Below are 871,665 nucleotides of genomic sequence, written 5' to 3' on the forward strand. Positions count from 1 at the left end.
TAGGTGGTACGTGATTTGTTGAATTTCTCTGTTGATTTTCTTAGTTTACCTCAAAGATTTGGGACAAGCTGCTAAAGAAGCCTTGACAAAACCAACAATTCCTCTCACACACTTTAAGGTCTCAGGCCCGAGACATCAACTGCCTTTTGATTTTCATTGATGCTGAGCTTTTCCAGGACTTTTGTGCACTGAACAAATCCTCTCTCCCTCCATGGATGGTGCTTGACTCACTGGGTCCAGCAGTTCATATTTTGCTCCAGATTACAGCACTCTTATGTCTTCTCAAAGGATATTTGTTTTGATTAGATTTCAAAACAAGCAGCTCTTTTAGCTGAAAAATTCTAATTATATATTTCATGTTTTAACTCTGGGATGAAATTGTTCACTAGAATAATTGACATTTATGACATATACAAGGTCATATATCATGTTCATGCCCACCAAAAATGTACCAGGTGAAAACCACTTCTTAGCTTTGATCTAAACTTCTGCAGATTGTGCCTAAAGTTCCCTTCCCACCACTGATTTGTAATGGATTTCTATTTCACCACGAGTTCAAGCAGTGGGTTTCTGACACACATCTCTCAATGGTGGAAATAATTATGTTACAAAATCACCTATAAGTTAACTCAAGGTTTTCCTGTCCAGGCCCCTTATAATTTTATGCATCTCCATAGTTCCAAAGAAAATCCCAGCCTCGACCACATCTCCAAACAATTTTTCCACCCTAGTAAAATCCTCATAAATCTCCTCTATGTCTTCTCTCAGACTATCACATCCTTCTTGTGGTCGCCAAAACTGTACATTAAACAGGACCATAATTAAACAAGTAAAAATTTTTGTAATCATTAAGTCAGAGGTCATACAGTGCAGAAGCAAGAAATTCCAACTCTTCCATCAGTATTATAGAGTAAAAGAAAAACAGGAATATTTCTGCAAGAAAAAGTGCTTAAGAAAACTGTGCACACACTTATAAAGTATTATTTTATGTTTTAATTACACTCGTATACGATTTGCTTCTCCATTTTTGCAATCATTACTCCCTCTAAAATTGTTCAGATACTTGGTTTCTGTCATGGAATAGAGAAGGCAATTCGATGTTTAATTTCATTAGATTGCTTACATGCAGGTACAGCCTGATATAAAGTTCTTTAAAAAACATTATATTCATACCTACTAATAATATTGAATAAACAAAAGTGAACAAGAAGTTCAGTCAGTTCCATTATCTCAGAGGCTGAACAGTGTATTAGACTGCACTCATGATAATACAGAAAAATTACACTTAGTATCTTCAAACATACATCAGTTGGAGACCTATTTCTTCCCACTGGTCTTGTGTTGATGACTGGGAACAGATCTGAATCTAGTGAGTGTGAATCTCTGTATCCAAAATCCAGAAGATTGGCGGCAGCAGTTTGCATTTCTGCATTTGTTTGCATTCCTTCAAAGCCTTAGCCGAAGTAACTATTTGACCCATTTTCCAACACCTCATAATCACTAATATCCCCTTAATTGCCTGTAGCTAATTTGTAATCATATGATATCTTTTGGTACCAGCCTTTTTCAAGTTCAAAAAATGTCACTAATTAGAATAGATTTGCAGTTGTAAGAAAACATGTTTTTATTCATTCATCCATCTTACATTTCTTCAATGATTTGAACTTGAGTATATTCAATCCACTCAAAGTAAATTCAAATTATGCTAAAGTAATTTCAAATTGAATGTGCAAATATTAAATGCACTATTGCTAACTGCACCAAATGGTTACTAAGTGTGATGAAATCTCAGTACATAACTACAGCATGCATTGTTAAACTCATAAATGTGACTCCTACAAATTTAAATGATTAACCAATATAAATCAAATCCAAAAAGTCACAAATGTTTAAAATTCTTCTAATGCCAATAGTTAGTTCGTCATCAAAAAGAATATTTTTTTCAAGATAGCCCTAGCTGTAGCAAAAAAATGTATTATGTCAACCTGGAAATTGGAAGATAATTTGAAAATACAACAATGGTATATAGAAATGAATAAATGTATTCCAGTAGAAAAAATAACATATAGTTTAAGAAATAATATTGAAATATTCGAACAAGTATGGGAGCCTTACATTAAATACAATAGCGAAAACCTACCGGGAACAAACATTACCTAAGTTGATGGAAGGAGAAGAAAAGAAAAGAATGGACTCAGTAGAATTTCTGGTGTATTTTTGTTGAATGACAACATTGTCTAACTGAATTAATGCAACCTAGATTGTATACCTAAAATGGATGAGAGGGGGGGGGGTGGGGGGGTGGCTTGGGAGGAGGGAGGGGGGAGGGAGAAAAAGTCACTGTAAATGGGTGGAAAAGAAAAAGTGTATATCATGGCTATTGTGATTTATGGTGTGAAAAATAAAAAATTATTAAAAAAAAAAAAAAAAATGTAATGAGAAAATAATGAGCTGGAAATGAATGATGCTAATATGGAGAAATGTTTCCAAACCAGTGGCCCAGCTAGAAGAGCCATTGCCTCACAGCACCAGAGATAAGGGTTGAGTCCTGATTACAGAAGTCTGTGTCGAGTTTGCTCATTCTCCTTGTGACTGCATGGATTTCCTTTGGTTACTCCAAAAAAATAAAGCTGGGAAGTTAAAAAAAAAAAAGAATATTTTTGTTCCTAAAAGCCTGAATTAGAAATCTGTAAAGAGAATTTTATATTTTCCTGAAAGCTCCAATTAAGTATAAGGTAGGAGACTAGTAATATTTTCAAAAAGTCACCTTTTAATCTGTTTTCAAAGAACAAATACAATACAAGCAATGACAATAAAAATACATGGACTGGCCTAAAAACCAGTTTGTCTTTTTATACACTGCATTATCAAAGCCTACAATCTCAAGACAATTGTTTCAGTAAAGTATTTACACTTCATCACATAGGTAGTAAAGTTTGCATTTCATTTTGTCTTGCATATATTTAACCTATAGACAGGCGATATTGATGTGTTTATTTTTTACAAAACTTACAAAAGGTAATACAACATCGAATTTACCTGAGAGGAAATTTGTTCTTAACATAAGGTTTCTTTTCCCAAACTACCAAAAAGACTACAAGGATGATTCTTAAAAGACAGAAAATGAATCCAGTATCCTGATACAGATACTGTCTTTGTATTGTCTTTAAATTATATTAAGTACCATTAACTTACAAGGTTTACATTCATTACAAGAAGGTTGTTTAATTTTGAACCATTTTGATTTAACACTGATTGCTGCAATGCTAATTGCATTTTGTTTTGTACAAAGAAGTTTTCATTATTTGGAAGAATGCATCCACTTTTTACCCTGTTTATTAAACAATTACTACATTGGGAACTTCCAGTGTTCACATTGCATTAACAAACCTGCATTGCCAGTGTGTTATTTCAAACATAATTTGTTTCCATCAGGCACATCAATGAAAGTGACGTTATGTCAGATTACTCTTGACTAAAGTACTGAATGTTCCTCAGTTGCATCTTCACATCAGTTTTGGCATCTGGTCCATTTGTATTCTGCAAGTACTCATTACAGCTTTTTTTGTTAAATAATACTAAATGGATTCAAAATAAACAGGCAGCTTTACTAGCTGCTGGAGGACGTGCCTTTCCTTGGAGATAGGGCGGGAATTATGCTCAGAGATGTGCTGTTATCTGACTCCATGGAGCTGTTCCTCATCTGTCCACATTGCTTGCTGGAATGGTTGATAGTCCTGCAAAACAGAAGTCAGAAAAGAGTCAAAGAAAGTCTGGCAAGTACTCCCTTCAATCAAAACTTGTAAAGACTAGGATTATGTGCCATTTTTACAACATGATATTTTTTTCAATATTAATTTGACAAAAATTTTTAAATATATGCAAACGGAAGAGATAGTGAGTCAATTAGAATTATAATGCCCCCCCCCCCCCCAACTACTGGTATCTGACAGGAATACCAGTTTCAGATGCAATGGCTTGATCCCTCATAGCCCTATTCTTGAACTACAAACATAAAGTGCACCATACCCTGGGCTGCTGCTTTGCCTTGCTCTGACATTGGTGAGAGTGGCCAGACAACAAAGATTAGAGATTGTATTAAAATGCATCTGTTCTGAGTAACACACTGTACTATTGCCTCATAACCAAATGTCCAATTGGCTTCAAATAAACATAAAGTTGATTAGCAAGGTGAAAGACTGCTCAAACGAATTTAATTTCAATGAGCAAGTGCACCTAAAATTAAAGATTTGTCAATTACCTAATTTCCAATGGAGAACTTAAGCACAAAAAAAAATCCTCGGTTCACCTGAGATGAAAATTCACCTTACCAATAGCAAACAAGCCCTTTTCACCCTGGCTAATCAGTAAATTGGACGTTCAGTGAACCGATTAAATAAGACGTTTTTGCCGTTAAGCTCGTGAGCCGACCTTAAGGTTCACACATGCCCATCGTTATTGAATGAAGATCTACTGGGACCAATGCCTGAAGAGGGCGCACAAAATCAGTGAACTGGTGCGGACTTGAAAGGACAACATGGCCTGTTTCCGCTCCGTAAATGGTTATATGGTTAGTGAAATGTTAACAGATTTCTGCATCCTTTCACACTCATCATAAGCCATTCCCCAGGATAGGGGAGTCTATCCTTCACCGATGATGTCTGAGTGACACATCGAGTGATGGTGGACCTTCCCTAAATCCTGATCAATGTATTATGTATGATCTTGTATTTAAACAAAATGAATCATGCCTAATTATAACGTAATTAAGCATTATGTACAGCACAGTATGAGCCCTTCAACCCGATGTTGTGCCGACCTATATAAACCTTTATACATTTATAAAGGACTGCAGGAAAAGTTGGAGCAGCAATACCGGAAAATTTATAAAGAACATGGGAAAGAGCGATGGCGGACCTTCCCTCCCAAAATTCTGTGCGGCAGAGAAAGGATTTTATGCATGGAGCACTTGGTTTCTCTACTGCATGGAATTCTGGGAGGACAGGCCAGCCATCGTTCTCTCTCACTCTCTCTCTCTCCCACTGTGACTTTCCCATGGTCCTTTAGAAATTTATAAAGGTTTATATAGGTTGGCAAACTTTATATCTTCTTTTTAATCTTTTGTTTTCTTCACATTCACTTGGAAAAACATCATTATGGTGTCATTACTTTGACCCTGGACAGTCCATGTCCCTTTCACACTGGGCTAATTGGCACGCTGGCATCAGATGATCCTGGGGATGATACAACCCTCCTAGGTGGTCTATCCCCGGTATGATGACATCTGCATGATGATTAAAGGCTTTCACACTCAACCCTTAAGGACAAGGTGCCATTTCACATTGGCTAAGCAGTAAATTGGCTGTTCATGAACTAGTTCAAGAAGCCATACATAGAAAATGGGTGATGGAACTATACAACTGAACTGCTTTCTCTCTAAGTACATACCTTAAAAAAAAATCAAATATATCCTTAGTGTCTGATAAACTGTTCAATCATGTAATAAAACCACCTGATTTCCTTTAAAGATGGTTTCCTAACCTTCCCAGTTTAAGGAATCAAAAGGCCATTTCAGGGAAGGAAGCCATCCATTGAATCATGTGCATAAAGATTATCAGCTTCCAATCACAGCAACCAGCTGACTATCAAAAAAAAATTGTCTTTAATCTCTTTTGATTTTCATATCCAAACTATAAGAACCAGTCACTCTTTTGGAATCAGAATAAACTACCAGTCATTCTCAATGGGGGTACACGAACCACCCCTTCCCCCTGGGGTAAACACAGCACATTTATGTGGGGGGGGGGCAAGGAGGGAAATATAAAAATAATTATGTTTTTTTAATGTAGTTCATAGGAAAGAAGTACAAAAGAAATCAACTAAACTTGACTGCTTCACAGGGAAGGGGGCCATAGCCAAAACTATGGACTAAACTCTCAGAATGATATACTGTACTTCAATTTATATAAGGTCCAGAAAAAAATTGGCATTATAATCAATTATTCTATTGTTTTCCTGAATGCAGTTTGGCATTGATTGGTCATGCAAAGGAATAAGATATTTAATTGAAGGGAGGATTTTGCATATAGACTAAACACCAGCATGGAACTATTGGATCATACATCTGGCATCTGTGTTGAAAATTACATATAAAGCATATATTCATTAAATTTACCTTACAGGCATTGAAACTGTTCATTGTTGATTTACTTAACAAGATACTAAAATTAAATGTATTTTGTTATTTTCCACTTGCTTACTGATTTCATCAACCTCATTTTGTGGGGTTTTGATCTCTCAATTTTGAGCAGTCCGAGTGAAACAAATAATGACCATCGATTTCAAATCTGTATCTCCAGACATAGAATCCGAGAAATCTATTTATTTGCTTTTATGACTGACAATTTCTTGCTATGCAAAATTTCTGTAAATGGTGTTTGTTTTTAATTAGACAAATGGCAAATCAGAAAGGTCTGTTATGAAAGCCTACCCCTGAAGTTGCGACTGTGGTCTGTTGGTCAGAGGGTGAGCAGCTTTTCACTCTTGGTATCTCCTCCTGATTGGACCTAGATGACGATGAGGAAGATGGAGTCATGGTGACTGTATTGCTTGTACCTGCAAAATATTATTTGAGCCAATGAGGTATCTTGTTAAAGGTGGATATGATATATATTGTAAAGATTATGTCAATTAATAATCCTAGACTCACTCGAAGTGCTCTTGGACTTGTTTAAATTTTTAGGCTTTCTTTTTCTGGTCTGGATTCCTTCTTTCTTCATTGCCAGAGGCCTTGGAACCTTTGCATATGAAAAAAAGTAGGTTTTAAAACAAAAACTGATTGTGGAACAAATTCAAGTATTTTAGACAAATATTTTCATTTTTGGTGCATTTAAAAATATTTTATTTTTAAATGATTATGTAACCTTTTGACAGTAAAATCCCTGCATTCCACAGTTCACTAGAATATTTGGAATCAATTTTGCAGTGTAGTTACAAATAAATATTCTCTGAAGCATACCCATTTGAACAAGAGTCAAAGCCAAGAATGATTTTTCCCTTGATACTGTTTGTATGCAAACATATAATCAAAACAACATTAGGTCATTTTTTTCTTTCCAGAACAGATGAAATGCAGTAATTACAAAGTTTGTATGTCAGTTAATTCTATCTGAAACTAGTTTCATGATGTATCCCAATGTTGAAAACTCTTGTTATCCAATTGGTCATTGATAGAAGAAAATAACATACCCCGTGAAGTTTCATGTAAAGCCCACAAGCATTGCAGACGGGTTCGCCTTCTGCGTTCCTGCGCCATAAAGTCGTGGTAGATGTGTGACAGTTGGCACAAGCCAGCCCAATCCGTCTGGTTGAGGACTGGAAGGTAATAACAACAAATAACCAAACTATTATACAGCTGTTGCACAAATGAAACACAGTTGCAATTGTAATTATTGCAAATATTTCTTAGAGTTAATACCATAACCTTGCACTTTTAAAAATTACAGGAACATTAAGGGTCCACTGAGCACTTCGAGCCTGTTTTTTTCAATCAATGAGCCTGAGACTGGCCTGTGATCCAACTCCAAATATATCCTCTATTCCTCAATATATTGGGTTAACGGAGGTTTCTCAATCTCAAATTTAAAATTAACAATCATCCTATCATCAAATTCAATACAGATTCATGAATGATCAAATAGTGCAGCAAAGAAATGGGCCCTTTTACCCACCACTTTGACAGTCCGTCAGCAATTTTGCCCCTCTATGCCAATCCATTTTGCCCAAACTAAGACTATCCTGCTGTGCCTTGCTTACTTAAATTGCTGTCTAAATGCCTTTTACGCAAAGTCATTGGATCTACTAATTCCATCACCTGCACTGGCAGTCTCTTCCCATGATCCTCCAATCCAAACAACATCCTGGTGAAACTCCTTTACATTCTCTATAGTGTGGCAACTGGAGCTGTCTGCAACACTCTAAAGGGACCTTACCAGAGTTTTGTAAAGGTGCAACATAACATCCCAACTCTTATATTCTATGCCTTCTTCACCACTTCATCTACCTATATTGCCACTTTCAGGGAACCAATCCAAAGGCCTCTCTTTCCAAAATGATTCCTTAATACCCTTCATTTACTCTATATATGTTACCCTAACTCAACTTCCCAAAATGCATAACCTCACACTTAGTTTTAATTTCCATTTGCCAACATTCAGCCTAGCTTTCTAATTAATCTATATCCTGCTGTATGCTGAGATAGCCTTCCTCACTATCCACAGCATCTTCATTTTCATGTCATCTGCATTCATATAAAGATGCTAATATATTTCTCAACAGCATGTGGCACATCAGTGGTCACACTTCTAATCAGTAAGCATCCTTCCGCCAACAACCCTCTGGCTCCTATCGAAGAACAATCCAAACCTACCAAAACTGGAATGCAGGAATGCCCCTCCTAGAATTGGCTTTCATGTTTCAACCATGATCCCCAAACCTGCAATCCTCAGTTAATTATATCCCGAATATGTCAATCAAATAACTAAGGATGTTCCAGAGAATAGAACCTTATTTTGTGAAATTTCTCGCCATGATATAATGAAAATACAGGGATTTTTCCAGCAAATCTACACTGCCACCAACATCAAGATTAATTGATTCTCTCTTGGGTGCTGTGATTGGAATGATTATATTACTCCAGATGCAGTCCTGCAGGGACCTTATGGATCTGTAGCACAATGTCTGTCCTATTAAATTCTAGTCTATTCTAACAAAGGCTAGTATGGATGATTTACCATACTTGACATTGACATTTTAGTAATGCAATCACATTCTTTAATATTTACACATTTTATGTAACTTTTGAATGAGGGACAACAATAATAATTAGGCTGATGCAAACATTTCTAAGTATTGATCATGACCAGAACAAAGCTAAGTCTGTAGGCAATACTGGTAGATATATTTATAAAGCTTTTAATCCGCATTGTGGTTGACAACATACTACACGTGGAATTTGTTTCCATTCAATTAACTAGAAGTAAAATGTAACTAAAAATTCAGCAATAGCCCAATGACTCATTATTATTTTATTTCAGTTTCACTTTTACCGTCTTTGCAGTAAATTGTGGATTACTAATACTGCGTAGGAGAACTAGTAAACTGGACAACATTTTGAAAATGGTACCATATTTGTAACTGGATTGGGGTTCCGTTTCACAATGAGGAAACCCCTAAAGCAAAAATATAAAGGAAGCACCGTTTTGTTCTTTGGAGTGTTATCAAAGTTTACCTTCCATTAGAGAGATATATATATTTCACCAATTACAATCAATGATTTTTTGAATGGATTATAGACCAGTTTCATTGCTTCAGCACTGTAGCCACATAAAACCTACATTATAACTGAAATGGTTCAATTTTAGGCTTGACTGAAAATGCAAAGGACCCAAGGTTATCCATACCCTATGCCAGAATATTGCATTGGATACAATAAAACTCAACCAATCGAAGTGAAGGTTAACTTCATTGTGAAAATGCCATTAAACCATAGAACACTACATCCCATTGATCAGCATCCAGTCCATAACCCTCCAGAACTGTCCCATCCATGTATCTAACCAATTTATTCTTAAAACTTAAGATTGAGCCCTCATTTTCCACATCAGATGGCCGTTTGTTTCACACTCTCTGAGTGAAGAAGTTCCCCCTAAACATTTCCCCTTTCATCCTAAACTCATGACCTCTCATATTTACCTTTCCTAATCTAGGGAAAGAGCCTACTCACATTTACTCTGTCTATACCCCTCATAATTTTATGTATCAAATCTCCCCTCATTCTTCTTCGCTCCAAGGAATAAAGTCCTAACCTGTAACTCATCTCCTGAAGACCCAACAACATCCTAGTAAATCCTCCCTGCCCTCTTTCAATCTTACTGATATCCTTCCTGTCATTAGGCAGCCAGAACTGCACACAATATTCCAAATTTGTCCTCACCAATATCTTACCCAACCTCACCATAACATCCCAACTCCTGTATTCAATACTTTGATTTATGAAGATCAAGATGTCAAAGGCTTTCTTTGATTCCACAATTTTTTAAGTGACCCAAGACCTGTTAAAAAAAATCTATTTTATGTCATAAATCGATATTGGTGCTTAAAAATCTTTGCAATATCAGGCAAGGTTATTAACTTAACTGTGTGTTTTATTTTTCTCACAAATTGCTGGACAAGATGCATAATTCTACAATTGATCTTGTGAAAAATAAATTCTTAGCTAGATCTCTGTCCCTTCATTGCAATCTTTGGGGATGATGATTTGTGTCTTTGAAGACCCTGTTTAAATGACATGATTACGCTACACAACTTGACGGCCAAAGAAGGGAACATTTAAAAAATGTTTACTCCCAAAAGTTGTTCATAGAAATTTTAAATGTTTTAATTCTTTGTCAATTTTAACTTTCTGTGTCTTTCTATTGTTATGTTAATAATTTGTTTCTTTCAGAGTAATTAATTTTCATTGCAATCCATGCAAGTTGTTTTTCTTGTTTTCTCATTCCTCAACTTGTCATAAAAGGCAATACAACTTGATAAAGCACCTAGATTTCCTTTCATTGCAATGGCTTAGTTTATTAATTCACATTTTCACATAATTTGCAGTGCAAAAATAATACAATCTGAATAGTTTGGAAAACTATCTATCTCCAGTTAAGCTGTAGGCCAAAATTCATAAGCCTATGAAATGTTTTCATTGTGTTTAAAAACACAAAAAGTGTATATCATGGCTAATGTGATTTATGGTGTGAAAAATAAAAAATTAAATAAAAAAAAAATTTGCTGATATTCTTTGATGTTGGAATGGTTTGAACTGCAAAAATAATATCAAATATTTTCTATCTGCTTTGCAAAGTTAACGAGCAAAGAGGCATAAATCTATTTCTGGTAGACAGTCCAGTGAAAAGAGATTGGCCAAAGTACTCATGATCAAAATGCAGATCACTGAATGAGTGCTAATAAACCTTACACCTTTATTTTACCTCTCCATTTAATCCATGGCCTCAGTGTCATCTCAATGCAATAGACTGACTTCCAGTTTCTGCAGAAACTCGCCTAAGATATGTTGCCAGGTTACTGAGTAACAGTAGTCTAATTTAATGATCCTAGACACTACTCTTGACAATTTCCCTTTGATTGAAGACAACACCCAAGCAAAAGCACAGCAATTATAAATAAAAAAAACTAAACCCACATTATATGCTACAGAAGAGATTAAACATTTGTTTTTATAGGATGTAGGTATTACATACAATGAATTTCCCCGTCTTGACATGGGGTGACAGTTAAAAAAAACATGCAGCATCAAAATAGCCTTTGCAGGGAACATATAAGAAAGAAATTCAAATATGATTGCACTTTACTGAGCAATATTTGCAGAAGATAGAAAGAATATTAGAAAGGTACAAATCCAAAGATTAAGCAACGTTAAGTAGATAGTATAATCAATTAATTCCTTGTTTTAGTTGAGCGCTGTGTTGATTATTTTCTGCTTGCATGACCATCCTGGAGATAATGAAATTCATTTGGAAAATGTTGGGATTGGGTTTTTTACCTCACCCTTCAGAATTAGGAATGCGAACTTGCATTTATAAACTATGTAGCATCACATGAAGAGTGTTGAAAGAAAAATTGATTTGCTCCAATGAGGTTTTTTTGCTGTTTCACTGTTTTAACGTCAGCCAAATTGAACATTGCAAATAATGTCTCAGTGATATTGATTGAAGTATACAAATTAGTCAAAACACCAAAAATCTAACTAGCTCTTATTCAAAATAATGCTTTTTTTTCATTCAATCTACCTGGAAGAATAAATATGGCCTAGGTTTAATGCAAAAGACAGCATCTCCAACAGTGCTGCACTCTAGTGGAGTGTCTAACAGGGGTTTTTTTTCCTCTCTGGAAGGAAATTTACAGTAAACCCATTAATTTGTAACTCAGATGGAAAAAAATACTGCCAATTGATCCCCAGTGAACACTTGTAAAGACTGGTGTACAAATGTACATAAGCACATCTTTTCAAATAAGGAAGGGAGATTAATTTGTTCATTTACAGCTTGCAAAAGGAGTCGGGTTTCTTTTATGTTTACTTGCTGATGAAAGATTGTAGTAAATTATTAAATAGTTCTGAACTCAAGCACATCCTTCATTTCTCTCTACCCACTTCTGAATTGCACCATTGTAGGCGCATTATTACCTGGAAAATCCATATTAACAGAGTCTGGGGCAGAAGTTCAAAGTTTAGTTGTAAAGAAGGGGTGGGTATACGTTTAATTGTAGGCAAAATTTCAACATTCTAAGTTTTTGTTTCTTTTTTTAAAAAAGTTGTCAACTTGTTCTTTTGTTCCAGATCATGACATGTCGATTAAGAAATCTAAAATTTTCATCTTGTTTTTGCAGTGCCTGAGAGCAAAAATAACCTGAACTCTTGCTGCAAAACCTCGATTTCATTGTGAACACAATTCACTACCGCCATATGCATTGCCTTAATCTCTTTGTTTTATCGGTCATCCTTTAATAATGCAAGCAAAAGAATATTCCCTGCCACCTTTTATCTCACCCCACAGGGACCATTTGCCTTGTTAAATTAAGTAGCTGGAAATGTTCAACGTTTTCTCGCAAAAGACATCACAGCAGTTGGTGTGGTGCCCTTTAAAAAGGGGAGGAGGCGAGCCAATTGGTTAAAGACTGGTAATGAGGGAAAGCAATCAATGCTCTTTAACGAGTTTAACATCATCAATCAAGATGGAAAATAGATTTAATAAATGTAATAATTAGATGTGAGGTAAAAAAAACTTCTTGCTTTGATTTGGATCTACAATGAGTTATTTCTTTGGTCCATAGACTGACACCATAATTTGCTCTGTATGGTACATCACATGTAAATGTTAACAAATTTTTGTCACATGGTGCCACAGGCATCAGGAAGAAAGACAAAAAAAAAGAGCATAAACCATTTAATTTCCTCTCTGTGAAAATTACATTCATTTTAGATTTTCTGCTTGAAGATTAAAAATAAATTAATGTAATTTCAAGTACAGTTTTTGAGCCTTAGATTAAGACAAGTTAACCTAGTCAGTTAAAGGATTGAAATACACAACTTTTACTGGTCTCAGTTCAACTCATATTAGAATTAGAACACCTCTGGGGGAGTTGGTTACAAGTTTCTTTTGCCTAATAGGGAGGGTTCTGCCATAACTAAAGGGTTGTTGTGCATTTCCAGTAAGATTTTGTTTTCGTTTTCCATGTTTTTCCAACTTCAAATGCATTCCCAAAGATAATATTCCTTCAGTACTTGTAAGCAAAACTGAATGTTGGTCATCATTAATAAAGTCACAGTAAGCACTAACTGAGGGAGGTGAAATACTTGACAACATAATGCACTTTAATTTATGTGTCCAAAATATGTTTTAATACCAAACCCGACATGTATAAAAATGAATTCTGGGAAGTAATGTAATATTCCTTCATTGGTCCGGTCCTAATTAATGATTCACAATCACAGGGCAGTATTTAAAATACATGTAAAATGGTTAAGTGCATGAATATAAATCTAGTGATGCATTGAATGACAGACGCGAAAAGAAAGTTAAATAATCTTTGTTTTCTAATTAACAGAAGCTTAACCTTTGCATCATAATCTTGGAAGTATTGCTGCCTTGCAGATTCAAGTTATTCATATTTAAAGGTAGTACCTGCTGTGTCTGGATTGGACTGGCGGGGTTACATAAACCGCTTACCATTCTCTTCTGAGGTTTGATAAGAGGTCGACTGAGTCCGTTCATCTTATGATACAAACCACAGGCGTTGCACAAGTAATGGCCGGTGCCGTCGCGCCGCCATAGGGGAGTGGACATGGAGCCACAATTGACACATTCGCGGGCTTCGGATAGCTCCTCCAGCAGCTCTGCCGTCCACGAACAAAACAAAAGTAAATAAAATGTATTGAAATAATGCACAGTTTTACCAAAACTGAAAATTATTCCAACTAGACAATATCCATAAAAGTAATTGAAACCCCAATTACATCCAAGTAACCTACAACCTGGAATGTTTTGGAGGTTGTAACGATTGTCTACACTTATTGATGAGGGTAAATCCCTTCAGTAGATCTTGAAAGGCCTTTGAAAAGTAACCCCGTTTTTCCTAACCACTTCAGTATCTACTGATCACAGGAAATCATTTTGAATCATCTGTGAAAACGATATTTCACAACAATTGGAGTAATGTGCTATATTGTTTGTCCATTACACGCTTTCTAAATTTTAGTTTTTCAGTATTTGTAATGTTCTCCCATTGTTCGTATTTATTCTCCGATTGAAAACAAAAGATCATTTTATGTCTAACTTTGAGTTCATTTTGTGTCAGTACATTTGTTCAAATTCTTTTCCTAGAAAAGGCAAAAACATTTTTTAAGGAAGTGGTTCGGCCGTTAGAAAAAACCCGGAGTTCACGGGCACTAAAAACATAGCCTTGGTTTAGGATAAACTTAGATTCATTGACAAACGCTTCAAAATATATGCTTTGGTCTGAATTGGCTCACTTCAGGAAAGGTGACTACCCCCGAAATGGATTACTTTCAACAAAAGAACTGATGGGAATTTAAAGGAAAGCGTTGCCGGATGGAATTATTATAGATATTCAACCATCTACCATTTCCCTAATTGGCCACACTTCGTGCATAAACTTTTTTTTTTACAAAATCTGACTTTCTTCCTAACTGCTGCTATACACCTTGTTCCAACCTAAACAGCACCAACTGTGTCCCCCCCTGAGCTTTCTCCGGTGAGAGCCGGGCAGGATCTGACTCCACCACTTGGCTGCTATTTTCGCCAACCTGAGCTTTCGAGAAAATGCTTGCCATCTAGATGATATAACTCTCGACAAATCTATCGAGCAGCAACAAAATATCAACGCGTTTAAACTCAAACAGATGGATGGTGAGCCTTTACAGCGGCAGCGATCGGGCGCGGGGTTTCCCGAGGGTCCCGGTTTCCTCCCACTGTTCGGTTGTGAGTTAATTGGATGGGTCGAAATTAAATCTATAAATGGCACCGCCTGGCTGGCCAACTTTTCTGTCTTTGCTTTATGCACATCCTTTTAAACAAAAAGGATCGACTTATTGTTATTTTAATTTTGATCAGATTTGTTCTTCCATTATTAATTACCCTGTAGACTGCAGTGAAGATTGAGGGTTCTAACCGGAACAGAAACACGGCTTAATCAATGCCCTTTCTATATAACAAGTCACAACGTGAAGTCATTTCGTTCAATGTCTGAACTCAGTATTAACTTTCCTTCGTGAATTGAAGATTCAGTAAAATTGGTGTACTTGGATGTGTATCCTCGAGAAATATATCATTCTATAATTCTAGTCAAGGTAGAAATGTAAGTGAGAACTACCCCATGATAAACTCCCGAAGGAGGGGTGGCAAGAAAGCAGAAAATGTTGGAAGGTCTCAGCAGGCCACACCAAGGGTCTTCAAACAACTTTCACTTCCCACAGATGAGCCTGTTCTGTGTTTGAGGAATTTTCTTTTTTCTTCAAGTTGTCAGGAACTAGATGTGCCCGAAACGTCGGTTGTGTATCTTCGTCTTTGCTACATGAAGGACACTGTTTGACTTCCTGTGTACTTCTCCGGTATTTTGGGGTTTTTTTTTAACATGTTTTTAACTCATATTATTAATTACTGCACGTGATCATCTGAAATGAAGTTTCTCTCGATTTATGCTACCTGACCCATAGAGTTGGTCCAGCAATTTTCTATTATGGAAAAGCCCGAGACCGAAGCAGCCCCCATAGATTTTTATATTGAAATAGAACCCCTCGGTCTATTCGGTTTTGTTCGAAGAATATAATTGGCTGTGAATGTTAATGTGTTGTAATATGCGCTGTTTCCGGCAAAAGGAACTGCTACGCGCCCGGCCATCACTTTCGGTTTTTCATCTTTGTATATATTGTATAAACATGATTTTAACCAGGCAAATATCTCAACAATCCCCTTGCCCATCCCAAATACTGGCGTGTCTGCCCTGCATTTCCAGCAACTGGCTACACTTTTGTGCAGTAAATGTGACAATAACAGTAGAATGTCTTCTATAACGATTAATTAAAACCGTACGAATTAACAACCCTTCCCTTCCCCCCCCCCCCCCCCCAACATTTGGTCCAACTCTGCTCGAAGGCGAAACCAGCGCCAAGTGAAGGAACACACGCCCTCCGCGCTTTTCTACGACCTTACAAGAACGCTCGACCTCCAGCTTCGGGCTATAAATCAATTGCACCATAATGCCATCGAGTAAGACGTCTGGACCTTCCTATAATTGTCCCAGCTAATAATGATGATAAATGGATAGAATCCTCGAGGGATTCATGAACGAAATCATGTTATTTTAGTGGGGGGGGGGGGACCCTTACAACAAGATAGTGTCTTTAATTTCAGAATTATGATATGTTCAGACGACTTGACAGTTTCCCTTTCAAAATCTTGATCATTGATTTCTTTCTCGAAAATGACCGGAGGGGACATGGGGATGTGTTAAGCGGCTGCAACAAAAAAATGTTGGGGAGGATTTATACGTAACCTGCAAATCTGCACTACAAAGAATTAGCCGAGACAATGTCTCCCAGACTGATCACTCCAACAATCATCAAAGCAGAGGATTAATCCTTATATATATTCGCAGCAGTTGTTGTATAAACGCAGTCTTCAAACACGTTGATGTGTTTCCACAGTCTAACAGTTTACTTTGCGGGTTCTTTAAATGTTAATTGGTTTAGCGCAATCGTTTCTACATTTAAACAATGCGCTTTTAATATCTAACTGAAGAGGTGTAACAATGTGGCTCCAAACTGAACAAGTAAATTAGCTGATCCACTACCAAATGGTGTGGGGTTGTATGGAAAGGTGATAATCACCGTCTGGGCCTTGTGCAGCAAACCGGGGAGGATTAAAAACGACTGTGTGCTAAATGCAAAATCCGAAAACTGCAAATTCTGAAACATGGCAGAAAGAGTTCAGATACCAGGCCAAAAACCAGCTACAACAGAAATATCTCCTTTCACTGAAAGGATGTTTTTATAATTTATCAGGCATTCAACAATTCGACAAGAAATTCTGGAATGGTGTTTAGATTTTAGAGATGACATTATTTCTTGATATAATTAAAAGGTAAATCATGGAGGGGTCAATTTGATCACATTTGGGGGACGAAAATAGGATTGAATTCCCTCAACTCTACGAACACTGAGAAAACAGCTTCTGACTCCATTACAAAAAGAAACACTTCTGAACTTCATGAACCAGTTTTCTGCAGGGTTGAAATTTACTAAATCGGATCTCCTTTTCTTATTTTGTTTCAAGAGTTGACCCAAAAAATACTCCCCATTATTGGAAATTCCTTAAAACAAAGCCATCCTAAATCGTTCATAACATATTGCAAAAACAACTTCAATGATCTTGTGAAATATTCTGTTCATTATAAATTATTAAATGTGAAATATTGTAAAAGTAGCCAAAAATCAATGCCTTCATGTCCTGGAGTTAAACATTGGTAGAGAAGTGTGATTTTTGTTTTAACCTGGTCTAGCCTCAAACTGGACTGAAAATTTGTTAAATGCATGCTTGAATTTAAGAATTAATTATTACAGGCAACTTATTAAAGTATTAATTGTCATTTATAGTCAACATTTTAGATTGTTATGCATTTGGATCATATGCAGTTTGCTTGATTCTTTTTTTTCTGAGACTTATGTGACCCCATCTAATCTATGATTCAGCAATGTTTCCCCTAAAAATTTTGTCTAAACTAATCTTGGTCATAACACCTTCTATCAATATAATAAGAGACACTAAAGCACAATCTTTAACATGATCCAGGAATGAGTGGATTAATTTAAGAAGAGCATTTGTTGGTTCTGGGCCATGAATTTCAGAAGGATGAGGGGAGCTTCAATGAAATCTACCTAATATTGAGTGACTTGAATAGAGTGGACTTGAACAATGTCTCCAGAAATGGGAGATTATAGGCCCAGGCACAGCCTCAGATGTTCTTTTAGAACAGAGATGAGAGAAATTTCATCAGCCAGAGGGACTGTGGAATTGGTTGGGAATATTTAAAGGGGAAGTTGATAAGTTCTTGAGAGAAGTGAGGGTTTCAAAAGTAATGGGAAGAAGGCAGGAAAATGGAGTAGAAAGGGAAAATATACCATAGTTGGAATGGCAGTGCATAATAAATAGACTAATTCTGCTCCTAAATCTTTTTTTATGGTGTTTTATAATGAATAGGTCATATCCTAAAGTAGAGATACCAATACTCCCAACAGGGAACAACCTGGGCACTTCAAGGTTCAATGCTGAATACCATTGTGGAACACAAGGAATATCTATGTGATCCATAAAGATAATTTACCTTTTAATTAATTTTATTACTTGTACTTTTATACTAATTTAATACAATTTTGTTAAATATTACTCATTACTGCAAACTCCAATGACATTGTAATTCTGAAATCATTTTATTCATTAAAACCTGGTCAGTAAAGAATGACTAATGTCACTGAATGCATATTGCACATGCAATGACTAATGCACATGGAAGAAACTAGACTTTATTTTTGGATTTGCGGTTTGACCTCAAATGTTGTGTTTTCATTTCGTTACTGGCCTGAACCCGACACATTCCTCTGAACGGCATAAAACAACAACATGGATACCGAAAAGATAGCTCACAACCTTTTGCATCACTCGTGACAGGCAGCGCGCTGTTCTCGTAGCTGGGGGACGGGGAGGGGGGGTGGTCAATATTGCAAATGCCAAAACAATTCCCCAGGATAACAGTTCGGTTCTATCCATTTATATAAAAAATAGTTTGTATTTTGTTTTCACAATTTTCTGGAAAGAAGTGCATTAGTTGCGCCAAGAGGAAGATTTTAACTTTGACATTAGTTGGAACGGCTTGGCTTTAAAATGTACTGCATCTTAAATACAGAGTAAATCATGACTTCAATTTAAATGTTAAATTAAACGAAAATAGGAACGTTTTTTTTCATTAAAGCGCACACATTTTTCAAGCAATGATTTCAAATGCCAGTATTCTTACTCCTGAAACTAGATTTTAACTTTCTCAAATGGACATGGTTTTGAATGTTGTTTGTCTGGTTTTTTTATATCTTACCTCGATGCACGTTGCTTCGATGTCATCATTACTACTTTTTTTAAATCTCGGAAGAGTAAATTATGTTCTCAGGGCCAGGTTTAGAGGAGGTGAAACATGAAAGTTTGCAGACTCAGTGATTGTAGTTAAAAAAAAAAGTAGTAGAAAAATGAAAATTGCTTAATCCTTGAAGAAGGACTTAAGCCCAATAGGTCGGCAATATATCTTTGGTGAAAAGACCGGCTGCGTTCCTCCAGCCTTACGCGAGGTTTATAGTAGATATCGGTCTATTATTAGAGTTTTTCAGTTGAAGGGTGCAGAGAAAGGGCATTGTTTCTTTTAGTAACTTGTTCTGAGAGTGAAGGAAATGAAGGCCTATTGTTCTACTCTTCAATACATATGATAAAAATTAACAGTTCAAATAAGCTACCGAAAACATGAAAACAGAGGAGACTTTTTTTTTAACTTGGTTATTTCAAATTCTTCATTTTATCGCTGCCTTTGAACTTGGAGAAAGGGAATTAATTTTGATTCCATTCATAAAAACGTGTTATTTTGTTCATAAATAGGAGAGAAGCCCTGGTTCTATTAACAGATAACCTGATGTGTACTTGATGTTACCAATGTTAGAGGTCGATGACGTAATTACTCCCCCGGGAGTTCATTTCACTATTTGCCCCTGTTCGATCTGGCCAGACATGTCTGAAAGTTAAGTAATTTTAAGAATACTTTTGCAAACCTGAATGGTTTTGTGCGTTTTAAATCCGCCTTGTTTTGAATTTGGAACCCAAGAAAATCATACAGATTTTTTTAAACACCGGAACATGATATCAACCAGCGTGTGTGTGTGTTGTATGGACTCCAACTCCAGGCTCAAATGACCTACTCCTGCTCCTATCTTCTCTGTTTCTATCATTGCAATCAAGTCTCTTGCCTCATTTATTGCATTTCTAATTTGGTGTTAATTTCAGAATGTGACGCAGACACGATTAAAATCAAGGATTAACATGATTATGTGAGATGATGTGGAACGTTTCAGAGAAATAAGTGGGAGAATGGGACCTACTGGGACGCCGATGAACTCGGCATAACAAAATCTGCCGGAGAGACTCGAGTTGCTCCAGCAGATTGTGTTTAGCTTGAGATTCCAGCGCCTGCAGACGACTGCATGTCTCCAGACGGCATAGCTCCATGTGCCGACCGGCCTCCTTCTCAACAGTGAGAATCAATGAGAATAAAAACCTTGAGATTATGCACAGGTACTGATCGCCAAATGCGCGAATATTGTTCCGCGCTGAGTAAAATAGATTGTGATTATCATCGGAATAATCAGATTTAAATAGCAAACCAATGTTAATGTGGTGTTTCCAGACTTTCATTTCCGCGTATGTATCATATAAAGTTACTTATTCGCAGTCTCCCGCGACAAATATATTCGCATGAGTTGTGAAGCAGAATATAATAACTGTGAAGTGTGAATGTAGCAAAAGAAAATAATTAAATAAGGTCAGAAAGTCACATTCTGCTTCGCAGCTCTCATTCCACTATGTGGACAACTCATTTGATTACCGCTGGTTTCTCAATTGTGCGTTTCAAAATGATTCGCTCACGTCCTTTGATTTAAGTGCAGCCGCAGCTTTAAACACGGTATTTTGCTATACATTTTTGGCTTGAATGAGCTCCGATGTTTTCAAAATTTCTCACGCGCTGTTGTGTGAGACGTCTTTCTCTGAACTAAGATATGTTCATAAAACGAACTGATCTCAAAATTTTAATCTCAAATTTTGTTCAGGTTATGATCCAATGGTGTGATCTTTGACCATGCTTTGTAAACGATGCCATGTTTGCTTGTATGATGCCTATCTACTGAAGAGCGTCCGTCTTCAACCTCGCCTATCGGACACCACCAGCAAGTCTTAAAGTAGTAACGAACAGAGAAGCCCCATACAGAATTTCACTTGCTGCTATTAAATGGTGAACAGAAATTCCTTGATGATAAACACTCCTGACCAAATCGAAGAATCGACCAAAACGAGAGACTGGAAATCTGCACTAAAAACAGCTCGATTTCATAAACACGAGCAGCGTGCCAAAGTACAACGCTGTCAATATTATTTTTATAAAGAACGTCCAATTTCACATTGACACGAAACTACCAGTGTAGACCAGAATTGAATATGTGAGGGAATAGGAGAAAATAAGTGAACGAATATCGGTCGGAATACAACCCGTGCGGATATTCAGAAAACAGAGGGTGACTTACCTCCATTGGGTCCTCGCACAGGTATATTTGTAGGTCTGCTTTGCAAGCTCTGCAGCATTGGATTTTCAAAGGACCCTGCTGCAGTCCAAGCTGAAGCCAATTGGGGCCCAACGTAAGAAGTATAAGGGCTGGGGTAAGATCCGTTAAGAGGTCTGGCCAAAGGGCTAGTGTACTGATCTCTGCCATTCAGACCGTTACTGTAGCCAGAATCTCGGACAGCTCCGTTTGAAATGGGGGGACTGGGGGAGAAAGAGAACCTGCTGGAAACCATATCATGAGATCTGCTCGAGCTGTAGGTTGAGCTTTCCGTGGCAGGCTGAGTCCATACCGAATGGTTAGTAACGGGATGACTCTGCTGGCTTGATCCGCTACCTTGGAGATAGGGGATAGTCTGGATCATGGAGCTAACCCTGGTGGTAGGAACATAGACGGGAGAACTTGTGCTGGAGTGCATGAAGTTGTTAGGAACATCGTGTGGGAAGGTACTCGGACACTGCACGGAAGCCACAGGCAAACCTTGGTACATTTCAATCGATGGATGTGCGACAAATTCCCTTTTTATTCCTCTGGGCAGAAAGAGTTTGCCTGTTTGATCCAGATCCGTGATGAAGTTGGCAAGTTCTTGCGAAGTATGCCCAAAAGGAATGCAAGCGTCTACTGGCCTCCGCTGAAGGAGCTGGTTCCTGTCAGTGTCCAGAACGGGAACCGAAGATTCCGCCAACCTCAGGCCTTCTTCTGATCCCGAGCTGCCCTCTCCTCCACTGTGGTGTCGACCCACAAACTTCAGGTAAGGCTGATCAGGGGGCGAGTTTAAGCCGTTTGATGCGAGGTGCTTTGACCAGTCGGGTTCATTCGGGTCCATCCAGGTTCCGAGAAGTCCAAACGCCAAAGTGCAGTCCTGAAGAATGGCCCAAACAAATGAACTGTAAATATAAAAGCTAAATGAGAGAGAGAGAGACAGACAGAGAGAGAGAGAGAGAGAGGGGGGGGAAGAAATGTACTCAGCAAGACAACCATTCTTCAGTTCGTTGTTAATTAAATTAACTCCAGCCTACTGTCTGTTTCGCCCAGTCAAACGGGACAATTGTATCGTACATCTAAAGATATCTTGCAAAACAAACCCAACAAAAAAATTCTGAGTGTTCTTTTTTACTACAATGCAATTTGATAAAATAGTTGAAGGTCTGAAGAATCATTGATAACCGTTCTCTGCTGTAGGTCACCTGAGGCCTATCTCCGTTGATCACTTGTTTGTGGTTCAGCCGAAAGATCCCGAGTGCATGTTATTCAATTGATCTAAAAATTACGTCCTAACGCTGACCATAAAATATGTACTTTCGATAGGCCCAGTGAACAACCACTGCCGGTCGAAATCGGAACAAAACTGGCCGCGCACATGGATTCCTTATAAACTGACAATTTGCCCTCACCTATTAAAAAGTGAAGTGACTTTAAAATTCAACAGTGAAAAGTGAACACCCCATCAAGGAAACGGAGAATGCGTGAGAGGGAAGGGGGAGAGACAGACAGACAGGCAGAGCGTGCGAAGGAGAGAGAGGAAATAGATGGACAAAGTATTCATAGAATCTACCTTTTACCTACCTGGTTCACGGGCATGGGTTTTTATACGATACCAATCCAAGCCATCGCAAACTCTCCCCTTACATTTTAGGTTGAAGTGGTTCAGCATTTCTGCCGAACTGAGTTCGCAAGACAAGCGTGTGACGAAACATGCCGCCGCCTCGGCTCTGCCGTATAAAGACGTTCCCCCCCCCCCCCCCCCCCCAAACGCAACGCTATTTGAAGACTTCGATTTTAAAACTAACATTCATACACTGACTACACCAAAAACGAACTTAGAATCCCCGGTAACAACCAAGCGGTTCGACAGTGCCAGCATGTAATTTGCAAATTAGGAAGTAATTAAATTTCCCAAAGTAGCGAAAACGCGGAGGTTTCGAAAGATAAGTTGGTCAGAAATCACAGAAACCACACATCAATACAGATTGCCCCAAAACGAACAGTAAGTAATATGTCTTAGTTACGCCAGGCTGGAGTAAGATAATTCAGAGATAAGAAATATAATAGATAAGAGCTAAAGGCACGATAAATAACCACAAAATCATCCAGTACTATCTCAGCCGTCATGCTATACTCGGAACAGACCGTCGAGCATCTGAAACAAGGAGTGTGGAAAGTAAGGTGCCGACCTAATTAATGGTAGTTTGCCATCAGGTGTTTGGAGAAGTCCAGTGTTTCTTAGGACCAGTATGTCCAGGTGCTGGGCGGTAGAGTGCGTGTCTCTGCTCTCTGCTGAGCTATTTGAGAGGAGGCAGCGCCTTGAACACAATTCACTGGAAAACTGGAGATCCTGATTGGATTCACACGGCGGTGACTTAAATGCGGACTCTGCAGCGCCTCCACAGCGGTGCCAGCCCTAACATACAGCATGACCCCAGCAAAACTGGCCCACAGAAAGACCGAAGTTCTCTCGTTTAGATCTCTAGCCTCGCAGATAGTTAGAGACGGGAAGACTGAAGCAATCGGAGACAAGATGCCAGATACAAAGAGATAACTAGGGTTAGAATGTGAAAATGATTGAGTGGAGAGGGGACAGCGAAGCCTTTGAACTCCGGCGTTAACCCGCTAACTGAAACCACAACCGACTACATTCAAGGACAGGAATGTGACACCGACCTTAAACTCGTAGACATTTTAAAATTAAAGACGTGCATGCATTATAATGCCTTGTTGTAAGTCAACCAATAGACAAGACTGATGAACATTCGCTGCACCTGTCTTGTGACGATCAGTATATATTTTAGGCGTTAATTGTATGGAACGAATACACTGGAAGGGTTAGTATGCAAAGTTAGATGGACACCAGCCGAACCACGATTTTGCCTGCGTTATCTTTCCCTGCAGTGACAGGAGAAACCTTGCCCAGTTGAAAGGAAAAAAAATGGTTGCTCTGAACTGAGGTCAGGTGCGCAGTTTAATTTTCTTTCCAATCCGGCGGGAGTGCCCAGGTTTCCAGCGATATTCGCTGCACAGGGACCTGTAAAAACAAGGATTAAAATGAAAGCGCATATTTAAAGAAATGCGGTTTCACAAAAAGGCTTCCGCTGCAAGTGTTTTAACTGGGTTTTTCATGTAATTTCTCCTGCTGTACATTTGCATCGAACCAGGGTCGGTAGCGAGCGCAGGCGACTGAAGAAACGCGGGCGTTGAACAGCTAACCATAAAGCGCGACCACGACACTGTACCAATGCAGACATAATTTCTGTATGCACGTATCCTTCAAAGTGTAAAACAAGAGTTTTATTCCAATCATTCAAAGCATTGTCCTACAAGAACCTTTCGTCGTCGTGTTTCCCCATTTGTAACAACTCAGGCGTATTAAAAGCAACAATTCTGCTATCTCCATTTCCCGCTTGCATATCTAACAAAGAACCCGATCCCCGATCGATATTGCCGTTACTCTTTAAGAAATATCGATATTCGAGCGCCACCATATCTCTGACAATGTGGGTATTTAATTCTGACACTTTTAAGTGGCTTGCAGTGCGGTTACCATGATCCAACAGCCGAGACATGCGTTTGATTTCGTTATCAGTTTTGTAAAATCCTACATACAATACTGCGAAGGAGTTAAAATTCTTTTTGTATCGCTGTTTGTGACATAAGAAGAGCTTATTAATTAATAGACCGTCGTCCTGTTGATTTGTCTACGACTGGATTCGAATCATTTGTAAACGTCTATCGCTTTAGCTAAACCATCTCGGCGTCAGGGTCCTGACACCTTCCATTCACTTGCCAGGGATCCTTCTTTGAACCTTAAAAGTAAGTGATAATTTATTCCCTGGATTCGTTACCCAAACTGCACAACGGACAAAGTGCAAATTGAAATAAACAATCAGTCAAATAATCACCCGAGTGACTTTTAAGCTGTGGAATGACAATATAATGAAATTGACTTTTGTCTGCTTAGTGAGAATGGAAATAGAACAGACCCTCCCTATATGTTTATGGTATGTAAATACCTCAACGTTTTACATATTAACAGATAAAATTCGCGTCACCATTGAAAACAGAAAACGATAAAAGTTCATCCAAGAATTCACTATCAAGAAAGAATAATAGAGGGCATTTGTTGGAAATATATATTAGGAATCTCATATGTGATACATATGATACGAGAAAGTGTTTACAATGAATGTATGTGTTCACATAATACGAACACACGAGTTTTGGAGGTTCCATAACAGTTGATCATAAACACCTCAACGATGCACTTGACTTGCATAAAGAGGCCATTTTCTGTGAAATATCATGCACCGGGGCAGTTTGTCCTAGATAATTCCTCTATCATCGCTTAAGTAGCCATATCCTATAGCCACGCTTTTCTGATTTTGTTCTGTGGATAAATTGATTTCTAGCATAGAGTTTCGAGTCTGCTTGATTTTGGAAAAGGTTAGTGCAGGATAACAAATAATTGCATGATCTGGAAAGTGGGAATACGATTTTTGTCGGTTGAATTCTGATTGTTTTGCGTGGTCGAGGATTAAAAGTATTTCCCCGGGTTATTGTTGCGCAGAAGAGCAAGGCTGAGAATTTCCACTCAGTTGATGTGACTGGCTCTTTCCTGCAATGGATGACGGCTATGCTTGCTTCCAGCGTGTGGAGATTGTTACGCTGCCGCGGTCAGCAGAAGAATGATGAGGTGGCGAACTAAACAGAACAAGCGGTGTGTGTTCTCCTCTGATAGCAGTGGCATACAGGAATGAGTGCTGGACGCCGGTCTGTCTTCGCATCCGAGCGCAGGCGACAAGGAAGGGAAAAAAATCTACATCCACATTCTCATAATCATTTACAATCGGCTTTTTACTATAATACATTACACAAATTGTGCTGGCTACAGGCTTCTGATCAACTTGCCATTTGTGTTTGATGTTTTTCAATTAATTTTTAAAAATTTTATTTGTCATAAACAAATAAAATGTGCTTCCTTGTGCAGACGAATGCCTTTTAATGTGATTTTTTTAATATGCAAAAGGGTGTTTGCAGCTTCGATAGGATAGTCATTTATATCGACTTTCAGGCTACGACACTATCAACTATCGTGAGAAATCAGTTCGAAAATCAATCGTTCTACAATTGATTTATGTTGCTGTGAATTTCCACGAAGAATCGAAAAATCAACAGCATTTGCATTTTTCAGTGCTCCGTCTGGTTCCTTGAGATTGAAGCCAAACTAAGTACAAATGTTGAAACCAACTATCTAATTATAATTAGTGAAAGCGAATGCTTTATCGAATTTTAGTTTGTCATTTTATGCCGGCGATCACGCTGCAAATGGTTTGTTCGGAATGTTTCTATTGGGGCGTGCGCGGCTATCTTTTAAAAATGATTTATGAGGAATCTTTTCAAATTTGCTAAACTTTATAGAGGGTAAATTGGAAAGATGCCCCAGCCCTTATATACATCCAAGAAAACACCTAGTTTTGTGTTGAAAACGATATATATTTGGTGCAACCCTTGATTTAAAATGAATGGTGCTTAGAGCGCTGCACGCAAGGTTTTGATCTACAATCACACTATTTATACCATTATAGTTGTATGCTATTAAAATTGGGTTTTTTTGTGTGAAGTACCTGCTTTGGGTCAGCAAGTAAGAATTTCAATGCATATATACGTTGAACAATGTAAAAGACAATCAACTCATTCTCGTTATCATTTAAGCTTTCAGTAAGATAGGGACTGCCTCGTACTTAGAGTATGGTAACGTGATTAGAAGTCATAAATATTCTTGTGGATTTAGAAAGAGAACTGATCACACACGTCTCCACCAATATCTCAAGTAGCGAACTGAAGATATTTTACTCATCTATCAGATCAAACATTGGTCGTTTCCTTTCGAAATTATAGAAGGTTGTACAAGGTATAAACAATTCAACCTTTGTTTGGTTCCGTCTACGTGAATAAACGTAACTGCCTCAAATGCAAGTCATTGTATATGTTGACATTTTGATCCTGGCTATGATGTTTTAATTAGAAACGCAATAAAATATCAAGTCAACATTTGCAATAGATAAATGTTGCCTGTGGTAGATGAACATTAAAAAATGAGAAAGATATTCCACTTTCTGAAAGCCACTTGATGAACTTTTACAGTCGAGATATATAGTTTAGTGCCTTTAAAGTCGTCATTTGGGATCTTGGTGCATTCTGCAACTGACGGTGTTGCATTTGTTGTTTCTTTCCCGACTGAAGATTAATATCCTGAACGTAGAACTAATTTATTCCTATTCGACTATTGATTCGTGCACTAGATTCCACTTTCAAGGGCTGAAACTGTGGATTATTTCAGTCACCAGTTCCATTGGAGATCTACCTGGTCTGCAGGTCACGTGGTAGATCAGCTCCTCATTTTTTTTCCTCCATGGGTGACGTTGGTCCTTAAAAGAAAAATAGGGAAACATTTCTACATCTCTTCTCAGCTCTTCGTCTATCGACTGCCCTTCCCATTCCCCGATCCCTCTATTTAGGCGATTCAACTATTTGAGACTTGAAGTGAGAAGTAGTCACATTAGACAAATTCTGGGAAAGATGCACCAATGGGAACTTACTTTCTAGTAATCAAGGGATAATTACTATTTGCGCGGTACTTCTATTGAAACCAAACACCAAAGAATTCAATTGTAACTCATTGTCACTGCTTCCTTGCAAGTATTTTTACCCAGATCACATCTTTGATCATCTCACTTGCTGAGTGGCCCAAGTACAATACTTTCTGTTTTAGTTCAAATGTCAGGCATTGGCAGCTTTACTCTTCGTGGTGCTGTTGTCATTTACAAACAAAACCTATGTAAGGATGTTCAAGATTCCTCATCTGAATAGCTGGTGGCATAAGTGACTGCCGATGCTGGAATCTCGGACAAACAATAAATGGCTGGAAAAACTCCGCGGGTCAGTCAGCATCTGTGGAGGCAAAGAGAGTAGGCTCTCGACTCGAAGCCCAACCAATACCTGGTATATATTTTAACATTTAAGAGTGTAAAATCAAATATTCGTAATCGGATGGGATTGATATCGTTTCAGGGTTGACACGCACTTCGCTCTGAAGCAGGTTGGCGGTTCTTTCTGTCATGGTTGTTTAAAGAGGCTGGAATTATTCGATGCTCATTCCACAGGTGAGGGGAACGGATGCCTCGATAAAGTCAAGCTGACATCGGAATAATCATATTAACATAATCCATAACCACAATATGTTAATTTTACCGTTTCGTTAAATATGGACATTGTAACCAACCCTTTTTATTTTGGCGTGGAAGGGTTTAAAGAGGGACAACACTGAGACCGATGGAAAAGCGCTATATTGTCATTAGTGTTCAATGAGAAGCTGCGATATCTAATAATTCCGACATTTCCGCAGGTATCAGATGTTCGTTGCTTTAAAATCAATCCTGCGAACATTATTTACTCTTAGATTTCATCGGGGAAAGTAGATGGGGGTACAGGTGTTTTACGTGGCTGAACGGTGAATGAGGTCATTGTCACAAAGTAACATGTGGCAAAGTCTCCTTTCAGGCCACTGCGGATAGGCTCAAATCACAGTATATATTTCTCATCCCGGTAAAATTCCCAAGACGTTCTAACCCAGGTTTTTGCAGTTACATTGGCTCGGTGCGAGGAGGTGTGTTAAGGTCTTATGTTTAAAATCTGCTCTCCATCCTCAGATGTCACATCATGCGAAAATTTTGACTTAATCCAAATATATCCAAGTAAACGGAATATCGTATCTTCCCATGTTTTGCGGAAGGTAAACAAGGAGAACGAACAAGATAGAGCTGGCGCTCGCACTGTCATAGGGTCATCTTATCTTTCCATTATTCCCAATCCAGATATAAACCAAACAGCTAGTGCTTTCTTCTTCGGTACAAAATAATCCTTTAAACGGACCTCTCTTTTGATCCTGTGTCTCAATGTTACGCTAAGTACATTCCTATCTGACTGACAGAAAATCAGCCTTTCTGTTCTGTAGTCAGAAAGTGTTCTGCTTTTTTTCCTCGGGTCCCTGTGTAAAACAAAATAGTCACAGTGTAACTGATAGTTGTGACCTCCGACGTGTGTAGTTGTTCGACAGGATGACCATATTCTGGGTGGAAGGAAAATTCCAATTTGTTAACATTTCCTGTGCTTCATTGTCAGGATATTGTCAAAAGTTACTTGTTTTAGAATCCTATCATGTGAATTCGAGTGAATAATATAAATATTGTTTACAACCTAGAGCTAAAGCAATAAACTATTGACCCAGAGTTGCAGATAAATCAAGAGAATGAACATAATCGCTGAGGGCAGAAATAACTAAGTTTGAACATTGGTCAGTTCTGAGACTAATAGGAGGAAAGTTGTGTGTTCAACCGTTTATTTGCAAACTATAAAGCTCAAATTTTTTAATTGGTAGTTGCAACATGCTGTACTGTACCATATTTGTTTTCAGTGAGTGGAATGAATGGCTCCTACCTGCTTTATGCCAAATCTCTGATGCTGAGCAATATTAGGCATCAAAGATGTTTGACTATTAATGTTATTTAGTAAGAAGTCTGAAATAGAGATTAATAGCATAACTAGTTCAAAATATAATATTGTTTATCAATAAGCAAAGCTGAATTCTTCTATAAAGGAGTAATTGATTTGTTCTGGAATACTATAATCAGATCAATGCAATTTTAAATTCTAAACTTCATAAAACTACAAAGAGAGTAAGTATTCAGTGTATGATTCAACTACTGTTTGTTTAATAATAATTAACAATTCATTGTTAACAAATGGGAACTGAAAACAGAAAGAATATGGAAGGCACAAAGTGAAAAACATTTTATTAAACAAACAGTAGTTGAATAGACTACTCAAATGGATCTGCACACTCTTCATTAATACAAAAATGTTTCAATTTTATATTCATACAATTCAAGAATTAAGATTTCAAACTTGATATCACATCACAAATGGTGAAAGATTTCTTAAAGAATGACTGACATAATCTTAACAGCAATACTGGTTTCTGTTTTCCTATCATCAGTGGAATATTTGCATTAAAAATTTACTATTTTATCTGTGATGTTACTAAGTTCATAGTGTCAATTTTTAATTGGTTGTTTAGCTCAGTCAATGTGCATGATGGAGATGATTTATTTGGATGAATTAGTTTTGCTCAGGGCTGGTCTATGTTCCTCTGGTCTCAATATTCCCCCCACCCACAACCAAATCCATCCACTATATTTTCATTGTAAAACAAACAAAAATAACATGGTAAACATGGCTATTTTTGTGTAAGGTACAGATCCGTTTTGATTTCAATATTACTTAAATGCCGTATGTTTATGTTTATGCTGCAGAACGTGGAAAATACATGTATATTTCATATCCCAGTCACTGGTACATTTTGGATTAAATGAACAGAAAACTGACAGGCTTATTTTGTTGCACATAATACCAGAACTATATCCAAGCTAGCTGGGTGGAGAGCCCAATATAAAGCTAAACATGCGTGAGTTTTGTTTGCATTGTTAATTTGATTTGAATTTGGGTAATGTGGGATAAGTTACTTCTTTTAGAGAGTTCCTTCAGCACTGCTGTTAGTATTTCATCTAAAGATGTCACAAAAAAAGAATGGGAGAATGAGAGAAAGAGAGAAAGAATGGTTAGATGGACACCATGGCTAGTTAGGAATAAACCTTCATGTAAAGTATAATATCCTGGGTCTCCGCTCTGATCCATTTGAATTTGCATTAATAGTTTGCTTTCACATTTAACCAAACACTAACTAACTAGAAGTCTCCAGAGAATTTAGAACATAGAAATGGACGATTTGACTGAATAGACTTTGTAGATGTTTACCTTTCGCATAGACCTCTTCACATTTTACTTTATGTTGCACTGACAACATATTTTAAACTTAGTCAATTTTTCTGTTCATTTATCCATTTACTGAATTTGTTTGGCAATTTCTCCAGCGATGGGCTAATGGCATTTTTATTCTATTCCCTCCAAAAGCTGACAAAAATGACATGAAAATTTGCAGTTTAACTAATTTCCTCAAATATAGCGACAAAAGTTTGGTGTTCAATCATTGCCCTCATGTACCTGGCCACTGAGCAAATACAGATATTCTTTGCAAAAAATGAATCACTGACCTTATGGAAGTGATGTTGAACATTTTTGTGTGTTTAGACATACAGCCCTTTCAGACCACGAGTCTGCGCTGCCCAATTTACACCCAATTAACCTACACCCCTGGTACGTTTTAAACATTCAAACGATGGGAGGAAACTGGAGCCCTTGGAGAAAATCCCAACAGACATAGGGAGAATGTACAAACTCCTTACAGACACCAGGGGACTCGAACTCCAGTCCTGATTTAAAAGCTAAAGAAACCAGTAGGTAAATTCCATGTTATGATAGGTTAACAATTTTGGGTTTTGTTTTATTTAGATCAGGCAGTGAAGGTGGTTTATTTGGTTTAAATAGTTTTGTTCAGACAGGGCCCCAATTACCTAGTCTCAATGTCCCAATATCTGTCATTATCTTCCATTGGACTTATCTGATATCATACTTCATGTGCAGAAAAACAATTGGAAATTGGTAAACATGGCTACTCTGGTAGTTGAGTAGTTTATCTTCAATCATTTACTGTTACATGCTTATGCTACCAATTCACATATTTTTCATATTACAGTATAATTACATTCAAAACACTGTGAGTTAATGAAAAAGAAAACATCAGATGCAATAAATCTCAAACAAAATCATAAAATGTTGAAAAAAGCCAGCAGGTCAAGAAGCATTTGTGAGAAGAGAAACTATCAAAAGCTTGGGTCTCCAGTTCTTTTATCAGAATAAATTAATGTTTGGTTATGGTTCTTTGTTGGATCCATATCACTTCCAAGCCTCTGTCACTATCCATCTGTCCCTTCCCACCTTGCTCCACCTACCCATCAACCTCTCCTCACCTGGATACACCTGTCATTTGCCAGCTCCTGACTCACCCCAGCTATCTTTATACTGGCTATCTCCCCTTTACTGATGCTGGATCTTGATCCAAAATATCAATGATCTCATTTGCCTCCATGGATGCTGACCGATGCATCAAATTCCTCTATAAGCTCATTTGTTGCTCCATTTTCCAATGTAATTTACTTGTTTAATTCTTCCCTCTGAGATAGCCCTCATTTTAATTGTTTCAACTTTGACCTGATAGCTTTAATTGTCCAGGACCCAAGATCAAGAATTTCCCCAATAAATATTGTACCCTTTCTGGCTCTCTGCATAACAATTAGGGATTGCCTTTTTGGCTAAGCTTTGACACAAGTTTCAGTATATATGCACTTGGTTGTTATGCTTGGTGCCAAGATTTGTTTGATAGTACTCCTGTAGTCTTTAGCCATTTTGCTGCATTAAATTAATGATGGAAGGGAATAGAACATAGAACCATAGAATAGTACAGCAGAGAAACAGGTCCTTCAGCCTATCTAGTCTGTGCTGAACAATTATCTACTAGCCCTGTATGTTTTTGGAGGGTTGGAGAAAACTGGAGCACCCAGGGAAATCCATGCAGGTCACAAGGAGAATGTACAAACTCCTTACAGACAGTGCTGAATTCAACCCAGGAGGCTGACACTGTAGTGGCATTCCACTAACCACTGGGCTAACCATACCAACTTAGAGATGTTGTCCAATACTAATTGAAGTGAAGTATGGAAGCAATTTTAGTGGATATAAACATTCTATGTTAATTCAAAACTTTCATTTCAACAAACTAGTGCAAATATTTTTACAGAAAATATAAGATTGGAAGTCACACAATGCTTTTGATGTTTGAGAGACAATATGTTGGGTTATGTAATTAGGATAGGGTTACTGCAACCCTTATTAAGGAGTTCCGAAGACAGGAAAGGTGGTAAGTTGCTGGGTTAGTTAAAATCCTGTTGAGCACCTGAAATTTCATGATGTTGACTTGATTGAAGAAATTTCCCCTCTTTTTCCTGCTTTGTGTCTCTTATAGCTGCTAAACGTTGCTCGACATTTTTGAATTGACTAAATCAGGAGATTGGCTGATCCGAAGAACTTCAATGCCTTTTTTTTTAATCATAAATACAAATGAGAGAGACAGAGAGAGATAATTTATTCCCATTAATCTTTAGTATAATAAGTAAAATGTATTTTGGTTCATAGTAGCTATTCAAATAATCACCTGCAGTTGCCTTAATCCATGTGGAAAGAATGTAGCACCTTTTTAAAAGTTGCTTTCTAAAATATTGAAGCCTTTTTTAAATGTTGTTAGCAAGCATCTCAACATTATTCCCAGCCTTATGTTGACAATCTGTCTTACTAATGTTGGATGGTTTATTGTTAATTCAGAAATGTGTTGTTAAAAATTATGAAATCTAGTCAAAACCTGTTTCTTACAGCCTTCCTCAATAGTGCATATTGGAACAATCAAGTATAAATTTTAAAACACAAGTAATTGGAAATGCTGGGATGTTGAGCTAACAAACAGAGCGAAGCTGGAGGGACTCAATAGACCACCAGTCAGAATTTTGGGTCAGGTCCCTTTCTTGGGACTGAAGGGGAGACAGCATATATGCATGTGTTCAAAATTAATATAGACAATCTCACAAAACTGACAAAGAATAGCCAGCCTCACATTTTATGGAATATTACTCTCTGAGCACTTTCCATTCACAAAATCTTATTTAGTTAATCTTCATAATTTTGTATGAATCTTTTAATTATAAAGTTATATTGCCACATTTATAATGGAAGTTGCCTAAATAAAACATCAGTTCATAATCGCTCAAATTGGGACAAGGCTATTCACAAATTGCTCAAAATGTATTCTGATTATTTTTTCACATTGATTATTTATGTGGAAATCTCTAATGTTGAAAGTTGGATCTTGCAATGGATGGTCTTTCAGATATGGTGTTGTTTGTTAAACGTTTCGATTTGTGGTTTTAGTACCTTTCATTTTGGGATGATGAAGGAATCAATATTTCACTCTGCCATTGAAAAATTCAGGACATTAGCAATAAATCACTTATGATGAGAAGAAATTCTTTATGCATACATAGTATGTTACCAATCTTTTGAAAATTAAATTATAAAAATGTTACTATAGGCAGGTGACTTGCTTTACTTTGCAGTCAGCTAGTGAATTTGTGGAGTAGAGGTTATGAATAGATTTTCAATTAAAATTACATTAAAAAACACAAGAACGGCAGATACTGGAATGCTTAGAGGTTAAAGAGATTCACAAATGTGGTCTCCTTGTTTAAAAAAGGTAATAGGGAGAATTCTGGGAATTATGTCAGTGGTGTGCGAACTATTGGAAAGGATTCTTAAGGATAGAATCTATGAGCATTTGGAGAAGTACATTCTGCTCAAGGATAGTCACCATGGCTTTGTGAAGGAAAGGTGGTGCCTCACAAGCCTAACTGAGTTTTTTGAGGAGGTAACAAAATAAATTGCTGAAAGTAGGGTGGTAGATGTGGTCTATATGGATTTTAGTAAAGCATTTGACAAGGTCGCCCATGAGAGTCTCGTTCAGAAAGTCATGAGGCATAGGACCCACAGAACCTTGGCTGTGTTAATTAAAAATTGGCTTGCATGTAGAAAGCAGAGAGTAGTAGTTGATGGAAAGCATTCTGCCTGCAGGTCAGTGACTAGTGGAGTTCCGCAGGGATCTGTTCTGGGACCCCTACTCTTTGTGATTTTTATAAATGACCTAGGGGAAGAAGTGGAAGGATGAGTCAGTAAGTTTTCAGATGACACGAATGTTGGAGGGGTTCTGGATTGTGTTGAAGGTTGTTGTAGGTTACAAAAGACAGGATGCAGAATTTGGTGGAAGAGAGAGATAGAGTTCAATCCAGATAAGTGTGTGGTGATGCTTTTTAGAAGGTCAAACCAAAAGGCTGAGTATAGGGTTAATGGTCAGATACTTAACATTGTGGAGGAACAGAGTGGCCCTAGGGTCCAAATCCATACATCTCTCAAGGTTGCTTTACAGGTTGATAGAATAGTTAAGAAGGCCTCTGGGATGTTGGTCTTCATTAATTTGGGATTAAGTCCAAGATTCGAGGGGTCATGTTATAACTCTACAAATCTCTGGTGAGGCCACACATTGAGGCAAGGTTAGCATAGCTGGGACTTTTCTCTTTGGAGCAAAGAAAGTTGAGAGGTGACTTAATAGAGGTCTATAAGCTTATGAGAGGCATAGATAAGGAGGCATACATAAGGTGCACACCCAGCGTCTTTTTCCGAGGACAGGAATGGTAAGCACCAGGGAACATCTGAGCAAAGTGAAGGGAGGAAAGTTTAGGGGAGCCATCAGGGGTAAGATTTTTTTACCTGGACAGTTGTAGGTGCCTCAAATGCCTCTCCAGGGATGGTGGTGGAGGCTAAAACATTCGAGGCATTTAAGAGACTCTTAGACTAGCACATGAAAGAAAACTAGAGGGTTATGAGCTAAGAATATATTGGTCTGCACAACATCAAGGACCAAAGGGTCTGTACTGTGCTGTAATATTTAATGTTCTATGAACAAGAGAAGCTGGAGGGACTAAAAGATCATACACCATCCATGGAGAGAAATGGAGAATTCATGTTACTGGTGGGGAACTTAAAAAGACTAAAGTGGAAAGAGGAGATAGGAAGGATAAAAAAAGGGAGTGGGAGCTGGGGAGAGGCCAAGAATTGATAGGATACTACACAAATGAAGATGGGAGTTAAACAAAAGAGTCTGAAGATGCTGTGATTGTTGTTCAACACACAAAAGTTCAGCAAATTCAACCTTCTTTATGTAGCAAAGATATGTATCCAGCCTTTCAGGCCTGTGCCCTTCCACAAAGTATGAGCAAAAGCAGGCAGGTGCCTGAATAAAATGGTGGGGGAAAGGCAGAAGGAAGGAGCACAGGCCCATAAGCAAAAGGTCATAGGTGGATATAGGTAGGATGGAGGTAGACCAAAAAAACTGTGAAGTGTTAGGGGAAGGGATAATTCTCTGAATGGAGAAAGTTGTGGGGGGGGGGGGTGGGGGTTATGAGCTGGAGGAAAGGAGAAAGAGGGACAGAGAAAGAGCAAGAGAGAGATACCAGGGAGGGGACTAATGGAAACCAGAGAAGTCAATGTTAATGCCTTCTGGTTGTACAGTGCCCAGATAGAACATTAAATGCTAATCCTCCAATTTGTGGATGGCCTCAGTTTGGCAATGCACAAGGCCATGGACATACATGTTGGTGTGGGAGTTGGGCATATAATTGAAATGGAGGTCCCCGCTATTGCAGCAGACAGAGAAAAGTTAACAAAGCGATCTCCCACTCAGCATCCACTCTCTCTAATCTAAAGGAGGCCACAACAGGAGCACTAGATGCAATAGAAGACCCCTGCAGATTTGCAAGTAAAGTGTTGCTTTACTTGGAAGGACAGTTTGGGACCCTTTGGTGAGGGAGGAGATGAAGACTCAAGTGTGGCACTTCCTGCAGTCACAGGGGTGGTTCTAAGGGGGCAATTAGTGGGAAGGGATGAGTGGATGGAAGGAGCAGTCCTGGTGAAAGGTGGAGAGAAGAGGGGAGGGGAGATATGTCTGGTGATGGGATCACATTGTAGGTGGCAGAGGATAATATGTTAGATGTAGAGGCTGGTATGATGGTAGGTGAGGACAAATTTAATCCTGTCCTTCTTGTGTCTTGGGGCAGAAGGGGGGCCAGGGAAGATGTGCAAGGAATAGAGGAGCTGCAGGAAAGGGCTGAGTTTATGGTGGTAGAGGGGAAGCCACATTTCTTTTGAAGAAGGGCACCTTGGATGATCTGGAATAGAAGACCACATTCTGTGAACAGATGCGATGGAAGCAGAGCAATTAAGAGAAAGGAAGGAGGGGACGGGGTGTGAAGAGGTGTAGTCAAGGTAGCTGTGGGAGTTGGTGGGTTTGTAGAAAATGTCTGTTGATAGTTTGTCTCCTGAGTTGGAGACAGAGGGATCGAGAAAATGGAGAGTATTACCAGAGATGGACCAAGTGGATTCAACAGTGGCTGGAAGGGAAATGCCAGAGATTCGTAGTGAATAATTGTTTGTCAGGCTGGAGGCCGGAAACAAGTGGTGTGCCTAAGAGTTCTGTATTGGGACCCTTGTTGTTTGTCATTTACATTAATGATCTGGATGATGGGGTGGTAAATTGGATTAGTAAATATGCAGGTGATACTAAAATAGGTGGAATTATGGATAATGAAGAAGATTTTCAAAGGTTGTTAAAGGATTTGGACTGCTTAGAAGAAAGGGCTGAAAGATGGCAGATGGAGTTTAATGCTGAGAAGTGTGAAGTGCTTCATTTTGGATGGAATAATCTAAACAGGACGTGTGTAGTAAATGGGAGGGCATTGAGGAATGCAGTGGAGCAGAAAGATCTAGGAATAACGGTTCATTGTTCCCTGAAGGTAGAATCTCACGTGGATAGGGTGGCGAAGAAGGCTTTTAGTATGATGGCCTTTAGAAATCAAAGCATAGAATACAGGGGTTGGAAGGTGATGTTAAGACTGTTCACAGCATTGGTGAGGCCACATTTGGAATACTGGTCTCTGAATTATAGGAAGGATATGAACAAGTTAGAGAGAGTGCAGAGAAGATTAATGAAAATGTTACCTGGGTTTCAGAATCTAGATTACAAAGAAAGAGTGAGCAGGTTAGGTCTTTATTCCTTGGAGCATAGAAGGTTGATGGAGGTATTTAAGATTATGAGGGGGATAGATAGAGTTGATGTGGATAGGTTTTTTCCCTTGAGGGTAGGAGAGATTGAAACAAGAGCCCATGAATTAAGAAGCAAAAGTTTAGAAGTAACATGAGGGAAAACTTCTCCTCTCAGAGAGTGATGGGTTTATGGAATGAGATTTCGGGAGAAGTAGTGGCGGCAGAGTCAATTTTGTCACTTAAGGAAAAATTGGATAGGTATATAGATGAGATGGGAATGGAATATTATGAGTAAGGTGCAATTAGGTGGGACTAGAGGAAAGTACTTCGTTCGGTGCGGACTAGAAAGGCTGAGATGGCCTGTTTCCATGCTGTAATTGTTATATGGTTATAAGTGAATTTGAGGTCACATGATTTACAAGAAAAAGGAATAGAAGTAGGCCATTTGGCCCATTGAGTCTGCTCCACAAATCCACCCTGAGCTAACCTGTTCTCACATCTAGTTCCATGTTCTGGCCTTTTCCCTATATCCTTTGACACCCTGACTAATTAGATAGCCATCAATCTTCCCCTTAAATGATCTGGCCTCCACAGTTGTATATGGCAACAAATTCCATAAATCCACGACCCTCTGGCTACAGAAATTTCTCCTCATCTCTGTTTTAAATGGGTACCTTCTAATTCTAAGACTGTGCCCTCTTGTCCTGGATTCACCCACAAAGGGAAACATTTTATTTGCATCTATTCTGTCCAATCCTTTCAGCATTCAAAATGTTTCAATGAGATCCCCTCTCATTCTTCGATATACCAATGAATACAGTACAAGAGCCGCAAAGTGTTTCTCATATGTTAGCCCTTGCATTCCAAGAATCATCCAGGTAAATCTTCTCTGTACTATCTCCAACATCATTTCATCCTCTCTAAGACAAGGGGCCCAAAACTGCACACAGTACTCCAAATGAGGTCTCACTAGTGCCCCATAGAGCTTCATCACACCTCTTTACTCTTAAGCACTATTCCCTTTGAAACAAATGCCAACATAGCATTTGCTTTCTTTACTGCCAATCCAAGCCGGTAATTAACCTTTAGGTTATCCTGTATGAGGACACCCACTTCTGAATTTTGAATTTTATCCCCCTCCAAATAATAATCTGTCTGTTTATTTCCTCTTCCAAAATATTCAACTGTACATTTCTCAACATTGTATCCCATCTGCCATTACTTTGCCCACTCTCCTAAAGTGTCCAAGTCTCTCTGCAACCTTTCGGTTTCTTCAACATTTCCTATTCCACCACCTATCTTGGTGCCATCTGCAAACTTTGCCACAGAACGATTCAATCCATAATCTAAATATACATTGTAACAAGAATCGGCCCCAACACCAACCAACCCCTGTGGAACACCACTAGTAACCGGCAACCAACCAGAACAGGATCATTTCATTTCCACCCAGTAACCCACGCCACCACCACCCCCTCCCCAATTAAATTTGCTCTTTAATCTCGACAAAAGGTCCTGACCCAAAACACTGACTGATCAATTCTCTCCATGGATGCTGCCTGACCTACTGAGCCCCTCAGCCTTGATTTGTTTTTTCAATTAAAATAGTATGAATTGCCTTTATGTAATATTCCAAACAAGAAATTAAAATGCAGTGCTTCCCCACATCTTGCTTGGGCTTGAATAAAAGAACAAAACTGTTCTCTTTCCATCTCATCTTTTTAGTTTCTACCTTCGGCTGACATTTGTCACTGTCAGGTGAAGGTAAAAGCTCAGCATGTGGTAACACGGTGTTTGCATGCTCTGGCTCTATGCACAGCTTGATGCAGTCATGGCTATCAAGATGAAGTCCAGGTTGTGTACAGTACAGTATCCCCCCCCCAGCCCTCCACCTTTGGTGGCATGTACATCATGACTTGTCAGGTACAATGCATTCTGGATCTCCAGATGAAGCAGAAGATGACTTACTGATCACCACAGTGCAAGGAAAGGTATGGATCCAATATGTTATGTCCAGCAACATGTACAGCACCTCACACCTCATGACCAGTTCCTGCCCACCACCAGCAAGTGCTACCCCCACATTTCCAACTTCTATTTCAGTTTGCCTATCCACTCCAGCCAATTCTTGCCACGTGCCTTGTCTTCTCCAGACTAGACATTCAGAGATGTGCACATTAGCACATCAGAGTGGAGGGTGAAGAGAATAGAAGATTAGTCAAGCCAATTGCGAAACAACATGGACTCACTCTTGCTGTGATCAACCTTGGTTCCTAAGGTCAGTTCAGACTAGACAGAGATACTGATAAATCTGTGGACTAGTCTGTGCATAAGAGAGTTATGTCCATGCACAGGCAAGTCTGCCATCATTACCTTTCTGTTTGATCACTCTCCAACCAGACAGCATAAACATCAACTTCTTTGGTTTCTGTTAGACTCCTCCCAACTCCCATCTATCCCTGTGTCTCCTTTCCTATAGCTTTCTCTCTCTCTCGCTTTTCCCTTTTCCCACTGTCTCCTTCCCCCACCTCTGCATTCACAGAGCCATTCGACCCCACCCCCCAATAATTCTTACTATTCCTCTCTCCTGCCCTCCTCTCCATATCCAATTAACACATTTTGTCTGTTGGTCTGTAGTTCACCCCTTCCCTTTCTTATAATTCAGGCACTGCCTGCCTTTTACTCATACCTTGAAGAAGTGCTCAGGCCTGAAACATAAGTTATATATCTTTACGTCCAATATGAGACCAGCTGAGTTTCTCCAGCATTTCTGTGTTTCTACTACAATCACAGTATATGCAGAATTTCATGTTTCAGTCCATTTGGAAATGTCTATATAGTGCTGTTTTATCCAATTCCTGTTTCCCAAACATCATTTTGGAGAGTAATTCCATTGTGCTCATGTGCAATATCTTTAAAAATATCTTGATGTTCAAGCTGGCAAAACACCTGATCACCTCCTATCACATGTGTGAGAGATGGTTTTCCTGCTGAGTACAGTGTACGTCTAATCTGGATGGATAACCTGTCCTAGTGCGGACAATCTGGTTGGTGATGGCCTTGGACAGGATTGTATAATCCATGTTCATCATTGATATGAGTTGCCAATTCCTGATGTACGTCCTTTCTCCCTTCTGCTTGGAGATGAGAGTGATGGTGTCTTTTCTCATGGATTATGACATATTGCCAATTGGACATATGCGGTTGTATAGTTCTAGTAGGACTTGACCAACTCAATCCCACCGAGTGAAAACGTGTCGCTTCCAGGAATTTTATTCATTTCAAGGGATTGAATAAAACTTGTCAACTCCTCCAGGGTTTCAGGCTGGTGCAAACTCTACTTATTTCTGTTTTTTAAAAGTTCCAAGGCAGAAGACAGGAAGTTCCAGGAGATAATATTGCCTTGCTTTTCTGTCCAGCAGGAAAGGATTTTCAGATCCTCATTATGTTTAGCTTCAGCAAGTCAAGAATTTCAGTGCGTGCATACATTGTTCAACATATTTTTAACCAAAAATAGACGTTATTCACAATAAATTATTAACAGTAGGAAAACCATTTAAAGTCTTTTCCCACCCTTAGTTAATATCCATACATTTTAATCACTGAACATTGTTTCATTCATTTCCATGTTGTTACTCCCCCTTCTGTTGCTGAGGGGCTTCCCCTCAGTTTCAGGCCCTCAATGCCCAGTAACGGATGAACTCTAGACTCTGATGCTTCCCCACAGTACCTTCGTGTTGGCTGCGCCATCCTCGGTGTATCCCTCAGCCTGGAATGTACAAGACGGCAGTATTCCTGCACTGACATCTCTCTGTGCTTGAAAGGCCAACAGATTTCAGGCAGACTAAAGTGGTTTCCAACAGCTCTGATGTCTGACTCTGTGTGCATCCCTAGAAACAGCCCATAAATTGGAGAATCCTTATGTCAAGCTGCTGCTGGGGATGAGCAAACCTGCATTCTGCAAAGAGATGGATGACTGTCTCCACTCCACTGCAGTCATCTTGGGGACAACACACATTGTGGGCACTGATCAAGGATCTGACTGGGAGACTCCTCTCACCACCAGCCAGGTCAAGTCCTGGTGCTTGTTTGCGAGCACTGGTGATGAGACATTCTGCCAGATGACCTGGATGGTCTGCTCAGGGAACCATCCCACTGGTGTCCACCGAGTCCTCACTATCTGCAATGCAGACCATTTTCTGATGGACCTTTGCAATCTGCTCTGACCAATTTTTGTTGCATGCCTTAGCTCCTCCAAATAAAGTCAAGGTAAAGATGAAATAGTGTTTCTCCAGGACCATGGAGCATATTTACATCATTATGCTAGAATAGAAATTAAACACAATGAAATATTAAAAATTAAAACATATAGAGTAAAAGTCCACGGTATGCTATCTACATATGTTCTGGGAATTCAGGAGCCAAATGATTTTGGGGAAAAAACTGTTACCCAATCTGGACATAAGGGCCTGAGTGCTATGGTACCTCCTACTAGATGGCAGGAGGGAGAACAGTTTACATGAGGGGTGTGTGGAGTTCATCACAATGCCTGCATCGAGTGTTGTAGATATCCTTCAGGTAGGAGGAGAGCCACCAATTATTTTTTCCGCTGACTTCTCTACCCTCTGCAGAGTTTTGTGGTCTGAGGAGGTACAGCTACCAAACCAGGTGGTGATGCAGTTGCACAGGATGCTCTCGATATATCCTCTGTAGAATGTAGTGAGGACAGAGGGTGGGAGATGAACTATCCTCAGCCTTCGCAGGATGTAGAGGCATTGCTGGGCTTTCTTGGCTATGGAGCTGGTGTTAAGAGACCAGGTGAGATTCTCCACCAAGTGCACTCCAAGGAACTTGATACATTTGATGACCTCAATGGTGGACCTATCAGTGGTCCACCCTGGACCCGCCTGATGTGAGCACAGTGGTGGGTCAGCAGAGTGAACAGCAGTGGGCTGTGCATGCAGCCCTGGGGGAACCCATGTTCTCAGTGTGATGGTCTTGAAAGTGCTGTTACTGATCTGGACTGCCTGAGGTCACCCTGACAGGAAGTCGAGAATCCAATTGCAGAGGGAAGTGTTTAGACCCAGCAGGCTCTACTTCCTCATCAGAAACTGAGGTATGATTGTATTGAATGCTAAACTGAAGTCAATAAACAGCATTCGAAAACATGTGTTCTTATTTTCCAAGTGGGTGAGGGCTAGATCCCCAAAACCTTCAGGTAGTCAGATCTGACCAGTCAGACCATTTACCGAAGAGCATTGCCTTGCTCTTCAAGATGATAAACTCATAGCATTATCATTAGAACCATAGAACACTCTTTCTTTGGCTTGGCTTCGCGGAAGAAGATTTATGGAGGGGGTAAAAAGTCCACGTCAGCTGCAGGCTCGTTTGTGGCTGACAAGTCCAATGCGGGACAGGCAGACACGGTTGCAGCGGCTGCAGGGGAAAATTGGTTGGTTGGGGTTGGGTGTTGGGTTTTTCCTCCTTTGCCTTTTGTCAGTGAGGTGGGATCTGCGGTCTTCTTCAAAGGAGGTTGCTGCCCGCCAAACCGTGAGGCGCCAAGATGCACGGTTTGAGGCGATATCAGCCCACTGGCGGTGGTCAATGTGGCAGGCACCAAGAGATTTCTTTAGGCAGTCCTTGTACCTTTACTTTGGTGCACCTCTGTCACGGTGGCCAGTGGAGAGCTCGCCATATAACACGATCTTGGGAAGGCGATGGTCCTCCATTCTGGAGACGTGACCTGCCCAGCGCAGTTGGATATTCAGCAGCGTGGATTCGATGCTGTCGGCCTCTGCCATCTCGAGTACTTCGACGTTAGGGATGAAAGCGCTCCAATGGATGTTGAGGATGGAGCGGAGACAACGCTGGTGGAAGCGTTCTAGGAGCCGTAGGTGATGCCGGTAGAGGACCCATGATTCGGAGCCGAACAGGAGTGTGGGTATGACAACGGCTCTGTATACGCTTATCTTTGTGAGGTTTTTCAGTTGGTTGTTTTTCCAGACTCTTTTGTGTAGTCTTCCAAAGGCGCTATTTGCCTTGGCGAGTCTGTTGTCTATCTCATTGTCGATCCTTGCATCTGATGAAATGGTGCAGCCGAGATAGGTAAACTGGTTGACCGTTTTGAGTTTTGTGTGCCCGATGGAGATGTGGGGGGGATGGTAGTCATGGTGGGGAGCTGGCTGATGGAGGACCTCAGTTTTCTTCAGGCTGACTTCCAGGCCAAACATCTTGGCAGTTTCCGCAAAGCAGGACGTCAAGCGCTGAAGAGCTGGCTCTGAATGGGCAACTAAAGCGGCATCGTCTGCAAAGAGTAGTTCACGGACAAGTTTCTCTTGTGTCTTGGTGTGAGCTTGCAGGCGCCTCAGATTGAAGAGACTGCCATCCGTGCGGTACCGGATGTAAACAGCGTCTTCATTGTTGGGGTCTTTCATGGCTTGGTTCAGCATCATGCTGAAGAAGATTGAAAAGAGGGTTGGTGCGAGAACACAGCCTTGCTTCACGCCATTGTTAATGGAGAAGGGTTCAGAGAGCTCATTGCTGTATCTGACCTGACCTTGTTGGTTTTCGTGCAGTTGGATAATCATGTTGAGGAATTTTGGGGGACATCCGATGCGCTCTAGTATTTGCCAAAGCCCTTTCCTGCTCACGGTGTCGAAGGCTTTGGTGAAGTCAACAAAGGTGATGTAGAGTCCTTTGTTTTGTTCTCTGCACTTTTCTTGGAGCTGTCTGAGGGCAAAGACCATGTCAGTAGTTCCTCTGTTTGCGCGAAAGCCGCACTGTGATTCTGGGAGAATATTCTCGGCGACACTATATATTATTCTATTTAGTAGAATCCTAGCGAAGATTTTGCCTGCAATGGAGAGCAGCGTGATTCCCCTGTAGTTTGAGCAGTCTGATTTCTCGCCTTTGTTTTTGTACAGGGTGATGATGGTGGCATCACGAAGGTCCTGAGGCAGTTTTCCTTGGTCCCAACAAAGCTTGAAAAACTCATGCAGTTTGGCATGCAGAGTTTTGCCGCCAGCCTTCCAGACCTCTGGGGGGATTCCATCCATACCTGCTGCTTTGCCACTTTTCAGTTGTTCGATTGCCTTATATGTCTCATCCTGGGTGAGGACCTCATCCAGCTCTAGCCTTAGGGGCTGTTGAGGGAGCTGGAGCAGGGTGGAATCTTGGACTGAGCGGTTGGCACTGAAAAGAGATTGGAAGTGTTCTGACCATCGGTTGAGGATGGAGATCTTGTCGCTGAGGAGGACTTTGCCGTCTGAGCTGCGCAGCGGGCTTTGGACTTGGGGTGAGGGGCCTTACACAGCCTTTAGAGCCTCGTAGAAACCCCTGAAGTTGCCAATGTCCGCGCTGAGCTGGGTTCGTTTGGCGAGGCTAGTCCACCACTCATTTTGGATATCCTGGAGTTTGCGCTGAAGATGGCTGCATGCGCGACGGAAGGCTTGTTTCTTCTCTGGACAGGACGTCTTTGTAAGGTGAGCCTGGTGGGCAGCTCGCTTCTTTGCCAGCAGCTCCTGGATTTCCTGGCTGTTTTCGTCGAACCAGTCCTTGTTTTTCCTGGAGGAGAAGCCCAGTACCTCTTCAGTGGATTGCAGTATGGTAGTCTTCAACTGATCCCAGAGGGTTTCAGGGGACAGGTCCGTGAGGCGGGTTGCATCATCGAGCTTTGCTTTGAGGTTTGCCTGGAAGTTTCCTCTCGCTTCGTCTGACTACAGGTTTCCAACATTGAACCTCTTTCTGGGGGCTTTACTGTTCCTGGGCTTTGGCTTGAAGTGAAGGTTGAGCTTGCAGCGAACCAGCCGGTGGTCAGTGTGGCATTCCGCGCTGGGCATGACCCTGGTGTGGAGCACATCTCGTTTGTCACTTTCTCGCACCTGGATGTAGTCCAGGAGGTGCCAGTGTTTGGATCGGGGATGCATCCAGGTAGTCTTAAGGCTGTCCCTCTGCTGAAAGAGGGTGTTTGTAATGACAAGCCGCTGTTCTGCGCAGAGCTCCAACAGGAGGCGCCCATTGTCGTTGCACTTGCCGACGCCATGCTTGCCCAGGATTCCTGGCCAGGTTTCTGAGTCTTTGCCGACGCGAGTGTTGAAGTCGCCAAGGATGACAACCTTGTCGGCTGTAGGGGTGCGTTGGATGAGGTTGCGCAGGTCAGTGTAGAACTTGTCCTTTTCTGCTGGTTCCGCCTGGAGGGTTGGAGCATAGACACTGATGAGGGTGATGCAACGCTTGTTTTGAAGGGGGAGTCGCATGGACATGATTCGGTCCGAGTGGCCTGTCGGAAGGTTTCGAGTTTGGAGGCAATGAAGTTCTTGACCATGAAGCCTACACCAGATAGGCGTCGTTCATCCGAAGGCTTGCCAGACCAGTAGAGTGTGTAGCCCGCGTCGCGTTCTTGGAGGCTGCCTACATCTGCCAGGCGGACTTCACTGAGAGCGGCTATGTCGATGTCAAGTCTGAGGAGTTCATGTGCAATGAGGGCAGACTGACGTTCAGGTCGGTGGCTGTCAACCTTGTCTAGCATGGTTCACTACAGCACAAAAAACTGGCCATTCATCCCCTTTAGTCTGTGCCAAAACATTATCCTGCTAGTCCCACTGACCTGCACCCATTCCATAACCCTCCAGACCTCTTCCATCCATGAATCTATCTAATTCATTCTTAAAATGAAAGAGTGAGCCTGCAGTTCCCACTCAGATGGCAGCTCATTCCACATTCCCACCTCTCTCTAAATTAAGAAGTTTCCCCTTCTGTTACCCCTAAACCTTTCCCCTTTCACCCTAAAGCCGTGTCCTCTTGTATTTATCCCTCCTAATCCCTTCTCATACTGAGAACACAATGGCCTAGAAATTGCAGTGGGCAATATTAACAGCTGACCATTTAATTTGCTCTTAGTCTAATTTAACGCTTACCTTAAATGAGTTAATGTCTTTATTAAAAGAATAGACAGAAGACTGTCATACACATGCAGCAGATAGAATTGACATCATCAACAGTATATCTTGTGAGACAATGCCTTGAAGCCAATATTCAAACAAATCATGAAAGAATTCTAGTCCTTTGGAGAATTGTCTCTTACCTTTGTTTAATTATCAGACAAAGCATCCAATGGAATCCACTGCTGGTTGTTTATACACATTGTCTGGAGACTTCAGGATAAGAACTCAGACAGATATCAAAAAGGCTTGTGAGAAGCCCAGCTGTGTGTGTGGCAGAATTTTTTTACATGTACTTTCTGGATTGTAACCTTTGCTAATTGCTCTCTGCATGGTCCTATTTAAACTGAAATATGGTTGCTGTGTAGTGGGGAATTGTAGAACTCTGGGAAGGCATGGTAGCTCTCTGCATTTCAAGCCTTTGTAGGCAAGCCATGTCTCACCTTTGTAATTTTGAGAGGCTGAAGCTTCCTGAATGGACTTCAAGGGATGATTAGCAAATGAAATCTGTCACAGCTGATTTTCACCTGATTGTCACTTGGAAAATAATTGACAACTTTGAAAGGCTGAGTGGGGTGGGGGGTGGGGGGGATGGAGACAGACACCTCAGCTTCCCTCTTAAGGTTTTAATTCTTGCCCAATGCAATCTTTAGGCACATAAAAAAACAGACCGAATCCAATCAGTGTCAGGGAAGGCTTTTTTGACTAGTTTATTTAATTTTTTTCCATACATGTAGTAGCCAGAGATTAATATTATAATACAATTTGCAAAAAGAAAACAAACTAAACACTACATACATGATGATATATACCCCCACCCACCCCACTCCAAAACAATTAAGAAACAATATAGTTATATAAAATAAAAGAAAAAAAACTTTCAGGATTGCACAAAGGGACACCATCTAACATACATATTTAAACAGAGTTCTTTAAAACAAATATTTAATCCTAATATTTGAGTTTAAGGGCTCTAGATTTGTAAAAAAAATATAGCTTATTTATTTCTCAAATTATATGTATTTTTTTACAAAGGAATACAACTTTGAATTTCTGCATTCCACCTTGCCATACCCAAATACAGATCTGATTTCCAAGTAACTGCAATACATTTCTTTGCCACCACTAATGCAACTTTAACAAATTCCAAATGATATGTTGACAGTTTTAATTTAGGTCTTGTTCCTTCAATATTTCTTAATAAAAGTAAATCGGGATTTTGCAGAAATACACCTGTAACGTTCCCCAAAAAATCCCTAAATCCACCCAAAAAGATCTTACCTTGGGACAAGACCAAGTTGAATGTAAAGAAGTTACTACATCCTCACCACATCTAAAACACTGAGCTGATAAGTCTGGTTTCATTCTATTCAATTTTTGTGCTGTAAGATATAACTGATGTAAAAAAAATACTGAACTAACATTAATAGTGTTAGTCATCTCTTCTCGGCCTTTTGGCTAAGATCAAGTGTGGGGAAGGCTTGATGACATTTGCAAATTAAGACTTTATGTCATTTTCACAAATCAAGCAAAACCACAGAAATACTGGAGGAACTCAGCAGGTCTCACAGCATCCATAGGAAGTAAAGCTATTTTATCGACATTTGGGGCTGACATGAACCTCCTGTGGATGGTGCGAGACCTGTTGACTTCCTCCAGAATTTCTGTGTTTTTGCTACAATCACAAATCAAGCAGCTCAGTTAGATAATTTCAAAGAATTAAAATCACAAAAACAGCATATGCTGGAAATATGAAACAAAACAGAAAATGGTGGAAAATCTGAGCAGGTCAGGATTTTATAAAAGTTATTTCAAAGATTGTGTTGACAAGGAGGTTGAGACCTGTTTTGTATTTTCTGACAAGAGCCCTGTGATTAGTCATGTGCCTCAAGGCTCAGTGGAGGGTCTATTGTGTTTGTCATCTATATTAACAATCTGGGTGATAATATGGTTAATTGGATCAGCAAATTTGCAGATGGCACTAAGATTGTGGGTGGAGTGGACAGCAAGGAAGGCTTTCAAGCTTGCAGCAGGATCCGGACCAGCTGAAAAATGGGCTGGAAAATGGCAGATGGAATTTAATACAGACAAGTATAAGGTGTTGCCCTTTGGGAGGACAAACCAGGGTAGGATTTACACAGGAAACAGTAGAGATCAGCCATCTGCAGGATGCAGCAAATTTAGATTCTTGGGAGTCAAGTCACTAATTCAGAGGATCTTTCCTGGACCCAACACACCAAAGGCATTGTAAAGAAAGCATGTCAGCACTTCTACTTCATCAGGAGTTTGCAGAGGTTTGGTATGACACCAGAAACCCTGGCAAATTTCTACAGAGGTGTGGTGGAAAGTGTGCTGACCGGCTGCATCATGTTTGGTATGGGGACATCAATACCCTCCAAAAGGTATTGGCACAGCTCAGGACATCACAAGCAAAACCCTCCCCACTATTAAATACATCTACAGAGGAGGGCAGCAGCTTCATCAAAGACCCACACCACCTAGCACATGCTCTGTTCTTGATGCTGCCATCAGGAAAGAGATACAGGTGCTACAAGACTCGCACCACCAGGTTCAGAAACAGCTTCTCCATAGCAAGCTCAATCAGAGACTGCTTTGAGGCTCTTACTTGTGCACTTCATTGATTTTCTTTTGTTCTCTCTGTATTGCAGTCAGTTTGTTTACATTCATTATCTGTTTATAGTTCTTTGTTTACATGTTTAAACTGTGTACAGTTTATTTTTGCACTACCAATTAATGGTAATTCTGCCGCATCCGCGATGTCTGACAATAAATCTGAAATCTGAAGTCAATAGAACTAGGCCAGAATGGGGGAGGAGAGGGTGGCTGGTGGCCCAGTTGGCATGGGTCAATGATTTTGAGGGGACCTACTCGCTTTGGTAGAGGAAAAGGGGTGAGTAGGACCTTTGCCTTGGTAAAGAATATTGATAATGTAAAGGGGGGGAGTCCTTTAGCACAAAATATTAATATTTTAAAGAAGATTCATAAAAGATTAATACAGATAAAACATAGATAAATAAATGCAGATAACTGAAGCCAACTTATGTTCCAAATTTATTACACATACCTTGTTGTGGTGGCCACACACACAAATAAAAATATACATTTTCCCACTCTTCTCACAACCGCCACAACACTCATCGTACAGGCACATCATGTGGGAATAAGTGATCGTCTATGCCTTGCTATTGAGTGGTAGCTTGATAGAGCCTGTCTTCCCCCATCAGTTTCTTTGGCTCATATATTTGTTGTGTTGTGTAATTGGTTTATAAGTAGATACTATATCTGCATTGAGCCTGCGCAGGACCCTCACACACTCACAACACAACCATCTCTTTATTAAATTTCAGCAGATAAATGCTGTCACTGAGTTGTCAGGCCTGTGAGTAGTTTTAATGCTTGTTAATAAAAGATACATTATTATGTTTTAAATTAGCTTTGTCGTTTAGTGGTGTCTTTTGCATTTTATACACTCTTGTTTTTATTTTTTGTTAACTGTTAATGTAAAATAATTTTATGCTAATATATTTTACATTATATTAAATATAGTTGGATAATCATGTTGAGGAACTTTGGGGGACATCCGATGCGCTCTAGTATTTGCCAAAGCCCTTTCCTGCTTTTCAATCTTCTTCAGCATGATGCTGAACCAAGCCATGAAAGACCCCAACAATGAAGACGCTGTTTACATCCGGTACCGCACAGATGGCAGTCTCTTCAATCTGAGGCGCCTGCAAGCTCACACCAAGACACAAGAGAAACTTGTCCGTGAACTACTCTTTGCAGATGATGCCGCTTTAGTTGCCCATTCAGAGCCAGCTCTTCAGCGCTTGACGTCCTGCTTTGCGGAAACTGCCAAAATGTTTGGCCTGGAAGTCAGCCTGAAGAAAACTGAGGTCCTCCATCAGCCAGCTCCCCACCATGACTACCAGCCCCCCCACATCTCCATCGGGCACACAAAACTCAAAACGGTCAACCAGTTTACCTATCTCGGCTGCACCATTTCATCGGATGCAAGGATCGACAATGAGATAGACAACAGACTCGCCAAGGCAAATAGCGCCTTTGGAAGACTACACAAAAGAGTCTGGAAAAACAACCAACTGAAAAACCTCACAAAGATAAGCGTATACAGAGCCGTTGTCATACCCACACTCCTGTTCGGCTCCGAATCATGGGTCCTCTACCGGCACCACCTACGGCTCCTAGAACGCTTCCACCAGCGTTGTCTCCGCTCCATCCTCAACATCCATTGGAGCGCTCACACCCCTAACGTCGAGGTACTCGAGATGGCAGAGGTCGACAGCATCGAGTCCACGCTGCTGAAGATCCAGCTGCGCTGGATGGGTCACGTCTCCAGAATGGAGGACCATTGCCTTCCCAAGATCGTATTATATGGCGAGCTCTCCACTGGCCACCGTGACAGAGGTGCACCAAAGAAAAGGTACAAGGACTGCCTAAAGAAATCTCTTGGTGCCTGCCACATTGACCACCGCCAGTGGGCTGATAACGCCTCAAACCGTGCATCTTGGCGCCTCACAGTTTGGCGGGCAGCAGCCTCCTTTGAAGAAGACCGCAGAGCCCACCTCACTGACAAAAGGCAAAGGAGGAAAAACCCAACACCCAACCCCAACCAACCAATTTTCCCTTGCAACCGCTGCAATCGTGTCTGCCTGTCCCGCATCGGACTGGTCAGCCACAAACGAGCCTGCAGCTGACGTGGACTTTTTACCCCCTCCATAAAAAATATTAAATATAATAGAGGTGCAAAGTTTGTGAAAATCTTCTAGGTCAGTAATTTTGCTACCACATACTGTCCAATAGATTTTACAATATTTGTCGCAATATTTTATTTTTAACCAATGTTAAACAAGTAAAGGAACAAAAAATTACACACTTACATTGATTCTTGTTTTATTGGTTAATATTAAAATATTATGACAAATATTATATAATCTATTGGTCAGTGGGTGGAAGCAAAATTACTGACCTAGAAGATTTTCACAATAAAAAGAATATGAAAGTGGCGCAGCAAAGAGAAAGCAAGCCAAATTACAAGAAGAAGCTGTCAAAAAGTCCAAATCAATTACTGACTTCCTAGCTAGACATCACTATCAATGTGAATCTGAGAATGACTACACTGATCTTGATAATCAGGCTGTTGGACCAGGACCAGCTTCAGATACAGAAGGGAATACTCCTAAAGAAACTGATAGAGCAAACAGTGGAACAGTTATCATTCATCAACAGATATGTGAAGAGGGAAGATACCAGATTTTCAATGGAAGAACCCTTTCTTGCATATCATGAATTTTCCAAAAAGATGGGTGAAGAAATTGTAGAGAAAATCTTAGACTTCGTAGTAAAACTCAATCTGAACTTTGAAGATTGCATGGATCAAGCATATGATAATGGCTCCAATGTGGAAGGAAAGTACAGTGGTGCACAGGCTATCTGAAAGAAGAAGGATGAGAACTGCATTTTCTCCAGTTATGCCAATCATACTCTAGTTGTACCAACCTAGTTGGTACGGATTATGCTGAAGCCTGCAGTGAAGCTATAACATTCTTTGGAATCATACAGAAAATGTTCAATGTCTTCAGTCCAAGTCCACAGCAGAGGGAGATAGTGAAAGAACACCTTCCTGTCTCACTCCAAAAAAATGTCAAAGACAAAGGTGGTCAGCGAAAATTGACTATGTAAGACCAATTGCACCTCATTTGGTTAATGTTAGAAATGCAGTGGCAGAGCTGAGTGAAGTTACTAATTTGACAGTAGAGGGTAAGTCTGATCTTAGGGTATCAAAAAATGCTTGGATGCCTTTGAATGTGTACTGATGTCAGACAATGTTAATACAATGATCCATGAGGTCATCCTGGTAGTAGAATCTTGTGATGCCACATTCGATGTGGAAAGGGACAACATTGATCAACTACGGGTAGATATCCTGAAAATGAGAGAGAAATGGAATGATATACTTGAAGAAGCGCAGCATGTATCAATCAAAATTGATATGCCAGATAGTTTTGATACTCGTAAAGGGTACCCGCAACTGAAAAACCTCACAAAGATTAGCGTATACAGAGCCATTGTAATACCTACATTCCTGTTCGGATCCGAATCATGGGTCCTCTACCGGCATCACCTATGGCTCCTAGAACGCTTCCACCAGCGTTGTCTCCGCTCCATCCTAAACATTCATTGGAGTGACTTCATCCCTAACATCGAAGTACTCGAGATGGCAGAGGCCGACAGCATCGAATCCACGCTGCTGAAGATCCAACTGCGCTGGGCAGGTCATGTCTCCAGAATGGAGGTCCATCGCCTTCCCAAGATCGTGTTATATGGCGAGCTCTCCACTGGCCACCGTGACAGAGGTGCACCAAAGAAGAGGTACAAGGACTGCCTAAAGAAATCTCTTGGTGCCTGCCACATTGACCACCGCCAGTGGGCTGATATCGCCTCAAACCGTGCATCTTGGCGCCTCACAGTTCGGTGGGCAGCAACCTCCTTGGAAGAAGACCACAGAGCCCACCTCACTGACAAAAGACAAAGGAGGAAAAACCCAACACCCAACCCCAACCCACCAATTTTCCCCTGCAACCGCAGCAACCGTGTCTGCCTGTCCCGCATCGGACTTGTCAGCAACAAACGAGCCTGCAGCTGACGTGGACATTACCCCTCCATAAATCTTCGTCCGCGAAGCCAAGCCAAAGAAGAGAAAGAAGAAAGGGTACCCAACTCAAAAGGATGCCAAAAATTATTTCAGGGTGAATGTATTCTTCAACATAATTGATTTTGTTATCGATGGCCTTTCATGTCACTTTCATGCAGTCAGGGACATTTGTGGACCTTTTGATTTTTTGTGGCATGTTAAGCAGTTAGATGAGAATACGTTGTTTCCAAAAGTTAATCAGTTTCAGCTGCAATATCTAAGTCATATTTCAAGTGACATTCAGAGTGAAATGCTTCTTCTTAAATGAATTTTTGATGTGAATTTCAATCTTGATGCTGCGTTACAGAAAATTTATAGTCTACTATTGAACGAGATTGGGCAATGTTTTCCCAAATGTCCTCATCGCATTGTTCATTTTTCTGTCATTGTACAGCAACAGTGGCCTCTAATGAGAGGGGATTCAGTGTCCTAAAATGAATTAAGTCATGCTTTTGGTCCATATTGGTGTAAGAACGCTTGAATGGATTAGCAATTTTGAGCATTAACAGTGACAAGGCAAAGTTGCCTGATTTTTCTGGTGTAATTGATTAATCTTCCCAAAGAAAAGCACCTAAAGCATTTCTGAATGTGAAGAAGTGATGACCATTTCTGATCTGAAATTCCAAATACAGAATAAACATGAATGTACTATGGTATTTACTGCTTCATACAGTACCGTACTCTATTGTCTTCTCTACATTTTGAATAAATTTGCTTGCCTTCACCTTTTTTATAAATTGTTCAAGTTCTTTTATTCTGTTCTGTTACTTGTAAGAATATCATGTACATGTACATACCCATACATAAATCATATATATTTAGCACTGATTGCAAAAGTACTTAATGAGCAGTTTGAAATGTGGCCTACATTCTCCATCTGGCCTGGGCCTATTACCAGCTTTACACAGGCCTGAATAGAACAAAGGGATCTGTGAATACGAATACATAATTCCTTGAAGGTGGTGTCATAGGTACATAGGTTTGTAAAGAACCAGTCTATTTGGTCTACTGAGTCCATGATCCTTTTTAATCTTCCCACATTCCAATTAACTCCTTCCAGATTCCATCACTTGCCTACACTCCACGGTCAATTTATAGTGATTGATTAACCTACCAATCTATACAACTTTGAGATGCAGGAGGAAACCATAAAATACGGAGGAAACCACACATAATTACAGGAGAACTTCACCCGGACAGCACCAGAGGTCAGGATTGAACCCATGTCACTGGAGCTGTAAGGTAATGGATCTATTTGGTGTTCCACTTTATATCCTGCTTGAAAGTTGCACAACTAGGGTGCCATGGTTGGCATAGCTGTTAGCACAACACCTTAACAGCGCCAGTGATCAGGACCTAGGTTCGAATCCCGCGCTGTCTGTAAGGAGTTTGTACATTCTCCCAATGTTTCTGTGGGTTTTCCTCAAGTGCTCTGGTTTCCTCCCACCATTCAAGATGTAAATTGGGCGGAACAGAATCAATGGCCAACATGGCGTGTTACCATGCTGTATGTTTAAAGTTAAAATTTAAGCTAATATTCTGGTGTATTTGTAACATTATAACATTTGTAACATCTTGCTTAGATTTTATAAGCTGCCAAGAACTCAATGGATTTTCCACTTTCAGCACAAATTCATACAGAATGTATTAAATCCAAGAAACTTTCTGTCAGCCAAATTCTCAGATGATGTCTGAGGCATAAGTCTCTTCTACCCACACTTGGAGTTATGAGGGAGATTTTACTCTTTGACTCTAAGAGGACAGAAATGAGACTGAGGATTAAGATGATTGACAGTTGAATAAACATACAAAATCCAACACCAATCCTCTGCAGATGGACACCACTCCACGGTCAATTTATAGTGATTGATTAACCTACCACTCTATACAACTTTGAGATGCAAGAGGAAACCATAAAATACGGAGGAAACACAGTTGATTAAGGAAATTGTTGGAATAATCTACTCTGGATAGACACAGCTAATGTTCTGATGGACATGTGTCTCTGGTCATTGATTAATATGTTAACACTTCCATTTGTCAAATATTTTAAATGAATCAAATTTATAGATGGCTGGGTGGGCTTGCCAGCAGCTAGAGGTCTCAGCAATGAAAGATAAATGGGTTCCTGAAGGGCAGTGTCCACTTGGCCAGACCAACCAAGAATTCACTGTTGAACAGTTAAACACATCTTCTCCCCTGTTTGTCTCTCTGCCCCAGTGCGATCAGAGATTTTTCAAACAAGTTTTGTTTGGTTCTTGAAACTCAGTGTGACTCCATGTGATGCAAGTGGTGTCCTAAGCAGCAATGACAATTTAACTTGCATTTAGTGAAATATCCCAGGCCAAAGTAAACACCAAGCATGGTTGCTGAGTATTGTTAAAGATCTAATAAACAATTAAGCCACTTGATAGTGATCAGTGAAGGTGGGAAATGCTTCATTTACAACCTTTCAAAACAGAGGTTGACCGATGAAGCTGTTGGTGCAGATTTTGGTTCTGTACATCTAACTGTTTCAACATTCACAGTTCACCTGATAACTATGACCATATGTATTGTTTGTCTGCATGTCCATGTGCTTTGCACCAAGGACCAGAAAACTTGTACTTGAGCAATCAGATCACAATAAACTTGACTTGACTTGACTAAGCCCATATTGCATTGAAAGATGAACCTTTTGGTCATATTTGGTGATTCTTTGTTAAAATTTAATAAAACTCTATTCAGATATCCCTTGAGAATTTGTGGAAGAAGAATTATTTTAACCACTTTTTTATTGCACTATGGTAACTGAATACTTTTTATTTTTTTAAGTAGTATTACTTTAATTTACTGTATACTATTGTAGTTGGTTTTATTTATAAAGTAACTGTTCAGCTCACCAAGTAAAAATTTTGGTGTATATGTACATTGTACAATGTATATGACAAAAATGTCACTACCCTTATTGTCATAAAATACGGTAGTTTTTCCACAGTGCCATTCGTAGTCTCTATCAAGCATTACAGACATTACAAAATAAAATCATGCAATGTCACATTCTCAAAGGTATTGCTCAGCATTCTGCAATCAATTGTAAAATAGTTAATAATTATTTCAGATGTTTTGTGTTCTTCATGTTAAAAATTAATCATGGAAGTTTCAAACCATTCTCAGAATTTATTCGAAATGTTTAATGCTTTCAGTTTCCTATAATTTTATCAATAAACAAGGATACTTAGTGTTCATAAGTAATTCTCACTGTGTCCCATTGAAATCTCATTTTCACTTTGATTTGGCGGTTTTCATATGCTCCAGTTATCTTTCAATCTTTATGTCTAAAGTTAACAAAAAGACAATTTTCTCCTGGTTCGCAATGAAAATGTTTTGTTCTATTTTTATAGAAATTAATTATTTTTAAGTGATGAATAAAGCTGGTAGGGGGAAACATTTTCTCTATCCTTTAAAGAGACACAATTAATCAAATAATTTTTCAGAAAATTGAACCGTGTGTGTCTATCCAGCCTTGTGTTCCAATGCTGAAGATTGGCTTCAGGAAGATTTAGACATTTTCCTGATGGCTCCATTTTGGGGAGTTGAAGATTCCAGTTTTTTTTTTACAAAGCAAACACTTGAGATTTACCATAGTAACTTATGCTGTGGCTCAGACCAGATGGAGCAATGGTGGAATGCTGAACATCTCAAAATTGTTGTCAAGTTTTGAAGCCAACTCCTGTGAACCACAACATAAAAGGAGCTGTTCAAGCTTTGCGTGTATCCCAGTATCCTTCCTCAAACCACTGAAATTAATTCCTAAATAAGAATTGGAAAGAAAACTGGCTTCTGGCATTTCATTTTTAAAAGATCAAAGAGGCACACTTAATAATAAACACAATCTTCTCCTCTTGCGAAGGTGTGAGAAACTTTAAACTTTAGTCATGTTGATATCTTTGATATGATTAAATCTCTCCAACTATTGCAAATTAATTCTCATTCTTTCCTTTGTCACAGAACATCTGAGGAGTCAGCCCTAACTGGGACCCATTCAGATCATGCTCCTAAAATAACACTGATGTACAAGTTTCAACGTTGCTGTGTTTACCTGTATAAATGCCTGCAAATCTGGGACTATGCCTCATGCATATTGTACATGAACTTACTGACCAATTCTCGCCATTAAATCTGCCAGCACCCTCTACTAAAGAACTTGCTAAGTTCTCCCAACATGTAAGATGGAGAATCACAGGTGCTGGAATCTGGAATAAACAATGCAAAGCTGAAGGGACTCAGCAGGTCAGTCAGTATCCATGAAGAGAGATGTACAGTCAGTGTTGAACTGCCTGGCAGTTGTTTCTTTAAGGTGGAGAAACTGCTTGTTGATCTCACATCAGTGTATGAGCTAATTCATTTTATGGCTGCCAGGAAGTTACATTTCATTTTAATTATTTTGCTGGTGTCATGTTTGTTTTATGCATTTAAAAGTTTTAAGTACTATTTTAAAATGTGTGTTAAATTTGTATTTTTGAATTGCTTTTTTTTTGTTTTGCATTTTGAATTGTTCTGAATGTCAGGGGAACAATTTACAACATGACCTGCTATACAAATATATTCTAAACTATTTGGTGTGAGTTTTGGCCCAACTGATGATAAGGCATCAGGCTCTGGCCCCACACAGTGCCTTGATGATCCAGGAGGTATCGATCAAACAAGTTTGTTCTTCTGGATATACTTAAAGAAAGTATGAGGCATTTGGGACTGCAAATGAGTGCAGATCGAAGACATCATACTGCAAGGTGAGCCGATAATAAATAAGTACTTATTTAATCAAGGCATGGAGAAAGGCAATATGGAAAGCAAATGGTATGATAACCTCTACTGAAAGAGTACTTCAGTATGAAAGTATAGATGTCTTGCTCCATTTATATAGAGCTTTCCTGGCACTGCATGTGGACTTTGTGTCTTGGTTTTGTCTCCTTATAAAGAAAGAATATGCAGTGCCCTCCGTAATGTTTGGGACAGACACTTTATTCATTTATTTTCCCCTGTGCTCCACATTTTAAAATTTGAAATCAAACAATTCACATGTAATTAAAATGTATATTCCTTATTTTATTCAAGGTTACTTGTATAGATTTTGGTTTGACCGTGTAGAAATTACAGCACTTTTTATACATAGTTTCCCCCATTTCAGGGCACCAATGAAGCAATTAAACATTCCTGAATGAAGGAGGAAGGTAAAGGTAACAAAAAGAATATTTGTGGAGGACAGTCTCTCAAGTGCATACATTTTAATGCAGAGCCTTGTAAATAAGGAAGATGAGCTTAAGGCATGGATGGCCACTTAGAACTACGATATTATGGCCATCAGTGAAACTTGGTTGCAGGAAGGGCATTTATGGCAGTTAAATATTCCAGGATTCCATTGTTTTAGGCATGATAGAACAGTGGGGGGGGGGGGGGGGGGGATAAAAGGTGGAGGAGTTGCATTGCTTATTAGAGAGAACATTACAACTGTGCTGTGGCAGGATGATTTGATGGGATCGTTCAGCGAGGCTATTTGGGTGGAATTGAGGAATGGCAGAGGCATGAATACATTAATGAGAGTGTTCTATAGACCACTGAATGGGCTGAGGGAATTAGAGGAACAAATTTGTAAGGAGATTGCACATACGTGTAATAAACATAGGTTGTGGGAGATTTCAACTTTCCAAATATTAACTGGGGCGCCCATACAGTTAGAGGGCTGGATAGGGTAGAGTTTGTTAAGTGTGTTCAGAAAAGCTTTCTTAATCAATACATAGAAGAACTGACTCGAGAAGGGGCAGTATTGGATCTCCTATTAGGGAACAAGATAGGTCAGGTGACAAAGGTTTGTGTTGGGGAACATTTTGGGTCTAGTGATCACAATACTAATAGTTTTAGGCTAGTAATGGAAAAGAATGGAGATGGGACAAAGGTTGAGATTCTTGATTGGAAGAAAGTAAATTTCAAGGGGATGAGAAAAGATTTGGAGGGTGTGGATTGGGGCAAGACATTTTCAGGGAAGAAAGTAGCAGATAAATGGAGGATATTCAAAGGAGAAGTTCTGAGAGCACAGAATCAGAATGTCCCCGTGAGGATTAAAGGAAAGGTTAGAAACTGTAGGGAGCCTTGGTTTTCAAAAGATATTGGGAACTTGGTTTGGAGGAAGAGGGATGTGTGCAACAGGTATAAACAGTAAGGAAGGGATGGACTGCTTGAGAAATAAAAGGAGAGTAAAAAAATCTTAAGAAGGTAATTAGAATGGCTAAAAGGAGATATGAAGCTGCTTTGTCAGGAAAAGTAAAAATAAATCCAAAGTGTTTCTATAAAAGAATAGTGAGGGATAAAATTAGATCCCTTGAAGATGAGGAGGGTAGACTCTGTGAGAAGCCAATTTTAAATGATTTTTTTTTTCAATATTCACTAAGGAAAGGAATATTGAGCCAGATGAAGTGAAGAAATATGGTAGGGAGGTCATGGATAATATAAGGATTAATAAGGAGGTAGTGTTGGCTATATTAAAAAAGATCAAGGTGGATAAATCTCCAGGTTGGACAAAATATTCCCTAGGACACTGAGGGAGGTTAGTGAACAAATAGTAGGGGGATTGACAAAAATATTTAAAAAGTCACTGGCCACGAGGGAAGTGCCAGAGGACTGGAGAGTGGCACATATTGTTCCGCTGTTCAAAAAATGATCCAAAAGTAGACCTGGTAATTATCGGCCTGAAAGTTTGATGTTGGTGGTGGGTAAATTAATGGAAAGTGTTCTTAGAGATGGTATATACAACTATTTGGAAAGACAGGGATTGATTTGGAGTAGTCAGCATGGTTTTGTGCATGGTAGATCATGTCTAAAAAATTTTATAGAGTTTTTCGAGGAGGTTACTAAAAATATTTGATGAGGGGAAGGCGGTGGATGAGCAAATTGTCTATTTGGACTTTAGTAAGACTTTTGATAAGGTTCCCCATAAGAGGTTAGTAAGGAAGGTGGAAGAATTAGGTATTAACGATGAAGTAGTGAGATGGATTCAGCAATGGTTGGATGGGAGATGCCAGAGAGTAGCGGTGGAAAACTGTTTGTGGAATTGGAGGCTGGTGATGAGTGGAGTACCTCAGGGATCAATACTGGGTCTACTGCTGTTTGTCATATATATTAACAATCTAGATGATAGGGTGGCAAATTGGATTAGTAAATTTGCAGATGATACAAAATTTGGCAGTTTTGTGGACAATGAAGAAGATTATCAAAGATTACTGGGTGATATAGGACAGTTAGAAGAGTGGGCTGAAAGATGGCAAATGAAAGATGGCAAATGGAATTTAATACTGATAATTATGAGGTGCTACATTTTGGTAGGACTAATCAAAATAGCTCATACACATTAAATGGTAGACAATTGAGGAGTGCAAAGGAACAAAGGGATTTAGGAGTCATGGTACGTAATTCTCTGAAAGTTGAATCACATGTGGATAGGGTGGTGAAGAAGTCATTTAGTATGTTGGTTTTCATAAATCAGAGTATAGAACACAGGAGTTGGGATGTTATGTTGACATTATATAAGGCATTGGCGAGGCCAAATTTGGAATATTGTGTGCAGTTTTGGTTGCCGAATTACAGGAAGGATATAAATAGTATAGAGAGAGAGTGCAGAGGAAATTTATGAGAATGTTGCCGGGGTTTCAAGGTTTGAGTTACAGGGAATGGGTGAGCAGGCTGGGTCTTAATTCTCTGGAGTGTAGAAGGTTGAGGGATGATTTGATAGAGGTATTCAAAATTATAAGGGGGATGGATAGAGTCAATGTGGATAGGATTTTTCCACTGAGAGTGGGGGAGATTGAGAGTAAAAGGGGAAAAGTTTAAGGGAAAATTTCTTCACGCAGAGGGTGGTGGAGGTATGGAATAAACTTCCTGCAGTGGTGGTAGAAGTGAGATCGATGTTAATATTCAAGGATAGGTTGGATAGGTACATGGATGAGAGCGGTATAGAGGGTTATGGGCCAAATGCGGGTCAATAGGACTAGGTGGGAGATAATGTTCCGCGCGGACTAATAGGGCCAAATTGGCCTGTTTCTGTGCTGTAAATGGTTATATGGTTAAGTGTTTGTGGGTATTCAGGAACGTTTAATTGTTTCATTGGTGCAGATATAAGTCAGCTAGGTTTGCTTCCAAATTTATGATCACGTTTAAAGTCTATAGTTGTAATTTTTAAACATGAGGACCAGAGTTGTGACAATGAAAGTTAAAAAAGCCATTATGAGGCTGAAAAACAAGAATAAAGCAGTAAGAGACATCACCCAAACCTTAGGATGACCAAAATCAACCGATGGGAACATCATTAAGAAGAAAGAGTGTATTGACGAGCTCAGTAATCACCAAGGGACTGGTAGAGCAAGCCAGACTCCATTGCTGATGAAAGAAGAATTCTCATCATAATGAAGATAAGTCCCCAAACTCCTGTCCGACAGATCAGAAACACTCTTCAGGAGCAGGTGTGGATATGTCAATGACTACTGTCTACAGATGACTTCAAGAACAGAAATACAGAAACTATACTGCAAGATGCAAGCCACAAGTTCACCACAGAAACAGAATAGTGAGATTACAGTTTGCTAAGAAGTATTTAAAAGGGCCTGCAGAACTCTCAAAACAGGTCTTGTGGACAGATGATACCAAGATTAACCTGCATCAGAGTGATGGCTAGAGCAAAACATGGAGGCGTAAAGGACTGCCCAAGATCCAAAGCGTACCACCTCATCACTTAACCATATAACCATTTACAGCACAGAAACAGGCCAATTTGGCCCTATTAATCTGCGCGGAACATTATCTCCCACCTAGTCCTATTGACCCGCATTTGGCCACAACACTCTATACCTCTCTCGTCCATGTACCTATCCAACCTATCCTTGAATATTAACATCGATCTCAGTTCTACCACCACTGCAGGGAGTTCATTCCATACCTCCACCACCCTCTGTGTGAAGAAATTTTCCCTTAAACTTTTCCCCTTTTACTCTCAATCCATGCCCTCTTGTGGTGGGGGTGTTATGGGCTGGCCATATATGGCTGCCAGAGATACTGGCACACTTATAATTTTTTTATTTTTCACTCTATCAACCATATCAATCAAAATACACACAAATATTTCCCACTTGAATATACACAGTGGCATTTTCTCCCCTTTTTTACCCCCTAGCTTCCCTCCCTCCTTCCCACCCCCCTCCAAACCCATTAAACGTTCAACATATACAATACAATAAACCCATTAAACAATGTCATCACGCAATGAAAATAAACAAGAAAAATGTGTCATCTACTTTTACACACTGGATCAAGTCATTTTGTCTTCTTATCATTTTAGCGGGTGGAGGTCTGAGGCAAGCCCTTTCTGTTATGTTCCATGTACGGTTCCCAAATTTGTTCAAATAATGTGACTTTATTTTTTAAATTATATGTTATTTTTTCCAATGGAATACATTTATTCATTTCAATGTACCATTGCTGTACTCTCAGGCTCCCTTCTGATTTCCAAGTTGACATTATACATTTTTTTGATACAGCTAAGGCTATCATAATAAATCTTTTTGCGCTTCATCCAGTTTGAGGCCTAATGCTTCCAAACTCATTGGACAGCGCTTCAGCCGACAGCAAGACAATGAACCCAAACATTTTGCTAAAGCAACAATTTAAAAACTGGAAAACCCTTGAATGGCCAAGCCAGTCATCTCATCTTAATTGAACTGAGTATGCCATCCATATGCTGAAAAGAAAACTTAAGGAGACAAGCCCCCGAAACAAGGAGCAGCTGAAGATAGCTGCAGTAGAGGCCTGGCAGAGCAACACCAGAGAAGATACTCAGCACCTGGTAATGTCTATGAATCACAGACTTCAAGCAGTCATTGCATGCAAGAGATATGGAACAAAGTATTAAACATGGCTATTTTATATACATGCCATTGCTATGTCCCAAATATTATAATGTCCTGAAATGAGGGGACTATGTATAAAAAGTGCTGTAACTTTAACATCGTCAAACCTAAATGTATATAAATAACCTTGAATAAAATCTGGAATGTGCACTTTAATTACACGTGAATTGTTTAATTACAATTTAAAACTGTGGAGCCCAGGGACAAATAAATGAAAACAAGGACTTTATCCCAAACATTATGGGTGGCACTGTACATGCCGAGGGAATGCAGTGGACATTTACCAGATTCCTCCCTGATCAGTTTGTTGTATGAGAAATATTAATCAAACTAGGCCTACATTCCCTTCAGAATGAGAGGTGATCTCATTGAAACCTACAAAATTCTTACAGAACTTGAGAGGATAGATATGGACTTGATGTATCCCCTGGCAATAATGTTTTATGTAGGAGTTGGGGAAGGGGAAGGACATGAAAAGTTGCATTTTAACTGTGTGATTGATTTCCAGTATGATCTGTTACTTAGATGTTGGTGTGACAATCAAAAAATTTCAAAGTGGACATGGTAGTTAAAGTGCAAAGCTTATTTCTGTCTCTGATCCATTCTTTTGTTGCTAAGAAACCAGTGTGAGAGATCGTCATGTAGAGTCTGTGGGGTTCCACTGTAGATAAGTTTGCTTGAATTAAATTGAGTAATTATCGTTTAGCTGCCAAGATTTAGGAGAATGTGGGCAGCAGATTCAATGCTGGATAATCTTTAACAGAGCACGTGAAGGCCTTTTCATCAGCTCGGTGCCTGCTTAAGTTTTTCAACTCTCTGTGAAAAGGTCTTTATTTAAAGGTTCCTCCTAATTCAGATTTTTAGGCTAATGTGCACATCTTTGAATTATTTAAGCACAGAAGTTTAAATTATTTTAACACAATAATCCACAATTTACACTGTTATTTTAAAACAGAAAAATGGACACATTTGTTCTTGATAAGCAGTGAACCTGAGATGAAAATCAACAGCCATGTATCTTGCATGAACTTTCAACCATTATTGCCTCTTCTTGGTTCATTCAGGCAGTCCATCAGTAAAGAGGATGACTTAGTTCTCTACACTCCTGAACAGTTAGTTTTGAAGTGGCTGCAGAGACCAATATGGGACCTGCAAACTCTGCCACAAATGAGGCATTTCTTTTGGGAGCTACGCATGCCCTCCACCAGGTTCTCAATGCCTCCATGAAGACTACTCCTCCCAATTGAAAAGTCATAGGTTAGGGATTTCTGATTCCTGCAAAAGTGTTATACTTTCCAAGGGGCTTTGAGAACACCCTCAAATTGATTCTGCCAATCATGTGCTGTGCTAGGGCTCAGATCAATGTCTCACTTCCTCATGTAAATGTTTTTTCCACAGCTCATTCCAGGACATCTATTTCCATATAAATAATGATGGAGACGGAGGAATGGGCCGACTTGCCTTCTATCTATCTCTGCTTCAAGTACTGCTTGGGACCAACAACTAAAAGTATGAGGGCCTTCAGTGGGAGTTCACACAATCAATCAAACTGGAGGCAAAGCACTTGGTTGAAGTTCTCCTTTCTTTAATTGAGATGGTGAAGCTCTACGTTAATTTTAATTTAATTTTGCTCTCATCTCTTTTGCTACTACATGGAAATTCCACAGCAACACCTCCTAATATTCTGCCACTGCAGGAAGGTTGTTTTTTGCTAGTCCAAGTTTTGCCAGGAGGTCATCATAAATATCCAATAATCCATCATTGTCCCACCCTCCCCCACTCCGACTCTTTCTAACTTAGCATTATGTTGATGTCAGAGCAACAGGCAAACGTCCTGCCCCAACTTTCAGGCAATTAAAATCAAGAAAACCTGTACACTGTTGAAAAATTCACATGAAAACCTACCCTGCACAGCAAGGGACTGACAAGGTGAGACAGTTGTCCATTTCACACAGTGCAAGACTAACATGAGTGAAAGCTTGAGTGAGGTTTACCTACACATCATCAACCCTGTCGTAGAGAGAGTGGAGAGCACCAAATTACTCATAGTTCACTTAACTAGTGAACACTCAACATCTCCTCTTTTGACAGGAAGACAGAACAGCGACTGCACTTCTTGAGAAGACTGAAGCGGGCAAGGATATCGGACATCATTATATCAACCTTCAATAGGAGCTCTATTGAGAGCAAACTGGCTGGCTACATCACAGTGTGGTACAGTTGCTACAGAATGCGCATAAATAAATTAGCAAGGATAGAATTTAGAAGTCAGCAGAGACAGAAAAAATGCCACATACATCATTTCAAAAAATATTTGGACAGGTATATTGATTGAAATGGGTTAGAGGGATGTGGCCAAACTCAGGCAAATGGGATTAGCTCAGGTAGGAAGTGGGCCAAAGGTCTGCTTCTGTACTGTATAGCTCCATGACTCTACAACTTAAAAGATTGCATTTACAGTGAAATTTCACAGCCTTTTAATGTCCCAACATATATTGCACCCAATGTAGCATTGTTGAAGTTTAATCCCATTTGGAATTTAGAACTATAAATGGAAAAATAAAATCATGAAGTATTGAATACTAAATCAGCTGGAATAACATTTCCCATAATTCATAAGCAAATGCAAGAGTGTCTTGGACAAAAATACCATGATATTTGCTATATCTCTGAATCTTCTGCCTTGTATCATTCTTATCTGATAAATCAGATGTCAGTGACATCCTATCAGGAATACAAAATATCTTGTTTTTAAACATTTATCTGGATTAGGCATCACCATGTGGTCATTGTTTTGTGTTCCATCATCTGGCATCTGGAATAAGATTAACCAGCAAAGCAACTGCAGCCACTGTTCTTCACAAAAGGTGTGGATGACTAAGAACAAAGGCCAATATTGCAAGTCACAAACCATAAACTAATCAGGAACCTTACTAACTAGCCTGTTGTAATCTCATTACTCTTTCGGAAATAGGGCAAAATTAATGGTTATTTCAAGATTACAGGAAATGGAATCGTGCATTCATTTACCTGCCATATCAACAATACAATTTTTAAACATTTTAATTTGTCTAGAATTTGTTGGAGAATTTCATTATTGAACACCACATCTGCATGCTGACTAGATTTACAATAAACACATCCCAGGAAATTATGACATAAGTAACTGGATGCATTAATTTCTTGAGATATTCACCTCCCCTTTTGTCAACAGAGCAAATTATTATGGCATTAACGGAGAACAGATTAGGTTAAATATTTGTGCTTCCTTCACGATAGGTGACCTTAAATACTCAGACACCCATGGTCTCCAGAAATAGAGCAGAGATGGTGTTTATCTGTAGGAAACTAATTGTTGGTCACTAAGCTTAAACAATAGTATAAATTCAAATGATTAGCTTATGCACTCTAAGTGTGATTTTTCAGTAATGACAAAATGCTCATTTGCACCTTAGCACAATTCAAGTAGCAACTGAGAACCAGCACAGAGATGACACATTGTTTATACAACAATGCAAAGTGCAAAAGGTTAATGATCAAATTTAAGAACTGATTCCCTTCTGAGAGAGACCTTTGGTGTTCAGGATGAATCAATTCCACTCCAGGGCAGAGGAACAGAACTTGCCTGTGTGTGCATTTTTTAAATACAAGGTGGTCATTGCAAAACTACAATACGTCAAATGTAGTGCCAACTACAATATAACTCTATAAATTTTTTAACCAAAAATATACTTTATTCATAATACATTATTTACAAACAAGAAAATCGTTCATCTGTTTACACTCATAATGTAAGTCATAACTATACATTCTCATCAAGTACACTGTTATATTTGTTCTCTCAATACCCTGTTACCACCACTGTGGCACCTTGTCATTTGTCGTTTCTTACCCCCCCCCCCCACCCCCTTTCCGTTGAAGGGCTTCCCTTTGGCCCAGTAATACCTAGTAATGGGAGGACTGTAGGATGTGGTTCTTCCCCACAATCCCCTGGCTGCTCTAGGCCTCAGTGCATCCCTCAGCACACACTTCTGCAGCCTGGATTGTGACAGTCAGCAGCATTTCCAGACCGACATACCCATGAGCTGAAAGACCAAAGGGTATCTTTCACCGAGGTGATGATCTTCCAGCAGTTCTGGATGTTTGACTGTGTGTATCCCCCAGGAACAGCCCATAGATCATAGAATCCTTTGTCACATTGCTGCTGGGAATGAACCATGACAAGGACCCTTGCATCCTTCTTCACATACTCTTTGCAAATCTGCATTCAGCAAAGAGGTGGGCCACTGTCTCCACTCCACCCCAGTCATCTCGAGGGCAACTTGCTTGGAAGGTGATATTCCAGTTCTACAAGATGGATCTGACTGAGATTAGGGTAGAAGGGAACTAGGTGTTAGGGTCAGGCAGGTGTAAAGACAGGATAATTTGCGGTACAATAGAAATGCAGCAAAATCAGTATCAGATACTGTTCTAAGTGTACTGTGTATTAGGAATAAAATATATGACCTTGTTGTGCAGCTACAGATTAAAAGATATGACATTGTGGCTATCACTGAGACACGGCTTAATGATGGATGTGATTGGGAGCTGAATGTCCAAGGGAACACAGTAGATAGGAAAGATAGGCAAGTAGGTTGAGGGGGTGGCATGGCCCTGATGGCAAGCAATGTTATTAAATAACTAGAAAGAAGAGACATAGGGTCAGAGGTGATAGAACCCTTATGGGTTGAGTTAAGAAATGGCAAGGGTAAAAGGATCCTATTAGCCCCCAAGCAGCAGCCAGGAAGTGGGCTACAAGTTACAGATGGAAATAGAATAAGCATGTCAGAAGAAAAATGTCAAAATAATTATGGGGGAATTTTGACATGAAAGGGGATTGGGAAAGTCAGGAAGGTACTGGATATTAGGAGAGAGAGTTTGTAGAAAGCCTATGGGATGGGTTTTTTTGAACAGCTGTTGATAAGCCCACCAGGGGATTGGAGGTTTTGGATTGGGTGATGTGTAATGAACCTGAGGTGATTAGGGAATTAAAGGTAATGGAACCCTTAGGAAGTAGTAATCATAAAGTGATTGAGTTCAGTTTCAAATTTGAAAAGGAAAAGCTGATATCAGGTGTGTCAATATTTCAGTGGAACAAAGGAAATTACAGTTGTAAGAGAGAAACTCGTCCAAGTTAATAGGAAAAGTTAGCAAGATGGAGGGACAGCAGAGCTTAATTGGATGATATATCTACAAGAAATAAAGTCCATGGAACTATAGGAAAGAAAAAAAAGAAAATTATGAATGAAAAATGGTGCAAATGTGGCTAACAGAGAAGTTAAGGCTAAAATAAAAGCAAAAGGGAGGGCAGACAAGGAAGCAAAAATTAGTGGAAAAACTAAGAACTGGGAAACTTTTAAAAACTTATAGAAAGAAAGGATGGATTTAAAATGATGCTAGAAAATTTATAATGGGTAACAAAGAGATGGCAGAAGAACTAAATGAGTATTTTGCATCAGTCTTCACTGAGGAACAGAACAGCAATGTACCTGATAGTCAGAGGTATCAGGGAGCAGAATTAAGTACAGTCAGGATTACTAAAGAAATAGTGCTTAGAAAACTGAATGGACTAAAGATAGTTAAGTCTCTGGACTGGATGAGCTGCATCCACAGGTTCTGAAGGAGGTGGCTTTCGAGATTGTGGAGGCATCGGAAATGATTTTCCAGAGATCAATAGACTCTGGCATGGATCCGGAGGATTAGAAGGTTGCAAATGTAATTCTGCTGTTTAAGAAAGGAGGGAGGCAGAGAAAAGGAAATTATAGGCCTATTAGTCTGACATCAGTAGTTGGAAAGTTATTGGAGTCAATCCTCAAGGACGTGGTTATGAAATACCTTGAGGTGCATGACATGATAGATCCAAGCCAGCATGATTTAATGAAGGGAAGATCCTGCCTGATCAACCTATTGGAATTTTTTTAGGAAATCTCAAGTAGGATGGACAAGGGAGAGGCTGTGGATGTTGTGTATTTGGATTTTCAGAAGGCTTTCAATAAGGTGCCACATAAGAGGCTGCTTAATAAGATAAGAGCCCATGGAACTATAGGAAAGATATTAGATTGGATGGAGCATTGACTAATAGGCAGGAAGCAAAGGGATCCTGTTCTGGTTGGTTGCCGGTTACTAGTGGTGTCCTGCAGGGGTCATTGTTGGGGCCGCTTCTTTTTACAATGTATACTGATGATTTAAATTATGAATTGAAAAGTTTTGTGACTAAATTTGCAGATGACACCAAGGTAGGTGGTGGAGTAGGAAGTGTTGAAGAAACCAAAAGTTGCAGAGAGACTTGGACACTTTAGGAGAGTGGGCAAAGAAATGGCAGATGGGATACAATGTTGAGAAATGTACAGTTGAACATTTTGGAAGAGGAAATAAACAGGCAGATTATTATTTGGATGAGGAGAAAATTCAAAATTCGGAAGTGCAAATAGACTTGGGAGTCCTCGTGCAGGATAACCACCAGTTTGGATCGGCAGTAAATAAAACAAATGCTATGTTGGCATTAATTTCAAGAGGAACAGTGAGTAAGGGTAAAGAGGTGTTGGTGAGGCTCTATGGGGCACTAATGAGACCTCATTTGGAGTACTGTGTGTAGTTTTAGGCCCCTTATTTTAGAAGGGATGTAATAATGTTTGAGATAGTACAGAGAAGATTTGATGACTCCTGGAATTCAAGGGCTAACATATGAGGAAAGCTTAGTGACTCTTGGACTCTTTTCATTGGAGGATAGAAGAATAGGAGGGGATCTCATCGGAACATTTCAAATGCTGAAAGGATTGGACAGAGTAGATGTGAATAAGATGTTTCCCTTGGTGTGTGAATCCAGGACAAGAGGGCACAAACTTAGAATTAGAAAGTATCCATTTAAAACAGAGATGAGGATTTGTGGAATTTGTGGCCACATGCAACTGTAGAGACCCGATCATTGGGGGATTTAAAGAGGAAATTAATAGGTATCTAATTAGTCAGGGTATCACAGGATATGGGGGAAAAGCCAGAATTTGGAACTAGATGTGAGAACAGTTCAGCTCAGGTTTAGAGTAGACTTGATTACCTTGTGATCTTGTGACGAGGAGGGCTCCTCTCACTGGTGTTTGTTTGTGAGCTTGGGTGATGAGGCATTCTACCAGATGACCTGGATAATCTGCTCAGGAAATCATTGCACTGGGTCCATCGAGTCCTCATCTCTTAGTTTCTGCAGGACGTTCCATTCTGACCACTGCCTGATGGTCTTGTGGCCGAAGATGTTGTTCTGGAAAAACTTTTCCCCAAAGTATCGGTGGTATGGCAAAGTCCAGTTGATTGGGATGTTACATGACAATGGGGCCAAGCCCATCCTTCACAACTCCTGGATCAGTTAGAACCTCAGCACATAGTGGCACTTGGTGCCCTCGTACTTTGTACCAAGATCATGCTATATGGCGAGCTCTCCACTGGCCACCGTGACAGAGGTGCACCAAAGAAGAGGTACAAGGACTGCCTAAAGAAATCTCTTGGTGCCTGCCACATTGACCACCGCCAGTGGGCTGATATCGCCTCAAACCGTGCATCTTGGCGCCTCACAGTTCGGCGGGCAGCAACCTCCTTTGAAGAAGACCGCAGAGCCCACCTCACTGACAAAAGACAAAGGAGGGAAAACCCAACACCCAACCCCAACCAACCAATTTTCCCCTGCAACCGCTGCAACCGCGTCTGCCTGTCCCGCATCGGACTTGTCAGCCACAAACGAGCCTGCAGCTGACGTGGACATTTACCCCCTCCATAAATCTTCGTCCGCGAAGCCAAGCCAAAGAAAAAAAAGACTTTGTTCCACACACAGCCTGATGCAGCCACACATGAAGATGGTCACTCTTGCCCCCATGACCTGGCAACTTGTACATAGTGCTCCTTCACACCATATCCATTTTGGACCCCCATATGAATTTGAAAACTGCTCTGGTAACCACCTTCATCTTTTGCATGGCCCCCCTGTACCAATTAACAATTTGTTGCTGATCATCAATATTCTGAATACATATGAGGAAAACTTCCTTTTTAAAATGGAATTTATGCGATGCAGGTCATTAATGAATGCCTTCATAAACTTGTCACTTGCCACATTTGGTGCTCAATACTGGTGACCATTTCCTTCATGGACCAAGGTACAGCACTCTTGCTTCTGACCTTAGTGGTAAGTTCCAATCATATCCTCCCTGTTACCCTGAATACATCTTGGTGGGAAGTGTGGGTCCTCACTGGCCTGGTGCAGATCGTGATATTACTAAAACCAACTGCAACTTTTGAACACCATACAATGACTTATTGTCAATGCTTTTTGTTGTTCTTCCAATCCCAATGGCCACTGAATTACCAGAGATGGAATCAACTCTTGTTTCTACCTAATTGGTTAGAATACCCCGAAAATATATGGTAATGCAGAAACTGAAGTAAAAGTGTAATTGCAAACTCAAATACTTCCAGGTTTCTTGCATGCAAGGTAACCATTCCCTTCCCTTTCCCCCACCCACCACCAGTGGTCTTAAAGTCTAGGGCACAAGTGAAACACCTCTTGTGAGCTAAGGAGAGCTCCTAAGCTCATGGGATGGAGCAGAAGGGAAAACTTTGTGCAAGAGCAGAGAGCATGAGTTATAAGAATTAGAGTACATGTAATTATAGTCAGCTGCAAATTGTGCTCTGAATTTGAATGCTAAGTTTCTATATTAAAATAGCTGCTGCAGTTGGATAATAAAAACAAGTAATTCACAAATTTCTTCATTAAAATGGGCTTAGAGCACAATTAATATGTATTTAGAGCACAATTAATATGCATTATAATATTTTAAAATATTTATAATAATGATAATGAATTCATTGTTATACACATCAGGGGAAGGCTTTGTGAATGGAGAAGAAAGGTATTGGAGAGTTGAAGAAGACTGAGGATGGGGAAGAGAGTTAGAACAAGGAGTAGGCTAGCAGAAACTGGAGAGGTCGATGCTAATGCCATCCAGTTGGAGAGTGTCTAGAAGGAAAATTATGGGTGGTCTGGGTTTGCCAGTACATGAGGCCATGCACAGATATGTCAGTGTGGGAGTGGGGCGCAGAATTGAAATGGTTGGCCACTGGGAGATCCCTATCACTAGCCCCTTTTCCACTGGCATCCCAGTTAATTGGCTGTGCAGTGTCCCAGGATAGGAAGCCCTTTGTGCTGGGCCACCCTTAACTGAGACACTAACTGCTTTTCCACTGAACACACTCATCCCTGGGGATTGGAGTGTTCAACCTTCAACTGAAATGTCTCTTTTCGACTGGTTTTATCAGCATGTCGGCGTCAGCAAATGCCGGGGATATGAGTAGGAGTAGAGATGGTTAATCCCCGGTGTGAAGTGACATCATTTGACATCGGCATTCAGACAGTGCTCCTTTTCCACTGGACCCTGTCCCAGTAAATTTCCAGTTAATTCCTGGAACAGGGGGCCAGTGGAAAAGGGACTATTGATGTAGTGGAAGATGGCCAACCATTTCAATTCTGCACTCCACTCTCGTGCTGACATGTCTGCCCATGGCGTTATGTACAGTCAAACCCAGATGACAGGGATTAAGCACGCAGCCTTGTGGTGCCCTGTGTTGATGGTGTGGTTAAATTACAGCATTGGTGAATTTTATATTCAAGGATCACTAAGTAATGGTTTACTGAGACCTGCTATTTACTTGTTTATTAAATAAAATTGTAAAGTTTCTTTAAATTTAAAATGGTTCACAAAAATCATTGCTCTCCTGAGAATGTGCTCACATTATGCTCACATGGCCATTCTCAACCTTGAGATATTGAAACAAAAGTACAGAATTTTTGCTTAAGTATGCAAGGAGCTGATAATTAATTTGATACAAAACACTCCAAGTCTGCAATAGCAGAAGCAACATATTAACTGAATTTTGTAACAGTTGGTATTTTGCTTTCAGAGATAACATGTCAAGGTCTACTTGCTCACATTTTTAAAAAATCCTATTGAACCCGCTGCCAATAAAGACACTACCGCCCTTCTGAGAGAAAAATATAATTAAAATGCCTTCTGTTTAAATTTAACCCATCTTTAAAATTACAATGAAAATAGGACATTCTATCAAATTGTAAACATGTTCAGCTTTTATATTAATCGTTCCATATAATGTGGTAGTCATCGTAAATTCCAGTAGACAGCAGCTGGGATCATTTTGAGTAAAAATATTATAATTTTCTTCGTAAGCAATCCCTTAGGTTCGAGGATGACTTGCTTCTGCATCAGCTCTGTGGGTTTCGAGGTGACACAATGTTGGAACCGCATACTCTGCCACAGGCAAGGCAGGAAGTGCTTGATATTGCAGGTGGGTGGGTAGTTTGAGAGGATTATGCAGTCCTTACACCATTTGCATTGGATTTCTGTGACCTTCTGACGAATGGAATTAAGGCTGCCAATGTCATCCCCAATGTACTCAGCTTCACTTTGAGCAATCATGGATCAGGGCCTCCTGCAACTCAGTGGGAAGGTGACCCTTTTTCAAGGAGGGTTTCAGCACACCCTTGAATCTTCTCCTTTACCTCCCTGGTAATTTCTTACTGTGACAGAAGTTGGAATACAAAGTCTTTCAGGAGTCTAGCGCCATGTGTACAAACAACCTGATTTAATCATTGGAGCCAACCAATCGTAGATTGGTGCAAACTGAAGATAGATTGAGTGACCACTTCGCCAAACACCTATACTCTGTCTGTGGGTCTAAATTTCAGCTTCCAGTAGCCAACCATTTTAATTCCGCAAACCATTACAACAGTGATATGTGTGATCCATTGCCAGAGTAAGGCTAAGCATAAACCTGAGGATTAACACATTGTATTTCTCCTGGACAATCTTAAACCTAATGGTATGAACATTAATTTTAGGTAACCCTTTCCCATACTTGATTCCACTGTTCCCCTCTCTTCTTTACCTACACATGGATTTCCTCTCTTTTTTCTCTCTCTCCCTTCTCTTTCTCTCTCTCTCTTTCTCCTCTCTTCTCTCCTCTCTCCTCTCTTTCTTTCCCCCTTCTCACTAACTTTTCTTTCCCCACATCCTTTCATCATGATTTATTCCTCCACATGTCTCTCCGCTGTCTCCCAGCTCCACGCCTTCTGTCCTATATCATCTCTTGCCCCTCCCCCAACTTTTTTCTATCTTAGTCTTGATAAAAGGAGTCAGACTCAAAACATTGACTGACCACTTCAACCCATACACACTGTCTGACCTGCTGAGTGCCTCAGCAATTCTTAGTTTGCTCACATTCCAGTATATGCAGATTTTGTGTTTCTCTTTTGATAGTAGATTTCATCCATCTAAAGGCACAATGAACATTATTTTTTACTGTGTAACAACTCTAGGAGAAAAGCACTGAGCATTCTATATATACCATCTTTTTGGCCTCACGAGAGCCTTTGATTTAATGAGAGTTTACAAACCAATGATCTATTTTCAAATTTGGTTACATTCAAAATTCTGCCCCCATCATAGGTTCTGTTACATGATGGCATGCACGCTGTGATTTTAAGCAACAGATAATCTCAGCCCAGTGGCAAGCAAGGCTACCTAATTGTTTTTCAATAATTTACTCAGCCTTTCTCACCAAAGGGGTTGCATTTTGCCTCCAAAAATCTTTCTGTTGAAGTGGTATGAATTATGGGTCTCATTTAAATCAAATTTATTACTGCAAAGGAATAAGAAAATTCTGATCATAGAACATGTAGAAAGATAACTTACCTCACTGCCATTTAAAGAAGGATATAATGGGATATGTTCTTAAATATCACAAACTCTGAATATTTTGAAATTTACAAACAAAAGATTGTCTCAACATCACATGTTATGAACTGAACTGAATTCATTATGTTGTAATCAATCTCCCACATTTTTAGTTGGTTTTGAGCAGATTTGAAAGGTGTGAGTGATTTACATTATATAATCCAGAATCCTCTGTTCCAAAACACAATGCCAAGCAAAAGGTGCATTTCTTCCTGGGGTGGGATTTTAAGGAAACACTATGAAAGAAGATGTTTATTATCTATGTTTTCTATTCATTCTCCTAATTTTGCTATTTCCAGCAAGGTTAGGCTTTATTGTTCATCAACAATGGCTTTAGATGATGATTTAGATGGTGAGCTTTTCTCTTGACCTTGCTATGATCTCTGGGATAAAGATACTCTCGCGTAAGGTATTAGTAGTTCCTGAATGTGGACCTAGTAACCATGAAGGAACAATGGTAAATTGCCATGTTGGGATGGTTTGTGAATTGGACGTCTATCTTAGTCTATCAGAGGGGAATGTTCTGGTCCTGTTCTAGGAGGTGAAGGCTAGGCACCTGAAATAGTCCCAATAAACTCTCCATACTTTGTTTAGTCTAGTGTGCAGAAAGGGGAATTCATTTAAGAATGAACAGTGGTTTAATAAAGAAAACTGCTCAACCTTAAACCCTGTAGGAAAAATAGTGGCAGCAGATGAAGGGAGCACGTTGAGGCTCACCTCCAGCACTGCTCGGCACCTACTCCCCATCCAGTCTGTCTGGGGGCCACCCTGAGAGGTAGTTGGGAGGCAGTTGCTGTTACGGTGGAGTCCAAGGCACCAGCGGTTATCGAAACTGCAAAAGAAGCATTGGTGACTGGGAAAAAGAGACGAACAGCTATAGGGGTGGAGTCCAGTACGAACAGGGAGAGCACGATAGCTACTCAGGTGGAACCATGAAACCAGATAGTTATGGTGGCTACGGACACCAATCTTACCGTCTATGATTTTGATTTGCCTATGTTAAAATGCTGGAACTATTTGAACATTGAGACGATTCATTATTTTCCCTGGTATTTGCTTTCCATGTGGTTACGGCAACATTTTAAAATCAAAGTAGCATCGCATCATGGCATCATTTGTATAGCATGCAAAACTACATTTTAATTTTTTGATTTGATTTATACACAAAGCACGGTAACAGCCCCTTCTGACCCATGAGCCCATGCTACCCAAATACCCAAATTAACATACATTTTGAAGGGTGAGAGAAAACCAGAGCACCAGAGTTAACCCACGTAGACGTGAGGAGAATGTAGGAACTCCTCACAGACACAGCCAGATTCGAACCCAGGCCACTGGCACTGTTATAAGCTCTAACCTGTCGCAACATCTTTGTACATGTGAGAATAAACTGAACTAAACAAAAATGAATTAAACTAAGACCCTTGTGAGCTGACAGCATTGAGTAACACTGCAGACCACACACTATTATCTGGGTCAAACCTCAGCTGTTTGCATTTATACCAAGATACTCATAAGCATCCAAAGCCCAGAACAATGTTTAACTTTATCAAGAAGCTGATCAATCAGTTGTTGCAGAGTTTAAAAATGACTTACGACTTTTAAAAAATCGCTTCATGCTAATTACATTTTATGTTGATTATAATTACACTGATTACAATTACATTTCAGAAATGTGAGGGATAAGATTTTCACACTAAAGATGATGAATTATTGGAGGTAAATAAGACATCTGCAGATGCTGGGGTCCAGTACAGTGCACAAAAATGCAGGAAAAACTCAGTAGCAAAGTCGAAGGCAGTTGAAAGCACAAAGGGCCAAAATGTTGACTTTCTGCTTAGTTTCCCCAGCACTTTTGTGGACTGATGAATATTTGGAACAAGCTGCCAGAGGAGGCAGATAATGTTACAATGTTTAAAAGGCATTTGGACAAGTATTTGGAGAGGCAAGGACTAGATAAATACAGGCCTAATGCAGGTAAATGAGATTAGCCCACTTAGACATCGCAGTCAGTGTGGAAGAGGTGGCCCATAAGAAGCCATTACTGTGCTGAACAAGAGTTATCAAGGTGTTGTTGAGCCATCCAGCTCTTTCTTTTAATCTAACTCTCTGGAATAATTGGAGTTATGAGGCAGATTATATGTTGGTTTTTGTATCAGCACCAAAAGCATCTACCCAGAGTCATGCCCCTTTTGATAAACTAATTAAAACAATTAAAAGATTTCCAACAGCAAATTCATGCAAGAAATTTCCCATTTTCCAACTAGTGCTTCATCTTAAATTAAAAGTCAATGAAAAACAAAAGATTTATAAGGAAACGTGAAAATTATGTTTTTTTTTAATGAAGAAATTGATCAAAATTGGACATGGACTTGAAATTCCAGTTTTTCTCAGCATTTCATTTAGACCTTATCTTAAAATAAATTGTGTTTGTAATGCCAGCAATAAAACAATCAGTCGAACTTATTTTCCACATAAATGTGTAGTCTGTGACTGTTTGCTTTAACAAAGCTTGTCCATCTTCATTATCCAGCACTGAAATTTATGTGCAATCAGTCATTCATTATCACGCATGCACCAGCTCAGAATTACCTGTGTGATGACAAGGAGGCAATTTCAGCTGTCAGCTCTCAAAGCAGTTCACTAATTAAAGATTGACAAACTTCTTAAAAGGGTTTAGATGTACAATATTTTCAAAGGCACAAGTAATCAACAATCCGATCAAAACAACATTTCTGTAGTCACACCATAATGTTTTTTGAAAATGAACACACCATAAAAATTTCTAACTTAATTCAGTGAATAGTTTGAAACATGAAAATCTGCATACACTGTAATGAAATAAAAACACCGAAATGCTGGAGGAACTCAGCAGGTCTCACAGCGTCCATAGGAGGTAAAGATATATCAGTGCCATTTCAGGCCTGAGCCCTTCTTCAGGATTTGAGCAGAAAGCAGACAAGTGCCTTAATAAAAAGGCTTGGGGAGAAGGGAGAAAAGAGCCCCCTCCACCTCCACACACAATAAGGACGGGATTACCCTTGTCTTCTCCTACCACCCTACTAGCCTCTGCCATTTCTGCCACCTGCTATATGATCCCGCTGCCGGGCACATCTTCCCCTCTCCTCCTCTCTCCCCCTTAGACAGGGACCACTCCCTCCATGACTCCCTCCACTCCTCCTTTCCCACTGGCCACCCCCTTGACATTTACCCCTATGAGTGCAAGAAATGTTACACACACCCACACCCTCTCTCTTGTCACTATTTGGGGCCCCAAACAGTCCTTCCAATTGAAGCAACATATCACTTGATAATCTGCAGTGGTCATCTACTGTGTCCAGTGCTTCCATTGTGAGTTCCTCTACATTGGGCAGAGTCGAGGCAGACTGGGAGATCTCTTCCTTCAGCACTTTTGCTCTGTCCATTGCAATAGTGGGATCTCCCTGTGGTAACCCACTTCAGTTCATTACCCCATTCCCTTGCTGACATGTCTATCCATGGTCTCATGCACTGCCAGACTGGGACTACCCATAAATTGGAGGTACAGCACCTCATCTTCCATTTGGCACTCTCCAATTGAATAACATTTTAATATCGACTTCTTCGGGTTCTGTTAGCCCACCACCCTACTCCCATCTCTCATCTTCCCCTATTCCTATTTCTCCTTTCCTCTCCCTATCTCTCTCTCTCTCTCTCTCTCTCTCTTTCACTTCCCTTTCCCTCTGTCTCCTAACTCCATTCACAGAAATACCCCCTCCCCCATCAATTCTCAGCTTTTCTCTCCTGTCCTCCTATCCACGTCCAATTTTCACCTTTTGTTTGTTGGTTGGTCTGTCCTCCTCCCTCAGCCTTTTTATTCGGGTGTCTGCCTGCTCTTCACTGAAGAAGGGCTCAGGTCCAAAACATTAATGTAAAAGCACAAAGCTGGAGCAACTCAGCAGGTCAAGCAGTGTCCTTTATGTAGCAAAGATAAAAATACATAATTGACGTTTCAGGCTTGAGCCTTTCATCAAAGTATGGAAACATATCGTCAGGTGTCTGAACAAAAAGGTAAGGGGGGAGGCTTACGGGGAGGAGCTGGTAGCAAAGGCAGGAGGTAATAGGTGTAGGAGGGAGGGAGGTCACATCAGTAAGCAAGGGGAGGAGGAATGGCTAGGCGAATAGAGAGGGAAAGGGGTGGAGAGCTGAGGGAAAGTAGACAGGGGGAAGGGAAGGGAGGGGGAAAGAGAGAGCAAGTTATCTGAAGCCGGAAAAGTCAATGTTAATCCCAGATGGAAAACTGGATTTTCCTCCATTTTATGGGTGGTCTTGGGGGGATAGTACATGAGGCCATTGATAGACGTGAGTGTGGGAGTGGGATGCAGAAATGAAATGGTTGGCCACTGGGAGATCCTTGTCATTGATGCAGACAGAGTGATGGGGCTCAGTGAAGCGATCTCCCAGTGTGCGCACAGTCTCTCTGTTGTAAAGAAGGCCACAAAGGGAGCACCGGGTGTAATAAATAAATCCTGCGGGTACACAAATGCAGTGTTGCTTCATTTGAAAGGCCTGTTTGGGGTCCTGGACTAGCCACTGGGAGGTCCCTGCCACTGATCTGGACAGAGTGAAGGTGCTCAGCGAAGCAAGCCTCTGGGAGATCCTGAAACATTAGTTATACATCCTTACCTCCTATGGATGCTGCGAGACCTGCTGGGTTCCTCCAGGATTTCTGTGTATTCAATGAATAGTTTAATCTATTTAAAATATGTGAAGTAATTGAATTTTTTTTTAAATGCCAAATTTTATTCTGCTAATTTGGCAACAGCGTTTTTAACAGGTGCAATAATGGGATTTCCAGCATCGTGCTTATTAAATGGACTGGATTTCTGTGAATTCACCCAGCCCTGAAAAAAAGGTTCAAGCAAATAGCATCCAAAACATTATAAAGTGGATGTGATGACAGTGATAAGATCTAATGTATTCTGCATTTGTCCATGAAAACCAATCTCCCACATGATAGACAATAGAACAAAATGCATGTGATAAGAACGTCAATTTTTTTAAAGCTTTGCAATCATATCATTGTAAGGGTGGAGGCTTACGGGGAGGAGCTGGTAGCAAAGGCAGGAGGTAATAGGTGGAGAAGGGAGGGAGGTCACACCAATATGCAAGGGGAGGAGGGATGGCTGGGTGAATAGTGAGGGAAAGGGGTGGAGAGGTGTTCGTTTTATTTATTGAGTCATGGAGTCCCACAGCACGGAAACAGGCCCAAAAGTTCAGCTGATCTGCACCACTCTTGCTTTTTAGTCCCACATTAGCCCATAACCCTGCAATCCCCTCTCATCCATATGGTTGCTCAAGTGTGTTTAAAGGAAGCGAACCTGCCTCTACCACTTCACCTGGCAGCTAGTTCTATATTCCCACTGCCTTCAGAGTAAAGAACCTTCACATCCCCTTTAAATCCCACCCACCCCCTCACCATATAGTTATGCCCCATCCCCTAATTAGATTCTCCAAACAGACTGTCACTATTCACTTTATTAATGCCCCACATGATTTATTTTCTCAATAAGATCCCATCTCAACCTTCTGTGCACTAAGGCAAGCAGGCCTTGTTTTTCCAGTCTCTCACAATAATTCAACCTCCCTAATCCTGACATCAATATCATAAATCTCTTCTGTACCCTTTCCAACTATATAATATATTTTCTATATCAAAGCAACAAAAAACTATGCACAATATTCCAAGTGTGGCCTCACTAACATCTTGTGTAATTACAACATGACTTCCCAAAATTTGTATTCAATGCCTCGACCGATGAAGGCAACGCCAAATGTTCTCTTCACTACTTGCTTATTTGTGCTACCAACTTTAGATCCCTCTGCTCCATAACTCTTTTTAAGGCTGTGGCACTAATAGAGTTAAGTCCTGGCCTGGTTCAATTTAACCAAATCCAGCATCTAGCATTTCTCTCAGTTGACTGCCTTAGTCATTCCTTAGCTCATTTCCCCATTTTGTCTAGATCCTTTTGAAACCCCAGGTAAACTTCGTCACTGTCCATCAGAGCACACTTTTTGTGTCACAAACAGACTTATTCACCTTGTCACAAACATCCTTATCTCAATCATTTATGTACATTACAAAAAGCAACGGTTCTCGCTCTGAAGCATGAGTCACACCACTGAACACAGTCCTCCACTGCCATCTAAATCACTTTCTGACTCCTATCCTGAGACAATTTTTTTATCCAGTTTGCATCCAATCCTAAGTGCCCCAACCTTCCATACCAACCTATCATGTTGGACCTTATCACACCTTTTACTAAAAGCCAGATAAATAATATCAACTATCTTGCCCTCATCTCTCTTCTTTGTTACCTCTTCAAAAAATTCTATTATGAGGCTCAATATCCCACACATTTTCACCTGGCTATCCAAAAGTCAATAGGTTCTATCTCTCAGAATCCTCTCCAGCTGTTTCCTTTACCACTGATGTCAGGTCTGTAGTTACCCAGAATATCCTAATACTCCTTTTAAACAATGGCACCACATTTTCCATTCTTCAGAGCTCCCCTGTCCTCAGTGATGAGCTAAAAATGTCCGTCAAGAATCCAACCTTCGCACAATTTTCTGGGTTACACCTGATCTGAGAGCCCAGAGAGCTATCCAACTTGAAATAATCTAAGATTGCAAACACCTCTTCATTACTGATGCAGACAATTTTATCTTTAGTTACGTCATTCCCCCTTCTCTCACCTCTGCTTATTCTTTTCAACTGTGAACACATTTACAAAATATTAATTTACGTCCTTCCTCATCACTTCTGGTTCCATAACATAGACAACTCTCCTGATTCATAAGGGGGACATTCCCTCTTAACTATCTTGTACTTAATATACATAAAAGTCTTCTCAAATTCTCCCTTATACCGTCCATCAAAACCTCCTTTAGACCTCATTTCCCTCTTCATTATACATCTGCATTTCTTATACCTCTCGCAGGATTCCCTTGAACTTGTCTGATATATACATTCTTTATCTTCCTGATCTGTGTCTAAATCTCTTTTACCTTGCCATTTCTGCCCTTCACCTCACTGGGAACATCTTCGTCCTGTTTCTTCATTATCGCCTCTTAAACACATCATGATTTTACTTTCTAACAGTTGCATCCAATCAACTGTTGCTAACTCCTGCCTAATCTTGTCAAAATTGGCCTTGCTCCAATTTAATTTGAGGACCAATGTTATCCATTTCTCTGACTAGCTTAAAGATAATAGAATGTGGGTTACTGGTCCCAAAGTGTTTCCTACCATTATGTCAGGTACCTGATCAACTTCACACTGCACCTCAGGGCTGTGTACTCAGCCTGCTCCTGTTAACGCCACTGACTCACGACTGCATTGCCAAGATCCAGTTCCGTCAGTGTCATCAAGTTTGGAGATGACACAACTGTAGTTGGCCTCATCAACAGCAATGATGAGTCGCACTACAGAGAAGAGGTGGAAAATCTCATGAAATGGTGTGAGAGAAACAACCTGAATCTTAACATGGACAAGATGAAAGAGGTGATTGTGGACTCCAAGAGGACCAAGAATGACCACTCTCTACTACACATTAACAATTCTGTAGTAGAGAGAGTGAAAAGCACCAAGTTCCTTGGAGTTCACTTAATTAGTGACCTATCGTGGACCTTCAACATCTCCTTACTTGTCAGGAATGCGCAACAGCAACTGCACTTTCTGAGAAGACGGAAGCAGGTAAGGCTACCGGCCGCCATTATATCAACCTTCTATAAGAGGCTCTATCAGGAGCGTCCTGGATGGCTGCATCATACCAGGTATGGTAGATGGAGTTCACTCCATCCAATCTGCCAACACTTTGGCATTCCTTGTCAGTGTTGGGGAAATTAAAATCACCCAAAATAACAGCCTTGCTTTTTGTACAAACCCCAGCAATCTCTCTACATATTTAACCCTTGCTCCTGGTGAATGTTTGCACTCATCAGGGTGACTACTGCTTTCTGGTTCCTGATTTCCACCCACATTGCCTCACTTGATGTGTTACATCAAAAGATAATAACTTGTTATAAATATCAGAACTTTAAAAAATCCATGGCAGATTGTCATAGTTTAAACATCAGCTACAAATGGTTTGGTCTAGATCTAGAGCATTTCTGGTGTTGGAGTGGGGGAGAAGATAAACTACAGATGGTGAAATAGGTGAAAGCAGTGAAGGATTGCTGTAGGGCACTATCAGTAACCACCAAGGCTAGGCTGAGGGAACGATAGGCTTTAATATACAGAAGAAACTTGCTGACCCGGATCCAAGTATAGGAATGGCGGGAAGGGTGAGGTGGCTCGACCTTTTTGGCCCAAGACCACATACCCATAGGGTATGACTCATCAGTGGGCGGGCCAGCTCCATATATACAGTAGCCAACAATAGCTATATACAATGGAGGAAACTTAACCATATAACAGTTTATGGCAATGGAAACAAGCCATCTCGGCCCTTCAAGACCATGCTGGTTCACTCAAACAATTCCTCTAGATCCCCCCACCTATTCTCCCCCATAACCCTCCAAACACCTCCTATCCATCTATATATCCAGTCTCCTCTTAAATGAAAGAATTGGTTCTGCCTCAACTATTTCCTCTGGAAGATTATTCCATTCAGCCACCACTCTCTGAGTGAAGAAACATCTTCTAATGTTTCTCCTAAAATTTTGCCCCCTTACCCTCAACTTGTCTCCTCTTGTTTCAACCTCCCCTACTCTCAGGGGGAAGAGTCTACTTGTATCTCGTCTATTTATCACCACAATTGCATTGACAGGTTTAAAGAGAGAAGTATGGATGGTTGGATAAAGGAGGAAGTGGATGAGTAGGCATAAACAGATTGTGGATAGGTTACTTAAGGAAGGGGTGATGTTAATGGACTTAAAAGCTCTTGGAATTTAACTGAGAAAAAGGATGTTAACATCCAGAGGTACTGAGCCAAAGATCTTTTGGACAATTATTTTGAAGTTTCTTTTGTGGTTTGAGTTACTTTCAACATTACAGAAATTGTCTCCATTAAGTATTACAAGACTTCTGTAACAACTATTAGTCATTGTACTTGAGCCAATTTTCACTTCCTGCCTCAATCAGACAGCCATCTCCTATCTATTGCAACCAGCATTGGATTGTCCTGTTTGACCTGCAATAATTTTAATAATTATTTTATTTCGTAAGTATTATTAAAAAGGTCAAAGTATTTAACTGTCACATATTGAACATTTTAAATAAAAACTGTAAACATGTTGTTGAATTAAATATTACTTTAGATAAGTGTTATATAAAACAGCACCTTATCCATTCTAAACAAAGATTTATTTGTAAAATTTATTTAAAAATTGGTGCTCGTCCATATGAGGAAGCTTGAATGGAGGAAGCAAATGGAAAAGAGAATCTCAAAAATGAAGAACTATTGTTGCTACAGCATCCCCTACACAACTGTCACCTGTGTGAAAGGAGTTCTCAAGCCCATGTTGGTCTAATCGGCTACCTTCAAACACTGAAGATTCATTGTCATGGCCTTACTCTGGAACGAGTGATAAACATTAAAGCACGTGCGCTAATGGATGCGGAATGCTGCTCATGAGCACACAAGTCCTCAGGTCCAGTAGTCAATGTAACATATGTAATGGAACCAAGGTAAAAGTCATCTGAGTTTAACCAAATTAAAGAATTTATTTAATATTATTCCTCTGGATCCTCCAGTACAGTTGGCCTTCTTTAACTGATGAACCATCAGGTCTCCTTGCGAGTCATTTGCAGCCATTTGTGTTGAAGTACATACATTGTAAAACACCTGTAAAACAGACATTAGGCATGTATATTTCACACATCTGTGATCAAGAACAGAAATGAAAGTTCCGGTTTGTCTTGTTGCTAGTCAAGGATTTAATACAAGCAGTTTTTGACATTTTCTGGAATTGAATTTTGTAAAATGTAGAATTACATGTTTCATGTTTCAGCAGTTTGTTTTCAGGCCTATGAATGTTTTTGCAGCTGCCCCTTAACTTGTTTTGAAAGATAATTAAGCTGTAAAGGCAGGTTTAAAAGTAACCTTTGTAGGTTAACAATTTTACAAATAAATCTTTGTTTAGAATAGATAAGGTGCTGTTTTATATAACTCTAATCTAAAGTAATATTTAATTCAACAACATGTTTACAGTTTTTATTTAAAATGTTCAATATGTGACAGTTAAATACTTTGACCTTTTTAATAATTCTTATAAAATAAAATAATTATTACAGTATTAGCTTTACTTCTAAATTGTACTTGGAGAAAATTTATGTTAAAGGGCACTCATAGATTGTGTAGGTATGTTTATCTCAACAGTGAGAATATTGTGTAACAGACTGATGACAAACCACATGTGATTATTGAAGGACAATCAAGTATGCTATTAATCTCTCAACATACCTATCTCAAATTATATTAATGTTAAATTAACTAAATCATTTACTTATCCTTAGATTCCATGACAAAGACAATAATGTTACTATCTTACAAATCATTTATATTTAAAGCAGACACTTTTCCTGCTTTACTGGATTACAGGCTTCCTTGTGAAGAGTTGTCAAATCTGTCAGCCTGGCGTCCTGAAGAACCAGGCTCAGCAGCAAGCTGTGGTTTTAAAGCAAAGGTTGACCACTTCAGCTTCCAAAGCAACACTGGGTAAATTTCCCTTTAGATTCTGAGACAGCGTGCAAAACTCTACAATGCAAAACGAGATAACAAATGTGAAGTGAAGAAGATTGGATACTTTTGTGCTGGATACTTTAGTGAAAAGTAAAAACTTATTTGTTCAACAAATGACCTGATATATTTAACAATAACTTTTGTGCTTGTCCAGATGGCTAAGGTGAATGATGGTTTGGAGCTCCAGGTCAATTGCTTGTCAATGTCGACCAAGTTGGAAGCATTCCCCCCACTACCTTCCCCACGTCTTCCTTCCCACCTCCCTCCTACTGTGCCCCCTCCCCCTCCAACTCCCCGAGTACTAATTGTAATTATAATTCAGAATTCAGTTCATGTGGCTCATGGAGGAGATGCTGGTGTTGGGTTGTCTGTTTTATCACACTGGAAATGTAGTTTGAGTGACCTCCTTTCTCACCTCTGCTTATCCCTTTGTTCCTTGTCTCTATTCATTGTTGAAGCCCTATTTTTGTGTTGGTGTTTTCTCCTCAGCCGTTTTCAAAAGCAGTTTCAGACACTGAACTCAACTCTTGATGAGGTTTGAGAAATACATTGTAAAATGCCTTTACAGGGAGTGCAGGAGAACATTCTCCAGAAATAAAAGACTTGCACAGAAAGCCTGGCAAAGGCGATCACTCAGTAGATGATGGCATTAAAAATGATTTATGTCCATTGATCTCAGCTTCCACAGGTCTATGTTAAAGGATACTGATATGAATCAGGAGGATTAGACCAGGTCATTTTTTTTTGTTCCAGCAAAATATAAACAGGCAGCGAAACTCAGCACAGCATCTGTAGGAGAAGGATTTGTCTGCATTTCAGGCTGAAACACTGCATCAGGACTCAAAGGATAGATGGGTGGTCATATTTGTTGGATGAAATGATCATCTCCTCTGCTCTAATATAATGGCCTGCCTTTTGTTGTGTTTTGATAGCTTTTTATTCCAGATTTAATGAATTATTCCATTTCTCGGTGTGTTGGTCAGTTCCAGAATCTCCTTCGTAAATTCTGTTTTCCCATTAGCATCTCTGGCCACTCTCCTCCACTGAGTCCAAAGAATTCCCCAGTGCTTATGAGAAGATACAGCCCAAGACAAACCTGTTACAGAGCATGAATTTACTCTAATTTGGCAAGAGGAAAGTTAAAAGCAAATTATGTTTTGTTCGATAGTATTAATTATTAAAATATGCTTTTTGTTTTGTGGTGATTTTGTATAAAATTATGTAATTATTTAATTTTAAATAATTTTTAAAGGTGACATTAACAACTTTGACACAATGCTGGGAAGGAGAATTTCCACAGAAAAATTATTATAAATAATGTGAACAGTCACTTTCAAATATGTGGTTATGAAGTTTGACTGATAATGGACTATTCTTTTTGTTTGTTTATGTATTTGCACAGATAATATCTTCACCATTAAAATGTAGAGGTGACTGATTCATCCCAGAAGAGGTTCTGCCTTCAACATTGAACCATTTTTGGATGGTAAATTTTGGATTTTTAAAATATTTTAACCATACAACATGATAAAAAGTGCTGCTGGCCCATGAAACCCATGCTGCCCAAATACACCCAATTAACCTACCAACCTCATTCGTTTTGGAGGATGGGAGGAAAACCCAAGCAGATCACAGGGTCAACATACAAACTCCTTACAGACAGCGCAGGATTGGAACCAGATGGTGCTGACCGTGCCACCTTAACTGTCTCATAGTCATAGAGGTTGACAGCACAGAAGCAGGGCCTTCAGCCCTGCACTAGTGGTTTTCAAACTGTCCCCCTAAACCCAGATTCCACCTTAAGCAATCCCTATGCCAAAAGTGCTCTGTGATTGGAAAAGTGATTGCTTAAGGTAGGTATGTGAGTGGGAAGGGAAGGTTGAGAACCAATTGTTAATGAAATATTTTACTTGACAAAAAGTGTCCTTTGGAGTTCTGAAACTGTGCACATAATGAGTCAATTAGGTACAATTAAAACAGTGGATTTCAAACATTTTCTTTCCACTCACATGCTACCTTAAGAAATCCCTTATTAATCACAGAGCACTTATGGCATAGGGACTACTTAAGGTGGAATGTGAGTTTACAGGGCTAGTTTGAAAACCACTGGTCTACACTAATACTATTTGCCTACATTAAACAGCACCTTTCCTTGCCTTGTGTCTATTTATGTTTGTCTAAATGTCTCTAAGTGAAATAATTCTACGTGATCCTACCCCTTTTTCATCAGTATGCTCTGAATATCAACCATTCTCAGTGTAAAAATGTACCTTTAAGATTCATTGTAAAACTCCTACCTCTCATCTTACAAGGTATGCTCCCTTGTTTCTGATTCCCCTACCATGAGAAAAAGATGTTGACTCTCCATTTATTCCTCTCATGATGTACATTTTGATCAGGTTGTGCTGAGCCTTCTTTACTCCAGCGAAACTAAGCCCAGCCTATTCAATTTCTTCCTATTGGGAGACTAAGGTCCTCTAATCCAGGAAATATGCTGATGAATCTCTTTGTAACTCTCTCTAGCACGAATATATCTTTCCCATAATGTGTCAGTCAGAGTGGTACTCCAAGCACAGCCGAACCAGTGTTTTGTAAATTTGCAATATAATGCTCCAATTCTTACATCCCATGCCATGACCTAAAAAGGGCAGCATTCCATATGACTTCTTCACTACTCTATTTTTCCTGTATTGTACTTTCAGGAAATTGGGTCTTGGATCACCTGGCTCATTAACATTCCTTATTACCACTTATTGTAAATGTCATCCCTATTTGATTTTCCAAAGTGCATCACCTCACACTTGTCAATATTAAATTTCATCCACTAATGATCTACCCAACTTTCCAATTGATCTATATCCTGCCTTCGCCTTAGACAAGCTTCCTTACTCTCCACAATGCAACTAATTTTTGTGACATTCACAGGTCCCAGTAGCAGCTGGTGTGATACATCACTACTCACAGACTAGTAATCAGCCACTACCTCTGCGTCCCATCTCCAAACCAAATTTGAAGCCAATTAGCTAGCTTTGCTTGAACCCCATGTGTCTTAAGCTTCTGGACCAGCCAATCATGTGGGATCTTGTCAAATGCCTTACTGGGCATATGTATATGCAGAGTTTTGTGTATTCACTGTGTGATGTCACAATTTGATAAGACAGGGATGACTTTGGGTTTGTCTGTATTATCCTTTTTATCTAAAAGCTTTGAAATATCATTTGGAAATTTAGCAAACGAGTTAAAATTGGAACACTTAAAGAGTAAGGCATTCAGTTCTCTGCTTATTCCTGTCACATCAGGAAAAAGTGACATCTCAAACACGTGTGAGCCTTACAATATATATGTTTTTTTTAAATATGAAGGAATAAGCATGAAATAGAGGATCATATTATGAGATCTCTCCTCATAGGAGGACACATCTCTTCCACAATCTCCATCAGTACAGGAGCCCCTCAGGGCTGTGTTCTTAGCCCCTGCTTTACCTGCTATACACCTATGAGTGTGTGGCTCAGTACGACAACACCACCAAATATAAATTTGCTGAAGATACCACGGTAGTGGGTTTGTATAAAGAAAGCCGATGAGTCAACATACAGGGAGAGATGGAAAACTTGGCTGAATGGTTCATCAACAACAACCTTGCACTCATTGTTTCCAAAACCAAGGAGAAGATTGTTACTTTCAAAGGGAAAACCAGATGCGTATGATTCAGTGACCATTGGAGGATCAGAGGTGGAGAGGGTAGGTAAATTTAAGTTCTTGGGATCTTCTATCTTGGAGGATCTTTCCTGGACCCAACACACTAATACCATTGTGAAAAAAGCATGTCAGTGCCTCTACTTCCTAGGAGTTTGCTGAGGTTTGTTATGACCTCGGAAACACTGGCAAATTTCTAAAGATGGTTGGTGGAAAATGTGCTGGTCAACTGCATCACATTCTGATATGGAGGACACCAATACTCACGAGTGTAAAACTCTGCAAAAGGTAGTGGACGCAGCCCAGGACATCACAGACAAAACCCTCCCCACCATCGAGAACATCTATGGGGAACGTTGCCATCGGATAGCAGCAGCAATAATCACCCACACAGCACATGCTCTGTTCTCACTGCTACCATCAGGCAAGAAGTATAGGTTCCACAAGTCTCACACCACCAAATTCAGGAACAATTGCCACCCCTCCACCATCAGAATCTTCAACAGTAAACTCAATCAGGGACTCATGTGAGGACTTAGTTCTTCACTTTATTGTTTGTTTTTCCTCTCTGTTTTTCACAGTCATTGTTTTTTTTCTTTATTTGTTTACATGTACACATGTGCACATATTTTTTTCACAACAATTAAGTGATATTTCTGCATTGCCCGCAGGAAAAGAATCTCAGGGATCCTATGTGATGTGACGTCATGTATGTCCTCTGACAATACATCTGAAATCTGTAAATCTGAAATTATTAAGAAATAATTTAAGGACATATATCTTTAAGTTCATTATTACTTTCATTTTGCGGTTAATTGTGCTTTATTGTGTTTTTACCCATGATTTTCTGTTACAAATTATTGGTGGACTTTCAAGCTGAAGCATCTTGTTTTAGCTTTATAAAATGTCCTCAGCAGATCAAATCTCCCCAATAGAAGCATCTGTTTGGCAACAACCTAAGTGGTTGAAAGGGATGGTGAAGGAAATATTTTGGACTTGTGGTGGCTCAGACCATGCAATTCAGAAGACAATAACATAGCCTGTGGTACAGTGATACAATTAGTGGAGTATTTGCCTCAGTATCAAAGACCCTGACTATGGTGCAGTCTCAGGTGCTGTCTGTTTGGAAAATGCATGTGTTCTTTGTGACCATATGCCCCCACGTGGTCCAATGTCACAAAGGTGCATGGCGGGGGTGGGGGTGGGGGAGGGGTAGGTTAATTGGCCACGATAAATTACCCCTACCGTGTAGGTGAATTGTAATATCTGGGGGAAGTTGAGGAGAATTAAGGGAGAATTTAAAAAAATGAGATTAATGTAAGGAACAGTGTAAGTGGAAAGCCAATGGTTGGGATGGACAGTGTATATTTTATGTATATTTACCACTAAAACAGCTGGAGGCAGGTAATTTGGTGTCAGTGTACTGGGTTGAAATTTCTGTTAGACAAATCTGCTTCTATCTCTCCATGATTCTGTGATAAAGGTAAAGGGAAAGGTTCCATTATTGTCATGTAATACTACATTTAGAATGTAATAGGCATGAATTTTTTTAAATGTTTGTCTACCGTGAGGCAGAGAGTCGCCACTTTGTTCAGCGCCCCTCATCGAAACCTACAGCATCTGGTGTTCCCAGGCCGTCTCCCCTCCAAGTTCTAATCCTGCTTTGCTATTTTGTTGCTTAACATTGAATTAATCGAAGAGGAAAAAAAATGTTGATTTTCTTAAGGTCCAAAAAATAAGTAGTAACTTATTTAAAAGAGTCATTAATTACTATGTGATTTTGTAAAGTATTTTTGAATTAATTAATTAATGTCACATAAACAACAAAGGCACGTGTGTTCCTAAACCCGTCACAAAGAAACGAACCTGATTTCTAGCAGCATTAAAGGCAGACCTGCAATGTTTTTTCATTTCTGTGAACTGAGCATTCTTGCTGTAAGAACTCTCGAGATCAATGTGCATTTTCTGGTAAATGTCTGAATCACATTAAAGGAGGTGGTTGTCAGGGAGGAATGTTAGAAAGGTGCAAGTATTGGAGTTATGTGGGAACTGTTTGAGGTCCTTTCACTTTCAGCCAGCTGATCAAACCCAATGCTTTTGGTACTGATTCTTTTCACCTTTTCATTGTGACTTGTGCTCAGGATTAGAATATGGTTCTTTGTAGGTGCATTGTTTAAGAAGGTATATTATTTTGTGTTTTGATGCTATGCCACAATGGTGTTGATTTTACATGCCTATTAAGCTGCTACAGATTTCTAAATCTATTAGCCAGCTGTGGTTGTTTCTTTTTTTAATGTATATTTACTACTAAAACAGCTGTGGGCACGTAATTTGGTGTCAATATACTGGGTGAAAATTTCTGTTGGACCAATCTACTTCTATGTAAGAAGGGGGAACAGCACCAGCAGCCAGCATGCTTTCCCTGTGACTGCATGGGTTTCCTTGCATATCCCAAGGACATGTGGATTGGGAGATTAATTGGACATTGTGATTTGCTCAGTGTGTAAATAACTGGTAAAACTGGGCAGAAGTTGATGACAATGCGATAAGAATAAAACGTGATTAGTTGGAACTAATATATGGTTAACGTGGACTTGGTTGGCCAAAGAGGCTGTTTCTGTGCTGAATGACTCTTTGAATCTGGGTGGCCTGGTTGATGTGCTCTTGGCATCACTTCAAGTCTTTGCTTCACCAGAAGAGCTAAAAATGGTTAAAAAAAATAGACTGGAGGCACACAGGAGACTGTAAATGCTGATATCAGGGGCAATTTGCAGGAAGAATTCAGTGGGTTACGCAGCATCAATGGGAAAGAAAGAATTGTCAAGGTTTCAGGCCTAAACCCTTCATCAAGACCTGTTGAAATTAGGTTTCCTCAAGGTTTTGATGAAGGGTTTCAGCCCAAAATGTTGACAATTCTTTTTCTCCCACTGATGCTAATCAACCTGCTGAACGCCTCCAGTAGATTGTTTGTTGTGAAATGTAGTGTTGACTGGATACCAGGTGAGCTGATTACAGCACCTACTTTATATCAGCACAGAAGTAATTTCAATAATGGTACCACATCTAAAAAAGTAATGCTGATTTCCTCTATCCTCTTATCAATATGTACTTATTTTTAAAATCTTATAAACACATTTATAAAGAAGTTAAAATTTCTCCATTGGCCAATTAACTGTGGCCAATAAAAAGAAGGGAAAGCCAAGTGGAGCGGGCAGTGTGCAGCACCCAACTGGAAGAGTGAGGATTTAGAAGCTTTGGCGCGAGGAGCTTTAGCAGACTGACGATGTACATCAGGTAAGGTCAGATCTTTGCGCAGTAACAGAGTAGGTAGTGGAGATGGCAACTAGGGGAGTGGAATGTTCCGATTGTAGGATGTGGCACGTCTGGGAGAGCACAATTGCCCCTCAAGATTACATTTGTAAGTGGTGCATCCAGCTGCAGCTCCTTACAGACTATGTTAGAGAAATGGAGTTCGAGCTGGATGAACTCCAGATTATTTAGGAGGTAGAGGGGGTGTTAGACAGAAGCTATAGAGAAACAGTCACACCAAAAGGGCAAGAGACAGCTAACTGGGTGACTTTTAGGAGAGGGAAAGGGTATAGGCAGTCAGTGCAGAAGACCCCTATGGCCATTCCCCTCAACAATAAGTATACTGTTTTGGATACAATTGGGGGATGATCTACCAGGGATGTTGTAATGGTCAGGTCTCTGACACAGAGTCTGGCCCTTCACTTAAGGGGGGGGGGAAGAGAAAAGGTGAGCTATAGTGATTGAGGATTTGATAGATGAATAGAGGTTCTGTGAACAAGACTGAGACCACAAGATGGCATGTTGCTTCCCAGTGGCCAGAGTGAAGGATGTCCCAGATCGAGTCCACAGCATTCTGAAATGGGAGGGAGAGCATACCTCAAAGGTAATAATCTGGATTGATGCTTGTGCCATGTGCCAGTGAGGGTAGGAATAGGAATTTGTGGGAGATAAATGCATGGCTAAGGAGTTGGTGCAGTGGGCAGGGGTTCAAATTTGTGGATTATTGGCAAAATATGACCTATACAAAAAAGAACAGGCTGCACCAGAACTGGAGAGGGACCAATATTCTGGCGAGTAGGTTTGCTGGGGCTGTTGAGGAGGATTTAAACTAGTTTAGAAAACAGAATGTGAGGGCAGAGAATAGGGCAGAAGGTGGAAAGGATAATACAATGTGGGTTTGTGAGAAAGGACATGCAGGGGAGGAAGCATAAATGTATTCAGTTAGAGGCTTTAAAGAATGGGAGTAAAAGAAGGTGGGGGGGCAGTAGCATTTTGGTGAGAGTGACCACAACTCCCTAAGCTTTAGCATAGCTATGGACAAGGATAAAAGCAGAGAAAATGGCAAAGTGTTTAATTGGGGAAGGGAAATTACAATGAGATGAGGCAGGAACTAACGAGAGTAAATAGGGAATAGATTTTCATGGGAGAAAGCTGAGAATAAATGTGGAGGATGTTTAGGGACAACTTGCACAGGGTTCTGGATAGGTTTGTCCCACTGAGACTGGGAAAAAATGGTAAGAAAAGGGAACTGTAGTTAACAAAAGAGGTGAGGCCAGCTGGTTACAAGGAAGAATGAAGCATACATTAGATCTAGAAAGCAAAAAAATAGGAAGGAACTGGTAGCCAGGAAGGAACTTAACAAAGGTCTTCGGAGAGCTAGAAGGGGATATGAGAAGGCCTTGGCAAGTAAGACTGAGGAAAACCCTAAGGTGTTCCATGCGTATGTGAAGAACAGTAGGATGATGAGAGTGAAGGTAGGTCCACTTAAGGATAAAGAAGCCAACATATGCCTGGAGACAGAGGAGCTTGGGGAGATTCAGTATTCACCAGAGGAAAGGAAATTGCTCAAGGTGAGGTCAGAACAGAACAAGCTCATGTTGAGGTTAAAAAGGAGGGAATACTGGATCTTCTTTGAAACATTAGGATTGATAAGTTCCCAGGACCGGATGAGATGCACCCTGGTTGCTACGGGAAGGGAGGAAAAAGCCCACTGAGGATCAGGCAATGATCTTTGTGCCCTCCTTGGCCATAGGTGAGATGCCGGAGAATTAGAGAATGGCAAATGTGTTCCTTTTGTTTCAAAAAGATAATTAGGAGAATCCTGGGAATTATAGACCAGCAAGTCTTACATCAGTGGTGGGGAAACTATTAGAGAGGATTCTTAAGGATAGGATTTATGAGCTTTTAGAGAAGTATGGTCTTATCAGTGATGGTCAGCATGGTTTTATGAGGGTAAGGCCGTATCTCACAAGCCTGATTGAAATTTTTGATGAGGTCACAAAAAGATAGATATGGTCTATATGGATTTTAGTTAAGCATTTGACAAGGTCCCCCGTAGGAGTCTCGTTCAGATCATCATGAGGCATGAGATCCGTGGAACCTCAGCTGTGTGGATTCAGAATTGGCTTGCACATAGAAAGCAGAATGTAGTAGTGAATGGAAAGTATTTTGCCTGGAGGTTAGTGACCAGTGTTGTTCTGCTGGGATCTGTTCTGGGACCCTTGATCTTTGCAATTTTTATAAATGGCCTGGATGAAATAGAGGAATGAGTCAGTAAGTTTGTAGATGATATGAATGTTGGAGGTATTGTGGATAATGTTGAAGGTTGAGGTAGGTTACAATAGGATATGGAGAGGATCAAGAATTTGGGCAGAAAAGTGGCAGATGGAGTGCAATCCAGATAAATGTGAGGTGATGCTTTTGGAAGGTCAAACTTGAAGACAGAGTACAAGGTTAATGGTAGGATATTTAACAGTATGAAAGAACAGTGGGAACTTGGGGTCTAAATCCTTGGATCTCTCAATGTTGCCACACATGTTGATGGGATAGTTAAGAAGCCCTATGGTATGCTGGGCTTCATTAGTTGGAGGATTGAGTTCAGCAGTCATGAGGTCATGTTGCAGCTCCATAGATCTCTGATAAGACCACACTTAGTACATTGTGTTCAGTTCTGGTCACCTCATTACAGGAAGGATGTGGAAGCTATGGAAATGGTATAGGAGATATTTACCTGGATTGGAATATTTGATTTATGAGGCAAAGTTAACAGAGCTTTGGCTTTTCTCTTTGGTCCAAAGAAAGATGAGAGATGACTTAATGGAAGTCTACCTGATTATGAGAGGCATAGATAAGGTGGACAGCCAGCACACTTTTCCCCAAGGTAGGAGTAGCAAACACCAGAAAACATGTCTGCAAAGTGATTTGTGGAGACATCATTTCACACAGAGAGTTGTGGGTGCCTGAAAAGCACTGCCAGGGGTGATGGTGGAGGCTGCAACATAGGGGCATTTAAAAGACTCTTAGACAGCACATGGATGAGGTAGTGAGGGTTTAGTTATTTTTTGTAGCTATATATAGTTAAAGGCCTGTACTGTGCTGTAATGTTCTAATAGTGACAGATGGATTTCATCCAGATAATAATGAGATAATGCACTTCAGGAATTCAAATTCTGGTAGGACATATTTTCAGATTTTCAGATCAGATTCAGATTTCACATCTATTGTCAGAGTACATGCATGACTTCAGAGTACATGCATTACCACTAATTGGTAGTGCAAAAATAAACTGTACCAGTGTATATTTATAAACAAATTAAAGAACTGTAAAACAGATAATGAATATAAACCAACTGACTGTGCAATACCAAGAGAACAAAGAAAATCAATAAAGTGCAGAAGAAAGAATCCTTAAATGAGTCTCTGATTGACTTTGTTGTTGAGGATTCTGATGGTAGAGGGGTAGCAGCTGTTTCTGAGTGGTGCGAAGAAATGGCAGAGAAGTTAGAGTATTGTCTGCCATTCTAGAGAGAGAGAGAGAGAGAGAGATATGTAACACTCCATGAATCTATGTTATGGATATAATTCATCTCAATCTGGTTCCTAAAAATTCCCATTATCTCCTATAGACACATTCATGTACTCACTCATAGGGAACATAATAGAATTATAAAGTTCCCTCAGGTGGCATACTTGGCATCAGCAATCGGGTCTGGGCTTTGAATCTCTTGCTATCTGTAAGGATTTTGTACGTTCTCCTTGTGTCAACATGGGTTTTCCCTGGGTGCTCCAGTTTCCTCCCACCATTCAAAACATACTGGGGGGTATCGGTTCATTTGGTGTAAATTGGGCAGCATGGACCCGTGGGGCAAAATGGCTGTTGCCGTGCTACATGTCTAAATTTTTTTAAATTAAAATTTCTAACAGTGTGCCCTTCCCCTCCACCATTATAAATCAGCAAAGTGAGGCCAGTCGAACATGATGTGACTAATTGATGTCATGATTCTAAAATTGGAATGACTAATCGGTCTCTCTACAGCCTTGTTCTTCTCTATCTCTTAAAGTACATTCCACCCAATAGCTCTGCCAGGAGCTTAATTCCTCTAGCTTTAGTGCTTTTATTTCCCTTCTCTTCCTTTACTCTGCTATTGTACTATTGACTCCTGTTCCATCCACAGTCAAAGTCATAAGTTTTGAACTTTCAGCCTTTATGTTCCCTCCACCCTTCAGGACAGTAGAAGTGACTCATTCCAGTGGCTCAGAAGAGATGGGAACACTGTGTAGGGTGTTTTAAGTGCACTGTCAATTAATTATATGTATATAAAAATTGAGTGTGTGTGTGTGTTAATTGAAAAGAAACATTACTGCAAAGCTTCAACAAATAACCATATACATTAATTTTACCTTACCAGAGCTAAGTACCATATTCTTACAATCCTTTACAAGTAAATTGCCATTGGTGTTCCTTTTTTTTCTAAATGTTAAACAACTGTAATATAAGGTAAGAAAATAAGTTGATGGAATGCATGGTGTTCAGAATTAAGTAAAACATGCAAGCCTGCAGACACTGTGGTTGAAATTGACACAACGCTGGAGAAACACAGCTGGTGTACTTTATATAGCAAAGATAAAGATATATAAGGAATGTTTTGTGCTTGAGACCTTCATCAAGGTAAGTAGAAATGATGGGAGGGGGAGGAATTGGGGGAGGAGCGTAGTCCTTAAGGCAGGAGGAAATAGGTGGAGAAGAGAGGGAGAGCACAGCAGCGATCAGGGGGAGGAGTGATGGCCTGGGGAATAGAGAGGGAAGTGGGGATATCTGAGTGAAAGAAGACAGGGGGAAGGGAAAGGAGGGGGAAAAGGGGAGTAGGTTAGCAGAAACTGGAGAAGTTGATGTTAATACCAGATGTTCAGATTTAACTCGACCTAAAGGCACCTAGCTTTATAATTAGTTTCACAAACTTCAAATATGCCTTGAACAATCATTCATTTAGAATATTCCTTCATACATCTCCCACTTATCCAGTACAATGATAACTCTGCTGTCTAACTCTTTATCAGGTCACTTGGAAAGTTTTCATTCTATCCCCTTTCATTCTTTCCTCCCTTAATCTCAAGGTTGGGATCATATTAGTACTACTTCCTGATTTATCTTTTATTCTCTACTCATTCCAGCCTTGGCAGTGAACCACAAACCTTGGCCTAGAATTCTCAACTTTGAAAAAGAAATTCTGAATCTCAAATAACAAGGACACTCAGGAAAGGGGAATGTTGGCAGGAAAATAATAGGTAAATAAAATGAAAAATTATAATGAATAGATATTAAAGAGAAATAAAGACATTTTTCTTGCAGTGTTAACGCAAACTGGAAGGAAAATATCTTAATGAGTCTCCTATTATTATATTATTGCTTTCCAAAGAGTCATTTTACTTATTATTTTCAGATTGATTGTCAGAGTACATACAGGACATCACATACAACCCTGAGAATCTTTTTACTGCAGACAAGGTAGAATTATCACTAATTGATAGTGCAAAATAAAACTGTACCGTGTATACATATAAACAAATAAAGAACTGTAACAGATAACAGATGTAAACAAACTGACTGCAATAGAGAGAGAACAAAATGAAATCCAATAAAGTGCACAAGTAAGATCCTTAAATGAGTCTGAGTTTGTTATTGAGGAATCTGATGGAGGAGGGGTAGCAGCTGTTCCTGAACCTGGTGGTGTGAGTCTTGTGGCACCTACACCTCTTTCTTGACGGCAGCAGTGAGAACAGAGCGTGAGCTGGGTGGTGTGAATCCTTGATGATTGCAGCTGCTCTCTGACATCAACTGTAGATGTTCTCAATAGTGGGGAGGGTTTTGTCTATGATGACCTGGGCTGCGTCCACTACATTTTGGAGGGCTTTACGCTCAGGGGTATTGGTGTCCTCATAACAGACTGTGATGCTGCCGGTCAGCACTTTGCACCATACATCTGTAGAAATTTTCCAGGGTTTCTGGCCTCATACAAAACCTCCACAAAGTCCTGAGGAAGTAGAGGCATTTAATTGCTTTCTTCACGATGCCATTAGTGTGTTGGGTCCAAGATAGATTCTCTGAGATGGTGACTCCCAACAACTTGTATTTGCTCACCTCTCCACCTCTGATCCCCCAATGATCACTGGACTGTATACCTCTAGGTTTCCTTTCCTGAAGTCAGCAATCAGCTCCTTAGTTTTGGTGGCATTGAGTGCAAGGTTGTTGTTGGTGAACCATTCAGCCAAGTTTTCAATCTCCCTCCTGTAGGCTGACTCATCCCCTTTCTTTATACAACCCACTACTGTGGTATCGTTAGCAAATTTGTAGATGGTGTTATTGTCTCATTGAGCAATGCAGTCTTGGGTGTAAAATTATTAAAGCAGGGGGGCTAAGAGCACAACCCTATGGTGCTCTTGTACTGATGGGGATTGTGGAGGAGATATTCTTACCAATCCTCACTGATTGTCACCTGGAGATGAGGAAATCCATGATCCAATTAACAGCGGGGTGTTAACTCCCAGCTCTTGGAGTTTGCTGATCAGTCTTGAGGGGATGATGGTGTTAAATGCCAAATTGTAGTCGATAAAGAACATCCTGTCGAATGCATCTTTGCTGTCAATGTGTTCCAAGACTTTATGTTAGCCAGTGAAATGGCATCTGCCATAGACCTGTTTCTACATTAGGCAAACTGGAACACTGCTCAGACAGGAGTTGATATGTTTCAACACCAGCCTTTGAAATACTTCATCACTGTTGATGTAAGTGCTACTGGTCATTAAGGCAGGTTCTTGGGAACTGGTATGATTGATGCCTCTTTGAAAAAGGTGGGTACCATCTGATTTTGAAAGTAAAGATCCATCGTATGATGCCACACCAAGGAAACGTTACAAAATTAGATACTCTGTTGTTCAGGTGAAAGATTAAAATAAGACCCTTTCCCAATGTAGTTTCTTCTGGGTACAAATTCAAAGTAAATTCTCATTTTGTCCAGTTGGCAATCTTACTCAGAATTATCAGATAATGGGCAGTGAAGTGAAATCAATAAAGCTGCGGATACTGAAAGTCTGAACTAAAAACAGGAAGTGCTGAAAACACTCAACAGGTCAGGGAACATCTGCACCAAGAGCATATTTTCAGCTCTGGGAACTTTGTTCAGACCTTTCTTCAGAACGCATGTCCCAGATGTGAAATATCAACTGTGCTTGTTTCTACAGATATTACCTGATCTGCTGATTGTTTCCAACATTATCTGGTGTTATTATATTGTAGATGTTCTTAATGCAAGACAGAATATACCTTTTGTGCAGAATATGTCTGGTGGTCTTGTGGGCTTCATGCTGTAAAGAATTTCACTGTGGTGGAGAGAAACATTTACAAATCCACAACATTATTTGAGGAGATATTCAAATGTGGAGTTGTTTTGGTTAGCCTTTGCTCCCCAGCCAGCACAAGCTCAAATGGATCAATTTCTTATTCGTCTTAATGCTGACAGGAAATTTCTCAGACTGAAAAGAAGTCAAAGCCAGCCAGAAGCAGCAAATGAAGCTATGGGAAAGCCTGTGCAGAGTGTGGAAAATAAATTATGTGGAAATGACAAGAAGCTGGAGGTGACAGCAGGCAATATCTATGGAGGGAAATGGTTAGTCAACGTTTTGGGTTAGGACCATTTGTTGAGACTAAAGTGGGAAGGAAGGTAGTAAGGATAAAAAGGGAGGGGAAAGATGGAGAGACTGGTAGCAAAGGAGACTATGTGGTCAGGGCGGAGTGGGGTGAAAGAAAAGTGAGAATGGGAACAAGTAAAGAACACATGGAAAGTATGGAACTGGATCGGTGTGGAGAATGGGGAATCTAAAATTAGAAAACCCAACTTTCATTTATCAATTGATAAATTATTATACCAATTAGAAATGAGCTGGGAAGGAAGTAAAGAGTGAACTAATTAAATGGAGATCTTTGAGATGAACTACCAACTATCTGATAGCAAATCACACCTGAATAGCAAATCACACTGGACCAGTTATGTTCTTGCATCCCTCAAACTGAAAAATTTCAACTTTTATTTTAGTTTCAAAATGGTTCTTTAGGCATTAATTGCTGCTGAATTATCACTTGAACTGAAGAAATAAATGCTGAACCCAAAAATAATGCCTGAGATTAACACGAGTTTGGGTGTTTTCTATGGGATGGAGGTGACAGCATCTACAGGCATTATTTTTGGCATTAATCAATAAGGTGTATCAATAAGAACCAAACCGAGCTATAAGGTAGCCAGTACAGACCAACATGGAATAAGGGGAAGAATGTAATAAATTTACACACAGCTATCAGTAAGAACTTTAAGTTGCATTCAACTTGAACCCAGGTCAAACTGATTTCCCTTTCAGATTCTATAGAACATGAGAAGATTTTAATAGCCAAACCACTCAAGAAAATCAGGTAATCATTTAAACATTAAAATTAGGTTGCTTTGTTTCATTTTCTTTTTTTTAAATTTTATTTTTCATTTGCATCAATGCAATACATATAAATCTTCATCATATAACAATATAATGTATTGAAAATTATACAAAATGATTCCCTCTCCAAAAGAAAAAGAGAATAAAGAAAAAACACCTGAATTTATTTAACATTCACTATTCATATATTCCTAACATATTATTCTATCCTGTACATATTAATTGGGAGGAGTGGGTGTTATGGACGATCTGGATAGACTCTTACTGATGAAATCCATATATGGTTTCCAAATCATATAAAAATTCTCAGGTTGATTCCTTAAATTCTAAGTAATTTTTTCCAATGGTTATAGAGTTTTGAATTTCCATATGCCATCTATCCAACCTTATAAAAGTATCTAACTTCCATGTTACTGCCATACATTTCCATGCCACTGCTATTGCTACACTCAAAAATTTTCGTTGATAATTGTGTAACTTCAGTTTAGTATCATATAAATCACCAAGCAAAAATCTGGGATCTTTTGGTATCTGTATCTTCATAATTTTTCCCAATAATATATTCAAATGTTCCTAAAATTTTCCCACTTTTTCATAAAACCAAACTTCATGTAACAAGGTTCCTGTTTCTTTGTTACATCTGAAACATTTGTCAGTAACAATTTGAATTAAGTCCATGTAATTTATATGAAGTGTAGCATAATTGGTGTAAAATTTGATATATAACATTAATTGTATTAGTTACACTCTTCTGGCACAATCTTGACCAGGCCTCATCATAAATTTGATTATTTAAATATTTTTCCCATTTTTAAAAACTTGTATAGATCCTTTTTCAGCATTGTGTCTTGTAATTGTATGTACATATTAGTAATACATTTCTCAGTAAATGTATAAATTGTTAAATACTTAAATGGGCTCTGTTCCGGAAATCTAAAATTTGCACATTTTATCTTTAAACAAATGCACTTTCTTCATTCACAGTAAACCACCACTCCCATCCATGCAAAATATCCTTTCTCTGCTGGCAACCATCAAACTGTGCCAACCACTACCTATTTCCTCATCATCTACTCTCTAATCACCATGCTCTGGCCATCATGGAACTACTCATACCACCACCTGCTATAGCCCTTGCCACCATCTGCTTGCCTCTGTCCAACATAGGAAGCCTCGATGATCTGGACATTTTTGCTTTCGGTACTGACTCTTGCTTGCAAATGAGCTTTCATTGTGATACCCCTCTGCTCCTGCCATCACTCCTGCAGTTTTTTTTTAGCTGGTCTCATAAACAGTAAACTAGGCCAGCAGCAAGTACACTAAATCCATATTTTAAGAGGCCCGACTGTTAAATTCTGTAAGGTGCCCATTGGAACTGTTGCCACGTTACTCTAGTGACCTAAGTTCAATCTGTACTTCCTGCGCTGTTTATTGGAGTTTACACAATCTGCCTTTAATCATGTGGGTTTCCTCTGGGAGCTCCAGTTTCTTCCCATACCCCAAAGATGCAGGTTGGTTGGTTAATTGACCTCTGTTAATTATGTGTGGTGTGGTGGAGAGAGGGAGAATGGATGAGACGATGCGGAATGCAAAGTGGGATGAGTGAAAATTGTTGTTCAATGGTCAACACAGACTCAACAGGATGAGGGGCCTGTGCCCATGCTGTATCACTTCATTACATCAGGCATCTTCCACAGATCTCACCTTCACCCTGTAGATGTTCTCGATGGTGGGGAGGGATTTACCTGTAATGTCCTGGGCTGTGACCACTACCTTTTGCAGGGCTTTTCATTTGGGGCATTGGCATCTGCACACCAAACCATGATGCAACCAGTGTGCACACTTTCCACCATACATCTGTAGAAATTTGCTAGGATTTCCGATGTCATACCAAACCTCTGCAAACTCCTGAGGAAGTTGAGGTGATGATGTGCTTTCTTCACGATGCTATTAGTGTGTTGGATCCAGCAAAGATCCTCCAAGATAGTGACTCCTAAGAACTTTAAAATTACTCACCCTCTGCAGCTCTGATCCCTCAATGATCACTGGATCATACACCTCTGGTTTTCCTTCCTGAAGTCAACAATCATCTCTTTGGTTTTGATGACATTGAGTGCAAGGTTGTTGTTGGTGCACCATTCACCCAAGTTTTCAATCTCCCTCCTCATCACCTCTTTTTATACAACCTGCTACTGTGGTATCGTCAGCAAATTTGTAGATTGTGTTATTGTCGTACTGAGCCACACTGTTGTAGGTGTAAAGTGAGTGGAACAGGAGGATAAGAACACAGCCCTGCGATGCTCTGGTACTGATAGAGACTGTGAAGGGGATTGTTCTTACCAATCCTCACTATCTGTGGTCTGGTGGTGAGAAGATCCAGGATCCAATGATACAGTGGGGTGTTGAGTTTGCTGATCAATTTTGAGGGGATGGTGGTGTTAAGTGCCAAACTGTAGTCAATAAAGAGCAAACTGATGTATACATCTTTGATGTCCAGGTATTAGGGCGACCAGAGATGGAATATAAATCCATCCCTATAAGAGTCTCCTCCATAACTTTCATCATAAAAAGTCTAATTTCCCGCACTCTTTTAAATCAGTTGCTATTAATTTACTTTGAGAAAATAAGGATATTCTGCATTTACTTTCTACTGAGAAACTAGTGACATTAACACTGAAGGGGTATCTAAGTACCCAATAGCACATACTTTATGTTTTTTTTTTGTTATTTACTGTTGAAAAAGCTAAAGACATAGCAGGTTTTGTTCTGGCAGATATAAAATGACAAAATGATAAACAATAGTAAATAAATATTATACCACTTTATCCTAATCTCTGTTAAAAGTCTATTTATCATTAAAGTATCACAGATAATAAGCTTTACACTTTCCCTTCATGACCTTCCCACCTGTAAAATGACGTGATCAGCCAAGAAGCAAATTTATCTTCAGTTATCATTGCATCTCATATTTTACAGCCTTCTCTGTGTAAATCGTATTTGAAGTGTTTGCTATCAAAGCTAATTTACTGATATTTGAATTTACCTCAGTTCATCGAAATCCATTATAAAGAAGTAATTATATGTAAAATAATGGTTTACTTTTTATGGGATTATAATTGTTATTTCAGATTTCAAAATATTCATAAATAAATGAGCTAACACTGATTTTCATTACTGAAAACTGTTTGGGGGTTGGGCTGGGGTGAACATAGATATAATAGGTTTCAAGAAATGTTTGAAGGAAGAGTGGGAAGAAGGACAAGAAAGTCCATTTTTGGAATGAGCTTCTGAGGTCATGGAATTAAGGCAAGTATTGGGATCCTGGCACAGAGGAGGAGATGTAGGAGTATAAGTAAGGCTATATGGGTATGAAATACTTATGCTTATGACAATAAACTATCTCTACTTAATACTCATGTTAACAATGATTTGGCATTGAGCATGATTGCCATTGTAAAGGATCAGAAATACAGTATGAGGCTCTGCTGAGTATAGTAGTGATACCATGGTTAATCAAGATAATTATCCTGAGATGGTAGCCTAAAGGCATGTTTATGCCAATTGAAATTGAAAATGTCAGATTTGGTTTGCCAGACTTTGGACTTGGGAAGCTTTATCTTATCTCTACTGACATTAAAAAGGTAAACTATAAGAATAGCATAATTTCATAGTTGGAAAAATCCATTCATTTATTTATTTGTTTGTTGGTTTGTTTGTTTATTTATTTACAGTATGGTGGACGCCAATCAAATGAAAATATGGTGGATGCCAATCCAATGAAAATATGCCAAATAAAGCAGGAAGGAATGAAAGATATGACCCATGGGGATTTATAGCATTCATACCTCCAAAGGAGGATTAAAAAGGAGTGGTTTAGCTGTGTTAACTACAGCAGAGAATTAAAAGAGAATGATCAAAAATCAGTTAGTCTTTGACCAGGGAAATTTTGAATATTGTTCTCTAAACCTTGATTGTTGGATCAAAAGACAGAATCACTAAACACAAAATAAAATCTATCACAGAAGGTGTGTTGATAGCCAGAAAACCTAAGGTTTGCAATTGATAACATTCCTCAGTGTAAAAAAAATGGTTTCAACAAACCAACCACTCCAACTCACCCTAATTAATTTAGAGGTTTATATTTGTAAATTTGAAATTTAATTAATCAATGAATGATGTATGATAAATACAGGTAGGCATTTTTCTTTTTTTTCCTACTTTTTTGGGGAGGGAGGGTAGGGGGGAGAAAATATAAAATTATGTATTCCTTTTGCATCATTTTATTACTCTGTATGATTATGGATAAGCAGGTTGTATTTGTCATTGATGCAAATGATAAATAAAATTTTAAAAAACCCAACAGGAAATAATTTGACAGAATATTTTCCACTGTTCATCCCTCAACAGGTATCTCCTACCCCATTCTGTATGACTCCTCTTTCTCAACCAAATCCCCAGTTTTTTTTCTTTTGTCTCTCTCTTTCTTTCTACCTTTGTCCAGCACCTGCCAATTACCTCCCTCTGCCACTGCAATTGTCCATCATCCTTTACCTCTCCCTGGTTCCCAGATCTCCTATTGGTCCCCATTCCACCTTTCCCTCTCCTCATTTTACTGGCTATCTTCTCGCTGCACTGTCAGTCTTGATGGTGGGAAACATTAACCATTCTTTTCTCCTACTAAAACTGCTTGACCTATTGAATTCTTCCAGCAGTTTGTCCTTTGCTCGAGAATCCAGTATCTCCAATCTCCTGTGTATCAACAAAATGTTCCATTGACCAAAATTAATATATAGAGAGGAATATTTTGAAGTTGTAAAATCAAGTTCCTGTGTGCAAAAGAATGCTATGTGCAATGGAGTATTATTTTGGTCCAGCTCATGATCACAATCTTCTCGTAAATAATTTGCTGCCAATTGCACTGGCCCCCATCTAGAGGACCAGTGTTAATTTGAAACCTCGGACTTTTGTTTCCTAATGAACTAAATAGGAGGAGAGACCTTGTGAATTGTACAGTTGTACCTTGGTTGTGTAGTATCAGATAACTTTTTAAAATTATTTTTTTATTTTTCACACTATGAACCATATCAACCAAAATATGTACAAACGTTTCTCATTAAATTTACACAGTTGTCTTTTCTCCCTTTTTTTTCTCCCTTTCCCTCTCTCCCCTCTACCCACCCCCCTCCAAAACCCATAAATATTCAACATAAACAATACAATAAAACCATAAAACAATATCTTCAGACAAAGGAAAATAAACAAGAAAAATGCTTATTACACACTGAATCTAGTCATTTTGTCTTATCATTTTAGGGGATGGAGGTTGTAGGCAAGCTCTCTGATATGTTCCATGTGTGGTTCCCAAATTTGTTCAAACATTGTGACTTTAGTTTTTAAATTATATGTTATTTTTTCCAATGGAATACATCTTTTCATTTCCATGTACCATTGCTGTATGCTCAGGCTCTCTTCCATTTTCTAAGTTGACGTTATACATTTTTCTGCTATTGCTAAGGCTATCGTAATGAATTTTTTTTGCACTTTATCCAATTTGAGGCCTAATTCTTTACTTCTTATGTTACTTAAAAGAAATATCTCTGGTTTTTTTGCTATGTTATTTTTTGTAATTTTATTTAGTATCTGATTTAATTCTGCCCAAAACGTATTCATTTCCGTACATGACCAAGTTGCATGTAAAGTTGTTCCCATTTCTTTCTTACTGCGAAAACATCTGATAATGTTGAATTCCATTTTTAAAAATTTTTGTGGAGTAATATATACCCTGTGTAACCAATTATACTGTATCATGCGTAACCTTGTGTTTATTACATTCTTCATAGTTCCAGAACATAACTTTTCCCATATTTCATTTTTTTTATCTTTATGTTTAGATCCTTTTCCCACTTCTGCTTAGGTTTATAGTTTATTTCATTTTCCTTATCTTGCAGCTTAATGTACATGTTGGTTATAAATCTTTTAATTATCATTGTGTCTGTAATCACATATTCAAAGCTGTTTCCTTCAGGTAATCTCAATCTGTTTCCCAATTTATCCTTTAAATAAGCTTTCAGTTGATAATATGCAAATATTGTGCCATGAGTTATTCCATATTTGTACTTCAACTGTTCAAATGTTAATAAATTATTTCCCAGAAAAACAATTTTCTATTCTTAGTATCAGATAATTTGAAAATTGAAATGTTAGTGAGATAGATAGTATTTTTCTTCGATTATGGTATGAAAATTTACTATCAGGAAGGGAATAATTCTCAATTGCTACTGTAAATTATCTATGTTCTGGCATTTTGAAATGGTGCTTGAATATGTTAAAACTTTTTGCAAGAACTAATCAGGAAATGTTTTATTGTATAATTGTCAAACTTAAATGTGACTACATTGTGCAATATCTATAGGGAGTGACAAATCTAAATATACAGATTGTGTCTGATTCACATTAACTGTCTCTTTAACATTGCACTCTGAAGAAACAAGCAAAAATATATCAATAAGGGGTATTTTTTTTTAATGGATTTAAATAAAGGCAACATTAGACTAGTGGAATACTGATCCACTCAAACATGTTCTGATCTACAAGTCAGTGGAATATCTGGTTTATTCTACTTGTCTTCATAGAACCAAAGAACACCACAATACAGAAATAGACCCTTAAGCCCATCTTTTTCATGTCATACTATTTTTCTTCCTGGTCTCTGTCCTGCACCCAGACCATAACCCTCCATACTCCTCCCATAGATCGAATTCACATGTGCACATGCAGATATTATACACAGACTCACACTTCCATTGTCTCTGCCACAATTTTCCACATAAAGGTTAGCAGTGCCCATCTTTAAGGTGCCATTTATTGGTTGAAATAGTCTAAAATTATTCCTATTTTTCTGCTTTTATAGATTTCTCCAAGACTTTCTTTTAACATGATAGACTCCACAAAAATCGCCATTGTTAAATCTACTATATTTAGTTAGCCCTTGAAGTAATATGGAAGAAATTAATGCCTCTCACAATCTCAGGATTTCCCACTGTGATTTAAACTCAATAAAGAGTTTGTGATGTGTAATCAGATGAAATGTAAGATCACAATTTTATGGTTTGAATGATTAAGGCTTGAAAGAATGAGAATAAATTGTGAAGTGAAGCCTTTATCTGATCACAAACTAATCTGAATCGGTGAGGGTGCTCATGGGCCACCAGGACTTCCTACAAGTTAGGATACAGAGAATGGTCTTAAATGAGCTCTCGCCTGTGAAGGGTGGAATGGGATTCTGTCCAGAGGAATGCTGTGACGAATGAACTAAATGTAACAAAAGGATGGATGAAGGTATCAGGGATGGATAGGTTGATGCCAATATCAAGTCTATATTGTGCAGGCATCATTCACTTTATTGATTGTTCAAAATATGTTCTGATGTATGTTTTGGCTTAAAAAAGGATATTATAACAGTTAAAGGACAAAAAAAATCAGAACGATTTAAGCAAAAAACATTTGAATTGTCAGCTATTATGTAAATTAAATGTTATCAACAAAAAAAAATCATGTTTGCTCTTCCTTCTCAAAAAGAATAAGATGATATTCTCCAAAGCATTTCATCTGTGTCCAGAGTAACAGAGTCAGAAGGCATAACCTGCACTGGGTGGGAATATTAACTCAAAATATATGTATGGAGACATTGGCATTGATGTTAATCAAGAATCAGGCCCAAAATGTCAACTGTTTATTGCTTCTCAAGGAAGATGCATGACCCGCTGAATTCCATCGGCACCTTTATGCATTGACACACTATCTGCATTCTTCTTGTTTAAACTGCAACTGTTTACATTAAATTACTGCATGGAAAATTATAATAAATATAAACAATAGAGAATAAATATTCACAGATACAGTTGTTCAAGAAAAGAAGTGGCATTTCAATAGTGCAGACAGGTTTTTCTGTGGTGTCAAAGTAGTTTATAATTAGTGTAACAAGGTAAGATTCAATAGATTGACAGCCATTGGATTAAATCGTTCTTGAACCTAGAGATGTTGAAGTTCAGGCTCTGGCACCTTCTTCCTAAATGTAGCAGCATGAAGAGGAGTTCAATCTGGATAAGTGTGAGGTGATGCATTTTGGAAGGACAAATCAGAAGGCTGAGTACAGGGTTAATGGTCGGTTACTTAAGAGTGTGGATGAACAGAGGGACCTTGGGATCCAAATCCATACATCCCTCAAGGCTGCTGCACAGGATAGTTAAGAAGGCCTATGTGATGCTGGGCTTCATTAATAGGGGGATTGAGTTCAAGAGTAAAGAGGTCATGTTGCAACTCTACAAATCTCTGTTGAAACCACACAGATTATTGTGTTCGGTTTTGGTCACCACATTATAGGAAGGATGTGGAAGCTATGGAGAGGATGCAGAGGAGGTTTACCAGGATGTTACCTGGATTGAAAAATAAATTTTATCAGGCAAGGTTAGCAGAGCTGGGACTTTTCTCTTTGGAACGTAGGAGGATGAGAGGGAACTTAATAGAGGTTTACAAGATTATGAGAGGCATAGATAGAGAGGACAGCCAGTGCCTGTTTCCCAGGTTAGGAAAAACAAACACCAGAAGACATGAGTACAAAGTGAAGGGAGAAAAGTTTAGGGGAGACATCAGGGGTAAGTTTTTTTTTTACACAGAGAGTTGTGGATGCCTGGAATGCTTTGCCAGGGATGGGAGTGGTGTCTAAAACATTAGTGGCATTTAAATGTTTCTTAGACAGGCGCATGGATGGAAGAAAAATAGAGGGTTAAAGGGTAGGGAGGGTTTAGTATTTTTTAAGGAATATATGGGTCGGCACAACGTCAAGGCCTGAACGGCTGTGCTATTCTATTTTCTATGAGAGTGATGGGGGTCCTTAATGATGTTAATTGCCTTTTTTATTTTTTTTTCACACTATGAACCATACTGACCAAAATACACACAAAGATTTCCCTCTTGAATATACACAGTGTCATTTTCTCCCCTTTTTCCCCCTCCCTTCCCACCTCCCTCCAAACCCATTAAACGTTCAACATATACAATACATTAAACCCATTAAACAATGTCATCACACAATGAAAATAAACAAGAAATTTGTGTCTTCTTCTTTTACACACTGGATCAGTTCATTTCGTCTTCTTCTCCTTCTCTCATTTTAGGCGGTGGAGGTCCGCGGTAGGACTTCTCTGTTTTATTCCATGTACCGTTCCCAAATTTGTTCGAATACTGTGATGTTATTTCTTAAATTATATGTTATTTTTTCCAATGGAATACATTTATTCATTTCTATGTACCATTGCTGTATTCTCAGGCTATCTTCTAATTTCCAGGTTGACATAATACATTTTTTTGCGACAGCTAAGGCTATCATAATAAATCTTTTTTGAGCTCCATCCAAATCGAGTCCAAGTTCTTTACTTCTTATATTATTTAGAAAAAAGATCTCTGGATTTTTTGTTATGTTGGTTTTTGTGATTTTATTTAATACCTGGTTTAGATCTTCCCAAAACGTTTCCACTTTCTCACATGCCCAAATTGAATGAACTGTTGTTCCCGTTTCCTTCTTACAGCGAAAACATCTGTCTGATACTGTTGGGTCCCATTTATTTAACTTTTTGGGCCTGGTGTATAGCCTGTTAGTTGCCTTCTTGAGGAAGAGCCTCATATAGATGTCTTCAGTGGATGGGAGGTTGGAACCGATAATGGACATGGCTATGTTTTCTACTTTTGCATTCCTAAACACTTGAATAATGAAACCAGGCTGTGATGCAATTTATTCACTGGGATCTCAGAATTTCTTTCAGGCTCAGGCCAATTTAAAAGCATAGCCTGAATGCCAATTCTTGGAATCAATTTTCTTGCTGTACATAGATGAACTGAGGAGCTGACTGGCTTTTGGGCTGAGAGGCCTTTTCTTAAGAAAGCAAAAGCAAGAATGGAGATGTTAGGTGCCATGAGATTATTAATTGAGCAGTTGAGGTGCACGTTGGGATGCCATAGAGTTGCCTTTGAAAGGAGTTTGATCTATTAGTGGGAAGAAATGAGGAAATTGAGATGCGGGGTGGGGGGGGTGGATTGAGGGAGATGTTCACAGGGAACTTGGTAGAGCATGGAAAAAGATCAGGAGGATGTTAGGTGAGAGGCTCAGGAGGCCAGGAAGAAGGCATGAGTTGTGGGGAATGTGAAGAGATAATCAGATGCAAGGAAATGTGGGGGTTTCATAGGTTAACCTCACAGGGGAGAAACTGAGCGGATCAAGTAGCATCAGTAGGAGAAAAAGAATGGTCAGCATCTCAAGCCAAAGCCTGAAAATTTAGTGGAGAACCTGATGTGAAGAGGACCGGGTTGGAGGGGTGGGTTAGGAGTCCCACTTAGAATGGGTCAACCAGGTAGAGGTGAAATGTGGCAGGCAGAGGCAGTAGATGGGCAAGTGCCAAACAAAGGGAGAGAGGGAAGATAAACAAAGGGGTCAGGCGGAGAAAGATGGATCATAAGAGTAGGTTGGGTCATTAGAAGACAAAGGCTGCCAGTGCTGGAATCTGGTGGGAAGAGAAGGTGAGAATGGTGGGTTAAAAAGAGACTAGATGGCATTGATTTTTACAGGTTGATCTGGAGGCCCAGCGCAAGAGTGCAGAGAATATTTCTGCTTCTCCTGTCAACAAGTAGTGTTGGAAAAGCATTTGCCAGCTCAATGCAATTGCCACCTTCCCTTTTAGCTGCCAGGATTTCCTACACCCTGAGAAACCAGCAACCCATTGTCAAAGCTGGAACAGAAATAGTCACAAAGCTTTTCAATTGAATAACCATCAAACAAATTGTTCACCTGTCCACAGTCCAAGCCCTTTTTAAACCAGATGCAGGCAGGTCAAGGTAAGTGGGCCTCAGGCCCAATAGTTTTGCATCTTCATATCTCTCTGATCTAAAAATTTATTACTTCATGGAAATCAGAAAATAGCAGTGATAGTTTGTTCTGATTCATTGAATCAGATTGAATAAGTTTCTTTCATAAAATAATATTTCGATACAGTATTATGAGTAATTGGAAACAGAATAAGGTAGATACACCATCCTCAGGAGGTAGAGGTGAGTCAGATTTATGCTCCTTAATGCTCTCTGCCAAGGGATTTTGTTCGTCATTCCTAGATCTAATATTGAGTAATTATCATGAGATTAATTGCTATAATTGATCAACAACTCAATTTCATTGCATTATGCAATTATCGGAACAGTAGGAAGCGAACCAGATGGACCATAATCTTTATTTATCCAGCAGTTTCTATGTTTCTGTAACGAATAAGGCTCCAACACAGTTTATTTTAAAGAAGGAGCATTCAGCTGGACATAAATTGCACCATGTACATAAGATTTGTTCATGATGATTATTATTTAAAATTATTTAATTAAATAAATGTCTCCATGGCATTTTGGTTGTTTAAGGGAATTGTACAAGCTGGAAAATTTCAATACTAACCACAAATCGAATCGTTGAATTGTAGCAGCAGAGAAGTTTGTCAGAGCGCAATCCTTTCACTCCCATTCCCCATTCTCTCTCTGTAGCTCCGAAAATTATTCTCACAAGTTGTTTTTCCTTCTTCCTGTCTAAGATTAACCCAACATAACAAACAGAAATAGTTAACACTTCAAGAGCCTTGGAGGAGTTCACTGTTTGGAAACTGGATCATTGGACAGGTAAAATCACATGGAAATGCTGCAGGAACTCAGCTGGTTCATAGGAGGTAGATATACAGGTACTTCCTGACTTGTGACCTACTCATGTCCATCCACACATAAATAACTGATTTTTAAAAAATTATATGAAAAAATGTAAAATTTACGGAGTTTATGTTTATGACCATGCACATCATCATGTCAACCTTCGACAGGAGGTCTATTGAGAGTGCCCCGGCTGGCTGTATGGTTGCTGCAGAGAAATGGATCAGAATTCAATCCACAGGACCATAAGAATGGCAGAGGATCACGGGAGTCTCCCTCCCTCCGCCCCCCCCCCCCTCATCAATGTGATCTACTGGCTTCATTGTCTCAAAATCATTGAGGACCCTTCCCATTCCCCACACAGCATCTTTCAGCTGCTCCTGTTGGGAAAGAGATACAGGAGTATCAGAGCCAGCACCACCAGGCTGAGGAACAGCTTCTTTCCATGGGCAGTGAGAATTCTGAACGACCAAATAAACTGCTCACACTAACCATTCGTGACTCTCATATTTATGAAACAATATTTTGTTATTTATTTGTATCTATGAATACTTGTCCTGCATGTGTATAGTTTGTCTGTATGTTTGTTATATCTGGTTGTATGTCTTCATGTTTTGGACTGAGGACTGGAGAATGCTGTTTCGTTGTGTTGTATTAGTGCAATCAGATGACAATAAACTTGACTTGAAACACTTTCTCAATTTTTCTCACTGAAATGTTGCACTTCACCTTCAAAAAAAATTTGCTGAAGTTTTAAATCTAATCCTCAGAGTAAAACGTAACAGTTCAATGTATGGCGATTCCATTCCAGAACCAGTGTCTCCTGAATGTCAGTGTTCAAGCTTGAGTATGCAGATGACACTTGAATTTGTGTATTCACAGAGGCTGAGGTCCAAGCTATCCTTGACTCATTGACTGAAGCATATGAAAGAATGGGACTTATATTCAACATTCACAAAGAACATGCATCACACTGGCCTCCAACAATAGAGATTTATTGTGAGAGCTCCCTCAAAAGTGTGGGCCATTTCTCATATCTCTTGGCAAAGGCAAACCTCCTTTGATGAACTTCACCACCACCTTTCAATAAACCAGCCCAGCTTTTGGATGATTGGAGAACATTGTATTTGAAGACCAAGAGCTCAGACCTAACACAAAGCTCATGGTCTAATGGGCAGCAATGATCCTCGTCTTCCCATTTGCTCCTGAGATCTTGGACTACCTACACCACCTGATCCCACTAGAACTGGTTCTGCAAAACCTATCAGATGACTGATTTTTGTCAACATGTGTGTGATCTTTCAATGACACACTTCTCAGGAAACAATCTTACTCTGTGATGCAAGGGAACAGTTTCTTTTCCAGAATCCGTTGATTTTTGTAGAGGTACATCACAGTTACAGACCCTTCCGGCCCACAAGCCCACGCTACCCATTTACACCCATATGACTAATTAACTTACCAACTCGTAAGTCTTTGGAAGGTGTGAGGAAACCAGAGCACCAGGGAAACCCAACAGGGAGACGTACAAACTCCTTTCAAACATGTAGTTGTAAACACAATCCTCCAAATTCAAAGATTCTTCTCTACTTTTATCAAACTCTTAAATGGTTCTCGCACTGGCAGAAGATCCTGCCTTTGCATTGATTTTAACTGTACTTTTCTCCATATCCTGTATTACTTGATTTATCACAACACAACTCTCTACATTGTTGGTTATCAATTTGTTTTTTGTTATTATTGCTCTACTAATTTGACTTGTCTGGATTAAGCTTTTTAATATATCTCAGTACACATGTCAAGAAACAATTCAATTCAATATTCATTGATTAGGGTGCTTAAGAGGTTGTTCAGCAATAAAGACCCTGAAGTACAAAAAAATTACATATACATGATGACATACTGCCCAAGAGGTGATTGGAGCAGAATCCAACCTTGATGTTATGAGAGCTAGGCAAACATATTGGGCTAAGTCAAGCAAAATGTTGCCATCTCTTTGACTTTGCTGCTGCCCTCATCCTTCCATCCTTCCCACATTACCTGAAATCTCACATTTTGTGGCCTTGAGGAATTGAATTGGTTTGTTTCTTACCATGTGCTCTGAGAAAGAGAGAACAACTTATTTTTAGGTCTCTCTGCTCTGCCAATCCCATTAGATAGTGTGTCAAATATCTCAGGACCAATTTTAAACATCTGTGATGGTCAAACATTTAAAAACTGTTCCAAAAGCATGAACAATTACAAGAAAATAATTTTGAAAAAATAAAATTATTCATGTTTAAAATACACTTGCGATGTAAATCAAATATAAACATTAAATAATATAAAAGGGATAAATCCATGCACTTACTTGCACTAGTCATTTCAAACTAAGTGTCAACCTCATTTATTTTTATTTGCTTTCTTCAGTACCTATGGAGGGACAGATTAACAGTGCATGCAGTCACATAGTTCTAAAAAAGGCCCTTCTGCATACCATGTCCATGGACACGTGTCCATTGCTCACATTTGGTCTGCAACCATGTGTCTGGTAGGTCAACTCAATATTGTGTGTTCTATCTTGGACTCAGTGCAGGGTCCAACATCATCAATCATCTGATTTCTGTACCACAGTTAGCAGACTCGGAGGTTATGGGCCAGCTTGTCCAAGAATAACATCTCGCCAGAAAGGTATGTGAAATACCATGAAGAAGGGCTCAGGCCTGAAATGTCGGTTATATATCTTTCCCTCCAATGGAGGCGGGAGATCCATCGAGCTCCTCCAGCACCTCTATGTTTTTACTACAATGGCATCATCTGTAGACTTTTGTGTTTAACTCGTAAAAGGACTACTGAGGCCTTATCACTGTGCTGGAGATTAAAAGTTGATCATCTCAAGAAAGAGATAGGGTTTCATCAATAGGCCGAAACAAAACTCATTATTTGTTATTTCTTGTTCAATAGTTTAATTGGATATTTTGTGTTACCAATTTGCTAATTTAAAATGAAAAAAAAGGCTCACAATCAAATTTGTTTAAATAGCTAATTTTCTCTTCCACCTTCATGATTTTATAAATTTTCCCTCTAAGTTGAAAAGCAAATCTTAATTTGGCATTTAAAATTGTTTTTTTTTACTGTGTTTTAATATATTAATAATGCATGAACTGAAATAGTTGATATTATTCAATTACTTACAAGGGCTCCAGTTTGGAAGATGAATGAAAAAATAATTTAATACCTGTCATTTTTAATTCTGATAATTCGATTCACCCCAAATACCCCTCTAAGAACTAGTTGACGTATCTACTAAAAGAGAAAAAAAATTGAATTTCGACAAAGGACCTTCCTAAATTACCCTGAAATGATATCTGCATGACCATCAGCCCTAACAATCTGACAAAGGAGGTTGGGCTGGAAATGTTATCACAGATGCTGCCAGACCTTCATTAAATTTTTGGTGATTGCGTCAGATTTCCAACATCGGCAGTTTTTGAATGCTTCTTAATTATTTTCCATCTCTTTATTCTTCTGGCATGCTCTTGCCCAGCTTCTAGCTCAGATGGTGCCCTTGTGCTACAATTCTTTTCAGAAGCTTGATATGATTCAGTTCTACTTCTCTTTTGGGTTCTCTCCATTTATCCAAAGTTTGTTTTTAAAGTTGCACTCAGAGGATTTGTTGTTTTTGGCTTTAGTGTTAATTGGAGTATGATGTGGAATTATGCAGTGAATAATTAAAGCCATGTGTTTGTCTGCTTCCAGGTTACTAACTATTTCTGGTGAATTGTTGATTATTAAATGCAATATCAGCATTAAACCTAGTCTTTGTTACCTTGTCATGCACTGCAATTCACAAGAGCCAATAATTCAGAATTATAGTTATCTTTATTGAAATTAAATTGAGCTTGCATCAACACCATCTCAACTTCTGACTTTAACGTAAAAGAAATATGTTTACTTTTTTTGTTTTCAGTTGTACTTACATTGTCTCATTTTGCAATTACTGTTGTGTCTTTGGCAGAGACCATAATCTCCATGAAATTTTACCTCTTAACTAGATCGGCTGCTAACAAACAGAGTGACCTTGGTACTTGTTACATTGTAGATAACAAGCCTGGAAAATCGTCACTGAGTATGCACGTGTGTGACCTTGTGATGCTTACAGCTTGCAATTTGCTGCTGTGCAAAGTTCTGATATCACTATTAAATTACAAACAAAAAGTACAGTAGAACATCAGTAGAAAACCCATTGAAAATTTCCAGTTGATGAGAGAGTTTTATTTTAACTTCTCCAATTCAAAATTTCATCTTAGCTTATTCTAAATATGTTGTGTGTCTGAGTGGTTTCATTGCAGAGTGTTTTATTCATTTTAAAATCTCCTGACTACAATGCAGCTACTTTGTCCAACATAAAACACAATTGGCTTGGTGGTTCCGAGATTGTATCAGACGGTGTAATGTTTGATGAAATGAAGAACATTAGCTCCAAAGACGGAGTGCTTCCATTGGTGGTGACGGTCTCTCTGTCCTTGAAACCCCTCCTCTCTTCTTGACACTCAATGGGGTGGGTCCTTTGGTGGTGTTGTAGTGAGCTCTTTGTGAAGCATTGAATTTGTGAGGAAATTATTTCTATTCACTTTAATCTCATTGAGGTACCGGATACATCTTGGACACGGGGATTTGCCAGTATTACTGGTTCCCCTGTGTAGACAGCCACTGATTGCCTACAAGAGCTCCTGTGGAGAACCCAAATATTTTCGTCAATATTACAGATTCCTCCATCTCAATATTCAGGTAGTGGTTCTTCATCATCATTAGCGAATGTCATGTTTCTGGAAGCACAAATATCAACTTGACCCTTGAGGAGACAGTAAGACATCACATTTTCTGAGGAAAAATGCCCTTGATCAAGGAATCTTCAGGGGCTAGATTTTCCCTCTACTGGCTCCTGACAGCAATTTGCATACATAATAAATCACCAGATAACACTAATTCAAGAGCTGCACAAGTACTAGCATAATTGTAGAAATTTTCAATAGTCTTCCGGAAATGAAATTCCATTACTTGCATCAGACTCCATTACTCCCTCAGAACAGGGAAGATGCCTCCCTCCACTTGTGTACACAGTCTGCTGTACATGCTGGAGGCTAGGCTGTATGCTACACAATCCAGCACAATGAAGATAGAGAAAGAGCGGCAGGAGATTAAAGGCAGTTATTGGATGATGAGTTACTGGAGCAAGAGAAACAGAAGTTGATGTGGTAGGCATTATCAGCGAGTGAATCCTTGATAGAGACACATTGCTGGTAAAGAGTCTGCAAAATCATAATCTCCAAAACAAACCATGACCTCCTTACTTCCCAATAATTATCAACAAAATAAAGCAAATACTCAAACGATGAGCGACACTTCTTAATCACTCATTTGAAGCTTTGCAGACTCACTTGCACTGACTATTGACATCAATAGATGAACCCTTGATCTATTTGCTGAAATACATCTATTTTCAGCATTCTTCCAGCTCACCTGGATTTTTTTGGCCTCGACGTGGAATTTGTTTGTGCATTGTTCTATTGAAGGAGGAGACAGCTGCAAACAGCTCCTGCCAGACATATCTTTATCTAAGCACTTCTGCCTCCCACATTCCCAACACACCAAATCTCTTCTCTTCTCTCTCCAAAGTAGCCTCTCCACCCCCCCCCCCTCCCACTCCATGACAGTCACTACATGTGTGAGCAATGTCTAGCTGCCATGAGAAAAGGCCTTGGAGGGTTGATGATCTTTTCAGATTGGTGGACAGAAAGTTGTTGGAGGCCTTGTCTAACTGAATGTGAGCCAAAGAGGAACTGTGTGAATCATGAAAGTCTGCCAGATGCTGTGATTGTAGTAAAAACACAATGCCCAAGAAACTCAGCAGGTCTTTATTTATCTTTACTAAATAAAGAACAACGTGTGTCCTATTGAGTTTCTCAGGGATTGTGCTTTAACTATGAGGAACTGTGCACATTCCGCTTTGGCAGAAAAATTCATGGTGCGCTATTTCAAACACCTTTGTAGCCAAATTCAAGCTATTTAGCACTGTTGCTACAATGGTTTTGTACCCTAAAAACAGATGAAGTATAATTCTGAGGTGTATGAATTATTCCTTGGCGACCACCATCAGCGGCAGGAGATTTGGGTAAATGGAATCACTTGCCTATTAAAGACTATGTTTCATTTCCATTTCTATTCTGCGAATCAATGAGTGAATGTGCATTTTGTCAGGCAAGATGAATTTATCAACAGCTCATATTATTATACCCATTTGAGTTTTTTTTTTCCATCCTATTCAATCAATGAATGGATTCTTTCACCTTTTCCAAAATGAATAATGTATTACCAGCACAAGAGGCTCAGGCAGTGGAGATGCTGCCTCACTTCTCCAATTCAGTTCTGACCTTTGGAGCTGTCTGTGTGGAATTTGCATGTTCTCACTGTGTAACGTGGGTTTCTCCCATTTTCGTTTCCTTCCACATCCCAAACACATGTTGGTTTGACAGGCAATTGACAGATCACTGTCAATTATATTTACTGTGTATGTGTGTGGTAGAATCTGGGAGGGAGTTGATGAGAATAAAGTGGGATTAGTATAAATGGGTGCTTTATGGCTCTAAGTTAACATCTACAGTATGTGCACTTCATGTTTGTAAAACATTACTTGCTATGGTTATGGTTTGTCTCACTCTTGTTTGTTGTGTAGCCATTTTTATTTCCCATGTCCACATTTCGAGATTCAACATTTCTTTATTGTCATAACACAGAAAATATAATATTACATAAACTTTTCTTTAGCCTGAACTAAGGCAGACAAAAATTGCCATTTGTGTTACCTGGTGCCCCTTTCAGTAAGATAAAGAGAAGCAAATGAGGGTCCTTTCAGAGTCCCTTCAGGTCTGTGTGAATTCCCCTCCAGAGCTCCCACACCCTCTGCTGTTCTACAATCCATTGGTAACCCAAGCTCCAAATCCAAATCTCCGGTACAATCAAGAAGTCCTCAGCACCTGAGGCCCTTTGGGAGCCCTTCTTGCCCTCAGCACTGTCTTGAATCCTGGTTCCCATGTTTCCAGCAGCCTGCAGCCTTTGTGGGGTCCTTTGGCCATACATTTATATCTGTACAGTGCCCTCCATAATGTTTGGGACAAAGAGACTTTTTTTCCTTTATTTGCCCCTGTGCTTCACAGTTAAATTTGTAATCAAACAATTCACATGTGATTAAAGTGCACATTCCAGATTTTATTCAAGATTATTTGTATACATTTTGGTTTGACCATGTATTAATGAGAGCACTTTCTATACATTGTCCCCCATTTCAGGGCACAACAATGTTTGGGACATTTGGCTTCACAGGTGTTTGTGATGACTCAGCTACGTTTAATTGCTTCATTGGTGCAGGTATAAGAGAGCTGGGCTTGCTTCTAAGCTTTTGCTTGCCTTTGGAGCCTGCTGTTGCCATTTTTCAACATGAGAACTGGAGTTGTGCCAATAAAAGTCAAATAAGCTATTATGAGACTGAAAAACAAGAATAAAATGTAAGAGACATCACCCAAACCTTAGAATGACCAAAATCAACTGTTTGGAACATCATTAAGAAGAAAGAGTGTACTGGTAAGCTCAGGAATCGCAAAGGGACTGGTATTCCAAGGAAGATCTCCACTGCTGATAACAGAAGAATTCTCATCATAATGAAAAAAAATCCCCAAACGTCTCGAGGAAGCAGGTGGGAAAATGTCAATGACTACTTCACAGAAGACTTCATAAACAGAAATACAGAGGCTACACTGCGAGATGGAAACCACGTCAAAGGTGGTGAGCTTTGGACCTTGGGCAGTTCCTTTACACCTCCACAATTTGCTCTCACCATCACTCCGATACAGATTAATCTTGGTCTCATTTGTCCACAAGACCTTTTCCCAGAATTCTACAGGGTCTAATACTTCTTGGTAAACTGTAATCTGGCCATCCTTTCTCTGGCTAATTTGTTGTAAAAAGTGTCCGTCTCAAATATTATGGAGAGCACTGTATATTCACATGATGAAAATCCAGAATAAACAATACAGCCTCAATTTACAAGTGTGAGATCACGCAGCACCAGATTAATTGACAGTTTCTTTCCTGCTGTTATCTGACTCTGGAATGAACCTCACAAGAGTAAATCTATGCCACCTTTGCTCCATACCAACTGATCTCTATCACTCTGCAACTTTGAACTGTGTGTTACTTGCTATACTTGTATGAGATTCTAGCTGGACTGCTCACAAAACAAACTCTTATCACTGCATCTTGCTGCATATGACAATAAACCTGACCATGAACGTTCATATTCTCTCAGTTCTGCGTCTACACTGGAGAGAAATGTCCACATTTCCAAACAGCATTCATAGAGAAGGTTTGATAACACCGTGCTTCCAAACGATCAAACATGAAATCAGTGGCAGCCTGTCCAAAGCGAATCCTAAACTTCTCTTCAATCTATGAGCTGCTTTTTGGCAACAATAAATGAAATGGTGTCATCTCTCCTTGAAAAGAATCAGAATCAGAATTTATTGTCATGAACAAGTCACAGAATTCACTGTTTTATGGCAGCATCACAGTACAAACATTCACATAAATCACTTTTACAACAATAAATTAAAAAAAAATAGTGCACAAAAAGGAAGGCAGTCTCTTTGGTTCATTGATTATTCAGGAATCTGATGGCAGCGGGGAAGAAGCTGTCCTTGTGCCACTGAGTACTCGTCTTTTGGGCTCCTGTACCTTTTTCCAGATGGTAGCAGAGTGAAGAGGGCGTGACCTGGGTGGTGGGGGGTCTTTGAGGATAGAGGCTGCTTTATTAAGACACTATCTCATGTAGATGTCCTCGAAGGAGTGAAATCTGGTGCCTGTGATGTCACAGGCTGAGTTATCAATCCTCTGGAGTTTATTCTTGTCCTGAGAGCTGGCACATCCGTACCAGGCAGAGATGCAACCAGCCAGAATGTTTTCCACTGTACCCTTGTACAAGTTTTGAGAGTCTTCAGTGACGTACCGAACTTCCTCAGACACCTTACAAAGTCTAGCCACCGGCAAGCCTTCTTCATGATTGCATTGACGCGGAGGCCCCAGGACAGATCCTCGGACACATTAACACCCAGGAATTTGAAGTTCTGAGCCCTTGATGAGGACTGGGTTGTGTTCCCCAACCTCCTCCTGAAGCCCACAATCATCTCTTTGGTTTTGCTAACATTGAGCACAAGATTGTTGACATGATACCACACAATGAGCTGATCTATCTCCCTCCTATACACTTCCTCATTGCCGTTGTGATTCTGTGGTGTCATCGGCAGATTTGTAGATAGCATTGGAATTGTGCCTGGCCACACAGTCATGGCTGTATAATGAGTAAAGTAGTGGGTTAAGCATGCATATTTGAGGTGCGCCTGTGTTGATAATCAGTGAATGAGAGACGTTTCCAATTTGTACTGACTGCAGTCTTCCGATGAAGGATAGTCAATGACCTTCTGCCTCAGTGAATTGCATATTGTAAGTATCTCCACTCCATTGAAGGGTTCTTGACTTGGATCTCTGAACAATCACAGATGGCATGGTCTATGCTCTGTACTGAGGTTGTAGCTGTGCCTCACACCGAGAGCCAGGTATCAGTGGAATCATCCTTTTACAAGCATAGACATCTCATAGATAAGTCTTCACTGAGGTCGGAGAGGGAGAATTACTCCATGAGTGCCCTGAATGAATATATGCCCAGAAAGGCATTTCCAATTGACAGTAAACATCCTATGGAGGGACTTCAGCATGTAATATGCCTCCAAATCATTTCCATTCACTTTGAAGAATTACCTGAAGAGTAAATAGTTCTGCATTTACCCAAATTTGACACTAACTGATGGAACACACTGAATCATTTACTGATCATTTTATTTGATGCTTTATTTTACATACTGGAGATGGGGCCTAGTTTGCAGTATTTGCCTAGGTTATTCTGAAGATATTTTGGTCATTTTCATTTGGCTGATAATAAGCCATGCAAATTCCAGGGACTCCCCTATAATAGTTACAGATTTTAATTTTCATCTACATAATGAAACATTAAGTCACTGGAAACATTAAAAAAGATCTAAAGGTGTACTTTAAAATCTAGTGTGGATCTAGGGAGAAGTCCACTGCCAGTGTTAGGGTAGATCCACTTGCACAGCAAGCAATTGCTTTAGCTGCTTTCAAACTTAGAAATGTCAATAGTTTCTAGAGCCTGGCCCAAAATCTGTTGCCTTTACTTGATACATAGATTGCTAATAAGGTAGAACCAGCTGTTCTTGATGTCATCCTGCTGGTGTGTGTCCATCACCACAGTGTTATCAACAATCCAAGGTACCCTGGTGAGCTTGCAGTGTAAACAGGGCAAGATCTGTTAATTATCTTTGTGATACCTGAATTGAACTTTACCCGAGTCAGTCCAAGTGGTAGTAAAAATGTGTTTTAACATGCTGCCACCTCTTACCGATAGCAGGAGACTACTTCTTAAAATTCTTGCATATGTTTATGCATGTGATTCAAATACAATTAATATCAAATACAGTGACAGGGTAGCACCTTGCAAGATGTGGAATGTTAACATTCCTCATCGTGCAAGTCTGCAATATGTTTGTTGATGAAAATTTGAGGGATAAAACAGCCAGGAATATGTGCCTTTCAAAATTACATACATCTCGATTTAATTTTAATTTAGAGACACAGAACAGTAACAGGCCCTTCTGCCCCACGAGCTTGTGCTGCCCAAATTACACCCATGTGACCAATTAACCCACTAACCCATACATCTTTGGAACTTTGGAGGAAACTAGAGCACCTGAAAGAAACTCCTGCAGGTCATGGGGTAAATGTACAGACAACAACTGATTTGAACCTGGCTGCAATAACATTGCACTAACCGCTGCCCAAAGTTTTCCATTGTTTTTGTTCATGTACGAAAGAAAGGAAATATTATTATTTATTCCTGTTAGTTGGAAAATATATGGTGAAAAAAATAATTGCAATTGGAAGGTTTTTATTATCTTATCTGCTTTAGCTTTATTCCTTTAAGGTACATAGTGAGCGGAAAGTTTTTAGCTTCACTATTAGGCGGGCACATGAGGAGCAAATGGAATTTAACCTAGAGAAGTGTGAGCTAATGAATTGCAAATAAGACAAAGGTTACATGATAAACTCTAGAATACAAAGAGTTGCAGAGGAACAGAGGGACCCTGCAGTGCCTGGTCACTGATCTCAGAATAGAGAGGTTGCCAAGAGGGGAGTAAGTGTTGGGGAAAGAGCCAAGAGCAATGGTGTGTGCTGAGAGGGGGTTTAGTGGGAGGATCAAAGAAGGGTGTGACTGAAGGGTCACTGGTGGGGGAGGGTGAATGGGGATAGAATTGTGATGCTGGGAAATGTGAAGGGGAAGAAGAGAGAGGGCGGGGAGAAGAAGGAGCTAAAAAAGGGAGGAGTGCGTGAAGGGAAGTGAACTGAGAGGAAATGGTGTGTGAAGGAGAGGGCACTGTAGAGTGGAATGAGTGAAGAGCTGAGAGGGATATTTGAAAGGAGATGAATAAATTGAAAGGGATTGGTGAGAGAAGCTATGAATAGTCCTGGTCTCTCTATTATAGGAGAAGTGGCAAAATTGATTTATGAGACTGTTGCCAGGGCTGGAAATGTTTAGTTATGAGGAGAGAGTTCCTAGGTTGGGGCTGCTTTCTTTGGAACAAGAGCAGGTGGAAGACAGATGTGATTGAGAGGTAGAATAAGAGAGGCAGAAACTTTTTATGCCAGCGAGTGTATGAAGTGAATTGTATAAGGACATTCTGGGGGAAGCCAGATACATTTATAAGGAAGGAAGGAAGAAAAGACCCTACTGATAGATTTAGTCAAGGAAAGACTGGAGGGGGAAAAATGAGACTTAAACTCTCTCATGGACCAAGTTGTTTATCTTTAGAAGCATCAGTGTGAATAGAATCAAACTAGTTAACTTCCCCTTTTTGAGCTGAACAGGAGCAGCAATGTTTCCCAATTAACTAGCTTTAATAAAGGTGTGGGCAGCCCAATGGCATGGTTAGTAGATTCCAGATCCAATGACACTGTTCAATGCTGATCTCCAGCGCTGTTTGTATGGAGTTTATTTGTTATCCCCATGAGCACATTGGTTCCTCCAGGAACTCTGCTGTCCTATATCTCAAAGATGTGCAGTTTGATTCATTAATTGACCTCTGTACGTTCCCTCAAGTGTGTTTGGGTGAATGGTAGAGTCTGGAAGGATTTGAGGGAAAAAAAGCACAAAACAGATGATAAAGAAAATTAATGGGAGGATGGAATGATTCTGTCCACTGGCATAGATTCAATGACTAAAATGGTCACAAGGAAGTATGGACGTTCATACATTTTAGAGGACTTTTATTCCATTCTTAGCCAGTGAATATGTGGTTCCCACCCATATAAAATATAAATGATCCGAAAGTAATTAGGATATGGTATGTGGTCAGATTTTCTTTCCAAAAATGGTCAACATGTCTACCTTATTGCCTTTAAACTGGCAACAAAAAGAAACTGATGATGCTGGAATCTGGAGCAGAAGCAAACTGTTGAGGAACACAGAAACTCAAGCAGTATCTGTGGAGGCAGAGGGATGGCTGATATTTTGGGTCTGAACCACATGTTTTTTCAAGAACAGTAACTGTGGAATCATCATTACTGATTCAACACAAACCTTTTAATTCCAGAATTCCATTTATTTAAATTCCCTAGTTCCCAAAAGAAACTTGAAATCATATCTCTGCAACACTGTGTGAGCTCTTGATTTAACTGAGCTGCCAAAGAAATTACTAGGTTGCATTACTATAGATATCAAAGACTATGAAAGATCTAAAGAATTAGTTTTATGTTTTTCCTTATTTGGTATTTTCTAATATTCTTAATACCTACTTCCCATTTGATTACTGAGCTCGTTGGCCTTACAATTACCAAGAGTCACTCATTCATCTGCAGCATCTTTCAAAGCATCCGAATTTGGAAAAATAATTTCTCAGCCCATTTTTTGCAATAGCCCAGTTTCGAGATGAGAGAAACCATCATTTCACAAAAGGTTTAAACCCCATTCACAAACTCCCCACCATGATATGAGATCAGGAATTGGCAATGATAAAAAAAATGCAGGACAAAAGCAATGAAAATAATAAAGTTTTTAAAAATGTTTTTGAATGTCAGTGTATGTTTCTAGAGTGTCTTTATTGTGCAATGTTTCTTTATTCTCATGACAGCCGATGCAAAGGAGACATTTCAGGGGAATAACATAAACAATGTAAAATGCAGTGACAAAGAAAAACAAACAAGCTTGTACAATCACACTAAGGAAGGACTGGCTGCTACTCTGTCTCATAGTCTATTGTAGTTAATCAAAACAAACAGTAGGGTGCTTTAAATTGTTTTGTTTTCTTAAAAAAAGGAGCCAGAAGGAATAATATGTGAAACTGCCAACTGTGTGAAGAGTGACTTGAGAGCGTTAGAACTGCTGGAGATAATGGTCACATCTTTGGCATAAATATATCCTTAAGGTATCGATTCAGTTCAAATAATTGTCAACTTCAAACCAAAAAAAATGAAGTGGCTCCATAAGATTGTTCTATTTTCCATTCGATTTAGGGATGCAGTTCTGGATAAGCAAGCTGAGTTTCAATTCTGACTCACAGCCAGGATATTTTACAACTGTTTGATGTTTTGATAATTCTCACTTGGATGCCTGAATGTAAGACCAATGGTCTTAAATTGTGATAGTGACAGATTTGAATAATGCAAAAGGGATACAAGTTAAACTCCAGAGTTTCCCCTTCCCTTTTTTCCATCAAAGCAAAAAGTATGTAAAACGTAGTCTTCAAATTTATTTGTCTATAAGAGCCCCAATGACCATTTAAATGAGCTAACGTGAACATAGTAATATTTATGGCAGATTAGTATCTGGCATCGATTATCATTAGTAACTATATTATCATGACCTTCAGACCAACCACCTCTAAATCCATCACCATCAACAGTATCACCCTGACAATATAGCACCAACAATCCTTAGGAGACTTAAGATAGTCCAAGACCAACAATCTATTGGAGCTACTCCTGCGGGACTCAACACCCACCCTGCCATTACTGAGGGATAAAACATTAATATACAGCTCAAAGTAACTTCAGCAGCACCTTGCAGTCCCTTGAATTTCTACTACTGACTCAATACAGAAGATGCAATACAATGGAAATAACACAAGGTGTTATCCTGAAGGAATTGATTGGGAGAAGGTTCAGGTTGCCTAGAATAATCCACCTCCTCCCAGCTCATTCATAACACAATTCGCCAATCCCACCACCCGTCACCACACCATTATGGGCCTCTACTTTTCCTCTATTGATATACATATCTAAATGTACTTGGGAACCCTTGCACTGAGTCAACCACAAGGAATCAACTTGGAGGCCTGGAGGGCTACTCCTGATCCCATTTCATGTTCTCAAGGATTTTGTTCTGCAGTTACAGACTAGTACACAGCTTCAAATGTTCAGTGAGCACATGTCTCTGATGCAGGAAGCACTCTCACCAAATCGAACTTGCAGCCGAGGCCTAAAACAGTCAGGTTCCGCGACACACATGTAGGGTCATTTGCTGTTGTACAAGTGCAATCTGAGCTTGAGTTCACACAGACAGACCCATTCCTGACTAAAGGCCATTTCATGTCAGGCCTCTGCCTGGAGCCGGCTATAAGAGCGGATCAAAAACTTAAAACTTACTGTTCATAGAGCAGCCCTAAAAGGCAGCTCCAGCATCGCATTCATATTGAGCAGCACCTCGTAGCCCCCTCCGGATCCGATGGAGACAGGGCGACTGGTGTCATAGCGCCTCCTGTCATAAATACACAGCAGACCAATGGCCATCTTCACTACCCATAATCCCCCACACAGCTGGAACTGCTCTGTGTTTCCCAGAACAGATCCAGCTGCATGGGGGATTATGGGTAGGGAAGATGGCCATTGCTCTGCTGTGTTTTGAGCTGCAGAGAGCGGTCCCAAAGGCCGAAGCGGCCCGGTGAGGCTGTCACAGACCGCACCGTCCATCCCCAATGGCTCCCGCTGATGACTCCTGCCTGCCGCCCCTACCTTGCAAGGGTTATGGAGAGAGAAGGCTGAACGAGGAGATGGGTTGCGGGCTGACGGTGTCATCAGACCGCCCCTAACCAGCCGCTTGCAGCGGTTGTACATTCAGATCAGGTGGTGGAGCGCAGCAGTCTGCCGATTATCCTTCCCTGAGAAGGGTTGGAATCGGCACATTGGAGACACAGTGCATTCAGAGAGGTAGTCTTTAGGTATAAGGGCGAAGAAGCTCTGCCTTTACAGATGGGCGTTTTCCTTGCTTGAAAGGCAGGGCACTTGCTAACTTTCATGAAGTACTTTCGAGAAGTACAGAAACCTGGTTCAAGCTGAGTGATTTCCCACATACAAGTATATGAGGTAGACAGATTCCCACCTCCTAACACCCCCCACCCCTCCCCCAACCCAACCCTTCCCTTTCCGAATTTCCTAAATTAGTTCAGGGCAGTATAAACAAGGCGTCTTTTTTTGTCCCACACAATCAAAACCTGGTCTGCAACTCAAATCCACAACTAGAGGAAGGGGGATGAATCAAGTTAGATTATCAAGTCAGTGTCAATGAAAGGCCAGTTCAACTCTGCACCATCTCCATAATTGGGCTGTGGAGTCAGCTAAATTAAACTTAGGCATGAACTCCAGGAGGTGGTTTCACACTGACTTTGCACCAGTTTTGCCCCAGGCAATGCTGCATAAATTAAATGTCTCAAGCAGATGGTCCTTCTAGTGGTTTAGAACATTTAAAGTTTAATTCCTAATTTTTTTTAAAACACCGTGTAGATCATTCAATTTTCGGATAATTCATGGATTGGATACAACTATGCAAAGCTTGGGGAAATGGTGCAAGTCTACTTCCTCCGGGGAGAAATTGGCATAAAATTGGCCTGAGGTTCTAAATCAAGACCAGACAGATCAGCACCAGACTCAAAACAATACCTGCAATATAACCTATGCAGATGGGAAATCTTTGAATAATTGATAAGATGAATACAACAGACTTTCACAACAATTTACTGAGAAGGAAAGTTTCTTACAATTTTTTTTCTGGAGAACTTTAAATACTGTAAATAAATCTTCATTCCAGTGATTGAAAACTGTTCCTCTGGCCATTTAACTCCTTCAAGCAATGGAAAAATCAGCATTATGTTGCTAAAAATATGTTAAAATAGAGTGAAGCAAATTTTCTCATATCTTTCACTCTTTGTAAAATTACCTCTTCATTTTCCAGCATGATGTTTACCAAGATGTCCAAGATGGCAGCACGGCTGTAGCCTGCAGCGGCCTCTCCAGGTCAGGTTCTACAGGAACCCTTCCAAGTAGGCACCGTGCTCAATCCTTGAGCTGATGAGGATGGAGCCTAGAACACAGGGAGTCAAACGTTGAAATTTGGGGAGTGTAAGCAAGACCAGACTTCCGAAAGAGGCCGGAAAGTGTACAGGGGAAAGACCTTACGTTGTGGATTTGAAAGGCTGAGAGGATTGAGGCCTCGACTGGGATGATGCGCACTTTGGCGCAGGAGTTGGACATTGCCTGTTGCCAGGAGCCGTGGAAATGGCGAGGCACAGTCGGAGGAGGTGTCCGGAGTGGCAGAGTCATCGGCACAGTTCGGGGATCCTGAAGATGCATGTCCAGGATTGCTGGGGCCTCTTGGGGGAGATGCTGTGGCTTCTACCTTGAGAGACGGCGAACTGTGAGGTGATTTTCCCTTTGAAAAAGACAATTTGGTGATGGAGTAGTGGCCGGACGGTGAACTCCAGCCCTCTCCAGAAAAGTCGGGAAAAACAAGAGAAAACACAAAGGCACAGAAATAAAAGTTACAGAAAAGTGAGTATAAAGGTGGAAAGAAGATGGCGACAAAAAAAGAAAAATCGAAAGCAACGGCAAGAAGAGAGGAAGAGAAGACAAAGGAGGAAAAAGGTGAAGGCCTTACCTGTCCGAAGAGGCCCGCTGCGGAGAGAGAAACCCGCTCCCTCAGGTCGGTAAATAATGGACTACAAAAATGGCTCGCTGAGCCGAGTAAAAGTGCGCAACCGCGCATGCGCGATACTTCGCGCATGCGCGATGCGAATGAAAAAAAACACACCGACGGGAGGGGGGACCAGCTGGGGAGTCGATCTCCACAGCCGGCAACGACAGCTGCAGAACACCTGCAGCAAGAAGAGACCACAGAAGACAATAGAAACAAGAAAGAAGAGGAGGAAAGGGCAACAAAGAAACAACAGATGGCCAACCCAGAGGAAGAAGAAGAGGAAGAGTATGGTGAAATAGAAGAAGAAAAGATAGGCAAGGTAAAGGATATACTTGCTCTTATTAAAGGATACATGGAGTCATTTAAAGAATGGCAAACACAGGAATTTAAGGATTTAAGAAAAAGAATAAACAACACAGAAGAGAAAATAAATAAAATGGAGATGACCTTAACAGAAATGGGAAAAAAAATGGACAAGATGGAAGAGCGGGCAGTAGCAGCAGAAATGGAGGTAGAAGACTTAAAAAAGAAATTGGAGAAATCTAATAAAAAAACTAAAGAGACACAAGAACTACTAGCTCAAAAAATAGATACAATGGAAAATCATAACAGAAGAAATAACATAAAGATAGTGGGCCTTAAGGAAGATGAAGAAGGCAAGAATATGAGGGAGTTTATAAAAGAGTGGATCCCTAAGACCCTAGGATGTCCAGAACTACAGCATGAAATGGAAATAGAAAGGGCACATAGAGTATTGGCCTCTAAACCACAACCACAACAAAAACCAAGATCTATTGTAGTAAAATTCCTAAGATATACTACAGGAGAAAAGGTACTGGAGAAGACAATGGAAAAAGTAAGAGAGGGCAACAAACCACTGGAGTATAAAGGGCAAAAAATCTTCATTTATCCAGATATAAGTTTTGAACTCCTAAAGAAGAGAAAAGAGTTCAATACAGCAAAGGCGATTTTATGGAAGAAAGGGTATAAATTTATACTAAAGCATCCAGCGGTATTGAAAATATTTATTCCAGGACAACAAAACAGACTATTCTCGGATCCAGAAGAAGCACGAAAATTTGCAGAACAATTACAAAAATAGACTGAGGGAGGAAGACGGGTAATGAGAGTTAAAATGATCACGATTGATATGTATGTGGGTAAAGACAAAAATAGACTGAGGGATGAAGACGGGTAATGAGAGTAAAAATGATCACGATTGATATGTATGCGGGTAAAGAGGTATAAGAGTGAATAGAGACAATGAGCATACATGAATGTATCTGTACTTAGAGGAAAATATAGATAGTATAGACAAGAATTAATAAGGGAAGGTAATGGAATAGAGAGAATAAGGAGGGAATTAAAAGAGTGACCTTTGTGACATATGAAAAGTGAAATCTTTTCTGGGGGAGGCGGGGTGGGGGGAAATAGCGGTCACTGCAAAATCAGTTGACGCTTGCGAGTGGATTCGCAAATCCAAATGGAGAGGGGAGATGTGGTTGTCCGACAAGGGATAAAGGACAACTCAGGAGGTGAAGGGGAGATTGGGGATAAATAAGATTGAAATAGGAGAATAAGGAAAATGTTAGATGTTGTAGGAATGTTGTCTTATAAAGAGTTGAAAATAAGAAAACAGAAATGGAAAAGGAGGAAAGGTAATGATGGAAAAACGGAAAGAGAAGATAAACAAAATATAAAAGGGCTACGCTGAACTATATGTCTTTAAATATTAATGGAATACATAACCAAATTAAAAGGAAGAAACTACCAAATTTAAATGAATAAATGTATTCCATTAGAAAAAATAACATATTGGTTAAGAAATAATATTGAAATATTCGAACAAGTATAGGAGCCTTACATTAAATACAATAGCGAAAACCTACCGGGGACAAACATTACCTAAGTTGATGGAAGGAGAAGGAAAGAAAAGAATGGACTCAGTAGAATTTCTGGTGTAATTTTGTTGAATGACAACATTGTCTGACTGGCTTAATGCAACCTAGATTGTATACCTAAAATGGATGAGAGGGGGGGGGGTGGGGGGGTGGTTTGGGAGGAAAGGGGGGGGGAGAAAAAGTCACTGTATATGTGTGAAAAAGAAATAGTGTATATCATGGCTAATGTGATTTATGGTGTGAAAAAAAAAAAAATTAAAAAAAAAAGAAAAAGACAATTTAACATCAAGAGTCCAGCAGATGCCTGGAAACCTGGCCTTGATGGCGCATGGTAGTAGCCTGCAGCGGCCTCTTTGGATCAGGTGAATGGTCTCTAGCAGACATTTTAACACCTAAAAACATATTTCAATGGTCTCTTCTGTAACCATGGACCCAGCCTCTGAAAAATCTATGTATTGTGGCACTGTTTTTTAATATACATTTTAAGTAGTTGTATGTAATTGGAAATGTGTGTGTAAGAGAGAGAGAGTTTAATTTTATGATACTTCACTGTCCAGCAGGGATGTAGTGGCGGCTAAGGGCCAAGATGGTGGTGCATCAGTCACTCACGGCAGTCTCTTCGGGTGCTGATGCTTCTGTTCCTACGCTGTGTGTAGTTGTTATGTTGTTTATATGTAGCACCGCGTGTTCGGAGAAACGTTGTCTCGATTTTTCTTAAAACGACAAATAAAGACAACTACTACTTCTAGGAGTTTTCTTCAGCATGAAACTCCCGCAAATAGCATCAACAGTTGTTCAGCGATCAAGGTTTGTCATCAATGAGATTTTTTTAATTTTAGAGATACAACATGGTAAAAGCCCTTCTGGCCCTATAGGCCAATAAAACCATGTGAACAATTAACATACTAATCCCATACATCTTTGGAAGGTAGTAACTGAATCACCTGGGGAAAATCCACGTGGACATGGAGCATGTACAAACTCTTTAGAGACAGCAGGGGATTCGAACTCAGGTCGCTGGGGCTGTGATAACATTGAACTAACCGTGCCACCATATCAGTTTGAAATTTGTCAATAATTGCTCACTTACAGAACCAAGTCCAAGTTTTAACAAATGCTGATTATTTTGTTTGCTATTTAAAGAGCTAATCACAGTGATAGAAAGCAAAGAATTGCCAGAGGAACAGGTCAGGCAATATCCAGAAGGAGAAGTAGTCAATAGTTCAGGTCTGGATCCTTTATCGAGATCAAAATGAAGAGGCGATAGAGCAAAGGTAAAGGGAATAAAAGTTGGGGGAGGATCCCAGAGGAACTGACCACCTGGAAGATAGGGTGGGGGAAGAAGAGAAGAAAAATTAGAGAGAAGGAGGAAAAAGTAAGCACAGGAACAGGTAAAGATGGAAACAATAAAATCAGATGGGGGTTGAAGATTACCTAAAATTAGAAAAATTAATGTTCATGTTATTAGGTTTAAGGCATCCAGGAGGAAGATGATGTATTGTTCCTCAAGTTTATGTTTGGCCTCACCCTGACAATGGATGAGGCTGAGGTCACTGCAAGAATAGTAAAAAGAACTAAAATGGGTAGCTACACAAAGATCATTTAGACCAGTGTTTTTTTTTCCTTTCCACTCTCATACCACCTTAACATAGAACAATACTGCACAGTACAGGCCCTTTGGCCCTTGATGTTGAGCTGACCCATTTATTCCTTCCTTAAAAAAAAGTACTAAACCCTCCCTACCCCATAACCCTCCATTTTTATTTCATCCATGGGTCTGTCCCACAATGTTTCAGCTTCCATCACCATCCCCCCAAGGCATTCCAGGTGCAATCCACTCTATGTGTAAAACACATACCCCTGATGTCTCCCCTAAATTTCCCTCCCTTAACTTTGTATTCATCTCTAGTGCTTGCTGATCCTGCCCTGGGAAACAGGTGCTGGCTGTCCACCCTATCTATGCCTCTCATAATCTTGTAGCCTTCTATTAAGTCCCCTCTCGTCCTTCTATCGTCCAAAGAGAAAAGTCCCAGCTCTGCTAACCTTGCCTTAAAAATACATGTTTCCCAATGCAGGAAACATCCTGGTAAATCTCCTCTGCACCCTCCTCATAGCTTCCACATCGTTCCTATAATGAGGTGACCATAACTGAACACAATACTCTAAGAAGTGTGGTTTTACCAGAGATTTGTAGAGTTGCCACATGACTTCTCTACTCCTGAATTCAATCCCCCATTAATGAAGCCCAGCATCCCATAGGCCTTCTTAACTATCCTATCACCCAATGTGGCGACCTTGAGGAATGTATGGATTTTAACCCCAAGGTCCCTCTGTTCATCCACACTCTTAAGTAATTGACCATTAACCCTGAACTCAGCCTTCTGGTTTGTCCTTCCAAAATACATCACCCCACACTTATTCGGATTGAAATCCATCTGCCACTTTTTTTGCCCAACTCTGCATCCTGTCTATATCCTCTTGTAACTTGCTTCAGCTCCATCCACAACTCCTCCAACCTTTGTGTCATCTGCAAACTTACTGACCCATCTAGGTCATTTATAAAAATCTCAAAGAGCAAGGGTCCAAGAACAGCTCCTTGCAACACTCCACTGGTCACTGACCTCCAGGCAGAATACTTTCCTCCATGGCTACACTCTGCTTTCTTCCTACAAACCAATTTTTTATCCACACAGCCAAGGTTCCACTGATCCCATGCCTCATGACTTTCTGGATGAGTCTCTCATGAAGGACCTTGTCAAATGCCTTACTAAAATCCATGTAGACCACATCTACTGCCCTACCTTCATCAATTTCTTGTTACTTCCTCAAACAACTCAATTAGACTCATGAGGCATGACCTTCCCTTCATAAATCCATGTTGACTATCCTTGAGTAGACTGTACTTCTCCAAATGCTAAAAGATCCTATCTTCTCCATTAGTTTGCATACCTCTGATGTAAGACTCACTGGTCTATAATTCCCAGGATTCTCCCTATTACCCTTTTTAAACAAGGGAACTACATTTGCCATTCTCCAATCCTCCAGCACCTCCCCTGCAGCCAAAGAGGATTCAAAGATCATAGCTACTGCTCCAGCTATCTCTTCTCTCATAGCCTGGAGTATATTGCGTCCAGCCTCAGCCACAGCTGAGGTGAGGAGTACCCTATCCAAGGTGAACCCACATAAGGTGGAAGGACCAGACAACATACTTGGTTGGGTACTGAAGGACCATGCAGATCAATTTACGGAGGTCTTCACGGACACCTTCAACACCTCACTGCAGCAGTTCATCATTCATGCAGGGTTCAAGATAGACATCATTATCCCGGTACCAAAGGAACGACAATAACAAGCCTCAATGACTATCACCCTATGGCACTAACTTCTACCATTATGAAATGCTTCAAGCGCCTGATGGACGTAATGCATCAAATCACACATTCCAGAGATGCTGGACCCATTTCGTTTCACCTACAGAAGAAACCATTCCACAAACAATGCTAGAGCCTTTCCACTTTACTCTGTCCTGGACCACGTGGAGAATGACGCCGCATATGACAGGCTGCTGTTCATTGATTTCAGCTCAGTGTTTAATATGATCATTCCCCAGAGCCTAGTGGAAAAGTTGTCCTCGCTGGGACCCAATACCCCTCTCTGTAATTTGATCCTGGACTTCCTAATGGAAAACCACAATCTGACCGAGTCGGTAGCAAAATGCCAAGCACCATCATGCTGAACGCACGGGCACTTCAGGGCTGTTTGCTCAGTCTGCTCCTGTTTACGCTACTGACCCATGACTGCATTGCCATATCCAACTCCAATAGTGTCATCAAGTTTGCAGATGGCACAACAGAAGTTGTCTTCATCAGCAACAATGATGAGTTGCACTACAGAGAAGAGGTGGAAAATCTTGTGGCATGATGCAAAAGTAACAACATGAGTCTCAATGTGGACAAGATGAAGGAGCTGATCGTGGACTTTAGGAGGACCAGGAATGACCACCCTGCACTACACATCCACAACCCTGTAGTAGAGAGAATGGAGAGTATCATGTTCCTTGGACCTATCGTGGACACTCAACATCTCCTCACTTGTCAGGAAGACATAATATCAGCTGCATTTCCTGAGAAGACTGAAGCAGGCAAAGCTACCGGCTACCATAATGTCAACTTTCTATCAAGAGTGTCATGGCCGGCTGCATCACAGTGTGGTATGGTTTCCACAGAGAAATGGATCAGGTCAATCCATGGGACCATAAAAATGGCAGAGAAGGATCAATGAAGTCTCCTTCCCCACCATCGACATGATCTATAGGGATCGTTGTCTGAAAAGGGCACCCCTTCTACCCAGCACTCAGTATCTTTCAGCTGCTCCTGTCAGGGGTATCAGAGCCAGAATCAACAGGCTAAGAAACAGCTTCTTCCCACGGGTACTGAGAATGTTGAACGACCAAAGGAATTGCTCACACTAACCACTCAAGTCTTTCATTTGTACAAAGCAATATTTATTTATTTATTTGTATAGATAAAATTCTTGTCCTGCGTGTGTATTGTTTGTCTGCATGTATGTTATGTCTAGTTGTACATCTGCAGGTTTTGCATCGAGGACTGGAGAACACTTTCATCAGATTATACTGGTAATATCAGATGACAATAAATTTGACTTGACTTGACTGGGAGCATTTCCTCTTTTAGCAATCAATTCACTTATCTTGTATGATGCAAGAAGACCCTTTTCTAATTTCTCTGACATTTCAGTTTCAAGAAACATGGAGTAAAACTTTTTGGCCTGCACGCTTATTTCCTGGAATTGAAGGCAATGGAACAAAAGAGGAAAACTAGACAGAAGGTAATTCATAACCAAAAATGGTTCTATGTCAGTCAAACACAGTCACGTCAAAATAAAGAACACTCTGAAAACATTGTCAATTTTCCACATTTATCTAGGTTATTCTAAGCTATCTCCAAATTCCTCCAAACTAGAAAAACATCTTGCATTGCTTGAAAACTATACAGCAAAGCCAAGTAGTAAAATCCTTTCCTTCCCCCCAAAAAGTTCCCTTTCCATGTTCCCTACCCCCCACCACCCATTCATCTTGGGACCCCCTTATTAAGGATTTCAGTCTGTGGACCCCTTAAATGTGTTTGGCTCCCAGGGTGCTAAATGGTTTTTAGCCTAAATTGTCCACACAGAAAAAGTTAGTCTCATTTGTCTTTGTTCACAACGTACCTGTCTAAATATCTTTTAAACATGACAATTGTCCCTATCTCTACCACTTCCTAAGGCAGCTCGTTCCACTCTCTGTGCGAGGAGGGTGAATTAAACCCTTCCAACCTTGTATCTTTATCCACTAGTTCTGGTTTCCCCTTGCTCTGGGACAAAGACCATGACTACTTACATTATCTCTGCCCCTCATGATTGTACAAACCTCTGTAAGGTTCCCCCTTAGCTTCTACATTCTCGGAAGAAAAGTCCCAGCCTATCCCAGCCTCTCCTTATAATTCAAGTCCGATAGTCCCAGTAACATTCTCATGAATCTTTCCAGATTAATAGCATCTTTCCTATAGTTGGGTGACCACAAATGCACATAGTACTCCAAGTACAGCCACACCATTTGTAACATGACCTACCTGCTCCTGAACTCGGTGCCCTGTCCAAGGAAGGCAAGCCTCGCAAATGCCTGAATCCCTGTGTGAGTGAATCACTTCCAAAGTGAAGTGAGGGTTTCCTGCTCTGCTCCAGCTGGAAAGGATGCAGAAAATGTTCACCGATTTAAAAGGGACTAGAGTGGCAAATGTTTCACATGGTGCATATTTGGAATATGAGAAGCCAGAGGAAATGGCAGAGGGAGGTACAATTGTGATAATTAAAAGATATTTAGACAGATATATGGATTGGAAATGTTTGGTGGATATGGGTCAAACTTAGGCAAATATTTTCGTGCTGCATGGCTCTATGACTCCTGAGTGAATGTGACTATGGGCTCTTCACATAGAGCTGATCTGAATGTCCAGACGTTGCTCTATGTATTAAAGGGTATCTAACCAAGTTCCTTCTCCTAAACACCTGCCTTTGGAGCATTTAAGTATCTCCTCTTTCTTCCTGCCTCATGATGCTCATTGATCCCTCCATGAATGAAACAGCTCTAATCTAATGCATTCCTTCACACTGCAAGTGTCCTCAACAGGAAAATAAGCCCTAGTACAATGAAAAGGCCATATGCTTGAGAGAAAATAGATGAAATGAATGGTTTTCCAAAGATATCCATCCGTGGCAGATTTCCCCAGCACTGCTGTAACCTGAATCAACGCATCAGTTCTGCGACCCTTGACCAGAACTGGCAGATCTTCAGAGAATCAGACTCACCGCAGAAAATACCCTTTAGCCCACTGAGACGTGGCGAACATTCAAGTACCCATTGATTCTAATCCAATACAACTCCTGTTTTATTCTCCTACGTTCCTAACCACCCATCTCACAGATTCTATCACTCATCCACATTCTTTTCTTTCTTGTTAAATATTTTTATTGAATTTAACATAAGTATATATAAAAATGACAATTACACAGTGATACAAGAAAACATACAGAAAGAAAAGAAATGAATAAAAAAGAAAATATATAAAACATCAATAGCTACTTGCAGTCCCTCAAACTATTGATAAGAATAATGTATACAACTCAATTTTTTGAAAGAATTTAATAAAATAATAAAGAAAAAAAAGAAAAAAGCGAAAAACTATAAACTAAATTAATCTAATCTAACCCCTCCCTCTAGTTAAGGTTACCTTATATGTTTAATGATAAAATAAATAATAATGTAGAATCACTGATGACCCCCAGAGAACAGGCAAAGAATCACCGGAACATATAGTAATTACTAATTCTTCCAATTATAAAAAAATTCTAAAAATGGGCCCCATAACTTCATAAATTGAAACGTTCTAGCTTTAATATTATATCTGATTTTCTCTAAACTTAAATAGGATATTACATCATATAACCTAAGGGGATGAATCTCCTTTCCATTTCAATAAAATAGCTCATCTGGCTATCAATGTAATAAAAGCTAAAACTTTTTCCTGAGATGTTGATAAAGGTTTATCTGAGTAACGAGAAAATCAGAAAGAGCAATGAACAGGCAGAGTTCCAAATGAATCTTCTTTAAATAAATTTGGCTATTCGGTTATTCTACGTATATTTGGCAGGAAAAAAACCCACATATAAATAAAGCCTATCTTCCAAAGACCACACTAAATGGAGGATTATCACCACCAGATTTTAGATTATACTTTTGGGCGATTAATATATGTAATTTACTTTCATTATTACATTTGGATAAATCAGTGGATCACCCTTTCTGGGTAAAAATGGAATTATAGTTTACTAAAAAACGTCGATGTTGGCCATTTTAGGATATTTTTTACTATTTTCATTTTCCAAATTAACAAATAATTCATTGATGAGAAGTAGATTGAGAATTTGGGCTCTGTTGAGGAAATTCTTTGGAATTAATGGTTTTTCACTGGCTCATCCAATTATAGATAACTATCTATTTCAACCGTCTTTGTTGGATGTGGGTTTCAATGAATGGCATATAAAAGGTATTCAAAGTTTCAAGGATCTCTTTATTCAAATTATTTAGCCTCTTTAGAACAATTATCAACCAAATTTAATCTTTCCAAAAGGCATTTTTCAGATATTTACAAATTCAGTCAAAGCTTTTGGATTTTCTGTGAATTTCTAACACTAAGATTCTTATCAGTTTTTTTTTAATATACACTGTACAATTTTATTTTCATGGTGGATTAATAGTATGTATTTCGAATAACTTATTGGACTTAAATTTAGTCCCCATGGCTGGGATCAAAAGAGATTGGGAATGAGAGTTGAAGATAACATTTTCAGATGATGATTGGTATCCCAATGTCTTCAGTTTCTAAGAAGTCTGAGGAGCTTTGGCACATTGCCAAACATTCTATCACAGTTCTACTGCTAATCTGTAAAAGGTTTACAGGCTGGTTTGGAAACTTGCAAACCTAACCAAGTCCATCATAGGTACCGACATTCAATCCAATGAAGTGTCAACATCTATGAAGATCTATCCTGGGGTCTTCATGTTGATGCAATCATGAAGAAGGCATGCTGGCAGCTATATTTTGTTAGGTCTTTGATGAGATTTGGTATGTCACCAAAGATTCTTGCAAATTTCTACAGGGGTACTGTGGAGTGTATTCTGACTGGTTGTATGGAGGTACCAATGCACAGGACAGGAAAAGGCTACAGAGGGTTATAAACTTTGCCAGTGTCATCAATGGCATTAGTGTTCACTCTGTTAAGGACATCTTTAAGAGGTAGTGTCTCAACAAAGCAGCATCTATCATCAAGGACCTGCACCACCCAGGCCATGCCCTTTTCAGGAAGGAGGTACAGGAGCCTGAAGAAGCACACTCAATGTTACAAAAACAGCTTTCTGAATGGACAAAAAACCACAAATGCTACCTTACTTCTCTTTTTTGCACTACTTATTTTTTAATATATATATATATCTATATACATAATTGTAATTGTGCAGCTTGTTATGCACCATACTGCTGCAAAAAAAAACCCAATTTCATGACATGTTCATGACATTAAACCTGATTCGGATTCTACTTGAAATGCTCTCTCAAGAATCTCTTTATATTGGATTATAAAGGACCTCAATCACCCTGGTCACAATCTCTTCTGTTACCTTCAGACAATAGCCGCTTTCAGATATCTGATAGAAGATTAGGCCACTGCAGGCACGGCTAGAGGAGTTCAGCTAGCACATTTAGGTGGCCACAGAATGGACGGCTTTCTGGCACCTAAACGTGCCAGCTGACTGCTAGCTGTCTAGCAGCGAATGCCGGCTACTCCGGACAGGTGCCTAAACCTGCCCACGCTGACCTCACATCATATCAGCGTGTCAAGGCATGCCTGACAAAAAACTCAGGCATGACTTGACTCCCACTGCTGGTTTCCCCCCACCCCACCTTCACCCACCCGACTCCCGCTGCTGGTCTCCTGCCCCCACCCTCGCCCGCCTGACTCCTGCTGCCACTGCTGGTCTCCCTCCTACCCTCGCCCACCCGACTCCCGCTGCCGGTCTCCCCCCACCCCACCCTCGCCCACCTGACTCCTGCTCCCGGTCTCCTGCCCCCACCCTCGCCTGCCTGACTCCCACTGCTGCTGTTGGTCTCCCCCCCCTCACCTGCACAACTCCCGCTGCCGGTTCCCCTCCCACCCTAGCCTGCCCAACTTGCGTTGCCGCTGCCGGTTCCCCACCCTCATCCGCCTCCCACTGCCAGTCTCTCCCCCACAATCCTCGCCCGCCCGACTCCCGCTACCAGTTCCCCCCCCCACCCTCACCCGCCTGACTCCTGTTGCCGCTGCCAGTTCCCCACCCTCGCCCGCCTGATTCCCGCTGCCGGTCTCCCCCCCCCACCCCCGCCCATCCGACTCCTGCTGCTGGTTTCCCCCACCGTCCCCCACCCGACTCCCGCTGCTGCTGCCGGATCAAAAACCACCCTCACCCACCCGACTCCCATTGCCACTGCCGGTTCCCCCCCATCCTTGCCCATCTGACTCCCGCTGCCGGTTCCCTCCCCCCACCTTCGCCCGCCCAACTCCCATGGCCGCAGCCAGTTCCCCACCACCCTCGCCTGCCCGACTCCTGCTGCCAGTCTCCCTCCCGCCCCACCCCTGAAGCAGCAGTGGGAGTCGGGCGGGCGAGGGTGGGGGTGGAGAATGGCAGAGGCAGCGGGAGTCAGGCAGGCGAGTGGGGGGAAGGGAGACAGAAAGCAGGATTTGGGAGGGCGAGTGGGGGGGAAGACCGGCTGGACAACGGGAGTTGGAGGGAGAGGGTGGGGGGGGGGAACCGGTAGTGGCAGTGGCAGTTGGGCAGGCGAGGGGGTGGGGAGACCGGCTGGACAACAGGAGTTGGAGGGAGAGGGTGGGGTGGGGAACCGGTAGTGGCAGTGGCATTTGGGCAGGCGAGGGAGGGGGTGGGGAGACTGGCAGGGGCAGCGGGAGTCAGGTGGGTGAGGGTGGGAAAGTGGGGGGGGGGAGACCGACAGCGGGAGAGGGTGCAAAATAAAATTTGAAGAAGTCTACTTTAGTCTGGCTTCCTTGTCTCAGAAGTCGATGGCTGACGACGTCACCGCGACGTCAGCCGTCTGCCCCCTGGCAACCCGCCATTTTCAGCTGCCCCAATCAATACTCCGAGCAGGATAGTTATATCTCTTGGAGAAGGATTAGGTAAGTAACCCTCCTGGCCGGCTTTTCTGGTTTCAGATGGCCACCCGACAGCCGCACAGGAGTATTCTGTGCGGCTTTACAGTTGGACTTTTTTGCCACCTGAAAGCAGATAATAAGTATAGAAGCCTGAAGGTCAGCACCTCTCGGTTTAAGAACACTTTCTTTCTAATGGCTTTCACTCTGGTCCACCATCCCTTGTTAAACTAATCATATTCTACTGTGACACCACAAAAGGACTGTGTGCTCTATTGTAGCACCACCATGGTAACTGTGAATATTTGTTATCTAACTTTTGTCTTTATTATTTCTCTTTAGTTTAATTTAATATACACAAATGTCATTTTATATGAAGTTCCTGTTCATCTGTGGCAAATAAGAACTTTGCTACAAATGTACATTGTACAATATATATTTCAATCAACTCACTATAATTTTCACCCTAATCACAATCCCTTTTTGCTGCTATCTTCGAGGAGAATGTACAAAACCCCAAAATCCAGCAATTCTAGATTTGTGGATGTAAACTTCATTTTACATATGAATAATTGCTCTCTCTCTCAAAAAAAACCTGCAGATACTAGAAATTTAAAATATAAACAGAAAATGCTGGAAATACTCAGCAGGCCAGTTCAAATTCATGAGAAGAGAATCAGATTTAATGTTTCAGGTTGGAATTCCTCTTCAGAAATTAAAAGGAGACAGAAAAAGCAAAGGCTATAAATTGATAGCTCAGAGTGAGCTGAAGAATTAAAGTGGCTGGCAATGGAAAGGTCAGGGTTGACCCTGTGGTCTTAATGCAGGCTCTCATCATGTAGAGGAGACCACAGTGTAAACACTGATTGCAGTGTATTACTTCGACAGCTTCTATCCATCTTTATCCCAGTCACTGGGTTTACTATGGCTGTACAATCTCACTTGGTCTCTTAACACCAGCTCCATAGCCAAGAAAGCCCAGCAGTGCCTCTACTTCCTGCAAAGGCTAAGGAACGATCATCTCCTGCCTTCCATCCTCACTACATTCTACAGGGGATGTATCGAGAGCATCTTGTGCAACTGCATCTTCGTCTAGTTTGGAAGCTGTACCTCCTCGGACCTTAAGACCCTGCAGAGGATAGTGAAGTCAGCAGAAAAGATCAATGGGGGCTCTCTTCCTACCATGAAGGACATCTACAACACACGATGCAGGCGAAAGGCAATAAACATTGTGAAGGACTCCACACACCCCTCCTGCCATAGGAAGTACTGCAACAGTAGGGCCCTTACGTCCAAATTGGACAACAGTTTTTTTTCCCCAAGCCATAAGACTCCTGAATTCCCAAAACATATGTGCATAGAGTATCTCGGTACTGGAGACTCTTACAGTATATGTCTTAATATTTAATACTTCATGTGTTTAACTTCTATTTTAACTTCTATTTATGTAAATGTGGTCCTGGAGAAACACTGTCTCGACTTTACTGTTTGACCATGGTATGAACAATAAATAAAGGTGAAATTTCATCAGATTTTATCAGATTTCTGCACAGTTAACATCATTTAACTCTTCATGCCCTCTATAGAGAGGAATGGTAACATCCATAAAGATAAAGGTCATCAGAATGCTGACATTACCTTGAACATTATAGAGGCACAGGACAGCTATATGGTTCCTCATACCTGCTCAACCATTCATAGATCATGGCTGATGTTGTACTTCAATGCCACTTTCATGCATTGCCTCATACCCCTTGATATCCTTCAACATGTAACTGTTGGCAGATGTAGTTGAACAAAACTTAATTTGAATGTCAAACATTTAAAGAAAATGAAACTTTCAGCTTGCTAAAATGGTTCCAATTTGTAGAATCAAAGCCTTACCGCTGAAACTTATTTCTAAGATAAACTCAGACGACAGTGTCTCAAACAGCACAGTTGAGATAAAAGTAAAACACAATGCTGGATAAACTCAGCAGGTCAAACACTGTTCTTTGTATGGTGGTTCCCAGATGGGATTGCATAGCAGGAATGTCAAAACAAGAGCAACATAACAGAACTCCCCTAACAGTGAAACCAGAAAGGATTGTACAAACAAGATTGCCAAAACAGGAAAGGCAAAAGAGGTTTTCCCAAATGGTATTCCCAAAGCAGGATACCCAAAACATAAGTGCCCAAGCAGACACTTTTGTTCCCGTGGCCTGCTCTTGGACTACCCTGTTTATTCCATCCATTCCTAACTTATCAGCATGGTCCTGGGTGGTGAACTTCAATGAGGGGGGTCTCTCCTAATGCCACTTTGACTGCAGGTGAGGCCTCACCCTTGGTCTTAATTGTCAAAACTACAATTGTTACTGTCCACTTATGAAAGGCTTCAATGTTCACAAACATTCAAAATCATTCATAACCTGCTGAAAATAAAATTAATGACAAAAATGTTAAAATTATTCAAACTTTTTTCAAATTATGTACTTTCAAGCTTTAAAACAGATGCATGCACATAGACATACAAAAATTATAAATGTGTAGAGTAGCTTAATTAAATTTCAGATTTAGATTTCAGATTTCAGATTTATTTTCAGAGTATATACATGACATCACATACAACCCTGAGTTTCTTTTTCCTGTGGGTGAGGTAGAATTATCATTTACTGGTTGTGCAAAAAAAGACCTTACATAATGTACACCAAATAAAGAACTGTAAACATATAACAAATGTAAACAAACTGACTGTGCAATTCAACAAGGAGAATTTAAAAAATCAATAAAGTGTACAAGAGTCCTTAAAGAAGTTCCTGATTGAGTTTGTAATTGAGGAGTCAGATGGTGGAGGGGTAGCAGCTGTTCCTGAATCTGTGCAGGCCTTGTGGTGCTTTTACCTCTTTCCTGAAGGCAGCAGCAAGAACAGAGCATATGCAGGGTGGTGTGGATCCTTGATGATTTCTGCTGCTCTCCGACTGCATTGCTCCCTATAGATGTTCTTGATAGTGGGGAGGGTTTTGCCTGTGATGTCCTGGACTGTGTCCACCACCGTTTGCAAAGCTTTACAATCATGGGTATTGGTGTTCCCATACCAGACCATGATGCAGCCAGTCAGCACACTTTCCACCACACTTCTGTAGAAATTTGCCAGGGTTTCTGAAGTCATACCAAACCTCCACAAATTCCTGAAGAAATAGAGGTGCTGATGTCCTTTCTTCACGATGCCATTAGTGTGTTGGGTCCAAGAAAGATCCTCTGAGATAGTGACTCCCAAGTACTTAAATTTTTTCATCTTCTCCACCCTTGATCCACCAATGATCACTGGATTGTGTACCTCTGGTTTTCCCTTCCTGAGGTCAACAATTAGTTTCTTGGTTTTAGTGACATTGAGGTGGAAGATTGTTGTTGATGAACCATTCAACTAAGTTTTGCATCTCCCCCCTGTATGTTGACTCATCGCCTTTCTTTATACAACTCACTACCATGGTATCTTCGGCAAATTTGTAGATGGTGTTATTGTCGAACCGAGCCACACAGTCATAAGTGTAAAGTGATTAGAGCAAGGAGCTAAGATTGCAGCCCTGTGATGATCTGGTACTGATGGAGATTGTGGAGGAGATGTTCATTGATTGTGGTCTGGAGGTGAAGAAATCCTAGGTCTTGAAGTTTTCTGATCAGTTTTGAGAGGATGATGGTGTTAAATACCGAACTGATGAATGCATCTTTGCTGTCCAGGTGTTGCAAGGCTTTGTTAGAGCCAGTGAAATGGCATCTGCTGTGGGCCTACTGCAATGATAAATCAACTGGAACATATTCATGTCACCCCTCAGACAGGAGCTGATTTGCTTCAACACCAGCCTTTCAAAATACTTAATCACTGATGATGTAAGTGCTATTGATCAATAGTCATTAAGGCATTTTCATCCAGAATCTCCACTTCACCAGAGAGATAGCTTTTCGCAAGTCATACCTGCTCATTCAGTAGTGATCTGCATTTCCTGTCTTAAATGTCTGTGATCTAGCTCTCTGAAGGTTCCAGATGTCATTGTTTATCCGGGGATTCCAGTTGGAGAAAACCGTCAATGATTTAGTGGGGACACACTCGGCCACAGTTGTTTTGATAAAGTCTGTGACAGCCCTGGTGTCATCATTCAGATCCTCAACTAAGTCCTTGAACACTGACTAATTTGTTGACTCGAAGAAGTCCTGTAACCATTCTTCAGCCTCCTGCGACCACTTTCCAGGTGTCCTGTACTCTAGAGCCTCTCTTGTTAAGGTGTCTGTATGAAGGCAGAAGGACCATAGCCAGGTGTTCTGACTTGCCAAAGTGTGGTCTCGGGAAAGATCAGTAGGCCTCCCTTATCTTGGTGTAGCAGTGATTCAGTGTCCTGGGACCTCTGGTACAGCAAGCTACATGCTGATGGTAGTCGGGCAGGATTTTCTTGATACAGGCCTAGTTAAAGTCACTGACTAAATCAGTTGAATCTTTAATTTGGAAATTGAACCATCCAGAGGGTACTTTCCTCTCATTTTATTGGACCCGTTGGACATGATCCAGTTTAACTGGCATTGAGTTAAACAAGGAAATCTGCAGTTGCTGGAGTTGAGTGAAATTCATAAGTGTGTGTTTGAGAAAATCAACAGGTCACACAACATCCAGAGGAAGTAAAAGATAATCAACATTTCACGCCTGAGCCTTTCGTCAAGTATAGGCAAGGACGTCTGAATAAAAAGGTGGGGGAGGAGGAGAGAGGGAGGAGGAAGGGGAAGTGGGAGCAGGACAAGCTAACAGGTAGGAGTTAAAAAACATAATGCTGGAGAAACTCAGCAGGTCAAACAGTGTACTTTATGTAGCAAAGATAAAAATATATAACCAACAATTCAGGCTTGAGCCCTTCATCAAGGTGTGTCAAAGTGTAGTCAGGAGCCCGAACAAAATTACAGATGGGGAGCAGTGAGAGAGATTTCCACAGAACTCCCTCCAGAAAGCAAAGAACTTCTTCAGGTAGGGAAAGAGGGAGACCAGGGGGAGGGAGTAAACGGAAATTGGAGAAGTCAACGTTAATGCTGTCGTCTTGGAGAGTGCCAAGGTGAGATATACACTGGCACAGTCTCAGCAGCCAACTCTCCCAGATCAAGAACTGGAAACTATGCAATGGATGGCACAGGTCTGGTGGACTCCATGGCTTCACAGGCGCACTGCTTGTGTAAAAGGCTGAAAAGACTGGCTGCAGCTTATGCTCAAGATTAGTCCTGTTAGAGGACTACCTGCCCACAGATTCAAGCACATCTCAGTGAAAGTTTTTTCGACACATTTTGAATGCCTTGTGACTGAATTATCCAACTGGAGAAAGGAATGATAGTCACCAGAGTATTTGGACTAGATAGATTGGGAAACATATCTTTATGATAAAACGTTTTAGGAACAGCTTACCAGTGAAGTTCAAATTTACAACAGGACTTCAAGAAGGATCTGGATATATTCCTCTAGGCAGGTGGGAGTTAAGGCCAAGGTGAGAACTGCCATGATTTTAACTAAGCAATGCAGTTAGCTTGTTTAGTGAATCAGATGGTTGTCTTCTGAGCTCAAGAACTGTTTCCAAAATTGATCAGCTCCAGACAGGCTGGACAGATCAGATAATGTTTTCTGGTCCCTCTTTGTCCAATCTTCTTGTGAACTACTCATTTTTCTGCAGCTTTCACTGTCCACGGTGGAGTACTACTGTGGAAAACCAAGTCCACTGGCATTATCCCCAGTGACTGCTGGGGATACAGTCTTTGATTGCCTAAAGTGGAGAAGGAGCATTTAGGACAGGATTGAGAATACATAGAAGGCCAACGTAACTGGTAGTAGGAGCACACCACTTCAGATCTCCCTGTCAGCCATCTCCAGTCCCATCTATGGAAGAACCTGCAGTTCCCACATTGGCCACTTCGGAACCCACACAACCAGAATGTAAGCAAGTCATCGCTGATCCCCAGGGGCAGCCTAAGAAAAAAAATCATTAGCCATAAAACCACCTGATCGATGCAGTGTACTACCATCTCCCCTTCCCTCATCTTCCCAGAAAAAAACCTGTATCTGAAATCCTCTCCAAGATTGAAAAATGCATCTAAAAATCCTATTGGTTAATTGAAATATGAAGTGACTCCAATAGATACAAATCAATTTCTTCTAGGGCAGAGACTAAAGAATAATGCACATATTTTGCTTAAAACAGAAGGTTAATACTCTTGAAATTGGATGCTATTAATTTAAATAGCTTTAAAGTGAGTGATCAATTCCCTTTCAGGAGATTTTGCAGCTTTTCCTGACTTTGTTTTCAACACCAGTGTACTCTCATGAAAACATTCAAAGAGAAAATGTTGTTTACCTCCTAGTCTGCTGTTGAACAATTTGCCTTGTTTACCTCAAAAGCAACTCACAGATACTTTGAATGACTCCAATTATATTCAAGTTGTTTAGGCATTCAGAACCTGAGCCCACTTATATATGCATTTGCTGGGACAACATTCAGGACCAGGTTAACACAGAATATTTTAACCCTGCAGACAATGTCTTTAGATGTTTCAACAGGGGTTTTTGTACTCCCCCATGTTTACTCTCATTGGTCAAGAGTAATTCTCTCATGTATCTAAAGGTAATGTCTTTGTAGTTTGGCAATTATTTGGTGCATGGTGTGTGCATTATATGTTCTTGACAAACATCTTCACTGCTCAAGAAGCTGACCTCCCCTGTATACTTACTACAGTGCTTTGGTCCCCATTTGTTCTGTCAAATGAACACAATGCACACATTCACCTCAGGTTGACCTGCAGCCGACCTCAGCCTCAGGACAGCACATACCAGCCACTCTCACCATCAACTTTCTTTATCTACACATGAGATGCAAGGTTTCTGAAACCTTCAGCTTGCAGTTACACCTTTGAAGGTCAGCAACCCATGAAACTAGTTGTCAGGCTGCCTCCAGATGGAAATTGAGCAGATATTGAAAACAGGAATAGAGATTTCATGCAGACGCAGAACAGCCCATCCTGAATTATGGGTAATCCTATCTCCCTAAAAGCACTTTGATAGAATTGCTGCCAATGGCGCATGCCTACATTGGAATTTGCATCAGATCCATAGGAGAGATTTGCAATATGTCTGAGGGACTCAAGACAGAAATGGTGAATACTGGAAAGAAAAATCAAATTTCTGATGCAGTGCTGGAAAAGGAACTCTGAATTTCAAATTTGTAGGCTAGAAAGTTGTTTATTTATGACCCTAACCCTTCCTGAGAAGGTATCTCTGACATAAGACACTAGAGTAGAAAAGCATCCCTCACCGCCCACCCACCCCCCCCCCGCCCCCATCAAACTGAGAAGGAGAAGCCTGGGAGAGACCCTAACATGGAAATTGATAATGGAAGTGGACCAGCAAAGGGCTCAGTGGCTGAAGGACTCAGTGGCTGAGGGCTGCTGGAGACTTCTTGTGGGTATCAAGATTTACGAGGGGGCTGATGGCAAGAAGGGCTCCGAAAGGGACTCTGATTGTATTGGAGGGATCTGGGAGCTTGGGTTTGCTGACGGAGCAGACAGGAGGCCTTGTTGCTAGAGAGTTTGCAGGACAGGACTTTCTTCTCTAACTGGTGGAGTGCTGGGGTCAACTAGTGGCACTTCTTTGTGTGCCTTTACAACAAGCAAAAGTTCAGAAATATTGTGCATTTATTACATGACATTATTGAATCTACCCTCAGCTAGTCCCTCCAAAACTAATGAAGTAGAGCACTTTGACTCCCACGACCTGCCATGTCTCTTTATCCAACCATTCCTCAATCTGTACTCTCCAACAACTTAACAAGGCAGCACTAAGCCAATGAAACTGTGAAATGTATGGAAATGTTGGCTTGGTATGCTAATACTCAGAGGCAATGTGCCACAGAGCAAGACAATAGTTCAGATTCAGGTCTTGTAGCTCAATGACATCAATAACATCAGGGAGCAAGAAGATTTCAAAATATAGAATGCACAGCATGTGGAAATGAAGAACTCTATGTTATTGGAATCTACATTATTAATAGCAATCTGTGCAGAGCAAACAGTTGTACAAAGGAATTCTTTTAAATACAAAAATTACTAGCATTCAAACTATTTAATCAATGAGAACTATTTTTTTCCTGTCTTGCATATATTTGGCTTTCTCCTTTTTTCTGGCACCGATGACCAGAAATGTATTTTTCAGATACACAGATTTTTTAAAAGCCATAGAGTCAGAGTTCCATAGCATGGAAAAAGGTCCCTTGGCCCAACCAAATCACTGAGGGGTTTCCCCAACCAGAAGCCCTGGATGAAAAAAGAAATCTGGATCATGCTAACAGCAGGTACAACCTATGGAAATCCACCTCCCAGGCAAAATGGACAAGAATGGAAGCAATTAAAGATATCCAACAGCCATAGCAGGGTCGAAATGACATAACTCTGCTACAAAACCAAATCCAGTGCCATTGGAGACAGCAAAGCTTCACTTCCAGCTCAATGCCTTCCACACCTAATTTGACCACCAGAACAAGGAGCACTATGAACTTTATTGTCCCCTGATGATTCTCTACTCTCAATATCCGAGGATGAGAGCCTTCAGGAGAGTGAGTCCAAGGAAAGCATCCAGTCTGGATGGAGCACCCAGCCAAGTCTTGACCAACTTGGCATTGTATTCACAGATATCTTCAACATCTCACTTCCACCTATTTCAAACAGGCTTCAATTGTACCAGTGCCGAAGAAGAGTGTGGTAACCTCCCTAATAACTACCGATCAGTGGCACTCACATCCACAGTGATGAAGTGTTTTGGGAGGCTGGTGTTGGTGCATATCAGCTCCTGTCTGAACAGCAACATAGATCCATTCCAATTTGCCTAGTGCAGTAACAGGTCTATCTCAGTGGCTCTGCACAAAACCCTGAAACATCTGAACAGCAAAGATCCAAACATCAGGATGTTCTTTGTTGACTACAGTTTGGCATTCAAGATCATCATCCCCTCAAAACTCGACACTAAACTCAATGATCTGGGCCTTAATATACCAAGTGATTTCCTCACTTCCAGACACCAATCAATGTAGATTGACAAGAACATTTCCTCTACAATCTCCATCAAAACTGGAGCATCACAGGGCTATGTACTTAGCACCCTGCTTTTCTTTCTTTACACCTATGGCTGTGTGGATCAGGTCAACAATGCCATTGACAAATTTGCTGATAATTCCATGGTAGAGGGCTGGATAAAAATGGGCGAAACCAAGGCTTTAATTAACTCGAAGACTGAAGCGTAGGTCGACCAGTCCAGAATGATCTGGGTCTGGCTAGGAGCAACCCTTTAAGACCTACCAGTAGGCATGACTACGCTCTCAGCCAATCACCACCATCCTAAACCACAATATATAAAAATACACATTGGTGATAGAATCTGTACTATCACACTCACCCCTTCTTTGAGAACTGACCCTGGGGTGAATGGAGGGCTGTAAAAAAAAAGGGGGGGAAAACTGGTGGGAGGTTAGGGGCTGTAAAGGTCGGTCGGCCTGATCGTCTGGCGTGACCGACATGGTGCTGGGATTGGGGTCGCTGGAGTCGTGTTACTGGTGGGCTCGTTGGGTGAGGCCACCGCTTCGCTCAATTCCCCAACGACATTGACGATAGACTGGCCTGAGTTGTGGGGTGGTGCTGATCCCTCTGTTCGAGCACGTGACCTAGGGGAGAAGGAGTTGGAGGAGGTTGGATTGGGCGCACTGCTGGGTCCGATCCGGCTTGGGCTAGGTCTCTTACCGAGACTGTGTACCCCCGCCTGTCCAGGTACTCAATGTATGCATAATGTGCGTTCACGTGGAGCAGCATCACTCGGTCAACCAAAGGGTCGTTCTTTGAGTACTGGACGTGGCGTCGCAGGAGGACAGCCCCGGGAACCGTGAGCCACACCGGCCTAGTTATTCTCGATTCAGATTTCCTCGGGAAAGAGAACATCCTTTCTTGGGGGGTGGCATTGGTCACGGTGCATAGGAGGGAGTGGATGGAGTGTAGGGTGCTAGTGACCCTACAATCCAGCGAGCAGTGGGGAGGCCTTTGGATCAGAGGGCAAGTGTAACCGCTTTCCAGAAGGTGGCATTCTCTCTTTCAACCTGCCTATTACCGCGTGGGTTAGAGCTGGTGGTCCTGCTCGAAGCAACACCATGCTCCAGAAGGTACTGCCGCAGCTTGGTGCTCATAAATGAGGACCCCCCAGTCACTGTGGATGTAACTGGGGTACCCGAAGATGGTGAAGGTGCTGTGCAGGGCCTCTATGACTGAGGCATGTCTGAGGAGGGCACAGCGAATGGGAAGCGAGATACTCGTTGATCACCGTAAGAATGTAGGTGTTACGGTTGGTCAACAGTAGGGGAACCTTGAAGTCCACGCTTAGACGTTCAAAGGGTTGGGTGCCTTTGATGACGTGGGTGTTCTCTGGACGGAAGAAGTGGGGTTTCCACTCAGCGCACACCAGGCAGGCTCGGGTCATGGAGCGAATCTCCTCAACCGTGTAGGGCAGGTTCCAAGCCTTAACAAAGTGTGTGAACCTCGTGACCCCTGGATGACAGAGCTCCTCTTGGAGTCTCTGCAGCCTGTTCAGTTGTATGTTGGAGCAAGTCCCCCTGGAGAGCGCATCTGGTGGGTCGTTAAGTTTACCAGTCATGTCATAATTGAAGGTGGAGAGTTCGATTTTCCACCTAGCAATCTTGTCGTTCTTGATCTAACCTCGCTGGGTATTGCTAAACATAAAGGAGACTGCACGTTGGTCGGTCAGCAGTGTAAAGCTCCTGCCAGTGAGGTAGTGCCTCCAACGACGTACTGCTTCGACTATGCCCATCTTTCTCTACAGAGGAATGTCAGCTCTCAGGGCCCTGGAGAGTCTTGGAGAAGAAGGCTAGCGGCTAGCCGGCCTGGTTCAAAGTGGCTGCCAGTGCAAAATCGGATGCATCGCTCTCTACTTGAAATAGAATGGACTCGTCAATGGCATGCAGCGTTGCAGCGGTGATGTCTGATTTGATGCGGTCGAAGGCTGGTCTGGCTTCGGTTGACAGGGGGAAGGAGGTGGTCTTGATAAGTGGTCATGCCTTGTCGGCATAGTGTGGAACCCATTGAGCATAGTACGAAAAGAAACCCAGGCAGCGTCTGAATGCCTTTTGGGCGTAGGGGGTGGGCAAGTCCATGAGGGGATGCATGTGGTCAGGGTTTGGCATTACCATCCCGTTCTCCACCACACAACCTAGAATTGTGAGCCGAGTGGTCTAGAAGACACACTTGTCGAAATTGTAGGTTAAGTTCAGCCGAATCACAGTCTGAAAAAAATTCTCGAGGTTGGCATCATGGTCCTGCGTGTCATGGCCGCAGATGGTGACATTGTCCAGATACGGGAAAGTAGCTGTTAGCCCATTCTGGTCTATCATCTGGTCCATTTCCCGCTGGAAAACCGCAACACCATTCGTGACCCCAAAGGGTACCCTGAGGAATTGATACAGCTGCCCGTTCGCTTCGAAGGCCATGAAAAGTCAGTCTTCTCGGCGGATCTGTAGCTGGTGATAAGCCGAACGCAAGTCAATGGTGAAGAACACACGGTATTGGGCGATATGATTCACCACATCCGTGATCTGTGGGAGGGGGTACACATCCAGAAGGGTGAAGCGGTTGACTGTCTGGCTGTAGTCAACCACCATCCGCGGCTTCTCCCTGCTTTTAACCACCACCACCTGGGCCCTCCAGAGACTTGAGCTGGGTTCAATAATGTCCTCATCCAGCAGTCTGCGCACCTCATTTGTGATGAATTTCCTGTTTTCATAACTATACTGCTGGCTTTTGGTGGCCACTGGTTTCCAGCCAGGGGTGAGGTTAATGAAGAGTGCTGGAGGAGCGACCCGGAGGGTGGAGAGGCTACACGTGGGGTGCCGGGGTGCGGGGGTGGGTGGCTTGGGCTGTCACTGGCAGGAGGTCACTGGGGTGGAGTGGTTACAGAGAGAGTGGGGCGTGGGGCCCCTCCCCCCATAGTGCAAGGAAACAGTTCGGAACTGGCACTGAAAATCCAGTCCCAGCAATAATTGGGGAGAGGACTAATAGTTTAAAATCAGTAAATGTGATACCCTGGAGTTTCAGGGTCACTATGCAATACCCCTTTACCCCAGTCGAGTGTGATCTGGTCGCCAATGAAAACCTCTGGTCAGTGGGGAGAATAACCAGTCCGCAACGGTGGGCCAGGTCTGGACAGATAAAACTCTCGGTTGACCCCGAGTCAAATAAGCAATTGGTATGGTGTCCATGCACTTTAATTAGTTCCATTGCTTTTGAAAGGGGATGGGGCAGTCCTGGTCCAGGGTCACTGATGCAGAGACCTGTGCTGGGAACAGTGGGGTCTTACGTGATGACGTCACACCGCGTCGGGCCTGAAGTGCACTACGTGTGCTTGGTGACATCACAGAAGCAGACGGGTTGGAGCTGTCAGAATCAAGGAGCTGGGGCTGCTGCCTGCAGCCTGCTGGGTATGTTGGCCAGCCCACGGTAAGTGCTGGGGGTCGCTGTGTGCAGTCAGCGGTGGTGGGGCAGTCAGGTGGGCAGTTGTTGGTGGTAGTGGTGGTGGGTACCGGGTTGGTAGCATCAGCGGGTACCAGTTCGGCAGCGTTGGTGGTGGCGGTAGCGTCAGTAGCAGGGGCCGCCATGGCAGGTACCTGGTCGGCAGCATCGGTGGTGGTGGGTCCCTGGTTGGCAGCTGCGGTAGCGGCAGCCTCAGCATCAGGTTCCTGGTCGGCAGTGTCAGTAGCGGCGATGGCAGCGGCCGTGGCGGGTGCCTAGTCGGCAGCATCGGTAGCAGTGATGGTGGTGACAGCAGTCATTGAGGTTGGGGCTGGGTCCTGGGGGGTCATTGCTCTGTGTAGGAAGTCCAAGCAGACCAACATCATCATGGCGACGGTGGGCTGTACCTTCCCCACTCGGCGCCTGCCCCGTGACATCAGGCACTGCTGCGCGGTGGAACCCTCACTCTCATTGGACGAGAGCTCTGAAGAAGAGATGTTTGAATGGGAGGGTGACGGTTGGGCCTCACATGAGGCGCTGTGTTTGATGGTGGCCATTTTGAAGCGACAGACTACATCAAAGTGGCCATTTTTAAGGCATTCAGGTACCTGGCTTTCCTCACCGGACACTAGGACCTGCTGTGCTTATCCCTCCTGCAGAAGTAGCACTTCAGGGTCGCATCAGGCAGTGGAGCGGTGGCCAACAGGCCATCGGTGGGCTGTGGGGTAGTAGGGTTGAGTGAGGGCATCCTACTCACTTCATAGCGTGGGATCCAGCCCTGAGAGTAAGCATCCATACTTAAGACCGCATCCTCCATTGTCTCTGCGATCCAGATCATGTCCACTAGGTTTTTTCCCCCGTGCTCTAGCAGACGCTGCCTCACCTCATTCGATCGGACCCTGGCCACGTCAGCATCTCGAATGGGATTGTCGGTGGTCTCAGCAGCAGTTCTCTCTGAGCAGGCACAGGCTCTGCCCAGTACCCTTAATGCTTGGCTATAAGCTCTACAGGATTCACCAGGCAGTTGCCTCCTGGTCACTAGTTTGTACCGGGCGTAGACCCTGTTTACCGGTCACTCATAGAGTCCTTTCAACACCTTCATGGCTGCGGCATAAGTGGCTGCGTCCTGGATGCTCTCATAGACTCTCGGGGACACCATAAACATCAATACTAGTAGTCGATGGCCGTCCTCCTCCACGGCAGGGTCAGAGAGGTTGTAGGTAAGCTTTGAAACACCTCACCCAGTATTTAAAGTCATTCGAATCTGTAGCCGATTGCGGGTCGATGTTGAGGTGTTCCAGTCGCAGCATACGCTCCATCCCTTGAAAACTTTCTAGTTAATAAAATTGTAGTGCACGTCGAAAGAATCAAAGGCTTGTTGATCCAAACCAAGGCTTTTATTAACTAGAAGACTGGAGTGTATCATATGTAGGTCAACCAGTCCAGAATGATCTGGGTCTGGCTAGGAGCAACACTTTAAGACCTGCCAGTAGGTGTGGCTACACTCTCAGCCAATAACAACCATCCTATACCACAATATATACACATACACATTGGTGATAGAATCCGCAAAAACCTTGCACTCAATGTCATCAAAAACATAGAGCTACTTGTGGACTTTAGGAAGGGAAAACCAGAGGTACAAGGTCCAGTGATCACTAGGGGATCAGAGGTGGAGAGAATAAAATTTAAATTTCTGTGAACCACTATTTCGGAGGACCTTTCCTGGACCCAACACACTAATGTCAATGGGAAGAAAGCACATCAGCGCCTCTTCTTGGGAGTTTGCAGAGGATCCATATGACATTAGAAACCTTGGCAAACCTCTGCAGATTTGTATTGGAAAGTTTGCTGACTGGCTGTATCGGGGCCTGGTATGGGGATATTCATACCTCTAAGCGGAAAGCCCTCCAAAAGATTTTTCTTCAGAATTGCACAATCAGTTAGCTTACATTTCTTTCTTTGTTTACATCTTTTTATTTTGTATATGTTTCTTTCTTCTTGTGTACATAGAAACATAGAAAATAGGTACAGGAGTAGGCCATTTTGGCCCTCAAGCCTACACTGCCATTCATTTTGATCATAGCTGATCATCTACTCAGTACTCAGTACCTGCCTTCATCCCCTACCCCTGATTCCCTTAGCCACAAGGGTCAAATCTAACTCCTTCTTAAATATAGATAAGGAACTGGCTTCAACTATTTCCTATGGCAAAGGATTCCACAGATTCACCTCTCTCTGAGAGAAAAAAAATCTCATCTCAGTCCTATAAGTCATCTCAGTCCTTATCTTTAAACTGTGACTTCAGTTCTGGTTTTCCCAAACATTGGGAACAACCTTCCTGCATCTAGCCTGTCCAATCCCTTAAGAATTTTATATGTTTCTATACGATCCCCCCTCAATCTTTTAAATTCCAACGACTATTCTCTCTCCCTCCCTTCTTAAAAAGTGGGGTTACATTTGCCACCCTCCAATCCTCAGGAACTAATTCAGAAGTTAAAGATTTTTGAAAAATTATCACTAAAGCATCCACTATTTCTTGGGCTACTTCCTTAAGCATTCTGGGATGGAGACTATTCAGCCCTGGGGATTTATCTGCTATTAATCCCTTCAATTTACCTACACAACCTCTCAACTTACATTTATTTCCTTCAGTCCTTCCCTCACATTAGATCCTTGGTCCCCTGCAGTTTACAGAATCAGAATTCAATGAAATTTGATGTTTGTGGTAGCATCATAGTATAAACATTCGTATTATAACCATCTTATAACATTACTATAAATTTTTTAAAAGTGCATGAAAAGTAAGGCAGTGTTGTTGGTTCATTGATTACTCAGGAATCTGATGGCAGCAGGGAAGAGCTCATCTTCGGGTTCCTGTCCCTTTTTACGATAATAGCAGAGTGAAGAGGGCATGGCCTGGGTGGTGGGGGACTTTGAGGTTAGAGGCTGCTTTTTTAAGATGCCACCTCAGGTAGATATCTTCGATGGAGTGAAGTCTGGTGCCTGTGATGTTGCAGGCCGAGTTAATAACCCTCTGGAGTTTATTCTTGTCCTAACAGTTGGTGCTCCCGTGGCAGGCAGTGATGCAATCAGCCAGAATATTCTCCACGGTACACCTGTAGAAATTTTCAAGAGTCTTCGGTGACATACGCCATCTCCTCAGACGCCTCACAAGTATAGCCACTGGCAAGCCTTTGTTGTGATTGCATCGGCATGGAGGCTCCAGGACAGATCTTCAGAGATGTTGACACGCAGGAATTTAAAGTTCTTGACCCTCTCCACTTCTGAGCTCTTGATGAGGACTGGGTCGCGTTCCACTGAATTCCTTCTGAAGTCCATAATCATCTCCTTGGTTTTTCTGACGTTGAGTGCAAGGTTGTTGTTGTTACACCATTCAACGAGTTGATCTATCTCCCTCCTGTACACTTCCTCATTGCCATTTGTGATTCTGTCAACAACTTTGGTGTCATCGGCAAACTTGTAGATCGTATTGGAATTGTGCCTACCCACACAGTCACGGGTGTAAAATGTGGGCTAAGCACACATCCTTGAATTGTGCCTGGGTCAATAATCAGTGGGGAGGAGACATTGGTTCTAATTGATACTGACTGTGTTTTTCTGATGAGAAAGTCAAGGTTCCAGTTGCAGAGTGGGGTACAGAGGCCTAGAGTTTGTAGCTTCTTGACCAGCACTGAGGTATTGAAGGCTGAGCTGCAGTCTATGAAGAGCAGCTGTATATATGAATTGTTGTTTTCAAGGTGATGCATAGCTGAGTGGAAAGCCAACGATATTGCATCTGCTGTGAGCAATTGTGTTGACCGACGAATTGCAGTGTGTCCAGATCTTTGCTTAAGTACGTGTTAATCTGGCCATGACCACCCTGTCAAAGCATTTCATTGCACTAGTGCTACTGGGTGGTAGTTGTTGAGGAAGCTCACACTACTCTTCTTGGATAAGTAGAAATTCTGCCTAGCCTGCAGGAATGAGAAACTCAGGGTTGTGTGTAGGGTAGCTATTCCAAGCAGACCATGTCCTCCTTTGGAATGGCCACCCTAGTTGTAAGTGATGTCATGTATCTACACTGACAATAAATTTGAACTTTGACCAAGCTTGTCCCATTTGCCTGCATATGGTCCATATCCCTCCAAACCCTTCCTATTCACATACCTGTCTCAGTGTTTTTTGAATCTCACATTTGTCTTGGCTCTACTACTTCCTCTGGTAGCTCATTCCATATACCCACCACCCTCTGTATGAAGAAAGTGTCCCTCAGGTCCATTTTAAACCTCCACCCCTCTCACTGTAACTCTATTCCATTTAAATTTAGATTCCACTATCCTTTCCCACCTCATCTGTATCCTGTTGTTTAATTGTTTTTTTAAAATTGCAGTATTAAACCCCATACTCCTTGGTTCAAATATGGCTTTATTTGATGACCTCATAATTTGAATTGTTAGCAATAAATGCAAATTTGGTGTGTTATTTAATTGAAAATTATTCAAAAAATAAAAATTCAATGATCAACTGGCTTCTTTCAATTACGTGAAATAAATTATTATTGTTCATTGATTGGAGGAGCTATGATCACATGACCTTGGGGACTCTTCAGGAGAGAGTATCAACTTCAGTTGCAGCTAGCAAGCAGGTAATTGGAGGAACTGTGATGATTTGACTAAGGGTTCAAGTGGAGCATCAGCATAAAAGTAGGGAACCATGTTGTGGAGCAGCCAGTGTGTGAATGGTAAAGTATAGGAGTGGGTCCTTGATGCTCTTCCCTGAGAAGCTTTGGTGACAAGAGGATGAGCTTTCAGGTAAGCTGAGGTCAGGTGAGTTCTTTGCATATAAACAAAGAATAGGTCATGGAGATGGCAGCCAGTGCAATGAAATGCCCAGAATGAAGAATATGGGAAATCTGGCACAGCACAATTGTCCCTGATTACTACATCTGCAAGAGGTGCATCCAGTTGCAGCTCCTTGGAGACCAAGTTAGGAAACTGGAGCTGGATAAACTCCAGATCATTTGGGAGACAGAAAGGGTGATAGACAGGAACTTCAGGGAGAAAGTCACCCTCAAAAGTCAGGAGGTAGGTAGCTGGATGACTGTTAAGAGAGGGAAGAGGAAGTAGTAATCAGTGTAGAGCACCCCTGTGGTTGTTCCCCACAGCAATATTTTTTGGATGTTGTTGAAGGGGATAATCTACTAGGGATAAATTGTTGTGGTCATGTGTCTGGCACAGAGTCTGGCCCTTTTCCTCAGAAGGGAAGGGGGGGGGGGCGGGAGAAGAGGAGAGTGATGGAGGATTTTCTAGTTAGGTGAACAAATAGGAGGCTCTGTAAACAAGATTGAGGCTCCCAGATGGAATGTTGCCTCCCAGGTGAGCTCTGAATGGACCTGAAAATGTGTCAAGATTGGTCATTTCAAAATTTATTTTGCATGTTGTGGAAAATTAAGTACTCCCACTTTCAGAGATGATTGGTCCTTCAGCAGAACACCTGGAATTACTCCTTCCCAATAATTCTTCCTCAACAATGTGGTATCTGGGAATGCTTTATTGTATGGCAACGCCAATGTTTAAATTTGAAAAACAATTAGGAACTTGGGTGTAAAAGCCTTAAGTAAACTTTGTTTTAGATATAGTGATTATATCCTTCTCCCTTCAGACAAATTCGTCACTGTCAAAGTAATCGTGGTGACAGTCCAGCATGCTCATGAACTAATAATGATATGTCAATCAGGCAAACGGGCCAAACATTAACTTCTATTGCAAGACCAACCAGAATGATTGCTCACCCCAAGCTAATCCAGCCTTTGACAGAAGGGTTCAGAGGGTTTGTCAAACCTAGTTCTCATGAAAATATTGATGCTGCTGTCACGAATAGGATGCAGTATCAGGAGCACAGACAATGTGAGTACAATTTTAATGGGGTTTCTTTGAGCCAGGCTTGCACCTTTTCATCATAGCATTGGAAACCCCATCCAAGCATGCAAAAAAATTTACACTGCTGATAAATATAAGCAAATCGTACCAAGATGGGAACTTAATTATGAGCCGAAACAATCTTAAATGCTGTCTGGGCAATTTGAAAATAAGATTGAACATTTCTGTTCTGTATTTGTGTGAAATGATTGTTTAATGGTTAGTGCAATTCTATAAGCACCAGCGATCCAGGTTCAAATCTGATGCTGTTTGTATGATTGCCCTTTGTCTGCATGGGTTTCCTCTTGGTGCTGCAGTTTTCCCCAACTCTTCAAAACATACAGGGGTTGTAGGTTAATTGGGGAATTTGAGCAGCATGGGCTTGTGGGCTGGAAGGGCATGTTACCCTGCTGTACGTTTAAATTAAGAAAACAAATATTCACATTGCCATTTTATTATAAAAACTTGTGAAAGATGATTTTTACATTTAATTATCAATGCCCATTCTAGATGTATGTCTAAGGGTTTCTTTAGATAAGTTTTTATTTCTTCAATCTTTTTATTGGTTTTAGAGAAAATAATATCAAATGCATAGATACACATGATATAAAGTTCAGGTAAAAGTAAATTATGGTAAATAAGATGCATATAATCCATGTTGATTAAAAAAGGAAAACCCTATAAGGTAATTTCTAACCCCAACCTATTTGAGAAATTCAATCAAAGCTTGATGTCAATTACTAATTTCAATACTAATAGTTCAAAAAAAATGAAGTTTTTAAAATAAAAAAGCAAAAACTATAACTTTTGAAAATAATTGAAAAAAAACCTCAGAAAAAATTACTCATTTTAGTAGTTGAGCACCTAGTTTTCTCAAGAGAGAGGGATGCCATCAAATCCAATAACCACTGTGTATGTGTGGGAGGGACATCTTTCCACTATAGTAAAATGAGCCGTCTAGCAATCAGGGAAGCAAAAGCAACTACATGGGATTGAGATGGAGTCAAAATTAACTTTATTGGACCACTCATTCCAAAAATGGCAATAAAAGGACTCAGATTTATATCAAGAATTAAAGATTGTGTAGTAAATATTCCCTTTCCAGTAGTAACAAAGGGAGGGACATAGCCAGAACATGTATAAAGTACCTCCCTGAGATGTACACATCACACTTAGAGGATATATTGGGGTAAAATTTGGCTAATTGAATTTTGGAATAGTGGGTTCTATGGACATAGAGAGAATTAATCTAATTTTTCAAAATAGACACCCATGTATCTTCAACAAACATTTGTTGAAAGTCATGTTCCCAACCTTTCTTAATGCTAGTTAAAGAACGATCACTAAATCTTAAAAGTAGTTCATAAAAGGCTGAAAGCAATCCCTTTTGATTAGGTCTAAAATTAGATATTTCCCCAGATAAGATTAAAATCTAAGTCTTGGGGAAGTCTCAATGTTAGGGAGTTTAAGAAACTCCTAATCTGTAAACAGTGAAAGAAATGTTCATCAGGTAATTTAAATTTGGCAGACAATTGCTCAAAAGAGGCAAGGTTTTGGTTTATATAGAAGTCCAAGAAAGACTGAATACCTAACCTGGACCATAAGTATATCCAATGTCTTGAACCAAGGATTTTTAAAAAATTGTAAAATTGGACTAATTAATAAAAATTTGATAACCAAAATGCTTTCTAAATTGTAACCAAATGCGCAGTTAGTTTGGAGAGCATAAAAGGCAAATGTGGTCCAATTATGGAGATAAGAGAATGCCTTTTAATGGATTTCATTTAAGTTGATCTATAGAGGTACCTGAATATTCACTGATGTAGACAAATGATGATGTATCTAATGTTCCTCTGTCCGGTAATAGGTCTTAAATTAGGTAATACCAAGCCCCCACTTCTCAGTATTTTGAAGGATTTTTTCCCCAATATAAAAGATGAAATAATTTTCCATTCAGATTTCATTTTGGGGAAACAAAATCCTGTGAAACAGTGGCTGAATGGAGTTGGCAGATCTGACCTTAAAACTGCTCGAAGGTGATCATTGAGAGTCATCTCATCAATGAGTCATCAATCTTGTGTTGCTGTTTGCCTTTTTGGAAAAGCCAAGAACAAAAGACTTGCTGGTTTTCAGAGATGGAAAAGACATTTTCAATCCTACATAGGCCATGGATGGAAAAAGTGGTCAATGTCAGGAGCAACATTCCAGGAAGTAGACAAAAATGGAACTTCTTGATTGGCCTGAGGAGCGCAGCAAGGCTGAATGCAACTTCCTGTCTCTCATCAACATTTGGTGCCATTTTTTTCCTCTGTAGTGATCAGTAGCATTATCCAAGGAGCAGTGTGGTCTTCAACAGTGCCCTTCATAATGTTTGGGACAAAGACGGCTTTATTTGCCCCTGTGTGCTCCACAGTTTAAAATTTGTAATCAAACAATTCGCATGTAGTTTAAGTGCACATTCCAGATTTTATTCCAGGTTATTTGTACTGTATACATTTTGGTTTGACCATATAGAAATCACAGCACTTTTTATACATTGACCCCTAATTTCAGGGCACCATAATGTTTGGGACATATGGCTTCACAAGTGTTTGAGATCACTCAGGTATGAGCTCAATCATTAATTGCTTCATTGGTGCAGGTATTTGTGAGCTAGGCTTGCTTCTAAGCTTTTGATCATCTTTGGAGTTTGTAATTGCCATTTTTCAACATGAGGACCAGAGTTGTGCCCAATGAAATTCAAAATAACCATTCAGGATGAAAAACAAGAATAAAACAGTAAGAGACATTACCCAAACATTCTTCTTTGGTTTGGCTTCGCGGACGAAGATTTATGGAGGGGGTAAATGTCCACGTCAGCTGCAGGCTCGTTTGTGGCTGACAAGTCCGATGCGGGACAGGCAGACACGGTTTCAGCGGTTGCAGGGGAAAATTTGTTGGTTGGGGTTGGGTGTTGGGTTTTTCCTCCTTTGTCTTTTGTCAGTGAGGTGGGCTCTGCGGTCTTCTTCAAAGGAGGTTGCTGCCCGCCGAACTGTGAGGCGCCAAGATGTAGGGTTTGAGGCGATATTAGCCCACTGGCGGTGGTCAATGTGGCAGGCACCAAGAGATTTCTTTAGGCAATCCTTGTACCTCTTCTTTGGTGCACCTCTGACACAATGGCCAGTGGAGAGCTCACCATATAACACGATCTTGGGAAGGCGATGGTCCTCCATTCTGGAGACGTGACCTACCCAGCGCAGCTGGATCTTCAACAGCGTGGATTCGATGCTGTCGGCCTCTGCCATCTCGAGTACTTCGATGTTAGGGATGAAGTCGCTCCAATGAATGTTGAGGATGGAGCGGAGACAACGCTGGAAGAGTATACTATTAAGTTCTGTAATCTCAAAGGTACTGGTCTTCCAAGGAAGACTCTACTGTTTATGATAGAATTCTTATAATGAAGAATCCCTAACCACATTTCCAACAGATCAGAAACAGTTCAGGAGGCAGGTGTGGATATGTTAATAGCTCCTTTTACACAATCATTAAAAGAAGAATTTGACTGTCTTTAAATTGCTTTACCTACTTGTACAAACTCAATGAAGGTGGAATGGGGGTCATTTTCATTCCCATGTCTGATACTACCATGGTAGGTAGTATCAGAGCTGATGTGTTTCACAATGGCTTCTGTCTAAAAGGGTTAGGGCTTGCTGATGCTGTAATGCTACAGCCTCCTTTTACCAGTTTGCTTGTGTAAAAGTTGCACTAACCTGGTATTTCTTCGTTCAGTGTGAATGACCTGAACTGCCTTTAAAGACTGGTTGTTCACATGCCAATTAAGTGGATTTTCTGTTTTTTTTTTAAAAAAACCTAAAGACACAGAAAACTTCATGAGTGGAAAAAGTTGTCTTTGTCCCAAACATTATGGAGGGCACTGAATGTTCTGGTACTCAGAGACCAAAAAACGCTTGCTTTTGACAATTTCCCTGTGGGTTGCACTGCTCTTGAAAGGCAAAGGCTCCTTGGAAGCTGAAATATTTGCAGAGGTGAAGAATAACAAATTAGAGTTTAGGATGGAGAAGCAGGAATTCCTGAAGCAAAGATTATAAAGAGAATTGTATAAGGTCAGAATGGGTTAGAATAGGAAATACAGGGAAACTGTTCCCATTAGCTCTTGGCACCAGGAGGAACAGTCTCTCCTCTTGGGCCAAAGGTTCAAAAATTATATGAAATTCACCGGCAGTCAAGGTGGTGGAAATTGTCTTCATGAGAGAATTTGATGGGCACTTGTAACAATTATTTGGCATGAAATGCAATTGATGGGATTGCCTGACTAATAGTTGACAAAAAAACTTAATGGCTTCCTTCAATATTGCAACAATTCAATGAATTCATAGTTCCACTTGTGTGGGTAAGGAAACTTAACCAACAATGAGGACCTCACAGGCTGTGGTTGAAGGACTCGCACAGGGAATGGGCTGGCCTGTCCCCTGTAAGGATTCATTCCATTCTCTCCATTTCTCTGCCACATCTGCACCCAGGATGATGACTTCCACACCAGATCATCAAAGATGGCCCTCTAACAACATGGCTTTCCCTCTTCCACCATCAACTCGGCCCACACCCACATAGCCTCCATTACACACATATCTGTCCTGGCCCCCTCCAACCCTATGTGGAACAAGGACAAGATTCCTCTTGACCTCACTTACCATCCCACCAGCATCTGCATCCAACATATCATCCTCTGCCATTTCTGCCACCTACTACATGATCCCACCATTAAACACATATTCCCCTCTCCACCTTCTGCAGGGACGACTCCCTTGGCCACTCCTCCTACCCCACTAATTGTTTTCTTGGGACCTACCCCTGTGACCACAGGAGATGCACCACTTGAGCCCATATCTCCTCCCTCACCACAATTTGGGTCCCAAACAGTTCTTTCAAGTGAAGCAACATTTCACTTGTGAATCTGCTGGGGTCATCTACTGCATCTGGTGCTCCCGTTGTGGTCTCCTCTACATTGGAGAGACTGGATGCAAACAGGGAGATCACTTTGTTGAGCAGCTTGGCTCTGTCCATCACAATAGCATAGGTCTCCCAATGGCCACCCATTTCAATTCCCCACCCATTCCCTTGCTCATACTGACAATGGGGTCATGAACTGTCAGACTGGACTACCTATAAATTGGAGGAACAAACCTCCTCTTCCAACTGGTTGGCATTAATATAGACTTCTCTGGCTTTTGTTAAACCCCCATTTCTTCCCTATCACTTTTCACTATCTGTCTCTCCAATCCATCTCCTTTCGCTCCATCATGACGAATTCTTACCTCGTCCCTTATATCCAATAAGTCTGGATTCCTCCCCCATTGTTTGAATTCTGAGACTTTGGGATTTCCTGCTTTTGGATTATTCCTTGAAGGGCTCAGGCCTGAAACATTGGCAATATATCTTTGTCTCCTATAGACACTGAAAAGACTGGAGGAATTGCTCCAGCATTTGTTTTTTTTTTTGCTACAATCACAGCAGCTGCAGACTTTCGTGTTTCACTTTGGAAACTGGCTCAAGGAATCATGTATCGGAACTGAGATTCAAGAAAGGGCTTGGGCACTGAAGGCTTCCTGACCATATTGGAGGTTTGGATTTGGAGCTCAGGTTGCCAATGGTTTGAACAGGAATCTATGGCTATAGAGGTTGCAGGACGTACTGGAAGAAAATCCATGGACACTGTGTCTCTGAATGGACTCTTGCTTTTCTCTTGCGGGGGTGGGGTGACACTGCCAGGCAATGCTCATGGTAACTCTGTTTGCCTAATGAAGTATATCATGTATGATATTTTTCAAGATGTAGTATGTCAGGGGCCTCTAAAGGGATCAATGGGACTATCCAAGGGCTCGATAAATGCTGGGGGTTGATAATGTCGGGGAGGGGGGCGGGGGGGTCGACAGAAAATGGGACCTATGGCAGTGGTGGCCAACCTTGCAAGAGCTAGCCTTGGTGACCGCCATGTTGTATTTGGCTTCAGCCTTTAAGTTGAGAGTGAAAAGGACTGAGTAGAAGAAAGATGTGTTCTTTGTATCTTTGGTAATGTCCACACCACCCCCCCCCCCCCCCCCCCCATTCAGTGCTGGGATTCCATGCCTGGGGGTTGATGAGGAATCAAGTATTCCATGAAGAGCTCAATGGTCTAAAAAGTTTGGGGACCCCTGTATTATGTAATGATTAAAGGAACCTTTAAACTTTGAGACAATCAGTTTCATCAACTTTGCACAAATGCAAGGAAAAATAGAATTTCTGCAAACCAGAATTGTCACACTGAAAAAGATGGGGTATTATATGGTCACAATTTCTAAGATTTATGGGGGGAAAAAAACTGAAGGATAACAAAGATATGTAGATTTTAATATAGAGTGATAAAGAAAAGTGTCACTTTATTAAAATGAGATGCAGGTATGGCTATAAGAAAGCAACAGTCTTACTAATGAGTTATTTGCATCTATTGTCAGTGAAGGAAGAGGACAATACACTGGCAGAACATGGGAATGCTAAAATGTTAAAGGGAGGAATTTAAGGCATGTAAAATCAAGATTCCTTTAAAATATATTGATGCACAAATGCAATGATGCACAAAATTCATCAACTTTTGCCTGCCAATATATATTTTTAAAAAAACAGGTGCCACTTGCATTGCCCAGTGCCTCCAACAAGAAAAAGAAGCAAGAGTCCCGGCAGAGACACCGAATGTCCATGGATTTGCTGCCAGTGCTCCTGCAGCCACATGATCTATTGGCAAACCCAAGCTCTCGCAAACAAACCTCTGGTACAATCAGGAAGCTTCCAACACTTGAGGCCCCTTTAGGTGTCCCTCTGCCCACCACACCTTCAAGAAGCCCAGTCATGATCCACTGTTCCCACAAGCCAATCTCCAGCAGCCTGGAGCTTGGTGAGCCACTTGTTGTCATAGTCACCTTCACTATAGAGTCATCTCCTAGTGGCGGGGAATAAGCCAGAAGCAGGAAAAATCTTGCTGTTGCACCTGCCACAGCCTATTGGCTGGTTTAGTGAAATTGTTACAGACTCCATAAATTTGAGGACAAATCAGTGTTGTGGAGGTAAATTTAATTTTGGAACAAAATAGTGGGGGGGGGGGGGGAGAGAGAGATGGGAAGAATGTCTTTATATCAGTTGTACTTCCAATGTTTGTGTTTTAACTGGAAGATTCAGTTATTTAAATTGAAGCTTATACCTGCTCATCATAAGATGATTTTGTGAGAATGTGGGTCATGTCAGTTTCATTCTTTAAAGCTGTTCTATGCTTTAACACTCTTTTGGGTTAGTATTGTGATTTTTCCCTGTTCATTTTGAATAGAATGGATGAATTAATTCTAAATGCACACTCCCCACTCTCCTGCCCTCACCCTCTCATTGACACCATTGTTCTCTGTGAACACTGCCCAAGCTACGAGGCCCCTGGACCACCCATTGGCCGCTCCACTTCGATCCCCCATGATGATCCAAGAATCTCTGACCCCAGACAGAATGCCCCCCTCTGGCTGGTAGAAGAAGCAGAGGATCCTCATCGCAAGCATATTCGCGCTGCACGGTATGGTCTTAACGCAAGCATATTCGCGCTGCACGATATGGTCTTAAATCTCATTTCAAGAGTTTATCTAACTCTGTGGTTCTCAACATTTTACCACTCACATACCACCTTAAATAATCCCTTACTAATCACCGAGCACCTGTGACATCCTATGCCATAGATGTTCTGTGGTTTGTAAATATTTATTTATTTATTTAAAATGGTATGTGAGTGGAAAAAAAGGTTGGGACCCACTAATCTAAATACATCTCAAATGGAGGGAGATCCTGCCTCCACCAGCTCATCCAGCAGCCAACCATGGAGCTGAGCTCTGCCGCAGGAGGCAGATGCCTCCGGCTTAGACGTGCATGCGCTTTATTCAAATCCACAGCGTGAACATTGATTGACAGGTTGTGTTGGGACTGGATTGGTGGAGCCTGAGACCCACTGCTGATTGGGTGAATGTGGCTTCTGTGACTGTGAGGCACGAGCCTTGATTGAGTGACTGGAGAAGTTTGACTACACTAATATGTATAATAATATTCTTAGTACTAGTACATGACATAACATGCATAATAAAATATCCTGAAGACAAATTACATGAATCAATTATAACAGACCTTTTAATCCATATTATTATCCATCACAACTCAGTCACATCATGCTGTTTCTTTGCTGCCTAGATTATTTAGATGGTGTTGTGTTCATTTGGTTTATGGAAAAGCGAGTAACCTGTTGATGGGCAGGGTGTATCTGGCATATACTGGAATATACAAGGAAGGTTTTAGGAGCCCGGGCCCCCTCAATTCCCGACGAGCATGACCTTGGCCGGCAGCAGGCATCGAACTACCTATGTAACCTATCCCAGAAGAGGCACTGGTAGTTCGGTGCCTCAGCTGCTAGCCCAGGTCGTGTTGTGCTCATCGGGTCTCTTCTTCCCCCCCCCCGCCCCCCCATCCTCCATCTTCCCACCATCTTATTGCTGATTTTTAATGATCAATTTGGTCAGAGACGTTAAAAATCTAGTAGTTTGGTGGTGAGAGGAACTGAGGAAGGTGGAGGATTGGGGAGTGGGTGTTGAACTGCCAGTGGGGGTTGAATTTTTAAAGCAACTTGCGCAGAGCACCCGGAGCCTGAGTTGAGGCAGTCAGTTAGTTAAGTAATTAGTGGCACTTGTTGTGTGCCTGGCACCACTGGGCTGGGTCACTGGGTGATACTGAGGGGCCAGCTCTCTGTGACCTCACAGCAGTGCTCACCAGTGCCACTAATTACTTAAGTGTCTACCTCCAGGTGCTCTCTAGGGTGAGATGAGCTGTTTTTCAACCCATGGCCCCCCCACCCCACAAATCATCCTTGATTCCTCCACCTTCTCATCAAACTATTAGATTTTTAACATCCAATTCAATTGGAGTCTGACCAATTGGATGTTAAAAATCTAATAGTTTGGTGGGAAGGTGGAGGGTCAACCATTCACAACCATTGTACCCACGGGACACGTCACACACTCCAATTCTGTAAAAAAAAAACCCACAAATCTTCATGATGCTGCCAGCTCCCAGAAATTGGTCACGCCCATACTACTTCCAGCTTCTCCCACGCAGGCACGGATGCAGAGGGTAAAGACCAGGCAGCAGGTGCCTACCCTTTACTGAATAGGCACTGAAGCCTTGGGGCTTGGGCCCCCTTGCCCTCCAAGCCCCTAGGCTTCAGCCTATTCAGCCTAATGGTTAATCTGCCACTGAGCCTGGAATGTGGCATTTGGCAGCATTCCTGGACTGGCATCTGTGGGCTGAAAGACCAACAGGTTTTGGGCTGACCAAAGTGCACCTTTCACTGAGTTGATGGTCTTCCAGCAGTTCTGAATGTCGAACTCTGAGAATGTCCCTGGGAACAGCCCTGTTGTCATGCTGTTGCTGGGGATGATCCATGACAAGGATCTCTACTTCCTTCTCCATATCCTCTTTGTGAACCCACCTATGTGATGAACCATATACATAGCCAATAAACCTAGGTGCCTGCATTCATGTAATTCTTGAAAGTTGAGTCTGTGCCTCCACCATTCCTTCATGCAGAGCAATCCAAGTAATTTCAATGTTCTTTTTAATCATTTTAATATTTAGTGTTGGATTTGGCACTTAATAGGATGACATTGCATGTTTAATAATCCAGGATAAAGGGAATTCAGGAATGAAAAGGTAAGGCAACTGTTCTGACCAAGAAAGTATTGTAATACTACATGGGAAAATTGAGTAGAATATAAAAACATTTAAAAAAAAAAAAAAAAGTGAATCAAGGGGGCCCAGACTCCTGGAATCTTCCTTGTTATATTCCAGTATAGGCCAGTCACCCCCTGCCCCAACAACATTGATAGATAGAGAGCTAACATAAGGGAATCCTAAGATATTCCAAAGGCTTAAAGCAGTAACAGGTTGTACAATTGGGATTGATGAAGCATGAAAATGAAGATTTGCAGGTGAAGGCAGAAGGTGAATTAAAAGGCAGATCAACAAAAGAATCAGAGAACATCAAGGCAAATTTTTTCATGTAATGCATTTTCAATGCACTGCCTGTTTGAATGTTGGAAAGAAATCCATTAGTATCATTTGGGCCAGCATCATTAACGCAGCGGTTAGCACAGCATTGTTTTATCGCCAGAGACTTGGATTCAAATCCGGAACTGTAAGGAGCTTTTACAACCCCATGTGCAGAGGTGGGAATTTGACCCATCTCTGGAACTATAATTCCAAAAATAGCAGTCAATGGATTAGGTTGCAATCTAATACCTAGTATAATTGACAAAGTCTTGAAAATATTTGCCCAATACCTCTAATACAGAGCAAGACCAAAACGTGTGTGTTAGTGTGGCCACTTGTGATTTATATCCATTACACACAGGACTAAGAGCCTCATGGAAAGGTCCTAATTCACCTACTTTGATGCAATGGCTCTCTCGAGTTGTCATGTTTAAGTTTACAAAAAATTAGAAGTTGCACTTTTGATACCTCTAAGTTTGAAGAAACTTGGCTTCCTTTTATAAACTATTTTTGTATGTTAATTTATATTTTGATTTTACTTTCCAGATTGTTCTGGATTTCTGTTGCTTTTCATTGGCAAGGACCAGATATATAATTTGTACTAATCTGTTGTTGTGAACTCTCATTTTGGGCTGCCAGCCTTTTTTTGTTTATTTCTGTAGGTTAGATGGGGTTTTAATAATTTTTTTTCACATTTTTTTGAGGGTAAAGGGACAATATTGGTCAATGTTATAAATGTTATGTATTGCAATGTCTGTTTTTATTATTCTGTATTCTATTCTCCTGTATTGTTTACTATATGTTTAATAAAAATATTGAAGAAGAAAGGAAGGAGTTTTTATGTTCTCCCTGTAACTGCATGGGTCTCCTCCCACTGTTCAAAACCTACTGGGGTTGCAAGTCAATTGAATGGTACAGGCTCATGGACTTAAACGGCCTTTGCATGCCTACATTTAAATTTAGATATATAGAGATCAAAATGCAGGGCATGGGGAATGCAGAGATTCAGATTAACCCCATTTAAAACAAAATACTGGAAATCTGATATTACATTTAAACCAGAAATGGCTCAGCATGTTGGACAGTATCTGCAAAATAAGAAATGGATCCAATTTTTCAAGCTGATAACCATTCATCAAAACCAAATCGCTTTCTGAGAAATGCTGAGAACCCAATGGGCTGCTGATCTTTCTTGGAATTGCAGAATTTTTCCCCTCACAAAATAACCTCCTTTTTCTATAATATTCAATTTTAAATAGCTGTATACATCATAATAACTTAAAATTGTTTATCATCCATCTGAACCACAATATTTAAGGCTAACCAAGGTTTTATCATTACAGATGCTAACTTAACTATGTATTTTCAAATTTCTTCTCTATATTATGCACCTCCATTAAAATTGCATTGGATTCCATGTTGTGTTCCTATTTAAATATTACTGGAATAAAAAAATCCATTATTTGCTCCACATTAGAATGAATGTTTTCTTCATCTTATTGCTGATTTTCTTTTGTGTCAAATAATAGATTAGCTCAGGATCTATTCCAAAATAACCCAGTTAGACTGAAAAGCATTTTAATAATGTGACTGGTAGAGTTGTTGATCAAGTTTCATTTGTGAATGGTGACATTGCGCTGATATGTTAACACTTAACAAGCCAATTACAAGAAAAGGACCCAAGATGGCCATCTCTTCAAACCAAAATATTGAAAAGAGAAATACAAGGAGATAGTTTTACACAAATTATACTATGTTTATATCATTTGCTGCTGTGTTCAATTATTTTTATTGAAATGTGCTTTTAAAGCAAAGAAACATTTCCCCTAAGCAACAAGAAGATTATAAGGGGAAAATTATAAGGGGAACATGAGGGGAAATTTCTTTACGCAGAGGGTGGTGGGGATGTGGAATGAGCTTCCGGCAGACGTGGTCGAGGCGGGATCATTGGTTACATTTAAGGAAAGACTGGATCGTTACATGGATAGGAGGGGACTAGAGGGGTATGGACCGGGTGCTGGTCAGTGGGACTAGGAGGGTGGGGATTTGCTACGGCATGGACTAGTAGGGCCGAACTGGCCTGTTCTGTGCTGTAAGTGGTTATATGGTTATATGGTTAAGAGTTTAAATGTTCCCAAAATGCAATGCATAAATGAACTATGAACCTTGACGTGCCCACTTTAAAGTTGACACATCATCAATGGAGTTTCAACAAAAAAAATCAATGCTGATATAAGGATTTGTGGGAGCTTTTAACATAACCTATGAGAAACAAACAAATGACCTCCAGAAAAAGTTAATAAGTAACATGTTTATCAAATTTTATAGCCATGGGGTTATACCAAATCAATAGTCATTCTGCAAATACCTGCGTGGTGTTGGTATTAAACTTTGTAGGGTCAGTAAAATTGCTTTACTAAAAATAAGAAATGAAGTAGCCATGATAAGAATGTTTTATATTGTATTATGCACTATTGGATTGACTTTACTCTGTGTCCTTTATGATGCAAAACCTTCGAAAATGTTTAAAATTATATTTTGTTTCACTTTTTGATATTTGAAGCTCAAAGTTTAAAATGGTAATGCTTTGAAGCAAACATTAAGTTAGTGTTTAGAATCTCTATTGTCATAAGATCTATGTAACTTGATTTAAAATTTTATGGCTATTTATGAAGCTACTGATTTCCAATTTTTTTCATTTTTGTGAACGTTGGACAAATAAGTAAAGATTGGATCTAATGTAAAGGTGCCGGACGCTGTCAAACTTGGTGTTATTTCCTCAACCATGGGAAAGGCATTTTTGTCACTTGGATTCATTTCGTTCAGTGGTTTTCAAACTGCCCCCCCCCCCCCTTAAACTCACATACCACTAAGTATTCCCTGTGCCAATGGTGCTCTGTGATTAGTAAGGGTTGCTTGAGAATCACTGCTCTAGACCCAATTGTTGCTGAAATATTTTGCTTGAGAAAAATTGCCATTGGCCCATTTCCTTTGGAGTTATGAAACCGTGCACATGAGTCAATGAGGTACAATTAAAACAGTGGTTTTCAAACTTTTTCTTTCCACCCGCATACCACCATAAACAGTCCCTGACTAATCACAGAGCACCTATGGCACAGGAAATAGTTAAGGTAGAATGTTAGTTTAGGGGGGCAGTTTGAAAAGCACTGAACGAAATTAATCCAATGACAAGTGACAAAACCACTTTACTCATTAATATTAATAGAGGTTAAGTGAAAAGATCCAATGTCCAAACTATTTCCATTAAGCTGTGTAAATTGCAAGTCCTACCTTGTCATCAGGAGATAAGCCATTTGTTAATTTTAAACACCTGGTAATAATACTTTATTACTCAGCAGCATTTCCTATGGCATTTGCCTAACTATTATAAAGTAAAGGGCACTTGACAATTGACCATAACTTCAAGTTAGTTATGGAAAGAATGGTTAGTGTTTCTGTAGTTCTGCCCATTGAAGTGAAATCAGATAAAACAGAAAAAAGACTGAAAACAGAATCCGATTTAAAAAAAAACAAAAAAAAACACCTCTGGAACATACCTTCAAACCCCTGCCATCATCTCCTTCTGATGGTTGACTTCCATCTCCTTGTGGTAAATCTTTTTTAATTTTCTTCTCTTCACTAACCCCCCCCCCCCCCACTGACCTTACCTACCATTCTCCATCCAAACCTCACTCAAGTTCAAACTTGCACAAGACCACTGATCCTTAAAATTGAAAAAAAATGCACACTGATATTAATGCTTCACAAATAACAATGCTTATTTGACTGTATAGATGCATAATGCACTCTGAAGAAACATTATTTTCTCGTGATAAAATAAAATTTTCCAAAAAAAGAAACATTATTTTCTCAATCCTTTTTTAAAAATTTCACTGGACAGGGTTATGAAATGGTCACAAAATGAAGAAACAAGTTTGGAGGTGAAAGCATTTTCCCCACAAACTTTGTTAAACTTTGAAATCAAAAGTGAACCTGTTGACTTTGAACACTGAAAACCTGAAGGTTTACCATCGGAAATCAAAATACAAAATCTTTGTGTATGTATAATAAAGATAAGGATTTATAAATGCAACTTGCTAACTTGTTACATTTAATTGCACAATTCATTTGATATTTTACTATTACGTGTCAAATGTATTATGTTTGCCCTGAATAAGCCTAATTTCCAAGATATCCTAATGGTCTATCACCATTTGACATTAAACACTTCCTCCTGATTGTATGCATGAATTCAAAGTTCCAAGTTCAGATTTATTATCAGAGTACATACATAACATCACATATAACACTGAAATTCTTTCTCTGCAGGCCAGGCAGAATTTCTACAGAAAATTAAAATTACAGAATGAAGATCACACCTCCAAGTAAACTATATTGTTAATCTGTAAAGTTGGACTTCTTAGCTTGGTGAAAGATTGCAAATATAAAATGGAACCTGGAATCACAAATGGAAATTTTGCTTTTGAGAGCTGAATGTGAGTTTGTTGTTTGGACATTTATTGTAGTTTTTGAAATGAGAATGTGTCAACATTGTCCTCAGCTTGTGATTTCAGTGACAATTGGGAAGACTAACAATGCCATGCTAAACAGAAGTCACAAAGCTGTTTCAAATTTCATATCTGATAAAATATCTTCCCTAAATATACTATTTAGATTCACATGATATTTAAGTATTAAAATTGAAAATCCTTTGAAAAATGAGGAATTTGTGTTTATATTAAAAAAAAACATATGAAGATTCAATATGTGGATTGATTGTCAGTTCTGTGTTTAGAAGTATTTTTGCTGTAATGTTAGAGACCAACAACCATCTTCACTTTCAGTTACTTCACTGGCAAAAATGGGCTCAGAAGAGAAAATGTGGATGTTGCTGTTTGTACATGAATAACGCTGGAAGGGCGAGTATTTTATTGGGCCGTATAAGAAACCTTTCCAAGTAAATTTCCTGAATTCATCTTAATCTGCTATCTTTACAGACATTAGTGTTACTGCTTTTATTTACCAATTTCTTTCCATTCTCTACAAATGTTTTTACTGTTCTCTGTTGTGTCTTTCAACATTCACTTCAGTTTGACTATTTTGATACAAAATATTTAAATTTACAGTAATATTCTGCCAATCAATCAGATAATATCAATTGCTGATTGATTGGTAGAACATTGCTGAATTATTCAATAAAATCGATTATTGGAAAAAATGGGTTTATTAATGGGAAATAAAAATTCTGCTTGTTTCTGTATGAACAAATCTATATATCAGTCATTTTTATTCATATTTTAATATTGAACTTTCAATAAAATCCTCAGATTCAACCTCATTTCTCAATATTTCTGAACCTGGTTTCAAATTAAATCCTCAGATTCAACCTCAAATCTCAATATTTCTGAACCTGGTTTCAAATTAAATATAACAGAAGCCTTTCACTGCACTCTTGGCAGTTCTGTGTCAGGAGTCTTTGGCATTGTCACTTACAGTGTTCATGGTATAATTTTCCTCCAAGAAATGTATATCCATTATTCAGAAGTAGGCACTGAATTGTGATTTGTTTTGTCTTTCCCAAGAATGAATGTATCAGAATTGCAAAAGTGCTCCATCTAGCAGTCAAACCAAGAGGTAAAGTTCATAAACTCATAATGTCAATTCCTATCCCTTTGATTGATGAGCATCTTTATTTCCATTTGAATAGATTGTTCCAGAAAAGCCTTGTATTTCCATTATTATCACAGCTCATTTTTATTTTTCTGTACATGAGATGATCACTGACGTTGCCCAAAAGGAACAATGCTCTTAGTTTATTGCACCCTCCTCTCTGGTATCTGTGTCATTTGTTGGATACATCTTTAATGCTGCAAATCATAATTCTTAATTATATTTTAAGTTTGTCAAACCTAATTTCAGTTGTTGGTATTTGCTATTTCAATACCCTTTCAGACAAGTAAATATAAAAAGAATTACACATTGACATTAGGGTGAACTCCAAATGAGGATGGAAAATGATAAAGTAAAAAAATTCTCTTTCTCTCTGTTTCTCAATGGGATTTATATTAACAGATGAGTGTTGTGCATATGACATCATCATATACATATATATAATATGCTGTGGGGAACCATCTTAGTAATAAAGGATAAATGAAGCATCGTGTGTTAAAGGTATTTCTATACCTAGAATACACAAACCGATTGGCAACGAGGATTGAAAGCAGACAGCAGATTTAAAGAGGAAACGCAAGGCTACCACAGCAGAGAGCACCACAAAATACAGAGAACAAAGGAAAAGAGGTGGGAAAAATGACTCAAAATGGCAGAGGGATGGTTTGGAAATTCAAGAACTCAGATAAAGACTGGTATGACCATGTCAAAAGATTTCTTCAGCACTGTTTTGCCCATAATATTACTGACACACCAGGTCACAGCAAAAAACGGGCATTGTTTCTAAGCCAAGTGGGAAGTAAGATATTTAAACAGATGAAATCTCTGTTAGCACCTGAAAGACCAAGTACAAAAACTTATGCATAGTTGTGTGCTGTAATAGGAGAAAATCTATTTCCTAAGCCACTGGTTATCTCAAAGACACAATTTTATTTCAGAAAACTGGCAAATCCATAAGTGAATTATGTAGACTGTCAGAAACCTGTGAGTTTGGTGCATACTTAAACAAAGCATTAAGAGACAGATGGGTTTAGCTGACCACAGCCCCTCAGCAATGATTGCCAAGTACAAAAGATGTAACCATTAATTATACAAGGCGAACCACAGGTACTGGAAAAATTTAACTGACAAGAATGCTTCCGGTGTGGAAAAAGCAACCAAAGACCGGATAATTGTTACTTCAGAAAAGCTGGATGCCACCTATGTGACATCAGAGCCAAATGTCCAAGAAATAAAGGAAGTGTCAACAAGAGGAAAAAGCAAAGATCTAGATATAGGAGGAGGATGATGAAAGCCCTAGCAGTGAAACTAACAACTCTGAGGAAGACAAGGCACTGGAAGTAATGTACATTCGCAGATTAATGGATAAATCTACATCCATGTGAAAATCAAAAACGAACCTCTTCAAATGGAGATGGACAAGGGACCAAGAGTGTCATTAATGCCAATAAAGTTAAAAACATGGCAGTTACCTCATCTTACCATGAAAGAATCTAACATGATGTTGAGAACCATCACAGGAAAGAAAGTCAAGGTGTTTGGGAAATGCAAAGAAAACATTGAATATAAAGGACAGACACCAAAAAGATTATCCCTCTATATTATTGACACCAAGGGGCCAGTGTTTGGTTGCCACATATCCGACTAGATTGGATGGAAGTTGGATCCATAATGAAAGTATGTAAAGAGGGAAAGGCCAAGCCAAAATTTGATCAAGTGCTTAAGTGGTATCAGATGATTTTCAGAAAAGGCCTGGGGAAAATTCAAGGAGTCTAATCCAGCTACACTTAAAATCCGGTGTTGAACTCAAGTTCTATAAGCCCAGGATGGTACTGTTTGCAATAAAAGGAAAGATTGAATCAGAACTTTACAGGTCAGAAAAAGAAAGAATCTTGGAAAGAATTCAATAGTGATTGGGCAGCTCCCATTGTACCAGTCCAAAAGGCCAATGGAGAAATCAAAATTTATGGTGATTATCAAGTCACTGTTAATCAAGCTCTGCAAATTCCTAAACATCCTATGCCCAAAGTGGAGGAATTATTTCAGGCCCTGAAAGGGAAAAAAAATTCACGAAAACTGACTTTTCATAGGTGTATTAACAAATCGAATTGGATGATGGCTCAAAGAAATATGTGGCAATAATACTCATTTGGGGTTATTCACCTATACCTGAATGCTGTATGGAATATCAGCAGTCCCGGCAATATTTCAAGCAGTCATGGACAAATTGCTGCACGATGCTACCTCTATGAAATCATAATTGCAGGTCAAGACAACTCTGAGCATCTATTAAACCTGGAAAAAGGTCCTAACCTGATTGCAACAAGCATGCGTCTGTCTGCACCAGGACAAGTGTGTATTTATGGTACCTTAGGTAACATATTTAGGATTAACAATTAATAGTGAAGGAGTCCGAATGGATACCACTGGTAGCTAAGCCATCCGTAGAGCACCCTACCCATTGAATAGAGTCATTGATGGGTTTGATTAACCATTATCGGAGGCGCATTCCAAATACATTAATGCTGTGCAGCCCACTGAACCAATTTTAAAGAAAATAACAAACGGTGCTGCAGTGAAAATACAAGTAACATGGTCAATTTTTTGAAAGAACTGCTAACATCAAGTGATGATGTTCTTGTCCACTATGACCCAGAAAAGGAAGAGACCCTTGCAATGGATGCTTTACCAGTGGGCTTGGGTGTTGTGTTGACACAAGTGACAGATAAGGGGGAGCAACGGGCGGCTTATGCCTCCCGGTCTTTGACAGCTCATGAATGTAATTACGCAAAACTGGAAAAAGGGATCGCTATCATATTTGGTGTCAAAACATTTCTCCAATAGGAAGTTTACCTTGGTACAGACAACAAACCACTGAGTTTGACTCTAGGCCCTAAAAAAGGATACCAGTGCTAGCTGCAACAAGAATTCAAAGGTGGGCCATGCAGCCCGCTGCATATGATCACAAATTGAAACATAAACCAGCAACCTAAAACAACCATGCTGATGCTCTATCTCACTTACCTCTACTTGAAACTGACCAGAAAGATGGATGGTGGAGGCTACAGCTATTAGTCAGGAACAACTTCATTCCTTACCAATTACAGCAAAGATGATCAGAAATACAGGAAGAAGCTACACTGTCAAAGGTCCTATATTTCACATTAAATGAATGGCCTGAAGCCGAGGCCCATCTCTCTCCTGAAATGTAATGAAATATCAATTGAAGAAGGTTGCTTTTTTTTAATGAGGCCAGGACAATCATTCATACAAAATGGCAAGCTGCCATGTTATCAGAGCTCCACAATAATCATCCAGGATGGTTTGAATGAAAGCATTGGCAGATATGCATGTCTGGTGGCCATCAACGGACATTGATATTGAACAAACGGTGAGAAGATGCTGCATTTGTCAGGAGATGCAACCCAAAGCACCTCCAGCTGAAGTGAACCCATGGAAATGGCCATAGTGACCATGGCACAGGATTCACGTAGATTTTGCTATTCTCAGTATAGGAGAAAACCTCTTTATTGTTGTCGATGCATAAGCTAAATGGCCAGTAGCGTCACACATGAGAACAACAAACCAGACGACTGAGAGACTGCGAAGTACGTTCACATCATATGGATTACCTGTAGAATTAGTCTCAGATAATGGGCCGCGGTTTGTATCTGATGCTTTTAAGGTGTTCCTACGTAATAATATACGACACATCTCATCAAGCTCAAATAGGGAAGTGCAAACTTTTAAAAAGACTAAGAAATCCCTAAATATATCATGGAATCACAAACTCAGATTTTCTAATAGCACATAGAAACACGCTGCATTCTACTACCAAATGAACACCAGCAGAATTGATGTTTGGGTTGGACCCAAGGACAAGACTTTCCACGGTGCACCCGAACATCGGCCTTTGCATGGAACAATCCATGTCTCCAAGTAAACCTACTAGCTTTCTGGAAGTAGGAGGACAAGTACTAGTACAGGACTACCACGACAATAGGGACCTGTGGATCAGAGGCGTGATTTTTAAAAAGCAGAGTCCCTGTTCTTATTCCATACTGGTTGCAACTAAAATATGGAAATGCCACATCAACCAGTTAAGGGCAGTGGATGATCCAGTGGCCACACCCATTGGCTCATGACCTTGATGAGTTTCCATTGTGGGCTCATTCCAATGACAACGTTCCAGAAATATCTTCCAACGATGATGCCCCCTCGATGTCAACTGCTCAGCACATTACGTCCTGCTCAGCAGAGCAGTCTTGTGCAACGTCCAAATGGGGCAGGCTAAAACAAAGTTCACAGTCCTTACCGCCAACTGAGGAAGAGGTGCTGCTCAAGAAGGCAGAGTCCAGAGTAGTCACAGAGTCTCCCGGCAGATTCTATATCGCCAAGAAGATCAAAAAGGGAAAGATCTCCTCCCATACACCTGAGGGACAATGTAACAGTGACTTGGCTGCTTAACATGTCATACTTGCATCATAGTATAATTGTAATTCACATAATTAGTCCATGGGCACCTCGTAGCTATCATAGTTTAATACAAGTGGTGCCTATATGTTATTTTCACAAAGCATTTATTTTGTTGGGGGGGGGAGGAAAGTATATATTGTGTGCTGCAGGGATCCATTTTAGTTTAGTAATAAAGAATAAACCAAGCACCACATCTCCATATGCTAGTGTATTTCTATATCTAGAATATGCAACAGTACATAATGGGTAGCAGACAGAATAATCCACGTGCAGCATTTTTGCATGACTCTGTAAGAATGTATATTATTGTACTTCACTTACCTGTTGCTACAAGTGAGACTTTTGGTGCATTTGTAAATTCTATTCATGTATTGTAGTTGACATGAAACTCACTCATTCATTAAATGACATGGCTTGTTTGATACTGAGACTAGTTGGCTTGTATCTTAGTTTGTTTACCCTCATAAGATGGAGATGAACTTGTGTGGACAGAAGAATTTGGAGAGTGCGTTTCACAACCCCTCAGAACAAGTGGAGTAAAAGACTTTAGTTCGATAAAAGAAGGCTGATACTCTCCCTGCATTTTCCTTTAAATAGGTGGTTCTCAACCTTTTTCTTTCCACTCACCTACCACTTTAAGAAATCCCTATGCCATCGGCACTCTGTGATTAGTAAGGGATTGCTTCAGGTTGAGAATCATTGCTCAAGCCCCAATTATTACTGAAATATTTTGCTTGAAAAAAATTGTCATTACAATTTCATAACTCAAAATGAAATGGGCCAAACATAATGAGTCAATTAGGTATAATTAAAACAGTGGTTTCCAATCTTTTTCTTTCACCTACATACCACCTTAAGCAATCCCTTACTAACCACAGAGAACCTATGGCATAGGGAATATTTAAAGTGGTAGGTGAGTGGAAAGAGAAAGGTTGAGAACCACTGCTTTAAGTTGTCTTGAGGTGAAAATCATTATATTCATCATGTCTCTAGATGGATGGAATCCATACTGTGGTTTAGAAAGCAGAATTTTTGCCACTTGGAGGAGGGGGTTTCAGAGGACCTTGGTGTGAACTTTCCCTGGAGCCTAATAAAAGCCTTGAAGGCTGCATCAAAACCCACTGCTTATGCCTATACATTGAGATGATGTTATATCTGCATGTATTTCCCTGGTAAATGTTCACAACCTTATCTTTTGCAGTTTATATTCATAAATTAATTTTTAGTGTCTAAGCACACTTCTATTTACAATATACTAAATAAATGCTTCTAAATAAAGAGTCTGAAACTAAATCAAACTTTTTGGGAACAAAGCAATAAAAACAGAACTTCAGTTGCAAAAGTAGGCTTTGTTGGTTGATTTGTAACAACTGTTCTGGACGACAATGACAATTCACCTTGCGGATGGACTCAAAGACCATCAATCAAGAATACGTGCAATTGATATAAGCAATTCTTAGTTGGAGACTGGGTAATCACATACAGAAAAAAGCACAATGATCCCTGGAATTAGGTTCACCTCGAGCATGAGATAAAAATTGCTCTCATTTCCTGGTCCCAGCATTTCTTAAGCAACGGCAAGGGAAATTGGATAAAGGAATAAGGAAAAAATTGCCAACTCTTGGGGTGGGGTGACCAGGAAAAGAAATGTGGCCATTCTGAAAAGTCTTCAGTTTTTCCTGGTGTCCCTGAGAAAATTTGGATCGTCTTGCTGGGCGACAAGACTCCTGAGTGCACATTGCTTGAAATTTTTCAGGAAAGACAACGGGCAAGTCTGGAGGAACTGGTTGTGACGAGGACACAGGAAGCTTGCATTGTTTTCTGCAACTCTTATCTTGCATAATTTTGTACTGAATAACTGGTCATGAAAATGTGCACAATAAATTACTTTACTTTAGGTTTAAATGTCAAAATATGTGTGGAAAATTATTTCCACTGGCTGGCTGTTTGCTTTGAGGAGGGAATAAGCGATGCCTTTGCATGCTCACTACAGGAGGCCATTTACATTCGAACCAAAATAAATTAGGTGGTTTGTTACTTGTATTAATTCAGCTTTTATTGTGGAAATTTTATGATGTGATTTATATTTAGGAACACATAAACATGCAGGAATATAAAGTGTCATTAAAGTTCAAAATGCAAACAAGCATAAATGAATTTCCCAGATCACCTCTGTAATAAGGTCATACTGTGTGAATCCAGTCAATCAACTCAAGGAGAAACAATTGGAGTAAAGATAAATTAGAGATGCGAGGGAACACAAGACTCTCTCCCACTCACACAATTAAAATATCCCAATCCTAAATTAGGTGTAACATTATAACTCAGAGAAGATTGCTACAACAAAAGGAAGAATATGTTAATAGGTTGTGTCATGCTGTGAGTTACATAACATTAATGTGTAGCATATAAAAAGGCCAATGGCACCAACAGTATTAATTTTGTCAACCTACACGTTCTCACCCAGCCCAACTAGGTTATCTTTCAGTCCCTTTCTGTCCTGTGGACTTCAAGCCTCATTTTAAAGGCAATTTGCCATACTGTGTCATGTGGCAATGAATTCCATTTTCTAACTATTACTTGGTTAAAGAAATTCATCTTAATTGGATTTGTTAGTAACACATATTTATAGGTCTTGATTCTGGAAAGTTAAAACATTCCCTTTTTATAATCTTATCATCATTCACTCCTCCCATTCATAGATTTCTCAGCTTGTTTAATCTTTCCTGATGATTATAACCTCTGGGTTCTCAGAGAACATTTATTGACAAACTAAAGTCCATTTTACATAGCCACTTTGTTCCGGGGGATATTTGTGGCTTTATTACACTACACATCTTCTTATTTGGCTTGGCTTCGCGGACGAAGATTAATGGAGGGGTAATGTCCACGTCAGCTGCAGGCTCGTTTGTGGCTGATTGATCCGATGCGGGACATGCAGACACGGTTGTAGTGGTTGCAAGGGAAAATTGGTTGGTTGGGGTTGGGTGTTGGGTTTTTCCTCCTTTGTCTTTTGTCAGTGAGGTGGGCTCTGCAGTCTTCTTCAAAGGAGGTTGCTGCCCGCCTAACTGTGAGGTGCCAAGATGCACGGTTTGAGGCCACTGGTGGTGGTCAATGTGGCAGGCACCAAGAGATTTCTTTAGGCAGTCCTTGTACCTCTTCTTTGGTGCACCTCTGTCTCGGTGGCCAGTGGAGAGCTCTACACCTTCTGTATAATTCTGTATAAAAGGCACAGACATGGAATGTTGGGGAGGGGGTCATTCCAGTCCCATCTTTTTCCAGCAGCAGAGATAGTAACAGCACCAAGTCGCCGTCTGTGTAAAAGAGGCAATTCAGCATTCCGGAACCATGATGGGAAAGGATATGTTTGTGTACTGTATTTTTTAGTGTATTTAAAACTTGGACAAAATATGAAAGTAGGAAAATATGAAAAATATTTTTTTAATAATATTACTCTCTCCCAGCGGCCCACTGCCTGCTATGTCCCAGGGGTGTCTCCTGACAGCCCGCCACCAGCCTCCATATTGATCCTACTGCCCTGTACCCAGGTGTCCCTCGTTACCTTGTGCTGTGAGCAAGCTGTGGATTTGTCCTCAGTTTGAACAGTCTGAAGCCCGCTTGCCATTCTTGGCCCCCTCCATTTGGTGAAACAGTCATGGAAGCCTTGCAGTAGTTGGGGTCACCCAGCTGTAAAATGTTAGAGTTGCTGTGGGCCGCTTATGGAGAGGGGTGAGGGCAATCACAAAGTGTGGCTGGGTCCAGCAACGACCCAGCAAGGTATCATTCCCAGTACTTCACTGATTTGACACTAGGTCTGCCAGTCTGAACTGCAATTATACAGCAAAGGTAAAAGGCAGAGTCGATCTGGTTGACAGGGAGTAATTCACTAGGGAATACCTGACTGGCAGGCACTTGGGGTTTAGCCCGTCTTGGATGCCCATACATGCTCCCATAAATGTAGAAGACTGAAATGAGCTGTTGTTCAAATAGTGATGTATCCTCTACTAGACTCACCGTTTCGTTAGGTGGGTGAAGCACTGATGTGTTGCTGGAAGGAGAATGAGAGGTTTAATTCATAAGTACATAATTCAGCCCACCTCACTGACAAAAGACAAAGGAGGAAAAACCCAACCCCCAACCCCAATCAATCAATTTTCCCTTGCAACCGTGCCTGCCTGTCCTGCATCGGACTTGTCAGTCACCAACTTTGATGCAGACGTGGACAAACCCTCCAAAATCTTCGTCCGCGAAGCCAAGCCAAAGAAGAACATAATTCATGGTTTTGACAGGGCAAATGTGTGGAGGCTGTTGGTCTTTTGAAATACTGGCTCCAAATTGCTGACTGCAATCCCTTTCAGGGGAAAGGTCAGTAGCGGAGCGCTATGCTCCACAACCCGGCATGAATATACTGCATGCACCAGGCTAGGGGTGGGCTGAGGACATCATGGTGATGTCCTCAGCCCACGACCCATCCGGGCAGGGGCAGCTGGTGGGGGCCATCAGAGGCAGCCAGTGCAGGCTGTGATAGCCCCACCGGCACTCCTGTATCTCACTGGGCCGCTTTGGCCTTTGGGGCCGCTCATCAGCTTAATACATGGCAGAGCAATGGTCATCTTTCCTACCCTTAATCCCCCATGCAGCTGGAACTGTTCTGGGAAATGCATGGGGCATTATGGGTAGGGAAGACGGCCATTGCTCTGTTGCGTATTTATGATGGGTGGCACAGCCTATAGTACCTCTGGACGATGCACTGAGGCGCCGCTCTGCATAAAAGCAGCATTGAAGCAGGTAAGTTTAAAATTTTTATCCGCCTCTGCAGCTGGCCTTGAAGTGGAGGCATATCTGAAGAGGGAGGAGGTTAGTGTTAGGGAGTGGCGTTGTGATGAAAGATCATCCCCCACACTGATCCCACTGCCTTGTTCCCAGCTGTCCCCAGGTACCTTGTGCTGTGAACAAGTGGTCTGTGGGCTTATCCTCAGTTAGAACAGTCTGAAACCCTAACCCTCATTGCCCCTGACAGCCCACCAACAACCCCAACAATAGATAGTAGTGATTCGTAAGGGATTACTTAAGGTGGCATGTGAGTGGAGAGAAAAAGTTTGAAATCCACTGTTACAAATCAATACTTGAAGTAGATTTTCCCACACTCTTTTATGAACTGTGTGCGTTTTATTCCTGCTACGATTTCCCCATGTTCTTCTATTAATTGTTGTGTCAATAAAAGTCATGTTTGATTGCAAACCCTTGTGTCCAGACTTGTCTCTCTCGAACCTGATACTTTCTCAACCCTCCAATAACCAGTGCGGGGGCTGATAGCGGCGATGCTCGTGGGCCACGCAGCGACGATGATCACTGTCGGGGTTACTCACCATCATCACCCTAATTTCAAATTTGCATACAAGACTGGGGGATTATTTTTGAGCCATTTTGTTAGGGAAAAAAGTGGGTCTATACTGTCAAATACAGTATGTTATACGTGACGCTAGACGCCGACACTGTTGTGTCACATGGCCTACCTCTTTTGTTCCTGGAATGCTGGCTTGCTGTGTAAAATGACACACTGACCTGCATTATGCCGGCTTTGTTTGGTTCAGTGTAAATGACCAAAGCTGGCTTAATGATGGGTCTTCTTTATGGCAATATTGCAGGATTTCTGTGTAAAAAGTATATAATGTGCTCAAGTACTAAAGGTGATTTGTTATTTGTTTGTAAGCATTAAAATCTATATCTGCTTCTGTGCATACAGAGAAAATATATTGAAAGCTGTGTTGAGAGCATTGGCAATTAGTTAGTATGGAGGCTGTAAAAACTCAGAAATGCTCTAAGACGCAGAGGGTTGGTATTAAAATAAAATACCCTTTATGTACCTACTACTGCTTTAATGCTTTATGGGTTTTCACATTCAATATTTAAATTTATTTTTTTATTAAATTTGATTTAAAGCACAATAGAAACTGATACTGCCCATTGAGACGTACTGCCCAATTACACCCAATTAACCTACTATCCCATATATTTTGGAAGATGGGAGGAAACCGGAGAACCCAGGGAAAACCTATGCACACCGTTACAACACTCCTTACAGATAGTGTCATGATCGTAAGCAAAAGATTTAATGCAGAATTGGCTTATACTTTGCAATTCTCTCTGTGAAAATTCTATCCCTATAACAATGTTATTTTGAAATTGAGCTTTACCTTTTATATATTATGCCATGAATGTTCTAATACTAGATTCCACGCACAAGTTCTTGAAATTCGTCAAACACTTGTTGGAAAAGGCAACATGGTGGCTTACACCTGGAAACACACATTAAAGAGATCTGTTTGGTTCCTCACATAATTTGGTACACAAGGAAATTCTTGACTGTGCAAGAATGACAATCTCATCAACCCTTAGAAACATATTGTCCTGGTAACAAAATAACAGTGCTATGTGTTAAAACTGCAGTGAAAGAGAAAGATGGAGATAAAAATCCTGTGGCAGACACGGGGATCTGGTGTGTGCCAAGTAGCTGTCAGGAGACATGGCAGGAGTTGCATCCTGTATCCCCAAGTCTCTCTGTTCTACAACACTCTGCAGAGCCCTTCCATTCACTGTGCAAGCCCTACCTGGTTTTCTTCACTACCTTATGCACCTGAATTGTCACTTTCATGGAACCATACATCTGTACCCCTCTCTCTTTTCTTTATTCTACAATACTCTCCAGGGCTCCACCATTGATTGTGTAAATCCGACCCTGTTTTGACTTGGCAAATTGCAACACACAGTGTTAAATTTCATTTGTCACTCTTTGACCCACCTTCCCACCTGATTTAAATAGTTGTCAATTTAGATATCCTTCCCCACTATCCATTAAACCACTATCCATTAAACCACCAATTTTGGTGTCATCTGCAAATTTACTCCGTGTTAACTGTATTGCTATCCAAATAATTAATATGGTTTACAAACAGCAGTGGACCCAGCATCGACCCCTGTGGCACACAACTAGCCACAGGCTTCCAATCAGACAAGCAACCTTCCATTATTAACCTCTAATTCCTTCCATTTTGAATCCATTTGGCCAATTAACCTTTGAATTAACCTTCCAGACTAAATTTGCCATGCAGGAACTTTTCAAACCCTAACCCTCAAGTCCATACATACCAGTGTTCCCTCTAATTTTTAGTAGTCAATGTGTGCAAAAATCTTATGTTGTGCTTTTTTACCCCATGACAAAAGTATGTGTGCTCCAAATGTGAATTAGTGATGTGCAAATGTGATATTTGAAAAATCAACCAACTCGTTAATAGAAACAGTTAGCTAAGAGATTATTTTCAATAAGGATAATTATCAATTACTACATTATTTTAGGTAACTAACCTTTTGTGCGCTGGTTGCAAAACGTGTCCGCACACATGGGCACACAGCTGAGAGGGAACAGCGCATACAACATCCACTGTTCTGCCCTCCTTAATCCTCTTTAAAAAACCCAGATTCATTAGGTATAATCACCAACCTTTAATTAGTCCCGGCCTGTCTAAATCTGGGCAGAGGATAGGTACCTCAGAATCCCCTCCAGCAACTTTCTCACTACTGATGTCAGGGTTATTGTTTCCTAAAAATGCTTTTACACATTTTAAAATTATATGCCCCTTGCCATGCTTTTGTTTGGCATATATGTTGCCATCTTCTTTGTTATACTGCAGTGTCCTCAGTTTCCACAGTAGACCAGTGTGTTTCTGCAGAACAAGGTAAAATCAATTCTAATCTCACCCAAGGCTGAACAACAGTCCATCTATTCAGTCAGACTGCAGACTGCAGTTAAATTCTCTTGGTGGAAAGCCAGCAATAAAGTTTAACCATTGGAAAGAAGAGTCTAAATCATATGCATAAACAGTGGGGCAAGGTTAGCACATTCAAATTTCAACTGAATATGAGGTATAAACATGATAATATTGCTTCAAATAAGCAAATTTATTGCAACAGTAGTTTTGAAAGAAACATTGTTACTGCTTGAAGCAAAGAGCAGAACAATTTTAACCTCCATCTCTTAAGCCCCTTTCACACATGACAGTGATCCTAGGAATCGAATGCCAATCAGCCTTTAAAGTGGCAAGTGTTAAAGCAAAATCTGCAGACACCAGTGTTGAGATCAGGCAAGTGTGAAATGGGCAATTGCATTGCACGCACTTCCTATTAAAGGTAGATCAGACCGAACGCCGGGAATAAACCCTTGCAAGTGTGAAAGCGTTCAGTGTTCCAGTTGGAAGTGGTCAAGAGTGAAAGGCCAAACCCCCTATTCCTATCCCGGGACACAGAACGGCCTATTTAGTGGGATGCAAGTGTGAAAGGGGCTTTAGAATTCATGGAGCACGAGTTTCAAAATTTGATGTGGTTCACTTTGAATCATTGAAATAGAGCTGAAATTATTTAAATTTCTAGTCATTAGATTGCTCGTATTTAATGAGGAAATATCATTTCAACATTAATGCTAAAAAGTTAATGAAAATTTTTAATTCAAAATGAAATCACTTTAAAACTCCACACTTAATAATTATCATCCTTTGTTATTTCCATTCGATGCATTCCTTTTAAATATATATTTACAAGGATATTGGCCCCCAAGATCTGTGATAAGGAGTAACAATGATGTTTACAAGCATTCGCCGTCAAAATGAAGGAAATGCAGTTGGACAAATTCAGTGATTCCCTGCTCCTGTTTCTAGATCCTCCAATGAATCTACAAAAATTACTCATCAAATGAGAATTTAAGATATTGACAATCTTTGCTGGAAAGAGAACATGAAATATTGTGCTTTATTGAGTGAGATATAATTGGGATTTTTAACTGGTACATTAAGCCTTAATCTCTGGTCCCAAAATCTTATTTAGCTGGATTCTCATAATTATTTCAATTGTGTTTAAATATATTTTCTGGATTATCCCTATTGCCCTTCTTCCACAGAGGAACAACACTGCCTACCTTGAAGTACTCTGGGACCTCACCTATGACTTGCACTCCAAGATCCCCAGCTACAGGCAAGGTCCCAGAGGAGAGGAGAGTAGCCAAATTGTTCCTTTTTTCAGGAACAGAGATAGAACTAAGCCAGTAATAGAATGGTGAGCCTCAGAGAGCTTAATAGAGCAGATTCTTCAGATTTGCTCACACTTAGAAAAGAATACACCAGTTAGGGATAGTGAGCATAGCATTGTGTGGGACAGATCATATCCCATGAATTTGATTGACTTTTTTTTGAGGAGATAACAAAGTTGATTAATAAAAGTGGATGTTGTCTACATGGACTTGATAAGATCCCTCATGGTAGGCTTATCCAAAAACTAAGATGTATGAGTCCCATAAAGACTGGGTAGATTAGATTCAAAATTGGCTTGGCTATAGAACACAGAGGCTAGTGGTGGAAGGGTGTTTCTGTGATGGGAGGTCTATGACCATTAGTGCTGCGACATCCTGCTTGTGATATGCATAAAATGATTTGAACAAAAATGTAGATGGGCTAATTAGTAAGTTTGTAGATGACTCAAAAATCAATGGAGTTGTACATAGTGAAGGTGGTTGTCAAAAGATGCAGCAGTATATAGATCAGTTGGAGATACAATTGATGGAGAAATAGCAGGTGGAGTTTAATCTGAACAGTGGGAGCCATAGCACATTGCAAGGGGAAATTATACATTTGGGACAATTGAATTCTAGGAGGATTTTGGGTTGCAAGCCCATAGCTCTTGTAAAGAAGGTGTACCTTATTATTGGAGGCATTGAGTATCAAGTCAGGAAGTTATGAAGCAACTGAGTAAATCTTTGGTTAGCCTACATTTGAAGTATTGTGTGCAGTTCTGTTTGCCGCTGGCTACAAGAAAGATGTGGAGGCTTTGGAGAGGGTGCAGAAGAGGTTCATCAGGATATTGCCTGGATTAGAAAGTATTAGCTACATTGAGAGGTTAGACAAATTTGAATGGTTTTCTCTGAAGTGATGGAGGTTGAGGGGAAGCTAAAATTATGAGCAGAATAGATATTAGTCTTCTTCCCAGGGCATTTATGAATAATGCTAGAGGATTTAGCTTTAAGAGAAGGGAAGTAAACTTAAAGGAAATGCCCAAGCCAAGTTTTACCCCTACACAGGAAGTAGAATGGACCTGCAATGTGGAGCCTAGAGCAGGGAGGGGGTGGTGGAAGCAGACACAACAATATCTTTGAATAGGCATTTAGAGATTCAAATGAACTTGCAGGGAATGGAGGGATAAGGTGTGGGCAAAAGAGATTAGTTTAATTTGGCATTGTGGTTGGCATGGACGTCATGGGCAGAAGGGCCTGTTCCTGTGCTGCACTGTTTTATGTTAAACAACTTGCTCCAGATTATTCCCAACACAAGAACTGCCTTTCCATTGACTTCATTAATTAAGTCTTTTCATTTTAATTGTCTCAATAAATTTTAATACATCTGTGACTGAATGATTATTCAATTCATTCATTCTACAAACCTCAACAATTTAGAATCTAAGGGACTCAATAAATCAGACAGCATGAATGGAGAGAAAAGGTCAGTAAAGGTTTCAGTTCTGGACCCCTTGTTGAGACTGAAGTGGGGAGGGTAAAAATCAGGACCCCTTGTTGAGACTGAAGTGGGGAGGGTAAACATCTAGGCTACAGAGATAAAATATTAGGCATGATTTTATTGACTGGTACAGTAGCATTGGCTGATGTTGTGGTGTTTACAAGTAATCTTTAGCCTTCCCTTTCTATTTCTTGTGCTATTAGGCTCCCTCAGATATCTCACGTGAAAGTGATTCCGTTCGACAGTGTGGCATCTGTACATCAAAGTGAACTGCTTTCACTTGCCTCTGAATTCCTATATTCTCCGCCAAATGGAATACTTGTTTCGGCAGTTTAAAAAAAAATATTTTTCATCGCACATTTCTTCGATATCTACAGCAACTAATTACAAACATGTGATGTTTTCCATCCCTCCCTCTCTCACCCCTCCATAAAGAAAAACTCCTGGAAGGAAAAATTTAAACCAACCACCAGTTCAGCCCTGTATGATTGGACCACCCATAACATTTTAAAAAATGCAGCATCGGTGCTTCCAATGGATATCTGGAGAAGCAGTGGAGCCACTCCCTTTTATTATTTTTTAAATTAATCCACCTCTTGGTATTTTCATCAGGGTGCAGCTATAATTGCGCTCCCATGTGTGTCAAATATATTTTGACGAAGGTACTATGTCAGTTTTAAGATTATACCTGATTTTTTTTCCATGGGAATATAGCTATGCATCTCTGTAGTCCATTGACTGATAAGGATAGGGAAGTCAGACTTCCAGGTTATTGCTATACTTGGATTTATTTTCAAAGCAAATTGAACATGACAGCAGACTGTCAAAATTAGTGAACTTTTTCACTGGATGAATTGTCTCTTCACCCACTGTGATGGTAGATTCAATACAAAAAATTCCTAGAGCTAAAAGGTCAGTTACCTGTTGTAAATCTACCTTCACACGTAATCACAAAGTAAATAACTATTATCCCACCACATATCATGATCACTTAGGGGAACAACTATTGTACATACATCAAGGGGTTTTCCTCGACACTGTTGAAAGTTCATCTTGTTTAACAATTGAAAAGCATCTCATCTTCTCAGGCGCTCTGCAGAAAATTGATGGAATCATTATAATTGACAATATTTATCTGTGCATATTCTTATTCAATTGCTGCCAGGAGAATAAAGAATTTCCATTTATACAGTGACGACTGGCGATAGAAATATTGTGATTGGATCAGAACTAACCATTTCACAAGGTGCCCTCTAATGCCACCTTTTCTGAGAAAAATCTAAAATGCCATCAAATAATGTTAATATAATTAAAAATGGAATAGTGAATTGATTAAAAATACTCAGCTTTTAACGTAATTTAAAATGTCCAATTGCCAGTCAAAGTATTTGTCCACCCTTAAAGTATAGCAATTTTTTAATGAGAGCAATTTTAACAAATGGTAATGTAAATAAAATGAAAACAAAAATCAGCCTCGAGCTAACCATAGAACCATTTTTGTCTTTAATGCTAGTTTTCTCGATTTAATTTCAAATCTTTATGTAGCATATTTAAAAAAATTGTGCAATTTATCAAAAGAAAACTTTCCCATATACAATTTTATTATTTTGGATTTACTTTTCTCCTTCAAGTATCTTTTGTGTCTTTTTTCCCTGTAACGATGCAAACAATTAAATAATTTTTTTTAAAAAGTATCTTTTGTGTTTGGTTTGTCATGGAGATAATTACCTTTTTTATTTAAAAACCAAAAGGATGACGCAGTAAAACCCCTGGTATCCAGCAAGTGAGTTTCCAGTTGTTTGAGACTGCGTATTGCGTGAATGGAGAACTAACGGCAAGGCACACCAATTTTAAACATTTGTTTATTTTGCTCATTTATTTTCTGCGATTTTTTGGGTCACTTGCTTGAGGTTACTGGTTGCATGAATTCCAGATAACAAGTATTTTACTCTATCTGTGTTTGGCTTTCACCTTGTTCAAAATCATAAATCAGTGCTTACTTTAAAATTGTACTTGTAAAGAATGTGGAATAACGAACTTGTGCCTCTGTTCCCAACCCCCAACTCTATTATCAGTGAACTGGCAGGTTGCTATAGCCAATAGTGATCAACCACTTGGAACTCCACCCAATAAGTAAGTGCACAGGATTGTGGAAGATAGGTGACATCCATTCTGTTATCATGTTGCAATGATAGTAAAATGAATCTGCAGTAGTTCTACAAAGCTGTCAGATTTCAGATTTTTTTGTCAGAGTATATACATCACATACAACTCAGATTTCTTTTTCCTGCAGGCGTGACAGAATTACCAGGTAGTGCAAACAAAAACTTCACAGCGTAAACATGTAAACAAATAAAATTGTAAACAGATAAAAATGTAAACAAACTGACTGTGCAATACAGTGAGAACAAAAGAAAACCAACAAAGTTTGTGAGTCCTTAAATGAGTCTTTGATTCACTTTGTCATTGAGGAGTCTGGTGGTGGAGGAGTAGCAACTGTTCTTGAACCTGGTGGTGCAAATCTTGTGTCACCTATACCTCTTTCCTGATGGCAGCTGCGAGAACAGTGTGTGCTGGTTGGTGTGGGTCTTTGATAATTGCTTCTGCCCTCTGACAGCAGTGTCTCCTGTAAATGTACTCAATAGCGGGAAGGGTTTTGCCTGTGATGTCCTGGGCTTTACGCTCATGGGTATTGATGTTCCCATTATCAGGCTGTTATGCAGCCAGTCAGCATACTTTCCATTACACCTCTGTAGAAATTTGCCAGGGTTTCTGGCGTCACACCAAACCTACACAAACTACTGAGGAAGTAAACACTGATGTGCTTTCTTCAAGATGCCATTGGTGTGTTGGGTTCCGGAAAGATCCTCTGAGATAGTGACTCCCAAGAACCTAAATTTTCTCTCTCTCCACCTCTGATCCCCTAATGATGACTGGAATGTATGCCTCTGGCTTTCCTTTCCTGAAGTCAACAAGCAGCTCCTTAGTTTTGGTAACATTGAGTGCAAGGTTGTTGTTGGTGCACCATTCAGCCAAGTTTTCAATCTCCCTCCTGTATGCTGACTCATCCCCTTCCTTTATACAACCCACTACCATGGCATCGTCAGCAAATTTGTAGATGTTATTGTCATACTGAGGTACATAGTCATTGGTGTGACATGAGTAGAATACAGCCCTGTGGTGCTCCAGTACTGATGGAGTTTGTGGAGAAGTTTTTACCTATTTTCACTGATTGTGGTCTGGAGGTGAGAAAATCCTCCAGATCTTGTAGTTTGCTGATCAGTTCTGAGGGGATCATTGTGCTAAATACTGAACTGTAGTCGATAAGGAGCATCCTGATGTATGCATCTTTACTGTCCAGGTGTTCCAGGGCTTTGTGTAGAGCCAGTGAGATGGCATCTGCCATATACCCATTTCCATGCTAGGCAAACTGGAATGGATCCATGTCACTGCTCAGACAGGAACATATGCTTTACCATCAATGTTGATGTTACAGCTACTGGTCACTGCACTTTTCTTGGGCTCCGGTATGATTGATACCTCCACCACACCCAACATGAGTGAGATATTGAAGATATCCGTGAAATCCTTGGTAAGTTGATCAGCGCAGAATTTTAATACTCAGCCGGGTATTCCATCCAGGCCAGATGCTTTCCTCAGATTCACTCTCCTGAAGGCAGCACGCATGTCATCCTCAGATATGGACAGAATGAGATCGTCAGGGATGTGGGGGTGCAGAGGGGTTATGAAGTCTTATCCAGGTTTTTATTGTCATCTTAATCCTACCTTACATGGAACAAAAAAAAATAGGCTCAACTCTCTTTAAATACTCAGTGGGTTAGCCTTTAACTACGACCATGTGGAACCTAGAGAAATAGTTTGTTTCAGAAATAGGAAGACTTGAACATATGGCAGCTAAATGGCATTTTGTACTGTGAAGACAGCTGTTTTTTTTACTTAAATGACTAGGAAGCTGTTAGTCTGTTCTTAATGATGCAAGCATCATGCAAGCATAATTGGGAATACAATCCTGCAAAGATTATCCACCATAATTTATCGCACCAGTTAAATGAGCTTTTAAAAATTATCGTTAGCAAAGTCTTTAATTAGAAATTATTGATACACATTTTGAGTGTTTTTCTTAAATTTAAAGAATTTTCTCCCCTCTTAGGTCAATCCAATCTCCTGCCCAATTTCAAAGAAGGAAGTGCAGGACACCTGCTCCTAGATCACCAGGAATCTAGATTTATAAGTTATCACAAGGACTTCTGAGACAATGGTCAAAAATGTAGATTTCTTGTTCTGCTGTGAAAAAAATGTGATTTTATATGAGGACTCTCATGGAAAGCCAGTGAAGTACACACTTTTTTGAAGATCATACAAACATTTGAACATTAGATCTATATCTGAAAGGCTTGAATAAATTTCCTATTTAGGAAGTTGAAATTCCAAAAATAATTTCTGAATAAGGATTGCATGTGTAAATGGAACATGCAGCGAGGAAATGGGTGTTACATGCAGGTACAGTAAAGCAAAGGAATCTGGACATGAAATGAAATACTGGCTTTTAAAAAAATTAATAAAGGACAATAGGAATATTTTCTTGTGAACGCTAAAGTGGGATCAATCATGTATTTTGTAGTTTTGACCTTTTTGAACAAAGTCACCAAGAGTAGTGGAAAACTAGAAGAATGGGAAAACTTTAAAAAGCAACAAAGAACCACAAAGCGAACAAAAAGGGAAGGTAGATTATGAAAAAAGATTGGCACAAAACATAAAAATGGACATAAAAGTTTTTATAATTACTGGATATAAAGTGGAAAAGGGTGACTAAAGTGAACATACATTCCTTGGAGGACAAGAAAGGGAAATTGGTATTGGGTAATGAGGAAATGGCACAAGTTTTAAATGGCTATTTTGTGTCGGTCTTCATGCTCCACTGGCCACCGTGACAGAGGTGCACCAAAGAAAAGGTACAAGGACTACCTAAAGAAATCTCTTGGTGCCTGCCACATTGACCACCGCCAGTGGGCTGATAACGCCTCAAACCGTGCATCTTGGCGCCTCACAGTTTGGCGGGCAGCAACCTCCTTTGAAGAAGACCGCAGAGCCCACCTCACTGACAAAAGGCAAAGGAGGAAAAACCCAACACCCAACCCCAACCAACAAATTTTCCCTTGCAACCGCTGCAATCGTGTCTGCCTGTCCCACATCAGACTTGTCAGCCACAAACGAGCCTGCAGCTGACGTGGACTTTTTACCCCCTCCATAAATCTTCGTCCGCGAAGCCAAGCCAAAGAAAATGGTGGAGGACACGTCTACCAAGTCAAAGGCAGAGGTTATGCATGCCATGGGAAGTGAGTTCCTGGATATAATAGTGGTCACGAAATAAGTTGTGCTGAACAAACTTGGGGGCCTAAAGATAGATAGCCCCCTGGTCCTGACAGAATGCATCCCAGGGTACTGAAATAAATGGCATTAGTTATAGTTGACACTTTGGAGATAATTTATCAACGTTCTCTGGTGCCTGGGCAGGTCCCAGTGGATTGGAAGATGGCGAATGTCATGTCACTTTTCAAAATAGGATGTAGAAAAATGGCAGGTAACTATAGGCCAGTTAGTTTTACATTTGTCGTTGGGAAAAAGTTTGAAGTCATCATTAAAAAATAAATAAGGAGGCATCTGGAATGTACATCAGGCAGATGAGCATGGATTCAGCAGAAGCAGGTCTTGTTTGACAAACTTACTGGACTTTTTTGAGGATACTTCGAGTGCAGTAGATACAGTGGTGGGGAATAGGATGTTATTTACTTGGATTTCCAGAAAGTGTTCAGTAAGGTGCCACATAAAAGGCCTTACACCATAAGGATGCACAGAGTTGGGAGTGATGTATTAGCATGGATAGAGGATTGGTCAACCAAGAGAAAGCAGAGAGTTGAGATACATGGGTATTTTTCCAGTTGACAATCAGTGGTGAGCGTTGTGCTGCAGGGGTCAGTACTGGCCCTGCAACTGTTCGCAATATACATTAATGATCTTAAGAGGGATAAAGTAAATTGGGCTAAAAGTGAAATTTTGACAATTTGTAAAGATGATTATTCAGTGTATAAAAATATTACAAATTTGAAGTGGACTACACAAATTAAATATTTAGGAATTAATGTTAATACGAAATTTCAAGAATTATACTCAATTAATTATCTTCCTTTAATAAAAAGGATTAAATTAGATTTGATTAGGTGGAGGGATCTACCTTTGGGTTTACTAGGGAGGATTAATACCATAAAAATGAATATTTTTCCTAGAATACAATATCTGTTTCAATCAATTCCTTATTTAAAAAAAAGTTTTTTTAAGGACTTATATAAAGCCATTAGAGAATTCTTATGGAAGGGAAAATTTCCGAGAGTAGCAATGAGAAAATTGATGTGGGATTTTCAATTTGGAGGTTTAAGATTACCGAATTTTCAGCATTATTACGAAGCAGCTCAATTTAAATTTCTTAGTGCATTAATGAATATGGACGATCCACCTAGTTGGGTAAAGATAGAAATGGCAGTTATTTTAGAAAAATTTCCTCATGAGTTTTTGTTTCGATGGAATAAAAATTTACTACGAACTTACGATGTGCCAATATTGAAACATTTATTGAATTTATGGACAAGTAAACTTAAAAAACTGGGACTTAAAAATATATATTCTGGAAGATTGCCATTATATAATAATGAACTTGTTCCTTTTACGGTCTCCAATGCCACTTTGAAACAATGGGAAAAGAAGGGAATAAAAAATTTATCTGATTGTTTTTCTGAGGGTTGTTTTTGTTCCTTTGACGAATTACAAAGGAAATATGGTATTAGTGGAAATTCTATATTTGTATATTATCAATTAAGATCTTTTGTAAAAGAGTTATGTGGTCGACATGATTTTATTACCTGAATCTAGTTTTGAAGAATATGTACTGTCAATACCAAAAAAGGGATATATATCTGATTTGTATTGTATTTTACAAGAAATTGATAGTAAAAAAGACTGGGATAAAAATAAGTTGAAATGGGAAAAAGATTTAGGACATAAAATAGCTGAAGAAGCTTGGATGGAAATTTGTCAGAATAGTATTCGGAAATTAATTAACGCTAGACTAGCGATGATTAATTAAAATTTTATTCATCAGTTATATTTAACGCTGGAGAAATTAAAAAAATTTGGTCTTAGTAAGTTGGATTCTTGTTTTCGATGTGATCAGACGGCCAATACTTTTTTGCATACTGTTTGGCTTTCTGATCGATTGCAACAGTTTTGGAAAGGTATTCAATCTATTTTTAACAGTTTATATAATATCCATCTTGTATTAGATCCCGATATATTTTTATTAGGGAACATGCAATCATTAATTGATTTAGGTTTAGAAGATTATCAGATTTCCTTTATCTATTTAGCTTTAGTCGTAGCTAAGAAATGTATAGCACTTACTTGGAAAGATAAAAATATACTAACTTTAGATAAGTGGTATTTGGAGATGAAATTTTGTTTGACCATGGAAAGGAGATCTTTTTCAATTCAGGATAAGATGTCTTTTTATAAGTTAAAGTGGACTCTGTTTGCTAATTATATGCATTTAAGTTTGATTTAAATATATGTTTAAGCGTGATATTTTAGTATTGATAAAAATTTTCTTTTGTTGTTTGAATTTTTTTTAGGTTAAGTTTTATCTCTTTTTTTGTAAGTAGGTATTTTTTTTCCATATATAATATTGTTAATTTTATTAACTCTTCACTCTTTATTTTTGGGGGGGGGGAGGGCTGGACTAATTTTAAGTTAGATTACTAATATTGTGTTACAATTAATGGGGGGGGGGGGTTATTTTGTGTAGTTTTCTGATGTAATATTGTAATCATACCATTTTTTAAAAAATTTTTCTTTAAATGTAATTCTCTATTGTATTCATGTTATAAAAATTTTAAATAAAGTCTTCAAAAAAATGATCTTAAGAGGGGACTGTGCATAGAGTATATGATGACACTAAATTGAGTGAAAAAGCATATTGTGCAGAGGATAAGAGTCTAGAGATATAAATGAGTGGGCAAGGGTCTGGCAAATAGAGTGCAATGCTGGTAAATATGAGGTTATTCACTTTCGAAGGAAAAATAGAAGATTGTGGCAGCACACTCTCTCATGGCAAACCAGCCCTGCATGTAACGCCATGTGGCGGGGCAACCATGGGAAGATGGCACTGTCAGGGGTTCTTCCTGACTCAAACCTCCCTCTCAGCGTGCGCCTTGGGCAGCAATTATGACATCACCATGCACGTGGTGACTGAGCCAGCGCTGCCCTTAAAGGGGCGCGCACTAAATTCAAATAAAGTCGTTAACGACCCTCAACGTGGTGGCTATGCTTTCTACAGCTGCGCAGTGCACCACAGTGGTGACCCTGACGAGCCCAGACACCTTTCTGGACTCAAAGACATGGATCCGGCTGAGGTTAATACAGTGGCCATCAAACTTCCCCTCCCCCCCCTTCTGGACCCATCGCCTACGGACATGGTTTGTGCAGGCGGAAGTGCAATTCCACCTTAGAAACATCTCAGCAGATGCCACGATGTTCTACTATGTCCTGAACGCGCTGGATCAAGACACAGCAGCCGGGTGGTTGACGTCATCCATCATCCTCCAGCTGAGGATAAATATACCGCCCTCAAGAACTTGCTCCTGGGGACTTTTGGCCTCACACCCCAGCAAACGGGCTTCCAGGCTCTTGCACCTGGACGGGCTTGGGGATCGCAGCCCGTCAGCATGAATGGATGAAATGTTGGCTCTGGCGGAGGATCATAAGCCTTGTTTCCTCTTCTGCCAGATTTTCCTCGAACAAATGCCAGAGAATAATCCAGCTGCTCTTAGCAGATGAGGATTTTGCAGACCCATGTAAGGTCGCAGCCCGAGCAGATGCCCTCTGGTGTACAAAAAGGGAGCATGAAGCAGCCCTCAACCAGGTTTCAAGACCAGGAACCAATCATCCTCAAGTCGCCCCCAAGCACAAGCCAGAAGAAAGCCATTCGACCTGGTGTTTTTATCACCAGCGCTGAGGAGCGCAAGCCTGTAAGTGTCGCCAACCCTGTAGCTTCCAGGGAAATGACCAGGTCAGCCACCGTTGATGGCTGCCACAGCTGGCCACATGAACAGCCTCCTTTATGTCACTGACAAATCCACCAGCTGGTCGACACAGGGGCTGAACTGAGCCTCCTACCCCCCTACAGCGCTGGAGACTCGCAGTCCAGCCCTGCAGGCGGCCAATGGTTCCACCATCAAGTGCGGGCGTTGACCAGACTCTTGCTCTTCATGTCAATCTGCAAGCTGTGAGCCCTCAGGAAGTCGGCCCCCAACAGCACGGTGCCCACCGAGGCCAACACGAACTTCCAGTGAAATTTTTCTTTGCCAATCTGGATCTGCGCCCTGGTGGAGGCTACCTCAGTAAAGATATTTAAGACAAGACTGGATAGATTTTTTGCATAGTAGGGGAATTATGGATATGTGGAAAGGCAGGTAGCTGGAGATGAACCTATCATTAGATTAGCCATGATCATATTGAATGGCAGAGCAAACTCGACAGGCCAGATGGTGTACTCTTGGTCCTATTACTTATGTTATGATCTCCATCTCAAAAGAATATTAAACTTGCCTTGGAGATGATGCCACAGGGATATGACTGATCATTAGAAAAATTGCTATTGGCACTGGAGTTAAGACAACTAAGGAAATTTCTTGAAAAGTAAGATTCTGAAAGGGTGACACAGACATTGCTGCAAGATCATTGCTCTTGGCTAAAAAGTCCAAACAGGGTCCAGATTCCCAGGGTATGAAACATTTTAGTCTTACACAAGGATTGATTTCTTCAGACACTGTGCTGCCCCAAAGTTGGGAGGAGGTATGAAAGTCAATTTAGGGATGAAATTTCTCTGATAATCATAAAACAGAAGAGAAAAATCTTCTTGAGGCTGAAAAATAAAGAAAAATTAACAGATTGGTCTTGAGAGATAGAGTGAGGGAAGTTACAAGAGCAAATTTATAAACAAACAAAAAAATTTCATAAGGAATGGATGGACAACAAGTAAATGCTGGAGATTTACACTGAAATTATATATTCATATGGTTACATTAAAAAACTGTTTGCATTCCATTTGAAGAGAAATATCACTTGCCTTCAATGTCACACTCTTCAATAGTTTGCATTTCTTTTATGGTTTTAGGTGAATTTGAATACCACAAACAGATCTTGCACTCTGGATGATGGCAGAGCATTGGCTGTGCACAAGTTTTCTCAGATTTTAAAATCACATCAGACAGATTAATGAAGGAATACAAATGAGATTTTATTCTAAAGTTTTGACCTGGCTGTGCACTTTTCATTATCAAAGCACAGAACTGTTGCATTCAGACACGAAATAGCATAGTAAAAATGATGAGCAGATAGTTTGGTCAAAATTCTCCCCAATAAAAGAATTCTTGTTCCCACCCCATCATGCCAAAATTGTAAGGAATAAAGAAAGAAAAATAAGCAATTCTGCTTTAAAAGACTATTTTCTTCGTAAAACAGAAAAAAAAGGGTAGAAATTAAATTTAAAATGTCCACATATTCATTATCAATTAGCATTTGAATGCTTAAATATTAAGTAATTTGGCGAGACAAGTATTTTCAGACAATTGGCATAATTACAAAAACCTCATTACAAGTAACTATACATACTATAACATAATAAAAAGCCAGTAAATTAACGTCATCAATTTTACACATAAGTTCATTCTATCACATAATTGATGTTAAGTATATATCTATGGCATTCCGAAGATTACGCAACAAACAAAAAAATACTGCAACATAAACCCTTTAGACGATATTCTAAATATTCCATAATGTATTTCACTGGTATTGAATCGCTTATGAGGCAAAGTAAACTTGCAGTCGCAACTACTACAGCAGGAATCTTATAGCTGTGAAATGCATTTTACCTCAAACTGAACAACCATTTAACAGAATCCTATTATAGGTAACAAAGCCAAGGTTAAAAATTACAATTTCTCAAATATTCTCCTTGATTACAACCAATCATCTCAATCTTACCCATCCCCACTAACCATTACTGCAGTATGGCCGAGGCTTACTAGAGTAATGGACTATTCTAATCACTCAAAAGGTCTATTCAAATTGTGAGAAAAATGGTTGAAATGATACTAAACTTTCAATGACAATAAAGGCAGAACTGTATGCAAGTGACGTTCAGACTATCAGAGGCAATTTACATTTTCTTTCAGCTACCATGCAAAGCTGAGTTTAGAAATTACATTTGGAATAATTAATTTTAATTCTGAAATGCAATTAGACAAATGAAGTTCTTGTGCAAATTCTCTTATTTCCATATTTCCAATATTTTAAATTCAAAACATTTCTATAATTAAACTCAAATAGTAAAAATGATTTCACCATTCTGAAAAACAATTGAGGTTGTATTGAAGTACAATCCTAAAACTAAAATACTGTAAAATTAAACAAAAAGTAAACATCATGCAGAACAGCTAAATTCCCAGAATCCCAAAAGGAGTAAAAAAAATCAAATCACCATAAAGACACAGGAGACACAAATAACTAGATAATGAAAAAGGCAACCCCTTACATTTTTGAAGTAAAAACACTGAAATAATTCAATCTGCTTCCAGGCTAATTATCACTTAGCATTGTTATTGTGGATGGAGGAAGCCAAGAGCTTATTTTAATCAGTGACCAGGTGTCATGATTTATTAGAAGCAAATTATGGAGATTTGCATACTCCAGAGATTTTAAAGTACAAATTTAGCAATTTTACATTTAAATGTAGTTGTAAATAATTTCATTGTTGATCCTAATCCAGTTTCCTCAGCTTTGGTTGATAAAAGCTATTTTAATTCAAATTCAATCCAGAACTGGAATTTTAAAATTAGTTTATCCCATATAATGAAGCTTAGAAGCTCATTGTTTTAGATCTCCAGGATGCTGTACTTAATTTCAGAGGGGAAGTGGTAACAGGCAATAATAGCAGCTTCTCTTTGCATTAAGACAATGGATGGCTGGTGCAATTCTGCAGTGTAGTAGAGGATACATTTCCAGTTGATTCGGAGCCAAAATATTTAAATGGCATTATTAAAAAACATCAAAAGACAAAAAATTGTGAATATGAATTAATTCACTTTAAACTAAATTTCATACAATATGTTCCTTCAAAAGTTACTCTTCAAGAGATAGTGAACAAACTACAAATAAGATGGTTTATAGTTAAGGATCATCAATATTTGATCAGTCCAATGATACAACTATCTTGGTGTGTCAATACATTACACCATTGATTGCTTTGATTTAGACAGTCAACGATAATTCTACAGCAGGCTTCCAATTTTTGCCAGCTAGTGAAATGCTGCTGAACACAGATGAGGCACTTAATCAAACAAAATCTGCTTTTATAATATATATATATATATATATATATGCCTGAAGCCTGTAAAAATATCAAAATTTAAATAGTTCAACCACGATCATGATTAGAATTTGAACTGGTGTGCATTGATACATCGAAACATGCAAAAGTTAAGGATCACTTGCCTCCACTAATTAACAATACAACGTAAAATTTCAGGTGGCTTACAGACAGAACATAAACCAATTTCCATCAACAATAATTTTTAACTCTTTCCTTGTGGAAAAATGATAAAACTTAATTTTTCCCTTTTGCAGCACATTTTAAGCATATTCTGCATTGGCCTTTTCAGTACTATATTTAAAACACTATTACGATGACATTTTCTCAAATATTGATCAATGCTAATTTACTAACAAAGCCAAGGAGCTACTAAAACAATATTATAATTACATGGATCATGCTCTTTTGGTGGATTGACCTTAGAAAATGCTCCAGAAATAAACTAAAGGGATTTTTACAATGGATGTCAATTTTATGTAGAAAAAAATGATGAAAATACTGCAGTATTAAAATTAGATAGCATATACAAAGTACATTTGAACTACTTAAAATTCTCAATTCTACACAGGATAGCACCCTATTCATTGCTGAGGTATTATTCAGGATAAAACAGCACACTTTAAACACCTATAATCCAAATAAGATTAACTAAACCGCAATTTTAAAATAGTTTTACAATTGAACTTCCTGTGCTTTTTCTTCAACTGCATTACTGGATGATGCAGTTAATAAATCATTGCTTATTACTGTATTTTTATTTCTAGAAAATTAGTTCAGTTGAGTTATAGTTGTCTCTGTAATATTTGTTTGGAAATCTAAATGCATTTACAAGAATTTATGCACGTTTTGTGAAGTTGTTAAAATAAATTTAATGAACTAATAACTGTTGTACAAAATATCAAGAAAATGTTTGAAGCGTACAGCAGGTACATGTTCTTTGTACTTGCGCAGTCAAAAAAAAACTATTTTGTGATTTTCCTATTGTAGCCCAAAGAGCCTTTTTATCCATTATATAAATGCAACCGGATGAATCAGGAGATAGGGTTAGTTCTGATACCATCCATAAAACCTCATCGACAAGGCATTTTGATGACTGTTTGCACAGAACTAAGTAGATAAATTTTCAATTTCCCATACTACATTATAACATAGAAAAGGCTCTCGATTTCATGATCCAACTATCATACCACAAACAAAAGGACTACCAAAAATAATTTATTTGCAACTATGATGCGGTGTAGTGCTCCGTTTTGTACTCAGACAATACTGTCTCAGTTTAATACAGTAAAATCCTGCGTTCTATAGCTTTACGACAGATAGGGCATTCACTCATTCGATCCCCACAAAGTTGACATGTCCCATGTCCACAGAGAAATATCATGTTCTTCAAACGATCCAGGCAAACAGGACACATAGTCTGAAACAGATCACACATTAAACACTGATAACTATCTGTTCTACTGAACATCAAATATCCTTCATTTTAGCAGATTGCATTCTTTTTTTAAAATGTTTTTAAATTTTTCACACTATGAACCATAATGACCAAAATACACACAAACATTTCCCTCTTGAATATACACAGTGTCATTTTCTCCCCTTTTCCCCCTCCCTCCTTCACCCCCCACCCTCCCCACCCACTCAACGTTCAACCTATTGTGATACATTAAACCCATTAAACAATGTCATCACACAATGAAAATAAACAAGAAATTTGTGTCTTCTACTTTTACATACTGGGTCAGTTCATTTCTTCTTCTCCTCCTTCTGTCATTTTAGGCGGTGGAGGTCCGCGGTAGGACTTCTCTGTTGTGTTCCATGTACGGTTCCCAAATTTGTTCAAATACTATGATGTTATTTCTTAAATTATATGTTATTTTTTCCAATGGAATACATTTATTCATTTCTATGTACCATTGCTGTATTCTCAGGCTATCTTCTAATTTCCAGGTTGACATAATACATTTTTTTGCTACAGCTATCATAATAAATCTTTTTTGTGCTCCATCCAAATAGAGTCCACGTTCTTTACTTCTTATATTACTTAGAAGAAAGATCTCTGGATTTTTTGGTATGTTGCTTTTTGTGATTTTATTTAATACCTGATTTAGATCTTCCCAAAACTTTTCCACTTTCTCACATGCCCAAATTGCATGCATTGTTGTTCCCGTTTCCTTCTTACAACGAAAACATCTGTCTGATACTGTAGGGTCCCATTTATTAAACTTTTGGGGCGTGGTGTATAGCTTGTATAATCAATTATATTGTATCATGCGTAACCTCGTGTTTATTGTATTTCTCATAGTTCCGGAGCATAGCTTTTCCCATGTTTTATTCTTTATCTTTATGTTTAGATCTTGTTCCCATTTTTGTTTGGGTTTACAGCTTGTTTCCTCGTTCTCTTTCTCTTGCAGTTTGATGTACATGTTTGTTATAAATCTTTTAATTATCATTGTGTCTGTAATCACATCTTCAAAATTGCTTCCTTCTGATAACCTCAGTCTGCTTCCCAATTTGTCCTTCAAGTAGGTTTTCAGTTGGTGGTATGCAAACATTGTACTGTGAGTTATACCATATTTGTCCTTCATTTGTTCAAATGATAATATTGCATTCTTTTTTTTTATTTAAATTTTTTATTTTTCACACCATAAATCACATTAGCCATGATACACACTTTTTCTTTTTCACACATTTACAGTGACTTTTTTCTCCCCCCCCTCCCTCCTCCCAAGCCACCCCCCCACCCACCCCCCCCTCCCATCCATTTTAGGTATACAATCTAGGTTACATTAAACCAGTCAGACAATGTTGTCATTCAACAAAAATACACCAGAAATTCTACTGAGTCCATTCTTTTCTTTCCTTCTCCTTCCATCAACTTAGGTAATGATTGTCCCTGGTATGTTTTCGCTATTGTATTTAATGTAAGGCTCACATATTTGTTCGAATATTTCAATATTATTTCTTAAACTATATGTAATTTTTTCTAATGGAATACATTTATTCATTTCTATATACCATTGTTGTATTTTCAGATTATCTTCCAATTTCCAGGTTGACATAATACATTTTTTTTGCTACGGCTAGAGCTATCTTAACAAATCTTTTTTGTGCATCCTCCAAATCAATTCCAAATTCTTTGTTTTTTATGTTACTTAGGATAAAGATCTCTGGATTCTTTGGTATATTGTTTTCTGTTATTTTATTTAATATCTGATTGAGATCTTCCCAAAATTTTTCTACTTTCTCACATGTCCAGATTGCATGAATTGTTGTTCCCATTTCTTTTTTACATCGAAAACATCTATCAGATACTGTTGGGTCCCATTTATTTAACTTTTGAGGTGTAATGTATAGTCTGTGTAACCAGTTATATTGTATCATACGTAGCCTCGTATTTATTGTATTTCTCATCGTTCCAGAACATAATTTCTCCCATGTTTCCTTTTTTATCTTTATATTTAAATCTTGTTCCCATTTTTGTTGAGTTTTACCATTTGTTTCATCATTCTCCTTTTCTTGCAGTTTAATATACATATTTGTTATAAATCTTTTGATTAACATTGTATCTGTAATCACATATTCAAGGTTACTTCCCTCTGGCAAACTCAAACTGCTTCCTAATTTATCCTTCAAGTAGGATCTCAATTGGTAATATGCCAGCGCTGTATCTCCAGTTATATTGTACTTATCTCCCACTTGTTCAAAGGATAAGAATCTACTTCCTGAAAAACAATTTTCTATTCTTTTAATCCCTTTTTTTTCCCATTCTCTAAAGGAAAGGTTATCTATTGTAAAAGGGAGTAACTTATTTTGCGTCAATATTAGTTTTGGTAATTGATAATTTGTTTTATTTCTTTCTACATGAATCTTCTTCCAAATATTGAGGAGATGATGTAATACTGGAGAAGTTCTATGTTGTACTAATTTTTCATCCCATTTATATAATATGTGTTCAGGTATCTTTTCCCCGATTTTATCTAATTCTAATCTCGTCCAATCTGGTTTTTCCCTTGTTTGATAAAAATCTGATAGGTATCTTAATTGTGCGGCTCTATAATAATTTTTAAAGTTTGGCAATTGTAAGCCTCCTTGTTTATACCATTCTGTTAATTTATCTAGTGCTATCCTCGGTTTCCCCCCTCTCCATAAAAATTTCCTTATTATTTTCTTTAACTCTTTGAAGAATTTTTCTGTCAGTTGTATTGGCAATGCCTGAAATAAGTATAATATCCTTGGAAAAATGTTCATTTTAATACAGTTTATCCTTCCTATTAGTGTTAGTGGTAAATCTTTCCAATGCTCTAAATCGTCCTGTAATTTTTTCATTAGTGGATAATAATTGAGTTTATATAATTGGATAATAATTGAGTTTATATAATTGGCCGAGATTTTTGTTTATTTCTACACCTAGGTATCTTATTGCCTGCATTTGCCATCTAAATGGAGATTCCTTCTTAAATTTTGAGAAATCCGCATTATTCATAGGCATTGCTTCACTTTTATTTACGTTTATCTTGTAACCCGACACTTCTCCATATTCCTTCAATTTCTTATAAAATTCTTTTATTGATAGTTCTGGTTCTGTTAAGTACACTATAACATCATCCGCAAATAGACTGATTTTATATTCCTTGTCTTTTATTTTTATTCCTTTTATATTATTATCTATTCTTATCAATTCTGCTAGTGGTTCTATAGCTAACGCAAACAATAAAGGTGATAGTGGGCATCCCTGCCGCGTTGACCTGCTTAAGTTAAATTGCTTTGATACATGTCCATTTACTGTCACTTTCGCTAACGGTCCCTTATATAATGCTTTAATCCAATTAATATACTTCTCCGGTAAACTGAATTTTTGCAATACTTTGAACAAATAATTCCATTCTACTCTGTCGAAGGCCTTCTCTGCGTCTAAAGCAACTGCTACTGCAGGTGCTTTATTTCCTTCTACTGCATGAATTAAGTTAATAAATTTACAAATATTGTCTGTTGTGCGTCTTTTTTTGATAAATCCAGTTTGGTCTAAATTTACCATTTTCGGTACCTGCTCTGCTAATCTGTTTGCTAATAGTTTAGCTATTATCTTATAATCTGTGTTTAGTAAAGATATCGGTCTATATGACGCTGGTGAGAGTGGATCTTTCACTTGTTTTAGTATTACTGTAATTATTGCTGTTTTACATGAATCTGGTAAGCTTTGTGCTTCATCAATCTGGTTGATTACATCTAGGAGGGGCGGAATTAATAAGTCTTTAAATGTTTTGTAGAATTCTATTGGAAATCCATCCTCTCCTGGTGTCTTATTATTTGGTAATTTTTTTATTATCTCTTGTATTTCTACTATTCCAAATGGTTCTGTTAATTTATTTTGTTCCTCTATTTGTAGTTTTGGTAGTTCCATTTTAGTCAAAAATTCATCTATTTTCCCTTCTTTCCCTTCGTTTTCAGTTCGGTATAATTGTTCATAGAATTCTCTAAAGTTTTCCTTAATTTCTTTTGGATTATATGTAATTTGTTTGTCTTTTTTCCTTGATGCCAATACCATTTTCTTAGCTTGTTCTGTCTTAAGCTGCCATGCTAGGATTTTGTGCGTTTTTTCCCCCAGTTCATAATATTTCTGTTTTGTCTTCATTATATTCTTCTCTACCTTATATGTTTGTAATGTTTCATATTTTATTTTTTTATCCGCCAATTCTCTTCTTTTAGTTGTATCTTCCTTCATTGCTAATTTTTTTTCTATATTTACTATTTCCCTTTCCAACTGCTCTGTTTCCTGATTATACTCCTTCTTCATCTTGGTTACATAACTTATTATTTTCCCTCTAATGAATGCTTTCATTGCATCCCATAGTATAAACTTATCTTCCACTGATTCCGTATTTATTTCAAAATACATTTTTAATTGTTTTTCAATAAATTCTCTAAAATCCTGCCTTTTAAGTAGCATGGGGTTTAATCTCCATCTATACATTCTTGGAGGGATGTCCTCTAGCTTTACTGTCAATATTAAGGGTGAATGGTCCGATAGTATTCTAGCTTTATATTCTGTTTTTCTTACTCTATCTTGCATACTAGCTGATAACAAAAATAGGTCTATTCTTGAGTATGTTTTATGTCTAGCCGAGTAATATGAATATTCTTTTTCTTTTGGGTTTTGTTTCCTCCATATATCCAAAAGTTGCATTTCTTGCATTGATTTAATTATAAATTTGGTTACTTTGTTCTTTCTGTTAATTTTTTTCCCCAGTTTTATCCATATTTGAATCCAAATTCAGGTTGAAATCCCCTCCTATTAGTATGTTCCCTTGCGTATTAGCTACCTTCAAAAAGATATCTTGCATAAACTTTTGATCTTCTTCGTTAGGTGAATATACATTGAGTAGATTCCAAAACTCCGAATATATCTGACATTTTATCATTACATATCTCCCTGTTGGATCTATTATTTCCTCTTCTATTTTAAATGGCACATTTTTACTAATTAATATAGCCACTCCTCTTGCTTTTGAATTATACGATGCTGCTGTTACATGTCCTACCCAATCTCTCTTTAATTTCTTGTGCTCCAATTCAGTTAAGTGTGTTTCTTGGACAAATGCTATATCAATTTTTTCTTTTTTCAGTAAATTTAGCAGTTTCTTCCTTTTAATTTGGTTATGTATTCCATTAATATTTAAAGTCATATAGTTCAACGTAGCCATTTTATACTTTGTTTATCTTCCCTTTCCGTTTTTCCATCATTACCTTTCCTCCTTTTACATTTCTGTTTTCTTATTTTAAACCCTTTATAAGACAACATTCCTAAAACATCAAACATTTTCCTTATTCTCCTATTTATAACTTCTTTAGCCCCAATCTCCCCTTCCCTTGTCGGACAACCACATCTTCCCTCTCCATTTGGGTTTGCGAATTCACTCGCAAGCGTCAACTGATTTTGCAGTGACCACAACTCCCCCCCACCCAGCCCCCCCAGAAAAGATTTCACTTTTCATATGTAATAAAGGTCACTCTTTTAATTCCCTCCTTATTCTCTCTATTCCATTACCTTCCCTTATTAATTCTTGTCTATACTATCTATATTTTCCTCTAAATACAGATACATTCACGTATGCACATTATACCTATACACTCTTATACCTCTTTACCCACATACATATCAATCGTGATCATTTTTACTCTCATTACATGTCTTCATCCCTCAGTCTATTTTGTAATTGTTCTGCAAATTTTCGTGCTTCTTCTGGATCCGAGAATAGTCTGTTTTGTTGTCCTGGAATAAATATTTTCAATACCGCTGGATGCTTTAGTATAAATTTATACCCTTTCTTCCATAAAATCGCCTTTGCTGTATTGAACTCCTTTCTCTTCTTTAGGAGTTCAAAACTTATATCTGGATAAATGAAGATTTTTTGCCCTTTATACTCCAGTGGCTTGTTGCCCTCTCTTACTTTTTCCATTGTCTTCTCCAGTACCTTTTCTCTTGTAGTATATCTTAGGAATTTTACTAAAATAGATCTTGGTTTTTGTTGTGGTTGTGGTTTAAAGGCCAATGCTCTATGTGCCCTTTCTATTTCCATTTCTTGCTGTAGTTCTGGACATCCTAGGATCCTAGGGATCCAATCTTTTATAAACTCTCTCATATTCTTGCCTTCTTCATCTTCCTTAAGGCCCACTATCTTTGTTATTTCTTCTGTTATAATTTTCCATTATATCTATTTTCTGAGCTAACAGTTCTTGTGTCGCTATAGCTTTTTTATTAGATTCCTCTAATTTCTTTTTTAAGTCCTCTACCTCCATTTCTGCTGCTACTGCCCTCTCTTCCATCTTGTCCATTTTCTTTCCCATTTCTGTTAAGGTCATATCTATTTTATTCATTTTTTCTTCTGTGTTGTTTATTCTTCTTCTTAAATCATTAAATTCCTGTATTTGCCATTCTTTAAATGACTCCATGTACTCTTTAATAAGAGAAAGTAAATCCTTTATCTTGCCTTTCCCTTCTTCTTCTATTTCACTGTACTCTTCCTCTTCCTCTTCTTCTTCCTCTGGGTTGGCCATCTGTTGTTTCTTTGTTGCCCTTTTCTTCTCTTCTTTCTTGTTTCCATTGTCTTCTGTGTTCTCTTCTTGCTGCAGGTGTTCTGCAGCTGTCATTGCCGGCTGTGGAGATCGACTCCCCAGCTGGTCACCCCTCCTGTCGGTGTATTTTTTTTCATGCGCACCGTGCATGCGCGAGGAGTCGCGCACTTTTACTCGGCTCAGCGAGCCATTTTTGTAGTCCCATTTCTACCGACCTGAGGGAGCGGGTTTCTCTCTCCACCGCGGGCCTCTTCGAACAGGTAAGGCCTTCTCCTTCTTCCTCCGTTGTCTTCTCTTCCTCCTCCGTTGTCTTCTCTTCCTCTCTTCTTACCGTTGATTTCGATTTTTCTTTTTTTGTCGCCATCTTCTTTCCACCTTTATACTCACTTTTCTTTAACTTTTATTTCTGTGCCTTTGTGTTTTCCTTTGTTTTTTCCGACTTTTCTGGAGAGGGCTGGAGTTCACCGTCCGGCCACTACTCCATCACGTGACTCCTCCCAATATTGCATTCTTGAGTTTGGCTTTTCACTGCACTAGTGAAAATGATATTGATAATGATATTGTGCATTATATGAATTCTGTTGTGTGTGAGAAAAATTTATCTATGAAGGCTAAATCAATTGATCAAGATTTGAAATAGATACCTTTTTCATTATTTTCTATTTTTTCTTCACAGCATTACAGAACTGAACAAATGCATGTTATTTTGTGTCTAATTCAAATATATGAACAGTATAAACAAGTACATAACCACTTGAGCATATTCAAAATATTCTCAGTGAGCTAAATTGCAAGTTATTGTAGCCAAACCAATAGTATCCACTTCCCAGATGTAGTTGTACTTGCTCTGTGACAGTATTTAAAGGAGTCAAGAGGTTTGATTTTGCAGGCACAATTATTGCAGCACAGTTAGTGCGACACTATTAAACAAAAATGAGCTGAGTTCAAATCTACCACTGTCTGTAAAGAGTATGGACGTTTTTCCTGTGATGATGTGGGTTTCCTTCAGGTGCTCCAGTTTTTTCTCACATTCCAAAGATTAAGAGGGTTAGTATGTTAATTGGTCATATGACTGTAATTGAGTGGCAGGGCTTGTGGACCAGAGAGGCCTGTTACCACTAAATTAAAATTACCAGCTGCAATCACTCTACATTCAAATTGATCTAGTTTTTTAAAAAATCTGGAATGAAGGATCCTTAAAGTACAGCAATAAATATCTGAGCAATGGCATGGCCTTCTTGGTCACAATTTAGAAACCCTATCCAAAGCTTTGTTGATTGCTTTGGTAAGTATTAGCTGTAAAAAGCTATTAAGAATTTTTACTTGAAAACATTTTGCAATGTATCTGACATTCAGAGATGATGATAACTTAAAATAGAAACAAATAAATTTTAAAATTAATATTTTTAAGAACACAATATATTCTTAAAAGCAAGAAATTGTTAGATACATTGAAGTGAAAGGAACTTAATTTCATATTTCTTCTCAGTCAAAGGGACTGCAGATATTACATTAGGTCTAATCTGATGCAGAATACTAGAGCCAATAACTCTGAGTAAATGCTGAATAATCTCTTCAAGTTGAAGCATTTTGAAAGATAAGAGCACCAATTAATGATGAATACATTTAAAATCTCCATGCGATCATATATGTACAGACGTTATAAACCAAAATCAGGCCATTCTTACTTTATTCCATGGCTTCTTAAAAACATTAATAACAGTCATTCAGAAATATTCCAGAGGCACTATTTGAATACATGTCCCAAACTAGTTCACACCAACCAAGCTGGCCTGCTGAGCTAATCCCATTTGACGGAACTCAGTCCATATCACTCTAAGCCCCTCCTATCCATTAATCTGTCTAAATATCTTTTGAATTTTGTTATCGTGCCCATTTCTACAGTTAACTCTGGCAGCTCTTTCTGAATGCGCACCAACATCGGAGTGAAAAAATTGCCTTTCATTGCAAATCGAAACCCTCAAGATGAAGACTCATCTACCCTTGGAAAAAGACTATTAGCATTCACTTTATCCATACCCCTCATGATTATGTAAACTTCCATAAGATTACTGTCAGCCTCCTTCTCTCTAGTGGGAATAAAGACCCAGCCTATCCAACCTTTCTTTAAACCAACATTTCAGTGAAACTCTTCTGCACCCCTTCCAATTTATTGATGTCTTTCTTATAGCTGGGTGACAAGAACTGCACAAAGTGTGTTCTCGCCAATGCCTTTTACAGTTGAATCATGAGGTCGCAACTTTCACACTCTAAACTCTGCCCAATGGAGGCCTATTTGCATAACTCTTTCTTCACCACCTTATCAACCTGACATGTTACTTTTAAGGAACTGTGGACCTGTACCCTCTAAGTACTCTGTTCTACAACACTCTCCAGGGACCCACCATTCACTGTGAAAGTGTTGCCCTGATTTGACTTACTAAAGTACAACATCTCACACTTGCCTGAGTTAAATTCAATTTGGCGCTCATTGAACCACCTTCCCAACTGATCTAGATCCTGTTACAAACTTAAATATCCTTCTTCACTGACCACTACACCATCAATTTTGGTGTCATCCACAAATTTACTAATCATGTTAACTACATTGCCATCCAAATTGCTAATATAAATAGCAGTGGACCCAGTACAGTTGCGACACACAACTGTACACAGGCCTCAAATCAGGGAAAAACATCCTTTCACTATCTCCCCCCCCCCCCCCCCCCCCCCACCTTTCTCCTTCAATTAAGCCAGTACAGAATCCAGCAGGCATTTTACATGATTTTAATCTTCCGCACTAATCTGTCATGAAGCACTTTGTTAAAGGCCTTGCTAAAGTCTACATGTACAATATCCACTAACCTTCCCTCATCAATCATCTTTGTCACCCTTTGAAAAAACGCTACCAGATTCATGAGACAAAATTTGCCACACAGGAATCCATGCTAATTCCTCCTCTCAGTCTCTAACCAAATTCTGTTAGATCCTGTCTTCTCTAGCAACTTTCAAACCATTAATATTAAAGTCACTAGCCTGCAGTTGCTTAGTTAGTCCTTGCTGCCCCTTTTAAATAACAGCACATCATTAGTCTTCCTTCAGCCTTCAAGCACTTCACCTGAGGTCAAAAAATTGTGTAACTATCTCAACAAGTGCCTCTGCAATTTCTTCCCCAACTTCTCAGAAGATGCAAGGATATAATTCATCAGGCTGTGGAGATTTGTCTTCTCTAATATGCTCTAAGGCTGCCAAGACCTCCTCCCAGTTGTTCCAATGTGATTCAGTAACTTGGAACTCATTTCCTTGGCTTCCATAATATCCTCCACAGACTGGTATTGATTCAAGATCCCACAGATCTCATGTGGCTCCACACAAAGATGACCCTGTTGATCTTTTATGGGACCAATTCTCTCCCTAGCCACCATCTTAATATGTTTATAAAATCTCTTGAGATTCTACCTGCCAGCTCCAACTCGTGTTTTCTTTTGACCTCCCGGTTTTCCCCTTAAGCATACTCCACTTCTTGTACTCATCAAGGGAGTAATTTGATCCAGACTTTTTAAATCTAAAAAAAGCCCTTTTTCCTAACTAAAGCTCAATATTCCTTTCAACCCCAGTTCCTTCAATCTACCAGCCTTGCCATTTACCCAAACAAGAACATGCAGAGCTATCTCACCTTTAGTGCCTTCCCCTAAACAAGGTAATAAAGTTAAAAGGGCAATCTGTAGAAATTGGATTGTAGTGGATAGTGAGGAAGGCTCTCAAAGTTTGCACTGGGAGCTGGACCAGCAGTAAAAAATGGTCTGTAAAATGACAGATAAACTTTCATGTTAACGTCTGAAGTGTTGTACTTTTGGAGAATGAACCAGGGTCGACTTGCTTGGTAAACAAAGGAACACTGTGGAGTGCAGGGGAACAGGTATCCGGGAAAACAGATAGATAGTTCTTTGAAAGTGGCGTCACAGATAGATAGGATCATAAAGAATGCATTTGGGACACTGGCCTTCGTAAATCAAAGTATTGAGTACAGGAGTTGCTTTTTTAAAATTTAAATTTAGACATACAGTCACAAGCCATTTCGATCCACAAGTCAGTGTTGCCCAATTTACACTTAATTAACCTACACCCCCACCTGCTACGTTTTTTGAATGGTGGGAGGAAACTGGAACCCCTGTGGAAAACCCACGCGGATATGGGGAGAACATACAAAATCCTTACAGACAGCTTGGGATGTTATGTTGGTTGTGTAATGCATTGATGAGGCAAATTTGCAGAACTCTGTGTTGTTTGGTCACCTACCTGTAGGAAAGACATCAATGAGTTTGAAAGAGTGCAAGAGAGATCTATAAGGATGTAGCCAGGACTCAAAGAGCTAAGTCATGCGGATCAGTTAAAAAGGTTAGATCTTGATTTCTGATTTGTTGGAAAATGATGGGATATTGGTGAGGGGACATGGGTTAAAGGTAAAAGTGAAATATTAAAGAGGAACATTAGGGAACTTCTTTACTCAGAGGGTGGTGAAAGTGTGGAATGAGCTGCCAGTAGAAGCTTAGTTTGAATTTGACATTTAAGAGAAATTTGGATAGGAATGGGAGGGCTATGGTCCAGGTGCAGGTCGATGGGACAAGCAGAATAATTATTCAGGACAAACTAGATGGGCTGAAGGATCCATTTTTGTGCTATAGTGTTTTATGGTTCAATGATTGTATTTTCAAAAAAACACTTTTCAAAAGGAGATCCAAGATGAATTTGGAATGAACATCAGTTGTTTGTCAGGATCTTTGTAAAATGCACAACTTATGAATTCAAATTGCATAGTTAACAAATTTGAGCATTTCATCTCTGGTTTCCTGTTCCTGAAACCAGAAATTACAATTAAATTCCTATTTTGTTAATGGTAGCATTTTACCTGTTCCTTGATATCCTGCAACTGTTGCTGAAGCTTCTGTACATCAGCATTGACATTGGTATTGTCCTTGTCTCGCTGAAGAGGTGTAATATTTCCACTACCTGCAATACAAGAGTTCATATAGTTCAATCATTGTAAAAACAGATTTTTCTTTGGATTTAATCATTGGTAATGATAAAAAAACTGAAGTGAGATGTTTTCTAAATTGTGTCATATTTTACAATACAGGTACACGATCCTTTATCCGGACATCTAAAATCCGGAAAGCTCCAGAATCTGGCAAGTGGGGACCAGCGGTTGGAGGAGGCGGCCAAGGGACCAGCGGCTGGGGAAGACTGCCAGGCGGCTGGGGGAGACGGCCGGGCGAGACAGCCGGGCAGGGTTGGGGGAGACAGCCACGCAGCCGAGGGACCGGCAGTCGGGGGAGACTGCCAGGTGGCCGACGGTCGGGGGAGGTGGCCAAGGGACTGGTGGTCGGTGGAGGCGGCTGAGGGACTGGCGGTCAGGGGAGGCGGCCGAGGAACCAGGGGTCGGGGGACCGGCGGAGACTGCTGGGGGTCCGAGGGACCGGCGGCTGGGGGAGGCGGCAGCACAATTTGGGTGGGGTTTCTGAAATTCGGAACACACTGTCCCCCAAGGGTTCCGGATAAAGGATTGTGCACCTGTATTAGAAAGGAAAGTTTGGTCAACTGCACTTATGATGGTTTCTCGTTTTCAATCATATTATGATTTGTAATGCAATCTTTGTGATTCGAAAGAGTCATGTCACAGGCTCAAAATCCTTTTACCCTCACCACTCACTGCAGAGTTGATTGGTACAGATGTGACTTTGTTGGGTCTCAATGTCATGCTGATGAATTACATCATAACTGAAAATGGAGCTGCACACCATTCTGCCCTTTTCACACTAATTTTCTCAGTTTTGTGAATTGTGCCTGCATGAAGAATGATTCATTTTCTGAACTAAGCTACCAGAAATTTTCCAGTATAGACAGATGCTCAACTTCTAGTATATGAAAGCTAAATGTAAATATCATCATTTTATAAACAGTAATGCTTTGACAGGCAATATCCATATAAAAATAGCAATATATCTCAGGAATTAGTCCAAAACTCGATTTAAAGGAATTGCTAAATGAAGTATTCAAGTTGTGAAAATGTTCTTTTTAAACCTATAATTTTCTGAAATTTGCAAGAGCAGCTTTTATTCAATAAGTGAAAGTGCTGGTAACTTTGAAAAGATGTACTGATGCTTTAAGGTGCTAAAAAAGTATGTCAGTAAGTTTCTGTGGAATGGGAAAGTGGCTAGAATCTCCATGGATTATAAATTATGGGGTTTAAATTTACCTGACTTATAAAGTATTATTGGGCATCTCAAGTGAGATTTATCGCATCGCTCAGAGAGGGGACCCCAGTGTGGATGAAGATTAGGTTGCATTCGTTAGGTGAAGAGATAGCTGAAGAATTTATTTATAAATGGGATGTAAATCTACTCTCAAAGAAAACAGATGATCCCATTCTAAAACATGTGGAAAAGGACAAAATAAGGCATTGGATGGAAAGTGGAGGTATCTCCCAAAGCGCCCCTGACTCAGAAAAATACCCTTGACTCTGGGTGATAAGATCCTGGACACCTGGTGCCAGAGTGGAATCAGGTGTACTGAGGATTGTTATGAAGGGGGGCAGCTTATGTCATTTAAGCAATTGAGAATCAAGTATAATCTGTCCAACAGAACATTCTTCTGCTATCTTCAAATAAGATAATTTTTGAGGGAAAAATTGGGACCAGCCATGAACCTGCCTGAATGTTGCAACATGGAGATTCTAATTCAAAAGGGGAATGTGTGTAAATTTATTTCTAAGATGTATAACATATTCCAAAGTGAGGGCCCGAAACTGAGCCTATAAAGGTCGAGGGAGAGATGGGAGTCGGGACTTGGGTACAATAATCAATGAAGAATGGTGGCAGGACCTGTGTCTAGACAGTGTGACGGGGTCATCAACACCAGATACAGGATGATGCAGTATAATTTCCTGCTCAGAAACTACGTAAATCAAAGTTGGAGATTTCAGAAAAGTGTTTCAGATGTGTTGTGGAGGTGGGAACTTTCATCCACTCTACCTGTCTATGTTCAAAAGTGAGAGCTTTTTGGGAAGACCTAGGGGATATTCTAAAAAAAATTAAAAGAGTGGATTTTCCTCAGGATCCAGAGCTGTTCCTTTTGGGGGCTATTGGAGAAGTGCAGTTTAGACTGACTAAATTCCAAATTTCGTTTGTGAAGGTCACTTTGGTGGTAGCCTGGAAGTATATAGTGATTTCGTGGAAGTCCAACTCCCAGCTAAATACCACACAGTGGAATATGGTAATGCAGAGTTGCATTCCCCTGGAGAAAATCACATATAACCTACAGAGGAAACATGACTCATTCGTTAGAGTATGACAACCTTATTTGCAGTACAATGGTATGCAGAAAGATTGATTCCCCCTTTTAAATAGGGATAAGATTAAATTATCCCAGAAAGTCAGAGGTGTGATTACGGAAATGGGACTTGACACAGGCAACACACCTGCCATTCTCTTTTCGTCCTTAGTTTTCTTTTGTCTTTTTTTGAATGGCGTTGCCACTGTTATTTTTTCATTACAGGTTTCGATAGGGGTTGTGTGCCCCATGATGATTGGGATCGAGATAAGTTTTTGGAAGGTATTCGCTGAGGCAGGTGGGTGTGGGGTGGGGACAAATACAGACTTTGGGTTTCAATATGTACATGTACATGGATGGCTTTGTTTATTGGACTTAGTAAGTCTGTTAAAACTAAACTATTTAAAAAAAAGATATATGCTGCAAAATCCCTGGTATCTGGAACCTATGGGAATTGATAGTTGCTGGATAATTGTATTTTCTGGTTGTTTGACTTACTCTTTCAATACCAAACTAAAACTATCTACTGCCTCATGTTCTGCCGATTTCTGCTCACCAGACAAGCCTAATATATAAATACCACGATGAATCTTGAATATGCTAAGCCAGCCATTTGAAAAAGAACACTGTGCCTCAATACTCACACCGCCATCAGACTCTTTAATAATAAATTTATTTAAGGTCTCTCGCTTTTTCCTTTATTGCAGTCATTTGTTTACATGTGTACATTGTGTACAGTTGTTTTTTGCACTACCAATAAGTGGTAATTCTGCCTCACCCACAGGAAAAGAATCTCAGGGTTGTATGTGATGTCATGTATGTACTCTGGCAATAAATCTGAATATTCATCTTCTTGTAGAACTTCTTTCCTTTTTCTTGCCACATGGGTCCTGATATGCAACCTCCTTCTGACCTTTTCAAACTAAACTATTCAAAAAGAGCCTGGTCGAGTAAGTCCATCTTGGAGGTGTGAAGAGTGTGACATCGCCCAAGACTTTTATAGGTGTCGGACTTTATATAAAGCTGCTTAATTTTCTTTTTTTTTTAAACTTTATTTAAAATTTTATGACATGAATAAAATAAAAATTACATTTAAAGAAATAATAAAAAATAAGATAATAAAAATTAGAATACTACATCATTAAACTACACAAATTAACCCCCCCAATAATTATAACACAACATTAATCGTCTAATTTAAAATTAGTCCAACCCTCCCCCCAAAATAAAGAGTGAAGAATTAATTAAATGTTGTAAATAAAATAGAAAAAACCCCACTTACAAAAAAAAGGATAAAACTTAACAACAAAAATTACTAACAACAAAAAAAATATCAATACTAAAATAATACACTTAAACATATATTTAAATCAAACATAATACATATATTTAACAAATGAAATCCACTTTATAACTAAGTTCAAATATTAAAATCATATATCAACCACATATCTGTTATACAAAAAAATCATAATTAATAATACATAAATACAGAATTTCCATTAATACCAAGTTTCCTTTATAATTCATCGAGAAAACAAAAACATCCCTTAGAAAAACAATCAGATAAACTTTTTATTCCCTTCCCCTCCCCTTATATAAAAAAAGAAAAAAAAGAAAAAAAAGTTCAAACTCTTATAAAATTCTCCATATTCTTCATTTATAACATCTTCAAAATTCTCTATCGAAATTAACTTAATTTTATTAAATTCTTCTCCCTCAATGTATTTGTACTTGATTTTCTTCTTTTTCTTCTTATCACCTTTCCCCTCATCTTCCTCTTCATCTAATTCAACATCCTCAATTTTTGACTTATTATCTTGTGACATCATCCTCTTAAAAAAGAGAAACCCCCCCAAAAAAAGAGAAAAAAAGGAGAGAAAAAAAACCTAATTCCTTCTCAATTACAATCAGAAAACAAAAAGAGTTAAAAAAAATTATTTATTTAAAAAAATAATTAAAAAAAAATTTCACTTCTTAACCCAAAAATTAAAAAAAAACAGGTCGGAGGTCACGACTACCTCCTCCTGTTTAAACCACCCAAAGCAGTAACTCGCCCAAAGCGGTAACTCCCCCAAAATATTGGGTGTGAGATAACTCACAGGTAGCTGATGACTTCTGGAAACTAGTGCCCACCCAATTCCCTCTCCCAACTCCCATTTCATTAAACTATCATCATTATTTAAACTATTTAAACTCTTCTCAAAAAAAAGATAAAAGATTTATTTTTTTAAATCAACGTTACCACTTCGGTCACCATTGCTTCCATTTCTTTTAAAAATCTGCATCCCACCTTACATCTCTACTCTCTTTGGAGACCTTAAAGGACTACATCGTTCCTGAAACTGCATGATTGGTAGAGACTGAGCAAAGTCCATAACCTCTTTAGGATTGTCAAAGAACTTTGGCTGATTTCCATCCTGAAAAATCTTCAGTACTGCAGAATACCTGAATGTTGAGGTATGTCTTTTTTTCCACAACCATTCTTTCACAGAATTAAATTCGCATCGTTGAAACATAATTTCTTGACTCAAATCTTGATAGAAGAAAACAGGATTATTCTGAACCATCAAAGGAGATCTATTTTGCTGGGCATTTCTAATAGCCGTATGTAAAATTGTCTCTCTGTCACAATAGTTTAAACAACGGATCAGAACAGGTCTTGGATTCTGTCCTGAAAAAGATTTTCTTCTTAAAACTCTATGAGCACGTTCCAGTATTAAACCTTCAGGGAATTTATCCTGTCCTAACACTTGTGGAATCCATTCAGTAAAAAATTTTCTTGGATCTGGTCCTTCTATGCCTTCTGACAAACCAACAATTTTCACGTTGTTCCGTCTAGATTGATTCTCCAAATAATCAACCTTTTTTGCTAAATTTTTATTTTGGATCTGCAATGTTTCAATTATTCTATTTTCATTTTGCAGTTGATCCTGTACATCGACTAAACCTTGATCACACATTTCAAATCTTTCAATGGTTTCAAGCTTAAAAGCTCCATTAATGGCTTCCGCCATCGCATTAATCTTGGAAATAAACGGGTTCACAAAATTAGCTAAGTGACTCAATACAGAATATATCTTATCTTCAAGATCCTTAACAAACATTTCAACAGAAGTAGATTCAGGCATAATGGGGTCTTGCTGTTCCTTAGAGACCACGGGATCTTCTGTCTCTTCCCTTAATTTAATATCTTTTCTAGCAGTTTGACTTCATATAAAAATCCCTCTCAAAGTCCCCCCAGCAATGCCAGGAGACTGAAGATCAGGGTTATCTTTAAGCAAAATCTCTTTAATCATCTTCACTGAATCGATGTCTGGAAAAACCGTTGTAATTGAAGATGCATTTTGCAGCGCCACCACTGTAGCAGTCGAATGACAGCTCTTTAACTCTCCAGCTGGTGGCGCCCCAGCTGATTCAACTGTCAAAGTCTCAGTAACACCACTCACAGTGGCCGTTGTGTGAAATACTGGCACCCGGCCAGCCCTTTGTTCTGTAAGCTGTTGAGTGCGACCTTCAGAAAGCCTTACCAGTTTAAAACTGAGTTTCAATGCCGAATTCTGTACGTCTTCTTCTGGATCCATTCTACGCTGAGTCCTGGCTTCTTGTAAACAAGTAGGCTCAGACAATTTCGGAAAATATAGTTTTTTAACAGTCTGTTGATGTTTTCTTTTACTTTTTTTTTGCATATAAACCATTAGGCACGAATCCAGCACCTCTTATTATTTATAAACTTTTAAAAGAACTTTAACGGGCACTTAAAGACAAAACAATAAATCAGAGTCAGGAGAGGTCTGGAAGGCACGTCTGTTCCCTACGCCATCTTGCCACGACCCCCCTTAATTTTCTGAGATTGGGCCCTAATGTTGTAGTTGGTTAATGAGCCACAAGCACAGTATGACTTCCACCTTTTTCAGTCTCTTCCATACCTCCATCTTCTGCTTAAGGGCAAGTACTACATGTTTACACCTGCTGGTTGTTTTTCTTTTGTCATGGCAATGGTTAAGGGGGAAATTTGCCCAAAATAATGTCCTGCGAAATGAAATCTCTGTTTACGTTGGTCACAAGGCAGGCACTGGTTGCAGGTGTTGCCTGGTGCGCAAGTGGTGGATTCATGAACTAACAGCGAGGCACGCCAATTAAAAACATAACAATTTTTACCTATTATTTTATTCTTGTAAATTTTAATTTATTTTTCTTGTTTGCTTGAGGCTGTCGAGTTGCTTGAATTACAGATACCAGGGAGTTTACTGTATTAGGAATCAGTGGGGGTACTTAATATCATTTGAAACACAATATGAGCAGAATATTACCTCTCATCTTTGACCTTTTCAGGAAATTCCGACAAAGAAGAATCATTACGTTTCAGAGTTAATGCCCAGCAAAACACAATATTGGCAAAAAGGGGATATAGAAAGAAGAAAAATCAGCCCAAGTTCCATTCTTGATTGCTACGTCAGATTTTCCCATTGGGATAAAGCTGGTTAAACTTAGTTCTGAATCCAAATGCAATGGAAAAACTCACCAACCCGCATTTGTTAGACACTATGTCACTTAGCAATCCAAAACATAGTGAAAATTAATTATTTGGAAAATGCAATGACTTCAAACATCAGATTGAGTACCCTATAGTGATTTTTTAAAATTCCATTTTACTTTGTTGAATTATATTTGTTGTAATTATTTTTTAAAACAACTGATCACCTCCCTTATGAAACCATCACTAATCGGCAGAAAAACATGGTTAAGGATTTAATAAATAATGTAATGGTTTTGTGAGGCAATAATCTAATACTCTCATCATCAAAGCCCTAATTTTGCTGATGTAAATGCTAACTGATTTCATTTACTTTCATATAAAATTACAGTTAAATTGATGTCACATACAACTTATGATATATTGGAGGTGAAAATAAAATGAAATTTTCAATTCAGTTTCATTCATAAATTGAGCTAAAATATCAAGATTTCAATGCAAAGAAAATTTAAAAAATGGATTGTGTTAAGAAGTGACTCACTAAGGTCATCATTGGAATCTTCCGTACCTTTCCCACCACAACACATGATAAAAGGCACTCTTCGTTCCACAACAGCCCGGCATTGTACACACTTTTTCATTAGGCTTGCACAATCTGAAAAAGTTTATAAAAATTCCCCATTTGTATGTATTTAATCATTTACATACATTTTAAAATTTCCAATTAGTTTTAAAAGCTTCAATTTTATTGACACATGAACAAGTCAGACTTGGCAAATCATTTAAAGAAAACCAGTTATTAAATAATCTTCAGGCCCTTCTCTCATTTTATGTAGATATATTAGATTCAACTTTATTGTCATTTGTGCTAAGTACAGATATAAAGCCAAATGAAATGAAATTAGCATCTAACCAGAAGTACAAAGAATAGTGCTATTTACAAGTACAGTACAACTTTGATTATCTGAAATGTTCTGGACTGGACCTATTTTAGATGACTGAATTTTTTAGGTAACTGGTCTTTTTTTTTTTACAAACAGCCCTGTAGTAACAGCAAATCACTTGTATCAGTTTGGCTCTGAAAAAAAAATATAACTGAGGGTTTCGGATGGTTTCAGATATCCTTGTTTATCCAAAATTTTTCAAAGATGAACAGATGCCACTTCCGGGTCGAAAATAAATTATGGATAAGTGAGGATTTTGGATAATCGGAGTTGTACTGTAACTGCAAATAAAAGCAAGCGCTCTAGCAAACAAACAAGAATAAAAGTACTGACAGTACAGCATGGGTGCAATACTGTTCAGCGCTGTGATGCAAGGTTCAGCAAGGTCACAGCTGCAGGAAATAAGCTCTTTCTGAGCCTGCTTGTTCGGGAGCGGAAGCTCCTGTAACGCCTACCCGATGGAAAGAGAGTAAGAAGTCCATAGATAGAGTGAAATGCTTCCTTTATAATGCCAGGCAGTGTTTCTGGTAGATGTTCTCAATGGTGGGCAATTGGGGATATGGAAGTCTTAAAAATGTATTTGTATAAAATTTGTCCCAAGTTCTGGTACATAGCCAAACAGTTTAAAAGATTAGCTCAGCCTCTTGGTTATTTGAATCATGAATCAAACTGTTTTGAGATTTTAAATCTCCAATGGAGAGCAAATATTTACTAATTCCTATGATGAACTGTTGAGATGGTGTAACTAGAGACAGTTTAATATCTCTTGCATCATAATTAATTCATCTGATAAAAGAAATGGTGCAAGTGTTTACAAGAGTCTACAAACTGTGTTGCTTCGTTTGCATAGATCCAAGGGATGTTCTGATCAACCAGTGAAAGAGAGAAAGTTGAAAATGGGACATCAGTTGAGAGTTGCTTCTTAACCAAATGTGGGGCATGTAAGTGAATAAAAATGACATAAACTAGATTTCAATTAGTAAGTACTCAAAACTGTCAGTGACAAAATATTAGGAATAATGATGTTTGTCTTTTTAGTGCAGACACTTTATTGTAAAGTAACTGTTCCAGTTTGAGCAAATATAGGCCTGATCTATGGACTCATGAGCAATGAAAGATCTCGAGCTTTTCTTTTTAATACTTCTTTTTTCTAGAACATAACTGGAAGTAATCTTGTTGTGCAGAAATATTCATGATTTGCAAAAAAGGAAGCACCACAATGATGAGTAATGGCAACATAGCAATTATATCACTAAGGTGGCAACTACATCACCATGAAGATTTAGTGTACAAGCTCTTGTGGAATTTGCAATATGGACTGTCTCTATATCCTCAAATGAGGTGTGGCCCTCATGTATACTCAAGGAGCACCCTGTCATTTTGTCCACAAAGGATGACACTACCTGCTGCCATTTTCCTGCTTGCTGCTGTTCTTGCACAGAAGGCAAAGATTGTACTCTTGTGAATGCCAGGTTGTGAAATTTGCAGCAAAGTATAATATTGCAATCCTCTGAGTGAGGTAAAACACTAAAGACACTATGGTTGAAGTAAAAACACAATCCTGGAGAAACTCAGCAGATCAAGTGTACTTTAAAGATAAAGATGAATAACCAACATTTTGGGCTTGAGCCTTTCATCAAGGTATGAAAAAATATAGGCAGGTGCCTGAACAAAATGGTGTGGGGGAGGGACCGCTGAGTGACATAAGTGTGAAAACCACATCTCAAAGATCTGAAAGCCAATCCTGTCTCTGCTCCTCCCCTTACTGGTACTCAGAGATTAATGCTGGAGCCTCAACTACTGATACAATCTACATCAATATAGGATCTTGTGTGTCTAAAATTATAGAATAGTGTGATTCACATGCAAGACAGAAGCAGATTATCAATTTTTAATAATATATAAACAAAATAAAGCATATGGAAAAGAAAAAAATTAAATTTTCATCCATGCATGAAATTTCTTTTAAAAAATTAAAGAACTAATGTTCAAATGTTCATAAGCCAATTTAAATTTAATGACTCTTTTGTTCCTGTTTATTGCTGATGGCAGTCCGCACGTCTGCCTGTGCACCCAAGCGATTTCTAGATTTTGTCTTGATTGACAAAAGGGCACTAAATCCAGACTCGCTTAAGTATGTGGTCGCGAATGGGATGAGCACAGTTAGTGCTTTTTCACAAAGTCTTGGAAACATGTCCATTGTCGAACACCAATATTGTTCCAAAGTTTTGCTTTCAAACTGCATTTCAAGAACATGATTTGTGCGCAGTTCAATAAGATCTCCCTTTAGCTCTTCATCATCCGACATATTATCCAAATTGAAGGAGTATGGATTTATAAAAAAAACTGAAATGTTATCTTGCACCCCCTGGAATGCTAGCTCGCACCCCCAGTTGGGAAACCCTGTCTTAAAAGATAGAGGTGTTACTTAGCTAGCTGTCAAAGATTTTTCAGCAATTTCATGTGTTGGCCTTATGTGGACACCTTTCTCTTCTCACCTCAAATCTCTATCTCATATAATAGGACTTAAAACAGAAAATACTGTCTCAGAGTTGATTTTTATAAGATGTAAGTGCAATCTGTGCCTATAATACAGCATCACTGGCAGGAAAGTAAAATTACATTGTGAATTGTTTACATAAGTTTTTTTTGCGGAGGTCTCTGAATTGCTGAATTGGAAGTCTTTCAGATTTATACTTCAACTACTGCTTCAATTTGGTGGATAAACACCAGCAGCCAATTTTCATAAAAATTGTAGAGAAAGAGAACTTACAATGAAAATAAACGAGTGAAAAAATTGCTTCCTTGTACAAAATCACAACAGATTAAATGATGTTCTTGAGCAGTATATATATCTACGTTACAGCTTTCAAAAGATGCAAGTATTAAAAAAAATGTCTTGAGTTACCATTGGCCATCAGAAAAGTGGTATAGGTGCCACAAGATTTGCACCACTAAATTCAGGAACAGCTACTACCCCTCCACCATCAAAACTCAATCAGGGACTCATTTAAGAACTCTTACTTGTGGACTTTATTGATTTTATAAATTCTCTCTGTACTGCAGTCAATTTGTTTACATTTGTTATCTGTTTACAGTTCTTTATTTGTTTACATGTATATGCTGTGTACAGTTTTTTTTGCACTACCAATAAATGGCAATTCTGCCTTGTCCACAGAAATAGAATCTGAGAGTTGTATGTGATGTCATGTATGTACTCTTGTCAATAAATCTGAATATGTTTGAGAAGAAGAGTAGTTTCCCATCTTGTATTGCGTCTGCAATTTCTACTTGGTTTGTTACGAGCCCAAAGGACCCCAAAACCCAGCAGCAATAGATATTCACCGCGACAAGTAGTTACTTAAACAAAAGTTGTTTTTAATTATCTTTAAACATGAAAACAGAATCAAACTTTATCTTATCTCAATTAACTTAACTAACCCAACCTAACTCCCTTCTAATTCTAAGTGCACGCATATGTAATGTGTGTGTAAATTTAAGATAAGTTCTTTGGTTAACAGTTCAATCTCACTTCTCATTCTTTCAAGTTCTCTGGTTGCAGGCAATTCTTATACTGTGCACAGAATTTACATGTATAAAGTTCACCAGGCTTTGGTGCTTGAAAGGTAAATGTTTACTCATCAGGAAGGTTCTTTTAGGTTTGCAGAGAGAGATTCGTTTTTTCAGGATTTCCACAACCGAGGTACCACCATTAGTCACCTCAATGTCTTGCTGATAAAACTTGTCCCATCGGGGTTCTCCAGATGATAACTTCCTTCTTTCAGGCTACCAGAGAGTTCCTTTCTGTTCCACTTATTCCTAGAGCAACATCAGACAGATAGCACTTCTAGCCATCTGCCACTCTGGAGCTTCTGTTTCAGTTCCAACCAGCTTCTCCTGCTTGTTTCAGCTGTGACTTTCTCTCTCCATCTCAGATTCCAACTGCCAGCCACATGTCCTTCCCTCTCTCTCACTTGCAAAACCCCCTCCTTCTTCAGCAAACAATAGGAGTTAGTCTTCTGCTCCCATCTGTTGTTTTAGGTAAACAAACCTTTGAGTGAGCACTTTGCAGAAAGGTCATAAGTCTTGTAAAAATGGTCAACACAGGTGACCTGTCTCAAGTCTATTAATTTCATGTCATCATTTCAATTAGCACCTATTTGTGAAATTTGCATAGCATTCTCCATAGTTTCTGTAAAGTCACTGAATATGAATTCTTCAGTATTTCAAATAAGATCTGTTTTAAAATGTATGTATGTAACCTAATCTAATTTTACCAATTTATCTCCCAAATACATCTATGAATATTTCATCACAGGTTCACACTTTTGATTTACTTCCAGTCCCACTGAGTTTACAACAGTGGACTTGGCTGTGGGCTTGCACCCAAACATCAAGGTCAGATGTAGGACCAGTGAAAATAATAGGGCTAGAGTTTGAATTTAGAAATAAGATAGGATCTGGGAGATACGTTCAGGACTGGTAATAGACTTCTTTTGAGAATTTCAGGTTTGCGTCTAAATCCAGATTAAGATTCAGAATGGTTAAGGTGCATGTTGGTGGACATCAGGAGAATTGTCCTTCATATCTAAAATTTTTAGTTTGACTAGTAACAGCCAACTTTGATTTGGCATTTCACTCTTCACTGGCCTCAGTCCAATTGCACTTGAGCTTATTTATTTCTGATAAGATCATACTAGAGAATTCAAGTTTATTTCTAAAAATAATTTAGGATGAGGATTTTTGTTTAAGTTTAAGGGTTGTCACTAAAAGGAAAAAAATAGCATGTCAGAAATTCTTTTTTTGCCTTTACATTCAATGGTGATTATTGATCAAATATATTGCAATAAAATTAATTATCTTTTAAAAAATCTATTATAAGAGATCTTCTTTGAATTTCTTTATAAATGAGAATTCCATGTAGGCTAATTGAATGTTGGTTAACTCAGTATTCTATAATTTCTTTTGAATTAACTGCACAAATCTTTGAACACAAGTTAGGGATTTTCAGCATACAGATCAGAAATCAGTACTGGATAAGTCAAAATTTCAGTGAAAAAGCAAAGTGATAAATACAATTTCTTGGTTTCCACATCCAAATATATGCAAATTAAACTCATACTCACTCTCACAGGCACACATGTGACCACAAGGCTGGAAAAGCACTGCTGCCTTCTTATCAGAACATACCACGCATTCCTCAATCTGTTGGTAAATGAATTAGTTTCATTTTAGTCAGGAAAATAAAATGTAACTTACAATTCCTTCACCCTAAATGATTTCCAACTTCCCTAAAGTATAACCTGATTAGTTTTTCTTTACAATTTTTCATGTTTACACCAAGAATTAATAATGGTTAAGAACAGACTAAGAATAATGTATATTATATGTATGTGTATATTTTTTCTTTGGCTTGGCTTCGCGGACGAAGATTTATGGAGGGGGTAAAAAGTCCACGTCAGCTGCAGGCTCGTCAAAGCACCAAGAAATGGATCTGATCTTCCATTCTCAAATTTGAAGGTTTCACATCAAGAAAATAAAATCTTGGACCAAATTGGGAGGGGGAGTAAATTTCAAAACTGAATAAATGTTCAGGAAAAGGTAGAATTACATCAATCCACTCAGTTATATAGCAACCACACACACATCCTGACCCTTCATGGTAATGAGACTAAAATCTGTTTAATTTAATGGATCACTCTCCCTGGAATTTGACAATATAGAGAGAACCTATGACTGTGAGGTTCGGAACGACAATACCACCATCTACAAATTCGCTAATGATACCTTGATAGTGGATTATATAAGTTAGCATAGAGGAGGGAAATTGAAAGCTTGGTTAAATGGTGCATGAACAATAATCTTGTACTCAATGTCACTGTTACGAACACAGAGGACCCCAAAACCCAGCAGCAATAGAAATTCACAAAGACAAATGGTTACTTCAACAAAAGTAACTTTTAATTTTCTTTAAACATAAAAACAGGATCAAACTTTAACTTATTACTATTAACTTAACCCTCTTCTAATTCTAAGCACACATGTATGTAATGTGTGCACAAGTTCAGAAAAGTTCTTTAATTCACAGTCCAGTCTCACTTCTCACTCCTCCAAGTTCATCAGTTTCAGGCAATTCTTATACTGTGAACAGAATTTAACATTTATGAATTTCACCAGGCTTTGGTGCTTGAAAGGTAATTGGTTACCACTCAGGAAGGTTCTTGTTGGTTTTCAGAGAGAGATTTGTTGCTTGTTGGACACACACAAACTGATTCCTTTCGATCAGCCACTTCAATGTCTTGCTGAAGAAACTTGCCCCATCAAGGTTTTCAAGATGATAACCTCTTTCTTTCAGGTCACCACAGAGTTCCTTTTCTGTTTCCCTAATCTCAAGTGAAATATCATACAGCCAGCCATCTCTTCTTGTATGGACCACAAGGGCTTTGAACAGCCTGAGCTTAGAACTCACAATCTGTCTTCAAAATGGGATTTCAAACAACTTCCAAAAGCCACTGCAGAAAACCAGCAAACTCTCTCTTTCTGTCACACTTAGAGGAAAAAAATCTGATTGACTCTCTCTTTTTGCAAAACCACATGACCCTCCTAAAACAGCATACGCCACCAAAACAGCTTGCTGACTCCCAAAATCAATTCATGAGAGATCTTATCAGTTTCCTGACATGGGCCCTTCCATTTGCACCTCGTTGTGAAAATCTCCAGCACAGAAGTCTATTGTCTTTGCAGACTTGTGGGCACCACCTTATACATAACTCTTGCATTTTAAAATGAGATCTGTTTTGAAGTGTTTGAATCTTTTTGTGACCTAACTAAAACCCCACAATCCATCTTCCAAAAACATATCTATACATAACATAAATTATATCATAATCTGTCACAGTCACCAAAACCAAGGAACTGAATGTTGGCTTCAGGAAGGGAAAACCAGATGTATACAATCCAGTGATCATTGGGAGATCAGAGGTGGAGAGGGTGAGCAAATTTAATTTCTTGGGAGTCACCATCTCAGAAGATCTTTCCTTGACCCCACACACTAATGGCATCATGAAGAAAGCACATCAGCACCTCTACTTCCTCAGGAGTTTGCAGAGGTTTGGTATGACATCAAAAACCCTGGGAAATTTCTACAGATGTGTGGTGGTAAGTGTGCTGACTAGTTGCGTCACAGTCTGGTATGGGGACACCAATACCCACAAGAGTAATGCCCTGAAAAAGGTAATGAACACAGCCCAGGACAATATAGGCAAAACCCTACCCAGCATCGAGAACATTTAAGGGGAATGCTACTGTTGGAGAGCAGCAGCAATCATCAAGGAACCACACCACCCAGCATATGCTCTGTTCTCACTGCTACCATCAGGACAGAGGGAGAATTGCCACAGGACACTCGCATCACCAGGTTCAGGAACAGCTGCTACCCCTCCACCAGACTCCTCAACAATAAGCTCAATTAGAAACATTTAAGGACAATTGCACTTATTGTTATTTTTTCCTCCTCTCTGTATTGCACAATTGTTTACGTTTCTTTATTTGTTTTGGTTTTTTTTATTTAAATTTTTTATTTTTCACACTATAAACCACATTGACCAAAATACATAGACATTTTTCTCTTGAATATATACCGTGTCATTCTCTCCCCTTTTCCCCCTCCCTTCCCTCCCTCCCTCTCCCCCCACTTCCCATTTATTCAAAGTCCAATCTATAAGATACATTAAACCCGTTAAACAATGTCGTCACTTAATAAAAATAAACAAGAAATTTTTGTCTTTTACTTTTATATTCTGAGTCAGTTCATTTCATTGTCTTCTCCTTCTGTCATTTTAGGTGGTGGATGTCCATGGTAGGATTTCTCTATTGTATTTCATGTATGGTTCCCATATTTGTTCGAATATTGTGATGTTATTTTTTCTAATGGAATACATTTATTTATTTCTATGTACCATTGTTGTATTCTCAAGTTGTCTTCTAATTTCCAGATTGACATAATACATTTTTTTGCTACAGCCAGGGCTATCATAATAAATCTTTTTTGTGCTCCATCCAAATCAAGTCCAAATTTTTTATTTTTTATATTACTTAGAAGGAAGATCTCTGGGTTCTTTGGTATATTGCTTTTTGTGATTTTATTTTACATGTACATTGTGTAGTTTTTTTGCACTACCAATAAGTGGTAATTCTGCCTTCCCTGCAGGAAAAAGAATCTCAATGTTGTATGCACTCTGACAATAAATCTGAAATCTAATAGAAAGGGTACATCTTCAGAAATTAAATGAATGGAATTACACAAAGACAATCCACAAAGAGGTACTATTACCTTTGTTCGAGACTGCACTTGATCTTTACAGATAAGGCATTTTTTAACCCGTGGTGAGCAGAGGAAGCAAGTAGCAATGTGTCCACAAGGTCCAAACAAAGTGTCGCGTTTCATATCTGAGCAAACCATGCACTCTTCCAAAGTCTCTGTATCATTGTTAATCATAGAAGGACTACGTGATCCCACCTGTCCACTGAAACAAGGCGTAAAATAATTAATATCCCCATAAATATGTCAGTTTTCTATTGGGATAAAATACTTAAACCAATTAAAGTCTACAATCAAGTCATCAAGCTCAAAAATAAAGTTTGGTTGTTTTTAAAGAATATGCAAAAGCTTTCTTCCACTCCCAGCTTCAGTAGGTATAGTTCTAAGGTCATATTTAACTTTGGCTATGCCACTACCGGTAAATAGATAATTTTCCCTTCCATAACTGAGAGGTTTCAAGGAAAATTAGCACTTGCATTATCTACCAAGATGAACTAAAACAGCAGGGATCGAACTTTGAAATTGGGACATTTCTAGAGTGGACAGCTCAGCATCAAATTAAGAAGTGCTTTAGGAAATCTTTCTTTGGCTTGGCTTCGCGGACGAAGATTTATGGAGGGGGTAAAGGTCCACGTCAGCTGCAGGCTCGTTTGTGGCTGACAAGTCCGATGCGGGACAGGCAGACACGGTTGCAGCGGCTGCAGGGGAAAATTGGTTGGTTGGGGTTGGGTGTTGGGTTTTTCCTCCTTTGCCTTTTGTCAGTGAGGTGGGCTCTGCGGTCTTCTTCAAAGGAGGTTGCTGCCCGCCGAACTGTGAGGCGCCAAGATGCACGGTTTGAGGCGAGATCAGCCCACTGGCGGTGGTCAATGTGGCAGGCACCAAGAGATTTCTTTAGGCAGTCCTTGTACCTCTTCTTTGGTGCACCTCTGTCACGGTGGCCAGTGGAGAGCTCGCCATAGAACACGATCTTGGGAAGGCGATGGTCCTCCATTCTGGAGACGTGACCCACCCAGTGCAGCTGGATCTTCAGCAGCGTGGACTCGATGCTGTCGACCTCTGCCATCTCGAGTACTTCGACGTTAGGGATGAAAGCTTTAGGAAATACTGGGTAGAAAAATCACTGTTTTTGTGGTTGATCTTGTAGGCCATTCACCAATTGTGTCTCAGTCAACAGGACCAGAAATTTAAAATGTTATCTGCATCCAGCTGTTACTTCACAAAAAACTTGAGGGGAATCTGGTTAAAGCTGCTGCTGAATCCAATCATAGAAGAACACAATATTTGATGGAAAACTTCAGCATGCATCCTGCTAGTGCAAAAAAGTCTTGTATTTTGGGGTCTGCAAGAAGGACTTGTGAGGCAAAGGATATTCATAAGACGTAGGAGCAAAATGTAGGCCATTTGGCCCATTGAGTTTGCTCTGGCATTCAAATCATGGATGATGAGTTTTTCCTCTCAACTCCATTATCCTGCCTTCTCTCCATAACCTTTGAACCTTATCAATTCCTGTGAGTCTTTTCAAGTTACAGCAATTCAGATAGTTTTGGGGACATGGGTAAAAATTACAGTTTTTGAACATGCCATTTTGTTTTTTTTTAATTAGTTACTATGCAGCAGCAGAAGTTCATTGCTATTGTGGGTCAGATTGTATTGACCTGGGCTCTTCACCAAGTTAAAGTAAAATAAAGTATAAAAATTGAGTGGTGCTGTAAACTTCAGCTCGAATTTTAAAATGATTTACTTTCATTTTAACATTTAAGACTATCTGAATCTTTCAGATATTTAAAAAATGACTTGGTTTTGACAGAACACAATGGCCCGTCACCAGCTTTGTGTGGTTTTCTACACAAAGCTTTCTGGTGTTGTAGGGACACTCTGTCCAGTTCTCACTGCTAGACATCAGGGCCATGAAAGAGGAACTCTCCACATTTGGTCAAGGTAGGTAGAGGTGGAAAGGTTCAACAGGCAGTGGTATCAGGTTGGGGCTGTGAGTTGTTATGGGGGTTTAGGGAGGAAGAGTTTGGTAATTGCAACATAGTACCACATACCATTACACCTCCATAAATAGTTAAGAGTACAAAATATTGTTAGCACTCACTTATACCCTCCTAAAGGACTTGAGTAACATTAAGACATTGCTGTGATCAGTAATAACTTTTGTCCATCAATTGTGTGTGGCAGAGCCCAGCAATATATGGGTTCTGCAGTACAGGAGATGCCTTTTAGTGTTTCATGTACAAACAAGAGAACTTCCACAGAAATATTTAAAATCTTACATGCGGCAACAATCTTGTACTGTTTATTGATAACATAATCTCTGCTACTGAATTACCTACCACTGGCATTTTCAATAACTTGATGGTCTCTGAACATATTATAAGCAATATAAAATATCAAACTAATCAATAATCTTAAAAAAGTCTGAAATTAATACACTCCACTTGACACAATTCATTAATGATTGTAACAGTGACAAATAAATATTGGTGCACCAACCTGACTTTTTCTTTGTGACATTTTGCCAGGACCTTACAGAGGTTTGGATCTGGGCAAAGATCTAGTGGTGACTGTCCTTTTTTATTGCGAATAGCAAGATCAGCTCCATTTGCAGCTAGAAAGCAAGCAATAGAAGCAGCACTCTTTTTATCTGCTCCTTGTGTCCCAAGACCCATAAGCAACTAGAAAAAAGAATGATACATTTTAAAACATGCCAGCATGATTAAATATTAGCAACTTTTAAAAATAAAGATCAAGATTTTTTCCAGTTATAACATACAAAATTATTGTAAGAAATGTTTTCCAATGGTACGAGAACTCCTCATACATATTTCATATTACTTGCAGTTTTCAAAGGTGAAGTTCCTTTATTCAGTTCGAATAAAAATTATTCAATAAAACTGCAGCTCCCACTAGTGGTTTTTCCACACATTTAAAAAAATTATTCCTTCACCAAAACCAACTTTCCCAACGTGGGAATCTTTGTTAAACTCTCTTTCTTGAAACTCTCCTTCTCAACCTCTTCCTCCAATTCAGTTAAGTGCAAGGCTCTCTATCATCGATAGATCCAAAAACAACATTTGATCAAGATTGTTTGTGGCATCAACACCAGAGACAGCTAGTATGCAGGAAATATAAGAAAAGGAAGAAAATACGTTGAAGATTTGCAAGTTGCGGCTGTTTAATGTCAAAAAAGTATCAGATTGAAATCAAAATAAATTCTTTGCTCAATAATTCTAATTAGGCAATTTTAAAATAAAGGCAAACACAGTATAGATACACACCAGCTATGATAGGGAGTACAAGTCATAACAACCTACAAAGCAATGGCTAACACCATACATAGCTGTGATGCTTCATTACCTGATGAGCTGAACACCTTCTATGCCCACTTTGAGAAGAAGAACCAAACCATGCCTATTAGAATCCTTGCAAAGGCTGAGGACCCTGTGATAGCTGTCAGTGAGGATGACGTCAGAACACCATTCAAGAGGGTGAACCTTTGCAAGGTGTCAGGCCCTCACAGCGTACCTGGCAGGGAACTGAAAATCTGCGTCAACCAACTAGCCAAATGTTCAAAATATTTTCAAAGACTCATTGCTGCAGTCAGAGGTTCCCACCTGCTTCAGAGTAGTGTGTGCTGCCTCAACAACTATCGCTCAGTAGTACGAACTTCTACTGTGATGAAATGGTTTGAGAAGCTGGTCATGGCCAGAATAATGTGTACCTAAATTGTCTATCGTCACCATTGCTCCACAGCAGATGCAATATTGCTGGCTTTCCACTCAGCTCTGGATCACCTTGAAAACAGCAATTCATATATACAGCTGTTCTTCATTGACTACATTATTCCCTCAGTGCTGGTCATGAAGCTACAAACACTGGGACTCTGTACCCCACTCTGCAACTGGATCCTTGACTTTCTCATTGGAAGACAACAGGGAGTATGAATTGGAAGCAACGTCTCCTTCTCACTGATTATCAACACAGGCACACCCCAATGGTCCGTGCTTAGCCCTCTGCTCTATTCATTATACACCCATGACTGTGTGGCCAGGGACAATTCCAATGCTATCTACAAGTTTATCAATGACACCACAGTTATCGGCAGAATCACAAATGGCAATGAGGAAGCATACAGGAGGGAGATAGATCAGCTCTTTGAGTGGTGTCACACCAACAACTTTGCATTCAATGTTATCAAAACCAAGGAGATAATTGTGGACTTCAGGAGGAAGTCAGGGGAACATGATCCAGTAATCATCGAGGCTCAGTAGTGAAAAGGGTCAAGAATTTCAAATTCCTGGGTGACAACATCTCAGATTTGATCTGGAGCCTCCATATTGATGTAATCATGAAGAAGGCTCGCCAGTGGCTATATTTTGTGAGGTGTTTGAGGAGATTCTGTATGTCACCAAAGGCTTTCGTAAACATCTACAGGTGTACCGTGGAGAGCATTCTGGCTGGTTGCATCAGTGTCTGTTATTGAGGTGTCAAATCTCAGGACAAGAAAAAATTCTGGAGGCTTGTTAACTTGGCCTGCGACATCACAGGTACCAGACTTCATTCCATCAAGAACATCTACATGAGAGGGTGTTTTTTAAAAAAAAAGCAGCCTGTATCCTAAAGACCCCCACCTCCTAGGCCATGTCCTCTTCACTCTGCTACCATTGGGGAAAATATACAGGAGCCTAAAGACAAGCACTCAACAGCACAAGGACAGCTTCTTCCCCGCTGCCATCAGATTCCTGAATAATCAATGATCCAAAGACACTGCCTTACTTTTCGTGCACTATTATTTTAATTTTGTTTTAGATTATTGTTGTAAGATGGTTTATAATATGAATGTTTGCTCTATGATGTTGCCACAAAACACCAGATTTTGTGACTTGATCATGACAACAAATTCCGATTCTCAGTATTTGTATCCAAATCTATACTGAACTCCAATAATCTGTCCTCCTTGCACTTTTCAACTACATTGTAATTTGGTCATTAAAATATCTTAAATTTAAGGGTTTACATTTAATCATGGTCTTACTGTCCTCCTCACAGTAATGTTCTCCAGGCATCCTTTAAAAAAATTGTAGCCTTTGTCTCTTGAAAAATGCAAGTACTCTCAATGGTGTAGGCCAGGATTCTGAATTCCCTCCTCTCCAAATCACTACCTTCCTCTCACTCTTTATCCTCTTTTATTTTGTCCTGATGTTAATTCTTGTCTGTAAAGTACCACAGGATCTTACAGGACAGAAACCGGCCCCTTCAGCCCTTCTAGTTTGTCCTTAACCATTTTTTTTGCCTACTCCCACTGACCTGCACCCAGATGGTAGTCCTCCAGACATCTCCCATCCATGTACCTGTCCAAATTATTTTTCAATTTTAAAATGGAGCCCGCATTCACCATTTCAGCAGGCAGCTCGTTCCACACTCCCACCACTCTCTGTGTGAATAAGTTCCTCCTCATGTTTCCCCTTAACTTTTCCCCTTTCCCTCTTAACCGCTGTCCTCTTGTTTGTATCTCATCTACCTTCAGTTGAAAAGGCCTACCTGCATTCACTCTGTCTATCCCCTTCTTAATTTTAAATATCTCTTTCAAACCTCCCCTTGTTCTTCTACGCACCAGGGAATAAAATCCTAACCTCTTTAACCTTTCCCTGTAACCCAGTTCCTGAAGTCCAGGCAACATACTAGTAAATCTTCTCTGCATTCTTTCTATCTTATTGATATCTTTTCTGCAGTTAGGTGACCAAAACTGCACACAATACTCAAAATTTAGCCTCACCAATTTCTTATACAACTTCATCACAACATCCCAACTCCTAAAGGTCAATATGCCAAAAGCTCACTTTACAACCCTATTCACCTGTGACACTACTTTCAGGGAATAATATATCTGTATTCCCAGATCCCTCTGTTCTTCACACTCCTCAATGCCCTACCATTTACTGTTTATGTCCTTTCAGCATGCAACACCTCACACATGTCTGCATTAAATTCCATCTTCCATTTGTCACCCCATTTTTCCAGTTGATCCAGATCCCTCTAAGCATTGGAAACCTTCTTTGCTGTCCACAACACCTACAAACTTGGTGTCATTTGCAAACTTGCTGATCCAATTTAGCACACTACCATCCAGATCACTGATGAGAAACAACAATGGTCCCAGTTCCAATCCCTGAGGCTCACCACTAGTCACAGGTCTCCAGTCTGAGAAGCCATCATCCACCACTACTCACAATATATGTTTGCTTATGCTGTAAACTGAATATAAATTATTGTCGAGGAGTTATTTAAACCTGACTGCTTATTAATGTAACATCTACATGAGATGCCACCTCACGAAGGCAAGCAACATCATAAAAGATCCCCATAACCTTGATCATGTTCTCTTCTTGCTGCTCTCTTCTGGTCAAAGGTATGGAACCCTAAAGTCCAACACCAATATGTTCAAGAACAGTTTCTTTCCAATAACAATCAGGCTTTTGAAACTCTCCATATCATTTAAAGCACAAAGCTACTACAACACTACCAAAGGGCTGTCTGCATTGGTGATAGAGCATATTCTTTTGCACTCCAAGCTAACCAACTGTGAATATCTATTATTTATTTTATTTTTCTTTTATATTTAGTATATATATTTTTTCCTCTAAGGCCCCATAATTATCCTCCATTTTCATTTGTGTCTTTAATGCCACTGGAAGCTGCAACAAGAAAACCTTTAATTCCATCTGTACATTATACTTATGCAACTGACAATAAACTCTAATTTATTCATATAACTGCCGATCTAATTTATCCAAATGAAGCACCTACAATAATCATATTGTTATGCAGGCTATGTTATTTCCAGTTGTAAAACCATACATTAAGCCATCCCTTCTTTTAAAGTGCTCTTTCAATGTAAGCCATCAAAATCTTTTCAATGTCAATAGTTGCCAATATTAAAGCGTTTTTCTTTAAACATGTACATCTCAGTAATTGATTTAAAATAATCTTCTGTGATGTATCCTCCATATCAACAAGCATGCTGAAATGAAATTTGCTGATGAATCCACAGAAGAGGGTTGTATAAAAAGGGTTGATGAGTCAGCCTACAGGGGGAATATTGAAAACTTGGCTGAATGGTGCATCAACAACAACCTCGCAACTCAATGTCACCAAAACCAAGGAGCTGAATGCAGACTTTAGGAAGGGAAAACAAGAGGTGTACAATCCAGTGATCATTGGGAGATCAGAGATGGAGAAATTGAGCAAATTTAAATTGCTGGGAATCACTATCATGGAGGATCTTTCCTGGATCCAACACACTAATGTCATTGTGAAGGAAACACGTCAGTGTCTCTACTTCCTCAGGAGTTTGCAGAGGTTTGGTATGGCAAACTCCAAATGTATAGTGGAAAGTGTGCTGATCAGCTGGATCATGACCTGGCGTGAGAGCACCAATACCTCTAATCAGAAAGCCCTGCAAAAGGTAGTGGACACAGCCCAGTACATTACAGGCATAACTCTCCCCGCCATTGAGAAAATCTACATGAAATGCTGTAGTCGGAGAGCAGTTGTAATCATCAAGCTTCCATAGCTCCCAACATATGCTTTGTTCTCACTCCTGCCATCAGGAAAAAGGAATAGATCCCTCAAGACTCATACCACCATGTACAGGAACAGTTGCTTCTCCTCCACCAGACTCCCAAACAACAAACTCAGAGACTCATTTAAGAACTTTTACTTTGCACATTATTTATCCCTGAATACTTTTTTTCTGTATTGCAATTTGTTTACATTTTTGTTGCTTTACATTTCTTGAGTACGGCTTTTGCACTATTGTGTAAGTAGAAATTCTGCTTGGCCCAGAGGAAAAAGAATCTCAGGGTTGTATGCTAGGTCATGCATGTGCCCTGACAATATCTCTGAACTTTGACTTTGAACTGTACCTCATGAAACATAATAATTTTTAACATTTAAGTTTAATTCAAGAAACTATCAATCTTTTTGTTTGGAATCATGCCAGCAAAAAGATACAACAGCTGTGTTTTCCCAGAAACTGGGTTGACCCATTTTCCCCATCATTACTACATATGGATTAATCGAAACAGGATCATCATCAGAACTGAGATTTGGCACAACCTAGAGATCCCTCAGCCCACTGAAAATTTGCTGATAATCAACCATCCGTTTTCATACCAAGTCTCTCCTAACCTATTTCATTCACCCCACATTCCCATCAGGACCCCTCAGATTGCATGACTCATTTACAAATTGGAGGCAGATGAAAGTGGCCAACTATCACTCACATATTTTTGGAACATAGGAGGAAACCCAGGCACTCATGTAACCTCAAGCTGAACCAAATTCATAATAAAAAAGTAAAACGCAAAAGTCTGTAGTCTCCATAGTTGAAGTAAAAACACAAAGCTGGAGAAAACTCAGCAGGTCAAACAGTGTTCTTTATAACAGCAAAGATAAAGATACATAAATCATGTTTCAGCTTGAGTCCTTCATCAATGTATGGAAAATTGTCAGCAGACAGCTGAATAAAAAGGTAAGGGAGGAGGAGATGATCGCAAAGGCAAGAGATTATAGGTGAAGAAGGGAGGTAGGGCACAGCAGCAAGCAAGAAGAGGAGGGATGGCTAGGTGAAGAGAGAGGGAAGGGGATGGAGAGCTGACGGAAAGAAGACAGGGGGAAGGGAAAGGGAAAGGAGAGCAGGTTCCCAAAAACCAGAAAAGTCAATGTTAATGCCATCGACTTTAGTGTGCCCAGACGGAAATCAGGTATTATTCCTCCAATTTATGGGTGGTCTTGATGGGATAGCACGAGGCCAAGGACAGACATGCGACTATGGGAGGGGGACACAGAATTGAAATGGTTGGCCACTGGGTGGTCCCCGTCGCTGGTGTGGGCAGAGAGAAGGTGCTTCACGAAGTGATCTTCATTTCAGCCAATTTTGAGTCAGTCTCCAGCATACTGTAGCCTAGTGCAAGTCCCTTGACTGCAGTCTCCAGCAGCCCACAGGCTGCATGGGCTGTTCGCCTCAAGCCCAACAGCCCACCGCCTGTGTGGGTCCTTCAGCCACAGAACCCCTCACTGGTCCGCTGCCTTGGTCATTGTCCCGTGGGTCATCTCTGCTTCTCCTTCTCAGACTTGGATGGGGATTCTGTTTTCTGGTGCTCTCCACAAATCTTTCACTTCCTTGAAGTCTGCAACCCCTTGTTGCTGCTGCCATTCATAGACACCACCATCTTGGGCGCAGACCCCATGGTGGAAGGATTTTAAATAAAACTATCTTCAGCTCTTTTAACAGGTCGTTCAAAGCCTGTATGAAGCTGACAGCATTCAGACTTGACAGTTGGACCCCACAGGAGCTCTCTGTGGGTCCGCACCAGTGGCAGTGGTGCTACTACAGCAGCTCCAATGCACTGTACATTAGGACACTTTTCCCACTCATTCTTCTCCTCTATCAATATAAAAAATAGATAGATACAGAAAATAGTATCAATAAACCATATTTACTGTGTTCTTGGAGGGCTCCCATCCACTATCGACTTTCCCCACATCCTGCATATCTTGCAGTTGACGGAGTTGGCACAAAGTATGATGGCGCAGGGCTTCATGAAGAGGTGTATCACCATCTTTATCTTGAATGTCCAATTTTGCACCAGCACGAACCAATAGCTTAAAATAAATTATAATCCACCGTTATAATTTTCTGTTGAAGGTTAATAACTTCAATTTATTTTTATTTTCAAAACTCTACATCGCACAAGTATTCGCTCTAACAGTAAAAATGAACTTAGTTATTATAGATTTCAGATCAATTATTGAATTAGAAAATTGTTATGTATGATATATAGTAGTGAAAATGAGAGGAAACACAACACACAATTGAACCCTGACAAAAAAAAACTGAATAACTTAAAGGCAGTTAGTCAATGGAAAACAGGAAAGAGACATCTGGTTTAAAGAACTGAGAATCTTTTTTCATTGGAAAGAGATACTTAAATAAAACATTACAATTAATAGCTTTATGTAAACCTTTATTCATATTGTGATTGATGCTGCTGAGGTTGTTAGCACATAGAAATTTCTTGAATGGGAAATACTGTGCAGACATACAGATTTGCTTCCAACAAATCCAAATGAAGCCAAGAAAGGATTTGGCCTGCCTGTCAAATTATGGAGCATAGGCTGCCAGTTTCTAGCAATGCCATCATTCATTGTGATGCAGCCCTAAGCCTCATCTGTCAGCAATGAGTGGCCTCACCACTTTCACCAGTCCAACACCAATTCATGTGGAAATTCATTGGCACAAGAATGCCAGTAGAGGGCAGAAGTATGGACCAAGTTTCCAGCACAGCTGTGCATAGCATCAGGGAGGATAAAAGTTTCATTAGTGCTTTGTTTCCTGGGAATGCCTCCTGAGCATTAAATAGCTATCAATAAACTGTTTAATCTTGAAGCAGAGTATTTTATGAGCTGAAGCTCTGATCACATTATACAAGGCACAAATTAATGTAACTTAAAACCTTATAACTGTGGGTCTGACTAGTTCTGCTTCTCAGATAGAAATCTGAGCAGTTATATAGCAGTCTAGTAAGATTTTGGTCATACCGCATCACAGTGATTGCTGAGAACAAGAACATAAAACAATGATACAATGCATTCACATATTCACAATATTAATGTTCATGGTAGAAGATGCACATATACATAACAATTTTAGAGTCTAATATTTCAAAGAATTTCCACAAGTATAACTTTGAATTCACAACTTCTGTCTTACCCGAACAATTTGAGTATGCTGCCGCTCAACAGCTAAATGTAATGCAGTTTGCTGGTTTACATTCTGGATATCCAAGTTAGCACTGCCCTGAAAAAAAAATCCTTAAAACACTTAAATATTTGTGATTTATGTGACAAATCAATTGTTTCCTGATTAGATAATAATACAGTCACTTAAAAACAAAGGGAAATCTAAGTATTACAAATATATTATTGATATTGCTAGTTTTCTAAAGTAGTTGCAGTTATTAATCAAATATTCTGGTTAATTACAGAATTAGAGTAAGAAATGTACAGAAAGGGCTCTTCAGTCAATGTCAAATGCCACCTCTTTTGTTCGTCCACACTACAAAATTTGACTACATTTGGGCTGTTTCATTTATGCTTGTCTATTTAAGTGTCTGTCTTAATGTCCATTAAACGTAACACTTAAATTATATCTAAATCCACCAGCAAGAACCAGATATCAACCACTCTGTTTTAAATGTTCTCCTCGTATCCTCTTTAAAACCTCTGCATCTCACATAAAACCCAAACGACCTTGTTTTTGACACTTCAACCATGGGAAAAAAAAGATTTTAAATGCCCTTTGACAATTCATTCCTCTCTCATTATTTTATCAATCATGGAATAGTGTACAGTTCTAATGCACTATCAGAGCAACCAGGAAATCAAATAATTCATGTTCAATCAGGAAAAAGAAAAGGTATATATCATAAAATAGATGGTGGCACATGTGAGACTGCAGATGCTGAATCAGGAACAAATAAATAACAGCCAAGCATCCTCAGTGGGAGAAAAAGGATGGTTGATGTTTTGGGTTGGAACCCTTCATTAAGATGAACAGTGCAGAGGCCCTGAAAGGGGGGTGACAGTGGCGGCCCTGAAAGGGGGGTGTCAGTGGCGGCCCTGAAAGGTGGGGTCTCAGTGGCAGCCTTGAAAGGGGGGTCTCAGTGGCGGCCCTGAAAGGGGGGTGTCAGTGGCGGCCCTGAAAGGGGGGGGTCTCAGTGGCGGCTCTGAAAGGGGGGGGGGGTTCAGAATAATAAGGACAAGGTGTGAGGGTTTGGAAAGGGGCTAGTAGGGCACTGGTGAATCAGGGAGAGTGAAGGATGACAGATGGGGAGGAGGAGGCAGTTCATTGGCTGGTACCAGATAAAGAGAGAGAGGGAAGAGAAACAAAAATAAACAGCTTGAGGAACAACACTTCATATCCACCTGGGTAGTTTGCAACCTAATAGGATTAACATTGGGTTTTCCAATTTCAGATGAGTCCCCTCTCTTTTCTTCAAAGCTACATCCATTCTTCCCCCCCAATATTTGTTCTCTTTTCCATCCACATCCCCACACATTCTCATTCCCTGTGCATGTGGTTCCATCCACTTCTACCTACATTTGATCAATAGGACGCGCCCCATCCCTCAGTTCTATCTGGTCCCTTCTGTCCTCTATCTCTCTCCCCTAATAACTTCCATAATATCAGCAGTGACATCTTCTCTACTGATCAGATTGCAGCACAGATTGGCTTTGTCTCCACTTATCACCCTCCCCAAACCTGTCTCTTACTCCAACCTGTACAACACATCTTCCTTCACCCAACACTTCTTACTTTTTTATATCTCTCTCCCTTTGTCTGCCATCCGCCAATCACCTCTCTATCCATCATCCTTCATGTTCCTTAGTTCACCAATCTGCTACTGGCCCCTGTCCAATCTCTCCCACCCGTCCTCATTATACTGGCCATCTCCCCTCAGATAGCTGTCTTGAACAAAGGGTTCTGACCTGAAACATAATTTCTCTCCATCTCGTGCTGCTCAACCTGCTGAGTTCCTGCAGCAGAAATTATTTTTTGCATAAGATAGGTGGTCTTCAATTAAGAAGTTTCTCAGTCAGATCATCTATAATAGTAGCCTCTTTCATCAGCCAATCATAATCACTATGAGTTGCACAGATGCGCCTTTAGGAGCTACAAAGACAACGACACATCATTGTTTTTATCAGGAATTGTCAGATTCCAAAGTGTTCATGTTGCTATTCAGTGTTTTTATATTACTTGCCAGCAGCATGTTTATGAGCAGGAAAGAAATTAAGCTTTCAAAACATGTGGCTGATATCCTCCACAAACTGAGCAGATTCTTCCTGACATCCTGCTGGCTGTTGCAATGTATTTATTGCTGTTAACTCCAATATTCAATTTTGGAGCAAGAGCATCAATAACATTTAGGGGTCCTTCCCTCCTTATTGTAACCATGGCTGTTAACATTATCAGGCAACAATGAATTCAAATAATGACTGCTGTTAATGAAAGGTCATGGAGTTTAAATTAATTTTTAAAATATTTAAATTTAGACATACAGCACAGTAACAGAGCCCGTGCTGCCCAATTAACCTACAACCTTCGGTACGTTTTGAATAGTGGGAGGAAACCAGAGCCTCCAGAGGAAACCCATGCAGACACTGGAGAACGTCCAAACTCCTTACAGACAGTGCAGGATTCAAACCCCAGGCCTGATCACTGGTACTGTAATGGCACTGCACTAACCGCTACACCAACTGTGCTGCCCATTTCTCTCAAGTATTGTGTTTATTTCAAATTTCCATTCTCAGTAATATTTTGCTTTTGGATCAATGAATCCCAGTTGGGAAGAAGTGCAAAGGAAGACTAGGGCTATGAGTATCTGCTCTTCAGGGCTTAATTTTGATTGAAAAATAATGGGATCGCATAGGAAAGAAATACAGGTGTATATATTTTTTAAAATTCTATCCCATATCCCACCTAACTCCATGGGGATAAGAGATTGGGAAGCAGACTTTCTCCAAGAGATTAGAATTTTATTGAGGCTCCATACCCAAGATCATTGTTCTTCCACCATTATTAATGCCCAAGACAATTTCCCAGAATAATGAGAAAGATGCATGTTGAAGAGAGTTTTGAATTGTTAGATAGAAAAGGAATTTAACATTCCAGCAGTATTTGTGGCTCCTAGAAGAATGCAATTTTCCTTGGAGCATAAAGCTACAAATTCCCCAATGATCAGACACCTTCTCCACCCACCCCATGATCCTAAGAACCAAGCAGTGATCTTCTCAATGATGTAATGTTATTTCCATCTCACTTAATATTTCCCCTTGATCCACAATATTGATGAATATACAACCAACTTCCCACCCCACGTTCTTTCTCTCCAGGATGGCCTTTTGTTGCACTCCTATCTACCCAATAGTCAGCCTCTTAATTTGCCTCTAATTGTAACCAGGAGATAAATTCCAATATTGGTACCAGGTCAGTCCGCAAGTCTGTAAGAACCTATTTACATCTCTTCTGACCATTGGTCAACCATTTTTGCTCTGTCAGGTCATTTGCCTGAGTGCTACTGGTAACACGTAACCTGTTGCATGGTCGGGTGGTCAGCGACTGAACCAGCTCCCCCACCAGACTTGCCTGATGCAGAGGGTGGCTAGACACCCTGGAGGATGAAAAACAAGCCCAGTCAAAGAGCAGACAAACCCTATCGTAGGATCAAAGGTCACCAAGTAAACATGTGCCATGAAGTGCAGAAGGGGTATCTCTTGCATTGAAGCTTGGTCTGGCCATTCACTGCAGAACCCCCCAGCCATCTTGGACCTCATCATGTCGCTGGATCCAGGAGGGGGACCTTGAGAGGGTGGGCCTGGACCTGTGCAACACTTCTTTCCTAAATCCATTCACGCACATGCTGTTCCTTTTTGAGGAGTGGGGTATCCTCATATCAACCTCCACAAATTGACTGAAAAGAACCATCACCATCCTATCAGATGGATAGTCAGAAGAAGATTATTGATGCAACACCTCCATCAGCCTGCCTCCAACTCCCAGCATCACCAGTATGAATAAATATGGGGGCTTATAATTAAGGGAGATTTCTTAACTATCAATTAGGACTTCGTCTGCAGTATCTTGAATAACTTTTGTTTGCATGGAGTAAAAATGCATCTTGTGTAACTAAAATAGGGCACTGTTAAAGGAGAGCTCCAAAAAATGTGGTTGTGAAACTTTTGTTTGCATGGAGTAAAAATGCATCTTGTGTAACTAAAATAGGGCACTGTTAAAGGAGAGCTCCAAAAAATGTGGTTGTGAAAGTCACTGCAACTCTGAATGTCGTCAGCTGACAGCAGGACAGCATTTCTGGCAAACAACATAAACAATCTTTTACATAACCCTTACTGTCCCAACTCTAAATTAATTCACCCTCATTGTGCACCCGCAATCCAACTTTCCAGACCCTAACTCAGCAGCTGCAAAAATGCTTTTATCTATTGAACTCCCCAAATAATTTTTGCACTATCATTAAAATACTGCAGTGCTGAATACTCCTATGTATCCAGTCCGTTTCTATGATTTAAAAAAATTAAGATGATTTACTGCACTGGTGAAATATTCCCTCAATTCCCATCAAAATATAAACATTTTCAGAACAAGGCAAGTCACACCTGATGCACCAATAATTCAGCCACTTCAACGTGATTGTTCAGTGCTGCTAAATGTAAAGCAGTATATCCATCATCCTTTTTCTCATCCACAATCCATGGCCTTGGAAGTTTGGAAAGTAACACACGCATGGCACTGAAGTTGTAACAAAAAATGTCAAATGTCAATTTCATTGGCACTTTTCCCACAAATACTCCATCAAAGTCAAATTTCAAATATATCACACATTTTCAAATTCATGAAAAGATTAGCACAGGAAGTCTACCTAAACACACTGAAGATTTATGTTCAGTTTTTGATTTACATTCACTTGAGTACAGTTAATTTATTGAATGAGCAGCACATGGATAAGTACATTTCAAGATTATTGTTACTAACAGGCCATTAATTAGTTGGTTAAAGCCAGGGAACAATTGGGGATCTACAATCAGCATAAGCAAATATAGTTTAAAAAAGAGAAAAAAATAGCGAGGCTAATTGTTCTCATGTGATTTATCCAAGAATGATGAGTTAATCATTGATTTAATGCAACGGAGAGCTAAGCACAATTTGAGCAAAGCATGATACAATGAAAATTAACAGCATGCATTCTCCAAGATTTGGTGGAGATGAGACAATATATTTTCAAGGTTTAAGGTTCCTTTTATTGTCATGTAATAATGCATAAAACTGTAATATACATGTTACATTTCAACTTTTGTCTGCTGTAATGCACAGTCACCAATGAGCACTGCCTGGCACCCCTACCAATAACAAAAAGAGAAGCAAAAGAGAGTCCCTTCAGAGACACAGAGTGTCTGTGGATTCACCTCCAGCGCTTCTGCAGTAGCATTCCATGATTTAAAAAAAACCTTTGTTCCTTTAAAAGACCATTTAAAGCCTATACAAAGCCATCTGTATCAGGATCAGGCAGTAGGACCCTATGGAGCAAATCATTGGGAACCTGTGCTCCAAGTCCAAACCTCCAATTCGATCATGAAGCCTTCAGTGCCTGAGACCATTCGTGAGCCCCTCTTCCCCTCAGTACCCTCTGGAATGCTGGTTCTGATACCAGGTTCCCACGAACCAGTCTCCAGCAGCCCGTAGTGTGCGCACGTGTGTGGGTGCTTTGACGACATGTAGCCTGCAGCCTGCGAGTACTTTTGACCGTAAGTCACCAATCCTGCAGTTTGTTGCACATCGTGGGGTGTTCTCTGTTTCTGGTGTTCTGCGCCAGTCCGCTGCAGGACCCTCGAGCACAGGTGCCACCATCTTGGGCACAGACATTTGTGGTTCCATGATTAAAAAAAAACTCTTTGCTCCTTTAAAAGACCATTTAAAGCCTATACAAAGCCATCTGTATCAGGACCAGGCAGTAGGACCCTATGGAGCAAATCTGTCTCCCCACTTCCTGCTTTCCCAGGTCTGCACCAGAGGCATCATTGCCATTACAGTCCCTCTGACAGTGCCATCATTTATTCTGCAAGGATAAATATACTTTCAAGTAGAAAACAACAGTACTATTTTTCGTGAAGCTGGGAATACCAAGAACAGCAGAAAATTATGATGGGTCACAGTAATAAATGAGGATTTTTTTTCACTTGGATAACTGATGATGAACATAATGCATGGAGCCACAAGAATGGAACAGAGAAATGATTCAGAGTTTAAGTAACACTAGAAAACGTGAATGCAGATATGGCTATTAAAAGGGACACTTTTTATGCTGCACATTTCTATCAATAACACTTCCTAGAATTTAGGACATTTAAGAACTACTTGAAACTTGGCTGTAAACACTCTTCAAGGAACAGCCCCATTGCAACTCATTGCTCACAAATAGGCCAACAATACCAATGGATTCTAAACCCCTACAAAGATAAGTAAATGTAATGAAAAACTGGAAATTGTCAGACAAAAAAGAAGCAAAAATACAGAAGAACATTCCTTGTATAATTAGTCTCATAAGGGATTGAGTAAAATAAAATCACATTCTCCAATTCTGGCTTCCAAGCTACACAATATCTTCTGAACCACTGAAAGCTGATTAAACTGCACCTAAAATTTATGTGAAGTCATTAAAAAAACTGAAATATGACTTTAAGATAATCAAAATGTAATTTGTGTGTTGAAACACTGCACCAATTTAAAATTGCTTATCATTTCAAAACACAATGCTCCTGCCAGATGTGGAATGTCAAGGATCCTTGTGCTCTCCCTGTTGACTATGTTTGTGGGAGGTATATACAGCTGCAATTCCTGACAGCCAGGGTCAAGGAACTGGAGCTGCAGTTAGATACACTTTGGATCAGCAGAGATGCCAAGAATGTTATGGATGAGTTTTTCAATGAGGTGGTTACATCTAAGGGGCAGCAAGCAGATTGATGGATGATCACCTTGAGAGGCAAGGGGAGTACCCAGACAGTGCAGGGTTCTCCTGTAGCCATTCCCCTGAATAACAGGTGTACACTTTGGATATGGTTGGAGGCGGGGGGGGGGGGGGGGGGGAATGACATTTCAGGAGCTAGTAGTAGCAGTCAGATCATTTGCCCTGGCTCAGAGGCTCAGAAGGTAAGAGTGCAGGCAATATAGGGAGATAGTGATAGGAGACTTGATAGACCAATAGGAAATTCTGTGCCATGTGAGAGTAGTTGGGATCATTTGTGCCTGGCAGGTGTTAGGGTTAAGAATGTCGCTGAATGGTTGAAGGACATTCTCAAGGGGAAGGCGAACAGCCAGAGTTCATTGCACATGGTGGTATAAAGGACATTGGTAGAGTAAAGGAGGAGGTCCTGGACAATGATTATAGGCAGTTAGGTAGGAGGTTGAGAAGCAGGACTGAAAGGGTGGTGATCTCTGGATTACAGTACAACTCCGATTATCCAAAATCAGATTATCTGAAATCCTCAGGTGAGAGTTTAGAAGTTGGAATGGAGGGTGATGAGAGAAAAGTTGGTGGGCAGGAGAAAGGCAAGGAGTGAGGATGGGCCATTGGTTTAATTGTGTGAAAGGCTTGTGGCCCAATGCTAGAGGCTTGTCAGGTAGGACAAATGACCTTGAGGCATGGATAAACAAATGTGACTGGGATGTGGTAGCCATTATGGAAACTTGGTTAAGAGAGGGATAGGCTGGCAGCTCAACATTCAAGGGTACAGTTGCTTCAGGAAAGACAGAGGTAGAATAAAAAGAGATGGGTTGTTGTATTATTGGTTGTCAATATAACATCAATGGTCAGAGGTGACATGACAAATGGGTCAACTTGTGAGCCTATATGGGTGGAGCTAAGGAACAAGAAAAACATGATCACCTTGTGGGAAGTACTCTACAGGCTCCTAAATAGACAACAGGAATTAGAAGAGCAAATATGCCAGGAGATTGCTGCCAACTGTGGGTCAAATAAGGTTGCCTAGTAGAGGATTTTAACTTTCCAAATATTGAATGGGGAAGTAATAGTGTGGAAGGTTCCAGACAGGTGGAATTTGTGAAATGTGTTTGGGAAAGTGTCTTCTGGTAATGTGCAAGGGATCCCACAAGGGAGAGGTCAACACTTGGGAAGGGCAAGTGGTTGAAGTGTTGTGAATGAACTGTCTTGTACCAGTAGGGTTTAAAATAGTTATAGGAAGAGACAGGGCAGGACAAAGAGTGAAAATTGAGAACTGGAGCAAAGCCGACTTTGAAGATAGAAGACAAGAATTAGCTTAAGTTAATTGGAATAGATTGCATGAAGGAAGAGTTCAGGACGTCTATGTTCTTTTTAGAGTGAAAGGTCAGACATGCAAGCGTATGGAAGTTTGGATGATGAAGGAGATTCAAGCACTCTTCAAGAGCAAGGAGGCTTGAAGCAGATAAAAGGAGCTGGGATCAAGTGCATACCTGGAAGAGTTTCAGGAATGGAGAAGCTAATTGATAAAGGTGATCAGAAAGGGAAAAAGGGGACAGGAAATAAATTCTGGCACATAACATTAAGGACAATCACAAAAGATTTTAAATACATAAATGGAAAATGGAAAAAGGGCAACCAGAAGAAAATGGACTCCTCTGGAATCAATGTGGTCAACTCTGAGTGGAGCCACATGAGATGGGCAGGTACTCAATGAGCACTTCATCTTTGTTTTTACTGTGGAGAAAGACACAATGGACTGGAGAATTTGGGGCACACAACGGCAGTGTCTTGAGATCAATTAGTATTAAAGTTGAGGAGATGCTAAAGGTCTTATTGCATATGAAGGCAGACAAATCTCCTGGGTCTGATCAAATATATCCAGTGCCTTGGCTGAGATTTTTGAGTGGACAATAAGTAGAGGGGAGGTGCCAGAAGATTGGAAGGTGGCAATTCGTGTGCTTCTATTCAAGAAGGGAAAAGCTGAGGAACTACAGGCCAGTGAGCCTGATATCTGTGGTTTATAAGTTACTGGAAAGTATTCTGAGGGAGAAGCTATACACACACTTGCATGGACAAGGGCTGATTAGGGATAGTCAGCACAGTTTCGTAACTGAGAGATCATATCACACAAATTTGAGGTTTTTTAAGATGCAACCAAAAAGGTTGAGGTGGGCAGATCCGTAGATGAATTTGAATTTGAGCAAGGTTCTACATGGTTGACTGCTGAGGAATGTTAGATCACATAGGATCAAAGGTGAGTGAGCAGAAGGGATAGAAAATTGACTTTATGGTAGAAAGGGTGATGGTAGAAGTTTTTTTTGGACTGGAGGCTTGAGATTAGTGGTGTGCTACAGGGTTCAGTGCTAGCCCCATTGATGTTTCTCATCCATATCAATGACTTACATGAAAATGCACAAGCCTGATGAGCATGTTTGCAGATTACACCATAGTCTCTGCATTTCTAGACAGAGAAGACACTCGTCAAAGATTGTAGCAGGATCTTGACCGGTTGGGCAATGACCAGAGGAATGGTTGATGGAATTTAATACAGACAAATGCAAGATGTTTTTCTAAAGTGGATAGGACCTACATGGCGAATGGGAGGAATCTGATGAATTCTGTAGAGCAGAGAGATCTAGGAGCATAGGAACATAGCACCTTGAAATTGGTTTCTCAGGGAGATAAAAGATTTCTGTATGTCAACTTTTATAAGTCATAGTTCTGAGTATAGAAGTTTTGAGGTCATATTGTAGTTGCAGAAGATCTTAGTGAGGCCCCATTTGGAGTATTGCATTCAGTTTTGGTTACCATGCTGAAGGAAGGATGTTGACAAAGTGGAGAAGACAGAGAAGATTTATGAGGACGTTGCCAGAATCTAAGCAATAGGGTGAGCTTGAGGAGACAAGGGCTTTATTCCTTGAAGAGCAGGAGGATGAGGAGTAATCTCATGGAAATATATGAGAGGAAATCATGAGAGGAGTCTGCAGACACTGTGGTTGAAGTAAAAACGCAATGCTGGAGAAACTCAGCAGGTCAAACAGTGTTCTTTATTAGCAAAGATAAAAGATACAAAAGCAACGATTCAGGCTTGAGCCCTTCATCAAGATATGGCAAAATGTAGGCAGGTGCTCAAACAAAATGGTGGTGGGGAGGAGCAGGTAATAGGTGGAAAAGGGAGGGAAGGCACACCAGCAAGCAGGGGGAGAGGGGATGGCTCTGTGAATGGAGAGAGAAGGGGTGGAGAGGTGGAGGAAAGCAGACAGAGGGAATGGGCAGGGAGGGAGAATGGGAAGTAGGTGAGCAGAAACTGGAGAAGTTGATGTTAATGCCATCGGGTTGAAGAGTGCCCAGATGGAAAATTAAATGTTGCTCCTCCAATTTAAGGGTGGTCTTGGTAAGACAGTAAATGAGGCCACGAAAAGTCATATCAGCATGGGCTTAGGGCAAATAATTGAAATGGTTGGTGTTGTGTGGATTGAGAAGGGTCATGTTACCTCTCCACCTGGATTTTAGTAGGAGGTCGCATCACTTGCCAATCAAGGTGGGACTATGCCCACTCATTTGTGCACACCTGACCATTAGCCCCTTTAAATCACTCACTAATGACAATTGGCTCCTTTAAATCACTTACTGATTACATGGACCAGACTTCCCCATCTTATTGCACTTTAAAAGCTTACACAAATGCTGTTCTATTCCATGTTGTGACTGTGGACATTGCTGGAAGGGGTGTACTACACTTAGAGCGGGATGTAGTATTATGTGGGAATTCCTAGCATTCAGCCGCTCCTTCCCCACCCTCCCTCCTGTTGGTACAGGGAATTGGGAGTGTGTGTTGAAGCCCCTGTCTTGTAAGAGTGTGTTAGTAATCATATATTACTTAATTAACACTGAGCTGCACCCCTTTAGTACTGGGAATCAGAAGTGTCTGATGAAGTCCCTATCTTGTAAGAATATAGAACAATGCAGCACAGTACAGGCCCTTTGGCCCTCGATGGTGTGCTGATCCACATAAGAGTACATTAGTATCCATATATTACTCCATGTATGTAACAGAGAAAGAGTAGGCTGCCAATGGTATCGGAGATCACTGTATCCGATATAAATGCCTATGTAGTTTCAGTATTTGTTATTTTGTGTCTTCCCTGTGTATACAATAAAGACGACTCCTAGTTTGTCAGCATGCGTCTGGACTCACTTTCCTGTGAAACCATTGAAACTGATTTAAATCTCACATAAAAGTTGGCCACTGGGAGAGATCCCTGTCACTGATGTGGACAAAACGATGGTGCTCAGTGAAGCGACCTCCCAGTCTGTGTCCAATCCCTCCAATGTAGAGAAGGCCACAACAGGAGTACCAGATGCAGTGAATGACTTCCGTGTATACACAAGTGAAATGCTCATGCATGCAGGAGATGTCCATGAGTTGGAATATGGTTCTGTACTCCATGTTTCGGTTGGATCTTGAGAAATGTTGAGTAATAATGCTGGGGAATTCTGCAAGGATTCTGGCATATTCATTGTTCGAGAGCATCATCGAGGCAAAGAACTCGAAAGTCTTCAAATTAACTAGATGGCGACCTTTGAGATATACTTGAAAGGAGTGAGCTCGCAAAAAAAAACAGCTCCCAGAAGTGGCTGTGATGCATCATCAATGGTGAAGGACAAGCTGAACAGTGACAAACCGAAATTAAGTGGAATTATCTGTATCCATATTGTTGGCCATGCAAGAAACTGTTTTGGTAGATTGTCTTAAGCCGGCACATGTGGACCTAGATCAGCTGTTACGGGTGGCATTCTCCGGGTGCAGAGGTGTCCACCAGCCGTTCTAGCCATATAGATGAGACTGCAGTGTCACCTCCAAACTCCGATTCGGGGGGGGTGGGGGGGGGGGGAGGGGTTATGTGGCGAACTGTGCCACTCCATTATGAAACCAGAGTTCATAGGTGCAGGCCCACGCAGGATCAGAGTTCCTGGTGGCCAGGGGGCACAAAGAACTCTGGGAAGCACATGACTTCAGGTCAGGTGATTGTAATAGTGCGCCAAATGTATAGTCATTTAAACTCCTGCAAAGTTCTGTTACTTCAGCTGTGACGGATCATAGATATCTTTTTGAAGGAGATAGATTAACAAGTAGGTGTTAATCGGACATGCTGTAAGTGATGGATTATTGTTTTGAAAGCAACAAATGTACTGACTCAGAAGATTGGGTCCAGTGCCACAATCTGTCTGAATGCAGTTTGCTGTTCTAAGAAGGTCATGTGGTTTTGCAAGCAGAGTTAGAATGAGAAAGAGAAAAAGAACTGGTTTCTGCAGCATGGCAAGTTGGCAACTTGTTTAGAATGCCATTTTGAAGACTGGTTGTGAATTCTGAGTTCAGCCTGTTGAAACAACCCATGTGGTCCATACAAGAGGACATGGCTGGCTAAAGTGCTTCACCTGAAATAAGGGAAACAAAAAGGAAGTCTGTGGTGATTTGCAGAAGAAGAGGTTATCATTTGGAAAACCCGGATGAGGCAAGTTTCTTCGGCAAGACACTGAAGTGGCTGATCGGAGGGAATCAGTTTGTGTGTGTCCAACGAGTAATGAATCGCTCTCTGACACCAACGAGAACCTTTATGAGCGGTAACCAATTACTTTTAAACACCAGAACTTGGTGAAAATTCATAAATGTTAAATTCTGTGCACTGTATAAGAATTACCTGATACCGGTAAACTTTGAGGATGAGAAGTGAGATTGAATTATGAATCAAAGAAGTTTTCTAAACTTATACAGATAACATGCACGTGCGCTTAGAATTAAAAGGGGGTTAAGTTAATAGTAATAAGTTAAAGTTTGATCCTGTTTTTATGTTTAAAGAAAATTAAAAGCAACTTTTGTTTAAGTAACCATTTGTCTTGGTGAATTTCTATTGCTGCTGGGTTTTGGGGTCCTCTGGGCCTGTAACAGAGCTTACAGACTTCTGTTATGCTTTGTTCACTGCAGCACTCGCTACAGCACATTATTTTCTGTATTGCAGTTTGTTTGCATTTCCTTCTTGTTTACATTTCCTTCTTTGTATACATATCTTTTTTTGCACTACCAAAAAGTAGAAATTCTGCAGGAAAAAGAATCTCAGGATTGTATGTAATGTCATACATGTACTCTGACAATAAATCTGAACTTTGAATTTTCTATCAACTCTAATTTCACCACTTTGGCTTGGACTGGATCTTCTGATTACCCTTGTTAATATTTGCTATAACCTACTTGGCAGTTGTTGAGAAACTTGAACATAGGCAGTACTTTGGAACTTCTGCTCATATGATTGTTAACCATAGGCAGTTGCTCTATGAAGCTCAGTTAGGCAGAACAAATTTATGCATCAAAATGATCTGCTGGAAGAAGTCAATGGGTCAGACAGCATTTATAGAAATAAGAAGTCGTGGATGTTTTAGGTTAGCATCTTGCATCAGGACTAATTTGTGTCCTTACAAAATTCGGCAGGTTTCCTAGACTTTACCTGCTGAACCTGTGCCACACTAACTTGTCACAAGGTCAGCAGGCCCAATGATTTCAATGGAGAAAAATTATGAATAAAGTGGAACATACAAGTCAATTTCTTTTTCTATTTAAGTTTATTTAAATGTTATTACTGTTTTCAACTACTATAACATTCGTCGATCACTTTCTATTTGTAATCGTATGTCATTTGTATAGGTTTATTTTTTTAATTAGTTGAGTGCTTTTGAATGTGCGTGATTGCCAGAGATTAAAACATTGAATACCATTCATTAAAAAAAAATTCCAGCACCTCAATCTACTGAATATCTCCAGCAATTTCTGCTTCATTTCAAATTTATAGCATCTGTTTCACTGGCTCTTAAAAATATTTTGGGGAGGTGGGGTGGGCCAGACATCTGTTCACTCAGGGTCATTGTATTGTACTGATCAGCTGGGGACACTGCTTGCCAGTAACAGAGAGCAGCTGCAGGTCAAAACATGGTTTGAGGGAAAGTGAGATGCATCTTTGGGCAGCTCAGCGATGTGTGGAAACTCTGGCCCGGTGTAAATTTCTGCTGGAAACAGTTGCATTTAACTCAATGGAATCTGATCTGGTTCTTACTTAATCTGTAGCAAATGCAAAAAAAGCTTTAAATGTGATTTACTATTCAGATTTTTATCAATGCATATAATCTGATTAATTTGCTTTAAAACTCAAACTGATCTTATGGGATTATGGAAGCTATGCCATAGCTGTAGTTTTATTTAAAGATAAAATTAAATGTTCTACCACAAAATAGCAAAACATTGTGAATGCTTAAATGTCATACTAAAAAAAGGAACAATAGATGCCCTTTAGATGGGCGACCTTTCAAAAGGCTATGATTAGAGTTTACTTGCCTGAATTGTCAACTGTTTCTCATTCCATGGACACTCTGCTGAGTATATACAGACTACCTTTAGTTTCATGCCAATATATCATAAACTTTGATTATGAATAACACTGAAACATCTTATAAAAGTACTGTAAATTAATTAATGATTTGGCAAAATTCTTGAAACAAAATCTCTAATGTGCTTTGATTTTTTGCTATATTAAGATGGCCACTGTGTAGTCAGGAAATCACGCTCATGTAGCGTGTTGTGCGTGAGCACAATGAAAAGACTGAGACAGCAGTTTATGAGCTTGTTTAGCACAACTGATTTACTTCAAAGTTCACGCTGCAACCTTCAAGGCTGTCCTCAGCCTGCCCCTCGCATTCTGGAGCCCACATCATCCTGATTTACATGCTCTTCTGGTCTGCACCAGAAGAGACGGACCCACAACGCCATCTTTGTCACGGCTGCCCCGCTGATCACGTGTGACAGCGGGGCTGGATCGCTGCTACAATCACGTGCATAGCCACACTCAAATTAATTTGCTTGCGAGAAGCAACATAGACTGTATCAGAACAAAAGAGTAAACACAAAACACTAAAGGAACTCAAGAGGGTCAGGCAGCATCCAAGGCTATAGTCAACATTTCTAGCCAAAAAACCTTCATCAGAACTGGGAAGGAGGACAGAAGCCAGAATAAAAAGATGGGACTCAACCTGGTAGGTGAAAAGTGAATGCAGGTGGAAGCAATTTGATTTTCAAAGAATTATATTGGGCTTTCATTTTTTTTTGTTATGTTCAACAATAGCACCCCATTCAAAATAACTCAATGTTTATTGTTACATACATGGTATGATGTACATGTGTACAGAAATTCTTATTTGCTACTGAACAGGTAGTTTGTTAAAAAAAAATTAATTGAATTAGAAAGAGAATAAATACAAAAAATGTTCAGTTATCTTAGTGCAAAAAAATTAACAGCAGTCCTTTTTTTGGTGTCAGATGTTTTGAAAGTGAGGGCATGATCTGAATTGGATTTTCCATGAACTAATACAAAGCAAATTTCAAAGGAAGGTGTTCTAACAAAATGAGAAATAATATTGTTGTAAAAATTTTACTATTTTACCAAGCATCTGGGCATCACTTTCACATTTTATAAATCAATCTGAAAATTATTTTTGAATACAATCATTCTCACATTCTCTCTTGTTCAATATTTACTTCAGAATATCTGATTAAAATAAATGAAACTTTACCAACTGAAATTAGTTTTCAATTGCTAATAGTGGCAAGAATACCATCCTCCTTGTTCTGTTCCTTCATTTAAAACTAACCAAATAAAAACAAACTAATGAATCTCACCTCTATTAAACTTATGGTTGGGAAATTTATTTTGAAAAAAGTGAACAGACCACAAATATGTTGAAACTCAAATAATAATAGAACTATATATTGAATATTTCAAGATTTTTGCAAAAAATATTTTTGAAGCGAATTGCTCAGCCCAAATAGACCATGTTGGTTTGCCATGTAATTAATACATGTACCAGTTTTATTCTTCCATTTCCATTGCTTTACCCTCACATATCCCATGTTTTGAACAGCAACTTTTACTAACTTTCAAGAAGTAAAAGACATTTCTGATCTATCCCATGTTAGGTACATTACTCTTGCATTCATCTAAAAATTATCAAGGCAGAAAATGTGCGGACACTTTAATGGATATGAGAATGATGGCAGACACATCATTCTCATATCCAATGAAGTGTTCCAAAAGATCCTGAGTATGTCAAATTAAGAATCTTCAGGAATAAAAATGGCATTTGCACATCATCTCAAGCACAAATGCAGTGCATTCTTGAGTAAATTACAGAACTTCAAACTTACATGGCAAGCATAGGTTTTTTCTTAAATATTTAGGTAGCAAAATCATTTTGATAATTTTAATGTAGCAATAACATAAGCATTCATGTTAGTTATAAGAATTTTTTTTTGTAATTCTTTATTTATCGCACTATGAACCATATCAACCAATATATTTACAGATGCATCTCTAAGTATTCACAGTGACATTTTTTCTCTTTTTCCCCATCCCTCCCTTCCCATCCCCCTCCAAAAACAGGAAATATTGAACATATAAAATATAATAAAACAATATCTTTATACAAAAGAAATACAAACAAAAAAGACATATATCTACTTATTCACATTAAATCTGATCGTGTTTATCTTCTTATCATTTTAGGTGGTGGTGGTCCGAGGCCTGCTCTTTCTGTTATGTTCCATACATGGTTCCCAGGTTTTTTCAAACATTGTAACTTAGTCTTTCAAATTATATGTGATTTTTTCCCCCCAATGGGATACACTTAAACTTGGTTATATATTCCGCTAATGTTTATAGTCATATAGTCCAACGTGGCTATCTTATATCTTTATTTTCACTTCTTTTCCGCCTCTTCACCACCTTCATCCCTTTTTTCCATTACTGTTTTTTAAGTTTTCCTTTTTAATCTCAATATATGACAACGGACTTAAGACATGAAATACCCCAACAATCCCCACAAGCAATAACCCTTTAACCCCAAATGAACCTCCCCTCCTTGGATTGCCCCTTGTCCCTTGACGGCAACTACAACCCCCCTTTCCATTCGGTTTGTGAACTTACTCGCAAGCATGAACCGATTTCGCAGTGACCATTATTCTCCCCCCACACCCCGAGAACACTATTTTCCTATACTTATAACAAATCTCTCACTCTTTTTTTCACCTTCTTCCCCTTCTCTTATCCATCTTTAAATCTTTATATTTTTACATATTTTGTATATTTTCTTGCCAGTCATCCTTCTTGTCACACCTCCTCCTCTCTTCTCCTGTTCTGCAAATGTTCAGCAAATTCTTAGGCTTTCTTTGGGTCCGAGAACAGTCTATTCCGTTCCCAAGGAATAAATACTTTGAGTACTGCTGGATGTCTCAATATAAAGTTATACCCTTTCTTCCATAAGATTGTCTTCGCCGTGTTGAATTCCTTCCTCTTCTTTAAAAGTTCGAAGCATATGTCCGGGTAAAAAAATATTTTTTTGTCCCTTATATTCCAACAGCTTATTGTCTTCTCTAACCTTCTTTCTTGCCTGTTCCAGTATGTTTTCTCTTCTTGTATATCTTAGAAATTTTACCAATATGGATCTCGGTTTTTGATGTGGCAGTTTCGGTACTAGTGTTCTATGCGCCCTTTCAATTTCTATTTCTTCATGTGAATCTGTTGTTCCCAGCACCTTCGGGATCCATCCTTTTATAAATTCCTTCATATCTGACCCTTCTTTTCCTTCTTTCAGGCCCACTATTTTTATGTTGTTTTACCTACTGTAGTTTTCCAATATGTCAATTTTTTGTGACAATAAATCTTGTGTCTCTTTAATTTTCTTTTGCTCTTAAATCATTTATCTCCATTTCTACAGCAGCTTCTCGTTCCTCCACATTTTCTACTCTTTTCCCTATTTCAGTAATGACCAACTCTCAGCTTTGCATTCTGTCTTCAGCTCTTTTTTTTTGATTGAACTAAATTCTAATGATAGCCATTCTTTTAATGACCTCATTTGTTTTCGAAAAAGGCTTTATCTAAATGTTTCCTTCTATTTTACCTTCTTCTTTTCTTTGAAATTCTTGGTCTTCTTCCTCCTCTTCTTCTGTGTCTGTATCTATGTCTGTGTCATCTTCATCCTTCTCTGGTGAGCTGCTTCTGTATCCTTGCTGGGCCTCCAGCTGCTGTGTCTCCTGTTGTTGGGCCTCCCGCTACAGGTTGACCCGCTGCTGGGCTCCCTGCTTGCAGGCCGACCCCCTGCTGGGCCTCCTGCCGCAGGTCGTCCCCCTGTTGGGCCTCCTGCCCCCGTTGCCGCTCACCCTCTTCCAGCCCTTCATTCTCTTTCTCACCACTCTTCTTCTTTCTTGCTTACTTCCCCCCAGCCGAACGCTCCGATACTGGGCGTCTCTCAGCTGGCCACTCCTCAGCTGAGACCCCTCCCGCCGGTGTGAACCTTTTCTTTTACTTGCGCACCTCTTCTTGGCTCTGAGAGCCATTTTTGGAGTCTGCCGGTCGGGAGGACACCGCCCCTCTGGGGACTCACCAGCACCAGAGATCGGCCACTCCTCTACACGGTGGCTCTTTGCTCCGACGTGCAGGCAAGGCCTTCTTTCTTCTCCAGTGATTTTCCTTCTTCCCTTTTCTCTGATATTCTTACTTTTTCTCTTTTGGGTGCCTTCTTCTGTCTCTTCTCTATAACTTTATCTTTCTCTTCCTGCATTTTATGTTTATTGAGCTCTGTTTTTTCACACTTTTTTTTCTTTTCTCTGGAGAGGGCTGGATCCACTCGACCAGCCACTACTCCATCATGTGACTCCACTCGTTATAAGAATTTTTAAAGCAGGTGTAAATAATTTGATACTGAAAAGACCATGAAAATGCAACACATCCCATGTGAGCCACAAGTGCCACAGACGAGTACAGGAGTCATTGTCACACATTAAAATAGGAATCAGCTGTCCACTGAGTCAGCTGGGGATCTGGGTACAATAACCAGCGCCCAATACATGCAAGTGAAGGTTACTCAATGTCGGAGAAGTAAAATACATCTTAATGACATCCAAGAACATGATCAATTCAATTATCAAAATACCATACACTTCGAATCCACACTGCTGAAGATCCAACTGCGCTGGGTAGGTCACGTCTCCAGAATGGAGGACCATCGCCTTCCCAAGATTGTGTTCTATGGCGAGCTCTCCACTGGTGCACCAAAGAAGAGGTACAAGGACTGCCTAAAGAAATCTCTTGATGCCTGCCACATTGACCACCGCCAGTGGGCTGATATCGCCTCCAACCGTGCATCTTGGCGCCTCACAGTTCGGCGGGCAGCAACCTCCTTTGAAGAAGACCGCAGAGCCCACCTCACTGACAAAAGACAAAGGAGGAGAAACCCAACACCCAACCCCAACCCACCAATTTTCCCTTGCAACCGCTGCAACCGTGTCCGCCTGTCCCTCATCGGACGTCAGCCACAAACGAGCCTGCAGCTGACGTGGACATTACCCCTCCATTAATCTTCGTCCGCGAAGCCAAGCCAAAGAAAGAAAGATACACACACCATTTTGGCCCATGAGTCCGTACCATTTACACACCATTAACCTATACCCCCAGAATGTTTTGAATGGTGGGAGGAAACTGGAGCCCCTGGAGAAAACCCACACGGATGCAGGGAGATTGCATAAACTTTTTACAGACAGCGTGGGATTCGAATTCCGTTCCAGCCCCAGTTGGTGGTGCTGTAAAGGTGCTGCACTAACCGCTACGCCAACCGTGCCACCCAACATAATAACAATTAAAAGCTGCTGATTAAACAGCCTGTCATGTACAAGTTATGATTCTGTTGGGACTAAGAGTAGTTTTGAAAACAAAAATAATCCACATACTATGATTCAGACAAAATTACAAGATAAAACAAGATTTGAACAAATTGCAAATATTACAATCATTGAAACATTGTTATTGTTATCTACATTTTCTACAATGTCATGTCTGTATTCAAGTTACACTCTTGTACTTGAGCACATAGTATAGGATGAGTGAAGTTCTGAGAAATGCTCTATTCATTAACTCAGTTGGTCAAGGGGCTGTTTCTATGCTGTATCTCTCTATAAACGTGTTAAAGGTTCCACTACCAATTGAAGTGATAGCAATAAAATTCTTGAGGATCAAAGCCTAAGGGGGCTCTTCAAATGGTCTTGTGAAAATATAATCAATGTACAAGACATTAAATATTTCCTTCACTAGTTACTGTGGATCCCCCTCCTCTTTTAAATAATTGTTGATATTTGAAGGAACTAATTAAGTGTGAAGCATCACAGAAAGTCCTCAGCCATCCCCTCCCTTAAAATACAGTGTATTCAAATTTAGTTTGCATCACTTTGGAACCCTCAGTAATATCTAGGAAATATATAGGAATGTCCATGTATTTGTATTAACATCCTAACATACGGTAAAAACTGTACATTAATTAAAAAAATACAAATCAACAATTGAATAGCCCACAAACTCACCAGTTGGTGAAGCAGACTTGAGGGACTGAATGATCTAGTCAATATGCTGAGGGTTACCTTTGAACAGAAATTGGAGTAGCCACTCTCAATTTTAAATTTAAATTTAAATTTAGACATACAGCAGCGTAACAGGCCATTTCAGTCCACAATTGCTACCCAATTACACCCAATTTACCTACAATACCCAATACGCTTTGAATGGTGGGAGGAAACCAGAGCCCCTGGGGAAAACCCAAGCAGACACAGGGAGAACATACAAATTCCTTATAGAGAGTGCAGAATTCGAACACCAGTCCCAATCACTGGAGCTGTAACAGTGTTGCACTAACTGCTATGCTAACCGTGCTGCCCCAATGTTAAGAGCTTGAATAACTAATATTGCAACTCCCCAAAGCCTGTCCAACATCAACGAGACTCAAATAAGGAGTTTAATATTCCATTAAGGAGTTTAATGGAATAAATTCCACTAACTTGATAAGAGCTGTTTCAACAAAATTCAAGAAGCTTGACTCCATACAAGACACAAAAGCCTGCCTGATGAGCACCCCATCCACAACGACTTATTCACACTACCACTGACACATAGTAACACCAGCTTCTATCATTTACAGGATGCCCGGCTGCAACTCACCAAGACTCCCGAAATATCAGCTTCTAAACCAATAGCCTCTATAACTGGGACAAGGGCAGCAAAAGCATGGGGGACACCACACCTGGAAATTACCTTCCAAGCCACATATTGTCATTCCTTCACTGTCACAAAACCAAAACCTGGAACTCTATCCCCATAGTTTTATACTGTAAAATTCTCAGTATTCGGCACCTACGGGATGATAGATGCTGGACATGCATATTTTCTGGGTTGCCTAAGACATGCTCTAACAATGCCTAATTAATACACCTGCATTAAGAATAAAGTTTAATTGCTCGTCTGGCTATCAGCGAAGTAAAAGCTAAAATTCTCTTTTGAGTTGAAGTCAATGATGTGTCCTCTTCTAAAGAAAATCTAAATAAGGCAATTAAAGAGCATGGTTCTAATTTGATCTTAAAGTTTGGAATATATTTTTTTCAAAATCTTTCTAAATGAGGGCACTCCCAAAACAAGGAAGCTTCAAAGATTTTACACTTATCACATATTGGATCAACATCAGAATAGAAACGAGATAATTTGACATGTGTATTCTATGCACCTCCTTAAATTGTAACAATGTTGAGCACAAAATGAGTAGTCATTAATCAAATTAAGAGTGGTGTCCAAATCTTCGTCTGAAAATGATATTTAAATCACGTTCCCAATCATTCTTAATCCCAATCAATGAGATGGAAGGATAACTCTTCACCTACTCATATTCAATCATTACATAATATTGCCTTATTTAAGTTTGGGGAAAAAAATCAGATATAACATTAAAGATAGAAAGTTTAAACTTAATAAAATGTGGGACCCATTCACTGATTATTATCACAATTTGAAGATTTAGGGGTATGGATGCTCCGGAGATTTACTGTTTGCTATTCGAAGGTTGTTACTTGATTCAGATCTTTATAATTTATACAAGTTAACCTTGTTAATAGGATGGGGGTAGATTAACTAGGGGCATTTTTCTTTTTCCTTTAAAATTTTTTTGTAGAGATCATTGATAAAGAAATATAAAAATATTTTAAATAGCGTAAAATGTGGAGTGCCTTGGATGAAATTATAAGATTTGTGTAATGTATCCTTTTGAATTTTAACATGTATCTATATATACTCTGTATTTTTGGATGTGAAATTTATATGCTAATAAAAATATTGAAAAAAGAAAAGAATAAAGTTTAAAAAACAAAAGGCAATGCAAAATGTAAAGTAAATTGAAATAAATCAGTATTGAAGTCCTTAATTATTTAGAGTTCACTTTAATTAGGTAATACCCATAACTTACAAAATGTAAATTTAAACTAGAACTCCAGTATCTGGCGCTATAGTAGCGTGGCGGTAACAGCTATGTTAACCATGCTGCCATTATAATTAATCCCCCTTCCCTCGTTTATACATAAAGCCCTATTAATATACTAATGAAGATTCTTACTAGGCTTACTAGGAAGACACCTTGGGAGAGTCGCCCCAGCATCATCAGCCGGTTCTTCATTCTGGGCATGACCAGGGGGTTCCGTTGACTGAATGTTTGCTCCCAGGGGGATGTGTGGTGCTTTGGAGAACATTAACTTTTACAATTGTAAATTTGTTATTAAATTCTTATTTATCCAAAAAAATATTTAATTATTTTCTTCCTTGATTTTTTTTCACCGGTTTCTTGAATTCCAGATACTGGGGATTTTACTGTAGCTACACTTACACCTCAAGAGCTGCAGAGGTTCCAGGCAGCTCGCCACCACCAACAGAAGTACAATTAGGGACAGTCAATTAAATGTTTGCTTGCTCAGCCTGTGAAGGTCACATCCTTTGAATGAATTTAAAAACAATGCTTACAACTGGTACAAATCACAGGGGCAGGGTTGCACAATATGAATCAGGATTTATTGTCATGAATAAGTCATGAAATTCGGTTTTGCCGCAGCATCAAAGTGCAAACATGCATATTATAACCATCTTACAATATTACTATCATAAAATAACAATAAAAGTGCACAAAAACTTTGTCTTTGGTTCATTGATTATTTAGGAATCTGATGGCAGCAGGGAAGAAGCTGTCCTTGTGTCGCTGAGTGCTTGTCATTAAGCTCCTGTACCTTTTCCCTGATGGTAGCAGAGAGTAGAGGGCATGGCCTGGGTGGTGGTGGGGGGTCTTTGAGTATAGACACTACTTTTTTAAAAAAAAAGACACTGCCTCATGTAGATGTCCTTGATGGAGTGAAGTCTGGTGCCTATGATGCCACTGGCCAAGTAAACAACCCTTTGGAGTTTATTCTTGTCCTGAGAGTTTGCGCCTCCACACCAGGCAATGATATAACCAGCCAGAATGCATTCCACGGTACCTAGGTACAGTACAATCATGGGTTTCCCAACAACTTTGCACAATCTAGCAGCATGTCTGTCAACTACATTCAATCAACTGCTACCAATGATAGACTGCTGGTTACAAATATATTCTGCAATGAATTGCTTTGGTAGTGGAAATGGCAGCCAGGGATGTTTTATACTCCAAGTGCATGATGTAGACAGAACAAGTGTCCCTAATGATTACACCTGCAAGAAGTACATTCAACTGTAGCTCCTTACAGACCATGTTAAGAAACTTCTGATCATTCAAGAGGCAGAGAGGGGTGATAGAAGTTACAAGGACACAGTCACACTCAAGAAGCAAGAGGCAGGTAACTGGGTGACGGTTAAGAGAGGGAAGGAGAACAGGCAGAGCACCTCTGTGGCCATTCCCCTCAACAATAAGTATACTGTTTTGGATACTGTTGTTGGCTGGGGGAACTCAGGGACAAGTCATGGTGGTCAGCCTTTGGCACAGAGACTGACCCTTCAGCTCAGAAAGGAAGGGGGAGAAGATGAGGGTGTAGTGAAGGTGGAATCAGAAAGGAGGTTCTGTGAACAAGATCGAGACTTCTGGATGCTAGGTCCCAGGGTCATGGAAAGTCTCAAATGGAGTCTATAACATTCTCAGGTCTGAGGGGGAGCAGCCAGCTATCGCGTTTCACATTGGTATCAAAGTTCAGATTTATTGACAGAGTACATACACGACATCACATTCTTTTTCCTGCAGGCAAGGCAGAATTTCTGCTTATCAGTAGTGCTTTAAAAAAAGTATTCAAGGAAAGATATGTATATAAAAGAGAGAAATGTAAACAAGAAGCAAGTGCAAACAAACCGTGCAATGCAGGAAATAAATATTCGATAATAAATAATGTGAGAAGTAAAAGACTTTAAATGGGTCTGAGTTTTTGATTTGAGTCAGATGGTGGAGGGGTAGCAATTGTGATCAATAGGTACTATTTTTGTATCAAGATGACTAATTCAATATGGACTTGTTTTTTAAAAAAAAATGGAGTGAAAAGCTTTTACATCCATGCATATCAATCCATACTTAATTAGGGCACATCGTGCAATTGAAATTAGAAACACAAGAGTTCAGAATGATTAGGCCTTTATCCAACACCCAACCCCAACCAACCAATTTTCCCCTGCAACCGCTGCAACCATGTCTGCCTGTCCCGCATCGGACCTGTCAGCCACAAACGAGCCTGCAGCTGACGTTGACATTTACCCCTCCATAAATCTTCGTCCGCGAAGCCAAGCCAAAGAAAAAAAGAAAAAGATTATAAAGACAGATATTCTGTCTTTAAATGGCTTCATTTACCTTCATAAAAGGTCTGAAAGCATCGTCCCCTGACCCAGGAGCACGAATTAAAAAAAAACCCAAAAGGTTAATAAAGGCTATTTCGTTATGCAGGAGATCTGCCAGAGTCCTAATTCTGGTTGCACAGATGTCCACTAGCACTCCTACCTGCTCTTCGGTCGAGTATAGCTGCTTTCCCTTCTTGGCATTTATGTCACGGTGGCGGGCAGCACTATTGCAAATTTTCACCCCGCGTCCTTCAGCTCAGGAAGCTGGGTCCTGACTCAGCTCTGCATAAAGGATCTGCATCATAGGTCGTGACCATAAAAGGTAAATTCACCTTTTTTATAAAAAACTTGTTGGCTATCATGCAGGGTTTCAGCATAAAAAGGGCTAGCGTAACACATGCAAATAAAGGATATGCGAGGAACAACTTCAAAATGTTGTTGCACTCTGGCATCAGGCTCATTAATCTTTACCAAGCTGGTAAGTGAATCATTCATACCAGTTCACCAGCTTGTAAAATGCTTTCATGGTATGGAATGCATGTGGCTGGCTGTGCTATACTCTGATCATGGTCACCATAATGATCATTCAGAGATCTGAGAAAGAGTTAGACGTTCCTGTAAATGGTCATTTCCTGTCACTTGTAAAGCTGCAATATTTCCCTCTACTTGAATCCAAAGTTTGGATGGTTTGAGGTCATTACCCAGAGGCATGGAATGCTACACTACTTCAGCAATTAATGGTAGATACTTGTATATTATATATACTGAAATTTCTGAACAGCACTGTGTACATAAGTCATGTTGAAAAAATATTTTCTGTGAAATTGAGGGAGAATTTGGTTTATTTAATACAGTTCCAATCCTTGGAACGCTGATGTTTCGTTGTATTTGAATTCTTTAAAAAAACCTTTTAAGTCGTCCCTCAGGGTCTGTGGTGACTTGCCTCCACTCCAGTTCCTTGGGTACATGGAGACTGAGATGCATGACATTTCCAGGCAGATGAATTGTGCATTTCTTCTATGGACTATGACTCATGTTTGAATGATTATTGCATGGCAAAAGTGGAGTGCATCCTTGATGGATGGTGGAGATACCTAGAAATCACTCAACGTCCATTGCTCTTGACTTGCCAATATGAAACAAATTTAATTAGAAAGCAAAATTGAGAACACATATGGACTTTTGACTATTTTAAGACAGACTTGGTCTATCTTCAACTGGTGTGTTTGTTGCTGTTGTTTTTTGGATAGTGGAGGGGAGGGAAACCAGAGCATCTAGCTTGATAATCAATTGGTACAGAAGAGGAGTAGGCAGAGCAGCAATGTGATGTGGATAGGAGCTCAAAAGATTGGTTTCACCATTAAACCTGCTCTAAGTTTTCAAAACAACTGGATACATCCACAGTTTAAAATACAGGTTGCACGCAGTAGAGTTGACATTATCACTTGCTTGGATATGACATCTCTCAAATAGGTAAGGTAATTAAAATCAGTTAGAATTCCTAATTTTTAGTATAGATGAAATAATTGGTAAGACTATATCCAATGAGGTTGTGTACTCTAGAAAAGTATACAAAAGAGAGAAGTGCAAACAAACTGTGCAATAAATACTCAATAACAAATCATGTGCAATGTTAGAGTTCTTAAAAGAGCCTCTGATTGTGTTTGTTGTTTAGGAGTCTGATGGTGCAGGGGTAGCAACTGTTCCTGAATCTGGTGGTTTGAGTTTTGTAGCACCCTACCTCTTTCCTGATGTCAAACAACGAGAACAGAGCATGTCCTAGGTGGGGTGGATCCTTGATGATTGCTACTGCACTCTGATGCAGCGTTCTATGTAGATTTTCTCGATAGTTGGGAGGGCTTTGCCTGTGATAATAAGCTGGGCTGTGTTCATCACCTTTTGCAGGGGTTTCTGCTTAAAGAATAAGATACAAAAGTATGCAGACACCGTGAGTGAAGTAAAATCCTGACAGAATTCTCTTCCGTTCTCTCAATTCCTCAATCTCCATCGTATCTGTTCCCAAGATGCGGTCTTCAAGTCCAGATCATCCAAAATGACCCCTTCTTCCAATAAAGTGGTTTCCCTTCCACCACCATGAACTCAGCCCTTACTCGAATCTCCATTTCTCGCTTATCTGCCCTGGCCCCCTCTAACCCAGATGAAACAAACACAGGATTCCCCTTGTCCCTCTCTATTCACAGAGTCTTTCCCCCTCCCTCCCTTGCTTGCTTGTGGGACTATGCTCCTCACCCTCCCCCCCACCATTATGTTCGAGCAAATGCCAACATTTTGGTCATGCCTTGATGAAAGGCTCAAGTCTGAAACATATGTTATGCATCTTCAGCTTTGCTATATAAAGCATCTTTAGCTTTGCTATATAAAGTACAGTTTGACCCGCTGAGTTTCTCCAACATTTCCATTCAGAGATATTGGTGCAACCATACCAGGCCATGATGCAGCTGGTCAGCAATTTTTCCACTACTTATAGGTAGAGCTTTTCCACGGTTTCTGATGTCATACCAAACCTCTGAAAAATCCTAGAAGCACTGACATGCTTTCTTCATGGTGACATTTGTGTTTTAGGTCTCGGAAAGGTCTTCTGAAATAGTGACTCCCAGGTATTTATATTTGCTCACTCCCTCCACCTCTTATCCCCTAATGATAACTGAATCCTACACCTCTGTTTTTCCCCTCCTTGTCCACAGTCATGGTCCACATTGAATCAGAAGGTATAGAATCCCTGATGGCAGAATTAGGAAACTGTAAGAGTAAAAAAGACCCTGATCCAAGTTGTACACAGGCCTCCAAAAAGCAGGCAGGTGTGGCATGCAAACTACAGAGGGAGACAGAGAAGGCATGCAAAAAGGGCGATGCCTCAATAGTCATGGAGGATTTAAATATTCAGGTTGATTAGGAAAACCAGGTTTGTGCTGTATCCAAAGAGAAAGAATTTATCAAATGCCTTCAGGATTGCTTCTTAGAACAGCTTGTGACTGAGCCAACCAGGAAAATGTCAATTCTCAACTGGTATTATGCAAAAGCAAAAGAAGGAATACAAGGAAGCAAAATAAAAATCAGTGGAAAGATAGAGGACCGACCGGGAAGCTTTTAAAATGTTACAGAAGGCAACTAAAAAGGCCATTAGGAAGGAAAAGATAAACTCTGAAAGGAATCTAACAAATAGTATCAACAAGGATACTAAAAGCTTTTTTAAGAAAATTTAAAAAAAGGCGAGAGTAAATATAGGACCAATAGAAATTAATACTGGAGAAATTATAATGGGAGACAGGGAGATGAAAGAGTAACTGAATGAGTATTTTGCATCAGTCTTCACTATGGAATTTATTAGTAGTATATCTGACATTCAAGAGTGTCAGGAAAAAGAAGAGAGTGCAGTCATGATTGCCAGAGAGAAGGTCCTTGGAAAGCTGAATGTTATAAGGGTAGACCAGACTCCCAGACCAGAGGGAATGCACCCTCGGGTTCTGAAGGAAGTAGCTATAGAGATTATGGAATGACCTTCCAAGAATCAAAAGATTTTGGCATGGTTCTGAAGGACTGAAAAATTACAAAGGTCTCTGCTATTTAAAAATGGTGGGGTGGGGTGTAGTAGAAAGGAAATTATAGACCTATTAGCTTAACATTAGTGGTTGGGAATTTGTTATGTGCCATTTGTCAAGGATGAGTTTGCAGAGAACCTGGAGGTGCATAACAAAATAAGCCAAAGTGAGCATAGTTTCTGAAAGGGAAAATCTTGCCTGACAAACCAACTACAATTTTTTTTAGGAAATCACAACCAGATTTGACAAAGGAGATGCATTAGATGTTGTATATTTGGATTTTCAAAAAGCCTCTGTCAAGGTAAAGCATATGAGGCTATTGAACAAGATGAAAGCCGGAATTACAGGAAACATACCTGCATGGGTACAGCATTGGCTGATTGGCAGGAAACAAAGAGTCAGAATACAAGCATCATATTCTGATTGGTTGCTAGTGGTGTTCCATAAGGGTTGGCGTTGAGGCCGCTTCTTTATGCTGGAGAATGCTCTTTATGGCGGAGAATCCTACGGCATTCCCAATCACTAGTAGTGTCAAGCAGAACTGTGTGCTTGCACACACACTGTTCAGCATGATGTCTACTGCCATGCTGAATGATACCTTCCAGGACAATGATGTTGAGATCAGCTTCAAGTAGAAGTGGTTGGGAAGCTCTTAAACCCGAGGAGACTTCAAGCTATTACCAAAGTGAGAGGCTTCTTCTTTGCTGATAACTGCACCTTGTATGCTGGCTCAGAGCCAGAGATGCAAGTTAGTATGGATGAATTCTCCACAGCTTGTATAAACTTTGGACTTATCATCAACATTAAAAAGATTGAAGTCATGTACCAGCCTGCTCCTCATGCTCCATATACAGTACCCAAAATCATAATCAAAGGGCAGAAACTACAGGCAAAGGACCAGTTCACTTACCTTGGCAGCACCCTCTCCCGAGCAATGACTATTCATACAGGTTAACTGCAGAATAGCAAAGGGAAGTTCTGCTTTCAGAAGGCTGCGTTCCACTGTATGGGAACCTCGCAGAATCAGTCCAGCAACAAAACTGAAGGTTCACAGAGCCGTGGTACTCATTCACCTCGGTATGCCTGTGAAAGGTGGACTCTGTATTGAAACCATACAAGATACCATTTTCACGACTTATCTTCACAGAATATTAGGTATCAGATGGCTAGACAAAGTACCAGGCACTGAAGTTCTCTCTTGAGCAATTCTCCCATCAGTCCATACACTGCTGATGAGAGCACAGACCTGAGGGGCAGGTCATATCATCTGTATGCCAGTCGAGCGCATACCCAAGCAGCTCCTTTTTTGGGAACTCTCTGCGGGTAGATGCTCACATGGAGGGCAGGAGAAATGTTACAAAGACATACTAAAGGTCTCCCTGAAGTTGCTTTACATAGTCACAACCACCTGGGAAACGCTGGCCTCATCCACATGGGCTGTCAAGCTTACGAGGCAAGGTGGACTGCTGAAACACCACATAAGTGCGAAAGTGAAGAATAAATAAATGCTGGCATTTACTTCAAGAGGAATAGAACACAACAGCAGGGATGTGATATTGAGTCTTTGTGAGGCACTAGTGAGACCCCCCCCTCCCCACCCTTGGAATATAGTGAGCAGTTTTTGACTACTCATTTAAGAAAGGATGTTCTGACATTGGAGAGGGTTCATAGGTTACTAAAATGATTTCAAGAATAAAAGGGTTATTGTACAAGGAGCATTTGTAGCTCTTGGCCTGTATTTGTTGAAATTTAGCAGAATGAAGGAGGAACTAATTGAAACATTTCAAATGTTGAAAGACATGGAAAGAGAAGTTGTAGGAAGGTTGTTTCCCATGGTGGGAGAGCCGAAGACAGGAGAGCAGAAGACAGGAGAGCAGAAGTTTTGGATTGAAGGGTATATGCATAGAACAGAGATGCTGAAAAAATTCTTTTGCCAGAGGGTGACAAATCAATGGAATTTGTTGCCACTGGTGGTTGTGGAGGCCGGGTCATTAGGTGCATTTAAGGCAGAGATTGATAGGTTCATGTTTCACGGCATCAAAGGGTATGTGGGAAAATGGATTAGATCATGATTAAATGGAAGGGCAGAGTCGACAGGCTGAATAGCCTATTTCAGCTCCTTTGTCTTTTGGTCTTCTTTCATAGCAGCCATATTGATCACTTGACATCCACTCTTAACTTGGGTTGTAAAATATATTCACTGGATGCGAACTCATCATCTGGTCACAATATAATAGTAGCAGATGAATCAACATTCAGGATGCAAAATTGACATTCAGCCCTGGTAATATTTTCCTCCACTGAAATATTGTGCACATCATCAGGACAATTGGATTTGCTAGAAAATGTAAATGATAAAGTACCTGATCCAAAATTATTCAGCAAATGTGCGAGAGAAACTCAGCTGATCACATAGCATCTACTATATGAAGCAAAGAGGAGTGAAATAGGGATGGGGCAAGCACAGGTCAACAGGTAAGAGGTTGTAGCGGCGCTATGACTGCACTACAACTCCAAGGAGGCATCGAACCAGTCATGTGATGTTAGCGCGTGATGACGTCAGTGTGTGTCGAGCACGCGATTCCAGCTATTAAAAGGTTGCACGGATGATGAAGAGTAAATCAGTTTGATTCTTTCTCGAAATGCATTGTGTGGTTATTTCGTTGTGTCCACTGCGATTTCATTGGCCACAATTGGTGACCTCAACGAGTCCAAAAACGTATTTTTGGACAAAGGTGGACTCTGCAGCCGTTGCTGTGAAACTACCACCTTTCTGGACAGCTGAGCCTGAACTGTGGTTCCAACAGGCTGAAGTGCAATTTCACCTTCGCAAAGTCGAATTGGACACCATTCATTATTACCATCTTATCAGTGCCATGGACCAAGCCATGAGGGTCAGCGACTTCCTACAGAAAGCATAAAGCTTTAAAAGCATTTTTATTATGTGTATATGGTATGTCCCAAAGGGAAAGGGCAGCCAAACTACTACAATTCAATGCGTTGGGAAACCGTGCCCCTTCAGAACTAATGGATGAAATGCTGATCTGGCAGCTGGCAAAAGGCCAGCTCTTTTTATAGTGAATGACAAATATTAGGCTCCTGTTATCCAAGTGTTCATTTGAAGACCCAAGGCCTGTGGCGGCAAAGGCAGACATTCTATGGCTGGCTAAAAAGCACAGCAAGGAAAGACAAGTCTGCACAAACAAACACTCTGATATTGACCGTATGTCACCCTCTAGTGCTCTTAGCACATTACTCCATAGGAGCAGGCAACGCCCCAAAACAAGTGAGCAGCCTGTGGACACCTTGTCTTGGTGTTATTACCACAGGCGTTGAGGAGTAAATGCCCGCAAATGCCTTCCACCATGCCCATTTGCAGGAAATGCCCAGGCTAACTGCAAGTAAGGGCTGCAGCGGTTGGCAAGAAACCTGCAAACCTATTGTATGTATAGGACCAGTCGTCCCAGTGAAAATTTCTGGTGGACACGGTTCAGAGGTTAGTGTATTTCCACCTACCTGTTTTGATACACGCCATCCTACCCTGGACCTGCAACTACAAGCAGTTAACAGTTCCAACATTCCGACCTTTGACACCAGGAAGATAGATGAATGTCAAGTTCGAGAATCATCTCTACACTTGGCCATTTATTTTAGCAGCAGTATCTTGACCGTTGCTTGATGCAGATTTTCTTCGGGCTCATTCATTCCTTGTCGACTTAAAGGGCATCAGCTAATAGATGGAACTACTTTTCTGACTATTCCTCTGGCAGACACATCTACCCCTGCTCTGCACCTCCAAACATTAAGTAAACCAGTAGATGAATTCTACAAGCTGTTGGAAGATTTTCCTAAGATTACTATTCTACAACTTTCTGCCTCCACTGCAAAGCAGTGTTACTTATAGCATTTGTACTAAGGGCCCTCCTATCCACGCTAAAATATGCCGCTTACCTCCAGAGAAGCTGCGCTTAGCTAAGGAAAAGTTTGCCAAGATAAAGAAACTAGGCATAATTTGTAGGTCCGACAGCCCTTGGGCATCTCCATTACATATGGTCCTGAAACACAATGGAGGTTGGTGACTTTGTGGAGATTACAGGCGGCTGAACGACGCCACCATCCCAGATCGTTATCAGATACCTCATATTCAGGATTTCTCAGCTAATTTGCATGGAGTGAAGATCTTCTTGAATATAGACTTGGTATGTGGCCATCACCAAATACCAGCAGAGCCAGAAGACATTCCAAAAACAGCAAAAATTACTCCGTTTGGGATGTTTGAAATTTTATGAATGCCATTCGGATTAAAGAATTCTGCTCAATCATTTCAACGGGTGATGGATGCTTTAGGACGTAGTATGACCAACATCTTCATTTATCTCAACGACATTTTAGTAGCAAGTGGGACTAAGGAAGAACATTTGGAACATATTCGTACATTTTTTATTCGGCTTCAAAAGTTTGGACTGACCATCAATCTGGATAAATGTGTTTTTGGACAAGAAATTATTGATTTCTTGGTGCATAGGATTACTCAGAAAGGCGTGACTCTGCCACCATCCAAAGTTGAGGCCACTACCAAGTGCTGAAGACGTGCTATGGTTAAAAGACTGCAGGAATTCTTGAGAATGGTAAATTTTTACTGTCATTTTCTTTCAGGAGTAGCTCATATCATGAAGCCTCTTTTCGATTTACTGTCCAGAAATGCCAGAACCATCCATTGGACTGAAGAGGGAAACAATGCCTTCTGGAAGACCAAACATTTGCTGACTCATGCCATTATGCTTAGCTACCCAGTTTTAAATGCCGCCACTACCCTTTCTACACACTTTCAGCATGGCCGTAGAAGGTCAACAGCCAATGGAAACCATTAGCATTCTTCAGCTGCCATCTTCATGAAACAGAGAAGAAATACAGTGCTTTTGGCCATTTATTTGTCCATTCAACACTTTCATTATTTTTTGGAGGCCGGAGATTTTACTATGTACACCGACCACAAGCCCTTAACATTTGCATTTTCCAAGGTTGCAGAGCCCTGGTCAGCTTGACAACAACGGCAATTATCATTCATTTCTGAATTCTCCACAAAAATACTTAATATTTCCAGAAAAGACAATGTAGTAGCTGATCCACTTTCCTGCTCTGCTCCACTCGAGGTTTCGTCTGTAGATCAAGGTATTGACAACACAGCTCAAGAACATGACCATGAGAAGAAAGCTTATCGAACTGCAATCACGAACCTGCAATTGAAAGATGTCCAGTTTGGAGTTAATGACAAACTACTCTGTGATATATCAATGGGACACCCATGCCCAGTAGTTATGGCATCAAGGAAACAAAACATTCAACTCTGTGCATGGCCTCTCACATCTATCGATTAGATTGACAGGTTGTATAGTTTCGGATAGGTTCATGTGGCACGGTCTTAAAAAAGACATTTACACAAATGGCGATGTCCTGCATTACCTGCAAAAAGCAAAAGTTCAGCGGCATACTAAGGCACCATTGCAGTCCTTCCTGGCAGTTATTATGCATTTTGCTCATGCCCACGTGGACATCATTGGTCTGCTTCCTGTTTCAAGAGGATACCTTTATCTTTTTATAGTTATAGACAGGTTTACATGGTGGCCTGAGGCCATGCCTATGGTAGATGCTACTGCAGACATTTGTGCTTGGGCATTCCTGGGTGTCTCGTTTTGGTTTATCAGCGCATGTTATTTCGGATAGAGGACCACGATTTACTTCCTCGCTGTGGACGGCCTTGTCTTGCTTGCTCGGTACAACAATTTATCATATGAACGCCTATCATCCCGAGGCCAATGGAATAGTGGAAAGATTTCATCAACATTTCAAATCAGCCTTGATGGCTCGGTTAGACAGCCAAACAGAGTTGGTGTGCTGCCCTGGATATTATCGGGCATTAGAACAACTCCAAAGGAGGACCTCCAAGCTTCATCTACAGAACTAGTGTACAGTGCACAATTGGTGGTTCTAGGGGAGTTTGTCTCCTACCATTCCAACTCCAGTGATGATCCTAAGGAACTGTTGAGCAGGCTAAGGGAGACTGTTGGAAAATTGATCCCTATACCACCATCGTCAAATGGAGAACACTCTTCTTTTGTGCCTGAAGACCTCAAAAACTGTCCGAAGGGGAACACTTGGTCAACCTTTACAGTCCCACTTTGAAGGACCTTATTGGATATTCAGACAAACTAGGTCAACCTATACTTTGGACCTTCGAAGGAAGTCACAGTCTTTCACCATTGACAGGCTTAAACCAGCTCATTTGGACAAGTCTTCCCCACTGCAGCAGCCAACAGTCCGTCGCAGAGGTCGACAACCTAAAAGACAGAATCTTTTCTGCCAGCTCTGGGTTGTGTGGGGGGGTGGGGGGGGGTGTAATGGCATTGTGGTGGCACTACAACTCCCAGGAGGCATCAAACCAGCCATGTGACATCAGCGTGTGTCAAGTGCGTGTTTCTGGCTTTTAAAAGGCTGCGCGGATGATGAAGAGTAAATCAGTTTGGTTCACTCTAGAAATGCCTTGCTTGGTTATTTCGTTGTGTCCACTGCGATTCCAGTGGCCACAAGGTTATGGATGGATTTTTTTCAATGGTATCCATCGATGACCTCTTACCAATAGCCTGTGCTACTCCCCCCACCCCTTCCTTCCTCCACTCCTCAGCTTTTTATTCAGGTATTTGGCTGTTCTTTGTTTATATGTTGACAAACAGCTCAGGTCCAAAATGTTGTTTACCCTTCACTTCCGAATAGATCAGCCCAACAGCCCCCTGGGGTGGGGCGCATTTAAATCAAAGGACTTTTTAAAGTAGTTGGGAGGAGAGAAGTAAGGAAGAAACCAAAACATGACTGGGAAGAGGTCCATAAACTGAGCTGAGTCCTAAGGTCCCAAAAATGGTTGAGAATGGCTGCTCTCGATGTTGCAAGACTTGCTGAGTTTCTCCAGCAAATTTGTGCATTGCATTTGACCCCAGTATCTGCAAACTTAATTGTTTAATTTCGTTTAGCAAATTCATGTTTCAAAATAAAATATTGAACGTTGATTTATGTTTAGAGTTGCTCCTAAGAGCTGTGAAATTTTCTGCAAAATAGTTTTTGGAAACTTATGATAGCAAGAAAATTAGTACACATGATCCCTGAAATCATACCTCTACACTATTCACATTTTTCCCCAAGCGTATACAGAGCCGTTGTCATACACACACTCCTGTTCGGCTCCGAATCATGGGTCCTCTACCGGCATCACCTACGGCTCCTAGAACGCTTCCACCAGCGTTGTCTCCGCTCCATCCTCAACATTCATTGGAGTGACTTCATCCCTAACGTCGAAGTACTCGAGATGGCAGAGGTCGACAGCATCGAGTCCACGCTGCTGAAGATCCAGCTGCGCTGGGTGGGTCACGTCTCCAGAATGGAGGACCATCGCCTTCCCAAGATTGTGTTATATGGCGAGCTCTCCACTGGCCACTGAGACAGAGGTGCACCAAAGAAGAGGTACAAGGACTGCCTAAAGAAATCTCTTGGTGCCTGCCACATTGACCATCGCCAGTGGGCTGATATCGCCTCAAACCGTGCATCTTGGCGCCTCACAGTTTGGCGGGCAGCAACCTCCTTTGAAGAAGACCGCAGAGCCCACCTCACTGACAAAAGGCAAAGGAGGAAAAACCCAACACCCAACCCCAACCCACCAATTTTCCCCTGCAACCGCTGTAACCGTGTCTGCCTGTCCCGCATCGGACTTGTCAGCCACCAACGAGCCTGCAGCTGACGTGGACATTTTACCCCCTCCATAAATCTTCGTCCGCGAAGCCAAGCCAAAGAAAAAGAGAAGAAAGAAGAAAACCTCTACACTATTCACATTTTCCCCCAAGTAATTTATTGTATTACAAATGAGATCAAATTACACAATCTTTCTCCTTCCCACTTTCCCTTGGTTCTCTGCAGTGCTTCTAAGTATAGTGCAGATTGCATCAGACTCTACCATGTGCAGTGCAGGAACCCCTAAAAGCCATGAAATATTAGAAGAAACATGAGAGACTGCTTTATTTGGTCAACTAAAAATAGAACCCAAATGGCACAGCCTTGCCTGGGATCTGCAGGAGAAGCAATCAATAGGCTGAATGCACGATAGAATTCCCCAGCTCTTGGATCGACAATCAACAGCTGAAAGGCTATTTTTTGCTGTGGTTGACTAAATATGGTCAGGGAGGGAGAGATACTGGAAAGATTGGTTGCCTGGTAATGCATGTTTCAAATACTTAACTGACTATAAAGCTACGGCAGTTTAGTTTTTTTTTCTTTTGAGTGCAACGTGTATCCAGCAGATTTTCGTGTGCGGACAACCTGACCTCAGTAGCAGACCTGACCTCTGAAGAAGCATAGTTGTCTCCAACAGATGTTCAGTCTATACGTAAAGCAAGAAGTGAGAAGTGACGCAGTGCAGCGTCGAAGCAGGGTGAAGATCCATCTTTCCACCTAAAGTGCCGAATCTTTTTCAGCATCCTTCTCTCTCCCTCTATATCTTTCTGCTTCTCAGCTACTGCTAATCACCTGAGCAACAACCCTGCTGTGTTCAACTTCTGGCAGGGCAAGCATAAAGGTATTTGTTTCCCACTAATGTAGGCCAGCCTGCTTGTTTCATATTTTTTTTAAAAACAGAAGCTGCTTAAAGGCTTGTACAAACTGCCCATTTAAGACATTTTCCATTAACTGTAATAATGGAATCATGCTGTCTTTTTTAAAAAAAATCAGTGCATAAATGATCTGTGTAACTATCCCAGCAGAAACAGATGATATAGCTACTGCAACACATAGTTTTGGCTGAATGACTGCGGCTCTTTCTCATGGCCATTATTTTAATTGAAGATTACTGCATGTTCCTAACACACTTATTTTGCATTATATGCTGAAATGGTTAATGCACTGCTATCAGTGACAGCTGCAAGCACCTGCCCACAAAATGCCACCCAAGTTAAATAGTTATTTAAAGTTAGAATTTTGTTTGTTTAAGATTTTGATTAATCTTGAAACTTTTCTCTAAAACAGAAATACCAATGACAAAAGCAGCTCTAATCTTAACAAAATCATAGTTAAGGCCATGGATTCCTGCTTGACTTTAGAATTTGTTACAGTTAGTTTTCAAAACTATGAGCTTGCCTGCATGAAACTACAGCTGCAGTAAGAATAACCTATTTTCAATACGCACCCTTCCTATTTTTTTAATGCTGCAGTATTTTTGCTTGTCCCTCTCTTCTAACTGCATTTCAAATGTGTTCAGCTACTTTTCTTAAAAATATTGTGATAAGAATTTAATAATAATGCTTATCCCATGATTTAATAGCCATTGAAATGTCTGAATATGATACAAATAATGAAAGAATACAAGACATTTATGGAAATGCCACAGCTGAATACAGTGCCATACCCAAAGAACTTTTAACAACTACATTGCTCACAAATGCCTACCAGACCATCAATTTTAGTAATGCAGCTTCTATTAAAAAAATTGCATAATTATTTGGAAACAAACATTTTTCTTCTTCTAAGGCACTAATTACTTGTGGCATTTTTGATGAGAAATGAATGGAACAGATCTGTGCCTCTTCCATGCTGTGGAAGTTAGTGGACAAAGAAAATGTTCAATAAGTGTTCTATAAGCATTGTTTCCCGTAACATTTACTTTGTTTGTCCTTTAAATTCCACACATAATTGCTCTATTCTGAAATATAATTTAAAAATTCATCAAAACTGAATTAAGTGGGTCAGCATGACAAGAAGGAGAAATGGACAAGCTGCTAAAATATAATTTAAAAAATCAAAAGCAAAGAGAAATAAATTCTTAAGATGGTGCACGTAAATACAAATATTCCAACAAACACTGGTCCTTATAACAACTCCAAATGAAAGTCTTTGTACACACAAACACAAGATAGATTACAAATGGAACTTTTGAATACGTTGAAAAGGATCAATCCAATTTCTGCAGGAAATGGAAAAGTTTAGATAAATAGGCAACAGAAAGTGAAGTACAACTGCTAGCATTTGATTGTGTTGGTGGAAGACTGACTTCCAAGTAATTTATGAAACTGCTTTAAGAAAGATGGTATTTTCTGTAATATTTCTACCATGTTAAGTTCAATTTCTTTGTCCTTGCAATACAGAGGAAAACATGTTTCAGCCACGGATGAATCTTGCAGCAAAATACATAGTTTTTAAGCAGCTATACTCAAGATAGATGATCTGCAAATGTTTTCCCTGCCTGGAACACATACTTCTTTATATGCCCATATGAACCAAAACAACTATGGAATGTAAAGAAGTATGTATTTCTGGTAGGCAATGAACAACCATGACCACCACAAGCTCCCAAAATATGGATCAAAATATACAACGGAAAACAAATAAACCCCTTGGACGTGTATCATCTATTTAAGATAGGTCAATGATTTTGCCTTCCTTGTTGAATACGACACATCTTTTGCAGATAACAAATTTGGTTGGAAATAAAAACCTTTTGCTTGACAATGCTTATTACATAAACCAACATGATAACGTATATCTAAGTATTTGAGTGTGTAACTTGAACTTTTAATTTTACAAACTGCACAGCTAATTAAAGAGCAGTTAAATTATAACTTATCAAACTGAAATTAAGTTTTTTGACATCATGCAAAATAACTGAAGATACAGAAATGTTAAATTTGAAATATTTTCAGAAAGTTTTATCAAACTAAAAATATTAATAATACCAGTGTAATCAATTCAGCTTCCACTGAATAAAACAGGAATTCGAGGCCTCTGAGTGAAGTTTATCATTCAATTTTTGTTGCAGAATTTCACAAATATTCAATACAATAAGAAATATGGCAATGCAGAAGTTGTACTATCAAAGCCATTAGAATGATCAATGTTGATTATTCACAAAAAAAATTTCAATGTGTAAACACATTGTGTTCTGAGCTAATTAAATATTTTGCTTGACAAACGAAGGATCCTGTCCTTTATTCAACTAGCTTCGCACAAAAGATACGATTTGAAATAATACTAAGCAAAAATGGGGACTGTGGCTAATAATTCACAGTGAACAAAATAATTTTGAGATTAAATTTATAACAAAGCAATAACAATATTAGTTTCTCAGGTTACTCTGAATATGCCAGTTTGTCAAAGACAATTAAGCATTTGTGGGTATACAAAATTTCAATGACTGTGACTAATTTTAAAAGTCACATGGTAGATTGCCATAAAATTGAATTGCCTGCATTTTAAAATAACTAGTTTAAAGTTATCAAATGCGAACGCACACTATTTTCATCAAGCATGCAATATTACATTTTAACATTTCACACTTTCTAAATTCTCCTGCGCATGAAACAAAATCAAATCTTTTACAAGATTCAATAGTTAAGATTGGAAGCATAGGTGAGATAAACTAACATTTTACATTCTATACTACTTTCTTAAATAATTTGATTCAAAACTTGTGCAATTTCTGAAGACCAAATATTGCATCAACATGTTCAGATTTTAAATTAACTTCTTTTATCATATTCTACATGGAAATTAACCTTAGTTTCTGAAAATTTGAATACAAATTGATAACTAATCATCCAATCAACAAGTTGAAGATTTTATTTGGAGGGATTCATTATTCCACAATACATTCCTTCAGCTGTGTTTCCAATATTACAACAATTACAAATACAGAACTTATTTGCCTCTTGCCTGTTCTGGAAAATTGTGAAGGGTCTCAGTCTCACAAATTAATCATATATACGTAGTACAATTACTACCAGTCATCCCCTCCCCAATCCTCTGATCATACAATTTATTCAATCCTGTTTCCTACAGCTGAACATTTTATATATATATATATATAAAGATAGATATATAAATATATAAAGATAGATATATATATATATATATAAAGATAGATATATATATATCTCTATCTACAGAGGGCTATAAAATAAACAAACACCAAATTTTCTAAGAAATAGGCATATGAATGGTATTGAAATGAAAAAACAGTCAAGTAAGAGAAGATTCAATCAAACATTATTCAAACTGTACAGAACCATATCATTCTGCAGTAAGCAGGATAGGAATCAGAATTAGAATTTATTGTCAAGAACAAGTCATGAAATTGAGTGTTTTGTGGCAGCCTCATTGTGCAAACATACATATCTTACATTACTATAAAAAGTAAAATAATAGTGCATGAAAAGTACGGCAGGGTCTATAGTTTATTGATCATTCAGGAATCTGATCGCAATGGGGAAGAAGCTGTCCTTGTGCCGCTGAGTGCTCGTCTTTAGGCTTCTGTACCTTTTTCCCCGATGGTAGCAGAGTGAAGAGGGCATGGCCTGAGTAGTGGGGGTCTTTAGGATAGAGGCTGGTTTTTTAAGAGAACACCTCATGTAGATGTCCTCAATGGAGTGAAGTCTGGTGCCTGTGATGTCGCATGCCGAGTTAACAACTCTCTGGAGTTTTTCTCGTTCTGAGAGTTGGCACCTCCATACCAGGCAGACATGCATCCAGCCAGAACGCTCTCCATGGTACACTTGTAGAAGTTTATGAGAGTCTTCAGTGACATACCTAATCTCCTCAGATACCTCACAGACACCACAGTATAGTTGCCGGTGCACCTTATTTGTGATTGCATCAACATGGAGGCTCCAGGACAGATCCTCAGAGATGTTGACACCCAGGAATTTGAAGTTCTTGACCCTCTCCACTATTGAGCCCTCGATGAGGACTGGACTGTGTTCCCCTGACTTCCTCCTGAAGTCCACAATCAATCCTTTGGTTTTGCTGATGTTGATTTGAGTGCAAGGTTGTTGTCGTTATTCCATTTAATGAGCTGATCTATCTCCCTTCTGTACGCTTCCTCATTGCCAATTTGATTCTGCTAACAACTGTGGTGTCTTTGGCAAACTTGTAGATCACATTGAAATTGTGCCTGTCCACACAGTCATGGGCGTAAAATGAGTAGAACAGTGGGCTAAGCACACATCTTTGGGGAGATGAGGAGGAGACGTTGTTTCCAATTCATACTGACTGTGTCTTCCAATGAGAAAGTCAAGGATCCAGTTGCAAAGGCCTAGAGTTTGTACCTTCTTGACCAGCATTGTGGGAATAATAGTATTGAAGGCCGAGCTGTAGTCAATGAAGAGCAGCCGTATGTATGAATTTGCTGTTTTTGAGGGTGATCCAGAGTTGGATTGAGAACATCTGCCATGGAGCGAATGAGACGATAGGCAAATTGCTGTGGACCCAGATCTTCTTCATATTTTGCAAAGCTATGGCTTATCTAATCCTTGCCGAATGTTTCAGTGATAAAGCTTAATTACCAAAAGTTCTGTTTATTTGCACCTGTTGTCTTCTGTGCTTTCTACCCACCAAAACAGACTTTTCAGGGTGTCTTCCAGTCAATTGAATTTGAGCATTCATTCTGTCACTATTGCTCTCTTCTTCTCTGAACACCAACTACCACAGTTAACTCAGTTTGTATTTGATTTTAGAATACCACATGTTTCTTAAAAATTTTGCAAGAATTTACATGGAAAGAGCAAATGTGAGAGAGCCTTCAAGCAACTGTTCTTGTGTAACTACAATCATTCAAGACTTGTCCTTCAATAAGACATCCACAGCAAATATTCCTCCAAGTTTTTCATTTATTTCCACATAACAATGGTGCAGGAATGGGTCAAGAAGGACTATAGTATTTTGACAAACAGGCCAATTTATCTCAAAAAGTCAGATGGGAGAATGCGAAAACTCATGAAACAAGAGCACAATATTTCACAGATCATCCAAAAACCTTAACAGTATTTGGAGAAAATGTTTCTGACCACATAAATACAAGGCATCAATGTTCCTCAAGAACCTATAAAGATAACATGTACAATGGGTAAATAGGTATAGAAATATGCTAACTGAGGGAGTCATGTGATGGGAGTAGTGGCTGGTCAGGTAAAACCAGCCCTCCACAAAGAAAGTTAAAAAAAGTGACAAAAAAGCAGCTTTGAAATAAAACATAAAAAAGTAGTTAAATAAACAATGCTGTGCAAGTTTTAGTATTCCCATATTTAATCCATTGAGACCATCCAAACCAGCATTTTTTTCTAGAAATATAGCAAAGATAAGCCAGAGAATTTCTACGACTGATTCCACCTGCATTGAATTCGTCCATCGTTATTGAATGAAGATCTATCGGGACCAATGCCTGAAGAGGGCGCACAAAATCAGTGAACCGCTGCGGACTCAAAAGGCCAATATGGCCTGTTTACGCTCCATAAATGGTTATGTGGTTATATGGTTAACAGTACAAGAAAAGTCTGAAGGTGGCTCCAAGTAAAGTAAAGCCTACCACGACAAGCAAGGAAGAAACAAAGAAATTGCCTGACAACAAAGAAGACCTTACCAGAACCCATGAGCCGGGAGCTCTCTCGAAGAGGACAGCACAAGCTGCAAAGCTGGCATGCGGGCAGCTCGGGGACAATGTATCACAAGGCAGGTTTGAACGTTGGTTCATGGAGCCAGAAAAAGAAATGCCAGCGCATGTGCGAGAAGTCGTGCATGCGCAGTTTGCATTCTAAAAAAGACACCAACAAGAGCAGACGCCAGCAGTAGGAAAAAATGCAAGGTTAAAAAACAAATCCAGATGGTGAATAAAGAGCATTTTGATTAATAAATAAAAACTTTAATGGAAACAATAATGTTTGAGTTTAAAGCTATTAGAAAGAATACAGATGCAAAAATCCAAACAATGGAGAATGTAACAACAGAAATGAAAAAAGAGTAGTGAAAAAGTGGAAGACAGGTATGGAAGTGGAGGTGAATGAATTAAGAGAAAAATGGAAGATAGAAACAAGAAATTAAGAAGTCACATGACTTATTGGTTCAGAAAATAGACATTTTAGAGATTTTAGTAGACATGTAAATATAAAAATAGTGGGCCTGAAAGGTGAAGATAATAAAGGAATTTTAAAATGATGGATCCCGCAGATTTTAGGAGTAGAAGAATTCCAAAAGGAGATAGAAAATGAAAGAGCCAATAGGGCGTTGGCGCCAAAACTGCCACCACAGCAGAAACCACGTTCCATACTGGTAAAACTACTACGATACACGGCAAGGGAGAAAATACTAGAGCTGGCGGTTAGAAGAGTATAAGAAATCAAGAGACCATTGGAATACAATTTCTTCTACTTTTAAAGAAGAAGTTTCGAACTTTTAAAGAAGCGTAAGGAGTTCAACTTATCAAAAACTTTACTATGGAGTAAAGGTTACAATTTTGTATTACGATCATCCTGCAGTTTTGAAGATATTCATCCCCAGCAGACAAAGTAGACAGTTTTCAGATCCAGCAGAAGCCAGTCACTTAGCAGGTAGCAAAGGCAACTAATTAAGGGGGAATTGTTTGTTGTTTTCTTTTCTACAACTCTTTAGTCTTTTTATAATTTTTGTTATTTAATCGTGTTAGTGCGTAAAGAATAAGAAACAATTTTAAAAAGAATTAATTATAATATATCAGACGACACAATCTTTCTTTTCTCGTTTCATTTGTTTTTCTCTTTTTCTTGCTTTATGTTATGGGGTGGGGAGGAAAAAATAAATATGTCACTGTGCACATATTAATACTGAACATCTTTATATATTGTTACTGACGTGGTTCACGGTGAAGTGTTAAATAAAAAGAAAAAAAATAAATATGTTAACTGTTACCAATTGCACATGATTTTAAGCTATGTTATTTATTGTTTAAATTCCATGTTAGCACCCATCATTTGGCTTGATGCTTCAGTAACTACAATGACTTGCCTCACTTATAATGGGAACATAACTAGAAATAAATCTATTCTTAATTAAATGACAGGCCATATTTAACTGAAAATTTTAAAACAGTTCCTACAATCTCTGAAAATTTTGAATTTTCTTTTGTAACAAATACACCAGAAATTGAGACTTAATTTTTGGTTCACATGCAATCATTTTAATTGAAAAATACTTTCAAAATCTCAAAAATCCCTTCTAGTGCTCAAAGTCAAAAGTGGCTTTGAAAATTTTTCTCTTCCATTCCAATTCGACAAATTTTCAAAACAGAAGGTCAAAGATAGTGTTGCACTGTGGTGGAAAAGAAAATCCCTCCAATCAAGTAATCATCAATGCCACATCTTTCAACTTGACTGGATCCTAATGTACAATATCAAAGCTTGATCATTTGCTGATTATGTTAAGATTTACAGACATCTAACTTGTAGAGTAAGCAGATATTGATATTATTTAATATTAAAACTTAAAAACGGACAAATCCAAAGGCTCCAGTTAAGTGCCAACGATACAAAAGCTGTGCCAATGAATCTGACTCACCAAATGGCTCAGTGCAGATAATTAAAAGATATCTGTTGATGGTCAGCTACAAACATTTTGGGCAGCAAGGTTAGTGCAGCAGTGAACTGGCATTGTCTGCGAGGAGTTCGTACTTCTTCCTGTGTCTGCATGGGGTTTGCTCCAAGTACTCCAGTTTCCTCCCACCCTTCTAAAAGTACAGAGGTTGTAGATTAATTGGGGTGGCACTGGCTTGTGGGCTGGAAAGGCTGTATGTCTAAATTTTAAAACATCATTTCCTACTCAACCAACACCAACTTTCTGTACAAGTAAAGCAGCCCAATGAAATGAAAGGTAGCAAATGTTTGCTTACAAGTTAGTTTCAATTTAACTTTACCATGTAAATATTTGTTATTAATTTTTATATATTTTTTAAACTTCAAGGATAGTTTTGAATGTTTATGAGTGTCAGCTAGTGAGCTTCAGTTTCACTACCAAGATGCTTTCGGGATCCTGTAATTCTCTATGCAGACTTATCAATCAGCTGGGAGAAAACCTTCCTGAAGGTAAATGCATCTTGAACAATGCTGAAAAGAAAAATGCACTCCAAGGACTGACATCTGACATGTTCTGGTGGCTTACTAGTTGTCTCTTGATAGAGCACAAAAGCATACTGCTCTTGAACCAGACACGCAAGCACAGTACCTCATTTATTATTGTTAGCACAATTTACAGTTGATGTTATCACTGCTGCTCCAATACACAACACCTGAAGAAAATGGCAGTGAAAATGTCCCAAAAGCAAAATTGAGCAGAACAGATTATTTCAAAGGATGAGACATCACATATAATTTTTCATCCAATGAAACATTCTGAACAAATGAATTGTTTACACAAGTGCTCAAGTGATTCAAGGATAGACAAGACTATATATGTAGAAATGCATAATATGAATAGTTTCCCTGAAGGGGGAGTTAATGAAATTGTGAAACAGGAATATATATCCAGAAATATCAGCAGCGCATCAAATGGAAAATTGCTGTAATACGTTGATTCACATAGATCAGGCTGGTTTTATTAAGAATCGGTATTCTGCGGATAATATTGTAAAGTTGATCTCTTTGATTAATGTTTCTTGGGAGCAACCCGACCAACCTATGATAGTTGCTTTAGATGCTGAGAAGGATTTTGATGGAGTGGAATTTTTTTTTAAATTTAAAGTACTGGAAAAATTTAAATTAGGGCTACCTTTTATTAGTGGGGTGAAGGCTTTATATAAAAATCCATCAGGTAGGGTAGTGACAAATGGGCAAATATCTTCTTTGTTTACATTATCTAGATCGACCAGACAGGGGCGTCCTTTGTCACCAGCTTTATTTGCATTGTTTATTGAACCATTGGCTCAAATTATTAGATAGGATGGTAATATTAAAGGTTTTAAGGTGAATGTAGATGAGTATAAAATAAATCTATTTGCAGACCATGTTTTAAAATATTTAACACAACCTATGAAATCATTGGGGTATCTTCATATGCGACTGGAGCAATATGGCACATTATCAGATTATAAGGTTAACTCCAGATGAACAATTCAATGTTTTTTGTCAGTAAAAATGAATAAGCTGATCACATGGGTATAATTGGCCAGAGTGAACTCGCAGGCTGGAAGGACTTGTTAAATTAAACTAAAATTACATTTTAACAAATTGGAGAAGTTTAAAACAAAGTGTTAGAATACAGGTCGTCCTCAACTTACAATGGGGTTACGTTCCAGTACTCCCATCATAAGCTTATTCAGCTTGTAAGCAGGTTTCCCTGAAGGGGGAAATTTAAGTGGTCTGACAAAATTAAATACCTGGGAATAACCACAGATGATAATTAGAATCATTTATATAATTTGAATTATTTGCCATTACTGACTAAAATTAAACATGACTTAAATCGGTGGAAAGATTTGCCAAAAACTTTGATAGGTTGAGTAAATTGTATTAAAATTAATATCTTTCGTCATATACAGTATCTTTTTCAATAGATTCCATGTAAAATTCCAAAAAGTTTTTTTTAAAAGATTTGAATGCGTTAGTGAGGACTTTTCTATGGAAAGGTAAATTGGCGAGGGTGTTGTTACAAAAATTGACTTGGAAATATGCTTTAGGAGGATTGCAGTTACCTCACTTTCAAAATTGTTATGATGCGGCGCAACTAAAATTTATTAATAGAAAGTTTAAAGTCTATCAATCTTCGGTAATGGCTAAAATTGAAATGGCTCAGATTCATGAACATTTTTTCAAAATTACAATTTACCTATGTTGAAGCGTTTAGTGGAGCTATGGTATAAGAAAAACCATACTATAGGGACTGAAAGTAAAATTTTGGCTAAATCACCTCTGTTTCAGAAAAAGTTTCTCTTTCAATGAATAATCAGCTTTTGAACTTTGGGAACAGAGAGGTATTAGATTGGTGGAGGATTGCTATGAAGCTGGATATTTTATTTCATTTCACAGACTGAAGGAAAATATGGAATTTCTTCGAATACATTGTTTACTTACTATCAGATTCGGGCTCTGTTGTTAGATAATTTTGGACGTACCCCAAGGTTACCTAGTGGAACTGAATTTGAAAGCCTTCTTACTGAAGGAGGTAAAAAAGGGTTTATTTCAGAGATGTATGCCTTACTGCAACATAAAATGTTTAAACCAGATATTTATAAAATTTCTCAGGACGACTGGATGACTATATGTGAGGATAGTATGATAAATTAGTGAATGTAAGATACAGATTAGTCCATTATAATTTTTATACATCAGCTTTATCTAATTCCTGAGAAGTTAAAGAAATATGGATTTATTTATTCGGATTTGTGTTTTCGATATGGTTAACAAGTTGGTTCTTTTTTTACATTCAGTATGGTTGTGTGAGACAATGAAGCCTTTTTGGAGTACAATTATTGAATTTTTGGAAGGTTTATTTAAATTTAAGTTTTCATTTGATCCTTTAATATTTTTATTGGGATATATTAAAAAACTGATTTTGGAATTAAAATTAGAAAAAAATCATATTGCGTTCATAAGATTAGCATTGGCTGTGGTGAGAAAATGTTTAGCTATTACTTGGAAAAATGAAATTGAGTTGAGTATTCAAAGTTGGCACATGGAAATGAGATCCTGTATCCCACTGGAAAAGATTACTTATAATTTACATAATAATTATTCCTTTTTTGTTAAGGTGTGGAGCCCCGAATATGAAATATATGGGTTTAAACATGTAGTAGAGTTCTTTTCCCCATGGGAGGAGCACCAAACATGCCAATGGTTTGATTGTCATATGTGTTTAACTCCTTTTCTTTTTTCTTTCTTTTGGGGTAGATGGGGGGGGAGTGGAGGGAAGGGAGGAGGGTGGGGGGAGGGGAGGGAATTATAGTGGAGAAAATTATGTAATTATGTATATTTGTATTTTATATTTGATTGTATGTCTTATTTTAAACAATAAATATACAAAAAAAAGAAAATTGCTACAATGTCTGTAAACAAAGCACAAGATTTAGTGTATTGTTTCAGACATTGGAATGTGACCAAGGACGCTTAGAGAAACAAAATCATTACATAACTAATGTTTTTGGCTGAATGCTAAAGTGTCCCTTTCCCAAAACATTTAGATCTTCATCTTCCTCCACCATGCCAGCACCAACCAGATATTTTTCAAATATATTCAAATTTCCTTTAATTGCTGATCGTTTATTTTTATATCTTGCTTTTTGAGGTTTTTAAAAGAAAATCCATACAAGTTGATGTCACCATACATTACACATTTTCCACCAAAAGGATCAGAAAGATGATCAAGTTCAAAAATACTGAGAATGAAATGACATTAAAAACACATGAAAACTATAAAATTAAATACAGTATATATTATTAAATCTGTAGCAGAGGCACCATTTAGCATTCTTATTGAACACAGTAATGGGGGGGTGGAGGGTGGAGGGGAAGAAACAATGAAAGACATCATGGGAAAAAGGTAAATGTAGATGCTAGGTCTTAAAAGAATTTTTACTGTTTATTGGGCAACTTTTCAACAGCCAATGCTTTATTAAAGCTGGTAAAATGGAACCAAATCAACTTTTCAATGGATTTGGTCCCCTTCAACCAGCTATAGCTGGGCATTGATCACAACAAGAGTGGGGAAAAAAAGTGTTCACTTACCATCTGAACATTTAACACTGTCAGTCTAGGAATCAGAGGATCATGGTAAGCTAATACATTAAAAACTGTTTTTCAAATCTTAATGTTTATATAAAAATCCAATTCTGACATTTTTTTTTAAAAGGTATAACCCAATGCTATTCTCCGACTGCAATTTACATATATTTGTATATTAATAGTGAAATTGCATTGTATAAATGAATTGTATTCTAACAATGAACAAAATGACTTGATCTAAGGTTCTGAAATGGCATATTATGAATTGTTCAGATGAACAATTCAATGTTTTTTGTCAGTAGAAATGAATAAGCTGATCACATGGGTGTAATTGGCCAGAGTGAACTCGCAGGCTGGAAGGACTTGTTAAATTAAACTAAAATTACATTTTAACAAATTGGAGAAGTTTAAAACAAAGTGTTAGAATACAGGTCGTCCTCAACTTACAATGGGGTTACATTCCAGTACTCCCATCATAAGTAAAAAAAAAAATCCTAAGTCAAAAAAGGGCAGTAGGATCAGTATGGGGCCTGGCACAGGGCTATGGGGAGAGAGTGAGGCATTGGGATCAGTGTGGGGACTGATAAAGTGCTGTCGGGAGACACTGAACATCATAGCCTAGCCAAAATGCAAAAAGTACTTGGCTAATAAGCAAGAAAGCCAAAACAAATCAATGAAGTAGCCCAATTGTTGGATTAAGGCAAAATAACTGGTACAATACATGTTCTTCAAAAATGTTCAGTTTGGAAACAGATGCAATGATTGTGTTGCTTTATGAACACAATTATACAAATGCTGCAAAAATCTATTTGGATTCACGCAAACATTCTCAATGACTTGATTTACATGTATATTCTAATATATACGAAAGCAGACATTCTCAGCTGGTGCCATATGGACCCCCACTTCCAAATTCAGGAGCCATAGCACTAGATTTTTATTTACAGTCGGTAGGAGAGTACGGACAAAACCAATGAAACTTGACTGTTTCACAAGGAAGGAGTCCCTTAAACTGAGCAGAATTTTAAGGGCACCACAGCCAAAAAAAGTTGAAAAATGGTTGTACTGAAGTATTTGTGATTATGATACAGCACTCAGTGTGGACTACAAATTTTTAGTCAAAATATAACCTTTGATTTGGCCAGATGAGGAACCATATTATAAGGCCAAAAGACAAAGGAGCAGAAATAGTATATTCAGTCTATCGACTGCCCTACCATTTAATCATGAGCTGATCTATTTTTCCACTCAACCTCATTGCCTGGCCTTCTTCCCATAAGTTTGATGCCCTGTCTAATCAAGAACCTATCAATCTCTGCCTTAAAAACACCCAATGATAAGGCCTCCACTACCACCTGTGGCAACAAATTCTACAGATTCATCACCCTCAGGCAAAATATTTTTTTCTGGATATCTGTTCTAAGCAGACACCCTTCAATCCTGAAGTTGTGCCCTCTTATCTGAGACTCTCCCACCTTGGGAAACAACCTTTCTACATCTACTTTGTCCATGCATTTTAACATTGTAAATGTTTTAATGAGATCCCCCCCCACCCCATTCTCCTAAATTCCTACAACATTCCTCGTGATAACTGTTCCATTCTCAGAATTATCCTTATGAACTCCATCTGAAATCTCTCTATCAGCACATCCTTTCTTAAATGAAGAGCCCAAAGCTGCTCACAATACTGCATGTGAGGCTTCACCAGTACCTTATAAAGCTTCAACATTACATCCTTGTTCTTATATTCCATTGCTCTTGAAATAAATATCAGTCTTGCCTTTTTCACCACTGACCTAATCTGCAAGTTTACCTTCAGATAATACTGCATAAAAGTACTTTAAATTGGTCTTATTGCTGTATCTTAAAGCATTTGATCAATTTTGCTAATAATCCTCTCTTGTAAATACATATTTACATGCAAACTAAAAATATTGTAAGTCTCTGAGACTTCAAATGTACATTTTCTAGCCAAGATATAAGCAAAGTTGATTTTTTTTAAAAAAAAACTGCACACAATTTTGCAGCAGTACCCTTGAAAATCCTCTTGTCACCTTCACAGGAGTAGCCCTAGACATCTGCAATGCAGCTACAGCTACTAAATGACACAAGTTGTATGCCACATTCATTATTCAGGATAGGAGCAAACAAAGGACATTAGGGTATCAGATATGCAGTGAAAAAAAATGTGTAAATTTATGCTAAATCAAGTTGATTAGATGCAATGACAGTATCAATGATATTTAAAAAAAACGGTGGAAAAAGTAGTGTGGGGGGCTCAAAGGTGCCGAAGTGAATACAGTCAAAATAACAACCTTTTTCAATCACAAATTAACAATTAGCAGCATTCAAGATTTGTTCAGAAAGTGAAAATCCTACTTGGGACAATCTCTTACATATCAGGTAAAAATATCCCAAGTTAACCGTTAAGATTCACTGAAGGCAATTGATGGAGGCCTATATAAAAGACAATCCAAAATTCAAATGTGAGTCATTCAGAATAATCTAGATTACTATAGCTTCTAATTTGTGATCCAAATTTGGAAAGCAAATGCACCCTGGTTAAATTTAAGGAGGTGGCGGTGCTCTTTCTGGCTGCGTAGAGAGAATCTAAAAATAGGGCCTCCAGGGTGGTCAGGACTGCCTCGAGTCAGGGGATTGTGAGAACTCATCTCAGGATCTGAATGATTATATCAGGGCCATTATAGACTGTTCCCCATCAACTAATTCAGGATTTTTCCCAACCAGAAGCCCTGGATGAACAATGAAATCCAGAAATAGCGGAGAGCCAAATCACAAAGATCCAGAAGACCACACAAAGAGCAGGTACAACCAATGAAAAGCCATCCCCAGGCAAAGTGGAGATTCCGGACATGAATGGAAACAACAAAAGATACCCAACAGCTGTGGCAGAGCCTAAATGACATAACCTGCTGAAAAACCAAATCCATTATAAGAGGAGACACCGAAGCTTCACTTCCAGATGAGCTCAATGCCTTCTGCACCCAATTTGACTACCAGAACAAGGAAGGGAGAACCACTGGGCACCCCTATGTCCCAATCATCTTCTACTTTCAGTAGAGTAAGATGACGCATGGGCTGCCCACAGGAGAGTGAATCAAAGGAAAGCATTCAGTCTGGACAAAAAAATACTGCTGAGTACTGAAAACCTGTGTTGATCAAATGGCCAATGTTTTCATGAATACCTTCAACATCTCGCTCCAGCAAGGCATGCTACCCTCCTGTTTCAATCAGGCTTCATTCATACCGGTAACCAAGAAGAATGTGGTAACTGAGCTGAATGATTTCTGACCAATAGCATGCACATCCACAGTGATGAAGTGTTCTGAGAGAATAGTGTTGAAGCACATCAGCTCCTTTCTGAGTAACCACATGGATCAATTTCAATCTGCCTCCTACAGCAGCAGGTCTACTACAACAGATGCCATCTCATAGGCTCTACACAACACCTCAGAACACCAGGACAGAAAAGATGGTTACACCAGGATGCTCATTATTTACTAAAGTTCGACATTCAACACTATCATCCCTTCAAAACTGCTCAATAAACTGCAAGACCCGAGATGCAACTGAATCCTGAATTTCCTCACCTCCAGGCCCCAATCAGTGCAGAGTGGCAAGAATATCTCCTCCACAATCTCCATCAGCATCAGAGCTCCTCAGAGATGTGTACTTAGCCCTGTACTCTACTTGTTTTACACCTACAACTGTCTGACTTGGTACAACGTCAACACCATTTACAAATTTGTTGACGATACTGCAGGAGTGGGCTTTATTAAAAGGGGAAATATGTCAGCATCCAGAAGGGAGATTGAAAACTTGACTGAATGGTGTATTAACACAACTCAATGTCATCAAAACTAAGGAGCTGATTGTAGACTTTAGGAAGAGAAAACCAGAGGTCTATCATCCACTTATCATTAGGGGATCCAAGGTGTAATGAGCGAACAAATATGAATTCCTGGGGGGGGGGGGGGTCACTATCTCAGACCAAACATACTAATGTCATCTTGAAGAAAGCTCATCAGTGCCTCCACTTCCTCAGGAGTTTGCCAAGGTTTGGTATGACATTGGAAATTTTGACAAATTTCTACAGATGCGTCGTGGAAACCGTGATGACTCGCTGCATCACAGCCTGGGAGTACCAATACCTCGGAGTAGAAAACCCTGGAAAAAGTAGTGGGCTCTGCCAAGTATAAAGACAAAACTCTTCCCACCTTCAAAAAAAACCTTACATGTAACGCTGTCATCAGAGAGCAGCAAATCATCAAGGATCCACACTATCCAGAACGTGCTCTATTTTGCTGTTGCCAACAGGAAAGAGCTCTAGGTGCCACAAGACTCGCACCACCAGGTTCAGCAAAAGTTGCTACCCCTCCACCATCAGACTTTAAAATAACAGACTCAATCAGAGACTTATTTAAGGACTTCTACTTTGCACATAATTTATTACTAAATATTGATTTTTGGGTCTGAATTTGCACAGTTTGTTTACATTTCTTTCTTTGTTTACAATTCTCTTTTTTTATATATTTGCAACTTTTATTGAGTAATTTTCTGCAGTAGAAATCTTGTCTGGCCCACAGAAAAAAGAATCTCAGGGTTATATGTATGTCATGTGTGTACTCTGGCAATAAATTTGAACTTGAACTAGGAACAGCAGAATTTATATATTGCAAAATCAACATCAAAACCAAATTGCAGGTGAAGTTTAATGTTGTTCAATGTAAAGAAGAACTCCTAAAATAAAATGTGCATAAAAATACTTCCCACACCTCAAGGGATATAAAAAAAACACATGATAAATAATTTGTTCAGTTTTTTTGAAATTCATCTTGGTTCCATTGACAGTAAACAATGCAATTTGCATATAGAATTAAGATCAAATAGTATCTTTTGCTGAAGTTGTTTGAAAAGTGTCGATCATACATCTCTTGTTTTCTTGAATGTCAATTATGGTTAATACCTAAATTTAACAACTACTCTGAAAAAGTGTGCAAGGAAATGCGATCCTTGATTATATATTCATTCTCAGAGAGCAACTTCGACTTCTGGATCCACATGTTTTTCACAATGTATGTGCAAGAAAAACAAGCTGTAAACAAAAGGAACTAGTTTATGTGGTGTTGATAAACTTACAGAAAGCCTTTAATGTAGTGAGATCTATAAGATCCTGCTAAAATAGGTCATTCATGAACAAAGGGAACAATCCAGTATGAGAATTAAATTTGTGGCACAGAGAAGGACTTGACACATTGACAGGATCAAGCAAGGTCACAACAAAATCAATATTCCCATTGACAACTGTGAAAATCTCGTCACCAATTCCTCATTCTAGCAAAGACACTTCAAGTCTCATTCAGTTACCAAGGAAAACCAGAAAGCCCAGGCTTAGGTTCACAGGCAAGCAGAATAACCTTTTCCATTTGACAAGGAACCTATATTCATAATAGTAACTTCTACCACTTGCAAATCAAACTCCCACAGCCCTAGCAAACATAGAGGTCTGAACTTTTCTCAACTTTTATTTGTCCAATGTTTGATGCCCAACATCCCTTTTGACTCAGACAAGGCTGACATGAACAAAAGAGACAATCAGAAATATCAACAGAATACACTGATGTCGTACAAGGCATAACACATGAAATCAAAGAAACAATATTTGATGTGATGTTCATGATCCTAATTAGACTAATAATGATGTTTCTTAGCCGCTCCTGCCCCACCCACCCCACAGATTAAGTGTGCCTGAAAAGACTTAAAAAGTACCTGCATGATCCTTGAGTGATGATAATCTACAAGGCTATGCATCAAGCGAAGGAATTAGGAATAAGATAAAGTTTTCACTGGCATCAATGTAATGGGCTAAGTGATTTCCTTCTGTTCTGTACATTTCTAACCACCAGCGTTGTCTCCGCTCCATCCTCAACATCCATTGGAGCGGAGACTATTGCAAAATTGTTCATATTTTATTTTGATTGAAAGTTTATTATTCAAAAGCTAAGTAGAGTAAGACAAAAATGTTGAACTAAATTCCTTCCATGACCAATGTTGTTAGAACACAAATAACAGCATTATATAGGTTGCAGACAGTAACACTGAATCCAAGACATGATGTACCCGTCTTTCTGCACCAATATAAATGTCTTGGGTAAACTTATACCTCTCATTTTGTTCGTAAAAGCAATGCTAAGTGTGGAATATGGCGTCGCCAGTATCCCAATAACCCCAGGAAACGCTGGGTCTCTTGTTTGTTAGTAGGAGAGGCCAAGTCTGCGATTTTATTGCAAACTTTATCGGGAATCACTTGTTCTCCAGCATGCCACTGAATTCCAAGGAAAATAACTGTCTGGGACGGGCCCTGTACCTTGGCGGGGTTAATGGACCACCCTCTTTGCATCAGGGTATGTTGGACACTCTCCAAACATTCCTGTACCATCTCTTCTGTGGCCCCTTGGATCATCACATCATCAATATAATGGTGAATCGAGAGGGAAGGCGATACTGGCACCGTCTCCAGGTCACGGGCAATTAGGCTGTGGCAAATAGTGGGAGAGTGTACATAACCCTGAGGGAGGCGAGTGAAGGTATACTGGCGCCCCTTCCAGGTAAAGGCGAACTGATCTTGTGAGTCCTCAGCTATAAGAATACTGAAGAAGGCGTTAGCGAGATCAATGACAGCATACCATGTTCCTGAGTTCCCAATAGCAATGTTTTCAATAAGGGTAACAATGTCCGGAACTGCTGAAGCAAGTGGTGGGGCATGTTTGTTCAAAAAGCGATAATCAACTGTCATTCTCCAGGAGCCATCCGGCTTCTGGACCAGCCAAACAGGGCTATTAAAGGGCGACGTTGCGGGGCTCACTACCCCTTCTTCTTGCAAAGCATCAATGGTGGCACTAATCTCTTCTTGCCCTCCAGGGAACTGATATTGTGGAATGCACACTGGTTTCATGGGGGGTGGCACCATCACAGGATCCCACTTAGCCTGACCCACTACTAGTTTTTTTGCAATAGTCCGAATTCCAAATGCAAATCCCCCTTGGCTAGTATTAAGGGCCATACCGGCCAACATATTAATACCCAGGATACACTCGTCAGTAGCAGCCACCAGGACAAGTAACCAGATAGGGGAAGGGCTATCACCCACTGTGGCACAGACTTTTATTTCCTTTGCCAGGGTGACCACTCCTCCCAACCCCTCTATTCGAAAGGTCGGTCCAGTCCAGAGGTCGGGGTTACCTGGAATCACCGAGTGCTCCGCACCGGTATCGACCAAGGCCAAATATTGGCGGTCATTACCCCCACCCCAATGGATTGTTAACGGTATGTAGGGCCGTTGGTCCCGTGTATCCGCCGTATCTCAATGGAGTAGACACGGGAGCCCTGCCCACACCTTCATGCTTTAGTAGGGTTCGGGGGCTTCCAGGCCCACATGCCACTGAAGAGCCTTGTTAACCATTTGTTGCACCTCATCACGGGTAACTGGAGCAGGAGAAGCCTGCTCGATAGAAGCAGCAGGGGGAGCAGAGGGCATAGCTGGGCAGGAGGTCGAAGCAGCTGGGGTTGATGTTCCCCTGCTTTTCTCTTATAAAGGGCATAAAGGACTGCAGTAGGTTTCCCATCAATATCACTTTTAGGTACGTCTAACTTTAACAAGGTTAGAAAAAGGTCCTTTCTTGTCGCTCCGTTATTAGCAGCAGCCCCTCTCCCTTCATCCTGCTTGTCTGATTTAACCTGGGTTGTACGTGAGTGGATTTTACCTCCCAACTCTAATTCTCGAAGCCCAGATAAGACGTGCACCGCCTCAGACACTGGGTGCCCAATTAGTGGACTAGTTATGGACAGAACCAGCCCCCATGTAGTGGGTTGGGCGGAACGAACCAATCTAGTATGCATTCCGGCCGTGAATATCTCTTCATCAGGGCTCCCCCCCATGTACCCATAGCCTCAAACGCCCTGCATACAAGGCAGAGGCCAGGGCCTGTTGATGAATTACTGCTATACCCTCCTCTGGGGTTCTCCAATTGTTCTGTAAATGTAAATCCCAATCTACTGGTGATGGGTATACTCGTAACAGGGCATTCCCTAGAGTAGTAAGTAATCCATCTCTCTCCCTCTACCCCGCAGTTCAGCAGTGACCCTGATATCAGTAGACAATGTTCCTAATCCCAACAATTCCTCAGGGGTTAAAAATACATTACCCCCTCCTTGTTCCCAGACACGCAGGAGCCAGGCTGCCAGAGTTTCTCCTGTCTTTTGCCTAAATCGATCTCCAATGGCAGCCAGCTCTTTTACAGAGAAGTCACGTATCATTGACAGCTTCCGACCCCTGTTCCCTCTTTGGCCCACAGGGCCCTCCACCCAGTCGAGGGGAGGAGGTCGAGGCCAACCCGTAGAGGGAGTAGGCCATAGAGCGTAAGCAGGCGTTTGGGTATTTTCCCCTGGGTCCACGTGGGAGACCGGGGTATCTATCCCTTCAATCTCTACCCTTACATTATCCCCCCTTCTGTCTGTTTGGGAAGTCTGCTGCCTTATAGGGCGGGCGTGAACAGCAGGTGGAGAGGGCAGTATGTTAGACACATGCTGGGGAGTATCTGCATCATTACCATTGTCATCATTCCAGATATTCCCATCCCAATCCTCAATTACATCAGGATCGTCACCGTTCCTTATCATGGCACGAATACAATATGGATCGGGTTCTACTCCTTGCCTTTCCTTATCTGCACAGAGCTGCTGCCGGAGTTTAATATTGCAGCAGATTGTTTGGACATGCTTATCTTCCCATTCTTTGGCTCTGTCCTGACTGGTGCGAACAATCTCACTCATCATGGAACAGCATTGTCGCATGGCTTCTAGTTCCTCTTCTAATTGCTTTCTCTTGCGCTGAGATTCTACTTCTCTTTGAACTGATTCTGCTTCACGCTGAACGGAGTGGCGTAAGGCTGTGGCCAGCAACCAAAAACCATCCGTCAGCGACACCTTTTTATCAGGAAATTTACTTTCTCGAAGGAGAGTGGCAACCCACTCTCCCAGAGGTGCACTTGATGAATCTAACTTCTCATCCCAACTAATGGGTGGTCCCAACAAAGACAGGGTATTGGCCAACATGCCAAACCCATCGTCTTTGGAAGTCCATCCAGGAATCAAGAACTGCTCAGGGCTCACCTCTTTCTTTCGGTGAAACATCTTGAGACCAACCCTGCTCGCTCCACCAATTGTCTTGGGTAAACTTATACCTCTCATTTTGTTCGTTTTAGATTGGTCACAGTGTTTGAGCTACCGAAAGAAAATAGACACACACCGAGAGCAGTTCAGTTTATACAAATGTTTATTACAAATTCAAAAGCTGATTTCACACTACAATATGCAAGCCCTTCCCAACTATACTTATCAACGCTTGGACTGGTCCCAACTGCCGAAACGGGCAACGACTGCACACTTGTAGTTGGTTGTCAGGGCGCTGGTAGCAACTTCTCCACTTCCCCTGACCGGGACGTTGGCTGGACTCCAGAAGTTCTTCTTGCTGAGAGATGTTGCCACCTCTCGGAGAGTTTCAAACTTCAGCAGCGGGACCATGGCTTATATTACCCAAAAACTGCTTACCCAAGCACCTATTCCCAGCACAGCAAGAAAGATAAGCAAGCAAGCTAGCATGCTAGGCTATTAACGAATAACATAATTTTCAGCTTATCACTTTGAATACAATGGTTTATTTTGCATCAAAGCTAGGCCTCTGACAGTCTGTGACCAAAACAAGCAGGAAGATTAAATATTCTTGGTACACAGATGTCCTTTCATCAGATAACAGCATCTCTGGCCCCTTGGTGGAATTTAGCTTATGTCTGCTGATTCTAAAACACAAGCAGGTTCTCAGCCTTGCAGAACCCAGAGCTGCAAGTTTAAAAAAACAGGTTAGAATCTTCCATTACATATGCCAAGTATTTGTTTCAGTTGAGTAAAATGCAGGTCAATGTCAGAACATTGCAGAGAATAGAACTGTTCTAGTAAACAAGTAAAAAGTAAGTAATTTTAAATTCATATTAGTAAAAAGATGTTCGCAAGTTAACTCATTAAAAGGTAAATTTCAGTATCATGTGTCAATTTAGAAAATGAAAAGGGTAAAGTGGAACCTAAAATTGGCAACATAGACAGTTACTTAGAAAAGTTCAGTTTCATTTCTGCCCAAGAAGGGCGACTTGCTTATTTATCAAATGTAATAATAAAAGTAAACTATGTATATTAGTCGCCCAGTAATAAAATCAAAAATTTGAAGTGACATTCTCTCATTCCTTATAGTTTTCTGAAGAAGGGCTTTACTTATACGTGGTTGTTTTTCCTGCCATATATATGGGGAAAAAAAAATCTAATTAATTAAAAAAGTATTTAGGAATTAAAAATTGGTAAGGCTTGGAAAAGATAAAAATTTTTAGATACAATATTTATTTTAATCCAATTAATACATCCAATCATTGTAAATGAAAGTGGGACCATCCCAAGAAAAATATTCTAATTTGATTAAGTAATACAACAGCTGTACAAAATTTTCTTTTATAAGTTTCTTATAACTTTTTGTAACAATGATTCCTAAATATTGAAATTAATCATTAACAATTTTAAACATAAATTTAGAATACATAGAAAGAGATCCTTTTAAAAGTAAAATTCACTCTTATATAAAATAAATTTATATCCCAAAAATTATCCAAACTGAGCATAGTTAATATATTTGGTATAGAAACCTCCAGATTTGAAATAAAAAGCAATAAATCATCTCTATAAAGAGATACCTTTATGTTCAATTCCATTTTTAATTAATCCTTTAAATTGTCTAGATTTTCAAAGGGCTACTGCTAATGGTTCTAGTATTATATCAAACAGTAAAGGACTTAATGGACATCTTTGTCATGTTTCCTCTAAAGAGCCTAAACATTTTTGACAGTTGTAAATTAGAACAGATTGAAGCCATAGGACATAAATATATTTCAATCCAAATAATAAAATCTGGACTAGAAATAAATTTCTTTAATATAGCAAATAAATATTTCATTCAACCTGGTCATATGTTTTTCAGCATCTAATGAAAGAACATATTCCGTCGCATGGATAGAGGGGTTTTTAGTAAAACCTGTTTGGTCAGAGTTAATAACTCTTGGTGGAATATTTTCTAATCTATATGCTAACACTAAATCTTTGCATCAACATTAAATTATGAAATTGGTCTCTAAGAAGCACAATCTGTTGCTTCTTTCCCTTTTTTCAAAATAAGAGAAATACGAGCCTCATTAAAAGATGAGGCACAAACATTTCGAAAAAGATTTATAAAATTCTGCAGGAAATCCATCTGGACCAGACTGCATAGAAGAAATAGCTTTAGAGATTTCATCCTGAGAAAAAGGTTCCTCCAGCCTTGTACGTTTGTCCTGAGAGAGGGCAGGTAAATTCATTTGTTCCAAAAACTCTGCCATTGAAGTAAAATTATTCTTAAATTCAGAAGTATAAAGATGAGAATAAAATTGTTTGAAAGTCTCATTAATTTTAAAATGATCCATTGTCATTGTGCCATCTCTCATTCAAATGTTATGAATTTGGGTTTTTTTTTAACTGCAATACCTTTCAATTGACCTGCAAGTAACTTACCAGTCCTTTCACTATGAATATAAAAGTGACTTTTACTTCTCAACAAGTGTTGTTCAATAGGATATGTAGAAAGATCAAATTTAGTTTCAAGTTCAATTTTTTTTAAAATATAGCTCCGGATCTTTATTTTGCACAAATATATTAATTTGTTTAATCCAATTAATCGATTCTAGTCTTTCTTTATTAGATTTTTTCCTAAGATTAACTATGTACAAAATAATTTGTCCCCTCAAATAGGCTTTCATAGTATCCCAATCAAATTAGACATTGTTGGTGAGGAATTAGTATTAAAGAAAATCTGTATTTGTTGTTCCAAAAAGCTTAAAAATTATTTATCTGTTAGCAAAGAGGTATTAAAGACAAGGATATTAGAAAAAAACAAGGCTAAAACTACAGGAGCATGATCAGATATAACTATTGCCTGATAGTCACATGCTTTAGTTGAAGAGATCAATGGTTATCAATTAAAAAAAAATCATCAATTCTTGAGTAAGAACCATGTACATCTGGAAAAAAAATGAATCTTCCCTATTATTAGGATTTAAGAATCGCCATACATCTGAAACACCAAAATTGGATTGAAAAAAAAGTGAATTAAAGTTGTTGATTTAAAAAGTACCTGATTTTGGAGAAGAATGATCTAAAGCAACATCTAAACAACAGTTAAAAGTCCCTTCCCAAGATCTATGAGCAGTGATTTAAATCAGGCAGGGCTGAAAAAATATTATGAAAAAATTATTAAATTGGGAACACTGACTTCCATTAAAGGAGGGATGGAGAGAATTCTGGTATAATTGAAGTAATGACATGACACAGTAATGAAGAGACTCCAGGAATATTCCTGAGACAAGGGCCACAACGCACTGACTGATAACTCAAAATTAATAATTATTCTGTATACCAAATAACATTGCACAGATGGGGAGAAATTGAACCTATTTGGTGTTGCATGCTACTACATATCAATTGAGAAAAAAAATGACCCTGTTGGTGATCCCCGATCTTGAAATCATTGGAAGGTGTTATCACAAGATAAACGTGCATTTGGATTGCTGCAAATGTATCAAGAATGTCAAAAGAAAACAAAATATGGGTTTGGAAGAGATTTGGTGATTTTGTTATGACCAGGCCTTGAGAATGTGGTAAGAAAAGAAAATCTCATCTCTCACATGACACAAATACCAATCAACTCTGAGTCACTCATCTAAAATAAGTTAAAATAATGTGAATTCATTTTCAATGAATTGTAAACTTCTCATGATCATTTTTATGAATATTCAGAACTAATAAAACCATTCCAGTGGTTTTTACTTATAGCAGGGAACAGTTTTTTTTAAAAAACACAGCTGGTCAAGATGTTATGTAATTATCAACATAATGAATTATAAAATTCCCATGTAAAAAAATGTAATCGCACTGGGTGAAACCAGAACTGGTATAGATGCAGTTACTTTAAAATGTTGCATGTTCTACTTATTTATATATAAACTGAGGAAAGAGCCAATAATAATCATGGTTTATAATGAACAAAGGGTAACCATGAATCTGGAATGGATCAATTTCACTTACCTGGTACAACATAGTCAATGACTATAGGTTACCTAATTTCAATGTTATAGCGCACCATTTGAAAACACATTGTGTCAAGTGACTTTTATTGCAAGATGTTTTCAATATAAATACATTATCAAATAAACAATCATGGAAATGGGATCAGATTTTCCAAGTGAATAATTAAGCTACTGAGCAGCAGTTTTATAGTGCAATAAAATTCTAACAAAAGCCTTTAGTTAGCAATAATTTGACACAAAGACAAAAGCACCCAGCCTGTCAAAGCCTCTTAGAATCCAGTGTTTCAATAAGATCATTTTTTCTTCTTCTACACTCTCAGAAGCAAACGTCCAAACTATTCAACCTTTTTTCATAATTCAGCTCTTTCATCCCAGCAATCAACTGAGTGATTCAGGATAAAGTTGGTTCAAGATGGCAGCCATCCTTCAGCTGCAATCACAGTAGCACTGCCATGATCCAGGAAAAGTGGGGGAGTAGATATGTGGTTTTCCAGCATGCCTAGGCAGGGTTGTACTGCTCAGTTGTCCTGCTCAACTGCTCCAAAAAGCAATAAACTGTCTGTAGAATGGGGCTGTCAATGGTTTTTTTTGTATTACATCATAGATCCACAGTGTCCAGTGCCCACCCTCAACAGCCAGACCTCAAAGACTGTGGAACTCCATTAAGTAGAAACAACAACAGTAGAATAAAGTGGGCAAACAAAGGTATTACACCAGACCACAGACTCCTGGCAACCGGCTTGTGGGAACCAGGTATTAAGGCTAGGATCCATGAGCAGGGATCCTGAAGGCCTTTGGGCTTCCTAATTGCTTTGCTGCTCTTTCTTGTCTTGATAGGGGCACGGTACAGATGATACCCGTGTGCCTCTGCTTATTCTTTATTAAATATGACCAAAACTGTTTTATCAGCACTTCTAATATAATACTATTATATTAGAAGGGATTCGGAGCAGCAAGTGAAAAGTGGGGCCTCTGCAGAATTCTGATCAGAACACATAAATTGGTTGTTGCCTCAGGGATGAAACAGAATAATCAATGTTAATTTACCAGTTTTGAGAGCATCCTACAAGCTCCAAAGTGAGAACTTGCAACTCCCATACACATTGTTAACAAAAATAATGCCATCTGCATAGATCTGTTCTTTGATCATTACCTGTGATGTGAGACATGGAAGAAAGCCTCTACTTCCTCAGGAGTTTGCGGAGGAGCTAGTGGAGTTGTTCAAGTGAACCGGTACGGACTTGAAGGGCCGACATGGCCTGTTTCCGTGCTGTAAACGGTTATATGTGGGATACAAGACTATCTGTGTATAAGTGAATCCCCTGAATTTCCACCAAAAATATAGTTTTTGAGCTATACTCACTGTACAAGACCACCCCAAGTATTACTGCTCCAACAATCCTTTAACAACCATCCTACTGACCAGGGGAGTGATGCTGTCACAATATTTTAAAAAGTGAAATACCCAGTAAAGGTTTAAATATTATCAGCAAATTTGAAAATAAACCTCCATTGGTCCCTTTTACAGGTGATTTAAAACCTGTACAGAGCCAATGGCAGTTGGACTGAGTGGATGGACCCCAGGGGGAGCACTGTTAAGGTTTGGATTTTATACTTGGTGCAGAGCACAGAGTTCACTACTTGGCGCAGGGAAGCACTGGGAGTTTGCTGTTAAGGATCTGATTTTATACTTGGCATACAAGACGACCCCTAGTTTTTGGGGTGACATTTTTAAAGTTCAAGTGCCATCTTATATGTCAGCATAAAGGGTACATTTGTAAGGTAGAAGTGGAACTGCACTCAGCTTGCACAGGAGGAACTAAAGCATTACACAGAACTTTTAACCAGAAAAGCTAAATATGGCAGTGCCTGCATTCACAGAGCGTCTCGGTTCAAGATAAGGAGGAAAAAAAAATAAAACTAATGCAAAACTCAGAACATTAAGTTTAAAAAAAAAATTACTTCCCAATTGATGATAGATTTAATAAAGTTTGATAAAGGAAAATCCTAGACCTGTTTATTCTTCCATCAACAATATACCAAGTTCCTTGAAGCCAATGCCTCATTAGGTCCATAATTACTTTGTGTACCTGCATGCTAACCAAATGTTTCATGGTCTGGTATTGCCCTGTAACGTTTTATCAATCTTCCTTCCAAAAGGGATAATTGCCCATTTTTCCACAATATTTTATTTAACAATTTCTTATCTACTCACTTTTCCATTACATATTCCTTTGCAGGCTCAGTGCCCTCTTCATAACTTGTCATCAACCTTCTTTTTGTATCATAGTAAAAATATCATGTATCATGCTACAGTACATAACACAAAATCACAAAAATCTGTAGACATTGTGGTTCAAGTAAAAACATCCCTCCCCATCCTTTGCACTTCGGCACCTTTCCCTGTGCCTGCTGTTGGAATCTAGGGGTTAAAACATTATAAAAGAAATGATTAATTAATAATTTTATATTTACTGCATGGTTCAGGGAAAAAGAGGAATGTGATTAAGTGGCAATCACAGCATGGAGCAAAGTTGGCTGAGCAAAATTATCTGCTCCCAAAATACAGGGAGAGGAAATGCATAAAACGATTTAGGAGGAATGCTCAAACTGAAGGAGCTGGTGAGTAGCACAGGAGACACAGGCCAGACCAGAACAAAGAATGGCCTGCAAGAAACAAAGGGAATGGAAAACCAGTCTAGGAGGAAGATTAAGGCATGAGGAGGTGTTAAAGAGAACAGCAGAAATTGGCCAGACAGGAACAGAATGGTGATTAGAAATATCTGGGGATGAATTAATTTCTGATCAAAACAACAGGATAGTCTGGCCTGGAGGATTAAGATGGGAGTGCTACACCTCATATCTGCAAAACAGGAGATGACTTGTGATAACCCTTATGCAAAAAGATCTAGCAAAGGAAGACAACTTTTGTTCTGTATGATAAGGTTGATCTATATAAACTGAGCCAACTGGACAATAGGGGTCAGTCTTGGGGAATAGCTCACTGTGCAGGTGACCTATGAACTAACGACTGATCCAGAGCTCTGTTAAGCTTTATTCTTGTGCTGTGTAATAAATTGACTGTTGAATACCTTCTCCTATCACTTCATTCAAAGAACACGTTGGACTCAGACCACACATAGACTAAATTAAGAGTAAGGTAAAGCCAGAGTCCGACAATTTGGTGACTCCGACGTGATGAAGATGGAGAAGTGACGGAAGAAAAAGATACGAAACACTGGTCAATTGTGGTGTGGTGATAACAACTGGCCATTCAACAAAAGGAGGTAAGCAGACGCCTGTTTAAACGAAGTTCTGCTATTGGCAACGATAAAATTGTGTGTTGTCACTACTCTGCAAAAGTCCTAGTTAAAGCCAAAGAATAAAGCTTTAGGGATAGAAGCCCCTGTAAGAAGCGGGGATTAGAGTCCCCTGCAAGAAACGGGGGTTAGAGTCCCCCGTAAGGAACTGGGGTTAGAGTCCCCTGTAAGAAGCGGGGGTTAGAGTCCCCTGCAAGAAAAGGGGGTTAGAGTCCCCCTAGTAGAATGGGGTTAGAGTCCCCTGTAGAAAAAGGGGGTTAGAGTCCCCCTAGTAGAACGGGGTTAGAGTCCCCTCGTAGCGATCTCGAGATATAGGTTTAGACACTTGGCCAAATAGAATAAGGTGTATTGTGATAGTTATTTGTTTCTATAGTGTATAATAAGTATTTGGTTAAGAATAGTGTATCATAATAGTGTACAATAAGTATTTGTTTAAGGATCGTGTACCATAGTAGTGTATAATAAGTATCTGTATAAGGTGTATTGTGTTATAGTTATTTGTTTCTATAGTGTATAATAAGTATCTGTTTAAGAATCGTGTAGTGTATCATAATAGTTTATAATAAGTATTTGTTTAAGGATTGTGTACAGTGTGCCGCTGGTGTTTATAATAACGTGGGAAGGGTCGAAGTAGATTGCAGGGTGGCAAAATCCTACCGGGGAGAGACCCAGTGAAGTACGAAGTCTAAAGGGTTAAAAATCGGAACATAAGATGGAAGGAGTAATTAGGGATGTAGGGGAAGACAGATGGGTTCCCCCATCTGTAAACCGACAGTGGGAAAAAACAAGGAATCAATTACTTGGAGGATTACCGAAGGGAGAGGAGGTACAGGCTATGGCACGGTACGAACAGATATGGAAAGAGCTGCAGTCAGGGGAAGGTACCGCGAGGGTTTGAAAAAATCTGGCTGGTAATGTACTTAGGAGAAGCCGAGAGGGAAGCGGCAAAGGAGGTACGGGAACATGAGGCAAAGGGACAAGGATCTATATGGAATAGAAGAAGGCTTAAACAGCAGAAAGAAGTGAAGGAACAGAGAAGGGCAGATTTACACAATATGACATTGGCTTGCATGGCTGTGGAAGCGAACCTTCAACATGATATTAAAAAGGGATCCCCTATCACAAAGGAGAAAACGGGGAAGGTTAAGCCGTCAGCCCTGCTATATCCAAAGTTACCAGAGACATTGCCACCACCTTATCCTATTCCCCAGATGCCAACGATGCAGATAAGTGAGGGAATAGTGGATGTCACTGAGTTAACAGGTCCAGAACTACATGAGGCGAAGGAGAGACTTAAGAGAGTTGCGCAGGAGAGAGTGGAGGAAACAAAGGAATGGGTGCACGAAATACAGAACGATATATGTGCAGTAAGGGAAAATAGTAGGTGCTTGGGAAAAACAGATGAGAGAGAGCTGGGACAAGAAGAGGAGAATAGGAAGGGAAATGACCCAGCGAGTGTCAGATGGGAGCGGGAGAGAGAGCAGAACGAGGAAAATGAAATAGCTAGTGTGAGTGTTGAGAGTGAAGAGGAGGAACAGCCAGTCACGATCACACACAGAAGACAGGGTCAGGAGAACCCTCGCTCCCCTTTGGGATATGCGTTGCGGGACAGGGAGGAAGTACGGCTTCCAGCAAGGTATAGATAGATGCCGCTAATTTATAAGGGTCCGCAAATTGGGGAAAGGTATCAACCCTTCTCATTCACCGACATGAATTGTATTTTGGACAAAATGCCACCTCCGACTGAGGGAGGTGGAGCGTGGATGGGAAGGTTCTGCCAATATACGATGGGACATAAGATAGTCATAGGGGATTGGAGAGCATTATTGGGGAAACAGCTTGGGCTGTGGGAGATACAGCAGGTAGAAATGATCACAGGAATCACTAGGTGCCTCGATGCCGAGCCATTTGCCAAACATGCTACGGCAGTAGGAGGGGCAATGCGGGAAAAGTTTCCCGTTCCCCCCGGTGTCATGCAGTCCCTGACCTTTTCCATAAAGGAGGATGAGGAGATCTCGACTTTTTTGAGTCAGTGTAAGGAGAGTTGGATGGATAAAGCAGGAGTACACCCAGCCACAGATCCCTTGCAGACTACACTCTTTAGGGCTGCAGTAACGAGCAGACTGCCAGCTGTAGTTAGGGAGGCGTTAAAGAATAACCCTGATATTCCTGGCTGCTCGAATGAGCAATGGGAAAAACATTTGACCCATCACATGAAACGTTACAGGGCTAAGCAAACAAACTACGGAGTCGGCACAAGTGCAACTCCTTAAGCTTCAATTGGAAGAGGCTAGGAAAAAGGCAAATGAGGCAAAAAAGAATCCCTCAAAGGGTGCGAACCAGATGATTCAGCAGCCACCACAAGGGAATAATACCAGTTGGCACCCGGCCCCAAATTGGGCACCGGTTCCCACCTATGTGGGCAGAACGGGAGGACCAATGGGGGTATTCCGAGTAAGAGGGAGAGGTCGGGGTGCTCCACGAATGCAGCCAGCCGTATGTTTTGTATGCGGTCAGCCAGGACACTGGAAGAGAGACTTCCCCCTAGTTTGGGGTCCTCAGGACGCTGGGGGAAGGGGATGTGGACCACCACAAAATGAGCATTGGATCCAGCCCCAGAGATCGCCAGTGACTCCCCCGGTACATCAGGCACCCCATGCGGCTCTAGCTCCGAAGAGACAATTCCCTTTGCTGACAGAGGAGGAGCAATATTGCCCACAGTGACAGAGCTCGAGTACCCACGAGCAGGCTAGGTTGGCAGACCCTTTCCTGCAGATTAAAGTAATGGACATGGAAGTATCCTTTTTAGTGGATACGGGAGCCAGATTTTCAACACTCACTGGAGCTGAGTTTCAAGCTAAAACATCATCCTCTAGCGTCCAGCTGATAGGGTTCTCGAGTACACCAGAAAATCTGCCGTTTTCTACACCACTAGTCACTTCTGTGGCGGGACAGACTTTTACACATCAATACATTTTGTCAGCCAGGTGCCCTACTAATCTTTTGGGCAGAGACCTACTGGTCAGGTGCGGAGCATTGATCCTTTGTGGACCCAGCGGAATAGAGGTTACCTTTCCAAATGGATATTCTATGAACTGTTCATTAACTACACTTCATTCCGGTTCTCAGATGTTGTTGGCGGCAGCTGGAGGATTCGTGTCTGAGGGACAATGGGCTGACATTTACTGGGGGCTGTTGGAACCGGAGGACCCACAAAAGGGAGGGCTGCTAAAGCTTTATAATCAATGGAAGCCGTGGATCCACACGTTACACCCGTATACCCCTCCCTCGGACCCCCCCCCCCCCCATATGACCCTCTTTTACGATAGGGATGGGGATGAAATGTTTCAGCATGCCTTTTATGAAGAGGTAGAGGGCATGCAATGGGAGATTAATTCGGACTACATAGTGGTAGGAAAGGAGGGAGTGGCCGCTACTGTAGCACTGACATCTGAACAGCTGGAATGGTATGTGATGGCAGGTGAGGCCATTCCTCATGTCACCCTTGCAATTGGCACTACTCACCTGGCAAAAGATTTGGGACCAATGTGTCGGAACTTGATGTCCCTAAGTGACTGGTCCGATACCCAAATACCGACAGTGCAGTTCTCCTCATCTGGTCAGGCATACAGGATTTTGTCCCCGACATATGATCGAGTCCTCCTTGAGCATAGACAGATTGAACGCTTTCATGGTAGAGATAAGATGGATAACCCCGAATCGGCCCCTATGCTAGATTCTCTCCCTGAGAACCTGTGGTAAGTGGGATCAGCAGATGTGGGTTTTCGTCAGCAGGTTGATCCCATAACCTTCGAACTGTCAGATTACACCCCAATTTGGCAGATGCAGTATCCCCACAAACCTAAAGCTGAGGAAGGTTTGGCAGATATCATTGATGGCCTTATGTATTCAGGGGTGTTGGAACATTCGTGTTCTAGTTGGAATACACCCATCTTACCTGTTCCGAAACAGGACACGGGCAAATATCGGATGGCCCATGACTTAAGGCGCATCAATGGTATTGTGCGAACACCCACAGTTTCAGTACCAAACCCATATACAGCCATGACTGCTTTAACCCCTAACCACAAGTGGTTCTCTTGCATAGATTTAGCGAATGCTTTCTTTTGCTTGCTGCTGGCAGAACCATTAAGAGATGTGTTTTCGTTCACGTATAAAGGTGGAAAGTTACGGTATACTAGGCTTCCGCAGGGCTTTATCTTATCTCCAGGGATTTTCAATCAGGTGTTGAAAGAACAGCTGGGGGGGCTAGCACTGCCAGGTGGGGTAGTTCTGATCCAGTATGTAGATGACATCCTATTAGCAGCACCTGATCATACTTCCTGTTTGGAGGCCACCTGTCTCCTGCTAGTGCAGCTGTTCAAGGCAGGCTTTAAAGTCTCTCGCTCAAAGCTGCAATGCTGCAGGCAGGTGGTCACCTTTTTAGGTAGAATGGTCTCAGCGAAAGGCACAGGGATTTCTCCTGCACATCGAACAGTGATACTGCATCATCCAAAACCAAAGAAAGTTAAGGAAATGCTTTCGTTTTTGGGTTTGTCAGGTTATAGTAGGCAGTTTATCCCATCGTATGGTGAGTTGACACATCCACTGTGAACTTTGGTGAATGAGCAAGGGATGAGGAATCTGGGAGCTACACTTGATTGGACTGCACAGGCTGAGATGAGTTTTATTCTATTGAAGCAAGCTCTTACAACAGCTATAGATTTGGTGATTCCAAATTATAAACTACCTTTCTTTTTGGATGTTTCTGAAAAAGCACACACAATTGATGGTGTTCTTTTTCAGAAAAAAGGGGGTGGAAGATGTGTGCTCATGTATGTGAGTATCACACTAGACCCGACAGAAGACAGACACCCACCATGTACGAGACATGCAGCGGGAGTAGCAAAGATTCTACAAAAGGTGGCACACATAGTAATGGGACATGGCCTGACGGTATTAACAACACATAGTATTGTAGCATTTGTGAGCTCGACAGCATTTACAATGACTTCGCTAAGGCAGATGAGACTAGAAAAGATCCTGAATGCTCCAAATGTTATGTTTACCCATGAAGGTATTAACATGGCAGACAATATGGGAGAGGGAGAACCACACTGTTGTGAGAAGAGGGTAGTAAAGGATATTAAAATAAGACCTGACTTACAGACTACACCCTTAAGAGAACCAGATGAAACCTTGTTTACAGATGGGTGTTGTTACAGACACCCCACAGATGGATTGAAAGCTGCCTATGCGGTGGTACGAAAAACTACAGGAGGATTTGAAAAAATCATTACAGGGACAGTGAGAGGAAAGGAGTCAGCACAACTCCCAGAACTACAGGGAATGATAGCAGCATTAGAATGGGTAGAAGGGAAGGAGGTCAATATATATACAGACTCAGCATATGTGGTAGGGACAATACAGGTTGAGCTTAGTCAATGGATTAGAAGTGGGTTTTTAACAGCAGCAATGACCCCAATTAAACACGAGAAGGACGTTAGGAAACTGGCTGAGGCTCTCCTGAAACCAAGGGCATTAGCAGTTCTTAAATGTAAAGGACATGATAGAACAGATACGATGGTGGCTCGGGGAAATCAGGAAGCGAACATGGCCGCTAAAAGGGCAGCAGGATACGGCCCTCAGTTTATTATGATACAGGCAGACAGAACAGCACATGACTTATTACCACCGTGTAGGGTAAAAGTAATAATACAGGAACAAGCAAAGGCATCACCTCAGGAAAGGATGGTATGGGAGGAAAGGGGGGCAACCGAGGATCAAGGACTATGGAGATCGATAGATGGGAGGCCAGTTTTACCATCTGGACTCATGAAACCCCTCCTCGAGGAGGCGCATGGGCTAACAAACTGTGGAAAGAAGCAGATGGTAAGGTATTTGATACATTGGTGGCACCCCTTCCTGCCGACGATGGTGGAGAACCATATTAGAGAGTGTGAGGTATGTATAACTTTCAATGTCATGGCGACTGTAAAGCCACATGAAGGACAGTTCCCGTTACCTAAGTTACCAGGGCAGGAAATTGTACTTGATTATACGGACATGATTGAGAGGGTAAGTGGCTATCGATACCTCTTAGTAGCAGTAGATGTGTTCACAGGGTGGCCGGAGGCAATCCCTGCCAAAAGAGAAGATGCAAGGACGGTATGTAAATTCCTGATCAACCAGTATATTCCGAGACACTGATTTCCTAGAAAAATTAGGTCCGATAATGGAAGTCATTTTAAGAATAATGATCTACAGGAGGTAGAAGCAATGTTGGGGTTAAAACATGCCTTTGGAACGGTGTACCATCCACAATCCCAAGGGAAAGTGGAGAGGATGAACCAAACAATAAAAGGTAAGATCGGGAAAGTACAGGCACGGACCAAACTAAATTGGGTGGATGCGTTGCCCCTGGCATTAATCAATAAGGAGTTTGGTAAGTTCTGTGACAGGATTTACTCCATATGAACTACAAACGGGGCACCAGTTTCCGGGACCTGGAGCAGGAATTCAGACCACGAAGAATGAGGTAAGTTCAATGAGATGCGAGCTTTATTATGATAAACTAATGGCTCTGGTGTCAGATTTTTCACAACAGGTCACAAGTCCCAACAGAAAAGGGGAAACACTGATACCTTCAGTCGCGGAGTGGGTTCTGCTAAAGGTCATCAAGAGAAAGTGGTTGGAGCCCAGGTGGACAGGACCCTACAGAGTGGTGGAGAGGACGTCCCACACGGTTCGACTACAGGGAAAAGGCGAGGCGTGGTATCATTGGAGTCAGTGTGGAGCAACGGACCCACCTACACGGACACTGGAACAGATTCGAACGGAGGTGACTGAGAACCTGTGAAGCAACTACGGACTAAGAACTTTTTGAACGGGTCCCTTTAAAGAGACTATTGGATTACGGTGACTGTATTTCAGTATTTGAAATGATATTTCTATATTGAAGTCAACAGAATTTAGGGGGCTGTGATGGACACTATGTGGGGACTATGGGTGATGTTGTTCCTACCCCTTGAAGCATCTGGAGAAGGAAACAACTGTACAAAGTGTTTGTGGTCAGCCTGGGAGGCCCATAACGAACCGAAACAGTACTTTGCGGATTGGATGACGTTCCTGAACACTGTGCTGGGGCTCCCACTGGACTGAAGTGTGTTCATAATGGCCAAATTTGTAAGGTTAAGTTTAACAAGGGGTCGGAGATGCCGATCCTGGCAATAACTCCGGAGGTCTCGGCCGAATAAGGTAACAGGTGGTTGGTCTCAGTTTCCTAAGACCAAAAGGGGGACTGTTGGAATCTAGGGGTTAAAACATTATAAAAGAAATGATTAATTAATAATTTTATATTTACTGCATGGTTCAGGGAAAAAGAGGAATGTGATTAAGTGGCAATCACAGCATGGAGCAAAGTTGGCTGAGCAAAATTGTCTGGTCCCAAAATACAGGGAGAGGAAATGCATAAAACGATTTAGGAGGAATGCTCAAACTGAAGGAGCTGGTGAGTAGCACAGGAGACACAGGCCTGACCAGAACAAAGAATGGCCTGCAAGAAACAAAGGGAATGGAAAACCAGTCTGGGAGGAAGATTAAGGCATGAGGAGGTGTTAAAGAGAACAGCAGAAATTGGCCAGACAGGAACAGAATGGTGATTAGAAATATCTGGGGATGAATTAATTTCTGATCAAAACAACAGGATAGTCTGGCCTGGAGGATTAAGATGGGAGTGCTACACCCCAGATATCTACAAAACAGGAGATGACTTGTGATAACCCTTATGCAAAAAGATCTAGCAAAGGAAGACAACTTTTGTTCTGTATGATAAGGTTGATCTATATAAACTGAGCCAACTGGTCAATAGGGGTCAGTCTTGGGGAATAGCTCACTGTGCAGGTGACCTATGAACTAACGACTTATCCAGAGCTCTGTTAAGCTTTATTCTTGTGCTGTGTAATAAATTGACTGTTGAACCGAATACCTTCTCCTATCACTTCATTCAAAGAACACGTTGGACTCAGCCAGAGTCCGACACTGCAGGAGGTGCAAAATTTGCGCCCACACCTCCTCCCTCACCACAGTCCGGGGCCCCTAACAGGCCTTTCAAGTGAAGCAACTCTTCACTTGTACATTAAACGGACTTATTTACTGCATCCGGTGCACCTTTTGTGGCATTCTCTACATCAGAGAGACCAGTTGCAGATTGGGAGATTGCTTTGCCCAGCATCTCCTCTCTGTTCGTAACCACAGCAACCTTCCAGTGGCCAACCATTTCAATTCTGAGTCACACTCCCGCACTCACATGTCTGTCTGTGGCCTTGTGTACTATCCCACCCAAACCACCCACAGATTGGAAGAACCACACCTTATTTTTTTTGTCTAGGGTTAGGGATGCCATTAACAATGGAAAGCAGTAAACCTACTTGCCTTTTATTTCCCTTCCCCCTTTCCTGTCTTTCCAGTTCTTCTACCCATCCAGCCATCCCTCCTCCTCCTCATTGCTGCTATTCCCTCCTTCCTTTCTCCACCTATCATCTGCCTTTGTCACCCCTCTTTTGTTCTGATGCCTGCCAGCATTTTCTCATACCGTACTTTGATGAAGGGCTCAAGCCCAAAACGTCAGAGATGTATCTTTACCGTTGCTACATAAAGGACACTGTTTGACCTGCTGAGCTTCTTCAGCATTTTGTATTTTTACCAGTACACAGCACTTGGTCATCAATATGGATATAAATAGTTGATATAGTGGAAGTCCATAATTTATTGATTATCAATCAAAAATTAGCCATTTAGCCTGACTTGGTTCTCTGTTTGCATGCAGCTCCTTAACCATGTCAAAATATTGCTCATACTGGGCAGCAGCCTTTTATGTGGCACCTTTATCAAATGTTTCTGCCTCTGGAAATCCAAATACATGCCATTTGCAGTTCCCCTTTATCCAACCCAGATCCATACCTGACTTTCCCAAAATTTTAGAAGAAAGAGCGACATACAACAGTTCCCCTTGGAACTAATATTCACAGTTAATACAATGCAGTCCATTAAATTTCAAGGATAAAAGGAGGTAACATTACTCATTTCTCCTGTGCCATATCTCCAATTAGATCTCTCCACTCAAATCATGCAACAACTCTTTCTATTCAATTTTAAAATATACTATTCATGAATGAATCTGAGATAAGCCTTCAAGAATATCTAAATGGAACACTGCTAGCTGACAACAGCAGCTATTAACAAGGATCCACACCAATCAAGATGTGCTCTGTCCTCACTGCTGCCATCAGGAAAGAGTCAGAGATGCCACAAGTTTCACACTATCAGGTTTAGGAACAGTTGCTACCCCTCCACCATCAGACTCCTAAACAACAAACTCAATCACACATGCATTTAAGGACTTTTACTTTGTACATTATTTACCGAATATTTTATTCTCTGCATTGCACTGTTTGTTTAAGTTTCTTTCTTTGTTTACATTTCTCTGTTTTGCATACGTTTCTTTTCTTGAAGAAATTCTACCTGGACTGCAGGAAAAAGAATCTCAGGGTTGTATTCGAACTTTGAACTATGACTGAAAATATCTCGACATTAAATTGCAAATTAAATAATCTTTCATTATCAATCCTCACAACTTTTGCATTCCAAAAACAAAAATTATCCTTTAATCTTTGTGTTCCTGTTCAAAATAATGGCACGTTACTTTTTTATATCTTTCTAAAATTGGTATCATTATTTTTCACATCTTTATCTTGCATTAGGGTGATGCTAAACTGTCTTTTGTTAAAAGGATGTGCACTTTAGGACATATACCTTTGGATCAAGAACAAGCAATAGACTTTCAAAAACTGATCACCCCACCAGCCTCCTCATCCAATATGTTGTTATCTTCCTCAATTTCTGCACCATATGATCCCATCACCAGATACATCTTCCCCTCACCTCCTTCCACAGGGACTGCTAGTTGTGTGACTTCCATCCATTCATCCCTTCATCTCTTCCCATAAATAACCCCCTTGATACCTACCCCTGTGACCACAGGAAATGTTACACTTATGGATCTGCAGGGGGTCACTACTGCATCCTGTGCTCTTGTTGCAGCCTCCTCTATATTGGAGAGACAGGACACAGACAGGGAGATCTTTACATGAAGAACCTTCACTCTGTCCTCAGTAATAACAGGGACCTTCCAGTAGCCAACCATTTCAATTCCACACCCCATTCCCATACCAACATGTCTGTCCGTGGCCTCATGGGTTGCCAAACCAAAGTCACCCTCAAATTGGAGGAACAACATCCAATATTCCACCTAGGCTCTCACCAACCAAATGGCATTAATATGGACTTCTCTGATTTCCATTAGAAGCCTTCCCTGTCTCTCTCTCTCTTTATCTCTTTCTTTCCTCCAGCTCCACACCCCTTCCCTCTCCATTCAGAGAGATACTCCTCCCTTATCACTTTCTTTTTTTCCCTCTTCTGCCCACTGTAAGGTAAAACATCATGAGATGGGAATGTGTAGGGAGTTACCCTGTACAGGGCAGTAACAAGAAGGGGAGGTGTCCTTGTACTCCTGTTAGGTAAAACATCATGAGATGGGACCGGAGAAGGAGTCACCAAGTACTAAGGAGTAACAGAATGCATCCTTGTACTTACAAGATAAGAGAGACATTGATGGATTGAGAGGCAGGAAGCTAGCAGGGAAAGGATAGCAACAGTTTTAGTCATTGGACAAGTAATGATATGATGATGTTCTAAGCACGTATCCAAGGGTATAAAAAATCACCATTTTGCTGATAACGGCAGAATGCATTCTCCGGCTAACTTTGTTAGTCGCAAGTGTTACAATCCGGTAATAAAGAACAAAGAACCCTGATTTCGACTCAGCCTGGTGTTTGTCTCACTCATTCATGAACAAAGCAGACCTAACAATTTGGTGACCCCGACGTGATGGGTGAGTGAACACTGGACGACGGTTTCTGTTTTTTCTGACAATCATCTCAGCCGGCTGATAAAAAGGTCCAGAGAAGCCTGTTTTAACAAAATTCTCTTTTTTTTAAAAATCTTTATGATTGTCAGTAAGAACTGGAGATCGGACAAATTAGACGACCACAATTGAAGGTCGCATGCCAGGATTGTAACACGTAAGTGATTACAGACAAGATAAAAGTCCTTAAGGTGTTTGAATGACATTTATTAAGTGCTTCGCAAGAAACTACTAGAGTTTAAAAGTCTTTATTGTGTCGTTGCAAAGTCCAATAGAGTGAGAAGGTGGTCTATAAACAATTGAGGACCTGAGTTTTCTGCCCTAAACTGGTTATTAAGAGGAGAAATCTCCCACGTGAAGGTTGGGCTTTGAAAGAAAACAAAGGTTCAGGCTTATTGGCCTCAATTGTATCTGAGAGACTGACTTATAAATGTCCGGTAGGTATGATAATGTCTGTACACTTGAGAAGTTAAGAATTTATTTCCCCAATTCGCCGTGGTGGAATACCACAGCAGACACTAGAGACCTTGAGACAACAAAAAAAGTACTCAGGGACGCCTGCCTGGTGAACAAGAACGACGACAGAAGGCTGCGACAGCTGTGTCCGGATCAGGTAGGAGATATTAATGAAAAAGTTGACAAACTCCTAAGAGACACCCAGTTTATTCGAAATACTTTTGATAAGTTAAATGAGGGTATTCCCAACATCACCAAGGAGATAAAGTTACGTAAATTCATAGATTGGTACAGGGAAACAGGACAAAAGTATAGCCCAAATATTTGGTTTTCTAGTTGTAATTTAACTTTCAGACCCCTTTGGGAAAACAGAGAGTGGAAAACGAGCAATCAGAGTATACAGGACAGTCTGAAGTCAATTGGAGGACAAGACTTAGAGACTGTTCTTTTAAAAGATATTAGTCATCCAGCTTGCAAGGAGACATTTTTAAAAGCAATTTTCGTTGACATAGATCCCCTAAACAGACAAAAACCTAAATTAAAACAGGCATTAGAAAGCGGTCCCGCAGCTATGGCTGTACAGTTGCCTGCTAAGACTTTTGACCAAGTTATTAAGGAAATTAATCAGGAATTAGAGGAGCGAAATACCAGTAATGCGGCATTGGAAAAACAAAAAATGCTCCGAAAATGTGTAGACCGCTGGAGGAAGAGGGGTTGGTTACCCGGGGGCACTGAGATGTTCCTGACAGGTGAGGGAAACAAAAATTTTAAAACGTAGAGGCTTAGATAAGCTGGAAGAAACAAAACACAGAAGGGAAAGGAAAAGTGCCTGTTTCCAGTTTCCAGCCACGAAGTGTCCGGGTTTGCTCTCTCCCTCCCTCCTTTCACCCTCCCCCCTCTCTCTTCTCTCCCCCTCTCTCTCTTCTCCCCCCCCCTCCTCTCTCACCCACTCCCCCTCCCAATCCCAATCTGTGGTGGTGCTGCCCTGAAATCCCCAGGTTGGGCAGGGCAGAGAAATACAATTTGGTTTTAATTTTGTGCCCACAATTCCAGCTCCGCATCAAATGGGATCCTGTTTTATCCTCTCTCCCTCCCTTTTTCCCGCACCCCCACCATTGCGGGATCAGGGCAGACATTGTGGGCTGACGTGTAGCTCACTCGAAGTGGGAGGGAAGGAAGGAGTGATAGTTCCCAGTGGTGGGAGACCCAATCTGATCCAGACCAGTGATCACAGGATGAGAACCTTTTAAAACCTTTGAAACGAAAGTGTTAATCTGAAGACTTTTCTCCCAGTGGGGCCAGTGCAAGGCATTTTCTCTCTCTATCTCTTGTGCTCTGTGTATCTGCCTCTCTATCTCTTTCTCTCGCTATGCTCTCTCTCTCTCTCTCTCTCTCTCTGGCACCCCAGATGGGACACTGGAGTCACGTCCCTTATATTCAGATATTGAGACACTGGGGTGTGACAAGAACCACGGGAATAGGGACACATCAGACGAGGTACAGGCCCCTTTAATAAAAATAGAAGGGGGAGTAATAGATGTAGAGACCCCTCTGGAGTCCAAGAAAATAGAAAAGGAGTTAGAGATACAGAAATGGAACATGAAAAAGGTTCAGGATAACATTAAAAACTTAAACAGAGATATTAATGTGCTGGGGCAGATCAGTGAGGATCAAAAAGAATTAATGGTAGGTGTATTGAAGGAAGTGGAAAAGATAACTACAACACTGTCAGGAGAAATTAAAGCTGAAGGAATGGTAATAGGAGTAAAGGACGAAAAGTGTAGTACAGATGAGGAAACGAGATACGATCCACCATGGGAGGAAAGTAAAAGGAAAAGACTCGGGAGGGAGAAAAATAGACATGCCTACCTGGACATAGTTAGAACAAAAGAGAAAGATGTGAAACAACTAAACTATGGCCGAAAAGATTATCTTAGAGATGAACGTGACCAATATACCTTTGACCCTGAGACATTGGAAGCTGATAGGGACAGTGACAGTGACGAAGAAGAGTCAGAACAAGGTGGGATAAATAAATGCATGCCAAGAGTAAAGAAGGAGCAGAAATCCCCAAAATTGAGATATCAATGCCCATTACTGATCACGGGACGGGGAACTCAAAAATATGTACCCTGGTCACGAATGGACTTAGAGAGTTTAATGAAAAAACTACCTCCGTTGAGTAATGGGGCTAGTCCATGGATTTCTTGTTTTGAGCGAGAAACCTGCCAAGAACAATTAGCACTCGCAGATGTCAGAACTATCATGATAAAATTAAAGGCAGAAGGGGCCCTGAAGCAAATAGAGAAAATTGTAAGAAGCAGTAAATTGGGGGATGAAATAGAATTTAACCCACTTCGGAATAAATTTTGGGAAGCACTTAGAGAAACATTTCCTACACCCTATAGTTTGGATGCCTTGGTAACCCTTCAACTAAAGGAAGGAGAGACTGCACACGAGTATTTCACTCGAGCATGGGACTTATGGGAAACAGGGACTGGAGAAAGACCCGACCACAGCCCCTTAGGAAGGGCTCACTTTCGTAATGGGATAATAAACGGACTACCTGCTACGGTTCAAGCAAAATTAAGGGACATTGTGGGATTAGAGACAATGTCAGAGGATTTGTGGAAAAGACACCTGACACATGCAATCAAACGACATCGTCAATCAGAGCATGCTAAGTCAGAAAGTGCGTCCCAGAAGGAGGTGGACAAAACAACCGATAAATTGGTGAGAGCCATAGAACATATAGGGGTTAAATTAGCGGCCCAACAGATAGTCCCACAGGTCATGGGGCCAGTGATAAATCCGGGACCCCAAGTAAGAAATGGTTGGGAAAGACAGCTAGGTACAATGTATAGAGGGGAACATGCAGTATGCTGGTACTGCCAAAATCCTGGACACTACCAGCGGAACTGTCCGGAGGCTGGGAGAGCAAGGGGAAAAAGATTACCCTCTATGAGAGGCTATCGGGGAAGAGGAGGAAACTTAAGAGGACAAGCAAGGGGTAGGGATGGACACATTGATGGGCCCCAGAGAATCGGGGGGTGGCAGAGTGATCAACAAGTCCAGGCACCTCAGTGTAATGACTATATTGAGGAAGGTGCTGAATTTGATTATTGACGGTGCCCAGGAGAATCAAAAATCACGCCTCCCTGGGAGCCACCAAAAGTTTGGGGGACGGTAAATGGAGAAAAAATTGAATTTATGGTTGACACAGGGGCAGCAGTCACGACAGTGATTAAAAAACCCCCAGGGAGCACATTTTCGGGCAAAACATTATCTACAATAGGATTCTCCGGGATAAGGGAAACACAGCCCTATACAGATAACATCGACATGACATTTGGACGACAAAGGGTTAAAACGCCTGTCCTGGTTGTGCCAAGTTGCCCCATTAATTTATTAGCAAGGGACATTCTTACCAAACTAGGAATAACCATACAATGTTCTGAGAAGGGCCTTCGGTTAACATACCCAGGGGATACAATAAGAAGGGGAGGACAGTTTATAGTAATGACCCCATCTAACGCTTCAGAAGTATTTTCTGGAGTCGGCTACTGTATGATGAACCAGGCCCAGGGCTGATTAAACAGTTTTTTGAGTGGAGCGCCAGTATTCCTCGGTATGGGGATTACCTTTATCCACTAGATCCTATGCATGTTACATTAAACTACACCATCCACCCGGACCAGGAATATGAGGAGAGGTGGGACTCTCTAAAAGAAGGGAAGACAGAAACGATACATTGTCCATTTATCTTTGTAGGTAAGGAGGGAATAGCTGCTATGGTTGTCATGACAGAAGAACAAATGGAGTGTTCTGCTTAGGAGTAGAAAGTGTGCCTCATGTGACCTTGGGTATTGCCAAAGATCATCACGCTCGACAGCTGGGTCCGATGGTAAAGGAAGCGATAGGGTGTGAATACAGGCAGACAGAAATCCCGGGATATTCCACCTCGGAGGGAGGAAAATTTGTCAGACTGAATATTGAAGCATGGGACCAGGTTGTGAATGAGAAAGTAGAAAGAGACCGAGCCATAGAAGGAGAAAATATTGATCACAGAGACTCAGACAAATATCTTTCTAATCTGAGTCCACATATATGGACAACGGGGCCCTATGATGTGGGAGTAATAAAAGGAGAGGTATTTCTAGAATTGGCCAACCCCGGGCAGAAACCAATATGGAGAAAACAATACCGCTTGTCGCCCAGTCAGGAGGAGGGTATTAAAGGAACGATAGAAGGGTTAATGGAGTCAGGGGTTTTAAGGGCGGCACCTGACAGTATGTGGAACACGCCCATCATGCCTGTTCCCAAACAGGGTAGAAAAGACTGGAGGATGGTACACGACCTCCGGGAGATTAACTTGGCTACCAAGACCATCGGGAGACCAGTCCCAGACCCATATGTAGCACTTAGGGCTCTGAGTCCGGAGCACGAATACTATACTGTCATTGATCTGGCAAACGCATTCTTCTGCTTGAAATTAGCTGAGGAATGCCAAGACTGGTTCACTTTCACTTACCAAGCACATCGGTACACATACACTAGATTACCTCAGGGTTATAAGGACAGTCCAGGACTGTTCAATCAGGCCCTTAGCGAAATCCTAATGAAATTAAAGCTCCCGGAAGATGTTACACTGATTCAGTATGTAGACGACCTACTATTAGCAGGGAAAACGCCACATGGGTGCCTGACAGGGGAGCCAAACAGGTTACTGGTTATCATGAACATATACAGGGGATGATTTTGAGGTCCCATAAAAAAAAAAATGAATCTGAAACTAAGGAGACTTGTAGCAGATTGAATGACTACACAGATGAGTTTTGTGGAGGAAGAGTGCTGTACAACTGGCTCCCCGCTAACTGGGATGGTCGGTGTGCTCTAGTAACCCTTAATGCGCCAGTGCTGATTGTCAAAAGGCAGGAGGGAGACGAGGATTCCCTAGAATTGCGCCACACAGAGAGTTGGCTGTGGAGAAAAAGGAGGAGTGTTGGACTCTTGGGGCCGGGAGGAAGGAACCCTGATGGGGTATGGATTGATGCCATTGGCCAAGCCCGGAATATTCCGGACGAATTTAAATTAGCCGATGAGATTGCAGCTGGGTTTGAAAGCTTTCCTGTTTTTAGTGCAATTTTTCCCATCACTGTAAATAAGAATGTTAATAGGATCAACCTTATTCACTATAATGTCCAGCGCCTTGCAAATTTGACCAGGGACGTTGTTGAGGCAATACATCAACAACTGTCAGAAACTTCCCTTATGACACTTCAGAATAGGATAGCGATTGATATGGTCCTGGCAGAGAAAGGTGGAGTGTGTGCTATGTTTGGAGATCTATGCTGCACTTCTATCTCTAATAACACAGGGCCAGATGGATCACTCACTAAGGGGTTAACAAAACTTAGGGCATTGGCGAAAGAATTAAAAGCCCAGTCTGGAGTCTCCAATCCTGTTTTATCCTGGTTACAGGGAGTGTTTGGGAGATGGAGCACATTGTTAGGACAACTTTTGCTGGGTTTGTTCATTTCTGTATCAATTTTTATCACTTGTGGCTGTTGTTGTATTCCATGCATTCGAACGCTGGTCACGAGGACCATAGAGAAAGCCTTTGCTGACCGTGATGAACTGCCTCCGAAATATCAAGCTGTGCGGGCTGTGGAGCAAGACTATCTCACATTACAGGAGATGGAGAAAGTTGCTGAGATCGATCTGGAGTCTGAAGGGGAATGTGATGGGAAGGAGGGATTGTGAATTAGATTGTTACACATATAATTTTAACCTTGCTTGTAACCTAAATATTATAACCTTGATTGTAGAACAAATATTATAACATTGATTGTAACACAAACATTATTAATCAGATTGTAGAACAAGTATTATGAATTAGATTGTAGACCATATGTTAACTTGGGAATTTACTAATGTACGGGGGGTTAGCTAGTTTTTTGCTTGGGGGCAAATGGGATGAAACTTGTAAACGGGCAATGGGATCGGGGTGACGGATGGGGGGTGTACGCAAAGGAGGGTTGGGGGAGCCCTCGCCCACCAGCCGAACTACCCTGTGAACAGAACCCGTATAGAGCTTGGCAATAATAGGCGAACTAATGTAACACGGTGGTAGCATAGTCAGGGCGAGATTGTCCTCTAAAGAGGACAAAGGAGGGATTGTAAGGTAAAACATCATGAGATGGGAATGTGTAGGGAGTTACCCTGTACAGGGCAGTAACAAGAAGGGGAGGTGTCCTTGTACTCCTGTTAGGTAAAACATCATGAGATGGGACCGGAGAAGGAGTCACCAAGTACTAAGGAGTAACAGAATGCATCCTTGTACTTACAAGATAAGAGAGACATTGATGGATTGAGAGGCAGGAAGCTAGCAGGGAAAGGATAGCAACAGTTTTAGTCATTGGACAAGTAATGATATGATGATGTTCTAAGCACGTATCCAAGGGTATAAAAAATCACCATTTTGCTGATAACGGCAGAATGCATTCTCCGGCTAACTTTGTTAGTCGCAAGTGTTACAATCCGGTAATAAAGAACAAAGAACCCTGATTTCGACTCAGCCTGGTGTTTGTCTCACTCATTCATGAACAAAGCAGACCTAACACCACTCACCCATAGACTCTTGCCTATTGGCCTATACTCCTCCCCCTGCCTCTTCCTCTCATATTTGTATTCAGGTGCCTGGCTGCTATTTTGCTTGTACCTTGACAATTGGCTCAGGACTAAAACATTGGTTATATATCTTCGCTTCCTATGAATACTGAATGATATGTTGAGTTTCTCCAGCATTTTTGTGTATTACAATACATCAAAAGCCAGTTGAGAGGACGCAATGAGAAAGCCTTTGTGAGTACTAATAACACCATCCAACAGTGACCACTTCAGAAAAATAAAATAATTGCAGATCTGGACTTCAAACCCAGCACAAAACACTGAGAATTCAGAACATTTAGCTGCAAGCAAATTTTCTTTCCCACCAGATATTGACATTAAATAACAAACCAGGTAACACCATTAATAAAGCATTAAGTAACAGATAAATTATAGCAAATTTTTTGCTGAAAGCAACTATGAGAGTATCATCTATGTGAAGAGCAGATAAATCTGGCTGGTTTATAATGGCTTCTCAAAAAAATGTGTGACCTGAAAGTTTTCTCGTGAAGAATACTCCCAAAATGAAATGTGTGGCAAACATTGGAAAATCATATATCATCTTAGAAGTTGCACTATGCCTCAAAAGCAGCTTCCCAGAATTCTAAAAAAACAAAATTTTATATGAACCACTCAAGTGACCAATATTTGATGGGCAATACTTGATAAGAAATGCTGTTGCAAAAAATGTTTTCAAGATGGAGACTGGAAGAACTTCAGGTGTAAGCAGCTAAAAGTAGTTACTAATGCCAAGAGGAAGAAAATCAGGATGAAAGAGTGGACAGGTTAAAAAAGCACAAGAGATCCAAAAGGATTGCAGGGCTGGAGGAGATCACAAGTTTGCTGAAGGATTTAACAGATAAAGGAAAGAGATCAGAAGTTAAATAGTGTATATTTTTAATATGGACGATAAACATCTATTTCCATAAATAACCTTAAATAATATTGAAAGGCAGTACTTTTCTAACAATTCTAATTATACCAAAATGAAATCATCTGTTTAAGAAGAACAGCCAACCTTGCACAAATGCAGAAAAAAAGAGTTTACGTGAAAGATGAAAGGGTTGGCAAATAGAGGTTTAACAGGTTTGGTGCACAGATAATGAGAGGTGACCTTATTGAAACAATTTAGGAGACTGACATAAAACACACTGGTACATTTCCCCTACTGAAGTAATCTAGTACTGTAAGAATAGCTTCACAATAGAAGGTTGCTCTTTTAAGACAGACAAGGAAAGTAATGAATCTCCAGAATTCCCCACTTGAAAGACCTGTGGAAGGGAGGACACTAAACATATTCAAGGCAAAGAGCTTGGGGAGCATACAGGAAAATGGCTTTGAGGTCAAAATCAACTCATCCATGATCTTATGGAATGGCAGAGAAGGCCTAAGGGGACAACTGCCTACTCCAGCTTCTTGTGCTATTTATATCTTGAAAAAAAAACCCCAGCAGTCTTCTGAAATTGGGACTAATCTGGATATAAAGGTCAAAATTGTGCTTCTAATATTGACTCGTAATGACCATTCATCATCCAAAAGAAAAACAAAATCTCCTGTGCATCTTATTGCCATAACTAATAAATAATGAAATGCATTTGTCCTCCAACTTTAATGCAGACAAATGTGTCAGGAACTGCTTGGCAAAGCACAATTTGACAAAAGAATGGACATCTCAGAGTTTATTTTATTGTCACGTAATAATACATTAAAAATATATGTGATATACTTTAAATTTTGACTGCCGTAAGGCATGAGCACTGCCTGGTACCCCTAACAAAAGGGGAAAGTGAAACAAGCGAGTTCCATCAGAAATACCAAGTGTCCATGGCTTCGCCTCCAGCACTCCTGAAGCTTCTGCAACAACATACTCCTGGCTGATTCTTTGGCATCTCGAGCTCGAGGTCTAAACATCTGATATGATCAAGCAGCATTCAGCGTCCGAGGCCCTTCAGGAACTATTCTTGCCCTCAGCACCCTCTTGAATGTTGGTTCTGATACCTGGTTCCCATGAGTCAGTGTCCAGCTGCCACTGAGCTCTTGCTCATTCAGACAAATAACCATAACAATGAAAAAATGACTTGAACAGTATCTCAGCAGAAGCTGTGGCCAATAATTTTCTGTACTATTTCTCTGCATTCATTAGAGTAACTGTAATCTCATTGGTTGGATGGCTTGCCTGGTGCAGAGGGTGGCTAGACACCCTGCAGGATGAAAAACAAGACCTGTCAAAGGGCAGGCGAACCCTCTTGTCGGGTCAACATCCATCTATCAAACATGCCATGAAGCGCAGAAAAGGCATTCCTAGCATCGAAGCTTGGTCTAGCCATTCACTGCAACAGAACTTCCCTCAGCCGTCTTGGACCTCACCATGCCACTAGGTTCAGGAGAGGATGTCATGAGGGTGAGTCTGGATCTGTTCAACCCCTACCCACTTAAATCCATTCACACACACGCTGTTGATTTCTGAGGAATGGTGTATCCTCATATCAAACCCCACAAAATGACTGAAAGGAACCATCATCCTATGGGATGGATAGCCAGAAGAAGAGGTTAGATGGGAAAATAAATCAATGGCACTTCCCTCATGTCTATGAATATCAGATCCACCCAGAGCCAAAATCACCTTACATCCTAACCTGAACACATGTGAGTCAATACCGGGGCCAGCCTCGACCTCACATGTGCATAAAAATGAGCACACATGAAACTCATTCTCTGTAATTAAGGATACCATGAGCCTGCTCCTGGCTTCAATCTGTGGGCTTCGCTGGAGGACCAATTACGAGATGTGTGCTTTAGGTGGGTGGCTCTCTCTTGTGGTTCACTTGGTTTAACTTGTACATTTGTAGGATTGTTGGACAGCTTCCTTAACCCATGTACTATGTCTGAACATTGGGGGAGGGGTGGGAGGTACAGTGTTTAACATTCAGTAGTTCTTGATACCTCTGTGCAGGCATGCTGTTATATATTACTTTCACTTTTTTCTACAAATACACGTCCAGGTACGTCACTTCTTGAATCCTTTGAATCTGTTACCTGCACCCTCACATCCACAGTAATTTTCAGAAAAAAAAATGGACTGATAAGAATTAGAACCACAGCACAGTAGAGCACAGAAATAAGCCTTTCAGCCCATCCAGTCTATGCCAAACTATTCCAAAGAGTCCCACACCTCACATCTATATGCCCATGCAAACTTTTAAATGTCAAAATCACACCCACATCCGCCACCATTGCTGGCTGCTCATTCCACACTCTCACCCCCACCCTCTAAGTAAAGAAGTTCCCCTTAAATATTTCACTTTTTCCTTTAACCCATTTCCTTTAGTTCATGCCTCACCCAGCCTCAGTGGAAAGAACCTGTTTACATTAATCTTATACCCTCATTAACATCATGTTTAGAAACAGGGGAGGCAACAACTACAACTCGGAAGGTCAGAGACCGTGGTGGATGAAGAGACATGATCGCCCATGCCGAACTGCAAGGAACCTGGACGAAAGAACCCTCATAATTTTGTAGTCTTCTATTGTCTCCTCTCATTCTCAGACACTTTAGAAAATAAAGTCCTAACCTACTCAACCTTCCCTATAACTCAGCTCTTCAAATCCAAGCAACATACTTGCAAATTTTATTCTTTTAATCTTATTGACATCTTTTCTGTGCACAACACTCCAAATCTGACCTCACCGTTGTCTTGTACAGCTTCAATACAACACGCAACTTTTCAGTGCTTTGAGTTATGAACAACAATGTGCCAAAAGTTTTCTTTACAGCCCTATGTACCTGTGACACTACTTTCAATGAATCGTGTATCTGTATTCCCAGATCCCTCTTTTGCCACACTTCAAAGTTCCCTACCAGTTACCATATCCATTTTTCCAGCTGATCTAGATCCCACTGCAAACTTTGAAAGTCATCCTCGCTGTCCACTACAGTCCCAATCTTAGCATCTTTGAAAATTCGCTGATCCAATTTATCACATTACCATCCAGATTGTTGATTCAGATGATAAAACAACAATGGACCCACTATCGATCCCTGGGCCACACCACTAATTATGGGCCTCCCATCAGAGAGGGAATCCTCTTCTACCTCGCTCTGACTTCTCCCACAAAGCCAATGTCTTATCCAATATACTACCTATCCTGAATACCAAGCAACTGAACCGTTATGATCAACTTTTCATACAGGTACTTGTCAATGGTATCCTTCCACGAAAACCCTACAAAGCAGGTTAAACATGACCTGCCAAACACAAAGCCATATCAACTACCCCTGATCAGTCCCTATCTAGCCAAGTACTTCTATATCCAATTTTGTTCGGTACTTTCCAACAGCTTACCCATGACTGATGTCAGGCTCACTGGCTTATAATTTCCCAGAATATTCTTAGACCCTTTCTTGTACAAAGGAACATTAGCTATCCTCTAATCATATGGCATCTCAGCTGAGACCAAGGATGTTTTAAAACCTCTGCTAAGACCCCTGCAATTTCTGCAGAAGCCTTTCTCAAGGTCTGAGGGATTATCTTGTCAGTCCCTCCAGACAGCAAGAACTGCCTCCATTCCAATTTGTATGGGCTCCATGACCTCTCTGCTATTTTGCCTATTTATTTCTAGTGTCTCAGTGTCTGACCCCCAAGTCAATGCAAAATTCCCATTGAAGATCCTCATCTCTATTGGCTCTATGCATTGATGATCTTCAAGAGTACCAATTTTGTCCCTTGCTATCCTTTTGCTCTTAATATATCTGTAGAAGCTTTTGGGATTTTGCTTCACCTTGTCTGCTGGAGCAACCTCATGCCTTTTTTTTAAGCTTTCCTAATTTCCTTCAACTATTTTATTGTATTTCTCATACTCATGTGCCTCATTTATTTCTTGTTGCCTGTACCTGCTATTCATCAACTTTTTTCTTAACCAGGGTCTCAACATCTTTTGAAAATGAAAGTTCCTTATACCTGTTAGCTATGCCTTAATTTTAACAGGAACACAATCTCTGTACTCACAAAATTTCACTTTTGAAGACCTCCGACACATCAAGCACATTGCCAGATCTTCAGATGACACAAACTATTCTATATGCAAAATGTCAGAAAATGTTACAATTTTTTTTAATGAGGCCTAAGTATATTTCAATACCACACTAAATAAACCCAAAAGACTCAGTTTCTTTCCTGGCTCCTTAAAAGTAAGCACATGGGCATAATTAATAAGACTTCCCAATGTATATTAATTGATTTGGGAGCATGCTCAGTTTTATTTGCTAAAATGGATTCCAATTTAATTCAAATTTGACTGTTTTTTCTGCTTGATTGATGAAATAAATGTTGCTCAAAAGTTAGAGATTTCACGGAGGTTGATGCCCATTGGCAACCAACAGAAAAAGAAATGGAATGCTCCAAAGGCTGCATTTTAACAGATTCACACTTTGTTGAAAGATTACTTGAAAAGAAAAGCAATTCCTCTTTAGTGCATTGAACTAGCATCCAAGACTGCTTGGTTAAAAGCATAGGGTTCAAATCCATCCACCAACTTAACATGTTTGTCCGACATGATAACATTTAAAAATCCTATCTCAACTTGACAAATTTATAGCTATGAAAATTATTAGAGAAAGCTGGGATACATATATTTGGACTGTTCAATTAAATATAATATACAAAAAAATGAGTTGCATACAAGTAGAAAAATAAAAGGTAAACTATCTACAATCTTTAGATTTTAGCAGAACAAGACTGAAATGTGCAAGTTATGAAAAGTCAGGGTCGCCATTTCTGAAATGTTCAGAATTTCCATTTATCAATAATTCAGAATAGCCATACCTGGGATTTCCTCGTAGTGCAGCATGGTGAAGAGCATTGAAACCATTGTTGTTAGTGATTGTTACATCTGCACCTGATTCGAGCAGCACCGAGAGCATATCATCCCGTTTTTTGCTTATTGCATCGTGAAGAGGTGTATCACCTTCAGAATCCTGCAGAAATAATAAGAGGTTTATGTTCTGAATGTTGTATAGATGTAAAAACAAAGCTACATGAAAAAAAGTTCATTTTCTGTGAAAATATTTTCTTCAAAGGAGACTTCAAGGTTTTTAGTAATCTAGACTTGTTTTTTTTACCCCTCAAAAAAATGTCGGTATATTGAACTTTCCAGAAGAAACATAGAAAAAAAATTACAAAACAAAATTCCTCAACACTTAAAGAGCATTTTTGCTGAATAATGTCTCAAAACTAAATATAGTCAATTTTTTTTTGCTCATAATAGTCCCCTGATAAAAAGGATGCTCTATGATTATCCACTGATAAATAAATTAACAAATCATAGAATATTCTTTACAGGTATCATGAAAAACAATAATCAGGAAATAAACTTCCAAAGTCACCAAGAATTTTACATTTAAATTGAGATTGCTTAAATGAAAAATGATGTAAAACCTAATGAAAGTGCTCAAATAAATTTGGAATATGTATAAAGGTGAACCTAGTATATCTGCAGTTTATTCCCACATAAAATGATGGCATAAATGAAGTCATACACGAGGACTAAACAATGCTGATAAAGAACTACATTTTAAATTTCTGTCTCTTTGAATACTATTTTTGATTATTGTTCCATGGCATTATTTTTAATCAGATGCTGAAATAATGATATGATGTTATTTTTAAAAATCCTCAAAATTCATTTCATTTTCTTTAAAATCAATCATAGTTCGACAATAATGACTAAACAACTATAGCTCAACAATAAACACTAAGAAGTTAAAAGTAAAAATGGTACATCATAAATCATATACACTTCTATTTGAACACTTAAGCCCCTTTTACACTTGCTTCCCACTAAATTGGCTGTTCAGTGTCCCAGGATAGGAATGGCATTTTTGCTGTTCACACTTGACCACTCTTAACTGGGACACTGCATGGGTTCCCACTTGCAAGGAGCCATCTCCGAGGGTTAGGACCATTCTACCTTCAACCGGGGATGTCATGACACGTTGAGCGATGGTGGACCTGCCTTAAATCCTGCTCAATATATTATGATCTTATATTTGAACAAAATTAATCATGCCTAATTATAACAAAAATAAGCTTTATGTACAGTACAGTATGAGCCCTTCAGTCTCTTGTTGTTGTGGCGACCAATATAAACCTTTATAAGGGGCCGTGGGAAAGTGCTAGCAATAAATAGTAATAGCAGACAATTTTTAAACAATGTGGTAAAATTGGTAGCACTATAGCGCACAATTTAAACAGCGTGGGACAGTTGGTAGCACTATCGGACACAATATAGAAACACTGTGGGGAAAAAAGCAATGGCAGACCCAACTTCACAGAATTCCGTGTTGCAGAGAAAAGGCTGCATGCATGGAGCACTCATGGAGGGGTTTCTCTGCTGCATGGCATTCTGGGAAGTCAGGTCCACCATTGCTTTCCACCCCACAGTCTTTATAAATTGTGTGCTTATAGCGCTACAAACTTTCCCACGCTGTTTAAAAATTGTCCTCTATTGCTATTTATTTCCTCTCTCTCTCTCCCCCCGCTGCAACTTTCCCATGGCAAGTTTATACCTTCATTTTAATTTTTTCTTCCTTCACATTCCTGCACTCACACAGAAATTTGGGTAATTTCTTTCCCAGAATGCAATTGCCCATTCTACACTTTCCTGATTGCAACGCATCTGCAGACACCAAGGATTGTACTAGGGTTGAAGGCAGTCAATCCGCAGCGTGAGATGATGTCATCTCACACTGGCGTTGAGAAGATTTTCCTTTCACACTAGATACTTTTTAGGCCAATTGGCCATTAATATCTGGGACATTTGCAAGTGTGAAAGGGGCTTTAGACAATACAATGCATTCATTACCTGGAGGCTTGGGTGACATCCAAGATCTAGCAAAGTCTTAACAACTTGCAAATGACCTTTATTTACAGCAATGTGCAATGGAGTCTGTCTCCGCTTATTCCGAGCATTTAGATCTGCTCCTCCCCGGTGCAAGACATCAATAACTGCTCCTTCATCCCCAAAAGATGCATGGTGAACTGCTCGGTCTCCATCTTTATCCTTTAACACACAGAGAAAAATAAAACACAGTAAGCTTTGCTAAGTAGCCTCTTGTAATATGTAAAAAAAACTTCAAAATACTAGGATTTCATATATCACCTTCTTCAAACATATTGTAGTACATTTTGACCATTTCTTGAATGTTCTTCTTTGATTTCTAACAAGAACCACCTCGTCACTTGATATTCAATAAAAACTTCAAGATTTTCCGCAATAAATTTTTGCGCTCTCAATGGAAATTTACAAAAAGCACCAAGATTTTTGCCACACACTCCAATGAATGCCTTCATTCAAAGGCAGGAAAACAAATAAAGGCACAAAGCTTATTACCACATTTTCAAAATTGTATTTTTATCTATTTAGGAGTTGTCCCAATGAAACAAATACAGAGCAATATAGAATACCCTTAAAAAAAATCTAATTGCTTAAAATAAAACAAGAAAATCTGCAGAAAACTCAAATGTTTTGGCGTACAAGTCAATGCTTGAAACCCTAAAAATATATTCAAAAATCAGGGTAATCTTATACTACAGATATAAAAATTAGACTTTAAATTCACTAAAAGAAAAACTGCTCGCTGTAGATCTGGCATATGAAACAACCCTGAAACACCAAAAATAACCCAACCTACAACTTGGCCATTCTATGACTTTTAACTTAAAACTTGCTTCATACTTCCATCATTTTGCTGGAGTCTCCATGATAACAACCACCATCTGACCATGCCCAACAGCTCAGTCAACACGATTTGGGGGGGGGGGGGGGGGTTGTCTTATGCACCCAATATATGATAAAACCATGTAAATGAGGCTGAAAATGGGGACCCATCTTATCTGAAGGCTGGCATACGCCAAAATATACAGTATACGGAAATAACTGATTAATTCATGTTACACATTATTATCTCCACAATATAGACTGTGGATTTAATCAAGCAAGGCTTAAAAGAAAGAATTTGTGTCATATATTCAAGAAATTTCTGAATCATCTTGAATCAGCAACATGTAAACAGAAAAATGGACAAATCAATAATCTTGTTAACTTTATTAATTAAAAAGAGAAAAATATATAAAAATGAAAACAATATTGATTCGTTTTAGCTAGCTACGGAAAAATATATGGCTTACCCAAAACAATTCCCACTGTAATAGTGGAACATCATCAGAGAGAAGACTGATGAGAAATGACAATGAGAAAATAGATTTTTTAAAAATATAGGATTAAGGATAATAATCTGGTAAGAATAGAGCCATTATACTGAATACAGCTCCAAGACAATAAGATGCATTATTGTCTTGATGAGCACATGGGCAAAAGAAAAAGCATTGAGGTTTAGATTACTAGATGTTTCTATATGATCCTTTGCATCATTGTGCAAGTTGTACAACTGTGTAAAGAATGGTTAGATAATAAAAATTGTAACAAATGGGATACAGACATTACATTTTAAAACCATAGTTGGGAAATATTAAATAATAATCAAAAACAAATATAATGTCTTCTTCTGAAGCTGAAAATTTGGGGGATAAGGAAGAAGACAAATAAAATAGATATTTTCTCCTGACAGGTGAAGTGCAAACCAAAGGTAGTATCTTAAAAGAATCAAAGTGGGATAGCTAAAAATTGAAAGAGACATTTTCATCTAGTATATGCTAGCATCAAAATTTAATTACACACAATATTCCAATATACTTCACAAAAATAACTAGAAAATCAAAGAAATGAGCCGAAATAAAACCACGTGAAGGGCCTGACTAAAGCACACTATATGGGCCAAGCGGTCTTCTATTTCATGCGTGATACAATATATGCCTGAATCATATTGCCAACAAAAGATTATTGTGACTCATCGTTTCAGCAAAACACTCAGTGTTTTAAATGAGGAAAAGTATTAATTCATCACTTAAACCACATTTGGCTACAAGAACAATATGAAATGAGAACTTAAATGTTTGGTGGCAAGAAGCATATTTACAAGGCAAGATGGGCCCCTCAACTTCCAATTTCCGAAAGTGCAGTACTCTGCCTCAAAGAGACATTCCTTCAATTTTGATTAGGAAAGAAACATCATGCAACATGCATGAAATCTATCTCCATCTTAAAGTCATTTATGACTGAGACCCACCTCAAGGCTGTGTGCTCTGCCTGCTACTGTTGTCAATGCTGACTCACAACTTCACTGTCCAATTCTGTTCTAACAGAATCATCAAATTTGTGGATAATACAATAGTAGTTGGCCTCATCAGCAATAATGATGATTTGGGTGACAGAGAAGAGGTTGAAAGGCTTGTAAATGATGCGAGAATGACCTGAGTCTCACATGGACAAGGAGCTAATTGCGAACTTCAGGACAACCATTCTTCACTATACATTAACTGTTCTTTCATGGGGAGAGTGGAGAGCACAAAGTTCCTTGACTACCTTTTCTGGACTCACAAACCTCCTCTTTAATTAGGAATGAGAAGCTAAGGAGGCAAGGCTACTGTACCACAGGAGCACAACTGAGTGTACCTATCTGGCTGTATCATTATCTGGTATGGTATTAAGTCCATACAGACAATCATTAAAACAGCCGAGAGGATCAGTGGGACTCCCTTTCCTTTAATGATGACATTTACCGGGACCATTGTCGAAATAGGGCTCAAGGAATTATAGAAGACCCTTTCCATCCAGCGCAAAGTATCTTAACTCACTACCATCAAGGAGGTAGTACAGGAGCATCAAAATCATGACTGCAAGGCTGGGGAATAGCTTCTTTCTGCAGGCTGAATTGATGAACAATATCCTATAAATATGCAAATCAACCCAAAATATTTAAATATATTTTGATTATTTATGTGATCATGTCCTGTGCATTGTGTGTTTTTATGTGCAACATGGTCTAGAAGTAAGTTGTTTCATTGGATTGTGCATGCACAATCAGATTATAATAAACCTGAACTTGAATTACAACAATGACTACACTTCAAAAGTATTGTGTTGTGCTTTTTGGGACCTTGTGAAAAACACCATTAATTATAATTCCATGCTTGTTGGACTTTCAGACAATTTTGTGGAATTCAACTCGAAAGAACGAAACCACAAGGCCTAAAAGAAGTCATGAACTTGTTCTGGCAGACAAGGTGAAGAAAAATCCCAAGGGGTTCTACAGATATATTAAGAGCAAAAGAATAGCAAGACTTCCTTAGTCCTGCACTCAAATCCTCTTAAAGGCATTTATTTGTCTTTCATCATCTGCATACTCTGGCCCTTTGAACATCAACACTACCCAGTCTTTCACCATTTAATAAATACTTGTTTTTCTATTTTGTATCCTCACATCTTTCCACATTATATTCTATCTGCTATGGACTTGCTCACTTAACTTATCCATTACCCTTTGAGGCCTCTTCGTAACCTCTCTTTATACTCCTTTTTTTGAATATTTTATTTTAATTTTCATTGACTCGTAAAGTTCAAACAAACCATATAATGTTGTCTTAACATTCATGTAACATGGAGTCTGTATTTATCCCCCCCCCCACCTCCTCACAAACCCCCCCCCACTTTCGTACAACTGAAATTACAATTAAATTATATTAATACAATTAAATTAAAAGAAAGTTTAAAAAAAACCTCAAAACGAAACTGGAAGAAACGCGTCGCCTGCTCCATGTCCCACTTCTTTGATCATATTAATTTCCCTTCTGAGACAGATTGCTACTGTATGCCAATATATTTCAAGTAAGGTCCCCACACCTTAACAAATGTGTCTTGTTTCTTCCATAGATTGTAAGTGATTTTCTGCAGGGGAATGCAACTCTGCAATTCCATATTCCATCATGTGGTATTTAATTGGGAGTCAGACTTCCACGAAATCAAAGCCAGAAATTTCAGAAACTTTTGTCCACTCCACCTGGCTACGTATAAAGGTAAGATCTTTCTGGGAAAACCTGGGGGACATTCTAAAAAAAATTTACAAAAGTGGATTTTCCACAGGACTTCTGGAATACATTGGGGACACGAGTTTTAAAATGAACAAATATCAAATTTCATTGGTGAAGGTCGCCTTGGCTGTAGCCATGAAGCGTATAGCACTCTCTTTATATTCTTATCAAATGAACAATTCCACCTCATTTAATATCACCAGCAAACTATGACATTTGGTTCTTCCTCAGCCAAACTACATTGGACATCGTGGATTTTGCTTCCTGAACACTTTTGGGTGCATTTTATGGATTTTGGGCTGCTGATCACAAAAATCACCTTAAAAATGTTCCTATCACATACTGTTTTTTAGATTTAACCCATTTTTGTGATTTCCTGTTGTATATTAAGTTTATTTCAAGCATGCAAAACTATGAAGTACAACATATCATTTGAAAATTCCTTCCACAGTCATAGTGCACCAACAGTAACATTTTAGGATCTGACTTCAAAGTCCATGCTAGAAAACAATGTTATACACAAGAACAATTTATATCTTCCAGAAACACTAACCTCAACTTCCAAGTCAACACTGTGTTTTAGAAGAAGCTTCAGGACATCCACATGTCCATTCTGGCTAGCCGCCTGCATTGCAGTGTGTCCTGCACACTGACCATTCACCTGCAAGATTAAAACAAAAAAAAAACAATTTTCCACCATTCAAGTCCACAAACACCGCTCAGTCCCTTGGGAATGCAAATTTTATTGGAGAGATATAAAGAGTAAATGTAATAAAGCCAAGGCACAAGCATTGTATGGCAACAATATCCTTCAAATAGTCAGAGACTGGAAGGTGCATGCAATGCATAATTTAACAAGTACATGGTAGCTAATCCTAATGTACTGTTCAGACCTAACATTGGTTTGCTGGAACTAAGGATGAGGATAACATAAAATAATGAAGTAATGAGGAAACAACCCAGGTATTATGGTCCATATGATTAATAGATTATTTCCATTCCCAGACACTTGCTTACAGAAATGAGAGATGAAATCAAAGCTAAAAGCTTGGCTAAACAGTTGGTAAAATAGAACCTTGCATTCTTGTGATGGGTACAATACTGTCAAAATAATGTTATTGCTGTTCAAAAGGAAGGGTTTGAACAACATGGCAGGTATTGGAAATGAGAGTATAGATTCAGAAAGGAGAGAAGCAAAGCTAGAAATCCAGACACAAAAACAACAAAGTTTAGAAAAGAAGAAAGAGCAATGGCTGGAAAATAAATAGAAAGAGATTTTAGAAATTCTTCAATCAATGGGCTGAGTGAACAAGACAGATTTGATATTACTATTTATAGCTAAAGATGAGCTGAATAAGAGAACAGGAGAAAAAGAGCAAGATAAACAAGGTTAGGAGATAAGCATGGAAATCCTGGCAATGAATCTGCCAGTAATTCCGAGGGCAGAAATAGTTGGTCAACATCAAGGGTCAGAACCTTTTAATGAGATTCAATACAGGGTCTCAACCATTTCTACTACGTGACCCCCTGTTGCTTCAATATCTCATTGTCTGTTCAAGATTTCAGTATCTGTAGCTTTTTTGTTTTTCTACCAGTAATTTCATTCATTTCAAACAAGAGGTGCTATTCTAATTGAGACCTAACTTTCAGATAATTTACCTTTTTTAAAAAAATTAATGTAACTGTTTTTAAGCTTTTCATATTTTTTTATTCAAATTTTATCAATAACATTTGTGTACAGATTATCAACCTAGATTAATCAAAGGAGCAGTTGTCCAATTAATGTCCAGACTTTTTACAGAAGATTCACGGGTGTCATTGAGAATAATGAATTTCAATGTAAACTATGTGGATTTAAGACATTTGAGATCATTCGACTTGGCATACTGGTTCCTTAAGAAGAAACTCAAGAAATCCAAAATGAAGTGTCAAATTCTATCTAAAACTGATTCAATTGCTGATATGCCACATTTGCTTCAATTACCAAATATTTCTTACAGAAGATATTCTATATAGTAGAGTTGCTTGCTTTTCTGTGTGAGTGCATGTGTATAAAGTAAATACATTATTTAGATCTAAATACAGGGAATACAACCAAGTTTGTACATAGTAAAAAAAATGGCCTGATATTTAATAGTATAGAAGAAAGCTGTGTACTCAGAAATATATTAATTGAACTAATCAGATAGATAGAAAAGCACAAAAAGAAATTAATTTAAAAATGTTTTTGCAATCAGACTATTGGTTACATCCTCCTTACAGGTCAACCTTATCTCAAACTCCCACATCTGTTCATTCAAACTGGAGATCAAATGCTGATGTAACCAATCTCAAGGGAGAACTTGATCCAGTAATGAAACTCAAGTAGCCTGTCCTCATATTATTTGGATATAGGGGTGGAAGTCTTGATTAAAAAAATGCAGACGCGTGGTTTATTTTCTTTCATTTTATTTACCTTTAAGCTTAAAATAGAAATACTTTGAACTAACATAAATTTAAAAATTTTTCTATTTAAAACTACTATACATACACTATAAAACAACCTGTCAAAAGATTGTCAGGCATTCCAAGGGCAGGTGCTCAGGATCTGAATGATCTGCAAAACTACAGTGGTAGGAAACATGCAAAGCTTTAATAAATCGGATTTATTACAAATTATACCTAAACTAAACATAACTAAACACAATTTAACAAGATTGTGCTGAAGCTAATAAAATTGAAAACTCATAGTTCATATAGACTATTTAGGAGCAAGTGTCCACGTTCCCCTGATGAACTCACCCGAATAGCCATGGCTGAGATGAGGATAACTCTATCTAGAGTGAACCCACAAGTTGGCAGGACCAGACAACATACCTGGTCGGGTACTGAAGGACTGCGCAGACCAATTAACGAAGGTCTTCACAGACTTCTTCAACACCTCACTGCAGCAGTCCATTGTTTCTGCAAGACAGCCTCCATCATCCCAGGACCCAAGAGGGCGACAATAACAGGCATTAATGACTACCGTCCTGTGGCAATGACCACTATCATGAAATGCTTCGAGCATCTGTGGATGGAATGCATTAAAGCACACGTCCCAGGGATGGTGGATCCATTTCAATTTGCCTACAGAAGAAACCATTCTGTAGATGATGCTTTAGCCATGTTGTTTCACTCTATCCTGGCCCTCCTGGAGAATGATACCTCTTAAGCCAGGATGATGTTCATCGACTTCAGCTCAGTGTTTAATTCTCCAGAGGCTGTTAGAGAAGCTGTTCTAGCTAGAACTCAACATCCCTCCCTGTAACTGGATCCTCGACTTCCTAACGAAAAGATCAGAGTCTGTGTGGGTCAGTTGCAGAATATCGAGCACCATCACACTGAGCCCTGGCGCATCTCAGGGCTGTGTGCTCAGTCCACTCCTGTCCACGCAACTGACCCACAACTGCATCACCAGATCCCGCTCCGTGTCATAAATTTTGCAGATCACACAACAGCAGTTGTCCTCATCAGCAACAATGATGAGTCACATTACAGAGAAGAGGTGTAAAATCTCGTGAAATGGTGCAAGAATAACAACCTGAGTTTCAACATGGACAAGATGAAGGAGATGATCGTGGACTTCAGGAGGACCAGGAAAGACCACCCCCCACTACACATCAACAACTCTGTAGTAGAGTACCAAGTTCCTTGGAGTTCACTTAACTTGTGACCTATCCTGGACACACATAATCTCCTCACTTGTCATGAAGGTACTACAGCGACTGCACTTGCTAAAAAGATTGAAGCAGACAAGGTTACCATTACGTCAACTTTCTATAAGAGCTCTATTGAGAGTGCCCTGGCTGGCTGCATCACAGTGTGGTATTGATGCTGCAGAGAAATGGATTGGATGTCAATCCACAGGACCATAAGAGTGGCAGAGACGATCACTAGAGTCTCCCTCCCTTCTTATCTCCCCCCTCCCCACCCCCACATCCATCGACATGATCTACTAGGATTGTTGTCTGAAGAGAGCATTCAAAATCATTGAGGGCCCCTTCCACCTTGCATCCAACATCTTAGAGCTGCTCCCAACAGAGAAGAGATACAGGAGCATCAGAGCTGAGGAACACCACCAGGCTGAGGAACAGCTTCTTCCCACGGGCAGTGAGAATGTTGAATGACCAAAGGAACTGCTCACACTAACCATATGAGACTCTCATATGCACAACATTTATTTACTTATTTTTGTAGATTAAAATATTTGTCCTGCATGATTGTTTGTCTGTGTCATGTCTGATTGTATGTCTCCCTGTTTTTGCACCGAGGACTGGAGGATACTGTTTCGTCAGGTTTTACTTGTACAATCAGATGACAATAAACTTGACTCGAATAGTGCATTCAATTTGTAGAAAAAAGGATCAAAAGGTAGGTTGATGATCATGCTCAAGCAAAAGGACCCAACCATAGTTACATTAGGTTTCACAAGGAGTAAATTATTTTATTGAAAAAATGAAAGCACACTTTCACCTTTTGAAATTTTTGGAAAAATAATTACAAAATCATAGACCATGGAATATCCTGGGACTATGGCAATGCTGCTGATGTTGCAGACGCAGAAGAGCAGGGTCCTCCCGCCTGGTCAGAATGCCGGTGGTACCATACAGGATTTAAACAGCCTACAAAAAGAAGTCAGTAGTGTTTTTTTAAAATCCTGCAACCACAGGGACTATGCCCAAGATAGTGGTGCCTATACTGGGCAGCATACTATGAGGGATGAAAACTCCAGGGTAGCAGCAAATCAATGCAAGGCACCATTTATGGGGAGAACACCCCCCCTTAAGGAGCACAGAAGATGACCTTCTGACTACAGCAGCAGAGGGGTGAGGGGCTCAGCAACTCAAGGACCCACACAGGCTGAGGGTGGTTGATGGTTAAAGAATCACAGGTGGAGGGCTGCTGGTGACAGGGACCTGGCGACCAGGTATCGGAACTGCGATTAGATGTTTCGGAGCACGAGAGGGCTCCTGAAGGCCCTCGGCAATGAAAGCTTCCTGATTGTATTGGAGGTTTGGATCTGATGGTTTGAACTGGAGTCTGTGCGTCTGTAGGGGGTGTGGAAGCATTGGAGGTGAATCCACAGACGCTCATGTCTCTGAAGGGACTCTCTTTTGCTTCTCTTTCTCCTTTTGTTAGGGGCACCAGGAAGTGCTCATGGTGACTCTTCGTTTGCCTTATCATCAGACAAAAGTTGAAGCACATCATGTATCTTCCATTTTTAATGTATTAAGATGGGACAATAAAAGGAATCTTTGTACTAACAAGCTGTACCACATTGTGGTCCTGTTGATATTGACATTCCTTTTTCCAACCTCCTTCCACATGGAAGCATGAATGCAAAAATTTAAAGATAAATATCCATTAAAAAACCACAATAGCAATCTACTGGGCATTTTCATTTGTGTCAAGACACTTATCTTAATATCTACTTCAAATTTCACAAAAAGACATCATGTGCTGTTAGAAAACATGTATTGAAAAAACTCACATCAACGTCAGGCCGTGCCATTATTTCTTCCACTTTTGCAACATCACCATTAGCTGCAGCTTTAACAAGTTCCTCATTAATGTCTCCAGATTCTTGTGTTTCAAACAGTTTTTTCAATAGTTGGGATAAACGTTCTGATGAAACAAAACATTGTAATAAATAACAATTACAGCATTAAGCTTCCAATCAAGAACAAAAACTTTCTAATTTTACTCTTTATCTCTGCTTGTAACAGCTAAGAGATAAAAACCAGCGACTCAGATAAGAGTGAGTTGCAGCAAATACAGGGAGCATTGTTTCTAATTCTAATAAAGAAATTGATAAGTGTTATCAGAGTCAAATGTAAGACAAGGCAGACCTAAATGAGAATACCCATCACATTAGAGCTCAAGAATAAAGGGGGAAAAAAATCAGACCATTGTTTTCAGGGTTGGAAGATAGACAATGAAGCTATTTAAAATAATCTAACTTTCCAGCTCTCATTCTGTCTTCCCTCAAAGCAGCCATTCTCAACCTTGTTTTGGCCTTTGCCCCTCTTAGGACTCTGCTCAAAGTTTATGTGCCCCTTTTCCCGTGAAGCAGGTCAAGTTTTAGTTTCTTCTGTATTTCTCTCCTATCAATTGCATAAAAAACAAAAAATACTGATGTCAGGTGAGGTGAAAAGAAAACAAGGCTTTTATTTAAATGCGATGTTGCCCCGTTGAGAATGTCTGCTTTAGACAATGGCACATTACGTCCTCACCTAAGTACTTCTAGCTTTCTGATTCAATTACTCATTCAGTCATGGAGCTCATTTATCCACGTTTTTCAATCCTTTATATACTGTAGCTAGTTGCTACAAGCTATGGCTCTATAGCGCAGGAGAGGTTATAGCTCTATGCAGGTTAGCTCAGAAAGAACATGCTTTTCCCAGAAAGAACAACATGAGGCCAGTTGAGCTTTATTGGGCTCACAGCCCCGCTTTTATTCTCAAACTGAGGGGCATGGTTAAAGCCCCCTCAGCGCTGATTGGTGCATTTGCGATTCGCTTTCCTTGATTTCTCCTTTAGTTGTGGCCAATTGGAGGGCAGTGCTGCAGGCCTTGTGCAGCCTGCTGGATCGTCGCATCCGTCCTTCATTTTGTGAGGCACCCCAAGGGGGCTGCGAGGGGCCGCCACACGACCCCCACCCCCCTGAAACGGCAACCGGAATGTTGTTATTCTTGGGAGGCTGACCTCTTTTGCGGGGGGGGGGGGGGGGTTCAATCAGCTGTGTAATGTCAAAATGGGCTGGTTTCAACCTGTCAATGGTAAAGGTGTCCTCTTGGCCTCCAATGCCAATTACACAAGTTGAACCATTGTGCCATATTAAGTGGTATGAAAATGTGTGAAGTTCTAAAAATTTTTGGTAAAGGGGCCAGGGTTCGCAACTGCTCACAGAGGCACACTAGGGCTTCCCTGGGAGGTTCTTTGGTTTCCCTGTTAGTGGCCAGGAATTCACCCGGGATGACTAATGGCGCCCCATACACTATTTCAGCAGATGAGACTTCCAAATCCTCTTTTGGCATGGTTCAGATGCCTAAGAGGACCCAGGGTAACTCATCAACCAAGTTCGGCCCAGTGAGTCGTGCCATCAGGGCTGCTTTTAGGTGCCTGTGGAACCTTTCTACTAGCCCATTTGCCTGAGATGGCAGGCTGTAGCGTGGGGTAATTGTGTCCCGAGCGCTGTTGCTAGGGCCGCCCAAAAATTGGAGGTGAACTGGACTCCCCAGACTGAGGGACCCCAAAACGTGCCACCCAAGTGTTGAAGTGTGCCCCGGCACGTTTCAGTATATATTTCTGATAGGGGAACAGCTTCCAACCATCTGGTAGACTTGTCTACCATAGTGAGTAAGTAACAAGCGTTTCAGGAGACCATATAACCTTATAACAGTTTATGGGATGGAAACAGGCCATCTCGGCCCTACAAGTCCATGTCTGTTCACTCAAACAACTCCGCTAGCTTCCCCCGCCTATTCTCAGCTCATAACCCTCTAATCCCCTCTTATCCATGTATGTATCCAGCCTCCTCTTAAATGAAAGAATTGACTCTGCCTCAACTATTTCTTCCGGAAGATTATTCCATTCAGCCACCGCTCTCTGAGTGAAGAAGCACCCTCTAATGTTTCTCCTAAAATTTTGCCCCCTTACTCTCCTCTTGTTCCAACTTCCCATGCCCTCAGGGGAAAGAGTCTACTCACATCTAGTCTATCTATTCCCTTCATAATTTTAAATACCTCTATCAAATCCCCTCTCAACCATTTACGTTCCAATGAATAAAGTCCTAACCTCTTTAATCTTTCTCTGTACTCGAGGTATTTTAAGCCAGGCAACATCCCTTGTAAATCTTCTCTGCATCCTCTCCACCTTATCTATATCCTTCCTATAATTTGGAGACCAGAACTGAACACAATACTCCAAACCTGGCCTCACCAACGCTTTAAACAGTCGCAGCATCACTTCCCAGCTCCTATACTCTATGCTACGATTTATTAAGGCTTATTCCCTGTCAACATGGGAATCCACCTTCAAGAAACGCTGCACCATAACTCCAAGATCTCTTTGTTCTTGTGCATTCCCCAATGTCCTCTCCTTTACTACATGTGTCCTATTTTGATTATTTTTAACCGAAATGAAGTACCTCACACTTCTCTATATTAAATCCATCTGCCATCTTTCAGCCCAACTCTCCAAACCAAATCCCTCTGTTATCCCTGAAAACCTTCCTCATTATCCACTATTCCCCCTATTTTCATATCGTCTACGTATTTACTTACCCAGTTAACCACCCCATCAACCAAATCATTAATATAAATTATGAACAACAGGCTACCAACTAGCACCGATCCTTGAGGTACTCCACTCGTCACAGGCTTCCATCCTGACAGACAGTTGTCCACCATGACTCTCTGCTGTCTCTCCTTCTGCCACCTCTGAACCCATCTTACTATTTCTGTATTAATCCCTAGTGACTGAAACTTCCTTTCTAACCTTTCATGTGGAACCTTATCGAAAGATTTGCTAAAATCCAGATAGACTACATCAACTGCCCTACCTTATGCTGGGTGCTCCTGATCAATCCCTGCTTAGATATTTATACACACCATCTCTAAGAATACGGTCCATAACTTTCCCTACCACTGAAGTCAAGCTTACAAGCCTATGAGTTGTCCGACACCTCGTGCCTTTTTTAAATAATGGAAATACATTAACAACCTTCCAATCCCGTGGCACCACACCCTCCTCCAGTAATCATTGTAACATCACTGACAGTGCCTCCGCTATTTGCTCCCTGATCTCCCTTAACGTCCTGGGGAAAATCACATCAGGACCAGGAGACTTATCCACTTTTACTGACCCTAGAAACTCCAAAACCCTCTCTTTACTAATTCCTATCTTTTCCATAACTAAGCCATTTTCCTCACTTATCTCATAGTCCAATTTCCTTTTCCTTGGTGAACACAAATGAGAAAAAAAATAGTTTAATATCACTCCCATCTGATACGGTTCCTCGCACAGTTCACCGCTCTCATTTTTCAGCGGTCCTATTCTATCCTTAACCCTCCTTTTAGTATTCACATAACTGCAAAAACCCTTAGGATTCACTTTTACCTTATCAGCTATTGACACTTCATACCTTTTTGCTTTTCTAATTTCCTTCTTCAGGATTTTTCTGCAATCTATTTAATAATCATACATATTATCCATTTTTTGCTTCTTAAATTTAGTAAATGCCCTCCTCTTATCCTGAACCAACTTCCTTATTTTTCCAGAAAACCACGGTTCCCTTAGGCTTTTGTCCTTGCCTTTCGATCTGACTGGCACGGAAAGATCCTGTACTCTCAGTATCTCTTCTTTAAATATCCTCCAAATCTCCTCTACATTCTTTCCAGAAAAAAATCAGCCCGTATAATTTTCTGCAAATCCCTTCTTATTTCTTCAAATCTAGCCCCACCCCACTCGAAGACCTTCAACCTTGGACCTGACCTATCCATTTCTATATTTAAGTTGAAGCTAAAGGACCCATGATCATTAGATCCAAAGTTCTCACCAACGCACACTTCCGTCTCCTGCCCTATTCCATTCCCTTATAATAGATCTAACACTGCCTCCCCTCTAGTAGGCACTTCAAGATACTGCTGTAAAAAGCAATCCTGAACACATTGTACAAAGAATAAGCCATCCTGCCCTCTCACTGATTGTGTTTCCCAATCAATGTTAGGAAAATTGAAATCCCCAACTATCACAACCCTATTTCTTCTACACATCTCAGCTATTTCCCTGCACATTTGCTCTTCCAGTTCCCTATCCTCTTTGGCGGCCTATAATATACTCCTATATTTGTAGCCTCATCTTTCTTATTTTTTTAGTTCAACCCACAGACCCTCACACGATGAGTCCTCCAGTCAATCTTGCCTCAGCACCGCTGTAATATCTTCCCTGACAAGCAACGCCACACCTCCCCCTCATACCCCGCCAATTCTGTCACGTCGAAAGCAGAAAAATCCTGGAATATTCAGCTGCCAGTCACAACCTTTCTTCAACCATGTCTCACAAATTGCTACAACATCATGACACATCATGTGTCAATCCACACCTTAGTTCATCTACCTTGTTTTAAACCACACTCCTTGCATTGAAATAAATGCATCTCAGAGATCTTCCACATTTAACTTTCTGCCTCTCACCCTCTCTACAATTGTTACTATGGCCACTATTTATTACCTGCTGCTGTTCCACCTCCAGATTATGTGAAAAAGCCTTTTTTCTTTGCCTAAAGACTCTGTTCTTGTTATCCTCCCTGACATGAACCCTTGTCCCCAACCTTACTAGTTTTAAGCCCTAGCAAACGCCCCTGCCAGGAGATTAGTACCTCTGGGATTTAGATGTAACCCATCCTTACAGTATAGGACCCAGCTCCCCCAGAAATGGTCCCAGTGGTTCAAGAATTAAAAACCCTGTCTTTTACTCCACCCCTTCAGCCACACATTCAGTCTCCACCTGACTCTATTTTTTACCCTCACTATATAACTATTTTGCCAATTTTGCCCTTCTAGTCCACACTGATCCAAGTATCCTCCTCTAATCCCTTACCAGCACTCTGCCCATATCCCTCCATCCCCCTCCATCCATATACTTATTCAACTCTTTCTTAAATTACAAAATTGACCCTGCCTCCACCACCTTTTCCAGAAGCCAATTCCACACAGTAACCACCCTCTGAGTATAGAAGTTCCCCCTCATGTTACTATCGCATGGCACCAAAAGTAATCCAGAGATTACATCCTTAGTGGTCCTTCTTCTGAGCTCTCTGCCTAATTCCTTATATCCATTTTGCAGGACCACTTCTTCCTTCCTACCAATGTCGTTGGTACCAATGTGAACCACAACCTCAGGCTCTTTCCCTACCCCCTTCTGGATGTCTGGACTCATGTAGCTACATTCCAGACCCTGGCACCAGGGAGGCAAACCACCATCCGGTTTTCCTTATCTCATCCACAAAATCCTCTGTCTGTCTGCCTCACCAGTGAGTCCCTTATAACTATCGCCCTATTCTTCCTATTACTTCCTTTCTAGTCTAGAGGCTGACCCTACACCTCTGCCTATCTGAGCCTAACTATCCCCTTCCTCAGTACTCAAGGAGGAGCATCTACTTCTGAGGATTTCAGGCTCAGATGCTCTCTTTCCAACCCGGATAAGGGGTCCACTATATCAATGTGAACATGGCTAAACGTGAGTTGCGGAGGTTCAAATGTTTTGAGTGGGGCTTTAGTGTGTCTCTGGACTTTCGAAGTTTGGTACTGTGTGCATGTTCTGGCCCAATTAGTGAATTGTTTATGAAGACCGCGCCAGACATAATGGTTGGCCACTATCTTGATCGTGGTCTTGATGGCAGGATGGGCTAAATTGTGAACGGATTCGAATATCTGCCTCCTTCATGTGGTAGGGATAATGGGACGGGGCTTACCGGTTGAGGTGTCACAGAGTAAAATTGTATTCCCTGTACCAAAGGGAGCGTCCCCAATATGAAGGCCGGTGAGAGCCGCTCTGTAGGCTGCAACGCCGGGATTAGAGTATCGTGCCTCAGCCAGGGCCTTGTAATCAATGCCTGGGGAGGTGGTGAGGACAGCAGATATATTTTGGCGTGACAGTGCATCTGCCACGACATTCACCTTGCCAGCAATATGTTCAATGTCCATGGTAAATTCTGAGACACAAGAAAGGTGATATTGTCTGCCTTCCTGAAAGCATAAGTTAGTGGTTTGTGGTTAGTAAATACTTTGAATTTCCTTCCTTCCAGGAAAAAACAAAAATGTCTTTTGGCCAGGTACAGTGCCAGCAGTTCTCCGTCGAGCACACTGTATTTTAGTTCAAGTGGCTGCAGGTGTTCACTGAAGGCTAGAGGTGTCCAGTGTCCATCAATTAATTGTTCCAATACTCCCCCGACTGCTATATTGGAGGCATCAACCGTAAGGGCTATGGGTGCTTCTGATTGTGGGTGTGCCAGAGAGTGGCATTTGCTAAAGCAGTCTTAGCATTTTGGAAAGCCACCGAGGCTTCTGAATTCTATTTGAGATCTTTCTCGGTGCCTGATATTAGAGAGAACAGGGGCTGCATGATGTGGGCTGCTGCCAGCATGAATATGTGGTAGAAATTAATCATCCCGATGAATTCTTGAAGGCTCGTATCGTTTGTAGGCTGTGGGAAAGACTTAACGGCCTCTACCTTCTCGGGTAGTGCCCTAGTACCATGCCTATCAATGCGGGTAGCCCAGAAAGTTCATTACCTCTTTTCCAAACTCGCACTTAGCTGGATTCATAGTTACTCTATATTCACTCAGTCTATTGCACAGTAGTCTTGTACGAGTGGCATGTTCAGCCTGGTTGCAGCAAGCAATTAGGTGTCGTCGAAGTAGATGAAAATGGAGGTCCCGGATCACAGCATCCATTAATCATTGGAATGTTTGGGCTGCATTTTTCAATCCAAAAGGCATCCTTAAAAATTCAAATAAGCCAAATGGGGTGATAAGGGCTGTTTTCACAATGTCCTCTGGAGCAGACCGTGATCTGGTGGTAGCCTCAAATTAAATCTATCTGGAGAAGATCCGTGCCCCTTGTAGATGTGCAGTGAAGTCTTGAATGTGGAGCACAGGGTAGCGGTCAGGTGTTGTGGCCTTATTGATGCATCTATAGTCCCCATATGGCTTCCACCCTCCTGTAGCTTTAGGGACCATGTGGAGTGGGGAGGCCCAGGGCCATTAGAGCGGTGTGCAATGCCCAGCTCCTCCATTTTATGGAACTCCTTCTTCGGGAGGCTGAGTTTTTCTGGGGGGAGGCGGGGCACTCTGGAATGAAGGGGCAGACCAGTAGTAAGAATGTGGTGTCTTACCCCATGCTTGACCTTGGATGACGTAAATAAGGGCATCATAATGGCAGGAAATTTGGATATGATTCACACAAACACATCGTCAGCCGGCATCACTGAATGCAGGTGAGAGGTGGTGGGTTCCTTCTCCTTTAGTTCGAGGGTCTGGAACATTGTGGCATGCACTAATCTGCGGCCTTTAACGTCTAATAGCAGTGAGTTGGCTCATAGGAAAGTTGCACCAAGGATGGCTGTTGGACTGCTGCTAGGGTGAAGGTCCATTTAAAATGGCTGTTCCCAAAGCAGAGGGGGATAGTGCGAGTGCCATAAATTCGTATGTCCGAATTGTTGGAGGCCTTTATTTGTTGAACAGTTGTATTGTTGTGGATGTCAGTTATGGTCGGGGGGGGGGGGAGCATGCTGATTTCCACCCATGTCCACTAAGAAACAGTAGCTGGATAGAGAGCCTTGGACATGGAGGCTGCTAAGGTGGCCGGTAAACATAGCCATTAACAACGGCCGGCCTTTGGCATTTCCAAGGAATGTGCAGGGGGAGAGACATCGACAGACTCTGCACCCCGTCACTGATGATAATGACAGTATTGCTCACCAGGGGTGTCTGTTGTCCTTGTGGCTAGTCATTTGGTTGGGTCTTTGCTGCCGTTGCCTGTCCACATGCTACAGTGTCATGAGTGATGGGCACGGACATCTTGTGGAGTGCGATGGCTGTTTCCCTCTTGGCCAGCAGGGAGTCTACTTTCTCCACTACCTTTCGTGGGTTGTTGAAGTAGTCCTCCTAGACCATCATCCAGACATTTTTGGCAGCCTTTCCAAGAACAGTTCCCTGAAAAGCAAGCAGGGGGCGTGTGGCCATCATATAGAGCATGTCGCCCATTAGGTCGGATGGAGCCCTGTCCTCCATACCATCCATATGCATCAGACGGGCTATGTGTTTGTGCTTAGAGAGCCCAAAGGTGCGGGTTAAAAGCTCTCGGATGGTGTTGTACTTGCCTTGCTGTGGTGGCTTTTCAAGAAACCTGTGAACTTGGCAGCTGTGGCTTGGTCGAAGGCGCCCACCACGTGGTAGTAACGGATGTCATCAGAGGTGATCTTCCTCAGGGCAAACCATGCCTTGATTTGCTGGAACCATACTTCAGGCTGTGCTGCCCAGAAGCTCAGTAGCTTCAATGACAGCTTGATGATTTAAGAGTCTGTCTCCATCGCTGGGTCCAGAGTGCCGTCAGGGTCACCACTATAGCCAGCTGCTACAAGCTATGGCTCTGTGGAGCCTATAGTGCAGGAGAGGTTATAGCTCTATGCATTAAGCTCAGAAAGAACACTCTGTTCCCAGAAAGAATGACACAAACCTCATTTGAGTGTAGTTAACACTGAGTTTTATTGGGCCCACAGCCCTGCTTTTATTCTCAAGTTGAGGGGCGTGGTCAAAGCCCCCTCAGCGCTGATTAGTGCATTTGCGATTCGCTTTCCTTGATAGGCCAGTTAGGCTCCTTTAGTTGTGGTTAATTGGACGGCAGCAGTGCGGGCCTTGTGCACCCTGCTGGATCATCGCGTTCGTCCTTCATTTTGTGAAGGACCCCAAGGGGGCTGCGAGGGGCTGCCACAATACTACAAATATATCTCAACTCAATTTCAGGTGATCATAGCTACAAAATAAGCATCTGGACATTTAAAAATGAGGTGTGTAAACATTTCTTCTCTCAAAGGGTGGTAAATCTCTACAATTCTCTTTTTGCCAATCTAACATGGGAAGAGTCTGTAGCCCCTTTTCCACTGGCATCCCAGTTAATTGGCTGTGAATGTGTCCCAGGATAGGAAGCCCTTTGTGCCATTTCCACTGGGCCACCCTTATCTGGGACACTAATTGCTTTTCCATTGTACACAACTCATCCCTGAGGATCGATGTATTCTACTTTCAACTGGAAACCGGTAACCTTCTGCTGTCCCTTTTCCACAGACGTTATCAGCAAATGCCGGGGATATGAGTAGGTGATTAATCCCTGGCATGAAATTACATCATTTGATGCCAGTGTACAGACAATGTTTCTTTCCCACTGAACCCTGTCCCAGTAAATCCCCAGTTACGGCGATTATCTGGAGGAGGAAGAGCTTGGAGAGAGTGATGGGCAGGTAAGCCACTAAATTCCAGGGCTTACCAGGGCTTGGGCCTATTTGGTTCGAGCTGAGAGTTGGAGAAGGTAGCGACTGGAGTTTGAGCGATTATCTGGAGGAGGAGGAGCTTGGAGAGAGCGAGGGGGTTAATTGATCCAGAGGCCAATAAAAGGAGGGTAAGTATAGGAAAGCGGCCCAGTGAATGAGTGGCACAGTGAAGGAGTGGGTCTTTGAGGATTTGTCTCGAGAGGCTTAGGCGAGCAGAGGCTGAAGACGAGGCTGAGGACGAGTGTGTCAGGTAAGACGGTCATATTTAATTTAATATACATCTGTTTATTTATTACTTTGGTAAGGTAAGAGAAGGAGGCAAGATGAATGTGAGGGCAGTTTTCTGCTCTCAGTGTCAAATGTGGGAAGTCATGGAGTCTTCTCGTCTCCCGGACATCGATGTGTGCACAAAGTATACTAAGCTGCAGAGTCTAAGGGACCGAGTCCGGGAACTTGAGCTGCAGCTCGATGACCTTGCTCTGGTTAGGGAGAATGAGGTCATCACAGACAAGAGTTATAGTCAAAGGGATGGAGTCTGGGAACTTGAGCTGCAGCTCGATGACCTCGCTCTGGTTAGGGAGAATGAGGCCATCATAGACAAGAGTTATAGGCAGGTGGTCACACCAAGGCCACGGGAGGAGGGGCAGTGGGTTACTGTTAGGAGGAGGAAAGGGAAGGGTTGGGTTCAAGAGAAAGCACCCAAGTCTGTAATCCTCACCAATCGGTACTCCACCTTGAGTACCGAGGAGGGGGATAGACAGACTAAGGAAGGCAGAGTTGTTGAGTCAGTCATTGTAGCCCAGAAAGATAGGGATAGGAGGAAAAGGCTGATAGTTATAGGGAGATTCGATTGTCAGGAGGACTGACAGAGGTTTTTGTGGACACGATAAAGAAAATCGATTTGCCTTCCTGGTGCAAGGGTCTGGGATGTAACTTTGCATGTCCAGGATTTAAAAGGGAAGGGTAAAAAGCCTGAGGTTGTGGTACATGTTGGTACCAATGACGTTGGAATGAAGGAGGAAGTGGTCCTGCAGAATGAACATAGGGAGTTAGATAGGGAGCTTAGAAGAAGGACCTCTAAAGGTGTAATCTCTGGATTGTTTCCTGTGCCACGTGACAGTGAGGGCAGGAACAGAATCAGCTGGAGGTTAAATACGTGGCTAAAAGGGTGGAGTAAGAGACAGGGATTCAAGTTCTTGGACCACTGGGATATTTTTTGGGGGAGATGGGACCTATACCGTAACGATGGGTTACATCTGAATCCCAGAAGGACCAGTCTCCTGGCGGGGGCATTTGCTAGGGCTGCCAGGGGAGCTTTAAACTAGTGTGGTTGGGAACAGGGGTTCAGGTAAGGGAGGACAGCAGAGTGAGGGTTTGCAGGCAAAGGAAAAAGGCATATTCACATAATTTGGGGGTGGAACAGCAGGAAGTAATTAATAGATGCTATAATGACAATGGTGAGAAAGGTAGAGAGGGTGATAGGCAGAAGGTAGGATGCGAGAGATCTCTGAGATCACCGCCAGTGGGCTGATATCGCCTCAAAACGTGCATCTTGGTGCCTCACAGTTCGGCGGGCAGCAACCTCCTTTGAAGAAGACCGCAGAGCCCACCTCACTGACAAAAGACAAAGGAGGAAAAACCCAACACCCAACCCCAACCAACCAGTTTTCCCTTGCAACCGCTGCAACCTTGTCTGCCTGTCCTGCATCGGACTTGTCAGCCACAAACGAGCCTGCAGCTGACGTGGACATTACCCCTCCATAAATCTTCGTCCGCGAAGCCAAGCCAAAGAAATTTATTTCAATGTGAGGAGTGTTGTCAGAAAGGTGGATGAGCTAAAGGTGTGGATTGACACATGACGTTATGACGTTGTGGCCATTAGAGGTTGAAGGAGGGTTGTGACTGGCAGTTAAATATTCCAGGATTTCACTGCTTTAGATGTGACAGAATTGGTGGAGTAAGAGGGGGAGGTGTGGCATTACTTGTTAGGGAAGATATTACAGCGGTGCTGAGGCAAGATAGACTGGAGAGCTCATCGAGGGAGGCAGTGTGGGTAGAACTAAAAAATAAGGGCGAGGTTACTATTATAGGTGTATATTATAAGCCTCCAAATGGGGAAAGGGAACTAGAAGAGCAAATGTGCAAGGAAATAGCTGAAATGTGCAGTAGGAATAGGGTGGTGTTGGTTGGGGATTTCAATTTTCCTAACATTGATTGGGTAACACAGTCAGTGAGTGGGCAGGATGGCTTAGAATTTATACAATGTGTTCAGGATTATTTTTTGCAGCAGTATGTGGAGGTGCCCACTAGAGGGGGAGCAATGTTAGATCTGTTGTTAGGGAATGAAATAGGGAAGGTGACAGAGGTGAGTGTTGGGGAGAACTTCGGATCCAGTGATCATGGATTTATTAGCTTTAGCTTAATTATGAAAAGGGATAGGTCGGGTCTGAAGTCGAAGGTCTTCAAGTGGGGGAAGGCCAGATTTAAATAAATGAGAAGTGAGGTTTATAAAGGGAAAGTCATGTTTGACAAATCTAGATGAGTTTTTTGAAGAGGTGACAAGAAAAGTGGATGAAGGTAGGGCTGTTAACGTGATCTATTTGGATTTTAGTAAGGCTTTTGATAAGGTTCCACATGTTAGGGTAGTATGAAAGGTTCAGTCACTAGGGATTAATAGAGAGATAGTGAGATGGGTTCAGAGATGACTGGAAGATAGACAGCAGAGAGTCATGGTGGAGAACTGTCTGTCAGGGTGGAAGCCTGTGACGAGCGATGTGCCTCAGGGATCAGTACTGGGTCCCCTGTTGTTTATCATTTATATTAATGATTTGGAGGAGGCTGTGGTTAACTGGGTAAGCAAATATGCAGACAATATGAAAATAGGGGGGGTGGTGGATAGTGAGGAAGGTTTTCTAGATTACAGAAGGATTTGGTTTGTTTGGAAAAGTGGGCTGAAAGATGGCAGATGGAATTTAATGTAGAAAGTGGAAGGTGCTGCATTTCAGAAAAAATAACCAGAATAGGATATGCCAGGGGTGGCCAAACCGTGGCTCATGAGCCACATGCGGCTCTTTGACTTTTAATATGCGGCTCGCTGCCGGTCTCTCCCCCTCACCCGCCCCACTCGCGCCTTTAATAGCCTGATATTTGTAGCATTGTATTTTGACATAAAATTGATTATAGTAAGACTAATTTTGTAAGGTGGAAATCTGATTAAAATATCTCTCATTTTTTGGTTTACCTTTTACATATTTGTGTCTTTGTTATTATTGAAACTTATACAAATTAACAGTTTAAAAACTGCATGCATGAATAAATATTATTGCATTTGATATGTATTTCTTAAAATTTATATAAAAGTTTTCTTAAAAAATGTATATGTATCAATAAAAATGTTTGTGTGAATTTTGTTCTTGTCCTGAAGCTCTCAAACATCTGAGCGTTATCGTTTGTGGCTCTTACATTAAGCAAGTTTGGTCACCCCTGACATGCAGTTAAGGGGAGGGCATTGTGGAATGCAGAGGAACAGAGGAATCTTGGGGTTATGGTACAGAGTTACTTGAAGGTGGATTCCCATGTAGAAAGGGTGGTTAAGAAGGCATATGGTATGCTGGTCTTCATAAATCATCGTGCAGAGTATAGGAGCTTGGAAGTGATGCTGTGACTGTTTAAGGAATTGGTGAGGCCAGGTTTGGAGTATTGTGTTCAGTTCTGGTCTCCAAATTATAGGAAGGATATAGATAAGGTGGAGAGGGTGCAGAGAAGATTTACAAGGATGTTGCCTGGCTTACAACATCTAGAGTACAGAGAAAGATTAAGGAGACTGGGACTTTATTTACTGGAATGTAGATGGTTGAGAGGGGATTTGATAGAGGTATTTAAAATTATGAAGGGAATAAATAGACTAGATGTGAGTAGACTCTTTCCCCTGAAGGTAGGGGAGGTTGGAACAAGAGGGCATAAGTTAAGGGTAAGGGGACAAAACTTTAGAAAAAATGGTAGAGGATGCTTCTTCACTAGAGAGCAGTGGCAGAATGGAATGATCTTACAGAGGAGATAGTTGTGGCAGGGTCCTTTCTATTATTTAAGAGAGGTTGGATGTGTACATGGATATGAGGGGATTGGAGAGTTATGGGCGGAGAGTGGGGGGGGGGGTGGGGGGAACTAGTGGAGTTGTTCGAGTGAACCGGCGCTGACACGTAGGCCTGTTTCCACGCTGTAAACTGTTATAGGGTTAATTCCTGGGTCAGGGTGCCAGTGGAAAAGGATTCTGTGCTTTGCCTCAGAAAAAATGAGGATCACTCCATGTGCCCAAAAATTTACTGATACAAAACTATTCTACTTCAATTGCTGTCAATTCAATCAACAAAGTACTTGCAGCATTTTCTCTTTTTATTGTACCCTTCTTATCACCTCCTCAAAAAAATTCAGGCCAAAACTCATTCTTTTCTGGAAATGTTCATTTGACTATGAAATTGGAATTAAAACTGAGGATACTGGAATAGTCATCAGATCTGTATCTTTATCATGAAATTGTAACAATATTTCGACAGGTAATGACTTAATCTATAGGCTTTAACCACTTCAGGTCCCCTCCAAATAATTTATTCTTCACCTTATATCTATGTTCTCTGATCTGAAACACCTCTGCCACATGGAAATGTTTTAGCATCATCTATGCTCCTCATAATTTTGTACACCTTCTTCCTCAGCTGCAAGGAAGCAAATCCAGCCTCTCCTCATAACTCAACCATTCCAATCCAGGCAACATCTCAGTGAATCTTCTCTGCACGCTCTCCAGAGCAATAGGTTTTCTCTATGACAGTGAGAGATCAGTTGGGATGAGCAAAATTATGCCACTCATGGAAGGGGACTATAGTCAATGACAAGAGAACCGTCATTTAAAGTGGCCGCTAAATGGGTCAAATATCTAGGAGTTAGAATAATTTAAATAATTTGTACAAGTTAAATTACACCCCTTTGCTGGGAAAGATCAAGGAGAACCTGAACAGGTGGATGTCCCTGCCCGTAACTCTAGTGGGCAGGGTCAACTGTATTAAAATGAAGGTGCTGCCAAGACTTCAGTATCTCTTCTAGACACTGCCTGTAGTGTTGCCCCAGGGATTTTTTTTCCCCCAGAAATTGCTTTCATGCTTAAGAACATTTTTATGGAACAGAAAAGAAGCTAGAGTCTCTATGGAAAAATTGACCTAGGATTACAGTCTGTGTGGTTTATGGATACCGGACTTCAAAAAGTATTATCGAGAAGCCCAGTCAAGATACAACTCCTCACCCTTCAAGGGAGGAGAGGTGCCATCCTGGGTACAAATTGGTCTGCACTTGGTGGGCGAGAAGGTTGCAGAGGATTTCATTTATCAATGAGATGCCAAATTGCTATCTGGAAAAACTGATACCCCATATTGAAACAAATTATTTGCATTTGGAATAATATTAATCTATAGTTTGGAATAGAAGTGGGGCTGTCCTCAAAAACACCCCTGACTCCAAATCAATTAATACCTTTGACGGAAGGTAACAAGATGCTGGACATCTAATGCCAGAATGGTGTGAGGTGTATAGAGGACTGTTACAAACAGGAGCAGCTAATGTTATTTGAACTTGGACAGAAATAGGATTTATCAAGTAGGACATTCCACTGCTACCTTCAGAAAAGATCTTTTCTACAGGACAAATTAGGTCCAACCACGACCCTTACAAAGTGCAGTGACGTAGAGACCACGATAAGAAGGAGAAACACCCAGAAATTCATTTCAGCAATTATTTTCCTCCTCCAAGCGGAAGGACCCAATCGAAGCCGTCATAAACCAAGGCAGAAATTGGAGTCGGATAGAGGAATAACAATTGATGGACAATGGTTGGACCAGTTTGACTGCAATCATCAATGCATGGTATAAAAATACAATTTTTTGCACCAGCTAAACCTTACGCTGCAAAATGATCAGACGAATGTTTTAGATGCTGCATTGAGACAGGGACCTTTGTGCATGCGACCTGGACACGTACCAAGGTGAGGCCCTTTTGGACGGAACTAGGCAAAGTCCTAGGGAAAATTATAGGTCAGGAATTCCCACAGGACCCGTAGTTATTCCTGTTGGGTAATATAATGGACACAAGACTTAAAATGAAGTTATCCAAATTTCAAATTCAATTTGTAATGATCGCAGTGGCCAGGAAGTGCATAGCACTTACCTGGAAGGCAGACCATTGTTTGAGCATTGCGCAGTGGAGCAAGGAGATGCCAGGCTGTGTTTCCCTGGAGAAAATCACATGTAACTTAAGTGGGAAGTATGGCACTTTCCAAAAGATTTGGCAGCCATACCTAAACTTTATAGGAGCATGGTTGAAGGCAGGACTGCTATGCCTCGCTGCTCTGCCTTCCCTGCTTCCTCCTCAGTCAGTGGGGAGAGGGGGACCTGTCTCATTTCAGCCGGGTAAAGAAATCGGCCTGGACCAGGGCCGCCATGCCACGACAAACCTATAACCCCCTGATGCATGATTTATTTCTTTGCTGTGAATGTTTTTATTGTCCAGTGTGTTTTCTTTTTAGATTAGTTAAATGTTATGTGTCATAGGAGCAGGGGGAGGAGGGTAGGGAAGGGGATAAATTTGGACTCAACAGAGGAATCTGTGTAGTATGGATTTGGATAAGTTGTTGATTGTACACACTGACAATGATATTGTTGAATGCTCTTTGAGCCCAAGTCTGGAAAATTATAAATAAAATATTTTTAAAAAACACAAAGATCAAAAATAACATTTGTTCAGAAGCTTATACATACCACCAGAAGCATTGCTCACAGCAGATCCAGCTGATGCCACTTTAGTAACAGCTGCAGGGTTGTAAGTCCAAGATGTCCCACACACTTCAACTTTTAGATCGCTATCTGAGTAAATCTGCTGCACACGTCCAACTTTCCCCAAAGTCTGCAAGAAAGCAAAAAAAATCGTGTTATGTAAACAGGGAAGTCTGCAGATGCTGAGGTCTTGTGCAGTACACAAACACTGATGTGGATAGTCAATGGTAGATGGATAACTACTCATTAAAAAAAACAAGAAGCAGTGACACCGTCCTCCATTGTTTAACAAGATATTAGATAAATACACTGCATCATTCATCTAAAACAGAAAATGCTAGAAAACACAGCAGATAAGTCAGTACCTGTCGAACATTACAGAGGTAATATTTAATCCTCAACATTTTACCATTTGATTCTGCCCATTTCCTATAGATCTGGTCGAGAACTTACAAAATGCTTTCCTTCTTCCAAAAATGTGGCTTCCTCTTTGCCCCACATGACGGAGGTTCGTACTCATTTCCTCCTTGACCTGCACATTTGATCACAGCCCCACACCCCCACAGACAAAACAGAGATAGAGTGCCCTTTGGTTCTTGCCTTTTACTCCACTAGCTCGACATCCAGCAACTTCACCATTCCTCCCAGCTCCAATGAGATATCACCTCAAGCCACATATTTTCCTCCACCACAATCTGCAAGGACCACTGACTTCATTACTTCCTGGCCTACTCATCAATTCCCACCCACCCTCCCTTTCCACAGGAAATACAACCCTCCACCTCATCCGTCACAGCTATCAGGTAATTTAACAATCCTTGCAGGGAGACAGAGATTCATGAACGGCTCAACAGACTTGTACTCGATGCTTACGATGTGGCCTCCTTTACATCAGAATTTATTGTCACGAACATATCATGAAATTCGTTGTTCTGCAGGAGCATCATAGTGTAAACCTTTATATCACCGTACAAAATAAACAAACAGTGGAAGAAAAAGTCAAGGTCAAAGCAATGTCTGTGGTTCATTTAGGAATCTGTTCGCAGATGGGAAGCTGTCCTTATGCCTCTGAGTGCTCATCTTCAGCCTCCTGTACCTTTTCCCCCTGATGGTAGCAGAGTGAAGTGAACATGGCCTGTGAGGTAGGTGTCCTTGAGGATAGAGGCTGTTTTAAGACACTGCCTCTTGCAGATGTCCAAGATAGAGTGAAGACTGGTGGCTGTGATGTCACAGGCCAAGTTAACAACCCCATCAACAGCGCCCCCCCCACAACTCGCTAATGGCCCCCCTCTAACATATGTTCTGGCACCAACCTTGGGTCTGCCCTCTGTCTTCTCCACTGCCACGGTGACTAAAACAACATCTACAACCCAATGGTAAAAACCATAGATCATTGCAGCATAGAAATAAGCCCCTTTGGCCCTTCTAGTTGAACAATTGTTTTGCCTAGTCCCACTAACATGCACCAAGTCCATAGCCCTCCATACCTCTCCCATCCATGTACCCATCCAAATTCTTCTTAAATGTTAAAATTGAGCCAGCATTCACTTCATCTGGCTGCTTGTTCCATATTCCCACCACTCTGTGTGAATTTCCCCCTCACATTTCCCCTTTCACTCTTAACCCATGTCCCCTGGTTTGTATCTCACCTAACCTCAGCGCAAAAAGTCCACCTACATTTAGAGTGACTATACCACTCATAATTTTAAATACCTCCATCAAATCCCCCCCTCATTCTTCTACACTCCAGGGAGAATAAAGTCCAAATCTGTTTAATCTTTCCCTGCAACTCAGTTTCTGAAGTCCAGGCAACATCCTAGTAAATCTTCTATGGGTTTTTCAATTGTATAGATATCTTTCCTGCAGTTAAGTGACCTAAACTACACACAATACTCCAAATTTGGCCTCACCAATGTTTTATACTTTACCATAACATTCCAAAGCTTATATTCAATACTTTGATTTATGAAGGCCAATAAGCCAAAAGTTCTCTTTGCAACCCTACCCACCTGTGACTTTCAGGAAATTACCGTGTATTTTGGCATACAAGTCGAGTCGTGAAACCCTAAAAAAAATTTTGGGGTGGGGGGGCAGGGGTTGACTTATATGGCAAATATACTTTTGAGACCTTAAATTCACCAAAAAATCCAGATTGATGTTGATTTGGCGTATAAGTCAATGTTGGAAGCACCTCCCCACTGCCGGTGTCGCTGCTTCTCAACAACTTCCCAGGGCTGGACGATGCCATAAGCGGACCAACCAGGAACCCTGAGGTTGCCGCTGCTGCCTGGAAGGATGAGGTTTTTTTAAAACTTAATTAATTTACAGCTTTGTTACTTGCAATTGGAGTATTTTTTTAAAATCTGGGTTCTTCCTGGAAGGCTCGAACAGCCTGAAAAATAGGGGTCGACTTGTATGCTGGATATAACCCATTAAAATGAGACTAAAAAAGGGGGTTAACCTATCTGCTGGTTCCTCTGTTCCACCGCACTCCTCAGTGCCCTATCATTTAACGTTATCCTTTGAAAATGCAACATCTGACATTTGTATGCATTAAATTCCATCTGCCATTTTCCAGCGGGTCCAGATCCCTCTGCAAGCTTTTAGAAGTCTAATAGCCTGAATATGCATGAGATTGTCTGATCTCAGAAACTAAGTAGACTCAGGCCTGGTCAGTACTTAGAGTGGAGACCGCCTAGGAACACCAGGTGCCGTAGGTTTCTGTGAGGAGCTCTAGACAAACTGGTGACTCTCTGTCTGCCTTACAGAGGACAAAAGTCAAAGAATTTAATGTATGTTGCATTCTAAATGTAGTATTATGTGACAATAATGGAACCTTTATCTTTATTACCTTTAAGACCTTCTTCGCTGTCCACAACACCTCCAAACTTCGTGTCATCTACAAACTTGCCGATCCAATTTCCCACATTATCATCAAATCACTGATATAGATGACAAACAACAATGGTCCTAGCACTGATCCTTGAGACACACCACGAGTCACAGGCTTCCAGTCTGAGAAGCAATCATCAACTACTACTCTCTGGCTTCTCTCATCTATTCATTGTTGAATCCAGTTCACTCTTTCACCATGAATATTGAGCATCTGAACCTTCTAGACTAACCTTCCATGTGGGACCCTGTCAAAGGCCTTACTCAAGTCCATATAGACAACATCCACAGCCTTTCCTTAATCAACTTTCCTGGTAACCTCCTTGAGAAACTCCATAAGATTGTTTAAATATGACCTACCATGCACAAAGTCATGTTGATGATCCATAATCAGTTTCTGGCTATCCAAATACTTGTATGTATATAAGATCTCTTAGAACATCTTCCAATAATTTATCTACTACCAAAGTCAGGCTCACGAGCCTACAATTTCCAGGATTATTTTTGGAGATTTTTTAAACAACAGAACAACATGAGCTATCCACCAATCCTCAAGCACCACACCTGTGGATAAGGACATCTTAAATATTTCTGACAGGCCCCTATAATTTCTATACTAGCCTCCCTCAAGGTCCAAGGGAATATCTTGTCAGGCCCTGGGGATTTAGCCACCCTTATTTGCTTTTGAGACAGTAAGCACTTCCTCCTCTTTAATCTGTAAAGATTCCATTACCTCACTGCTTTTTTCCTTACTTCCTATGACTCTGTGCCCATTTCCTGATTGAATACTGATGGAAAAAAATTCAAGATCGCCCTCATCTCTTTTAGATCTAAACAAAGCCTACCACTCTGATCTTCAAGGGGACCAATTTTGACCCTGACTATTCTTTTGCTCTTAATATACCTGTAGAAACCCTTCAGGTTTTCCTTCACATTGTCTGCCAAAACAACTTCATGTCTTCTTTTAGCCTTGCTGATTTTTTTAAGGTTTCTCTTGCATTTTTTTATACTCCTCAAGTACCTCATTTGCTCCATGTTGCCGATACCTGCTGTACACCTCTTTCTTCCTCAGAACAAGATCTCCAATATCCCTTGAAAACCAATGTTCCTTATGCCTGACAGAACTTACAAACTCTGTACCTTTGAAGGTCCTTCAGTAACCCAAAAACAGCTTATCCCAATCGATGTATTCTAGATCCTTTCTCATTTCAGGATCTCAACCTCAACCTATCCTTCTCCATTATGATCACTGGACCCCAAGCCTGAGCACACTTGTGATATTTTCCCTCCCCCTTTCATCATCCCACCCTGCTCTATTGCATCTAAAGCAACAGAAGCCCAGAACATTGAGCTGCCAGTCCTGCCCCTCCTTCAACCAAGTTTTACTAATGGTCACAACTTATAATTCGATGCTCTAAATCCATGTTCTAAGCTCATCTGTCTTTCCTACAGTCCTTTATCCGGAATCCTTGGGGGACAGTGTGTTCCGAATTTCGGATTTTGGAAAGCCAGACTTAAGCCCACCCGTATCCACCCCAACCCCTTCCAGTCACACTGCCGCTCCTCCCCCCGCTTGCCCGACTCGCACTGCCAGTCTCACTCCATCGCCTGCCCGACTCGCACTGCCGGTCCCTCGTCTGCCCGATTTGCGCTGCCGGTCCCTCACCCGCCCGACTCACGCTGCCGGTCTCTTCCCCTCCCTCGCCCACCCAACTCGCGCTGCCTTCTCTCTCCCCACTTGCCGGACTTTGGAGCTTTCCGGATTTTAGATGCCCGGATAAAGGATTATGTACCTGTACAATACTCCTTGCATTGAAAAAGTGAGGAAGACTCACAGACCAGTAACAATAGAAATTCACCAAGAAAGTGTTATCTTTAAAACAATATATTTATTGATAACTACTAATAATAACAATTTAACTAAACTTAACCCCAACCATGTGCAAATATACCTGTGTGTAATACCCAAACCATTACATCTTAGGCATAATTCTAGAAAGTCAATTCAAAGTTCAATCTTAGAAATCTTTTGTTGAAACTCAGACTTTTAAACTGATATACAGAAGTATCTCGAAGGAGGTGAGACTGTGTGATCAGACTGTAGAAACTCACAAATTCATGTCAGGTTACTTCCAGAGAAATGTCCTTTCATACAAATAATTGCCACAACTCCCCTCTTCCTTGTGTAGGGGAAACGTAACGTGACTTCCATGATGCTTCCAGAATCCAGGCATGGATCAGATGAAATGATCATCAGAATGGTCACGATCTAAATGCAGAAATGATCCTGCTTCCTTTACCCAGATATGAGTCAATCAAAATGTCCATTACAATGGTCACGGTGGTTCACTAATAATTCACCTGACCAGGAGATCTATCAGAACTGTCCATTTCCCAAAGCCATTCCAACTCTGTGTTTTATCAGATGACTTGCTCATCAATTCTGACAAACTGTTTCTTTAAGTCCCCCATACATGAGTCATAATCACATGACTTCCCTCTCACCATCTGTTTTTCCCTTGGATAAACACAATTGTTTCTTGGTTCTTAGTTGAGGGCATCCTTTGTTTAAAGTTTGGACTCATTTGGTGCCAGGGTGCCTGTAAAGCACACATGTCAAACTCAGGCCTGCGGGCCAAATTTGGCCCGTGATATAATTATCTTTGGCCTGCAAGATCATATCAAATATGTATTGGAACTGGCCCGCTGGCCGCCACGCCAGTATAGCGCATGCACAGCTAATATTACAAATCCCAGAATGCTTTGCAAATGCGTTGGCGCCGGCCCGTCAGCCTGCTAATCGCCCCCACCTCCTCTCTTTACTTTCATTAGCATCTGCAACCCTGTCGCCCAACTCACATGTAATAAACCTCTTACAAAAAATGGCCAAACGAAAGACAGAAAACAGGACTTTCAAGACAGGTGGGAGGCAGACTATATGTTCATCATTTTAAAAGACAAACCTGTTTGTCATTGAAGCAAGTTGTTATTTTTTTGACTTGTTGGCTTGTGAAAAAAAATACATTTAAAAGGAGCTTAAAGGCTATAGAGAAATATTATTTATTGAATATTTTATTTCTCATTTGTTAATGCTTCTTCTGGAAAGAGATTAACCAAAACTATTATTAAACATTTATTTTAGTAAGAAAAAGTTTATTACATATGTTGAAAGAAGAGAAAACATGCAGATGTTGTTGAAAATTTTCAATAAATATTTAGTTTGGCCCACGACTTAGTCCAAGTTTTTAATTTTGGCCCTCTGTGAATTTGAGTTTGACACCCCTGCTGTAAAGGATGTGAAAATTGTGTATTGTTTGCACCTTGGACCAATCCCCAAAGCAACACTCATAAAAAAACAAACAGGAGCTTGCAATACTGACACACTAAGTTCTATTTCCACCAGTCCACCCACATTTCTTCCATCCCTCACCCTTCAACTCCATCTGCCCATCATTCTCCCCAAGAGGTTCCACACATCATCTTCCAGCTCCTGTTCCTTTCCTTCCTTGCATTTTTATATAATGGTTACTTTTTTTCTGCACTTCCCCCATCATCCTGCAGTTTGGAGGCTGAATCACAACCAGAAATTCCAATAACCTTCCTTGTTTGAAGTGTTTAATTCTTCTCAGTTTATGCTTTGCTAATACAGTACAACTCTGACTATCCAAAATGGTTGGGACTGGACCCATTTTGTGTGACTGAATTTTTCAGATATCTGTTTTTAAAAAAATGCAGCCCAGTAGCAACTGCAAATTATATGTATCAATGTTTAAACAACAACAACAAAGGGAAGGCTTTTTAGGCAATAAAATAATGTTTAATTCTTACCAAAAACAGGTCGACTGCCACCAATCCCCGACACGTCCCTAACGCCGCCGTCGATCACCCAGACCTCCTAACCCCTGCTGCTGATCCCCAACACGTCCCCACCGCTGCCACCAATCCCCAGGGAAGCTTCCCGGGCCGGTAAAAACCTCACTGGTGAATCGGCGGGTTCCTGTCTCCCTGCAGGCTCACTCCAGCAGGGGCTATTCTGGCTTTGCATCCTGGTTCTTGATGTTGGAGCCCAACACAGACATAATCTTCGCCTGCACGCACACTCCCCCTCCCAACTGCCACTGATGATCACCAACATCTCCCCATCGAGGTCCCACTCCTGCCCAGGAACCCAAGGTCCCTGCTCCTACCAGGAGGCTGGTCTCCTTGATGATGCCAGGAAAAAGGATTCGTCCAACCACTTGTGGCTGGGAGACAGTGGCCCACAGTTTGAGAGGGAGAGTTGAAGAGAAAGATCAATAGGGGTAGGTAAAGAAGAAATGGAAAGAGAGAGAGGAGGGAGTTACCTGAAACAAGGACAATCGTTTTTCTAATTTCATGTCGGGTGAACCTGTGAAGTCAGTTTGACTCCGAAAAAATTTTTGATAACTGAGGATTTCTGATAGTTTCAGATATCTTCATATATCCAAAATTTTTTGGAGGCGATAGACATCACTTTCAGGTCCAAAAAAAGTTTGGATAATTGGAATTGTAATGTATTTCAGATCAATTGCTTTTCAACTGAAGTGATGCTTTGAAAGGTCACATATTTTGGTTATCAATCTGAAACATTTATTTTCCACCAAATTTGTTTTAATTTGAATTTCTGACATGGACAAAATCCTCCTACATTAGCAAATTTTTTCCCTGATGAATCTCTCTGCTTTTCATTTGAAATTTTAAAGCCTCCAAAGCTTAAAAGCAGAAGAACAAACAAACCTGAAACTGTGCTAAGATCATTGCATCAAATCAATTTAAAATGTAGCTAAAGGACAAGAAACTTTACTTACAGGTAGCATAGCTTCAGCCCATTCACCATGACCTCTCTGTAGAAGTTTGATTCGTTCCAGGTCATAACAGATTTGAACCAGATCACCAACATTAAATGGTGATGATCCACCTTCCGCTCCCTGTACTACGTCTCCACTTCTAACCACATTAGCTTTGGTCAAAACGGCAGGATTGAACGTCCACCTACAGCCATAAAAATCATACAAAGAATATTTTAAGAATAAAAGAGGCATGAAGTGAAGCCTCATTTCTTACATGTACTGTATATCATTTCTGTGTTGTTTCTCAACATATCTTTTGCTAACATACCTGTTTCCACTTGGATACTGCACAACAATGTCATGGTCTTCATCTATACCACAGACTGTGCCAGTGGTAGTTAATGTCTCAAACATGCCATCTGTCCATCCACCATGCCCATGCTGTAACGACTGAACAATTTCTAGATCCAGATCAATATTTACAAGATCACCAATCTGTAGGCCACCAGGGTTTCGGCTCCCATTTTGTTCACCTAGTGACATTTATTACAAATAAATCATAAAATATAATTTAATTATCTTAAAAATAAAACATAAAACTTGGCAAACAGCAATTAAATAATTAAAGCTTTCCATCCTTGAAAATCTAGCAAACTCAAAGGCGTGCATTTCCCATTCATTGCTAATTGCATTCTAGTGCAAGCTAGATACTGCTGGCATAGAGCAACATCTGATGTCACCAAATAGGCTAAACAGCCAATCGTAAAATTCTCAAGTGAGAAATTGGGAAAAGCAACAAGTCCAATTACTGTTTTAAACTTTTTAGAAATTGCGACACTTAGTAGCTGAAATAAATATTTAAATAATTTGACTTTAAAATGACAATTTTTGGGGGCAATGAATTGGATCAACTATATGTAAAACTCAATTTATTATTGATTAAATGAATATTAACTTTTTAAAATTAAAACCCCCCCACCTCAATAAGGAATAATTTTTCAGGCTATATTTATTTTATTTATATCCGTGCATTAGTTGTTATATAATTTTTTCACGGCCTTTGACCATTGGTTTCTCAAAAATTGCATTCGAAAAAGCAACAAGAGTGTGCATCCTGTCAGCAAACGCAGGACATCAATCTGGATTTCTATTATTTATTGCACACCAGTATACAGCAAGTTGTTTTATTTACTTCTTCGTAAAGTTAAGTGCTGATAGCTTTATTATGCATTCACTGAAAATTCCAGAAAACTGACTTCAGTATATAAATTAATTTTGTCGTGCATGATAAAGGTTCCAACAGGTGTATAATGCTGACACCTGGTGGTCAACATTATCATTTTTCTCTCTAAAAATATTTCTTCAGTCTTGAAAGATTTAACAACACTAATGGAACGAATACGCAGGCTTTTCAAGGAAAAAATTCTCGCAACCTACAGTGCTTTTGAGAAAATTGTAATATTTTTCTGAGGTGCTCAGTAATTAAGAGCAAATGATTTTGCAAAATTGACAATTAAATTACTGTCATTTTCACATCAGGGCAAATGAAATATACAGCAAGAGAAACACAAAAAACAGCAGATGTGAAATCTTGTGCAAACAACAGTGGCTGGAAGGAATCAGCAGGTGAAGTAGCATCCATGGAAAGAAATGGTCAGTCAATGTCTTGGGTCACAACCCTTCATTGTTCCTTCAGCATCTTCTTTTTCTTTGGCTTGGCTTCGCGGACGAAGATTTAAGGAGGGGGTAAAAGTCCACGTCAGCTGCAGGCTCGTTTGTGGCTGACAAGTCCGATGTGGGACAGGCATACACGGTTGCAGCGGCTGCAGGGGAAAATTGGTTGGTTGGGGTTGGGTGTTGGGTTTTTCCTCCTTTGCCTTTTGTCAGTGAGGTGGGCTCTGCGGTCTTCTTCAAAGGAGGTTGCTGCCCGCCAAACTGTGAGGCGCCAAGATGCACGGTTTGAGGCGATATCAGCCCACTGGCGGTGGTCAATGTGGCAGGCACCAAGAGATTTCTTTAGGCAGTCCTTGTACCTTTTCTTTGGTGCACCTCTGTCACGGTGGCCAGTGGAGAGCTCGCCATATAACACGATCTTGGGAAGGCGATGGTCCTCCATTCTGGAGACGTGACCCATCCAGCGCAGCTGGATCTTCAGCAGCGTGGACTCGATGCTGTCGACCTCTGCCATCTCGAGTACTTCGACGTTAGGGATGAAAGCGCTCCAATGGATGTTGAGGATGGAGCGGAGACAACGCTGGCGGAAGCGTTCTAGGAGCCGTAGGTGATGCCGGTAGAGGACCCATGATTCGGAGCCGAACAGGAGTGTGGGTATGACAACGGCTCTGTATACGCTTATCTTTGTGAGGTTTTTCAGTTGGTTGTTTTTCCAGACTCTTTTGTGTAGTCTTCCAAAGGCGCTATTTGCCTTGGCGAGTCTGTTGTCTATCTCATTGTCGATCCTTGCATCTGATGAAATGGTGCAGCCGAGATAGGTAAACTGGTTGACCGTTTTGAGTTTTGTGTGCCCGATGGAGATGTGGGGGGGCTGGTAGTCATGGTGGGGAGCTGGCTGATGGAGGACCTCAGTTTTCTTCAGGCTGACTTCCAGGCCAAACATTTTGGCAGTTTCCGCAAAGCAGGACGTCAAGCGCTGAAGAGCTGGCTCTGAATGGGCAACTAAAGCGGCATCGTCTGCAAAGAGTAGTTCACGGACAAGTTGCTCTTGTGTTTTGGTGTGAGCTTGCAGGCGCCTCAGATTGAAGAGACTGCCATCCGTGCGGTACCGGATGTAAACAGCGTCTTCATTGTTGGGGTCTTTCATGGCTTGGTTCAGCATCATGCTGAAGAAGATTGAAAAGAGGGTTGGTGCGAGAACACAGCCTTGCTTCACGCCATTGTTAATGGAGAAGGGTTCAGAGAGCTCATTGCTGTATCTGACCCGACCTTGTTGGTTTTCGTGCAGTTGGATAATCATGTTGAGGAACTTTGGGGGACATCCGATGCGCTCTAGTATTTGCCAAGGCCCTTTCCTGCTCACGGTGTCGAAGGCTTTGGTGAGGTCAACAAAGGTGATGTAGAGTCCTTTGTTAGACAAGGCTGACAGCCACCGACCTGAACGTCGGTCTGCCCTCATCGCACATGAACTCCTCAGACTTGACATCGACATAGCCGCTCTCAGTGAAGTCCGCCTGGCAGATGTAGGCAGCCTCCAAGAATGCGGCGCGGGCTACACACTCTACTGGTCTGGCAAGCCTTCGGATGAACGACGCCTATCTGGCGTAGGCTTCATGGTCAAGAGCTTCATTGGCTCCAAACTCGAAAACCTTCCGACAAGCCTTCCGACACCTCCTCAGCGACAAGATCTCCATCCTCAACCGATGGTCAGAACACTTCCAATCTCTTTTCAGTGCCAACCGCTCAGTCCAAGATTCCGCCCTGCTCCAGCTCCCTCAACAGCCCCTAAGGCTAGAGCTGGATGAGGTCCTCACCCTGGATGAGACATATAAGGCAATCGAACAACTGAAAAGTGGGAAAGCAGCAGGTATGGATGGAATCCCCCCAGAGGTCTGGAAGGCTGGCGGCAAAACTCTGCATGCCAAACTGCATGAGTTTTTCAAGCTTTGTTGGGACCAAGGAAAACTGCCTCAGGATCTTTGTGATGCCACCATCATCACCCTGTACAAAAACAAAGGCGAGAAATCAGACTGCTCAAACTACAGGGGAATCACGTTGCTCTCCATTGCAGGCAAAATCTTCGCTAGGATTCTACTAAATAGAATAATACCTAGTGTCGCCGAGAATATTCTCCCAGAATCACAGTGCGGCTTTCGCGCAAACAGAGGAACTACTGACATGGTCTTTGCCCTCAGACAGCTCCAAGAAAAGTGCCTTCAGCATCTATGTGTAGGTTAATTGGGTGTAAATGGACAGCACAGGCTTGAGAGATGAAATAGTTTGTTACCATGCTGCATGCCTAAAATTTTTAAAAATTAAATTTTAAAAATGTAATAATCAACTGAGATGTCCGCCTTTTCCAAACATGGCTTCCCCTCCACCACCATCAACTCGGCCTTCACCGCATATCCTCCATTTCCTGCTCATCTGTCCTGGCCCCCTCCGCACCTAGACGCACAAGCACAGGATTCTCCTTGTCCTTACCTATCACTCCACCAGCCTCCACATCCAATACATTATCATATGAAATTTCTGGCACTTACAACAGGATCCCACTACCAGACACATCTACCCCTCTCCTCTCTCCCTTCCATGGGGACCGTTCCCTCTGTGACTCCCTCATGCACTCATTCCTCCCTACCAACATCCCCCCCACCCCACCCAAGCACCTTCTGTTGGGCTGCAGGAGGTACCACATTTGCACTCACACCTCCTCCCTCACCACAGTCCAGGGCCCAAACAGGCCTTTCAAGTGAAGCAACATTTCACTTTTGTATCCTCAGGAGTTATCTACTGCATCCAGCATGCCCTTTGTGGCCTTCTCTACATCAGAGAGACTGGGGGTGTGGAAGAAAAATTAGTAAAGTCAGTTTTAGTGGGTGACAAAGAGTTAAAAGTAAGCTGAGCCCTGCCACTTTAAGTCTATTAATCGTTACAAGGACGCTCCGTACATTAAGCTGTGTGCTGTTGAATAAGACAGTAGACCCTCTGGATCCCACCAAAGACTTTGAATTGTTTCTTTTTGAATCAACCAATGACAATCGCTTTCCTCCTTGTATGGAGGACGCTCTCGGAGTTTCAGTGTGACATGTGTCTATTGTTTGTACCTTTGTATAAATTAAACCGGCTGGTCCGTGCTCAGCAGAGCAGCCCCGGTATTTTTATGGGACTGTTCTCCAAGATATCTTGAAAATAAAAGTCTCCTTCTGAAGCGACTCCCTGGTGCCTCGGCTGAGTTATTCCGCTATAAAACACTATTTCTCTGTAACAGGGGAGGGGGGGGAAAAGGGGGGGAAAAAAAAAAAAATTCGCTTTGATGAGCGCCTTTACTCTATCCACATCAATGACAAAGCCCTGCCAGTAGCCAACCATTTCAATTCTGCGTCTGACTCCCACTCAGATGTCTGCTCATGGCCTCATGTACTATCCCACCAAGACCATTCGTAAATTGGAGAAACAACACTTGATTTTCCATCTTGGCACTCTCCAGCTGGATGGCCTTAACATCGACTTCTCTGGTTTCTGCTATCCTACTCTCCTTTCTTCCTCCATTCCCTTCCCCCCATCCTCTTTCCCTCAGCTCTCCACCACCTTCCTTTTCTATTTACATAGCCATCCCTCCTCCCCTGCTTTCTGCTGATCCCTCCCTTCTCCAGCTATTACCCCCTGCCTTTGATACCATGCTCCTCCTCCCACCTTTTCATTTGGGCACCTTCCAACATTATCCCATACCTTGATGAAGGGCTCAAAACATCAGTTATGTATCTTCAACTTTGCTATATAAAGGATACTGTTTGACCTGCTGAGCTTCTCTAGCATTAAGTTTTCCTCCAGTTTCTAGTCACTTCACTACTTATAAATTCATGATATGCAAATTCAAGATTAATTTTCATTTTTAATTGCTTTTCTAATGCTTTTAATTATGCTACTCAAATCCCTAATTTCTTGTTTTTGTACCCCATTCAACGTGTATTTGATGTTTTTATTTGCCCGACTAAACTGCACACCTCACGTATACATTAACATTTATTCACCACTGAAATTCTGTGCTCAGACTTGCAAGTTATCTTTTTAACTATCTGTTAAGTAATTAACACTGGAATTACTTTAATTAGGAAATTGCAAAAATGTCTCCCTTTATTCGTATCCATTTTAAGCAAAATATACTGCCCCTGTTGTTCCTGAAAATGTCATGGTAAGCTATCTTTTTGAACTAGGTGTAGGTGCTAAAGCATAAATGACCAAATCAGGATGATCTAAACTGGAAGGTAATGGAATTTGCAGATTTGTGCTGCCTTATCCTTTTAGTTATTGTTATAGGCTTGAAGATCTGCAAAAATTTAGCAAGTTTCTGTATCTCTTGAAAATGCTGAACAGCCATGGTATGCCACAGAGGCTAGAGGGGGGGAGGGGGGGGGAGGACGGGGGTGCATCGTACCCAGGCCCAGGGTCCAAAAGGGGGCCCAGGAATTTTCAGAAATCCCAGAAAAACTTTGCATATATTTTGTGAAGACTAGCATTCACATTTTGTGATTTTATATATTATAATTCATAGAAATTATGTAGTGTATATTATGTAGTATTGGGAAATGAATAATGTTATTTGCTTTCATCATAGCTTCACTGTATCAGTATGATTTAATGGGGAAGCCAAGGAGCCAGTCTGAAATCGCTTTTGTTCAATTTTCTGCAGAATCTCCACAAAGTGTTGATGTACCCTTTAATGGGATATTATATCCATGTATCAGCATCATGCTGAAGAAGATTGAAAAGAGGGTTGGTGCGAGAACACAGCCTTGCTTCACGCCATTGTTAATGGAGAAGGGTTCAGAGAGCTCATTGCTGTATCTGACCCGACCTTGTTGGTTTTCGTGCAGTTGGTTAATCATGTTGAGGAACTTTGGGGGACATCCGATGCGCTCTAGTATTTGCCAAAGCCCTTTCCTGCTCACGGTGTCGAAGGCTTTGGTGAGGTCAACAAAGGTGATGTAGAGTCCTTTGTTTTGTTCTCTGCACTTTTCTTGGAGCTGTCTGAGGGCAAAGACCATGTCAGTAGTTACTCTGTTTGCGCGAAAGCCGCACTGTGATTCTGGGAGAATATTCTCGGCGACACTAGGTATTATTCTATTTAGTAGAATCCTAGTGAAGATTTTGCCTGCAATGGAGAGCAACGCGATTCCCCTGTAGTTTGAGCAGTCTGATTTCTCGCCTTTGTTTTTGTACAGGGTGATGATGGTGGCATCACGAAGATCCTGAGGCAGTTTTCCTTGGTCCCAACAAAGCTTGAAAAACTCATGCAGTTTGGCATGCAGAGTTTTGCCGCCAGCCTTCCAGACCTCTGGGGAGAATTCCATCCATACCTGCTGCTTTGCCACTTTTCAGTTGTTCGATTGCCTTATATGTCTTGAAAGACCCCAACAATGAAGACGCTGTTTACATCCGGTACCGCACGGATGGCAGTCTCTTCAATCTGAGGCGCCTGCAAGCTCACACCAGGACACAAGAGAAACTTGTCCGTGAACTACTCTTTGCAGACGATGCCGCTTTTGTTGCCCATTCAGAGCCAGCTCTTCAGCGCTTGACGTCCTGCTTTGCGGAAACTGCCAAAATGTTTGGCCTGGAAGTCAGCCTGAAGAAAACTGAGGTCCTCCATCAGCCAGCTCCCCACCATGACTACCAGCCCCCCCACATCTCCATCGGGCACACAAAACTCAAAACGGTCAACCAGTTTACCTATCTCGGCTGCACCATTTCATCAGATGCAAGGATCGACAATGAGATAGACAACAGACTCGCCAAGGCAAATAGCGCCTTTGGAAGACTACACAAAAGAGTCTGGAAAAACAACCAAATGAAAAACCTCACAAAGATAAGCGTATACAGAGCCGTTGTCATACCCACACTCCTGTTCGGCACCGAATCATGGGTCCTCTACCGGCATCACCTACGGCTCCTAGAACGCTTCCGCCAGCGTTGTCTCCGCTCCATCCTCAACATCCATTGGAGCGCTTTCATCCCTAACGTCGAAGTACTCGAGATGGCAGAGGTCGACAGCATCGAGTCCACGCTGCTGAAGACCCAGCTGCGCTGGATGGGTCACGTCTCCAGAATGGAGGACCATCGCCTTCCCAAGAACGTGTTATATGGCGAGCTCTCCACTGGCCACCATGACAGAGGTGCACCAAAGAAAAGGTACAAGGACTGCCTAAAGAAATCTCTTGGTGCCTGCCACATTGACCACCGCCAGTGGGCTGATATCGCCTCAAACCGTGCATCTTGGCGCCTCACAGTTTGGCGGGCAGCAACCTCCTTTGAAGAAGACCGCAGAGCCCACCTCACTGACAAAAGGCAAAGGAGGAAAAACCCAACACCCAACCCCAACCAACCAATTTTCCCCTGCAGCCGCTGCAACCGTGTCTGCCTGTCCCGCATCGGACTTGTCAGCCACAAACGAGCCTGCAGCTGACGTGGACTTTTACCCCCTCCATAAATCTTCGTCCGCAAAGCCAAGACAAAGAAAGATATCCATGTATGCATAATATACAATTATCAAAAACTAAGTTGTGTGCTTTTTTTTCCAGATGAAATACTGCCTATATATGCATTAATGAAAAAGAAAATTTTGCCTTCAAGTCTCAAGTCAAGAGGACCCCAAAACCCAGCGGCAATAGAAATTCACCAAGACAAATGGTCACTTAAACAAAAGTCATTTTTAATTTTCTTTAACCATAAAAACAGGATCAAACTTTAACTTACTACTGTGACAGAGTATTCTAGATATGTTTTTGGGAGATAAATTGGGAAAGGTTTGTTAGAGTAGGTCACAAACAAACACTTTAAAACAGATCTTATTTGAAATACTGGAGCTCTGCTAATGTTAGCCATATCAGCTCCACAGCCTTTGCAAGAGCTTTGGAGAGTTCTCAAGAGACTTCACTAATGCATTGTTGTTTACAAAAGGCGATGCTCTAAGAGGGTCATGTGGGTTTGCATGTAGGTGGGGGGGGGTGGTGAAGAGAGAAAAAAAAGATCACCTCCACAGTGTTACAGCCAGCAGAAGTAGCTGGGACTGGAACAGGACAAGCTGGCAAGCTTGTGGAAAGCCCCATTTGGAAGACGGCCTGGTCAATGCCCTTGTGGTTCATGCAAAAGTCTAATGTTTCACTCTGAATAAGAAAACAAAAAGGAACTCTGTGTGACCAGAAAGAGGTAATCATCTGGAGAACCCTGAAGGGGGCAAGTTTCTTCAGCATAACAGTGAAGTGGCTAATTAAAAAGCAATCAGTGGTGGATGTCCTGGAACAACAAATCTCTCTCTGAAAATCGACAAGAACCTTCCTGAGCGGTAACCATTTATCTTGCCAGCACCAAAGCCTGGTGAGCTTTATAAATGTTAAATTCTGTGCACAGTATAAGAATTGCCTGCAACCTGTGAACTTGGATGAATGAGGAGTGAGATTCGACTGTGAACCAAAGAACTTTTCTGAACTTACACACACTTGTGCTTAGAATTAGAAGGGGGTTAAGTTAGGTTAGTTAAAGTGTGATTCTGTTATCATGTTTAAAGATAATTAAAAGCAACTTTTGTTTAAGTAACCATTTCTCTTGGTGAATATCTATTACTGCTAGGTTTTGGGGTCCTCTGCACTCCTAACACTACTATTAACTTGCCTCCTAATTCTAAACGCACGTGTATTTAATGTGTACAAGTTCAAAAAAGTTCTTTACTTCACAGTCCAATTTCACTTCTCACTCCTCCAAGTTCACCAGATCAGGCAATTCTTATACTGTTCACAGAATTTAACATTTATAAATTTTCACCAAGCTCTGATACTTAAAGGTAATTGGTTACCACTCAGGAAGGTTCTTGTGGGTTTCAGACAGATTTGTTGTCATTGGACACAACAAACTTATTCCCTCTGATCAGCTACTTCAGTGGCTTGCCCCATCAGGGTTTTCCAAATGATAACCTTTTGTTTCCCTTACTTCAGATGAAACACTCTAGCCAGCCATTTCCTCTTGTATGGACCACGAGTTTTCAACAGGCTGAACTCAGAACTCACAACCCACCTTCAAAATGGGGTTTAAGCAAGCTGCCAGTTTGCCATTACTGCAGAAACCAATTCTCTCTCTCTCTCTTATACAAAGCCTGTTTGGTCTTCTCTCTCTCCTTGCAAAACCACATGACCCTCTTAGAACAGCAAACTGCAACCAGATTGTGTCACCGTTCCCAAACTTCTGAGTCTTTTCATCTGTTGCTTTCAAAACAATAATCCATTACTTCATAGCATGTTGAATTAACACCTACTTATGAAGTCTCTATAGGCAATCTTCAAAGTTTTTGCAAAGGCACCCGAAACCTCAACTATCTGGCTTGAGCAAAGCTCTGGAATTTTAAATGAGTTGTTTTGTGAAATGTTTGTGTTTGTTTGTGACCTACACTAACCCCACAATCTATCTCCTCCAAAAACAAAATATGATATAATCTGTCACAATCAGTTGATACATGGCCACTCCTCTTAGCCATTGCGCCATCGCATCACGCAAGTAGAAAGAGACCGCGTGTAAATATTTAATCCAAAGAAATAGGCTAATATTCGCCCAGGAGGATAGCCCAGTGTATGCAACTGAGGCATTTGGAGTTTCAGTACTGGCACAAAAGCAGAATTTGTATTCGTGTTTGATGCAGATAGCTAGTTTATTACTGAGGGTGACCTCACCAAAGCCTTCGACACCGTGAGCAGGAAAGGGCTTTGGCAAATACTAGAGCGCATCGGATGTCCCCCAAAGTTCCTCAACATGATTATCCAACTGCACGAAAACCAACAAGGTCGGGTCAGATACAGCAATGAGCTCTCTGAACCCTTCTCCATTAACAATGGCGTGAAGCAAGGCTGTGTTCTCGCACCAACCCTCTTTTCAATCTTCTTCAGCATGATGCTGAACCAAGCCATGAAAGACCCCAACAATGAAGACGCTGTTTACATCCGGTACCGCACGGATGGCAGTCTCTTCAATCTGAGGCGCCTGCAAGCTCACACCAAGACACAAGAGAAACTTGTCCATGAACTACTCTTTGCAGATGATGCCGCTTTAGTTGCCCATTCAGAGCCAGCTCTTCAGCGCTTGACGTCCTGCTTTGCGGAAACTGCCAAAATGTTTGGCCTGGAAGTCAGCCTGAAGAAAACTGAGGTCCTCCATCAGCCAGCTCCCCACCATGACTACCAGCCCCCCCACATCTCCATCGGGCACACAAAACTCAAAACGGTCAACCAGTTTACCTATCTCGGCTGCACCATTTCATCAGATGCAAGGATCGACAATGAGATAGACAACAGACTCGCCAAGGCAAATAGCGCCTTTGGAAGACTACACAAAAGAGTCTGGAAAAACAACCAACTGAAAAACCTCACAAAGATAAGCGTATACAGAGCCGTTGTCATACCCACACTCCTGTTCGGCTCCGAATCAATGGTCCTCTACCAGCACCACCTACGGCTCCTAGAACGCTTCCACCAGCGTTGTCTCCGCTCCATCCTCAACATCCATTGGAGCGCTCACACCCCTAACGTCGAGGTACTCGAGATGGCAGAGGTCGACAGCATCGAGTCCACGCTGCTGAAGATCCAGCTGCGCTGGATGGGTCACGTCTCCAGAATGGAGGACCATCGCCTTCCCAAGATCGTATTATATGGTGAGCTCTCCACTGGCCACCGTGACAGAGGTGCACCAAAGAAAAGGTACAAGGACTGCCTAAAGAAATCTCTTGGTGCCTGCCACATTGACCACCGCCAGTGGGCTGATAACGCCTCAAACCGTGCATCTTGGCGCCTCACAGTTTGGCGGGCAGCAGCCTCCTTTGAAGAAGACCGCAGAGCCCACCTCACTGACAAAAGGCAAAGGAGGAAAAACCCAACACCCAACCCCAACCAACCAATTTTCCCTTGCAACCGCTGCAATCGTGTCTGCCTGTCCCGCATCGGACTGGTCAGCCACAAACGAGCCTGCAGCTGACGTGGACTTTTTACCCCCTCCATAAATCTTCGTCCGCGAAGCCAAGCCAAAGTGAAGTGACTGAGGGTGGGATTCACATTGGTAGTATGATGTAGTGACTGTGGATCACAGATCAGAAAAAAAATATCCTATTATTTATAATAGTCATACAACCTAATTGACCACAATTTACTGCCCCTTTTTGTTGGATAAGCAATAACCAATATGTCAACTGCGCAAAGATTTTGTCTTTTTTTTTCCAGATACAAATGTATAAATTATAAATCTTCTCTCCATAATATAATCTCACAAATCAGGAGCCCAGAAAAAAGACAAGAAAAAATGAAAGGAAAATAAAAAAAGGGTCAACAAACACTCTTTCAATTTGAATCAAGTCCAGCTTCAACAAGTTTTTCACTGAACTCAACTACAGAATTAGAGCAAGAAACAACTGTTGGAAACATCATCCCCAAACAAGGAGCAGTTGATCTGGGTAATCGTGCACAAGATTTTCATGAAAGGGCAGATGTAGAAAATGAAAATGGAAAACAGAAAGAAACAGATGTACAGGCACATGTGAAAGTGAATTTGGAAAATGAGAGGAGTAATCATAATGTAGGCCTTCACATTGGATGTATCACAACCAAGTTTCCATCTCAAAAGGAAATAAAAAATTGTGGTTCGGATGGTCACATCTGTCTGCCTAAAACATTCCCAAAGGACACCTGCAATCATGCTTGTACCTGAAGCACACTGAAATTTCAAGGCACCAATGGAGAGCTATATGTAAGAGACTTTCCTGGAGTCAACAGAAACAAGCATATATTGCTTTCCATCTCGATTATTTTGGCACAAGACAATCAAGATTAGCACTTCTGTGTCCCACTAATATCTGCTGAAGGCTGGGATTCTAGTGGGAAGTGGCTGAAACTTTCCAACAGGATCCCAAGCTTGGTGGGAACTAGAAAGGCGCTTGTTGTCTGAGATGTGAGTTGCCACCATCGTAGAAGCATCAATCAAAACTGAAGCTGTGAAATGACACATCGATATTACATTTTTCTTGGGAGAACATGATCTGGGATTTACTGGTTCATTCCATCAATGTGGTAATTTAAATAATGGAAACTTTTTAGGACTCATTGAACTGCTCTCCAGGTGGACCCCATCCTTCAGGAACATGTGCTAAGTCACAGAAAAGAAGTGAGTGGCTTTAAGTTGATTATTTGTCCCGATCACAAAATTAATTTACTGCAGATGCTCGAATCTTGTGAAACAACACGTTTTGCTTGAAAGGTGATTTGCAAAGTACTTTGCAGCAACAGTAGATTCCACACCAGGTTATTCCCATATTGAATAAACATCTTTTTTTCTAATTTATATTTTATTAGCACATGTAACAAGATTACATACAAAACTAGAAAATTTTATACATCAAAATCAATACATGCTTTTTTAAAAATCATTTCCTCCCTCTCCCACCTACTCCCTCCCACGCAGAAAAAACCCAAACAAAGAAATGAAAAAAAGAAAAAGCACAGGAGGAAAAAAAAGAGTAATTTTTTTAACAATACTGGATATGTCCTAATTAACAAATGTGACCAAATTATTCTAGTTCTTACAACTACATTATATATTTTAAATAGAAAACAAAGAGAAAATATTTTAAATATAAAATATATAGTAAAATAAGATGCTACTGTGTAATTATATAACACTTAATTCAAAATCTAAGTATACATGCAAAAAAAACCCACAAATAACATCTAAGTAAAATAAAATGAAGTGAATTAAGGGGAGGCCAAGGAGTGACAAAGTTCATACCAAATTCTACCAATTAACATATTACAAGATACCTATAAAATTATAACACCAATTTTTCGCATATATGGAAACCAATTTTTCAAAAAATTGTCATATTTGTTCTTTAAATTATATGTAATCTTTTCCAAAGGTATACATCTTTGCATTTCCCAATACCATCTATCTAATACCAAATCAGTATCCAATTTCCATGAAACTGCTATGCATTTCCTGGCAACCGTTAGCACAATCTTTAAAAATTATTTTTGAAACCAATTTATTTTTGAATCTGGACTAATCCTTGATATATCCACCCCAAAAGACACAGCATAGGGTTATCCAACTGCATGAAAACCAACAAGGTCGGGTCAGATACAGCAATGAGCTCTCTGAACCCTTCTCCATTAACAATGGCGTGAAGCAAGGCTGCGTTCTCGCACCAACCCTCTTTTCAATCTTCTTCAGCATGATGCTGAACCAAGCCATGAAAGACCTCAACAATGAAGACGCTGTTTACATCCGGTACCGCATGGATGGCAGTCTCTTCAATCTGAGGCGCCTGCAAGCTCACACCAAGACACAAGAGAAACTTGTCCGTGAACTACACTTTGCAGACGATGCCGCTTTAGTTGCCCATTCAGAGCCAGCTCTTCAGCGCTTGACGTCCTGCTTTGCGGAAACTGCCAAAATGTTTGGCCTGGAAGTCAGCCTGAAGAAAACTGAGGTCCTCCATCAGCCAGCTCACCACCATGACTACCAGCCCCCCCACATCTCCATCGGGCACACAAAACTCAAAACGGTCAACCAGTTTACCTATCTCGGCTGCACCATTTCATCGGATGCAAGGATCGACGAGATAGACAACAGACTCGCCTAGGCAAATAGCGCCTTTGGAAGACTACACAAAAGAGTCTGGAAAAACAACCAACTGAAAAACTTCACAAAGATTAGCGTATACAGAGCCGTTGTCATACCCACACTCCTGTTCGGCTCCAAATCATGTGTCCTCTACCGGCATCACCTACAGCTCCAAGAACGCTTCCACCAGCGTTGTCTCCGCTCCATCCTCAACATTCATTGGAGCAACTTCATCCCTAACATCGAAGTACTCGAGATGGCAGAGGCCGACAGCATCGAATCCACGCTGCTGAAGATCCAACTGCGCTGGGTAGGTCACGTCTCCAGAATGGAGGACCATCGCCTTCCCAAGATCGTGTTATATGGCGAGCTCTTCCACTGGCCACCTGAGAGGTGCACCAAAGAAGAGGTACAAGGACTGCCTAAAGAAATCTCTTGGTGCCTGCCACATTGACCACCGCCAGTGGGCTGATATCGCCTCAAACTGTGCATCTTGGCACCTCACAGTTCGGCGGGCAGCAACCTCCTTTGAAGAAGACCGCAGAGCCCACCTCAGTGACAAAAGGCAAAGGAGGAAAAACCCAACACCCAACCAACCAATTTTCCCCTGCAACCGCGTCTGCCTGTCCCGCGTCGGACTTGTCAGCCACAAACGAGCCTGCAGCTGACGTGGACATTTACCCCTCCATAAATCTTCGTCTGTGAAGCCAAGCCAAAGAACACCTATTACCTGTTGAAGATAATCTATTAAATTAGTCCAAAAGGAGTTAAACTTGGGGCATGCCCATGTAGAGTGTAAAAAAGTGCCTATATCCTGTTTACATTAAGAACATTTAACCGAAATATCTGTCTTCAAGCTATTAAGCTTTTGTGGTGTAATGTATAACTGATGTATGAAACTGTACTGTACTGTTCTCTATCTAGCATTTATTGTATTTTTCATACTATAATATATTTGTGTCCAATATCTCTCATTTATATCTATACCCAAATCCATTTCCCACCTTTGCTTAGATTTATGAAGATCTTACTTTATTCCCCTCACAAGTAATAAATACATAACTGATATGAACTATTTTGTATTTGTATTTGATATTGTTCTATTTCATCATTTTCTAATAGTAAATAGGATGTAGTTAATATTTCCAATAGATAAGCCTTTAATTGATAATATCCAAATATTGTATTTTGTATTCTATATTTAGCTTTCAATTGGTCAGATGTTATTAAGTATTTACCTTGATAACAGTCTTTTAATAAATTTTATTCCTTTTTTGACCAGTTAATACAATTTGTTATTTAGCGTAAACAGGATCAATTTATTTTGCACCAATGGCATTCCCACTAATCCCTATCCCTTAATTCCCATGAACATGTGTACCTTATGCCACATTCTAACTAAATGTTTTAATATTGGTATGCCTGTTTCTCCAGTTAATACCTCATTCCATTTATATAAATACTTCAGAGTCTTTTTCATCTATTTTATTCATTTCTATATTAACCCAAGCCACTTTTTCTCCCTCCTCAAAAAAAGAAAGAAATTGTAGTTGGCCACTTTATAATATTCAAAATTTGGAAGTTCTAGACCTCCCAAATCAAATCTCAAAGTTAATTTTTCTATAGAAATCTTCAATATCTTGCCTTTCCACAAGAATTTCCTTACAATTTTATTTAAATCCTTAAAATAACTTTAGGAATATCAATGGGCAAAGATTGAAATAAATATTGCACCTGTGGAAAAATATTCAGTTTAATACAATTTACTCAACCAATTAATGTGATTGGTAAATCAACCCATTTAAAAAAAATAAATCTTCTTCAATTTTCTTAAACAATGGTCCATAATTAATTTTAAAAAGATTCTTTAACTGGTTGTCAATTCTTATTCCCAAATATTTTAATCCATTTTCAGGCCATTTAAATCTTGTATGTTGCCTACATTGGGTATAGTCACCAAACATCAGTGACATAATTTCACTTTTATCCCAATTAAATTTACATCCTGAGAGTGCTCCATATTGTTCTAATTGCATATATAGCTTATCTAATGAATTTACTAGTTCTGTCAAATAATTACATAATCTGTAAATAAGCTAATTTCATGTTCCTTAACCCTTATTTTAATATCCTCAATATCAAAATCTGTTCTAATTTAGCTAACAGTTCGATTACTAATACAAAAAGAGCTGGTGATAAAGGACAATTTTGTTTTGTTGATCTTGTTGATTTAATATAATCAGACATTAGACTATTGGTCACTACTCTTGCTCTTGGTTCAATAAATAGTGCTTTTATCCAATTTAAAAATGTTTGTTCTAAACCAAATTTAGCAAGTGTCTTAAAAAGAAAATCCCATTTTACTCTATCAAATGCCTTTTCTGCATCTAGGGCCACTACTATGCTCAAATTTTCTTTGTTTTGAACTAGATGAATTAAACTAATCAACCTAGTTACGTTGTCCGCCAATTTTCTTTTTAAAAAAAATCCTATTTTAACCTTATTAATTAGTTTCAGTTAAAAAAATTTCCAGCCTATTTGACAATAATTTAGCCACTATCTTGTAATCCACATTCAATAAAGATATCAGTCTATAAGATGCCATTAATAGATCTTTTCCTTTTATCGGGATTAGTGTTATAAATGCCGTCTTAAAAGAATCAGGTAAATTTCCAATTTCTTACAGTTGTATTAAAACTTTCAGAAATACAGGAATCAGCACATCTTTAAATTCTTTATAAAATTCTGATGTCAATCCATCTTCACCCAGAGATTTATTGTTTTGTAAAGAAACTATAACTGTTCCAACCTCTTCAAATGTAAAAGAGGTTCCTAATATTTTATGTTCTCCTATACTTAATTTAGGCAAATTTATTTGAGTTAAAAAATTGATTAATTTTATTGTCATCCTGTATAGACTCTGATTTATAGTTTCATGTAAAATTGCTTAAAACAATTGTTGATATCCTGAGGTTTACAGGATATATGGTTTGTCTCATCTTTAGCTGCAATAACTTTGGATTCTGGTTCTGTTTTCAGTTACCATGCTAAAATTTTATATGCTCGTTCCCCTAATTCATAATATCTGTCTAGCTCTCAATCATTTTTCCATTCTATAAGATTGTAATGTGTTATAGTGCAACTTTTTATTCAAAAGAATTCTTTTTTTCTTCTGATGATTGTTTTTGTAATTCCTTTTCTAGATTTAGTATTTCTCTCTCTAAATTAGTTTGAGGCATATATTCCTTTTTAACTTTAGAAGTAAAGCTTATTCAATGTATGCCTTCATTAAATCCCATAGAACAAATTTATTATCCATTGAATCAGCATTAATACCCAAAAATGTCTTTATCTGATTCCCAATAAAAATGAAAAAAATTTCTCTTTTTCAATTACACGCTATAAAACCTATTTCTTAAACTCATATCCTGCTTGTCTTCTAAATATAACGTTAAAAACAAAGGAGAATTCTGATATGAACCTTGCCTTATATTGAACCTGTTGTACCCCATTTTGAAGTCTTGCTGACAATAGAAGCATGTCAATTTTAGAGTATGAGTCATGTTTATGAGAATAAAATGAATAGTCCCTTTCTCTACAATATATCCTCCAAATATCAACCAAATTCAGGTCCTGCATTAATGACAATGTTATTTTGCTGCCTTGGATTTCAGCACACCTATCCAATAAGGGTCAAGACAAAAATTAAAATCTCCACCTACTAAAAGTATTTTCCTTAGCTTCCCCTATATTTAAAAGTTTCTTGTATAAATTTATCATCTACATTTGATGAATAAACATTCATTAATGAGCATTGTTCAGAAAAAATTACAATTTATTAGAAAAAACCTATCAAATTGGTCTAAAATTGTATTTTAATCAGAAGATTTTTTTATTTATAGAAGTTGCTATTCTTCTAGCTTTTGTATTAAAATGCGATGCTACTACCATTCTAATCCAGTCCCTTTTTAATTTTTGATGCTTTTTTCAATTAAATGTGTTTCTTGTAGATAAACAGTATATATTTTCATTTTTAAAAAATACATGCCAAAACTCTTTCTCTTTATTGGATTTTGAAGCCCATTTACATTAAAACAAAATTTAATCCTTTACTAATTGTGGAAATTTAAAAATTCTTACACATTTCTTTTCATGATCCCCTTTCATCAGTCCTTGGTTCTTCACCAATCTCTTAAATGTAAAAGAATCATTAAATCCAGTAATAAAGATAGTACTTGATTGCATACTTAAAAGAAAAAGAGAGAGAAATACAGAAAAGAACCCCCCTCGAGCACTCCATTTTTCGGGTTACAAGTAAAATCGCAAATTAACGTCCACGGTTCATCAGGAACCAGTCAGCACATCTCTGACTTCTCAAAGTACATTAAACTCATCTCTTCAATATTTTAAACTGCTTCCAGATTACATTCAGCGCAGTAAAATAACTTTCCATCTTCAAGTTTCCACTCTTTGGGTCAATTCTTGACGTATGTCTGGTAAGCTTTCCGCATATTCTTGAGCATGGTTCGGATTCATAAAGATTCAACTTGAACCTCCTTGAACAAATACTTTCAGATTTGCAGGATAACACAGAATAAAAGTATATATCCCTTCTTCCACAGTATATTTTTAACTGCACTGAAACTCTTTTTTTTCTTCAATAATTCAAAGCTTGTATTGGGATAAAAGAAAGTCTTATTCCCTCTAAATTCCAATGGTGCTTTTCTTTCTTTAGCCTGTTTGGCTGCTAATTCCAAATTTTTTCCCCTATTTGATAACAAAGAAATTTAACCAAAATAGGCCTCAGCTTTTGATCTGGCTGAGGTTAAGGCCCAATGGCTCTGTGGGCTCACTCAATCTCCATATCTCCTTTAAAATGTTCTTGCCCAAAAGTCTGTAGAATCCAGCACTGTAAAAATTGAATAATATCTTCTTCCTCTCCTCCTTTCAGGGCAATAAACTTAATATTATTTCTTCGAGTAAAATTTTCAGTTGCTTATTCATCACAAACACTTCTAATCCTCCATCTACTTTTTCTAGAAGAAATTGATTTTCCAAATGAATACTTTGAACTTTTTCTTCCATTTCCCATTTTTTTTTCTGCATCTCTAACAAATTCACATACTTCATTAACTTTTTAACATCTGATCTCTTAATATCACATCTTATTCAACTCTTCCATAATCATAGTTACTGGGTCTTGAAACTTAAGGATAACTTTAATATTCTTTCTTACCCCTTCTTCCAACAATTCCTCTAAAATTTGTTCTTCTTCCTCTTCTTTTTCTTCCATCTCTGGTGGTTTTCCTCCCTCAGACAGCCTTTTAGGCTGCTTAGAGGCCTGTCTGAAAGGTTTAGTAAGCCACTCTGACAGGGCCCCCTATTAATGCCGATTGCTTATGTGCGATTCCTCACGCACACGCAGTCGGGACACTCCCTTCCTAGACTCATCTGGGAGTCCCTGTTGTTGCTGGTAGGGGAGTCGGGAGGCCCTCTTCATCCAAAGAGAAGGCTTCACCACAGGTCCCGGCTTCTTCTCCAAGGTAGGCCTTTCTTCCTCTTCTTGTTGTTTTTCTTCCATCTTCCCTGTAGTTTCTTCTACTTCTTTGGCAGCATCACATATTTTTCCTGTTTATAATTTATTTAGGTAAATTTTAAGAACTTTTCTCTCCACTTTTTTTTCTCCACTTTTTTTTTAACCTTTTCCCTGATGAGCCAGATTTTCCGTCCTGGCCCTAGGTCATCATGTGACATTCTCCCCAACAAACAATATTTCTTTTGAGATACATATTTTTAAAAGAAATGCATTATGAGATTCAAGAAAGATTACTCAAATTTGCTGATTGTAGCAACAAAAGAGGGGAGTAAATTTTTCAGTTGATAACTGTTACATTGAAAGAACATGCTATTCCTCTCAATGATTGTAGAGCTCAAGCCTACGATAATGGGACAAATACAGCTGGAAAATACAAGGTCACAAGAGTGAAAATACAAGAACAATGCTCAACAGCTATTTTTTCACTTTGTGGTTGTCACACACTCTACTTATGTGGAAATGATGCTGCTGAATGCAAACTTGAAGCAATAACCTTTTTCGGAACAATTCAAACTGTATACCACCTTTTCAGTTCCAGTCCTTAGCGGTGGAAATTACTAAACTGGAATGGTTGTTCTGTTCATGGTATGTCTGAAACAAGATGGCCAGATCATGTTGAATGGGCATTAAATTACCACTGGAAGACCTCCTAGAACTAAATTTGACAGCCAAAATAAGAAATACGTGACATCTTTTGCCTGTGTGCTAATGTCAGTATGTGGTACAAAATATTAGCTGGCATAGATATTTGCAACAAGGTCATTCCTGCTAGATGCCAGACTGGATGTTTAAGTATCAAACATAGAAACTCTCTCACAGATCTGGCAAAACTTTGAAACAACTGGAAATCCATGTGGAATGAAGCCAAATTTGTTGCATCAAACCTAAAGATAGAAATAAAACTCTCACTTAGATGTGATGGAGTTAGGCGCAAGAGGGCAAGGCCACATGATGATACCACACCTGATGTTAACTTGAAGGAAATGAACGACACAGAAGAAACGCCAGAAGAGGCCTACTTCAGAAAGTAGCTGTTTTACATTTTGGTAGACAACATTATAGCAGGATTAACTGTCCGCTTCAATGGTATTAAGCAGTTGGCAGAAAAATTTGATTTCTTGTGGAAATATATCACCATATCTGAAAGTAATGTGGAGAGAAAACCATCTTTATCAGAGCAATATCCTGCTGACCTTAATGGTGATGATTTTGGAAAAGAAATGTAGCATTTACCCACAGGATACAAAGCAAATTATGTAAATGCACAGTTGAAGTCTTTGGATCTGTTGAACTTGTTAACAGAGTACAGATTTGGTGACCTGTTTTCAAAAGTTTGTATTAGCTTAAGAATATTAACAATTGCAGCAACAGTAGATTCTGCAGAAAGGTCATTTAGCAAACTCAAGCTGATTAAAAATTATTTAAGGTATACAATGTCTCAGGAACATCTTGTGCATTTGGCCAGGTTAAGTATTGAATCAAACATTCCCAGAACAATGAATTTTCATGCTGTGATTCAAAATTTTTCACAAAAAATGCCAGGAAAAGTAAATACCAAGCCCATCTACCTTTTTTAAAAAAAACTTTTTACTAATAATTCTTCTGATCTGATCTGCATTGTAATATAAAAGGATGTTTCATTGTGAATTCTTTCTCCTTATCTGCATTGTAGCATAAACAAAGATACTCAAAAACAAATGTGCTTTCTTCTCTCTAATCCTTTTTTTTAATTATATTTATCATGGAGGGAGTATTGGAGCATAAGGCCTCAAATAGAAGAAAATCAACAGAACACTTCATTCCACCCCTCATTCATCTTCCGTGCCCATTTTGGCATTACAGTCTACAGCTCATGGCATAAATCCATAGTGGATGAAAACAGGATGACGAATGGAAAAGGCAAGGAGGCCCAAAAGAAACTTTGCATCTACTGATAAAATTCCTCTCAGAGGCCCTGGTATGCCATTAGAGTATTGACTGTCAATCAAGAACATCAATGTTTTTCTAATGTAGTTCTTTGCCACTTGCAGCAGGACTGTTTGTGTGGGAATATTTTAAGCATTGCAATAAATTTAAAGCATAAGATGTAGGAGCAGAATTATGCTATTTAGCCCCAAAGTCTGCTCTACCATTTAAATCATGGTGGTTGTATTTTTCTCTCAACCCATTCTCCTACCATTTCCCCATAACCTTTGACACATGTACTAATAAGAACCTATCAACTTTTGCTTCAAGTCCACCCAATTTAGCTAGATTAAAGTTACACTGGCCAGAAGTTATGAGTGTAGAGTGCCAGGACTGATGGGCTGTTTCATCAATTCAATCTTCTTTATTAATCTAAAAAGTTTGCAATACACCTTGTTCTTTGTTCATTTTTAAAATTTGTACGTCTTGTCATATAACCTGTTCGCGGATTTGTTTCATAACTTTGAAGATGAAATCATTTAAGCCATGATGTAAATAAAGTTGACAACTACTATTCTATTATTCATCTAATATCTACAGATAGTAATTTTTTTTTGCTTTGCAAGTTTGTGAACTTCACAGCTGGAAATTACTCATTTGCTGACTTGTACACTTGTATCTCTCTCATGCTCCTTACTACTCAAGTTCAGGCCTAGATATTATCTGAATCCCGCTGAATGCAGACATGGATTGGTTCATTATCCATTCCTGATGAAGTTTAACTTGGTGCAATAATCATCAAGATTCCCAAAATGGAAGAAGGCCATTAAAGCCATTAGAAATAAGTAAACTTGTACACTTAAAAAGTCAAACAGTCACCTTAGCACTCCACCTTACTTCCAGAGAACAAAAGAAACCATTGAATATTACAACACAAAAACACAAGCCCTTTGGCCATTCTAGTCCGTGCCAAATTATTATTCTGCCAAGTCCCACTGATCTATACCCATTCCATATCTCTCTATACCCTTCCCATCCTGTCCAAATGTTTCTTAAATGTTAAAATTCAGCCCACATTCCCCACTTCAGCTGGCATCTTGTTCCATACACCCACCATTCTCTATGTGAATAAAATCCTCCTAATGTTCCCTTTAAACTTTTCCCCTTTCACCCTTAACCCATGTCCTCTTGTTTGTATCTCACCTAAGCTCAGTGGAAAAAGCTTATTTGCCTACTCTACGCATACACATCTCATCCACACCAGTTCTTCTGGTCCCTGCCTTCAATAAAATTCCAATAAACTGCAACATGAGCTTGAGTAACATCTCATTCTTATTTGGCACAAATCAGTCTTCCACACGCAACATCATACAGAAAGATTATAGCACTTTTATTCCAGAATTTCCTTTTCATTCATTTTCAAGCAAGTGCTTTGCATTTTCAACTCCATCAGGACTAATTTTACCTGCATAATCAGCCCTCTTGTTATTTAATCCCTCCAGCTTTCCATCAATCAAACATGTATTTTTGTTCCATCCTCCCTTACCCATTACTTTCCTACCCATAGCTTAAAATGTGTATCTTTATATTTAACTTAGACTGATGGAAAAGAATCAGCCTGAAACTTGACCTCCATTGCTCTTTCCACAATACTGTCCAACCAGAGTATTTCCAATTTTCATTTTAGATTTCCAGGAGCAAATTTGGCCATACACATTTCCAGCCATTGGGAAATTTTCCTAAAAATCACGACTGACTGATAGATATATGGTGTCTCACACACACAACACACACACACACACACTTTGTGCAAGCTCTGTCAACTTTCTTGACATAGCAAGTTTGGCATGAACTAATCCAAGGCAATATTAAACAAGTTTCATATTGAAATATCAGAAGGTACTAATGGATCTAGAGAAAGATGTGCCATCAAGAGGGTGGTGCATCTCTTCATGGAAAAAGCTATCAAAAGGTATTGACCAGAAACTGCAATAAATATCTTCAAAAATAAAAAAGAACAATAGACTGTCCAAAACAAAATTAAATTTGTACTTTAAGAGTTATCATTATGCAGTGAAATAGAGATTCAGCACATAATGCATTTTATCTAATCAGCTAGCTTCCGAAGCCCTCCTTCCAAAAGGAAAATTGCTACAGTTACATACCTAGAACAGGACAATGATCTCTGTAAAAAGAACCTCCTTTTGCATCTTGAACACATTTCAAGTCGGACTGGTTAAGAATGAGGAAAAAGAAAAATTATTATTGTTCTTGCACTACATTTCTGAGGAAAAGACAAGAAACAAAAGAAGTTATCCATAAAGGTTTCACTCAAACACCAAGTTAAAAAAAAACAGGTCAGAATTTCACATATGTAACCCAAACAGCCTACAGAGCTTCTAGATCCAATTAATTCTTAGGTTAAAAAAAAAACAGAAAATACAGGTTGCAACCATTGAAAGACAAACAGTTAACTATTCCAGTCTGAGATCCTTTGTCTGAAATGGGCAAGAGAAAATAAAACAACTGAAAAAACAAAGCAGCTTCAGATGTTGGAAATCTGATACAAAAAAAACACAAAATGCTGAAAATACTCAGGTCAGGCTGCAACAGTGGGAAGACAAACTGAGTAATGTTTCAGATTAAGGGTCACACAAGAGAATGCTGGAATTTGGAGCAAAAAACAAGTTGTATCTCTGAGACCCTTCAGTATCTTTTTAAAAAAATTATTTAAACTCCTTGTAATCTGGTGTACTGCATTCGGTGTTTTTAATGTGGCCTGCTCTACAATAGAGAAACCAAACATTGACTGATTGATCATTGTGCAAAGCACCTATGTTATCAGACCAAAGGACAGTAGAATGGGATAAACGCAACATTTATTTTAAAGAGGAACAATTTTAAATGTTTTTAAAAATTAAGCAATTGCTTAAACTTCTTTCATCCCAGAAGTTATTGGCTCTGGGAGTGGGACATTCTTGGGTTCAGATAAGCTTTAGGCTTTGTTTTAAATTTTCATCAAAAGATGACTGGATGGATACAATTTCTTACTGTGTACAACATTGTAATGGAAAATTCTATGGTTATTGATTAAAAATGCCAAACTTTAGATACATGACAAACAAAAAAACTTGAACACAGAAAATGTCAGAGGAATTCTGCTGTTCAAAACTTAACATTGCCCCAAATAGTCACTATATGAAAATGACAGTGGTGACCATTTGGGGGACAATTAAGTTTTTAAATTGGAAATTAATACTTTCTAAATGCTGGAAAAAAAACCTATGTCACAAAAAAAATTACCATTATTCCCTCTGGGAAAAGAGGAAACATACAGGAAGGAGATAGACCAGCTCTTTGAGTGGTGTCACATTACCACCTTGCACTCAACATCAGCAAAACTAAGGAGATGATTGTAGACTTCAGCAGGAAGTCGAGAACACGACCCAGTCCTCATTGAGGGCTCAGTAGTGGAGAGGGTCAAAACTTCACATTCTTGGGTGTCAACATCTCTGAGAATCTACCCTGGAGCTTCCATGTTGATGCAATCAAAGATGGCTCGTCAGGTGTGAGATGTCTGAGGAGATACAGTATATCACCGAAGACTCGTAAACTTCTAGTTTCTGGCTGGATGCATCACTGACTGGTATGGAGGTGCCAACTCTCAGAACAAAAATAAACTCTGGAGGGTTGTTAACTCAGCATATGTCATCACAGGCACGACTTCACTCCATTAAGGACATCTACATGAGGCGGTGTCTTAAAAAAAGCAGCCTCCATCTCAAAGACCCCTGCCACCCAGGCCATGCCCTCTTCACTGCTACCATGGGGAAAAAGGTACAGGACCCTGAAGATGAGCATTCAATGGCACAAGGACAACTTCTTCTCCACTCCCATTAGATTCCTGAATAATCAACCAAAAATGCTGCCTTTCTTTAACTTTACATGCACATTTAAAAAATTTATTTTTGTAAGGAAGTTCATATGAATATTTGCACTGTGATGCTGCCACAAACAACAAATTTCTTAACTTGTTCAACACAATTTTCTGATTAAAAAATGCAATAACTTTCCTTTATATCCTGGTAACGCAAAAAAAAATATTTTTTTTAACTGATTCTCCCTTAATCCCATCTTCATCACCAATCTTATTGTTTTTTTGTACATGATACATGTTGCTTTCTTCCAATTTACGCTTCCTATTTAAGACCCTGTACATTCCACTGAGATGCTTCATTTTGATTAAAAGTCTTGTTTTGACTTCATTGAGCATTACACTAGGTGCTAGGTTACAGCAACTCTGCAACTCACTTGCTGCTGACTGCAAAAATCAAAGTCAACACAAACTTTGTTATTCTATATTTAATTACCACCGCAATGCAAAAGAACTATTTCAAGGGTGGAGTACCAGATGAGATTTACTTGTGTTATGAGTCAACAACCCTTTTAATTATTTTTGGGGTAAAGGGACTTTGTTAGCACTAACACAGGAACAGCAATGGAAATTTCACCAGACAATGGAAAATTCAAAATACTAGTTTAAAATTTTTTTAAAAACTATTAATAACATAACATTTCTAACATAACTCTGAACTTACTTAACCCCACTGTGCACAAAAGTGTATGTGCAATTAAAGTCCGATTATGAAAAGTCCATCTTTAAAAGTTCAGCTTTATTTTAGTCTTGCTTAAAGGACTTAAATTTTCAGTTCAGAAATAATTATAAAACACTTTCAAACATTAAATGTTCAGGTCTCTTTACTTACAAAGTGGCTATTTTTTTTCCCCCATGATGAATTCACAATCCCAGACAAGGGTTAAACAAAGTAGCCACACAAAAATAGACCCAGTAGGAATCTGTCCCCTTTTCCAAAGAGACAGCAAAATGGGTCTTCCTTATTTCAAAAACCACGTATTCTGTGTCCCCCTTTTCCCATGAGTATCAAGCAGCACCAATTTTGGTTACTGTGTAACTCAACCCAGTCTTTCACAAGGTTTCAACCCCCGTGTCACAGGGGTTTTGACTTCTGTACTCTCTAAACTGAACTCTTCAAAAACTTGAACTCAAAATGTCTGAATTTGGTAATATATTTCTCCAAATCATGTGACCATTATATCATCCCCAAGGTGAGTCCCAATTCTTGGAAACTGCATGACCATCAGTTTTATTTCTACCAAAATTCTGTTCTTTTTTCAAAATCATTCAATGTCCATAACAACCTCTGACCTCATCTCTGATCAAGAGGCTTAAGTGGCTTTGATTAAAAACAGATGGCTTCCTTCAGCAGTTCCTGAATAATTAAGACCCACTTGAAATCCATTAGCTCTGTCTGTCCAAGACACATTGACTGAGAATGAACACTCTTCTCAGAAAACGATGTTTCTCTATAAACCTGTGTGACCCTGTACTAACCCACAGTTAACTTACTAAGAATACAAATACAATATTTTAACTATAATTTAGTTTACCAAGACATTTTTAGAAAAGAAATATAATTTAACATTAAATTAAAGGTCAACACAAATCTATTACACATGCTTAGTTAGTGGAATGGAAATTGCAGCAGGAGTGTTGTTATTCAAAGGTAAGAGTATTGAATAATTTCAGTCAAGTCTAAAATGCGGATTGGTTTGGTCTGGGCAAATTAACTCAGCAAACACAGATATGGAAATTTTTAATTTATAACTTGTATTTATGAAGTTCAAACTTAAAACATCAAAACATTTCACCTTGATGATCAAACGTTGCATTACTTACCATGCCTTCAAATCCCACTCTATATAAATTCTTGGCTCCATTGTCCCAAAGAACATATGCTGCACTGTGAGGACTAGAAGCACTCCAATCTTGAATTTCAGTCACCTACAGAAAATAAAACATACATGTCAGACTACCTAAGAACATCAGGTGCTGCAGATTTCTGTGAGGGGCGCTGGACAAAGTGGCAACTCTCTGTCTGCCTTGTGACAAAAGTTAAAGAATTTCATGTTTGTTATATTCTAACTGTAGTATTACGTGAAAATAATGGAACCTTTACCTTTTACAAATTAAAGGAAGTAAAGAGTTGTTAAAGTGTGGACAACTACCACAGGTAGTCAGGAAAGCTTGAGAACGAAAGCAATGAGTGAAGACTCAAAAACACTCAAGGTTGAGGGTTACGAGTGATGTGCTCACCAGAGGCTGTGGAAGATAAAACCATTTCGACGGGAGGAGGAACCCCCAACATTTCTTAGGCAGCAAATGATTGTTGGTGTCCTTGTTATAACGGAAGAGCTGCTCTTGTTTACAAAATTAGTAGTATATTTGATGAGTACAACACAAGTCTTTGCCATTTCCATAAGAATTTAACTGCAACGCAACCAACCCCCATCACAATGCTCTCAAATATTCACAAATGCACTTCCAGCAGAAGCTATTTTTAAAAAATCAGAAGAATAAACTTAACTAACCTAGCAAAGAGGCACAATAATATTCGCACACATGAAAAACAAAAGCAATAATTACTTTGTTAAATCAGTTGACTGTGCTGCTTAACTTTTAAAATAACTAACAGAAAACTGAAGATCTTGGAGTACAATATCCTGGAGGCTTCATCCTAGATGACTCAAGTCGTACAGTTCAGAAACAGGCCCCCTGTCCCAATTTGCCCAGGCCAATCAAAAAGCTTCACCTACACAGGTCCCACCTGCCTGAATTTGGACAATATCCCTCTAAACCTATCCATGTATCCGTCCAAATATTTCTTAAGCACTGCTATAATACATGCCTCGATCAATTCCTCCTGCAGCTTGTTCCATACATTCTACACCCAAGGAAAAAAAAAGTTAGAATTACTATGCATGTGAATAGCCCGTAATATTTGAAACAAGGTCAGTGAACAGTGCAAAGGGGTATGATTTAGTGGCCATTACAGAAATGTGGTTCAGGGTAGAGAGGATTGGGAAATAAGCATCCAAGGATATCAAGTAAGACGGAAAAACAGGAAGGAAGGTAAGGGAGGTGGAGTAGCATTCTTAGTTAAGGATGAAATCAAGGCAATAGTGAAAAATGATTGATGCAAGATCTAAGGACCAAAATGTTGAATCCATCTGGGTAGAGATTAGGAATAGTAAAGGAAAAAAAAAATCACTAGTGGGAATTGTCTATAGGTCGTCCAATAATATTACAATGACACAGGCAATAAAGCAAGAAATATCAGAGTCATGCAAGGATGGAACACCAGTTATAGTGGGAATTTTAACATGTACATAGACTGGGTGAATCAGGTTGGTCGAGGCAACCTTGAGGAGGACTTTAGACAATGCATCAGTGATAGCTTTTTTGAACAGCATATCACTGAACCTACAAGGGAACATGCTAACTTAGATTTGGTCCTGTGGAATGAAACCCGAGTAGAATTAGTGATCTTGTACTTAGGGATCCTCTTGGAAAGAGCATTTTTGTTCAAATGGAGGCTATAATAGTTGTCTAAAACCAGTGTATTTTGTCTGAACAATGGAAACTATAAGGAATTGGCCAAGGTGAACTGGAATGCAGGTGTTATGGAGGGATGGTTGAGGAACATTGCAAGACTTTGAAAGAGAATGAAAGTATATTCTAGTGAAAAGCAAGGGTGGGGACAGACAGCCTTGGATAACTAAGGAAATAAAGGAAGGCATTGAACTAAAACCTCATGCTTACCAAGTCACCAAGAGCAGTGAGAAGCTAGAAGATTGGGAAAACTTTTAAAAGCAAAAATATACAAAGTAAACAATAAAGAGAGTGAGAGTAGATTATGGAAAAAAAGAATAGCACAAAATATAAAAACAGACAGTAAAACTTTTTATAATTATATAGAGTGGAAAAGGGTGGTCCCTTGGAGGATGAGAAGGGGGAAATGATATTGGGCAATGATATGAGGAAACAGCTGAGGCTTTGAATGATTATTTTGTGTCGGTCTTCATGGTGGACATGTTTACCATGCCGAACACAAATGTTATGGATGTAATGGAAGGTGAGGAACAAGATGCAATAGTATTGAGCAAACAAGGGTCTAAACATGGACAAATCCCCTAGTCCTAATGTAATGTATCCCAGGGTACTAAAAGAAATGGCAGAGGTTACAATCGAGGTTTTGGAGATAATTTACCAAAATTCTGTGGACTCTGGGCAGGCCCCGGCAGAATGGAAGACAGAGAATGTCACACCACTAAAAAAAAGATGCAAGCAAAAGGCAGGGAACTATAGGCCAGTTAGTTCAACATCTTAAGGTGGGAAAATGCTTGAGGCTGGTCCTAGAGCCCATTAAAATATGCTTTAGTGATGCTGAAGTCATAACATTGGGTGAGATTCATGGCAGATAGCAAAACGTCGTATGCAGCCCTGATGATGAAGCTCACTCTGAATGTCTCCATCTCTCACCACTCTTTTCAGTTCTTCCTTTTCTTCACTCCCTCTCATCTCATCTATTGTCCCTGCTTTACCTAAGCGACGGCCTTTGCGTACCTTGCCACCTCCCCCTGCTGACGTATCTCCTGCATCACAAGCAATTTTGTTCCAGGCTAGTGTACTGGCCCCAAGACCAAGACTGTTCCTCCCTTGCTGGATGTGGCCCATGACATCCCTATGCTTGAGTGCCGTTTTTGCTTGCTTAGTTGTTTCTGACGGAATCCATTTGTATCCAAGTATCCAGGATGACAGCAGCTTGAGCTACAAATGGATCACTCGCCTTGGTTAACAAAATCTCCAGTCTTACTTTGGCTCGCTTGTACTCCTCTGAAAGAGTGGAAATGGGTAGCTCTAGGACTCCCTTACCGTAAAGCCCAATGCTGCTGAGGGACCTGGGAAGACCAAGCCACTTCCTTATGTACAAGTTGATCAGCCTCTTTAGCTTTTCCGTATTCGAGACTGGAACTTCATACAGGGTTAGTGGCCATATGAGGCCTGGAAAAAGTCCAAACTGCATACACCAGAGCTTAAAGTTGCCAGGTTCTGTCTTTAAGGTCACTGATGGCATCCTTCCTGAGCTGATGTACCTGCTCTATCTTTGAGAGATGGATTATATCACCAACCTAAGCTTTTCACTGGTTTCTTGAAGACTACTGGAATCGTCTCATTGCCCATGTAGAAGCATTGGTCTATCAGCTTCCCCTTAACGATGGAGATGCTTCTGGACTTGCTCAGCTTGATCTTCATCTGAATCTACTTGATGTTCTCTTGAAGCTTCCTCAACAGGTATACAAGCCTTGGTCGCGGTCAGTGTTGTGAGATCATCCGTATATGCTCTCAGATAGGTGGCAACCTCAAGCCAAGTCTTCTGCGTTGCCCTCCAACCATCCACTGAGATGCTCTAATTATCACCTCCATGGTCATCGTGAAGGCCAACAGGGAGATGGTACAACCAGCCATGATTCTCACCTCTAGATGTTAGCATACTGTGATGTAATCTGTTGTTGTCAAACATAGCTGCACGTCTTAGAAGTAGGCCTTAACAAGGCTTGTGAGGGCCACTGGGACCCTGAAGAAGTTGAAAGCAGTCCAATGAAGGTTATGAGGGACCGAACACCACATGAAGATCTGTTCCCTCCTTCTTGGCGACCGGGATCTGATGCCAGGTCAATGCAAGCAGGTTCCAAACAGCCAGAGAGGCCCAAGATCCCTGCTTTTAGGATTCTGCAAAGGCAGATTCTGTCTAACAAACTTACTGGAGTTCTTTGAGAATATATTGAGAGCAGTAGATAGAGAGGAGTATGTTAACTTGGATTTCCAGAAGGCATTCAATAAAGTGCCGCATAAAAGAATTAGACACAAGTTAAGGATGCACAAAGTTGGGGAGATGTATTAGCATGGGTAGAGGATTGGTTAACCAACAGAAAGCAGAGAGTTGGGATACACGGGTGTTTTACTGGTTGGAAATCAGTGGTGAGCCGGATCAGTGCTGGGCCTGCAACTGTTCACGATATATATTAACGATCTGGAATAGAAGACAGAGTGTAGTGTATCTAAGTTTGCCGATGATACTAAATTGAGTAGTAAAGCAAATTGTGCAGAGGATGTGGAGAGTTTGCAGAGAGAAGATAGATAGGTTAAGTGAGAATGTAAGCATCTGCCAGATGGAGCACAATGATGATAAATGTGAAGTTATCCACTTTGAAAATAAAAATGCAAGATCAGACTATTACTTAAATGGAAAGCAATTGCAGCATGATGCCATGCAGAAGGACTTGGGAATGCTTGTGCATGAACACAAAAGGTTAGTTTGCAGGTACAACAGGCTATCAAGAAGGCAAAGAGAATATTAGCATTCATGGCTTGAGGGATTGAATTTATGAGTAAAGAGGTTATCCTGCAACTGTACAATGTACGCATCTGGAGATCTGTGCACAGTTCCGGTCTCGACTTGAGGATGTACTGGCTTTGAAGAAGTACAGAGGAGGTTCACTAGGTTAGTTCCAGAGATGAGGGAATTAGCCTGACGATAAATTGAATGGCCAGGGACTGTACTCACTGGAATTTACAAGAATGAAAATAAATCTTATAAAAACATATAAAATTATGAAATGCAGATAAGAGAGATAGGCAAGTTGTTTCCATTGGTGGTGGAGACTAGAACTTGGGACAGAGCCTCAAAATTCAGGGTAATAGATTTAAGACAAATATGAAGAGGAACTGCTGGGAACTGAACAGAGGGTGGTTAATCTATGGAATTTGCTGCCCACTGAAGCAGTGGAGGCTACCTCAGTAAATATAGTTAAGACAAGGTTGTATATATTTTATAAAAACATATATACATATATCTTCTTTGGCTTGGCTTCGCGGACGAAGATTTATGGAGGGGGTAAATGTCCATGTCAGCTGCAGGCTCGTTTGTGGCTGACAAGTCCGATGCAGGACAGGCAGACACGTTTGCAGTGGAAAATTGGTTGGTTGGGGTTGGGTGTTGGGTTTTTCCTCCTTTGTCTTTCGTCAGTGAGGTGGGCTCTGCGGTCTTCTTCAAAGGAGGTTGCTGCCCGCCGAATTGTGACGTGCAAAGATGCACGGTTTGAGGCGATATCAGCCCACTGGCGGTGGTCAATGTGGCAGGCACCAAGAGATTTCTTTAGGCAGTCCTTGTACCTCTTTTTTGGTGCACCTCTGTCACGGTGGCCAATGGAGAGCTCGCCATATAACACGATCTTGGGAAGGCGATGGTCCTCCATTCTGGAGACGTGACCCACCAAGCGCAGCTGGATCTTCAGCAGCGTGGACTCGATGCTGTCGGCCTCTGCCATCTCGAGTACTTCGACGTTAGGGATGAAGGCACTCCAATGAATGTTGAGGATGGAGCGGAGACAATGCTGGTGGAAGCGTTCTAGGAGCCGTAGGTGATGCCGGAAGAGGACCCATGATTCGGAGCCGAACAGGAGTGTGGGTATGACAACGGCTCTGTATACGCTTATCTTTGTGAGGTTTTTCAGTTGGCTGTTTTTCCAGACTCTTTTGTGTAGTCTTCCAAAGGCGCTATTTGCCTTGGCGAGTCTGTTGTCTATCTTGTTGTCGATCCTTGCATCTGATGAAATGGTGCAGCCGAGATAGGTAAACTGGTTGACCGTTTTGAGTTTTGTGTGCCCGATGGAGATGTGGGGGGGCTGGTAGTCATGGTGGGGAGCCGGCTGATGGAGGTCGTCAGTTTTCTTCAGGCTGACTTCCAGGCCAAACATTTTGGCAGTTTTTACAAAACAGGACGTCAAGCGCTGAAGAGCTGGCTCTGAATGGGCAACTAAAGCGGCATCGTCTGCAAAGAGTAGTTCACGGTCAAGTTTCTTTTGTGTCTTGGTGTGAGCTTGCAGGCGCCTCAGATTGAAGAGACTGCCATCCGTGCGGTAACGGATGTAAACAGCGTCTTCATTGTTGAGGTCTTTCATGGCTTGGTTCAGCATCATGCTGAAGAAGATTGAAAAGAGGGTTGGTGGGAGAACATAGCCTTGCTTCACGCCATTGTTAATGGAGAAGGGTTCAGAGAGCTCATTGCTGTATCTGACCCGACCTTGTTGGTTTTCGTGCAGTTGGATAACTATGTTGAGGAACTTTGGGAGGCATCCGATGCGTTCTAGTATTTGCCAAAGCCCTTTCCTGCTCACGGTGTCGAAGGCTTTGGTGAGGTCAACAAAGGTGATGTAGAGTCCTTTGTTTTGTTCTCTGCACTTTTCTTGGAGCTGTCTGAGGGCAAAGACCATGTCAGTAGTTCCTCTGTTTGCGTAAAAGCCACACTGTGATTCTGGGAGAATATTCTTGGCGACACTAGGTATTATTCTATTTAGGAAAATCCTAGCAAAGATTTTGCCTGCAATGGAGAGCAGCGTGATTCCCCTGTAGTTTGAGCAGTCTGATTTCTCGCCTTTGTTTTTGTACAGGGTGATGATGATGGCATCACGAAGGTCCTGAAGCAGTTTTCCTTGGTCCCAACAAAGCCTGAAAAACTCATGCAGTTTGACATGCAGAGTTTTGCCGCCAGCCTTCCAGACCTCTGGGGGGATTCCATCCATACCTGCTGCTTTGCCACTTTTCAGTTGTTCAATTGCCTTGTATGTCTCATCCTGGGTGAGGACCTCATCCAGCTCTAGCCTTAGGAGCTGTTGAGGGAGCTGGAGCAGGGCGGAATCTTGGACTGAGCAGTTGGCACTGAAAAGAGATTGGAAGTGTTCTGACCATCGGTTGAGGATGGAGATCTTGTCGCTGAGGAGAACTTTGCCGTCTGAGCTGCGCAGCGGGCTTTGGACTTTGGGTGAGGGGCCATACACAGCCTTTAGAGCCTCGTAGAAACCCCTGAAGTCGCCAATGTCCGCGCTGAGCTGGGTTCGCTTGGCGAGGCTAGTCCACCACTCATTTTGGATCTCCCGGAGTTTGCGCTGAAGATGGCTGCATGCGCGACGGAAGGCTTGTTTCTTCTCTGGACAGGACGGCTTTGTAAGGTGAGCCTGGTTGGCAGCTCGCTTCTTTGCCAGCAGCTCCTGGATTTCCTGGCTGTTATCGTCGAACCAGTCCTTGTTTTTGCTGGAGGAGAAGCCCAGTACCTCTTCAGTGGATTGCAGTATGGTAGTCTTCAGCTGATCCCAGAGGGTTTCAGGGGACGAGTCCATGAGGCGGATTGCATCCTCGAGCTTTGCTTTGAGGTTTGCCTGGAAGTTTCCTCTCACTTCGTCTGACTGCAGGTTTTCAGCATTGAACCTCTTTCTGGGGGCTTTACTGTTCCTGGGCTTTGGCTTGAAGTGAAGTTTGAGCTTGCAGCGAACCAGCCGGTGGTCAGTGTGGCATTCCGCGCTGGGCATGACCCTGGTGTGGAGCACATCTCGTTTGTCTCTTTCTCGCACCAGGACGTAGTCCAGGAGGTGCCAGTGTTTGGATCAGGGATGCATCCAGGTAGTCCATTGTCGTTGCACTTGCCGACACCATGCTTGCCCAGGACCCTTGGCCAGGTTTCTGAGCCTTTGCCGACGCGAGAGTTGAAGTCGCCAAGGATGACAACCTTGTCGCTGTAGGGGTGCGTTGAATGAGGTTGCGCAGGTCAGTGTAGAACTTGTCCTTTTCTGCTGGTTCCGCCTAGAGGGTTGGAGCATAGACACTGATGAGTGTGATGCGACGCTTGTTTTGAAGGAGGAGTCGCATAGACATGATCCGGTCTGAGTGGCCTGTCGGAAGGTTTTCGAGTTTGGAGGCAATGGAGTTCTTGACCATGAAGCCTACACCAGATAGGCGTTGTTCATCCAAAGGCTTGCCAGACCTGTAGAGTGTGTAGCCCGCGCCGCGTTCTTGGAGGCTGCCTACATCTGCCAGGCGGACTTCACTGAGAGTGGCTATGTCAAGGTCAAGTCTGAGGAGTTCATGTGCAATGAGGGCAGACCGACGTTCAGGTCGGTGGCTGTCAGTCTTGTCTAGCATGGTTTTGATGTTCAAGCATGCTAGCTTGAGTTTGTGAGCATCTCTTGAGGGGGGAGGAGGTGGAGTGGGGGGAGGGGGGGAGGGTGTGGAGGGGGGAAGGAGGGGGAGGAGGGGGGAGGGGGAGGAGGGGGGAGGGGGAGGAGGGGGGAGGGGGAGGAGGGGGGAGGGGGAGGAGGGGGGAGGGGGAGGAGGGGGGAGGGGGAGGAGGGGGAGGAGGGGGGAGGGGGAGGAGGGGGGAGGGGGAGGAGGGGGGAGGGGGAGGAGGGGGGAGGGGGAGGAGGGGGGAGGGGGAGGAGGGGGGAGGGGGAGGAGGGGGGAGGGGGAGGAGGGGGGAGGGGGAGGAGGGGGGAGGGGGAGGAGGGGGGAGGGGGAGGAGGGGGGAGGGGGAGGAGGGGGGGAGGAGGAGGAGGGGGGGAGGGGGGAGGGGGAGGAGGGGGGAGGGGGAGGAGGGGGGAGGGGGAGGAGGGGGGAGGGGGAGGAGGGGGGAGGGGGAGGAGGAGGAGGGGGAGGGGGAGGAGGGGGAGGGGGAGGAGGGGGAGGAGGTGGAGGGGGAGGGGGAGGAGGTGGAGGGGGAGGAGGTGGAGGGGGAGGAGGTGGAGGGGGAGAGGAGGTGGAGGGGGAGAGGAGGGGAGGGGGGAGGGGGAGGAGGGGGGAGGGGGAGGAGGGGGAGGGGGAGGAGGGGGGAGGGGGAGGAGGGGGGAGGGGGAGGAGGGGGGAGGGGGAGGAGGGGGGAGGGGGAGGAGGGGGGAGGGGGAGGAGGGGGGAGGGGGAGGAGGGGGAGGGGGAGGAGGGGGGAGGGGGAGGAGGGGGAGGAGGGGGAGGGGGAGGAGGGGGGAGGGGGAGGAGGGGGGAGGGGGAGGAGGGGGGAGGGGGAGGAGGGGGGAGGGGGAGGAGGGGGAGGGGGAGGAGGGGGAGGGGGAGGAGGGGGAGGGGGGGGAGGGGGAGGAGGGGGAGGGGGAGGAGGGGGAGGGGAGGAGGGGGAGGGGGAGGAGGGGGAGGAGGGGGAGGGGGAGGAGGAGGAGGGGGAGGAGGGGGAGGGGGAGGAGGGGGAGGGGGAGGAGGGGGTGGGGGAGGAGGGGGTGGAGGGGGAGGGGGTGGAGGGGGAGGAGGTGGAGGGGGGGAGGAGGTGGAGGGGGGAGGAGGTGGAGGGGGGGAGGAGGTGGAGGGGGGGGAGGAGGTGGAGGGGAGGAGGTGGAGGGGGAGGAGGTGGAGGGGGAGGAGGTGGAGGGGGAGGAGGTGGAGGGGGAGGAGGTGGAGGGGGAGGAGGTGGAGGGGGAGGAGGTGGAGGGGGAGGAGGTGGAGGGGGAGGAGGTGGAGGAGGTGGAGGTGGAGGAGGTGGAGGAGGTGGAGGTGGAGGAGGTGGAGGGGAGGAGGTGGAGGGGAGGAGGTGGAGGGGAGGAGGTGGAGGGGGGAGGTGGAGGGGAGGAGGTGGAGGGGAGGAGGTGGAGGGGAGGAGGTGGTGGGGGTGGAGGTGGAGGGGGAGGAGGTGGAGGGGAGGAGGGGGAGGGGGAGGAGGGGGAGGGGGAGGAGGGGGAGGGGGGGGAGGAGGGGGAGGTGGTGGAGGGGGGAGGAGGTGGAGGGGAGGGGTGGAGGGGGGGGGTGGAGGGGAGGGGGTGGAGGGGGAGGGGGTGGAGGGGGGTGGGGTGGAGGGGGAGGGGGTGGGTGGGGGGGGGGGTGGAGGGGGAGGGGGTGGAGGGGGTGGGGGGAGGGGGTGGAGGGGGAGGGGGTGGAGGGGGAGGGGGTGGGGGGGGGGGGTGGAGGGGGAGGGGGTGGAGGGGGAGGGGTGGGGGGGAGGGGGTGGGGGGGGGGGGGTGGGGGGGGGGGGTGGAGGGGGAGGGGGTGGAGGGGGAGGGGGTGGGGGGGGGTGGGGTGGGGGGGGGTGGAGGGGGTGGAGGGGGTGGGGGGGGTGGGGGGGGGGGGTGGAGGGGGAGGGGGTGGGGGGGGGGGGGGTGGAGGGGGAGGGGTGGAGGGGGAGGGGGTGGGGGGGGAGGGGGTGGAGGGGTGAGGGGGTGGGGGGGGGGGGGTGGAGGGGGAGGGGGTGGGGGGGAGGGGGTGGTGGGGGAGGGGGTGGAGGGGGGGGGTGGAGGGGGTGGGGGTGGGGGGAGGGGTGGGGGTGGGGGGGGAGGGGGTGGAGGGGGAGGGGGTGGAGGGGGAGGGGGTGGAGGGGGAGGGGTGGAGGGGAGGACGTGGAGGGGAGGACGTGGAGGGGGAGGACGTGGAGGGGGAGGACGTGGAGGGGGAGGACGTGGAGGGGGAGGACGTGGAGGGGGAGGACGTGGAGGGGGAGGACGTGGAGGGGGAGGACGTGGAGGGGAGGACGTGGAGGGGGAGGACGTGGAGGGGGAGGACGTGGAGGGGGAGGACGTGGAGGGGGAGGACGTGGAGGGGGAGGACGTGGAGGGGGAGGACGTGGAGGGGGAGGACGTGGAGGGGGAGGACGTGGAGGGGGAGGACGTGGAGGGGGAGGAGGTGGAGGGGGAGGAGGTGGAGGGGGAGGAGGTGGAGGGGGAGGAGGTGGAGGGGGAGGAGGTGGAGGGGGAGGAGGTGGAGGGGGAGGAGGTGGAGGGGGAGGAGGTGGAGGGGAGAGGTGGAGGGGGAGGAGTGGAGGGGGAGGAGTGGAGGGGGAGGACGTGGAGGGGGAGGACGTGGAGGGGGAGGACGTGGAGGGGGAGGACGTGGAGGGGGAGGACGTGGAGGGGGAGGACGTGGAGGGGGAGGACGTGGAGGGGGAGGACGTGGAGGGGGAGGACGTGGAGGGGGAGGACGTGGAGGGGGAGGACGTGGAGGGGGAGGACGTGGAGGGGGAGGACGTGGAGGGGAGGACGTGGAGGGGGAGGACGTGGAGGGGGAGGACGTGGAGGGGGAGGACGTGGAGGGGGAGGACGTGGAGGGGGAGGACGTGGAGGGGGAGGACGTGGAGGGGGAGGACGTGGAGGGGGAGGACGTGGAGGGGGAGGACGTGGAGGGGGAGGACGTGGAGGGGGAGGACGTGGAGGGGGAGGACGTGGAGGGGGAGGACGTGGAGGGGGAGGACGTGGAGGGGGAGGACGTGGAGGGGGAGGACGTGGAGGGGGAGGACGTGGAGGGGGAGGACGTGGAGGGGGAGGACGTGGAGGGGGAGGACGTGGAGGGGGAGGACGTGGAGGGGGAGGACGTGGAGGGGGAGGACGTGGAGGGGGAGGACGTGGAGGGGGAGGACGTGGAGGGGGAGGACGTGGAGGGGGAGGACGTGGAGGGGGAGGACGTGGAGGGGGAGGACGTGGAGGGGGAGGACGTGGAGGGGGAGGACGTGGAGGGGGAGGACGTGGAGGGGGAGGACGTGGAGGGGGAGGACGTGGAGGGGGAGGACGTGGAGGGGGAGGACGTGGAGGGGTGAGGACGTGGAGGGGGAGGACGTGGACCTGTCCTCGGACCTGCGCAAAGGAGCTTTTAGGTGGAGTGCAGTGTGCGCAGTACTGGCCCCACCCTTTACACCCATGGTTCGTGTGCCGTGGCCAAGCAAGCTGGGACGTGGCAGCGAGGTCCTTGGGTCGTAGGTTTTATATCGGAGTGGCCTTCTCCTATGCAGGTTTCTTACCCGGGCTGGAGGAGTCTGCCTCCCTCCTAGGTCGGTCCATACTGCCCGGACCGGGGCCGAGGCCGCTGCTGCTCTCCCTGTGACCGGACTGGGGCAGCCGCCTCTCACTCTCTGCCCGGACCGGTGCCGCTGCCTACCCTCTCCCCGGTCCGGGGCCAGAGCCGCCGCTGCTCTCCCTGTGCCCGGACCGGGGCCGCCGCCTCCACCTCTCTGCCCGGACCGGGGCCTAATCTGTTGGAGCTCTGCGCAGAACAGCGGCTTGTCATTACAAACACCCTTTTTCAGCAGGGGGACAGCCTGAAGACTACCTGGATGCATCCCCGATCCAAACACTGGCACCTCCTGGACTACGTCCTGGTGCGAGAAAGAGACAAACGAGATGTGCTCCACACCAGGGTCATGCCCAGCGCGGAATGCCACACTGACCAACAGCTGGTTCGCTGCAAGCTCAACCTTCACTTCAAGCCAAAGTCCAGGAACAGTAAAGCCCCCAGAAAGAGATTCAATGTTGGAAACCTGCAGTAAGACGAAGTGAGAGGAAACTTCCAGGCAAACCTCAAAGCAAAGCTCGAGGATGCAATCCGCCTCATGGACTCGTCCTCTGAAACCCTCTGGGATCAGCTGAAGACTACCATACTGCAATCCACTGAAGAGGCACTGGGCTTCTCCTCCAGGAAAAACAAGGACTGGTTCGACGAAAACAACCAGGAAATCCAGGAGCTGCTGGCAAAGAAGCGAGCTGCCCACCAGGCTCACCTTACAAAGCTGTCCTGGCCAGAGAAGAAACAAGCCTCCCGTCTCGCATGCAGCCATCTTCAGCGCAAACTCCGGGAGATCCAAAATGAGTGGTGGACGAGCCTCGCCAAACGAACCCAGCTCAGCGCGGACATTAGCGACTTCAGGGGTTTTTACGAGGCTCTAAAGGCTGTGTACGGCCCCTCACCCCAAGTCCAAAGCCCGCTGCGCAGCTCAGGCGGAAAAGTCCTCCTCAGCGACAAGATCTCCATCCTCAACCGATGGTTCGAACACTTCCAATCTCTTTTCAGTGCCAACCGCTCAGTCCAAGAATCCACCCTGCTCCAGCTCCCTCAACAGCCCCTAAGGCTAGAGCTGGATGAGGTCCTCACCCGAAAAGAGACAACTGAACAACTGAAAAGTGGCAAAGCAGCAGGTATGGATGGAATCCCCCCAGAGGTCTGGAAGGCTGGCGGCAAAACTCTGCATGCCAAACTGCATGAGTTTTTCAAGTACTGCTGGGACCAAGGAAAGCTGCCTCAGGACCTTCGTGATGTCATCATCATCACCCTGTACAAAAACAAAGGCGAGAAATCAGACTGCTCAAACTACAGGGGAATCACGCTGTTCTCCATTGCAGGCAAAATCTTCGCTAGGATTCTCCTAAATAGAATAATACCTAGTGTCGCCGAGAATGTTCTCCCAGAATAACAGTACGGCTTTTGTGCAAACAGAGGAACTACTGACATGGTCTTTGCCCTCAGACAGCTCCAAGAAAAGTGCAGAGAACAAAACAAAGGACTCTACATCACCTTTGTTGACCTCACCAAAGCCTTCGACACCGTGAGCAGGAAAGGGCTTTGGCAAATACTAGAGCGCCTCAGATGCCCCTCCAAGTTCCTCAACATGGTTATCCAACTGCACGAAAACCAACAAGGTCGGGTCAGATACAGCAATGAGCTCTCTGAACCCTTCTCCATTAACAATGGCGTGAAGCAAGGCTGAGTTCTCGCACCAACCCTCTTTTCAATCTTCTTCTGCATGATGCTGAACCAAGCCATGAAAGAACTCAACAATGAAGACGCTGTTTACATCCGGTACCACACGGATGGCAGTCTCTTCAATCTCACACCAATCTCACACCAAGGCACAAGAGCAACTTGTCCGTGATCTACTCTTTGCAGACGATGCCGCTTTAGTTGCCCATTCAGAGCCAGCTCTTCAGCGCTTGACGTCCTGTTTTGCAGAAACTGCCAAAATGTTTGACCTGGAAGTCAGCCTGAATAAAACTGAGGTCCTCCATCAGCCAACTCCCCACCATGACTACCAGCCCCCCCACATCTCCATCGGGCACACAAAACTCAAAACGGTCAACCAGTTTACCTATCTCGGCTGTACCATTTCATCGGATGCAAGGATCGACAACGAGATAGACAACAGACTCGCCAAAGCAAATAGCGCCTTTGGAAGACTACACAAAAGAGTCTGGAAAAACAACCAACTGAAAAACCTCACAAAGATAAGCGTATACAGAGCCGTTGTCATACCCACACTCTTGTTCGGCTCCGAATCATGGGTCCTCTACAGGCATCACCTACGGCTCCTAGAACGCTTCCACCAGCATTGTCTCTGCTCCATCCTCAACATTCATTGGAGCGACTTCATCCCTAACATCGAAGTACTCGAGATGGCAGAGGCCGACAGCATCGAATCCACGCTGTTGAAGATCCAACTGCGCTGGGTAGGTCACGTCTCCAGAATGGAGGACCATCGCCTTCCCAAGATTGTGTTATATGGCGAGCTCTCCACTGGCCACCAAGACAGAGGTGCACCAAAGAAGAGGTACAAGGACTGCCTAAAGAAATCTCTTGGTGCCTGCCACATTGACCACCGCCAGTGGGTTGATATCTCCTGAAACCGTGCATCTTGGCGCCTCACAGTTCGGTGGGCAGCAACCTCCTTTGAAGAAGACCGCAGAGCCCACCTCACTGACAAAAGAGGAAAAACTCAACACCCAACCCCAACCAACCAATTTTTCCCTGCAACCATGTCTGCCTGTCCCGCAACGGACTTGTCAGCCACAAACGAGCCTGCAGCTGACGTGGACATTTACCCCTCCATAAATCTTTGTCTGCGAAGCCAAGCCAAAGAGATATATATAAAAAATAAATAAAAGAGAATGCCTCATATAGATGCCCTCAATGGAGTAAGTCTGGTGCCTGTGATGGTCACAGGCCGAGTTAACAATCCTCTGGGGTTTATTCTTGTCCTGAGAGTTGGCACCTCAATACCAGGCAGTGATGTATCCAGCCAGAATGCACTCCACAGTACACCTGTAGAAGCTTATAAGAGTTTTCGAAGGTCTGAATTGCCTCAGACACCTCACAACTTATAGCCGGTGGCAAGTCTTCTTTGTGATTGCATCAATGTGAAAGCTTCAGGACAAATCCTCAGATGTTGACACCCATGAATTTGAAGTTTTTGACCCTCTCCACAACTGAGGTAGAAATGAGCCTATTATCAGATCAGCCATGATCTTAATGAATGGCAGAGCAGGCTTGATGGGCAGTTGGCCAAATACTGATTTAATTATTCTTATGTACAATCTGCATGACAATAACCCCACCATCATTATCAGAACAAAATATTTCTTTGACCTGGCATTTCCCTTAATATTTTAATCTCCCTGTGGCTGTTTTCAAACATTGAAACAGAAAATTTAAATCTCTCACCATCTGTGGTGTCAAAACATTCACTTGTACAGTTATGTTCTCCTGGAAAACAAGACTGAAACAGATCTGTATCAACAGACCAAATTTGGCATTTATGTGAACAGAGATGAAAAATTTTCTCTTGACCTTCAAACCAGCTTTCAAAATGGTAGAGACCTTTAATTTCAATGTAATTTTGTCAAATCTCGTTCCACAACCATTTTAATAGTTCTTTGATTATTTCAACAGGTTATTAATGAATGCATTAAAGAATTTAAATGACTATCATAGATATTACTTATGGTACATTTAACATTTTCCTTACAAGTGTTTTAAATTTGATTACATGGGTTTGAGCAGAAAATATCCAAGTATGCTATTTATTTTTACCCAGTATTTATCCAATATTTCATTCATTCTTTCTTTAGTTTTCTCCCTGAATTTATGCCAGTGGCATTTAAAAAGATTTAATTACACATTCCCATATCTCAATTTCAATCCACTAGAATTTTTGCTCTTTTCACAGCAGTCTCTCATTTGTTGAGTTCTCAAATCAAATTGAAAATTCAAGGTTTTTAACTCTGCTAATTTATTAAAATAATTAAGTTTTTGATAGCCACATCTTCTCAAAGAATTCAAAATATTCCCAGTTAAATCTGTTATTCTTCACATAACAGATGTTCAACAGTCTTGCTATCTGTTTAAAAATCTACAATTTATATGCCATGACCTGTTTGCTATTAATTTTGAGGATAATACATTATAATCCAATGACTGAATAACTTGGCATTGCCAAAACTATATTTCTCCAAATAATTTTCTCTAGTATACATTTTTATCATCATTTGCAATCCAGAATTCTACAGAATGCATAATGGTTATCTGCTGAATAAGACAATTGTTCCATCAATTCTGTACCTTATTTTAGCTGATCATGAAATACCACAATGAATGCAAAGGCCCCCCACATGGTTAGTCCTTCCAAAATGCAACACCTCAAACTTATCTGTATTAAAATCCATTTGCCATTTTTAGCCCAATTTTCCAGCTGGTCCAAATCCCTCTGCAAGCTTTGAAAATCTTCTTTGCTGTCCAGAAAATCTCCAAACTTTGTGCCATCTGCAAACTTGCATTATAATCCAGATCATTGATATAGATGACAAACAACAATGGTCCCTGCACCAAATTCTGAGATGCACCACTCATCACAGGCCTCCAGCCTGAGAAGCAATCATCCACTACCACTCTCTGGTTTCTCCTGAACAGTCAATGTCAGATCCAGTTTACTACCTCTTCATGAATACCAAGCATTTGAACCTTCCTGATGAACCTCCATGTGGAACCTTGTCAAAGCTCTTACTAAAGTCCATGCAGTCACCATCCACAGCATTTCCTTCATCAACTTTCCTGGTCACCTCCTCAAAAAACTCTAGAAGATTGATTAAACACTACCTACTATGCACAAAGCCATGCTGACAATCCTTAATCAGTCCCTGGCTATCCAAATACATGTATATGTTATCTCTCAGGACAACTTCCACTAATTTACCTACAACTGATGTCGGGCTCACCAGCCTATAATTCCCAGGGTTACTTTTGGAGCTTTTTTTTTTTAAAAAAAACAGATCAATATGAGCTAACATCCAATTCTTTGGTACCTCACCTATGATTTAATGACATTTTAATTATTTCTGCCAGAGCCCCTGCAATTTCTACACTAGCCTCCCTCATGGCCCAAGGGAATATCTTGTCAGACCCTGGAGATTTATTTACCCTTATTTGCACCATCTCCTCTTTAATATGTATAGGGTCCATGACCCCTCTGCTATTTTCCAACTTCCCTTGACTCTGTGCCAGTTTCCTGAATAAATACTGATGTCAAAAACCCATTTAAGATCTCCCCCATCTCTTGTGGCTCCATAGATAGCCAACCATTCTGATCTTCAAGGGGACCAATTTTGTCCCTTACTATCCTTTTGCTCTGAATATACCTGTAAGAAACCTTAGGATTTTTCTTCATTGTCTGCCAAAGCAACCTCATGCCTTCTTTTGGTCCTCCTGATTTAATTCTCAAGTCTTTTCTTGCATTGTTTAAACTCTTCAAGTACAGTACAACTCCGATTATCCAAAATCAGATTCTCCGAAATCCTAATTTTTCCAAAATTTTTTCAGAGCCAAACTAACCTCACAGGTTGAAAAAAAAACTCAACTTGAAATTAAAATGGCAATTGTCCTAATTTCAGATAACTTGCTCCCCTCTCTCTTTCCATTTCTTCTTTACCTTCCTTTATCGACTCTTCTTTCCAACTCTCCCTATCAAACTGCTGTCTCCCAGCCGCAAGAAGTCTGAAGAATCCCTTGCCTGGCGTCATCAAGGAGAACAGTCTCCCGGGTGGGAGCAGGACCTCAGGCTCCCAGGCAGGAGCAGGTACGTTGGGCTCAGTGGTGTTCCCTCTCTCCTCTCCACTTCCTTCCCTCTCTGCCAATATCAACTCTGGACTCCCCTGGTATGCATGTGTAGTGTGGCTTGGGGAGGATTCTGAATCAGGACGGGGTTGGGAGCTCCAGTGACCGGAGAGAGAGAGCCTGCCAACTCGCCAGGGAGTGTTCCATCGGCTGGGAAGCTTCCCCAGGGATCAGTGGCAACAGTGGGTCAGTGATCAGCAGTTAGGACATGTCAAGGATCGACCATGGCCAGCATATTTTTGGTGAGAATTAAACATTATTTTAATGCTTATTAGGCATTCCCTTGTTGTTTGTTGTTAAGCATCGACACAAGTGATTTGCTGTTGCTACTGGACTGTTTTTTTAAAACTGACCAGTTCTCCAACACAGGCCCAGTCCCGACCATTTTGCATAATCGGAGTTGTACTGTACCTTATTTGCTCCTTGTTGCCAATACCTATTATACACCTCTTTCTTCTTCTGAACAAGATCCCCAACATTCCTCAAAAAGCAGAGTTCCCTGTGGCTATTAATTTATATATATATATATATATGTATAAGCCATCCAGCCCTTTGACAATATGGGAGTCCCAGAGAATATGTGGAAATATCATAGTTTTGTGTTTCCTGTAGCTCTCTGCTCTCTCTCCACAGATTTGCTCCTCCAATTCTCACTCCACCCATATAGCTTCGGTCGACGAGCCCTCTGGTCTGTCTGGTCTGAGCACAGTTGTGATATTTTCTCTGACAATGCCACACCTCCCCCTTTCACACTTCCCACTTTATCATGTCTGAAACAACAGAACCCTAGAACATTGAACTGTCAATCCTGCCCCTCCTGTAGTGAAACATTAAAGTCTGCAGACACTGTGATTATAGTAAAAACTCAGTCAGTCTTTCAGCATCCATCGAAGATAAAGATATATTGCTGATATTTCAGGCCTGAGCCCTTCTTCCAGAATAAGTAAATAACAGGAAATCTAAGAATACAGGCAGTACTGGCTGGGGAAGGAATCCAGACCAACAAAAGATATTAATTGGGTATGATAGGGGAGAAGTGAGAATTGATTATGTCTGTGAGAAAAGAGACAGAAAAGGGAAGAGACAGAGCTGGGAGAAGGAGATAGTGGAAGAAGTAGGGGAGGGGTTAACAAAAGGCAGAGGTCGATATTAATGTCATCTGGTTGGAAGGTGCCCAGTTAGAAGATGAGGTGTGGTTCCTCTAATTTGTGGTTAGTCTCAGTCTGGCAGTGAATGAGACTATGTACTGACATGGTAGCAATGGAATGAGATGGGAAATGGAAATGGGTGGCCACAGGGAGATCCACACTATTGGAGCAGAGCCAAGATGCTCAACAAAGCAATCTCCCAGTCTGTGCCCAGTCACGAATGGTCTAAGCGTATTTGCCTTTCTTGCAATACTTGCATTGAAATGGACAGAACTCAGAACATTCCATCACGTACAATACTGATTTCTAACTTTGAATGCAGTTCTCACATCATGTTTTTCCTCTTCCACTCTATTATCTGCCCTAGCATGCTGGTTCCCACCCCCATGCAAATATAAGTTAGCCCAACTGGAGCAGAAAAGCAAACGTTCCTGCAAGGATATTAGTCCCCCTCGCAAACCATCCCGTTGTAACAGGTCTCACCTTCCCTGGAAGAGAGCCCATTGATCCTGAAACCTACAGTCCTCCCTCCTGCACCATCTCCTTAACCATATCTTAAGCTGTATCATCCTCCTATTTCTAACCTCATTAGCATGAGGCACAAGTCGCAATTCTGAGATCACAACCCTGGGGGTCCTGTTTAATTTAGCACCCAACTCCTTGAACTCTCTTTGAAGGACCTCATCACCCTCCTACCCACGTCATTAGTCCCTCTACATGAACCACAACATCTGGCTACTCTTCTGAGAATGCCATGAACTCAATCTGAGCTATCTCAGACCCAGAAAACAGGGAGACAACATACCATCTGGGATTTTTAATCTCTTCCACAGAACCACTTATTTATTCCCATAACCATGTATGTTTGTATGTTTTCCCAGTGGGTTTCTATTCAATGGCCCAGGTTCACCTCACATTTCAAAGATGTATGGAGTTAGTAGGTTAAATGGTCACATGGGTATAATGAGAGCCAGAAGCGCCTATTACTGTGCTGCATCTCCAAATTGAATATTTATTTGGTCAGAAAAATTAGCATTAGAAATTATGCCCTTCCACATAATTAAAATATAGTAAAGCCCCTGGTATCTGGAATTCAAGCAACCGGCAGCCTCAAGCAACCAGCAGAAAATAAATAAAAAATAATTAGGAATAAAATTATAAGTAAAAAATACGCAAGTTTAAAATTGGCACTCATTGTTGTTAGTTTGCCGTCCTTTGGCTTGGCTTCACGGATGAAGATTTATGGAGGGGTCTGCTACAGACTCGTTGGTGACTGACAAGTCCGACGCGGGACAGGCAGACACGGTTGCAAGGGAAAATTGGTTGGTTGGGGTTGGGTGTTGGGTTTTTCCTCCTTTGTCTTTTGTCAGTGAGGTGGGCTCTGCGGTCTTCTTCAAAGGAGGTTGCTGCCCGCCGAACTGTGAGGCGCCAAGATGCACGGTTGGAGGCAAGATCAGCCCACTGGCGGTGGTCAATGTGGCAGGCACCAAGAGATTTCTTTAAACAGTCCTTGTACCTCTTCTTTGGTGCACCTCTGTCTCGGTGGCCAGTGGAGAGCTCGCCATAGAACATGATCTTGGGAAGGCGATGGTCCTCCATTCTGGAGACATGACCCACCCAGCGCAGTTGGGTCTTCAGCAGCATGGATTCCATGATATTGGTGATGAAGTCATTCCAATGAACGTTGAGGATGGAGTGGAGACAGCGCTGATGGAAGCATTCTAGGAGCCGTAGGTGATGCCGGTAGAGGACCCATGATTCGGAGCTGAACAGGAGCATGGGTATGACAACGGCTCTGTACACGCTGATCTTTGTGTGTTTCTTCAGGTGGTTATTTTTCCAGACTCTTTTGTGTTGTCTTCCAAAGGCACTATTTGCCTTGGCGAGTCTGTTGTCTATCTCTTTGTCGATCTTTGCATCAGATGAAATGGTGCAGCCGAGGTAGGTAAACTGGTTGACCGTTTTGAGTTTTGTGTGCCCGATGGAGATGTGGGGGGGCTGGTGGTCATGGTGGGGAGCTGGCTGATGGAGGACCTCAGTTTTCTTCAGGCTGACCTCCAGGCCAAACATTTTGGCAGTTTCCGCAAAACAGGACGTCATGCGCTGGAGAGCTGGCTCTGAATGGGCAACTAAAGCGGCATCAACTGCAAAGAGTAGTTCACGGACAAGTTGTTCTTGTGTCTTGGTGTGAGCTTGCAGGCGCCTCAGAGTGAAGAGACTGCCATCCGTGCGGTACCGGATGTAACCGGACTGCCATCCCCACTCTTGTAACCAGCGACACCTGCAACCAGTGCCAACCTTGTGACCATTGTAAACAGAGATTCCATTTTGTAGGACATTACTTTAGACAAATTTCCCCTCTAACTGTTACCAAGCTGAAAGAAAAACAACCAGGAAGGTGTAAACATGTAGTGCTTACCTTTAAGCAGAAAATGGAGGTATGGAAGAGAAAAAAAGTGAAAGTTGTACAGTGCTTATGGAGGAATTTAACTTTCATTCTCTGTGAGGATGCACTAGTTCAGCATTGTAAGAGCAAGTCTCAAGCAACCGGACAATACACTTATTTGGCATCTATCTGCATAGGTGCTGCATATTGGGGGTTTACTGTATATGGGCAGTTAAATACAAAGTAACAAAGGAATAAAGTTATGTAATTATTTTGATATGGATAGCTATTTAACTCTACAATTTTGTCCTAAATAGCCTAAAATTCCTTCTACTGCAGTATCACGTTATTTGTTATACAAAGCCAGAGCTGATAGCATCTGAACTCACTTTTATTTATTTCTGTTAACAACTTGTCATTGTTCACAAATGTGTCTCAGTTATTAGTTACAACCCATACCTTTTATCTAATTCTCGCATATTTTGGGAGGTATCATCGTCATACAATTTAGAAGCATCTCCTTCCCGCCACCCTTCTTCAAATCTCACACAACTTTAGGAATAAAAGGCCAAGGGACCACATACCTGTCTTCAATGGCTGGACAACAATGGAGAGGGTTAGTATGTTCACATCCCTTATTGTCCACTTATCCAAGGACTTCTCCTGTAATCAGCACATTGAGGCAATGTGAAGGATGCACACCATTGGCTCTACTTTCCAAGGTCTGATGAGATTTGGCATGCCTTTGAATGCTCTAATCCAGTGGTTTTCAAACTGGCCCCCTCAACTCGCATTCTACCTTAAGCAATCCCAATGCCATAAATGCTGTGATTAGTAAGGGATTACTTAAGGTGGTATGTGGGTGGAAAGAAAAAGTTTAAAAACCACTGTTTTAATTGTACCTAATTGACTCATTATGTGCACAGTTTAATAACCTCAAAGGAAATGGGCCAATGTCAATTTTTCTCAAGCAAAATATTTCTATAACAATTGGGTCTCAAGCAGTGGGTCTAAACCTTCTCTTTCCACTCACATAACACCTTTAGCCATCCCTATGTTACGAGCCCAAAGGACCCCAAAACCCAGCAGCAATAGACATTCACCAAGACCAGTGGTTTTTAAAACAAAAGTTATTTTTAATCAACTTCAAACATGAAAATAGAATCAAACTTTAACTTATCTCTATACTTGTACTAATCCAAATTAACCCCCTTCTAATTCTAAGTGCACTTGCATGTAATGTGTGTGTAAATTTAAGAAAAGTTATTTGGTTCACAGTTCAATCTCACTTCTTCTTCCAACTTCTCTGGATGCAGGCAATTCTTATACTGTGCACAGAAGTTAACATGTATAAAGTTCACCAGGCTTTGATGCTTGAAAGGTAAATGTTTACTGCTCAGGAAGGTTCTTGTAGGGTATGCAGAGAGAGATTTGTTGTTCCAGGATTTCCACAACTGAGGACCACCATTAGTCACCTCAATGTCACGCTGATGAAACTTGCCCCATCAGGGTTTTCCAGATGGTAACCTCTCTCTTTCAGGTTACGACAGAGCTCCTTCTGTTCCTCTTATTCCAAGAGAAACATCAGTCAGATAGCACTTCCAGTCATCCACTGCTTTGGAACTTTTCATCAGTTCTTCCTGGATAGCACTGTGCAGTGTTCCACACACACAAGCTGAGAGGGCTTCTCTTCTCTCCCTCCCTCCCTCTCCCTCCAACTCTCTCCAGAAAAAGCATGTGACTCACTTGCAAAACCCCCACCTTCTCCAACAACAGGAGTTCTTTCTTTTGCTCCCATCTGTTGTTAGATCAACAAAACCCAGGAATGACCTTTCTGTGCACTCTGTCAAAACCCTTGAAAAGAGCTTTCAACAGCTAGAGTGTCTCTCCAGTCCATTCATTTTATGACATCAGTTCAATTAACACCTACTTGTGAAATGTGTTTAGTATTCTCCAGAGATCTTCAATATTTCTTCAGTCTTTCAAATAAGATCTGTTTTAAAATGTGTGTATGTATGTAATCTTACAAATTCTCCCCAAATATTATCAAATTCTCCCAAAATATTATAATCGTTACACTTTACCAATCACAGAGCACATGGCATTGGGATGGCTTGAGGTGAAATGTGAGTTTAAGGGGGGGGGGGGGGGCAGTCTGATAATACTGCTCTAATCAAACTTCTGTGGGTGTACTGTGGAAACTATACTGTGGACATGAAGTCTCTGCTTATACTTAGCTCTTGCATTTTAAATGAGAAGTCTTTTGTGAAATGTTAATGTCTGTTTGTGAAATATACCTAATCTATACCTTTTAAAGACATATTTTAATAATTTTATTAACCCAATCTGTAACACCTGTAATGGATTTAGTGAGTTTTGTCACTTTTTGCATGCTTGGTGCAAATATGTCTTTAAAATATGTCTATTAAGGTACAGATGTCCAAGCTTAGAAATTGATTCCGGTGCCAGCAATCCAAGTCTGGTTGAAGGCTGCTATTCTTAGAGGGGTGATATGGTATTTTCAAACAGAGAGGGGATTAACAAACAGGAAATTTCTCTTTGGAGAGAGAGAGGGAGAGGTCAGTTTGCAGCAGGAATTGCTGTTGGATTCTGCAAGCTTTGCACTCCTGTTATAAGAAAGACTCCATTTGAAGATGAGTTTTGAGTTCTGAATTCAGCCTATTCTCAACCCTTGTAGTCAATTACAAGAGGAAGTGGTTGGTTAATAGGTTTCTCCTGAAATAGAGGGGAAAAAAGAACTCTGTGGTAACCTGGAAGAAGAGGTTATCTTTTGGAAAACCCATGAGGGGACAGGTTTCAGCAAAACACTGAAGTGGCTGATTGAAGGAGATCACTTTGTGGGTGTGTCCAACAAACAAAGAATATCTCTCTCTCTCTCTCTGAAACCAACACCTTCCTTTGCAGTAACAATTTAAATTAAAGCACTAGAGCCTGGTGAAGATCATGTATGTTACATTCTGTACACAGTATAGAAATTGCCTTATACCAGTGAATTTGAAGAAGTGAAAAGTGAATGATTGGACAGTGAAACAAAGAACTTTCCTGAACACTACACATTACATACACGTGTGCTTAGAATTAGAAGGGGGGGTTAAGTTGGGTTAATAGTAATGAGTTAATTATGGATCTTATTAATATGTTTGAAGAACATTAAAAGCAGCTTTTGTTTAAGTAACCATAGTCTTGGTGAATTCCTGTTGCCGCTGCTTTTTGGAGTCCTCCGGGCTCGTAATACAGACACCAACCTACTTGCAATTGAAGACATCTACACGAAATGCTACCTAATGAAGGCAGCCAAATCATAAAGGATCCCCATTACTCTGGTCACAATCTCTTCTTGCTACTATCTTCAAGCAGTAGCACCTCTTCGTTCAAGAATAGATTTTTTTCTAATAGCTACCAGGCTCTTGAACCTCCCCGTACTACCCCAGTCAGTAACTTCAAGGACCATCAAAGGATCTGTCTGCACTACTGAAAAACTTGTACACAAACTGTAGCTGTGAATATTGATCTATCTTTTTATATCTATTACCTCTTTCTGCCTCATTGTATATTGTGGTAATTTAATTTATACTTTTGTTTTTGGTAATATCTTATCTACCTGTGTGTCTGTAGCAAGGAACAATTTCAGCGCATCTGTACATTGTACTTGCATACATGACAAACTTTCACACATTAAAAAGCACCAAACAAAAACCATGTAGTTTATCCATTACAAGTCTGCTTGATGCTAATTCTGAATGAACAGGATTCTTTTAGGTTAGCTCTGCAGTAATATTGCTAAATAATCAATTTAAACATTGATAAAATAGACTGGTCACCTTTCCTCTACGTCCATTGCCTCCATCTTGGTCCTCCCACTGCCAATCCACTCCACGAACTACTCTTGCACCAGCAAAAATTCCTCTTGCCGTTATCTTCTTTGACTTCCGTCTGGACTCCAGCAAAACTCTAATCCAAAGAAAACAAAAATTATATAATTGCAAAAAAAAAGGAATTTAATTGGTATTTCAATTACGCAACTGTTTCTTCATCATCTCAAATATCAACAAACTGTCTTTTTCCGGTATCCCTGGATCAGGGATATTAGCGATCTTAGGTAACAAATTAAAATCCAATCTGAACACAAACACAGCCAATCCAAACATGATCTATGACTGGAAATTAACAATTTCTTGTTAAGACAAGCAATACTAAACAGGTAGATGAATCGCATCAAGCTCAAGTCAGGAAGCCATGCTTTTGTTATAACTTATCAGTTGAATTGTCAGGTCAGCAAATGACAAACATTGTTGCTATCTGGCAATGGGGAAAACCTAGCTTGATTCTTGGTTTCACATCAGTAATTGGAGCAAAGACTTTTCCAGGAGCAATACAACGCACAATTTGATGCCAGGCAGACAGAGCAGAGATAGGCAGACTAAAAGAACATGGTACAAAATTGTACAATGAATGTACGAGATAACTTGACGAGTTTAAAAGGCATGGAAAACTGTGCCCTGGAGTCTCTAAATAAAAGGAATAGGAAATAGAACCTAATGAGTTTCAGCTTGTACTTTCCACAGTCAAACCAAGCTCAAACATAGAATCTCTCCAGACTGCTGCTTCAGCTGCTTTTCTGACTCAGTGCAGAACTCAGCCACAGTCCAAAACCCAGGCTGCACCTGGATCCCCAGATATTGAATCATCACCATTTCTGAAGCACCAAAGTTTTACTGTACAATGTCAGCAATTTGCAGAGATGGCAAGGTTTTAGCAAATAATTAGCATCAAACAAAATAGAAACCATTTTTAAAAATAATATTTCAATGAATGCAACAGTAGCAGAGCAGCTTGCTGAGCAGTACAATGAGATCTGGAAATAGGAATCAAACAAATGAAGCAAATAAAAATGTAATTCAGTCACCTGGACTACTATTTTGTCCGAAGCAATTCTGATTACATGGGGAAAAGCAGCAGGAGGACACATTTTTAACCACAATCAGCTCTGACCAATTATAAATAGGCTTAAGCTTTGACATATTATTTGATGAGAGTGCAAAAGTGGAAATTCTTTACATTCAAAAGTGATCCAAAAGCATTTTCAGATAGAGCAAAAATAGAAGATAGCATCATAACTGGTCCCAGTGCTGTTCCTTCCAATGCTGCACATTATTTTACAGAAGTAAATATTAGCCAGGAACATTTGCCAACCAAAAAAAACCCACCAAAAACAAATAGCAGTGACATTTGCATCAAACTGGATGAAATAAAGTAATTTAGCATGATGAGGGAATTGAAATTAGGTCTTTGTTGTCCAATAAAGCTCAGCCATTCATTGTCTATAGAGGTCAACAAGCCTCTATTTTAGTAGTAGCATGAACCAAACAATTAAATTATTCAAGAATGCTAACAATTTTACAAGACAGGCTACAGATCAAACAAACAAAGATGACCAAATAACATCTGCATTATTTGCAAATTCTATATGCTTACCTCTCACTTCCAGGAATAGTGATTCTATAGAATCTGTGCCTCAGATGGTGTTTATCACCATGGTAGCAAACTGTGCAAAGATCATAATTGGTACACTCTGCACATTTCCAACGAATGCCAATAATCGGCTGCTGACGACATGTATCACACATTGTCCCATCATGCTTGATTCCTTAAAAGAAAGTTCAAGTTAGCTCAAGATCCAGTTTAAATTGAAAATACAAATACAACCGTTATATGATTTTGCATACTCCTGAAGAAAGGCTCATGTCTGAAATGTCAAGTGCCTTTTACTTTCTGTGGATGCTGCATGACCTGCTGAGTTTCTCCAATACCTTTGGGTACTGTGGTATCATGACAGCATCTGCTGGTGGGGGGTGGGGGGGGCGGGGGGCAGCGGGAAAGAGGGGAAGATTCCAGTGGGGAAATGTGGCTGAAAGAGGATGGAGCCGATGAGAGTGGGTGGGGAAATGAAAATGGATGAGAAAGGGAAAGTGATGGAAAGAACAGAAGTAGCTAAGAGAGGGGACATTACCTGAAAGCAGAAAATTCATTGTCATTGGTCTGTCTGGTGGAATATGAAGTATTGTTTCTCTCCATATTGTGTCTCACTTAAACAGTGGAGAAGGCCAGTGTGGGAATGAAAAGGGGAGCTGAAATGGCATGTAACCAAGAGCTCGAGGGTGGCTACTGCTGGACAGAGCATCAATGCCCTGTGAAACAGTCACCACCTCTACACTTGGACTCACAGATAAGGAGGAAGCCACACCCAGAGTACTGAATGCATTGGTTGGAGGCGCCTGTGAATTTCTGCCTCACCTGGAAGGGATGTTTTTTTTAAAAAATAAAAAGGCAAATAGGGGTTGTTTTCACTGGAGAAAACATTCCAGTATTTTTTTAAGATATTAAGTTGAGTAAAATGTCGATATCTTTAAAACATCACATCCAGATAGCTCAAAAAATTACTTAATTTTAATTGACAAGAATAACATTATAAGGTTAAAGATCGTAAGAAACTTGGAAATCTCCAAAAAAAATTCAGAGCATACTTTTCAATCTATATTCCAATGTTTACCATTCTATACCTTTTTTGCAGCATAACATGTACTCTTGTTCCAGTAAACTGCACCATTTAATCCCAAAAAGTGAAATTTTGCCACAGCCAGTCGACTGCAGCTGAGTTTCAGATTGTATAATCAATCATTTTGCTCAATATACAAACCATTTAAAAAATCTTTACTACTGCTATCTGTCCCTCAAACTCAAATTGCCTTCCGATAACTGAACAATATACCAAAGTTTCTCTTGCATTTACCCAATTCATTTTTTTAGTCTGCAGTAAACTCCTACTTCACTGTTTTATAATTATTTTTCAGTATCAGTCAATTTCAACTTTTACTTGGATCAGCAGGTTTCAGCTATGCAGCTTAATTTGTCTTAATAAAATGGAATGAGCTGCTCTAAATAATCAACTGCTGGCCAGAAGAAAGATTTTTGGAGAAATCACAGCATTAAAAAAAATGTGTGTACACACACACACACATTGAAAATATATTTTAATTATTCTAAAGAAAATATTTAATAAGTCCTGAAAGATCATATTTCTACTGGTATTCAATAAGCTAGTTTAAAATGCCACATAATACAGAAATCCTGTTAGAGCTTGTGCAAGCAGACTACACCGCATGCTTACATTCTAAAAGGTAAATACATTTCAAACTCAGCACCAGCAGAGAGGATTATAACATGATTAAGTATTTGTAAATGCTTCCACTAATTAAACAAATATATGGAAGTGAGAAAAACAGAGGGCAATGCAGTAGGGAAAATTTCGGAAGTTGGCAGAGTAGGTCGTTATGTCGGTACAACTAAGTGGGCTGAAGAGTCTGTACTGTGTTGTAGATTTCTATGTCCTATGTTAATACAACAGCTTACAAGGATAATACAAAGCCAGGGATCCACTGCCACTTGACACCATTAAAATCTTTACAATGCTGCTGATATTCTCTTTAAGAAGTGAATTATAGACCAGTTAACATGATTTCAGTGGTGGTATGATTTTAGGTTCTATTATGAAGGATGAGGATTTAAGAGGTTATTATGGAAGCACATAATAAAATAGGACAAAGTCAGCATGGCTTCCTTCAGGGAAGATCTTACCAGACAAGTCTGTTGAAATTCTTTGAGGAGTTAAGTAGGATAGTCTGAGGATGTTCTTTACTTGGATTTTCAGAAAGGCCTGTCAAGGTGTTGCACATGAGCTGCTGAGCATGGATAGAAGACTGGCAGAAGGCAAAGAGTGGGAATAAAGGGAGCCCTTTCTGATTGGCTGCCAGTGACGTTCCACAGGGAACAATGTTGGGCCCGCTACTTTTCACATCAAATGTAAATGATCTGGATGAGAAAATGTATGGATTGTGGCCGATTTTGTAGATGATACAAAGAAAGGCAGAGGGGTAGGTAGAGTTTAGGAAGCAGTGAGTCAGCAGAGGGACTGATCTAGTTTGGGATAATAAGTGGCAGGTGGAAAATAGTGTAGGAAAGTACATGGTCACACAACTTTGGCAGAAGGAATAAAGGTGTAAACAATTTTCTGTCTGGGAAGAGACTTCAGAGGTCCAAATGGACTTTGGAGCCCTAGTGTAGATTAAATTACAGGTTGAATCAGGGGTAAGGAAAGACACAAATGCAATGTTAGTATTACGAGCCCAAAGGTCCCCAAAACCTAGCAGCAATAGATATTCATCACAACAAATGGTTAATTAAACAAAAGTTGTTATTAATTATCTTTAAACATGAAAACAGAATCTAACTTTAAGTTATCTCTATTAACTTAACTAACCCAACTTAACCCCCTTCTAATTCTAAGCACACATGTATGTAATGTGTGTGTAATTTTAAGAAAAGTTCTTTGGTTCGCAGTTCAATCTCACTTCTCATTCTTCCAAGTTCACTGGTTGCTAGCAATTCTTATACTGTGCACAGAATTTAACATGTATGAAGTTCACCAGGCTTTGATGTCAAAATGTTTACCGCTCAGTAAGGTTCTTTGGAGGTTTGCAGAGAGGGATTTGTTTTTCCAGAATTTCCTCACTGAGGTACCACCATTAGTCACCTCAATGTCTTGCTGATGAAACTTGCCCCATCAGGGTTCTCCAGATGATAATCTTTCTTTCAGGCTACCAGAGAGTTCCTTTCTGTTCCTCTTATTCCAAGAGAAAAATCAGACAGAGAGCATTTCCAGCCATCCATCGCTCTGGAGCTTTCTGTTTCAGTTCTAACAAGCTTTTCATGCTTGCTTCAGCTGTGTCTGTTCAGTCTCTCTCTCTCTTCATCTTCCAACTGCTAGAAAGCCATGCAAACTCCCCCCCATCTTCTCCAGCAAACATAGGAGTTAGTCTTTTGCTCCCATCTGTTGTCTTAGGTAAACAAACTTCTCAGGAGTGACCTTTCTGTACACTTTGCAGAAAGGTCAGAAGCCTTGTAAAAATGTTCAGTAAAGACGACCTGTCTCCAGTCGATTCATTTGATGACATAATTTCAATTAGCAGCTACTTGTGAAATGTGCACAACATTCTCCATAGTTTCTGTAATGTTACTGAATATGAATTCTTCAATATTTCAAATAAGATTTGTTTTAAAATGTGTGTATGTATCTAACCTACTCTAATTTTACCAATTACCTCTCAAATATATATTCCATTACAGTATTCACTTCAATGGGACTAGAATATAAAAGAAAGGATGGGAAGTTTATAAAGGAGTTTGTCAGATCACAGTGTTGGGCCACTGTATCGGAGGAAAGATTTGCAGGGGTTGGAGAGGGTCCAGAGGTTTACAAGAATGATCCTGAGGACAATAGGTTATGTGTGAGGAGTGTTTCATGCCTGAATTGACAGGAGCTTCAAAGGATGAGGGAATCTCATTGAAATTTACCAAATTTTGAAAGGCCTAGATATAGTGCCAATGGAGAGGTTGTTTCTAGTAGTGGGAGAGGCTGGGACCTGCAGGCATAACCTCTGAAATAAAAGGATGTCCTTTTAGAACACAGATGAGGAAGAATTTCTTTTTTTTAAATTTTTTTTTATTTTTGCACTGAGTCATATCATTAACAACATCCACAAATGATCAACAATGTATACGTAGTGACATTTTTTCTTTTCCCCACTTCCTCTCTCCCCTTCCCACCCTCATCAAAAATCAATAAATGATAAAACACTTAAAACAAAGAAATTACCAAAAAAAGGAAAAAACATTGTATCGTATACTTTCACATTTTTAAATCTTATTGTGCTCATAATGATGTTGTTTTACGAGATGGAGGTTTGTGGTCGGTGTTCTTCGACATATTTTATGTATGGTTCCCAAATTTGTTCAAATAATGTACACTTGTCTTTCAGATTGTATGTATTTTTTTTCTAATGGAATGCACTTGTTTATTTCTGTAAACCACCGTTGTATTTTAAGGTTTGTTTCCAATTTCCAGGTTGTCATAATACACTTTTTGGTGACTGCTAGTGTTATCATTATAAATTTTATTTGGGCTTTGGCTAATTTTTGTCTTTTATATTATTTTAACAGAATTTTTTTTGGATCTTTTGGTATATTATTTTTTGTGATTTTGTTTAATATTAGGTTTAGATCTTCCCAGAATGTTTTTACTTTTGAGCATGTCCAAATTGCATGTAATGTTGTTCCAATCTCTTTTTTGCAACGAAAACATCTATCCGCTGCTGTTGGATCCTACTCTTTTAATTTCTGAGGAGTGATATATAATCTGTGTAGCCAGTTATATTGAATCATACATAATCTACTATTTATCATGTTTCTCATTGTTCCTGTACATAACTTCTCCCATGTTTCGTTCTTTATCTCTGTGTTTAAATCTTTTTCCCAACTTTGTTTCGGTTTATATTTTATTTGATCTTTATATTGTCATTTGATGTACATGTTTGTAATAAATATTTAAATTATCATTTTGTCTGTGATTAAATATCTATAGTTGCTACTTTCTGGAAATCTCAAGCTATTTCCCAATATATCTTTTAGGTAAGTTTTCAATTGGCAATATGTAAATATTGTACTTTGTGTTATTCCATATTTATCTTTTAATTGCTCAAATGTTAATAAATTATTTCCCCAAAAGCAATCTTCTATTTTCTTGATTCCTTTTCTATCCCATTCCTTGAAAAATAAATTGTTTATTGTAAAGGGGATTAATGGGTTTTGTGTTAATATCATTTTTGGTATTTGATAATTTATCTTTTTTTCTTCCAGGCTTATTTTTTTTCCATAATTTAACTATGTGATGTAGTACTGGTGAATTGTTATATTACACCAATTTTTCATCCCATTTATAAAGTATGTGTTCTGGGATATTTTCTCCCAATTTGTCTAATTCTATCTTAGTCCAATCCGGTTTTTCTCCTCTCTGATAAAAATCTGGTAAGTACCTTAATTGTGCCGCCCTGTAGTAATTTTTGACGTTTGGTAGCTGTAACCCTCCTTGTTTGTAACTCCATGTCAATATTTCTAGCGCTATTCTTGATTTCTTACCTTTCCATAAAAATGTCCTTACTATTTTCTTCAGTTATGCAAAAAATTTCTCTCTCAGGGGGATTGGTAACGTTTGGAAAAGATATTGCACTCATGGGAACACATTCATCTTACTCTTCCTATTAGAGTTAACAGTAGTTCTTTGCAATTCTCTAGATCACACATGTCAAACTCTGGCCCGCGGGCCAAATTTGGCCCGCGATATAATTATATTTGGCCTGCAAGATCATTTCAAAAATGTATTAGAGGTGGCCCGCCCTGCAGCGAGAGCCGATGCTGTTTTTTGGTAATGTCACCCACACCATCCTCCCCCTTCATTGCACATCCTTCCCCACCCCCTAACTATCCCCTCCCCCCTAACTATCCCCTCCCCCCCTAACTATCCCCTCCCCCCTAACTATCCCCTCCCCCCCCTAACTATCCCCTCCCCCCCTAACTATCCCCTCCCCCCTAACTATCCCCTCCCCCCTAACTATCCCCTCCCCCCTAACTATCCCCTCCCCCCTAACTATCCCCTCCCCCCTAACTATCCCCTCCCCCCTAACTATCCCCTCCCCCCCTAACTATCCCCTCCCCCCCTAACTATCCCCTCCCCCCCCAACTAGCCCCTACCCCCCAACTATCCCCTCCCCCCCCAACTATCCCCTTCCCCCCCAACTATCCCCTCCCCCCTAACTATCCCCTCCCCCCTAACTATCCCCTCCCCCCTAACTATCCCCTCCCCCCTAACTATCCCCTCCCCCTAACTATCCCCTCCCCCCTAACTATCCCCTCCCCCCTAACTATCCCCTCCCCCCTAACTATCCCCTCCCCCTAACTATCCCCTCCCCCCTAACTATCCCCTCCCCCTAACTATCCCCTCCCCCCTAACTATCCCCTCCCCCTAACTATCCCCTCCCCCCTAACTATCCCCTCCCCCTAACTATCCCCTCCCCCCTAACTATCCCCTCCCCCCTAACTATCCCCTCCCCCCTAACTATCCCCTCCCCCCTAACTATCCCCTCCCCCCTAACTATCCCCTCCCCCCTAACTATCCCCTCCCCCCTAACTATCCCCTCCCCCCTAACTATCCCCTCCCCCTAGCTATCCCCTCCCCCCTAACTATCCCCTCCCCCCTAACTATCCCCTCCCCCCTAGCTATCCCCTCCCCCCTAGCTATCCCCTCCCCCCTAACTATCCCCTCCCCCCTAACTATCCCCTCCCCCCTAACTATCCCCTCCCCCCTAACTATCCCCTCCCCCCTAACTATCCCCTCCCCCCTAACTATCCCCTCCCCCCTAACTATCCCCTCCCCCCTAACTATCCCCTCCCCCCTAACTATCCCCTCCCCCCTAAAACCACCCCCCTTAAAAGATGGCCAGAATATTCTCAAAAAGGAATCCAGAATGGTAAAGTTCCACAAACCTTCTGCTGGGAATCCTAACAACACCCGGGCATCAGATCCACGGGATGCGGAGGGAGCAAGAGTGTTGCAGGTTGACCGTGCAAACTTTGAGAACGGGGAAAACAAAATTGTAACACGAGAAGTCTGTCGATGTCATCAGCCGGCAAGCCAGTTGGAAGGCTCCCCGCACAACCAGTCACTTCTCCCACCTGTCGAGCGGTGCGGCGGATTGGCGAGCGCCTGTGATTTCCTGTCGGCGCGATGGACATGGCAGGCTGCGCACGGCCCCCGCTGTTCCGCAAAGGCTGATTGGCAGTGCGCTGGACCTGAGTGGGTGGGTAAGCAGGGGTGGGCAGAGGGTGTAGGTGAGGAGTAATGGGCAGGGGAAGTTATGGTGGTGCGAGGGGCAGTTAGAGGGAGGGATGAGTAGAAGGAGGAGTGGATAGGGAAGAGGTAAAAAGGGAGGGGCAGGGTGAGTAGGGGAGGGGTGATTAGAGGGTGAGAGACGGGTAGAGGGAGGAACAGGTTGAGGGGAGAGGCAGTAGAGGATGGGGTGGGTAGAGAGAGCGAGTGGAATGAGGGGTGAGTAGAGGTTGGGTAAAGGACTGGTCAGGTAGAGGGATGGTGGGTCGAGAGTGAATAGAGGCCTAGAGCCTGAGGAGTGAGCAGGAAATGTTGAGTCCTGATGCAGGCCAAAATGGACACAGCCTGTGAATGCTGACTACATCTCCACAGGGACCAAATAGGTTTCCCTCAGGTCAAGCAAAGGGTGAACTTGAGCTACCTACTCCTGACCTGTAACATTATCCTCCTAAAGTTATATCCTAAAGTTTAACATTACATATGTTGAAAGAAGAGAAAACATGCAGATGTTGTTGAAAATTTTCAATAAATATTTAGTTCGGCCCTCGATTTAGTCCAAGTTTTTAATTTTGGCCCTCCGTGAATTTGAGTTTGACACCCCTGCTCTAGATCTTCCTGTATTTTTTTAATTAATGGTTCATAATTTAATTTGTATAAGTGTTTTAGGTTCTTATCTATCTTGATACCAAGGTAACGTATCGCCTGTGATTGCCATTTGAAAAGGGTATTTTTTTAAAATTCTGAATAATCAATTTTGTTCATTGGCATCACTTCACTTTTATTGGTGTTAATCTTGTACCCTGATATCTCTCCATATTCTTTCAGTTTCATATGTAGTTTTTTTTATTGACTTATCTGGTTATGTTAAATACTATGATGTCATCTGCAAATAGGCTGATTTTATATTCTTTTATTTTTATTCCTTTTATCATAGTTTCCTTCCTTATCAACTCGGCTAGTGGATCAATAACCAAAGCGAACAGTGAAGGGGATAATGGGCATCCCTGTCTTGTTGACCTGCTTAATTTAAAGTGATCTGATACATGTCCATTTATTACTACCTTTGCTAACAGTCCATTATATAATGCTCTAATGTAGTTAATAAATTTTTCCAGTAGTTTAAATTTCTGTAACACTTTAAACAAATAGTTCCACTCTACCCTATCGAAGGCTTTCTCTGTGTCTAATGTAACAGCTACCATTGGCATTTTATTTATTTGTGCTGCATGTATTAAATTAATAAGTTTACAAACATTATCAGCTGCTCATCTTTTTTTTTAAACAAATCCAGTTTGGTCTTTGGTTTTGGTACATAATCATTCAGTCTGTTTGCTAGTAATTTTGCTATTAATTTATAATCTGTATTCAATAATGATATCGGTCTGTATGAAGATGGCAATAGCAGGTCTTTTCCCTCTTTTGGGATTACTGTTTTACATGATTCTGGTAAGTTTTTGATCTCTTCTACTTGATTTATTACTTCAAGGAGGGGTGGGATTAATAGATCCTTAAAAACTTTATAAAACTCTAATGGGAATCCATCTTTACCTGGTGTTTTATTGTTTGGTAGTTTTATTAATATATCTTGTATTTCTTCAGTCTTAAAAGGTTCTGTCAATTTATTTTGTTCTTCTATTTGTAGATGTGGTAGTTCAATGTTAGATAAAAATTCATCGATTTTGTCATTTTTTTCTTTATTTTCAGTTTGGTATAATTGTTTATAGAATCTTTTAAAATTTTCATTAATCTCCAATGGATTATATGTGAACTGGTTATCATCTTTTCTTGTCGGTAGAATGGTTCTTTTAGCTTGTTCTGTTTTAAGTTGCCAGGCCAATGTTTTATGTGTTTTCTCTCCCAGTTCAAATATTTTTGATTTGTTTTCATTATGCTGTTCTCTACTTATCTGGTTTGGTTAAATATACTATGAGGTGGAAAATGAAATACAATGTTGGAAAGTGTACAGTTATGCACTTTGAGATGATTTTCTAAATGTGACCAGATATGAACACAATGTTCCAAATGTAATCTAACCAGAGTTTTAAAGAGCAGAAACATTACCTGACTCTTGAACACAATTCCCTGACTAATGAAGGTCAACAAACCATAATCCCTTTTAACCACCCCATCTACCTGTGCAGCAACCTTGAGATTTGGACCCTAAAGTCCCTCTGTTCTTCACTTTTTTAAGAATCCTGCTATTAACCATGTACTCTGCCTTCAAGTTCGACCCTTCATTACATCAATTCCCACATATGGATTGAACTCCATCTACTATTTTTCATCCCAACTCTGCTTCTGGTCCATATCCTGTTGTAACCTATGACAACTTTCTACACCATCCACAATACCTCAGCCTTCTTGTAATTTGCAAACTTACTGACCCATCCCCTACTTATTGGTTCAGGTCAATTATATATATATATATATATATATATATATATACACACATACACACACATACATACCTATCTATCTATCAATTTATCTATTTATTTATCTATTTATTTATTTATTTATTTATTTGTTAAATCATAAAGGGGATCCCACAGCAGATTCCTGGGGAACTCAACTAGTCATCTACTTCCAGGCAGAAAAAGTTCATCAACTATAACTCTCTGCTTTTTGCAGGCAAGCCAATTCTGTATCTTGAATTCTGAACGATGTTGTAAGAAGGCAATTATCAAGGAGATGGTTTAAAAAAAACTTGAAAAAAAATCCCAAATACTTCCTGTTTTTCGTCATGACAAATACTTCCATCTAATTGTGTGTTATTGGATCCTGGATTTCCTTTCCTCCAGACCACAATCAGTGAGGACAGGAAAGAATCTCTCCTCCCCAATCTTCATCAGAACTTGCACACTACAGGGCTGCGTATGTAGCCCTGTTCTACCCACTTTACATTTTGACTGTGTGGCTTAGAAGGAAAATACCATATACAAATTTGCTGACAACACCACAATAGAGGGTTAGATAAAAGGGGGCAGTGAGTCAGCATACAGGAGTGAGCTTGTAAATTTGGCTGAATGGTCTACTCACAAAAACCTCACACTCAATGTTACCAAAACCAAAGAGCTGATTCTGGACTTTAGGAAGGGCAAACCAGAGGTGTATAATCCAGTGAACATGGGGGGGGGGGGGGGGGGGAAAATCAGAGATGGAGAGGGCGAGCAAAATTAAGTCCAGTACAACTCCCATTATCCAAAATAGTCAGGACTGGGCTTATGTCAGATAAATGGCTTTTTCAGAAAACTGGTTACTTTCTAAAAACAGCCCAGTAGCAACAGCAAATCACTTGTATCAATGTTTAAACATCAACAAACAACAAGGGAAAGCCTTTTAAGCATTAAAATAATGTTTAATTCTCACCAAAATTGCTGGCTGCCACCAATTATTGAGGTCTCCCAACTGAAGCCAATCCCCAACATAAACGCTGCCGCTGATCCCCAGGGAGGCTTCCTAGGCCGATGAAACACTCACTAGCAAGTCAGCAGGCTCCTGTTTCCTCCCTGGACACCAGAGCTCCCAACGCCAGAGTCCTGACTCTGAATCTTCCCCTCGGCCAACCCCACACCGAAGAGTCCAGTGTGTATATGCGGTAATAGGCCAAGGGGAGGGTTCAGGGTCGGCCTCGGGGAGCTCCGCTGTATTGAGGAAGGGAGGGAGGGATGGAGTAAGGAGTGAGGGAGAGGAGGGTCATTGAGCCAGAGGTCCCACTCCTGCCTGGGAAGCCATTCCCCTTGATGACACCAGGACAAGGGTTTTTTCCGACCACTTGCGGCTGGGAGACAGCGGCATGCAGTTTGAAAGGGGGAGTTGGAGAGAAAAGTCAATAAGGGACAGTGAAGAAGAAATGGACCAAGAGAGGGGAGGGAGTTACCTGAAATGAGGACAATCATCGTTCTAATTTCACATCGGGTGAATTTTTTCCCCCCAACCTGTGAGGTCAATTCAGCTCTGAAAAAATTCTAGATGAGTATTTTAGAGAATGAAAGTTGTACTGTACTTGTGAGTCACTATCTCAGAGGATCTTCCCCGGACCCAACATTTGAATATCATGAAGAAAGCACCTCTACTTCCTCATGAATTTGCAGAGGTTTGGTATGACATCTCTTAACGTCCAGCGACAATGTTCTCTTCCACTAGGATCCAAGAAAAAAAGTGACCCTTGAGGTGGACGCTTCGCCAGTGGATTAGAAGCATGCTACCACAGGTAGTGAGGTAGCCCACCTCACTGACAAAAGGCAAAGGAGGAAAAACCCAACACCCAACCCCAACCAACCAATTTTCCCTTGCAACCGCTGCAATCGTGTCTGCCTGTCCCGCATCGGACTGGTCAGCCACAAACGAGCCTGCAGCTGACGTGGACTTTTTACCCCCTCCATAAATCTTCGTCCGCGAAGCCAAGCCAAAGAAAACCACAGGTAATGGAAAAAGGGGAACAATTGTGGCTTATGCCTCCTAGTGTTTGATGACTTGTAAACCTAATTATCCCCAGCAGGAAAAAGAATTTGGGGTCAAACAGTTCCACCAATATTTTTATGGTAGAAACTTTACATTGGTAGCAGGCAACAAACCACTGAGTTTGATTCTAGGCCCTAAAAAAAAGGTACCAGTGCTGCTGCAACAAGAATTCAAAGGCAGGCCATGCTGCTAGCCGCATAGGATTATGATTTGAAACATAAACCAGCAACCTAAAATAACCATGTGGGCACTCTATCTTGCTTACCTCTACCAGAAACTGAGCAGGATGACAAAATAATTAAATGAACAGCAGAGGCTACAGCTGTAAATCAAGAATAGCTTCATTGGTTATCTATTACAGCAAAGAAATATGAAAAGAAGCTAATATTATCAAGGGACTTTTACTTCACATCAAATGGGTGGCCTGAGGCCAAAATGATATCGGAAGAACTAAAAGGTGCATCAATGAAGGGTGTTTATTGAGGGGAACCAGAATGATCATCCCCACAAAATGGCAGACAGCCATATTATCAGAACTCCGCAACAACCACCCAGGAATGGTTCAGATGAAGAATTGGCATATATGCACATCGGGTGGCCCTCAAGACATTGATATTGAGCAGACGGTAAGGAGATAGACCATTTATCAAGATATGGAACCCAAAGCTCCTCAAGCAGAAGCTAATCCATATAAATGGCCATCACAACCATGGAATAGGATTCATTCATAGGATTTTGCTTGTCCTTTTATGGGAGAAAATTTCCTTATCGTTGTAGATGCACACTTGAAATAGCCAATAGCATCACATGCAAGAACAACAATGGACCAGACAATTGAAGATTAAGAAGTAGATTTGCATTGATGGATTGCCTATTGAACTAGTTTCTGATAATGGTCTGCAGTTGGTATCGGAGGCCTTTAAAGTATTCTTATACAATAAACGACACATTTTGTCAGCACCCTACCACCCAAGCACAAATGGGAAAGCAGAACAATTTATACACGCTATCAAAAAGGGCAATGAAAATGCATCATGGAGCCTCAAAATTGCAGAATCTCTGTTAGGCTATAGAAACATGTCTCACTCTACTATCAAAAGAATACTAGCTGAATTGGTGTTTGGACGTAACCTAAGAACAAGACTTTCTACAGTACACCCAAACATTGGGCTTTCAATGGAACAATCAACATCTCCCAGTAAACCTACCAGATCTCTAGAAGTGAGATAAGCAATACTGATACAAAACTACTGGGGTAATAGGGAGCCATGAATGAAAGGAATTACCCTTTAAAAAAATTGAGTCTTTGTTCCATCTCCATTCTGGTGGGAACTAAAATATGGAAATAGCACATCGACCAATTGAGAGTAATGGATGATCCTATGGCCATGTCCATGATCCCAATGAGATTTCAGACAAGATTCCAGGATCTACCGTCAACTTTCCAGAAATATAATTGGAAAGTGAGTCTCCTTTAAATGTTGACTGCTCAACTGAGCAACCCTCAACCAAGCAGCCCTATGGCTCCACAGCAATCCTGCACTACATCCTACCCAACAGTGCAGTCCTATGCCAAGTCCAAATAGAATTCGCCAAAGGTCGTTCATAGTCCTTACCACCAACAGAGGCATCACCCCAGAAGGAAAAGAGCCCAGTAAAGTCAGAAAGTACCCCTCTCTATGACGATCCAAGAGAGAAACATCCTCCAGAATGACTGAAGGACTATGTGCAGTGACTGGCCGATCTGTCCTCTCAATCTTGCATTATTCTGTAATTGTAATCCACACCATTTGTCCAGGGGCACCACATAGTTATCATGTTTAAGTGTTGCCCGCATGTTATTTTCACAGAGCATTTATTTCATGAGGGAAGGCGGGTGGGAGGAAAAAAGAGTGTTTTTTATATAAACTGTGTACTGCAGCAGGAGGTGGGGGGGGGGGGAAACCATCTTTAACCACAAAAGAAGCTTCAAGTCTCTGTATACTTATGTGGCTTGGCTTGGCTTGGCGGACGAAGATTTATGGAGGGGGTAAATATCCACGTCAGTTGCAGGCTCGTTTGTGGCTGACAAGTCAGATGCGGGACAGGCAGACACGGTTGCAGCGGAAAATTGGTTGGTTGGGGTTCGGTGTTGGGTTTTTCCTCCTTTGCCTTTTGTCGTGAGGTGGGCTCTGCGGTCTTCTTCAAAGGAGGTTGCTGCCCGCCGAACTGAGGCGCCAAGATGCACGGTTTGAGGCGATATCAGCCCACTGGCGGTGGTCAATGTGGCAGGCACCAAGAGATTTCTTTAGGCAGTCCTTGTACCTCTTCTTTGGTGCACCTCTGTCACGGTGGCCAGTGGAGAGCTCACCATATAACATCATCTTGGGAAGGCGACGGTCCTCCATTCTGGAGACGTGACCCACCCAGCGCAGCTGGATCTTCAGCAGCGTGGACTCGATGCTGTCGACCTCTGCCATCTCGAGTACTTCGACGTTAGGGATGAAAGCGCTCCAATGGATGTTGAGGATGGAGCGGAGACAACGCTGGCGGAAGCGTTCTAGGAGCCGTAGGTGATGCCGGTAGAGGACCCATGATTCGGAGCCGAACAGGAGTGTGGGTATGACAACGGCTCTGTATACGCTTATCTTTGTGAGGTTTTTCAGTTGGTTGTTTTTCCAGACTCTTTTGTGTAGTCTTCCAAAGGCGCTATTTGCCTTGGCGAGTCTGTTGTCTATCTCATTGTCGATCCTTGCATCTGATGAAATGGTGCAGCCGAGATAGGTAAACTGGTTGACCGTTTTGAGTTTTGTGTGCCCGATGGAGATGTGGGGGGGCTGGTAGTCATGGTGGGGAGCCGGCTGATGGAGGTCGTCAGTTTTCTTCAGGCTGACTTCCAGGCCAAACATTTTGGCAGTTTCCGCAAAGCAGGACGTCAAGCGCTGAAGAGCTGGCTCTGAGCAGGTCATGTTGCATCCATATGAAGTAAAGGGTAACCAATATTCAGGACTGAGTTTTTCCTCAGGGTATGAGCAAAAACCAAGCAGGCACCTAAAAAAGGTAGGTGGGAAGGAGCACAGGCTAACAGGTCATGGGTAGATACAGGTGAGAGGGGAGAAGAGAAAAAACTGAAGTTATGGGGGATAGAGAGGATAGATCTTTGATAGAGAGGGAAGGGGGTGGGGAGCTAGGAAAAGAGAGAAACTTGGTAGGGGTTTAACAGAAATTGGAAAAGTTGATTTTAATGATGTCTAGGTGGAGAGTACCCAGTCAGTATATGTGTTATTCCTCCAATTTGCAGGTAGCCTTAGCGCATAAGGCAGGTTCATTGTAATCTAATTACAGAAAAGTTACCTCTACATTCTGAGTATCGTCTTTGTTTTCCATTAAGTTATAAGCTTACGTTGCATTCATTCTGCCCTTGTTTATAAACTGGATAGCTATAGGTACATTCATGAGAAAATCCATCCTCAGCCTCAAAGCCAAACTGTGGTTAAGTTGATATTGTTGTAAAAGCTTGAAAATATATATTTTTTTAATTAGAGCAGAATATTCATTCAAGTCAACAATGTTGAAAGGGTGTAACTGGACCTGAGTTATAGATAAGGTGGAAAATACAATTCAATGTTGGAAATAGACAGACTATTTTCTAAATGGGGAGAACATTGAAAATACCCAGATGCAAAGGGACTTGGAAACTGTGCAGGATACCCTGAAGGCAAACTTGTATGCTGAGATGGTGATGAAGAAGCCAAATGCAATACTGGTATTCATTTCAAAAGAATAGAATACAAGAGCAAGGGTGTGATGTTAAGGCTTTATAAGGCACTGGTCAGATCTCAGTATTGTGAGCAGTTTTGAACATTTTAGAAAGGAAGTGCTGATGTTATAGAGATTCACAAAGATGAAAGTGATCACATGAGGAACATATAACAGCTCTTGGTCTGCATTTATTGGATTTTAGAATGAGGGGCAGATCTCAATAAAAGATTTTGAATGTTGAAAGGCATGGACAGAGGAGATGGAAAAAGGTTGTTTCCCATGGTAGAGTCTAGGACAAGGGAGCACAACTCAGGATTGGATTGGGGTGTCCACTTAGAACACAGAAATTTATTTAGCCAGATGTGAATCTGTGGAAGTTGTTGCCACAGGCAGTTGTGGAGGCCAAGTCATTGGTGTTTTTAAGGCAGAAATTGATATGTCCTTGATTAGCCAAGGCAAAAGTTATGGGGAGTAGGCCGGGCAATTGAAAATAAATCAGCTCATGAGTGAATGGCAGGACTCGAAGGGCTGAACAACCCATTTCTGCTCCTCTAATTTATGGTCTAAAATACTATCAAAAGTAGCTGAACTGGTCACACAGTAGTTTCTAGTTCAACAATCTCTTATGCTTAGATGACACTGATAGTTTCCTCCCTAATTCAACAATTATGATTCAATTTCCAATATTAATGTATTCCCTTTGTGTTCAAAAATCTTTCTAAATTATCAAGCATTCACAACCTTCAAATGGTAAAATTAAAAAAAAAAATCAAAACTCTCCAAATGAAGAAATTTCTCATCAACTCATAAATGCCAATCATTCACCCAGAGATTCATATCAGCAACCATCTGATCAATCCTCAAAATCTTTGAAGACTTCATGGGAGTGTCTATGATTCTTCAAAATTGCTGTGACTATAGACCAGTGTTAAACGATCCCTCTTCTAAAGGTAATCCCTCCATCAGAGAGAACCAAGCAAATTGCATGGAAGCTTGGTAGCACTGCCATTGGTGCAGACCCACAGAGAACATGCAGTGGAGACACAGTGCTCCCCCACGGGGGCTCAGTTCTGTACAGGCTTTAAATGTCCTGTTAAAGGAGCCGACACTAGTTCATTTAAAAACCTGCAACCACGGTTGCAATGTCTTGGGTCAGCAGCGGCCTCTGGGGAAGCAGAGGACCGTTTAAGAGAGACAGAGGAGACAACCCACTGGACAGTGACTATGGTGGTGGATCAGCGAGGGTTTCTGAGGCTGAATACCACACAAATAGGTGAACTGTTGGTGACTCAAGCTAAGAACTCATGCAAGTTGCAGGTGACTGCAGTCAAGGGACTCGCTTCAGACTGCGGACTGCTGGAGTCTGGCTCGAGACAGGCTGAAAGGGTACCAGTTTTCGAATCAAAATCTAAGAGAGTACTGAGGGCTTCCTGATCTCGTCAGAGGTTTGGATCTGGAGTTGGGGTTGTCAATGGTTTGGACTGAAGGTTGTGTGGTTGCTGGAAAGCTGGAGGAGAATGCATGCACATCATTGATTCTGGGGGCACTCTATTGGTTCTCTTTCTCCAACTGGGTAATTTCTGCCGATGGCAAATCTTTGTCTACCTTGTGGTAGACTAAAGGAAATTTTGAGTAATATTACCTTTTCTGTTCTATTACATGACAATAAAAGAATCTTGAATATTTTATGCCTCTCAGGCAAGAATCATTGTTGCTCCAGTTCAAAGACCAAAACTGCACACAATATTCCAGGTATTTCGCCAGACTATCTGCTTTCTTCTCTTGCAATGAAAAACTCATCATGAAAAGCCAGCGTATTACAGTATTTGATTTCCTAACTACCCATTGCTACAAAACAAATTCCTGAGTATTCAGTACAAACAAAATTAAGTCAATCAACCAACATTTCATGATTTTACACCATTCATTCATTCTATTCTTTCTACTAAAATAAATAGCCTCATTTTCCAACTATGCATTTCATAGGTGGCCTGCTTGTCAGTTCAGCCTGTATACCTCATTGGGTAAATTATTTGCATCTTAAATGCACTATTTGACTTAGTGCAACAACAAATAAAATAGCATCAGGAGTATACAGTATTACAATATCTGCTGCACAAGTTGACATGCCTGGAATTTTTCTGCTCTTCATGCCAATAAGCAATTCAATTCAAATAGAATTACTTATTCCTCACCAGCACACTTTGCTATGTGGTTTCATATTACAAAGGTTGGTTGGAAAAGTCCCTGCCCTTAATGCAAGTTATTCACACAAGACTGCAAATAACCAAGCAAGGGTCCAGTGTTAGCAGTCTAATAAAATGAAATAACACAAATATTCTTGTTTATAACATTAACATTCCACCAGTAATATTTAATTATTGACTTATTGTGCATATAAACCTGGATTATACCCCTCCACCTTCCCTTCCCAGTTATCCTCCCTTCCCCCTCCCTTCGATCTGTGCTGTCCCCTCCCACCATCTCCATTTATCACCTCCTGCCTGGCAACCACCCCTTTCTCTGTTTGGACACCTGCTGACATTTTCCCCACATCTTGATGAAAGGTTCAAGCCTGAAACATCGATTCTGTATTTTTACTTTTGCTAACATAAAGGACCTGCTGAGTTTCTCCAGCTTTGTGTTTATTCTGGATGTTAACTCCCACTTTTTCTGAAGGAACATGGCAGAATGACAGGTTCACAATACAATAACCACTTTCACAAATGGTCCTCTTTGATTAAAAAAAGTGCCTTGAGATTCAAAAACTTGTAAAAATGGGAATTATTTACACAGGCCATTCAAAGAAAAGAAACATCACAAAAACCTTTGCAGATAATTCATACTGAACTGTGAAAACGTTCATTTAAAGCGTAACCTTATAATCTGCCTCAATTGAAGCTCATTAAAACCCATTTAGAATTTAAATGACAGTTGGCATATCTTGTGCATATTGTAATCTATGTTTTTTTATATACAAGATAAAAATGAAATTGTATGCGGTGAAGAGATGTCAGGATCTATTTTCATTCAAAAAATTGCTCAATCAATGGTTGTTATTAATTTTGAAGTAGCTGTTTACAATTTAAAAAATCAGCTTTTACTACAACAAAAAATTGTTTTGATACAACTGAAGGAATTCCAACCAACACAAAACAAAACCATTTCATGAAAACAAAAACTGGCAGAAAAAAAGTTCTAAAGCTCAAACGAAGTAAATATTCAATTACAAAACGTTGATGAATCACTTAGCCACTCCAACAAATAAGTTATGTTTATTAAAAATTCACCCAACACAATGAAGTTATCTTGGGCGATAAGATGCCATTCAATGTCAATTACTCTCAGCTCCTCCATATGCAGCGATTTCATTAATATTTACTTCTCCAGCGACTATTATTGTGAGTTGGAGCATTGCTAATGTGGGAATTTCTACATGGTTCTCGGCCCCATCCTGGCGGGGCCTGCACCGAGCCAATGTTCAGACAAGGCTCCAGTCGATGACCCCTACCTGTCGGCGCGCTGTCCAGGATGCGCAGATCGTAGGCCCCAGAGCAGCGATAGTTGGCGGCGGTGCCGTTATCCCACACCACCACTACTTCCTCGGGACTCTCAAAGCTCCTGACGGTGCCCACATGCCCCTCGCCTCCGTCTTGTTTACCCCATTTCCAGTCGGGGCCCCGCACCACTCGGGCGCCCACTCCCTCCATCATCACCCGGTTATTTCTAGCGCCGCTCATGCCGAGCTGGCGGACGAGCTGACTGAGGGAGGAAGGCAGCGACCGCAAGGCCAGCCCAGGTTCACTCCCTCGGCCTTCACCGGGACTCGGCCAAAGCGTTTTTTTTGGGGGGTTGGAAAATCCGGGAACTCAACAGAATGGGAAGGGAAGAGGAGGATTGGACCGCGCACGCGCAGTTTTTCCCTGCCGGTGAGGCAGAAATACCGCTTATTGGTCGTGCAAAAAAAAAACCGGACTCAATGGACGCATGAACCAATAAAGAAATGCAAACAAGCTGTGCATTATAGAGAGAGGAAAAAAAATCAATGAAGTGCAAAAGTAAGAATACTTAAAGGAGTTTGTTGTTGAGGAGTCTGATGGTGGAGAGCTATAAGCTCTTCTTATACATGGTGCTGCGAGTCTGAGGTACCTATACCTCTTTCCTGGTGGCAGCAGTAAGAACAGAGTATGTGCTTGGTGCTGGGGATTCTTGATGATTGCTACTGCTTTCTGACAGCAGCATTCCCCTGAAGATGTTCTCCATAGTGGGGAGCAGCGATGGTGCCAGAACGAATGTTAGAATGGAGCATTACCATGTTAGAGGGGGACACGGTACAAAACTCACTCAGCATTGGGGGGAGGGGGCTATTACCATCATCTGCCCTCTCCGATGAAGAAGCCAAAAGCACTGCTTTTATAGTGTCAAGCGTCATTAGCTGCTAGTGACGCTTTTCACACGCTAGGGATGCGGGTGGGGTGGGTCTGACCGGATGGGTGAGCACAGCACCTCACTTGGGGAGGCAATGCCTGCAGATGCGCCCCATTCCCCCGAACCTAGTGGGGAGGGTTTTTACCTGTGATGACCTGGGCTATGTCCACTACTTTTTGCAGGGCTTTACACTCAGGGGTATTGGTGTTCCCATACCAGACCATGATGCAACCGGTCAGCGCACATCGATAGAAATTTGCCAGGGCTTCCAATATCATACTAAACCTCTGCAAACTCCTAAGGAATTAGAGGTGCTGATGTGCTTTCTTCATGATGCCATCTGTGTTGGCTGCAAGATATTGTCTCCCAAGAACTTAAATTTGCTCACCCTCTCCACCTCTGATTCCCTCAATGATCACTGGATCATAAACCTCTGGTTTTCCTTCCTGAAGTCATGTGGTAGCAGCAAGCAAGCACAAACTCAAAAGATTGTACAACAGGCTTTATTCCAGTAAAGGTCTCAGCACCAGTTCATGCCTTGGTGGCTCCCCATTTGACTGGCTCAGGTTTATAGTCAGGTCAACTGATCCGGCAGCCATTGGAGTCTCTTGGACCGTCGCAGGATTGGCTTGCTCTGCGTGGGCCAAGGGTACTGGAGAGGGTTGCTTCGACTGGGAAATATGCCTAAATTCATAACTAGGATGTATTCTACTCTCCAAGGTGAAAGTGTTAAGCCAGTCTACAAAGGTTGAGGGAGAGGTAGGTGTCAGATCTAGGTGTTTCAATACCAGAGGAATGCTGGTCTGGCTGGTGTTTAGACAGTATGACATCAACAATTAATGCGAGATAGTAAGAGAGCCCCCAATTATCTTTTCCGCTGACTTCTCTATCCTCTGCAGGGTCTTGCGTTCCAAGGTGGGGCAGCTTCCAAACCAGACTGTTGCACAGGATGCTCTCAATACATCCTCTGCAGAATCCAATGAGGTTGAAGGGTGGCAGATGAACTTTCCTCAGCTTTCACAGGAAGCTGCTGTGCTTTCTTGGATATGGAGCTGGTGTTAAGGGACCAGGTGAAATTTTCTGCAAAGTGCACCTCAAGGAACTTGATACTCTTGATGACCTCAACAATGGAGCTGTCAATGGTCAGTGGAGCATGGTTTCCCCTCACCCCCCACTAGCCCCTCCTGAAGTTGACAACCATCTCTTTTGTTTTACTAACGTTCAGATACAGGTTGTTGGCTCTGCACCAGTCTGTTAGTGACTGTACCTCATCTCAGTGCGCTGACTGCCCTTTCTTACTACTAAGGCCCACCATGGTCATGTTGCCAGTAAACTTGATGATGTGGTTCGAGCTGTGTTTAGCTACACAGTTGTGGGTCAGCAGAGTGTACAGCAGGGGACTAAGCACACAGCCCTGGGGGCCCTCTGTGCTCAGTGTGATGGTCTTGGAGGTGTTTTACCGATCCAGACTGCCTGAGGTCTCCCCAACAGGAAGTTCCTCCAACTGCAGAGGAGGTATTTAAATCCAGCAGGCTCAACCTCCTCATCAGGAACTGAAGTTGAATGCCGAACTGGTCAATAAACAGCATTTGAACATAAGTGTCCATATTTTCCAGGATGGTGATGGCTAGATGGAGGACAGTGGCATCATCTGTAGAGCAGTTGGATCTGTATGCAAACTGCAGGGGGTCAGTGATGGGAGCAGGAGGAACATGTCCCATGATGAGCGTCTCAAAGCACTTCATGAGAATGGACATGAGTGTGACAGGGTGGTAGTTATTGAGGCAGGATATAGATGACTTCTTCAGCACTGGGGACAATGGTGGTGGCTTTGAAGTATGTTGGGACCACAGTGTTTTCAGGGAGATGTTAAAGATGTCGGTGAGAACATCTGCTAGCTGAGTCACACAAACCATGAGCATGCTGCTGGGAATGTTATCCAGTCCAGCAGCTTTCCATGGGTTAACCTTGCCTAACTCTCTCTTCACATCAGCCAATGTAAGACACAATACCTGATCATTTGGAGGAGAGGTGTTCTTCTTCGCTGCCACCTTGTTTTTCACCTCAATATACATATAAAAGTTGTTCAATGCATCTGGGGGCGGAGGCATCACCAGCAAAGGTGTAGGCGACAGTGTAGTCTTGTGGCTGGTGATATCTTGGATGCCTTTCCACATTTATTGTGTGTCCTTGCTGTCCAGGAAGTGGTTGTGAATGCATTGGCCATATGCATGCTTTGCTTCCCTGTTAGACAGCTTGGCTCCTGCAATAGCTAAAGCTACCTTGTCATCCATTCTGAAGGCAGCGTCTTAGTTCCTGAGCAGTACACGAATCTCCGCAGTCATCCAGGCTTCTGATTAGAGTGAGTAATGATGGTCTTGGGCACAATGATGTCATCAGTACATTTACTAATGTAGCTGGTCACTGATGCCATTTACTCCTCCTCATTGATGCAGTTGCCACTGGTTGCTGCTTCCTTGAACATGTGCTAGTCAGTGCTTTCAAAGTGGTCTTGAAGCGCATGAATGGCCCCCGCTGGCCAGGTTTTAACCTGCTTCTGAAGTCGTCTGGAGCATCTGTATGCTGGGATCAGCATTACAAAGATGTGGTCTGAATATCTGAGGTGGGGTCAGGGCTCTGCCCAATACACATTGGAAATGTTTGTACACACAATGTCCAACGTGTTCGCCCCTCTCACAGCAAAGTCCACATACTGATGGAATTTAGGTAGCCCTGACTTGAGGTTCGCATCAATGCATGACCATTTAATAATGTAAATCCACTTTCTGTTCTGCACGATTGCTCGAAGAGCTACGAGGGAATAGTCAGAGCGATAGGTTCAATTATGTGAATTTTGGTGAGAAAAATTATTGCTATCAAAGGAGTTAATTATAATAAATTTATTTTTGTATATACATATGAGGAATATTTGTATTTGGTACGGTTGCCAACTTAGATTTTATGATTTAAGCTTTGATATGTAGGTACAATATGAGCAACAAAAATAAAGAGCGACTTGGGGGATAGGTAACATTCCATCCTTGGGTAGAAATGGCCAGACAATGCTTCGGATTAGGACCCCTCTTATTGTGACCTTAATCTCAATAAAGGGTCCTGACTTGAAACATTGACTATTTCACCTGACAAATACTCCCTGACCCCCTTAGTTCCTCCAGTAGCTCATTGTATGTTCAAGATTCCAATATCTGCAGTTTTTGCATTTCTCTGTAGGTACAAGGTACAAAGTGTTTGTTTCCTTGGTGCTTTGGTTACTAAATCTTTGTGTTGCAATATACAATTCCTTATTGCTTGGAATGTCAATGAAATTCACAATTGTAAAGAATGGTGTTTACTTTGAAAGTGATTCATTATACTGAGCAAAAGTAAATGTCCAGGCTTTGACAGAATCACTTCAAATTGGAGTTCCGATTTATCTCGGATTCTGTTGTCACTGTTTATGTTGTGAGGGCAGAATCTCTTACACTGCCAGCAGTCATAATATTCATGCTCATTTTTTTTACCAACAAACTTTTAACAATGGTTAAGAAAGGTCTCTATGTTCCAACGACAAGATGATCACACAAATAGTTCATTTAGACAGACTAAATATTCAACCTGGCAATGAAAAAGTCTAGCCCAGTGAGCTCCAGTGAAGAATAGCATTGCGGTTAACTTCCTCTGCATTGGTTTGCTCAATTACTTTTCCCACTCACATTGCATGTAGACCTTGATAATGTGTATTTATAATTTATTTGCTTCATTAGGGGTATCAAAGTTGTGCCTAAAACATTATCATCAAAGCAAATATAGATAATATTTTGAAGGATTTATTGTATAGTTAATAGGAACAATGGTGCCAACTAGTTTTTGATCAGTGATTAAATATACCTCCATTTATTTGGATATTTTTTGCATACTTGGTCAAGATCTGAATCAAATGATATCTTTGAAAGTTTATTTAAGAATTATTATATGCAATTAACCTAGGTTTCTAAGGCATTTCAACTGCAAAAAGTAATGTTGATTGGATCCAAACATCTTCCAGTGACCCAGAATCATACTCACTTTCACTTTTCAAAAGATATTCTGAAAACTACCCTACATACTTTAAAGATAAAATACGCTATGAATTTTCCAGGGCTTGAACCACAAGGCAGAGAGAAAGAATGTGCTGTGCGTTGGTATTATATACCATGCTAATCTGTGGTTCTAGCCAATAATGACCCTAGGTGATTTAAATTAGCTAACAGCAAGGTATGCACTAATGGATTGTCGGAGTCCAACCTTGAATGACAAATGATGTGACTTCCGAATAAGTTTCAGACAAGGAGGACATATGACCACCCACAATAAACACATTCCAGACAGGCAGGGAGGCCATGTTTCCTCCACACACAACAGCAACATAGACATGTAAATGAATAAAGAACTGTAAACAGATAATGAATGTAAACAAACTGACTGTACAATACAGAGATAATTTTTAAAAAAATCAATAAAGTGCACAAGTAAGTGTCCTTAAATGATTCCCTGGTTGAGTTTGATGTTGAGGAGACTGATGGTGGAGGGGTAGCAGCTATTCCTGAACCTGGTGGTGCGAGGCTTATGGCACCTATATCTTTTTCCCGATGCAGCAGCAAGGATAGAGCATATGCTGAGTGATGTAGATCCTTGATGTTTGCTGCTGCTCTCTGACAGCAGCATTCCCTGTAGATGTTCTCAATAGTGGAGAGAGTTTTGCCTATGATGTCCTGGGCTGTGGCCACTACCTTTTGGAGGGCTTTATGTTCAGGGTATTGGTGTCTCCCATATCAGACCGTGATGCAGCTGGTCAGCACACTTTCTACCACACATCTGTACAAATTTGCCAGGGCTTCTGGTGTCATACCAAACCTCCACAAACTCCTGAGGAAGTAGAGGCACTGACGTGCTTTCTTCACAGTGCTATTAGTGTGTTGTGTCCAGAAAAGATCCTCTGAGATAGGGACTCCCAAGAACCTAAATTTGCTTACCCTCTCCACCTCTGATCCCCCAATGATCACTGGATTGCATACTTCTGGCTTTCCTTTCCAGAAGTCAACAATCATCTTCTTAGTTTTGGTGACATTGAGTATAAAGTTGTTGGTGCACCATTCAGTCAAGTTTTCAATAACAAGAGTTCGGCCACAAGAACCTGAATGCAGAATAATTTCACACATGATCAAGAAAAGCACTTCAAATACACCAAACATCCTTATCATATTTACTTGTATCCATCACAAGAAGCAGGAAACTCCTTCAATCAAAACTAATACCTGGCATTTTTTTTTAACATCATACACTGAGCTTCACACAAGATCACAAAATCTGTACAGTGCAGTTATTAGTTCATGGTAGCCTCAATGTCCAAGACAACAGCACAAATGAAATAATTCAAGGAAAGTTGGCTAAAAAAAAAATCAAGGACTAACTGAAGGGACGTGACTTGCTTGCATTGAGCATAAGGAGTTTGCTATTATTGAAAAAATTGTAGCAGCCTGCGAATCGAATTGTGACTTGCCTCACAAAATGGCTGGTGAATGGTCGTCACCCCGCATGACCTCCTGCACAGCGGGAAGCAGTGGGCGATGGTGGAAATGACGGCCAGTTGGAAGCCGGTGCTACGATGATGTCACTCCTGTTGTCAGAGAAGAAGGGAGTGAATATAAACAGTAATAAATCAGTCTCCACCCTCAACTTGACTGTGTTTGTGTCATTCTTACTCCACACTTTGCGTAGCATGCACGCTACATTGGTGACCCTCCAGGTCAGCAGCTGGACCCAAAGATGACGGACCAAGCAGCTCTCCACACTAAAGCTGACAACGCTCTAGGCGTCGCAGCCACATTTGTGATTCGAACAGTCCAAGGCTCAGCTCATCCTTTGACAAATTTTCTATGGCAGCCTCTGGAGCAAGGCAAATACAGTGCCATCAAAGAGATACTAACCTGAAATTTCAGGCTAGCACAGCGCGAGCGCACTGCCCGTTTGTTGCACATGGATGGTTTGAGGGACAGGGTCCATCCACCCTCATGAATGAGATGCTTGCACTTGCCGAGGGGTACAAGGCTTTCCTGATCTTTGAGCAGATTTTCCTGGAGCGGCCACTTGAGAATTTCCGACTCTTGTTCGCCGATGAGGATTTCAGTGACTTGAGTAAAGTCGCAATCCGGATGGACATGCTCTGGAGAGTGAAGAAAGAAAATGGCAACTCAGTGGAACAGATTCCCAAGCCCTAACCCATCCTGCAACAAGGCCACAGAAGATGGAGAGGCAAGGGACCCCCCCCCACCCAGCCATATTGATATAATCATCAACGTTGGGGGGGGGTGGGTGTGGGTGGGGACCTGTCGATGCCGCCCACCCTGTGTGTTTCAGGAAAATGCCATAGCAAATAGTCATTAATGACTGCGATGGTTGGCCATCGTAACAGCCTCCTCCATGTGGGGGATTATCTGATGGGAAGGCGGTTCCTCGTGGAGACCGATTCCTAAATAAGTGTCCTTCCCCCCACAGCCTATGACACTGGAATGCCAAGCCCGGCTCAGCACCGAGGTCAGCGAACAGCACCTCTATACGAACTTAGAGCACCTCCACAATCCCCCTACAATTTGTTGACAACCAATTTAAGTGAACTTTTACTGTCGCAGCAGTGGCGCAACCGTTTCTGGGAGTCGATTTCCTGTGTACCCATTGCCTGCTGGTAGACTTAAAAGGGCGGCATTTGGTGCACACCAGATCTTTTCAAACGATGTCCCTGGGGGAAGCCAAACTACTGGCCTTCCAGCTTGACACTGTCACACTGTCTGACGACACCTTCACACGCATCCTGTTGGAGTTCCCTGCAATCATGGTGCCACAATTCTCTGCCACGGAACCAAAGCATGGGGTAAAGCACCACATACTCACCGAGGGCCTCCCGCTCCGTGCCAGGGTGTGCCACCTTCTCCCTGAAAAACCTGCCCTCGCCAAAGAGTAATTTAAGAAAATGGAAGAGTTGGGGATAGTGTGGAGGTCAGACAGCCCCAGGTCCTCCTCCCTGCACATGATCTCAAAGGTAGCAGGAGGGTGGAGGCAAAGTGGTGATTACTCATGCCTCAATGAGACCACCACTCTGGAGAGATACCCCGTGCCCCATATCCAAGACTTTACCGCTAATCCAAGGGACTCGGGTGTTTTCAAAGGTCAATTTAATCAGGGGTTATCATCAAATCCCAGTGCACCCCAAGGACATACCCAAAACCGTCACAATCACCCCCTTCGAGCTGTTTGAATTCATGAGGATGCCCTTTGGACTTAAGGATGCTGCTCAGACTTTTCAGCAGCTGATAGATGCAGTGGGCTGGGACCTCCCATTTGTGTTCATCTACCTGGACGATATCTTTATTGCAAACCGCAACCAATCAGAGCACTCGTCCCACCACAGACAACTATTCACCCAACTGCAGGAGTTCAGGCTGACCATCAACACCGCCCAGTGTCAGTTTGGGTAGGACACAATTGACTTCCTGGGGCATCGGATCGACAAGTATGGGGCGAAACCACTTCCTGAGAAGGTGGAGGCTGATTGCCAGTTCACAAAACCTCACACCATGAAGGGGCTTTAGGAGTTCACCGGTATGATTAACTTCTACCATCAATGCATACCAGCAGCATCTCAGATCATACACCCCCTTTTAGGGCTTATGATGGGAAAAAATAAAGACGTTGCCTGGGACAGGGAGGCCTCGGAGGCATTCCATAACGTGAAGGACCCTCTGGCCAATGCCACCCTTCTAGTTCACCTCAGCCGGGAGGTGCTGACTGCCCTCACAGTGAATGCCTCCAGCACTGTGGTCGGAGGGGTCCTCGAACAGCTGATTGATAGGCAATGGCAGCCCCTGGCATTTTTCAGCAAGCACCTCCAGCCACCTGAACTTAAATACAGAGCCTCTGACTGGAAGCTATTGGTGCTGTACCTGGCAGTCAGGCACTTCCGATACTTTTTGGAAGGCAGACAATTCAAGTTCTTCACAGACCACAAAGTATCTGACCAATGGTCAGCCAGGCAGCAGAGGCACCCTGAATTCACCACGGACATCCAGCACATCACCGGCAAGAGCAATATGGAGACCGATGCACTCTCCCATCCCGCCATTGAATCCGTCCACACCCTATCCCAGGGCATAAACTATTCAGCCTTAGCCAGGGCACAACACAAGATCCTGAGATCCCAGCATACAGGACGGTGCTTTCTGGGATGCCATCATCACCCCTGGCAACCAGACACTTCTCTGCAATGTCTCTACCAGGAAACCCTGCCCCATCATGCTAGCAGCATGGAGACAGCAGGTCTTCTATGTGATGCACAACTTAGCACATCTGGCCAACAGAACTATGATAAAAATGGTGGCCAGCAGGTTCATCTGGCACGGGCTCCACAAGCAGGTCAGTCAGTGAGCCAAGACATATACTCTACCAGGCGACCAAGGTGCAAACTCACCTAAAGCACCTCCACAGACTTTTGAGTCAGTGCGGCGTAGGTTCAGCCATGCCCACATTGACATTGTGGGACCACTACCTCCTCACTATGGATAACTGCTCCACGAGGTAGCCAGAGGCAATCCCAATGTCCACCATGACAATGGAGACCTGCATCAGGACACTAATCAACACCTAGGTATCCAGGTTCAGAGACCCAGAACATTTCACCTCCAACAGGGGAGCACAGTTTACCTCGGGACTCTGGGCAGTGCTGGCCAAACTGTTGAGAACCTAACTCCACAATATCACGACATATCACCCACAGGCCAACAGGTTGGTGGAGCGGTTCCACAGACACTTAAAAGCATCCCTGATGGCTCGGCTCAAGGGGCCCAATTGGGCAGATGAACTGCCTTTGGTCCTTCTGGGGATACACACCACATTGAAAGAGAACATTAATGCCACTGCAGCAGAAATGGTCTATAGCACACCCTTGGTAATCCTGGGGTCGCTGCCAGAGATCCGGAAATCCCCATGATGTCACTGAAACAGCTGAAGGAAAGACTGAGTACCCTAGCCACAGCCCCCGGCGTATGGCCAGCTCAAATCTTTCATTCCCAAGGATTTGTACACCTGCAAATATGTTTTTGTGCAAAGGGGAGCAGATCGGGCACCCCTCCAACGGCTGTACAATGGGGCGTACAAAGTCATCAGGCATAATGGGTCGACATGTGTATTGGAAATTGCCGCAAAGATGAAATCTTCACCCTCGACCACTGAACCAGTCCATGTAGACATTAGCCAGCCAGTCGAGACTCAGCCCCCATGACATAGAGGTAGGCCGTCCAAAGCGACAATGGACACTTTGATCGGCGGTTCTGGGGGGTCGTGTAATGGCTCACAAACCGAGTCGCAACCCGGCTCACAAAATGGCCACCAAATGCGCAGATTGCGAGGGCCCCGTAGTGACCAATAGCTGTCACCCCGTGTAACCTTCTGCATGGCGGGAAACAGCGTGAAATGTCATGAATGCTGGCCAGTCGTAAGCCGGAGCTGCAATGACTTCACTCCCATTGTCAGAGGCAGGGAGTGAATATAAACAGAGCTGGCAGAGCAATAAATCAGTCTTCACCTTTTTCTTGACTCTGTGTGTACCATCCTTACTCCACACTTACTGCACGCTACAGTATCATTGCTGTCATAATAGCTAAATGCTCAGCGAATTTTATTGAAGATGACAGTGCCCTTCTGCTCATTTTATTTTCAGCCCTAATCTCTTCTAATTTAAAATCTGAACCTCTTAAATTTCCAACATCAATTCCACAAAACCACATGATACTACAAGCAAAGCAAAAGAACCATGATTAAGACATAACCATTTCATTGCACAGACACAGACACAGCCACGACTTTGGCTACAACACAGTTAAGCAAAATCCTTGTTTTCTTTTCATCTCACAAAACAAATATTTTACTGCTTTTTTATATAGTCAGTAGGAAAGAAGTAAAGAAAAAACCACAGGGAAGCGGGCCATAAACTTTGAGCAGACTCCGAAGGGGGCCACAGCCAAAAACAGGTTGAGAGGTTGAGAATAGCTGGTTTAAAAAACAGATAATGGATCTGCACATGTTGAGACACCAGATTTTATGGAGCCAAGGCAGGTCCCAGCTCCACAGAATCTGGATGAAGACCACACTCAGGTAGGATGAATGAATGAAAATGAACAGACAAGCACAAACGAAATGCTTGGAGTATTATGAAATTGATCATAAGGTCTACATTAATTGTCCTGGAGAACACCAATTTGTCAAAAGCTCCTTTCTTCCTTAGAAGTAGTGACTGGCTTCATGATACATGTACCAAACCATGAAGATACCCATGTTCAAAAAGGCTTGTGGAATCCAGTTATCTTTCTTCAATGGTTTCTCACAAAATCTTAGATCTTACCCATGAAAATGGCAGCTGATTGCTTGATCAGGAGCTGGCCTCTCACCCAATTTTCCAACCAATGAAAATTGTCTTTGATTATTTATTATTTCAAAAACTATCATTATTTAAAAATAAGAATCATCAGGTCTTCATTGGCTTGGAGGTCAGTGATCAGTGGAGGTCTGCAAGGATCTGTTCTAGGACCCCAGCTCTTTGTGATTTTTAATAATTGTCCTGGACGAATAAGTGAAAGATTTGGTTTCTTGTTGACACATAGATTGGAGGTGTTGTGGATAGTGTAAAAGGTTGTCATAGGTTACAAAAGGATGCAGAGTTGGACACAGAAGTGGCAGATAGAATTCAATCCAGCTAAATGTGAAGTGATGCATTTTGTAAAGTCAAACTTGAAGGTGAAGTACATTGTTAATGACAGGATTCTTAACAGTGTGGAGGAACAGAGGGGCCTTGGGGTGCAAATCTATAGATCTTTCAAGGTTGCCATGTAAATTTATAGCCTTATGATATGCTGGCCTTCATTAATTAGGAGATTGACTTCAAGAGCCATGAGGTAATGTTCCAGCTTTATAAAACTCTGGTTTGAACACACTTGGAATATTGGGTTCAGTTCTGGTTGTTTCATGACAAGAAGAATGTGGAAGCTTTGGAGAGGGTGCAGAAAATATTTATCAGGATGTTGCCTGGATTGGAGAACATGCCTTTTGAGGCAAAGTTAACAGAGCTAGGACTTTTCCCTTTGGAGTGAAGAAGGGTGAGAGGAGACTTAATAGAGGTCTCCAACCCTTTTCACAGGGTTGCAGTAGCAAATAACAGAGGATATCCACGAAAGGTGAGGGGAGGAAAGTTTAGGGAAGACATCAGGGGTAAGTTTTACCAGGAGAGTGATACAACAAGGACATTTAAAAGACTGCATAGTTGCAAGAAAAATAGAGGGTTGTGGGTCTATTGTGCAAAGGTTTAGATTGTTATATAGGTCAGCACAACATCATGAATTGAAGGGCCTGCACTGTGCTGTAGTGTTCTATATGAACTATGTTCAGTGTTGTTGTTACTTCCTTTTTATTGGACATCCGTTGTGCACTTCTAACTTCAAATTTGTAAATAAAGATTTGCATTTGCATTGTATCTTTTTAAGTTGTTTCATACCATTTACTATCATTAAATTGTTTTGAAGTGAATTCAGTAAGATTTTTTAGCAGAAAGTGGATACAAACCTCTTGTTCTTGTGAAATTTCTGACAATATGTCTTCACTTTTTGTGGTGCATCTTATTTTTCAGGAAAATGCTAACCTTGTACCTTTTGTCCTTTTTATATTTGCATTGTGCTTATGCACTTTTATCAATTGTATGCTCTTGAGCATTAAAATATTTTTAAAAATGTTATATTTATTAAACATATTAAAAATATCTGTTAAAGTTAGGATGGAACTGGAAGGAAGCAGCAGGAGATGCCTATGTTCTCATGACACTGAAATTATAATGTTGACTGATGCTAACGAAGAAAACTTTTGAGAATTGCAGGAGTAAAGATGGTACATTATCAATTCCACAGCCAGCCAACATGGTGTTCAAGTGAATATTGAGATAAATGAAAATATCTGCAATGAAAAGGACTGTTCTGTCTTCTGTTGTTGCTTACAACATGTGGATGAACTTTAAGCACTTGCATCCAATTTAATCCATATAAATAAAGATTCACATATATATCATGCCTTTGGCAACTCGAGTTGTCCAAGGTCAATTATAGCCAATGAATCCTAAAGTACATTCATTCAGACCAATCGGTGGGTGTTCAGTTTTCCTGGGATATATAGCCTCTTATGACTTTTACACAGACTTGCGGGATTTTACCATTATGAAGGGTCTCTGATACCCAGGCATTGATCGTTCACACAGGAATGACCAAAACTACAAATCTTCATTTCTGTCTGCAATTATAGACAACATACCAGCAGTGTGGTAAGTAAAGAGGCAGGATGTGCATTGCCACTGTGTCGATTTCGACTGTGATGTATAACATATTGTACCAGTCTATATCTTACATTTATTGAATTAGTCATACAGTCTCAACATAAATCAGCCCAATTTTTCTAATCCATTATCACATTTAATTCTGACTCCCATCTTTGTCAAGATATATGAATCCCCAGTTTAGGGGTCCCCATTTGAAGTAAATGATAAATTGATGAAATAGATTTCTTTGTATTTCCCTTTCTATATCGCTACACTTAGGTAAATATGTTATTAGACCCAACTTATCCCTTAAATATGCTCTGATTTGAAAATAGCAAAATATCATATTATTAAGTTATTCAAATTACATCAATTTTCCTTGCTTATAACAGTCTTCAAATGTATCTGACCCCGTTACAAGTCCAACTTTCATAAATTTGATTATCTAATGTACAAGGCATATGTCTGTTATGGGTCAAAGGAGTTTTAAGAGATAAATTAATCTTTATTCCCTCGTCTTTATTTGTGTTATGCCAAATTTTAATCAAATGTTTCAATAAAGGAGTTTCTCTTTCAGCAGTCATTAATTTCTGATCCCATTTGTATAAAATATTCTGCTTTTCTCTCTCCTATTTTATCTAACTCTATTTTTACCCAAGCAGATTTTTCCCCCTCTTCAAAAAAAGTAAGAAATTTCATTTGGACCACTCTATAGTATTTTTTTTAAATTAGGGAGCTGTAAACCATCCAATTCACAATTCCATGTTAATTTTTATATAAAGATTCTAGACATGAAGGGGCGTGGCAAGATGGCAGAGAGTCTAGACGTGTAATCTTGACCTCTCTGGCCAGACTTTTAAGAACCCATTTTTAACTCTTTGTTTTCAGGTTTAAATTTTTTAAAACTTAGTTTAAAGTATCAAGGAATTGTTATGGCCATTAATGGTAAAAAGATTAAACCTCAAGTACAGAAGAAACTACATTTTCGGAGTGTTGAAGATTTAGGGCCTAAACAGCCTGCTATAACTTCAGGTTTACTTTCTTTCAACCCTAAACCACAGAGATTGCCTGTGGGAGCTGAAAAAATGACTACTGCTCACCAAGAGAAGGACATCGCTGGAATTACCTGTTCTCAGGAGGAAGGTGCGTGTGCCCCCGATGTGGATCCCGATCCTGGCAGCCTGCCGACTTTAATGGAGGGGGCACGCAAGGAGACGACTCCATTGCTTGAAATGCCCCAGGAAATACTCCAATCTGAATATTTTGATCTTTTTGGTGAGTTTTTGAAGCAACAACGGGTTGCGGGGGGAGACCAGCGTCGGCCCCCTGAGGAAGTCGGGGTGCCATCGCTGGGAGTCCAGACCCACCGTAAAACTGTTAAACTGCCTGTTATTGAGATGCAGCAGGAGCTGCAGTTACCTGGTTCTGCCACTATGCAAGAGAAAGCAGGGCTGAGCTTTTCAGAATTACAGTGTAAACAGCTAAGCCTTATCATTCAGCCTATGCTGAATGAAATGTCTCAAAGGCTCAGTTTGGAAATAGATACAGTTAAAATACGTGTGGAAGCATCTTGTGAAGATTTTAAAAAATTTCAGGCTGCTTTTTTGATATGTCAACAAGTGGCTTCTAATACAGAAAAAGTGTTGGAGGTGGAAAAATCTGTTAAAGAATTGCGAGAACGTGAGAGGGAGTTAGAGAGGAAAGTAGATTATTTGGAGAATCAAAGTAGAAGGAATAATATGAAGATTGTTGGCTTGCCATAAGGTATGGAAGAACAAGATCCTCTTCGTTTTTTTACTGAATGGATTCCACAAATACTGGGGCAGGAATTTTTCTCTGGAGGTTTGGTATTGGAAAGAGCTCATAGAACCTTAAGAAGAAGACCTCTGTCTGGTCAACCACCGAGACCCGTGATAATTCGATGTTTGAATTATTTGGACAGAGAAACAATACTTCGTCTAGCAGTGCAAAACGCGAGACAACAACAAGCCCCGTTAATGATTCAGAATAGTAGAGTTGTTTTCTATCCTGATTTGAGTCAAGAGATTATTCAGCGTCGGCATCGATTTAATCCAGTTAAAGAAGTTTTGTGGCGTAAAGGTTATGTCTACTTTTCGCTATCCAGCAGTGTTGAAGGTGTTTTGTGGAGGCTTTCAATCTTGGTTTTTTGAGAATGAGCGTGAAGCAATAAGTTTTGCTGATTCGTTGCCAGATGTAAGAGGACAAAGACGTAGCCCACCATTGTCTCCTAAAGAAAAATCTGTTTGTTCTGGAAATGGAAGAAATGGCAAAAATGGGAGAAATGGGAATGGAAAGAATCCGTTCCCTTGAAATGGGGTCGCCGAGTCTGGAATCTCTTGGATGAATAGAATAACTTTTTTATTTTTACTTTCTTTTTATGTCATTATGATATCTTGTTGTTATTCTTTGTTTGGCTGGGGAGGGAGAAATTTGCTCTATGTTCTACTAGTCATCAGCCACTGGTGGGTGATCCACACCCAACTTTTGTTTAGGGATTACTGCCTTCTGGTAGTTTTTTTTGGGGGGGTATTTTTCTTTTTCCTTTTATCTTTTTTTAATTTTCATTTTATTTAGACTTTAATTTGTGGTTTCTTTTTCTCCTATTGGAGGCCTATTTACATTGATCTGAGTCTTTATATATTGATATTATTAGTTTTTAGTAATATTAGTGGATATGTCAAAGTTGAAGTTTGCTACTTTTAATGTTCGGGGTTTAAACAGTCCAATTAAGCGTAAGCATATTTTTATCGTTCGATCTTTGGTAAAATGTGTTCGGTAGAGATATGATTTTACCTGAAATGATTAAATTTGAGACTTTTCTTATGAGGGTATCAGAGAAGGGTTATATTTTAGTTATATATCAAATATTACAGGATGGTATGGATAAAAAGGGTTTGGATAAATCTAAAGGTAAATGGGAAGTTGATATTGATTTTATTTTTTCCGAGGATGATTGGTCAGATATTTGTTACGATGGTGTAACTAGACTGATAAATGCACGTTATGCGATGATTAATTATAATTTTTACATCAATTATATTTAACACCACAGTTGCAGAACAGCAGCAACAAGAGGAGAACATAGAAGACAACAAAAACAAGAAAGAAGAGAAGAAAAGGACAACAAAGAAACAACAGATGGCCAACCCAGAGGAAGAAGAAGAGGAAGAGGAAGAGTACAGTGAAATAGAAGAAGAAGGGAAAGGCAAGACAAAGGATATACTTTCTCTTATTAAAGAATACATGGAGTCATTTAAAGAATGGCAAGCGCAAGAATTTAATGATTTAAGAAGAAGAATAAACAATACAGAAGAGAAAATGAATAAAATAGATATGACCTTATCAGAAATGGGAAAAAGAATGGACAAGGTGGAAGAACGAGAAGCAGCAGTAGAAATGGAGGTAGAGGACTTAAAAAAGAAATTAGAGGAATCTAATAAAAAAGTTAAAGAGACACAAGAGCTGTTAGCTCAGAAAATAGATATAATGGAAAATTATAACAGAAGAAATAACATAAAGATAGTGGGCCTTAAGGAAGATGAAGAAGGCAAGAATATGAGAGAGTTTATAAAAGATTGGATCCCCAGGATCCTAGGATGTCCAGAACTACAGCAAGAAATGGAAATAGAAAGGGCACATAGAGCATTGGCCTTTAAACCACAACCACAACAAAAGCCAAGATCTATTTTAGTAAAATTCCTAAGATATACTACAAGAGAAAAGGTACTGGAGAAAACAATGGAAAAAGTAAGAGAGGACAACAAGCCACTGGAGTACAAAGGGCGAAAAATCTTCATTTATCCAGATATAAGTTTTGAACTCCTGAAGAAGAGAAAGGAGTTCAATACAGCAAAGTTGATTTTATGGAAGAAAGGGTATAAATTTATACTAAAGCATCCAGCGGTATTGAAAATATTTATTCCAGGACAGCAAAACAGACTATTCTCGGATCCAGAGGAAGCACGAAAATTTGCAGAACAATTACAAAATAGACTGAGAGATGAAGACGTGTAACGAGAGTACAAAAGACTGCAAACTAAAAAGACACATAAGTTTTGAGCTCCTGAAGAAGAGGAAGGAGTTCAATACAGCAAAGGTGATTTTATGGAAGAAAGGGTATAAATTTATACTAAAGCATCCAGCGGTATTGAAAATATTTATTCCAGGACAGCAAAACAGACTATTCTCGGATCCAGAGGAAGCACGAAAATTTGCAGAACAATTACAAAATAGACTGAGAGATGAAGACGTGTAACGAGAGTACAAAAGACTGCAAACTAAAAAGACACATAAGTTTTGAGCTCCTGAAGAAGAGGAAGGAGTTCAATACAGCGAAAACGATCTTATGGAAAAAAACTATTCTCGGATCCAGAGGAAGCAAGGAAATTTGCAGAACAATTACAAAACAAGCAGAGAGATGAAGACATGTAATAAGAGTAAAAATGACCACGATTTATATGTATGTGGGTAAAGAGGTATATGTGTGTATATGTATAGTGTGCATACATGAATGTATCCGTATTTAGAGGAAAATATAGAGAGTATAGACAAGAATTAATAAGGGAAGGAAATGGAATAGAGGGAATAAGGAGGGAATTAAAAGAGTGACCTTTGTTACATATGAAAAGTGAAATATTTTCTGGGGGGGCTGGGTGGGGAGGAGTTACGGTCACTGCAAAATCAGCTGACGCTTGCGAGTGAATTCGCAAATCCAAATGGAGAGGGGAGATGTGGTTGTCCGACAAGGGATAAAGGACAACTCAGAAGGGGAAGGGGAGATTGGGGCTAAAGAAGTTTTAAATAGGAGAATAAGGAAAATGTTTGATGTTTTAGGAATGTTGTCTTATCAAGGGTTCAAAACAAGAAAACAGAAATGGATAAGAAGGAAAGGTAATGATGGAGAAACGGAAAGGGAAGATAAACAAAGTATAAAATGGCTACGTTGAACTATATGACTTTAAATATTAATGGAATACATAACCAAATTAAAAGGAAGAAACTGCTAAATTTACTGAAAAAAGAAAAAATTGATATAGCATTTGTGCAAGAAACACATTTAACTGAATTGGAGCAGAAGAAATTAAAGAGAGATTGGGTAGGACACGTAACAGCAACATCGTATAATTCAAAAGCAAGAGGAGTAGCTATATTAATTAGTAAAAATGTGCCATTTAAAATAGAAGAGGAAATAATAGATCCAGCAGGGAGATATGTAATGATAAAATATCAGATATATTCAGAGTTTTAGAATCTACTCAATGTATATTCACCTAACGAAGAAGATCAAAAGTTTATGCAAGATATCTTTTTGAAGATAGCAGATACGCAAGGGAACATATTAATAGGAGGGGATTTCAACCTGAATTTGGATTCAAATATGGACAAAACTGGGAAAAAAATTAACAGAAAGAACAAAGTAACCAAATTTATAATTAAATCGATGGAAGAAATGCAACTTTTGGATATATGGAGGAAACAACACCCAAAGGAAAAGGAATATTCATATTACTCGGCTAGACATAAAACATACTCAAGAATAAACATATTTTTGTTATCAGCTCGTATGCAAGATAGAGTAAGAAAAACAGAATATAAAGCTAGAATACTATCGGACCATTCACCCTTAATATTGACAATAAAGTTAGAGGACATCCCTCCAAGAATGTATAGATGGAGATTAAACCCCATGTTACTTAAAAGGCAGGATTTAAGAGAATTTATTGAAAGACAAATTAAAATGTATTTTGAAATAAATACGAAATCAGTGAAAGATAAGTTTATACTATGGGATGCAATGAAAGCATTCATTAGAGGGCAAATAATAAGTTATGTAACCAAGATGAAAAAGGACTATAATCAGGAAACAGAGCAGTTGGAAAGGGAAATAGTAAATATAGAAAAAGAATTAGCAATGAAGGAAGATACAACTAAAAGAAGAGAATTGACGGATAAAAAAATAAAATATGAAACACTACAAACATATAAGGTGGAGAAGAATATAATGAAGACAAAACAGAAATATTATGAACTAGGTGAAAAAACGCACAAAATCCTAGCAGGGCAGCTTAAGACAGAACAAGCTAAGAAAATGGTATTGGCATCAAGGAAAAAAGACAAACAAATTACATATAATCCAAACGAAATTAAGGAAAACTTTAGAGAATTCTATGAACAATTATACCGAACTGAAAACGAAGGGAAAGAAGGGAAAATAGATGAATTTCTAACTAAAATTGAACTACCAAAACTACAAATAGAGGAACAAAATAAATTAACAGAGCCATTTGGAATAGTAGAAATACAAGAGATAATTAAAAAATTACCAAATAATAAGACACCAGGAGAGGATGGATTCCCAATAGAATTCTATAAAACATTTAAAGACTTATTAATTCCGCCCCTCCTGGAAGTAATCAACCAGATTGATAAAACACAAAGCTTACCAGATTCATGTAAAACAGCAATAATTACAGTAATACTAAAGCAAGGGAAAGATCCACTCACACCAGCGTCATATAGACCAATATCTTTACTTAACACAGATTATAAGATAATAGCTAAACTATTAGCAAACAGATTAGCAGAGTATGTACCGAAAATGGTAAATCTAGACCAAACTGGATTTATCAAAAAAAGACGCACAACAGACAATATTTGTAAATTTATTAACTTAATTCATGCAGTAGAAGGGAATAAAGCGCCAACAGTAGCAGTTGCTTTAACGCAGAGAAGGCCTTTGACAGAGTAGAATGGAATTATTTGTTCAAAGTATTGCAAAAATTCAGTTTACCGGAGAAGTATATTAATTGGATTAAAGCATTATATAAGGGACCATTAGCGAAAGTGACAGTAAATGGACATGTATCAAAGCAATTTAACTTAAGCAGGTCAACACGGCAGGGATGCCCACTAGCACCTTTATTGTTTGCGTTAGCTATAGAACCACTAGCAGAATTGATAAGAACAGAAAATAATATAAAAGGGATAAAAATAAAAGACAAGGAATATAAAATCAGTTTATTTGCGGATGATGTTATAGTATACTTAACAGAACCAGAACTATCAATAAAAGAATTATATAAGAAATTGAAGGAATATGGAGAAGTGTCGGGTTACAAGATCAACGTAAACAAAAGTGAAGCAATGCCTATGAATAATGTGGATTTCTCAAAATTTAAGAAGGAATCACCATTTAGATGGCAAATGCAAGCAATAAGATACCTAGGTGCACAAATAAATAAAAATCTCGGCCAACTATATAAACTCAATTATTGTCCACTAATGAAAAAATTACAGGATGATTTAGAGCATTGGAAAGATTTACCACTAACACTAATAGGAAGGATAAACTGTATTAAAATGAACATTTTTCCAAGGATATTATACCTATTTCAGGCATTGCCAATACAACTGAGAGAGAAATTCTTCAAGGAGTTAAAGAAAATAATAAGGAAATTTTTATGGAAAGGGGGGAAACCGAGGATAGCACTAGATAAATTAACAGAATGGTATAAACAAGGAGGCTTACAACTGCCAAACTTCAAAAATTATTATAGAGCCGCACAATTAAGATACCTATCAGATTTTTATCAAACAAGGGAAAAGCCAGATTGGATCAGATTAGAATTAGATAAAATAGGGGAAAAGATACCTGAACACATATTATATAAATGGGATGAAAAATTGGTACAACATAGAAGTTCTCCAGTATTACATCATCTACTCAATATTTGGAAGAAGATTCATGTAGAAAGAAATAAAACAAATTATCAATTACCAAAACTAATATTGACGCAAAACAAGTTACTCCCTTTTACAATAGATAACCTTTCCTTTAGAGAATGGGAGAAAAAAGGGATTAAAAGAATAGAAAATTGTTTTTCAGGAAATAGATTATTATCCTTTGAACAAATGAAAGATAAATACAATATAACTCAAGATACAGCGCTGGCATATTACCAATTGATATCCTACTTGAAGGATAAATTAGGAAGCAGTTTGAGTTTGCCAGAGGGAAGTAACTTTGAATATGTGATTACAGATACAATAATAATCAAAAGATTTATAACAAATATGTATATTAAACTGCAAGAAAAGGAGAATGAGGAAACAAATGGTAAAACTAAACAAAAATGGGAACAAGATTTAAATATAAAGATAAAAAAGGAAACATGGGAGAAGTTATGCTCTGGAACGATGAGAAATACAATAAATACGAGGTTACGTATGATACAATATAACTGGATACACAGGCTATACATTACACCTCAAAAGTTAAATAAATGGGACTCAACAGTATCTGATAGATGTTTTCGATGTAAAAAGGAAATAGGAACAACAATTCATGCAATCTGGACATGTGAGAAAGTAGAAAAATTTTGGGAAGATCTAAATCAGATATTAAATAAAATAACAGAAAACAATATACCAAAGAATCCAGAGATCTTCCTCCTAAGTAATATAAAAAACAAAGAATTTGGAATTGATTTGGAGGATGCACAAAAAAGATTTGTTAAGATAGCTCTAGCCGTAGCAAAAAAATGTATTATGTCAACCTGGAAATTGGAAGATAATTTGAAAATACAACAATGGTATATAGAAATGAATAAATGTATTCCATTAGAAAAAATAACATATAGTTTAAGAAATAATATTGAAATATTCGAACAAATATGGGAGCCTTACATGAAACACAATAGCGAAAACCTTCCGGGGACAATCACTACCTAAGTTAACGGAAGGAAAAGGAAATGAAAAGAATGGACTCAGTGGAATTTCTGGTGTATTTTTATTGAATGACAACATTGTCTGACTGGCTTAATGTATCCTAGATTTTGTACCTTAAATGGACGGGAGGGGGGAGGTAGGGAGGGTGGGATGGGAGGAGGGAGGGGGGGAGAAAATGGCACTGTATATGTGTGAAAAGGAAAAAGTGTGTATTATGGTTAATGTGATTTATGGTGTGAAAAATAAAAAATTGAGGAGAAGGTTAAGTCCTTGTACCCAAATCATACACCCTTTAAAAAAAAAAACAAAAATTATATTTAACACCTGAAAAATTGAAAAAATATGGTCTTTAGGAATCAGATTTGTGTTTTAGATGTGGTAATGCTGTTGGAATTTTTTTTTCATGTGGTTTTGGTCTAGATAAACTTCAATTTGCTTTTGTGTATTTAGCGCTAGCTTTAGCGAAAAAATGTATTGCTAGTACATGGAAAGATACGAATATGATTGATATTAATAAATGGCATAATGAGATGAAATATTGTTTAATAATGGAAAAAATTACATATGTTTCACGGATAACTATAGTTTTTTTATTAATAGGTGGATGTTATATTCAGAATATTTACATTTTGATTTATATTGACTAGATTTTAATATGTATGCTTTACTTTTCTTTATTTTTTTTCTCTTTTTTTTATGGCTCTCCTTAGGAGAGTTGGCTGAAAGGGGGGGGGTTCTTTCCTTTTTTTTTCTTTTTTTATATATAAAAAATATAACATTCATGCTTTGTTTATTGTTATATATGTTACTTATTATCTGTATTTTGAATGAATAAATAAAGTTTTTAAAAAAAGATTCTAGACATTTTACCTTTCCATAAAAATATTCTATTAATTTATTTAATACTTGAAATAAGTTTTGAGGTATTAATATAGGCAATAATTGAGATACTGTATTCTAGAAAATATGTTCCTCTTGATACAATTAAATATTTCTACTCATGTTATAGGCAATATTGCAACTTTTTTTTAAGTTGAAGAGGATTTAAGTTCAATATATAAAAATTTTGTAATTTATTATCTGTACAAACTCCTAAATATTTTATCCCATTTGTCGGCCATTTAAACAGAGTATTTATTTGGCAAATAGTATAATCACCTCTTGCGAGAGGCATAATTTCACCCAATTTATTTTATAATCTGAAATTGTACCATGTTCTTCTAACTTTAAATGTAGCTTTTGTAATGAATTTGCTGGTTCTGTCAAATATATCAGCACAACATCAGCAAATAAGGAAATCTTATGTTCCTTTTGATTAATTCTAAAACCTTTAACATCCAGATCCCTACAAATTGCCTCTGCTAGGGGCTCGATAGCTAAAACAAATCATGCTGGTGACAATGGGCATCCTTGTTTATTAGATCTTGTTAATCGAAATGGGGCAGAAATTTGACCTTTTGTTACCACCTTGGCTTTAGGCTCATTATACAAACCTCTTATTCAATTTATTAAAAAATTATCCAAATTTTTCCAGTACTTTAAATAAAAAGTCCCATTATCTACCAAATGCCTTTTCTGCAATCTAATGACACTGCTACACTCAGAACTTTTTTTGTGCCAGATGAATTATGCTCAATAATCTAGCTCTATTATCATCTGATTGTCTCTTTTTCACAGCCCATTTGATGCATATTTATCAATTTAGGTAAATATTTTGTCAGTTTATTTGTAAGAAATTTAGCAATTATAGTCTGAATTTATTAAAGATATGGGTCTACAAGATGAAGGCTTTAATGGAACTCTATATTTTTTGGGTATCGTGGTAATTATTGCTGTTGAAAATAACTCAGGGAGAGTATGAGTTTGCAATGCCTGATTTAAAACATCAATAAACAAAGTAATCACTAAATATTTAAACTTTTTATAAAATTCAGGCAGAAATCCATCATGCAGGCATTTCTGAATAAGATGCAAATAGAAAATGCTGAAGACTCTCAGCAGATTAGCCATCAGCTGTGGAAAGAGAAACCAAGTTACATTTCATGTTAAGAACATGAGTGTTGTTTATGGTGCAATCATGACATTTTTTTTAGTTTTCTCCTCTTTGTGATCACAACATGGTTGAGTTCAATTTAAAATTTAACAAGGAGAAACTAAAGTCAGATGTGTTGGTATTTTAGTGGAGCAAAGGGAATTACAGTGGCAAGAAAGAGGAACTGGCCAAAGTGCTGGATTGGAAGGGAGCACAATTTGGGAGGATGGCAGAGCAGTTGTTGATGGTGTTTCTGCAAGAAATGGGGAAGCTGCAGAATAGAAACATACCTCAAAAGAGGAAATATTCTAATCAGGAAATGTCACAACTTTGGCTAACAAGGAAAGTTAAAGCCAATGTAAAAGCAAAAAAGAGGATATACAAGGAAGTAACCATTAATGAGAAGATATAAGATTGGAAGATTTTTAAAAACTTGTCGAAGGCAACAAAAAAAAACTCACAATGAGTTAAGAAGCATGAATGTAGGCTAGCATATAATATTACAGAGGATACAAAAAACTTCTTCAAGTATATAAAGAGTAAAAGATTGGTGAGTGTAGATATAGAACCACTAGAAAATGATGCTGGAGAAATAATAATGAGAGACAAGGAGATTGCAGAGGAGTTAAATGAGTATTTTGCATCAGTCTTCACTGTGGAAGACATTGACAGTGTGCTGGATATCTAAGGGAAGGCAAGTAGTGTAGTAAGGGAGAACTATTATAAGTCGTTGTGGAAGTCAAATCATTGGATATATTTGCGGCAGAGATTGATAGGTTCTTGATTAGCCAGGGCATGAAAGGTTATGGATCAGTTCATGATTGAATGGTGGGACTAACTCAAAGGGCTGAATAGCCTATTTCTGCTCCTATGGCTTATGTTCTTGTAAATGAAGAAGGTTTTTTATTGCCTGATCTTTGCTTGTATCATATGTACAGTTTGCTTTATCTTTGATTAATTTTAACATGCTGACTTTTAGCATATTAGCTGAAGTACTGACAGGTACCAGAACCTTGTGTTTTTTAAGGTAGTGAATTCTCAATTCAGCTGACTGGAAATTAATATAAATAATGTTTGGAACTGACAGTAGCCAAGCAGAGCTCACATTTAAGGAAGAAAATGCCAGTAAATATTTAACATTTATTTGGTGTGCCTGCATGCTCATCACCCCATGCTTAGAAGGAGAATGTTGCCAGGATTTTTTCTATTAGTTTCCTGATGGATCAAGGTTATTCCTAATAATTGGGCAATATAGCTTTGGTGATTAAACAAGTTAGCTCTGTCAGTGGCTTACTGCTTTTTGTTTAGCCTTGGCTTAATTTCTTAAAACAGAATACCCAGAGTTGCAGACAAAACTATTTGTAGCCAAAACAATCTCTTTTAGAAATTCAAAAATTGTTACTGTGCTTTCACACGATCTTATATTAAATATCCTATTTTCTCTTTTTACTTTTATTTTTTAAATTACTCGTTAATCTCTGGTGACATTGCAGTGAAGTTGGTTAAGAAAGCAGTTGGGGAGGGGGATGTCTGGGATAGGAAGCTGGTGTCAGGGGCATCAGGTGGAATGAAGGGGAATATAGGGAAGCTGCCTGTCGATATCTCTATAAATTCCATAATTTCCTCCTTGAAACTCTCTGTATAGTCTGTCACGCCTCTCAAACCGACTTCCCACAAAGATATCCTGCCATTTAATATGATTAAGATTAATATGCTCCAAGCCTTGTCTCCTCTTCTGTGCCAGTTTTCCATTGTCCTCAATACCCCAATCTTTCAAAAAGTTCTATACTTCCATTTAAAGCATGTTCAGTGTACTGGGCAAAGAATTACAGATTCGCCACCCTTTGCAAGTATTTCCGTGCACCTCAGTTTTAACCAACTGTTCCCTTGTAACCCTTTTTTGAGATTCTCCCATTAGTGAAAATACCTGCATGTCTTCCTTATCATGTCTCCTTCAGATCTGTAGCGCCTGCTCTTGGCAGCTATGGGGCGGCACTCAGGGGCTAGGTTCGCAAATATTGACAGAGGGGACACCCGAAGGGTGGAGAGACTGCAGGCCAGTGCTGGGGGCTGGGGGCAGGGGGAGGGATCTGTGAGCTGTGGGTTGCTTACTGTGAGGGGCGGTTGAGGGCCTTCTAACGCCATTGTCACATTCCTAAACTAACTCTGGAAGTCAAGGCCCAGGAGGATCGGCATGCAGAGCTAGGACATGACCAGTAAGGAAAAGTTATCGAAACGTTCCTCCCCGACCGTCAGAGACCCCACACAGTACCCACTAATATCAGTCCGATGGTCTTTAGCTGCCAATGATACGGAGCTGCTCATTGGCCAGACTGGAAGCGAGAATCTGCGGACCACGTCAGGATGGATGAAGCTCTCCGTACTGCTACTATTGAAGAGACAGTTCATCTTATGTCCATTCACCTCCATCTGCATCTTGGAGTGGGCGATTGGATGAGGGCTGTCCCAGTTCAACATAATCAATCCCAGGATTGGATTGTCGTCTTCATCGGCAGTGGGGAGGCCTGATGTGCAAGATGGCGGCCTCCATGTTGACCACACAGTCATGGCTGCCGAGGTCAAGGAAGTGACATCACCAAAGCAGGCTGCGACTGCGCAGTCCACACAGAGGACTAGGGCGGCAGCAGGTAAGATGGCGCTCCTCTCACTGCACACGCAGTCGGCACCACAAATGTAGGGAGGGCTCACTCGTTGGTTGTACACGCTGCGCTGCTTTGTGGGGAGGTCCTGGCCTTACATACCCGCAGATAATGTCTCCTCTTTCCACAGCATGAGCAGCTAGTCCCCTTTGCGGGGCAGGGTCGTCGTGGGTGCTTCCCCTGCCCGCAGAAATAGCTCTTCGAATGTTCAGTCACCACAGCTCCTGTGGTCAGGTCGGCCATCCCCGTTGCCATCTCCCAAGATGGCGCCACTTTTGGTGCACACATGGAGGGCCCGTGATCGATTCCGCATGGCACTGAGCGGAGTCTAGAGTCTTTACCAGCAGTATGGCCCACTTCAGTGGCAACTGGTCAGGTGCTGCCTGATGTAGTTGGATCTCAACCCTGACACACATGCGTCCCAGACCAGGTCTTCAACGCACTGGGCCACCAGTACAGGAGCCATGGAACTACCCCTACAGTTTCTCCCCAGCACAAGCAGGGCATGAATGAACTTTTCAGCCAACTCACCAGACTGCTGTTTTCGGAAAGCCAGGAGGTAATGTGAGTACACGTCGTTGACCTTTGGCATAAGTAGCACAGCTCCTGATTGCTTGGAAAGCTCTCTGGCTGACTCTTACTTGCAGAACTTTGAGTTTCTTTTCATCAGAGTCCACCAGGTCAGCAGTGGCCTCGAGGAAGTTGCTGAAGCAGCTGATCCACTGCTCGTACTGTTCAGATGCTCCTGGAGATTGGGGCTCAGTAACTTCTCCATTACCGGAGAGATGATTTCTGTATATTAAATTGTTAGGTACTATCAGTAGCCACAAAGGCTAGGCTGAGAGAATGATAAGCTTTAATATACAGAAGAAATTTGCTGGCTCAGATCCAGGTATAGGAATGGAGGGAAGGGAAAGGTGGCTCGACCTTTATGGCCCAGGTCCATGGGGGAGAAGTCATAGGGTATGAGTCATCAGTGGGTGGGCCAGCTCCAGATATACAGTCAACAATAACTATATACAATGGAGGAAACATATTACCACATAGGTCTTCCCTCAGGGCTGTGCAGATCCTGAGAAGGATCCAGGAGAGCTCATCCACTCAGTTGGGGCTTGTCTGCCTAGCCATGAGCACTGACTTGAGGTGCCTGTGGAAATGCTCAACAGGCCATTGGATTGGGGGCGGTAGGGTGTGGTGTGGTGAAGCTGCATGCCAAGGAGACTGGCAATTCAGAGCAAAGGGTGGAAGTGAACTGGGCTCCCCGGTCTATGGTTATATGTGCCGGGATGCCGAAACAGGATACCCACGTAGACAGCAGGGCCCTGGCGCAGGAGTCAGCTGTAGTATCAGTGATTGGGACAGCCTTAGGCCATCGGTCCACAATGGTAAGGAGGTACTAGTAGCCGCGCGATACTGGCAGGGACCCCACGATGTCGATATGTATATGGGCAAGCCTGTGGATCAGCATTTTGAACTGCTGGAAGGGAACATTGGTGTGCCTGTGGACCTTGTTGGTTTGACACTGCGTGCACATTTACTGACCTGTTTCTGCAAACCATGCCACACAGAACGAGAGGAAACCAGGACTGTGGTTCTGATGGAGGGATGCGAAAGGCCGTGAACCGACGGTGCGGAAACTGCGAGTCTCAGCATCCACCTGTTGGGCCTGTACCAGCTCCGAGTAATTGACACCCTTTGACAATGTCTGAAGTGCAGGCCTAGATAGGGCGTTTGCCACTACATTGTCTCTCCCTGAGAGGTGTCAGATGGTCATTGTGAACTCAGAGATGTAGGAAAGGTGGCACTGTTGTCAGGCTGACCAGGGCTCTGAAACTTGCAAAAACACAAAAGTTAAAGGTTTATGGTCCATAAAAACCTTTAATGGCCTCCCCTTGAAAATGGCCTCCCATATGGCAAGGAAGAGTGCTAGCAGCCCCCTGTCTAAAGTGCTGTATTTCAGCTCTGGTGGTTTTAAGTGTCTCCTGAAAAATGCCAAGGGTTTCTGTTGATGTCCACGAGCTGCTCCAGCACTCCCCCAACTGCTCAATGCGTTGATAGTTAGGGTGGTAGGGATGTCCGTACTTGGGTGTAGAGCATGGTGGAATTGGCTAGGGCCTTCTTAGTCTGCTGGAAAGTTGCTGCGGCTTCATCGTTCTATGCCAAATCTTTCTTTGTTGTTGCCATCATGGTGAAGAGTGGGCACATAATGCTGGCAAGCCTTGGGATGAAACAGTTCTGAAAGTTAACTATCCCCATGAATTCTTGCAGGATTTTTACCGTGGTAGGTCTGGTGAATTGGTAAATGGCCTCTAATTTGCTCAGTAGGGGTGTTGGGCCATCCCCGGTGATTTTATGTCCCAGGAAGTTAATGACTTCCAACTCTAACTGACACTTGGCAGAGTTGACGGTGAGGCTAAACTTACTGAGGTGTGTGTACAGCTGGGGTAAGTGGAAAATGTGCTCTTGTCGATCTCTGCTTGCGATGAGGACATCATCCAGTTTGATGAACAGGAAGTCCAAGTCCCTACCGACTGCGTCCATGAGGTGCTTGGACATTTGTGCCACGTTCTTGAGGCCAAACAGCATCCACAGGAACTCAAAGAGGACAAAAGGGGTATTTATGGCTGTCTTCTGGATGTCGTCAGGGTTTAAGGGGATCTGGTGCTAGCCATCCACCCGGTCAACCTTGGAGAAGTTGCAAGCTCCCTGTAGGTTGGTGGCAAAATCCTGGATGTGAAAACAGGGTAGTGGTCTGGAGTGGTGGCATCATTCAGGAGTCTGTAGTCCCCATATGGTCTCCAGCCGCTGGTGACCTTCAGGACCATGTGAGGCCCAGGGGCTATCGGATCTGCATTCGATGCTCAGTTCTTCCATGCACTTAAATTCTTCTTTTGTCAGATGCAGTTTATCTGGTGGCAGCCGTCAGGCATGTGCATGGAGGGGTGGCCCCTGGGTGGTTATATGGTGTTGTACTCCGTGCTTCAGCAAGGTAGAGGTGAATTGTGGCCTGAGGGTGGATGGGAACTCAGCCAAGATGCGGCTGTACTCATTGGTGGAAGACACGACTGAGGCAAGTTGAGGGGCTGGCATTCTTGCCTCTCTGATAGGGAATATTTGGTAAGTCTGGGTGTAGACCAGTCTTTTGGCTTTTAGGTCGACCAGCAAGCTATGTGCCCTCAACAAATCTGCCACCAGGAGTTGCTTTTCTACTAAGGCAAGAGTGAAAATTCAGTTGAATGTCTCGCTTCCTAACTGAACTGCTATCATCACTTTCTGAAGGTTCTTATAGAGCTGTTGTTGGCAGTTCATAGGGTGGGGCCATGCTGTATTGTATGGGTTTCAAGTGCCATTGGGAGAATGACGCTGATTTTTGTGCCTGTGTCAATGAGAAATGTGTGGCCCGAGATCTTATCGCAAACATGGAGTAGGCTGTCTGAGTGGCCAGCCACTGAAGCCATCAGTGGAAGCTAGCCGTGGTGTTTCCTGGAAACGTGCAGGGTTGTTGGCATTTGCGGGTGTCTGCTCCTTACCTTTGGTGGTGTAAACATCTCTTGCTGTCTGCTCCCTCGGTCTCTGGACGAGCAGGCCTTGGTCTGTGGCTCAGTCTGATGGTGGACTCAGTTTCTCATTTGGTACTCCAGAGGATGTTTGCTCTGGCTGTGACCTTTCTGGGATTGCTGAAGTCTGCATCAGCCAGCAGCAGCTGAATGTTGTCGGGCAGCTGCTCTAGAAAAGCCTGCTCAAACATGAGGCAGGGTTTGTGACCTTCTGCCAGCGTGAGCATTCATGAGGGTGGATGACGTTCTGTTCCCCCAGGGCTGCCCTCTTGTGACGATACAACCACCAGCCTACTGCAGGAGGTGACCTTTGTACTGCAGGAAGACCACCTTGGAGGCTGATTCCACCTGGCCGGCTGTCAATCAACTGACCTGGATATAGACCTTGAGCCGGCCCTTCCCGGGCCAGTTACACATGGAACCATTGAGACTGAAACTGGTGTACAAGACTTTAAGTGGATTAAAGCCTGTAGTACAGTCTTTAGTGTTTTGTGTCTGCTTGCTGCACACCTCTCGTGTCTAGAGAGCCCATATGTGCTGATGAGTAACGCATTCAGAGCATTGAGATTTGTTTAATCTGGAACTGTGCCTCCACTTGTCCAAACCATGTGCCCAGAAGGTGGGCAGTTTCAGCACAATGGCGCTTATGGAGTTGGTCTCCATACTGAGTGGTCCAAAAAAACGTTTGGACTTGTCAGGGTCACCAATGCAGTGAGTGTGCTAACCAAGCGAATGAACAAGACCAGCAGTTGGTGGGCTCATCAGAATTCGTGAATTTTACTTTGAATGGCGCACTACCGCTTTTAAGGCATTCGAAGTTCCCACCCCAGCGCACTGGAAATTGCGTCGATGTGCCATAAGCGTGCTACCTGCGTGCATGCTGACCCAGAGCTTCTGCCAGGAAAGAAGGCCACATGACACCATCTTTGAATCAGCTGCTCCGATGACAAGCGCGTAATTCACGGAGCCAGTTCGCCTGGCCATCAAATATGGGCATCACCACGCTTCCCTATTTCTAAACTTCAACTTTACTTGCAATAAAGGCCAATATACATTTTGCTTCTTAAACTACTTGCTGCACCTGCTTGCTAATTTATGCAATTCACACACAGGAATACTTGAATTACTCTGCTCTTTACTCATTTGCAATTATTCTTCATTTAGTTTGCTTTCAGATTCCTTTTGCCAAAATACTTGATCTCATACTTTTCCAAGTTCTTTCCCCTTCATTGAATTTGTATTCTCTTGCAGAGTCCAAATATTCACACCGCAATATGCCTTGTTGTCTAGTTTCACATATTGAAAACTTTCACTTTGGCCCTTTCTCCAGATCTTTTTTTTAGACATACAGCATGGTTATAGGCCATTTTGACCCGTGAGTCCGGGCTGTCTAATTTATGCCCAATTAACCTACAACCCCCAGTACTTTTCAAACGATAGAAAGAAACTGGAGCCCCTGGGGAAAACCCACACAGACACAGGGAGAACGTACAAACTCCTTACAAAAAGTGCGGAATTCGAACCCTTGTCCTGATCACTGGTGCTGTAAAGGCATTACGCCAACCATGCCACCCCAAAGTTGTGTGGGGAGAGAGTAGTCTAAATTGGGTTGTGAGGCTTCCTTGTCTCATATCACACATTGAGCTCAATTAGCCATTCGGAACCCGTTCCCACTCTGGGTAGAAGCTGTATGTGCATCCACAATCAGATTGGAATGTATCCAATCAGTGACTGTTTCTCCTGCTTTCTGCTGCTACCCAGACCACATATGCCTAGTAACTTCCTCACTCTCATCAGGTAATAATTGGATCTTGTCTCAGACCTTCCCCAAGGAACAATGAATGAATGATTGAACTCTCAGCTCGTGACCTCTACAGTGAGAAAAAGATTGAGGGCTAAGAACGGAACCTCCAGACATTCCACTAATTTGTTCATCCAGCCTGTCTCCCTGTAAAAGACCTGTTATTCAGACTTTCTGACTTCAATATAATAACCAGTCTTCAATCCATGTTGTCAAACTTCCCCCAATACCATGAGCTCTTATCTTGTGCTCCAGCGTTCAATCGAGAGCCTTGTCAATTTCCTTCTGGAAATCCAAATATATTGTTTCCCTCTATTGACTCTTTGTACATCCTCAAAGAACTCCAGCAAATTTGTACTCATTTAGTACCTCATGTATACCCTCTACTCAGCCCCACTCCTCATCTTGCAATACATTTCCTGATCAGATGCTGAGAGAATATTTTGAATTTCCTTTAATGTCTTTGACTCCCGTATTTTCATTTTTATTTCCACTATTTTCTGAAAAACTCTATTTAATCCTTTTACAACCTTTGTCATCCTGTGAGGTATGGTTTTAAATTCTATTCCATTCTCTATCATGAGAATGCATCAGGCTCTCGTCAAAACCTTTCCAATTTACAGTAAAATACCTGATGTCCGGCACCTATGGGGATTGGTAAATATTGGATAAGTGTATTTTCTGGTTGCTTGAAATTGTATATTGCATGGTTTGGCAATCTACTGGCAAAGTATGCCAATTATAAATCCATATTTTTTATCTATTTGTTTGCCTCTATTTTCCTGCCAATTGTTTGAATTATGGATAACAGGGATTTTACTGTACTTGGATAATGATAATTATTGTCAAATTCAATGTACAATATGCATATGCACAGAAGTTCTTATCTATGCAACCAAGCAGTTAATTCATGAATGACCAAATGTATGTTAAAATATTAAAAAGATATGAGAAATTCAAGATAGATAACTAATATTCAGTTACCATAGTGCAAGAAAAAAAAGTGGCATTACAATAGTGCAGACAATCCATGATTAGTGTAACAAGAGAAGGTTCAAGACCTAGAAAGGAGTTGAAAAGAAATTGTTTTTGCACCAAGAGATGCTGGTGTTAAGCCTTCCATACCTTCTACATGAAGGGAGCAGTGGAAAAAATTGTGACTGGGGTAACAGGGATCCTTTATGATGTTGGCTGCCTTCTTGAGGCAGCATCTCACATCTATGTCTTGAATGAATGGGAAGTCAGAGCCTGTGATGGACCTGGCTATGTTTGCCTCCTTTTTTCAGCCTTCTGTGTTCCTGGACATTCAAATTTCCAAACCAGGCTGTGATGCAACCAGACAGAATACTTTCCATAGAAAGAAGTTTGATAGAATATTTGATGACATGCCAAATTACCTTATAAAGGCTTTGGTTTGCCTTCATGCTTGCCCTGATGTGCTGGATCCAGGAGCGGTCTTCTGATATATGGACTCCCAGGAACTTGAAGGTACTAACCCTCTTCAACTCCATTTTATCATTGCAGACAGGTGAGTAGACCCTCAGCCTCCTGATAGCTCAGTGGTTAGAGCACTGGTCTATTTTTCAGACCTCTTCCACAGATAAATATTTGTAACATTTCCAAAACTGATACAAGTGACACACTTTTGCATGACTTCAATGACAGTAGAAATCCAGTACTGCCCCAATTTGTGCGCAAATAGCGTTGGTGAGGACAGAGCCACTACTTATAATGCGATTGGGAGAAAGTGATTGTTACTAAATTGGAAATATTTTGAAGTAGGTTAAAACTTTTAAATTTGATCATCTTATTGAGAATTCCCCCAACAAACACCTTAAGTTACAATGACCAGGAAATGCTTGAAGTTTTATAACTATTACTTAGTATAATTTAATAGAAAATAATTTGACATTTCTGGCATACATTGGTTCAATATATTAGCAGTATAAATTAGTTAAACAAATTTAAGAATTAGCCTTTTAATTTAGTTTAATACGTTCATGATGTAAACTTTAAAACCAATAATTCTTTGTTAACATTTTGCGGTCGAAGGCATTTTGGATATCCAAATCAGCTGGTGGAATGAAGCCTTTGTTCAGCTAAATTTGACTTTCAAAAGATAACATTTACATGGAATGAAGATTAGATTTCAATGTGGTTATCTGGATTTTTTTTTGTACAAATTTATCATTGCAGTGTTGTACTCCCAACACTCCAATGATAAATCTTTTCCATTTTATCTCAACAGAGATGATTGGCATTTAAGATAATAGATTAAAACAATATAATGGAAATACTGTCCAGGTTTGGCACCTTGAAACAATGAAGTAATAGCTTATTGAACTGAAATATTAATTCTATTTCTCTCATGATAGATATTGCCTGATCCGTTGAGTATTCCTAGCATTTTCTATTTTACTTCAAATTTCATTATCTACAATTGTTTTGGTTTTCAGCAAATGGATTATTTATAAAATGGAATCAGGTTAAATAGTGCTAGATGAGGCTGAAGTCATTTCTGATACAGAAGAAGGTACCATTGGTTGTTAGATCAGTTATTGTCGCTCGAGGAGCAGTTGTCCAATTAGGCAACTTTAACTTGCTTAGTCCAATTATCTTGAACTGCTTTATCACTTATCCTGTTTTTCATGTAGTTAGGAGTATGGTGAACAGCATAATTTGCTCCTTTATCAACTATTCCAATAATGAAGCACACAGGCAATCTAAAGCAAGATTTTGAACATGTTTAGGCTGGCAAATGATAGGTTATGTTTATACCACAAATATGCAGGTAAAGATTGTTCTCAATGGGAGAAAGTATTGCTATCTGCACAAGCACTCAGTATAACCACATCAACAAAATGGTTTTGAAAGCAGGATAATGGCTGTATGCGTCATGACCTTTCTTTCTTCTGTTTCTGTAAAATGCATTAGCAAGGCTCAAATTATTAGTGGGATGCCATGTCTACCATCTGCCTAAATGAATGCAATCATTCAAGAATTTGATTGCCATTGGTTGTTTGATTAATTTGCCTCTTAAACTCCATGTTTACATACTTTACTAGATGGATACTTTGGCTGTGTTAACAACACAAGAAATAGGACCAGAAGGAGCCTGCTCCACTGTTCAATAAAATAAAAGCTGATCTGGCTGTGCACTCCACCAAATCTTGAGGCAATGTCTCCTAGTTGTAGTCTGGATCTACCAGTGGGAACAACTTTCCTGCCTCTATTTTATTTATCCCTTTCATAATTCTACATTTCTATAAGATCCCCTCTCATTCTTCTGAGTTCCAGTGAACATAGTGTCAGGAAATTCAATCAAGCACTGTAAAGATGTGTAAAATTTGCTTCCATAACATATCCATTTATTTCTCTTTAGTGCTGCCAGCTTGGGTTTTCCAGACTTAACATCAAATTTCCCAATGGGGCTCAAACATAAAATTATCCTGATTTTCATTGTAGTTCATGTATAAATTTTGTATAATCAAAAAGGAGGAAGAAAATCAAAAGGACTAAAAGAAAATTGGTTTGAAATCAAAGCTTTAACTTTTAGGTGTAGAGGTTAACAAACTATGGTGATGAAAATATGATTATAAGATCTTAATTAAAAAAATCAAGCTCCAAGCTGTTAACCAAGTTTCTCATCTTTAAATTTAAATTTAGACAGGCAGGACGGTAACAGGCCTTTCCAGCCCATGAACCTGTGCTGACCAAATACACCCATTAACCTACAAACCCCATACATTTTTGGAGGGTGGGAGGAAACTGGAGGAAGCCTGTGCCGACATGAGGAGAACAGATCAACGCCTTACAGAGAGCACTCAAGCTGCTGTCACTGTAATAGCACTGCATGAGTCACTCTGCTAACCATGCTACTGGCCATAGAACCAAATCCATGTAAATTCTATATTTATATAGAATTCAAGGCATAGAAAAATATCCAACAGTCAAGGCTTATGTTTTTGTTGTGGATAAACTTCTTCCCATCAGACCTTGTCTAACCATATTAACAAGAACAGCTAATGCTCTTTCTGGCATCCTATTAAATGCATCAGTTGTACACTTTCTCACTATATTTTGATAGGATATTACTCAGTTTTTTTTTTCATCTGATAAACAAAGAGTAAACCACTGTGTGATGCCTGTGATGCTGTGGCAGACTATGATTCTTAGATGATTTAGTTCACATTATTTTTTGCCAAAGTATTAATGCTGCTGATACTTTTATTTTAGCACAAATCTAAATAAATGATATTTAAATTAATCAGTATCATTAAATGCTATTGATAGGAGAATGCAAATGCTGGAATCAGGAACTAAAATCCAACATGCTAGAGGAAATTAGTGGGCTGTGCAGCATCAGTGGTGAAGAAAGGAATTGTCAGTGACAAAGGGAAACTAATTATAGCTTTGTTCCACAAAGACTTGGAGAGCTTTAGGACTGGTCTGATTGGGAATGGAGGTGCATAAAGACTGGAGGTGAAAATGAGGCAGGATCTGAATGGAGGGACTTGGTCTGAAACATCAAGAATTATTTTCCCTTCCCACTGGTAACGTAGATAAAAGCTCACACTCGACTGGAGGGAGAACAAATGCTTTTATTAGCTTAGAACACAGGTAGGGTTCACGAACAGGCTTCAGAGGTGTTCTGGGTTTAGGCGGGAAACCAGGGTTATATATGGGCCCCAGGGGGAGGAGCTGGGAGGCGGGACCAGTCGTCAGTACAGCACACTTCTAGTAAATCCCAGTTCACTACATTCATCCCTTCCTTCAGAATTAAAGATCTGTGGATGAAGGGAACAAGGATCAGAAGCTGGTAATAGACACAGAAGAGAAATATTTACAATACTATTTACAAATTCAGGTGGTCCGGGGGTCTGGAGATCCTGGTGGAGTGCCTTAGCACTGGGGGTCCTTGGGCTCTTTGTCTCTTGGTCTGCCTATGATAGAAGGGTAGTGGGCTGGGGCTCCGACTCAACGATAGAGGGGGGGTTCACTCTCCTCCTGAACCGGGTCCCCTAAGGCCCTGAGCAGGGGTGGGGAGAAAAGGTTCAGTAGCTCTTGGGGCACCTGAGGCAATGGATCCTATGTTCCAATGGGTGCCAGGCCCCTGATGGAGACGGTGTCCTCCCTGCTATCTGGGTGTAATGTTTAATGTTGCTATTAGCAAGTCTTTTATTTTGAAACCACTAGAAGAGTGCCCAGGGGCTTTTATGTTGAAAAATTGGAACACTGAAACCAGAGTGAGGCTGGCAGCCTATGTGATGCCTGTGCAATGGTGGATAAAGAACCTCACATGCGGACCGTAAAACAATTAATAAACAGTGCTGAAGCTCCCAGAAAACTGTGTAAACCTGGCATTATTTACAGTGGGCAGAAAGCCAAAACATGGTGTCAGTGTAATAAGGAACCCACTTGGGAAAAAAAGGGAGATAAAATAATGGAAGCCTTCGGTGTCCCTACCCCAAGGTTGGACTGGAAATCACCCAACCTACCTGATGCATGGCGGCGATTCAAGCAGCATGCCGAGCTCATGTTCGCAGGGCTGCTTAGAGGAGAATAGAGGAGGAGAAATGCAGTTACCTCCTTCTATGGATTGGGGACAAAGCAACACTTGGACAGTGAGTGAGGGCGATGCAAAAGTGCTAAAAACATATTATGATGGATTTTCAGCATACCTCATGTCGAAAGCTAATCCCATATTCGCCAGGTACAAATTCCACGAGAAGACACAGGGTTGGTGTGGACATTCAAGTGTGGACCACTCGGTGAGTCATTCGAGCATTTCGTGACTGAGCTCAAACTGCTTGTTAAAGACTGTAACTATGCAAATAATGAAGAAATGGTCAGGGACCATATAGTATTTGCAACCAACTCACCTTGAGTAAGGGAGAAGTTGCTTAGTCAGGGGCCGGAGGGCACGCTAGATAAGGCAATCGAGCTAGCGCAGGTGCAGCTCAAGGCCATGTCTAGTGACAGCAGTGAAGTGCACGTAATACACCACAAGGCAGGAAAGCCAGGCACTCCAAGAAATGCCAGCAGGCTAAACGAAAGCCCGAAGACGTGTAATAAAGCATGTAGTTTGTGTGGAGGACACCACAACAAGCTCGAAGAATGCCCAGCAAAGGGAAAACAGTGCTTAAAGTGCCAAAAACTCAACCACTTTGCAAGAGCATGTAAATCAAAGTCTCATAGTCCAAGCAGAAAAGGACACAGAGACATACACATTGTCGAAAAAGGAAATGAAGATTTTGACTCAGAGCTGTTTGTGGACACTGCTACATCAGAGAAGGAAAATGAGGATAGTGCGTGTGCAGGCATAGGTCTGGGACTACAGAATAAAAAAATGACATTCAAATTGGATACTGCAGCACAAATGAATGTGATACCTGCAAAAGAATTTTACAAGCTCATGCCCAGCGCACCACTAATAACTGACAAGTGTAAGCTACTTGGCTACGGGGGTATCAGCTGAAAGTGAATGGCTACTACAACCTGGTAGGAAGATACAGAATAAATCAACCACCCAGAAGTTTACATCATAGACTGCAACAGAGTGTGTAAAGCCCTGGGACTCATCAATGTGGTATATGTGGTCACCGATACCAATGAAGAAGAGTGCAACATACTGAGTGAGTACGCAGAAGTTTTCAAAGGTATCGGTGAATTCCAGGGTGAGTGCAGTTTCAGGATAAACCCTAGCGTAGCACCAATGGTTTGCCCGCCATGGAGGGTACCATTTCCCCTAAGAGAACACTTAAGAACAGAGTAGAAAACATGGAAAGAGACAGCATAATCTGTAAAGTGACTGAGCCAACTCAGTGGGTTAATGCCTTGGTAACGTGTGAGGAGCCAAAAACATACAAGCTCCGAGTATGCCTGGACCCATGGCCTTTGAACAAAGCAATATTATGGCCATACTATCCCCTACCCACAATTGAGGATGTAACATCCAAACTGGCTGGGGCAAAATATTTCAGCGTCTTAGATACAAGATCGGGCTATTGGGCTATCAAACTCAGTGAGGAATCATCCCTGCTCACTACATTCAATTCCATCTTTGGCAGATATCATTTTCTCAGATTGCCCTTCGGCATTGTGACTGCCCAGGACAAGTTCCAGAGGAGGGTAGACAAAACATACAAGGGCCTCAATAGAGTGGCTGGCATCGTGGATGACATCATCATGTTTGGAAAGATAAGATAGGAGCATGACCGTAACCTCAGAGCCATGCTCAGCCGGACCAGAGAGAGAGGGGTATGGCTAAACCCGGACAAATGCTGCAACTGTGTCTCTGAAATGAGCTACTTCGGACATAGACTTACAGCTGATGGCCTGAAATCAGACCCTTTCAAGGTGAAAGCTGTCAGGGACATGCAGCCACCAGAAAATGAGGCAGAGCTGGCGACGATCCTCGGTGCGATGAATTACCTCGCCAGATTCACTCCCAACCTGGCTGAGGTGAGTGCACTGCTCAGACACTTGCGAAGACATGACAGAGAGTTCAAATGGGACGCAATCCATGAGAAAGTGTTTCAGCAGATGAAGGACACTATCACAGCGGAACCGGGGCCAGTGTTAGCCTATTTCAATCCTGAAAAGGAAGTGACATTCCAAGTGGATGCATCGAAAAATGGCCTGGGTGCAGCCATCATGCAGGAAGGCAGACCGGTCGCATATGCATCAAAGCTGTTTAATAACATGGAGAAAAACTACACCCAAATCGAAAAGGAGCTCTATGCAGTCCTATACGGGTGTAAGAGATTCCATGAATACACCTATGGGCGACGCGTAACTGTGGAATTAGACCACAAGCCATTAGAGACAATACTCCGCAAGCCACTAGCCCTCGCACCACCATGTCTACAGCGCCTGATACTCGCGCTGCAGAAATACAGCATAACACTCATCCACAGACGAGGCAAAGAGATCCTGGTAGCTGACACACTGTCAAGAAAATCCATGGATGACGAGGACAGTTCAGTATTCAAGGCTATGGAGACCCAGGTACACACCCTCATCAGTGCAGCTCCTGTGAGTGCAGACCAGCTAGGTGACATCAAGGCAACCACAACCCAGGATGAGCAACGGTTCACCCTCAAGCAGGTCATTCAGTCAGGCTGGCCGGAGACGAGGAGAAGGTGTCACCCACAAATCAGTGAGTACTGGAACCACCACGATGAGATCACAGAGACCGATGGAATCCTTCTAAAGGGTGAGAAGATAATTATTTCACGGAAGCTCAGAACAGATAAGCTACATCGCATACACACGGGACATTTCGGAGTGGAGAAAAGCAAACACAGGGCTAGGGACATAATGTTTTGGCCAGGCATGAATCAACAGATAGAGGACACAGTAATGAAGTGTGACATATGCCAAACACACTGCAACCCATGCTCTCACAGGCGATTCCAGAAAACCCATGGCAGGATGTAGCAACAGATCTATTCACTTGGAACTCTGAGAACTACATTGTCATATGTGACTACCTCAGCAGATACTTTGAAATTGAATGCCTGCACTGCATCACCTCAACCGCTGTAATCCACAAAATGAAAACAGTGTTTGCTTAGACACGGCATATCAAGAAAGGGTCATGTTACAACTCACGGGAATTCCAACGGTTTGCAGAGTCATGCGGTTTCCAGCATGTCACTTCAAGCCCACATTATCCCCAGAGCAACAGGCTAGCCGAAAAGACGGTCCAAACTGCAAAGCAGATTCTCACAAAGGCCAGAGAGGTCAAGAAAGACCCATACCTCAGCCTGCCGGAGTATAGGAATACACCGGTCGACAGCCTCAAATCTCCAGCCCAAATCCTGATGAGCTGCAGGCTGCGCTCTATCTTACCGATGACAACACTACAGTTACAACCTCAGGTAGCCCTGAAGGGAACATTGCAGGCAAGGAGAGAGAACTGCCAGCAATGCCAGAAACAACAGTACGACAAGTCTGCTCGGCCGCTGTCAACACTACACACCAGAGCACACATCCGCTTCTAGCAGGAAGATGGTACGTGGAAACCAGCAAGTCATCCAAACCGCAGAAACCCCACGAAGCTACCACATCGAAACCAGCAATGGATAGACCTTCAGGCGCAGCTGACAGCACCTTCTCGACACCCGAGATGATAAGCCCACACCCGACCTACAGCAGCCTGAGATCACCGAAGACAACCTGATCACTGGACCAGGTGACGATCTGATCACTGGACAAGGTGAACCAGGGGAACAGCAACCTCACCCTGATTCAGTGTGCAAACCAGATCACTCTGGGCCATATCCCCGCACAAGGTATGGTCGTGCCATTAAGCCAAGGCAAATCTTTGACTTATAAATGACTAAAAGGGTGTACGAAGAATGCTGCCCTATGAAAAAAAAGCTGTTATGTGACCTGATGCATTTACCTGCATTTTGACTTGTATACTGCATACTATGTGATTTGTTACACGTACCTATTGAAAAAAAGGGTTTGTTCTGCATAAGAAGATTGTACCATGACATTTTTGTTGTTGAATGGAGATGTAATGTTTAATGCTGCTATTAGCAGGTCTTTTATTTTGAAACCACCAGAAGTGTGCCCGGGGGCTTTTACGTTGAAATATTCGAACACTGAAACCAGAGTGAGGCTAGCAGCCTACGTGATGCCTGTGCACGAAGAACCTCACATGCGGGCTGTGAAACAATGAATAAACAGTGCTGAAGCTTCCATAAAACTGTGTAAACCTGGCCTTATTTACAGTAGGCAGAAAGCCACAACACCAGGTACTCCATGTAGGCGTATGTGGGGTTGGCATGGGGCAATTTCACCCTTTTTACCAGGGGGTCGGTCTTGCTTCTCCTCATGTGTTTCTTGAGGACTGGACAAGCACTAGTGAGCCTAGCTGGGAGTGTCGTCCCTGATGCTGCCCTTCTGTCGAATGTAAACATGAGCTCATGAGGAGTAGCATTGGTCGCAGTGCAGAGTAGCGACCGAATTGAGTGGAGCATGATTGGGAGGACATTCTGCCAGCGCGAGTCTGGAAGGCCTTTTTGTTTCAGGGCCTTCCAATCATGGTGTTCTTTTTTGCAACCTGCCCGTTCCCCAGGGTTTGTAACTGGTAGTCCTGCTGAATGCGATGCCCCTCACCATCAGGTACTGACACAGCTCGTCGCTCATGAAGGCTGAGCCTCGATCACTTTGAATATAGCCTGGATACCTGAACAGGGTGAAAATAGAGTTTAGGGCCTTCATAACAGATGAGGCAGATACGGGATGGTGAACGGGAAGCAGGAGTAGTTATCGATGACCGAGAGAAAGTAGATGTTCCCATTCCTGGAGGGGAGAGGTCCCTTAAAATCAACGCCGAGCTGTTCAAAGGGCCTGGATGATTTAATCAGGTGCACTTTTGCGGGACGAAAAAAGTGCGGCTTGCACTCAGCGCAAACCTGGCATGACCAGGACTTGATAAAATGAGTGTGATAGTACAGATTCTATCACCAATGTGTATATGTACAGATGGTAGTGTAGGATGACTGTGATTGGCTGAGAGCGTAGCCACGCCTACTGGCAGAACTTAAAGGATTGCTCCTAGCCAGACCAGGTCATTCTGGACTGGTTGACCTACATGTGATATGCTCCATTCTTTTAGTTAATAAAAGCCTTGGTTTGGATCAACGTCTTTGGTTCTTTCGACGCGCTCTACAATGAGCCATGTGGGTGACCCCTGTATGGCATAGTTCATTGTATATGGTCTGCAGTTGACCGGGATGTCCATTGGACAAAGCATCTGGAGGGTCATTTAGTGCCCCTGGCCGGTAGACGATATCAAAATTTTAGGTGGAGAGTTCGATCCTCTACCTAGCAATTTTGTCATTCTTGATTTTTCCCCTCTTGGGATTGCTGAACGTGAATGTGAGAGTGCTGGTCCGTGAGGAGTGTAAATCTTCTCCCAGCCAGGTAGTGCCTTCAGTGCTTTACAGCTTCTACAATGGCCTGAGCCTCCTTTTCCACAGATGGGTTCCGGAGTTCATGGCCTTGAAGCGTCCGTGAGAAAAGGGCAACTGGCCTGCCCGCCTGATTGAGAATAGTGGCCAGTGCTACGTCCGAGGCGTCACTTTCCACTTGGAAAGGTACATTTTCATCTACCGCATGCATGGCAGCTTTTGCAATGTAACTTCGGAGGTAATTAAAAGCCATCTGGACTTTGGCCGAAAGGGAGAAAGTAGTGGCCTTTAAGAGGGGATGAACGTTGTCGGTGTATTGAGGGACGCACTGGGCATAATATGAGAAAAACCTCAGGCATCTCCTCAAAGTCTTTGTGGTTCCAGAGAGGGGAAGCTCTAACAGGGGGCACATCTTATCAGGGTCAGGGCCAATGATGCCATTCTCCACCATGTAGCCAAGGATAGTTAGTCATGTAGTCCTGAATACACACTTGTCAGAATTTTAAGTAAGATTCAAGGCTCTTGCTGCTTGGAGAAAGCTCTGAGATTGGCATCATAGTCTTCCACGGTGTGGCCACAGATGGTGACATTGTCGAGGTGGGGAAGGTAGCCTTCAACCCATACTCGTCCACCATCCTGACCATCTGCTGCTGGAAAATAGATACCGCACTGGTAATTCCAAAAGGGACCCTCCAGAATTGATAGAGTCGACCGTTAGCCTCAAATGCTGTGTACGGGTGGTCCTCGGAATGGATTGGCAGCTGGTGATAGGCAGTTTTCAGGTAGGTAGTCGAATAGACCTGATACTGCATGATATCGTTCACCATATCCGAAATGTGAGGGAGGGGGAATGCGTCCAGAAATGTTTATCTGTTAATTGTTTGGCTATAGTCAAACCTGTTCTTGTATTCCCCCTTTACTACCACCACTTGCGCTCTCCACAGGCTGGTGCTGGGTTCAATGATCCCCTCCTCCAGCAGGCAAAGGGTCTCCGTCTTTATAAACTCCCTGTCTGCTGCGCTGTACCTCCTGCTCTTGGTGGCAATGACCTTACAGTCGGCAGACAGGTTTGGGAACAGGGGTGGGGTCGATGTTCAGTGTGGAGAGGCTGCAACTGGGTCCTGGTTTTGAGGACCCTCCGTTCCGAACCGTTACTGGGGGAAGGGGATCAGAAAACTCCAAGGTCACACTTTTAAGGCGACATAGGAAGTCCAGACCCAACCGTACTGGAGCACACAATTCATCTAAAATGTACATGCAAAATTTATAAAATTCCTCCCCTTCATATGACAGATGAACTATATAATGTTTCTGTACACGTGCCGAATGGGACTGGGACACTAGGAAGATTCGGTAATTAGACAGGTACATTTTTGCACAGTCTGTGAGTCTATGAAACTTTCCATGGACTCTGTGTCTATCAGGCACTTGGTCGGATGTCCGTTAACTTTCACCATCACTATCGATTGCTGAGCTGGTGAGGTCTATTCTGGTTGAGGACCAGCGATGCCAGGTTGCCGGAGACACCGTGTTCTTCTCTCGAGTGGTTCCCTCTGTCCTGAGTTGACCTGTGCAGATAAGATGGTGCCAATCTCGTGGCACGGCAAAATGGCCCCCTCCTTCTTCCTCTGACGATGATGATGGCACTGAATTCAAAATCGGGCCGTTTCCGTAGGCAGAGGGTTGTGCAACAGGCGATCTCGGGTGAGTCTGGGGCAGACGGCTTGGGGCTGGAATTGGATCCAGGAACGGTACAGGCCATGAACTTCCCCAGTCCTTCCTTCGCGCGGCATACCTGTGGTGATATGTAATTACACCACTAGGTCACCAGGGGTCATCCAGGTGACCTTGTATATAAAGCTGTCCAGAGCTACAGTCTAGCCTTCCAGGTTTGTCTTGCAGAGCGACAAGACCTCTTAGTGTACCTATTAGTTTATTAAAGCTGTCTTATACTCACACTGCTGTTGTGGTTATTGTCAGTACAATACCCTCACCCAATGTCCCTTCTTCCCACAGCTAGAGCACGCCAAGTCTTTAGCCGGGCAGCAGGCACGGGGGTGCTGTCCCTTGACACAGAAAAAGTACTCCCAGGATTTGGAAGCTGCAGTCGTTAGAGCAGGGGCTACTGAAGTGGGAGCAGCTACTCCTTGGAGGTGCTCACCAGAGAGCGCGAGTTCGCTGGCCGAGGTTGTCATTGTCGAGACTGGCCTGTTCCAGTGATTTGGCCAGCTCGACATGGCTAGCAAAGTCCTTCAATCCCAACTCGAGCAGTCGCTGGCTGACATACCTCGAGTGGACCCCTGCGACTAGAGTGTCCCGGATCTGTTCATCTTCCCAGATGTGGCCTGAAGTGGCATAATACCTGCACTTCTTAGCCAGCGTCTGCAGATCTAGCAGGTAGTCGTCAATCGACTCTCCGGGCCATTGGTGGCATAGGGAGAGCCAGTGCCTCGCTAGGACCTCGTTCTAGGGCCTTCATATTGTGGGCCTTCAGCGCTGCAATGGCAGCCTTGTACATCGGGCAGTCTCGGACGGCTGCATACCCCTTCGTTTCTACCTTTGAGATGAGCACCGACCTCTGGAGCTTGTCTGTATGTAAGACATCTCTGAATGCATTCAGGTAGGCCTGGAAGCAGTCTAGCCAATATGAAAACTCCTCAGCCGTGTCAGGGGACTGAGAGTCTATTAGATGCATACTGGGCTTGAGTAATGCCTCCATCCTTGTTTGTAAGCTAATAAAATTGTATTATAGATAAAGGCTCACACTTGACTGGAGGGAGAACAAATGTTTTTATTAGCTTACAACACAGGTAGGGTTCACGAACAGGCTTCAGAGGGGTTCTGGGTTTAGGCGGGAAACCAGGGTTATATACAGGCCCCAGGGGAGGAGTCAGGAGGTGGGACCAGTCATCAGTACAGCACACTTCTAGTGAATCTCAGTTCACTACACACTGATGCTGCTCAACCCACTGAGTTACTCAACAAATTTGTTCTTTTAATGATGTTTTGTGATAAATATGCAGAAAAATAATTTTGTAGCAGTAAAGAGGCAAGTGTTTGGATATTTCAGGAATCCGGCAAAATTAAAAATAGAAATTCAAACTAAAAGCAAAGTTTGAAAGTTTAAAACTTTGAGATGCTTTAATAAATATTCAATTCAATACATGTCTGTGCAAGAGCACCATCTTCTGGTGGAACAGCAATCACATGTAAAAGTATATTCAACTTCACAACTGCAGATTTTCCATAAGAATCCTCCAAAATAAAAATAGCTACAGATTTTTGCTGAAGTTACAGTAGGAGATTGGGAAAACTTCAACAAAAGTCTTGAAGATAAAATCTCCTTCTATTATTTATTGGAAAATCAAGAAGCATACAATTTAGATTGGCTGTATTCAGGCTGGATCTTCTACATTTATCTGTTCTTGCAGCATCACTTGCGTTTTCAGCAGGCTCCTTTGACCATCCTCTGCTGGGACAGTGTAGGAACTTGGATTTACTTCCTCCAGAACAGTGGCCTTCTTGTCCCAGGTGTTGGAATCTCTGAGTCTCACTGTGCTGTGTTGTGTCAGTGACCCTAAGCTTCTTGCTGACTTGTCATAGTTTGCTTTTTGTCTCTTTTGTAGACACTTTTGTTTCTGTTTGACATCTGTTCTTGTTTGTGTCTGCAGAGAAGGGAAGTGTGGTACGTAGTCTACGCCTCATTAGGAGCTCAGGAAGTGATATGCCATGTTTAAGTGGTAAAGCTCGGTAATTCAACAGAGCAAGATAAGGATCTGAGCCACTGACTTGTGCTTTCTTGACTATGTGAACTCGTTTCTCTGCTTTACAGTTTGACTGGGGATGCAGAGGACTTGAAATCACATGTCGAAAATCATACTCTTCGGCAAAGTTCTGGAATATTCTACAACAGCATGGACTATTGTCACTGTAGACAATTTGAGGAATTCCATGTCTTGCAAAGATTGACTTCATGTATCTGATCATGCAGGCAGCAGACATGTTGGGAAGCATTGCCATCTCAGGATAGTTCGATAGATAGTTAATAGCTAATAGGTAATTCTTTCCATCCAGGTAGAACAGATCAGTCCCAACTTTCTGCCATGGCTTCTCTGTAAGTCAGTTATGGTCATGAGTTCATTTGGCTGCTTTGCGCGATATTTCAGGCAGGTCTAACAGCTTGAGACTATTCTGTCGATTTATCCCTGTCCAATAAACAGCAATTCTGGCCCTCCTCTTACTTTTTTGCATTTCAAGGTGTTCCTCAAGCACCCTTTTCAGCATCTCTTGTCACAGTGATTGAAGAATGATAATTCTGTTCTGTCTGAGTACATCGACAACACTCAGCTCAGCTCTGATGTTATAGGATTGCTGATATTCACCTCTAGGCTAATCTTCATTCAGATTCTTTGTGACCTTCTGTACAACTGTATCCTTTTCTGTTTCAGCTGCAATCTGCTTGGATTTCATGTCAGATATGGGAAGAGGTTCAGTGATCAGATTCACATCTGTCTCTGTGGAATTCTTATTGTGTGCTTCACTCTACGTCATTGCCTTCGACAGCGCGTTAGCAATTAAATAAGTTTCCCTGGCCTGTACACCAATTCAAAATCATAATGTTGTAGCTTCAACATCAGTCTGGATTTGTCTGAGGTTTTTCTGGATTATGACTATTAATGTCTTGTGGTCTGTCTCAGCCATGAATGTTGGTAGACCATACACAGCTGTGGAATTTCTTGAATCCATAGACCAGACCTAGGCACTCTGTCTCTATCTGTGCATATCGACATTCAGATGGACCATGTGGTCATCGTCCTTGATGTGTATACAACTGGCCTCCAATCTTCTCCTGCAGCCTGAAGTGGTATGGCACCTATTCATCTTTTGAAGCATCATCTGTAAAGGTTTTCATCCTTCTGGATGGGTCAAAGAATGTCAAAAGCACCAGTTATGTAGTTAGAATGGTCTTCAGTTGTCCCCATTCTTCCTCGTGATTGGCTGCCCACTTGAATTTACATTTGTCATAAAACAACTCCCTCAGGTACATTGTTTTGGAAGACAGGTTTGTTATGTATTTACCAATGAAATTGTTCATTCCCAGCACTCTCAATGTACCCTTTTTGTTTGTGGGTCTGGACATCTCTAGAATTGCTTTCGCCTTGCTCTTGTCTGTGTCCACACCTGCCTCTAACAGATTATCTCCCAGTTTGTGATCTCAAGACCATTGGATCTGGAGGACTCAAAGGAGTGAGGGACTCTTTGAGAGTGGGGAGTGAATAAAATCAGCCCAGGTGAATGACATTTAAAAGGTTTAAAAGAAGCACTGAAGGCAACTAAAGGGTTAAGCAGAGTGTTGATTTGTGGGAGTGAGTAATTTAGATAATTGGCAGAGACAAATAAAGGGAGGGGTAGCTAAAGAGGAGTGGTTAGTGGGGCTTTGGCAGGCGAGGCCCCAGTGTCGGAGTGGGGCTTTGGCAGGCGAGGCCCCAGTGTCGGAGTGGGGCTTTGGCAGGCGAGGCCCCAGTGTCGGAGTGGGGCTTTGGCAGGCGAGGCCCCAGTGTCGCAGTGGGGCTTTGGCAGGCGAGGCCCCAGTGTCGCAGTGGGGCTTTGGCAGGCGAGGCCCCAGTGTCGCAGTGGGGCTTTGGCAGGCGAGGCCCCAGTGTCGGAGTGGGGCTTTGGCAGGCGAGGCCCCAGTGTCGGAGTGGGGCTTTGACAGGCGAGGCCCCAGTGTCGGAGTGGGGCTTTGGCAGGCGAGGCCCCAGTGTCGGAGTGGGGCTTTGGCAGGCGAGGCCCCAGTGTCGGAGTGGGGCTTTGGCAGGCGAGGCCCCAGTGTCGGAGTGGGGCTTTGGCAGGCGAGGCCCCAGTGTCGGAGTGGGGCTTTGGCAGGCGAGGCCCCAGTGTCGGAGTGGGGCTTTGGCAGGCGAGGCCCCAGTGTCGGAGTGGGGCTTTGGCAGGCGAGGCCCCAGTGTCGGAGTGGGGCTTTGGCAGGCGAGGCCCCAGTGTCGGAGTGGGGCTTTGGCAGGCGAGGCCCCAGTGTCGGAGTGGGGCTTTGGCAGGCGAGGCCCCAGTGTCGGAGTGGGGCTTTGGCAGGCGAGGCCCCAGTGTCGGAGTGGGGCTTTGGCAGGCGAGGCCCCAGTGTCGGAGTGGGGCTTTGGCAGGCGAGGCCCCAGTGTCGGAGTGGGGCTTTGGCAGGCGAGGCCCCAGTGTCGGAGTGGGGCTTTGGCAGGCGAGGCCCCAGTGTCGGAGTGGGGCTTTGAGCTGAGGAAGAGCTTGCTCACACAAAGGTAAGGCTAGTAAGTTTATTTAATTAATTTAATTAGGCAGAGAGTGATAGGCAGGAGTTTTAGGAAGGCAGTCACCCTGAAAAGTCAGAAGACAAGTGATTGGGTGATTATTAGGAGAGGGAATGGGAAGAGGCAGAAAAAGCACAACAGCCCTGTGGCTGTTCTCCTCAACAAGTATATTGTTGGGGGAACAATCTACCAGGGACAAGATGAGGTAGTTATGTCTCAGGCACAGAGGCTGGCCCCCTGGGTCAGAAGTGAAGGGAGGGAGAAGAGGAGACCTATGATAATTGGGGATTCATTGGTTAGGAGAGCAGATAAGAGGTTCTGTGAACAAGATTGAAGCTCATGGATGGTATGTTGTCCCCAGGTGCCAGGGTTAGAGATGTCTTGGACTGAGTTCATAATGTTCTAGAGGGGGGAGGGTGAGCATCTGGATGCCATGGTCCATATGGGGTATAATGGCATACATAAGAATAGGGATGAAGTCTTGAAGAAGAAATCTGGATAGTTAGAAAAGTTAAAAAGCAGGACCTCAAGGGTAGTAATCTCAGAATTGCTACCTGTGGTATGTGCTGGAGAGGGGAGGAAGAGGAAGTTGTGGCAGATGAATGCATGGCTGAAGAGTTGATGCCAGGGGCAGGGGTTCAAATTGCTGGATCATTAGGATCTCTTCTGGGGAAGGTCTGACCTATACAAAAAGGATGGGCTGCACCTGAACTGGAGGGGAACCAATATCCTGATAGGCAGGTTTGCTAAAGCTGTTGGGGAGAGTTTAAACTAGTTTGGCAGAGGGTTGGGAATCAGAATATGAGTGCAGAGATTAGGTTAGAAGGACAAAAAGAATGATGCTATGTGCTCTGAGTTGGTGAGGAGGGACAGGTAGGGGACAAAATATAAAGGTAGCCAGTTAGAGGGTTTGAAATGTCCCTATTTCAGTGCTTGGAGTATTAAGAATAGAGGGATGAACTTGAAGCATAGATCAGTATGTGGAACTAAGATGTTGTGGCTGTTTCTGAAACTTGGTTGCAGGAGGGGCAAGTTTGGTTGATGCAGGTATGGGGTCTAGATATTTTAAAAAGAATAAGATGAGGGGTAGAAGGGGGGGAAGAAGTAACATTATTGGTCAGGGATGTATCACAGCTATAGAAAGGGAGGGTGCTGCAGAGGGAGTGTCCACCAAGTTGGTGTGGGTGGAAGTCAGAAATAGGAAGGGAGCTATCTCTGTGCTGGGAGTAGTCTATAGGCCCCAAATAGCCCTTAGGATACCGAGGAGCAGATAAGCAGGCAGATTTTGGAATGGTGTGGTAAATTCAGGGTTGTAGTTATGAGTGATCTCAACTTCCCTAATAAAGAGGGATAGGTGGGGCTGAATTTGTCAGGTGTACAAGAAGAATTCTTGACAGTATGTGAACAAGCTGACAAGAGGGGAGGCCATACTGGATCTGGTTCTAGGGAATGAACCTGGTCAGGTGGCTGACCTCTTGATGGGGGGAGCATTTTGGTGAGAGTGACCACAACTCCCTTTGCTTCAACATAGCGATGGAAAAAGATAAACAATCAAATTGGGGAAGGGCTAATTATGAAGGGATGAGGCAGAAACTAGCAGGAATAAATTCTAAACTGATGTTTAAGGGTGAAAGTACAGAAGTAATGTGGAGGAAACTTGGGGACCACTTGAGTAGGGTTCAAGATGGGCTTGTCCCACTGGGACAAGGAAAAGATGGTAGGAAAAGGGAACTGTGGCTGATCAAACAGGTCAGGCAACTCTTCAAGAGAAAGAAAGAAATGGGGAGAGCTCTTGAGGTATATGATAGCCAGAAAGGAACTTAAACGACTTGGAGTTGGAAGGGGGCATGAGAAGGTGTTGGCCTCAATTAAGGAGAATCCCAAGGTGTTCTGTGTATTTGACAAACAGAAGGATGATGAGAATGAAGGAGTGGCTGTTAAAAGATAGAGGTGTTATGAGCCCAGAGGACTCAAAAGGCACTTTCAGGTGGCCAAAACACCCCGATGAAAAGCAGCATACTATACCCCAATGCGGCTGTCAGGGGGCCATCTGAAAGCACAGGAGGAGCCTGTGAGGTGCACTTTGTAACCCTTCTCTGGGAGGGATAATCACTCGAGAATGCAGCTGCCTGAAAGGGGATGACAATCAGCTGGTGAGCTCCTGACAGCCCCCCTCCCTACTGCCCCTGCCCCCAGCGCTGACTGGCCGCCCTAGATATCTACCATATTAGAAAATAAATTCCCACACAGAAAATTATGCAAAGCCTGTGAAAATATACCTAATTACATACAATTTTAGGAGTGATGGCATATGAATGGGCCATTCAACCCCATTAAATTTATGGTGTCTCTTAGCATAATCCATCAATACCATTGCCTACCTTTTTCCCTGTAACCTCCTTTATATGCTTATCTACAGTTCTTCTATCATCTGCCTACACTTATGCAAATTTGTGACAGTGAATTAACCAATCAAAATAGAGGATAAAGCAGAGCACCTAAACCCATACAGGAGAATGTGCAAACTCAGCACAGATAGCATCAGAAGTCAGAATCAAACCCAAGTATTTGAACTGAGTCAGTTGCCAACAGAGAAACAGCTTAATTCTCAATTTAGTTCAGAAGCAGTAGATTAAGAATGAGGATGGCAAAAGTCTGATGCTTCATAGACATACAGGTAGTCCTTGACTTCTGACCTATGAGAGTTGTGTCCACCTGCACATATGAACATTTTAAAAAAACTTTATTCAATCTACTGTACAGTACATATTTTGTATTAAAAGTACCGTATACAGTGGTCCCAATTCTCTGGCAGCAGCCTGAGTTCTCTGTTGGCAGCCTGAGGTCCCTGTTACCCTTCTTAGTTACAACCAATCCTTACAGTCATAAGTTGGGGACTGCCTGTAATTACATGTCATATTAATGCCATGATTCAGCCTTTGCCTGCAAATGAGGTGATTGAGAGATTAATTACTTGAGGTGTGTAAAATTGTTTTGGGTTTAGAACATGTTATCTTTGATTAAATAAGTTAAACTGCAATAAAGAATCGAACCAGTGAAGGGCACTTTGGAATAGTTGTTAGAAATATTTTTCAGTATTGAACGGTGATCAAAATGTAGAATGACCTACCAGATAGAATAAAATAGTCAAAGACTCCTGATAAATTTAGAATAAATTTTGGGCTTCCTCTGGTTGAGTGAAATAAGATGGTTAAAAGATATTCCTATTTTCAATGTAAATTTAATTTCATATATAATTCAGCATGGATAATTGATGTCACTATGTTTATATCAGACTGGAGGATCATAACCAGTGGAGTGTCTCAAGGTTCGATAATAGGACCATTGCTTTTTTGTAATATACATGAATGATTTGGACAAGAGTGTTAGTGGTAAATTGAGTACATATGCTAATGACGTAAAAATACATGCTATGGTGGACAGTGAAGAAGGTTAACTTGGTTTACAACTCCATCCAAGGCTAAGGAGAAAAGAAGTACTTCAACTCAGAAGTGCAAGGTGTGGTATTTGGATAAATCAAACCAAGGCAGGATTAACTCTGTTATTGGTATTGTCCTAAAAAGTATTATGGAGCAGAGAATCTAGTTCTTCAGTCAGAGAATGGTGGGCATATGGAACAAGCTGCCAGATAGGTATTGTGGTATAGGCAGGTATGTTAGTTTACTTTGAGAAATACAGATAATTAAGTGGCTATAAGAACATAAGAAATAGGAGCAGGAGTAGGCTATTTGATCCACTATTAAATTAGATCATGGCTGATCTGATGATAGGCTCATCTCCACCTACCTGCCTTTCCCCCCCAGATCCCTGAATTCCCCTAGTATATTTATGAGATAGCCACCACTGTTTCAATGGATAGCAAACTCTATAGATTCACCACCCTTTGGGAAAAGTAGTTCCTCCTCATCTCCATCCTAAATCTACTACCCTGAATCTTCTTACAGAAGAACTCAAAACACTTTGTTCCTTTATGGACAAGAGACCCAAACAGTCACCCTCCACCACCACCTGCCTCCGCCTGGTAGAACTTTTTCTTACTCTTAAAAACTCCTTTGACTCATCTCACTTCCTTCAAATCAAAGGAGTAGCCACGGGTACCCACATGGGTCCAGTTACACATGCATGTTTGTGGGCTTTGTGGAGCAATCCATGCTGCAAGCCTACACAGGCAAGGCCCCTCAATTCTTTCTCTGCTATTTTAACAACTACATTGAGCCTGTCTCGTGCACCCATGATGAGCTTGTCAACTTCGCTCCCAACTTCCACCCTGATCTCAAACTCACCTGGTCCATCTCCAGCACACTCCCCTTTCTGTCTCCATCTCAGGAGACAGCTTTCCATCAACATATTTTACAAACCCACCAATTTCCACAACTATCTCTTCTACATTTCCTCATCCCAGTCCCCTGCAAGGGTTCTATTTCCTTCTCACAATTTCTCTGTCTCCAAGATTAGGTCTTTCAGTAAAGATCATCTGAAATGTCTGCCTTCTTCACCACCATCAACTCAGCCCTCAACCATATCTCCTCCATTTTCTGCTCATCTGCCCTGGCCCCCTCTGCTTCCAATTGAAACCAATCACAGGATTTCCCTTGTCCTTACAACACCCAACCAAACCTCACATCCAACACATTATCCTCTCTAATTTCCAGAACTTGTGTGATCCCAGTACCAGACACATGTTCCCCTCTCCTCCCCTCTCTCCCTTCCATAGGGACTGCTCTCTCCATGACTTCCTCATGCATTAACCCTTCTCCACCAGTTGTCCCCCTGGCACCTTCCCCTGTGGCCGTAGGAAATGCAACATTTGCGGCTACACCTCCTACCTTATCATAGTCTGGGGCCCCAAACAGACCTTTCAAGTGAAGCAACACTTCACTTGTGTATCCTCAGGAGTGATCTACTACATCAAGTGTGCCCTTCTCTACATCGGAGAGACTGGGGGTAGAATGGGAGATAGCTTTCCTGAGGACCTTTGCTCTATCCACATCAATGACAGAGCCCTCCCAATGGCTAACCATTTCATTTCTGCATCCCACTCCCACACTCACATGTCTGTTCATGGCCTCATGTACTATCCCACCAAGACCACCTGTAAATTGGAGAAACAACACTTGATTTTCCATTTGGATGGCATTAACATTGACTTCTCTGGTTTCTGCTAACCTAGTCTCTATCTCCCTCTCTTCCCTTCCCCTTGTCTTTTTTCCCTCAGCTCCTCACCCCCTTCCCTCTCTATTTACCCAGCCGACCCTACTCCCCTTGCTTACTGCTCTGCCCTCCCTCCCTCTCCACTATTACCTCCTGCCTTTGGGTCCACGCTCCTCCCACACCCTTCCCTTTGTTCGGATGCTTGTTGATAATTTTCCTTACATTCATCAAGGTAAAGTCCGTAACATTGGTTATGTATCTTTATCTTTGCTATATAAAGTATATTGTTTGACCTGCTGAGTTTCTACAGCATTGCTTTTAATTCAATCATGGAGTCTGCAGACTTTCTTGTTTTACTGCTCACTGTACAAACACAATGATGGAACAACGCAGCAGGACAAAAAGCATACTTTATATTAGCAAAGATAAAGATACATAACCAATGTTTTGGGCTTGATCCCTTCTACAAGGTATAAAAATGTTGACAGGCACCCAAACAAAATGGTTGGGGGGAGAGTTGGGTCAGCTCACTTCTGGATTTTAAATCTCTTTTACCTATTTGGGATCCTAGTGGTCCTGGTGAAAACCAAAGTAAGATTTGCAGGGCAAGTTATTGGTAAATGTAACATGATAGTAGTATAGAAGAAGAGTTCCAGGCATTTCTTAGTTGATTGATAAAATAGTAATTAGCTGGATTGGATTTTTTCCAAGACAATTCTTTTAAGGTATATGGCATGCATGTCAATATCAGATGAGCATTGAGTACATGGCTTTGGATATTGTATTACAGATGTACAAGACATAAGTGAAACCACACTTGCAATATGGTGAGCATTTCTGGTTGCCATATTATTAGGAAGTATGTGATTATGTTAAAAGATGCAGAAAAGATTCATAAGGATGTTTCTCGGATTAGAGAGCTCGAGTTATAAAGAGACAGGATAGGGTGGGACAAATTTTCCCTTTGTAAAGGAGGCTGACGTGTGACCTTATAGTGATTTATAAAATTGAGGGTCACAGAAAAGGTGATTGGTCAAAATATTTTTCCCAGGATGGGGAAGACTAAAACTAGGGAGCAAATGTTTGGGAGAAAGGAAAAGTTGGAAAGGGACCTAAGGCTCAGGCTTTTCACACACACAGTGATGGGTACATGGATGAGCTTCCAGAGAAAGAGTTAAAGGCAGGTACAATGTTTAAAAGAAATATGGACATATTCCTGGATTTGAATAATGCAAGCCAAATGCTGACAAATGATACAAGTTGAGGAAAGCATGAATGAGTTGGGCCAAAGGGCCATTTTCTGTGCTGAACAACTCGATGGAGTCATAGTCTCTTTTTTTTCAACAATACTTTTCATGGTCCCACCATTCACTGAAAATTCTGCCCTGGTTTAACTGTCTGAAGTGCAAAATCTTTCACTTGTTCTTGAACCACTTTTCTAATTCATCTCAATCCTGTTATAATCTTAGATAACCTCTTCACTGTCCAATATTCCATCAATTGTGATGTCATCTGCAAACTTATCATGCTCAGGGCATCCAACTTGTAAATATAGATGACAAACAACAGCAGACCTAGCACTACACTGCATACCACTGGTCATGGGTCGATTGATTAGCAACTCCCTTCTACCACCCTCTTCAGTTTTATTGTCAGAGTACAAACACAAGATCACATACAACCCTGAGATTCTTTCTCCTCCCATAAAGCAAATTCAATTATCCAGCTTGGCTTAGAGTGAAACATAAAGTCTGCAGATGCCGTGATTGTATTAAAAATATAGAATTGCTGGAGGAACTTAGTATTAGGCAGTTCATCCTGGATCCAATGCAATCTGACCTTCCAGTTCACCATACCATATCAAAGGTTGTGTTAAAGATGATATCAACAATGACCAGAGCAGGGCAGGAGACAATCATCTTGGTCACCTCTTCAAAAAAAACTCAGTCAAGTTCATGAGACATGATTTTTCACAATCAAGGTGATTATCCCTCATCAGTCCTTGCTTTTCCTGATGCAAGTGAACCTGTCTCACAGAATCCCCCAGTAACTTACCCACAACTGACATTAGACTTTCTGGCTTGCAGTCCTGTGCCTTATCCTTGGAACCCTTTTTAAATCAAGGCACAATATTAGCCTCTCTTGATGATATCTCTACAAGAATCCATATGACTACAAGATGTAGAAATTGCTTCAAGTGAAATGAATAGTGCAATAAATACTGGCAATCATTTCAAGCTGCCAGCATCTCAAAATTGAAGTGTGAAGATTAATTCTGAAAAACAAATCATATGTCTGTTTTCAATGTTATCTAGTTTATCTCCCTCTGACTAACTGATTGAAAACATCCATTATTTTTTACTTATTTGTTCTACAGACAAGGCTGTCCTCTGCTATTTTACTGAGGGTGTGTACTGCACGTTGTGAGCTCAAAGAATCAGCACATTTCCTGATGTAAATGAAATATTGTTTACTCATGTTGTTTCTTGCCAAACATCACGACACAAACAGTTCAATTGAAGATGCTGGAGTGGAATTAACAGAAGGGTTAACAGTAAATGTTAAATTAATTAAACAGTAAATTTAAGGGCACTGATGTTTATTGCAGCTCCCATCCTTCAGACCTGGCTTTGGTGGGTCAAACTTGGAAGTTTCAGGTCTACATAGGGCATCTTTTTTCACAGCATTCAGGAATTCAGCTTTTGGGCGAAGAATAAATACGTGAAGTGGGCGAATGATGGCTTTTGTTCAATTTTGATTCTTTTTCAACTTTCTTTAATTATCTAGTGTAAATGTCAATGAGGCTTCATAAAGCGTATCTTGACTCCTGTTAATTTCTGATAACAATTTGGTTGACCAGGAGAAAGCTGGTGGTAATCATGATCAGCAATTGCTCTGCAATGATTACTACAGTCCATTTGCTTTTTTATTGTTTTCTAAAGGTGATGATTTTTTTTTTAAATTTTCATTTCAGTTATCACTTTATAATGAACTCTAGGTTTTTTCCAAGGATACTTATAGATATTTTGAAGCAATGTATTAAACCAATGTTATCAATAATTATCCAGAAGTATGTAAGTCTGTGTTAATTTTCCAACATTATCTTTATAAATTGATCCTGACAATGTCTATTCAATGATCTGTTTACAATAGTGCCATTTGAACACTTTTTTTCCCCCGCCCGCAGTATTTTATGTTGTTATTTTAGGTTCCAAATAGTGATTGTTTCTTACTTTCTCCATGTCTTAGCATAAAGTATCAATTAATTACAAAGGGGAACAGAAAATGTTTTCCCAGTCTTTATAACTTCAAGAACAATGTCAGGAGAATTGTTTCCTCTAAATTGTGCATTAGTTGGCAAGTGTGATGTTTCCTTCAAAATTACTGGCAAAGTTCCTAAAACATTCCCTGAGTTCTTGAAGCTACTTTGAATTTTTGTGTTGCATTTTTTTCAAATTATCCACTTTAGTATTTTAAAACAAATCAGATGAAAACGGAATTTTATTCTCCAGATTTGGAAACATTTTGGTTATTTATCATTGCAAAGTTAACAAATACATATAAACAAAAGTTTTATTCATATCTAAGTTCTGGCACATGAATTACTTTATTTTTAGAGGCCTTACTGCACATTTTTTTAGTAAGCATTGCAAGTCTGACAGCGAAGGTATTGTAAATTGGGAAATAAATAATATATTCATTTCATAAAATACTCATTAACTTGTGTGTTGAATCATTTTAATGTTTTCTTGTTTGTGCAATTTAAAAACAGAGACTGTTCCTCATTTTAATCCAGGTATTATTTTTATGTTATAAGTAAATTGCCTCATTATTTCTAAATTTAAAAATATATAAAAATTAAAATAATGTTAATTAAATCATTGTATCTTCATTGCTGGTTCAGCAGCATTACATTTGAGTTGATCAATTTGTTTTAAATAAAATTTACAGAATTTTTACCTTTTAGCTCCCAATCCAAACAGCTTTATCTAAGAAAATAGAGTGGAAGTCACATTTCATCAGCTTAATCTATAAATGACAAACAGAATGATGAGTTAACCTGTGCTAATCTTCCATACTTGCTATTTCCCAATGCAAATAGAACCTAAGCAAAAAAAAATTACCAACTTCCCCATCAGCCTAGAATTAATTCTTCATATGTGAAATAGTAAAAATGACTCAAGAACAAAGACATGACTAAAGCAGGCAGTTGAATTGAGCCAACAAACTGGTTATAATCACGTTTTATTTAAATTTCTTTTGTACAGGGTGATGATGGTGGCATCACGAAGATCCTGAGGCAGTTTACCTTGGTCCCAACAAAGCTTGAAAAACTCATGCAGTTTGGCATGCAGAGTTTTGCCGCCAGCCTTCCAGACTTCTGGGGGGATTCCATCCATACCTGCTGCTTTGCCACTTTTCAGTTGCCGCTTTAGTTGCCCATTCAGAGCCAGCTCTTCAGCGCTTGACGTCCTGCTTTGCGGAAACTGCCAAAATGTTTGGCCTGGAAGTCAGCCTGAAGAAAACTGAGGTCCTCCATCAGCCAGCTCCCCACCATGACTACCAGCCCCCCCACATCTCCATCGGGCACACAAAACTCAAAACGGTCAACCAGTTTACCTATCTCGGCTGCACCATTTCATCAGATGCAAGGGTCGACAATGAGATAGACAACAGACTCGCCAAGGCAAATAGCGCCTTTGGAAGACTACACAAAAGAGTCTGGAAAAACAACCAACTGAAAAACCTCACAAAGATAAGCGTATACAGAGCCGTTGTCATACCCACACTCCTGTTCGGCTCCGAATCATGGGTCCTCTACCGGCACCACCTACGGCTCCTAGAACGCTTCCACCAGCGTTGTCTCCGCTCCATCCTCAACATCCATTGGAGCGCTCACACCCCTAACGTCGAGGTACTCGAGATGGCAGAGGTCGACAGCATCGAGTCCACGCTGCTGAAGATCCAGCTGCGCTGGATGGGTCACGTCTCCAGAATGGAGGACCATCGCCTTCCCAAGATCGTATTATATGGCGAGCTCTCCACTGGCCACCGTGACAGAGGTGCACCAAAGAAAAGGTACAAGGACTGCCTAAAGAAATCTCTTGGTGCCTGCTACATTGACCACCGCCAGTGGGCTGATAACGCCTCAAACCGTGCATCTTGGCGCCTCACAGTTTGGCGGGCAGCAGCCTCCTTTGAAGAAGACCGCAGAGCCCACCTCACTGACAAAAGGCAAAGGAGGAAAAACCCAACACCCAACCCCAACCAACCAATTTTCCCTTGCAACCGCTGCAATCGTGTCTGCCTGTCCCGCATCGGACTGGTCAGCCACAAACGAGCCTGCAGCTGACGTGGACTTTTTACCCCCTCCATAAATCTTCGTCCGCGAAGCCAAGCCAAAGAGAAAAAGAAGATTTAAATTTCTACCCACATTTAACCATGAAACATACAGAGTAGTCCAGGAGTCTGCTTTCCTTTGTGCAGCTAAATTAGTTTGATTTATTTGGCTCAGCTACTTCTGAATGTTAATGAGTAAACATCGATGTTAATTGTGGTATCATTCTACTTAATTCTCTGTTGAATTCATACATCTCACAGCTGGAGATTTTTGTTTTCTATTTGTATTCTGTAACAAAAGCTACCAAGAGGAAAAAAAATCAATTTTGATTGTCTGTTCCTTAATACACTTTGCTTCCATTAAAGTTTACTTTGAAATCAAAATACCTCTCCATATTATTCAATCTGCATATGCGGTAAAATGTACCATTGAACCATAATGGAAAGAATCTGCCACTTCATTCAGTAGCTGTTTTCTGATGTGAATGTGGACTCCATTGATGAGAAAGTAAAGAAGGATTTTGGGGCAGCATGCAAGGTAAATTGAATTGGTGGGCTGCTTTATGCATTTGGAAGTTTCCCAAAAAGTTCTGGAAGAGTCCAGCACCAGATTTGCTCAAGACAGTGTGCAGAGCTTGGATCCAATTTATTCACACCTAGAATTAGTAGCAACTGCAGAGGTATCCTTACAAACCCAAGCATCATGCAGTTTGCAATATACAACTCAGTTCCCACTGTAGAATGTGTGGGAATTAGGCAAGATCCAAATAATGCAGTGGAAGGACGGATCATTGCCAACATAGCTGTGGATAGGAATTCCAAAGGAGCTTGTGATATGTTGCAGCAGTCCAATAATCCATTTTTCAACAGATTACTAAATATGCTGAGGTATTTCCTGGGGTATGGCATTGACTAGAGCACAAATCCACTTCAGTATCTCAGGATGACACCATTCATGATCACACACTTAAGATAAATGAATGACTTATTGCAATCTGTATGGTTTGATATTTGGAATAATGATATGCTCACTTTTTGGTGCTGAGCTTTTATCATATTCTATCCATTAACTGGATCCAGAGGCATTCATCATGCAGTCTGAAAATTCCTATTGTTAACCAAGATAATGCTGTGTTCCCTGATCACAACTCCAATAACAGAGCAGGGAAATAACTACTTTGCAATTAGTTTTATTGTCATGGTGGTCATCAGCTTTTACACATCAAGCTTGTTACAGACTATAACTATAAATACTTTTCAGTTTGCTACACATTAGCGCATAAGGATGCTGCCTATTCCAAGTGAGCCGAGTATCTATTCTCTCTTGCCAGAGAGCACAAGGAGAATTGAGCGTGCCTATGTGAGTAAGCTTTCCTTAGGTGCAGAGTGCTGTTGACTGGAATCAGATACAAAACTGGAAGGACAGTGAAAGTTGTCACTGCCCATAAAATTTGCAACCTTCATTCTGAATGTTGATCTTCTTTAACATGTTATGACTGGAAGTGCTAAGAATTCCAAATCATGTAATAATGGAAAGATCAGAAGGTTATCCATTTATGATAGCTCTGTTTTGTCACAGCTACAGGCCAAATGTAGGTTCTGCTTGATTAAAAAGAACTTTCATTTTGTTCATGGAGATTCACATAGACATGGTGGTACTATTAAAAAATTCTGAGGCTGGCGTTTGAGTTTTAATGACTTTCATTGCTCATCTCTGAAATGATTCAAATTTTACTAATCATTTATCCTTCAACCAACTTTACTAAAACAGAATTGATTAGGTTATATTTTAACTACAACTGTGGCTGTACTTCTGAAAATATATAATAGACATTCTGAGATTACAAGAAGTGCTGTGTCAGTCTGTTAGAACCATAGAACATTACAGCTCTTCAGCCCTTATAGTCTGTGGTAAAACAATTTTTTTTGCCTAATCCCACTGACCTGCACTCAGTCCATTGTCCCATCCATGCACTTGTCCAAATTCCTCTTAAATGTTAAAAATGAGCCAGCTTTCACCACTTCAGCTGGAAGCTCGTTCCATTCTCTCACCCCTCTGTGTGAAGAAGTTCTCCCTCATGTTCCCCATAAATTTTTCCCCTTTTACTCTTAATGCATGTCCTCTGGTTTGTATCTCACCTACCCTCAGTGAAAAAAGCCTATCTACAATTACTCTGCTATCCCCCTCGTAATTTTAAATACCTCTATAAAATCTTCCCTCATTCTTCTGCATTCCAGGGAATAAAATCCTAACCTGTTTAACTTTTCCCTATAATTCAGTTCCTGAAGTCTGGGCAATATCCTAGTAAATCTTCTCTGCACTCTTTCCATCTTATTGATATCTTTCCTGGAGTTAGGTGACCAAAACTGTACACAATACTCCAAGTTTGGCCTCACCAATGTCTTTATAAAACTTAAACATAACATCCCAATTTCTGTACTCAATACTTTGATTTATGAAGACCAATATGCCAAAAGCTCTCTTTACAACTGCATCCACCTGTGACACCACTTTCAGGGAATTATGTATCTGTATTCCCAGATTCCTCTGTTTTATCACACTCCTCAGTGCCCTACCATTTACCATTTATGACCTACCTTGGTTTGTCCTTCCAAAATGCAACACCTCACACTTGTCTGCATTAAATTCCATCTGCTATTTTTTCAGCTCATTTTTCCAGCTGGTCCAGATCCCTCTGCAAGCTTTGAAAACTTTCGCTGTCCACAACACCTCTAATCTTAGTCTCATCTGCAAACTTGCTGATCCAATTTACCACATTTTCATCCATGACTCAGTGCCCTTTACCTGAGTTAATACTGATGGAAAAGAATAAATTTAAGACCTCTTCTCTTTTGGCTCCATACAAAGCTGACCACTCTGATCTTCAAGGGGACCAATTTTGTCCCTTACTATCCTTTTGCTCTTAATATACCTGTAGAAACATTTAGGATTTTCCTTTATTGTCGGCCAAAGCCACCTCAAGTCTTCTTTTAGCCTTCTGATTTCTTTCTTGAGGTTTTTCTTGGATTTTTTATACTCCTCAAGTACCTCATTTGCTCTATGTTGCCTATACCTGTTATACACCTCTCCCAAATCAGATCCCTAATATCATCCAAAAACTAAGGTTCCCAAAGACTTCTAATCTTGCCTTTGATCCTGACCAGGAACAGACAAGCTCTGTACTCTCAAAATGTCACCTTTGAAGGTCCTCGGATATCCTTGTCAGAAAACATTAGAGATCATCTCTCATTTCCTCAAAATTAGCTTTTCTCCAATTTAGAATATCAACCCGAGGCCCAGATCTATCCTTCTCCATAATTAACTTGAAATTAATGGCTTTATGATCACTGGACCCAAAATGTTCTCCTTCACATACTTCTGTCACCTGTCCTGTCTCATTCCCTCATAGGGGATCCAGTATTGCACTCTCTCAAGTTGGTACCTTTATATATTGATTTATAAAACTTTCCTGAACACATTTGACAAACTCAAAGCCATGACAGTATGGGAGTCCCAATCAATATGTGTAAAGTTAAAAATCTCCAACTATCACAACTTTTTTTCCTGCAGCTGTCTGATATCTGTCTACAGATTTGCTCCTCCAATTATCGCTATAATGCAGTCTATAATTCGACCCCATGAGTGTGGTCATATCTTTCCCGTTCCTCAGCTCCACCTATATAGCCTCAGTAGACAAGCTGTCTGGTATATCCTGCCTCAGCACAGCTGTGATCCCTGATGACCAATGCCATTTCTCCATCTTTCATCCCCTGTTTTATCCCTTCTAAAGCAATGGAAGTCTGGAACATTGAACTGGCAGTCTTGCCCCTGCTGCAACCAGGTTCATTAATGGCTACAATGTCATAATTCAACATGCCAGTCCACAGTCTAAGCTCATCTGCCTTTCCTATAACACTTTTGTTACAAGCACAGAGGACCCCAAAACCCAGCAGCAATAGAAAGACAAATGGTTACTTAAACAAAAGTTGCTTTTTATTTTCTTTAAACTAAAAATAGGATCAAACTTTAACTTATTACTATTAACAACTTAACCTAACAACCCCCTTCTAATTCTAAGCACACGTGTATATAATGTGAATATGTTCAGGGAAGTTCTTTGCTTTAATAGTCTAATCATTCATTTCTCCAAATTCACTGGTATCAGGTAATTCTTATACAGTGCACAGAATTAAACATTTATGAATTTTCACCAGGTGCTTAAAGGTAAATGGTTACCACTCAGGAAGGTTCTTGTTCATTTCAGAGAGATTTGTTGCTCATTGGACACACACAAACTGATTTCCTCTGATCAGTCACTTCATGTCTTGCTGAAGAAACTTGCTCCATCATGGGTTTTCCAAATGATATCCTCTTCTTCCAGGTCACCACAGAGTTCCTCTTGTTTCCCTTATTTCAGGAGAAACACTCTAGCCAGCCATTTCCTCTTGTAAGGACTACAAGGGTTTTGAACAGGCTGAACTCAGAACTCACAACCCATCTTCAAAATGGGGTTTTAACAAGCCTTCCAGCTTGCCATTTTGCAGCCTCAAATGCTACTGGAGAACTGACCTCACTTTCTCACTGCTTGTAAAAACCAGAACCCCTCCCAAGGGTCCAAACCGCTCCTTGAAAGATCTTTATCAGCACTTGAGCCTGGACTTTTCATTTGCACCTGCTTTTGAAATTCCTTCCAAAACAATTCCATTTTGTTTTGCAAAGCCAATGATGCCTGAATGTCTGGCTTCAGCAAAGCTTTTGCATTTTAAATGAGATGTGAAGTGTAAGTATTTGTTTGTGAAGTGACCTACACTAACCCCCCCCCCCACAATCTCTTTTAAAAATTATTTATATAATATAAAATATAACCCTTAACACCTTACATTGAAATAGATGGGCTTGAGAACATTTTCACCATGTACAACCCATTGACTTCTAATGGTGTATCCAATTTCATTGTTTACCCCCACCCCCCCCACCCCACAAATCTACCAGAGCAACATGAGCAAACCTTCCCACTAGGATATTAGTCGCCTTCTAGTTCAGATGCAAACTGTCCTGTCGAAACAGGTCCCACCTTTCTTGGAAGAGAGCCCAGTGATCCCTCCTACACCATGTCCACCATGTCTTTAGCTACATATTAAGCTGCATTATCCTCCTATTTTTTTAACCTCACTAGCATGTGGTACAGGTATTAATCCTGAGTTCACTACCCTGGAAGTCCTATCCTTCAACCTAGTGCCTAACTCACTGAATTCTCCTTGCAGGACTTCCTCACCCTTCCTACCCATGTCATTAGTCACTACTTGGACAATAACATCTGGCTGCTCATCCTCCATCCTAAGAATGCCGCAAACTTGATCTGAGATATCTTGGACCCTGGCACCAAGGAGGCAGCATACCATCCGGGATATTTGATCTCTTCCTCAGAACTACTTATCTGTCCCTTTAACTATGGAATCCCCTATCGCTACAGCTAGTCTCTTCTCCTTCCTTCCCTTTTTAGCCACAGGTCCAGACTCCATGTCAGAGACCTGATCTCTGTGGCTTATCCCTGGCAGGTTGTTTCCCCCACAACAATATCCAAGATATTGGTTATTGAGGGGGACAGCCACAGGGGTGCCCTGCACTGCCCGCCTGCCTGTTCCCTTTCCCTCTCCTGACTGTTCCCCTTCTACCCTCCTCCTGCCTCTTAAGTGTGATTGTGTCCCTGTAACTCTTGTCTATCACCCCCTGTGCCTCCCGAATGATCTGAATTTCATCCAACTCTAACTTCAATTCCTTAACTTGGCTTGTTCGGAGCTGTAGCTGGATGCACTTCTCACAGATGAAATCATCAGGGTTACTACTGGTTTCCCTGTCGACCTTCATTTTACAAGAGGAGTGTTTCCCTGCCTTAGCTGCCATTCTCACTGTCTATGACTAGATGAACAAAATACATGATATCTAAAAAAACCTACCTTTACCTGTGCCTACCTGTTGAATCCTTTTTATTCCTCAAATAGATTTCATTTCTGACTACTCCTCACCTCTTACTTGTTCTCACCAAAGACTGTTGAGAAAAGCCTTACCACTCTGACTCAACCCATTCCGATGATGACTGCCCCCTCCTTTGTCTTCAACTGTTGAACTCAATTGCTCAATGTTGTGTGTGGAGGAAACTTGAACTCCTGCCTGTTTGGAATGTGTGTATAGCAGGTGATCATGTGTCCTCCCTGTCTGAAACTTATTTGGAAGTTACATCACATGTCAATCAAGCTTGGACTCTGGCCATCCATTAGTGCAAACCTTGCTGTTGGTTAATTTAAATCCCCTCTGGTCATTATTGGCTAGAAACAAAGATTATCACTGTATATAACACCAATGCACAGCACATTCTTTCTCTCTGCCTCGTGGTCCAAGCTCCAGACATTACTCCATGCCAGGTCACTACTGTGGACATTGGTGAAAGTGTCATGGGTAAGGAGTGCACAATAACTGAAGCTGAGCCCCAGTTTTGTGATAGATCAATACTTACAGAGAGCACCCCTATTGGTACAGGGAACTGGGTGTGTGTAAAAGTCCTTGTTTGTAGTGTGTGTACTAAAGTGTGTGAGCGTGTCGAGTATAGGTTCATTATTGTCAGAGTTCATCTTAGGTCTGAGTTAAGTGTTACTTAAGTGAAATAGTAATTGAGTATCATTGAGTATTGTTCTCACCTGTCTGTCTCCTATGTGTTAATTAAAGTTACATGTGATTATAATACGTGTCCAGACTTATCTCTCTGTGAACCCACTGAACCTGATCTCTTCCCATTGTAATGGAATATATATTTTGGAGATATTTGGTAAAATTAGAGTAGGTTACATACATTTTAAAATAGATCTTATTTGAAATACTGAAGAATTCATATTCAGTGAACTTTACAGGAACTATGGAGAATGCAGTGCACATTTCACAAGTAGATGCTAATTGAAATTACATCATAAAATTAATAGACCATTGTTTTGGAATAGAGACACTCTGGCTATTTGCTCACAGAAAGGTCACTCCTGGATTTTGCTTACCTAAAGCAACAGATGGGAGCAGAAGGAGAACTCCTGTTGTTTGCGAAGAAGGTGGATTTTTTTTAAGCGAGAGAGTCACATGGGCTTTCTAGCAGTCTCAGTTGGGGGAGAGAGTGAGAGGTGAAACAAGCTCTCTGAGCTAGTGTGTGTGACACTGAAAGCAGCTGAACAGTGCAAGCCAGGAAGTTTGTTGGAACTGAAGAAAAGCTCCAGGGCAGCGGATTGCTGGAAGTGCTATCTGTCTGATGTTTCTCTTGGAATAAGAGGAACAGAAAGGAACTCCCTGGTAGCCTGAAAGGAAGAGGTTATCATCTGGAGAACCCTGATGGGGCAAGTTTTATCAGCAAGATAAAGAGATGACTAATGGTGGTACCTCAGTTGTGGAAATCCTGGAACAACAAATCTCTCTCTGCAAACCCTACAAGAACCTTCCTGAGTGGTAAACATTTACCTTTTGAGCACAAAAGCCTTGTGAACTTTATACATGTTAAATTCTGTGGACAGTATAAGAATTGCCTGCAAATAGAGAATTTGGAAGAATGAGAAGTGAGATTGAACTGTGAACCAAAAAACTTTTCTTACATTTACACACACATCACATACATGTGCACTTAGAATTAGAAGGGAGTTAAGTTGGGTTAAGTTAATAGAGCTAAATTAAAGTTTGATTCTGTTTTTTCAGTTATTCCAGTTATTAGTGTGGTCAACCTTCTCCAAATATTTGCATCCTTCATTAAATAATGAGCAATACTACACTTGGTCCTCCATTTGAGATCTTATCTATTCGCTTTTTAACTGAATCTCATAGCTCTGTATTTCCCCAGTAATAATTGATAAAATTCTCTTAGCTTCCAAAAATTACTTGCTGAATCTGTTTTCTAGGCTTTTGTGAACCATGCAGCAAGACATCCAGGTTCCTGCTGCATCTCAGAGCACATGGTTTTTCACAATTTAAACAAATTTCTTTCTTATTTTTCCTGCCAAAATGAACAATTTTACATTTTTCCTCATTATAATCCATTTACCAGAACTTTGCCCACTCATTTACCAAGTTTCATGTTTCCTTAATAATTTATTTTCCTAATAATCTATGTTATCAACAAATGTAACAATATATTTTAATGACTTCATTCAAATTATTATATAAATGGTAAAATGCTGAAGCCATCATTGATCCTTGCATTTTGCCAACCAGAAAGACCCATTTATACTTATTCTGTTTCCTGTTAACTAGCTTATCTTCTATTGACACCACTTTGTTACCTTCTACTACTATTAGCTTTTATTTTCTGCAACAACCCATGCGATAGCTTTGCTAATGTTAGTTCAAGTTTTAAGAAGTTAGTGAAGAAGACTTGACAGTGAGTCTTATCCTTAAATTCTTTTCTTTCTTTGGCTTGGCTTCGCGGACGAAGATTTATGGAGGGGGTAAAAAGTCCACGTCAGCTGCAGGCTCGTTTGTGGCTGACAAGTCCGATGCGGGACAGGCAGACACGGTTGCAGCGGTTGCAGGAGAAAATTGGTTGGTTGGGGTTGGGTGTTGGGTTTTTCCTCCTTTGCCTTTTGTCAGTGAGGTGGGCTCTGCGGTCTTCTTCAAAGGAGGTTGCTGCCCGCCAAACTGTGAGGCGCCAAGATGCACGGTTTGAGGCGTTATCAGCCCACTGGCGGTGGTCAATGTGGCAGGCACCAAGAGATTTCTTTAGGCAGTCCTTGTACCTTTTCTTTGGTGCACCTCTGTCACGGTGGCCAGTGGAGAGCTCGCCATATAACACGATCTTGGGAAGGCGATGGTCCTCCATTCTGGAGACGTGACCCATCCAGCGCAGCTGGATCTTCAGCAGCGTGGACTCGATGCTGTCGACCTCTGCCATCTCGAGTACTTCGACGTTAGGGATGAAAGCGCTCCAATGGATGTTGAGGATGGAGCGGAGACAACGCTGGTGGAAGCATTCTAGGAGCCGTAGGTGGTGCCGGTAGAGGACCCATGATTCGGAGCCGAACAGGAGTGTGGGTATGACAACGGCTCTGTATACGCTTATCTTTGTGAGGTTTTTCAGTTGGTTGTTTTTCCAGACTCTTTTGTGTAGTCTTCCAAAGGCGCTATTTGCCTTGGCGAGTCTGTCTCATTGTCGATCCTTGCATCTGATGAAATGGTGCAGCCGAGATAGGTAAACTGGTTGACCGTTTTGAGTTTTGTGTGCCCGATGGAGATGTGGGGGGGCTGGTAGTCATGGTGGGGAGCTGGCTGATGGAGGACCTCAGTTTTCTTCAGGCTGACTTCCAGGCCAAACATTTTGGCAGTTTCCGCAAAGCAGGACGTCAAGCGCTGAAGAGCTGGCTCTGAATGGGCAACTAAAGCGGCATCGTCTGCAAAGAGTAGTTCACAGACAAGTTTCTCTTGTGTCTTGGTGTGAGCTTGCAGGCGCCTCAGATTGAAGAGACTGCCATCCGTGCGGTACCGGATGTAAACAGCGTCTTCATTGTTGGGGTCTTTCATGGCTTGGTTCAGCATCATGCTGAAGAAGATTGAAAAGAGGGTTGGTGCGAGAACACAGCCTTGCTTCACGCCATTGTTAATGGAGAAGGGTTCAGAGAGCTCATTGCTGTATCTGACCCAACCTTGTTGGTTTTCGTGCAGTTGGATAATCATGTTGAGGAACTTTAGGGGACATCCGATGCGCTCTAGTATTTGCCAAAGCCCTTTCCTGCTCACGGTGTCGAAGGCTTTGGTGAGGTCAACAAAGGTGATGTAGAGTCCTTTGTTTTGTCTTTGCCCTATCCTTAAATAATGTATAGATAATTCACGAACCTGCTTTTTAAAAAATCCTTCGATGTTGAAAATTCAATCGAGTTCCAAGTACTGTTCAACCAAATGTCTCTGGCCATCAAAACGTTGGTGAACATTGGAGACGATAATTTTGGCTATGTCATCATGGCCTGTTGATGAAGTTTATATCCAATTGGCTAGTAGAAGCTTTTAAATGAACTCAATAGAAATTTTACTGCTAATTTTACAAAGTTAATCAATGATGTTAATATGCTGATTCTGATGGGAAGGTTATGGCAATAAAAATTGAATTAAAAGGAAATATAAATTACAGGTTTAGATTAAATACTGTATATTTTTGAAATGCCTTGGAAGGTATCTTGTAGGAGAATCTTCATCAGAAAGCCTGAAGTCAGTTCAAAAAGATTTTTTACTACTCTGGTCACTGTACTGCAGTGCAAAATGTAGAGTTGTAGTTGAGTTGAGTTCAAATGGAAAACAACAGTTTACTTTTGGACCTGCACACCCTGTGCCATGCAGAGCCAAAGGTAACATCATTGTGCTGCCTGAGACATCCCAAGCCAGTTCAATTTGCTGGCAGGCGAGCTGCCACATGGTGCTACCCCCACCCCAGGTGTTTTTTTGTGTTCTCGAACACTGTTGTCACCTCCTCCGCCATTCCAGGTCCTTGGCTTTGATGGACATGAGGTCATACAGGGGCTTCATGATCTGGGCTGCGGATGGTAGAAAGCGACAGTAGAAATTGATCATTCCTGCAAACTCCTGTAGGCCTTTGACTGTGAGCGGTTTTTCTAATTTGATGATGACCTCCACTTTGGCTGGTAATGGGGCGATACCCTGGCTGCTGATTTGATGTCCCAAAAAGTCAATTGCGCGGGGTTTATTGTTAGACCGAAGTCTTGTAGGCAGCGGCAGAGTAAACGTAGGTGCTCTTTGTGGGAGTGACTGGCAATGACTATGCCATCCAAGTACACAAAGAGAAAGTCCATTCCTCACACCACTGCACCCATAAGCCGTTGGAATGTCTGCGCAGTATTCTTAAGGCAAAATGGCATATGCAAAAACTCAGAGACCAAATGGTGTTATGATAGCAGTCTTTGGTATGTCTTGTGGGTTCACCAGGATCTGATGATACCCTCATACCAAATCAATCTTCCAGAATACCCTGGCCCCATTGAGATATGCAGTAAAGTCATGTATATTGAAGCACAGGATAGCAGTCTGCGATGATGTCATCATTGAGCTGCCTTTAATCAATAACCACAATCTCCAGTAGCCTTGGGTACTATGTGAAGCGGGAAAGCCCATGGGCTGTCAGACCTGTGCATGATCCCCATTTCCTCCATCTTGAGGAATTCTTGTTTAGCCAGGCACAGCTTTCGGGCTATAGTTAGCAAGCTTGGGTGTGAAGTGGAAGTCCATTCTTTAGGATATGATGTGCAACACCATGTACGTCATGTTTGGGTGTGGCCATGGAGAAATGTGGCGTAATGATGTCTGGGAACTCCGCAAGAATTTTGGCAAATTCATTAGTGGAGTACACCACTGAGTCCATATGTGGGATGGGTAGTTTGGCTTCTCCTAGGTGGAATGATTGAAAGGTTTTCATATCTACCAGCCTGCACCCCTTTAAATCTACTAGAAGCGAGTGAACTCTGAGAAAGCCCACCCAAGCAACGGCTGAGAGATTGCAGCCAGTGTGAACCTCCAGAATTTGTTGCTGCCAAACTGCAAGGGTATGGTTCGTGTATCGTACATGTGGATTGTACTTTTGTTAACTGCCCTGAGAACTGCACCTGCACTCCTGGTATCATAGCCGATTGGGGGAAGGACACTAATTTCAGCTCCTGTGTCGACCAGAAATTTGCATCCAGAGAGCTCATCCCATATGTAAAGCAGGCTGCTACTGTAGCCAGCCGCCATAGCCATTAGCGATTACTGGCCCTGGCATTTCCCGGAAATGCACATGGTGGTTGGCAACAGCACAATCCAGAACTCCATTGTTGGTGATAAAAACACCAAGAGTCTGTCTCGGTGACTTCTTTATTAGTAGTTGTATGCGTCCTCGCCGCTGGTGTGCTTGGAGCCTGGGCCTTTGAGCGTGATGCATTAATTTCAGTGGGGCACCCACCCTGCTGCTTCGCGCAACACAGCACATCTGCATGGACAGCTACCGCATGGAGGTCTACAAAGTCTTCAGCAGCCAACATGAGGCAGATATCCTCTGGCATCTGCTCTAAATATATTTGCTCAAAGAGCAAGCAAGGTTTATGCCCATCTGCCAGTGCCAATATTTCAGTCATTAGCTCCAAAGGGGCGCAGTCACCTAAGCCATCCATATGCAGGAACCGCGCAGGTCGCTTGTGTCGGGAGAAACTGTATGTGCAGAGAAGTAGGTCTTTAAGAGCAAGGTGGATAACAGAGGAGGTCGACTACTCGACCTGCCATTTCTTGGTCAAGGGCACTTACCACATAGTAGTATTTAGTGGCACCTACCGCTATTTGATGAACGTGGAATTGTCCGTCAGCTTGTCCAAACCACACTTCTGGTTGATTTGTCCAGAACACAGACAGTTTGAGGGAAACTGCTGAGTTGTCCATTTTGGGTCTAAAAGCTATTTGGGCCCTTTGGGGTCACTAATGTAGCCGCTATGCTGCAATGTGAAATGAAGAATCGTAGTCGAGCTGAGTTCAAATGGGAAACAACAGTTTACTGTTAGACATGCACTTTTTAAAACCCAGGCTCCCAGCCACCCCGCGTCACGCATAGCCGAAAGTGATGTCATCACACTGCCCAAGACTTCCCGAGCCAGTTAGATTTCCTTATGGGTGAGCCGCCACACTACCATCTGTTTGAGAACAATAGAAAAGGCAATAAATGCTGGCCTTGCATGTGATGTATAGATCCTGGGTCGTGTGAGAGAATCATAAAACATGGAAACAGGTGATTCAGCACACTGAAACTCTGATGTCTATCCATCAGTTTATAATCTAGGCTAATCCTACATTACTTCTCCCATCAATCGCCCCTCCTTAACATTCTCCTGCCACACATTTACACAAGGGTTGGAAATGAAGCACCTGGGAACCCCACGTGATGACAGGGACAACACGATAAACCCCACACAAATGGCAACCAAGAATAAGATTGACTTCAGGTCACTGGAGCTGCAGGGTAGCAACAATACTGTGGCACTGTGTCACTCAAGAGAGAATTGATAATTGAATCAAATTATTTATTTTCATGTGCACAGAAATGCAGTGAAAAACTGTTTTGTGTGCTATCCAGGCAAGTCAACTCCTACTTAAGTATAGTAGATAGAACAATAATAAAGTATAGAGTGTAATAACTCAGCAGGCTAACCTGCTGAGTTCCTCCTGCAGATTGTATTTGGCTTCAGATTCCAGCAACAGCAGTGTCCTGTGTATCTACAGGGTATAGAGTTACAGTAAGTCAAAGAGACTGACAAAACAAAAAATTCAGGATACAAAATGTGGAAACAGTTATCCATGAGAATCCCTTCACCATGTTCCACCGAGCATTGCATCTCCCAAGTTTCTTTTCTAGGTTTCTAGACAGAAATTTAGAATTTCATTTTGAAGGAAATGACATTTCTTGCTTTGTGTGAATGTGCTATGTGTACACAATCCTCTGTTGAAAATTATATTCCAATTTTCTGATCTACCTAATTTTATATTTTTATTTTTCCTTCGTAATACTTGTAAAAAAAATCTATAGCAGGTTCAATTTTCTCAACATAAAAAAGATGAGATCATGATCTCATGATAAAAGAAGTTAACGTAATGTCTATTACTTTATCTTTACAAGACAATATTATGAATTCATGCAATATGTTTAAATAAATAAATATTTTCATCTCATTTTAAGAAACCGTCTTTCTTGGAAATATTGATTTGCTGAATAAACCAACTTAGCTTGTTAGAATTTGTTGAATTAAACGTTTTGAAAGTGAACAGATCAGCTGCAGATTCAGTGGGATGATGGAACTGTAGTTTTCTTATTCAATGACACATTTAGATTGTAGATCGAGAGCTGGAAAACACTAAAATAATTAAACAAAGGAGTATAGCATCTGGCTTCTTAGATGAGAGTACTCTAGAAATGTCTGGACTTCCAATGTAAATAATAACAGAGATCATGATTAATCTTGTATAATAGTGCCTCGAAGATCATAGGATCTTACAACATCGAAACTGGCTCTTTATTTAATCCTTTCATTTAATTCTTTTCTATTGCCATCATCTGCTCTCAGATTCTACACACTAGTTACAGTGACCAATTACCACAAGACACAAGAGAAAACAAAGCATCTAGAGGAAACTCTCCTGGTTACAGGAAGAAAGTGCAAATTTCACAAAGACACCAATGGAAGTCAGCATTGTACCCTGGTCACCAGAACTGAGAAGAGGCACCACTATGCCACATTTAACTGAACTCACTGCTTAATATCTAAATATCTTTTAATTTCTGTCAAGCCTCTCACTCCGCTTGAGTAGAGAATTCCATTACTTCGCTCTGGGTAACAAAAAAATATTTTTCATCTACCTTGAATAACATTATGCTTACATGTCTTCTGTGTAGCCCTGTAAATATTTTGTATATTTTGATGAAGTCACTTCTTACTCTTAAGACTATAGGGACATTCGATTTAACCTGTCCTTGTGCATTAAACCCAACGATCCAAGAATCAATCCAGTGAATCTTTGCTCTATCACAAGAAAATTATTATTTACATTGGAAGTCCAGACATTTCTAGAGTACTCTCATCAAATATCTTCATTAGTGGATTATGAAACCTCTTCTTATGTACTCATTCTCTTGGAGTAAAAGTCAAGGCACTCCTGCCTTTCTAATTGTTTGGCATTCATCTGTTAATGTTCAATGCATAATGTGCAGCGACACCCAGGTTATTTGACCACCTTTCAAACTCTAACCATTTGAAAATGCTTTGCTATATTTTTAATTCATTTTGCCCCAATAATATATCACCTTGTCTTTGTCCATTCTCTTAACCAGTATTTATCTCCTGCAAGCCACCCTACTTCTGAGAATACAAGCTTTAAAATGCTGACCGGAAAACAAGCTTGCTGTATTCCGTTCTTTCTTGCTATCAGCTGGAGCTGGTAAGAACCACCTGATTTGGTTGGCGTAGCAGTTAGTGCAATGCTTTTACAGCCCCAGCAATTGAGACCAGGATTCAAAACCTGCACTGTCTGAAAGTTTGTATTTTCTCCCCATGTCTATGTGGGTTTTCCCTGGACACTCCAGTTTCCACCCACCAATTGAAATAGACTGGGGATGGAGGTTAATTGGGTAGCATGGACCAAAATGGCCTGCTATCATCCCGTATGTCTAAATTTAATTTAAATTTTAAAAATTAAAAACCTATGGGTATGAAGGTTTGTAAGCCATGAGGCAGTTTCTCTTGGGAGCAATACCAGCTGATTGTGGGAGTAGTACTTCTTGCTGTAAAGGAGTTCTCATGCTTTGTAAAGTGATTAACATTTATTTGTGCAGCTGTATTCATGCTTATTTTCAAACCAAAGGTCCACTTTAACACATCCTCACAGTGCCAAGTTTTCAATCGAGATCTACTCGTGTGTTTGACCTGCTGAGTTGCTCCAGCATTTGTGTGTTTTTTCACTTAACCACAGTGTCAACAGAATCCTGTATTTTACCCCCCACCCAATTCATGATAGAATATTTAGAGTTGTCTTTACTCTTGCAGTCACACTATTGGAATAGTTGATCCATCTGGCATTATGATCATTGATTTCCTTCAGGTACGTATTCCACATCTTTGCCTCGAATTCCCTCGATTTACCTGGGACTGAGGAAAGGGGATACACCTGAAGTCGAAAGGAGCATGAAGAATGCAAAGTTTACCTAAGTTGATGGAAGGAGAAGGAAAGAAAAGAATGGACTCTGTAGAATTTCTGGTGTATTTTTGTTGAATGACAACATTGTCTGACTGAATTAATGCAACCTAGATTGTATACCTAAAATGGATGAGGGGGGGGGGTTGGCTTGGGAGGAGGGGGTGGGGAGAAAAAGTCACTGTAAATGTGTGAAAAAGAAAAAGTGTATATCATGGCTATTGTGATTTATGGTGTGAAAAATAAAAAATTTAAATTAAAAAAAATGCAAAGTTGCGAGGATTCGTCTGGGACTGAGTTAAAGAACTGAAGACTTTTTCCTCAATCCGGATGGTCGTTATTATTTCTCCTCTCCCCCAATAACAGGCAAACTCCCCGCATCTTCGGACTTAAAAAAAATCAATCCCCCCCGCACTGCCATCAGGTGAGAGAACTTGTGGTCTCCTTTTCCTCCCCCGGTCCCAGGTGCATTCCACCTCTGCTCCCATTTCTCGCTCCTCTGCCGAGTCCCAGATGAATCACCTCTCCTTTTCATTCCCGAACTCTCAGGCTCGGCTCCTTTTCCTCAGCTCCTGGCCAGTTCACGCACCTTCACTCGTCGCCCTTTCCCGGTGCGGCCAAACCCTTCCAGACCCCGCTCGCTCCGGGTCAGGTGGAATCGTGGCTGGGCTGGCTCGAGCGATGCGCGCACTCTGCGCCTGCGCCCTCGGGCTGCCCGCCCCGCTGAGAAAAAAACGGCCTAGTGTTCCAGCTTGCACCGGTAAGGAAATCCAGCGTGAGATTTATTTTTCTTTCCTGATGCTTCCGGCGTGATCTGGGCGTTTGACTTAAAGAATGTAGCAGACTTTGTTTCACACTTTGTGGACAGTTTTCCTCTTCCAGATGCACTGACTGACAGATCTTCTTTAGTTTTAATGACGTTCACTGCGGAATTACTGTCGGCTGCTTTTCAATTCAAACTACTTCAACAATTTAACCTGGGAGCAGAAGGGGGGGGGGGGGGGAACAAAAATCACGTTTTGGGGAGGTGCAGTTGTTTTTATTCCGCTTGTTTTCTTTTGGGGATCTGAGCTCTTTGTAAAACCAACATTCCTCCATAACACTTCGCGTTGGATTTCCGACGCACCCGCTCGAAAAAGTCGCCCGTTTTCAGAATAAACCGCGATTGCCACCCGAGAGATTTGCAAATGCGACTTTGCAAATCTCTGCCAATCGAAGTTCCAGTTTTTCTGCAATTCTCCAGTTATTTGCCGAGCGTCGTCTAATAATATTAGAGCACTGAATATCGTTGGGCACTTCGCTCCGCCATTTTGATAAATATTCCTGTTCCGCAAATGTTTTCTTTGGAAATCTTTTTGTGTTTGTGGAAATCAGGTCATTATTAAAAGTCAATCGAGACAGTGCTTTATTTTTCCTGCCAATGGGAGCGAAATGACTGCTCACCGTTTCGTTGCGCGGTGGGAGCCAGAGCTGCCTGCTGCCGCGCGTTCACTGGACTTTGAAATTGTTGGAGGTATTTAATTACTCAGCCCTGTCAGCAGTTATTTAACGCACTCAAAAAAACATCTTTTCCCTCAACTAATGCTGTTTGTTCCTCACCCAATGCACTTTTCCCTTGGAGCATGCAATCCGCCTCGTTCAACGACAATTTTGTACGTTTCCATGAAAGATGTTGCTGCACTTCAATCCACCGAATGTCAGGATTAAGCTATTGGTTGGAAAATGTGAACTTATCATTTATTTTCTGTTTCTCTTTCTCCGCAGTTTGCTGGATACAGAAACGGAAGCGATTTTATAAATGTAGATCGAAGTTGAAGTTGTTTAGTGTTTTTTCCTCTCTCGATCCAGGGAAGGACTTAAAAAATCAGACTGTTCAGCCGCTAATACATTTATTTGATGGCCATGCCATTGATTTAAATCAACCTGACCCGAAGGGGAAAAATAGTAAAATGCAAATCGACCCCCCCCCCCCCCCCCCACAAACAACCAATTACTATTTAAGTCACTGTTTGGAGATGATCTTTTTCATCACTGAGCGGTCAAAGTCGGAGGACAGCGTTGGGCCGAGCGAACCTTCGCGCACAATTCATGGCGTGACCCCGCACTGTCATGTAAAAAATATTAAATTCACCGAAGTGAGTTCTTTGTTTTCAATCAGTCTGACAGTCATGACTAATGGGAAACTCCGTGAGGTTTGGCAAAGCCTTGTGAGGAATGTTGAACTTGGCTTAAAAAGTCGAATTGTTTAGTTCTCCTATGAAAATCAATATTATAATCAGTTGAAATGCAATAATAAAAGACATAAAATAGTAACTAACACTTATCAGGCCTTTGAGAAAGGAACAGTTTTTGCATATTATGAAGTGGATGTTTTGAAATGAAGTATTTTACATTCTTATCACACTCAATGAAGTGAAATACGACTTTTGGTTGATGGGACATGCCTTTTCGTTCCAAAAATGGTGCATTGTCAGTTCTTTCATCAGATTTTCAGTTATAACATTGGTGGAATTTGCTAATAATGATTGACAGTATAGTGACTGCATTCACCAGATGTGCACTTGTTTCTGAAATGGCTTCATTCATAAAAAATGTAACTTTCCGATTAAATGTGTATAAATCAGGATCAGGAAGAAAAAATGTTGGTGTTCTTTGAAGAAAATGAACAATGTTTACACTTATTTTGTATCTTTCTCTGAACAGAAATGTCTTCATTTGGTTCTTTATTACAGTGAATCACTCACTCTCAGAGGAAAGTAGAATGAATACTGGTGCAACACTGGAGGGAAATAGGGCTGCTGATGGAAATCTTCTAGTTAGACCAAATGCCATTGCTACAGAAAAGATGACAGAAGGTAGCCAGCAACCCCTCAATCTGACAGGTGGGCAGAATTTATCAGTTTATGCATTGTTCAGTTCTTCAGAGTTTTAAATGCTAATGCTGTATTTTTATTTGGAACCCATCAATTAATAGGTTTTGAATTGTTATACATCTCTACTCTTCAATAATTTATTGAAAGTTCATAATATGAATCAACAATTTAAATTTTTGAGTAATGGCACTGTACAAAACAATTTGTCCCTTGTGAGCTAATAATTAAAAAAAAATGCTTTCCAAACTCATTAACAATTGGTAAATGTGGATATAGCCCACTATAGAAGGGTTTTTTTTTGGGGGGGGGGGACATCAATTAATATCAATACAAATTCAGAGCTTTCAATTTGTATAATTCTCTGATAAGGAAAAGGGGAGGAATCCAGACATGGCAGACTGATTGAGGGTTCCTGTCTCATTCCAAAGCTTTGATTACAAAAACTAGGTTGCTACATTGAAAATAATAAAGTTAAACCAACACCCTATTTTCATTTGAACATATAAAAATCACAATACACTACTTTGAACAAGAGTAGGGCAGTTCTTGTGATACTTTAGCTAGTTCTTTTTCCTTTGATTGCAATGATTAAATCATGTAATTTTTTTGTGCTATTGTTTGAGACTTTATTGATACCATTTTTCTTTTACATTCTTTAATATGCTTTGCATGTAGCAAGATACCCACACTTTGGATTGTATCCCCTGTTCAATGTGTTTCTAGTTTTATAAATTGTGTTTAAAAATCTGCATAATGATATCATATTATGTGGAATGTGATCAATTGAATAATTACACATTTTGTCCACTAGTTTTGGCCTACTATGTGGTGTACTTGGTAACAATGCCAATGGGTAAACATTTTTCTTCCATGAAAATTGGAAAAACTTGCTCTCGTTTTAAGTGGCAGAGGCCAAGCCAAAATGAAGTGTATAAAACATTTCCATAGTGGTATCAATAACCAAATGCAATAAACTGATAAGAACTTCTGATTTACATTAGCTAAGATTTTATTTGAGAGGTGGTAGATGCAACAAAAATGTTCCTTGGAATTCCTTGGAGTGCACTTGGAGAATCTCACCTCATCCCTTAACACCAGCTCCATAGCCAAGAAAGCACAGTAGTATCGAGTTCCTGCAAAGGCTGAGAAAAGTTCATCTCCCACTCTCCATCTTCACTACATTTTGTAGAGGATGTACTGAGAGCATCCTGTGCAACTGAAACACCGCCTGGTTTGGAAGCTGTACCTCCTCAGACTGCAAGACTCTGCAGAGGATAGTGGTCAGCAGAAAAGATTATTGGATGCTCTCTTTCTACCATGAAGAACATCTACAACACTCGATACAGGCAAAAGGCAATAAACATTGTGAAGGACTCCACACACCCCTGATTTAAACTGTTCTCCCTTCCTCCGTCTGGTAGGAGTTACCAAGACACTCAAGTTGTTACCTTCAGATTGGGCAACAGTTTCCCCCCCTCCCCATCCCCCACCAAGCCATCAGGCTCCTGAATTCCTAGAACATATGTAGATAGTGTACCAGACTTGTTACTGTAGAGGTCTTAATATTTCAATATGTTTAACTTATAACTTGTATTTATGTAAATGTGCTCCGTGGTCCTGGAGAAACACTATCTCGTCTTTACCGTACGAGCATGGTATGAACGATATAGAAAGGTAATTTGACTTGTTGATGCAATTCAGTCTTGAATCGTGGGTCTTTTTCCTTTTTTTCTGTAAGCATCACCACACAATGCTGTGGATGGAATGCTTTTCTAAAAAGTAATATTATCATAGCTGACAATGCATACTTTTCCTAAATTGAAGAGGAATAACATCAGAGAAAATTGTTCTAAGATCATTTCTCAGGAATTAGAAGACGAACAATTCTTTTTACAAGTTTTCCAGTTACCACTCATAGATCATGAAATAGTATATTTTTCTTTCAAGCTTTGTTTTCAAAATAAATAGGTTTTAAAAACAAAATAATTAACATCAAATGTAAAATTCTTAAACTAAGTTGTATGCAAATAAATTAAACTTTGTAATAATTTCTCATTAATTTATTTCTGTGGTTTTGGGATGCTGTGGTATGTTGCTAATCAAGCAAAATATTTATCTGAAAAAATGATTCTTATCTCTGTCTACTTGTACAGATTGAAGCTAAGTATCAATGTGATTATGCTGGTGTAAGACCTGAAAGAACCTCCAGCTTTTTTTCTCATTAATTGTTATTGTGGGCATCAACAATGAAGTCGGTGTACATTGAAAATAATTGCATTGATTGAAGATGAGCAATATATCCTCTATTTTAAAATGCCTCTCATTTCTGGGGACTTGAAATTTGCAACTTATTGTTTACTAATTGCTGCTTTATTATTTATTGAAAACTTTTTCTCCCATTCCTGACTTTTGGTTCTACTTGTTGCCTTCTCATGTCTTTCCTCATTGTCATAGGTAGAAAAACCTACCATCAGGGCACCTCTCCTATCCTATCCTCTGTACTGACTTTTACATAGCTAGAGTCTTCTATAGGGTTCGGCTTGAAACATTGACCATTTTTTTCTACATTGCTACTTGACGAGCCTAAGTTCCTCCCGCAGACTGTGTTTAATGCTTAGTAAGTCTTAGTAGATCTTGATTCCTTCATCTAATTAATGTGCATACATGTGGAAGCTGAATTAATTTCTTTGTGATTAAGACTGAGATCGGCATAGCTTTTTCATCTTTACTTGCAGGACAACCAAGACAATACGCTTGTCTTGGTTGAAATCAGTTCACTTACCATTGGTTCATCAGAAGAATTTGGTGACATAATTCAGGGAATAGGAAAAAGAAGCTCAGTTCTGATGCAAAGTCACTGGATTCTCTTTTCAGTTTGTTTGATTTCACTTTTCTGCCCCTCTCTGAGGAAGTGTCTTGGTCTGCATAACATAGTTTTTGATAATCTGAACTAAATCAGGAAATGCAGAATGATCATAAAATCAATGACTCCTTGTAAGAAAGAAACTGTTTCATATGATATCATGTTCTCCATTTAGTTGATGAATCAGATTTTTTTCTGTAACTTGTATTTTACCTGAATTGGGTTTTTTTTTCCTGATCCTTCAACTATTGGAATTTAATATCTCCTTTTTTTTCCCCAAAGGATGAGGATTCTATTCATTGTCCATAATGATGGTGGTGTGCTACAGTCTTGAACTAAAGAATTCCTGCATTATTGTTATTTAGTAAGTTTTAGGATTTTGAGTTGGTGTTAAAGAAGGAATAGCAATATATTTTCATAGCTGGATGGTGTACATGTTTTTAGTAAATACTGCTTTGCTTTCCAAAACAAACACTTTATTAAAAATACAATTTGAAATTTTGCTACATTTTCTCAATGGTCAGTATTCATTCTCAATTTGCAATAATTTTTCTATTATAATAGAAATTGTGTGCTTGGCCAGTATGGTTTTATTTGAATTTGTCTTAAAGATTATACAGGTGTAAGGCACTGATTTTTGAGTTGCCCGGATTATAAGAAAACACCTGCATCTTATGAATGATCAGTAAAATATATTATTGTTGGATGATTTTTGTAAGAGAATAAACCTTACTTAATCTTTAAAATCCTTCTTTCTGTTGCAAATGCATGTGCTGATGTCAGCACATCAACACATAATTGCTGAAACAGCATCTAAAACCCTTCTTCATTTCCAAAGCAACATTATTTTGGTGTGCTAGACCGAGAAATGAAAAACCTTTTTGTCCAGTTCTTGTACATTTTGGGGTATCTTTGAAAACTGATCCTAGCCAATTTGTGATACCTTTCCTCATTGCTCCAGTAGCCCAAGTTCATCATGATATCCAGTGCTGTTTGTGTAATGTTTTGCACGTTCTTTGGTTTCCTATTATGTTCCATTGATGAATGGGTTGATAGTTGGTCATTGTAAATTTCAGCAAATATGTTGGTAAATGGTAAAATCTAAGGCATCGATGGGAATGTGGGGCAAGTGAAATGGGATTAGTGTAACTGAAGACTTGATGGTCAGCACAAACTCAATGAGCCAAAGGACTTTTTCTCATAATGACTCAAATGCCTTGAATCAAGAGTTTGCTGAAATTATCACAAATTAAAATATTTAAAGACGGTGTAAGAATGCTAATGTTGAAGTAAAGAGTGCGAGTAAATCTGATAATGTTAATTTAGAAATTGTCCTTGCATCAGTGAGCCTGATGATATTTTGTAGATATATTATTGGAAGGTGTCCTAAGAAATTGGATATACGAGTATTTGGAAAGCCAAGGATTGATTAGGGATGGCTTTGTGCGTGGTAAGTCATGTTTAATAAATTGTGTACATTTGTGTACAAGGAGGTTACCAGGAACATTGAAGGAAAGGCTGTGGATGTTGTCTACATCGACTTAGGAAGACCTTTGACAAAGTTCTACATTGGGGGTGGTGGGTGAAATTTACTCATGAAGGTTTAGATGCTTGGTATTCATGGTGAGGTAGTCAACTGGATTTGACACTAGCTATACAGGAGAAGCCAGAGAGTGGTAATTGATGATTGCCTCTCATACTGGAGGACTGTGAATAGTGGTGTGCCTTGTGGATTGGTGCTGGAACCTTTGTTGTTGGACAATGAGGAAGGTTTCAAAGCTTGCAGAAAGATCTGGATCAGCTAGAAAAATTGCAGATGTAATTTAATGCAGACATGTGTGAGGTGTTGCATTTTGGAAGGACAAACCAAGGTAGGACATAAATAGTAAATGGTAGGACACTGAAGAGTGTGGCAGAACAGAGGGATCTGGGAATACAGGTACATAATTCCCTGAAAGTGGCTTCACAAGGAGGTAGGGTAGGAACTGAGTTGTAGGGAAAGGTTAAACAGGTTAGGATTTTATTCCCTGGAATGTAGAAGAAAGAGGGGAGATTTGATAGAGGTATACAAATTATGGGGGGGGGGGGGGGGGGGGGTTGTACATAAAGTAAATGCAAGTAGGCTTTTTCCACTGAGGGTGGAGGGAAAGAGGGAGTCAGTATCTGTGGAGGGAAAGAGGCAGTCAGTGTTTCAAGTTGACATCTGCATTAGATCTCCCTTCCACAGACTCCAATCTGCTAATGTCCCGAACCAATATTGCCTCCTTCTATCTTGCTAATTTCTGATGGAAAATAGAAGTGAGTAAACTTTTTAGCTCTTTGTACCTGCTCTGTCGTTTGATATTATTACTGCTGCCCTTGGCAGTTCCAATGGTGGGATTTGAGCTTGGGTTTCACAGAAACATGGCTGAACAAGAGAATTCTGGACATGATACTACAGCCCATGGACCGGACATAGCACCAGGAAAAAAACCAGGGGAGGAGGTGTCTTGAGTTGTTGTCATCATCATTTCATCGTAGTGCACACATGTGATGGTTATGCCCCAGTCCTGTTCCCCCGATCTGGAACATCTGGTGATCAAGTGCTGCCCTTTCTATTTGCCCAGGGAGTTCCCAGCCATCATCCTCATCACAGTGCATATTCCATCTCAAGCTAACATCAGACTGGAGGGTCTGAGTATTGTGGTTAATAACCTAGAGACAGCACACCCTGATGCATTCCTATTCATTGTAGGGACTTTAATCAAGCCAAGCTGAATAAGTCTCTCAAACTATTTACCATCATGTCCCCTGCGAGACCTGAGGAGCCAACACGTTCAACCACTGCTGCACTGCCATGAATAATGTCTACGGAGCCATCCCACAACTGCTCTTTGGCAAGTCTGATCATCTGGCTATACTTCTGCTCCTGGCATACAAGTGGAGACTAAGGACTTAAGCAACATTGGTGAAGACAGTGAAAGTATGGTTGAGGAAGGCAGAGGAGTACCTGCAGAATTGATTTGAATCTGCATTCTTGGATCTGAATGTGCAACATGCATCACTGACTTCATCAGGACCTGTGTGGACTAGTGTATGCCACACACACATACTGGGAGTTACACAACCAGATGCTTAGGATGAATCAGAAGATTCCCAACCTGCTGAGGGTGAGATCAAGGGCATTTAAGGCCAGTGATCCATCCAGATCTCTACAAGAGCTCCAGGTAAGACCTGTGGAAGACTAGCTCAGCAAAAAAGAAGCAATTCTGGAGGAACCTAGAGACCAATATAGGCAAACGATGCTGGAATTGCAGATCATTACATCCAACAAAGCAGAGGTCAAGACTATAGATGGCTGTGATGCTTCATTATGTGATGGGCTGAACACCTTCTATGCCCACTCAAAAGTGCCTCTGAGAATCTCTGCAAAGGCTGAGGACCCTGTAATATCTGTCTGAGGCCAATGCCAGAATATAATTCATATAAGTGAACCCTCTCAAGGCATCATACCCTGATAGTTTACCTGACCAGGTACTGAACATCTGTGCCAACCAACTAGTTGGAGTGTTGAAGGACATTTAACAATGACTATCACCTAGTAGCACTTGCATATACTGCCTCAATGACTATCACCCAGTAGCACTTGCAAAAAATATGATGAAATGCTTTGAGAGGTTGGTCATGGACAGAATTAACACGTACGCAAGTAAGGGACTGGACCCCACTGCAATTTGCCTACTATTACAATTGCTTCACAATTGCTCCACAGCAGATGCAATATCACTGATGCTCCACTCAGCTCTGGATCACCTAGAAAACAGCAACTCATACATACAGCTGCTCTTCATCGACTACAGCTCAGGTTTCAACACCATCATTCCCTCAGTGCTGGTCAACAAGCTCCAAATCCTGGACTTCTGCAACTGAATCCTTGACTTCCTCATCAGAAGACAACAGTCAGTACCAATTGGAAACAATGTCTCCTCCTCACTAACGATCAACACAGATGTACTTCAAGGATGCATGTTTACCTGCTCTACTATATACCAGGAATTTGAAGTTCTTGACCCTCTCTACTGCTGACCCCTCAATGAGGACTGGTTCTCGTGTTTACTTGCTCTACTCACTATACACCCATGTCTCTGTGACCAGGCACAATTGAAATGCTTTCTACAAATTTGCTAATAACACCACAGCGGTTAGCAGAATCAAAGACTGCATTGAGAAAGTGTACAGGAGGGAGATAGATCAGCTCATTGAGTGGTGTCACAATAGCAACCTTGCACTCAATATTAGCAAAACCAAGGAGATGATTATGGACTTCAGGAAGAATAGCATTTGAATTGTTCCTGGCACACAGTCATGAGTGTATAGTGTAGAGCAGGTAAACATGAGAACCAGTCCTCAATGAGGGGTCAGCAGTGAGAGGGTCAAGAATTTCAAATTCCTGGGTGACAACAACTCCAAGGGACTGTCCTGGAGCCTCTGTTGATGCACTCACGAAGAAGGCATGCCAGTGGCTATACTTTGAGGTGTTTGAGGAGATTTGGTATGTCACTGAAGACTCAAACTCTACAGGTGAGCTGTGGAGGGCATTCTGGGTGGTTGCATCGCTGTTTCATACAGAGGTGTCAATGCTCAAGGCAAAAAAAAACTCCAAAATGTTATTATCTTGGTCTGTGACATCATGGGCACCATCTTCACTCCACTGACGACATCTTCAAGAGGCAATGTCTTAAGAATGTAGTCTCTATCCTCCAAGACCACCACCACCAAGGCCATGCCCTCTTCACTCTGCTACCATTGGGGGTGGGGGGGGGGGGGTGAAGAAAAGCTACAGGAGCCTGAAGATGAGCACTCAGCAGCAGAAAGCAACTTCTTCCCCTTTGCCATCATATTACTGAATGAATAATGAACCACAGACAACTGCATTATTTTTTCTTTTATTTGCACTATTTTTATTTGTAAAGTGGTTTCTATAAATGTTTGCACTGTGATGCTGCCATAAAACAAATTTCGTGATGTATTCATGACAATAAATTTTGATTCTGAATTGTTATATTTGGTGTCTAACTTTCTAAAAACCTGAATTTTTTTGATGGGGGGGGGGGTAGAATTCTTGACTGTCATGAATGGCTAAACTGCAATTTTAACATTAATCCCAGTTGATGGATACACCTCGAAGGGAAAACCTCATCACTGTACATACTTTGTCAGACCCCTTTTTTTAAAAACAAAAGGTATGTTTAGAATCCTACATTTTGGTGCATAGTTAGTGTAGCGCAATGCTATTATAGCTATTATAGCACCAATAACTCTGGTTTGAATCTGGCGCGTCTTTAAGGAGTTTGTACTTTCTCCCCATGTCTGCATGGGGTTTTACCCTGGTGCTCTGGTTTCCTTTCACCCTACAAAATGTAGATTGATTGGGTGTAATTGGGTAGCATGGGTTTAAATAGCTGGAATTTACTTCTTCCATGTTGTAAATAAAATTTATTTAAAAATTCAAAATGTACTTTTAATGAAACCTTTTTGATCTGAGTTTATTCTACATGGTAAGACATTCTCCAATCAATACGGAGAATTGAGAATTTCAGATAAAATCTTAACATCCACATTTAGTAAAGAGATCAGTCTGTAAGTTGCACAATCCTTTGACTCTTTGCCCTTTTTTTCCAAGATCACCAAAATTGCTACCTTATTAAAAGGAGGTAATTTTCCTTCTCAGAAAGAGTTGTTTAATACCATGTTTAAATATGAGACTATAAAAAGTTTTGTAAACTCAACTGGATAGCCATTCAGCTTTACTTGATTGAAAATACTGCTTTATGCAATTATTGTGAAATTGGAGCTTCTAGACTTTCTTTATTTTCCTGAGAAATTATCGGTATATTTAAATGGTTTAAAAAATCATTTATTAAATTGTGCTCGTTATTAAATCCAAGGAATATAAATTAGTTTAGAAATCTTGAAAAATATTATTTATTTTGGATTGATTGGTAGTTGTAGTACCATCAGGCAGATGATTAGTCAACTTGGCTTTCAATTGGTTAGCCAACTGTTTACCAGACTTCTCTCCATGAATATAAAATTGGCCTTTAATTCTTAAAATCCGTTGTTCAATTGGGTGCACAGAAAGAAGGTCAAATTTAGAATTTTAGTTCAGTTCTTTTTGGGTAAGGTTTAAGTCAATTTGCTTAATCTGATTAATCAAATCTAATCTTTCTTCTTTCGCCCTTTTGTTTTTATTGGCGGAAGAAGAAATAATTTGGGCACGTAGGTAGGCTTTCATAGTATCCCAGACCACTAAACATGAAACATCTGAGGTTGAGTTGACATCAAAGAAAAATTGGATTTGGTTCTCTTTTTTTAAAAAAAAGGTCAAACTCTTTATTAAATAATAGGATATTAAGCAGCCATTGTTTTTTTTAAAATACTCGGAGTATTTGGGAATTCCAAACTTAGAGACTGAGACTGGAGCGTCTTTTGATGAGAATTGGGGCCCATTTTATAGCTAACTGCCAGAATTTGACTAATCGGGTGCGATGATGAATGTCATTGGGCGTGCTTGTTTGGATTAGCACTGCATACAATATGAATTTTGACCTTAAATGCTGTGGGTTTGAATTTTTTTTTACTTGGCTCTTGTAATATTGTATGTATTACTATTTATTGATTTAGAGTTAAGTAATATTGCTACTGTACTGTATGTTACTATTTGTAAATCTGCAAAGGTTTCTTTGCAATTGATTTTACTGCTTTTTTGTTTGTTTTTCTGATACAACTCAATAAAAATAATTTTAAAAGAAAAGAAAAATTTTAAATGTAATCCCCTCTCATCCATCTCAACTCAGAGTTTGGTCACCTCCCTGTTCTACCCTTCTTTCACCAACCCAGGAGCCATTGCACTATTTTTTATCGCATTTATAACCTTGGATAGTTCAGATGTGCACAATATTACAGGTCCTGTTTCAAAGTGTCCATTATAATTGTAGTAATATTTTTTCCTGAATCTCTAATCCTCTTGCAATAAATGCCAACGTACTATTTCCCTTCTCGATAATTGTTGTGCGATGCACGTTTGCAGTGGTGATCTGGGCCTGCTTATCATGCACAGTCAAAGGGCAGCCACGGAAAGGATGGCGTCACAGGACTGTCCCTTCCAGACCAGAAGGGTCAGTTTGCATCATCATGGCACAAGTGTTGGGATATTGGGGGTGGGATGAGAGTTGGGCTTAAAGGCTGCAATGCGGAATTTAAATAAAGCAGTTGTGACCACCAAGCACTCAGCCTGTTGCCTGAGTCCTTGTGCTGCGCTCACTCACAATGTGCTACATTGGTGACCCCGATAATTCTCCACATCCTGAAAAGTGAAAGAATGGAACCAGCAGCTGTAGGTGCTGTTACGTTGAAGCTGCCAATGTTCTGGACAAACAGTCCCCGCACTTGGTTTGCCCAAGCAGAGGCCCAATTCCAGATCAAACAGATAACCTATTTGACGAGATACTTCTACGTCGTCAGCTCACTCAATCAGGAAGCTGTTTCACGAGTCGACAACCTCATCCAGGCAACGCCAGAGGAAGGTAAATATATGGCTCTTTAAAAAAAAACCACCTCACTAGCACATACGGCCTCTCACAACGCGAGAGGGCCACCAGGCTCCTGCACTTGGATGGCCTAGGCAATAGGACCCCTCTGCCCTCATGGATGAGATATTCACAATGGCAGAAGGGCACAATGCCTCATGTTCGAGCAGCGTTCCTCAAGCAGACGCCCAAAGACAGACTCCTGTTGGCCGACACGGACTTCAGTGACCTGCGCAAGGTTGCGGCACTAGTGGACGTTCTCTACCGTTCCAAGTATAAGGCCATAGACTCAGTCAGCCACGTTACACGGCCACCAACAAGGACAACACCCAGACCCAGTCCACCACGTAAGCAGGCCCTTCCCTGCCAGAAAACAGAAAGGTCTGATCACAAATAGTGTTTCTATCACCAATGTTGGGGTGCATCCGAATGCTGGTACTGCCAGTCATATTCGTTCCCAGGAAAAGACGGGGCCAGCTGCCATTAGTGCTTGTGGCGGCTGGCGGATCGAACAGCCTTCTCCATGTCTGGGACAGGATCTCAGGTTTCAGGTTTCTCGTGGACATGGGGGCGGAGATGAGTGTCATACACCCTGGCGCTTGAGATGTGCACGAGATCCCATGAACTATCTTGGCGTGCTGCCAATAACACCGCCATCAGAACCTTTGGAAAAAGGTGAATTCCTGTACATTTTGGCAACACCACCTTCCAATGGTCCTTCATGCTGGCTTCAGTGGACAAACTTCTGCTGGGTGCGGATTTCCTGCGGGCACAGTCCCTACTAGTTGACCTCCAGGGCAGACGACTAGTCCATGCTGAGACTTCCCACACTGTGCCGCTCGGCATGTCCAATGAGCTGTCCACCTTGCTTGGTTCTGTGAAAACTCAACACGACCAGTAAAGGCACCTCCTTGCTGATTATTCCCTCTATTTTGTGACCCCAGTTCATGGCAGCTATACCGAAACATGGCGTCCAACATCACATCGCTATACTGGCCCACCATTGCATTCACGGGCCCGCCACCTGGCACCGGACAAATTCAACCTCGCCAAGGAAGAGCTTGGACATGTGGAGGAGCTCGGCATCATCCACTGTTTCAATAGCCCATGGGCCTTTACCACACCATTTGGTGCCAAAGCCCAATGGCAGCTGGAGACCTTGTGGCGATTAAGGATGCCTTAATGACGCAATGACGCCATACAGCTACCCAATTCCCCATATCCAGGATTTTGCAGTGAATCTCAATGACGCAAAGCTTTTCCCTAAAGTCGATTTAATCCAGGGATATCTCAAGATCTCTGTGCACCCAGATGATGTCCAAAAGACGGCTATCATCACCCTGTTTGGCCTGTTCGAGTTCCTTCACATGCTGTTTCATTTAAAAAAAAATGTGGCACAGACATTCCAGCAGAGACTTGCATTTTCATTTACCGAGGAGCACGGTGACACATATGCGGCAGCTGTTCACTTGCCTCGCACAGTTCGGAATCACCATTAACCTGGATAGTTGCCAGTTTGCCATCACAGAAATAGACTTTCTAGGCCACAAGAAAACCAAAGAAGGCACCAACCCTTTAGCTGACAAAGTGGACACCATATAAAGATTTGGCAGGCCGATGACACTGAAGAGCCTGCAAGAGTTCGTTGGCATGGTAAAATTTTACAACAGATTCATTCCCGCTGCAGCCAAGATTATGCATCCTCTCTTCGCTAATGTCGGGCTTGTCGAAGGAGCTTGCATGGACAGATGAAGCTCACAATGCTTTTGAACAGACCAACGAGGCCCTGGCCCTTACAGTGCTAGTCCACCCATGAATGGATGTACCGATGGCCCTCATAGTGGACATGTCCAAACAACAAGTGGCCGCTGTCGTGGAACAGTTCGTTGACGATTCATGGAGACCCCTCGGCTTTTTCAGTCACACACAACCTATGGCTGCCCAAACTGAAATACAGCGCATTTGACAGGGAACTGCACGCTCTCTACCTGGCCATTCGCCATTTCTGCTACTTTCTCAAAGGGCATCCATTCACTATCTACACGGGTCATAAGCAGTTTACTTTTGTCTTCTCAAAGTCCACGGACCTGTGGTCTGCCTGACAGCAGAGGCACTTTTCCTACATCTCTGAATTCACCACTGCTGTCTGGCATCTATCAGGAAAACACAATGTTAACACCAACACACTCTCCAGGCCAGTGTGGCAGGGCATCGACTACCATGATCTGGCTCATGCACAACAAGACACTCAGTTTCAGAACTGCAATTAAGGAGCTGCAGCTCCAAGAGCTCCCACTCGATGCCAATGTCACTACTCTCCTCTGCGATGTCTCCATGGGCCAACCCCGACCGCTGGTCCCTGCCTAACAGACGTGTTTGTCACACCCCTTCATCCGCACAATGGTGCGATGAGGGTCTACAAGGTTTGTTTGGCACAGCCTATGCAAACAGGTAACGGAGTGGACAAAAACCTGTACAGACTGCCAGGCTGCCAAGGTCCAGTGGCACACCAAGCACCAACTCCAGCATTTCGATGCCTTGACCCGCAGGTTCCAGCATGTCCTTCTCAACATAGTTGCCAGACTTCCGGGGGTCACGCTACCTACTTACAGTGATGGATATGTTCACTTGTTGGCCAGAGGCTATACCCATTCTAGATGCCTCCATGGAAATGTGCACCAGAACTTTCCTCGAGAACTGGGTCTCCCATTTTGGTGTTCCAGCAAACATTACTCCTGATTAGGGGGTGCAGTTCACCACCGTCTTGTGGACAGAATTCTCTGAACTCCTGGGCACCCAGCTGCATTGTACCATGGCTTACCACCCCCAAGACAATGGGCTAGGTGAGTGTTTCCATCACCACCTGATGGCACACTTTAAAGCCCAACTGGGTGGACGAACTTCCCTGGATTCTCCTGGGGATATGCACAGTGTCCAAGGATGACCTCAGAGCCTCTTCTGCTGAACTAGTCAAAGGAGAGACCACTGCAGTCCCTGGCCAATTCATCCCACCAGCAACCAGATAGGACAATGACTTGGCCATTGTCCTTGAGAGGTTGAGTGACAAACTGGGCTCCATTGCACCACCCCCGTGACATGGTCAGCTGCCATGCAACTGCCCCCCATACATGTCTTCCTTTGAGTATGTATTCGTGTGAAGGGGTGTGTACAGGATTCCCCTTCAGTGACCTTATGAGGGTCCATACAAGGTGCTGCACTGAAACACTTCCACATTCACTCTTGACATTGGGGGCAAGGAAGAGTCATTTATACTGGACCGTTTGAAACCATCTCATCTGGATTTGCCCTAACCCACTAGTGCGTAGATATTGGCTGCCAAAACAGCACACCTCATGGAGGAGACCCGATAGTGGGGTATCACATTGACCATGTCGGCTATCCTTGGAAAGGGGTAGGCATCCTGCTGGGTGAACCGGTTGATGGTCTGGCTGTAATCCATGACCATCCTTGGCTTGCTGTCCCCTTTGACCACCAGGACTTGGGCTCTCCATGGGCTGTTGCTGGGCTCTATGACACCTTCTGCCAGAAGCCACCACACCTCTGCCCTGATGAAGTCCCTGTCCGCGGCGCAATAGCACCTACTTCTGGCGGCTATCAGCTTGCATTCATGTAAGGTGTGAGAAGAGGGCGGGAGGAGTGATGCGCGGCGTTGAGAGGCTGCAGGTTGGCCGGCGCTGTGGAGTGAGTGGGGGTAGGGGCCCCCCCAAAGGCAAGGGTGATGCTTTGCAGGTAGCATTGAAAGTCTCAGCCCAGGAGGACTGGGGCACAGAGTTTGGGCACGACCAGGAGCCTTAACCCTCTCCCACCGCACAGTCAGATCGGCTGAACAGTGCCTGAGGGTATTAATAGTCCAGTCTCGGGTGCTGAAGGCAATAGAGAAGGTGGTGGGGTGATTCTGAGCTTTAGGGAGTGGGGCACGCTCGGGTGAATAAAGCTCTTGGTGCTGCCACTGTTGATTAGGCACTGTTGATTTTGATGTCCATCATGGAGTGCCCGAAGGTATGGGGGATGTCCCTGGCCAGGATGGCTGCTAGGACCATCTTGGGGTTCAAGTTGTCATTCCCCGGCGGTGGAGTTGAGTCGTGGCTGGTGGCATCCTCGGCGGGTGTCGTGAGAGGTGAGTGTCGACCGGTGGTGCTCCCTGAAGGCGTGGGGTGTGGTGGGCAGTGATTGGCGGCTTCCGGATGCCTGGGGTGTGTCGGGAGGGCGGCCTGGTCTATGCCTGTCTTTGCTGTAGGCCTGGGAGGGCCCGGGTTGCATTGGCACCTGTGTCTGACCGGCCCAAGATGGCGGCACCACGTGGGAGTACGAGGCAAGGCTGACCTTCCCCGGATGCGAGGGAAGTGATGTCATGCTGTCGGCCGTCGGCAAGGGTGACATCATCACGTGCGGCAGAAGTGATGTCATTCCGTGGACTGGAAGTGACATTGCAGTAGTCTTTGTGCGGCGCCGCTGGCGAGGGCGAGGGCTGATCCGGATGCATGGTGAGCACGTGGTGATCATTGCGGGCGAGGCCAGAAATTGGTCTGCGGAGCCTGGGGAAGCCGGAAGTAGCTGCAAAGGCAATGGCGTCGCCCAGCAATCGCACATGGCGGGGATCGAGCGGGAGGGGGGTAGGTCGTAGAGGGCTGCTGGCAGGCTTTGAGAGACATACTTTGGCAAAGTGGCCTTTCTTGCCACATCTTGAACAGTATTGGTTTCTGGCCGGGCAGTTTTGGCGTGATCGACGATCAGACCCACTCTGGGATCCACATTACTTACTTAGGTGCTGGGTGCCCGCAGCAACAATATTTTCATCCCCAATCTGGTCTGTAGCCACAGTAGCCAACTGTGCTGACCATCTAGGTCAGCCTGGAGTTGAAGGCTTCGATGTGCAGGGATGATGCCTCCAGGGTTCGGACTATCACCACTATTTTGGCCAGGGAGTAGATAGTATTCTCCAGCAGTTTCTTCCTGACGGCCCTCGAACATAGCCCCCAGACGTAGGCATCTCTGATCAGTCTCTCAACCTCCCTTTGAACCCTGGGTTCAACCTGACAAGGTCCGGCTAACACAGACAGGGCTCCCAGGCCGTCTGCCTGGGCAGCTGGGCACGGATACTTAGGAGGTCCCTTGCAAAGACCACATTCGTGGGAGGCTTGTACATGGCCTCAAGGGTGTGCATCGCTTCTGAGTACCTGGTGCAGTCTTTGAGAGCCTGGAAGGCTCGGGGGCCCAGCTTCGATCGGAGTAAAATGAGCCTTTTCCAGTCGGAGTCCAGGAGGTCATTGGTGTGAGCCTTGATGATTGCTTTGATCGTGTGTTTCTAGATCGCAAAGCGTGCTTGCACTTCCGGGTGGCTTGGGTCAATTTCGAGGTTCCCAGCGCTTAGGAGCTTCTCCATAGCTGTTTTATTTTAAGTTGAATAAATTGTGGTGTGCTATCGAACAGAAGCAAACTCACAAAACATAAAGTCTGTTCTACAGGCTTTATTCAACTTCAACCTTCACCATACTTGGTGTGAGAATACTGGTACAAGATCTGAAACTGACTCCAAAAGGGCCGGACCCAGCTTATATCCTCGTGGGTGATTGACAGCCAGCCAGGTGTTGCCCTGTCCTCCTGTGTTCTGCTGCAGGTACAGAGGTCGCCCCCTGCAGTAGGCTGCTGGTGTACCACCACAACACACTGTAAGCACTGCGCTCAGTGGCCACTGCATGGTCTGATAAAACTGAAATAGATTCTGGAATTAGTAATTGTTTAGATCACTTCAGTTGTATTGTACTTGATCATGTTAAGCTTTTTGTTAAGTGCTTTTAGAGCTGCATCAAGACAAATGTTCCACACAACTTCTGAAAACATTAGGAGTCAGAAACAATGAACTTGTTGCAGACTACACAGTTTTCGATGGTGACTCTGAGGATGGTGATGGAGTTTGTTCAAGTTTATTGTAATCTGATTGTGGAAATACGTAAACAACCCGGCGAAGCAGCGCATCTCCGGAACAGTGAGCAGAAACTCATTTACGGGTTTCTAAGATTATTCAACAGACTCACCGCCTGCAGGAAGAATCGGTTTCCTAGCCTGGCAGTCCTGGTTTTTACTAGGACTGTTCCTTTTCTTCAATTTACTGTCTTAGAGGTACTGTGAGCTAGATGGTAAGGGTCCTCAATGATTCTCTGAGCCCACTTTAAGTATCACTCCCTGAAAATATAATTTGATAAGGGAAAGAGAGACACCCAGTGATCTTCTCATCATTTTTAGTCACCCTCTGTACTGACCTCTGATCTGATGCTTTGCAGCTACCCTACCACACTATGATGCAGCCAGCCAGGACACTTTATTGTGGTCCTGTAGAATGTAAGGACAGTGGCCAGTAGCCTTGCCCTCCTCATCTTCCTTAAGGTGATGAAGCATCTTCCTGACTAATGAGGGGGTGTAGTGGTCCCAGGATTGGTTGCCCTTTAAATGGGTGCTAAGAACTTTGTGCTCCCCACTCTTTCTATGACAGAGCCATTGATGTGTAGTGGAGATTGGCCCTTCATCGTCCTGAAGTCCACAATCTTCTCCTTTGTCCAGTCCACGCTGAGTCTCACAAGCCTGTTAAGCTGACTCATCATTGCTAATGAAGCAAGCTACCATTATGCCATGTGCAAACTTGATGATTCTGATGGAGCTGAACCTCACAGTTCAGTCATGAGTTAGCAATGTAAGCAGTGTGGGCTGAGCTTACAGCCCTGAGGGCACCTGTGCCCAGCATGATGGGGCTTGAAGTTTTACTGCCAACCCAGACAGACTGGCCTTTCAATCAAAAGTCCATAATCCAGTTGCAGAGAGGGGAACTGAGTCCCAGCGAGGATGGTTCCTCCATTAACCTCTGAGGAATGATTGTGTTGAATGCTGAGCTGAAGCCAATGTACAAAAGCCTGCATATGAGGCATCATTGTCCAAGTGAGTCAGGACAGAGTGGACTGTCTGTGGATCGATTTGGTTGATAGGCAAACTGGAATGGGCCTATTGTTGCTAGTAGGTGTGCTTTGATTACCAGTCGCTCAAAGCATTTCATGATCATGGAGGTCTGTGCCACTGGATGGTAGTCATTTAGTCCAGCTGCCATCTCTTTCTTGGGCAATGGGGCAATGATGGCTGCTGGAGTGAAATATTGAAGATGTCTGTTAGGACCTCAGCCAGCTGGTTTGCACACTTCTTCAGCACCTGACCAGTTATGTTATCTGGTCCTATTGCTTTATGGGTATTTACCCTGGATAGGATTCTCCTCATCTCAGCTGCAGCTATGGAGAGTGCCTGTTTCTCAGTGAACAGGGCTTTCTTTGGTATTGTTGTTTTCTGCATCGAACTGTGTTCAGCTTGTAAAGAGGGGAGGCATTATTATCATTGACTCACAAGATTAACTGGTGGACCTTTATTGTTTTAATATTTTGCCACATCTGCATTGTTTTGCCAGTGTCCCTCAGTTGTCTCTGGATCTTCTTCGTGACCTGCTTGGACTAAGTATGCTTTCCTGAGATTTTAATTTGGGTTTAATTTGATCATTTAATTTAGGTATTTTTTTTGTCGTAAATGGAATTTTAGGAACAATTAGTGTTTGCTTAGTACTATCCTCCAGGTTAATGGCTATGAGATTTGACAAAAAAAAGCACATACTCAACTATAATAAAAAAAACACTCTGATATTTGGTCCGCACAATTTAATGCACCTGGTTTGGGAATGAGGATGATGTGAACTTGCAGTGTTTATATTTTGAGCATGTGAGAAATAACTAGAGCAGGGGTTCCCAAACTTTTTGTTCCTCACTACCCCTTGGGCATTTTTATAGGTTCCCATGTACCCCTAAAAATTAAGGATTAAAAAAAAAAGATGACATTGTGCAATCTACTGCTTATTACAACACCGTGTATTGTACAGTTGTGGTTATTTTCTCAGACCCAATGTACCCCCTGAAAAGTGCAAATGTATCACTGGGGGTACATGTACCCCAGGTTGGGAACCCTTGAACTAGAGCAACATTCAATTATAAATTGACTTTTTTCCCTCCAAGTAGATACGTTATTCCTTTTGAAACCATTTTAGTTTAAATTTGCTTGCAATTTTGCTGATATTAAATTGTATTAGCACAACAGTTTTTAGTTTATGTATTATTGTCATATAAATGATGCATAATTTCCTTCATTGAATCAAACAGCATATTTTTGGGGTTAACCTGAATTAGGCATCATATTGTTAATCATTAGAGCAATCTGAGGCGCCTGCAAGCTCACACCAAGACACAAAAACAACTTGTCCATGAACTACTCTTTGCAGACGATGCCGCTTTAATTGCCCATTCAGAGCCAGCTCTTCAGCGCTTGACATCCTGTTTTGTGGAAACTGCCAAAATATTTGGCCTGGAAGTCAGCCTGAAGAAAACTGAGGTCCTCCATCAGCCAGCTCCCCACCATGACTACCAGCCCCCTCACATCTCCCTCGGGCACACAAAACTCAAAACGGTCAACCAGTTTACCTATCTCGGCTGCACCATTTCATCAGATGCAAGGATCGACAACGAGATAGACAACAGACTCGCCAAGGCAAATAGCGCCTTTGGAAGACTACACAAAAGAGTCTGGAAAAACAACAACTGAAAAACCTCACAAAGATAAGCGTATACAGAGCCGTTGTCATACCCACACTCCTGTTCGGCTCTGAATCATGGGACCTCTACCGGCATCACCTACGGCTCCTAGAACGCTTCCACCAGCGTTGTCTCCACTCCATCCTCAACATTCATTGGAGCAACTTCATCTCCAACATCGAAGTACTCGAGATGGCAGAGGCCAACAGCATCGAATCCACGCTGCTGAAGATCCAACTGCGCTGGGTAGGTCACGTCTCCAGAATGGAGGATCATCGCCTTCCCAAGATCGTGTTCTATGGCGAGCTCGCCACCAAGACAGAGGTGCACCAAAGAAGAGGTACAAGGACTGCCTAAAGAAATCTCTTGGTGCCTGCCACATTGACCACCGCTAGTGGGCTGATATCGCCTCAAACCATGCATCTTGGTGCTTCACAATTCGGCGGGCAGCAACCTCCTTTGAAGAAGACCGCAGAGCCCACCTCACTGGCAAAAGACAAAGGAGGAAAACCCAACACCCAACCCCAACCAACCAATTTTCCCTTTCAACCGCTGCAACCGTGTCTGCCTGTCTCGCATCGGACTTGTCAGCCACAAACGAGCCTGCAGCTGACGTGGACATTTACCCCTCCATAAATCTTTGTCCGCGAAGCCAAGCCAAAGAAAAAAAAAAGCTTGCAGTTGTTACGTAGTTGAGAGGTGGTATAAATTATGTCATATAAGATAAAAAAAAAGATTTGAGGAATGAAAACAAGCTTTGAAGGTGAGATTAAAAATAGACTTGTAATTTTGTTTTCTTTTATTTCAAGAAAATATATGCATCATTTTCTTTTGATGTAGAGAAAATATTTAGTGGTAACCACAAAGAGATTCACAGCGTGACCCAAGCTTGCATTCAAATCTTTATCTTATTTTTAAAAAAAAGAACCGTAGAACATCCCATCTATTTTGTTGCCTAGTCTCTGAGGTGTGCTGTGGTGCATCAAACAACACAAAACTTGAAAGACTGGACAACAGGCTTTAATCAGCTGAAAGTTGAAAACATTGAATACGTGTATATCCTCCAGTTCCACACCGACTGGTTTAGGAAAAGGCTGGCTTGAGTCTTTATATGGGCCGCTGATTGACAGTCGGCAAGGGGGGCCAACCTCCCAGGTTACTTATCTGCAGATACAATGGTTGCCCCCTGCAGTAGGCTGGTAGGAGTGCAACTATAGTGGTGGTTATATCACTACATTCACCCCCTTTTTAAAAGGAATCCAGGGGTGGGGGTCAGGGGGAGGTGGTTCTAGGGTATTTACGTTCATCTGGTCTGGGGGTCGCCTTTGTTGCTGGGACCGTCGCAGGGCAGGCTCCTGGTCAATGGTCAGTGTGGGCAGGTCCACTTAAATTTCGGCCGGCGCTGAGGTGGTCAGGGTGGCTGTGGTGCGAGCGGGGTGGTTCCTGATGGAATGGGGGACTAGAAGGCAGGGGCTATTTGAAGTCCAAGCCGAGACGCTCGAAGGTCCGAGTGTCCTGGGACGGGCGGAAGAAATGGGGCTTACACTCCGCATAGACCCGGTAGGCCTCGGACATGTCCCTGACGTCCCTGATGGTATATGGCAGGTTCCGGGACTTAATGAAGTGGTACAACCTGGTGATACTCGGATGGCAGAGGACTCATGCAATGCCTGCAGCCTGTCGTCGTGTATAGACACGCAGGTCTGAGAGAGGGCATCGGGGGAGTTGTTAAACTTCCTGGGGTGGTACTGGATGTCGTAGCTGTAGGTTGCCGGCTCGACTCTCCAGCGCAGGATCTTGTCGTTCTTGATCTTGCTCTTGTGGGTAGTGTTAAACATGTACGCCATGGCCCGCTGGTCTGTGAGGAGGGTGAATCTCCTGCCGGCCTGGTAGTGGCGCCAGTGGCGGACCGCTTCCACAATTGCCTGGGCCTCCTTTTCAATGGTGGAATGCACGAGCTTGGAGCCATGGAGGGTCCTGGAGAAGAAAGTGATGGGGCGCCCCCCTTGGTTGAGTGTAGCGGCGAGGGCTACCTTGGAGGCATCACTCTCCACCTGGAAGGGGAGTCCTCATCCATGGCCAGCACTGTGGTGTCCGCGATGTCCTGCCTGATGCGGATGAAGGCTGCCCGTGCCTCGGGTGGAAGAGGAAAAGTTGTAGCTTGGACCAGTGGGCGGACCATGTCCGAGAAGCTAGGGACCCACTGCAAGTAATAGAAGAATAGGCCAAGGCACCTGCGGAGGGCCTTTAGCATGAGGTGGGGAGAGGTAGATCCTTTCTGGATCTGGGCCGATGACCCCATGGGCCACGATGTACCCCAGGATGGCGAGGCGGGTAGTGCAAAACACACACTTCTCCTTGTCTTAAGTGAGGTTCAGCTCCCCGGCTGTCTGGAGGAATTTCTCCAGGTTAGCATTGTGGTCCTGCTGGTCATGGCTGCAGATAGTGACGTTATCCAGAAGCGGGAATGTCGCCTTTAGCTTGTGCCTGTCTTCCATGCGATCCATCTCCTGCTGGACGAGGGAGACCCCATTCATTACCCCAAAGGGAACTCGGCGGAACTGGTACAGGCACCCGTCTGCCTCGAAGGTGGTGTAGGGCTTGTCCTTCAGGTGGATGGGGATTTGGTGATATGCCGACTTCAGGTCAATCGTGGAGAAAACCCAGTAGCGGGCTATCTCGTTGACCATGTCAGCAATCCTAGGCAGGGGGTAGGCATCCAGTTGGGTGTAGCGGTTAATGGTAATCCACGACTATTTTTGGCCTACTTCCCCTTTGACCACCAGGATTTGGGCTCTATGACACCTTCTGCCAGGAGTCTCCGCACCTCCGCCTTGATGAAGTCTCTGTCTGTGGCGCAATAGTGCCTACTTCAGGAGGCAATCAGCTTGCAGCCTAGCGTAAGATGTGGGAAGAGCGCCGGTGGGGTGATGCGTAGTGTGGAGAGGCCACAGGTTGGCCGGGGGTGGTAGGTTGGCGTGTTGTGTAACATGAGTGGAGGTTGGGGCCCCCTGAAGGCAAGGGTGACACACTGCAGGTAGCACTGGAAATCTATGCCTAGGAGGACTGAGGCGCAGAGTTTGGGCATGACCAGGAGCCTGAACCCCGTGTAAGTCTCCCCACCCACAGTTATATCGGCCAAGCAGCGCCCGAGGGTACCAACAGTCTTATCCTTGGCAGTGAGGGCAATGAGCAGGTGGTGGGGTGGACTTTTAATCTCAGGGAGTGGGCCACGCTCGGGTGAATGAGTTCTCGGTGCTGCCACTTTGGTAACAGGCATTTTGTTACCTGCCCATTGACTTGCACGTCCATCATAGAGTGCCCGAGGTCGTGAGGGATGTTCCTGGTCAGTGTGGTGGCAGCCAGGACTGTCTCGGGGTCGGAGTCATCACTTCCAGTTGTGCGCAGCGATTTATGGTGTCCAGAGGTGTGGGGAGCATTGGTAGGGTGGCCTGGTCATTGTCCATGTTGACCACATCGACGTCGGTCGTGCAGTGCGGTGTGCAGCAGCCGATGGCATCCGGAGACGTGGGGAGCATAGGTAGGGCAGCCTGGTCATGCCTGTGTTGACCATGTTGACGTCGGTCATGGGGTGCGGTGTGCGGCAGCCAATAGCGTCCGGAGGTGTTGGGAGCATCGGTAGGGTGGCCTGGTCATCGCTTGTGTTGACCATGTTGTTCTCTTTGTCATCGGGGGCCCTCCGTGTAGGCCGCTGCCTGGCCCAAGATGACGGCTGCACGTAGGGGCCTGCTGCGTGGCTGGCCTCCTTCCTCAGTCGTGTTCATTGCACTGGGGGAAGTGGCGTCGTCGCGGCCAGCTGCAGTGATGTCATTATGTCTGCTGGAAATGATGTCACACCGTGAGCCGGAAGTGATGTCGTTGTAGTTCTCGGTGAGCGGTGCTGGTGAGGGTGGGGGCTGGTCCGGGTGCTTGGGGCACACACTGCGATCTTCGCTGGTGGAGCAGAATGCTGCACCATCGGAGTCGGGGAAGGCAGAAGTTGTAGCGGGGACAATGGTGCCGCCCAGCACGCGCACGTGGAGGTGGGGAGGTCATAGAGGGCCGCTGAGCTGCCGGGTGGTTTCAAGAGGCACACTATAGCAAAGTGGCCTCTCTTGCCTCATCGGGAACAGTACTGGTACCTAGGTGGGCAGTTTCGGCGCGATTGTCGGTCTGACCCACACCAGGACCCACAGTACTAACAGGGGTGCCAGGCGCCTGCCACTCCTCCCCAGCTTGGTCTGGGGCTGCAGCTGCAGTGTGACAGGGCCATGAGGGAGCCTGGGGGAACCTGGAATCGAAGGCTTTGATGTGCAGTGGTGCTGATTCCAGGGTTCAGACCACTTCCACTGTCTTGATCAGGGCGTAGATACTATCTTCCAGCAGCTTCTGCCAGATGGCCCTCGAGCGTAGCCCTCGGACGAAGGCTTCCTAGATCAGCCTCTTGACCTCCTCTGCGCCTACCCCGGGTTCAGCCAGACACGGTCAGGCCAACTCTCGCAGGTGTCCCAGGTAAGTCTCAGCTATCTCCCTAGGTTGCTGGGCTCGGGTGTTGAGGAGGTACCTTGCATAGACCGCATTCATGGGGGGCTTGTACAAGTTTCGAGAGTGTCCATTGGGCTCTTGTATGTGGAGCAGCCTTTGGTTGCCCGGAAGGTGTGGGGACCCAGCTTTGACCAGAGTAGAACCAGCCTCTTCCAATCTGAGTCCAGGATGCCGCCTGTGTGCGCCTCGATGATTGCCTCAATTGCGTGCTGCCAGGTCTTGAAGCTTGTCTGGGCTTCCAGGTGGCGTGGGTTGACTTCAAGGCTTCCTGCGCTCAGGAGTTTTTCCATGGCAGCTGTGGGAAAATTTTGTAGATTAAATTGTGGTGCGTTGTTAGCCAGAATCAGACACACACAAGGTAAAGACTGTACAACAGACTTTAATCTACTAGAAGAGCCAGGCTGGCTGTGGCTGCAGCAACTCTGAGTGAGGCCTCGGGAGGCCGGCACAGGCTTATATCCCGGAGGGTGATTGACACCCGACTGGGTGGGGCTTGATCCATTCAGGTTGACTGATTGACAGCTGGCCAGGTGTTGTCCTGTCCCCTTACACTCCTGCAGGCACAGAAGTTGCCCCCTGCAGTAGGCAGGTGGTGTACTACCATAGGTGCTGATCCACTATGACCCTAGTAAATAAGTTACACTAGCCATTGGATGCTTCACCAGCGGTACTATCCCAAATCACCAAAAAAGGCGAGCCATCAGTAGCGTATGCTTCGTGAACATTAACCACAAGTGAACGCAATTATGCCCAACTAGAAAAAGAAGGATTGACAATCATTTTTGGTGTGAAAAAATAATTCCACCAATAATTTTACGGAAAAAAAATCACCCTGATCACAGACACTAATCCTCTTAGTTTAATCCTGGAGCCACACAAAGGTATATCAGTATTAGCTGCGGCCAGAATTCAGTGATGGGCCATACTATTAGTGGCATATAACTATGATATAAAACATAAACCAGGAACACTCAACAGCCATGCAGATGCCTTATCACACAGAACAATTAGAAGAAATTATTAAATGGACAGCAGAGGGAGCAGCCATCAACTAAGAACAACTTCAACAACTGCCCATTACAGCCCAGATGATCGCAAAAGAAACCCGAAAAGAGGCACATTAAGCAAGATCCTATACTTCACTCTTAATGGGTCAACTGAATCTGAAGTCATTCCAGAAGATCTGAAACTAAAATGCTGCCATGAACCATCAGTCAAAGAAGGATGTTTACTATGGGGTAACTGTACAATTATTCCAGCCAAATGGAAAACTACCACATTATCAGAACTACACCACAAACATCCAGGAATGGTACAAATGAAAGCACTGGCCCAGATGCATGTCTGGTGGCCCTCCATAAACAGAGAAATTGAAACAACAGTAAGAGAATGCAAAGTATGTCAGTCAATGCAACCAAAAATGCTGCAAGCTGAAGCTAATCTATGGAAATGGCCATCCAAACCCTGGCATCTGATTCATGTAGACTTCGCTGGACCATTCATGGGTGAGACTTTCCTAATGGCTATGGACTCGCACTCCAAATGGCCAGTAGTTTCACAGCTGAAAAATACCAAAGTAGATCCCACCATTGACTGACTACAAGCTATCTTTGCCACTTATGGATTGCCTCATGAATTAGTTATGGACAATGGGCCTCAATTTACATCAGAACATTTTTTTAAATTTATGCGCGACAACAATATCAGACATATTTTGTCTGCACTCTATCACCCAAGTACCAATGGGGAGGCAGAACATTTTGTACAAACATTCAAAAAAGCAATGAAAACCATGAAACTTCTTAATGCCTTCTGGATACACATAATCAGAGATTTCCTATTGGGATACAGAAACAGGCCACATTCTACCACAAAACACACCCTAGCGGAATTAATGTTTGGCTGCAGGTTTCTGAAAAAAACAAACAGCATCGCCACAGACTTCACCTAGAACATTGAAAGTGGGTGAGAGAGTTCAGGAACAATATTATTGACAATATAAAGACCCATGGGTGGTGGGAGTAATCTTACAAAAATTGAGTCCCTGCTGAATATGCTCTATTCTAGTGAGGAACAGATTGTGGAAGCAGCACATTGACTAATTACAAACATTGACTGCCACTAAGGTCCATGAACTGTCTCATGAACTGGAGGATGTGGAATTAGACCTGCCATGGCCTGCCCCAACCATCCCACCCCTCAGACCGAGTGGGGTGAGGTGCAGAGACGGTTGCGGAGCCGAGGAGCCCAGTAACTGAGACACACAGCCAGGAGGGCAGCAAAGAAGGGCAGTCGCTGCTGAAGATCAGCGAAGACGGGCAGTCGTCACCGACTCGACCGCTGACCCGACTATCTACAGCACCCGAGCAAAGATAGACACAGCAAACCATGCCAAGAGAAAGAAGACCACCTGAACACTTTAAGGACTATGTGCCCTGATTATTATTAAATACTTTCCCTTTTATATTTATAACTACTCATGAGATGTATTCTAATTCTAACTTGTAGTCCTGGACCCGATGTAATCTTATAAGTTCAAAGGGGCCAAGTCAGATTTTACTGCATGGGGGTTGGGGGTGGGGGGGTGGGGGTGGGTGGTGGTGGTGAAGAGAGTTGGGTATAAGCTCGCACCCTGCTGGACATCATGATGCCCAGGTCATTAAGTCACCATATATATTGTGTGTTAGTAGTGTAATATATACATATTTGGGAGAATTTGGTAAAATTAGAGTAGGTTACATACATACACACATTTTAAAACAGATCTTATTTGAAAGGCTGAAGAATTCATATTCAGTAACATTGCAGGATCTTTGGAGACTCTTATGCATATTTCACATGTAGATGCTAATTGAAATGACATCATGAAATGAATAGACCATTGTTTGGAATGGGAGACAGGCTAGATAGTTGAATAACTACAAGGCTTCTGACCTTTCTGCAAAGTGCTCACAGAAAGGGCACACCTGGATTTTGTTTACCTAAGACAACAGTTTGACCAAGAGATGAGAACTCCTGTGGTTTGCTGAAGAAGGTGAGGGTTTTTGCAAGTGAGAAAGTCACATGGGTTTTCTGGCAGTCTCAGTTGGAGAGAGAGAGAGAGAGAGAGAGAAGACAAGATCAAGAAGCTCAGCTAGTGTGTGTGACACTGAAAGCAGCTGAACAGTGCAAACCAGGAAGCTTGAAACTGATGAAAAGCTCCAGAGCAGTGGATGGCTGGAAATGCTATCTGTCAGATGTTTCTCTTGGAATAAGTAGAAAAGAAAGGAACTCTGTGATAGCCTGAAAGAAAGAGGTTACCATCTTGAAGACCCTGATGGGGCAAGTTTCATCAGCGAGACATTGAGGTGACTAATGGTGGTATCTCAGTTGTGGAGATCCCGAAACAACTAATATCTCTCTCTGCAAACACTACAAGAACCTTCCTGAGTGGTAAACATTTACCTTTCAAGCATCAAAGCCTGGTGAACTTTACTCATGTTAAATTCTGTGCACAGTATAAGAATTGCCTGCATCCAGAGAACTTGGAAGAAGGAAAAGTGAGATTGAACTGCGAACTAAAGAACTTTTCTTAAATTTACACGCACATTACATACACTTGTGCTTAGAATTAGAAGGGGGTTAATTTGGGTTAATTGAGTATAGGGATAAGTTAAATTTTGATTCTGTTTTCATGTTTAAAAATAATTAAAAACAACTTTTGTTTAAGTAACTACTTGTCTTGGTGAATGTCTGTTGCTGCTGGGTTTTGGGGTCCTTTGGGCTTGTCACAGTAGCCAGGTTAGTCTAATAGAAGAAAAGCATGAGAAAGCATCACATCTCCAAGTCTTAATTGTGTGAGTGCATACACAACACTCTCAAGGGTGAGAAATCTCAATGGTCCTCAAAATTTAAGATGATTAAATTGTGGTGCACTGTGGTGCAGCAAACAACACAAAACTCAAAAGACTGTACTACAGCCTTTAATCAGCTTTAAGTAGAAAGCACCGGATATGCGTATATCCTCCAGCTTCACACCGACTGGTTTAGGAAAGGGCCGGCTTGAGTCTTTATAATGGGCTGGTGATTGACAGTCAACAAGGTTGGGCCAGTCTCTTAGGTTACTTACCTGCAGGTACAATGGTGCCCCCTGCAGTAGGCTAGTAGGAGTGCGGCTATAGTGGTGGTTATATCACGACAGTCCCATTGACCTGAATCCGGACCATAGCCCTCCATACCCCTTACCTCTAGTTATCTATTCACATTTTTCTTAAATGTCAAAATCAAGCCCGCATTCATCACTTTAGCTGGCAACTTGTTCCAAACTCTCAACACTCTCTTTGTGGAAAAGTTCTCCCTTGTGTTGCCTTTAAATATTTCACCTATTATCATAACCCATATCCTCTTGCTCTTATCTTGCCTAATCTCAGTGGAAAAAGCCTGCTTACATTTACTACACACCTCATAATTTTGTATACCTCCGTCTCTGATTGCTACAGGGAATAAAGTCTTATCCTATTTAAACTTGCTCCTCAAATCCTGACGGCATCTAAGTAAATTTTCTGTGCACACTTTCAATCTTTTTGATCTCTCTAGTTTGATGACCAAAACTACACACACTTTAAATTTGGCCTCTCCAATGTCTTGGCTAACTTCATTATAACATCCCAACGCCTATACTCAATACATTGATTTTTGATGTCCATGTGCCAAAAATTCTCTTTACAACCACTTACTGGGAATTATGTAGCTCTATTCTCAGAATCCTTTGTTCTACTGCACTCAACAGTGCCCTACTATTTGATATACATGTCCTACCATGGTTAGTACTCCCAAAGTGCAAAGCCTCACACTTCTCCACATTAAATTACGTCTGCCAGTTTGCAGCCCATTTTTCCAGTTGATCTTGATCCTGCTGCAAGCTTTGAAAACCTTTCTGTCTACTGCACCCTCAATCTTTGTGCCATCTGCAGACTTTCTTATCTAATTTAGCACATTATCTTCCAGATTCTTGATATAGATCCTCCCCCCCCCCCCCAAGACAGCTAAAAATTTGTGGGCCACTTTCCCTGTGAAGCAGTGAAATTTTGGTTTCAACCGTACTTCTCTCCTACAAACTACATTAAAAAAAGTTTTAAAAAAATTATGTGAGGTGAAAAGAAAACAAGGCTTTTATTTAAATGTGGTGTTGCACTCAGGGTGGATGTTGGGCCTTTTGTTGAGAATGCTTGATATAGATGACAAACAGCAATGGACACATCAGAAATTCCTGAGTCACATTATAAGTCACAGGTCTCCAATTAGAGAGGCAAGAAAGGGAGCTATGCATTTGCACACACCTATCAAGATGTCTGACACTTCAAATTACAACAAATCAATCATTCTTTGAATTGTGGTCATATTTTTAATATTTAAGCTTCATATGGATTCTTAAATAAAGCTGCTTCCTGATGAGTACTGGCTGGCTTTTTCAGAACTAGAAAATGCCTTCAATTACATGAAGTATTCAGTAGCTTTCTCCAAGGCAATTGGATCAAAATCATGAATTGCAACTATAGTACAAGCTGGGACGATTCCCAAGGTCTTGGGTATTGTCATTTATTGTTTAAAAAAAATTCTCTAAATTGGAGAAAGATTCTAAAGTAGCTCCCTCATTGCTGTTTGGACATTTTATTTTAAAATGTTATTTTAAAATTTTATTTAAAAATTTTATTTTACTGCTTTGCAGTAAAGGAAGACCTTCCAATCAATTCCAATGGAAAATTGCTTAAATGATTGTTAATCCATTCTTTGCTATAAATGAGATGTTCTGCAAGGAAATGCAATGACTGTCTGACTTTAAATGTAAATACTATTTTGAAATGAGTATGGATGAGCTCCACAAATGATGAAAATTGAATGTCAATGCTAGCAACACTGGAGTAAAGGTAATTAAGTATAAGATTTTTTTTTAAAAAAGCTCAAAAATATGTTGATCAGGTGAGGTGAAGTTATCTTGAGGAACATAAACTTGTTGCATTGTGTTCTTTTTCTATACTTTTGGGGAAAAAAGTTTGACCTTTTGTCAAAGCAGTGTTTTACAATAGAAAATTGTGGCATTATGATTAATTGTAGCCTGTGATTGGAGGATGACAGTGACAAGAAATATAATGACTACACTGCTGGCCCGGTTGCTCTACTATTGAGCTGGGATTGAAAAATGATACAATTAGTAGAACTATGATTTTAATTCTGTGCCAATAATTGTGGTGCACTTAATTTTGAGGTGCCAAATTTTGGCACTTATGATGTTAGTGTCATTTCTGTGTGTTACAATCTATATGCTAAAATATATCTACATTTAAGTTAAAGTTTAGGAAAGTCTCATCTTAATCCTGGTTAGGTTGGCATATTAATTAAGTACTCTCTAAGGAGTTGTGTTCTCCCTCTGTGTGGATTTCCTCTGGGTGCTATGGATTCCTTCCACCCTCCAAAACATGTGAGGGTTGTAGGTTAATTGGGCAGCACAGGTATGTGGGCCAGAATGGCCTGTTACCGTGCTGTATGTCTAAATTTTAAAAATAATTTTCAATCAAAAAATATTTACCTTGTTTTGAAGGGCTCAAGCCAGAAACATTGGTTAGGTATCTTTATCTTTGCCAATTTACTTCAACCACTTTCGTATTTTACAAAATTTGCTTTGTGTATAGTCATTTGAGGGTAGAAGTTTGCAAAATGTATATTCTCACTGGATATATAAGCATTTAATAAACCTGGTCAACAGCATGTACCTGCCGAATTTCCATGTCCCTTACTCCCTCCACTATCCAGAAATCTGTCAAAGCTTTATCATGCAACCAATTACCCTTTTATGACATTTCTTAGTAGTTGGCCTGTTGATCACTACTTTAATCAAGATAATATTAATACAAACTGTAAGCTTCAATTAAATCTGTTTCTTTGAGAGGTAGTTAATAAAAATGTTTATTTGTCACATTTTATTTGATTAAAATTAAGAAAAAAGTGGCCAAGATCTGAATCCTTGCTTTTTCTGAGTTTTTTATTAACTATGAAACTTAATATGTTTCACAGAGGTGAAATATTTTACTATCAACCTTTTGGTCTATGATCAATTTTGACTTGCATTGTTCTAGTCAGATGAACAACAGTTTGGTTCAACTGAGATTTGGTGAATTTTCTGCGTTTATTTTTTAATAAATACATTTTTTAATGTTTCCCGACAGCATAGATCAGTTTAACATCAGGAAAATCTACAAGCCTGTTCTTTAAGAATTTGTTTATTAATTTCAGCCACTAAGCAACTTCTGCAAATTTTCTCCACAACCTTTTATCTCCTATTCATTTTGAATGTTGTAATCGCAAAACAGTCTTTGTTGCCTTGCATCTGTTTTGATTAGCATGCTTTCTTTCACCTAGATTATTCCAAGTGTGATGTAAAAAGCAAGTCCTTATTTTAAAGTAGTAGCCATGAAGAAGATAAATCTGAAATATCTATTATTTCTCAATTACTTAAAGTGAGCAATTCTGTTGGAAAGAGGAAGGCCTCAGAAGAAAAAAGTTGGCAGGCTTTACCAATCAAAATGGAAACGCTAGACGAAGAAGCCGAATCAAGGACCACAAATGTACAAGATTTTGACATATACAGTGCAATGGAATGGAAAAATGGTGTAGGCTTTTTGCCTGGAAGTGACCTAAAGGTATGCATTCCTGAAAACATAATTTTAAAGTTATCTTGTTTATTTGTTTTGTGTAAAAACTACAAGTGTAAATAAACAGACCTTCAAAACTCCCCCTCCATTCCATCTTAATTACTCATAAAGTTGAATTTATTTTATAGATAATTAAACATTTTACTTTTTTGTTGGCAAGTTTAGTTAGTTACAACGACACATTAGGGAAGAAAAGTTGATTGAAATGTTTAAGAACTGTGTGGATGAAGGATTGTAGTCATGTTTATTTATAAACTAACACTTTGTGACTAAATCATTTTGGCTTGCTGGTGTAAGTTTCTATTGAAATCATTGTTTAAGTTGTTTAAATCTGTACTTCTTAACCTGTGTCCTATGTAATAAACGAGTAATAAATAAAAGAAGGTTGTGAATTTGAAAGCAAAAATATAAAATTTCTCAAGATTTTTGCACCAAGCCATAACCACAATCCTGTTGGTGGTCTGGAAGGGAGTTTGAGCTCGCTGTGCTACCCCCATCCCCACTGATAGTCTGCAGGTTTGTTATCAGTTGTAAGTGAAGGATCATTAAAAGTGGTCAGTGGATGATAAATTATTTCATATCTATGTATGTGTGGTGATATGTAATTACACCACTAGGTCACCAGGGGTCATCCCAGTGACCTTGTATATAAAGCAGTCCAGAGCTACAGTCTCACCTTCCAGGTTCACCTTGCAGAGAGACAAGACCTCTTAGTGTACATATTAGTTTATTAAAGCTGTCTTAAACTTGCACTGCTGGTGTGGTTATTGTCAGTACAGCATGATATGAAAGTTTATTGTCATATACAAAATACAATATAGAAATGCACTGAAATTAGTGTTTTCTGCAGCCAAACAGGTACATAAGATCTGACAATAGTACCAACTAAATGACCACAACATGCCATGAGACAAAAAAGGCTATAAATATAAGGATAGCTAAATATTTACCATGGCAGTTAGTGCAAAAAATGTAATATTTTATTGGTAAAGACCGATCTTTTGGTTGTCTTGGAAGAGTTTATTGTTCAGGTTGTACACAGAGGTTCAAAAGTCTGATAGCTGTTGGGGGGAAAAAACTTCCTTGAACCTAGAAGTGGAGGTCTTGGACTTCTGTACCTTTTGCTTGAAAGTAAAACCAAAAAGAGATTGTGACCAGCATAATGGAGATCCTTTATGGCTGCCTTCTGAGGTAGCACCTCACAACTATTTCCCAATGGTTGGGAAGTCTGTGCCAATGATGGACTTAGTCACTTCCTGCAGCCTCCTGCATTCCTGGGCACTCGGCCATAACTGAAATTTAAAAGATGCAGGATATCACCAATATGAATTCAGCTCGAAGCTTATTTGCAAAAAAATGTGCATTTGATACAGTATCTGAAAGTATTTTAATGAAGCCTATGTCATTGAATGATATTTGTTACTGGGTACTAGCAGAATTTTATCAAGTGAATTGCAAATTTATTTGTGCAAAATTAGCTCTGTAATTCATGAAAAATACATGCTTCTGGGTAACCTGCCTAAAGTACTCAAATCACATTGATTGGAAAATTTGGCAATGGTCAGTGGCAGGTCACTGATATAGTGAGAAGCATAGCACCAGTGCATTAAATTTCATAAAACAATCATGATTGCTTTTAGCCATCCCAATGATACCTTGAAGCTGTGTTTCTGAACATGTTTCCCTGAATATTCTTAACTGTTCTCTCAAAATCCTATCCCCACTACATTTGCTACATATTGGATGACTGAGTAAAAATATTGGAAAATGAGATTTAAGCAAAAATCAATGAGGAACTAGCACTAGTAATCTGAAGTATAAGGCTAGTATACTACCTGTTGATTTCAGATGCCATATTTAAGCTGAAAACTCTTGTCTTCACTCATAAGAATACCAATTGATTGAACAAAAAAATGAAATAATGTTTGATTATGCAGAATTAGGCAGCCTAGCAAAATTGAGGAAAATGCAGATCATAGGAGCTCTGTGGGTAAATGTGTGTAGCAACTATTTTCCTTTCTAATCTGTTGCAGGAATTAGAATGTTGTTGTCTCTGACCTTTATTAGGAGAATAAGGGGGAGGAGCCACAGGTACAATTAGCGAGGGGTGGGCCAGCCCTACAGATACAAACAGTATTAACAGTGGATCCACCACACTCAGGAAAGTCATTCTTGAACTGCTGTTCCCACAACCTATTAAGCTTAACAATCAATATCTTGTTGACACATAGCCAATTAATTTTGAACCTCTTCTTTCTCCTAATGGTCCATTAATATTCCAACCAAGCATAGTTTTGACAGCATAAGGTCCACCTCCCACACTTCTTATCATACCTAGTGGTTCCAGAACTTTTGGTACATCTGAACCAATCAGCAACTCAAACTCAGAGTTGATTTCGTGTAAACAAACATTTTTCAAATGCATCCAAGGTTCAGTATCATTTTGATGTGGGTTGTTTCTTTAATGCACAGACATAGTCTTCTGAGTGTATATGCCTGGAAGTTCACAAAAATCATTACTATCCAGCAATTTTTAGACCTGAAACAACGTTGGTTTCAATGTGTTTAACTTGACTTAGTTCTTAATAGAATTGTTGTACTCCTTCCTTGAAGATTAAGCTTATTCATTAACTCCATGGTGGAAAATGATGTGGTTCATCCTGGGTCAAAAATCTATAAGTATGCATTATTGCACTTCCTATTTTGGCCTTGACTTGCACGGGTATTATCAAAAGTTTGCAGTTCTCTCTGGCCCCAGTAAGAACATTTATCAATACCAGGCTTCAGCCCCATTTTCATTTGCTTCTTTTCTTGTCATTTGTTCCTTTTCCATTTTCTTCTTTTCTGTTGTCTTCTTTTCCTGAAACGTGTAGTATTTTGGGAAGCTTTTGACTACATATGTCGCAGCTGCCTTTGCTAATATGTCCTTTATACAGAAAGCCAAAACATACTCCACTTACCTTCAAAAAAGCAATTTTCTCACTGTGCCTTTTCCATCTGTGCACACTTTCCCAAATCATGCTTATCATTACAGAAAAAAACATTTCTTCACAACAGGCAAACTTTGATTTTCCTTAATATCTTTATCCACTACTGCTAAGGAGGTGGCAAATGTACTTTAAAAAAATTTTGGTTGAGGGTATGATTTTTGACCTCTCAATTTCTTTACTTACTGTTTGATAATTCCATACACTGGATCTGTAATAACGTCCACTTGCCCTTCAATGAACTCCACCAAATCATTAAAAGGAGCAGTTTCATCGCATTTTTTCCGGTATTCAATAACTGAACTTCTCTATAGTTCTCTCATCCGATAGGGTAATTTATTTATTATGATTAGCATATTAATAGATATTAATAGCTCTCATAGATGCTGATCTCCATCATGACGTTGAAACATCCTCAGAAAGAGGGCGTAAGCTTGTAAACTCCTTGTGTCGTTCGGTTTTATTGATGACCATGAAAGAGCCTTCTGGACATACGCAGTAGCAATTTAATGTTTGTTGCCAAAATGCTTCTTTAGTAAAAACTTAGCCTTTTGCAATCTTTCATTTGAGGCCAAGTGATGGCAACTTTTTACAAGTTCTTGTGGTTGTCCGCTTGTGAACTGCTCCAAATAATATAGACAGTCCTCTGAGCTTTTGCTCTTAATTTCAATACTGTGTTCAAAGTTTTTCATAAATGCTTGGAATTGAAGTGGATCACCATCAAAAACTGGATTCTTTCTCTTGGGCAGAGAAGAGAGAGTCTGTAACTGAATTAATGATGCAGCCAATTCATTTTGTCTTTTTGTGCCTGGATGCAAGTTACTTTGTTCGCCCAGATTTCTGTTACCTGATAGGAGCGGGTAGTATTCTGGTTCATAAGATGGTATTTGACTCATATCAATGTGTATTGGATTCATTATTTGGGCATGAGTTTTGGCACCACTATGCCTTAACCTGTCTATTTTGGGGCCCTGCAAGTCTTGTAACCATAACACTGGCTTTTCTTTGGTATTAAATATTTTCTTTTTCTGTTGTCCTCCTTCAAAACATGACTCCAAAACATTAAACTCTTTAGATAATTTACTTTGAGCACCAGTTCCAGTTGCTCCCTTTCCTCTTTAACTGCTTCCTTAGCTGCCCCTCTATCTTTTTTAGCTGCGTTCCTTTGTAGCTGCTCCTCCTGCTCTTCCTCTAGTTCTTCTAAGGCAAATTGTGGTAAACCACTCTCTGTATATTTATCTGTCGGGGGACACCCATGGGCTGGCTGTACCTGTGGCTCTACCTACAGACTCCTGAATAAAGGTAACCGTTCCACAGCCCCCTCCCTAACTCAGGACAGTGAACCAGCATAGACGGGCCTCCATTCTATTGTGAATAAAAGCCTGTCAGTTTTGCATAACTGCCAGTCTTTTGGAGTTGTTGATGGTGCATCAGAACTTTAATTTGAAGCATTTATTTTCTTCTTCTAGAGCTGCCGCGTATGCCTGAACCTTTAAATGTGTAGGTTCAGTACTTGAGCCTCTGGAGCCTGCTCTAGAACTCCTTACTTCTCCTGCTTCCAGCATTTGACACTCTTCTTCTTTCTTTCTTTGGCTTGGCTTCGTGGACGAAGATTTATGGAGGGGTATGTCCACGTCTACTGCAGGCTCGTTGGTGACTGACAAGTCCGCTGCGGGACAGGCAGGCACGGTTGCAGCGGTTGCAAGGGAAAATTGGTTGGTTGGCGTTAGTTGTTGGGTTTTTCCTCCTTTGTCTTTTGTCAGTGAGGTGGGCTCTGCGGTCTTCTTCAAAGGAGGTTGCTACCCGCCGAACTGTGAGGCGGCAAGATGCACGATTGGAGGCAATATCAGCCCGCTGGTGGTGGTCAATGTGGCAGGCACCAAGAGATTTCTTTAAGCAGTCCTTGTACCTCTTCTTTGGTGCACCTCTGTCTCGGTGGCTAGTGGAGAGCTCGCCATATAACACGATCTTGGGAAGGCGATGGTCCTCCATTCTGGAGACGTGACCCACCCAGCGCAGTTGGGTCTTCAGCAGCATGGATTCGATGCTTGCGGACTCTGCCAGTTCGAGTACTTCGATGTTGGTGATGAAGTCATTCCAATGAATGTTGAGGATGGAGCGGAGACAGCGCTGATGGAAGCATTCTAGGAGCCATAGGTGATGCCATGATTCGGAGCCGAACAGGAGCGTGGGTATGACAATGGCTCTGTACACACTGATCTTTGTGTGTTTCTTCATGTGGCTGTTTTTCCAGACTCTTTTGTGTAGTCTTCCAAAGGCGCTATTTGCCTTGGCGAATCTGTTGTCTATCTCTTTGTCAATCCTTGCATCAGATGAAATGGTGCAGCCGAGGTAGGTAAACTGGTTGACCGTTCTGAGTTCAGTGTGCCCGATGGAGATGTGGGGGGGCTGGTAGTCATGGTGAGGAGCTGGCTGATGGAGGACCTCAGTTTTCTTCAGGCTGACTACCAGGCCAAACATTTTGGCAGTTTCTGCAAAACAGGACGTCATGCGCTGGAGAGCTGGCTATGAATGGGCAACTAAAGCGGCATCACCTGCAAAGAGTAGTTCACAGACAAGTTGCTCTTGTGTCTTGGTGTGAGCTTGCAGGCGCCTCAGATTGAAGAGACTGCCATCCGTGCGGTACCGGATGTAAACAGCGTCTTCATTGTTGAGGTCTTTATTGGGTTGTTTCAGCATCATGCTGAAGAAGATAGTAAAGAGGGTTGGTGCGAGGACGCAGCCTTGCTTCACGCCGTTGTCAATGGAGAAGGGTTCGGAGAGCTCATTGCTGTATCTGACTTGTTGGTTTTCGTGCAGTTGGATAACCATGTTGAGGAACTTGGGGGGGCATCCGAGGCGCTCTAGTATTTGCCAAAGCCCTTTCCTGTTCACGGTGTCAAAGGCTTTGGTGAGGTCAACAAAGGTGATGTAGAATCCTTTGTTTTGTTCTCTGCACTTTTCTTGGAGCTGTCTGAGGGCAAAGACCATGTCAGTAGTTCCTCTGTTGGCGCGAAAGCCACATTGTGATTCTGGGAGGACATTTTCGGCGACACTAGGTATTAGTCTATTAAGGAGAATCCTAGCGAAGATTTTGCCTGCAATGGAGAGCAGCATGATTCCCCTGTAGTTTGAGCAGTCTGATTTCTCGCCTTTGTTTTTGTACAGGGTGATGGCATCACGAAGATCCTGAGGCAGCTTTCCTCTGGTCAAGTATCATCCTCTACTTCAGATGTTGCCTTTATATCGGACTTTGTCTCCACTCTCGATCGACCGTCCTACTCAACACCATCTTGTGGCACAGCTTCAGCCATTTCGACGTGGCTGATCTTAGTTTTTATTGATTTATTTTACAGTAATTCTGTGGGATTTATACTCCCAGCAGCTGCAACTTTCTGCTTTTCTTTTGCCTTTTTCAGCCTTGCTTGAAGAGTAGCTTTGATTCCACGTATCTTATTGGCATTTTTGCAATTTTTCATTAAGTTCCATGACCTTCATCTTCTCGACACATTGCTCCTCAGGGGCAGAAGCCCCAGCTGCAGCTGACCATTGCACTCAAACATCAAATATGCACGACAATAATTCCAAAACTAAAACATTCCTCAAAGGGCAAGTGGCAGGTTCTCCAAACAGTGTTCTTACTTACAATAAACACACAGAAGGAATGCTTTAGTAAGGCTTACTGCTTCTTCAATGGCCTTGGTGCTGCTGTCAACGATCATGCCTCCTTGAGATCGAAATGCTCTAAACAGAGCCCATTCGATCCAATCCATATTCCAAATCCAATTTCCAATTTTCTATTGACTTAAATTCTGTCTTTTATTGACTAAAAAGTTGTAGGGACTATTTTCTATTCGCTTGCAGGAATTAGAATGTTGTTGTTGTTGTTGTCTATGGCTCATTCAAACAAATTCACAATAAAGTTGAGTTGAGTTTTCCATGGTTTGACGTTATTATCAGTTGTGATGAATTGTTACAGGCTATAAAACCTTTGTTAGATGATGATTAAACTTTGTTATACGATGGTTAAATGGTCAATAAAAGTTGTCCAACTCCCTTACCATTTCATAGAACAAAGAAACTAAAAAAAAATAACTGACCTGGTTATCTCTCTCAGGCAAGCTGTGACCTTCAAAATGGCTGTTACCTGGAGATGGCATGGCATATATTAAACAATTGCTTGAAAGCCACAAAACAGATTTTGCTTGCAAGAAATACATTTTAACTCTTACAATATGGATGATAATATTCAAAGCAGAGAAGTGAACAATGAAGAATGATGGGCGTACACATCTTTTAAGTTGGTAGAAGGGGGAAATCAAAGTATGAGTGCTGAATATTTAGACATACAGCACAGTAACAGGCCATTTCAGCCAATGAGCCCATGCCTTTGGAGCACCCAGGGAAAACTCACGCAGACACAGGAAGAATGTACAAATTCCTTATAGGCAGCACAGGATTTGAACCCTAGTCCTGGTTGCTGGTGCTGTAATAGCATTGTGCTAACCACTATGTAACGGTGCTGCCCTAATTATATAAATGTTGTCAAATACTGTCGATCTCAAGTTTTAAGTTAGTAACTTTAAGGAAAACTATCAGATTTTATTGTCATGAACATGTCACAAAATTTGTTGTTTTTACAGTAGCATTACAGGTGCAAATTTTCATTACCGGTGCAAATATTAAAGATATAAATTACATTTTAAAATAAATAAATTAATACAAAAATAATAGAAAGTGAGGTGGTATCTGTGGGTCATTGTCCATTCAAAATTCTGATGGCAGAGGGGAAGACGTTTCTGTGCTGTTGGGTGTTTGACTTCAGGCTCCTGTACCCCCTTCCTGAAGGTAGCAGTGTCAAGTGGGCATGGCCTGGGTGATGAGGGTCCTTGAGGGTAGAGGCTGCTTCCTTAAGACAACCTCCGGTTGATGTCTTTGGGGTGAAGGCTGATGCCCATGATGGCCATGGCCAAGTTCACCATGCTGTTGTCTTTTTCTTTCCTGTGCATTGTGATGCAACTACAGGTAGTCCTCAGCTTACAACTGTAATTGGGACCGGAGGATCGGTCAGAACTCAAATTTGTCATGTCGGGTTCAGTCCACCGTGCCTGTCCAAAATGGGTCCTGAGGCAATCTTTCAAAAAACATTTTAAGCAAATGAACTTTTAATGATAATTCTCAACATATGTATATTACAGAACCTTTTAATAAAGATACACCACATATGAACTTCAAGTAACTCAGCACTTTTAATACTGTGGTAAATATGTATTGTATCTGTACTGTATAGTGGTTTTAATAAAGATTGTCAACATTTAACTGAACTCGATCCCATCACTGCACTTGTACTGGTACTTAGTTGTGGCTCCTCACAATCGCCTTCTTCATCATGGGTTAATGGGCAGGAGGTTGATGAAGGACATTTGAAGAACATGCCTAAATTCATTTGCACCATTTGTTTCTTTTTTTTAAATCGTAAATTTGACAATAAGAACTTAAAGCATCCTGAATTTGGTGATCAATCTTGGCATATCTTTCAACATTCTGGTCCATGCATTCAAACTCAGCAAGGGCCTTATTCATTTGTGCAAACACATTGGACAACCCCTTAACGGTGAACCTCTTCTATGGTTCCTCATCTTATTTCTCTTCCTCTTCCTCCGCGATGCATTCCTCTTCTAATTCAATTAAGTCCTCATTGGTCAATTCCTTCGAATCAAGATCTAATAACTCTTCCACATCTTCAATGTTCACTAACAAATTAAGATCCATTGTGAGCAATCACAGTGTTCTATTTAATCTCATCAAGCACATCCTCCTTATTCAAGCGTAACGTTTGAGACATTTTTTCCAAATTCCATTCATGCATCTTCCTGTAACATTCTCCCATGCTGCTGATACGTTCCAGATGCAATTAACAATGCTGTACCATTGTCCTTTCTACCTTAGTCATGTTGGTTAGTGGCTTTCATTTTTAACTCCAAAGTTATAGTTTTCCTCAGCAGCTCATCAGCAAGGGATATATTTTTCCTTTTTCTTGTCATGTTTCTAGCATGTTTGGAGAATGGCAACTGTGCACATGGCCTGTGTTAGTGCTATGTTGAGCATGTGCAGATGTGTAGTTTAAAAAAAAAATGTGGTTGTTTGTGCAGGTGTGGTTAACTCTTTGTGTGGGTTGAAAGCTGAGGTCTACCTGTAATCAGAATGCTCTCCACAGAACACCTGCAGAAATTTGCAAGAGTCTTTGGTGACATTCCAAATCACCTCAAACTCCTCACAAGGTATAGAATATAACATTCTTTTACTCAATGAAGACATAAAAGACTGCAGATGCAGTGATATGTTTAGCAATAGTTTTACTTGAAAGATGTGGAAGTTTGTAAGATGTAAGAGAATATTTGCCAAATAACTCAGAAGGGTGAGCATTGAATCAATTTATTCTCATGAACAAGTTATGAAATTTGATGTTTTGTGGCAGCATCATAGAGCAAAAATAACAGTAATATTATAACGATCTTACAACATTTTTAGAAATATAAAAAATAATAGTACACGAAGAAGTAAGGCAGTATCCTCGGTTACAAATCAAATATAATCAGTAAAGATTAAATTGGAATGTTGAGTAACATTAGTTGAAAATTTGTGGAATTAGAGTTGATTTTCCATTTGAGATTAAAGGGGAACTCTGCAACCAGATGAGGGAAATGTTTATTTCATAAGGTAATGAAAGGCTAGTTTGTGGGCCTTATGTACCATCAATAATCACAAAAGGCTGATATTGTGTAATGATCTGTCTCTTATTAACTAAAGACAAGAGCTTCTATCATTGACTGATCAAAGCAAAGAGAAAGGGGAACATGCAAGGGGCTATAGGTAGGATCAGTCTCGGGAGATGTGTCGAGCCAGCACCAGCCAATCATGGCACGACAGTAGTTTACTACAGGGCCAAAATGACAATTTCTGTTTGTAATGTACATATAATGTTAGGTCAACCCAGTTGATCGCTATTCCTCTTAGAAAAAACTGCTTTTAAGCTCTATTCAAAAATCCGATCATAATTCAGGCTGAAGTCTAGAAATACTGAATAATTGTTACTTTAGATCAGTGGTTCTCAACCTTTTTCTTTCGACTCATATACCACTTTAAGTTCTCTATGCCATAGGTGCTCTGTGATTAGTGAGGGATTGCTTAAGGTGGTATGTGAGTGGGAAGAAAAGGTTTGAAAACCACTGTTTTAATCATACCTAATTGACACGTTGTTTGTACATTTTCATAACTCCAAAGGAAATGGGCCAATGACAATTTTTCTCAAGCAAAATATTTCAGTAACAATTGAGTCTAGAGCAGTGATTCTTAACCTTCCCTTCCCTTCACATACCACCTTAAGCAATCCCTTACAGAGCACCGATGGCATAGGGAATACTTAAAGTGGTATGTAAGTGGAAAGAAAAAGGTTGAGAACCACTGCTTTAGATGGTATCTACTTATAGAGGACACTTTCCAAATTCTAATATTTCCCAATTTCAAAACATGTCATCTTCTAGGAAATGTGAGTGACGATATTCTGAATTACTATCTTATTAATCCAATAAATCAGACTTTATGGTTGCAACTTCAAATAGCTTTAATTCGTTAATAAAATGAATAAACATTTTGCATAACTTTGCATTGAGATTTTCATAACAATGAATAAACAAAGCATACTGTATAATAACAACAATATTTCACTTGAAACAGATATAAACCAAAATTAAGATGATTAAGACAAATTCAAAAAGTATCTCGCTTGTGTCTCTTCCATAATTCTTCAAAGAATGAGGTGCAAACTCTCTGTACACCCAGATATTATGACACATGACATCATAGTAATTATGGTAACACTGCAAACAACAATTTCTTAAAGGGATTGGCACCAAATTAACTACGAATCAAAAAACAAGGTTTCAACCTTTACATTCTGGACCCTAATTATTGTAATAGACATTAATGGCTAATATATAATAATTACTATTACAGATTCAAAAGTAAATATGTGAGTATAAGGTTAGAAATCAAAGTTTTCTGCTTCTTGTAAAAGACAGATTTTAGTAAATGGTCAACTCAAGTAACCAGTCTTGGTTTTAATCCGCACTTGTTGAATGAAACCTTTTTTGTCTGGAGCTGTTTCCACGATTTTCCCCAGCAACCAAGAATTTCTTGGTGCAGGATCATCCATAATAATTACAATTTCTCCGCATACAAATTGCATTTAACTTTTGACCATTTTGTCTTTCTTGTAATAAAGAAAGATACTCTTTAACCCATCTTTTCCAAAATAAATCCGCAATAAACTGCACTTGTCTCCATCTGCATCTTGCATAACTATTTTCTTTCTGAAATTGACCCAGAGGCTTTAAAGGTTTAGATTTAAGAAGTAAGAGATGATTTGGTGTAAGTGCCTTGATGCTATTTGAATTGACAGAAATTATCATTATTGGATGACTATTTAAAATTTCGATTTCATACAATACTGTCTGAAAATTGTCATCATTGAGTATTTGACTATTCAAAATGGAATTAAGAATTTTCTTGATTGATCTAATTATTTTTTCCCACACACCTCCATCATGTGATCCTGTGGGTGGGTTAAATATCCAATTAATTTCCTTTTGAAGTAATGCATCATGAATTTGATGTTGATTCCAATTTTGAATTGCTTTTCATAACTAGTTGAGCTCCTGTAAAGTTAGATCCATTATCAGAATGCAATTCTTTCACTTGACCACATATAGCGATAAAACATCAAAGAACGTTGATAAAAGAGTCTGTATCAAGTGATTACACCACTTCAATATCAATTGCTCTTGTATTCAAACAGCTTAAAATAGCTCCGTATCGTTTTTCAACACTTCTTCCTCGTTTTACTTGCAAAGGACCCACACATATGTAAATAGGGGTTTATCAGATGAAACGCTGTCTTGTGGCAAATCCACCATTTGTTGTTGTCCAGGTTTAGCATTTGCACATCAACAATTAACACATTTTGATATAATTCTTTTGATCAATGTTGAAGCACTAAGTATCCAATATTTCTGTCATAATTCTGATAATGTGATTATAACCATCATAATCTGTTTTTTCATGTATATGTTGAACAATCAATTCAGAAATATGAAATTCCTAAGCTAATATAATTGGATGTTTCACTTCTTCTGTCATTACTCTTTTTCCAATCTTCCTCCTACTCTCAATACATCATTTACAAGAATAGGATTTAGCTTGTAAACAAAACTTGCTTTTGTAACATTCAGATTCTTCTTCAATTTTGATATCTCATTATCAAACATCTTTTTCTGACAAAGACAAATTATTTCCAGTTTAGCATTTGCCAACTCATCAACTGTTAGGTAACAGTTCTTTCGATACTTTAGATGCTCTTTTTTGATACGATGTAAAAACATAGTTTTTAATCTAAGAATCCATGCTACCACCATTTTCAAACAAAACCATGAAGAATAATAGGAAATTAATTGAATAATGGAATAATTCTCATTAGATATTTGAATAGTATTCACATTAGTGTTTGAATTTCTGGATCCTCCATTGAAAATTCTTTTAACCCTTCCAGATTTTAAGGCCATTCTTCTTGAGATTACAAAAGAAATTGAGGACTAAGCACCCAAGAGTTTAGATCAATCAAGAAAATTCTTAATTCCATTTTGAATAGTCAAATACTCAATGATGACAATTTTCAGACAGTATTGTATGAAATCAAAATTTAAAATAGTCATCCAATAATGACAATTTCTGTCAATTCAAATAGCATCAAGGCACTTACACTGAATCATCTCTTACTTCTAAAATCTAAACCTTTAAAGCCTCTGGGTCGATTTCAGAAAGAAGATAGTTATGCAAGATGCAGATGGAGACAAGTGCAGTTTATTGCGGATTTATTTTGGAAAAGATGGGTTAAAGAGTATCTTTCTTTATTACAAGAAAGACAAAATGGTCAAAAGTTAAACGCAATTTGTATGCAGAGAAATTGTAATTATTATGGATGATCCTGCACCAAGAAATTCTTGGTTGCTGGGGAAAATCGTGGAAACAGCTCCAGACAAAAAAGGTTTCATTCAACAAGTGCGGATTAAAACCAAGACTGGTTACTTAAGTTGACCTATTACTAAACAATTGAACTTTTGATCCTTGTGAAGCCATGTCAGCTGGATTATCCACTGTTTTAACATATCTCCATTGATTAGCATGCAAAACCTTCTCGATCTCATTAATTCTGTTAGCACAAAGGTACAAAACCTCATGGTCTTGTACTAATGTATTTAAGTACTGATATACTATCAGAACAAAACATAGAATCCATTAACTCCATCTGTAATTCTCTTCTTAATACAGGGTCCATTTTGTTTGCTAAAGTAGTGGCAGTCAATTCCATTTCGTAAGGAAGAAACCTCCTTTATTACAGATCTCTTTTAATGAGCTTGCACCTCATTCTTCGAAGAATTATGGAAGAGACACAAGTTTGAGATACTTTCCTTTGAATTTGTCTTAATCATCTTAATTTTGGTTTATATCTGTTTCAAGTGAAATATCGTTGTTATTATACAGTATGCTTTGTTTATTCATTGTTACGAAAATTTCAATGCAAAGTTATACAAAATGTTTATTCATTTTATCAACGAAATAAAGCTACTTGAAGTTGCAACCATAAAGTCAGATTTATTGGATTAATAAGATAGTAATTCAGAATATCGTCACTTACATTTCCTAGAAGATGACATGTTTTGAAATTGGGAAATATTAGAACTTGGAAAGTGTCCTCTATAAGTAGATACCATCTAAAGCAGTGGTTCTTTTTCTTTCCACTTACATACCACTTTAAGTATTCCCTATGCCATCGGTGCTCTGTAAGGGATTGCTTAAGGTGGTATGTGAGGGGAAGGGAAGGTTAAGAATCACTGCTCTAGACCCAATTGTTACTGAAATATTTTGCTTAAGAAAAATTGTAATTGGCCCATTTCCTTTGGAGTTATGATTTATTGCTTCTTTTTCTGAAACCACTGAAGTAAGATGATCATCAACATAGAAATTATTTCTGATGATCTTTGTAGCTAGAGAACTAAATTGCTCTTCATTATCTTCAGCACCTTTCCTGAGAGCAAAATTTACACAACTTTGTGATGAAGTTGCTCCAAATAAATGAACTGTCATTCTGTATTGAATCTTATCTTTAATGTAATCGCCATTAGGCCACCATAACATTCATAGCAAATCACGATCATCTGATGGTACTTTCACTTGATGAAACATCGCTTCAATATCTGCAGCAATTACAATAGGCTCTTTACAAAATCTAATCAGAACACCTATTAAAGTACTAGTTAAGTGTGGACCTTGTAAAAGCTGAGAATTCAATGAAATTCCTTGAAATGATGCTCTGCAATCAAATACTACATGTGGTTTCTTCTTTTGTGGATGTATAACTCTATGATGAGGTAAATGCCATTTTCTACCATCTTTATGTTCCAAGATATCTTCTAATACCTTTCTACATAACCCTTGGTTACTACGTCCAACATGACATTGGTATATTCCAAATGAAAGGAAGAATTTCTCTTGAATTTTCTCTTCAAATTCAGCAGACTCTGTTCTGCAATTATTTTATTGTCTGGTGTACAAATTTCTCTTTTCTTCAAAGGTAATGTTATACAGTAATGACCTTCAACATGTTTAACAGAATTTGAAAGTAAATCCAGAAGCTGCTTGTCTTCTTTTGACAGTTCTTGAATATCTGTGAGATGTTCAGGGAAATCAATTTTAAATTGTTCCTACATATCATTAAGTTTGACAACTGAAATTCTGTTGACATTTATATTTGACGACTCCTGATCATTATTCATTTTTCCTCCTAATGGTCCATTAATTGTCCATCCAAGCAATGTTCTAACAGCATAAAGTCCGTCAGTTTGACTCCTTATTACTTCTAGAGGTTAGAGAGCTTTTAGTACATCTAATCCAATTAACATCTCGATTTTAGCATCAATCTTGGGCAAGAAAATGTCTTTTAGATGATCTCACTGATTGATATCATCCTGATAGGGAATATTCTCCTTATTCACAGGCATAGTCTTCTGAGTATATACACTTGGAAGATCGCAAAATTCATTGCTATTCAATCCAGCAATCTGTAAACCTGAAACTATACTATTTTCAATGTCTTCAACAAGATCTGTGATCTTTTTACCATGAGGATTAAGTTTATTCATCAATTCAACAGTACAAAATGATGCAGTCAAGAAATGCGTAGGTCTTCAATATGAAGCTTCCTTTTTTAGCCTGAACCTGTACAGGAACTATTGAGAGAGCGTTGTCACCGGCCCCAGTAAGACTGTTTGTCTGAACCGAAGATGAGGCATTCTCTTTGACTGGGTCTTTAGTCTTGGATTCAGACTGTTGAATTCTTTCTCCTCTTTGTTGAATATGCAGTAACTTGGGATGCTTAAAACTGCATAGATCATAACTGAGTCCCTTATTACAAGTTTTGCTGATGTGTCCTTTACACAAACAACCAAAACATATTCCATTCTTCTTTAAAAAGTTTAATTTCTATGATTTTTTCTCCAATTGTGAATATTTTTCTAAAGCATGTTTATCTTTCCAATACAAACAGCTTTCCTGAACAGTCTGATCTTCCTTTTCCTTTGTTTTCTTGTTCTTTCTTGTGCTTGTGTCTGACACAGCAGTAACAAAAGTACTTCCCTTTGGTTTCTGTTGAGACGATGATTTAGACTTTTTTTTACATTTTTAGGAACTATTGAAGTATCCATAATATTTCCAAATACTGGTACAGTGTTAACATATACATGCCATTCCAAGAATTGTACAACATTCTCAAAAGTGACGTCCTTTTCGAAAGCATCTTAAGCTCTGCAACTTTGGTTTCCAAAAGTTCCTCCTCTTTTAAGGTAATTTATTGACAATAATTGACAAATTAGCAAGAAAATTCAGCTCTTGCAAATGTACACTACTTCCCATTGTGTTACAACATCATCTCAGAAAGAGTGCATATGCTTGTAAAGCCTTTGTGCCCTCTGATTTTATTGCTGACCAAGAAAGAATTTTGTCTGTGTGGGCCCTTGCAATTTTATGTTCATTGTCATAATGATGATCCAATAATTCTTTTTCCTTTTTAAAACCTTGTTTTGGATCCATATATTGGCAACTTTTGACTAATTCCTTCACCTGTCCTTATGTACACTGTTCCAGGTAATACAGACAATCTTTAGCATTTTTAGTATTACTTTCAATGTGATATTGAAAGGATTTCATGAACGTCAGATATTACAATGGATCTCCATTAAAAACTGGAATTTCCTTCTTGGGTAAACTACATGAACCTTGTTGTTGCGCTAACATAGCAGAAATTTCATTTTGTTTTGCTGTGAGTGCTAATATATTGTCTTGTACACCATGTTGTGAATGGAGCATATGGAACTTGAACTGGTGTCATAGGTGTAGGACCTTAAGTTGTAAGTAATGGGATTGGTGGAAATCCTTGGTATGTAAGTGATGGAATTGGTGGAGATCCTTGATGTCGTTGGTTCTTTAGCAACATGAAGAGACATCAATGGTTGAGTATGATCAACTCATATGGTTGTACCTTTTTGAAATACTCTCCTTTCTGGAAGATTCATAAATTGTGTGCTTGGAAGAGATAGAATGTCGCTAGCCCTTTCCACAAGGTTGGTTATTGACATTTGAGCACTAGCAGCACCACCTGTGTACTGTATACTCAATTCTTGTGGCTGCGGTACCCATTGATCTGCTGGAATGTTAGGTGCTAGCCTTTTGGGTATTTCACTTTGACTGATGGATCTTGCAGAAGACTGAGCTAATGCTTTTACTTTGGCCATCTTCATAGGATATTGTTCCTCAAGATCTAGATTTTTCTTTTCTCTCTTCAATAATCTTTTTTGTTCTTCTTACTGGAATTGTTGTTTCTTGATTTCACTTTCTTGCCTTAGATGCTGGTTCTTCATTTCAACTTCCATATCTTCTAGAGCTCATCTCTTCTCCAACTACCCACGTTGTGAACAGATAGTAGCCAAATCTGCTTGTTCCTTAGCATGCATAGCTGATATGCTTGAAGCACGCAAAGCTGTACTTGCTCTAGATGCCTTTGAAGACTTTGAAAATCTTCCTGTACTCATAACCTTGGAACTACTATCATCAAGATTCACATCTGAAATTTCAGATACCGCTGATTGAGTCTCTATCTTCAGCATTTCACTCTGTACAGCACCAGTGGGGCTTTGCAATGTGGCTTCATCTATTTCACTTCCACTAACCTTTAAGTCAACTAATGAGGCCTGTAGTGCTTTATCAGAGCCTCCTTCTTGCTTGATAGTTGAAGCAGCTTCTTCAATGGGGCTGGCTCCAATTTCCTGCCAAGCATTGTCTGTCCACCTTGCTGGCTCAACTCACGATCAAACAGTTCTTTGAGAGGAGCTGTTTGCTCAAGGTCTTTCGCCTGACAAGACTTCTTCTCCACCTTGGATTCTTCACACTGCAGCCTGTCTTCTCCTGGCTTAACCTGGTTCCTGGTAACTGGAAACAAATTTATATATTGTGTGGTGCCTTTAAGAGGATTTCTGTTCTGCATATAAGTTTTTTTTTATCAGGTGTTTGTATAACTTTTAATAACATTCTTCTGGGCTTCCTGACAGAATCTGGCTGCAAGCAGTTGCCTTATCTTTTTCAAGATCACAGATGTCTAGCCAGACCTGGCTCAATTTCAAACTGTGCAATTGGCAGACATTCTCACAGAAAAATGCTTCTTGATAAAGCTTAAACGCTTTTTACTTTTAAGTCGAGTTGAGTTCTTTCAAACAAATTTTATGAGCCTTTCCTCCAAACAAAGTTCACAATTATACACTTTGCTTTGAAGCAAAATATAGATGACACTTTTCAAGTTCTAATATTTCTCAAATTCAAAACATGTCATCTTCTAGGAAAGGTGGGCGATGATATTCTGAATAACTATCTTATTAATCCAATGAATCAAACATCGTAGTTGCAGCTTTAAGTAGCTTTAATTCATTGATTAAAACAAATAAACATTTTGCAGACTTTGCGTTGAGATTTTCATAACAACAAATAAACAAAACATACTGTATAATTACAATGATATTTCACATTAAACAGATACAAGCCAAAATTAGATGAGTAAGACAAATTAAGACAAATTAAGACAAATTCAAAGAAAACTATCTTTTGACTTACGTCTCCTCCATAATTCTTTGAAGAATGAGGTGCACGTTCTCCGTACGCCTGGATATTATGACATATGACATCATAGTAACTATGGTAACACTACAAACAACAATTTCTTAAAGGGATAGACACATAATTAACTATGAATCAAAAAACAAGTTTTCAACTTTTACACTTCTTATTCAGGTGGATATTAAATCTAACTTTGTGCTGCCTGAAAGATATAATCTTGATGTACTAATTTACTATTTACTACACCAGAAATAATACTATTTAAAAAAAAAATGTTGTTCCTGTATCCAGCTTTACTACAACAAGAATAATTTGTGGTCTGCTCTAAGATTTGTCTCTTAAATGTAAAGAGGCACTTTATTAAAGCCAACTATTTATTTTATAAGGTTTTTCATTATGGTGCCCAAACCACTTTTATCCTGTATGTTCATGCCTCAAATCTTCAAAAACAATTCATTTGTTTTGAATTCCTACTGCATTGTGATCTAATATAAATAAATACTCAGCATTGTCTTCAAATTAAACGTGTTAACTCTGTTTTCTGCCGCTTGGTGTTTGTGCTATGCTTCAAATGAAAGACATAAACCCTTCATTCTTGAAAAATTTCATTATAGAAAATAGCTGCAAGGTTTCATTGTGACTGCCTGCAAAGATTCTGGTGGCTCTGGAGGTTGCCCTTTACTATGCATTGTGAGTCAATTATGCCTGAGATTTTTGTTCAGATTCCATCATGGCAAATAAAGAACTTAGAATTCAATAAATTCAGCTTATTCCAGTGAAAATCAAGCAAACTAATTATGAAAACAATTGCTGGGCTTACTAATATCACCATGAACATTTATGGCATGTGAGATGATCATTTGACCATTGTTATCTGCCCCAGCCAAAATTGTAGATTTAAAAAAAATGTGAGATGTTTTTGTCATCAACAATCAGTTACAGATATAATCACTTCCGAGATGAAAAATCTTACCTTAACTCTTTTCTTTTTAAAATATTTTTATTGATTTGGAAGAGAGAAATATTGCATGTTATATAGTGTCTACATTAGTTACACAACTTTTATATAATGCAATACAATATATGAATCATAAATGATTTATACATTGTTCTGTACACAATGCTCGAATAAAGTACAAATTCCCTTATAAAAACTTCACCTCATATTCTAATATTATGGCATATTCATTGTTAGTTATCTATTGAATGAATCTACTTACAATGGAATTTTTTTTATAAAAAGAAAGACCTTAACTCTTTTAATATTGCTGCTCTTTATTTCAAACTTTTGTCTGAGTTATTGACCTCCATGAAGGTAAATGGGTTCTTCTTATTTACCTCTTTTTTTTGCATGCAAGTTCAATCTTGCATACTTTATTCCAAAAAAATTATTTTTTTCTCTTGTTTGAAATTCACTATCCCTGACAATATCCAGTCTCCTCTGTATCTTTTTTGATACTTTCATTTCCTTTTGATAAAACAAAATCAGGCAGAAAAGCAAGAAATAGTGCTTCATTCCCTAACAACCTCAATGCCTTCTCTGCTCACTTCAAACAGGAGGCCATTAGCACACACAACTTCAACTTTGGGCATACACCCAGCCTTGGTCAATGTTGCAGATGACATATCTGCATTCTACAGAGTGGGCTTCCAGAGAGTGACTGGTCCAGATGGAATCCTTGGATGTATCCTTCAAGCTTGTATAGACCAGGTGGCAAAAGGATTCACAGGCATTTTAAACCTCTCCCAGCAGCACCCACTTGACAGCATCTATTGACGACTAGCCAGCAGCACTGGCATTCTCCATTAACAGTGTGCTTCGAGAGGCAGGTTTGAGCTCCGGCCTCCTAGCCAGTCTCATTCCACTTCAATTTGTGTTCTGCCATAACAGGAGGTGCCATCTCCTGAGCCCTACATTCAGCCCTGGGAGATCTGGACAATAATGCCACTATGTCAGACTACTGTTCATTGACACAGCCTGGCCTTCAACACCCCTGCAAATAGATTTATGACTTCCTGCCCCACAAACCATAATCAGTGTGGATTGATGACCACACTTCCCCCATAATTATCCTGAATACTGGGACCCCAAAAGGCTGCATACTCAGTCCCCACTACTGCACTCCCTGTACATCCATGACTGTGTGGCCAAAAACTGTTCCAATTCTAAAGTATAAATTTGTGGATGACACCACTGTTATAAGCGAGATATCGAACAACAGTGAATCACAAATAGATGTCAGGAAGAGTGAGGAGCTGATCATAGTCTACCGGAGAGGGGTGGAACTCACTTTCATGTCTGTATCAGCAGTACTGAGGGAGAGATAGAAAAACCCATTTAAATTTCAATGAGAAACATCTTCCATGACCTGTCTTAGATCAGCCACGTGGATGTGATGGCCAAGAAAAGTCCTTTAGTTCCTCAGAATCACTGCAAGGTTTGTGAACTGTCCTGCCCAAGATACAGGAAACTGCAGAATTGTGATCTCAGCTCAGACAATTACATGAACTTCCTCACCTGCCACCCCAACTCCTTATAGAATTCTCGCAGTCTTGGAAAAGGAGTCATCATTTTTAAAAGTTCACTGCACTGTGGACCTACTCTCTTCCCCCCCCCCCCCATTGGGAATAAGACTCACAAATGTGAGATCATGCTCCATCAGAAATTAAGGAAAGTTTCACTGCGATTTATGAGGCACCCGAATGAACCTTAGACTAGTAAAATCATATTACCTTTGCTCTTTACTAATTGATTTCACTCTATAATTCTACACTTTGTATTTAAATTGCTATATTACGTACCCCAGCATGTTTCAAATGGTGGGTGGAAATCAGAGCCCGCAGGGAAAACCCATGCAAACACGGCAGGGGTATAAACTCCTTACAGACAGCACGTGATTTGAACCCTGGTTCATACTTAATGTCTACTTAATGAAGCCAAATGTATCAAAGGGCACACTATGAGCTGTCATGTGAAAGATTAGGAAAAATAATCTCTGGGTTGCATGTGGGTCATGTATTTATTCTGAACTTTGAACTTTACACTGAATTTTATACTAATCTATCTCGAAAATTGAATTATAGGCGTGGGAATAAAACTGTACTTTTTGATTGATGTTCAATGCATATGTGGATCAGCATGTGAGAGAGATTTATAGAGCTTCACCCATTGTGTGACATGAAGTTTCTTTACCTTCCTCATTCCTTTTGACTCTTCCCTTCCACTGATCAACTACTTTATTTCAGTTTTGAAGCTTACTCCCTCTGTTGGCACACCTGTTTACATTCCTGGCTACGCTTCAGTCTTTAGCTCCTGGTTCCAGCCTTTGCCTCCATAACTGCAAAGGCCATGCTCCATCTACTGATCTGCCATGTTTGTTTCATCTGGTGTTGATGGGAGCTGTCACTAGCCCCTTTTCCACTGGCACCTTGACCCAGGAATTAACTGGGACAGGGTCGAATGGAAAAAGAAAACTGTCAGCACGCCACGGTCAGAAGACATCATTTCACACCGGGGATTAATTACTTGGACCCCTACTCATATCCCTGGCGTCAGCTGATGGTGGCGTGCTGATAAAAACAGTGGAAAAGGAACAGCAGAAAGTCACCCATTTCCAGTTGAAGGTAGAACACTCCGATCCCCCGCGATGAGTTGTGTCCCAGTTAAGGGTGGCCCTTGGAAACAGCACAAAGGGCTTCCTATCCCAGGACACTGCACAGCCCATTAACTTGGATGCCAATGGAAAAGGGGCTGCTGGCTCACAGGCTTCACAATGATGAAGACTTCCCTGTCTGAATTTGTCATGATTTCCTTTCCAGGTCCCTTTCCCATATTACTTTAGTTTGCTCCACTAAATTTATGAGTGAATTGCATAGTATTGTTAGTGATATGAATAATATTCCTTTTGGCTTCAACTTTTTGTTTTTAATCTTCTGCTTTCCCTTTTATTTTTATCCAGTGGTTGGAATGAATCCGACTCCTTTAATTCTTTTCCATTGTTTCATGATATTGAACATCAAGTCACTTTTAGCCTCTGACTTCTCTATACATTAAAACCCTGGCATCCAGCAACTATTCGGCGATTGTTCAATATTGGATAAGCGAGTTTTCTGGTTGCTTGAGACTCACTCTGACAATGCCTAACTAAAACTAAAACTAATACTTTAAAAGACAAAAATAGTATATTGTACTTGCACTGAACAAACTTTTCTTGGATGAATATAGAACCATTAAAGCATTTTACTTTGTTTTCAGTCACATTCTTTGAAAACATTTAAACCATTACTTCTGCATCTGCAGGTTCCTCCCCCTCCATGGAGCCACTTGAAAGGCAAACAATAACATCAGAATTAACCCCTCCCCCCTAAGTTTATAGATAAAGCCTTACTAATAGACTTAATTATATGCTAATAAAGATAGAAACTTACTAAGGAGGGATAAGGAGACAATTTAAGAAAGCTGCACCAATGGTGAGTGACATCAGCCAGCTCTTCATCCTGGATAATGCGATTTTATTCAAACACAACTTTATTCAAACAGCTGCTATGAGGAAAGCACAACCAAGGCCCTCTGCTGACTGAATATTTGCTCCTATCTTCACCAAAACTTTATGTGTTACATCAGAGATCATTTACTTTTACAATTTTAAACTTTTATTAAAGATTTCATGTAGTCTTATTTATCTTCACCCTTTTTTGGCCTGTTGCTTGAATTCTGGATAACAGAGGTTTAACTGTACTTTGATTTTGTTCTATTATTTTTCAGTTGAATGAAAAACTCAGAGCTATACTCTCTCCTCCAGCTGCGGCATTGATCAAGATTTTATCATAATTCATGATATCTTTATCGAGAAATTGTTTTCTGTTGACATTAATTGATTTTTAACAAATGGATTAAAAATATCAAGGCTGGTGCTAGTAACATGACTTGGGTGACCAAGAGTGGGAGATGGAGGTGAGGGATAAATGAGAGTAAGATGGGGAAGTGTCACCAAAATAATTAGAATATTTATTGGTGAGACCAAATGCAGACTGGATGACTTTTTAATGAATTCTTGCTCTCTGTAGGTCTAAGCTATTACTCCCAGTAGTCAATTATTTTGATTTCTCCCACCATCCCCACATCTTCATGCCTGTCCTTGGCCCTCATCCATTGCCAAGGTGAGGCTAAACAGAACACACACCATATTCCTTCTGTTCAGCCTTTAACCCAATGGTATGAATGTCATTTTTTTCCTAATTTTACATCATCTCTCCTTCTGTCTGCTTCCATTGTTTCCATCTCTTCTTTACCTACTCCTGTTCTTACTTATCTCTCTAATCTTTTCCCCATCCCAGTGATCTCGCACACTTTTTCTCTACTTCTACAACCTTTACTCCAATATCTGTATGACCTCAGCCCTGCTTCCACTTTTCACCCCTTGACATATCCCTTTCTAATTTTAGTCTCAATAAAAGGTCCCAATCTAAAACATTGACTGAACATTTCTACTCGTGATGTTGCCTGACTGAATTCAGTTTCAGGTTGTTTGTTCCACAAAATGATGTTGAGGCAGCAAATAGTTGGTGAGACTGTTGACTGCTGAACCGGGTGAAGCACATACCCACATGCACATAATATTCAGGTCAAATTGGTAAAGATTGCCAATTTCCTTCCCTGAAGAACATTAATTGAATAAAATGTTTTTTTTACCCACCTGAATAGTATTTTAATGCCCAGATTTCTATACAGTTGATTTAATCAACATTGAACAACGCAGTACAAGAACAGACCCTTCAGCCAACAATGAGACCAATATCCCAAATGAAACGAATCCCATCTGCTTGTACATTAAATCGAATTGAAATTTTTCACTGTCACCTGTACCAAGATCCAGTGGAAAAGCATTTTGTTTTGTGAGCTATTCTAGCAAATCAACTCCTTCCAGCAAATAGTGCAGAAATAAAACAAAAATGCAGAATCTAGCATCGTAGACAAAAATACTGTTTAAAAAAAACTCACCAAATCCCTTAACTGTGTTATTTGGTACTGTGTTGTTGGAGAGAGTGACATAACATTAATGACATCTGAGCTACATGTATTAGCTTTATTTCTCTTAAAGCTAGGTGGGTGGTGAGGAACGTTACCCCGCCTCATTATGCTCAATGGCTACGTGACATCATGCCATGTTTAAACTTAGAGAAGATTAGATGCTCAATTTCTGGTTTGAATTTAAATTTTCAAACACTGTGGGAACCCTTTTTGAATTATTTTTATAATCTTTGTTTGTTATGAAGGTAGAAATGTTGACTAATGAGGTAATTTCTCACTCTGATAAGAATTCTGTCTTTTTTTGGCCAAACAGCTTCTTTCTTGGGAGTGGGTTTAGATTTTCCTTTTTTAAAAATAATATAATATTAATACAATATAATCTGTTTGATTAAAATATAGAGTACTTTGGATGAAATTATATAAGTGTAATGTATCTTTTTGAATTTTAACATATCCATGTGTACTTTGTATTTTTGGATGTGAAATTCCAATGTTAATAATAATATTGAAAAGAAGAAAATAATTAAAGGTTACATTTAGGTTGGGTGTTATGAAATCAAGAGAACATTTTTTTTAACCATGAGAGGTCCATTTTAGAGTATGATAACAGTGGGAAAGAAACTGTCCTTGAATCCAATGACCCATGTTTTCAAACTCTCATATCTTCTGTCTAATGGAAAGAGGGAGAAGAGAGCATGAAGGGACCTTCAATATGTTTTCTGCTTCACTGATGTAGCAGAATGCTCAGACCAAGTCAGTGGAGGAGAGGTTGGTTTGCACAATGGCATAAGTGCTGTTCACAACTCTCTACAATTCCTGTGGGAACTGTAGAGCAGTTCCCATACCAAACAATGATACTTTGGGACAGGATACCTTCACTGGTGCATCTGTAAAATTTGATAAAAGACATTAGGGACAAACTAAATTCCTTTAGGCTGTTAACGAAGTAGAGGCCTTTGTGTACTTTCTTGGCTGTGGTGTGGATGAACACAAATTGTCGGTGATAGTTAAGTCTAAAACCATAAAGCTCTCCACCACCTCCATCTCAGCATCATTGATAGAGACAGGTGCAGGGAAATGTCCATCTTGTTGCCTAAAGTTGATGAATAACTCCTTCATTTTTCTGATATTGATGGAGAGGTTGTTGACCTGACATCATGCCACCAGGCTCTCCATATCCTTCCAAAACTCCATCTCGGCATTGTTTGAGACCCAACCCCAGCCTACAATGGTGGTGTCATCTGCTAACTTGTAGATGGAGTTAGAGCAAGATTTTGCTGTATTGTCATGGGTGCACAGGGGGTGTGGTATGGGCTGAGTACATTACCTTGTGGGTACTGCTATTTATTTATTTATTTTTAAAACTTTATTTATTCGTTCAAAATACAGATAATAAGTAACATATATAACAATAAACAAAGCATGAACATTATATTTTATATATATTAAAAAAAAGGAAAGAAACCCCCCCTTTCAGCCAACTCTCCTAAGGAGACCCATAAAGAAAAAAGAAAAAAATAAAGAAAAGTAAAGCATACATATTAAAATCTAGTCAATATAAATCAAAATGTAAATATTCTGAATATAACAACCACCTATTAATAAAAAAAACTATAGTTATCCATGAAACATATGTAATTTTTTCCATTATTAAATAATATTTCATCTCATTATGCCAAAAGTCTCAAATTTAATCATTTTAGGTAAAATCATATCTACCGAACACATGTTTTACCAAAGATTGAACTTGATAAAAATACGCTTACGCTAAATTGGACTGTTTAAACCCCGAACATTAAAAGTAGCAAACTTCAACTTTGACATATCCACTAATATTACTAAAAACTAATAATATCAATATATAAAGACTCAGCTCAATGTAAATAGGCCCTCCAATAGGAGAAAAAGAAACCACAAATTAAAAGTCTAAATAAAATGAAAAAAAAAAGATAAAAGGAAAAAGAAAAATACCTCCCCAAAAAAAACTACCAGAAGGTAGTAATCCCTAAACAAAAGTTGGGTGTGGATCACCCACCAGTGGCTGATGACTAGTAGAACATAGAGCAAATTTCTCCCTCCCCAGCCAAACAAAGAATAACAACAAGATATCATAATGACATAAAAAGAAAGTAAAAATAAAAAGTTATTCTATTCATCCAAGAGATTCCAGACTCGGTGACCCCATTTCAAGGGAACGGACTCTTTCCATTCCCATTTCTCCCATTTCTGCCGTTTCTTCCATTTCCAGAACAACCAGATTTTTCTTTAGGAGACAATGGTGGGCTACGTCTTTGTCCTCTTACATCTGGCATCAAGTCAGCAAAACTCATTGCTTCACATACATTCTCAAAAAACCGAGATTGAAAGTCTCCACAAAACACCTTCAACACTGCCGGATAGCGAAAAGTAGACTTATAACCTTTACACCACAAAACTTTTTTAACTGGATTAAATCGACACCGACGCTGAATAACCTCTTGACTCAGATCAGGATAGAAAACAACTCTACTATTCTGAATCATTAACGGAGCTTGTCGTTGTCTCGCGTTTTGCACTGCTAAATTAAATATTGTTTCTCTGTCCAAATAATTCAAACATCGAATTATCATGGGTCTCGGTGGTTGACCAGGCAGAGGTCTTCTTCTTAAGGCTCTATGAGCTCTTTCCAATACCAGACCTCCAGAGAAAAATTCCTGCCCCAGTACTTGTGGAATCCATTCAGTAAAAAAATGAAGAGGATCTTGTTCTTCCATACCTTCTGGCAAACCAACAATCTTCACATTATTCCTTCTACTTTGAATCTCCAAATAATCTACTTTCCTCTCTAACTCCCTCTCACGTTCTCGCAATTCTTTAATGGATTCTTCCACCTCCAACACTTTTTCTGTATTAGAAGCCACTTGTTGACATATCAAAAAAGCAGCCTGAAATTTTTTAAAATCTTCACAAGATGCTTCCACACGTATTTTAACTGTATCCAGTTCTAAACTGAGCCTCTGAGACATTTCATTCAGCATAGGCTGAATGATAAGGCTTAGCTGTTTACATTGTAATTCAGAAAAGCTCAGCCCTGCTTTCTCTTGCATAGTGGCAGAACCAGGTAACTGCAGCTCCTGCTGCATCTCAACAACAGGCAGTTTAACAGTTTTACTGCGGGTAAACGACGGCACCCTGACTTCCTCAGGGGGCTGACGCTGTTCTCCCCCCACAGCCCATTGTTGTTTCAAAAACACACAAAGAAGATCAAAATATTCAGATTGGAGTATTTCCTGGGGTTCAAGCAATGGAGTCGTCTTCTTGCGTGCCCCCTCCGTTAAAGTTGGCAGGCTGCCAGAATTAGGACCCACATTGGGGGCACACGCACCTTCCTCCTGAGAACGGGTAATTCCAGCGATGTCCTTCTCCTGGTGAGTAGTAGTCATTTTTTCAGCTCCCACAGGCAATCTCTGTAATTTAGGCTTGAAAAAAAGCAAACCTGAAGTTGTAGCAGACTGTTTACGCTCTAAATCTTCAACACTCCGAAAATGTAGTTTCTTCTGTACTTGAAGTTTAATCTTTTTACCATTAATAGCCATAACAATTCCTTGATACTTTAAACTATGTTTTAAAAAATTTAAACCTGAAAACAAAAAGTTAAAAACGGGTTCTTAAAAGTCTGGCCAGAGAGGTCGAGATTACATGTCTTGACTCTACGCCATCTTGCCACGCCCCCCCGGGTACTGGTATTTAAGGAACTGTTGTTGCCAATTCTTATCTGCAGGTCAGGAAATCGAGGATCCCGTGGCATAGGGGATGCTGAGACCAAGGTCCAGAAATTTGGAAATGAGTTATTTTGGGGTTCTGGTGTTGAAGTAGAGTTGTTGCCATTGAATAAGAGTCATAACCGTCCATTGCCAGATGTTCATGTGCCTGTCTATCTTCTAAGCACGGATCATTAAATTAAATGAATTTAAATTTCCCACCCTGAATTAAATTTTCAACTATTACGTTGCTCACTTTTCTGTTACTCAAGTTCAAAATTCAAACCTCTTTGGTTTATGTTCACATCACAACGTATGTTTGGTTTAATTTAAATAAGGAAGGCCTACTGTTGTTTCTTGAGCCTCCATGCAGACAAAGCCTAAAAGGAGAGGCTCTAGTAATCAGGACAGCCAGAAGGTGGTCACGGGAGGGGAGAGGCTCTAGTAATCAGGACAGCCAGAAGGTGGTCACGGGAGGCTGAAGAACAGTTACAGTTAGTGGATTGGGCGGTGTTCAAGAACTCAGCTGTGGATCTGAATGATTACATCAGGATTGTTATAGACTTTATCTAAACTGCTGTGGATAAGTGTATCCCCGCCAAATCATTCAGTGTTTTCCCTAACCAGAAGCCCTGGATGAACAGTGAAATCTGGAACCTGCTGCAAGCCACATCACAACCATTTAAGTCCAGAGAGCTGGAACTTTACACAAGGAGCCGGTACGATCTGTGAAAAGCCATCGCCTGGGCAAAGTGAAGATTCCAAATGAGAATGGAATTAATGAAGGATACCCTACAGCTGTGGCAGGGCCTAAATGTCATAACCTGCTACAAAACCCAATCTGTTGAAGTAGGAGACAGCAAGTTTCAACCCCAGATGAACTCAAAGTCTTCAATGCTCAATTTGACCACCAGAACAAGGAAGGGCAACTGTGCACTTCCATGTCCCCTGATGATCCTCTCCTGTCCGTATCTGAGGATGGTATGCCAGTAGCATTCAAGTAAGTGAATCAAAGGAAAGCATTCAGTTCAGATGGAGTACCCGGTCAAGTACTGAAGACCTGTGCTGACCAACTGGCCAATATATTCACGGATATCTTCACATCTTACTCTGGAAGGGTGTGGTACCCACCTATTTCAAGCAGGGCTCGTTCATTTTTTAAAAAAAATATATTTTTGATTTTACAGACTCATGCTTTATGAACAATACAGAGGATCAGTCATCTCCTTTTACAGAACAGTTTATATTGTCTTCTCCCTCCCCCCTTCCCTCCCCCTCCCCCCTTCCCTCCCCCTCCCCCTAACCTCCCTCCCACCCCAAATTAACAAAAACAAACATACATTAACTACATGCGGGCTTCATTCGTACCTGTGCCCGAGAAAAATGTGGTAACCTGCCAAAATGACTACCAACCAGTGGCACTCACATCCACAGTGAGAAAGTGTTTTGAGAGGCTGGTTTTGAAGCATATCAACTCATGTCTGAGTGGTGACATGGATCCATTCCAATTTGCCTACGTCAGTAACAGGACTACAACAGATTCCATCTCACTGCCTCTCCACAAAGCCCTGGAATATCTGGATAGTAAGGATACATATATCAGGATGCTCTTTATCGACTACAGTTTGGCATTCAACACCATCATCCCCTAAAAACTCATCTGTAAACTCCCAAGATCTGGGCCTCAATATGCCACCTTGTAACTAGATCCTGGATTTCCTCACCTCCAGACCGCAATCAGGGAGGATTGGTATGAACATCTTCTTCACAATCTCCATCGATACCGGAGCACCACAGGACTGCATTCTTAGCCTCTTGCACTACTCATTTTACACCTATGAATATGTGGCTTGGTACAACAATAACACCATCTACAAATTTAGAAAATACAAATATTTAGGGGCAGGACAGTTGGCGTAGTGATTAGTGCAATACTTTACAGCACCAGCAATTGGGACCAGGGTTTGAATCCCCCACTGTCTGTCAGGAGTTTGTACATTCTCCCCATGTCTGCATGGGTTTTCCCCTGGGCTCCAGTTTCCTCCCACCATTCGAAACATTGGTTGAGGTTGAGTATAATTGGGTGTCATGGACTCATGGGCTGAAATGGCCTGTTACCATGCTGTATGTGTATATTTAAAATTTTAAAACATTTAAAAATTATTAAGGTGATGAGTCAGCACTTAGGAGAGAGATTGAAAACTTGGGTGAATGGTGTACTAAAAACAAACTCCCATTCAATGTCACCAAAATCAAAGAACTGATTGTGGACTTCAGGAGGGGAAAACCAAAGGTGTATGATCGAGTAATTATTGGAGGATCAGAGGTGGAGATGGTGAGCAAATTTAAATTCCTGTGAGTTGCTATCTCAGAGGACTTTTCCTGGAACTAACCCACAAATGTTATTATTTTGAAAGCAGGTCAGCGCCTCTAGTTTTTCATGAGTTTGCGGAGGTGTATTATGACATCGGAAACTTTGGCAGACTTCTCCAGATGTGTAGTAGAAAATGTGCTGACTGACTGCATCATGGCCTATGTGGGGGGCGTGATGCAGTCGGTACCTCTGGGTGAAAAGTTAGTGGACAGGCAAAATTCTCCCCACCATAAAGAAAAGCTTCATGGAACACTGCCATCGGAGAGCAGCAACAATTATAAAGGGTCTACTCTACCCAGGTCATGCTCTTTTTTAACTGGTGCCATTAGGAAAGAGGTAAAGTTGCCACTAGTCTTGTACCACCAGGTACAGGAACTGTTGCTCTCCTCCACTATCAGACTCCTAAACAATAAACTCAATCTGGAACTCATTTAAGGATTCTTACTTTGCACATTATTTATTATTGAATATTTTCTGTATTGCACCATCAATTTGTTTGTTCACATTTCTTTCTTTTGTATGCGCAATCTTTTCATGAGTACAATTTTGATTTTCACTACTGATAAATAGAAAAAAATTATCAGGGTTGTATGTGATGTGATGTAGGTACTCTGACAATAAATCTGAACTTTGACTTTGTCTTGACCATGTGTACCAGGCTTGTGAATTAACTGTTGACTAACAACCATTGCTTTCCTTGCGGTGTGTCTTCAATTCCCATAATAAAGTGATTAACTTTGGTTGAACATGTCATTTTAGTTCTACCAAATTATTGTGGCAAAATTGATCTAGACTAGATTTTTACATGATGTCCTGTTAGTTCTACACAATCAACAAACCTTATAGGGATTGGCAACCTATAATGAAATCAGCCCTGTTAGTAAGTTGTGTGTCATCGAATCTGCATCCAGGGCATAACTATGGGTCAGTCAATATCTCAAATATTTCCATCGTGTTCCCTGGCTTTGTTTTGTCGCAACAAGAGAAACCTAAACCATTGGTAGTGAGACTATAATCTCTGCTTGGAAGGGAGTGGTTTGGATTATCTTCAGCATTGATTCTGGACCCATCAAATTTCATGTTATCAGGTCAAATGCAGGTAGGGAAACTTGCAATTTATTATCTATTAAAGCTATTAACTCTTACTTTTCTATGTGGAATACCATTTGGAAGAAACACTAAGAAAAGCAAAGATGCAGAATCTCTCTCAGATGGGGAACTTCAGAATTCATCATTGGTATCATCTTGTAGAGAAGGAACTCACATTGAGACACCTTCTGCCGTGTTTCAAAATAGATTTGAAAAAAAACTGTAGCTCAAATTTGTAGACTCTTAATGCATTGCAGGCCAAAAGCAGAAAAGCGAATTGAATTCCACGCATTTGTAATCTCTTTGTGTCATTAATGTCACACCAGGATCCAACTTTGGTTCCTTTTTTTTTAAAAGTGCATAAGCCAAGAACAGCAATAAGTTTCATTATAATGAATAATACAAGACGATATGGATAATAAGCAATGAAATAAGTGGTTCAGACAAAGTAAAACAATCTTATATCTAAGGGATAAAATCTGAGCTCCCCAATCCTGCTACTTAGGATGTTTGAATAACAATAAGAAACGGATGCTGTGTAAACATTAAAAAGTTCAATGATGGAAATGTCTAGCATGTGAGTTCAAAAGAAGCAAGCCACAAGTACCTGATGGGTTATCCAATGACCTCTTCCAATGGTTTCTCATATCACAGAATCCACTGTCCAATTCATGTCATAGCAAGACGCTCTAAGGTCATTGGATACAGAAAAAGCTAATGACTGATAATATTCACTCTGCACTACAGGAAACAACCCCAGAACAAGTTGAACTGATGATGAACTCTATCAATAAATGTGTCACTCAGTTTGAGTTCAGGCAGAACCACTCAGCTTCAGAATTCATTGCAGCATTTGTCCAATGTGGATGAAAGAGCCAACTTCCACTGATAAAGTCAATATGATGGCCCTGAACAATGATGGCAAATGCAATTTTAATGAAATTTAGTGGAAAATAAGAGGAACATAGGGTCAAAACAATTTCTTCCAGCATTCTGCATTTTGTTCTTGGAATGATCAATACTCAAAAATAAAGAAGATTAATGAATGAACAATAGAAAATATTGTACACTGAGGTATGCTGTGATAAATTATTGCTGAAACTCTGCCACCAAACTGAAGTACATATTTTGTATGATGTTGCCATGTTATGATTACACAAAATATAACTTGAGTTTAATCAACTAGTTAGAACCATAGAAGAATTACAACACAGGAACAGGGCACTTTGGCCCCTCTAGTCTATGCCAAAGTGGTGTGCTGCAGTGCAAACAAACAAGAACAAACAGCAAAAGGCTGTACTGCAGGCTTTAATTAGCTTAAAACTTGCACACAAGGTTCTGTATCCTTTCTGGCTCTGTGTGCTCTGCTCCTGCCCAAGGACCAGGGTGAGCCTTTATGTGGGGCTGGTGATTGGCAGGGAGTAGGTGGAGTTGGTCTCCCAGGTTACCTCCCTGCAGGTACAATGGGTTGCACCCTGCAGTAGGCAATGCAGGAGTGCAGACAGACACAGACAGTCATGAACAATCCAGTGGTTGTATCAGGACATTTCACACTCTTCTTAAAGTAAAGTGTGAGGGAGGGGGGGAGAAAAACAGCGTCCACCAATGTCCCCGTGCTGGGTGTCCACTAGATACCTGGTCTTTGTGAGAGAAAAAACACATATTTACAAAGTTTACAACCTCAGGCGATCTGATGGTCGCTGTTGCCTCTGGGACTGTTGCAGGACAGGCTCCTGATCAATGATCATTGGAGATGGGGCCACCTGAGGATTGGCTGGGTCAGGGGTGGTCGGGCGGCAGGCAGTGCAGGTGGGGTGGGGCATGGAAGTGAAGGGGTGTAGGTCAGGTGTGTATCCGCGGGCAGTAGGGTTCTGTGGTTGATGTTGGACAGGGGGAGGATGTCACCTCTGGGAGGGTTCCGGAGATACTAGGGGTGTCCGGGATGGGGGGCTGGGCTCCCACCGGTGCCAGGTCCTGAGTCGAGAAGGTGTCCTCACGTCCAATGGGATATGCTACATAGGCATAATGTGGGTTTACATGGAGGAGGTGCACCTGCTCGACCGGGGGTCAGATTTGTGGGTCCTCCTGTGCCTACAAAGGAGGACAGGTCCCAGGGATATAAGCCATGCCAGCAGTGAGACTCCCATCATCAATTTCCTGGGGAAGGAAAAGAGGGATTTGTGAGGGATCTGGTTGGTAGCCATACATACGACCATATAGCATGGAGCGTCTTGGGAAGTGCATCCTGCCAGTAGGTGGTGGACCATCCTTTTGACCTAAGGGCCAGGAAGACTGCCTTCCAGATGACCCTGCTCTCCTATTTTACCTGCCCATTGTCCCTGGGGTTGTAGTTAGTCATGCGACTAGACGCGATGTCACACATCTCCAGGTGATGGTACAGCTCCTCACTCCTGAAGCTGGACCCCTGGTCACTGTAGATGAAAGCTGGGTATCCGAACATGGTGAAGATCTGCACCAGTGCCTTTATAATGGAGGTGGTGGAGGTATTGGGGCAAGGGATGGCAAATGGGAAATGGGAGTATTCATCTATAACCGAGAGGAAATTCTTGTTCATGGAAAGGAGTGGTCCCTTAAAGTCGATGCTGAGTCACTTGAAGGGCCGAGTGGCCTTTATTAAGTGGGCCTGTGCTGGACAGAAGAAGCACAGTTTCCACTCCACACAGACCCTGCAGGACTCAGTCTTGATCTGGACTTCCTGGACCGTGAAGGGGATATACTGGATGTCGCAGCTCGACTCTCCAGTGCAAGATCTTGCCATTTTTGATCTTGCCTCTGTGGGTGGTGCTGAACATGAATGCTGCCACGCAGTGGCCTTTGAGGAGGGTGAACCTCCTGCTTACCAGGTAGTGGCGGACTGCTTCCAAGATCACTTGGGCCTCCTTTTCAATGGAGGAGTGTCTGAGCTTTGAGCTGTGGAGGGTTCGGGAGAAAAAGGCCATGGTTCATCCCCTTGGTTGAGGGTGGCACTGAGGGCAACATCAGAGGCATCGCACCCCACCTGGAATGGGGTGGTCTCATCCATGGCATGCATCGTGGCATTGGTGATGTCCTGTCTGATGCGGGTGAAGGCCACCTGCTTCTCGGCCTTGACGATAGTCCTGTCGGCTACACAATAGGACCTGCTCTTGTCTGCAATGGGCTTGGAGTCTGGTGTCTGGTGATTGAAGAGGGAGGGAGGGGGTACCTGTAGGGTGGACAGTCCACAGGTGGAGTGGTTGCTCGGTTTGGCATTGTGGATGATGAGAGGTAGGAGTGGGCCACCGAAGGCCAGTATAACACTGCGGAGATGGCACTGGAAATCTAGACCCAGGATAATCAGGCCACAGAGCTCTGACATGATCAGGAGTCTGAATCCTTTGTAGGTTTCCCCTCCCACAGCCAAATTTACAGAATAGCACCCCAGCACTGTGATGGAGTGGTCCTGGGCCGCAAGGCGATGGAAAAGTTCACTAGGTGTACTTTGACCGCCAGCAAACAGCATGTGTGGGTGCATGAAGCTCTCAGTACTATCACTATTGAACAGCCATTTTATTACCTTCTCATTGACAGCGATGTTCATCATTGAGCACCCGATTCCATGGGGGATGTTGTCCAGCAGCGTGGTGGACTACTCGAGGTCTGAGTCGCTGCTCCCAGCTGGTGGCATTGAGTAGCGGTTTGTAGGTGCAGTCCCGATGAGCCAGGATGGTGGAGGCATCATTGTCAGTGCAGTGTGGTGGGTCTGGTACATTGTGTGTGCCGGCGTGGGGTGCCACGAATGCACAGTTCAGGGATGGCTGTACACACACATATTGACCGTGTTGTTGGGTTGGTGGGACAGAAGTGATATGTTCAATGTGGATGGAAGTCGGCCAGTCCAAGATGGTGATGCCCGTGGGGAGCCCGGCGTGGTTCGACGGCCGGGCCGGAAGTGACGTCACCGTTGCAAGCATAAGTGATATGCAGAGCAATGGCACTGCCCAATATACACACATAAAAGTGCACTGAGGGCCACAGCACTCCCGGTGGGTTTGGAGAGGCACACTTTGGCAAAGTAGCATTTCTTACAGCATCGGGAGCAATGCAAGTTCCTCGCTGGGCAGTTTTTCTGGGAGCATCTGTCAAACCCACACTGGATCCAACAGTACTTACAATGGCAGGATGCGTCAGCGGCAGCGATAGCTTCTCCACAGAAGGGGCCCTCGGCGGCGGCGGTCATCTGCGTCGACCAAGCTAAAAGGGGCGGCAGGTGAGCATCAAAGTCTTCTGTGGTAGACTGCAGCTTCCAGTGAACGGACCACATCGATGACCCTTGTGAGGGAAGCATTGCTTTCTTCCAGCAGTCTCTGTTGACCTCCGATCGCAGGCCTCACACACATGCATCCCAGATGAGTCATTCCACTTCCCCAGCGGTCAACCTAGTCTCAGCCATAAACGTGCATGCCACTTCAGGCAGTGCCCCAAGGTAAGCCTCTACTGTCTCACCCGGCTGTTGTAGCCTGGTGATAAGCAGGTACCTGGAGTTGAGTATATTCACTGGGGGTTGGTAAATGCTTTCCAGGATGGCCATCGCCAGTTTGTACTCAGTGCAGTCACGGATTGCCTGGAACGTGAACGGGCCTAGTTTCATGTGCAGTACCATGAGTTTCTTCTGGTTTGAGTTGATTACCTCAGCCTGAGTGTGGATGATTGCCATGCTCTTATGCTTCCAGATCTTGAAGTGTGCTGGAGCTTCCGGATGTTGGGGTTCGATATCCAGCTTCTCAATGCTGAGAAACATCTCCATGGTTCTTTAAAATTAAGCTAATTGGGGTGCGCTGCAGTGCAAACAAACAAGCACAAACAACGAAGGCCGTACTACAGGCTTTAATTAGCTTAAAACTTGCACACAAGGCTCTGTATCCTTCCTGGCTCTGTGTGCTCTGCTCCTGGCTAAGGGCCAGCATGAGCCTTTATGTGGGGACAGTGATTGTCAGGGAGTAGGTGGAGCCATTCTCCCAGGTTACCTCTCTACAGGTACAATGGGTGGCCCCCTGCAGTAGGCAGTGCAGGAGTGCGGACAAGCCGAACCACTTTTTTTTTGCGTAGTCCCACTGACCTGCACTCAATCCATAGCACACCATACCTCTCCCATCCATATACATGTCTAAGTTTTCCTTAAATGTTAAGCCTGCATCTACTACAGCTGGAAGCTCAGCCACACTCCAACCACTCTCTGATTGAAGAAGTTCTCCTTAAACCTTTCCCCTATCACCCTTAACCCATGTTCTCTTGTTTGAATCTCACCCACACTCAATGGAAAAAGGCTATCAATGTTTACTCTGTTTATCCCCCTCATAATTTTAAATAGCTCTATTAAATCTCCCTCATTCTTCTATGGTCCAGGGAATAAAGTCCTAACATGTTTTTTTTTTAAATACTTTATTTTAATTTTGTGGCCAAACATGTATGAAGAAATAACCATTACTTAAATACATATATTGAAATGAGAAAATCAATGTCTATATCTCCAAATAGCCCCATCCCCCCACCCCGAAACAAAACCCTGAAGTAGAAAAATAGAAAAGAAAGAAGAAAATAGATAAGAAAGAAAGAAAAGCAGAAAAAGGGGAGGAACTGTCAGGATCTTGGATCCACTTCAGAGGATCTAATTCCTTTTCTTGCCTAGCACTCAAATAGAAAGAACAAGAATATAGAACTCAGGAACAGAATAAGAATCCCTAAATATTCAACCCTGCATTCTGCAAGGATGGCTGCCATACCTGCAAAATCATGTAATACTTCTTCCTTAGATTATAAGTAATTTTCTCCAGGGGAACACAACTATGCATTTCTGCATTCCATCAGGCTATGTCCAGACTTCCAAGTAACCGCAATAAATTTCCTGGCTACCGCCAATGCAATTTTAAGAAATTCTATTTGGTACTTGGACAACCTCATTTTGGGTCTTATGCCCACAGTATTTCCTAGGAGAAACAATTCTGGACTTTGTGGCAATTGCTTCCCAATAATCTGGTCTAATAAAATTCTTAAATTTTCCCAAAAAGGTTTTTACTTTAGGGCACAACCTTATGTAATGGAAAAGGTTCCTATTTCTTCACCACATCTAAAACATATATCTGATATATTAGAATTTATGTAATCTATGCAGGGTAAGGTATAGCTGATGCAAGAGGTTATATTGGACCAATCTATATTTTTCTATCCATTATCCATTGTTAAAGGAATTAATGTCAAGGGCATTTTTGAAATATTTTTCATTTTGTTCCAATTAAATTATTCAATTCATACCAGATATTCAAAATATATTTTATTAGAGGTGATTCTTTTCCACCAAAAATAAATTTAGTGTCCTATATATAAGATCTTCTGCTACTCTCTCACCAACTTTGTGCAGTTCATTTTCCACCCATGAAGGCTTGTCTCTTCCGTCAAAGAGGGAAGTAACAAATTTCATCTGGGTTGCCCAATAGTAATATATAAATTTGGGAGTTGCAAATCCCATATGGTATTTCTAAGTTAATTTTTCCATGGAGACTCTGGCTAACATACCTTTCCAAAGAAACATCCTAACTAATTTATTCAAATTTTGAAAAAAAACATGTGGTAATAGTGTTGGAAGAGTCTGGAAGACAGTACTGCACATATTGGAATATATTCATTTTAACACAATTAACTCTTCCAATCAAAGCTATCAGAAGAGTTATCCATTTATTTAAATCTTCTTCAACCTTCTTAAGCAGGGGAAGATAGTTCATTTTATATAATTTTAAAAAATAATTATCTGTTTTAATCCCCAAGTACAATCCCATACTTCAGCCATCTAAATTGCATATTTCTTTGACAATTTGTATAATCCCTATCAATTAACGGCATAATATCACTTTTGTCCCAATTTATTTTATACCTAGAGACATTCCCGTAATTTTCCAGTTGCAAATCCAGCTTTTGCAAAGAAGCTTCTGGTTCTGTCAGATATATTAACACATAATCTGCAAACAGACTGATCTTCTGTTCATCTTGGTCAACCCTGAACCCCTTGATGTCAAGATCTCATCGAATAATTTCTGCCAAAGGTTCTATAGCCGATATGAAAAGAGCTGGATATAATGGACATCTTTGTCTGTTAGATCCGGACAGTGGGAATGCTGGAGATACTTCCCCTTTTGTCACAACTCTGGCCTTAGGTTCATTGTATAGGGCTCAAATCCAATTTATAAAGTTTTGACCTAATCCAAATCTTTCCAGCACTTTAAATAGAAAATACCACTCCAGCCTATCAAAAGCCTTTTCTGCCACACCTAATTCACCTCTTTTCTGGGCCAAATTGTCCACTGATTGCCTTTTCTTAACAAATCTTGTTTGATCCTTATTTATCAATTTTGGCAAAACTTTTGCCAATCTGTTGGTCAAAGCTTTGGCTAGTATTTTATAGTCTGTATTCAATAAAGAAATCGGTCTATATGATGATGGTTTCAATGGATCTCTTATCTTTTTTTGGGAATTACCATTACTATTACTTTTGAGAGTGACTCTGGCAGGGTATGTGATCCAACCTCTTGATTTAATACCTCCATAAAAAGTGGTATTAACAAATCCTTAAATTCTTCATTGAATTCCAATGGAAAGCCATGCTTGCTGGGAGATCTATTAACGTGCAATGAATCAATTCTACTGTTTGAGTAAAAGATGCATTGCGTTCCCTCTGCTCTACCAAGTCCAAATACAGGATGACCAATTGTGACAAATAACCATTTATTTTGTTAATATCTCCTTGAGACTTTGATTTATGTAATTTGGAATAGAATATTTTGAAGGCCCTCATTAATTTCCTGTTGCTTATAAGAGATTCTATTGGCTTTTGTTTCAATTGCATGAATTGTTCTAGAGACCTCCTCTGTTTTCAGTTGCCAAGATAGGACCTTATGAGTTCTCTTCCCAGCTTGTAGTATCTTTGTTTTGTTATCATTATTGCTTTCTCTATACTGTAAGTTTGTATCATATTATACTTGAGCTTTTTATTAATAAGTACTCTTCATTTCTGTTCTGAGCTATTCAACTGCAAGTCCTTCTTTATCTCTTGTTCCAATTTATCTACTTCCCTCATGTGCTCTTTTTTAAAAATTCTTGAGGTATAACTAATTATTTGACCCCTTAAATATGCTTTTAAAGTATCGCATATGATAAATTTATTGGCATTAGAATGACAGTTAGTCTCACAGAAGATTCCAATGTCTTATAAAATCACAAAACTCAGATCTTCGTATCTATATAACCTATCGTGCTTATCTGGCATAACAATTGAAAATGAAAGAAGTGAATGGTCTGACAAGACTCTCACTTATACTCAGTTTCCATGATTCTACCCTGAAAATGTACTGATAGTAAAAATAAATTTATCCTGGAGTACAAATCATGTCTACTGGAGTAAAAAGAATAATCTCTTTGCCTTGGATGTAATTTCCTCCAACCATCTATTAAATTCAGCTCTCTCATTGAAACTAAGGTTACTCTCGCCACCTTTGACCTGGCCACCACTCCTTCCACCCCCACAACTATTATATTTTGATGTATATCTTCCAGTTGATAAAAGGTTTCCTTTATAAACCGTTCATCATCTAAATTTGGGGCATTTACATTTAAAAAGGTCCAAGATTCAGAATATACTGACAGTGTGCCTTCACATATCTACCTGCCGGATCAGTTACAACATCCTGTACTACAACTGGAAGATTCTTCTTTATTAAAATTGCTACTCCTCTTGCTTTGGAATTGAAGGATGATGTCATGACCTGGCCTACCCAGTCCCTTTTTAATTTTTGATATTCCTTATCAATTTAATCTGTTTCTTGAAGGAAGGTCAAGCCAACTCCCATTTTGTTACTATGCGAAAGTTCCTTTTTACAGGTTGTTTAAACCATTAAGATAGATGCTAACAGACTTTTCCACATTTACCATTATCACAAATTATCCTTATATCGATTTCTGTTAACCCTTTATCCCAACTACACCCCTTTCCCCAGAAATCCAAATTTAAGTTTTACCCTGTTTAACCTTTCTCTGTACCTCAGTCTCTGAAGTCTAGGCAACTTCCTAGTAAATCTCCTTTGCACTCTCTCTATCCTATTGATATCTTTCCTGACATTAGGTGATTAAAACTCCACACACTACTCCAAAATTGACCTCACCAATGTGTTATAGCATAACATCCAAACTTCTATACTCAATACTTTGATTTATGAAGGCTAACATGCCAAAAGCTCTCTTTACACCTCTATCCACGTGACGGCACTTTCAGAGGATTATGTATCTGTATTCCCAGATCCCTCTGTTCTACCTCAATCCTCAGTGCCCTACCATTTACCATATATGTCCTTTCTTTGTTTGTCCTTCCAAAATCCAACACCTCACACTTGTCTGCATTAAATTCCATCTGCCATTTTTCAGCCCACTTAACCAGCTGGTCTGGATCCCTCTGCAAGCTTTGAAAACCTTCACTGTCCACAATACCTCCAATCTTTGTTACCTGCAAACATTTTAATCAAATTTGCTATGTTATCATCCAGATTATTGACATAGATAACAAACAACAGTGGTCCCAATATCAATCCCTGAGGCACACACTAGTCACAGGCCTCCAATCTGAGAAGCAATCATCTACCACCACATTCTTGTGAATCTCTCCTGCCTCCTTTCTAGTTTAATGACATTATTCCTATAACTGGGTGACCAGCACACCACACAGTATTCCAAGTGAAGTATCACCAATGACATGTATAGTTATGATATGACATCCTTTGTACCTCTGATATAATTAGAGAGAATTGCGCCAAAAGTAATAGATATGGGTTGCTGTGCTAGGTAGGAGTGGCATCACACATCTGCCTCAGAGAGCAGAGATAGATCCTTAAACTGATGATGGGTATTGGCAGAAGCATTAAACCAAGGTCTTGTTAAGGAAGTATGCATCTCAAATAAGGACAATAAGGAAATGCTAGTTTTACCAGCACTACCTTGCTTTCAGAAGTTCTTTTCTTAACCTTTTAAGAACCTCATTAAAACTTATTTCTTTGATCAAATTTTATATACTCTGATTTAAATTGTCCGTCAGCCTTCTCATTTATCCAATTTTTCCTCAGCTACAATCCTGGAGTAGCCTCTTGAGTTTTTTTTGGACCTACAAGTTCTTTTCTGTATTGTGGAGAGTATAAATGACATAGTTCTCTATTTGTAGTCATCTATTTTCCATTCAACCATTGTGCCAATACATTTAATTTTTTTAACCTTCTTTGTAATCCATGGTCCTTACATTTTATTGAAACTTGTGAAGTGGAAGTCTTAAAAGATTGGCTAAATTACTGTGGACTAAATCAAGTGTACTATGTTTATTGGCCAGTTTGTTACCATCTCAAAAATATTTTTAATCAGAGAAATGGCTTCTCTCAAGAAATCCATTCTGATAGATACTGATACATACTTAGGAGTTAAAATTACTAAACAATTTAAAGATTTATATAAACTCAATTTTTCTCCTCTATTTGAGTATGTATTTTTCTTGTTGCTTTCCGTTATCATTATCTTTAATAGGTCATATTAATGCATTTAAAATGATAATATTACCTCACTTTTTATATCCATTTCAAGTGATTCCACTCTTTTTTTGATAATATTGACTCAAAGGAACAAAACTCCAGAATTAGTAAATTTCATTTGCAAAATTGAAAGAAAATGGATGTATGGCCCTACCTAATTTTAGATTTTATTACTGGGCTGTTAGTATTTGTTATATAACTTTCTAGATTTTTTTATTCTGACAAATTGGATCGTCCATATGGACAGATTTAGATTGGGTACTTCTCTTCCACTTAGTTTTTCCAAGATCAAAAGGGATATATCTAATCCAATACTCCAACATGTATTTCGAATCTGGTTCCAGTTTGGGAAATTTTTTAATTTAAAAAACTTTGTTTAATCTAGTGTTATCTCTCAGTTATTTTTTTGACCATTAATACTTTATCAATCCTTCTCTATATGGAAAATCAAATGTATTATTTCTTTTGCAAATTTATTTAAGGAAGGTTATTTTAATATCTTTTGAACAGCTGGCAAGTAAATATGACATATAAAATATTCATTTTTAAACTATTTACAGATTGGAAATTTCTTAAGTACCATATTACCGGTCATTCCATTTTTATATCTACCAGATCTAGTTGATAATATTTTCCAATTGAATCCTTCTCAGAAAGGATTAATTAGAATTATATATATTAGATTATTGAAATTATGTCCAATACTTCATGATAAGATTAAAAATCCTTGGGAATTGGAACTTGCAAGACCTTTATCAGAGGATTTATGAGACAAAATTCTTAAATGGTGAATATATCTTCAATATGTGCCCAACATTCATTAATCCAATTTAAAGTGATGCATCTAGTTGACATGTCCAAAGATAAGATGGCTTGCATCTTTTCAAACATTAACTTTACTTGTGACAGATGCACATCTGATATTACTACATTGACACATATGTTTTGGTTTTGTCCATCTTTAGAAATCTATTGGAAAGAAATTTTTAACTATCTTTTCAACTGTGTTTCAGGTGGAGCTACGACCCAGTGCAATAAAGGCTCTTTTTGGGGGTTTTGAACCAGGTTTCGGGAGTTTTTTTGTACCTGTTCAATGGGTTGTGGCCTTTTCTATGTTATTGGCTAGAAGAGCCATCCTATTCAAATGGAAAGACTCTAGACCTCCAATGTGTTTCAATGGTCCTCTCATGTCCTGCTTAATTTTAGAAAAAAATTAGATATCGTGTATTTGATTCATCAGTGAAATTTGAAGATAACATGATGACCTTTTATGTCTTATTTTCATTTGATGTGAATATTTTTAATATGATTAGATGGACTCAAGTCTTCCAGATGAGATGTACCCTTACCTTTGTTTTTTTGATTCACAGTATTAATCAAAAACAACAAAATATATATAACCCTTAGGATAAGCTGCTCAGATGTTTTTTTTGTTAGTTTTCAGTTTTTTAATAGAGTAGGTTAGGATATATTTGAAGACTTTTCTGTTTTCATCTAGTGCAGTGGAGGAGGGACCAAGTTTATACTGTTTGAACTTTTATCTTGATATAAATACATTTGTGATATTCTATTTTCAGTTTCGTTCCCTTTTCTTCATTATACTGCATTTATTATAAAAACCAGTAAAAAAGATTGAAAAAGGAAAGGATACTGATGAATCTCTGCCTTTCTAAAAAAAAAAGACATGTCTCTCAAACTGGCACCAATAATCTACACATCTCTGAAATTAAACTAACTTGTCTGTAATTTAATATTTTCTCACTTTATAAATAATAATACATTAGTATTCCTCCCCAGTATTGCTCCTGTAGGAGAGAGGATTCTCTGTTCTCAGATGCACATGTGTTGATGCACTCCATTGCAGTCAGAGCCTCTGCAGTTTCCCCATTTACTTTTTAACAGCCTGGAAAATATTTCATCAGGTTCTGGTGATTTATTTCACTTTCAAAGATTCTTAACACCTTACCACTATTACCCCGACTCTGCTAATTCCAAAGAATATTTGACATTTAACCATCACATTGGTACCACCCTCTCTTTGAGAAGATAGGTGCACGGTGTTCATCAAGGATCTTGCATCCTTTTCCTCCACAGATAGGTTAAATTTGTGTCCCCTGTCAGGCTTTACTCTTAGTTGTCATTTAAATTAATATGCTTGAAAAAATTCTGGATATTTAAATATTTTACTTTTTTTTTCTGATTCTCTCTTTGCTTTCCTAAATTCTAATTTTAGTTTTACTCTTTACATTCTCTTCTAGACTTCCAGCCTTTTAAAATTTGTGTCTTGCATAAGCTTCTTTTTTTCCAATCTCTCTTCTATGTATCTTGACATGAGGGGGCTGTAGCTTTGGTAAACCTCTGGTACACAAATCATGGACTGTGAATGAATGCAGGTCACTATTTTGCACTAGGATTACTGTAAATATTTATCTCTCTTTGGCATTTATTGTTTCTTTTAATTAGTTAACCATTATAGTTTTTCTATATTTTATATTATATATAGATATGCTTTTGAAGGAGAAAGATTGTGGGGGTAATGTAGGTCACAAACAAACACAAACACTTCACAAAACATCTCATTTAAAATGTTAGAGCTTTGCTCAAGCCAATCAGTCCAAGCTCCAAGTGCCTTTGCAAAAACTTTGAAGAATGTCTAAAGAGACTTCAGAAGTAGGTGTTAATTGGACATGCTGTGGAGTAATGGATTATTGTTTTGAAAGCAACAGATGAATGGGCTCAGAAGTTTAGGTCCAGTGCCGCAATCTCTCTGGATGCATTTTGTGTTCTAAGAAGGTCATGTGGTTTTTGCAAGCAGATAAAGAGGAGACCAATCAGGCTTTGTTTAAGAGAGAGAACTGGTTTCTGCAGTCATGGCAAGCTGGCAGCTTGTTGAAACCCCATTTTGAAGATGGATTGTGAGTTCTGAGTACAGACTGTTGAAAACCCATGTGGTCCATACAAGAGGAAATGGCTGGCTAGAGTGTTTTACCTGAAATAAGGGGGAAATAAAGGAACTCCGTGGTGACCTGCAGAAGAAGAGGTTATCATTTGGAAAACATTAATAGGGCAAGTTTCTTTGGCAAGGCACTGAAGTGGCTGATTGGAGGGAATCAGTTTGTGTGTGTCCAACGAGCAACAAATCTCTCTCTGAAACCAACAAGAACCTTTCTGAGCAGTAACCTATTACCTTTAAACACTAGTGCACAGAATAAGAATTCCCTGTTACCAGTGAACTTGGAGGAGTGAGAAGTGAGATTGGACTATGAATCAAAGAGCATTTCTGAACATAATATACTAATCACGTGCACTTAGAATTAGAAGGAGGTTAAGTTAGGTTAAATTAAGTTAATAGTAATATGTTAAAGTTTGATCCTGTTTTTATGTTTAAAGAATATTAAAAATAACTTTTATTTAAGTTACTATTTGTCTTGGTGAATTTCTATTGCTGCTAGGTTTGGGGTCCTCTGGGCCCCTTAACATTACAGCTACCTTTCTGGCTACAGCAAGTAAGAATTTCAGCACATATGCACATTGTACAATGTGTATTGAAATAAATTAATTATCTCCCTTTATTTTGGGAGTATCTTTATCCTGAACTCTGATTTTCTTGCTTTAATGCCTTCCGTAGCTCTGAGACTGACTGCCATCAAATACCTTTTTCTCTCTGGGCACTTCTTGGTCTAATAAAATTAGTCGTAACACATTTTACAAATTTTATTATTTTTTTCCCATTGCATTGTTAAATTTAACTAAATGATGATATCATCTACAATTATTCTAATTGAAATTACCCTTAGAAATTTCATTTCGTGCAATATTTAAGTTTGCATTACAGTAAACATTTCTTGAATGTTGTTTCAAGGTTCAAGATTCCTTTTATTGTCATGTAATTAAACATTAAAAATGTTACCTATATGATATTCTTCAAACGAAAAGTCATCAAGAACCTTCATAGCAGAAAGAGAAGAATGCCCCTTCAGAAACACTGAGGGTCCATGGATTCGCCTCCAGCACTCCCACAGTCTCTGCAGCTGCACAGATCCCTGAGCTCCAGATCCAACTCTCTGACATAATCAGGAAGGCTTTAGTACCTGAGGCCCTTCGGGAGCCCTTCTTACCCTCAGCATCCTCTTGAATCCTGGCTCCAATACCTGGTTCCCATGATCCAGTTTCCAGCAGTCTGCAGTCCATGTTTAAAGCAGAATTGATTGGCTACATTTCTATTTGAGCTACATTTAGCATTTGCATCTATTAAATATTTTCTGTAGCGTAATGAATTCATTTAGCAATGCCAATACTTCTCATTTACAGAGAACCATTTTGTTGAAATAACTTCTCGTGTTTCTAGTTATAAACTGATCATTTTTTCTTTTATATTTGAATAAGTTTAAACCTTTAATTATCTTGTTAGTTTCAAATGAATGAATTTGGAGCCCTGGAGATTATCACCACTGAAGAACAGGATGCAGAAGCCAGTGCACAGATTACTACTGAGCCTACAGTTGCAGTGAGGAATGCATACAGTGTTGCTTCTACTGCACAAGGTAGGGTAGTGAACAATGTGGAAAGATACTCAATTTCAACTTTATTTTCTATTTCCATCATGCATTGACACATGTATCTCAACTTTTCTTTGATGAAGCCCATTCACCCTGAAAGAGACCTTTGGAAGGGTAGATTACAAGGGATCCACAGATTAGGTGACGTCTTAAATGGATGATTCTCTTCTGTATTACCATGGTAAAGGAATCAGTGAGTTCAGGGAAGAGAACAGTAATCTGTGATTATTTTGATATTACGAGAGGTCAATTTAGCGGTTTTACACCGATGTGTTTAGTGGTTTTACACCCGTAGAGGAAAGTCTGCTGACTGGCTGGCTGCATCAGAACCTGGTACACCAATACCTCTGAGCTGAAAGTGAAGCAAAAAGTGGTGAGCACAGCCCAGTATGTCACAGGTAAAACTCTCTGCATCATCGAGAAAATCTGCATGGAATGCTGTCTTTGGAAAGTATCAGCAATCATCAAGGATCCACATCACCCAGGACATGCCGCCATCAGGAAAGTAATATTGGTGCCGCAAACTCATACCACCAGGTACAAGTACAGTTGCTACCCCTCCAGTATCAGACTCAACTACAAACTCAATCAGAGACTTATTTAAAGACTTTTACTTTGCACATTATTTATGACTGAATATTATTTTCTGTATTGCAGTCAGTTTGTTTGACAGTTTGCATTTCTCTCTTTTGTATATGTAACTTTGCTTGAGTCCAGTTTTTTTGTTGCACTATTGATAAGTAGAAATTCTGCCTGGTCCGCAGGAAAAGGAATCTTGGGGGTTGTATGTGATATCATACATGTACTTTGACAATAAATCTGAACTTTGACTTTAATATAAAGATGGATAAATCCCTGAGGCTTGACTAAGTCTATCTTAGGTTGTTGTAGGCAGATAGGGAAGACATTGTTTGAGGCACAGGAGACTGTAGGTGTTGTAATGTGGAGCAAACACCCAACTGCTAACGGATCTTATTGGGTAAAATAACATCTTTGGAGGCAAAAGAATATTCAATGTTTTGGATAGAAATCCTGAAACTATACCCTACTGGGTCGCTGGCAGAGATTGGTAATTGTTAGCCTCTAGTGAGATACTGGAAAATCAAGGATGACTAATATTGTGTGGTCATCAATAGTACAATTGCAACATGATGTTTCATCCCCTGTACTCAACCCTTCAATCAATGAAGGCAAGCATATGCCTTCATTATCATACTGTCTACCTGTGTTGCTATTTTCAGAGAACTATATACTTGGACTCCTCAGTGTCTCTGACACCAAAATTGGTGCCACAGAAGTCAATAAAGAAGGTTGTTTAAAGTTGCAATAGGAAAATCAACTGGGAGAGGTTGACAGAATGTCATTCAGACAAGTGCATGCATTTTGGCAAATTAAATCAGGATAGGATATGCACAATGATTGGCAGGAGCCTGGGGAGTCCAAGTTACTAATCATGTCATCTACATTCTTATTCAAATCATTAATATGACAAGTAACTGGGCTTGGTACCACACCAGTGCCACACCACTGGTCGCACGTCTCAAATCTGAGAAACCACCCATTACCACCTTCCACTCCTATAATGCTAAATTTATATTCATTTAGCAAGCTCACTCTGGATCCTTTGTAATCTAACTTTTCAGTCCTGCATACAATGTGGTACTTTTGCGAAAGTCCACATAGACAACATCTGCTGCCCTGGCCTCATCATTCCTCTTGGTCACCTCTTCAAAATAGCTCAATTTAAATTCATGAGATATGATTTCCCATGCACAAAACCATGCTGACAATTTCTAATCAGTGATTGCTTTTTTAAATGCAGATAGATCCTCTCTTCTAATGCTCTCCAATAGATCCAATAGTTAGGATCACCAGCTGTAGTTACCTGACATCCTTGCAGCCCTTCCTAAATAAAGGCGCAATATTAGTCATTAGAATTGTGTGCATTTCCTGTTGCCATACGATAGAAAGCATGTGTTTAAACTCGAGAGGGTGCAGAAAAGGTTAACAAGGATGTTTCTGGGACTGGAGGGCTTAAAAGATTCACAAGAATAGTCTGGGACTGTGCTCCTTGAAATGAAGGACACTGAGGAATGATCTTATAGAGGTTTATATAATAATGAGAAGTATATGTTAGGTAGAAATTCAGTCTTTGGATGAGGAAGTCCAGAGCATGCTTGATTTAACAAGAAATAGGTAAATCAGAGGCTTGGAATTTAATGAAAGAAAATGTTGGGTTAGAAAGCACTATAAAGTCAGAAGAGGACTGTGTAAGTAGCAAATTATAATCAACCAAGATAAGAAAAAGATCTAGGAACTGAAACAATAGAATTGCAATTCTTGATTGCTCAAGACAGAAATACCTCTACTTCATGAGTGGAGGTGCCCCTGGAGAAAATACTAAGTGAACTTGTATATTTAAATTGTTCAAATGCTCCCAAGTTCCTCTGTACAATGATCACAGTTGTAAAATGCAAAACTGTTCTTGAAAACCTCAGCATTAAACAGATTTGAAAATAATTAATGATAAACAAGATTAACTAAGTAAGGCATTTTTTTAAATGAAGATGCATTTTGAAAAAGGAAAGGATACAGAAAGAGAACAGTAATTAAAGAAAAGATATTCCAGTGGACAAGTTAAAAACTGAGGGTAGGAGGCAAGTGTTGACAATACATATGAAAGAAATGATAGATGAAGAAATTAGGAATACCTAATGATAAAGCAACCTTTGAAGGGATTAATTGGAAGGTTTCAGGGAAAGTATTTTGCTCCTGATCTATGAATAATAATCCATTTCAGTTCAAAAATCATTTAATTTTGCTGATTGTCATTATGTTTCTGCATAATTGTCATTTAGAAGATGAATGCTTTAAGACCATTAATTTTAGAAGATTAAGCCATGCTGTGTTTTCAACTCATAAACACATTCTCAGGCATGTGCTCATCAATGATTAGATGACTTGTTAATCAACATATTTTCCAATTTGCAAATAGATTTAGCATTAAATACATAAAAGGGAGACATGGCATTTGTGGATAGAAAGAAGATCTGTGCTGAGCTTCTGCAATTTTTTTTTGAGACAGTTGTGGAACTGCAATCTTTAGAAACTGTTTTGGATGGCTTTAATACTTTTTATATTGAATGAATGTTACGATTTGTACGCTTGCAGCTTTCTGGAAGGATCTCTGCAGACTAGTGAATAATGGAATCATTGCTATTATCTCCATTTTGTGTTGCAACTATATTAAGTTGTATTTCTAATTCAGACATTCTCATTTAGTGGTCTTTCAAAAATAGAGCGTCTCACCATTGATAGATGATAATATGCATGCCAGTTTTCTTTTAATTAGGACAAAAGGTGAATTGAGATTGCCAGTCCTCATCACTCCAATACCCAAAAGTAGATGACTATATTTAACTTTGATAATGTTTTCCCATTATTTATTAATATTACTATCTCTCTAAAGTGGACTGGATATCCAAAAACCACATGGAGCCCTAATCTCCCTATTATTTCATCTGATGAATAGCCACATGGATGTGTTAATTTGGTGATGTAATGTGAAACAAGAATCCCTGGAATTGAATTGTACAAATATCTTTTAATTTATGTAATTGAATTCAATTTTATGAAGAATAAATTGTACCATTAAAGGACAAATCTTTTCTGTGATTCAAACATTTGTATCGCCAGAAGGTGAGGTGATGTGATCACAATTTACTCATTATATCCAAATATTGTATTCACTAAATCAATAAGGTTAATGTTAATTTAAGTGGTAACATGAAACCAAGAAGGAAAGAAGGCAATGCGAGTAGAAACATTTATTGTTAACCGCCAAAAACAATAAAGGGTTTCAGTTAAATGTTCACAAAATTCACAAAAGCACTCATTGTTGTATCAATTTATGTCAAATAAATTAAACACAAACAGAATTTTGATGTGATAAAGCCAAGGGTCATGGTGGCAAGATTTCAATATTGTAAAGATAGGGTAGAGTTTCCTGGCCCATCTCTTAGAGACATTATTTCATGCTAATAATTGGCTCTGTGATTGTAGTTATCTCTTTTTAACTCTGAGTTGCTATTCATCATGTAAGATAGTGGGAGATCACATCTCCATGTGGTTTTCAGATGACTGGCCTATTTTAGAGGAAAGTGGCTCATTAATAAAGAACTGGTGAGCTTTGGGTAGAAGAAGATTATTTGATTGGTTGAGATACTGATGATAGCACATGCTCCAAATTAATATCTGTTGATTCTTCACGTTGTTTATGCAGCTTTGTATTTTCCTAGGAGGCAGAGTGATAGGTATTAATTTCTTCCAGTGCTTTTCAGAGCGACATCGCCTATTTTGGTTACTGGACACTTTAACACCATTATCAGCATTCACTTCCAGCAAAGGGGCACTGCACTGACTGGTTTACTGCACTCTCTGACCGAATGCTAATACCTCATCTCACAAAAATGTTGCATTTTGGGCATTGACAGTCCTTCTTGTTGCCTGCTCCAACTACCCTGTTTTCCTTATCCCCAGAATTTAATGTGGAATGTCACCTTTCCAAATTTCAATGCTGAAAAATGCATTTTTGGTGATAATTATTTAAATGTTGTCCAATGGACAGGATGGCTTTTGTCCCATCTGTTTAGAAACACTGGCTTGGACCAATGTAGATCCTACTTTATCCAAAATAAGCTTTAGAGAATTATGTGGCTCCTAATTCAAAGAGTTGGTAATGGGTTATGAACCGTTTCTCCCTTTTATCTTTAACCTGAGAGTTTTGTACAGTGAAACAAAATTAGTCAAGGAATTCCACCTCCACATTGCAATTAGTGAGTTTTTTCCCAATGAGGTGCATTTAATTTGTGCTAAGCAATGGACAAAACAATACATTTGAAAATACTTAACTAAAAAAGTAATTAAAATAACATATATGAGTAAAGGACTGCAAAGTTAGTGTAGGGAAGCAGTTAGCGACCCGGGCGCAAATCCACTGCTGACTGTAAAGAGTTTGCGCGTTCTCCCCATGTCCGCGTGCATTTCCTCTGGGTGCTCTGGTTTCCTCTCACCTTCCAAAGATGTATGGGGTTAGTAGGTTCATTGTCAAATGGGTGTATTTAGGTGGCTTGGGTTTTAGGACTGGAAGGGCCTGTAACCATGCTGCATCTTTAAAAAAATTACAATTCAGGGCCCCAAACACTCCTTCCAAGTAAAGCAAAACTATATTTGCAGGGGTTATCTACTGCATCAATGCTCCCATTCAAGCCTCCTCTACATCAGAGGGACTGAACGCAAATTGGGAGATAATTTTGTTGAGCACCTTTGCTCTGTCTGCTACGATAACTGGGAGTCTCCAGTGTCCAACTATTTCAATTACACACTCCATTCCCAAACTGACATGCATGTCCATGGCCTCATACATTGGCAAACTGAGGCTACCCCGTAAATTGGTGGAATAGCTCTTAATATTTTGTCTGGGCACTCTCCAACCAGATGACATTAACATTGACTTCTTTGGCTTCTATTAGGCCCCTCCTCTGTCTCTCTCTTTCCCCATCCTTTCCTCCAGCTCCTCACCCCCTTCCCTCTCCATAAGAGAATTACCCTTCCCCCATCACTTCTCTACTGCCCTCCCACCCATATCAACCCATGGCATCTTGCCTGTTGGCCAGTGCTTTCCCCAATCTTACTTTCACAATCTCTGTCCTGATGCACAGGAATGACCTGAGGTTCCATGGATGTGGAACAAATAAAGACAAAGCCATTCATGAATGAGAGTGCAAAATAAATCTTGGATCAATGTCTTCTTAAATTGGTACACATTGGGATTCATGAAACAAAACTGGGAAAAATCCATAGTTACACAGGATCTTAAAGTTAATTCACTGAAACTATTCAAATTTGAGGATGGTGAAAAGCAATCAGTGCAATAACATTTATTATAATATTGATATGCTTATTGTTTTCTTATTGTGTCATAACAGAAGTCGTTACTGAAGATGGATGCATAAATGGTTTGTCCGACTCACAAGGCTCATGCAGCAGTGAAAACTATGGAGGATATAGCAAGTTCAATAAGTGTGACCATTTCTGTGGCCCAATTTATCAGCAGCTATGTGAAAATGAGTAGGTATATTAAAAGAATGCTTTGAGAAATTTGCAAATCTAATTCTCAGATTAAATGCTGTATGGATGTAGACCTTGAAAGCAGATTCATAAACAACATAACTCACAAGATATTATAATAATAATGTCAAGCCAAATAAAATTCAAAACTATGCATTAAGATCCACAGAGTACAGTTTGAGGAAGTGATAGAGAGCTTCTGACTGAAGGTATGAGAGAGCATAAGGCTACAAATTTTGCAGCTGGTAGTAGGCCACAGATTCCTGGTTTTGAGTTGCTGAATCTGTTTTGAATCTTTTCCATTTAACACAAACACTGTTGTTAGGGGGAAAGCATTCTCTCTTTCAACACAACTTATTATTTCTTAATAAATAGGACTTTAAAGGGTTTACTGAGCTACTGAGCTGAATGCACCTTTTCATGCCCAGTTCCAAAATTGTTAATCCACATGGTTTTATTCTTGCCATTATTATTTCTAACCAATTTTAGAAGGTGTCAACAACATTGCTGACTTTCAGGAATATCATCAGAAATAGGGTAAGAATGACTAATTTCATAACCTATCAAAGTTAGTGAACTAAGTGGTTTTATGGCAATCTGGTGATTTCATTGTCACATTTTTAATCCATGTTTTATTTCAGATTTAACTGTTTTAACATTTTGCCACAGCCACAGTCATAGTCTGAACTCTTGTCAGGATTATTAGTTTAAATCTCTGGATTGGTGAATCCAGTTCAATAATAAAACCATAATACCATTATATTTTTCTAAATTAAATAAGTTCATACTTGAGGCTAATTTAATGCATCAAAAGTATTATTTTAAACAAACTTGTCTGTGATAGTTCTGGAACTTGGCTGATGAAACCATATTTTAATGCAAGATTCTTTGACAGACAATCTATCATGGATCATTTTCCTGTGAAGCAAAATGCTGGTGAAATATTGAAAAGGACGGTAAAGCGAAAAAAGAAAGTGAGTGTAAACCCAACAGAAGAATCTGATGAAGATTTTGAAGATGACTACATGGTGTGTTATCTTTGTAAATATTTACCTTTTTAGAGAGTTGGCATATGATGCAGAGTGAAATTTCACTTTGCACTGGTATGCTTTCTATGTTGCATGTACTTAATAATTTTGATTGTGACAAGGAGGGAATTATTATAAAACAGAAAAACCTGAAGGTATTCAGTACATCTTTGAGAAGAGATAGAGCAAATATTTCAGGTAATTTCTCTTTCATCAGAACTTATCAAGCTCAATAAAATCTCATTGTTTATGTTTATGATGAAAACTCTATCCCTACATAGATGCTGCCTGACCATTTAAAAAATAATAATAATTATCAGATTTTATTTCTAATTGCCTTTCTTTTTAGCTTTTCTGTGCTGAAAAATGCTTTTTACAACATGAGGCTGTAGTTGTGTTATTATTCCAATATATCACATCTGGACAATCTCAAAACCCTTTTAAGCCACAGCAATGCATGAATAAGATGGAAGAATCAGAACATGTCACAAAATTTGTTTTGTGGCAGTATCACATGAAAATATTGCTGTAAATTACATTTAAAAAATAAATTAGTGCAAAAAGAAGAGAAAGTGAGGTAGTGTCCGTGGTTCATTGTCCATTCAGAAATCTGAGGGGAAGAAGCTGTTTTTATCATTGAGTATTCATCTTCAGGCTCTTGCACCTCCTTACTGATAGTAGCAGTGTGAAGAGGGCAGGACCTGGGTGATGAGGTTCCTTGAGGATAAAGACTGGTTTCTTGAGACACCATCTCTTGTGAATGTCCTCTGTGGAGTGAAGACTGATGACCATGATGTCGCTGGCCAAGTTCACAACTCTATGTAGTCTTTTCCTCTCCTGTGCATTGGAACCTCTGTATCAGACAGTGATGCAACCAGTCAGAGTGCTCCCCATGGTACACCTTTAGAAATTTGCATGAGTCTTTGGTGACATACTAAATTTCCTCAAACGCTTTATGAAGTATATCTGCTGGTGAGTCTTCTTCGTGATTGCATCAACACGAAGGTACCAGGGATTCAGAGATTGACACCCAAAATTTTGAAGCTTTTAATTCCTTCTACTGCTGACTCCTCAATGATGACTGCTTTGTGTTCTCCTGATTTCTCCCTTCTGAAGTCCACAATCAGTTCCTTAGTTTTGCTTTTGTTGAGTGCAAGGTTGTTGTTGTGACACAACTCAACCAGCTAATCCATCTCCCTCCTTTACACTTCCTCATTGTCACCTGTGATTCTGCCTACAACCATGGTGTAATCGGCAAATTTGTAGATGGCATTTAAATTGTGCCTAACCACTTGAAGAGCCAGGTGCATTGGAATAGTGGTCCTCATGAATACAGGCTCAAGCCTGTTCCATTGAAAGTTGAGGCCTGATTATTCCAGTCCAATAAAGGCAAGAGAGGGATTTGATAAAGTAGGTCTCTTCCATCACTTCGGTTTCCCCTTCAAAACAGGTGTAAGTTGAATAACACTGAAGATCAACTGTCTTATCCAGGTTGTATGAACATTACAATGCTTGACAGTCATGTGTCGCTTACTGTCCACAATGCATTCTGTGAAATAGGATGTTATGCGATTTTGACATTGTGTGAACACCATATTATATACTTAGCAAAGCTATATGGGATAGTTTAGTGTATTTGTATTGACTAAATACCCAAGATACATGAGATACACATGTTGAGTGCGGGAAATTGTTGCATTCATTACATCCGATTACATCCGCTATGTCCCATTCTCCAATCGGGATTTCTGAACTCTATTATAACCTTATGGGGCCACGGATGTATTTTGCCTGGACGGACATTATGTGGCACATGACTGTAATTCATTTCCCAGCATTTCAACCTAGACCAGCAGCAAAAGAAATTCACCAAGACAACGATATCTTCAAAACAATAATTTTTATTAATAACATTTCTTACTTCACTCTAAATTTAACCCCACTGTGTGTGTGTGGAGCAAAACCATTACTGTTCAGGCATAATTCAGAAGTGAACATTTTAAAGTTCAGTCGCAGAAAACTTTTGACTCAGAGTCTTTAAAACCGTCATTCAAAAGTTCTCAAACTCACAAATTCTTTGTAGGTTTGTTTTCAGAGAATTGTTTCTTCATATGAATGATTTTCCTCTCTTGAATAGAGGTTTCAGAACTTGTTTTCTTCCATGGTGATCTCACAAACCCCAGCAAGGGTTATATGAAGTGGCCATGTGAAAATGGATGCAGTGAAACAGTCCTCTTTTCAAAGAGACAGCAGAAGTGGCTTTTCCTTAGCACTGATTTTGTGTATTTCTCATGATGAAGAGAATACAACATGAACAGTACCTCTCTGACTGGAGGCTACTGTATTTCTGACCTCATGTTTCTTGATACAATATTAAAACGTCTTTTTGGAGTGTCAAAATCACATGACATGACCTCATTGCTGTCTCTAAAGTTTCTTAAACCACTTCAAAAGTATGAATCATGAGCAAAGGACTGTCTGTGCAGGTCATTGAAGCAAGAACTTGCTTGTTTGAACAGTTGCCATCTCAGCAAACATTATTGTCTTCATTTCAATGAAGAATCACTTCAGTGTTTATGGCTTTTACACAGTTTCAACCAACAATGGTTTAGCAGATATTTTGACTTTCAAAATGGTTTCTGTGTGTAAAGGTCTGTGGTGCTTGTTTATTTTCCTAAAGATTAATAATACACAAGTTTGTCACACCCATATCTAGTTGGCAACTACAGTATGAATATATTTGTAGGCCAAATGCACACTCCCTATATTAACTCATTGTTGAACATCATTTAAATGTGGTTAAGACTTCAGTAATAATGCAACACGAGATGAACAGAACTTTCCTTACTGCTCATACATAATATTTGCAGATCAAGATTGCTTTGATTTCAACAGCAGTATGGTCATTGCATTTACTTAGTTCAGTAATAGCATTGCACTGAATGATACAATAATCGAAAGAATGGTGTGAAAGGCACTTTCTCCTTGAAATGATTTGCTGGTGATGAAAATGTTTTAATTCACAACTGGTTATGAGCTCAAGTTTTGTTCTTTCTGCTAAATAATGGACATTGTTACATATTTACTTTTGCATATTTGTTTGATTGTGCTAGATTTTGACATAAATTTTCCAAATCCTGATAGTTTGCTTTGCAGTTTAAAGCTATGGCATTAGTCCCCTTCTTTCTCTTATGGGTAGGGAAGAGAATCAAGGCCAGTGAGCTCATTTGCCTGAAATTTGTTAGTGGTATGGTCATGGGTGCAATTAAAACTGAATCTACCATGTACCTCATCTGCCATACATCCATGAAGACCTCACTGAAAGCATGCATGATATTTAGACACTTTAAAAAATATATTTTGAATGCTGGATTTCTGAGTTACGTTTTGCATTGTTCATCAGTAAAAGGTATTTTCTGTCTCATCGAATAGTCGCACCATTCAGTCTTAAGATTTCTGCATCATTCTCCAGATTATACTTTGCCATCACTAACAATGCAGATGCATTGCTTTGTATTTCGTTTTGGTAAAAGAAGCAAGCAATTATGGAGTGGATTTACTGAGGATGGAGGAAAGGGAGGGAGAAAGTCCTGCTTTCTGTTTCAAATCATACATTAAAATGATAGAAGATCATCTAAGGTGGAGGAACTAAAAGAATAGTGGAATTGCTCAGACTGGTTATTATCTAAAGTTATTAAATCAATGTTGCCAGCCTATGGAAGGCTACTAAAATGAATGAGGACTATAGTGAAGGAGCACAGTAAATGTTTGTGATAGCTGTTAAATAATTAGTTATATAAACTTAATATGTGGTAGGCTATTTTGTCACATAGATTAATTGAAACATAAATCCCAAAATGCATGAATATTTTGGCAAAGACAACTAGATCTACAACTTAAATAATTATTTTTTAAATTAGATCAATTTAGTTGTTTAAAATGATGAACTGTGTGAACCTCATCTTAAAATTATAAGAATTGATTATTATGTGCTACACAGAGTAATGTCAAACAATTTCTGAGAGCTTCAGTAAAGATTTGAAGTCTTTACACAATCCAAATTTTTCTCATAAAAACCTTTATGCTTAATGTTGCATCTTATATTTCTGCACTCAACTTTTATTTCATGCAACATGAACATTGAGTGGGAAAATTATAACAGCACATTGAAGTGATTAACAGAACAATATTGTTAAAATTAAACGTCATCCTGGGTCACTTTAATTTGAATCTAAATGGGTTATTGTGCAGTGACAAAAAACACATTTCTCTGGTGCCAATTTCAAAATCATCCTGCATGCTTGTGGTGTTCATTCTTTTTTGTCAAATAAACAATAAATTTTTCTGCAACCACAGAAATTGAAGACCTGTCACTTGTGATATGATCAGGATAGTGCAAAATTCAAACTTTAAAAAGACATATTTTGATGCTTTCCTTTGAGGTGTATTTCACAATTGGAACTCTGTTAACTTGATTGTGCTGCAGGAAGATGTGCAAGGTGATGAGAAAATGAAGATAAAATTACCTGCAGTGTTGACAGACCACAGACGCTTCAAAAACAGTGGACATTCTGACCCAGGTTCCAAGCTTTCTAAACAGGGTATTCAATTTTTTTTTATTTGAGAAGTATTTTATTGTTCTTGCTGGCAGCATCTCACATCACTTTATGCTTTGTTAATTAATGTGACTTTCCTGTGTTGCATTTAAAAGATAAATATCAATATTAATATTGATATCTTTTTGCTAATGACAGAAGCTGCTATTTCTTTTTGGTCTGTTAAAGTTTGGCTCAATGGGCCAAACAGTGCTAGTCTGGGCGTTAAACAATAAGAAATAATTCATTGGAAAATAATTAGAACAGTTTTCAGGATTAATGCATTTTGTTTGTAAACCTTTTTGATTAACATGACTTTATAAAATAAATATACCTGGAATAACTAAAATGAAGTTCAGTGAGTGTTCAAAAGGCAGCAACCCTAACCCTAACCCTTAAATTGTGAGGGAATAGTTTACCCTATATGTCTCTGTGATGTTGTTTACAGTGCAATGAATTGAAAACTTTCACACGTAAGTCCCCACCCATCTTGATCGATAGGATTCCAATTTAAGATTTTATCCCTTGACCTATGAAAAACTTTGAGGGTTTATAAAAAGGTGCCAAGGCATGTTTAGAATGAGTAACATGAAATTCGCAAGTGAGTATAAAATCACAGCAAAACAGAAAAAAATGAGAATATGAAAGATGTGCAAATATTAACTCACAAATATATCAATGCAGAAGAATTGATTTTGTTACGAACTTAATAATCTTTTGATTATTTTTGGAATTCAAGGGACTTTGTTAGCACTGACACAGGAACAACAATGGAAAATTAACCAAACAATGGCAAATTCAAAATAATACTTTTTCTTAATTAAACTATCAATAACATTCCTTACTTATCTATAAACTGACTTAACTCTAAAGTTAACCCCACTATGCACAAATGTAAATGTGCGTGTATAATTAAAGTCCTATTCTGAAAGGTCAGTCTTTAAAAGTTCAGCATCATTTTAGTCTTGCTTGAAGGTCTTAAATTCTCAGTTCAGAAATAATTATAAAGCACTTTTACCAGACAAGGGTTAAATGAAGTGACCACACAAAAATAGATCCAGTAGAAATCTTTCCTCTTTTCCAAAGACACAGCAAAGTGGTCTTCCTTATTTCAAAAGCCACTGACTCTGTGTTCCCCTTTTCTCAGGAGTAACACACAACACCAATTCTGGTTACTGTAACAACCCTATCTTTCACAAGGTTTCAACTCCTGTGTCACAGGGTTTTTTAACTTCTGTACTCTCCAAACTGAACTCTTCCAAAACTGAAATCAAAACTACTTAATTCAGTAATATATTTCTCAAAATCATATGACCGTTACATCATCACTGAGGTGAGTTCCAATTCTTGGAAACTAGATGACCATCAGTTTCATTTCTACCAAAATTCTGTTCCTTTTTCAAAACCATTCAATATCCATAAAAACCTCTGACCTCAGCTCTGTTAAAGAGGCTTAAGTGGCTTTGATTAAAAACAGATGGCTTCTTTCAGCAGTTCCTGAATAATTAAGACTCACTTGAAATCTATTAGCTCTGTCTGTCCAAGATGCTATGACTCCTAGAATAAACACTCTTTCTGAGCACAATGGTTCTCTATAAATGTGCTGTGACCTGTGTGTGACCCTGTTCCAACCCACAATTAACTTACTAAGAATAGGTGCAATATTTTAACTCTATAATTTACTAAGACATTTTTATAGAAGAAATATAGTTTAACATTAAAGGTTAACACAAATCTGTTATAATTTTGATGGATAGTTCATTATAATTTAAAATAATTGGTGCTCTCGAAGGAAAACAACGACCTTTTATGTTCCTTGGGGCTTTGGGGAGATGGTATTGAAGTTTATATGACTTCAATGAGACCACATCTGCAGACCTGTTGTTAGAGGGATTGTAGTAAAATGTTTTGATGTTGAGTTCTTAAGTTTAGAGCACAGATTTTTCAGAAATAATATTTATTTTGTTGGAAAAGAGATTAAGGACATGGCAGAGATATTTAACATTTCCACATATATAAATTTGCAAATAGGCTTTAAGTTTTTCTAAACAATTCCAGTTTCACCATTGACATTCTATTTCAACATTTCAACAGCTACATATCTGTTCCATTGCATTCTTATGTTATTGCCACTAATCACAATAAAGAAACGATACTCATGTTTTTATTTTATCAAGTTACAGGTCCATTTCCAATCTAACTTTTCTCTTTCATCTGCTTGAATTGCTGTTGAACCTCCCAAAAAGGTGGCCTAATTTCTTTTCAATTAATTTTCTACCTTTTAGCTCATTTCAAAGTTGCTAATTATATGTGACAAAGACACAAATTACCCATAGTCCTTTGTCCTACTCAACAACATTTGTGTCATATTTGATCATTAGACTTTCAGACAGCACCACAGCGTTATCACCATGACCACCTCAATTCAACTGTTACAGTTCCCAACTTTGCCATTGACACAGCTCAATATGATCACATCTTAACTTTTTTAGAATTGACTACAGCATTGGAGTCTTACCAAGCCTTTCTCATACAACCTTAAATAAACTTGAAATAAAATCTATCCTATAATTCTCTGACCACACACACACACACACACACACACACACACACACACACACACACACACTTTTTTAATTGGCCAAAATCAGCTAATTACTGGTACAAACCAGAATGATTAGTTTTGAGAGTAAAAGCTAAAAACTGATGTTACAGGAAAATCCACCATTTGTTTTTACAGTTCAGTTGTTGATCATTCATTTGTTCATGACTTTTAGATTGGCAAAATTGCTGTGAAAATTGCCTGAGGGCCTTCATAATATGGAGAGACTTTTAATTGTTACAATGGTGAATTTGTGATCCTGCCACATGATCCTTGTATGTTTTAGTTATCAAAACAGAATTCATTTATAACATACTGATAAAATTGAATTCCTCTAATTCACATTAATTTGCATATCATAGTCCTGCAACTTTTATTTGCATTTTGCTGTGACAAATTTTATTTGTTTTTCTCATTAGTTCTGCCACTATCTTGGAAGAAAAAGGCCTGGTCGTGGGTAAAGTATCTAGGAGAAGAAAAAGCATTAGCTGCACCCCCAAAACTGTTTAATGAGGTATTGATATTGGGATTCAGATCACTTAAATAATGGATTGACTATTCACTTTATCTAAAATATATTTTATGCTATTTATCCATTCATCTACTGATTTCCATAAAGGACTGGAGCACATTTCAGAAATGTATCACAGTTCTTGGGTATTATGTCTGCTGACCAAAGAATTGTGATTTATCTGACAATCCATAACTCAATATAATGTCTGGAGTTGCTTCTGGAATATGATCATTGGTGAGGACAATTTCCAGTTTGACATGAAATAATATTACATTTTAATATTATGTGAAATAGTAATATTTTGATGGCAAATTTGGTGTCTTTGTGTGAGGCTCTTCTCATACCAACACTAATGAAAATTGGGTGGATAGGAGCATTTGGTCATGGGGTCATGACCATCTTAAGAAGATTATAATGGAATGAAACAACAAACAATGCTAAGTGAAGGGATTAAGCAGGGAGATCTCCCTCCTCTGAACTTAAGCACCTCTGTCTCTTTTGTAGATCTCTCCATTTATTGAGTCAAATTATCCCTGTCATTTATTGCAAACCCACTGACTCCGACAGCTACCTGGACTACACATCTTCCCATCCTGTCTCTTGTAAGAACATCATACCTTTCTCCCAATTTCTATATCGTTTTCACATTCCCAACTGCTTTCCTAGAGGATGGTGAATCTATGGAATTTGCTGCCCATTGAGGCAGAGGAGGCTACTTAAGTAAATATATTTTAAGACAAAGTTGCATAGATTTTTACAAATTAAGGGAATTAATGGATATGGGGAAAATGCAGATGGGTGGAGATGAGCCAATCATCAGATCAGCGATGATCTTATTGGATGGCAGAGCAGGCTCCTATTTCTAATGAGGCCTTCTATCCAGGATGTCGGAAATGTCCTTTTCAAGAAACATTGTTTTCCCTCTGTAGCGTAGATAAAAGCTCTCGCACGACTGGAGGGAGAACAAATGTTTTTAATAGCTTTCAACAACAGGTAGGGTTCACTAGTAGGCTTCAGAGGGGTTCTGGGTTTAGACAGGAAACCAGGGTGATATATGGATAAACAGGATGGAGCTGGGAGACAGGGCCAGTCATCAATACAACACTCTCCCAATGAATCCCAGTTCACTGCATTCACCCCTTCCTGCAGAATTAAGGGTCTGTGGATGAAGAGAACATGGGATCAGAAGCAAGCAGAAGACAGAAAAATAAAGAATATACAGTACACAAACTATTTACAAATTTAGGCGGTCCGGGAGTCTGGTGATCCTGGTGGAGCGCCTTAGCACCGGGGGGGCCTTGGTCTCCTGGTACCCCTGTGATGGAGGAGTAGTGGGCTGGGGCTCCGGCTTGACAATGGAGGGGGGGTTCACTCTCCTCCTGAATCAGATCCCCTGAGGCCCTGAGTGGGGGTGGAGAGAAAGTGCTCGGTAGCTCGTGGGGCATCTGAGGCAATGGACCCTCTGTTCCAGTGGGTGCCAGGTTCCTGATAGAGACTGTGTCCTCCCTGCCATCCGGGTACTCCACATAGTTGTATATGGGATTGGCATGAAGCAGCTTCACCCTCTCCACCAGGGGGTCAGTGTTGTTTCACCTCATGTGCTTCTTAAGAAGGACCAGATCAGGACTAGTGAGCCAGGCTGGGAGTGAAGTCCCCGATGCTGACCTTCTGTCGAACGTGAACAGTAGCTTGTGAGGAGTAGCATTGGTTGCAGCACAGAATAGCGACCGAATGGAGTGGAGCATGATGGAGAGGACATCCTGCCAGCATGAGTCTGGAAGCCCTTTTTGCTGCAGGGCCAGTTTGATAGCCTTCCAGATCGTGGCGTTCTCTTTTTCAACCTGCCCGTTCCCCCAGGGTTGTAGCTGGTAGTCTTGCTGGATGCGATACCCCTCACCAGCAGGTACTGATGCAGCTCATTGCTCATGAAGGACGAGTCCCGGTCACTATGAAAATAGCCGGAATACCTGAACAAGGTGAAAATGGAGTCTAGGGCCTTCATAACCGAAGAGGTGGACGTGTCTAAGCATAGAATGGCAAACGGGAAGCGGGAGTACTCATCATGACTGAGAGAAAATAGATGTTCCCATTCGTGAAGGGGAGAGGTTCCTTAAAATCGACGCTGAGCTGATCGAAGGGCATGGCTGACTTGATCAGGTGTGCTTTTGTGGGGTGATAAAATTGCAACTGGCTCTCAGCACAGACCTGGCATGACCTGGTCATCTCCCTGACATCTTTTACCGAGTAGGACAAATTGCGGGACTTGACAAAATGAGCCATGCAGGTGACCCATGGATGGCAGAGCTCATTATGTATGGTCCACAGTTGGCTGGTGTGTACAGAAGCATAGCATCCCCTGGACAAGGCATCTGGAGAATCATTGAGAACTCCTGGCCAATATGTCATCATTGTAGCTGGAGATTTGGATCCTCCATCTAGCAATTTTGTCAATCTTGATTTTTCCCCTCTTGACATTGCTGAACATGAATGCGACAGAGCACTGGTCACTGAGAAGTGTAAATCTTCCACCAGCCAGGTAGTGCCTCCAGTGCCTTACGGCTTCTACAATGGCGAGGGCCTCCTTTTCAACTGATGGGTTCTGGAGCTCGAGGCCTTGTAACATCTGTGAAAAAAGACAACTGGGCTGCCCACTTGATTGAGAGTAGCGGCCAGGGCTACGTCTGAAGTGTTCCCTTCTACTTGGAAAAGTACATTCTTGTCCACAGCGAGTATGGCTGCTTTCGCAATGTGGCTTTGGAGGTAAATGAAAGCCGTCTGGGCTTCAACTGAGAAGGAGAAAGTAGTGGCCTTTAAGTGTGGGCGAACCATGTTGGTGTATTGAGGGATGCACTGGGTATAATATGAGAAAAACCCTGGGTGTCTCCTCAAACCCTTTGTGGTCCAAGGGAGGGGGAGCTCTAACAGGGAAAGCATCCTACCGGGATCAGGGCCAATGACGCCATTCTCCACCACATAGCTAAGGATAGCCAGTCGTGTAGTCCTGAATACTCACTTGTCAGAATTATAAGTGAGATTCAGGGCTCTCACAGCATGGAGAAAACTCTGGAGATTGGCGTCATGGTCTCCACTGTGTGGTTACAGATGGTGACGTTATTGAGGTAGGGGAAGGTAGCCTTCAACCCATACTCATCCACCATTCTGTCCATCTGCCACTGGAAGATAGACACCCCATTGGTAATTCCGAAAGGAACCCTCCAGAACTGATAGAGTCGACCGTTAGCCTCAAATGTATGTCGGTCCACGGAACGGATTGACAAGTGGTGATAGGCAGCTTTCAGGTCAATGGACGAATAGACCTGATACTGCGTGATATCATTCACCATATCTGAAATGCGAGGGAGTGGGTATGTTGTCCAGGGGTGTGTATCGGTTAATAGTTTGGCTATAGACAATTACTAGCCTGGACTTGTTTTCCCCCTTTACAACCACCACTTGCATTCTCCACAGATGGTGCTGGGCTCGATGATCCCCTCCTCCAGCAGGCATTGAGTTTCCGTCTTTATGAACTCCCTGTCTGCCACGCTGTACCTCCTGCTCTTGGTGGTGATGGGCTTACAGTCGGCAGACAGGTTTGGAAATAGAGGGTGAGGATTGATGTTTGGCGTGGAGAGGCTGAAAATTTTGAAGGCCTTCCATTCCAAACCGTTATCAGGGGGATAAGACCAGAAAACTCCAAGGTCACGTTTTTAAGGAGACACAGGAAGCACACAATTCATCCAAAATGTACAAATGAAATTTACAAAATTCCCCCCTTTGAACGTTAAATGAATATACAAAGTTTTTGTACATGTGCCGAATGGGACGCAAGGAAGATTCAATAATTAGAAGGATAAATTTTTAAGTTATACTTTCGTACAATCCGTGAGTCTATAAAACTTTCTGTGGAGCCCATGTTGTCTGTTTACCTTCACTGTTACCATAGAGTGACTGAGCTGGTGAGGTCTGTTCTGGTCGAGGACCAGTGATGCCAGTTCACCGGAGATGCTTGTTCCTCACTCGAGTGGCCCCCTCCATCCTGAATTGACCTGTGCAAGTAATATGGCCACCCTCCTTCCTCCTCCACTGATAATGGCACCACAATTGAATTCGCGCCATGGTAAGATGGCTGCTGAGCCCTTTTGTGCTGTTTCTGAAGGCGGTGGGTTGCACAGCAGTCTATCTCAGGCAAGTTCAGGGCAGACGGCTTAGGGCTGGAATTGGATCCAGGAGTGGTGCATGCTGTGGACTTTCCCAGGCCTCCCTTCACGCAACAGACCCTCGTCCCTTCTTTCTGCAGCTGGAGCATGACGAGTCTTTAGAGGGGCAACAGGCTCAGGGGTGCTGACCTTTTCTGCAGAAAAAGCAATCCCTGGCACGGGAAGCAGCAGCCGTAAAGAGCGGAGGCAGCCATAGCGGGAGCAGCCGGTCCTTGGAGGTGCTCACCTGAGACCACTAGTTCTCTGTCTACGAGATTGTCATTTTCGAGCATGGCCTGTTTCAGTGATTTGGCTAGCTCAAAATGACTAGCAAGATCCTTCTTTTCTGACTCAAATAGTCGCTGCCTCATATACCACGAGCAGACACCTGTGACCAGAGCGTCCCGAATTTGCTCATCCTCTCCGACGCGGCTCAAAGCCGCTTCATATTTGCACTATTTAGCAAGCATCTGCAGATCTAGCATGTAACTGTTGACTGACTCTCCAGGCCGTTGGAGACATAGAGTGACTCAGTTCCTCGCTAGGACCTCGTTTGGGGCCTTCATGTAGCGAGTCTTCAGCACCTCGATATCGAGTTCTTATGTCTGGCAGTCTCTGATGACTGTGTACCCATTCGTTCCTACCCTGGAGATGAGTGCCAACCTCCAGAATTCGACTGAGTGGAAGACGTCCCTAGTCGCGTTCAGGTAGGCCTGGAAGCAGCCGCATCGGGGACTGGGGGTCTATTAACAACATACTCAGTTTGAGTCATACCTCCATCCTTGTTTTGAAAGCTAATAAAATTGAAGCATAGATAAAAGCTCTCACATGACTGGAGGGAGAACTAACCCTTTTATTAGCTTTCAACAATGCGTAGGGTTCACTAGTAGGCTTCAGAGGGGTTCTGGGTTTAGGCTGGAAACCAGAGTTATATATGGGTAAATGGGGGTAGAGCCGGGAGTTGGGGCCAGTCATCAATACAGCACTCTCCCAGTGAATCCCAGTTCACTGCACCCTCCTTTCTACAAATGTTTTCATTGTATCTTGTTACATGTGGCAATAAACTTGAACTGTCACTGATAAAGCTTTTTCCCGCATCTCCACATTTCACGCACTTCTGCTCTCATCCTGCCTTCACTAGACAGAAAAGGATAGAGTTCCATTGGTTCTAACTTTCCACCCCACTGGCCTCTGCATCCAGCACATCAATCACTGAAGTTTCCACCAAATTCAAAGTGATTTCACTGCTAGTAACATCTTTCCCCCATCCGTTTTTACAGGACCACTCTCCCCAAGACTCATGGTTACCAGCTATCAGTTTGTTTAGTGAAACACAAATGCTGCAGAAGCTGAAATTTTGAGCAAACAATAGGAATGTGGAGGGAGTTAAACAAGAAAATCTATCGACGCTGTTTTTGTAATTTACACAAAATTGCTAGAGAAACTCAGCAAGTCTCGCAGTGTTCGTTATTTAGCAATGATAAAGATACATGTCGTTTTTGGCCTGAGCCCTTCATCACAGTATCAGCAAATTGCAGGCTGGCATCTGATTGGGGGAGGGGTGGGAGAGGATACAGGCCTATTAGCTAGAGGTGGATATGGGAGGGAGGGCACAAGAAAAAAAGCTGAGAAGTGATGGGGGGAGAAGATAGTTTTCTGAATGGAGTGGGAAGTGAGTGGAGAGCTGAAGAAGAGGAGACAGAGGGATGGGGAAGAGAGGAGAGACCTAACAGAAATTGGTGAAGTCCATGTTAATAGCATCCTTTTAGAGAGTGCCCAGATGAAATATCAGGTGTTGATCTTCTGATGTATGGGTGGTCTTGGTTTGGCAGTGAATGAAGTCATGGGCAGACATGTCAGAGTGGGAATGGGGCACAGAATTAAAATGGGTGGCTACAGTGAGATCCCCGTCATTGCTGCAGACAGAGTGAGGGTGCTCAGCAAACAGATCTCCTAATTTGTGTCCAGTTTCTCTGATGTAGAGAAGGCCACAATGGTAGCAGCCAATTGAGATGACCCCCGCAGATTCACAAGTGAAGTGCTGTTTCATTTGAAAGGACTCTTTGGGGTCCTGAATGGTGGTGAGGCAGGAGGTGTGAATGGAAGATTTACACTTCCAGCGGTCGCAGGGGTAGGTACTGAGGGGGCAATTAGTGGAAAGAGATGAGTGGATGAATGAGTCACAGAGGGATTGGTCCCTGTGGAAGGTGGAGAGGAAGTAGAGGAGAGGATGTGTCTGGTGGTGGGATCACATAGTAAGTGACGGAAATGGTGGAGGATAGATAATATGTTAGGTGCAGAAGCTGGTGGGGTGGTAGGTGAGGGGAATCTTGTCCTTGTTACATATGGAGGCAGAGGGAGCCAGGGCAGATGCCTGGGAATGGAGGATATGCAGGTAAGGGCTGAGTTGATAATGGTAGAGGGGCCAAGTTTTTTGAAGGAGATCATCCCAGATGATCTGGAATGGAAGACCTCATCCTGGGAGAAGATGTGACAGAGACAGAAGGAAAGAATCCTTGCAGGGGATAGGGTCTGAAGAAGTGTAGTTGAGGTAACTGTGGGAGTTGGTAGGTTTGTAGAAAATTTGTCTCCCAAGATGGTGTCAGAGAGATTAAGAAAGGGGAGAGTGTCACCAAAGAAGGACCAAGTTTATATGAGGTTAGGGTGAAAGTTAGCAGCAAAGTGGATAATGTTGATAAGCTCAACATGGGCGCATGAGGCAGCACAAATGTAGTCATCAATGTAGTGGAGGAAGAGTTGAGCCTTTCCTGTGTAGGCATGTAGCATGGATTGCTCTATAAAGCCAACAGGCATAGATGGGACCCATGTGTGGACCCAGCGGGTCATTGACCATTTCCAACCTTGGTTGCAGTCTGAAATGCTGAGTCCTTCCAGTTTCGCATTTCAGTGACTTTCCCTATTCCCTCACAGACGTGTCTGACTTATGCCTCATCCATTGCCAGGATGAGGCTAAACATAAACTTGAGGAACAACATTTCTGTCTGGGTAGCTTAACACCCAATGGTGTGAATGATGAATCTTCCTATTTCAGGTAATTAACACTCACAGTTGGTTGCACTTTCTGTCCTTTACCTATTATCAAACTAATTTTTCTCTCAACTCCCAGTGGCTCTCCATTTATCCTACACTGGCCTCTCCTTAGCTCTTCTCTACCCCTCTCTTTGCTTGAATATCTTCCCGTTGCTTCCTCATCTTGATAAAAGATCATGACTCATCGTATATACTGTCCATTTCTGTCCATGAATGCTGCATCTGTCCTGCTCTGTCCCTCTAGCTTCTCATTATTTGCTTGATTCTGGCATCTGCAGTTCCTGTGTCTCCATTAAAGAAAGAGGCTTTTGCTACTTTTTTGCTGTATTTTTAGGAATATACTGCCCCAATTTGCTCTGTGCATTAGCTGATTTTGTGTTTTCTGTTGTGTGGCTATGTTTATTTTTGTGCCCTTCTCCTTTTCATTATAGTTCTTTCACTTTGATTTGAGACCTGTAGCAACCATCAGCAGGGTATACTAAATTAGTTTTCAAATTGGGGTCACTGGGAATGTGGAAAATCTAGTTTGCATGCACCAGGTTCCAGATATAGCAAGTGATAATGAGCAGATAAGCTATTGATTTCAGGATATATTTTGACCTGGGCCTCAGAGAGAGCTCCCTTTCCCGTCTTGATGTATTGTTATGAAAGAACTTGCACAAGCAGGCCTGCAGTGCTTTGGTTTATTATCCCAAATACAATATATTTTTTCTGTAACCATTTTATCAATATGCACTGAGAATGTCAATTCAAATTAAATGATGAAGTCACAGGAATGGAAATTGATTGTGACTTATTTGTAATTTAGATATGAGAATATATAAGTCACATATATAATCAAGTAAATTTAGTATTATTGGGATTGTATTATATAGGGAGAAAATCCAGTCTTTGGACCAAAACTTTCAACACTGTCAATAGCCATAAAAGACAACTAAATATGTAAAAACTCTCAAAGCCATTCAAACCAATTTTCTCTACACATGAGCTGAGTTTTGTTTTGCAGTTGTGTTTTTTTTATATCTTCCTTATTGGCATTCCTTTGCATTGTGGCCCTTGCATTTAAATTTGAAACTTAACTTTTATAGAAGTTTACAGTAATCTCCCTGCAACATGCTCTAAATAGAAAGATCAGTAATTTACATAATCTCTCAGCATTACTTGTCATTTTCACTGATTTACACACATAATTAGCCAGGACCTTTTGTTCCTCAACACTCTTCAGAAGTATGCATTTAAGTCTGCAACATATTTATTGGTAATACTTAATTAACCTCTTTATTAACTTCATCTTCCAATTCTGCCAGCCTGTCTTCTGGTCTGTTATAATCCTTCCCACTATGACAACACTTTTGTGCTTTGAATCAAATTCTAATTTAGAAATGTTATCCTGTACACCACTATTTAGGAATCAATATATATTACAAAAAACTTTTGCCCATCTTTGATGCTTGGATTGCACCATATACTATATATCTCTAGTTGAAAACAAGTGTTTATTAAAATGTTGTACTTTCAGTCGTTAAATCAATTTCTTCTTCATGTTGGCATTAATTTAATGGCTTAAGACTTGGTCAAACTGCTTCTAAAAATTCACATAGGTGACATCTGGTGCTCTCTTCATCGGTTTCTATTATCTCATCAAAATCCAATGAAGTTAGTCAAATGTGATTTGCCCTTGAATTTGTTTATTAATTTACATTTCTGAAGGTACCTATTTCCCATCCTATTTGTTGTGTTTAAAAGTTTCTCCACCACTAGGGTTAAATTAAAATCAATTATTGCAGATACAGTCTATCTGTAATGAAAGCAGAAAATATTATAAATACCCAGCAGGTCATGCAGCATTTGATGAGTGAGAAACAACCAATGTTGCAGGTGAGTGACCTTAATTAAAAGGTTTCTCCTCAACAGTGATTTCAATGTATGCACATGAGGAAGGAAGAAAGGAAGCTACTTTTGATTGTGTTGGAATGGTCAAGATTAGAGTTTAAAGAGAGCATCAGCAGAGGAATGGATGAAATAGAAGTGGACAAGTAATCTTACTGGTAAGCAAAGGTTGTGAAAGGCTCACCTGGCATCAAAACAGTCTGATTCAAGGAGAGAATTGAAGGAGTGGCCATTGGAATGGAGGATTTATCAAGACTCAGGGTGAAGGGCTCATCTCAATATTTAAAGGGGAATTTCATGAGATTATTACAAGAAAAAGAGGACCTGAATTATAAAGAGAGGTTAGATAGGCTAGGATTTTTCTCCTGCAATGTCGGAGGGTTAGGGGGGACTTTGAAAAGGTTGATAAGATCATGATGGCAGAGATAAGGTAGAAGTCATAGCTATCTTCTCAGGATAGGGGAATCTAAAACTAAAGAGCATAGATTTAAGGTGGGAAGGGAAAGAGTTAAGAGGACTCTGATTGGCACCGACTTCATTCAAAGGAATATGGATTTATGGAATGAGCTGCCAGAGGAAGTGATAGAAGCAAGGACAATGATAGCATTCAAAAGACATTAAGACAGGTACATGCATGGAAAGGTTTGGAGGGATAGGTGTTGAACATAGGAAAATTGGATGAACTTGTTGTTGAAATCTATGGCTCTGTGACTCTAACTTTGTTACTACCATGTGGTATGTAATGTGTGACTTTACTAGTAGATATTGAGGTAGAAAACTATCAGTCATTAAGTTATGGAAAAAAATAGTACCAATTGAGAAAGGAAAGGAACAAAGGGAGAGAGTGGTTAGACCAGGGAGAGAGTGTACAAGCTTAAGCTATCAAGGGTTGCTTTCTTGGGAATGGCGTAATGATGGAGATTTGAATAGGATGGAGATGGTTCTTGAAGATAGAAAACATTTTAAAGAATCATCAAACATAAGGGCAAGGAGAGAAATAAAGTTGTCAGTAGTTGAATGAATTTTAGGAACAAAGGTGGTTCATGTACAGAAAAAAAAAATCAATGGATATACAGGAGAAAGAAGAAAAGGTTATGATTTTTAGGGTTAAAGCAAGGTCAAGTGTAATGCTACTGATATATCGATCAGTTTTACACCCAACATATTGAAAGCAAAAATATCATTCCTTTTTGAATAAGAATGTAATATTATAGCTCAATAACTTTTTTTAAAATCATTGGCTCTCCAAAGCAAATCATTGTTTATTTTAACATAAAAAGGATGATCATCATTTGTCATTTCACATTACTGTGACCTAAAAACTCACAGCTGAAAACTTCTCTTCCGATTTGCATTCCCAGATGATTTTCCATTAATCATTCTTGCAGTTTCCAAAGCAACCAGCAGTCATGTAGCAAATAGGGGGGTCTGGGTGACAATTACTAGATTCATTGAAATTCAAGTGCAGAATGGTAACTTGAATTGTTGTTATAAAGGTAATGTTCTCTATATTTTTTGTTTGAGCTTTCAGCTACAAAAATACAATTTTCCTGCTTGTACAAGAATGCAGAAAATTTATATTTAATATTAATGCCTTTTTAAGGGCAGAAAACGTATGTATTAAGAGCAGTTTAAGGTCTGAAATCCTTTGGTTCTATTTATTAAATCTAAGGGCTTACTTAATTAAAACAAAGTTTTTTAAGAAAACATTATTTGTATTACTTGCCATTGTCATAATACTTGTTGCTATCTCATGTGGTGTGAATTCTTAATTTCTTCAACTGCCAAGAGACTAACCACATTTCAGGAAACAGTGGAACACAGCTTCCACACAACTAAGAAGATAAATAAACGGGCATGTCACAACGTGTTTGTGTCTTTGATGGGCTCAGAAGTAACACAAAATACAGATTGATGTGGTTGTTTAATTTGGATTAAGCTGTAGGTTGAAAAAAAAAGATGGGTATAAAACATGTATTTTTAAAAAATATGCAGTTACTTTTGGCCTAGTTTTGTCCATTGTACCATCTGAAGAATAGTACCCAGTGGATTGTGATAACATCCAATTTCTCCAAGTTGAACATTATGTAATAGTAAGAAAGAGACATTTTGTATTTTTTAAAGCCCATTCAAAAACAAAATCTATTATTAAGCTACGGACACAAGGGATAAAATGATGCTGGATCAGAATCCGGGATGAAAAGCTCTTGCATGCACTCTCTAGAACACACATGTCAAACTCTGGCCCGTGGGCCAAATTTGGCCCGCGATATAATTATATTTCGCCCGCAAGATCATTTCAAAAATGTATTAGAGGTGGCCTGCTGGCCGCCACGCCAGTATAGCGCATGCACAGTAATACAACAAATCCCAAAATGCATTGGCGTCAGCCTGCTAATCTCCCCCACCTCCTCTGTTTACGTTGCAGGGTCTCACCGTGGACTCTGGTTTTGGGGCCTGGCCAGTGTCAGGGGAAGCCAAGGCTGCTTCCCAGCGCCTGGAACCGGACGCCTCAGGCCTGACCTCGCCAGGACCGTTGCCCACTCCCCCTCCCTGCCGCAGGCCGATCCACGACTCACGGTGACGGGGCCGCTGATCTGCCGAGATGCCGCCCTGCAGCGAGAGCCGATGCCCCCGCACTGTCGTTGTCCAACCCGATCGCCCGCAAACCCCGCCCTCCCGCACACAGGCCTGAGTAAGGATTATGAACTTTAATCTCAGGATAAAACGATCTTCCAATAGTTTCATGTCACAGTGATAAATATATTCCTGGTTAAAAATGGTCCTGCACCTGGATACAAGCTCATTAGGCATAAAACTTGAAAAGTGTGTAAATCAAAGGATATCTGTACCAATGGAAAAAGGGCATGGCAAATAACCCTGCTAGAGTTCATGCCCACAATCGGTCACCCATTTGATTGTTTCAGGAATCATGTTATTCTCCCACATTCTCAATAGCCCTCAGATTTTACTATTCGACAGCACACTAGCAACATTTGACAAATCCTCTATAGAGAAATATTATTTATTGAATATTTTATTTCTCATTTGTTAATGCTTCTGGAAAGAGTTTATCCAAAACTATTATTAAACATTTATTTTAATAAGAAAAAGTTTAACATTACATATGTTGAAAGAAGAGAAAACATGCAGATGTTGTTGAAAATTTTCAATGAATATTTAGTTTGGCCCTCGACTTAGTCCAAGTTTTTAATTTTGGCCCTCCATGAATTTGAGTTTGACACCCCTGCTCTAGAACAATGATAGCATTCCTGACTATTGCACCTTGGAGTCAAGATCCAGAATGTGACTAGACGTTATGTGGCTGGGTGCAGAGGCCTAGCTTTTGCAACATCGTTGATGTCCCCAGTTATCTGCCGAAGCTAACGACAACTCATTTTGATAGCTAACACTGATGTTAATATTTTTATAAATGTTCATTGAAATCATAAATAACATAAATATTTAAAAGCATCATGCCAAACCAAACCAGAATAATTTCATATCCTCAACTTTCTTATTCCTTCCAAAATCTGTGCTTTATAAACCCCATTGAAATCAGTGGAATCTTAAATCCTGTGTCAGTCTGGCCTGGCATTGTCTGTGGAAGACAATTTTTCCTTGCACTATCTGTAAAACTCAGCTCAGATCACTCAATGTAATTACTATTTGAAAGATTGTGAGTAATCCAAAGAAGAAAATAAAGAGGGCAGAACATTTAAAAAGAATCCCATAAGATTCTCTAAGTATATTAAAAGCGAAAGGGTAAATAGAGAGAGAATTGGTCTCCTTATGGATAATCTGTCTGCATTTTAAAAGGGAAATATTCTGTTGTGTGCTCAGTGTCTCAGAGTAGTCATCTCTTTTTTTTTAAATTCTTATTTTAAATTCTGGTTCTTTGATGATGAAGGAGTGTCATGGCACACTGTCTCCTCCCAACAATCCTGGATCATGTTTCTGTTGGACAGTGCTCTGGATCACTGAGTACAAAACTATTTCTGGGTGATGTCTTATTTAATAGCATTGGTTTTCATGAACAAAGATACTTGATGCCATGATTTAGTCCCATAACTTAGTTCCACTCCCCATTATGTAGTGCAGATCCAGTATTAGCAAAATTTATTCCATTAAGAATGTATGAGGTTAAACAGTTGGAGTTAGCCTTTGGGTCTAACCAGCATTGCAGATATCCTGCCTCACAGTAGCAAGCAACAAATCGTCATAAATTATTTGCCTGAAACTAACTTTAATAGTCTGGCTTGGGAACTGCAAATGTTGACAGTACATATCTGGTTTGCTAAGGTAATGATTAAACTGTCTTGGACACCACAGAATCCACCTACCGCCAGCATTAGAAGAACAAGGTTAGGCCTCATCACTATAACTTCAGCTTTCTTTTGCAGTTCCTTTTGCCTTACACGTTCTTGTTTTCAGTGCTTTGTATTGTTTAATTTCATGCTTGTACAAAAATATTATACATTTTACTGGTTTGTAATAGCACCATAATTGCTGTGAATGCTGATTGGATAATGTTATTTCTCATATGATTTGCTGCAATGAATTCCTGATTTTTTTTTGTATCACTGATTTGAATAATATGAAGGAATTCAAATTACTTAATTAGTTATCTCCAAATGGGAAAAAGCTTTGTGAATCTCCATAACTATTAGTGTAATGCTCTGTATTCAGATGAAATGTAACAGTCAGTCTTACCTCCTGCTCACTGCTAAATTCTCATGAAAAACTAAATATAGAAAAGCAAAGTATTTAAAAAAAAGATTCAAATCAATTCAAAATGTTCTTTAAATTATGTGGCAATTTGATTAATGGGCCATTCCATAACAACTGAGGCTGGGTAGATGAAGTAAATGGATGGGAATAGTAAGCTCCAGGACATCAGTACCCAAATTCAATTTCTGTGAAAGCTGCAATTTCAAAGCACCAGATCACATTAGACACACTCCAGCACATCAGACTCAACACCTGAGCTGCTCTCTGTACAGAGTTTGTACAATTTCCCTGGTTTGCCCCAGTTTTTCTCCCACATCCCAAAAACACATTGGTTGGTAGTTCTATTAAGATGCTGTAAACTATCCCAAATATAGATGGGTGGATGGGGGTGAGAGAAAAAAGATACAGAGAAGTATAATGGGATTTATGGAAATGCATTGATCGCTTTCACAGGCTTGATGGGGTGAATGGCTTTTATGCTTTAGGGAAATAGGAAAGATTACGAATTACAGATGCCTTGTTTATAAATGAATGGGCATTGAAGAGGGGAATGGAATAATTGTTGAATCATTAATAGTTTGCTGAGGTGAGGTGGACAAGAATAAGGTTGGGATTAACTCACTCCTCACACCATTTGAAAAGATAATTTTGGGAGTAAATAATGGTACAGTTGAGGTATAGCTGTTCCCTTTGTTTAATGCTAAGAAAGCATAATTGTGAAGTTATCAAGGTGGAAATTCAGAAGAATGGGAGGACAGAGAAGTTCTGACAATTTGTCTAGGACAGGGCAAAATACCTTGCTGCCAAGTTAATGTTGCAGTGAAAAATTCATTTGTAGGTTGATGTTGACTTTAAGCAATGAATAGTCTGGAAGATCCATGAATCATTGTCAATGTTTGGAGTCCATTATAGAGAGGAATCAATGGTTTGTTTTTCCTTACAGTTTCAATTAGTTCCCCAGAATAAAAATGGATTTAAAGTAGGCATGAAATTGGAAGGCATTGACCCTCGACACCCCTCCATGTTCTGTGTGCTGTCAGTAGCAGAGGTGAGTAACATCTACTGAATTAATGTTTGAATTATGCACCATTTTTCATATTTTGAATTTTTAAATATGTATTACCATAATTCTCAAAGAACATTAGGTTCTGTGAGATTATAAGGCCTGTTTTATTTTTTTTTAAAAGTGGAGATGACTAATTTTTTCATGACAGTTATTGTTTATGTACTCAGATTGAAGTGCCACAGGTTTCAGGGTTGCACTGACAAGATAGTAGAATGTTTGGAACTATAGATTAGAATATGCAATTGCTTTGAATGAAAATGCAGGTGGTCGGATTAATAGATTTGCAGACACGATGCAAATTGGCAGAGTTGTGAATAATGGGGAAGATTGCCAAAAGATACCACACAGATCAGCTAAAAACAACAGCAGAGAAATAGCAAAGGGAGTTTAGGTGTGTGAGATGTTGCATTTTACCTTCATCAGTTGAGTTATTGAGTATAAAAATTGGGAAGATATGTTGTAGTTGCATAAAACTTAGATTTGGGGCATTGTGTTGTAGGAGGGGTATGGAGGCTTCAGAGAGAGAGAGAGTACAGAAGAGTTTATCCAGCATGTTGTCTAGAATAGAAAGTATGAGCTACAAGAACTGGTTGGACAAACTAGATTGTTTCATCTGGAGTTTCAGAGGCTGAGGGGCAACATAACAGAAACATATATAGAGTTGGTAGTATATTCTTCCCAGGATGGAAATGTCAAATACTTGAAGGTATAATTTAAGATGAGAGGGAGAAAATTTAAAGGGCATCTGTAGGGCATTTTTTTAATATATGAAGACTGGTAGGTGCCTGGAAAGTGCTGCTATTTTTTATGCAAGTTCCCAACAATCCAGATTTGCAGTGTCCATTCTGATTGGGTTATTGTTTGGCTTCCAGGTATAAAAATGGAAAACCAGTCCCAGTTATTATTCATGTTTGAGGTCATTCTTAAAATTGGTATGTAACCAATCACATTAACAAAAAAATGGAGTCCTATCCGTGGCCATAAGCCACTCAAATGGTTTCTGCTCATAAGATATTTCAAAAAGTAATATAACATGTGAGAAACAGTTGTGTCTTGAAACACTTGCTGGGGTTTTGTGTACATTACCATCACTGTTTCTCCCCATCAGGTATGTGGTGTTCGCCTGAGGCTCCACTTTGATGGATATTCTGAATGTTTTGATTTCTGGATTAACAATGACTCACCTGATATCCATCACATGGGATGGTGTGAAAAGACCAGCCACAAACTGCATCCTCCTAAAGGTATGATAGGTCATCTAGAGAGATAAATACATATTTTAAAAGTAGTGAATCAGAGTAGAATACAGAGTGTATAATTCACAGATTTGAAAACCATGCTCCATTTATTCTACCTATTGTCAGGATTCTGACTTTGAGGTGTTCAGTCATAATTCCACAGATGGTAGTTCACACCATTGGCTCTGCAGGGAGAATTACTTGTGTCACTCCGAACTCATGTAGAAAGTCAAATCCATCTTTTGACACACATATGAAATTGATTGCTGACAAACAAAGATAATCTCCAATTTGCATTTGTAACATTAGTTTGATTTGAGAAATGTTTCCATTATTGATTGGATTTTGATTTCATTTTAAGGCAACAAGGAAGAGGAGTTTAACTGGACAAGCTATCTAAAATTTTGCAAGGCCCAATCAGCCCCAAAGAATCTGTTTAAAATTCAGAATGCAGTAAGTTTTTAAAATAATATATTCCATTGATCAGAATATTTTGTTCTATTTGTACTGTTTATTTTACAGATATATGTTCAAATAAATTGAGACACCAGTTTCAGGAACCCCATCACTGAATAACGTGCATAGAGGTCCCATGCAGAAAATGATTATGTTTAGGCTTGGTGGGTCATGGATGGAGTCAATTATCAGCCACTGCTCAAATTGCCCAGCATTGATCCTGAAAGTGTTGTTTAGATCAAGTGCTTTTAGAAAGCAGCTTGTGTTATTTTTGCTGCCAAGGGAAGATCTCAGGAGCTTTGTGCTGTCTGTGGCTTTTTGAGATGATTGTATGCATTTTACACCATGAAGAGCTCATTAGAGTGGTTGGGGAAAGGCTTTACCATAGACTTTAATTGAACACAATGATCAAGAACATTTAGAAAAATACATTAAGAGTTCTAATGAGTCTGGATTTGCAACAAGATTAAGAAAATTGAGAGGAAATGTTTTGGCTCTTCATTGGCCTTCCTTGTTCTCTCCAATCACTTGATTAAATTGACAAGCAGGGGTTGTTGCACATCGCATATCTTAAATAGCAAAGAGCTGTCTCACTACACCAGCCCACACAATTAACCATGTACCAAAAGTGGAAATCAATCTGAATAATGCTACTATGATCACCAAGGATGTTATTTATTATTCATAATTCATCATTTGTTTGTTTTATTGACTCTTTAAAGAAAAGCTTTCTCCATAATTTTCTGTGTGGAAATTTATGACTATTTTTGAGCATTGTAATCTAATTTGCTTATAAATAGAAATTTTTTCAGTGTTTTATTAAATAAAATTTTTAAGGAAGTTTTGTGAGTCATGGAAGATTCAGATTATGCTGACAGGGATGTAGACTATAGAACACTACATCACAAAAATAAGCCCTTTGGCACTTCTATTTTGTGCTGAACTATAATTCTGTCTGTTCCTACCCATAGCCACCCATACCCCTCCCATTCATGTACCTATAAAAATTTATTTTAAATGTTGAAATTGAACCCGCATCCACCAATTCCACGAGCAGGTTGTTCCACACCCTCAACACTACCCTCTGAGTGATATTACCCTGATTTTGCCCTTAAACATTCCTTCCAACCTCAGTCTGTTTCATTTACTCTATCTATATCCCTCATGATTTAATATACCTTTGCCAAAACCCCCCTTTCCAATGCTCCAGGGAATAAAGTCCTGATCAATTCACCCTTTCCCTGTAAATCAGCTCAAGAGCCAGCCACATCCTTATAAACCTTTTCTGCACTCTTTCAATCTTATTAATATCTTTCCTGCAGGTAGGTGACCGAAACTGCACACAATCCTCCAAATTTGGCCTGACCAATGTCTTACACAACTTCACCCAACTCCTCCACTCAATACTTGGCCAAAATCCCTCTTTACGACCCTATATACCTGTGACCCAAGCATACTTTTCTTCCTTGTTAAGAATCTTGAGCACAATACAGGTACACAATCCTTTATCTGGACATCTAAAATCCAGAAAGCTCCAAAATCCAGCAAGTGAGGAGAGAGGCGGCAGCACGAGTCGGGTGGGCGAGGGGGAGAGACTGGCAGCACAAGTCGGGTGGGCGAGGGGGAGACTGGCAGCGCGAGTTGGGCAGGCGAGAGACCGGCAGCACGAGTCGGGCAGGCAAGGTGGGGGAGACCGGCAGTGCGAGTCGGGCGGGCAAGGGGTGGGGGGGAGTCGGCAGCGCGACTGGAAGGGGGTGGGGGTGGATATGGCACCAAAATTCGAGTGGGCTTAAATCTGGTTTTCCAAAATCTGGAAAAATCCAAAATTTCGGACACACTGTCCCCTAAGGGTTCCAGATAAAGGATTGTGTACCTGTACTTTATGTCCTGGACCACATTAGAAACCAAAAAATAGAAACATCTTAACTTCAAAATTATTTAATTGAAATAGAACGTATAAAAAGAAATTGAATGCCAAATTACTCATTTTTATAATAGAGTACAAATTGCTATATTTCCAACACTTTCAAAAGATTGATAAAGTCCAGGACAAAGCATTGCCTTGAGTGTCATCCAATCAGTAGCAATGGTTTATGCACACGACTGTAGGAGAACAGTTAAATAATAGCCTAGTTCCTGAAGCAGATGTGGATATTTTTGGCACAGAGAATGTTGCCAACATTGCATCGTAGCATAACAGAATGCATTCAAGTACTTGGAACCATTTTAATTGCCAGCTCTGCACCACACAGTAGCTACTGCTGATGAAAACATTTGGGACAATGCAAAGTCCTGCTGAACCAATTAGTATTATCCTGCAGCCATAATCAATCAGGAAAAAAAAATCACTTCAGCACTCTGGTATTCCATTTTCAATGTTTTATCTCTGAAAATGTGATTGAATGCTTCTCATGTAAATTTGAACATCGTATTTACTCAGGGATTCATATTTCTTACTGATTTGTGTAAAAGGGTCCATTGCTTCCTTTTCTGATAAGAAGCTTCCACTTAATTGCTTATCCAGTGTAGAATGATAGGTAGTAGTCAGCATGGTTTTGTCATGCTTAACAAACCTTATAGAGTTTTTTGAGGGGTTACAAAAAATATTTTTTTTAAATAATTTTTTATTTTTCGCACCATAAACCACATTGACCAAGATACATACATTTTCCTTTTCAAATATATAGTGTCATTTTCTCCCCCCCTCCCTCCTCCCATCCCACCCTCCTTACCTGACCCCCCCCATTCATTTAAAGTACAAAATCTAAGATACATTAAACCAGTCAAACAATGTTGTCATTCAATAAAAATAAACAAGAAATTCCACTGAGTCAATTCTTTTCATTTCCTTCTCCTTTCGTTATTTCAGGTGGTAGATGTCCCCGGTAGGTTTTCTCTATTGTGTTTCATGTATGGCTCCCATATTTGTTCAAATATTTCAATATTATTTCTTAAATTATATGTTATTTTTTCTAATGGAATACATTTATTCATTTCTATATACCATTGTTGTATTCTCAAATTATCTTCTAATTTCTAGGTTGACAGAATACATTTTTTTGCTACGGCTAGAGCTATCTTAACAAATCTTTTTTGTGCACCCTCCAAATAAAGTCCAAATTCTTTGTTTTTTATGTTACTTAGGAGGAAGATCTCTGGGTTTTTTGGTATATTGTTTTCTGTAATTTTATTTAATATCTGGTTTAGATCTTCCCAAAATTTTTCTACCTTCTCACATGTCCAGATTGCATGAATTGTTGTTCCCATTTCTTTTTTACAACGAAAACATCTGTCAGTTACTGTTGGATCCCATTTATTTAACTTTTGAGGTGTAATGTATAGCCTGTGTATCCAGTTATATTGTATCATACGTAACCTCGTATTTATTGTATTTCTCATCGTTCCAGAGCATAACTTCTCCCATGTTTCCTTCTTTATCTTTATATTTAAATCTTGTTCCCATTTTTGTTTAGTTTTACCATTTGTTTCCTCATTCTCCTTTTCTTGCAGTTTAATATACATATTTGTTATAAATTTTTTGATTATCATTGTATCTGTAATCACATATTCAAAGTTACTTCCCTCTGGTAACCTCAGACTGCTTCCTAATTTGTCCTTCAAGTAGGATCTCAGTTGGTAATATGCCGACACTGTATCTTGAGTTATATTATATTTATCCTTCATTTGTTCAAAGGATAATAATCTATTTCCTGAAAAACAATTTTCTATTCCTTTGATTCCTTTTTTCTCCCATTCTCTAAAGGAAAGGTTATCTATTGTAAAAGGGAGTAACTGATTTTGCGTCATTCTTAGTTTTGGTAATTGGTAATTTGTTTTATTCCTTTCTACATGAATCTTCTTCCAAATATTGAGCAGATGATGTAATACTGGAGAACTCCTATGTTGTACCAATTTTTCATCCCATTTATATAATATGTGTTCAGGTATCTTTTCCCCTATTTTATCTAGTTCTAATCTAGTCCAATCTGGCTTTTCCCTTGTTTGATAAAAATCTGATAGGTATCTTAATTGTGCGGCTCTATAATAATTTTTAAAGTTTGGCAGTTGTAAGCCTCCTTGTTTATACCATTCTGTTAATTTATCTAGTCTATCTTCGGTTTCCCCCCCTTTCCATAAAAATTTCCTTATTATTTTCTTTAACTCCTTGAAGAATTTCTCTGTCAAGTGTATTGGCAATGCCTGAAATAGGTATAGTATCCTTGGGAAAATGTTCATTTTAATACAGTTTATCCTTCCTATTAGTGTTAGTGGTAAATCTTTCCAATGCTCTAAATCACCCTGTAATTTTTTCATTAGTGGATAATAATTGAGTTTATATAGATGGCCGAGATTTTTATTTATTTGTATACCTAGGTATCTTATTGCTTGCATTTGCCATCTGAATGGTGATTCCTTCTTAAATTTTGAGAAATCCGCATTATTCATTGGCATTGCTTTACTTTTATTTACGTTAATCTTGTAACCCGACACTTCTCCATATTCCTTCAATTTCTTATATAACTTTTTTATTGATAGTTCTGGTTCTGTTAAGTATACTATAACATCATCCGCAAATAAACTGATTTTATATTCCTTGTCTTTTATTTTTATCCCTTTTATATTATTTTCTGTTCTTATCAATTCTGCTAGTGGTTCTATAGCTAACGCGAACAATAAGGGTCATAGTGGGCATCCCTGCCTTGTTGATCTGCTTAAATTAAATTGCTTTGATATATATCCATTCACTGTCACTTTCGCCAATGGCCCCTTATATAATGCTTTAATCCAATTAATATACATCTCTGGTAAACTGAATTTTTGCAATACTTTGAATAAATAATTCCATTCTACTCTGTCAAAGGCCTTCTCTGCATCTAAAGCAACTGCTACTGTTGGTGCTTTACTCCCTTCTACTGCATGAATTAAGTTAATAAATTTACAAATATTGTCTGTTCGTCTTTTTTTAATAAATCCAGTTTGGTCTACATTTACTATTTTAGGTACATAATCTGCTAATATGTTTGCTAATAGTTTAGCTGTTATCTTATAATCTGTGTTAAGTAATGATATTGGTCTATATGACGCTGGTGCGAGTGGATCTTTCTCTTGCTTTGGTATTACTGTAATTATTGCTGTTTTACATGAATCTGGTAAGCTTTGTGTTTTGTCAATCTGGTTGATTACTTCCAGGAGGGGAGGAATTAATAAATCTTTAAATGTTTTATAGAATTCTATTGGGAATCCATCCTCTCCTGGTGTTTTATTATTTGGTAGTTTTTTTATTATCTCTTGTATTTCTACTATTTCAAATGGTTCTGTTAATTTATTTTGTTCCTCTATTTGTAATTTTGGTAGTTCAATTTTAGTTAAAAATTCATTTAACTAAAATTTGGTTACTTTGTCCTTTCTGTTAATTTTTTTCCCAGTTTTATCCATATTTGAATCCAAATTAAGGTTGAAATCCCCTCCTATTAATATGTTCCCTTGCGTATCTGCTATCTTCAAAAAAATATCTTGCATAAACTTTTGATCTTCTTCGTTAGGTGAATATACATTGAGTAGATTCCAAAACTCCAAATATATCTGTCATTTTATCATTACATATCTCCCTGCTGGATCTATTATTTCCTCTTCTATTTTAATTGGTACATTTTTACTGATTAATATAGCTACTCCTCTTGCTTTGGAATTATTCGACGCTGCTGTTACATGTCCTACCCAATCTCTCTTTAATTTCTTGTGCTCCATTTCAGTTAAATGTGTTTCTTGCACAAATGCTATATCAATTTTTTCTTTTTTCAGTAAATTTAGCAGTTTCTTCTTTTTGATTTGGTTATGTATTCCGTTAATATTTAAAGTCATATAGTTCAACGTAGCCATTTCATACTTTGTTTATCTTCCCTTTCCGTTTCTCCATCATCACCTTTCCTTCTTATCCATTTCTGCTTTCTTGTTTTGAACACTTTATAAGACAACATTTCTAAAACATCAAACATTTTCCTTATTCTCCTATTTAAAATTTATTTAACCCCATTCTCCCCTCCCCCTGCTGAGTTGCCCTTTATCCCTTGTCGGGCAACCACATCGCCCCTCTCCATTTGGATTTGCGAATTCACTCGCAAGCGTCAACTGATTTTGCAGTGACCGTAACTCCTCCCCACCCAGCCACCCCCGGAAAAGATTTCAATTTTCATATATAACAAAGGTCACTCTTTTAATTCCCTCCTTATTCCCTCTATTCCCTTTCATTCCCTTATTAATTCTTATCTATACTCTATATATTTTCCTCTAAATACGGATACACACATGTATACACACATATACATACACATCTATATATATATATATATATATACATATATATATATATATATATATATATATATACATATAAATACCCATATACACACATACACATAGTTCGTGGTCATTTGTACTCTCCATTACATGTTTTCATCTCTCTGCTTGTTTTGTAGTTGTTCTGCAAATTTTCGTGCTTCCTCTGGATCCGAGAATAGTCTGTTTTGTTGCCCTGGAATAACTATTTTAAGTACCGCTGGGTACTTTAACATAAATTTATATCCTTTTTTCCGTAAGATCGTTTTTGCTGTATTGAACTCCTTCCTCTTCTTCAGGAGTTCAAAACTTATGTCTGGATAGAAAAAAAATTTTTGACCTTTGTATTCCAGTGGCTTTTTGTCTTCTCTTATTTTCTTCATTGCTTTCTCCAATATATTTTCTCGTGTTGTATATCTTAAGAATTTTACTAAAATGGATCTTGGTTTTTGCTGCGGCTGTGGTTTCGGGGCTAATGTTCTATGTGCCCTCTCTATTTCCATTTCTTCCTGTAATTCTGGTCTTCCTAGGACCCTGGGGATCCAATCTTTTATAAATTCTCTCATATTCTTGCTTTCTTCATCTTCCTTAAGGCCCACTATCTTTATATTATTTCTTCTATTATAGTTTTCCATTATATCTATCTTTTGAGCTAACAGCTCATGTGCCTCTTTAACTTTTTTATTAGATTCTTCTAATTTCTCTTTTAAGTCCTCTACTTCCATTTCTACGATTATTTCTCGTTCTTCCACATTATCCACTCTTTTTCCTATCTCTGATATGACCATTTCTATTTTATTCATTTTTTATTCTGCACTCTTAATTCTTCTTTTTATCTCATTAAATTCTTGTAATTGCCATTCTTTCACTGATTCCATATATTCTTTAAAAAATGATATATCCATTGTCCTGCCTTTCTCTTCTTCTTCCATTTCTCTATGTTCTTCTTCTTCTTCCTCTGGGTTGGCCATCTGTTGTTTCCTTGTTTTTTTTGCTCTCTTCTTTCTTGTTGTCGTTATTTTCTATGTTCTGCTCCTGTTGCTGTGTTGCAGCTGTCACTCTCAGCTGTGGAGATCGACTCCGCAGCTGTTCCCCCCTCCCGTCAGTGTGTTTTTTTTCATGCGCATCGCGCATGTGCGAGGAGTCGCGCATGCGCAGTTGCGCACTTTTACTCGGCTCCGCGAGCCATTTTTGTAGTCCCGAACTCGGGACTTCCACTGACCTTAGGGAGCGGACTTCTCTCTCTGCGGCGGGACTCCTCGGACAGGTAAGGCCTTCACCTTCTTCTTCCGAAGTTCTTTCATCTTCTCTTCTTCCCGTTGTTTTTGACTTTTCTCTCTTCGCTGTCATTTTCTTCTCACCTTTACTTTTACTTTGTTTTAATTTTTATTCTTGTACCTTTGTGTTTTGTGCGTTTTTTTTTCAACTTTTCCGGAGAGGGCTGGAATTCCCTGACCGGCCACTACTCCATCACGTGACTCCCCCTCCAAAAAAGATTGATGAAGGGAAGGCTGTGGATGTTGTCTATTTAGACTTTAGTAAAGCTTTTGACAAAGTTCCCCACAGGAGGTTAGGAAAAAAGGTGGAGGCATTAGGTATAAATAAGGAGGTAGTGAAATGGATTCAGCAATGGTTGGATGGGAGGTGTCAGAGAGTACTGGTAGAAAATTGTTTGTCAAATGGAGGCCAGTGACTAGTGGAGTTCCTCAGGGATCGGTCCTAGGTCCACTATTGTTTGTTATATATATTAACGATCTGGAAGAAGGGGTGGTAAATTGGATAAGTAAGTTTGCAGATGATACAAAGATTGGTGATATTGTGGGCAGCGAGGAAGATTAGCTTAAAAAGAGATATAGGAAAGCTAGAGGAGTGGGCTGAGGAATGGCTGATGGAATTTAATACGGATAAGTGTGAAGTGTTTCATTTTGGAAAGGCAAATCTAAATAGGTCATATACATTGAATGGTAGACAATTGAGGAGTGCAGAGCAACAAAGTTCCTGATAAATAGTTATGATAAATAGTACCTTCAAAGTTGATACTCAGGTAGATAGAGTGGTGGAGAAGGCATTTGGAATGTTGGCCTTCATAAATCGGAGTATTGAATTCAAGAGTTGGGATGTTAAGATGAAATTGTACAAAGCATTGGTGAAGCCAAGTTTGCAATACTGTGTGCAGTTTGGTCACCGAATTATAGGAAGGATATAAACAAAATAGAGAGAGTGCAGAGAAGGTTCACGAGAATGTTGACAGGATGTCAGGGTTTGAGTTACGGAGAAAGGTTGAGCAGCCTGGGGATTTTTTCTCTGGAGCGTAGAAGATTGAGGGGGGGGGGGGGGATTTGATGGAGGTGTTCAAGATTTAAAAAGGGTCAGAGACAGTCAACGTGGATAGGCTTTTTCAATTAAGAGTGGGGGATATTCAAACCAGAAGCCATGCTTTGAGATTGCAGGGGGAAAATTATAAGGGGAACATGAGGGGAAATTTCTTCACGCAAAGGGTGGTTGGGATGTGGAATAAGCTTCCGGCAGAGGTGGTTGAAGCAAGGATGTTATTTACATTTAAGGAAAGACTGGATAATTACATGGAGGGGAGAGGATTGGAGGGGTATGGACCAGGTGCTGGTCAGTGGGAATAGGAGGGTGGGGATTTGTTCTGGCATGGACTAGTGGGGCCAAACTGGCCTGTTCTGTGCTGTATATGGTTATATGGTTATAATGTGTGGAATTCTCTGCCAAAGGGAGCATTAAATATATTATATTTATTACTTTAATATTTTAAATTAAATATATTTAAGAGACAGTGAGATATATTTTATATAGTAGGGGAAATTAGGTTTATGGCGTAAACTGGTAGGTGGAGCTGAGTCAGATCAGCCATGATCTTATTAAATGGCAGAGCAAGCTTGATAGACCAGATGGCCTACTCCTGCTTTTTACATTCTTATGTCATTTCCCAAGGTGAGATATTTTGAACAGATGTTTACTTTTGATGGTGTGTGACAATCAGCAGGATGAAATTTTTTTTGTACATTTGATCTGGTTGGGACTAACAGAGAGCACCATCTTCAAAACATCCAAGTGCATTCTATTTGAAACACTGCTGCCAATAATTATCTGAGGAGAAAATAAATAATTCATTTTAATTAGTACAAAAACAAAGCACAAACAAGAAAAAAGTGAAGAAAACTATTTACATATTTAAAAATATTTTTAGCAGGAAATCATCACCAACCAGATTCCCTGCATATTAAAACAATAGAACTAATTATCTCCAATTTAATATTCAAGTGAAATAAGTGCTGCTTTGAGGTGAACATTTCCAAGTCTGTTCAATTTGAACACTACAGGATATCAGCAGCTCAGGCCGCAGAGGCCAGTTGGGTACATGGTAACAGCAGTAGACTTTTTATTCTTTCCAATTTGTTATTTCATTTTGGTAGTTAATTGTATCCATCAAAAGAGGAACAGAGGTGGCATTTTCTATAGCCACAGGCCCAGAGGACCCCAAAACCCAACAGCAATAGAAATTCACCAAGACAAATGGTTACTTAAACAAAACTTTTAATTTTCTTTAAACATAAAACAGAATCAAATTTTAACTTATTACTATTAAATTAACTTAACCTCCTTCTAATTCTAAGTGCTTGTGTATGTAATGTGTATATGTTCAGGAAAGTTCTTTGCTTTAATAGTCCAGTCATTCACTTCTCACTTCTCCAAGTTCACCAGTATCAGGCAATTCTTATACTGCGCACAGAATTTAACATTTATGAATTTCACCAGGCTCTGGTGCTTAAAGGTAATTGGTTACCACTCAGGAAGGTTCTTGTTGGTTTCAGAGAGAGATTTGTTGCTCATTGGACACACACAAACTGATTCCCTCCGATCAGCCATGTCTTACCAAATAAACTTGCCCTATCAGGGTTTTCCAAATGATAACCTCTTCTTCTGCAGTTCACCACAGAGTTCCTTTTGTTTCCCTTATTTCAGGTGAAACACTCCAGCCAGCCATTTCCTCTTGTATGGACCACAAGGGTTTTCAATAGGCTGAACTCAGAACTCACAACCTGTCTTCAAAATGGGGTTTCAACAAGCTGCCAGTTTGTCATGACTGCAGAAACCAGTGTGTGCTATCTCACTCTCTCGCTCTCTCACTCACTCTCTCTCTCTCTCTCTCACTCTCTCTCTCTCTCTCTCTCTCTCTCTCTCTCTCTCTCTCTCTCTCTCTCTCTCTCTCTCTCTTTCTCTCTTTCTTTTTCTCTCTCTCTCTCTCAGACAAAGCCTGTTTGGTCTCCTCTCTCTTTCTCTGCTTGCAAAAACCACATGACCTTCCTAGAACAGCAAACTGCAACCAGACAGATTGCAGCACTGGGCCACAACTTCTGAGCCTGTTCATCTGTTGTTTTCAAAACAATAATCCATTACTCTACAGCGTGTCCAATTAACACCTACTTGTGAAATCTCTTGAGCTCAGGTTCTTCTATTTGTACCTGCTTATGCAAACCTTTAGCAAAGCAGTTTTTATTGTCTTTACAAAGACACTGGGCCCAGAGTGTCTGGTTTGAGCAAAGCTCATTTTAAATGAGATCTGTTTTGTGAAGTGTTTGTGTTTGTTTGTGACCTACACGACTCCCACAATCTATCTCCTCCAAAAACATATCTATAAATAATATAAAATATAATATAATCCATCACAACAGTGTAATTGAGGGAGAGAGAATCTGAACAAAGAATCATAAATGCTATCAAATAAGGGCAGTCTGAGAGTGAATACACAAAGGACCATAGAATTTACAAAATATGGAGCAGTAGGACATGCCACCAGGTCACAATGAGAAAGCTAAATTCAGAGCCAATATTACAAATGGATTGGCCATTTCTGAAACAGTTTAGGAGCTCCTTGAAGTTGTAAAATTCAATATTCTGTTCCCTTTCATCACCTTTCAATACTTTCAGCACATTCCTTATAATCTAGTCTGTGGCATTTACTGTTCAAAACACAGACTCGTGCACATTGACGAAACCAACCACAAATTGAATGGCAGCTTGTGGAGTGTGTTCAGTCCACAGGAGAGCAGCCAAGATTACCTGGCATTTCAATTCTCCATTGCACTCCCACTCAAATGTATCTTTCTATGAACCCCTCACTTCTCTAATAAGGCTTTGGGAAAAATCACTTCATCTTCCATCAGACAATGTTGCAGCCTTCAGAAGTCCAAGTCAAATTCTACAACATCAGGTAACTTGCTTTGTCTCTTTTGTAAATGGTCAATCCATTTGTGATAGTAGCTCTGTTTTCTTCTGTGGGTTAGGATAGTATGATCTGCCAGACATATTCAACAGCTCTGCAATTTGTAAATTTAGCTACTTTGTTCTCACTTTCTAACTGCCCCTGTCAACTGGATGACTTTGTTTACAGCTTAATCCTACAGATTCCCTGGTATCATCTTGTCAGTTATCTTCTCTTTATCCTCTCCATTTCTCCTCTAACTACTTGTCTACAACTTAAAACATTTTTTTCTCTCTTTTTGTCTGCGTCTTCTCTGAAATGCTGAGGTTTTCCAACATTTTCCAACAATTTCCAGTATCTGTAACTGTTTAATTTTCATTGATTGGGAATCAACTTTGTTCACTGTTGTTCCATGTGGAAGACATAATTAACAAGTTAACTTGGATGTATGGCACAGTAATAGGCCCTTCCAGACCATGACCTTTGCCACCCAAATACCCCAAATAACCTACAACCGCCAAATCTTTTGAAGATTGGAAAGAAACCAGAGCACGCAGACAAGGGGAGAGCATACAAACTCTTGACAGACAACGCTTGTGCTATCTTAGCTTTGCACTGACTGCTACACTAGCCGAGTCCTAACATTATAAATTATCCAGTTCTACAGACAATTGAAGGAGAAAATCCTAGCACCCAAGCCCTTTCTATGAGAGCTTGTGACTGATGTCAGCTGAACAGTTGGTATGAATGAACATGAATCATACTTCATTGTGGTTGGTGTGTGATTATCTATCCTGCCAAATTTTTTGCACTATCACAAAGAAGGGAAGTGTTTTAACATGTACCTGATTATTTATGTTACAATAACTGCTTCTTTTCAAATTATTTTTATATTAATGATGACATTATTGTTTATGTCTGAATCTGTATCTTGCTCACCAATCACAAAGATTATGACAGATCTGTGATCTAGCTATGTTTTTGTCTTTATTCCTCATAATTTAATATTTTTTGCTTGCAGAAGAGGCCTCTAAATTTAAATGACCATGTCTCTTCTACCCTCCCACCTATTTGTGACCTCTTAAAAAATCAGAATTTATTGTCATGAATGTGTCACGAAATTCGTTGTTTTGAGGCAACATTAGAGGTGAAAATATTTATATAAATTACATTTCTATAAAATAGTGCAAAAGGGAAGAAGCTATTTTTGTACCATTAGGTGTTCGTCTTCAGGCTCCTGTACCTCCATCCTGATGGTAGCAGTGTGAGGAGGGCATTGCCTGGGTGGTGAGTCCTTGAGGAAAGAGGCTGCTTCCTTCAGATGACCTCTTGTAGATGTCCTTTTTTTAAAAAATATTTTATTTATAATTTTTTAAACTCAGTGTCAATAATCCATAATAATAAAAGCTTCACTGTTGAGTCCAATTTCCCGCTCCCCCCCCCCCCCCATTCCCCCATCCCAATTAATACATCCAGAGACCATATAACAATTTACGGAGCGGAAACAGGCCATGTTGGCCTTTCGAGTCCGCACACCGGTTCACTGATTTTGTGCGCCCTCTTCAGCCATTGGTCCCGGTAGATCTTCATTCAATAACGATGGGCGAATTCAATGCGATGGTGACAATAAATGGATAAATACTCGAACCAATTTAAATTAAATAGGTCAACTTGGCAGAACTGATAAGAACAGAAAATAAAAGGAATATTAAATCAGTCTATTTGCAGATGATGTCACAAAATTAAATAGACAATTACTCTAAAAAGAAAAATGACAACAATAAATTAGCCCTTGTCCCTTCTTCCTGTAGCATTTTACAGGTCCCTTTAACTTTCTGATTAATTAGGGAGTTAAGGACCAAAAAAAACAATTACATGTAAAAAATTCCTACAAAAAAGTAAAAACAAACTCAAAGAAACCCCACTACTGGCCTCCAGGACTTTGAATTTTTGTGACTCAACTTGATTAAGATGGTTCCCCCCCCACCCCCCCAGGAGAGGGTAGGTGGGAACGAACAGAGCACAAGGAACCACACTATATCTTTGCACCTATATGATGCAGATATGGTTGCCAAATTTTAAGGAAGGTGTCATATTTCTTCCTTAAATTGTAGGTAATTTCTCCAGGAAAACACAGCTCTGCATTTCCATATTCCAGCGCGCAATGTCTAGATGAGAGTCTGACTTCCAAGTAACCCTTATGCATTTCCTGGCCACCACCAAAGCAATCAACACAAATTGGATTGGAAATTTAGACAGCTCATATCCATGATGTTTCCCAACAGGAACAACTCTGAGTCCAGTGGAAATTCTTCATATATAATTTTTGTTTCTGGGAATTGGCCTAGCTCTATACATAAGGGCTTTGGAGCATAACTAGGTTGAGTGCACAAAGGTTCCTGTCTCTATGCCTCACCTAAAACATTGCTCTGAAATTTCTGGCTTAGCCTTGTTCAATTTCTGCGGCGTATAGTACAACTGACAGAAAATTATACTGTATCAACCTATATCGAGTATTAATAATTGAGGTCATGCTGTCACAACACAGTTTGGACCAGCACCTTTCATCATTTGTTATACCCAAGTCTAACTCCCACCTTTGCCTAGACTTATGAAAACCTGGCTTCAGGCTTTCCATTTATAGTAAGAAATACATTGCCGCAATAAAATTAAGCATGTTTCTCTTTCGAATCAGGGCCTTCATGCCACTGTGAACTAGTCGGACCATAACTGGACCTAATTTTTCTCTTAAAAATAACAATTGAAAATAGCAAAAGAATGTTCTGCTTTACAAATCATATTTATTTTTAAGTTGTTCAAATGACATAAGCTGCCCTCACTCGTAACAGTCCTCGATACATCTGATCCCTTTCTGGCACTAGGTATTCAGGATCTTGTTATCTATTGTCTATGGGATTAGCCATTCTGAGTCAGGGTGTTTTTGACTACAATCCCACTTTAAATCCAATGCATTGAATAATCTTGTTCCACGCATAAAGAGTATGTTTTAATAAGGGGGGTGTATTTGTCACCAGATAACAATTTAGAGTCCCATTTATAAATAAATTCTTCTGCTATCTTCTCACCTATCATGTGCAGACCAATTTGTGCCCAGGATGGTGTACCTCCTCCCTCAAAGAGTCAAATGATATACCTCGACTGTGCTGCCCAATAATATTTCTTAAAGTCTAGTTATCTTAGTTTTCCAGGACTGTAATCCCAGGTTAATTTCTGCATGGAGACCCTGGCCACTCTCCTATTCCAAATGAACCTACACATTGAACCTGTGAATTAATATTCTGAAAGAATCTCCAGGATAATGCCATGGGAAAAGTCTGGAAGAGCTACTGAAGCCTTGGCAACACGTTCATCTTGATACAGTTGACCCTGTTTAGGTCCTCCTCAATTTTTTTGAGCAAGGGGGTATAATTTAGATTTTGCAGATTTGCAGATTATTGCCCAACCTGATTCCCAGATACTTGATCCCCTTTGGTGGCCACTTCAGTTGACTGTTTTCTTTAAATTGCCTATCGTCCCCTTTTGTAAGTGGCATAATTTCACTCGTCCCAATTAATCTTGTATCTAGAGACTTTTCCATAATGCTCCAGAGTAGAGTGAAGCTTGGTCAGCAAACTTGCAGGGTCTGTCAGATATATCAGCATATCATCAGCATTTGTGTTCTTCCCAGCCCACTCTGAACCTTTGATGTCCAGATCTCATTGTATGGCTTCAGCCAATGGTTTTATAGCCAAAATGAATAGACCCCCATCGACTAGATCTTAATAATGTGAAGGCTGGAGATATTTGCCCATTGGTCACAACTTTACCCTTGGGTGCATGGTACAGCCTTGATCCAATTTATAAAAGTTGGCTCTAGCCTTAATTTCTCCATTACCTTAAATAGGAAGTCCCACTCTAGCTTATCAAATGCCTTCTCAGCATCTAGGGTCACGGCTACACTTGGGTCATCCCTTAACTATACTAGATGTATGATGCTCAGCAGTCTGCTTATGTTATCTGCAGCCTGCCTCTTTTGCACAAAGCCCACTTGGTTTACATTTGTTCACCGATCTATTTGCCAGAGTGTTCACGAGTATCTTATAGTCTGTATTCAGCATTGAAATAGGTCTATAAGAGGACATTTTCAATGGGTCCCTATCTTTTTTAAGAATCACCTTAATAATTGCCATTGAGAAAGACATAGAGGATTGTCAGGGGACAAGGGCATATGCAATGATTCTTCCATATTCTGGGAGGTAATTCAGGCTTGGAAGGCATTGTTCATCTGGGAATAAAACTTTGCTGTCTCCTAGTGCACTGGATTTGATTTACTCAATTGATCTACTTTTTTTTTTCAATTCCAGCACCTCTGATGCTTTACTTTTACCTCAGCTCTCCTTTGAAGAAATGTATAAAATATATTCTCAATTTTTGGTGGCTGGAATCCTGTTGGAATAAAAATCAGTTTAAAGATACCATTTTCAATATAAGTTGTGGTGTAGTGGCAGTTAATTTCATTACAAAGGAATTCATTAAATCAGAGTTTAAAAAGAATTTGAAGCTCGGTTCTGGAGCCTGAAACCTTGTGGTCCCAATCCACTTCCTAGTGAAGTAAATAACTCGAGAGGCTGAGACAGAGTCACTGATTTACAAGCTTTTATTCACAGTGGACCGGGACCTCATCCTGTGCCATGACCCAGGCTTTACACAAGGTCATAAGAGGGAGGGGCCACAGGTACAGTCATATAATTGGGCAGAACCCAGGTAATCAGGAATACAGCAGTTCAACCGTTCATCATATTCACCCTTTGATTTCTTTTTATTATTCGGTGGGGTGACATGGGGCACAAAGTCTTACATGTTAAGCCGGTCTGGTGGCTTGATCTCTGTACTGACCAGCAGAGCGTTGATTGTTGGGTTGTAGATGGGCTGCTGTCTCGTCCCAGACCTCCAGTGCTGTGGCGACCTGCTGGGGGAATGGCGGCTCAGCCAGAGTGTCTGGGGTGGGGGGAGGGTGCAACAGTATGTATTGTGTGTCTGTGGAAGGGGGGAGTGATTCTTGGTGGGTATGCTCCTCAGGGGCAGGGGGGCCCGTATGCATGAGGCCTTGGATGGAAACTGTTTCCTAGCACTCATCATATGCATATTGGGGGTTTGCATGGAGGAGCTGAACCCTTTTGACCAGAGGGTCGTTTGTATGGCCCCTCACATGTTTTTGTAGCAGTTCTGGTCCTGGAGACATCAGCCAGGAGGGTAGTGTGATCCCTGATGCGGACTTCCTGGGAAAGGATAAAATTCTTTGTGAGGGGTAGCATTAGTGGCAGTACGTAGCAGAAATTGAGTGGTGTGGAGCAGCTCTGGAAGGACCTCCTGCCAGAGAGAGAGACAGGCAGTCCCCTGGACTTTAGGCCAAGGAGGATGGCCTTCCACATGGTGCCATTCTCTCTCTCTCTCTACCTGACCATTCCCCCAGGGGTTATAACTTGTGGTCCTGCTGGTGGCAATACCCAATACATTGTGGATGTATGACGGGTACTCGAATAGGGAGAACAGGTAGCGTGGGACCCCAATGACTGTGATGGTGGTCACGTCAGGGCAAGGGGAACCGTGAATACTCGTTGATAACCGTGAGGAAGTATATATTGCAGTTGGTGAAGTCCATGCTCAGGTGCTGAAAGTGGCATGTGGATTTTATCACGTGTGCCCTGTCCAGTTGGTAGAAGTGGGGCTTGCACTCTGCACAGACCCTGCAGTCCCTGGTCATGTCTCTGACATCCCCAATGGAGTATGGCATATTCTGAGATTTTATAAAGTGAAAAAAATCTCATGACACCGGGATGGCAGAGGTCGTTGTGGAGGGCTTTGAGGCGATCCACCTGTGCGCTGACACATGTCCCTCATGACAGGGCATCTGAAGGCTCATTGAGCTTCCCCAGTTGGTACAGGATGTCATAATTGTAGGTGGAGAGCTTGATCCTCAACCTCAAAATGTTATTGTTCTTTATCTTACCCCACTGTTTATTATTGAACACAAATGTCAGACTTCAGGGGGGTGCGGGAGAAAACGGCAATGGAATGGCCTGCCTATTAAGGATGGCAGTCAGGGCGAAATCAGATGCATCGCTCCCTACCTGGAAAGGGGCAGATTCATCCACCACATACTTTGTGGCTTTCGCAATGTCCTCCTTTATGCGGCAGAAGGCTGCCTGTGTTTCGTTTGTAAGGGGGAAGGAAGTGAACCTAATAAGGGAGCAGGCTTTATCTACATAATTTGGAACCCACTGGGCATAATAATAAAAGAACCCCAGACACCTTTTCAGGGTCTTGAGGCTGTAAGGAAGGGGGAGGTCCAGCAGAGGTCGCATGCCAAGGATCACCAGTGGGGTAGTGCGGAGAACACAACCTATCCTTATTGTAGTCAGATTCAGGTGTCTGCGGTAGTGAGGAATTTCTGGAGGTTCACGTCATGACCTTGCAGTTTCACGTCATGGTCTTGCAGCAGATCATGAAGTTTTATCCAGATATAGGAAGGTGGCAAGCAGGTCGTTTTGGTTTACCATCCGATCCATCTCTCGTTGGAAGACAGAAACACCATTGGTGTTGAGGAAGTGGTAGAGGCGACCGTCTGCTGGTGATCCTCATGGCAGATGGAGAGTTGGTGGTTGGCGGATTTCAGGTGATACTGGGCAATTTGGTTGATCATATCTGCAATGTGGGAGGTGGGGTAGCATTTAGCGGTTAATGGTTTGACTATAGTCGATCACCATTCTGCATTTACTCCCACACTTGACCACCACTACATGAGCTCTCCAGACGACTTTGTAGGTGACCAGATTTGCCTCAAGGGAGTAACGTTGGACAGTGTCAGGATGAATTAAGCTCTTGGTGCTCCCGCTATCAAAAAGGCATTTAGTCACTTGGTGATTGATAGAGGTGTCCATCATGGAGTTGGTGAGGGTTGTTCTGGTCCAGCACCACTGAGGCCAGGGTCAGCCTATGGTCCAACCTGCACTGACACGCTGTCTGGAGACATGATGGTGGCACTCACGTGGAGATGTAGGTCTCCCCAAAAGATGGCAGTATTCAAGATGGCAGCTCCCATGTCGCGTCGTGGTCATCTCTGGAGGATGCCAGAGCTCAAGATGGTGGCTGGCAAGCTGCGTATGGAGCGGCACTGGGGCTGGAGGTCTATGATCGGCATACTCTTGCGTAGTTGCCCTTCTTCCTTCATTTGGAATATGTTACATCTCTTGTGGGCAGCATTTTTTGGGGCATTTTGCCTGGCTGCAAAAGTAGTATTTCAGGTGCTCCTGGGAGATAGCGGCTGTGGCGGGTTCATTAATCAGGCGCAGTAGTGGACCAATGGCCTGTAGACCCATGTCCCAGGATGGTGACCCCTGTGTGGGCTTGTTTGCTGAGTACACTTCCACATTGCCGAGGGCCATCTCCAGCAATTTTGCAAGATCGATTCCCCCTTTTAAGTCTAACTTACTCTGCTCAAGTAACTTTTGATGCATGTAGCCAGACCTAATGCCTACAACATAGGTGTCCTAGATCATGTCTTGTGTGCTTTGGGCAGCCGATACTGCCTGGAAGTTGTACGCCCATGCAAGTCCCCGCAGCACCAAAAGGAACTCATCACCCGATTTGCCCATTCGCTGTCTGCGAGTGGCCAGCATGTGCGTGGTGTATACTTTGTTAACTTTCTCCCTGTATTGTCCCTTGAGTATATCCATTGCTTCCACGTACATGGTGGTATCCCTGATCATTGCGAACACTCGGGGTCCTACCTGGTAGAAGAGAAGATGGAATCTGTGCATCATCGGTGGCCATGATGCCGGATGAGTTTTGTAGGAAGACCTCGAAACAGCGTGACCAGAGTTCAAAGTGTCTGAGGCATCAGGCATCAGGTGACTGTGGATTGATCTCCAGCTTGTCGAGTCTCAGGAGTTGGTTAGTTACTGGCGATGAAAACAAAAAAAAATGTAATAAAATTAGTGTGCTGTATATCACTCGAGAGGCTGAGACAGAGTCAATGATTTACAGGCTTTTATTCACAATAGACAGGGACTTCATCCTGTGCCTTGACCAAGGCTTTCTCAGGAAAGGTCAAGGTGTTAGAGGCTTTGTACAAGGTCAAAAGAGGAAGGGGCCACAGGTACAGACACAGAACGGGGCGGAACTAGATAATCAGGAATACAGTATTTCATCACAACACGTTCGTCTAAATTCCTGTTCTTTGGCAATTTAATATGCTTTAGAGTGCTCTGTGTATAATCATTCTGCATAGGAGGCAGTAACTAAGTGGTGTTAATAGAAAAGTTTGCCAACTACTGTCCAAGTATTAACAGTCCTGTTGAAGACAACATTTTGATTTGTAATTCAACACTTTTATTTGTGAACAGTTTTTTGCTTTGTGCTTGGAAATTATAAAGAAGCTTAGAACAAGTGGGAGGAATGTATTTCTAAAAATTACAATGTAATTTTGTGTCTTGATTTGTTTGAGCACAACAGAAGAAGGACTTGTGCAAATGTTGATGTGTGGCACTGCATTTGCTATAAATGTCACATCTACCTTCTGGAATAGCGATGCCCTCATGGAGTAGGTGGAATCAGAGGGTGATGGCGAAGATTTGCTTTTCTGATTGTGACTAGTGGTGTATCAGTATGTTTAGAGCTGTGACCCTTGACATTTGTGATATGTATTAAGAACTTGGATATGAATGTAAGAAGTATGATTAGTACATTTGCAGTTGACAAAAAAATCTGATAGTGAATAGGTCATCGATATGGGTCATACTGATCAGCTGGAGAGTGAGCGGAGCAATGGCAAATAATTTATTTAGGGAGAGGGTAAATAGGACTAACATAAATAAGTACACATTGTACTGAGTGGATTGAAAAACTTGTTTCTGTGCAGTACAACTCCATGTTTCAATAACTGCATGACAAAGTGATTTATTTTGGTCAAATGGTTCCAATATTTTCTGAAAAATATATCTAATGTTTCTAAAATGTCATAACATAACTAAAGTTGTTGATATAATTATTAGCGGCAAAAGTGTCAGAAAGTGAGGCGGAACATTTTCATCATTGATTTGATGTAAAGAAATGAGATTTGTTGAGTTACATTGAATCAGAACTCTCAATAGTGAGTGCATAGAAATAAAATTCCATTAGAGATAGATCTGTCAGGACAGCTAGCTTTCCAGGTCTGCTAACGTTTGTTTCTAAACACCAAACAGCATGTTTTGTCAGGAATGCACTATGTAAGAATATCAAACTTTACCATTTTTCAGTTGCACTTCACAACTAATTCCTATCTATCTCTCACAGACATTTACACCTTCAGGATTTCGAATAGGAATGAAGTTGGAGGCAGTTGACAGAAAAAATCCCTCACTGATTTGTGTCGCAACAGTAACAGATATAATAGACAATCGTTTTTTGGTGCATTTTGATGACTGGGATGACACATACGATTACTGGTGAGAAATCTTGGTAATGTATTTAAATAAACTCATTAAGAAATTCTGGTAGTTTTGGATCACTCGAAAAATGCCTCTTTCACCTGGTTAAAGGTGATAGACTATGTGACCAGAAGACATAGGAGCAGAAATAGGTTATTCAGCCCACTGAGTCAGACCCACTATTTAATCATGAGCTGATCCATTTTCCCACTCAGCCCCACTGTCCAGCCTTCTCCACATAATCTTTGATCTCCTGGCTAATCACAAAACTATCGATCTCTCCCTTAAATACACCCAATGACCTGGCCTCCACAACCGCCGGTGCCATCAAATTCCACAGATTCTTAACCCTCTGGCTGGAGAAATTCCTACACAGCTCTGTTCTAAATGGACATCCTTTAATCCTGAAATTGTGCCCTCTTGTCCTGGACTCTCCCACCACAGAAAACAACCTTTCCATATCTACTCTATCTATACCTATCAACATTTGTAAAATTCCATTGAGATCTTCATGTGTTCTAAATTGCAACAAGTACAGGACAAGAGCTGTCAAACCATCCTCATATGATAACCCTTTTATACCTGGAATCATCCTAGTGAACCTCCTTTTAATCCTCTCCAACGTCAGCACATCCTTTCTTTAATGATGACCCCAAAACTGCTCACAATACTGCAAGTGAGGTCTCACCAGTGCCTTAGAATGCCTCAACATCATTTCCATGCTCTTATATTCTATTCCTCTTGAAATAAATGCCAGCATTGCATTTGCCTTCTTCACTATCATCTCAACCTGCTAGTTTACCTTCAGGCTATCCTGCATGATGACTCCCAGGTTGCTTTGCATCTGGGTATTTTCAGTTTTTTCCACACTTAAAAACTGTATGACTGTACATTTTCCAACATTATATTTCATTCGCCATTTCTCTGTCTATTCTCCTAATCTGTCTAAATCCTTCTGCAGCCTTCTTGTTTCCTTTATACTACCTGCTCCTCCACATACCTTCTTATCATCTGCAAACTTGGCGACAAAGCCATTCATTACATAATCCAAATCATTAATATACAACATAAAAAGAAGCAGCTCCAACACTGACCCCTGTGAAACACCACGAGCAACTGGCAGTCAATCAGAATATGATCCTTGTATTCTAACTCTCTACTTTCTGGCAATCAGCCAATGCTCTACCCACACTATATTTCCTATTGTACCATGGGCTCTAATCTTGTTAAGAAGCATCATGTACAGCAACTTGTCAAATGCCTTTAATGCCTTTTGGAATCCAAATACAAAACATCCACTGTTATCCAGCCAACTTGTTACCTCCTGAAAGAATTCCAATCAGTTTGTCAGGCAAGATTTTACCTGAAGGAAACCATGCTGGGTTTGGCCTATCCTGTCTTGTGTCTCCAAGTACTCTGTAACCTCATTCTTTACAACCTCATCCAACATCTTCTCAACCATTGGCATAAGGCTAACCAGGCTATAATTTCCTTTCTGCTGCCTCCCCTTTTCTTAAATAGTGGGGTGACATTTATGATTTTCCTGTGCTCCAGGACCATGACAGAATCTACTGATTCCTGAAAGTTTATTACCAATGCTTCCACAATCTCTACTGCCACTTCTTTCAGGATCCAATGGTGCAATCCATCTGGTTCGAGAGACTTATTCGCGATTAGAGCATTCAGCTTTCTGAGCTCTCTCTCTTGAAATAGCAACTGCCCTCACTTTCCTTGCATGATATCCTTTGAAATCTGGCACACTGCTAGACTAATGCAAAATACTCATTTATTTCCTCTGCCATCTCCTTGTCTCCCACTATTATTTCTCCAGCATCATTTTGTCTAGTGTTCCTATACCTACTCTCACCTCTCATATTTTTTATATACTTGTTTTTTGTATCTTCTTTGGTATTATTTGCTAGCCTACTTTCATACTTTATCTTTTCCTTCCATATGAGTTTTTAGTTTCCTTCTGCAAGTTTTAAAACACTTCCCAATCCTCTATCGTCCCATAAATCTTTGCTTCCTTGTTTTCCCTCTCTTTTGCTTTCATGTTGGCTTTGACTTCCCTTATAAGCCACACTGGTGAAACATTTTTCCATTTGAATATTTCCTCTTTTTTTTAAATTTTTTTATTTTTCACACCATAAATCACATTAACCATGGTACACACTTTTTCCTTTTCATACATATACAGTGCCATTTTTCCCCCCCTCCCTCCTCCCAACCCACCCTCCCCACCGCCCCCCCCCCGTCCATTTAAGGTATACAATCTAGGATACATTTAACCAGTCAGACAATGTTGTCACTCAACAAAAATACACCAGAAATTCTACTGAGTCCATTCTTTTCATTTCCTTCTCCTTCCATCAACTTAGGTAATGATTGTCCCCAGTAGGTTTTCGCTATTGTATTTAATGTAAGGCTCCCATATTTGTTCGAATATTTCAATATTATTTCTTAAACTATATGTTATTTTTTCTAATGGAATACATTTATTCATTTCTATATACCATTGTTGTATTTTCAAATTATCTTCCGATTTCCAGGTTGACATAATACATTTTTTTGCTACGGCTAGAGCTATCTTAACAAATCTTTTTTGTGCACCATCCAAATCAATTCCAAATTCTTTGTTTTCTATGTTTCTTTTTTTTTCTTTGGCTTGGCTTCGCGGACGAAGATTTATGAAGGGGGTAAAAAGACCACGTCAGCTGCAGGCACGTTTGTGGCTGACAAGTCCGATGCGGGACAGGCAGACACGGTTGCAGCGGTTGCAGGGGAAAATTGGTGGGTTGGGGTTGGGTGTTGGGAGGAAGATCTCTGGATTTTTTGGTATATTGTTTTCTGTAATTTTATTTAATATCTGGTTTAGATCTTCCCAAAATTTTTCTACTTTCTCACATGTCCAGATTGCATGAATTGTTGTTCCCATTTCTTTTTTACATCGAAAACATCTATCAGATACTGTTGGGTCCCATTTATTTAACTTTTGAGGTGCAATGTATAGCCTGTGTATCCAGTTATATTGTATCATACGTAACCTCGTATTTATTGTATTTCTCATCGTTCCAGAACATAACTTCTCCCGTGTTTCCTATTTTTTCTTTATATTTAAATCTTGTTCCCATTTTTGTTTAGTTTTACCATTTGTTTCCTCATTCTCCTTTTCTTGCAGTTTAATATACATATTTGTTATAAATCTTTTGATTATCATTGTATCTGTAATCACATATTCAAAGTTACTTGCCTCTGGCAAACTCAAACTGCTTCCTAATTTATCCTTCAAGTAGGATCTCAATTGGTAATATGCCAGCGCTGTATCTTGAGTTATATTGTACTTATCTTTCATTTGTTCAAAGGATAAGAATCTATTTCCTGAAAAACAATTTTCTATTCTTTTAATCCCTTTTTTTCCCATTCTCTAAAGGAAAGGTTATCTATTGTAAAAGGGAGTAACTTGTGTTACTCAAGTTAACCAAGTGTGTACCATGGTTAATGTGATTTATGATAATTGATAATTTGTTTTATTTCTTTCTACATGAATCTTCTTCCAAATATTGAGGAGATGATGTAATACTGGAGAACTTCTATGTTGTACCAATTTTTCATCCCATTTATATAATATGTGTTCAGGTATCTTTTCCCCTATTTTATCTAATTCTAATCTCGTCCAATCTGGCTTTTCCCTTGTTTGATAAAAATCTGATAGGTATCTTAATTGTGCGGCTCTATAATAATTTTTAAAGTTTGGCAGTTGTAAGCCTCCTTGTTTATACCATTCTGTTAATTTATCTAGTGCTATCCTCGGTTCCCCCCGTCTCCATAAAAATTTCCTTATTATTTTCTTTAACTCCTTGAAGAATTTCTCTGTCAGTTGTATTGGCAATGCCTGAAATAAGTATAATATCCTTGGAAAAATGTTCATTTTAATACAGTTTTTCCTTCCTATTAGTGTTAGTGGTAAATCTTTCCAATGCTCTAAATCGTCCTGTAATTTTTTCATTAGTGGATAATAATTGAGTTTATATAGTTGGCCGAGATTTTTGTTTACTTGTACACCTAGGTATCTTATTGCTTGCATTTGCCATCTAAATGGTGATTCCTTCTTAAATTTTGAGAAATCCGCATTATTCATAGGCATTGCTTCACTTTTATTTACGTTTATCTTGTAACCCGACACTTCTCCATATTCCTTCAATTTCTTATATAATTATTTTATTGATAGTTCTGGTTCTGTTAAGTACACTATTACATCATCCGCAAATAAACTGATTTTATATTTCTTGTCTTTTGTTTTTATTCCTTTTATATTATTATCTATTCTTATCAGTTCTGCTAGTGGTTCTATAGCTAACGCAAACAATAAAGGTGATAGTGGGCATCCCTGCCGTGTTGACCTGCTTAAGTTAAATTGCTTTGATACATGTCCATTTACTGTCACTTTCGCTAATGGTCCCTTATATAATGCTTTAATCCAATTAATATACTTCTCCGGTAAACTGAATTTTTGCAATACTTTGAACAAATAATTCCATTCTACTCTGTCAAAGGCCTTCTCTGCGTCTAAAGCAACTGCTACTGTAGGTGCTTTATTTCCTTCTACTGCATGAATTAAGTTAATAAATTTACAAATATTGTCTGTTGTGCGTCTTTTTTTGATAAATCCAGTTTGGTCTAAATTTACCATTTTCGGTACATGCTCTGCTAATCTGTTTGCTAATAGTTTAGCTATTATCTTATAATCTGTGTTAAGTAAAGATATTAGTCTATATGACGCTGGTGAGAGTGGATCTTTCCCTTGCTTTTGTATTACTGTAATTATTGCTGTTTTACATGAATCTGGTAAGCTTTGTGTTTCATCAATCTGGTTGATTACTTCCAGGAGGGGCAGAATTAATAAGTCTTTAAATGTTTTGTAGAATTCTATTGGGAATCCATCCTCTCCTGGTGTCTTATTATTTGGTAATTTTTTTATTATCTCTTGTATTTCTACTATTCCAAATGGCTCTGTTAATTTATTTTGTTCCTCTATTTGTAGTTTTGGTAGTTCAATTTTAGTCAGAAATTCATCTATTTTCCCTTCTTTCCCTTCATTTTCAGTTCGGTATAATTGTTCATAGAATTCTCTAAAGTTTTCCTTAATTTCTTTTCGATTATATATAATTTGTTTGTCTTTTTTCCTTGATGCCAATACCATTTTCTTAGCTTGTTCTGTCTTAAGCTGCCATGCTAGGATTTTGTGCGTTTTTTCACCTAGTTCATAATATTTCTGTTTTGTCTTCATTATATTTTTCTCCACCTTATATGTTTGTAGTGTTTCATATTTTATTTTTTTATCTGCCAATTCTCTTCTTTTAGTAATATCTTCCTTCATTACTAATTCTTTTTCTATATTTACTATTTCCCTTTCCAACTGCTCTGTTTCCTGATTATAGTCCTTCTTCATCTTGGTTACATAACTTATTATTTGCCCTCTAATGAATGCTTTCATTGCATCCCATAGTATAAACTTATCTTCCACTGATTCCGTATTTATTTCAAAATACACTTTAATTTGTTTTTCAATAAATTCTCTAAAATCCTGCCTTTTAAGCAACATGGGGTTTAATCTCCATCTATACATTCTTGGAGGGATGTCCTCTAACTTTACTGTCAATATTAAGGGTGAATGGTCCGATAGTATTCTAGCTTTATATTCTGTTTTTTTTACTCTATCTTGCATACGAGCTGATAACAAAAATAGGTCTATTCTTGAGTATGTTTTATGTCTAGCTAAGTAATATGAATATTCCTTTTCCTTTGGGTGTTGTTTCCTCCATATATCCAAAAGTTGCATTTCTTCCATCGATTTAATTATAAATTTGGTTACTTTGTTCTTTCTGTTAATTTTTTTCCCAGTTTTGTCCATATTTGAATCCAAATTCAGGTTGAAATCCCCTCCTATTAATATGTTCCCTTGCGTATCTGCTATCTTCAAAAATATATCTTGCATGAACTTTTGATCTTCTTCGTTAGGTGAATATACATTGAGTAGATTCCAAAACTGAATATATCTGACATTTTATCATTACATATCTCCCTGCTGGATCTATTATTTCCTCTTCTATTTTAAATGGCACATTTTTACTAATTAATATAGCTACTCCTCTTGCTTTTGAATTATACGATGCTGCTGTTACATGTCCTACCCAATCTCTCTTTAATTTCTTATGTTCCAATTCAGTTAAATGTGTTTCTTGCACAAATGCTATATCAATTTTTTCTTTTTTCAGTAAATTTAGCAGTTTCTTCCTTTTAATTTGGTTATGTATTCCATTAATATTTAAAGTCATATAGTTCAACGTAGCCATTTTATACTTTGTTTATCTTCCCTTTCCGTTTCTCCATCATTACTTTTCCTTCTTATCCATTTCTGTTTTCTTGTTTTGAATCCTTTATAAGACAACATTCCTAAAACATCAAACATTTTCCTTATTCTCCTATTTAAAACTTCTTTAGCCCCAATCTCCCCTTCCCCTCCTGAGTTGTGCTTTATCCCTTGTCGGACAACCACATCTCCCCTCTCCATTTGGATTTGCGAATTCACTCGCAAGCGTCAGCTGATTTTGCAGTGACCGTAATACCCCCCCACCCAGCCCCCCCCAGAAAAGATTTCGCTTTTCATATGTGACAAAGGTCACTCTTTTAATTCCCTCCTTATTCCCTCTATTCCTTTTCCTTCCCTTATTAATTCTTGTCTATACTATCTATATTTCCCTCTAAATACGGATACATTCATGTATGCACATTATACATATACACACATATACCTCTTTACCCACATACATATAAATCGTGGTCATTTTTACTCTTATTACATGTCTTCATCTCTCTGTTTGTTTTGTAGTTGTTCTGCAAATTTCCTTGCTTCCTCTGGATCTGAGAATAGTTTTTTTTTCCATAAGATCGTTTTCGATGTTTTGAACTCTTTCCTCCTCTTCAGGAGCTCAAAACTTATGTCTTTTTAGTTTGCAGTCTTTTGTACTCTCATTACACGTCTTCTTCTCTCAGTCTATTTTGTAATTGTTCTGCAAATTTTCGTGCTTCCTCTGGATCCGAGAATAGTCTGTTTTGTTGTCCTGGAATAAATATTTTCAATACCGCTGGATGCTTTAGTATAAATTTATACCCTTTCTTCCATAAAATCGCCTTTGCTGTATTGAACTCCTTTCTCTTCTTCAGGAGTTCAAAACTTATATCTGGATAAATGAAGATTTTTTGCCCTTTGTACTCCAGTGGCTTATTGTCCTCTCTTACTTTTTCCATTGTTTTCTCCAGTACCTTTTCTCTTGTAGTATATATTAGGAATTTTACTAAAACAGATCTTGGCTTTTGTTGTGATTGTGGTTTAAAGGCCAATGCTCTATGTGCCCTTTCTATTTCCATTTCTTGCTGTAGTTCTGGACATCCTAGGATCCTAGGGATCCAATCTTTTATAAACTCTCTCATATTCTTGCCTTCTTCATCTTCCTTAAGGCCCACTATCTTTATGTTATTTCTTCTGTTATAATTTTCCATTATATCTATTTTCTGAGCTAACAGTTCTTGTGTCTCTTTAACTTTTTTATTAGATTCCTCTAATTTCTTTTTTAAGTCCTCTACCTCCATTTCTACTGCTGCTTCTCGTTCTTGCACCTTGTCCATTCTTTTTCCCATTTCTGATAAGGTCATATCTATTTTATTCATTTTCTCTTCTGTATTGTTTATTCTTCTTCTTAAATCATCAAATTCCTGCGCTTGCCATTCTTTAAATGACTCCATGTATTCTTTAATAAGAGAAAGTAAATCCTTTATCTTGCCTTTCCCTTCTTCTTCTATTTCACTGTACTCTTCCTCTTCCTCTTCTTCTTCCTCTGGGTTGGCCATCTGTTGTTTCTTTGTTGCCCTTTTCTTCTCTTCTTTCTTGTTTTCGTTGTCTTCTATGTTCTCTTCTTGCTGCAGGTGTTCTGCAGCTGTTGTTGCCGGCTGTGGAGATCGACTCCCCAGCTGGTCACCCCTCCCGTCGGTGTGTTTTTTTTCATGCGCATCGCGCATGCGCGACTCCTCGCGCTTGCGCGGTTGCGCACTTTTACTCGGCTCAGCGAGCCATTTTTGTAGTCCATATTCTACCGACCTGAGGGAGCGGGTTTCTCTCTCCACCGCAGGCCTCTTCGAACAGGTAAGGCCTTTTCCTTCATCTTCCGTTGTCTTCTCTTCCTCTTTTCTTACCGTTGGTTTCGACTTTTCTTTTTTCGTCACCATCTTCTTTCCACCTTTATATTCACTTTACTTTGATTTTTATTTCTGTGCCTTTGTGTTTTGCTTTGTTTTTTCTGACTTTTCTGGAGAGGGCTGGATGTCACCGTCCGGCCACTACTCCATCACATGACTCCTTCATATTTCCTCTTTTTTGATATCTATTTATCCTGCATCTTCCACATTTTTTTTGCAGAAATTCCATCCATTGCTCCTCTGTCACATTCTCTCCTAGTTCTTCCTTCCAATTAAGTTTGCCCAGTTCCTCTCTGTGTCATGTCAGTGAGACATAATGTAGGGTCACTTGGTTGAAACCAGAAGCATGTTGGGAATAGTGATAATTATGCTTCAACTGTGCTGTTTTGGTGGGGAAAAATGTCATAAATATATGATGTGATTTAACATCCAAACTAGGCATTTTAAAGGAACAAAGGACTGTGTAAATATAATTATATCAATGGGAATTGGGGAAGAGGAAATGAAATTAAAAGGAAGGTGAGCAGGGGCTGCAAGAAGGATCTGAGTATAGAGGGAAATGCATGAAGAATTCAGTGGAAAGCATTTTGCTTTGTGCGAGGCAGTGAATTTGAAGAATATTTTCACCTGAAATATTCAGGAATGCACTTTCTGAGTGTATGGTGGAGGGAGAAATTTTCCACATTTCAGCTTGGAAATGTTATGGCATAAAAGCAATGGGACAAGTACAAGAAAATGGAGTTTGATGGATTTGTGATGGCTGGAAAGGATATGGTAGGCCATCTGTCCCATTCCTGTGCTGTATGTGCCTATGATTAGAGTAAACTGATGCTGCAGCCAAATTTTGTAATTATTCCCAGTCCCACTCATTTTCCATCTACTTTCTAGTTCTACAAAAATGTATAATTTAATTCAAATATAAACTGATCTATGCCCCAATAGTGCCATTTCAAAAGCTATAGTTCATCAATGTGCTTCATATTTTTCTTTGCTAACGTGATAATTACTTATTCAATAGGTGTGATGCTCGTAGCCCATATATTCACCCAGTGGGCTGGTGTCAGGAACAAGGCAAACCACTTACTCCTCCTCAAGGTTGGTGAGTCAATATACTTTGTAGATCAGTGCCATTTTGTCAAATTCTTCAATAGGGTTGTGGTTTATTTAATTTAGTTCTTCACTGGGAAATGAGTGCAGATGACCTGCAGAAATTAATAATTTATCAGTTGATCAAACCATGTTTCATTCTCTGAATGTAATGAAATAAAAATGGAACAATTATAGTTCAGTTGAGGGCTGAAACTATACTTAAAATAGTTCATTTTCTAAGTTATGATAATATCCAATACAATTGCTTGAGTTAAATCAAGTAACTTCTTTCTTACTGGGTGCCAATATTGACTGCTGCTGGAGGTTTCGAATTTGCTCTCAAATGACGCTGAGTGTTAGTCTCTGCTTTGGTGCTTGAGAGTTAGCTTGACAAAAAGTGACTGGGCAGAAGCAAATGGCACACATCGTAGTGCATTTCTGATGGGTCAAGATGTGTATTTGTGGATTGCTCAGAGTTTTATGAAAGAGTGCAAGTAAATTGTCAATGACTCTGTTTTCCTTTTGGCATTTGAAGGGCTAATCTTAAAGAGTTGGCAATCTGGTTGTGGCACATAATGAGTTCGGAATTCCTTCCTTTTGTAATGTATTTCCTTGAACTGTAGAGATAGAGAGGACTGCAAAGATGTAACAAATTAACTCAATGTGCTCATAGATTGATAGGTCAAACACTTTTTAAAGTTCTCTTGTGGGAGGAGCTTACCAGCCAGACTGATAAGAAGATTAAACTATGTTCTCAAAGCTTCCTTGAAGAGATGCATGACCATGACCATGCAAAATTCAGAAGGAACATTCACAAAGGCATTGAAAATCTCAAGGCTGCATGAAGAGCGCACAGAAGACTGGCGTTGAAGAAAGAAGAAGCACAGCACCTCAAAAATAATCCACCCATTCACCCTGTTAGGCATGTCCTACCACTTCTGTGGAAAAATCTGTGGTTCCCATATTGGCTGCATTAGCCAGAGATGAGAGTGAAAACAAGTCATCCTCGATCTTGACGGACTGCCTAAGAAAAAGAGATAAGAATAGAAAGATATTGACACAGAAAAAGACAAACATACTATGACAGAAAGGAAGAGAAAAAGCAAATTTAACAGAAATCAGAAGATAAAATTAGAGATTAATAAGATAATAGAAGGGCAAAATTAAAGGTTCTGTATTTGGATGAACATGGCATTTAAAACAAAACATAAAATGAAGGCACAAATAGAAACATGTTTGAGCCTACAGGCAAAGATTAGGGCTTGAAAATTGAATAGTATGTGATATTGTGAAAGTTATTTTAAAATGCCTTTTGTTGAATTGCAGCAGGAGCTGCAGTTACTTTGTTCTACCACCATGTCAGAGAGAGCAGAGCTGAGATTTACGGATTCACAATGTATGCAATTAAATGCAGTTATTCAACCTGTGTTGACATCTCTAATGAATGAGATGGTTCAAATGAATGCTGGTATAAGTTCAGAATTAAATATAGTTAAGACACATGTGGATGCATTTTTTGAAGAATTTAAAAAATTTCAGACTGCTCTTTTGGACTGTAAACAACAAGTGACTTCTAACACAGAAAAAGTATTGAAGGTAGAAAAGTCAGTCATAGAATTAGGAGATCATGAGAAGGAGCTAGAAAGAAAAATAGATTATTTGGAAAATCAAAGCAGAAGAAATAATGTGAAAATTGTTGGTTTGCCAGAAGGTATAGAAGGACAAGACCCTCTTCGTTTCTTTAAAGACTGGATTCCGCAAATATTAGGGCAAGAATTTTTCTCTGGGGGATTGGCACTGGAAAGAGCCCATAGAGCTTTAAGAAGAATACCCTCAGCTGGTCAACCCCCGAGGCCAGTAATAATTCAATGTCTGAGTTATTTGGATAGAGAAGCAATACTTCGACTTGCAGTACAAAATGAGAGACAATGACAAACCCCATTCTTGATTCAGAATAGTAGAGTCTTTTTTTATCCTGATCTGAGTCAAGATGTCATTCAATGTTGACGTCGATTTAATCTAGTTAAAGAAGTTTTGTGGCGTAAAGGTTATAAGTCTACTTTTCGTTTACCCTGCAGTGCTGAAGGTCTTTTATGGAGACTATCAATTTTGGTTTTTTGAAACTGATTGTGAAGCAATGATTTTTGCTGACTCATTGCCGGATATAAGAGGACAAAGACGTAGCTCACCATTATCTTCTAAAGAAAAATTTGGTAGTTCTGGAAACGGAAGAAATGGTAGAAATGGTAAAAATGGGAATGGGAAGAGTCCACCTCCTTCTGAAATGGGATCTTTGAGACTGGAGTCTTTTGGATGAAAAGAAGAATTCAATCTACCATTTTTTAACCAATTTTTTCAGCTGGTCCAGATCCCTCTGCAAGCTTTGAAAACCTTCTTCGCTGTCCACAACTCCTCCAATCTTAGTGTCATCTGCAAACTTGTTCCAATTTACCATTATTATAATCCAGATCATTGATATGGATGACAAACTACAATGGTCCCAGCACTGAGGCACATCACTAGTCACAGGCCTCCAGTCTGAGAAGCAATCATCCACCACCACTCTCCTGTCCAGCCATTGTCGAATCCAGTTCACTACTTCACCATGAATACTGAGCATCTGAACCTTCCTGACTAACCTCCCATGTGGGATCTTGTCAAACGCCTTACTAAACTCCATGTAGACAACATTCACAGCTTTTCCTTCATCAACTTTCCTGGTAACCTCCTCATAAAACCCTATAACATTGGTTAAACATGACCTACCATACTCAAAGTCATCTTGACTATCCCTAATCAGTTTCTGACTATCCAAATAATGGTATATCCAATCTCTTAGAACGCCTTTCAATAATTTACCTACTACTGGCATCGGGCTCTCTGGCCTTTAATTTCCAGGGTTACTTTTGAAGCCTTTTTTAAACAACGGAACAATGTGAGCTACCCTTCAATTCTCGGGCACCACCCCCATGGCTAAGGACATTTTAAATATTTCTGCCAGAGCCCCTGCAATTTCTCCACTAGCCTCGCTCAAGGTTCAAGGGATTATCTTGTCAGACCCTGGGGTTTTATCCACCCTTATTTGCTTTAAGACAGCAAGTACTTCCTCCTCTTTAATTTGTATAAGTTCCATGACCTCACTGCTTGTTTTCCTTACTTCCCACAACTCTGTGCCAATTTCCTTAGTGAATACTGATGGAAAAAAATACCATTTAAGATTTCTCCCATCTCTTTTGGCTCCATACAAAGCCGAACACTCTGATCTTCAAGGGGACCAATTTTGTCCTTTATTATCCTTTTGCAGTAGAAACTCTTAGGAATTTCCTTTATTGTCTGCCAAAGGAACCTCATGTCTTCTTTTAGCCCTCTTGATTTCTTTCTTGAGGCTTTTCTTGCATTTTTTATATTCTTCAAGTACCTCCTTTGCTCCATGTTGCCTGTACCAGCCGAACCAGATCCCCAATATCCCTTGAAAACCAAGGCTTTCTATGCCTGTTAACCTTCCCTTTAATCCTGTACTCTCAAATTTCACGTTTGAAGGTCCTCCATTTACCTCACGCATCCTTTCCTGGAAACAACTTATCCCAATCCACACATTGTAGATACTTTCTCATTTCCTCAAAATGAGTTTTTCTAATTTAGTATCTCAGCCCAAGGACCAAACCTGACCACCATAATTAGCTTGAAACTAATGCCATGATTATCACTGGACCCAAAATGTTCCCCTACAGATGCTTCTGTTACCTGTCCTGCCTCATTCCCTAGTAGGAGATCCAGTATTGCATTCTCTAGTTGGTATCTCTATATATTGATTTAGAAAACTTATCTGAACATATTTGACAACTCCAAGCCATCCAGCCCTTTTACAGAATGGGAATCCCAGTTAGTATGTGAAAAATTAAAATCTCCCCTGAAATCTGACTTATCAGATAAATGTTTTAGATGTGGTAAAGAAATTGGAATCTTTTCGCACTCTACTTGGCTATGTTCTGAAGTTAGAATTTTCTGGATGGATTTAGGCAAGTGTTTTGAACAGATTATTGGTATTGTTATTCCACAAAATCCAGATTTATTTTTGTTGGGGAATATAGAAGGAACAAGACCTGAATTAAAACAATCATTTTATCAAGTCAACTTTATTAAAATAGCTTTAGTGGTGGCAAGGAAGTGTATTGCAGTGACTTGGAAATGTGATGGAAATTTGGGTATAGAAAGATGGCATTTGGAAATTCAAAGTTGTTTCTTTGGAGAAAATTATATATAATTTGAGAAATAAATATTCAACTTTTGTACAAATTTGGAGCCTGTATATGCAATCTACATGCAATCTTCTTCCCCTAAGTTATTTAACATGAATGTTGTAAGATCCCAGTGTGCGAGCCAATCTTTTGCGCAATCCAGATAGATTTTTTTTCTTTATACTTTCTGTTTTATATAATTCTTTTATATAACTATATATTGTATTTATTGTTATTATTCTAACTTTTATAGTGGGAGGGGAGGGTGGGTAAGTGGGAGGGATTAATACCATGTAATCACTGTAATTTTTAAATGTAGTTAAATATTGACTGTACAATTATAATTACATGGATGAACATTCTAAATAAAATATTTTAAAAAAAAGAAAATTAAAATCCTCTATTATCACAACCTTATGTTTCCTGCAGCTGTCTGCTCTCTCTCCACAGATTTGCTCCTCTAATTCTCATTGATTATTGGGTGACCTATAATACAACCCAATGAATGTGGTCATACTTTTCCCATTCCCCAGTTTCATTCATATAGCCTCAGCTGATGAGCCCTCTGGTCTGTCCTGCCTGAGGACAGCTGTGATAGTTTCCCTGACAAGCAATGCCACCCCTCCCCCTTTCATTCTCAGATTCTATCTCACTTAAAGCAACAAACACCTGGAACATTGAACTGCCAGTCCTGCTCCTCCTGCAACCAAGTTTCACTAATGGCCACAATGTCATAATTCCACATGCCAATCCATGTTCTAAGATCATCTGCCTTTCCTATAATACACTTTACATTGTGATAGATGGACTTTAAAAAATTTCCACTACATTCAACCCATTGACGTCTAACAGTACTCGCAATTTTCATGTAATCTTTTCCCTCCTCCACTCCTCCATCTGCTCTGGCAATCTGGTTCTCATTCCACTCCTAATCTAATTTAAACCCACTGGAGCAGCTCTAGCAAACCTTCCTGGAAGGATATTAGTCCCCCTCCAGTTCAGATGCAAACCATCCTCTCAGAACAGGTCCCGTCTTCCCTGCAAGAGAACCCAATGATCCAGAAACCTGAAGCCCTCCCTCCTGCATCAGGTTTTTAACCATGTGTTAAGCTGCATTTTCCTCCTATTTCTAACTTCACATGCACTTGGCACCGATATCAATCCTGAGATCACAACCCTAGTGGTCCTGTCCTTCAACCTAGTGCCTAACTTCTTAAACTCTCCTTGCAGGACCTTTCCTACCCACATCATTGGTCCATACATAGACCATGATATCTGGTTGCTCACGTTCCCTCCTGAGAATGCCATAAACTCGATCTGAGATGTCCCGGACCCTGGCACCAGGGAGTGAACATACCATCCAGGATACTTGATCCCTTCCACAGAACCTCTTACCTGTCCCCCTATCAATGGAATCCCCTATAACTACAGCTTGTCTCTTCTCCCCCCTTCCTTTCTTAGCTACAGGACCAGTCTCCATGCCAGAGACCTGATCGCCATGGCTTCTGCCTGGTAGGTTCCCCCCCCCGCCTTGGCTGCCATTCTCACTGTTTATGACTAGAGGTACAAAATATATGATATCTAAAACCTGCCCTTATTTGTGCTTACCCGCTGAATCCTTTTTGTTCCTAGAATAGGATGGTTCTTTCTTACTTCAACTCCTACTATCTCTACTCTTATCTGTTCTCGCTGAAGCCTTTTGAGCCAAAGCCTTACTACTCTGGACAGTTCACTCTGACAATGACCACTCCCTCGATCATTTCTTTCTTCAGGGATAAAGTACTATCAATAATCACAAAAGTCTGGAGTTGTGAAACAATCAGGTTTTTATTAACTAAAGACTGAAACAACCATTGACTGATTGAAGGAAAGAGAAAGGGGAACAAGCAAGGGGCTATGGGTAGTATCGGTCTCAAGAGGTGTGTCCAGCTGGCAGCAGCCGATCATGGCATAACAGTGGTTTACCATATTCACCCCTCCTTTTTAAGAAGAGTCCTGCGGGGTGAGAAAAATATAGGATGAAACAACTATACATGTACACATTTTACAGATTAAGTCTGTCAGGGAGGGTCTCCTCTGCTGCAGCAAGCGACGTGGCAATGATTGTGGCACTGCCATAACATCCTGAGCAGCTTGTGAGGTTGGCCTGTTAACAGTCAAGAGGTGGGGACAGGTGGGGCGGTAAGGGAGTGTAGTGCTGGTACCATCGTTGGTGACAACAGTGGCCAGGGGTAGGGAGTTGTCAGCTGCAGGTTCTGGGACCCCGAAGGTTGAAAAGGGGGAGATATCTGTCTGGGGTGGTCAGGGAGGCCCCTGATGGTGCCAGGTCCTGGATTAAGACCAAGTCTTCGCGACCATCAGCGAAGGCAATGTAGGCATACTGGAGGTTAGTGAGGAGAAGGCAGACCATCTTGACCAGCGGGTCAGTCTTAGATTGCCTGATGCGCTTCTGAAACATGACTGGTCCTGGGGAGGTAAGCCAGGTGAGCAGCATAGTCCCTGATGCAGACTTCCAAGGGAAAGCAAACATCCATTCACTTGCCTATTTTTGCTGACCGTACGTAAAAGTGACCAGACCACAGTGCGTCTGGGAGGACTTCTTGCCATTGGGAGACAGGGTGACCCTGTGACCTCAGTGCCAGGAGGATGGTCTCTCCAGATTGTGGCATTCTCCCTTTCTATTTGCCCAATATCCATAGGATTGTGGCTGGTGGTCCTGGTTGTGGCAATTCCCCTGGCCAGCAGTTCATCACTTGTGAATGATATCCCCCAGTCACTGTGAATGAAGTCAGGGTACCCAAAGAGCATGAAGATATTACGGAGGGCCTTGATAACTGTGGCCATGGTCATGTCCAAGCATGGGACGGGAAACAGGAGTATTCATTGATGATTGTAAGGAAATAGGCATTCCAGTTGGAGGAGGGGAGGGGCCCCTTGAAATCAATGCTGAGGTACTCGAAGGGGCAGGTAGCCATGATCAGGTGCACCTTGTCTGACCAGTAGAATTGAGGTTTGCATTCAGCGCAGACCTGGCACTTTTTAGTCAGTCCGGAATTCCTCAACAGAATTTGGTAGATTCTGAGATTTGATAGAATGGAAAAACCTAGTTGCTCTGGGGTGGCAAAGGTCATTGTGGAGAATCTGCAGTCTGTCCATTTGAACACTAGCACATGTTCCTCGGGATAGAGTGTCCAGGGGCACATTATGTTTGCCGGGCCGGTAGAGAATGTCATAGTTGTAAGTGGTATTGGGGTGGATAAAGCTTTCTGTATTCCTGCTATCGAATAAACAGTTGATAACACGCCTGTTTACCTGGAAGTCCATTATGGACTTGACGAGTTTGTGCGGTGCCTCCTGGTTCAGGGTGATAAAGGCCAGTATGGATTCATTCTCCAAGTCTGATTAGTGCTCATGCTCCCGAGATGGCTTCCCTTGGCCCCAAGATGGCCAGACTCGACCCTTCGTGGTGTCATATGCCTGGGAAGATGGTGTTTGGCGCACAATCCAAAATAGTGGCCCCCATGACTCGCACATGGTGTAGCTGGTGGGTAGGGAAGATGGTGCCAATCACAGTGCCTGGAGTGGCGACTATCTGCACATGGTGCTGCTAGATTTCACAAATGGTTTTGACTGGCAAACTTTGGCGTAATGCCCCTTTTTCCAGCACCTGGAGTACTCTGCATTCTTTGCAGGACAGCATTTCCTCGGCTGCTTACCCTGCCCGCAGAAGTAGCAGTTGGAGAGATAATCTGCAACGGCGGCTGAGGTCATATAACTAGAGTAGTGGGATAATGTAGGGGACCTGTCACTCACGGGTGGGACGATGCCTCGTCCTTGCCCGTGGTGACCAAGCGGCCGAGAAATCGTCTGAGTTCTGGAGGGCCACCTCCAGTGTAAATTCAACCACCCTTTGCAGATCGGGTACCGTTTGTTTCAGTAGTCATTGCCATATGTACCCAGAGTGGACGCCAACCATGTATATGTCTCTGATGAGGTCCTCTCTGTTCTGGGCAACTGACATGGCCGTACAGTCACACGCTCTGCACAGGTTCTGGAGGGCCCACAGGTACTCGGCACTCGAGTCACCAGGTCACTGATTTCAGGTGGCCAGGAGATGCCTGGTGTAGACCTCATTAACCTTCCTGCAATTCAGTGCCTTGAGAATTTCCAGAGCTGCTCAGTATGAGCTGGCATTGTTGATCATCGAGAACACTTGGGGTCTGACCCACAAGAAGAATAGTCTCAGTTGTTCACCACCCATGGTGTTGGTGTCTGCAGCCGCTGCCAGGTAGTTTTCAAAGCAGTATAGCCAAAGCTCAAACATGTTCAGGGCATCCAGTAACTGAGGGTTGATGTCAAGCTTCTCAGGTTTCATGTATTGTTCTATGCTTCCTTGAAATTTTTAGTTAATAAAATTAATGTCCTATCAATAATCACAAAAGGCTGGAGCTGTGAAACTATTAGGCTTTTACTAACTAGAGACTGGAACAACCATCAACCTCATTGATTGATTAAAGCAAAGAGAAAGGGGAACATGCAAGGGGCTATGGGTAGGATCAGTCTCGGGAGGCATGTCCAGCCTGCAGCAGCCAATCATAGCATAACAGTGGTTTACCACAAGGGGATTTCTTGTAATGATTGCTGCTTAGTCTTTTAATTTGTTTTATTTAATTTTTTAAAAACTTGATTATTCATTTAAATGAAATTTTAAACTTTTTTTTAATATTGTTGCCAAACTAGATTTGAAATAATTTCCAGTTATCACTTCCAGTAGCTGTATTTAGTACTGTGCCCTCCGTAATGTTTAAGACAGACTTTTTTTTTTCCTTTATTTGTCTCTGTGCTCCTCTGTGTTGTTTTAAATTTGTAATTAAACAATTCACATGATTAAAGTGCCCATTCCAGATTTTATTCAAGGTTATTTGTGTACATTTTGGTTTGACCATGTACAAAAGTCGGCTCTTTTTATACATAGTTCTCCCAATTCAGGGCACCATAATCTTTGGGACATTTGTCTTCACAGATCTTGGTGAATACTCAGGTATGTTTAGTTGCTTTATTGGTGCAGGTACCAGAGAGCTAGGCTTGCTTCTAAGCTTTTCATCACCCTTGGAGTCCGTAGTTGCCATTTTTCAACCCGAGGACCAAAGTTGTGCCAATGAAAGTCAAAGAAACCATTATGAGGCTGAAAATCAAGAATAAAACAGAAAGAGACATCACCCAAACCTTAGGGTTTAAAATCAACTGTTTGGAACATCATTAAGAAGAAAGAGGGACTGATGAGCTCAGTAATCACAAAGGGACTGTTTGACCAAGGAAGACTCCACTGCTGGTGACAGAAGAATTCTCATCATAATGAAGAAAAATCCTGAAACGTCTGTCAGCCATCAGAAACACTCTTCAGGAGGCAGGTGTGGATGTGTTAGTGGAAGACTTCATGAACAGAAATACAGAAGCTATAAATGCTTCCAAACTCATTGGATGGTGCTTCACCCTACAGCACGACAATGACCTAAAACATACCTCTAAAACAATAAAGCAGTTTTTCAAAGCTAAAAACTTGAATGTCTAAGTCAGTCACCCAATCTAAATCTAATTGAAAATGCCTTCCATATGCTGAAGAGAAAACTTAAGGGGACAAGCCCCCGAAGCAATCAAGAGCTGAGGAAGGCTGCAGTAGAGGCCTGGCAGAGCTTTATGAGAGAAGATAATCAGCACCTGACAATGTCTATAAATCACAGTCTTCAAGCAGTCATTGCATGCAAGGGATATGCAATAAAATACTGAACATGACTACTATATGTACCATTGGCTCAAACATTATGGTGTCCTGAAATTAGGGGACTTTGTATAAAAAATGTTGTAATTTCTACAAGGTCAAGTTAAAATGCATAAAAATAAACAAATAAAATATGGAATGTGCATTTTAATCATATGTGAATTGTTTGATTACATATTTTAAAATGAGGAGAACAGAGGCAAATAAAGGGGGAAAAAGTCTTTGGCCTAAACATTGTGAAGGGCATTGAAAATCCAGTAAAATAAAATAGAGAATATCATTTTATTCAAATTGCATAATCATAATATTGATCATATTTCATTATCAGTAATAATAAATAATTTCTTTAGGCCCTTATAAATAGTTACACTTGTCAGGATATAAATATACACATATGAGTGCACACACGCACAACATATATAGTTGTATACGCAGAACCATGTTACATTTGTGCCATGAACTGTTGAACTGATAAGGCAGAACATCAAAAGTACAGGAACACTATTACATGGAAGTTGTCCTTCAAGCCACTCTGACTTGGAAATACATCATAATCCCTCCACATTGTTGATTCAAAATCACGGATCAATATTGTGGCTCGACCAACATCTCAAGATATTCCATAGTTCAAGAAGATAGCTGACCACTATCTTCTCAGGGGTAATTAGAAATGTGAAATTAATTGCTGGCTCAGCATTCAAAGCCCACAACCATTGAATAAATAAAAATAACTGTGGCCAAAAAAAAACCACTTCCCGCTTCATAAATCTTTCTGCTGTTCTGACTACAACTTAGTGCAATTAAGGGAGCAATTTGAAATGAAATTCAAGTTTCCAATATACATAATATGAACTTGTACAGTAGTTTTAATTAAGATTTTTTTAAAATTTGGATGTATGTGCGGGTGGATGTAACTTGTGTAGGTCAGAAGTTGTAGATCAAATTAGAAAATCCTGTTCTTCAGTTTCTTGGAAGAAAAATATTTGAAGGACAAGTGTAAAAAAATCAGAAAATGTCTTCTCATGCAATGCATGCACTTGTGTGCTTATGGATTAATGTTAAATACCTGTGGTACATGTGTATTGATAGACATTCCTAATAGTATTTTCATTTATACTGTAATCAGAAGTATTCCATTCTTTACTTTCCTCAGTTGAAAGGTATGAAAAGTCACAGATTCCATAAATAATAGAATTATCTATCAGAAAAAACCTTTCAAGCTTTGAATTTGCTGTGCATCTTGGAGGAGAAATCTCATCAGTCTTATTCCCTGCTCCTTCCTCATGTCCTATAGATTTTTTTTCTCACAAGTAATATTTCAATTTGTTTTTTAAGGACCTTTTTTGGCATCAACTATGCAGGCGTTTCAAATCATAACTACCCTCTCCGTAAAAAGTGATTCCTCATGTCTCTCTTCTATATTTTAATTAAGTCTGGGCATGGTGGCATTGTGCTTAAATTACTGATCCAGTTTTAGACCAGTGCTCCAGAGAGCAGAGTCCAGGTCTCACCAGTGTAGCTGGGGAATTTAAGCCATTGAATAGATCTGGAATTTCTGCAATTAAATAGACTGGAATTTAATAAACCAGTAACTGGTTTACTAATATTCAATTGCCATTCTTACAGGCTTATGATTTTTCTTTATGAAAACTAATAAAGGTGCGGGACAAAGGCTCAGTCAGTGGTGTTGCTGCTCAGATCCAATTTCAGTTCTGGCTTTGGGTACTGTTCATGGAATTCGCAAGTATTAATTATGATTTGTTTCCACCCGGCACTCTGATTTCTTCCCATATCCCAAATGTGTGCTAGTAGATTAATTGGAATATGTAAATTTCCCCTCATGTAGTTGAGTGGCAGAAGTAAGTTGATTGGCATTTGCGGGAGAATAGATTGCAGCAAAATAAATGGGAAAATGAACTGATGGAAATGCCCCCAAAAGGCTCAGTGGGAAAAATGACCTTCATGTCATTCAAAAAAAATGAGAACTGAGTCTTTACCTTTGATCCACTAATGGAAATAGCATTCCTTTCTTGCTCTGTCTCATCTAGCCGTGGTAACGCACATCACTATTAAATTGTGCACACTTTTTGATCCAATGAGAACACCCCAGTCTAAATCTTGTAGTAGAAATCATTCATCCCTGGAAATATTTGAATACATCTTTTCTACAGCACCCAATCTTGGACATTCATGGCCTTTGTAAAGTTAGATAACTGGAAATGATGACAATATTCCAGTTTTGACCAAATCATTCTTTTTTTTTGTGATTCAACAAATGATCCCTGTTTTTCAACCAAACGTCTTTGGTTCTATTTGCTTACTAACTATTCCACCAACATATTCTTGCGCAATCTCGACTCATGCCATTTCGTCCAAACAGTCTCTTCTCAACATATTTCTTCTTTAAATTCCACCTTTCACTTGTCTCTATTCTGCTCATCTACATATATTCTGTTGCAAGCTATTGCTACCCTCAATGTTTCTCGCACTTCCCAACTTGAAAATTTTGTCCTATACAGATTTCTAAGTTATTAATATATATTCAAATAGCAATAGTGACAGAAAACACCAATATCTTCCATTCAACAGTCCATAAAACAACTGTGCTTCCTGTCTTTAAGTCAATTTCCTATCCATTCTGATTTAACATATATATCCATACGTCGTAATTTTCCTCCCATCGTTGGTGGGGACATTATCAAATCCCTCCGAAAATCAATTTAAATAACAAAGGAAATTTTCAACTAACCACTATTTGATTTCATATACTTTGACAAGCTGAAGAAGTAGAGAGAGAGACTTTGAAATTATTTCATGTTGGGAAAAATATTGTAAACTAGTAATGCTTTTAAAAAAGGCCTAACCATTGATGGTTGTAGGCAGTAAGCTCCATAAATACACGATAAGAATTGCCTCCCAGCTGCAGTTGCAATCCTTACCTTTTCTGCTAGTCTGTGTGGAGTTTGCCTGATCTGCTGTGACAGTGCAAATTTCCAATAAGTGCTTAAAATTCCTCAGACAGAGGTAATTGTGCAGCTAAGATGCCCTTGCAAATTGATGCAATGCATTATGTTGGCCAGCATGCAGCCACAAGGCATTAGTGGTAGGTGATTAAGTGAGCTGCTTTGTTTACTTGGGTTTTGTAAATGTACTCAGTCAGATAAATGGTCAACATTCTTTTTCATGCCTGTTGTATATTGTGGTTAAAAGAAAGACTTTGGTGATTCGGGTGAGTCACTCACCACAGAATAACTTATACTTCATCTCACCTTCCTTGGATATTGGTTGTTGGGAGAGCATGCTCAAAATTTCCTCTGGTTGGAGATTGTCATTGCTTAATACATGTGGATCAAACATGACACGCAACTCAGAAGTCAAAACCTAAATGGTTTTACCAAATGTCTCCTTAATTATTTTGGCATTGTAAATTAAATGAATTAATGTTATCAGTGAACTTCCCACTAGTAGCTTTATGATTGAAGAAACTGAAGATTGTTGGCTGTAGAATATTGTTCTACAGCCGTGTGTGGAGCTAAGATTAGTGACCTATTGTCTATCATATTTTCGACTGTGTTATGTATGACTGGAGCTGGTAGAGAGTATTTCCTGTGAAGCCTTTTGGCTTTAATCATACATCAGCTCATTGATACTGCACTGCTTCTTTGACTTATGTGTGTGCTGTCATTGTGAACTCTAGTCAGGAATTTTAGATCTATCATCTGAGATATTTAATGTTGCAGTGAAATACAAAGCCAAGAGGTCCCATGGATTGATATCAATAAACAAATCACTGGTGAATAAGTGCAACATTGTGGGTTGACAATTTTCATAACTTTGCTGATGGTGAGGGTGGATTGGTGGATGGTAATTGGACAAACCTGGGTGTAGCGTGTCGAATGACTCAAAGACTTGTTGACTCAAACCAAGACTTCTATTAACAAAAGACTGGAGCGTAGTACATGGAGGTCGACCAGTCCAGACTGACCTGGATCTGATTAGGTGCAGCCCTTTATGACTGGCCAGTAGGTGTGGCTGCATCTCTCAGCCAATCATTATGACTGTATGCAAATATATACAGTGGTGATAGGATACCATACTATCACATTCACCCCTTCTTTAAGAAATGACCCCAGGGTGGCTAAAAAAAGTTGGGGGGGTGGGTTACAGAGTGGTGGTTCTTCTGGGTTCTTCATAGTCCGTAGTCAGGACTCCAAGACATGGGGGGATAGAATGCAGGGGTTACGGGCTGTAACGGTCGGGTGGCCTGATTGTCCGACATGATCACCGTGGTAGCAGTGCATGATCATCGTTGGAGTCCGAGTGTGGGTGCAGTTTTGCCTAGTCCGCAGATGTCATTGTCTATACGCTGGTCCAGTTTACTGCCGTCCTCATCCACGACGTTACCCGGGGGAGGGTTGGAGGGAGGTTGGGGGACGAACATTACAATGTTAGATCTGTCTGGGGTCAGGTCCCTTACCGAAACCGTGTCCTCACGCCTGTCTGGGTACTCGATATAAGCATAGTGCGGGTTCGCGTGATTAATAGGCTTTAACTGCTTTAAACTTAAAGCCATATCTTGCATGCTGTTGGGCCATTTCCAAGGCAGTACTGAGGGAAGGGATTGGGTGATACCACCGTTATTAGGAATCCTGGAGGGGTAGAGATTCAGAATCAGGGGCGGGCCAACCAGTGCAATGACTGTAATACAGTGTTCCACCACATTGGGGCCTTAGGAAATAGGGTCCCAGTGAGTTTTAATGGCACGTCTCTTTTAATGAATTTCCTGTCCCCGAAGCTGTACTGCCGGCTTTTGGTGGCATTTGTTTTCCAGCCAGGAGTGAGGCTGGTGGATCGACTCAGAGAGTGGAGAGACTACAGGTGGTGTGCCAGGGCGCAAGGATTGGCGTGGGCTGTCGCTGGCAGGAGGTCTCCGGGGTCTAATTGATAACACTACACCCTTTAAATGTGCTGAGTGATCTCTTTAAACTTACTAGTTCTTTGGAAAATTCATAAGAAAATGTGAAATAAGATTCTGTTCAAGAATTAATAGAAATAATATCCAATCATCCAGAAAATATGCCAGTCAGGCACACCAAAGTCCTGAGCATGTCAAATTTACTGAGTTTCACTGTACACATATTTTTTTTGTTTTAGTCTGCATGTAAGAAAAGCATGCCCAATGCATGAAAGATCAACAGGTAATTTAGTAGAGACAAGAAGAATACAAAATTTGAGTTTTTCACACTGGAATAATTAATTCACAATTGATGGGAGCATACAGTTACCGAGCACCAACATGTTTAATAATACAGTGATTTCAATGTCATAAATACTATTGATAGCATTGAAGATGTATTATGCAAGTACATCAGGGAATGAAATAGGCAAAAAACTACTTTAACTTGTTAAGCAGTACTTATTAACAATCTTTGTTAATTAAAATAGAGAACTTTACACTAAATATTCAGGAGTTCATTGATGTCAGAACATTTCACCTGAATAATTATAATTTATCTTTGTTTTCAAAAAATATTTTGTACTTCATAGTGCAATGAATTTATAAATGATTGTCATCTTATTTCACAGATTAGATGTTGCTCAGTAAAATATCCATTTCAAAGAGAGTTTGATAGTGTGGCACAAGATCATTTTGAATAAAAGGCAATTGTTAATCTTTGCATACAACTTTCTGCAAAGCATTGAACAGCTTGATTTATAGGTTGTAAAGAATAATATCCCTTTTAAGGGTAGGATTCTGTTGATGCACTGATCTTTTTTTTAAAAAGTCTAACAAGTCTGGGACTGCATGCCTGAAGCCCCAAATCACTTAGCAGACCATTCAGTTGGATCAAACTGGCAATCAAGGTTGGACTGTAGTGGCAGCTACACTGCTCCTGCAATAACACACGCAACCAGACGGGTTGAGCTCAGTGAGCAGACTAGTTTATTGCAGGCTGCTGGGCTGCACTTATACTCCCAGCCTGGACCTGGCTGAGAACCACGCTGGAGGGCGCTGACATCATCCGTCCCTGAGCGCGGGTTTCTGAGCCCCGAGCTGGAAGGAAGGGAAACCCCCGATGGCGCCATTTTGGCCGGCTGCCCCGCCGCGTGGCTTACAAGCGGGGCCGGTTCACCTGCCAGGTAGTGCCAGCGGCGCACCGTAGACCAGCTCAGCTGATGACGCCTGCAGATCTTCCTTGGGAGTGGAGCGGATGCCCAGGAGCACCCAAGGCAGTTCATCTGTCCACTCGGGACAGTGAGGCGGGCCATGAGCACCGACTTAAGGTAGCAGTGCAGACGTTCGACCATTCCATTGGCCTGCAGGTGGTAGGCTGTGGTGCAGTGTAGCTGTATCCCCAACCTGTTGGTGAGCTGTGCCCAGAGCACAGATGTGAACTGGGCACCCCGATCGCTGGTGAGGTGAGCCGGGACGTCGAACCAGGCGACCCAACCATGCAACAGAGCTTGGGAGCAGGAGTCAGTGGAGGTGTCTGGTATCGGGATTACCTCGGGCCAGCGAGTGGTGCGGTCCACCACAGTAAACAGGTAACAGTTGCCCCGGAAAACGGGCAAGGGCCCGATGATGTCCACATGAATGTGGCTGAACTGTTCCTCGACATGCTCGAACTCCTGTACGGGCGCCTTGATGTGCCTGTGCACCTTGGATGTCTGGCAATGGATGCATGTTCTGGCCCAGCTCGCGATCTGCTTCCGCAGCCCATGCCATATGAACTGTTCTGCTACCATCCGGACCGTAGACCTGATGGACAGATGTGAAAGGTTGTGGATGTGATGGAAGACCTGCCTTTGCCACTGCTGTGGAACCATTGGCAACGCGATGACCAAGCAGATATTGCACAGGATGGTGCCTTCACCGCTCGAATCGGCAGGTCTCGGAACCGCAGGTGGGAGATGGCAGTCTTGAAGGCCCTCATCTCCCTGGCGAGCTGGTCAAAGTCGAGGCTGGGCATCAGTGTGCAGATGGCCGTTCACAAGAGTGCATTGGCAACCACATAGTCCTTGCCCGCCTTGTGCCGAATGTCGGTGGTAAACTCCGACACGAAGGAGAGGTGATGCTACTGGTGGGCCGACCAGGGATCCTTTGCCATCGCGAGCGCCTGGGTGAGGGGTTTGTGGTCGGTGAAGATGGTAAAAGTCTTCCCCTCCAAAATATAGCGGAAATGCCACACCGCCAGGTACATTTCCAGTAACTCGCGGTTGAAGGCTCTATACACGTTCCGGTGGGTGGAGCAGGCGACTGAAGAATGCCAGCAGCTTCCAATGCCCATTCACCTGCTGCTCCAGGACAGTACTGACGGCTGTGGCAGAGGCATCGACAGAGAGTGCCATATGCAGGTCGGTGTGCGAGTGGGCGAGCAAGGCGGCCTTTACGAGGGCGTCCTTGGTGGCCTCGAATGCGGTGCAGGCTTCTGGGTTCCAAGCGAGTGTCTTGTGCTTGGCTGTGATGAGGGCAAATAGCGGCTACATGATGAGTGCAGCTCCTGGGATGAAGCTGTTGTAAAAATTGACCATAACCACAAACTCCTGAAGCCCCTTGAGGCTTTTCGGGCGTGGGAACTCCCTGATGGTGGCAACCTTCACAGCGGCGGACTCCTTCGACTTTGATTTTATGGCCCAGGAACTGCATGGACTCTTTCCCGAACTGGTACTTGGCCAGATTGATGGTAAGGCCGAAGTCAGCCGGCCAGGAGAAAAGGGCACTTAGGTGGGCCTTGTGTTGCACCCAGTCCTTGCTGGTGACAAGGATGTTGTCCATATAAATAAAGACGAAATCCAAGTCCCTGCCCACAGAGTCTATGAGGCACTAGAAGGTCTGAGCGGCGTTCTTGAGCCCGAACGGCATGCACAGGAATTTGAACAGGCCAAAGGGGGTGATGATGGCCGTCTTGCGTATGTCCTCAGGGTCCACCGGGATCTGGTGATATCTGCGCACCAGTTTAACCTTGGAGAAGACCCTCATGCCGTCCAGGTTGGCCGTAAAGTCCTGGATGTGAGGGATGGGGTAACGGTCAGGAACGGTTGCCTCATCGAGCCATCGATAGTCTCCGCAAGGACGTCAGCCACCAGAGGCTTTTGAGACCAGGTGGAGGAGTGAGGCCTACTGGCTGTCAGACTGCCAAATGATTCCCAGCACCAACAGGTGCGAAAACTCCTCCTTCGCTACCTGGAGCTTGTCAGGCAGGAGCCAGCTTGCCTTGGCATGAACTGGCAGGCCCCGGGTGGGGATGTGGTTGAACACCCCGTGGTGTGGCGAGGCAGCAGAGAACTGTGGCTTGAGGACTGTTGGGAACTCGTCCAGGATCTGCTGGAACTTATCTCTGGGCGTGCTGATCATGGCCATCTGCGGTTGCTCAGAGCGGAAGCGTCGAGGCAAATGGCCTGGAACGTACGGGCATCCACCAGGCACCTACCTCGAATGTCCACCAGAAGCCTGTGTGCGAGGAGGAAGTTTGCACCCAGGATGGCAGTTGGGAGGGACGAGACTGTGAACCTCCACGCGAAATTCTGTTGGCGGATCTGGAAATGGACTGTCTCATCTCCATACGTCCGGATTGCCATTGTGTTGGCCTCACGGAGGGGAGGTCCATGAGGTCGGTTCCTGGATTCGATGGCCGTGGCCAGTATGATGCTGATCTGGGCTCCAGTGTAAACGAGGAACCGCCAGCCACTGACTGAGTCCCGCAGGTAGAGAAGGCAGTGTCCATGGCCAGCTGCCGCAGCCATTATCAGCGGCCAGCCTGGTCGTTTCCCTGGAACGAGCAGGGCTGATGACACTTCCGAGCCTTGGCTCCCCAGTGCTGGTGGTAGAAGCAAAGGCCTGAAGCGGATGCTGTGGCGTTGGTTATGCTCTTGGGGGCCCCTGCAGGGGCCGAATGCTCTACTGCAGCACTAGGGGCGGGCTTGGCGTGGTTGTGCCCATGCCTTGTGACCTGCTGGACCACTGAGCCTTCCCACAATCGTGTAAGCCATAACTCTTGGGCCTTCTGGGTGACCTTCTCGGGTCAGTGAAGCTCCCCTGAGCCAGCGGCAGATGTCCCCGGGCATATATTCGAGGAAGGTGCGCTCGAAAAGTGGGCAGTTGGTGTGCTCACCCATGAGCACGAGCATCTCGTCCATCAGTTCCATCGGGGACCTGTCCCCCAGGGCATCGAGGTGCAGCATCCGAGCAGCACGCTGGTCTCTGGATAGTCTGAGGGACCCGGTAAGCACTTGCTTGATGGTCTCATACTTGTCCTCGGTGGGTGGGTACTGAACAAGGTGCAGCTTGTGTCTGTTGGTGGCCTGGTCCAGGGCAGCGACCACATGGTGTAATTTGGTCGTGTCGGACGAAATCTGGTGGAGGTGAAACTGGGCCTCTGCGTGGAGGAACCATGTCTCTGGCTCCTGAACTCAGAATTCAGGCAGTTTCAAGGTTATAGCGCTGATCCCAAGCTCGCTCATGATGGGTTCAAAGATATTTGAACCAGTCAGGGTCACCAATTGTAGCGGCGGCTACAACACATGCAACCAGACAGGTTGAGCTCAGTGAGCAGACTAGTTTATTGCAGGCTGCTGGGGTGCTCTTATACTCCCAGCCCGGACCTGGCTGAGAACTGCGCTGGAGGGCGCTGACGACATCCAGGTGTCACGTGGTCCCCAAGCGCGGGTTTCTGAGCTCCGAGCTGGAAGGAAGGGAAATCCCCGATGTCGCCATTTTGGCCGGCTGCCCCGCCGCATGGCTTACAAACGGGTCCAGTTCGCCTGCCTTGTGGTGAGCCGCCACAGGGCAATGAATTCCAGTATTGCCAGCAGAGCTTGACTTCTGAGAAAGACTGAGAGAAGAGCTGGAGTTAAAAAGTGAAACTGCGGCAGAGCTATTGTCCTGAGATTAGCATTGTAATACTCTCTTCTGCAAAATGATATGTGACCAGTTTTCTTTTCCTTTTTAAGGTACAATTACAGTAAGATGTACAAATGTACTTATACGCAACTTTCTACTTTAATTATACTGGAAATATTCATAGTTCTGATTCATATATTAAATTTAATTCCTTTTGATTTGTAACTCATCCCTTAATTTTAAATACAAAACATTTCATATTATTTTGTTTAGTTGTAGATATTGTACTGAGTAGTAACATAGAATTGAATGTCATCTGTTCATAGAAATGCTTTCATGAAAAAAAACTATTTCTGATTTAAATAAATGGTATTTTGCATTGTCCCCAAAAGTACACATGAAAAAGAGAAAATCTAAATTTTGTAAGTTTATCCCTGTTTAATTAATGTTTAGATTAGCAATTCTTAGAATAATTAAATTAATCATGATTTGCACTGCAAATGAGTGCTTCCTACAAATGGATGTGGTTGACATTCACAAAAATTTGAGACCAAATAGATTATTTTCTACTTTGAATGTATTGATCTAGAAATATTCAAAATCGTCCCAATAGCATTTGCTTCTTTCTGAATAATTGTATTGGGTTTAAAGATTAATTGTTGAATGTGACCTTTTTGAAAAGGAATTGGGAAATGTATTGTGTTGATAATGTTCTTCCATATATGTATGCATTCTGCATTATTGGTTCATTATCTCTCTTGAAATTTAAAAATTCAATAGATAGGGGTATGGTTTTATGGAAAAAAAAACACATTGTCATCATTATCTGCCACTTTCCATTCATCTTTATGTTTGAATTTTAAGAAGATTGTTGGTAAAATGTCATGAAAATTAAAACATTTTCTATTTAAAGAAATAAAATTTCATGGATAGATAAAAGATAGAATAAAGACTATACTTAAAGTGAACTGCTTCGGATTGATATGATGCATGTTAAAATCCAGGGATTTGTGCTGGAATATCTTTTATTTTTCAATTGAGTACAAGAGGAAACATATCAAATTTCACTAGGACGATGCAAAAAAGAAATCAAGAGATTGAAAAAGACATAGACAAGTTATAAATGTGAGCAAATCAGTGGTGGATACACTTAATTGATAAAAATGTGGAATATTTGATTTTCAAATGGAACAATACAACTTTAATGATCCGATCTTTAATTGTTCAGAAATCTTGATAATTCAGCTCTGGCTCATTCGGTTCTGGTTCCCATTCTTTTTTTAAACATAGGAAGCCCCCATTCACAGAGCTATCTTTTAGCACACCAAGGCCCATTTCCTGTGCTTCCTTTAAATTCACCAGGCCCCATTTCCATGTTCCCTTTAAGCATTTCAGGGCTCCAATTCACATGTTCCATTTCACTAGCCCCTTTCAAACTGCAGCACCTGGGTAGTTTTCCTGGGACCCAAGTGCGATTACTGAGGCAAAGGTGCTGGAAGCACCTTTCAAATTGCAGGGGGATCTACCCATTAAATCGCCAACCCTGCGATTTAAGGGGGATTCCACCCCTGCGATAACACAGTAAGTGACGTGTCACGCATTCACGGGAACTATCAGCAGTCAGTCTCTTCCCTGCCCCTCTCACCAGCCATCAGTCACCATCCCCATCAGTCGAATCCCCACAGTTATTCATCACCCACCCCTTCAGTCGCAAGCCCCCCCCAGCAATGAGCCACTGCTGCGAATGGGGTGGGGGGGTGGTTGCTGCCAGGACCTGCTGCTCCGGCAATGGCCGTCTTTCTTGCCCATAATCTTCCATACCACTGGAACCACTATCCCAGCACCAGAGAAATTGTAGTGGCATGGGGGATTATGGGTAAAGAAGACGGCCATTGCTCCTGCATTGATTCATCTGAGTCATTGCTACGAACTGGAGTGACGTTTGCAGCAGTGGCACATCACGATTCCCCCCCCCACCATCATGGTAGCGACCTCTTCCCCCGCCCCCCCACATCGTGGCAGCAGTCTCTCTTCCCTATTCCCCATTAGAAGTGACCTCTGCCCCCCGATCACAGTAGCGACCTCTCTCCCCCCCCCCCATTGTGGCACCAATCTCTCTCCCCACCCCAATCACAACAGTGACCTCCCTCCCATGCCATTGTGGCACTAATTTCTTCCCCCTCCCCCCCATTCATGGCAGTGACCTCTCTCCCCCGCCCCAACCCCGATCATCGCAGCGACATCTTTCCCCCCCATCGTGGCAGCAGTCTATCTCCAACCCACCATGGCAGTGTCCTCTCCCCCCTCCATTGCAGCAGCGGGACCTCAGCCAAAGGCTTTTCTGTGATGCCAGCACGTAAGCTTTCTATTGCTTTTCAACTGAATTTATGTTGGATGAAGCAAAACCAATTGAGAATTTATCCTGGTTATTTTATAGAATGGCGCAACACAAAGATTAAAGCATTCTGATGTTTGAACCCTCTTTTTTTTTTTCTTTGGCTTGGCTTCGCGGACGAAGATTTATGGAGGGGGTAAAAGTCCACGTCAGCTGCAGGCTCGTTTGTGGCTGACAAGTCCGATGCGGGACAGGCAGACACGGTTGCAGCGGCTGCAGGGGAAAAATGGTTGGTTGTGGTTGGGTGTTGGGTTTTTCCTCCTTTGCCTTTTGTCAGTGAGGTGGGCTCTGCAGTCTTCTTCAAAGGAGGTTGCTGCCCGCCAAACTGTGAGGCGCCAAGATGCACGGTTTGAGGCGATATCAGCCCACTGGCGGTGGTCAATGTGGCAGGCACCAAGAGATTTCTTTAGGCAGTCCTTGTACCTTTTCTTTGGTGCACCTCTGTCACGGTGGCCAGTGGAGAGCTCGCCATATAACACGATCTTGGGAAGGCGATGGTCCTCCATTCTGGAGACGTGACCCATCCAGCGCAGCTGGATCTTCAGCAGCGTGGACTCGATGCTGTCGACCTCTGCCATTCCATGTGCAGTGCCACCAAAAGCAGTAAGAATGCAAATGTGAAAGGTGTTTATTCTGACATAGTATCTTGCACTTAGAGCCTCTTGCCATTGTACTTCCTTTCCATTCTACAAAATAGAATGTGTGTGATGACCTGAAAGTTTTCAGGTGCATCATGTCTTTCAGCATTTCAGATAAATATTGAGTAATATTGGGATTTTGGATTGTTGCCTTCAGTACTGATGTAACTACAGAGAAAATGCACTTCATGCCTCTTTGGATAGGAAATATTGATGGGCAGAAATATTTTATTGAGCCAAATGAGATTTCAGGAGACATGATGTAGGATAGTGAAGATGCTTGGTAAAATCTGTACATTAAAATCTGTACTTTCACCATTGTGCCAAAAACTACAAGGAAATTATCAGCCAGCATTCTCTTCACAACTGCAATTTAAGATTGCAGGAACCATTTGGAAGGGGATTCTGTCAATTCATTTCAAGTTCTTATCAAAAGCTGTTAAATATTTTATGTTTTTAAATTCTGTAAACTGAAATTGTTAATTTGTTCACTGTAAAGATATTGGCACTACCATTTATTCCAACGAAGGCATGTTCAATAAATATTGGATAATCTGTTCTGGCATATGACAATACAAGTAGTAAGGACAAAATCACTCTACACTTTCTGACTTTAACTCCCAATTTGCACTATTCCTTTGAGGGTTTTGCCAAATCTTTTCTAAAATTCCATTAAGGGGATTTATTCATCATTGATCATAAATTGAACTGCAGCTTTTACTTCTCCAGCTCACTATTCTGTAGCTCCCCTTCTTATACTGCACCTGTTAGGACTCCCCTATGAAATCCGTCACCTTGTTAACTCTTTCCCATCTTCAGATGACTTTTCAAACATACATTTTATCTGATGCCTTTTGTAGCTCCTATATCTTCTTGTTACTCTCCACCCAGAGCTGTCACTCACACCCTCTGATGAATCTCAAGATGATTTGTTTTGTGAAAATTGTTAAATAATTAGAAAAGCTCGTTATTGCAAATTTGATATGCTTTTAATAAAATGCTTTGCTACATATATGTTGTGTTAGTTCACCCCAAAATATCCCCTTTAATTGTCATATGTCCTTTTTAAACTTTATTTTACCGAGAAAATAAATAGAATTCTGTTATAAAATGTTTAAAAAACTAATTTTACTGTAACAATTTTTTCTGTGGGTAATTAGTTGTACTCTCCATGTGGTTTGATCTGTACTCCTGCTCAATACAATTCTTAACTTTTTTTTATTTCAGGCTATCATGATCCAGAAAATTTTTCTTGGAGGAAATACTTAGAGGATCTGGGTGCTACTGCAGCTCCAGCCCGTGCTTTCAAAATAGTACGTTACTGTTTTACAAAATGGTCAGACTCAATTTTGTCAAGTGCCAGTAATATCAAGTAACATGTTAAGTGTGCAGAGGTTCTCGTGATTTCAAATAATCACAAAGAAATAACTACATATTAAAAATACATTACCAGTTCAATAAAAGAAAATCAATGTTCAATTCTTTTTTTGAAGTCATGTTGTCTCAAAATATAATGTTATCAGCCACAACAACTAAATGTCTCATAACACAAGATATAGGACCACAGTCAATGAGAATGCTTTGTTGAATGCACCTAAAACAATTCACTAGAAAAAAATTCAAGTGCCAAACCAAACATTTAAAGTCCCTATAAAATCTAAATATCTTGTAAGATCTTGCTTTTATTAGAAATAGTTCCTGTTTTTTTTTTCCATTTACCTATGGGTCAGTCCTCAGTGATAAATAGGTCTAGATGTCCACATGTAATCATGGAGATTATTGAAACATGCATCAAAATATATAATGCTTTGCTTTTTGGTACCTTACAACTTGCAAGATAGTTAGAGATGATGATGATTCTCCTCATTCATTCTTCGAAGAAAACAACTTAATATCCCTATGATGTTATCCTATGACTTGTACTGTACTGATTTAGCAATGTTACATACTAGATCACCAGCAATGGAAATATACAAAAACCATGATATTTTCAAAGCAAATAATTTTTATTATTAATTATTAATAACATAACTCTTCTTACTTAACTCTAACTTAACCCTACCATGCATGTGTGTGTGTGTGTGTGTGTGTGTGTGTGTGTGTGTGTGAAAACTCAAACCATTACAGTTCAGGCATAATTCTGAAGAGATGATTTTAAAGTTCAATCTCAGAAAGCTTTCCTGTTGAAACTCAGTCTTTACTGCTGTTCAGAAGCAATTATGGAGTAAGCATGGGGCATCAGGTTTCTTTAAATTGTTGCTCAAAAGCAAGTGTGAAGTATTTTGAAACCTCAAATCATCAGACCTCTTTAAAACTCACAAATTACTTGCAGAGTTGTGTTCAGACCAATGTTTCTTCATACAAGTGATTTTTCCTGGAGGTTTCAGAATGTGTTCTACACAATGAATCTGTCCTCTTTTGAAAGAGACAGTGAAGTGGCTATTTTCTTCCACAATGATTTCACCAAGCGAGACAAGGACTGAACTAAGTAACCATATAAAAATAGCTCGGTTTCAAATACAAGATTACTTTTGCTTTTTTAATCAAAAGTGATAATTTCTATGGACATAACGAGGCTGCCTTCTTTATCTTAGAGACAATCAGAGGTGGTCTTCCTCATTTAAAAGCCACTTATTCCATGGTCTCCTTTGACCAGGAGTAACACATAACAGTACTTTTTCTGGCTACTGTATCTTCAATCCTGTCTTACTTACAAGATAGCCAACTTCTTCTGGGTTCAAAATGCCTCTGGTCCAGTAATATATTTCTCTGAAATGTCTCATCACATTACACATGACATCATTTCTGTCTTTGAAGTTCCTTTCAAAGTTACTTTACATCTGTATGCTAAAAGCATCTCTTCCACATTTGAGTGGATCAGATTCTGATACGTCTGTACAGCTCAACCAGAAAATGGCTGTTTTGCATACACAGCTGTTTCTCCAGCAAACATCTGTTGTTTTGCATTCTCAATGGAGAACAGACTTTTATGACTGTTTGCAGTTTTGAATTAGCAGTCTTTTTAAGCAAACAGACTTTCAGTAGAACAAGCTGGAATCGCCACATCAAGATCAGATTCTGGGTGGCTAGGCAGGGCACGTGATTGGAAGATGGAGGCAGACTTGGGTGAGAAGCTCTGCTTCCCAAATGAAATCAGAAACCAATCTCAGATCAGACCTTGTGTGTGGTCAGCCTCACTCCATCTTATTTATATAATCGAGCTTACAGTGCCCTGGGAGGCTGCAGTGGAGGAAGCCTATGAATGCAAAAAAACTGATATACGCTGATGTGCAGCAACGTGGCTGGAAGGCAAGGGTCCGATCAGTTGAAGTAGGCTGCAGAGGATTTGAAGCCACATTGACATCAAGGCTACTTCGGGATTTGGGAGTGCGAGGAAAGATACACTGACAAGCAGTCAAAGAACTCTCCAGAACTGTTGAAAAGGGTAGTCAGTGGTTCTGGATGAGGAGAAAAGATTCCACTTGGGCCCCCAAGTGAGTGAATGGCATCTAGTGGGGTGAGCCCAGGATGTCAGGATTCACTACTGAACCCTCCAGAGGTGTCGTGGGTCTATCAGCAAAACATTGAGGAAGGAGGATGCCCACTTGATAACCCAGAAGATGCCACCACTCACTTGACTACCCCACAAAGTCTAGGCAGCAAGTCTCAGGATTGCAATAAGGGATATTAACATCTAGTCCAACAGAACATACCTGGTATTTCAACATTGTTATTTTATTTCAGGTGTTGTGAAACAGCAATCTCGTTATTTGTATGTGTATATCCTGAATAGTTTATACTTCCTGCTTTATTATTTATTTCAATTACTGTTTCAGTTCAGTTATTTAAAGTTTTCAAAGTTCAGATTTATTGTCAGAGTATAGACATAACATCACATACAACCATAGCCACAGGCCAGGCAGAATTTCTACTTATTGGTCATGCAAAAAACTGTACTCAGTAAAGAATGAAATGTTAACAAAGAAAGAAATGTAAAGAAACAGTGCAATGTGGGAAATAATTAGTCAATAATAAATAATGTCCAAAGGAAGAGTCCTTAAATAGGTCTCTGATTGAATACGTTGTTTAGGTGTTTGATGGAAGAGGGGTTTCTGTGGTGGTATGAGTCTTGTGGCAACTATACCTCCTTCCTGATGGCAGCAGCAGGAATAGAGCACGTCTTGGGTGGTGTGGATCCTTGATGATTTCTGCTGCTCTGCAACGGCAGTGCTCCATGTAGATTTCCTCAAGGGCAGAAAGGGTTTTGCCTGTGATGTACTGGGCTGTGTCCACTATCTTTTCCAGGGCTTTCCACAGAGGTATTGGTGTCTCATATCAGGCTGTGATGCAGCTGCTCACCACACTTTCCTCTGCACACCTGTTGAGGTTTGCCAAGGTTTTTGATGTCATACCAAACCCTCACTAAACTCCAGTCCTTGCCTTTGTATAGATTTTAAAAAAAACCTTTACTTTCTTCATGGTCAAAAACATCACATTTGACTTGGACAAAAGTCACTGAATTTTAAATGTTAAACTATGAAAAGTTCTATTTATCTCATTAACAACCTCTGGTCTCACTAACCAAACTGCAGTTCTGCCTTTCCAGAACACTACTAAGTACTTCCTCTCCAGATTCCACTATCAAAAAATAATTTTCAATGAGTAAAACCTCATGAGTGTATTGCATTGTAGAATTATCAATGAGTAGAATTTAATATTAGAAGATCATACGATAAAAATGGATGCCCCTTAGTTATCTGTAACTTGCATTAAGTGAAGTGAATCATATTTGATGTGGCCACCACCTATACTTACCCTTATTCTGCTGCTCCCTCTGCCGCACTTACCATTGACATTATGTGACTGATCAACCTGCAGATGTGAATCTCACTACTATGCTGTACACCACTACTCACTTCCATTTGGTGAAGTGGGCCATAGAAGACAATTAGGCCTCAGGCTCAAGGTGGCCATTTCCAAAACAGAGGTCATGCAGGGTCAGTGTGGAAAAACTCCTTCAGCAGGGGTGGGGGGAGGGGAGGTGAAGGGAAAGGGAGCACTTACCATGTTAAATGCGGAGTCCCGGGGTCTTTTTCTTGTGCATATGTGCTGGTGCATGCTCAATAGATTGGAGTACCAGGGCAACTAGTATCACTTTCCTCTTTCTCTGATGGAAATGACGTGAGTGATACTAGTGGCTCTGATACTCCAATCCATTATGCATGCGCCAGCCAGCACTAGCGCAGGCGCGCAAGAAGAAACATGGCTGAGCACGGCCTAAGGAACCCAGAACACCGCATTTAACATGGCAAGTGCCTCCTTTCTGTCCCTACACCCCCAAATGGAGGACAAATCAACGTCCAGCTCGAAGTTGATTTCGAAGTTGATTTGGATGGTGGACAAATAACTCAAAAGCCAGGCTATCTGGCCTGAAACCGGATGTCAGGCCACCCTACTCAGTCTGCAGATCTTAACCCAGCCCTAAAACACCTGAGAAGCTTTTTGATAAGCTGCCTCCTTCACAGACCATTTAAGTGTCTGATTATTCCTCATGATGATTAGAAACATTTAAGAATACAGATTGTTATTTTGATAATTAAAAATAAATTCAAAATATTTGAAAATCATTAATTAATATGTTGAATTCTAGAAACTAAATAAAAACTTACTGATGAAGCAAAAAGAAACACTATTATTCTTCAAATGGCTGCATAAAACTGAGTAGCAAGAAGCAAAGTGCATTTTCAAAATTTAAGATTCAAGGTTCCTTTATTGTCACGTATAAGTACAGAACATGTAAATATGACAAAATTGCCTCTGCCTGCCATAAGGTAGCCCCAGCATTCCTCCTCTGGACGAAGGTGAATCCAGTGGCAGGGTGGGAAGTCCATGTATTGACGTCTGATCCTTTCTTTTATGACTTCCATTTTTCATTGCCCATGCTCGGAAGTTGAAGGTGAGCAGATTCACTAGCGGAATGTTGGCAGTTCCCTGCAGAATCACTGACAACACATTATTTATGCTTTATGTTACAAAATCATAATAGAACTGAAATGTTCTCAGGTAGATTGCCTGGTATTCATGTAATAATAATTAGTACAAGTGATTAACATTTAATAATTTTCACTTATAATATGACCACAAACATATTTTTTTCCCCAGAGACCACCACATGGGTTCCAAGTGAATATGAAACTAGAAGCTGTGGATAAACGTAACCCAATGCTGATTCGTGTTGCTACAGTGGCAGATACTGATGATCAAAGGATCAAGGTATTAGTTTATTCTCACTAATTCTAGCATAATATATTCACATTCTCTGAATTAATAAGAACTTTTCATTTCTTTCACAGTTTTAAATATTTCCTGAGCACACCATAAGCTTTAGTTTTTGCAGTCCTTTTCATTGATTTACTATCGATCGCCCCTCCAACAAGTTCTTCGGCTTCCTCAGGAAGCACCGTGTTCTGGCAGCCGCATTCCCTCAGGATAACAACTTTGTGTGTTTGAAGGGTCATTGTCCTGAAATGTTGAATCTGTTTTTCTCCCCATGGATGCTGCTTGAACAATTGACGGTTCTGGCTTTTTTTTTGTACTTGTCAATGTTTAAGCATGTTGGTGTTCTTGTTATTTTAATTCTGAGCCTCCTTAATTTTGATTTTATTGCACAACTACCTTGGTATTTTTTTTTTGCCAAACTTTCAGATGGTAAAACGCATGGGATAAAATGTTCTGGTCTCTGGTACCATCTTTGTAAATCTGTTCTGCATCCTAAGACCTTCATATCTTGCTGAATGTGTGATGTTCAAAACAGAATACAGCTGGGTCTTAAGGTAGGGATTGGCTTGGGAAGATGTGAGAGTGAGCATTCCATGATCTTCAATCCTCTCCTTAGACCACTGCCTCTTTCTCCTATCACCTCCTAGCTTCTTGGTGTTTACAATTCCCCGCCATCTCCCCTTCCCACCTTCATCTATCACCTGTCAGCTTGTGCTCCTCCCCGTCCCCCTAACCTTTTAATCTGACTTCTGCCCTCTTTCTTCCCAGTCCTGATGTAGGGATACAGCCTAAAATGTTAACTTCACATTATTTTCCATTGTTGCTGCCTGACAGATTGAGTTTCTCCAGTTTACTAGCATCAACAGTCCTTGTTTGCTGCAGAATACTATTTGTCCAACATTTCTTCATCTTCTCCTCTGGACTATAACATCACAGAATGTTCTGATGAAGCTGATGAAATCAGATTCTTTCTCCACAGTTGTTGCCTAACCAACAGAGTCCTTTCAGCATTTCCTGTTTTTACTCTTGTATTCTACATAGCTTGTCATATATAGCCAATATTATCTCCTTTCCCCAAATAAGTAGGATTGTAATACTTGGCCTAATAAAGACATTTGTCATACCAATTGCTGGGTACTTAAAATGTATTCACAAATTAGTGCTCGAAGTACAAAATTGGAGATTTGAAACCCAATTGCCAGGCATAAAAGAAGAGTCTGTTGTAAATGTCAATGGTTCAGGTGACCTAATTAGATTGAAAAGGAATTGAAGCTTCTGTCTGCATGTTTTTGCAATCTATTCAGCATTTAAATTATCTACAGTTGCTTTACATGATGCTCCTGCAATCTAAGGCAAAATAATTTCAGTATAAATTAACATGGTCCTGATGATTAAATGTGGTAATTAATTGATACAATTAATAACAGATATGAGCGTTAATAAGGAAAGCCAATATTTAAATATAATTAAATATTATTTGGATTTCCCTCGGGGGACCACAGCACATTTGAGGGAGGGGGTATGGACTGAAATTTTAATTTTTTTTGTTTTTTATGTAGTTGGTAGGAGGGAAGTACAGAAGAAATTAACTAAACATGACTGCTTCACAGGGAAAGGGCCCATAAACTCTGAGCAGAGACCTTATAGGGCCATAGCCAAGAAAAGGTTGAGAATGGCTGGGTTAAGGGATAAATGTTGATCCCAAAGTGTGGGAGAACCCTCTTTTATTCTTTGAACCAAACCAGTTGGGAAATTTAGATTCATATCAGAAACAGGTTTAGTTCAACACCTTATCTAAAAGTCAGCCACTCCAGCAGTGTGTCAGTTTTTTTTTGCCCAGATCTATTTCTCAAATCTCTGGAGTGAGATTTGAAACCATAACCTCCAACTCAAAGACAAAACTATTGCCAGTAAACCTTGTCTGTCACAAATGTGTTAAATTTGTCTCACAGGGTAAGTTATTTACCAATCTCCCTTTGCTTGTGAAATAGAGGGAACACATTGAGGACTTCTGAGGAATAAAGGCAGCACTTACTATTGTATTACACATTTTAAAAAAACATTGTTTTACTGTAAAATACTTGGTGATGCTCTGATGCTGTGGAGTATGCTAAATAAATTTAGGTCTCTGTCAATCAGTCAATAAAGGTTTTACCAGATAAAATGACATTATAAATTATTTAATATTATTTCTTCTTCATTTTGCCTTGTGCTTGTTGCTTGTCCTGGTTTGAAGTCTGTAAGTACAAGTGATAGTTCAGTTTGTGATTTGAATTGGAAAAAGAGATACTACTTTGAGTTGCATGATTAGAGGCAGACAAAGCACGGTTTTAATATTTATGCTCCTCCTTTCTGTTGTGCTCCAGCATCTTTCCTCTGACCGAGATTGCAACCTCAGTTGGGTTCAACTTTTGCCAGGCATCATTGTCAAGAATAAAAGCCTCCCAAGTCTTGCTTGAATGATTCAAGGATGACTTGAGGAAGTCCTCAAAACACAATTATTGGCTACCCTGAGAGCACTTTCACTCCCCTTGTTCATCATAAAAGATCTTTGGTAGTTGCTCACCTGTTGTCTTGGTAATGTGGCCTGCCTACTTCCTGTCATCTCATCTGACTCTTGTTGATAATTGGAATACTTGTGCGTGAGAGAAATTCTGTATCTGGTATTTTACCATCTTACTTCAGCGGGTTCTACAAACAACCTGTGGGAAAATGGAAAGGCTTTGCAGCTCAATAAGTGTCTCAGTGAGAGAAATAAAGTCAGTGTTTCAATTCAACAGCCTTTCATCAGGATTCAGAAAACTTAGGAATTAAATGTGAGACCCAAAAACTGAAGATGCTGGAATCTTGAGGAATTCATTGGGATAGTTAACATTTCATGATGGGACACAGAGTCATTTGGTGTCAGGTGAGCAGTAACCTGAAGTAATGAGGTTCATGATGGTGTGCAAGATGATATCCTGTTGAGTGGGGTCTTGGCTTAGGAGTAGAGATGATGAGATATTGGGGACCTGACATCTGGGCTCTGCAATGTAGAGATCAATATCTCAGACTACAACTATGCCTGTCTTGTCTGCAGAATTAATAGTGAAGTTGGTATTGGTGCAGAGTGAGTGGAGAACTGTGTTATGGAGCAAAAGTTAAAGTGGGTGAATGGAGTGGAGAAGTACATGTAGTTAATATTCCGTTGGCAATTGGGGATTAAAAAGGTCAAGAGCAGGAAACCTATTGAAGGGAATGTCCAAGAGTTGGAGAATTATTTGAGAAGGATAAATAGTGAGAGGTTAAGTTTATTGTCAAAGAAGAGGGAACTGAGAGGAGGCAGCAGAAATAGTGTTCAATGTCATGGCAGGCACATAATTCATTGAGACGTGGGTGTGGAGGTACAAAGGTGAGTCCTTTGCTGAGGGCAGACCATTCTACATCCGAGGTGGAGGAGGTCTCAAGAGATGGTAAAGACATGGTAGGAGATGAAGATCAGATGGAGGGTCAGAAAACAGAGGGTCTCCAGTTAAAGTGGAATGGGGAATGAGGGAGGAAGGGAATAGAAAGGTAGGGGTGGTGTGGAGGTGGGTGGTGCACTATGAGATTGAAAGAAGATGTCTGGTGAGTATGTAGAAGAGGGGCACAAGGCCCATGCATAATCCTAGGTGGCTCTTTGTTTGTAAGTGTGCATGGGGAGTGGGTGGTGGTGTGGGGGATGGACCCCATGTGGAGCAATCAAAGCTACACAGGCCTGGGAGGAGGTAAGTTTGTGTGTTAGGGTGGGGATCTCAAGTCCATGTGGAGCAATCAAAGCTACTGGGTGCTTCTGGGAAAAGGTAAGTTGGTGAAAAGAGGTTAGGGCAGTTTAGTAGACCACCAGGGAGGTGGGCCAAGTTCAGAGTATTTTCATAGGATCAAGCTTGACAGCAGGCATCAGGGTGATCTCAATTGATTGTAATTTAGTTGGCCCCAGCCACAGAACAAGCATTGATGTGGTCTGAAATGGTTTGTAGTTTGGTGGGCCCCAGCCATAAGACAAGCATGCTGTGGTCTGAAGTAGTTGTATGGTGTGCTCTGGCCACAAGGCAAGCATTGGAACATCCCAGGTTCAGCATGATATCGGGCAGATTTTGGAATGGAGCAGAAAATGTTATGGGAGACTTCAACTTACCATTTATAATGACTGGCACTTTCTTACTGCAAAAGGGATAGATGGGATGGAATTTGTCAGGAGTGGGCAAGAAAAATTCCTGACTGCAGTATGTGGACCAGATGACTAGAGGAGAGCCCATACTGGATCTAGTTCTGGGTAATGAACTTGGTCAGGTGAAAGTCCTCTCAGTGGGGGAGCATTTAGTGAGAGTGACCACAACTCCCTATGGACAAGGATAACAGCAGACAAAATGGTGGTGTTTAATTGAAGAGGGGCTAATTACGATGGGATAAGACAAAATCTAGGAAGAGTAAATTAGGAAAAGAGCTCATGAGAATTATGCGGTAGCCAGGAAGGAACTTAAGAAAGGTCTTCGAGCTAGAAGAGGCATGAGAAGGTCTTGGTAAATAGGATTGAGGAAAACCCTAATGCATTCTATGCCTACGCAAAGAATAAAAGGATGACAAGAGTGAAGGTAAGCCCACTTAAGGTTAAAGGAGTCCACACTTAGAATATTGTGTTCAGTTGTGGTTACCTCATTACAGGAAAGATGTGAAGCCATGGAGAGGATGCAGAGATTTCAGTATATTGTCTGGAATGAAAATTATGTCTTACTGGACAAAGTTAGCAGAACTAGTGCTTTTTTTTTTACCTTAGAGCTAAGAAGGATGAGAGGTGACTTAATAGATGTCTAGAAGATTGAGAAGCATAATAAATATAAGATACAAAGTCAGCACCTTTTCCCCAGTGTGAGATTACCAAACACCAGAGGACATCCGAACAAAGTGAAAGGAGAAAGATTTAGGGGAGATGACAGGGGTAAGTTTTTTTTTTACAGAGAGTCGTGTGCCTGGAATACATTGTCAGGGGTGGTGATAGAGGCTGGAACAATAGGGGCATTTAATAGACTCTTGGACATGCACATGGATGAAAGAAAAATAGAGGTTTATGAGGTAGGGAAGATTTAGTTATTTTTGGTTGGTAATATGTGTTGGTACAAGATCGTGGGCCAAAGGGCCTGTATTGTGCTGTAATGTTCTATCCTGAATATGGGGTAGGTGTCAGGTCAGCCATGTTCAGCCTGGTATGGTAGGCCCCAGCCATGGGGCTGAGATCAGGGCAGCTTAATTTAATATTTCAATGCTGATGAAGGAATGGTACAGGAGCATCATTGGGAATGTCAATGATTAGTTGGAGATAAAGAGACAATGACACAAGTGATGATGGTGTCAGCTGAGAGAGAAATAAAGGCTCTTTAATTCTAGATAAACTTCCTGGGGAAATGGAAATAAAAGGAAATAAATCAAAATTGGAATGGAATTTTAAAAAACAGCTTGGTACTATGTGATGCAATTAAGAATACAGGTACACGATCCTTTATCCGAACATCTAAAATCCGGAAAGCTCCAAAATCCGGCAAGTGGGGACAGGCGGCCGGGCAACCGCGGCCGAGGGAGGCAGCCGGGCGACCGAGGGACCACAGTCGGGGGTACGGTCAGGGGAGATGGCCGGGTGACTGGAAGGGGGTGGGAGTGGATGCGGCAGCACAATTTGGGTGGGCTTTCCAAAATCTGAAATTCAGAACACACTATCCCCCAAAGGGTTCCGGATAAAGGATTATGTACCTGTATAATGATTTTGTCATGCTAAAATCTTGTACATTCAGGAAAAAAATAGCTGAAAATTAATCCTTTTAATATAAATCAAAGAATGCAAATAAACTGTTTCGTAATTATTTGCAAAGCTTTTCCTTACTGAAGTGGAGAATTGTGATGTGATACCAGTTGCTGACATTTAATCACTAGTTTTTGAACATTTTAGTGCATCTCCATCATTCTAACAAGTTTATCGGGTTTGCTCCTCCTTATAATAGATTTTAAAGATTAGATAACTAAAATGAAAAATTTGAGGAAATTACTTCATTGTGAATGGGCATGATAATTTTGGAATATGGAATGGCTAAATCTACTAGACAGTACAATAAATGTACTGTCTTAGAGAGTTTTAACTGATTATAGCTGCAGGTACACACAGTGTTTGGAAAACATGTCAGTCACAATGCTTTCTCTAGGTTTTGAGTGTCCTGTCTGGTGGCATCATTGTTTCATATGGTAGCTGCAAAGCATCAAACTGAAAGTTAATACAGAGGATCATTAAAACAGCCGAGGAGATCATTAGGGTCTCCCTTTCCTCTGTTAACAACATTCATTGGGAATGTTGCTTGAATTGGGCACAAAGAATTATTGACTATCCCTATCTTTCATCATACAGTATCTTTGACTTACTATCATCAGGAAGGACCATCAAAATAAGCACTGTCAGGTTGGGAGATAGCTTCTTTTCACTGAGTGTGAGATTGATGAATGGGGTATTCTGTAACCTCATACAAATGAAATGAGTAAATTATTCCAAAATATTTGCATGCATTTATTTTATATTATATCTTTATGTATGCGTGTGGTTTTTTTTAATGTGCTGCATGTGTGTACATCGTGGTCTGGAGAAACCTGTTTTGTCTGGTTGTATATGCATAGTCAAATGATAAACTTGAACTTCAAAAATATCATGTTCATGTTGAGTAAAAGAAATGATACATTTTTTTGTTTCAGATTCATTTTGATGGATGGAATTCAAATTATGATTACTGGCTTGATGCAGATCATCCCGATATTCACCCTGCTGGATGGTGTGCTAAAACAAATCATCCATTGCAGCCTCCATTTAGTAAGAGAAATCTTAAAATGTATTCAGATTACATTTCCCTTCAGATTTAAGATAACACTTGTTTGACATTTATAAACAGTTTCCTGTGTATTTAGTTAAATTTTATTATTTTGAGGGTATCAAACTAAATGACACAACATCATCATATGAAATTGTATGAATTATTCATAGGATTAACATTTCTGTCACTATCATCTTATTCCTGCTTCATTTGCATGTCATCTCATCTGAGGCCCTGGGATATTGGAAGTAATTTCTACAAGTCTTTTGATGGAAATAAGATGTTGGAAATCCTGGCTTGCAAAGATGAGAATTATAGCAGAACAAATGCATCTACTTTCTTCACGTGTCAGAGTTAAAAGCAAGAGATGCACCAGAGTCATTGTTCTAGGTTTTTGGCTGCCACTTATCATAAGAGAATAGATCCCAAGGCATCATGGATAATCATTATATCCTTGCTGTTGATTCTACCAAATATCTTTGTCATTTGATGATGTTGCCCTGTATCATTTGAAATCCAGATGATGCTTACACAAGAAATGCATTTCCTTACCAGTGCATTCACATGGACTTCTGTGGAATGCTTGATTCTTTCAAGATTTAGCATCATGTTTATAGATCCTCCTGTAGCTTCTACTTTCTCCAAGTTGTACTGCAAGGTGTTGAATTCTTGTGAGATGTTTGTACAGCCATTTGCCACATGTTCTGGGAAAATACATCCTGAATTTTCACTTGTGCTAATGCTATTCTCACCCTATTTGTTTCAAGATTACCTAAAGGATCAAATCTTGCAAATATGAAACCCATTCCTTTGCATCATACTCTTCCTATGTTTTCCAGGCCCCCTCATTATGTCTGGTGCCTTGTTGGTAGGAATCCTTTGGTGACTAAGAGAAATGGACATCAATGATTGAAATATTTAAATTCAAGTCAAGTTTATTATCATTTGATTGCACAAGTACAACCTGACCAAACGGTGCTCTCCAGTCCTCAGTGCAAATTATGCAAACACACAACCAGATATAATACACATACAGACAAACAATACATATGCAGGACAAGTATTCATATATACAAATAAATAAATAAATATTGCTTTGTAAATGTGAGAGTCTTGGATGGTCAATGTGAGCAGTTCCTTTGGTCGTTCAGCATTCTCACTGCCAGTAGGAAGAAGCTGTTTCTCAGCCTGGTGGTTCTGGCTCTGATACTCCTGTATTTCTTTCTCGATGGAGCAGTTGAAAGATGCTGTGAGTGGAAAGGGTCCTCAATGATTTTGCGCATCCTCTTCAGACAATGATGGGGGGATGGAGGGAGACTCCTGTTATTCTCTCAACCACTCTTATGGTCCCGTGGATTGACCTCTGATCCATTTCTCTGCAGCAACTGTACCACACTGTGATAGTGCCAGCCAGAGCATTCTGGATGGAGCTCCTATAGAAGATTGACATGAGAGTGGCCAGTATCCTTGCCTGCTTCAGTCTTTTCAGGAAGTGTTGTCACTGTCGAGCCTTCCTGACAACTGAGGAGATGTTGTGTGTCCAATTGAACATAGACACTCAACATCTCCTCAGTAGTCAGGAAAGCACAACAGCAACTGCACTTTCTGAGAAGATTGAAGCAGGCAAGGCTTCCGGCCACTAAGTTCTATTGAGAGAGTCCTGGCTGGCTGCATCACAGTGTGGTATGATTGCTGCAGAGAAATGGGTCAGAGGTCAATCCACAGGACCCTAAGAGAGGCAGAGAGGTTCACTGCCATCTCCCTCTCTCACATTGACATGATCTACTGGGATCATTGTCTGAAGAAGGGGCACAAAATCATTGAAGACCCCTTCCTCCCTGCACACAGCATCTTTCAGCTGCTCCCATCATGGAAGAAATACAGGAGTATCAGAGCCAGCACCACCAGGCAGAGGAACAGCTTCTTCCCATGGGCAGTGAGAATGCTGAATGACCAAAGGAACTGCTCACACTAAAGGCAGCACAGTTGGTGTAGTGGTTAGTGGAATGCCTTTACAGTGCCAGCAATCGGGACTAGGTTTCAAATCATGCACTGTCTGTAAGGAGTTTCTATGTTCTCCTCATGTCTGCGTGTGTTTCCTCCTGAGGTTCTGGTTTCCTCCCACCGTTCGAAAGATACTGGGGTGGAAGTTAATTGAGTGTAAATTGGGTGGCACAGACTCATGGGCCAAAATGGCCTTTACCATGCTGTATGTCTAAATTTAACCATCTGACTCATATTCACAAAGCAATATTTATTTACTTTTATTGATATAATACTTGTCCTACATGAGTATTATTTGTCTGGTTGTGTGTAACGTCTGGTTGTGTGTCTGCATGTTTTGCACTGAGGTCCAGAGAACATTGTTTCATTAGGTTGTACTTGTACAATCAGATGTCAATAAACTTGACTTGAAGTTGGTCTGCCCAGACACAGTTCAAGCGTTGGATTGAAGACCTAGGATTTCTGGATATAAGCCTTGAAACCTGAGTATTAGTGCACAATTGTGTAAACTTTAGTATTTTTCCGTTTTGAATTTAGCTCATGACTCTGCTTTAACCATTACCATCTCTTCTACACCATATTTTTCTGTTTATTCCATGACCATCCCACATAAGAATATAAGAAATAGGAGCTAAAGTAGGGCATCTGGCCCATTGACCCTGCTTCACCATTCAATAAGATCATGGCTGATCTGGCTGTGGACTAATCTTCACCTACCTGCCTTTTCCCCATTATTCTTAATTCTCCTAATTTGCAAAAATCCATTTTAAATATATTTAATGAGGCAGTTTCTATTGCTTCCTTGGGCAGAAAATTACACAGATTCATTACTCTGGGAAAAGCAGTTCCTCCTTATCTCCATCCTAATTCTATTCCCTGGATGTTGAGACTATGTCTCCTAGTCTTGTCTCACCAACCAGAGAAAATAACTTTTTCGCCTCTAACTTGGGTATCCAGTTCAAAATTTTATATGTTCCTCTAAGATCCCTTCTCAATTCCAGTGAGTATAACCCCAGCGACAATCTCTCATTTCTGGAATCAACCTGCTGAACCTCCTCTGCACTGCCTCAATAGCTATGCTTCAGTTACTCTAGTTTGGAGACCAGAACTGCATGCAGTACTCCATTTTTAGCTTTATCAGTACCCTGTACTGTTGCAGCAGAATCTTCTTGCTCTTAAATTCAACCCTTCTGGCATAAAGACATTGATCCATTTGCCTTTTTGATCATCTGTTGCGTTGCATCTGAAAACCAAGCTTTTTTGATTCATGTACAAGTAATCTCAAGTCTCTGCACAACAGCGTGCTGTAATCTTTCAATATTAAAGTTATATTACCTATTAAATTTCCTTTTAAAGTGAATGTCCTCACATTTACCAACTTTACACTCTATTTGCATAACCCTTGCCCACTTCCTTAACCTATCTATATTTCTCTGCAGACTCTCCACTGCACCATTTGATTTTCCACTCAATTTAGTGTCATCAGTGAACTTATTAACGCTATACTTGGTCCCTTTTTCCAAATCATTGATGTATACTGTGAACAGTTGTAGGTCTAGCACCAATCCCTGCAGCACTCAGCTCACCACTGATTGTCACTAGAGACACACATTTATCTAAACTCTACCTTTTATTGATGAACCAATTCTTTATCCATTCTAATTTATTATCCCCCTACTCCATGTAACCTTACCTTATGGATAAGTCTTTTATGCCCCTCCTTGAACAACTTCTAGAATTCAAAGTGTACAACATCCACCTGTTCCCCTCTATCCACTGAAATTTTTGTATCCTCAAAGAACTCTAGATATATTTGTCAAACATGACCTGCTCTTCCTGAATCCATGCCATGTCTGTCTGATGGTACAATTTCTATCTTATTTTGATTTGTAATCTTATCTCTTTTGTCATTTAATCTTTCCTGCCCTAAATTAGACCTTCACTTTTGTTCCTTTTTATGACTTCACCTGCATCTTCAAATTTGTTTGTGTAACTTTTTCCAGTTTTATCGAAAGGCATTGTCAAGAAATGTTAATTCTGTTCTGTGGCTGACCTAACATTTCTATCTTTTTGATTTTTTTAAATATTTCCAATATCTTCCATTTCTTTATTTTTAATAATAAATTACCTTACCTGTAACACTTTCATCAGTTAAGAAAATAATTTATAAAAAAATTTTTAGAACACTAAAACTATTTCTTTTTTTTATTTTTTACTCTGACTTTATGTTGACTTAATAACCAACCCTATTGCACTGTTTATTTTCAGATAACCCATTCTCTCTTGTTCCCTCTAATTTCCCCTCTTTCCACCCTACCACTCGTCTAATTCCTGTACCACCCTCACATACAGGGGAATAATTTACAGTAGCCAAATCAACCTTAATGCCTTTGGATATGGGAGGAAACGAGCACCCAGAGGCAGAATACGATATGAAAGAGAGAACATGCAAACGCCACATGGACAGTGCTGGAGGCAAGCTGCTGGATTTGTGCAGCTATACTACTTGTCACCAAGTGCATGGGGTGCATTTCAATTTGTAAATGTGAAATTCTCATATGGTAAAACATGCTACATGTGCAACACATGTCAGCTTTTTCCATTTTGTGATGCTTTCAGAAAGCTTGAATGTTACTGGGACTTGACTCCCTGGGGTGCAGAAGACGAAGGACAGACCTTAGAGGTTTATAAAATCATGAAAGATGTAGAGAAATAAATAGTTATAGTTTTTTTTCCCCAGGGTAGGGGAATCTCATAAAACTGGAGGACAAAGATTTAAATGAGAGGGAAAGATTTAAAATGGGCCTGAGGTTAATGCGTATCTGGAACAAGCCATCAACAGAAGTAGTTGGTAGAAGTAGGAGGGTGGCTGTAACATTTAAGTCATTTAAACGGTGCATGGAAGGAAATCTTTAGAAGAAAATGGGCTAAATTCAGGCAAATGAAACTAGCTACCTACTCCTGACCTGTAACATTATCCTCCTAAAGTTATATCCTAAAGTTTAAATGAAGCTAGTTTGGTAGGTGTGCACAGGTTTGACTGTGCTGTAGAAATGTGTGACTTCAAGATTACTCCCAAATTTCCTCCATATAATTAAGCTTATTATTTGCTTGCTGACCTTGAGAGTTTCCTGTCATATTTTGAAACTTTTTATGCAACGCTAAAATTAAATAATTACCCATTGAAATTAAAAGTACAGTAATGCTATATGTTAACCAAAACACTAATCAGTCAACAATTTTGAGCTTGTGATCCAAAAGTCATAAATAAAATGTATTCCAGAGATAATTTTGTTACACAAGTTAGAGATTTGGCATAATTTTTCCATTTCAGATTCACAAGAATTTGTTGAAGCTCTGGTTCCTGGAGGATGTCCAACACCTGGATGTATAGGTGTTGGACACATCAAAGGTGCTCGATACACAGGTCATCATAGGTGAGTGAAAAATATCTTGTCCTCAATACTGTAAATAAATAAGCATACAGTACCTCCATTAAGCTGAATCATTATTTGGCAGCAGTTGACTCTGTAAAGCTGTTTGCTGACTGTCTAATCTTCAAGACCCAGTTTCTAAATCTTTGTAAACCAAAGCAATTAACTGAAATTTGCATATTCAAGCACAAGTTTTGTGTGGGCTCAAATATCTAAAAATTGCTGGAAATTGCCTCATTGTGACAGGGATAACTCCTCCAACTCTAACTTTAGTCCATCTTTGACAAGTCATTGCGTCCTTTTGAACTGCAGGTCCAGCTTCTGTGCTGTAATGTTCTATGGTTCTATAAAAATGTTGCCATGGGTTAAGATAGTAAGATGTTAAAGAAAGAGCAATAGTCTGATCACAGGAAGATAAGTGGCAAGTGAAATTTAATCAGGAAAAGTTAGAGGTGCGAGAAGTTGATGGATACTGGAGTATGTTTCATCCTGTATTTGTATGTGTGAGTTCTTTGACAACGCATGGATGAAGGAAAAGGTTCTTTACTTTAAAGTTGTTGTAAGCAACAACCATGAAGCATGCCGACCTCCATTACAGATCTCCTGCAATGCTCAATTCTCATGGTTCCCCATACTATGATGTCATCCATTGAGGTATCAACTACGTCCAGGTGCTCATAGACCATATGGATAGTTCTGTGATACACTTCAGGAGTTGAGGCAATTCTGAATGGTAACCTTAGGAATCTGTATCTGCCAAATGGACTATTGAATGTGCACAGTCTTGAACTTGCTTCATCCAACTTCAACTGCCAAAATCCTGATGTTGCATCTAACTTGCTGAAAAACTTTGCATTTGTAAACTGTGACATGATTTCTTCACGTGTCAGAAGCTTAAAGTGTTCTCTCTTTATTGCTCTGTTTAGATCTCTTGGATTCAGGCAAATTCTAAGCTTGAATTCTTTTTCTCCACAATGACAAGTGAACTCACCCACTCCATTGACTCATCTATCTTCTGAATCACGTTCAGGCTTTCCATCCTGTCCAACTCTGCCTTTAATTGCTTTTGAATGGAACTTGTTTGCATGGATGTATTATTGGTGGCACACGTTTATCCACTCTGATCGTGTGTTCTCCTTGAAGGCAGCCTTGACCCTGAAATAGGTCATTGTGCTCTTTCATGAGTTCATCATAGACTGTCTTTCCACAACGAGGACTCTTTTTACCAGGTTCAGTTTCTCACAGGCTGTACATCCTTTGATGAATGGTAGTATATGCTTCTTGTCCTAGTGTTTCACTATGACCATGCATTCTCCTTGCACATGTATATCAGTACCTGAATATCCTGTCACCTTCACTTTTGTTCCATACATCTTTGGTCTGGGTCTAATTTTCTTAAAATAAGTCTCTGATATTACATTAATTTGTGCCCCAGTATCCAATTTAACTGAAATGTATATGTAATTGACTTTTAATCTCAACATCCAGTCTCTTTTTTCTTTTGTGTTTTCAGTCACAACGTCTAAGTAGAATTCCTCTATCTCCCTTTCATCTACTGTATGAACCTTGCTTTGTTGCATTTGGTTCCTACAGCAGCAGGAATAATGGTTGCTTTTGTTGCACATGTAGCATGTTTTACCATATGCAGGACACTTTTTTGGTAGGTGTTGTGTACTGCATCAAATACATGGCTTTCAATTGTCTCTTTCATTTTTGTTCACTGGCCACACCTCTATTTCCACTTTGGTGCTCTTTTTGTTAAACAGTTTATATCCCTTCTTGTTCCCTGCATCCATGTTGTAGCTAGTTTCATTGAACAGTTCTTTTGCCTGTGCTTTTACAGTTTCTGTAGCCCTACAAAGTGCTATAGCTTTTTCCAGGTCTAGATTTTGCTCTCTTAGCAGTCTTTCCCTTAGACCACATATGTCAAACTCTGGCCCGCGGGCCAAATTTGACCCGCAATATAATTATATTTGGCCCGCAAGATCATTTCAAAAATGTATTAGAGGTGGCCCGCCCTGCAACAAGAGCCGATGCTGTTTTTTGGTAATGTCACCCCCACCATCCTCCCCCTTCATTGCACATCCTTCCCCATTGTAACACGAGAAGTTGTAACACGAGAAGTCTGTCGATGTCATCAGCCGGCAAGCCAGTTGGAAGGCTCCCCGCACAACCAGTCACTTCTCCCACCTGTCGAGCTGTGTGGCGGATTGGCGAGCGCCTGTGATTTCCTGTCGGCGCGATGGACACGGCAGACTGCGCACGACCCCCGGGCAGCGTGAGCCCTGTGCGACTGGCACCAGACGGCCCTTCCACAGCGCGAGTCCACTTCTCCCGGTCGCCACGGCCTTCAGCGCTTGCACCCGCGCGGACCACAGGGACGGCTGGTTCGGCCCTGCACGTGAAGAGAGAGATGGTGGCTGTCCGCAAAGGCTGATCGGCAGCGCGCTGGGCCTGAGTGGGTGGGTGAGCAGAGGGTGTAGGTGAGGAGTAATGGGCAGGGGAAGTTATGGTGGTGCGAGGGGCAGTTAGAGGGAGGGATGAGTAGAAGGAGGGGTGGATAGGGAAGAGGTTAAAAGGGGAGGGGCAGGGCGAGTAGGGGAGGGGTGATTAGAGGGTGAGAGACGGGTAGAGGGAGGAACAGGTTGAGGGGAGAGGCAGTAGAGGGGCGTGTATAGGATGGGGTGGGTAGAGGCAGAAGGAGTGGAGTGAGGGGTGAGTAGAGGTTGGGTAAAGGACTGGTCAGGTAGAGGGATGGTGGGTCGAGGGTGAATAGAGGCCTAGAGCCTGAGGAGTGAGCAGGAAATGCTGAGTCCTGATGCAGGCCAAAATGGACACGGCCTGTGAATGCTGACTGCATCTCCACAGGGACCAAATATGTTTCCCTCAGGTCAAGCAAAGGGTGAACTTGAGGTACCTACTCCTGACCTGTAACATTATCCTCCTAAAGTTATATCCTAAAGTTTAACATTACATATGTTGAAAGAAGAGAAAACATGCAGATGTTGTTGAAAATTTTCAATAAATATTTAGTTCGGCCCTCGACTTAGTCCAAGTTTTTAATTTTGGCCCTCAGTGAATTTGAGTTTGGCACCCCTGCCTTAGACTATTGTCTGGAATACCACACTCATTAGGGTCTTTGATCAGCAAGTCGGTCAGTCCACCAAATTCACACGTTTCACTTCTGTTTCTCAATTCAGTCACATACTGATCGATACTTTCTTCCTTTCTCTGTATACATGAAAAATCTGTGCCTCTCAAATGTCTTGTTACATTTAGGAATGCAGTATGTCTCAAACTGTTCCATTATTTTTTTCCAGTTTCATTTTGTCTCCTTCAGCAGCAAATGTGAAGTTATTATACACCTCCAGGGTTTCATCACCCACAGCATGCAAGAAAACTGGCACTTTCACTTTTCCCATCAGCTCCAACTGCCACTAAATACAATCCAAATCATTGTTTGAATGTGTTCCAATGTTCAGCCACATTACCTGTCAACTGAAGTTTTACTGATGGGTATAATCCTTCCATTTTTCACTCCTTTATCTTCTCTTTTTCTTGCTAATTTGTGGAGAGCTACTTTTTTTCTTTTAAGGTATTTCCCTTTAATTTCCTTCATTCCACTTCTGACACCATGTTTCATCTTGCATTTGTATGTGTGAGTTCTTAGACAACACATGGATGAAGGAAAAGGTTCTTTACTTTAAAGTTGTTTTAAGCAGAAACCATGAGGCATACTGACCTCCATTACAGATCTCAAACAGCACTCTCTCCATCTGTGTGAGCCCCCTGCTGGCAGCCAAGTATAATCAAACAGGAACTATGATCCTTAAGACATTGCTAGTAGCAATGCAAACATGATCACTATCATTACAGAGTATATGAATTTTTATCCTTAAAGTTAACGAGAGGTGCAGAAAATATTAAAGCAAGAGACTGTATTTGCTAGAATCTGGAGCAAAATACAAACTCCTAGAGAAACTCAGTGGATCAAGTAGCATCCATGGAGGCAAAGAGAAAAATGCAGATTCCTGGCCATTTACTTGCTTCCAGTGATGCTGCTTGACCTGCTGAGTTCCTCCAGCAGTTTGTTTCTTGTTTCACACACTTCAGCTCACCTCCCTTTAATAAGCAAGGCACAGAATTTTAGAGAAGTGTGTCTGTGCTCAAAAATTTGGAGTGATAACGCATACCTTAACAATTGCTATATATGAAAAATGCAATTTCTATGAAGAGGGTGCAGAGAAGATTTAAAGGGATTTGGAAATTTTGAATTGAGGAGACATTGGATGGCCTGAGGGATTTTATTTTGGATAGTAGACTTAATTAAGGTGCTTAAAATTATTAGCAACCCAGAAGAAGTAAATGAAAAAGATCAATTCTTTATATAGAAGGGTCAAAAACCAGGGAGAACTAAGTTATCAAGGGATCATGAAAAATGTTTTCACAGGGTATGGTAAGGGGCCAGAACTCACTGAAAGAGGAGAGACAAAAATCCTCATTCAGGCAAGAGACCAAGTGCAGAATTTGTAAAGCATTGGTTTTCAAACTCCCCCTAAACTTACATTTCACCTTAAGCAATCCCTATGCCATAAGTGCTTTGTGATTGGTAAGGGATTGCTTAAGGTGGTATGAGAGTGGGAATGGAAGGTTGAGAACCACTGCTTTAGACCCAATTGTTACTGAAATATTTTGCTTGAGAGAAATTGTCATTGGCCCATTTCCTTTGGAGTTATGAAACTGTGCACATAATGAGTCAATTAGGTTTTCAAACCTTTTTCTTTCCATTCACATACCATCTGAAGCAGTCCCTTACTAATCACAGAGCACATATGGCACAGAGGTTGCTTCAGGTGGAATGCAAGTTTAGGGGAGCATTGCTGTAAAGGAAGTAACGAATCATATTAAGTTTTATTCAGAATGATTTGAGCAGCTGGGCTTGAGAAGACTGAGAGAGGATGATGCACAGTGGAATTTAGATGAATGTTCAATTTTATACATCTCTCCTGACCATTAATACTGTCACTGACTGAATCTGCCATACTCACAAGTCTCAGGAGCACACCAAAAATGTAATCAGTAAATCATTCCGATTCTGCACTGTTTTTTCCCCCGAAATTTCATCTAATTCAACCTTTAATTGGCTATTTAAATTGAGATATGTTATGTGGTTCTTAATCCACTGGCTTCTGTGCAATCAGCACCAAATGTGAAAGTGAAATGTTAATAAAGTAGTATTGAAGAGGCAGTGTGCTGAACTTATTTCTGTTTTCCTGCAGAGTAATCAGAACCATTCCCATGCTCCCAGTGCCTGTCCATATTAATACTGAGACCTTGAAACATGCCTTAATTTCCTATCTCTGGCTTTCTAATCGTTTAATTGTATTTCATTTTGTGTCAGTCTGATTTATAATAAGTTCATAGTGTCAGTGCCATGGTTTTGTTATTGAACCTAGATATCAACAACAGCTTTTAGTAATTTGTTAACATTCATTTTCAATATTCACGCTGAATTCTGTATGAAGTGTAAATAATTCTATGCAATTCAGTTTGACATGTTGCACTTATTAAATTATGCGCAACAGAAAATGGATTTTCTATCAGTATTTACAATGGTTTACTGGTATTACCTTAGATGTCCTTAATCTTTAGAAATATAATTCTCTGAGAGATCATTTGTTTGATTGAGTACATTAATTTCCTGTTAGTGTCCCATGAAGAGGATCACCAGAGCTTTTAGATAGCCTAATTTCCCATCAACATTGGTGGATTTTGCTTGTTTTTTTATTGTAAATTTACATAGCAGAATTGCAGTTGAAATGCTTAATCATAGACTTTCACAGAATGGAAACAAACTCTTCAGCCCAGAGTCCATGCCAGCTATCAAGCAGATGGTAATGTCACTATATTCTCCACACATTCCCCTCTGCTCTCTCCAGATTTTCTTACTTGCACACAAGGGACAATTTACCATGTCCATTTGACCTACCAACCTATACATCTTTAGGTTGTGGTAGAAAGCCAAAACACCCAGAAGGAACTCCTGTAGTCACACGGAGAATGTGTAAATTCACTCAGACTGTAGTAGAGGTCAGGACTCAACCTGTTCTCCAAGCCATACCATTGTTCTATCCGATTGTACCATCTAAATTAAGTGATTTATGAATTCAGCATTTGAATTCTGGTCCTTTTTATCTTGGACTGGTAATCTGAAATTTAAACATAGTTTGAGAAATATGGGCACAATTTTTAGAAAGTTTTTTGGGTTTCAGAATTTTTCCCTTGTCTAATCTCTTTATTCTACCATTGCAGGATACAGCTTTTTAATGATTGGCACAGATTAGGCATTACATGTTTCAAAGACCTTACTATTCAAAATAATTTTGTTTCTTTTGAACAATTGGTAAAATTTAACTTACCAAACATGCATTTTTTTTAAAGATATTTACAAGTTGAATGTTTTGTTCAATCTCAGATCCCTGACTTTCTGCAAATTCCCGAGACAAATATTCTTGATTTACTTTTTAATTTACAACTTTCTCATAAAGGTTCAATATCTCTTATTTATAAGAATTTGCTTGATTTAAGTATGGCCTCGTTAGTTAAGATCAAGAGGGATTGGGAACAGGATTTGAATCTTTCATTTTCTGACAAGGTTTGGGATTCCATTTGTAATTTGATTAATACTACCTTCCTTTGTACATAATATTGCTTATTGCAATTGGATGTTGTCCATACAATACATATGTCCAAAGTTAAATTATCTCGTTTTTACTCTGATATAAATCCTATTGCTGAGACTTCTTTGATTCACATGTTTTTGACTTGCCCTAGTTTGGAAAAATTTGGAAAGTGGTGAATCAAGGTCAAATTAGAACCTTGCCCTTTAATTGCTCTTTTTGGATCATTTCAAGATGGTGTTTTATTGACTTCAACTCAAAACCAAATTTTACCTTTTACTTCATTGTTAGTCAGACGTGCAATTTTGATTAAATAGAAAGATAACGTTCCACCTACACAATGATTAAATGATATTATGCCTTGTTTATGTTTAGAAAAAATTCGATATGGCATTAAAGATTCAAATACTAATTTCCTAAAGTCATGGGGCCCTTTTATGGACCATTACCACAATCTAATGTTTTAGGGTTGTTATAAGCTTTGATGCTGTGCTATTTCCAGGTTATCGTCACTTGATAGCCACATGTTAGTTTATTTTTAAATTAAGAGGTTTTTTTCCTCATTTCTCTTGTAATTTGTATTTCCATATATAATTGCATTGTTTAATTTTTGCAATATTGCAAATTTCAATAAAAATGTCTTAAAAAGGAAAGCATTTCAATTCCTGTTCCAAAATGAAATCACTCCAGCTTATTCGACAGATTTTATCTTGAGGTATTGATGCTGCATGCAGAACTTACACAGGCTATAGGACCCAACAGTATCAGACAGATGTTTTCGCTGTAAAAAGGAAACGGGAACAACAATACATGCAATTTGGACATGTGGGAAAGTGGAAAGATTTTGGGGGGAAGATCTAAACCAGATATTAAATAAAATCACAAAAAGCAATATACCAAAAAACCCAGAGATCTTCCTTCTAAGGAATATAAGAAATAAAGAATTTGGACTCGATTTGGATGGAGCACAAAAAAGATTTATTATGATAGCCCTAGCTGTAGCAAAAAAATATATTATGTCAACAAATTAGAAGACAACTTGAGAATACAACAATGGTACATAAAAATAAATAAATGTATTCCATTAGAAAAAATAACATAAGAAATAACATCACAATATTCAAATAAATATGGGAACCATACATGAAATACAATAGAGAAATCCTACCATGAACCTCCACTACCTAAAATGACAGAAGGAGAAGACAACGAAATGAACTGACTCAGTATATAAAAATAAAAGATAAAAATTTTTTGCTTATTTTATTAAGTGACGACGTTGTTTAATGGATTTAATGTATCTTATAAATTGAACTTTGAATAAATGGGAAGGGTGGAGAGGAAGGGAGGGGGGAAAAGGGGAGAAAAATGTCTGTATGTATTTTGGTCAGTATGGTTTATTGTGTGAAAAATAAAAAAAATTAAAATGAAATGGCCCACAGATCTCAAAGGAGACCAACTGGCACCAATTATTCCCTGGATCTAGTTCTTTTGTGTTTATTAAGGTTTTGTTGACAAGGTCAGTATTTATTTCCCAAACCTCAGGGCCCTTGAGAAAGCAGTGGTGAGCCATCTTGAAACTTTCCCATAGTTCGAATAAATATGCTCCTTTAGTGCAATTAGATAAGAGTTTCCAGGATGCTTAAAAACTCCTGTGGCAGCGCTAACACTGGTACAGACCTGAGGAGGGAATGGAGACAATGCTCCAGCAGGATCCAACCATCCAGTCCAATTGCCATTAACTCTATACAGGCTTTAAACAGCTTGCTAAAGGAGCTGACGATGGTTATATTTACAACTTCTGTGACTGTGGGGTCTGCGCCCAAGATGGCAGCATCCATGATCAGCAGCAGCCGCATAGAGTTGCAGACTCTGGGAAAGCAGAGAACTAATGCAGGGCACCAAAAACAGGGAGAACATCCCCCATTGAGAAGGAGAAGCAGAGATGACTTATGGGATGGTGACCACAATGGCAGATGAGTGATGGGCTCTGCAGCTGAAGAACACACAGGTGGCAGGCTGTTGGTAACTCAAGGCAAGGAATCTACGCTGACTGCAGGCTGTTGGTGACTACAGTCGAGGGATTTATACCAGGTGGCAGGCTGCTGGATACTGGCTGAAGGGGTACCAGTTATTGGAACCGGGATGCAAGAGGGTGCCGAGGTCACTGAATGTTTCCTGATGTGTCAGAGATTCAGATCTCAAAGACATCTCCCATGACTTTAGGAAATTAGTATTTGAATCTTTAGCGCCCCGCGTGTTTGAGTGGGCGCCCCGCGTGTTTGAGTGGGCGCCCCGCGTGTTTGAGTGGGCGCCCCGCGTCTTTGAGTGGGCGCCCCGCGTCTTTGAGTGGGCGCCCCGCGTCTTTGAGTGGGCGCCCCGCGTCTTTGAGTGGGCGCCCCGCGTCTTTGAGTGGGCGCCCCGCGTCTTTGAGTGGGCGCCCCGCGTCTTTGAGTGGGCGCCCCGCGTCTTTGAGTGGGCGCCCCGCGTCTTTGAGTGGGCGCCCCGCGTCTTTGAGTGGGCGCCCCGCGTCTTTGAGTGGGCGCCCCGCGTCTTTGAGTGGGCGCCCCGCGTCTTTGAGTGGGCGCCCCGCGTCTTTGAGTGGGCGCCCCGCGTCTTTGAGTGGGCGCCCCGCGTCTTTGAGTGGGCGCCCCGCGTCTTTGAGTGGGCGCCCCGCGTCTTTGAGTGGGCGCCCCGCGTCTTTGAGTGGGCGCCCCGCGTCTTTGAGTGGGCGCCCCGCGTCTTTGAGTGGGCGCCCCGCGTCTTTGAGTGGGCGCCCCGCGTCTTTGAGTGGGCGCCCCGCGTCTTTGAGTGGGCGCCCCGCGTCTTTGAGTGGGCGCCCCGCGTCTTTGAGTGGGCGCCCCGCGTCTTTGAGTGGGCGCCCCGCGTCTTTGAGTGGGCGCCCCGCGTCTTTGAGTGGGCGCCCCGCGTCTTTGAGTGGGCGCCCCGCGTCTTTGAGTGGGCGCCCCGCGTCTTTGAGTGGGCGCCCCGCGTCTTTGAGTGGGCGCCCCGCGTCTTTGAGTGGGCGCCCCGCGTCTTTGAGTGGGCGCCCCGCGTCTTTGAGTGGGCGCCCCGCGTCTTTGAGTGGGCGCCCCGCGTCTTTGAGTGGGCGCCCCGCGTCTTTGAGTGGGCGCCCCGCGTCTTTGAGTGGGCGCCCCGCGTCTTTGAGTGGGCGCCCCGCGTCTTTGAGTGGGCGCCCCGCGTCTTTGAGTGGGCGCCCCGCGTCTTTGAGTGGGCGCCCCGCGTCTTTGAGTGGGCGCCCCGCGTCTTTGAGTGGGCGCCCCGCGTCTTTGAGTGGGCGCCCCGCGTCTTTGAGTGGGCGCCCCGCGTCTTTGAGTGGGCGCCCCGCGTCTTTGAGTGGGCGCCCCGCGTCTTTGAGTGGGCGCCCCGCGTCTTTGAGTGGGCGCCCCGCGTCTTTGAGTGGGCGCCCCGCGTCTTTGAGTGGGCGCCCCGCGTCTTTGAGTGGGCGCCCCGCGTCTTTGAGTGGGCGCCCCGCGTCTTTGAGTGGGCGCCCCGCGTCTTTGAGTGGGCGCCCCGCGTCTTTGAGTGGGCGCCCCGCGTCTTTGAGTGGGCGCCCCGCGTCTTTGAGTGGGCGCCCCGCGTCTTTGAGTGGGCGCCCCGCGTCTTTGAGTGGGCGCCCCGCGTCTTTGAGTGGGCGCCCCGCGTCTTTGAGTGGGCGCCCCGCGTCTTTGAGTGGGCGCCCCGCGTCTTTGAGTGGGCGCCCCGCGTCTTTGAGTGGACTATCTTTGGTTTCACTCTCTGACTACAAGAGGCACTTCAGGCAATTTCTGCTGAAAGCAAATCTGTCTGCTTTAGGTAGGACAAAAGCAGATTCCATGTAATATTGCACTGCTTTTATTTCATGACAGAAAATAAATCTTGAATCAGACCCAGCAATGATGCCAGAACAATTATATCCTTTCTTCAGAATGCCACACGACTTTATTGGAAACTCTCATGAATGGTGTACTCGTGTGCCTGAAGTTCTTGTTTGTCTTGGTGGTAGAGGTTATAGGTTTTTGAGGTCCTTTCAGGTGTAGCCCATGCAATTAATGGCTGTACATTTTTTTGGAGGGTACAAACTCCTAAATGGCAGTGGAGGGAATAAGTGTTCAGAGAAGTAGATGGGAGACTAATCATGTGGGCTGCTTGATCCTTCATTGTGTTGAGTGGCTTTTCTGCTGTGTGCTGCTTTCACATATACAAGTGGAGACTGTTTCATGGTTATCCTGATTTTTACCTTGTGAATGGTGGAAAAGTATTGGGGTTCAAAGACAAGTCACTTACTGCAAGATATTTTGTATTCAAATTATTTATGTGGTTGGTTCAAAACAGTTTATGGTCAACAGTGATACAAGATTGTAATGATGGTAGACAGTAACTGTAATGTCAAGTGTAGAGGGTTAGACACTTATGGGAATTGATCATTCAGGACTGCTACAAAATTGCCATGTAAAGATCTGGCTCTGAGGTAAGGAGTCCCATGCCCCTCTCCTTTCTTCCATTTATTCCCACAATTTATTAATTTGCACCTGGCCAAAAACCAACCTTTGATTCCTTTGTTGTCAGTAACCAACATTACATGGTAATTTACAGTTGGCAATTAACCTATCAGCATATCTTGGAATGTAGAAGGAAACCAGAGTATTTGGAAGAGACCCATACAATCACAGAGAGATCATGCAAACTCCACATGGACTCTCCCAGAAACTTGTGAATCTGTGAAATTTTCTACAACGGACAAATCATTAGGCATATTTAAAAAGATGTTGAATATTTTTCTGAGGATTACGTGAATCAGGGCACATAGGGGAAAAAATGTGGAATCGGGTTGTGAATTTAGATTAACTACCATGATCATGTGGAGGGTGGTTAGAGTAGCAGTTAGCACAACGCTGTTACACCACCAGTGATCAGGACTGGGGTTTGAATCCTGTGCTCTCTGTAAGGAGTTGTTGCATTCTTTTTATGTCTGTGTGGGTTTTCCCCGGGAGCTCTGGTTTCCTCCCACCATTCAAAACTTACCAGGGGTTGTAGGTAATTGGGTGACATGGACTCGTAGGCCAAAATGACCATATTGTATGTCTAAATTTTTTTTTAATTTAAAAAGGCTAAACGGCTGACTGCTACTCCTGTTTCTCTTGGCTTTTAATCAAGTCACCTTGAAGGAAAAAAGCATACTCAGCAATGATGAACAGATATTTGAAAGTAAGTGTTGTTGACTGTTAATCAGGAGGAAACTTGCATAACTTTGCTGTTGATTGAGAATAGACTAATTGGATAATAAGTAGCTACATTGGATTGACCTACATTTTGTAATTGGAACATCTGGGCAATTTTCCACATTGTTGGGTAGATGACAGCATTATAATTGCAATGAAACAGCTTGGCTAGGGGTGTGACTACTTCTGAAGATCAGATCTTCAATACTATAACCTGGATGTTTTGTGTTCCATAGCCTTTTTTGTGTTCTGCACTCTCACCAGTTCCTAATATTGATGTGGAGTGAGCTCATTTGGCAGAAGTTGCCTTTTGTCAGGATCTCAAGATGAAACCAAGATAGATTATCCATTTGGTACTTCTGGCTGAACATAGCTGGTAAAGTTTAGCACTTGCGTACTGAGCCCCACAATATTACAGAGCCATACAATTTGGATGTGGAGAATGTTGTGAAAAATTTTTTAAAGTAGTAACTTTCTGACCTTGGATCACTGTTCTTTCTCATGTTCCTACAAATAACCTTTCGTGAGGTTGTGACCAATGAGATGGGGATAGTTCATGATATTGGCTACCTTCTTGAGGCAGACTGTCATGTGGATGTCTTCAGTGGATGAAAGGTCAGTCTGTGATGGACATGCATTCACAGAGTACTAATGAGGTTAGGAAATAAATCATGAATTGCAATGCACTGGGATGTATTGAGGAATAGAGAAACCTTGGTGTGCGAGACCAAAGGTGACTGAAGGGAGATAATATGGTAAAGAAGGCATACAAAATGCTGGCATTCATTTATTGGGGCACCAAATGCAAGAGCACAGAGGTTATGATCCTATTTTTATTAAATGTTGGTCAAAATACAAGTTCATGATTCATCACTTCACTATAGGAATGATGTACCGGAGTGGATACAGAGGATATTCATCATGTTACTTGGGACGGAATATTTCAACTCTGAGGAGAGACTGGAGAGCCTAGGTCCATTTTCTCTGGTGTGTATCAATAAGGGGCATGATTTGGATATATATATATATATATATATATAATTATAATGAGAGGGAGAGTAGAATACAGGAATTTTTTTCCCTTCTCAGGGTTAAAGGATCTGAGGGGGACTGTTGTATTTAGAATAAGTTCAACAGGTTAAGAAAGAATCAAGTTTGGACATGTATCATCAACACAGTGGTCTTAATACACAAAAAGGGCATACACTGACAAGTTAACGTACACAGCAAACAGGTTAGGCTTACCAAGAAATGTGTTCAACTTCTTCAGCACCCATTACCCACAAGCACAGTATACTGCATAACTAAAAGAATACATACACATGAGCCTGATCTCCAATGTCACCGCTTCTTGGGATTGCAGTCAGCCCTCCAGAGCTCCCCATGGCTCACAGCATGGAGTTCAGCAATGGTCACAACTAATGAACACATACACAGCAACAATACACAAATAATTACTGTAATAGAGCTGTGTTAAAATGAATCCTTAGTTTAATGTTAAAACTATATTTTAATCGAGATATGTATTCTTAGTAAGTTAGTTGTGGGGTGGTACAGGGTCACACACAGGTCACAGTACATTTACACAGAACCATCGAACAGAGAAGGGGGTTCATTCTTGGAGTTGCAGCGTCTTGGAAAGACAGAGCTAATGGATCTGAAGTTTTTAATTATTCAAGAACAATGGGGTTGTTGCTTTATTAAAAACTGAAGCATCTAAATACTCAATAAAAACTGTTGAAGGAAGCCATCTGTTTTTAAACAAAACCACTTAAGTCTCTTGAACAGAGATGAGATCAGTGGTTGCTTATGGATAAGGAGTGGTTTTGAAAAAGGAACAGAATTTTGATAAATAAAACTGATAGTCATATGGTTTCCAAGAAATTGGACTGACCTTGATGATGATGTAACTGTTACATGATTTGGAGAAATATATTATCAAATTCAGACATTTTTGGAAATTGAAATGATCATAAGTCATGGTCTATCTGTAAGCAGTGGAAATAACAAGAACTACACAAATAGATGCAATCTCAATGCAAGTGCAGAAACAATTATTAAACGAATGGAACATGGCAAGCAAGATACCCCGCTCTTGGCACTCTCCTCACTCATCATCTTCTCCCAGCCCTGGGGAACTAGGGGCAATGGTGTCACCTCACAAACTATGTCTGTTCATACTCTCACTCTCTCTTCCTCCCCAGCCATGGGGATCTGTGCACGTGTTCCAAATTAGATTTTTTCTTTAAAAAATCAGCATTGGGCAATCGTCCATCAATGCACATTTCCTTGATGTCACCACAAGGAAAACAACCACTTTGATACAGGTAGACTCTGACTTACCTTATTCAAAAAAGATTCTAATCATTATAACTTTTAAATATCATAAGTCAGGGTCAATCTATAAATTAGTCACAACTAAGAAGTATAATCAAATGAACTCGGTCTTTAGTACTGCTCACGGTTTGGGATCCAGGATGGGAACCTTGCATTTGGCTCTCTGGAGCTACCTGCAGTTCAGTGATTGTCTCCATGCAGCAATAAAAAGAGAGAGAGAGAACCTGCTCAGCTTTTTCAATGCAGAGCCTGTCCATGTGACCTGCAAGGACCAATTATGCTCATTTGTGGGCAGATCTTACCATTGTTTGGCATCAGGAGGACTAATTACATGTCAGCTGCCAGGGCCAATCACACATCAGCCTCACATGTGGGTTGATCTAGGCCTGGATTGGCAAGTGAGGTGATTACCAACTAGATTTCAGCTGGATAAGTCACATGACCCTCTGCAATCCCCATTCCCTCCAGGTTCCAGATGGAGAGATTACAATCCACATAACAGGTCTCTCTTTCACCCAAGGCATGGTGAGTATCTGCAACACAACTGCCAGAGAGAGTGGAGAAAGCAGAGTTCATTAACTAAGTATTTTGACAAGAATTTAAATCAATTGAGCATTGAGGGCAATGGTCCATGTGTGGGAAGATGGGCCTGATATGGATAGGTGCTCACTGGTCAAAATGGACATGCTGGGCTAAATGACCTGCTTCCATGCTGAATGACTATAACTCTGTGACCAATGGAGTCGTGTCTTGTATTATGGAGCTTGTAATCCCATTTTAAGCCTTGTTTAGCCTTTAGTTTTATCTTCCCTCCAACTCATCCAGCTTTTGCTTTGCACATGTTTCCTTTGTTCAGACATAATGAAATTGATTTTGAGTAATAGTGGAATAACAGGTGATACTGAACTGGAATCTTGTTTTACATTCTGCTTGACATAATTTTTCTTCTGCTTTAATGTCACTGAAGGTGCTGTATTCATTTTTTTAATCAAGGCAAAAAGAGAAGTGTTCAAACATTGGTACTGGTTCAGACAAAAGCTCTGTGATTGATTTCCAGTGTCAGAGGACTGTGTTATAATCAAAAGCAATTCAGCTTTGCAAAAAGCTAAATCATAATGTGAATTGTACGTTTCCAGCGCTGTGAAGGATAAAAGGGTGAATCTGTCATCTTAAATCATTGAAGAAAATGATACTTCATGATTGTATTTAATTTAGTACAGTCAAAGATTAAGCATTTCTATGTTCAAAGTGTGCTTTTATATATAGGATGGCACAGTTAACAACATTTTTGAATTAATAGATGCAGTTAGGAGGTGTGCTAGAATTGTATTTTTCAAAGGATGATGAACTGGATCAGCTGCACTTTGTGATCTTTGCATAGAAAAAAGTTTAATTTGATTCTAAACTTGTGAGCAATAAAAGGCATAATCACTCCTTAATAGCCATCTAAACAAAATAAGCTTTGAAATTAGGATAGCTTGAAGGATTCCAGTAATGGACTTTTTATTATGGTTGAGGTACAAGAAGTCTTTAGTGATCTCTTTAGGGAATGTGGCCTTCAGAACAGCTGGCTTGTTAAAAGCATTCATCATTTTCAAGTGTGATTGTAGAAAAATAATTAATTAGAATTGCTACAAATCTGCTGTATTAAACATAGAAACATAGAAGATAGGAGCAGGAGTAGGTCATTCGACCCTTTGAGCCTGCTCCGCCATTCAACGAGATCATGGCTGATCTTAAAGTTCAGTACCCCGTCCCCGCCTTCTCTCCGTAACCTTTAATACCCTTATACTGAAGAAATAGATCTAATTCCCTCTTAAATATATTTAATGAACCTGCCTCTACTGCCCTCTGTGGCAATGAATTCCACAGATTCACCACCCTCTGGGTCAAGAAATTCCTCCTCATCTCGGTCCTAAATGGTTTGCCTATTATCCTCAAACCATGGCCCCGGGTTCTGGATTTTCCCATCATTGGAAACATCCCATCTGCATCCATTCTGTCCAGTCCTGCCAGAATTTTATAGGTCTCTATGAGATCCCCTCTCAATCTTCTAAACTCCAGCGAGTACAATCCCAATTTGCGCAATCTTTCCTCATAAGTCATTCCTGCCATTCCAGGTATCAGCCTGGTGAATCGCCTCTGCACTCCCTCCATTGCAAGAACATCCTTCCTTAGATAAGGTGACCAAAAATGCACACAATACTCCAGGTGTGGTCTCACCAAGGCCCTGTACAGCTGCAGTAAGGTATCCTTGTTCCTATACTCAAACCCTCTTGATATGAAGGCCAACATACCATTTGCCTTTTTAACCGCCTGCTGTACCTGCATGCTCGCCTTCAGAGACTGGTGTTTCAGTACCCCGAGGTCTCTCTGCACTTCCCCATCTCTTAATCTATTGCCATTCAAATAGTAATCTGCCCTCCGGTTTGTATTACCAAAGTGGATAACCTCACATTTATCCACATTGTAGTGCATTTGCCATGTATCTGCCCAGTCCCTCAATTTATCCAAATCACACTGGAGCTTCCTGACCCCCTTTTCCGTGCACACAACCCCTCCTAGCTTAGTGTCATCTGCAAATTTGGAGATATTACATCCAATCCCCTCATCCAGATCATTAATGTAAATTGTGAACAGCTGGGGTCCCAGTACAGATCCCTGTGGCACCCCACTGGTCACCGCCTGCCACTCAGAAAATGAGCCATTTATCCTAACTCTCTGTCTTCTACCTGCCAGCCAGTTCTCAATCCACATCAATACTTTGTCCCCAATCCCATGAGCCTTGATTTTGGAAGCCAGTCGTTTATGCGGGATCTTATCGAAGGCCTTTTGGAAGTCCAGTTACACCAAATCCACTGGCTCTCCCCCATCTATTTTATCTGTCAAAGAATTCCAATAGATTTGTCAAGCACGATTTACCTTTTGTAAATCCATGTTGACTCCATCCGATCCCTTCTCTGCTAGTCATATGTTCCGCTATTACATCCTTAATAATGGATTCCATCATTTTGCCCACTTCAGATGTAAGGCTCACCGGCCTATAATTCCCCGCTTTTTCTCTACCCCCCTTTTTAAATAGTGGGGTAACATTAGCTACCCTCCAATCCATGGGTACTGATCCTGAGTCTATCGAGTTCTGGAAAATAATTCTTAAAGCATCTGCTATCTGAATTGCCACTTCCTTAAATACCCTAGGATGTAGATTATCAGGCCCTTGGGATTTATCTGCCTTCAATCTCATCAATTTCCCCAAGACCATGTCCTTAGAGATACTGATTTCTTTCAGTTCCTCCCTTGCATTAGTCTCTGTTTCCCAACATCCTTGGGAGGTTATTTGTATCCTCTCTTGTAAAAACAGAACTAAAGTAAGAATTTAATTGGTCTGCCATTTCCTTATTCCCCATTATATATTCCCCTGATTCTGACTGCAAGGGACCTACTCTGGAATTCACCAATCTTTTCCTCTTGACATATTTATAAAAGCTTTTGGAGTCGGTTTTTATATTTGCCGCAAGCTTACTTCCGTAATTTATTTTTGCTCTCTTGATTAATCCCTTTATCCTCCTTTGGTGCATCTTGAACTGCTCCCAGTCTTCGGTTGTGGTACTTTTTTTGGCCAATTGATATTGCTCTCTTTGGACCTAATGCTGTCTCTAATTTCCCTTGTTATCCACGGTTGAGTCACCTTTTTTGGTTTATTTTGGTTTATTTATTGTCATACAATATAAAATACCCCATGGTTGTGAAATTATATCAGAGCCTATAATGGTTAGAATAGTTTTCTTCCAAACTGATAGGTTCTCCTCTATGATAATATAGGCTCTGAAAGGCTTGATGAATGTTTGGTGGATCTCAGGTGTGGAATGGATCAGGTCATTTACTTGAGGCTCCACTGTACAGTGAATTTTCCAAGTAAGTAATTAACAGCACAGGAAGATGTATATTTTATCTTCAGTCAACAGTTGTTTCGTCTCTGCTAGATTGATGTGAATACTACAAATGATTATTTACTAATATCCCAGCTGAAACATCCTTCATTTCATCATTCTACTTATTCTGAAAAACCTATTGAGCACCTTTAAGCCAATATATGATTAGAATAACTATTTTGGGAGAGGTATCCAAGGTACTGTGCATAACCACTCGTGGCTATGATATCTGGCATCACTCAATACGTTGCCGAATGTTTTCATTGCTCTTCTGTTTGTTACAGGAGTTAAGGGTAGAGTTTGCATGGAGTTTGCTTTGTTCTACATTTAGTGTGCTTACCACATTCTCCTTGTATTTGTAAGTGATTCTGTGATCAGATTCATGCAGGCAATGAATGAGTCAAACACAAACATTTCTTCTTGATTTTCTTCTGCTTAAGTGGCTGATCATTATGGGTTCTGAGATTTGGTAACAAGACACTTAATTTTAAACTTTAGGTTAATCTGACCAGTTTAAACTAATTATTGTAAAAACACAGAAAACATTGAAAACCTTCAAGCCCGAAATGCTGGTAATATATCTTTACCTCCTATGGATGCCTTGAGACCTGCTACACTCTTCCAGCATGACTGGTTTTTACTATAACACTGGACAATGAAGATTTTGCTTCCTGAACATTTTTGAATATACTTTATGGATTTTGGGCTGCTGGTCACGAAAATTACCTTACAATTTTCTTATCACGTACCATGTTTTTTAAAGATATAACCTTTCTTTGTGATTTTCTGTAATATTTTAAGTCTACTAGTATATTGCCCACAAAGCAAGCTGTTTTGGTCCATTCAAGCATGCCTGGGCATGCGCTCATTGTGGGTTATCTTATGGCCGGACATGCTTAGTCAGGATAGATACAGACAGACTATAAAAGCAGCTTGTATATTCAGATGCTGTGCATTACGTGGATATAGATTAAACGCATGTTGATGCACATGCTATTGTTCAGGGAATAGCTTAGTGAGTGTACTTAACAATAGCATTTATTGTCTTCAGGAAGATTCAATATAACAGAAATGTCTCATTAATGTAACATCTTCAAATCATTGTTAAATTTGTGGCATGTATACGCTTAAGGCTTAAAGACACCGCATGACTGCACTTATTAAGTTGGTTGTAAATTTGTGACCAAGACAAACCATGGGCTCCTCACCTTGGTGGTGCAACATGTGCAGTCAACCCAAAGACAAACCCTGGGCTCCTCACCTTGGTGGTGCAACATGTGCAGTCAACCCAAAGACAAACCCTGGGCTCAGCATCATTGTGATTAAGCTTGTAAAATTTAAAAGTTAATTTAATGTTTCTCCAACTTCCTACATGATGCAGCACAGCTGAAACTAACTTTGTGTTCAGCTTGAAGTTGTCTATCATAATCTGCATTTTTTTTCAAGAAGGAAACATTTTGAAAAAAAATGTTGTCCAATATCTGGGCATCATCTGCAGACTTCGTGTTTCACTCCAAACCAATTATTGTACTCTATTTAAATGCAAATCTGTGGGCTTAAAAGGTAGATAAATCCCCTGGTCCTGATGAAATGCATCACAGGGTACTGAAAGAAATTGCAGAAGTTATAATAGAGGCTTTGATGATAATTTATCAAAATTCTGTGGATGTGGGCAGGTCCTGGCAGATTGGAAGATGGTGAATATCAAGCAACCATTCAAAAAAGGATGTGGGGAATCCAATTAGTTTAACATCCGTAATTGGGAAAATACTTGAAGCTATCATTAAAGAAGAAATAACAAAGCATCTGGAGCAAAATGGAACCATCCGGCAGACGCAGCATCGATTTAGCAAAGGCAGATCCTGTTAGACAAACTTACTGGAGTTCTTTGAGGATATAATGAGCACAGAAGATAGAGGGAAACAGATGGATGTTGTTTACTTGGATTTCCAGAAGGTGTTCAATAAGGTTCCACATAAAAGACTTAGACATGAGACAAGGATGTATAAAGTTGGAAGTAAAAACAATGTTGGAGAAGTTCAGCAGGTCAAATGGTGTCCTTTATGTAGCAAAGGAAAAGATACATAACCAACGTCTTGGGCTTGAGCCCTTCATCAAAGTATGAAAAAATGCTGGCAAGCATCTAAAAAAAGAATAGGAGGGAGGGGTGGCAAGGCAAGAGATGATAGGTTGAGAAAGGAGGGAGGGGACAGCTGCAATGGGGGGATGGTAGGGCTGTGGGGTAAAGAACTGAAAGGACAGGAGAAGGTGGGAGATGAAAGAAAAGGCAAGCAGGTGTAATGGAAAGCAGTAAAGTCAATGTTCATGCCTCGTAGCTGGAGGGTGCTGAGCCAGAAGATAAAGTGTTGTTCCTCCATCTTGAGAATGATTGAAGCAGTGGAGACTTCCTTGGGGAAATGTATTTAAGACAAAGTTGGATAGATTTTTTTTACATAGTAGGGGAATTGAAGGAGATGGGGAAAAGGTGGAGATGAGCCCATCATCATTATAGCCGTGATATTATTAAATGGCAGAGCAGGCTTGACATGCCCGAAGGCCTATTTCTGCTCCTATTTCTTATGTTCTGAATTTCAGTTTTGTATATGATGTAGGATCTCACTTGATCAACTATAGGGATTATCACATCATGTATGCTATCTATATAAAGTGTGTAGATGAAACACACACAGGACAAAATAGTATTATTTTAAACTCTCACTGAAAAACAAGAAACACTAATTTATGTCAAAATACAAGCAATTTGTGTAAAATCTAGAAATAAAAATGAAATACTGACTCAATTAATTGTTAATTTTTAGCACATGGACTCTATGCAACCCAAACAACAGTTGAAGATCTATAAAGCTGCAGCTGGTTTTAAATTAATCTGGATCAAGTCTGTAGTGACCCAATAAAGAGTTGATGATTTTGGTTTTGGGATTTTTAAAATAAAAAAACTGTAAGATATAGATTTGTGTTTGAATATATTTCAGATCAGTCAAATCAGAGCATCTGCCAGCAGGAAATAAAATTAGTTTGGGAAGTCTCATCTCAGTTTCTCGAGGTTGCAGCCCATCAAATGTCAGTGACAGACATTTAATTGTCAGTTGTATTCAAAGAGCTGGCAATTTATCCAAGGGGAAAAGAACAGAAATATCACACTGTTGATGAAGAGTGCTCTTTGGAGGTTGCTTTTGAATGATGTTGAGTCAGTGTGAAGGAGTAACTTTTTCCCTTTGTATTTGTCTAATATTAAAACAAAGTATTGGAGATTTTAGAATCTGCTATAATAAGAAAATGGTGGCAGTATACTGAATATAATACAGGAGAAACACAATTATCTGGCCAACAATTTCTCCTTTTATTTTACCTGACTAATCTGCGACTCTTGCAAAGAAATAAAGCAGAAAATTATCCAGTACTGACATTAAACTGATGTTAATGTTTCATTGTTAAATGAAACTTGACATAACATCATAGTTCCAGTGCAGCTCTAATCATTATAACCTGTCCAGAGAAACATCACACTCTTAATGTATATGTAATAGTTTACCTATGTTGATGCTGAAGTGATATTAAAATGCAAAATATTTCAGTTTTACTATTATGCTCAAGTAACCAACTTGTCAGTTTTTATAAATTTACATCTGCCTTCACAGGAAGGTGAATATGCGAGAAGAATTCTGACATATGCTAACATATGCAGTTGTGAGGTGAACTCCAAAACAGTGATTGATCTTATCACATATTTGACTTTCATTTGATCACTAATTATGAAATTGTGTAGTGATATTTTGTATTTCAAATTATAGATGTGGGCTGATGAAAATTTATAAATCAGGAAAAGTATGTTTAATGCTGTTTATGATATAAGCAAATGCTCATGTTGCTCTCATTCGATTTACTGGGAATGGTTTTTCACAAAGTTTATAAATGTGTCCTGCCATCTCAGTATGGTTTCTTTTATTCTTGGGCTACATTTTAGAAATGCACAGTAATTTTAAGGAAATAGCCATTGTTGTCATGACCTTTGAATCTAGAACTGATTTGAACCATTGGAATTACTTCATGGGTTGTTAGGACGAGTACAAGAAGGATGGCTACACCTAAACTATAGGGGGACTAACATCCTTACAGTGAGGTTTGCTGATACAACTTGGGGGAATTTAAACTAATTTGGCAGGGAGATGGGAAGCACAGTAGCAGAGAAGCAGGTGGAAAGAAAAATGTAGACACAAATCAAGCAACACCAATAGGGATTTTAAAAAAAGCAGAGACATGCCTCTCACCACCAAATACTTCTCATCTGTGTTCACCAAAGAGAAGGACGTGTGAGAAAGAGAGTTCAGGGAGTGGCATTCAAATAATCTGGAATCAGTCAATAATAAGGAGGGGGAGTGTCAGATGTCATGGGACAACTAACAGTTGATAAATCCCCAAGGCTAAAAGTACCCCCCACCCCGGTTACTTGGGAAACAAGCACGCATAATATAATTTTGGAATTGTGACAAAGAATTTTGCGCCTTTGTTAGCCATGGGTGGTGCCAGAATATTGCAGAGTAAATAATGTTGTTCCATTACAAAAAGTCCACAGTTTGCAACCGGGTTGCATTTCTGAGAACTGTAACTCAAACTGTGTGTGGGAGAGGAGCACAGAAAAAGTTGTAACACAAGAGTGAGCAGGAATGTGAAGAGTGGCTGCCAGCTAGCCTCATTGACTCATTGTGAGCAAGTGAGTCTGCTCAGAGCACCGAGCTCTGCTCAGCTTGATCTAGTCCCTGGTTGTTGCAGGTGGGGGAGGGTTAGGAGACAAAACGCGAGGAAACACTCAGTTTACTCCTGGCAAAAGATGCCTATAGCCCTGTAGGAGCCAGCAAATCCATTGCCATCCATCTCAGCAGTCCCCCAAATGCTCGTTCATGTACTCCTATTCATAATCCAATAGGACCTGTATTAAAAAAGAGTGGCAGGGATATGCAAGGTAACTGTAAGCAGGTGAGCCTATTGTCAGTGGTAGGAAATTATTAGAGAAAATCCTAAGGGATTGGACGTGTGTACACTTCTGTTCAAGTTCTGATCAAGAATGATCAGAATCTGAGTGAAACCAAGAAGATTAATGAAGACAAGGCAATATACATTGTTTATACTGTATGATGTTCAGCATGATGCTGAACCAAGCCATGAAAGACCCCAACAATGAAGACGCTGTTTACATCCGGTACCGCACGGATGGCAGTCTCTTCAATCTGAGGCGCCTGCAAGCTCACACCAAGACACAGGAGAAACTTGTCCGTGAACTACTCTTTGCAGATGATGCCGCTTTAGTTGCCCATTCAGAGCCAGCTCTTCAGCGCTTGACGTCCTGCTTTGCGGAAACTGCCAAAATGTTTGGCCTGGAAGTCAGCCTGAAGAAAACTGAGGTCCTCCATCAGCCAGCTCCCCACCATGACTACCAGCCCCCCCACATCTCCATCGGGCACACAAAACTCAAAACGGTCAACCAGTTTACCTATCTCGGCTGCACCATTTCATCAGATGCAAGGATCGACAATGAGATAGACAACAGACTCGCCAAGGCAAATAGCGCCTTTGGAAGACTACACAAAAGAGTCTGGAAAAACAACCAACTGAAAAACCTCACAAAGATAAGCGTATACAGAGCCGTTGTCATACCCACACTCCTGTTCGGCTCCGAATCATGGGTCCTCTACCGGCACCACCTACGGCTCCTAGAACGCTTCCACCAGCGTTGTCTCCGCTCCATCCTCAACATCCATTGGAGCGCTCACACCCCTAACGTCGAGGTACTCGAGATGGCAGAGGTCGACAGCATCGAGTCCACGCTGCTGAAGATCCAGCTGCGCTGGATGGGTCACGTCTCCAGAATGGAGGACCATCGCCTTCCCAAGATCGTATTATATGGCGAGCTCTCCACTGGCCACCGTGACAGAGGTGCACCAAAGAAAAGGTACAAGGACTGCCTAAAGAAATCTCTTGGTGCCTGCCACATTGACCACCGCCAGTGGGCTGATAACGCCTCAAACCGTGCATCTTGGCGCCTCACAGTTTGGCGGGCAGCAGCCTCCTTTGAAGAAGACCGCAGAGCCCACCTCACTGACAAAAGGCAAAGGAGGAAAAACCCAACACCCAACCCCAACCAACCAATTTTCCCTTGCAACCGCTGCAATCGTGTCTGCCTGTCCCGCATCGGACTGGTCAGCCACAAACGAGCCTGCAGCTGACGTGGACTTTTTTACCCCCTCCATAAATCTTCGTCCGCGAAGCCAAGCCAAAGAAAGAAAAGAAAAAGACTGTATGATGTTCAGTAGGGCTTTTCACAGATTCCTGCATTGTAGGCTGGTTCAGAGTTTACCTTGCAGCAAGACCTATTTAGCATCTCATTTCTCACTCAACTAAATTAGCTCCTGGCCCACCAATGCTTCAGAAATAAAATATTCATATTTGTGTTCTAATTGCTCAGTGGCCTGACCAGTTCAAATACTTGTTGCTTCAATTCTGGCTTGTGTATTTCCTTCTTCCATCATCTTACCATTACAACCCAAGCCCCCATCTTTGGAAGTTTCTCTCTTAATCTTTTAATCTCCTCTTTCCAACCATCTCTCCATCTCTCTCTTTCCTTTAAGATGCTCCATGAGATAATTTTATTGGCCAAATACATAATGTAAGTCTTTATTTGATAAATTATTGTTATGAAATACCTCTGGATGTTTTACTTGTTTAAGATTTTATTTAAATCAAGTAACCAACTTGTCAGTTTTTATAAATTTACATCTGCCTTCACAGGAAGGTGAATATGCGAGAAGAATTCTGACATATGCTAACAGAAGGAGCGTGTAGTACAGTAATGCTTATTGAAATAGATTCCAGTAGATTTGAATGATTCTGGTCTCTTAACCTTGGAAACTAAAGAAGTAATAAGTGATTATCCATGGTAACACATTAGGAATGGCGTTTTATCCCTGAAATACACAGCTTCAACTTCGATACAACTGTTGCTATGGTTTCTGTACAATGTAAAATGGATTTCATGGCACACTTTCATCGTTCAGGCTGCAGTGAGCTTTTGTAGATAAGTTGATGATCATCTCCTCAGAGTTATACTATTCACATATACACAATGAAGGCAGGTCATGTTTTCATCTTGGCTATATTTATTAGCATAAACCTTGGCAGTCCATTTTCATGCAATACAATGCACGTGTTTGAAAGGACATCAATATTATGCATTGAAGTCACAGTTCAACAGCAGGGTTAATGAAGCTAATTGTCATCAATTTTAGCTATTGCCTCAAGTACTGTTTCAAATTAATTTGATAGTCTTTGGATCTCAAAAGGATAGATTATCTTTCAGTCAGTTTATATAATGTGTGCAAAATAATTTATTAATTGGCAGACAGTGAAAGTTATAGAATAAATAGCTGAACACTGAACTAAAGTATTTGGTAAAGAAATGTTCTTGATGTCATGATGTGTCCAAAGATGTAGAATTCGGCAGCTGTAAATTTGACGTAACTGCTGCCAAAAGGGAAACTGTAACGAGGATGGTCTCAGCGCTGTTCTTGCTCTGCCAAATTTACTTTACCGGAAATGTAGCACACATCTTATTTACTGCAGTAGAAAGGTTACCAGCACAGCTTGCAACATGGAAAAGTTCATTCATTTCACTGGGTGATTTTTTTTTTAATTTACACACATTTGAAGAAAAATTGCAAAGAACTCTGAAATAAAAGCATCCAACAAAATACTCTGAGGCTAACTGAGATTGATTGCAGACTCACTTTCTTTTAATGTTGTGAGGCTACAGTTGATTTTATTTAAAGCAGGCTTTTCCTGTAGTGTCCAAATAGTAAAGAAAATGGTTTGCTCATAAAATCATCTAACATCATTCTGTACCAAGAATACTGGAGATTTTGACTGTCATTGATAGTGTATTGGAGAGATCTGGTAAAAGCTAGCACCCACAAATGCTTGCCTGCATCCCCCAAAAAAGGAGTTGATTGAGACTGTTTTGAATGGATCCTGTCCTGTGTTCTTTGCCAGATTGGTATCTCTGCTGTCACTTCTCAAATATACTTGAAATCAAGTTATTCCCCTTACCTTAACAATAAGGATGGATTTGAGGATCTTTTATGCCATAAGATGACATATTATGGTGGAATGCAGTTTGGTAGACAACATTGCCTCTTGGATGCTCAGTCTTGAGTTACGAAATCTGTTCTGAACCTACTTTTCAAGTTGGATGTGCCATAGACACTAATGATGTTAACTCAGCTAAGATGGGCTTTTGCCTTAAAGGAGAAGATAGGAACAAGTTTAAGGCTACCTGAGTCAAACTGTTTTGAATATATAATTGCAGACACATTGATAGTTAAAAATGTATTACAAATATGTATATTAAATTACAAAATAATAAAAATGATAGAAATGTACAAATCAAAATGGTGGAAAGAGGATTTAAATATACAGATTTAAAAAATGAAACTTGGTCTGAACAACGTAATGGTATTATAATAAATACTCGGTATTGTATGATGCAATATAATTTGTTATATAGATTAAACATTACATCTCAAAAATTAAAAAAAATGAATCCCACATTATCAGATAAATGCTTCCATTGTAAACAAGAAGTTGGAACATTACTACATTCAACTTGTGGGAAAGTAAATTTTTCTGGGATGAATTTAATCTAATATTAAATCAAATAAAATATAAAATACCTTAAGATCCAAAAAAATTCTATTAAGTAATATAAATTATAAAGAATTACAGTTACAATTGGATAGATCTCAAGAACAATTTATTAAGATTGCTTTAGCAGCAGCAAAAAAATGCATTGTGACAACTTGGAAAATGGAAACCTCTTTGAAAATACAGCACTGTAGAATGTAGAAGTAGATAGCTGAATTCCATTAGAAAACAATTGCCTATAGTTTAAGAGATAATTTTGGACATTTTATATAAAAAAATATCTGCTCATTGATGATCACCAGACACAAACCTCCAAGGGGTACAGAATATGTTACCGAATATAATGTTATTCATCGAGTCAAGAACTAATTAGTAAGAATATTCTTTAGGAAAATCTTGGACCCAGCCGATGCCAGCGTTTAGTCAAGTGGCGAGCATAGGGCTGGAATCAAAGGTCAGATGAGCTCCATATGACATCAGAGATGATTCATAATTCCATCCTTTTGTAGGCAGGGATGGAAGTCAGATACTGACATGTATACTGCCATGTATACTGCTGCTTTATAAGAAATCACTGCTATCATAGTGTATTTCATTTCTTTTATAGGTTTTGTACATTTGTCTCTTTATCCATGTATTTTCCTGGTCAACAAATTTCCAACATTTCAAGGTTTTGTTCTATTGGCTTGGCCTCTTGTGAATAGCCCTAATTCCAAATTGTCATGCTTCTTTTCAGTCATTTTATTTGTGTGATGTTAGAAACACTGACAAAATCATTATTTATGACTCCTGCTCAATTTTCTTTAAAAATGTGACAGGGTACAAATGAAACAGATCTAGTTTCATTATAAAGGGTATTCTGTTTAAAAAAAAAAATTAATGAAGTATATGGTCGAATTTTATTTGAACCTATCTTTCTGAATTGTTGATCCAGAGCTTTGGATTGCTAATGCACCATCAGAATGCAGTAGCCCCATATTCTGAAATTTCTCACCCACCTATTTTATTTTTGTGAAGAACTGGTCAATTTATTTTGACAGTGTTAATAAAAGATCATTCTTAAAATTATATGCAAGACTATATCATTTGAAGATTTCAGAATGGTCAAGTTTATAAAGAGCCTTTGGTACCATCCCATGGGGCTAATAATCCAAAAACCTGGATTAATGATCACACATCCTTTTGAACCCAAAAGATTTGAGCTCTGTTAAATAAATTGGAATTAAAATTTTATATTTGTCAAGTGTAAAAAGAAACTTATTTTGTTTACTAACAACCTTTTAATTAAATAAATGTTCTTCTTTTGTCCTGGTCTGGTTTCTGACTCCAGATTTGCTTGTTCTTTGAAATGGCATTCTAAGTACTTTAAATGTTATAATTGATCTGTTCATGTGGGAATTGTACTTTGATTTTGTTTAGGGAAACTGAGGCAGAGGCAATCATTAAAGTTAAATAAAAATAACACAATATTCTGTTCTTTTGTGAACAGTGCTTTTGGATGTCCCTATTCAGAACTGAACATGAAGAAGGAATCAGTTATTCATGACAGATTAGGAGGAGAGAAACAGATGACACTGGTACCATTTCCAGTTGTTTCAAGAACTAAACGTCTTGACAGTAATGGTTCAAGTGGGAACCCAGAGGGGAGTGTTAATGATACAAGGTAAATGCTGTTCCAGCCATTATATTTCAGTGTAACTTTCTTTGCTTTGAGCCTTGCTGATTCAGCACAGTATTGTTCATAATTCATCAACGTAGGTACTTTTACACTCTCCTTTGATGGAAATATTCATTGCCTAGATCTTGTGTGGTTTGGTTTCATGTCATTCAGCTACGAGAGCTGGGTGTTATCCAGCTCTTACTGTTTGTAGGCTTTGATTGGTTTATTATCTGAAGAACTACAGTCAGCTTTGAGAAACATCTGAACCATACCAGCTATATCAACTCTTTGGTTACCCAAACAGAACCAATCTGCAGTTAGTAACTTTTCTGCTGACTTCTGTTAATGCACCATGGATTGATCTTTTGGACTGTGGACTGTCACTTTAAAGGATGGATTTCTGCTGAAAACTCTGCAGCTCAGTGCTGGTTTGCTAAGGTCAGGCTGGGCAGAGAAGCAATGAGAAAGGGAGAAATTCCAGTTGACTGAAGCAGAGATAGAGAGTTTGGTGGAGCAGCCAGAAGATGGGCAGAGATCCCATTCTATGTTGAGAACATTTCTGGCTGACTAAATTCAAGTATGACAAAAAGGTTACTTTGAGTTTGCTGATTAAGAAGGCAATTGTGAAGAAACTGTGTTAAAGCCACAGGCTTCATAAGTGAGATGATTAAAACAAACCAACCTTGAAGAACCAAGGAAAGTCCATGGTGAAGAAACCTGCAAAGGATTTGTAAGTTTGCTGCCAAGTAACATTAGTTATTTCTTTCTCCAACATTCATTCGGAGTCCTTTTGTTATCAGTTGAAGAACTGAATTTGGACATCGAGCTTTGAGAGTGAATTCTATGAACTGGCTTATTTTATTGGACAGACCTGGGGTTTTGGGGATTTTTTTTTCATTTTTTTGTTTTTGACTAATGGGCCCAGACTGAAAAGATCTGGGTTTTTTTTTCTGTACATAGTTTTGATAAATAATCTCTGTATATTTACTATTAGAGGCATATAGTGAGGTTAATTTGGGTAATATACATTTTGTTAATAATTATTAATAAATATAGAGTTCAAATTTAACCCTTGTAGCAGGCTGCGCCTCAAGCTGACACAGAAAATGGCCATCAAACACAGTGACTGGCAAAGCATTGTTCGGGCTGAAATGCCCGTTTCCACAGATCACCGGCAGAGCAGTGAAACTGACCATCGCCAGTGGATCGTAGGGAGCCCGGGCATCTGAGGTAATCATTTGGCAGCCAGCCCGCTCAAACCACACCCCCGTGGTGACACGGCTGAGCTAACTATAAAAGGTAGAACTGCCACTGGATAAACTCATTGTCGAATACACTCTACTCGTGTGTGTATCTTTCTTAGGGCTATAACCTAGCTGTAGCGACCTTGCTATACCCTTTTGTATGGTGTCCTCTATTGTTTCTGGTTTGGGGCGTAACGCTACCAAAGGTGTTCCCACAAAATGTGAGTGGGGGAAAAAACACCAGTCTTATCTTCCTCCCTCCTCCCTTTCAGCATTTTTCAGCCTTACCCTTCATGACTCCATGGTACAGTCTTCCATTTCCACCAGCCAATTCCTTTTTGCAGCACTTTGCTTTGTAGGTAATACGGAACTTGTCCTTTAGCTTCTTCGCTTCTTACCATCCAGGGATCCAAAAATTTTCCAGGCAAAGCAACAATTCACTTCAGTGTTTTCCACTGTAGTATTCTGCATTTGGTGTTCACTATAAAGTTGCCTCTACATTGAAGAAACCAAATTTAGATCAGGCAATAATTTTGTAGAGCACCTGCCTTCAGTCCACAGGAGCCACCCTTGTGCTTCCCATTTCCTATCAGTTTAATGTACCATCTCACTCCCACTCTGTGGCCTCCTGTACTGTTACAATGAGGCCCAAAACAAACTTGATGAATAGCACCTAATCTTCTGTCTGGCACATTGCAAACTTAAGGTAGATTCATTCTTTTGTCTGTACGAGTCCCCTTATTTCTGCTTTGACAAGGAGGACATGCTGGTTATGTTTCTCTGCTCTGCATTTCATAACTCCTACATCCCTTTGTCAATATTATTTTGTCAATGTGTTTGCGTATATGTGCAATTTCCAATATGTAATATAACTCTTCACATTTCTTTGATAGTATCTCCTAAACCCCTAACCACTGTCACTCAGAGCGAAAAGGCAGAAGATGCAAGTCACACTATCTTAATTTGGAAAAGTACGCCATTTTCTTCCATTGCCTGTAATCTGAGAACTGCCAAACAAAACTCCTCACTAGAATCCAATGAAAACATCAAAAAAAACCTCTCAAACTTCGGGTTTTAGTATGCAGAAAAATTGTTTGAACTGACACCCATAAAAGTTAGTAATGGCCAGCCCAGGAGCACCTCACTAATTTAAATTCTTGCTGCAAAATTCTGGGGTTTAGAAAATTGGCCAACTACAAACACATCTATTAGTCATGAAGAGTTTCCAAAATATTTTGAATTGACTACAATTGTACTGGGGATCCTAGGTGTAAAATTACTTCCCTCTTGTTCTCTCTCTCCCCATCTCTCCCCCTTCATTTCTCTCCTACACATGCATGCACACACCTGCAATAGGTCAGTTTGACCAGCAGAGATGCCAAGAATTACATTACTGGCACATTCAAGCTGACCTTTGTTGAGCTGGTTATTCATTAACATGCCATTTGCCATGACTGTCACAAATCTTCAGCATTCTTACTGGGATTTGTGTTCATTGTGCCCAGCTGTTGATGATATAAGAGAGTGAATCTCATTGGATGATCACCTTTAAGGTAGCACAAAAATGTGCTGGAGAAACTCAGCAGGTCATGCAGCATCCATAGAAAGTAAATGACATTCAATGCTTCAGGCCTGAATTCTTCATCAGGAGTACCGAAAATCAGGTAGATATCTGAATAAAAAGGAAGATAAGGGGGAAGAACAAAGACTAACAGATGAGGTAATAGGTGGGTGTAGTAGAGAAAAATACTCAGACATGATAAGAGCAGAGGGCAGAGGGCTAAGTAAGATAGCTGTCTAATAGGATGTGAAGGAAGAGGCGGGAAGCTGGAAGAAGTGAGGCGGATGAATAAGGGAAAGAGAGACTGGCGGAGTGAGTTAACAGAAATTAGAGTTGATACTGATACCATCTGATTGGAGACTGCCGATCAGAATGTAAGGTTTTGTGGGTGGCCTCAATTTGTCTGTACATGAGGCCATGGACAAACATGTCATTGTGGCAATGGGGTGTGAAACTGAAATGGTTGGCCACTGAGAGGTCCTTACAGTTGTAGCTAACAGAGTGAAGATGCATGCTATTTCAACTTCCCATCCCATTCCCATGCCATCCTGTTCAACCCAGGTTTTCTCCATTGCCAGAGTGAGGCCCAATGTAAATGAGAGGAGTCTACATCCCAATAGTATGAACATTGAATTTTCAAACTTCAGGTGACATGTCCCCTCTCTCTTCTGAACCACTTCCATCCTCACCTTCAATAGTTTTTTCCCCTCTCCAACCCAGACCCCACCCTTTTAAGGCAAGTCGCCCTTCATCGCTGCGAATTGAGATTTAGTTAGATTAGAGAAAGATTGTTTTTACAAAAAGGACTTGTATTTTAAAAATATTTCAAAGTAAGGTTTGAGTGAATTTTTATGCTGTGTGACAATAAATGATGCATGTAAAATCACAATGGTGGAGAAACTCAGCAAGTCAAACAGCATATTATATAGGAAAGATAAAGATACATAGCCAATGTTTTAGGTTTGAGCCCTTCATCAACATATGAACAAAATGTAGGCAGGCCCCAAATAAAATGGGGGGGGGGGGGAGGAGCACTGACCCACAGAGAGGAGGTAATAGGCAGATAAGAGATGGAGGGCACAGCCAAAAAGGGAGGGGGTGGGGTGGTGCAGTGGGGAAGGATAGCTCTGTGAATGAACGGGTAGCCTTGGTTCATGTAAATTGATTATAGTTGTCAATATATGTGAATGTTTTTCTAATGCTAAATAAGTGATCGTGTCTTAGATTACAAATTAAAGCAGCGAGTTAAACATTAGATTTTCAGCACTGCAGTTTGAACATGGAACAGTACAGCACAGGAACAGGCCTTTAACCGGTCTCTGTGTCGAACATGATTTCCAAATCAAACTAAAACTCTACTGCTTGCATCTGACAGATACCCCTCTTTCCCTTTCCTATTCATCTATGTAGAAGCCTCTTAAATATAACTATCATAACTGCTTCCACCACTACTCCTGGAAGCCCACTCTAAGCACCTACCACTTCCTGTCGAAAATATTTGCACCACACATCTTCCATAATCTTCCTCCCCTTCACCTTAAACATGTATCCTCCAATGTGTGATACTTTTTGCTTGGGGAAAAGATTCAGACTGTTCACCCTATCAATGCCATGATTTTATACAGCTTATTAGATCTCTCCTCAGCACCTTAAACAGCTAAAAAATCAACCCAAGTATGTCCAATTTCTTGCCATAACAGGTTCTAAACCAGACAACATCCTAGTAAACGTTCTCTACCCTTTCCAAACCTTCTACATCCTTTATAGGAACCAGAATTGCACACATTCCAAGTGTGGCCTAACCAAGCAACATGACCTCTACTTTTATACTCCATGCCTTGTCTAGTGAAACCAAGCTATATGCCTTCTTTACCACCCTCTCTATTTGTGTGGGTACCTTCAATGAACTATGGACTTAGACCCCCAGATATTTCTGCATATCAATACTTTTAAGAGACCTGCCATTTACTATACTTTCCTCTTAAATTTGACCTTCCAAAGTGCAACACCTCACACTTGTCTGGATTAAATTCTATCTGCCATTTCTCTCTCCATAATCTGTAACTGATCTACTTCATAGTGTTTGATCACCTGCTACAGTGTCCACAACTCCACCAATCATTGTATCATCTGCAAGTTTACTAATCCACCCGTCTGCTTTTTATCCATCATTTATATGTATATCACAAACAGCAAAAAAAGTGTTCCTAATTCTAGATTGCCAGGCAATACCCTAAATGTTTATTGTTATAAATGGAACATGTATCAGACTTAATTCCACAAAATGCATCTTTAACCTTATTCTCATTTTGTTAGGGTAGAGGTAATTTTTTCTTCTTTGGCTTGGCTTCGCGGGCGAAGATTTATGGAGGGGGTAAATGTCCACATCAGCTGCAGGCTCGTTTGTGGCTGACAAGTCCGATGCGGGACAGGCAGACACGGTTGCAGCGGTTGCAGGGGAAAATTGGTTGGTTGGGGTTGGGTTTTTCCTCCTTTGTCTTTTGTCAGTGAGGTGGGCTCTGCGGTCTTCTTCAAAGGAGGTTGCTGCCCGCCGAACTGTGAGGTGCCAAGATGTACGATTTGAGGCGATATCAGCCCACTGGCGGTGGTCAATGTGGCAGGCACCAAGAGATTTCTTTAGGCAGTCCTTGTACCTCTTTGGTGCACCTCTGTCACAGTGGCCAGTGGAGAGCTCGCCATATAACACGATCTTGGGAAGGCGATGGTCCTCCATTCTGGAGACGTGACCCACCCAGCGCAGCTGGATCTTCAGCATGAACTTGATGCTGTCGGCCTCTGCCATCTCGAGTACTTCGATGTTGAGGATGGAGCGGAGACAATGCTGGTGGAAACGTTCTAGGAGCCGTAGGTGATGCCGGTAGAGGACCCATGATTTGGAGCCGAACAGGAGTGTGGGTATGACAATGGCTCTGTATACGCTTATCTTTGTGAGGTTTTTCAGTTGGTTGTTTTTCCAGACTCTTTTGTGTAGTCTGTTGTCTATCTCGTTGTCGATCCTTGCATCTGATGAAATGGTGCAGCCGAGATAGGTAAACTGGTTGACCGTTTTGAGTTTTGTGTGCCCGATGGAGATGTGGGGGGGCTGGTAGTCATGGTGGGGAGCTGGCTGATGGAGGACCTCCGTTTTCTTCAGGCTGACTTCCAGGCTAAACATTTTGGCAGTTTCCGCAAAACAGGACGTCAAGCGCTGAAGAGCTGGCTCTGAATGGGCAACTAAAGCGGCATCGTCTGCAAAGAGTAGTTCACGGACAAGTTGCTCTTGTGTCTTGGTGTGAGCTTGCAGGCGCCTCAGATTGAAGAGACTGCCATCCGTGCGGTACCGGATGTAAACAGTGTCTTCATTGTTGAGATCTTTCATGGCTTGGTTCAGCATCATGCTGAAGAAGATTGAAAAGAGGGTTGGTGCGAGAACACAGCCTTGCTTCACGCCATTGTTAATGGAGAAGGGTTCAGAGAGCTCATTGCTGTATCTGACCCGACCTTGTTGGTTTTTGTGCAGTTGGATAACCATGTTGAGGAACTTGGGGGGGCATCCGATGCGCTCTAGTATTTGCCAAAGCCCTTTCCTGCTCACGGTGTCGAAGGCTTTGGTGAGGTCAACAAAAGTGTTGTAGAGTCCTTTGTTTTGTTCTCTGCACTTTTCTTGAAGCTGTCTGAGGGCAAAGACCATGTCAATAGTTCCTCTGTTTGCGCGAAAGCCGCACTGTGATTCTGGGAGAATAAAAATAGAATAATACCTAGAGGTAATTTTACATGTCTGCTTAATATCCAATATGGACACCAAGCCTGAAATATAAAACATTATTCTCCACAGGTGCAGTTAATGAAAGGTTGAGTTCTGTGTTACAACAGTTTCTGATTTCATAGATTTTGTTAGAAATCTCATTGAACCGTTCTTTTCCTAATGTTACAGAAAATGCCCCACTCCTGGTTGCAATGGGTCTGGTCACATAACTGGAAAATACACTGCACATCACCGACGCTCTGGTTGCCCACTAGCTGAACAAAACCAGTTGAAGGTCAAAATAGAACCACAGGGTGATGAGGGGCCCACTGATAATAAATCAACATTATCATTTGTTCAATGCAAAAGGACAAAACAAAACAGGTAATAAAACATTTTGATAATTTAATAGGTTTTATGGTTTTATTGGCTAAAATTGAAATATGTACAACAGTCAGCTGTTGTATGTCAAGAAAGTGTGAAAGAAATGCTCATTGACCCAAGAACGTGTGTGGGGGGGGGGGGGGGGGGGGGTGGAATTTTTGAATGAATTTGCATTGAAAATATTTCTGTCACCAATATAGAGTTTCTAATACAGGTACAATTGTCAGATTTGATATAGAAATATTTTTGAGATTAGTGATCTATTTATTACTTTGAATGAATGAGACAGGTACTCATTAACTCAAGCTCATGTAGAAAAATTGTTGTTCTGAATCAATTTAACATTAAACTTCTGCAAACTAATTTAGCTAATTTACAGATAGGCATAGATATATAAAATTGATTATAGAAATACTTCCTTGTTGAATCTCCACAAAGAAATAGAAATTACTTCCATGTCAAGAACTCCATCATCCTGTGCCATCTATGGAATTACCCTTTGTAGAAGTTTTGATCCAGTCAAAGGCTTATTCTGAGATATTTGAGGTGTTCTCTTTCATTGATGGAAGCATTATCCAATTCCAATTTACACATCATTGTTGTATGTTATTTAAAATATTTATGTCTGAGGTATAAAGATGACGTGATGGTGTAATTTAATTGTTGAAGGAAAAACTGGCATATTTTGATATATATCCATTTGATCTTAAATATAATCCATGAGCAGATTCAGATAATGAAGAATTATTCCACATATTAACCTGCATTCTCTCTTGGAACCTCACAAAGGTCTTTACCCTACAATGAGCTCCCAAAGAATTACTATAGAATTGATCCAACATCTATAGCATTAGTCCTATATATTCTAAAAGAAGGCTGAAATTGATTCTTAGCACATTGTGCAATCATCAGTGAGGTAAGATGTTAATACAATGTTCAGCACCATTTGTAACATCACAATCCAAATGCAGCAAAGTCTAGACAAAATCCAGGACTGGACTGGCAGGTGACAAGTAACATTTGTACCACGCAAGAGAAAATCCAGCTATCACCCCCTGATATTCAATGACATTACTGTTAATGGATATTCCACTCACAATATTCTGAGCCGCACCATTAACCAAAAACTGAGCTGGAATTTGCATTTCCATAAAATGACCACAAGAGATGGTTAGAGGTTAGGAATCCAGGAGTAAATAAATACCTCCTAACTCCCCAAAATATGTCTACCACCAGCAAGTCTCAAATCAGGTGTGTGATGGAATACTGTTTTCCTGGGCTGTCATCTGACACCAGGATGCCGTTCCTGCTCACTTTCCCTTTAAATGGGTGCCACAAGTGCCTGTGTTAGTTCCCTATAATGATAGCCAGGAGTTAGGCCTAGAAGTCAGCCAAATTAGTAGTTTTAAATAAAATCTCCTTAAGCTCCCACCCCTGAGGTATTTGTTTCTGTTAATGGCAGGGCTGGGGCCATTGTTGAGTGAAAACTATGTGTATACAATATTTCTTTAGTAGTACTTGACATTGTAATAGCGATCTCTAACTCCAATTTCCTGAGTGTGCTCTGAGGTAATAAAAAAAGAGAGGAAAAAAAAGCTGCACTTGGAATGTGCATAACAAAAGATAGTCCTTGTTGAGCTCCAGTGTCCAATGGTGATGTTTCCATGACAACAACTGTTCTGTGCATAATATGTGACAACTTCTTTCTGGTTAAATGGAACGGTGTGATGACTGGAAGCAGTGATGGGATTGCAGCAGTCTGTTTTGATGAGCATTTCTTAAACTGTCACATCGAGGAGAGGAACAGCTTGAAGAGTAGTCTTCTCCTGTCTGGGGTGGGGTTTGGGAGAGCGCTAAAGATAAATTAGTCAGGGGCCACCTCTGGTGGGGGACAACCAGAGGAGAGGCTGGTCCAGGTTGGAGTGGACAACACAAGGGAAGCTCCACCCCCATGGGGCTTCCCCGCCATGCTCTCTCCAGAGAGCATCCATGTCTGAGTCACTGGCAGGGTGACAATACCAAACTTCCCATCAGCCCTGCAAACCTGAGTGGGCGCTCCCCACTCCATGTACTCCAATCCTTCCAGGAGAGTAATGGCTTCCCGTAAGATTTTCCTCGTCGCCAACCCCATTAGAGGCAAGACCACCCCTCTAAGGTTGGGGTATGCAGTGGTGACTAAATAGCCTGCCAAGGCTCTCTGGGAAGTGGGGCTTGCAGGCACCCCCTGTAATAGTTAAGAAGGCCTATGGTATACTGGGCTTCATTAGTCAAGGGATTGATTTCAGCTCTATAAATCTCTGGTGAGACCACACTTAGAATATTGTGTTCAGTTCTGGTCATCTCATTACAAGAAAGATGTGGAAGCTGTGGAGAGGAGATCTACCAGGCTGTTGCCTGGATTGGAAAATATGTTTTATGAGGCAAGGCGAGCAGAGCTCATGCTTTTCTCTTTGGAGTGAAGAAGGATGAAAGGTGACTTAATAGAGGTCTACAAGATCATGAGAAGCAGAGATAAGACAGTCAGCACCTTTTCCCCAGGGCAGGAATAGCAAACACCAGAGGACATCTATGCAAAATGAATGGAGGAAGGTTTTGGGCTGACATCAGGGATGAGGTTTTTTAAATGCAGAGCGTTGTGGGTGCCTGGAATACATTGTCAGGGGTGGTGGTGGAGGCTGGAACAATAGGGGAATTTAAGATTCTTACACAGGCACATAGATGGTTGTGAGGTAAGATTTAGTTTATTTTTGGTATGCATAGCATAATAGGACAAAGAGATTGTACTGTGCTGCAATATGTTCTAAAAATCCTTCTTTAGTTGAAAATTATAATGTGGGAAAAGAATTGGCATTGTATTCTACCATTCACAACCCGTGGACTCTTTAAAGAGTTCACACCTAAGGAAGGGGCAAGCTTCATTAAAAAAAAGTTATTTGATGCATTGGGTTTTTAGTGTCATTCTAAAGGGACAACAGAACATTGAGTGGCCATCCTACCATCCTTCCTTGACCTGTCCAGCCCTACATTTTCACAAAGAAATGTAGGTATGGACAAAGAAAGAAAGAGTTTCCACTGCTAATAGCTAATATAATTTCAGAGATGGCAAATATCAGGTGTTGGCCTTGGTTACACTCTTACTCTTTTCTCTGTTTCAGGAATACTAGCTCAAAGATCTTTGACATTGAGAAGGAACATTTTTGTCCTCGCAACCCAAATTGTAGTAACAACAATGTCCATCTGAAGGAAAAATATTCATCTTTGTTTAAAGTGATTGGAGAATGTTGAGCTTCACATAATTTTAAATTTTAATTTGGTCTTGTTAAAAAGTGATTTCTGCATTCTGAAATCCCACTCCCAATCAAACTCTGAAAATCAGATTTAGTTAGATGAAAATTTTTGTACTTGTGCATTTGCTGTTAAAATAGGTCAGTTTGATTAATTCAATAGGATGCTTAATTTGACCTCCTTTTACTGGCTTGAACATCAAACTAAGTGGGACATGTCTTCATTTTTCAATTTCCTGTCACTCTCAATAATAGATGGCTTGTTGAGAGGTTTTGAAGCCAAGCAGCAAATTAAAGATTCAAAAGGAGGATGGTAATATTACTACAGATCATTCTGAGATAAATGACATATTAAGGAAGTTTTATTCCCGACTATACTTCTGAATTCACAAATGATAGCAGTTCGATGGAAAGTTTCCTGGTGTGCTTAAATCTTCCCGTGCTTTCTTCGGATGGCCACGAGACTAGATCAGCCTATATCGCAAGAGAAAATAGTTACTGCCATTTCTTCACTACATGCTGGAAGAGCTCCAGGACCCAATGGGTTTTCTGTGGAGGTTTTCAAATCTTTTCCTCATCTGCCTTCATCCCAATTAAGTCCTGTGCTATCAAATTCATTTAGGCAGAGTAATCTACGTTTAATGAAGCGGGTATATCTCTTGTAGTAAAGAAAGATCCAACTGAGTGGTCCTCCTACGGGTCAATGTTTTATTACAATTTCTGGCTCGGGTTTTGGCCTGTAGATTGGGGAATATTGTACCATTTATCATGGTACGATATTTATTAAAAACTGTTAATCTTGTTTTAATATGTTGCTTATTAGATATTTTGTACTTGTCTTCCAGTGCGACTCCTGAATGTGTTCTTTCCCTTGACAGAAAGAAAGCATTTGATCGAGTTGAATGGATGTATTTATTAACAATTTTAGAAAAAATTGGTTTTATTACATGGATTAAATTATTGCATTCAAGCCCTATGGCTTCAATTCTAATTAATTTTCAACAGTCACAACCTTTTAATCCCAACAGGAAACCCATCAAGGCTGTCCTTTAAGTCCATTACTCTTCGATTTGGCCATTGAGCCATCAGCGATTGCATTTTGAGAGTGCGGAGATATTTCAAGGATTTGTAGGAAGGGAATTAAACATAAGGTTTCCCTTTATGCGGATTATCTTCTGCTTTACTTAGCATCCACACTGTCAATACTTTCTCAATTTAGTAAGTTTTCAGGATATAGATTAAATCTGCATAAAAGTGAACCTTTCCTTTTGAATACACCTGCATCAATGTACACTAATCTTTTAAAGATTGTGGGAAATAATTTTAACTATTTTAGTATTACAGTAACAAAGAATCATAAGTAACTTTATATAGAACATTTTCTTATTATTAAAGCATGTGAAAGTCTTTAACACAGTGGTCACCCCACCTAAATTTTTATACCATTTTCAATCTGTCCCAATTTTAATTCCCAAATCATTTTTTGATTCACTTGATTTGATTATATCATCTTGTATATGGAAGGGTAAGCACCCTCATCTTCACAAAGTTCATCTTCAAAATTCAAAAAGGAACAGAGGCAAGTTGCTACCTAATTTTAGATTTTATTATTAGGTGGTCAATATATGCAACCTTGTTTTGGTTTTGGTCTGAGGCATTTGGTTTTTGTCTGAGGCACCTGCAAGCTCACACCAAGACACAAGAGCAACTTGTCCCTGAACTACTCTTTGCAGACGATGCCGCTTTAGTTGTCCATTTAGAGCCAGCTCTTCAGCGCTTGACGTCCTGTTTTGCGGAAACTGCCAAAATGTTTGGCCTGGAAGTCAGCCTGAAGAAAACTGAGGTCCTCCATCAGCCAGCTCCCCACCATGACTACCAGCCCCCTCACATCTCCATCGGGCACACAAAACTCAAAACGATCAACCAGTTTACCTATCTCGGCTGCACCATTTCATCAGATGCAAGGATCGACAACGAGATAGACAACAGACTCGTCAAGGCAAATAGTGCCTTTGGAAGACTACACAAAAGAGTCTGGAAAAACAACCAAATGAAAAACCTCACAAAGATAAGTGCATACAGAGCTGTTGTCATACCCACACTCCTGTTCGGCTCCGAATCATGGGTCCTCTACCGGCATCACCTACAGCTCCTAGAACGCTTCCACCAGCGTTGTCTCCGCTCCATCCTCAACATTCATTGGAGCGATTTCATCCCTAACATCGAAGTACTCGAGATGGCAGAGGCCGACAGCATCAAATCCACGCTGTTGAAGATCCAACTGCACTGGGTAGGTCATGTCTCCAGAATGGAGGACCATCGCCTTCCCAAGATCGTGTTATATGGCGAGCTCTCCACTGGCCATCGTGTCAGAGGTGCACCAAAGAAGAGGTACAAGGACTGCCTAAAGAAATCTCTTGGTGCCTGCCACATTGACCACCGCCAGTGGGCTGATATCGCCTCAAACCGTGCATCTTGGCGCCTCACAGTTCAGCGGGCAGCAACCTCCTTTGAAGAAGACCGCAGAGCCCACCTCACTGACAAAAGACAAAGGAGGAAAAACCCAACCCCAACCAACCAATTTTCCGCTGCAACTGTGTCTGCCTGTCCCGCATCGGGACAAACGAGCCTGCAGCTGACGTGGACATTTACCCCTCCATAAATCTTCGTCCGCGAAGCCAAGCCAAAGAGAGATGTTTTGGTTACCTTTTCATAATCGAGTGGACTGTACAGTATGGGTAGCAATGGAGCTGAATTCTGCTTTAAAAACAAAATCCATTCCAGCACTTCTTGGATCCTCGGTTCCCTTCTCTTTAAATAAATCAATTAATTGGTTGTTAGGCACACTGTGAGAGTGGGTGCAGTTCAGAAAACACTTTGGACTTTATAGTTTTTTCTTTCAAGCCCTATTTTATCCAATTATCTTTTCCAACCCTCTTGCAGGATTTTGTTTTTCGTGGATGGTTTAGATTTGGTATTGAACATTTCAAGGATCTTTTTATGTGTCATTTGAACAGCTTTCAATTTACCAAATATTCACTTTTTTAGATATTTGCAAATCAGGCATTTTTTTCTTGGGCACCAGATATGAACATTGTTGATGTGATTTTCAGTTTGCATCATTCTGGCAAAGGTTTAATATCTATTATTTTTGATAATTTGGTGGGTTTGAGACATGCCCCTCTAGTTAAAATTAAAAATGCCTGGGAACAGGATTTAAACCTTTATTGGACGAATTTGGGGATTTAATTTTTAAAATGATTAATACTACATTCCTTTGTACCCATCATTGTTTGTTCCAATTTCAAGTTGTACATAGGGCTCATATGTCTAAAGTCAAATTATCTTGTATCTATTCAGATGTAAATTCTTACAATAAATGCAAGAGAGGAGAGGCTTCTCTAATTCATATGTTCTGGACATGTTCTAGCCTTGAAAAATACTGGAGAGATGTGTTTCAAACTTCTTTATGGTACAACTGGAGAGGATGATTTAAAAAAAAAAAAAACTCCAATGAAATATCGTACTGTCTTTTCCCTCTCTTTTAGCAATATGTGCGATACGGTTTTGATGGAAGGATGCTGCCCTGCCCACTCATGCTCAATGGCTGAGGGACATTATGTCCTGTTTAAATTTAGACAAGATTTGTTACTCAATTATTAACTAAACTATAAGGTTCTTAAATGCTGTGGGGAGCATTTCTGAATTATTTTCATAATAAGTTATAATATCAATTCTGAATTTTAATATTTGCCATTGTATTTTTGGAATGAAGTACATTTTTTCTTTAGCCTTACAGCTTTGGTTTGAGGATGGGGTTCAGAGTTGCACTGTACCTGATAACATTTTCTGTCACTATTATGTATTCTGTAAATGTTTTGTGCATATTGGCTTTTTTGTGAACAATCAATAAAAATATTAAAATATGATGATAGATGGCTTATGATGCAGCTATTTGTCACGCAAGGGTCTTCATCACAGTCATGCTGGAAAGACCCTTTCATAATTTTGAACCATTGATTTATAGAATGTTATAGCACAGAAATACCTAGTCAGTAACTCTGCTTGTTTTAAAATTTATCATTATTTATGACATGATTATGTATTATCAACATTTAAAGTTTAATGGCAAATTCATTGATTAAAGTTAGAATACATTTAGGTAGAAAAAGGAAGTGCTTCTTAACTGGTAAGCTGTTTTTAAAAAAGAAGGACAATAGATCGTACGAGGGAAATCTGAATCATCACTTTTCTATTCAGAACACCATAAGAGTACAAAAGTGATCGCTTACAAGAACCACTTTAGCTTTGTTTTCTATTCATTTTAATTTTTTTTCAGTGATTTTAATATTTAGCTTCTTGTTATTTTACTAAAGCAGGAAATGCAATCCACGGCTACTTAAGTTATCAGATTTCTTTTTAGTATTGAATAACTTAATCTAGTCTTCTGATAACTTTACAGCAGCTGTGAAAAGAAAAACAAAATTGACATTTCAGGTCAGCACCCTTTCACTTGATTACGTTTAGCAATCTGAAACATTGACCCTGTTCTATCTCTGGATGCTGTTGTATATTTGAAGCATTTTTTTTGTTTTACTTCAGATTTTCAGTAGCTACCAATTTCTAAATTTCAGTTTGATGAAATGTTACTTTGTTTAAAATCTAAAATTCAGAGCGAATAATTGTCTCTCTGAATTATTGATTCCTTTTATCTTTGCCACAGATGCTGCAAGGTTCCTAGAAGATGTGATTAAGTTATTCAATACAACAAAGGTGCCTGAACCAGTAATTTAAAAAAAAAAAAAAATCTGTTTCTCTTCCACATATGTTAGCTTGATTTTGCTATTTTGATTAACCACAAAGGAGAAAGAACTGAATTTTACTGTTTTTGGCTAGGCTAAACCAACCAGCAAAATATTTGAAAATCAAAGAGAGTACAGATGATTTTGAACTACACAGACTACTCAAAGGTAACAAACCTTGTTGAACTACTTTGCTTAACTAACGGGTTATTGCCGGAGTTCACAAGTCCTATTGTTATCCTGTTTAGCTCCTAATCAAATATTAAAGTGTAATGGTAACACTTAAGATTTCATCCAAAATGTCAGGTGTGTGTTTATCTTTTTTTTCCCTCAGTCTGCTTCTACAGATTGAAATGAAATTATCTCCAAGGTTGGTACTCTTGAATCATCTGGCAGGGCGATGACTGGCGGGGCGATGACTGGCGGGGCGATGACTGGCGGGGCGATGACTGGCGGGGCGATGACTGGCGGGGCGATGACTGGCGGGGCGATGACTGGCGGGGCGATGACTGGCGGGGCGATGACTGGCGGGGCGATGACTGGCGGGGCGATGACTGGCGGGGCGATGACTGGCGGGGCGATGACTGGCGGGGCGATGACTGGCGGGGCGATGACTGGCGGGGCGATGACTGGCGGGGCGATGACTGGCGGGGCGATGACTGGCGGGGCGATGACTGGCGGGGCGATGACTGGCGGGGCGATGACTGGCGGGGCGATGACTGGCGGGGCGATGACTGGCGGGGCGATGACTGGCGGGGCGATGACTGGCGGGGCGATGACTGGCGGGGCGATGACTGGCGGGGCGATGACTGGCGGGGCGATGACTGGCGGGGCGATGACTGGCGGGGCGATGACTGGCGGGGCGATGACTGGCGGGGCGATGACTGGCGGGGCGATGACTGGCGGGGCGATGACTGGCGGGGCGATGACTGGCGGGGCGATGACTGGCGGGGCGATGACTGGCGGGGCGATGACTGGCGGGGCGATGACTGGCGGGGCGATGACTGGCGGGGCGATGACTGGCGGGGCGATGACTGGCGGGGCGATGACTGGCGGGGCGATGACTGGCGGGGCCTTTTTGCTTTATTATCAGCTTTATTTGACTTGAGTTGCCAAGGATATTTTAATACTGGTTGTTGCACAACGTTTTAACTGAGCCAAAGCACTTTGCGGTAGTTTATCCAAAACTATACCACATCTAACCTACTATAAATAATGGTTTTAAAAACTGGCACCTGCACAGCATGTGGTAATCCAGTCAGTAGAGGCTAAGATTAAAAAAATCAACCCCTTTAGTTCATGGAAATGGAAGACAGGTTATGCCAGACACATAGATTTGGATGACAACCCGAAATTCAAAAATAATTGTGATTTTAACTTGGATTCTTTTGATTATATTGGTAATATTTTTTGAAGACGTGAAAGGATCTGTGCTTGTCACTCGAGAGATGGATTAAAAAAATTTCAACCATTCTTTTAGCTGAGGTTAAAAGAATGATGAGGTTTAGAAAAAAATGTAAATGTCTCATCCAGTACACACCTAACACTTCCCACAATAAACTCCTATCCTTTCTTACAAGTGTACTCTTGCCAAGAATATGTTCTATTGTCCACTTTGTATGATTAAGACCTTATAGATCTTGTATTAGTTGAAATTGAAACAAGTGTCCCTGTTGCTGGAAATTGAACAATTCAATGTTCGTACAAATGGGCAGTAGGCTGCCTGGTGGAATATAAAGTATTATTCCTGTTGTCTATCTTGGGTTTTATCCTGGCCATGGAAAAAGTCAAGGATGGACAGGTCAGAGTGAAAATGCGAAGGAAAGTTTAAATGGCATGTACCCAGGAATTTAGGATGGCTATTGGATGGCACAGATACAGATTGAAACAATCTCCAAGTCTGCTGGGAGTTTAGCCTTATTTCAACATTATTTAATGAAATCCTGACTGTACCTGGCCCCCTCTAATTTATTTCCTTTGTCCAATCCTTAATGACAAAAGCTAGTAGACTTAATTAAAAAGAGCAAGAGTACTTAGCTCCTCAAATCTGCCCTGTCATTCAATATAATCATGACTGATCAGCCCAAAGCCTCATCTCCCCTTGGTGCCTGTTCTCTGTAGCACTAATTTCACTGATTTTTCAAAAATAGATCTACTTCCTTTTTAAATAACTCTAATTATATAATTTTTGCAAACCTCTAGGGTATAGAATTCTAGAGATTTAACCGCCTCTACGGCAGTGGTTCTCAACCTTTTTCTTGCCACTCCCATATCACTTTAAGTATTTCCTATGCTACAGGGGCTCTATGATTAGTAAGGGATTGCGTAATGTGGTATGTGGGTGGAATATGTTTGAAAACCACTGTTTTAATCGTACCTAATTGACTTATGTACACGGTTTCATAACTCCAAAGGAAATGGGCCAATGACAATTTTTCTCAAGCAAAATATTTCAGTATCAATTGGGTTTAGACCAATGATTCTCAACCTTCCCTTCCCACTCACATACCACCTTAAGCAATCCCTTACTAATCACAGAGCATCGATGGCATATGGATTACTTAAAGTGGTATGTGAGTGAAAAGAAAATGGTTGAGAGCAGCTGCTCTACAGGAAAAAGTTGCCAGGTAAAGTTTTATATGATGAGTCCCCTAGTCTTGTAATTCTGTCTCATTAGTGGAAATATCTTGAGATCCACCTTGTCATGCCTGCTCAGAGCATGTTTTAATTCTTCAAAGCTCCAAAGGATAGAGATCTGATAGAATACAGACAAAAGGTCTTTGTGCAGGGTTCCATTTGAAAGATATATCATCCTTAATTCCTTAGGGAGGCCTTGTGCAATACAATATTGCCGCTGAAGGTCATAGCACAGCATTAGTCTTAAACAGCACATTATAATTTCAAGTCCATGTTGTTTTCAGAGCAAACAGTTGTTTCCTCTTATAAATACGTCAGTGGTTGCAAGGAAGTAAAATTGCTGAATTGTCACTGATCACTTTTTAAAATAAATGTGACCAATTATCAATAACATTTCAATAATGCAGCACCCTCGAGACTTTGGCAATACCAGACATAGATTTTCCAGATTAAATGTACAATTTGATTGATTTCTGTTCAACTGAAGCTGCAAGTCCACACATACCTATTGAGAAGAAATCTGAACAAATACAGTACGTGACCTGCTTTTGTTTAAATTACTTGCTGATACAGGCTCATAATGAGCAACATGGTGCAGTGATGAGACAGCATTCTTTTGGGATTATCTACTGGCTCCTGTCGTATTACATCACTTCAGGAGCCAGTGGAGGCAGGCATTGAGCATTTAACACAGAATGCAGTATGTATCTACTCCAGAGTGGTCACCTGCACCAAGTTTTAGCAACTTTATAAAACTAAATTCTTGACGCATAAAGTCAGCGCCAGACCTTTGGTTTTGATGTGCATGATGTTAATGCTTCAAAATTTTAATCACAAAGTTATTACCAAGTGTGGCCAGATTTTAAAGAAATATTTAATTGAGTTCTCTGCTGAGCATTAAATTAGCACAAAATGTTTTGATAAAGTATGTCACAGTGCTAAACATTCAAAGATTGAAGTTTGGGGCATCATTTAAATGCATTTTTTAAATGTTTGGATGATTGCATTGAATGAAGGAGAAAGGCAAACTGATTAGTTCTCTTAATGATATGATCTGATAAGATCAGCATAATGATCCTGCATTATAAAGTTCAAATTAAAGAACTAATAGATGCATCTCATCCTCACACATCCTAGATGTTGAATGGATCACATTGCTTAGGAGGCTGTTGCTATGGTAATTGACGTCATTCTTGACTTGCCAAGTTCTTAATGATATTTAATAATTATGGAGTTTTTCACTCTTAAAAGTGAGCCACAGAAACATCAAAATACAATAAAAATAAATCTTTAACAAGGAAAAAAATATATATATATACGTAAATGGTTAATATAATACGAATTTAGAATTTTTAATTTGTTAGGTGTTCAGAAATCAATGTTGTTATCAAAACCATTAAACATTATTAATATTTAGATTTCTGTAAGTGTATTTTTAACAAACTAATGCATCATGTGCATAGCACACACCTTGCTCACTTGATATCATAAAATGGCTTTTATTTGCAGTAACTTAAAGCTTTAAGGTACACTATTTAACATGTTTGAAATTCACAAAAAGATCAAGCAAATCGAACCATTTAAGGGATCCAACCACTTAAAGGGCCTTCTATAAAAGAAAAAATACTTTTATGATAACCAGATGTAAAATTTGAGGTTAAATAAATGGCAGGAAACAAGGTAAGTTTTAAATTGGCTGCTTTGCATGTGAACTGGGTGTTAGTTAAACAAACTCTACACATTTCATTTGCTTTATGATGGCAGTGCAAAGGCAGACTGACCTATTGGATTTCTTGCCCAATATTTCAATGATGCACCAGTTGAGTGGAAGTGGCATTTGGATCCATTAATGGCTTTTTTTTTAAATAGACTTCCTTCTGCAACTAAATGGTTGAGTGGCCTTCTGGAGCCACTCTTCTTGGGGACAACAGTATATATCACAGTAAAAGAAAAAAGGCAATGGAAGAGGAGACCTCAATTGCTATTGTCATTCTGGCCAGGTTACTGATAATCATCTTTGTTACAGATGTAGTAGTCCTACAAATGGCTAAAATTAACTTATAGCAAATTAATTGTTAGGTAGGTGTGTTGGAACCCATAAATATGCCAGGTAACATTCGATAGTGAGACTTAAGCACTCACTGATTCCCTTGACATATTTTCTCTGTCATGCCATTTCAACAATTAAATCATGTCTCAAATTAAAAGGAATCAATAACATTAAAGAGTATGTCCATCAGTGCAAAAAAAAATTTGAGATCCTTTTCTATAACCCAACATGTGTTGATTTTTCTCCATAATAATGAGATACATTAGTGTGATGGTGAGAACAAGTTCAGAAGGTTCAAGAAGTGACTAGTCTGAACAGTTTTCCACAAATAATGATCTTTATTTACATCAGGGGAAGTTACAACAGGAATCACATGCATACATACACTACACATAATTCACACACACATCGAACGCTGGTTAATAATTGAAAATCACAGCTCCCGATAAATTACTGATAATCGCACATCTTGATTGTGGGGGGGGGAAGGGCAAAATAAACCCACAGGCACAGTATCCCACTTAACTAAACAAGGGTTAAACAAAAGTACCCACCACCAACAGGCACAGTATCCCACTTAACTAAACAAGGGTTAAACAAACTCTAATCGCCACCCACAGGCACAGTATCCAACTTAACTAAACAAGGGTTAAACAACTCTAATCACCACTTACAGGCACAGTATCCCACTTAAGTAAACAAGGGTTAAACAAACTATAATAGCAACCCACAGGCACAGTATCCCACTTAACTAAGCAAGGGTTAAACAAACTCTAATCGCCACCCACAGGCACAGTATCCCACTTAACTAAACAAGGGTTAAACAAACTCTTATCGCCACCCACAGGCACAGTATCCCACTTAACTAAACAAGGGTTAAACAAACTCTAATCACCACTTACAGGCACAGTATCCAACTTAACTAAACAAGGGTTAAACAAACTCTAATCACCACTTACAGGCACAGTATCCAACTTAACTAAACAAGGCTTAAACAAACTCTAATCACCACTTACAGGCACAGTATCCAACTTAACTAAACAAGGGTTAAACAAACTCTAATCGCCACCCACAGGCACAGTATCCAACTTAACTAAACAAGGGTTAAACAAACTCTAATCACCACTTACAGGCACAGTATCCCACTTAAGTAAACAAGGGTTAAACAAACTCTAATCGCCACCAACAGGCACAGTATCCCACTTAAATAAACAAGGGTTAAATAAACAGTAATCGCCACCCACAGTATCCCACTTAACTAAACAAGGGTTAAACAAACTCTTATCGCCAACCACAGGCACAGTATCCCACTTAACTAAACAAGGGTTAAACGAACTCTAATCGCCACCCACAGGCACAGTATCCAACTTAACTAAACAAAGGTTAAACAAACTATAATCGCCACCCACAGGCACAGTATCCCACTTAACTAAACAAGGGTTAAATAAACAGTAATCGCCACCCACAGGCACAGTATCCCACTTAACTAATCAAGGGTTAAACAAACTCTAATCGCCACCCACAGGCACAGTATCCAACTTAACTAAACAAGGGTTAAACAAACTCTAATCACCACTTACAGGCACAGTATCCAACTTAAGTAAACAAGGGTTAAACAAACTATAATAGCAACCCACAGGCACAGTATCCAACTTAAGTAAACAAGGGTTAAACAAACTCTAATCACCACTTACAGGCACAGTATCCAACTTAAGTAAACAAGGGTTAAACAAACTCTAATCGCCACCCACAGGCACAGTATCCCACTTAACTAAGCAAGGGTTAAACAAACTCTAATCGCCACCCACAGGCACAGTATCCCACTTAACTAAACAAGGGTTAAACAAACTCTAATCGCCACCCACAGGCACAGTATCCAACTTAAGTAAACAAGGGTTAAACAAACTCTAATCGCCACCCACAGGCACAGTATCCCACTTAACTAAACAAGGGTTAAACAAACTCTAATCACCACTTACAGGCACAGTATCCCACTTAACTAAACAAGGGTTAAACAAACTCTAATCGCCACTCACAGGCACAGTATCCCACTTAAGTAAACAAGGGTTAAACAAACTCTAATCGCCACCCACAGGCACAGCAGTTGTTTCTAGATATGCACCACAATAGCACCGCCCCCACCACCCTGTACTGGCACACCTTACAATTGACTCTCCAGCATCACTCACAACTTGAAACCTGGAATGGAGCTAGGGTTCATCTTCAGTGGAAAAAAGAGCCAGCTGCTCCACATGGTGGAGGGGCTGCCTCAGGTATGCCCAAAATTGGGAAGGTGATTAAGGGAGCCAGTGGGAGTGTGTATACATTCAAAGGAGCCAATAAATAGCATGGTGTACACCAACCTGTGGGAGGGCTAACTTTGATTGACATGGGGAAATGAATTTTGACCTGCCTGGTCAGAAGACCCTCCTGGAGCAAACACATGGATTATCTTGAGTTCGGAGCAGTTTCCTTTCCAATCTGCTGTATAATCCTCTGGATGACAATTTATATGTTCAAGTACATCATGCATCAAAAGACTCCAGGCTAGGGATGGAAATGGAGCCAATCTTCTGATGACTACTGACCAGTGGCACTCACATCCATTCTGATGAAGTGTTTTGAAAGGCTGGTGTTGAAACCTATCATCTTCTGTCTCAGCGGCAACCTGGATCTGTTCCAATTTGCATTCTCCCGCAGCAATAGATTTATGGCAGATCCCATCTCATTGGCTCCACTCAAAAACCTGGAACACCTGTATAGCAAACATCAGGATGTCTTTTATTGACTATGTTTTCAGCATGCAACACTATTATCCCCTCAAAACTGATCAGCAAATTCCAAGACCTGGGGCTCAATACCCCAATGTGTGATTGGATCCTGGATTTCCTTACCTCCAGACTCCAATCAATGGCATATCTACAAAAATTGGTAAGGGGCACTGAGACAATCTGTATTTACCTGTTTCAACAAAAGCTTTATTCTGCCCCCTGGGGAAATCCTGGGAAAATTAGTAGTGGAGAAGGATCAAACCTATGCTGAAATATAGTCTGCATTTCACTCCATAATTCTATAAATGTCAGGACATTCAGGACTCCTGCATGAACACTTAATTCCTGAACTTGCTGATTGTTCTCCAGTATTCGACTGCATGGAGTTGAGCCGTGGCAGGTAAACATGCTGCCATGCCCTTCAAGATATGTTGGGGAATATGTTTGCTGAACCAAATGGGTAAATTTGTGTTTTTGTAATCAATTGAATATGTATTTCAAGTATTTTCATTTTGTTAATGTTCAATTTTACGTTTCATTGAGTCAATGATTTTTAAAGAAAATTTTTTGAATACTTTATTTAAAATTTTAAGCCACATTGCATTCAAATATATTCAAATATGATAATTCATATACAAAAAACAATGGTATATAGCATCTCCAGTCCCTCCCATCCATCCTTCAATCCCACCCTCTCCCTACTACCCCATCCCCAACCCCAAAGATAGAAGAAAGTAAGGAAATACACCCATCAATAATATAATTAATGTCACTGAATAGGGTAAAACCACCACAACGTGTCAAAGAAAGTTCATAACTTTAAACCCATATAATCCAAATAAGGGCTGCATGTTTTCCGTTTTAAAAAAAAAGATAATTATGTAAATTGTTTTCCAATGGAACACATGATCTCAATTCCATATGCCATCATTGCAAACTTAAATCAATCTCACTTTTTCATATAATCGCTATACATTTTCTCGCTACAACCAAAGCTAATCTCAAAAATGCAATTTAATGCCTACTTGATCTCAATTTCAAACCCAACATTTTAACATTACCTAATCAAAAATAATGTTGGTTCCATCGACAATTTAATCTTAAAAGGCACATGGTTCCAGGGAGAAGACTACAGGCTAACAGGTAAGAGATCATAGGGGGATATGGGTGATAGTGTAGTAGAGGGAAAAAAAAGTTGAGAGGTGATGGGGAGAGTGTAGCTCTCGGAAGGGAGGGGGATGTGGAGCTTTAGTATAACATTAGCCTACTGTAAATCAATTTATACATCATAAATAACAAAGGGAGAGCATAAGCTTTCCCTGTGAATGGACAAGAAAAACTCAAGAGATTCTGGGGAAGGGATTACTGGAAACTGGAGAAGTTACTGTTAAATGCCATCTGGTTGGAGAGTGCCGAAACAGAATATTAGGTGCTGTTCCTCCAATTTGTGGGTAGCCTCGGTTTGGCAGTGCATGAGGCCCAAATTTCTTTTTCTGCTCTTTGTTCATACATTAACAAAGGCCTCAGGCCCAAAGTGTTGGTTATCCTTTACTTCCTATACATGCTGTCTGACCTGCTGAGTTTGTCCAGCACTTCTATGTGTTGCATTTACTCAGTAGTTGCTTAAATTAAATTTTACTTAGTGATGTTCAATGCATTCACAAAAGTTGTTACAATGGTAATGATTCAAAGATACCCAGACATCAAATCTGCATTTGTTAAGCTTATGCTCTCTTTGATTTAAATTGATTTACTGTGGTTTAATGTTATACTAAAGAGTTTCGAAAAGGCAGTCATTGTAATAATGGGATGAATTAAATTATTGTGTCCATATTGCTCCATCTGAATAAGTTAGGTTTGCATACAAAGTTCCGACAAGTAAACGAGTAATTACAAGAAGTGTCAAGATGTTACTTTGCATTACAGAAATAAATGTTTTTGTTCATTTTACAGGCTAGCCAACAGAGAAACTGAATCTATTTAAGCATGGTACTCAGGAAAAACACAAACTAATAGCTAAATGGATCGTGACAAATAACAAGAAAAACTTTAGAAGGAATATGGCAACAACACTATGTTCAGTCTTCTCCACGGTCAAAATATTCACTGGTTTTAATTTTAGTTTTTCCTTAAATGATTTACATATTTAATGATGGGATGAGAAGAGGTTAATGGGTATGCAACACTGATTTGGGACATATAATTATTGACATTTAAGGTGGGAAGAGGAGAGGAGGGAGAAAGGGGCTGTACAAGCTAACTGGTAGGAGGTCATAGTAAAACCTTCAAATCATTTTGTTTGATGACATAGATCCTATCTTGAGTGAAAGCACTCAGTATTATAGACATTGTAAGTAAGACTCTTACCATTTTATACTTAGATGGGAATGCAACTCAAAGCTAATACCCAAGTTAGAAATGCAAAATGGGAGCTGGATTGGAATAGAAGTGTAAAATTTGTAGAATTTACCAGCTGGCAGGTGAGGTAACACTTTATTTAAAAATAAAAGCAAATAAATTCATGTTTTGGTCCAATCTTTTGCAAAACTAGAAGAAGCTGCAGATGAATCCCAGCATGAAAATGATCTCCCAACCACTGTCTCTCCGACCACTGACCCAAACAGCATTTGATATTATCAGGAGTTAGTAGAGAAAATAGGAGCTCCAGCTAAGAAATGAAAGTTACTTTGTGGATATATAACGTTCATTTAATTCTTACATATATATATATATATATATATATATATTTATATTTATTTATTATATATATATAAATATATAAATATATATTTATTTATTTTATATATATATATTTTTTTTTATATATATGTTTGAAAGATACATTAAATGTAAGAGGAATCTTAAGAGAGGAATTAGGAAAGCTAAAAGAAGGTACGAGAAAACTATGGCAAGCAGGGTGAAAACTAATCCAAAAGAGTTCTACAAATATGTTAATGGTAAGAGGAAAGCTAGAGACAAAATTGGTCCCTTAGAAAATCGGAGTGGAAAACTGTGTGTGGAACCTAGAGAAATGGGGGAGATATTGAACAGTTTCTTTTCTTCAGTATTCACTAAGGAGAAGGATATTGGGAGATGTGGGATAAAAAAAGCAAATTGGGTAAATATGGGGAATATAGAGATTACAAAAGGTGTAGTTTTAAGGCTTTTGAAGAATATAAAGGTGGATAAGTCTCCGGGACCAGACGGGATCTTCCCCAGGACATTGAGAGAAGTGAAGGAGGAAATAGCAGAGGCTCTGGCAGTAATTTTTCAAATGTCATTAGATATGGGGATAGTGCCGGAGGATTGACGCATTGCGCATGTGGTTCCGTTATTTAAAAAGGGTTCAAGGAGGAAGCCTGGCAACTATCGGCCTGTAAGTTTGACGTCTGTGGTAGGTAAATTAATGGAGAAAATTCTTAGAGATAGTACTTATAAACATCTGGATAGACAGGGTCTGATCAGGAGCACTCAACATGGATTTGTGGAAGGAAGGTCATGTTTGACCAATCTGATTGAATTTTTTGAAGAGGTGACTAGGAATGTGGATGAGGGTAGCGCAGTGGATGTTGTCTATATGGACTTCAGTAAGGCCTTCGATAAGGTACCACATGGAAGGTTAGTTAGGAAGGTGCAGTCTTTAGGTATAAATTTTGAGATAGTCAAATGGATTGAACATTGGCTGAAAGCGAGAGGCCAGAGAGTGGTAGTGGATAATTGTCTGTCAGGTTGGAGGCCGGTGACCAGTGGTGTGCCTCAAGGATCTGTATTGGGCCCATTGTTGTTCGTTATATACATTAATGATCTAGATGATGGGGTGGTGAATTGGATTAGTAAATATGCAGACGATACTAAGATAGGTGGAATAGTGGATAATGAAGAAGGTTTTCAAGGATTGCAGAGGGATTTGGGCTGCTTAGAAAAGTGGGCTGAAAAATGGCAGATGGAATTTAATGCTGATAAGTGTGAGGTGCTTCATTTTGGTAAGAAGAATCAGAATAGGACATATGTGGTAAATGGGAGAGCATTGAGGAATACAGAAGAGCAGAAAGATTTAGGAGTGACGGTACATCGTTCCCTGAAGGTAGAAACTCACGTGAATAGGGTGGTGAAGAAGGCTTTTAGTATGCTGGCCTTTATCAATCATTGCATGGAATATAGGAGTTGGGAGGTGATGTTGAGATTGTATAAGACGTTGGTGCGGCCTAATTTGGAGTTCTGTGTGCAGTTCTGGTCGCCTAATTATAGGAAGGATATAAACAGAGTGGAGAGAGTGCAGAGAAGGTTTACCAGAATGTTGCCTGGGTTTAAGCATCTGGAGTATGTGGAGAGATTGGACAGATTGGGTCTTTATTCTTTGGAGCGTAGAAGGTTGAGAGGGGATTTGATAGAAGTATTTAAGATTATGAAAGGGATAGACAGAATGGATGTGGATAGACTATTTCCGTTAAGAGGAGGAAAGTTTAAAACAAGAGGACATGAGTTAAGAATTAAGGGGCAGAGGTTTAGAGGTAACATGAGGGGGAACTTCTTTACTCAGAGAGTGGTAGCTGTGTGGAATGATCTTCCGGGAGAAATAGCGGCGGCGGAGTCAATTGTATTATTTAAGAAAAGGTTGGACAGGTATATGGATGAGAAGAAGATGGAGGGTTATGGGCATTGTGCAGGGAGGTGGGATTAGAAAGGGGTGTTTGGTTCGGTGCGGACTAGAAGGGCCTAATGGCCTGTTTCCGTGCTGTAATTGTTATGTTATGTTATGTATGTTATATATATTTTTATATATATAAACTGCCTTAAAATAAAATAATTAAGTTGCATGTCAATTCATGGAATTCATCCAGTTTACAAGTGAACCAGGTCCCTTCCAGGTGATTATGCCTTTATTGAACTGATGTTGGTTATTTGTCCTGTCCATCTGATTTTTCTCAATAGGTTCTATTAAGTTTAGACTTAACTGCTATTTTTGAAACTATCAATAACTCAGTATCTTTCAGTAGGTCCCCTGAACTTTCTTTGCTGTCTGTGGATAGAATATGATCAGCAGATAAAATCCACAGTTAGAAAAAAAGAGGGTGAGTTTTAAAAACAATTATTCTGAGATAATTGAGCTAAATTTGGTGAAATGTTGTATTGGAGGGAAGAAGCAGAATGTGGATAGAGAAATTTAGAAGAAAGCAATTAGGGATGGCAATATCTGCGTTGAGAAGATGGGACAAATTAAACCGCAAGATGACAAGACTGAGTTGGCAAAATATGAGGCCATTATCAGGTAGAATAAAAGAGACCAATGAATTTGGAGAACAGAGAGCATGATGGATTGTGACATAGTCTGAATCCAAGATATCACCCCATGCTAACGGGGGAAAGTAACAGTCAGCAAAAAGGAGAAAACAATAATTGAACCCACTCCTGGGGTATTGCTTTTCCTTTAGCTAACCCTAATTTTCACAATGTAGGTTAGTCATTTCACTTTATCACTATGAACAAACATTGTGTGAGCACTTTCATATTTCACTAAAGCTCCTGCCTCTTATTGGAAGGCTTCCAACTCTGAAGATCTGCTGGAATCCACTGACATTGGAGCTTGTCAATTTTCTGTCAAAATTATGAAGCATTTTAAGTTTTAAATACCTCATAATCAAGATGTTCAAAAGCTATTAGTTATTGTAAATATCTTTTTAAAATAACTTTTTATTTCCAAAACCTCTTAAAGTAATAAATAATTTAAAGCACCATAAAATGAGTAAGTAACTTGGATTTTGCCTCCTAACCTTCATGCCACCCCCATTCCATGATGATTCAGCTGATTTCAAACCTGAGACAATGATTTTCTGACCATGCTGAGGAATATGGGGATCAAGCAGGAAAATGGAACTGGATTAGAATGTTAGCCTTGATCTAATTGGGTGGCAATGCAGCTCATGCTTGCAGTTTTATTGATTACATTTTTATAATATTTAAACTGTAACCTTTCACCAGCTTTGATTTTTTTTTACCCCGTTCCCTATTTTTCATCATTCATTTATATTAATGAGCACACTTGGATGAAAAATGGCTTGGTCTTATTATCAAGCCAAAACCAAGGTGAAAATGATTGCCTTTTTTCACGACTGCATCTGGCCACCTTGGCCTTTTGAAGCGGTAGCATTTAACTTGTGGACCTGTGGCAATATTTTCAATATTTCCATTCCTCCAGATATAACCAGCTAACAGTGAGAAATGCAATAGTTGTGAAATGAAAGGTTACAGCCTGAACTTGCATTGTGCTCTTATGTCATTGATTGATTTAATTATACCCACCTCTTTGCCCAAAGATTTAGAAATCTAAATAACCTAATATTAGACTCCCAAAAAAATATTGATGTTCCTGGTAAACTGCAGGTAGATCTTTCTCAAAATATTTGGAATTCATGAGCTTGCTTTCAGCAGGTGGATACTTATAAAGGAGATTTAGATTTTACAGAAATCAGAAGAAATGTAGCATAGATGAGTATTGCCAAAGGCCATCATTGCTGTTTCAGCATCTCCTGTGAAAGCATGGGACATATTTATCATCTGCTTTGCTTTAATGTTCAGATGTGTTTCAATGAAAACGGTTGTTTTGTAACTTTTTCTCATGTGAATAAACTCTTCTTTGATATTTAATCAGAATCAGAATTTATTGTCATTAACATGTCACAAAATTTGCGGAAAAATAAATTAGTGCAAAAATAAGAGAAAGTGAAGTTGTGACTATGGTTCATTGTCTGTTCAGAAATTTGATGGCAGAGGATAAGAAGTTGTCCTTGTGCTGCTGGGTGTTTGTCCTCAGGCTCCTGTATCTCCTTTCTAATTGTAGCAGTGTGAGGGCATGGCCTGGATGATGGTCTTTGAGGATAGAGACTGCTTGGTCCTTGAGGATAGAGCCTGCATGCTTCCTGTGATGGTGCTGGCCAAGTTCACAACTCACTGTACTGTGCATTGACACCTCCATACCAGACAGTGTTACAACCAGTTAGAATGCTCTCCAAAGAACACCTGTAGAAATTTGCAAGAGTCTTAGGTGACATACTAAATTTCATAAAGCTCCTCATGAAGTATAGCCATTGGTGAGCCTTCTTCATGATTGCATCGACAAAGAGTCCCTATGACAGATCCTCAGAGATGTTGACGCCCAAGAACTTGAAGCTTTTAACCTTTTCCACTGCTTGTCCCCTCAGTGAGGACTGGCTTGTGATCTGATTTTCCCTTCCTTGAGTCCAATCAGTGATATTATAGTTTCTACCAGAGAAAAGAATGCATCTTGAATTTTGCTAACTTGTGTCTTCAGCCACCATGAATTTGAAAGATGTATAGAGACTGAAGACTTCACAAACATAAACAGGATGTACACTTTAAGGATAATTGATATCCTAAGCACAAATTGCTTTTTAAATTAGACTGGTTTCTTGAGAGATGAATCAAATTTCTGTGCATCTGATCTATGCAACTGCATCACTGCCTGGTTTGGTAACTACCTCCTTGGACCACAAGACCCTGCAAAGGATAATGAAGTCAGTGGAAAAGATCTTTTCTTTTGGGGGGGGGGGCCCTTTCTTCCTACCATGAAGGACATCTACAACACTCGATGCAAGCGAAAGCCAATAAACATTGTGAAGGTCTCCACTCACCCCTCAAATAAACTGTTCATCCTGGTAGGAGGTACTGCAGTACTAGGGCCCATATATCCAGATTGGGCAACATATGTGCATAGAGTACCTCGGTACCGGGTTCTCTTACAGTATACATCTTAATATTTAATACTTTGCATTTAACTTCTATTTATGTAAATATGCTTCATGGTCCTGGAGAAACGTTATCTCATCTTTACTGTGCAAGCATGGCATGAATGATAAATAAAGGTGTCCTTCAACCAACTCCATTTTTACAGATTTTTAAATTATTTTTCTTCATGCAGAAAAACAATGTCTCCATAAATCCGAGGTAGCATTAAGTAAATATAAATGAAATTGAGTTTTATCAGCAACATTATCACTTTCTCAAGAAATGTAATATTTTACATTTAAAATCTTTTCAATCTTTCAGTGCCTTAGTATTGTGAAGAAGCCAAATGTGAGGAGCCACAAATGTTAATAGTTGACAGAAGCCTCCTATTCTCTTTAATGTGTGTGACCAGTTTTGAAAATGAGCTGGCAAGTGTGTTTTTTAAACACACACACACACTTTGTTTGTTTGTCCACACTTTGTCCACTAGAAGTAACATGTTTAAAATATTTTGTATGAATTCACAAATTTTACATGAATCTGCTTATATTAGAATCTTATTATACTTCCAATATACTATTTAGTCACATTTCAAATTAATTTACAGCGTTGTGATTACTTTAGTGGATAAACAGATTGCTTGCTCAGTGCTCTCAATGATTAGCTAACGATGAATCTCGCTTCAGATACAAAACAATAATTCTTTCTTGCAATGTTTTGACACATTCATTAATTGTATGAAGCAAGAATGAGAAATTGTCAGTGCAACTTTCAGAAAATCTTCACCAGAATGCTTTCATACAGCAGATAAACCGTCTCAATATGCACTCTGCACTGAATATTGGTAGATTGAGGTGACTTGTTTCCCTTCAGTTTTCTTTCATTGATAGAGAAATTATACTTTGTAAATCAGCAGAGAAGGGAGGCAATCAAAACATTTGAAGCAATTCATTTGATGTCAATATCAGTAAAGAGAACCAATTTCCCTTTCGTGAACAGAGCCTTTGTTGCTCACCAACATGACGTCAGTTTACCATTAACAGATATTAAAAACAAAAGCCACCAAAACTATAAATAGTCGATCAAATTTGTTGATTAAAAACATGCCTTAGAATCCTTGTTGCTATCTACTTTCTAGATGCCTTTGTCAGTTTTTGTGTTTGGATAGAATGCTTCTAGTGGCTTCAGCACAATTGCTGCGTACTTTCATCGAATGAGATTGGAATTGATTCCACTTCAGGCTAAATCCTTTTTTGGCATGAGGAAGCAAGATTGTCCAGCAATAATGTAGGCACTGATGAAGTTGTATTAGTAAAATCACAGTTGAGAGAGGGAACAAATTAACCTTTCACCAACTGATTGTTAAACCAGTGATGCAGTTGTAGTTTACCAAATTACTCTGATTTTAAACTGTAATGTCCAGAACTATGTTGGCAGCAACATTTTGTGTGACTTCTACTTGTGCTTCAAATAGGTTGAGATATCAAACATCAGACATTAGATCATGTTTCAGAGGATAGTGATTTTGATCAATAATTCTATGCTGAGAAAGGTTCAGAAAAGGTTGCCGTTGGACTTCTCCATACTCCTTGGCAGTGTATGCAAATGTATTAATAGGTCAGCTCAGCATTTCATTTTACTTTCTTTTCAGTATTCTTCTATGGCAGCCAATCTCAACTTTTATTTCTGCTGAGGCTCCCTATGACGCTGCTTAACGTTTATGGGCCCTCTTCCCTGTGAAGCCATCAAATTTTGGTTTCTTTCATACTTCTCTCAATGACTACATAATTTTTTTTTAATTGTTATTTGAGTTCAAAAAAACAAAGCTTTTACTTTAATGTGCTGTGGCCCCCAATCAAGAATTGCTGTTCTACAGAGTGCCTCTTCAAAATCAGAATCTGTGGAGCCAGCATGTGTGGTCATAACCTAGACACAGGCCATTCAGATCCCACCGCTAAGATGAGCTCTAAATTCCATGCATCATCGGTATCAGAGCATTGGGAGGGGGGGGGGTGGTTGTGGAGGTAGATTTAATAAGAATTCTGGTGATTTTGTATACATAATCCAATGCCTTCCTTTATTTCTTTATTAATCCAAGACTGGCTCAATCCACTCTTGTCATTCTTGCTTTTAAATTGAATATACTTTTGTTGAGCTTCTTCGAACACTTTTCCACCATGTAACCAACGTTTTCAATCTTTCTCAGCCAACTCCTCCCTCATCATATTGTTGTCTCCTTTGTTTAACCATAATACACTGAATTTAATCATACTATTTCATCTTCTATTTGTTTGAAACATTCAGTCATACTGTGGTTTTACTTGTCTCATTTCACAGGACCAGATGTAAGATATCATGTTGATTTGGTAACATGTTGTTCAGGAAACCTATCATTGGATATGTTCCATGAGGTCCTCCTCAAGACTGCCTCAACCTACATGATCACTCAATCTGTGTGCAAACTAATGACAACCCAAGACCACTGCTGTTCCAGTCTTTTTTTTCCCGTATGCCTCCACAATGTTTTTAATTGGTGGTCTATAGGCAACCCTCAGCGGTGTTTGTTTTCTGCTTTTCTATTCCTAATCGCTACCCGGATGGATTCAATATTTGGCTTTTTAGGATTTTCTTCTCTCACAACTGTGTTTCTGTAATGGCCACTCAATCATACCCCTAGTCCACTAACCTGGTTGTAAATATTACAGTCATTTGGGTAAAGTGCCCTGACACTCATTGTCATTTGTCTTCAACTTTTCTGTACTCCACTCTTTTATCTTTTCTAACTTTGGCTTTGTCATCCATGTCCTCCAGTGGTGTGCTGGTGCTGTTACAGAGAAGCATGTTAGGGAGTTGGATTTGGTTGAATAGCTGATAGATTGTAATAGTAGATGTGAGGATTGCTGCAATGTTATGTGTGTGAGAATGCAGGAGCAAATTATTGTTATTCTGATTGATAGTGGTTGGACCTGCCATTTGAAGGGGCTTGATGCCCGATTTCTCTCTGTCTTTGCAGTATGTGTGGAAGAACACCCAACCTCATGAAAATATGTTAAATTTATCTCTCCTCCATTGTAGCATCAGAACATCTGGAACCCATGCTGACTCTTCCATTGCTATTGTTGACTATACCACTAGTCAGATTGAGCTGCAGAATGCTTGTCAGCTCCCACTGCAGTCTCATTGCACATCCCAATAAAGTTATTCAGTCTGGCAAATAACATGATATTAGGAATTTTGGTGAGGTATGCAAGCAGTGTACTGGATGGTGAGTACTGATGGATGCACCAGCTAAAGTTAAATGCAGCATGTAATCCCAGGCCCATTTTCAAGGCCGTCCAATTTAATTTAGGAATAGCAGTTCCTTGATTTTAGAGAGGCAAATTTATGTGGTCAAGTTTCACTCAGAGTTGATCATCTGCTCGACAATTTCCCAGTGGTGAGCCTTTCAGTCCCACTTGCTAGCACCACATTTACTTTCAGATAGATCTTCTTCAAGTAGCATCTGACTTGAGCTATCTCCAATTTTGAAACAGATAATATATTCCAGAATTCGACTGGTTCCTCTCCTTAAACTCTCCAACCACAATTCCCTTCATGAATGTGGATGAGAAATGTTCATTTAAGGCTTCATGTATGCCCTCTAGCTTTAGGCAAAGGTCGCTCCTTTGATCCCTCATTGGCACTTCTTTCTCTAGTTATTCCCTTTCCTTGAAACATACAGAGTTATGGTTACTACCTTTGAGGAGTCCCCCACTAATACTTCAATCACAGCTATATTAGTTTGCTGAGAGAAGATCCACTACTTGCCCTTCTCTAGTTGCTCTCTCTGTACTAGCTCAAAAAAACTGTCCACTGCATGCATTAAAAAATTCTCCCCTCTGTTATCCTTCCATTTAATATTGGGAAGTAGAAATCCCCTCCTATTTTAATCCTATTATTCTTAATCACTGTAATTTGTCCACAGATCTGATCTGCTATCTCCCTCGAGGTTGCTTGTTATATACTCCTCACAAAGTGAACACCCCCTTTTTTGTTTCTATGTTCTGGCCTCATTTTAAAAGCAACTTAATTTACTATATTGTAGCAGCCCACGCACGGAGATGCAAACTGGCCCACAAAATGGCCGATAAGCATGCGGACCTAAGGATGACACTGACAGTCATCCAAGGTGACCTCTGCGCAGTGGGAAGAAGGGAAACTCTGGTGAGAACACCGGCCAACCCAAGGTCGGTGCTTCAAAGATGCGGAGCCCTGACGGCAGCGCTAGGGGCCCATATAAGCAGAGCTGCCAGTGCAATAAATCAGTCTTCGACTCCTCGTGTCTTCCTTACACCTTGTCATAGCGTGTACGCTATATTTGTGGCCCCAGCAGTTTGACCCGAAGATGATGGATCAAGCAGAGCCAGCGACTATTGTGATAGTACAGATCTATCACCAATGTACATAGTGTATATAGTTACTGTATCTAGACTGTGCTTACAGCGATTGGCCGAGAGCTAAGCCACATCTATTGTCTGGGCCTTAAAGGGTTGTGTCCCTAGCCAGGTCGGATCATTCCGGACTGGTCGGCCACCTGTGAAGAGCTCCTGTCTTTTGCTAATAAAAGCCTTGGTTTGGATCAACAAGTCTTTGATTCTTTCAACGAGCTCTACAGTTTTATTAGCAAAAAGAATTTTTTTGAAAGGGATGGAGCATTTAACTCGGCCAGAAAAACTTGATATTGACCCACAGTCAGCTACAGCCTTCAAAGCCTTTAACTTCTGGCTGCTGAACTTTGAAAACTTCCTGAGATTCATTGAGGTGGAGCAGGATAACCAGCGTCTAACAGCATTGCTGTCTATGGTGTCTTTGAGAGTCTACGAGAACATCCAGGATGAGACCACTTACACCGCAGCCATAAAGGTACTGAAAGAACTGTATAATCAACCGGTGAACAAAGTTCATGCCCGTCTCGTGCTTGCTTCGAGGAAGCAACAGCCCGGCGAGTCCAGCAGGGCATATTTACAAGTATTAAAGGCATTGGGCAAGGACTGTAACTGTGTGGACAAAACTTCTGCCGAGATCACAAACGATCTCGTCCGGGATGCCTATGAGGCCAGGCTCCAATCGAACGAAGTGAAGCTGCGCTTGCTCGAGCAAGGGGTAGAAAAACTAGAGGACATGGCCCGGATTGCAATCACAATGGAGGATGCAGCCTTAAAGTCCACTGAGCTCTCTAGGGACTGGACCCCTTGTTCTGATGTGAGTAGAGTGCCCTTCTAGCCTACCACCCCCCGAGATACTGATGGCCTGTCGACTGCTGCTACCCTGCCCCGTGCGAACCCAAAATGTTATTTCTGTGGGAGGGACAAGCACAGCAGGTCCCAGTGCCCAGCAACACTGGGGCGCACAATTGGGGAAGGACGAATAATTTGAAGTGGGTGACTGTTATGCCCATGTTCCATCGTGGCGATGCAATACCCCTTTATCCCAGTCGAGTGCGACCTCATCGCTAATGAGATCCTCTGGGTAGTGGGGATAATGTCAAGTCCCCAACGGAGGACCAGATCTGGCTGGATAAAGCTGTCAGTTGACCCAGAGTCAAATAAGCAATTGGTGTAGTGTCCATGCACTTTAATCAGTTCCATTGCTCTGGTGAGGGGATGAGAGCATTGCTGGTTTAGTGTTATTGAAGCCGTTGACGGGTGTTTCGCGTGATGACGTCACGCAACGGGATGACGTAGTCCCGAGCCTGTTTGGTGTGCGCTGAATGCAAGCCCCACTTCTTCCGTTCGGATAACTCCCACGTTATCAAGGCCACCCGCCCCTTCGAACATCTTAGCGTAGACTTTAAGGGGCCCCTACCATCGACCAACCGTAATACCTACATCCTTATGGTCATCGACGAGTACTCCCGCTTCTAATCTTTGCATGTCAAATGTTGAGCAGATGATGCAGTACTGGTGAACTTCTATGTTGCACTAGTTTTTCATCCCACTTATAAAGTATATGTTCTGGTACCTTCTCCCCCATTTTATCTTGCTCTAACCTGGTCCAATCTGGTTTTTCCTTTGTTTGATAAAAATCTGATAGATATCTTAATTGTGCTGCTTTATAATAATAAAATTTGGTAGCTGTAAACCCCTTTGTTTGTACCACTGTTAATTTATCTAGCGCTATCCTTGGTTTCCCCCCACCTTTCCATAAAAATTTCCTTATTATTTTCTTTAGCTCATTGAAGAATTTCTCTGTTAAGGGAATTGGTAACGATTGAAATAGGTATTGTATCCTTGGGAAGATATTCATTTTAATGCAATTTACCCTTCCTATCAGTGTTAGTGGTAAATCTTTCCAATGTTCTAAGTCATCTTGTCATTTCTTCATTGATGGCTGATAATCTAAGCCATCTATAAAATTAAATTATCAGCCATCAATGAAGAAATTCTTATGGAAAGGTGGGGGGAAACCAAGGATAGCGCTAGATAAATTAACAATGGTACAAACAAAAGGGTTTACAGCTACCAAACTTTATTATTATAAAGCAGCACAATTAAGATATCTATCAGATTTTTATCAAACAAAGGAAAAACCAGATTGGACCAGGTTAGAGCAAGATAAAATGGGGGAGAAGGTACCAGAACATATACTTTATAAGTGGGATGAAAAACTGGTGCAACATAGAAGTTCACCAGTACTGCATCATCTGCTCAACATTTGGAAGAAGATTCACGTAGAAAGGAAAAAAACAAATTACCAACTACCAGAATTACTATTTACACAAAATCATCTAATCACTTTCACAATAGATAACCTTTCCTTTAGAGAATGGGAGAGAAAAGGGATCAAAAGAATAGAAAATTGTTTTTTGGAAATAATTTATCTTTTGAACAAATGAAGTACAAATATGGTATAACTCGCGGTACAATGTTTGCATACCACCAACTGAAAACCTACTTAAAGGATAAATTGGGAAGCAGGCTGAGGTTACCAGAAGGAAGCATTTTTGAATATGTGATTACAGACACAATGATAATTAAAAGATTTATAATAAACATGTACATCAAGCTGCAAGAGAAAGAGAACAATGAAATAAGCTGTAAACCCAAACAAAAGTGGGAACAAGATCTAAACACAAAGATGAAAAGTGGGAAAAGCTATGCTCCAGAACTATGAGAAATACAATAAACATGAGGGTACACATGATACAATATAATTGGTTACACAGGCCTATATATCACGCCCTAAAATTTAAATAAATGGGACCCAACAGTATCAGATAGATGTTTTCACTGTAAGAAGGAAACAGGAACAACAGTACATGCAATTTGGGCATGTGAGGAAGTGGAAAAGTTTTGGGAAGATCTAAATCTGGTATTAAATAAAATCACAAAAAGCAACATACCACACAATCCAGAGATCTTTCTTCTAAGTAATATAAGGGGTAAAGAACTAGGCCTCAAATTGGATGAAGCACAAAAAAGATTTTTTATGATAGCCTTAGCTGTAGCAAAAAAATGTATAATGTCAACCTGGAAATCAGAAGAGAGCCTGAGAGCATAGCAATGGTACATTGAAATGAATAAATGTATTCCATTGGAAAAAATAACATATAATTTAAAAAATAAAGTCACAGTATTCAAACAAATTTGGGAACCGTACATGGAATACAACAGAGAGGGCCTACCGTAGATCTCCACCCCCCTAAAATGATAGAATGAGAAGAAGACGAAATGAACTGACCCAGTGTGTAAAAGTAGATGACAAATTTTTCTTGTTTATTTTCATTGTGTGATGACATTGTTTAATGGGTTTATTGTATTGTATATGTTGAACGTTTAATGGGTAAGAAGGAGGCAGGGAAGGAAGGGGGGAAAAGGGGAGAAAATGACACAATATTCACAAGGGAAATGTTTGTGTGTATTTTGGTTAATATGGTTCATAGTGTGAAAAATATTTTTTTTAAAAAAAGCACAAAATGTTTGATATTATTCTCATGGGGATGCCATGTGGCAAAATCTGACTGATGACTGCTTGAGTTGTTACCTTCTGGTGTTTTTGCAGTGTCCCAGTTGATAAACAGTATACCAGATTGGCAGGTGCTTACATCAGTCTAGTCTTTGCATAGAGAAAAGAAAGCTCTGAGCAAATCTTGTGCTGAGAGGTTGCACAATATTAGTACTGACATACTCCTCTCCCCAGGGGTTTATTGTCAGGCCCTGTTCAGATCATCAACTGGCATGTTGGCACTATATTACAGTTCTGACTGATTTAATGGTCAGAATGTAAATGTTTTCTTACTCATTTAGTTTTTGATTTTTGCATCTCTCTGTTCATGTACAGATCACCTGCTTCTAACGTGAGCATAATTTGAATAAAGCTGTCAATAGAGATCGAGATACACTTTCAGTGCATTTTGGTTATAATTTGTAAGTGTGATTTAACATCAGATATTTGTGACAGGACAAATAAATTAAAAATTTTAAATGAAGAAGAAATAATTAGAACCTGTGGCTGCTTGTGTTTTAAGACTATGTGAACATGTTCATATTACAGTAATCAGAGAAAAAGATTAAAATCTGGTTTGTGGGTTGATGCTATACTTGCAGAAAAATATTATTTCAGCATAGGATTTGAAATTATAGGAAGGAATAATGAAAAAAATAGTTGTTGACTTTCTTTTCATCTGCCTGAGGAACTAATTATTGTTTACTGCAGAGATCAGCTTTAAAATAAAATGAGGGAATTTTTCATAATGCATGATATAGGGACTCCAGTATATCAGATGAAGAATACAATGTACACTTGAATGTTGGCCCAGTTTGATTCACCAGGCTAATGTTATTTTTTTAAATTCAGGGGATATTGTAAAATTTTGGAACATAACAGCATTGAAGACTTAACAGTAATTTATCCCACATTTTAATAACTCAATATTGGGAATAGCAGACTGTGTAAACCAGTGAAGCATAATTAACAAATTCATATTGAAAAAATTGCAAAATGGATTGTGAAAGAAAAAATAGATGGTTAAGAGAGTCACTGTTATTTTTTTTAATTGGTTTTCATATTATATATGATTATGGTTTCCTTCATAAATATGATATCCTTCATAAATATGATATCCTTCATAAAATTATTGAAAATGGAAAGCTACAATTTCTGGAAACCACAAGTTGAATACAAATTGTCAGCTTGTACTTGTAAAGGGGGGTGAATGTTCTGATTCTTCACCGTCATGAGAAGTTTAAAAAAAAAAACATTTTGGTAAGATTGGAAAACTTAACAGAAAGGAATCAACAGAAAAGCAAATTACTGATCTGAATGCAGCACGATAAATCTACCTGAGAGCTCGGGTATGGATTTAGTTTAACTTTGTTGTGGAGAAATTTAATTTCAATGTAAGACTCGTGAATCTTATGTTACTTTGTTTGAAATAAAGAATGAAGGGAAATATAATTCAGATGCATAAAATTATGAGACCCTAAAACAGGGTAAATAGGAAAGAGAAGGAAGAGAAAAATCAAACCAGAACAGAGTGGAAGTCTGGAACTTGCAGCCAAAAAGGTGGCTCATTGCCAGTGCTCACAAACATGAACAAGGAGTGAGAGGAGCCTCCCAGTCAGATCCTTCCTATACAACCAGAACATCGCCCACAATGTACATTATCCCTGAGAAAATTGGAGTGAAGACATTACCCACCTCGGCAGAATGCAATTTGTTAAGAGTGTGTGGAGAAGGATGCAAGGGTCTTTACCATAGTTCACCCCCAGCAGCAGCAGCAGGACCGAGAACTATCTGATTTATGAGCTGTTCCCAGGGAAGCACAGAGTCAAGGCATCCAAAACTGCTGGAAGACCATCATCTTGGTGAAAGGCACCCTTTGGTCTGCCTGAAACCTGTTGGTCTGAGATATTGCTACTAAGTGGCACATTCCAGGCTGCAGGAGTACATGCAGATGGACGCACTGAGGCTTGGCACCACCAATGCAAAGACACTGAGGAAGGACCACAGTCTAAAGTCTTTCCGTTACTGGGCATTGCGAGTAGAGACGGAGGGGAAGCCCTTCAAACAAAAGAGGGGGAGTAACAACAAAATGCCACATTGGTGGTAATGGTGTAAATAGAAATGAATGTAACAATGTACAGTGATGGAAATGTATAGATATGAAACTAATATTGAGAACAGACTTTTAATGTTTTTCCTTTTGTAAATTATTGTGAATAAGGTCTATTTTGGTAAATAAAAATTTGATGAAAAAATATTTAAAAGTGGATATTGCTTTGATTTTATTACATGTACTATACAGGTAGTCCTCAACTTATGACCAACATAAGTTACGTCCAACCACACATACGACAAAAAAAAATTAAACAATACTGTACATATGCTGAGATTCTTCATTAAAGGTCCATTTGTTGATTTTTTTAAAAAATTGCTTTAATACCTTGTAAGATGTGTGAATCAAACTTGGGACCAATCTGAGTTATGACCAATCCTTCGGTTCCAATTCCAGTCATAAGTTGAAGACCTGTATTGCAAATATTTCACAGAATGTCAACATCCTTGTATAATACATGTTGTTACACTTTATTCAGTGTCAATAAAGGAACATTGGGAATGACCACAGATTAAGTTAAGGGGTTCTAACAAGTTTTAGGCACTTAATCAGGACTTTTGTTTAGTTGTCAGCTTCTTTCATCATGTGTCAGTTGTTGTGAAGTTTCAAATTTTGTACATTGGCAACATTTCACTGGATTGGCAGTGATTAATGTGTCCAAATTGGTGGGATTGACAAAAGATCCATATGAAAACTCATGCAGTCATACAATCTAAATGTTTTCAATAATTAATTGAATTGTTTCCCAGATTTCTTACCAATTTTTGTTGTTGTAGGGTATTTTTAAATCCTCTATTTGATTGGAACAAAGTTCAAGTACAAATATGTTAATGTCAGCTCATTAATAGCTCTGTTTTCTCTAATGAATGGTTCCACAAGATCAGTAACAGCAGGACTGAGTGAGACTGTCATAAATCACAAATAAAAGAATAATCCTCCACTCTTACATGCAAGAGAAGCTGTCAAAGAATGTTCATAATTAGCTTGACTAAGTGTCTGTCATACAGACTGTGGTGGCAATGCACAGAGCTAATTACAAGCTATTAACCATGATGTATGGCTGCGGCAGGAAAACAGCTATCCCATGCAGCCAAGCTGAAGTATGTTTAAGTCAAAGCTGTTATATTACTTAGTATTCTTTGATGGCTTGTTTCTCAACCATTTTCATTCTCATACTGGCAGTCTCATCACGATAATACTGGAGAAGTTTAAAAATGATTCTGCTAGTATGTAACCATATCGGTCAAAACTCAGCTTTTAAGACTATATTTTATACTATTATCGATTTTTTTTTTTTTTATTTTTATTTTTTTTGTTCACAACTATCATCACTCTGGATAGCTTTCACTGGAAGGGGTAGGTGGATGTTGAACGTCCTAAATTAAGTCCCAACCATGTGGCACACATAATATGGAAGATGTGGCTGTCAAAGGACTGCTGGGAACCAGCTGTCAGCGTACAGACAAGCCTGGCTTTTGGTCAGCATTCTTCAGATTGGATAGGAAGAGAGCCAGAGATCCAGCAGACTTTTCATGATGAGACTCATTTTATTAACATGAATTACTGGAAAATTATAAGCGCACCATCCAGTGACAATTTATCCATTCCAGTTTGCCTATTGGCCAAACTGATCCACAGAATGATCTAAGCCCTAACCATCCACTCCATCCTGACCCACCTAGAGAATGGCACCTCATACTGTTAAGTGACTTCAGCTTGTATTCAACACATTCATACTTCAGATGCTGGTGGATAAACTATCCTTGTTGGGACTCAGTACCTCCTTCTGCAACTGGATCCTGGACTTTTACATTTTCAGCTCATGAGCCCATGTCACCCAATTGACCTACACCCCTGGTACATTTTGAATGGTGAGAGGAAACCAGAGCGCCCAGAGGAAATTCACGCAATCATGGGGAAAACATACACAAACTCCTGACAGACGATGTGGAATTCAAACCCCAGTATCGGTCGCTGGTGCTGTAACAGCATTGCGCTAACTGCTTCGCTAAATGTACCTTCCACTTCTTGATTGAAAGTCCACAGTCTGTCCAGGATGGGAGCAAAATCTCAAACTCTATCATACTGAGCTCTGGTGCACCTCAGGGTTGCATGTTCAGCCCGCTACTATTTGTACTGCTAATTCCTGACTGTACCTGTCCGTTTCAACTCCAACAGAATCATCCAACTTGTGGATGACACAATGGTTGTTGGGCTCATTGGCAACGTGATGAGCCAGCTTACAGAAAGAGGTTAAAAGGCCTGTACAGCGGTGCAAGAGCAACAACCTGAGTCTCATCATGGAGGGAACAAATAAGATGATTGTAGACCAGGAGGACGAAGAACCAATCCTTACTTCATACAAATGGCACCATCATGGAGAGATTGGGGAGCACAAAGTTCTTTGGTGTCCTTTAAAGGACAATCAATCCTGGTCCCACAGCACCTTCTCATTAGTCAGGAAGATGGGGAGTGCAAGGCTACCAGCCACCATCTTATCAATGTTCTACAGGAGCACAACCGAATCCTGGCTGACTATATCATAGTGTGGAATGGTAGCTGCAAAGCATCAGATTGGAGGTCAGTACAGAAGGTGATTAAAACTGCTGAGAAGATCATGGCTCTCCCTTCTCTCTATCTATGATATCTACAGTGAGCAGTGCTTAAAGAGAGCTCAGAGAATCATCGAGAACCTTTACCATCCAGCCCGCAACATCTTTGAGACTCAACTTTCAAGGAAGAAGCACACGATTATAAAAACCAGGACTGCCTGGCTGGAAACCAGCTGTATGTTGTTTGTGTGTCGGGTGTACTGTGTGTCTATATATGTGCACTATGGTTGGAGATATGCTGTTTCATCGGGTTGTATATGTACAATTCGATGTCAATGAACTTGAATAAGCATCCAAAATGTAATCCTAGCAGATAAGTCAGGAGCATTGGAACATAAAATGATCTAGTCAGTTTCTCAGTTTAAATTCAGAAATTTTGTGCCAAAAGAGGTTTTATAAATGATAAATATCAATTTTGAAAAATTGTTGCAGCTAGTATTCGATTCACTATAACATATTCACACTTTTCACAATGTTTAGAGTATTTCTTAAAGAAGTAGCAAATGTGATTCCATAAAGGCAGCCTATTGTAAAAAAATCGTCTGAATGTATCAAAATTCAAATCTTTTATTTTGAAGTTACAATATAATACAATATTCTATATTGTATAATTTTGATGTATATTATTTGCTCCAAAAATAATCAGTGCAGATTTTATGGAAAAAAAAAACAAATTGTTTCCTGTATGGTGTTTAGAAAAAAATTAATGAATCAAGGTCTCACATGGGGAGGACATATACAGTGAATGGCAGGAATCTGGGAAGTATTGTAGAGTTGAGGGATTGAGGAGTACTGGTACAAAGTACATTAAAAGTAGTGTCACAAGTCAGGTGATCAAAGAGGCTTTCGTCACATTAGCCTTCATCAGTCAGAGTTTAAAATATATAGTTGGGAGGTCATGTTGTATTTGTATAAAACATTGATGAGGCCTCATTTGGAATATTGTGTTCAGCTTTGGTCACGGTGCTGCAGGAAAGATGTCTAGTTGGAGAGGGTGCAGAGATTTACAAACTCCGGGAGATCCAAAATGAGTGGTGGACTAGCCTCGCCAAGCGAACCCAGCTCAGCGCGGACATTGGCGGCTTCAGGGGTTTCTACGAGGCTCTAAAGGCTGTGTACGGCCCTTCACCCCAAGTCCAAAGCCCGCTGCGCAGCTCAGACGGCAAAGTCCTCCTCAGCGACAAGATCTCCATCCTCAACCGATGGTCAGAACACTTCCAATCTCTTTTCAGTGCCAACCACTCAGTCCAAGATTCCGCCCTGCTCCAGCTCCCTCAACAGCCCCTAAGGCTAGAGCTGGATGAGGTCCTCACCCAGGATGAGACATATAAGGCAATCGAACAACTGAAAAGTGGCAAAGCAGCAGGTATGGATGGAATCCCCCCAGAGGTTTGGAAGGCTGGCGGCAAAACTCTGCATGTCAAACTGCATGAGTTTTTCAAGCTTTGTTGGGACCAAGGAAAACTGCCTCAGGATCTTCGTGATGCCACCATCATCACCCTGTACAAAAACAAAGGCGAGAAATCAGACTGCTCAAACTACAGGGGAATCACGCTGCTCTCCATTGCAGGCACAATCTTCGCTAGGATTCTCCTAAATAGAATAATACCTAGTGTCGCCGAGAATATTCTCCCAGAATCACAGTGCGGCTTTCGCGCAAACAGAGGAACTACTGACATGGTCTTTGCCCTCAGACAGCTCCAAGAAAAGTGCAGAGAACAAAACAAAGGACTCTACATCACCTTTGTTGACCTCACCAAAGCCTTCGACACCGTGAGCAGGAAAGGGCTTTGGCAAATACTAGAGCGCATCGGATGCCCCCCAAAGTTTCTCAACATGATTATCCAACTGCACGAAAACCAACAAGGTCGGGTCAGATAAAGCAATGAGCTCTCTGAACCCTTCTCCATTAACAATGGCGTGAAGCAAGGCTGTGTTCTCGCACCAACCCTCTTTACTATCTTCTTCAGCATGATGCTGAAACAAGCCATGAAAGACCTCAACAATGAAGACGCTGTTTACATCTGGTACCGCACGGATGGCAGTCTCTTCAATCTGAGGCGCCTGCAAGCTCACACCAAGACACAAGAGAAACTTGTCCGTGAACTACTCTTTGCAGACGATGCCGCTTTAGTTGCCCATTCAGAGCCAGCTCTTCAGCGCTTGACGTCCTGTTTTGCGGAAACTGCCAAAATGTTTGGCCTGGAAGTCAGCCTGAAGAAAACTGAGGTCCTCCATCAGCCAGCTCCCCACCATGACTACCAGCCCCCCCACATCTCCATCGGGCACACAAAACACAAAACGGTCAACCAGTTTACCTATCTCGGCTGCACCATTTCATCAGATGCAAGGATCGACAACGAGATAGACAACAGACTCGCCAAGGCAAATAGCGCCTTTGGAAGACTACACAAAAGAGTCTGGAAAAACAACCAACTGAAAAACCTCACAAAGATAAGCGTATACAGAGCCGTTGTCATACCCACACTCCTGTTCGGCTCCGAATCATGGGTCCTCTACCGGCATCACCTACGGCTCCTAGAACGCTTCCACCAGCGTTGTCTCCGCTCCATCCTCAACATTCATTGGAGCGCTTTCATCCCTAACGTCGAAGTACTCGAGATGGCAGAGGTCGACAGCATCGAGTCCACGCTGCTGAAGATCCAGCTGCGCTGGGTGGGTCACGTCTCCAGAATGGAGGACCATCGCCTTCCCAAGATCGTGTTATATTGCGAGCTCTCCACTGGCCACCGTGACAGAGGTGCACCAAAGAAGAGGTACAAGGACTGCCTAAAGAAATCTCTTGGTGCCTGCCACATTGACCACCGACGGTGGGCTGATATCGCCTCAAACCGTGCATCTTGGCGCCTCACAGTTTGGCGGGCAGCAACCTCCTTTGAAGAAGACCGCAGAGCCCACCTCACTGACAAAAGGTAAAGGAGGAAAAACCCAACACCCAACCCCAACCAACCAATTTTCCCCTGCAACCACTGCAACCATGTCTGCCTGTCCCGCATTGGACTTGTCAGACACAAACGAGCCTGCAGCTGACGTGGACATTTACACCCTCCATAAATCTTCGTCCGCGAAGCCAAGCCAAAGAAGATTAGCTCTCTGGGGCCTGAATTATAGGGAGAGATAGAGCAAGCTAGGCCTTTATTCCTTGGAGCATGAAGGATGATCTCATTGAGGTTTATAAAATCATGAGGGGAATAGATCGAGTGAACCCAGAGAATTTTTTGTCCAAAGTAGTGGAATCAGTAACTAAAGGACATAGATTGAAGGTGAGAGGGGAGAGATTTAACAGGAACCTGAGGGCTATTTTTTTTCCACAGAGTGTGGTGAACATATGGAATGAGAGTTGGAGGAGGTGGCTGAGGGAGGTACTATAGCAACATTTCAGGAACACTTGGACAAATACATGGACAGGATAGGTTTAGCAGAATATTGGCCAAACACAGACCAATGGGACTGGTGTGGCTGATACATTTTGATCGATGTGGTCAAGTTGGGCCTAAGGGCCTTTTTCCACACTGTAAGACTATTTGACGATTTAGAAAGCTTTGCAATTTACAGTGTGTTGACGTTTCAAAGCCACATAATAAGTTTTTTTAACTAAATACTTGGCATATGGATCAATCTAAGATTTATTTCTTTGGCAGGTATTATGATTTTGTTCATAATCATCTTCCTGGAATCAAAGCTCTGATGAAGTACATTATTGTGATTTCTCTTGAGAGTAATGAATAATGAAAATGGTCTCTTGTTTGTCTTGAATGCTGGATGTAACAATTAAACAAAATCAATTGCAGATTATTTCTTAGTAAATCTGTTGTAACAACTGCACAGACCTTAACCTTTAATTTGTAGGGTCAATTTCACCATATAGTAAGAACCTGTGCCTGATGTAGTGGGTTTGAGATATTAAAAAAATTACTAACTATAACAAAAATAGCTGATGTTTAGGAGTGATTATTTCATTTCTTCGAAGACATTGCAGTTTATTTTATGTGAAATTTTTTGAAGCACTGTGCAACTGCTGTTTTCTACAATTTAATAATTGTCTTAGTTATGTTCACAAATCCAAATTTCCACTGAATAATTTACAGTTGCTTTGTCTAGGGGATTGGTTAATGTAATAAGTTAATATTTTTTGCTTTCAGTGCAGGGACTTTGCTTTCATCTTGCATAAATTTATATAATGAAACTCTTTGTCTATACATGTTGAAAAATCCTAATGTTCTTTTCTTTACATCTACTCTTTCCTTCCTTGTCAATCAGGTATTACATTCTTTATTCTGCCAATTTCCCTCTAAACCTGCAGTCCATCACCAATTACCTGACTGATCAAAATTAGATTTTACAGAAGATTTTGTGGAAATATAGATGTAATACAGACAAGTTACATTTATTACATTATTTATGTCCTTTTGTTCCCCATAAACAATTAATGAAATTATTCAAGCAGATGGTGATCTTATATAATAAGTTTTGACAAGTGATTATTATTTTTTATATATTTTTTCCTTTCAGAGAAGTGATTTTACTTTTCGATTAACTGATGTTAAGCTGAATTCATTTATATACTTGGACATATTCTATGACCTTTGTAAATTAGTATTACATCAGTTATCTATCAGCCATCTAGCTTCACAATATTTTCACATTAAAGGTTAAACATATGTAATAGCATCTCCATAGTTGAAAGGAGAAGAGCACTAGATGCATAGACCATCTTATCACCTTTCAGCATTCATTATTGGTGGAATATATTCACTACATTGATTACATGACACACCATCACTTTATCAAAGGTAACATTGGTGCCACATTAAATGCTGACCACATTCAATTGTCCATGTGTTGAGATTTATGTTTTAATAATTTTTTGAACCCTAGTATTTTGCTTAGCAGCCATTATTCACTATGATATATTTCCAAAACAGATTTTGTATAATAGTCATATAAACAAATTTTTTGGAAGAACTATTTGCTTACAAATGGAAACTATCTACTTGGACTGTAAAGAATAAAATAGGTGGAAGGTTAAACTTACATGCATTATTCTTTTACTATCAGGAGGGAATGAAACAGGTGGTAATTTTATCTTTTGAGCCATTCAATAAGATCACAACCGGTCTTGTGTCTCAAGGACGGTTTTCAATTCACTTCCCATATCCTATGATCTCTTATCCAATAATTGACTGTATATGTTATACTTGTGATACTCGATGTAGTGTTAATGTTATTCAAGATTTTGAATAAATCAGGCTAACTTGAAAAGTAGTGTGACAGAGTATTTAGAGGTGGTTTGGGAGGAATTGTTAGAGCAGCTTGCAAACACACATTTTAAAACAGAATATTTCCAGGACTTTTGCAGAAGGCTTTTTGCAGGAGGTAACAAAGTATCAACAGCAGCTTGCCTGGGAGAGCATGTGATCTTTGCAGGCAGAGGAGAAGTGTTTTGCTCTCAGAGAGGGAGGGTGTGAAACAGAGAGAGGAGTCACAGAAATTATTTCCAGAAGGACAAAGCTGGCAAACTTTGGAAGGCTGTCTGGTCAAAGGAGAAGACTGGCAATGTGAAAGGTGACCTGAAAGAAAGAGGATCATCTGGAGAACCCTAAAGGGGTTAAGTTTCGTCAGAAAGACTGATTGAGGAAGAATCAGTTGCGATGTCCTGGAAAAGGAATCTCTCTCTGAAGACCAGCAAGAACCCTCCTGAGTGGTAACCATTTGCCTGTTAAGCACTAAAGACTGGTGAACTTTGTTAATGCTAACTTCTGTGCACAGTACAAAAATGGGCTGTGAAACAAAGAACTTTTCTAATCTTAAATATACATTACACACACCTGTGCATAGTATTAGAGGGGGGATTAAGTAGTTAGGTAGGTTAAGTAATAAGTTAAAGTTCAATTCTGTTTTCTTGTTCAATTATAATTAAAATCTACTTTTGTTTAAGTAACCCTGTGTTGTGATGCATATCCATTGCTGCTGGTTTGTGGGGTCCTCTGGACTCCGTAACAGTAGTCATTTTCAAGAAATGCCAATTTGTTAAATAAATTAACTCTTTTGAATTCAATAACATCACAACCTTGTGTTTTTTTTAACTTGATAATATTGTTCATGCTTGTTTGGATTTTGTTAATAAAAATATATCATATTACCAAAATATTAATGGGTTTTGTAAGAATAAATCATTGCTGTAGCATGAGAAGTCAGAACTTACGAACAGCTCAACTTGCCGTCATTAAGAAATTAATCTCAACAAATGATCACTTACTTTTAATTAACAGAAATCTGCTTCATTACAATGATACACTCAGCACCCCATCAAAAATAACAAAAATGAACTTCATGTAACAAAATGAATCGACTTAGTAGGTTAATAGGGTCTAATCAGGCACCATGGGTTTCATGGGCTGGAAGGGTTTTCTACCATGCTATATCATTAAAATTGAACTTAAATTTTTTAAAATCTCCTTTTTGATAATACTGTACCATTGAAAATATGAACATTGAATTATATTCATAGATCTAAATTTTCAAAAATATTTATTCTTATATTAATAATTTCTCCTTGTCCTTCTTTTCCAGATCTTTCCTTTGACAGTATGCAGCAAGCTCTTCACCAGTCTGTTTTCATGTCAACCATGTCTGCTCACCCAATTCATGAACTCCCACTTTGCTGGGAACAGCATTGCAAACTACTGCCAAGTGTGGTGAACTTTCAAGCCAGCAAGGTGTCCAAGTGGAGTACTGATGAGGTAAAAAAGTGTTGGTACAATTTGGGGTTTACAGAGGAAGATAAGGTAAAATCATAAATAATTGTTTAAGCGTGTATAAGTTATCACCTACACTATCATTTCAAAACAATATGCATTTTAAACATGAAAAATATTCCATAATACATGATATCCTCTTATTTACTGTACTTTATTCAGTGATGAAGGCTTCAGAAGCCAAGAAGGAGGAAAACATATTACCCACGAGATTTAAGTTGCCAGTAGTCAGTACATTAACTTACAGAGTTTGTATAGTTCACATATCAAATCTGATGAGCTTGAAAGACCAAAGTACGCACAATGTCTGACTGAACTCTGCTGGTCCCTGTGTTCACTGCAAAAAAAATCATTAATGTGGTCTCTGTTGCTTTCAATGCATCACCCAAGGATTATGGTCCTAATCATGACCTTGCCCTCACATAGATGTATAAGTGTTAATCTCACACTAGATCCCAACTAAGTGCAGTTTCAAATGAACTAATTTAGTTACAGATGAACAAAATCTAGAATGGATAGCCAAAGTCAAGCAGGAAACATTGGCACAAGGCTGGTATGAACTCTGAAAGTTTAAGGTTAGTTATAGCCACCTGCTGAAAAATTAGTGTGATTCCACCGAATACCCATCAATGTTTGTTCCCGTAAACTTAAAATCTGTATTTGATGCTTTCTGAAAGCACTAACAAAAAATAGAATTACCAATGGAGAAGTGTAAAAAGTAATATACAGGTACTTCCCAACTTACAACCTTAATTTGGACTGAAAGATCAGTCATATCTCAAAATGAACATAAGTCAGAATTTTGCCCACACCCTTGGTGTGCTGAAGTCTCAAAGCAAACTTTTTAATCAAATGTTGTATTTGACAAACTATAACAGTGATACAGGGCATGTAAGAGCCAAAACATGCGTACTTACTTTGTTAGTCAGCATCCCAGGGTCCATAGGCTGGGTGCAGCCATCTTGATTCCTGTGCGCATTCGCGAGCCTTTGGTTGGTGCATGCGCAATGGGTTCACGTATTGAAGTTCGGTTGGCACATGCACAAGAGTTAAGAACTCAAATTCAATATCTTCAAGACGTTTAACTCTTGTGCATGTGCCAACCGAACTTCAATACGTGAACCCATTGCGCATGCACCAACCGAAGACTCGCACATGTGCACAAGAATCAAGATGGCCGCTCCCAGCCTATGAATCCCAGGACACCAAATAACAAAGTAAGTACGCACATTTTGCTCTAACATGCCCTGTATCCCTGTTATTGTTTGTCAAATACAACATAAACTGCATAAATTTTATATTTTTTCTTATATTTTTAAAAAATTCAGTCGTATGTGCGGATGGACAAAAATCGCATAGCTCGCAAGTTAAGGAGTACCTGTATAAAAATTCAAACTTTTTAAGTGTTAGGTTGCTTTATGACTTTAATAATGCATCTTCTTAAAATAATAGAAAACAATTGAGGTAATTCTACTTTTCCCAGTTTTCAGTTCAGATGAAGTCAATGGAAATAAATTATCCTAATCGTGAAATGACAGCGGCAAAAACAATTTTATACCAAATTTTCAGATATTTATGCAATTAAACAATTTGTAGCTGCAAACAGGACTCGAGAATATGTGTTGCTCCCTGGTGCCAGGGTGCAGACTGTTTCTGAGCAGGTAAAGAATATTCTGAGATGGGTGCATGAGCAACCAGAGGTTGTGGTTTATATTGGTAGAAATGGAGGTGTGGTCTTGCAGGTCAAAACACAGGACTTCCAAGATTGTAAACTCAGGATTACTACTAGTGTCACGTGAAAGTGAGGCAAGAAATAGAAAGATAGTGCAGCTTAATACTTAAGATTAGATTTCAAATTTATTGTCAGAGAATATAGATAACATCACATACAATCCTGAGATTCTTTTTCCTGTGAGCAAGGCAGGATTACCACTAATTGGTAGTGCAAAAAAAAACCTTTACACGATGTACACATCTAAACAAATAAAGAAATGTAAACAAAATGACTGTACAATACTGAGAGAAAAACCAATTAAGTGTCCTTAAATGAATCCATGATTGGGTTTGTTGTTGAGGAGTCAGATGGTGGAGGGGTAGTAGTTGTTCCTAAACATGATGATGTGAATCTTGTGGCTTCTATACCTCTTTCCTGATAGCAGCAGCCAGAACAGAATGCATGCTGGGTCCTTGCTGATTGCTGCTGCTCTCTGAACATCTCCCCGTAGATGTTCTCGATAGTGGGGAGAGTTTTTCCATGATAACCTGGGCTGTGTCCATTACTTTTTGGAGGGCTTTAAGCTCAGGGTTCATTGCCGAGGTCACGATCTCCCATAGATTCATCACTTCTGCTTCTTCTTCTCAATGAGGTGAGGGGGGAGGGGTGTTCTTCCCATTTCTGATGCCCTGCACCAGTCTGATAATCCCACAGAGTCTGCAACACATCGTGACCACTGCTGAGCACAGGCAACCTCATCCTGAACACAGACATCCGCAGTTAGAGGATTTAAATTGAGAAACAGCGTTGACTCCTTTAACAGGCCACTTAATGCCTGAACAGAATCATCTGCATTAGGACTGAGCAGTTGGAATCCTTCAGTTATATGATTTTGGTACTGTCACAGCTGTTGGATATCCATTGTTTCCATTTTCATCCAAAATCTCCACTTCACCTTGGAGATGGTTTTTCATAGGTTGCATCTGCTCCTTGTTTCGTGTGGTCATGTTCTAGACCTCCAGACAAATGCCTGTGATCTGGTTCTCAGTGGGTTCCAAATTTCATCCATGGCTTCTGGTTAATGATTTGGTGAGGACACACTCACCGACACATATTATAGCATCTGTAACAGCCCTGGGGTAATCATTCAAATCTTCACCTGAGTTATTGAACTCCACCTAATTCACTGACTCGAGGCAGTCCTGTATCCCTTCTTCACCCTCCTGCAACCACCTTCTGGCTGTCCTGATCTCTGGAGCTTCTCTTTTTAGGTCTGCCTGTATGAAGGCAGAAGGAGCACAACCAGGTGAACTGATTTGCCAAAATGCAGCCTTGGGAAAGAATGATAGGCCTTCCTTATCTTGGTTTAGCAGTTACCAAGTGTGCTGAGACCTCTGTAACAGCAGGTTACCTGCTGGTGATAATTGGGCAGGGTTTACTTGATACAGGCCTGGTTAAAGTCACCGACTATGATTTATAGTGTCAGGATGGGCCGTCATGTTTACTGTCCTCATCATGCAGCTGCACGTGCCCATTTGTGATTGGCATTGGGAGAGATATAAACAGGTGATAATCACTGATGAGAACTCTTTGGGTATATCAAAGGGTCTGCATTTAATCGAGATCTGCTTGAAGGCTGTGGAGCAGAATGAGCCCAACATCCATGCACAAGCCAGTATTAACTGAAAAGCTCACTCCCTTTGCCATAATCTGAGTCACCCTCCTGTTTATAAATAGTGAAACTCTCTGGTTGGATCTCAGCATTCGCTGCATTTTCTGTTAGCCAGGTCTCGGTGCATCAAACATCTGAGAGTTGTCTCACTTGTCTCTGATAAAGCAGCCTTCCCCTGAGGTCATCATTTGTATTTTCTAATGACTGGACATTTGCCAGTAGATTGAACAGTAAGGGAGGTCTCAGACCCTTGCGCTTCTGATGGGTTTGGATCCAGGCCATCATGCCACATTCCAGCAAGCTATTGCCCGGGAGATTTATCCATCATCTTAAATTCCTCCCTACAATTGGTTACAGTGTCTTTACCATCTTCAATGTCTCAACTTCAAGGCTTTTCTTATCGCCCCTCCCAAACTTGTGACCTCCACTACAAAGAGGAAAATGGCTGCTAGCGCTACGAAGTGTATCATCTTAAAATTCTTCTTCAAGCCCCTATCCTGACATGGAAATATTTCACCTCTTCTTGCCAATAAGCTCTAAAAGCAACTAAAGGCATTGTGGCGATGCCTTCACAGTGGGAACTGCAGCAGATTAGCATGCACTCTAAAGTATGGGCAAATAGTTGCTGGGCTACAGATGTGGCTATGAATAGAGACACTATTTTGTATAGCTCTAAATTGTCCTTTCTTAACTTGAATTGTTCACGTTTGGAAGACCAGAGTAAGGAATGAAATAGAAAAACACAAAGACTGCAGATGCTGATATCTTGAGGAACTCAGCGGGTCAGACAGTATCAGCATTTTAGGTCGGGATCCTTTATCAAGAATAAAGTAAAAAGCAGGTGATACTACATACATACAGTACCCTCCATAACATTTGGGACAAAGACAATCTTTTTCCTTAATTTGCCCCTGTGCTCAGTTTTAAATTTGTAATCAAACAATTCACATGTGATTAATGTGTACATACCAGATTTCATTCAAGGTTATTTATATATATTTTGTTTTGACCATATAGAAATTACAGCACTTTTTTTACAGTCCCCTCATTTCAGGGCATCATAATATTTGGGACATAGCAATGGTACACATATTAAAGTAGTCCTATTAATACTTAGTGGTATACCTCTTGAACACAATGACTGCTGGAAGTCTGTGATTCAAACACATCACCTGGTGCTGAGTATCTTCTCAGGTGATGCTCTGCCAGACCTGTACTGCAGCCATCTTCAGCTTCTGCTTGTTTCAGGAAGTTTCCCCTTAAATTTTCTTTTAAGTATATGGAAGGCATACTCATTTGGATTTAGATTGGGTGACTGACTTGGCCATTCAAGTATTTTCCATTTTTTAAGCTTTAAAAAACTCCTTTGTTGCTTGAGCAGTATGTTTGGGATTGTTGTCTTGCTGTAGGATGACACGCTGTCCAATGAGTTTGTAGGGATTTGCTCGAACTTAAGCAGATAAGATGTTTCAAAACACTTTAGAATTCATTTTGCTACTGCTATCAGCAGTTACATCATCAATGAAGGTGAGTGCATCAGTACCTGTGACAGTCATACATGCCCAGGTCATAATACCCCCACCACCATGTTTCACAAATGAGGTGAAATGTTTTGGATCTTATGCCTCCATACTTTCCTCTTGCCATCACTCAGATACAGGTTAAGCTTGATCACATCTGCCCACAAGATCTTTTTCCAGAATTCTGCAGAATCTTTTAACTATTTCTTGGCAAACTGTAATCTGGCCATCCTGTTTCTGTGGCTAACTAGTGGTTTGCATCTTGCAACATAGCTTCTATATTTTTGTTCATGAAGTCTTCTGAGAACAAGTCATTGACACATCTTTTTCTTTCTACTTGTTATGAGCCCAAAGGACCCCAAAACCCAGCAGCAATAGATATTCACTAAGACAAATGATTACTTAAACAAAAGTTGCTTTTATTTATCTTTAAACATGAAAACAGGGATCAAACTTTATCTTATTACTATTAACTTAACCTAGCATAACCCCATTCTAATTCTAAGCGCACGTATATGTAATGTGTGAGTAAGTTTAGAAAAGTTCTTTAATTCACAGTCCAATCTCACTTCTCGTTCCTCCAAGTTCACTGGTTGCAGGCAATTCTTATACTGTGCACAGAATTTAACACTTATGAATTTCACCAGGCTTTGGTGTTTGAAAGGTAAATGGTTACCACTCAGGAAGGTTCTTGTCGGTTTTCAGAGAGACACTTGTTGTTCACTGGACACGCACAAAACTGATTTCTTTTAATCAGCCACTTCAGTGTCTTGCTGAAGAAACTTTCCCAATCAGGGTTTTCCAGATGATAACCATCTTTCTTTCAGGTCACCACAGGAGTTCTTTTTTCTTTCCCTTATTTCAAGTGAAATAACAAGGAGCCAAAGCTTTGGCTTGAGCAGAGTTCCATTATTTTAAATGAGATCTGTTTTAAAGTGTTTGTATGTGAGCTGCACTAAAAAACCTGCCCCAGTTTATCTCCTTTTAAACATATCTATATACAATATAAAACACAACATAATCTGTCACACACCCACTTTCCACTTTAAGTAATCCTTTACTATGGTAATTACAGAGCACATATGGCATGGGGATCACTCACTTATGTGAGTGGAGAGAAAACATTTGAAAACCACTCTTAAACTTACCAGAGCCTTTTTCCCAGAGCTTCCTTTAAGCACTCATTAGCCCAAAAATTGAGGAAAAAGAGACTGATAATAATTTGAATTGAAATGTATTAGAGATAGATGTAAGAAGGAACAGGTGTTAACAAGTATATATAAAGATGCCATTTTTCGAAGTCAAAAAGAATTATCTGGTGTAGGCAGAAAGAATTTCAGAGTTGCTGGTTTCAAAGCATTATTGCATTTCAAAGAGGAAAATTGCAGCCATGGAAAATTGGAACAATTTTATCTCACACAATAAATTCCCCCATAGATATTAAAATGATGACGTGGAATTTTGTACTTGAAGTATAACTTTCTATACAGAAGTTCCCAAAATATTGAAAGTTATCTTTTATTTCCAAGCAATACATCTGAATCCTCCACTTTCCGTGTACAAATAATTTACTTGAACGAAAGAAAAATACAGCTGGGTTGAAAGAGTAGTTTTAATGTCAGTGTAAATTCCCCCACCGTTAGACAAGAATGGATTGATTCATTCTTTATTTACATTGTTTAAAACCAGAATTAACCTGAAAGCAATGTGAATGTTAGCAGTATTTCATGTTAATTCTTTTGAAGTTGTCTACCTAATAAAACTGCAGAACATGAGATGAGATACTTTGCTTTTAAGGAGTAATTCTAAACCCACTACTTTCAGAGCAGAACATCACTTTCTGTGAATGTAGTGGGATGATTGTGGTATAAACTTTTAGAAGACTGATGCTCATTGTTACATAGTTTTTTTGTGGAAGAAATTTGTACTTTTGATGAATGAAAAATATGTATAGCCATGTGTGTTTGTTTCTCCTTATGTTAAAATGTAATCTAAGATAAACAAATTAGATGCTAAATGACACAAAATCATTTAAAATTAATTTATTGCTATAGATTGTATTATTTAGTGACTGAATTATATTTAATAATTTTCAGGGTATCCAGAATATTTTTTCGCTGCTGATTCTTCTATCCATTCAGTTGAACACATCAAGCTTAAGTTAAAATAGTTAAAGTAGAATGTACTGTTTCACGTACTGCATTATCAATAAAAATAGTTTAGGCCTTGAAACCACCGCTGGTCTCCAAATTATAGACATGCTGTTTACCATTACAATGCAAGAAAGTTGGCAGTTCCTTATACAAAACAAACACAATTTATGCATTTATTACAGGATAGACTGAGGCTGCACATCACAGAACCAGCAGAAATGGTTGCACCTCCCACAAAGCTCCATTCATTCAGCTGCAAATTAAAAGAATAATGTTTAGATAAAGAATGGTTTTAAAATCTTCATAAACTTACTCTGTGGTCAGATTGTAATGGCCCGCGGCCCACTCTGCAGGCTGACACAGGAAACAGCTATCAAACGTGGCAATCGAGCAAGCAGCCATGGAATAAGAGACCCACTCCCAAAGGCTGCAGTTGTAGTTGTCGAATCGCAGGGGGTCCAATCCAGGCCCGTGGATCCGGGACAGCCAATCGGCAGCCAGCCCCGCTCAAGCCATGTCCCGGTGGTGACGCGGCCGGCTGCCTATAAAAGGCAGAGCTGCAGCCCAGAAAGTCAGTGTTGACTACATTCCCTTGTTATGAGAGTCTTCTTTCTTTATCCTCGAGCTATAACCACATTACTATACCCTGAGGTATAACCGTAGCGTCCTGCTACGATTATGATTAATGTAAACATGTATGCATTAGCAGCAAAATGTTGAATGCTTTAACTTTCTGACATCTCATTACTCGAAATTACTTCATGATACAGTTAAAAAGATGAGTGAAATGCAAGACATTTGAGGATTAAACATGGACTTCTTAATTAATTGCATTATCATGTTTGCTTTTTGAAATATATTAACAGTAGCAAGTGAAAAGAATTCTGTGATATTGAGTTGGCATTTTGACATTGATACAGGTATATTTCAATTGTTTTGTGTTATCACTGATTGATGGCAAGCTGCAATTGCCTATTTTATTAATGTCAAGCTGATGGATTTTCTATAAATATTGTCAGACTACATTAATATCTTAAGTTGCAGTTAATACTACTGATAACAATTTGAGTTATAGTATTGGCCATGCCAATTACATCAAAGGACTATGCATGATTGACATTGTACTAGTACTTAGACTATGACTATAAAAGGTTAGGCTGGATATTCTGAGCCAGACGCTTGTCATCAGACTCCCCAAAAGCCTTTCCACCTCTACATGGCATGTCGAGTGTGAGAGAATAGAAGCTAATTTCCATTCCATCACACTTTGCACTAAATTGAATAAAACAACTAACTTGATTGACAGACACATAATTCTTCATGCTAAATGTCTTCTTAATAAATTTATAATAATAAATACAAGCATTTCCTCTATCACTTTTTCACCCTGGCTGCAGTATCTTACTTCAAGTAAGTGGTTTCACCACCACCTTCACAAGTGCAATTAGGGGTGAGCAGTAAATGCTGGAATGCATTTTTTTCTGTAGACAATTTTTTTTTAAATCCAGTTTGGAAAATCCAGGTTAATACTCGGGCATTAATTTTAGAAAATCATTAATGGTCCTGCCAAAATGTAAGCATTACGGTTATTTACTAAATAATCTAAGGATTCAGTGCTCAGAGAATCCATCAACACACTTGAAGGTCTTATAGGAGAGAAGAATATGAATTAATTGTGGCATAAAAGGTATCTGATTTCAGATAAGAAATTAAGACCTAATTACTGCATAATTAATGAGATATGAACCAGGGATGTTCAAATTCTTTTTACCAGCTAGTTGGCTCATCATTTCCAATGGCTAGGGATGCTGAGATGTTGATGATCTCCTGCATTACTTTCTAATTATTTTGAGCAAGCTGTAGAAGACCATCTCCCGTTGTCCATCTTTCTCTTGAGTTTGGCACTATTTTCTGCAACAATTTAAAAAAAAACAGCCTTCAAAATAGCTAACTGTAAAGGCAATTTTACTACTGGTTAAAGTAAATTGGATGTTAATGACCATAGCAAAAGAAAGCATCACATTGCATAAGCAAGAGGATGAGTGACAGTGGTGAGAATATGCATTGCAAGGGAAAGAATGGTGTTCTTGTACAGTAAGTAGGTGTGAGGAGTTATGTGATATAATATGCTTGAAAAGGCAGCTTGAGTATATTGATGTGCATAGTATAGATGAACATGCACAATATTTTCCTGACCCAGTTCATTTGTTAAGTTACTTCCAATCTTGAGATTCAAAGAATATCACTACACTTCTGCTGACCTGTTTTTCCATCTCCAGCTAGTACAAATGAATATCTGCTGAAAGTTTCTTCCTCTTATTGTAACGAAAGACTCTCCCACTCTTTTCTCACCATTTTAGCCATGCATCCAGGGAAGTGACACCTAATTGGTGCACAGTTGCATTCTTATTGCAAACCTTTTTTTATTTTCCTGCCAACATCAATCTGGTCCATGCTCCATCACCTGCCACTGTAGCTGCATTAAAAAAGCCACTGACAGACCCACTGAGCATACTTCCATTTTCCTCTTTCTTTCAGATACTCCCCTTCAAGCAACGTAGTAATTTAATTGTTTGAAATTGCCTTTGGAGATTCATTCAGTTGAACAAATTAATAATATCTCCATCTCCTAACTTAAAATGGCCAATTGAAAAAGGTATATTTCTCAAAAGCAGTTGAATAAATACTGTAATTTTTACATGTTATCATAATCTTAACCAGTTAATAATGGGAGAGGGATGGAGTGGTGATTGTGTGGATAAGAATGAGGCTAGAAGGAAAGTAATTTCAGAATTTATATTTTATCTTTTCTGAATTCTAGTTTTAACCTGAAGGCATTAAATTATTGGAGCTGCAGTTTTGGAACATCTGCAGCCTTTCTTTAACTGACCTAATTGATTTTTTTTAAATGAAGGTTTAATTTATCATGTTGAATATTTTGCAATGATTTATAATGAGTACTTCATGAGAAACAAATCACAAATTTGTTTTGGTAGCTTTAAGTTTTAAAAGCACAAAAATCATTGGGTCCAGAATCCCTCCAGTTCAGTTTGTATTCCACAACTTGAGCAAGTGCTTAATTTCTTTTAATTGAAAGAAGCAGACTTTCCAGCTGCTTTTCCAATGCAAATAACATCAAGGGTTGAAAGCCAGTCTAAAATAATTTATCTCACATTATGAAACAAGTGGAGTAGACATCAAAGAACAAAATGACAAATAATAATGAGATATGTAAAAGACAAAAAGACGTACAGCATTGTAAATAAATCACACTTATTGTTGAGTGAAAATGTTTTGCCAGAGGTGTAGTGTTTCTGCTACACTCAAACTCCCTCAAGCTATAATTATAATGACTGTTTTTGTTGCTAAAGTTCCTTGAGGGATAAATATTGGCCTGGACATCAGTCCTGCTGAGGGGAAAAAAGCAGAATTCCAATTATACATGTCTGCAAGTTTTTCACATTCATCCTTCAGAAATGGGGCTTGTAGCTACAACCTTTTGACTCGGATGTGAGTGACCATCAAGTGTGTTGATGGATTCTCTGAGCACTGAATCCTTAGATTGTTTACCAAGCAAATGTAATGCTTACATTTTGGCAAGACTATTGAGGGCAATTGTTGAAATTTCATCAAGTAAACTCAAACTTGTATCTTTTGGATTGAAAATACTGAGAACAGTTTTGCAAACTGTATTTGGCGAGGACTCTTCTTCAGTTCTGATGAGCTGTATTTCTTTTCTTTGGCTTGGCTTCGCGGACGAAGATTTATGGAGGGGGTAAATGTCCACGTCAGCTGCAGGCTCGTTTGTGGCTGACAAGTCCGATGCGGGACAAGCAGACACGGTTGCAGCGGTTGCAGGGGAAAATTGGTTGGTTGGGGTTGGGTGTTGGGTTTTTCCTCCTTTGCCTTTTGTCAGTGAGGTGGGCTCTGTGGTCTTCTTCAAAGGAGGTTGCTGCCCGCCGAACTGTGAGGCGCCAAGATGCACGGTTTGAGGCGATATCAGCCCACTGGCGGTGGTCAATGTGGCAGGAACCAAGAGATTTCTTTAGGCAGTCCTTGTACCTCTTCTTTGGTGCACCTCTGTCAAGGTGGCCAGTGGAGAGCTCGCCATATAACACGATCTTGGGAAGGCGATGGTCCTCCATTCTGGAGACGTGACCCACCCAGCACAGCTGGATCTTCAGCAGTGTGGACTCGATGCTGTCGACCTCTGCCATCTCAAGTACTTCGACGTTAGGGATGAAAGCGCTCCAATGAATGTTGAGGATGGAGCGGAGACAACGCTGGTGGAAGCGTTCTAGGAGCCGTAGGTGATGCCGGTAGAGGACCCATGATTCGGAGCTGAACAGGAGTGTGGGTATAACAACGGCTCTGTATACGCTTATCTTTGTGAGGTTATTCAGTTGGTTGTTTTTCCAGACTCTTGTGTAGTCTTCCAAAGGCACTATTTGCCTTGGCGAGTCTGTTGTCTATCTCATTGTCGATCCTTGCATCTGATGAAATGGTGCAGCCGAGATAGGTAAACTGGTTGACCGTTTTGAGTTTTGTGTGCCCGATGGAGATGTGGGGGGGCTGGTAGTCATGGTGGGGAGCTGGCTGATGGAGGACCTCAGTTTTCTTCAGGCTGACTTCCAGGCCAAACATTTTGGCAGTTTCCGCAAAACAGGACGTCAAGCGCTGATAATTAATGACAAGGGTAATAATTGGAGTACATCACAAAATGTGCAGAGTGTCTAAAAGCCTTCAAAGCACACCAATAAAAAGCTGCAAATAGATCGTGGAGTCTGGCTCAAGTACAAATTGCAGTTGTTGGATTGATGTTATAGAAAATTGCAATATAATTTTTCATGAATACAGGAGCCAATTTCACAGAATGTCAAATGCTCCAATCACACAAATTATATATGAACACTTTCACCTCATTGCAGTTACTCTGACTTGACTAATACAGCATTGAAACAAGCTCTTCATTGAGTCTTTACTGACCTTAAATATCTATTCATATCAATCAAACATTAATCCCATTTTATTCTTCCCTCATTACAATCAACTGCCTTCTGATCCTATCTCTCACCTACACATTGGGGCCAATATACTTTGGCTAATTAACCAACGAACATGCACATCTTTGGGATGTAGGAAGAAACTGGAGCACTTTAATATATGGTTGGCCCATATAATGTAGAAAGGGAAGTGACATGGAAGTTGCTATTCAATTCAAAACACATTCATTTCCTATCTGTGGCTGCTCCATCTCACCAAATACCCAATATGCTGCCTCTTACCCCAGTGGCAGATTGCCTTGCATATATGCACTTGGACCAATATTTGTCAGTGACTTTGGGCTCTAATATTTAGAAATTATCAGCCTTCAGCCTATCTGATTAGATCAAGGATGGAAAAGGCTGGAAAAAAAAGGAAAAATAAAGCTCTGTGGGTTGCATTGGATGCAGGAGTAAATGTTACTTTCCTATTTTTCATTGGATTACATATTCTGTGCCTCTTATCTGCAAGTTCTGAATTGCTGGGAGACAACTTACCTTTTTATTTTTTTTATAGATAAATGGGAAGTCATGAACTGATGGGAATCACTGAAAAATTAATGGGTAATTGGCTAGCTTTGGCTTTTGTTTCAAAAGCATTAGGAAGTGAGAAAGAGATGCACAGTGGGTGGATTTGACTTTAGTCATAGGTTGAGCATCTTGACAAATGAAAGAATAATTAACAAAATCTTCCATGGTGCTTGACAATGGTTTGGGAGCACAGACTAATTTATGAGCAGTAAACCTTACCACAGCAACGAAAGCTTCACTTGCCAGATGGTGGATGGAGCAGAATCCTTTTCCTGTGGTTTTCAACCTGGGTTCATTAATGATTCTCTAAAATGAATGCCACATTAACCTGAAGGCCTACTCTGCTTCATTTTTTTTAATGTTCCTACTTCTCTGTTATAAATTTCACTTTGCAGGCTTTAGCTTTAAGACTCTCTTGAAAATATTAGAAATGTTATTTTCCTAATTTTTAAAAAAATACTGAGATTAATTTCCCTTCCTAGCCTCTATATTGAGAAATGTCTCGCAAAACTGTCATCATAATATGCCTTCTTAAAAACTTTGTATTTAAATCAATCTAAACAGATTTCCACCTTTCCGGCAAATTTAAAACAGCCCCTGAAAATAATCATGGCATACAATCTTTCTTTGCCAATTTTAACCTGTCTACAACATTTGACACATCCTTTGGATCCACCTGGATGAGAGTATTTTTGTCAGTTTAGTTGTAACCAGAGAACCAGGAAGGACACAGCAGGTCAGGAAGCATCCACAGCGAGAAGTTCATGTCAGGACCTTTTACTGAGACCCAAAATGTTGATATCCATTTTACTCCATGGATGCTGCCTGGCTCACTGAGTCCCTCCAGCTTCCCTTATGACTGGCGATTCCAGAAAGTGCAGTTCTTGTGTTTCTCGTGCAGTTCTTGTGTTTCTCGTGTTAATTATGTGTAGTGGTTTGTTTTCAATTTGCATGCCTTAATAATTGGAGTCCTTTAAAGATCAAACTTTGACTATAACCATATAACCATTTACGGAGCGGAAACAGGCCACGTTGGCCTTTCGAGTCCGCACCAGTTCACTGATTTTGTGCGCCCTCTTCATCTTATTTCTCTTCTACATTCTGCTTATCCCTCTGGGATACATGCAGTTGAAAGCCATCCTCTGCTCCTGTGGTAAACTCATAATATGTTGATGTGTACACTTTAAACTTCAATTCCAAAACAGAATTTAATTGAAGAAAATGGACATGAATTCAAGAAGTGGAGTTAAGTGTACGTGTGAATTATTGCCTGTACAATGTGAATGAATTTCTACTGAGGAATCTCTACATGAATATCCACTGAAGAGAGCTGCAAGGATTGTATTTCATAATTAATCCAGTGTAGGCAGCACATCAATGTATGTCATTAGCATGATTGCCAGTTGCATCTGTTTGGCTTAGGAAAAGAGATCATGTCATAAAAGGCAAGCACGCTTTAACCTGGCCAAAATTATATAAGAATGAAACTTGAAATTAAGGCATGGACTGTCTGTTGAAGACAACACAAACACTTAGAATGATTTGAAGAAGCGGAAGGTTTTAATCACCATTTCAATCCGATGATTATTCCTCAACCAGCATCTATCAAAAATAAATTATCTGATTACTTTCACATTGCTACTTATGGTTTGTTGGCTGACCACAAATGAGCTCCTATGTTTCCTGCAACAATGATAAATATTTCAGAAATACTTTATTTTGGAAATCATGGAACCCTCAGAGATAATACAAACAAGCTCATTTTGTATTTCAAAATAAATATTCCTTTCTTGTTTCCTATTCAGGTTGCAAACTTTGTGCAGACTCTCCCTGGTTGTGAAGAACAAGCAAAAATCTTTAAAGAAGAGGTAAAAAAAAAAATTAAACCTCCATTTCTGCCAATTGTATGGTCTTGAGCTGGCGTGGTGGCTGTGACGTTAACCAGGCCGAGGCCTGTTAATTTGCCTCTTACTTCAAACATTACTTTCGGCAGAGAAGAGCAAGTTTATGCATTTTAGTTGTAACAGGATTTTTCAATTTGCACCTTTATTTCAAGCATTGGTTGCAATTTCAGAACAAATCATTTTAATTTCAAGACATCAGTGCGAATTGTTTAGATAGTTCTAAATATTAAGAAACATAAAAATAATACAAGATCATAGTTTTTCTAGTTAATTTAAAGCATTAGTTGATACATTTGCTATATTTTATTTTCTAATGCATAATGCAGCAGCAGCTTATGTAAAGGTAGATTTTCCTACTCTTTCTTGTGATAACTACATTAGCCACCACAAATGAAAATTGTGCCATTAACCAGGGCTTTGTACTGGAATGTGGATGCTTCATGATAAAATTTTTGATTCTAAACTTTTTGAGTAGTAGTGATTTAATTATGTTTGAGTAATTTAGAGTTCACCATAGTTTAAGCAGTTGGTCGGGAATTGTGGCAGTACAATAGACATAAACTGTGAGACCAGGAACTGCAGGAGAAGTAAAACACATGCATAAAAGTTACACTAGAATGTATGTGGACATGTTGACTAGAGAAGAAGCCATTATTGGATATTGTACTAAGCCATGGTTTCCCAAATGGAGGTGTAATAGGGGTTCTGTGGAAGAAATGACAGAATAATAATGATCTATCTGTTTTTCTTTTAAATTACCATTTACTTCTGTCTTTATTTCAATTTGTTTCATTGAGGGGGAGGGGGGAAACAAGATGGCGGCCACATGGGAGGGAAGAAAGGGAGATGCGCACGACCCTCCGCCGACACTCGCCTCGGCTGCTCATTGGCATAATATGCACTCCCCCTCCATTCGGCACCTGGGTTCAGCCTGTCCATCAAAAGGTTTGGTGGCCAGTTCTGGATTAATTAGCAGGTAGAATGATGGGGTGAGGTTGTGACATCTCTTCTCCCTACCCGCTCAATCAATCACCAGGCCCCATTGTAACGTCATTGAGCAGTTGGGCTTGATTGGTGGGGGGGGGGGGGGATGCACCCATTCACCTCTCCTGTCAAATCACCAACCAGTGGTGGTGGGTTACTTCACCAGCATCCTGTCAATCACCTCCTAAGCCAGTTACCCGGGTGAGATGGAATTGGGTGGGGGGGAGGGGATTGTGACATCCCTGAAACCCACCTGCACAGCCAATCAGTGGGCAAAGACCCATTGTGACACTCAGTGGGGGTTGTGTCCATCCTCACCTGTCAATAAACGGCCAGCTTGTATGCATGCAGCCAATCATCACTGGATGAAGGTCCTCCGTTTCCATAAGGATGTTAGTGGGAGGACAGAATCCCACCCATCTCACCTGTCAATCAACGGCTAATGATTCTGGCATGGCGGAGAAAGTAACGTCAGCAGTCTTTTCTTGTTATTCATCGCCCAAACCAACTACCAAGTGGAGATCCCCCCATTTTGTTGTTGGAGGGGGGATGGGGATAAGGATACAACTATTTAATATTGTGCCCAACATTAAGATCTGTGAGGATAATAAACTATTTCTTTAATCCCATTAAATGTAAATTAGAGGCAACAAATGATTTCAATGTGGAGAATAATGAGTTTATTTACTTTCTTACTATGCTTGTGTATTGATACCAGGTCTTTTAAACTGTAATTGGCGATGAGGTTGCATGATTTCCAAGTGCTCCCGAAAAGGGTTCTGTGAGCTAAAAAGTTTGGGAAGCCCCGTACTAAACAATAAACCTGATCAGGTGACAGACCTCTTCAGTGGGGGGGAGGGAGCATTTCGGAGATGGTGACCACAACTCCCTGACCTCTGACTTAGGTATAGATAAGGATGATAGCAGATTATATGGGAAAGTATATAATTGGAGGATGCCTAATTACTATGGTATTGGACAGAAACTTTGGACCATTAACTGGGAACAGATGTTCGCACAGCATTTGTTTTGGGGACACTTGTATTGGTCTCTGAATTGGTTTGTCCCACCGAGACAGGGAAAGGATGGTTAGATAAAAGAACCAAGAGGTGAAACAGTTAGTCAAGAGTGAAAACGAAGCATACTTGAGGTTTAGGAAGCAAGATTCAGGTAGGGCTCTTGAGAATTATAAGGTAGCCAGGTACGAACTTATGAAAAGTCTAAGGAGAGCTATAAGGAGATATGAGAAGGCTTTGAAAAGTAGGATTAAGGAAACCCTAAGGTATTTTACACATATGTAAAGAACAGGAGGATAACTAAGGTGAAGGTAGGACTGCTCAGGAATAAAGGAGGAAACGTACCTGGAGTCAGAGGAGTTACGGAGTGGAGAGGGGTTCTTAATGAATACTTTGTTTCACCGTTCACCAAGCAGAAGGACATTGATGAATTTCAGGTATAGAACAGGCTAATGTCCGGGAGCATATCAAGAATGAGGTCGTGTTGGAGCTTTTGAAAAATATTTGATAGATAAGTGCCAGATGATGTATAACCTAAGTTATTACAGGCAGTGAGGGAAGAGATTGCTGGTTTGTCTATATGCCACTGCAACTAACAACCACCTTCTTCATTATTCTCAACACCTCCAACTTTCGTGTCATCTGAAAATTTACTGACCCCCCTCTCTACTCCCTCGTACAAGTCATTGATAAATAACAAAATGCTGTAGTTGCAGGATAGTTGCTGATGTACTGCTGACATCAGTAGTCATTAACCTCCAGGCAGAATATGCACCATCTATGTCTCTTTTGTGGGCAAAACAATTCTGAATCAATGCATTCAAATTTCTATGGATCCCATGCCATGACTTTCTGGATGAGCCTACCATGGGGAACCTTGTCAAATGCCTTACTAAAAATCATGTACATCACATTCACTACCTTACCTTCATCAGATTGTTTTGACACCTCTTCAAAAAACTGAATTGTTTCTAAAGCAAGACCTGCCCCTCGCAAAGCATTGCCGATGATCCATAATAAGACCATGCTTCTTCAAATATTTGTAAATCCTATTCCTAAGAATCCTCTTCAATGTCCTTCTGCTTGGTGAACAGTGCAACAAAGTATTCATTAAGAACCCCTACCCCCCCCCCCCACTCCCCACCCCATAACTCCTCTGACTCCAGGTACATTTCCTCCTTTATTCCTGAGCAGTCCTACCTTCACCTTAGTTATCCTCCTGTTCTTTACATATGTGTAAAATACCTTAGGGTTTCCTTAATCCTACTTTTCAAAGCCTTCTCATATCTCCTTGTAGCTCTCCTTAGACTTTTCATAAGTTCGTACCTGGCTACCTTATAATTCTCAAGAACCCTATCTGAATCTTGCTTCCTAAACCTCAAGTATGCTTCGTTTTCACTCTTGACTATCTGTTTCACCTCTTGGTTCTTTTATCTAACCATCCTTTCCCTGTCTCGGTGGGACAAACCAATCCAGATCCCAATGCAAATGTCCCCAAAACAAATGCTGTACGAACATCTGTTCCCAGTTAATGGTCCAAAGTTTCTGTCTAATCCTCCAAGGCCACCGGGGCAGTACCAGGAGATTGGAGGATGAAAAATGTAGTTCCCTTGTTCAAGAACAGTAATCCTGGGAATTACAAACCTGCAAGCCTTACATCAGCAGCAGAGAAACGATTGAAGAGGATTCTTAAGGATAGGATTTACAAATATTTGAAGAAGCATGGTCTTATTATGGATCATCGGCAATGCTTTGCGAGGGGCAGGTCTTGCTTTAGAAACAATTCAGTTTTTTGAAGAGGTGTCAAAACAATCTGATGAAGGTAAGGTAGTGAATGTGATGTACATGATTTTTAGTAAGGCATTTGACAAGGTTCCCCATGGTAGGCTCATCCAGAAAGTCATGGCATGGGATCCATAGAAATTTGAATGCATTGATTCAGAATTGTTTTGCCCACAAAAGAGACATAGATGGTGCATATTCTGCCTGGAGGTTAATGACTACTGATGTCAGCAGTACATCAGCAACTATCCTGCAACTACAGCACTTTGTTATTTATCAATGACGTGTACGAGGGAGTAGAGAGGGGGGTCAGTAAATTTTCAGATAACACGAAGGTTGGAGGTGTTGAGAATAATGAAGAAGGTGGTCTTTAGTTGCAGTGGCATATAGACAAGGTGCAGAGTTGGGCAAAGAAGTGGTAAATGAAGTTCAATCAGGAAAATTGTGAAGTGATACATTTTGGAAGATTGAACTGGAGTGAGGAGTACATGGTTAATGGCAGCATTCCTAGTAGTGTGGAGGAACAGAGGGATCTTGGGTTCCAAGTCCATAAATCCCACAAAGTTGCCACACACATTGATAGTGGTTAAGAAGGCATATGATATACAGGCCTTCAATAGTTGGGGGGAAGGGTTGAGTTCAAGAGCCGCGAGGTTATGTTACTGTTCTAAAAAACTCTGGTTAGTCTATGCATTGTATTCGGATCTGGTTGCCTCATTATTAGAAGGATGTGAAAGCTTTAGAGAGAGGCAGAGGAGATTTACCAGAACTCTGCCTGAATTAGAAAACATACCTACTTGTGAAAAAAGGTTGTGCAAGCAAGGGATGTTTTCTTTGCAGCAAAAAGACGATGATAGGTGAGATAATAGAGGTGTATAAGAATATTTGAGAGACATAGAAAGTGTGGACAGCAGCATCTTTATCCTAGGGTCCTAGGGTGGCAATGGCCAATACCAGAGGACATCTGTTTAAGATGATTGGAGGAAAATTCAGAGGAAATATCTGAGGTAGGTTTTTTTAAAACACAGTGTGCTATAGTCTGATATAATCGGGACATTTAAACGACTCTTAAATAGACATATGGATGTAAGAAAAATGGAGGGTTATGGGCTGTGAGGGAGGAAAGTGTAAGATTGATCATGGTGTAGATTTACACAGGTCAGATCAACATTGTAGGATGAAGGGCCTGTATTATGCTGTGCTGATCCATATTCCAAGAAAATTGAAGAATGATGAACAGTGGAAGTAGAAGGTTATTGTCCATTTAATTACTATTCAAAATTAATTAAGATAAGTATTGAAACAATAAGTTTTCACAACACTTTTATAAGCTTATCTATTTGTTGTGCTCTTACAAAATATATTATTGTGAAAGATTATTAGATTTCACTGAGTGATATGTTTGACCTTAATGTTGTTCAAATGTTTGAGTTTATTCATTAATGTTTGCAATGACAATAAAATTCCCAATTAAGATTAATTTTAGTGTTCAATTTAATTACCTAACAATAAATTCAAAGGATAAAAAGATAATTAAATTCCTTTTATACTGTATTGTGATAGATTGATTTAAGTATAAGTACTTCTGAAATTTATTCCCATAAGAATTAATTAAAGAAAAGACGCGCAGTGGCTGGCAGGAAGATCCTAATAAATATCTGACACACGATTCTGAAATATCCCACCTGTGTCAAAGGAAGGAAAATGTGAATGGTGCAGGAGAGAAAAGATAAGTAGGACTCAGTATTACTCAGCTTCCTTTCTTTACCATCCCAATTCCATTAGCTGCAATAGTCTTAAAAAGCACAATTAATATGTGTTGCATGCTTAGAATAAATAAATGACATGCTTTCTCATCCTAATATTAACATAAAAAGTGAACCTGGGGAGAGCAGGGAGCAGAGACACTGCTTCTCTACAGAGTCCTACTGCCCACTCCAACTATCGAGGGTCCATACAGGCAATAAATTACCTGTTAAAGAAGCCAATGGTATTTTGTTTTAAAATCATGTGACTGTGGGGCCTGGAACCAAGATGGCAGCACCTGTGGTGGTAGTGGCTTCAAGGGGTTGCAGATTCCATGGAAGCAGGGCACCAAAAAACAGGAAGAACATCCCCAGTTTGAGAAGGACCTTACAGGGTGGTGACCACAGTGGTGGACCAATAAAGGACCCTGCTGCTGAAGAACGCACAGGCAGTGGGTTGTTGACGACTCAGGGTGAGAAACCCATGCAGGCTGTGGACTGCTGATGACGTGATCAAAAGATGCACACCAGGCTGCAGAATGCTGGAGACTGGCTTGAGACTGGCTGAAGGATACCAAGTATCGGAATTGGAATGAAAGAGGGCAGGAGGGGCTCCTGAAGGACCTCTGGTGCTGAAGGCTTCCTGATTGTGTCGGGGGGCGGGTTTGGATCTGGGGCAAGTGTTGCTGATGGTTTGGACTGGTCTATGTGGAGGTGAATCCACAGACACTCAGTGACTCTGAAGGGATTCTCTTTTGCTTCTCTTTCTCTGACCATCAGGAGTACTGGACAATTTCTGCTGATGGCAAATTTTTGTCTGTTTGTTCTCCATGCAAATCAATATGGTGCACTCTAGAAATGTCCAAAGAATTTCAGTAGGTGTAACATTTGATGCTGAGTGTCATGACCACATTGAATTTAACCTTTAAGGTCATATGAAGTTCAAAAACAAAAATTGAACTTGCACCAGGGGCACCTCTATTAGTTACAATATTGTGAATCAATGTACATTCAGAATAAAAACAAGTGGCCAAACCCAGTTCAATATGGGCCCAAAAAAGCGAAGCAACATTGGCAGAAGCTCTTTACAAGCGCATTGAGTTAGACAAAGGAGAAAGCAAGAGACAGCAGAGGAACATCAGTCTTGCCTCACTGTTGGTACTTCCAGACATACAAGGAGCAGGCAGCAGGAAACAGAACAGTGGCGATACACCCATCTCAGTGCTCAGGCCTCCAGACAGGCAAGGGTCAGGCAGTGGGAAACAGAACAGGAACACCAGGCTTGCCTCAGTGGTCAGGCCTCCAGACATACAAGGAGCAGGCAGCAGGAAACTGAGGAACAACGCCAAGCCCACCTCAGTGCTGATACTGCCAGGCATTGCATGAGCAGACAAGCAAAACTCCAAACAATGTGAACAAAAGCCACCAGCCAAAGGGCAGCACCATTTTCTGTTACAAAGAATATAAATATTTGAAAAAATATATTAATGCAGAATTACCATGAAGATTTTGGGGTATTTTGTTTCAACCATGTAGTCAACAACTGACTGTTTTATTTCCCAGGCAATGCTGGGTATCCTGCTAGTCTTGAATAAAGGCACAACATTTCAGAACCTTATGGTAACCAGGATGTAGCAAATCTGACAAATCTGGATATCGGTTCAAGTACTAAAACTGGGAAGGTGGAGAGCAGATTTGTGGTTGCATTCATAATTCAGTTAAGAATGTAAATGAACAAAGAATAGATCGGAAGTAAGGTTTCATTTGGGAAAATTCAAATTTTACTAAGCCATGAAGTGAACAGGAAATATTACTTGAAGAAAATTAGCGTCAGATCAGTGATTTGCTTTTGAAAAAAGGAGGAATTCCCAGATCTGCAAACCTTCCAGATTGCAAGCTGCTTGGAGAATAATATGAAATAATAATAATATAAAAAGGAATATTAGGTCAATAATGGAGAAAAGAATAGACCTTGCAAGAAGGAAAGGGCATGAAAAAATACAGGCAAGTAAAATCAAAGAAAGCCTCAAGGTACTTTTCAATTCCATTGAATGAAAGAAGAAAAGATGATAACTGTTGAAAGAATTATCAGTTACTGACTGATCAGTAAAGTATTCTATGTGGAGGACGAGTAAGATTCTTCCTGAATATTTTGTGGCTGTCTTTAGTACAAAGCAGGGAAACAATGCCGATGTTACTGTTAAATCAGAAAGGTGAAATGCTGGATGGGAATATTTTATTAAGGGAATATCAAAAGGTTTAGCTCCTTTGAAAATGGATGAATAATCTTGCCTGACTGAAATACATAACAGACTATTGAAAGAAGCAGGGCTGCTTGATATCATTTTCCAATTCTTGCTGGCAACAGGTGCAGTGGCAGAGGATGACTTCTAAAATAATGCTGAGGTGAGAGGAAGGTGAATAAATAAGTTATTCCAGACCAGAGAATTTAAATTTAATTTGATATTAAAACATTTTATGCATTCTCTATGATGTCCAAAATTTGTCTTTGTTAGCTAAGGAAGGACTCAATGTTTCATTTGTTCATTGTAGTTTGCTTTTAAAGTCTCAATTTTCAAGATCTGAAACCAACACTTGTTTGATGAAGCTGGTGGTGCAGTGAGGTGCTGAGTACAATGAACACCCTGTGTACCTGTGTACACTGGCAAATGTTTCCAGCTTTTCCTGGATGCCTGGAAACAGTAATACAGACTATGACTTGCAGAAAGACATGCAAGATATTTAATTGAAAGAACTCTCCAATACACTAAATAGAAAAAAATACCTCTTTTTTTCAAAAGCAAATTACTGATCTGACACTAATTTACTTCAAGTACTATTTCCTGTCCATCTTTGCCAAATCACTTCCATTCGTGCCTTAAGACCTGTATAAGGTGAATGAAAATTGAAAGTATAAAAATAAGAAAAGCATATCTCTATCCCTGAGCTAGAGATATGCTGAGCTGCTAACGTCACCTCTTTTACTCCTTTTCTGGACTTCCTTGCCATACAGCTTGCAAATTTTGCATGAGGTGACACTTTTATGCCAGTTTTCTTTTCAAAGAATCATGCTCTTTTACACCAAAGAATGAGACCATTAACCTTATCCATGAACCCAATAACAGTGTAACTAACCCTAACCCAACCTTGACAAGACTTTAAGAATACAAAAAATAAGGAACAGAAATTACACTGTCCTTGCATTGAACCTTTTTATTAATTGTCCAATAAGCAGAGCATAAGAATGGAGATATAAAGAAATACATGTTTTTTTTTAGAAACAGCGTGTGAACAGGTAAAATTTCTACGCAAGAGCTGCATATTTCAGATCATCTCGAAAATCTGTCTGGTAATAATGCTATTGATGTACAAGAGATCTGAAAAGTTGCCTGTATACTTTGGTGCATTTATATTAAACAGAGTTTGTGGCATGCATATTTTATTTTGGTACTCTTACTTGTCAATACTCCTGAGGTTGATGACCATGGGCAGAACCTCTAGAAATGTCATTCGCCAACCAATTGTGGAGGATTATTGGATGTAACTTCAGCCCCGGGATAACTGAATATTAATCGGGGGTTATGAGATGATGAAAGCTGGGAAAGAGTTTCACCTAATTTATGTTGGTAAATGAAATGTTGTTTTAACCATAAAATCTGTTCTGTTTTACAGCAGATTGATGGAGAAGCATTCCTTTTGCTGACTCAGATGGATATAATTAAGATCATGAGCATCAAATTAGGCCCAGCCCTGAAGATTTACAATTCCATTTTAATGTTTAAAAATTTTGAAAATGATTTGGAATAGATCTTGACAATTGGAAAGGGCAGCTGCTAAACAATGCTATTCTTTTTCTCATAATAAAAAATGATCTCTAGCTATGAATGGCACATAAAACTGTAGATTAATTTATCAGAGATTCACAGGGTATACAGAGATATTATCAATTATTGTTGATTTAAATAAATGTTAGTTATATATACGTGTTAAAAATATGGTGGTCATTAAATTGTGAAGTAATTGGAGATTATCTATTAGGAAGTGATATTTGTATAGTGGACATGCAAAACATTTTCATACAATTAAGATCAAACTGTAGATAAATGACATGATATACAAACAACAGAATCAGGCAAAAGGGTTGGACTCCCTGTAACATGTCATGTTTTAACTGCAGTATGGGTCTAAGCACTTTAAAAGTGTTGAGTAAATGGATGTTATTCAAAGCTTGGAGCATGGCAGCACACAATAAGCTAACAAGAGCATAAATTACAATTACATGTTAAATGCTCAATCATACCTTTCAACGATCTTCTGCTGTTTCAATTCCAAAGTATCTTGCAACTATAGTTAATTGTTCATTATTAAATCATTTTACTGCTTCAACTGAACAACAGTATAGAAAATATCCTCTTTATTAATTATAATCCATGTGGCAAAGGCCAATCTCTTCATTAAGGCCTTGGCACCTCAAAAAAAAACCCAGAATTAGTTGTTACAATGTTGGCAGAATATTGCAAATATCATTACATGAATTCCATATTTATTTCCATGAAGCAAACTAGGACACTCTCTATGACATGCAAAATCTTTAGTTTGGGAACGCAATGAATTATGGTACAACCCAAGATACATCAGAATGTTTTTTAATGTCCAACTGATCCAACAGAGTAATGGATGCATTAACTTCTTTTAATCATTCATTATGCTATTTATTTAATAATTATTTATATGTTATAGCTTGTATCCACCCTATACTTGCAATTTATACCTACAGGGAAACTAATAGTGCAGGGACTCTGAATGAGTCAGTGCCATACTGAATTATGAACCTCACCTATATTCTTTAACACAAAATTTCAATTTTAGAACATATTGATGATGCATTCTTGTGGTATTGAAAACTTAGCCAAAAGGGACAAAGTGCATTGTGAAAGTAAGTAATGTGCTCTTTGTAGACCATGAGCTCAGTAATAAATTAGTGTTTCTTTGAAAGAATATTTGGAAGCCTTTTGAAGGGCTAAAATTCAACCATTGCTTGCTTTTATAATGTGGTTGCATTATGTATTTTCATTTTGCAGAGCTTTACTGTTTTGTATATTATGTTTTAACGTAATGATATGTTCTTTATTTATGTCTGCAGAGCTTTAATCATTCCAGAATACTGTACTTTACTTTTGATATTTTTCCAAATGTAAAATGTGCTTTATTATGCATTTAATTAGTACAATCTCTCTAATGGGTAAGGCATGATCATTCTAATCTGCAAGGTATCTTATAAAGATGGAAAAATAATTTTTATAAGTAAATATTTTACAGAGTAAGAATGCAATATGGTGTCACATGAAAGTCTGGTGTCATTTGAGGTCTTCCAAATTATGAAGCAGTGCTACACTTTTTTTCTTTTAGTCAGCCTCCGGTTGTATTTGTGTGCAGTTTGTGACATAGGTTTTAAAAACACAAAATGCTGGAGAAGCTCAGCAGGTCAAACAGTGTCCTTTATGTAGCAATGGTAAAGATACATAACTGACGTTTCGGGTTTGAGCCCTTGTAGTCGAGAGAGGAGTCGGCAGTGGAGAGAAGAGCAGGCGGCGATAGGAGAAGGTGAGGAGACTTTTGCTTACCGGGGCCTACAGGAAGGGTCCGGGGAGGAGTCGGAGGCAGAGGGGGCCATTGTTCGGGCCAAAGGGGAGAGGACGACAGAGTTAATTGATTGACTGAGTAATTAAGTAATTGTATGGAGGGCCAATAAATAAGAGGGGAGGTACAGAGAGTGGCCAGCGAGGAGCGGCTCAGGCGAGTGGCGCAGCGAAGGAGTGGGGCTTCCAGGCTTTGGCTCATCAGGTTTCGGCGAAAGCAGGCGAGAAGAAAGGTGGGCTTTCTTATTTACCCTTCATAGGTAGTTTACATTAAAGGGCTGAGACGTGCCTATGGGGTTAATACTCTGCTCATGTTGCCAGATGTGGGAACTGTGGGAGAGTTCCTCCCTCCCAAGTGGTTATGTCTGTGCCAAGTGTGACGAGGTGAAGTTCCTTAGAAACCGGGTTAATGATCTGGAGCTCCAGCTTGAGGACCAACAGCATATCAGGGAAAGCGAGAAGGCAAGTGAGAGGACCTTTACCCTCCCCAGAGTGCAAGGGGTGTACCGGGACACAACTATTAAAGGATAAAATTAAGGAACTGGAGTTGCAACTTGATGATCTGAGGTTTATTAGGGAAAGTGAGGAAGTTATTGACATGGCTTTCAAGCAGGTGGTTACCCCTAGATTGGGGGGTGGGGGGTCAGGTAAGTGGACTACTGTCAAAGGTGGGAGGAAATTTGCTCAGTCAGTGGAGAGCACTCCAGTGGCTACTCCTCTTAACAACAAATATATTGTATTGGATGATGTTGGGGAAGATGACCAGTCTGAGGTTGGATCAAGGGAGCCAGTGGTGCAGAATGGAAGGAGGAGGGACAAGGTGGTCATTGGGGACTCCATCATCAGGGAAACAGATAGAAGGTTCTGTGTGCCTGACAAGTATTGCCGTATGGTATGTTGCCTTCCAGGAGCCAGAGTGTGGGATATCTCGGACATGGTTCATGGTATTCTGAGAGGAATGTGTGAGCAGCCGGACTTCCTGGTACACGTGAGTACCAATGACATAGACAAATTGAGGGAGGAGATCCTGAAGAGGGAGTACCATAAGCTAGGACGGAGATTAAAAAGCAGGACCTCCAGGGTCATAATCTCGGTTGCTACCTGCGCTGTGTGCGGGATGGGGCAAAAATGAAAAAATTAGGAAGTTAAATGTATGACTGGAGGAATGGTGCAGGGTGCAAGGTTTTGAGTTCATGGATCATTGGGATCTCTTCTGGGGGAGACAAAACCTCTACAGGAAGGATGGGTTGCACCTGAATCCAAAGGGGGGAAATATACTTGCAGTAAGGTTTAATAATGCTGTTGGATATGTTTTAAACTGAATTGGCAGGGGGAGGGGAACAAGACTGATGGTGAAATGGATAGAAAGGAGAACATGGTGAAATCTCAAGGCCAGAGGGAGCAAAAAGGGATAGGAGAGTTTCATAGAGGTTATCAGGCAGCAAATTGGAGAGAGCAGGGTGGTACAGGTTCAAGGTATTGTATATGAATGCATGGAGTATAAGGAATAAAATGGATGAGCTTGAGGCGCAAATGGACATTGGGGAGTATGATGTTATTGGAGTAATGGAGCACTGGTTGACATTTTCCAAAGTTCTTTAGATTCGGGGCAAGTGCCTGCAGACTGGAGAGTGGCTGATGTAGTACCACTTTTTAAGAAGGGAGGGAGAGAATACAGGAAATTATAGACCAGTCAGCCTGATGTCGGTGGTGGGGAAGATATTGGAATCCATCATTAAAGGAGAAATAACAGAACATTTAGGAAGGAATAATAGTATCAGTGCTGGTCAGCATGGGTTCCTTAAAGGAAAATCCTGCTTGACTAAACACCTGGAATTTTTCAAAGACGTAAAAAGGAAGGTGGATTCGGGAGAGCCAGTGGATGTGGTGTACTTGGACTTCCAGTGTCTCACACAGGAGGCTAGTTAGCAAAATCAAGGAGCATGGTATCAGGGGTAGAGTGCTGAAATGGATAGATAATTGGTTGAGAAATAGGAATCAAAGGGTTGGGATAAACAGGTAATTTTCTGGATGACAGGATGTGATGAGTGGGGTCCCTCAGGGGTCGGTGTTGGGTCCTCAGTTGTTTATCATTTATGTAAATGATTTGGATGAGGGGATTAATAACTACATATGCAAATTCGCAGATGACACTAAACTGGGTGGTAGTGTGAAGTGCGAGGAGGATGTCAAGAAATTTCAGGGGGACTTGGACAGGTTAGGGGAGTGGGCGGAGAAATGGCAGATGAAGTTTAATGTGAGTAAATGCAAGGTTGTCCATTTTGGAGGCAGAAACAAAAGAGCAGAATATTATTTAAATGGAGTTAAGCTAGGGAGTGAGGTAATGCAAAGGGATCTGGGCGTACTTGTTCACCAGTCTTTGAAAACTAGCATGCAGGTTCAGCAAGCAGTGAAGAAGGCGAATGGTAAGTTGGCTTTCATAAAGAGTGGATTGGAGTATAGGAGTAGAGAAGCCCTCCTGCAGTTGTACAGGGCCCTGGTGAGACCTCACCTGGAGTATTGCATCCAGTTCTGGTCCCCATATTTAAGAAATGACATACCTGCTATAGAGGGAGTGCAGCGCAGATTTACAGGTTAGTTCCTGGGATGGCAGGATTATCATATGCGGATAGATTAGAAAGATTTGGATTATATGCAATGGAGTTTAGAAGGATGAGGGGAGACATGATTGAGGTATTTAGGAGTATCAAAGGGCTTGACAGGGTGAAATCAGAGTACATGTTCCCAATGATGGGAGAGACTAGGACTAGAGGGCATATTTTAAGAATACAGGGAAGGGCATTTAAGACAGAAGTGAGGAGAAATTTTTTTACCCAGAGAGTTGTGGATCTGTGGAATGCATTGCCACAGAAGGTGGTGGGGGGTGGATTCACTGGATAGATTTTTGGATAAGGGTCTTGTGGACAGGGGAGTTAAGGGTTATGGGGATAAGGCTGGGATTAGTTATTGAAAGAGAAAAATCAGCCATGATCCGATAAATGGTGATGCTGGTTCGATACACCAATTGGCCTACTCCAGCACCTATTGTCTATTGAAACATCAGTTATGTATCTTTGCCTTTACTACATAAAGGACCCTGTTTGACCTGCTGAGCTTCTCCAGCATTTTGTTTTTACTTCAACACGATGTCTACAGAATTTTGTGATTTACTTATGACCTATGATTTAATCAATGGTGTTACTGCAGTGTTTGTTTAAATTATTGAGACAGGTACAAGTCTTTATGAGAAAACTGAGGTAGGAGAATAAACTTAATGGATAAATTTGATTTTATACTTTTTCAAAAATACAACATATGAAATAAAAAGAAATGGACCAGTTTTAACAGTTGTATCTGTTTTTCTGGTAAACATATTTTATGTTTATTTTTAAAACCAAATCAAAAATGGATGTAATTCTGAAAAAAAAATTTGGAAATTTGTTTTGCTTTCCCTTTGCAATATCTAATGTTTCTCTGACAATTTGTGCCTTGTCATTTTCTTTCAAATTTGGTAACTAATTTGTACAAAAGGTGTAATTTGAAAGAATTCTGACCTTTTACAAATATCAGGAAATAATATGGATATAAAATATCACAAACGAAGATCTGGCAAAAACATTTTATAAATTAACCAAAATTATCTATCAGTCATTGCTGGAATTTACATGTACAGATTTTTTTTACAGGCAGTGACAGCATATCTTTTGTAATATTTATATGGTTTAGGATAGCTGATGCGATAGATAGCCTAAGAATTCTTATATGATAACAACACCAGCAACTATATATTACCCTTTTATTGGTGCTGACAATGGAGGCGTCAACAAAAATAAACCTCAGAACTGTTCAGAAGAGGTGGAAAAATAACATGAATTTTTTTTTACTGTGACTGAGTTATAATGCAATTTTTAATAAATTTCCATTTCAATGAACAAAGCCATAAATATTCATTCATGATATCACTAATTAGAAAACACCTCAGTTTCTGAAGCTTCATGTATTTGTTCATCTGTGACTTGTTACTTACAAATTAAAAATTATTATTTAATACAAATAAACTTGTGCAGGGAATGTTTAAAAAATATTTTATTCTGTCATGTTGTATTTTACTTCTGGATGTCTATCTTTTTTAAACTGTGATATTTATCAAAAGCAAACTTGCATTAAAAAATAACTCCCATTAGGTTCAAACTTTCTGGAGTGCAATGGCCTCTTTTCCATGGTATATTAGTTTTAACATCATATGATGCACAGTAAACTTGGTGAAGCAATAGTTAGCATGTCCAACCAACTTCATGATTTTTCATCTGATTTTGGCCCTGACTTTCCAACCTGTCATTGTAATTTCAAAGAGATTATGGATGCTGTTGATTCTGGAATTCTATGGAGAAAAAGTAAAATGCAAAATTTATATATAGTTATTTTCTTCTAATGCATTCAGTCTTGCTTAAGTCAAAGCACCATTCAACACTCTAATCATGTGCCTATTTATATAACCATCCTTACAAATGCTGTGGCTATCATTGTTCAACACAATGTCCAATTTATCCCAAATTAAGATAATCAATTGGTAATTTGAGAATCACATTCAAGCAATATTTGGCAAGGAGACCTAATTATCTTTACTTAAGTGATACTGAACCAGATGCATTTTATTCCCATTCTGAAGACTCATCATGCTTTTTTATTCCAAATGTACTTAAGAAATCAGTTTAAAAAATCATTTGAGAAATCGATTTAAATTTCTCAACTGGCCTGTTGGGATTCATATGCTTGTCAGTATCAATAATCTAAACCTCTGGTTATTGGTTCCATTGTTACAGGTAGTTATGAGAGTGTAATTTAAATTAGACTGCAGCCAGTGTACCACCTAATTGAAATAACTAGGCTATAACTAAAATTGAGAGAAGGTGCAAGGGTTTTGGTTTAATTTAGGGAAAATTTATTAATATCAAAAGGTAATGTAAAGGCAAAGGAACATTGTCATGCTTTGGGTAAGGTATGGCGGATTGTGTTAGAAAATGATGAAAATTTTAAGTACAACAGGGGGTCTAAAAAGAGAAAAGATTAAACAGTTAAAATCAGAATCTATTGTCATGAACATGTGTCACTACATTCTTGTTTTGTAGCACCATTATTGTGCATTACATGTGCAAACATTGCAAATAGATTACATTTCCTTAAATATGGATAGTTGGGTGCAAAAGGAGAGGAAAAAGTGAGGTAGTGTCTTTGGTTCATTGTCCCTTCAGAAATTTGATGGCAGAAGAGAATAAGCTATTTTTATGCCATTGGGTGCTCATCTTCAGGCTCCTGTACCTCCTTCCTGATGAGAAGAGGGTATGGCCTGGGTGGCGAGGGTCCTTGATAATAGAGGCTGCATTCTTGAGAAACTGCCTCTTGTAGATGTACTTAATGGAGTGAAGACTGATGTCCATGATGGAAATGGCCAGGTTTACATCTCCCTGTAGCCTTTTCCTGTCCTGTGAAATGCCACAGGCAAGTCTGCAGTAGATCTGACTGTGAAAGTCCGGGTGCAGGGCTGATGTCATAAAGGTCCCGGGTGTCACAAATGCCATCGTATTCTGAGGGATTTAAACACGTGCAAGAGTTCTATTAAAGTCAATTGATTCAACTCACTTTTGACTGTGTGTGGTTCATTCGCTCACTGCGAGCCTAGTGCGGCTACAATAGTTTAAAAAAACTATATTGGTCTTGACTTTTTAAAATCCAACAGTTCTAATGTTCCCATACCCCAATTAAAATAAATTTAAAATTGTACATTTCCTCATAATGTGTTCCTTTATATTGTATGATATTATTTTTAATGTGCTTTTGAAACTGGCATTTGTCTTAATGAAAATATCAGCAAAATGTAATACCTGATTTATGGGAAAAATGATAATTTTATTTAAAATGTATGTAATGTTTATCTTGCAATAGAAATGATAATACAGAAAATATATCAACTTTGCTTCAGGCACAAGATAAAGAAAAGCAATTAATAGCTCTATGTTTCTTTTTCTTTTTATGATTTTTTTATTGATATTCAGTAAAAATTGAATACAATTATGTGCTACAGAACAAGTAAAAAATACAATAATAATCATATGTAGAAATTCAGAATAGCACAAACATAATGATATAATAGAACCTAACAAAAAAATAAAGCAAAAAAAAAATTCTAAACTCCTTCCTCTAAGCAAGATTGGAGATTGTCATTTAAAAAAAAATCAAGTGGCATAATCTTGCAGAGAGATACAGCACCATGCCAAAATTCCAAATCCACACTAACTCTTCAGATTATATAGCCCATAACTGAGTTTAGAATTTGATATTTAAATCAATAAAAGCATATTTAATGTTTTCCACATTAAAACAAGACATTGCCTTAACCATTGTGCATGTATAGATGAAATGTTTTTCCATTTGATCAAAATCATGTCTGGCCATTAATGAAGAAAAGGATAAAATGTGACATTGAATTAAAATTAGTATAACATCATTGTCACCAAGTATTCCAAAAAGACCTATTAAAGGGTTAGGTTTAGATAGCTGTAGTTTTCTTAAATTATTTAATACTAATAACATTTCTTACGATAACCATAAAGCCACTTTGAACAAAAGTGGATTGCTGCATAACTGCTGAGGTGGGGTGGGGGGTGAGTGATGAAAGGGGGAGGAGTAGCATTACTCATCATGGAAAATATCGCAGTTCAGGCAGAACAGACTGGAGGGCTTGTCTACTGAGGCTATATGTGTGGAGCTGAGGAAAGGGGAAAGGTATGACCATACTCTTGGGGTTGTATTAGAGACCACCCAATAGTCAACAAGAATTGGAGGAGCAAATCTGTAGACAGAGCAGGAAAGACAGCTACAGGAAACATAAGATTGTGAGAGTAGCAGATTTTAATTTTCTATGTATTGACTGGGACTCCCAAGTTGTAAAAGGGCTGGATGGCTTGGAATTTGTCAAATATGTCAAGGGACAATACAATACTGGATCTCCTATTAGGGAATGAGATGGGACAGATGACATAAGTATATGTATGGGAACATCTTGGGTCCAGTGATCATTATGCCATTAGTTTCAAATTAATTATGGAGAAGGACATGTCTGGGCTTCAGGTTAAGATTCTAAATTGGAGAAGGCCAATTTTGATGAAATTAGAAAGTATATAGAATGTGTGGGTTGGGTTAAGTTGTTTTTGGTTAAAGATGTGCAAGGTAAATGGGAGATGTTCAAAGATTAAATTTTGAGCATACAATGTTTATATGTTCCTGTCAGTATTAAAGGCAATGATAGCGGCATAGGGAACCTTTGTTTTCAAGGAATATTGGGGATCTGGTTCAGAAGAAGAGAGGTATATAGCAGGTTTAGGCACCATGGAGCAAATGAGGTACTCGAGTATAAAAAATGCAAGAAGAACCTCAAGAAAGAAATCGTGAAGACTGTAAGGAGACATTAGGTTGCTTTGGCAGACAATGTAAAGGAAAATAGGAATATTAAGAGCAAAAGGACAGTAAAGGGCAAAATTGGTCCACTTGAAGAACAGAGTGGTCAGCTTTGTATGGAGACAAAAAGATGGGAGAAAAAAATTTTTGCATCAGAATTTACTCAGAAAACTGGCACAAAAACTAGGGAAATAAGAAAAACAAGCAATGAGGTCATGGAACCTAAACAGATTAAAGAGGAGGAAGTGTTTGCTGTGTTAAAGCAAAGAAGGGTGGATAAATCCCCAGATCCTGACAAGATATTCCCTCAGACCTTAAGAGAGGCTAGTGTAGAAATTGTAGGGGCTCTGGCAGAGATATTTAAAATGTCTTTTACCATTGGTGTGGCACCAGAGGATTAGAGGGTAGCTCACTTTGTTCAGTTGTTTAAAAAAAGGTTCCAAAAGTAACCCTGGAAATTATAGGCTGATGAGCCTGATGTCAGTAGTAGGTAAATTATTGGAAGGTGTTCTAAGAGATCAGATATACAAGTATTTGAATAGCCAGAAATTGATTAGAGATAGTCAACATGGCTTTTTGTATGGTATATCGTGTAGAAACAATATGAATTTTTCGAGGAGGTTACCAGGAAAGTTGATGAAGGAAAGACTGTAGATGTTGTCTACATGGAGTTTACTAAAGCCTTTGACAAGGTCCCACATGGAAGATTAGTCAAGAAGGTTCAGACGCTTTGTATTCATGGTGAAGTAGTGAACTAGATTTGACATTGGCTAGATGGGAGAAGCCAGAGTGGGAGTGGATGATTGCTTCTCAGACTAGTGTGCCTCAGGGATCAATGCTGGTACCAGTGTTGTTTGTTATCTATATCAATGATCTGCATGATAATTGTAATTGGATCAGCAAGTTTGCAGATGACACAAAGATTGGAGGCATTGTGCATAGCGAGGAAAGCTTTCAAACCTTGCAGAGGAATCTGGACCAGCTAGAAAAAATGGGCTTAAAAATGGCAGGTGGAGTTTAATGCAGACAAGTATGAGGTAATGCATTTTGGAAGGACAAACCAAGGTAGGACATACATGGTAAATGGTATGGCACTGAGGAGTGTATTAGAACAGAAGGATCTGGAAATACAGACAAATAATTCCCTGAAAGTGGCATCATAGGTAGATAGGGTTGTAAAGAGAGCTTTTGGCATAGTGGCCTCCATATATCAGTGTTGGAATGTTATGGTAAAGTTGTACAAGACATTGATGAGGCCAAATTTGGAATATTGTATGCAGTTTTGGTCACCTAACTACAGGAAAGATATCTGTAAAATTGAAAGAGACCACAGAAGATTTACTAGGATGTTGCTCAGACTTCAAGAACTGAGTTGCAAGGAAAGGTTAAACAGATTTAGACTTTATTTACTGGAGTGTAGAAGAATGAGGGGAGATTTGATAGAGGTATTTAAAATTATGAGGGGTATAGACAGACTAAAAGTAGGATGGGCTTTTTGAAATGAGGGTAGATGAAATACAGACAAAAAGACATGAGTTAAGGGTGAAGAGAAAAGTTTAGGAGAACAGAAGGGAGAGTGGTGGGAGTTTGGAATGAGCTCCCCGCTGAAGTGGTGAATGTAGGTTCAATTTTTAAATTTAAGAAGAATTTGGACAAGTACATAGATGGGAGCGATATGGAGGGCTATGGACTGGTGCACATTAGTGGGACTCGGCATAAAAATGGATCGGTGCAAACTAAAAGGGCTGAAGGGCCTGTAGGCCGAACTATCTTCAGCAGCCTCGATCACATCTTCACGCAGCAAGATCTGGACACTCACAAGTCATGGACTGACAATTCATGCAGGGCTGGATGATGAGTTTCCCCTTTGAAAGACCGTCTAACTACCCAACCTGAACACAATGGGATTGTTTTGCCAAGACCTCCATCATCAAAGTTCTGGAGGTAAGCATTAACAAAATACTCAACTAGTCAATTTCAGAATTTCGTAATTGCAAGAGTAGGTTGGTGGCTGGATATCTAACATTATCTCACCATGAAGTTTGGCTTAATTCAGGGTAAAACAATCAGATTGATGCCCCAATGATAGTATGCTAGGTAAAAAATCCACTGCAGTTACTCATTTGGAATCCCCTAACAGTAGCTCTTACACCCATGACCTTGACATCAAGAAGGCAAAGCAGAAGGCACATAAAAACTCCAAAAGGACAGAGTAAAGTCCAGTAAAATCCCAATTATCCAGCACTCAATCAACCAGAAACTTAAAAGACTGGCAAACAGATGAGGAAATAAATATTTCTTTAATAATTTCAGATTTATTGTCAGAGTACATACATAACATCACATACAAACCTGAGATTCTTTTCTCTGTGGGTGAGGCAGAATTATTACTTATTGGTGGTGCAATAATCTGTACACAGTATATACATGTTAACAAAGAACAGATAATGAATGTATACAAACTGCAATGCAGAGAGAATTTTAAAAAATCAATCAAGTGCAACAGCAAAGAGTCCTTGAATGAGCCCTTGATTGAATTTGTTATTAAGGAGTCTGATGGTGGAGGGGAAGAAGCTGTTCCTGAAACTGATGATGTGACCTTGTGGCACCGATACCTCTTTCCTGATGGCAGCAGTGAGAACAGAGCATGCTGGGTGATTGCTGATGCTCTCTGATGGCAGGATTCCCTGTAGATGCTCTTGATAGTGGGGAGGGTTTTGCCTGGGATGTCCTGGGCTGTGTCCACCACCTTTTGAAGGGCTTTATGATTAGGGGTATTGGCATCTCCATACCAGACCATAATGCAGCTGGTTAGCACACATTCCACCACACTCTACAGAAATTTGCCAGAGTTTCTGTTGTCATTGCAAACTCCTAAGGAAATAGAAGCACTGTTGTGCTTTCTTCACGAAGCTATGTTGGGATAATAATAATCAAATAACAATGACAAAAATAAATAATAAATAAAATTTTAAATATCATGTTTAAATTTTAAAGGTAAAACTTCTCTGAAGCCACATACATCCCTCTGGGAGCAAACATTGAGCCAATGAAGCGCCGCGGTCGTGACCCGCCCGCAGCAGCTGTTTGAATAAAATTTCAATGAATTTATGTTTGAATACATTGGTGGCTCCCAAGTTGAAGAACCGGTCGATGCCACTCACCACTCGGGCAACTCTCCCAAAGTGTCTCCCTATCCCCGCCTAGAAAGAGTCCATATCTTTATTTGTATTTGGTATATTAGTAAGGCTTGATCTGTAAACTTGTGGGAGGGGGGTTAATTATGATGATGGCAGGGTTAGTGTATTGGCTAGAACAATGCTGTTACAGTGCCAGCGACTGGGGATTCAAATTTAAATTTGGTAACTTATGGGAATTACTTGATTAAAGTGAACTTTACATAAATAAAGGCTACAATACTGATTTTTATTCCAAAATTCCTTTACATTTTCATTTTCTTTTGTATTTTAAATGTATATTCTTAATGTAGGTGTACTGTATTAGTAATACATTGTATTACTTTAGTTCTGTTTTTACAAGAGAGGATACAAATAACCTCCCAAGGATGTTAGGAAACATAGAGACTAATGCAAGGGAGGAACTGAAAGAAATCAGTATCTCTAAGGACATGGTCTTGGGGAAATTGATGGGATTGAAGGCAGATAAATCCCAAGGGCCTGATAATCTACATCCTAGGGTACTTAAGGAAGTGGCCATTCAGATAGCAGATGCTTTAAGAATTATTTTCCAGAACTCAATAGACTCAGGATCAGTACCCATGGATTGGAGGGTAGCTAATGTTACCCCACTATTTAAATAGGGGGGTAGAGAAAAAGCAGGGAATTATAGGCCTGTGAGCCTTACATCAGTAGTGGGCAAAATGATGGAATCCATTATTAAGGATGTAATAGCGGAGCATATGACTAGCAGAGAAGGGATCGGACAGAGTCAACATGGATTCACAAAAGGTAAATCGTGCTTGACAAGTCTATTGGAATTCTTTGAGATAGTGACAGGTAAAATAGATGGGGGAGAGCCAGTGGATGTGGTGTACCTGGACTTCCAAAAGGCCTTCGATAAGGTCCCGCATAAACGACTGGCTTCCAAAATCAAGGCTCATGGGATTAGGGGCAAAGTATTGATGTGGATTGAGAACTGGCTGGCAGGTAGAAGACAGAGAGTTGGGATAAATGGCTCGTTTTCTGAGTGGCAGGCGGTGACCAGTGGGGTGCCACAGGGATCTGTACTGGCACTCCAGCTGTTCACAATTTACATTAATGATCTGGATGAGGGGATTGGATGTAATATCTCCAAATTTGCAGATGACACTAATCTAGGATGGTTGTGTGCACGGAAGAGGGGGTCAGGAAGCTCCAGTGTGATTTGGATAAATTGAGGAACTGGGCAGATACATGGCAAATGCACTACAATGTGGATAAATGTGAGGTTATCCACTTTGGTAATACAAACCAGAGGGCAGATTACTATTTGAATGGCAATAGATTAAGAGATGGGGAAGTGCAGAGAGACCTAGAGGTACTTGTACACCAGTCTCTGAAGGTGAGCATGCAGGTCCAGCAGGCGGTTAAAAAGGCAAATGGTACGTTGGCCTTCATATCAAGAGGGTTTGAGTATAGGAACAAGGATACCTTACTGCAGCTGTACAGGGCCTTGGTGAGACCCCACCTGGAGTATTGTGTGCAGTTTTGGTCACCTTATCTAAGGAAGGATGTTCTTGCAATGGAGGGAGTGCAGAGGCGATTCACCAGGCTGATACCTGGAATGGCAGAAATGACTTATGAGGAAAGATTGCGCAAATTGGGATTGTACTCGCTGGAGTTTAGAAGATTGAGAAGGGATCTGATAGAGACATGTAAAATTCTGGCAGGACTGGACAGAATGGATGCAGATGGGATGTTTCCAAGGATGGGAAAATCCAGAACCCAGGGCCATGGTTTGAGGATAATAGGCAAACCATTTAGGACCGAGATGAGGAGGAATTTCTTGACCCAGAGGGTGGTGAATCTGTGGAATTCATTGCCACAGAGGGCAGTAGAGGCAGGTTCATTAAATATATTTAAGAGGGAATTAGATCTATTTCTTCAGTATAAGGGTATTAAAGGTTACGGAGAGAAGGCGGGGACGGGGTACTGAACTTTAAGATCAGCCATGATCTCGTTGAATGGCGGAGCAGGCTCGAAGGGTCGAATGACCTACTCCTGCTTCTATCTTCTATGTTTCTATGTAAGAGTGAGTCTCAGTCAATCGGAAAATTCACATTTCCGGCATCCGCTGTCCCGGTAGGTACCAGATAATTCATTAGTTCATTACCATCTTTTTCAGGGTATTGCAAATGGGCAATAAATGCAGGCCTTGCCAGCAATATTCACCTCCTGAAAATCTTACAGAAATCACTAAACAAAAAAATTACTGTGAATTTGGAAACAATATTAAGGCAAGAGGTTTGCTGTCGTCTGACTTGCCTAGCATGAATTTACAACCTATCCTTTGATTTCTCTGTTTACAGTCATTGTCACAGCATAGTAATGGTCTTGGCACAGAATCTGGCCTGATTCAGTACAACATGGATTAAAAGCATATTATTGAACATGATCTGTCAATGCAGAATATACATTGTAGAAAGTTGCTGCTGTCAGTTGAGATATCAGTCAGTCCACAAACACCATCAAAAGATCACAAGAGCATGGCCCATTTCAGCACAGGTCATTTACTGTATCCGGTCGGTGCTCCCATTTTGATCATCTCATTGAGTACCTTGACTGTGTCAGCCGCAATACCATGGATCTTCCAGTGGCCACCTATTCAATTCCCCACCCTATTCACTTATTGACATAACTGAACATGGTCTCATGCACTTCCAGATGGAGAGTACCTGCAAATTGCAGGAATAAAACCTCATATTCCATCTGGGCACCCCCCCCCCTCCAAATGGATGGCATTAATATCAACTTCTCCACTTTCTGTTGTTCTCCTCCTTTATCTTTCCCCATGTCTCCATTCCTCCAGCTGTCTCTCTTTCCTTTCCTCTGACTCTTTTTCACAGAGCCAAAATCAACCCCCCCTCCCCTATCAATTCTCAGCTTTCCTCTCTCCTGTCATATCAATTAACACTTTTTTTCTGTTGGTCAGTACTCCTCCCCTGCTGTTCTTCCCTTTTCCCCAGCATTTTTAATACAAATTCCTGTCTTTTTTTAAAATCATACCTTGAGGAAAGGTTCAGGACCGAAATGGCCCTAATATATCTTTACCTCCTATGGATGCTATGAGACCTGCTGAGTTCCTCCAGCATTTCTGTGTTTTTATTACAATCAAAGCGTCTGCAGACTTTGGTGTTTCAGTGTGGCTCATTTCACATTCCCCACTCATGATCCATTCTAATACATGGCTAACACTGGCATTTCCAACATTATTGAAGCCAGCATTTTTTTTAAAAAAGGCAGGATTATTTTGCACTGTAACAGCATTGTTCTAGCCAATACACTAACCCTGCCCTCATCATAAGGGTGGGAAAAATGTCTCTGTCAATGTCAGGCACAACTCTGGGGAGATAGTGACAAAGTAGGCAATTTTCCTTGAATGAAAACTCTTGTCATGTTTTGCATTGCTCTGATCAGGATGAATCACAAAAACCATGTTGTTTTTCTGCGGCATATTATTGGCAGGCCTTTGGAAGTTAGTAATAATGAGTTTTGTGTATCCAATAAATGTAGATTAATTAATGGATTGACAATAGCAAAATATATCTGGAACTTTTCAAAAATTATCAGTTAAAAAATGAAAACTTTAAAGCCTTCATGGACAGTTTCATAAATTAAAAGACATTCCAAAGCTTAGTTCCTAAATGTTTAATTTTCAGGAGGCGTGACACAAAGGTAATAGGAAGATGACTCACATTGATTTGACAGTAGGAGCTTGGTGACGATTCTGCTAGGAATCTCAATGGTTCAAGGAAAACGTTTTTTAAAAATAAATGGAGGGATAACATCAATAGAATGAACCGATAATAAAATGATCTAACGTACCAGAGTGCCTTTGATCTTCCTGAATGGGTCGTCCTTTCAAAGCAGGTTGTGAGCTGAGCCTATTCCCGTCACCAGCGAGGAAGCAACTACAAAGCCCGCGGCCACAGCTGGACATGTCCAGTTTATGTGAATAAAATCAGAGGGTGAGTATGTGGCACATTACCAAAAAATGTATTACTCTCCACATGGCTCCCTTGCATATTGGGTTTGAAGTGGCTTAGATGGAAAATGGAGATTCTTAACAAGTTTTCCCCTTTTCCCAAAAGGAAAGGCTGCAGAAGAGCAATCTCTCTAAAACTTGGGCCTTTATTTTTGCTTCATTAAAATTATTGCAAACCCATCAGCAAAATGTGTTATTTTTTTTAATCCGTTTTGCTTGTGACAGACTGCTGAACCAGGGAGCAGGCTGTGTAAACGCGGGGAAAGGGGGCTGAAGGCGGGTTGCTGTCGCCATCCTGCCGCAGCGGGGAGCGAGCAGAGCCGGTATCCTAGCAACAGTGGAGTCAGGGCGGTCCCCACCGGCTCGCCCTCCCCCCAGGGGGCCAACCAACAAACCGCATCCAGATGTTGCTGTGACCTGGGCTCGCGGCCGCGGCGGGATGGCCACCTGGTTGCTTCGCTCTGAGTGGCGGCGTGGTCCCCTGACGGGGCTCCCCGGAAAGCGGGCAAGGGCCGGCCTCCATTTTGAGGAGCGGCTCTGTCGGCCGCCGCCGCCGCCTTGGGTCATGATGCTGTTTCTTCCCCCTTCCCCAGTCAGTTATTGTCTGGATCTTATTCGCTGATACTGGAGTGGCGGCTGGTAAAGTACTTTCATTTAACGTGGTCATCGAGAAGTTTTTCCTGTTCAGTGCAGTAAATTTGATTTACTTGTTCTTGTGGACTTTAATGAAAAGACTAAATTAAGTTAAGGCGACGCACTGAAATCACATGCAAAATGATTTAACCCTAGATCTACAAACCTAACTCAGCCGAGTTGTTTTTAGAAAATAAATACTAACAAGTCCCTTCCATTTGTTACAGAAATACATCTTTGACATTACTTTAACAAGACAACTACTTGCTGCAAAACTCAGAAAATGTTTTTAATTGTACCCTAACCTTTTCAAATAATGCCTGTGGTTTGGAGCATTTCATCTAATCATCTGTAAAGAAGACTTAAAACACAAACTAATTATTTTAAGTTTAACGTGTACATTTTTGCAAAAGTTGTATCACGTTCAAATAATATCTGCTCATTGCCAATGAAAGATACACTGTTGTATTTACTTTAGATTTCATCAACAAGCTTTCATTGATTATCTAGACTTAAACCCTGCTCATATCTAAATAATGTACCAAAAATAATCAGTGTGCAATGCATACCTTCTGGCTACATCATTTGGCATCTGCCCCTATCTAAGTATAAATTAATCCTTTGGATGTGTGAATGTTTTCAGTTAATTATGAGAAAATCGAGCCACTGCATTTTACTTTTTTTTTGGGGGGGGGGATGCAGGGAGAGTAATATTGAACCTTGCATGGTAGGAATAGTAACTTGACTTCATAACTTTAAGGGGAAGACAAACTGCAGCAATCGTGTGTATGTAGTCTGTTGTGTGCCTATGGACAGGTACAAATCAACTGAAGAACATTTACATTTCATTCTTAGTATTTATGGCAATCCAATTCAGGCTTCAATAAATATATGTCTTTTGTAATAGTTTTTTTGTGGTTGAATTGATATAATTGCCGAGGCTTGGGAGCAGGAAATAAAACGAGGAGAATTGTAAAATTTGCAAAACATGTAATGCAAAAAAAAGTGTGTGTGATGCAATGGACCCAATTTATTCTCTTTGATATTGCATTTTTTTCCTGCTCCTATCATCTTTTGTAAATATGATCACAACAGCTGCAGGGCCCAATAACAATGGTTTGGATGAATTTAATTTATCCTCTGTACTAAAAATAACTAGAAATCTGAAAGTTACACTTTTCTTTAGTGCCTTTATTTGCTCTAATTGTGATTGGAATGATGAATGAAGGTCCATGGGTTTGGAAAGGCTTATTCAGCTGTTCTAGCATCAACATTAAGATGACGGGGATAGGTAAATCTTGCTGCTTCATTAATTCAGAACATTAAATGGGGTAAATTAGAAATTGCAGTTCAATCAAAGGGGAAAAGGAAATTCTGGTGTTTGAACCACAAATAAAATACTGGTTCAAGACTGCAGGTCAGAAACCTTTGCATTTTTAACTGATATTAATTAAAATTTAAGTTAACATTCTGAATGTTATCCATTTTAACATTGGGCCGCAAGTTACATACATAGTCAATCAAACTTTATCTTGGATTTTTTGCCATTATTTAAATTTATCTCTTAAATTAATCATTTGGGCCTTTAAGTTACCTCCAGATAATTCAAAGAGATCATCATTCATATGTTTTCCATATTTTCTTCATATGTATTTTTGTATGTATCTTGTCAATTTGTACATCTTGAAAAATATCTGTCAACTACCTTTACGTCAGTCAGACATCCAATGCCTTCTTAATTCTGTGGCATCACTAGATATACTGTTTTTATTACCAGAATCTCGGTTTTACAATCACACTAATAGAAATAAAATGAGATAGATTGTATCATTATTTGTAAAGTAATCAATAAGAGTTGAGTTGCCATCATGTTATGCATATATTGATAAATATGGTACAATATATGACCATAACTTATGCTAGATGTAGAGGGAGAAATTCAGCTTTATTTTTCCTTTCCCTGAGTGATTTTTAAATTGAAGTTGCTCAGTAATGTCCTTGGGGCAAGGTTGCATTCAAAAAAAATCAATGAAGCTTTACAGTGTAGAGCTAATTGTAATACATGTACTATAAATGTGCAAGTCAAATGTACATTTTTTATTATGACTTGGATTTGGATGCAATTGTCACACTATCGGCAGACAATCCTCTCTGGGGGAAAGTATGGTGTTTGCATTTAAAATGTCATGTATGCTTTATGACAAAGTTAAACGATTATGTTGCCTTCTTCATCGAAGGGCAAACACATTGTAAATGCAGAAAATCTGAAATGAAAGCAGAACATGCTGGAAATATTCTGGTCAGGGAGAAACTGTTAACTTTTCAAATCAATGATCTTTCCTTTTATTTAGATTATTTAGATTTTTCTTCAAGTTGATCTGGGTGACATTGTGACATTTTTTGATTGAGGTTTTAACTGGTGCTATTGAATACAAGCAGAAATGGGCTTTATTAAAATAAAAGGATGTTGTCTGTCATTTTAATCAGGGCTGTAGATTTATGCTGTAGATTATGTTGGAATGGATGTGAACATCCTGGTTGAATAGTTGAAGAGAGAAATTAGAACAAAAATCAATAGATCAGTTTTCCAGTAATTTAAATTGTCAAATGCTTCTGATGAGTCAAAAGTCACTCTAACTTTTTGGACATAATGGAGAGTTTTATTATGTTTGTAAGATTGTGTATTTAAGAATGGTTTCTATTAGAGCTTGTGTCTTTCAAAATAAATATATTTGACTTGTTTATATTTTCACAATCCACATCATGCAGTTTTTCCTTCTGCTCACATTAAAAATGAATTAATACAGAATAGGGTGGTGGGTATCTGTAAAGAAAAGGATATAATGCAAGTTAGACAATGGGGAAAAATGTGTCCTTACCATTCCTATCTTGCCTCTTCACTATAATTTCTGATTATTTTATGTATTGTACTTTTTTCTGTAACAATAGCTGATTATGTTCAATACTAGGTAACAATAAGTGTAATTGGTATCTGAAAGTACAGGTAAAATTATCTTTCAAAAGTAATCAGAACTTTTGGGGCAGGTTCTTTACTCTGTTTTAATCTATCAAGAGTTCATTGGAAATCTGTAGCTCCCACTCCATCCAACTTTCAACTGTTAAAGCCACCATTTCAAAGGTTAAGTTTCAAGAAGGGGCTGCACCAATTGGTTCTCCTTGTGATAGAAGGTAATTTAATCAAAGCTCACAAGAGATTTGCAACCTATTTTTGCTATTTTGGGAGTCTCAAGCCTAAAACATACAGCAAGACATTACAAGAGTTAAGTTAGCAATAAATTAAAATTGCTAATAGTTGCAGACATTTGGAAAATTCTTTACATTTTGCAGTTGATGGAAAGATTTTTTATTTTAAAATCAGATTGATTTTGGTGAACTCATGACAGGAGGTGGACATTGGATCATTTAAAGGTAGAATAAGCTCATGGGGTTAAATGATCTGCTCCTGTTCCAATTTCATCTGATGTGACTTGATGTCAAATGTTGTTGATTAAAATTCTTGTGATGCGTTAGTATGTTTAAAAGCCCCCCCTGTAAATACACAGATACAGTTTTGTTGAGGTGACTTACATTTTCCACTCAATGCAAGTGGCATATACATTTTTTTGAATTTTTTTAATTTAAAAAGAAAAGACATACATCACTGTAACAGGCCAATTCGGCCCTATGAATCCGTGCTACCCAATTTACACTTCATTAACTTGTACCCGCCGTATATTTTCTCTGCTCAGTCACTCTTGCTCTTATTCTCATTGCTAATTTTACATCATACTGTTTTGTATGCTTTCTTTTTGATATTAATTGTATAAGATCATGTATTTCTTAAATCTCAAAGCAAATTAATTTTGATGGAGCATACTATACACAGACACAATCTGAAAGGAGTGCAAGTGTTGTATTGATTCATTGAATCAATCAATGATACATGTTCATACTATGTAATTAAAGCAGAATTATTTCATAAATGGCATTAACTGCACTGTTCAAGTGAGGGTTGGCACTGTTAATTAATGAGAGAAGGGTGTCCTAAATTCAGGAAATCAGAATATAGAATCTATTTGGGGCAAAAAAGAAATACATAAAGTCATTCATGGTGCCATTCTGCAGTACCTCCGCTCCTGCCGCACAATGCAAGACAATATAAAGGAACACATAATGGGAGCTTGTCAGAAAAGTACAGCTATAATTATAGCAGGCGGAGGGAGTTGATATACACAGTAGAAAAATCAAATGGACGAAGGTAGCCTAGAAAAGGAATTCGTAGCATTCTGTGGACTGAAATAGAATTAATGACCTCATTGACAATACCCCTTTTATTACAGCTGTTAAAAGCAATGAACATGGGATGGGGGGGGGGGGGTCATTTTCATCACGTGTATTACCTGCTAAGGTAGGTAGTATCATAGCTGATGCATTTTGACCTGGCTTTTCTTGATTCAGTGTGAACGACCTGACCTGGTTTTAAACATGAGTCGTTCACATGCCAATTAAATGGGATCTCTATAAGGGGTAAAAAGGCAGCTTCACCCTCACCCCACCACAAACCCAAGGTAGTAGCAATCATAGAACAATTTATTTTCACTTTCAGTTTAAGGTAGAGTTAAAACAGTCCCAAACTAATATTTTAAATTTAATTTGGTGCAGTTATGAGGCCATGAAAAGAAAGCTAGCAAATTGGAGCCATTGGTCTTGTAGCACTGTTAATCATTTAAGGTGGTGTTTTTCAAACTGCCCCTCTAAACTCTCATTTCACCTTAAGTAAGCCCTATGCCATAAATGCTCTATGATTAGTAAAGGATTACTTAAGGTGGCATGTGAGTAGAGAGAAAAAGTTTGAAAATCACTGAATTAATCATAGCTAATTATCTTGTTATGTACACAAAGGAAATGGGCCAATGGCAATTTTTCTCAAGCAAAATATTTTAGTAACAAATGGGTCTAGAGCAGTGGTTCTCAACCTTCCCTTCCCACTCACATACCACATTAAGAAATCCCCTACCAATCACAGAGCATAGAGATTGCTTAAGGTGGAATGTGAGTTTAGGGGCAGTTTGAAAAGCACTGATTTAAAGGAACCTTTTAGAAATACATACATTATTTTTAGAATGCCTTTGACAAGCTGTCACATGTGAGACTGCTGAACAAGATAGGAGCCCATGGGAGCATTAGAATAGGAGCAGGAGTAGGCCATTCTGCTGGTCAAACCTGCTCCACGATTCAGTGAGATCATGGCTGATCTCATCTCCACCTTACTGCCTCTTTTCCCCATATGCTTTAATTTCCCTATTATGTAAAAAATCTATCCAACTTTGTCTTAAATATTTACTGAGGTAGCCTTCACTGCTTCAATGGGCACTGAATTCCATCAATTCCCAAAAGCAGTCCCTCCATCTCCATCCCAAAACCAGTATCTTGAATCTTGAGTTTCTGTCCCCTAGTTCGCCACCACCAATTGAAACACTTGCCTATCTCTATCTTATCTATGACTTTAATGATTTTATACATTTCTGTAAGATGCTCTATAATTATTTTTAAATTCTAGCAAGTATAGTCCCAAAGGACATAATCTCTCCTCATAGGTAATCCCCTCATCTCTGTAATCAACTGTCTCCAAAGCAGATACATCCTTCCTCAAGTAAGGAGACTAGAACTGTATGCAGTACTCCAGATGCAGCCTCAGCAGTACCTTCTACAATTGCAGCGTTCCCTACTTGCTTCTAAATTCTCTTATGCATGTCTTTTATGCGGAACTTTATCAAAAACCTTCTGGAAAGAGGGCATAAGCTTGTAAACCCTTTGTGTCTTCTGGTCATATTAACAACCATGTACTTCTGTTCGTAACCTTCTGTAAATAAGCTCTAGAAATTCTATACTTGTTGCCAAAAATGCTTCTCTTGTAATCACATGGCCTGTTTGAATCCTACATTAGGATTTCCTATTCTTTGAGTTCTTGTGGTGGCCCTCTCATGAACTGCTGCAAATAATATAAACTATCTATCTGGCTTTGACACCTAATTTCAATACTCCGCTCAAAGATTTTCATAAATGAGTGGAATTCAAGGAGGTCACTTTTTTAAAAAAAAAATTGAATCTCTTTCTTTGGCAGAGAAGAAAGTATGTAACTGCATTAATTATGCAGCTATCTCATCCTTTCTTGTCATGCTTAGGCATAGGTTACTTTGTTCACCTGAATTTCTCATACTTGCTAGGAGCACCTGTAAGAGATGGCATTTGACTCCCACTTTGTCCAACGTGGCCATCATTGGGGTTTGAACTCTGGTGGAATATGAGTTTAGGGGCAGTTTGAAAAGCACTGATTTAAAGGAACCTTTTAGAAATACATATAGTATTTTCAGAATGCCTTTAACAAGTTGTCACATGTGAGACTGCTGAACAAGATAGGAGCCCATGGTATTACATAAGAGCATTAGAATAGGAGCAGGAATAGGCCATTCTGCCTGTCAAACCTGCTCCACAATTGGAGCTGATCTCATCTCCACCTTACTGCCTCCTTTCCCCATATCAACCCAGTTAATTTGAGATCATGCACATCTCGCATCCGCATCACAGCCCAGTATCTTAACTTGCCTGGTACAGGACCAAGCATGTATTGTGACTGCAGTACTGGCTCAGCACCGAGGCTTAATCTGCATAGTTCATGACCAAGTGCTTCTGTGGTTCTATCACTGGCTTAGTCCCATGCCTAGACCTGTCTTTCAAGACCAAGCCTGCATTGTAATTGTAGCACTGGCTCAGCTTTGCTATTTAATAGTTTCTTTTTCTGAAGTCCTTCATCAAAACTTGATGCTTGTTTAAGGAAAATTTCCTTACCTTACTGAATTGTGTTAAGAAGTTCCTATCACAATGGTCCCCTCTTTCAATGACCTTCATTGGACCTGTTAATATTATCAAAATAAATCTTTTGCCTAAATCTTTCCATATTTTCCAAGCTGTACAGGTTTTTGTTCCCAAATCCATTTTTTTTATTCATTAGATTCTCTCATTTCTTCTTTTATTTGGAAAAATAAGTGCCCCGCTTCAAAAAAAGTCCTTCAAAATATTTTTTTTTTAAAATGGGGCTTTTGGCATTACCTAATTTTAGATTTTATTACTGGACAGCGAATATTAGATGTATCATTATTTGGATTCATCATAATGGATACCAAGGTGCTTCAAGATAGATTGAATCTACCAAAATGTATTCTTTCTTTTTGATAATTGGAGCATCTTTGCCTTTTGGCTTCCAAGTTGACTGATAATTTTGTAGTTACACATTTTGAGAATTTGGTTTTAATTTAGAAAACCTTTTGGTTACCATAGTTTTTTTTATTATTGATTAGGCCTGTTTTACATAATTCCTGTTTTTTAAACCTTCAGTCCAAGATATTGGTTATACTCAATGGTAAAGTTTGGGAACAGGACTTTCAACAACCACTTGCTGAAAATACATAGGATTCTATTTTGAAATGTGTTCACTAATTTTCTCTTTGTGCTAGGCATTCATTAGTACAATTTAAAGTAGTCCATTGGGCCCACTTTTCAAGGATCAGTTAGCTAAATTTTATCCTATTATTTCTACTAAATGTTATAAATACATAACTGAGAAAGGTACTTTGTAAGATGTCTTTTTCTCTTTAATTTTTGCCAAGGGGTATTTTGTACTTTTTCATTAGTTTGACTCCTAGCCCTGAGTGGGCCAATGGATTTAACATTGACTCCTTCTCAATCCCATGTAGTGGCTTTTGCTTCCGTCATTGCTAGAAGGGCCATTTTGCTGAGATGAGAACATGCTGTCCCTCCCACTCATACTCAATGGCTGTTTGATGTGATGGCATATCTTTCTTTAGAAAAAAATTAGTTGTTCAACTACTATAATGGATTTTTAACTTTCTTTCTCTTTGGGGTTCTTTTCTCAATTATTTTCAAAATCTATATACATTAATTATTTTTGTTTATGTTTCACAATCCTGTTGTTATTAATATTATTAGTGGTGGATTCCCTAACTTGGCCAGCAGCCTTCACAGGGTGGAGCTAGATTCTTAGGTTAACAATGTGTTTTTTTTTCTTTCTTTCCCTTTTTTCCATTTTAATAACATGGGTTCAGATATATTTTTTTTACTGTTATTTGACATTGTAATTTGATATAAATTTACTTTATCATTATTATCATATGTAATTTGTGTATGTTAAAACCAATTTAGAATACTGAATTTAGCTGAGACTTTGTCCTTCACATGTGCCCTTTGATTTCATTTCATAAGACGACAACACAATAGAAAATGTATATACCACCAAATCACACAAAACATTTATCTCCCCTACCAGCTATTCATCAGCACCATCTGCTGATCAGCCTCACAGTATGTAAATCTCATATTGGCTTCGTTAACACCACATTTGCAATTTTTGCTGATCACAAGCAATATCCATAAACCTGGAATGGAAAGGAGGAAACCTAAATCCCAAAAGGACTCCCAAAGAAGTAATCAGAAGACTACATTTTGTGTTTGAATCTTAACTCGGGTGTCCAGGTTGTGCACCATCAAGTTAAATTTTAGTGGGCACCCAAAAAAAGGATTGTAAATCAAAATATCTTCCTCTGGCACATATGCTATTATGGAAATTAGGCTACATCCCATCATTGAGTGACATAGAATATTAGAGCTTCCCTACAATATAACCTAGTGTGTAAAGAATAATGGAAACAAAAATATTACATAGAATTAAGTTTACATTCAACTATAATTTACTCAGAACATTTATCTGCTCATTTGATAACAATGAATTTTATATCTTAATAGGTACTGCAAAATTTGGATCCATATTGTACTTCTTGCAGCGCATTTGTTCTACTCTGACATTCCATGTTCACAACCACATGTTTGTGCTAAACATGTTACAGAAAGTTCCCAGATCATGATGTGATAATTTTCCTGAGAACTGTTCAGAATCTGAACTGATTGTGTTGGAAATGAATAAAAACTGCACGAGAGAGGATCACTGTTGGGTATAAGCTTGCCCTCTGCTGAGCATCATGATGCCCAGATCATGATGTCACCCTTCCCTATATATATAAAACCCTGTGTGTCAGTAGCCATGTTAGTTTAATAGAAGTAAAGGATGAGAAAGCATCATGTCTCCGAGTCTTAATTGTGTGAGTGCATACTCAACAATGGAGACAAGGAACAAAACGAACCTTACACATACTCCATGTACCAACCATGAGAAGAAAAACCTCAGAAGAAAGGTACAAAACGACTACCTAATAAACCAACAAATTCCTGCTAAAAGATCAAGGTGAAAGTGCACCAAGATGGCGGAGGGAAAGTTCAGAGAATTAAACGAAGTTAAAGAAAGTTGGGATAACTACGTAGAACGGTTTAACCACTACTGCATAGCCCGCAATATTGTGGAAGGTCCAGTAAATCGCAAAGATGTCCTCTTCCTCAGTATAATGGGCAGCAAAACATTCAACATCCTTAAGACCTTGCTGTCCTTAGAGGATCCAGGGACGAAGACATTCAACGAATTATGCACAGCTCTAAGGAACCATTTAAGCCCCAACCCACCAGTTATGGCAATGATTCTATGAAAGGAGGCAAGGACCAAGAGAAACAGTAAGTGAATACCTGGCGTCATTGTGAAAACTGGCAGAGCAGTCATTTCGAGCAGTTTGTAAATCAGGCACTGCGAGACAGATTAGTGATGGGGCTGGCAAATCGCTAAGCAAGGCAAAAATTATTAGGAATGGAATGGCATACAGAGTGGCCTGCAGCTCTGAAATGTCAGATTAAAAACTTGGATGTGGGTCAACCAGACCTATGAGTCAGGAAGTCTTCACACCAATGATGCTTCTGTTGTGGGAAGTACAACCACTGACCAGAAAACTGTTGCTTCAAACATTCTAAATGCAACAATTGCAAAACAGAAGGACATATCAAAGGTAAATATCCGCATCTAAAGCGCAGGTGGCCTGCAAATAAACAGGCAGTAAAGTCAAAACAATTGCAGAGAGAGTGAGAGACAACCTAGCAACGATGATGATAACAGCCCAATGACTGACCTTGAGTGGCGGAGCACTCCTGAAATTTCAGCTCCTGAGATATATATCTGAGGAATAAACGGAGGAAACACAGCAATCTCTATACAACTAAAAATAAATGGACACCCCCTGAAGATGGAGTTAGATACAGGGGCAGAGGTGTCCCTAATGCCATTGCATGCAAAGGAACACTTGCTCCCAGTTTAAAAACAACTGAAATAACTCTTAAGATCTGTTACAGGAGACCAAACCAAAGTGTTTGGAAAAAGTACGGTCCAAGTACAATAGAAACAACAGCAACCAAAAACATTCTCAATCTATATTGTAGATACCCAGGGACCAGCACTTTTCAGAAGAAACTGGCTTCAATACATTCCCCTCGACTGGCTGAGTATTGAAACAATTTCTAATGTAAATCATACGGACACCTCCCAGCCAGAACTTAACCAAATCCTCAGCAAACACGCAGTGAATTTCCAACAAGAATTGGGGAAAATCAAAGGTGTTCAAGCCAAACTGCAATTAAAAGATCATGCAGAACCAAAATTCTTCAAAGCCAGAACAGTCCCATTTGCTATGAAAGGGAAAATTAAGGCTGAATTAAACAGACTAAAACATGAAGGCATATTAGAACCAATACAATACAGCGATTGGGCAGCGCCCATTGTACCCATACGAAAAGCAAATGGTGAAAGTCACATTTGCAACAATTACAAAATCACCATCAATCCATCACTCAAAATACCCAATGCCCAAGGCAGAAGAACTGTTCCAAGCACTAAAACGAGGGCAAAAATTCACAAAACTAGATTTGTCACAAGCATATCAACATATAGAATTGGACAAAAAAAAATCAAGGGAATATGTGACAATCAATACCCATCAGGGACTATTCACCTAGACACGCACAGGCCTTGCAGAATTTCAGCAACATCTGCGATATTTAAAAAAAATTTTTTTAAAATTTTTTTCTTCCTTTTTATTTATTTTTTTTTAAAGCGACAGTGGACAATTTACTACATGGACTCTCAGTTGGGTGTTACCTAGAAGATATCATCATTACAGGGCGAAATGACTGAACACATAAAACCTTGAAAAGACTTTAACCAGACTACAACAGGCTAATGTGTCTTTATGCGCCCCTCAGTAACAAATCTTGGGTTTACAATTGACAATGAGGGGGTGTGAATGAATCCAGCAGGAACAGAAAAGCCCCATACCCAACCAACAAATTGGAATTACAGTCCTTCCTAGGACTTGTTAATCACTACTGAAAACATATCCCTAATATGTCTACACTTAGCAGCCCGCTGATCCAATTACTCAAGAAAGATCAAACATAGTATTGGAACACAGTTCATCAACTAAAGGAAATACTAACGTCAACAAATAAGGTGCTGATCCACTACGAACCTAGTAAAGAAGTTACACTAACTATGGATGCTTCACCAGTGGGACTAGGAGCGGTACTATTCCAAATCACAGAAAAAGGCGAGCAACCAGGAATGTATGCTTTTCGAACATTAACCACAAGTGAACGCAATTATGCCCAACTAGAAAAAGAAGGATTGGCAATAATGTTTGGTGTAAAATGAAATTCCACCAATATCTTTACAGAAGAAAATTCACCCTGACCACAGATAACAAGCCTCTTAGTTTAATCCTGGAGCCACACAAAGGTATACCAGTATTAGCTGCAGCCAGAATTCAGAGATGGGCCATGCTGCTAGCGGTGTTTTACTAAAACATAAACTAGGAACACTCAACAGCCATGCAGATGTCTTATCACACATGCTGCTACCTGAGACAGAACAATAAGAAATTATTAAATGGACAGCAGAGGGAGCAGCCATCAACTAAGAACAACTTCAACAATTGCCCATTACAGCCCAGATGATCACAAAGGAAAACTGAAAAGAGGTAACATTAAGCAAGATTCTATATTTCACCCTTAATGTGGTCATTCCAGAAGATCTAAAACCTAAAATCTAAAACACATGCCGCCATGAACTATCAGTCGAAGAAGGATGTTTACTATGGGGTACCCGAACAATTATTCCAGCCAAATGGCAAATTACCATGTTATCAGAACTGCACCATAACCATCCGGGAATGGTACAAATGAAGGCACTGGCCCGAATGCATGTCTGGTGGCCCTCCATAGTCCGAGGCATTGAAACAACAGTAAGAGAATGCAAAGCCAAAAATGCCGCAAGCTGAAGCTAACCCATGGAAATGGCCATCCAAACTCTGGCATTGGATTCGCGTAGACTTCACTGGACCATTCATGGGTGAGAATTTCCTAATAGCTGTGGATGTACACTCCAAATGGCCAAAAGTTTCACAGCTGAAAAACACCAAACCAGATTCCACAATCGACTGTCTACAAGCTATCTTTGCCACTTATGGATTGCCTCATGAATTAGTTACGGACAGTGGGCCTCAATTTATATTGGAACCTTTTTTTTAAATATGTACAACAATATCAGACATATTCTGTCTGCACCCTATTACCCAAGTGCCAATGGGGAGGCAGAACGTTTTGTACAAACATTCAAAAAAGCAATGAAAACCATGAAATTTCTAAATGCCTCCTGGACACACAAAATCGTAGATTTCCTATTGGGGTACAGAAACTTTCTACCACAAAATGCAGCCCAGCAGAACTAATGTTTGGCTGCAACCTGCAGACCAGGCTGTCTACAGTTCATCCAGATCTGAGTCTCCGATTGGGGGGAAAAAAAAGCTTCATTATAAACCTCACCTAGAACATTGGAAGTGGGCGAGAGAGTTCTGGTACAAGATTATAGACAATATAAAAACCCATGGGTGGTAGGAGTAATCTTACAATAATTGAGATCCTGCTCATAATCTATTCTATTGTGAAAGCAACACATTGACCAATTACGAGCATTGACTGATACTAAGGTCCATGAACTGTCTCATGAGCTGGAGGAGGTGAAACCATGTGGCCTGCCCCAACCATCCCAATTCTCAAGCCGAGTGGGGGGGGGGCAGAGATGTTTGCGGAGCCGAGGAGTCCAGTAACTGAGACACACAGCCAGGAGGTCAGCGAAGGCGGGCAGTTGTTAATGACTCAACTGCTGACCCACTATCTACGGGTCCCAAGCAAGGCCCAGCACAGCAAACCACACTGAGGCGGTCTAAAAGAAAAAAAAGACCACCTGAACTCTTTAAGAACTATGTGCCTTGATTATGATTAAATACTTTCCCTTTTATGATTATAATTACTCACGAGATGTATTCTAATTCTTACTTGTAGTCCTGGGCCCGAATGTAATATTGTTAGTTCGCAGGGGCCCAGTCAGCATTTACTGCATGGGGCGGGGGCGGGGGCGGGTGGAGGGAGAGAAAGTGTGTTGGGTATAAGTCCGCTCTCTGCTGGACATCATGACACCAATGTCATGATGTCACCTTTCCAGTAGCCATGTTAGTCTAATAAAAGTAAAAGATGAGAAAGCATCATGTCTCAGAGTCTTAATTGTGTGACTGCATACACAACAATCACAGAAACACCCATGGTGGGAGTTCTAGTGGGCTTGGGCAGAGTGGCCAACAGCTGGCCTCATTGACTCAGAGAGGAAGTGTATGCTCAGTGCTCACTGCTCTGCTCAGCTTGACCCAGCCTCCCATTGTTGTTGCTCAGGGGTGTTGGGAAGAGAAGGAATGCTCCACTTTCAGCCTGCAGAAGAACCCTGCAGCAGCCATCAAATCTACTCTCATCCAACCCATTAGTCTTTCAAATGTTTGTTACTATGTCCATAAGTTGGATGTTGGTAACTTGGGGAGGACCTGTATATTGGGCACTGATAATGCCTGCCAAATGTATACACGGTTGACCATAAAATTAGTCAAACAAGCCACTTTGGAACATTATATTCCAGCTATGAACATGAATTTAGGGTGGATTATCTTTTAACTAGTGAATTCATCAACTACTTAAGTGACAGTTTATGTTGACCTAATTGTTCCTATGATTGCAAGGTGGTTGAGTAATTTCTGGATTTCTTTAGATCTGCAGGGTATTTCATGGCTGAAGCAACTTAGACCTAGCCACAAGCCTTCAGCACGCACTAGATGCTACCAGCATTAGTAACTGTTCTTGGCATACAGCAACATGAGGTGGTGGAGCAGAGAACATAGAAAGAAAAATAAGCTGCTTGAAGAGAGGAATAGGAGGAGAACAAAAACTTTCAGCTGAGGTGATGGGTGCCCGGCAGTTCAAGGAGCAATTCTCTTTCCTGAACTGTGACACAGAAAAGTACATGAGATTCTGAACTTCAGAAAGAATGTCCACAAGTGATCTGTCATCTTTTGCATCCAGAACTGCAAGCCTAAAGCAAGAAGAGGATTGCATTTGCAATAGGTGTTATGGTGACCATGGCCACTAACTTTGCTGGCCTGCAGCTAGAGGAGCTTGAAACATAGTTGGAGAAGCTGACTACATTAATCTTTTCTTGACAGGATTGAAGTCTATTGAATGATGCAAGCAGATTTGAATATTTATACATGCAATTATGGCCCCCTGCGCCACAATTTAGGCTGCAGTATTTACAAAGTACATCTCACCTCTAATGTAACAACAAAATTGCATGCAGAGAAAGTAACCACTTGTTATTGTTCTCAAATTTAGCACCTTGCTCTTCTATACTAAATATGTTGCAGTTCTTAACTGTCTGAAAGGAAGAAAGCTGCTGGATAGAGTTGTGACAAGAAAACATGGGAATGTTAACTGCATCTGCACTTTATAAATCAGATGAAATTGTGGGATGAGGAGTGGTATGTGAGAAGGATTAGATGTATGGTTACTGTTGTCTGTCATTTTAGTCTCAGCATTGGCTAACTGACGAGCATTGTATATCTGCTGCTGGTACAACCCTGAGAATCTCTCAAATGTTCATTCAAGTTTGCTGCTTTATAAAGTCCAGTTTTGGTATTATTAGTATCAGAATCAGGATTTATTGTCATGAGAAAGTCATGAAATTTGGTGTTTTGCTGCAGCATCATAGAGCAAACATGTGTATTATAACCATCTTTTGACATCACTATAAAAAATAAAATAATGATAACAATAATACTGTACAAAAAGGCAGTAAGGCTGTCCTTTTTCCGCTGAGTGCTCGTGGAGCAATTGTGACAATAGGCGAATTGCAATGGGTTCCAGATCTTTACTTAGGTACGTGTTAATTCTGGCCATGACCAGCCTCTCGAAGCATTTCATCACAGTTGCCACTGGGCAGCAGTCATTGAGGCAGGCCAAATTATTGTTCTTGGGTACCAGGATGATTGATGCCCTTTTGAAGCTGATGAGAACCTCTGACTGCCATCTATAGTGTTCACCTTCACTTTGTAGGCTGTAATAGCCTGCACTCTCTGCCATAGCTGGCATGTTTCTGTCTAGTTTCTTCTGGAAATGCCACTTTGCTTCAGAGATGACCTTCCACAGGTTGTACCTTAACTTCTTGTAACGATCTCAATCTCTGGCCTTAAATTCCCTTGTTCTCGTCTTCTCTGATTCATCCGGGGCTTCTGGTTGGGAAACTCCTGGTATTTGTGCATGGGCACACACACATCCATACAGGTCTTAATGAAGTCGGTGACACCTGTTGCATATTCTTTCAAGTCTATGGAAGAGTTCTTGAATATGTTCCAGATCACCGATTCAAAGCAGTCTTGCGGACACTCCTCTGCTTCCCTCATCAACCGTACCTTTTCCATCTTCACTACTGGTGTTGTGGTCTTCAGTCTCTGCTTGTCTGCCGGGGGTAGAAGTACAGCCAGGAGATCAGACTGCCAAAGTGCTATTGTGGTATGGCTTGGTATGCGTTTTTCATGGTGGTGTAACAGTGATGAGTGTGTTGGTTTCCCTGTCTCGCATGTGATGTGTTGGTGGTAATTTATCAGACACTTCTTCAGGTTGGCCTGATTGAACCCTACCACGGTGATTAGGAAGGCATCCAAATGTCTATCACAGAGTATGTTTATTCCGATGCAGATTCAATTCTGGTCCAAAACAAGTATGTTTTATTTTATTTCCCAAATGTATTCACCAATTGATCAGAGTTTTCAGTGTGCCCTCCTTCTGCTGCCTTGTCATCAATCTTCAAATACTTTGCTTACTTACCAGCACTGTGTCCTATTTTTCTCTGCCTCATCTTTTGCACAATTAATCTCTGCCAAAGCCCACATTGCTGCTTAAGGCCCACATACATGCTGGTAAATTCCTACAGCCTTCATCTGTCTTCAATATCTCATATACCTGCAGTTTAACAAAGATATCTCTTGTCTCCAATCACCAATGCTCTTACTTTTGAGAGAGAGAGAGAGAGACCTATTTTGGAGATATTTACTATTTTATGGAATATTGTATTTTGGTTGTGTTTGTGTTCTGTATAGTATAGATAAGTTTGCAATAGGGATTTTGTTTTGATTATTCTTGGTATGGGCTGGAAAAACATTATCTTGAGGTGATGTCTCCACTGTAAGTGTACCCAATGACTTGGCATTCACCACTCTCGATGGCAACAAATTCTACAGCAGTGTTAACCCCCCCACCGGCTAAAAAAAATTCCTTTCATAGATTTGTATATTTCTACAAGATTCCCTTTCATTCAAATTTCAGCATGTGTTTTCCCAGGACTTGATCACTCCTCATAGGCTAACCAGAATCAAGCTTATGAACCTCCTCTGCATAGCCTCCAAGTCAGGTAGAGTATATCATTTCTCAAGTAAGGAGAGCAGAACTGCATACAGTGCTCCAGTTGCTTCACAATACCCTGGACAGTCACAGCGGAATCTCCCTGCTATTAAATTCAATCCCTCCAGCAATGAGGCCAACATCCTAATTGCCTTCTTGATTTCCTGTTGTTTGCCTTTAGTGGTTCATACACAAGCACTCCCAAATAGGTGTAAGAAAAAGGAATTTAATATTTTATGGAGTAAACGTGCAAATGGGATGCAAAGAAATGAAGGCAAATGTGAAGTAAACTTTTTGGTGGAGGGGGTGAGAGGGTGGAAGGGGCAGAAGGTGGAGAGGAAGAGGTAGAGAGAGGGTGGAGAGGGAGAGGTAGAGAGAGGTCGAGGGAGACGGGGTGGAGGGAATGTCACGTGATGCTGTAGGGTTAGGTCACATAATGTTGCAGGGTTAGGTTGTAGGAACCTGACCCTCCTGAAAATGAGACATTAGATGGGAAAATGGAGAAGAAATGCAGTCTGATGATGATCGTGACGAGAGTGGAAGATGCCACCACTGCTTTAACTATGGAAAGTCAAAAACTCCAGGAGAAAGTACGTTACTGAAAAATTTCAGTCGAAGAAATAATATTAAAATAATGGGTCTTAAAGAAGGAATGGAAAAGCAAGATCATATTGGCTTTTTTTTAATGAAATGAGTTCCTGAAGTGTTGGGAGATGAGAATTTTGAACACACTATTGAGATTGAAAAAGCACAAAGAGCTCTTGGAGGAAAACTACTTCCAGATCAGAAGCCAATTAATTAAATTGCTAATTAGATTTCTTCGATATCAAGATAGAGACAAGATCTTGACCGTAGTGGCAGAAGGGGAAAGAGCAAGGAAAGGCCCACTTGAGTATGAAGGGGGTAAAATTTTCCTTGACACTAATATAAGTGCAGATTTATTTTTAAAAAAAAAAGAGAATTTAACCCAGTTATGAAGATTCTTTGGGGACAAAATGGATATTGATTTGTATTGCATCATCCAGAAACCTTGAAGATTTTCTTGCCTGGAGGTGAAAATAAGTTCTTCTCGAATTTTGTACAAGCAGAAGAGTTTGTATAAGATCTTCAAGAGCCAGGGTGGAATGAACAACTAGAAAATCAGTTGTTGCTTCTGTGTCCTAGACTGGCTAAATTTATTTGACATGGGATCACGTAGGTATTTGTGACCTTGGTCGCAGCCTGAAGAATAGAAGGAGATAGTGTTATGTATTAACTAAAAAACACGAGTGTGTGGGTGTGTGTTTATTCTGTTTATATATAATTATAAATGTGGGAACATGTATTTTTTATTGTAAATCTGTTATTTTTTCTATCTGGATTGCCGGAGGAAGTGCGTGCTGACACATTGAATATTGAGTAATGGAGTTGAGGGAGGAGAGTTTGCAGGCAGAAGTGGAGGAAGTAAGGGTTTATTAAGATGAGTAACACAGTGAAATTTGTAAATTTTAATGTTAATGGGTTAAATGCAATGGTGAAAAGGAAGAGAGTATTAACATATATTAAGAAAATGGATGCTGATTTAGCTTTTTCCAAGAAATTCAATTAGTTGAAAGAGAACATTTGAAATTAAAAAGAGACTGGGTTGGGTATGCAGCAGCTTCTTCATTTAATTCTAAGGCAAGAGATGTGGCAATTTTGATGGGAAAAAAATATTCCAATTAAAATCCAAAATATAGTAACAGATCCTGCAGGGAGGTATGTGATGGTATATTGTCAAATATATTCAGAATTATGCACCAAATGTGGATGATGAGAAATTTATTCAAGAAACCTTTCTTAATTTAGTAGAGGCATATGAGAATATTTTAATGGGAGGAGATTTTAATTTTTGTTCAGATCCACTCTTGGATCCACTAAAGGAATGACAAAACCTAAAGCAGCAAAGACTACATTGGAATTAATGAGAGATTTACACTTGCATGGATAAGAATTCATCTTAGAGAAAGACTTATTTTTTTAATTCAAATAGGCAGATTCTTATTCTAGAATTAATTTTAAAAAAATTTCAGCACAAATACGGTAGGATTTGAGAAGCAGAATATAAAGCGAGAATTTTTTCTATCATTTGTCTTTATTAATGATGATTGTAATGTTTGATAAAGAGAAATCAGTTTATAGACGGAGATTGAATTCATTATTATTAAAAAGAATGGATTTTTATGATTTTATTAGAAGACATTCAGTAATTTTGTAACACAAACTTGAACTCTGAATGATAAGTTTATAATATGGGATGCTTTGAAAGAGTATTTGAGAGGCTAAATTATAAGTTTTACTTCTAAAATTAAGGAGGAGTATATAAAAAAGAGAGAGACCAATTAGAACAAGAAATAATGGCTTTGGAAAAAGACCATCAAAGGAGAAGTTCTGAAGGTAAATGTAAACAATTAATTAATTTTTAAAAAAAAACAATATAATACATTACAAACTTACAGAACCGAAAACTTGGGAGTGCTTGTGCATGAATCGCAAAAAGTTAGGTTGCAGGTGCAGCAGGTTATTAAGAAGGCAAATGGAATGTTGGCCTTCATCGCTAGAGGAATTGAATTCAGGAGTAGGGAGGTAATGTTGCAACTGTATAAGGAACTGGTGAGACCGTACCTGGAGTACTGTGTCCCGTTCTGGTCTCCATATTTGAGGAAGGATATACTGGCTTTGGAAACAGTCCAGAGGAGGTTTACTAGGTTGATCCCTTAGATGAAGGGGTTGATTTATGATGAAAGATTAAATCGTCTAGGATTGTATTTGCTCAAGTTCAGAAGAATGAGAGGAGATCTTATAGAAACATATAGGATTATGAAGGGTATGGATAGGATAGATGTAGGAAGGTTTTTTGAGCTGGCCGGGAAAACTAAAACGAGAGGACAGTCTCAAGATTTAAGACAGAGTTGAGGAAAAATAATTTTTCCCAGAGAGTAGTGAATGTTTGGAATTCTCTATCCAGGAAGTGGTTGAGGCTGCTTCATTAGACAGATTTAAAATTCGGTTAGATAAATGTTTACATGATAGAGGAATTAGGGGTTATGGGGAGAAGGCAGGTAGGTGGAGTTAGTTCATAAATTAGATCAGCCATGATCTTATTGAATGGCGGAGCAGGCTCGATGGGCCATTTTTGGCCTACTGTTCCTACTTCCTATGTTCCTATGTAAAATTAAACAGAGGTATTATGAGTTAGGCCAGTGTTTCTCAACCTTTTTCTTTCCACTCACATACCACTTTAAGCCATCAGTGCTGTGATTAGTAAGGGATTGCTTAAGTTGGTATGTGAGTGGGAAGGGAAGGTTGAGGACCACTGCTCTAGACCCAATTGTTACTGAAATATTTTGCTTGAGAAAAATTGTCATTGGGCCATTTCCTTTGGAGTTGTGAAACCGTGGACATAACGAGTCAATTGGGTATGATTTAAAACAGTGGTTTTCAAACTTTTTCTTACTACCCACATACCACCTTAAGCAATCCCTTACTAGTCATAGAACATCTGTGGCATAGGGAATACTTCAAGTGGTATGTGGGTATAAAGAAAAAGGTTGAGAACCACTGAGTTAGGTGAACGATCACATTGAAGTACTTGCATGGCAATGAAAAGCGGAACAAGTTTCAAGAACGATTAATGTAATTAAAATGATTTGAATGTTGTAGTTCTAAACCTCAAGAAATAAATGAATCTAAGATTTTTTATTCTAAATTATAAAAATTAATAATAAAATAGATATCTCAGATAAATTTACCTAGACTGAGTATGGAAGAGCAAACAGAATTGAGTGCTCATTTTAAACTGATAGAAGTGAAGGAGGCAATCAGTTCATAACAAAGAATTAATCTCTGGGAGAAAATGGCTTTCTGTCTGAATTCTATAAAGAATTTAAAGATTTATTTATTTTTTATTTTTGTATAGAAATGTTAGACCAAGTATCAATAACTCATACTCTCCCAGAATCATTTTCAACAGCAATAATTATTGTGATACTAAAAAAAAAGATAAAGGCCCTTTAAAATCTTCATCTTATAGACTTATTTCATTATTAAATGCAGATTATCAGATTCTTCCCAAAATATTGGTGAATTGAATCTAAAATATTACCTAAATTAATAAATATGGATCAGACATGCTTGGTTTAAAAAAAAAAGTGACATTTTGCTAACAATGTGGCTAGATTAATTAGTATTATATATTAGCACAAAAAAAGAAAAGATTTAGTGTTGGATTGGCTTTAGATGGAGAAAAAGCATTTGATAAATTGGAGTGGGACTTTTTGTTTAAGGTGTTGGATAAATTTGGATTTGGCCAAGCTTTTAGAAATTGGATTAAGGCATTATATAATGATCCCAAAGCAAAATAGTGACTAATGGGCAAATATCTGCTCCATTCCAACTGATGAGATCAAGTAGACAAGCATGTTCTTCATCTCCAGCTTTGTTTATATTAAGTGTAGGGCTACTAGGAGAGGCAATTAGAAGTGATTTGGGAAATTAAGGGATTTGGGGTTGGTCAAGAAAATTATAAAATTAGTCTATTTGCATTTGATGTTCTAATATATTTGACAGAACCTGAGACTTCCTTGCAAGAATATGGTAAGATTTCTGATTATTAAATAAGTTGGGACAAAAGTGAAATTATGCCCCTTTAAAGAGGGAGTATAGTCATTGGGAAAAAAAATACTCAATTTGTGGCCAAAAGATGGGATTAAATATTTATGGATTTGTATAGATTGTAGTGTACGTGCTATGCGAGTGTGGAGAAGAATAACATTCAAACGAAAGCCTTGGAAAATGAGACTGGTTTATTGCTCTGGCCATTGCGCTGATATGGGGCTCTGGCACTGACGTCAGGACCCCGCGTCATCAGAATGCCGGTCTAGGATTGGCCAGAATTCCCACCTTCTCGCCATGCAGAGGCCACTGGGACGATGGCCGGTGTCACTCCCAAGTCTGCATGGTCGCCACTACACAACCCCCCCACCCCAGAACCGGCTTGGCAATGCACGAGGCCACGGACAGACATGTTGGTGTTGAAGTGGAGTGCAGAATTGAAATGGTTGGCCACTGGTTGGTCCCTGCTATTGCAGTGAACAGAGCAAAAGTGCTCAACAAAATAATCTCCCAGCCTGCGTCTAATCTTTCTGATGTAGGGGACACCAAATGGGAGCTCCAGAAGCAGCACATGACCCCTTCATGTTCACGTGAAGTATTGCTTCACTTGGAAGGACTATTTAGGGGTCTGAATGGTGGTTCATGAGATGAGGAGGCAGGAACTATAGTGGACAGTTGCCTATCTTTGTAAATTCGTGCATATTTTTTCACATCACTCAAAACCATAATTTCAAAAGAACCGGAGCCCAGATTTTTAAAACTGCTCTGCAATGATTTGGATTTTTAATTTGTTGAGGATGCTTCCAAGGTGTATTCTAAAGAGCAGCTCACTGTAAACTTCTGTCATACAACAAGAATTGATCTGCTTCTTTATTTGGAGTATAGTTAATAGTTGTCTATTGATGCCAAGTTAATTAGTGCAGATGACAGGTTGCTTGCTTGCTTGTGCTTTGTGAGAGACATCACTTTAAAGTGAAAATGGGAACTTCCTGTGAATTACTGTGGATGGAAACCTGCTCTGGGGACAGTCACAGTCTTATAAAATGCTTTGAAAATGAACACAAGTGATGCATCAGTTTGTCATTTGAGATGAAATTTATTTTTCCAATGGAAAACTTGTACTTCTCATTTAGGATCCAATTTGCTTTAATTTAATAGAAAACAGTTCCCCACAAAATAGATTGTTTCTGTGGAAATACTATTGACAGTACTGATTTTAATCTCGTAAAATTAAGAACATTGGAACTAATAGAGATTAATAAAAGGCAGAGAAATCATAAATATATGAGATGGGTTTGAGGTTGGAGAGAATGGAGAGAGAAATGAAGAATGAAAGTATTGAACTCTCACAAAATGGCTACAGAAACAATATTAACAGTAGTCACTAAAGCAAAAAGGAAAAAAAACTGTAGAGACCAGATTTATGTAAATATTATAACATTTGAGACAGTATAAAATAAGCTTGATGGTTAAAAGTACAATACTTTTTAAAAAAATTGCAAAATAACTAACTTGACCAACAGAATTATTTTTATGGTGCACTGTAGCAGCAATAATCTAATTCACTGTGTTCTGAAAGTATTTTTTTTTCTGTTGCTATGCTGTGATTTTTCATAACTTTGAGTTTCCAGTAGCTTACTCTTTACAAAGATAACGTGGATACAGAATGGTGAGTTGTCACCCTTGGTTGTGGTCTCAAGGGAAGAAAAAAAATTTGGATGTATCAGCACTGCAGTGGAGCAAATGAAGTACTGCAAAGAAGCAAGAACAGCACATTTCCTGGAGATTTTACCAAGGGAAGTGGGGATATTTAAGTGTGCAAGAATGAACAGCTGAAAGGAGATTGCAGAGCAAGGCATTATTTCTGTGAGCTGTGAGGTACTTATTCTTTGATTTTGGGGGAAAAAAAGGTAATTGAAACTATTTGGAGAAAAATCTGAATGAAGGTTAATGTTTTAAATTTCAAATGTTGCTTTGAGAATCTCTGTAATCTTAGATATGGGACCATTGCAAAATAAACTGTTCTTGTGTTTCACCATTTAAAACAAATATATATGATTATTTGAACAGATGATTTCTAAATGTATGAATTTAAGTATTGGCACTTAATTTACTGATGACAATTTTTTGTTAAAACAATGAAATGCCAATTCATAATTTTAAAACAAATAATCTCATTCAAGCCACTAATTATGGTAACATTGTTTTTGGTTATCTTTTTATAACTGGTTCTTTATTTCAAAAAAGAATGATTAAATTATTATATTTTGGTTTTATTGAATCTTAAATTTAATTGAGTGGGAGGAATGGAAGTGCATTTTACAAATTCTTAAGTCCTCTGTGGATGTTATCACTGATTAGAGCGTGAAACAGAATCAAAATTGAGCCTTTTGTCCCATCGCATGTGCTATGTCATTTGAATTGTGCTAATTTTGGCCTCTTTTCATAAAATTTTATTTATAAATTTAGAACCACAAAAAACTACAAATCAATACAAATACATGTGGCATATAAAAAGAAAAAACCCTATATACCGCCCCTCTCCCCTCTATCCCCCTACTAAAAAAGGAAAGAAAAAAGGGACAAGAGTCCCTCAACAGGAGTGCCTATTACTTTAAAGTTTCTTATAGAATGCTGAGACCTTAAGGAGAAAGGGAATGTCAGAGCATCATTTAAATATTTACACCCATATTGTGTAAATATGGGCTCCGTATCTTGCAAATATTTGTCTCTTAAATTATAAGTAATTTTCTCAAATGGTATACAACTCCGAACTTCAGCATGCCATCTTTTTGTACCCAAATCCATATCAGATTTCCAAGTTATGGCAATAAATTTTCTTGCTAATGTTAAAGGAATTTGAACAAACTTCTTTTGATACATATTCAATTTCAACTTGGGTTCAACACCTTTAACATCACTCAGTAAAAATAACATTGTATCCTGTGGGAACTTAATCCCCATTATTTGTTCTAATAAATTATCTATTTTTAACCAAAAAGGTTTAACTTTAGGACACTGCCAAGTAGAATGCAAAAATGTACCAATTTCCTGTCACATCTAAAACATAAATCTGATGAAGTCAATATACTTTTTCCAGCCACAATCAGGACAAAGCCAATTGAAATTCAGAGCTCTTAACAGATGAAAAGTTTCCACAGGATCAGCTTTGTTTATGATGCTCTTATAAGAGCAGCAATTGTGTGAAAGCAAAGTATGACTGGGGATTGTGGTTGGAGTATAGGAGGAAAATACTATAGTATTTAGCACATGAGAGATCAATTGCAGACCCAAATAGCAATTTGAAGCTTTACTGGTCATTAACTTTGATTCTGAAATATACCCAAGAGAAGGAATGTATCAAATGCCTTCAGGATGGCTTCTTGAAACAACTTGTGGCTAAGCTGACCAGGCAAATGACAATTCTGAATTATGTAATGAACCAGAGTTGATAATGGGGCTGAAGGCATGGGAACCCTTGGGAGGTAATAATCAAAATCTGATAGAATTTACCCTACAGTTGGAGAGGGAGAAATTAAAATCAGATCTGTCAGTATACCAGTGGAATGAAAGGAACTGGTGAATGCAAATTGGAAAGGCACATGTGTTGGGAGGACAGAAGAACAGTAAAGGCTGGAGTTTCTGCAGGAAATAAGGAAGGTACTGGATAGGTACTGTAAATTCCAACAAAGAAGAAATATTTGAAAGTAAAAAAGCCAAAGTATAAGCAAAAGAAAGGGCATAGAAGGAAGCAAAAATTAGTGGGAGGAGACAGGGCTGGGCAACTAAGAACATCATTAGGAAGGAAAATATAAACTTTAAAAGGAAGCTAGCAAATAATATCAAAAAGGATAACAAAAGCTTTAAGTATACCAAGTTTTTAAAAAAAAATGAATGAGAGTAGATACATGACCAATAGAAAATGATGCTGGAGAAATTGTATTGGGAGACAAGGAGATGGCAGAGGAACTAAATGAATATTTTGCAGTCTTCACCGTGGAAGACATTAGCAATATACCTGACTTTCAAGGGCATCAGGAAAGAGCTGAGTTCAGTCATGATCACCAGAGAGAAGGTGCTTGGGAATCAGAATAGTCTAAAGGTACATAAGTCTCTCAGACCAGATGGAATGCACCCTCTGGTTCTGAAGGAAGTAGCTGTAGAAGTTGTGGAGCCATTAATAATGATCTTCCAAGAAGTAACATAAGAGGTAGCTTCTTCACTCAGAGAGTGGAAGCTGAATAGAATGCTGTAAGCTCTGCTTTGTTGTTTAAGAGGAGGTTGGATGAGTACATGGATGTGAGGGGGTTGTAGGGTTATGGGCAGGGAACAGGTAGGTGGAACTAGTGAAATTTCACTTAAATTAGTGCGGACGAGAAGGGCCGATATTGGCCTGTTTCCGTATTGTAATTGTTATATGGTTATAAGAATCAAAAGATTCTGACATGGTGCCAGAGGACTGGAAAATTACAATGGACACTCCACTATTTAAAAAGGGAGTCGAACAGCAGAAATGATAGACCTTTTATCATTTAATAGACCTTTTAGCCTAACATTGATGGTTGGGAAGCTGTTGGAGTCCATTGTCAAGGATGAGGTCATGTAGTCGCTGGATGTGCATGACAAGATAGGCCAAATTTAGTGTGATTTGCTTAAGGGAAAAGTTAAAGTTACTGCAATTTTTGAGGAAACCAAAAGCAGGCAAGACAAAGGACGTGCAGATTCTTGTTTAGATGATGTTTAGAAATACCACAGAAAATTGTACAAAAGATGACAGCGTGGAACTAAACACATTTGGGTGTAACATTAATATATCTTAATGTATTTTAAAATTTGAATTTTTCTTTGGTCTGAACTTCATTAGAACTTGGATGTTAGTTCAGGTTAGGAATGGCAGAGGGTTAAGTGTTTATTTATTTGAATGTGTAGAGGGGCTAGGACTAGCAGATTTTTAAATGTTTGTTTACTTATTTATTTAGTCGTGTAGGGACTAAGTTCGGGGAGGGGGGCCGAGTGTGATGTTGGTTGGGCAGCAGATTTAAAAAGGGCAGGACAGTTTTCCTTGTTTTTCAGTTGATTTACCATTTAGGGTTAAATATTTAAGTAATTTATTAGTGTTAAATGTTGAGGTAGTGATTGGATCATTAGCTGCAGGTGTGAGGAATTGAGAAAATTATCTAGAGCTGCACTGTGGTTGTGTTCATAGACTTAGCATTACCTAAAAGGAGGAAGAGACCTGGGAGCAGCCAGTGGCAGAGTGGGACATTAAAGTTGCACCTTTGTCCCTCAGCGACTGAGGAGAGCTGCTGCTTGAATCCAAGAAGGTAAGTCTAATCAAGGGAGTTTCATACAAAGTTGATGGAGTCAGTTAGGACTGTGGATTGTTCCAGCTGTGGGATGTGGGAGATCTGGGAAAGTATACTTAGATGACCACACCTGCAGAAAGTGCATTCAGCTCTAGCTACTTACTGACTGAGTTCAGCAACTGGAAGTAGATGAACTACAGGTTGTTTAGGAGGCTGAGGCAGTCAACGAGAAGAGTTACAGGGAGGTAGTCACCCCGAGATAACTGGGTGACTGTCAGGGAAGGAAAAAGGAAGGCAAAGGGTAGTGCAGATACCCCTGTGGGTGTTTCCACTGATGATAGGTATGCTGTTTTGGGTACTGTGTGGGGAGGATCTACCAGGGTCAAGTCAAGGCAGTCAAATCTCTAGCACAGAGGCTGGCACCTCTGCTCAGAAGGGGGGAGGAGAGCCTTAGTAATAGGGGATTCGTTGGTTAGGTGGGTAGACAGGAAGTTTGTTGGAATGTATTGAGACTTCCGGTTGGTTTGTTGCTTCCCAGGTGCCAGGGTCAGGGATGTCTTGGATCGGCTCCACAGCATAGGGGAAGGGGAGCAGCCGGATGTTGTGGTCCACGTGGGGACGAATGACATAGTAGAGATGAGGTCCTCACGAGGGAATTTAGGGAGTTAGGTAGGAAGTTAAAAGACAGGACCTCAAGGGTGGTAATCTCAGCATTGCTGCCTGTGCCACATGATAAACAGGGTACTAATAGAAATATTAATATGGTTGATGAATGTGTGGCTGAAGAGTTGCGGCAGGGCTTCAGATTTCTAGATCATTGGGATCACTTCTAGGGAAGGTCGGACCTCTATAAAAAGGATGGGCTGCACCTGAACTGGAAGGGAACATGTATCCTGCCAGGAAGGTTTGCAAGACCTATTGGGAAGGGATTAAACTAGTTTGGTGGCGGTGGGAATCAGATCATGAATGCAGAGACTAGGGAAGTAGGACGCTATGAGCCCTTTGTTGAGGAAAGACAGGAAGGGGTAAAATCATAAATGCAACCAGTCAGAAAGGTTGAAATGTGTCTATTTCAATGCTAGGAGTATAAGGAATGAACTTGGATCAGTACCTGGAACTATGATGTTGTAGCTATTGCTGAAACCTGGCTGGAGGAAAGACCGGATTGGATGATACAGGTACCAGGGTATAGCTTTTTTTTTAAAAAGAAAAAGGAGGCAAGGAATGGGGGGGGGGGGGGGGGTGGCGTGGCATTGTTGCTTAAGGATAGTATCACTGCTGTACAGAAGGAGGGCACTGAGGAAGGTAAGTCCACTGAGCCAGAATGGGTAGAAATCAGAAATGGAAAGAGATCAATCTGTGCTGGGAGTAGTCAGTGGACCCCCAAATAGTCCCTGGACACAGAGGAACAGATAAGCAGGCAGATTTTAGAATGGTGCAGGAAATACACGATTGTAGTCATGGGAGATTTTTAACTTCCCTAGTATTGACTGGGACCTCCTGACTGAAAAGGGGATAGATGGGGCTGAATTTGTTAAGGGTGTTCAAGAAGGATTCAAATTCAGGGAGGAGATTTGGTCAAAATTATGTTGTGAAAGGGTTACAAATACAGTAAAAGTTAGATATCAAATGGTTCATTATAATTTTCATCAATTGTATTATACGCCATACAAGTTAAATTGACTTAATTATTCAAATAAGTGTTTTCAATATGCAAAAGAAATAGGGACATTTTTGCATTCATTGTGGTCTTGTGAAAAGGTGGAAAGGTTTTGGAATGAACTGAGTTTATTAGGGAAAATTATGAAGATAAAGATACCAAAGGATCCAAGAATATTTTTACTTGGAGAGTTTTATGAAAAGGATATAAAATTGAAAATGGACAAACACCAAGAAAATTTTAAGTATTGCAATAGCAACTGCAAAGAAATGTTTAGCGATGTCATGGAAAGGTGACAGAGGTTTTTATCAAGTAGATGGTATAATAAAATGCAAAATGGTATACCTTTGGAAAAAATTATGTATAGTTTAAGCAATTGAGTTAAATTTTTATAGTATTTGTAAACCATAAATGGATTTTTTGGATATTTTTACATCCATCTCTTCTAACTTATCCATTCCTCTTGATTAGTAATTTTTAATAACATTGTATATTAAATGTTTCTTTCCTTTGGGTGGGGGGGGGAGAAAAATGTTTTAATCATTGGCTCTGGATATTTGATTAATGTTTTATTCATTTTTTTCCTGTCATGATGCAAATAAAATAAATTTAAAAGGATTCTTTACACAGTATGTGGACAGGCTGATGAGATGAGAGGCCATACTGGATCTGGTGCAGGGTAACGAACTGGGTCAAGTGGTGGGGGAGCACTTTAGTGAAAGTGTTCACAAATCTCTTTGCTTCAGTATAGCTATAGAAAAAGATGAACTCTGGCTAAATAGTAAAGTGATTAACTGGGGAAGAGCTAATTATGAAAGGATTTGGCAGGAAATGGGGATTATTAATTGGAAATAAAGGAAATAGGGATTATTAATTGGAAATAAATGTTCAAGGGGGAGAGCACAGAAGTAATTTGGAGGAAGTTAAGAGACTAATTGAGCTGGGTCCAGGACAGGTTTATCCCACTAGGACAAGGTAAAAAATGGTAGGAAAAGGAAACCGTAGATGACAAAACGGGTAAGGTGACTTATCGAGAGGAAGAAGCAAGCCAATGTTAGATGTAGGAAGCTGGGAACAGATAGGGCTCATGAGAAATATACAGAAGCCAAGAAGGAGGAATGAAAAGGTCTTGGCAGGTCTGATTAAGAATAGCGTGTTCTATGCAAATGTTTTATAAAAAAAAAAATGACTAAAATGAAGGTAGGACTTAAAGATAAGAGGCAACATGTGCCTAGAAGTGGAGGAGGTCGGGGAGATCCTGAATCAGTATTTACAAGAGAAAAGGACATTGATCAGGATGAAGTCAGAATAGAGCAGGGCTATGTGCTGGACAATATGATGATTATGGAAGAGAAAGTGTTAGATCTTCTAATTAACATCAAGATTGATGTCTCCGGGGCCAGTTGAGATATACCCTTGGTTCCTGTGGGAGGTAAGAGAAGAAATTGCAGGAGCATTAGCTATGATCTTTGAATCCTCGTTGAGGACAGGGTAAGTTCCAGAGGATTGGAAAATGGCATATGTCATCCCTTTGTTTAAAAAGAGGTAATAAAGAGAATACTGTGAATGATAGACTGGTAAGTCTTAGATCAGTGGTGTGTAATCTATTGTAAAGGATTCTTAAAGATAGGATCTACCAGCATTTGGAGAGAGATAATTTACTCAAGAATAGTCAGCATAGCTTTGTAAAGGGAATGTTGTGCCTCATGAGCCTAATTGAGTTCTTTGAGAAAGTGACGAAAGAAATTGATGAGGGCGGTAGATGTGGACTATATGGATTTCAGTAAAGCGTTTAACGTTCCCCATGAGGGACTCATCCGGAAGGTCAAGAGGCATGGGATCAGTGGAATCTTGGGTGTCTGGATTAAAAAAAAAAGGGCTTGCAGGAAGAAGACAGTGGTGCTGGAAGGGAGGTACACCGCATTGAGGGCAGTAACTAGTAGAGTACCACAGGGATCAGTTCTTGGTCCCTTGCTCTTCCTGATTTTTTATAAATGATCTGGATGATGATGCAGAAGAGGACACAGTGTCCTCTTGCAGTGAAAAATGGCCAATAGAGTTCAGTCTGGAGAAGTATGAGGTGATGCATTTTGGCAGGACAAATTGAAAAGCTAAGTACAGGGTTAATGGTCAGTTAATTAAGAATGTGGATTAACAGAGGGATGTTGGGGTACATGCCAATACATCCCTCAAGGTAGTTGCTCAGGTTGATAGGATAGTTTTAAAAAAAACCTATGGGATTCTGGGCTTCATTAATAGAGGGATTGTGTATAAGAGTAGAGAAGTCATGTTGCAGCTTTTAGTCTCTGGTGAGACCAGATTTGGAGCATTGTGTCCAGTTTTGGTCACCTCATTATAGGAAGGATGTGGAAAGGGTGCAGAGGATAGTTACCAAGAATTTGCCTGGATTGGAGGGCATGTCTTGTGAGACAAGGTTGGCTAAGTTGGGACTTTTCTCTTTGGAGGGGACTTGATTGAGGTCTACGAAATAATGAGAGGCATAGATAGGTTGGACAGACAATACCTGTTTCCTAGGGTGGGAATAACACCCACTAGAGTGCATATGTAAAAGATTAAGGGAGGGAAGTATAGGGGAGACATCAGGGGTCATTTTTTTATTACACAGAATTGTTGTGGCCTAGAATACCTTGCCAGGAATGTTTGGAAAAGGCTGAAACATTAGGGGCCTTGAAAAAAAAAATTATTAGATAAGCACATGGACAAAACAAAGGTAGAGGGTTAATAGGGTTGGGAGGGTTTAGCACTTTTTTGTTTTGGCATAACATGGAGGGCCAAAGGGCCTGTAATGTTCTAATGTTTAATCTGTACTGCACTTAATTTTAATGTGTGTGTTTGGAATAAATGAAGGTAGATCTTCTACATTATACATATGGAGGGGAAAGTATTTCAAAAAGCATTTTGAGTCAATTAATAAACCAGACAGCAAGTACCCAATGGTTTATTGTGGTTGACATGGAAAATAATTATATACATGTACTTAATGCCTTTAAATTTCCATTCATTCAACCATCTGTGAGATCTCTCTTCGTCAATACAACCAGTCAAATGAACATTTTTTAAAAATCTGCAGGATTTCTATTAATTAGAAACATGAACTTCTCACTGAATTTGAAATGCAGTTTAACTATGGTTTTACATATTTAACACATCTTTCACTCTGGAATTTTGAGGCCTAATTAATCTGCATAGTTATTTTTGCAATTTGTATATTTTTATCTCTGCACCAGTCTTTACCTCCTTAGAAGGATGTGCCTCTTCCTCATCAATTGAAGTTGATTGAACAAATATAAGCCCATTTTGAAGTTTATTTTGACTTAGTATTTTGTAGTTATTCCCACTGTATTAGGTATATTTGATGTTGCACAGAAATTCCAGCAGCAATAGAAATTCACCAAGACAAACCGTTACTTAAACATAACAGGATCTTTAGCTTATTACTATTAACTTACCCCCTTCTAAGCACCCATGTATGTAATGTGTACATGTTCAGGAAAGTTATTTGATTCACAGACCAATCTCACTCCTCCAAGTTTATGGGTATCAGACAATTCTTATACTGTGCACAAAATTTACCATTTATGAATCTGGTGTTTAAAGTTAAATAGTTACTACTCAGGAAGGTTCTTGTTGGTTTCAGAGAGAAACTGAATTCCTCTGATTAGTCACTTCAGTGTCTTGCCATAGAAACTTGCACCATCATGGGTTTTCCAAATGATGACCTCTTCTTCCAGGTCACCACAGAGTTCCTCTTGATTCCCTTATTTCAGGAGAAACACTCTAGCCAGCCATTTCCTCTTGTAAGGACAACAAGTGTTTTCAACAGGCTGAACTCAGAACTCACAACCCATCTTCAAAATGGGGTCTTTCAACAAGCTTGCCATTTTGCAGCCTCAACTGCTGCTGCAGAACTGATCTCTCTCTGGGAAAAAAAAGAATCCTGTTTTTTCCTCTCTCTGCTTGTGTGTTTAAAAAAAAAAAAGAAAAAACCTCTCCCAAGGCTCCAAACCCAATCTTTGAAAGATCTCATCAGTAGTTCTGAGCCTGAACTTTATTGCCCATACACAATAGATCAGCATTCTTCATTGCTTCTGCAAAGCCAACCAGAGCCTCAACATCTAGCTTCAGCAAAGCTCTTGTATTTTAAATGAGCTGTCTTTTGTGGTGTCACATTGTGAAGTGATCTCCAGTAAACCCCACAATCTATCTCTTTTAAAGACACATTTATCCATAACCATACTAATATAACCCATAACAGTACTCACAAATCACATCCCTATGATAGTAAGTAAATATGGACCCAGAATTGATCCTCATGATGTACAAACTTTCACTTTTTACCAGTCTGAGTCATTATATTCAAGCATTCTTGCTATTCACAGTTTTGTAAACAGCTTGCAGTTTGTCACCTCTCACCAGCTATTTCGATATCAATCATGGACAGACAAGATGCAGAGCTGGATGGAGAAGGTAGGGTGGATAACCAGCACCTTTTTCCAGAGCACCAATGGTAATAACTAGAGGACACATCCCTTTAAGGGGGTCAAATTTAGGGAAGACTCCGGGTTTTTTTGCACAGGGTGGTGGGTGCCTGAAAGGCAGTGCGAGTGATGGTGGTGCAGGTTGGTACATTTGATGAAGGACATGGGTGTGAGGTGGAGAAAGGTAGGTTTTCAATATATAGGTCACCTCAACATTGTGGGACAAAGGGCTTGTACTTTAATGTTTTTAAAATTTATTCTGTGATATCTCCTTGAATGTTTATTTAACATTTAACTTGCATTAACTGCATTTTTTTTGCCTATCTTTTGACTTCTTGAAGAAATTCATTAAGGTCAGCAATGAATAACCTTACTTTTGAGCAAGGAATCTGTGATCTTCCATTACCAGCAACTTTAAGTTAGTGAGTCTACAACTTTTTTTGGGGGGAAAATGTATAGTTAATCAAAACACTGAGCTCAATTTATGATCCTTTAAAAGAAACATTTTAATTATTTCAATAGAATTAATTTGCTCTTAATTATTTTGGCTTAAATCCACATTTAAATTAATGGGACCAGATTCTGCGCTAGTCTAGAAGCAATTTCCCATGAAGAGTAAAATGAAGGCTGTGGACTGACAGATTCAACCTTCCAAATAGGTGAGCAAGTCCAACGTTTTATTACTGGGCTGCTGCGTTTGCAAATCTAGGGCTTATTTCCATCTGGATGTCTGATGCCAGTGATTTTTGCACAGTAAAATCTAACCCATGATCAATCTGTTGGATGAGTGATCAAGAGCTTTTGTTTTTTTTTGGAGGAAAAACTAGATCAGTGCTAGATATTTGGCTACTTTTCAAATTAATTTTTCATATTCCTTTCCAAATTTCACTGAAAATGCTCCAAGGTGTTATATTTCAGACACTGTCAATTCCGAAAATTTGATTTTATTTCTTGAAATAATTTCCAATCTCTAGCAGGTTGTTCAGTCACTGTTTTTAATGATTACATCCAATTCTCATTTGTTATTTCTTTTTTGTGTGTGTGTGTTCACAGCAGACCTAACAGTTAAGTGGATTTATCATGATAGCAACCGGAGGGCTCCTTCGAATTTCAGCCAGGAGACAAGATGCCTCTCGATCCTGTAATCGTATTAGTAAACGCAAAAGGAAGGTGAAAAAGAAATGCAAAAATGATGTGGTGGTGATCAAAGGCAAATTAAAGCTGTTTTCTATTTCGGGACTAATTGCTGCATTTGGAATCCTGGTTCTATTGGTGGGGATTGCAATGGCAATGATGGGCTATTGGCCCAAGGACAGTGATATTTTTGAGACTATTACAGTCCAATCTTACAACACCACTAACAGCACAAAGTTGGAGTCAACGCTGGAGGTTATTTCTAAGTTTTTAGCAAGCTACTTGCATTCTGAAAAGCTGAAAGTTTTTGGACCTCTCATAATGGGAATTGGTATATTTTTGTTTATCTGTGCCAATGCAGTTCTTCATGAAAACAGAGACAAGAAAACCAAAGTAATTAATCTAAGAGATATCTATTCTACAGTTATAGATGCACACAATTTGAGGACAAAGGATACTGGGCCATTTAATGGTTTTGTCAACTATGTGCAGTCCAAAAGCATGGATAATCTCAAAGCTCCAGATTCTTTTTGTGCAGCAATGTTGGCCAAAAGTACCTGGCAAACACCTATTGGCAATTCTGTAAAGCCTATAGCTCCAAAAGAAAATGCTGTTAAAAAGTACAGCGATTCTGGAGATTTGCTGCTGCAAGTTGGTTCCAAAGAGAGAAAGACATTATCAGATACTGTGTACAGTATCTGCAGAGATAAAACCCAAATACTCAAAAAGTGTGGCACCAAGTCAATTGTTCCTTCTTCCATTAATGCATTCACGCTACCTGTTATCAAACTGAACAATTGTGTTCTCGAGAGTGGAAAAAGTGGGAGCAAAATACAGACTTCAGAAAAATGTAATGAAACTTCACAAGAATTTGAAAAAATTGCCTCTGATCAGACTGGAACTGCGAAATCCATTTCTGCATCTGTAACCCTAAGCACCCGTCACCTTGAAGATGATATCCAGGACACAGAGATAGAGACTTCAAATACCTCACGGTTAAATCATAACCAATCTATATCTAACAAAAACCTTCTGATTTCCTCCTCACAAGTGAGACAGATTTCTTCTGCTTCCTTTCAGAGAAAATTGGGATCCAGTCCTTCCCTCCACAGTTTGCCAACTCACCCCAAATATACAAACCTCGATGATCATCCTTCTACTTCTACATTACCAAGTAAAGGGATAGATCTAAGCTGCGCAGATTTAGATTGCACCAACAGTAAGGGCTACTCAATACTGGGTGACAATGGTTCATTTAAGTCTACTGACTTGCATCCAGAAGCCATAAACCAATCCAATGATTATTCAGAGAATTCTAATAAAGACATCAATGAAGAAAATATAAAACCAAGCAATGAACAAAGCATGGACAGACCTCAGCAATGTTTGCAAAGACAATACACAAAGAAAGAGAAGTTGTTAATGATTTCTGGTTCACATTGTACCCTAAGAATAAATGATGATGAATTTGATAACATTTAGTATTAATATATTCATGCACAATTAGATTCATGTAGATTAGAAAAGTGGAACTAGTATCAAATGAATATGAGAATGTAACTTCAATGTAGTTGACTGAAAGTCAGTCAAGTTCCAAAGACTACAGCATCTGCAGTCTTCTGTATGGCTCCAAGGACTCATGGTTTAATGTTCTAGAGCTAATTATCCAATTCTTTAGTTGCTGCCAATTTTAGTTCATTCCAGTTAAACCCTTCAAGTTTTAATATAATTAACTATTTGCAGGCTGTTTAAGAAATTGAAAATTTGGCCATTCTAGGATTAATTTTTAGTTTGAACCATCAGAATGGGCAGATAAACTCATACTATATTCTAATAAATTAAAGGATATACAGAGACTCCTTGTACAAGCACATAACTACATAAATGTTGTGATGAAAATTTTTCAGTGTGTCATTTCATAGTTATATCTAATAAACAATACTCTAGTTATTTCTGTAAAGTTGAATTCTGTACAAGGCCTTGTTCCAAACTTTTAAAAGCTGTGGATCTCAAAATTACCTTTGATCATTTGCATCCTCTTTTATAGCAAGTTAATCATTAGCTGTTTCAAATAGACTTTATATTTTCAATTGAAATGGGGGCAGCTGATCTTTTCTGTAGAAAAGTGAAGACACCATAACACACATGCTCCTTTAAAAACACAAAAAAGTCAAAAACATAGAAGATATTGACAAGCTGAAGGGAAAATAATGTAAAGTATCTTGCACAATATAATACAAGCCAGGATTTGGAAGAGAACGTGCAGATTGGGATATTCTAGAATGCTTTTTGAAAAAAGATGTTTTATTAATATAACTTTTATTTAAAAGTAAAAAAACAGATTTGCTGAAAACATCTGATGAAAAAAAATAGAATAAATTTGGTTGGTCTGAATTTTAAAAATTGAGTCTGAGGTCCAATATCAGGTCAAAGTAGAAGAGATTTTGCCAATGCTTCTATGTCTTATTGACAGAGTGCACATCGTGTATATTGAAATTAATAATTTGTCAAGTGCAAAATTCTACCATACAGACAAAACTCATGAGAGCCAAAAGGTGGAAACATCAGTCAAAAGACCCTGCCCTGCAACTGCCAGTGTAGGGGATCCATGTTCCTTTTTTAGGTGTCTTTAACTATGATTACTGGTGATCCTTGCCTGAGCTTGCTGTTGGTATAAATGGAATAATTATTCATGACCATTTTCTTTCCTCTGAATTTTATGCTGGAATGATTTGCTATCAATAATTTGAGATATTAGTGCACTTTTTACCAATAAGTATTGGTAAATTGCAGGGTGAAGCAAATAAATAGCCTGTCAGTGTTAGTCACCTTTATATATCATTCATACCATCCTCGTATGGTAAAGACGAGATAGTGTTTCTCCAGAACTATGGAACATATTTGCATAATATTTTAAATGTGTTGAACTTCGAACCTATATTTAAGACTTGTACTTTAACAGTCCATGGTACCCAATCTCCAAATGTTCTGGGAGTTCAGGAGTCTGATGATTTGGTGGGAAAAGTTCTTGCCCAATCTAGACACAAAGGCCTGAGTGCTGCAGCACCTCTTACAAGATGTCAGAATGGAGAACAGTTTATTTTGGGTGTGTGTGGAGTCTTTCACAAATGTTTCTTGCCTTTCACCTGCATTGAGTGTTGTAAATGCCCTTCATAGTAGAAATGATCTTTTCTGCTGAATTCACTATCCTCTGCAGTGTCTTGCGGTCTGAGGAGGTACAGCTTCCAAACCAGGCCAGGATGCTCTCAATACATCCTCAGCCTTGCAAGAAGTAGAGGCGCTGTTCTACTTGTTATTGTGACATGTTATGCAGTTAAGATAGAGTAATCCAAGGCATATCTATTTTATCCATAGATTAGAGTAATCCTTCTGCCATCAGTGCTCTGTGATTAGTGAAGGATTGCTCAAGGTTGTATGTGAATGGGAAGGGAAGGCTAAGAATCACTGCTCTCGACCCAATTGTTACTGAAATATTTTGCTTGAGAAAAATTGTCCTTGACCCATTTCCTTTGGAGTTATGAAACCGTGCACATAACTTGTCAATTAGGAATGATTAATACAGTAGTTTTCACACTTTCTTTCCACCCACAACCATAGGGAATACTTAGTGGTATGTGAGTGGAAAGAAAAGTTTTTTTTTGTTGGAACTTTCTACAAGAATTAGAACTCATCTGCAAATGCTCCAATGTGACACACAAAGACATTTTGTTGTACAGAGAACTACTGGAAAAAATGGTAAGTACACTTTTGCATCAGTGTAGCATCTGATTTGCAATTAGTTTTTTATTGCGATGCTGATTTGAAAGCAGGTTCAAAAGCTGACCAAAAAAAGAGCAGCTGATGTTTCCATATTTAATTTTTTTTATATATTTTACAATACTTCCTTATTATTTCAGAGATATTTTGAACCATATTTCCAAATCTGCAAAATCTGAAGGGTATTTAACCCAAGACGTGAACTGATTTTTACTTACCCAGCTGCTTCTTGACTGGTTGTTTAATTGCAGAATTTGTTTCTGGTTCCGGTATCTGCAAATTTGAATTGTTTTCCCCATTTTTCATGCTGTAACATCTCTTATAATCCAAATTACAAACAGAATTTCTCAGTTGCATTGAGTGCAGGAGACAAAAGTAACACTTTGAAGCAACACTATTTCACCACTAGCAATGAGGAGAGGAGAAACGGTGGAGAGGGTATAGTAGAAAGAGTACTAGCTTACCTACATTCTTCTCATATCCATGTGGTTTAGTAGGTTAATTGGTCACATGGGTGTATTTGAACAGGGGACAGGAGAATCTGTTTCCATACTGCATATCTAAATTAAAATTATATTTTAATAAGCTATTACATTGTTTCCAAGTTTTCACTAGCATGAAAAAGCCAATGACCAAGTAAATATTTCCAATTGCAATGGAAGAGTTGTTCAAAACTAAGTATTGCCAACTCCACCAATCCCTACTTATGCAAAATGAAAATCAGCAAACTACCTTTAAAAAAAAATGCAAGTTCACATATTTAATGCAAAAGGCATGTTCATTCCTCATAGGAGAACAAAAGTGCCAAAAATTTTAAAGATCTTGTTAATTTTATCCATTTTTAAAAAAGGTTTTTTCCCCATCAAAATTTGCAAAAGTTGCACTGGAACTGCACTGGAATAAAATGATTGCCCAAATACTCAACTTAGAATGTGGTTGTAAAAAGGCCATTGTGAAAGGGAAGTTGTACCAAAGTTTCCACAGCTCTTTCAAATGAATCTGTTCTTTGTATACTGCTGTTTTGATGTGATATCCAACATTGTGAATAATGAAAACACAAGAAAAAAAATGAACAAGATGTATTAACTGCTGTTGCAATTGTTTAATCACCAGATTATTAACTTGAAGAACCATATTTTGATAATTTTTCAAATAGGTGAAACATAATTGTCAAAACTTCGATGCATTTGTCCCTCACCAATTCCTTTCACATCCCTTTCCAGTTTGCATTTCCCTTCAATCTCATCCAGTTTTTTCCTCTGCTGAGTTTTCAGACAATTATCATGTCTGATGCTGCGTGTAACGGGTTTTCATTGGAAATTCTGACAGGAATGTGACACACTGAAATTCAGACGCTTATCCTTTATTATTTGATTCTGGAAACAAAGTAGTTTTAGACAACCTTTAAGATAGACACCATGAGCAGGAAAGGGCTTTGGCAAATACTAGAGCGCCTCGGATGCCCCCCCCCCCCCCCCCCCAAAGTTCCTCAACATGGTTATCCAACTGCACGAAAACCAACAAGGTCGGGTCAGATACAGAAATGAGCTCTCCAAACCCCTCTCCATTGACAATGGCGTGAAGCAAGGCTGCGTCCTCGCACCAACCTTCTTTACTATCTTCTTCAGCATGATGCTGAAACAAGCCATGAAAGACCTCAACAATGAAGATGCTGTTTACATCCGGTATGGCACGGATGGCAGTCTCTTCAATCTGAGGCGCCTGCATGCTCACACCAAGACACAAGAGCAACTTGTCGTGAACTATTTGCAGACAATGCTGCTTTAGTTGCCCATTCAGAGCCAGCTCTCCAGCGCATGACGTCCTGTTTTGCGGAAACTGCCAAAATGTTTGGCCTGGAAGTCAGCCTGAAGAAAACTGAGGTCCTCCATCAGCCAGCTCCCCACCATGACTACCAGCCCCACCACATCTCCACAGAACTCAAAACAGTTTACCTACCTCGGCTGCACCATTTCATCTGATGCAAGGATCGACAAACAGATAGACATCAGACTCGCCAAGGCAAATAGCGCCTTTGGAAGACTACACAAAAGAGTCTGGAAAAACAATCAACTGAAGAAACACACAAAGATCAGCGTGTACAGAGCCATTGTCATACCCATTCTCATGTTCGGTTTTGAATCATGGGTCCTCTACCGGCATCACCTACGGCTCCTAGAACGCTTCCACCAGCAGTGTCTCCGCTCCATCCTCAACATTCATTGGAATGACTTCATCACCAACATCGAAGTACTCGAGCTGGCAGAATCTGCAAGCATCGAATCCACGCTGCTGAAGGCCCAACTGCGCTGGGTGGGTCACGTCTCCAGAATGGAGGACCATCGCCTTCCGAAGATCGTGTTATATGGCGAGCTCTCCACTGGCCACCAAAACAAAGGTGCCACCAAAGAAGTACAAGGACTGCTTAAAGAAATCTCTTGGTGCCTGCCACATTGACCACTGCCAGTGAGCTGATATCGCCTCCAACCGTGCATCTTGGCGCCTCACAGTTCGGCGGGCTGCAACCTCCTTTGAAGAAGACCGCAGAGCCCACCTCACTGACAAAAAAGGAAAAACCCAACACCCAACCAACCAATTTTCCCTTGCAACCGCTGCAACCGTGCCTGCCTGTCCCACATTGTACTTGTCAGTCACCAACGAGCCTGCGGCAGACATGGACATACCCCTCCATAAATCTTTGTCCGCGAAGCCAAGCCAAAGAAAAGATAGAATTGGGGACCAATGGTTGAATGTAATCCTACTAAAGTGCTTAACTACAATAGGGCAAATGCATAACTGCAATGAATGCTTTATGATGGAGCATTAAATGAGAACTTACCAATTCGAAGATTATTATTGGAGTGGTGAGATAATATGAGATTTCATCTGCGCATGTACAGCCAATCTTTGAATCTCGAAAAAGACGACCACTGGTATAATTCTGTCAAAAAAGCATTTTATTGTGAGGCATACATGCAACACTAGAAACTACCTTAACAATGTTCTAAATAATTACAGGAGAGCAAGGAGGGCATATTATCTCACCACTCCCATTACTCAAATAATAATAATCAAACTTCAAACCAGTAAGTTCTCATTTAATGATCCATTATTTTTCATAATCCTCGTTGGTCTGCTAATATGAGATTTCAAAGCTCAATGGTCTCTTTATCGCATAGTCTGAAAGACTAGAGGGTAGATCAATAGACCTCCAGTATGTGGCACAATTCAATCTGCAGCCTGCAAAATTGCTGCAGTGAAATTTTGCCCATCTGTCCTCAAGAGGTTTATTGTAAAACCTGTTAAATGTTCTTTAATTTGACCATCCCACCTGACGGATGAGATCCCAAATGGAGACTTCCGCTCTACTAGCAGTAGACATAGTTGCCACTCTGGTTGAGTGAGCCCCAAACTGAGTGGTATCCACTCCACCCAACCTCATGGTCCTCTTTAGCCATCTGGCCAAGGTCTGAGAGCATGCCCGCTGATGGGGTTTCTTGTAACATCCAAACAAAAATCTCTGATATTCAATATTGGCTCAGATACCGCACCACACATACTCTTTCATCTTCTTGATAAGTGTACAATTTAAACTTTGTTCCCACTATACCAGGTCTATTATGTTTCAACAAGTCATGAACATGAAATTCAACAAAATCATTTTCCCAAATGATATAGTCCAAGTGTAAACAAGTTAAAGTCTGTATTCTTTAGGCCAAAGTCAAGGCCACGAGCATGAACAATTTCCGTGATAAGTCACACAAGTTCAAAGTGTACACTGGCCACAGATATTGCAACAAATCTAACAACTTTAACATCCCAGATAGCGTGGCGTTGGCAGACGCAAGTGAAATACTCCCCTCATGAATCTTGAAAGCAGAACAGAGTGTTCGATGTCTCGTAGAGTCAGGAAAGCTGCCAAAGCTTTGTGTTTCGCCTATGGACCTGTCAATCACGATGGTGTCATCCAAGTAACCCATCACCATGTGGCCCTCCTTTCGGAGCTGAGAGAAAACCGGTTTCAGCAATTTTGTAAATATTCTAAGCACCGAACATCGAAGGTAGTGCCTTATATTGCCACAATTCACCCTTTGAAATAAACTTCAGGTACTTCCTAGAGAGCAGGTGTATGGATACTGAATAATGAGCATCTTGTAAATCGACGGATGCCATAAAATAGCCCTTACATAATAATGGCATAACGGAGTGAATCGTGTCTATTTTGAAATGTTGGTAAAAGACATACTCATTTAGATCAGATAAATCGAAGATCACTCTCGTTCCCCCGCTTCTCTTGGGTCTCATGAATGAACTCCTCTTCCTGGCAGCAGCATTCTATCATATTTTTGCCTTCTAAAGCCATAATCTTTGTGTAGCTTCCATGAGCTGGGGGCTGCATATATAATTGTATAATCCCTTTCTCCTAACTGGAGGGAATTTCTGTGGGTCAAACTCAATTTGACACCCAGACACTGTTTGCCATACATTAGCCACAGTGGTGAGATTACACCATGGGCGAAAGAACATTGTTAATCGACCAGCCACAATCTTATCATTAGAAGATGCACCCAACTGTCTATAGGTTGGTGCTCATTTTTTCGACCGGCATGGCTGTGCAACCTGCTTGACCACTGAAGAGCTTTGGGCAGGAAAATTCTGCTGCCGCCGTCTTCACAGAGGGCGTTGCCCTAAAAAAAAGGTCGGCGCGGTGGTGCCGTCTGAGAAGCATATCCTCTCTTAAAGTCCCCCGCATACCTGCGATAGGGATGAAACATTGCAGTTGCTCTTGCCTGCACTCTCGAACCTCTAACCACTCTAGCCTTCTGCTGCTCATTCACCTGTTTACTCAGATCATCACCAAAGAGAAATACAGTGACAGGATTAACAGGTTTACATAAATGAGCATACCGAGCACTTCGATCAGGCTTTATCAGCTGCTTCTGTAATTGGCATGGGAGAGCAACCCCAGTGCATTTTGTTGTGTCTCTGTTATATCTGACAACACTGTCTGGGCAAACCTTTAACTAGAGAGCCCTGTAACCTTTGCAGCTTCATGTCATTGGCTCTCGAGGGGACATTCAAATTGTCCCATAATTACAGGGTTTACTTTTGGTAGATCTAGCAGAGGGCAATTGGCTGGGGTGGGTTTTTTAAAAAAATTAAGTCCTCTAGCCCGTGCTGCAAGTCAAACAGATGAATTGGCTGCACATACGCAGATGGGATCTCATATTAGCGAACCAATGAGCATTACGAAAAATAATCAATAATCTCAGGCTGTAGAAATTTTCAAAAAGGACTTTGCTGCCTTCAGCTGCTTCCAAGTTCATTAGGACCTAGCAGTTGTCCCGTCTTTTGTCGTTTCTATCTGTTGCAACTAAATATGATCAGGGTGAGCAGATTCAACACTGTCCAGACTGACCTTTGGAAACGTTCTAGCACAAGGTTGCACCATCTAGTGGAAAGGTTGAATACTGAAACTTGTGCACAGCAGAATGCATGCCAGATGTAAAAAAAAACAATCAATGAAAATAAAAACAACTGCAAATGTTAGAATAAAAGCAGAAAATATAAAAGGATTCAGCAGATTTGACTGTGACCATACGAAACATGAGCAGAAATAGGTAACTGAGTCTGCCCTACGATTTTTTCAAGAGCTGATCCATTTTCCCACTCAGTTACAGTCCCACTGCCCAGCCTTCTCTCCCCACAACCTTTTATGCCCTGGCTAATCAAGAACCTGAAAAATCTCTGCCTTAAATACACCCAATGACTAGGCCTCCACAACATGCAGATTTAACACCCTCTAGCTAAAGAAATTCCTTTACATCTCTTTCCTTCAATCATGAAGTTGTGCCCTCTTGTCCTCGATTTTTCTCAAACTTTCTACAAGTCTATGCCTTTTAACATTCGAAATGTTTCAATGAGATACCCACTCATTCTCCCAAGTTCCAACATACAGAGTCTAAGCTGTCAAATGCTCCTCTTACAACACTTTCATTTCCAGAACCATCCTTGTGAAACTCCTCGAAACCCTCTTTCTTAAATGAGGAGCCCAAAACTGCTCACCATTCTCCAAGTGAGGGCTTGCCAGTGCCTTATAAAGCCCCAACATCACATCCCTGCTCTTGTATTCTATTCCTTTTGAAATGAAGGCCAGCATTGCATTTTCCTTCTTTACCACTGACTCAAACTGCAAGTTTACCTTCAGAACATCCTGCACGAGGACTCCCAGATCCCTTTTTTTTCAGAATTTTCAATTTTCCTCCCCATTTAAAACATAATCTGTCCATTTATTTCTTCTACCATGTATTCCTTTTGCCACTTCTCTGCCCATTCTCCTAATCTGTCAAAGTTTTTCTGCAGCCTCCCCATTTCTCAATACTACTTGTTCCTCCACTTACCTCATATCAACTGTAAACTTGGCCACTTAGCCACTTATTCCATAATCTAAATCATTGATATGCAAGGTAAAAATAAACAGCCTCAACACCAACCTCCCGTGAAACACCACTAGCAACTGGCAGCCAACCAGAATATGATCTCGATGTTCTGACTCTCTGCTTTCCTCCAATCAGCAAATGCTCTACCCATGCTAGTATATTTCCTGTTATATCATGGGCTCTTGCTTAAGTAGGTTTATGTGGCACCTGTCAAAGTCATTCTGAAAATCCAAATACACAACATCTACTGCATCTCCCCTATCTAGCCAGCTTGTCACTTCTTCAAACAATTCCTACAGGTTCGTCAAGCACAATTTTCCCTTGAGGAAACCATGCTGTCTTTGGCCCATCTGTCATATGCCTCCAAGTACTCCATAAGCTTATCCTTGACGATCCACTCTGATATCTTCCCAATCACTGACGTCAGACTAACCGGTCTATAATTTCCTTTCTGCTGCTTCCCTCGCTTCTTGAATAGTGGGATGACATTTGTGGTTTTCCAGTTCTCTGGGCCATGCCAGAATCTATTGGTTCATGAAAGATCTTTACCAATGCCTTGACAATCTCCACAACTACTTCTTTCAGATCCTGAGGGTGCAATCCAGGAGATTCATCTATCCTTAGGCCATTCATCTTTCTGAGCACCTTCTCCCTTGAAATAGTAACTGCACTCACTTCCCTTTCCCTGACATCCTTAGACATCTGGCACACTGATGAATGGAAAGAGAAATAGTTAATGTTTCGGGTTGAGATCTGACAGCTTTCAAGATGAAACATCAGTTTATACAGATGCTGCTCGATCTGTTGATTATTTCCAGTATATACTGTTTTTTATTTGTTCAAAAATTCATTTAATACATGACAACTTTATTTTAAAAGGTGTGGCGACACATTTACAGCAGCAAACCAGCCCCGCTTCTCATGCGCAGTCGGCAGGGCAGGCATGGCAAGGATGGCGTCGCAGGACCATCCATTCCGGTCCAGACTGGAAGGGCGCAGCACCAGAGTCGGACTTAAAGGTAGAATTCAAAATAAAGCAATTGTGATACTTGAACTCACAGCCTGTTGCTCGAGTCCTTTTGCTGCACTTGCTCACAACCCGCTACATTGGTGACGCCGATGAATCTCCACTGACTCGACACAATGGAACCAGCAGCTGTAGGTACCACTGCATTGAAGCTTCCAACTTTCTAGACGAACAGGTCCCAAATTTGGTTTGGCCAAGCAGAGGCCCAGTTCCAGATCATACAGATAACCTCCAATTCGTCGAGATATTTTTATGTCGTCAGCTCATTCGACCAGGAGGCTGCCTCACGAGTCGATGACCTCATCCAGACACTGCCAGAGTAAGGTAAATACTCGACTTTGAAAAACCTCCTCATTACCATGTACAGCCTTTCATGACACGAGAGGGCCACCACGCTCTTGTACTCGGTTGGCATAGGCAATAGGAAATAGGACCCCCTCTGCCCTCCTGGACAAGATGTTCACACTGCCGGAAGGGGACAAGCCCTATCTCGTTTGAGCAGACATTCCTCGAGCAGATGCCCGAAGACATCAGACTCCAGTTGGCCAACGTGGACTTCAGCAACCCATGCAAGGTTGTTGTGTGAGCAGACATGCTCTACCGTTCCAAGCACAAGGCTATAGACTCAGTCAGCCACATTACACAGCCACCAACAAGGGCAATGCCCAGAGCAGCACAGCACATGAGCAGGCCCTGCCCCACCAGAAAGCAGAAAGGTCTGATCCCAAATGGTGTTTCTATCACCATCGTTGGGGTGCATCTGCACGCAGGTGCTGCCAACCACGTTTGTTCCTGGGAAATGACATGGTCAGCTGTCATTAGTGACTGTGGCAGCTGGCTGACCAAGTAGCCTTCTCCATGTCTGGGACAGCAACTCAGGCCACAGGTTCTTCATGGACATGGGAGCAGAGATAAGTGTCATTCCCCCATGGCATTTGTGATGCGCACGAGACCCCCCCCCCCCCCACCTCCACAGACAGTCCCTACGTGCTGCCAACAACATACCATCAGTACCTTTGGAAAAAGGCAAATTCCTGTACATTTTGGTGACACCACCTTCCAATGGTCCTTCACGCTGGCTTCAGTGGACAAGTCTCTGTGGGGTGCGAATTTCCTGCAGGCACACTCCCTACTAGTCAACCTCCAGGGCAGACGACTAGTCTATGCTGAGACTCTCCACACTGTGACCCTCGGCATGTCCAATGAGCCGTCCACCCAGCTCGCTTCCTTGAAAACTCAACATGGCCAATACAGCCTCCACCTCAGAATTTCCCTCCATTCTCATCCAACATCACATCGCTACCACTAGCCAACCATTGTATTCACGGACTCACCACCTGGCCCAAGACAAACTCAACCTTGCCAAGGAAGAGTTTAGATGCATGGAGGAGCTCGGCATCATCCGCCATTCCGATAGCCCGTAGGTCTCACCATCCCACTTGGTGCCAAAGTCCAATGGCAGCTGGAAACCTTATGGCGATTACAGACGTCTCAATTACACCAGACCACTACCCAATTCCCCATATCCAGGATTTCGCAGCGCAACTCCACGGTGCAAAGCTTTTCTCCAAAGTCAACTTAATCCAGGGATACCATCAGATTCCTATGCACCCAGATGATGTCCAAAAGACAGCTAACATCACCCTATTTGGCCTGTTCAAGTTCCTTCACATGCCATTTGGTTTAAATGTGGCGCAGATCTTCCAACACCTCATGGACGCAGTCAGCAGAGTCCTGCCTTTTCTTTTTATCTACCTTGTCAACATCCTGGCAGCCAGCAACAATCCCAAAGAGTATATGACACACATGCGCCAGCTGCTCACTCACCTTGCACAGTTCAGCCTCACCATTAACCTGGACGAGTACCAGTATGCTATCACAGAAATAGACTTCCTAGGCCACAAGATAACCAAAGAAGGCACCAACCCTCTACACGACAAAGTGGACGCCATATGATGATTTGTCAGGCTGATGACTCTGAAGGGCCTGCAAGAGTTCGTGGGCATGGTGAATTTTTATAACAGATTAATTCCCGTGGCAGCCAAGAATATACACCCTCTCTTCACTCTAAGGTCGGCCCTATCGAAGGAGCTCACATGGACAGATGAAGCTCAACACTTTCGAACAGACCAGAGGCCCTGGCCCCTACAATGTTAATCCACCTGCGAATGGATGTACCAATGGCCCTCACAGTCGTAGTGTCCAATACAGGAGTGGGCGCCATACTGGAACAGTCTGTTGATGATTGATGGAGATCCCTTGCCTTTTTCAATCAACACCTGTGGCCAACCGAACTGAAGTACAGCGCATTTGACGGGGAACTACTCACCCTCTACCTGGCCATCCACTTCTTCTTGGAAGGGCATCCATTCACTGTCTACACAGATCACAAGCTACTTACTTTTGCCTTCTCAAAGTCCTCCAACCCGTGGTTTGCCCGACAGCAGAGGCATTTATCTTACACCTCTGAATTCACCACTGCTATCTGGCATCTATCAGGAAAACACAATGTTGTCACCGACACACTCTCCAGGCGAGCGGTCAATGCAGTATCGCAGAGCATCGACTACCATGATCGGGCTTATGCACAACAAGACGACCCCGAGGCACTCAGCTTCAGAACTGCAATCATGGGGCTGCAGCTCCGAGACCTCCCACTCAAGGCCAATGGCACTTCTCTCCTCTGCAACATCTCCATGAGTCAACCTCGACCGCTGGTCTCCACCTGACAGATAACAGTATTTGACATAATCCATGGTTTGTCACACCCCTCCATCTGCATAACGGTGCAATAGTGTCTGCGCAAACAAATCACGGAGTGGGCGAAAACCTGAATAGACTGCCAGACGGCCAAGGTCCAGCAGCACACCAAGCACCAACTCCAGCAGTTCAATGCCCTGATTTGCAGCTTCCAGCACATCCAACTTGACATTGTTGGGTCCTTGCTGGTTCCTGGGGGTTGCACTACCTACTTACCCATACCCATTCCAGATGCCTCCACAGAAACATGTGCCAGAACTTTCTTCGCCACCTGGGTCTCCCATTTTAGTGTCCCAGCAAATGTTATCACTGATCAGGGGTGCGGTTCACCACCATCCCGTGGACAGAACTCTCTAAACTACTGGGCACCCAGCTACATCACACCATGGCTTACCATCCACAAGCCAACAGGCTAGTTGAGCATTTCCTCGCCACCTCAAATCAGACCTGATGGCACGCCTCAAAAGGCCCAACTGAGTGGATGAACTTCCATGGGTTCTCCTGGGGGAGCAAGGCACTCAAGAATGACCTCTGAGCCTCCTCTACGAACTAGTCTCTGGAGAGATCATTACAGTCCCTGGCCAATTCCTCCCACCAGCAACCACACAGGACACCAACTCAGCCATCATCCTAGAGAGATTGCGCGATAAACTGGGCTCCACTGCGACATGGTCAGCTGCCCTGCAACCACCCCTCCCCCCCCCCCCACCCTCCCACAGACTTGTCTTCCTGTGAGTGTGCATTCATGCGAAGGGGCACAAGACTCCTCTTCAGTGACCTTGTGAGGGTCCATATAGGGTGCGGTACAGGAGCGCTTCCACGTTCACCCTTGACATTGGGGGCAATGAAGAGTCATTCACACTAGACCACTTGAAACCAGCTCATGTCCAAGCCGGTACAGGTCCTCCACCAGTGCGTAGCGGTCATCCGCTAAAACAGCACACCATACCCTCGACCCAACCTGAGACCATCAGTGCCAGTTCTGAGGGGGGGGGGTTGTGTGGCAATGCATGTTTTCAGTAGCAAACTGGCCCTGCTTGTCATACGTGGTCAGCAGGGCAGCTGCAGCAAGGATGGTATTGTGGGACCATCTCTTCCGATCCAGACAGAAATGGCATGTGCACACTTGTGACACAAGTGCCAGGACGTTAGGGACAGGACCAGAGTTGGACTTAAAGGATGCAGCATTGAATTCAAAATAAAGCAGTTGTGACCACCGAGCTTACAGCCTGTGGTCTCAGTCTCTTCATTGCGCTCGCTCACAACCCACTACAAAGGCATCAATTGGAGTATCTTGAACTATTCCTTACACTTTTTAAGTCAGGTTTGATCCAGGTTGATATTAATTCACAACTACCATGATTCAAAATAGAGTAAAAATCCCCATTATCAAGCAACTGGCAAAAAAAAAGCAGAAAATAAATAGGAAAAAAAAAAGTTGAAAATTGGCACTCCTGAGCTGAAGGTTCGCCAATCATGCAAAACGCATTCTCAGGCAAACAGAAAATTCACTTAACTGACATCTACCAATTCCCATAGGTTTTACTGTTATCGAAGTAAAAGTCTATTTTGCAAAGCCAGTTATAGTAACTTGCAACTTCTAATTAGATTGCTCTTGCATTCTTACAAAAAAATGTTTGAATATACAGCAGCTTTTGTTTTGTATTCCATTGTATTGAACACACCTTTGACCCAAAGTGATACAAATCAGTCATCTTGGCATTCCCCTCCATCCATGCTTTTCTTTCATTTCTCTCACTTATCTACTGGTCTTAAACCCAACATCAAGATTCAAACAACTTCTAAGAATTTTAAAATCTCATTAATAAAGCAAATTTGAAATAAATGTCTCCAAAGCACCCTAACATATTATAGTTTTACATTTGGGTCACATCAGAAGCTATTTACTCACCAGGCATCTTCTTTCTTGGTAGTGGGCAT

General features: G+C 40.4%; 4 protein-coding genes and 8 long non-coding RNA genes across 42 annotated transcripts; 5 read left to right on the forward strand and 7 right to left on the reverse strand.

Annotated features, from left to right (window-relative positions):
• Window positions 1-2,750: 2,750 nt before the first annotated feature.
• On the reverse strand, window positions 2,751-23,821 carry LOC138755321 (GATA-binding factor 6-B-like). 6 transcript variants are annotated; one of them, XM_069921099.1, is made up of 7 exons: window positions 23,683-23,821; window positions 21,473-22,370; window positions 13,749-13,960; window positions 7,249-7,374; window positions 6,710-6,797; window positions 6,491-6,615; window positions 2,751-3,737 (listed from the first exon to the last, which is right to left on the reverse strand). In XM_069921099.1, exons 2-7 carry the CDS (start codon window positions 22,332-22,334, stop codon window positions 3,675-3,677), a joined length of 1,476 nt encoding a protein of 491 aa, XP_069777200.1. In that variant the 5' UTR covers window positions 22,335-22,370; window positions 23,683-23,821; the 3' UTR covers window positions 2,751-3,674. The 6 variants fall into 6 exon arrangements, with proteins under 6 accessions (XP_069777200.1, XP_069777202.1, XP_069777197.1 ...); XM_069921101.1 differs by having other exon boundaries at window positions 21,473-22,395; XM_069921096.1 differs by lacking the exon at window positions 23,683-23,821 and adding an exon at window positions 23,075-23,182.
• LOC138755322 (uncharacterized) lies at window positions 23,615-105,672 on the forward strand. Of its 4 annotated transcripts, XR_011352189.1 has the most exons (7): window positions 23,615-25,315; window positions 28,574-28,665; window positions 57,878-58,159; window positions 87,777-87,860; window positions 98,821-98,885; window positions 101,789-101,840; window positions 105,592-105,672. It is a non-coding gene; the product is annotated as an uncharacterized lncRNA (long non-coding RNA). The 4 variants fall into 4 exon arrangements; XR_011352190.1 differs by lacking the exon at window positions 98,821-98,885 and having other exon boundaries at window positions 23,616-25,315; XR_011352192.1 differs by lacking the exon at window positions 28,574-28,665 and having other exon boundaries at window positions 23,616-25,315.
• On the reverse strand, window positions 78,028-89,453 carry LOC138755323 (uncharacterized). Its single transcript, XR_011352193.1, has 3 exons — window positions 89,358-89,453; window positions 86,184-86,389; window positions 78,028-78,242 (listed from the first exon to the last, which is right to left on the reverse strand). It is a non-coding gene; the product is annotated as an uncharacterized lncRNA (long non-coding RNA).
• Window positions 105,673-120,878: 15,206 nt separating the features above from the next.
• Window positions 120,879-135,912, reverse strand: LOC138752694 (uncharacterized). The gene is made up of 4 exons (XR_011350846.1): window positions 135,829-135,912; window positions 129,963-130,106; window positions 129,784-129,866; window positions 120,879-121,114 (listed from the first exon to the last, which is right to left on the reverse strand). It is a non-coding gene; the product is annotated as an uncharacterized lncRNA (long non-coding RNA).
• Window positions 135,913-159,944: 24,032 nt separating this feature from the next.
• LOC138755325 (uncharacterized) lies at window positions 159,945-227,388 on the forward strand. Of its 3 annotated transcripts, XR_011352196.1 has the most exons (6): window positions 159,945-160,073; window positions 161,090-161,334; window positions 175,777-175,943; window positions 220,282-220,354; window positions 226,328-226,418; window positions 226,632-227,388. It is a non-coding gene; the product is annotated as an uncharacterized lncRNA (long non-coding RNA). The 3 variants fall into 3 exon arrangements; XR_011352195.1 differs by lacking the exons at window positions 220,282-220,354; window positions 226,328-226,418; window positions 226,632-227,388 and adding an exon at window positions 176,292-182,023; XR_011352194.1 differs by lacking the exons at window positions 220,282-220,354; window positions 226,328-226,418; window positions 226,632-227,388 and having other exon boundaries at window positions 175,777-182,023.
• On the reverse strand, window positions 182,923-197,266 carry LOC138755326 (uncharacterized). The gene is made up of 4 exons (XR_011352197.1): window positions 193,166-197,266; window positions 187,791-187,892; window positions 185,608-185,641; window positions 182,923-184,907 (listed from the first exon to the last, which is right to left on the reverse strand). It is a non-coding gene; the product is annotated as an uncharacterized lncRNA (long non-coding RNA).
• mib1 (MIB E3 ubiquitin protein ligase 1) lies at window positions 202,491-443,102 on the reverse strand. 2 transcript variants are annotated; one of them, XM_069921103.1, is made up of 21 exons: window positions 442,741-443,102; window positions 423,722-423,893; window positions 422,068-422,197; window positions 397,064-397,168; window positions 393,471-393,537; window positions 369,808-370,012; window positions 369,498-369,681; window positions 361,765-361,909; window positions 345,405-345,538; window positions 340,446-340,553; window positions 335,769-335,966; window positions 333,731-333,882; window positions 249,041-249,173; window positions 244,575-244,661; window positions 243,305-243,466; window positions 236,294-236,475; window positions 233,810-234,002; window positions 230,604-230,682; window positions 225,102-225,188; window positions 217,637-217,737; window positions 202,491-206,068 (listed from the first exon to the last, which is right to left on the reverse strand). In XM_069921103.1, the coding sequence occupies exons 1-21, from the start codon at window positions 442,967-442,969 to the stop codon at window positions 205,928-205,930; spliced, it is 2,994 nt and encodes a 997-aa protein (XP_069777204.1). In that variant the 5' UTR covers window positions 442,970-443,102; the 3' UTR covers window positions 202,491-205,927. The 2 variants fall into 2 exon arrangements, with proteins under 2 accessions (XP_069777204.1, XP_069777203.1); XM_069921102.1 differs by having other exon boundaries at window positions 225,075-225,188.
• Window positions 281,033-297,922, forward strand: LOC138755327 (uncharacterized). The gene is made up of 2 exons (XR_011352198.1): window positions 281,033-281,318; window positions 295,993-297,922. It is a non-coding gene; the product is annotated as an uncharacterized lncRNA (long non-coding RNA).
• Window positions 443,103-448,908: 5,806 nt separating the features above from the next.
• LOC138755333 (uncharacterized) lies at window positions 448,909-519,998 on the reverse strand. Of its 3 annotated transcripts, none has more exons than XR_011352206.1 (4): window positions 518,826-519,998; window positions 514,902-515,090; window positions 501,194-501,262; window positions 488,943-490,684 (listed from the first exon to the last, which is right to left on the reverse strand). It is a non-coding gene; the product is annotated as an uncharacterized lncRNA (long non-coding RNA). The 3 variants fall into 3 exon arrangements; XR_011352207.1 differs by lacking the exon at window positions 518,826-519,998 and adding an exon at window positions 515,770-516,152; XR_011352208.1 differs by lacking the exons at window positions 488,943-490,684; window positions 501,194-501,262; window positions 514,902-515,090 and adding exons at window positions 448,909-449,313; window positions 449,624-449,859.
• Window positions 518,776-810,355, forward strand: LOC138755330 (lethal(3)malignant brain tumor-like protein 4). Of its 13 annotated transcripts, XR_011352200.1 has the most exons (24): window positions 518,785-519,063; window positions 521,036-521,185; window positions 552,280-552,461; window positions 598,974-599,106; window positions 605,109-605,250; window positions 606,146-606,278; window positions 610,765-610,879; window positions 613,895-613,989; window positions 628,801-628,905; window positions 630,032-630,167; window positions 630,523-630,614; window positions 651,520-651,671; window positions 660,925-661,001; window positions 685,114-685,199; window positions 690,049-690,159; window positions 696,913-697,027; window positions 702,367-702,469; window positions 730,839-731,012; window positions 737,749-737,943; window positions 746,124-746,197; window positions 780,533-780,702; window positions 795,155-795,217; window positions 800,641-800,768; window positions 804,453-804,534. XR_011352200.1 is itself a non-coding variant. In XM_069921108.1 (23 exons), exons 1-23 carry the CDS (start codon window positions 518,817-518,819, stop codon window positions 804,585-804,587), a joined length of 2,931 nt encoding a protein of 976 aa, XP_069777209.1. In that variant the 5' UTR covers window positions 518,782-518,816; the 3' UTR covers window positions 804,588-810,355. The 13 variants fall into 13 exon arrangements, 11 of the variants coding, with proteins under 11 accessions (XP_069777215.1, XP_069777209.1, XP_069777208.1 ...); XM_069921108.1 differs by lacking the exon at window positions 800,641-800,768 and having other exon boundaries at window positions 518,782-519,063; window positions 606,146-606,224; window positions 804,453-810,355; XM_069921107.1 differs by lacking the exon at window positions 800,641-800,768 and having other exon boundaries at window positions 518,783-519,063; window positions 804,453-810,355.
• On the reverse strand, window positions 553,234-674,985 carry LOC138755332 (uncharacterized). 4 transcript variants are annotated; one of them, XR_011352203.1, is made up of 7 exons: window positions 674,891-674,985; window positions 660,991-661,108; window positions 649,974-650,144; window positions 643,397-643,523; window positions 630,108-630,181; window positions 559,561-559,607; window positions 553,234-553,765 (listed from the first exon to the last, which is right to left on the reverse strand). It is a non-coding gene; the product is annotated as an uncharacterized lncRNA (long non-coding RNA). The 4 variants fall into 4 exon arrangements; XR_011352204.1 differs by having other exon boundaries at window positions 660,914-661,108; XR_011352202.1 differs by lacking the exon at window positions 660,991-661,108.
• Window positions 810,356-821,348: 10,993 nt separating the features above from the next.
• On the forward strand, window positions 821,349-857,670 carry tmem200ca (transmembrane protein 200C, genome duplicate a). 3 transcript variants are annotated; one of them, XR_011352199.1, is made up of 2 exons: window positions 821,349-821,716; window positions 821,938-824,421. XR_011352199.1 is itself a non-coding variant. In XM_069921105.1 (2 exons), exon 2 carries the CDS (start codon window positions 855,667-855,669, stop codon window positions 857,200-857,202), a length of 1,536 nt encoding a protein of 511 aa, XP_069777206.1. In that variant the 5' UTR covers window positions 821,349-821,716; window positions 855,640-855,666; the 3' UTR covers window positions 857,203-857,670. The 3 variants fall into 3 exon arrangements, 2 of the variants coding, with proteins under 2 accessions (XP_069777206.1, XP_069777207.1); XM_069921105.1 differs by lacking the exon at window positions 821,938-824,421 and adding an exon at window positions 855,640-857,670; XM_069921106.1 differs by lacking the exon at window positions 821,938-824,421 and adding an exon at window positions 855,643-857,670.
• The last annotated feature ends 13,995 nt before the right edge of the window (window positions 857,671-871,665 follow it).

The sequence above is a fragment of the Narcine bancroftii genome, chromosome 2 (assembly GCF_036971445.1).
Source record: "Narcine bancroftii isolate sNarBan1 chromosome 2, sNarBan1.hap1, whole genome shotgun sequence".
NCBI lineage: Eukaryota > Metazoa > Chordata > Chondrichthyes > Torpediniformes > Narcinidae > Narcine > Narcine bancroftii.

Bases quoted from the DNA above. Each gene is read 5' to 3' on its own strand.
- LOC138755330 (XM_069921107.1), top strand. From the start codon at position 518,817: ATGAATCACCTCTCCTTTTCATTCCCGAACTCTCAGGCTCGGCTCCTT. The intron at 628,906-630,031 runs GTGAGTAACATC...TCTCCCCATCAG, and splicing joins GTGTGCTGTCAGTAGCAGAG to GTATGTGGTGTTCGCCTGAG. The intron at 697,028-702,366 runs GTAAGAGAAATC...TTTCCATTTCAG, and splicing joins TCCATTGCAGCCTCCATTTA to ATTCACAAGAATTTGTTGAA.
- LOC138755321 (XM_069921095.1), bottom strand. From the start codon at position 23,089: ATGCCCGTGAACCAGGTAGGTAAAAG. The intron at 22,396-23,063 runs GTAGATTCTATG...TTATATTTACAG, and splicing joins GTGAACCAGGTAGGTAAAAG to TTCATTTGTTTGGGCCATTC. The intron at 3,738-6,490 runs GTAGGCTTTCAT...TCTGTTTTGCAG, and splicing joins CCACAGTCGCAACTTCAGGG to GACTATCAACCATTCCAGCA.
- tmem200ca (XM_069921105.1), top strand. From the start codon at position 855,667: ATGATAGCAACCGGAGGGCTCCTTCGAATTTCAGCCAGGAGACAAGAT.
- mib1 (XM_069921102.1), bottom strand. From the start codon at position 442,969: ATGAGCGGCGCTAGAAATAACCGGGTGATGATGGAGGGAGTGGGCGCC. The intron at 361,910-369,497 runs GTAAGTAAAGTT...GCTTTCTTGCAG, and splicing joins GGGCTGAAGCTATGCTACCT to ACTTTGGGGAAAGTTGGACG. The intron at 236,476-243,304 runs GTAAATATGGTT...TCTTTTTTCTAG, and splicing joins GGGAGCCCTCCAAGAACACA to TTGCTTATGGGTCTTGGGAC.